General features: G+C 48.0%; 322 protein-coding genes and 3 non-coding genes across 325 annotated transcripts in view; 163 read left to right on the top strand and 162 right to left on the bottom strand.

The window, feature by feature from the left end:
• Positions 1 to 18,944: 18,944 nt before the first annotated feature.
• Positions 18,945 to 21,129, bottom strand: C8Q69DRAFT_473534 (thermophilic glucose-6-phosphate isomerase). The gene is made up of 6 exons (XM_028631049.1): positions 20,548 to 21,129; positions 20,243 to 20,478; positions 19,988 to 20,181; positions 19,584 to 19,926; positions 19,406 to 19,526; positions 18,945 to 19,351 (listed from the first exon to the last, which is right to left on the bottom strand). Exons 1-6 carry the CDS (start codon positions 20,669 to 20,671, stop codon positions 19,152 to 19,154), a joined length of 1,218 nt encoding a protein of 405 aa, XP_028483082.1. The 5' UTR covers positions 20,672 to 21,129; the 3' UTR covers positions 18,945 to 19,151.
• A 1,595-nt stretch (positions 21,130 to 22,724) lies between these two features.
• Positions 22,725 to 24,420, top strand: C8Q69DRAFT_405737 (hypothetical protein; the record flags this gene model as incomplete). Its single annotated transcript, XM_028628086.1, has 6 exons — positions 22,725 to 23,003; positions 23,054 to 23,292; positions 23,354 to 23,379; positions 23,440 to 23,720; positions 23,779 to 23,969; positions 24,030 to 24,420. 6 exons carry the CDS (start codon positions 22,725 to 22,727, stop codon positions 24,418 to 24,420), a joined length of 1,407 nt encoding a protein of 468 aa, XP_028483083.1.
• A 364-nt stretch (positions 24,421 to 24,784) lies between these two features.
• On the bottom strand, positions 24,785 to 26,620 carry C8Q69DRAFT_473543 (hypothetical protein). Its single transcript, XM_028631050.1, has 2 exons — positions 26,208 to 26,620; positions 24,785 to 26,104 (listed from the first exon to the last, which is right to left on the bottom strand). Exons 1-2 carry the CDS (start codon positions 26,325 to 26,327, stop codon positions 24,818 to 24,820), a joined length of 1,407 nt encoding a protein of 468 aa, XP_028483084.1. The 5' UTR covers positions 26,328 to 26,620; the 3' UTR covers positions 24,785 to 24,817.
• A 1,303-nt stretch (positions 26,621 to 27,923) lies between these two features.
• Positions 27,924 to 29,585, top strand: C8Q69DRAFT_473547 (hypothetical protein). The gene is made up of 4 exons (XM_028631051.1): positions 27,924 to 28,599; positions 28,701 to 28,760; positions 28,810 to 28,881; positions 28,956 to 29,585. The coding sequence occupies exons 1-4, from the start codon at positions 28,179 to 28,181 to the stop codon at positions 29,408 to 29,410; spliced, it is 1,008 nt and encodes a 335-aa protein (XP_028483085.1). The 5' UTR covers positions 27,924 to 28,178; the 3' UTR covers positions 29,411 to 29,585.
• Positions 29,586 to 29,884: 299 nt separating this feature from the next.
• C8Q69DRAFT_323969 (putative threonine synthase) lies at positions 29,885 to 32,241 on the top strand. The gene is made up of 7 exons (XM_028627398.1): positions 29,885 to 30,144; positions 30,197 to 30,283; positions 30,395 to 30,611; positions 30,659 to 30,837; positions 30,895 to 31,059; positions 31,112 to 31,306; positions 31,363 to 32,241. The coding sequence occupies exons 1-7, from the start codon at positions 30,070 to 30,072 to the stop codon at positions 32,134 to 32,136; spliced, it is 1,692 nt and encodes a 563-aa protein (XP_028483086.1). The 5' UTR covers positions 29,885 to 30,069; the 3' UTR covers positions 32,137 to 32,241.
• A 1,393-nt stretch (positions 32,242 to 33,634) lies between these two features.
• C8Q69DRAFT_522894 (nucleophile aminohydrolase) lies at positions 33,635 to 35,016 on the top strand (the record flags this gene model as incomplete). The annotated part of the gene is made up of 5 exons (XM_028633554.1): positions 33,635 to 33,964; positions 34,029 to 34,091; positions 34,202 to 34,296; positions 34,352 to 34,564; positions 34,630 to 35,016. Exons 1-5 carry the CDS (start codon positions 33,958 to 33,960, stop codon positions 35,014 to 35,016), a joined length of 765 nt encoding a protein of 254 aa, XP_028483087.1. The 5' UTR covers positions 33,635 to 33,957.
• Positions 35,017 to 36,313: 1,297 nt separating this feature from the next.
• C8Q69DRAFT_508680 (hypothetical protein) lies at positions 36,314 to 37,080 on the top strand (the record flags this gene model as incomplete). Its single annotated transcript, XM_028633004.1, has 4 exons — positions 36,314 to 36,326; positions 36,416 to 36,650; positions 36,715 to 36,880; positions 36,952 to 37,080. 4 exons carry the CDS (start codon positions 36,314 to 36,316, stop codon positions 37,078 to 37,080), a joined length of 543 nt encoding a protein of 180 aa, XP_028483088.1.
• Positions 37,081 to 39,588: 2,508 nt separating this feature from the next.
• Positions 39,589 to 39,899, bottom strand: C8Q69DRAFT_473572 (hypothetical protein). Its single transcript, XM_028631052.1, has one exon. The coding sequence runs from the start codon at positions 39,873 to 39,875 to the stop codon at positions 39,669 to 39,671; it is 207 nt and encodes a 68-aa protein (XP_028483089.1). The 5' UTR covers positions 39,876 to 39,899; the 3' UTR covers positions 39,589 to 39,668.
• Positions 39,900 to 40,146: 247 nt separating this feature from the next.
• Positions 40,147 to 42,307, top strand: C8Q69DRAFT_473575 (endochitinase). The gene is made up of 7 exons (XM_028631053.1): positions 40,147 to 40,568; positions 40,713 to 40,813; positions 40,913 to 41,166; positions 41,239 to 41,268; positions 41,324 to 41,373; positions 41,431 to 41,491; positions 41,560 to 42,307. Exons 1-7 carry the CDS (start codon positions 40,446 to 40,448, stop codon positions 42,222 to 42,224), a joined length of 1,284 nt encoding a protein of 427 aa, XP_028483090.1. The 5' UTR covers positions 40,147 to 40,445; the 3' UTR covers positions 42,225 to 42,307.
• Positions 42,308 to 43,398, bottom strand: C8Q69DRAFT_473576 (putative ubiquitin-40S ribosomal protein S31 fusion protein). The gene is made up of 4 exons (XM_028631054.1): positions 43,300 to 43,398; positions 43,019 to 43,124; positions 42,661 to 42,941; positions 42,308 to 42,597 (listed from the first exon to the last, which is right to left on the bottom strand). Exons 2-4 carry the CDS (start codon positions 43,110 to 43,112, stop codon positions 42,508 to 42,510), a joined length of 465 nt encoding a protein of 154 aa, XP_028483091.1. The 5' UTR covers positions 43,113 to 43,124; positions 43,300 to 43,398; the 3' UTR covers positions 42,308 to 42,507.
• An 846-nt stretch (positions 43,399 to 44,244) lies between these two features.
• C8Q69DRAFT_324221 (C2H2 transcription factor) lies at positions 44,245 to 46,859 on the top strand. Its single transcript, XM_028627400.1, has 3 exons — positions 44,245 to 44,286; positions 44,349 to 45,100; positions 45,153 to 46,859. The coding sequence occupies exons 2-3, from the start codon at positions 44,422 to 44,424 to the stop codon at positions 46,757 to 46,759; spliced, it is 2,286 nt and encodes a 761-aa protein (XP_028483092.1). The 5' UTR covers positions 44,245 to 44,286; positions 44,349 to 44,421; the 3' UTR covers positions 46,760 to 46,859.
• A 588-nt stretch (positions 46,860 to 47,447) lies between these two features.
• Positions 47,448 to 49,398, bottom strand: C8Q69DRAFT_473580 (putative ribonuclease T2 family). Its single transcript, XM_028631055.1, has 6 exons — positions 48,944 to 49,398; positions 48,552 to 48,846; positions 48,293 to 48,485; positions 48,002 to 48,229; positions 47,843 to 47,937; positions 47,448 to 47,773 (listed from the first exon to the last, which is right to left on the bottom strand). The coding sequence occupies exons 1-6, from the start codon at positions 49,372 to 49,374 to the stop codon at positions 47,633 to 47,635; spliced, it is 1,383 nt and encodes a 460-aa protein (XP_028483093.1). The 5' UTR covers positions 49,375 to 49,398; the 3' UTR covers positions 47,448 to 47,632.
• Positions 49,399 to 49,672: 274 nt separating this feature from the next.
• Positions 49,673 to 51,388, bottom strand: C8Q69DRAFT_473582 (hypothetical protein). The gene is made up of 2 exons (XM_028631056.1): positions 50,958 to 51,388; positions 49,673 to 50,901 (listed from the first exon to the last, which is right to left on the bottom strand). Exons 1-2 carry the CDS (start codon positions 51,294 to 51,296, stop codon positions 49,903 to 49,905), a joined length of 1,338 nt encoding a protein of 445 aa, XP_028483094.1. The 5' UTR covers positions 51,297 to 51,388; the 3' UTR covers positions 49,673 to 49,902.
• C8Q69DRAFT_473586 (hypothetical protein) lies at positions 51,389 to 56,136 on the top strand. The gene is made up of 6 exons (XM_028631057.1): positions 51,389 to 51,901; positions 51,958 to 51,984; positions 52,035 to 52,984; positions 53,030 to 55,257; positions 55,359 to 55,880; positions 55,935 to 56,136. Exons 1-5 carry the CDS (start codon positions 51,461 to 51,463, stop codon positions 55,658 to 55,660), a joined length of 3,948 nt encoding a protein of 1,315 aa, XP_028483095.1. The 5' UTR covers positions 51,389 to 51,460; the 3' UTR covers positions 55,661 to 55,880; positions 55,935 to 56,136.
• Positions 56,137 to 56,322: 186 nt separating this feature from the next.
• On the bottom strand, positions 56,323 to 57,758 carry C8Q69DRAFT_473588 (hypothetical protein). The gene is made up of 4 exons (XM_028631058.1): positions 57,625 to 57,758; positions 56,933 to 57,482; positions 56,808 to 56,885; positions 56,323 to 56,744 (listed from the first exon to the last, which is right to left on the bottom strand). Exons 2-4 carry the CDS (start codon positions 57,478 to 57,480, stop codon positions 56,582 to 56,584), a joined length of 789 nt encoding a protein of 262 aa, XP_028483096.1. The 5' UTR covers positions 57,481 to 57,482; positions 57,625 to 57,758; the 3' UTR covers positions 56,323 to 56,581.
• A 52-nt stretch (positions 57,759 to 57,810) lies between these two features.
• Positions 57,811 to 59,658, top strand: C8Q69DRAFT_473592 (hypothetical protein). Its single transcript, XM_028631059.1, has 3 exons — positions 57,811 to 58,603; positions 58,665 to 58,920; positions 59,019 to 59,658. The coding sequence occupies exons 1-3, from the start codon at positions 58,119 to 58,121 to the stop codon at positions 59,388 to 59,390; spliced, it is 1,113 nt and encodes a 370-aa protein (XP_028483097.1). The 5' UTR covers positions 57,811 to 58,118; the 3' UTR covers positions 59,391 to 59,658.
• Positions 59,659 to 60,315: 657 nt separating this feature from the next.
• On the top strand, positions 60,316 to 61,391 carry C8Q69DRAFT_529358 (hypothetical protein). Its single transcript, XM_028633691.1, has 2 exons — positions 60,316 to 61,312; positions 61,364 to 61,391. The coding sequence occupies exon 1, from the start codon at positions 60,384 to 60,386 to the stop codon at positions 60,969 to 60,971; it is 588 nt and encodes a 195-aa protein (XP_028483098.1). The 5' UTR covers positions 60,316 to 60,383; the 3' UTR covers positions 60,972 to 61,312; positions 61,364 to 61,391.
• On the top strand, positions 61,095 to 61,634 carry C8Q69DRAFT_324315 (hypothetical protein). Its single transcript, XM_028627401.1, has 2 exons — positions 61,095 to 61,312; positions 61,364 to 61,634. Exons 1-2 carry the CDS (start codon positions 61,218 to 61,220, stop codon positions 61,581 to 61,583), a joined length of 315 nt encoding a protein of 104 aa, XP_028483099.1. The 5' UTR covers positions 61,095 to 61,217; the 3' UTR covers positions 61,584 to 61,634.
• A 25-nt stretch (positions 61,635 to 61,659) lies between these two features.
• C8Q69DRAFT_473596 (hypothetical protein) lies at positions 61,660 to 62,972 on the top strand. Its single transcript, XM_028631060.1, has 2 exons — positions 61,660 to 62,285; positions 62,352 to 62,972. Exons 1-2 carry the CDS (start codon positions 61,981 to 61,983, stop codon positions 62,668 to 62,670), a joined length of 624 nt encoding a protein of 207 aa, XP_028483100.1. The 5' UTR covers positions 61,660 to 61,980; the 3' UTR covers positions 62,671 to 62,972.
• Positions 62,973 to 67,634: 4,662 nt separating this feature from the next.
• On the bottom strand, positions 67,635 to 70,570 carry C8Q69DRAFT_324354 (putative CP2 transcription factor). The gene is made up of 4 exons (XM_028627402.1): positions 70,297 to 70,570; positions 70,081 to 70,212; positions 69,466 to 69,975; positions 67,635 to 69,407 (listed from the first exon to the last, which is right to left on the bottom strand). Exons 1-4 carry the CDS (start codon positions 70,308 to 70,310, stop codon positions 67,802 to 67,804), a joined length of 2,262 nt encoding a protein of 753 aa, XP_028483101.1. The 5' UTR covers positions 70,311 to 70,570; the 3' UTR covers positions 67,635 to 67,801.
• Positions 70,571 to 80,475: 9,905 nt separating this feature from the next.
• Positions 80,476 to 83,488, bottom strand: C8Q69DRAFT_522920 (putative zinc metallo proteinase; the record flags this gene model as incomplete). Its single annotated transcript, XM_028633555.1, has 5 exons — positions 80,476 to 80,984; positions 81,052 to 81,181; positions 81,235 to 82,954; positions 83,032 to 83,130; positions 83,210 to 83,488. 5 exons carry the CDS (start codon positions 83,486 to 83,488, stop codon positions 80,888 to 80,890), a joined length of 2,325 nt encoding a protein of 774 aa, XP_028483102.1. The 3' UTR covers positions 80,476 to 80,887.
• A 2,234-nt stretch (positions 83,489 to 85,722) lies between these two features.
• On the top strand, positions 85,723 to 87,419 carry C8Q69DRAFT_324562 (hypothetical protein). The gene is made up of 2 exons (XM_028627403.1): positions 85,723 to 86,192; positions 86,289 to 87,419. The coding sequence occupies exons 1-2, from the start codon at positions 86,130 to 86,132 to the stop codon at positions 87,309 to 87,311; spliced, it is 1,086 nt and encodes a 361-aa protein (XP_028483103.1). The 5' UTR covers positions 85,723 to 86,129; the 3' UTR covers positions 87,312 to 87,419.
• An 872-nt stretch (positions 87,420 to 88,291) lies between these two features.
• On the bottom strand, positions 88,292 to 91,467 carry C8Q69DRAFT_324584 (ATP-dependent DNA ligase I). The gene has a single exon (XM_028627404.1). It carries the CDS (start codon positions 91,313 to 91,315, stop codon positions 88,754 to 88,756), a length of 2,562 nt encoding a protein of 853 aa, XP_028483104.1. The 5' UTR covers positions 91,316 to 91,467; the 3' UTR covers positions 88,292 to 88,753.
• A 48-nt stretch (positions 91,468 to 91,515) lies between these two features.
• C8Q69DRAFT_529364 (RINT-1 family protein) lies at positions 91,516 to 94,438 on the top strand. The gene is made up of 5 exons (XM_028633692.1): positions 91,516 to 91,709; positions 91,781 to 92,028; positions 92,081 to 92,386; positions 92,442 to 92,592; positions 92,651 to 94,438. Exons 1-5 carry the CDS (start codon positions 91,560 to 91,562, stop codon positions 94,292 to 94,294), a joined length of 2,499 nt encoding a protein of 832 aa, XP_028483105.1. The 5' UTR covers positions 91,516 to 91,559; the 3' UTR covers positions 94,295 to 94,438.
• A 250-nt stretch (positions 94,439 to 94,688) lies between these two features.
• On the bottom strand, positions 94,689 to 101,700 carry C8Q69DRAFT_487651 (hypothetical protein; the record flags this gene model as incomplete). Its single annotated transcript, XM_028632000.1, has 7 exons — positions 94,689 to 96,319; positions 96,514 to 96,563; positions 97,179 to 97,197; positions 97,489 to 99,567; positions 99,924 to 99,925; positions 99,971 to 101,268; positions 101,308 to 101,700. The coding sequence occupies 7 exons, from the start codon at positions 101,698 to 101,700 to the stop codon at positions 94,689 to 94,691; spliced, it is 5,472 nt and encodes a 1,823-aa protein (XP_028483106.1).
• A 137-nt stretch (positions 101,701 to 101,837) lies between these two features.
• Positions 101,838 to 104,838, top strand: C8Q69DRAFT_324773 (putative Golgi complex component Cog3). Its single transcript, XM_028627405.1, has 4 exons — positions 101,838 to 102,267; positions 102,323 to 102,662; positions 102,712 to 103,746; positions 103,799 to 104,838. Exons 1-4 carry the CDS (start codon positions 102,062 to 102,064, stop codon positions 104,588 to 104,590), a joined length of 2,373 nt encoding a protein of 790 aa, XP_028483107.1. The 5' UTR covers positions 101,838 to 102,061; the 3' UTR covers positions 104,591 to 104,838.
• A 230-nt stretch (positions 104,839 to 105,068) lies between these two features.
• C8Q69DRAFT_508700 (mitogen activated protein kinase) lies at positions 105,069 to 110,047 on the bottom strand (the record flags this gene model as incomplete). The annotated part of the gene is made up of 5 exons (XM_028633005.1): positions 105,069 to 105,189; positions 105,248 to 107,072; positions 107,128 to 107,182; positions 107,234 to 109,559; positions 109,644 to 110,047. 5 exons carry the CDS (start codon positions 110,045 to 110,047, stop codon positions 105,069 to 105,071), a joined length of 4,731 nt encoding a protein of 1,576 aa, XP_028483108.1.
• Positions 110,048 to 111,285: 1,238 nt separating this feature from the next.
• Positions 111,286 to 113,306, bottom strand: C8Q69DRAFT_487655 (pyruvate decarboxylase; the record flags this gene model as incomplete). Its single annotated transcript, XM_028632001.1, has 5 exons — positions 111,286 to 111,414; positions 111,465 to 111,669; positions 111,751 to 112,981; positions 113,048 to 113,128; positions 113,198 to 113,306. The coding sequence occupies 5 exons, from the start codon at positions 113,304 to 113,306 to the stop codon at positions 111,286 to 111,288; spliced, it is 1,755 nt and encodes a 584-aa protein (XP_028483109.1).
• A 593-nt stretch (positions 113,307 to 113,899) lies between these two features.
• Positions 113,900 to 115,526, top strand: C8Q69DRAFT_522936 (THUMP domain protein; the record flags this gene model as incomplete). The annotated part of the gene is made up of 6 exons (XM_028633556.1): positions 113,900 to 114,245; positions 114,372 to 114,510; positions 114,603 to 114,755; positions 114,818 to 115,032; positions 115,165 to 115,305; positions 115,383 to 115,526. Exons 1-6 carry the CDS (start codon positions 114,186 to 114,188, stop codon positions 115,524 to 115,526), a joined length of 852 nt encoding a protein of 283 aa, XP_028483110.1. The 5' UTR covers positions 113,900 to 114,185.
• Positions 115,527 to 116,340: 814 nt separating this feature from the next.
• On the top strand, positions 116,341 to 117,836 carry C8Q69DRAFT_324875 (hypothetical protein). Its single transcript, XM_028627406.1, has 2 exons — positions 116,341 to 117,501; positions 117,568 to 117,836. Exons 1-2 carry the CDS (start codon positions 116,582 to 116,584, stop codon positions 117,695 to 117,697), a joined length of 1,050 nt encoding a protein of 349 aa, XP_028483111.1. The 5' UTR covers positions 116,341 to 116,581; the 3' UTR covers positions 117,698 to 117,836.
• Positions 117,837 to 118,117: 281 nt separating this feature from the next.
• On the top strand, positions 118,118 to 121,943 carry C8Q69DRAFT_473686 (snare protein). The gene is made up of 7 exons (XM_028631061.1): positions 118,118 to 118,403; positions 118,484 to 118,823; positions 118,876 to 120,459; positions 120,512 to 121,067; positions 121,129 to 121,250; positions 121,301 to 121,585; positions 121,650 to 121,943. Exons 1-7 carry the CDS (start codon positions 118,317 to 118,319, stop codon positions 121,673 to 121,675), a joined length of 3,000 nt encoding a protein of 999 aa, XP_028483112.1. The 5' UTR covers positions 118,118 to 118,316; the 3' UTR covers positions 121,676 to 121,943.
• Positions 121,944 to 123,457, bottom strand: C8Q69DRAFT_473689 (histone chaperone asf1). Its single transcript, XM_028631062.1, has 4 exons — positions 123,168 to 123,457; positions 123,071 to 123,110; positions 122,707 to 123,015; positions 121,944 to 122,647 (listed from the first exon to the last, which is right to left on the bottom strand). The coding sequence occupies exons 1-4, from the start codon at positions 123,274 to 123,276 to the stop codon at positions 122,245 to 122,247; spliced, it is 861 nt and encodes a 286-aa protein (XP_028483113.1). The 5' UTR covers positions 123,277 to 123,457; the 3' UTR covers positions 121,944 to 122,244.
• Positions 123,458 to 123,574: 117 nt separating this feature from the next.
• Positions 123,575 to 127,451, top strand: C8Q69DRAFT_473693 (putative mRNA 3'-end-processing protein rna14). The gene is made up of 5 exons (XM_028631063.1): positions 123,575 to 124,722; positions 124,777 to 125,208; positions 125,275 to 126,280; positions 126,340 to 127,068; positions 127,203 to 127,451. The coding sequence occupies exons 1-5, from the start codon at positions 123,811 to 123,813 to the stop codon at positions 127,214 to 127,216; spliced, it is 3,093 nt and encodes a 1,030-aa protein (XP_028483114.1). The 5' UTR covers positions 123,575 to 123,810; the 3' UTR covers positions 127,217 to 127,451.
• Positions 127,452 to 130,514: 3,063 nt separating this feature from the next.
• C8Q69DRAFT_405734 (putative eukaryotic translation initiation factor eIF-2C4) lies at positions 130,515 to 133,481 on the top strand (the record flags this gene model as incomplete). The annotated part of the gene is made up of 5 exons (XM_028628085.1): positions 130,515 to 130,891; positions 130,940 to 131,130; positions 131,187 to 131,335; positions 131,396 to 133,229; positions 133,282 to 133,481. The coding sequence occupies 5 exons, from the start codon at positions 130,515 to 130,517 to the stop codon at positions 133,479 to 133,481; spliced, it is 2,751 nt and encodes a 916-aa protein (XP_028483115.1).
• Positions 133,482 to 135,148: 1,667 nt separating this feature from the next.
• Positions 135,149 to 139,276, bottom strand: C8Q69DRAFT_325009 (Bromodomain protein). Its single transcript, XM_028627407.1, has 4 exons — positions 137,965 to 139,276; positions 136,783 to 137,912; positions 136,037 to 136,728; positions 135,149 to 135,983 (listed from the first exon to the last, which is right to left on the bottom strand). The coding sequence occupies exons 1-4, from the start codon at positions 139,073 to 139,075 to the stop codon at positions 135,269 to 135,271; spliced, it is 3,648 nt and encodes a 1,215-aa protein (XP_028483116.1). The 5' UTR covers positions 139,076 to 139,276; the 3' UTR covers positions 135,149 to 135,268.
• A 375-nt stretch (positions 139,277 to 139,651) lies between these two features.
• Positions 139,652 to 140,504, top strand: C8Q69DRAFT_405602 (putative VanZ domain protein; the record flags this gene model as incomplete). The annotated part of the gene is made up of 2 exons (XM_028628080.1): positions 139,652 to 139,676; positions 139,852 to 140,504. 2 exons carry the CDS (start codon positions 139,652 to 139,654, stop codon positions 140,502 to 140,504), a joined length of 678 nt encoding a protein of 225 aa, XP_028483117.1.
• A 1,030-nt stretch (positions 140,505 to 141,534) lies between these two features.
• On the bottom strand, positions 141,535 to 144,064 carry C8Q69DRAFT_487663 (protein-tyrosine phosphatase 2; the record flags this gene model as incomplete). The annotated part of the gene is made up of 4 exons (XM_028632002.1): positions 141,535 to 142,338; positions 142,396 to 142,661; positions 142,735 to 143,166; positions 143,956 to 144,064. 4 exons carry the CDS (start codon positions 144,062 to 144,064, stop codon positions 141,535 to 141,537), a joined length of 1,611 nt encoding a protein of 536 aa, XP_028483118.1.
• Positions 144,065 to 147,057: 2,993 nt separating this feature from the next.
• Positions 147,058 to 148,113, top strand: C8Q69DRAFT_325108 (hypothetical protein). Its single transcript, XM_028627408.1, has one exon. It carries the CDS (start codon positions 147,163 to 147,165, stop codon positions 148,015 to 148,017), a length of 855 nt encoding a protein of 284 aa, XP_028483119.1. The 5' UTR covers positions 147,058 to 147,162; the 3' UTR covers positions 148,018 to 148,113.
• A 1,372-nt stretch (positions 148,114 to 149,485) lies between these two features.
• On the top strand, positions 149,486 to 150,997 carry C8Q69DRAFT_325141 (hypothetical protein). Its single transcript, XM_028627409.1, has 7 exons — positions 149,486 to 149,775; positions 149,858 to 149,893; positions 150,014 to 150,067; positions 150,134 to 150,162; positions 150,267 to 150,297; positions 150,359 to 150,416; positions 150,551 to 150,997. Exons 1-7 carry the CDS (start codon positions 149,590 to 149,592, stop codon positions 150,691 to 150,693), a joined length of 537 nt encoding a protein of 178 aa, XP_028483120.1. The 5' UTR covers positions 149,486 to 149,589; the 3' UTR covers positions 150,694 to 150,997.
• Position 150,998: 1 nt separating this feature from the next.
• On the top strand, positions 150,999 to 152,494 carry C8Q69DRAFT_325175 (hypothetical protein). The gene is made up of 2 exons (XM_028627410.1): positions 150,999 to 151,948; positions 152,023 to 152,494. Exons 1-2 carry the CDS (start codon positions 151,348 to 151,350, stop codon positions 152,244 to 152,246), a joined length of 825 nt encoding a protein of 274 aa, XP_028483121.1. The 5' UTR covers positions 150,999 to 151,347; the 3' UTR covers positions 152,247 to 152,494.
• On the bottom strand, positions 152,336 to 154,233 carry C8Q69DRAFT_325178 (peroxisomal membrane protein receptor Pex19). The gene is made up of 3 exons (XM_028627411.1): positions 153,781 to 154,233; positions 152,838 to 153,688; positions 152,336 to 152,767 (listed from the first exon to the last, which is right to left on the bottom strand). The coding sequence occupies exons 1-3, from the start codon at positions 153,965 to 153,967 to the stop codon at positions 152,657 to 152,659; spliced, it is 1,149 nt and encodes a 382-aa protein (XP_028483122.1). The 5' UTR covers positions 153,968 to 154,233; the 3' UTR covers positions 152,336 to 152,656.
• A 66-nt stretch (positions 154,234 to 154,299) lies between these two features.
• On the bottom strand, positions 154,300 to 155,564 carry C8Q69DRAFT_473720 (hypothetical protein). The gene has a single exon (XM_028631064.1). The coding sequence runs from the start codon at positions 155,412 to 155,414 to the stop codon at positions 155,181 to 155,183; it is 234 nt and encodes a 77-aa protein (XP_028483123.1). The 5' UTR covers positions 155,415 to 155,564; the 3' UTR covers positions 154,300 to 155,180.
• Positions 155,565 to 158,295: 2,731 nt separating this feature from the next.
• On the top strand, positions 158,296 to 160,273 carry C8Q69DRAFT_522958 (hypothetical protein; the record flags this gene model as incomplete). Its single annotated transcript, XM_028633557.1, has 4 exons — positions 158,296 to 158,484; positions 158,570 to 158,786; positions 158,861 to 159,403; positions 159,478 to 160,273. The coding sequence occupies 4 exons, from the start codon at positions 158,296 to 158,298 to the stop codon at positions 159,780 to 159,782; spliced, it is 1,254 nt and encodes a 417-aa protein (XP_028483124.1). The 3' UTR covers positions 159,783 to 160,273.
• A 41-nt stretch (positions 160,274 to 160,314) lies between these two features.
• C8Q69DRAFT_473731 (putative telomere and ribosome associated protein Stm1) lies at positions 160,315 to 162,435 on the top strand. The gene is made up of 5 exons (XM_028631065.1): positions 160,315 to 160,649; positions 160,754 to 160,772; positions 160,893 to 161,060; positions 161,177 to 161,321; positions 161,378 to 162,435. The coding sequence occupies exons 1-5, from the start codon at positions 160,629 to 160,631 to the stop codon at positions 161,937 to 161,939; spliced, it is 915 nt and encodes a 304-aa protein (XP_028483125.1). The 5' UTR covers positions 160,315 to 160,628; the 3' UTR covers positions 161,940 to 162,435.
• Positions 162,436 to 162,702: 267 nt separating this feature from the next.
• C8Q69DRAFT_473734 (kinase-like domain-containing protein) lies at positions 162,703 to 164,329 on the bottom strand. Its single transcript, XM_028631066.1, has 4 exons — positions 163,926 to 164,329; positions 163,547 to 163,869; positions 163,016 to 163,486; positions 162,703 to 162,965 (listed from the first exon to the last, which is right to left on the bottom strand). Exons 1-4 carry the CDS (start codon positions 164,186 to 164,188, stop codon positions 162,787 to 162,789), a joined length of 1,236 nt encoding a protein of 411 aa, XP_028483126.1. The 5' UTR covers positions 164,189 to 164,329; the 3' UTR covers positions 162,703 to 162,786.
• Positions 164,330 to 165,608: 1,279 nt separating this feature from the next.
• C8Q69DRAFT_473738 (putative glutaminase) lies at positions 165,609 to 168,938 on the bottom strand. The gene is made up of 5 exons (XM_028631067.1): positions 168,311 to 168,938; positions 167,853 to 168,261; positions 166,788 to 167,796; positions 166,601 to 166,731; positions 165,609 to 166,545 (listed from the first exon to the last, which is right to left on the bottom strand). Exons 1-5 carry the CDS (start codon positions 168,589 to 168,591, stop codon positions 165,850 to 165,852), a joined length of 2,526 nt encoding a protein of 841 aa, XP_028483127.1. The 5' UTR covers positions 168,592 to 168,938; the 3' UTR covers positions 165,609 to 165,849.
• Positions 168,939 to 170,604: 1,666 nt separating this feature from the next.
• C8Q69DRAFT_473740 (hypothetical protein) lies at positions 170,605 to 171,864 on the top strand. The gene has a single exon (XM_028631068.1). It carries the CDS (start codon positions 170,894 to 170,896, stop codon positions 171,494 to 171,496), a length of 603 nt encoding a protein of 200 aa, XP_028483128.1. The 5' UTR covers positions 170,605 to 170,893; the 3' UTR covers positions 171,497 to 171,864.
• Positions 171,865 to 172,542: 678 nt separating this feature from the next.
• Positions 172,543 to 173,025, bottom strand: C8Q69DRAFT_508720 (hypothetical protein; the record flags this gene model as incomplete). The annotated part of the gene is made up of 1 exon (XM_028633006.1): positions 172,543 to 173,025. The coding sequence occupies one exon, from the start codon at positions 173,023 to 173,025 to the stop codon at positions 172,543 to 172,545; it is 483 nt and encodes a 160-aa protein (XP_028483129.1).
• Positions 173,026 to 173,606: 581 nt separating this feature from the next.
• C8Q69DRAFT_405867 (ATP-dependent rRNA helicase spb4) lies at positions 173,607 to 175,627 on the bottom strand (the record flags this gene model as incomplete). The annotated part of the gene is made up of 3 exons (XM_028628095.1): positions 173,607 to 174,720; positions 174,776 to 175,288; positions 175,341 to 175,627. The coding sequence occupies 3 exons, from the start codon at positions 175,625 to 175,627 to the stop codon at positions 173,607 to 173,609; spliced, it is 1,914 nt and encodes a 637-aa protein (XP_028483130.1).
• An 868-nt stretch (positions 175,628 to 176,495) lies between these two features.
• Positions 176,496 to 177,638, top strand: C8Q69DRAFT_487668 (putative phosphatidate cytidylyltransferase; the record flags this gene model as incomplete). The annotated part of the gene is made up of 1 exon (XM_028632003.1): positions 176,496 to 177,638. One exon carries the CDS (start codon positions 176,496 to 176,498, stop codon positions 177,636 to 177,638), a length of 1,143 nt encoding a protein of 380 aa, XP_028483131.1.
• A 425-nt stretch (positions 177,639 to 178,063) lies between these two features.
• C8Q69DRAFT_325392 (hypothetical protein) lies at positions 178,064 to 179,333 on the bottom strand. Its single transcript, XM_028627413.1, has one exon. The coding sequence runs from the start codon at positions 179,222 to 179,224 to the stop codon at positions 178,490 to 178,492; it is 735 nt and encodes a 244-aa protein (XP_028483132.1). The 5' UTR covers positions 179,225 to 179,333; the 3' UTR covers positions 178,064 to 178,489.
• Positions 179,334 to 181,386, bottom strand: C8Q69DRAFT_325391 (exonuclease). The gene is made up of 2 exons (XM_028627412.1): positions 181,254 to 181,386; positions 179,334 to 181,136 (listed from the first exon to the last, which is right to left on the bottom strand). The coding sequence occupies exons 1-2, from the start codon at positions 181,265 to 181,267 to the stop codon at positions 179,444 to 179,446; spliced, it is 1,707 nt and encodes a 568-aa protein (XP_028483133.1). The 5' UTR covers positions 181,268 to 181,386; the 3' UTR covers positions 179,334 to 179,443.
• A 32-nt stretch (positions 181,387 to 181,418) lies between these two features.
• Positions 181,419 to 183,512, top strand: C8Q69DRAFT_473745 (putative actin-related protein RO7). Its single transcript, XM_028631069.1, has one exon. The coding sequence runs from the start codon at positions 181,727 to 181,729 to the stop codon at positions 183,422 to 183,424; it is 1,698 nt and encodes a 565-aa protein (XP_028483134.1). The 5' UTR covers positions 181,419 to 181,726; the 3' UTR covers positions 183,425 to 183,512.
• C8Q69DRAFT_473746 (galactose mutarotase-like domain-containing protein) lies at positions 183,513 to 185,606 on the bottom strand. The gene has a single exon (XM_028631070.1). The coding sequence runs from the start codon at positions 185,144 to 185,146 to the stop codon at positions 183,785 to 183,787; it is 1,362 nt and encodes a 453-aa protein (XP_028483135.1). The 5' UTR covers positions 185,147 to 185,606; the 3' UTR covers positions 183,513 to 183,784.
• A 697-nt stretch (positions 185,607 to 186,303) lies between these two features.
• Positions 186,304 to 189,891, top strand: C8Q69DRAFT_325438 (AT DNA binding protein). Its single transcript, XM_028627414.1, has one exon. It carries the CDS (start codon positions 186,430 to 186,432, stop codon positions 189,709 to 189,711), a length of 3,282 nt encoding a protein of 1,093 aa, XP_028483136.1. The 5' UTR covers positions 186,304 to 186,429; the 3' UTR covers positions 189,712 to 189,891.
• An 881-nt stretch (positions 189,892 to 190,772) lies between these two features.
• C8Q69DRAFT_473749 (putative deacetylase complex subunit Sds3) lies at positions 190,773 to 193,129 on the bottom strand. The gene is made up of 2 exons (XM_028631071.1): positions 192,428 to 193,129; positions 190,773 to 192,275 (listed from the first exon to the last, which is right to left on the bottom strand). The coding sequence occupies exons 1-2, from the start codon at positions 192,863 to 192,865 to the stop codon at positions 191,169 to 191,171; spliced, it is 1,545 nt and encodes a 514-aa protein (XP_028483137.1). The 5' UTR covers positions 192,866 to 193,129; the 3' UTR covers positions 190,773 to 191,168.
• Positions 193,130 to 193,693: 564 nt separating this feature from the next.
• C8Q69DRAFT_446279 (hypothetical protein) lies at positions 193,694 to 195,570 on the bottom strand (the record flags this gene model as incomplete). The annotated part of the gene is made up of 2 exons (XM_028629119.1): positions 193,694 to 194,733; positions 194,805 to 195,570. The coding sequence occupies 2 exons, from the start codon at positions 195,568 to 195,570 to the stop codon at positions 193,694 to 193,696; spliced, it is 1,806 nt and encodes a 601-aa protein (XP_028483138.1).
• Positions 195,571 to 202,474: 6,904 nt separating this feature from the next.
• C8Q69DRAFT_325593 (hypothetical protein) lies at positions 202,475 to 203,656 on the bottom strand. The gene is made up of 3 exons (XM_028627415.1): positions 203,435 to 203,656; positions 203,224 to 203,375; positions 202,475 to 203,042 (listed from the first exon to the last, which is right to left on the bottom strand). The coding sequence occupies exons 2-3, from the start codon at positions 203,361 to 203,363 to the stop codon at positions 202,757 to 202,759; spliced, it is 426 nt and encodes a 141-aa protein (XP_028483139.1). The 5' UTR covers positions 203,364 to 203,375; positions 203,435 to 203,656; the 3' UTR covers positions 202,475 to 202,756.
• An 84-nt stretch (positions 203,657 to 203,740) lies between these two features.
• C8Q69DRAFT_473798 (kinase-like domain-containing protein) lies at positions 203,741 to 205,707 on the top strand. The gene has a single exon (XM_028631072.1). It carries the CDS (start codon positions 203,892 to 203,894, stop codon positions 205,305 to 205,307), a length of 1,416 nt encoding a protein of 471 aa, XP_028483140.1. The 5' UTR covers positions 203,741 to 203,891; the 3' UTR covers positions 205,308 to 205,707.
• Positions 205,708 to 206,328: 621 nt separating this feature from the next.
• C8Q69DRAFT_405312 (hypothetical protein) lies at positions 206,329 to 207,329 on the bottom strand (the record flags this gene model as incomplete). The annotated part of the gene is made up of 2 exons (XM_028628069.1): positions 206,329 to 207,139; positions 207,199 to 207,329. 2 exons carry the CDS (start codon positions 207,327 to 207,329, stop codon positions 206,329 to 206,331), a joined length of 942 nt encoding a protein of 313 aa, XP_028483141.1.
• A 2,728-nt stretch (positions 207,330 to 210,057) lies between these two features.
• On the bottom strand, positions 210,058 to 212,159 carry C8Q69DRAFT_325948 (cytochrome P450). The gene is made up of 4 exons (XM_028627416.1): positions 211,419 to 212,159; positions 210,998 to 211,358; positions 210,597 to 210,937; positions 210,058 to 210,518 (listed from the first exon to the last, which is right to left on the bottom strand). Exons 1-4 carry the CDS (start codon positions 212,022 to 212,024, stop codon positions 210,183 to 210,185), a joined length of 1,644 nt encoding a protein of 547 aa, XP_028483142.1. The 5' UTR covers positions 212,025 to 212,159; the 3' UTR covers positions 210,058 to 210,182.
• A 1,485-nt stretch (positions 212,160 to 213,644) lies between these two features.
• On the top strand, positions 213,645 to 215,398 carry C8Q69DRAFT_325975 (putative alpha-1,2-mannosyltransferase). Its single transcript, XM_028627417.1, has one exon. It carries the CDS (start codon positions 213,882 to 213,884, stop codon positions 215,370 to 215,372), a length of 1,491 nt encoding a protein of 496 aa, XP_028483143.1. The 5' UTR covers positions 213,645 to 213,881; the 3' UTR covers positions 215,373 to 215,398.
• Positions 215,399 to 217,166: 1,768 nt separating this feature from the next.
• On the top strand, positions 217,167 to 218,643 carry C8Q69DRAFT_405298 (putative 1,3-beta-glucanosyltransferase; the record flags this gene model as incomplete). The annotated part of the gene is made up of 3 exons (XM_028628068.1): positions 217,167 to 217,314; positions 217,373 to 217,584; positions 217,639 to 218,643. The coding sequence occupies 3 exons, from the start codon at positions 217,167 to 217,169 to the stop codon at positions 218,641 to 218,643; spliced, it is 1,365 nt and encodes a 454-aa protein (XP_028483144.1).
• Positions 218,644 to 219,260: 617 nt separating this feature from the next.
• C8Q69DRAFT_492735 (kinase domain-containing protein) lies at positions 219,261 to 221,682 on the bottom strand (the record flags this gene model as incomplete). The annotated part of the gene is made up of 2 exons (XM_028632175.1): positions 219,261 to 219,509; positions 219,619 to 221,682. 2 exons carry the CDS (start codon positions 221,680 to 221,682, stop codon positions 219,453 to 219,455), a joined length of 2,121 nt encoding a protein of 706 aa, XP_028483145.1. The 3' UTR covers positions 219,261 to 219,452.
• Positions 221,683 to 224,218: 2,536 nt separating this feature from the next.
• On the bottom strand, positions 224,219 to 226,205 carry C8Q69DRAFT_405443 (major facilitator superfamily domain-containing protein; the record flags this gene model as incomplete). Its single annotated transcript, XM_028628076.1, has 8 exons — positions 224,219 to 224,471; positions 224,550 to 224,615; positions 224,693 to 224,842; positions 224,902 to 225,298; positions 225,365 to 225,535; positions 225,593 to 225,731; positions 225,796 to 225,994; positions 226,078 to 226,205. 8 exons carry the CDS (start codon positions 226,203 to 226,205, stop codon positions 224,219 to 224,221), a joined length of 1,503 nt encoding a protein of 500 aa, XP_028483146.1.
• A 1,415-nt stretch (positions 226,206 to 227,620) lies between these two features.
• Positions 227,621 to 229,249, top strand: C8Q69DRAFT_473835 (hypothetical protein). The gene is made up of 3 exons (XM_028631073.1): positions 227,621 to 228,204; positions 228,266 to 228,537; positions 228,602 to 229,249. The coding sequence occupies exons 1-3, from the start codon at positions 227,832 to 227,834 to the stop codon at positions 228,785 to 228,787; spliced, it is 831 nt and encodes a 276-aa protein (XP_028483147.1). The 5' UTR covers positions 227,621 to 227,831; the 3' UTR covers positions 228,788 to 229,249.
• Positions 229,250 to 230,159: 910 nt separating this feature from the next.
• C8Q69DRAFT_446290 (putative methyltransferase) lies at positions 230,160 to 231,041 on the top strand (the record flags this gene model as incomplete). Its single annotated transcript, XM_028629120.1, has 1 exon — positions 230,160 to 231,041. One exon carries the CDS (start codon positions 230,160 to 230,162, stop codon positions 231,039 to 231,041), a length of 882 nt encoding a protein of 293 aa, XP_028483148.1.
• Positions 231,042 to 232,004: 963 nt separating this feature from the next.
• Positions 232,005 to 233,272, top strand: C8Q69DRAFT_473838 (hypothetical protein). The gene is made up of 2 exons (XM_028631074.1): positions 232,005 to 232,437; positions 232,517 to 233,272. The coding sequence occupies exons 1-2, from the start codon at positions 232,087 to 232,089 to the stop codon at positions 232,859 to 232,861; spliced, it is 696 nt and encodes a 231-aa protein (XP_028483149.1). The 5' UTR covers positions 232,005 to 232,086; the 3' UTR covers positions 232,862 to 233,272.
• A 379-nt stretch (positions 233,273 to 233,651) lies between these two features.
• C8Q69DRAFT_326182 (hypothetical protein) lies at positions 233,652 to 236,917 on the top strand. The gene is made up of 2 exons (XM_028627418.1): positions 233,652 to 233,742; positions 233,826 to 236,917. The coding sequence occupies exon 2, from the start codon at positions 233,942 to 233,944 to the stop codon at positions 236,678 to 236,680; it is 2,739 nt and encodes a 912-aa protein (XP_028483150.1). The 5' UTR covers positions 233,652 to 233,742; positions 233,826 to 233,941; the 3' UTR covers positions 236,681 to 236,917.
• A 236-nt stretch (positions 236,918 to 237,153) lies between these two features.
• C8Q69DRAFT_508741 (extracellular serine-threonine rich protein) lies at positions 237,154 to 239,318 on the bottom strand (the record flags this gene model as incomplete). Its single annotated transcript, XM_028633008.1, has 3 exons — positions 237,154 to 238,926; positions 238,980 to 239,192; positions 239,256 to 239,318. 3 exons carry the CDS (start codon positions 239,316 to 239,318, stop codon positions 237,154 to 237,156), a joined length of 2,049 nt encoding a protein of 682 aa, XP_028483151.1.
• Positions 239,319 to 242,414: 3,096 nt separating this feature from the next.
• C8Q69DRAFT_326195 (hypothetical protein) lies at positions 242,415 to 244,844 on the bottom strand. Its single transcript, XM_028627419.1, has 2 exons — positions 243,531 to 244,844; positions 242,415 to 243,482 (listed from the first exon to the last, which is right to left on the bottom strand). The coding sequence occupies exons 1-2, from the start codon at positions 244,474 to 244,476 to the stop codon at positions 242,506 to 242,508; spliced, it is 1,923 nt and encodes a 640-aa protein (XP_028483152.1). The 5' UTR covers positions 244,477 to 244,844; the 3' UTR covers positions 242,415 to 242,505.
• Positions 244,845 to 244,919: 75 nt separating this feature from the next.
• Positions 244,920 to 246,227, top strand: C8Q69DRAFT_500074 (hypothetical protein; the record flags this gene model as incomplete). Its single annotated transcript, XM_028632336.1, has 4 exons — positions 244,920 to 244,990; positions 245,050 to 245,251; positions 245,305 to 245,598; positions 245,772 to 246,227. The coding sequence occupies 4 exons, from the start codon at positions 244,920 to 244,922 to the stop codon at positions 246,225 to 246,227; spliced, it is 1,023 nt and encodes a 340-aa protein (XP_028483153.1).
• Positions 246,228 to 246,861: 634 nt separating this feature from the next.
• C8Q69DRAFT_473846 (hypothetical protein) lies at positions 246,862 to 249,078 on the bottom strand. Its single transcript, XM_028631075.1, has 3 exons — positions 248,399 to 249,078; positions 247,716 to 248,331; positions 246,862 to 247,641 (listed from the first exon to the last, which is right to left on the bottom strand). Exons 1-3 carry the CDS (start codon positions 248,792 to 248,794, stop codon positions 247,232 to 247,234), a joined length of 1,422 nt encoding a protein of 473 aa, XP_028483154.1. The 5' UTR covers positions 248,795 to 249,078; the 3' UTR covers positions 246,862 to 247,231.
• Positions 249,079 to 250,885: 1,807 nt separating this feature from the next.
• C8Q69DRAFT_522992 (hypothetical protein) lies at positions 250,886 to 252,445 on the top strand (the record flags this gene model as incomplete). Its single annotated transcript, XM_028633558.1, has 4 exons — positions 250,886 to 251,024; positions 251,133 to 251,293; positions 251,358 to 251,708; positions 251,779 to 252,445. 4 exons carry the CDS (start codon positions 250,886 to 250,888, stop codon positions 252,067 to 252,069), a joined length of 942 nt encoding a protein of 313 aa, XP_028483155.1. The 3' UTR covers positions 252,070 to 252,445.
• Positions 252,446 to 252,851: 406 nt separating this feature from the next.
• On the top strand, positions 252,852 to 253,754 carry C8Q69DRAFT_405800 (hypothetical protein; the record flags this gene model as incomplete). Its single annotated transcript, XM_028628089.1, has 3 exons — positions 252,852 to 252,976; positions 253,047 to 253,202; positions 253,256 to 253,754. 3 exons carry the CDS (start codon positions 252,852 to 252,854, stop codon positions 253,752 to 253,754), a joined length of 780 nt encoding a protein of 259 aa, XP_028483156.1.
• Positions 253,755 to 254,684: 930 nt separating this feature from the next.
• On the top strand, positions 254,685 to 256,876 carry C8Q69DRAFT_473857 (hypothetical protein). Its single transcript, XM_028631076.1, has 3 exons — positions 254,685 to 254,984; positions 255,088 to 255,642; positions 255,702 to 256,876. The coding sequence occupies exons 1-3, from the start codon at positions 254,761 to 254,763 to the stop codon at positions 256,480 to 256,482; spliced, it is 1,560 nt and encodes a 519-aa protein (XP_028483157.1). The 5' UTR covers positions 254,685 to 254,760; the 3' UTR covers positions 256,483 to 256,876.
• Positions 256,877 to 256,882: 6 nt separating this feature from the next.
• On the top strand, positions 256,883 to 258,399 carry C8Q69DRAFT_473861 (hypothetical protein). The gene is made up of 3 exons (XM_028631077.1): positions 256,883 to 257,315; positions 257,383 to 257,602; positions 257,695 to 258,399. The coding sequence occupies exons 1-3, from the start codon at positions 257,198 to 257,200 to the stop codon at positions 257,942 to 257,944; spliced, it is 588 nt and encodes a 195-aa protein (XP_028483158.1). The 5' UTR covers positions 256,883 to 257,197; the 3' UTR covers positions 257,945 to 258,399.
• On the top strand, positions 258,384 to 259,516 carry C8Q69DRAFT_326376 (putative ubiquitin conjugating enzyme). Its single transcript, XM_028627420.1, has 3 exons — positions 258,384 to 258,724; positions 258,778 to 258,894; positions 258,973 to 259,516. Exons 1-3 carry the CDS (start codon positions 258,698 to 258,700, stop codon positions 259,285 to 259,287), a joined length of 459 nt encoding a protein of 152 aa, XP_028483159.1. The 5' UTR covers positions 258,384 to 258,697; the 3' UTR covers positions 259,288 to 259,516.
• Positions 259,517 to 260,256: 740 nt separating this feature from the next.
• On the top strand, positions 260,257 to 262,502 carry C8Q69DRAFT_326484 (cytochrome P450). Its single transcript, XM_028627422.1, has 5 exons — positions 260,257 to 260,761; positions 260,880 to 261,120; positions 261,192 to 261,310; positions 261,433 to 262,203; positions 262,292 to 262,502. The coding sequence occupies exons 1-5, from the start codon at positions 260,453 to 260,455 to the stop codon at positions 262,382 to 262,384; spliced, it is 1,533 nt and encodes a 510-aa protein (XP_028483160.1). The 5' UTR covers positions 260,257 to 260,452; the 3' UTR covers positions 262,385 to 262,502.
• On the bottom strand, positions 262,469 to 264,299 carry C8Q69DRAFT_326438 (acyltransferase 3). The gene is made up of 3 exons (XM_028627421.1): positions 264,113 to 264,299; positions 263,393 to 264,011; positions 262,469 to 263,321 (listed from the first exon to the last, which is right to left on the bottom strand). The coding sequence occupies exons 1-3, from the start codon at positions 264,185 to 264,187 to the stop codon at positions 262,621 to 262,623; spliced, it is 1,395 nt and encodes a 464-aa protein (XP_028483161.1). The 5' UTR covers positions 264,188 to 264,299; the 3' UTR covers positions 262,469 to 262,620.
• Positions 264,300 to 266,040: 1,741 nt separating this feature from the next.
• C8Q69DRAFT_473875 (putative GTPase activating protein) lies at positions 266,041 to 269,368 on the top strand. Its single transcript, XM_028631078.1, has one exon. It carries the CDS (start codon positions 266,527 to 266,529, stop codon positions 268,966 to 268,968), a length of 2,442 nt encoding a protein of 813 aa, XP_028483162.1. The 5' UTR covers positions 266,041 to 266,526; the 3' UTR covers positions 268,969 to 269,368.
• Positions 269,369 to 269,768: 400 nt separating this feature from the next.
• C8Q69DRAFT_508752 (hypothetical protein) lies at positions 269,769 to 270,646 on the bottom strand (the record flags this gene model as incomplete). Its single annotated transcript, XM_028633009.1, has 3 exons — positions 269,769 to 270,295; positions 270,361 to 270,493; positions 270,560 to 270,646. 3 exons carry the CDS (start codon positions 270,644 to 270,646, stop codon positions 269,769 to 269,771), a joined length of 747 nt encoding a protein of 248 aa, XP_028483163.1.
• A 1,198-nt stretch (positions 270,647 to 271,844) lies between these two features.
• C8Q69DRAFT_326573 (kinase-like domain-containing protein) lies at positions 271,845 to 273,325 on the bottom strand. Its single transcript, XM_028627423.1, has 3 exons — positions 272,302 to 273,325; positions 272,057 to 272,253; positions 271,845 to 272,008 (listed from the first exon to the last, which is right to left on the bottom strand). Exons 1-2 carry the CDS (start codon positions 273,054 to 273,056, stop codon positions 272,154 to 272,156), a joined length of 855 nt encoding a protein of 284 aa, XP_028483164.1. The 5' UTR covers positions 273,057 to 273,325; the 3' UTR covers positions 271,845 to 272,008; positions 272,057 to 272,153.
• On the bottom strand, positions 273,103 to 274,053 carry C8Q69DRAFT_473883 (hypothetical protein). Its single transcript, XM_028631079.1, has 2 exons — positions 273,600 to 274,053; positions 273,103 to 273,553 (listed from the first exon to the last, which is right to left on the bottom strand). Exons 1-2 carry the CDS (start codon positions 273,950 to 273,952, stop codon positions 273,412 to 273,414), a joined length of 495 nt encoding a protein of 164 aa, XP_028483165.1. The 5' UTR covers positions 273,953 to 274,053; the 3' UTR covers positions 273,103 to 273,411.
• A 1,637-nt stretch (positions 274,054 to 275,690) lies between these two features.
• C8Q69DRAFT_522996 (hypothetical protein) lies at positions 275,691 to 276,463 on the top strand (the record flags this gene model as incomplete). Its single annotated transcript, XM_028633559.1, has 3 exons — positions 275,691 to 275,778; positions 275,848 to 275,906; positions 275,966 to 276,463. 3 exons carry the CDS (start codon positions 275,691 to 275,693, stop codon positions 276,461 to 276,463), a joined length of 645 nt encoding a protein of 214 aa, XP_028483166.1.
• Positions 276,464 to 277,387: 924 nt separating this feature from the next.
• Positions 277,388 to 278,899, bottom strand: C8Q69DRAFT_446307 (hypothetical protein; the record flags this gene model as incomplete). The annotated part of the gene is made up of 3 exons (XM_028629121.1): positions 277,388 to 278,406; positions 278,474 to 278,799; positions 278,835 to 278,899. 3 exons carry the CDS (start codon positions 278,897 to 278,899, stop codon positions 277,388 to 277,390), a joined length of 1,410 nt encoding a protein of 469 aa, XP_028483167.1.
• Positions 278,900 to 280,193: 1,294 nt separating this feature from the next.
• C8Q69DRAFT_326592 (putative mercuric reductase) lies at positions 280,194 to 281,864 on the top strand. The gene is made up of 3 exons (XM_028627424.1): positions 280,194 to 281,156; positions 281,240 to 281,533; positions 281,621 to 281,864. Exons 1-3 carry the CDS (start codon positions 280,341 to 280,343, stop codon positions 281,771 to 281,773), a joined length of 1,263 nt encoding a protein of 420 aa, XP_028483168.1. The 5' UTR covers positions 280,194 to 280,340; the 3' UTR covers positions 281,774 to 281,864.
• C8Q69DRAFT_326598 (proline-rich protein) lies at positions 281,864 to 284,260 on the bottom strand. The gene is made up of 2 exons (XM_028627425.1): positions 283,229 to 284,260; positions 281,864 to 283,167 (listed from the first exon to the last, which is right to left on the bottom strand). Exons 1-2 carry the CDS (start codon positions 283,987 to 283,989, stop codon positions 281,955 to 281,957), a joined length of 1,974 nt encoding a protein of 657 aa, XP_028483169.1. The 5' UTR covers positions 283,990 to 284,260; the 3' UTR covers positions 281,864 to 281,954.
• Positions 284,261 to 284,797: 537 nt separating this feature from the next.
• On the bottom strand, positions 284,798 to 286,598 carry C8Q69DRAFT_435438 (putative mitochondrial chaperone BCS1). The gene is made up of 2 exons (XM_028628548.1): positions 286,316 to 286,598; positions 284,798 to 286,255 (listed from the first exon to the last, which is right to left on the bottom strand). The coding sequence occupies exons 1-2, from the start codon at positions 286,475 to 286,477 to the stop codon at positions 284,900 to 284,902; spliced, it is 1,518 nt and encodes a 505-aa protein (XP_028483170.1). The 5' UTR covers positions 286,478 to 286,598; the 3' UTR covers positions 284,798 to 284,899.
• Positions 286,599 to 311,837: 25,239 nt separating this feature from the next.
• C8Q69DRAFT_473892 (putative Zn-dependent hydrolase/oxidoreductase family protein) lies at positions 311,838 to 314,135 on the top strand. Its single transcript, XM_028631080.1, has 4 exons — positions 311,838 to 312,548; positions 312,605 to 312,652; positions 312,719 to 313,354; positions 313,406 to 314,135. Exons 1-4 carry the CDS (start codon positions 312,319 to 312,321, stop codon positions 313,782 to 313,784), a joined length of 1,293 nt encoding a protein of 430 aa, XP_028483171.1. The 5' UTR covers positions 311,838 to 312,318; the 3' UTR covers positions 313,785 to 314,135.
• Positions 314,136 to 314,887: 752 nt separating this feature from the next.
• On the top strand, positions 314,888 to 315,661 carry C8Q69DRAFT_446312 (hypothetical protein; the record flags this gene model as incomplete). Its single annotated transcript, XM_028629122.1, has 1 exon — positions 314,888 to 315,661. One exon carries the CDS (start codon positions 314,888 to 314,890, stop codon positions 315,659 to 315,661), a length of 774 nt encoding a protein of 257 aa, XP_028483172.1.
• Positions 315,662 to 316,325: 664 nt separating this feature from the next.
• Positions 316,326 to 318,534, top strand: C8Q69DRAFT_473897 (putative t-complex protein 1 gamma subunit). The gene is made up of 6 exons (XM_028631081.1): positions 316,326 to 316,584; positions 316,654 to 316,720; positions 316,773 to 316,981; positions 317,034 to 317,624; positions 317,678 to 318,315; positions 318,365 to 318,534. The coding sequence occupies exons 1-6, from the start codon at positions 316,560 to 316,562 to the stop codon at positions 318,452 to 318,454; spliced, it is 1,620 nt and encodes a 539-aa protein (XP_028483173.1). The 5' UTR covers positions 316,326 to 316,559; the 3' UTR covers positions 318,455 to 318,534.
• Positions 318,535 to 319,656, bottom strand: C8Q69DRAFT_473900 (hypothetical protein). The gene has a single exon (XM_028631082.1). The coding sequence runs from the start codon at positions 319,215 to 319,217 to the stop codon at positions 318,609 to 318,611; it is 609 nt and encodes a 202-aa protein (XP_028483174.1). The 5' UTR covers positions 319,218 to 319,656; the 3' UTR covers positions 318,535 to 318,608.
• Positions 319,657 to 323,817, top strand: C8Q69DRAFT_473902 (ubiquitin-conjugating enzyme). The gene is made up of 6 exons (XM_028631083.1): positions 319,657 to 320,016; positions 320,085 to 320,144; positions 320,195 to 320,209; positions 320,270 to 320,362; positions 320,413 to 323,083; positions 323,139 to 323,817. Exons 1-6 carry the CDS (start codon positions 319,960 to 319,962, stop codon positions 323,534 to 323,536), a joined length of 3,294 nt encoding a protein of 1,097 aa, XP_028483175.1. The 5' UTR covers positions 319,657 to 319,959; the 3' UTR covers positions 323,537 to 323,817.
• Positions 323,818 to 323,866: 49 nt separating this feature from the next.
• On the top strand, positions 323,867 to 325,892 carry C8Q69DRAFT_473904 (poly polymerase and DNA-ligase Zn-finger region-domain-containing protein). Its single transcript, XM_028631084.1, has 5 exons — positions 323,867 to 324,282; positions 324,500 to 324,635; positions 324,694 to 324,859; positions 324,918 to 324,992; positions 325,048 to 325,892. The coding sequence occupies exons 1-5, from the start codon at positions 324,264 to 324,266 to the stop codon at positions 325,495 to 325,497; spliced, it is 846 nt and encodes a 281-aa protein (XP_028483176.1). The 5' UTR covers positions 323,867 to 324,263; the 3' UTR covers positions 325,498 to 325,892.
• Positions 325,893 to 326,859: 967 nt separating this feature from the next.
• Positions 326,860 to 332,441, top strand: C8Q69DRAFT_405332 (hypothetical protein; the record flags this gene model as incomplete). Its single annotated transcript, XM_028628072.1, has 10 exons — positions 326,860 to 327,586; positions 327,649 to 328,386; positions 328,440 to 329,172; positions 329,236 to 329,638; positions 329,693 to 329,871; positions 329,923 to 330,111; positions 330,169 to 330,348; positions 330,398 to 330,779; positions 331,307 to 331,613; positions 331,663 to 332,441. The coding sequence occupies 10 exons, from the start codon at positions 326,860 to 326,862 to the stop codon at positions 332,439 to 332,441; spliced, it is 4,617 nt and encodes a 1,538-aa protein (XP_028483177.1).
• An 814-nt stretch (positions 332,442 to 333,255) lies between these two features.
• Positions 333,256 to 336,056, top strand: C8Q69DRAFT_473912 (kinesin family protein). Its single transcript, XM_028631085.1, has 6 exons — positions 333,256 to 333,742; positions 333,799 to 334,068; positions 334,177 to 334,672; positions 334,725 to 334,852; positions 334,906 to 335,488; positions 335,548 to 336,056. The coding sequence occupies exons 1-6, from the start codon at positions 333,362 to 333,364 to the stop codon at positions 335,895 to 335,897; spliced, it is 2,208 nt and encodes a 735-aa protein (XP_028483178.1). The 5' UTR covers positions 333,256 to 333,361; the 3' UTR covers positions 335,898 to 336,056.
• Positions 336,057 to 339,148, bottom strand: C8Q69DRAFT_473914 (putative clathrin-coated vesiclec protein). Its single transcript, XM_028631086.1, has 7 exons — positions 338,950 to 339,148; positions 338,692 to 338,821; positions 338,502 to 338,626; positions 338,167 to 338,447; positions 337,148 to 338,115; positions 336,710 to 337,084; positions 336,057 to 336,599 (listed from the first exon to the last, which is right to left on the bottom strand). Exons 1-7 carry the CDS (start codon positions 338,970 to 338,972, stop codon positions 336,432 to 336,434), a joined length of 2,070 nt encoding a protein of 689 aa, XP_028483179.1. The 5' UTR covers positions 338,973 to 339,148; the 3' UTR covers positions 336,057 to 336,431.
• A 224-nt stretch (positions 339,149 to 339,372) lies between these two features.
• On the top strand, positions 339,373 to 346,115 carry C8Q69DRAFT_473915 (putative transcriptional corepressor of histone genes). Its single transcript, XM_028631087.1, has 5 exons — positions 339,373 to 343,898; positions 343,949 to 344,171; positions 344,223 to 344,381; positions 344,431 to 344,730; positions 344,789 to 346,115. The coding sequence occupies exons 1-5, from the start codon at positions 339,589 to 339,591 to the stop codon at positions 345,884 to 345,886; spliced, it is 6,090 nt and encodes a 2,029-aa protein (XP_028483180.1). The 5' UTR covers positions 339,373 to 339,588; the 3' UTR covers positions 345,887 to 346,115.
• Positions 346,116 to 347,020: 905 nt separating this feature from the next.
• Positions 347,021 to 349,315, top strand: C8Q69DRAFT_473917 (putative hexose carrier protein). The gene is made up of 2 exons (XM_028631088.1): positions 347,021 to 347,618; positions 347,753 to 349,315. Exons 1-2 carry the CDS (start codon positions 347,198 to 347,200, stop codon positions 348,913 to 348,915), a joined length of 1,584 nt encoding a protein of 527 aa, XP_028483181.1. The 5' UTR covers positions 347,021 to 347,197; the 3' UTR covers positions 348,916 to 349,315.
• A 221-nt stretch (positions 349,316 to 349,536) lies between these two features.
• C8Q69DRAFT_446322 (hypothetical protein) lies at positions 349,537 to 350,327 on the bottom strand (the record flags this gene model as incomplete). The annotated part of the gene is made up of 3 exons (XM_028629123.1): positions 349,537 to 349,781; positions 349,868 to 349,980; positions 350,242 to 350,327. The coding sequence occupies 3 exons, from the start codon at positions 350,325 to 350,327 to the stop codon at positions 349,537 to 349,539; spliced, it is 444 nt and encodes a 147-aa protein (XP_028483182.1).
• Positions 350,328 to 351,209: 882 nt separating this feature from the next.
• Positions 351,210 to 353,902, bottom strand: C8Q69DRAFT_326934 (fungal-specific transcription factor). The gene is made up of 4 exons (XM_028627428.1): positions 353,292 to 353,902; positions 353,104 to 353,236; positions 351,946 to 353,021; positions 351,210 to 351,859 (listed from the first exon to the last, which is right to left on the bottom strand). The coding sequence occupies exons 1-4, from the start codon at positions 353,413 to 353,415 to the stop codon at positions 351,228 to 351,230; spliced, it is 1,965 nt and encodes a 654-aa protein (XP_028483183.1). The 5' UTR covers positions 353,416 to 353,902; the 3' UTR covers positions 351,210 to 351,227.
• Positions 353,903 to 355,472, top strand: C8Q69DRAFT_326933 (hypothetical protein). The gene has a single exon (XM_028627427.1). It carries the CDS (start codon positions 354,390 to 354,392, stop codon positions 355,338 to 355,340), a length of 951 nt encoding a protein of 316 aa, XP_028483184.1. The 5' UTR covers positions 353,903 to 354,389; the 3' UTR covers positions 355,341 to 355,472.
• Positions 355,473 to 355,969: 497 nt separating this feature from the next.
• C8Q69DRAFT_523040 (hypothetical protein) lies at positions 355,970 to 357,422 on the top strand. The gene has a single exon (XM_028633561.1). It carries the CDS (start codon positions 356,217 to 356,219, stop codon positions 357,267 to 357,269), a length of 1,053 nt encoding a protein of 350 aa, XP_028483185.1. The 5' UTR covers positions 355,970 to 356,216; the 3' UTR covers positions 357,270 to 357,422.
• Positions 357,423 to 357,494: 72 nt separating this feature from the next.
• On the bottom strand, positions 357,495 to 359,213 carry C8Q69DRAFT_326969 (2-polyprenyl-6-methoxyphenol hydroxylase). The gene is made up of 2 exons (XM_028627429.1): positions 359,015 to 359,213; positions 357,495 to 358,956 (listed from the first exon to the last, which is right to left on the bottom strand). The coding sequence occupies exons 1-2, from the start codon at positions 359,030 to 359,032 to the stop codon at positions 357,670 to 357,672; spliced, it is 1,305 nt and encodes a 434-aa protein (XP_028483186.1). The 5' UTR covers positions 359,033 to 359,213; the 3' UTR covers positions 357,495 to 357,669.
• Positions 359,214 to 360,062: 849 nt separating this feature from the next.
• Positions 360,063 to 360,887, top strand: C8Q69DRAFT_326976 (putative flavo protein). Its single transcript, XM_028627430.1, has one exon. The coding sequence runs from the start codon at positions 360,212 to 360,214 to the stop codon at positions 360,836 to 360,838; it is 627 nt and encodes a 208-aa protein (XP_028483187.1). The 5' UTR covers positions 360,063 to 360,211; the 3' UTR covers positions 360,839 to 360,887.
• On the bottom strand, positions 360,887 to 362,681 carry C8Q69DRAFT_326979 (hypothetical protein). The gene is made up of 4 exons (XM_028627431.1): positions 362,541 to 362,681; positions 361,868 to 362,461; positions 361,673 to 361,807; positions 360,887 to 361,613 (listed from the first exon to the last, which is right to left on the bottom strand). Exons 1-4 carry the CDS (start codon positions 362,595 to 362,597, stop codon positions 360,936 to 360,938), a joined length of 1,464 nt encoding a protein of 487 aa, XP_028483188.1. The 5' UTR covers positions 362,598 to 362,681; the 3' UTR covers positions 360,887 to 360,935.
• A 508-nt stretch (positions 362,682 to 363,189) lies between these two features.
• C8Q69DRAFT_500103 (hypothetical protein) lies at positions 363,190 to 364,470 on the bottom strand (the record flags this gene model as incomplete). The annotated part of the gene is made up of 2 exons (XM_028632337.1): positions 363,190 to 363,617; positions 363,705 to 364,470. 2 exons carry the CDS (start codon positions 364,468 to 364,470, stop codon positions 363,190 to 363,192), a joined length of 1,194 nt encoding a protein of 397 aa, XP_028483189.1.
• Positions 364,471 to 365,356: 886 nt separating this feature from the next.
• On the bottom strand, positions 365,357 to 367,547 carry C8Q69DRAFT_405836 (hypothetical protein; the record flags this gene model as incomplete). Its single annotated transcript, XM_028628092.1, has 5 exons — positions 365,357 to 366,167; positions 366,228 to 366,452; positions 366,505 to 367,016; positions 367,079 to 367,288; positions 367,350 to 367,547. The coding sequence occupies 5 exons, from the start codon at positions 367,545 to 367,547 to the stop codon at positions 365,357 to 365,359; spliced, it is 1,956 nt and encodes a 651-aa protein (XP_028483190.1).
• Positions 367,548 to 368,011: 464 nt separating this feature from the next.
• Positions 368,012 to 370,338, top strand: C8Q69DRAFT_473937 (putative DNA repair protein Mus81). Its single transcript, XM_028631089.1, has 3 exons — positions 368,012 to 368,370; positions 368,426 to 368,595; positions 368,641 to 370,338. Exons 1-3 carry the CDS (start codon positions 368,279 to 368,281, stop codon positions 370,188 to 370,190), a joined length of 1,812 nt encoding a protein of 603 aa, XP_028483191.1. The 5' UTR covers positions 368,012 to 368,278; the 3' UTR covers positions 370,191 to 370,338.
• On the bottom strand, positions 370,339 to 374,744 carry C8Q69DRAFT_435474 (E1-E2 ATPase-domain-containing protein; the record flags this gene model as incomplete). Its single annotated transcript, XM_028628549.1, has 3 exons — positions 370,339 to 373,542; positions 373,771 to 374,051; positions 374,160 to 374,744. The coding sequence occupies 3 exons, from the start codon at positions 374,742 to 374,744 to the stop codon at positions 370,620 to 370,622; spliced, it is 3,789 nt and encodes a 1,262-aa protein (XP_028483192.1). The 3' UTR covers positions 370,339 to 370,619.
• Positions 374,745 to 375,761: 1,017 nt separating this feature from the next.
• On the top strand, positions 375,762 to 378,892 carry C8Q69DRAFT_473940 (transcription factor TFIIIB complex subunit Brf1). The gene has a single exon (XM_028631090.1). The coding sequence runs from the start codon at positions 376,177 to 376,179 to the stop codon at positions 378,553 to 378,555; it is 2,379 nt and encodes a 792-aa protein (XP_028483193.1). The 5' UTR covers positions 375,762 to 376,176; the 3' UTR covers positions 378,556 to 378,892.
• Positions 378,893 to 379,627: 735 nt separating this feature from the next.
• Positions 379,628 to 380,983, bottom strand: C8Q69DRAFT_327051 (hypothetical protein). Its single transcript, XM_028627432.1, has one exon. The coding sequence runs from the start codon at positions 380,888 to 380,890 to the stop codon at positions 379,691 to 379,693; it is 1,200 nt and encodes a 399-aa protein (XP_028483194.1). The 5' UTR covers positions 380,891 to 380,983; the 3' UTR covers positions 379,628 to 379,690.
• Positions 380,984 to 382,008: 1,025 nt separating this feature from the next.
• On the top strand, positions 382,009 to 382,589 carry C8Q69DRAFT_327070 (hypothetical protein). Its single transcript, XM_028627433.1, has 2 exons — positions 382,009 to 382,501; positions 382,562 to 382,589. Exon 1 carries the CDS (start codon positions 382,138 to 382,140, stop codon positions 382,456 to 382,458), a length of 321 nt encoding a protein of 106 aa, XP_028483195.1. The 5' UTR covers positions 382,009 to 382,137; the 3' UTR covers positions 382,459 to 382,501; positions 382,562 to 382,589.
• Positions 382,590 to 383,870: 1,281 nt separating this feature from the next.
• On the bottom strand, positions 383,871 to 384,905 carry C8Q69DRAFT_523072 (hypothetical protein). The gene has a single exon (XM_028633562.1). It carries the CDS (start codon positions 384,884 to 384,886, stop codon positions 384,089 to 384,091), a length of 798 nt encoding a protein of 265 aa, XP_028483196.1. The 5' UTR covers positions 384,887 to 384,905; the 3' UTR covers positions 383,871 to 384,088.
• A 2,686-nt stretch (positions 384,906 to 387,591) lies between these two features.
• C8Q69DRAFT_529443 (hypothetical protein) lies at positions 387,592 to 388,043 on the top strand (the record flags this gene model as incomplete). The annotated part of the gene is made up of 2 exons (XM_028633693.1): positions 387,592 to 387,897; positions 387,957 to 388,043. Exons 1-2 carry the CDS (start codon positions 387,721 to 387,723, stop codon positions 388,041 to 388,043), a joined length of 264 nt encoding a protein of 87 aa, XP_028483197.1. The 5' UTR covers positions 387,592 to 387,720.
• A 350-nt stretch (positions 388,044 to 388,393) lies between these two features.
• On the bottom strand, positions 388,394 to 389,092 carry C8Q69DRAFT_446337 (hypothetical protein; the record flags this gene model as incomplete). Its single annotated transcript, XM_028629124.1, has 1 exon — positions 388,394 to 389,092. One exon carries the CDS (start codon positions 389,090 to 389,092, stop codon positions 388,394 to 388,396), a length of 699 nt encoding a protein of 232 aa, XP_028483198.1.
• A 426-nt stretch (positions 389,093 to 389,518) lies between these two features.
• On the bottom strand, positions 389,519 to 391,165 carry C8Q69DRAFT_500111 (integral membrane protein PTH11-like protein). The gene is made up of 5 exons (XM_028632338.1): positions 390,859 to 391,165; positions 390,770 to 390,806; positions 390,642 to 390,709; positions 390,196 to 390,575; positions 389,519 to 390,124 (listed from the first exon to the last, which is right to left on the bottom strand). The coding sequence occupies exons 1-5, from the start codon at positions 391,048 to 391,050 to the stop codon at positions 389,641 to 389,643; spliced, it is 1,161 nt and encodes a 386-aa protein (XP_028483199.1). The 5' UTR covers positions 391,051 to 391,165; the 3' UTR covers positions 389,519 to 389,640.
• An 826-nt stretch (positions 391,166 to 391,991) lies between these two features.
• Positions 391,992 to 394,728, top strand: C8Q69DRAFT_473954 (putative flavin-binding monooxygenase). The gene is made up of 8 exons (XM_028631091.1): positions 391,992 to 392,328; positions 392,449 to 392,686; positions 392,817 to 392,830; positions 392,923 to 393,172; positions 393,231 to 393,299; positions 393,363 to 393,620; positions 393,686 to 394,392; positions 394,484 to 394,728. The coding sequence occupies exons 1-8, from the start codon at positions 392,259 to 392,261 to the stop codon at positions 394,618 to 394,620; spliced, it is 1,743 nt and encodes a 580-aa protein (XP_028483200.1). The 5' UTR covers positions 391,992 to 392,258; the 3' UTR covers positions 394,621 to 394,728.
• A 1,068-nt stretch (positions 394,729 to 395,796) lies between these two features.
• Positions 395,797 to 398,019, top strand: C8Q69DRAFT_473960 (phenylacetate 2-hydroxylase). Its single transcript, XM_028631092.1, has 3 exons — positions 395,797 to 396,833; positions 396,899 to 397,221; positions 397,280 to 398,019. The coding sequence occupies exons 1-3, from the start codon at positions 395,984 to 395,986 to the stop codon at positions 397,652 to 397,654; spliced, it is 1,548 nt and encodes a 515-aa protein (XP_028483201.1). The 5' UTR covers positions 395,797 to 395,983; the 3' UTR covers positions 397,655 to 398,019.
• On the bottom strand, positions 398,000 to 399,679 carry C8Q69DRAFT_473962 (hypothetical protein). Its single transcript, XM_028631093.1, has 3 exons — positions 399,658 to 399,679; positions 399,212 to 399,554; positions 398,000 to 399,131 (listed from the first exon to the last, which is right to left on the bottom strand). The coding sequence occupies exons 2-3, from the start codon at positions 399,214 to 399,216 to the stop codon at positions 398,075 to 398,077; spliced, it is 1,062 nt and encodes a 353-aa protein (XP_028483202.1). The 5' UTR covers positions 399,217 to 399,554; positions 399,658 to 399,679; the 3' UTR covers positions 398,000 to 398,074.
• A 1,648-nt stretch (positions 399,680 to 401,327) lies between these two features.
• Positions 401,328 to 401,899, top strand: C8Q69DRAFT_446342 (hypothetical protein; the record flags this gene model as incomplete). The annotated part of the gene is made up of 3 exons (XM_028629125.1): positions 401,328 to 401,689; positions 401,738 to 401,865; positions 401,895 to 401,899. The coding sequence occupies 3 exons, from the start codon at positions 401,328 to 401,330 to the stop codon at positions 401,897 to 401,899; spliced, it is 495 nt and encodes a 164-aa protein (XP_028483203.1).
• Positions 401,900 to 402,150: 251 nt separating this feature from the next.
• Positions 402,151 to 403,317, bottom strand: C8Q69DRAFT_327291 (kinase-like domain-containing protein). Its single transcript, XM_028627434.1, has one exon. The coding sequence runs from the start codon at positions 403,183 to 403,185 to the stop codon at positions 402,418 to 402,420; it is 768 nt and encodes a 255-aa protein (XP_028483204.1). The 5' UTR covers positions 403,186 to 403,317; the 3' UTR covers positions 402,151 to 402,417.
• A 1,038-nt stretch (positions 403,318 to 404,355) lies between these two features.
• C8Q69DRAFT_405496 (serine palmitoyltransferase 2) lies at positions 404,356 to 406,389 on the bottom strand (the record flags this gene model as incomplete). The annotated part of the gene is made up of 1 exon (XM_028628079.1): positions 404,356 to 406,389. The coding sequence occupies one exon, from the start codon at positions 406,387 to 406,389 to the stop codon at positions 404,356 to 404,358; it is 2,034 nt and encodes a 677-aa protein (XP_028483205.1).
• A 1,709-nt stretch (positions 406,390 to 408,098) lies between these two features.
• Positions 408,099 to 408,826, top strand: C8Q69DRAFT_327363 (hypothetical protein). Its single transcript, XM_028627435.1, has one exon. The coding sequence runs from the start codon at positions 408,300 to 408,302 to the stop codon at positions 408,714 to 408,716; it is 417 nt and encodes a 138-aa protein (XP_028483206.1). The 5' UTR covers positions 408,099 to 408,299; the 3' UTR covers positions 408,717 to 408,826.
• On the top strand, positions 408,507 to 410,761 carry C8Q69DRAFT_473978 (acetoacetyl-CoA synthase). The gene has a single exon (XM_028631094.1). It carries the CDS (start codon positions 408,937 to 408,939, stop codon positions 410,512 to 410,514), a length of 1,578 nt encoding a protein of 525 aa, XP_028483207.1. The 5' UTR covers positions 408,507 to 408,936; the 3' UTR covers positions 410,515 to 410,761.
• A 223-nt stretch (positions 410,762 to 410,984) lies between these two features.
• On the top strand, positions 410,985 to 413,089 carry C8Q69DRAFT_492770 (alcohol dehydrogenase; the record flags this gene model as incomplete). The annotated part of the gene is made up of 6 exons (XM_028632176.1): positions 410,985 to 411,560; positions 411,669 to 411,783; positions 411,860 to 412,005; positions 412,066 to 412,171; positions 412,223 to 412,863; positions 413,067 to 413,089. The coding sequence occupies exons 1-6, from the start codon at positions 411,404 to 411,406 to the stop codon at positions 413,087 to 413,089; spliced, it is 1,188 nt and encodes a 395-aa protein (XP_028483208.1). The 5' UTR covers positions 410,985 to 411,403.
• A 206-nt stretch (positions 413,090 to 413,295) lies between these two features.
• On the top strand, positions 413,296 to 415,666 carry C8Q69DRAFT_473985 (peptidase M16 inactive domain-containing protein). Its single transcript, XM_028631095.1, has 2 exons — positions 413,296 to 413,496; positions 413,555 to 415,666. Exons 1-2 carry the CDS (start codon positions 413,386 to 413,388, stop codon positions 415,190 to 415,192), a joined length of 1,749 nt encoding a protein of 582 aa, XP_028483209.1. The 5' UTR covers positions 413,296 to 413,385; the 3' UTR covers positions 415,193 to 415,666.
• On the top strand, positions 415,646 to 417,306 carry C8Q69DRAFT_473987 (mitochondrial import receptor subunit tom22). Its single transcript, XM_028631096.1, has 3 exons — positions 415,646 to 416,035; positions 416,292 to 416,581; positions 416,759 to 417,306. Exons 1-3 carry the CDS (start codon positions 415,924 to 415,926, stop codon positions 416,813 to 416,815), a joined length of 459 nt encoding a protein of 152 aa, XP_028483210.1. The 5' UTR covers positions 415,646 to 415,923; the 3' UTR covers positions 416,816 to 417,306.
• C8Q69DRAFT_473990 (hypothetical protein) lies at positions 417,307 to 420,205 on the bottom strand. The gene is made up of 5 exons (XM_028631097.1): positions 419,747 to 420,205; positions 418,966 to 419,649; positions 418,114 to 418,909; positions 417,764 to 418,016; positions 417,307 to 417,674 (listed from the first exon to the last, which is right to left on the bottom strand). Exons 1-5 carry the CDS (start codon positions 420,057 to 420,059, stop codon positions 417,660 to 417,662), a joined length of 2,061 nt encoding a protein of 686 aa, XP_028483211.1. The 5' UTR covers positions 420,060 to 420,205; the 3' UTR covers positions 417,307 to 417,659.
• Positions 420,206 to 420,651: 446 nt separating this feature from the next.
• Positions 420,652 to 421,950, bottom strand: C8Q69DRAFT_508795 (PQ loop repeat protein; the record flags this gene model as incomplete). Its single annotated transcript, XM_028633010.1, has 1 exon — positions 420,652 to 421,950. One exon carries the CDS (start codon positions 421,948 to 421,950, stop codon positions 420,652 to 420,654), a length of 1,299 nt encoding a protein of 432 aa, XP_028483212.1.
• A 1,609-nt stretch (positions 421,951 to 423,559) lies between these two features.
• Positions 423,560 to 424,372, bottom strand: C8Q69DRAFT_508796 (hypothetical protein; the record flags this gene model as incomplete). Its single annotated transcript, XM_028633011.1, has 1 exon — positions 423,560 to 424,372. The coding sequence occupies one exon, from the start codon at positions 424,370 to 424,372 to the stop codon at positions 423,560 to 423,562; it is 813 nt and encodes a 270-aa protein (XP_028483213.1).
• A 1,719-nt stretch (positions 424,373 to 426,091) lies between these two features.
• C8Q69DRAFT_508797 (hypothetical protein) lies at positions 426,092 to 426,881 on the bottom strand (the record flags this gene model as incomplete). Its single annotated transcript, XM_028633012.1, has 2 exons — positions 426,092 to 426,449; positions 426,532 to 426,881. 2 exons carry the CDS (start codon positions 426,879 to 426,881, stop codon positions 426,092 to 426,094), a joined length of 708 nt encoding a protein of 235 aa, XP_028483214.1.
• A 2,341-nt stretch (positions 426,882 to 429,222) lies between these two features.
• Positions 429,223 to 432,181, bottom strand: C8Q69DRAFT_327503 (putative SH3 domain protein). The gene is made up of 7 exons (XM_028627436.1): positions 432,016 to 432,181; positions 431,580 to 431,939; positions 431,361 to 431,513; positions 431,235 to 431,308; positions 430,819 to 431,188; positions 430,613 to 430,764; positions 429,223 to 430,558 (listed from the first exon to the last, which is right to left on the bottom strand). Exons 1-7 carry the CDS (start codon positions 432,041 to 432,043, stop codon positions 429,449 to 429,451), a joined length of 2,247 nt encoding a protein of 748 aa, XP_028483215.1. The 5' UTR covers positions 432,044 to 432,181; the 3' UTR covers positions 429,223 to 429,448.
• Positions 432,182 to 432,990: 809 nt separating this feature from the next.
• On the top strand, positions 432,991 to 435,074 carry C8Q69DRAFT_327726 (kinase-like domain-containing protein). Its single transcript, XM_028627437.1, has one exon. The coding sequence runs from the start codon at positions 433,092 to 433,094 to the stop codon at positions 435,057 to 435,059; it is 1,968 nt and encodes a 655-aa protein (XP_028483216.1). The 5' UTR covers positions 432,991 to 433,091; the 3' UTR covers positions 435,060 to 435,074.
• Positions 435,075 to 435,777: 703 nt separating this feature from the next.
• Positions 435,778 to 437,065, bottom strand: C8Q69DRAFT_474028 (50S ribosomal subunit protein L15). Its single transcript, XM_028631098.1, has 2 exons — positions 436,725 to 437,065; positions 435,778 to 436,638 (listed from the first exon to the last, which is right to left on the bottom strand). The coding sequence occupies exons 1-2, from the start codon at positions 437,033 to 437,035 to the stop codon at positions 436,041 to 436,043; spliced, it is 909 nt and encodes a 302-aa protein (XP_028483217.1). The 5' UTR covers positions 437,036 to 437,065; the 3' UTR covers positions 435,778 to 436,040.
• An 856-nt stretch (positions 437,066 to 437,921) lies between these two features.
• Positions 437,922 to 439,994, bottom strand: C8Q69DRAFT_508801 (putative mucin; the record flags this gene model as incomplete). The annotated part of the gene is made up of 3 exons (XM_028633013.1): positions 437,922 to 439,120; positions 439,176 to 439,449; positions 439,512 to 439,994. 3 exons carry the CDS (start codon positions 439,992 to 439,994, stop codon positions 437,922 to 437,924), a joined length of 1,956 nt encoding a protein of 651 aa, XP_028483218.1.
• A 3,637-nt stretch (positions 439,995 to 443,631) lies between these two features.
• C8Q69DRAFT_508802 (hypothetical protein) lies at positions 443,632 to 443,930 on the top strand (the record flags this gene model as incomplete). Its single annotated transcript, XM_028633014.1, has 2 exons — positions 443,632 to 443,800; positions 443,854 to 443,930. 2 exons carry the CDS (start codon positions 443,632 to 443,634, stop codon positions 443,928 to 443,930), a joined length of 246 nt encoding a protein of 81 aa, XP_028483219.1.
• A 7,238-nt stretch (positions 443,931 to 451,168) lies between these two features.
• C8Q69DRAFT_487721 (alternative NADH-dehydrogenase) lies at positions 451,169 to 453,134 on the bottom strand (the record flags this gene model as incomplete). Its single annotated transcript, XM_028632004.1, has 5 exons — positions 451,169 to 451,242; positions 451,302 to 451,995; positions 452,055 to 452,332; positions 452,390 to 452,728; positions 452,804 to 453,134. 5 exons carry the CDS (start codon positions 453,132 to 453,134, stop codon positions 451,169 to 451,171), a joined length of 1,716 nt encoding a protein of 571 aa, XP_028483220.1.
• Positions 453,135 to 454,619: 1,485 nt separating this feature from the next.
• C8Q69DRAFT_474044 (putative mitochondrial dynamin GTPase) lies at positions 454,620 to 458,237 on the bottom strand. The gene is made up of 3 exons (XM_028631099.1): positions 457,651 to 458,237; positions 455,568 to 457,586; positions 454,620 to 455,512 (listed from the first exon to the last, which is right to left on the bottom strand). The coding sequence occupies exons 1-3, from the start codon at positions 457,949 to 457,951 to the stop codon at positions 455,076 to 455,078; spliced, it is 2,757 nt and encodes a 918-aa protein (XP_028483221.1). The 5' UTR covers positions 457,952 to 458,237; the 3' UTR covers positions 454,620 to 455,075.
• A 308-nt stretch (positions 458,238 to 458,545) lies between these two features.
• Positions 458,546 to 459,907, top strand: C8Q69DRAFT_487723 (putative glutamine amidotransferase; the record flags this gene model as incomplete). Its single annotated transcript, XM_028632005.1, has 4 exons — positions 458,546 to 458,560; positions 458,646 to 458,741; positions 458,819 to 459,551; positions 459,615 to 459,907. 4 exons carry the CDS (start codon positions 458,546 to 458,548, stop codon positions 459,905 to 459,907), a joined length of 1,137 nt encoding a protein of 378 aa, XP_028483222.1.
• A 153-nt stretch (positions 459,908 to 460,060) lies between these two features.
• On the bottom strand, positions 460,061 to 461,601 carry C8Q69DRAFT_327905 (hypothetical protein). Its single transcript, XM_028627438.1, has 2 exons — positions 460,162 to 461,601; positions 460,061 to 460,106 (listed from the first exon to the last, which is right to left on the bottom strand). Exon 1 carries the CDS (start codon positions 461,479 to 461,481, stop codon positions 460,333 to 460,335), a length of 1,149 nt encoding a protein of 382 aa, XP_028483223.1. The 5' UTR covers positions 461,482 to 461,601; the 3' UTR covers positions 460,061 to 460,106; positions 460,162 to 460,332.
• A 1,213-nt stretch (positions 461,602 to 462,814) lies between these two features.
• C8Q69DRAFT_508807 (nuclear and cytoplasmic polyadenylated RNA-binding protein pub1) lies at positions 462,815 to 464,644 on the bottom strand (the record flags this gene model as incomplete). The annotated part of the gene is made up of 5 exons (XM_028633015.1): positions 462,815 to 463,008; positions 463,067 to 463,208; positions 463,269 to 463,916; positions 463,979 to 464,080; positions 464,264 to 464,644. 5 exons carry the CDS (start codon positions 464,642 to 464,644, stop codon positions 462,815 to 462,817), a joined length of 1,467 nt encoding a protein of 488 aa, XP_028483224.1.
• Positions 464,645 to 465,812: 1,168 nt separating this feature from the next.
• Positions 465,813 to 467,033, top strand: C8Q69DRAFT_446362 (hypothetical protein; the record flags this gene model as incomplete). The annotated part of the gene is made up of 3 exons (XM_028629126.1): positions 465,813 to 465,953; positions 466,004 to 466,129; positions 466,221 to 467,033. 3 exons carry the CDS (start codon positions 465,813 to 465,815, stop codon positions 467,031 to 467,033), a joined length of 1,080 nt encoding a protein of 359 aa, XP_028483225.1.
• Positions 467,034 to 467,151: 118 nt separating this feature from the next.
• Positions 467,152 to 468,608, bottom strand: C8Q69DRAFT_327984 (zinc finger protein-domain-containing protein). The gene is made up of 2 exons (XM_028627439.1): positions 468,550 to 468,608; positions 467,152 to 468,414 (listed from the first exon to the last, which is right to left on the bottom strand). The coding sequence occupies exon 2, from the start codon at positions 468,369 to 468,371 to the stop codon at positions 467,271 to 467,273; it is 1,101 nt and encodes a 366-aa protein (XP_028483226.1). The 5' UTR covers positions 468,372 to 468,414; positions 468,550 to 468,608; the 3' UTR covers positions 467,152 to 467,270.
• A 3,719-nt stretch (positions 468,609 to 472,327) lies between these two features.
• Positions 472,328 to 475,428, top strand: C8Q69DRAFT_523112 (arrestin domain protein; the record flags this gene model as incomplete). The annotated part of the gene is made up of 3 exons (XM_028633563.1): positions 472,328 to 473,087; positions 473,152 to 474,212; positions 474,271 to 475,428. 3 exons carry the CDS (start codon positions 472,328 to 472,330, stop codon positions 474,943 to 474,945), a joined length of 2,496 nt encoding a protein of 831 aa, XP_028483227.1. The 3' UTR covers positions 474,946 to 475,428.
• A 733-nt stretch (positions 475,429 to 476,161) lies between these two features.
• On the top strand, positions 476,162 to 477,132 carry C8Q69DRAFT_446365 (acetyltransferase, GNAT family; the record flags this gene model as incomplete). Its single annotated transcript, XM_028629127.1, has 2 exons — positions 476,162 to 476,275; positions 476,512 to 477,132. 2 exons carry the CDS (start codon positions 476,162 to 476,164, stop codon positions 477,130 to 477,132), a joined length of 735 nt encoding a protein of 244 aa, XP_028483228.1.
• A 1,298-nt stretch (positions 477,133 to 478,430) lies between these two features.
• Positions 478,431 to 480,640, top strand: C8Q69DRAFT_328289 (hypothetical protein). Its single transcript, XM_028627441.1, has 2 exons — positions 478,431 to 479,391; positions 479,444 to 480,640. Exons 1-2 carry the CDS (start codon positions 478,830 to 478,832, stop codon positions 480,490 to 480,492), a joined length of 1,611 nt encoding a protein of 536 aa, XP_028483229.1. The 5' UTR covers positions 478,431 to 478,829; the 3' UTR covers positions 480,493 to 480,640.
• Positions 480,641 to 481,653: 1,013 nt separating this feature from the next.
• C8Q69DRAFT_474087 (FAD binding domain protein) lies at positions 481,654 to 483,663 on the top strand. Its single transcript, XM_028631100.1, has 4 exons — positions 481,654 to 482,145; positions 482,264 to 482,538; positions 482,598 to 482,965; positions 483,040 to 483,663. Exons 1-4 carry the CDS (start codon positions 481,835 to 481,837, stop codon positions 483,538 to 483,540), a joined length of 1,455 nt encoding a protein of 484 aa, XP_028483230.1. The 5' UTR covers positions 481,654 to 481,834; the 3' UTR covers positions 483,541 to 483,663.
• A 7,871-nt stretch (positions 483,664 to 491,534) lies between these two features.
• On the top strand, positions 491,535 to 493,374 carry C8Q69DRAFT_474101 (chitin biosynthesis protein). The gene is made up of 3 exons (XM_028631101.1): positions 491,535 to 492,078; positions 492,156 to 492,727; positions 492,798 to 493,374. Exons 1-3 carry the CDS (start codon positions 491,841 to 491,843, stop codon positions 492,975 to 492,977), a joined length of 990 nt encoding a protein of 329 aa, XP_028483231.1. The 5' UTR covers positions 491,535 to 491,840; the 3' UTR covers positions 492,978 to 493,374.
• A 981-nt stretch (positions 493,375 to 494,355) lies between these two features.
• C8Q69DRAFT_474104 (putative 60S ribosomal protein L28) lies at positions 494,356 to 495,463 on the bottom strand. Its single transcript, XM_028631102.1, has 3 exons — positions 495,228 to 495,463; positions 495,079 to 495,144; positions 494,356 to 495,010 (listed from the first exon to the last, which is right to left on the bottom strand). Exons 1-3 carry the CDS (start codon positions 495,390 to 495,392, stop codon positions 494,789 to 494,791), a joined length of 453 nt encoding a protein of 150 aa, XP_028483232.1. The 5' UTR covers positions 495,393 to 495,463; the 3' UTR covers positions 494,356 to 494,788.
• Positions 495,464 to 495,640: 177 nt separating this feature from the next.
• On the bottom strand, positions 495,641 to 498,199 carry C8Q69DRAFT_529476 (complex proteins associated with Set1p component shg1-domain-containing protein). Its single transcript, XM_028633694.1, has 2 exons — positions 497,775 to 498,199; positions 495,641 to 497,673 (listed from the first exon to the last, which is right to left on the bottom strand). Exons 1-2 carry the CDS (start codon positions 497,988 to 497,990, stop codon positions 495,931 to 495,933), a joined length of 1,959 nt encoding a protein of 652 aa, XP_028483233.1. The 5' UTR covers positions 497,991 to 498,199; the 3' UTR covers positions 495,641 to 495,930.
• Position 498,200: 1 nt separating this feature from the next.
• On the top strand, positions 498,201 to 499,215 carry C8Q69DRAFT_474108 (putative NADH-ubiquinone oxidoreductase 14 kDa subunit). The gene is made up of 2 exons (XM_028631103.1): positions 498,201 to 498,448; positions 498,553 to 499,215. Exons 1-2 carry the CDS (start codon positions 498,415 to 498,417, stop codon positions 498,783 to 498,785), a joined length of 267 nt encoding a protein of 88 aa, XP_028483234.1. The 5' UTR covers positions 498,201 to 498,414; the 3' UTR covers positions 498,786 to 499,215.
• Positions 499,216 to 500,906, bottom strand: C8Q69DRAFT_474110 (cation efflux family protein family). The gene is made up of 3 exons (XM_028631104.1): positions 500,835 to 500,906; positions 500,421 to 500,773; positions 499,216 to 500,361 (listed from the first exon to the last, which is right to left on the bottom strand). Exons 2-3 carry the CDS (start codon positions 500,733 to 500,735, stop codon positions 499,291 to 499,293), a joined length of 1,386 nt encoding a protein of 461 aa, XP_028483235.1. The 5' UTR covers positions 500,736 to 500,773; positions 500,835 to 500,906; the 3' UTR covers positions 499,216 to 499,290.
• Positions 500,907 to 501,001: 95 nt separating this feature from the next.
• On the top strand, positions 501,002 to 503,758 carry C8Q69DRAFT_474112 (putative RING finger ubiquitin ligase). The gene has a single exon (XM_028631105.1). The coding sequence runs from the start codon at positions 501,174 to 501,176 to the stop codon at positions 503,607 to 503,609; it is 2,436 nt and encodes an 811-aa protein (XP_028483236.1). The 5' UTR covers positions 501,002 to 501,173; the 3' UTR covers positions 503,610 to 503,758.
• A 564-nt stretch (positions 503,759 to 504,322) lies between these two features.
• C8Q69DRAFT_508820 (glycine cleavage system H protein) lies at positions 504,323 to 505,034 on the bottom strand (the record flags this gene model as incomplete). The annotated part of the gene is made up of 3 exons (XM_028633016.1): positions 504,323 to 504,648; positions 504,734 to 504,793; positions 504,893 to 505,034. The coding sequence occupies 3 exons, from the start codon at positions 505,032 to 505,034 to the stop codon at positions 504,323 to 504,325; spliced, it is 528 nt and encodes a 175-aa protein (XP_028483237.1).
• A 279-nt stretch (positions 505,035 to 505,313) lies between these two features.
• C8Q69DRAFT_508821 (37S ribosomal protein Mrp17) lies at positions 505,314 to 505,858 on the top strand (the record flags this gene model as incomplete). Its single annotated transcript, XM_028633017.1, has 3 exons — positions 505,314 to 505,337; positions 505,398 to 505,429; positions 505,537 to 505,858. 3 exons carry the CDS (start codon positions 505,314 to 505,316, stop codon positions 505,856 to 505,858), a joined length of 378 nt encoding a protein of 125 aa, XP_028483238.1.
• A 320-nt stretch (positions 505,859 to 506,178) lies between these two features.
• On the bottom strand, positions 506,179 to 507,862 carry C8Q69DRAFT_474121 (acyl-CoA thioesterase). The gene is made up of 2 exons (XM_028631106.1): positions 507,245 to 507,862; positions 506,179 to 507,149 (listed from the first exon to the last, which is right to left on the bottom strand). Exons 1-2 carry the CDS (start codon positions 507,503 to 507,505, stop codon positions 506,310 to 506,312), a joined length of 1,101 nt encoding a protein of 366 aa, XP_028483239.1. The 5' UTR covers positions 507,506 to 507,862; the 3' UTR covers positions 506,179 to 506,309.
• Positions 507,863 to 507,965: 103 nt separating this feature from the next.
• C8Q69DRAFT_529482 (hypothetical protein) lies at positions 507,966 to 508,325 on the bottom strand (the record flags this gene model as incomplete). The annotated part of the gene is made up of 1 exon (XM_028633695.1): positions 507,966 to 508,325. The coding sequence occupies exon 1, from the start codon at positions 508,284 to 508,286 to the stop codon at positions 507,966 to 507,968; it is 321 nt and encodes a 106-aa protein (XP_028483240.1). The 5' UTR covers positions 508,287 to 508,325.
• Positions 508,326 to 511,762: 3,437 nt separating this feature from the next.
• Positions 511,763 to 513,450, top strand: C8Q69DRAFT_328663 (quinone reductase). The gene is made up of 2 exons (XM_028627443.1): positions 511,763 to 513,271; positions 513,325 to 513,450. The coding sequence occupies exon 1, from the start codon at positions 512,091 to 512,093 to the stop codon at positions 513,174 to 513,176; it is 1,086 nt and encodes a 361-aa protein (XP_028483241.1). The 5' UTR covers positions 511,763 to 512,090; the 3' UTR covers positions 513,177 to 513,271; positions 513,325 to 513,450.
• Positions 513,316 to 516,515, bottom strand: C8Q69DRAFT_328626 (putative glutamine dependent NAD+ synthetase). Its single transcript, XM_028627442.1, has 13 exons — positions 516,017 to 516,515; positions 515,889 to 515,960; positions 515,633 to 515,788; positions 515,570 to 515,586; positions 515,485 to 515,518; positions 515,238 to 515,433; positions 514,710 to 515,185; positions 514,373 to 514,663; positions 514,280 to 514,321; positions 513,850 to 514,228; positions 513,740 to 513,768; positions 513,571 to 513,654; positions 513,316 to 513,518 (listed from the first exon to the last, which is right to left on the bottom strand). Exons 1-13 carry the CDS (start codon positions 516,317 to 516,319, stop codon positions 513,456 to 513,458), a joined length of 2,142 nt encoding a protein of 713 aa, XP_028483242.1. The 5' UTR covers positions 516,320 to 516,515; the 3' UTR covers positions 513,316 to 513,455.
• A 124-nt stretch (positions 516,516 to 516,639) lies between these two features.
• On the top strand, positions 516,640 to 518,462 carry C8Q69DRAFT_474134 (hypothetical protein). The gene is made up of 4 exons (XM_028631107.1): positions 516,640 to 516,788; positions 516,901 to 517,049; positions 517,116 to 518,356; positions 518,427 to 518,462. The coding sequence occupies exons 1-3, from the start codon at positions 516,747 to 516,749 to the stop codon at positions 518,242 to 518,244; spliced, it is 1,320 nt and encodes a 439-aa protein (XP_028483243.1). The 5' UTR covers positions 516,640 to 516,746; the 3' UTR covers positions 518,245 to 518,356; positions 518,427 to 518,462.
• A 375-nt stretch (positions 518,463 to 518,837) lies between these two features.
• C8Q69DRAFT_508827 (translation initiation factor eIF 4e-like domain-containing protein) lies at positions 518,838 to 520,004 on the bottom strand (the record flags this gene model as incomplete). Its single annotated transcript, XM_028633018.1, has 2 exons — positions 518,838 to 519,127; positions 519,206 to 520,004. The coding sequence occupies 2 exons, from the start codon at positions 520,002 to 520,004 to the stop codon at positions 518,838 to 518,840; spliced, it is 1,089 nt and encodes a 362-aa protein (XP_028483244.1).
• Positions 520,005 to 520,415: 411 nt separating this feature from the next.
• On the top strand, positions 520,416 to 521,808 carry C8Q69DRAFT_328726 (hypothetical protein). The gene is made up of 2 exons (XM_028627444.1): positions 520,416 to 521,410; positions 521,474 to 521,808. Exons 1-2 carry the CDS (start codon positions 520,826 to 520,828, stop codon positions 521,678 to 521,680), a joined length of 792 nt encoding a protein of 263 aa, XP_028483245.1. The 5' UTR covers positions 520,416 to 520,825; the 3' UTR covers positions 521,681 to 521,808.
• Positions 521,777 to 523,901, bottom strand: C8Q69DRAFT_328913 (nucleoside diphosphatase Gda1). The gene is made up of 4 exons (XM_028627445.1): positions 523,878 to 523,901; positions 523,590 to 523,810; positions 522,203 to 523,541; positions 521,777 to 522,146 (listed from the first exon to the last, which is right to left on the bottom strand). Exons 2-4 carry the CDS (start codon positions 523,708 to 523,710, stop codon positions 522,089 to 522,091), a joined length of 1,518 nt encoding a protein of 505 aa, XP_028483246.1. The 5' UTR covers positions 523,711 to 523,810; positions 523,878 to 523,901; the 3' UTR covers positions 521,777 to 522,088.
• A 315-nt stretch (positions 523,902 to 524,216) lies between these two features.
• On the top strand, positions 524,217 to 525,217 carry C8Q69DRAFT_474156 (putative translation initiation factor IF3). Its single transcript, XM_028631108.1, has one exon. The coding sequence runs from the start codon at positions 524,399 to 524,401 to the stop codon at positions 525,101 to 525,103; it is 705 nt and encodes a 234-aa protein (XP_028483247.1). The 5' UTR covers positions 524,217 to 524,398; the 3' UTR covers positions 525,104 to 525,217.
• A 338-nt stretch (positions 525,218 to 525,555) lies between these two features.
• On the top strand, positions 525,556 to 527,484 carry C8Q69DRAFT_474160 (putative translation elongation factor EF-Tu). The gene is made up of 5 exons (XM_028631109.1): positions 525,556 to 525,810; positions 525,864 to 525,892; positions 525,950 to 526,212; positions 526,274 to 526,953; positions 527,012 to 527,484. The coding sequence occupies exons 1-5, from the start codon at positions 525,645 to 525,647 to the stop codon at positions 527,194 to 527,196; spliced, it is 1,323 nt and encodes a 440-aa protein (XP_028483248.1). The 5' UTR covers positions 525,556 to 525,644; the 3' UTR covers positions 527,197 to 527,484.
• C8Q69DRAFT_474162 (hypothetical protein) lies at positions 527,485 to 528,838 on the bottom strand. The gene has a single exon (XM_028631110.1). It carries the CDS (start codon positions 528,466 to 528,468, stop codon positions 527,617 to 527,619), a length of 852 nt encoding a protein of 283 aa, XP_028483249.1. The 5' UTR covers positions 528,469 to 528,838; the 3' UTR covers positions 527,485 to 527,616.
• Positions 528,839 to 529,680: 842 nt separating this feature from the next.
• On the bottom strand, positions 529,681 to 537,124 carry C8Q69DRAFT_487736 (hypothetical protein; the record flags this gene model as incomplete). The annotated part of the gene is made up of 8 exons (XM_028632006.1): positions 529,681 to 530,511; positions 530,563 to 530,880; positions 530,946 to 532,507; positions 532,664 to 533,663; positions 533,723 to 535,420; positions 535,474 to 536,002; positions 536,055 to 536,707; positions 537,071 to 537,124. 8 exons carry the CDS (start codon positions 537,122 to 537,124, stop codon positions 529,681 to 529,683), a joined length of 6,645 nt encoding a protein of 2,214 aa, XP_028483250.1.
• Positions 537,125 to 537,976: 852 nt separating this feature from the next.
• Positions 537,977 to 539,362, top strand: C8Q69DRAFT_474175 (putative DUF341 family oxidoreductase). The gene is made up of 5 exons (XM_028631111.1): positions 537,977 to 538,280; positions 538,363 to 538,381; positions 538,441 to 538,524; positions 538,597 to 539,034; positions 539,095 to 539,362. The coding sequence occupies exons 1-5, from the start codon at positions 538,239 to 538,241 to the stop codon at positions 539,259 to 539,261; spliced, it is 750 nt and encodes a 249-aa protein (XP_028483251.1). The 5' UTR covers positions 537,977 to 538,238; the 3' UTR covers positions 539,262 to 539,362.
• A 7,303-nt stretch (positions 539,363 to 546,665) lies between these two features.
• On the top strand, positions 546,666 to 547,425 carry C8Q69DRAFT_446388 (hypothetical protein; the record flags this gene model as incomplete). Its single annotated transcript, XM_028629128.1, has 2 exons — positions 546,666 to 547,060; positions 547,113 to 547,425. The coding sequence occupies 2 exons, from the start codon at positions 546,666 to 546,668 to the stop codon at positions 547,423 to 547,425; spliced, it is 708 nt and encodes a 235-aa protein (XP_028483252.1).
• Positions 547,426 to 551,301: 3,876 nt separating this feature from the next.
• On the bottom strand, positions 551,302 to 553,201 carry C8Q69DRAFT_474187 (putative MFS multidrug transporter). The gene is made up of 2 exons (XM_028631112.1): positions 552,456 to 553,201; positions 551,302 to 552,403 (listed from the first exon to the last, which is right to left on the bottom strand). The coding sequence occupies exons 1-2, from the start codon at positions 553,124 to 553,126 to the stop codon at positions 551,368 to 551,370; spliced, it is 1,707 nt and encodes a 568-aa protein (XP_028483253.1). The 5' UTR covers positions 553,127 to 553,201; the 3' UTR covers positions 551,302 to 551,367.
• A 1,176-nt stretch (positions 553,202 to 554,377) lies between these two features.
• C8Q69DRAFT_329141 (putative C6 finger domain protein) lies at positions 554,378 to 557,058 on the top strand. The gene is made up of 3 exons (XM_028627447.1): positions 554,378 to 554,582; positions 554,785 to 555,048; positions 555,161 to 557,058. The coding sequence occupies exons 1-3, from the start codon at positions 554,504 to 554,506 to the stop codon at positions 557,035 to 557,037; spliced, it is 2,220 nt and encodes a 739-aa protein (XP_028483254.1). The 5' UTR covers positions 554,378 to 554,503; the 3' UTR covers positions 557,038 to 557,058.
• Positions 557,059 to 557,924: 866 nt separating this feature from the next.
• On the top strand, positions 557,925 to 561,441 carry C8Q69DRAFT_329137 (putative GTP-binding protein Sey1). Its single transcript, XM_028627446.1, has 4 exons — positions 557,925 to 558,393; positions 558,561 to 559,013; positions 559,079 to 560,817; positions 560,889 to 561,441. The coding sequence occupies exons 1-4, from the start codon at positions 558,245 to 558,247 to the stop codon at positions 561,191 to 561,193; spliced, it is 2,646 nt and encodes an 881-aa protein (XP_028483255.1). The 5' UTR covers positions 557,925 to 558,244; the 3' UTR covers positions 561,194 to 561,441.
• Positions 561,442 to 561,446: 5 nt separating this feature from the next.
• C8Q69DRAFT_474195 (fungal-specific transcription factor domain-containing protein) lies at positions 561,447 to 563,746 on the bottom strand. The gene is made up of 6 exons (XM_028631113.1): positions 563,541 to 563,746; positions 563,125 to 563,475; positions 562,779 to 563,059; positions 562,505 to 562,717; positions 562,371 to 562,445; positions 561,447 to 562,286 (listed from the first exon to the last, which is right to left on the bottom strand). The coding sequence occupies exons 1-6, from the start codon at positions 563,650 to 563,652 to the stop codon at positions 561,708 to 561,710; spliced, it is 1,611 nt and encodes a 536-aa protein (XP_028483256.1). The 5' UTR covers positions 563,653 to 563,746; the 3' UTR covers positions 561,447 to 561,707.
• Positions 563,747 to 569,147: 5,401 nt separating this feature from the next.
• C8Q69DRAFT_329197 (putative integral membrane protein) lies at positions 569,148 to 570,874 on the top strand. Its single transcript, XM_028627448.1, has 6 exons — positions 569,148 to 569,429; positions 569,491 to 569,527; positions 569,605 to 569,672; positions 569,731 to 570,104; positions 570,169 to 570,236; positions 570,308 to 570,874. The coding sequence occupies exons 1-6, from the start codon at positions 569,283 to 569,285 to the stop codon at positions 570,700 to 570,702; spliced, it is 1,089 nt and encodes a 362-aa protein (XP_028483257.1). The 5' UTR covers positions 569,148 to 569,282; the 3' UTR covers positions 570,703 to 570,874.
• A 131-nt stretch (positions 570,875 to 571,005) lies between these two features.
• Positions 571,006 to 572,548, top strand: C8Q69DRAFT_420765 (hypothetical protein). Its single transcript, XM_028628390.1, has 2 exons — positions 571,006 to 571,519; positions 571,673 to 572,548. Exons 1-2 carry the CDS (start codon positions 571,321 to 571,323, stop codon positions 572,443 to 572,445), a joined length of 972 nt encoding a protein of 323 aa, XP_028483258.1. The 5' UTR covers positions 571,006 to 571,320; the 3' UTR covers positions 572,446 to 572,548.
• C8Q69DRAFT_500163 (hypothetical protein) lies at positions 572,549 to 573,931 on the bottom strand (the record flags this gene model as incomplete). The annotated part of the gene is made up of 4 exons (XM_028632339.1): positions 572,549 to 572,908; positions 573,107 to 573,397; positions 573,469 to 573,616; positions 573,669 to 573,931. 4 exons carry the CDS (start codon positions 573,929 to 573,931, stop codon positions 572,765 to 572,767), a joined length of 846 nt encoding a protein of 281 aa, XP_028483259.1. The 3' UTR covers positions 572,549 to 572,764.
• Positions 573,932 to 576,127: 2,196 nt separating this feature from the next.
• Positions 576,128 to 577,295, top strand: C8Q69DRAFT_508843 (hypothetical protein; the record flags this gene model as incomplete). Its single annotated transcript, XM_028633019.1, has 2 exons — positions 576,128 to 576,259; positions 576,393 to 577,295. 2 exons carry the CDS (start codon positions 576,128 to 576,130, stop codon positions 577,293 to 577,295), a joined length of 1,035 nt encoding a protein of 344 aa, XP_028483260.1.
• Positions 577,296 to 579,139: 1,844 nt separating this feature from the next.
• Positions 579,140 to 581,567, top strand: C8Q69DRAFT_329247 (putative MFS peptide transporter). The gene is made up of 7 exons (XM_028627449.1): positions 579,140 to 579,589; positions 579,647 to 579,760; positions 579,827 to 580,049; positions 580,108 to 580,479; positions 580,561 to 580,715; positions 580,774 to 581,199; positions 581,285 to 581,567. The coding sequence occupies exons 1-7, from the start codon at positions 579,298 to 579,300 to the stop codon at positions 581,524 to 581,526; spliced, it is 1,824 nt and encodes a 607-aa protein (XP_028483261.1). The 5' UTR covers positions 579,140 to 579,297; the 3' UTR covers positions 581,527 to 581,567.
• Positions 581,568 to 584,616: 3,049 nt separating this feature from the next.
• On the bottom strand, positions 584,617 to 585,619 carry C8Q69DRAFT_529501 (hypothetical protein; the record flags this gene model as incomplete). Its single annotated transcript, XM_028633696.1, has 1 exon — positions 584,617 to 585,619. The coding sequence occupies one exon, from the start codon at positions 585,617 to 585,619 to the stop codon at positions 584,768 to 584,770; it is 852 nt and encodes a 283-aa protein (XP_028483262.1). The 3' UTR covers positions 584,617 to 584,767.
• A 1,298-nt stretch (positions 585,620 to 586,917) lies between these two features.
• C8Q69DRAFT_474214 (WD40-repeat-containing domain protein) lies at positions 586,918 to 588,712 on the top strand. Its single transcript, XM_028631114.1, has one exon. It carries the CDS (start codon positions 587,174 to 587,176, stop codon positions 588,464 to 588,466), a length of 1,293 nt encoding a protein of 430 aa, XP_028483263.1. The 5' UTR covers positions 586,918 to 587,173; the 3' UTR covers positions 588,467 to 588,712.
• A 1,255-nt stretch (positions 588,713 to 589,967) lies between these two features.
• On the top strand, positions 589,968 to 590,690 carry C8Q69DRAFT_508848 (hypothetical protein; the record flags this gene model as incomplete). Its single annotated transcript, XM_028633020.1, has 1 exon — positions 589,968 to 590,690. The coding sequence occupies one exon, from the start codon at positions 589,968 to 589,970 to the stop codon at positions 590,688 to 590,690; it is 723 nt and encodes a 240-aa protein (XP_028483264.1).
• Positions 590,691 to 591,683: 993 nt separating this feature from the next.
• On the bottom strand, positions 591,684 to 592,874 carry C8Q69DRAFT_329388 (hypothetical protein). Its single transcript, XM_028627452.1, has 3 exons — positions 592,672 to 592,874; positions 591,867 to 592,542; positions 591,684 to 591,836 (listed from the first exon to the last, which is right to left on the bottom strand). The coding sequence occupies exons 1-3, from the start codon at positions 592,710 to 592,712 to the stop codon at positions 591,765 to 591,767; spliced, it is 789 nt and encodes a 262-aa protein (XP_028483265.1). The 5' UTR covers positions 592,713 to 592,874; the 3' UTR covers positions 591,684 to 591,764.
• A 1,066-nt stretch (positions 592,875 to 593,940) lies between these two features.
• On the bottom strand, positions 593,941 to 595,739 carry C8Q69DRAFT_329354 (transcription factor iws-1). The gene is made up of 4 exons (XM_028627451.1): positions 595,138 to 595,739; positions 594,996 to 595,078; positions 594,461 to 594,939; positions 593,941 to 594,394 (listed from the first exon to the last, which is right to left on the bottom strand). The coding sequence occupies exons 1-4, from the start codon at positions 595,646 to 595,648 to the stop codon at positions 594,142 to 594,144; spliced, it is 1,326 nt and encodes a 441-aa protein (XP_028483266.1). The 5' UTR covers positions 595,649 to 595,739; the 3' UTR covers positions 593,941 to 594,141.
• A 442-nt stretch (positions 595,740 to 596,181) lies between these two features.
• Positions 596,182 to 596,708, top strand: C8Q69DRAFT_508851 (mitochondrial outer membrane translocase complex, subunit Tom5; the record flags this gene model as incomplete). The annotated part of the gene is made up of 4 exons (XM_028633021.1): positions 596,182 to 596,194; positions 596,334 to 596,368; positions 596,494 to 596,560; positions 596,671 to 596,708. 4 exons carry the CDS (start codon positions 596,182 to 596,184, stop codon positions 596,706 to 596,708), a joined length of 153 nt encoding a protein of 50 aa, XP_028483267.1.
• A 517-nt stretch (positions 596,709 to 597,225) lies between these two features.
• C8Q69DRAFT_329397 (nucleoporin complex subunit 54-domain-containing protein) lies at positions 597,226 to 599,013 on the bottom strand. Its single transcript, XM_028627453.1, has 3 exons — positions 598,272 to 599,013; positions 597,563 to 598,218; positions 597,226 to 597,502 (listed from the first exon to the last, which is right to left on the bottom strand). Exons 1-3 carry the CDS (start codon positions 598,918 to 598,920, stop codon positions 597,404 to 597,406), a joined length of 1,404 nt encoding a protein of 467 aa, XP_028483268.1. The 5' UTR covers positions 598,921 to 599,013; the 3' UTR covers positions 597,226 to 597,403.
• Positions 599,014 to 599,477: 464 nt separating this feature from the next.
• C8Q69DRAFT_329331 (hypothetical protein) lies at positions 599,478 to 600,578 on the top strand. The gene is made up of 4 exons (XM_028627450.1): positions 599,478 to 599,603; positions 599,673 to 599,900; positions 599,987 to 600,119; positions 600,215 to 600,578. The coding sequence occupies exons 1-4, from the start codon at positions 599,584 to 599,586 to the stop codon at positions 600,311 to 600,313; spliced, it is 480 nt and encodes a 159-aa protein (XP_028483269.1). The 5' UTR covers positions 599,478 to 599,583; the 3' UTR covers positions 600,314 to 600,578.
• A 724-nt stretch (positions 600,579 to 601,302) lies between these two features.
• On the bottom strand, positions 601,303 to 605,107 carry C8Q69DRAFT_487742 (amino acid permease-domain-containing protein; the record flags this gene model as incomplete). The annotated part of the gene is made up of 6 exons (XM_028632007.1): positions 601,303 to 602,176; positions 602,246 to 602,318; positions 602,389 to 602,589; positions 603,475 to 604,319; positions 604,378 to 604,938; positions 605,007 to 605,107. The coding sequence occupies 6 exons, from the start codon at positions 605,105 to 605,107 to the stop codon at positions 601,303 to 601,305; spliced, it is 2,655 nt and encodes an 884-aa protein (XP_028483270.1).
• Positions 605,108 to 606,196: 1,089 nt separating this feature from the next.
• Positions 606,197 to 607,801, top strand: C8Q69DRAFT_405379 (hypothetical protein; the record flags this gene model as incomplete). The annotated part of the gene is made up of 2 exons (XM_028628073.1): positions 606,197 to 606,634; positions 606,698 to 607,801. 2 exons carry the CDS (start codon positions 606,197 to 606,199, stop codon positions 607,799 to 607,801), a joined length of 1,542 nt encoding a protein of 513 aa, XP_028483271.1.
• A 1,264-nt stretch (positions 607,802 to 609,065) lies between these two features.
• On the top strand, positions 609,066 to 610,836 carry C8Q69DRAFT_487744 (protein kinase; the record flags this gene model as incomplete). The annotated part of the gene is made up of 5 exons (XM_028632008.1): positions 609,066 to 609,340; positions 609,459 to 609,793; positions 609,897 to 610,192; positions 610,349 to 610,508; positions 610,622 to 610,836. The coding sequence occupies 5 exons, from the start codon at positions 609,066 to 609,068 to the stop codon at positions 610,834 to 610,836; spliced, it is 1,281 nt and encodes a 426-aa protein (XP_028483272.1).
• Positions 610,837 to 612,745: 1,909 nt separating this feature from the next.
• Positions 612,746 to 617,469, bottom strand: C8Q69DRAFT_329784 (DNA damage-responsive repressor GIS1/RPH1, jumonji superfamily). Its single transcript, XM_028627455.1, has 5 exons — positions 617,072 to 617,469; positions 616,843 to 616,940; positions 615,818 to 616,737; positions 614,715 to 615,750; positions 612,746 to 614,595 (listed from the first exon to the last, which is right to left on the bottom strand). Exons 1-5 carry the CDS (start codon positions 617,330 to 617,332, stop codon positions 612,903 to 612,905), a joined length of 4,008 nt encoding a protein of 1,335 aa, XP_028483273.1. The 5' UTR covers positions 617,333 to 617,469; the 3' UTR covers positions 612,746 to 612,902.
• Positions 617,470 to 619,687: 2,218 nt separating this feature from the next.
• C8Q69DRAFT_405844 (carnitine acetyl transferase) lies at positions 619,688 to 622,259 on the bottom strand (the record flags this gene model as incomplete). The annotated part of the gene is made up of 3 exons (XM_028628093.1): positions 619,688 to 619,815; positions 619,880 to 622,103; positions 622,131 to 622,259. 3 exons carry the CDS (start codon positions 622,257 to 622,259, stop codon positions 619,688 to 619,690), a joined length of 2,481 nt encoding a protein of 826 aa, XP_028483274.1.
• A 1,832-nt stretch (positions 622,260 to 624,091) lies between these two features.
• C8Q69DRAFT_329866 (CAP domain-containing protein) lies at positions 624,092 to 625,465 on the bottom strand. The gene is made up of 3 exons (XM_028627457.1): positions 624,835 to 625,465; positions 624,489 to 624,778; positions 624,092 to 624,424 (listed from the first exon to the last, which is right to left on the bottom strand). Exons 1-3 carry the CDS (start codon positions 625,437 to 625,439, stop codon positions 624,354 to 624,356), a joined length of 966 nt encoding a protein of 321 aa, XP_028483275.1. The 5' UTR covers positions 625,440 to 625,465; the 3' UTR covers positions 624,092 to 624,353.
• Positions 625,466 to 628,624: 3,159 nt separating this feature from the next.
• C8Q69DRAFT_474263 (DUF255 domain protein) lies at positions 628,625 to 631,980 on the bottom strand. Its single transcript, XM_028631115.1, has 4 exons — positions 631,385 to 631,980; positions 631,214 to 631,331; positions 629,639 to 631,156; positions 628,625 to 629,586 (listed from the first exon to the last, which is right to left on the bottom strand). Exons 1-4 carry the CDS (start codon positions 631,481 to 631,483, stop codon positions 628,943 to 628,945), a joined length of 2,379 nt encoding a protein of 792 aa, XP_028483276.1. The 5' UTR covers positions 631,484 to 631,980; the 3' UTR covers positions 628,625 to 628,942.
• C8Q69DRAFT_474265 (WD repeat protein) lies at positions 631,981 to 633,608 on the bottom strand. Its single transcript, XM_028631116.1, has 4 exons — positions 633,434 to 633,608; positions 633,210 to 633,375; positions 632,492 to 633,151; positions 631,981 to 632,437 (listed from the first exon to the last, which is right to left on the bottom strand). Exons 1-4 carry the CDS (start codon positions 633,472 to 633,474, stop codon positions 632,183 to 632,185), a joined length of 1,122 nt encoding a protein of 373 aa, XP_028483277.1. The 5' UTR covers positions 633,475 to 633,608; the 3' UTR covers positions 631,981 to 632,182.
• Positions 633,609 to 633,636: 28 nt separating this feature from the next.
• Positions 633,637 to 636,019, top strand: C8Q69DRAFT_329916 (putative G2/M phase checkpoint control protein Sum2). The gene is made up of 4 exons (XM_028627458.1): positions 633,637 to 633,852; positions 633,922 to 633,957; positions 634,017 to 634,260; positions 634,477 to 636,019. Exons 1-4 carry the CDS (start codon positions 633,830 to 633,832, stop codon positions 635,857 to 635,859), a joined length of 1,686 nt encoding a protein of 561 aa, XP_028483278.1. The 5' UTR covers positions 633,637 to 633,829; the 3' UTR covers positions 635,860 to 636,019.
• Positions 636,020 to 637,590: 1,571 nt separating this feature from the next.
• C8Q69DRAFT_523178 (hypothetical protein) lies at positions 637,591 to 639,540 on the top strand (the record flags this gene model as incomplete). The annotated part of the gene is made up of 6 exons (XM_028633564.1): positions 637,591 to 637,770; positions 637,858 to 637,940; positions 638,067 to 638,211; positions 638,293 to 638,328; positions 638,451 to 639,045; positions 639,151 to 639,540. 6 exons carry the CDS (start codon positions 637,591 to 637,593, stop codon positions 639,189 to 639,191), a joined length of 1,080 nt encoding a protein of 359 aa, XP_028483279.1. The 3' UTR covers positions 639,192 to 639,540.
• Positions 639,541 to 639,752: 212 nt separating this feature from the next.
• C8Q69DRAFT_474275 (hypothetical protein) lies at positions 639,753 to 640,649 on the top strand. The gene has a single exon (XM_028631117.1). It carries the CDS (start codon positions 640,013 to 640,015, stop codon positions 640,574 to 640,576), a length of 564 nt encoding a protein of 187 aa, XP_028483280.1. The 5' UTR covers positions 639,753 to 640,012; the 3' UTR covers positions 640,577 to 640,649.
• A 120-nt stretch (positions 640,650 to 640,769) lies between these two features.
• Positions 640,770 to 641,434, top strand: C8Q69DRAFT_508865 (hypothetical protein; the record flags this gene model as incomplete). Its single annotated transcript, XM_028633022.1, has 3 exons — positions 640,770 to 640,928; positions 640,979 to 641,308; positions 641,384 to 641,434. The coding sequence occupies 3 exons, from the start codon at positions 640,770 to 640,772 to the stop codon at positions 641,432 to 641,434; spliced, it is 540 nt and encodes a 179-aa protein (XP_028483281.1).
• Positions 641,435 to 641,993: 559 nt separating this feature from the next.
• Positions 641,994 to 643,892, bottom strand: C8Q69DRAFT_487753 (phosphotransferase family protein; the record flags this gene model as incomplete). Its single annotated transcript, XM_028632009.1, has 5 exons — positions 641,994 to 642,228; positions 642,284 to 642,881; positions 642,935 to 643,116; positions 643,172 to 643,389; positions 643,467 to 643,892. The coding sequence occupies 5 exons, from the start codon at positions 643,890 to 643,892 to the stop codon at positions 641,994 to 641,996; spliced, it is 1,659 nt and encodes a 552-aa protein (XP_028483282.1).
• A 54-nt stretch (positions 643,893 to 643,946) lies between these two features.
• On the bottom strand, positions 643,947 to 646,145 carry C8Q69DRAFT_474281 (putative rad57 protein). The gene is made up of 2 exons (XM_028631118.1): positions 645,664 to 646,145; positions 643,947 to 645,592 (listed from the first exon to the last, which is right to left on the bottom strand). The coding sequence occupies exons 1-2, from the start codon at positions 646,080 to 646,082 to the stop codon at positions 644,404 to 644,406; spliced, it is 1,608 nt and encodes a 535-aa protein (XP_028483283.1). The 5' UTR covers positions 646,083 to 646,145; the 3' UTR covers positions 643,947 to 644,403.
• Positions 646,146 to 653,057: 6,912 nt separating this feature from the next.
• On the top strand, positions 653,058 to 655,243 carry C8Q69DRAFT_330139 (sexual development activator VeA). Its single transcript, XM_028627461.1, has 2 exons — positions 653,058 to 653,439; positions 653,503 to 655,243. The coding sequence occupies exons 1-2, from the start codon at positions 653,289 to 653,291 to the stop codon at positions 655,065 to 655,067; spliced, it is 1,716 nt and encodes a 571-aa protein (XP_028483284.1). The 5' UTR covers positions 653,058 to 653,288; the 3' UTR covers positions 655,068 to 655,243.
• A 636-nt stretch (positions 655,244 to 655,879) lies between these two features.
• C8Q69DRAFT_330135 (hypothetical protein) lies at positions 655,880 to 656,602 on the top strand. Its single transcript, XM_028627460.1, has one exon. The coding sequence runs from the start codon at positions 656,075 to 656,077 to the stop codon at positions 656,417 to 656,419; it is 345 nt and encodes a 114-aa protein (XP_028483285.1). The 5' UTR covers positions 655,880 to 656,074; the 3' UTR covers positions 656,420 to 656,602.
• Positions 656,603 to 658,318: 1,716 nt separating this feature from the next.
• Positions 658,319 to 661,321, top strand: C8Q69DRAFT_330191 (hypothetical protein). The gene has a single exon (XM_028627462.1). The coding sequence runs from the start codon at positions 658,640 to 658,642 to the stop codon at positions 660,827 to 660,829; it is 2,190 nt and encodes a 729-aa protein (XP_028483286.1). The 5' UTR covers positions 658,319 to 658,639; the 3' UTR covers positions 660,830 to 661,321.
• Positions 661,322 to 662,842: 1,521 nt separating this feature from the next.
• Positions 662,843 to 664,249, bottom strand: C8Q69DRAFT_446425 (oleate delta-12 desaturase; the record flags this gene model as incomplete). Its single annotated transcript, XM_028629129.1, has 1 exon — positions 662,843 to 664,249. One exon carries the CDS (start codon positions 664,247 to 664,249, stop codon positions 662,843 to 662,845), a length of 1,407 nt encoding a protein of 468 aa, XP_028483287.1.
• A 2,163-nt stretch (positions 664,250 to 666,412) lies between these two features.
• On the bottom strand, positions 666,413 to 667,281 carry C8Q69DRAFT_330282 (hypothetical protein). The gene is made up of 2 exons (XM_028627463.1): positions 667,129 to 667,281; positions 666,413 to 666,933 (listed from the first exon to the last, which is right to left on the bottom strand). Exons 1-2 carry the CDS (start codon positions 667,212 to 667,214, stop codon positions 666,450 to 666,452), a joined length of 570 nt encoding a protein of 189 aa, XP_028483288.1. The 5' UTR covers positions 667,215 to 667,281; the 3' UTR covers positions 666,413 to 666,449.
• A 41-nt stretch (positions 667,282 to 667,322) lies between these two features.
• On the bottom strand, positions 667,323 to 672,179 carry C8Q69DRAFT_474312 (trafficking protein particle complex subunit 10). The gene is made up of 4 exons (XM_028631119.1): positions 671,993 to 672,179; positions 669,322 to 671,927; positions 668,182 to 669,264; positions 667,323 to 668,061 (listed from the first exon to the last, which is right to left on the bottom strand). The coding sequence occupies exons 1-4, from the start codon at positions 672,030 to 672,032 to the stop codon at positions 667,417 to 667,419; spliced, it is 4,374 nt and encodes a 1,457-aa protein (XP_028483289.1). The 5' UTR covers positions 672,033 to 672,179; the 3' UTR covers positions 667,323 to 667,416.
• Positions 672,180 to 672,250: 71 nt separating this feature from the next.
• Positions 672,251 to 677,540, bottom strand: C8Q69DRAFT_474316 (hypothetical protein). The gene is made up of 4 exons (XM_028631120.1): positions 676,331 to 677,540; positions 675,324 to 676,264; positions 672,722 to 675,266; positions 672,251 to 672,664 (listed from the first exon to the last, which is right to left on the bottom strand). The coding sequence occupies exons 1-4, from the start codon at positions 677,051 to 677,053 to the stop codon at positions 672,536 to 672,538; spliced, it is 4,338 nt and encodes a 1,445-aa protein (XP_028483290.1). The 5' UTR covers positions 677,054 to 677,540; the 3' UTR covers positions 672,251 to 672,535.
• A 1,217-nt stretch (positions 677,541 to 678,757) lies between these two features.
• Positions 678,758 to 680,553, bottom strand: C8Q69DRAFT_330516 (trypsin-like cysteine/serine peptidase domain-containing protein). The gene has a single exon (XM_028627465.1). The coding sequence runs from the start codon at positions 680,109 to 680,111 to the stop codon at positions 678,999 to 679,001; it is 1,113 nt and encodes a 370-aa protein (XP_028483291.1). The 5' UTR covers positions 680,112 to 680,553; the 3' UTR covers positions 678,758 to 678,998.
• C8Q69DRAFT_330517 (putative RNA binding protein Ligatin/Tma64) lies at positions 680,554 to 683,577 on the top strand. The gene is made up of 3 exons (XM_028627466.1): positions 680,554 to 681,015; positions 681,090 to 681,948; positions 682,010 to 683,577. The coding sequence occupies exons 1-3, from the start codon at positions 680,995 to 680,997 to the stop codon at positions 683,089 to 683,091; spliced, it is 1,962 nt and encodes a 653-aa protein (XP_028483292.1). The 5' UTR covers positions 680,554 to 680,994; the 3' UTR covers positions 683,092 to 683,577.
• A 1-nt stretch (position 683,578) lies between these two features.
• C8Q69DRAFT_330388 (putative ABC transporter) lies at positions 683,579 to 686,453 on the top strand. Its single transcript, XM_028627464.1, has 7 exons — positions 683,579 to 683,760; positions 683,819 to 684,011; positions 684,078 to 684,266; positions 684,341 to 684,533; positions 684,582 to 684,681; positions 684,732 to 685,826; positions 685,885 to 686,453. Exons 1-7 carry the CDS (start codon positions 683,689 to 683,691, stop codon positions 686,269 to 686,271), a joined length of 2,229 nt encoding a protein of 742 aa, XP_028483293.1. The 5' UTR covers positions 683,579 to 683,688; the 3' UTR covers positions 686,272 to 686,453.
• A 181-nt stretch (positions 686,454 to 686,634) lies between these two features.
• On the top strand, positions 686,635 to 689,185 carry C8Q69DRAFT_508877 (putative peptidase family-domain-containing protein; the record flags this gene model as incomplete). Its single annotated transcript, XM_028633023.1, has 6 exons — positions 686,635 to 686,700; positions 686,776 to 688,423; positions 688,486 to 688,614; positions 688,694 to 688,858; positions 688,931 to 689,094; positions 689,162 to 689,185. 6 exons carry the CDS (start codon positions 686,635 to 686,637, stop codon positions 689,183 to 689,185), a joined length of 2,196 nt encoding a protein of 731 aa, XP_028483294.1.
• A 439-nt stretch (positions 689,186 to 689,624) lies between these two features.
• C8Q69DRAFT_330600 (stress responsive A/B barrel domain protein) lies at positions 689,625 to 690,618 on the top strand. The gene is made up of 4 exons (XM_028627469.1): positions 689,625 to 689,692; positions 689,751 to 689,909; positions 690,092 to 690,326; positions 690,440 to 690,618. Exons 2-3 carry the CDS (start codon positions 689,891 to 689,893, stop codon positions 690,316 to 690,318), a joined length of 246 nt encoding a protein of 81 aa, XP_028483295.1. The 5' UTR covers positions 689,625 to 689,692; positions 689,751 to 689,890; the 3' UTR covers positions 690,319 to 690,326; positions 690,440 to 690,618.
• On the bottom strand, positions 690,523 to 693,682 carry C8Q69DRAFT_487759 (C6 zinc finger domain protein; the record flags this gene model as incomplete). Its single annotated transcript, XM_028632010.1, has 3 exons — positions 690,523 to 690,612; positions 690,878 to 692,396; positions 692,493 to 693,682. 3 exons carry the CDS (start codon positions 693,680 to 693,682, stop codon positions 690,523 to 690,525), a joined length of 2,799 nt encoding a protein of 932 aa, XP_028483296.1.
• A 2,920-nt stretch (positions 693,683 to 696,602) lies between these two features.
• On the top strand, positions 696,603 to 698,593 carry C8Q69DRAFT_330553 (putative flavo protein). The gene has a single exon (XM_028627467.1). The coding sequence runs from the start codon at positions 696,716 to 696,718 to the stop codon at positions 698,393 to 698,395; it is 1,680 nt and encodes a 559-aa protein (XP_028483297.1). The 5' UTR covers positions 696,603 to 696,715; the 3' UTR covers positions 698,396 to 698,593.
• A 541-nt stretch (positions 698,594 to 699,134) lies between these two features.
• C8Q69DRAFT_330561 (RNA-binding La domain protein) lies at positions 699,135 to 700,784 on the bottom strand. Its single transcript, XM_028627468.1, has 3 exons — positions 700,265 to 700,784; positions 699,407 to 700,191; positions 699,135 to 699,343 (listed from the first exon to the last, which is right to left on the bottom strand). The coding sequence occupies exons 1-3, from the start codon at positions 700,619 to 700,621 to the stop codon at positions 699,208 to 699,210; spliced, it is 1,278 nt and encodes a 425-aa protein (XP_028483298.1). The 5' UTR covers positions 700,622 to 700,784; the 3' UTR covers positions 699,135 to 699,207.
• Positions 700,785 to 701,215: 431 nt separating this feature from the next.
• On the bottom strand, positions 701,216 to 703,359 carry C8Q69DRAFT_474362 (hypothetical protein). Its single transcript, XM_028631121.1, has 2 exons — positions 702,426 to 703,359; positions 701,216 to 702,310 (listed from the first exon to the last, which is right to left on the bottom strand). The coding sequence occupies exons 1-2, from the start codon at positions 702,921 to 702,923 to the stop codon at positions 701,606 to 701,608; spliced, it is 1,203 nt and encodes a 400-aa protein (XP_028483299.1). The 5' UTR covers positions 702,924 to 703,359; the 3' UTR covers positions 701,216 to 701,605.
• Positions 703,360 to 703,408: 49 nt separating this feature from the next.
• On the top strand, positions 703,409 to 706,150 carry C8Q69DRAFT_474366 (fungal-specific transcription factor domain-containing protein). The gene is made up of 7 exons (XM_028631122.1): positions 703,409 to 703,570; positions 703,623 to 703,651; positions 703,700 to 703,804; positions 703,854 to 704,296; positions 704,356 to 705,080; positions 705,143 to 705,372; positions 705,452 to 706,150. Exons 1-7 carry the CDS (start codon positions 703,520 to 703,522, stop codon positions 706,056 to 706,058), a joined length of 2,190 nt encoding a protein of 729 aa, XP_028483300.1. The 5' UTR covers positions 703,409 to 703,519; the 3' UTR covers positions 706,059 to 706,150.
• Positions 706,151 to 706,905: 755 nt separating this feature from the next.
• C8Q69DRAFT_330778 (chitin synthase D) lies at positions 706,906 to 709,746 on the top strand. Its single transcript, XM_028627473.1, has 3 exons — positions 706,906 to 707,200; positions 707,260 to 707,426; positions 707,486 to 709,746. Exons 1-3 carry the CDS (start codon positions 707,144 to 707,146, stop codon positions 709,689 to 709,691), a joined length of 2,430 nt encoding a protein of 809 aa, XP_028483301.1. The 5' UTR covers positions 706,906 to 707,143; the 3' UTR covers positions 709,692 to 709,746.
• A 618-nt stretch (positions 709,747 to 710,364) lies between these two features.
• C8Q69DRAFT_474382 (heat shock protein Hsp88) lies at positions 710,365 to 713,661 on the top strand. The gene is made up of 5 exons (XM_028631123.1): positions 710,365 to 710,762; positions 710,876 to 710,907; positions 710,988 to 712,434; positions 712,497 to 712,799; positions 712,859 to 713,661. Exons 1-5 carry the CDS (start codon positions 710,688 to 710,690, stop codon positions 713,174 to 713,176), a joined length of 2,175 nt encoding a protein of 724 aa, XP_028483302.1. The 5' UTR covers positions 710,365 to 710,687; the 3' UTR covers positions 713,177 to 713,661.
• A 1,778-nt stretch (positions 713,662 to 715,439) lies between these two features.
• On the bottom strand, positions 715,440 to 716,284 carry C8Q69DRAFT_474384 (hypothetical protein). Its single transcript, XM_028631124.1, has one exon. The coding sequence runs from the start codon at positions 716,269 to 716,271 to the stop codon at positions 716,008 to 716,010; it is 264 nt and encodes an 87-aa protein (XP_028483303.1). The 5' UTR covers positions 716,272 to 716,284; the 3' UTR covers positions 715,440 to 716,007.
• Positions 716,285 to 718,143: 1,859 nt separating this feature from the next.
• On the bottom strand, positions 718,144 to 720,339 carry C8Q69DRAFT_330971 (50S ribosomal protein L36e). Its single transcript, XM_028627477.1, has 8 exons — positions 720,332 to 720,339; positions 719,899 to 720,274; positions 719,698 to 719,833; positions 719,472 to 719,644; positions 719,231 to 719,404; positions 718,779 to 719,161; positions 718,657 to 718,724; positions 718,144 to 718,600 (listed from the first exon to the last, which is right to left on the bottom strand). The coding sequence occupies exons 2-8, from the start codon at positions 719,980 to 719,982 to the stop codon at positions 718,287 to 718,289; spliced, it is 1,332 nt and encodes a 443-aa protein (XP_028483304.1). The 5' UTR covers positions 719,983 to 720,274; positions 720,332 to 720,339; the 3' UTR covers positions 718,144 to 718,286.
• An 864-nt stretch (positions 720,340 to 721,203) lies between these two features.
• C8Q69DRAFT_330855 (cytochrome P450 oxidoreductase) lies at positions 721,204 to 723,497 on the top strand. The gene is made up of 4 exons (XM_028627475.1): positions 721,204 to 721,303; positions 721,364 to 722,054; positions 722,113 to 722,493; positions 722,558 to 723,497. Exons 2-4 carry the CDS (start codon positions 721,498 to 721,500, stop codon positions 723,165 to 723,167), a joined length of 1,548 nt encoding a protein of 515 aa, XP_028483305.1. The 5' UTR covers positions 721,204 to 721,303; positions 721,364 to 721,497; the 3' UTR covers positions 723,168 to 723,497.
• Positions 723,498 to 723,796: 299 nt separating this feature from the next.
• On the top strand, positions 723,797 to 725,733 carry C8Q69DRAFT_330850 (Thiolase, N-terminal domain-containing protein). Its single transcript, XM_028627474.1, has 4 exons — positions 723,797 to 724,157; positions 724,224 to 724,404; positions 724,463 to 725,039; positions 725,101 to 725,733. Exons 1-4 carry the CDS (start codon positions 724,090 to 724,092, stop codon positions 725,526 to 725,528), a joined length of 1,254 nt encoding a protein of 417 aa, XP_028483306.1. The 5' UTR covers positions 723,797 to 724,089; the 3' UTR covers positions 725,529 to 725,733.
• C8Q69DRAFT_330931 (putative zinc metallo proteinase) lies at positions 725,734 to 727,144 on the bottom strand. The gene is made up of 2 exons (XM_028627476.1): positions 727,116 to 727,144; positions 725,734 to 727,045 (listed from the first exon to the last, which is right to left on the bottom strand). The coding sequence occupies exon 2, from the start codon at positions 727,001 to 727,003 to the stop codon at positions 725,939 to 725,941; it is 1,065 nt and encodes a 354-aa protein (XP_028483307.1). The 5' UTR covers positions 727,004 to 727,045; positions 727,116 to 727,144; the 3' UTR covers positions 725,734 to 725,938.
• Positions 727,145 to 727,482: 338 nt separating this feature from the next.
• Positions 727,483 to 727,554, top strand: C8Q69DRAFT_t105. The gene has a single exon. It is a non-coding gene; the product is annotated as a tRNA-Glu (tRNA).
• On the top strand, positions 727,497 to 728,837 carry C8Q69DRAFT_474414 (hypothetical protein). The gene is made up of 3 exons (XM_028631125.1): positions 727,497 to 728,001; positions 728,057 to 728,542; positions 728,590 to 728,837. Exons 1-3 carry the CDS (start codon positions 727,894 to 727,896, stop codon positions 728,650 to 728,652), a joined length of 657 nt encoding a protein of 218 aa, XP_028483308.1. The 5' UTR covers positions 727,497 to 727,893; the 3' UTR covers positions 728,653 to 728,837.
• Positions 728,838 to 729,784: 947 nt separating this feature from the next.
• C8Q69DRAFT_t106 lies at positions 729,785 to 729,856 on the top strand. The gene has a single exon. It is a non-coding gene; the product is annotated as a tRNA-Glu (tRNA).
• Positions 729,857 to 730,549: 693 nt separating this feature from the next.
• C8Q69DRAFT_331036 (LicD family-domain-containing protein) lies at positions 730,550 to 731,950 on the bottom strand. The gene is made up of 2 exons (XM_028627478.1): positions 731,231 to 731,950; positions 730,550 to 731,170 (listed from the first exon to the last, which is right to left on the bottom strand). The coding sequence occupies exons 1-2, from the start codon at positions 731,576 to 731,578 to the stop codon at positions 730,709 to 730,711; spliced, it is 810 nt and encodes a 269-aa protein (XP_028483309.1). The 5' UTR covers positions 731,579 to 731,950; the 3' UTR covers positions 730,550 to 730,708.
• A 2,811-nt stretch (positions 731,951 to 734,761) lies between these two features.
• Positions 734,762 to 739,617, top strand: C8Q69DRAFT_487767 (lipid A export ATP-binding/permease protein msbA; the record flags this gene model as incomplete). Its single annotated transcript, XM_028632011.1, has 11 exons — positions 734,762 to 734,950; positions 735,187 to 735,248; positions 735,308 to 735,362; positions 735,416 to 736,017; positions 736,068 to 736,442; positions 736,524 to 736,755; positions 736,804 to 737,362; positions 737,427 to 737,599; positions 737,647 to 738,176; positions 738,233 to 739,202; positions 739,591 to 739,617. 11 exons carry the CDS (start codon positions 734,762 to 734,764, stop codon positions 739,615 to 739,617), a joined length of 3,774 nt encoding a protein of 1,257 aa, XP_028483310.1.
• Positions 739,264 to 739,337, bottom strand: C8Q69DRAFT_t109. The gene has a single exon. It is a non-coding gene; the product is annotated as a tRNA-Val (tRNA).
• Positions 739,618 to 747,043: 7,426 nt separating the features above from the next.
• C8Q69DRAFT_446445 (putative nuclear localization protein) lies at positions 747,044 to 749,510 on the top strand (the record flags this gene model as incomplete). The annotated part of the gene is made up of 3 exons (XM_028629130.1): positions 747,044 to 747,149; positions 747,340 to 747,456; positions 747,592 to 749,510. The coding sequence occupies 3 exons, from the start codon at positions 747,044 to 747,046 to the stop codon at positions 749,508 to 749,510; spliced, it is 2,142 nt and encodes a 713-aa protein (XP_028483311.1).
• A 4,232-nt stretch (positions 749,511 to 753,742) lies between these two features.
• C8Q69DRAFT_331476 (hypothetical protein) lies at positions 753,743 to 756,265 on the bottom strand. The gene is made up of 2 exons (XM_028627479.1): positions 755,842 to 756,265; positions 753,743 to 755,785 (listed from the first exon to the last, which is right to left on the bottom strand). The coding sequence occupies exons 1-2, from the start codon at positions 756,175 to 756,177 to the stop codon at positions 753,866 to 753,868; spliced, it is 2,256 nt and encodes a 751-aa protein (XP_028483312.1). The 5' UTR covers positions 756,178 to 756,265; the 3' UTR covers positions 753,743 to 753,865.
• A 4,096-nt stretch (positions 756,266 to 760,361) lies between these two features.
• Positions 760,362 to 761,357, bottom strand: C8Q69DRAFT_446447 (glycerol-3-phosphate phosphatase; the record flags this gene model as incomplete). The annotated part of the gene is made up of 4 exons (XM_028629131.1): positions 760,362 to 760,840; positions 760,938 to 761,047; positions 761,168 to 761,189; positions 761,258 to 761,357. 4 exons carry the CDS (start codon positions 761,355 to 761,357, stop codon positions 760,362 to 760,364), a joined length of 711 nt encoding a protein of 236 aa, XP_028483313.1.
• A 362-nt stretch (positions 761,358 to 761,719) lies between these two features.
• On the top strand, positions 761,720 to 763,922 carry C8Q69DRAFT_474468 (P-loop containing nucleoside triphosphate hydrolase protein). Its single transcript, XM_028631126.1, has 3 exons — positions 761,720 to 761,811; positions 761,892 to 761,986; positions 762,050 to 763,922. The coding sequence occupies exons 1-3, from the start codon at positions 761,799 to 761,801 to the stop codon at positions 763,577 to 763,579; spliced, it is 1,638 nt and encodes a 545-aa protein (XP_028483314.1). The 5' UTR covers positions 761,720 to 761,798; the 3' UTR covers positions 763,580 to 763,922.
• Positions 763,923 to 765,329: 1,407 nt separating this feature from the next.
• C8Q69DRAFT_331740 (histone-fold-containing protein) lies at positions 765,330 to 767,126 on the top strand. The gene is made up of 3 exons (XM_028627481.1): positions 765,330 to 765,691; positions 765,888 to 766,021; positions 766,111 to 767,126. The coding sequence occupies exons 1-3, from the start codon at positions 765,584 to 765,586 to the stop codon at positions 766,751 to 766,753; spliced, it is 885 nt and encodes a 294-aa protein (XP_028483315.1). The 5' UTR covers positions 765,330 to 765,583; the 3' UTR covers positions 766,754 to 767,126.
• Positions 767,127 to 767,499: 373 nt separating this feature from the next.
• On the bottom strand, positions 767,500 to 769,302 carry C8Q69DRAFT_405426 (putative SIR2 family histone deacetylase; the record flags this gene model as incomplete). Its single annotated transcript, XM_028628075.1, has 2 exons — positions 767,500 to 768,911; positions 768,972 to 769,302. 2 exons carry the CDS (start codon positions 769,300 to 769,302, stop codon positions 767,500 to 767,502), a joined length of 1,743 nt encoding a protein of 580 aa, XP_028483316.1.
• A 1,153-nt stretch (positions 769,303 to 770,455) lies between these two features.
• On the top strand, positions 770,456 to 774,027 carry C8Q69DRAFT_331809 (mediator of RNA polymerase II transcription subunit 16). The gene is made up of 10 exons (XM_028627483.1): positions 770,456 to 770,687; positions 770,744 to 771,089; positions 771,157 to 771,400; positions 771,463 to 771,959; positions 772,012 to 772,231; positions 772,286 to 772,405; positions 772,454 to 772,564; positions 772,619 to 772,888; positions 772,941 to 773,072; positions 773,141 to 774,027. Exons 1-10 carry the CDS (start codon positions 770,545 to 770,547, stop codon positions 773,926 to 773,928), a joined length of 2,871 nt encoding a protein of 956 aa, XP_028483317.1. The 5' UTR covers positions 770,456 to 770,544; the 3' UTR covers positions 773,929 to 774,027.
• Positions 774,028 to 774,500: 473 nt separating this feature from the next.
• C8Q69DRAFT_331684 (hypothetical protein) lies at positions 774,501 to 776,175 on the bottom strand. The gene is made up of 2 exons (XM_028627480.1): positions 774,780 to 776,175; positions 774,501 to 774,693 (listed from the first exon to the last, which is right to left on the bottom strand). The coding sequence occupies exons 1-2, from the start codon at positions 775,801 to 775,803 to the stop codon at positions 774,599 to 774,601; spliced, it is 1,119 nt and encodes a 372-aa protein (XP_028483318.1). The 5' UTR covers positions 775,804 to 776,175; the 3' UTR covers positions 774,501 to 774,598.
• Positions 776,176 to 776,624: 449 nt separating this feature from the next.
• C8Q69DRAFT_474483 (60S ribosomal protein L35) lies at positions 776,625 to 777,667 on the bottom strand. Its single transcript, XM_028631127.1, has 4 exons — positions 777,560 to 777,667; positions 777,332 to 777,474; positions 776,976 to 777,201; positions 776,625 to 776,867 (listed from the first exon to the last, which is right to left on the bottom strand). Exons 1-4 carry the CDS (start codon positions 777,560 to 777,562, stop codon positions 776,862 to 776,864), a joined length of 378 nt encoding a protein of 125 aa, XP_028483319.1. The 5' UTR covers positions 777,563 to 777,667; the 3' UTR covers positions 776,625 to 776,861.
• Positions 777,668 to 777,915: 248 nt separating this feature from the next.
• C8Q69DRAFT_508903 (vesicle transport v-SNARE protein superfamily) lies at positions 777,916 to 778,730 on the top strand (the record flags this gene model as incomplete). Its single annotated transcript, XM_028633025.1, has 3 exons — positions 777,916 to 777,981; positions 778,047 to 778,160; positions 778,230 to 778,730. The coding sequence occupies 3 exons, from the start codon at positions 777,916 to 777,918 to the stop codon at positions 778,728 to 778,730; spliced, it is 681 nt and encodes a 226-aa protein (XP_028483320.1).
• A 174-nt stretch (positions 778,731 to 778,904) lies between these two features.
• C8Q69DRAFT_508904 (putative F1F0 ATP synthase assembly protein Atp10) lies at positions 778,905 to 780,082 on the bottom strand (the record flags this gene model as incomplete). The annotated part of the gene is made up of 2 exons (XM_028633026.1): positions 778,905 to 779,598; positions 779,691 to 780,082. The coding sequence occupies 2 exons, from the start codon at positions 780,080 to 780,082 to the stop codon at positions 778,905 to 778,907; spliced, it is 1,086 nt and encodes a 361-aa protein (XP_028483321.1).
• A 217-nt stretch (positions 780,083 to 780,299) lies between these two features.
• On the top strand, positions 780,300 to 782,915 carry C8Q69DRAFT_474487 (putative DNA polymerase POL4). Its single transcript, XM_028631128.1, has 4 exons — positions 780,300 to 780,890; positions 780,946 to 781,118; positions 781,166 to 781,498; positions 781,557 to 782,915. Exons 1-4 carry the CDS (start codon positions 780,467 to 780,469, stop codon positions 782,727 to 782,729), a joined length of 2,103 nt encoding a protein of 700 aa, XP_028483322.1. The 5' UTR covers positions 780,300 to 780,466; the 3' UTR covers positions 782,730 to 782,915.
• Positions 782,916 to 783,281: 366 nt separating this feature from the next.
• On the top strand, positions 783,282 to 786,105 carry C8Q69DRAFT_331878 (hypothetical protein). Its single transcript, XM_028627484.1, has 7 exons — positions 783,282 to 783,952; positions 784,017 to 784,549; positions 784,618 to 784,729; positions 784,796 to 785,163; positions 785,228 to 785,617; positions 785,670 to 785,859; positions 785,917 to 786,105. The coding sequence occupies exons 1-7, from the start codon at positions 783,445 to 783,447 to the stop codon at positions 786,024 to 786,026; spliced, it is 2,211 nt and encodes a 736-aa protein (XP_028483323.1). The 5' UTR covers positions 783,282 to 783,444; the 3' UTR covers positions 786,027 to 786,105.
• A 1,130-nt stretch (positions 786,106 to 787,235) lies between these two features.
• On the bottom strand, positions 787,236 to 787,630 carry C8Q69DRAFT_508907 (hypothetical protein; the record flags this gene model as incomplete). The annotated part of the gene is made up of 2 exons (XM_028633027.1): positions 787,236 to 787,338; positions 787,416 to 787,630. The coding sequence occupies 2 exons, from the start codon at positions 787,628 to 787,630 to the stop codon at positions 787,236 to 787,238; spliced, it is 318 nt and encodes a 105-aa protein (XP_028483324.1).
• A 637-nt stretch (positions 787,631 to 788,267) lies between these two features.
• Positions 788,268 to 791,648, bottom strand: C8Q69DRAFT_331922 (hypothetical protein). Its single transcript, XM_028627486.1, has 3 exons — positions 790,611 to 791,648; positions 789,160 to 790,555; positions 788,268 to 789,103 (listed from the first exon to the last, which is right to left on the bottom strand). The coding sequence occupies exons 1-3, from the start codon at positions 791,382 to 791,384 to the stop codon at positions 788,625 to 788,627; spliced, it is 2,649 nt and encodes an 882-aa protein (XP_028483325.1). The 5' UTR covers positions 791,385 to 791,648; the 3' UTR covers positions 788,268 to 788,624.
• Positions 791,649 to 792,503: 855 nt separating this feature from the next.
• C8Q69DRAFT_435639 (armadillo-type protein) lies at positions 792,504 to 795,113 on the bottom strand. Its single transcript, XM_028628550.1, has 2 exons — positions 794,467 to 795,113; positions 792,504 to 794,398 (listed from the first exon to the last, which is right to left on the bottom strand). Exons 1-2 carry the CDS (start codon positions 794,822 to 794,824, stop codon positions 792,675 to 792,677), a joined length of 2,082 nt encoding a protein of 693 aa, XP_028483326.1. The 5' UTR covers positions 794,825 to 795,113; the 3' UTR covers positions 792,504 to 792,674.
• A 533-nt stretch (positions 795,114 to 795,646) lies between these two features.
• On the bottom strand, positions 795,647 to 796,875 carry C8Q69DRAFT_331910 (hypothetical protein). The gene is made up of 4 exons (XM_028627485.1): positions 796,473 to 796,875; positions 796,362 to 796,390; positions 796,149 to 796,286; positions 795,647 to 796,087 (listed from the first exon to the last, which is right to left on the bottom strand). The coding sequence occupies exons 1-4, from the start codon at positions 796,615 to 796,617 to the stop codon at positions 795,716 to 795,718; spliced, it is 684 nt and encodes a 227-aa protein (XP_028483327.1). The 5' UTR covers positions 796,618 to 796,875; the 3' UTR covers positions 795,647 to 795,715.
• A 1,739-nt stretch (positions 796,876 to 798,614) lies between these two features.
• On the top strand, positions 798,615 to 800,342 carry C8Q69DRAFT_331996 (hypothetical protein). The gene is made up of 6 exons (XM_028627487.1): positions 798,615 to 798,620; positions 798,699 to 798,799; positions 798,976 to 799,051; positions 799,111 to 799,128; positions 799,180 to 799,795; positions 799,856 to 800,342. Exons 3-6 carry the CDS (start codon positions 799,007 to 799,009, stop codon positions 800,143 to 800,145), a joined length of 969 nt encoding a protein of 322 aa, XP_028483328.1. The 5' UTR covers positions 798,615 to 798,620; positions 798,699 to 798,799; positions 798,976 to 799,006; the 3' UTR covers positions 800,146 to 800,342.
• Positions 800,343 to 800,441: 99 nt separating this feature from the next.
• Positions 800,442 to 802,187, top strand: C8Q69DRAFT_474507 (DNA repair protein RAD51). Its single transcript, XM_028631129.1, has 4 exons — positions 800,442 to 800,759; positions 800,847 to 800,926; positions 801,017 to 801,084; positions 801,152 to 802,187. Exons 1-4 carry the CDS (start codon positions 800,673 to 800,675, stop codon positions 801,961 to 801,963), a joined length of 1,047 nt encoding a protein of 348 aa, XP_028483329.1. The 5' UTR covers positions 800,442 to 800,672; the 3' UTR covers positions 801,964 to 802,187.
• A 102-nt stretch (positions 802,188 to 802,289) lies between these two features.
• Positions 802,290 to 806,769, top strand: C8Q69DRAFT_529560 (nucleoporin Nup120/160-domain-containing protein). The gene is made up of 3 exons (XM_028633697.1): positions 802,290 to 803,097; positions 803,162 to 805,300; positions 805,360 to 806,769. Exons 1-3 carry the CDS (start codon positions 802,458 to 802,460, stop codon positions 806,514 to 806,516), a joined length of 3,936 nt encoding a protein of 1,311 aa, XP_028483330.1. The 5' UTR covers positions 802,290 to 802,457; the 3' UTR covers positions 806,517 to 806,769.
• C8Q69DRAFT_474513 (putative ABC multidrug transporter) lies at positions 806,770 to 812,429 on the bottom strand. Its single transcript, XM_028631130.1, has 15 exons — positions 812,046 to 812,429; positions 811,442 to 811,982; positions 811,161 to 811,387; positions 810,827 to 811,106; positions 810,531 to 810,764; positions 809,680 to 810,470; positions 809,465 to 809,627; positions 809,049 to 809,399; positions 808,864 to 808,987; positions 808,742 to 808,813; positions 808,578 to 808,693; positions 807,876 to 808,494; positions 807,739 to 807,819; positions 807,313 to 807,687; positions 806,770 to 807,254 (listed from the first exon to the last, which is right to left on the bottom strand). The coding sequence occupies exons 1-15, from the start codon at positions 812,262 to 812,264 to the stop codon at positions 807,026 to 807,028; spliced, it is 4,422 nt and encodes a 1,473-aa protein (XP_028483331.1). The 5' UTR covers positions 812,265 to 812,429; the 3' UTR covers positions 806,770 to 807,025.
• Positions 812,430 to 814,143: 1,714 nt separating this feature from the next.
• C8Q69DRAFT_523287 (putative nonribosomal peptide synthase) lies at positions 814,144 to 839,119 on the top strand. Its single transcript, XM_028633565.1, has 11 exons — positions 814,144 to 815,155; positions 815,205 to 815,621; positions 815,677 to 815,979; positions 816,042 to 823,962; positions 824,020 to 825,245; positions 825,297 to 826,350; positions 826,441 to 833,322; positions 833,380 to 833,756; positions 833,817 to 834,468; positions 834,519 to 836,143; positions 836,202 to 839,119. The coding sequence occupies exons 1-11, from the start codon at positions 814,607 to 814,609 to the stop codon at positions 838,911 to 838,913; spliced, it is 23,718 nt and encodes a 7,905-aa protein (XP_028483332.1). The 5' UTR covers positions 814,144 to 814,606; the 3' UTR covers positions 838,914 to 839,119.
• Positions 839,120 to 839,522: 403 nt separating this feature from the next.
• Positions 839,523 to 841,382, bottom strand: C8Q69DRAFT_508916 (MFS multidrug transporter; the record flags this gene model as incomplete). The annotated part of the gene is made up of 4 exons (XM_028633028.1): positions 839,523 to 840,377; positions 840,431 to 840,854; positions 840,926 to 840,947; positions 841,022 to 841,382. 4 exons carry the CDS (start codon positions 841,380 to 841,382, stop codon positions 839,523 to 839,525), a joined length of 1,662 nt encoding a protein of 553 aa, XP_028483333.1.
• Positions 841,383 to 842,399: 1,017 nt separating this feature from the next.
• C8Q69DRAFT_508917 (mitochondrial outer membrane protein iml2) lies at positions 842,400 to 845,003 on the bottom strand (the record flags this gene model as incomplete). The annotated part of the gene is made up of 6 exons (XM_028633029.1): positions 842,400 to 843,254; positions 843,316 to 844,463; positions 844,523 to 844,589; positions 844,659 to 844,735; positions 844,824 to 844,841; positions 844,916 to 845,003. 6 exons carry the CDS (start codon positions 845,001 to 845,003, stop codon positions 842,400 to 842,402), a joined length of 2,253 nt encoding a protein of 750 aa, XP_028483334.1.
• A 521-nt stretch (positions 845,004 to 845,524) lies between these two features.
• Positions 845,525 to 846,726, top strand: C8Q69DRAFT_474537 (putative 26 proteasome complex subunit Sem1). The gene is made up of 3 exons (XM_028631131.1): positions 845,525 to 845,926; positions 846,119 to 846,236; positions 846,325 to 846,726. Exons 1-3 carry the CDS (start codon positions 845,812 to 845,814, stop codon positions 846,356 to 846,358), a joined length of 267 nt encoding a protein of 88 aa, XP_028483335.1. The 5' UTR covers positions 845,525 to 845,811; the 3' UTR covers positions 846,359 to 846,726.
• Positions 846,727 to 847,676: 950 nt separating this feature from the next.
• On the bottom strand, positions 847,677 to 849,122 carry C8Q69DRAFT_405884 (putative phosphoglycerate kinase PgkA; the record flags this gene model as incomplete). Its single annotated transcript, XM_028628096.1, has 3 exons — positions 847,677 to 848,443; positions 848,524 to 848,944; positions 849,057 to 849,122. The coding sequence occupies 3 exons, from the start codon at positions 849,120 to 849,122 to the stop codon at positions 847,677 to 847,679; spliced, it is 1,254 nt and encodes a 417-aa protein (XP_028483336.1).
• A 793-nt stretch (positions 849,123 to 849,915) lies between these two features.
• On the bottom strand, positions 849,916 to 851,359 carry C8Q69DRAFT_332436 (hypothetical protein). Its single transcript, XM_028627489.1, has 6 exons — positions 851,016 to 851,359; positions 850,797 to 850,887; positions 850,699 to 850,724; positions 850,282 to 850,618; positions 850,059 to 850,225; positions 849,916 to 849,997 (listed from the first exon to the last, which is right to left on the bottom strand). The coding sequence occupies exons 1-6, from the start codon at positions 851,079 to 851,081 to the stop codon at positions 849,923 to 849,925; spliced, it is 762 nt and encodes a 253-aa protein (XP_028483337.1). The 5' UTR covers positions 851,082 to 851,359; the 3' UTR covers positions 849,916 to 849,922.
• Position 851,360: 1 nt separating this feature from the next.
• Positions 851,361 to 853,762, bottom strand: C8Q69DRAFT_332435 (TRAPP trafficking subunit Trs65-domain-containing protein). Its single transcript, XM_028627488.1, has 4 exons — positions 853,459 to 853,762; positions 853,127 to 853,399; positions 851,947 to 853,072; positions 851,361 to 851,876 (listed from the first exon to the last, which is right to left on the bottom strand). The coding sequence occupies exons 1-4, from the start codon at positions 853,631 to 853,633 to the stop codon at positions 851,711 to 851,713; spliced, it is 1,740 nt and encodes a 579-aa protein (XP_028483338.1). The 5' UTR covers positions 853,634 to 853,762; the 3' UTR covers positions 851,361 to 851,710.
• Positions 853,763 to 853,879: 117 nt separating this feature from the next.
• C8Q69DRAFT_474545 (hypothetical protein) lies at positions 853,880 to 856,653 on the top strand. Its single transcript, XM_028631132.1, has 4 exons — positions 853,880 to 854,104; positions 854,170 to 854,324; positions 854,376 to 855,432; positions 855,492 to 856,653. The coding sequence occupies exons 1-4, from the start codon at positions 853,973 to 853,975 to the stop codon at positions 856,506 to 856,508; spliced, it is 2,361 nt and encodes a 786-aa protein (XP_028483339.1). The 5' UTR covers positions 853,880 to 853,972; the 3' UTR covers positions 856,509 to 856,653.
• Positions 856,654 to 857,960: 1,307 nt separating this feature from the next.
• C8Q69DRAFT_332772 (ABC transporter family protein) lies at positions 857,961 to 860,219 on the bottom strand. Its single transcript, XM_028627490.1, has 5 exons — positions 859,730 to 860,219; positions 859,514 to 859,675; positions 859,362 to 859,458; positions 858,232 to 859,303; positions 857,961 to 858,158 (listed from the first exon to the last, which is right to left on the bottom strand). The coding sequence occupies exons 1-5, from the start codon at positions 859,893 to 859,895 to the stop codon at positions 858,135 to 858,137; spliced, it is 1,521 nt and encodes a 506-aa protein (XP_028483340.1). The 5' UTR covers positions 859,896 to 860,219; the 3' UTR covers positions 857,961 to 858,134.
• A 1,325-nt stretch (positions 860,220 to 861,544) lies between these two features.
• On the top strand, positions 861,545 to 866,132 carry C8Q69DRAFT_405608 (SNF2 family N-terminal domain-containing protein; the record flags this gene model as incomplete). The annotated part of the gene is made up of 2 exons (XM_028628081.1): positions 861,545 to 865,956; positions 866,021 to 866,132. 2 exons carry the CDS (start codon positions 861,545 to 861,547, stop codon positions 866,130 to 866,132), a joined length of 4,524 nt encoding a protein of 1,507 aa, XP_028483341.1.
• A 1,181-nt stretch (positions 866,133 to 867,313) lies between these two features.
• Positions 867,314 to 868,974, bottom strand: C8Q69DRAFT_435671 (hypothetical protein). Its single transcript, XM_028628551.1, has 2 exons — positions 868,286 to 868,974; positions 867,314 to 868,201 (listed from the first exon to the last, which is right to left on the bottom strand). The coding sequence occupies exons 1-2, from the start codon at positions 868,815 to 868,817 to the stop codon at positions 867,582 to 867,584; spliced, it is 1,152 nt and encodes a 383-aa protein (XP_028483342.1). The 5' UTR covers positions 868,818 to 868,974; the 3' UTR covers positions 867,314 to 867,581.
• Positions 868,975 to 869,327: 353 nt separating this feature from the next.
• On the bottom strand, positions 869,328 to 871,172 carry C8Q69DRAFT_332866 (putative pyridoxal reductase). The gene is made up of 3 exons (XM_028627491.1): positions 870,640 to 871,172; positions 870,082 to 870,514; positions 869,328 to 870,018 (listed from the first exon to the last, which is right to left on the bottom strand). Exons 1-3 carry the CDS (start codon positions 870,689 to 870,691, stop codon positions 869,529 to 869,531), a joined length of 975 nt encoding a protein of 324 aa, XP_028483343.1. The 5' UTR covers positions 870,692 to 871,172; the 3' UTR covers positions 869,328 to 869,528.
• Positions 871,173 to 871,430: 258 nt separating this feature from the next.
• C8Q69DRAFT_508927 (hypothetical protein) lies at positions 871,431 to 871,951 on the bottom strand (the record flags this gene model as incomplete). Its single annotated transcript, XM_028633030.1, has 2 exons — positions 871,431 to 871,745; positions 871,811 to 871,951. 2 exons carry the CDS (start codon positions 871,949 to 871,951, stop codon positions 871,431 to 871,433), a joined length of 456 nt encoding a protein of 151 aa, XP_028483344.1.
• A 1,219-nt stretch (positions 871,952 to 873,170) lies between these two features.
• C8Q69DRAFT_333009 (hypothetical protein) lies at positions 873,171 to 875,883 on the top strand. Its single transcript, XM_028627493.1, has 7 exons — positions 873,171 to 873,753; positions 873,810 to 873,881; positions 873,943 to 874,491; positions 874,553 to 874,783; positions 874,840 to 875,117; positions 875,184 to 875,777; positions 875,851 to 875,883. Coding segments are annotated over exons 1-7 (1,869 nt in total). The 5' UTR covers positions 873,171 to 873,610; the 3' UTR covers positions 875,853 to 875,883.
• On the bottom strand, positions 875,783 to 877,153 carry C8Q69DRAFT_474569 (TIM-barrel enzyme family protein). The gene is made up of 3 exons (XM_028631133.1): positions 876,845 to 877,153; positions 876,618 to 876,763; positions 875,783 to 876,519 (listed from the first exon to the last, which is right to left on the bottom strand). The coding sequence occupies exons 1-3, from the start codon at positions 876,930 to 876,932 to the stop codon at positions 875,914 to 875,916; spliced, it is 840 nt and encodes a 279-aa protein (XP_028483346.1). The 5' UTR covers positions 876,933 to 877,153; the 3' UTR covers positions 875,783 to 875,913.
• C8Q69DRAFT_492831 (adenosylhomocysteinase) lies at positions 877,154 to 881,479 on the top strand. Its single transcript, XM_028632177.1, has 6 exons — positions 877,154 to 878,583; positions 878,891 to 878,958; positions 879,433 to 879,502; positions 879,565 to 879,697; positions 879,753 to 880,481; positions 880,538 to 881,479. The coding sequence occupies exons 1-6, from the start codon at positions 877,351 to 877,353 to the stop codon at positions 881,101 to 881,103; spliced, it is 2,799 nt and encodes a 932-aa protein (XP_028483347.1). The 5' UTR covers positions 877,154 to 877,350; the 3' UTR covers positions 881,104 to 881,479.
• C8Q69DRAFT_474576 (hypothetical protein) lies at positions 881,480 to 883,083 on the bottom strand. Its single transcript, XM_028631134.1, has 4 exons — positions 882,264 to 883,083; positions 881,966 to 882,180; positions 881,798 to 881,890; positions 881,480 to 881,741 (listed from the first exon to the last, which is right to left on the bottom strand). The coding sequence occupies exons 1-4, from the start codon at positions 882,895 to 882,897 to the stop codon at positions 881,703 to 881,705; spliced, it is 981 nt and encodes a 326-aa protein (XP_028483348.1). The 5' UTR covers positions 882,898 to 883,083; the 3' UTR covers positions 881,480 to 881,702.
• An 838-nt stretch (positions 883,084 to 883,921) lies between these two features.
• On the bottom strand, positions 883,922 to 885,009 carry C8Q69DRAFT_333071 (hypothetical protein). The gene is made up of 2 exons (XM_028627494.1): positions 884,222 to 885,009; positions 883,922 to 884,154 (listed from the first exon to the last, which is right to left on the bottom strand). The coding sequence occupies exons 1-2, from the start codon at positions 884,796 to 884,798 to the stop codon at positions 883,985 to 883,987; spliced, it is 747 nt and encodes a 248-aa protein (XP_028483349.1). The 5' UTR covers positions 884,799 to 885,009; the 3' UTR covers positions 883,922 to 883,984.
• An 809-nt stretch (positions 885,010 to 885,818) lies between these two features.
• Positions 885,819 to 887,652, bottom strand: C8Q69DRAFT_474578 (pre-mRNA splicing factor). Its single transcript, XM_028631135.1, has one exon. It carries the CDS (start codon positions 887,568 to 887,570, stop codon positions 886,008 to 886,010), a length of 1,563 nt encoding a protein of 520 aa, XP_028483350.1. The 5' UTR covers positions 887,571 to 887,652; the 3' UTR covers positions 885,819 to 886,007.
• Positions 887,653 to 887,761: 109 nt separating this feature from the next.
• On the top strand, positions 887,762 to 890,587 carry C8Q69DRAFT_529581 (putative cell cycle control protein). Its single transcript, XM_028633698.1, has 2 exons — positions 887,762 to 889,810; positions 889,877 to 890,587. Exons 1-2 carry the CDS (start codon positions 888,026 to 888,028, stop codon positions 890,123 to 890,125), a joined length of 2,034 nt encoding a protein of 677 aa, XP_028483351.1. The 5' UTR covers positions 887,762 to 888,025; the 3' UTR covers positions 890,126 to 890,587.
• A 3,555-nt stretch (positions 890,588 to 894,142) lies between these two features.
• C8Q69DRAFT_508936 (hypothetical protein) lies at positions 894,143 to 896,320 on the top strand (the record flags this gene model as incomplete). Its single annotated transcript, XM_028633031.1, has 1 exon — positions 894,143 to 896,320. One exon carries the CDS (start codon positions 894,143 to 894,145, stop codon positions 896,318 to 896,320), a length of 2,178 nt encoding a protein of 725 aa, XP_028483352.1.
• Positions 896,321 to 897,455: 1,135 nt separating this feature from the next.
• C8Q69DRAFT_446486 (NADP-dependent oxidoreductase domain-containing protein) lies at positions 897,456 to 898,612 on the bottom strand (the record flags this gene model as incomplete). The annotated part of the gene is made up of 3 exons (XM_028629132.1): positions 897,456 to 897,495; positions 897,583 to 898,056; positions 898,116 to 898,612. The coding sequence occupies 3 exons, from the start codon at positions 898,610 to 898,612 to the stop codon at positions 897,456 to 897,458; spliced, it is 1,011 nt and encodes a 336-aa protein (XP_028483353.1).
• A 7,546-nt stretch (positions 898,613 to 906,158) lies between these two features.
• C8Q69DRAFT_446487 (hypothetical protein) lies at positions 906,159 to 907,601 on the bottom strand (the record flags this gene model as incomplete). Its single annotated transcript, XM_028629133.1, has 5 exons — positions 906,159 to 906,269; positions 906,302 to 906,389; positions 906,583 to 906,796; positions 907,084 to 907,308; positions 907,523 to 907,601. 5 exons carry the CDS (start codon positions 907,599 to 907,601, stop codon positions 906,159 to 906,161), a joined length of 717 nt encoding a protein of 238 aa, XP_028483354.1.
• A 263-nt stretch (positions 907,602 to 907,864) lies between these two features.
• On the top strand, positions 907,865 to 909,564 carry C8Q69DRAFT_333166 (hypothetical protein). Its single transcript, XM_028627495.1, has 2 exons — positions 907,865 to 908,090; positions 908,154 to 909,564. Exon 2 carries the CDS (start codon positions 908,190 to 908,192, stop codon positions 909,180 to 909,182), a length of 993 nt encoding a protein of 330 aa, XP_028483355.1. The 5' UTR covers positions 907,865 to 908,090; positions 908,154 to 908,189; the 3' UTR covers positions 909,183 to 909,564.
• Positions 909,565 to 910,301: 737 nt separating this feature from the next.
• C8Q69DRAFT_333184 (hypothetical protein) lies at positions 910,302 to 911,077 on the top strand. The gene has a single exon (XM_028627496.1). The coding sequence runs from the start codon at positions 910,454 to 910,456 to the stop codon at positions 910,853 to 910,855; it is 402 nt and encodes a 133-aa protein (XP_028483356.1). The 5' UTR covers positions 910,302 to 910,453; the 3' UTR covers positions 910,856 to 911,077.
• Positions 911,078 to 911,608: 531 nt separating this feature from the next.
• On the top strand, positions 911,609 to 913,661 carry C8Q69DRAFT_333186 (hypothetical protein). Its single transcript, XM_028627497.1, has 2 exons — positions 911,609 to 912,092; positions 912,169 to 913,661. Exons 1-2 carry the CDS (start codon positions 911,753 to 911,755, stop codon positions 913,644 to 913,646), a joined length of 1,818 nt encoding a protein of 605 aa, XP_028483357.1. The 5' UTR covers positions 911,609 to 911,752; the 3' UTR covers positions 913,647 to 913,661.
• A 1,219-nt stretch (positions 913,662 to 914,880) lies between these two features.
• On the top strand, positions 914,881 to 916,620 carry C8Q69DRAFT_474615 (alcohol dehydrogenase-like protein). The gene has a single exon (XM_028631136.1). It carries the CDS (start codon positions 915,154 to 915,156, stop codon positions 916,273 to 916,275), a length of 1,122 nt encoding a protein of 373 aa, XP_028483358.1. The 5' UTR covers positions 914,881 to 915,153; the 3' UTR covers positions 916,276 to 916,620.
• C8Q69DRAFT_474616 (4-carboxymuconolactone decarboxylase family protein) lies at positions 916,567 to 917,698 on the bottom strand. The gene has a single exon (XM_028631137.1). It carries the CDS (start codon positions 917,347 to 917,349, stop codon positions 916,903 to 916,905), a length of 447 nt encoding a protein of 148 aa, XP_028483359.1. The 5' UTR covers positions 917,350 to 917,698; the 3' UTR covers positions 916,567 to 916,902.
• Positions 917,699 to 917,716: 18 nt separating this feature from the next.
• Positions 917,717 to 918,820, bottom strand: C8Q69DRAFT_435697 (NAD binding domain of 6-phosphogluconate dehydrogenase-domain-containing protein; the record flags this gene model as incomplete). The annotated part of the gene is made up of 2 exons (XM_028628552.1): positions 917,717 to 918,530; positions 918,614 to 918,820. 2 exons carry the CDS (start codon positions 918,818 to 918,820, stop codon positions 917,772 to 917,774), a joined length of 966 nt encoding a protein of 321 aa, XP_028483360.1. The 3' UTR covers positions 917,717 to 917,771.
• Positions 918,821 to 919,309: 489 nt separating this feature from the next.
• C8Q69DRAFT_405397 (beta-lactamase-like protein) lies at positions 919,310 to 920,352 on the top strand (the record flags this gene model as incomplete). Its single annotated transcript, XM_028628074.1, has 2 exons — positions 919,310 to 919,678; positions 919,744 to 920,352. The coding sequence occupies 2 exons, from the start codon at positions 919,310 to 919,312 to the stop codon at positions 920,350 to 920,352; spliced, it is 978 nt and encodes a 325-aa protein (XP_028483361.1).
• A 339-nt stretch (positions 920,353 to 920,691) lies between these two features.
• Positions 920,692 to 921,361, bottom strand: C8Q69DRAFT_508944 (hypothetical protein; the record flags this gene model as incomplete). Its single annotated transcript, XM_028633032.1, has 2 exons — positions 920,692 to 920,863; positions 920,931 to 921,361. The coding sequence occupies 2 exons, from the start codon at positions 921,359 to 921,361 to the stop codon at positions 920,692 to 920,694; spliced, it is 603 nt and encodes a 200-aa protein (XP_028483362.1).
• A 1,358-nt stretch (positions 921,362 to 922,719) lies between these two features.
• Positions 922,720 to 923,718, top strand: C8Q69DRAFT_446495 (3-oxoacyl-reductase; the record flags this gene model as incomplete). Its single annotated transcript, XM_028629134.1, has 2 exons — positions 922,720 to 922,789; positions 922,883 to 923,718. 2 exons carry the CDS (start codon positions 922,720 to 922,722, stop codon positions 923,716 to 923,718), a joined length of 906 nt encoding a protein of 301 aa, XP_028483363.1.
• Positions 923,719 to 924,095: 377 nt separating this feature from the next.
• Positions 924,096 to 925,135, top strand: C8Q69DRAFT_446496 (cellulose-binding GDSL lipase/acylhydrolase; the record flags this gene model as incomplete). Its single annotated transcript, XM_028629135.1, has 5 exons — positions 924,096 to 924,124; positions 924,180 to 924,262; positions 924,316 to 924,562; positions 924,633 to 924,882; positions 924,941 to 925,135. 5 exons carry the CDS (start codon positions 924,096 to 924,098, stop codon positions 925,133 to 925,135), a joined length of 804 nt encoding a protein of 267 aa, XP_028483364.1.
• A 221-nt stretch (positions 925,136 to 925,356) lies between these two features.
• C8Q69DRAFT_474626 (hypothetical protein) lies at positions 925,357 to 926,524 on the top strand. Its single transcript, XM_028631138.1, has 2 exons — positions 925,357 to 925,888; positions 926,006 to 926,524. Exons 1-2 carry the CDS (start codon positions 925,581 to 925,583, stop codon positions 926,352 to 926,354), a joined length of 657 nt encoding a protein of 218 aa, XP_028483365.1. The 5' UTR covers positions 925,357 to 925,580; the 3' UTR covers positions 926,355 to 926,524.
• Positions 926,525 to 926,694: 170 nt separating this feature from the next.
• On the bottom strand, positions 926,695 to 929,282 carry C8Q69DRAFT_333437 (putative C2H2 transcription factor). The gene is made up of 6 exons (XM_028627500.1): positions 927,731 to 929,282; positions 927,531 to 927,671; positions 927,404 to 927,480; positions 927,312 to 927,339; positions 927,200 to 927,262; positions 926,695 to 927,145 (listed from the first exon to the last, which is right to left on the bottom strand). The coding sequence occupies exons 1-6, from the start codon at positions 928,992 to 928,994 to the stop codon at positions 927,036 to 927,038; spliced, it is 1,683 nt and encodes a 560-aa protein (XP_028483366.1). The 5' UTR covers positions 928,995 to 929,282; the 3' UTR covers positions 926,695 to 927,035.
• A 978-nt stretch (positions 929,283 to 930,260) lies between these two features.
• On the top strand, positions 930,261 to 931,276 carry C8Q69DRAFT_474645 (hypothetical protein). Its single transcript, XM_028631139.1, has 2 exons — positions 930,261 to 930,795; positions 930,926 to 931,276. The coding sequence occupies exons 1-2, from the start codon at positions 930,580 to 930,582 to the stop codon at positions 931,088 to 931,090; spliced, it is 381 nt and encodes a 126-aa protein (XP_028483367.1). The 5' UTR covers positions 930,261 to 930,579; the 3' UTR covers positions 931,091 to 931,276.
• C8Q69DRAFT_333434 (hypothetical protein) lies at positions 930,922 to 931,566 on the top strand. Its single transcript, XM_028627499.1, has one exon. The coding sequence runs from the start codon at positions 931,125 to 931,127 to the stop codon at positions 931,467 to 931,469; it is 345 nt and encodes a 114-aa protein (XP_028483368.1). The 5' UTR covers positions 930,922 to 931,124; the 3' UTR covers positions 931,470 to 931,566.
• Positions 931,567 to 931,922: 356 nt separating this feature from the next.
• On the bottom strand, positions 931,923 to 935,727 carry C8Q69DRAFT_405316 (Pre-mRNA-processing ATP-dependent RNA helicase prp5; the record flags this gene model as incomplete). The annotated part of the gene is made up of 5 exons (XM_028628070.1): positions 931,923 to 932,197; positions 932,298 to 934,673; positions 934,728 to 935,148; positions 935,206 to 935,520; positions 935,584 to 935,727. 5 exons carry the CDS (start codon positions 935,725 to 935,727, stop codon positions 931,923 to 931,925), a joined length of 3,531 nt encoding a protein of 1,176 aa, XP_028483369.1.
• Positions 935,728 to 936,167: 440 nt separating this feature from the next.
• C8Q69DRAFT_508951 (hypothetical protein) lies at positions 936,168 to 937,299 on the top strand (the record flags this gene model as incomplete). Its single annotated transcript, XM_028633033.1, has 3 exons — positions 936,168 to 936,719; positions 936,793 to 937,107; positions 937,180 to 937,299. The coding sequence occupies 3 exons, from the start codon at positions 936,168 to 936,170 to the stop codon at positions 937,297 to 937,299; spliced, it is 987 nt and encodes a 328-aa protein (XP_028483370.1).
• A 3,708-nt stretch (positions 937,300 to 941,007) lies between these two features.
• Positions 941,008 to 948,375, top strand: C8Q69DRAFT_333623 (hypothetical protein). The gene is made up of 5 exons (XM_028627503.1): positions 941,008 to 941,480; positions 941,596 to 942,321; positions 942,376 to 946,750; positions 946,805 to 946,920; positions 947,005 to 948,375. Exons 1-5 carry the CDS (start codon positions 941,235 to 941,237, stop codon positions 948,253 to 948,255), a joined length of 6,714 nt encoding a protein of 2,237 aa, XP_028483371.1. The 5' UTR covers positions 941,008 to 941,234; the 3' UTR covers positions 948,256 to 948,375.
• A 424-nt stretch (positions 948,376 to 948,799) lies between these two features.
• On the bottom strand, positions 948,800 to 950,808 carry C8Q69DRAFT_420914 (putative mitochondrial carrier protein). Its single transcript, XM_028628391.1, has 3 exons — positions 950,599 to 950,808; positions 950,272 to 950,461; positions 948,800 to 950,041 (listed from the first exon to the last, which is right to left on the bottom strand). Exons 1-3 carry the CDS (start codon positions 950,626 to 950,628, stop codon positions 949,224 to 949,226), a joined length of 1,038 nt encoding a protein of 345 aa, XP_028483372.1. The 5' UTR covers positions 950,629 to 950,808; the 3' UTR covers positions 948,800 to 949,223.
• A 103-nt stretch (positions 950,809 to 950,911) lies between these two features.
• Positions 950,912 to 952,719, bottom strand: C8Q69DRAFT_333643 (eukaryotic translation initiation factor 3 subunit H). The gene is made up of 2 exons (XM_028627505.1): positions 951,896 to 952,719; positions 950,912 to 951,820 (listed from the first exon to the last, which is right to left on the bottom strand). The coding sequence occupies exons 1-2, from the start codon at positions 952,357 to 952,359 to the stop codon at positions 951,241 to 951,243; spliced, it is 1,044 nt and encodes a 347-aa protein (XP_028483373.1). The 5' UTR covers positions 952,360 to 952,719; the 3' UTR covers positions 950,912 to 951,240.
• A 390-nt stretch (positions 952,720 to 953,109) lies between these two features.
• On the top strand, positions 953,110 to 954,578 carry C8Q69DRAFT_333647 (Alpha/Beta hydrolase protein). Its single transcript, XM_028627506.1, has 3 exons — positions 953,110 to 953,178; positions 953,251 to 953,489; positions 953,586 to 954,578. The coding sequence occupies exons 2-3, from the start codon at positions 953,353 to 953,355 to the stop codon at positions 954,391 to 954,393; spliced, it is 945 nt and encodes a 314-aa protein (XP_028483374.1). The 5' UTR covers positions 953,110 to 953,178; positions 953,251 to 953,352; the 3' UTR covers positions 954,394 to 954,578.
• On the bottom strand, positions 954,579 to 956,664 carry C8Q69DRAFT_333640 (glycoside hydrolase superfamily). The gene has a single exon (XM_028627504.1). The coding sequence runs from the start codon at positions 956,183 to 956,185 to the stop codon at positions 954,764 to 954,766; it is 1,422 nt and encodes a 473-aa protein (XP_028483375.1). The 5' UTR covers positions 956,186 to 956,664; the 3' UTR covers positions 954,579 to 954,763.
• Positions 956,665 to 959,956: 3,292 nt separating this feature from the next.
• On the bottom strand, positions 959,957 to 960,861 carry C8Q69DRAFT_508957 (casein kinase II beta 2 subunit; the record flags this gene model as incomplete). The annotated part of the gene is made up of 2 exons (XM_028633034.1): positions 959,957 to 960,448; positions 960,523 to 960,861. 2 exons carry the CDS (start codon positions 960,859 to 960,861, stop codon positions 959,957 to 959,959), a joined length of 831 nt encoding a protein of 276 aa, XP_028483376.1.
• Positions 960,862 to 961,810: 949 nt separating this feature from the next.
• C8Q69DRAFT_474680 (integral membrane protein) lies at positions 961,811 to 963,626 on the bottom strand. Its single transcript, XM_028631140.1, has one exon. It carries the CDS (start codon positions 963,208 to 963,210, stop codon positions 961,921 to 961,923), a length of 1,290 nt encoding a protein of 429 aa, XP_028483377.1. The 5' UTR covers positions 963,211 to 963,626; the 3' UTR covers positions 961,811 to 961,920.
• Positions 963,627 to 964,910: 1,284 nt separating this feature from the next.
• C8Q69DRAFT_333746 (hypothetical protein) lies at positions 964,911 to 966,831 on the bottom strand. Its single transcript, XM_028627507.1, has 3 exons — positions 966,762 to 966,831; positions 966,529 to 966,681; positions 964,911 to 966,466 (listed from the first exon to the last, which is right to left on the bottom strand). The coding sequence occupies exons 2-3, from the start codon at positions 966,579 to 966,581 to the stop codon at positions 965,152 to 965,154; spliced, it is 1,368 nt and encodes a 455-aa protein (XP_028483378.1). The 5' UTR covers positions 966,582 to 966,681; positions 966,762 to 966,831; the 3' UTR covers positions 964,911 to 965,151.
• Positions 966,832 to 967,025: 194 nt separating this feature from the next.
• Positions 967,026 to 968,103, bottom strand: C8Q69DRAFT_487795 (putative glycerol dehydrogenase Gcy1; the record flags this gene model as incomplete). The annotated part of the gene is made up of 4 exons (XM_028632012.1): positions 967,026 to 967,521; positions 967,578 to 967,826; positions 967,894 to 968,022; positions 968,081 to 968,103. The coding sequence occupies 4 exons, from the start codon at positions 968,101 to 968,103 to the stop codon at positions 967,026 to 967,028; spliced, it is 897 nt and encodes a 298-aa protein (XP_028483379.1).
• A 932-nt stretch (positions 968,104 to 969,035) lies between these two features.
• Positions 969,036 to 970,012, top strand: C8Q69DRAFT_508961 (N-terminal domain of NEFA-interacting nuclear protein NIP30-domain-containing protein; the record flags this gene model as incomplete). Its single annotated transcript, XM_028633035.1, has 2 exons — positions 969,036 to 969,201; positions 969,414 to 970,012. The coding sequence occupies 2 exons, from the start codon at positions 969,036 to 969,038 to the stop codon at positions 970,010 to 970,012; spliced, it is 765 nt and encodes a 254-aa protein (XP_028483380.1).
• Positions 970,013 to 970,315: 303 nt separating this feature from the next.
• C8Q69DRAFT_474687 (hypothetical protein) lies at positions 970,316 to 971,116 on the bottom strand. Its single transcript, XM_028631141.1, has 3 exons — positions 970,844 to 971,116; positions 970,688 to 970,770; positions 970,316 to 970,593 (listed from the first exon to the last, which is right to left on the bottom strand). Exons 1-3 carry the CDS (start codon positions 970,946 to 970,948, stop codon positions 970,539 to 970,541), a joined length of 243 nt encoding a protein of 80 aa, XP_028483381.1. The 5' UTR covers positions 970,949 to 971,116; the 3' UTR covers positions 970,316 to 970,538.
• Positions 971,117 to 972,334: 1,218 nt separating this feature from the next.
• On the top strand, positions 972,335 to 973,723 carry C8Q69DRAFT_446512 (hypothetical protein; the record flags this gene model as incomplete). The annotated part of the gene is made up of 1 exon (XM_028629136.1): positions 972,335 to 973,723. One exon carries the CDS (start codon positions 972,335 to 972,337, stop codon positions 973,721 to 973,723), a length of 1,389 nt encoding a protein of 462 aa, XP_028483382.1.
• Positions 973,724 to 974,301: 578 nt separating this feature from the next.
• C8Q69DRAFT_435717 (putative VPS9 domain protein) lies at positions 974,302 to 978,981 on the bottom strand. The gene is made up of 3 exons (XM_028628553.1): positions 978,589 to 978,981; positions 978,271 to 978,520; positions 974,302 to 978,218 (listed from the first exon to the last, which is right to left on the bottom strand). Exons 1-3 carry the CDS (start codon positions 978,664 to 978,666, stop codon positions 974,650 to 974,652), a joined length of 3,897 nt encoding a protein of 1,298 aa, XP_028483383.1. The 5' UTR covers positions 978,667 to 978,981; the 3' UTR covers positions 974,302 to 974,649.
• Positions 978,982 to 979,121: 140 nt separating this feature from the next.
• On the bottom strand, positions 979,122 to 980,483 carry C8Q69DRAFT_474695 (hypothetical protein). Its single transcript, XM_028631142.1, has one exon. The coding sequence runs from the start codon at positions 980,172 to 980,174 to the stop codon at positions 979,458 to 979,460; it is 717 nt and encodes a 238-aa protein (XP_028483384.1). The 5' UTR covers positions 980,175 to 980,483; the 3' UTR covers positions 979,122 to 979,457.
• Positions 980,484 to 981,165: 682 nt separating this feature from the next.
• C8Q69DRAFT_405866 (TIM23 translocase complex subunit Tim44) lies at positions 981,166 to 982,811 on the top strand (the record flags this gene model as incomplete). The annotated part of the gene is made up of 2 exons (XM_028628094.1): positions 981,166 to 982,073; positions 982,136 to 982,811. 2 exons carry the CDS (start codon positions 981,166 to 981,168, stop codon positions 982,809 to 982,811), a joined length of 1,584 nt encoding a protein of 527 aa, XP_028483385.1.
• Positions 982,812 to 984,078: 1,267 nt separating this feature from the next.
• C8Q69DRAFT_508966 (putative Hsc70 cochaperone) lies at positions 984,079 to 985,297 on the bottom strand (the record flags this gene model as incomplete). The annotated part of the gene is made up of 3 exons (XM_028633036.1): positions 984,079 to 984,127; positions 984,185 to 985,194; positions 985,277 to 985,297. The coding sequence occupies 3 exons, from the start codon at positions 985,295 to 985,297 to the stop codon at positions 984,079 to 984,081; spliced, it is 1,080 nt and encodes a 359-aa protein (XP_028483386.1).
• Positions 985,298 to 985,422: 125 nt separating this feature from the next.
• Positions 985,423 to 989,438, top strand: C8Q69DRAFT_333897 (DUF1339 domain protein). Its single transcript, XM_028627508.1, has 5 exons — positions 985,423 to 985,932; positions 985,980 to 987,374; positions 987,430 to 987,697; positions 987,749 to 988,224; positions 988,289 to 989,438. The coding sequence occupies exons 1-5, from the start codon at positions 985,669 to 985,671 to the stop codon at positions 989,126 to 989,128; spliced, it is 3,243 nt and encodes a 1,080-aa protein (XP_028483387.1). The 5' UTR covers positions 985,423 to 985,668; the 3' UTR covers positions 989,129 to 989,438.
• A 388-nt stretch (positions 989,439 to 989,826) lies between these two features.
• On the bottom strand, positions 989,827 to 990,424 carry C8Q69DRAFT_405704 (putative PUA RNA binding domain protein; the record flags this gene model as incomplete). Its single annotated transcript, XM_028628084.1, has 2 exons — positions 989,827 to 990,217; positions 990,300 to 990,424. Coding segments are annotated over 2 exons (516 nt in total), but the record flags the coding sequence as incomplete, so codon positions are not given.
• Positions 990,425 to 991,126: 702 nt separating this feature from the next.
• Positions 991,127 to 992,814, bottom strand: C8Q69DRAFT_487801 (GTP-binding family protein; the record flags this gene model as incomplete). Its single annotated transcript, XM_028632013.1, has 4 exons — positions 991,127 to 991,296; positions 991,355 to 991,736; positions 991,968 to 992,525; positions 992,740 to 992,814. The coding sequence occupies 4 exons, from the start codon at positions 992,812 to 992,814 to the stop codon at positions 991,127 to 991,129; spliced, it is 1,185 nt and encodes a 394-aa protein (XP_028483389.1).
• Positions 992,815 to 993,697: 883 nt separating this feature from the next.
• Positions 993,698 to 994,206, bottom strand: C8Q69DRAFT_446520 (hypothetical protein; the record flags this gene model as incomplete). Its single annotated transcript, XM_028629137.1, has 2 exons — positions 993,698 to 993,701; positions 993,767 to 994,206. 2 exons carry the CDS (start codon positions 994,204 to 994,206, stop codon positions 993,698 to 993,700), a joined length of 444 nt encoding a protein of 147 aa, XP_028483390.1.
• A 276-nt stretch (positions 994,207 to 994,482) lies between these two features.
• Positions 994,483 to 998,315, bottom strand: C8Q69DRAFT_334002 (putative histone transcription regulator Hir1). The gene is made up of 3 exons (XM_028627509.1): positions 997,747 to 998,315; positions 994,921 to 997,677; positions 994,483 to 994,856 (listed from the first exon to the last, which is right to left on the bottom strand). The coding sequence occupies exons 1-3, from the start codon at positions 997,880 to 997,882 to the stop codon at positions 994,759 to 994,761; spliced, it is 2,991 nt and encodes a 996-aa protein (XP_028483391.1). The 5' UTR covers positions 997,883 to 998,315; the 3' UTR covers positions 994,483 to 994,758.
• A 529-nt stretch (positions 998,316 to 998,844) lies between these two features.
• On the bottom strand, positions 998,845 to 1,000,860 carry C8Q69DRAFT_474713 (stomatin family protein). Its single transcript, XM_028631143.1, has 2 exons — positions 1,000,177 to 1,000,860; positions 998,845 to 1,000,038 (listed from the first exon to the last, which is right to left on the bottom strand). Exons 1-2 carry the CDS (start codon positions 1,000,698 to 1,000,700, stop codon positions 999,210 to 999,212), a joined length of 1,353 nt encoding a protein of 450 aa, XP_028483392.1. The 5' UTR covers positions 1,000,701 to 1,000,860; the 3' UTR covers positions 998,845 to 999,209.
• Positions 1,000,861 to 1,002,265: 1,405 nt separating this feature from the next.
• C8Q69DRAFT_334046 (La domain family) lies at positions 1,002,266 to 1,005,490 on the bottom strand. The gene is made up of 4 exons (XM_028627510.1): positions 1,004,440 to 1,005,490; positions 1,002,715 to 1,004,381; positions 1,002,506 to 1,002,569; positions 1,002,266 to 1,002,454 (listed from the first exon to the last, which is right to left on the bottom strand). Exons 1-3 carry the CDS (start codon positions 1,005,173 to 1,005,175, stop codon positions 1,002,555 to 1,002,557), a joined length of 2,418 nt encoding a protein of 805 aa, XP_028483393.1. The 5' UTR covers positions 1,005,176 to 1,005,490; the 3' UTR covers positions 1,002,266 to 1,002,454; positions 1,002,506 to 1,002,554.
• Positions 1,005,491 to 1,008,696: 3,206 nt separating this feature from the next.
• On the bottom strand, positions 1,008,697 to 1,011,456 carry C8Q69DRAFT_334052 (nitrogen permease regulator 3). Its single transcript, XM_028627511.1, has 2 exons — positions 1,010,334 to 1,011,456; positions 1,008,697 to 1,010,277 (listed from the first exon to the last, which is right to left on the bottom strand). Exons 1-2 carry the CDS (start codon positions 1,011,361 to 1,011,363, stop codon positions 1,008,896 to 1,008,898), a joined length of 2,412 nt encoding a protein of 803 aa, XP_028483394.1. The 5' UTR covers positions 1,011,364 to 1,011,456; the 3' UTR covers positions 1,008,697 to 1,008,895.
• A 94-nt stretch (positions 1,011,457 to 1,011,550) lies between these two features.
• On the bottom strand, positions 1,011,551 to 1,012,651 carry C8Q69DRAFT_474725 (hypothetical protein). Its single transcript, XM_028631144.1, has 4 exons — positions 1,012,470 to 1,012,651; positions 1,012,329 to 1,012,363; positions 1,012,068 to 1,012,182; positions 1,011,551 to 1,011,889 (listed from the first exon to the last, which is right to left on the bottom strand). Exons 1-4 carry the CDS (start codon positions 1,012,517 to 1,012,519, stop codon positions 1,011,772 to 1,011,774), a joined length of 318 nt encoding a protein of 105 aa, XP_028483395.1. The 5' UTR covers positions 1,012,520 to 1,012,651; the 3' UTR covers positions 1,011,551 to 1,011,771.
• Positions 1,012,652 to 1,013,090: 439 nt separating this feature from the next.
• Positions 1,013,091 to 1,014,009, top strand: C8Q69DRAFT_474730 (DUF636 domain protein). Its single transcript, XM_028631145.1, has 3 exons — positions 1,013,091 to 1,013,267; positions 1,013,358 to 1,013,537; positions 1,013,628 to 1,014,009. The coding sequence occupies exons 1-3, from the start codon at positions 1,013,260 to 1,013,262 to the stop codon at positions 1,013,929 to 1,013,931; spliced, it is 492 nt and encodes a 163-aa protein (XP_028483396.1). The 5' UTR covers positions 1,013,091 to 1,013,259; the 3' UTR covers positions 1,013,932 to 1,014,009.
• A 2,329-nt stretch (positions 1,014,010 to 1,016,338) lies between these two features.
• Positions 1,016,339 to 1,017,800, top strand: C8Q69DRAFT_334300 (aldo/keto reductase family protein). Its single transcript, XM_028627513.1, has 4 exons — positions 1,016,339 to 1,016,643; positions 1,016,701 to 1,016,962; positions 1,017,019 to 1,017,346; positions 1,017,422 to 1,017,800. The coding sequence occupies exons 1-4, from the start codon at positions 1,016,480 to 1,016,482 to the stop codon at positions 1,017,652 to 1,017,654; spliced, it is 987 nt and encodes a 328-aa protein (XP_028483397.1). The 5' UTR covers positions 1,016,339 to 1,016,479; the 3' UTR covers positions 1,017,655 to 1,017,800.
• Positions 1,017,801 to 1,018,451: 651 nt separating this feature from the next.
• Positions 1,018,452 to 1,020,169, top strand: C8Q69DRAFT_334344 (PAP2 superfamily-domain-containing protein). The gene is made up of 3 exons (XM_028627514.1): positions 1,018,452 to 1,018,689; positions 1,018,805 to 1,019,319; positions 1,019,373 to 1,020,169. The coding sequence occupies exons 1-3, from the start codon at positions 1,018,556 to 1,018,558 to the stop codon at positions 1,020,020 to 1,020,022; spliced, it is 1,299 nt and encodes a 432-aa protein (XP_028483398.1). The 5' UTR covers positions 1,018,452 to 1,018,555; the 3' UTR covers positions 1,020,023 to 1,020,169.
• Positions 1,020,170 to 1,020,315: 146 nt separating this feature from the next.
• C8Q69DRAFT_508976 (hypothetical protein) lies at positions 1,020,316 to 1,021,289 on the bottom strand (the record flags this gene model as incomplete). The annotated part of the gene is made up of 2 exons (XM_028633037.1): positions 1,020,316 to 1,020,802; positions 1,020,871 to 1,021,289. The coding sequence occupies 2 exons, from the start codon at positions 1,021,287 to 1,021,289 to the stop codon at positions 1,020,316 to 1,020,318; spliced, it is 906 nt and encodes a 301-aa protein (XP_028483399.1).
• A 302-nt stretch (positions 1,021,290 to 1,021,591) lies between these two features.
• C8Q69DRAFT_334370 (4-coumarate-CoA ligase) lies at positions 1,021,592 to 1,023,842 on the bottom strand. Its single transcript, XM_028627515.1, has one exon. It carries the CDS (start codon positions 1,023,603 to 1,023,605, stop codon positions 1,021,932 to 1,021,934), a length of 1,674 nt encoding a protein of 557 aa, XP_028483400.1. The 5' UTR covers positions 1,023,606 to 1,023,842; the 3' UTR covers positions 1,021,592 to 1,021,931.
• Positions 1,023,843 to 1,023,850: 8 nt separating this feature from the next.
• Positions 1,023,851 to 1,024,877, top strand: C8Q69DRAFT_474754 (enoyl-CoA hydratase/isomerase family protein). The gene has a single exon (XM_028631146.1). The coding sequence runs from the start codon at positions 1,023,972 to 1,023,974 to the stop codon at positions 1,024,794 to 1,024,796; it is 825 nt and encodes a 274-aa protein (XP_028483401.1). The 5' UTR covers positions 1,023,851 to 1,023,971; the 3' UTR covers positions 1,024,797 to 1,024,877.
• Positions 1,024,878 to 1,026,088: 1,211 nt separating this feature from the next.
• Positions 1,026,089 to 1,026,900, bottom strand: C8Q69DRAFT_334389 (ankyrin repeat protein). Its single transcript, XM_028627516.1, has one exon. The coding sequence runs from the start codon at positions 1,026,759 to 1,026,761 to the stop codon at positions 1,026,111 to 1,026,113; it is 651 nt and encodes a 216-aa protein (XP_028483402.1). The 5' UTR covers positions 1,026,762 to 1,026,900; the 3' UTR covers positions 1,026,089 to 1,026,110.
• Position 1,026,901: 1 nt separating this feature from the next.
• Positions 1,026,902 to 1,027,779, top strand: part of C8Q69DRAFT_334498 (tRNA ligase) — a 3,135-nt gene continuing 2,257 nt past the window's right edge. The window contains exon 1 of the mRNA XM_028627517.1: positions 1,026,902 to 1,027,779. This exon is cut by the window's right edge and continues 2,257 nt beyond it. Coding sequence (XP_028483403.1) covers positions 1,027,165 to 1,027,779 — 615 coding nt within the window. The 5' untranslated portion in view covers positions 1,026,902 to 1,027,164.

The following is a 1,027,779-nucleotide window of genomic DNA, read 5'->3' on the forward strand; positions in this document are numbered from 1 at the left end:
ATAATAGCAAATTCTTATTAAAGCTTTTAAAAGTATATTTTAGCTTAATAATTTATCTTATTTATAGTAGTCTTAGTTTTATTAATATATTTATATACTAGGCAATAGTAATTATATTATTTTGGCCTATAGCTAATAATAATATGCTTAATAAACTCTTCTAAAATTATTAGCAGAAATAAGGGAATTAGAGTAAATATTATTAATAATATTAACTCCTAAGTAAGAGCTATATAATATTAAGATATAGGCTTAGGAAGCGGGTTAGAATAAATAAAATAAGGTAATTAATACTAGGACTAGTTATAAGATCTTTATTTAGCTAATTTAAACTAGAATAGGCTGTTATAAGTAAGTTTAGTAAATAAGATATAGCTTAAAGAGCTTAAATTTAGATTAAGTTATATATTAAAGATATCTTTATAAGGTTATATAATATCTTATATAAGTATTAACTAGTAGATCTCTGTCTCCTATATTAGCACTATAATAATATTTTCTAAATTTTATAAAGATTTTAGCCTCCTTTTCTAAATAGCTAATAAGATCTTTAACTATTTTTAAGCTATTTTTTATAACTTAAACTATTATTAGAATATAAAGTATTATAATAATTAGACTAGATTAAATTTCAGATTAATAAATAATTAAATAATATAAATTTTTAATTACTAAATTTTTAATTAGATAAAAGTTTTAAACTAATATATAGCTTAAAGATTCTAGCCTTATATTATTTATTACTAGGATAACTAGTCTAAATATCTTATAATAATTAACTTTGCAGTAGTTATATTAACTTAAGAATCTATAAATATATCTCTAGTAATAATTAAATACTAATATAAATTATAAATCTCTTTTAATTATAGCTTAATATTATAATCTAGCAGTTTACTATTATAAGATTTATTAGTTAAAAATAATTTAATAGTTAAAAATTTATATTATTTAGTAATTTATTAATCTAAAATTTAATATCCTATTAAATAAGGCTTAGCAAACCTTACTAAAATTCTTGCCTAAATATTAACCCCTTATATCTCTACTAAATTAAGTTAGATTTAGATAGAAATTAATTTATTTTATATATCTAATTTAACTCTATAATATATTAAAAATTTAGCTTAATCTAACTTTATTTTACTAAGATATAAGGGGATAAAGTTTTATTATTAAAAAATCCGAAATAAGAAGCGGCGCTAGCCTATTTTAATTTTTCTATTATAGCTTACTAATTAAGGTAAAATCTTTAAACCTTAATAACTTATACTACAGTAGACTAATCTAAAAAAGGAATATATATTTATAATTCTTAGAATAAGCTCTATTAATTAGTATATAGAATAATATTAAATTCTTAAAGGGGAAGTTTACTTATATATATAATTTTGCCTTATAGAATCTCTCTATAGTTTATAAACCTTTTAAAGCTATATCTAACTAATTAAAAGTTTAGCTAATTATATTTCTCTTAAGGCAGCTTAATATAGCTAAAAAGAGATATTAGCTAATAAAAATAGAGGTAGCATATTTAATATAAGTACTATATAAAATACACTATATTATTAAAACCTATTAAAAGCTACTAATTATTTTTATAGACTATAATACTATAATTATAATTGCTAAATAAATATCTCTTTAATTAATATCTATAAATTAGACTAACTTATACCTTATCTTAGTATTATAATATATATAGAGATTTAACCTTATACTTATATATAAGCTAGGATATAATAATATTATTATAAATATACTATTATATCTTAAATTACTCTCTATTAAGCTAAATACCCCTATATTAAAAGATATTAAATATTATTTAGCTATTATATTTCTTAAGACTATATATATTAATAATGTTAAAGATAAGCTATAATATAATATAACTCTTATTAAGTTATTAGAGAAATTTAAGACTTAATTAAAGAATAGCTATAAGATTAATCTTTATTAATTTAAGGTTCTTATTATATTATAGAATAATATAAACTCTATATATTTTTCTTTTATAATTTATAATAAACTTCTTTATATAGTTAATACTAATAATATATAATATCTCTGCGTATTATAGTTAGTTCTTAAGGATATTCTTAAAATAGCTTATAATAATATAGAATACTCTAGGTATTACTAGATAATTACTAATATTTATAATTTTATAATCTATAGACTTATAAAATAAGTTAAAGTATATATTAAATATTACTATTTATACTAGATAAACTAAATATATTATTATATATCTTATAGTAGCTATTAGCTTATTTTTATATTAAATATTTCTTTTTATATAATTATTATAGACTTTATTATAAGATTACTAAATATAGGGCTATATAATTAAATCTTAATTATTACTTATAAATTTATAAAGCAAATTATATTTATATTAGGGCAAGATATATAGATAGCTAAAGACTAAGTATTAATATTATTTAAATAACTCTAGATTAATAATTAAGGTATTTTATTAATAATTCTATTAAATTATAATTTAAAGTTTCTATTAAAACTATAAAAAGGCCTATTTAAGTATTTTAATATTAAGTTACTCTATTTAATAATATATTACCTATAAACTAATAGCTAGTTAGAGTAAACTAATTAGATAGCTAAGATTACTCTATAATATTATTTAGCTGCTTTAAAAGATATTATAGCTTAGCTTAAAATACTGCTATTAATATAACTAGTATTAAATTTTAGCCTATTATTTATTATAATAAGATCTCTATATAATTTAATATATAGTACTTAATTAGGCAATGCTATAAACCTCTATAATAGGGAAATTTAAGACTTTACCTTATAATTTAATATATATAAAGTACTTTACTTAGCTATTATAAATACTAAACGCGCCTATAATAAAAATTACTAGCTAATTTATTTTACCCCCGGTAATAAGGTTTTGCTAAAATTATATTATAAATATAATATCTCTAGTATAGCTATTCTTAGAAGAAAGTTATTAGTATAATATATAGAACTGCTTATAGTTAAGCAGAGGATTAAATATTTTATATACTAGCTAGATATCTTAGCTTATTAAAAATACTATAATATCTTCTCTATTATTTATCTAGAGCTATATTATATAAATAATCCTTTTAAATATTCTATATTATCTAATAATATTCTGCTATTATATATTAATATAAAGGATACTAGTATTAGTTATTATAAGATTAAGATACTACTTAACTATTATATCTAGCGAGTTTAAGATAAGACTATTATTAAGTATCTAGTTTACTAGAAGAGATATAGTGCTTATTATAATATATAGTATTATCTTAAGGACTTAGCTAATGCTTAAGAATTTATTTAAGAATATAACTAGTATTTTAGACTATTAGCTAAACTATAGAAGCGCGGGCGACCCTATAAATAATATTAATTACTATAAACTAGGCGTAAAAGGAGATAAACTATAAAAATATTTAACTATATCTTATACTATATCTGTATATATATTTCTATACTCTGTTATTAAGAATAATAATATTTTTCTTAAAGAGGGTATACTGATATAGATACAGGTATATAATACTATCTTAGCGTCGCCTGCCTGCTACCTTAGTAAAGTATAAAGATATAAGCTTTATATAAAAGCCTCAGGCAATAATTAGCTATATAGTTACTTTCTTACGTAGCTAATAGAAGAATAACTTCTTTATTCCTTATACTGTATTACTAGTAGAAGTTATATAAATTTAGAGATATTTTAGATCCTTTAATTAGGTTAAATCTTAAAGGCGCCTTAGCTTATATATTTATACTAATATTAAGTATACTATTATTAGGCCTCCCTATATACTATATATTATATAGTTTTAATTTTTTAAACTCTTTTATTAATTAATTAATCTATAATTACTTTATTAACTTTACTTTAATACTTTATTATTTAATCCTATTCTTATTCTTATTTAAACAGGTTTTATTAGATTTAATAAGAAGTTATATATTATTTTTTTTAGTTATTTTCTCCTTTATTAAAGTTATTATATCTTAATCTTTCTCTAGTTTATTATTATTAAGGTAATAAAGGGTTTTAATTATTTTTACTCTATCTATTACCTCTTTATAAAAATTAATATATTTAATAATAGATAGAATATAATAGTCTATATTTAATTCTTAAACTATCTATTACTTAAGCTTCTTTAAAAGTCCTTAAAAATATTAAACTCCCTATAAATATTAGCTTAATTTATCTAAAGTTATTAGCGCTTTTAATATAGCTTAATATTTTTAATTATACTCCTTTAAGTCTTTAAAGCTATTATATTTTATATTTTTAAACCTTTTTAGTTATTAAATATTATATTTCCTTTAATATTTATTATAGTAAATATACTCTTATTTAATTATTTCTGCTAATTTTAAGTAGTTCTTCTCTTTATATTTAGGTTAAATATTTATTTAAAATAATATTAATAGGCTATAATAATCTATAAACTATTTAATTTTTCTTTTTCTAAAAGTTAATTTACCTTATATAATCTCTTAAAAAGCCTTAAATAATAAGTAATATTATTCCCTTTAAAATATAGTGCCTTAAGATTTCTAGGTATTAGCATTTATAAAGCTAATATAACCTAGATTAGCTATATTATTAATAATCTTATATTTTTAAATATTTAAGCTATTTATATCTCTAGACTTAGTAATATTAAGAAGCTAAGAGTCTTTCTATCTTAATTAATATTAAAAAAATTAGTACTTTTCTTTATATTTTTTTAAAGGAATAGTAATAAAAATAATAATAAGAAATTCTTATTAAGGTATAGGCTTAGGAAGTAAGTTAGAATAAATAGAATAAGGTAGTTAATACTAAGACTAGCTACAGGATCTCTATTTAGCTAATTTAAACTAGAATAGGCTATTGCAGGCAGGCTTAATAAATAAGATATAGCTTAAGGAATTTAAATTCAGATTAAGCTATATACTAAAGATATCTTTATAAGATTATATAACTTCTTATATAATCCCCTATACTAGTATTATAATAGTATTCCCCTCTTTAAGATTAAGCTCTATTAAGACTATTTTTAAGCTTTAGCTTATTTAAGTAGTAATAATAGAAGTTTATAATAATTTTTTAGGTATATTATAGGTAATATATAGGCTCTTTAGTTAGATTATTATAACCTAACTATTTAATAGTATATTATAGTTAGGGGCTTTTATACTTATAATATTCTTATTAAGAGTCTAAAATATTTTTAATAACTTATTTCTTAAGGCTATTAACTTTAACGGGCAGTAGTAAAGATTATCTTTATCTAAGTATAAGGTCTTTAGCAATAGAATAAAGCAGGCTAATATTAAATATAAGATAGATATATATTAAGGTAAATAAGTTAAGCTAATAGGTATATAGGCTAATAACCTTAATAATATAAAATAAGCTAAAATTCTTCTAATTAAATTTCTTCTAGGGGTATTAAATATAAATATTCTAAGTATCTAATTAAATAGACTATTCTATATAATAATAGCGGGCTAAAGTTTAGTAATAATTAGTTTACTCTTTATAATAAGCTTAGGCAGCGCAGATCTAGGTATAGATATAATTTATAATATCTTATATCTTTTTAATAAAGGCTTTAGCATCTTTAATAATAGGCTAATTTATAGGCTAAATAGATTTAAATCCTATATATAGATAGAACCTATAATTAGTAAAAAAAGATAATACTTTAATAGTTTTAAAATAATAGGAGTTTAATATAAATTTAGCTAAAGATAGTTAGTTAACCTAGTTATCTTATAGATAGCTAATATAGATGCGTAAATATTATTTTAAAATAGTATTTATTCTCTTAATCTAATTATTAGTCTTAGGATAATAGGTAATAAATAGCAGGTTTATAATATTTAAATATTAGGTTAAGTATTTCTAAAAAGTAGTAATAAACTAAAGGCCTTAATTAAATACTATAGTCTTTAGTAGCCTATAAAGCTTCTATATATAATAAATATATAATTATACTACTCCTTTAATATTATAAATAGCTTAATAGAGAATAAAATATTTTATTTTTATAAGTTAGTTTATAGTAACTAATATAATATTATAATCTTAATAAGGTATAAGTCTAATAATAAAATCTATTAAGATATCTTATTAAAAGTATTTAGGGATAAAAAACTAGTATAAGACTTTTTAATAGCCTTTATTTAAGAGTATAATATAATAGCAGATATAGCAATTCTGGGTTTAATAATCTATATATTAGTATATATTTAGCTAATAATACTTTTATAAGATTAGGTTATAAAGCTTATATTTTCTAAAGTATTTAAATATATACTTATTATAATATTCTTATAATAGGTAGGCTCTTAGCTTATTATAATTAGGAATATATAGGCAGTCTTTATAATATAGATATTTTCCTTTTTATTAATAATTAGCTAGTATAATCTTAGGGTATTAATTAGTTTTATAATCTAAGGCTTATAGAATAGACTATATTAAGTTATTAAATAAATAAGCTATATTTAGTAAGTCTTTAATACTAAGCAGGTATTTTAGTTTATTAGGTATAGTAAAGGGACTTAATTAGTCTTATTTAATAGACTAGGCTATTTTTTTAATAGGCTAAATAATTTCTTTAGTAGACTAAATTATCTTCTTAATAGATTAAATAATCTTAATAGACTAATTAAGCAGTAAGGTAAACTAAACAGATTCTCTAAGCTAAATAAGTTAATTTTTTAAAATAGGTTAAATAAGTATTTCTATAAGTTTAGCAGGATTTCTAACCTTTTAAGCTATTAGATTAGCAAAGTAAATATATCTTATTATTTAACTCCTAATAATAGCTTTTAATTTTAGGGATCTCTAAATCTATAGGTTAAGATTCTTTTTTTTTAAGACTATTTAGCTCTAATACTATAGCTATTTATCCCCCTTTTTAAGGAGATTCTCTAACCTCCTAGTTAAAGTATTAGGCTTTATTCCTTACTTTCTAAGTTAGTATATAATTTAGAAGTTAAACTAGGATAAGAATTTAGATTAATAGGCCTATTACTAGTTTAATAGCTTAATTAATATAAAGTATTTTAAATTATAATAGTCTATAATAACTTTAATTAGTAATAATATATCTTTAAGCTTAAGGCGCTATTTCTTAAAGCAGCGGATAATTACTAATAGCTCTTTATTATAAATCTTATAATTATATTTTATAATAAAGAGCTTTTTTAAGAAAAATATAATAAGATATAAGATTCTTTTATTATTATATTAGGATATAACTTTAGCTAATATATAGTTAAATAAGTTAGTTTTAACTATAATCTTATAGGTCTAGTTAAATAGTTTTAAGATTAAGGCTTAAATAAATATTTCTTTTAGGGCTTTAAAACTAGATTAATAGGTAAATATTTAATTAAAGAGAACTCTTTTTTAGGTTAAGTTTATAAGCGGTATAATTATCTTAGAAAAGTTATAAATAAACTAATAATAAAAGTTGCTAAACCTAATAAAGGCTTATATATTAATTATATAGGTTAGAGTCTTCTATTTAGCAATTGTTTTTATCTTATTTAAGTCTATCTTAATATAGTCCTAGCTAATAATAATGCCTAAAAACTTAATCTTAGAGATAATAAACTTATACTTCTAGATCTTTATATATAGGCCTGCTTTATATAGCTTTTATAAGATAATATAAATATATTAAATATATTTAGAATAGATTATACTATATATTAAGATATTGTTAAGGTATATAGTATAAAAGATATTAAGATAATCTTATAAGATATTATTAATAAATTATTAAAATATTACTAGTGCTTTTATTAAGCTAAATAGTATTATTAATAATTTAAATAGGCTAAGTTAGATATAGAAAGTAGTTAGGTATTTTTATCCTTTCTTAATATAGAGATTATTAAATATAGAAATAATATTAATCTTTATAAAGTATTTTATTCCTTTTAAGTTATTTAAAGTCTTCTTAATTAAAAGTAGAGAATATTAGTCTTTAATAATTATTATATTTAGGGCTTAGTAATCTATATAAATCTATATCCCTTTATTAGGCTTCTTAATAAATAGAATTAAGAATATAATAGGCAATAAGCTTAAGCAGATAAATTCTTTTCTTAAGTTTTTTTTAATTTATTCCTTTAAAACCTTTAATTTATCCTAAGATATAGTATATAAAGGTTTAAAGAGAAGTAACTTCTCCTCTAGCAGCTTAATATTATAGTTATAAAAATAATATAATAATAGGTATTTAGCCTTCTTAGGAAAAAAGATATTAATATAATTCTTAAACTCTTTAAGTAATAAGTAAGCAGGGTTTTTTTCTTAGACTTATTTAATCCTTAAAATAGTATTTAGGTTTTTTAAGATAATTATAAATATTTAAATATTTTTTTAGGTATAGGCAGAATAGGCGGCTAAAGAAATAAAGGCTATATTTCTCTTTTCTAGTTCTTTAAATCTTAGGGGCAAATATTAGGGCGAAGCCTTTAGGGGAATATTATATAGAGTAAGTATTTTAGTTAGCTTTAGGGGTATATTATAATTCTTTTAATAATAATTATTATTAAAAGTAATATTATAGGCGGTAAATTATAAGTATAAATTATAGCACTTTAATTAAGAAAGTCCTAAAATAATAGAATAATATACTAGTTAAATAATATAAAACTTAGTATCTTTCTTAAAATAATCTTTAATTCTTATATTTATCTAGATATAGTATATAATCTTCTTATTCTCTAATTCTCTTCTATTAAATATATATAGGGTAATTAGGCTTTTTAGGGGGATAGGCTTTAATTTTTAATTTTTAGCCTATTCTTAATCTATAAATCTTTATCTTTTAGCTTTAATATTAAGTAGGGTATAAATTAATAGGCAAATCTTCTTCTTCTTCTTTTCTAATATTATAAATAGTATTATTAATTTTAATTATTATAGGTATTTCTTAAGATTAATTTTATAAATAGTAATAGTAGAGATTTAAATAATATATAGTTCTTAAGCCTAGCTATAACTTACTTTAAGCTTATTCTTTTTATTAAAGACTAGCTGGGGAATAAATTATATAAGTTTAAAAATTAAATTGCCTAGAGAGTTTAAGGATAGGATTTATATATAACTATAGTCTAAATCTTTTAGCGGTTATTTAGGTATAGATAATCTTTAATATAATATTCTAGGGAGCTATAATAAAAACAGGCGCTAATTTTATAATATAATAGGCTGTATTCTTTTCTGCCCGGGCGTTTAAAAATATTTAGGTTTATTAAGTTATATAGTTATATTAGGGCTAATTTACTCTTTTATATAGGGCTTCTCTAAGGCTAATTATTATATTTTATAGCTAGGGCAAGACTTAAAGTAAATAAAAAGGACTAGGTATATTAAATAGGTTTTAAAATAGTAGTATAAGTCTTTATAATAGAGGGCTAGTTTATAATATATTAATAATAATAATTCTTAAGATCTTGCAGGAATTTAGTAAATTAATAATATTTATAACTTAAGGGCTAATTATATAATAATATTCTTTAAAGTTCTTAACTAATAGCTTACTTAAGTAGGGTAAATAATATTCTTTTAAGTATTTCTCCTTCTAGTATTAAATACTAAAACTTAATAAAAAAGATTTTAAATTCTTTATTAATTTAATAGAGGTTAAACAATTTATTATATATATTGTTTATATAATTAAGATTACTAAATATATACTTTAAAATATTTAGAATCTCTTAGTAATTGCTAAGAATATAAGTCCTATCTCTAATATATAGTAATATTTAGGTATAGGGCGTATTTTTTAAGCAGTTAATTATATAAGCTATATAGCTCTAGGGAATTAGGAATTAATCTTAATTAATTATTATCTTCTCTTAAATCTAGGCTATAAAATACTAAAGATTCTTTTAATTACTTTTAAACTTATTTAAATTAGGGAGTTTTTTTAAAAATCTAGAGATAAAGAAAAATATAGTAATAGGTACTTTAGATACTTCTACTAAAATAGCTATAGGTCTCTTAATATTAGGCTTAAGTTTAAATATAAATAAAGGTATATTTATAATAGGTGTAATTATATAGTAAGCTTAATCTCTTTTAAAGATAGCCTAGATATATTACTATTCTTTTTTTTAGAGCTAAGTCTTTTAATATTATTAGATAGCCTTAAGTTTAGTAACTTCTTATTTAAGTCTTTATTAAATAGCAGCAAATTCTTATTAAAGCTTTTAAAAGTATACCTTAGTCTAATAATTTGTCTTATTTATAGTAGTCTTAGCTTTATTAATATATTTATATACTAGGCAATAATAATTATACTATTCCGGCCTATAGCTAGTAATAATATGCTTAATAAACTCTCCTAGAATTATTAGCAGGAATAGGGGAATTAAGGCAAATATTATTAATAATATTAACTCCTAGATAGGAGCTATATAATATTAAAATATAGACTCAGGAAGCAGGTTAGAATAAATAGAATAAGGTAGTTAATACTAAGACTAGCTATAGGATCTTTATCTAGCTAATTTAGATTAGAATAAGCTATTACAGGCAGGCTTAGTAAATAAGATATAGCTTAAGGAACTTAAATTTAGATTAAGCTATACGCTAAAGATATCTTTATAAGATTATATAACTCCTTATATAATCCCCTATGCTGGCACTATAATAATTCTTCTATTTTTTAATAAATAGCTCTTACTTAATAATTTCTTATTCCTTCTAAATTTCTGCTTTTCTTTTATATTTATTAAGCTCTTCTTTATATTTAATAATCCTTTCTTTCTCTTATTATTAATATATATTTTTATTCTATATTATATTTATTATCTCTACTAATTTAAGAGATATATTTATCTCTTTTTATTTATAATAATAATCTTCCTTAGCTATTTTATTTATTTTTTTATTACTTCTTATCTTTTTCTTTAATTTTAATCTTAACCTTAGCTTTTAGTTCTTCTTTCTCCCTTATTTTTATTTAATATTTTAATATCCCCTATATTTAGCTCTAATTTATTATAGGAAAATATATTAAGACTTAGTATAAAGTCCTTGAGCAAATAAGTATTAAGAAGAAAGAGAAGAATATTTAGCTTTAAAGCTTAGAGTAGAGCTAAAAAAAAAGCTCTAGCTATAAACTAATATAATAAACTAATAATAATCTAATATTAAACTAATACTAAATAATAATAGAAAAAAAAAGCTAATTATTTTATTTTAAATAACTAAAAGAGTATTATCTCCTTACTATTCTTCTTCCTCTCCTGCTTTACTTATAGACTTTTTAAAGACTTTAAATAAAAGCATATAATCTCTTAACTAATTACATTCTTTATACTAATCCTCCTTATTATACTAATACTTTTATTAAGCTAAATAATATTACTAATAATTTAAATAAGCTAAGTTAGATATAGAAGGTAGTTAAATATTCTTATTCTTTCTTAATATAAAGGTTATTAAATACAGAAATAATATTAATCTTTATAAAATATTTTATTTCTTTTAAGTTATTTAGAGTCTTCTTAATTAAAGGTAGAAGGTATTAATTTTTAATAATTATTATATTTAAGGCTTAGTAATCTATATAAATCTATATCCCTCTACTAAGCTTCTTAATAAATAGAATTAAAGATATAATAGGTAATAAGCTTAAGCAGATAAATCTCTTCTTTAAGTTTTTTTTAATCTATTCCTTTAAAATCTTTAATTTATCTTAAGATATAATATATAAGAATTTAAAAAGAAGTAACTTCTTCTCTAATAGCTTAATATTATAATTATAAAAATAATATAATAATAAGCGCTTAGCCTCTTTAAGAAAAAAGATATTAATATAATTTTTAAACTTTTTAAGTAGTAAATAGGCAGAGTTTTCTTCTTAGACTTATTTAATTCTTAAAGCAATATCTAGGTCCTTTAAAATAATTATAAATATTTAAATATTTTTTTAGGTATAGGTAAAATAGGCGGCTAAAAAAATAAAGGCTATATTTCTCTTTTTTAGTCCTCTAAGTCTTAAGAGCAGGTATTAAAGTAAAGCCTTTAAGGGAATATTATATAGAGTAAATATCTTAATTAATTTTAAGAGTATATTATAATTCTTTTAATAATAATTATTATTAAAAATAATATTATAGACAGTAAATTATAAATATAGATTATAGCACTTTAATTAAAAGAGTTTTAAAATAATAGAATAGTATATTAGTTAAATAATATAGAACTTAGTATCTTTCTTAAAATAATCCTTAATTCTTATATTTATCTAGATATAGTATATAATCTTCCTATTCTCTAATTCTCTTCTATTAAATATATATAAAATAATTAAGCTCTTTAGAGAAATAGGCTCTAATTTCTAATCTTTAGCTTATTCTTAATTTATAAATCTTTATCCTTTAGCTTTAATATTAAGCAGGGTATAAATTAATAAATAAATCTTCTTCTTCTTCCTTTTTAATATTATAGGCAGTATTATTAATTTTAATTATTATAAATATTTTTTAAGGTTAATTCTATAAACAGTAATAGTAAAAATTTAAATAATATATAATTCTTAAACCTAGCTATAATTTACTCTAAGCTTATTTCTTTTATTAAAGACTAGCTAGGGGATAGATTATATAAGTTTAAAAACTAAATTACCTAAGAAGTTTAAGAATAAGATTTATATATAGCTATAATCTAGATCTTCTAGTAATTATTTAAATATAAGTAGTCTCTAATATAATATTTTAGAGAGCTATAGTAGAAGCAGGCGCTAGTTTTATAATATAATAAGCTATATTCTCTCCCGCCCGGGTATTTAAAAATATTTAAATTTATTAAATTATATAGCTATATTAGGGCTAGTTTACTCTTTTATATAGGGCTTCTTTAAGACTAATTATTATACTTTATAGTCGGGGCAGGTTTTAAAATAAGTAAGAGAGATTAAATATACTAAATAGGTTTTAAAATAGTAATATAAATCTTTATAATAAAAGGTTAGTTTATAATATACTAATAATAATAGTTCTTAAGATCTTATAAGAATTTAATAAATTAATAATATTTATAACTTAGGGGTTAATTATATAATAATATTCTTTAAAGTTCTTAATTAATAGCTTACTTAAATAAAATAAATAATATTTTTTTAGGTATTTCTTCTTTTAATACTAGGTACTAGAACTTAATAAAAAAGATTTTAAATTTTTTATTAATCTAATAGAGATTAAATAATTTATTATATATATTATTTATATAATTAAGATTATTAAACATATATTTTAAGATATTTAAAATCTTTTAGTAGTTATTAAAAATATAAGTCTTATCTCTAATATATAGTAATACTTAGGTATAAAGCATATCTTTTAAATAATTAATTATATAAGCTATATAGCTCTAGGAAGTTAAGAATTAATCTTAATTAATTATTATCTTTTCTTAAATTTAGGTTATAAAGTATTAAAGATCTTTTTAATTACCTTTAAATTTATCTAGATTAAAAAATCTCTTTAAAAATCTAAGAGTAGAGAAAAATATAATAATAAATATTTTAAATATTTTTATTAAAGTAGCTATAAGTCTCTTAATATTAAGCTTAGATTTAAATATAAATATAAATATATTTATAGTAGAGATAGCTATATAATAAGCTTAATCTCTTTTAAAAATAGCCTAAATATATTATTATTTCTTTTTACTAAGCTATATCTCTTAATATTATTAAATAGCCTTAAGATTAGTATTTTCTTATTTAAGCCTTTATTATATAGCTGCAAACTCTTACTAAAGTTTTTAAAACTTTACCTTAATTTATTTAATATATTAGCTAGCTTTATTTATAGATAACTTAGCCCTAGTAATATATTTATATATTAGGTAATAATAATTATATTATTTTAGCCTATAGCTAATAATAATATATTTAATAAACTTCTTTAAAATAGTTAGCAGGAATAAAGAAATTAAGATAAATATTATTAATAATATTAACTCTTAAGTAAGAAGCTATATAATATTAAGATATAGGCTTAAGGAGTAGGTTAGAATAAATAAAATAAGATAGTTAATACTAAGACTAGCTATAAGATCTCTATTTAGCTAATTTAGACTAAAATAAGCTATTATAAGCAGGCTTAATAAATAAGATATAACTTAAGAAGCTTAAATTTAAATTAAGCTATGCGCTAAAAATATCTTTATAAAGTTATATAACTCCTTATATAATCTAGAAGAGTATAGTTCTTACTCTTTTAAATTAAGTAAGTATTAGCTAGCGGGTTAATTATTTTATCCCCTATACTAGTACTATAATAGAACTAAATATTAAGCTTAACCTTAAGAAGTTCTTTATAGGATTTCTCTCTATATAGTTATTAGATTACTATATTAACTTATTAAGAATAAGTATTATTAATAAGAAGATAAAGGCAGTAATTAATATTTTATTTCTTTATATAGCTTAAGTCTTAAAGTTATATTTTAGCTTAATAGAATAGTTTAAGTAATATATTTCTTAATATATTAAAATTATATAGCTGCTTTAAGATTAGAAGATAATATTCTTTAATAAAGCCTTTATAAAAGGCAAAGTATAATAGAGTTTTATAAAGAATATAATCTTAGCTATATTCTTATAAGCTAAGATAAATACTTATAATATTATTTAAAAGTATTTTAATAATTTATTCTTTCTTATATATTATAATTTAAAGTATTAGCTTTACTTTAATATTAATATTAATATCTCTAGCTTTAATATTATACTATACTATCTTTATAATAATATTAAGATTTAATTAAATAATTATTATTTTTCTATAGTTTATAAATCTCCTAAAGCTATATTTAATTAATTAAAAGTTTAGCTAATTATATTCCTTTTAAGGTAGCTTAATATAGTTAAAAAGAAATATTAGCTAATAGAAATAAAAATAGTATATTTAGTATAAGTATTATATAAGATATATTATATTATTAAAATCTATTAAATGCTATTAATTATTTTTATAAACTATAGTATTATAATTATAATTATTAAGTAAATATCTCTTTAATTAATATTTATAGATTAGACTAACTTATATCTTATCTTAGTATTATAATATATATAGAGATTTAACCTTATACTTATATATAAGCTAAGATATAATAATATTATTATAAATATACTATTATATCTTAAATTATTCTTTATTAAGCTAAATACTTCTATACTAGAAGATATTAAATATTATTTAGCTATTATATTTCTTAAGACTATATATATTAATAATATTAAGGATAAGCTATAATATAATATAACTCTTATTAAGTTATTAGAAATATTTAAGGCCTAATTAAAGAAAGGCTATAAAACTAATTTTTACTAATTTAAGGTCTTTATTATATTATAAAATAATATAAACTTTATATATCTTTTTTTTATAATTTATAATAAACTCCTTTATATAATTAATACTAATAATATATAATATCTCTATATACTATAGTTAGTCCTTAAAGATATTCTTAAAATAGTTTATAATAATATAAGATATCTTAAGTATTATTAGATAATTATTAATATTTATAACTTTATAATCTATAAACTTATAAAATAAGTTAAAATATATATTAAGTATTATTATTTATACTAGATAAACTAAATATATTATTATATACCTTATAGTAGCTATTAGCTTATTCTTATATTAAATATTCCTTTTTATATAATTATTATAGACTTTATTATAAGATTATTAAATATAAAGCTATATAATTAAATCTTAACTATTACTTATAAATTTATAAAATAAATTATATTTATACTAAGATAAAATATATAAATAGCTAAAGACTAAGTATTAGTATTATTTAAATAACTCTAGATTAATAATTAAAGTATTTTATTAATAATTTTATTAGATTATAATTTAAAGTTTTTATTAAATTTATAAAAAGGCTTATTTAAGCATTTTAATATTAAGTTACTCTATTTAATAATATATTACCTATAGACTAATAAATAGTTAGAATAAACTAATTAAATAGCTAAGATTATCTTATAATACTACTTAATTATTCTAAAAGATATTATAGCTTAGCTTAAGATTTTATTATTAATATAATTAATATTAAACTTTAGTCTATTATTTATTATAATAAGATCTCTATATAAATTAATATATAGTATTAAACTAGGTAATATTATAAACCTTTATAATAAGGAAATTTAAGACTTTATCTTATAATTTAATATATATAAAATATTTTACTTAGCTATTATAGATACTAAGCATATATATAATAAGAATTATTAATTAATCTATTTTACCTTTAATAATAAGGTCTTACTAAGATTATACTATAAATATAATATCCTTAGTATAATTATTTTTAGAAAGAAGTTATTAATATAATATATAGAACTACTTATAATTAAATAAAGAATTAAATATCTTATATATTAGCTAAATATTCTAGCTTATTAAAAATACTATAATATCTTCTCTATTACTTATCTAGAGCTATATTATATAAATAATCCTTTTAAATATTTTATATCCTTTAATAATATTTTACTACTATATATTAATATAAAAAATATTAATATTAGTTATTATAAGATTAAGATATTATTTAACTATTATATCTAGCAAATTTAAGGTAAGATTATTATTAAGTATTTAATTTATTAAAAGAGATATAATGCTTATTATAATATATAGTATTATCTTAAGAATTTAGCTAATACTTAAGAATTTATCTAGGAGTATAACTAGTATCTTAAATTATTAGTTAAATTATAGAAATACAGGCGATTCTATAAATAATATTAGATTATAAATTAGGCGCAGAAAGAGATAAACTATAGAAATATCTAATTATATCTTATACTATATCTATATATATATTTCTATACTCTATTATTAAGAACGATAATAGTTTTCTTAAAAGGGGTATACTAATATAGATATAGGCATATAATATTACCTTAGTATCGCCTCTACTATTTTAATAGGGTATAAAGATATAAGATGCGAGAGCCTTAGGCTAATAACTTAATTATATAGTTACTTCCTTATGTAACTAATAGAAGAATAACTTTATCCCCTAACTGTATTATATTACCTTAAGATTAATAATTAAATTAAAAGAATAAATACTATTTTAAAATAATACTTATATATTTATATTAGCTACTTATAAAATAATTAGATTAATTAATTATTTTTAGCTAAGTTTATATTAAATTCTTATTATTTTAAGACTATTAAAGTATTATTCTTTTTTATTAATTATAGATTCTATTTATATATAAGATTTAAGCTTATTTAGCCTATAAATTAGCCTATTATTAAAAATATTAAAGCCTTTATTAAAAAGATATAAGATATTATAGATTATATTTATACTTAAATTTATATTATTTAAGTTTATTATAAAGAGTAAATTAATTATTATTAAACCTTAGCTTATTATTATTATATAAGATAATTTATTTAATTAAATATTTAAAATATTTATATTTAATACTTTTAGAAGAAATTTAATTAAAAGAATTTTAGCTTATTTTATATTATTAAAGTTATTAATCTATATATTTATTAGCTTAACTTATTTATCTTAATATATATTTATTCTATATTTAATATTAGCTTACTTTACTTTATTATTAAAGACTTTATACTTAAATAAAAATAACTATTATTATTACTTATTAAAGTTAATAGCTTTAAAAAATAAATTATTAAAGATATTTTAAACTCTTAATAGAAATATTAAAGTTATAAAAGCCTTTAACTATAATATATTATTAAATAGTTAAATTATAATAATTTAATTAAAAAGCCTATATACTATTTATAATATATTTAAGAGATTATTACTAACTTTTACTACTACTATTTAAATAAGCTAAAGTTAAAAAATAGTTTTAATAAAGCTTAATTTTAAGAAAAGAAGTATTATTATAATACTAGTATAAAAAATAAATTATTTAAAGAGATTTATTAGCTAATATTTATATAAAGTATAAGGTATAAGGCTTTAGCAGTATTTTATAAACCTCTAAGAATCTCGATTATTAGGCTATATAGTTTAATACTAGCTTAATTACACTTAAGTATAATTATTATAGTCTTTTTAGCTAAGTAATTAAAGAATTTAGTTTATATAACCTAGAGCTAGCTAAGTTCTTAATATAAGAAATTATATAATTTTATAAAAATATCTTTAATATATAACTTAATTTAAATTTAAACTCCTTAAGCTATATTTTATTTATTAAGCTTACTTATAATAGCTTATTTTAATTTAAATTAATTAAATAAAGATCTTATAACTAGTCTTAGTATTAACTACTTTATTTTATTTATTTAAATTTATTTTCTAAGCCTATACTTTAATAATAACTAGATTATTACTAGAGTTTATTTAAGTTAAATAAATAAATATAAAATATAGTATATAACTAAGGGTTTTAATATTAGCTGCAAATACTATATAAGTCTTTTTTCTAGCTCTAGGTAAAAAGATAAAATATATATATTGCCTTAATATTAATTTATAGGAAAGCTTTATAGGCGTATTATATATTTTATATTTATAGACTTTTAAGCGCTTTAAAACTTAATATAGTTAATAAAGACTTAGATTTCTTATTTATTTAAGTTAAATATAGTTTTTAAACCTTTTTAAATCTTAGCTTTATATAAGTAATAACTCTTATTATATATAACTATTTATATTTAAAAATTTTCTATATTACGCAGGTAATATATTTCTCTTTATTACAGTTATCTTTTAAGAAGTATATATAGTATATTAATAATAACTCTTAATAAAGTTATACCTATTATATAATAATAAGGCAGTAGATCTTTATATAGGAAGATCCTCTAAGCTTCCTTAGTGCTAATTTACTAGCTATATCGAAGCCTTAAAAATATATAATTCTAATACTCTGATTAGAAGCGGAAATTACCAGGATATTGTCTTATAATATGAAACAATATTTATATTAAATATTAAATGAAGGGGCCAATTGAAGAATAGAATGTACATGCTATATGTCCTTAGACCAGGATCCTCGTTCTTGTTATCTAGATGAGGACGTGTCCGCTGTGCAGCATCGATTACAGACTTACGTTCCCTTGATGAGAATCTGCTTCTGCTTCTTGATATGGCGGATAACCTCCTCGTCGACCTTCAGGGTCTGCGCAGCGATGTGTGAAGGAGTCAGGGCCAGCCATTGAGCGAGAGAGATGTCTGCAACACGGTCGCTCTTGTAGATTTCAATCCACACGAGTTTCTCGGTATCAGACGTGTTCTCAATGTAGTGTCCTATATCTATGGTCAGTTATGTCGATAATGAAAACCAATAGGGTGGATACTGACCGGAATTGTCGGGGAAGACCGCAGTATCACCGGCAGAGAAGTCGAAGGTGCGTGACTTCTCGCTACCAATGAAGACACTAGCACGGCCGTGTCCCTGGTGGAAGTAAAGCCATTCCTCAGCCTACCAGAAAATATAATTAGCTCAAATAGTTTGCTGGAAGCGGTCGAGTGCTCTTACATTAGGGTGCCAGTGGAGTTCTCTCAAGCCCTTAGGCTCAAGTTCGACGACTGCTGCAGCGATAGTTTTGGCAATTGGGAATGTAGTAGAATCCACCTTGCGGAAGGTACCGCCGTTTCCAGGCACGGGTTCGGTCTCATGCTGATCCGAGTGGTACACGAAAGAGCTGTTACCGACGAGCGCACCGTTTCCGCCAGTGACATTCTGTTCCTCGACAGTACCGTTCAGGATGTAGGGGAACTTTTCAGGTACTTTGCCGAAGACGGAGGGATCAACACCAAAGTTCTTCGCAAGAATGTCCTTTGGAGTGTGCTTTATCCAGTCGTCGATCATGAAAGTCGTGCTGTGCAGATTGACAATAAGTATACGGCGGTACTCAATTAATAGCAGAGTAAAGCACCAACCCTTGCGCTTCAAAGTCTCCATCATCGAAGATGAGAAGGTATTCGTTCTGGTCTTCCAATCCCTGGACAGTATGGGCCTGTCCCTTGGGGAAATACCAGATATCGCCTTCCTTGGCTGTGTCTAGTTCGTACTGGCCGTCCTCATTAACGGCGGAGACTGTGACAGCTCCTTTGTAGACGTAGCCCCACTCAGCCTACAGAAGAACAGTGAGCCAACATATTACTCTCCCGGAGGAATTGAACGGTGTCACTTACTACTCGATGCCAGTGCAGCTCACGGATAGCTCCCTTTATCAGGTGCTGCTGGGCACCGGCAATGTCGTGACTCTGTGGAAGATCGGACGTGATCTGCTCCCGAGACCAGCCTCCAGGATAGAGGTTGGTCTTAGAGTCAGAGAAACTCCATTTCAGATTCGGAACATATCCATTGTCTGTCGACTCGCGGCCCAAGTTATCCGGGTTCTGTATATCGATAGCATGGTTTGTTCCTCCTGATAGTTGTAAATTCTCAGTACATACGTCCCTTAGAAGTTCTGACACTAAAGGGAGGAAGTATTTACCAGAAAATGGAGCTCCCTTGCCCGAATCGTTGATAGGCTCACCGTCACCGAACCCTGAACGCTTGACTGCAGGGGATGCCACAGCGAGGGAGGCGAAGCAGAGGACTTGCGGAAGGAACTTCATTGTTTTGGCCTGTAATTTGTGAACCCAATTAAACAAAGAACACCTGGTCGAGACGGGATGAGACAGAGACAATAGGGGCTTTGATCGGGTATTTAAAAGGTATCGTACCCAAAGCCAATTGAGTTTGCCTTGTATACAAAACCATCACGACATCGTATACTCATCCAAAAACGCCAGTGCTTAGCCTCAAAACAAACGGAAACTGTTCAACTTCTCGTGATTCCATTCCAAATACGATCATCACGTCATTTAGAAGCAAAAAAGCTAGATAGAGCTTTGGTCCCTGAAGGATGCGCTGGCGGAGATTGTGGCTATTGTTATCGTCTAGTGAAGAGCATCTTTCTGATCCACAATATATCGGTGCACACTTGAGGCGTTTGTAGATCAGTGGGAACTTGCAGAGTGCGATCTTGGCGAGGTCTTGTGTTGGAGAAGCACAGCCTGTTTGTGATATAGGAATGGAGTGAGGATGAAGCAGTATGTCGCCATGCTTGGCACGGGATACTTAGCCAGCATGCCAAGCCCTCCGCTGGCGGCCCGTGCATACTTCCAAGTTCCGTGCAAAATATCTAGTAGGAAGCTTCATTTCACCTCAGTTGGGATGTCTGGACCGGAGAGGCAGCTGATCCAGCTGGATCACATTCATCATGTTGCCTAGCTCAAGGCATGAAACACATATCGTCGAGCGTCTGTCAATTGAAGTCTGAAGGACTGGTAACGACTGGTCGGAGCTTTTCACTTTCCTTCTCCCCCAATATCGGCAAGCTTGCAGTGCGGAGATTGAGGATTAGATGCTGGGACTAAGTGGAATCGCGTAATAGGAGACCATCACTTCGTAGGTTCTCTTTTTGGTCAGTTGGAGACCCGTTAAACTTTGTCCTTCAAGTTCACACGGCTGGTATAGCCCAGAGCTGCACGTTAAAACAAGCGACTAACATTTGTTGCAGTTTACCAATGCTGACATTTGAGTCCGTATCATTTCGGCGTCTCTCGGGGTTCGTATTTGGGAGCTCCTGTAGATCCCGAGGACCATGTATTATGTTTTGGGAAAGCCGAGAACGATGTCGTGCTTGTCCATCGCACAGACTCAGCTCATGAATTATCTCGATTCAGCGCTAGACGCTTATTCCTCTTGGATTACCCCTTCAACCCGCGCTCATGGCGGAAAGGAACTGCTTTAGGTTTCCCTTGGGGTCCGCGACTTCAAGCTATGCCTGTCATAAAAGTTGAGCGATCATATTTTCCTAGATCGCCGAATCATGGAGTTAACAGAAAATGTTGTGTGACTCCATGAGATGATCCGTTCCCTCTGGGTTGTATCATACACAAGTTCTGGGAGTATAACTAGCTTTACTGGTCTAAGAGAAGCACTGTTCTTCCAAGAAAGGTCAAGTGGCAACCGAGCTCGGTGTTGATGATTCTTCCGGTAGTTTTTGACGCTCTGAGATAGAATGGGTATCCTGAGAGGAAATGGCCTCTATTCGAATAAGGCGTGCTTTTTTCTAGCTCATATCACCCGCGTTTGCGCCGCATGCCCCGTATATGTATATTTTCCCGAGCATCAGGTCCACAAGAGGCAGCATTCCTATTCTGCTTGCATTAGCTTAACCCTTAACAGGTAACATAGCCTTGTCGGTAACCAAGATACGACATATTATCGACATCTCGGAAATGGAATGCCTGGAAGCGGTTGGCTGTCCTCGCCGAGAGAGGATAATTTGAACTCTCGCCAACTTATCCAGCCTTTTTTGTGGCGGTATATCATATCACAGTTTAGCCGATGATGATCACAATAGTCATTGTTTAGGGTTTTCGCAGACTGAACTTTCGTTATTCCTCTTTCAATGACACGATCGAGGCCATGGATTGCGCATTGAAGAGATCTCTGCAGAGAAGAAGGCTCAGGAGTAGATACAATATGAGATCAGAAAAGCATATATACTAAGAGGAAATACCTCAAATGTGCTCATGCTAATCCATTCCTTACTTCAATCACTGTCCGGTTCGAACTAGAGCACATTTTCTGTTTTGATATCTGGCTGAAGGTGTAACAATGGCTGGCTTTTGGTTTAGCGTCCTGGGGCTTCTTCCCCTTTCTCAAGCTCTTTCACTCCCTCCCCTCATACCTAAGATCCAAGGTGTGACGACGCCTCTGATCCAACCTCTCTATGAGCTTCTACCGGCATTGCCCATCTTCCAGGCGCCCCTGCCACCACTTGACAGCCCTCCTTTCACCCCCAGTAACATTAGACCGAAGAAGATCGGATACTATTGGGTCGGAGCGGGGGATAAGGAGCATGCCGATTTCCTGGCTACTTACAGTCTAGATGATGTGTGTACGATAAACTCCTGCTCGATTTCATAGCAGCTAAGACATTCTAGGACACCTTTGGAGAACTCATCTATGTGACCGACGTTCCCACTAGTGGCAACGACCCTCACCATCTGGGAGTTTCTCATGATGGGAAGACCCTTGTCGGTGGAGGTCTTCTATCACTGCTGAAGCTTCAAGACACTGCATACTACTTCGACGTCAGCAACCCCTATCGTCCTGCCTTCACGAAGAGCAACCGTGGTGTTCTTGCGTCCATCGCCGACGAAATTCGTGCAAAGCCTGATGGGTAAGACGATCCCCCGTCTACAGTTTAGTAGTCTAGGATGTAGAATTGACAAGCAAAATAGGGGTTTTTTCATTACATACATGGGATGTAAGTACAATTGAGAAAACCCTGTGCTAGAGATCTCGATATTCACATTTTTCTTCTTAGCTGCTCTTGGTACATCCCCCGGCAGGCTCATCGAAACCGATGCCGACTTCAACATCATTCATGAATGGCCCGAAGATGTCGAAGGGACTCTTAATATCTTGGGCGAGCAGTTCTCTCCCCATGGTATCTCAATTGACTGGGAGAGGAACTTCATCCTGACCTCTGACTTCGTTGTTCCTTTGTCAATTCTGAAGCCCAGCACGGGAGTCGTGCGTGCCAACACTCTTCGACTCTGGGACCTAAAGACTCGGACCATCCTCAACACCATCACTATCCCTAACGTGAGTTTCATTACCGGATCGAGCTTGAGCATACTGTCTGACCACTGTATGGATTCAGGGTTCAGGTATCCAGGACGTGAAGTTCATCCCTGGCAACCCTGAAGGTGCTGCTATTGCGGCTACTGTGGGTAGCGGTCAGATCTGGATCGTCTATCCTTCCCGCAAGGATGCCAACGGCAAGCAGGGTGTCGCAGAGCTCCTCTTCGACTTGGGCGATCAGGCTCGTGCATCGAACCCTATCGCCAGCTAGTATGGTTGACCTATGTTCTTGAAAATCCGTGCATCAGATACTAACCAGTTCTTACTTAGCACTGATCTTACTCAGGATGGCAAGTTCCTGTACGTGACGCTCACCTCGGCTAACCACGTCGCTGCTCTGGACATTAGCGACCTCAACAACGTCAAGCGTCTCGATGATCCCGATGAGGTACATCCCATCGTTAGCCCTCACTACATTAAGGTCACGCCTGATCAAAAGCACATTGTCGTCACCGATTACTTCGTGCAGACGGGTGAAATCGGTATTGTCAACGTTCCAGCCGATTTCAAAGCACAGTACATCGACATCAACGATGATGGCAGTATTTCCTTCAACCGTTCCATCAATTTCAGCCAGGAATTTGAGAACCGTGGCGGCGGTAAGCCACATTCTGCTGTGGTTTTCGATCTCACAGACCCGGAGAACCCGCTGTACTACTAGAGTACTTCGGGGGAACGCTTTACTGGCAGAGGTGTTCCGAGGGGTCCTACATTTCAGTTCACTGGCGTTTGCAGTGTATTGACTGATACTGAACATCTATTTAAGTACGCCTTCCTCCTCCCAACACCAAATTTGAGCCATGTCGCCTTGTCCCCACGGAGGGGCACCAATAAAATTTAACGTCTAAATGCTCGTTATACGTCAATATATACGGAGGCTTCCCTGCTTGCTACTTTCTACGTATAGCATCCATCTAGGAATATTGAAGGAACCCCATAATATCGCCTTTATTATTACGCATGAGTATACTACTACCACGGACTCAAACATAATACGCTCCTTACGAGGCTAGATTACATGAATACTGCTTCTACATAAGATTGTGTATAGTTTTTATTTACATAGTCGTCGTCTTCATTTGCTCCCAGGGTATTTGTACTCCAAGACTTGACGCCACTCTCATCGCAGAGACAATGCAACCTTCCAATAATACCATTCCATCCCAGCACCACCCGCCAACAAAGTAGACTCCTCCGCCTCCATTCGTCCACCCTGATGCGAGGCCAACTCTCGAAGGATGACCCAGGAAAATGCCGTTGATGATTTCGCGACTCTCAGGAGTACGAAGGACACGAGTGAACGTAGCCGACCGGATAATTTTGGCTGGATCAACCGATTTCAGGGGGTTCGTGGTCACGATTACCCCGCAGGGCTGTTCATGAGCGGCCTCTGAGTTTCCATCTCGAGTCCACAAATGGATGCCCTGAGCTATCTTTTCAGATTGAATCAGAGCGGCAAGAGAGTCGGCTGAAGAAACGACATGTTTCTCTATTGGATGATACAGAGGAGGTAGAGTAGAGTAGTCTGTATGTGCGACTGTGTCCACCTTGCATGTCGGAATCTGTCCCAGGGTCGATCTTACGGGTTCGAACACAGATGCGGCAATATCCGGCGATACTCCTAGCACGACCAGGTCGAAGGCTTCTGTTTTAGCGACGCCAGTTGAGTCGGTCCATGTGAGTTCCACGCTGTCACCCCGGGATTCCACTCTCGTCAGACAAACTCCAAAACGCACATCAACACCCTTTGACAATTTATCCTGGACGGACCGAATCCCATCCTCGACCACAAAATGTGGTTGTAGATGAGTGCGCTTTTTGTAACCCAGAACATCCGTTGCTGGAAAATTCAACATCTCCTGGTGAGAACAGGTACAGACACTCGACATTAAGGGTAAGAGATAATATTTTGTGTGATACTCGGGCATATGGATCCTGTGCAGGTACTCTCCGAGACTCTCCCCACGCTTTGATGGGGACCCCTCCAAGGGGAAAACCAGATAACAGCAGATGGTGAACCACAGATAGCAAAGCAGTGCGTATGCTGCCTCTACCAGCCAAAACAGGAAATCAAGACCTTTCCCTGGGATCCATGGTATTTGATGGAAATTTGATGCATACGTCATATATAACCGCGAGCTTGTCTGCGACGATCTAGAAAAGCTGAAGAGAAATGGCTGTGCATGATATCGTACGTCAAGATGATCGTACATCTGGATCAGTTGTTGATAGAATCCGCCAGCGAACGCGCGCATTGGGACATCAGCCCAGCTGGCTGTCTTCCCCTTTTCATCGCTGAAGGATGAGAGTTGGATAGACTCGGAACTCAGAGACAGGTGGTTCTCCTGCGCCAGGGTGGTTTTGTCAGTCCGTCAGTCACGAATTGGCGGGAAATATTCTTTTGTGCTTCTAACTATTGAACCCGAATGACTAATTCCGCTTACCTACTTTCTCTAACAGTTTAACTTGGTACCTCTGTTCAGGATCATGGTGGAGAAGATATGCGGTCGTCAGCCCTGCCATACCCGTGCCGACGACGGCGACTGTCTTCCTCCCATCTCCTTTCATATCGTTATGCCTCTCGCTGCTCCAGGCAAGGCGACTCAGGAAGGGAACAGCAACTCAAAACGGGAGACTTCCAGAGCATCCGCTCCCTTTAAGAAGGTCGCCGAGATGCGTACCCCGATCAATGTCGCAGGAAAAGAAGACTAAACCCCAGATGCGACAATCCGTGTTTAGCGAAAGACCACTCCAGACATGGTAAATTCTTCCCTACTTGCTTGCCAGCAAAGGAAGCATATCTATAATATGCGCACTGGAGCTGATAATTGCCTTCTACGCTCAGAATAAGACTGTGCCCGTCCGCTGGCCGCCATTAATATATTAGCTCTTTCCACTTAACTAGCCTCTCTTTGGCATTGAGCAACGTCTTGGCCATCTCAACAATTTTCGCTTAGAGCATGTTCTCCTGGCTTCCTTCTCCACTCAGCTAGACTAGCCTTAGATAGACTAATCAGGATCGATCCACCAAGCCTCGGAACAAGAAGAACCTCTTTTTTACACTATCATTACTCCGTACTCCGTACTCCGTACTCCGTAGGCCCTAGGGCATCATGTGAAGAAGAAGTCCGTGCAGAAGAGAGTCGCGTATTTAGCGCATGAAGGTGAGCCTATAGTATCCTCGATATAGTTATAACAAATCATCACTCTGTTCGCACATCATTCCTAATCAAGAAAATGTGCTTCACGCCGAGGTAAAATGCCGGCGTTTGAGCGGTGCATTTCTAATCTAACTACGTACTCAAGACTTGGGTAGAGATCCCCGCGCCATTGAAAATATCTACTTTATAGGGAAGTGTGAACCCGACTTATAATTTGTTTAGAATCTCGGATTTCGCGTGTAAGTGGTATTATGCTAATGCCAGAGGTCTCATCAGAATAACAGATGTAGTACTACATGCAAATGATTCTTTTATTCATGAAACATAAGAGCCTAATTCACCTGGCCAGTATTTGTCTATATAATGCCTCCCCAAGAATAGTAGACTATACTATGAGGTTCAAGGATTTTACCATGTATGTAGAAATGTGAGGCTGAGAATTGTATACTTATCATTGGACAATTAGCGCTGGAGAAGTTCCGTCTTAGCTCTCAATATTTTATGATTCTTAAAGAAAATGAGTAGGAAGAGAATTCGAAGCAAATGGGGTAAGAACCTGAGAATAGTTTTGTAGGTGTAGTAGTTAGGCTGTACGTAAAGAGTGCTAAATAAACTACTTCAATAAGATGCCAGTATTAGTAAAAAGGAGTTACTCCCTGCGATGACCGTGTACATTTAGCTGTAGGCCAGCGAAAAACACTACTTTTGCGACTATATGAAATCAAGACGTCATAACCGTACGACATGAATACGTTTTCGAGACGACAGGTCCGAGCAAAGAGAGCAATACTCAAGTCTAATAATGCTTTTCGTTGTCATTGGTTCCCATCGAAGGCTTATCCATGGCACTATCTAAAGTCAGGAGCCAGCGGCAGTATGGCAGCGTTGGTTAGGAGCTCGCGGTTGGTATCCAAAACAATATGCTCACAAGGAGGTGAGAGGATTATAGAATCAGAAGCAATACCGGACTGTGCATAAGAGCATCCCTGCCTTCTTCTCTCGCTCTCAAGATAAATAGCTGGAGCATCTGGATTGTTGCTGGTGCTGTATACGTAATACTCTCAGTCTAAATGAACATATAGGCTTCGATGCTTCATGAATAGACCGACTGGAAAGTAGTAGAAGGGCAACCGGGATATATGAAGCAAATTAAAATGAATGTTGACAAGGAAGGCATCTGCAGCTTATACGTGCAGAACTCATCTCTCGGCATTTTCGGGGCTATGAGCTCGTCTGCAAGCCTACGTGGTCTTCCAGAATGTCTCCCATCTCTGGAGACAGCCTTCGGGTAAAAGAGGAGAGGCTGAAAGATATAGGATTAAGTGAAAATCTCAAGGAACGAAGTGAGATTTCTGAGCCGGCCATTTCGTGGGAGGCCTCCGGATACAACGCGCCTTCCTTTTTGGCGCGTCCCCCAGCTCGCTCACAACAAAAAGCCCCTCCCCTTCTCTCACTTTCTCTCCTTCTTCTTCCCTTCCTCATCCTCTTCAACCTTCTTCACCACCATCCATCCTTGGAGACTTTCATCAAATCCGCTCGTTCAAAGCTTTATCTTGACTGCCCACTGCTCGTTAAGTTTATCTTCTCCCACAACAGCATCAAGATGATGTCCAAGATGAGCTCCAAGATAATTGTGTTGTTTGTCCTCTGGGCCCTTGTGGTCCTTGGACACGGTGACAGTAAGTCTGCCTACGAGACATAAGAAGTCTTAATGGTCTCGAGTTCTGTATTGAGAGGATCTCGAGAACGAATATCGTTGGTATCTAATCACAACTCACAGAGCTTCCTCGCGAGGTTGATGCCCTGAAGGGCTATGTCACGAGCCTTGAGGCTCTTGATGGTATGTCCGCCACCAACATATCTTGTCTGCATGAGCTGATATCCAGTAGACAACTTGAACCTCCATGATGCGGATGACGCGCCTTACGTTGCCAAGTTCAACCAGCTTTTCGCTCGCGCCGGTAAGTAACTGTGTAGACTTAAGCTTATTTTTAAATCATTCCTCGACGAAACTTACTGACGCCAGCCTTGACAGAAACTGTCACTACCACTGTGACCGTGGAAGTTTGCTCGTCCGCTCCTGGAACCACTGCGCAGACTAGCACCACCACTGCGACTATTTCTGAAGTTACGACTTCTTCTGCGCCAGTGATTCCGGTTCCGATTCCTATTCAGACGTCTTCCATCTCTTCTGGTGGATATAGTTCCAGTGGATATGCACCGATCCCTCCTTATAGTTCTGTGGAGTCTACCTCGACAAGCACTACTTCGGAGCAGACAGCTTCTTCCAGTCCTGCAGCATCCTCGGTCCCTGCTGCCACGACTTCTGTTGTGGCTTCTAGCGTGTCGGCCACCAAGACTTCGGCGTCCTCGACTTACACTCACGCGCCTTATCCATCTGGAACTGCAGTGAGCAACGGTGTTCCCAATGGAGTGCCTAGTGCTATTCTCGGAATGGCCGTGGCAATGATTGCCCTCGTCACCCTGTAAGCATCATCTAAACAGGTGGACTGAGCTGTCTCGCTACTGTTTCTCCTAGCACTTCATGTAGGGAGAAGGATCTGTGAGTAGCTCGTTGGTCCATTCTTATCTAACGGTGCATGAGGTATGACTGGCTATGTCTTATGCTTTTATTGAGACGAGGATGTCGCCGGTCGATTTGTATCTTGATAAGAACATGTTATCAGCTTACTCCGATAATCTTAAAAGAAAGAGAGAAAAAAAAGGTGGAGGAACGTACTTAGTTCTTATGCAGACTGCTGGCCTTTGCCGCAACTAATAATGAAAATGTTGCCTTGTGGTAATCTTGCAACTATTCTTTCCTGTCCAATTCGACCACGGAAGTGGCTTGTGAGTCATCCGAGATCGGCGCTCGGCGACTCAGCATCGTTTGAAGACAGCATTGGCTCTCTTCAGAGCGGCCACAACTTGCCTAAACTTTTAAAATTATTCGAGATCCTTTCAATTCTAAATTCAAAGCCTATACATTCAGCTACTCAGGACACCAAGACATCATCTCCGTTGACGTGGCCTGTTCTTCCCGTTTGCAACAGCGGCGAGACCGGACGATCTATCTTCCGGAGGGGCTGATACCAAAAACTTACCTTCATACGAGGGGCAAAGCCTTTGCAAAGCAACAATTGCGCACCATGGCGAACGAATCTACGGGTAGGGCTCATACTGAGTCCCAAATCTATCACTCTACCAGAGGTGGTGACTATGGCGTGAGCTTCCTCCACCTGTGATACGCCCCGACAACATGCTAATGTCTCCAAGCTCTCGTTCGAGACGGTGGTCCTGAAGGGCCTCGCCGCGGATGGTGGTCTCTTCCTGCCTCACGAAATCCCCACTGCAGTGGACTGGGTACGTGCGAAATGCCATATATCCCGCTATCATATGAGCGCTCGTCGCCGGAGACAACGTTTTAGCCTCCAGAACAGTCTCAATGGATCTAAAGACTGACGACGACCGCAGCGGAGTTGGAGCGACCTTTCCTACACGGACCTGGCCTTCCAGATTTTCAGCCTTTACATTTCACGCAGCGAGATCCCAGCGGATGACCTGAAAGGCATCATTGATCGGAGCTACTCGACATTCCGTGCAAAGGATGTTGCGCCGTTGGTTCATCTAAAGGACAACAGCTTGTATCTCCTGGAGCTATTCCACGGTCCCAGCTACTCCTTCAAAGACTGTACGTTGCGCATGGCTGTGACAATTTCTCAAGCTAACATACTCTAGGCGCCTTGCAATTCCTAGGAAATCTCTTCGAGTATTTTCTCACGCGGAAAAACCACGGGAAAGAAGGCAAAGGTGCGTTTAACAAGCAATGTATATGGCTGGATTATGGCAAGGCTATGGGACCTAACCAGCTAGCAGATAGACATCATCTGACTGTGGTTGGTGCGACGAGCGGTGATGTGAGCCATCCTCTTTTACTGCCTTGGATCCAACAAAGATATTAACTTGTTTCGCAGACTGGATCTGCAGCGATTTACGGTCTCAGAGGCAAGAAAGATGTATCCATATTCATACTGCACCCGAAGGGCCGTGTCAGTCCCATACAAGAGGCGCAAATGACAACCTGCTTAGACGCAAACGTCTATAATCTTGCCGTGACAGGGACCTTTGATGATTGTCAGGTATGGATTTAGAATGTCAGAAACGCAGGACTTTGGACTCACAATGCAATAGGACATCGTCAAGGCCTTGTTCGGCGACTCTGATACGAACAACGTGTTGAAACTCGGTGCGGTCAACTCGATTAACTTTGCGAGAATCCTCGCCCAAATCGTCTATTATTTCTATTCGTACTTCTCTCTTGTGAGAACTTCCAATACTTTCAAGCTCGGCGACAAAGTGCGCTTTGTGGTTCCGACTGGAAACTTTGTCAGCATCCCCTCTTTCCATTCATTCAGACGCTTAATCTAACAGGCTTGACACAGGGAGATATACTGGCAGGTTATTTTGCGTACCGTATGGGTCTTCCTGTTGACAAGCTCGTTATTGCAACCAACGAGAATGATATTCTCGATCGATTCTGGAAGACGGGTCGGTATGAGAAGAAGCCGGCTAAAGGCCAGGAGGCAGAGGGTGGACTCGATGTAGACGGAGCGAAGGCTCACGAAGGTGGCGTGCGGGAAACACTCAGTCCAGCGATGGACATACTGGTCTCCAGCAACTTTGAGCGACTTCTCTGGTTCTTGGCACACGAATTCGCCAGCACCAGAAGCACAGATGACGAGGCCAGCAATAAACAGGCAGATCAGCAAGTCAGTACTTGGCTTAGCGACCTGAAAGTAAAGGGCGGTTTTGGCCCCGTCCACAAGGACATTCTCGACAGCGCACACAGGTCATTTGACAGTGAAAGAGTCAGTGACCCGCAGACTCTCGAGACAATCAAGAACATCTATGACCAGATTGGGTATATCCTGGACCCGCATTCTGCCGTCGGCGTCACGGCTGCCCTTCGATCCCTGCAGCGCGCTGGCCCAAATATTCCGCATATTTCTCTTTCAACAGCCCATCCGGCTAAGTTCGCCGGTGCCGTCGAGCTGGCTCTCAAGGATAAGGAGGGATTTAACTTCGAAAAGGAGGTGTTGCCGGAAGAATTCATCGGCCTTGACAAGAAGGAAAAGCGCGTTATTGCCGTCGAAAACGATTGGCAGGCAGTGAGAGAGCTGGTCAAAGAGCAAGTTGAGAAGGAAATACAGCTCTAAAACAAACAAACACCATATTCGGGCGAATACGTGTTCTGCTTGCCAGTTTCTGTTGATATTGTGACTTGAGTCTTCGGGCCTAGTGAACTTAAAAAAGGTCGGTGGGATAGACTCAGGACTAAAAGCATTCAGTCACACTTCTCTTTCCTCACATCATTTTCTTACGATCCATGCATACACCTTGCGCCTGCTGTTGGCAGCAGAAGTCATATGTGCCACCTTCTGGCAGAAGTTTTGTATTTAGTATTCTTGGTGGATGATGCAGAGTGTAATAAACCCATACCCCGGCGTCAGCGTCGTGGCGGCATTATGAATGGATATTCTCACAGCAACCTCGCCAAATTTTGGAGAAGGAAGCCCCGCAAATCATGGCCATAGGTAAGTTATTGTGAATTGATTATATCCAATTCACACTCTTTCCGAATTGACGTCATTGTTTTGGGCCCACTATCCCGAGCCCTTGTTTAAACCAGCTCAGCTCAGCTTACGAAAAGGGAGAACGATGGGCAGACAAATTGTCAAAATGAAGAGATAGCAAAGGCAAAGTATACAACAGGCATTGTATAATGGCCATTCTCGCGTAGGTGGTTGCTGCAGGGAAAGCTTACATGGATGTATTATTATTAGTCTTGTTCTCAACTATTTAACTAAGTTATGGATCTATTAGTTACACTTCAAAAATAGCATAACCTAATCATTGTTGCCAACAATAGCTAATAATAAGAATTGGGAGAGGCAAAATAAACTTAAGATGAAAAAAAAAGACGAATATATACAAACAGCAGGGATTCGCTGGTGGTCACCCACCCATACTAACCTGCCGGCGTGCGGCTTAAGTACGGCTGAGCGGACGGGAAGCCCTGTTTTCCACACCCTATGGTCGTATGTGGTTGATATTTATGTGAAAGGATACATATGGACCTTGGTGTTGGGATGGCGCACTTTTGACGGGTTGTGTTGACGTATTATTATCATGGGTCTGCATCGGCAAACACTGCTGAAGATACTATACATACAACAGGCCAGTCCATCTTCTCGATTCCAGATGACTCCGCCACATATACGGGACCTTACTATGAACGAGCCGGACTTTTGCTATAAGTAAGAGTCAGAATACACCTAGGTAGTGTACTCATGGTACAGTTTTCACTGCACCTTAGTTTGCCGAAGAATAGAGGGATACCGGTTGCTTATGTCCTGGAGATCCCGGGTATAATTTCTAAGCTCGCTTTGGCCCTGAAAGGGAGCTGCAGTATACAAACCCTAGAAAGTAAAGTATTAGTCAGTGCCCTAGATTGCCTTGCACTTGTAGAGATTAATTACTTAACACAATCGTGTCCCAGATAGTTTTCGACTGCCTCGATCAGCTCTAAGTATGTCGAGAGCGATGGAGGTTGACGTGTCCATTTTCTTGCGGGAGAGGTCTTCGAACAAGCAACACCGTGGGGTGCTTAAGTTGGACAATGCTTCAGTATCAAATTCTATGCTTTTCTTTTTCTTCCTAGATAAGGCGAATGGCTATAATATCAAAAGTGTTTGTATATAGTCAAAGTATCCTGCTGTTCTCTTTCTAGCCGCCTCAAGGCGGTGGGCGGAGAATCGAGCTTACTCCATTGGGCACACGAAGCTCTCTCCCGCCGTCGGGAGCTTCAGGCCAGGCAGCTTCTCGCACGCGTCCAACACCTCAGCTCATCACTGCGGCACCGAACCTCTTGGGCCACCTCTCTCTTCCACGATCTAACATCATACTTGAAGAATACCCCATTCTGATATATCTTTTCCGTCTTTCTTCCTTTAGTGGTCCAATTTGCCGTCGCCACCATGTCCGGTAAGCGCAGCATGGCCCTGTCGACCATGACTTCATCGATCACTGACGAATATCATCCGAGCAGGAAGCGCAGGTTACGACAGGCATATTACAATCTTCTCCGACCAAGGCCGTCTGTACCAAGTTGGTCAGTAATACCCCGGCCAACGTCTTGTCCAGCGGTAGTCCCGTTAGCGACAGACCCTTCAGCCGTCTATCACTCCCGCGGAGCCCGCTAACACGACGATCTCCATATAGAATATGCCTTCAAGGCTATCACCGCTGCAAATATCACATCTGTCGGGGTGAGAGGGAAGAACTGTGCCGTGGTCCTGTCTCAGAAGAAGGTCCCTGTAAGTTGGCAACCTTAGCCGTATATCGTTGCGCCCTTTCTGACAAAGACCGCAGGACAAGTTGATCGATCCTGCTTCTGTGTCGCATATCTTCAAGATTTCTCCATCAGTTGGATGTGTCATGACCGGATCCATAGCAGATGCCAGAGCACAGGTCAACCGAGCCCGTGGTGAGGCCGCGGAGTTTCGATACAAGTACGGATATGAGATGCCCTGCGATGTCCTCTCCAAGCGACTTGCCAATATCAACCAAGTCTACACACAAAGAGTCTGCAGCCCCCTTATATCGTCACGAAGCTCAACATGGATGGCTAACGCATAGACGGTTTTCAGGCTTACATGCGCCCACTGGGAGTTGCCATGACCCTTATTTCGGTGGATTCGGAATTCGGTCCACAGCTGTACAAGTGCGATCCAGCTGGATACTACGTAGGCTACAAAGCAACTGCCTCGGGGCCTAAGCAGCAAGAGGCTCTCAACTTCCTGGAAAAGAAGCTGAAGAACAAGGACTACGCGGAAGGTAGCTGGCAGGATGTGGTGGAGCTGGGTATCACGACCTTGAGTAACGTCCTCAGCGTCGATTTCAAGAAAGGCGAGCTGGAGATCGGGATTGTTGGAGGCCCTCGCACCGATGGCCAGGAAGGGACGAGTACGGAGTTCCGGGCACTAACAGAGGATGAGATTGACGAGCGGTTGCAAGCTATCAGTGAAAAGGACTAGTTAGAACGGGCGTTGATGAGACCGAAGGAGATACGATTTAGCACTCGTGGCCTGGTATGGATTTCGGGTCCCTTGCAGATGTAATAAATGACAAGTGATTCTGTGACGTGACTAGCTGGGCTCTCGTTTCGGTCTTCTCTTGGCCTCCGGCTTTCTCATGCCTATTAGTTGGTTGTCGATGCCCCCGTGCAACAGTCCAGGTGATGTTGAACGTCAGGTGCGCCCGTGTATCAGTGGCAATTTTCGTGTGGTCCAGTAGGCTGGGCAGTGCACTTGCGATTGTTGGCGCTTCGATTATTAAGGTAGGACAGTATGGATCTCTTTCGTCCCTTGGTCCAGGTAAGCCTCGATCCTAACAACGTCACGGATCTTTTTCACATCTCGGTTGTGGGGTTTTTCACGCGGGCAACTTGGGACCCTAAATGCAGGGAGAGCTCCAATATCATTGCCGTCTGAGAAGCCCCTAGATCGTTTTTCAACGACCGGGCCATTGCTCTTTAATCGCGGTGGAGCGACGTTCAGCTTGGTCACTGTCAAGTTGTCAAGGATGCGGCTACCCGCAAGGCTGTAAGTATCTAGCTCCACTGCATTCCATGACGCCTTTTTTTTTGCTTGTCGGGTATTCAGAGGCAGCTGGGCCATTATTATTGCTAGAATTGGCGGGCGGCGGAGCAGTTGGCGCACGGCTGGGGCCGCCCTAAACGGAAGATCGCAAAAATCGAGAGAATCGAGAGAAGGCCCAGGGCATCCACCGTCCGCCCGTGCCCGAAGAAGCCCGTAAAGCTCTGCGGCGTCTCTTATTCGCAGTCGAATTTCGCAGGGACCTGACGAGCTTCGCCCTGCATGCCACGGATAATCGATCCGTGACGAACCTCACCAGTCTCTACTCTCGATTGCCTAGCTTGCCGTTGACGATCCCGTGGCGTTCAGACACTACTATGTCTCCATTAATGTTGCGGATACGCGGGTCTCTTCGAGGAAGTCTCTTTTATCTAGATCCACCGAGATGGGTAGGAACCTGCTGGGATCTCTTCGTCCGGAAGTTTCAACAGTTATTGGGTGCAGCCAGCCACCTTCTTCAAGATGCTCCAATTGACCCTTTCAACAATGTTTTGGTCTTCAGGAGTACCATCCAGAGTCGATATGTGCATGCCCTTATAAGGAATATCTCGTCCTCGGGAATATAGATGACAATGATCAGAGGAGGCAGTTTCTGTTGGCTCATACTGTACTTTCCTATTGATTTTCTTTGCATTCGTCCTATCATACATAGAGAGCATCGAGCTTATCCGGACACATGGCTGACGGACGTAAGTGTTACTTCTCCATCTAGAAGATCGTAAAACCTTCGCGCCGTACAATATCACTTGACATCGCCTAACATTGTGGAATATTGTAGTCAACGATGCGCGGGCTGTCAGGGTTGCGGAATTGATCAACGATTACCGCACCCTTCAACTCCATATTTCGCAACAGAGGATGGAAGTACCGGCGGAAGAACAGCATGAGGAAGGGTTTGCCGTTATGAGGGAGTGTCTCGATGCTGCCCAACGACTGTTATCGTCTCAATATAATTTGGCATCCATCCAGAATCAGGGTGCCGATGACGAGGCACAGAAAGTACAACTGCAGAGGTATCCCCCCAGATTTATTGTCGCAAGGTATCCAGAGATCCTGCTGCTAACTAATTTCGGACAGGGTTATCCTTGACGGAAGTGTCCGGCGGTTCCAGGCACACAAGATATACCTTCGAATTGCAGCAGCCAGGCGTTGGGCCATCAATCGAGCCAACGTGCTTCGTGGTGAAAGACCTAGCGAGCGCCATGCCGCTCAATTGCGCAGAATTAATGATATCCTACGAGAAGTTGGTGTTTCCTACCGATTAACCACCAAGGCAGGTATTCAGAGGCTGACTAGATGTACACCTGCCTACAGGAGCTTGCCAACATTACCGACCAGCATGTCGTTTCGGATCTCCATACCGCCGATGTTCGAGCAGGACACTGGCTGGACGACGACCCCTCCCTAGCGACCATTCTGAACTATGTACGATCGCAATCCTGAATCCGCATTCGATCTAGGGGACACTGATCCTTGTAGATCTCATCATTCCCTCGATGATTCATCGATATGACGAAGCATAGACCGACCTGTCGTCCAAGTTGCACTGTTTTTACTGCTATCAGAAAACGCGCACGACAATTTCGTTTCGGGCGCAGGACGCCCTTTTGTTTGCTGGTAGAATTTCTACGTATATTTCGCTCTCAAGCGAACGGAAAATTTGTGACATATATATTTCCAATGTATACTTATACCCTCTTGTTTCTAAATATCATGTCGGCGCTGCTGTTGGCTTCGATAGATTCCGTTTCAGGAAAAAGTTGTTTAAATTAAAATCTCAGCTACATATCATTGATGCCTTTACATTACCTCCCCTCCCTCTGTTCGAAGAGCGTCATTCCGGCGGCTCCAAATATCTCGGATCTTGATTATCCTACCTTAGCTAGGATTGCGCTCAGGGAGATCTAGCCAGTAATCTTCTGTTAGACAGGGCCAGGCGATCGATCAGAGAAGACTCAAAAGGGGCACCTGTCGTCATCCCCATGACCGTCTTGTCTCTGTGCTTCCCTAAGTTGCTACGGGGAAATACGAAAGTCATCTAGCTTCGCTTACGATCACCAATGAAACCAGAACCTTCATATTGTAGTCTAACAGTCTAGTCTAGTCTAGTCTAGCCTAGCCTAGAATATGGATATATCCTTCTGATCTCTGTGATTGTACTATGTTATATCCGACCCTGTCCGCAGCCTCGAAAGGGGGGAAGGTATCCCCAGAATCCGGATCGGCGACAGTTAACAGCTGAAAAGGAAGCAAAAGTTCCTACTCCACCATAAACTCAATCGGAGGGCTCTCTTTTTTAACTGCAGGAAACGGGGAATCTTTCGCACGTCGTCTTTTTGTGGGTTGTTAGTTATCTAGTACCTAGGTAGGTAGTTGATTGTATGGGATTGGGGAACTAAGGCTTGTTTTAGTCAGACTATCGGCGACCGGCGTCCTGTTGCAGGGCTAATCAGATCGCAGAGATGGCTAGTCTTTGGAAAGCGTTCAGCTGATGAAGGTCGCCCAGATCCGCCAGCACGGTTGAACTAGCGCAGGGATCGGAGATCTCGTGGGACGAAGAAGGGAAAAAAAAAAAAAAAAAAAAAAAAAAAAACCACAGGAAAGAAAAGGAGAAATAATAATAATAAAAGGGACACTTTTAGCTCTCTTCTTTTTCAGCGGCCCACTCTGTGATGCAGTTGACGACATGCATGGCATTAACTAGTCTATTGGTATTATATTTACTGTGGCGAAATGGTATTTATAATTGCATGGTCGAGGAAGCTTCGACTTTTCGCCTTTCAGCCTCAGAGGCCTGGGATCTTCTATCTACCCAATACAAATCGTAAGGTGCCCTGATAATCGCTTTAGGGAATATCGTTTCGACGCACGCCATATAAGTATATACTACTGCAAACACCAGTGATATTCTGAATGCACGCATCGCTCAGAGAACTAACTATAAACAAGGCTAACAGGTTTGTTGATGCAAGGGTTCTACACTGCTTAAGCTGGAAATGTAATGCTGACAATTAGAATAATAATAATAATAGTGCATCCGGGACTAATTAACTATATCCGAGATACCAAAATCGTAGTAGTAGTAACTAGTAGTAGTAGTTAAGATGTACAGTAGCACTTAGTTACGCATTGACTTCAAATCGTCCAACTAAGCTCCAAGAGAGCAAGGAGCTATCACCGATTCCTGCGCATAAAAAGGGGCATTTACGCCTGATCTCGCGTAGACCGTAAATATGTTCAAGAAAGACCTGCTTTCTCTGCATACCAAGCGAAGTAGGCGCGAACTGATGAACAATCTTATGCCGGCAGGCTCTCTGAAACTTGAGTGTCGGGACGGCGTCGGTTTTTTTTTTTTTTATTTTTTTTTTTTCCAACATGGTGGCCAGATTTTAGTAATAAGGCAAAAGATAACATATTTCCCTGCCGACTGGACCACCCGACCGACCGGACCACTGCCGTATTACATACAAAATGCCCATTCTCTAGACCTGAATATCTCAACAACCACGAATCTAATATATGTAATATTTAATATATAGCTTTTTAGGACAGTATATTTATATATACTCAAACTTTAGATTTTAAAAATTATTTCTTCTCTAGGTAATATGATCAAGTACTGTAATTTTTAGTAATTATATTATTTGGAAAATACCCAGAGAATTATAGAATTTAAACAGATATAATTAAGCATATATATTTGAAATAATATATATTTTATATATATCTTCTCTCATAATCTTTAGAAACGTAATTGTTGAGATATTCAGGTCTAGAGAATGGGCATTTTGTATATAATACGGCAGTGGTCCGGTCGGTCGGGTGGTCCAGTCAGCAGGGAAATACGTTATAACTGAAGGCGCCAGTAACAATGGTCAGATAACGTGTCAAGCAGTCTATAACCGCCACCAAGATAAATTACTTAGGCAATAATCTACTGTTGGCTGCCATAGAATATAGATTTTCAGTTTTAGTCGAACTATCTAGTGCAGGATAAATAAACCGCTAAGTAGGTATCTATATATATATATTTAAAGATATCTTGTTTCACAGTATATAATGACCATTAAAAACATGCTGCAGACTGATCCTTTGCTCAGAAAGCACCCCGTAGAGAGCTCATATTCCCACTTGAAAGCAAGTAAAAAGCTAAGCGCAAAGGCAACCACCATTCCGTGGTACCACATACGCAACCGACGGGGATCGACAACGGCAACGTTGCTAATAATACGCTTCATCGAGGCTTTAAAAAAAAGACATCGTTCACACCTATATAGGAAGCCGCACTGAATGCTAGTACTTACCTACCTAGGTAGGTACTTATTCTCCGAGACCTAGGGCGAAAGACGACCCCATCATGCGTAGGTCTACGGCGTGTCCAAGCCACACTGGAGGCCCTCAGCCACACATCCCCATCACATTGAGCGCTCTAAAGGTACTTAGGGCACCTGTAGCTAGTAGTAGTGATTCGAGAGTCACATTATTATTAGCCAGTATTAATCGAAGGGCCAATGAAATATCCACTTGAATCATTATTATTGACATCCGCAGCGAGGCGTAATGTGAGGCGTGCCAAGACGAAACCCCGTCTCAGAGTTCCGGAAGGCGCTTGATGTAGAAATAGACATTAATATTCCCGACTCACCTTTGTGCTGGATCGAAATTCAACGTTCCGCATATAAACTCTTATTGAAAGTACGGTATCAGCCACAGGTCCGTCAACAACGGAGTTCTTGCTTTGATTGCATCGCAGCGTTCTTTGCTCCTCTCACTTTCCAGGAGGAGATCATCATAAGTACCTACTCAACATGCACACTCATCTATCTGATATATTTGGGCTGGGCCACAGTCATAAACATTCGCATCACCACGGAGCTCCCCAGCAGCAAAACGTGGAGGGAATCAAATCAGTCGTTTATTTTGTGAATTGGGTATGTGTCCTACTCAGCTTATCCATCTGTGAAATGCCGAAGAAGCGCGTCTCGGGCTCTGAGTGTTACGCTTGTCGAAACGACAGAATGTTATACTGAGATCTTGCAAAAACGGACATAAACTAAATGGGATCCATCAATTAGGCAATTTATGGCCGCAACCATAATCCGCAAGACCTGCCAGCCGAAAAGCTGACACATGTGTTATATGCCTTTGCCAATGTCCGTCCCGACAGTGGAGAGGTGTAAGTTCTCTATCAATAATGGCCAATGCCTTCGCTATTCCAAGATTCAAAGCGAAGACAGAGGAGGGAAAGCCCGTTGCTCTGACTATATTTCCTTAGATACCTGACCGACACTTGGTCTGACACCGACAAGCACTACCCCACCGATTCATGGAACGACGTCGGAACCAACGTCTACGGCTGCATCAAGCAGCTCTTCCTTCTCAAAAAACGCAACAGGAAACTCAAAGTGCTGCTTTCCATTGGCGGCTGGACTTATTCTTCCAATTTCGCCCAGCCGGCTAGCACGGATCCTGGACGGACTAAATTCGCCGAAACGGCAACTCGATTAGTACTTGACCTGGGTCTAGATGGTGAGTTGCTAGATGACATTTTGAGACTCATGAAAAGATCAGTTTACTGATGGGTTGGTTCTCTCTATATAGGACTAGATATCGATTGGGAGTATCCCAAGGGTGAGTGGCATGATACGATAACGTGACTTAAAAGCAGCGCTAAAACGATGTGCAGATGAGAGTGAAGCGCAGAATTTCGTCCTCCTTCTGCAGAAATGTCGGGAGGTGAGTGTCTATTTCTATCGCGAGGAAGATTGGATGCTGACAATCTGCCCCCTGTAGACTCTCGACAGGGCTGCTGGACATAATCGCCGATTCCTTTTGACCATTGCCTGCCCGGCAGGTAAGATCTACACGATAATCAATGTACGTACATTACTCAATGAACCCCTTACTAACGTTTCTATATAGGCCCTCAGAATTACACGAAACTCAAACTTCGCGAAATGACTCCCTATCTGGACTTCTACAACCTTATGGCCTACGATTACGCCGGGAGCTGGGACAGCAAGGCTGGCCATCAAGCGAACCTTTTCCCATCCCCTGACAATCCTACCACAACGCCTTTCTCGACTGCCGGCGCGCTAAGCCACTACATCCAAGTAGGCGGCGTCCCACCCTCTAAGATGATTCTGGGTATGCCGCTGTACGGTCGAGCTTTCGCAAACACAGACGGCCCCGGTACACCATTCTCTGGTACCGGAGAGGGGAGCTGGGAGCAGGGCGTCTGGGACTATAAGGCGCTTCCTAGGCCTGGGGCAAAAGAGTATCTGGATCCAAAGGCTGGCTGCTCTTGGTGCTATGATCCAGCCAGTCGGACCATGGTCACGTATGATACAGTGCCGATGGCAGAGAAGAAGATTGACTTCATCAAACAGTGGGGTCTGGGCGGAGGCATGTGGTGGGAAAGCAGTGGTGACCGGGGCGGAAAAGATGCCAACAAACATGAGGGAAGTCTGATAGGGACCTTCGTGGAAGGGGTTGGAGGACCGGCGGCGCTGGATCAATCGCCTAATGCGCTGGAGTTCCCCGAGAGCAAGTTCGATAACTTGAGGGCTGGTTTTCCCAACGAATAAGGGTTATCTAGGTTAAGGGAGCAAAAGTATACAGCGCGATGCATCTAGGAAGCCATTACAGTGAACAGGAACAGAATTTTAAGGAAGGCTCGGAAGTGTCTGTAATTTTATTGACGAAGCAGCTACTACCGTGGCGAATTCTAGTCTGTTTTATTCAAGAACTAGTTTCTGCCAAAGCACCTCTGTACCACGATTCCGCCCAAAGTATGCTCCCTGTAAGAGCCACTCCTGACAAGACTATCAAGATCCGTCACCGGGCGAAACGATCCATCGATTATTCCATTTATTTGGACTCGTCGAAGACGTAGGTCAGATGGCACTTGCCACAGTACTGGCGGTTGTGCATAGCAGCCATGAAGATACCGGCACCGCACTGGAAGTAGATGTCAGTCAATCTGAAAGCCAGAAGAGTTATGATTGAAAGGGTAAGACTCACCTCAGCAGAGGGGCACTCTCTGCGGAGACGCTCGATCTTGCCGTCACCGTCAACCTTGTAGTACTTGAGGACGGCGAGCTTGGTCTTCTTGCGCTTGTGCTTGATCTTCTTGGGGGTGGTGTAGACCTTCTTCTTGCGCTTCTTACCACCACCACGCAGGCGGAGCACGAGGTGAAGGGTCGACTCCTTCTGGATGTTGTAGTCCGAGAGAGTGCGACCGTCCTCGAGCTGCTTACCAGCGAAGATCAGACGCTGCTGGTCAGGGGGGATACCCTCCTTGTCTGGAAGAACACACAAGAGTCAGTATTTTCGCTCCGCGATAATGATTATTGTTGAAAGGCAAGGGGGGACTACGAACCCTGAATCTTGGACTTGACATTGTCAATGGTGTCCGAAGACTCCACCTCAAGGGTGATAGTCTTACCCGTGAGGGTCTTGACGAAGATCTGCATCTTGACGAAGGCCTGTAAAGCGACAGTTAGTATCTCTGTTCACACTTGACGTTTCATTTTGCGGCATAGTCAGAAAGTCAGATTTCACAGCAGCGTCCATATTGTAGAGAAAGAACCGGACAATATAGAATAGACAGCTGCAGAGAAATGCGACATAAACAGCCAGGAATCGTTCATCAGTACTCACCTCGACAAGTTGTCTTCCTCAACCTTCTTCGAGATCGTGGTAAAACATCTTTAAAATGTGCCGAGCCCGACGGGTTAAAACCATTGTGTGATCACGTGAGATAACTTCGCGAGTCCCGCCGGGACACGGAGTGTGAGATATTCCGGTCGTGTCACGTGATGAAACACCGATCGGGGAGTTTGTTTACTCTCCAATAATTTGTAGATATAGACTGTAGACTAGACGAGATCTATCGACACACGTCTCAACTCCAATTCAATAGAAGACTCCTTGATTTCAAAAATAGCGGGAACACCAGGCAAAAATCACTAGTAACATAGGTAACGGGCCAGACATCTTGACGTGGGCTTGCGTCAGAGGTCACTAAGTAGCGAACTAAGATGATCTCCTTACAGCCCAGTCTGGCTGATCCAGGCATCAGATCGGGGACTAGGAGGAACAGACCATCGGTTTCCTGGAAAATGCCCCGTGCAACAGACTACGGAGTATTACTACTAGCTGATTTAGTATCTATCAGGCGACATCGCTCCACCAACTGGGGCCATGCCTGTGCGGCTTGTTTCCCGGACGCTTCAGCCCAGTTGCGTTGCTGGGCCAACGGATATCATTGTTGACGGAACCATGGAAGTAGATCTCATTAGAGTATTGCATGTTTCTACATCTTCAACTTCTCTCCACCTCTATCGGCACTCTGGCCTTTCTTCATCTTCTCTGAAGACTCCAGATCAAGGATTATCCTGTGTCTGAAGGCGATTTCTGTTAGAAGTCTCGAGACACACCCCCAAGCGAGCTCGTGTGAAGATTCCAAGAGGAGAGAGATTGAGATCTGACCATCTGAGACTGCGGAGGACTCCCTGAGACTTTAACAAACTACCACCCTCCCCAACCACCCCCGTTTCCTGAAGATTTTTGACAAAGAACCCACGACTGACCTGTCGTAAAGGCATTTACAATTCGAGCCCGGCCGAACGGCTAGTGCTGCGTGAGGTGAGCTTCCCAACCTGTCAAATAGCTTCGATAGCCCGTCTAACTGTCCATTCAAACACCAGTTTCGGACCGGAAAGGTCTGCGTACCTGTCGATCGACCGTGTTTAATCGCGCTTCCGAACCGTATCCTTCAACATGCTGTCTGATCCCAGCGGCAACCTTCACACACGGTATCGGCAACATCGGCGGCAGAACTCGACCCCCACGGCGATGGAAGCCATGAAGACCTCCAGCCTCTCTGCTACCGCTATGCACCAATACGCTTCGCATCGACGAGGTCTTAGCCTCGATCAGCGGAGCCAGGAGCATCAGAGATACCAGTGTCCAGAAGATGCGCTGTCGAACCCCAACATGTACCAGCATCCACAACATGTGCTTCGAGAAGCGCAGCAGCAGCGACTCACTCGACCGAGCCCGTCTTACCAAGCCATGCCGATGTCCTCTTCTGGCGAATACCAGTCTTTCAGCCAGGAGGATCTTCAGGCTCTTACTAACCATCGCAGCAACGAAAACCAGTTCTCAGAGAACGCTTGCATGAGCCCGGATGTCTTCACTCTCGATTTCCAGAAGATGGGAACTATGCCCCTCAAGGGAGACTTCGGACACATCCAGCAGCAGCAATCATTCGCGAAATCGGGCATGCCATATGGCCAGTTCCTCGACAATTCCAGCTGGCGCTACTTCTCGAACGAAAACATGGCAGCCATGCCCGAACGCAGTGGGATCTCTGACCATGAGAGGCGCATGTCTGTGCAGTCAGACATTGGTCCCCATGCTCACAGACCGAGTACCCCTAAAAAGCAGATCAGTTCCAGTGAGTCAAGTGTCCGTTGCATGGCTGGAAAAGCCTTTCTGACATCAAATAGATTACCTGCCGATCACACCAGCCACGACCCCATTTAGGAAGTCCGTGGACCTTGGCAGATATGGCCAGAATATGCAGTCATCACCTGCAAAGAGAAACAGCATTAGCGCTGTCAACACACCAGAGTCGTATTTCATGCAGCGTGCAAAATCGCTCCAGGGAGTTCCGTCGACCTCTCTCACGCAACCCAGAATTAATGTCCCATCTCCCCCAAATACCGCTTCGTTTGATATCAACACGTTTGATGTCTTCGGTAGCCAGCCCTCGAGCTTCACCAGCTCAACGTCCCGAGAAACACTACAGAGCAAGTATCACTCGCCCAGTTCCTCCCAGTCCTCGTTCCACTCGTTGCCTGAAGTTGCCGATATGCCCGGTCCCGAAGAGCACATTGGAAAGGCACCAAAGGTCCCAATTTCAGCCACGCCATTACGCCCAAGCCCCAAGAGAATGTCGAGCCCGGCGCCAATCGCATCGCCAGTGAAGGCCAAACTTTCTCCTCGGCCTGCCTCGATTGACAACCTCAACCTCGACGCCCGGGTCCATGCATCAATCACCGAAACAGGTATTAGCATTGATGAAATCGCCTCCTACATATCTGGTCCTGATCCCGAGGATGGCAAGTGGGTTTGCTTGCATCCCGGCTGTGACAGACGATTTGGCCGAAAGGAAAATATCAAGTCCCATATTCAGACCCACCTTGGAGATCGTCAATACAAGTGTGACCACTGCGACAAGTGCTTCGTTCGCGGACACGATTTGAAGAGACATGCGAAGATCCACACCGGAGACAAGCCGTACGAATGCCTCTGCGGAAATGTCTTTGCACGCCACGATGCATTGACTCGTCACCGCCAAAGGGGCATGTGTATTGGCGGCTATCAGGGCGTTGTGCGAAAGACGACCAAGCGTGGCCGCCCCAAGAAGAATAGACCCGACATAGGGGAGAGACACGATAAGGCAGTTCGTACCCGTCAAAGAGCAGCCGAGAAGTCATCGTCAGTGTCTGTCTCTGGCTCAGATGGCTCCATGAACTCACCTCCAACTGATGTCTTTGAGAACATGAGTATCCGCGGCTCCAGCCCCTTGGACAGCGACCCAATGTTCCACTCTGAGATGTCCAGCCAGGGTCTATCGTCGGATGTCTTTACCTTCACTCCTCCGGCGTCTCCTGGATGCAGCACAGGCAATAAGCCATCTCCGGCCCGCAGTCACCGCTCTATCACTCCGGGAATGGAAGATGACATGTTGCCTCATTCTCCCTCCAAGCGTCCTCTTGAGAACATCCCCGAAGAAATTGCGGACCTCCCTCTGCTCTCCGAGATGGGTGCCAACACCATGTCATCCCCTCACACCATTCCCACCCTCGGTGGTTCAACCACTGGATCCGACCTTGACATCTTTATCAACCAGGATGCAGTCTCCACCTTTGGTAAGACTCAAATCTCGAGTATGAATGGTCCTGATATGGCCGACTTTCCTGAATTCGACGGCCTGTACCACGTGAAAGGTATGCCGAATGGCCCCAATCTGGCAGACGACTTTTTCTTTGCCCAGTTTCCGGAAGACCAGCCATCAGATGTATTCTCCAAGGAGTTCTTCGTGGACTAGACGGGGAAGACGGATGATGGAAACACGACTTGAACTCAGCAACACCTTTTATGCTTCTCTGTGAAATTTCTCAATGACCCAACGACGTGGCGGCTTTAAGGCCCAATGACATCAAACGACATGAACACAAGACGAGATGATGACTCTTTCTTTGTTGCAAAAATTTTTTTTTTCATTCTTTTGATTTGGCTCACCCCTAATGTGGTATGTTCTGGAACTTTACTCTCATGACGCCGAACACCTAATGTACAACACTTGTATGAAATTGATACGACGGCGATATGAGGGCTCAAGGTTTCATGGTTCCACAGTGAATGGAGTTTCTCTTTGGTCTTTCCTTTTTTTGTCAACTCCCACATTACTTCATGTTTTCCCTTTGTCACGCTCTAATGAAAAAAATGGCCCTTTGTTTTGTGAAAATGATTCTGGTGCAGATACTTCTTTTTCTCTCTGCAGTCCCTGGTGACTTGTATTCTAGCTAGACAATCAAATAAAACTGATTCCTGCAAATTCTGAGTTCTGACCAATTCTGTAGTTCTGCCCATTTTTTGGAAACTTGATTGTTTATTTTGTAATGTTCCAGTCTGGCTTGCAACGCATTATCTATCTATACTGTTTAGAGTCCCAGTATCTATCTTAACTTCGTCGGTACGCCAAACAAGATTTATGCTAACTAGCAGTAGAAACGCAAAATCAAGATGCATCCTCTGAGCAAGCAGATCATATTATATTCCTGGAGCAGTCTAAAGCAGGCTATTCGTATACAAGTAACTACTGCTAGTAATGATAAAGATGGACTATGTTGAACCACGACCCTAACTCCGATTATTATGTTCTAGGTTGAAACCAGATCGCTCCGCTACTAAGCGGTTGTCAGACCTCCTGCCACTTGATCGAGAGCTCGATAGGGTGCTCATCATTCGAGGCAAATATTTTACTTTGGGTGGGGCCCTTGGGGGCTTTATCTGCGAAGAAGGTGGTGTTTCCGTTATAGGCGATTTTTCCGTCTATGGTCTGTAGAGAATTAAGGGCTTTTTGTTAGTGGGTCTGAGATAGGTGGGTGGACCGAGGGGATTTGCTTACCGTGAACACAGTGGGGTTTCGGACGCGATTGTTGCAGCTGAAGATGTCTCTGTAAAAAGCACAGTGTCCCTTTCTTGATTGGAGGGTGAAACCGTCTGGGTTTCAGGCTTCGGGTCAGTATAGTTTTCTCTCGCAAGTTGGCTTTTAGAGATCCCTTACCAGAAGCTCTGTTGATTCTGAAAGTGGCGCATGTTCCTGATGAGAACCAGGTGCCTTTGCTAATGATGCATCCTCGCTTTTGGTTCAGTGTGTACACTTGCAGATGCCCTCTACCGTTGGACGGGGACCTGGTTGGATCGGACGGAGCCGATGTTGTGGTAGAAGGCGGCTTGGATCTCTTGGGCTTATAGTGAATTCCCGTCTTGGGACAGTTTGACTTCGGCCCATCTTGTTTACGGAAGTTTTCGTCAGATTTAGGCAACAATGTTTGTGAGCGTAGATTAGACATACCTGGGCTCGTAGGGACGAATTCTCCAGTTTGCAATCGACCAGCGACGTTGAAATGATACCAGATCTCGTTCAGAGACTGATAGTGGCATCGGACCGTGACGTCGGCTCCGTGGCCTTCTTTGAGCGCATCTTCTATGTCGGCCAGCGAATAGGTGCGGTCATAAGACGGGACAATATTGGCCTTTTCAAGGAACTGTTCATTATTAGTTTGATCCCTTATCGATATTCGATGTATTTGATTAGGATGTAGCTCAGATACCTCGTACGAGGGAAGCCTCTGGAAAATCTCGACGGTCTTGTTGAAGTAGTCTACCACCTCTTCCTGAGGGTAGTAGTCGGTATAACAGTTCGGGTTAAGGGTACTGATACAGGTTCCATGTTTCGAGAACTCATGCGAATACAGCGAATCATCGTCTCCTTTGTAGTCCTTGAAGTATTCTTTCATGTAATCCAGCAGATCGCCCCGGCCGGCATCGACAAGAATCAACGAGATGTTATTATAATTTCTTTTGTGATCGCAGAACTGATCGAAGCCACCGTCGCAGTGATCAGGCCTAAAAAGCAGATCAGTTCTATCATTCAAAGGTGGAGTTTTCGTCATGATGCTTCACATGGCGGTGAAGCGCCATGCCCATTATCTTATCAACTTACCATAGTCCATGAATGGTCCATGAATCATCAGGACCAATAGCCGGATCAGCATCCCAGAACTGTGTCTGGAGCATCTGTCCGCCAGGATAGTTGAAGCAACAGGTATCCTGGCCCTGATAACTTGTCTGGCAGCTTAGCTGCGGCTTTGGACAAGAGGAGTAGCCATCTTCCAGAGGTAGAACTTCTGAGCCACGCAGGCCAGATAGACCCAGAGATCCAGTAAGGACCTTCAGAATCTGCTGAGGTCCTGGGATACGTTGTGACATCCCGGACATAACGGCGGGAAGGTCGTTCATTGGGCCGGCGGTAACCATAGATGTTGTTGACTTCGAAACAGACCTACCCTGCGATAGAGATAAGGATGGATAATGGAATTTGGATCTATAATGGAATATATACTCGCGTACTATATCCCAAAATAGACTATTCATACGCGAAAAGATGAGAGTTCAGGTTGTGGCCATGGGACATCCAAGGTTCCCCCGGGACTGGGGAACGTGACTACCTAGATGACTAATAACCTTAACCGTAACTAAGTTAGCTCGTGGTGTGGTAGATCGTATGCTGGAGCCTTGGGCGGAAATGCTCTGCGTAGGTATCTGGTTACGATAACGACCTAGGTACTTAGGTAGGTATTTAACTTTGCTTACACCTTACAGCAATGCAGTCGGGTTCAAAAGGACATCCAATATAGAACCCTCCAGCTTGCACATCGCAAAACTCGTTGAAGCGGAGATGTTGCGCTTGATAGGCTTATTTGTTAAACTAGCGGAGAGGCTATTGATACAGCCTTGAGATTTCCACAGCTGCGGCATGCTCTTGTCCGCAACAAAGCATGAAGATGTTTCAATAAACAGTTTCGAGTTCCCAGGCAAATAAAAAGCCTGGGCCTCAGGGTATCGTAAATAGTGATATAGGCATCCTCTTCATCCTTGGAATGGGAGCAAAGCGGTGCCCGTCTATAGTCTAGTAATAGCGGACTCGGACTCCGACTGTTCTCGCTCCTTTTGCGCCCGTGCTTCTATCTCATGTTTTCTCTCTTTCCATAGCCTCAATACCTCGAACCCTACCTCTACTGCAATGAGAAGGATAATAATCCATTCCAGTCTGAGACCGTGCTTTTCGCTGAGTCTCTCTCGGAGCACACTTGCGATCTCCTGCGCGTAGTCCATCTTTTCGTTCAAGACCTTAATCCGGATACCCACGTCCAGAGCACGTCCCACTTGCTCGTAATATCCCTCAAGACCGAGCTCATGGCGACTATCCCAGAATATGTCAGGGAGAGAGTCCGTGAGTTCTGAGTAAAGATTGAGCTGCGCTCGCACACTGAGAAGCTGGCCCGTCTTGCGCAGGATGAAATCGCGAGTGAATGGTAGTCGCGATCCATTGGATAGAAGTGTTGGGATAGTCCGTGTTGATTCGAAGTAATTAGAAAGCAGGCTTTCCAGAACGGCAAGCTTCGTACTCCGAGCAAGGCCCGATGAGAATGCAATCTTTGTCAATACCGTATCCACCGACTGGCGTACCGGAGCATCCGAATTTCGATCTTGCGCCACAGACTTTGTCCCGAGAATGATGGTGTCACCCTTGATCGTGCTGTTCTCTCGTTGCGGATCCTCCACGTATTCAAGATCCTCGGTTTCGAGATCATCGATATGCGGCCCTTCCGCTGCAGGAAGCAACGTTCGCGTTGCAAAATATGAAGTGAACCCTTCTGGTAGTGACCACGAAACGACAGTTCCAGAGGGAAATATGAACACATCGCCGGCTTCGTCAGGGGAGAGATCTGTACCCGAGGGATTGCTGATGCGACGGAGAGAATCTAGAGGCACCTGGATATGGACAACTTGAGGATACAAGCCAGTGTCAAAGGGGTCCGGTTCATATCCCTTTTCTTGTAGAATATCAACGACCTTGGAGATATTAAACTGTTCTGCTACCGCATACGCAGTTACGATCTTTTCAGGGAATCAGCACCGTATACCAAAACCTCACAGGAAATCAATTTAGCAACCTTGGTCTTATACAGGCCCTTTTCAGAGAGCTGAGCTTTCGATAGTATCCCATCTCTCGATCGTTGTGCCTCTACCGCAACCCGGCGCAAAGAAGTCTTCGTTGCGGGCGTCCGGGAAGCTTTGCGTCTCTGCTTCTGCGTTTCGAGCTCCGATTGGGCAGCTTCACTGTCTCCTTGCGATCGTTCTTGCTTCAAGTAAGCATTCGAGCTGAAGAAGTCCTTCCGACGAGGGAGACCAAGCGGCGGCGATGCGTGTAGGTGCTGATTTCGGGGCTGCCGGAGGACGCCAAATACTGTTGACTTCCTGCAAGCCGAGCACACATACGGCCTGGCAAACATCACGACAAGAGTGTCTCGAATAATGGGACGATGCGATACATAAGTGACTCTCTGCCTGGTATATAGGGTACGGAGTGAGCGAGTTAACAGGATAAGCAAAGATAAAGTCCGGCACGCCCGAGAAACGCGGATTTCCGACCCAATCACGAGGTGCTTAGTCATCAATGTCGGGCTGCCCCAGCTGGCATAGCATAACAAGCATAGCTATCAAGCTCGTCGAGTCGATTTCGGAGTACTGGTGGGAGTTACGGACGAACGCTCTCGCCATGGGTACGCCTAGTACCACAGAAGCACCGGAAAACCCTTCTGACATGCACTTAGCACAGAAAGAGCCGACTGCAGAAGAGGACTTGAGAGCCAACATCCAACCAGGAGACAACAGTGACGATGACGCCAATGTCGCAGCGCAGCGCGCCGCAGATGAGGACGATGGAGGTTCACATGACGAAGGCGACGATAACAGCCAAGATGATGAAGAGGAAGACGACGAGGAGGAAGACGACGAAGAACCCCGCCTGAAATATGCATACCTGACGAAGCACCTAAACCCTGTGTATCGTAACAGAGATGCGACAAGCTCGTTCGTCACGGCGGGAGATAAGATGGTATGCTATTGTCGGGCTTCGACCTGTGTATCATCTGCTAAATCAGGTATTCACAGATAATTGGCACACACAATGGAAGACTTGTAAGTGGTAATCCCGTCTGAAGAGCATGACTTGATGTTGACCCGTGCAGCATGTCTTAGCGCTGCCTTCATTCCAGTCCCTCCGCGTAATACCAGCGCATTCAGCGAGCGTAACGTCTATCTCCGTGTCGCCATTGTCTCATGCTTCATCTGCATTCAAGCCAGACTACCTAAATAGGCAGTCCGAGGAGCAGGGATCCTTAAGGTCACCCTCTGTTACTTCACTTTCGCTACCGAAAAGTTCCCGACAACCTGCTCTTCCAGCGACACCTTCTAATTCAATTTACATCGCATCCGCCTCCATAGATGGCAATGTCTGTGTTGCCTCTTTGACTGATCCTAAAGATATCCTTCTCCGGAACTTTGGCAGACCAGTTCAAGCAGTCGCGCTATCTCCAGATTACAAACATGACAAGACTTATCTCTCCGGAGGGAGGGCAGGCCAATTAGTTCTCACTGTTGGCGGTCGTGTTGGTGCGCGTGAGAATTCGACGGCGATGGGAGGTACTGCCGCGGCAGCTTCTGGTTGGCTTGGGTCTCTGGGCTTAGGGTCGAACACGGGCAAGGATACGGTTTTGCACAGTGGAGAAGGAGCGATAAGTATAATCAAGTGGTCCACCTCGGGGAAATATGTTGCCTGGGTCAATGAAGAAGGAATCAAGATAATGAGATCCAATCTGCATCTTGAGTCATCGGATTCTGAGTTTGCTTGGAAGCGAATCAGTCATGTTGATCGCCCAAATCTTCCGGGTTGGGAAGAGATGGCAGAAGTATGGAAGGCCCGCGCTGAGTGGGTCGATGAAGGAGCGCTGGAGAGTGACGACGAATTTATGCGATCTGGACGTAATTCAGGAGATGTAACCGCTTCTGAACCATCGGTCGCCGATAGCAAGATTGAGAAGCTTGTAGTTGGTTGGGGTGGTACTATCTGGGTGATCAACGTCAATCCAGATGGCGTGAGCGCCGGCAAGCTGATAGGCTCTGCAGAAGTTGCTACCATGTACGTCTTGCTTGTTGCATACCCGACCGATGCTAACTGAGAAAGTCTACGAACCGATTGCATTATATCCGGAATCTCGCTCTATAGCCCTCGATTACTCCTTGTGTTGGCTTACATCCAAGCTGAGGACAATGGCTCGGGCCGTCGCAGGCCTAAGGGATTAAAGCCCGAGTTGCGGCTTATCGACATCGAAAGCAAGGAAGAAATCAGTGCGGACACTCTTTCGATTAGCAACTACCAGAATCTTTCCTCGTCAGACTATCACATGAGCGTTCTTTCACCTTCAAGGGTTCCGATACCTACTAGTCAGAAAGGGGCCTTAGGGGCGTTGGGTAATGGTCTGTGGGATGCAACTCTATATCCTGCTCGGCTGTTTAGTTCTGGTGCAAGCATTAGGAGCAGCACTAGCGCTGGCGACAGAGGTTCCATCAAGGCTCCAAGCTCTTTTGCTTCGAGGAGAATAGGGGGCGGTGAAATACAATCTAAGGAGGTGCAAGCGGTTGCTGCAGCTACTGGCGTGAAGGTTTTCATCCACAGTCCGTATGACTGTGTAGCTGCCGTGAAGCGAGGACTCGCTGATCATTTGGCGTGGCTTGAAGAACGTTCTCAATACGAACAAGCCTGGGACTTGATAGACGAACACCCAGAGGTCGCGATCTCGACCGGCGACCATGAAGATAGCCCCCCCGGCACACCTGCAGGATCTCAGACAAGTCTCGTGAAGTTTTTTGCTGATGAAAACGCGTCAGCAACAACTGTTGGTCAGGCAACTTATTCTGTCGCAGCGAAGGAGAAGCGCAGAATAGGGGAGCTTTGGGTGGAGCAACGTATTGCTGCAAATGACTGGAAGAAGGCCGGTGAAGTGTGTGGGAAAGTCCTCGACACTACCTCGAGGTGGGAAACTTGGATATGGACATTCGCCAAGGAACAGAAATTTGATGAGATTACTCCTCATATTCCTGTCAATATTCGTCCTCCGCTTCCATCACTTGTGTATGAAGTGATACTTGGGCATTATGTGGCACGAGATCGACAACGATTCAAGGAGTTGATAGACCAGTGGCCCACTGAGATATTCGACACCAGCAGCGTTGCTGTAGCCATCGAAGAGCAGTTGAAATCTGAAGATGTGACGTCTGACACGGAAGATTGGCAGATTCTCATGGAGTGCCTCGCCAAGATTTCCCTAGCAGGTGGCCACTACCGCGAGGCCTTGCGTTGTTATGTCCGTCTGCAAGATGCAGATGCCGCGATGGGGCTAATAAGGGATTATCGTCTAGTTGATGCTATTTCGGACGACATTTCAGGACTCATTTTAATCCGCGTTTCAAAGGAGCAGATGAGATCCGCTTCAATAGCGGAGCTCGAGGAAGCAACTTCTGAACCGATAAAACTCCTCGTGAGCGAGGCTTACACCGGCATAGTTCCTCCAGAGACTGTCTTCACACAGTTAAAGGCTGCTAGGCAGTATCTCTATCTGTACTTTTACCTGCGAGCTCTTTGGAGAGGAGAATCTCTCCACTCGGAAAACGAAAAGCCCCGACGCGGCCGCCACGCCAGAGATGCTGCTGACAAGCTCGCCGCTGACGAAGGAAAGGCCCTGATTGATCCTTTTGCGGACACCGCTGTGGAGCTGTTTGCAGACTACGACCGGCCTTTGCTCATGGAATTTTTGCAATCTAGCACCGCTTATTCCTACGACGCGGCTTGTGAAATATGCGAGGCCAGATCTTTCACGCCAGAGCTTATCTATCTTCTGTCCAAGATGGGACAAACAAAGAAGGCATTAAACCTTATTCTCTCAGATCTGAAAGACGTTTCTAAGGCAATAGCTTTTGCTAAGTCTCAGGATGATCCTGACCTGTGGGAAGACCTTCTTAACTACTCGATGGACAAACCCCGCTTCATTCATGGTCTTCTTACAGAAGCGGGAACGTCTATTGATCCCATAAAGTTGGTACGGCGCATACCCAGCGGCTTAGAGATCGAGGGTTTGAGGGAAGGTCTTATCCGGATGATCCGCGAGCACGACATTCAAGCTAGCATCAGCCAAGGCGCAGCAAAGGTCTTACAGGGCGAGGTAGCCATAGCAATGGATACCTTACGACAAGGACAGAGGCGAGGAATTAAGTTCGACGTTATCGATGAGAAATCCACCCCGAATGGAGAGGAATCGCAATTCGAAGCAGGTGTCGATGGGGAGAAGCAGGCGAAGAAGCCCAAGCCGAAGCCAGGAAGATGCGCCGGCTGTCATGAAGCCTTCAGTGTGAACGGTATGGAATTTCTCTTTCCAATTTCGCTTGTGCTGCATTAGGTCTTCCGTTCACCTTTCAACATGGAAGCGCTTCGCGATTCTAAGCTGACACACTCGCAGAGAGGGAAATACTTGTTGGCTTTGCATGTGGCCATGTCTTCCATGTTTCGCATCTCCACCCGGAGACGCCCACCGGGAACCCAGAAGCTCAAACCCCAGATGCAACGAGTCGTCCTCTATCGCCTTCACGGCCCCCAACAGCAGATGAGCTGTCATCTTTTACGACGTCTCGCACAGTCGGTCCCAAGGTTATCACCGCCCGGTTACTCAGAGACAAGGTCAAAGATGGGTGCCGAATATGCGCATTGGGAAAGCAAGTTGAGAAGGCCGGTGATGGCCAGAGCGATACGTCGAGTCAATGAACATGGGATGTTCTCTGCTCGCATTACCGGACTGTACACCTTCCTGCAGTCCACGAAACTGCGAGTGGACGGCTGGAGCGTGTTGTCTTAGGCTTGTCACCGAGTTTCAAACGGTGCATTAGCCAGATGGCATGACTATATATGAAGATTACCGCATGCATGTGGAACGTTATATACCTGGGGAGGATATGCGGCGTTGCTTTTGTTTTCTATCTTCAGTGTAAGCCCTCTTCCAAACATGAGCTCCAGTGGTAAAGTACTAACTCCTCAACAGAAGATCAGCGCATAATATCAGTGAGCATATTATGGGAGTAGCGATGCGTTATAGGGGAATTACAATTGTGGACTATGTTTTTAAGCGCGTCCACTGTTTCAACTGCTAATGTCCTTTTACATTTACCTCTTGTAAGATACCCTTGTTAATAAGTACTACATAAAAAGGTTAAAAAGAGTATATGAGAGAAAGTTAAAAGATACACTTCTATACTTCCCCTTCTTTTCCTCTAATATTTAATAAGTCTATCCCCGCTATTAGCTTATATAAACTGCTCGATGACCTGCATCAAAACAGAGAGAAGTTTTGTACTACTGAGTTTCTCTGAACTCTAGTCTTTACAGTTTCTTTTCGTCATTCAGTTGTTCTTCTGCGGCGTCAGTACTTTCCCACGTTCTTCATCCGAATCTGTTATTTCCTGAGGCATGTCTATGTTGAACTATCCTGCTTCAAAGAAGAAGCAAATCCGCAGCCCTAAGTATTATCGATAGCGTTGCCAGCAGTTGGAGAAAGGTATTGTGCTCTATGCAATAGTCGCTACCGGTACTGGCCAACCATATTCACATGAGATTCAAGAAGTGCCTTTATTAAGAGCAATGATGACGCTAGAAAGGGATGTGCTAGATGGAAGCCCTCTTTATATTGAGCTACATTTCCCATCCTGTGGTATCCCCGTTCCAATTCTCATTACGCCATTCATCCGAAGAGGGTTTCGCGAGGCCATAGCGCGGTAAGACCTCAGGACCGATCTTGATGTTGCTCCGATCTTTAGGTTCGTCGCTAATGCCGTAATAGTAACCGATAAAGTAACTGAAGAGAACGGAAAACGTTAGTCCACTTATCTGACATAAAATCCAACATGTAATAACGTACAGGGTGCCTGTTTTACTGTCCCAGACTAGGCTAGAGAGACCCGGCGCATAAGGATCATACCCTTTCTCGATCGCCTGACTACAGTTTATCGTTAGCATGATCCGGAAACGGGAGGATCGACATACGGAAGAGCTTTCATAAAGGCTATACGGACATGTTCCCTCTCAGCAGCGGGTAGAGTCCAGTATAGATCATTCCCAAGGTTGTCACCGAGGCGTAGACCTGGGACTATTTCCCACGCCAGCAAAATCACAAACCCATTTGGGACCAACCCTGACTTATCCTGAGTGCTAATCTTATATCCTAGAAGCTTTGGTACATTGCTGAAATCATTCTCAGTAAAAGTCTTGTAGGCAATTAACTCTCGAGGCGTGTATGTTGTGGCCTGGCGGGATCTCGTCTTCGGATCTTGCATCTCAGTGTTTTCCGAAGGAATCTGAAGATAAACTCGCATGAAGGCTTTTCTGGAGGGTTTCTTGGGATCGCAACAGAGGAATTTAGCCGTAGCTAAAGAGTGGTGGCCATGGCGACGACGCATTTCTTCACTCGCCTGGAAGCTACGCTCACTGAGCTTCTCGAGGATTTTCCACCGCGAAGGGACAGGTTGATCGAGAGAGATGATTGTGCCAGGCTCTGTTCCTTGATGGAACCAGCGCGAGGATGGGGACGACATTGCTGTAAGGAGGTTGACAAATCAGGAAGATGAAGAAAGAAAATATTGCAGTAGGAGAGTTAGAGATGGCGAGTGAATAAAGAGGAAGTATTATTGCCTAGACTTTAAGGTTGCCATAGGTAGGGAAATGTCTAATTTGCTCACATTATTCATTGTTATGTTCTATGCTGAAGCTAGGTAGATTTTCTGTTATAGATGCACCCGTGGAACAAAGAAAATAAAAGAGGCGACTATTGCCTAGTAAAACATTAACTCGATGCCACAGAAAGCAGCCACAGGTCCATTTAAAAACAGCTTATTTCTCTTAGTCCTGTTTCTGTGGTGCCGACACCTGGAGTACTTACGTCAGTGCACTGTAACACGGCAAGACTCTTAAGGCGCTAACATGACTATCAGCCGCCGGGTAACTCCTACATTTTATTTTCCTTTATACAATAAATGGAATACCAACCGTCTGGATTGATGGCAACAACTCAACTCTACTCGGGAGGTGGCTGTTTACAGTGCGGCTCTGTCGCTGCCGACTAAGCCTCTTGAATATTGGTTGCTTAGCAAGTCAGCAAAATCTTCTCAGTCCGTGATATTGCTCCGACACCTTCGTTCCAGTACTGCCAGAAACTAAAACTGTTGAATTCACTATGTCTGTCCGCTTTAAGAGGTTTTTTACCAATCTGCGCAAGAATAAAATCAAAACCCATCAAGATGATCGCGAAAAGACCTGCGATACTCTGTTTCAAATGCTCCAATCCGTCTACGATCTTGAGGAACACCCCATATATATCACCAACAAACAAGCCGAATCCCTTGGGATTAGAATCGAGGATATGACGCTAGTTGATGATAATGGTGAATATACTCTACATCCTAGCGATGAGTTTTTTAGACCTCTTTCAGTCGAGGCCTTGAACGCATATCCACTCGATGAGAACGACGAAGGAGCAAAACGGCTCTCTGAATCTGTCCGTTGTTGGTCAAAGATAGCGAAGCACTTGGAAGAGAATAGCGATATAGCTGGCCAGTCATTAGGGGGCTGGCTCGTCCAACTAGCTCATGCCCGTCGTCGAGTTGGCACCGGAGAAAATGCGACAACAACACTCTACAACTTGAAAACATGGAGGTTAAGGTTAGTACTTAGAATCTACTTCTCTTGCTATTTTCGCAATTCTAACCTTTGTTGTTAACAGGGGGCTGTGTCCTGATATAATAAATGAATATTATATGGGAATGCTCCCCTTAGGCAATGCCATTACCAAAATCTACTTCATAAACAACAGTTATGCTTCTGCATACAGACGTGAAAATGAACCGCATGTTCTGCATGTCCTCCACCATTTCTATGAAGGCAATGATGATATTTCTCGTGGAGAATTATTGACAATCCTTGCAACAATGGTAACACAGATGGAGCATGATTACCTGGAAAGCCACTATATTACTCCTGTAAGTTGAACTGAACATTTTCCATTCCAGCTGCATTATTAATATGCTATATTGGCTTTGTACTAATTGGTAATGGGATATGTTATGGGATTGTACAGGTCCTAGTAATCTCGTTTATGAATTCTTTTCAGGGAAGAATCCTGCAGGCTCATGTCACGAACAATGCACTTCTTCTCCAGAAATCCAAACTGTTTACTTTCAGGACAAAAGCGGAATTTCACAAGTCAATGTCCCTATTTCTACGATGGATTGCAAGTGACAGGGTCGGTAATACGCACCAGCAAGTACGACTTGATCGTCCCCAGGAAAAACCGGCAGATGTAAAGCCTGCTCTCAAGGCCTTAGAAAATATGTTCGACCCACCGCCCACGGATAAGGAACCAGAAAACGTGTCAACGAATATTGAAGAGGGTCAGATTGGTAAAGGTAATACTGTTCAGTCAGTTGAGGCCCAGGGGAAAAAGCTCTAGATGTTAAGCAAGACCACAAGGGTATAGAAAAGTCCTCCGACGCACTACCTATGGATAAAGAACTAGAAAATGTATTAACGAAGATCGGAGAGAATCAGACTGACAAAGACAATACAACTCACTCGATTGAGGCTTAGGGTAAATAACTCCAATGGCACAAGTTAGACAAGTACTCAACTTTCTGGGTTTAAATGAACCCCACGTGTGTAACGTCTTAGCTTATCACTTCCCTAGTTTACGCATATAAGAATACTGGATGTCCAAATGCCTCACATGTGTGGCTCATATTGCAGGTTGATACTAGCTACAGAGAGCTCTGGTACTAGTTATCTAGAGCTGACTGTTTTCGCGTATTAGGGGGTAAGAGCTTCTAATTAGGTCCGATATATGACTATTATAAATACAGTACATTTTAGCCTTTATCTCTTAGAGTCTTACAGAAATATCTTCGATATGCTAACCTTGGCCTATTTTCCAATTAGCTAAATACTTAAGTCTGCATTCTCAGTAATAGTATACAATTTGATAATCCTACAAGTTATATTATTATTTCATTACCTCTATTCCTTGCTTTTACCTTGCCCAGTTCAACTAATTCTCCCTATTATCTGGTATTTCCTTTCTTTCACATCTTGTCCGTTTATTTAATCTTTTCTATAGGTCCCTCTATCTGTATCTACCAGCCTAGCTGTTTGACCTTTAATAGTGCACATTGAAAGATATGTAGTTATATATCTAGGAGCCACTTGAAAGTCTAAATCAAATATAGCTGAAAATTTCTGGGTTTGAGAAAATGATAGTAAGATTCTTTGAGCATCACGAAAAAGTGTTACACTGATATCTTCATGCAGGATTATGCAGGATACTTCTAGCCAACTCCAGAAATTTGACTAGTCACGTTACGCTGCTGTCTGCACATATTAGTGTGCTCTCCAGAATTCTTCAATTTTACACTCTTACCTCAGAGATCGAATTTAAATATTAACTGCCACAATGTCCCGCCCTTCAGATGACGCGAAAGTCGAAGGGTTCTTCGTACCATCTTCTCCCAACGAACTAGCAGAGATCCTCAAGAAGGGAAAGATGGAGAACGTGTCTCTCTACCATCTTCACGGCCAAGTGATAGGCTCGGGATCCAAGGTCTCAGAGACACAATTTGTTGCTTTTAGAGCAGTCTGGCCGATAATAAAGACCGCTGACCAGTTTGTTGATGATACCTACCTATACGGCATCGACAAGTTCTGGGAGCACGCGAAATCAATTGTGAACAACCTGGACAGTTTCAAAAGATTTACTGATATGCTTGACCATCAGATATATCTGAAAGACCTTGCCATCACCGATCAGAGATACCCGTCGATATTTGCTACGCTCAAAGACTTCCATGAAATTATCGGATACGATACTTATCAGCTCCGCAGGTCGAACCGGGTGAAGAGAGCTCCTCCAGCTACACAGTCAGGCCAATCATCCGGAACAGGAGCCTTCAAGAAGGCCAGAAATGTGGCTCTCGCAAGCACACGGGATATTCTGCATACCAGAACTAGTGAAGTCAGGGCAGAGAGACCAGCCATAGAATAGCAGGCATCACCAGCGGATTCAAATAAACAGCTCAAAGCGCCTGATGAGGCAACTGTCAACGCGGCCATAATAGCATTCCTAAGGCTATTTTCTGGCTTAGTGAGGACCTCAAAGTTCGAGTTCCTCTTTGAACGCGTGTCTTTGACGCCAATCTTCGGCAAGTGCTCGTTCACTGCTTACACAGACGGAGCTTTTCGAAGCTCCTAGAAAGTCCTCGCAATAATAGAAGTTAAAAAGGCACCAAGGATGAAAGACCTGCAATCTATTCAGATGCAAGAGACGGCCGAAATGGTCGGCTGGTTGAGGCAATTTGAGATAGACCAAAAGTTCATGAACAACCAGTATGGTGATATCCTTTAAACTTATAAGATACACAGATGCTAACTTTTTAGTCCTGTAATTATATCCCAGGATCACAATAAACTCTACATCACATTTTCCTCATACCACGATGATTACCTTTGCTATCTAAAGGACGAAAATGCAGATATTACTAAAGACACGTACTTGTGTCTACAGACATATGGGCCATTTTTAACCTTTAGCAAGAAACATATGACGGATTTTGCAGTTCTTGTTGTTGGGATGACTCTAGCCGCAAATGCGGCTTAATACAGTAAGTAGTTATTGTTTATACAGTAGCTACTAATGTAGAGAAGGCATAGAGCAATATTATTTTTAATATGGTGAATGAGATTCAGATGTTGTGGTAAGGCCACAGCTACCCCTAACCCATCACGCGTCCCTTTCTTACTTACCGAGCCCGCCGGACGGTAAGTACTATGTTTGCGTCGCCAGATTTAAAGCCGAATCAGACGATTGCACGCACCCTGAACCCTGAGTGGGACCCAGCAAACCCGTCGAGGTCGTCGAAGTACTTGCTGAGAGAGTTTATCCATGATGGGATCCCATTCCGGGGTCTATTTGATATACTCGGCCTTTTTCTCTCCTCGATCGGATTGCCCCTAGCAGTGCCACAACACGCAGCTTCTACCTACCACTCACTGCCATGTATTCTAAGTGGTGTACGACTCTTGGCAATCTCAAACCAACAATGTTTAATTGCACGTGGATCGCAACAGGGCAAGACCAAGGCCGCTTCTTCTTGGGCGCGTCCCTCAAAGGATACAGTGCGCTGTTAACAATTGGAACATGGGCGTCAGTGGTGAAGGCAGCGCGGTTCTCCTTGATTGATGATGAGGCGATGGCAATGAGCGGGTACACGATGAACGATTGCCCCGAGATGAGGCTCACCGGGAACCGTATTGCGTTCGGAAATTGTGCAAAAACATACCCTTTTCTTCATATACTGAAGTAAGTTCATCTCTCAAAGTTTTGGCGCAGAGTGACCTTTTTTGAAAGGTAAAGCTAACCAGATAGGCGCACTGACCCTGCAACCGTCCATGGAATCGCCTTACACGTACGAGGCGTGATTCCACCAGCATATGAGGATAACTCGTCTGGAGAAGTCTGGACCAATGTGAGGAGATTGTGTGCCAACTGTCAAGAGCTAGTTCGTATGTGGGGAGGAAATATCGCGAACTTCGAGCAAAGTAGAGTGCATAATCTGGTACAAAAAGAAACCATTCAAGACTGGTCAGCCAACTCAGTTGGATCGAAAAGACAAGGGATAACCTCCCTACGCAGATCTCGAAGTCCTCGCTCAGCAATAACAGTAGTAATGTCATACAGATCTTGAGAAATTATTTCAGCAAGGACATCAGATACGCGCTCCCAGAGATAGAATTTGTCGCCCGATTGGAAAATCACCATCAGGGAATCCATATGTTCCATTATCGGCCTCGCTGGTGCAAGGCCATGACATCGAGCAAAAACCTGGCCCTCAGAGTTATAATCCGCCCAGTCGGCTTTATACCCGGGACTTCGAGGATTCGTGGTCCACCCCGGAGGGACGATAAACTAGTAAAGAGATCTTAGTGACTTCACTCAACCGGGCAGGGAGCTAGGATGTCCTTACTGGTGGCAGGGTAGCGTTCTTGACGGGCGGCTCTGTAGTAGACGCGGACTTAGAAGGGGCGAGAACCTAACAAGGAGATATAAGCGACATTCTCAAGCGAGTAGGGAAGTGAGATGTCCTCACAGGTGCCAGGGTGGTAGTTTCAGCGGGCAGCATAGTGATATTGCTAGCAGACTGGATATCACAAAGGGTAGATAATACGGACCCCTGCAGGAATGTATAGTATCGCGGTAATAAGTATTTCAAGGAGAAGAGTTTCTGGTCTCGCTCTAAAAACCAAGATAATGGAGTTAATCTGTAGTGTATGCAGATAGTAGATCACAGATGATGTAAGTAATATAGATCTTAGCGCCGGAGTTAATACTAAAAATCCTCACTACAATATAACTCCCGGCTAATCTAGCTACTCTGCGGCCTCTTTCTATCCAGAAAAAAAAGGACTAGATAATAGATTCCCAAGTGGTACACGGGATATATCGCCACAGTCTAGAACTTTTTCTACACTATATTGTTTAATTTGTTCACCTTAGGCGAAAGGATTCCCAGGAGGCAAGAAGAAAAAGGGGAGAAATAAAAATGGAAAGAAAAGGAGATATTACAACCGATTGGCAAAAAGAAATCACGCTAATCTCCCATACAGGTCACATTGAGTCGGAGGTAGTAAATCTCTCTAGGTACTCGATTTATTCTTCATAACAATTGATTCTTCAGCCTCTATGGATTTCCCTTGGTGGATCGATCGAAAAGGGGCGTTGACTTCATAATGCGTCATCACAGATATGTGAACCATTCAGATCATCACCTATAGAGTATAATAGAACAAGTAGCTCATTTGTGGTGAAATCCAATTTCGAGTCCCCGACAGAAGCATCGGCCATCATTGGTTGATTCCGTATATGATTATGCTCAAGTTTGTATACATTACGACAGAGCAAGCACATTAACTTCACTCTATAACTGCTAGACTAGTAATATCCTCTATAGCATGTTCTTTGGGTTAAATTAACTAGTGACGAGAATGGAAGCGTTGAGGCTTGAGAGCCCAGAGGCGCCACCCGTCAGCGGATGCGCGGGCTCCGCTCTCCGCGATGTACGCTATGACTTGACGCTGTCGATCGATGGGTTAGAGTTGAAGCAAAGCACAGACTTCGTTTGAAGGTGGGTATTCCAACGGTCAGACCTCTTGGGATAGTGCCAGGGGCGTGAGGGGGAGGAGAAGGTTGGGGGTCAAAGGGAAGCAGAGGAGAGGGACTCGTAAGCGGATGAGTTTACTTGGAAGGTTAGAAGGTACTAGTGTAGAATGGAGGCGTTTTTGGGGAATTAGCTACAGACGAATTGAATTCATTGAACAAGGGATCTCCGGGATCGAGAAAGATTTAGGCTCAAGATCGGTGAGTTACTGGTCCTGACAAATCAAGATAACGAAACGATGGAGCAACAATACCTAGGGAGTACGACCAAGGTATTATTATCTAGAGTGGTTACTATTATTACAGAACACTGGATTAAGTTAGCTGTGGAATACTAGTTTATCTAAGATGTGTCCCAAATCACCGGGTGCCTCAATGATAGGAACAAGCTGCTTTGCCGAGACGGCTCGGCTCTGTTGACCTTTAAATGAAAACAAGCAGAATAATGACTGGGGATGATTGGGGGTTTAGCCACGCCAATGCTAGATGGTGTCATGGGGGCGTCTTTTGTTAGACACCCCAAAACCAAATAGCAGATCCCATTCTGGACTGACTCGCGCATTGCGTCAATGACTGCGGGCATTAAGTTGATATCCCTGCATGTGGGATGTAAACACAGGCATTGTCCACCCTGGTTTAAGCCGGATGCATGTAATAATTTAAGTAAGTGTTTCGCAACATCGCATACGGCGCGCGCGAATATTCACCAATGATGATTGATCATCGCGTGTGACAGAGTGAAGCGCTTATGGTAAACTCGGTGTGAGAAAGATGATCGACAGCTACTAGCTGTACACGCATCATCCCTCGAAAAAAGAAAGGAATGATAACGGTCATTGAGTGGATTGGAAGGAACAATCTACCGAAGATACATCATCATGCAGACCGGGCGTTCTGTCAGTCATTGCTAGCACTGTCGGTGCGATGGTTACACTATAGACGGGGAAGCACGGACGGGCGAGCAACAACATGATGTGAGTTTAATCGGTGTTTGAACTTTGATGTGATGATCATCATTATTATTATTGTGAACTCGATGGTCCGTGGGGGGTGGCTGGAGAGAGAGTTTTTGCCTAACTATCGAGGCATCAATACCAAGGCGGACGTCCGAGCGGATGGTTTGCCCGAATAATAATAGTCTCAGATACAGGAGACTACTACCACCATAGAGAGTAACTTACAAGAGAATTAATTAATTACTTTTACACCACAAAATATCATTACTACATCATACAGCTGAATGTACAGTAGTACCTACGTGGCTCTCCATGTGATCGGTGTCTCTCTGCCTTTTTGAGGGTTAACTTATTGCTACGGCCATCAGCATGTTATGACCTCCCTAAAAAGCACATCCGTAGAGATACTCGCCTAAAACTGATTCTCTCCCCTAGCAGGAACGCCTCCTATCCCGTAGTAAAACCTAGTTCTCCCCGCCCGTAATATTAATAACTGCCACATCCATGATCCCAAACCCAACGGGAAGATCGGAGAGCCCCGGCTGAGGCCAAGCCACGCCTATCGTAACTTGTAAGTAACTCGAACGAGAGAGAGAGAAAAAAAGGGGGGCCAGTGCGTCGAAATTGAATTGAACTATTTTGGCATCAGAACCCTGTCAGGTACGAGGGCTTTCTTTTCGCGCCTGGTGTTTGGGTTGCGGGCCTTTCAGACAGCCACGGAGTCTGAGGAGACTCTAGAGAGAGATCGGCCGAGTGTGAGAATTCGGAGAAGAAGAAGGTCCAGACCTGAAATGTCGAAAAACGGCGCCGACGTCATCGGACACTTCCCCGGGTCAGTTGTGATCCACGAGGCTTTTTTCCAGGAACGCTAGTAGAGTATGACTAGTCCTAGATATAGTTACTACTTAACTCTATGGTACACAACGGCGCGCTCAAGGGAGATCGACCTGGACCGGCGCCGGGAAAGTGGTTTACGTCTATGACCTTTCCGGGTGGGCAGGCGCCATTATGATGATGTCTTTGAGAAGAGAAGAATATGGTGAGAGAAGAGCAGTAACTCACTCTACCTAGACAGTGTACTCTTCTTCTATGCTTCATCTCATAGCAAGGAGCTATATACAAATACGGTACCTCAACGGTAATTACGGTATTTATCGGATAATACCCGTAGCCAATTGTGATTGTTTCCATAGCCTTCCCCACCGAAGCACAAAAGCGACCTCGGCCATTCGACGTCGATAATAGAGTAATGCGATGCTCATCCCCACTGCGGGGCCCGACACATGCCGTGGGCCCGCAATACCGTACGGTAAGGGACGGGGACCCGTTGAGTATACCGTACACTTAGAATACCAGATACATACATACTGTACATCACTCTGGCAAGCGGACCCCCACGGAGAACACGCCCCAGTCGATCGGGACGCCGTTGTGGATTGCTACATGCCGTTGATCTTCTTGGCCATGTTTTTATGGCGTTCTCTAGTCTCGCAGGCATCCCAGAGTCGGCACAAACGGGCCCAAGCTTCTTGCTGGACGTTCACTCGGCGGAGACCGTTCAGACGAGACAATAATAGGAGAGAAGAGGAAGGACTGACTGCGTTATCAAGAGTATTCATTGTTTTTCGTATCTATGCTGCTTGATATTGCCCCTTATCTGCTCAGCAGACAATCGAATCCGTCATAACACTCTCCAAGGCCGCACTCCCCAGGAGACCGCCTTGCTGGGACACTTGACAGCCAGGTACCATGGACCAGACCAGGCTTGCGATGTGCGGCGACAAAAGCCCTATGGATCAACATGTGGGTATATAGAAGAGCAAAGGCAAAAGTCGCACAGACCCCCAAGAGAAGACATCGGCAACACAGGAAAGGTTCTAATATGTATAGCATTCCGGAAAATGGGGTATCAAACTTCGTGTGCATGTTCCCAGGGAAAAAAAAAAGGAAAAGAAAAAGAAAAAAAGCGCATGAAAGAGCATTACATGTAATATAGGTATGTATGCTGTGTTGCCGCACCCCGAGGTCTCGTATATCGCCTCCAGATGTTCAACGCCATTTTTAGACCCGTGAAATGGGCGAAAACAGAATTCGTCAGTCACTTGGATCGAGAAAAGAAGAAATATCGCAAATCATGTAGAAACGACATGGGTATCATTGCTCGAAGACTCGTGTATTATCTTCGTATTCAACGCCGCCCATGAATAAAAGTAGACCAACCAAGCGGAGAAACCACCCAGACCTTTCCCTAACCGCATAAAAGCAAGAGAAATTGTGGGCCAGACCTTCTGGCCCAAAGTAGAAATGTACGTCCCGTCCAGCAAAAGTCCACACAGGATATGACACTGGAGAAAAGATGCGCAACAACCCATAATGGTGACGATGACCGCATAACAGGCACCTGACTGTAAAGTTCAACAGCCTCAAAACTAGAACCGGGAAAGAAACAAATATTGAAAAGTCATAATTATCATCCTATACTGCCCCACCAATACTGCGCAAGATGGGCAGAGCAGATGTTGTAGAAGACTGGGGAAAGCAGCCCTCATCACAGGAAAGCAAATGTGGCCAGCGAATGCCCGCTGGAGGTCCAAGATTGCCGGGTCCGTCAAGTCGAGAATGACACAGAGGCAGAGAAGCGAAAGATGTAGAGACAATCTTAACGACGCATGTGCAGCCTCGACCGGAAGTGATGCCGTTCGCTCGTTAATATGTCAACTTGATCTCTACCGCAGAGGGATCGGTGACGGGCTCCTCAAACGCTGAGGCTTCCGAGATCTCAGCGACCATATCTTGACCGTCAGGCAGTTCTCGCACTACATCGTCATCGACCATAATCTTGAGACCCTTGGAGTTTATCCGTAGGACACGGACGACTCGCTCAGGGTCCATTTTTTGTTTCTCTGTAATCTTACTCAGGAAGTCCCGAGCAGTTCGTTCAGTGAGGTAGATTGCCCGGTAGTAATCATCGCCGTCGCCCAGATTCGGGAAACGGACATAGAAACATGCAATCGGTCTAGCTGGACGTTCGGAAGGGGGGCGATAGGTCGGATCTATATCAACGGCCTCAATATATCCGCTTGATACGTTCGAGCCTTCAGAAGGAACCTTCTGGACTTTGATGGGATGGCTGAGCAGTACCTTCTGCGCACCAATGCTAGCACGCTCACGAGAGTTATCTCGCGATACCTGGTAAGAATGGACGTTTGACAGCTGACGATAAGAGGGGCGATGTGGGGAATTCAGCGAGACACTACTGCTCGTAGGCGACATGACTGAAGTTCCCGATGTCGCGTCAAAACTAGGTCTAGATTCCCGAGTGCTTTGACGGGAGAGTGCTTCGAACTTCGTGATATCGTATGGTTCGCCGGGTAACGCGACCGGGAACAGGTCCGGATCATCCTGTTCATCGCCTCGTAGGCTAAGCACACTCACGGGCCTAGTCGACGAGAACATATCTTGCAACATTGCTAACTTCAGGTGAAGATCTTCCTCTGCGGGGAGCTTTCCCGGGCTTTCAGTTTGCGAGTCTATAGACCAAGTCCTCTTATGCTTCGGGATCTTGACCGGCCTGTTATCGGAGGCTTTCATGGCAATCGAGCCACTGCTGCGCTTCCGCTTCCCGAAACTACCCGCTCCCATCTCAGCCTGTGCAATCTGCTGCTTGAGCTTGTCAATTGTCTTCTTGACATGTGCCACGTCGTTGGATAACTTGCGCTCAGCACCATGATCACGGAACAGCTTCACTTTACAGTAACAGACCTCCGCCTCAGTAGCAGCGTTGGACGTCGGACTGCCAGTCGAGAGCATCTCAGTTTTAGCACATAGTCTAACGGGGATGCCTTTGACGCCCTTGGAGTGGCTGAAATCGGTCGAGAGGAAGTTGAAGCGGACTGAGATGGCACAATCAGAGGCCCCGGTCGCCGGATTGGGTGTCCAGGTTACACAGAATCCATCAAAAGAAGCGCTTTCCAATTGGATCTGCGGGTGACGGTGTTGATCATCTCCCCCCTGGATCGGATCCACGTACTCAACTGCCAACAGCTTTCCGCCTCTCTGGTGAGCTTCATTCGATCCACGGCCTTCCTTCCATAGTTGCCAGCAGGCAGCGGGCTTTGTCCGTTGCTGCTCATCCTCGAAGGACACGCGCACGTATGTCCGGTACTTGATCGGGGTCCCATCCATTGGCACCGGCGCTGAGTCAACCACGGATATCGAGTACGCCTGGCCTTTGTTCAGATATGTTACCGGAATTTCGTCTGCATGCTTGATCATGGCTGTGGGTGCACGAAGAGTCACATTATAGCGGAATCTGTTGAGAAGGGTCAATCTCTAGTTCATTGAATCAAAAAATTTAGGTTGGTGCCTACTTTTCTCCTTCGATCGGAGAATGCATGCCAGAGTAATCTGAGGCGGTCACCACATGTAACGGGTTCGCCGGCATATTCATGTCGTCCATTGCCGCGTCATCTTCCATGGGATCGTAGCCAGAGTCGCCGTGATGTATGAATGTGTTCGGGGCAAAGGAAGCTGCCTGAGCGAAAGGATTGAGGTTCTGAAACTGCTGCGGAAGAAAATGGTGCTGCAAGTGAAGATTCATCTCCACTGTTGGATCCACAGGAAGAGGTCCGGATACGGGATTTTGCAGCGACATAGGCGTGGTCAAGTTTAGGCCGAGAGTAGGAGTGTGTAGGTCGCCTGCTGAGCTATGATAGAGAGTTGTCATGCCACCAGGGGTCGGCGTGTAGTAACCGGGCGGCTGGTTGGCGAATGACATGAAGGCGACGGAATTCGGGTCCATGAGAGACGGGGTAAATCGGAAGTCTTGCAGTGCTCGCGGCGTAGGGTCATTGACCTTAATATCCTCTGGTTCCGTAACCCTGTACAAAAAATTGGAAGTCAGCGCTGGGAGACTGGGTGCTGTCTGCGGTCGAGACGACGATGACAGCTATGTGAAACGGTCAACATGCCAGATGTAGGCGCACCTTGCTGGCATCCCCGGTTCCATGATTCCTTGCTCTGGAGGGCCGGCACCGGTGAAAGTAACACCTGCGACAACGTTGGGAAACGATTTCTTGAAGTTGCAGATGAGCTCCTCATCTGGCTTCTGCGACGTCCTGAAGGATCCATCAGTTATCTGAACAGGGCTGACGCAGTCGACGCTGCGCATTCGCTCATGGCTCTCCGCAAAGAGATCATACCTGTTGCGAAACATGGGGGGCGATGGAAACGACAGTGATGATTTAAGAAACGGTTTGAACGAGAGTTGCCAAGAGAGATATCATAGAATAGAGATGGATAAGCAGCGAAACTGAGACGACATTCGGATCGCGTAAAAGCGTGGAACCCCTGTAGTATTCCAAGTAGAGAGGTTCTGTTCCTTCGAACAGTCTCCTTTTTGACTCCGTGCGCGACAAGAAGAGTGAGCGTGGAGGAAAGTCACGGCAGGCGTGCACCTCGGGGTCGCCGCAGATCCCACCAAATATAAGCAGATTGCCACAACAGCAGCAAGGATTTGCTTGCGACGGCGCCCCGAGAATGATGGGAATTGGATTCACAGGTTTTTCACTGGTAGTTGAAGACAACCAGAGGTAATTGTAATGGTGGCAGATCTAGAGAGGTTGGTGGTCATAGGAAATCAATCCAGGAGGATAGATGATGCGCCGGGGGAGGGGTTTTTCAGGCGTTTACAATTGTTCGGTGACCAGACAGCTACTAGCCGCTGTTTCTAAGGTTTAAAATAAAACACGACGATCTGTGCCCATGAAGTTCCAGAAGGTCTTTATTTGTTTTGCGCAACGACGGGGCCGGAACGTCTGATGCACTAAACGACAGAGATCCAGGATGATAGGACACGCGGTAGGGTCAATGACGACGATGGACCCGTGCCGTCTAGATGGACTCTGGGTACCAAAGCTCCCTATTTCGGGTTCGAATCCCAAGAGCAAATCCACCAGAGCGGAGAAGGGTGTTTTGCGCTGTGGAAGACGGGGGAAGATGGGGGACCGTGACTTGGGGCGCCTCCACAAGTCAGGACCAAAACAGTAATGAGATTTTATTCCCACGACCACAATAAATAATAATACTAGCGGTGACGTGGGAAGGATTGGCGAGAAGCAACGAGAGGGCGAGATTGAGGACAAGGGGAGATGCGATGGAGATCCGAGCCGGGGGCTGTTCCTCTCTGGACTTGTGGGCGAACGGCGACGGTGGGGATAATAATAATGGTAATATAATAATAATAATACTCTCTATCGACTACTACTCTTACTCTAGAGTCTAAGAGAGGAGGGTCTGTATCGCCAATACACCAATACGCCCAGTGGGTATTATTGTCACAAACCACCCATCGGTATGACCGTGGTACTGGTACTACTGGCGCCCTGCCGTCTCTCCGCTCGGCTATCGGATATCATTACTGGGTTAGTTCTATCATACTATGACTCTCTCAGGAATGATCCAAACTCCCTTGAAACACCCTCCCATGGACTATGACCCGTCACATCGGCCACCTCTTCCGATTCCTCTGTTGGTGAAGATGCCTATTGGGCAATCGTGATATGCTGTCCGCACGTTCCTCGACCCGCCGGACATGCGCCAGCAGTCCCCACGTCTAGCTATCAATACAGATTGGATTCTCAGATTGCCACTGATGTGTGTGCCATACATAGTTTTCTGGCGGGACCAATCAACAGCTTCTTTGGGGACGACGTTGGATGGCTGTATAGATACCCGCATTGGGAAAGGTTGAGGTTCTGTTCTTGCTGACTGCGGAAGCCGACAGAGCCATTCGTCGCCGGGGTCAAAAAAGATATTCATGACGTGCAGCTGGTCTCCGCCGTGGCGTACGCCTCGTCGCCTCCATAGAGTCGTACCCCGTTGGAACGATAATTTCTCTTGCAGACAGCTCTGAAAGCTCTGATGCTTGGGACGGCGGAGGAGATCGTCTCCCCCATGTCCGGTTGAGATATCCGGTAGAGAGCACATATCCGATAGCAGAAGGCACGGAATGTCCAATTTTTCACTACCATTGCTGGAAACTGCGCCCGCTAGGTCAAATTGTCGTGTGTGCGCGGATAATGGTCGTGAGCATAGTGACGGAAAGTCTACTGGAGTATATGGAATACTGTTGGCTAGATGCCACCATAATCAATGGATGTATGGTATGATATCTATAACTCGAGCTCCAGGAGCCAATGAAAATGCAAAGGAAAACATATGCGCCGGTGCCAGATGACGCCTGGGTGGTGCATCATGCCAGCCAGCGCAACCACCGCTGTCACCTGTTGCAGATCGAAACGCTTTCGTTTATACATGGCGTCTACTCTACGGTACCGTCTCTTTAGCAATCGTCAGGCATGCCAAGTACTGTACCTTTGTCTTATTTGCGTCCCACTGTACTGTCCAGAGGTCAACTGTAGTTGGCCTTCCGCTCCTCTTGATAGAACCTATCCATGGGTCAACCGTGACTAACGCCCTCACGCTCACGGCTATTTTTCCGACTTCTTCATCGAGTCTCAGGTCTCTCCTCACAGGGCCAAGTACGTATTGCCACCCCAGACTGAAATTGCTCCTTTTACAATTATTATCCCCCGCACAACCAGTATACTATTCTGGAAGGTGAGGAAAACACATCCGTGGTCGCATACGTCATACTCCGCACAACTGAAGTACCATATAGGATCTTCAGGTGCACAACAAAAGAGGATCATGTTCACCATCCACGTGGAAGCTGAAATTGCAATCGTGCAACACCAGCATATTATGCTATCGTGGCGATAAATACCATACAGCCGGTCATTGCTGGTTGGATGGATGATAGAAGCGTCGGAACATCGGGGAGACACTAGTACACTAGTAGTGGAGGAGAATCCCCCTTTCGGAAGGCTGCCGCAAGCATCAACGTCTAGACGTTGCTTTCTCCAATCCTCCATTTTGAAGATACATAACGACGCGCAATATGGGCTTTTTCTTTGCCATGAATCTCAGGTCACCCCTGACTGATTCGACCATTCCCCGCTATAAACCGTCTCACAATGATAACTAGCGCATTAAGACGGAGCACTATTAATAACCGATTATCAATGGCGATAAGCAATCATGTACGCTTCAAACCGTTTCCTCACTATCGTATGGCATCAACAGGGGTGCAGGCTTTAATTTCCGTCCGATCTTTCTGATATAGTGCCCTAATCCTATCGGAAATGAGCGTGTCTCGCATCAGAATCAACAGCTGTCCGTCCAATACGCCCCGTCGCTATTTCGCGACATGTACGGAGTAAGTGTACATATGAATACGTGTGCCGACGGCTCAGATACCCATTCGAGAGTCCCTGATCGCCGATCTTTCACTCCTAGATACTGCCCCAAGATTTTATACAGAGAAGCACGACGGAGCTAGCCACGGAACTGCAAATCGAAGCGATCTTCAAAGGATCTTTTCCGTCATGCTTGTCGTACACCATTACCCTTATAGTCTGATAAGAACATCTTATGCATCTCACATACCCCATGCCAGAGAATGATACGAATGGACGACATCCCACGATCTAGATTATTAGAGTGCGTTCGTGCATTGAAATAAACGACATCGACTCCGGGCCGAGATTCCGCCAATCAGCGTGCACAACGGAGATATTCTCAGCCGCAACCGCGTTCAACCAACTTCAACGCCTGCCCACTAGCGTACATCTACCGACTCAACTACCGGAGAAACCGCGGGCCAAAGCACGGGTCTAGTCGCGAATCGGAGTGATCTCTCTCTCTCCAGACGTTGACTTAATAATAATTGTCGGTACCCAGGTCTCGACCTTTTCGATCTCACCGCCGGCCGGCCCCAGTGGACAACGCTCGTCTGCTCACATCGCTTACCGAAATGAACATGTCCCTTCGTTCGATATCGTCTACGAACCATTCTCTTCTACCTTCTTCTACCTTGAGATTGCGTGTCGAGTGCGGAGGCGATAGCACCAGTTCAGGCTAATAAGCATGATCTAGTCTAGACTACTCTGAGAAAATCTTCTCTAGGTCCTACCAGCAGCATATCCCACGGCAACGGGCATGAAACGTGCGACGCACCCCCAAGCGAGTCAGAAACCGAGTGCGTAGGAGTTACTCAAGTCCTGTGACAATAAGAATGCCGGCTGTCTGAACCGGCTAGCGCTGCTTGTTGGTTTCGCACCGGTTCTAGATACTACTTGGCCTTTGAGTGCAGAGGCTTCATTTGCCAAGAACTGTCTACCAGCAAGGCATTCAACCCGTATCGAGAGCAACGGGATGATAGGCTCTCAGTTGTGACAGATTCCTATCCCTACCTAGGTGCATATTCAGTGCTTATCACCATTACCGTAGCCAGATCACTCTCCTCCTATGGCGCTCGAAGCCTAGTTGCATGTCACTCGACAAATCCCCAAGTTCCGTTGAAGGCGGAGTTCCGGATGAGGGTTCTGTTATATCCGGCCGCTACACCTCTTGGCGACCGCTAGAGGATCGGGCAGCTAGGTAGTTATAGCGGAGAAGTATATCTTTGGTTGCGCGCACAAACCACCCACATACGACAAACCATGGTGAAGAGAACAGCGAACAGAAGATATGAAGATATGCTTCCATTTACGAATGACGCTGAACTACGATAGAAGCAATGTCCAAGCTTTCTCGTATTGAAAACAATTCGCGTTCGCGTCTTGAAACCATCGGCCGGCTCTCCGCGTGGTTATCCACCAGGTCAAGCGCGGCCGCGCGAGGGCCATGAGCGGCCCGTCGTGCATCGATATCCGATCCCCGTCTACTCCGTAGAGCGCCATGTTGATGCAAGAGGACCATATATGATTCGTGGACTGAACAAATGCGTGTCCTCTGGCGGAGACCATCAGCGTCAATCCGTATGCGACAGGAGGCAGCCGACCTGCAAGCGCCGGATTCGGTTGAATATGGGGTCAATGAACGGCTTTACCCGCCAAATAATCTTGAGCCAGAATACATCCCCTGCTGGACACTATGTATGATTCCCTGCCTGAGCAGCCTGGTTTTTCCCGGAGAATAGTGGCGCCAGGAGTCGCCAGTTCGACTACTATAGTACCGGATGCCTATAACTAACAGGTGACGGTTGTGGATGACCTATAGTGTGTATCTTCTGACCATCAGGTCGTGTACCTTATTGTGAGAGGTCTGAAAAATCATGCGGCCTCAGACCCCTGGAACGCAGATCAGAGAGTTACGGGGCAATGGGCTCTTCAGCTCTCCTTTTGCACTGTCAAACAGATAGATTCCCACTTATGGTATGGGAGAGTTGTTGCCCTCCCGCTCTCGGCTGCTCATTTTATTTCAGCTCCTTATGAAATCAAATACGACCACGGAAATATGTGGTTGACATGCATCCTGCGTCATATGTCTGTGATAGGAGATACGGTGCCAAGCAGATGGTGGAATTCGCCATGAATGTGTGAACAACTCGCATCCTGAGGAGGCACTCTTCGATGCCTTTCAGAATGGACAGCGCTCTCGGAACAAAGTTCGATCGCTGCTGACAGATCAACGGATATCCTATAACTATGGTATGTACAAGGTCTGACATCCCTACGAATACTACCATACGTATGACAGTACTACTGTGGATTTTCGAACCATTCTGTACCGTTACATGCACTGACCGCCGACGAAAATGAGATTCGACTCGCCAGCAAAGAAACACAATGACGAAACCATACCAAGATTCCGGCTTGTCTTCCCGAGAGTCCACCATGAGTACGGTACGATCGCGATTTACCATATACGGATGATCTACCCTCACGCACGATATACTTCGACATCATCCGCAGCTTCGGAAATGAACGTTGATAGGCTCATCAGCGTATGAAGCCTAGCATAAGTAAGCATGAGATAGACCACTACGACGGTTGGGTTAAATGACAATGCGATCGTCATGTTGCAGCGCAGAGAAGGTGAAAAGAGCCGACGCAACTCACCAATCATCAACCGGTAATTTTCCCTTGTCAGTCTTTCAAGACTACCTGCCGTATTGGTCTTCTTAATTTCAACTAAGGTATCACTGACTCGCATGTAGTAGTACGGATACAGACGTGGAAACAGTCTCCATCCAGAGATAATTATAGGAACGATAATAATTGATTACCCAGTCTCCTGAATGCAGAACTGCTGGCTCCTCCTTCTCCGCCTGCCGTTTATTCAGAACTACTGGTCAATGATCGCTAATGATTCTTCACCGCAGTCGGTGAGCTATGACGTAGTGTATATCGTCTCACTTCCGGCTTTCTCCCGAGATAGCTGCAGTATGCACCATCGAGTCCAGAACGCTGGTCTATGGTACATGTTTCTCCATACCTGTAGCACGCACAGATGCTTGTACCAATACCATAACTCCTCATCAGCATCATTTAGCCCACCTTTTTGAACGGTCCAGAAGAGAATGCACAAGAAAAGAGACGAAAGCAAGCAAAACAAGATACTGCCTCAGGCTTAAGACGCTTGGCAGATGAAGGTCTGCAAAGCTATGGCTCACTCGATGAGTTGGGGTCGAGGCATGATTGGATATCCGACTATCGTCTTCTGGCTGAAGATTTGATATCAACCAACAGGCCAACATAGCGTTGTCTGCGCGGGTATCGGGGATAGGCGGCTCATCTCTCGTAGCCTCAGGTTGCTTAGGAAGTGCACCAGAGATATTATTCGTCTGACCCCTGTCGAAAACTCCTTCTCCTGTCCGGGGAAAGAATCTATCCGAATCATGTAAGCTCATCTTTGCACAGATTGGCATGGTTATTGGGCGCCAACAAAACGCCAACAAGACGCCAACAAGCCTTCCCTCGTAACGATACGGCCACGATAGCGCACTTGCGACCGTTTAACGCCATCGGTCCCCATCGTATCGACCTTGTCTAGACCATTATGGATCGATAATGGTTACAGATGGGGAAGATGATGCAAGATTCTGCATCTGCCCTCTTATGGTGTTCCCCCATTCCGTTCTATAACTCTTCTGGTTCGAACGCTGATCATGTTTGTTTTTATTTGGACGAAAGGGGCTTTTCCCAGAACTTGGGCAACCAATGCCGATGCAAATCTCCGACATGCAAGTGAAGATCTCCCTTCCGCGGAGATAATCGTACCCTTTCTTTTCTAATCAGGTGGATCCTTTTGCTTTAATTCTCCAAAAGAAGTTTGCGCCGGATGAAACTGCCGGTAGTTGTTCCTGATTGGGTAACCGGGCGATACTTAGAAGCGGAATATGGGGAAACCGAGCTAGCTCATTCTTTAATCTGTCGCCCGGTCCGAGCTTGATCCGGATTGCAACCTCTCTTGACATACCCATGGAGAACAGAACTCTATCATTAATTGTTGATGAGGGGTAACTTAGTAAGTAGTGGCAATGAAATGTCACTGTTGAGATCTGAGAGGTCGATCTCCCCGATGTATGTACATACATACGATAACGATTGGGGGCGGAAACCCCCTCGATTTTTCAATCTCGACTCCACGCTCACTGTACGTATACAGGACCAGTTGGGCTATTATGCAGTTACGTATCTCGATTTTGTAGATCAAAGAGGCACAGCTAAGCATTTGTACATGCGTCATTCCCACGTACCCATATACCCCCATATCATGAAGACGTTTCTTCACAGGTGACTGTTTATAAGGAGCACTAAGTAGTCTGGCCTGTAAATGTTATCTTTCTTATATTAACACCGCCTTATACAATCTTGCTACATACAAAGAATCCAGCTCAGTAGTATTTTCTTCAAGTTGCGCCGTCTAAGTAATAGTGATCCCCAAAAGAAGTATATATTAGATGCAATAGTCGGTCGATTTACGCAAGAAATCCAAACCATCCTACCGGGCGTATGAGTAATAGATTATATAACATTCAACTCAAGTATCATAAATACTCCTATCCTGCAATATATCAAATATAACATCTAAGATTTACCATCTATATCTCCCTCGTACCTTCACGGTACTATACGGTATGCACGAGGCCTTATTGATCAACAACCGTAGCAACTAATCACAGGCATTCTAATAGCATGTATAGATATCTACTGTACAATACATATCCTGGATTCTTTCTACTCCAGACGTAGAAATATACCTTGAAAATCCTTTTCTTCACTCGTACCACCGCCGATCTACGTAGTACATAGTTGCCTTTCAGATCTTCCCCTTCCCCTTGTCCTTGCCCTGTCTCCTTTCTCCCCTTGCATATTACGGTATACAGCATACGCAAACGGTAACAATCCATACAACCCCCCAAATAACCTCCCACTAGCTTACCCGGCCGACAGTCCCCTTCCCTTCCTTCGGCCACCAAACCCGATGCGGAGTACCGTTCTCATACTCTCCCTTGTCTAAATAGAAACTTATCAACGTACAAGTTAATAACTAACTAATTAATTTTGCCAGCTTAATAATAAGCAGAGAGCAACGAACATCGCATAGCCAACCCACATACCATATCTACGCTACGGCATATGTTACCGTGCCGCGTCTCGTATCATTTCTTGTTTGTTCTTCTTCTTCGTTTCTTTTTTTTCTTTTTTCTTTTTATGGGGTAATAGCAGTAGTTTCCCAAGTTTCCACCTTCTTGGTAGTTGGTACCTGATCGATCTTCAACCCCCCTCCCCCCTCACCTCTTGCTAACCCGTTAGACACCCCGGGCGGAGGACTCCCGACCGGGATCTTTTTCCACAAGCCCTGCATGCCGGTTAATGGGTCGGGGAGGAAGCCACGCAGTTCAGGGTTTGAATTTTAATTCCCAGGAGTTGGGAATAGGACCCGCCGGTTCGGATAGTCTCTTTTTTACGTGGATAATAAGGTAGGACGGGTAGTGATGTGTAAAATAAGTGCCGGGATTGGATTTTCTTTTTCTTTTTCTTTTTCTTTTCCTTTCGGACATGATGATTGTATTCCTGAGGCAGAGAGTTGTGTTGCATAGGCTAGAGTAAAGAAGACACGAAGAATTAGTCCGTAAGCATGGAAATAATCTCCTGCATGATTGACTGGTTGCACGGTATATAAATCACCAGTGAAATAGTGCACTATTCATAGAAAGTATAGAAGGTAGTCGAAAGCACTAACTAGACGCCCAAGGATAAAATAAGCTTAAACGCTTTTTTTAAGCTTATCAAAGAAGTCCGATATTGGAAAACAACGACCCCCAAAAATCAATCATGTTGCTAGAAAGCTAGACTAGATCCCTTATCGAAGTTGGATTCTACTAAGCAAAAGCTCTAACTAAGTAGGTATGCAGGTCTTCTATAATTAAAGAAAGCTATAGTTGCTTTTAACATCCGCCACTATCAACTACTAATAATACATCGCGTACCTGGAAGGGATACCACTGGAAGGTGTAAGAAGTATGAATGTCTGCTATTAAGATGTGTAAAATAGGCTATTGTAATTATTAGATATTAATCTCTATTGAAATGAGTATTTGCTCATTCTTGTGACATCCATATAGTGACAAATTTTATATATTTTCTATACTAGTGATGTTGGCGTACAAAGTAAACGCCAGGTGATCTGCAATCACCCGTCTACAGCAGGTTCCTGGATGGAACTGGATCGAACGTACTAGATTACAAGGATCTAGATTCTTTGTATGCTAAAGATAAATATGGGATCAAATCCCCCCAGATCTAGATTCAAGCACGCAATTCAGATTCTGCTTCCGTGCTAAAGGATTCAACAAGTTACCAGGTAAGCAACCACGACTCACTAAAGACATGTACAACGAAAGAAATTCCAACATAATGTCCTTCGCTCAGCTATCTCTAACGATCTATTTGGAAGCCACTTTAAATCATATAAAAAGACCCCGCAGAGGTGTAGAAAGAGCATATGCGGAGTATTACCTAATGAACATGAACCTGGAACAAGGCATCGAGAGTATTTAATACTATGTAAAGGCCAGCATCGTATACACAATCTGTAATCTGCAACGAAAGTGCCTTCAGAAAGTTTGAGATCAGTGCATCAATAACAGATACCATTTCCGATGGTTAGCAGGCCGTTACTTACGCTCTGGCACTCAAGGTTTTTGATAATTTTTTCCAATGTTGGCACCAAGGCTCTTACAACGAACTACCCAGTTTGAAATGAGCACCACGAAGTGACATCTCTCTCCGGGCTAAACAACCTCTCAGTAATACTGACCGATATGTCGTAACTACAAACTTCTAAGACGGTATTACTTCATGGTGGTTCAGTGTATATATTATCCATCGCCTGTTATCTGTACTTAGCGCCATGTAATGTCATACAGTAATGTCAACTGCATCTCCACGAAAACCACCCGAGACTCCTGGACGCCACCGATGAGATACCCAGAGGATATTAGAGGTATCGACCGACAATAAGAAAACCCCGTATACATAGAAGTTGAGCACAACCCGAAGACCCTTTAGAATCATGAATCGTATCCCTTGTCTTTGAAGTTTGACTTCGCTGTCCAAAGGAGAAAACAAAAAGGAGTGGACAACGCCCGGTATAGATGTATGGTATCATGGCGGGACACATGGAAAAACAACCAAAGAACGAGTCTCTTCGAAGTAAGCCCGAGGGCAACCGCAATACCTGAGACAAGACCGCAGTAGTAGTAGGACGAAAGCCCCTGCAGTGGTGACGCCATGCTGTGTCCCATCGAAGACGCAATAGTGAAAATGCTAGGGTTCGAAGGGCAAGTCAAGAAGTGCTTGCTCCGCTGGCATGACATGGCATGTCAGATAAATGCGTCGATCCCGTACCGAGACATATAGTTGCTATCCAAGCACAATATTAACGGGAAATTATTAAGGAGAAGCCGTCAACCCAAGCTCCGCATGACCCCGAAACTCCGACTATCCGAAAGCCACGGGGTGGTATCAAAGTATGCCTTCACGGTGTTAGTCTGCCAATTATCCGGGTTAAGAACCTGAGGGATAAGAAGTCCTTGTACATACCCTGATCCGCCCCTGGCATTACCAAACACGCCTGACTTTCTTCCCAGGCTGGTGAGTATTTCGATGCCATCAATCCAGAGACCAGCTCTAACGTAGAAACCGAGTATACTCTCTCCACGACGTGTGTCTGCTAACCGCTTAGTCGCAAATAAGAAAAAGAAAATTTCCATCAACTAGACATACCGAGCACGAATTCATCACCACCTGGCTTTCCCCCTCTCTTTCCAAACAGCTGGCTGGTGCGATCTTCATAGCAGAATTCGATACCATCCAACGCATACCCGTGGTAGATCTTTACGGACGTTAACAACTTCGTCTGTTTAGCGCATTCCAGAATGATTTCTTGTGGTTGAGTGCCATCCATCTGGGAGAAGCCCAGTTTGCTGCCCTTATATCCGGGCTGCCCATTAGGTAGCTTCACCAAGGAATGTTTCGACTTTAGTGCCCCCAGATCATGCACAGTATGTCTGCCAAGTCCACCAGAGAAAATCTCCAACCTTATCGCCTTCTTTTTCTTCTCTTCAGGAACACGCTGTCGTAGCTCACCTTCCGTGATCGTGACCTGCTTGGATATGGGGCAGTTGCCCGTTTCACCATTCACAAATTCGATAAAAGAGTGACAGGTGTCATCACCCTCTGCATAAATCTCCAAAAACGCAACACCGGAAGCTGCAGTAATCAGGATCTTCCCGTTATCGACCGGCCAAACTTGGACACTGTCGTCATAGCTGCAGGGAGCGTCACTCGGTAACCGGAAGGAGGGATGGAATCGGAAACGCAAGGCGTCGAGTCGATGCCACGCACACTCATCAGCAGGCAGACAGACCTTCAATCCCTGGGACTTTGTGCGAGTGGAAAACGACTCGCGAATGCTAAATGTTCTGTTGAGTCGAACGTAATCACGAAGCATTACACCGGACTCTTGGTGAGGGCATCCGAAGAGATGACCGACCTCGTGGAGGTGGGCTCCTATACCGATATTGGCAGCTTCCCAGTTACTGCCGGATTCACCGCAGTCATTGGCCACATAGTTTGTATCTGTTCGAGTACAATCCGTGAATGCACTGACAACCTCTTCCATGCAGGAAGGATAGCTCTGTAGATTGTGAGAGCCGAAAATAGCCATCTTAATCTCACCTCCAGCTGAACCAAGAGCCGCGTGTCCTGTGATTGTCTGAGCATTCTTATCCCAATGGGCGTCTAGGAGCAAGACAGAAACATAACGCTTCTGTCCTGGCTGGACCCTGAAATAATCGCGCACCGCGTCTTTGGCGATATTGAAGAGCTCGTCCTTTCTAGTCGCAGGACCGTACTGCTGCGCAATGTTTAGGTCCCTCAATTCCGCCACCGTCTTCTGGGTTCGCACTATATGAATTCTCGCTTCATTCCTCATCTGGCCAGACTCCGCGTCGCGGCAACTAATAGTTCCGGGCTGAAACTCCTCTTCGAATCGGAAACATCGTCTTCCGAAATTGTTTCGAAACATCTGTTCCCCAGTGAATGCTTGCCACAGATAAGCAGCCATACGGTACTTTCGGATAGCCGTCTCGAGCCCATTGCCCTCCCTCTGTATCCTCTCTGGGACAGCGTCAAAAGTACCGTTTGAATCCTTTCCCATAAGAATCACCAAGTCCAGTGGGGGCGTATTCACCAATGGAAGGTAATTGATACTCATCCAGGAGGAATGAGCAGCTCCAGCGGATAGCTTAGGTGTCGTAAAATCAAATCGCAGCCTGTTGGGCCCAGGCACCAGATGAACAAGGGCCTTGAAATGCGATTCCGAAACCGGCCAGCTTGTTGCAGGGAACGTATCCTGGTTATGATAGACCGTCAAGGTCCCGTCCAGCACGTGCTGCCTGGGGTCTGCGATTTGGCCATAGATCAGTAGGACCTTTTGGTGCACCTGGTGCAATCATTTCAGTCAGCATCGCCCCTTAAGTTGATTATCCGTCCATCATGGACGTGAAGCGCAGTTCGTACCCATGAGTTTTCTGAAATGGAAAGAATTCTCGGAGCGTAAGGAGAGCTCGGAGGAGGCGATCTCCAGGTTCCATTGCTGCTGAATGAGCCGCCGGTCTGCTACCACCTCGTTAGCACTACCCCTTGCAGACCGCTTCCGGTCGCACGTTTAGGTGCAGGGTTCGCTGGATATGCTTACGGCATTGTTCCTGGTCGATTGAGATGTGAGCGGTACTGGACGTTGCGGAAGAGGCGAGGCAGCAATCGAAGCATTGGTATTACTGCTGGTCTGGCTCAATGCGGGAAGATTTTGAGAGGACAGATCGGGCTTGATGGATGATGGAGGCGTCGAGCTGGACGACGTCTCGATAGTCGAAGAGGATTTTCCCGAGGCCATGTCTCCATTGGACTGTTCGCTGGAGGCGTTAGTCCGAAAGCTGGCCTTTGATCGCCGTCGCAGTTCCTTGAAGATGGACATGTCGACTATTTAGACGCCGGACTACCGCCCTGCACTTGGATCATTTGACGAGGACGATGGAATCGTGACTCTCTGCTTTCCCAGCGTGCGCCACAGGTAAGGAACGGCAGGTACCTTTCAAGGCACACGGCGGAACGAAGGGGCAGGCCTGACAATCTTGTGGTGGAAAGCGATCGCAAACCGGTCGCAGTTGACGAAGGAAAGCAGCCAAATTCCCACCGAAGGTTGGACAAGGAAAGACGGCACCCAGCAATAAAGAACGACAAGGGAAATAAAAGAAAAGAAGATGTGAAAGCAAAAGGGAAAATACGAGACAGAAATCAGGGAAAAGGATCAGGAGCAATGAGCTGGAGATTCGAGTGAACACTGGTGGGTCATGAGCCGGGGAGCGCGATCAGTTAATTGTACAGAACTGCTAACTAACGACATACTACTACGTCGTCTCTGCTTGGATAGCTAATAAGAATAATTCTGACACGGGAGTGTCTACGTAGACCCAGATTCCACAGGCCAACGAGAGTCTTAGCATCCGGTTATCATCTCGTGGATTGCAACCACCGAGATATGTGGCCGTCAGCGCAGGCCGCTCCAGAGTCCAGGGAGGCCACCTTGTTTCACGGCACCATTCCTGCGGGGGAGTCCATCAACCTGGAGATCCTGACGATCGACTCCAGACGTTTCTATTTCTGCTTCTCGAGTCCGGAGGTCTGCTCATCCAGCAAGATATATCTGTTGTGATCTTTCCAACTACGGGAAGCCGGGGGCTTGAGCTTCTCGACGGCATGACTGCAGTGACGTGCAGCTTCACAATTCACACCCTCCGGCACGACGGTGGCCGGGATGGCGGCTATAACTCTGTGATAGGACCGTGCGAAATGGATTCTTAACCCCATCTTGTTCAGAGATGCTAATAATAATACGTCTGGTCCAGCTCAAACAAGCCGTCTGTCGGGCATGGCATCTCAGTGCTACTGCGCCAAGGTGAGATCGATCGTCGCTTGATGCCAATAATAATAATGGCCAGGTTTGGTTCTTAACTAAGTAGCCACTAAGTACCGCGCCCCGCTCGAGCTCCTCTAGAGTTGATGCTAAAGCTATCTAATGCGAAATCGAATCCTCCTGCCAAGGGTCCTGTCATCGAGAATCTGCCAGAAGCGCATTGGACATCGTGCTTGGAAGACGTTGTCCGCGCGTACTGTACGGAGAGGACGGCTGTCTCAGTTCGCATTCGAAGGACAGAAAGATCCGGCATCGATATTATTTATTATCATTCTCCATCAAGTTAACTAACTACTGTAACACGGATGAGAAAGCACGGACTTCCCAGATAGTTAAGTGAGTACTTATAGCCATTGAGCTTCCGTCCCGAACTGACAATCCCTCGGATACCTTAGGACGCGTAACCGGGAATGTGAGGACTCTCCTCTTGCACCTTGATCCCGGACTCACCAAGTTGAACAGGGTATCTACTAGACTTATCTTCAAGTTGACCATCACGGACGACAACCCTACAGTGCAGATGCAAGGATCGAGTGATTGTCAAGATAGTCGCGAGTCCCCAATTTTTATTATTTATCGAGAGGAGCCCTTCTTGTTTCGAATCCCCTTCTGATATAATCACTCTACCCTACTTCCACATAGCAAACAAAAGGGAACCAGCATACACAAAGGGATCGTATCTATCCAGCGATGAGTGGACTACCATACAGATCGCATCGTCCTACCTGAGATGAACTGCAGGGATCGCTGACAAAGGGGGATTGTGGGTCCTGATTAACTATTATTATGTCCTGATTTTCTGAACAGCTTGAGGGCGCTGGCTTTTTTAAGGTTGGTTGCAAGGGCAGCAGTGCTGGCATGGAGTCGCTGTGGAGATATAGATGGATAGTTAGAAGAATAGGATAGGATAGGATAACCAGAACAGCGAGAGTATGCTTAAGTACTGTACTGCGCTCTCCAACTTAACTATGCCCGTAGAATGATCCATTCTCTCTCATCGTCAACACAGTGTCGACTCTGAAAGCATGCTATCTAGTGTCTGTTGTATGCTTCTGGACGGGATAATCAATGACGTGGAAATCGCATGGTCGACCTAGGCTGGCTGTAGACTTGATAAATCCGGCACGAATGAGGCCCTAAGATCCTAAGTAGCGATAGCCCTGAGAAAAGGGCTGAAACGGAGCGTCGAGCAGCGAGTCAGGGCCCATTCCGGCCGCGATGGCTGAGGAGACGGCGCCCGGATTCTGGCCCGGCGTGTTGCTCGCTTTGGCTCCAGGTCCCACCACTGCTGGATTCTGCCTCAGCCTTTCTCTCTCGTCTCTCCAGTCAATCTCAAAGAGCTTTCATACATTTTCTTTGCAGACTTCTGATACCACCGTGCAGGTCGGGTCTGGTGTTTTTTTTTCTCGTGCAGCTACGGGCCTTGTCCGGTCCTTCTCATTGCATTCATTTGGGGTCCTCCCCGTCTGCTATTCTTCGCACGGATCCAATCCGGTCTTCCTCCCTTGAATCACGACGGATCCTTCCACTCGCGTGCATCTTGCAGTTGACGACTCTGGGAGCTGCCGTCTGAAGTGACAGGATACAAAGCAATTCTGGTTCCGGATGTTCTTGAATTGATTTACGTTTAATCGAGTCCACCATGCCTCTGTCCAGCCCACGCAGTTCAGCTGAGAGAACACTCCGCAAAATTGACATTGCTCAGGTAGGATCTGTTTGATGGAATATTATACCAGCTACGCCCAGCAGGTCCCTCCAGAACCCCTCCTTTCTGGTGCTGACGAATTCTTCTCTTGAATAGGTATCCCTTAGTCTTCAGGATCGCCTAGGCCTTGCCAAAGTCAAATATCAAAATGGCCGTCTGCGTGCCCTGGGCACCCATGGTCAGAACGAAGATGTCCGGACTGGCTTTCCCACGAGCGACAGACCGTCCGATTCCTCATCCGAAATTATACAAAACGGTTATGAGACGCCGCTAACCTCGCCTCCCCTGGGATCCTCGCTTTTCACAAAGGAATTGCCTAGGTCAGCGAGAAACAGACACGCAGCGACCTTCAATCCTGGAGCGATGCACCCCATGCTGACTGCCAGTCGAAAGCGGGTGCGGTCGAACTCGATAACGGACCGTCCTGTGAAAATGGCTCGGGTCTCGTGGAAAAGTTCTCATCGGCTACCGGAGTCATCTCCAGGGTTCAACCGTCCCCGGTCCATGTATACCAGTCACGCTTCCTTTGTCTCGGACGCTCCGACGATCCCCGAGCTTTCGTCGCCAGGTTGCCATAACCACTCCGACGATGACAACGATCCAGATCTCCCTGCACACAGTTTTCAGAACGTCAGTTCGTCGATGATCAGCTCTTCGCCTCCGCGCACCCCACCTCCTAACCATTCTCGCCTGACGCGGGCCGACAAGGCTTTGCAACGAGAGGACGGGGCAGATCTGCTCCTCTATCTGGCAAATTCTCCAACGCCCGCCGCGATCAGCAATAAGATGCAAAACCGCGACGTTTTACCGTCGACTCCGCCCAGCCAACACGCAATGCTGCCGTCGTTGACCCCTACACCGGGCGGCGGTCTCTTCGCCAACTTCGGCACGCCCAATCAGCAGTTCAATTTTGCGGATTTCGTCAATGTCACGCCCAGCCCAGCCCAGGTCCCCTGGGGTGGGAGAACACCAGGCGGTCCATCAAGGACACCACTCGCGGCCAAGGACGCTAGAAAGAGACTGAACTTCGACAATCTGCCTCCTCCTAATGTGGACAGCCCGGGAAAGGGCAAAGATTCCGGCCTCGCTTTGCAGCTAGGTGGAGAGCTGCGGCCATGAAATCGTTTATTTTATCAGGATGACATCCGCATCCTCTTTTCCTTATGTGTCTCCCCTTTTCCTTTGTCTAGCAATCACATTTCTGCCACGACCCCTTGATGATGTACGATGTGCGTACGATATGGGATTCTATAGCAATCCTCATTGTCAGCTCTTCCCTTAACCTTCCTCCCCCAATGCATCTGCACCACGGCGCTCTCGTCATTTTCCAAAGCATTATTTCGTGTGTTTGATTCCTCTCTCATCGATATTACATCCGACCCCTGTCCATACACTCCAATTTTTTTTTTTATTCCTTTCCTCTGTTTGGCTACGGTCCATACGTCGACGTCTCCTTGTTATCCAGCACCGCAACACCACGATTCTCCCTTGGTTTTTCCTTTTTTTTCCCTTTTCATTACGTTTCCTTTCCAGCAAATATGGGACTTTTCCGAAGAGAATGGTCCAGATCATGGTTATGCATATGGGATGGATATGGTTGCTACGGCGATGGGTGGAATGCAAGTGGGTTGGGTACATACCCCACGCAGGAGAGAAAAAAAATGACTTTTTTTTTCCTTTTTTTTATTCTTTATCTAATCCCGCTTTCCTTTTTTTCATTTCCCGTTGCTCCTCAGTGAAGCAGTTTTCGGGCACATTGCATGTAAGGGTTTCGGTGGATGGATACCACAGACCAAATTACCTTGGTTCAGATCACACAAACCTTCAAATTCACGGCTCCTGAAATCAGGACGTCTTTTATAGCTACCATCTTCACTTTATAATTCCAATAACGCCAAAATATACACAGTATACTACAATTGACCCCCCTCTCGCCCCCCATTGCCCGAAGCCGCGAGGACTTACCTTCTGTGCGCGGCCAAAACTGCAATATTTTTCTTTTGAAGCGGGGTTCTTTGGGCCCGACGCGTCTGAGTTCGTGTCGTGTCGTTTTCGCGTTAGCACTATCGTCGCAAACGGACTAGGGCCATGCGAAGCTGTGTTGGCGGTGGGCCCTGGCTGCCTTGGGCTGAACTCTATCCTGCCAATGGGGATTTTTCTTTTTGGTTTTTGTCTAATTTTAGGGCGGGAGAGGGGATGACGTAGGGCATTTGAGGGTGGTCTTGGCGCTAGAGGTGGGATGATCGATTCTGGCGAGACGGGTTATTATCATGGGAAGTGGTCTTTGTAGAGTGGTTATTTTGGTTAATTAGGGGGTAATAGTCGATTGTGTAGGTATATGCATATACATATATCCTTTTGGCTGGTATTATGTAGATGAGGTCGTAGATACATATATATGTGTGTATATATATGTACAATGTTCGTTAGGCCCAAGGACATAATGCAGCACCCAACGTTTCTTGCAAAAGAGGCATAAGATAATGAAAATTACCGCTCTACTCTAGAGTACGTTTCCAAGGAGGAATTCCACTAGAATATCCAAGCGAAGCTCCCCACGGCTAGTCCTCCTGCCAGCCCAGCGTGTCCTCTTCATTTGCTGGCTTATCCTGCTCCTCAGTCTTCGACCGTTCTACCTGTTTTCTGTATAGACTCGCAAGGTAGTCCGAGGTGCTCGCCTCGTCGATCGTCTTGTCTTCACGGACTCTGAGAAAGCGTGGGAAGCGGAGACTAAGACCTCTCTCATCGCTCACGAGTCCAATGGCGGCAGTATAAGTCGGACTAAGTGTGATGTCGGCAAAGGCCATCTCCCACACTTCCTGTGGCTCAAACCATACCTCTGGTTCGCCAAAATATTCAACGTAACTGGGTCGCGCGATAACGTTGTCGCTGCCTTCGGCATACTTCTCTTTCATACTCTGGTAGAACTTGTCCGTAAAGCCGGACATGCACTTTGTGACTGCTTGGAGGCTCCCTGATTCTGGATCACGCACTGCCATGAGGACGGGAGACCACCACTTGGCCTTTCGGCCTTGTCCGTGCCATCCTGCGATGGGGATCAAGTCAAGCGTGTCAGACGCTGTACTGTAATCCTTCTTGACCTTCAACCACGAATCTAGACGTTTATCTGGTTCATAGGTCGACAAGAGTGCTTTCCGTCGTGATCGGGTCTCTTTGATCTCGGTCGAACCGCCATTCTTAGATTCTCGACTGTTGCTTGATTCGGCTTTGAGAGCCTTGGCCTCGTCCGTATCTTGCATTGGGTCCGCCGAGTCTAGGGCCGGACCCGATGGAGATGCATTGTCGAGGACCTTGACCATGATACCTTCGCATTTTGCATCTGTAGCACTCTTGAAGAACTCCAACACAGCATCCGAGTCTGCGGATGTCGCATCCAGACTCTTGACCCAGGTAAACCTATTTGGGATTTCCACGAATAGGCTCCGAAGCAGCTCCCTCCGTTCTCGGAACGGCCGGTCAAGCAAAGGTTGGCCATTCAAGTACATCAGATCAAATGCAAAAAGACACACCTTGACCTTGATGGCACCTATCTCGACGTTCTTCTTCGCACGGTTTGTCAGTACCTGGAAGGTCTTCAACTCGCCCGTCTCCTGGTCGACGGCGACCACTTCTCCTTCGAGGATGAAGCTGGAGACGCCCTCGCCGCGGATCTCAGGTACCAGAGATACAAGATCAGGGTATTTGTCCGTCATGAGTTCTAGATGTCTGGAGAATATCGAAACCTTTCCCTGAGCGTCGCAATGAACCTGTGCACGTTGACCATCATACTTGTACTCGCAACTAAAGTCTCTACCCTGAAGCTTTGTAAGCATATCAGCAAGATCACGCGTGATGCTACCCAGCATTGGCCGCAGAGGAATATGAAGACACAGTCCGCAGCGGATCAATAGTTCCTCTGTTACTCCGATCTCGAGGAGGCAAGGAACGAGATCGTCATAATTAGGATGTCTTGCGTAGGATGCTTTCACAATCTCTTCGGCACCGCTATATAGTGCCGCAAGCTCTTCTTTCTTCAGACGCGAAAGCTCCGTCGTCGAACGAATAGAGAATTCCGCGCCTACTGGCCTCGAAATCAAGAACGCTCGAGCAAGCGCAATTAGCATCGTCGTTTTGACTGCTCCGATACGCAGATGCTGCACCAGAGTCCTCACGATGTATCTGCTTTCTTCAGCCCCTCGGGTGTCTTGAAGCAATTTCTCGACGATCCGCTGCTTTGTCTCTTGGCTCCCGGTACCTTTGCTCTTTGCGATCTTCACCAACGATTGATATACACCTTTGATTGTCAAAGGCTTGGGTTTTCTCAATGTAAACGTTTGTCTCTTTTTGGCTTCAAAAGCGACGTCTCCAGCGTCGCCGTGCTTGTCGTAAAGTGTCTTGAGACCCTGGCTATTGAGACCAAAGACCTTCTTCAACGCTTTCGATATCGCAGAACCTCCCAAGCCAAGCTCCAGAGGAACATATGGAGGCGCAAAGGAGTTCGTTGCCAACCAGACAGCAGGGAGTAGACTCGATGGGTCTCCTTCAATAAGGACCCTCAACAGATTCACCAAGGTGTCCACGATCTTGATTCTGCTCTGTGTACTGTTCACAAGAACGAAGGCTCTTGTTAATAGTGCGTACGATGCATCTCCACCCTCGGATGCCCAGTATGCCCTGAGCTCGTCCACGTATTTGGATGGCTCAAAGGTCAAAGGGCTCTGATCAAAAGGAACAGTTAATGAGATCGCATCTTCCGTGCCTGTCGAAGACTGTAAAGATAGTGTCTCTTTCTTTGGAGACGAGATGACCTGTTTCAAAGTGGTATCCTTTGAACTTCCGTCATTGGAAGTACTGTTCAACTCATCCAATTGCGCTGTATTTCCTGAGGGTTTGGTAGCTGATGAAGACGAGCCGTCCTCTTTATCCCATTCCGCCTGTAGTTTGCGAGCAAGTGCTTCATCTGAGAGTGCGTCCTGATTATCTGATGTGATATTTTCCTGCGACTCCTCGGTTTTCTTTGCGCGCTTGGTAGCTTGTCCTTGGAAGAAGGATTCGATACTCCTCATACGCTGCTGCGGAGCTTCCGACTCGTTGACCTTGCGTTTCTTGGCCGGACTGGGCATATTTGATCACCCATGGTAGAATATGAGAGGATATATTGTACGCTAGAAAGCGATAGCGTATTCTTGACCCTCGAAAGTGTCCTGATGCGCTGGCGCGATGTGATGGGGAGTTGCGAGTTGCAGCTTGTTGGCCCGCGGACTTGCAGCTGTAATACTTAGTCTAGCTCCACGACCGTTGACGTCGCTGTTCCCGCGAACCTCGTCAAGACACCTTTCACATTGATCTCCGCGATTATACAAAACAATGGCGGCTTCATTCTCCCACCTCCCACCGCACGAAAGTGCGAGGGTGGAAGACTATCTCAATGATAAAATACAGACCTCGACCGATTTGGAGAGTCTTGACTCTCTTCTTTCCAACTTGCGCGCCCAGCAAGAGCTCCAACAAAAACAGGTACGGCCAGCGCTTAATTCCGTCGGACGTCAGTCTAGGGTATCGCAAAAGCTAACATACAACGTTATCAGCTAGCTGAAGCCCAAGAAGCACTAGAGAAGGCAACAAAGGCCTCGAATGACCATGCGAATGCGGTTCGACAACAGGCCGAAGCCTTCAATAGGCAACAAGCGGACATTGACAGGCGATTGATGATTATAACCCAGTCGGACACGAGCGATGAAGCGGTAGCACAGTTTGAAGCTAGCATGGAGAAGCTCAGAAGACTTGATATCTCGAAAGGATACATGGAACTTTTGAATGAAGTCGATCGGCTGAGGTACCCACTACCACCTCTGAACGGCAATCTACGGTCATCTAACACATTGTAGTAAGGAAGCTCTCGAGAATGTGCTGTCAGCGCCGCAACTTTCATTGCAACCGTATACTCGTCTGCGAAACCTTTCATTGTCGTTGAAAAACGCACAGTCAGCCGCAGAAGGCGCTGCCCCTCACTTGGTCGATTATGCAGAGAAACTAGCGTCTACACTATGGCACCAGATGAAGAAGGATTTCACCAGCAGGTTGCAAAAGAGTCTTGAGAAGATGAAGTGGCCTCAAAAGGACCTGGTTCTCACCAACGATGTGGTGGCGGAGTGGGCAGACTCAGTGCGCCTGCTACTCAGTTTGCAAGAGCCGTAAGCTACATTCTTGTCATTTCATAGTGTCCATGAGCTGACTAATGAGAAACAGGGAACTAGAACAGAGGAGCATATCTACTGGGAAGTCTGAGCAGGGTGCTGAACAGCCTATTCTCCTGCCGTTAGAGGCGATGGTACATCCACTCGATCTTCGGTTCAAATACCACTTTAGCGGAGAGAAACCTACAAATAGACTTGACAAGGTATGGTCGAATCCCTCCAAAAATACATCTACGCGGGAGGCTAATACTTGGTAATTAGCCGGAATACTTTCTTTCCCACGTCATGGACTTGATCAGTACCTATAGTGGCTTCTTCGCAACATATCTTCAGCCGATTCTCGATGAAAGGGCGCAGGAAGCGGGATCCGGATTGCAGCCATACTATTTGAATGCTACGCATGCATTTATTACAGCTTTGCTTCCAGTACTGCGTCAGAAAATCACGACTTTGCTCCCTCAGATTTCGGCCTACCCTCAGCTCCTTAGCCACTTCATACACGAGCTAATGGGCTTTGATAACGAAATTCGGGATACATGGGGATACTCGCCCAATCCACTTCTGGAGGATCACTGGAAGGGCTTGACATGGGAAGTTTTGACCAAGCAAGGCTGGTTTGACCGATGGCTTCAAGTGGAAAAGGAGTTTGCTTTGTCTCGGTACAAGGATATCATCGATACACCAGACAGTGGCCACATTGACTATGATGGGGTAGAGCCTTCAGCGTCCAAGCCTACAAAAGGTGCCATTCGGGTCAATGACCTCCTTGAGACTATAACAGAGCGGTACCGTCCACTTTCATCTTTCAGTCAGAGACTACGATTCCTCATCGACATCCAAATTGCGATATTCGACCAATTCCATGAGCGTCTACACTCTGGTCTCGAAGCATATCTTGCCATGACGTCCACAATTGGACGCACCGTGCAAGGATCTGACGGACAGGCCGACCTTGAAGGTGTGGCTGGGCTCGAGCGGCTTTGCAGAGTTTTCGGAAGCGCGGAGTATTTGGAAAAGAAAATGCAGGACTGGAGTGATGATGTATTCTTCCTTGAACTTTGGTATGAGCTCCAAGACCGTGTCAGAGCCAACAAGGACGGCGGCAAGAATGTCGCTGGGCCGATGTCTGTTGCGGACGTCGCTTCGCGCACCTCACAAGCCGTTGCAGACAACCATAACAGCCATGGTCATGGCCCAGCCGCAGATGGTGCTCTGTTTGACGAGACTGCATCGGCCTACCGCCGCCTTAGGCTCCGTTCTGAATCCATCATTATCTCCACCTTGACGTACGATGTACAGTCAGCTCTCCGACCATACTCGCGCGTTTCGACATGGGCAACTTTATCACCCCATTCGGAATCAGCAGGCTATCCATTGCCTCCAAGCTCCGAGTTGACTGCCGCTATACGTACCCTCTCACCCACAATTTCCTTCCTTGCTCGTGCCCTTGGTATAGCCCCGCTTAAACGGATAACGCGCCAGCTCCTCCTTGCCACCCAGACTTATATTTGGGATAACGTGTTACTACGGAATACATTTTCTACAGCAGGATCGATGCAACTTGCCAGCGATGTGGACCATCTCTGCAATGTAGTTGACCAGGCTCTCGGACCAGCTGGGAAACCGGGCGAGTCGGCGCTGGTGATCCGGAAGCTCAAAGAGGGCTTGACCCTGCTGTCTTTGCAGATCAGATCCCAGCAGTCGAATGTGAGTCAGGACCAGCAGATAAAAGAAGCAGAAGCAGAGTCGACATCTGCACGCGGTCTGGATCTTTGGGAAGTGGAGAGAAGGCTGTTTGCGAACAACGAGAGCGCGAGAGAAGTGCTTTCTGAGCTGGAAATTGAAACCTTGACGGAATCAGAGGCCAGATCGGTATTGGAGAAACGAGTTGAAGTCCGGAGCTGAAATATTGTTGTCTGGAAGTGCGGCATAAAGTAATGAGAAACAGTTCGATTAGTTCAGGGACCAACATCGGACCGAATATACCCCACGCAAAATTGAATGTTTACTTAGGATCAGACACAAAGCGGAGATATTTAAAGTCATGACATTTCTATATTCGCCATATATATTTATATTCAAATGGTTTGGGAGCGTGACTTTCTATGTACGTATGTACTTGCTCCGTATGAGTGGAATGTTCGTAGATCTATATCCAAAAGATGGAGCGTAAATGGGGACAGCCGCCCTCCTTATGCACTTGGGTGTCCCAAAGGACACGATATATACCCATAAGTCCATTGGTCTTTTTTTGAGTGGTTTCTGATCAGAAGAGATTCAACGAGGGTGCAGAACCCCCTCACTGCCGAACAACAGGCCCACGACCACGCTCAAAGGGCCCCTGTTTTCTCAACACGGGTCCATGGGGCTCTGTTGCGCGCAGCTCTTCAACCACACTGGGTCCAACCTCTTCAATTGCACGGACGAGTGTTTCCACGGTCTCCTTCGTAGTGAGAACGTTCACCACGCAGCGGAAAAACTTGCCCTTTCCGACGGCTTCCTCGTCGCCGCTCGGAGGGGCAAAGTCGATCATGAAGCCTTTGCTCACGATGCCGCGCGTGATCTTCTCAGTGATCTTGCTGTTGCGCCTGCCACGCTCGAGTTCATTGGGCGCGGATCCTGGCGGGTAGACGAACTGTCGGTTGGGAGCGTAGTAGAAGCATACCTGTAGACACGGAGGCGGGTTCTCGCTGACTAGGATGAAATTCGGATTCGAGGATACCAAAGTCGCGAGGTAAGCAGCGATGTCACAAGCGGAATCGATCTGGCGCTCGTAGCCATCTGAGCCGTAATATGTCCAGCCGAGAAAGAGTTTGAGGGAGTCCGCGCGGCGGCCGCATTGTAGTGTCAGATCTGCAAGGTCCCAGACTTCAGGAGAGTCGACCTGTAGGTCTGCTTGATCGGCGGGCTTTCCATTTGTCACTGGCTCTGGGTCATCGTTGTGGAAGAGATAGCCAGCTGGAAGAGTATTTGCGCGATGGAACTGGCGGATATCAGCTGCCAAGAGGAAGGAACATGTCACTGGCGCGCCGAGCATCTTGTGAGGGTTAATGGCGATACTGTTTGCTTTCTCTGCCCCGGCAAGCTTGTGCTTCTGACGCCCAGAGAAGACGAATGAGCCACCCCAGGATCCATCGATGTGCAGCCAGAGGTTGTGTCGTTGACAGATGGCCGCGATTTCCTCGAATGGATCAAAGGATCCAAAGACCGTTGTTCCAGCGGTGGCATTCACATAGAAGGGTGTCCTTCCTTCGTCCTTGGCCTTCTGAACGAGCTTCTCAAGTTCGGACGGAATCATACGCCCTGTTTTGTCCACGGGGACAGCCCATACAGCCTTACTTCCAAGACCGATCATCTGTGCAGCCTTTTCGATACTGTAATGGCCATGGCCACTTGTGAAGAGAACAAACTTATATCCGTCATTGCCATCCGTCTTCGTACGTGGGAACAGTGTGTTTCGCGCGATCACGATCGACGTCGTATTGGACGCTGAGCCGCCCTGGACAGAGATTCCTCCTGCATGTTGACCGGTGAGTCCGAACAGGTTCGCCAACTTCTTTCCGGTGTATTTCTCAATGACAGTCAGGGCTGGAGAGACTTGGTAGACGTGGAGGTTGGTATTCAACGTAGCCAGAATCAACTCCGCTGCAACCCCTGGAGCGTTCGTTGAAGCGTACAGCTTATCCAAGAATCCCTGGTGCCATGTGTTGACAGAGTACCGCAGAACCTTTTGAAGGATCTGCAGCAAGCCTTCCTGTCCCTTCCCCGAGGATGGGAATTCTAATTGTAGTGTATCCCGCAAGTCCTCCGGTCTCCGGTAGTCGACTAGAGATGTCACCGCGTCGCGAACGTCTCCATCGGAACCGTACCGGTCGCTTCCAGTTTTAAAAGGGTCTTTATCTGCGGAGTCGATGAATGGGATCAGAAGGTCTTGCACCGCATTGAGAAGCTAGACGAAGGCGAAACCGCCGTTAGTAAAGAATGTTGCTTTGGATCAGATCTGAAAACGAGCATTGAAATGTCAGAGCAAGGACCATAAAAACGAAGAAGAGGGAGAAATTACAGAGCGATGCGCAACAGTAAAAAGCGTTCAATTGCATTTGACTCGACGTTGATGGACTCACATTTCGCACTTCCTCCGCGCGACTCTGACTCTTCCCATTTGGCATGGGTGCTGAGGAACCATTAACAGACATGGATTCTGGCAGTCGCAGTCGCAGAGCTTGTTCCTGTGCTACCGGGTATCGTTGGGACTGCTTGTTCTATTTTATTTTATTTTTTTTCTTGGGACAATAATAATTGCGGCACTACCGGACCAACAACAGAAAGAAAAAAAAAGAATCCAAAGGCCGTTCTGTCTCATCCCACCACCAAAAGCAGACGGCAATTGCGACACCGGCTTCTCCGCGATGGCGACAAACCCCGGCGGCGTGACATCATCAGAGATATCTTAATCATACGTCGCAAGAAAGTGACTATATGAATATACTTATATACTTACTTACTCTCACTATCTAGACGACGATTTAACCGAATCACCTCAGCGCGGGGTTCGAAGATATTGGTCTACTCTTGCCCCGCGCTGCTGCGAGACAAGCGGCAAAGATTCCAGCCACGGCGTTGCTAAGTCACCATTTTATCAAAAAAGAAGACTAGGGAATTTCTGCCGCTTCACATATGTATATATAAGAGACCTGGCGGGATATAGATTAGAATACCATCAAGAATGGCGCTGATGAGAAAAGCCCATCTGTGACCTGCCCAGCTGGATCAGTCCCGGCTGTTAGACAGAGACGGATTGATCGACACTGCGACACTGTAGGAGGGAAGAATAAACCTGGTGATTGGGCTGTGTTCCTGAACAACATGCGGGGGACAAGGCAGTGGAAATCTACATTCATCTTTTGATTGTGAGAAGATTTGGATCGCGCAAACAACCGGAGAACAATATAAAGTCCTCCCCCATCTTTGTATTCATTATTTACAATAAACCCTATCATGAGAATCACAAGTCTTCTATGACTTCGCAGCAACGGATTTCTGTTCACTCTCCATTTTCTTCGCTGGTTCTGTCTTCTCTGCTGTCCTCTCTGCAAAACGGGCTCGCGCGAGCTCAATCCTCGACTTGGGACGCTCTGCGGGGCCAGAACCGTTCTCTGTTTGAGGTCCCAATCCCTTGGCTTTCGCCTTCCATTCTCCTGGTCGTCGCTTATACAGATCCATGGACCAGTTCCGCCATACGGCTCGTCCCACGAAGGAATCGCGGAGGGTGAGCTCATTTTGTGACAGCTCCTGTGCGAACCGCTCCTTAACGAAGAAGATGTCCTTGGTCGCGGGCCAGAGGGCATCCGCAACGTGTGAGCCGCTCGAGTGAAGGGCTAACTCGTTCATGTGGCCGAGGAAGCGCGACGTGAACTGGCGGCGGAACTGAGCGGTTGAAGTAGGAAGGGTGAGCGCTTGCTGAAGCACTCTCGAGGAAATAGGATCCATCGCCATCTGAAGCAGATCCTCTGATGACTTAGCCAAAAGACTGGAGTAGATCATTCCACTCAGCGGACCGGAGACGCCCAGCATGGTTTGCGCGAGCAAAGAGCCGTGCGTCTTTTCCGCGTTTCTGGCCGTTGGGTTCTCCGGCTCTCTCTGCGGCTCTCCCTTGGGCTGGGATTCTTCTTGACTTTCTTGTTGGGATGCTGGCTGGAGTTTCAGCATCTGATCTAGTCTGGTGGCAGGGTCCTTGTCATATGCAGCTTCGAGAGCCTTCGCGATAGGCGCGGTGTTGACTCCGCGAACCACACATCGCTCGATTAGCACCCTGGGAACAACCAATCTGGACCGTTCAACGAGACCTTGCGCTTCAGGCAAGATCAGTTCCACAGCAGCTTGCAAGTCATCTTTACCCAGTCTCTCCAGCACGCGTAGGACAACATACGAGGCGGTCTCATTTCGCGCGAGGGAACCAATGCGTTCCTTGATACCATTTTTGTAGAGATTTTTGAAGAGCTTTCCGGGGGCACATCGCACAATCGTCTCGAGCAATCGTGAGCCGACTGGATCGTAGAGTAAACCTCTGACAAACAGAGCACTTTCAGACCCTTCCTCCAATGTCTCATCCGGGATGAGCCTGCGGATAATGGAGTTCTCGTCCTTTGCGCTTGACTTGCCGAAATGGGAGAGTTCCAGAGATAGCAGGACCTGCAGCACCGGGTTTCCGACGGGGTGCGTAGCCAAGGCCCGGAGATATGTGTTGTCCAATACAGCCGTCATATCCTTCATGATCTTTTTCAAGGTATCCTCGAACGACTGCGGCACCGGCCTCCTCTGGGTGACGGCATTCTCAGCCGGAGGCTCTGCAGTTGGAGTACCGCCTAGACGTTCCTTCTTCTTGCTGGCCACGACGGACTTATTCGAAACGACGTCGACTTGCTCACCGGCGAGCACTAAGAGAAGAACTCGGATGGTATGTGACGCAAATCGCTCCGTTAGCAGGTAACCCCAGTTTTCCTGCAACTCCTCCACGACGGCCAAGAACATATCAGCCATGGACATGTCCGGAACCTCATCTTCCTCCTCCCCTTCCTCAACATCCACCACTTTCTCTTCCTTCTTCTTTTTCGATGGTTTGTGCGTCACAGCCGGCGCGGCATGAATGAACAGTGTCTCACAACAATGACTGGCGAACCGATGTTGCACCAAGTGCAAGAAGTGGCCCAAAAATTTACCAAACAGCCTCCGAATCTGATGAACATCCGACATGGAGATCAACTTCTCCATGAGTCTCGAGCAGGACTGACTGCACGCAATCTTCAATTCTTTCCCTTTCGCTTCCCTGTAGACACTCTCGACGAATAATTGCCTCTCCTCCGCATCCTGGAACTGGTTCAACTCGAGCAGCTCGCTCGCGCGCGAGAAGTATTCTTGCTCTTCGGTATCGAGCAGACCATAGAATGGCATATCGCCCGATGGATGGCCACCTTCATATTCATTTTGGCCTTCTCCATTCCCATCTTCGAGGGCAATGTAGTCTTCGTTGTTTTCGAAGTCGACCTGCTGCTCGTTGTCGGTAGAGGGCTTTGGCCGTTTCGTCGCAGCCTCTTCGGGGACCTCTTCACGCTTGCGCTTCTTCTCTTCGGCGCGCCGGCCTCTCTTCTGCTTTTCGCGAGGCATGGCTGCGATACACGCTGTGCAGTGGGTGGGAAATGGGGTATCTTAGATTGTGGTCGAAACCATTTGCGATGCGGTTTCGCCGTAGGAAATTTTTGGATAAGGTGTGGTCAAAGCTTCCGCGCTAGTGATATCGGGTTCCCCGTTTCGCTGTGTTTGACGAGTTTGCATTTTCAAGACACAGCTTTTAATGAGAATATGGGAAGAATAATCGGATTATTATCTATATATTACCTTGTACTGCTCGGTTAATAGTACAGAGGAGCACTGTTTAGTGCTATAGTAAGATGTGCAGTTTAGTTGTAATTAGTCTCGCGACCCAGATCGACTATTATACTTCATTAGGTACGAAACTTTTTAATGGTACGCTTACTCCTATGTCACATATCATACATAAATTAGATAGAGATCGAACTTTACACTGCTGAGTATATAGCGGATACATGCTTTCCACACTCGACGCGCTGTTCCATGGACACTGTCCGGTTGCCCAGTTTTCCCTTGTGGCGTGGGATGATCTGAAGGCGTCGATCATTATCAGTCTTCTTGCCCACGGCGTCTGGAGGAGCATTGATGTTGGTAGGAGTGGGAATATTATTCCTCTTTCCCGTTCCCAGTTGCCAGTACTCATTGCCTCCCCACCAAAGAACATCGGAGCCAAAATTCGTGTCGCTGGTTGAGCGTTGAGACGAGTCCAGATGAGTGTTGTTGTCCAAGACCGCGGACGCATGGGTAGCACCGACAGACAGTTGTCGCAGACGAATAGGGACAGTGTTCTTCCTTTTTTCATCATACTCAGCCAGGCCGCTGAGAGCTTTCACTTTGGTGGGAGCATCTTGCAAGTGCGTCCACCTTCCATTGCCAAGTACTCCGGTAATTCCCTTTCCTGAAGCCCATGTGTCAGCAGTGATGTGCCCTAGGTCCCTAACCAGCGACTTGTCTTCCTCAGGTCCGAGAATACGAGTGGCATCCACAGTAAAGAAGGTGTTTGCGCCACCTGCTGCGATGCTCGTAGCTTTCGGGTTCCAGATCTTTCCCGGATAGAGCTTTTGCAAGGGCAGCAAAGTTGGCGCGTCGGTATAAGGGAATGCCGGATCAAATTCAATTCCCAGCTGGCCGAATCCGTTATCGCCAAATACAAACACGCGACCATCCTTGTCGAGAAGCAAAGAATGATAATCGCCGCTGGCCACTTGCACAATCTTGGTTCCCCGGAGTGCTGTTATCTCATGGCAGGCGTCCACAGGACCTTCAGGTCTCGTGGCCCAGGTCAGGCCGGGAATACCAAGCTGACCACGGGATGGATAATGATCCGTCGCAGAAGCTGCAGAGAAGACACGCCCGGAGTTTGTGAGCAACAAAACATGCTCTTCTCCTCCGCTGATCGCAGTGACTTTCTCGCCCAGGGATAAGCGCGGTTGAAGGAGACGGTAGCTGACTCTGGCTCTGCTACCCACATAAGGCACCCAGGAACTTTCGCGCGGCTTCGGCCCCGATTGCTGATCGTTCTTAGAGATCGGGAGCGAGTATACGTTTCCATTGGACGACAGAGCAATAACGCGATCGCGAGACATGCAAAGCGAAACGAGATTTTTGCCGGTCAGAGTCTTCGTGGGCTTGAAATCGGTCTCCGAGTATCCTTTGCCCCATTGGATCAAGTCGCCATCTTCAGATATTGCAGCACCTGATCGTTCATCAAGCTTGAGGTCCCTGAGTATCTTGCCATCGAAATAAGAGATCTTCCGTGGTATTTTCACAATGGCTTCATTAGAATCCGGATCCACCACGCGATACTCATTTGAACCCCATGCATACACCCCCGGACTTTCCAGGCTCTTTTTCACCTGGACATGTTGCGCACTGAGATCTTCCTTCGACGGCTTGTCAGTCCTCCTTGACTTCTCGAAAACCAGCTCTGCGGGTGTTCTCGGTGCCGGTTGAGGTTCATTTGTTAGAAAGGTGTAGCCGACAAATGCTGCTGAGCCCACACCGATCGCGCCAAGGGTAGGCCACAGCAGTGAAGACGATGGCTTCTGCTGGTTATTGCTCGCATAGCATCGACATTGTAGTCTAGTTGGTCGCGTCCTTTTCGCGGCAGCAGCAAAAGTAGCGACTTTTGTCGCTGGTTGTCGAGTCCTGCTAGCGAGCATAGTGCAGACAGACATTTATTCGCAGATTATCTCATAACACCTGCCGGCCAAGTAAATAACCACACAGCAGCAATTGAAGGTGTAGATATCGCAGACCTTCACTGAGAGATCTAAAAAAGAGCTTCTGTCGTCACTTCAACGCTAAACAGATCAACAGAGGCGGCATTGGGCGGCAGAATCAGCACGAAGCTTAAGCGGCCACGAATGACATTGTCGCTAACGGTCAACGGACGATTATTTGGCGTCAGGTCTCAATATTGATCTATGGCTTGATTGATACGGTGCCGTTCTTGTTCATGTACCCAGGCATACGTCCCAAGACGATTCCTTAGCAAGTCCTGCCTGGGGACTGAGCCTCATAATGCACAACACCGTCCGACAGCGGCCTCGGCGCCCGACAGACCCCTGGGGTCTCCCAGTGCGCACCAAAGTTCGAGATGCTGATCAAACGGTCACCAGGCCAAAAGCTCGTAAGCTGGTGAATGAAATTGGCACGGAGGCGGACTTTGCGAGATGGTACAATGAAGTGGAGGGCGACCTGCTTGAGTCGAGCTATGAGGAATACCAGTACGCAGAACAGCTCTATACCGATATAATAGATCCTGACGAAGAGTGGCACTAGGACCTGTCTGGATCAACTCCAGATGTCGAAATCTCATCTTGATACCCTTCTTTCCGACACATCCTCCACACTCGATCTCCTCTCTAAGCTCTCGCAGTCGTTCAGTGCGGTGGAATCTCAGACGTCCACTTTCCAAAAGCAGTGCGAGGGCCTCCTCTCCGCCCAGAAGCGCAATTCCGACCTCGCGGATGATATCCATAAAAATCTTGAATACTATGATTTTCTGGAGCCTGCCTCCAGGAGACTCAATGCACCGGGCGCTGGAAGCACGGTCCGCTCGCAGGAGTTCTCGGATATGCTCAGGCGCCTGGACGAATGTCTGGACTATATGGAGAGTCATGTCGGTATTTCATTCATCAGTGATGGGATCCCTGGCTAACAGTGTCCAGTCCGAACAAAAAGAGGCCGAAGTATACCGTTCTCGATATAGGCTGCTTCTTACACGAGCCCTCACTCTCATCCGTGGACATTTCGTATCTGCCCTTCGCGAAATCTCATCTGGTGTTTCGAAAAGAGTAGCTGAGAAGCAACTTAATGAGACGACCATATCGGCCCTTCTCTATGCAAAGTTCCGCGTTGGTGCGCCTGAGTTGAAACAGATCGGTCTCGAAATCCAGAAAAGAGCTGTCCCTTCGTTGGACCCCGATCAGGGCGCTGAGGCTGAGTATCAAGGTCTTCTTACGGAGCTTCACAGTAATTTTTCAGCGACGCGCAGCAAATTTATCATACCATTGGTACGAAAAAAGCTGAACGACATCGCACAGGCTCCAAGCACTTCCACAGACTTGGTGGGATTCGCGCGTGCTAGCATAAGTTATATTCGTGGTATCTGCTTGGACGAATTTGAGCTGTGGGGAGAATGGTTCCATGGACAAACAGGCTTATATGAGTTTTTGGAGTCAATCTGCGAACCCCTTTACGATCATCTCAGACCGAGAATCCTGCGCGAGGACAAACTTGTCAAGCTCTGTCAGCTTTGCAGTCTCCTCCAGACGCGATACTTATCTGACCCGGAGGACGAGAACGAATATCTGGATCCGAATCAGCTTGACTTTTCAGTCCTAATCCAGCCTGCTCTAGAAGACGTCCAGACCCGTCTCGTGTTTCGGACCCAGGCAATTTTGCGAGATGAGATTGAGAGATACAAACCGCGTCCTGAAGATATCGATTATCCTGCTCTAAACAAGCGAATCACCGTATCCGCGACAGGGAATCAGATATCAGGTCGGAAAGTGTCGACTGCGGAGCCTACAACTCCTCTGCCAAAGACACCGATGATCGTCGAAGAGGACACTGATCCCGTAGCAGAAGGAGAACTTGGAGAAGTCAGATGGGATTTCGACTCGCAAGCTGACGCGCAAGGATGGTACCCAACGCTTCGAAAAGCCATCTGGCTGCTCAGCAGAATATATAGACTTGTGAATGTAAGGGCGCCCCCTTTTCTAAGATTAATCATGTTGCTGACTATCCAAACAGTCTACCGTCTTTGATGACCTAGCTCATCAGATCGTCCATCAGACGAATATATCCCTTCAGCAAGCGAGTGCACTCATATCAAGCAAAGCATCACCAGCAGACGGACAGCTTTTCTTGATCAAACATCTACTCATCCTCAAGCAACAAATTGTTGCTTTTGACATCGAGTATGTCTCTCCAGACATTTCGCTGGACTTCTCCGGCGTAACGAATACATTCTGGGAGCTTCGAGAACGCGGTGGTCTCTTCAACCCCGCAAACCTAATGCGTCTCGTCGGCCAGGGCCTGCTCCCACGAGTCGTGGAAAACATGCTAGATGCCAAGGTCGAGCTCGACGGAATGCTCAGAACCGTCATTAATGATTTCACCAACAATTTCGCGACGAGAATGACCGCATCTCTACCCACGAAATTCGTCGATAACCGCAACATGGAACGTGGCGGCGTTATCAACCCTACATGTCGAAACATCGAGAAGGAAGTCCCCATCCTCCGACAGACCCTGGACGATTATCTCGACGATGTCCGCACAAAGGAGACTCTGGTAGGCGCCGTGCAGGATCGCGTATTACAGATGTACGAAGATTTCTTCGAAGCATACCGCACCGCGGAGAAGAACAAGGGCAAACCAGTCAGCAAAAAGGGCAAGGGCCGCGAAGATGCAGTGTGGGACCTTGACACCTTCGCCGAATGGAGCGAGGAGGTCTTCCGGGTTGGGATTGCAGGAATACGATCTTCGGATGAAGAAGACGATGAGATGAGTCAGGACGTCAGTCGAAGGGGGAGCATATAGAAGCTATCCCTGCTTCGACTCGTCTACGTTGTCACGAACAGAGGCCATATCCATATCTTGGCTCTTGACACTGTGCATGCTAATCGGGGATAGTAATGACAATGATGAGACGAGACGAGTCCATGATCACGTCCATGTACATACATACAAACATACTCTCGTGCGGAATCTTAAGACGCATAACTCGTAATTATGTCGAGACATATGATATAAGAAGTGAATTACTGGTACCAAGCACTGCTGTAGTCTCTCCAAATATCCAGCCATCTAGAGGCACAGAACAACGGATAATCACATATAATTTTTGATCTATTAACTAAAAGTTCATACATGAGATTTGTAAAATCCGAATAAGTGATCTTTTCAGACTCGCAACAGACCTTGCGGGGTATTATGCAGATAGAAAAGACATACAGCAAGCAGGAAAAGGTGTATAATAGGATCGCTAATACAGTACTGCGGGTTATAAGAGTTCGGTTCACAGAACGTGACGAATCTTAGCATAGAGCTCGGTATTGACAAAATTATAATATGGATCGGGTTCGCAGAAGGGGTGCTGGCTGAGAAGAGTTTGGGCTGTTGGACGCTCAGCTGAATCACTGTACATGGGAGGTTAGACTTGAAATGCCATAAATGATGGGAGGGGCATCTACTTACACCGTGAAGCAGTCATACATGAAAGCGAGAGCTGCAGGGCTGATATTCATGGATACATCCTCGGGAATAGGAGGTGCTTGGTTCAAGCTACCCAACTTGAAGATCGCACCGATAGCCTCTTCTTTGCTCCAAGGTCGGCGACCCGCAAACATCTCCAGGACCACACAGCCCAGTGACCAGATATCAACTTTGGCACTGTAGCCCTGGCCTTTCGATTGTACGACTTCAGGAGCCATCCAGAAGACTGAGCCCTGCATTGAGTTTGACGCATCATTGCCGTAGATATTGTCGGTTTTCTTTGAAATTCCGAAATCAGAGATCTTGCATGTGCCATCGAGATCAAGAAGGATATTATCCGCTTTGAGGTCACGATGGAGGATTCCTTGATCATGGAGGTACGCCAATCCATCAAGAGTCTGACGAGTCAGTGATTTGACGACGCTCTCTTCAAATTTGCCATGTTTTCGCAGACAACTACCGATAGAGCCACCAGAAATATACTCTAGGTAGATGGAAATGGAGAATTCGCCTCGCTCGCAACCAAGATACTGCACGATATTAGGATGCTCGAGATGCTGCATAGTGTCAATCTCTTGGTCCATCGCTGCTACCATCTCCTTGATTCGGTCTTTATCTTGACCTGCGAGTTTGGGATTGATCTCGACTTGTTTCACAGCCAGAAGCTCACCAGTGTCTGCGTTGATACCGAGATACACTCTTCCATAAGTCCCCTTTCCAATCAGCTGACCCCGGACAATTCGGAAAGTAGGCTGTCTCTGCGGGACATTTCCATGTGGAACAGAGTTCTGCGGGATAGGATCCAGTTGACTTATGCGGATGCCAGGTCTTGGACTGATTTGCATGATCTTCGCTCCAAACATTTTGGTGCTCTTACGGCGAAGGATCGTGCCGGGCTGCGCGTTATTGGACGAGGCCACACTGCGATTTCGGTGAACTTGATGTGCTCCCTTAGCCACCTCTCTGATGGATTTCATACGGCCAAGCCCGCTAGCAGAACGACCGGCGTTGCTTCGAGACTTGCCACTTATACTTTTGTTGGCGTTCATCGTAGGCTCCCCAAAACTGAAGGAATCGGATGCTTCGCGACTAGGCTGTGGTGCTTGAGATGGACCAGCGCCATGAGACTGGTCCTCCGCTACTCCCCGGACTGGGGTTGCAACGGGCGATGCAGGGGGACTTGCTGCGCCCAAGTAGGGTTCATCGAGATCGATATCAGGGAAGTAATCGTCTAGATTCTCTATGACTCCTTCGACCGGAGGTCTGCTCGCCCAGACATCGTCCCTGGCGAATGAACTCCTCCGTAATGATTTTTGCTCGGCGGGAGAATGACTCGAGGAGCTTGCGGCAGTGGCCGGCTGATGCGCTCTCGAGTCACTGCTTTCTCCGCTCGGGCTGTGAGCTGGAGGCCCAGCAGAGAAGTCTCCAGGAACTGTGGGTGATTTGAAGCTCACACTGAGCCCCTTTCCTGGTCTTGCCTCAGTGTTCAGTGTAAGAGATGGTTTTGCGGACTTCTTTTCGGTCTCGGGGAACGGAGACCCTGGTTGCTTCACATCTGATTCTGGTTTCCTCGCAGTCAACGGTTTGGCAAACAAACCGTCATCGGAATCCGAATCCTCGTTGTCCTGTGAAGACGACGGTTGCTGGAATGACACCTTGGTCTCTTCAAAATCAAATTCTGGGCCGTAGGACTTGCGAGCCTTCGGTGTCGGTCGCGTTGGCTGTTCGGACGGTGCTGGTGGCGTTTCCATGCGACGCTGTTCTCGAGCCCCATTATTCGATCCCGCTGATTTTGGTGTTGTCATTACTGTTTTATAGCGCGGTCAGATATAGAATAAACCTGCCTGATAATAGATACATACCTGGACTAGTCCTGCTTGGCCCTGTGAAGCTATGTTCGGGAGATTGCACTAGTTTCTGGCAAAAGTCAATCTCGGAAGACACTGCAGGAATAACAAAAGACCTTACGGATGGCGATGGTATAGATGGTGATGGTGTGCCGATGGCGCTTGTCATTTTCCCGACACTGGCAACGGCTGCTGCGAGACCGTGACCCAAACCATGCGCAGGACCTATCGGCTTCCGACCATCAGCCAGCTCCTCAGGAGTTAGAATTCCAGGAGGCCTGTTCTTGTTTTGATCTCCCTGGATTACAGGGGATCGCTGACCCGGTTTCTTGCTCATCGAATTGACTTTCGCTAGCGTGTGAGATTCAGACGGTGCAGATGGAGCTTTCCGTTGCGGGATAAGGTTGTCGACTCGTTTGTCTTCAAATGGAGAAGGCCTAGGCCTGTCGAAATCTATTACGCCTTCTCTTCGATAGCCTGTTTCTCCATAATGATTTGGCCTAGGCCTGCTATCAGAGGAGCGAGGAGGGAATTCGTGGTTATCTGACTCGGGTGTTTGTTTGGATTCCCGCGGACCGTCAATAGGGGATACACCAGCCGCCGACACACGAAGCATAGCATCTTCATCTAAAGGCTTCCTTTGCAGGTGATGTTGCCCAGATATGGGAGACATAGTGTTCTTTTCGGGCATCGAAACGCCGAGACCAGCAAAGCGCGGTGAATGGGTGGAGGTTGAATGTGGATTCGCAGCGCGCACGTATACTTTCATCGTACCCAGAGCATCCGATTTAGTACGCCTAGAAACCAGTGCATGATCGTTCAGTGGTTCCTCGTGATCAGTCTGTCCTGGTTCGGTAGCGAAGATCTGAGCATTTACCCAATCTGACATCCCTAGGTTTTGGCAGATGGCACGGCGCAAAGCGTCAGCGGAATCAAGGTCAGTCACGTCGACCAATCGGTAGTTCCAGCCATCTGCCGTGACGAAGAGATACTTCTTTCCCCTAGAGGCAGGCTTTATCCGGACTGCCACCTTTTCATGGTCTGAAAAAGACGCAGAAGAAGGCCGCTCACCCAGTGACACATCGCTAGTATTTAGTCCAGGCTTTGTGAAAGGAAGATAACTACCGTTTTGACGTATGTTTACCGGACTCGTCGGTGATTCAAGACTCTGTTCTTCTGGAGATGGGTTGCTAGAATCGGTAAGCTTAGGTCTCTTCTTGAAAATGTTCAGAAAGCCCTTGCTGCTCTCTTTGGAATAGGATGCGCTTTCTCCGTTCCATTGACGATAGTTTGTATCTTGCGGCGACGGACGGACAGTATCCAAGCCTTGCCTTCGCGCCTCATAATACCTAGTAGGAATATCCTTATTAGGACCATGGCCAGAGCCCCCAAACGCAGAATCAGTACTGTTCCCCCGCGAGTGTTCCGACCTATACGTCAGATCGCCTGTAGACGACGATGTCAATCCCGATGGGACAAGGGTGGCATTCTGTGCGGCTGGACTGCCACTTTTAGGGCTCTCCTCATATGGTCGAAGGGGCGGGGCAGGGAAAGGTCCACTATCGCTAGCCGTCGAAGAGCTGTGTCTTCGATGCTCGCTTAATCCCTTGAGAGCAGATCGAGAAAGCTCTGAGCGAGGATACAATGTCGCAGCTTCCAAAGGGTGGGATTCATTTGCATGAGAATCGTGGCTCATAGACCCGGGGACCGGCAACGTTACCGACCGCAGCTGCGCGCTATTCCTGCGAGAATACTCGCCGAACTTGCCCTTCGCAGTATAGTTTACCGGGCTTTCAGGATTGCCTGAACTGATCGCCGAGCCCGCATCTCGCCCGAGGTTCGGTGAGCCATCCAGGCCAGCATCGAACATAGGTGAAGCAGTCAATGGTTGGGATGACCGTCGCTTCTGAAGACTGACATGTGTTGTCTCACGGCTACCATCATCGTGAATATTGCGAATCAGTTTCCGCATGCGCTTTCCTTCTTCTCGTTCACGCCTTTCACGGACCTGATCCCACCCTGTGCCGGTCCTCTGGCATTCTTTCGCCAGTTGGGGATAGACGACATTGTGCATTTTCCCCAGATTGCCTCTACCGTTGGCGCCATGGCCCAGCTCGAGAAAATCCGCTCCTTGTAATTCTAGGGACTTGAAGGTCTCTTGCCAGTCATTGGAAAACCCATTTTGTGCAAGCCATGACAACACGCGGTCCAAGGGCCATTGAACAGCAGCTTCACTTGGTGATAGACCCCCCAATGAGGCACTACTGTTATTATGACGGTGACTGGATGACTTGGCAAGCCCAGATGCTTGCCCCGTGCTCTGCGCTGGTGGGTTCTGCGCCGAATTCGCTGGCACGTTTGGAGATACCAACTCATGAACGGTATCATGTAACACAAATGAGGACGGCATATTGCGAGTGGAGGGTGTGAGTGTGCTTTCATCTTTCCTATACAATGCGTTAGCTCTATCAGTGCCATATGATCAGATCGCGAGTCATATCCTCGAGTCCATCGCTACATGGTGGCCATACCCTTCATAAACAGAACGAGTATATGAATCAAATAGAGGAGGTATCCCGACTCCCGGCCCAAAAGACTCGCCGGCCGGGATGTAAGTCGCTGAGGTGAGGGGTTGATTCTCGCTCTGTGGCGGCAGAGGGGGCGGACGACCAAAGGCTAGGTGTTGGTTCTGTTGGTTTAACATAGGTGGATGAGGAGGAGGGGGAGGAAGTCCCCTTCCCCAGCTTTGCTGCCATCCCGGCGCGACCCCAAAGCCAGACCCCGGCGGTGGTCCTGGAGGAGGCGGAGGAATGCCATGGGGCTGTGTCTGAGGACGAGGAGGAGGCGGCGGTAATGGTATAACATGGGACTGGGGCGGTTGCGATATTGCGGGTGGAGGAGGAACCGGTATGTACGGCTGTCTCTGTCCATCCATGATGTCTGTTTTCCACGCAGGGTCTCACCAACTTGAAGTGGACAACTTCTCCACCAGTTAAAAGAAAACTTATTTTTTTTTTTGGAGATGGACCCTGTTGTCTCTTGAATGCCCTTCTCCTGTACCACACAAGCAGGTAGACCTTGTTCGGATTTTCGCAAATATTCAACCCTTCACCGTACAATCCAGGACTATTTCATGACCAGTTTCATACTAATGACCTGTGTCGAATCTCAGAGGTAAAGGGCGTGAGAGTCTGAATTACGGCTTCACGAGCTCAAATTCACCCAGTCGATGAAAAGAAGTGGCAGATAGTTGAAGCCGAACATCGTAGAGGAATCGGGCTGCGTGGTAGCTGAAGCCAGCAGGATAATTGACTGCAGATCGCTGAAGCGCACAGTGTTCGATAGATTTCGACGCAATGTTCGAAAAATCCGAGCTTCAACTGTACAGGCGTAATCTTAAGGCCGATTGAACCATATAACCAAACGTCATACGTCTCCCCGCAATGGAGCCGCAGAGCGAAAGTCAACTTGATGGATGCTGCTGCGTCTTAATATTGGGGGGCAGATCGCAAGGGACTATCTGTAGAGTCCGTAGAAGTAAGCATGTAACTCAGGCGCAAGTCCTAAGAGGCGCATCAAAGAGAAGATTACACCTTTGAATGAAAAGGGACAGTGTCAGCCCGCAAGACACGGTAACTCACCACGACCACGTCAAACCCACTACGGGAGCCAGACCTCAAGCAATGGATTTAATGCCCCGCGTTAAGCCCCTCGACAAGACGAAGAGGTTCTTGTCCAGATTGGAGGCAATCGTTTCGATGATCAGTCCCCTAGAAAGAGTTTCGACACCCCGGGGGAGCTTTGTTGCTGCTTAGCGCTTATCAGTCACGTGGAATCCCGACAGCGATTTAGCGCATGCCAAGTCAAACGCGCCCGAAGTGGCCAAACGGGCCGGAAGCCGGAGGGAATTAGACTCAACCATGCCATTATTGAGCAAATTATTGAAGCAAGCTAAGTGGGCACATTATTCTTAGGCAGTTAAGTTTTACTACTAACTAGTGAATTAATTTACTTGGATTATGACATGCCATCATGATCTAAGGGATCTCTCTGTGAAACAACAATCTTCTTCGTGGTCCTTCGTATCCCTGCCGTCTATTTTAATTAGACTATGTAGTTGACACACTTTTGGTAGTTACTCATGATCGTCAATCAAATAATGACAGCAATTCGTCACTTAAGGTAAGTAGGCAATGCCTGCGTTCCCTCCTCGGCCATCTTAGCATTAGTCCGTGCGGCAGCTTCCGCAGTCATCTTGAGGGCTGCCGGTGCATCTTCTTGCGGCATATAGAGTTCCACGAGCTTGAGAACAGTCAGCAACAGTTGTCAGCGTCATGGTCATATTCACTTACCTGCAGGCACGGGGCGGAGGAGAAGGTCTCGTCAGCAAAGAGCTTAGTCAACTCATCGCGAGTCTTGATTTGATAACCCTTGTATTCCTTCGCCCCGAACGCAGTGGGGATATCCTTGAACTTCCACGTTTGGATGTCGTTGTATTCGTCCTTCCAGCCATGAATGTACCGCTCAATAGTATATCCGTTGTTGCATATCACGAATCTGAGGTAGTGCGTCAGCAGCTTTACCACGGACTATTACTGAGGACTTTCTTTCTCCTTTCCAAACATGTTCAGAACTCACATTATTGGTTTCAATCCGTTCCTCAGCATTGTGCTCACTTCTTGGACAGTAAGCTGGAAGCTACCATCGCCGACAAAAAGGATGGTTCGACGGTTAGAACCGTCATCCTTAGCAGCCAGTGCGGCACCTTGGCAAGCTCCAACAGAGTACCCGATACTGCCCCAAAGCACTTGACTCACAGCAGTAACTCCTTTGGGAAACCTTGTTTCCCATATTCCGAAGTTTGCTGTTCCCGTCTCTGTGATGATGATGTCGTTCTCCTTCATCCACTGCCCGACAATTGGCCACAGCCAATTATGAGTGATTGTCTTATCGCTCGACGTCTTCTCCTCCTGAGGAAGCGCGTTCGAGATCTTGGGGGGAGACGAGACATTCAATTTACCCATCTTCTGGATGACCTTTCTCAAAACACCTTTCATGTTGATGTCTGGGTACTCGGAGTATCGCACGCGTACATAATTACTGTGGAAATCAATCGTATTAAGCTGCCCGATGCGGTAGGTGAAACCTGCGGTATTGAAGTCGGATTTGATTGCCCCGATGCTAAGAATGAGGTCGGAGGATTCCACACGCTCGCGAACACCTTGGTTTGATCCGTCGCCTGCGTAGACACCTCCATAGTTGGGATGTGTCTCATTAATAGCTCCTTTACCCATGGGGGCGACGAAAGCCGGCAAGCCAGAAGCCTGGATGAGGTCATGAACTTCTTCGAGAACACGGTGACGAATGGCGCAAGCGTCAACTAGAATAACAGGGCTCTTGGCTGCATGAAGGGATTTTAGGACCACATCGACCACGTAGTCTTCTTTCTCCGGATCGTTATTGGGTAGCGAGAGGTCGATTGGTGTCTTCAGGCGCTCTCCTTCAACCTTTTTCTGAACAATGTCAGTTGGCAGAGTGATGTAAACTGGCCTACTCCGGACCCAGCATTCTCTAATAGCGTTGTCTATTAACGTCGCCGCCTCCTGAGCGTCGTTAAGCCTCGCAACGTTGCAAGATATACAAGCACTCATGTTCGTAAAGACATTGAAGTCCCCATTTCCAAGCGTGTGGTGGAGTAGCATTCCACTCCTCTGTGACAATGTACTTGGCTGCCCGACAATGTGGACAACGGGGACGTATTCTGAGTAGGAACCTGCAATAGCATTCAGAGCCGAAAGCTCACCCACACCAAATGTGGTAACCAGGGCACTGATTCCCTTCAGTCGAGCATAACCGTCAGCAGCATATCCTGCAAGCAGAAACCATGTCAGCAACCGGTCATATCTTGTGTTATGCATAGTATTCGGGACTGTACCGGCATTCAATTCGTTGGTGTTTCCAACCCAATCGAGACCGACTTTAGGAATATAATCCAATGCTACCAGGTTATAGTCCCCTATAAACGAAGAAGTTAGTCTTCTGTCATAGGGCATCTCTCTAACCAGCATTTGAACAGGGTAATTACCGGGTACGCCATGCACCGATCGAACTCCCACCTCGTGGAGCCTTCTGAAGAGATATTCTGCGACGTCAATAGGAGACTTGAGCTCCCTTGTCGCGATATCAGTGGCCATCTTCTGCTGGCTGCAATTAAACTATGACTCTGTATGTTGCGATTGTAATGGGCAGCGCAATACCTTCCCAGGCTCCTTGAGTAAAGGCAGGGAGATCGACTAGTCAAAAACCCTGTAATCACCAGGGGAAATATTCAAATGGAAAAAAGGTACTGAATATTAAGATGGTCGACCCAGAGTTATGGGAGAGAATGATGGCTATTTTGCGGATGACAACGGAGAGCCATGACTAGCAGATGATGTCATGACAGAATAGTGTCCTTCCTTGATAGAGTGGTTATCTCTCTGCCCCGCGTATACGCGTTCATCGAGTTTCCAGGCCACATCAGGTTAGTTTGTGAACCAGATGGATTTAATTTGACTAAGTGCTTATATGCCCATTTGTAGTATGTAGTATGCTTCGTCTCCAGTTCTATTCTTGGAGCAATGGGAAATGGATGATCTGCGCGGAATTGACCACTAGATAGCTGAAGATAGAACCCCGCGCCGCTTTGGAGTGTAATAATCACGTGACCCATGACTGACCAGCTTACTGAACATTTCGTAGTTAGTAGTAGTAGTTACAACAAACTGCATCCCATCGGGTCAGTAGTCTGGAATAGAAAAGGAGATCCACTTCATAAATTATTCGGGGTCACTATTTCGGTGCGTCGCCGTCTCCGCGCTTATCGTTGTTCCCGCGCGGGAGGGCGATAAGTACATACATCGCGATTAAACCCACTAAAACAAAATGATCGTGGCTAACCCCACCAATTAGGGAACCCGAGAAATCTCAGTATCACCTAACTATCCAGATCGAGGCCAAACTCTCAGGAACAGCCCGACTTTTACAAGAGAAAGACAGCAGAATATCCATCTCTCTTATTTTAGAGTGTGTGCATGGCTGAGCAAAAGAAAAGAGCTATGGCGGGTCCTGATCGGTCATCGAAAAGAAGAAAAGTAGGTTTCGAAATTGCGCTCCTTGTACGCTTGAGATATATGTACACGTCCTATTCATGTTCTACGTTGGAATTCATGGGTTTTTGTTTCACTCAGCTCAACAAATACGTTGCTAACCTGCTATAGGGGGGCGATAAACGGTACAAGCAGCAGACCCAAAAGAAAGTCGCCATCGAATCCGGTGATTCTGGCGTCTTTGTGACATGCGACATAGGCAGAGAGCACAAAGCGTCCATGGAAGCACTTGATCTTTTCTCTGAGGCAAGTACTACTCCAATCCTTCTATTTGAGTGCGCCCAGCCTCTGTTCCTGATTCAGCTTTCGGCTAGCTGACGCAGGGCCTTCTCCCATAGAAAGTGGGGAATAACGAGGATGATGTACCCGAAACTGAAGACTCAGGTGCTGATGAGGATGATATCGAAACCCAAATCAGAAAGGAAATGGAGGGTCTGAAGCCCAAGTCGGGTGGTAACCGTCGATTCCAAGTGATTAAGATGGAAATGCCGTGCAGTGCGTCAATTCGTATAGAATGGAATATTTGACAGGAATCAGATATAACTGACTCTCTACAGTGTCATTTATTAGACTCGACAAGTCGATAGATCCTGTGGATCTGGTCCACAGCATATGTGTTGACGCTCAAAAAAATCCCGACAAGAAGAGAAGCCGCTGGATTATGAGGATGACCCCCGTCACTGCCATTCGAAAGACCCTCAGCGTAAACCTGGAAGACTTTGCGAAGGAAATCCTTAAGCCTCACTTCCATTCTGGTGGACCTCCGAAGAAGGTGTGTCCCTCTCCCCGCGAACGGACGAAGAAGAAAAAGAGAATGCATTCCTAAACCGGATATCCTATCTTGCATGCAACTGATTATTCAGTCGCTCACATGCTTTTGGGTCTCTTTGCTAATTCAGTGCAGTACGCCATCCGTCCTAATGTGAGAAGTAACAAACAATGGGGACGGGATATCATCATCAAGACAGTAGCAGATGCAGTCGGTCCGGGCCACAGCGTTGATCTCAAAAACTATGACCTTATCATTTTGGTCGACGTCGTCCAGGTAAGCAAGCCATTTCACGGTCCAAGCCATCTTGTATGTCCGTGCAGTGGTCACGCTGACAGTCGACCTCTCTACAGAATGTTATTGGAATGAGCGTTGTCGGCAGTGACTATGACTCGCTCAAGCGCTTCAACCTGGCAGAACTCTACAATCCAGCCGACAAGCCACAAGAATCTCGTGTAGGCTTAGCTGAGGCCGCTGAGCCAGGATCCAAGGAATAGAGTTTTGGGTAGCTAAGTGGATTCTTTCCTCCTGCCACAGTATACAAAATGATATACAAGCCGCGCGGGTATCTACCGGACATGGCATGATACCAAAAAAGATGATTACATAACGGATTACTTTGGATTCTGGAATGACCTGCTGTAACCTCGGCCCAAGGCTGGTCGACAGATGTATTTTTTATCAGATCAAGTTCGTGCGTCTTCTAGAACGGGCATTTCAACAGCGTATCGCAAACTCTTGCCCCGAGCGTGGAGATGAGCGCTTCTACACGACCAAACCCGTTAAAGGATTTCGGCGACATTACTTGTCCTGGAAGCAGCGGCAGCGAACGACCTTGCAGACGCCTAAGATCCCCGATCTTGGTCGTTCCGACTCGTTCGTCCTCGGCGAGGTGGTTTCAGATCGTCTAAGCCAGCCAGGACCTCGCCAAAATCCCGATGTGATTGGGCAATGCCAAGCGAGTTCCCATCGACCTCAAGGAAGCCTTTCTCAGAGCGGGAGACTTAGGCGAGTCCGCAAGATCGGCGGGGCGGAGACCCTTTGTCTCGCATCGTCTCGGGAACCACATGGCGGCATGGCCCGCACTGGCGCTTGAATAATTCCTTTCCTACGCTCGTTTGCATCCAACATGGCTCTTCTACGGTTCTACCACTGTTTAGTGCTTCCTTATGGTTAACGCACCGCTCCAGTGTGCCGAAGCCCTCGTTTCAGTTGGATCCAAGATCTCGGTATATGGTCCTATACAGATGGCTTCCTTCAGTGTGACGGGCCACCCTGCGGCCATTACCCCCCTCCTGCCCGGAGGAATCGTGCCTGTTGCTTCCAGATACCTAATGGGTGCTCGTGCCCGTGCCTGTTCAGTCGCCCAGCGGATCTTTTGTCGCTTCTCTGACTTTTCTGTGCCGGGGTGGAGTATCATCTCTTTTAATCATCGCTTGTGCACTTGCGCGTCTGGTCTCAGGCCGAGATGTAGTGTGGGGTATTATAACAGTCTCAGTATCCATCTCTGACAGTCGTGTCCTATTTCCCTTCTTTCCTTTACCTAGCCAATATGTCTGTTTCTCTAAAACCGCCTGCAGGGTCGCTGTCCCTGGAATCACAGAGACCCTTTATAATGTCTATGGCTGCTCTCTCCCCTGTACCGACCCGCCCTGTCGAGCTCCGTAGGCTTCAGGATATAGTGCAGTCACTTTTCCCAACTACTACCGTCCGGGTCCAAGATGTGCAGGTTCTGGACGGTCACATGCATCCACTGCGTCTTCTGAAGTTGTCCAACGGTCTGCAGTTAATGCTCAAAACTTCGCCTCGGCCAACAACAGCCCTCTTGCGCAGGGAGCGTTATCTACTGGAGACAGAAGCCAGAGTGCTTGCCCTTCTTGCCTCGTGTGCCCACCCATGTATTCCACAGCTATTTCTTTTTGATCCAAGTCGTGCGTCTCTGGGCTCGCCGTTTCTCTTTCGCCAATACATAGGAGGCTGTCCTCTGCATGACATGGAGACACAAATCACGACAAAACAGCGGAGGAATATCGATCGACACTTGGGCTCCCTTGTCAATTTGATTGGTCAGCAAGTGGCACCGTCTTTTGGATCCTTGGTGAAAGTAGCAGGCGGATTAGGAAGTCCTTCGTGGAAACATGCATATATTTGCATCTTTGAAGAAGTCCTCCGCGATGCAGAAGACATGTTTATCAATCTTCCATATGCAGAGATCCGGCGCGAGATTGACCGCCTATCACCCGCCCTCGAGGAGGTCACCGTGCCCCGACTGGTTATCGTCGACTTTGGCAGACCATCCCAAATAATTTTGGACCCTGAATTGAAGCAATTACGCGGTGTTGTTGACCTGGGGAACGCAGTATGGGGGGATGTTTTGATGGCAGAGATCTTCGAGAACCCGTCATCTGCTGTTCTCGAGGGTTTCGGATCGAGGCTGAATCTCGAAGGCTCAGAAAGGATCCGAATACTGTTGTGAGTATATTTCTTTCTTACCAAGTCTTTAGTCATTGCAAACTAAGCCTTGCTCACGATGTACAGGTATGCATGCTATCGCTATGTCCAGAAGATTACCGAGCAATACTATCGGAATCGCAACGAGGCACTCGAAATTCAGGCACGGAGAGGCTTGACTGCGACGCTCCAAAATATCAACGCGATCGAACTTTGAGCACTATCTCGGCGTTTGTTTTATAGCCACTTCGGTCGGCTCCTAACGACATGATGACTTTCTTCTGGCGGTCGATGCATAGTTACCTGGTTTGGCGCAAATCATGAGACAGGCTGTGTGGGGCTGCCCTCCTTTCTTTCTTCATTTCCTCTGCATTGTTTTTCTCCAGGAGAGCTAGAAATTAGACAACTTAATACAGATAATGATCATGATCATGATCATGATGACGGCCTCAATAGAAGATCTTGAGCTTCATAAAGACCAACATGTTCGAATTTCAGGAGCCCTGCATTAAGTATGCCGGATAGACTGGACTTAGTAGTAGAGCATCGTCCGATAATCTTACCAGTACTAACAAACCTGTGGGAATGTCAGACATGATTTTGAAAAGCTCTATCTTCTCGGAACTCCCCGCGTCTTTATATACTGTAGCGGGGCGAGCTGCCAAGCCACAATGCCGTCAGCTCTCGGCGCCCGCTTCCGCCTGCAGTTCAACAGCCACAGCCCCTCCACCTAAGGATAAGTACGGTAGTTTACTTCCCCAGCTGCCTCCTCATCCCGTCCATCGTCAATGCCATCGATCTAGGTAGCTTGTCGCTGCCTTTCCACTGTCGCAGAGATGGCTCATTTCTTGCGAGGCAAGCAGGCCGGTATCCAGAACGACCTGTCTGCTGGTTTAAATCCAGAGCTCTTCGCTGTGGACGATGTACGTCTCCGCGGTTCTGCCAATCCGGGGCAGCAAGTTTACTACCCCATAGCTTGAAACATGAACCTAACCATCTATAGTTTGCTCGATATGGAATAAATTCACAGATTAGCGCAATAGCATACGATCCAGTGCAGTCCTTGCTCGCTGTAGGGACGAGTGATACACAATTTGGCAGCGGTCAGATATACGTTTTCGGCCAGCGGAGAGTCTCTGTCGTTTTCAACTTCCCGCGAAAGGCGTCTGCAAGATTCGTTCAATTTTGCGCGGACAAGCTCGTAAGCGTCGATTCTAAGAGTGAGATATGCGTATTCTCTCTCGCGACGAAGAAATTGCTAGTGTCCTATGCTCCTCCGGGCCTCGTCTCTTCACTGCTGACAGACCCGAGTCTGGATTACGCGTTCATCGGTCTACAGAACGGTTTGGATCCCATACAGCCTATCATCTTGATTGGAGACTTACAGCATGGCAGGGGATATCATTGCGTACGATCTCGACCGCGAATCCTTGACGCCCTTCCGCATACCTAATCTCTGGAAGGAGCATAATCCCCGATCGCGGTTGTTCCCTGTCGTGTCGCTAGCTTTCGCACCTCGTGACATAGGAAAGCTCCTAGTTGGGTACCCAGAAGGTGCGGTGACATTCTCGTTCAAGCAGAATATCGCCCAAAAGTACTTCGAATATGAGATTCCGCCAGGTGCCCCGGGCGGTTACTCGGATGTAGCAATGGCCCAGGAGCTGCGCCGGCCGAAATTGACGAAGGCACTATGGCATCCCACTAACACTTTTGTCTTGACTGTGCATGAGGATTCAAGTCTAGTATTTTGGGATCCCAAGGATGGCCGCCTGGTGATGGCAACGACGATCCACGACGCCAACATAAACGTGCCAGGAGCGATGTCTGAAAGACGAGATTCACAGCAGATGCTTCCATCTGCAAAAGAACCTATTCGCCAGATTGCCTGGTGTGCGAAGAACAACCCTGACGACACCGGTCTCCTCATAGCCGGTGGTCATCCAACAACGGAGACCAACAAAGGACTGACGTTTCTTGACTTTGGGCCGACCCCGAACTATCAGACTTCGTCATGGCAGGTTCTCTCCAAACATTTCGAGTCTCCCAAAAGGCGTATTACACTACCAGTCCCGCCAGGCGCAGACGTCGTCGATTTCTGTCTCATTCCGCGTTCGTCGCCATATTTTGCTGGTGCTCATGATCCGATCGCAATTATCGCATTATTATCCTCTGGTGAACTACTGACGATGAGCTTCCCTAGCGGACATCCTATCAGCCCCACCAACATGCTCCACGTCTCTTTGGCTTTTGTTCACCCATTTGTCAATAAAATCTCACTCACGCCTGTGGACCGCTCACCTTGGCTAGGGTTGAAAGAGCGACGATCTCAGGGACCCAAGTTCCTGATTGGCGGTGCTGAGGCGAAGAAAAACTTGAAGCGCTTTGAGGACCGTACAATCGTCTCAACTGCTCATGCGGATGGAACAGTCCGTATTTGGGATGCTGGCCATGATGATGAAATTGAAAATGGAGACGTAATTCAGGTCGATTTGGCTCGTGCTGTGGGCCGCGTCCAAGATGTGGAGGTGACCCAAATGTCTATGTCTGGAGCGGCAGGGGAATTATCAGTCGGCTTGAAAACTGGAGAAGTTGTAGTATTCAGATGGGGCCGTAACCGGAATTTTGGACGTGATATCCCAACCGGGCCCAATGCAGGGCCGGGGGAATTAACAGATATCACCCTAAGGACAGATCCCATTTTGAAGGATGGCCTCTTGCCATTAACTCTATTGGATATGCAGCAAGGGCCCGTGACTGCACTGAAACATAGCGACGTCGGATTCATATGCGCCGGGTTCGAGGGAGGGAGCTTGGCACTCATCGATCTGCGTGGACCGGCAGTGATATACTCTGCTCAGATCTCTGACTTCGTAAAGGTCAATAAGCGGAGTAGCATCAGAAAGAGCCGCACACAAGAAGGTGCTCCATCTGAGTGGCCCACGTGCATCGAGTTCGGCGTCTTAACGCTGGATGGAGAAGGTAAGCAGACTCGTAAACCCTGGCAGAAAACCATACTGATATGGTGCATCAGATTACTCGAGTATCTGCTGTTTTGTTGGTACGAACCGAGGGAATCTGGCGACATTCAAAATTTTACCATCCAATACTGGGGCTTATACCGCCGTGTTAGCCGGTATCACCTCCCTCGATGATAAAGTCATAAGCATCAGTCCCATCGATGCGGAAAAGGGGAATCCTGCGCTGGCAACCGCAAAGGCTGTTGCGGGTCTCAGGACCGGTTTCAAACTCAATGGGGTGATTGTCGTTGTGACTCCATCGGGTTGTAGGATATTCAAACCGGCAACCTCCAAAGGAGCCTATAAAAGCTGGGACGATTTCCTGTGTGACTCGGCTGCGGTGGTCAAGACTGAAGGCAGAGGTTATAGTCTTGTCGGCCTCTTTGGCGACGGAAACGTTCGTGCCTACTCCATCCCGTCTTTGAAGGAGATCGGAAGCTCCAGAATCGATCACTTAGTGGATATGAGGCGACTTTCAGAAGCTTTGATCTCCCCTACTGGCAATATCCTTGCTTGGATAGGTCCATCTGAAGTGGGCTTGTTGCGGGCCTGGGGAGCTGGCATCGGAATGTATGTGACAGTGCCAGCGATTAAGTACGTTATAGGAAGGGTGAGACTGACAATTCTACAGACAACCCTCTGCAGACCAACTATTTAATGAGCAGGCGCTCACTCCACCTCGTCCGACAATCTCAAATCTACAGTGGATCGCCGGCACTCAATATGTGTCTCCTGCGGATATGGATATCCTAAGTAAGTGATCCAGTCCTGCCTCTGTCGCAATTATGCTGACATGTTTGCAGTCGGTGGTCCTGATCGGCCCCCTTCCAAGCGCATGTTGGAGCAGATGCGCGTTGAAGAACAAGAACGTCGCAGAGCCGCCCGTGAGGGTCAACGGCCAGGCCAGTCCCCAGTTGAAAGAAACGATGAAGGTTATATGGCCTACATGTCACGACAGGTCCAAGAGAGAACTGAGAGGCTCAATCTCATGGGAGACACCATGGATAGGCTGGAAGAAAACAGCAGCAGCTTTGCAAACGACGTCAGTAAATATGTTCAATCACAGAAACGAAAGATGTTCCTTGGTGGTAAGTCTCTCCAGTCCCTGATGAACCCGCTGTATGTGCAGTCGAATACTGATGCTCTGAAAAGCCCTAGGCTCTAAGTTCGGCCTCTGAGCATCGCGTGTTTCCATGTACGTATTAACGGTCGTGAACTTATCTGGTAAAGGGCTGGGACACTTTCTGCAAAGCTTATGATAGATGATACCACTGGAGTTATCCGTTCATTACGACGTTCCATTAGTGTTTTTTTTTTCCCCTCTCATTCCGAATGCTATACTGTGGCCATGATGGATTCATCCGCTAGCGGATTTGCCATGGCCGTACGCTGTTTACATTGGAGAATATCTCATTAAAATTGCAGAAATACAAGGAAACTAGAATTGTCTGTCCGTGCTTTTGAAGGGAAATAAAAGACTATTCCGTGATATATACTCGCATAAGAGATTCTGGAAAGTCACTATAAAAGTTGTGAACAAAGAAAGAAACTGCGCCTGGCCCCCCTAAGTAGCATTATGGCCGGACTCTATCAGATAAAGCAGATAATGCGATATATGTTAAATATGGAGGGTGTGCTGGAAATCATCCTGACTCGTGAAGCATTCCTTATAGATCGTAAATCCTGTATTGGCAGTCCCGTTGTTTTCCCATCCAGAAAAGGAAAGTGCATATCAAAAATCAAAAGCTCAGTGGACCATGACTTCGGGCTGCGAGTGTTGCGCAGCGTCGGGCTTAGATACCTCGTCCTTGTCATCACCCATTTCGACATCGTCATCGCCGTCTCCGCCTTCATCTTCGTCAAGATCTTCCTCGTCGCTGCCACTGCTCTCGGCTTCCAGGTCCTCACTTTCGGCATCGGAGACGTCCTCCTCCTTAGATGGGCCAGCAGTTTCTTCGGCACCCTCCATCTCCTGGTCTTCACCACCTTCTCTTTCTTCTCCTTCTCCTCGCTCGGCCTCCTCAAGCTCTCTCATAAGGGCGGCCTCAAGTTCAGCTTCCTCGGCACCATAGTTCGCGCCGTCGTCCTCGAGATTATCCGCATCCGGTTGTTCAGGAGGATATTCAGCTGGTGCAGATTCCTCGGAGTCCCTAGCAATGCCACGTCAGTTACCCGTCAAAGCCCCACGTGTGCGGTTCAGCATGCTCACCATTTGATCGCGAAGCGAGTGACCCTAGGCTTCTCCGCAAGCACATTGCGGCGCACGCGCTCAATGATAGGCTTCGCAGGGGGTTCCGCATTGAGCTCTTCACTATCGTATTCGTTGTTTACATAGTATCCAACGCGAACAAACTCTCTGCCATCGTAGCTGCATGTGAGCAGAATCACGGTGACGCCCAGAATCTCGGAGGGCGGGATGCGCTTCAGGTCTGGTGGGTCGGCCTCGAAGATGAACTTGTTGACCCCGACAGGGATAGGTCCAACAAGTAAAGAGTCGAGCTCCTGGTCATGTTCAGATCTTGAATAGTCAGTATGATGAAGCAAATGAGAGGGGTTCCAAGGGACCAACTCACGAAGTAGCGGAACCGACATAAGTAAGCTTCCATTCGAGATCTAATCTCCGTTAGTGAGCCGGGATCAGGAATATGCAGAAACCTGTCTTTTAGTCACCTTTTTGAAGCTGTTCAAGGCACTCAAAGGTGATTTCGAATTCGTAGGGCGCGAGGAAAGGGGCCGGGTTCTTGAGAACCTTCACTCCGAGAAGGGAGACGACAGACATGGCGGCGAAAGGCGGGGTGGGGTATATGGAACAACAGCTTTTGTGCTTTGATGTGGGAGGAGGCCTGCAGACAACAACAACAAAGGAATCCAAATATGTGAGAAGGGAGAGGAGGCGACGGTGACTTTATGTCCCGGGAGGATGAAGGAGGTCTCTTAGCAGCCCCAGAGCGGGATCGACGCGCTGCCCGATTATTGACCGCGTCCTCGCATTCTCGCGCTGCCAATTAACGTCACGTGATCATCCCTCGCGTGAGAGCTTTGAAGCTTCTGCGGCGAATTTGACAACTACAGCAAGCAACACCCAGCAACCTCTGGGATACCTCGTCCCCATTACCCACCCGCTCTGGAACGCACCTAGCTCTTTTGCCCTTTGATAACTAATTTAGCTCTCTTTTGATATTATCTCACGTTCATTCCACCTGTGAGCTAGTCCCTTTGCTGCCGCCAGCTTAGCTCTTTGCTAATCCTCCTTGGCAGCTAGCTTTCTTATTCGCTTCGTTTGTTTTGCTTCAGGACAACACAGCTTATTATCATGGCTGAAGATGACGCTGAAAAGGCCTTTTTCCAGGCCCAGGCAATGAATGCAGATACTGTGAGCTACAATACTGTTGAGGAACAAGGTGCAGATAGTTCAGATTCAGATGATTATGACCCTTCAAAAACGCTGCAAGATCAATTTTCTGCTCCTTTAACAGACTCCAAGCAAGATGAAATACAAGAGTCTCCCCCAGTTACTGCACAATCGGCTTCAGGCACTCCTCAGCACGGTTCAGTACCGCCGGAGAATGGTTCGAATCAGCCTCTTAGTGGTAACTACCCGTCCGAGACGCCGTCCAGGACTGAGTCGAGAGCTTCAGCATCTATGCCTCCATCCAATACCCATGTGCAACCGAAGACCCGAACAATAGGGGGCTTTGTCGTTGAGGATGATGAGGAGGATGACAAGGGCGATACTGAGTATGAGCCACCGGCCGTACTGGGCGGTGGTGAAGATGTGGGAACTGTTTCTGCAGGCGTACCTGAGCAGGCTGTCTCTGAAAATGCAAATCAAAATACTTCTACCTCTGATGTATCAGTACAGCAGGCCGCACCAGACCTGTCCACCTCGAAAGATGTTTTCAATAACTCCTATTCTCCTCCTGTTCCTGCTCCACAAAATGATCCTTCTCTTGTTCCTGGTCAAGATCTGTACAATCCCTTGGCTATGCAGGGCGGACTTGCAAGTAACAGCCCTGTGCCAACCCCTCCGGCTGCTACTGCCGAGTCTTCCTCTACAGGTCGGCTGCCCCACGATCGTGTTGGCATACTGGAGGATAGGATCCAAGAAGACCCTCGCGGAGATATTCCTGCATGGCTTGAGCTCATCAACGAGCATCGCAGTCGCAATAAGATCGACAACGCCCGTGAGGTCTATGAGCGTTTCTTCAAAGTCTTTCCTCAAGCGGTAAGTATCTCATGACATTATTCCTTCGATTTCACCGGAACTCACGAATATTAGGCGGATCAATGGGTCTCATATGCCAATATGGAGTCTGAAAACAACGAACTTTACCGTCTAGAGCAGATCTTCAACAGGACGCTTCTCGCAACCCCCAGTGTTCAGCTGTGGTCTGTCTATCTTGACTATGTTCGTCGCCGTAACCCCTTAACAACAGACACCACAGGTCAGGCCAGACGAATTATATCGTCTGCTTATGATTTTGCGCTTCAGAATATTGGTATCGATAAGGATTCAGCTCCTATCTGGGTGGATTACGTCCAGTTCATACGTTCAGGCCCGGGTAATATTGGGGGTTCTGGCTGGCAGGACCAGCAGAAGATGGACCTATTGCGGAAGGCTTACCAGAAAGCGATCTGTGTACCTACTCATGCTGTAAACACTTTCTGGAAGGAGTATGATCAGTTTGAGATGGGTCTGAATAAACTTACTGTAGGTCTCTTCGTCTTTTTGACGAAAGTTTTGATAAAGTTTGATGAGCTAATACGGTTCTGTCAGGGTCGCAAATTTCTCCAGGAGCGCTCTCCTGCATATATGACCGCGCGGAGCTCATACACTGAGCTCCAGAATATCACGCGTGATCTTATCCGTACTTCGTTACCTAGGCTACCTCCTATTCCGGGCTCAGAAGGAGACGTGGAGTTTAATCAGCAGGTCGAGATATGGAAGCGTTGGATTGACTGGGAGAAGAGCGACCCATTGGTTCTCAAAGAAGAAGATATTGCAGGTTTCAGGGCGCGTGTATTGTATGTCTACAAGCAAGCGCTGATGGCCCTGAGATTCCTGCCCGAAATATGGTTTGAGGCGGCGGAGTTCTGCTTCCAGAATGATATGGAAACAGAAGGGAATGAGTTCTTGAAGCAAGGAATAGACGCCAACCCAGAGAGTTGTCTGCTTGCATTCAAGCGGGCTGATCGCCTTGAGATTACGTCGGAATCAGAACAAGACCCGAAGAAGAGAGGTGCCAAAGTAAGGGAACCTTACGACAAAGTTCTCGATGCGCTCTATGACTTGATCAATAAGGCTCGCACCCGCGAAGCGCAAGACGTCGCTCGTATTGAAGAAACCTATGCCAACGCTCAACCAGAGAACCTGCCTGTTCAGGAAGAGGACGAGGATGAGGACCGTGGGAGTGAATCAAAGGCGAAGGAGTCTGCGAAAAAGGCCCAGATTGACGCGGTGCGGAAAGCGCATGCTGTGCAAATCGGGATTCTTTCTAAGACAATATCCTTCGCGTGGATTGCTCTGATGCGCGCGATGCGTCGTATTCAAGGAAAGGGCAAGCCTGGTGAAATGGCTGGCTCAAGACAGATATTTGCGGATGCTCGCAAACGTGGCCGGATCACCAGTGACGTCTATATCGCCAGTGCTCTCATTGAATATCACTGTTATAAGGATCCGGCAGCGACGAAGATCTTTGAGCGTGGTGCAAAGCTGTTCCCAGAAGATGAGAATTTTGCTCTCGAATATTTGAAACATTTGATTGATATCAACGACGTCACGAGTAGGTGTTTCTGTGTTCCATCTGAGCAGCAGAACTGTGAGCTAATGTGGTAATTGCAGATGCGAGAGCGGTATTTGAGATGACTGTCAGGAAGCTGGCATCCAATCCAGAGAACGTCCACAAGGCAAAACCCATTTTCGCCTTCCTTCACGAGTATGAGTCCCGATACGGCGACTTAGTCCAAGTGGTCAATTTGGAGACGCGGATGCGCGAGCTATTCCCTGAGGATCCGGCCTTAGCACACTTTTCGCACCGCTATTTGACGTCCACTTTCGATCCTACAGCAGTCCGACCGATCATATCACCCTCTCAAGCGAGACCAAAGACGCTGGTAACAACCGAGCAGGTCACTGACGCACCTGTTCCACGGTATGCCGACGCGCCGTCGACGAGTTCTCCCAAGCGGGCATTCCCGCTTGACGAATTGGACGATGAGATGGGAAGACCCCGTAAATTTATCCGCGCAGAGTCACCGCTCAAAGCCGCGGCCGCTCGACGCGTCGATCAACAGAAACAGACCCAAGTGGTCAACGGCGGAATTCAGAGCAGAGCGCAGTACAGACCCCAGTCCTCTGCAGCCCCTTTACCTCGCGATGTCGTCTATCTTCTTAGTATAATCCCCCCTGCTTCTGCGTACAATGCTGGCAGGTTTTCCCCTGAAAAGATGGTGGATCTCCTCCGAAGGATCGATATTCCTTCGTCCATATCACAGTTACCCAATGTCTCGCAGGCTATGTATGGAATGCCAGCTGGACAGACGCAAGTCCTTGGGATGCACCCTTCAACTGGTAAGATGCTTGTGTCCTCCCATTTGTTGAATGCATAAGGCTCCCGCAAAGTGGGAAAAGTACCTGCGGTTCTGCCTGGGATACTATTAGATGAACTTGGAAGACTCCTCGCTAACAGTTCTTGTTTCCTCCAGGTCAATACCGTTAGTTCGCACTGTAACGGAAGAACCAAGCATAGGGGCGCCCTTAAGGATACTATGGCCCTCGTACTAGCTCAATCTCGACTACAACTCCTCGATCAGATTTTCTTGTTTGTCATGCTTTGATGTTATTGAATGTAAATGGACATCACCATATGCACCTAAAACAGGCACACCTGCATGCGAAGTGAACGGCGTTGTTTGGTTTGGTGTTCTTTCTCTTTTTCTTTTCTTTTCTTTTTTCTAAAAGCCGGATGGCGACATGCTCATAGCGAGGATTGTGATCGGCTTCTTGGGTCGGACATTCAAGGAAGGATGGGGGCATTTGTACAGTTCGATGACGGGCGGAAGATTCTACGAATGGAGAGCAATCGACGAGACTCCGTATTTCTAAGCAAATGGGAGATGCTCATTTAATACTTGAAAAGCATCATCATAACATGTATTGTTCTGAAGCGTACCTTTTCTTATTCCAGTTTACGCAGTGTAGTTCGGTCCTATTTACACGATGCTTGTCTGAATCAATGTCCAGAAACAAATGCTAGATAGTATTTTCCGCGTAGTTCATTCCATTCTCAAGCAGAGGGTGCAACATTACATACGGTAGTCTCTTGCCTACACACGCAGAAAGTAGTTATATACATCATCAGCGACTGCCAGCTTTCGGTCTGATATTCTCAGACATCGAACATCTTGATACTGTGACTTTTCGCTGATCTCAAATAGCAAGCTCAAAAGGACTGATCTGCAATCCATAATATCGAGCTTTATTTTCCGACAACAGTTAGCTATGTCACCTACAGATAGCAGCCACTGGCAAATTAACAAGGTTTGTCCATTCTGTTATGTAACGGTCGGGAATCTCGACCGGTCCAGCTCATTTCACTTTTTCGTATACCCTGACGATATCCAGAGATGGTGAATATGGAACTTTGTCTATACAGGCTCACGCTCAGTACATTTCCTTATTAATCAAGTCCACCGTTCACTCCGTTGTCTTCTGTTCTGTTTCCGAGTGTATGAACGCTGTCAATAATCTGCCCTCCAGTTTGTATCGAAGATTGTTGTACTGCACAGAATTTCGGTTATGTCGAGCCTATTGAATATCCGAGGAGACAGTACTCTGCAATTTAAAATCGGTAGCTAGCCCTTTTACCTTTTTAGAATGGATGCTTAGATATGTGATCATACGTACCTGCTTGAATAAACATGATCGCAGATTCTAAGAGACGATCGATTCCATTGTGTTTATGGTTCTCAAGTAGCTACGACTTAGCATGTAAAATTGGGAGGTAATATACCATAGTCTACTGTATTGGGTCGGGAAGAACATAAATTTATCTCACAATGCTTCCAATGCCACAGGACTCGCTATAGTGTAGGAAGTTCCCACACGACACGCCGTAACAAACAGAACGTCCCTTCAAACCTGGGATTCCACAAGTATGGACATTCAACCCATGCATCGAAGCACAGTAGTATTTTCTAGAACCAGTCTGGAACCATAGCCATTATAAACATGAGATGGGGTATATTATGTCCGTCATTTGGTAGATCTTCTAAGTAGACGCTGATTGCACATCCAGGATCGAGTCAGTCAGAAAGTCCAAACCTTCAAAGATGTGACAGGGAAATCTCACTTAGCTCACTATCTCAGAGACAATCCAAATACTATTTTGTGGCGCGTAGTTCTGCGAGGCATCAATATTTAAGAGGACTCGAACGCATATAGACTGCGTGATCTCGACAACTCCACAACTATCATCCTAAGGATCCATCAGCTCAGGCTTCTCATTCTCCTTTTTCGATTCGTTCCTCACTTCTCCTAAATTAAGCAAACATACCTACTTGACATCCTAATCATATACTCCTCAATTCCGGAAATTACCTTCTGTTCAGAACCACGTCAGTGGGACAACCAGCCCCATTGAGGCTGGCTCTGTTGTTCCTTCCTAAAACGTCTTGTGGTCGCTGTGGACGTCAACTTCCTAGGAGACAGTCTGTGTTCTCTTTCTCCAGACGCGTCCTCGCCTCAAGGTCTCCTCTTCTCCTCTCCTCTCCTGCTTTCTCCCTCCCACATCTCACCTCTATCCTCTCCTCCTTCATCCTCACCTACAACTCGAAGTTGCTTTTCTTTCCTGTTCTGCACTGTCTCATCTCATACACCCTTCCACACATCTATCTCTTCTCTTCTTCGTATTTCTTCGTTGCAAGTTATCGCCATATCGCTTTTCCTACCCTTCAAGTAAGTGTTCTCTTTCTTCTCTCTCAGCAGTTAGGCTGTCTCTGGTACCCCATCACTTGGAAGAGAATCCAGCTTTTCAGGTAGGTAACACGCCATCAACGTTTCTTCTCTTCGTTCCTCCAACGCTCCTCAGTTCATCGATTTTGCCCTTGTCCTTATTGCAATACACTCTGTAGTGACTAACGAGCATAGGTTCTGACTTCGTCGGGTTTTCAGCAGTCTTGTTTCCTTGAGAGCTCCACTCGCGACGATCGATACTTAAATCAGGGTTTATACCAGTCGCCATGTCTGGTAGACCATCCTTGCCTGGGTCTCCGACCACTCACCCAATGAGCCCGACCCAGCGTGAACCCGCTCGCGGTGATCCTGCTTTGGATCGTCCGCGGCTGGCAACAGATAGCTGTAAGAACATCGATCTTCCGCCGACGGCGTTTGCTCTGAACTATCCGGTAAGTCAGTGATGTTTGTATTGCTTTCGAGAATATGTCTTTCGGTTTCCCACGCTGCTCGGCCAGTCACCTCCCAAATATATTGAGAAACGCAATGACTTCTCTAAGGAGAACGAGTGGATGCCCCTCCCCAAGACTACCTCCTGGTTGCTTTCACGCAAGCAGTAACTAGTAGTCTGCTGCTTCTTCCCGAGCTTTTTTTGATAGTGAATGCGGGATCCCGCATCATCCCCTATTGTCTTCGGCCGCCCAACTCCTTGAGTGGTTGCAACCATTCACAGACAACCATCTTCCTATTGCTATGTCGCAGCAATTCATCGCTACCTATGCGGCACTTTCACCCATGATCGTTCAAGCTGCGTATCCCATGAATTCACACGATTACTCCGCTTCTTGGTGTATATATAGACCTATTCGCCTCGTTCATTACTCTTCTTCTTCTCCCCCAAACCACCAAAGCTCCTCTCTCTTCAACTGCCTCCCAACTCGATCATACCTCTTGCTGCTTCAACCCACATCTCTTGTACCTTGAGACCTTGAGTGTGCTAGGCCTACACGATGCAGAATCTTATTGAAGATCCGGACATCCCTCAGCCCGTTCTGACGGCGGAGATGATCCGTGCTCCTCAGTTTGATGGGATCATCAAAGGGTTGCCCCGTAACCTGAACTTCTATGGCGCTGACGATCAAAAGAATGCCGTTCCGTTGGACATCTGCCAACGTCCTGGAACCAACACGACTGGAAAAGAAATCGAGGTCTCGCTGAATGCGTATCCGATTTCTAAGTTTCCTAGCAAGACCGTATACCAATACGATGTAAGTATAATTCCGTTCCACAACCCCGGTGACGTCCTGACATATCTGACGCATTTACAGGTCCATATCGGCAACGGCGCGGAGAAGCGTGCTGTCATCCAGAAAGTATGGAACTCGAACGCCAGGAAGTCAGTTCTTCGCCAGACCATCTTCGATGGTAACAAGCTCGCTTGGTAAGTATCATCCGCTCCCCTAGTTGATTCTTGAACTAACTTCATTAGGTCATTGAACAATTTTGAAAATGGTTTGAATGTGGTCGTCGATCTTGACGCTGAGCAAGGTCGTCGCAATATCACTGGAAAGAACCAATTCCGCTTGGTCGTCCGCCGCACCAAGACGGTCAACCTTTCCGTGTTGAGCGCCTGGCTCCGTGGCCAGACTTCCTATAGTGAGGATGTGAACGAGGCTTTGAGTAAGTACTGCATCGGTCTATATCCACTGGAAATAGGGCATTTACTGACGGCCTAGCTTTCTTCGATCATGTGCTCCGCGAATATCCATCTACCAAGTTCGTGACCCATAAGAGGTCCTTCATTGATCCCAAGGGCCAGAAGGAAGACCTTGGAAATGGAGTTCTCGCCTTCAAGGGCGTCTACCAGGCGATCCGCATTACTCATGTAAGTCATCAATCCGTCTGTACCAGTTTATTTTCACATTAGTCTAACGCACTATTGTAGCCCGGGCGGCTGTGTGTCAACATCGACGTCTCCAACACGTGCTACTGGGCACGTATCTCTATCATGGGTGCTTGCATTGGCATGACCGATTCCCGTGACATTCAGCAGGTTATGTGGAACCTGAAGCCCGTCCCGGATGGCTACGGTGGCTTCACGGAATCGGCAATGTTCTATGAAGTCCACAAGCGGCTGAACAAATTGGTTGTCCGTCCCAACTATAACGGCTGCCCTGTGTCTGATCAGGACTTCGTTATCAAGGGCCTGGTCAATTCCAGTCCTCGAATGTTCACAATTGATATCAAGGACAAGGCTACTGGGACGACTAGACGGCTCACTGTACAGGCTTACTTCAAGGAGAAGTATAACATAGACCTGAGGTACCCAGACCTTCCGATGGTCGAAATGACCAAGAAGGAGGTCTATTACCCAATGGAATTCTTGACCATCCAGGGCCTCAACAAGTACCCGTACAAACTGAGCGAACATCAAACAGCAAAGATGATCAAGTTTGCTGTTTCTCGTCCTGCCGAACGTTTGAAGTCCATTGAGAAGTGCAAGGAAACCCTCGATCATTCTCACGACCCAGTCTTGCAGTCGTTTGGCCTCAAGGTCGAAGAAAACATGATACGCACGAAAGCCCGTCTTCTCCCCAACCCGGAGATCCAGTTCGGTAACCAGAAACTCAATCCTGGGACCAATGGACGCTGGGATCTGCGAGGAAAGAAGTTTCTCGAGCCGAATAAGTGGCCTCTGACCGCGTGGGGCGTGGGATACGTATCCAACAACCGTCACCCGATCAACCAGAGCCAAGTCGAAAGCTTCTGTGACAGTTTTATGAAGATATACTCTGGTCACGGTGGCAAGGTGGCTAATCGTCCTTGCATTGTGGAACTCAAGGAAGATGTGGCTGAAGCCGTTAAGAAGGTCTACACGGCCACTGGAAACAAGTTCCAGAAGGACCCTCAGCTGATCATTTTCATTGTTCCTGACAAGAACTCCTTCACCTACCTTCGAATCAAGAAGTCAATGGACTGCCGCTGGGGGGCTCCTTCGCAGGTCCTCCAATCGGAACAGGTTGTGAAGGGTAACCCTCAGTATGTCTCCAACGTTTTGATGAAAGTCAATGCGAAGCTTGGAGGTACCACTGCTCGCGCGATCTCCAAAATGCCAGATTGCGGCGTCCGCTCCGGCTCGATGATAATCGGGGCTGACGTTTCACACTCAAGCCCTGGAAGCTGGGCACCTTCAATGGCTGCTGTATCTGTTTGTGCGGATTCATATGGGGCTCGTTACTGGGGAGCGTGCGATACGAACATGGAGCGTGTCGAGATGATCGCTCATTCCAACTTGCACACCATGTTGAAACCTCTTATTAGAGAATGGATTATGACGGTCAACAAGGGCCGACTTCCAGAGCACGTCTATTACTTCCGAGACGGCGTCTCAGATGGTCAGTACCAGCAGGTGCTCATGGATGAGGTGCCGCATATCAAGGCGCTCCTTGGGGTGATAGCTGAAGGTGCTTGGAATGGGAAATTCACAGTGGTTATCTGCTCTAAGCGGCACCACATTCGAGCATTCCCTAGACCTAATGACCGTAACGCTGCAGACAGGTTCGGCAATCCTCTGCCAGGAACCTTGATTGAACGGGATATAACCAGCCCAGACCACTGGGACTTTATCCTGTACTCGCACATCGCCCTGCAGGGTACTTCTCGCCCTGTTCACTATCACGTCATCCTGGATGAGCTCAAACACAAGCCTCACCAGCTCCAGAATATGATCTATGATCATTGCTACCAGTACATGAGGTCGACTACTTCTGTCTCACTTTGTAAGTTGGTGCTCGGTTACATTATTCTTCATCCTGCTAACCATCATTACAGTCCCCGCAGTGTACTATGCGCATCTAATCTCAAACAGAGCGCGCCATCACGAAAACGTTCCTGCCAGCTCGGGTCCTCAGAGCGGACCGCACATCAAGCTGGACAACCCAAAGCCGAAGAAACCACAGCCGCTGGAGAAGCGCCTGCTTCCCATGCACGCCAGTTCCAACAGGCTGGCTTTCGGGATGTGGTACATCTAGATGATACACATTCAATGGTGGCAAAATCAGGATGGATGGTCTCCGGGCAACTGCTTCTCTGTCTCGCCGGCAACAACGAGCTGGAGCAAGTTCGTCATTTGCCCATCGTGTTTTTGTCTGACATTGACCACTGGGGGAGCGGTAAAAGGGTTAGGTCGTTTCCATGTCCTGACTGTGGAGCATCTCATTCTGCATTGTTAATCTCAAGCCGTGAGATAGATTGGAACTGATCGGCTCTGTACTGGGCTTGAACGGATCTGAACTAACTGAACCGGTGCATATTAGCATGGCGGCCCGTGTCTCTTTTATGCTGATAGCGGATAGGTGGAGGTGATCTCTTAACAGTATCGGAGGAAATGACCAATACATCACTTATGACCCAGTCTTAATGCTCTCCTAGCCTCCTACAGTAGACTTGTAGACTTGTAGACCAAGTGTCTTTCTGATAGACGGTACACTAGAACCTTCCTCACTTTGTTATCATGGTAGATGATGGCACAGGAGTCGAAAGAATCATGCTTAGATTGTAATTTGTATTGGCTATAAGAGAAGAATTGGTAACTAATGTGCAGTATCTGCACGGTTTACTCCTTACATGCAAGAAAAACCTACGGACATTGGATGGAGAAGCAACGACGCCAGACTGTTGAGGATTCAAGCCAGTCCTAGAATCAAATACCTCGACGACAGAATACCTCCTGTATGCAAGATATCATCGCCTTCCACCTTGGCATGAGAGCCAGGCTTAGGAGGGGATTAGAACTGTCTTAGCTTAATAGGCACTCCAGCAGAGAGTAAAAGGAGGGGACAGTCAATCTGTCGAGGGCTACTGTCTACAGAGATCCAGACATCGCAAGATTGGATCAAACCATCCTTGGAGATACAACTTGTCCATTTTATTTCTCTCTTTCATATACGTACACCCGGCTGGATGTGTATAACTCCTTGGTCAGAGAAATAAGCTGCGCCGTGATTTCGAGTATAAGACCAATGCTATTAACTCATGGCCTTCATTTTCAACGTATAGAAAACGGGCTGATGAATGAGAAGGGGGAATAGAACGATGCAATGGAGCCCAAGACAGGTCGCGATGTGTTGATGATAGATATTACAGAGACAGAGGGACATTGAAGCAATAGGAGGGCAAAGCCTTCGTCGATGCCTTTGAACATTAGACTGGCATGCGCGTTTAGGCAGCGCAGTCCAAGCAGGAGGGGAAGGGGAAGAGAGCCATCCAGATGATATTGAAACACACAAAAAGAAGAAACAGAATGACAGAAGACTTCTGCTTGTGTCACTTTGCACAGCTGCCATCATCATTATTGGAAGAGAGAATGAAAACAGAAAAAACGGAGAAAAACGAGGATTCCCAGAAGGGTCGGGTGAAGAACAGTCTGAGAACCCACTCCTCATAAGTACTGCGCCATCCGACCCTCCCACTGTCCCAACACACAAGTCTATGGATATGCGCACATAAATTCCCATATTATCATAGCGCAGTATACCATCACCAAATGCAGAATTTTTTCCGATCCTGAATGCCATCATTTTTGCGACTCGACTTCCTCGCTTTTGAACCAAAGAACGACGTAGGTACGACCTCAATGTGGCGGCAACAAGCCTTATCCATGCATCCAGCCTCCGTGAAGCGAGGTCGACCCTAACTACGTCCACTGGAAAATAAACCCAACATGTATACAGCACCCTGCCAGTGGCCAAAAAGAAAAGGAGAGATAAAACACAAATGTCGAAGATAGGGAAAACGGAAATGAGGTAGATGTAAAAGATCACGACGGGCCATCGATACTTTCGGGACTGATCATACCAGCGCCATGGTTGCCAGAACCATCGACGTTAGATCCAGCAGTCGCCGTGGATGAATCGGCGACTGTCCCGTTAGTCATCTGGCCAGATGTGCCGTTCACTTTACCGGAATGCGAGTTGGTGCTGCCTTCTCCACCAAAGGAATCAGATAGACCACTTTTCGCGCTGCTGTTGTCTAAGGAAGTGGCGGCAGAGGCCACATTCACACCGGGAACATTTAGCTTCAGCTTAGAGACTGACTTGGTTGCTGTCGGGCTCGTCATATCATCCGCGACCGGCATTTCCTCGCCTGGTGCATCCGCGTTGGATCCGCCTATGCCCGCCGCGCCGCTGTTCTTCTTCACTTTCTTCTTGCTCGGCTCTGATATGCTACCTCTCGCAGAAGCTGCCTGGTTGGGAGCTGAAGCTGGAAGTGGTCGCTTCTGGGGGCTGTTTGTAGGTCTAGCAAGATTCAAAGGCGCAGTGATCTTTCCTGAGGCTGGAAGACGAGGCCTAGCGACCGTGGGTCTCTGTTTGGGCGGTAGTTCCAGATCTTCAACGAGTGGCTCATCATTGTTCGCTTGTAATTTGCTGCGAAAGAAGTTTTGAACCAAGCCAATCTGATCCGACAAGGTCTGAAGCGATATGCGCGGATATGGCGGAGGAGGGGGAAAGAGCGTCGATGTTGCTTGCGATGCGCTAGGAAATCTGTCAGTGGGAATCTTCTTTGGTCAAGCAAGGGAGCCACGTACTTCGTATTCTGGGCCTGTGCCGCATTATACATCCTGTTCTGGAGCAGATGAAGTGGTACACTGAGACTGGAGAGTCCGAATTCCTTGTCCAGTCCCAGTTCTTTGAAACCAAAGAAGTCTTCGTCGATGTCTTCAGCGAAATCACCGCCAATGAACTGTTCGCTACCGTCATGGAAGGCATTGGAGCCATCAGCACCGCCATCTGCGAGAGCGGGACGGAGCAACTCTGTCAGATGGGCCCTCAAACGATCATGGACAACACCGAGCTTCGTGCCCAAGCGCTCCACATCATCTTTGATGTATGACTCCAATGATTCGACATCTATTCCGACAGATGAGAGGGTATGGAGAATAATTTCTTGCTCCGTGTATGCAGGCTTAAACTGAGTAGCCGATGGCGCAGAAGTATCCAGAGGATCCGAAACTGGAACTTTCGGGGCTTCCATGTAAGTTTTGAATGTCTCGCCGATCTTCTTGAAGAAGTCAGAGGCGATGTCGGTAACTGCGTCCAGGGCCGACGGTTGGTACTCCTCGAAACCGGCGTGATAGAATAACTTTCCAACAGACCGTTGCAGTGCAGCTTTGCATACCCAAGGAGCTATTACTGGTCCTTCGTCGTTCATAACATGAGTTGGAACATCCTGCTCCACAAATGGTTCTGGGTTGTATTTCTGGAACTGATTTTGGTACATCTAATATTCGTTAGTCTGCATCAGAAAAGAAACATCTTGGAGAGATGTTCATACTTGAGATTGGAGCTGCATCTGCTTTACGATACCAATTTTGGAGCAGATCTTCCGTGTCTCCTGCATCTGTCGCATGTTGGCGTCCATCTTCCGCGACAACTTGCTATCGGGAGCGGTAAAGGAGCCCTTGGGGAGAATCCGGAGGAACTCTTCCGAGGCATCAACGACGTTGCCTTCAGCATCTTCTCGCCATAGAAGATGGTCAGGAAGGTCAGGAATACCCGACATAACATCGTAATAGTCCGGAATAACCTTGTCTTCAACTTCTATCCCTTCCGCGAGGGTCTCGCCGGCTGCAACTGGTTCCAGGGCCTGAGAATTCGACTCCTGAGTCTTTTCTCCTTCAGCCGCACGCTTTTGGTTCCTGAGCCATCTTCTCATCCCGGCCTTTGTCCGAAGCAGAGCTGGCTCATCGGAATTAAGCTTGTCACCCTTGAATAAGCGATGTCTCTCCGCTGCAATAAGAGCGCGGTCTTTCTTGGTGACTTGCTTCCAGACCTTATATTCTGGGTCTTCAGCATCGATACCAGGAGCGGACAAGGCGCTGAGAACGGTACTGGAAGGGCCAAAACCATCAATATCCATTGCATCAGTCTGACTCCCTGGTGCACCACCTCCAGCGGCATCAAGGGGTGTTAGAGTGCCAGGGGGTGGTGTCGCAAATCCGTTCTGGCTCCCATCCATAGCAGCATCGGAATCCGAACGCACAAAAGCGTTTGACTGGGCTTGAGGAGGTCCCTGTGGACCTTCAGAAGGCTGCGGAGTCTCGCGAGAGGGTCCAGCGCCTTTTTTGGATGTCTTCCCAGGTGCCTTTCTACCTCTAGATGACATGATGGGTTCGTCGTCACTTTCCTCGGCTCCGTCCATCTCTGCGAGTTGCTGTCGACGCTCTTCTGCTTCGACTTCCGCCCGATCTCTGATTACGATATCAGGGATCAGGGGCACAAGCTTCTCTGTCTCCTTACGCATATACAGAGCATGTTTGCGAAGGAAATGATCAGGATTAGCGTTATACTTCAGACAGTTTGCCCAAATAAGGTTTAGATCGTCGACAAACTCCTGCTTCGACTTATACTGCAGTGCTTTGAGTTTTTTGGTCATCGTCCCCAGATCCATGGGATGTTTAATGACTGTTGTGTATTAGCACCCGCCTGATGATAAGCAAATTAGCGCAAGACTCACTGTTGTAATAGTCAGGTGCTTCTCGTTTGTTCACCCTGGTTAGGAAAGCAGTTGAGTGTTCCGTCTGGGCTTTCAGCTCGCTGAGCACCTTTTCCGCCGCTTCGTACAGCTCCTCCTGACCAATCTTATCCTCGCTAGCCCATTTACTTCGATTTTTGCGAACCTCGCTCATCAGACTCCGAAGTTCCGCATCAGAGGCCTGCACCATATTCCGCTTCATGTCAATGCGAGCAATCAAATTCTTCAGGGTCAGACTCGAAGCACCAAGATTCGCGCTACTCAAAGAACCATAGCCATTCGTTCCGGTGTTGGTGGTGTTCGCACCAGCGGTGACACCTTGGCCAGACATCTCGGCCTCGACTTGTCTTTCAGACTCCTCTAGCCGTTGCTGATCTAGCATAGCGTCCCTATCATTTTCCAAGGTGTAAAACATTGTATGGAAGCTCCTCTTTGCAGCCTCTTCCGTAGCTTTCTTGTCCTCCTCGAGCTTCTTGCGAATCTCCTCCACCGTCTCCTTTTTGATATCCTTCAAGCTATCTGCGGTTGCGATGCTAGGCCGATGGCCAGGGGATGGGTCCGCACTCGACTCCAGAACGGCAGCTGCCGACGCGACCTTGACTGGAGATGCGACTGGTCCTATATCCTCATCATCCTCCTCCTCCTGCTCCTGCTCCTCCTCCTCCTCATCATATTCATCGTAGTCATCTTCATCTATCTTTCTCGCCGACTTTTTAGGAGCAGTCGTTGCAGGCGCGTCCTCCTCCTTGGCGCGTGCGGCGGCGGTTTCCGGTTCATCGTTGGTGGCCGGTCCGACATCCCTAGATTCAGCATCGGCTTTTTCCTTGCTAAACAGTGTTCCAATCTTCGCCTCGCTCTTTTTGTACAGCTCACGGAACATGGCGATGCGTGGATCTTCGTCCGGCGCGGTGTCACTTTCCGATATCAAATTGTCCGTTTGGGACCCATCCGCGCCGACGGAGACCCGCGTCTGAGGCGTCCGGGGGCGCTGGGGAGGTTTTGGAAGGCCATTGACGGAGCGCACGTCGTTATGATCATCGGGAGGCCGGAGATGTCCTGGTGGCAGCCAGGCGTGGTGTTGAGCGAGCGACATGGTCGCTCGAAATCCCCGGTTCTGGGGCGGGCGAGGGGGTCCGTTTCTCCACGTTTATGACGAGGTGTCGCAGGGCACAACGGGGTAATTTCGGACGGGAAAAAAGGGACGCGGGACAAGAAGAGTGCGCGAGCAAGCGCGACACGATGTCTCCAGCGTCAGAAGTGATGGTGAGGGGGCGGCGTCGATGGCAGACGAAGGCGCTCCTGGAGGTGGTTCTTGCGCGGAGGAACGAGGTGAGGTTGGCCATCAGCCCAGCGCCGTCACGGCAGTCGGACCAACCGCGCAGTTCTCGACGTTCCCGTCAAGTGAGGACGATACCAGACAACCACAGCGGACGATTCTCTCTCCATCGCCCTGTTGAGCCTTCTCTGGGGCCTTCTGGGGAGCTTCTCCCTATCTATCTTATTGTTCAAACAACACATTGTCCGGATCCTCCCAGACTGCTGCCCCGTGCTGATCTGCCTCCACTGCGCATGACGCAAGCGCCGCCAGCGTAACTTGTCCAACCCGCAGCTCCGCCTCCAGATAGATAGACAGACAGACTCCCAGCAGACCACATCAGCCTTCTTCACGATGCGAATCCGTTGGCCTTTTGCAGGTACGTGTCACCCTCAATTCCTGGCAGCTTTCTATTTCATGGAATTGTGACCTCTCTGGCACAAAAAGCGTCAATGGCCATGGTACCTCTGTTAGCTGCTGGCTAGCGCGTTCTTTCATGCTGGTATATATATACATTACAAAAAACAGCAGTATTAACAATGCTATTATCCCAGGGGCATTCGCGGTTCTCGTCCTTCTCTCCGCCTATATCGGCCTCCTGCCTCACAGCACCGCCTCTGATGATGGCTCCGGTCCCGCGATTCCCGCTCATCTCCAACCGAACGACAAATTCCTGCACCTCGTGACCTTCTTTTTCCTCTCTCTGATCTTCTACTGGATCTCAGATACCACCAGAAGACGCAATCTGCATCTCACCCTGCTCGTCTGCACATTAGTCCTGGGAGTCGGGTCGGAGATCGTCCAAGGCCTGCTCCCGAATGACCGGGCATTCGATCCGTTCGATGTCATCGCAAACGTCGTCGGCAGCCTGGGTGCTATCGGCCTATGTAGCTGGTATCATAAGCGGATGATCGAGCGTCGACGAAAGGCACGATATGGTGCCTTTGCCGATGGCGCCGGTGACGATGTCGAGCTAGGCGTCAACCCCGGCTCCGGCGGTGAGGAAAGCCACCTAGGCCCTCAAGAAACCGGTGTCACGACATTGGAGCAGGAGGTAGATAACTGGGACGAGAACGCAGTGGATGACTGGGATGCGGAGGATGGACCTAGGGAGACAGAAGGCCTAGCCGGCAAGAATGCTCCGAGCGAAGGACAGCCCGGTCCCACGACGAGTACAGCCGGTGGAGAAGGCAAGAGAAGCGACTGAGTAGTCCATTGTTATGGATTATTCGTGGACATAGTTGGTTTCTTTTTCCTATACTCCTCTTCTGGACTGTTCGGCACCGAAGGCTTTATTTATCTCCCATCCCCCATCTCCCATCTCACAACACCACCAGTCACGTTCTCTGTGCATTGTTTTGTTGCAAGATACCGTGTTGTTATCACAGTACTCCCCTCAGATTTTTTTTATTTTTTTATTTTTATTTTTTTCTTTGTTTTTTTCGAAGCCGTGTCTCTGCAAGCATCATTTCCGCAAAAAGAAACGAAAGGAAAGGAAGGAAGAGAAGAGAAGGAAAAGAGCCCAGGCTCTATTACGAGTGCATGTACGTTATGACGAGAACCAGATGTGTGTTTCCAGCTAGTCTATTTGTCATTTTGATATATCCTCTTATCGTGCTGCAAATTTTCAAGTGCAATGCTTTGCTCAGGTAGAGGGGCACTTTGGCAAAGTTTAAGTGAATGATACTGCAAGGATGACTTTTGTTGATATTCAGTGCGTTGCATGTATCAATAGGATCAGCAAATACTCGATACTCGCATTTTGATGATAGTACTCTCCATTCTCAATTTGGTCGGACTGGATCGAAATAATGTACATGAATTCTAATGTTGACATGACGCACTGGGCAATAATGGGGTCGTGGGAAGAAGGATAAACAAACCAGGGTATTATTCTGACAAACCATTGAAAGAAAACATATGCGAGAAAGGGCGAGGCCGGTGTAAGCATAATTCCCTCTGTTTGCGGAGGGAGATATGCCCCATCAACCAAGACCAAAGGGTGGAAAGGGAGCTGCAAAAATCCTGAAAGACACACTGTGTCCCAGGGAAATGCAAAAGGGATGCAACAGGTGAACATGTATGGGAAAGGCTCTCTGGGCCAATGCAGAATCAACGCGCGCACCTAAGACATGTATCTCTATGACAGGCACAAAAGAAAAGTTGGTGGGTAGAAGAAGGAAGACATAAACATTTTCGTATGCAGTCTCCATGCGTGGCAACGAGGTTGCAACGCCTCAGACAGGCTGTAGCTCTGGCTTCTCGGCTGCCCTGTAATCCGAATCGGAGGATAGCCTCGCCATCTTAGGAGATCTAATATCTGGATCGCCATCCTTGGAACCCGTCCGACCGTCGTTCTCCTTGCCGTGACCCAACCTCAGTTCGGCTTGTTCCCTGATAACTTCGTAGATGAACAGCAGTTGCATCTCATTGTACACCATCATCATCCGCTGTTCACGCATGTGATCGACCGTGTCGAAGACGGGGTCTACCTGGGGATCACTGATCTCCAGAAGCGCTCCGGAGTCGAGTTCCTTCAGAAGATAGTCCAGAGCAATGAACGTGCCGGTGCGCCCAACGCCAGCACTGCAGTGCACCACACGAGGGTTATCTGGGGTGGTAGATTTGGATTCAGAGGCCTTGAGGAGCTCGAGAAGAGCCTGGCGATCCTCGCCTTCAGGCTTGGAGTAATCCGCCCAACCCCCAAATAAGAAATGCCAGACAATCTTTGACTCCGAGCCTATCGTGAGTTCAAGCTTGCGGACCTGCGAGCGACAGGATTCGTCCCAGTGAGATTCCAGCAGAGTGACTCTGCCACTCATGCTTTCCTTGACCTTGTCACGCGCCTCGTCGTTGATAAAGGGATCCTCTTCCTCTATTTGTAAATCGATGGTGGGTTTTTCCTGGTCCAAGGGAAAGTACTGAGCACATTTCTCCCTGCCAGCTTCGACGGTCTGGGTCAGCATCACTACTACTGCCTCTTCCTTGCTCTCGTGGAAGACCATGTGCCAGAAATACGCGATTTGTCCTGTGACGGGACCCTAGTCAAGAGTCAGTGAGAAAAGTCCAACAGATCCCGACAAAGGCTCAGAACTGACCTGCGTTGCGATATATCTCCTCTCCTCACCCTGAGTGGAAGCCTTCAACACGATCGGAGACGCATTGATGAAATCACTCTCGCCCTCGGGCACCTTGAGACGGATCCGAGAGTTCGCCCACACCAACACGTTCATGTAGCGGTTCCGCGCCTTTGCTTCGGGGCCTGTTTCGAGCGCCCAGCGGTGCGATCCATCGTTGGCAGTGGTTCCCTCGTGGACGCGACGTCTCTGACGCCATTCGAGTTCATCAAACTTCTCGTGGATTTCTAAGGGCCCAGCATGCACGGATTAGTTTGTTTTTTCTTGAAGCATCTTGCGAGATTCGAGCTTTGAACCGACCTGAATATGACTGGCAGAGGAACGGAGGTAGAGGCACATTGCTGTGAGGCCGCTGTGCACTTGCTCCCTGGTCGACGATCAACGAGTCCGCGGGGATCTCATCGCTGTCCTGCGAACGCCCACGCTTTGTTGCAACATTGGTATCGATCTTGATCGGCGAGGGCGCCATCTTAGCCGCAGCAGACCTCTGCAAGGCGCGAACCCGACCCAGGACGCTGCGCGCCTTTTTCGACGCCCGCTTCCCAGTCGATGCGAGTTTCCGAGATCTGCTGCGAAGGGCGAGCGACTCTGGAGAGGGGCAGCGGGGTAGCCCCGTCGCTGTTTCCCGCTCGCCGCTGTCGGATGCGCCAACACTTGCTCTGCTTGCTGAGTCTGGTCGCGATATCTGCAGCGAGGACAGGTCGGGACAGGTATGGAAGCTCGACGGCGACGCTGACGGTGGTGGTGGTGCAGCCAGTTTTCCAACTCCCGCGCGCACGAATCGCGGTCGCTGGAGATGTTGTCGCAAAGCCACTTTGGGCGTGTTGGGCACGTTGCGTGACGCCGAGAAATCCGTAGATAGCAAATGAGTCTCCCTCCGCGAATCGGGCGGGCAAGACAGAATGCGTTGGAATGAATGGACAGACTTAGAGTTACTAACTCGTCGCTAACAGGGTCTCTGCCAGTGCCACCAGGGCTGGTTCTGAACAATAATATGTAATGTGGAAGTGTCTTTTGCGTGTACAATGGGACAAGACCCTTGTCGGACCTGCCCAGCAGTCCAGTTAATAATTAAAGAATAAGGAAAGACTTAACTGATTATGATTAAGGGGGGTAGATCCGGATGATGATGCGCAAAAAGAGGAGTCATAAATAATAACTATAGACCCGTCAAGTTGACGACCGGATCACTAGCTGCCCAGTGGCAAAGATTGAAAGATCTAGAATAAAGAGGGATAGATATAGGAAAGAGAATCAAAATCATCATATGAATCAACGATAATAATCATATTATTAAGTGATTAGAGTAGTTACTGTACTCTGTAACTAATTAGATGCCGGGGAATGGATCTTGAATTCATCATTATTCATGTCCACTACTGCCGGTCATCCGTTGGACCAAACCAAACCCGCTCTAGGAATGTCTTGGTTGTGCCTCGGGTCTCTCACTCTAAAGCTTGCCTTCTTCCGTTCTGCGATCTTCTTCTTCTTATTCCAGCTCGTGACCTAACTATTATTTACTCAGCGGCACGCTTGAATGCCCTCGTTGCCAATGGCGCAATCTTGATTTCCATTCCGTGAAACTCGTAGCCTGTTCAGCTAGTGAAGCTGCTGCTGCCACTCCAGTCATGTTCAAAGGGTGGTGGCTGCGAGCCTTCGAGGTGGGTTTCGCCGACCAAAAAATTCTTTTCACCTCGGCCACCGCAGCGCAGCAAGCTAACAGCTCTCTTTCCATCTACAGATCTGGCTCACTGGCCGCGTATGTCTGATGGTTGCCGCCGTCTTGAATTGATCTTCGCTTGCTGACCCTTTTTTTTTTCTGCTCGTCCCGCACAGCTCCTCGCCAGTCCAACATTCCATCGAATGGTCGGGAGAGTCCATCGAAGGATCCAAATTTTCAGATATGGAACCCCTCCAGAGGAGATGGGCGGCACGAAGATCGATAATAATAATGGTATTGGCTTCTATTTCCGTTTTTTTATCGGAATCCACCGGCTCTCATGGGAATATGTCCCTCCGTATTGAAATCCTCTAACAATGGAACGACCCTACAGGATCAGGAGCAAAGCATTTTCTGCAGCTCTTCAAAGACGAACTGAGCGAGCAGTTCAAGGGCAAACCGCGTAATCGATAGCGGTGGATTTTGAGTCTTGTTTACCAGCATGGGTGATGGATTTTGGATTTTATGATACCCCTTCCTAATCGCAATACGTTTTGATCTCGTCGTTTATTGCTCGATGATCGAATTTCACAGTATCGACTACTTCGTACGACTTCCATCTTTTCTTCTTTTGACATCTGTCTGTCTCTTCTATCTGTTGGGGCATATCGACAGAACACACCGGATATAGATTGGGCTACAGAACTCTTGCACCGTGGACTGTGTCCCTCATTCTATCCGAAGAGCGAACCTCTGATTGCTTCATTCCGCTTTGTCCAGCCGCTTGACTTCACCGGTTTGGCTGGGACTTGAAATATCGAAGCATACACTGCTTGTATTGTTGTTATCAAGGGATCTTGACCCCGTCGGGGTATATATATATATATATATATAATAAAATCAAATCGTCAGCGCGACGATCCCCATATATCGATAGTCATCCATCCAGTGGCTGTAGATAAAATGCTCGAGTGAGAATATATAATACATGTACAAACGCCAAGGGGCAGACGCATTGCCGATCAGACACCCTCCAACCCTATCAGATCTCATCTACACGCGACCAGAAGCCATCTGGCGAAACATGACGATCCATACGTAGCACTGTACCTGTTATTCGATAGTCTCAACACTCTCAATCCTTGCATATTTCATGCAAGACGTATTAAAAATCCAGTAAAAATGCATGATAAACTCCTACTCTTCTTAACCTGCAGCGCACCAACCCACGTTCGGTCGATACGCGCAAGACCTAAAGGGCTGAAACGAAACGGACAGTGTCCGAAGCGAAGGTCGGGTCCATAGCCAGCTGAGGATGAAGAACGAAGGAGCGAGGGTAGTAGTGATCGTCAGATCCAGGTTACATCATGATCATTCGTAGTGGTAGTCTAGCAGCAGTACTCCGTAGTACTACAGCAGTAGTACCATAAGTATGTATGGTAATTCTGCAGCGGCGTAGGGCGCTTCCTCTTTCTCTGGGCAGCAGCCCTAGATCTGCGGAGAACCCGGTCTCGGGTTGATCATGGGAGGCGAATACAATAATAGTTAATAGGGCAGTCGATATTTTCATGGCCCGTATAGTTATTGGTCAAGTAACTTAACTACTCTAGTGAGTTAGGTTATTGTTTCGTCACTGGGAGGGCCGGTGTTGTGTGGCTAATCAATTAATAATAAACAGTAATATTCTGGTTAGTTGATGATGCTGGTAATTAACTAATTAATGATAATAATAATAATGATGATGATAATAATAATCCTACGCAGTCGGTAGCCCTCGTATTTCCCGATTTTCTTCACGGAAACAGAGGGATAGCAACGATACTACCACACAGCCACACACCAGCAGCATGGGAACGAGAGACAGCGAATAGTGAAAGCGAAATAATGAATTAGTGCATTAATGCCTGCTCATAAGCCGCCTTCGAGTCGATTACGGATACTACTTCTGACAAGTTGACCACCGTTCTACCGCGGATGACCCTTGGATGAATGGCAGCCGGAGCGGATGAACCGGCGATGCCAACGAGCGGCTATCCGGCCAGCGCTGCGACCGGGTGATTGGAAGAGATTCCAGCGGCGCGATGAAAAGGGAAATGAGGGTTTTTGCTGGTCGCTCTCCAGGGGTGGGAAGGACGATGATCAGACGACGTGGTGAAACGGCCAGAGAGGCACCGGGTTGGCACCTGAATCGTGTATTACTCCGTAACCTCGCCAGAGGGCAGCAGGCTCAGGCTCATATAATTATACTTAATGAAGCAGAGACCAGGCGCGAGCTGGCTTCATTCCTCTCGAGTAGAATATCTAACTCTTTTTCCTGCGCAGGGCGAGCATTCCTGAACCGTGTCACCGTTGAAATCGCGCCCCCCCTCCCCCCCACGTCTTGAAGACTTCTTCTTATGAACCATAATTACTGCACAGCACGTGCAGCCCTGAGCCTAACGTCCCTCGAGTTCAGTTCTTGCATAGAGTATTCTCCGTCCATCCCTGGTGGATAGACAAGACACCATTCTGCTTTTGCATCGCAAATCCCTAATTAATTAATAGTCGGCCTGGGGTTTATTTTTGGGCACGCGAGAGAGTCCGAGACAGAGATTGAGTCTAAGCCTAGGACTGTCTAGCGGGCCAAACGGTTTAACCGACGGCTGGAAGCCAAATTTCCCGCCGGGGTCAGCTGACTGGTTCCTGGTCTTGCCCTGGGCTGGATCCATCGCTCGCTCCACGTCTCGCCTCGTCCGTTGACTTTGACTCCCTTCACATCCCTTCTCCAATAATACCAAACTCCCCCTCGTTTTTCTCTGACTTCTCTCGTTTGGTCATTCATTCCTCCTGCCCTAGGGCCTCTTCTGTCTTTGTCCATCTCTGTTATCGTCCGCAGAGATCCATCCAGTCGTTCTCTTCATCATATCTCTCACATCCTCTGGCCCTCTCCTCCCTCGATCTATCTGGGTCGTCAGTCACTAGTGCCAGATCGCTGAGCGTTCAGACCCTCCTTCTCGACGGCTGAACAGCCCTTCTGTACAGCCATAATATCTATACAGAGTCGAGAGTCGCCAAATATCACAGCAAAAATGCGTTCGTTCTTCTGGCTCTGTCTGGCCCTCTTCGCCGTGCTCTCCGGCTCCGTCCAGGTCGACGAGAGGGACAACAAGATCAGCGCCTTGGACCCGTTGTCTCTGTCCAGCGCATCCTCAACCAGCGATACTGCTGCTGCCTCCTCCGCGACTTCCAGCAGCTCGTCCGCAGACTCGTCCTCAGAGACCTCCGCCCCTTCGACCTCTGCATCATCAACAGAGTCTGCAGCCCCTACCACCACCGCTAATACCGCTACCACCACCAGCGACACTTCCAAGTCCTCGAGCACAAACGAGCCCAGTCCCTCTCAGACGAGTCAGACGGCTGCGAAGACGTCCGACACTACCGCACCCACCTCGACCTCCGAGACCTCATCGGTCAGCAAGAGTAGCGACTCTTCGGCTACCACCACTGCTGCGAAGACCACTGGCCCCGCGCCCACTCCTGTGGTGATCGTTACCACCAAGACCATTAGTGGAACCCCGGTGGCCTCTTCCTATACCTCCACTCCCACCGCGGCCTCTGAGACGGGTTCCCCCAGCTTAAACAACCAGAGCTCCGGCGGCTCAGGCAGCTCTGGCCTGAGTGAGTCCTCGAAGAAGGTCGTCATTGGTGTCGTCGTTGGTGTTGGTGGTGCCATTGTCATCGGTGTCATCGCTCTGGTCTTCTGGAGAGTCTGGGGCCGCAGGAGGAACAGGGACGCTACCGACGAGGATGATCTGATGAGCGCCGGTACGGCTGTCGGTGCTGGCAGTCGAGAGAAAGCGGCCAGCCCTGCCGGTACGCCATTCAAGTCAACGCTGGACCAGTACCATAACCCCGGTCCCGTCAATGCTGCATCCAACTTCTAAGCGTTGTATAAAAAAAATACAAAAAAATGAAACTTGTTTGGTCTGCATCCGGTCGGTTTGGGTTTCTGTTGCGCTGCTGTTACGACTTAGTTCGAACACCATGGTTTGAGGCTACACGGATGGACGTCTCTTGCGTGGTCGACTAACCGTCGGGTTATTTCCGACTTACGATTCAAGCACCTCCGCCGTGGATGTCGCCCATCTGGGGCTGCCTCTCCACATTCGCTCTCTACGATCATTCACGGGATTTATTTTTCACTGGCGCGACTAGGTGGGAAAGGATCGAGTCACGACTGCTTCTGTTTTCCAGGATTGCCCGCAGCGGCACTATCCTCACTATTCCGTTCATTTCACATAGACTCACTCACTGTTCCATTCTCGACAATCTTGCACGTCCCGTTCTCAGATACCTCTACTCTCGATCATCCGGCTGTTTCCGGTTTTTGTTTTTACCGTCCCTCAGCCTTCAAACTCGCGATGATTCCCACCTGGCTACCAGGAGTCACGAGTTTCGCGCAATGGGTTGTGTCATTGTTGTGCATATATGGACTATTCCCCCTTTGATTATCCGCGAACAATAGCCGGAAAGGCATGTCGTGGGAATCCGGTTGTTCCTGTCTTCTAGATTTTTCTCTTCCAGTTCGACGGGGTTGATTTGGATGCACATCTGCATCACAACTTTCCTCTGTGTATCTATGTAATATCTTTCTGACAAGAGTCAGCAATCAAATCAAAAAAGCGTTGATTTAGGCACTGCTCTAACCGTGACCAATTGACACTAGTGATGCAGTATCTATCAACAGGCATAAGAAATGATGTCAATTCTGATTCTCGGTGACACTACTGAAGGAACCGTGCACAAAATTGGCACCGTGAAGATCCCGCACTTGGAAGGCTCTAAAACCGCTGATCAGCAGCATCAGATAAAAATAACTCTTCTCTTGAACTTCTTCTCTACCAGGAGGCATCAACATGATGTAAGACTACCTCTCGGAACCAGCTCGTCCCGTTAAGAAATCCAACACGGTGAAGCCCTGGCTCAAACATATCTGAAACTCGAACTACTTACCCGACATGGCTACAAATTCCCAGGAGTTTTTACTTGACAAGGTATCGTGGATTAGTATCTCTTACTTGTTCCGGTAGGTTCTGAGTCTGAAAATAGTATCCAGTTCGATCTTTTGTTAGAGAACTGGGTATTCTGCGTTGGAAGGGGAGGGGAGAGGAGTATGAGTTTGAGAATCATAGCGGTGGTCTAGGGAGAGAGGGATGAGAAATCCTGGTTTAGCTTCGTTTGTAGTCTGCTGAATTCCTTGTCTTGTTCTTTTGTTGCATTTCCAAGGGAAAGTAGTGTGTATTAGAAGTTTTATTATTATTATTATTATTATTATTATTATTCTTCTTCTTTTTTTTCAGGATATATTTGCGATTCCTACGGATCATCATCATAATCATTGGCGGGGATCACCATCACCATCAACATCGTTACCGTCACTTTTGCCATCATAAATCGGAAAGGAACCTAAATCTCTCTTATCTATAGAGCAATCAATCCCAACCCTTGAAAGCGAAATGCCACGACAACGCCACCCCCAACTCACAACCCTCCTCATCCTTCTTCTCCTTTTCGAATTCCTTTCCTGCTCTCTTGTCGTCGTCGTCGACGCCTCATCCATGGCTATAACGCATAAACTGGACCCGATGATGATGCGCATGTTATACGGCCAGATGGTTAAGAGGAAAGATGATAATTTACAGGTGTGCTCTGCTCTGGACTTGTTGTATTGGGCGGTTTTTATATTCCGTGGATAATACTGATCGGTTTTGCGGGTGAGAAAAGGTGTTTAAAGGAGTTATGGGAGCAGCTGCACCGGCGGTAAGAGAGTATTTCTTTTTTGTTTCTCTTTTGAGCTCTATTCTGTCGAAAATGGCGTGTGGGGGTTTCTTGAAGTTCTCGAGCGTTCGCTGATGGCATGTTGGTACATACATATATTAGATCACGGATACAGGAAATCCGGAGAGACCATTTGGCGTCGATGGGGATACGTTTGTGAGTTTCTATTCCCTTCTAGGATTATGGTTATTTTTATTTTCTAATTTGCTCTTTTCTTGCTAGACGGATTTCCAATCTGCAGGAGAGAGAAGGTTAGTCGTGGCAGTAGCAGTACCATGCTTATACACATGCTAGCAGGCTGCCGTATATGATTGATTTTTTCATATCAGACCTTACTAACATGTTTCCTCTACAGCTGCGATAACCAATTCAACAGCTGTCAACTTGTTAGAGAAACCCTATCTATGATTTTCATACCACTCGCATAAGCTGACAATACATACGCAGAAAGCGAATACGAACAAAACCTCGAATTTCACAGTGAAAGATTGCGAGAGTCAGCAGAGTCAGTCGAATGAATTCTTTATTACACCATCCATCCATCCTTTCTTTTCAATTAACGCTACTCCGTATACTTCCCCGCGAATTGATTCATGAAGGGTAGGTAATCAGGCTGACAAGTTTGCGATCTGTCTACAGAACAATGCCGTCTCGCTCAGTCGGCCGCTTCCGTGACTCGATTCGCTGCCATCGCGGACGTGACGAATGCAGCGCCTGAGCCGCAGCAGACGTTTCCATTTGATGAAGAATTCGATATTGTTTGTGATGTCCCTGATGTCTGATGGATGGATTAAAGAAGGGAGTATTGGGTTTGATGTTTAGGATGCCCTTTTTCGGAGCTATACGCATGAGATCAAGAGTATGATTAATTGATGGAGACGGGATGAGATGACCAAGTACTGTCTGTGTACTAACTACTACTGTACAATACATTAGAAAGGGGGAGGACGTAAGGAGGCCGAGTTGAGTACAGCTAGCTACCTAATCTGCAGAATCCACTCCAACCACACGATACGATCCACAAACACCATATTCTCCCTCAATAGTGAATTGACACATACCTCTCCAAAGTTAAAACCCAATCTCCACCCACAATCTACTCGTAGACACGCGAGAAAACAACCTCCCTCGATAGATCTGCGCGGCTGGCTGCCTCAGGAATGCTATATGCGCGAATCGGGACTAGCGCAGGGGTCTATCCGCGTGACGTCGTGACAAAAGACTAGTCTATCTAACGCGAATCTCGACCTTTTGACGCGGAGTGGCTGGTACAAAACTTGTTGATTTTAGATCTGGATAGACGTTATTACTCTCACTCTATCCATCTATCTACCCGAAGGACCCTTTGACCAAGAAGAAGAAGAAGACGCAACGAAGCTCTTACATCGCTTACAAACGCAACAAAGTCATCATCCGAGAAGAAAACAAAAAGTATAATGTCCGTCTCCGCGCTCCCTCATCCAACACACATCCCACTCCAGAACTCGTTCCATTACGTACCTGCGCGTTCCTCGCCGCTGGCTCCGCGCGATGCGAGTCGCACATCTCGACTGATGATGCCGATGTCCGAATCATCTTCTTCATCCCCAGCTCCGAAATCAGGGATTTTTTCGAATTTCAACTTCAACACTTCATCCTCAACCACTACTACTACCAGTGGCAAGGATGATCAAAACCCCCAGACCCGATTCGAATTCGGAAGCTTCTCGAACAACACTCCCAAATCATCCGCATACGCCCAGCGGTACGCGTCTCAAGTCTCCAATCCAGCGAGCAAAGTCGCCTCTCGCGGCACCACGTCCGCATCAGAAGCAGCGCGCGCTAAGCGTCGAGATATGTTCCTGAGCCGCGTGAAGCGAGATCGGGAAGCTGGTCGACTCGATGCGCGCGGCGAGCAGCTCATGATGATGGAGTATATGGCGGAGCAGAAGCAGTGGGGAGAGATTATGAGTCGTCGTGCGGATGGGATTTTGAGAGAGTACGGTCACGGTCTCGATGAAGAGGGGGAGGAAGTTGAGGAACGTGGTGATGTGATAGGTATGTAACCAACTAACTACATGATTGCCATTTACTCTTGGGATCAATGGGATGTGGAGCTGACGGAAGAGCAGATGAGGCGGATATGTACGCTTTGGATGAGTACATCTCGCAGGAACATGAGATGGAGGAGGCCCTTGAGGAATTGGCTCCGCAGAATGCGCCCTCGTCACCGCGCAGCGAGCGGGATTCGTTTTACAGCGACGATGACTATGATGATATCTTCATGGATCTGGCGGACCATGTTCAAGGCGCTGGACACCTGCAACATAGTCAGGACATGGATATGAGTGGCTGATCGTCCTAACGAGACTTCTCAACTTTTTTGTTTTCTTTCTTGCATTGGGTGGCGTTGGAGTGACTTTCATTGTGCGGCGTTATGGGGTCGGTCTAATCTTCTGGACTCGTGGTTCGAGACCTATGTTCATTCTTGAATGTCTCTGTGTGGGCCTAAGATCGGCCACATGTGGTGTCTGCCATGGTACATATTTTGTGCAGATAAAAGGGGGTATCAGAAGTATGGGCTATGTATATACAAATCGTGCCTGCGCAAGTGACATAGATCATAATCTATTATAACGACCTGTGGTCATCGAGTAAATGTGCCCAACCAATCAATCGCAGAGAGGGTCCTGTCTCCCGCTAAGTGTCCGAAAAAAGGAAAAAAAGACACGTAAAGAGTTATGGGATATACAAAATCCTAGCAGCTCACTGCGTCGGGCAATCCGGGGGAAGTTGTCCATCGCCTCCGGTGCCCTTAAGTTCCTCAGCTAAAGGATTTGCGATGAGATCCTCAGGCGGGCTGCCAGCTGCTTGCATCTGTTTGGAGAAAATCGTTAGCATTTCGTCTACAAGTCAAATCAATCTCCGGAAAATGGGGTTGCAGTACCTCCTGCATCCTGTCCCAGATATACGTCCTGCATTCGGGCTTATCATCGGAGTACCCCTCCTCGTCGAACTTGGCTACAATCTCTCTCACAACGCGCGCTTGTGTCCGGTACCGCGCCATATCCTCCGCCGGCACCTTATCCTTGTTCTCTTCAAGCCAAGGGCCGAACTTGCCGTCCAGTTCCTTGATCGGCTCGTACAGAAGATCTTTGTTGGACAACTGCTGCATCATTCCAAGGAACATCTTGTTCAGATCCATGTCGTCACCACCACTACCTGCACCTGCTTCCAGCGCCTTCAGCAACTGAGAGACCATATCATCGTTAAGACCCTCCTCTGTAGCTTCAGCAGTGGCGCGGTCTCCGGACTCCTGCATCCGCTGCATCGTTCGTCGGATCGTATCCTGGAACGATTCTGGCTGGGCTGAAGAAGCTCCAGCAGCTCCTGCACTTGGCTCTGCCTCCGTCTTTGTAGCACCAGCAGGGCCATCTTTTTGCTTCTGGGCGGCTGGAGAGACAGTCTCAGACAGGAGCTGCTTGAGAAAGTCTTCTGCCCCAATCCCACTCTCCTGTAGTTGCTTGGAAAGCTCATCAATCTCTTTATCAATCATACTTTCTTGCGCCTTCAAGTCTGGCGCGCCCTCTCCTACTGCAGCTGCTAGCCCTGCGTCGCCTGCGCCCTTACCGCCACCCATGAGACTGGCCATCATATCGGCCTCGAGCTGTTTTAGAAAAGCTTCCTCATCGAAACCGCCGGCTGCTGAAGCCGCACTGGCTTCTGGCTTACTAGGTTCCGAAGCAGGAGCTTTCTCTGCAGTTGTCGACTTGGGCTTGTTGAAATCATCCAGGACCTCTGCAAGATAGATCAGTCAGTCAGTCAGTGGCGCCAAACAAACATTTGAGGTAACGCTCGCAAGCGGAATAAGCTGCAGAATTCGCCCATACCATCTAATTCTCCCCAATCAGAATCATCTTCGTCGCCAGCATCAGCAGCTGCACTGGGCGCCGGATTCGATGCGGTCTTCCCGGCAGTATCGGGAGCAGATGTCGAGGCAGACCGAGGCTCGGTATTCGCCTGTGTGGTGGCAGGGTCGGGCGCGCTGGCCGTCTCGACAGGCGTCTCTTTCTCCATTTCCCCAATAAGAAAGCTGAAATAGAAAAAAGACTGAAAGGGAGGGGAGGGGAGGGGGGGAAGGAAGTTCTTGCGTGCGCTTTTCTGCAGAATAATGCAACCGGTGTTTTGTCGAGTTGGGAAACGCCTTCACTCCGCATGAGGGGATTTACTTGGGTGGCCGCGGGGAAGAAGTGCTGTCACCGATCGCCGCGGTTGGTCGATCTAAACTCGGAGTAGCTTTGCCGCTGTGTGAGGTCGCCTTTTACTCATACCGAATCTGGGAACTGGTAAAGAGCTTTATTTTTTTCTTATATCTGCGAGGGTTTTACGATATATCTTAGCACTTTCAATGGAGCATCTATGCGATCAGGCCAGCACCGTTTTTAAATATATCAAGTTGACTCCTTACTTCTCAAGATTTTTTTCTATTTATCTAGATGCACACACAGTCTCAGTCATTCTATCGAAATATGGGGTCCACCTCCCTTCTAAATCTAGAGTTAAGCAAGGAACTAGCATGGTCTGCTAGAGGTCCAATATAACTCTTCGCTTTTTAAATACACTCAATCTCCGTGGATTCGCCCACGTTGCTACCCATCTCACAACGCCTATGCATTCGTCTTTATCTAATTTATCAGCCTCTCATAAATCAGAAGGAAATCAGCTATCGCGGGGAGACGTAGTCATATCAATCAAAAAAAAAAGAAAGAAAGAAAAGAAAAAAAAAGAACCCCTGTAGTTGCGTGGAGCAGCCATATTTATAACCAATTCAACTGAACAGCTGGATAGAGCAAAATATTTGCGGAACATAGGTTTTCTTGATATAGATGAAGTAAATTGTGAGCAATATGACGTTTCTAGCTCTCCCGAGGCCATTTTCGAAATCCAGGACCTAAAAACTAGGCAGACGGCATTGGGCGGCTTACACGTAGACGACTGGATGAAGGAAAGTAGTATAACTGGACCGAAAAATTAAAAGGACAAGTTACTTTCAGCCAAGACGAACGAGCAGTCCAGTATCTCATGAAAGAAGGAGATAAAGGAGATCCAATCCTTAAATAATACAGAAGCGACCGATGTACTTTGTCGAGTTCACCGGGTTACCGTTACCCTCCCATGGCTCACCTAGAGGCATAGGAGAAAATATCGACAATTGAAATGGGCTACCGGAAGCCCTAAGAGCGAGGATATATCAACGCAGATTGTCTGTATTCTCGGTGGTGTCTGGGGATTATGCCCAATTTTTCCGTTGGGACATAACTAAGGGTTTCCCCGATGCAAGTATATTCCCATAGCATGCGTTGCAGAGTAGGTTATCCCAGTTTCCATCAATGATAGTTACTAGCTTGGCTTTCTTATCTTGCTTGCAACGGGTACACTGAAAATTCGTGCTCTGGGAGAGTCGGTACTGTTGTAGTGAGCCACGTGGAGGATATGCTTTAACAATGTCGTCTGAAATAGGCATGGTTGAGGAATTCAAATCAGTAAGCTCTCGATGCTTTTGGAAAATGTATCCGTTAACTGATTAAGGCCACCGATAGATGGTAGTAAAAAGGCTAAGTTTCTATCCTCAGTGGGAGGAGTAGCTAAATATTAATACCTACACAAAGCTGACTACCTACTTACGCAATTACCCCGCTCTACCGACTATGCCGCGGTGATACCTAGAATCTATATATATGATATGATATATATGATATAATTTACTTGATGAATATACCTATTGGTCACTTGCACTATTACTGTTCATTATAGTAGACAGGCTCGTTCGTTAACCAGCGAAGTAAATTGGCCTGTATCAATGAGTGATAAAAAAACGATCGATAAGTTTTCAAATACACCCAATAAATAACAGGACGGCGGTAGCCCAGCTCTTGATGGATTATATCTATCTCCAGAAAGCGCAGATAAGACCCAAGTAAGAAAGCATTTACGTGGATATACGTATACGTCCCGAAGCCCAAGTCTTTACTTAAAAAAAAGCGATCTTTGATTTCGACATAGTTCGTGTCATTGCGGGTACGAAAGCAGCATATAATTAGGTGACCTCACGATGGTATATCCACTGAAGATATCGGCTAGATAGATTCTGAGAATGATATGCAACGTAGGTAAATTAAACCCTTACCAGGCTGAAGTTGCTTGCATAACGCTTGCATTTTCTTGCAATCTCGGATTATTTATCATCACGGGTGGCACGTGCCTGCAGGGTTTAGTTACCTGTATGATGATGATAATAATAGAATTTTGGTCTCAGAAGGGGTTTGTAGTTCGATCTCCTTTCATTGTGGGTGTGAATCGTTCTGATCTGTAGAGAAGAAGTCCATTAGGGTAGGGAGCATCACAACTCTATTCAAGACGGTCAATCTATAAGAGCCGGCAACGGCGTCCTCGAATTTCCAGCAATAGATTGAATCGAAGCGCTAGTGCTCAGATCTGGTAATAACGATCATCGATGCGTCCATCTGATATCCATGGCCCAGGGACATACTCTACGAAGGTGGGCCCGATTGCACGTGGATGGCCAACGCGTCCGTGAGATCTATAAGTAGATCTCCACACGGACCTTTACTGATACTGTACGGAGTAGCAAGGATCAGGATTACCTATCGAATCGACGAATAATCTCCGCGGCTTGAACGAGTCAGTCAACCCTGATGCCTGGTTTGCGCGATACCTTTTCGCGGGCCACTCTTTCTCGCCAAGTGTTCGGGATTGAGCGGTACGAGCATGACAATTGATTCGACAATGTCTTCTGGATATCGAATCTCTCCACCACTTGAAGTCATACGGGAGAAAAGGGCTCAGCTCAGCATCTTGTAGAGGCCGAGAGGTTGAGCTCATCCTTGACGGAGGTCTCCGGCCCTCGACCACGGCCTAGGACTTGAAGGGAAAGTGCACACGACCGGCTTGGCGCCGATCTCGTTTTCGCCTGGCTTCACCTTCACGGTTTCACCCCTCTTCGGCTGAGGAGGAATTAAGAGGAGAGCCGTGAGGTGCATCAACGAAAGGCTGGCCAGTGTGACTTTTGTTGTTGTGCCACTGTCGTATTCAAATATTCTTGCCTGCACGGGATTCGGGGTCTCGTGACTGTGAGTGACCTGCTGATGTTGCGCTTCTCCAATCCCAACGCGCCGCATTTTTTCGCCATCTTGGGCGGTGGCTGCGAAAAGCTTGTCCATTGAGGCCTCAAGTTGAGGACTGCGCATGGGAGCAGGGCGGTATGCTCTGAGCGAGGATGAAGACCATCGCAGAGATCGATTTCAAGATCCATTGACTGCCCGGTCGAGGATTTGTCGACCTGCGACTTTCCAGACCGACAAGTCATGGAATCATGGATTCATGGAATTTCTGTCTGGCCCGACCGCTATTTAAAGACATGGACTTTCAGACAAAACTGCAATGCATACGAGCGTCGACCTGCGATCTGACCGTCCGTATGATCCTGAATCAGACCAGGATGATGAACTCTGTGCAGCCCGCGTCAGAGTGATGGCAGCGGTCGACGCTTGTGCTCCCGGTATCGGCCCTACCATCGACATGGATTGAAAGAAAGGATATCCGGCGCTTGTCCCTCGCAGAGAAGAGCAAAAGACGGTTCCTAACGGCTGCTCCCATGTGTGTTGGTTGTCCGCGTGTACTATAAGAGCACAGGTACCTGGCTAGGCACTGTCCTCGAGTTGATAGTCAGCGATCAGATACAGAGTAGTTATGTAGATAGATAGATAGACAGATGGCCAGGACCCCGTTTCTCTTCAGATCCAGATCTACCCGTACTAACTACTAGTTATACCGGCGCTTCTCCGCGGAGGACAGGGGACACTAACCAGTTCATAGTTAGTTAGTTAGTCGAGGATGACGAACAAAACGGCATCCCCTCGTGGCCACCCCACCACCAGTTGCTCGTCGTCGTCGCAGCCAAGCGAGAAGAAAGAGATCTGCTCAGCGGTGGTTCGTTCAGTGGATCGTTCTCGAGCCGGACGCCCCCCTCCTAGAAGCGCAGAAGAAGAAAAAAGGCCAGCTCACGGGCCGAGGCGAGCGTCTTAAGGCGCTGCCTGACCCGGAAAGACTTTTTTTCTCCCATCGCGTCGCTTTTTTCTTAGTAAATAATTTTACCTCACGTCTTCCCCTGTTTTCCTCCAGCTTTTTCTTATCGTCGGCTGTCACGCAATTTCTTTTATGTCACAGCTTGCCCTTCCTCGCTCTGTTACTCGCTCTCTCCAGCTGCTCTCGTTCCTGGTGTCCGCACAGCCGCGCGCTTTCTGCGTCTGAATCCTGAGACCCCGCGGTTATTGTTGATTCCAATTTCCCGCTCGTTCTCACTGGTTTGTCCTCGCGACGCTGCAATGGTCTCCATGCTCGAGGCCAACGATTCCAGCATCAATAATGACTCGCCCATGGAGACGGTCGTGCCCAAGAGCGAGCCTCCGCGCGACGCTTCCGTCAGCTCGGCCGTCTCGACGCCCGAGGCAGAAGTAGAGACGCTGACCCAGGATGTTGTCCAGACGCAGAAGAGGAAAGGAGGCAGAAAACCTGTACGTAAGACGAATTGGTCTCCATCGATCGCCCCAGATGCAGCCCTACGGATGGGGCCCCAATAACTGACAGGAAGCTCTGTAGATCTATGCTACCTCGGAGGAGCGCAAGCAGCGCAATAGACAGGCCCAGGCTGCCTTCCGCGAGCGGCGCACAGAGTACATCAAGCAGTTGGAGACGACCATTAAGCATAATGAGGAGACGCTCCAGTCTCTACAGCAGAGTCACCGTAGTGCAGCAGACGAATGTCTGATGTTGCGATATAAGAATTCGCTGCTGGAGAGAATTCTGCTGGAGAAAGGTAATCGACCGCTACCCTACCGCCTCATGGCGACATTTTCTACGCCGGAGAGAGGGAGCTAACCAGTCATCTAGGTATTGATGTACAGGCAGAATTGCGTCTGAAGAGTGCTGCGCCGGGCATGGCGCCGGTCAAGCCCAACACGATGGTACCAAAACAGCCGGCGCCCCTGGACCGTACGGCAATTCACAGGAATTCCCTTACCAGGCAAAAGGCTGGAATTGTTCCTAAGCCGGACCTGCCAGGATTGTCCCAGCAGCACCGTGAAGGTGCTTACGGTGTGCAGTCACCTCAACTCCAGCCGACTCCCTCCTCTCACGTCTCCTCGCCATCGACAGCCAGATCCCCCGGGTTTGGCTTGTCGGGCGCAATGTCTCCAACGAGCACCGAATTCCAGACACAGCAGCAGCAGCAGCAGCAGCAACATGGCCGTCCGCCGTTACTCCCTCAGCAGCGAAGCTTTAATCAAGGCCCGTCATCGATGGGAATGGCCAGTTCGGATTCCATGGAGCCCGCCACGTCGCAATCGATGATGTCCGGTGGTACAGCGCCAATCGCTTCCCGCATGTCATCGGCGTACTATCCGTCACCATTCCAAAAGCATTATGACCAACTAGGCAAGCTGTCCCGTCCCTTCCCTTGTTCTACCCCCATAGTGCTCTGTTCGTCCTAGGTTGATTCCTTTATACAGAGCAGGAGTACGACGCCCAAGCTGACCTGCTCGACGACCACGACCAAGACGACACAGTGAACGCCGGTTCCTTCGTACCCGATTTCAACCAGCCTCCCGCCCCGAACGGCTCACGGCGATTAGGGATGCCGCCTCATTTCAACTCGCAGACCGGAGAAGTCGACCAGAACGCTTACGGTGGGAGCAATAATCCTCTCTTCGGACAATACGAACCGATGCTCGACACGGATCCGTTTGGTCTCAACGCAAGCATGCACTTTCAGACCCCGTACAGTTACGAGCAGAACCAACATCTCCGGCAATGAAAGTGGCCAAACAGGACGCTGCCACGAGATGATCTTCACTTTCGCCTGTATACCATTTTTTTTACACTATTGTTTATTTTTCAATTCCCTCTTGTTCCGGTGGCCACGTCATATTCCTGGGAGACGGAAAGACAAAAGAAAAGTTCTATACCAACGCATTGCTGGGCGTTTAGGGTTGATACCATTTTGATGTTGTTTCTCAGCTGGAGAATCTCCAGGTAACGCTGTTTTTCCTCTTCTCTTCTCTTCTGGGGTTGTTCTTTTTTTTCCGTAAGTTGGGACGATGGCTTCTCTCTCTCTCGTATGACATACATGATGATGGACGTGTACATACATACTCTAGCAGTACCATAGCCATTGCGGGGATCAGAGTAAAGAAAACAGGAATAACAATACAATGAGATATTATTTTAAATGATTCTATATTATTATTTTCCATACTGTATGATGCTGGAGTTCAGCAATGTAATAATAATATAATAATGATCATGATCATGATCATGATAATAAGAACTAATGACAACCCCGCAGAAAGAATAATACCCTAAGCCCTAACCTGGCAGCGGCAAACCAACCGAAGGAATTATTCGCTTAGCACCGATTCCACCTTACTCCTTTGGCTTCCAGCTCCTCTGGCGGCCACAACCACAGAAGGTCTAACCTATCCAGCCCGCATCTCACCTTCACCAACCCCCCTTCCTACCACCTCCCATCCAACCACTCCCCACGAGGCTGAATTCCTATCTCTCCAGGGTTCTGCCTTGCTGACCTCCCCCGTTCAGCTCTTTCTCGAATTGTTGCGATAACAGACAGCCTTCCCAGGAAGGCATCATAAAGCCAGACGTCATGACGGACGTCCGGTCCAAGGTACGACAGCTCCTCGTCGACCCCCTTGTCACTGCTGCAAATTGAGTCGCATCCTGCTCGTCAATCGTCTCGTACTCAATGCTAACGACCTCTTCTTTGCGCAGAACCTCTACGAGCTTCTTGGTAATTCACCCAATTCCTCCCCGTTGCGTTGCCTTTCGTACTTCTACTCTGCGATATCCTCGTTATCACGATTACATCATCATCATATCTGACCTTTGTCGCTCTTGCGATGCTTTACAGGCAATGACCCTGAGCTCGACCCCGACAGACCCGCCGACCCTCCCACGCGGGCTATAGATAAGGCTGCTCCTCGTCATGGCAAGCGTGATGCCCCCAAGGAGGCTCCCAGCGCCCCTCGCGGCGGGGCTCCTCGCAACAACCGTGGTGCTCAGTCCGGCAACGAAGGAGGTACGTGCTCGTCCCGTCCCCACGAGACTCCAATATCTCTATATGAAAAGATGCTTCTTGCGCCGTTCCGCCAATGGTCCTCTATTGTGATGTCGCTGACATCTGAATTTCTCCAGCTTTCCGTGACCGTGAGGCCGGTAGCTACAACAACCGCAGCAGGCCCGTAGACGAGCACAAGGAGGCTCAGCGCCGTGCATTCCGTGCTCGCGACGACCGCGGTGAGCGTGTGCGCAACGACCGTCACCCCCGCAGCGGTCACGGGTAAGGGATTCCTCGTCGTCCAGTCGCATTTTGCAGGAATACTAATGAAGGTACAGTGACACCCACAAGAAGATCGACCAGGGCTGGGGTGCCACCAGTGGCGAGAAGGAATGGACCGATGAGAAGGCCGGTGAGGCCGTCGCCCAGGCTGACGAGAACGAGCCTCAGACCCCCGCTGAGGAGGAGCCCAGCGACAAGAACAAGTCCTATGCTGCTTACCTCGCCGAACTGGCTGAGAAGAAGAACCAGGAGCTTGGTGTCAAGGAGGCCCGTGCCCCTAACGAGGGTACCAAGGTCGACCCCAAGTGGGCTCAGGCCAAGCCGCTGAAGCGCGATGAGGAGGAGGATGCTTACATCAAGGGCACCAAGGAGGAAAAGAGCAAGCGTGAGAAGCAGCGCAAGGAGAAGAACCTCCTTGAGGTTGACATGCGCTTCGTCGAGGCTCCCCGCGGCCGTGGTGATGGACCCCGTGGCCGTGGCCGTGGCGGTCGTGGACGTGGTGGCCGTGGTGACGGTCCCCGTACTGGCGGTCGTGGTGACGGCCCTCGTACTGGTGGTCGTGGTGGTAACAACGGCCCTACCGTCGACGAGAAGAACTTCCCCAGTCTCGGCGCATAAGCTACTGGCTAGATGCGGTATCCGTTTTCTAGTCAAACAAGCGACGATGAACAACTGACCGCTCTTTCCAAGTCGTGGCTAGCCAGACTCAAACTGAAGTCCGACCTAATAAATAATGGCGGACCCTCTTTTATTGTCTGCTCTTTACTCGATGAGGTTGAAAGGCATCGACAGGAGTTTGACACCTAAAATCCAGCTTTGTTATGTGAAATCAAGTGAACCTGACGCTTTTTTTTTGTCTCTATTTCCATTTCCCCGTTATCTCTTCTTACGTCATCTTGAAAAGTATCTTGAAGGATGCAAGCTCCCGGCAGGCGTCCAGCTACGGTAATGTTTGCTCTTTCAGGGTCTGTAGAATAGGCGGGCTGCGGCAGCAGACAAATGGAAATTTGATTACAAAACTCCATCTAGTAACTACTACTACTAATAGTAGTAGTAGTAGGCTTAAGTGTTGTGTTTCCCTATTGGCAGTGGTACAAAATAACCGTTAGCCAGCGTATATCTTGTGTTCTCCAAGTAAGTATATACTGTAATATTCGGGAGGACCTGTGAATCCGGTTAGCCTTGCCGCTTGCGGTACTGTATGGTCGCCCGATACGCCGTCGCAACCTCCAAGTATATAAGACCTGATAATGTTTTTGTTCCTTTGCACTACATATTTAGGAGAACTGTGGCTTCCGTCCCCTCTTCCTATGGCTCGAAAAGTCTCCCTTCAAGGTGCAATGGAGGAAAGCTCAATTATCTTAAAAGTTTTCGAATTGAATCAAGGGATGATGACTCTTGTTTGTAGCCTCGTAAATGTTCCTCTTCCGTATCATCTCACCAGACAGAAATTACGGACTACTTATTACTGGGCAGTTAACCAGGGATCTGACAGAAGTTCACGGGCGCTCTGCCTTTCCTCCGGATCCCATCGTAACATTTTTCTGATAAACTGCATAAACATCTTCTTGTTTTCACCCTCAAGATACTCTTCCGATTCCTCTAATGAATAGTGCGGCACTTCAATGGCAGCTTTCCATTGCCCTATTCCTGATGTTAGATGAAGTTCTATTTCTCAATTGTGAAGATCTTACCCAGGGAATCCCAGTACTTTTGACTTTGAGGAGACTTGCGAAGGAAGTTGAGAGGTGGAGGGCCCAGCATAGCTTCCATTTCAGCGAGAAGGTATACGTCTGACTGGTTCCCGTTGGGTGTTCTACCATCAAACAAATGGTGGTCTTCAAATAGGTCCCAGACTAGCACTCCGACGTTCCATATATCGACTTTTGATGTCCAACTCATCCCCAGGATGACCTCAGGCGCACGATAAATGTCTGGCTGGATCAATCCATCATGCACGTCCCCTAGACGCGCTTCGCCAAAGTCCGAGAGAAGTGGCATTCCGAAACCGCTCCATCCCTTCTTACGATGGAACGGCCGAGACTTGTAGACAATATTGGAGCCATCAGACTTCCGCGGGCTGGGCTGATTTTCCTCGTCATTTTCCCATTCGCGAAAAATTGAATCATCTTTAGAACCGATCATAATATTCTTAGCTTGTATGTCTACGAAGATATTAGCTTAGCAATCGGCAAAATCTTAGGCGTCTTCAGAGAGCTACAAACCAGTATGTATTACATGGGCTTCCGAGTGTAGGTAATCCAGGGCAAGTAACAGTTGTTGGAGTGCTCCCTTCAGTAAGTCCTCAGGAAGGCTCTTTGGATTCAGGGTTGCCTGAAAATGTAGAAGGCTCGTCAAAAGCGGCTCATAAACAATGCACTGATGGTTACCACTCGGCGGTCCCGCAATTTCAAACTCCTCTATCATTTTACGGACGAGAGCGCTGCCAGGATGACTTGTTTTCACGGTTGAAAGATGCCTAAGTACTTGCACTTCTCGATCCTTAGACCCGCGGATGCAAATCTTTAGTGCAATATACCGATGCTGGCTGTCCAAAAGTTAGCTCTGTTTAGGTATATGAGGCAGTACGGGATGGGTACCTACTGGAGGTCACGGCAAAACCAGACCGTTGAACTTGCGCCAAATCCCAACTTGCTAAGAACCTGGTATCGAGACACAAAAATATCCCCAAGTTTGACTGGATAAAAAAGGCCTCGATCGTATGCGGGCATTCGCTCCTCTTCAATTTTCGTGGTGGGGTCCAATATGGGAAACTGGGAAGACTTGAGTCTTCGTGGAGGCGATGGTGGTTGCCCAGGGAATCGACGAAGTCGAGGGAACCGATTCATGGTCAAGAGACAGTACATACAATAGTATATTATAATATTTTAATTTGAATGGAGCATGTGTACTCAAGGCGATTATTTTTGGATGCTTGTAGGATGGGCAAAAGTTGAAGTCTCCCTAGGTAGGTACTTTGGAATTACATAGGGTAAGTTAGGTACCTAGAGAAAGGATTCAGTGCTCTCCCCAGATGATACGCCCTGCGGGCGTCCGAGTAATTAACGATTCCAAAACGAGAAACCCGTCCCCCTATTACTTTTCAGCTCCGTAAATAATAGTACAAGTAGATGCATCGCAGGATTCTAATCGGGACGAAGATCAGATGCTAGCCTATCAAACTGTTACTGATTTCCCCACCAGCCAACAACAATCCTACTAGGTATCCGTGACTGTTAGCTCACCCACGACGGCAGAAGTGGGTGAGCCCTGGCGTAGTTTGGATTTTTACTCTTCTACCAACGATTAATGAGGTAAATATATTCAAATTCAACGTTAATGCCACTGACACCGATAAGTTTCTCAGTCTTATTAATCAACGCTTCTGGTCAATTAATATTTTTATCGTCTTTCCTATATCTAAAACCTTACTATTGTTAACATAATAACTAACATATTGATTTCGCTATTCACTGCCATTGAATATGATATTATATTCAACTACCCTATTCATATCTCCATCTAATACCCCCTGAATAGATGAACTACCTCTATTCAATATTTTCAAATATAAAAACCCAATATTCCCAATATATCCTCCTTTAACGAACAAAAATAAAAAAACAAGAACATCATCCGAACAAACTGAACATATTTAATCCTAAGCTCGCTCGCGCTGAAAGCTATATCTATCTATCCATCTATCCACCTACCTCATCATAGAACCATACTACCATACACATCCCGGAGTGAGTTCTCAAAGACTATAAAAACCAACCGACCGACCAACCCGAGCATGTCTTCCGGTCCTGTCTTCATGAATCAAGGTATATATATATATTATCTTTCATGGCGCCCAACCCCAACACCTCTAAATCCCCAGGAAACATACATATATATAAATATGTGACCATGAAGATAAGATAAAACTAACCAACTACAGAAAACACCCGCACCGATATCGTGTTCCTCCCCGAGACGGTTTCAGCCTATAATACTCGCTACTGCGAGGGATTACTCCGGGGAGGGGTCATTTTCCCGTGTGTGATATATGTTCGGCGGCCTCCGAGCGCGGAGGAGGTGAGGGTCCGAAGGGCCCTTAAGAAAAAGGGAATTGGGGAGGGGAAAGGACAGGGAGACATTGCGGTGGAGGTACTTGTGTGGATGTTTAAGAAGATGGTATTGGAAGAAGGCGATGAATAAATTTATAGGTGGAGAAATGGGGAGAAGAGGTTGGGGGGGGGGGATTTTGTTTCTACGTTGAAGAGATTTGAATCTCGAAACTTAATCGTTAAGCAATAACGGCTTTTGTATTCGATTGTGTCAGCAGCTATGCTATAGGTGTTGTTTTTGGGTTTGCTTTATCGGATAGCATAAGGATAAATAAACATCTCCGTCCAACAGAGGGCACCGTAGCCAAAGCGAAGGTCCTGAGACAAAGGCGACACCACCTCTGCTGCTGAGGATATTGAATATACAAAAAAATAAGCAAGATGCAGCGAGTCTATGTCGTGGCCCTCTGTTCTGTTTATAGCTCGTCATCTTCATAGGGATCATTTATATACTCGGAGGAACCGGAGGTGAACTCAGCAGCTGCGCGTGCAGCAGCAGCCCAGTCGGCGCGGCTCTCACGCAACGAGTTGCTCACTCCACCATCGTCATCCAGGAATGACAGTCCGTCCATGGCGCGTCCGCCACAAGCTCGCTGGAGGGCCAAGAAGGCGAAGTGACCACCCACGACAGGGCGAGCAAAGAAGTTCGGTCCTGGGAACCCACCATCTCCCTCTGTATTATGGAGATCAGTGAATGGGCGATCCGTCACCGTTTCGTTGATCCATGTTGCAACAGATTCCAGGATCTCACTGCGGACATTCTCGCTGGACACTGCCATGGAAAAGAATTCCCAGTCGGTCTTGGTGTAGAGGTGACGGCTGTCCAGAGACAAGCCATACTTCTGACGCACGTAGTGGTACCAGGTAGACTGCTTCTCGTAGATATGTCTCGGGACGAATCCGATCTTCTTGGAAGACAGAGGCACCTGCGTAGTGCCTGAGGCAGCAAGGCTCTGTTCTGTGCCATCCAGATGGAAGCACAAGAGAGCATCGGCGTAAAGATTGTACAGAGTGGTCCACGAGCCATACCAGTTGTAAGCCAGCTTAGCATGGGTCTTGTCTCTCGACATAGCGAATTCTTCCCACTTGGCGATGTACGTATCGGATATATTCTGGATCAAGTTAGGACGTAATCAACAGAAAAGTGATCAATAGAAATATACGTACCTTATAGTACTGGACATCCTCCGGAATTCCAGCTACTTCAGAGATCTGGCTCATGGCGTTGATACCGATGATACCCTTCAGGGCCAAGTTTGTCTGCAGGGCAAGCCAGCCGGCGAAGTCATCCGTCGAAACTAGATTCCAGGGGGTCAGTAAGCTAGACTCATGCGAAGTACAGAAAGATACATACGTTGGTTGGCAGGTTCCAGCGAATAGTCAACTAGATAGCCGGTCCACTGCTTCCATAGGCGGTAGGTCCTATCGACCCATTTCTTTGCCAGATGCACACCCTCCTTCGGACCGCCCCATTTGCCATCCTGATGGTTTATTCCAGAAACAGCCTGGAGGTCAGTCAGTGGGAACAGGCTCGACTCGCTCTCAGCCATGACTCGAGTCGGTGCGCCGTGAGCAGCCCATCTCGATGACGCCTGGTCATCGGCTGAGTAACGGAGAGAGTTGACGAGAGCCAAGCCCATGATAAGAATATTTCCACACTCCTCCACGGGCATATATTCGTCCCGGCCGTCTGGATGTCCAGTCGCATTCGGGAAATGTGTTCCAAGGTCATGCATGGCATATGTGTTGGGGTATTGTCCACTGAGCATATGCTCAATCAACGGCTCCAGAAGGTATGCCAGCCAACGAGGGCTAGTGTACAAAAAGAACGGGAATGCCGGGAAGATGACATCGATAGTCTGAAAGTTGCCGTTTGAAGAGATCTCCTTCAAAAACAGAATCGGATCCTCGTCCGTTCCAGAGAAACTGGTCGCACCCATAATCTGTCGTGCGGACAGGGCAACAATGTCTACGTAGTCCTCTGCTCCAGACTCGTAAGCATCAATGGCCAATTGGTCGGAGTAGTTCGATGCCAGCGCACTGGCATGAGCAAAGTCCGCATAGTGGAACGACAGAAGGCTGTCCTCGGTTCCGAACCAGGACTTCCAGAGAGGTCGCATTAATGTCAGTCCACGTGCTGAGGCATATTGGACGACCGGGTCCTGGATGTGAGAGATCGTGAAGGTGACACTGCCGGTTGTGACGCCGCCAGTTGAGTTCAGCTGGAACTCCTTCGCAAAGGAAAAGACGGGCTCCTGGTCCATGACGCCACGGAACTTCTGGTCGTTGACGTTCCGCAGGGTGCCTGTCTTTGCGAAGCGCTGTCTGAGAAGGGCAGAGGTTCCGGACTCATGTTGAGCATCCTGTCTCACTTTTAGCAATTGGAAATACCAGTAAGACATTTCCGGACGATACTTACAGCAGGCCCGACGAAGTGCAGAGTTCCCCATTCCGCGCGATCGTTGATCTCCGACAACAGCAACTCTCCCTGTCTCTTAACCTGCCATTTCTTGAGGCTGCTGCTCTCACCTCCCTGTGCAACGAGATGGTCGAATCCCCAGACGATCTGGCTGCCGCGATCTCCGCTCACCCATTGTCCATTGACATCAATGTAGACATTCACGTCAAAGTCGCCTTGGACATATACGGTCACATAGGATGCCGGAATGGACTGGCGCAGGGTCGATGTGGGTGTGATGGGAGACAGGAACGAGACAGTGAGCTCGAGCGGGTAGCCATTCGGGGAAGGGGAAGGGATCTGGTATGTCAGGTTCGTGGTAGAGGCATCATACTTGGTCCCTACAAAGACTGGGTACGAGACATTATATCTGCTCTGGTCAGTTTCTGCCTGATATTGTCCAAGATCATCTGCCATACCCATCTTTGTGTCCAACGGGCAGCAAGGAATCATGAGGCCTGCCCAGCAATGGATAGACGAGACCGGTACTGGGGACCTGGGCCATCAACGAGAGACCGACATCCTCTCCGGTATAGAACATGGGCCATTTCTCCCATGGCTCATCACGGGCATTTCCCAGCCAAGTGCTGAGATAGGGATTGCGGACAATCAAGGGAAGGACGGGGGGAGTCAGTCTCGAGGCCTCTCCCAGGGCCGTGTGCAGCAGGGTTGCTGCCAGAGCAACGAGAGACCACCGCATCGTGCCAGCTTCACCAGGAACGACGGGCAATGATGATACAGTGGCAGATAAGATAAAGCCTCAATAGGGATGCATTAGAGAAAATGACCCAAAGAACGATGAAACCAGCAGGTTTGGGGGAAGGGGAGAGCTGGCTGGCTTAAGGAGAGGCGAGCAAGTATGAGTGGAGAGGCTGGGCCTGGTGAGGTCATGCGGAGTCTCAGACTTGCCGTGGCTGCGCAGATCGGCGGTTCTTGGGGCTCTCTGCTGCGCGGAGATGTAAATAGTTAATAGTTAATATCTATTTTGTATATCTTTATGTATTCTCGACTGTAGAGTAGACTGCTTTGGGTCTGTTTTGAAGAGGATAGATACACTGGAACTCTGATTGAAGCGAGTCTCTGGAGTACTGCAGGGTTGTGGATACCAGTTACCGCCAGACCGATCACTTCCAATATCCAATATCTATAACTCGACAATGCCAAACTGCTGAGAAGATAAGAATCATCCGAATAACCATGGACAAAGCTCGTGCTCCGTAACTCAGTCAAACTACTAGAGTAATTGTTGCCATGAAGTTCCCTCTATCCCCTATCCTGTATCGTGGAGTCAGGATGCGATACCTGTCTCCCAAGAATGATCGACCGCAGTATTTATGTCCTGCAGTAGTAGTTAGTCGCGCCAGAAGCCTGATCTAACCGGTTATTGTGCAATGTGTAATGTGTATTATGGACGCGATGAAGTACAGCGTGCCCAATCTCCAGGTCGTTTCAAAGCTTCCCCGGAATGGGACCATGGGAAAGCTTCGCATGGCGCTCCTTCAGACACGTGTGTAGCAGCTTGGAATCCTCATTCCAATCGACGTCAACGCGCCTTGCCCGGAGAAATGGCAGATGAACCCCATATCAACGCTAATGACACGATGTAGGATAGAGAAAGTGCAGTCCGTAGCATCCATTGTCCAAGCCGTCGAAGCAGCCTGGACAAAGAAACCTTGTTGGACCGTCAACCCATTATCATTACCGACTACTCTCAGCGGTAACTAATGCTTCAATATCTCGCAATGGATAAATCTGTGGAAATAATGATAAGTCATCTGGCAGTCCAGGTAACTAATCTCGAACCTGCTATTGACAAGCTGTGCGCTCGTCGAACAGAAACCAGGACCCTGCAGATGGGCATCCTGCTAGCTCGCTGAGCTCACACATCCCGTCCAACACGCAACCGCGCCAAACGACTGCACGAAATCGACTACAAAAGGACGCCATCGAAGCGTTTCGAGTCGCCCGTAGACGCGTAGAGACGAGCAGACGTGGTGCAGCAACACGGACACGCTCAACGTGGATGGATTGTGATGGCCCAAGCTCGACTCCACCCCGCGGTTTTTCCGGGCGGGCATCGCGGGCCTTAGCAGCTCCATACAAAATAGACCGTCCACGCGAGCACTACGCGCCGCGATTGTTCATTGCTGCTCCTATTCAGCCGTCAATTGTCCCAATTGACTGATCAGAATTCATCCGATGGTTTTTTATTGCCCCTTGCCTTGAATTCTCGTTATAGACTCCCCGCAATCTCTGTATATAGAAAACCGGCCGCGTGCTCGAACTACAGTGCTCCGCAGCACTTCAAAGCAGCTCTTTCTTTACCTTCTATTATACCCCCGATTGACGAAGGGACCCTATTCCATACCCAATTCACTCCTATACACCTCGATAACATGGAGCACTCACCGGTCCGGTTGAGTCCTGTGAAGGATGGCAGACGCGTTTTGGGAGAGAAGACTCCCAACGCGTCGATACTCTCCCCATCGAGGAACCACAAGGCAGACACCGCAGCAACGACGGCTGTTCCAATGAAGCCTCTACGTGAAGCCCTGTCGCCACGGGTTACTGGATTGTCCCATTATGCTGGCCAGAAGCGGACAATAGACCATGTGGAAGAACAAACAGAAAACCCCAGCTCACAACAGAGCCTATCTGCTGCTCTACCACCTTATGAAGAACAGTTCCATATCTTTGACGAAAGCTCTCAATCCACAGTGAAGTCTGCTACTATGGTATGTGTTTAGTCTGCACAAGTGAATGTTGGATGCGGATTGCTGATATCAGACCTCTTCAAAGGCCGCTTCACAATCCGAACACGAACAGTCCGTTGAGCAACCTGCCGAGCAACCTGCCCATCCACAAGGTCAACAAAGAGAACCGTCACAACTAAGGATGAGCATTTCCCCTAAGCAAAACAAATCTGAGGCAGACCTGTCTGCCACTTCCGTGCCGTCTGATCCTGACGCGCGCAAAGCATTCATTCAGCAGGTAAGACGGAGATGTCTGATTGCTCTCCGGATTCAGCTGACCCTCAGCAGAAAGCAACTCTTCTTCGGGGCAGAATCCAGACCGCGATGAAGCGTGTCAAGGATCCGCAGCTCGACCGCAGGGTGTCCGAGCTTGAAGCTCACAGCCGTAAGCGTCTGAGATTCTCCATGCCTGCGAGCCCAACAAAGGAAGCTGCAGCTTCGCAGCAGACCGCGAGTTCGCCAGCCAAGGTCCTCAAGCTTCTTCCGGCTCCCGAACTGAAACCGACTGCGTATTCTGCCCGCTACGTTTCAGACATCCCTTCCTCTCCTCCCGCATCCGCTGGCGAAGAGCCTCACGACGACATGCCCACGCCCACTCAGAACAATCCGCGCCCAGAACCACGCACTCCCGCAGCGCCCGTGCAGCTGAGCAGTCCGCCTGGCACTGCGAACCGTGAAGAGAAGACGGAAAAGACAGACAATGCAAAAGAGGAACTCGACGAATCACAGTTTTCGAATTATGTCGATTATATGATAGCCAAGCGGAGCAGGGACGGTGTTGCGCTCGACGGCTTGATTCAACTCATGAAGACAACCGACAAGTACGATGGTTTGGACATGTGGACTGGATGAGCGGTTTTTTTCTCTTCGCGGGCTTTAACAAGCAATGAGGCATTTTCGATTCTTGTACAATATGATTAGGGATACCCTGTGTCGGGGATAGGTTTGGGGAACTGCTCTGTTGCATGCATGCTAGTTAATCACTCATGACATTCCTGCTTTTTAGATGCGGCAGGATCATAACGTCTGTCAGTTAACGGCCAGCTATCTGGAACTTTTGACAAATGCATATTGAAAAGGCCACGGTCAGTCGACCAGTTGCATCATTAATGAGCGGTCCAGGTCGTAATGCTCCTGATAACGGTAGATTTCTCACGTGAAGTCACGTGAACCGTGTAGACCTAGAAGGGTTTCAATCCGGATGCCTGCATTCAAGCCGTATTGACTGCAATTGCTGATTTTTTATAGACAATCCTTTGATATAATTGAATTTGCCCTCTCTGGCATTCTCGAATCGAGGACTGCTGGACAATAGATAGATTGCATTTGATGAATGGACATGGATTTGGTACCAGGGACATTCCCCCTCTGAGGACTTAGTAGATACTATTCCACTTCAGTCTCTGCCTTCTATATGTCTAAGGGGGATGATAATCCCATATCTATCTTCAAGCATACAAAGAATCTAGACCTTAGTGATCTAGTAGGTTCAATCCTATAATAAGGATAATCAAAGCAATCAAAGAACCTGCACATCAGCTGTACGCTGCCTTTGTGCGCCGACAGAATACGTATGGGCAAATGTGCTTGGCATTATAGCTTTATACCTAAATATGGCAAGACATTTCCCATAGGTAAGGATTAAGTGTTCCTGAACATACCCGAGAGTTACCATGAAAATTCCACAAGCTCGGTATTAGAGAGAAATAGATATCTACTCTGGACTGTTGGGCTATCGTAAGCTCATGCTATTCATGTATATAGTACTGCAGCAATATACTAACGGTATTATGTCAAAAGGTATAAAACATTTCTTTCTTTCGAAAGACAACTCATGTTATTATCGCTCCGCCTCCGCCATCCGCGATAGCTCAAGACTCCGTAGATGCCGCACCCGATTAGAGAAGAGACTGCACCTCCCCATAATCCGGTAGCAGTGATCCGAAATCACTGAAAAGACTCTCGTTCAATGCATTTGGGTCTGCTCCTGAAGCCATAGGTTCAGTCTCTGATTCCTGTCCGAGCGACGAGAACAAATCCAAGTTATCCATCATAGCAGACATCTTAATGTCCGATTCCCCATAGTTATCATGACTTCCAATACTCTGATTCTGAGTAGACAGGGAATTCTCATTCTCTCCATTATCCACGAGGTAAGAACCAGCCGTCAAATCTCCCGTGAACGCAACAGCAGATTCACAGACCAGACAGTGTCGTGGAGTTGCAGACAAGGCGATATTCATCGTCCCACAGACCCGGATAATAGGATTGGGGTTCTGCAGCGGTTTTGGCGCTGGATAGAATGTTGCATGCCAGCAAGGCTGGAATAACTCGTAGACTGTGCAGGTGCAGGGAGGAGCGTTGGGTTTGTAGAAGCACATGGTTTCGCGTTGTTGATACTGGATGGAAATGTATATGGGAAGGAGAAGGACGTCTGGTTTTGAGGTTTTGGTTGCTTGATTCTGTGGTGGATTTGATGATTTGGGTGATTTTATTTCCTTTTGTGGAGCACTGGTGGAAGAATTGTGAATGTGTGGATGGAAATGATACTGCTAAGGATGAAAATGTCGAGACTAAATACTCCGGTGGATGTCCATATACACACAACCGGTTATCTTCAGCGTCCGTCCTTCGGTGGCTATGGCTCTGCAGACATTTGGTTTGTGTCCGATCCAGGACAATGGTCTTTGTAATGCATCTGCTTCCATAAAGGACACTTTCTGCAGAGATGATTGGAGACATCTTCTTACAGGCCAGCTTAGTTTAGCACAAAGGATAGGTTGCAGAGTCATTGATCTTTTTTTCCTGAATTGGCATCGCATATCCGTTGTTAGGAATATGCTCATTATCTTTTCTCGTACTCGTACTCGTACTTTGGCACACAGTGCCGGATATATATGGTACAGGAATTTGAAAATAGCATGAAAAGAGAACCGGTGGATGGCATGGAATCCTGGTATCCTCAGTCGAAACCCTCAAACTCGTCTTCCTCGCCGTTTGCGGCACCTGCGGCCTCTTTGGAGGAGGCTCGTTCTTGTTCTTTTTGCTTTCTAATTTCCTCCAGCATCCTCTCTGTCTCACGCACCTTCTGTTTCTCCTCCTCGGTCATCTTCTCCCACCTGTCTCTGTCCTTTCTCGCCCTCTTCTTCTCTCTGCGCTTCTCACGCTCGCCCTTCTGTTCTAGTTTCTGACTCCAGGGTATATTTTCGGCTGGTCTCTTCTTCTGATGTTTCTGAGAAACATCATCGCCAGCTTCAGCTTTTTCTTTGAGAGCTTCCTGGCGGTGCTTTTCTCTCTGCTTTTCCTTGTATGCATAATTGTCCCAATCAAGGCTGACACCTAAAGTTGTATCCCCCTTGAAGTTCCTTAGTTCCGGCATTCGAGGAAGCTTTAGGAGGCCCCAAGCATGACCTAGTGCTTCCCAATCCAGATCGGCAACTCTGAATATGCTGCTGGCTTGGTGTTTGCTGTAACTGCGGACGAAGCTCACAAATCCTTTTTGACCTTTGTCATGAAGAGCGCGGTCTTTCAAGACGGCTTTACGGAATTTTTCCGTAGCAGCGGATGCATCTGCATCGGATAGCGAGAGCCTAGGGTTCTCATAGAGTGTCACCGGGGTCTTGCGAACTTCCAGGAACGGCACGTAATCCTCTTCTCTTCCTGGGTGTAGAAGAACTATACTCAATCCTCGACGGCCAGCCCGACCAGCACGACCGCACCGATGCATGAATGCCTTTGGATCTGATGGAGGATCTACTTGAATGACAAGATCCACCGCGGGAATATCCAACCCGCGCGCAGCGACGTCTGTTGTTAATAGAACGGCAGGAGTCGTCGAATTGGTGAAACGTGTAAAGTTCTTTTGTCGAACATTAGCAGGGTGCTTGCCGTGAAGAGGAATCACAAGGAAATCGTCCCCAAGGAGTAAAGGAACCAGATGCTGGAAATAATCGACACCGGCACAGGTTGAGAAATAGAGGATGGTTTTCTGTGGCGTCGGTTCAACGGCGGAGAGAATTCGTTGAACTGCCGGTAATTTGTGTGTTGGAGGAGTCAGAAGGTAGGTCATTTGCAAACTACGAGTTTGTCAGTGACCAGTGTTCAGGGAAGAGGAAACTAAACTGATTGTACCTTGCTGGAGTGCGTTTGTCTTCGACACCAGATGCGCCCTTCACCTTGACCGCGATCTTGACTGGATTCCGGAGGCCTACCCTCACTAGCTGGTCGACAGCTTCACTCACACTAGCACTGAAGAGTCCAGTTCGTCGCTGCTTCGGTAACCGAGCCAAGATCTTTGAAAGATCATCCTTGAAACCAAGATCCAACAGTCTATCCGCCTCGTCCATTACCAGTACCTCAAATGATGACTGCGGACAATGGACGTGGGGTGACGAGAGCAGCTCCAGCAGTCTTCCAGGGGTGGAGACAAGGACATTCGGAGATCGCTTCAAGAATGTACTCAGGTCCTCCGCTGGTGTGGTTAGCCCTCCCAAAAGAAGCTGTGGGACAACTTTGAGGGTGGACGATGGGTATTTTGGACGTTCGCTTGCATCTTCTTCGTCCGGCGGATTAATGACCGATGCAGAAGGTTCGTGGAAAGCCAGTAATGAGACAAGAACATTATATATCTGCGATGCAAGTTCCCTTCAGGACAGGTCAGACTTGTACTGTAAACTCCATTGAGTAGACTTCTTACCTGGTTGGAGATATGATGATGGCGCCAATATTATGCTTTTTGATCGGCTCCTCTAGTCGCAGCAACTTCTCAACCACAGGGATTAAGAAGGATAGGGTCTTTCCACTTCCGGTAACGGCTTCGACCACCACATCTTTGTGGCCCATGAAAAGAGGGATGGTGGAGGCCTGCACGGGCGTCATGCGAGAGAACCCCATGGTGGAAACAGCATCCAGGATCCATGGTGAGAGCGGCGGATTGAGAGCCTCCCACGCCCTCGAGGACGTGGCAGCCGGCTTCGGGGCCATGACAGGGAAGAACTGCGCTGGAGGAGGACGACGTTGTCGGTCCTTGCCTGGTGGTAAAGTGCCGTCTTGTCTCCGCGCTCGAAAATTATTTTGAGATTGATAACCGTTATCGATGGAGAGCACTTTTCTGCCGTCACGTGATAAACTGATAGTAAAAGGCGGTGAGACGTCCATCGACGTGCACCTTGCTGTTGTGCACTGCTGTATGAGTCGTAGTGACTTAGCCAAGTCTTCCATTCAAGCCTTGGTAGGATGTCCAAAATATGTACGTTTACTCGGAGCATGTGTTGGAATAGGTATATATATTATTATACCTACCATATCGGGATATCGCCTTGACTTGTCCGTGCACGATCAGATCGACCAGATCGTATGGTAGGGCGGTTCTGCCGTGCCAGACCGCCGATCTATTGGCCTGAGCTTCAAGGCTTTCCGACGAACGCCGGCCTTGCTGAAAGTTTGATCGCGATACTTATCCAACTAACTGTTAATTGTTCCTTGCTCAAGTGACCTCTTCTCTGTTCTCAGACTTGCTCCACACGTCCCACTCTCCACGTTGAAAAGAGAAGAAGGCTTTGGTCATTATTAATGTTACGCATGTGCTAGACAGAGCCTCCCACCTCGCTATGCGCCAGCAGCGACTCAGCTTCCACCTCCAGCAAGTTTTGAACCAAAGTTACGCTCCGACAGTTGCCCGATCTGGTTGTGTGCTATCGCACCAATATCTACCGTCAATATTCCGCTCGCCGCAGAAATCGGGACTCTATCCTCAGGCATTTTTGCCCAGGACGTGACTCTCTTGTGTCAGCTTCAGCTAGGAGTCATCCGGCGGCCAGCATTGCCGCCTTTTGACTTCCCTGCGATCGAGATGTCCTCACAGTATGGGGTACCAGCCACTCCTCGCGTGATATCACCTTCTCCAACACCATCAGAACGGTCAGATTCGCGAGATGGCTATTTTACACGTTCCGCTGCGCGGCGCCAGCGGATGACATCGCCCCAGACAATATCGGAAGGATCTAAAGATGAGGAAGAAGTCGATGATTCCAGGACACAGTCTCGGACAAGCTCTCGCAGTCCTGCTGTATCATCCAGTCCCAGGAAGCGTCCTCCTCGACTTAGCTCTGCTAAAAAGACGCCTGTCGTGAAGTCGGAGCCCTTGACAAACGGGTTTCTGTCACCACCCCATAAGGAGAGCGGCTGGCATGATATCTCTCGGTCTCCCTCACCCCTGGGGCTTATCCCGCTTCACCAGCGGTACCGCGCTTTCATCCACCGGCACGAAATCCCCCGCAAGCTTCTGCACGTGTCGATCGGCTTCCTGACGCTGTATCTTTACAGTCGCGGAATTCAAACGTACCAGATCACCCCATGGCTATTTTCTGCTCTAGTCCCTATTGCTGCGACCGATTTCCTCCGCCATCGATTCGAGGCCGTAAACAAGCTCTATATCACAGTGCTGGGTGCGCTCATGCGTGAGACGGAGGTGCAGGGCTACAATGGCGTTATCTGGTATCTGCTTGGAGCTTATGTTGTGCTCAAGTTCTTTTCCAAGGATGTCGGAGTCATGGGCGTCCTCCTCCTGAGCTGGTGTGACACCGCCGCGTCCACTGTGGGTCGCCTCTATGGAAAATACACACCAAAGATCCGCGACGGCAAGAGTGTGGCAGGCACCCTTGCGGCCTGGACAGTGGGCGTTGTTACAGCAGCCGCCTTCTGGGGATGGTTTGTTCCGACTATGGGAGCCTTCCCCAATGATCCTGAGGGATCGTTCATGTTCACCGGCCGTCTCAATCTCCTGCCTACCTCGATCAGAGGCCTCCTGGGATGGTCCCAGGACAGCTCGAATGGAGTCATCACCGGACCTCTGGCTCTCGGTGTGATGAGCGTCGTTTCTGGAATCGTCGCGGCGGGAAGTGAAATGATCGATCTCTTCGGATGGGACGATAACCTGACCATCCCCGTCCTGAGCGGTATTGGTTTATGGGGTTTCCTCAAGATTTTTGGTTAATTACTTACACAGTACCCACGTTGTCTTACACTTGTAATGCCCTTTCACGTCATGCATAAGCTTTCAAATCCAGTTGATACCTTTGCTTTTCCCTTTCTATTCTCTATGGATCCTCCTCCAATCACACATAACAATCCGTTCTGCAGTGACAGGATCAGAATCCCTTTTGGCCCATTTGACGATTTCACCAGCGTCAACTTTCAAGCATCGATACCTTCACGTCATGTTCTTATCCCGGACATCCCACCCCTAGTTTTTGGGTACCGAATTTTGCAACGTCCTCTCGGTTCGCATAGCGTCCAGTTCACCTTTGAAATAGACAGGAACTAATATAACTGTTCCGTCTTCTCTCTTCTGAGACTCAAGAAAATATATACAATGCGCTTTGTGCAGCTTCCTTTTTTATTTCTTCTTTTTTTTTATTTTTCTTGTAATGTAAATAGATATTGCTAGTTCTCGAAGTGGAGTAAGTCTCTGGTATTTCGATTCGCTTCCCCGTCTAGATGGTATCTGTGATGTAAGACGTTCACTTGGTAACTATATTATTAGTCTAGTTTAGAATAGGTAGAATGCATACAGGCAATTTAGACATGGAAACGTGCACGTGCGGCATTGCTTTTCTGGTGCTACCAGTAGTATTATCCGACTATGACCAATCAATTATCCAGCACTGTATCTGTCATCTATGCAAGAGGATTCAAAAAATAGATACTCGTGAAACGCGGAATGTCCAATTGAAGAGCAGATGGACTCCCACCGCCCAAAGGGAACGTAATCGTCCTAGGGACAAGGACTCCACCAACGCCTTCCAAGAAAAACAAAAAGATGGAAATATAGAGAAGTCCAAAATCCTACGTCAAATCAATAATGTCTACTCGTGAAGGCTTCTTCTTGTTGCTCTTTTCGGAAGCTGTCGACGGGTTGGAAGACTTTGTATTTCCTTTCTGGTCGGTATTCGGCTCGTCATCTGGAGTTCCCTCCGCTCTCCAGGATCCTTTCTGAGTTGTTACCGAGTACGTGTGTCTCGGTGACGTTCGCGGTTGACGACGTTTCGCTGGTTTGCCTGGAGAGGTCTCTGTCGGTTGGGGGGCAGTAGTTGTTTCATTCTTTGGAGGCGCTTTCCTGTTAACTTCGGATTTTGATTGTTCAGCATGCGAACCACGCGTTGAAGGTTTGGGTTCCAAATTCAGGCCTAACAAGTCTTCCAGCGAAGGCAAGTCTGCGTCTACATCTGGAGACGGCGATAGATCTGTGGTTTTTGTTGTCACCGCATCGCGTTGATGAGGACGGGGCCGAGCCTTTGATTTTGAGTTCTCCGTCCCTGGACCTGTCGGCGATCTCGTAGATGATCCCAAGGGACTGGTTTCTCCAGTTGCTTCCGCTTTGGCCACTACCTGACGCGGCTTTTGTCGACCACTGCGGCGCTTCTTCTCCTCGATGGGGGACGACGAGGAGGCCGCATTACGCGGAGAGCATCTACGTGTCTTTGTCGTGGCCGATTTTGGGGAGCCTACTGTCTCACGAGTGGCAGTGAGATCTTGCGGCCGAGATGGAGGCGACAATACTATCGACTCCTTATCATCCATGCTTCCGTCAAGCTTATCCCCGGCGTTAGAACGTAAGGTACGGCCCTTTGCCTTCGACTTTGGGGCTTTATCAGCAGGGCGGCATTTGGGTGTTTGCGTTTGCGTGTCTGATGCTGTATGTGCCGAGCAGAACTCATCAACAAGCTCATCGATACTCTTTGAATAGGTCCTCTCGAGGGTCGCTCTCAGCCATCAGTACGGCGTCCGCGTTGAGTCAAATTAGGCGGTAGTACCTAGCTTTCCTTCATTCTCCCAGGTGCTTGTAGGACTCGATTCGGGCGTTGTGCTTGAGCGAGCCGCATCCAAAAGCTGTGCTTGTCTGGCGGGAGATATGTCCGACCTGGATTTGGCGGTACTGTAATATTTAAAAAGACTTCCGGGTTTCATGCCTGGGTCTATAGTCTTCTTTCCCCTCGTGGCGCTGGTACCCTTCGTAGACGCTGACTTTGCCTTCCTTTTCGGTGCTGTCGCCTTTTTGAGCTGTTCTCGTCTCCACGTGTCCACCGCACTCGGAGCCCCTATTTCCGCCACAGTCTCTAGAACCCATATCTTCATCGGTTCATATGGGTTGTAGAACTTGGCTGGCTGCTGTGAGTCCTGAGCTTGAGCCTCTGCTTCAGAGTCACTGTCTTCCTCATCAATGACGTCTTCGGACCCCTGGACCTCTTGTTGTTGTTGGGGGAGTGGAGGATTAGGTTCCTCGGCCTCCAAGTCAAGACCGACAACGTCAATTGGGACCATTTCCATCTGTAACTGAGGCAGGCCATCTGTGCTCCAGTGAGTACGGCTCTTATACACTCGCTGCGCCGTTGGAATGGTAGTGTTTGGGACGAAAGAGCCATAACCCTGAAGTACAGTTGCAGGCTTTTGTAACCGAAGCCTGTAAGAGACCAAAGGTTCAGCCAGACATCTGACAATCTTCCTAGCCCCAGAGCGATACTTCCAATCAAGGAATTCTGCGGCAAACATCCTTAGTTCCAGCGCGTCAATTTCACGGTCCCAGGCGTTGACCAGCCGTCGTCGTAGCACTTCCACTTCTTCATCGGAGGAAACCACTGGATTGGCATAATACGAGAGTATTTCCTTGTCTGGGAAGGTCTCCGGAATTTTGACGGCCTTGTGCTTCGTCTGGAAGTAGCCGCTTTCATTTTCATCTAACTCGTATTGCAGCCTGGTCCTCCATTCGTCCAATTTCACCTCAGCATCGGTGGCACCCGATCTGAGTATATCCAGGAGGTCAGAACCAAACCCTGCTCTGGCGATCTCCGCTGCGAGCTTGCTGCCGCATTTAGGAACGCCGGATGGTAGATAATCGCCTCCACTAAGAAGGGCAAAGAGGACCATCGCATCTGAATCTAGGGGAACGTTTGCAGGCATTCCTTCCTCCTCCCGCGTCCGATAGCAGGTGATATGCGTAGCCGCGGCTGTTCCGCTCGACTTCTCTTTAGAGAAATTCATCACGGTAAGCGTGGAGCCAAACATCAGCGCGTCGACATCGTTACTCATCACGGCGTCCACGACGCCTGCCTTCTGCAGTCTTGCACATTCAGCCTCAGCTTCTCCTGGGGCATCATGTCTGGGGAATTTGAAAAGGTCTATCAGAGTCTTTGAAAGACCAATAATCGGGGCTGAGCCATAGCTGCGACCACCCACTGCTTTTCCACGTTTAAATGGCGGCTTATGCCGTCCATCATACACAAAAAGAGGGTGCACAGGGAGAGCCAAGAACTTTAACAGTCTGTATACTAGAGTCCGCAGTTCTGGATTTGTCCCTCCCCGTCCCGATTGGACTTGGAACAGCCATATCGAAATATCAACAGCGATGCGGATGGGCCGTGAAGTCCGCTCCAGGTGAGTGATCGCCAACCTAGAGAGAGCGATGCGATCCCCAGGCCCGATCGCATTTATAAGTCTATCTCCAGTTAGTAAGATCAACAGGAACGAAGGATCCTGTCCGCGAGATCACGGCTCGGAATGGGCTTCGGCACGCGACGGTAGTTGTGTTTCGACGATGGGGAATATCGCTTACCCAGGAATCCCCATTTGCAATTTTATCTTACGGAAATATCCATCATCTAGAAGAGATGATAATAGAGGCTGTCGTAACAGGGTCTAGAACAGGCGATCTATGACCAGTCGTGCGTGTTCCTCACTGTTTGTTGTGGTTGTTGTTGGATGAAGGAAGATCCAATCAGGGATGTTTCTGAAACAGTGGAAAGTTGTCACGTGAAAAACACCGCGGAGGTAGAGCGTTGTCTGCGAACGACTTAACTATGCGCTCAGAGTCGGGGGAGTTTCAATTTCGCGATCAGTTCGCGTCTCTGGCAATTGGTATTGTTTCGAGTGATTATGTCCTCAATTGGAACTGATATGACGCGCATCTGGTAAGACGAGACCGGAAAACGTAGGTATCTTTCACTTGCGACCTCACTTGCGCTTCCCGCGCGGATACCGAGTGAGAGTAAACAAAAAGGAGCGCATCAGCGTTAGTGAAAGGCTACGATGTCAACGATGGCCACGGCCACTTCCGGGATCGATAGGAAGCCTTCTATTTCAGGATCTGGTGCAGTGCGCTCCAGCACGCGATACAGCCAGCAGACCGAACCGTCCTCACCACATACCCCTCGACACTCGCATCATCGGTCAATAGTGTCCTTCTCTCAGACGTCGACGTCGTCGCCCGGTTCTTCGTTTCGGAATGAAGAAGACGCAGTCATATTCGAATTCGGGACACGATGGCTAAGAGCGGGATTTGAGGGTGATAGTGCGCCTATCTGCAAGGTTGGTTTTGGTCCGGAGGAATCAAGAAAGGCCGGTGATTACAGAGGATGGATAAAGACTCCAGGTGGTGGGAATGCGGGAGACAGAAAGCGATCAATGAAGGCAGAGGAGTGGACGCGACGATATGAACTTTGGCGAATGGATCTACGAGATGTTGATCTGGCCCTGGTCGACGATAAGATCGAGCGCGCCGTTCGAGAGATATACAACAACTATTTGCTCACAGATGCTGGCAACTCGCGACTGGTCTTGGTCATACCTTCGATCGTACCTCATCCGTTACTGTCCTCCGTACTCTCCACCCTCTTCAACCGTTGGAGATATCCGAGCATCACACTTCTCCCGTCACCTACGATGGCCGCGGTAGCAGCAGGGCTGCGCTCAGCTTTGGTGGTGGATCTAGGCTGGGCAGAGACCACCGTCACTGGTCTCTACGAATACCGCGAGATCGAGACGAAACGAAGTACTCGAGGCATGAAGCTGTTGATGCAGGAGATGGGAAGATTTCTCACTGCATTGGCTGAGAAGCGTGACCAGGAGACAGACGAGAATGATAGGATATCCGTCGGGTTCGATTATTGCGAAGAGGTCGTCAGCCGATTCGCATGGTGCAAGCTTCGTGATGAACCCGAACCAAGTCCAGACACTCCTCGTACGCCTAGCTTCAGAATGGCCTCGATTCCGTCGCCTTCTAACCCCTCCGTGTACATCGAGGTGCCGTTCTCGAGGTTCGCTGACCAGGTGGATATCGCGCTCTTTGCCGAAGGCGTATCTGACTGGAACTTGGACGACCAAGAGAAGCCCATTGACGAACTTGTATATCGCACTCTCCTTGCGCTTCCACCCGACGTTCGCGGATCATGCATGTCGCGAATCATCTTCACCGGTGGCGGTGCCAACATCCCTGGAATCCGGCGCCGGATCCTGCAAGACGTCTCTTCCCTCGTCCGTCGCTACGGTTGGAGTTCCATCCGCGGTAGGGTGATTGACGAGCAGCGCAAAAAGCTCCAAGGCCTCAGCATCAATCAACAATCCCATCAGTCATCATCGTCCTCTGCACATCGACCGCCCTCTTCTTCCTCCTCCGTCACGATTCCGGATACGTTCAACACTGATGCCGACCATATCCAGCAGGAAGAGCTCGATTTCGTCGAACAGAAGCTTCGTCGCACACGCAAGGATCTGCATGGACCTCCTGTCCACGGTATCTTCCGCCAGGTCGATACCTTAGGTCCCTGGGCCGGGGCCAGTCTCGTGGCCAGTATGAAGCTTCGCGGTCTCGTAGAGATCGAGCGGGAGAAGTTCCTACAGCATGGTCTGGCAGGCGCGAGTCGAGATTCCGATGCGCACGTTCCTGATCGACGGTCTGGACTGCGGGCTGGAGATCGCTCGAGTTGGACGTTGGCGGGGTGGGGATGAGACAGATTTGCCCTTATCTCGCTTGTATGTTGTATGCCTGTATGTAGACATTTGATCCATTACACAAATAGATACCCGGACTTGTCGTTCTCGTGAACTACTACTGCCTTGTTAAACTCAACTCCATACGGACATTCACGGATATCGATTCTACATGCGTAACAGGATAGAATGGAAGCACAGCTCCATCGCTAGTGATGAGTTGTTTATTTGGACATCTAAAGTAGAAAAAAGTATGTCCATTTATATACAGCCTTTTTTCAAGGGCGGGTATTAGTTAAGGAGTATATAAGAACTATAGGAGCTTCACAAAGCTGCCAGACATAGATGACCAGCAAACTAGTTAATCTCCAGATAGTTCTATGGGATTGTGCTGAAAGTGTAGGTGGCCCAGTTGACTGCCGGCCCCGACTCAGGAGAAAATTCCTGGTATGGCAACTGGCCCCATTGAGGGTTATTGATACCGTCGATCCAGCCCTCGGTCTCAATGACGAGACAACCGTGCTTGTTGACGAATTTGGCACCTCCATTGTTGCGCTTGATTTGCGATTCTTTGACGGGGATGGTACCGTTCTGGCCGTTACAAGCGTAGATCTGCAGAGCTTGCTGGTTCGTCGCAACTTCCAGGGCGATGCCTGTAGTGGAGGAGTTCATCTTGAGGACGGAAGCGATTGAGTCCGGAGCAGCGGTGGCTGGAGGACGGTCCACGATGAAGCAGTTGTCGTAGCCGTAGCAGCCTGTGCCACAGACGCCGTCGGAGTACTGGAGATCCTGGCCGACGAGCTTGCCTGAAGTGAAGTCCATCACGCCGTGATTGGATTGCGCAACATCTGCGATGGTTCCGTTCGGGATCAAGATGCCGTCAGTAGCGACGTAGCGCTGCGACAATGGCAGCTGCAGGAACGTGTCGTTGAGAATGGTCTCCTCCTTGAAAGCATTGAGGTTCCAGTAGATGTGGTTGGCCAGCATGATCGGTGTCTTCTCCGTGAGGGCGAGAGAAACCAGCTTGGTCGTCAGTCGCGGCAGGCCATCCGGGTTCTCTGGGGTACGGTCTGCATCCACGCTGAAGGTGGCATGAGTGATCACATCTCCAGGGAAATCTTCAAACCCAGAATCCAGCAAGGAAAAGGTAACCGTCGACTGAGAGGACGCTGTCACTGTCCAATTGCGCTGGTCATAACCAACCGGACCGCCGTGCAGAGTGTCGATTCCACCATTCTCGTTCTCCGGGATGTGGTACTCTTTGGTGCCAATCTCGAAGGTCCCGTTCTTGATTCGGTTCGCATAACGACCTACGACCGCTCCAAAGAACGTATGGTTGGTCTCGGTGTCGTGGAGATACTCTTTCGGGTCATCGTAGCCGACCACGACGTCCTGCAGGTTACCAGAACGGTCTGGCACCAGCAAGGACGTCAGACGCGCACCATAAGGGATGAACTTCGCCGTGATATTGTCTGCAGAAATGGTGTAGACCTTGAAATCATCATCCGTGGTCGTTGTTGTTGTCGTCCTCTGTGACCCTGGAGCTGGGGTAGCCAGTGCTGGTAGCACTGACAATGCCACTGGCAGGTACTGTTTCATGTGCATCTTGAATCCAAAGGAGAAGGAGATGGTGATGAGAATCAGGCCATAGACTACGAGAAGACGAATCGACACCCGCGACGGACAGAGCAGAGAGCGACTTCCGGCCATCAGCCGGGACGCAGTTCCTTTATGAAGCATTTGCGCGAGCTATTCAGCCGGCATCACGCCCGACCTGCGGGCGGGGAAAGCTGGGGTAAGATGGCTGCTAGCAGCTCGCCTGTTCCTTCTTGCGGGATAATCGAGAGCTCGTGGCGCAAAGGCTGGCTCTGTGTCTCCCTTGCGCAGAGCTAAACAGCTCCAGCTGCCGTCGTCCAGGCAGTTCCGGAATGCGATCTCAGGTATGGTGATGTAACGCTGCGCTTGGTTCGAGAGTCAAGCTTCGCCGGCGCACATGGCCAGCGTGTCTTCGTTGGATACGAGATCGTGTTGTGGCGCGCTGGATGCGGGGATGCTGGATGAATTCTCCAGTCGAGAGATCCGTGCTAGTTCTGTCTATCTATCCCCGATCGAACTTGACCGTGTGACAGAGGATTTGAGGCGCGAACAACCGCGACTCTTCGCAATAATTTCTCCGGACGTTCTGTCCCTGAGAGTGAACCAGGGACAGGATAGCGTCGACGCCGTCGCGCCACAGAGCGATATCAAGTCGCTTATAGGCCAAGTCTTGCGGGGAGAAACATCCACAGCGTCGATCAACCGGAAGTGGGCAGGATGGGCGTGGACTCGTGGAGAGAAAGTACCAACCATACTCATGTCTCTGAAGTACCATAGTTATCGGCTTCTGAGGATGACTTGTCAGGTGAAATACAGTGTGCCACTTCCTACTTCTCCCTAGTATGAATCCCAGAATCCTAGAAACATCGCTTACTGAGGTCAGAGTGTTGTAGGGAGGGCACTACGACTACGCGATCCGTGATATGCCTACAGACCCCACCACGATGGCTTGAGAACGGCTTTCCAAGGCATTACCGCTGCTAGAATCCACCATCATGCTTTACTATGGACAATGAACTTTTTACCATCGTCTGCCCTTCTCTGAGAACATCCAAATACCATAATCCACCACTTCCGGATGCGGTTAAAGTGGCGGCTGTCACGGGAACGGCAGCGGACCGGATAAACGTATCCCCCATCAGCTTATATAAGCGCAACACGCCGCCGGTCGGCATCGCGGACTGCCTGATCGGGATAGTTGTTTATGTTGTTCACCCTCGTGCGATTCGAATGCCCCGCGAAGAATGGCTGTCTTGTCCGTCAACAGCGCTCTCTAACGCCATTGGGATGGAACTCAGCGTCTGCGCGGCAAGGGCAATCTCCCAGAATCGCGCGTTGCTCCACCGCTTTCCAAGCGCGGCAACTTCGACCCATTATTCTGACCTTTTGCGACTTGATCTCGCAGCTCTGCCTGGCGCTCATTCGCAATGACATCGCGCGACCCCAGCTCCTCCCCGGACATTTTGGGGCCTCCAGGAGATGCCGCCTATCTGATCTCCTCTCCGATGAAACCGTTTGCTGGGCGACAGAGCTGGCTGTCACCCGCTGTATTCAAAACACCGCGCAAGAGGCCGCGCACTAGCCTCAGTCCCAGCAAAGCTTCACATTCCATCCAGTTCGACGACATCATCTTGCCAGGATCGCCTACAATGAACATTGATGGCCGTCAGCGGTCCATTTCGCCCAGCAAGTTACAGTCCGAAGGCAACCTAAGTCCGTGGAGGATCCGGGTCACCGTTCAGGCAGAACAAGAAGACCAGATGAACAACGGGGGTTCTCCGCGCAGGAGGTTGTTGACTCCGGGGGCGAAGACGATGAAGGTGCCGCTGAAGGACGATTCTGGGATCTGGGAGCCTTCCCCCAAGAGAAGAAGAGGCCGGCCGCGCAAGTCTGATATCCAGGATGGGTTGGTGACTCCCAGAAAAGGCACTCCTGCGCCGGTCAAGGGGAGTCCTGGCTACACACCAGGACCGGCCACGACGGGAAATACGGAAAAGAGAAAAAGGGGTCGACCAAGGAAGAGTCTCCCGGACCAGAGTGTGGTGGAAAGTGTCGAGACAGATCGCTTTCAGACGGTAACAGAAAATAGTCAGACACCACCGCCGGAGAATCCTCTCGATCTTGCTGCCGACGGTATTTCTGACGATGACGATGGTTATGATGATATATGGAACCCAAGCGGACTGGGCCATTCCGAAGAACCTGACCCTTCGAATTTCGGCCACTCCCCAACATCCCCAGAAAGGCAACCATACAGTTCACCAGATCGTGATCCCACAGAAACGACGCAAACTACAAATATTCCGACAGCGTCAAGCCCCGCCAAAGAACACACGTCTCCCTGGCGAGATCATCCCGATGCAGCCTCCCCGAACCATACGCAACATGCAGGACATACCCCAAGACCGCATCGCATATATCCCACACCTACCTCTTCATCCGTAGTTGAAGAGGAGAGTTCGACGACACAAAAAAGAAGTCCACCAAAAGAAATTCGCCACGAGGAACCAGCCGAGAATTTACCGGACCCGACGGACGAGCATAGAGAATTCGATACCATCATAGAAAGTGAGGGGTTCAGCATGGTCTCACTAGACACTTTGCCTTCAGCAAAGCAACTCGCGTTGAATTCCAGTACGAATGTACCGAAAGGGGCGCTAAAACCCTTCTTCAACCGACAAAGCGGGAATGGTTCAGAAAAGAAACCAAGAGTCTCATTTGACTCTCACGCTGCCGTCCTCGAGGTCGATTCCTCCAGCTCTCACCGAAACCAGTCAACACCAGAACGAGTTCCAGTCAAGGATATGTCGCCGCCCACGTCCTCGAATGGCAGCAATCATCAGACTACCGCCGTCGAACAAACGCCCGCGGTTCAAGATTCAACTTCAAAGCTTCCTACTCCTGCTCCAGCTGGCCGCTCAGCTGAGGAGGAACTTGCCAAGACGAGGAGAGAAGCAGAAGTGAGACGGGAGAACGAGGATGAGCTCCGTAGGTTGGAATTGGAAGAAGAAGACGACGAAGGAGTAGATATGGTGATGACCGAAACCAGGCCGGAGAGCTCACCGGCACGGACGCCATACTCGATGCGCGAGGACGCTTCCAATGCTGAACAGACAGCCTCAGTGGCCTTGTCACAACGCCAGGCGGAGTGGCAGCGCGAAAGAGAGGCGGTCAGCCGAGAGATTCAGTCGGCAAATGCAAATCGAATAATCGTAATCGAGGATGATACGGACGCTCAGCAACTGTCCGAAAATGACGACGAACAGCAGTCAGAGGAGGATGCCTCGGAAGGAGATTACGACATATGGCAAGAGGAAGCCAACCTCTCTCATTCCCACCTTTCTTCTCGCTCTAACTCACGGGAAAACGGATCATCCCACCCACGTCAGAGAGATTCTAGTCCTTGGAAGGGAGATGAAGTCGTTGACCAAGGCGATAGCGTCGACATTCCCCCGGCTCCTTGGGAAAGACAGCAAGGCGACATGCCCTATTTGGGTAAATCACGGTTGGGTCGACTGAGAGAAGAGGAGGTTGATCTGTCCGTCCTTCTCCAGAAAAGAAACAGCCCGAACACGCGGAAATACTACGGCTATAGCAGTCCTCAAACCAACGCGAGTCAGCACGTACCGTCTTCTGCCGCTCGCACTTCCGCTACATCAAAGTCGCGCTTAGCGACAAGCAGTCCGCGTGCCGATCCGAGTTCTCCTGTACGGTCAAGGGTCAGCAAAAGTTCCCCGCAAGTCTTTGATGGTCCGCGGTCTGGACAAGAAATCCAGCCAGAGAATAGTCCAGCCCGAAGTCTTAGCCAGTCCAATCATGACTCTATTCCGCAGTGGAATGAAGATCATGATACTGATGGAGACCATATTATGGACCATGATCTGGAAAGTGAGCAAGGACAACAGGAGATGGTAATCCCTGGTGGACATACAGACGCAATGCACCAGTCTCCCTCGATTCATGAACGTTCGGCCCTAACCCCGCCTCCCGAGCAACAAGAAAATACTGCGGCTGCATCAAGGTCATGGTTCCGAAGACTGTCGACTTTCACTCCAGGCTGGTGGGGATCGGCAAGCCCTGGAAAGGAGCAGGTATCCCGAGCAGGAATAGAAGAGAGGGAAAGGGAGCAGGAAGAGGCAGAAGAAGAGGAAGGGCGAGGAGATGAGGAGAACTGGGACGATGTCCCTAATCAATTGCCCCAGTCTCAAGACGCTCCGGTTCGCGGAGAAGTCGAATATCCCAGCCTGCCTCAATCTCCTGGCGTGCAGTCAGCAAGAACGGAACGCACATACAGGCAGTCACTACAGCGGAAACCGTTGTCTGTATCTGGATATTTCACCAACGACCACTATAGGGCCCTGTACCGCCTTTACCGTCTGGCTAAGCGGTCGCCTGAGCTGTTCCCATATTATCCTAACGAGGAGAGAACTGAAATCATTGGCGACTGGCTCTGGACCGCGGATGGTGATTACGGGCTTCCAGTGACGGAGCTGCAGTTTGCTATCATCGATAAGTTTGTCGATGAGCTTGCTGAAGCAGACATCCGGAACGGTGGCTCAGGTGAGATCGGCTGGTCCGAGGAGGAGCTCCACAAGAGGCTGTTCAGCATTATCGTTGGCGAACAGATCAGAAAGGATCGCAAGGCCGTGGCACAAGAGGCGGCTGCAGCTTATACTCAAGCGTCATCGCGGCCAAGGTACCGGTCATGAGCTTCATTTCTCGTATATCGTAGCACTTCTTTTCTGGATTACGGTCGACAGTGTTGTGAAAATGCAGTCGTGATACACATTTTGGACCTTATTGACACCACTTCGATACGGTTTTTGTTTCTACCTTTTCTCCGTTTCTGTGGTGGATGCTTGTCTTACGGATATTCGGTGTTTTGGTAATCGTGCAGGGGTCATTGATGGGTTGGCATCTGTGAGATTCCCTCTGACCTGTCGGGTTCGCATTTGGGCGAATTTTGTCTTTTCTTGAGCGAAGTTATGTTCTGGTTTCTCCGGCGGCAGCGGGCGACTTGGTTATATACGGTCACTGTACGAGGAAGCCCCAGCAGCCGCGGCTTGTGTTACGTTTGCACACATACCATATACCCTTTGAAACTTATGAAATGGTTTTGTACATCATTATTTACGGATTCGGATTTTCTATCTTGGATATGGCCCGCATATGATTCTCTTGCGTAAATAGGCGTGGCCATAATAGCCTCTGTAAAAAGGACCACACTACTACAGCCGTGTCCAATGTCTGAGAACAACGCAATATATTCTGTAAGAGGTATCCAACCACTGCTGCCGCCATTGCTGTCAAATTAGCTTGGTTATCTCGACCCGTTAGATCTGCGCCTGTCGTTATAATATAACATGTGATAGTCAATCCATACTTATACTTAGCAAAAGTTTTGCGAAAAAGAAAAGAAAAGTAACTTACCATCTTCATATTAATATCAATATCAATATCAAAAATGGCAAATGGCAATTGGCTCCCCATCCCCCACTACTACTTACTCATGTACTTACCCGCTCGCATACCCCCATAGTTAATTAAGTAGTTAGAACCTTTCGAACCCGATCCGATCTCCCCACGCTATGGTGATAAGTAGATTCAGGATACGAGGTAGGTAGCTAGCTAGCTAGTTGTTTACATAAATACACATAAATAGTTACCATACGATTAATTAAGTAAGTAATAGTAGAGATTAACTAAGTAATTCATACTTAGCAAGAGAACGGGGAGCCAGGTATCATCTCAGAATTTACATATGAAAACTACGCTATCGAGACTGACATGTACTGTAGAACAAGGGTCTTGGATGGAAAGAATAACAATAGAATGAAACCTAATAAGTGCAAGGTCTGTAATATGTCGCAATACATGGCTAACTGCTTTGACTAGATAGATGGAGTTGAACGAAAAAATGAGATTCTAAGATACAGCAATGCTGTCAGTCCGCTCAATGAGCACGCGCGTAGGTTATCAACATGAATATGCAAATGTTGTACAGAGTATATCTCTGCATAATGAAGGAACGCCAGAACGCCATCTGGTTGTTCCCACCCTTCCTGACCTGACCTGTCCTGTCCTGTCCTATGTATAAGAGATCCACATAATGAGCTTATATCTGATGTATCCACGAAGCTGTGGATAAGTACCGAGGCGACTTCAGCTATCCCCGATTTCTCTTCGTGCGTTCATTACCGGTGGTGAGCATCTCATTGGCACCGTTTTTCGTGCTATTTTTCAATGGGTACAGATGGATGCCCATCTCGGTAGGGAAGTCGGGATGTAGTAGGCTGAACCGATCAGGGTTCTGCGGGATGCCGCCAATCTCCTCAGGAGGAGGCTCGACAAGCTGTTCGATAAGCCCCTTATCGATCCAGCTGGGAGGCTTCGCCTGAAGGCGTTCCATGCGAGCACAATCGTCGTCAATCTCTTCGTTCATCAGAGGCGGCAGTGGCGGTGCAGTGCCATTGGGTCGCGCGTGGTAGTTGGCGAGGATGTGGTACGGCAGGTTTGGCCGAGTAGCCGGCTTATCGGACAGTTCACTCAGCACACTGAGGCCCGTATTGCCGTGTGTCCGGGTTGACCGGGTGGCGTGGAAATTCTGGCTCGCCGTTCGGACCATGTCGGTTGCAGGGGTGCCATTGTCCTCTTGTCCAGTACCTTCAACACCCGACATATCTTCAGCCTCGGTGTTGTTACCATTGGTGGCACTACCTGAGCCCTGATCGGTGCGCTTGGAGGTGGAGAAGAAATGGACGGTCGCGATATGGGCTATGTTGGCATGAGCCGTCAGCTCCTTATCTGTAAAGAGCGTGTGGATGTTGTATGTCGGCGCATGCTGATGCTTCTCCAAAGAAGCCTTCGCCCTCTCCGCCGGATTTGAATGGTTTCCATCTCTGACTGGAGACCCAATGTCATCTTCGAGCGGAGCTTTCCTCTTTCTCTTGCTGAGGGACTCTGAAAGAATGCCATTGCCCAGCTCATCAAGGTCGACACGGTGTCTCGTGTGCCTTGTCTTACGATTGCTATGGATACCACCGGGACTGGCTGGGTTGGTGATGCTGAATTGGTTCGGGTGAAGGAGAAGGGCGTTGGTGTCTGCGATGTCTAGCTGCTCCTTTTCCCGCATCAAGCGAGCCTTTTTCCCGGAAATGGCTTGTACCAGACGCTCACGGAGAGTGGACGAGAGATGGTTGTATTCTTCTCCGGCGAAATGAACTCTGAATGCATATTCGCGTTTATAGCGCTCGAGTGTGTTTTGGTGACGACTCTATATCACCAGATCAGAACACAAATTAGCGCACTGTCCAGACCAAGCCAGCAGGTGCCAGGAAACCGAACACGAGAGTAAGAGCGTAGAGAAAAAAAAAAAAAAAAGCCAAAAGCCGGCTTGAATGAGCGAGACCATGGGAGTTGACTTACCACTAGCAGTGCCAATTCTGCATCTGTCTCCTCCTTAACCTGATTGATCTCCTGGACGAATCGCGCGTACCAGGTTCCTGCAACACTGGCCATCTCCTTCCCAAATTTGCCTCCACCAACAGTATTTTCAATCAACCGGGCAATTTCCTCTGGGGAATCGGGCAGCGGTCCAGGAGTGTATGGATCGGCATTATTGATCAGGGTCATATCACACTGCAGCGCATGGAGTTGCTGGCGAAACTGGGCGTCTCGGTTCTGGCTGAACGAGGCCGTCAGATCCTGCAGACGCTCCTGGAGCGCAGTGCGTCGCTTGTCCCGTTTGGACAAAGGAGGATTCGTCGGTGGACTCATCGATCGGCCTCTTGCATTCATGCTGCCTGCCACAGGTTGACCTATTGCGCCTGCAGTGGGTGACACTGGCGCAGGAGAGTATGCCATGGTCGGCAGAGTGCGCGGGCCAGTCGCAATGGGCAGGTAGACTTTCTCTTCACAGGAACGAAGTAGGTTGGGAGCAAAAGACGGGGGACGTGCCAGGAGCACGGCAAGACAACTATAGAGATTCAGGCATAGGCGAAATAGAGCAGAAATGAACAGTAGTCTTTCATCCAGAGGAGCAGAAAGTGGGAGGAGATAAATGCGTCCGATGACGCCGGGGAAGGAGGAGAGCAGCAGCGCGGAGGGAGAAGTCGGCCACCGTACAGTGTAGATGCTGTTTGTGTTGTTTGTCTTTCTATCTCGGATCGGCTTAGTCTCGGAGATAACTTAGATATTCTTATTTCTATTTAATATTATTTCTATATCATTCAGACCACTCTGAGTCAACCATACAGTCGAATAACACCAGATAACACCAGATATCACCAGACACGCGATTGATGGACTTCTTTCGTTACTTTAGCTTCGATGATCAATGTCTTCTTACACACAAGTTCAGTGTGGAATCCAAATGCAAGTGTAAGTGCAAGTGTAACTAGTCATGTCTTTCTTTTCACTAGTAATGAGTTCATAGTTTCGCTATAGCAGAACACGTTGGGTATTAAGATCCAAACTTGCAAGCAAGGTGCAACAGGACACCCGTCCCCAGAGAGAATACATCCGTACGCCAAACATCCCGAAGCGCCTCCCAGCCAGAACCCATCGTGCTCTCTCTTTGTTTTTTGCTAGAACCAAATAAAATAAAAGACAAGAAAAAAGAAAATTGGGCAGTAAGCAACCCATGCATTTCCATTTCCCACCAGAGATATTGTCATCTCCCACCGGGGTTGGTTAGCGCGACCGTCGAATGACAAAGACGCCCAATTCGACACCATCGCGGGGTCCGCCATCTCCGTATGGCCGTCTCTTGATGCCATCGAAGATCTCGCCGAGCAGCATGGCCGACGTAACCTCCTTATCGGCCAGGGTGCGGTTCGACGCGGATAATGCCTTGTTGACGGGGAGTCGCTGTCCATTCCGCCAATAGATATTCAGCACTTCCTTCATCCGCGCCCGTTCTTGCTGGATGTACCACTCCGCCCACAAATTGCGATCGAGGTGCGCCGTCCCCCGCTCCGCATCGACCAGCGTGTATTTGGACGAGGGGTTGCTTATCGACTGACACAGCAAGTTGATGTTGCTCTTCATCGACTCGAAATCATCCATCTGGGCAGGAGACCCGAATTTACCCAGGTATCGCCCCACGTCCGCAGACAGCTCGTTGACGACCACCATCTGGCGCAGCAGCGGATCCAGGATCGGCCCGAGATACTGCGTCTTGAACGACTGGGCACCTTTCTTCGTTGGGTATATGAGCAGGAGACTGCCTCCGCAGGGCGACAGTTCCTTCAATCGATCGACCAGAACAGAAGGGCGATCGGGACAGAAGAAGTCCTTGTACTCTTGGATCGATGAGGGCGGTAGATATCGCTCTACGATCGCAAGATGGACACTATGTGGGGGAACGATGGGGTAGGAGGTCCGTGATGATTGAAGAGGGCCTCTGAAGTCGTGGTAGGCGGGGACGGGCGTGGCACTGGAGAAAACGGTAGACTGGAAGTAATCATCGCCGCCAAAGGCCATGCTGGGAGTACTTGGTGGCGAACTGGGCAGATTCGATAAACTGAACTGCTCTGGTACGGCATGGGTGATGTTGATATAGGGTGACTGTCCCGGTCGTAACCGGTTTTGGATGGCCTGGACCACGGAACAGAATACGGAATCCCGCGTTGGTAGGGCGACAGACTTGTCTGCTGCTCGCGGGTATGGAAGAGTTTGAGATACGATCTTCACGGCCTCCCCTAGGATATTCGAGACGGGCAAGGACGAGACTGCACGCATGTCAGACACATTGTTCAAGTGATTGATCGTGATTGATCGACGCGAGGGCTACCAAACTTACTTGCAGCATCGATACCATTCTGCAGCCAGCTATCACTGTTCTCATGGTCCTGCATTTTATCGTCTGTTGGGCTCAGATTCATCTCATTTGGGTTCCCGATCGAGTGACGGTCCGATGAGCCACAGGAACTGTCCATGCCATCCGAACTCGAACTACTCTTGCGGTCCCGACTGTCGTGCATGTGAGCCATAGGCTTTGGCTCTCGGTTCAGGTGTACATCAAGCATGGGGATATCAGCACGTGGATTCCAGCCCACGTTATCGTCATCATCCGCCGGCGGAGTCAACGGTAAGCTCGAGGAGTAATCGTCCTCTGAGGCAATGGGTCTGTGACCAGAAGAGGAACCGTGGAACGAGGCGCACAATGGAGCCGACGCATTCACCCTGAGCGACGGTCGACTGGTGATCCCCAAACTATCAAAGGGGGGCAGCTGCAGCGGAAGGCTTCCTTTAGCAAGAAAGCGAGAGACGGCGGACGGGCCGGACCGGAGGGAGCCCTGCGATGCCCGCCGCCTGAGTCGGGGCGACGTGGAGGTAGCGGAGAGGGAGGAGGATTCCCCGAATTGGTATATCTTGGTCTTCTGGAACAGGGCCGGGTGTCTCCCGGCAGCGTGGTGGTTGTCCGATGTTGTAACCGCCTGCCGCGAGGAATGAGCTTCAGCTCGCGCGTCTGGTCCCAAGGTGGTGGATGATGGCGGGCGCATGATCACATCATTATCTGGGGCCGGTGTGGGCTGCTGCAGACCAGTATAGGCCTGATGATTCATCCAGTTTGCTGTCTGGATTTTGCGTCCTCCGCCGTCGATGTCCTCTGCTGGTCACAGACTGTGACGATAACAAGACGGACGAGGGTTGACGGAGGTTTGAGAGGTGTTGTGAAGGGTGGGATTGATCGTGCGATGAACTTTCAACTAAATTGAGGTAGAAGGGCTGGAAGATGGAGGATGGACCGGCTGTCTGTTCCAGATATTCCTCCGAGGGCTCCCCGAGTCGAGAGAAGGAAGCAGAAAGAGCGAGATGCGGGCCGTCTGCTGGGGCTGGACCTGCTGGAGATCCTCCACACACTATAGACGGACTAGGCACAACGAAGCGCCCTTAGCCTCATGGGACGATATGCGCGCGCAGAACCCGTGTGGTGCAGGATGAGAACGGAGAGTGAGGATAACGGGGATGAGGGAGTGCCGTTGGACGGGGAACAACGGTCAGGAGATGAGTCGAGCAGGAGCTGACTATCTATCTAGGGATCTGCAAAAGGAGAGAATTAAGGAGAGGAGAAGAGGAAGAGAAGTAATAGACAGACAGACAGACAGAGAGACAGACAGCAGTTCAGATCGACTAATAACTCATAAGAAATGAGTTCGGGGATGGGCAAGGCAATTCCAGCGTTCTAGACCAACTCGACCTGACAGGGACGCAGTGGGGGGCGGCTTGGTTTAGTTTAGTTGGTTCACTTTAGTTAGCTGAGTTGGCGGGTCGACAAAAGTGAGAGAGAGAGAGAGAGAGAGAGGGAAAAACGATGCCTGGTCCGGCCTTTCCTTGGGCGGTGCTGTCCATGATTCATCCATCATCATGAAGTTGAGTTAGTTAACCAGTTAGTTAAACTGATTATGATTGATTGATTGATTGCTTGTGCTTGCTTAATTATTGCTGGATTGCTGGTACTGTATTGACCCTTTCGTGACTGCAGTCCGGTTCCGTCCATTTCTTGATCCTCTACTCTACGCTGCTCTACTCGACTCGACTCGATTCGACTTGACTCTACTCTACTAAACTATCCATCCGTTCCTGGCTTGCTTTCTCTGCGTGTCGCGACGGAGCCATCAAATTATGACCTAGGTACCGAGGTACTGCCCCCAGTCCTGTGCGATTCCCATCCTATCAAACTCAAACCGATCTTACGAAAAGGTAAAGAAAAAACAAGAGGAAAGAAACGAAAAGAGAGAGAATCACACAGAAGAAAGGGCCAAAAAAAACGATGATAACACCAGAATATGCTATGCTATGCTGTGCGTGAACCTCGATCATAGTCCCCGATCGGATCGTCTCCTCGATAGCCACGATTTGAGAAATAATGTGTGCACCAGCCTGGACCGGTCGTTTGCAGCCATGACCCGCGTACACGGGCCATCGCCCCCCAAGACTATCGGAGGGCCTAAACTTCGACCGGAAGCTTTTCAAGCGAAAGCCTCCACGGTCCCTCCCCGGAGCGAAAGCTCGGATGATCGTCCAGGCCCTTGGCGGCCGCACATGGACAGGAACTGGGCAAACTCGAAACATCCATCAGATTAACGGGGCTCAGCGCTCCCATGGAACCCTCTCGTCTCAGCCTTGGAGAAGACGCCAGGTCGAAGGCTGGCTCCTTCTGGGGTCGCAGCCACAGGTCAATGATGATTCAATAATAATAATCAGCACGTCTAGCTAGCTACCTGCCTTTATTGACAGCAGCCGCCGTTCCGTGGATGCCGCCACAGTCTCGAGGGCTTCCGGCACACATTCCGCGAAACGGTCATGGTGACCATATCATCGGACCAGATAGGCAAAGACGACGTTATTAAAAATCCGTCAGAAAGGCAAGGTAAGGAGGTTATCTACCGATCTTGACGAGACGGATCAGGATTCGATTCCGGCCGGGCGCGCGATGGCATCGGTCCCCCCCGACTCCCCGAGCAATGTGAGGATGTCCCGGAAGGGGAGTATGCGTACGTCTACCGGTCATCGTGGGCTGGTGCTACCGCTGAACTCTTGTTCGCTCTACTGTAGGATATTAGGGAATGGAATGGTGACATCTTCATTGACTGCTCACTGCACTGACGAGACATTTTCTATATTGTCAGATTTTGTTGTCATCTGTGATGACCTCCGCGCTTAAGCGTCCAAAGTTACATTTATTAAGTTCCTCACCAGGGGCAATATAGAAGCTCGTCTTGGTCCGAGTCCGACTGACAAGGGCAATTCTCAGCCGCTAGGGGACTGCTGTCAAGCTTTTGAACCTCCGTCCCGACGCACGTCGCCGGAGAAGCTTCTGTTCATGCTCTCCACTCCAGATCCGGAATGTCCTGTTAACCGATCCTTGCTCGTCCCGTCCGTGGCACACTGCTCTTCCCTTTACACGGTCTGATCATCGTGACGCTCATGACAGGCACCACCGATTTGCTCGGGAGACTTGGCCAGCTTAAGACTTCCACCACGGCCATAATCGACAAAAGGTCCCTACCAGTGGAAGTGGCAATCTGACCAAACAAGGTTTTGGATACTTGATATGCGTGCCGCCATTTTGGGTCTTCACAGGTCCGTAGGGCACCACCGCGGCCACAACCGCCGATTGCCTGGTTGGCTGTGGCTGATGGTTTTGCAATTGAACCTTTCTTCCTGGTCAACCACTGGCAAGGATATACTACACTGGTCTTCCGGTGCCAGCATACGCTTATCATGTGGCTGTGCCGTGATCTTTTCCATCGCCCGAGGTATACGAGTCAAGATGGAAAAAGAGACGTGCCGTCGTGTTTCCCGGACAGGGATACTTACAGGATGCTTGCCAGCCTGAGACACTGTCCTTTTGCCGGCCCTGTCCGTATCTTACTCGCATCCTTCCACTTAGGCTTCTTTGCTGGTGGGGCATACGTTTTGGCAGAGTGTTGTCGTTAGGCCTGGGCGGGAGAAAAGTGTGCACAATAATGATACCCATGTACCCGAGTGGCTGGGCCTGGTTCTCAGACTTGCTGCTTTCGAGGCAGGTACCTAATTTCCCAAGAGCTCGTCCCTTTGTTCTGTCGCATGGAGATCATGGAGATCGTGTCTGCGCGTGCCACACCGGATCAATTCCGACCTCGTCTATTGGGATTCTCCCCAAGATCTGTCATACATGATATCGGGTCTGCGTAGGAACCCGGTCGCACAGGCAGGAGGAGAAGGTAATGCTGTACGCAGATGCGGAGAAGAATCTGGATCTCCTATCAATCTTATCCAAGCTCCTGAACGAGCTGCGGAAACTTGTTCTCGCAACGTTGTTTGGCACATGCTCTCGAAGAGTCACCCGATCTGGCTGCACGATCCCTGACTCTGTCAGCAGCCACATGCCAAGACTACATGTCTCGCCTCAGCTGAGATACAAGTTGGTTCTCGTGGAGCAATGCGGCAACGAGAGGGGTTGTGCGAGTCGTCAGTGTCACAGTGGTGGTACGTAAGTTCCCGCTCGATTATCCGATCGGCCTGACCACTGGGGGGGACCAATTCTCTAGACGCGCGATTAATTCCTCGTGGGAATCAATCCCCCTCATCCTGTATGAAGATCGCATAATTACTCGTTACCAAGGTTGTGCAGAGGGAGATGGAGCAACTATTTAACTGTCTGAAACAGATACCTGAGAACCGGGCTTGGAAACACAACAGATCGCAGCGTTGGGCTGAGCAGAGATTATCTCCACCTTCTATGGCCCGCTATATGGAACAGGAGAGCAAGTTGGCTGGTGGTGGTGGATATCCGGTCAAAGTGGTAATAATGCCAGGAGATGAGGTTTGAAAGAAAAAAAGCGAACTACATTTGGTCCTCGAGCTAGCGCAGCTAACTAGCTACCTATGAGATGCATTATCCTACACGACTCGCTGCGTTGCTACCTAGTAGGTAATAACTAGTTAGTAGTAGGTTCTCCGAGCACGAGTGCATGTATGACAGCCATTAACAGACTGCATTAGAAACGTGGAGACTTTGCGTGTGTACTCTTCTTTTCTTCTTTGCTACCCAAGGGAACATGTCAATATACAGCGAGTGATCTGGTACACGACACATGCTACAGCAGCCAGCCCTGCCGGATGGATATTCAAAACATTCACACCCAGTGGTTCAAGTTCTCGTGTGATCTCTTCTCGAGCGTTGTTGAATTGCCGGCAATCCGACTGGAGCGGCATTTCCTTCCCATCCACGGAACACTTGATGATCCTCTATCTAGCGTTATCTCCTGCAACGTAACTGTTGAAGACACATACACCCATCCACGGATGCCTTTACAGATCGAGAGTCTATTGCGTCTTCTTTGTTCTTCCGTGGATTTACTGCCCTGACTTACAGCTCGACCGGCCGTCTGCGGACTGTGGCGAAAAAGTCTTCCCTGTTCCTTGCTCCGACGGAAAGCGATCGAGAGCGTTTTGAAGACGTCTCCAGATCCAGATCCACTGCCTCCGTTCTTCAACGCCTTCCCATGGATCACAGCCGGAGCTCGGACTTGGCAGCGGTTATTATTGCAGAAGACTCAGGTAGTCATCTCAACGGTCGTGGAACCCGGGGCGCATCTTTTCAGATATTACTTGAAGCGAGAAAAACCTTGGAAATTGGGAATGGATGATACGCCAGTGCCCCTCTCTAGAAAACAGTCGCCTGCAATTGCAGCCCCGCACTGCATCCCTTCAAGTTCGATATCATTTACGGAGTAACCGTGCTCAAGTCTCGCCGTTTCTTCCCCACTGGAGATCGGACATCCGGCCAGGTCGACCCAAGGAAATGTAAGCCTTTCCGCCAGGTCTAGGCAAGAAGTGGACGGTTAGTCTTTGGGTTGTGACGCCTCGGAGGGAAGACGCCCCTCGCTGTGGCTTGCACTCGGAAGCAGGAACAATTGCCCTACTCTACCAGGAATTCTCCGCGGCCGACCGGGAATGGAAGAAACATCCACAACAATCTGCTGCATCACTCGCATCAGGTTTCTTCCGGGGATATTCCCAGTCGAGATACCTACCCACTGGGGTTAAGGGCACAATGCGTCGTTTGGTCGAGCTTACACCGCACCTCCCAATTAGGTCCATTGAAACATCTGAAACTGTTCTCATGACCTTTAGATCCAGACATCAAGACGACCAGCTAGGTTTTGATCGATGCTATGATGTTTCAACCCGACAAGTCGTCTGACCGTTTCATCTCAAGGGACCCATGCATGAAATTATACTAGGCTACCTACTCCACGTATCAACGACAGCCCTACGATCCGATAAACACATTATTATTACATATCGATGAATCTGGAGATCTAGAACCTCCTTCCTTGATTGAGTAACGATGTACAACATCATGAAACACAACTCTGATCGCCACCTTAAGAAGCGAAGCTGTTATTATTGGCAGGAAGAGTGGAAAAAGGATTCAACCTATCAAGTCCACTGGAATTGTATCGGTTCATAACTATCCTCTTTCGAACAAACACAGTACGCAACTATACTCCCATCCCTATCAGCCGTATCACTACCAGTAGGACCGTGAACTATTCCATTTCACTCCCAGCGAGAGGCGCTCGAACGGCTCCTCAGGCTGCCACGTTTGACTCGGGTTTGAAGTCTAAGACAGGAATTTTACCTTGAATCAAATGTCCCTTGCAATAAGTCACGTAGTGACCGACCACTTCTGATTCGATTAGGCATCCATGAGACAAAAGAACTTGAAACAATCTTTCTCTTTCCCTCCTTTATTTCAAACCATAGAAAAAGCGGCACGAGTATAAGCGTGTACATATTTCCGAATCAACTAACGCTTGCTTAAGAAATAATGAGTATAATTCACGAACATCAGAGTCAAACGCCCACAATCACATAAACTTGTCGCTGCTCTACCTTTCCTGTGCGGGATTTGATATCTTGTCGTATGAGTGTTAGTTAACTAGTTACTACCGCTATGTAATAATAAGTGCCGATCTAATGCTGATGCTGACGATTTAAGTGAATTGTACTCAAAAAATATCCCCATCATCCCAATCAAACGGTTTCTTCAGAAGGAGCCATCGTGGGAGTGAGTAAAGCATCTGAAATGGTGCTGCATAGGCCCATTCCCAGTCGAGGACCGCAACTATCTTCAAATCCCATGCGTTGTTGACAAGTATTATATTTCTGCAAACCGGAAATCGTCGCAAATTTAATTCGAACGGACCATCGTCATACTTTTTTTATCAACGAAATGGGGTATAATGGCCGTAAGAATCTTATTATGGAGATATTTGCGACGAGCATCTTCCATATCATCAATTGAAGAACCTGTACTTCACACATATAATCCAGAATCTGATAAACTGAACAGAAACAAAGCTAAAGCTGGAGAGGCTGATGATCATGAATGATAGGGGAAAATATAGTCTGATGCTCCTAGAGTAAAGTGTTAGCGATGGCTGATATTAATAGTAGGCAATTAGGAGACCGCACTGGTGAGTATGTCGACAGGAACAGAATAACCAGTAGGACAGCCAAGATATGAATTAATCGGGACTGCAAAGCAGAAATATATAAGTTCTGAAGAATATTAATATTACCCTCTCGATCGGTCTGACTCATCTTACCTCGTTCAATATAAGTAATATCAGTAAACAGCCTATGTCTAGCTGTAGTGTCGCCCAGAGCAGACCTGCGAAACGGATGCATGCACGTCCATACTGTAATGCAAACGAGCCAAATTCCTAGTTCTTCTCATTCCTCCAGGAATCTATACACTCATGACCGCTTCCCTCCATCACGAGTTGGCCTTCATCAACGTGGCAACCTCTATATCCAGATCGACGACCATCCACCTGGGTACATCCATGGGTAGTCTAGGATTACGCATAGCCAGCTCTTTCTATCCAGCTCATGTCGCGCCTATCCGCGAAACCTTCTTAAAGCATTTGTGCCCTCCGTTCTTTCTTGGTGTTATCAACATTTAACGACTGTGTGCAATTTCTTTCCTGGCTATTCGAAGGTGCCCTAAGCATGTAAAGATAAAGGTGCGCGGGCAATTAGTTTATCAAGCTCCCAGAATGAATTTAAACTAAATTTAGTTATGCTTAGGGAGGCTCGAGGAAGGGGGGGAATCAACCTCCCGCTATCTAGCTCGCCTAAACGCTATCGAAACCCCAGCGAAAGGGATGGTGGTCGCGTTGCTTGTGATGGTAGTACTCGACAATAACCTCTGACTGTGTCCGTGACTCAATACATCACACATTAACTTTGCTATTCCTCGAGGAAGTGTCCGTATCCGATCTCCGGCGCAATTGCAAGACTATCCTCCGATGGCCACACGTCTTCACGATTTCTCTTCTTTGTCGAATCTGGCTTTTCAGCGTGGTGTGTGGCCTGGACAAATTCCAGAGTAGATCCATCCTTCACGTAGCCGTGACTAGCAACATGGGTGCCACGACGAAGTTGGTCTTCATCTTTGTAACACAGGGTGATATGAGCTCCTAGAGGATCTTTCTGCCGTTTGCCATTGATGCTCGTGGTGTCATGAACTTCAGACCTACACATAATCAGCGCTGATCAAGTAATCGTCTGTTGTAAAGGTTGAAAAACGCTCCAAAGTCTGAAACGGAGGAGTTGCCCTTCACTAGACTGATATGGGCTGGTTTCTATTCGTGTGGACGTGAGCCATGGAGAACTGTGGCACCATGACTACTGACATAGATGGAACATAAGCATACCTTATAAACACTGCCTTTGGGTAAATCTTCCTGTCCCTAGCCGTTTGGTAGGCCAGAGCAATCATTTTGCGCAGTCGTTCCTCACTCTGAGGGTACATAGACTTGTGGAAATAGTATTTGACAAGATTAACTGTCGACATAGCGATATTCAGCTAGGTATTGTAATGCCCAGTTCCGAGACAGAAATGATCCGGAAATGGATAAAACTTACCTTTGATTGAGCAGCGACTCGGTCTTTATGCTTCAGTCAGCGGCAAGACATTGTCCTATACTCATTACATCCAACGAGATAGCAGGATAGCAAGCAGTCTTTGGGTGCTATTAATATAGAATAGCTTAGTACAGGGCGATCCATTGGCCATGATCTCAAGTTCCTGCCGCGTAGGATGAGTTGGGCGTTAAGATTTGAGCCAGTGTCCACCTTCATAAGCAGCCACGTCCCTTGGGGCTATAAAAAGATATGGTTAGATACTGACAACTTTTAAACAAATCAACGGAGTGGTCTGGTCAACACGCCTAGACTAGATAGTTAGGCTGTTACACTTGCCGCCCCCGGAGATCAGGTGGACCGTGACCAACATCGGAGCAAAAGTTCACCCGGATCAGCCTCGTAGTCCATCTACCGTTCAAAACTCACAACAAAGGCCTCCCTTCTTGTACCAGCAACGATGAGGAGGCCATGCTTCTTCCGCATACGCACCTTGCCCTTGCGCCCGTATTTCCCTCATCATTTTTTGGCTAAGGATAATGCAGGTCTGCCATATATCCACTGTCAACCCTCCCGTGCCTTCTCCTTCACTGCATCTAAATCAACGGCCCCGACAATGAGCACAAGTCGGGTCTTGTACGAGCCCATTGAGAGCGTGGAACGAATGGAGTATTATCAGCAGGGTGGCTATCATCCTGTGGAAATTGGCGATCACATTCGCGATCGCTACCGTGTCGTCCACAAACTCGGTCACGGCACTTACTCAACGATCTGGCTAGCTCGGGACGAGATATCTAACCGATATGTTGCCGTTAAGATTTGCACGGCAGATTCAGACCCTCTTGAGACAGATATACTGTCCCAGCTATCAGAGTCTCTAAAGTCGTCAGATATAGGCACATCGATGATACCTTCGATTTTGGATAAATTCAACATCCAAGGCCCCAACGGTAACCACGCCTGCCTGGTGACAAGCCCGGCAAGGATGAGCTTATCTGAGGCAAAGAAGGAATCATGGATAGGCCTTTTTCAGATTGATGTGGCTCGTGCGCTGGCAGCACAGCTCGCGATGGTGATTCGGTATATGCATTCAGAAGACTTTGTTCATGGAGACCTTCATTGTGGAAACGTCCTCCTCAAACCCCAATCCAATTTCGATAACTTATCTACGAAGGAGCTATATGAGCTGTATGGAGAGCCGGAACTTGAGCCAGTGAATCGATTAGATGGCCAAACGCCTCCGCCAGGAGTCCCAAAATATGGCGTCGTACCTATCTGGCTTGGTGCATCAAGTGAAAAAATTACACTTCCAGAAGCCAGGATCGTTCTCACAGATTTTGGCCAGACATTCTCTCCGACACGAGAGAAGAGATTTGAGTCATATACACCCCTTTTAATAAGAGCCCCCGAAGCTCGATTTGAGCCAACAATGCCACTCACTTTCTCATCTGATATCTGGACGCTAGCATGTACCATCTGGGAAATCGTAGCCCAACGATCCCTATTCGAAGGCTTCCTCACAAACGAAGACGACATGACATGCCAGCAAATCGCAGCACTGGGCCCGCTCCCGACTGAATGGTGGGAAAAGTGGGAGGGCCGTGGAAACCACTTCACCGATAACGGCGAGCCAAATAACAGAGCTACATCCCAATATAAATCCTTAGAGGATCTGTTCGAATTAAATATCCAGCAACCGCGGAATCAGGCGGGGATGCCGACACTTGAATCGAGTGAGCGAGATGCTCTTTTCGCGATGTTGCGTCCAATGCTTTCTTTCAAGCCTGAGAATCGTTCGTCTGCTCAGCAGGTTCTTGAATCGGAATGGATGGTGAAATGGGCTATTCCCGAGTATCAGAAGATTCGAAGCTCGTAGGAAAGCTAGTAGTGGTCTGTCGCAATTTGATATAGAATTCTTCCTTCCCCCCACCCCCGATGAATCGTGGTCAAGACCCGTCTAAGGTTCCAGCATCGGAAGAAACCAGACCACGAAAAAGAAAACGGGACAGTACCTAAAGGGGTTTACGAAGTCTCGCAGACATCTTGGGCCTCCCAAGCTAAGATTTTCTGGGTTAAGTATCTAATATAGTTAACTGCTCTTAACTATCAGATCGGCGATTCTTATTACTTTAGTGGTCGAGATCCGTTCGATTTGTGATTACGAGTCTTGTGGATTCCACCAGGTAATATTATAACTATTGGTCTAGGAAAGGGATGTTATGGTGTTGATGATTGGTTTGAGTATTATTTATTGAAATGAACATGTACATGAGAATGTGATCCTATGTACTGTACTGTACTTTGTGCTCAGTAGTATGATGAGTATACTGTGAAGTACTGGAGATATGCATACACATATACATATATATGTATGAATAGAATAGGCGCGAGAGCATGACCTTTTCCATATTTCGGAAGTTGGAAGTTTGCATGCAGACTATTACGCCTTGCGCAGTCTGTCGATACCCCCTTTTACTCGGCCATGAAATGAATGAATGGGACAGATGTTCTTCCTTGCATGCACCACTGGGATGTGCCAAGCGGAAGAAATGAATGTCATCTGGTCATGTCGTCATGGTGAGAACTGCGATACAGCGTCGCTGTTCAATCATCCGAGGGCAGTCGTGATGCCACTACGGGAATGAAATATCCTTCGTGAGGAATGGAGTGGTCTGGCATGGCCGGCGTCCTGAAATGTCTCCGGCTGTAACCGAATTGGTTGCATGATCCCAGTATAGGGTCTAAGCGGATGAGTCGCGGGAGAGCGGCGGTTAAATTCACCGCTGTGCAATGAGGAGAGGTCCGGATTGCGCATGCATTATCCTTGGGTTGGTTTTGTGACGTATTCGAACGCGAAAAGAGAAATTTGTCTCACGGATTCGTTTAAGCACTTTTGATCAAGACGTCAATGATCGAGTTCTGGGGAAAGTTGGTCGGGGTGAATGCATAGTGAGCTCCAGCGGCTTGAGTCTCTGGCCGTTTCGACACAGCAACCGCCAGTACGAGACAACCGCCCTCGATATCCACTCTTGTTCTTCTCTGGTCATCCTCAATTGCCGTCGAGCCATACTGGAAGGCTGCAGTGCAATGGTCCGCACGTGGTAACGACAGGGCCCGCGCGCAGCGACGCAGCTGGTGGTGCAGCCGGGGTGCAGTCTGTCCATGTGCACTTCTTTGTGGTCTCTCAATTCGAGACATTGAGATATTAGCTGCTTAATGCCATTCTCCAGTGCCCATGCTCGGTACTCAATCTCTGGCCAAAAGGCATCCCCCCAGAATTGGTCTTCACGGACGGCAGTCTCTACTGCGCCTAACCAGAAATCAAAGGACAGCAGTCGACGCTTGGCGTCAGGAACTACCGTCTCTTGAATATAATCTGAGAGCAGACAGGCGACAGCGGTAATACGGATGGTCGGTTCCGAATCCAGCACATACAACACCACACACGCAGGACATCCCTGGGTGGAGCACCAGTCGTGCTCTTCTGCGAGGAAACAATTCAGCCAGGAATAGGCACTGCGCGCATCGCCGCGAAAAGCAAGTTCTGCATCCGCAGATTTCCGATCCTGCAGACGGTGCGAGGCAACTTGTGTGGCATATTTATGGATCTTGAATAGAGGCGCGAAAATAGCATGGAGGATGTCACGGTGCAGTCGAAAGGCGGACAATTCCTCCGGGGAACATGACTGCTGGTGGAAGGGGCAGAAGCTTCAGAGCGTTAGTATATTCCAACGACGGAGAGGCAGCGTGGCATTCTTCAAGCATACCTCAGTGTACCCGTCTCCTGCTCAATTCGTTCGAGACGTTGGCGCAAGACCGTGAACTCCTCGTTGCGCTCCAACTCTCTCAGGTCCGCCTCGCGGATTCTGAATGGCGAATTTGTACTAGAAGTAGACATTGTTTTGGTGATCGGCCAGTGTTATCGCCAATGCTGTTCCTTCCCCTTCTCCGCTTACTCTGCTGGAGTAAGCAAGGCGAGGCGTTTTATCTTTAACCAGTGTACACTCGGGCAGAAAGACCGATTCTATACACTCAGCTGACGATAGTAATAACCCCAATTGCCCGGATTGTATTCCAATGGTTGAGAAAAGGATGACGTCGGCGTCCGTATTTCGCGAGGTTCGACGCTCTAGAAGAGTCCGTGAGAGTGTCGTCGGAAGCGAGCGACAAATCAGATCAGGAGACGCGGTTCTCAAGTCGAGTAAGAGATCGTGTGTCATTCACATCTGCGATATCGTCACGATTCGTGTTCTGTCGCAGGATCATGAATGGCATTGGGCGGTTGACGTCTTCGACTGGAATGGCGTTATCCGGTCACCGCTAAATCTAATTGAACCGATGTTGCGGCCAGCGAACGATCAATGGTTATTATTATTGTTGTTGTTGTCTGTCGAGTGAAGCTTGTGGAGCTGTGAAGAGATAAAAAGTCACAGTTTAATTAATTAAAGAACTCGAGACAGAAGACAGTGTCAGTTGCGATCATGTGAGGTCACGCTGTGCACTTTGAGGACCGCCGGAAACGTTGATCAAACGAAGATCGCCTGTCTACTACAAATCCAAAAGCGCGAGGAGGGACAATCGCCGCCCTTATCACATCATTCCTTTTTTTCTAGCTCATCTATCCAAGACCCTGGTTACGTGGATATCGGGCGTCAGGAGAGCGATTCCTGTTTCTCCCGCCTAGTCTAATTAGCATGGTGAACCCTTTTCCCCGCCATCCTTCGTTCTACAGAGCACCGTGTGCGACAACTCGTGGTTCCCATCGAATCGCTGTGCTCCGAGGCCCATGCATTCCTACCTGGTGCCGCTCTCGCTCGGTTTTGGGCGCTACGGAGGACAAAACCGAACAACTGAGCGTCCACATGGTGGGTGGCATGTCAGAAACCTGCGCCGATAAACGCTGATTGACGATGCATAGACCACGGTCCAGGTCTTGCCAAGACAGAGACCTGGACGGGAATAGCAATAGCCTCAGCATATCAGCACGCCCTAAGCTGCCCCAGGTCGGGGACTCGAACGCCTCCCAGTTCTGCACGGCGCTCTCATCTCCGCACGCAGCCTCCCAGCTTATTGGAAGGCATTCGTCCACATGGTCAAGGCGTGCTAAGGGAGGCAGCCATCTGATGGCGAAAAGAGAACAACTGAGACAGGCACGATAAGAGAGTGTGTCTTCGGCCGACGCGAAGCAAGAAAGAAAAATTCTGAAAAATCTGAAGCTGATTTCAGATCCGTGGATTGTCCCGTCACAGATTCAGGGACAATGTAACGGGAGTCGTAATAAGCCCAACTTGGATGTCGATCTTTCGATATTATTACTTTGACCGGGTGCCTGAGTCGGTGATTGGAACCGATTTCGCGAGTGAGTGGGTTCTTCCTCATCTCCGAGCGACTAGCAAGTGTATGCAGTGGGCCGCTGTATGAGGTCCGTCAAAGGAGAGATACGCTAAAGATCTTTTCAAGTCTTAAATTAAATCCTGGTTATCGGGAGCCATGAGGTCACCGACAGCGATAACTATCTGGTGTAACTAGATTATCTTGTCTTTTTCTTCGAAGCTTGATCTCCTGCCGTCCTGATGCCGAGACTGAACCACGGGAGACATCGTCTAGGTCAGTAGTATCCTTTCAGTCGGGAGCACTCCCGTTGCATGAAACCCGCCAGACTATCAACTCTGTTATATCAGAAACGAGGATGTGTACTGTATCCACAGCTCATAGCTGGGAAAAGAGCAGACCCGAAGCTGAAGTCAAAAATATTTTCTCTGGATCTCATTCCTCTTTTGCCAGGAAGGTAACCGTGAAGTACAACTTGCATCTGGGGCCCTGATCTGTGTAACTACGTTATTGAACATGGGTAGCCATTTCTCCAATGAGCCAGTTTTATGCCAACCTGGTGGCCATTGGAGTGACACTCAATAGACAATAACTAATGCATCACCTGTTGATAATAACATCATCCAGGCCATCCAAGCAAGCTAATCCCGTCGTTCATGGCCCTTGTCAATTGCGCTCGCAGAATTCCCCCTTCATGAGGCCCTTAGTTACAGACGCAACGGATAGAAGAGCAAACAAGTCTTCGACTACTATCTACCTCAATAATATTTAGTTCTCACCATATCTAGACCAGCAACTCCATTCTACCGACCCCGATCTCCTCTTCTTCCAGTCACTGTCTTTCTGCCGACCATCGGGCCGATTCGGAGGATATTCGGCAAAGATACCATAGATAGATACACTGGACCAGCGGAAAGGGTAAGGCGTGATTCCCTTCTACCTTTTTCGTCGTCGATCATGATGAACATGCCCCGTGCTTTGGTGACAGGTTCCAGATTGAATGATCGCTGTGACGATCACGGAGTAAGTGAACACCAGACGCGTAATGTCCGATAGATAGATCGATGTAAGGTCGGATGTGGACGGATTTGGACATTATTAATGTTGTGAAAGGGGACATAACATGGTGGATGGATTCGATGGTTTAGTGGATGATCACTGGATGATTTTGGGGGATCTGGACTAGATACAGTTAACTGGTTAAGTTAGTTACTGTAACTTATGGTCCTCTGGGTTTCTTAACTAAGCATTGTGAATATTCTAGCGCTGATGCCAATTTTCAAAAAAAAAAAGAGGTCAAATTGTTAAACATATTCATTCATACTGTAGCTTTTTGTTTCAATATGTACACCTTCCACATGCAATGCATAGAATTCACTCGAAACACTCATACAACCCACCATGTGCAAAAAAGAGAAATTTAAAACACCTCATTCTTCGTAAACTCCGCCCAATCCTTCTGGTACTGAATACTCTTGATACCCTCTGGATACCGGTTCAAAAGTTCCTTGGCATTATCCCAAGCTTTCAATACCATCTTCGATTTCGCTGGATCCCGTTCTACCATCTTATACTGGAAGGGGACAGGACGGCAGACAATTCCTTGTGTGACTGCCTCGGTGGACACCGGGATGGGCTTGCCGTTCTCGTCCAACGCGTGCTCGAAGCTGAAGGCCCAGAGCATGTAGGCGATTCCGAGGAACAGGGAGCGTTCAGCGATGTTCAGACCAGGGCAGACACGACGACCGGCTCCGAACTGGATTATGGTCAGTATTTCATATTCGCGATAGGTCGGTCAACTTTCCGAGTCTCTGCTATTTATCTGATTACTCACCGTGAAATGGTCGCGCTTATAAGGATCGGAGAGCGTAGCGCTTTCTTGAGCACGGAGGAAGTCATTCTTGTAGCGGTCCGGGTCAAAGTTACGAGGGTTCGGATATCTCACTGGGTCATTGTTCAAAGCCCAAACATTGACCATGACGCCAGTCTTAGCGGGGAGTTTGTATCCGTTGTATTCGTCGTCGTTAGTCGTAGCATGCGGGACGATTCCGAGGATACTCGAAGGCAGGAAACGGAGAGATTCCTTAACGACACCGCGAATGTACTGGAGGTCTGATTCGTCTGCCATCGTAGGGAGACGGTTAGGGCCAATCACTCGGTCAATCTCCGCTTGGGCTATGTGGATTGTAAGCGATTTGAACAGCTGCAAGCAAGAAGAGGGGGGTTGGATCATACCTTTCTTCTGCACTTCGGGGAAATTGATCATTGCGACAGCGAACGAGAGGAAGATAGACGCCGTGGTATCTGAGCCGGCTTCAAGCAGAGTTCCACTGACATAGCTTGCCCAGTCGTCCGTAAAGCCATCCTTCTCCTGTCTCTTAAACATGTCCTCACAGAAAGCTCCAGTGATAATGCCCTTTTCCATTCTCTCTTTAACTTTCAGCATGTATGATTTATACAAAGCGATTTCCTCCTTGTGTAGCTCCTTTCCCCGTTTCTTGCTCGGGTTGATAAAATCGGGGAGGAGACGAAGAATGGGGAAGTAGTCCAGCATCGACGCAGACACCTGAGAAGCGACGGCGAATTGTTCGAAACCCTGAAAACAATTCAGTTAGAAACGAGTCTAAATTCAATGCCATGTTTCGCAAATATCTACCTCGTATATCTGCTTGACCTCGGGGTCGTTGAAGGCCAAACTCCGCCATCCGAAAGCGATGCTGGTGACTAGACTTGTGCTATATCTCCGGACGTGGTCGTGGTACTTGTTGGGTCTCTTTACCATATCCGCTAACATCTGTCTCAATTCCAGCTCCTGGAACGGGATGTAGTTGACGGCAGTTTTGATATTGAGCAGATTATGGATCATCTTGCGCGCTTTCCGCCAGCCCTCATCATACTGCATCAGGACCAGACGATAGCCGCCGGAAATTAGCGTCTGGCCAACATACATCTCGGGACGGGACGAGTAGTTGTTGGAGCGCAAGTCAATCAGATCTTTCACGATTTTAGGGGAGTTAATGACCACCATGCGTTGGTTTCCCAGCATGACTGAATACATGTCGCCATATTCTTCCGCCCATTTCTTGAATTGGACGTGCACATCTTTATCGGGCATTTGGTGCAGGTTTCCAAGGATCGGTACCGTGGGAGGACCAGGAGGCATGCCCTTCGGCCTGCTGCCGACTTGCAACAGCTTGTAAAGACAAAACAGCAGTGCCGCCGCGGCGACCGCGACTGACGGCGAGATTGGAAGCTCACTCATCTTGAAGTGGTCAAGCTTCGAGTAAGTGTAGCCGGGAAAATCGAGAGACAGTTAGTATGAGAACATCCTCGAGGTAGAGACGGGGACGCAGATATATTAAGCATCTCAGCCTTATGCGATAACGCTTCGACCCCAAGCTACAAATCGTCTTGACAACTGTGAATACTGACATTATTAATTAGGAAGGTAGTTATCTTGCGTTTTGGGCCTTCTCAAGGGTGGGGGAGTACCGTATGATCTCCATGGTTAAAATAGGATTTAAGCTGCTTACTTAGGGTGGGGTGTCAATTTTGCTAGAGTTAAGTATGTATATTGACTGAACATTAAAATAGTCGAGTCTTGTAAATAGCCATTGTCTCAATAAACTGGCTCGAATACCTTCATGATGAATATCTCCTTGATGAGTAGCTATTGGGGATAGTCCACTGCTTCCGTGCATTGAGTATCGAAAAGTGTGGTACCTACGAAAGCAGATTCAATCACACAACAACTCATCGTCCATGAAGTCGACAGAGTCGGGATCTGCAAGAGTGGGATAGAGCGGCTCTCTGGACATAAGCGTCCGGCTAAGAATGTAACTAACGCGCTAAGCTGGGGAGAGCTGGGGAATTCCCGACGCCTTCAGCCGATAAGAAGAAGGATGATAACTTATCAATTCTCTCGATACTCAACCATAAGTACGTAGCACCGCCATTGCTGGAGTTGATTGGCTGCGCTTCGCTTCTTTGACAATCGATACAGTGCGTTGAATTGAATATGTTAATATGTAATGACAGGAATTGTGTGGATCCAGCAATTCTTTAGATACATAGCCCGGTCGTCCCGGCTCAGCTCACTTTCTCGAGTCTCTGGCCTGTTGATGCGCCGAGTCTATCTTTTGTGTGTTATCTAAGGGAGGCTTCCAGCTCTCTAATCTGCTCAAAGAAAAGTGCTGCTCGTCATCTCAGCCTCTTCATATATCTCCTCCGGAAGCACAGCGACAAGACCTTCGCGTTTCGCCTCAGTAGGGACGCTTGTCCGAGCGTTCTTGAGCGGGATAGAAACTGCTCTATCTAAGGCCTGCAAAGATCCATAGCATTTTTTGTTGGTCTCGAATATATCAGTGATGAAAATCGAATCAATGGGATTTACAGATAATACCGATCATTCACATTGTCCGGGAGAGAGATACGACGAGGTCTTCTACACCATCGCCGTTGATATCACAAGGAAGGACGGTGATTCCCGGGGTCTCGTCGATTTCGAACACGCCAAGCGACGTATCTCGACTGATTTAGATGGCCTGTAGCGCTCAGTGACTACCATAGCATGTAACTGCAGCACCTTGCCGGTTGTGGCGTTTGCGCTCAGCCGGTTGAGTCTCTTCCTCTGAGGCGTCATCATTCAGCCAAGACGCGTTCTCAATGAATCAAGATCCATTTCCGCCATAGCTGCACCAGGAGACTCGTTAGTTAGACAAGAGACTTTAAAAGAGAGAAAGGGGAGTAGTAAGAGAAGGGGAGACAGCCTGCTGGAAATCCTCAAGGACCAGAACTCTACCGGTAATGTCTCCAGACCGACAGGAGCTTTATTTTCTTTTTGTTTTCATTTTATTTTTTGTTTTCACTATTAACAGATGGACTATTTGCAAATATCCATTTGTTAAACACTGCAAGGTTTCTGTTCTTATACCAATCTCGTCTTGCAGCTGTGCCACAAGGGACACGCGGCGGTCGTCATTAGCGGCAGTGTCCACGCAGCGCCTCAGGCCCCAGTGATTGTACAGTACTCTTCGTCTACCCGCTGGCTCACCACTCTGTTTCTCTTCCTACAAAGGGTATCCTACTGTGCTACATATATGTATGTGACATCGCCATCATGCTTGTTGGTCGCTGGACCAAGCTGACGGCAATTTTACTTGCCGGGTGTGTGTTTTTGATCTTGTCGTCACTGTATCTTTACGCGCGCCCGGATAATAGAGTGCGGACCAGCGACAACCTTGGCGCTTCTCCTGAAATACCTCACAGTGGTTTCTGGCAGGATTTCCTGCATCTGCTAGAAATCCATGCGCCAAAGTGTCCCTCTATTCAGCGATATGGGTCTGCAGGGGCCATCGGATTCAGTGCGGTCGAACCGCCACAGAGACCTGACCTCATAGCCGATCCTGACGGCTGCCGGCTGCCGATGCAACAAGCGCATGATAGCTTTGTCGAGTCTATACAAGAGCCAAGGCAGTTGGTACCGATGCACGTTCCTGGAACTAGCGGTATCGTTTCTTCAGCGGGAGGAAGCCTACTCCCGGTGTTCGTTACCTCGTTGAGGATGCTCCGCCGGACTGGATCGACTCTTCCAGTCGAGCTCTTTGTCAAGGACTGGAGCGAATACGAAGCTGAGATCTGTGAAGATGTTCTTCCTTCCCTCAACGCTCGATGTATTGTTCTTTCTGACGTCCTAGACGACGGAAGAGGCGCCAAGGTCCCGATTGCCCATTACCAAATCAAGATATTTGCCGTTCTCTCATCGTCCTTTGAGACAGTCATCTGGATGGACGCTGATTGTTTCCCCCTTCATGATCCGAAAGACCTACTGTACTCAGAGCCTTTTATGTCGAACGGTCTGGTCACATGGCCGGACTTTTGGGCGTCGACAGCGTCACCTCTGTATTTTGATATCTCTCGACAACAAGCACCTCCCATAGATCTTCGCGCGTCGTCGGAGACAGGCGTGTTCTTAGTTTCCAAGCAGAGCCATCTCTCGAGTCTGCTTCTGGCTGCTTACTACAATTTCTACGGACCATCTCACTATTTCACGCTGCTCTCTCAAGGTGCTCCGGGAGAAGGCGACAAGGAGACATTTATCCACGCGGCGTCCGCTTTGGGACAAAGCTTCTATACTGTCAGCGAACCAGTTAGGCCAATAGGCCATCCAAAAGCTGATGGAAAGGTGTCTGGATCAGCCATGGTCCAGGCGGATCCTGTTGAAGATTTTAAGCTGACTAGCCAAGATAAATGGCGAGTGAAGGATCCTTCTGTCGCCAAGGCCCCACGTGTATTTTTCATCCATGCGCATTATCCCAAATTTAATCCGGGCGAGAACTTGTTCGGCGATAAGTGGGAGACAGCCCCGACGCTCGGTTCGAACGGGGAAGACAGCAGAGCTTGGACGGTCCCGAAAGAGACACTGACACGATTCGGACATGACGCTGAAAAGGCTTACTGGGAGGAGATCAAATGGACTAGCTGCCAGCTGGAGAGAAAGTTTGGATCTTGGAAGAGGAAGTCGGGCATCTGCAATAGAGTCCGGGAATACTGGGAACATGTCTTTGAAACGCACAACGCAAATGATCCTATTTTTGTCGACAACTCATGAACGTGGATACATCGTTGGTATCAACAAGGAAATCCCACAAGGCTCTGGCATTGTCAGAAGTTGCAAGCAGCCTCTTTTGTCATGCTTTCCTCACTTGACTGTGATGCGATACGCAACTGCCTTGAGCTATCGTTATGAGGTTTTTGCTCATTGCAGGAAGCCAGGAAGCCAAGCAACAGAAGGTCATTGGCATTTCGAGATTCTACACCATGGCAGTCTGCACATCTACATGGGTCGTTATGTAGGGTCATACATCGTGGTACGCATCGGTTTCGAGATCATAAACTCGTGTCCGAAGCAGCAAGAAGGTGTTTTCGCGACAGGAGTTGCCCAATGGCCAGAAATCACTTGGGAAAAGGTATCGAAGATCGGATACAGAAGCCATTGTTTCGGCGCCGAGGAAAGCTACAAAGCTACACTCCGAGGAAACCTACGCAGATGGTCTTATCCCAGCATGGGAAGGGCTGTGTGCGATATCGATTGTGAGCACCGTCTCACAGTTGCGAGAAAGAAAGCGACTGATATCCTGTTAAGCGTGGAGAATGAAGGCTATGCCGTATGAGACGCGTTATAACAGCCACTGCCGCTAGCTTAGGATGTTGGCTTCGTGCAGGGGTTGCTGACGGAGACAATAACAAGCAAAACAAGGACGGCCAGCAGCATTAGCTAACGCGAGTTGATTTTGTATATCATTACACCTCCCTTCGAGGTGGGTGGTGCTGGAGAACCACCGAAGGTGTTTATTTGACAATTGTCGTTCGTCCCCTGATTAAGCGGCGATCAGAAGGGACAGACCCTAGATGAAATACTCCTGTCCTTACTCCCAGTCTTGTCTTAGAGCCCCTGTGAAGTCATTTGGTTTGACATGGCGCTTAGATGAAATGAAAGCTTGTGAAGGTTGCATTTTATTTTCAATTGCGACGTTGACGGGATTTAAGCCTGCATTGGGCGCCACTCAAGCGCACTGAGTTATTTCTGCTCAACTCGATCGTGGTGATAAGATATCAGATGGTGGCGTACATCGAGGCTGAAATTCCACACCGGCAAGGGGCCGGTCCGTAAATACCATGCCTTCTCTTTGCCCCTTCTGTATTTATCGACTGTCAGAAATACTGGCCCAGAAGCTTGTCTTTGATGAAACCTTCTGGTTGGTCGATCGCGCACGAGCTGCCAAGATCAATCATTTTCGCGATTGAACAAGTATGCAACGGCGCTAACTAGCTAGCTACTAATAATACCAGCTCCCATGGATTATTTCCCAGCCAGCAGAAGCCCCAGGTCTGTCGCACTAAGTAGGCAGGGCATTTGATCTGGAGAAGCACGCTAAAATAGCATGATGGCTCCGTGCCTTGATTTTTGGGCCCTTTTGCGCCTTCAGTAACCCTTCAAAGGAGGCCTGTTTCTCCTTTTCTTATCGAATTCTTTTCTTTTCTTTTCTTTGTTTCTCTCACGCCAGACAGTCCACGACTTCTGGGAGCAATTTATTTTCTGCTGGTGGCCGTGCTGCCATTGCCTTTCGTTCTATTCTCATAGACCTTCGTTTTCTATTTCCCCCGCCCTAAGTACCCAACAAGGAAACTCTTCGTTTCCTCTCTGGGGTCCCTGGTTGGCACCCTGTCTTAAGCGCGAGCTCGAAAAAGCGCGACGCAACAACACATCTGTCTACTCGAGCAGCATATTACGCTCTCTGAATTCTCAGTCCGCCTCTCAGAGCTGCAGCATTACTGTTCTATCGCAACTGAGCGGAGATAACCGAGTGCGATAACAGTGCAGCTGCTCTCTTAGCTATCCATCATGTTGGCCTCCCCGTATTCGTTGGCCATGGCCGGCTATTCTTTGCTGTTTATCTGCCTCCAGTCGCTGCATGTTATGGCTATTCCAACTCTTTCTGCGGTGGGCTCTAAGTTCTTTACTTCTGACGGAGACCAATTCTTTATCAAGGGTTCGTATGCGATCAAAGTAGCCGTCATTGTTTCTATATATGCTAACGAATGGCCCAGGTGTCGCCTATCAATTGGTCCCCGAAGATCCTCTGATCGACACCGAACAATGCAAGCTCGATGCTTCCTTGATGAAGGAGCTGGGCGCCAATACAATCCGTGTGTACCATGTGGACGCCGATGGAGACCACAAGGGTTGTATGTCGGCCTTTGCAGATGCGGGAATCTATCTGTTCGTTGATCTCGACACCTTCGATACGCAGATAGAGCAGGTACGTTGTTTGTGCCCTACCCAATGAAAGACGTTGTTCTGATAACCGGAGTAGACATCGCCCCATTGGAACAATAACCAGTTCGAGTCCTTCAAGAAGGTCCTTGACGAGTTCCAGCAATACGACAACACTGCGGGTGTTTTCGTCGGTAACGAGGTTCTCACTACGGATCAGGGCTCCCCAGCAGCTCCTTACGTCCTGGCCGCAGCCCGTGACATCAAGGCCTACCGCGACTCCAAGGGCTACCGAAAGATTCCAGTCGGGTACTCTGCCGCAGATATCGCTCAGCTGCGTCCCATGCTCCAGAATTACATGGCATGCTCGAGCAATGCCTCTGAAAGACTGGACTTCTTCTCTCTCAATGCCTATGAATGGTGCGGCGATTCGTCATACTCTACGTCCGGCTACAGCGAGCTCCAGAAGAACGCAACAGACTACCCTATTCCGATCTTCTTTTCCGAGACAGGCTGTAACACGCCTGCTCCTCGTACTTTCCAGGATCAAGCCGCTATCTTCGGCCCTGAGATGTCGGGTACTTGGTCTGGCGCGATTATCTACGAGTGGATCGAGGAAGCGAACAACTACGGCCTCGTCAACTATGGTCCTTACAATCCAAATGCCGGAACGAATTCTATCGTTCAGGACGGATACACGCGACAGGGTACTCCCACGCCCATATCGCCTGACTTCACCAACCTGAAGTCTCAATGGGCTACCCTCTCCCCGACGGGCGTTGCCCTATCGGAATACTCGGCCTCCGCAAATAAAGTGACATTCCCTCCTTGCCCAGCTTCGACATCCGGAGGATGGCAAGTCAATCCTTCATCCCCCCTGCCCACTCTCGGCCAGACGCTGGGCAAGGAAGCTAGTCAGCCAACGAATACGGCTTCAGCCTCGGGCACTGGAGCCTCCGCCACAAAGACTGATGCTAGTTCCACGTCGTCGGCCAAGAGCGGTGCTGCCATCCGTGCCACCGTTGCTGGACCGAATCCTGGCGATGGCCTGGGCAGCATTGCTGCGCTCTGTGGTCTTGTTGGTATTGTCAGCTTCTTATTGTAAATTGAGATTTTTCACATACTTCTCATCTATTTAAGCATGCGGGATATCAAAATTGACGTTATTCATACGGTGATAATGGTTCATGTTAATGTATGTACCAGGATAGAAGGTGTATAGAGAGAGAGGGGGGATATGAATATGAATATGAATATGAAATATCACTGTATCTTCTTAACGGCAACCGCTTCAAGCGTAGTAAATCTACCCTTCTAGATACAGTATCACAAGGAGAAAGACACCTGTCTAAGACAGAAGATAAACATTTTCGGGGAGAGGAAAAGAGTACAGACAAGACTAGGATATACACACATCACCGATAAAAAAAAAACAAACGCTCAAAAACCATCCCCCACACAGACAAAAAAAGGGATCCAAGGAGCTTAACCGCCGACAAAAAAAAAAGAAAGAAAGAAAAAGAAAAGGGTACTCGTGAAACAAAAGTGGGGTTTAATATCATCAACAAATCGAGTGAGTGCTGAATAAGAGAGGAAAAAGGAAAGTCTTTTTTTCGTTAACGTGCCATTGCGGTCAGAATACACCGTTGGTTATACATACTTCGGAGGCGGGAGTAGAGTCTTTTTTTTTCTTTTAAAAAAAAAAAAAAAAAAAAAAAAAAAGGGAAGGGAAGGAGAAGAAAAGTAACAAAGGAAATAAAAGTAGCGTCTCCAGTATGAAGGTTAGAATGTGTGAGATTATATGAAAAAAAAAAAAAAAAAGGTCAATTGGTCATGTGAATTCTGCCCATCAGGGCTGCTCTTTCGACAGAGGTGACTTTTTCCGTATCTGCGAAATCAGCCTTGTGGGACTAGTCACCATCTTCGAAAAGTCACCTGAAAGCGACTTGCCATACTGAGCCAGGGACTCTTCTGAGGGAGACATCAATGCAGGAGTGGGCAATGCCGTCAAGTCTTTACCACCGTCGCCCTCGTCATCAGAGAAGGCGATATCTTCATCGTATTCATCATACAGTTCCACGTCTGTGTCACTGGTATCGATGTATCCTGTTCCTGTCTCGTCTAGGCCAAAGTCGAACTCCGCTACAGATGCAGGCGAAGGAGGACCGCTGGCGGGTCCTTCCATCCTCTTCACACTATCCACGGGCCCTTTGTCGCCAGATAAGATAGGTGATTCTGGATATTCCGGTATTGGAGATCCAATGGGAGGAGGAGGCTCTTCGCTGACTTCTGGCTTCGGTTCTCGTGCTTCCTGCTGGACTAAGGGGGGAGGTTCCTTGCATACGCAGTGGAGCTGCACGATTCCTGTCAAGTGGTTGATGGCTCTGGCGAATCTGCGTTCAACTTGTGCTCCGGTAGGGCGCTTCTCTGGTTCTCTTGCCAGCATGTCGCGGACGACAGCTAACATTGGCTTCAGGGCCCTGAAAATAGGATCCCGACGCTTTTTGGCGTCGTGGTCGAGAAGAGTAATCCATGAGCCCACTTGGCCTAGATTTTTATCCAGGTGGAATGAGGCATCTGCCACGCCTCCTCCGCGGCCTGGAGTTCTGTTCTTCGCCCCCCGGTGATGCACAAAAGCGGATATCTTCCGTTTGCAAAGATGGGTAAAGATGTCCAGTATCACTGCAGCTAGGGAAAAGATATCTGAGCGCTGAGGATCAAGCTGGTGAGATTGCCAGGTTTGGACAACGGCTACTTTTGAATTGGGCGCCGCCAGACCAACTGGGTTCGACACAGTCGTGACAGGGCGGCCTGACGAGTCGGATGAATTCGAGGAAGCGATGGACGGAGCATAAAAGATGGGCCTCTTGAGAGACGAAATAGCGTGTTTGCGAGAGTAGCCATTGTTACTGGAGCCAGAGGAAGACGAAGAAAGGGCGTATGACGTTCTCCTCGGCGAGCCAGGGAAGCCCACTCGTATAACAGTGGCTTGCGAGGCAGCTGATGAACTGGCCGAGACCATTGACACGGGCCGGGTGAGATCTGAAGCCATGCTCGAGCGCGTAGCCTGTGTTAGCTTGGCGACACTGTCTTTTACAATGTTGGAATTCGATTGTCGCCTGGCTGTCCTCCCTCCAGAAGGAAGAGCAGTACGCGAAACTCCGGTTTCCTGCACAGCCGCGGTGCGAATCCAGCGCTCGGGAGCAGCATATTGATATGCTTCGACGTCATTTACTTTGCCTGGCGGTAATAGCGTATCCAGGGCCTCAAAATGTCCCAAGAATACGTTATGAGTTGAGTCAATGAAAATATTAGACGGTCGAATAGCGCCGTGGGAATGGCCTTGTGCGTGAAGCCATGCCAGGCCGTTCGCCAAGCAGTGCGGCCAATTGATCAGTATCTGTCTCCGTTGCGGTTTGGGAAGGCGTTTGAAGCTCTGAGGCACATCGGTCAGGAAGGCCCCGAGTGTGCGCTCATGGGGTCTCGAGAAGAGAACGGAGATGCTGTCGTCCACGAAATAGGAGCCATACACGGAGAAGACATGCTCATGGGCGAGCCTTCGCAGGGAGTGGATTTCGTCCAGCACCTCGCTTTCGTCAAGGAAATGAGGAGCTTCCCCGACTTTGACTTGAGTCCGCAAGAACACTCGACATACCGCTCCCGACAGGACGACCTTCTCGACTCCGTCCTTGTTCGTACTCGTCAGCCCGGTCCGTAGCAATTCCACCGGAACGCCTTCGTTTTCCGTATACTTGACGTGCTCGCCTTCGTGAATTCCGCGCACCAAGAACCTCCACTGCGCATGGAAGAATTTGGTATCTAGTGCAGGCGATTCTCCTTCCGGCGAGAGCTTGAGGAGGTCGACGCTATGCGCCGCAATGGGGAGATCGGAGTCGTCGTAGGACTGGTCGACGAGCGCAAAGATGCGATCTGGGATTCCGATGTCGAGAAGGATGAGGAAGAGCTTGCCGGCCTTTGTCAGAATCCAATCGAGATAGGTCTCACTCGTCAGGCCCTCTCCCCACGGTGGCAGGGAGAAGAGCCGGTCCTGACTTTCGGGTCTGAGACTGGAGGCAACATATTCCGCCGTCAGCGTTGCCTTCACCCTCTCATCCGGCCACCACAATGATGTTGGCTCTGCCATCTCGGACGGTTCATCTCGACGGGCAGACGACACGCTGGAACCGGGGAGGCTCGCGGTTTCATTATATGGACGTGGCGTCATCTGCACAGCGGCAATTTTGGATTGTGGCTGTTAGCAGTCGCAGATATCTCGTCCATGGTCGACCATTGCGCGAAGAGGCAGCAGACAGGGCTAGCAGGGCTCCTTATCAGGAGAGTCGCACAAGGGTCCAATTCCCCGGGACGCAGGTCAATAGTGGCCGATTGAAGCTGATGGGCCCTTTCTTGGGGAGAAGGTTTCCTTAGGTTCGCTGGCGGTAATAATAATAATAATAACTAGGTACCTAACCTAACTTGATTATTATTATTAGGGTACTGAGGCAGTTTTCCCAGACCCATTCTAGTCTTCATAGGTAAGTATGGTAAGTATTTCATCCCACGAGTTGCCCCACCACGCCGATCTCCAGAACGGCATCAAACCATACGATAAACCTGGGTAGCCGATTGGCAGACGATCTAGTCGAGTTGTTAGTCGAAGGCTACGTACGATCTAGTGACTCTGTCGGAAAGTCAAGTCGCTTGCCGGAAAGGCAATAATCAATCAATCAATCAATCGCTGGGTCTAACTGAAAGCTGAAAGCAGCCCTGCCGTCAATGCTGAAATCAATAATAACTGCTCTTTGACGTTCCCCCCCAGGCCAAGCCGGCAGTTTCTATCGATCTAAAGACGTGATCGTCTCGCCGATCAAGTTCCTTTCTGTTGACAGCGGGGTGGTCACGTCTGGTGACCCTGTCAGATCCAACGCGGTTGTTGATATCTGACTACCTAAGGTAGATGAAGGACTACTCCGTACATAGCCCCTGATAGCCGATACTTTGGGAATGACGGTAATAATAATAATAACTGCTATCTACTACTAACTAAGTAGAATAGTCCATCGTATCAGAAAAGACCCAGGGGGATCTGGCAAAGTCCGGGCCTTCAGCTGCCATGGGTGCATGATTATGCGGCTCTTTATCCACCAACCTGGGATGTTTCCTACCGGAGAGTCAGGTATCCCAGCCGAGAATCGCCTCGTGCCTCTCAGCCATGTGAAGTAAAGTATCTACCAGAAGGAAGTAATAATAATAATCCATCAAATAACTGACTCTAATATGAGAGATTACCATATCGGGGGTGGGCCCGGGTGGATCCGCCCGACGACCAGGGGGCGTCTGGATAGCCAATCAGCAGTCGTTCTTCTATCAGACGCATGTCGCACCGTTTAGTCAAGCTGATAAGAACTTCCCAAGATACGCGAAGCAGCACAGAAAAGAGAAGAAGAACAGCTCGAGAACCCACGGATGCTGCTACGCCCGACTCCATGGATCATAATGATAATAATGGAACTATAACGCCGCAAGTCTCATGGAACAATCTATCTTGGGTCCGCCCAACGGAGATCCCCATGGCGGTTGAAAGCGGCCATCTCCCAGCAAGTGCCAGCCAGGCGAAGAAGGTTCTGCTAACGAGTAGTCAACGTCACAACGATCGTTGGCCAACGACGGCAGAAACAGAGCCGATAAGACCACTCTCCTGTACTTACAAGAGACTGCAGGTCAATAATCGTCAATCGATAATACGAGCTTCCATGAAGATCAGGGGACGCAATGGCCAGCAAATGCGCGAGCCTGCCGATCGCCAGTCATCCCCGATTTGGCGAACCATCAGAGACGAGCCCTGTTCCGATGCTAGATAGATAGAGATTATTCTCTTCTGAATCTGGAATGGACCCTGCCTTATGGCGCAAAAGGGCTAAGTTAGTCGTGAAATCGGAACAGAGGCTGAAAGACCGCTGAAAAGCTAGGATGCGTCGACCCACCCCGTGTGAAGACAATGAATTCGATCTCAGGAACGACACCAGCTGTCAATCTGATTTCCTGAGGACATCCAAGCTGCACTGGTACCTGGATGAAGGGTCTGTGCTCGATCCTCTTCAACGAAATAGAGCACCTCCATAACTCTAGATATGGTAGGTCGCGTCTGAGCGTTGGAATAATATTGAATATATTCCCAATCATCCGAACAGTATCAGCGCGAGCTGGCCACGGGACACGGCCAACTGCAACTATCTCCCTACTACTTGCATGAATTATGCGAGCTCGTGGAGCCCGGTACCTGAAAAGAACAGCCTGTGCTCATCACAACCACGTTGTCCAGGGGTCCGCGGCAATAGAATACACATCTGCCGCTAACTTCGCTTCCCTGGCCTATCTATCTATCTCCCGTCTTATCACTTGACCCATGACTCGCGTCGCTTGACTGCAAGGCTAACAGACGTAAACTGAAATAGGAATCTCGGTCCTGCTATGTCGAGGCACTCGCTACTGAGGAGTCTAGAACGCGGTAGATCTGGATCTTTAACTCGCCCACGCGGGAGCGTTGAAAGAGGCGACCGCCGGTATTATTATGATTGATTCACAGATCTTATGTTGTAAGAGTCGCCAATATTGCAGCAATGGAGCCTAAGCGAGGACTGCGGGCGAGCAATGATGAAACTATGGTATACTGCTAAACATCACCAAGTCCACCACCAAGTCTGGACAATCTCTATCCCCTCCGTCTTGGCCTGGACAGTGGGCACAGTTCCAGACTTTGCCATTTGGCGATTGCTCCACATATACCAGAACATCTGCCCGATCACTGTTGCGAGACACACCGCTGCAAGACAGAGCATGGCTGTAAATGCGTGCAAATAAAGAGGAGCATCCTGCGTGCGGAAGACCTGGTTTCCAGCAATACCGGCAGCATTTGCAGCCATAATGATGAGGCTACAAAGAAGTATAAAGTTAGTCCTGAACCAGCACTTGCATATAAATAATTGGGAAAATCTCAGCGTGACAACTTACGCCATAGCAACACTGCGCTGCTGAGGACTTCTGCAATTGACAGAGAGCCAGCCGACATTGATGATACTGGTGATGCATGGTAAGTAATTGTACATAATTCGCTCTACGCACTATCACGCGAGTATCAAGCCGGGTAAACTCACTGAACCATTGAGTTGGTCGCAGTCGCGAAAACAATCGCGGCATATCGATTCCATTTAGGGTAATGGACAGACTCCCTGAGGCAGGCATACGAGATCAGACACCAGACGGATCCGATGAGAGCGGATGGTCCACGTCGTCGTATGCGATCGCTGCATCCAGATGTCAGTTTATCAAACATATGGGTTGGTGCTGGAAGCTTGGTACTCACGCCAGGAAGCCTAATATCACAGCCATAGCAGCTGCTATAAAGTTTCCCACGGAGAATAGGGCATTGGCTTTGACGGAACTGAAACCAAGACTCTTGATAATGGAAGGCGCATACGTCTGCTCTGCTTGAACCGAGATCGTGGACGACAAAGTGATGAGAACGTGAACCAAGATCCGCGGGTTGCGCACAGTGTGCCAGACATCCCGTCCCGATATGGAGAGTTCAGAGGTTGTCTTGCTCGGGTCATCAAGCAACACGCGTCGGACGAGGATGTACTGTTCGCGGGGAGTGAAATAGCTCCATCGCCCCAATCCGATCAGGGGTTTCGGATATCCCACGCGGGGAGGGAGCAGAAGAATGAAGATGATTCCAATACCAATGGTTATTATTCCCTCGACTGTGAAGGCAAGTTAGCAGGAATTCATTTCTGGTTGGCAGGAAGAGATCCGGGTGGCAGCAGTACTGATGAAAAGCCATCTCCAGCCAGCTACTCCGTCACGGCCAGCCATGGTGAGGATACCAGCACCGATAAGCGATACAGTAGCTGAAGCCAGGAGATTTCCAAGAAAGAACAGTGATATGCGCAAGCTTGTCTCGGACTTCTTGTACCACGTCGACATGGTATACAGAGCACCTTCAATTCTCATTCTTAGTGCTGACATGGACCTGGATCGCGGAGATGACTACCCACCAGGAATAAAGCCCGCTTCAAACAGCCCCAGAAGGATCCGAGTGACCAAGAAACCAGCATAATTGGTAGCGAAAGCCTGGAACGTAGCGACCAACCCCCAGCTGATGATCTGGAAAGATAACCATCGTTGCGGTCCGACCTAAATCTCGAGCCATCATCAGTCGATCTCCCCTTATCCAAGGGCTCAACGAATGACGGGGGACCTTTTGCAAGAGAATATTCGACGGGATTTCAAGAACGACAATCCCCGCAGACAACAAACTATTGCCGACGTTAATTTGATTTGTTGTCACCTTGAGGTCTTCCGTAATCGTATCAGTCAAGGCGTTGGCGATATTACCGCGATCGCATTGAAGGGCGAAAAATGCCAGCCCCAGGATAGGGAGCAGAATGAAGTCAATCCTATATATATGTACACAAGAACTCGCTGTTAGCTAGACATGCACGTATGCGAAACGAATCTGGGATCAATCCAGGACACCGACTTCTGCTTTACTCGACGCTCTTCTTTCTCGTCCCAATCTGGTTGTGTAGATTCGGCGATGTTTACAGCGACTACGTCGTCATTTCCACCGCCAGCTTCCTTACTGGCATATGTCCCCTCTGCAACCATAACGGACGTAAAGTATATCTCAGGAGCGAAAGGTCACCTGTATCCGGGTATTTATACCATAAACACAAGACGACAACAACATCGGTAGTTGTTAGAAGATACTAACTAATAACAAAGGAGCAACAGCCCCAGATTTCAATCCACTAGTTATATCATATTATTCTACATACTAGGTAGCACAGACCCACGGGGTTCTGGGTCTGATCTGTTCTATTTATTAATGATAGAGAGACTGTTTCCCCCGTATCCAACTTCTCGAACCGGCTGCCACGCGGCCAGTGGATCAGAGACGTCTCAGCTTTTCCTGTTAACTAGTTGGCGGTAAGTATATCGCGATGTACCATGTCGATGGCGTGATGGGTAAGTATGTATAGGTTACTTAGGTTAGGTTCCCCACATATCAACTTGTGCGGCGGGTGCTTCTTTCTCTCCGTCGTATGCATTCGCTCCGCTCCTTGCGTTGAGTTAAGTATGTGCGGCCAATGAAATCCTAGTTTTAGCAATGACGTTTGAATAAGTAGGTAGGTATTTTGGATAAGATCTACGTTAGAGATAGTTGAGCCCGGGGATGGTTATAGATAGGATGTTAGAGCCGATCCGGAGTGGAGTATATCAATCAATCACGCAGAAGTTGAATATACGAAGTTCCAAGGCTTCGAGAGGAGAGTACATTTAAATCTGTACTACGAATCAATTAAATAATGATGATAATAATAATAATGTTGGTATACGACGGATACTTCACTTCAGCAAGGATTTTATTCGTCGTGTCTTGTCTAAGCTAGCTCATTACAGTAAAACCTCCATATAACGAACCCGCGTATAACGAATACCTCCACATAACGAATCTGACACCGTGTCAAAATTGAAATCCTATACAAAATTTGTTATCCCTCCCTACTATAAAATTCGTTAATTTTTTTCGGGCCTTTCCCATACAATTCGTTATACAAAGGTACAGATTTACCTTATTTGTCAGTGATTACCTTAGCTAAAATTCCCTGTTAGGGCAATTTCTTCGAAAATTTCACTACCCATACCTATATTACTAATACGGACCCACTTTTCATACAACGAATCCTCTATATAACGAACTTGACTAGGCGGATAAATTGATTCGTTATATCCAGGTTTTACTGTAGTTACCCCCACAATCTCTATCTGCAAATCAGCATAAGTAGTTTAGTACTTTGTCTATCACTGCCTTCGCTTTTATTAGCCATTATGCTATAGATAAAAAATAAGGGTTATTTACAAAGAATCAGGGAATTAATAATATTGTACCATGCCTCCTGGGCAAAAATAATGGTATTTTAAATTTATACGGTCACATGATATTCCTATTATTATAGGTTAGTCTATATTTCTAAGTTAATGCTATCCAGATACTACCTGGTACATCCCACTGTAGCTCCCAGTAGTTAGCTTAAGTACTTAAAGCTTCTTCTCCTTTCATGGTCCTTAGTTCTAACACTCTTCTACCCCTCACTATAAATCTGTGATCTTCCTGTGTTCCTTTTATTTTACTTTTATATCTGCCCCACTTTACTCTCTGTGTTATCTATCGTTTCTACTGCCCCCTCTTAACTTTCCTTTTCTCTTTCACTCACGACCCACTAGATCACCATGACAGTGAAACAAGAACACGAGCTTCGCAGTCAGAACGAGCCTCCTAGGAGTGCTCCCACAGCCCAACAGCTGTTTTATCGCGTTAAGGAAGAGATTCTAGCTACGGCCGGTTCTGGATATCTCGAATATCACATTTCTAATCCTGGTATCGGCTGGCAAGTAGCCAGAAGTCTTGATTGCGACGGACAAGTTGAACGACGTTCAGTGCGACTCTCCTACGACTCAGTTGCGTATATCCTTTCCGTCAGGATGCCTACTGAATTCCATAATGCTCATCTAGCTTGGGCTCATCGCGAGTTCGCACTAAGTGTCTCTGGTGGCTTCTTTACCTTACAGGAGTATGATACATTTATTTGCACTTCTGATACTAGTAAGTTTTCTAGGTAGAATCTCATATATATATATATATGACGTATTAATCATATTAATAGGCTTCGATAGTTTCTTGCCACCTTATCAGAACTCGTTTAAACAGCCAGATGGCTACTTTAAACCAGCGGGCGCGCCTTGTCCGACTGTCGTTTTCGAAACGGGGTACTCTGAGTCCTATCCACAGCTGGTCGCAGATCGAAATCTCTGGATAAACGGCACCACCGGGGTTAACGTTGTTATCCTATTGAAATGGTCCCTAGTTAGGAATAGGACCGCCGTTAAAGGGTATATTGAAGGTTGGCATAGGAATATGCCAACCTGCCAGAGATTTGTAAGTACTAATCACTCTAGAAATCTACCTATTTACAGACTTATAGATCTAATATAATTATTAGGATATTTTCCCAGCCCCTCCGCCAGGAACCCCGGCACAGACAATTACCCTTTATAGAAGGGACTTCTATCTTCCGGGTGCGGTGCCTTTCGGGAGAAATCCTAATGATGTGTGGCGATGGCCTATAGATTCCCTCCGCCTCAAGGCGGCTCAGACAATCAGGGACTCCGGATACGTTCCTGCATAGACGTTCCCATGTTGGCCTCTGGGAATGTTAGCTGGGAAATGGATCCAAGATTCGAGGCGTCTTATATCACGTTCTTCTGAACTGCTGCGAAACTCATAATCCCCACGACTTCATTGAAGAAATGAACTACAATTACCGTTGAAGAAACGGGTCATAGTCCCCCTGAATAATGGGCCAGAGCCCATTGAAGAAATGGTCATAATTCCATTGAAAAGTGGATCTCAATTGCCGCTGAACAAGTGCTATTGTGCACTGAACAAGTGCTACCTGGTACTGAAGAAGTGCCCCCCCCTCCAGCGATAAGCTCGCACCTCAACGTGGTGCTGGAGTCTAGTAGCCATGCCGGCGAAGCTAAGACGAGCTTACTTAATTTATCTCTAGCCTCAAAAGTTGAAGGTTCAGCTAAAGTATTAGCACTAGAAGAAGAAGAAGAAGAAGAAGAAAAACTAACTAATATAACAGTTCGGCAGCATATCTAGTAGATTAACTGTCGAATGCTAATAGCATAGAAGTGATAGTATAATTTAAATTCCCGGCTAATAGTTAGCTAGGTTACTTGCTTACTTAAATTAGATCTAGGGGGATATTAACTTAATCCTTTACTGACTTTTGTAATACAAAGAACTTATATCTAAAGCACCTAGGCAGTTATATCGTATAACTATTTGTAAGTTAACTGGAAGCTTAGGTGATACTTCAAATTCGCTAGTTTCTCGACCAGTAAGAAGGAGCCTGCGGGAGATGACGTCTACGATAAAAAGTTGCCCTCCCACTCGGATTTAAGATACAGAACACTCAACAGTCAACCAGTTATTATGGGATTCAGATAGATAGAATAATAGTCAGATATTTGCCTAGTGACATAGCCAGTGAATCCAAAAGAAAGATCAAAGCACCAGCTAAATCTGTCGGAATATTTTGGGCGGCACTCTCGGCGAGAATAGCGAACGATTAGTTGACTAGGTCGGGAATGATTACAAATTTCCGGAGATATTATTGTAAGCCAAAGAAACACATCGATCTTCTTTCTTCTCTTTCCACTCGGAGGCAAATTCGAGGTTAACTTATATATATTACCGGACCTTCTGTTATAAAAGGCTGGTAACTAGCATCCTTGGCTTTGAATTTCGTCATACATACTGAATCTGTCTATATTCTGGTTTCATCTTCAATATTAGGATTCTCTACTACAACTGTGGCTACCTTTCGGACGCTGTTTAGATCGACGCTACGCTCTGGAATAGAGCTCGCCGGTACTCCTCGCATCTCCCCGCATCCGAAGTTATCTCTTTATTCCCGCCGATATACGGACAGTGCTCTTGGCTCCGTGAGAGCTACACCTGGTCTTCTTCACCACACAAACACACGCAACATGGCTACGGCAACGTCAACGACCAATTCCACGACGCTGGCCGGCTCCGCGTCTGATCCGAACTACGTCCCCCGCGGCCCCGTCGAGACGGAACTGACCTTCTTCGTCCCTCCCGCTGATGGCTCGGTGCCATTTAACTATGTCGAACAGCCGCCTGAGGGCGAGCCCGAGCGCAACTACGGCGAAGGGTTACAGAAGGTCCATTTGACCGACGTCCGCGGCCACGAGAGCGAATATAACCTCGACAAGGACGCCTTCCAAGTCCTCCAGAACGTCCCGACGGCGACTACATACGAGACCTTCAACTCCGATGAAGAGGTCCAAAAGGTCTATTATCCCGAGGTGGAGAAGTTGCTCCTGGACAACGTCCCTGGCGCACACAGCGTCATTCTCTTCGATCACACCATCCGGCGACAAGATCCCAATGCACCGCGACAGCCGGTGAATCGCGCGCACGTTGACCAGACCGTCAAAGCAGCAGAGGATCGTGTGCGGTTGCATGTCCAGGACCCCAAGAAGGCAGAGGAGTTGCTCAAGGGCCGCTATCGGATCATCAACGTCTGGCGGCCGTTGAACGGTGTCGTGCAGGGCTCTCCGCTAGCATTCGCATCTGCAGATTCGGTGGATCCGAACGATCTGGTCCCGATCCAGCATCGATACCCTCATCGCACGGGAGAGATCATGGGCGTCAAGTACAACCCGAACCAGAAATGGATGTATCTGTCCGGGATGGATAACCACGAGCGGTTGTTCTTGAAGTGTTCCGATACCCAGGAAGGAGTCGCGCAAAGAGTGCCGCATACTGCTTTCACGGACCAGCGAACGCCGGTTGGCGCGAAGCCTAGGGAGAGTATCGAAGTGAGAGCTTTGGTGTTTGGTTGATTTTGGGTTGTTGAAATGGAGCTGTTCATGCGGAAACCTGTTGCTGTTGAGATGTGTGTTAATTTAAATTGATACATGGATGATGAATTCACGACACTCCCTTTTCGAATCAGCTCCTTCGTAGAGCTTCGTTATGAATATAATTGAATGCAATCATCCCCAACGCAAGATTGATGACCAAACTTATGGTCTTCAGCATTCCGGTCGATCCTCTCCAAGTTGTCTCAATGCATAGAGCCCGAGATGATCCAACTGAATCTATATGGCAGCAGGCTTTGCACTGATCTGTGCATTATTATTCGTATCCCGGGAGAGAATCCCGAACGATGAGCTAAATCACGTAAATGCCTGGCGGGGTCTAGTCTAGAACTTGGATCCGGAGGAGCAGTGAATTCCAAGGAGCAACAACCATTGAAGTACCAATGAAGTCCAGCTGGTTTCAAATGGCCAACAACACCGTTTCTTGCTAGTTACAATCGTTAAGCCAAAGATCAAATCTGCAAAAGATGATTGGAAGGAAGTAACAGCCGTTTGGATGGAGAATGTATAATATCACGTGATACTAACCGCTGCTTCAAGTTCTTGGTTCCATTCATACTGACGTACCGATCACGACCAAGAAAGCCTCGCCAAGGACAACGCTTCCCCAAGCATGGTCACAGACAGTCAATTGACTTCGCCGTGTTTGTAAACAGGCCCGGGAGAACAGCCCAAGTGGCGTACTGATGAAGGAATGCTGACGTGAGGAATATGGTATCTGGCAATTGACATCCATAGCATGTGTCGAGTTTATCGAGATCTTCAAGCCCAGCAGTCAGTGGGCGATGGGGTAACCAATGGGATGGACCCTGTTTCCAACATCCTCATCATGATGTAGCTGGACATGGTTTTACTTACGCGGTGACAGTCAATTTGGGTATAAAGGAGGGGTTAAGAGGAGAGATACGGGACCGGACATTGCTGAGAAAAAGAAAACCGAATTCATTTAAGTTGTCAAAGACTCCCTACCGGTTTACCTTCATAATAATCCATCTATAATATCCTCATGTTCTCGTCCAGTCTGTTGAGAACTTATATCTCCAAGCAGGCAACCAAGCCCGTCGCTTCCTGCATAGCAAATCCGACTCGTTCAGTGCGTTTCTTCGCCGCTGCATCAGAAAACATGACGCCTCGCATTATGGACACCATTAAGCAGGATCACCGCGATCTGGAGGCTTACTATGACAAGATTATCAACTCCACAGACCCGGAAGAGCAGACGCGTTTCCAGAATCAGTTCACCTGGGAGCTAGCTCGTCACTCCCACGGAGAGGAATTGGTCGTCTATCCTGCATTCGAGAAGCACCTGAAAGATGGCCATGCCATGGCAGAGAAGGATCGTGGAGAACATCAAACGGTAAGTCCTCTCCAAGAGACGGTTATCTTGTATTCTTGGCTGGTGCAGTTGACAAGAACCAATACTGACGCGCGGACAGGTCAAGGAAGAATTGAAGAAATTCCAGAACCTCCATGTATCGGATCCCGCATTTATCCCCACCATCAAGGCCCTGATGCAGGATCTCGCTCAGCATATCAAAGAGGAGGAGACGCACGACCTCATCAAGCTCGAGGAGGCTCTGACCGCAGAGGAGAGCGAAGGGCTCTCGAAGCAATTTGGCCGGATGAAGGCCCTCGTACCGTCTCGATCGCACCCCAGTGCTCCGAACAAGCCACCATTTGAGACCGCTGTCGGTCTCTTGATGGCGCCGATTGATCATATTGCGGATTTCTTCCGCAAGTTCCCTGACAACACCGTTAGCCCGAACCCGTCTACGAAATAAAATGTGTATATATAATACCAGCTAGGCCTATGATAATAAGACATATATCACGTACTTACTCGCATTAACAATGAGCTTCTGTTGATAGAAACGGTGACGGTAGCAAGTCCCGCCAGAAAATATACTCTATTTACCGAATCGGGGATAGTGGTGAAGCAGAACTCAAAGAATACCTGGCCCACTATGATGATAATCACGATGGATGGAATGAAAAAGTGATTTTCATTGTCCCCATAGAATTCACGTGCTTAATAGAGATCAAGGGACAGGATAAGACCGTTGCTACGGCTGTCGTTGTGATCTATCTTCGCGGGGCGCGTAGAGCGCCCATTTTCGGCCCCAGGTTGGCAATTATAGATTTAGTGACTTGTAGCCAGTCAATCTTGGAGTCGCCTCGTCAATCAATTGGTGCAGATAGCGCCCACAAACTCTTACTCTATTAATGCGACTGATTTCACTGGTATTCCGCCTGAAATCATTGGTGTGGTACTTTTGTGAGACACACCTGCGTCAGATCAGGGCGTTTAGGTTAGAGGGTACTATCACCATACGGAGGCGACGATTAGAGACTCTGTCTGCTTGATTCAAGCGAAACAAAATGACTCGACCAAGCAGTCTGCAGCGGTGGCATCTGGGTTCGTTGTTTGAATCTGCATGGGTTGATTACGCCCTGATTATTTGGAATCTCTAGCCCAACTACATACATACGATCGCTACATACGTAGGTACCTAACGGTCGCGTCCTTCCCTTCCTGGTTCGAATGTGGTCCTGGTATCAGACCAGACTCACAAGATAAACCAGATTGGACCTATAATCACATAAATCCTATCGAATAGCTCCTTTGTATATATCTTCTGTCTTTGTTCGGACACTCTTTCAAGTACGTCCTTGCCTCGTTTCCGTCGCTTCAGCTGCTGATATTCAAGTTCAGCGATCTAATTTCACGCAATTCCTAGCGCGAAGACCAACTGTTCATTCGTTTCCCGCGAACTCGATAGTTTAACGCTGCACGCTCAGTCGACCGGGTATTTTGCTGCACGGCTACCATACACTGGATAGCATGTCGACCACCAGCTACAATGGCCTCTAAGCAACTCACCAGCATAGAACTACCTACAATACGTATCAGAGATTCTTCACCGGAATCAGAACGGCAATCGAAGAATCCCGTGGACACCAGGTCTAGGTATACTCCCGCCAGTGATAGAACCAGATCTGCATCCCAGCGTCGAACAATATCCGGCCATCTAGGACTCGACAGGATCCCCGAAATTGAAGTTTCGAGGACCATTTCGCAAGACAGTTCGGAAGGAAGAAGCGTGCAAAGTCTTAGGTTCTCTCGAAACTATGCAGCAGCCATCAATAACAGACGGGTGTCATTTCCTCTACAGATAGATACTCGTCCTGATGGAACAGACTGCGAAACTGGAGGCCTCTTGCATGCCGAACATTCAGAAAAGAACGACCATGACCACCAATATGCCGGCAACCTACTTCCTGCCCCTGCATCTAAACCACTGCTTAGAGAAACTAGAGTGCCACTATCTCCCTTGGAGGATCAAACTGAACATTACCCGCTGGAGAGCCCCAGTGGTCCAAGAGCCCAACGGTCGACGAGTTTGACACATGTATCAAGGTCAAAGTCTATCTTGGGACGACTTGGTCCGCTGAGATCGCCAGATCTACGGTCTAACTTGAGCTTTCAATCGAGTAAATCTAGAAGAAGCGCTTATGAGGCCCTGGATTATCTGGCCGACGACAAACCAGGAGATGCAGAGCTTGTCGACATCTCCTTCTTTGAAGGTCCTCTAAACATCAAATGGAATCGTGCGTCGGAGGATCAAGCCTCCGACAACCAGGAAGCACCAACAATTGATAGTCGCATCAAGCTCGGAGATAGAGTGCGAGTAGGGGCGGAACTCAGTGTTGGTCCTGTGTTGGGGGGGCCCGAGAGGCCTCATAGTCTGCGACCTCAGCGTGAATCCAAACGTGCAAGTCTCGACAGGACCGCCACGGTCCGACGATACGGGCAACAACTGGCAGAGAAGAACAACATAATTGTTTCCGTCAAGGAATCCCCGCCAACGATAGACTTGAGCTCTCTGGAAGGCACAGGATACCCAGAATCTAGCAGCAGCGGCTCTCTGCTGAGCAAAACTTCGACGAACAACCTTGTACAGAAAAGTTACTTCTATCCATCGGACCCAGAGCAACCGGATTGGAAACCATTTCCAATGAGTAGTATCTATATCATTATGCTTGTTCTGGTCTCTCTTACTCTAGCCATTGTGCAGGAGTACCTATGTCAAAGATCAATGGCGCTCGAAAACGAAGGAACCGGCCTGATAAGCTACGACAGCGTCTCTGATATTCCTACTGCAGAGTTCTTCTGCTGGAAATACCTCCCGACTATAGTGATGGTCAGCTATGGCGTGTTATGGCAGATCACGGACTACGAAGTTAAACGTCTGGAGCCGTACTATCAGCTTTCACAGCCCATGGGCAACACCGCCGCAAAGACCATTAATCTCGACTATATCTCCCTTTGGTCTTACCTTGTTCCATACAAAGCTTTACAATATCGACATTGGGCTGTCTTCGTCTCTTCGTTTGGCACAGTACTAGCTACCACTGTGGCACCCTCGCTGCAAAACCCTTCAGTGGCTCCAATACCGAATCCCATGTGCGATACTAAGCGCCAGTGCCACGGACAGCATAAATTCTTCGTCCAGATACATCCAGTATGGTCTCGAATCCTCACAGCTTGTCTCATCCTCGTGGCCATCTTTGCTCTGGTTCTCCTGTTCCAACTTCGAAGGAAATCCGGTCTTCTGACCGACCCGAAAGGCATCGCCGGCATCGCATCCATGGCTACAAGATCTCACATCCTCACAGACTTCACCGGGATGGAAGAGGCACGAGAGGACGAAATCCATAAAAAGCTCAAGAACCGACACTACCTTCTTTACAAATCCACCATTTGGCAGGGCGAGTATATGAGACGCGCGGAATCAGATCTGTCATACACGGAGCTGCATAAAGTCGAGAATCCACATCCCATGATCCTCCGACGAAACCCCAGCATAGCATTCATCACTTTATTGATCATCTTTCTCGCATTAATCCCAATCATCACTTACACAGACGTGAATGTCGTCGTGGCCAAAGTGCCCTGGCTACCCACGCTCATCACAACAATCATCAAACAGTTCTGGAGCACGCTGGAATTCTCAGTCCGGATGCTCGAACCCTTCTACATCCTCTCCAGAGGTAACGCGCGACCTGAACTGACCCTAACCCTCGACTACAAGGGCACACCCTACGGTCTCCTCCCATTCCAAGCCTTCTTCAACAGACACTATCTCGTCGCGCTCCTCGGTCTGGGTTCTATCATGGGCGACATCCTCACAGTTACCGCATCATCACTCTACCTAAAGGATGAAACACCTCGATCATTCATCGTATCTTCCACTCTCTCCATACTCATTACTGCATTTCTCATCCTTTCTGCATCTCTCGTCTTAGCCCAAAGGAGACACGCCTTCCTCCCTCGTCAACCATCTACCATCGCATCCATATTGGCTTTCATCTACCAGTCACGAATGCTCGATGATTTCGTCGGGACGGAACGGTTTAATAACAGTGAAATGGAAGCTCTGCTCGCTGCGAAAAAGAAGCGGTATGGTCTAGGATGGTTCAAGGGTCGTGATAAAAAGCCGCATTGTGCAGTGGACGAGGAGCCGATGTTGAGTAGGTACGTTCATGGAGTAAGCTATATTCGGGCGCAGGCGCCATGGGAGGAAGGTATTGGAGTTTGAGCTGGAACTCGTTTCAATTGATTTTTTATATGCTGATACCTATACCCATACCCATACCCATACCACTATACATTTATGTATGTATATACCTATCAAGGTTTACCCCTATAGTTGACGCAAAACAAAGATGTTATCCGAGCCAGACAATAAGAAGAACTGCGCTCGTTTTTGTTCATTCTCAGGTTGAAACTATTATATAGACATAGGGCATTAAGAATACATTATATTATACTGACGAAAGACCCGGCATGACATAAAGGAAAATATCGTCCTGTCATACAGCGGATCCTCATAAGGAGCGTAAGAAATGAAACTCAGTAGGATTTTGCATTGTGTGCGTGTTATTAGACGAGTCACGTTGAAAAAAGAGATATTCGCATTAGAGCAGATAAGTAAACGAAAAAAAAGGGGGCGGGGGATACAAGAAAAAACAGAACTGGCAATATGATACACGGGGTTTAGTGCAGGTGCGTCTAGAAGTGTAACATGCCCGCAAGGACTGCAGCAGCAGTGGAAAGCCAGAAGAAACACTTGCTTGCGCCCAAAGAAGAGGCAGCACCAGTGAAAGGAATGGCGGACGAGGTAGGGGATGCAAAGGCACCGGCGCCAGTGCCGAAGGCAGCGCGAGAGGAACTTCCCATGATCGGGTACTTGCCCGTAGGCGTAGGGATGACTGCAACTTGGGAAGTAACTGCAACTTGGGAAGTGACGGGAATCAAGCCGACAGTAGCGGTTGACGCTCCTTCGGTCGAAGTGGTGAAGCCGACCATGGGAACGGTGACCGTGATGGAGGAGTAAGTGATGGTGGTCTTGGGAGCTGCAGTCACTGCAGCAGTTTCGGGGCTGACACCGCTAGCCCCGGGGGCAGGGATCAAGGTGACCGTGGTCGGAAGAGCAGTGACGATGCCAGGGTTCTGGGGAACGTAAGGCGCGCAGATTCCGGTGAAGTAGGAGAGAGCCGCCTGGAGCTCAGAGTCCGAAGAGGCCCATGACTGGATACACTGGATAACATTGCTGGTGAAGCTGGAAGATGGGCAGAAGCAGCTAGTGTCGCTGTTGGAGGTGCACTTGGGTAGGGAGCCAAGCCAGGTGTTGATACACTTGGGGACAACATTCGGGCAAGCAGAGCTGGGCACAGCGGACGACGAAGTTTGCGCAGGAGCAACGGCACTGGTCCCAGAACCAGCGGACGCAGTAACAGCAGAGTTGCCAGTGGGAGAAGCAGCAGGAACAAAGGTGGTAGATGCTCCAACGATCGAGGTGGTCGTCAGAGTCACCGTCGAGACAGTGCTGAAGACGGAAGTACTGGTAGCGCCAGCAGAGGTGATAACGGAAGTCACAGGGCAAGTAGTGATGGTGACTACAGTGATTTCTGTAGTAGTAACACCTTCGACAGGAGAGGACGCGGCCGGTGTTGTGGCAGCAATGCTAGAGGCGACTGCGGAGCTAACAGATGGCGATATTCCAACAGCAGTGGTTCCAGCAGAAGTTGTCTCAGCCACGGGGCTAACACCAGAAGCAGTAGGCGAGGCAAGATTGCCACTAGGGGCTGCTGATGGAGACACAGCAACTGAAGAAGCAACTTCAGTCTCAGTCACAGGGCAGATAGTCGTGGAAACAGGAATAGTAGATGTAACAACGACAGTAGATCGAGCCGGGCAATCAGTTATGGTAGGAGCACAGCTCGTGATAGTAATTTCGCTAGTAGTGAACACAGTCGAGGTTGTAAGCTTCAGGGCTGAAGAGGTTGCAGCAGGAGAAGTAATAGCAGAAGAGCTTTCCGCAGACGAAGCTGGCACTGCTGGGACCGAAGCAGCAGATGAAGATGAGGCAAAAGTAGATGAAACAACCACGGAGCTTGCGGAGGTTGTTCCAACAGCAGCTGTAGTCGTCTTAGGGGCCGAGGAGTGGGAGGACGGTGTGGAAGTTTGCTTCGAAGGCGAGCAGTCGAAACCCATGCTGTGGATACCAAAGTCGCACTCGTCAGAGTCGCCATTGTCTGGGATGTGGAAGCTGACGCTAGTGGCACCACCACACTGGCTGTTTGTGACTTCAGTGCCTTCGGAGGAGCAAGAGGCAGTTTGTTTGCAAGTCGAACCGTCCGGCATTCCATAGAGGAAGTTCACGTCAGTTTTCTTCGAAACAGATACCTGCATTTTGCTGATGGAGAATTTCTGATCGGCACCGCAGCTGACCTTCGGTCCGCTGGTGGCATCCTTCGAAATTTTCCCTTGGATGCATTTGTCCTACACAAGGATAGTCAGAATTATGCTTCGTCCTGGAGAAGCATCGATCCTACCTGGAATCCGCTGGATGACCCTCTAGGGCGGAATCTCCCGAATGAGCCGCCGGAGAATTTGTCACTGCAGGTGAACCCGGAGAAGCTGAAGCCACCATAGGAGGAGAAGGAGCCGGTAGCAAGTTCAGCCCAATCGAAGCCACTTTCCTGGTCGGCTGTACATTTGTTGTCACAGTTCTCCGGACTGGGGAAGAAGGTATCCGTGCCCCAGAACTAATCATGTCAGCATATTCATCCTGGGTGCAGGGGAGTGACCGGCGTCATGGGACAACGCACAGTAGCAGTAGCTTGCTGGAAGGCCAAAAAGTAAGCAAGAGAGGCAGAAGTAGAGACCTTCATGGTGAAGGAATATTTTCTCAGCGAAAGACTGTTCAACAGATGCTGACAATAAAAGAAAGGAAAGTGATATTGTCTTGCTGCTGTATACCAGCAACGGCAAAAGAAAAGAAATCTGATCTCTGTCAAAGAATTGTTGTTAAAAAAGAACGAATGTAGCAGCCCTGAAGGAAACTGCAAGTGTAAAGACGGAGATGTCTGCGGAGGTGCTGGCCAGATTGAAAAGAGTCGTCGAGGCATATATAGCCTTAATATGTTCGAGGCATCTATAACATCGTTCTGGTGTATAGGAGTCACAGACCAAGCCCGGAAGCAATGCTATGCAGTGAATCCACTAAATCCGCCACTTCTGGCATTAGCGAACCGTATTGTAAGACATTCTGAAGTCGGCTCCTTCAGAGTCAGGCATGTAGAATCGATGACTAGACCAAAGTCGATGTTCGAAACAATCACATAAACTTGGCCACCCAATGAAGGCCCGCGAACTGCCACTAATGCAGGAACCAGGTGAAAATCCTGGAAGCAAAGTTTAGTAAAGTTGGCCCAGACTAGTGTGCTCAAGCCAGCCAGCTAGTGACCGACCCAGAACGTGGTCACAGAGGAGAGATCCATATCTACCATCCATACTGGATGAGGTAGAGTCTACAACCGTGCGAACAACATAATGCATCGAAGGAACCACACGATAGAACATTTTTGGTGGTTTTGAGCATGGCTGCTATATCTGTCTGCTGTCATGACAGGAATAAACAAACATCAGGGGCTTCGATGATTCTACACGACCAAGCAGTATCGGGAACCATGGTCCCAAATGGATAACGTGAAACTCTCCATGAAACAGGGGGCACGCAGAGAACTCTTTTCAGAGGGCTTCACCATATCCCATGACAGTAATGGGAGGGATACTAAGTTTGGCGACAGCTGCAGTCTAGTCGGAAGAAACTGGATCCTTGAGAGCTCTGTCTAAGCGAGGTCAACTTGAGGTCGCTTATGTATGTATGCGCAGACTTTCCACCGGCGACAGGTTATCAAACACCATAAACCCGAGCGAGATGGTCTTGAACTCGTATTTTCAGTGTTGTAATAGTCTCCAATGATTGGATTTGATCGAAGAGATCAATGTAAGATGTGCGATGTACGATGGACGGACGACGATCCGATCCGAACGTTTTGTGCCCCTGGGGCCGTGCACCCACGACCTTCCCTTCCCTTTGCAGATCTCTGTAACTCCCCAAGATCCCAACTCTCTTCCTACTTTCAGAATGCTACTATACCAACTCACCATACCTTGACCGGATTAGACAGCATCAAATATCGATCAAGAACATAGTCTACCCCCAGCTTCGTCTGATGCTTGTCAGGGGCCATTGCAGCCAGCGAAAAACTGCCGGACAATGCCGGGCGCTTCGACGTGAAACTGTTTGTGCCTCGCGAACACGGGGGAAACTTGATGCCGTCCAATGGACCCCCGTGATACTGTTCAATTAGGTTTCTGTTTACTATTTTTACCGGTGGTGGCTTGCAGCATCGAATCTTCAGTATCTGGAGTTGTAGCCGAGAACTGATCATGACCAGGGTCATTGAGAAGACGCTCCTGTTGCGGAATGATCATAGTTCAGGCGTTCACATGACGGTGTATGGCACATTTGTTGGTCCAATCAAGAACCTGAAGCCTTGATTGTATAGGATTATACGAAGATGCAGCCTAAGCTCCAGCCCAGGAACTACGGCGCTCGGCGGTTCAGTTCCCCCCAACATTTCCGTTTCTTTTCTATAAAGAGGCTCAAAATGGATTAGTATCTGGTTTTAGTTGCTGAACTCACATCTCTTCCATGTCCCCTACCTAAATAAGGCAAGGTACAGACTAGTTAGTGTATCCATTTAATAGTTATAGTCCGCTGCAATATTAATATCTACCGACATATTATTAACAAGGATTCAGTGTCGTGCCGTACTTCTATCCGAGTATCGCTTAGGAGTATCTTGTCAATGTCTAGCTTTGAGCAGCTATTTAGAAAGAAGTTCCTAGAACTTCATCGCTGAGTAGATTACACTGTCCAAAGCACTAGCCATTGCAACTATACAAAAGATTGATAATGCAGATTCTGATTTGTCGTGGTTATACTCAACGAACAACCACTTTAATCCCCGAGAAGAGAAAAAAAAAAAAAAAAAAAAAAAAAAAAAAAAAAAAAAAAAAAACTCCGAAACGCAATTTTCCATCCTACCCTTCTAGGTTCTTATGGTTCCTGATCCAAAAATAGAAGAGTAGTATTTCCGTTTCTTGGCATGTTCCATCATGTGCTTCATACCTAGGTACTTAAAACTCGCGGACTAAGTAACTACTCCGCTAAACTATTCATTCTTCGAACGAGGTGGTTATCCGGTTACCTCGGAAGTGGCAGGTTCCTATTCTGTCCGTTTTTCTCTGAGACGTACGATAATTCTAGCGCTAGTCCTTGCCGTAAACCTTTTAGGGGTGCATCCGTCGTGGTAGGTAGAAATGTACGTACATATGAATCAAGCTATGGTTATGTTGACAGTTAGGAAATCTACAAAGTTTTATTGTTAAACTTTTTTGTATTCAAATTTCTCATAATCAAACGTGCACGAAAAACAGGGAAAACAAAGATTCCGAAACCGCCATGTACTTTAAACCCCGAGGTATCGCGCTGTATACAAACAGAGAGGAAATTACCCAAACCCCTCGACTTCGGACATTTTCCTTAGGAAAGAATCCTAGAAATCGTTGCTCAGATCAGACTTTTAAGTCGCGAAACTACCACAGCCTGACTCTAGACTGACTTCCTCAATACAGATCAGATGTGTGGCGCCGTAGGAAAGAAAACAGAAAAAGGAAACTCGTCACACAAAGAATTGCATCAATCACACTCCTTTTTTCGCCCCTTTTTATTCGTCAGTTACTTCGTAAGCGTCCGTGAGAACCATGCTCTATCCGTGGCAGGCCAAGGAAGCATCTTTCCCATAGTAACACAATCAACATCATGAAGGTTAAATATTTTTTTTCTTTTCGTTTAAGCTCTGTGCTTGTAGAAAGAAAGAGTTATTTAGCAATTAGGAAACCGTCAAGAACCCGCCAAGAGGCTAGGCCTGACGAGTAGAGTGACGGCTTCGTCAATCGCAAGATCGAGTTTCATACCCGATAGAACAAAGAAGAGTATGACTGCAGCTAGAAGGGCAGCTGAGTTCTTCTATGAGCATCCATGAGCTTGCGCCGGACAGCTTCTCCGCCAGCGTAGCTGCTCGACTTGCGCTTGCGGGAAGGTGTCTTCGGGTCCATATGCCTGGAATGTCTGAAGACACTCGCCGGGCGAGAAGGGGAGTTGGCTGGCATGAACTCGCGGTGCTGGGGCAGCCTGATCAAAGTCTGGTATCGGTTGTGGTTCCGGCGGAATGCCGTGACGATACCTCTGTCCAAGTGGTTCAAGAACCGCTCTGCACTGCTACCCTGGTGTGCATCACCATTCCGGTTGGGTGTCGGAGTGCCAGCTCCCTGAACAGATGACGCGACCATTGGCGAGGGGAGGCCATCGTCAAAGGGCCGGTCTGTCTCTTCGTCAGACGAACCATTGCCAAAGTCGATGAAGTCATCGACGTTCAGCGCAGCTTCATCATCATCGTCATCCTCCTCATCAAATGAACTATCCATCCCGAAATCACGGGAAGGATAGAAAGCTTCGGGAGGACCCATGACTTGACCGCCCGGTGTAGCGTCGTTTCCGAGCGCGGTCATCATCAGGTTGGCACTCGAGGTCAGCATTGGGCTGAGATCCGGACGACTAGGGGACACCAGGGCATCCGTGTCACTCTCGTCAACCAGCTGCATCGTGGTCGCACGCGGGCTGTTGTTGGCAGTGCCGCACATGCTGTTGGTGGCAGACTCAAGCCAATCATGCCGCGATGAAGCGTAGGCGGGAATAATGACCAAGTGCTTCCCGGTGCAGTCAACAAGGGCCACTGGTTTGTGGGGATCCGGAATGAAGGATCCCATAATGGGGCCACGGCGACGGGGAGGCTGGGATCGCCGAGCAGCGGTATCGTCAGGGGCCGTAAGGGAGACGGTCGAGTCCCGACGCAAGATAGAGCGAGGATGGGTGATGGTCGCGGGAGGAGGGAGATCTTCGTCTGTGGTTTCACCGTCATCGGCTAAAGAGGGTTAGCAAGGACGAGACTCTATCGCATTCGTGTACATACTCTCATAACCGCTGGACTCTTCGGATATGGCATCCGACTCGGCGTGGTAGATGTTGCCCTGACCGAATTCGTACTCTCCGAAGATGTCATCGGAACGCTGACCATGGTTGTCAAAATTATCATTTTCAATCATCCGTCGAAGATCGGGATCGAGGCTATCCTGTTGCAAGAAGTCGCCCGGGATCTCGTCGTCGGACGCTTCGCTGTCCGAGGAGGAGTCGGAGTCCTCTTGGAAATGCACCCTTCGCTGCACTGGTGTCTCGACGGTCTCACTAGCCATGTCAGTCTCACCGAATGTCTCCAAAGCCGCGTAGAGCTGCTCCTCATCCAAGAGGGAGGTCGTGGAAAAGAGCATGTGGTTGTCCAACGATCCCAGGCCAGCCCATTCGTCAGGGACGGTGTTGTCGGAAATAGTCAGGATGCCATCGAAATTGTGCTCATCCTCAGACTCTACAATCAGTTGTTCTTCTAATTTTTCCAGCTCCTGGTCTTCATCATCCGCATCCATGATCTCATCGACGGCTGCATAGTCGTCGTCGGAGCTGTCAGAGTCACTGTCCACATTGCTCTGCTGGCCTTCATAGCCGTCATCGTCTGAGAGTTTCGCCTTCTTCCTCGCAGAGAAAGACTTAGACCCCGTCTTAGATCCTTTGTGTTTGTGTACATCATGAGACGGGGCCGTATCGTCTTCGTCGTCGGCGTCTTCTGATCCGTCTTCTTCATCGCTGAGCTCATCCACACTAGACAGGGACGAGACGCTTGAAACAGAGGAAGAGGACTTTCTCTTCCTGTTCATGTGACCAAGGGTAGCTCCCTTGGACTTCTCTCCGGAGCGGTTTGCGCTTTTGCCGGAGGTTGCATCGAGGTATGCCATCAGATTGGCGCGGTTATTCTTGGCCGCGCTCTTTGGCGACTTCCGCGACGAATGTGAGTGAGTTTGCGGCATTGTGAATGTTGCGAGCGTGTCCTGCTCGAGTGTAAATTTTTCTGTGATGCGGGGCGCTGTCAAGGTTTGTTGTCCTGTGATATTGGATGTACAGGATGCTGCTTTAATTGTGCAAGTGAATCACTGGTCTATTATTTCGAGTCGTCAATTGATATCGATATGAGGTGAGGCGGTATATAGATAAGAAGGGGTCGATGGATCGTAGGAGAATTGAGGAGCGGACCGGATAAGAGGGGTGGAGGGGGGTTATCGAAAGGATGATAAAGAGTTTTATCTGCGCTGGGAATACACCCCGGGGTCCTCTGGCGGACGTCGAAGTGTCTCTTCCGTGATCGTACCTAGGGGCAATTTCGACGTGCCGAACAAGCGTCGAAAGAGGAGCAGATATCGTCGAGTCGAATTGAAATACTTGATGAGCTGTCTGGACTGGGGGGCATGCGGACATGCTCCCCAGTGAGGACTTTACAGCTCAGCGAAAGCCATTTGGCGGATTTCTCGACGATATCTGGGACAGGTAAAACTCGAATTTGATAAGGGGGAGGTTTGGAAATCGAAGATGCGATAATCTCACAGAGGGGAGGACGAAGCTGGAAGAGGGGAGAGAGGAAGAGGAAAGGAAGGGGAAAAGTCGAAGATCTCGCGCGGGAAAAGCATACTGGAGGCTGCAGGCGGAACCCTTTTTTGGCGCCATGTGGAGTCTGCCCCTCATTGGCCCGTTCGCCTCACCGCATCTTTTTCACCCTCCCGCGGGCCAATCACACCGCGGCAGCCTCAGGTACTTGTCACGCCCCGGCAGAAGAAAGAGACGGCGATGTGAGATACAATCAGACAATCGACCAGATGCCTTTGACCGCCCCGTTTGGACCGCTCTACTGGATGAGAATCGCATTGATCCTCGATGATCGGGCTGGAGTCTGCGATCTGGATGATTCGCAGCAGATGGTATTCTTGTTCTGGTGGGGGAGCCTAGGCGAAGTCTGTCCCCGACAAGCTGGACACCCCATCCGGACATGGTTTGGTGAGCCAGTGATGAATACACGACACACAAGAGTCACAGACAGACAGACAGACAGACAGGCCCGCTCGCTGGCGTCGACTCATCCGTCAAGCCTCAAGGACACGGTAGCTGCTCTAGATCCGATACTACGCAGATCGTCCAGCATCTGACCACTAACGACCAACTATGCTAGAATCACTAACTAGACGAGACAAGACAATTGCGATGATGGTCTGGCACTGTTGATGGACTAGAAATCTCCGGTCAATGACTTGCATCGACCGTCATGGCCCTGCAGGGCCAAATGGAGCAGAGCAAAACAGGCAGAACGACAAGCACAAGACCTGATACTCCAACCGTTGACCCGCCTCGTGCGGCCAGTCCACCAGAGCACCGGGAAAAGCACGAGCTCTGTCCCAGACGTCAGGAGCGCCTATCGCCCCGTGCTGCCTGCTCAGATCGCAGACGAGTATGGTACAGTACCATATCCTGTTATGGCATAGGATCGATACATGAGCCAACTTGGTACAACTACGGATACGCTGCGAAGAATGGTGATTCAGAGGATTCAGACTTCTCCATTGCATGCTTTTGCTGTGGCATCATTGGCCCACGCCGCTCGTCATCAAACCGGCCCATGAATCATCTTACTGGATCGGGCTGTCTGCCTGCGCCAATGGCTAACCTGCATGTCCCGATTCCGAACCAGTTCAGATTCACATACTGCAAAGGTTGGCAGGAAACGCCGGGATGAGCTGTCAGTTTTGCCTTTTGCGATGGACGAACAAAAAACAGGCTGAGATCGAACGCCTCGGGGAATAATACAGTCATCGAGTGCTTTTTCCACATGGCCTGGCCGCGGTCCGTGCGAATAGACTTTCTATTCTTTACTTCTCCTTCTTATCTTGACGCAAAATATAGAAATTGACCTCACGGGGCGAGCGGTAATATCCTGCCACCGGATATCCTATGTGTAAAAACAATTATACTAGTACTGCCCTTTTTCGCCCTCGGGGACTTTCTTTCTCAGGAGGCGACAGCAAAACCAACCGGCGGCTCCGCTCTGGATCGTTCTTACTTCGTTGTCCTCTTTTTTTTTCCTCCTTCCCGCCCCGCTGTAATAATACAAACTACTCGACAACTACTCCGCAGTGATGGCTATGCAGCAGTACAACTCTTCTTTTTTTTTTTTTTTCTCTCTCTTTCCTTTTCTTAGGTCCATCAGTGGGGATTTGTCTTTTTTGCTTACTTCACGATCTGCGGCGGCGCGTTTTGGCGGCAAAAGTCCGGTCAGGTGGCAATGCAGGCCCAGGCCTGGTCCCATTGGTCAATGCCCCCCGCGCGGACGTCTGATCTTCTAAGTTGTAAGGGTTCACATTGATCGTTAACTAGTAGAGTAGTATTTATGGTAGGTGATTTATTCTTTACGCGCAACATCGGGTCTACTTGACTATGGTATGTTGTCAACGTCGATCAACTCGTTTACAGAAAAGCTGCCCAAGGTTCGCTATGATTCATCGACTCCTTCCAGAACGCCAATCCAGTCCGGTTAATTAGCTTTCGGTCCTCTATCCGCCCCGGTTTCCCCTTTGGGACCCGCCCGACATCCAACCATGGTAACTCCCCGTTTCAAACGCAACATGATTATTGAACAAGTGGCCTCTCTCGAAGGGTATCGATAACGACGCATGTAATAATAGTAATAATAATATCCACGAGCTGCTGGCGCCATCGAGCCGACGGGCCAGAGAGGCGACATTAGGTCCCCGCGTATGGCTGGACGCTTGATCTGGTGCTCTGCTTGCGGGAAAATAATCTGAACTGAGACGAAATGCTTGCTGCTGCCGGTGGAGATGATGATGATGATGATGCTGATTGCAGGCTCGTCTCGTTGTCGTGATTGTTGCTGTTGTTGTTCTCTTTCTCCTTTTCCTCTGCCACCGCGAGGGCCGCCGCACGCGCTTCCCGAGCCTGCTGGACACCTCTGCGGACTTCCTCGAGGTCTGCTCCCTGAGGGGCCATCGTGGTGAGCGTTTCAGTGCTCCGGATTCTATCGTCGGAGCTCTGCTCGTTCATTCTCTGGATTTCCTCCTCGGTCACTATGCGCTCGTTCTCTAGCCGCACTTCTCGTCCCCGCTTGTGGCAGTACCAGAGCACGAACAAAAGAACTGTCAAAAGAGTTAGCACCAGTAGACGGAGGTTTCATAGTGGAATAGATGGCATGGAGGGGTTATGGACTTACTGAATAGTGCGAGGGACCACAGCACGTTCATGCCTAGGACGGCAGGGAATCTAGCCCTGAGAAAGGCCATAATGGACCGCAACATGCCAACGATAGCCGCCGGCTTGCCCACCAGCTCCTTTAGGCTGGGGACCTTCACTCCCATCTTTCTCGCAGCTGCAGCAGCCTTGCCTGCATTCTCCACATTGATCCCACTCTTTCCAGCCCTCTCTGCAGCTGCAGCCAGGATCTCGGGGGCTAGGGTCTCCGTCCACTTGTCTGGGAGTCGTTCGATCAATTTCTGGAGAAAACTGGGGAGCTGCGAGTAGGTTTGCTGCAGCTGTTTATTTCCGTTCGTAAGGAGCGATTCAAGGTCATGGTAGGCAGTGGGCACGCCGTTAATCAGATCCTTGAAGATGAGCTTGAATTTACGAAGCAGCTCCTGTGTCTCGTCACTGATCGAGAAGACACGGTTGTTCACTGCTGCCAGATTCAGTCGTTCGAGAACGTCAGTCATATCTTCCGTTTCCCGCTGCGCCTCTCCGTCGCTGACTGTTCCCGTCGCATTCACATCCAGACCGGGTCTATCTAGCCCTGCGGCGACTTCGGACACATCTGCTGCAGCTGTCTGTTTTTCCTATCAAGGGTGATAACAGTCAATATATGTTTATCCCACGGCAGACCAAAGAGTATGGCTAACGCACCTGTTTGCTGTCCTTCGCCAGTTTACGCATCCAGCTCCATCGTGTATTCTTTTTGGCCTTCTCTGCAGATTCAGAAGGCTCTTCCCCCATACTTTTTACTCCCTCCTCGCTCTTGATATTTTCATCTGCTGCTAGTTCCCTGCCTACCTCTTCTGCTGGTGACAATGGCAGCGGGATATTCTGAGCGCCATCCATCAGAGCGATCTGCGCGTCCTTTCCCACCGGCTGATTATTAGATTCCTGTGTCGCAACGTCATCAGGTAGGGGTGCTGCATCTGTTTGGGATGTCACGCGTTGCAGGAACGCTTCATCCTCTTCCGTCAGGACAGGATCAGGCTGCTTTGCCCGGGAAGATCGCGTCTTCGCTCGTAGCTGGTTGAAGTATTGCATTGCCATGGTGGTTCTGTTTCTTAGGCCTGGAGGTATAAACTAAATGTCTCTGGATAATCGCAGGCAATAAAGAGCGTCCACGTTGTGGCGTAGTTCCACTCCCAGACGAGTCTGGAATGTTGGCTGCCTGCTACCATAGATCTCGAGTAAGCCAGCGCAATAACGATAACGCAACGGTCGTGAACGAAATCCGCGAATAGATTGCAGCAAAACAATGAAGAGTATACCAGAAAAAGTCAAGAAGAAAATCGCTCAATATATCAGATATCTGGCACCCGCCCTGATTCTTGATCGATCATTTATCCCGCCTCCCCCGCGTGATGATATCACTGATAACCACGGCCCAGCCACACCCTCACGATCTCTGGGCAGCCTGGGCTTGGCTTCCTCGCGAATCAAATGTCACATAGATCGAGCACAGCCACTTAGATCCACCATCACATGGGATATCAGTATTACGAGTATTAAGATGGAGTGGCTATTATCTGTTAACACTATTAGAACACGTTTCTGCTCTGTGACTTTACTGACCATATTCACGCAAGAAATCCTATGCATACAGCAAACACAATAAACCGCTTCTCCTGTAGTACTTAGCTACGTAGATCGCAAAATATATTTCAAGTACTGGCGCACCTCCGATCGACATATTTAAGTATGCATTTACGTTCTATTCGCCCGCTGCAAAGTAGAAGAAATAATGTTCTGATCATAACAGCGAACCATCAGGTTAAATAGTCCATGGACGCCTGGAACCGACTGCGCTTGGCGAGTAGGCTACCTATTCAGTTGACTCAAACAGGCGCTATCATTCAAGCGTTAATCAGTCTCTTCATGTTAGCTAGGTACAGAGCATATAATCTTGGCTCGTCATTTGCGATGCAGCTAGCACTATCTGCCCTTCAGGGTCAATATGGTAAAATTAAATCTAGTTAGAATACTTCCTGTTGGCATCCTTTAAGAGTAACAGTGACTACATAGTATTGTAAGGCTCAGCTGAAGGTTGAGCTTGCTGGAAAGCGAATTTTCATTCTCGACATGGATTTGAGCTATGGTACAAGGCTTATCCACTAGTACTCGAGTATAGCCGGACCCGAGAAGGCTCTTTTCTTGACCCTGTCCTCACTATCGCCGCTTCACACGGCCATCCAGCTATGTAAACGAGGCATATAGCAATGCTCCTATCCAATAATGAAAATAGGGGCGGCCTTCCTAGTCTACTGGATTCTGTCCTGCAGTATATGTGATCGAGAGTATAGTAAAGGATACGGCTTGAGTGTACCTGACTAGGACATGAGGACGGCATCACGGTAGCTGTTTGTGGATAATCTTCGTTAAATACTTTTACAGTTTGTACGGATATCCTGGAGGTCGCGAAAAGGTTGTTTGGCGATAGGTGCCAGATTCCTCTCATCCTTGCGTGTCTCCCCCACTATAAATGACAGTACCGTGAGAAGACTCAGACACAGTCGTTGGATATGGTATGAATGCTCTTATCGATCAAGGCAGCCGAAGGCTAATGTGATATTAGATACACAGAGACATATACATCAAAACGATATCTCTCCTCTAGGTATGCCCTATCGGGGGCAGGCGGACTCCTAGAGGCGACTGGGACGATATACATGGTTTGAGGGAAATGCATCTAGCTACGCCAAGGCACTCTATACAACGCCAGATCAGGAAATAGTTCGAAGTCCCAGGATATAAGTGCTAGGGGACACCAAATCAACCACTTTAACCCCACGCTTACCTATCTATCAGATTAGCCATATGACGTAAGTAGCAACAGATTCTCTCTGTCCTCACTTACAGTCTCACTTACAGTGCACTGTGACCTCCAGGGCTCTTTGTTGTGGTTTCCTGAACGCGTTAGCGCGTCTGTCTCCTTGGATATCTAACCTTACCACCGTTCAGCTAGGAACACTTCCTCCCTCTCTCTGACACCTCACAGTCAGATAGCTGCTGTTTGATCACCTCCAATCACCGCGTCGTTCATATCAAAACCTGTGAACCAAGACATACTCTGAACATGTATGGTAACCATCTAGCCCACAAGTGTTCTTTCCACTGATGTTTTGAAATGATAGTGCCAACATGGAGAAACACAGGATCAAAAGGACCGCAGACAATCCAGCCATCACCAAGGAGATGATGGCACGCATGCTCGACAGTCCTAGATGGGATGCCCCATACTTTGCTCACGAGCGTCTGAACAGCTTGACCTATCCTGCCGGTAAGTCCATTTTCACTCATTTGAGATAGTTGCACCCTTTGCAAGGGAATAGAAAGCATCCAAAGGATGTCGAATAAGTGCCCTGTATCAGTGCTGACTTCCTCTCAGATATCGGAAAGCCCATTGGCCCGGCTCCTGAGAACCCTCTTCCAGCAGCGCCAGCGGAGACTAAAGCGAAGGACGCGAAGACCGATCCCGACTGCGCTGACGAGCTCGACGACAACTGGGACTTTCTCAAGGAATTCGACGCTGATTTCGCCTTGAACGCCGTAAGCTTCTGGCAGCCATCCTCTCTATGGCAACTTTCATTTCTGACATCGGGATCATGTATAGGACCTTGAGACTTTGCTTGATAGTGATTTCCTCGAGCCTGGCTGCTGTGACTTCTCCGAGTCTGACGAGGATACCAAGCCGGCCGATAAACCAGTCCCGCAGGTCAAAAAAGAGCGTCCGGTCCACTGCAAGAAGGTCATCGCCGAGATGGATTCGGACGACGAACTGCTTTGGAACCTTAAGCTGGCCAAGTGGACTGAAAAGCAGATCCATGCACGTTTTCTTGCCGAAGGCCGGACCGAGTACAGCCAAAAGACCATCGGAACGCGCTTCTGTCGTATGAAGAAGACCATGCGCGATCATGTTGACAATCTTCTGAAGGCGGGAGAGATTGATTGGTTCTCCAAGGACGTAAGCGCCCCCATGAGTGCAGCATGCTTTAACGTAACAGTACTCATAATTGATGGCTGACATTGCTTAGGACGAGGCCCTCAAGCTCGCAATCTCCCGGGCTGATGAAAAGGTTCGCAGGATCCAGAGGAATCTGGAAAAGTACAAATGGGACATCGTCTCGCGCGAGATCAAAGAACTGAACCCTCTTGCCGACTACTCTGGCGAGGCCTGCCGCGACCGTCACTATGCCCATATGCGTGGTTCTGCGACTGTCCCCTTGGACCTGCGCACCGATGCTGACACCAAGACCCAGGCTCTTGTCAAAATGCGTAGGTGCAGAGAGCTCAAGTTGCGTATGCTCGAGCAGATTGCGAGATAAGTGTCACAGTGAGTGGCTGGAAGAGACTTGGAAGTCTTCTTAACGGAATGCTTTTCGCATAAGACATCAGTCCTACATGATGGAATGGCATCGCCTCGTTGTGGGTCCTGTTGGGCCTAAATACTGTCTTTAACGGTGGAAACCGCGTGGTGTACGATAGGTGGACATGCAAGTGCCCTTTGTTCCTAGCTGTATCTTCTCGATGACGGGTCCTCGCTGTTCCAGGCAGGGATGGTCATATCGATGAAATGGATTAGCTTGATTGACGAAGATAATTTGCTGGAGAGCGTAGTTATCAAGCCTTGTAGTCGAGATAGTCAGCCCCGCATCGGCCCGTCCGGTCCCAGAGAATGCCAGAAGCGCCCTGAAGTTCAAGTTCAACGCCCGGAGATCGTCGCTCTAGACTATCTAAGTATTGGTATTGGCGCCTCGAGAACCGAGTCACATGACCGCCCCTCTGCTACTAGATATCACGCTGCATCCCATCCTCTGCTCCTTTCCTTTCTTCCTCACGCTTCTCAGAGTCGACCGATTGCATCGTTCGTGAGTCTATCGATTCGCGTGCGTCAAGTCTGGACTGGATTTGTTTCTTGTAGCTCTCAAGGCAGCAAGAGGCATCTCTTGGAAAGGCTTCCAGGGCTCCCGCATGCCAAGTGTGTTGAGCAGCGTCAGGCTTCCTAGGGAACTCCTTTACACTCTTTAGATTTATGGTTCTTCTGCCTTTCTCCTCCCCTTCGTCGTTCGTTACTTCAGACAGCCACTTCACTTCCACTCGTGACGCGATGTTCAAACGCTCGTTTACTTCAAAGGACCGGGTAGGCAAGGTTGTTAAGCCGGTCAAGAAGACTTATCGCGAACACGCGAAGGCGAAGATGCAGGAAAAACTGGACAGTCCGCCGCTGCAGAGGTGAGGGATATTCAGCATTGCAATGTCCTATCCGAGTTTGAAATGTATACTAACGGGACCCTTCCGGCAGCCCTCTCACCAGCCCCATTGTCACTATAGTGGTGGGTCATGAGCAGCGTTTGTTCGCTGCGCATGAGGATGTACTGTCTCGTTCGCCATTCTTCTGTGAAATGCTAAAGGGACAATTCCTGGAGGCAAGCACGAAGCAGGTGGACCTGCCGGACGAGTGCGTTGTCTGTACCTGGAAAGACTTCTACAGTTCGGCTGACAGTACAATAGAGAACCTGAGACACTGTCCTGTGTCCTCGAATTCCTCTACAAGGGTGACTACTTCCCCCGCTTGTTGCATAACAGGCGCCGAAACTCTTGGGAACTCGAAGACGCCCAGGACATCCATAAAACCGGTGGTCGCGGCTCCAGCGAGCCCACAATGTTTCATTCTGGCGTCGGTGATGATGTCCTTCGGGACACCGTCATCTATTGCGCAGCTGAGAAGTACGGCTTGGAGGATCTCAAATCTCTTGCTCTTCGAAAGCAAGGGTTGCAGAGTGGAATCCCGGTCGACGTGATCTTGCGATCCGCTCGGTATGCCTACGATAACACGCCAGACACGGAATCGCGGCTCCGCGCTCATTACCTAGCTCTGATCATCAGAAGTCGTAAGACTTTCAAGAGGAGTGGAACCATGCAGATGGAGATGGAGGCCGGTGGCAAATTGTTTTTCGATCTGTTCGTTGCGATGTCCAACCATATCGATGATGTTGTGGAGATCAGGTAAGCCTCTAGTACTCCCCTAGCATTCCCACTATCTTGCCATGCTTTGTTTTCTAGTTGCTCATCGTATATGTTGTGAGCAGCAATAAGCGGTCGCCCAAAGTTATCTAAGGGGTTGAAACGAGGCACGACAGATTGAACGGCATGGTACTTGGATCAGAAACAGGGTTTCGAAACCAGAATGGCAGGATGACAACGAGATGCGCATCTAGCGCGTTTGCTGATACACGAAGAATGACTACTTCACTTCTCGAGGTTGGCCGCCAACTTTGGTTTAGGAGAGAGATCTCCAGTGCTCTTTTTTTTAATCATGACCCTTGGCGTTGGCAATTTGCTTGTACCTGTTTACCACAGTCCTCTGGAAGGAACGACATCCCAGCCTGCGACATCCTTCGCAACGAGTTTCCTTTTTGAATGTTTTGTATTATGGACATCTGTTTATGGATATCTGCCTTCCGCGCGCCTTGACGTGGAGGTGTCTACTTGTACGATACTTCCCGGCTGCGAGAGCCTCGTGATGATCTTGAGACACATAGGAATTGAGAGATTCGGCCACCTCACTTTTTTCCCACCTTATTCTAAAAGACGAAATCTAACCAGTACCACAGCGTGTAGTCACATTAACTCTAACCTACTCCTTTCTCTCAATTGTGTCCCTGCGTGACCTGCTCGTATCGTAAGACCTGAAAACTTGACGGTCACAGCACCGTTCTCATATATCACTATTCTCTCATATGCCTCAGATAATGCCGAGTTGCTGATGTCCAAGGAATGACATCTACGTTCTAATCTTGTAGACCTTTTCCGCGCCATCTATCCTCTATCCTGTCTCAAAGTCTTTAACTCTCAACTTCACGTTCGACCAGGCAAAGGAGCAAATCCAGAATCCCCTAAGTTTGTAAACCAAAGTTCAAAAAATACCACAACCAGCTACCTGACTAGTCTCTCGTCCGTTTAATAATATCAAAAACTTCTATTTAGCCTCATTCACACCTAACACCTCGGGAAAAATGGCCCGTCGTATGCTGAAAGAGCTAAAACCAATCGACCCCTCTCGCGATCTCCAACCTGGGGAAAGTTTCATCGTTTACTACAAGAACACTGGAATAGGTCGCAAGGACCTCTGGCTGGGGATCATCTGTCTCGAATCTATGGTCCCCGCCATGTTACGCCGGTTTGCCAACGCACGACCAAAGGTCGGCGAGTGGGTGTATCTTCCGGGGAAGAATAATTAGTGAGTATCAGGGCATTCCTGGTGAAAAAAAGGAAGAATCATGCCCAAATCTTTTCTTTATTTGTTTTTCGTCGATTAATTAAATAATACCTGACTGGCTTAGTCAATGGCTAGAAAAGACGAATCTATACCACGTTGAAGCGAGACCTCCGAGCTCTCTTTCGAGTCCTCTGCGCCCTGATTCGAAGCTCTTCCTCACGTTGCATAAGATTGCTAAGAGCGGTAAAGATGCGGAATTCTGGTTCGAAATGGCAGCTGAAGAGCGCAAGGCCAAAGGGATACTTGACAGAAAGCCCAGTTTGGTTCTTCCTACGAAAAAGCCCGCAGAGAAGGACCCAATGACGCCTAAGTCGGATAGTCATGGATCCTCAAAGACAACAGATCAGCACCCGCAAACCAAAGAGGCAGGAGGCTTTCTAGCGCAGAAGAGATCGGGAGTTGATCAAGGATACGTGGACACCGGTACAAAGTCTCCTAGTACCGGAACTACCCCCAAAACATCGGACAGGGCCACACCGGATGATATCGAACCAGAGAGGCCTCCCGTCTCAGTTGATGCTTCTCCAAACTCGGAATCTGGGTCTAGGAATCCAACACCCAAGGGAAAATACGTGTATAGGTCTGTGGGTACACAGACTGATCCGGAATCGCTACCAAGGTCGGTATAGTATGCTCTCCAATCCTGACATGTGAATCCATGCTAAATAGATCATTCAGACATTCCCCCGATGACGTCTTCGATATCTACGTCGGTTCTGGTGCTGATCATGGCATATTTCAACTGTCTTTCAAGTCCATAGAAAAGTGTCCGCTGCTCATAGCATATTTGAAGGACAAAGACGTTCCGTACATATTCCATCCAGGCCTCTATGGACTTCCCGCTTCCGAATTTGAGCCAATATATTCATTCCTAGTGACTGGAGAGTTCGACCCCAAGCTTGTTGACAGAAGCAAAAGCGTTAACTCTGAAGAAAGGCCTCGCATTCTAGGTGATCAGTTCAGATTTGGACACAAATATTCGTTGGCGGATATCGATAGCTCTGAAGAACTGGATAAGCAGATTCTTCGCTTTGGAAGGATTTATATGAATGCGGGAGTTTTCGGACTCGACATTCTTCAGGGACTTGCTCTATGGAAGATCCAAATCGCGTGGAACTCGTTTGCCGGACTTCATCACCTGGTCCCGATCCTCGAAGTGGCACAGATGACGACCGGCAAAGCCAACGGTGATCCAGAAGTAGGTGCTAATTCCAGTCGGGATCCGTTATACAACTGGATGATTGGGTTTTTCGCAGATACGATGGATCTCTTCTTTCATAGTTGCCCGCATCAGTTTTGGGAGGTTATGGGATCTAATCATGAATTGCAGGAGTCTGTGATGAGACGGAGAGCGGAAAAGCTGGCAAAGGATCCCAGTCGATATCTGAACTTGGAGGAAATCATTGCGAGCCGTGATAGCAGTAGATTTCCACACCAAAGTGGTCAGATGGAAGGTTAAGCGAATAGATCTCCTAAGACACTGAGGGCCACCCGGGTAATTTCTGTTGTCCCAATTCTTTCGGATGTTTTGGTTGGCTTGTACACGCAAGTACCTGTTTCCTTTTATTTGGCATGTTACGATTCGATTTCAAAATCAAGTTCAGATTTCGAAATTGAGAGCTCATCTGTATTTCAACTCCATAATATCTGCGTGCCAAACTGTCTTGTTCTTGCCCCGATGCTATTAGCAAGACATGTATCTAACGGGCTTATTACAATCACCAATTAAATGAATCTCGGCTGTGTCATCATCGATATCTTATTTCACAAGTCGAAACCTCTCGAGGAACGAAAAGTCTACCCTTTCAGCAGTAAAAGCACCGCATGTGCAACTAAGCTTATCTTATTGATCGTAGGACCGTGGTGAGAGACGGTCTGCCACAGCGCAGCGCCAACCCGCGGGAGATCGACGCTACTACGCGGAAGTAATAAGCGAACCAAACCACATGGCCTTAATCGGAGATTGGAGCAAGTCAAGGCCACCTCTCCGCATCTGACTGTCTTCATTCAAGTCGAGCTTTCGGCTTAACACCTACGGCCAGGAGCCCTTTCGAAGCGCGTTGAAGCTCCTAGGTTCTTCAATTCTTGGTCTGTCTAGCCCCGCGGCCTCCCATACATAGCCGCGACAACCTGAAAGACGCGCCATCGCATCTTCAGAATAACCTCCGCCCATCATGTTGTCCTTCCTTTCCTCGCACCTGTCCAACACGAGACAGTCGCTAGCGCAGGTCTTGAACTTTGCGCTGGTCCTCTCGACTGCTTTCATGATGTGGAAGGGGCTCTCTGTGTTTAGTAAGACACCCTGATCTCATGATTCAAATGGAGACCAACGTCGCTAACTTGTAATGCCCGAACGAAGCTGCCAGCTCAAGTCCGATCGTCGTAGTTCTCTCCGGAAGTATGGAACCTGCGTTCCAGAGGGGCGACCTGCTATTCCTGTGGAACCGGAGTCCGAGGGCGGAAATTGGAGAGATCGTGGTGTATAATGTCAAGGGGAAGGATGTGCCAATCGTACACCGCGTCGTGAGGACATTCCCGGACGTCGAGGTTAAAGGAAAGAAGGGAAAGAAGGGGGTCAAGTGAGTACAAAGCTATTTCTGTTTTGTTCTCTGGGGTTGAAATCCCCTTGAAGACATTTCAATTGCACTCTTCTGACAGTTTGCTATTACAGGGCCCCTTCCCCCTCTGGTCCTGGCGAATCGCACATGCTCCTTACAAAGGGAGACAACAACCTAGCTTCGGATGAGGAACTATACGCAAAAGGTCAGGATTTCCTGAACCGAAAGGAAGATCTCGTGGGCAGCGTGAGAGGATACATTCCCGCCGTGGGATACGTTACAATTATGCTCAGTGAGCACCCATGGCTAAAGAGCGTCCTACTAGGAATAATGGGTTTATTGGTCATCTTGCAGCGGGAATAAAGAAAAAAGGAGACGGTGACATTTGCATTATGAAATTGGTATAGTTTAAGAAATGGGATCCCCTATGCGAAGAAAAGAAAGGACACGGCCCTGGAAGTCCAACCATCCCTGTGCCACAGGGAACTATGCTGTAACGCTTTACAAGACGTTCTTGGAAGTTTTGACTGCACCTTTAATTTTCCTCGGGTCGCGAATGCCGCCCAGACAAGGTTTCTGCGCAACTACGGCTTTCTTCAATCGACAATGTAGGTCTGAGTATATTGGTGGATAGAGGTGTCCAGGAGCTGTTCACTTGTCAACAACATCTCCGGTCTGTCCCAACCAAGTATGCGTGAGAATAGGGCGTAGGAATAAGTACATAGGGATAGTGGCTTCGTTAAAAGTTGCATGTCAGTTAGGAAAGCTCAAACAAGTAAAATTCCCGACACGCTGTTGCACTGTACATGAATGAATGGATAATTTACTTTCTTGTTGGATATACCAATTCGGCTAGCTCCGAGTTGGCGGACTGACGTCGACGCGACCGCGGGCTTGAAAATGACAGATTCATACACAATAATTACAGTCTGTCTCTCAGTAACTGCATCGGTATGTTACTGCTATATGTGACTGGATCATGAGTCGATATCTATTTTAGGGACGCGACGCACTGTGACTTGGCTCTCTTTCGAGCTCTTCTGGTTTCCCTCCTGACCATCCTCTTTACCCCGCTATCGCACACTTGATCACTTCTCGAGCCCAAAAACACGCAATATGGGCAGTCAAAAGAGGATAGCAAAGGTATGAGTTGCTCCAAGATTAAAGATTCCAAATGCATCTCTAACTGGGTACAGGAGCTCAGCGAGCTCGTCGAGTCTCCTCCGCCAGGCATCAAGGTTGAGCTTGCCGATGAGTCGGACATCTATAAGTGGAAAGTGTACATGGAGGGTCCCGAAGGTTCACCATACCAGGTAAGACATGAGACACGTAGTGCTCCATGAAGAGAAACAAAAGGACACGAGAGATGCTAACCAAGGGGACTTCCATAGGGCGGTACTTTCTTAATAAACCTCACGTTGCCGAGCGCCTATCCTTTCAAACCACCTACAATTTCCTTCGGCACCAAGATATACCACCCGAACGTCACGAACGATGACAAAGGGAGCATGTGCCTTGGCATGCTGAAGTCGGATGAGTGGAAACCTAGCTCGCGTATCTCTTCCGTGCTTGAGTTCGCCCGACAGCTCTTGTCAGAGCCGATGCCTGATGATGCGGTCGAGGGCCGCATTGCGGAACAATACAAGAATGACCGGAGCAAGTTCAATGAGATTGCAGCCGAATGGACAAAGCAATATGCACACTGAAAGTAGTGAGCCATAGAAGGAAACCAATGTACAGTTGACAGGGCTCTGCTCCAGGCACGAATAGAGAGTTGTTCCTTCTGAAGACATCTACTTTCCGGGAGGATGAATCCCCTTCCCTGATCCTCAGGAATGTGTGCTCACTTACGGCCGACTCATGCATGGTTCAAGCTGCACATGGTATAGACGGCTGCACTAGCATACTGATCCCTTCCCTGATTCCAAGGGCTATTTAGCGTAGAGATCTGAACAGAGACTACATTTCCATCTGCATTCCTATTTCCTTGTAGGTAGATCCGTGTGAGAAATCGATCCCAGGATGGTTACAAGGGAAAGAAAGACTATTTTCCGGAGATGGTAACTCTGACTCCAGCAGCTCAGCACTGGTTGACGACTATTCATCGATACACCTGCGTATACGTGGTCTCTCTACTGTTCCATTCAGGTTGATGTGCTTCAGATTATTTGTTCCAATTGTGCAGACTTAAGACTTCAGAGAAGGCCCAGAAGCTCTTATATTGAGTGTGTTGTACCACGCAAAGGGTTTGCAATAGGTCTGGTCTTAGATTGTGGTGCAGGAATTTGCAATAGTATATACCCCATACTATGAGCGGTGGCATAATAGTGTTCTTGTCACGAGCCTCATTCGAAATATCTTTCTGATTCTACTATATAGTAAGAATACACGTCAATTCATATCCTGCAAGGAGATAATGCCGAGCGAAGTTGCCGCGATACACTTTCGGCGAGACAAAATGCGGGGAAGTAGTACTTAGTGGTCAATATGTACTGGCAACTAAGCATTAACCACGAAGGATAGCATAATGAGGGGGATTTTCCGGGGATAATGCTAGGTCTTACTGTTAGTAGCTGAACCTAACTCCTAAGTCTAGAGTCCCATGGTCGGTTACATGTGGCTTTTCGGTGCTCTTAGAGTAAGACGGAACACGAGGATACGCTTGATTTGAGGCGTGCAACGAGTACTTGATATGCGGGGTCGTCTTACAGAGACACCGCTTTAATAGATCGAGGAATATCTTCCCTTAGAAATCATCGGATATGTAATAAGAGCAAATTCCTGAGATCAGCACCTGTTTCGACGTTGCATCTTCCTGTCTCTACTCTTCCCGCGAATGCGCATAAACCGTACTCAAGCATATCCATACTAATGGCGGTCCTAGAAAGCATCATATCTCTTCTCTACTCTCATGCCTTAATCCTCCTGCTTATAGTTCCGATAATCCGTCTCGGACGCAACTACTTTACACCAGGAGCAAGATCTGTTCCAGGCCCTTTCTTCGCGAAATTGACTAATCTGTGGCGCTTCATCGATGTTGCCAAAGGCCGTCCAGAAGTCACTCTGTATCGACTGCACAAGAAGCATGGAGACTATGTCCGACTCGGTCCGAACGTTGTCAGCGTGAGGAACCTCGAGGTACTAAAAGAGATATACGGGATCAATAAGGGATATCAGAAGGTCTTTGTCTCTATCTCCCTTTTCCCTGCAGTTAATTTGTCCTCTATGTATAAGTATCGAAAACAGTATGAATATTTCAGAGATTACGAAACTAACAATGCCAGATTGAGTTCAATAGACGACTTTCTATCGTGTCCAACAACAACTAGTTAATGGGAGACCGTCGCAAACGCTCTTCACCACTCTAAATGACGATTTCCACGCCGCGATTAAGCGGCCGATATCAGCTGCCTACTCGATGAGCACATTGACGGAATTCGAGCCATTTGTTGACAATACCATTCATACATTCTTCAGAAGACTCGATGAGTTCGCTGAGAAGAATGAGCCGTGTGATATTGCGAAGTGGTTGCAGTACTGTGAGTTTCTCCCATGTATACTATACTATATTACTACAGGATATGCACCAGGTGCTAACTTCCTGCTGCAGACGCGTTCGATGTCATCGGCGAGCTAACATTTAGCAAGGCGTTAGGCTTTCTAGAATCCGGACACGATGTAGATGGGATTGTTGAGAGTATAGAAAAGAACCTCGATTACGCTGGAAAGGTATGCCCATTAGTTCTTTGCTCCATATACCTAAGCCTGCAGTATCTGCCACGCTGAATACAAGACACTGGCTTTATCCCACTGCGAAGCGTTACTGAGTCCAAACTTCTCACAACAAACAGACTGGCCAAATGCCTTGGCTCGATTACCTGTTCGTCAAGAACCCTCTCCGACAACTCCTCCGAGGCGGCTCCACCACTGCTATAGCCCAATTCGCAAGGAACAGAGTCCAAGAACGTCTCTCGCAATCAGACACGAAATCACCTACGCGACGAGACTTCCTGAGTCGATTCTTCGAAGCTAAAGAAATCCATCCGAACATCGTCGACGACAAACAAGTTATATCATATACCATCAGCAACGTGAATGCCGGCTCCGACACCACTGCTATTTCACTACGAGCGATCCTCTACTACACCCTGAAGCACCCAAATGTATATTCCAAACTGCGTCATGAACTTGACGAAGCCAAGAGTTCCGGCAGGATTTCATCCCCCGTTACATGGAAAGAGAGTCAAGAGCTGCCGTACCTCGACGCCGTCATCAAGGAAGCCCTCCGTTTGCATCCGGCTGTGGGCTTACTTCTCGAACGTATCGTGCCTGATGGAGGTCTAAAACTACCAGACGGACCGTATCTCCCACCCGGGACGATCGTTGGTGTTAATCCATGGATCATCCATCGTAAAGACGTCTTCGGTGAAGATGTAGATGCTTTTATCCCGGAGCGTTGGCTACAAGGGGGGAAAGAGTTGAATGCTGAATTTGCCGTTAGGAAACAGAAGATGATTCGCGCAACGTACACTTTTGGAGCTGGGACCAGAACGTGTATTGGGAAGAATATCAGTCTGTTGGAGATATATAAGTTGATTCCGTCCCTTTTTCAGAGTTATAACGTATGTAGCATGTCTCGTCCCTCTTGTTTGCTCCTTTTCTCTTTCTATGCGTGAGAAGCAAAATGCTAATGCTAACGACCGAATTCAGATCGAGCTGGAGAATCTAGATAGGGAATGGGAAATTGTCAATGCATGGTTCGTCCGTCAGAAGAATATGGATATTAAGCTTTCTAGGAGATAATAATTAGGAGTCTTTTTTTTTATTATTTCCGGCCTTGAAAAATCTCACATATCAGGTTGGAGCTTGTGTGGAGCCATGTTGTCCCATATACTCCGGAGTATATCAGTATCACTAAAGGAATGAATCCAGTAAATAACCTCTGGGAGATCATGACAACTCCATCCCCAACAACCAAAACTTCCCACGTGGAACGGAACGCCTGTGTCCAAAACGAAGAACGAGGGAATTCTGGCAGGTCACGAGACACAGTTTCTGATCACCACCGTGGGCAACAGACCACCATTTCCGTCCAGTTTCTCTTTCTCACGATTAGCACTTGGTGTTCTTCCCCATGTGCGAGCAAATTTCTCGAAGGCGTTTGTCGCGGTTCCGAAGTATGGCTCTACTTTCCGCAACCACAGCCTGGCAACCACGAGCAAGAAGGCGAAGAAGATAGGACACACTATCATTAGCTTCAGGAAGCTCGGGATGGGAATCGCCGAGTTGGGATCCGGTGTGCCATCCTCCAAGACAGCAGGTTTGAAAAAGAGAGCTGATGGTAGGAACAACATGTAAGTCATGACCGACCGCATCAAAGGACCGTGCAGCAGGTAGATCGGAAAGCTTATTTCGCCCAGCCAGAGTAGCCAGCGATTCGAAAGGGCATGTCGCATAGAAGGTGAGAACAAAATGGCGAAGCACAACATCTGGGCACCTATGCCAGCAAAGAAACGCCCCATGTTCGCGCCGGCTGGAAAGATTGCCAGGCCGATTTGCCATAGTTGTCTTGTCCATGCGGTCTGTTCATAGAATTCATCCGGGAATGAACATAGGTATAAACCCAAAATAGCGAAGGGATATGGTATAATTTCGACAAGGAGGGATTTTGGACTCGGTGGAGGAAGGAGAGATAATTCGGCCAGTATCATACCGGCAAACGCGTTAATACCGACAATACCTGTTCACAATACCTGTCAGTTCAATTGAAGTCTTTTTTGAATAGTTGGACACCGCTTCCTTAGATCTTACAGTCATTAGTCGCCCAGCTCCACATGTACAAGATGATCTCCGCAGTAAGACGGAATCTAGGCGACGTGTTGACCGTTGCCAGTAAGGTCATGAAGACATATAATGAAGCCTTGAAGAGGCTCAGGAGTGCCCATTGCGGCTGGTCATACTGGTTGTCTCCATAGACCCATGTCGAGATCAGTTGGCGTACCAGATCCCCGACTGCAGCAGGCCATGACGGACTAGGCTGTGGACTCGTCGCACTCAACCAGTACGCGTCCGTTTTCTTAGCAATTTTGAAGGCACCGAATTGACAGAAGAACCACGCAATGACAGTGACAGCCGCTGCTGGAAATACTAGTCTCCCAGTCCTCCTAAACGCGCTTGTCGCTAACGTGTTGAGGGCATCACTCACTGCGCCGGAACGCGCTAGAGTTGCTGGCTTCAAAGAATTGACAAATCCGAGAAGTACGAAGAAGATCGCGACGAATGCTTGACCCTGGCCTACCAGACGAAAGAACGGGCGTTGGAAAAGAGCGACTGAGCCGTCTTCACCGAAGGACGGAGGTACGATATATCTGGCGAAACAGAGGGTCGTGTGACTGGCGACCACACCAACTGCGGCTATTCCTCGAAGGCCCTGGTGAGTCGCAAAAGCAGTCAGTCAGTCAGTCAGTCAGTCTTCAGATAACTAACTGCATTGAATTGAATTGAGTGAACTAGCTCGTCAATCGAACATACATCTGCCCAGCTGGTGTTCCGGACACGGCTGGGAGTCAGCTTCTTCGGGTGGTCAGCAAGGGCGGCGACGGTCATCGCGACCAAATAACCATAGCTTTTCAAAAGAGAGGCACTAAAGAGAAGGTTGCGGATTTCAACCTTCGCAGCACTCGATGAACGAATGTGAGAGCAAACGCAAAGAGAGGAGGAGCGAGCGGAATCGAGCTATGAGTGAAGCATCGCAGTTGAAACAGCTAGATGTGAATAATCATATTCCTCGGGCGGAATCCTCTGCGCAGTTACAGATTCTCCGCGCGCGACATGGGCTTGTTGCAGGTCGATCGACAGGGAATCCGGCTCACTGGGAGACAGACATACGAGTTGATCCAGCATTGTTCTGGAAGCATTCTGGTATGCGGTTTACGGACCAGAGCGAACGACCCCATAGTAGTCCAGAAACATGGCTGCAGCCACCAGGGCAAAAACCGATGTCTGTGGATCAGGGACTGCCATAGATATTCTTGCTAGTTACAGGTTTCAACGCCCTGGGACTTGTTCAGCGGGGATGTTTAGCTTCCAGCCTCTCCGTACGTTCCTGATTGCATAACCAGGGTAGACTAGACCACGTCTCCTGTAAAGTTGTTTACGGGTCCCACGATAAGTTAATTAATTAATTACCCGGCTGAGTTTGATGGTCAGTGCTTCGCGCAGTTAACTAATAATAATAATAATATTGGTTAACTAAATATTACGGCTGACTGACTGATTTATCGTGCGCTGTTCCTTTCGGGAATTTAGAGAACTTGGGTAAATGGGTAACTATCATTCCGAATCCCCATGAGCATTGGAAACCCACGACTCCGGGCTATGGATCATTTATGGTATTTGCTTTTGCCATGAATATAGACTAGCAAAAGGGGCGTATTGTTATATTGCCCGTCAACACGGAATCCCCGCCGAACCCGGTATTTTTACCATTTTTACCATCAGATATCATTTTCGCTACATAACCCACGAAACGCCACGTTCCGCATTTTCCTTGTTGGAGATCCTGATCTCGTTCCCGTGTTTCCTGAGGGGTTTAGATAGAGCAAGCGGGGAGAGTGATATACGTCTTTTCTGACATGACAGATGATACTGAGAAAGCTGTCCACCACCACACAATCTGGCCATGCGATATGCAAGGACTATCAGCAGACTGCATCATTGATTGCGTCCGCAAGAGTGGCCTGTAAACTACTCCGTCCTGTACAACTGATCGTCGGCTTACGCAGCCTAGCAATCAGTCAATCGTTCAATCATCAAGCACACCGGGTCTTCTCCGTAGCGACCCCGCTTCCTTAGGCGACGGGGGACGTGTGCAATGCTTTGCTTTTTCTCTCTCTTTTTTTTCCCCCTTCGAACGGTCTTCGCATGGAAAAGTACCGGGACTCCAATTGTCAGAGATGGCGCAGATCATTGAAGCCCAGCTACTCAACGTTCAGATATGTGGTTAGCAGCCGATTAGCTTTGGACCTACGGGACACCGGCCATGGCAGTCTGCGAACGGGGGCCAACCCCTGTTTTTCCGAAGCGCGACGGTTCGTCCACTGGGGATAAAATTAGTTAATTAAATATTTAGCTAGAAGAAAGAACAGCAACGAATGGGTTTCTAGGGTCCACTAATTACTCCTTAGCAGGATTCGTGCGTGATCACAGCGAGACGAGGTGCCGCAGTCGACAGGCGAACAGATGTTCCCTCCTGACAGAATGGACCATCTAATCATCATAACAAGAATAAGAGAATAATTATAATTATAATAATACTGGAGCCAGTATTAGTGACATCGCCAGCTATAAAGACGATGGCAAAAAAAAAAAAAAGAAGAAGAAGAAGAAGAAAAGAAAAGAAAAAGAAACAGAAAATCAACGAACGGCGGTTGCTTGGCATTTATTGCGTTCTGATACGTCACTGATACAATAATATAATACCGAACAGAGACTATATTGGCTGCATCCTAGCGTGATCTTCTTCCCTACTGCTCTCGTCCATCAACCGCTGGGAAAACACATCTTTTCTGAGTCTTCTCTCGACATGGCCCAGGTTGGCTGCTACACTGTCCTCGCCCAAGAGGACTCAACCTCCAATTGATCTTGAACAGCCTCCTGAGCATCATCTTGGAGTGTGGCGGCCGTTTGATCTCTCTCTCGCCTCTTCCGCTCGTTTCCCCCCCACGCTCTCTTGTGTACCATAGCCCAACGGATTCTCCCGTTTGCCTCTCTCCACACGCTGAACTCCAGGCTCCTTCTGGTCCCTCGTTGCATAACGGCCGATTTTCCAGCTCTTATTATACTCAAAAAGCTAGCCCTACCACCCCGTTGTATCTTTACTTGGTGAGCCAGTGTTACCAGTCTGAAACAAATGTCCAGCGAGAACTGGATTTCACCTCGTGGCCATGGTCACACCAAATGGAGACTCGCGATATTACCCTCCCGGGGGCCATGACGGTACAAATGGACTCCCGGAACGCCGTCGCATGCCACCGCCATGGCCGCTCGAGAACACAGGTTATGCTGTTCCTACTCCAACAACAGCTCCGGAGGGCCGGATACCGCACTCTCCTCGAACCCCTGTCACTGCCCGATATCAACCGGCGCATGGCAGTCCACAACCACAGCCTTCGACTCCTCAGAACGAAACCTTCCACCCTCCACGGTCTCCGCCTCTTCAATATGGCCTTGGGTCTCCATATGGCGGCAGGATAGCATACCGATCGCCGACTTATCCGACGTTCACACCGGACCAGATTGGACAATGGCCGTTGGGGCCGAGGGAACCGCATGATCGATGGACACCTCCAAGACGCCCACCTGGTCGTCCAGGGCTGCGCATTTCCATGTCAATGTCAAAGCTCAACAGCAGACGTCCCAATTACTTCGTGGATGACTATCATCAAGTAGATACCAGTCCGCAAGCCCTCAGTCCTCCCTCCTTGGGTCCGCCCAGGTTCCCTTCCCATGTATCCGACAAATATGGGGATGACCCCGGCAGATGCAGTATGAATTCCGCTATGACAAGTTCGAGTGTTGAGCAAACTAGCGGGACAGAGCGGAGCAGTGTTATGACAAAGAGTAGCTCGGTCACGGACTTGTCGCCAGACACGCCAGATGGGCCGTACGCACCTTACGAGAAAGACGGAGGCATGAGCGTTGAAGATGCTATCTCCATGTATCTGGACGGGTTTAGTGATGTGCCAGAGGAGGATACCGATGAGGTAGAGCGGCAGGACGTCATTGCCACAGGCGACTCTGATCAGGCATCCGGCCCTACAGAGACTGATGAGGAATTCGAAGTATCGTCACCGAGATATGAGATCGCGGCGGAAGATGAGCATAACTGGTCTTCTAATCCTACGGAACTCGACGAGCAAGCGGAAAGGCGCACAGAGAGCCTGTTGGAGGCTATGGGCACCTCGATGGGGGATACGGCAGAGATCCCTGAATATGAGACAGATAATCCGAGTCCGGGAGATCAAGCTTGTGAAGAGTCGGTCAGACCTCCGGTGCAAGAAACCAAGATTATTGTCCCGGGTGTCGTCCCACCGCCCTTGCTCTCGGGGTCAGGGGACAGAGACCGCTACGGATTCCGCAAGGCAACCCATCACGTCACCATCGATCAATATGAATCCTGGAATCGACAATACACTAAATTTCAGGAACATCGGAAATTGAAATGGCGCGAACTACTCAAGGAGAGTAACCTGGACGCCACGGATCCCTCCGCCTTCCCTCCCAAGTCAAACAAGATCAAACGTTATATTCGAAAGGGGATACCTTCAGAATATCGGGGTGCTGCTTGGTTTTGGTACGCCGGCGGATTCGACCACCTACATCGAAACCCAGGTCTCTATGATCAGCTCGTCGAACGCGCCATGGGGTCACCGACCAACGATGACAAGGAACATATCGAACGAGATCTCCATCGTACATTTCCCGATAATATCCATTTTAAACCTGAGATGCCGGTCAACTCGGAGGGCATGGATAGTAGCTCTGGTAGCAGCAACCCAATATACAGCTCAGCCATCGTCGAAACAGAGCTGATCCGATCCCTACGTCATGTGCTGTATGCTTTCTCCCTTCATAACCCCAGGGTTGGCTATACTCAGTCTCTCAATTTCATTACTGGCATGCTCCTTCTCTTCCTTCCGGAGGAGAAAGCGTTTTGGATGCTACATATTATTACATCCGTGTTACTTCCAGGCACCCACGAAATCAGTCTTGAAGGTGCCAACGTCGATCTCTGGATCCTCATGGTCCTGTTGAGGGAATCCCTTCCTTCAATCTACAACAAGGTTGCCAGCGCTGGTCCAACGACATCCAAGACCAAGGTCCCAGCGATGACCGTGCAGACCCGGTTGCCTGATGTTACGCTTGGTCTAACTAACTGGCTGATGTCGCTATTCATTGGCAGTCTTCCTCTGGAGACTACTCTTCGCGTGTGGGACGTTTTCTTTTATGAAGGCTCAAAGACTTTCTTCCGAGTGGCGCTCGCGATATTCAAAGCAAGTGAAAAGGAAATTCTCGCCGTGTCTGACCCTATGGAAGTTTTCCAGATAATACAAACCGTGCCTAAGAAGTTGCTGGATGCAAATTCGTTACTCGAGGAGAGTTTTGCACGACGATATCGTGTTGGTCAGGGTAGGGTCGACTCCCTGAGAGCAGCGAGACGGGTGGCCGTCAGAGAGGAAAAGTTGCGGCGATCAATGATGGGCAATGCAGGACCGCTGAATGAAGCGGCCCGACCATCGACGAGTCGAGCCAAGAGCCCCATGCCAGCCTTAGAGCATGGCATCGCAGATACATGGCGCAATATGAAGCATCACGCCTTTCGATGAGGCCTGCAAGCGTTGGGTTAATAAAAGAGCAAAAGAAACGCAAAGCCCACAACAGCATTAGAATTCGTTGAGCGATCCTTGTCTTGCCTTTCTTACCAGTCTTTCTGCCGGCGATGGATGTGACCGTTTTGATACCCCGAGGACTCCTAGGCTTTTCTATTATTATTCTTTTTTGGGACCTCTCGTCGACGACGTACATTTTTCTCTCTAACTTTGCATTCTCTGTCTATAGACCTAGCGATAGAATTCTTCTGAACGTACATACATATTTCTATGAAGACCTCGAGTCAGTGTTCCACACGCATTCTATGAATACATATCTTCCTATATTATTATATTTATCTGGCATCAGAGGTAAACAAAGATAGCTAAACAAATGTGAAGCCTCTGCGATCCATGCATAACTAGTCTCTCCGTCAGTAACTACTGTAACTAATAGTTATTTCCATTGGTTAGAGCCGACATAAATAACACCATTTGGCACTCTTTGAATAAGTACACTTTATTTACCAAAGATACTTAGAAACTCCGTTAAGATGTGATCATGTCATTTCATTCTAATTCCTTCATCACTAAACCAGTGAAAAAGCTCCCATGCTAATAATCTATATAACTATTCCACAGATAAAAAAGGTATTCCCTCCATGCTAACCAACTAACTATCGTTCATCCATCCCGGAAATGAGAAAACAATTGTACGCGCGCCGCACGACAAGGCATTGAGTCATTACTGTTTTTCTTCAACAATTTCGAACTCCACCACTTTGTGTTTTTTTTTTTTTTTTTTGTCCGATGTTTTCTCATAGGGTGGCCAATGCAGCGAAGAATGAAATGGCCAGGGGAGCGACGAGGCTAGGTAGGGACTGAGCACCGCTACCATGGAAAACAGTGTCGCTAGGAGAAGCAGCGCCGCTGGTCCCGGCCGGGCTGGCGCCACTAGCGCTGGGGGAAGAACCAGAACCAGAACCAGAGCTGGAGCTGGAGGGAGCGTTGGTCGGAGAGACACCACTAGATCCAGAGGGAACAGCCGCAGAGCTGGAGCCGGCAGCAGCGGGAGAAGAAGCGGCGGGAGAAGCACCAGAGGGAGGAGCGGCAACAGGGACAGCGCCGCCGGGAGTAGAGCCGGAGGAGGGAGTAGATTCAGGGCTAGTGCCAGACGCAGAGGAAGAGGGAGAGGGAGAACCAGAGCCGGATTCACAGGGGCACGAGCATTCAGTAGATTCGCGGCGCAGAGGTTGAGAACCGGAGAGGGCTCCTAGAAGAGATGGCGCAGAGGATGCAGAAGAGGATGGAGTCTTGCACAAATTCTCAGCGAATGTGAGGGCCTCTGTACCATGTTGGGTCAGCTATTAATCTAGGTATAGTTATTATTGTTGAAGCTGCTTCACTTACCTGTCTGGGCAGACGGCATGCACTTCTGGGTAATGGTGTCCTTGACCTTGCCGAGGAAGGACGAGTCACCGCACAAGCAGCTGATGTCACTGGGCGAGCAGTTAGGCAGCTTGATGTTGCTCAGAACAGCTGTCTGTGTATATTGTCAGTATTATGCTTCAACTTCATATCCAACTCCGTTTCTCTGGTTATTACTCACAGCACATCCGATCAAGTCGGGCGACTGGGCGGCCGCAAGCTGAGTGGCGGCACCAGCGAGGGCAATGACAGAGATGAAGTTGCGCATGTTGATAGTAATAGACGTGATATGTGTTCGTTGTCTGTGAGATTCAAAGGGTTGCCGGCGGTATATCCCTTGAGGTCGGATCGAACGATATCGTCGTTGTTGCTGCGATGCGAATGGAGACACAAACAGCGGCTATCAGGCCGTAGATATAGCTTTTGACTCCATACTCAGCGTTCATCCATGGTAGATGAATCTCGGTAACATGCCTCCTGACAGAGGAATGTGCTGCAGTGGCGGCCGCCACGAAAAATGATCCTCGTGTCTCGGTTCTGGAATGTTAGCAGTGGGACATCACTGGCATAAGCCCGGTTTACCACGCGCTCGAAAAAGGCTTAAGTTCTCCGGAAAATTTGTGACCGCTCGCGATTCAGGAAAGATCTGACGCGGTGGAATCACACTGCGTGCCTCGTTCGATGAAGATCCGTCGCTCTCGGTATGGCATCCTGGAATCTGTCAGCCTCCCGAGCCCGCACAGGAAGGAAAAGAAAGTCTGTCTCGTCTAGTATTTCTGGTATTAGAACCCGCTAATATCTTTGTCAATGGCTCACACTCGTCAGCAGAGGTGTTTCGCGCCGCGTCTTCCCGCAGCTTGTTGTGGTGATGCTGGAAGTCTTGCCCCAGGTTTCCAGCCACAAGTATACATTATTATCATGCCCAAACATGACCCGCACGGATCAATGGCTAAGTGAAAAACGAAAAGTCATGTCTATGCGCGCTTCGCATGTCCCATGTTTCCTTCCTGGGAATTTCTGAGTGCTTGTTCTTTACATCACATTTCCAGTCTCAAACGGGGCGCTTATGTGAAATTTCCTCGAAGTGGACAACATCGCTGACTCTGCTCTGGCTCTATCTAATTCCTTTCCCGACCTGGAGCTACTCGCTGTTTGTAGTAGTCATTAATTCAAGTATTCCGGTTGTCAGGCTTTTGGAACATTAATATTGTGCATAGCCTTTTGCGAAAAACAATTCTGCGGCTTCTTCCCGGCCAACCATCATTGTCGCTATTCGCCTTCATTCTCCTCCTTTTCTTAGCATGGTGATGAAATCCAGACGATCGAGATCCATTCAAACGCTCCGTAGAATCTCCAAGTATCACCTGCGAGAAATCAAACCACCCTGCAATTGAGAATCGCGACACCAAACTCGCCGTCCGAAGAAAATCCCGTGCTGCTCCTCCAGTAGCAGGTCGCGCTCCTCATCCCGATAAGCTCCTCTTATTATCCATAGTTCATAAAGTAGTTCTTGCTATAGACTATTCGCTCAAGAAGGGAAGGTGCTGGGGGCACTTTCTACATGCTTCTCTTCCGATTGAAGACCACAGGCTGGAATAGATAAAATAAAGAACACGTATAATTCAAACCCCTTGAACTCTTAGCAATTGATCGCTTAAATCATCCCAGATAGCACAACCTTGTCGAGATAGATAACTTGGTGGTCATGCTCAGCCAAGGGTTCTTCATATTCTAACTGACTCGGAAGATACTGTAGCTAATCAACTGGATCGGCCTTATATTTGAAGCAATCCGATAGTCGGAGGTGGAGGTAGAGGAAAGATACGGTCACTCGGTCCCTTGTACAGGGCTTCTTCATCAGGATCGATTCGACGACTGCTTCACTTTTAGCACTATTTTTCACGATAACTGCACGAGACTTACAACAGGAATTTCTGATTATTATAGATCGCTTGGCAGATTCTCTCTTTTTGCTCCATCTCAAGCTTAGAAATTGGATCCATGGCATGCAGAACCCTGGTATTAAAGGCCTCCTCTTTAATGCACTGACTAATGTGTTCAAGTATTCGCGGGTAAAATCCTGCAGACGCCCAGTCTAATAGGCAAATACTATTGTCGTCTTTCCAAATAATATTCCTTGGCGCAATGTCTAAATGACAAAGCACTAGGTCGCAAGGTTGAAAAGTAACCTGGCCTTGGCCTTCAAAGAGTCGGCTATTAAACCACTCTTCGATTTGCGAGACATTTGTGATGGTTAAATCATTCGTATCGGGCCAAAGGATGCCAGTAGAGGGACCGCCGCTTAAGCTACCAGGGAGATTTCTGGTAATAGAACGGAAATGCCGTAGAATGTTTGCGATTATCTCGACATGGTGTTCACTAACGGAATCGATCATTCTTCCTTCTATGTAGTCCATTAAGATGTATCCCCAGCCCGAGTTGTCAGTGAAAAAACGGTGCACCCTGGGAACTTGAACAATACTAGAATCCACTAATTCTAGAGCTTTCATTTGGTTCATCGCCTCGTGGGAGGAGACACCAGGGCCGAACTTCACGACTAAATCATCGGATATTTTGATAACACGATTGCCATACTTTGAACCTCCTATAAACTGAGATTCAGGACAAGAACGGCAAAGATGTATCAATGTGGGATTTGAAAATTCATGGGAAGACATTGCTAGATTATACACAGAGAGAAAACAACAAAACGATCAATGATACCATAGGGAAACTTGCAAGGTCGACCGACCAGTTAGGCGAGTGAGGTGGCATACTTAGTCATGTGACATGGATAAAATATAATCCGACTGATTTTCTTATTACCAACAAGGGACTCTTTAGGATACGGTAACTTACTAGAGTCTAGGAGGCAGATAGCAAGAGATGTAAAGCAAATTTCTTAAAACTTTGCATGTTGAAATGAAAAAGCAAAGCTCAGAGTCCCTAAATGCTGATCTCCGCTTGTGTTTGCAATATAAAAAGCCCGACGGGCGCAAACCTAGACTGCATCTCTCCCTAATAGGTACCTAGCTAATAGAATTCACCTTCAACCCAATTTATCTGCAGAGGATCTTTCCCAGGGCGATAAAGATACTGAAGAAATCCCCAGAGGTTATTGGAAGTTCCTGAACCAATATATCCTTGGTCTTCAAGATCATATATAACAACACGACTATAGCGCCATCAGCAAAATCGCAAAATTAAAGGAGAATACTCACACCCAGAATCGGCAGCCAGATCCTCCGCCGGAGAAGCAATATCGATGGCGATTACGATCGTAAATAGATCTAGCCACATGTAGAACTTGGATGGGTTGGACAGCTGGATAATCCCAGTAATGCAAGGCTGAATTTGTGAGCAGATATTGTAAATTGGACCATTCAAGTCGTCCCTCTATCTCCTCGTACTCTGTCGCCATATTGACTCGCACAGAGCCCTCATCCTGAAGAAGGAGGTATATTGACCAGTGATTATCCGACTGGTCCAGAGCGTGTCCAGTATGTACGACGACCCTAATTTTCTCCACCACTCGGGTATCCTCTCGAGCTTGAGTTGCAGTTAGAGGTGCCATTTTTTAGATATTTGACCAAGAGAAAAGGGAATGAAGAATGGAACGTCCTCATTTATTCCGTGAAGCCTTATGTCTGTGAAGTCCAGGATTGCTATATAGATAGTGCCTGAGACAATATAGATTACCCCTCATTCTAGTGTCAAACATATCTATCACATGACACAATAGCAAGAAATTAGTAAATTAGTGTCCTAATTATTTCTCCATGTGAAGTAATGATCTTAAGAAACTCCTGTCTATAACAGTTTTGATAATAATGTAAATGCAATAAATTTTAATAGCGATAACATTATTAACCTATGTGAGAATAGAGACTGGTTTTCACCCCTACCGGCATGCATATTGATCAGGGATATGTGTTCTATATAAATATGGAAAGCTTAGAAATAAATAAAACGATAAAAGAAGCGAGAGGGCGGGAAAGATCAGAAATAACAATGAAATCTTTCTATTTTTCATAAAAGCATCTGGCGTCGGGTTGAGTCGAGACTCAAAAGTGTCTAAGACATTATCTGCAAGGGTGCGGAAACTATGGAGGCTATACAAAGGGTAAAGGGATCCGACAACGTATGCAACTCGACAAAATATATCATAATTCCTCGGGGTACGCAAAAGAATCAACAGAAATCCAAAGAATTTAGTTTCCTTTTCTTTGTTTTTTACTGAATAGGAGCATAAATCGTTAGATAGACCCTGTGACAATAATGCTCCCATTTCAACCTACCCAACGTCTTCATTTAACTTTACATTGTGGTGGCATCGCTATCGCTGTTTTATGGCTCTATGTCTCCTACCTACAGCTTTATACTAAGCATGGTCTAAAGTTTATAATAACGTACGTGTATTTAAGCTCTTTATCAGTTTTCTGTTAAGGCTAGAATGAATCGACTTTCTTATCAACAATATAATATCTGTCTACATTCAGGACAGAGGTAAAAATCTCCTATTCTTCTGAGGTAATTGAAAGAAACGAACTTCTAATCTGATAAGTAACGTTAGCCGCATCTTTATACCCGTTCTTAGACAAAACGTCTCATCCCCGTCCCTGATTCTTCTAGCTTCCAAACGAAGAGCTATCTAAAACAGTTTCAGGTGGCTAATAAGTGGCTACACGCTAACAATATCATCTTTTAAGACCTGCTAGATTACCAGAAGTCTCTAGATAGCCTATAATATGCTTTATAATCCTTCAAATAGGAATCAATCGGAGGAAACAGTGAGAAACAGTTGTTAAAATTGAAATATCTTTGTTATTACGTTGGTCGTGGTTCTTGAAAGAAAAAATAGCTTGCGTCTCAGCGCACATTCGCTTGTTAAGATCTCCTTTACTGGCAGTATTCAACCAAATCTAGAGTAAAGCTCGCTGAGCTTGAATTTTCTAGCAACTAGCCCAGCTTCTTTATCTCTGTGGGTGAAGCTAGAAAGGCGTGGGAGAAACCCGACAGAAAGGCCTGCCTGTAGGCAGGCTCCGACTACAAATGACCCAAATAGTTATTCACAAAGAGAAGGACAAAGATCTTCTGAAGAGACAATAAGTGAATAGAGCCTTTGTTTGGCTTTCATAGAGATGAATATCGAGAAAGGCGTGGGAGAAACCCGACAGAAAGGCCTGCCTGTAGGCAGGCTCCGACAACAAATGACCCCAAGTAGTTATTCACAAAGAGAAGGACAAAGACTTTCTGAAGAGACAATAAGTGAATAGGTCCTTTGTCTGGCTTTCATAGAGGTGAATATCAAGATGTATTTATTACCTGCTGTAGTTGTATCGCCAGATATTCAGCTCAAGACTCTTCTGGCTTTAGCTACAATCGTTGATATCTTCTTGAGTAAGTAGAAAGAGCTTAATGCGCATTCTACGTCCATTTGGTGCTTGACAGAGGCTGACAGAGGTATAGCATTGTGCTACCATTCTAATTCGACGAGACCGCCCTGCTGGGAATCAGCCAAGATGACCGTAAGTATGCTCGGATATCACAATCTCAGACTAATACATATTGATCCAATCTGTTACAGTATTTCAACAGGCAAGTCATTCGCCAATATCTGGATAATGTCAACCTGATGACCCGGGAGGATGCTGTGGATCAGCTGTGGATCAACATTTTGCGCTACTATTTCAACGATCTCGATTGCTTTGGGATCGAAGCCCAATCCAGGCCACACCAAGACTGGGACTATAGATCCAACGTAGTCGTTGCAAACGTGAGGAACTATATAATGGCAAAATTCCTTTTCGTCGAGAACAAGCGCAGCTCTCTCGAAGATGATCCGAGAATTTGGGATAGTACCCGCGACCAATTGGAAGACTATATGCTGGGGGCTCGAAACGATCAGGGCAACATACAAATCATGTTCGGAATTGTGGGCATTGGGAATTTGGCTCGCTTTTACCAGCTCCCAATAAATGGCACAGCCCTCGTCCCTTATGGACCGGCTCGAGGTCTAAACATTGAACACGACGCTAACACGATCGAACGCATACTTCAGCTTCTGGTGAGGGATTATCGTTAAGTTATGATGGGGAAAACAAATGAATGATCGAGATATGGCTCCTAGCCTTCTATTGCGACTGATATGACTCCGAGACTAAGAATTTCATTCTCGTAATTCTGATATTCGTGCTTAGCTTTGAAACACTTAGCTTGTAGAAGAAGGGATTATCTTATTAATGCTTACCTGAACTGCATAAAATCCAACAACAGTTGTACCCGGCGCGGGGTCTAAACGCTCATATGATAGCGTCTGTAGTGTCTGTTCATATTGTTCTCCGTACTTCCTTGGGTCCTTCAAGGAAAGGGACCGCCCGCGATTCGTAGAAATCTATTATACAGGGCTCAGTTAGTATTCAAGGAGAGGCAAATCTTGTCCATGCGTATGGATAGAATTTCATATACCTTGTAACGAAGTGGTACACCCTGCTTAAAGCGATGATGAGGGTTTTGATCACTAGTAGGGACTTGGACAGCAACCTGAAGCGAATCAATCCTTTCTCCACCTGGTCCATCAATAAAAAACATAGACTCTTTTTCGATAAGATACTCATCGATAAAACCAGATGGATTATAACCAAGACGAAACGTGACACATGGAAGTTGTCCGTCCTGGTAAAAGAATTTCATCCGGTAGGAAAGCATATCAACGGATATTGCGGTCAAATACGCGAGTTCATGACCGTCAGAACCACCAAACAGAGTCCAGTATGCCGGCTGATATCCAGAAATTAATGGATCTTCTCCCATAAAGGACCCCTCATTCAAGCATAGATTTGGTGGAGGGATATGGGGATACCACAGGGCGTTCTGCCTGAAATCATCCTGTAGACTTTTTTTCTCGGCAATCGATACCCTTTTTCCTATCGCTATGCTGATCATTTTATATTGCTATTGGAAGTCGTCAGCTACATATGAGAGCGCAAGACATGATGGCAAGTCAGATTCAGGGGTAGGAGAAGATGAAGACAGGGTTAAACAGACTGACATCAAACGTAAACTCAAGCGCATCTATCTCCACATCTGATACCAGTCGACTGGTTATACAAGCCCTATCGCACTGCAGGTGCCATCTTGGATCGAAATCTGTGGGGCTTCCCAGCCATTGCGAGGAGTTGGGAGTCGTTATAGGTTTCAGTGCGCGGATGCCTCCACTGCCTACAGCAACTTCAAAGCCTCTTAAAGACCGAATAGCTAGCATAACATGCTCGCCTGGAAGTTTATATCCAACGCTTATCATTGAGTTATCCTCACGGATGAGATCCATACCTGTTATATACGTTCTGTCTCTCTCGTGCAGAATAGACGCCCTGATCCCTGTAAGGCATTGTGGGATAGAGATGGTTTGCTTATACGATGCCTCCAGGTAACGGTAGGTTTTGGAAACGATAGTTTCATCGTCAGGAAATATAGCTCCTTGTACCACCTTCCACTCCCAACGACGGGTTCGCTCTTCCTCAAAAGTCATAACTCTATGGTCTTCTGCGGTGGATTTCATAGTCGCGGTGGTTTTTAGCCACTGGTTCACATCCCAAATTTCCTTTCTAATTCTGAGTTGATCGACGTGAACCGGGATCTTATCAGCGGCGCGGTAGAGAAGCCGCCAATCCACAGTCGGACAAGATTTTCTCTTTGTGGGATCAGTGAGTAAATAACCTAGAAAACCACAATCTTGGTTTACATAGAACCGAGTCTTCCAAAAAGTCTGACTTGCAAATATATCGAGCATTGCTCGCGAAGCAAGACGGAGGTTAAACATCTCCGCTGTTGATAAGTACGTTGCTATCTCCTCTCGGATCTCAAATGGAAGTATTCCCAGAGGGTCTGCCATGGTACTTTGGGTTCCATACAGACTATTAGCTACTCTTTGCTTTGGTTTCTGGATGACAGTTGTAGACTGCACGACGTCCTCGATGGTCGGAACGTCGCATGGATCAGGCTTTCTGCAATGAAAACGAGATACATCTATCGAGATTCCTCAGCATTCATAGAGAATCTTAATATAGGCCAATCAAGGGAAGTCATCACGTACTACGCATCTTTAGGAGCACGGGACAAACCTCAAAAAGCCGGTCCAGACGAAGTTCCCCTGGCCCAAAATGCTCCATCAGAAGGTTCCAACAAGCCTCATGGAATAGGAATGCGTTTTGTTCGATGTCATCCGGTGTCGGCCATAGGTGGATGAATCCACCGTGACAGATGGTATCCCACCGCGCAGTTTCTTCGACAGGAAGTACGAAGCGTTTGCGATAGTTCTCGTTGAAAGCGATGCCGGAGAGTCGAATCCCGTCCGAGGCCACGTATACTATATATGTGCGGGTTAAAGACCGGTCTCGCCATATTTCAGAGGCAGCGGTACTGATTGAAGTATAGATGCCTTTTGGGTCACTTACTTGCTCGAAACGTCTGGACCCAAGCTGGTCTCCACCCAACACTGAGTCCACAGGATACACAGCATCTAATGGCTACTCCTGGCTGGATATCCATCTCTGAGCAGAATGAAAAGAAGTATGAAGGAATACTAATATTTTATTGTGGCGATAACGACGATAACTAAATGTTATGCTGGACTATCCGCAGCTTGCTCCTGATAGTTAATACCTAGCTTTTCATTTTTCGTCGAGCGGCTATGCCAACAGATTATATCTGTTTGAAATTTCACCCACCATCTTAGCTCTATCATAGTCATGATTGCGTCAAGTCCGGTTGATGATACATTAACCTGTCATCGCGAGATGACAGAACAGTATCACTCTATACTCGCTTAATTTACAAAAGCATCAAGACACCCACCAAAGTAACCGAGTTGGAGGTTAAACTCCGTTGAGGGCATCGATCCCGAGGGAGGAGAGTCCGATAGTCACCTTGGGTCATATAAACCCGGTCCGGCGGATTATTCGCTCACTATCGTTTATTATCAACTGCTGCCTTTCTCCCATTTGCTGCTAAGCAAGATGTATAACCGAGTGTTGTGTTGAGGTCTATGAGACGGGAATAAGGGGTTTCTTTAACTGCCCTTGTTGTTGACTGCGAAAACTCAGCTCTCAGAAGTTCGGTGCCTAGCGAGATATTATGTCGTCGTTCCAGATAAAGCGGACACCCCTGCCATCTCCATGATCCATTTTCCATTGGACTGTATCCGCAACGCAGAAGCTAACTTAATTTCCTTGTGGAAAGATTGCAAAAGCTAAGCCTCCGAGCCCAACACTCTCGGATCTTCAGTCGCACTCCGAAGAGCCTCTTCAATCTGAGTGTGAGGCGTTAGCACTTTAACACTGCAAGCTGTTAGGTAATTGTAAGGAATAATAGTTAAAATAATTATCTAGTGAATAGAGAAAGAAGCTTAGGCATAAGCTAATTGCTGTCTCTGACAGTCTGCATCACAGGAACGCGTCCACGGGGTCACACGCGCGGAGATTCCGCGGAGATTCCGATGATCAGATAAGATAACCCACCAGAAGCGTGGGTCTCGGCGATCAGATAAGGAAATGATACATGTAAATCCGAGGGATCGAAGACCGCACGATCTTTTGACAACATTCATCTGTCCTTAAAAGGGTCGCATCTGACCTAGCTTCTGCTGAACGAGTCACTAAACGAATCATCTGAACATAAAAACCTATATTCGGCCGATTTGCACTGAAATCCGACAGATGACCGAGAGAGCTTGCGGTTGCATGGGTGTGATTCGGCCGCTTTCGGAGCTAGCAACGAGGATTAAATGCGAGATTGGATTCAGAATCACTGGGGCCTAAATAATAACCGATATTCATTCATGTCAACTCTGTCTTCCACAACCAGGACACTTTCCCATAAATGAACCGCATCCATATCCGTTGGATCCAGTCTTGACTCCGCGAAGATTTTATTGATTCACTCATGCGAAGCAGCTACCAGCCATGATTTCGCAAATCTTCCTCATAGCTAAGACTATCTGCGTGGCGTTCAGCACTTCCTTCAGCCGTCTGAACCTGTTTCTTTCCGCGCTCCGTCACCGCCTGACCTACCGTGCTGATCCTGATGCACAAAATATCGTGATTATCGGCGCCTCTTTTGCCGGTTACCAAGCTGCCAGGGATCTTGCAAATGCTGTCCCAACCGGCTATCGTGTTGTTATTATTGAAAAGAATTCCCATTTCCAATTCACATGGGTGTTCCCCCGGTTCTGCGTTGTGAGTGGTCACGAGCATAAGGCGTTGATACCTTACGGCCCGTACCTCACGGGAGCACCTAAGGGGTCATATGAATGGGTACGAGGTCGGGTTTGTAAAATCGAGGCACAAGAAAAAGGTGGTTCTATCGAACTTGCCTCGGGAGAGAAGATCAAATACGCATATTTGATTTTCGCAACAGGCGCGGAAGCTGGGGCTCCATCGCGACTGGGGAAAGAGAGTAAAGAAGATGCGATTCAGGTATTTAGGAATCAACAGGAACGGTTGAAGGCAGCGAAAGACGTTGTTGTCATTGGAGGTGGTGCCGCAGGAGTCGAGATCGCTGGAGACGCAAAGGCTACGTTCCCTGAGACGAACGTTACATTGGTCCATTCAAGACCCGTTCTATTGAATACATTTGGTCCCAAGCTGCAGAAGCTTGCTGCTACTGAGCTAGGAAAACTTGGAGTTAATATTTTGCTCGAGGAGAGACTGCAGGAAATTGACGATGCTACTGGTGATGTGGTCCTTAAGTCAGGCAAGAAGATCACCTGCGATTGCTTGGTATGTCATTCTTATCTTGCCATCTTTGCAGTTAAGATATACCGCAAAAGAGTACGAAGTAGGCGACTAATTTAGATATACAGATTAAATGTGTCGGCCAGAAGCCTTCTTCCAATCTTCTCACAGAGATCTCTCCTTCCTCGATCTCACCATCAGGGCATATAAAAGTGCTCCCTACGCTCCAAATCGCAGACCCGACTTACAGAAATATCTTCGCTATTGGCGACGTAACAGATGCACCGATCAAGAATGGCCGATCCGCAGTGGAGCAAGGCCAGTTTGTGTCGAAGAACATCGTCCGTGCGATTAAGGGGCAAAAGCTCCAAGATTACCACGCCCAGTGGTGGGAAGGATTGACGGAGGTGACTCTAGGTTTGGTCAGTAACATACCTTCTTCTCGTATTTGCTTTTTCTCACTACACTTTATAAGATGTCTCCAGCTGACCATGGCCGAAATATAAAAGAAGAAGAAAGTTGCTTATCTTAATGATGGCTCAACTGAAATGACCTTTTCAACTAGCACCAAGGATCCTGCACTTAGAAGTGCACAGTGCTGGCGTCTCTTTGGCGTGAAGCCATATGATGACCCCTCGGACACAGGAGCTAATGAGAACTGAGATCGAAATCATAGATTTGGCTTTTTCTAGTGTACCTTATTTGATATTACATTGACTATATTCAACTCCCTGAGAACAACTGAACTATTGATCCGCTTGTCAAAACTGCTGGGTGTTAGCCACCAAGAAGACCACTATCGTTGTACAGCTTCAACACCAACACCTTGCGAAGGATACATGCTCAGAATTTCTCACTCGTGACGCATCTCGTAATATTTACCAGGAGCCAGGCGAGCATCTTTGCTGTCACAGTTAAGCCTTTGATAACGAGGCCCAGGCTCCAGAATAGGAACCGCAAAACTGCACGTGTTGGACCGGGCAACTTCTCTCCCTCTCTCGAGGAACCCTTGCCATATCGTCCATACTTCTCCAAGTCGATCTCATCAACGACGATCTGTTTCTTCTTTGATTTTGAACGACCCCAGAATCTGGAAGAGCGGCGATCGTTGTCTTTCCCTTTTGTCTTAGTCGACTTGATTGGTGATACCGGATCTGTCTTGTCCCTGGCATCATCCCTCTCAGCAAGCGTGGTAAAAAATTTACCCGTATATCTAGTATCGCTGCTAGCTGATGACATTATGGAGCGTCTCTGAGGACGTTGATCCGATCCGTAGAGCTCCATATCAGCTAGCATGTGATTAGTAGCTTCGTCGGAGACAGCTACAGCAAGGATCGCTGCGACCAAGGAATCCACAGCATATAGGGACGGAATGGTGGCTGCTATCAATCCAGCAGAAATGGACAGGGTCATTGTGCCAAAGTCAAGAGACGCCAAAGGGTCATCAACGTCTGTGAGAGGAAGAGTGGATGTTCGAGGCGAAGCAGCAAGATGGGCTGCTTCAACAGCACTGTCGGAGACTGGATTTGTAACCACGATTATTGGAGGCTGTCGCGTACCGCTACCATCTTCTGATGGTCTATAAACAGTAATATGAAGCGTTCCCGGATCCCTAGTTTGGACGGGAGACAGTGGGATCCCATCATGGCCGACAAGGGCTGCAATCTTTCGTTTTGCGAGAGCCGGATGACGCAGTTCATACCGCTTCTGGTTATTATTCCATACCAATCGGCATGATTCATGAGCAACTGCTCGTCTAATGGCATCCGTTTCTACCTCAACAGCCTCCGTAGGTGCTAAACGGTTTTGTCTGCTGAGCTCTGCCGCCTGATCAACAGCAAGCATTGCTGCTAACCTTGAGAATATCAGCGTCAGGAGGCCATCGTTAGGTGGCTGGCGACGGTTTCGATCTTCCAAATTAAGCATCATGACGGGCACGCTCTTATTAGGCTTGCGAGGATACGTCCTCGTAATTGCTAATTCGTTTGTAGAGAACGTCTGCATTGCATAAAATGGCACGTGCGGGTCACCGAATGTAAATGTGGCTGGGTCAATCCTATGAAGCACGTCAGGTCCTGTTCTTCTGTAGTTCGGTGGTGTACTGAATCTTAACTCACCGTGTCACCCGAAGATTGAAGGTCCCAGCCCTATTTTGAGGCTTTTGCCCATTGGCAATTTCCCAGAGAACCTCAAGGTCTTCTGCGGAAGAGTAATGAATAGTCGCATTGTCAAGGGCATCATCGGGAAAGTTCATCACGCTTGCTGGCACAGTTTTTGGACCGAGGACAAAGTCAATCTCTGCGGGTTGCGATACCGCGAGTCTGTCTTGTCCCCGAGATGCATTAACCGGTTCGATATCCACCGGATAGTAATTTTGCTCGGATAGAGGCAAATCGGGATTGTAGCGTGGAAATATGGATCTTATCGGAACAAAAGGAGATTCTGGAGACCTCGAATCCGATTGAGGTGAGGTTGTCCTGTGCTGAGAAACCCCAACACTGCCCGCGACCAATGTGGTGGAGCTTGACTTTGCAGTATACGACTCCGGCGATGTCTTCTTTTCAGAATGGCTCTTCGGACCTCCAAAGCCACGATCGGGTTCAGCGGGCTTAGATGGTAGCGATGGCTCAGGTGCTTTAGCAGGAGACGTCGACGACTTCAGATGAACCCTCTGCGGTGGCTGTATAGAATTCGTTTCCTCTATTATTCGAAGAAGTACAGCTTCTGTATCCTTTGATGCTTTGATTTCCTCTGAAGAAACAGGACTGTGAGGCTTTTCTTCTTCCTTTCGTCTTCGACTGGCCCTGAGGAAGGGATCGGTACCGCTCCTCTTTGGTGAAGAAGGAGGAAACAGTTGAAACTGTGCCGCTGGAGACATCTCGAATATAATTAGATTAAGATAATTCGTCAGTGGTATTGTATCTGATATAAAAGTAATAGAGCCCAGCTCGTTGTTGAATGTCGAAGACGCCCAGCGCTCAACCAGTGCCTAAGTATAGAATACTAAAATAAATCAAAGAAAGTCAAGAGTTGAGAATAGAGGGATTTGCGAACGGTAAGCTCATCGATCAAATCGACCAGGAGACATCAGAGGAGAAACGAGTAATTAAAGGCCCTTTCCACGGCGTGCAACCCCTCATAACCAAACCCAGTTTCTCAACTGAAATCACGGTTGTCGATAGTCAACATCGCAACTAATGGGAACCATCACGCCAGCCCTGCACCTTGGCGAAGTAGCGTGTTCTATAACAGGCCAGAACCTGTGAAGGAAGTTAGGAAATAACAGGCCCATATTCGCGACTTGGTGTGTCTTGATGGCGATTCGAGGATCTCACCCCGTTGATCAAGGCGGGCGGTTAAGCAATCTGCTCTTCGTGGGGATGATTGGGCGAATCCGTTGACAGTCACCCGGCTAGAGCTTTAGGGGCGGTAAGGTACAGCACTCACAGCAATAGCCATTCCCAAATATAGATCAGATGGGGGAATAATTGGCCTATGCTGGGTGCTTTGCTTATCCAAGTTATACTTAGGAACGGCGCGGATTAGCCCACAAAACAGACGAGGCTTTATGCTTACTAGATACACCAAGGATGTTCGCGATCTATCGCCACATATATGCCATTGGACCCCGGGGAGTGAGTTACCTTGGCGCCATACATATAGTTACTTGTACTTCCACGGTGATGCTCTGGTGCCGAGATATGCAAGGTCGTGGTATCATTCTGTTATACACTCATCCAAGTCTATACTAAAGCGAAGCCTATAATACATTTGTTTTGATTTGTTCACTAGTCACGTCCAGCTGCCTGAGCTTCCTCGTACACATTATGTGCTAGAGCTTCAGCCATTTCAACCGCACCTTCCATGTTTCCCTTATTGTACAAGAATAATCCTTGCAGCGCAGCTGTGCTGGTAGATCTGGAACGGTCTGGCTTACGGCCATTGGCATCTTCAATGAGGCCAAGCTCCTCCAGCCGTTTAAGGAAAGCTTCTTTGTACCTACCATCCGTGTCAAATTCACTGTAGAAGCGATCCCACAGACAGCCAACTTGATAACGAGTGGCTTCACCAAAGCGAACTGTCATGTCGACACGGCCGGGGCGGACGAGTGCCTCATCGAGTCTCTCGACATGGTTTGTTGTTAAGAAGATTATACGCTCTTCAGCACTTGCAACCCCATCGAGAGCGTTCAGCAGGCCGGAAAACGTAACGTTTGCCCCACGATAACCATCGGCATCTGTCTGGACCCGTCGGTTTGAGAAGGCGGCATCTACGTCCTCCAGCAGGACGAGAGTTCGATTCGGAATAATGGTCAGAAGGTGGTTGAGTCGGTCATCGGTCAATCCACGCTCGCTGAGATTGAGAATGGCGATATCATAATCAAGCTCACCAGCCAGAGCCTGAATGAAAGAGCTTTTACCGCTCCCTGGAGGACCGTAGAGAAGATAGCCTCTCCTATACGGGATTCCACGGTCATAATACCATTGGTGGCTACTCATGAAATCCTTCACGTCTGCAACAATCCGCTCTTTCACTCCCTTATCAAGAATCACGGACTCAATAGGACGCTTGCGTCGCGGCTGTCCAAACTGTCGCCACTCTGTTCCCCAGCTATTATATATCGATGTCTTTCCCTCGTGCGATTTCGCCGCGTATTCATGGGCTTCGGTGAAGAGGTCCTCGAAAATATGACGTTGAGAATACAGGGTGGTCAAGGTAACTGTTTCCCACGGACGGCCGGTTTGATGGTCTCTCGACTTGGATTCTCGGACCCGGTTCACGAAGATAAATGCATTCTTATAGCGAAGTACATGTTTTCCGGGACCGGGAATCAAGGTGAAATGGGTGTGAATAGCTCCGTTTGAGTGTTCGACCTTCTGTGTCTGGATAGACAGATGGCGCATACCCGGCGTCAATTTCTGAAGCAGAGACTCCATAAACCCAGATTTGCCAGCGGCTGTACGAGCTCCCTGTAGCTGCGACTGCTGGTAGAGTGTCATCCAGTGCAAGAACCATGCGTATGAATCATCCTTGATACTGATCTCAACGTCGACCAGCATCCGTCGGCGGAGAAGCGCAGCGCCATGTCGAACCCCTCTCTGCGCAAGAGTGAGACCCGCTGTCAGACCTGCGAGACCAAAACCCTGGATTAAGAAGGAAGATTAGAATGTACTCCATATATTTATTCACTGAACATGACCTACCGCTGTGAAGAACGGGTTGTTGGCCAACTGTGAAAAGAGTCCACCATCTCCGTTGGGCTGCGATACAGCCGGGGTCGTCGCATCACGTCTTTGCTGCAGGATCAAATCAGCAGGCGACAGCGTGCCTTGGTCCTTGGCCAGCCCATTTGTTTCCATGCCCATGAAGTGGTTGTGATCGCGCCGCGTCGCAGCTTTCACATGGCGAAGCTCTTCCTATGTGACGGAGAGATGTCGGACTTACTACGGGCCGAAAGTCCTCACCTTAATGTTTGAAGGAAGCGGGAGAAAGCTTGCTTAATTGGATCTAGGAGCTAGGCGAAGCCTATATGGGCTTGCTAGGTCACGTGATCGCTAGGGAGCAGGGCGCCGAAAGGGGCAGCCAGAGGGGGCCTTTAATACCTACCCTCGCACTAAGTATTAGGGAACATATAGCAATTATTTAAATAATTAAATATAAATAAATAGGACTAACTAGAAAGCAGATAATATATAAAAATAAAGAAATAAGCAGTTTAGTTATATAATTAAGCAGTTATAGTTAAGCTAAGCTGCTTAAGCTATATCTAGAATTTTAAGATTATTAGCCCTTTAATAAAACTATTAGCAATATTATCTATAGAATTAATATATTTTAAATTAATTATATCTTAGGCAAGCATATTATAAATATAATAGAACTATATATTAATATATTTAGAGTATTTAATACTAGCAGAAATATAGATTAGATCTTAGGCTTTATTATTATTAATATTTAAAGTAATTAGACTAATATTCTTTATAATACCTATATTAATTATTAAATAATATATTTATTAGGCTTTTCTAGCAGCTTTAGAAGCAGCTATATATTCTGCCTTATTAGAGCTAATTAAAATACAGGTTTACTTATAAGTCTTTTATAAAATAAATCTGCTAGTAAGTATAAAAATATATTTTAATATAGAATAATATTTATTATAATCTCTAATATAATTAGAGTTATAATAGGCTTATAGAAGTCTAATATCTTTATTATCTTTATAGTATATAATACTATAATTAGGGTATTTAGCTAAATAATATATAATATACTTTAAAGCTATATAGCTCTTTAAAATTAAATAAGAGTTTCTCTTAGCTAGTAAGCTTATAATCTTAGATAAATTAAGATAAGTCTTAGTAGCTAATTATTAATAATAGCTAATACCCTATTAATATTTTTTAATATTAACTATAGAATTAGGCTTATTATTAATTTAAAGCTTAAAATCTATAAGAGATTTAATATAGCTAAAATCTTTCTATTTAAAAGATTAGATAAATTTATATATATACTCTGTTTAAATAAGCTATATGCCCTTCTTATTATAAGAGACTTCTATTCTTAAATAATGCTTAATAGGCCCTAAATTCTTTATTTTAAATTGCTTAGAAATACTATTATAGACTGCCTAAATAATAAATTACTTAGAAGTATATATAGAGAAATTATTAATATAAATAGTAATATAAATATTTTCTATAATAATTAAAATCTAGAGGTAGAGATTATATAGAGTATTATAAACTAGGGCTATAATACTTAATTTAAACCTACTAAGACCTAAGATAGATAATAAAAGATAATAAGATAACTAGATCTATATATAATAGTTAGATTAGCTAGTTATAGATAAAGCTGTTAAGACTAAGTTATCTAGATAACCTAGTAGAATAGATAAATAGATAAATAACCCTTAAAAGAATAAAAGTTAGATAGATTAATAATTTATTCTAATTATTACTAAATCTAACCTTTAACTCTATTATATATAGATAGCTACTCGCTTATATCTCTACTTCTTATCTTATATTCTATTTAATTAGTCTAACTAGTTACCTCTAATAAAAAGCTTTCTTACCCTAGCTCTTTATAGTTTAAATTGCTTAACTAATAATATATTAAGAAAAGAAGAGATATTAAAAAGTAATACTAGAGATTAGTATAGAGAATCTAAATATAGCCTAAAGCCTAATACTTAACTTAAACTAATAAATATTACTAATTTTAAGCAATTAAGATTAGTAAGTAATACTAGTTCTAATTAGCCTAAACTAATAACTATTATAGGCTTAAGAAATCTAATAAATTTAAGAAGTATTATAGACTCTAAGATTTAATAAAAATTAAATATTATTAGTACTAGACCTATTATCTTATTAGGTTCTTAATATTAATTTAATAGTATAGCAATAAAAGCTCTATAAAATACAATTCAGAGATTATTAAAAAAGATAAATATAGCTGCAGTTATAGAGCTAATAAAATAAATAAATATAGCTCCTAAATCTGGGTTTATTATTAAACTGCTTAAACCTTATTAATATTAAGCTAAAGATCTAAATATTTACTATTATTAGTGCCGCTATATAGACTAATACTTTACCTATAATATATTAATATTTTAAACTAAAGCTAATAAGATAAATTATGCTGCTATATTACTTTTAGATAACTATAGAATAGCTTAAAGTTACAGACTTCTTACTTCGGCTATAACTTTATAATAAAGATTTTAATAATAGCTATTAAATTATCTTAAGAATCTATAATATTAACCTTAAACAGCTGCTATATAATTCTAAAGATTAAAGTAATAGCTAAGACAGACTGCTTAAGAATTTTATAATAAATTTAAGCTTTATAGAGCTAAATTAGCCCTAGAAAATAATATTTAAAGCTAAACCTTCTTCTCTATATTATAGGAAAATATATAGAATTAATTATTTAAGTGTATATATATTCTAATTAATCTAAACTAACTAGCTTCTAAGGCTATAATTATTAAATAAAGTCTTAAAAACTCTATTAAATCTTAATTAAAAAACTTTAAAAAAAAGGAATAATCTTAACCTTATATAAGGAAAAAAGACTAATTCTATCTATATGCACAGGATAAGTAAAAGGATAAATTATTTTAATTAACCTCTATAAAGACCTATTTAAAACGCAAAATAAAAAATTTTAGATTCTTAAAGGAGTAAAAATAGTTAATAAAAGAAGGGCAATGCTTTAATTATAAAAAAAACAGATATATTAGTAAATAATATCCTAATAAGATAGGGAAGAACTCTAAACCCCCTAAAGATAAAGGCGTTAGGCTTAATATATTTTAGCGCCTTAAAGGTATAGAGCTAGAGTTTATAACTTTAATAAGTATATTAATTAAGGATTATATTATAAAAATAAATATACTTCTTAATTCTTAAGCATACGCTAACTTTATTAATTATAATTTTTTACTATATTATAGATATAAGAGGTTTTTATAAAAGCTAATAGGTTATACCTTATAAATAAAAGACTAAATAATACTAATTTATAGCTACTTCTCTATTACTATTAATATAAAGAACTTAAAGGAGAAGATAAAATATTATAAGATTAACTTTTAGATTATTTTTATATAAGAACTTAATATAGTTAAGAAAAATTAAAATATAATCTTAAGATTATTATAATTATACTATAATAATCTTATTATAGATTAAAAACGCCTAACTTAAAAATACTAATAAAAGGCTTTACCCTAGATTAAGATTTAAACCTTATAAGTATTTATAGAGATAGTATAAAATTAACTAATCTATTATATATAAGGGGAATATATTAAAATAGATATAGAAGAAATTTAACTTCCTCTATATTATATATAATTCTAAGATATCTTTTTAAAAAAGGAAGCTAAAATATTACCTCTATTAGAAGATATTAAGATTTATATAATTAATCTAATTAATAATAAGTTGCTATTATAGGGGTCTTTATACCTATACTTTATTAAAGAACTAAATGCATTATAAAAATATTTAAAAGATATATAATAATAAGATTAAATCTAGGCTTTAACTAGCCCAGCTAAATTACTAATTATTTTTATCCTTAAAAAAGATAATAAATTACACTTATATATTAATTATTAAAGACTAAATACCTAAATAATTAAGAATTGCTATTTATTACTATAAATAGATAAAATACTAGATTAATTAATAAATATAAGATTCTTTATAAAACTTAATCTTTAAAAAGCTTATTATAAAATCTATATATAAAAGGGAGATAAATAGAAGATAATATTTAGAACTAGATATAGCTATTTTAAATATCTTATTATATTATTTAGACTATATAATGCTTTAGCTATATTTTAAGCCTATATTAATATAGCGCTAAGGGGCCTATTAAATATCTACTGCATTATATACTTAAATAATATCTTAATCTTCTTAATAAATAAGAAAAAATATAAATAGTATATCTTTAAAGTACTAGAAAGACTCTATAAATATAATTTATATATAAAGCTAAGTAAATATAAATTCTATAAGGAGAAAGTTTTCTTTCTTAGATTTATTATAAGATATAATAAGATTAAAATAAATCTCTTTAAGATTAAAACAATTTATAATTAGCCTATATTAAAGACCTTTTATAATATTTAAGTCTTTTTAAAATTTATAAGTTTTTTTAGAAGATTTATTTATAATTACTTTTTTATTATAATACTATTAATAGACTTACTTAAAGATAGTAAGAATAGTAAAAAAATAGGCTTATTAGAATAAATACTTAAAATATAAAAAGCATTTAAAAATTTAAAAACTATATTTATTAAACTACTAATATTATAGTATTATAATTTAGAAAAGCCGATTATAATAGCTATAAATACCTTAAAATTTACTTTAACTGCTATTTTACTATAGCTTATAAGTAAAATAATAGAGTAATAGTACCTAGTCGCATATTTCTTAAAGAAATTTACTGAAATTAAATATTAATATAAAGTATATAACTAGGAACTATTAGCAATAATTAAAGCTTTTAAATATTAAAGATACTATTTAAATAGTAATAAATACCCTGCTTAAGTATAGACTAATTATGCAAACCTATATTACTTCTTTATAATAAAGATTTTAAATAATAAGTAAGTAAAATAGGTAAAGTTATTAGCGGGCTATAACTTTTATATTAAATATAAGCTAGATTATTTAAATATAGCTAATATATTATCTTAAAAACTAGACTATAAACTCTTAGAAAAGAAGTAGGAGATTAAATTATTACCTACCCTATAAAAAAAACTAAAATTATATACTTTAAATAAAAAAAATAATATAGATAGTTATAAACACTTACTGCTAAAACTATTAATATTAAAGATTATTAATAAGGAGATAATCTAAGATCCTCTAAAGCTTAATTTTCTAGAGTTACTTAGGTAGCTCTAATAGAGAGATATCTTTATATTAAAGAAGATTAATAATTTAGAGACTAATTAATCTAAAAGCTCTAAATAGATTATAAATAATAAGAATCTGCTATAAAGATAAGATTAAATTTATATTCTAGATAAATATTTATTAAAGTAAGAATTACTGCGAATTTATTATAATAATCTATATACTAGCTATTAAGGAGTTAAAACTATAGAAAAACTACTTAAATAAAAATTCTATTAGCTAGATATATAGAATAATATATAAAAATATATAAAGACCTATAATATCTATAAAAGAAATAAAATTCTTAGATATAAATTATATAAATAATTAAGCTTACTACTTATAGTAAAAAGACCCTAGTAAAATATATTAATAGACTTTATTATTAGCCTATTATTATTAATTTAATAAGGAGTTAAATATAATATAATCCTAGTAGTTATAGACTAATACTCTAAAATAGCTCTATATATCTTAACCTAAGAAATAATTATAGCAGAAGATTTAGCTAACCTAATAATAGAAAGAATATATTACTAGTTTAGTCCCTTAAAATTAATTATTTCTAATTAGGGATTAGTATTTACTAATAAATATTAGATTAAGCTTTATTAATATATATAAATTACCTAATTAATAAGCACTACTTTTTATCTATAGATAAATAAATAGATAGAGTACTAGAATTAGACTTTAAAATATTATTTAAAGGTATATATAAATTATTATTAAAATAACTAGGTATTATTATTAAATACAGTAGAATATACTTATAATAATATAAAGTATTCTATTACTAAATACTCGCTATTTAAAGCCCTTTATAGCTTTAATCTTAATAGCTAGGATAAATATAATATAAAAATAAGGTTAAATATTTTTACTGTTAAAGAATAACTTAAAAAATTATTAGATATTAGGGTAAAGTTAAAGAAGTACTTATAATATACTATTAAAGTATAAGCAAAATACTATAATAAGAAACATATACCTAAGTTATATAAGATAGGGGATTAAGTTCTTCTATTAATAAAGAATTTATAAACTAATTAATTAAATAAGAAGTTAAACTACTAATTTTCTAAACCCTATAAAATAATAGAGATAATTAGAAAGTAAATATACTAATTATAACTACTAAAGAGCCTAGGCAAGATATATCTAATATTCTATATATTCCTGCTAGAACCCTATAATTAATAAGAAGAGATAAAATTTAAACAGCTAGATCTAGTTTTTATTAATAAAAAATAAAAATAAAAAAGAAATCCTTAGCGAATAAACCTTTTATAAGAAAAAATAATTCCTAATAAAATAAAAAGAATATCCTTTATATAAAAACTTATAGCAAATATTAGAAGATCTTATATATATAATTAAAGCTTTAAAGAAATATTATAGCAAGAATCTTAATAAGACTCTTAATATAAATAAGCTACCTAAATAAAGATAAGATAAAAAAAAGCTAAGAATTAAAAAGCAAAGTAAAATAAATAGATAATAATACTTTTTCTCCTATTAGGTTTTTTAACTATTATTAAATATATTACTATATATATTACTCTTTCTCTGATTTTTTTATAAGATTTAAGAGTTTTAAAAAGAATATAAAAAAAAGGAATTTTAATAAAAACAATTTAATTTAACTAGGCTAGCCCTAGCTAATAATCTAAATATAGGCCTATAAAATTATCTTATTTAACTACTTTACTACTATAAAACCCCTTAATAATATCTTTCTCCTCTTTATTAGAGAATAGAGGCAGTCCCTATAATTAGGCAAGTATATTTGCTATATATAAGATATTGCAGTTTAATAAATAGATTATTTTATATAACTCTTAAAGGAGATATAATAATTTTAATTTAAAATATAATAGAATTAGTAGAATAGTAATAATACTAAATTAATATTTAATAGTCTTAAATATAGATTTCCGCATATATGCCTTTATAAAAAAAATATATATATTTATAGCCTTATTAAAAGACTCTAAATTATTTAAAAGATAAGCTTTTTAGCTAAGACTCTAAATATAAATTAACTTAGCCTTATATATTAATAGTATAGAGATATATAACTTATAAAAGCTCTTATAATAGAGATATTTTATATTAATATAAAGATAAATATACTATTACTTTAAATCTTATACTAAGGCCTTTAAATAATAAAGATATATCTCCTATAGGATAAAAGAAAAGTCTTTAATTAAACTCTCTAGGCTAAAAGGATTTATAATAAAATCTATCTTAAAGATAATAAAATAATTTATTATTATATTAGTATTAGTAATAATAATTAATATTACTATCTTAATAAGAGCTAAATTAATTTAAGGAGGAGGTATTTTTAATAGCAGTCTTAACTCTAGGAATAGAAGTTATAATAATATCTTAGATTCTTTAAGTCTTTATACTAGGGACTTCCTTTATTTTTAACTTTTTTTATAGTTTTTTAATTAGCTAAATAGGAATTTCTTCTATTATAGGTATAATAAGAGTAGTATTATTATAACTATATTTTAATCTTTAAAGAGAATATAATAAACTAGCCTATACTTTCTTATATATAGGAGGAATTATATTGCTAGATATAAATTAATCCTTATATATCTTAGGTAAGAGATACTTCTCTATTAAAAGGTCCTCTACAGATAATTTTAATAAAGATATTTTATTATTATTATTAACAGCAGTAAATAAAATAATCTATAAAAAAAATTATTAATTCTAATATTATATTAGTAATTAAAGATATAAGAGAAGGAGATAGCTTATTAAACTGCTTATTATCTATATTAAGCTAATAATTAAATAAATAATCTTTAGTTAGTAGCTATAATAGCTTAAGGCCAGTTATAAGGGCTTTATTAAGAGAGCCTAAAATAAATAAAATATATTTAAAGTACTTAGGAGGTATTACTATATTAATTAGTATTATTATATAAACTTAAAGGATTATAACTTATATTAAGTATATATATAGGACTTATAAAAAAAAATAACTTAAAAATCTTATTTTTAATATACTTATATAACTATTAGCTATTTTTATATTTAAACTATTAAAAATAGCATTAAATAAGCTATAGAAATAAAAAAAGAATAGCTTAATATATAAATAGAAAGATAGGAGTTAGTTAATAAAGAATAAAAATACTCCTAATCTCCTAAATAAAAATATTAAAATAAAGCTAATATTAGATAAATTTATATAATAAATATATTTTAATAATAACTTATTATTATTACTATAGCTACGCCTAAATATTTAGACCTATATAATAAACTTTATATAGCTTAAGATAAGCCTTTTAATAAGAGAGGATATTATTATAAACTAGGGCTATAATACCTAATTTAAACCTACTAAGACCTAGGATAAACAATAAAAAATAATAAGATAACTAGATTTATATATAATAGTTAAATTAGCTAATTATAGATAGAGCTGTTAAGACTAGGTTATCTAGATAATTTAGTAAAACAGATAGATAGATAAATAACCCCTAAAGAAATAGAAGTTAAATAGATTAGTAATTTATTCTAATTATTACTAAACCTAACCTTTAACTTTATTATATATAGATAGCTACTCGCCTGCGTCTTTATCTCTTATCTTATATTCTATTTAACTAGTCTAACTAGTTACCTCTGATAAAGAGCTTTTTTACCCCAGCTCTTTACAGTTAGTTCACGTGATCTAGAGCCAGCTAGGTCCTTGACAGAATAACTACGCCTAACAGTTAAGCCCTGAGTTCGATTTCGCCCGAGGCCGTGAGCTTTTTAAGCTAGGTTCACGGTGCTTAGTTAAGCACAGGCCGGGCTGATGGATGCTTAGTTAAGCACGAACCGACGGGGTGCTTAGTTAAGCACGGGCGGGGTAGGCGCGGGGCAGTAGTTAACCGGCAAAATCTTAGTAACTTTCGATTTTGGGGCCTAACGAGCTTATAGCGAGGGTAAAGCCCGTAGCTTAACTATTAGTCGGGGCGAAGAAGTCCTAGCTAGGGGGAGCTAGGCAGATCTAGGCGTGCGCTGCGGCGGCGTGCTAGCTGAACGGCTCGAGGGCGAGCCTGATTTAGGGGAGAGATGCTGTAAGGCGCTGGCCTTAGCAGTGCCCCGCGAACCCCCGGGAACCCCGACTATTAGGCTATATAGTTCGGTGCTGGCTTAACTACGCTTAGGCGTAGTTATTGTGGTCTTTTTAGCTGAGTGGTTAAAGGATCCAGTTCATGTGACCTAGAGCCAGCTAAGTCCTTGACATAGAGATAGTTTAAACCCGGCACTAAGTAAATACTCTGCTAAGGTATTATATTATATCTTTATAGAAGAGGTTAATCTATAAAAAGCTTAGTCTAGTTTATAAATTAAGATATTATCTTTACTTTTATAAAAGCTAGTAGGCTAAAGTATATAAATATTATATTTTAATTTCTTATTTAAGAAGGCTTATATAATATTAGCTTAAAGAATAGCCTAGCTATAATAAGTAATAAATACTATTAATATATTAATAGTTATAGTAAAGACTACTAGAGTATAGGTTATTATATTAAATATAATCTTATTAAGTATATTATTATAAATAATTTAATAAGCTTTATAAATAATTAAACTATTAAAACCTTTTTTCTTCTTATATACTTATCTGCTAAGTATAAGATAAATCTTAAAGAGAAGCTTATCTTAATAAATTAAATATTAGTACTTTTATTATATTAGCAGGTTAATTTCTTTTTTTATAGCTTTCTGCTATTAAAGAGCTTTAGTATATATTATAATAGTTTTATAAGATTTAAAAGTATTTAATTCCTTCTAAAATAAGATTATATAAATCTTTATTAAATTAGTAAATTAGTACTAGATAATATTAAAATCTTTAATAAGGTTAATTTCTTTATTATATGCCGCAGAATTCTTAAATTCTATTAAATTTAATATAATAGCTGAGATAGTAAGCACTAGCTTATAAAGCTTAGGGTTAAGCTTTACTAGCGCAGCAATATTATTTATATAAAAATATAGAGTTTATATTACTATTTTAATAATAATATCTAATAATAATATATTATTTTTATTAGATATACTAAGAAATAGGGCTAATTTACCCTTTAGGAGAAGCTTACTTAATAGAGCTTTAGGGCTAGTTAGCAAATAGTATATTAAAGCTTTAAATTAGTATAGATATAAAGCTATAATAAGAGTATTTCTCTAAGCTTAAGCTAGGATATACTATTTAATAGGCTTAATATTACTGCTATAAAATATAGCTCTTAAGATATAATTATAAAATAATAAAATTAAAGTAGAGATTTAATTTATAATATATATATTATATTAAATAACATATAGCTAAAGAAAATACTTTAAGCTAAAGTTAATTATTATAGCTTAAGTATATTTTATAATAATTCTTATAGAGCATTTACTTATATTATTTTATTAAAGTATATAAGTAGCTATAGGTTTATAGGTAATACTTAGTATTTTAAAGAAAATATCTAGAGCTTTAATATAGAGCTTATTATTTAACTAGATATAGGCAATTTAAAAATCCTCTATATTTAATTAATATATTAAGTTATTAATAAAAGATAAGATATAGGCTCTATTTACTATAAGATATACCTATTTATAGTAGATAATATTATCTGTAATTAATAGTATATATCTTATCTTAATATAGTTAAAAAGGTCTTTATCTATTTTATAATCTAGCATATACCTGCTATTAATAATATTAATATAGAGATATTTAGCAGGTACTATAGCTTTAAGTATAGGCCTTTATAAGATCTATCTTATAATTTTAGCCTATTAGTAAATAGTATAGAATAAAAGATCTTTAGCTCTTATAATAATAATGCTAAAAAGAGAGTTATATATTAAATAAAGTAAGTTACCTTAGTTAGCATAATTAAAAATTTAGTATTATTCTATTAAGGATCTAGTAATATAATAGAAAAATAGAGCTTTAAATAGCTTAAGATTAATTAATTAAGCAATAATATTTTATTTAAGAGTACTTATAGCAATAATAGGTAAAATAATATAGACTTATTTATTAAAAGGGGGTATTATAAAGTATATAAGATATTTTTACTCTCTAAGAATAATAATACTATAAAAGTAATTACCTTCTAGAGTCTTTATAATAAAATATTTATTATCTTTACCTATAAAGATCTTAAATCTCTAGCTCTTTAATAAAGCAAATAATAAGATATTATTATTAGCTCCTAGAGCATAGTAAATATCTAAGATAAATAGTAGAATATTATTAAATTATACTAGAATAGTACTAGTTTTTTAAGATAATAATTATTCTCTATAAATACCCTTAAAGTAAGCTATAGAGATCTTTATAGATTTAAATATTAAGAATACTTCTTTTTAGATAGTAAAATAGATATCTAAGCTAATATCTAGTATTTAATTCCTCTTTATATAATATATAGGTATTGCTCCTAATATAATAGAAATACTATTAACTCTATAAATTATAGATTAAACTAAGAGATTAAGATTTAATAATATTATAGATTTAGAGATTATATTATCTTAATTCTATAGTAGATATAGATTAAGGTATATTATCTAGTACTTCTCTATAGTATAGCTTATTTTATTATAGATACTATATAGTTTTTATAGAACTTTATATTTTAAATCTATAGACTTTATAGCGGGCTTTAATATTATTAAAGTATTTTAAGCTATTAGTCTCTATATAGATCTAATATTAGTAATAGCCTTTTTATATTAGATAAGGTCCTTTAATACCTCTTTAATATTTAGATTTTTAATATTTAAGTGCTTAATAATACTAATAGTATAAAACTGCTTAAAATAATTATTTATTTAGTTAGGCTCTTATTTAATAATAAAATTTAAGAATTAATTATAAAAGAAATCCTTTAATATAATATTAAGACCTTAAAGCTTTATAAGAATATATTCTACCTTTATATAAATAGAGATAAATAAGATTAATATAAGAAGATTAATAAGCTTATTAAGGTATAGGCTTAAGGAGTAGGTTAGAATAAATAGAATAAGGTAATTAATACTAGGACTAGCTATAAGATCTCTATTTAGCTAATTTAAACTAGAATAGGCTATTATAAGTAGGCTTAGTAAATAAGATATAATTTAAGGAACTTAAATTTAGATTAAGCTATATACTAAAGATATCTTTATAAGGTTATATAATTCTTTATATAATCTAGAAGAATATAGACCTTACTCTTTTAAATTAAGTAAGTATTAGCTAATAAATTAATTATTCTATCCCTTATACTAGTACTATAATAGTATTTCTCTTCTTAGGGTTAAGCTCTATTAAGATTATCTCTAGGCTTTAGCTTATTTAAATAGCGGCAATAAAAGTTTATAATAATCTTCTAAATATATTATAAATAATATATAGACTCTTTAATTAAATTATTATAACCTAATTATTTAATAATATATTATAATTAGAGGCCTCTATATTTATAATATTCTTATTAAGAGTTTAAGATATTTTTAATAATTTATTTTTTAAGGCTATTAACTTTAATAAGTAGTAATAAAGATTATCTTTATTTAAGTATAAGGTCTTTAGTAATAGGGCAGAATAGGCTAATATTAAATATAAGATAAATATATATTAAGGCAGGCAGATTAAGCTAATAAATATATAAGCTAATAACTTTAATAATATAGAATAGGCTAAGATTCTTTTAATTAAATTTCTTCTAGAGATACTAAGTATAAATATTTTAAATATTTAATTAAATAGACTATTTTATATAATAATAGTAGGCTAAGGTTTAGTAATAATTAGTTTACTTTTTATAATAAGCTTAGGCAGTATAAATTTAAGTATAGATATAATCTATAATATCTTATATTTTCTTAATAAAGGCTTTAGTATCTTTAGCGGCAGACTAGTTTATAGGCTAAATAGATTTAAATCTTATATATAGATAAAACCTATAATTAGTAAAGAAAAGTAATATTTTAATAATCTTAAAATAGTAGGAATTTAATATAAACTTAGCTAGAGATAGCTAGTTAACCTAGTTATCTTATAGATAATTAATATAGATATATAAGTATTATTTTAGGATAGTATTTATCCTCTTAATTTAATTATTAGTTTTAAGATAATAAGTAGTAGATAGCAGGTTTATAATATTTAAATATTAAGTTAAGTATTTCTAGAAAGCAGTAATAAATTAAAGGCTTTAATTAAATATTATAGTCTTTAATAGCCTATAAAGCTTCTATATATAATAAATATATAATTATACTATTCTTTTAATATTATAAATAGCCTAGCAGAGAATAAAATATCTTATCTTTATAAATTAGTCTATAATAACTAATATAGTATTATAATCTTAGTAAGGTATAAGTCTAATAATAAAATTTATTAAAATATCTTACTAAGAGTATTTAGGGATAAGAAGCTAGTATAAGACTTTTTAATAGCCTTTATTTAAGGATATAATATAGTAGTAAATATAGTAATTCTAGGTCTAGCAATTTATATATTAATATATATTTAATTAATAATACTCTTATAAGATTAAGTTATAAAGCTTATATTTTTTAAAATATTTAAATATATACTTATTATAGTATTCTTATAATAGGCGAGCTTTTAGCTTATTATAGTTAAGAATATATAAGCAGTCTCTATTAAGGTATAGGCTCGGGGAGTAGATTAGAATAAATAGAATAAAGTAGTTAATACTAAGACTAGCTACAAGATCTTTATCTAGCTAATTTAGACTGAAACGGGCTATTATAAGCAGGCTTAATAAATAAGATATAGCTTAAGGAGCTTAAATTCAGATTAAACTATACGCTAAAGATATCTTTATAAGATTATATAACTCCTTATATAATTTCTTATACTAGTACTATAATAGTATTCCCCTCCTTAAAATTAAGCTCTATTAAGACTATCTCTAGGCTTTAGCTTATTTAAATAATAGCAATAAAGTTTATAATAATCTCCTAGATATATTATAAGTAATATATAGGCTCTTTAATTAAGTTATTATAACTTAACTATTTAATAATATATTATAATTAAAGGCCTTTATACTTATAGTATTCTTATTAGGAGTCTAAGATATTTTTAATAATTTATTTTTTAAAACTATTAACTTTAACAGGCAGTAGTAAAGGTTATTTTTATTTAAATATAAGATCTTTAATAATAAGGTAAAGCAGGCTAATATTAAATATAAGATAGATATATATTAAGGCAGGCAGGTTAAGCTAATAAATATATAGGCTAATAACCTTAGTAATATAAAATAGGCTAAGATTCTTCTAATTAAATTTTTTCTAAAAGCGCTAAATATAAATATTCTAAGTATTTAACTAAATAGACTATCTTATATAATAGTAATAGGCTAAGGTTTAATAGTAATTAATCTATTCTTTATAATAGGCTTAAGTAATATAGATTTAGGTATAGATATAATTTATAATATCTTATATCTTTTTAGTAAAGGCTTCGGCGTCTTTAATAATAAGCTAGTTTATAGGCTAGATAGGCTTAAATCCTATATATAGATAAAACCTATAATTAGTAAAAAAGGGCAATACTCTAATAGTCTTAGAATAATAGGAGTTTAATATAAACTTAGCTAAAGATAGCTAATTAACCTAATTATCTTATAGGTAGCTAATATAGGCGCGTAAATATTATTCTAGAATAGTATTTATCCTTTTAATCTAATTATTAGTCTTAAGATAATAGGTAGTAAATAGTAGATTTATAATATCTAAATATTAAATTAAGTATTTCTAAAAAGTAGTAATAAATTAAAGATTTTAATTAAATATTATAGTCTTTAATAGCCTATAAAGCTTCTATATATAGCAGATATATAATCGCGCTATTCCTTTAGTATTATAAGTAGCCTAGCAAAGAATAAAGTACCTTATCTTTATAAATCGGTCTATAATAACTAGTATAGTATTATAACCTTAGCAAGGTATAAGTCTAATAATAAAATCTATTAAGATATCTTATTAAAAGTATTTAGGGATAAAAAGCTAGTATAAAACTTCTTAATAGCCTTTATTTAAGAGTATAATACAGCAGTAAATATAATAATTCTAAGTCTAATAATCTATATATTAGTATATATTTAGCTAGTAATACTCTTATAAAATTAAATTATAAAGCTTATATTTTCTAAGATATTTAGGTATATACTTATTATAATATTCTTATAATAAATAGACTCTTAGCTTATTATAATTAAAAATATATAAATAGTCTTTATAGTATAAATATCTTTCTCTTTACTAGTAATTAGCTAGTGTAATCTTAAGGTAATAATTAGCTTTATAATCTAAGGCTTATAGGATAGACTATATTAAGTTATTAAATAAGTAAGCTATATCTAATAAGTCTTTAATACCTAATAAGTACTCTAGTTTATTAGGCATAATAGAAAAACTTAACTAATCTTACTTAATAAGCGAGGCTACTTCTTTAATAGGCTAAATAGTCTCTTTAATAGACTAAATTATCTCCTTAGCAGGTTAAATAATCTTAATAGACTAATTAGGCAGTAGAATAGACTAAATAGCTTTTTTAGGCTAAATAAATTAACTTTTTAAAGTAAATTAAATAAATATTCCTATAAGTTTAGCAGGATTTTTAACCTCTTAAGCTATTAAATCGGCAAAGCAGATATACCTTATTATTTAACTCCTAATAATAGCTTCTAGTTTTAAAGATCTTTAAATCTATAAATTAAAATTCTCCTTTTTTAGGACTATTTAGCTTTAATACTATAATTATTTATCCCCCTTCTTAGGGAGATCTTCTAACCTCCTAGTTAGGGTATTAAGCTTTATTTCTTACTTTTTAGGATAATATATAATTTAAAAATTAAACTAGGATAAAAACTTAAACTAATAAGCCTATTACTAGTTTAGCAGCTTAATTAATATAAAATATTCTAGATTACAATAGTTTATAATAACTTTAATTAGTAATAGTATATCTTTAAGCTTAAAATACTACTTCTTAAAGTAGCAGATAATTACTAGCAATTCTTTATTATAAATCTTATAATTATACTCTATAGTAAAGAGCTTCTTTAAGAAAAATATAATAAGATATAAGATTCCTTTATTATTATATTAAAATATAACTCTAGCTAATATATAGTTAAATAAATTAATTTTAATTATAACCTTATAGGTCTAGTTAAATAATTTTAAAATTAGGGCTTAAATAAATATTTTTTTTAAGGCTTTAAAACTAGACTAATAGGCGGGTATTTAATTAAAGAGAATTCCCTTCTAGATTAAATTTATAAGCAATATAATTATCTTAAAAAAGTTATAAATAAACTAATAATAAAAATTACTAAACTTAATAAAGGCTTATATATTAATTATATAAGTTAGGGTCTTCTATTTAGCAATTATTTTTACCTTATCTAAATCTATCTTAATATAGTCTCGGCTAATAATAATACTTAAGAACTTAGTCTTAAAGATAATAAACTTATACTTCTAGATCTTTATATATAGGCCTATTTTATATAGCTTTTATAAAATAATATAGATATATTAAATATATTTAAAACAGATTATACTATATATTAAAATATTATTAAGGTATATAATATAAAAGATATTAAAATAATCTTATAGGGTATTATTAATAAACTATTAGAATATTACTAATACTTCTATTAAGCTAAATAATATTACTAATAATTTAAACAGGCTAAATTAAATATAAAAGATAATTAAATATTCTTATCTCTTTTTAATATAAAAATTATTAAATATAAAAATAATATTAATCTTTATAAAATACTTTATTTCTTTTAAATTATTTAGGGTCTCCTTAATTAGGGGTAAAAAATATTAATCTTTAATAATTATTATATTTAGGGCTTAGTAATCTATATAGATCTATATCCCTTTATTAGGCTTCTTAATAAATAAAATTAGAGATATAGCAGGCAATAAACTTAAGTAAATAAATCCCTTTCTTAAATTTTCTTTAATCTATTTTTTTAAAACCTTTAATTTATCTTAAGATATAGTATATAAAAATCTAAAAAAGAGTAACTTCCTCTTTAATAACTTAATATTATAGTTATAAAAATAATATAATAGCAGGTATTCAGCCTTCTTAGGAGAAAAAATATTAATATAATCTTTAAATTCCTTAAGCAACAGGCAGGCAGGGTCTTTTTTTTAGACTTATTTAATTCTTAGAATAGTATTTAAGTCCTCTAAAATAATTATAAACATTTAAATATTTCTTTAAGTATAGGCAGAATAAATAGCTAAAAAAATAAAGGCTATATTTCTCTTTTCTAATCCTCTAAGTCTTAAGGGTAAGTATTAAGGTAAAGCCTTTAAGAGAATATTATATAAGGCAGGTATTTTAATTAACTTTAGAGATATATTATAATTTTTTTAATAATAATTGCTATTAAAGGCAATATTATAAGCAGTAAATTATAGATATAGGTTATAATACTTTAACTAGAGGAATTCTAAAATAATAAGATAGTGCGCTAGTTAGACAATATAAAACTTAATATCTTTCTTAAAATAATCCTTAATTCTTATATCTATCTAGATATAGTATATAATCTTCTTATCCTCTAATTCTCTTCTATTAAATATATATAGGGTAATTAGGCTTTTTAGGGGGATAAGCTTTAACTTCTAATCTTTAGCCTATTCTTAATCTATAAATTTTTATCCTTTAGCTCTAGTATTAAGCAGGATATAAATTAATAAGTAGATCTTTTTCTTCTTCTTTTCTAATATTATAGGCAATATTATTAATTTTAATTATTATAGGTATTCCTTAAGGTTAATTCTATAAATAACAGTAGCGGAGATTTAAATAATATATAATTCTTAAGCTTAGCTATAACTTACTTTAGGCTTATTCTTTTTATTAAAAACTAGCTAAAAAATAAATTATATAAGTCTAAGAATTAAATTGCCTAGGGAGTTTAGGGATAAGATTTATATATAGCTATAATCTAGATCTTCTAACAGTTATTTAAATATAAATAATCTCTAATATAATATTTTAGGGAGCTATAATAGAAGCAAGCGCTAATTTTATAATATAATAAATTATACTCTCTCCTACCCGGGCGTCTAGAAGTACTTAAATTTATTAGGTTATATAATTATATTAGGGCTAATTTACTTTTCTATATAAGGCTTCTCTAAGGCTAATTATTATATCTTATAGCCGAGGTAAAATTTAAAATAAATAAGAGAGACTAGATATATTAAATAGATTTTAAAATAGCGATATAAATCTTTATAATAAGGGGCTAGTTTATAATATACTAGCAGTAATAATTCTTAAGATCTTATAAAAATTTAGCAAATTAATAATACTTATAACTTAAGGGCTAACTATATAATAATATTTCTTAGAGTTCTTAATTAATAGCTTACTTAAACAGAGTAAATAATATTCCTTTAAGCATTTCTTCTTCTAGTATTAGGCGCTAGAACTTAATAAAAAAGATTTTAAATTCCTTATTAATTTAATAGAGGTTAAATAATTTATTATATATATTGTTTATATAATTAGGGTTACTAAACATATACTTTAAGATATTTAAAATCTCTTAATAGTTGCTAAAAATATAAATTCTATCTCTAATATATAGTAATACTTAGGTATAAAATATATCTTTTAAATAATTAGTTATATAAGCTATATAGCTCTAGGGAGTTAAAAATTAGTCTTAATTAATTATTATCTTTCTTTAAATCTAGGCTATAAAGTATTAAAAATCCTTTTAGTTACCTTTAAACTTATCTAAGTTAAAGAGTCTCTTTAAAAGTCTAGGGGTAAAAAAAGATATAATAATAGGCGCCTTAAATGCTCTTATTAAAGCAGCTGCAAGTCTTTTAATATTAAGCTTAAGTTTAAATATAAACAAAGATATATTTATAGTAGGTATAACTATATAGCAGGCTTAATCTCTCTTAAAAATAGCTTAGATATACTGCTATTCTTTTTCCTAAAGCTAAATCTTTTAATATTATTAAATAGCCTTAAGTTTAATAACTTCTTATTTAAATCTTTATTAAATAGTAGTAAATTCTTGCTAAAGCTCTTAAAAATATATCTTAGCCTAATAATTTATTTTATTTATAATAGTCTTAGCTTTATTAATATATTTATATACTAGGCGATAATAATTATACTATTCTAGCCTATAACTAATAGTAATATACTTAATAAATTCTCCTAAAATTATTAGCAGGAATAGAGGAATTAGGATAAATATTATTAATAATATTAACTCTTAAATAGAAGCTATATAGTATTAAGATATAGGCTTAAAGAGCAGATTAAAACAAATAAAATAAGATAGTTAATACTAGGACTAGCTACAGAATCTCTATCTAGCTAATTTAGACTAAAACGGGCTATTATAGGCAGGCTCAGTAAATAAGATATAACTTAAGGAGCTTAAATTCAGATTAAACTATGCGCTGAAGATATCTTCGCGAGATCATATAACTCCTTATATAATCCCTTATACTAGTACTGTAACAGTCTCTATAATATAGGTATCTTTCTTTTTACTAGTAGTTAGCTAATATAATCTTAAGATAGCAGTTAGCTTTATAATTTAAGGCTTATAAGATAGACTATATTAAGTTATTAAATAAGTAAGCTATATTTAATAGATCTTTAATATTTAATAAATACTCTAGTTTATCAGATATAATAGAAGAACTTAACTAATTTTATTTAATAAGTAGGGCTATTTTTTTAATAAGCTAAATAATCTCTTTAGTAAATAGAATTATTTCCTTAATAAATTAAATAATTTTAATAGACTAATTGGGCGATAGGGTAAACTAAATAGCTTTTTTAAGCTAAATAAATTAACTTCTTAAAGTAAATTAGGTAAGTATTCCTATAGGTTTAATAAGATTTTTAACTTCTTAAGCTATTAAGTTAGTAAAGTAAATATACTTTATTATTTAATTCCTAATAATAGCTTCTAGATTTAAAGATCTCTAAATCTATAAGTTAAGATTCTCCTTTTTTAAGATTATCTAGCTTTAATATTATAACTATTTATCTCTCTCTTTAAAGAAATCCTCTAATCTCCTAGTTAGAGTATTAGGCTTTATTTTTTATTTTTTAAGATAATATATAATTTAGAAGTTAAACTAGAATAGAAATTTAAATTAATAGGCCTATTACCAGTTTAATAGCTTAATTAATATAAAATATTCTAGGTTATAATAGTCTATAATAATTTTAATTAGTAATAATATATTTTTAAGCTTAGGGCGCTATTTCTTAAAGCAGTAAATAATTACTAGCAATTTTTTATTATAAATCTTATAATTACACTCTATAATAAAGAGCTTCTTTAAGAAAAATATAATAAAATATAGGATTCCTTTATTATTATATTAGGATATAACTCTAGCTAATATATAATTAGATAAGTTAGTTTTAATTATAACCTTATAGGTCTAGTTAAATAGCTTTAAGATTAGGGCTTAAATAAATGCTTCTTTTAAGGCTTTAAAATTAGACTAATAGGCGGATATTTAATTAAAGAGAATTTCTTTTTAGATTAAGTTTATAAGCAGTATAATTATCTTAGAAAAATTATAAATAAACTAATAATAAAAGTTACTAAATCTAATAAAGGTTTATATATTAGTTATATAGGTTAAGGTCTTCTATTTGGCAATTATTTTTACCTTATTTAAGTTTATCTTAATATAGTCTTAGCTAATAATAATACTTAAGAACTTAGTCTTAGAGATAATAAACTTATACTTCTAGATTTTTATATATAGGCTTATTTTATATAGCTTCTATAAAATAGTATAGATATATTAGATATATTTAAAATAGGTTATATTATATACTAAGATATTATTAAAATATATAGTATAAAAGATATTAAGGTAATCTTATAGGATATTATTAATAAACTATTAAAATATTATTAATACTTTTATTAAGCTAAATAATATTATTAATAATTTAAATAGGCTAAGTTAAGTGCGAAAGGTAATTAAGTATTCTTATCCTTTTTTAATATAAAGGTTATTAAATATAGAAATAATATTAATCTTTATAAAATACTTTATTCCCTTTAAATTATTTAGAGTCTTCTTAATTAAAGATAGAGAGTATTAGTTTTTAATAGTTATTATATTTAAGGCTTAGTAATCTATATAGATTTATATCCCTCTACTAGGCTTCTTAATAAATAGAATTAGGGATATAGTAGGTAATAAGCTTAAATAGATAAATCCCTTTTTTAGGTTTTTTTTAATCTATTCTTTTAAGACCTTTAATTTATCTTAAGATATAATATATAAAGATTTAAAAGGAAGTAATTTCTTCTCTAATAGCTTAATATTATAATTATAAAAATAATATAATAGTAGGCGCTTAGCCTCTTTAGGAGAAAAAATATTAATATAATTCTTAAACTCTTTAGGCAATAGGTAAGCAAAGTTATTTTTTTAGATTTATTTAATTTTTAGAGCAGTATTTAAATCCTTTAGAATAATTATAAATATTTAAATATTTCTTTAAGTATAAATAAAATAGGCGGCTAAGAAAATAAAGGCTATATTTCTCTTTTCTAGTCTTCTAGGTCTTAAGAATAAGTATTAGAATAAAGCTTTTAGGAGAATATTATATAAGATAAATATTTTAATTAGCTTTAAGAGTATATTATAATTTTTTTAATAATAATTATTATTAAAAGTAATACTATAGATAGTAAATTATAGATATAAGTTATAGTACTTTAATTAAAAAAGTCTTAAGATAATAAGATAATACGCTAGTTAAATAATATAGAACTTAGTATTTTTTTTAAAATAGTCTTTAATTATTATATCTATCTAGATATAATATATAATCTTCCTATCCTCTAGTTCTCTTCTATTAAATATATATAAAGTAATTAGACTCTTTAAGGGGATAGGCTCTAATTCTTAGTCTTTAGCCTATCTTTAGTCTATAAATTCTTATCTTTTAGCTCTAGTATTAAGTAAGGTATAAGTTAATAAGTAGATCTTTTCTTTCTTCTTTTTTAATATTATAAGTAATATTATTAATTTTAATTATTATAAGTATTTTTTAAGATTAATTCTATAAATAATAATAGCAGAGATTTAAATAATATATAATTCTTAAGCCTAGCTATAACTTATTTTAGGCTTACTTCTTTTATTAAAAACTAGCTAGGGGATAGATTATATAAGTTTAAAAACTAAATTGCCTAGGGAGTCTAAAAATAGGGTTTATATATAGCTATAATTTAAATCTTCTAATAATTATTTAAATGCAGGTAATCTCTAATATAATATTTTAGGGAGCTATAGTAAAAGCAAGCACTAATTTTATAATATAATAGGCTATATCCTTTCTTGCCTAAGTATCTAGAAGTATTTAAATCTATTAGATTATATAATTATACTAGGGCTAATTTATTCTTTTATATAGGGCTTCTCTAAGGCTAATTATTATATTTTATAGCTAGTATAGAACTTAAAGCAGGTAAAGGAAACTAAATATATTAAATAGGTTTTAAAACAGCAATATAAGTCTTTATAATAAGGGGTTAGTTTATAATATACTAGCAGTAATAATTCTTAAGATCTTATAAAAATTTAATAAATTAATAATATTTATAATTTAGGGGCTAATTATATAATAATATTTCTTAAAGTTCTTAATTAATAGCTTATTTAAGCAGGGTAAATAATATTTCTTTAAATATTTCTCCTTTTAGCACTAGGTATTAGAACTTAGTAAAAAAAATTTTAAATTCTTTATTAATTTAATAGAGGTTAAATAGTTTACTATATATATTATTTATATAATTAGAATTATTAAATATATGCTTTAAAATATTTAGAATCTCTTAGTAATTATTAAGAGTATAAGTTTTATTTCTAATATATAGTAATACTTAGGTATAAGGTATATCCTTTAAGCAGTTAATTATATAGGCTATATAGCTCTAGGGAATTAAGAATTAGTCTTAGTTAATTATTATCTTCCCTTAGATCTAGGCTATAAAATACTAAAAATCTTTTTAATTACTTTTAAACTTATTTAAGTTAAAAAATCTTTTTAAAAATCTAAGGGCGGAGAAAGATATAATAATAAATATCTTAAATACTCCTATTAAAGTAACTGTAAATCTCTTAATATTAGGCTTAGATTTAAATATAAATATAGGTATATTTATAGTAAGAATAGCTATATAATAAGCTTAATCTCTCTTAAGAATAGCCTAAATATATTATTATTCCTTTTTATTAAGCTATATTTCTTAATATTATTAAATAGCCTTAAGATTAGTATTTTTTTATTTAAGCCTTTATTATATAGCTATAAACTCTTATTAAAATTTTTAAAATCTTATTTTAATCTATTTAATATATTAGCTAGCTTTATTTATAAATAACTTAGCTTTAGCAATATATTTATATATTAGGCAATAATAGTTATATTATTCTAGCCTATAGCTAGTAGTAATATACTTAATAAACTCCCCTAAAATAGTTAATAAGAATAGGGGAATTAGGGCAAGTATTATTAATAGTATTAACTCCTAGATAAGAGCTATATAATATTAAGATATAAGCTTAGGGAGCAGGTCAGAATAAATAGAATAAAATAGTTAATATTAAGATTAGCTATAAAATCTCTATTTAGCTAATTTAGATTAAAATAGGCTATTATAGGTAGGCTTAGTAAATAAGATATAGCTTAAAGAACTTAAATTTAAATTAAGCTATATACTAAAGATATCTTTATAAGGTTATATAATTCCTTATATAATCTAGAAGAATATAGACCTTACTCTTTTAAATTAAGTAAGTATTAGCTAGCGGGTTAGTTATTCTATCCCCTATACTAGTACTATAATAAAGCTCTATTAATTCTTAGTAGAGCTTTACTTAATATATAGATCTAGTAATACTAAATTATTTATTTAGCTCTAGCTAAATATTAGTAATAATAGGCTAGTCTAAAAATTAAATAATTTTAAGAATTTTAGAGTCTAGCAATATTATAATCTAATTCTTTATAATAGATTAAGTAGTCTTTTATTATTAGCTATTTCCTTTAAGTAAAGTGCTTTAGTTAAAGATATTAAAATTCTTAATATTAAGATTATTAATAGTAAGCTTAAATTATTAGTTTTAATTCTAAAAATTACTGCTATTTAATTACAGCTAAAGTATCTTTAGCTATTTAAATATATTATTAATTTGCTTATATAGTAGATTAACTTTAGTACTATAATATTTCTCCTGCTACTATAATAGGGGCTAATTTAATAGAGTAATAAGGTTTATTACTAGCATTAACTGTAGTATTAATTACTAATAGCCTTAGGTATTTAAATATAAGAATAAACCCTAATATATTTCTAATATAATAGGATAAATATTATTTAGTTCTTATTTTATAGATTAGTATAATATCTCCTATAGAGGAATATATAGTAAAAAAGTAGTTTTATAAACTAACTTTATTAAAGTATTACAGGAGATCTCTATATAAATCTCCTCTAGCTATATAAATACTATCTTAGTCTCCTCTTATAATTATTTATTAGGAGTAAGGTCTATAAGCTCTATAGAAAGGATTAGTTTATTTAATAAAAGGTTAGCTACTTATTGCAATACTAGAATAGCTAGAAATCTTTTAAGTATAACTGCCTATATATATATAATAAGTATTAGACTATAATTTAGATTTAATTAAATAATTAATAGAGCTTCTTTAAATATAATATAGCATCTAAAATAATAGTATTATTATATTATATTAAACTATAATAGGTAACTAAATAGATCTATTTTTAAGCTAGTATTTTTAATAATTAGGGCTTTTTAAGAATTTATTAGAGAAAAATTTTCACAGGTTAATAAAATACTAAAACTAAGCATATTTTAAAGCTATAAAAGCTTAAAATAAATAATTAGAACCTAAGGAATTTAATAGGATAATTAAAATATCAATTTAACAGGTAACTAGCTTATAGCTCAAGGGGTAAAGATAAGGGCGATATAACCTGAAGGAAGCGGGAGAAAGCTTGCTTAATTAGATCTAGGAGCTAGGCGAAGCCTATATGGGCTCGCTAGGTCACATGATCGCTAGGGAGCAGGGCGCCGAAAGGGGCAGCCGGAGGGGGCCTTCAACAATGTTAAGTTACTTAATGCTGTGCACTGACATAGGTACACTTGTTTTACATCTACTGGAAACCTAAATATTCAAAAAGGTCACTTGATATAAATAGACCGCGTCTCACAATGCCACCTAGCAGAGGTAGTCTGTATTTATAGACAACTGCCTATGGAAATCCCTGAAAATGGCTGCTGTCAACTTGTCAAGCAGCTTCGGGCGATGCTCCCCCAATCGTCTCCACATTCTCGGCCTCGTCCTTATTTTCGACCGAGCCTCCGCGTGGAGTTAGATCCGGAGATAAATGATGGTCGAAAATGCGCCCCCAAAGAGAATTCTAGACGCAATAATAATAGCTCAGCTGTACGCTGTGAACTGGCGCTTAGGCAGCAGAATTTCTCGACTCCGGTCTGTCGACTTGCTCAGAAAAGAAAGAGCTTTAATACGCAGTGGTTGCCCATCTTAGGAGTACGGAAGCCGTGAGATACAATATTGTCGCGTTGGGAAAGGACACCAGATGTGTGGAAGAAACTGGCAGACACACGCATTTTTTCGACGCTTTTTTCGACATCACTCTAGACGCGCTGAAGGCCCAAGGAAGCCAATTCTTGGAGCGCGCGGGATGAGTTCCTCGACGAGTGCCGTCCTCTATGCGGTCACGATATCCTCTTCGCCAGCAGGCGCGGTCCCTGACGATGCTAGCAAGAAGGCGCATCATTTGAAAGGTGGATTTAGAAATCCATGGGAGTAAGCCAAGCCAGAGATAGAGCTTGAACAGGAAAACATGCTGACCTAGTCGCAAGCTCCTGGAAGGACCTGGAGCCGTTGAAGATTGCCTCGTCCTTGATTCGGTGCGTATAAATTTGGTTTCAGTATGCGCAATTAATTTCACCGGTCCTGACTTTTCTCTTCCTCAGTCGTCGATTGGCTGGAGAGGCAAACGTCCCGGATACGACTCCTCCCACAGTTCCTGTACATACCCCGAAGTTCCTTCCGACCAGACAGACACCAAAGCTAAGAGCAACTTGGCTTGGTCACGCTTGCTACTATGTCGAATTCCCGAGCGGTCTTCGAGTGCTGTTTGACCCTGTATTCGAGGATCGGTGCTCTCCATTGTCGTGGTTGGGCCCGAAGCGTTACACAGAGGCGCCTTGCAAGATCGGTGATATACCTATGATTGACGCCGTGGTGATCTCTCACAACCACTATGATCATCTCTCCTATGACACTGTTACGGAAATTGCGCAGAAGCACCCGAATTGCCATTTCTTTGCGCCCTTGGGAAACAAGAAGTGGTTCACTGAGTCGGGAATTAATAACATGACGGAATTGGATTGGTGGGAGGAGCGCGACATGACTCTATCGCCTTCCCAGTCTCCATCTACGGATGTTGTTGAAACGGAAGACGGATCTTCTAAAGCCGTCGAGATTCTGGGACGTGTGACCTGCTTGCCTTGCCAGCATACAAGCAACCGAGGCATCCTCGACAGATCGAAGACCCTGTGGGCATCCTGGAGTATTGAATCTGGAGGTGCTAAAGTCTACTTTGCCGGGTATGTAGCTCTCGTGTGATGTCGGGAACTCTACTGACTGATTATCTTTAGTGATACGGGATACAGAGCCGTTCCAGAACTGCCAAAGGGTGCCGATGACCACAGTCCAGAATACAAACTTCCCACCTGCCCTGCATTCAAACAGATCGGCGAATTCAAGGGGCCTTTTGACCTCGGTTTGATCCCCATTGGTGCTTATGATCCTCGATGGATTATGAGTCCTATGCATGCGGATCCTCATGATGCTGTAAACATCTTCCAGGACACTAAATGCAAAAGAGCTCTTGGAATGCACTGGGGCACATGGGTTCTGACGGAGGAAGATGTTCTAGAGCCTCCTAAGAAGCTGAAGGAGGCTCTGGAACGTAACGGCCTTCCTCCAACAGGGACGTTTGACGTCTGTGATATCGGTGAGTCTACAGAGTTTTGAATGGCCTAATTCCACTGCTCTAGTGGTGGAATGGCTTAATGCGGTCGTTCCTTTCGGTTGGCCTGTGTATACAGCGAAGAGCGGTGGGCTATAAGCCTCGAGTGATTATGTACCTGTACAAACACGACTGTACGTTGACGATGGGTTTGCACTTTGATACCTTTGCTGGTGGTGGCTCGCCTGCCCTTCCAGTTTGTTATTCTTCAGTATTATTATCTTTTAATGGCCATCCCCTATCCTTAGTTTGAATTAATTTCACATTTCCCGCCTTTATGCTCCTGCGCAAGGGTAGGGGTCTAATTCGTTGACAAAACATCTGTGTAATCTGTGTAATAATATTCTTGATAGCCCTGATTCAACTTCAGTAAACTCTGTTGACTGATACTACCCTGTTATTCTGGAACTCGACAATGACGCCAAAGCAGGATAGAACCTACATAGTATTCCATAGAGACCATATCTCGTCAATTATGATTCAGATAATTGACTTGCAGGACAACCCCTTCAGATTAATAGCCCTTTTGAATGGCTCATATCATCCAACTTGCTGTTCCAATAACCCCGGCTCTATATTCCATTCATTCCCGTGAAAGTACAACCCAAATGGGCCAATATGGACAGTGGGCTATCTCCTACAGAATAAGAAATGCTGTTGATATAAGTAGAATCATACAAGAACTGCGGATTAACAGACGTATTTTAAAGGAACTACCCGCTATACCATGTTTGGGTGTTGTTCACAGAGATCAGACGGTTTCGCACACGCAAACACCTTAGATGAAAGGGCTTTCACGCTGTAAATATTCTAAGCTTGTTTCCTGGTCGCGTTCATGACCTCCTACACGTGAAAGATTTCAGTCACCGCGAAGACCTGTCCTTACCGCGAAGACCCTACCACCATAATCGACAACATAATTGCGTATGCTGAAGCCCTGGAGTGTTCCTGAATACTGCATTGTTAGATGGCCTTTGTGCGTTGACCGGCAGTTGACTTGGTTTTGATCGTGTAGGTTAGTCCCTGACGTTTCTCATTGGTCATGAGCATTCTATATACTGATATCTCCTGACAACCCAGTTCTGAATAGACTCAGACTTTTATCGACATGACCTTTACGCAACATTTTCCGCGTGACTCCCATCTCGATAGAAGCAGCCAGGAGTCATGGTTGAGTTGGATGGAGAGGATGCAGAGGAGGGGATCAAAAGAAAATATGGAAGACGAAGACGAGGTTCTTTATGAGCTGGATGATTTCGCCATGGCTCAGCTGCCCCGTCATCTCCAAGAAAACATGCGAGAAATACAAATGGAGCGTTTCAGCAGACTGTCGGCGCAGGACCCAAATCTTGAGATACTTGCCAATCCGCACCGGATGCACGCAAATCGTCAACATACTACCAATGAATACTCGACGCATCCGCCGTGTGTGGGCCATCAAAACGTCCACATTGGGGCCGAGACAGGAGAGCGTTTGTTGAACTCAGTGATGAGATCAGCCTCCCTTCGTACGAGGCCCCCGAGGCCAAGAAGAGAGAGACCGGTTACTATCATGGAAGATACGTGGATGCGCGTTGAGGAAAGTTATCAGTATGATGACTATACCATGGCTGACATGGGCCCGAGTCTCGCGCCTCATGAGTATCGCGCACCTCTAGCGCCGTCATCAGGAAGAAGAGCGAGGCGTTCAGTAAGTGATGGGTTCCTCCAACCGAGCCACTTTCACGCACGAGGAAGGACTGCTGGAGGTCATCGCCGCGGTCATGGAAACACGTTCAGCCCGGGCTTGGGGAAGAAAGCATCACGACTTATGTCAAGGATTCGTGTTCCTGTCAAAAAGAGCTTTTGCGCACTGAGGAGATTCTTGAAGAAAGAGACATAATTGGCATGTTATACCTTTCTCCGTCGTTACAAGGAGATCGATTCTCTATAGTTGGATAACACGAAGATAATCCAGGATAGATCTGTCGACTTCTGGTACAATATGGAAGACAATACTTGCATTCCGCTCTTGGAGAAGAGAAGTTAATTTGGCTATTTTCGATTTGATGTCATTCTAAGGTTTTTGAGAAGTGAATTCGGAGAAGAAATGATGGAAGCTTCAATGGTGTTATGCTTACTGAATGCCTCACTGAACCGTGAGATTTTTTATGTCTAAGTAGTCTGCTTGTCTCTGTTTATTACTTTTGTGTCCCGATGTGCGTGCGATTCCAATGTGAGTGAAATGATGGTCATTCCAAAGCTCAGGACTGGACCATGTTCCCAGTGGCCATTCTCTAAACACATATCTCGAGACTAATGCCCTCGCCTCTGGTGTTGAGAGTACAAAGCACAATTGAGGGGTTTTACTGTGTAGGATAGGGAATTTATTGATAACGAAAAGCAGTAGTCATGGCATGTTATACATGGATAGTTTCCAATGACAGTAACTGGTGATGATACCGGAGAAGAACTGACACAATAATTCTCTGCAATTATAGCTCCGTCTCGTATACTGGAGGACGATTCGAGGTCGAGATTCGAGAAGCTCCCCTGAGTGGGTGGGATATGCGCTAGTACATAAATGGTTTAGTGGTCGGGGACCTCATCGCTCCCACTTCAAGAGGTTCACTGGAAATTTGATAGCAAGTGACGCGCGCGAGAGCACCACACACCGAGCTGTAGTGGTCGTTATCTCACCTCCGACGTCTTTGGTACCTTGAAAGATTTCGGATTTACCTTCTCATTTGTTTAGTATACTTTTCATCTTTCTAATTTAGCCCCGCACCGACACCGCCAACATGCAGGCACCGGTGGTGGTTATGAGTACGTTCACCCCGCGCTGTCCATATGAGCTTGAGCAACAGTGGACAAGAAAGCTAACAAGACCCCAAGACACCCAAAATGGGGACAGACAGGTCGGCCGGAAAGCTCAGCTATCCAACATCACAGCTGCTAAGACGTGCGTGTACCCGAATTTTTTTTGCCGTTCGACCCTGACCTGACCATTGTAGCGTCGCGGATATTATTCGATCGTGTCTGGGCCCGAAGGCAATGCTGAAGATGCTTCTGGACCCTATGGGTGGTATTGTCTTGACGAACGATGGCCACGCCATTCTCCGAGAGATCGAGGTTGCGCACCCCGCCGCAAAGAGCATGATCGAACTCAGCCGAACGCAGGACGAGGAGGTTGGTGACGGAACAACTACGGTCATTATATTGGGTATGGTGGCCTGTCTAGCATCTCCATAGAACCTTTATTGACAACCCGACAGCCGGAGAAATGCTCGCCCAGGCGCTCCCTCAGCTTGAACGCAACATCCACCCGGTCGTCATCATATCCGCATTCAAGCGTGCTCTCGCAGATGCCCTTGCTGTCGTGGAGGAGATTTCACTTCCTGTTGATATCGACGATGACAAGGCCATGTACAGCCTTATCCAATCGTCCATTGGAACGAAGTTCGTATCGAGATGGTCGGAGCTCATGTGCAGTCTGGCACTCAAGGCGGTGAGAACTGTGTCATTCGACGCCGGTGGCGGAAAGAAGGAAGTTGATATCAAGAGATACGCACGTGTCGAAAAGATTCCTGGTGGCGAGATTGAGAGCAGCGAGGTTATTGATGGTGTGATGGTCAACAAAGACATCACGCACCCCAAGATGAGGAGGAGAATAGAGAACCCGAGGATCATCTTGCTCGACTGTCCGTTGGAGTACAAGAAGGGAGAGTCTCAGACCAACATTGAGATCACCAAGGAAGACGACTGGAACCGCATTCTGGAAATCGAGGAAGAGCAGGTGAAGCGCATGTGTGAGGCTATTTTGGCACTAAAGCCCGATCTGGTTATCACTGAGAAGGGAGTATCAGGTATGCCTATCTCCTAGTTTTGTCTTGGAATTTTCTAACGGTCAACTCCACAGATCTCGCCCAGCACTTCCTCGTCAAGAACAACGTCACAGCATTGCGCCGCGTTAGAAAGACGGACAACAACCGTATTGCCCGTGCTACTGGTGCAACTATTGTGAACAGGGTGGACGACCTCCAGGAGTCTGACGTCGGAACGCAGTGCGGTCTATTTGAAATTGAGAAGATCGGCGACGAGTACTTCACCTTCCTCAGGAAATGCAAGTCTCCCAAGGCCTGCACGATCCTTCTGAGAGGACCATCGAAAGATATCCTGAACGAAATCGAGCGTAACCTTCAGGATGCTATGTCTGTCGCGCGGAATGTTATTTTCCACCCCCGACTATCTCCCGGAGGAGGTGCTACCGAAATGGCCGTTTCTGTGAAGCTGAGCCAACTGGCCAGATCCGTTGAAGGAGTCCAGCAATGGCCCTACAAGGCCGTTGCAGACGCTCTGGAGGTCATTCCTAGAACGCTTGTGCAGAATGCCGGTGGCAGCCCTATTCGAGTTCTCACCCGTCTGAGAGCCAAACATGTTGAGGGCAACACTACGTGGGGTGTGGACGGCGACACTGGAAATCTCGTGGATATGAAGGAATATGGTGTCTGGGAACCCGAAGCTGTCAAGCTGCAGAGTATTAAGACAGCTGTAGAGGTTAGTCCACTAACTTTGATTACTCGAACTCGACTAACACTCTTTACAGTCTGCCTGCCTCCTTCTTCGTGTCGACGATATTTGCAGTGCTAAATCGGCACAGCAGGCCGGTGGAAACGTCGGCGGTGGTGACGATTAATCCAAAAATGTGTCGGTAATAAAATGCCTTATAACGCTGCATTATGCATATCCATTTTGTATGAATATCCTAGATGAACAATAAATGGGTATCTCGGTATTGGTACAGTTTTGGTCCACCTTAATTATTAAATCCTTCCCGTTCGATTCGACCTTCAGTCGTCTTCATGAATTATTACACCTGGTTCATCGTAGTCTCTTGCCTCTGCTCCATCGGCAGCAGGCTGGGGCCTTTCCTCGTCCTCTCCTCTGTCTTCCCCAGTATGTCCTCTAGGCCCGCCATCTGGCTTATCCACCTTCATTTCGACATCTCCGTTGCTCGCACCGCCCCTTTTATTCTTTCCGGCCTTCCTTTTTTCTCTCTTCTTTCTGTTCTTCTCCGTCTTTTCTTCGTCCTTGCGCTTCTGTTCCTCCCTCTTCCTTTCGAATTCCTCGTCCGCCTTTTCCTTTTTCACCTCCTCCTCCATCAACCGCATCCGCTCATATTCCCTCCTGCGACTGGCTTTGTAGACGTGGAATTCGCCGGACCCCGCACCAGCCGAAGATCCCTGTACGTTGGCGACGATTTCCGGTGGTGGAGGGAGCGCAGCACTTGTCTTCTCCTTTTTTGGAGGAGGAATCTGGATATCTTTGGTAGGATCCTTGAATAGAGATTCGATCTGTGTCGCCTGTTCGGAGACTGGCGTGAGCGCGCGACGCTTCAGCGGTCGCTTGCTGCGCCGGTCCGCGCTCGTGGGTACAGACTCGGGGACGGACTCTGACATGTTGGAAGAGTACGAATTCAGCTTTTCTAGAAGCCTAGAAGACGGTGGGGGAGGCGGTTCAGAATTTAGGTGTCAGCTGTCGCGAAACGCGAGACGAAAAGCTGACGTAGCTCCGTGACTAGCTTTCCGGAATAGTGAACCTTGTCTCCGGGTCTTTTTGTGAGGATCGGATAAGCTTGGTGGTGAAGAAAGACCCGAGTACGTGGAGCAATAGTCGAGGAGTTGAAGTTGGCAATGAAGAAGCGATCGCGCAGAGAGAGAGAGATAAGTAGAAGAAACCCGCGTTCGGCGGATCACTTGAGTAGGAAGCGGGCCAGACTTCCCCGATGGAAGAGATCATCTATTAGTTTACTCTAGCTATGGCAGTGGCTCGCAGCTGCCGGGAAGCTTCTATTGCATTATAGCTTCGGACAATTACTCCTTGACCATGTAACTGGTATCCATTGGTGTTTGATTGCATGTTCTTAGTGTCGTTGTAGTCAATCTGCATCGTGGTTTAGGTAAGACAACTCCCGACTTGTCACGCCTAGACCGCGGTGGGCAGTTACTGCTTGTGATCCATTGATATCTCTAGCGGAGCTCACCGCAATTGCCCTTCCGTTCGTTTGATATATATACCTTTTCGGCTGTTGTAAACTACAACGGATCCTATATGCTTTTATTCAACCGGAATTCAGGACTCCGAGAGTCTATCCCCATTGTTTGAGTACTCCTTTTGGGTCCCTTCTGCCCCGCGTGAGCCATGTCGATGGAATCCCCGGAAGTTGCCTCTGCCCATGCAACCCAGGCAGACAGAAAGGTCAGTGGAAGCCCGGCCTTATTGACACAATTGATATGACGGTGCAGCTAACTCTCAATTCTATACAGCTCCATCCCGATGATATCTGCTTTTTGAAGTCGGATCCCTCGCTGATTGGAATGGTCGATGTAAGCTGATACGGGAACTCATATGAGCGCGGTATCTGACATATCACCAGAGAACATACTACGACGTATGCCTTGTGCTATCCTCCATCCTCCGATCGTCCATCCTGTATTGATACGTGTTCAAGGTCGAGACTCACGAACCGCTGGAAGAAAACCTGATAGTGTCTCATGCTCCGGTGCCTGAGAACCAGTTGCTGGAATTTCTGAACTCGGGAATAGTGAGGGTAACTCAACACACGCAGAGACGGTGGCTGACAGGTTGTTCCAGCCTCCAAAGGGATATGTTTACGTCGTGTTCAGTGAACCCACACAAGGAAGTTCCCTGATACACGAAGATGACCTCGAACTTGTCGATCGATCGCTGGAAATCGGCCATGTAGTCAAGAGACATCCTAGAGATACGGTCAGTGGCACCGTTATCAGTGCTTCCACAAAATGTACCCTGCAACCTATAGCTTTCAGGCCGTTAGACCCAGAAACGGGGGAGCGGGGTGCAGTCCGCTTCACAGAGAACGCCATCAAACGCCCAGACGAGCCGTCGGACACTCAAGCACAAGACACACCACCGCTACTCTTCGATATTCCTTCAGAGGAGCTTCGGGACTATGACGAGTTCCATGAAGGCGACTATATCATATACAGGCAAAAATTTGGGGTCATACAACAGGTCGATCGGGATGTAGTATTAATGCTCCCAAACAGGACCCTAGTTTCGCCTCTCAACCCTTCTGTCATTGAGTTGCCAATTTCTCTTGGGACAAAACCCATAGTCTCTATGCCTTCAAATCCGGATGGAGTGAGCTCATTCGCTCTTGGAGAAGGACGTTGGTGTACGTCGATGCCCTCAGAGACACTGTATCCTGGCCAATTTGCCTTAACGTCAAATAAGAACTTGAGGCGCGGTCATTGGATTTCTGGTGGTTACGACGAGAATGAAAATGTGCGGCCAGAAGGACATGTCATAGCCACTCCACCGATGGATATACACGTGGATTGGCTATGCTCCAATATTTTTGCTGCGGGCTGTTCGCCCTTTGGACCGTCGAGTGAAGTTATCAGAGCTTCCACACTACATGGACAGGCCGTGACGTACGACGAAGGAAAGCTTCCGCGGAACAGTTCCCGCAGTACGGTAAGATCTGATTCTTATCTCTCCGTTGGAGACAGGGTCCGCTTTAGAGATCCCGCTGGTGCTGCTGTCAAGTACAGCCAGTTCGATCGTATTCCAAAAGACCAGTCCTTTGGATATGATCTTAATATATTCAAGATCGTATCTTGTAAGACCGAAGTTACGGTTCAATGGCAGGACCTCAGCGTCACAACGGAACCTTCAACTGAATTGCATAAGTTCTCTGTGCCTGAAACCGAGCTATGGCCCGGGGAAATGGTTTCGCTGAAAGATGCCATCGAGATTCACGCGACTAATAACCGTGGTACACGTGGACCCCTCGATTTCCATACGTCCGAGTCAAACGCTACAGTGCTGCGCCCAAAGAAGATCGGAATCGTACAAACTGTCAACAGCAAGGAGCGCATTGCTTCGGTTCGTTGGTACAGGGATCCGAAAGTCGAACTCCTTCATCAGGGCAATGTCTTGCGGCCAACCTCAGTACTAGGCGAAATAGGCGACGAGATTACAGAGGTTTCCATGTACGAGCTAGTTACTCACCCTGTTCTGGTGAAGTCAAGAGGCGATATAGTTTTGATGACCCCGCAACGAGTTCACGAAACTCTCATTCCGCTAACGCCTTCGAATCCTTCGTCCGCAGGGGCTGGTTCTTGCCTCTTCAGTTATTTGTTTCCGGCAAATTTCAGCCAAGCAAATATGTACCTTGACCACCTGAAGGACGTGCTTTTGACGCAGGAATGGTTCAGAGATTCTGCGGAGATTGATACCACCCCTCTGCCTGCACGGCACAGTGTACGCAGGGACGACTTCCCTCTCAGCACTCCTAACGATTGGATCGGACATATCATATCGCTTGATCTCGATGGCACTATCACGGTACGCTTGGGAGCTCTCCAGGATTGCCGTGATGTACGTGTCCCCTTGGAAAAAATCCTGTTGGTACTAGATGGGGACGCGGAGCCTAGCAACGGCCCGTCAGTCGAAGCACTAGATGGACTGGATCTCAGAGCCCTTGACTTTTACGGCCTTGACGGCAGGACTATCATTCAGATGATCGAGTACGAAGGCGGTCAGCGGCTCGATGGGGACAGCGATGATGGACTGTGGGAGACAGAAGAGGAAGAAAATGACGAGGAAAATGATGAGGACAATGACGCTGAAATTGATGATGACATTACCGATGACGCTTTCACTGTCCCTGAAGTTGCGGAGATCACAGTTGCAGAGCAGCCAGATAACGAGGAAACAGAAGACATTCGTGGTCCCGCTGTTGAGGAACGGACTTCCAACGACAGTCAGCCTGCTATTGTCGGTTCTGCTCAGCCTACGTCTTGCCCGCCTAGTTTCGCTATTTTGGAAGTTTCGCCCCCGTCTGATCATCATTTTCTTGGCAAACCTGGCCCTGATGCTAGAGCTCAGAGACTTCGCCGTATTCGCAAGGAATATGAGATTCTTGGGACTTCTTTACCAGAGGGTATCTTTGCGCGCACCTGGGAATCGAGGATTGATCTCCTCCGAGTTCTCATTATTGGTCCTCAAGGCACACCTTATGAGCATGCTCCTTTTGTTATCGACTTCCATTTTGATGAACACTTCCCCATCTCGCCTCCAGCGACGTTTTTCCACTCGTGGACGAATAATATGGGCCGGATAAATCCTAATCTCTATGAGGATGGAAAAATTTGTCTCAGCATTCTCGGGACTTGGCCACCAAAGAATCCAGATGAGAATTGGTCCCCTACCAGGTCTACCGTCCTTCAAATACTGGTTTCCATCATGGGTCTGGTATTAGTCAGAGATCCTTTCTACAGTACGTTTGAATGAAACAGACACCGTTCTTGGATCTATACTGATGACTAGTTTAGATGAAGCAGGATTCGAGGCCTTCGCATCTGAAGGAGACAGTCGGGTGGAAGCGACCCAATACACAGAGAGGGCATTCGTCATGACTCGAACTTTCATCAAATATGCCCTAGAAAATCCGGTTCCTAGCTTTGAAGATGTTCTAGTTTGGCATTATCTTCCAGGCCCAGCTGAAGGTGACGGATCCCGGCGCCCCGAATTGCTGAAACAGGTTATCTCGGAAGGCAATTCCATGATCGACCATTACAATTATAACTCAGATAAGGCTGTAACGAAGGATAATGCGGCCTCGCCCTTTGTATCCCGTCTGAGTCTCGGGGCTGTAGTCATGCTTCGGAAACATGTCACGACGCTGCAAAGGATTCTAGCTGCTGCGGTGGAAATATCAAATCAACCATGATAGCTTCAGTTATGTTTCAACCAATTGGAGCCATATTTTTAATGAGGCCGAGTCTTCTCTTATTGGCATGGGCTATTTTTTGACGATACCGCACCATTAGTATAACTTTCTGCGACGACCCTGAATGAACGTTCTGCCCTCTGTTGACTTGAGCCTTACTTCATTTTGGTACAATTAGAATCTCTGCCATCACTCGATGGATTTTCTAACTACAAGGACTGCGATAATATGGATAACGGTAATCAGTAGTTAGGTGCAATTGGTTTTGTCATTCGTATGCGCCCGCAACATCCATGGAGAAATGTAGGAAGCCCACCATCCCTTAACAATGTATTATTTTCGCAAAGTACAAGTATCGATGTAATATGTTCAAGAGGACTCTCTTTTATTATTTCTCCTCTTTAAATGTTCTCGTGGCAGGGTTGTTTAGGAAAAACGTGTCAGCGCCTGCGGGACTGGTCTTTTAGGCTTTCCGTGGCCAGCGCAGCACTTAAGAAGCGATGCCCGCCTTTCGTCAACCGCAAACAACCTCCCTAGGCGTAACCACGGGACACTTTTTATCCATCGTCCACGGTTCTTGTTCCAGTTTTCTGGGAGATCTAATAGCAATTATCAGGCTTAATTGGTTATTGTAATAGGATTTTTCTCTGTTCGAGAGCAGAGCCATCAATTCGAAAGTACACGCGAGAATCAACGCGTCGTTGTGTCTCGTCCGCCCAAAGCAAAGATGGGTACCTATCGTCTAGGTATGCAATTCAGACTAGCCGTTCCTTTCCTTTATACATACATTTGTACTATATTGAGTTACCTTATGTCTTGCTCTCTGTCTCTTTTGGAAAATTCACTTGAACAGCGTTTCGTCTGGAACAATCAACTCTTTTGCCCATTGGTCCAATGCAGAGAGCGTGGAAATGAAATTGCAACAATTGTATGACCTGCTTTCATGAGCTAACGCTACTCTAGAGGAGGCATCGACTGGTCGTGCCGGATGCCAAAACAAGGAATGCAAGGACCAAAAGATCAAAATTGCCAAGGGTGAATTTCGCCTCGGCACCTGGGTCGATACTGAGAAGTTCCAGAGTTTCTTCTGGAGACACTGGTAAGTCTTGAAGTCAGTGAGAACCCTTGCTGTTTTTGTGTAATAACAGATTCTCTAGGGGCTGCGTGACTCCAAAGATCGTTGCGGGCCTCAAAGAAATCTTGGACGAGGCAGACGGAGATTATAGCGCCATCGATGGCTTTGAAGAGATTTCTGAGGAGAACCAAGCCAAGGTTCGCGAGGCCATTGAGCAAGGCCATATATCTGATTCTGACTGGAAAGGGGTAAGGGGATTAAACTCGTCCCGTTTGCTGTATTTGTCCACTGACAATAATATCACAGGATGTGGAGATGAACCGTCCTGGAAAGCATGGTTACCGTGCTAAAGCTACCAAGAAAAAGGCTTCTGCCAAGGAAGTAAGTGATTGATTCCTTCGCTCAATATGGTCCTATCATTCTGACGGAGACGAAGAATGGCTCGAAGAGCGATGCGGAAGAGGAGGCACCGGCAGCCAAAAAAGGCCGTGCTGGCGCGAAGGCCAAGAAGGAGACTGCAGCCGCAAAGGCTAACATCGAATCTGCTGGTTCCGAGGAAGAAGCGCCAGTTAAGAAGAGAGGTCGCCCAGCAAAGTCAGCTGCCTCCGCAGAGAAGAAGACTGAAAAGGAGGCAAAACCCGCTGCGAAAGGCGGGAAGAGAAAGCTGGCTGATGCTGATGCTGATGCTGAAACTGCAGCTGCCGAGAATCCTGATCCAAGGCCATCCAAGAAAGGCCGCAAATCAGCTGCCGCTGAAGAGTCGGTGGCAGTTGAGGAAAAGCCCAAGCGCGGCCGTAAGAAAGCTGCTCCTACTCAAGACCAGGAGGCCGACAAAGAACCATCCGAGAAAAAGTCTACACGCGGAAGAAAGAAGGCATCCGCCTAAGTGTGTCCCCATGGTATTCGATACGAGCAGTTGGCTCCTCGAACATGATGGATACATCGAGCAATTTCACTTCCGCTCTTGCAGCCACGGCCGTCTGGTCACGGTCTATCTCTATCGGCATGCCTCTGATACCTCAGTAGATGTGGGCGCCTAATAATTTTTCGATTCGTGGAATTCGAAAGAGATTCCTTGTTTTATTTACCTAGTTAGGTTGCTTATTTGTTCATGTGGCGCAAGCATGTTTTTAGCGCTCATCTCCGAAGACGTTTGTCTCATTACAGTATCATGTACGGTAGATGGGTCAATTAAAGAATGGAACAAATAGTTAAACATGTCTTGTCTTTGATTAGTCGATAGAGCGAGACCTACAGTAGGAACTGCCAATACAATTCTGGGTCTGGTGGTATTTGATACTCTCGCTTGCTGCTTGCAGGAATATATCCTTGCCACCTCAGAATACATAGAAAACGTCCAATAGTAGTCCCTTCCTACTTATAGATTCTCGAGGTTACAATTTTATTGCCTTCTTCTGTGTTTGCCGCATGCTGCTTTTGTTGCATACCATTCTCCTTGCGATAGAAGCCCCTGAATGAGAATTGCAATGGTAACTGTGAGCTGTCCCATTAATTATCCCATTCTAAGTTCTTGGATGATAACTGAGGGATCAAATACTTATCGGACTTAATGTCCCAGAACTTCTATTTCTTCCGCAGGAAGCACCTCTGAGTATATGGCTGACTGGAGGCGACCTTGTCGTTGTTTTAGAGCAAATTCACTACAATTCTCACATGACCTACAACAACAGCATGTCCACCTACAACGCTCTTTGTTTGCTCAACACCAGCCCCCTCCTTTTATTGTTTCCCAGCCAGAGAATATTGGTTGTGTTCCTCATGTGGTGCTGCTAGTACAGTGTCTGCTCCCTCTTCTCCTGTTCTCGCTCTTCTGATCTCCTCCTCACCACCTCCCCCCTTCTTCAATCGTACCTCAACCTTCACACAGAACGCTATATCTTCGTCATTTCATTCCATCTTCAAAACTGCTGACATTTTGACCAATTGAACTCCACGACGCTCTGCCTCGGTTAAGGCTGTCTAGCTAGTAGTTCCTGGATTCCTCCGGGAAGCTACGGCCGACCCCTGAGAGCAGAAGCCCACGGCTTCAGGGCTTACTCGATTGCTTCATTCCTGATCTAATCTCCGATCTGTCGGCTTTATCTTCCTGTATTCGTCTTGCCAGTGAGCGTACGTCGATCTGTATTGTCGCTGATCACTGTTTGAGACAACTTCTTCATCCCCGTCATCATTCTCTTCAGACTTCTGCCTCTTTTCTTCAATCTTATCAAAAACGTTTGGGCTCATCATGGAGACTAAAATCCATGCGCACGAGCCCTCCACGCTTGATATTGGCTGCTCAAACGGCCTATCGAGAACTCGAGCTGTGGCTAGTTCACCGAACTATCTATCTTTCGCGCCAAGGCCAGTTCCAAAGAACGGCCAGTGTTTTGATAGTGACGGCCCTGGAACTCTTTCCTCTGCTGGAGCTAGGCACGACAATGACTTTGCCAGCATCAAAGACATACGGATTTTGCCAACCACCGACGAGGTCCTTTGTATGAGACCTCCTTACATGCCTCACAAAAACTTCAACAAGCCACATTTCCTTGAACGTGGTCCCGAGAGGCTTATCGACACGCTCTTCCGTCAACTTCGCCATGACAATATTGAGAGATTGAAGGATTGCGTCTACGCTGCTGCGCAAAAGCTTTGTGCGATGGAAGTTCCGCCTCAGGAGTACGACCCTTGCCAAGAGACGCAAGCAGGAAACCGTTACTACATGTACTGGGGAGCAGAACTTGAAGATCTCCGCTTTGACGACCGTAAGGGTCTCTTCTTACAGTTCAGCTATAACTGTCCGAAGCCTATGAGGGGACGCAAGATGTTCAGGAGTGGTCGATTCGAAAAGGGCATGTTGATGGCAGTTGTGGGCCTCGACGACGACGACGTGAGTCTGTCGACTACATTTTTCGAGGTTCTTCTCCCGCAGTGCACGGAGTCAATGGAATCAAGAGGAGGGAATGGAGTGAGAGGTGAGTCTTTCAATACCACATTTCCTACGAAGACGAGATTGCTAATCTGCTTCGCCTAACAGCTGCGGTCCAGCTTCTCTTCGCTCAAAAGGACTGCGAAGAGGATATAACAAGAATGCTTCTCTATTCTCAAAAGCTTCGATCAGGGCGCTTTGTCTTGGTTGAATTTCCTAAGCACCTCCTCAACGGTTTCTATCCCATATTGAAAAGAATGCAAGAACTTTCGGGCGATGATCTCGGGTTAACACGCTATTTCGCCCCTCGCAATGCAGATGAAGAGAACCTTGGCCCACTCCCACCCTGTTACGCATGCAGATCTACCTCCGTGCTTGACTGCAATTCTCTCAAAGCGAAGAGCGAAGCAGCGACAGCATTTCCCAAATATTCTCTTCGAAACCTTGTCAGGGATAAAAAGCGGTTCCTGGATATTGTGAAGTCCGAAACGACACTTGACGAGGGACAGGCCTCTGCTTTTGTAGAGAGCTTTAGTAATGAACTCGCTTTTGTACAAGGGCCCCCTGGAACTGGAAAGAGCTTCCTGGGTGTCGCCCTCACCAAGGCAATCCTGGCAGCCGGAGAATCTGGGGAGAAGCCGATACTGGTGGTGTGTATGACAAATCATGCGCTGGACAGCTTTCTGAAGGATCTCATCGACCATGGTGTCACCGACGTTGCACGCATAGGAACCGGCAGTAAAGAAGACTGGACCGCAAAATACAATCTCAAGTCACTCGCAAGATCAACAGCGAGGACAGAGAAAGAACAAAAAGACGTGTCGAAGATTCTACACGATGTTAGGCGTGAGTTGAGCTACACATTGAGTAATTGTGCAAAGTGACTGACACAAATATAGGTCTCTCAGCTGATGGTATGGACATCTGTGACTCCGTCAGCAATCCTGACAGGATTGGGTGGTTCACAGTTGCGGAGCACCTCAAAGCCAATAAACGATATCATCACATACTCAAGCAGTTGGTTATTACTCCCACACCTGGAGACAGACTTCACAAATCTGGACTTGCTAAAAGAGCTTCGGGGTTCCCATATGTCTTCTGGAGTGCTGGCGGAGACCTGAAGGTCTTCGATGAGAGCTTGGCGCAAGAATTTTCGGCATTCTTAGGTCAGAACGACCCCGACGGCATGAAGTCCATCGATAACGCTAAGATTATCGGATCTGTCCTACGTGAGATCGTTTCCAGGGCGTACGATAATAGCCAAACTGCAGGGGAAGAAAATATTTGGAAACTCTCTCTTGCTGAGCGCAAGGCCTTGATTTCGAAATGGGCAAAGGAGATAGACCAGAAGGCTATATCAAGGGAAATCCTCAGAATACATTTTGAGCATCAGGACGCTGTTCGCCAGCTTGAGCTCAATCGACAATCGACAGACGTACGCTGTCTTCTAAAACAGAAGGTCATCGGTATGACGACTACTGCGTGTGCATCGAAATGGGATCTCCTCAAGCAACTAGATTTGAAAGTTGTCATCTGTGAGGAGGCAGGTGAAGTCATGGAGGCTCACACACTCTGTACGCTGTTTCAATCATTGGAACATGCGGTTTTTATTGGTGATCCTTTACAGCTAAGGTAAAGTCCAGAGCGGAATCAACCGGAAAATCAAGCAGCTTGAGCTAATGATTGACAATACAGACCTCAAATTGACGAGCGTAGCCTGTCTCTTGAGACCAAGGCGGGAAGTCAGTATCGGCTGGATGAGTCACTTTTCGAAAGGCTCATGTCTGATGATTCCGGGATCAGGAAGCTTCCATATGCTCAGCTTAATGTTCAACGCAGAATGCACCCTGATATCTCGGCTCTGGTTCGGAGGACTTTGTATCCTGCCCTCACAGACCACCCCAGTACGCATTCGCATGCAAATATCGGAGGCTTATCACACCGAGCTTACTGGTTCGACCACCGCTATCCAGAGAGCAAAGCCCCTGCAGCTTCGGGGGCTACAAAGTCTTTCTGCAACAATTTTGAAGTCCAGATGGTGTACGGTCTCGTTCGATATTTGATAAACACCAACTCCTATGCACGTGGCGACATAGCAGTTCTAGTGAGTTATCTTACAATTCATCGGACGTTTTATTTCTAACAACTGCAGACCCCTTACAACGGACAACTTGCCGAGTTGGTCAAATGCTTGCATGGGATGACCAACCTTTATTTGAGCGACAAAGACAAAGAGTCTTTGGTCGACGGTGGCTTACTTGATGAAGAAGACCTCGAAAAGAATGACCGCGTCGATGTTGATATGCTCGACATGCTTCGTGTCTCAACCATGTGAGCATACCTCCTCAGTTAATTATATTTTACGTCGCTAATTCCTATCAGAGATAACTTCCAAGGAGAGGAAGCAAAGATAATTATTCTTACGACTGTGCGCAGCAATGCTGAAAACTCTCCAGGTTTTATGAGAACCGATAATCGGATCAATGTCGCCTGCAGCAGGGCTCGTGATGGATTCTTTATCTTTGGGAACTCCCAGTGCTTGGAGGTCGTGCCGATGTGGAATAGTATCATGTAAGTATTCCTTATCAATCATTCAGCTCTGAGGGTCTTGGCTAATGTATCATCAAGAAAAATATTTAAAGAATCAGCACGATTTGGTCCTTCCCTAGCAGTCACTCCGTGCTCTCGTGAGATGAAACATTGCGACACTGTCTTTGAAATCAAGGAACCTTCTGACTTCGACAAAATTCCACTATGCGAAGCGATTTGCGGGGGGAGATTGCCTTGCGGACATTCATGCAGCGAAAAGTTAGTAAACCCACTGCTGAGTATTTAAAAATGCTAAATTGTGCAACAGATGCCACCCTTCCGAGTTTCATGGAACCGGGCAAGTCAAGTGCACAGAGGTTTGCAACAAGACCCATCCCGAGTGCGGACACCCTTGTCAAAAGCGCTGTGGTGAAGACTGTGGCAGCTGTACCCATAAACAAGCAACTACTGAACTTGACTGCGGCCATATCGGTGTTGTGACATGCGACAAGGACTACTGGGGCGCGACCTTGCAGTGTGACGTGATAGTCAGCCAGACCAGCCTAAAGTGTGGACATACACTGTCTGTCAAGTGCGACGACAAGGATAAAGAACTTTTCTGCAGCGAAGATTGCAAATCCTTGCTTGCCTGTGGTCACGTCTGTAGAGGCAAATGTGCGAGGTGCCAGGAGTCAGGTCATCCCCCGTGCGTAAGTAAATGCGGAAAAGAGCTGTCTTGCACCCACAGGTGCAGCGTCGAGTAAGTCCTCGGGTCCTTATATTATTCCCCCCTTGGTTATAGAATCTGACAAGTCTTAGGTGCCATGGTACCAATCCTTGTCCGCCCTGTCAAGAACCATGCGGGAAACGCTGCCTCCACGGCAGATGTGAGAAGAAATGCAGTGATCCCTGTGATCCGTGTACACAAATCTTAACCCCGACTTGCATTCATCAAGAAGACACTGCAGTACTATGCTGCCTGTCTAGCTGCTTCCCATCCTGCCGAAAGTATGAGTTCCAACTGCAGGAATGCGGCCATAGTATTCCTGTGTCCTGCTCCGACAAGTCGAGACCAGTCTGCACTGAATGCAAGACTGGTCATCGTCCTAGCAGCCCCGTTATTACTCTGCCATGTGGTCATTGCTTTGAGTCCGAGACACTCGATCGCCACGTTGGAATAACTGGCGCATACGAAATTGACAGATACGGATTTGTTTCTTTTATCGACAGTCGCAAGCTGAAGAATTGCAATATGACATGTCCCGACTGTGGCGCAGAGATCCATGACATTCCAGCTTACGCCATGATTTCTGGGGTCCCAAAGCTCCTGGAGGAAACGAAGAAGCTTATTGCAAGGATCGGAGGACACATAGGTATCATTGGAAAGCGCTTATCCTATCACGAGATTACGCTTCGAAACAACTTTCCCCTTCTGAAAATGGGGCTCCGACCAAGTCCTTTATCAGATGGGGCGAATAGGCAATTGATTTCTCAAAGATACCAAGCTCTTAGGGAAGTTCAGGAACAGATCATTGCGATACGAGGTATTTACCATTTCGAAAACAGATCGGATATTTTCTAACTCTAGTACAGAACAACTGGTTATCCCTATTGAAGAGAACATCGAACGTCTGAGCGAAATGCTCAAAAATTCGCCAGAATTCGTTCCATTCAATATGCAATTTAAAACACGCTTCGAGTTACTCTTTGGCAGGGTCCGCCACATATTCTTGAAAGATGTTTTGGAAGTATCAAAATTCCTCGATACTCTTGAGGATCCATCTTATCAAACAGAAATCCTCGCTCGTACTCTTGCTCGCACAGTGTTCATACACGGCCGAGAGAATATAGAGAACATTGAACATTCGATTTCCAAGTGCAGCTCCAAAAAGCTACCCTGTCTTGAGGTTGAGCTTCGACTCCTTCAGCTCAGCTTCCAATGTCTCGTCCAGCGCGCTGGAAGTGTCGACGACATTACTTGCAATTCTCTTGATATGGAGAAATCTGTGAGCAGGATCCTGGACTTGTGTGAAAAGTATCCTCGCTCCGCCGGCTTGTACAAGCAGCAGGCAGAATCACTCAGAACTTCTTTCCTGGCCAAGTCAAACCCGGGTCACATCTTCATGGAACAAACGCGAACCATGGAGAAAGGATGGAGAGAATGCGAGTCCGGTGATATCACCAGGTGCTCTGCCAGTTCTCATCCTTACCCAGCAACCGCATTCGAGTTTTGTCCAGAGTGCGAATCGATAGAAGCTGTTCCAGAAGTGATCAATGTGGAGGAAGTCGCGAGTACGTCATCCTACGAGAAAAACCTGGCTCCTGAAGAAGACTTTCTTCGCTGGATGCGAAGTCGTCGCGTGCGTGCCTAACTGTGCCACTCTTCGCTCATCTCACTAGTACCGCTGTGTCCGGGTTTTATTTCTCTACTCTATCCCGTTTTGATCTTTCCTCCCTGTTGTTGCAATCGGCCAAAAAAAAAAGGTTGCAGGCTGCGACCAAATATTGTAACGAAATATTCGGTCCAATTTGTACTTCATGTTGTCTCTTTTTGTTCAACTATGCACGCGGAGTCTTCAATTTCCCGGCAAGGATCCTTCCCACAGGGTCTGGCCGTATTTCTTTTCTCATGCTGTATTCGGGGGGCCTGCTAGGACACCATCTCAGCATTTTTCTTTTACTATTGTTTTCTTCATGTTTCTGCCTAGTGACCTCGTACTAGTGAGAGAGATACGGGTAGGGGATTTTTTTACCTTACCAGCCTCGCCCTTGAAATTGGAAGAATTGGCACTAAAGTTTTACATAGTAGCAGCCGAATCCCTGTAGTGTAGTGCCGTAGTAAGTTACTAATGTGAGATGTATAGTCAACTATTAGTTGAGTAGAATCGACTATATAAATAATGCGTAGCATGCTCACATTTGCATACAGCATATTCCGAAAGTTCTCCGCACTGTACGGGGAACTCCCAGCGAGCCTGGAAATTGGCTTCATTTCTGCGATTGAATAAATTTAAAAAATATAACTGCACCCCCCGACTGTCACACTCACATAACTACAAGTTACAACGGACAACGGCTGTAGTCGATTATCGACGGCGTTGCCCGGACGACGGCGCTTTACCCGATCGAGAAAAGCCATATCGTCTCCGCCAGAACTGACATTTGAAGCTCCGACATCATCGATGCCTTAATTTCACATCTAGCACGAGAGACGTATAATTTCCCTTCCTATTACTGACGAATTTTATTCCTTTCGGATCAAATGCACACCGGGACTTGAAATCTCATCGCCATGAATCCCCCATCGAAGCAACCGCAGGGACAAACATCGCTATTTCAAGTCTATCTTCGCCTGCGTCCGCCAGTTTCTCAGCAGCATGGTGCCTCAGGAGAGCGTTACTTGAATGTTGAGCCTCCTGAGATTCATCCTGCAGCTAGTGGAAGCGAGAACGCATCTGCTGAAGCAGCCGCTCCTACGCATATCACGTTGCAACCTCCAAGCGATTCGAGAAAGCGTGCGGTGGAAAAGTTCGCCTTTACGAAAGTCTTCGAGGAAAATGCATCGCAACTGGACCTTTTCAAAGGCGCCGGAATGGTGTCTCTTATTAAGGGAGTGCTGCGTGAGGGTAGAGACGGCCTAGTGGCTACTCTGGGATGCTCAGGAAGTGGGAAGGTCAGACTATGAAATCATGACTCTCTCAAACAAAGCTCACATAAGTTATATAACAGAGTCATACTATCCTTGGATCGAAGACTCAGAGAGGCATGACCCAGATGATGCTCGATGTCCTTTTTCGATCTCTAGGTCCCACCATCCGCAATGCAGATGCTCAAGTAGACCCTGTCCTCCTTTCGTCGCTAGCTGCGACCGACGCCTCTGAAGCACAACTCTTTTCCGCAGCGGCCTTCCTTGAAAGCATATACGGAGACCCAAACGGTGAACGTGGAAGAAATTCGAGAGCCCAAACACCCATGTCCAGAGCTCAGACGCCTATGACGGTATGGAGCCCCTCACATTCTCATTGGAACCCAAGCGCTGCGTCCGTAGACTCGCAGTTGCGCAATGTTCCCGGAAAATAGGCTAATTCACAATTTGGATCTTTAAAGGATACGATATCTCTATGCAGCATTTCTCGTCGTCATATGCCACAGCGGCCCAGCGCACTCCCGCAACTGCCTGATGTCAGCGACCTGGGCATCGATATGGATCCGAAATCAGAACATGTCGTGATTGTGTCAATGTACGAAGTCTACAATGACCGCATATTTGACCTGTTATCTCCCATGCCCGGTGGACCAATCACGCGGCTGGGTGCAAACCAGAAAGACAAGAGACGTCCTCTGCTTTTCAAGCCTACCGGAGCGTCTCCCGACCGTAAGGTAGTGGCCGGATTGCGAAAGATTGTTTGTAGCACCTACGAAGAGGCCCTCATGGTCCTTGAAACAGGCCTCACCGAGCGAAGAGTGGCCGGAACTGGGAGTAACAGCGTGAGCTCTCGAAGTCATGGCTTCTTTTGCTTGGAGGTCAAGAGAAAAATACGAGGAAAGAGATACGGTGAAGAAACATGGGCAGGGAATACATTGACCGTCGTGGACTTAGCTGGTGAGAATCTCAAGACCGAAGCGCCTGGCACTACAGCTAATGATGATCATAGGGTCTGAAAGAGCGAGAGCAGCAAAGACTGCCGGAGCTACTTTGGCAGAGGGTGGCAAGATCAACGAAAGTCTGATGTACCTTGGACAATGTCTGCAGATGCAGAGTGATATCCAGGAGGGTAACAAGGTAAGTCTACAAGCCATATTGCAGGATCAGCGGCATGAACTAATTATGACTAGACTGCTCTTGTACCTTTCAGACAATGCAAGCTTACAGAACTCCTGTTTTCTAACTCGTTTCCATCGAATAATGCCACATCAACTCAGCGGTATCCCCAGAAGGGTGTCATGATCGTGACAGCTGATCCCATGGGAGACTTCAATGCCATGTCACAAATTCTCCGGTACTCGGCCTTAGCTAGGGAAGTTGCTGTGCCCCGCGTTCCCTCTGTCGCAAGCACTATCCTCTCTGGTTCAACAGGCGGTAAAGGGTCCAGTGGAAGGACAAGTCCGCAGTCCATTTCTATCGAGGAATTGGAAAATGCCGCTCAGGAGATAGTACGCATAACGAATGAATGCGAGACTCTGGCAGTGAAGCTCGCAGAGGAAGAAATCGCACGACAAGAAGTTGAAATGAAGCTGAGGGCCGCTGAAGAGAGATGCCTCGTGATCGAGCAGGATGTGCGTGAAGAATGCTGGGTAGAGATGGACGAACGCATGGAAGAGGAAAGAAGACGGTGGCAGCTCGCATGGGATGAACAGGTTGGTCGTCATGACCAGCATATCGATAAGAAGATCGAATTGATCTCGAGAGAAGTTAAGAGTAAGCACTATCTTCCCCCACGAGAGTCAATCTCCGTTTCTTACAAGTCTTTCCCCTAGTCTACGAAGATCCAGAACCATCGAAGGATGAGAAGATCGATGAACTGGAGCGCGAGAACGACAGTCTCCGCGCAAAAATCGCCGCTTTGGAACGAGAGCTGATGAACCGCTCTCCAACTCAATCTCCGAAGAAGTCGAAATCCAAGAAAAACACCATACCTAGCACAGAAAGTGCATCCAGCCACAGCTTGCGAAGCAGCGATGCTGACATTGAGAATGCTCTCCGTGGGCTGGACCATTTGAAATTGTCCGAAAATAGCGCCCCTGTATCGGCAAAAAAGCCACCGGCCAGGAAGCAAAGAAAGATGACCACTCGGAAGTGGGATTTTGCGCCTGAAGACGAGATATGATGTATCCACCCTGTACCTTTACACACATTTCCATGTTTTCGTGTTTCTCGCGTTTGATGTTTGGTGCTCCTTGATTACCTCCTCTTTCACTATTCCCCTGGACATGCTTGGATGGATAAGGCGTTTATTATTTCAGTGACAACATAATTTGGTAGGAGATCACTATTGTAATAGCATGACGTTATTGTGCTCCTGTTTGAAATGAAACCCTAGTACAAGCAAAAAGAGAAATTAAATACATGCTGTAGTGGTATTTGTATCAGGTATGGTATAATACGAGTATAAAGAAAGCCACCCGCTACAGCGTAGTGCTGCTACTACTTATCGATGTCCTCTGACACACTTTCCTCAAACCCTCTGAGAATCGGATCTCAGTAGCGTTTCCTTTTTTGATTCTTTTCGTTTCCCTTGCACTGCACTCCCACTTCAACGCAACATGATCTGTTTATAAAATGATTTCAGATCACCTTCTATGTGAAGGACGTATACGTATCAGCGGGTGGATGAAGGGGTTGATGCTACTGCGCTCCATGTCTAACCGTCACTTCCGCTGCTTCGGAACATCGCACACAGCTGACAGTAGTGGTGGGTGAGGTCGAGAACAGGCTGTGGGAGATTGGTTGCCTGGACGATACTGCGAACTTTGACGGCGCCTTCTTCCTCGATAAGTTTGCGGATCAAATACAGGAGCTCGGGAGAGAACTGAATGTCTGTCAGTACTAGCTTCCTATAAATCTAGGACATCTCCAGTCTTTGGTCTCATGATCCACTAAAGACCATGGCATGTAATTTAATACAGCGTGGATGCTTACCTCTGAGTACCAGCGATATTGCCAAGCAATCAACCTGATAAGCGCACCCAACATGCCTCTCGTGTCGTTCTTCTGCTCGTATAGCTTCAGGAGACCGTGCATCGCCTTGGGTGAGAATCGAATGGATAGACAGTGGCGATACGCTTCAACCGCCTCATCAAAGTGGTGCAGACGTTCGGCGAGCTCACCCAGGATCTCCCACTCTGTGGCTGTTTTCTTGTAATCAATGGCCTGCTGGCGTGATTGCGCCATCTCTGTTCGCCAAATAGTGTAAATGCGCAGGTCCTCGTAGAGGACCATGAAGAGATTGTCGAGCCAGCGTTCGCAGAGACGCTTGTTCTTGAACTGTGTATACGATGAATGCGATGGGTCATGCTAGTATCTTCACATTAGTATCGAAATGGTTAAGACTCCAGGAACATCTAATCCTGCACTCACGTCTTCATTTCCGGACTTTACAACCTCCGAAGCCATGGTCTGCTCTGGTCTCTCGATAGAGGTTTGCTCAGTTTGGTTAACCTCGCCGTTTCCGTTTGTCTTCTCATCTGCCAGCTCGTCTTTGGATTCTGATCCATCACCGTTCTCGGCACCGTTGCCATTCACGGGCCGGTCTTCACTCTCAGAGTTGCGCAAACCGATAGTGCTAGCATTCCGAGAGTGGCCAGGCTTCGGCACATGCTGACGTTCAACACGATATTCTTCTTCCATGACAAACACGTCGCTCCGGATCTTCAACAGTTGGTCCCAACCGATTGCGGCCGCAATCTTGGTCAACAGATTGTAGGCCTTAAGGAAGGTTCCCTGATAAGTGGCGGCATGAAGTTTCCTCAACGAGGGGTGAACGAAATCGTGTGGCTCTCCCTGCTTCGGCTGACCCTCATCAATCTCATCCAGAACGCTTTCAGCGAGTATAGGCAACATGACTCGAGACGGCGGAGGCATCCGTGGAGCATCCTTGTCCTGATAAGTGAACATGGGGCACGAGTTCAATGTCAAAAGAGCCAAGTCCCACTGTTCGAGGCTCACATAAACCTCGGCCAACCGCGCCCAGGTGCTGAACTCGCTGGGAGCAGCGGTGACGCTGCGCTTTGCACATTCTAACGCCATCTCTCCCTCTCCTTTGCTCAGACAGAAAGCAGCCTGACAGTCGAGCAAAGCATAGTCCATGGGTACATCCTGGAGCGCGTCATGCATCAGTCGGACCGCCTGCACTTCCTCGTCCGACGAGATCAACACCCGTGCCAGCAGGGATGAGACCTCGACGTCACGCGTGCGAAGCTTCTCAAACAAGTTGATTCCTGACGTGTAACGGCCAGTGGTATGGATATATTTAAGGAGGCCCGACGTGAGGTGGTTGCTCACGGTGTTAGGCACCTGCGTTTCAGGATCGGAGCTCAATTGTCTCCCTGGACTATCGTCAGTCTCGAGCTACCAGAGTCAAAGGCAGAACTACAAACCCATAAAAAATAGTCTTTCAGCAGCGTCCAGAAACTTGTGTTCCATTTCCGTGTTGGTGACAGGATTGAACCGGCGGACGCCAACGATCTTCTTGATAGTATCACCGCTTCCATCATCGGCATACAGGTATGCTCGCAGAACTCCGCACAGGAATGTCTCGAGCCAGAGAGCATCCGTGGCCACACGTTTGTCTCCTCGCTCATCGATGCAGTAACTCTCCAGACTACCGGGGATTTTGACCTCCACCCGCATGTCGAGGTGTGAGAATGCATTGTAGCAACTGTATGACTGTCAACTAATTGACCCTTTTCTTTCCTTTGGACGGCAGTCTGACCAGTAAATTCCTGAAACAACCTTGTGTGTCTTATCCAATGGCGAGAAGGTCAAGGTGTTGACGTAGGCAGCTAGACTTGCGGACGATGAGGCATCAACGCCAGTAACATGGTGATAGACTCCTGTCTGATAATGCACCATACGGTCAGTTATCAATTATCCTGCGCATCCCATATACAACGGAGGCCCACCTGACGAGTTGAATTGGTCTTCGGTTGCTTCACCAAGTACACAAGATCGGGCGGGCCCAATTCCCTCAGGTTCTGAAGCGACTCCGTGCGAGCATCGACGGCGGCGAAAATATCGTCATCCTCGATTATCCTAGTGAATGCAATCCCATTAGCGTACATGCGCCACGTGGGAATGTAGATGCGACAACTAGTTCGCTCGATAGGGCCTTGGGATCGATGGGGGAGTAGGGGAACTCTGCCTGAGGAAGAAACACGTACTCAGGGACAGCGGGCGCGACCATGGCGCTGGCAGGAGCGCAGATGGACTGCGCAGTTAGTTGGAGATCAGATGGGAGGGATGGTGGAGGTTGAACGAGACAGACTCCGATAGATAGATTGGAAGTGCTGCAGCGCCGGGGAGATTATTGTTTAGCTGGCAGTTATACTAGATCAGTAGTTAGTGAGCTTGAAGCTGGTGGAGCGGCGGAGTACTGCAGTAGAGTAAACTACCGAAATGACAGTACGGGAACAGTTGATATACCAGTTTAACAGCAGAAAAAGCAATATCTATGTCAGGTAATTTCAGTATTACCAATACCTGACGCACACGGGACGGCGTGGCCCTTGGTCCAAGCGCTGCTGGCTCCATCTCCCGATCAGGACGCGCCGGACATTAAGAAGTTATTAATTTAATGTTAATGAAGCTGGCAAAGGAGCTGGCTAATTCCCCCGCAATATCCAGCCTGTCGATCTTGATGCCCTGGTGGCGCCCTCTGGTACTACGGCCGGACCTCAGGGCTCTTAATACCCCCCTAGATTGATTGACATATCCCTTGTCGCGTTTTCTTTTGATGCTCACAGCTGGTCCGTTCGAGCAAGCACTTCCGAAGCTCTGCGCGTCCGTCGCGATACTGCACGATGTCGTCCTGGGTAGCTCTGAACATCGAGCCCGATGAAGACAGTGAGGAGGAGATCGATGACACGAAGGAGATCCAGATTGAGGAGGCGCTGAAGCTGTACCAAAATGCGCTGAAACTGCATTCTCAAGGCCCCCAGTTCTACCCGCAAGCTGCGGAGGCGTACAAGGCCCTCTTCAAATCTGAGATCTTCAACTATCCTGAGTCGATATCGGACTATAAACGCACTACGCTTGAACACGATGGATTGCCCGATCAGGTGGATATACTGGATGAGGTGGTCGCGGAGACCGGCGCATACGATATCAACGAGACGTCGAGCACGCTGCTTCAAACCATCTATTTGTCCTACAAGAACTACGGGCAGTTCCTTCTGGACTCGCTCAAAGATTCACTGCAGAAAACCCGAGAAGACATCAGGGAGGCTAGCCCAAGCTCCGTGGGCGATATTGCGACCAAGTCCAAGACGGCCTTGGAGATGTTCGCGGAGGCGTTGGAGAGAGACGACACGGACCTGGACCTATGGAGGAAAACAGCCAGGATTGGAGGCGCGTTGCAGAGCTATCGAATGACGAGGTTCGGACTCGAAAGTGTCTTGGAAGACGAGGACGAAGAGCTGAAGGCGCGAACAGCACAGCTGGGATTGGAGGAGGCTTTCGCCATGGAGGACCTCCGCGGGACACTTTTAAAACTTGATGACAGACCATCGCTATCGCAGATTCCATCGAAGACCCCGAAAAAGGCCCTTCTTAGACTGTTAAGGAGCCAGACCGACCTTTATCCCTATCTTCCTGCTCTCTCACACCAGATCTCGAGCACCGATCCAAAACACAAACCACTCGCTCCGCCTCCTGTTCGACAAGCAATATCGCCTGTTGATAAGACATGGGCAGCTGTAGGAAAGGCTATTCTACAGATAATCGTGGACGAGGAGCAGGGGAACACCCACCTTGGACCGGGGGCCGCAATCGAGATCCAACTACCAGTTGGAGAGGAACCTTCAGTAGCAGCCTCGATCGAGGATCCTGTCGAAACTACGGCACCTGAGATTCAGACCAAGGTTGAAACAGAGCCTAAAGACGTAGACATGTTGGCAAACAATGAGACGCAGCAACCAGAATCCCAAGTTGCGACGAAAGCCCAGGATGCTAACGAAGTGGAGACTACTGAGGATCATTCGTCCATTGATCAACGAGCAGAAACGCAACTTAGAGAATCTTTGGAGGGTCAATCAGGACAGCCAAACGAAGACGCCGGTCCGCAAGAGGAGCCGGCTGATGAAACAGAGTTGAAATCAGCATCTGCACCGTCGCGAAAAAGGTCTTCTGGGTCCTTTGGTAATGACGACGCTGGTGAAAGTGGACGGGCAAAGAGCAGAAGAACTCGTGCCCGTGAATCTAACGTCGAAGCTGCGCAGCAAGCCGATGAAGTTACCTTCGACCAGGAAAAGTATTATGAAGATCGACTAGAAGTCTTTTCACATGCTGACCAGTGGATGTTCGGTACTGTTGGCTCCCTCCTCTCCAAGGTAGGCGTAGAGGATTTGGGTTCGATTGATGAACTCAAGAGCAAAGTCTGTCTCTTAGACGATCGCAAGGAATCCACAAACCTAGCCGCGACTCAATCGAACACACTTGAGACTATGCTTTATCGAGATCTCCGCAAGTCGTTGATGAATTGGGACGATGAGAGGTCAAAAGCGGTCCTTCAAGGGGACAGCTCCACCGGACTTCAAGACCTTCGCGGAATGAACAGGTCAGGCTTAGCAATATTCCTTGAGCACTCAAGAAAGCCGATAAAGAAACCTGGACCCGATAAGGTCCTCTCCGGTGGTGACGGACTCTCCGCCTTTGTACAGTGCGTAAATGGGGAGTGGTTGCATTTGCATGAAGTCGCCTTGAGTTGGCTGCAAAAGCTTCTTATGCCGGGCAACGGCAGATTCTCAACAGATACCAGTGTTCCCAACGGATCTGGATGGCCTAATATGCAATCAACTTACACTTCTTCCCTATGGCCCGACGCCCTCAAAGAGACTGTGGTCCAGATATCGATCCGGGAGGATGAGTTCATTTACGGCAGAATGGTCGAGAGCATCTCGGAGCTGGAGCAGGAGATTCTTCGCCAATCCTCCAAAGGTCCTTTTGAATACACTCTGAAACACTACTCAGAGATGGAGATGATCCAAACTCTGTATGAGCTACATCTGGACGTATATGCTCTCATCAACAACCCCAACAGCGAGGTTGATGGTGGGACGCGAATAATTCAAAAAGATCGTTTAGCTAGGTGGGGTCTATTGGCGCGCACTGCTGTCAATCATTTCATGGATCATGGAGATGACAGAGCATCTCGGACAACTATTGGTCTTCGTCATCTGTGGTCATCTACGTTTCACTCTAACATGGCTGAGGATGCAGGGCGAGAGCACATCCTCCTATGCCTTCAGGACTTGAGGAACATCCTGTCAGCTCTGGGGGATCCTGAGATCACCCTGCTTAACAATGCAGTAATGCCCGAAATATCAGCGGCGGCTCTGGATCAAGAGATTTCAAGACTCAATTCAATGGACTTTTTCATGATGATCTTCGGTTCCGATTCGAAGGATCCTGTTGATCTCATTGAGAGCATTGAGCCCATTCTTGAGCCCTCTTCCGTGCAATTTATCGACGGTGAGGACGAAGCTCCAGAGATTCCCGGCTCTCATTTACAAGAGATGGCCTCCTTCCTCGACCGCGGGGATGCCACGCTCAGACTCTTTCTGTGGCGCAGACTTCAGGATGCATATCGCGCAATAAATTATCCCCCGAAGGTCGTCTCTTGCAACCTTCGCAGCATCGAAACGATAATGAGGGAGCTTCGAAGTCCGTCGCGTACGGAGATTCCCGAAGAGCAGCGTCAAATCAACCTGCTTAGATGGCTGAAATCAGTCGACGATGTGCTAGCGAAGACACTGGCGCAGGTCTTGGCTGAACCGGAGAAATCGTTTGAGTGCATTGATGCCGATCATTTGCAGTCATCAATGTCTGCAATTGCCCAGCTCTCGAAACTGCTCCATAGTTTTGCCCTCTACGAAGACTCTGTTCGCGTCGGTCAACTGGCCGGCCCAGAGCTCCGTGGTCAGCTGTCGAAGTCACTCGAGAGCTTTAAAGATAAACTACGTGACATGCAAGTAAGAGCATGGCTCCTACAATATGCTCTTCTCAAAGAAGCCATCATTCAAAACAAGGAACAATTTGACACACCTGCTGACGACCGTGTACATTACTTGCGGTCTGTCCACAATGCTTTAGGGGTTCGTTCAGCTTGCAAATATTCGAGCAAGCAGCTTTTGAGAGTTATGAAGTCAGAACTACTGACGCTACAAACCGAAGATAATTACGACTCCGACATATCGCAAGTGTTATTTGATCTACATGGCGTGAAGTTGTCGGCTTACGATGGAACGGTGGACCACGGATGTCATCCAGAGAAGCTGGATCGGGCGACAGCAGTCATGATGATCGACTTTGTTATGGCGCAGGCGAACAGGATGAGTATTAAGGATCTCTCGAAATCGGAACTGAAGTCTACTATCGACAAGATGCAGCAGTCTATCGGCATGACCAGAGCCTCGCCGCCTCTGTCTTTCAATAGGAGGGTTGTGTCGGCTTATCTCAAGTCTCCAATCAATCCTTCACATCTCTTCCGTGCCGTTCAAGGCATAGGCGAACTTTCCATGATACCTGTTCCGACAGAGAGTGCCAAGATCGCTCAGAAAGGATGGTATTTCCTCCTTGGTCATGCAGCTTTGACGAAATTCCGCTCTCAGAAGCGCCTGAATCCGGTCCCAACCAATGATCTGGATGACGCGATCACTTATTTCAGACAGGACCTGGAGCACGGGTCAGGGAGATGGGAGTCGTGGTATCGACTGGCACAAACCTACGACACGAAACTGGAGGAAGATATCACATGGTCTGCAGATAAGATCAACAACAACCGAGCGGAACTTGTCGCTTTACAGCGGAACGCAATTCATTGTTACTCCATGGCAGTCGCCACAGCGATCCAAAGTGCGGAATCAACCCCTGAAAATCGTGCAATCCTCTCAGATCTGTATACTGATTTCGGAATTCGCATGTACTCGTCCTCAAGAGAACCGTTGTCGATGGGTGCCTTTAGCCTTGCTGACTACACTCGCCATTTCAGCAAGGAAGAGACCCAGCAGATGTACAAGGGGCAGCCTTTCAAAGAGATGCGACTATATTCCGTATGGAACTTTGCCAGCTATCTTTTAAGGCGAGCGATGATCGATAAGCCTAAGCAATGGATGTGAGTTGTCCCAGGTCTACTCCTGTTTATTGGAGCTAACGATGCTTCAGGAATTACTACATCCTCAGCAAATGTCTCTGGAAAATGTTCAGCTGCGACGATACCGTGAGAGGACCGTCAAAGCGCGTAGAAATTGACGATCTAATTGATTGTCTGCTTGACGCTATTGAAGCTCTCCCTCAGAGAAAGGATAGTCGCTCGGAACCTATCTTTGAACCTCACTATAAACTGGTGTCTATCGTGCATAAGCTCGTTCGTAGAGGTGTTCTGAAGGTAAACTATCATTCTGTCTTCTTCTGTCTGTTGCTTACTGACGGTTTGTAGCCTACTGAAGGTAGCAGCACTCTAACGACAACTCCCTGGGCCCGTAAAGTATCGCCACCAGCAGAAGATCTTGAGGTTTGGCAGCCATATATCCTAGAGGTCCTGAAGAATCTGAGGAATGCCGATAAATCGAACTGGCATCACCGTATCGTGGCAAGGGTACGTTTGCATCCATCTCAATCGCATTGTCGTCAACTGACCGTTCTAGACTGCGCATATTCTCTACGATGACCGCAAGGATGAATCTGCTGCCGCAAGTGCGAAGCATGAACTGACGCAGCAAATATTCACGAAGACTATGACTTTGCAAGTCTGGAAGCCAGAATATGAGCGACCAGGGAGACATTTCGTTTACACTACTCGTTATGTCTATTTCTTTGTCAGTCTTCTTGATCAGCTTAACGACAGGGCAAATCTTGAGCAATTGCTTCGCCGGGTCAGGAAGAAGCAAGGCGACTTCATCAACCATACCAAGCTCTGGGAAGACATATGTCTCGTCTACGCGAAGGTGAGCAATGCGAGCATCATGTTGATTTCCAGGTTCAGATCCTAATTAGTTTTCTTAGCTTATTCGACGAGCGGCCGGCATATCGGAGGGACATGAAGAGGGCATTTTCAAGCCCCTCAGCTGGGATGAGTTTGTTACGAACACTGCACGCTTGGATGCCTTGCCCCAACTTCCTACCACATGCATGACGCTCCTGGAGTTGATTCGTGATGCGGTGGAGTTGAAGAAGCTGAACAACAACCTCATGAAGGTGACGGTATTGGAGGATCTTGTGGCCGACCTATATGCTCGACTTTACGAGGTGAACATCCATCATTTCGTTGAGCAAGCGAAGGAGGAGAGTAAAGAAAAGATGAAGGTCGACCATGTTCTCATGACCAATGACGGTGCTGCTGACACTCCGACTCCTCCCACGTCTGCTCCGCCCTCCGAAGCACCGGTTCCCAGGGGTCGAACCAAGGGTATCGCTCGAAGAGACATCCAGAAGAGAGCGGAAGCGATTGTCAACCGCATGGTTCCTCGTGCTGCACTACCAAAGCCTGCTGTCCCAACAGAAGGTGAAGGCCCTCGCCAGTCGGTGCCCACAATTCAAACCACTGCACCGATTCCTATCCGCAACAGCGCCCGCGAAGATGAGCAGCGAGGGCCCAGGGGCAGTCTCCCAGGCAGTGTACATGACAGCGCCGATGACGAAAGCGAGCTAAGCGAAATCGACGAGGAGAGGCTGTCCAAACTCAATGCTGAACATAAGGATCTCTTGTTCCCCAACCTGAACGGACGGTCTCCTGATCCCACGTCCGAATTGTCAGCTGTGGACGGCGATGAAGGGGACGATGGCGAAGGCGAGGGCGAAGGCGACGGTGAAGAAGAAGATGAAGATGAAGAAGGGGACGAGGAAATAGAGGACGCCGAAGGAGACGGTGAGCAGGCGGAAGAGGGTGCGGAAGGTGAAGGGGTCACAGAACTTGAAGAAGAAGAAGGTCAAGGAGAAGGCGACGGGGACGAGGTAGAGCCTGAAGCCGAGGACGAAGATGCCGACGAAACGGAACTTGATCCTAATGTCGATGATGAGGAGACGGAACAACAGGATTCGACGCAGGAGCAAGGAAAGCCTGATGAACCCGAGCCCATGGACACGCAAGCATCGGACGCTTGATATACGCTTTCTTTTTCTTTCGTTATTGTATTTTAGCGCTTCTTCGTTTTATCCTTTGATATTGCATTATAGGAGAGGGACCCCGGCGTATGTACCATACGGCGGCGCGTTGGAAATTCTGATCCAGGAACCGGGAAACGGAGGAAGGAAGGTTGCTATAAATCATTCTTTACGGGCAAAAATATAGATTTTTCAATCACCTAGTAATAATCAACCCTGGAATGCCAGGGCTCTTTTCTTTACGGGCTACCCTACGGAGTAAAGTATTAGTTATCTAGGTATTGACTGACGGAACTGCCTAAATGAGTTAAACGGAGGTACTCCGAGTGTGCAAGCCACGCCAGGGCACAGCATCCATTCATTCGAGGTCGTATTCGCTCTGGTGTGACACGAATTATTATGCCATTGGAACGGAACTAAATACTTCATCTCTAGCACCGTTCCGCTAAATGCGAAGTAGCAACAGTAAATTCTCTTTCCTTAACTTTCATAAACATATCCATTTTGCTCTCTAACTACCTAATGTAACTAATAATTATCTAGAGCAAAAGCAAATACTACAATCTATTCTTCCTCTGACCTCCCTTTCAAGACAAGAATCAATTTGAACAGCAATGGCAGACTCTTCTCCCTTTTTTTTTAAATTCCAAGGTTTAGATCCTAACTATCCCCCCCAACTCTCCTGATACTTATACGCACGTACCATAAACACCACAACCTCCCTACCCACCTATAGTTAGTTATGTGTAGTAATACCTATCGCTAAAATACCCCCACCCGGGGAGAAAAAGAAAACCTCCGATCCTCCCCGCAAATTCCTTCCCCGGATCCCGCAATTCCCCACGCTCGGAGTTGGCTCCGATGCAATGATATAACGGTAAATATGGGGTCAACTAACTAACTACCTAGTCCTGACTTAACTAACTAACTAGTGAACTAACTAACTAACCAAGCATCTAACTGACTAGGTAGGACGAATAGTAAACTGATCTTGGAAAATACCCCGGTTTATCCCCGCCCAAGAATGGTCTGATCGTCGAGCGTCGGTAATGCATGATGATGATGATGGTGATGGAATCTGGGAAATAGCGTAGATAGGTAGGTAGGTAGGTAGGGTAGGTACAGTTGTCCGTACATATGTAATGGAATAGGGGATTGACGCTTGGAAAGCCGGGAGTAAGCTTATTACATAGCCGGTCTCCTCTTTTGGTATTTACCAGTATATATATATATACAGAGCGAAAGAGATGCGTTAAGCCTCTAAACAATACTATACCAAGACCCAAGAAAAACAAAACAAAACAAAACACCATGTCCTCCTCTCCATCTCCTTCTCCATCATTCATAGGCCTTCGAGGCCAAAACCTCGTATACGCAGTAACATTCTGCTGTTCAATCGGCTTCCTCCTCTTCGGGTACGACCTCGGCTTCATGGGCGGATTAACCACATCGCCCGAATTTCTCTCTGTATTCAACAACCCCAGCTCATCCCTCTTAGCGTTCCTGGTCGCTTCGTATGATGTGGGATGTCTTCTTGGTGCGCTGTTCCAGTTCACGCTGGGGGATCGGTTTGGAAGGAAACAGAGCAATATCGCTGGTGCGGTGGTGGTTTGTGTTGGGGCGATATTGCAGACGACGACGTTTGGGTTGGCGCAGTTTCTTGTGGGGAGGATTGTTGCGGGCTTTGGATTGGGGACTATGACTACGGTGATTCCGATTTATCTTAGTGAATGTGAGTTTTTTTTTTTTTTTTCTTCTTTTTCTTCTTCTTTTATTGGTGTTATTGTTGTTATTATTATGTTGGTTTTCTCCTTGTGGAAGGTTCAATGAACATGACCTGATTTATTTATCTATATGATTACTTAGGCGCCACTCCTCAATCCCGCGGCCGAATGATGGCAATGCAACTATCAAATCTAATCATGGGTCTGATTATCGCCAACTGGCTCGACTACGGCATGACATCCTACCCCGGCTCCGTCCAATGGAGACTCCCATGTGCATTCCAGATCGTCTTCTGCATCATCACCGTTATCATGATGCCCTTCCTACCTGAATCACCTCGATATCTCTGCGCCAAAGGTGAGATCGAACGAGCCAAGATAGCCCTAGCGGCCCTCCGGGCAGGATACCCCGATACGCCAGAAGTCAGCGAGGAGCTGAAGGAAATCCAATACGCTATTGCAGTGGAGGCCGAAGAGGCCGGTTCGTGGAGTGATGTGTTTAAAGATAACGGTATCAGCGGATTCACGCGCGTTGCGCTTGCTTTCTCAGCCAATTTCTTCCAGCAGCTATCGGGCGTCAATGTCATGTCGTCGCTGGGTCCGTATATCTTTCAAGATTCCATCGGGATGAGTCGCTATGATGCCCTGCTCGTAGCGGGCGGTTTGCAAGTGTGGTATTTCCTCAGCAGTTTGATTCCCTGGTACGTGGTCGATCGGGTTGGACGTCGGAAGCTATTCATGCTCGGCTCCGTTGGGATGGGCATCTGTATGACTCTGTCTGCGATCTTCGTTGGGATTGGAACCAAGGGACTCGGCTACGCCGCGGCTGTGGTGCTCTATCTCTTTCAGACCTTCTTCACTCTAGGCTGGCAATCCAACATGTGGATCTATCCTAGTGAGCTTCTGCCGCTGAAGCTCCGGCTGCGTGGAGGCGCCCTGGCCGTCGTGTCGCAGTGGTTATTCACTTTCCTCGTGGTGGAGATCACTCCTCCCATGATCACGAATATTGGATATCGCTCATATGTCGTTTTCGCCGTGATCAACTTCGCTACCGTGCCGCTGGTGTATTTCTGCTTTCCGGAGACGAGTAAAATGCCATTGGAAGCAGTCGATCTGCTGTTCGCAGACCGCGAGGACGGCACGAGACCGTCGATTTTCCAGGTGGCTCGGGATTCAGTCAATAGGGAGAAGGTGGCGGAGATCGAGAGGCAGTTGCAGGAGCGGGCGAGATTGAGAGCTGATAATGAGGGTATTATTGACGCGTCGAAGGAGAAAGCAGAGCACTTGGAGGTATCTGCAGTTTAGCGATATGTCGTTGAAGATGAGAACTTTCCTTTTAGTGACTGTTTCCACCTGTTTCTTGTAACTATCCTCCATGCTTGTGATGCTGCTGGAGTCTCTGAAACCATGCGTAGGTGACGTCCTAGTATATACATAGGCAGAGATGCGCCTGGTGTAAGTAAACCTTGGGCAAACTTCTGAGGGAGAGATAGACACGGTCTTCTCGCGCATACTCTGGTCGTCTGCAGCATAGTGTCGTGCTCTTTAGGTTCGACTTGTTTAGTGCAGGCAGTTATTTAAATAGTTAGTTAGTGTAGGTGTTCCACTTCAGCGACCCGTTCTGATCCCAATTTCCCCGCATCTGTTCCTAGTGCGACCTGGTATTTATGCAGACTTGGAACATAGCAATTCTACGCAATCTAGGGCAATGGGCCTCAGTACATAGATTGATCGCTGCATGCCCAGTAGTAATGATGTGGCAGCAAGTAGCACAAGATCACGCCGTCTAGTACAGTAGAGTAGATAAGGACATCATTTCATATTGGGACGTATCTATATCTGAACGCGGGACTCAAACCAATGAGATGCGGACAGCGTGCGTTAGACGCCTCCGATCTGCTACTGCAGTAGATCGGTGATCGCACTCTACTCTTCTTCTTCCGCCTCAGCAGTTTCGGGTTCCTTGGGCACCTGGCCGCCCTTGGCCTCTTTCGCGGCCGCAGCAGGGCCACTGTCCTTCGCGGTCTCCTCAGGTTCCTCTTCCTCCCCTTCTGCCTCTTCTTCCTCTTCCTCGCCGGCGCCGTTCTCACCTTCTCCGTTCTGCTCCTCCTCTTCCTTGTCGCCGTTCTCTTCCGCAGCCTCAGTCTTTCGCTTCTTAGCAGCGGGAGGTCCTGCAGTGACATCTAGGTCAGCGATATCTGTCCCATGACCGAAAAGAGCGATATCAACGCAAGTTGAGAAGGAAAAGAAGACCTACCTGCAGCTTCTCCAGCGTCTTCTTCCTCCCCTTCCCCTTCGGATTCTTCTTCTTCTTCCTCTTCCTCCTCCGAGCCCTCCTCTTCTTCACTTCCTACATCAGAATCTTCATATCTAGTAGTATGCGTCAGTCTGATCGAATCGTCTTCAAAAAGTTGATATATCGATCCAAAGGCGCTATTTTGCGCGCGCGCAATGGCATCGCGGAGGCCAATCGAATCATGTGATGTAGCGATTTTCAAAGGCCACCCAGTCACAATCGGCGACCGCAGTGCCATTGACGTGACGTGCAAGGGAGCGCCAGATGATGATGATAATGATTATGATGATGCGGTCGCGTATGGCGGGTATTGAGCGGGGGACGAGATGACTTACTCTTCTTCTTCTTCACTCTCGTCGCTGGGCAGCGCCACGAGTTCTTCTTCCTCTTCGGCTTCCTGCTTTCTCTTGCGCGTGGACATGGTGTTTTTGGATGATTGGGAGGTGCTTTAGGATGATTTGAGCGGTAGGATGGGGCTCAATGGAATGGAGGGTTGTCAGAAAGACGCCCACGAATCCCGGGATAGGGAGGACTGGCTAGCTAGAGGAGGGTATCTGGGAGAAGGGAGGAGGGAGGGAGAGGGAGAGGGAGAGAGGGAAAGAGAGAAAGAGAGAGGAAAAGGGAGGGAAAGGCAGGGAAGGGCAGGGGAGGTCGAAGGGGGATGGAATGGGACAGCCTTCTCAACCGGGCGCCGGTGGGGGAGAAGGAAGGTTGACGGGAGGCTGAGGGAAGATCGAGTTAACCTAGAGTCTATGGTAGTTACTCGTACTCTTACTCTATCTACATGGGGGATAAGCAGACCGGGAAGTTAACGAGGGGGGAAGAGACGACGCTTGCTTGGTTCCTGGACGAGAAAAGCCACCAGGTTCCAGAGTCGGCATGCTGAGTTAGATAAGTCAGTCTAGTAACTATTACCGAGTTAGAGTATGTATGTAAACAAGTAACTACAGTACAGTACAGTACTTACACTACAGCTCTCAGGGAGAAGCCCTGTATCCACGCGTATTCGATACTACTGACACTGCTGCTGCGTTGGCTGTTCCGCCTTGTCGGCGCTCACCCCAGACGGTGCCCGTACGGTACTTGGTCGGTATTACCAATACCGTACCCATCAATACCCCAGACCCGCCATGACGAGCGCGGCAGCTCCCAATGACATCAGGCCAAAGCGGAGTAGAAAAGGCAACATTGAACACCGTGTTATTATTATAATATTTCGAGTATATTATTGTTGCAAGTACTTTATTGGTATCATAATCACTAATAAACAAAAAAGGTATAGATGATATTCAAAAAAAAAAAGAAAGGTATACAGATCCCCTCACGTCGCGAGATACTCAAAAGTCGCCATGGTGGGATCCAGCAGGTTCTCATCCAGCCCGAATCCATACGTCCCTACCATATCGTAGATCAGATCGGGCGGTGGAAACCCTTGCGCCATAGCATTCGCGCCGCCCGGCATGTCGCGTTTCTTCAGCTCTCGCCCGTGCGGATGCCATCCGCCCTCCCACGCATTGAAGCGCTCCAGCATCTTCCCCAGACCGCGCGCGATATGCCGGGTCAGGTGACGCTCCCCGGCCGACACGCTATTCAGCAGCGCGATCACCCGCTCCACCAGCTGGCGCACCTGGCGCCCGTCGATGTTCAAGTACGCGCTGTTCCAGTTCACCGCGACCTTCAGCAGGAACACCGCTGAGAACGTGACCATCGTGTGCGTGAAGATGGGCACTCCCACAATCGCGTCTCGCACATCAGGCTCCTCGAGGACCATGTTCAAACAGGCCATCGCCGACGAGATGGCAATGTTGGCCGATTCTTTCCGGTCCATCGAGAAGACCGGCGTGTTGGTCGGGGAGAGAGCGCGCAGCGAGAGCGAGTTGAGCTGGAATTTGGCAAAGTGATAATGTAGCACAACCCCTTTGGACGGGTACGTGCGCACATAGGGGCTGTCAGCTACACCAGGTGTTTGGCATCAGTGTCATGCGCATACGATAAGTAGAGAGAGGGATAAGTAGAGCAAGGACCAACCAACGTCATACCTGAACGGGGCTGCCAGAGCAAACGCCATTGATCCACAGCAACATTGTAAACTCGCAGCTGGCCAAAGTCGTCTTCACTCAATGCCTGTTCGGTATCCGACCCGAATGTCCGATAGGCTTCGGTGAGGATCACAAATAAGGCGACTTGCGCCACCAGTCGAATGTCTCCAGGGACCACGAGCGGTGACTGCAAGAACGTCTCGTAGTTCTTGATAGCAAGATCCTCGTGTATCACGGGGGGTCGTCCGTAGGCGATGCTGAAGTGGTGATCGCACACATACAGCAGATACCACAGCTGTGCACGCTCATACTGATCATTGTGGCCTCGCGTCATTTTCTGGAAGCTCTGATGGAGGCCCAGCTCGGTCGCAATGCGGACCGCATGCCCAGAGAGTTTCCAGCTCAGATCAGACAACCAGAAGGCACCGACACAGAGCCCACGGATGTCGTCGAGCGTGTGGGACCGGGTCAAAGACATGCTGGACACCAGTGACACGTACTCATGGTAACATACGTTAAGAGTCTCGGTCCGGTTGGGGATATGGAGAGCGGCCACGGTCAGAACGGCTACAGAGAGCAAAGACGATGCGCGCCGCGCCGATGTTAGCGTTTCGTGGACAAGCAGGATTCCTCCCCAGAGTAATTGGTTCATAGTCCGGCTGAAATAGGCGAATAGTTCCTCGGCTTCGTGCAACGAAATAAAGCCCCGCGAGACAAAGTCTTCCTCCAGCAGAGTCGACTTGGGCTTCTCGAAGGGGTTGCTGCGCAAATTGCGCAGCTTGGTCACCTCGTACAGGCTACGCATCGGTGCCGGCACGAGTTCGCGGTCCTCGAGGTCTGGCTCTGCAGAGTTCTCTCGTGCCGTTTCCATGACCGGGGTTTGTGCAGCGGCAGTCACAGACGGATGTCCCTCATCCTGAGAATGGCGGTAGGTGTGATTGGATGACGCTGGACTGGGAACGTGATTGTTACCTTCAGCAGGATATGTCGACAGCTCCGGGAGGTTACTCTGACGGAGAAGATGGGACACGGCTGCCTGAAGTTGCTGGATTGTAGCCGATGCTTGGGATTTCCATCTAGATCAGATATTTGTAGATTAGCCGCCAAGTCTCACCAGCCAACCGCATGGCTCGTCTTGACCCAAACATTAGCACTCACATGTTGTCGTCGTCGACAAATTTCTGAGAGAAGTCATTGACAACACACTTGATCCCGCTTCGTCTGCACTTTGCGCAACTGGACTCCCCGGGTTTCAATTCGCATTTGATCTTATGCCTCTTGCATTCCGCACCTGGCTCATAGATCAGTTATACAGTATCCGTGCTCACCAGAGACGGTCTACGTACAGGCTTTTGCTTTTGAAATCTTGGGCGGAGGCGTGCGCATCTCGACGGACTGTCTATCCCCGTCTCTTCGCGGTGCGTCCAACTCGGCTTCGTACGCCGATCGTTTCAGCGAGGGCGTCGCCATGGCCGTCTGTGACGCTGCAGCTCTGGAAAAGAGGCATTGGACAGGAGGATCAGACCGGCCTGGTATTGTCTAGCCTCGCGATCTCATGAGGGAAAATGACAACGAAGCAGCCACCATGGCCGGTGAGAGGAAGGAAGAATTCGATTTCCTGCTTCAGTCCAGTAAGTAACCTGACTCGGGCCAGTAGGCCTGAAGACCGAAGGCATCCCATTACCCCACGCCAAGCCGCGTGGGGAGCGGGGTGATGACTCAGCAGCATATTCGGCCGAATTGAGCAGGGTAGAGTACACAGGTCAGTAGGTTCACCATTGAGATTGGAAACAGATTCAAGCATCAGCTGAGTTTCCCAATAATCATATATTCCTTGATCACTATGAGGCTGCAGTATGTAGCCCGGTTCTTATCTCGTTGAAAGCCCTGTTATCAACCGTAAGGAAGTGCGCCTGTTGTGCTCCGTGTTTCGATTGGACCACTGGTGCTCATCATCTCAGCATACACGAGAACTCTTCATCCAACACTTAGTGCTCTCGTTCAGTTTTGATTCTATACCGTTATATATAAGACTCTTCGGTCCTACAGCGAAGACAGGCTCTTGTGAAGCGCAGTTCGCCCGATAGTGGGGATTTGGGATTCGGGAGCAGCTGCGACATCACCCATTAAGATCTTGTCTCTACAACGGGGCCTGGGAGGATACTTGGCTTTGCAGATCTTGGGACACTGATATAAAATCCTCGTCCATTGCATGATTGACCCAATGTGATGCCAAGATAGCCCAGATCGGACTCCATGCGAGTGCCGGAGCAAGTCCGATGATGTTGATATCTCAGCTCCATATCGGCGAAAGCTTAGGAGAGGAGCAACAATCAAAAGGAGGGGCATTTGGGATCACTACATAATGTCAATGCAGGTACGACTGTGAAATTGGCAACAGAGGAAGTCTTAACTGTGGTCAATTTCAATTCAAACAACCCAATATGCATATTCTAATCACCGGCGCGGCTGGCTTTATCGGCCAGCTCTTGGCCAGAGAGCTCCTGAATGAGGAATCCTACAAGGTCACTCTGACCGACATCAACGAACCACCGATTCCTAAGGGCGTCAAATACCCTCAGAATGCCCGAATTATCAAGGCTGACCTCTTGAGTGGCGCGGACACGGTAGTTGACAAGTCGCTGGATGCGGTATACGCTTTCCACGGAATCATGTCCTCTGGATCAGAAGCCAACTTCGATCTGGGGTTACGCGTTAATATCGACGCGACTCGCAGCTTGCTGGATGAGCTGCGCAAGACGGCCCCTGGAGTGCGGGTTATCTACTCATCAAGTCAGGCCGTCTACGGCCAGCCACTACCCGAAGTGGTCGATGACAGCGTTACTCCTACCCCCCAGTCCTCATACGGCGCAGAGAAGCTCATCTGCGAGGCTCTCATCAACGAATACACGAGGCGAGGCTTCATTACTGGCTTCACACTCCGATTTCCAACCATCTCAGTTCGCCCAGGTGCCCCTACAGCAGCAGCTTCATCATTCCTCTCCGGTATGATCCGCGAGCCTCTAAATGGACAAGAGTCGGTTATCCCACTCAAAGACCGCTCCTTCAAATCATGGCTCTGCTCCCCGAAGACCCTCGTTCACAATCTCCTCTTCACCCTCACGCTGCCGGCAGACTCGCTTCCCCCGCACATCCGACAGCTCAACGTCCCCGGCATCTGCGTCACGATCCAGGAAATGATGGACGCGTTGGAGAAGGTTGGCGGGAAGGATAAATTGGCCCTGCTGAAGGAGGAAGAAGATGCTAGTCTCAAAGCGATCCTGCACTCATGGCCCACCAAGTTCGATAACAGCCAGACTATCAAACTTGGGTTCAAGCGGGATTCTTCGTTCGAACAGGCGGTTATTGATTATAAAGATAGTTTGGAGCAATAGGTATTCTATAGAACACGAATATAGACTGTGGATTTCATAGAACATCTCATGCTGTAGGATATATGCTTAAAGACTTCTGTCATCTTTCAGGGACACAGAATGGAAAAGATCAACCAGTAGAAAGAATGTGCTATATTGTTCCATAACTATCGGACGAACAAGAGTGCATGTGGTCATGTAATCAGACGAAAAACCACGCGTTCCCCCTTTAGGATAAGTAAATCTGGTTTCTGTGGGTCACACGTGGCGTACCACGTGTCCTGGCCAATCAGACGAATATATAGATCGTTGAGGGTTATGCCTGCTAAGTATGAGTATAAGTGATGCTGATTATTACAGGAAGTACCCTCACTCTTGGGTGTTGAGGCTGAGAACGTTAGGGTACCAGTAGGATAGGTATATTGTACAGTGGTATTCTCTCCTCACAGTATAAGGCTGTATTTTGCATTGGTCATTACTTCTATTGTACAGTTGGTTTAAGTATCATGTTTGTCAATAGGCGGCCTCTGTTAATAGGTACTGGCTCTTTCATGTTCAGTGCCTTTCTTCTTTCCATGTTATAATGGGCGGTTCCGTGAGATAACGGGGTGGGAGCCAGAGGTAAATAGGACAACTTGTTATGTGAATCTCTCGCTGACAAAAACTTCATTGTCCTCCTTTCTTCAGCAGGTCCTTTCCCGCTCCGCTCCTTGACTCCTCCCACAAGCTACACTCTTTCAGTACGAGAAACGAGTCTTTCTTTTTCGTCTACCACTCCTACTACATCCTTGACGGACTCGAAAAGTCTTCCGTCCTTCATCACTGCTTCCCCCACTCCAAGTCCTTGTTGCCATCACGAACTCAGCGCGCGCTACGAGACGTCAGACAGATCCAACCATGTCTGATTCTGCTGAGAAAGGCAACGAACTGGCGCCTGTCCTCGCTGGAATGCAGCAAGAGGAAAACGCATGTGTCCTTAGCCCGTCTGGAGATACCATTCTCCACGTCGGACTGAAACCATGTAATCATATCTTGGTTTCATCCAGGGTTATGGAGACTGCTTCTCCTATCTTCGCGATTATGGTGGCCAGGGCTCGCATGCGACAGCGCCCCCGCCATGCCCGTCTGCATATCCGCTTCAAGTACGACAATCCGTTTATTATCAAAGTCCTGTTCTCAATCCTCCACGAGATCGAGATGTTCCTGGTCCACGACTGGGATGTCAATGTCCTGTGGGATCTGATCCGTGTGGCTCAGAACTATCACTGTGCCCCTCTTCTTCTCGAATTCATCGACGGGTTGTATCCAATCTTCGCGCCCCTCGTCTCAATCGGCTTCCCTGGCATCGAAGACGTTAATCCAGTTGATCGTTTCGAAGAACAGCTCAAATTGGTCGCCATCAGTATGACCGTCGACAGCGACATGATATTCACTGAGCTCACTAAAACCATGATCTCGGAATACGTTCCGGGACTCGCAGAAGAAGTGGGCCTTGACTGGTCGATCCTCAGTCCCGAAGTTTACGGCTACGTCTTCGATGCCATTAAGGTCCTCTCTCAGGACTTCAAGGACGACCTGCAGGAAGGTCTGGACCGTATTGAGGAGACCGTCACGTCCATTGCTGAGAACGTCGATGGATCAACCAGTCGCTGCCCTCTGTCCTTCATTAACTGCTTCAAGTATACTCTGCAGTCGAACGGACCGATTCCAAGCTCAGCCGCAGTGTATGAGGTCCGTGATGTCCTCAAAAGATACGTCTGGTCCTTGGATGGAAGATGTCCGTCCCGCTGCGCCAGCTGTGATGCACTCAAAGAAGTCAAGAAGCAGCTGAACGATCTCTTGCACTTGACCGATGTCACCGGTCTTTGCCTGAGCGACTGGCTTCAATGTGCTCCCTCGGCCACCAGGGCTGGCACCCCGTTCACCTGCTCTTCCGACGATGGGTGGTAAACATGAAAGCGACTAAGCTCACTCAGAAGGGTCCAGTAGAGATCTGATGACAGCAATTCTCTCTTTATGTCCACTAAAGATCTTTTCTATAAGATCATTTCGACGACTATCATGTGAACATTATGCAACAGCTCATGGAGCTGTCAGTTGGGAACGATATCTATGTGAAGATGAAAAGAATAATAAAAAAAAAAAAAAAAAAAAAAAAAAAAAAAAAAAACAAGGAAAGCCTACAGATATGGGTTGACATATGATATGTGAAATAGGCGCCAAAAAAGGAACAAATAATGAAAAGAGAAAAGCCTAGAAAAAAAAATGAGTCGAGATGCATGTATCTTTAGGTGAACATTCACCACTCCAGCTGTGATAGCTGAGATAGTTGAGCGCAGCTCACTTCAAATCAAATCTCCACTTCATCAATATCATAAACCAGATCCTCCGGATTAGAAATAAACGTCACCTGCTTGCCTATCGCCTTCGACGCTAGAATTCCCGCCCACATCACCCACTCCTTCGCCCATAAACCCCACGGACCAGTCTGCTTTCTTCTCTCCCCATTCCGCGCTGCAGTCTCGTAGATCCGATCAATCCTCGGTCTCCTCACGCGCTCAAACTTCTCAAAGACCTCACTCAAAGAAGTATCACCACCCTCACCATCCTTCAATAACCTCGAGAGCAAAAACACATCTTCCACCGCCATCGACACCCCCTGTCCAGCATGCGGCTGCATCGCATGTGCCGCATCACCCATCAACAAGCATCGACCACGAAACCACCTCCCCCCCAACGGGAGTCGATAGACAGGATAAAAAGACACAGAACTAGTCCCATTCACAGCCTGCGTTAGCACCTCGCCCCATTTCCCATGCACATCCTTCAAAACACCATCAAGCAACATGTTCTTAAAACTCTCAACCTCCTTCTTGCGATGTTCCTCCCATCCATCTCGCGTATCTCCCGATTCAGGAAGTGGCACTTTCCGCGAAAAGACGAAAAACAACTCATCTCCAGCTGCAGTGCAGGGTACGAGAGCAAATGCTCCTTCAGTCGTAAGTGACACGTTGATGGCTTGTAATGATTCATGGCTCTCAGCTGAAAGAGCACTTGTCGGTAAGATTACGCACGTGCCGGAAACTCCTGAATATTCAGGCTGACATGATGGGTCGACGTATTGCGTTCGTACAGCGGAGTGAATCCCATCGCAGCCTAGAAGCAGGTCTGCGGAGTCGGTTGTCCCGTCGGAAAAAGTCACTGTGATGCTGCTGTTGCTCTTCGTATCTTCTTCGTCGTCCTCGGTGATAGTGACTATTTTCTTCCCGAAATGGATCGGGATATTCATCTCCGATGCAGTATGGAGGAGTACATCCATGAGTTCAACCCGTTTGATGCGCATGAGGCTGAATCCAGTCTTCTGTCGAACTTCTTCTGGTATAACGTCGGCTTCGACGACGCCGCCGCCTTGTGCGAAATGGAGACGGAATCTAGACGCCACTGAACCTTTGGTCGAGAGAGCGTTGTAGAGACCGAGACGGTCGAAAAGACGCAGTCCATTTGATGGGATGCCTATCGCACCGCCTAGTGTGGTTGGGACTGGTCTGAGTTCATACACGGTGCATGAGATGTTGTTGTGTTTGGTTAGGCGGATTGCTGCTGCGATACCAGCAGGGCCGGCGCCGATGATGATGGCCTTTTGGATATTGTTAGATTTTGACGTGGGATTATGCTCGTGAGCAGGGAGGACATACTTTCTTGATCTCTGGCATTTTGGGGGGTTGTTTTGTAGTCAGTGTATGGCGTATGTGAGTAGGATGTTCAAGTATGATGTACTGTAGCTATATTAAATATGGTAATGTCGCACATGTACTGTATAAAGTAAAAGTATCATTCAGCCTACTCTTCTAAGCAGAGCAGATCTTCCTATTTAAATTCCAAAAGCAAGTAATTTAATCTGATGGAACTAGGCATAAATAGTTGTTCTAGCTCAGCTCCATGGCGGTCCGCGGCCCGCGGGAAGCTTGACTCGGATCAAGGGGCCAACTAGTAACTACCTGAGATACTGTACAACATGGCCCATTGGTTACTGCGCACAATGACACCACTGTCGATCTTTTTCTGTACGGCGATGGTTCCTTTATTCATTATTATCACTATCTTTTATGCTAAGAATCGACATGCGGATACGCGTCCCTCATAGACGCTCGTCAGGGACACATCCACATGATTGGAGCGCATCATGAACCCATATCCACTGATGGCGCTAGGCTAACAGTGATGATGATACAGCAACCTGAGCTATCTTCCCATCGCTCACATCCAATTGGATCGTCTATTCCTAGGCACAAAATGTCCCCGTCTTTCAAGGCTGTGGCGATATTGGAATACAAGTCATCTATGGTTCTCTTTGGTTCATCTTTCTCACCTTGACTCAATATGGATATCTCGGGTCCGAGGGCGTTTCTAATTATGGTTAGACCGCAGTATATCGGGCCCGAAACTGCCCGAAAAGAACGGGTTCGAGCTCTTCCGAATAACCTCAATCTCGTCCCGACGGCGGGAATGGCGGATCTGCACGACGAAACTAATAACGGTGGGCGTCACTAGTGCACGCTGCCACTGGCTATGTCCTCTAGATCTTTTGGACTAGCATATCTTGGAGTAGGTTCTCGCAGCAAGCTCTGCATGGTCTGATTCGTTGGAGCGCATCATCAACCCCAAGTCCATAGGCAGCAAGTTGTGCGTTGTTTGCAAGATCAGTATATTGTTGATGACATATAAAGAACACTGTCTGATTTCTTTTGGTGTGCCCTTCACTCTACAATATTCAGACAGCATCATTTGCGACTGCGCGACGTGAGCTGTGCTTGCAGATATCGTGCAAACAGTCTATTTTGTATTTTATTGTTCTTCAGAGGAGCGGCTGTCTTGTTGAAAGCCTACCTAATATGTCTGTACCAAAGGTCCCAAGGATCGGCCTCATAGTGGGCAGCCAGCGCGTCCCTCGCGCATGTCTTCAGATCAGTGAGATGGTCCTCAAGACCATACAAGATACCAACCCCTCAGCAGCCCTTTCTCTCATCGACCTCCTTGAATGGGACCTGCCCATGTTCAATGAGCCCGGGGTGCCTTCGCAGATCACCTCCCCAGACCAGTATACTCATCCTCACACTCAGCGCTGGTCGAAAGAGATCGCATCCTACGACGCATTCATCTTCGTCACACCACAATATAACTGGGGCTACCCGGCGGCTCTCAAGAATGCCATCGACTATCTCTACAACGAGTGGAAAGGCAAACCCGCCATGATCGTGAGCTATGGCGGACACGGAGGCGGCAAGGCAGCCGCCCAGTTAAAGCAGGTCCTGCACGGATTGCACATGCGACCGACAGAGCGGGCCGTTGAATTGACATTTCCTGACAGAGAGTATCTGGTAAAAGCGGCCACCGGACAGAGTTTGGGATTATTATCGGATGTTGAAGGCCAGGACAAACTGTGGGATGAGGAGCGCAAGCACATTGTTGAGAGTTTCGAGGAACTGCTTTCATTGTTGAGGCACCCACGAGATAACTAGTTGATCATAGATACCTAGGAATAGATTATTATTCTCCCGGGCGAGCAACCAATTTCCAGTAGAATTCAATATCCACGAAGCAAAGCACTAGACCTTCTCATATGTCAAACGTCTGGCCTTGATTAAAGACGCGGCCGATTGACCAGATCTGGCGCATTCCAAATTCAAGAGGCTTTGCGGCTACTCTTGAACTCTGCCGCACAGAATCGAATGATGTGCGCACAGTTTCTTGTCGCTGCGCGGTAATGTCGGGGTCAACGGCAGCAGCAGACCCATTATGTCCTCCCAGCGATCCTGCTGTGAGTGACAACAGCAGCTCGTCAAGTCTAATCAAGACAGAGTTGGAGATGCAGTCCAAGACACCGAAGAGAACCTCAGGGTATCTGGGGATGCCAAGATTGGATTGCAAATCGGATGGTGGCACGGCCTTCGTAGACGCGTTGGCTAGAGGCCTATGTGCTAAAAGCGATGGTTCAAATTCCTCAATGTACCATCTCTCAATGCTCTGCTTCATCGAGACGGCACGGTATATGACATGATCACGTTGCCTTTCTAGTTCGGATTTGCGGCACAAACCACTGGCTTCCAGCATTGACAGCTTCGACGCCTCCGAAAGCAAGTCCGGACCGTCCACAAGTAGATCACAGAGCTTCGAACGTAGGGACAGACTTGGAGGCCCTTTACTGATAGGAAATACTGCCGGACTCTGGAGCAACTGGCGCCATTGCAATTGCGAGAGAAAACACTCTTGGCCTTCACTCATATCTAACATTATCTAGATATAAATTAGCATGATAATCCCATTTTCAATAGAAAGAACATTGCACCACTCACAAACCAAGCTCGCTGCGACTCAAGCAGGGCGCGTTCAAAAGGAGCAGCACACCTCTCGGGTCCGCAATCTCGTATAAGGACTTTTGTACCTCTGGACAGATGACTCCATCTCCCATTATCTGCATTCATTACCAGCTGCGATGACGCCAGTTAGGAACCAGCGTTCAGTACACATCAAACCAAAGGGGACCATACCTCACACAATTGCAGAATGACAGATGCGCAAATAGTTTCGGACTCCAAACGCTTCCGCTCATCATCAAGGCACTCTCTAAGACATCTTAGACTGCTCATATACCGGCGGATGGCGGTTTCCGAGATCGTCGAATTGCCAGTGAAAACATCGATAAAAAGACCGCATAAGCACGACACGGAAGCGTCAAGAGCAACATTGTGGCCGATACGACTGGGTATGAAGCTGAAATAGTCACCATGGGAATTAATGGGGAATAGTCCTTGGCTCTTCGGATCTTCTATGATGTAGACAAGCAGAGAGCCACTTCGGTCGTGCTCGGAGGTTAGAGGCCAAGGTATGTTGAGCCTGAATGTACCGAAACCTGCCGATGTCGAGAGCTTTCCGTATGGCCACAAATATAGATCATTATAATCTGGGTTCCAATCTTCAACAGTACTTGGCACTGTATCAACTTCCTCGAAGATGTAACTCTTCTTCTGATAATAAGAAGCCAGTTGCTGGTTCTCGTTGATAAACTTCCAACGTCTCGCATAGCCAGGACATGGCCATCCTGCGGCCAAACAAGCCTGGCATTGAGGACGTTCCTCTCCGCACTTAACTCATACCTTTCAGTACGTGATATGCTTATAGGGTCGTGCTTATCTTTGCAAAGCATCGATGAACGTCACTCACCTTTTTCTTCCGTACCCGACAATTATCGCACCCTGTACTCCTCGGGGTTCCTACCATGTTATGAACGGGCTCGTCATCTCCGACAGCAATCTCGGACTATCTGAATTTACTGAAAATTCACAAGGAAAGTGCCTAATAGGCAGTTTGGGAGTTTGCACGAGAGTCTTCAAGTCGGTGACACCCGTCAGAATCGCTAAGCCAAATTCGGATCTCAGTGTGGGGACAGAGCAGGTTCTACCAATGAGATCAAGTATGTACAGTTCTACCTACACTGTTGTTCTACCAAGATCAATAGTTTTGAAGAAAAACTGCCTGGGGCTTTGCTTTAGGATGTCTGTCAGAAAAGTTAGATCTGCGTTCTGTTGTACGCATAATGTACGCGGGTGGCCTTCATGTTCGTAAATATGCTTGGTTTTTCATTAACTACCTAACCTAAGGTAGGCATTATGCTATTAAGCCAGCGTGAGAACAAGATCCAAGGAGAGAGTCAAGGAAACTCTTGGCGTGCATATCAATCTAAAATATAGCACCTGAAAATAGATGAATCAAATGGGCAAGGAAATCGTCATTATCATCCGTCCAAACCAGAAAACAGATCGAAAACAACCATAGGTGAAGAAGAAGACAGGGAAAATAAAAAAGTTCGCTCTCAATCCATCCTTATCCTCAAAACTGAACTGGCAGGTTCCTTGTCTATCTGTTCAGTTTTGAAGTCTGATAGTTCCAGGCCCTTGATATGGATGGAGTTAACCATTCTGACCATTCTGGAACCCAAATCGGGAGCCTTGCACTTGCATTTGCGTCCAATGCAACCCCCAATCTTCATACTTCCGCATTTCTTGATCTTCCGTAGAATGTCCTTTATGTTTCCATTTCTCTCATACGGAGACATTCCGACGGCATCCATGGTCTCCCCGAGAGCTAGCCATCTTGCTGCTCGACATTCCGTGGTGCTCAGTCTGGTAGATTCTTCTTGAGAGGCGGGAATATGACCTTGTTTCAAAATGTATGTTCCAATATCTTGTATTCCTTGATAGATTTTCGATAGGTGCTCCTCGCGGATCTTTTCGATTTCATCTGCCGGAGTGATAAGTTCTCTATCAGTCCCAGGGATGAAGTACACGCTTCCTCGATCCTGCCACTATTATATAGGTATGCACTTACCACAAAGCCGATCAATATTCAACGGCGCCCCCACCCTCTGAGCAAACCTTCTGATCCAAGTCAGTGACCAAGTCGAATTCTCGATAATGACCTCGCTCGCTCCACGGAATGCGATGTTATTTCCGAGAAGAGAGCTCATCACCAGAATCTTTACTGTCGCTTCCATATCAGTGGAATTAATCCACTTCTGCGTTCGATAAAGGTAACAATCGAATCTATCGACGACCAGGCGAAGACAGTCGTACTTCTGGGCGAGTATGATCGTCTCCCAAACTGAGTCGAGACTGCGCGACACGACGGAATCGGACTTGGTTTCTCGGTGGTGTATGATCTCGCAGAGCTCCTTCATGGCTTCTGCGTTGTCTTCTGGAAGATAGATCTCCGTTTTGATTCCAGAGGTTACATTCTCTCGCAGGCGGTGCGCCTCCTCAAAGCCCCCTGTGAACATGGTTTGAAAGACAAGAGATCCCGATGCGAGGAACGATGATGAGACTTGAAGCTTCATTTTCGTCGGTTCATTCGTATCTGGGCAGATCATGTTAAGGACCAGTATTATATCGCCGTTGGGATCGGTCTTGTGATAGTTGGAGTCGGTTGGCTCGGGAAATGGCATCCCACTCTCGTCCATGCTGGTATGTTCAACAGCATTGTCCTCTGGGACCTGGTCCATCGCGTCTCCCGCGAAATAACTTTCAAGCGTCTTTTGGAAGGGACACGATATGTAGTCTTCGTCTGGGATGGAAACAGGATATTCGCTCTTTTCCATCTTTGGTGATATGTTTAGGGAGTAGTGGTTCTGGAATAAAGGGTGTGGGAGTACGACAGATAGGAGAAGTTAACGGTTTTGGCTTCTGTCTGAAATGGATTTGGTGGTAAAGAAGTAAGTAACGAGTCTCTGGTGAATCTATAGAGATAGTTCAGGAAGGGCCAGTGGGATCATGTGTGCATCTGACGTTCAAATGATAAGAGCATTCGTGCTGTTAAAGTATTAGTGAAGAGTTATCCGAGAAGCAGAGACACTCGAGAATGATATGATCCAGTACTAGAGAAGTAGTAGATGGTCTGGAACTATATGGTATAGCTGAATCGTGGAGAGAAGGCTAAAAAGTGATGGAAGGTCGAATAATTTGCTTAAGATAGCAAATTGGAATGTGCAAGGCGACATGCAGAGCCAGGTATGAGTAGGGTTGCGAGTATTGGCCACCAGGAGCCTTCATAATAACGACACAGATTGTCACTTCCTGATCTGCAACGGGTAAGGTATTGGTTTCAAGTTTGAGTGATTAATGAGTCCCGGGTCGATTCATTTTCGGTGGTATCAATATTTCAAGCGCGACCCAGAGGCTTGTAACGGCTTATAAGCTACATTTGACAACATCTTCAGGTGGACAGATCAGTTTGGAGATAGGTTTCAATGGCGTATCAGCACAAAGTCAAGGAAATGCTTGCATAGCAATCGAGAAGCTACATCAAATAAAAAAAATAACAACTACTATCATTACCTCGACTACTGTGCGCATAAATCTTCATGGGAAAACTCTTTAAAATCACAGTCGGTGGGTTTTCATTATGGAAGTACAGATGCTAAATCTGAGGTCATCATATCTCATATTCATAAAAGTACATGTATAGCTCCGAAGAGTGTAGCCAGATCAATATGTCTGCCACACCTGACCGTTAATTGCAATCAGGCGATTGAAGAGGTAGTCTCTTGACTTCATAGCGGTGACATGATAGGATCGTTGCGGGTCTGGGCCACTAAGGATCAAGCCATCGATGACTTCTTTGTGCCTTTCTGCCCATCCGACGAGGAGTTTTCCTTTCCATCCAATACCTCCGACTTTCTTCAGTTCCTGAATATCATCGATAGGCATCGAAAAGAGAACTTCTTTCTCGCTCTTCTTGTTCTGGTCAAACTGTTCAGATTCTGATACTGGCTTGGTGGTGAAATAAACAACGGCTGGCTTTTTGGATGTATCGACGACGATCGCCCCACGTTTGCCCTTATATCTAGCCTCGAATTCGACAGGCCCGCCAGGCGCCGGCTGTTGACCCTTTAGGGAGAGGACACCAATATGATTCTTTGCGTTCTTGGAACCAACAGCAGCCCTTGCACGGTCCACAGCAAGCTTAGTCTCCATGCTCTTGGCAGTAGTTCCTCTGATGAATGCTACAACTGACGACATGAATCCCTTCTTCTGCTTGCCTCCCTGTTGCGATTTCTGGTCGTTTCCAGATCCAGTGATTTGTTTGGCCTCGGCTGTTTGTCCAGTTGCGGCTTGTTCAATCTCGTGGTGCGAAGCGTCCAAAGGAATTTCCTCCTTGTTCAGTGAAGCAGGCCGCGATGGGGCCCTTTCCAGCTCGGAGCCAGGAGGAGGTGGGAGTGGAGCACCATTCGCTTCGCCGATTCGAAGAAGAGTAATCGCAAGCTGAGCATTGGTGGGAATCCCCTTGAGAAGTGTGCTGTATTTATGTTAGATTTACGATCTAGATCAAGTCCAGTAGCATGGTATATTGACTTACTTTCGCAACTCCAGGAGTTTTTCCCAGTGCGGGAACCTGTGGTTCAACATCGTCATACCGCGTCTGATGATCGGGTCTCCAAAGAAACCAAAGCCAACGAAGAATGTGCTCATCTTGACAAACACATAGCATGGTGTCACGAGAGAACCCAAGAAAGCAGGGAGCAGGACTCCTGCTAACTGTAGGGGAGCATATTTAGAGAATGGCGGCTTTGGAGAAAGTGCGCTATGATAACAGTCAGTAACTGTCCATTCAAGTGTGTTCGATTGTAACATACTTTTCAAACTTTTCCCAGGTATCACAGACATCGTTCAGAATACGCATGACTGGCTGCACCTTTTCCCAGACTTCTTTCTTCATTGGCTCCCTAGTCTTGTCGTGGGCATCAGATGGGACTGCGCCTTGACCAGCACTCGCTGCATCTGCCGACGAGGCAACAACATCCGTGGGGTCCGGTGCTGATCCTTCAATAGGATCATCTTCTGGTGTCCCTTGATCATGTTTTCCAACAGCACTTCCCACGGCCACACTAGCTACACTGGAAACGAGGTTGCTGGCCTCTTGCTCGACAGCCTCCCCGCGATGCTTCTCTGGGGCACCCGTCACACTATCATGTGAGCCTAGTACTCCTGCCTTGGGAGTCTTAACCGATCCTGTCTTGGAGTCGACGAGAGCCAATGGAGCCGGAGGGAACAACAGTTTCCGGGAAGGCGGATACATGATCAAAACTAGGACTGTACCGAGGAGAGTAGGAGTCAGGAGGTCCAAGAGCCAGGCAAGAAAGTAGACCTAGAAAAGAGCAATTAGTCAGACGCAAAATATTAGAGTATCGCAGATAGTGTTCTACGTACCGCGCAAAATGCCGCCGTTCGGCGTGGCTCCCTCCAGGAGCGCAACCGCACTATATGCTTTCCCGCGGCAATGAGTGACACGATCACTGTGACATAAAGTCGCTCCAGCTTGCTTCTGAGCTTGTCCGGTGAAAACTCTTCATCGTCGGCTACGTTGAGATCAAGAGCAGCCATCGGGGGCTCTGGAACTGCTTTGACACGGTATATTTGCTGCCAATGGATCAGCCCTGCTTGTTGTGTGCTACACCGTGACTGACAAGTATATGCATACCTTATTGAAGCGTCTGATCAACATCCAGAGATCTTCGTTGGACCAGCCCGCAACAAGGGGGCTGTCAACATCATCCGGTCGTCGATTCCATCCAACATCCGTCAAACCAGTCGTTGCTCCAGCTTTCTGTACGATGCCCTTTTCGTCCTGGTCAGGGTGGATTTGCTCCACCGCCAGCGCATGGCTGTCTGTCGGCATCGTATCCTGTACTGTCCCTCCTGGGGAAGCAGCAGCCATGGACGCTGCATTGTTGCTCTTGCTCTCATTGAGTGTGTCGCGTGGTATGGCCGCAGCCATCTCAGGCGGAGGAGTTGACATATTGTGTCCTGCAGATCACTCGTTGTACACCGGCAAATAGGACATTAAGGGTCCTACTAAGACGAGGATTGTATTTATAGAGACGTTCCCGGTCATAATATACCCATGCCCTGAGGAGTACCAAGGAGGCCTCCGTCTTGGCCATGATATGGTGGGTAATCGACGTCATCCCTCCCGTTGACATCCAAGATTCCAGTATGCCATTCGAATGGCCTGGTCGGCTGTCTTTTCTCTTTTTGCCAGATGCCATCGATCAAGACGTAAGATGCAATGGATCCACATGCGGTCATCTTGCAAATGCTGATCTGATATCAAGATCCCCTCATACCATAGTCGGACTTTATGGTAGACTCGATCTATTTTTGAAACTCGCGCTAACCCCAGTGGGCGGTGAGTGCGCTCTCACCCACGTGACCACGTGCCGCCAACGCGTGTATCGCCTCTTTATCCGCGAAGGCCCGTCGGTCTCTGTTCGATTAGAGCGCTCAGCTAGTAGATACGGTGCTCCATCTGCGTGGCTCGGCCGATGTCACGGAGAGATCCGTCGCATGGAGACTGTGCTAGCATGAGACCCCAATATAGATCCACATAGACTTGCTCACGATATCAGGATGGCAGATACCTGCGCAAACCCTCTGTTGCTAGGGTGGATCAAGGAATGGCTGGAACAAGCCAGAGAGCGCAATAGCAAAGGATTCACTGTGTATGGTTGATACTCAGGCATATTCTCTATTTATCATGCACTGACTCGATTCCAGATACAAGAAAGCATATGATTCGATGAAAGCATGTCCTCTAGTTTTCAGCCATCCGTCTGAAGCACAGCAGCTCAATGGCCTGGGTCCCAAATTATGTGAGCGTCTGACGGAGAAGTTAAAGGCATACTGTGAGCAGAATGGGCTCCCAATGCCAGAACCGCCGCACAAGGGTATATCTGCTGTTTCCAGTTGTGAGTCCTGCTAACAGATAATAGCGAACAAGCGGCCCTCAGGAGAGAACTTACCAGATTCTGAACCGGTCAAGAGGCCTAAGAAAGCAAAGCCGTATGTTCCGGCCTTACGCTCTGGGCCATATGCTTTACTCATAGGCCTGGCAACTCTGAACGAGAATTCGTCCCAGAGCATGACCAAGGCGCAGCTCATCGAAGCAGCTCAGCCTTATTGTGACGCTTCTTTCACAGCTCCCAGTGATCCTACTAAGTTCTATACGGCCTGGAACTCGATGAAGACCCTCATCCAGAAGGATCTAGTCTACGAGCACGGGCGACCGCTGAGGAAGTATGCTCTGACAGAAGAAGGGTGGGAGGTCGCCAAGAGGATTAAAAAGACTCTAGAAACGCGTCCCAATGAACCTGTCGCACCCAGCACAACCTTAAGAGCTGAGCAACCTATTAGGAATACAGCAACACCATCCGTCGCGCTGGACGAAGGCCCGGATATTGTACGGTTAGGGTCTGAATCGCGTCCGCCGTCACTGCCTACGGAATATCAAGCGACTGGTCCTCAGTTGGTACAGAATCCACCCACAAGAGCACCTGGAGATCCTCGCGTCAGAACGATCGTTCTCCCTCCCGGAAGCTTCACCGTCCAGCTGGTTCTGGACACCCGTGAAGTCCGGACATCTACAGACAGAGATTATATCTCCACCGAATTACGCAAAAAGGGCATCGTACCCCAAGTCCGTGCTCTGGAACTTGGCGACGCTATCTGGGTAGCAAAATGTCACGATCCTCACTATTTATCCCGGTTTGGTGAGGAAGGCGACGAGATAATGCTGGATTGGATCGTGGAGCGGAAGCGGCTCGACGACCTCATCGGTTCCATCAAAGACGGACGATTTCACGAGCAGAAATTCCGTCTCCGCCGTTCAGGGATGAAAAATGTCGTCTACCTAATCGAAGAATTCGCTATCACGCACGACTCAAGCCATCCTTCCGCGGCAAAGTACCAAGAGCTAGTATCATCAGCCATCGCGTCGACGCAGGTAGTCAATGGCTACTTCGTCAAAAAGACCCGAAATCTCGACGACTCAATCCGTTATTTGGCCCGTATGACCGCTCTTCTACGACGCATGTACGAACCACCTTCCGAAACAGCAACGAACGCATCTACCGCCGTGAACCCGCCCACTTCTCTCGCTTTCATGTCCAGTCACGACCTCTCCTCCGAGTCATACCTACCTACTCTCAACCGCCTTCGAACAGAAAACCCACACACCACTATTGCCATCACCTTCGTCACTTTCTCCGCCCTCACCTCAAAGTCCGACGTCCTATCATTGCGTGATGTCTTCCTGAAAATGCTCATGTGCACCCGTGGCGTGACGGGCGAGAAAGCTCTCGAGATCCAGCGACGGTGGAAAACACCGCGGGACTTCATCGAGGCATTCGAGGCGCTAGCTGATCCGAAGGAGAAGGAAGAAATGATCTCCGAGCGGATGAAGACAATTGTGGGGAGAAAGAAGATCGCGAAAGTGCTGAGTAAAAAGCTTGCGGAGATATGGGGAGAACCCGGTTCCGGTTGAATGATCATAGAGTGCTTTTACATTAACGAACGGTTACACTTAATAGACAACTACTTTGTCCCTCATCTACTCGATACGCAATGAGTGTAGCGATCACACTGGTTCCGGAACCTCTCTTATTATGAACAAGTATAGTATCATTAATCAGACGATTCATACATATCCCCATTTGGGCTATTGTAGATAAATACATTAATACACCATATGGTAACGATTCGTAGTAGTAAAAAGATGCCCAACGAAGACATTGATAATATGAACGCATAATCGCCCCCTACCACATAGCACGCCACTTTCCGTATGGGTATGACGCATCGAAATTTGGATTTTATGCCACATCGTTATCATTATAGGCGTAAGACATTGAATATGCACAAAACAGCATTCAGGCCACGGGTGAAAGTTTCATGTGGAATTATGCCATTTCTTTCAATCCGTCATCCCGAAGAACTTCCGGATATTCTTCCCTTCAATTCTAAGAGCCAAGCTGCTACAGACAACCGAGACACTGCTCAGCGCCATAGCCAAGGCTGCCCATGCAGGGCTGAACCGCCAGTGTTCGTTGACTAGCGTCATCTTGCCATTGAGCATTTCGTATTTCGTTCCGCTGACGATGGGGTAGAGAACGCCGGCCGCGATAGGCACCAGGCTAACGTTGTAGATGGCTGCCCAGCCGAAGTTCATCTTGACGCGACGGAAAACGCGGCGACTGAGGGTAACCAGTTTCAGGATTGTTGTCAGTTCGGAATTCAGAAGGATGAAACTGGCGGAGTTGATCGCGACGTCGGAGCCAGAAGCCATGGCGATGCTGACGTCCGCGGCCGCGAGAGCTGGTGAGTCGTTTGTTCCGTCGCCTACGAAAGCTACGATCGTCCTCTTAGACTGTTTCGTGTTCTGGAATGTGCCTTCTGCATCATCCTGGGAGCCTCCTTGCTGGATTCCGCGGATGAAATCGGCCTTCTGGTTAGGCATGACATTTGCCATCACATTTTCACGTGGAATTCCAAGGGTAGCGGCAACGGCGTGTGCGGTCGTTTGATTGTCTCCCGTGCACATGAATACGTTGATATGGCGTTCCTGAAGTTGAGAAATAACTTCCACAGCGTCAGCGCGTATAGGGTCGGACGTCGCGAACACAATAGCTGGAGTAAAGGTAGTATCCGGTTCTGCATCCGATATTTTGCGAAGAGAAAGTATAGCAGTTGACTTTCCAGCGGATTGATATCGGGAGAGTAGGTTTTCAAGGTAGTAGGTATCCGTATGAGAAGAAGGAAGAGACTTAAGAAGCCGTTCGTTCCCAATAGCTGCTTCGTACTTGTTTTGCTTTGTAGCACCAGCAACGGAGACAGTGAAGATACCCTTCATTCCTTGACCGGATATCTCGTGGATGTCAGATGATATTATCGAAATTCGGGCCTTTGTACTGCAGAGTTCGGAGATGGCTCTTGCAATAGGGTGGTTGCTGCTGTCTTCCAACTCCCGTGTAAGCGCCCAGGCGACTTGTTCATCCTCGGTGTCAGTCACAAGAACCTCGTGGTCGGATACCTTCAGACTTCCCCCCTCGGTCAAGGTACCAGTCTTGTCGAAGACGATAGCGTCAAGGCGGCTTGCTTCCTGGAACGCCTCACCACCTCCCCTAACAAGGATACCATGTCTCGCGGCCAAACCTCCACCGACAAAGAGGGCTGTTGGGGCGGCGAGTGCCAATCCACAAGGACATGCTACGACGAAGACTGAGATAGCAAACTCCAGACTCCAAAACGCCCATCCACCTTGAGCGACGTCAAGGTAGTCGGCTGGTAAAACACCAGATTCCCCAAGAGAAAGCCAGATGATGAATGTGAGTATGGCTATGAGGGTGATGACGGGGACAAAGTATCCAGTTAGTATATCAGCCACTCTCTCCAATGGAGCTCGCTTGCTCTGGCCCTCCCTGACGACTGCAACAATTTGGTCAAGCATCGAGGTACCTCCTAGTTCGGTCACTACCACTGACACCGGCTGGCCAAGGTTGACGGAACCTGCGTAGACTTTATCACCTTCTGCCTTGTGAACTGGCCTTGATTCTCCAGTCAAGGAGCTTTCGTCAAACCGGTACGAGCCACTGCCCACAACAGTGCCATCCGCTGGAGGAGAGGCTCCGTGGGGGACATTAACCCTATCACCAACTTCCAGCAAGTCGACACTAACTCGTTGCATTTTCCGCCCTTGGGGATTTTCCGCTTGGTTGTCCGATCGATCCGTATTGTCGGTAATAAGCAAAGCTTCTGAAGGTCTGAGCTTCCCAAGGGAGGCAACAGCATCACCCGTCTTTACTTTACTGTACGCTTCCAAAAAACGTCCGGCAAGAATGAAGAGAGTCAAGAAGACAACGGAGTCGAAGTATGTCGAGCTCTGTCTGCTTGAAGGAGTGTTGACCACGGCGTCAATGATCAAAACCGCGAGAGACGATATATAAGCGACCATAGTGCCTGCGCAAATAAGGAGATTCATGCTTCCGAATCGATAGAACCTCCGCAGAATTGGAACCCTGCTGCCAGGCCGCCAAAGAGCGCGGATTTCCTTCATGGCTCGGACGTGGAACACATCGGTGCCGTAGAACATCACTGGAGTCGTCATAATGAAAAGTGCCCACTCGTTCCTAGATACTCGACCTGCCCACATTGGCTCTTCAAGATATCTACGAATCGGGTTCGTGGGTGCCACCAATGACATGAACACAATCCCGATTAAAAAGGTAGGTATAGTCACAAGGAATACAAAGAATACACGAGACAGCAACCGGCGCCTCTCATGTAGTTGCATCGCACGTGAACGATCCTCGATGCTAGGAGGATGATAGATGCTTGGTGTGAAGGCCTGGTTGGCCTCCTGGATTGCCGAAAGAATGCTTCGAATGGTGAGTGTCGGGGGTGCCGGTGTATAGGTAATCTTCAGGATAGGGTCATTGAGGGACAGCATTTGCTCTATCTCAAAGTCGAAAGTGTCACCTCTGAACACCTCCAATGATTCGGCTACTTTCTCAGGACAGTGATGGCAGAATAATCCGTCGACACGGATCATGACCGTCCTAGTTGTCGACACTTCGGTTGTTTCGTCTCCATTGGGATCCACGGGATGGCAATTGACCACTGAGCAGTCATATCCCAGATCGTCAACTTTCTCTGAGATCTTATCCAGGTTATCTCTTCCCTCAAACTCAACCTTGCCACTGTTGGACAAAAGGTCTACCGCAACGCTTTTAACAAAGGGCAGTTCTTCGAGGCCACGGGTGACTGCACCGACACAGGATCCACAGGTCATGCCACCGATACTGATCTCTGCCATGTAGGTAGTCGGCTCTTTCCCGGATCTTGACTTCGGTTTTACTTCGTCAACCGAAGCTTCGTAGCCAATACCTTCGATGTGGCGTGTGATCTCGTCAATATTCGACTTTGGGCCAGTATAGGTCAGTGTCGCATTATGAGCCAACAGGTTAACAGAGATCGTTTTCACGAAATCCAACTGTTCCACTTCTCTGGTAACTGCACTGGAACACGATCCACAAGTCATTCCAGTGATGCTGATCCGCGCTTCGTACTCTTCCGGCGAAGGTCGGCGCTTGGCATGAAGCTCGTAAAGCGATGCTTCATAACCGATGTCTTCTATTTGCTCTATGATTTTGTCTATGTTTTCCTTCGGGCCGGTAAATGCCAAGGTAGCGCTGTTTGTGAGTAGGTTAACAGTAACGCTCTTAACGCAGTCCAGCTGCTGAACCTCACTCGTAACGGCGTTGGAACATGAAGCACATGTCATTCCGCCTATGCTGAGGCGGGCTTCGTACTCTTCAGCGGCCTCAGTTAAGTGGGAAGTACTCGTTTCCTTTGTTGCATCTTCTGATATCTTGGAATCGGCGTGGACTTCTTCTGTAGGGTGGGTATTGTCTGTCTGCGGCAAGTGCTCTTTGTGGTCATCTGAGTGTGTAGATACGACTGGAGAAAGCAGATCTTCTGTCTCCTTTTCACAACTCGACAGAGACTGGTGACAAAACAATGGAATGGTGCCATCATCCAATGCCCTCTTCTTGGTGTCAAGTGCGCCCAATGACTGTGAAGGATGAATAGATTTTCCAAGTTCTTCTTTTCGGCACGCTTCGCAGTTCTCGATATGTATTGTTTGTCTGCTTTTCGCCCGTGGCTGTTCAGGTCTGGTAGAAGGATTGGAAGGTATCCACGAAGATGGCCTCCGTGGAGTCCTGGGACGCGTGGTATCCCAGTCAGATGTATCAATGTCAGAAATTGGACGACCTTCCTGATCGTAAGTCGTTGCGTGGTGGACTTCGAAGGCCGCATGGATCAGGGCCATAGGCAGGTCTGAAGCTCCGGTGGTCGAGCCATGACGGACTCGTACTTCATGGGTGAGGATCGAGACATCTACGTTCTTGATTGATGACATTCCGGACAGGACTTCTTCAACATAGGCCACACATGATGCGCAGTGAACGTTGTTCACCAGGAGGACGGTGGTCAGGGTTCCTTTATCCGAAATATCGCGTCTGTGGGATCCGATCAACATCTGAGATGGCTTGGTTGCCGATATAGCCGACCTCAATTCAGGTCGCTTGATATCCATTGTCGCTGACATTCCGGGATGCGGAGAGGCGAGGAATGTAAGGCCAGCAAGGCCAGGAAATACCACAACTGGAGCTCCTCAATCCAGTATTGGTGGGAAATGAGGAGTTATAGTGCGAGCGTTCAGTTTCCTGTAAGAAAAGAACAGCACCTCAAGGGACTGAAGCCCTTCAAAGCGAGATAGAGAGAGGGTTCTCAGCTTAGAGCGTGACGTAAGTATCGTCTCGTAAAAGAACAGCCGTGTTTGTGCCGCGAGATTATACAAGGATAGGAACAGTGATGAGCACGAGAAGAAGAAAAGTGTTGGATGATAGTGCTATGAAATCTAAATAACGTAGAAAGAAGCTGGGAGAAAGGGCCGCAAATGCGCTCTTTCTGCGTAAATTGCAGTCATAGTCGCTCCGCCGGGTTCAGGAAAATACGCACAAATCGCGCACTCGAACAATCGGTTCAGCAAATAGCGGTAAGAGCGCATCTTGAAGGATGAAGACGCTACCAGATAGCGCCTACATACTGTTGGATCTATGAATGCAGTCGAGAATTAAAGGACCACAGGGGGCAAATGGATGACTATGTATTATCCTGTGATAGCAGACCTACGTGATGATGGTGCTGCCAGCGCATTCCAGGATCGGAGTCAGGGCATCCAGGCGATCACCTCCAAGTTCCAACAGAGGGCTGAACTGAAGACGTGGTCCATGCTGAAGATTCGGGGAATTAATCTCCTGCTGCCCTCCTGCACAGAAGCTTGGTATGATCACGGTCGCACAAAACGGTCAAGAATGAAGCGTGATGGCCAGTTGTAACACAACTAACTTTCTGCAGCGGCGACCACGGATCATATGTTGGTCATACTGGCTGGTTACTTAACTTGAGCTTAGGGGAGACATAGTTATCGGCCCTTTCTGGAAGAGATATTAAGTAGCAATAGTAACTAGTCTAATAATCGACATCTCTCTCGTTCGAATCAACCGATTAATTCGACTGTCTGTGCCGGGAATCGAACGAGAGCCGTTGGAGTGGCGCGCTCGACGAGGAACACGCACGTGACCTCCCCCGCGACAGCCGCTGGACCACCGAATCTCCACCGGCAGAGATTTCGCCCGCACTTGGGAGTCGCCGCCCAGCTCCGCGTCCAACGCATCTATCGATCTATAAACCGCCTATGGTTATCTTCGTTTGATTCAAGACTGATCGTGCTTCTTGGTCGCCTGTAACAGTGGATGCTCCTGCACTGTCTTTCCATGTGATCCGATAAGACACTGTTCTAAAATGTGTTGCGCTTGCGGACAGTCATAATTTGATATCCTTGTTTCCATCCATACCAACCTTGTATTTCACTATACTGTTTTTCTTCGACCAACTCTATATCCATCATGTCGGCTCCCAAGCCGATCGTGCGGCCAGGAGGTCCTCCCAGGGTCGGGCCTAGAGCACCAGTCGGCCGCCTGGCAAGTCTGAAGGGCCCCAATCCAACTCCTATCAGACGTCCACAGGCCGTCGCACGACCTCAGCCGGGCAAGCCAACGACACACCCGAAGACAACGACCTGTCCCAATCCAGGGTGTCCCGCTCCTCATATCGTTGAGGACGACGGGCAGAAGGTCTGTTCGGGATGTGGTACTGTCATCAGTGAATCGAACATCGTGTCTGAAGTCACCTTTGGAGAGACGTCGTCAGGAGCGGCGATGGTCCAGGGTACCTTTGTTGGCGCTGATCAATCTCATGTCAGGAGCTACGGGCCCGGCTTTCAGCGGGGAGGTGGAATGGAGAGCCGCGAAATCACGGAACAAAACGGTAACCGATATATCAATCAACTCTCGCGGGCTCTGACCATCCCAGAAAGCGCCACCAAAGCTGCAGGGCAGGTCTTCAAGCTGGCCGTGGGACTAAACTTCATCCAAGGTCGTCGCACGAAAACCGTTGCAGCAGTCTGTCTATACATCGCCTGTCGACGGCAGGATGGCAATACAGTCATGCTTATTGACTTTGCGGATGTCCTCATGATCAACGTCTTCAAACTGGGACGTGCATACAAGGCCCTCTTGGAAGAGCTACGGCTGGGGGGAAATGTCTTCCTGATGAACCCTATCGATCCGGAGAGCTTGATCTATCGATTTGCGAAGCAGCTCGAGTTTGGATCGTCTATGATGCAGGTGGCTAGTGAGGCCGTCCGGATCGTTCAACGAATGAATCGAGATTGGATGACTACTGGCAGACGCCCTGCGGGTATCTGTGGCGCTGCCTTGATTCTAGCCGCGAGAATGAACAACTTCCGCCGGACAGTACGAGAGGTCGTCTACGTTGTCAAGGTCACCGAAATTACTATAAACCAACGTCTGAATGAATTCAGTTCAACGGAGAGTGGAGAATTGACCGTCGACCAGTTCCGCTCCGTTCAGCTTGAGAATGCGCACGATCCCCCCTCTTTCACTCAGGCGAGAGAAGGGAAAAAACCGAGCAAGAGTCTAAAGAGGAAGTCCGCGGAGACAGCTGCGGAGATAGAAGGAGATGAGTCTGATGAGGAGCTTTCTCCACCGCCAGCTCAGAAGAGACGCGTGGACGCTGATGGTTTTGCTATACCTGACCCGCCGATTGACCCCGCGCTTATTGCTATGGACACAACTCGAAAGTCCTCAGTGACCGCAGCGGTCAACGAAGTTGTTTCCGAAGTCGCAGGCCAACGGGAGACTGACGCCGCTGAGTCGTCCAGGCCGAAATTAGGTAGACCGAAGGGATCGAAGAATGCGCCGCCTGTGCCTCCCAGCGCTGAGCAGATAGCAGCAGAAGATGCCCTGGAAAATGAAATGACAGCGCTGCTGTCGAAAGGATCGAATATGGTTGAAACCGCTATGGATTCTTCCAAGGAGCCTGTCCCGAGTGCCCTCCCGCCAAGGGGCCCTGTATCAGAAAGCGCAGAAATTGATTCCGCCGAATTTGAAGATGATCCAGAAGTCGCCAACTGTCTCCTTTCATCGGCAGAGGTAGAAATCAAGGAGCGCATCTGGGTGCACGAAAACAAGGACTACCTGCGGACGCAGCAGGCAAAGGCGCTCAAGCAAGCCTTGGCAGAAGCAAACGGCACTTCAGGCGGTGGGAAGCCTCGTAAGCGGCGCAGAGGGCGGCTGGGCGATGTTACATATCTCGAAGGGGAAGGAGAAGATGAGGAGGGAAGAAGCACACGCGCTTCCACTCCTGCGGAGGCGACACGCCGCATGCTGGAGAAGAGAGGGTTCAGTAAGAAGATCAATTACCGACTCTTGGAATCTCTATACGGAGAAGAAGGGGCGGAAGAGGCCGCTAAATCGAAGGCTGAGAGCGAGAGCCGCAGTCGCTCCAGTCGAAGCCAGAGTATCCTCTCCCGTCGCAGCGAAAGCGTGGAACCAGAGACGGCCGGAAGACGCTCACGCTCAAGACTCGCCACACCTGCTGCCACGAAGCCAACTACGACGACCCCGGCACCAGCACCAGCACCAGCAAAAGTCCCAGCCAAACCTCAGGGAATGGCCACTGCTGCGGCTGCACCAGCAGAGAAGCCATCAGACGCCAACGAGGAAGTCCTCGGTTCGCTCCCCGAACCGGAGCAACCGACCGAACGCCTCGTACACGATCCTAACGACTACTCAGACGACGAGGAGGAGGAGGATATGGATGAAGCCGACGTGGATGACGACGGTCTCGAAGCCGCCTTTGCAGGAAACTATCAAGAAGATTACTACGACGGAGGTAGTGATTATGATTACGGGAGTGACTGAAACGACCCTCGTGATTGTCTGATGCAGCTGGTCTGCATCCTTGCTGTATTCTTAATCGGGTTCATGACTCTCATCCGCTGGCCGGGGGGGAGCACTTTGCTTGGCCCTGCCTATCTATGTATACTCAGCGTCCCGCCTACCCTTGGCTACTGCTTACCTTTGGAGGTGGAACATACTTGCTCTAACTATCGTTAAGAGGCAATTCTTGAACCCAATGAAATATTAATATACATCTTGGGGAACTCTTACTCCCATTGGACCGAGCTGCTCTAGATATTTAAGTATGTATGCATGTATGTAGGACACAGATGCGAATGTCCACGTAGTTAGTTCACCAAGTTAAGGTAATCGAAACATATAACTATCCTATATTGTAATAGTTACCAAAAGACGATAAATTCGCAATTGCATAACTGATCACTGATATCTATAATCAATCACACTCTGCTTTTACTTCTGGACGAGGATAAACCAGTAAACAAGCAGATGAATAATAATACGGTAGGATGATGGATGGATAAAGGATCCATGCCTTAGTTAACTACTCTAAGTCCTGATTACTGCCTTGGGCATACGGTATCAACTGGAACCCACGCGAGTTAGCAGCTCGGACCACCGCGTCTCGACCTTAAGAAACCGGACAAGTCGCGCTAAGGAATTAAGAGGGAAAAACACAATGACGCGCAGTAGTTAAATGATGTTCTTACTGGACCGGACTAAGAGTGGATTGTAACTACAGTGGAGTGGAAAAGAGATACTCTTAATTCATATTTTCATTTCTTCGATTTCTCCTGTGTCGTCGAATAAGAGGGAAAACAATAATGACAATTGAGTCATTGACGAAATGGCATATTACGCGCCTGACACCGATCCTGGAACAATTCGAATAGAAAAGATTGTTCTGCAGCGCAGAACATATAGCAAGAAAAAAAAAAAAAGAAAAAAAAAGAAAAAGAAAAAGAAAAAGAAAAAGAAAAAAGGAAGAGCAAATAAAAGATACGACTCCTGAGGTTTACGTAGGTGTCGTGATCGAGTTTCAGCGAATTTGGCGAGCCGAGAACGCCGTCGAAGAAAGAGAAGACGAAAAGTAGCCGCCCGAAAATGTCGAAAAAAATGTCGAAATCGAGAATTTTTTTTACATGTCCATGTCCATACCCGTTCCCATTCCCGCTCCTCCGTTCAATCCGCCGTTCTCGTTACCAAAGCCGACGCCGCCGGCCGGAGACGCCTGGGGAATGCCGTGCCACGCGGAGCCGTTGATAGGAGTTGCTTGGCTCTCGACTAGTCGGTCAGGAGTCTTCTCCATGGCTCTCAGGACCTCGGTTCCTTCGAAAGTGATGGGCGTGGATCGAAGATTCTGCAAGCAGGTCTCCCAATTTGACCCAACGAGCTGACCCTGGGCAAGATCATCACTGAAGAGATAGAAAGAGGATGCACCAGCGCCGCTGGTCGACGAAGTAGCCTGCGTGAGCGATCGCGCTGCGACCAAATACACATTCATGCTACGGTTCTTCAACAGAATCTGAGCCCCCTGAAGGTGACGGGCGTAGTGGTTGTCGATGTACTTCTCCCAACCGCGTACAGCAGGCGCCATGTCACCGTCGTGGTCGACTTTCTGCCAGCTAATTCCGAGAAGATATGTGAAGTTGTCGATCTGGGGTTCGTTGGGTGATCCATTCTTGGAAGCGTTGAGGGTGCGGCGATGCTCTTCTTCGCTGGTCGAAGAATGAAGTCGTTTCTGGATCGTGGAGAGAGTAATATCGTCGAAGCCAGGCGCCGACAGATCGAGGCGCTGGGATTTGCGGCTGGGGATATCTGACGCGTCTGCGCGTAGCGTGGTGGATCTGGAAGAAACAGGAGGGGCCGATGCGACGGCCTTTTCGACTGTCTCTTCGTACCAGGTGCCAGTCTGGCTCTCTGCAGAGAGCGCCAGGCCAGTACGGGGGTTGAGCAGCACCATGCCTTCACCGTAAATGGGCTCTTCTGCCGGCACAGGCTCTGGCGCAGGAGCAGGGGCCACCGCGCCAGCGTTCCCATACGAGTCATCGTTGGCTTCGTCGGCGAAATCAGAGCGTGTGCGCTTCCGGGAAGGGTTGACGTATCCCGACGGAGAAGATGAAGCAGGCTTCCACGTGTGGTTGACACCCAGCTTGGGAGAGTTCTGCTGGTGGCTATTTAGGGAGAACGCACTGGGGCCAGCGGCAAAGCCTCCAGGGCTTCCAAAGGCAGCGTCAGGCGTGGCATGAGAAGGGAATTGAGCGAAGGGGTGGTCTTGGGAAGGAGGAAGGACCATGGCAGGGCCATCGGAGCCGGAGTTGAAGAGCATTGGACCCATGACGGTGGTGGTGAAAGGTCCGCAAACGATGCTGGAAGATATCCGTCTCTGTGAGGTAAGCTGGACACAATGAGCTATAGTAACCTATAGATCACAAGATGAGCCTTATAGACTGCAGTCAATGGTCGTCTGGAGCGTAGGCCGTGCGGTAGGGGGAGTACGTGATGCCGGCGACAGGCCTAGGTGGTCAATTGAGCGTATCAGGTAACAAAGGGAGTGTATAAGGAAAGGTAAAGGAATCGCAAGGACGAGGTGAAGTATATGGTTGACTGAGCGTGGGAGAAAATGGGGAGGAAAGGAGAGAAGGAGAGGGAAGGCCGGTAGTAAAGGAAGAAGAGAAAGAGGAGAAAAGAGGGAAAAAAGAGGGCAACCGAGAAACCACGGGATTTCTGGGCGGGTTGGAAGTGGAAAGTGGATGGACAGAGGCTGACGGGGGACGGATGCGGATGGAGGTAATACTACTATCGGGATGCGCGCTGGGATGCGGAGAGCTGCGCAACAGCTTTTGTGACAGGACGAGACGCGGGCTGACGGGCGCTGGACGTAGGGCTGGTGAAATATTACAGGAAATGTTGCCATTGCACTTTTCACCTTTTTCTCCCAGGCGCGCTAACATAAAAGTAGGCAAAGTGAGCGAGGGTCTCGGCCAATAGTAATGAGGATCTTTCGCCTCTTAGGTTTTTGCGTTCCCAGGTAGGATATTGGGTGGATACTGGTTTATTAGTACATTTCCAATTTTCAATGTGGTTTTTTTTCGTGCGAAATTTAAACCCTAATAACCCATGTAATATATGAAATTTTGGAATTCAAAAATACCACCCCTAGCTGGACGCCTGGCCCGGCCGCCTCGAGAAGGCTGCGTAACCATTCCTGACCATACCTGACCATACCTGACCAACCGGGATGAGACTCCAGCTCCAGCCAGTCAGCAAGCCCGAGCAAAACCTTTCCACGACCATACCAGACAAGGATAACGAGCGATGAGTCGCTGCTGGGCAACAGAGCCCCCCACTGTGACCATACCATACCACGGTCCAATAATACGCATACCCATAGTTCGCCAGGCGGCGCACTAGGCCCAGAGAGGACTTCCAGTTCGGGCAAGACGATGATCTCACTCCCTCCAGTTCTCCATCTACTCGCGCTTCCCTCCCCTTTTGCTCAACTCCCCAAACAAGTGATCACCTCGTGCATGTAACGACAAGGAGTTTAACAAGAATATCTTCTCTCTCCACTCATGAATCGCCATGGCTGGCTTCCATGCAGGTCGCAAGGAGCCGTCATCATCCTTAAATGACAGATGGAGGGAGGAGTCATCGTTCCGCCCTCCCCGGATCCCCTCCACAGCCGCCGGCGGTATCCGTCGACTTCGCGACACGTTGTCATCCAAGATCTCTCGCTCAGCCTTTGCGGAGAGGGAGTATCTCAAGAAGGAGGCGCGTTATAAGACTCCGCTGACACAGCGGAATATGGATGCCTTTACCACGCAACAGGAGGTCCGGCAGGCTTATCGTCTCGACAGCAGTCCGGAGGAACACGTCTCGGAATGGCTGAGGCAGCTGTCTTGAGTTCGTTCTTGTGCCTCTCTGTTGCTCGTGTGTAGTTTCGTACGTATGTTCGACTAACTGTCTCTTAAGTCTACCGGGATCGAAGCTGTTACGGGACACATAGTCTTGCCGCTGAAGGCTTATCACGATCTATACGTTGCAAAGTTGTCCTGGGACGATACGGAGTGTCTCACTTGGGGAGTGTGTTTTGGTCGCCTTATCATTGCGAAATTCAAAGCGTGTGATCTCGGACGTTCCTATATGAAAAGTACTACTTGGTGAGGGGTTGTTCCGAAGTCTTTATTGACGCCACCTCGAGAGTGGAACGTCCACGAAAATACGTTTTGTTGCTTCGGAAAGACAGTAGATTCGATCATCCATGGAGCATCATCAGATCTGCAGGGATGCTGCTGTACCGCTCAGAGTCGAAAGATACATGCACCGCCGTCCTTCGTTTTCACTCTCCTTGTGCTGCCTTTGGATGTCTACTATGTGTTAATTGCCTTTGCCCGTTTCGAATTCTTGTCATTGCAGAATACGGATCCTGTATGACCAACTGGTGTGGCAGAAAGGATCCAAATCTGTATAGCACCGCGGCTGACAGAGCGGGGGCTGTGCGGGTTGAAAGACGGATAGCACTGTTTGTCTCGATGTTTCCAATATCCAGGGAACGGCCCTCTTCTTGGAGAATGTCTCAGATGAGTATTCGGGAGTTTACTTGCTGAGACATGGATTGGGTGCTATTCTCGATTGTAAGATATGTGTAATTAATTAGATGCAGTAGTGTATTCATATAATCAATTTTATTTTGTAGATACTACTTCCAATGGGATACTTGATGATATTTCTAAATGTAGATCCATCTTTGTTGACAGAAGTCTTGGTCTTCGGGGTCCTACTAGACGCAGTGCTATTATCGATACGTACAAACGCACAGCTGTCCATGAGCTGTCCCATGACACGACTCGCTGTTCTCGTCCATTTGATGCCCACCACTACTGTACCTTTAGCATATCAATTGATGATTCAACACTCCGTTCTGTTGATAGCATATTTTCACATAATCTGCCTCCATCTCAGCCGCTGGTCCCTCTAGCCTCGTTACCGCCAGTGCTCTCCTGCATAACTATTCCCAGGGCACATTAATCCCGGCTATTCTCAAGAAGGATTCAGTTTTGTACGGTTTGTAGTCCATTACGGCAGATGGCAGCAAAAGCAAGGATGGCTCTCAGCCTGTTAACAGCGATGGCGATGACATTATATATTGTCAGCTTCCGTTTGCTTGCTTCTATTCTCTAGGATACAACATATGCTAAGCTAAGTGTAGAGATCTAGGATCACGGAAGCAAAGACTCAGAAAAAGCATATGACCCAGGAAATGAATATTGGATTGCTTAGAGAACTAAAGGATACCGGAATCTATCAGCTATTTATGCCTATAGACTTTATCTTGATTACTCGTTGGTTGAAGCACTGCCTCCGCCACTAATTATAAGCATTTACTTGTTCCAGCGTGTCTTTTTTGATCCTATATTGGTGGCTTTAGGTGGCTTCACGTTGCTTATCCTACCTCTCTTTCAGCAGAGTCGTACAAGCTGTTTGCAGCTCGTCTCCCAGTAAGCTGTGAGCGCCAACACTAAGTCTGCATATCTCAAGCTCCCAGTCTAGGGCACTTGCTCACTTTATCCTTTTCAAGCATAGCAAGGAAGATCTCCTTAAGACCTTGAAGGAATTTGACAATCCGAGCGCGATTCTGCAATGGCAAAAGGCCCTTTAGCGATCTCTGTGACCGAAGAGCAAGAAATTGCCAATCAATGGGCGTCCGATTATCGATTAGATCTTGGAATTCAAAGACCACCTCTTTCTGGCAACGGCTCTGCCAATATATATCGGGCAACTGCCACCCAAACGCAGTAAGCATGTTTTCCGCATCTTTGCTATCAAGTGTTTCAACAATCTCAATTGATATATCAAGAGGAATCTGAGATATAATCGATTGCTGCCGCCGTTCGTGCCGTTTCTGTCGCTTTTGCCGGTGCGTCTGGGGGTGATCTTTTCCAGAGGAACAGGCCTTTTGTGCAGCAGCTTGTTGGATAAGATTTTCAATCTTCGGTATAACTGTGGGATTTCGTCCTGTTGGTGCCCTCTTTCTCCCCGAATCAGGGATATGGACACATTTCTCTCCTTCGTACTCACAGCGTTCGCAGCGTTCCTTAAGAAATGGCAATAAATCCCACCATTCACTGTTTTCCCTCCAGAATTGCAAAATCGCTTTCACAAAAGTCTTAAGATTGGCCTCTACCAATTGGTCCCCAATAACGCGTTTAACCAGTGGCCAGCAGTGTACATGAACTGGATATCCAACTTCTAGGCCATTTTCCTTATTGATATCCCGGCCTAATATATTTGCTGTATAAAAATGAGCAAAATCTCTTCTAGAGCGTGACATAGGGATAGTAAGACAAGCAAGGTCCGGATCTCGTGGGACAGGAGTAGCAGTAGGCGAGTCTACGCTCAAATAATCCAAGGTGATCCCTGAGATAGCGAAGGAGTCGTCCTTCGGTTGATACAGAACTGTCTCACCCAAATTAGTAAAATGATATGCATTACCCTCTCACGTATTTCCTAATGTACACAGTGAGGGAGAAGATCATAAGATAATAATACTTGCTCTATAAAAGTAAGCCCACATCCAAGGTTCGCTGTGGAAATACATGCTCTCTAGCTGTTTTCCCTGTACTGTCACAGTTGATTTCGTGGTTGTACAATGCTTCCACTCTTCATGGTCCTGAAAAATTGGATCCTCCGGAGAAGCCCCGTATGTCGTTACTCCACATACTATGCAGCATATACAGAGTCTCTTTTTCCACGGGCGATTCACGGGATATTGATCCTCCATAGTTGGAGAATAAAACTGCTAGACTTTAATCAGGGGGGAAAAAAAGAAGAAGGATAGTACGAGAGAATAGAGAGATTAGAAAACCCTTCAAGTAGGAAGTCCTCCTGCTTGTACCTTTTGTGTAAAATGCAACTATTTATTTCCCTAGCTGATGTCATCTTTAGTCTTCAATTCCAGACAACATCGGTAATATTATTAGCCTGTCAAAGAGTATGATGTAAGAAAAGCCGAAGACGACCAAAATTTGAAAACTAGTTAGCCGTAGTGGCTATATTTACGTCTGCTGTGCTACTATAGGAGGAGCTCATATAGAAATGCAATATGACAAACCGATAGGCATTACCGGTGCACTATCAACTGAAATATTCGATAATGATATAGCTTCGGTATCATCTGACTATCATCGCGCTATTATATATATGTTGCTTGCTAGGACGAGAAATAGGATAGGATGCTACCTCTATCTTAATAGTAAAAGCCTCCTGATATCTCAAACATTCCGAGTCTAGCTTGTCACAATCTAACAGAGGAAGTATAATATATTGTGATAACATTCTGCTTGTCGTCTTAAGACGGTTGTATAAGATCGACCTATTCGTTTGTCTACCCGCATAAAAATAAGATATTACTCTAGTAACTTGCATTCGCTACAATAGATTATCTAAGTTCGTAAATGTTAGATAATGACTATTAAAATACTGACGTTCATTATGTTGTAAGTACAATATTCAACTGCTCAAAGACTCTTATATTCCTGTACCTAGCCTCAGGACTCTTCATTCTTATGCATTTTGCTCTTATTCGGCTGTAGGGTACCTGTAGAGAAGCCCCACAGCCCAGGGAATCTAGAACAAGTTAATGTCGGAGCCTGCCTACAGGCAGACCTCCTGTCGGGTTTCTCCTACGCCTTTCTAGCTCCACCCACAGAGATAAATAAGCTGAGTTGGTTGCTAGAGAATTCAGGCTCAGCAAGCTTCGTTCCAAGAGTTAATATATACTCCGTGAATGAACACCGCTATTCAATAACAGAGCGATTCCCGTTTACCTTGTGCTATTGTAATATTCACCAATGCAATATTCTCCATGAAAGATATTACTGAATCTCCAGCAATTGATTTTCTCTGCTTCACGGCATAGAAGAATAATCTTCTATCCCCGATTTCATAGTTCCAACTTCCCCGCCGCCCCTGGTCCCTCAGTATATTGGGAGGGGCCCCAGATAACTGGCCAACGCCATTATTATCTGCTTGAGTTCTACGGTTGCGCTTTATACATATATATAATATATTCTTAACATGTCCCTATACCCCATGGGAGGTCACCAGGGGCACAAGCCCCCATACGCCTTGCTGGAAGTTAATAAATACAATAACAACCATAGTTTCAACTTCTTGAGACTTCCGAAAATGGCAGCACCGGCTCCTACGGTATGGCTTCATTTGTCGCACTCATATATGACCATGCTGATTATTTGTAGTACGTGAATGTCGCCGCGCGCGGGAAATAACAATGTTAGGAAAGACACTACTGAATCCGACCTATACGGGAATTGAAATTCAATCCTGAACCTGGCATTTCCTGCCATAGCAGGTTATAGATCACGAGGCCGCAAAGTGCCCATACCACCTACAGCGGAGGAAGGGGCTTCTCAGACTTCCACACCTTTGTTTGAGTGGCAGTCACGAAGAAGAAAGTATTTTCTCATAACTCAGTGCAAAAAGTACGATGACCAATCCAGTGGGACAACTTGGGATGACGGAGAGGCGCAATTGGCGGGATACCTCAGCTCTCAACACCGTACGAGGTCCCCCGCTTTAAGGTCTCCTGTATATGGCATCCTCGCCATTGGAAAACGGGTTAGATTCTATAGATACGATGACAACACTAGAGGCATTATACAGTTTCAGCCGAGTGCGCAGTGGACGGCGAATAATTCACGGATTAGTTTTTACTAGATAGTTGCTTTTACTTGGAACATCCTTATGTATGCCGGGCCTGGAGCGACATCTGATACCCAGATGGCCTCGTAGCTCATCGGTGTTATCTAGCTAGCTAGCTGGAGGAGCTTGGGATAGTCCACAATGAGAATTCCTTTCCTCGCTTGCTCCTCGCATTTTTTACAATCCTTTATTTTCTAGCCTCAAGTTATCAAATACCACTGCCGATGTAAGTGATCCAAACATACTGCGGTTCTAGCTTGAATGTAAATCTCACAGAAGAGTCACTTCAATGGATACGAAGAAACTGCAAGTATCGGCAAGATTTTAGAAATTGTCTACGTAAGTATGGGCGCTGCTCAACACCATCTCTGACAGTATTTCAATTTGGATGCCCACGAGAACGAACTAAGGGATAAAAACAAAGAAAAAAAAAGTAAAACAAACATGAGTTCCATACCCGCGCAGTCATCCTTCTCAGCGCTCGATGCAGTGCCCCTCGACGCCATCTATAACCTCAAGGAGCTTTTCGAAGTGGACAAACATGAGAAAAAAGTCATCCTGGGTTTCGGCTTCTATCGCGACAATAATTCCAAGCCCTGGGTTTTGCCGACTGTGGAAAAAGTAACTCTTCAAAGCCATACACCATGTATCTCTGGGCACATCCTAATGGACACTTGTAGACAGAAGAAGTAGTAAATGTCGGGGCCTCCCTACAGGCAGACCTCCTGTCGGGTTTCTCCCACGCCTTTCCAGCTCCACCCACATAGATAAATAGGCTGAGCTAGTTGCTAGAGAATTCAAGCTCAGCGAGCTTCGCTCCAGAGTAAACAAAGCTCAGGACTCCGGTCGGTATGAGTATCTGCCAATTACTGGATATGCCCCATTCCACGGAGCAGCACGAGATCTTCTTTTTGGTCCTCTGAGTGAGAAAATAAGCCGCGTCGCGTCAGTGCACACTCTTGCGGGCACCGGTGCCAACAGCCTCCGGTTTCTCGGTATCAGAAGTTCTGTACAGTCCATATCTGATTCGCGATCTCCTCTAGATCTTGATTGTCGAATACAATATCCACCTCTCTTGGTTCTGTTGGGGGACGCAAAAGGATCTGCTCGAAGGGGATCACAAGCGGCCCGTTGTCGATTCTTGCTGGGGGTGCCCTTGTTCACCTCTAGTCCACTTCTCGAGAGTAATCTTTGGCGTGTTACGATCGACTCTTAGAGTCAACACGATTCCTGTAGCCCCGTTATGCTGGCGGATCCACCACCTCACATCAGATATCAGCTTTGAAGGTCCTTCCGAGACTGCTATTTCCAGGACAACAGTCGGCCAGTCTCTAGATGGAGTCCGGGATTGTGGTAGTCTTGCTGGAAAGTATTGGCCGTCGGGTTGTTTTGAACTGCCATCGTCTCCATAGCGGGTTGTGTTTAGACCGCTAAGCAATGCTATAGAAAGTCCCATTGCTCTGCGCTTCATGCCCATAATATAGTCGAATGCAGATCTGGCGATTTCATGCTCATTGGAGGCAGGCATTTTAACGAGTAGAAGACGTGTATTTCTATCGTATGAGCTCCAGTTCTTGAGCATGATGTCGTCGGACGAGTTAAGGAAGTCACGGTCAAACGCGTCTTTATTCACACCAGAAAATAAGACCCACTCGCTATCCTGTATTCCATTTCGTAAGTTGCGCGATTCATCGTCCCAAATTTTCCAAAACTGTTCTGTTCCCTGATAAGGGTATATTTTGCTGGCACATTCCAGATCTAGGAATCTGCTGCTACACGGGACTATATTGGCTTCAGGGTGTGCAAAGGAAGACATTTCTGTACTGCCTGAACTGATATGATCGTCAGTAATATATGGATATCTATTCCTCCCTTGAGAAATAAAGCCTCTAGACACTTGCAGATTTAAATATTCACAGCAGTAATTCAATTTCCGCAGTTTCCGCCTGACGTCAGGATGAGAACAACAAAACAGATAATTTGAATATGTAGAATTTCTCTTGAGATACCATTTAATAAGATATATACTTTACATACTTCTAAGTAATTGAAATTGGGAAAATAATTGAGCAGAGTACTTGTGCGTCCGGTTATTGATTGTAGTCGTTGTGTCAACCCTCGTACTTATAGGGTTAACATGCGTATGCAAGCTGCTGTCGATGCAGCCATTGATATCTAATATCCAGTAGCTTGCAACAAGAACAATGGTAGATGGTCTCTCTTTGACAATATGAAATTTATAGGTTAGATCATATATATAGGCAATGATTCGAAACAGTTAAAAGACAAAAAACACCGAAAGTCACTTTTCTCGGCATAGAGCGATAAGTGGAGGATCGGACAGAATAATGCCAAAACAATCTACTATGTGATCTTTGGGCTTTGTTTCTGATAGAAGCTTTGCTTCACAGTGATATTCATACCAATGGACTCTTGCGCAAAACCACCCGATTTATTTGACTGAGAAGTTTCCTCGTTGACCACGCTCTCAGCTCGTGCGATATCGGTCGTCAGGTATACCTCATCATCGTCCGGCCGGAATGTTGTCTTAGTGATGTTTTTATAGCTATGGCGGTTTGTAGATGGCACCATACGGCGTCCACCCTGGTTGGCAGAGCCACTTGCCTTTGCATCGTTTGTGTTATTGCTTGAGTGAAAGCGACTAATACCCCAAGAATCTAATACCTGGCGCAGAGCAGGCCTCATTGTAGGCAAACATGCGCTCACTATCCCGATGCAGGGTTCAACATTGGACCAGATCATAGCATCTCCAATAGCCCAAGTGATATCGACAGTATTTTTCAACTGGGTGATGGAGTAAATTCGGACGATAGTTGCGACACAGACACTGTTGATAAAAAGCCCGGGTTAGACTGAAGTCTCCGAAAGGGTGGCACCGGGAATTGAGATGAGACTTACAAACCACCCAACATGAAGATGCCTATGACGGCAAGTCTCTTGGTCACACTCATCTGGAGTCCCCAGACAATAGGTATTGGTAGACAGAGGATAAGAACGTCTGTTAGAAGGTTTCCCACCGCGTTCCAAAGATAGAACTGATACAAATTAACTGTACATTTTCCTCCGCTCAGTGGATTAACCCACTGAGTCCAGAAAAAGGAACTGGGTTTGCAGGCGACTGATATTGTCACTGACACCGAGAGCGCGTATCCGAAAGCGAGAAAGGCACAGATGTACAGCGACCAGGTGAGATCGAAGATCCGACGGTATAGGAGGAGAACGGCATATTTGACCACGGGCACAGTGTTTGCGTACAGGATCACATAGGCAAAGATGATCTGGACTTTGTGTGAGTATTCCTATCGTATCTGCTAGTGGAGACCCCCTGGTCAGGATCAGCTTACCTTCATACTTTCAAGCACATCATCTTCCGGAACAGACCATATGTGCTTTCCGATCCCATACTCGCCGCCTATGATAATGCATTAGTGCCTTTTTTTCGTCTATTCGAATGAAGAACGACATTACATACCCAATATACAACATATACCAGTGCCATATGCGAATACCTGGGCACATAAATCAGTTATCTGATGTTTTGTTAAGGCGAAAGATCCATACCAGAGAGACCAAGGTCATCCAATCGTCAGCTCCCAACCCTGTACCTGAGTTTGTGGTACGGGAATAGAAGCGCACCGCTACGAAGAATGTCGCAATGCCCATGACGACTCCTACTGTTGCATTGTTCGAAGGGGTACGATTTTCCTTCAAATCGATCCCAGCAGGAGGAGGGCCAATGATGAGACTCGACATCCTGAAGTTTGACCTTTTTGGGTGAATGCGTGGGTTGACTTCCAACCTTTAGAATAGAACTTGCTTAAAGAAGACTAAAAGAATAAAAGGAACAAAAGAACAAAAGAAAATTCACAGATATCCTGCCTTGTCTTGTATAATTATCATGAAACGAGAGTATTTGCAGAACCAACAACAACAAGAGCCAGCATGCGGTCTCGCAGACAGCAATGACCTTCTGCCGCTCTATAGAAGAGGCGCAAAATGGATATACAAAGCCACTTTTTATTTTACGAGACAGATCATAAAGAAGCTATTTGCAGCTACAAAGTATTAGGGCCCGGACTGACGGCGGGCTACGGGTATGTCCACCACAGCTCCGGGTTCGCTGGTCTCGAAGAAAGACTAGCTGATAGTTAATTAGATGCCCAGGTAGTCTTAACGTCTGACGATACAAGCTGCTGACACATAACATGGACCCCCCATGCAGGAGCAACCCACATTGTGCACTTGTAGAGCCGCAATCTGAGCAGATGGTGTCGGCACGGGCTGGACACGGGAAGCAAAGGAAGGGTTTTCGAAACAAGATCGGAATCTTTATCTATCGTGCTTCTGGAAACTGGGGGTCAGTCCTTAACGCAGGTATCTTATTGCCTCTAAAGTCCCACGTCGCTTGAGTAGTTCCTCGGTGAGAAAAGCCTTCATATGCCCAGTAAGACTGACATTCTATTAGATCCCTTGAATTTGAGCAACTTTATGAGAAACCGCCATTGACCTATGCAAGCTTTTTATTTTTTTTTTATTTTTTTGCTGTGCCGCAAGCATTTCTTTTCTGCGGCACAGCAAAAAGGCTGAAATAGGTCATGACAGGCGGTATCCATGGATTCATCCACCTCTCGGAATGCGGATCCGCTTGCCCTAGAATACTTTGACATCAATGTTTAAGTAGTGCCGCCAACTAACGTCTCTCTAAAACATCCCCGGCTGCCCGTCGAGCGCACTATCATCGGTCAAGTGCTTCTTAGAACGGCAAATCTCCGACCGGACCTGCGGACCTGTCAGAAGTTTTAGTTGCCGTCCGAACTAATTCGATTCTAAACACCTTAAGCTTGTTTCAGGCCCACTTGTCTGCTATGAAACTCGACGACTGGTCTTGCTAAGTAGTTGCCTGTACTGGGGCAACATGTATCTGCCTCTAGTCTGCATTCCACGAGGTCTACTGCATCTAGATGAGAAATCTGCCGTTTAGTCTCACTGGCGTGAATTGTTACGGCCGTTACGTTGCGCCTAGACCCCTTAGTAAGTTGTCGATGATAACTAGTTATTCCAATGGCCTACGTTTCAGTTTGATTCCTTTCTTTTTGGATTCAAGACGTCTTCCGAGACCATTCGTTATCATGGCTGACGAGAACGGCACAGCAACTCTTCCCCAAGGACGGCCCAAGAATTGGGTCCCAATCGACGCAAATCAGTTCGCATTTACGCCAAGGAAGCTTCGTCTCATCTGCATTGGAGCCGGTTTCTCTGGCCTGACTTTGGCTCACCGGATCAAATACAGCAAGAAGAAGCTGGGTGACTACGTGGACTTTGTCATCTATGATAAAAACTCGACTGTTGGCGGAACTTGGGCTGAGAATCGCTTCCCTGGACTTTGTTGGTAAGCTTGCAGTTTTCACTCTTGAGATTAAGGTCCTCGTTCAGGAACTGCCCGGAATATGATATGACCAGGGGCCTTCCTGGCATGAATATGAACACTAGATAGACTAATTTGATTATCTCATAAAAAGCGATGCTCCCTCGCGTACGTGTCCCATCCCGCTCCTTACACCGCTCTTCCCGCGTATGGCCATTCATTTCGAGATGTTGTGTACACTGACTATTGTAATTGAACAGACGTATACACCTTTGACTTTGAACCGAACCCGAACTGGTCCACGTTTTACGCTTCAGGGGACGAAATCCTCGACTATATTGAGACAACGACGAAGAAGTACAAGCTTGACGAGCTTGTTCAGCTCAACTCGAAGATAACCGAGAGTATCTGGGACGAGCCTTCAGGAAGATGGAAGATCAAGGTCCAACAGGGGGATAAGATTATCGAGGACGTGGCTGACATTTTGATCAGCGGCGCGGGAATCCTAAAGTAAGCTTAACTGTAAAGATTCTTCACGCGAAATCAGCACTAACCCTTGCCCATGTAGCAAATGGTCTTGGCCGCAGATCCCTGGCCTCAATGACTTCAAGGGGAAACTCATGCATAGCACTCAGTGGTAGGTTATTCTTTCTGGTTCCACCAAGTCCATATAGCGCTTTCCGTTGACATGATCTCAAAGGGATCCATCGTACGATTACGCGGGCAAAAGGATAGCCGTCATTGGAAATGGCTCGTCTGGTATCCAGATTGTACCGGCGCTGCAGAAGACTGCCAAGAAGGTGGTGAACTATATTCGCCATCCAACATGGATTTCCATCAACTTTGGAGGACAGTTCACACCTCAGGGCGCGAACTTTGAGTACTCAGATGAGCAGAAGCGGACTTTTGAGTCCTCACCAGAGGAGTTCCTCGCTTATCGCAAGCAGCTTGAGCATTCGTTAGTTCTCCCTACGGATCATTCTTATAGGCCTTGCCAGGACAACTAACGCTATGAGGAAATAGTCTGAACTTCGTCTACGGTGCTATGCTTAAAGGATCTCCTATCAATGCCATGTTCAAGGACATGTGCACTAACCTGATGAAAGCACGACTTGGCAATGACGATGATCTCGCGGCCAAGTTCATCCCGAACTATACTATCGGTTGTCGTCGCCTGACTCCAGGAGATGGCTATCTCGAAGCCCTGCAAGCGGACAACGCCTCTGCTAACTTCACCCCAATCGCGCGCTTCACCAGCGGAGGAATCGAGACGACAGACGGCAAAGAAGAAGAGTTCGATCTGATCGTCTGTGCGACTGGATTCGATGTTGACTTTATCCCGCCTTTCAAGCTTGTCGGGCGTGACGGCTTCGAGGTAAACGCCGCATGGAAAAAGTCGAACCAGAATGCGTACTTCTCAACATGTGTGCCGCATACTCCCAACTTCTTCATGTTCCACGGACCTAACTGCCCTATCGGTCATGGCTCTGTGACGCGCGCTGTCGGCTGGCTAGCCGACTACATTGTCGAGTGGACGGAGAAGATTGCAACTGAGGGCATCAAGTCCGTCTGTGTCAAACCAGACGTCGTCAACGACTTTAACATCTATATACAAGAGCAGCTCCAGCGTACTGTCTGGGCTGATGAATGCGATAGTTGGTATACGAAGGGTGCCAGGGACCCTCATCGTGTCGTGGCTATGTATGCAGGAAGTGTGTTGCATTTTAAAGGTAAGAACTTACTTACCCACACCGATATTACCCCCTACCTGGCTTCTAATACATATGAGCGATGGACCACTGGGCTGACACAAGTTCACAGCGTGCGTGGAGAAAATCCGCGGCGAAGACTTTGACTTCCAATATATCTCACCAAATCGCTTCGCATTCCTTGGGAATGGTGAACTCGCACGGGAAAAGGAAGAGGGCGCTGATCTCGCATATTATATGACTGAATAAGTAAGTACGAAAAAAAAAATATGAAGAATGTACGCAGAATAAGCAGGATGACGCTGGCAAGATGTGGGATACGTGGATAAATACCTCTGCTCAATCAAGAAACACGGGACCAGTAGTTCTCTCATGACCAATATAATACATTCTTATTCTTGGCCTCTTTTAATCCTAGGATGTTATCCAAAGTTCACGGTTATGTTCACCGGGCATGGAAATATCAAAACTCCCAGATGAATTATGTTAATGTTCTTGCTGCAATGCCGAAAATATCATTAGACTCAAAGCTCCTTGATTTTCAATACAGGTTATAATTGACTAGCATCTTCCACGACACGTGTCGAAAGCTGTGTCTGTGTTGACTCCAGAACTCCTGATCGAAGAATTGTGTATCCATCAAAGCCTTTCCTTAAGTAGATAGTATGTTTTGCTTTATGACCGATAGCTTCGAGATATCGACGAGATAAGGATACCGAATGGATACAGTATCTTCAATCCGGTCTGAGGCCGCACCAAGATTGATGGCAATGCAAGCTAAATAGATCTAAATATGCTGTAAAATCTTGACAATAATATGATACTGAAAGAAGGAGAAGAAAAAAAAAAGAACAAGAACAAGAAACAATGAGGTTGATAGTACTTAGTAACCTGGCAGCGCGGAACGTTCCGAGGCTAGGACCATTCGTTTCGGTTTGCTTTCCGCGGGTATATACTGTAGTTACAACCGAGCAAGCAGCTCTGACCGCAAGCTTTCTGACAGCGCTGAGTGGCACATTTCTATTATTTCGTAATGGGGAATGTTCTTAGTATCTCGGCGCTTCTCCCCACATAGGCATTCATTCAATCATGCCCACAAACGGTTGCCCCCTCCCCGCGGGGAAGAAACCGCATGGTGCTAATGCAAACGCAGTAGTAATACTAAGTTACGTATTCGGTCCTGGACGGTTTCCCTCGGCTATCTTCTTGGAGGTCCATTACTCCTCTTCTTCCCAAGGAGCATGAGACGGGTTCCGCCAATCAAGGACATGTTTTTCATACCGGCCGCTGTCCAAAGCGTTTTAGTGATCGACATAGTATGATCACAGGGATCACTGGCCAGACATCAGAGACAGCAATGGATTCTCCATAGTAGTCACAATTATAATGGCGGGGAGTCTGTTTGGATTTCATTTCCGCGGTTTTGCGCTTGCAGCTGCTGCGGGCATTCCGCGTGCACGACTATGCAGTAATACGTTACTCAGTAGTTAGGTATATATAGGCTGAACATCGCCGGACTTATATCGGGTCCTAAATCAAGCCAGGTCAGAGGAGGGGTGTCTGTCGAATCTTTTCTCTCTACTACCTACCTTTGGATGGTTTTCAGGTCGACATGACGATCCAAGCAGTCGTTGCGGTTATCGCCGTGGTATACTCCCTCATCAGATACTTCAACCGAACTGATATCCCCAAGATCAAAAACCTTCCCGAGATCCCGGGGGTGCCTCTTTTCGGAAACCTGATTCAATTAGGCGAGGAGCATGCGAAGAAGACAGCAGAATGGGTGAAGCAATACGGCCCTGTCTTCCAGGTTCGGATGGGGAATAAGAGAATCATTTTTGCGAATACTTTCGACTCCGTCAAGTACTTCTGGGTCACTCATCAGTCTGCATTGATCTCTCGCCCGACCCTGCATACTTTTCACACTGTCGTTTCGAGCTCTCAGGGCTTCACGATCGGGACGTCACCGTGGGATGAATCTTGCAAGCGGAGACGGAAGGCTGCTGCGACGGCGCTGAATAGACCGGCCGTGCAGTCCTATATGCCGATTATCGATCTCGAATCGAATGCAAGTATTAAGGAACTCCTCCAGGATAGCAAGGATGGGACGGTTGATATTGATCCGAATCCATATTTCCAGCGGTTCGCGCTGAACACTAGCTTGACGCTGAACTATGGCATTCGCATCGACGGAAACATTGAGGATGAGCTGCTGAAGGAAATCTGTCTGGTTGAGCGCGAAGTAAGCAACTTCCGCAGTACGAGCAACAACTGGCAGGATTACATCCCATTGCTGCGTCTTTGGCCAAGCATGAGCACAAAAGCGAAAGAGTTCCGTGAGCGAAGAGATGCGTATCTCTCGTTGCTTTTGGATATGTTGAGAGATCGCATTTCCAAGGGTACTGATAAACCATGCATCACGGGAAATATCCTCAAAGACCCAGAAGCCAAGCTAAATGAAGGTGGGAATCTAGACGCCAGCGGCTATCCCGAATAATAAAAAAACAACATGCTAACGATATCCCAGCGGAGGTGAAATCAATCTGTCTAACCATGGTATCCGCCGGACTCGACACTGTCCCCGGCAACCTCATCATGGGCATCGCCTACCTCTCCAGCGCACACGGCCAAGAGATCCAGCAACGAGCCTATAACGAGATCATAAAAGTCTACCCTGACGGAGACGCATGGGAGAGATGTCTTCTCGAAGAGAAAGTGCCATACATCACAGCTCTAGTCAAAGAGGTTCTGCGCTTCTGGACGGTTATTCCAATCTGCCTTCCACGTGTCAGTATCAAAGATATTCTTTGGAAGAATGCTGTTATTCCTGCAGGATCTACCTTTTTCATGGTCAGCACCTATATCTATATCTCGTTACCTTCTAAGAATACTAACAATCCCACTACAGAATGCCTACGCAGCCGATAACGACGAAACACACTTCAAATCTCCCTTCTCATTTAACCCAGACCGCTACCTCGACGTCCCTGACGGCTCTGGAACGCCTCATTACGCCTACGGTGCCGGAAGCCGTATGTGCGCTGGCTCGCACCTCGCTAATCGAGAACTGTACACTGCGTTCCTGCGACTTATCAGCGCATTTGAGATCGTGCCCGCAAAGAACCGCGCGGATGATCCGATCCTTGATCCGTTGGAGTGTAATATGACAAAGACTTCTTTGACGTTGGACCCGAAGCCATTCAAGGTCGGGTTCAGGGTGCGCGATCGCGCGAAGTTGGAGGAGTGGATTAGAAGCAGTGACGAAAGGACGAAGGAGTTGTGAGTTGATTTGAGGGGATGAGGTAAAGCGATCAGCTGGATGAGATCTGTCCTTGGTATATTAGATACCGTGTTGTACGAAATTAGCCTCTGGCATTTTGCACGTTCTGACCATTAGCATGTTTGATTTATGTTCCATTCTGCATTTCAATGAAATCTCAAATATCGAAGCATAGTCCTGAATCTCCACAATAGGCTTAGGAGCAGAAATGGAGATATCCAGGAAATTAATATCCAGGCGGTATTTGGTGCTATTTATTAACTCCATATTCCTACAAATAGTATGCAATAGAAGAGGACAGGAAGTCTAACTAGTCGGTGATTGTTAAGTATTCAGTCTGGCCGTGGCTGAGAAAATTCCGATTATTCTATATATTCCAAGAGGATAATTCCTATTCCTTGATTGACATGAGCATAAACAATTTCAAACATCCTCCGTGCCAGCTAGCCCCTTCTCGCTCGGACGTGTCGTGTGAATGGTCGCAAAAGGGTCGTTAGGAGGAAGAAGATTCTCTCCATAAAAGTCTGTCAGAGACGGTCCTGAATCGATCTCTGTCAAGGGGAAGCGCGAGCTCATTCTGCGAGCTCTTGGAAGCACCGGGACCTTTTCAGTCACGTCAGTCACTGTACTTTGCGTGTTTTTTGTTGACAGAGCCTCGAGGTCGAATACGTCCTGTACTCGTTTCCGAGTACCTCTGGAGAAAATCCCTAGTCGGTCCCATTTCTGCTGCAAAGTCGAGTTCTTTGTCGAACTGCTTATATCGCTATCAGTTGCGTCTGGTTTCTTTTCCATATTGTGTCTTTTCTTGAGAAATGGCACTCTCGATAACCACTGATTTCCACTAATTCCACCAATCCGCTTGGAAGGTCGAGACACACTGCGTTGTCTGGTTGGACTCTTGTTTATCCTCCGTTCTGTGTCCGGTCGACCATCTTTGGATTTTCTTCGAACGTCACGTATGCATACCAAAGCCACGGCAGCCGTCATTGCTGCTATCATAACCGCACAGAGGACATAAAAAGCTCGAGCCTCCTGGTACCGTCTTCTCCTGCAATGTGCGCGGATGAGGGCGTAGTCCTTGTATGGATAACACATACTGCAAACCGCCTTGGCTCCTTTCTTGAGTCGCAAGCGATTCGAGGCACAAGTCCCGTAGAGGTCTGGTGCTGAGCAGATTGTATCTTCACATAATCGAGTCGCTTTCTGGAATTTCGTTCGGGCTGTATCTTTCCGCGAATCAAAGGGTGTCTCAGGAGGGAACGCCTCTCTGTCAGCCGCTAATGACATTCTCCTTCGTGAAGACTGAAAATTGCCGTTGGCTTCTTGCTCTGCGTATTTTTCAAGGGTACTCTTGCAGAAGAGTAGATCACCCTTGACATGGGTATGTAGAAAAGTCCCGTTTGCACTCTTCAAGACACCATCCAAGATATCTCTGCATATCCGCAAGTCATGTATCAAATACTGATATCCATCTATCGAGGTACGTCCGTCTTCCTCTGGTCGCTCGATATTGGCATCGCTCGCAGCCACTGAACTGACTTCTTCGATATCCTCTGGCAGGACATACCAACCGAAAGCTGTACGCTGCCGATCTGTCACGCTGGATACACTGTATGTCACAGATACTGGCTCATCCTTCCCGTTGCTGTCAATGGGGTCCGTAAGATACTGCCGGGCTGAATTCGTACTGACATGGAATCGCTCTAGAGCAGCAACTCCACCTTTCCACACTCCGTAGAGGAGCACAAAAAAGAGTAAGAATTTCAGCAATCCACCACACATAGGGAGCTGTTGAATGGTATGTATACAGCAGAAGATCTGAAGCGTATGGTTGAGCTCTTGACAGGAACAGGTTTGGAGCGTTCTCAGGAAGATATGAAAGCGGGTATGCGATTCTAAAAACTGTGAATGTGAAAAAGGAGGTAAATCTCTGTATGATACGCTCTTGAGCATGAAGTAAAGGATTGTAGGATATCAAAAACGTATAGCGACATAGGAACTGTACCCTGTACTATCGAGGCAGGAGCGTTCGCCCTTCCTTTGCCTCAGAACTGACAGCGATAGAGTCGCAGCTTCCGTTAGACATATACACCGATGCAGGCATTCAAGATCAATTCCCAACAGTAGTAGTAGTAGTAGTCATTAACGTCCGGCGAAACACAGGCGAAGCCTGTGGCCCTGGTGACCTCCCATAAGGTATTGGGACGTGCTAAGCTATGGAATTGTTATTATACAAAGTATGACCATCGAAAGCAATTCAAGCAAATAGCAAAGGCATTGGCCAGTTATCTAATGCCTCTCCCGACATAGAGGGGCCAGTGTATCTAATGATGGGATTCGTAGGCTTCCCCGCCGAAGTAACCATGAGCGAAATTCTGTCGGGCACCAACACTTTATCAACTTCAAAATATATGTAACTGATATCAGAGCCCTCGGTTTTCGCTATCTCTGACAGTTCAAGAATGAATGAAGATTGCTGTTATTGTCCTCACCTTCGGCAGGTATATTTCTAAAGATACCTAATTACATGCCGTCTATCCTGGCCAGTCCTATCTTATAGACTAATTGGAAGAACATGACAACGCTTATACTATTATTGATGCGCTTCATAAGCTTTTTTATCATGGTCAGGCAGCGAAAGTATGGTCATAGCAATATCTGGTCAGGCCTACGCTATCGCCAGTGAATTGGGCTGATTTGCTGTTACAGTATAAGTCCCATGTTAATAATATCCTAATGGAGGTGCTATTACACTTCTAATTGGCGACTAAAAGTAGTAATAGGATAGGACGGGACGGGACGGAAGTGTCCCTCATTTGGCTGGATAGCTTTAGTCGATGGTATATTGATGCCTGCGGATTTTATATAATGATATTGATTTTGATAATAGTTAGTAGTTATATAATGTCACTGACTAAGGCCAGAAACCATTAACTAATGTTGGCGGAGGGAAGTCTCGGGTCAAAAAGTTCAGAAGCAAGAATATAATATGTTTTTGAATGTTTAATCAGGTGTCCTAAGGGGGACTCATAAAGAATAGAAATCTCCAGTAGAACAAAAGGGTAAAAGTCCACTTGATTTTAATTTCAGTGTGAATACAAACTATGAAAGTGTGGCCTATCGATCCTTTAGTCCCTCGAAATTTGAGGTTAGAGTTCTACCCGCCTTTGGGCTACAGGCTAAGTACCTAGCAAGGCGCAAAGCAAGATTGAAGCGTCGCATTGTTCACTGTTGGAAGCGCAAAGGTACCTTTATGACGATCGACGCAGAGAAAGGTTAACGCTATCTACATCCTAGTTCAACAGCGTGATTTACTCATGAACTGGCGCTAATTCTTGGTCTTTCATTTGTCTGCTATATGCGCTATTAGTGTGACAATATCTTTCAGCAGGTGTGCAGCAAGACTATAAGACTAGCATGCTGCTTAGAACCCTGCAACATCAGCCCTTGTTGACATGGGTCTTGCGCTACTGTGTGCTCTGTTTTTATCTCAGTGCATTTAATCCAGAAGCCCTGTAAGACGCCATTGGAGATAATATTATAAGGTACTCTTTATGGTATATTAAGCCTTTCATGACCATTGACTCAGCCACCATTTGGGATGTATATGTAAAGGCTATCTTGTCTGCGGAACTGAATAATTCCTTGCCACTCAGATATTTCGTCCCTCAACACCATGCCGCCAATTGATCCAATAACAGTTCAACATGACGTCCGACCAGTTGATCAAGTCAGAGTTGTTGTCCATACTATGGGCGTTTCTGGGCCCACAACAAGCGACAACCATTGGTCTATCTATTTGGTCCTTCCAAACAACACTGGCTCTATCCGCATCAATATGAGGGCGGAATATGAAGATCCCACTGGATTGCTTGAGTGGACATCTCACATATACGCTGTCACCACTTCTGCTATCAAGTACTGGGATTTCCCGGCCGCTTCTGGAGTCCAAGTGGCACATATTGCAAGGCTTATTTACGGCCTTGGTCGCCACAAATATGAGATGTCTGGCGGAGGGTCCGGCTGTCGCTACTGGGTGTGAGTATATCCAGTCAAGTCAATGTCACCTGCTTACTGTCTATTTAGATATAGTATTATGTACGACCTTGGCCAAAATAATTACGTTTCTGGGCAAGCCTCTCAGCAGTTGTGGCCACATCTTCAGTTTCAGTATCATACTTCTGGGAGTTTCAAGCCATTAAACTGGGTCCAAGGTACATTCCTTGCGTAACATAGATAACAGGTTAAAGAACCGCGCCGGGGACTTTTGAGTCTTTGACAGGTACAGTTTGGGCTGAGAAGCTGGTAGATGAGGGAGAACACGGTTTGTGCGGGGGTAGTCTTTTGTACGTATTGAGATTGTTCTGCGCCTTGAGGAATGAAATCTGTTACTCGAAGGACAGGAAGCGAAAGGTGTTGGACGCCCCCCTCAGGGGCTCCTGCTCGCCGCCCTGTGCAATATAGGATTTGGCCGGCTCCTAGCCTTGGACTCGACTCCGACCAAGGGATAAAATTCTGCCTCTCTAGCTCTATTGGTAAAAGTGTGCATATTATTAAAGCGGAATGTTAAGGTATTGAGATGTTGGAAACATGAATCTCCAACATCAAAGGGTGGATGTCCCTCCATAATTAACAAGTTTGAGGTAGGGGGGGGCCAGGGACTGGGATCCTTTTCTTCTCCTCTCTCCTGGTTCGATCTCGGCCACGTAAAGTTTCTCTGGAACTATTTGAACGTTAGGTGAATCAACAACAGTGTGTGGTGGTGCTCACAAGGCGTATTTTTGGATGTTATACCACACGCGACAGATGGACCACTTCTGCGCCATCTCGTGGTCTTGAAGAGGCTTCATAGAATCAAGAAGCAGCCTGTTGAACGAACCATCCTTGCCTTCGATGTTCCACTGCGCCCAGAACTCGAACAATCTCGGATAGAAACCCGCAGAGGCCCAGTCAACCAGGCAGATACCGCCATCTGACTGCCAAATGACGTTTCTCGGGGCAATGTCAAGGTGGCAGAGGACCAGATTGCAGTTTCGGAAAGAGACTTTGCCTTCGCCTGGGAAAAGTCTACTATTGAACCATGCTTCCATCTTTTCCATGCTCCAGAAAGTCAAGTCTTGGGTTTCTGGCCAGAGCAGTCCACGGCAAGGACCGCCGCTAAGACTCCCAGGGGTGTCTCCCTCTATCATGCTGAAATAGTCAAGCACACGCGCGAGTCTCTTAATGCGATCAGGTTCCAGCGGGTCTATCACTCTACCTTCCATGTAATCCATCATGATATAGCCACGCCCCATATTGTCGGTGAAGAACCGATGGACGCGTGGCACTCGTACAATATCATGATCGAGAAGGTCGTAAGCTCTTTGCTGATTGATTGCTTCGTCCTTAGAAAGTCCCGGTCCAAATTTGATCACGGTCTGCTCAGAAATTCTGACGACGAGGTTACCTTCGGGTATTCCACCGATGATTCGGTCACGTGGCCCAGACAAACAGTATCTAATCAACTCAGCATCTGAAGATTCGTGAGAAATCATGGTGACATGCTCATAGATGGGTATACTTCCAGAGAAACGACGTTTTATCAGAAAACCCCACTTTTAGGTATTATGAGGACAAGCGGATAGTTGGATAACCACAGGAGAAACCGATGGTCCGGAAGGCTGTTATATAATTAGTTGACGACTGTTGGACGCCTTCCTCAGGGGCTACTGTTCACTAGTGTCACGTGATCGATGTCAGCTACCTACCTAGATACCTCTGCCCCGACAGATCAATATCACGGAGGGGAGGGGAATTCCTCCTCTACACGCGTCAAAGGATAGTATGTATGTACATCGGCTAGCTATACCTTTTCGAAGTCATGTCTTACAGGAAGGCGATGTTGCACATCAAACAAATACGTCTGACGTCCCGCGCTGAATCGAGGAGGAACGAACAATTTGCAGACCGTAGAAGATTCCCAGTACATCATTACTCTTGTTTTGTCTGTGACTTTTCTCGCTGGATAAGTACTGCGGCGTCACCAGATCAGCACCAATGCGGTCTTGCATAGAGAATGACGTGAGTCCAATCGATCTTGGAAAATCTATCTTGGAAGATGAAAAGATTTGCTCAGTATCGCCATGACGGCAAGGCTATTTTAACAATATTCATTATTCACAGCGATCTAATTAATTATAAACTCGTAATTACGTTACAGCCTGCCACTGGTGCGATCCCTCTCAATCCATTTCGCCCTTAGTAAGAACTCCAACTCAAAAGCATCGTGCGGATCGTCTTCATCCTGCCAGCACTTGGAAGGAGAAGCAGTGCAGGGACTGTAATCGACATCTAATAAGTACAGTGAATGGAAAGAAAATGGAAAAAAGAAAACCGGCTGCGCTCTGGAAGCGACCACGGCGACGAATCAAAACGGTGTGGAACACCTTGTTGCTGTATGACAACCCATGCTGAAGTGCGATCATCGTTCTGTTCATTCTTTGGGGATTCATAACATTGGCAATGCGAGGAGTGCCGGTACGAGTCGTTCAAGTAAGGGGAAAGAGCATGGCCCGGCCAGGAGGAATGATCTCCAGATGTAGTAGTAGTAGTCGTATCGTATCGATCAACCTTTTGGCGCGGCATGACCAGCAACCACCGAGCCGATTGAATGACCAAGTTCCGACTTTTCATCAGGACATCAGGAGCGAATATCAATTACAATCCTATTGTAGAGAGACCTTCGCGTCCTGAACTCCTCTTCTGATGACGTCCTCGACCTTCCATCTCGGAGGGGCAATCGTCTTTGCTGGTCGGTGCTTGCGGTTCCACACCTTCTCCATCTCCGGTGCAGGCGTCAGTTCTTCAGTAGGCAGAGAACCGCCCGCGATACCGGTCGAGAACTTCAGCTGCAACACGTTTCCAATCTCATCGCACGCAGTGAGCAGGCGATCGAGGTCCTCCTTGGTATGGGCTGCAGACACACAGAAGCGGGCTCTCGAGGATACCAAGGGTGTGGCTGGGTAACCGACGACCACCACGGAGATCTTTCGCTTCAACATCTCGTGGGAGAAGGCAGGCATCTTGGCGGGATTGAAGAGAAGCACAGGAATAATAGGAGAGTCATCGTGACCATAGACGATGAAGCCCAGACGCTTGAGACCAAGACGCAGGTAGCGAGAGTTGAAAGCCAAGCGTTGCAATCGTTCCTCACCCTGGCCGGGAACAAGCTCACCACTGATGATCCGAAGGGAAGTGGAGATCTGAGTCAGGATAGGAGGGGTAGGCGATTCACCGTACAGGACACCAGCGTTGGTCGCCCGCAGCTTGTCGATCATAGCCTTGTCTCCAGCGACATAGCCACCGTTGGCTCCGAAGGACTTGGTGAGCGTTCCCATGAGAATATCGACTTCCTTAGTGTCAATGCCAAAATAATCGCACACTCCACGGCCCCTGGGTCCAATGGCACCAATGGAATGAGCTTCATCGATAAAGAGGTTGAACTTGTACTTCTTCTTCAGAGCAATGATGCCTGGCAGGTTACACATAGATCCTTCCATAGAGTATAGTCCCTCCACGACGACCAAGATCTTCTTCCATGGACGGTGAGTCCGAGGCTGGCCCTGAGAGATGGCCTCGCGGAGCTTCTCCTCCAACTGCTTCATGTCGTTGTGCTTGAACATGCCAATCGATGCGCCCGAGAGACGAGCACCGAAACGGATCGATGCATGATTCAATTCGTCCGAAATGATCAGGCAGCCCTTTGAGACCAAAGCCGGGAAGACGGTAGCATTGGTTCCGAAACCCATAGAGAACACCATCGCGGACTCCTTGCCCACAAACTTGGCAATGAGGTCCTCGACCTCCAAGTGAAGATCCTGGGTTCCGGCCTCCGCGCGGGTGCTGACGGCGCTGATACCGTACTTTCTAATCGTCTCCTCAGCGGCGTCCGCGCACGGGCCTTCCGACTGAGCAAAACCCAGGTAGTTGTAGGAGCTCATGTTGAGAGTATCCGTCGTGGTACCAGTAAAATAGAAATGCTTGTTGTGATCCTTGGTGGCGCGGTCAATCAGGGTGATGTACCTTCCGGGAACTCCGGTGACGGGGCGCTCGAAACAGTCATTGATACGGAGCTTCAAACGACGGATGTAAAAGCTGTCAAAGTCGCTATTCAAGGCGCCATAGCCGTTGCGAGGCTTCAAATGCCGATAGTTTTCTTCCCGGAAACGCTTTCCAAAAAAGTCACGCACATGTCCAAAGGCGATTAGGATTAGGTAACTGATATAGGTGGTTAGGAGATAATAATACGGCGGCTCATCCATCACCGGGTCCGGAAAGGCCCCGCCATGGTGTCGACTGGTGTAGCGGTGGCTGGGGTGGCCCAGAGGTCCGAATTGAGCATGCTGCTTCGCAAGCCGGCGCGTCTCCTCCGCGGACGGAGGCTGAAAGAGTGTCGTTGGCGGCTCGTCCATATTGGTGCTATCGGCCGTCGCCGTGGACAGGGAGATGGTCGGTAGAGACAGTGACGCCGAACTGATCGGCGGGGTCGCAGTGGTCGACTGCTGGAGGCCACTGGCAGCGAGCAGGGAGGCCTGGGCCGTCTGGGGTTCCGACTTGGCCTTGGGAGACGTCGAGAAGAGCTGGCTCAGGCGGCTCGACTTGGCTGGAGCTTTGGTGGAGGTTCCGCCCTTTTCAGAGGAGTTTGCGGATGAGAAAGAAGAAGAGGTGTTGGCGAAAGGATTCGTAGGTCGACGAGGCATCGCAAGACGGACAGGACCAGTTTAAGAGCAGTTTTGTCGAAGGATGGAAGCAATCGGGACGGATGGATAGTCGATCAACCCCGGCGGCAGGCGCGTCCCAATTGAGTGCCGCGTGACGAGGCGATCGGGACTTGAGTTCTGGCGTCTGGCGATGTCAGTTGGTCTCCAGAACCAGAACCAGCAAGCAATGGAAGATGCAGCCACGAAGAGAACGGAGCTGAAGAGGCGTGTGCGGGCGGGGGGGATGGGGATGATGCTGGAGGAAGAATCGAAGCAGAGCAGCGAACATACCCGAGAGTTGAACGGACGATCCGAGGGAGCCGGTCGTAGCGCTCAATGGCCTGACAAAGGATCAGGAGGACACGCTGCTCGTCTTCCAGGTCGATAGAGCTGGCTGTCGACCGGATCGGACGCAGAACCTGAGCAGGACAGACGACAATGACAGAGGAAGAAGATGGGAGAGCAGTGGAAAGGGGGAAAAGAAGAGGCGAGAGTTCGATCTCAGTAATGATTATTATTATTATTATTATTATTATTACTGACTGACGGCGAGCAGGCTGGGGATGTTACGATACGGTCCCGATACACCGTCAACACCGCCAGAGGGTCTTTTGTGGCCGGCGCGAATCTTACGCCGCCGTCAGGCCACTGAAATCCCCCCTGGGAGATGAAGAAAGGGGCAAAGCGTTGGCCAGAGAGGGAAAAGGAAGAAAAAAATTAAAAAGAGCGCCCGGTCGGATCAGCAACCGCCTGCTCCACTGCGCCGTCTCAAGTTCTTTGGTTTTTGTGTCGGTGAATCGATCGTGGATCGGTCGTCTGCAGATCGTTACACTGCTGCTTGTTTCTCCTCGATAGACAGGAGGATGTATTGGTATTATTAACTTATGATATTATTCTGGCGGCTGCTCGAGGTGTGATGGTGACTTCATCGATCGTGTACCTGAGAGAAAGAGAGGCACGCCGCAATGAGCATAGCTGACTATGAAGATCCCGTTTCCATCCATCCATGAGAACTGCTGTCCGATGCCCAAAGCCGTTAGATAGATGGTAGCTATATCGAGAAAAGCACGAGCGGGTCTAGGTATCCCAAAAGGACACGGTTCCCAGTGTCCGGGTCATAGCGAGCGGATACTCATGGTGGAGAGTTCTCGATACATGGTACGGAGTAAATTGCTCATTATTATCCTGCCGCCAACACGGTGCCATGGATGCAAAGGCAAGTTCCATTCGAACCTCTCTGATATTTGGTAATGCTCTTTACGGTCTTCCAGATGACGAAAGTACCCTGTTGAAGTGGAGTGCAATTTCTTTCCGATAATTATGGACAGACTGGGCATCTGCTGGAAGAAGTTAGTTATATATGCCTGGGGCCTTCAAAATGGTACTTGTGCCATCTCCTTGGGATGCGACGTGTCATCTTGATTCACACCATTATTGATTTGACATAGTTAGTATTATACGTCGTACAGGACACAATCGACTGCTGTCTGCAAACAATCCCATAGTTAGAATATGCTCTACGCGTCCTTAAACCCGGATGGTCAGTCCATGTGTTCTCACGTACGACACCACGAAAAAGAAAAGAAAAAAGAACAAAATAAGGAGACATCAGTATTATTATTATCCTAAAGCGATAATTAATATTAATACATATCGTTGGCATGGACTATCCGATTCTACCCGCTTTGTGGAACAGTTTGTTGGGAACAACGGCTCTTTTGCCTCGGGATTATTGTGTCGCAAATCGATTATCGATAACGAGATAACTTCAGTGTCCCACTTCGCTCCAAGACTCCAAAATCCGGGGTTATTGTCCAGTCCGGGAGGAACTCAATTGAGTCGTTGCACGGAATAATTATTCAATCTACATCAGGGAAAACCGCACTGATTGGATTCAATTGCTCTCCAGAATGGCTTCTACAAATGGGGAAGATAGCTCGCCCGCAAAGGAGCTGTGGCGCCCCTCGTCTCCAGAGAAAACGAAGATATACGAATTCAAGGAACTCGTCAGTAAGAAGCACAACATCCCCCTCAGGGACTACAATGATCTCTGGCAGTGGAGTGTGACGGAACCTGCCAAATTCTGGGAAGAGATCTGGCATTACACTGCGATCAAGGCTCATCAACCGTATACCAAAGTAAGCAGCTCAGCCGCTCAGCACTTGTTATTCTTGCTATTGATGATTGGGGTTATCTTTTGCTCCCACATTTTCTACCTGATTCTCATATTCGCGGTCACCAATGACGGAGATAGAATACATCTGACTCTGACAGGTCCTAGAATCCGATGTGCCTCTCTTCCCCCGACCGCGTTTCTTCGAGGGTAGCCGTCTCAACTTTGCGGAGAACTTGCTCTACCCCGCGACCAACCCCCGCGAAGAGGATATTGCCATTATTGGCGCCACGGAGACCATCCGTGAATACGTCTCATGGAAGGAATTGCGCGAACGAGTGCGACAATGTGCAAATGGCCTGAGGGAAGCAGGTGTGCAGATCGGAGACCGGGTGGCAGGCATTCTGGGCAACAATATCAACACGGTCGTTGCGATGCTGGCCACCACCGCTATCGGTGCATACTGGACGGCGGTATCTCCAGACACGGGCGTCCACGCCGTGCTGGAACGTCTGAGGCAGATCGAGCCGAAGATCCTGTTCGCGGATAATGCGTCCACGTATAACGAGAAAGTGCACGACACTCACGGCAAGGTCAAAGAGGTGGTCGAGCAGTTGCCCTCCCTCGAGCTGGTGATCATCTTTGAAGCTGTCAAGGGACACACCTTTGACTTGACCTCGATAAAGCCGCAGGCGGGCCGCGTGAGCGCTTATAATGATCTCTTGTCCACGATACGGGAGCCGACAGCTCCTCTCCGCTTCGAGTCTCTGGATCCCGAGCATCCTGTTTACATACTGTACTCGTCCGGTACAACAGGCGCCCCCAAGCCGATTGTGCATGGCGCGCTGGGGACACTCCTGCAACATAAAAAGGAACATGTCCTACACAGCGATATCCGTCCAGGGGACCGCCTGTTCTACTACACCACCACAACGTGGATGATGTGGCACTGGCTTGTCTCGGCCCTGGCAAGTGGTGCTACAATCATCGTCTATGACGGCTCCCCCTTCCGGCCCTTGGACCCCGAAGGTGGTAAGGGCGAAATGGCCATGCCCCGAATCATCGATGAACTTGAGATCACGCATTTCGGCACGTCTGCCAAGTACCTATCCATGCTGGAACAGGCATCGTTGAACCCAAGACAGCATCCCCATCGTCCAGCATCTCTGAGAACACTACGGGCGATTTTCAGCACTGCCTCTCCATTGGCACCTTCAACCTTTGAGTACGTCTATTCCTCTTTCCACCCCGACATCATGCTGGGTTCCATCACCGGCGGCACGGATATTCTTTCATTATTCGGAGCCAGCTGTCCCATCCTGCCCGTCCACAAGGGCGAGATCCAATGTCGAGGCCTAGGAATGGCCGTCTCCATAGTCGACTATGCCGGCAATGACATCAGCTCCACCAACGAACCTGGCGATCTGGTTTGCACGAAACCATTCCCCGTCCAGCCTGTCATGTTCTGGCCGCCTGGCCCCATTGGCAGCGACAAATACCGAAAAAGCTACTTTGACGCCTTCGGTCCATCCATATGGCACCACGGTGACTTTGCCCGATTAAACCCCCACACCGGCGGATTGGTGATGCTCGGCCGAAGCGACGGCGTTCTCAAACCAGCCGGAGTCCGATTCGGAAGCGCAGAAATCTACAACGTCATTCTAAAGCATTTCGCAGACGAAGTCGAAGACTCCCTCTGCATCGGACGCAGAAGAGAAGGCATCGATACAGACGAGACAGTCGTCCTCTTCGTGAAGTTGACTTCACCATCCACTCCAATCTCTCAAGACCTAGTAGCGCGCATCCAAGGAGCCATCCGCAAGGAACTCAGTCCACGCCACGTCCCCGGCATCGTGGATGCCTGTCCAGAGATCCCCGTTACGTCGAATGGAAAGAAAGTTGAAAATGCAGTAAAGCAGATTCTTTGTGGGTTGAATATCAAGACTGGTGCAAGTGTCGCTAATGCTTCTTGTCTTGACTGGTACCGAGACTGGGCTGCAAAACATCCTTAGATAGAGTATCGGTCGGTCCTTTGGTATCGTTCTAGCTCTTTCGTTTTAAAAACAGAACTCTAGATAAATAGAGAGTACATATAGATGGAGGGAACTCGCTTCTTTCCTTTTAAACAAAAACAAAGAAACAAAGAAAAAAAAAGACAGGCAAATCAACTATTATATATATCCAACTCTACCATACAAAAAGCAAAGTCCCCTCAGATAGACCCCAACTTTCGATCCACTATACTCTAGAAGTATCAGCAATCTATAGTTATATATACAATACCCACTCCACTACGTAGTGAGTCGTACGTAACATTCCAATCTCCAAAAAAATACAGCTTAAAATTACCTCATATCCATTAAACAAACCAAAACCTTATCGAACTACTCTGGACTCACTTGAAAGCCTCAACCCAACAAGAAAAAAAAAAAAAAAAAGCCCCCAATAACATCGGAACCTTCCATACCATTCCTCATTTACTCATATTCATTCTGATACTCAGAAGACAACCGGTATGGCATGAAATCTATGGAATTGACGTCCGGTTGATATGATATGATATAATATGCGCGGAAAGACATTGGTGGATTTGAGATACCGAATAGCCACTACAACCAACAAGTGGCTGAGGGGCGATTTTTTTTTTTGATAATGAAGATATGATGAGATGGGGATCCTGAGTATATTCCTTAATATTTCTTTTTTTCCTTTTTTTGTTATCTTCCAGCTTTGAACTAACTGACGAGGTAATAGGATTCTATATCTCCGCTTGCCACCAGGATAATAGTTATAGGAGCTAGATTTATGGTTTATGGTCTTTTTCTGGCAATACTAGCTGCTAGAATTTCTCTTTATTCGCCCTCTTACAAACAAAATTGAAGAGCTACAATCAATAGAACCATGTCCAACAAGTACATGCGCGCTACCGTCTGGGAAGGGAAACCCTACCATATGACAGTGAAAGATTGGCCGATGCCGATAATTCGAGATGCTCGAGACGTCATCGTTCGACTTACCACTGCTGCGATCTGCGGGTCGGATTTGCATGATTATCACGGTATGTATATTACTCTATATAATCTAGTCAAGTCTGATCTGGATTGGAAGACGCTGGTCGGAGCACGGTAGGCAGGGCGCGGAGCTGATGCGAGATTTAATTAATTAGGTCGTCTTGGTAGTAAGAATCCCCCGTGGGTGATGGGTCATGAGGGAGTGGGGATCGTCACGGAACTTGGTGATGCGGTCTCTTCGCTGAAGAAGGGGGATCGTGTTATCGTCTCGTATGTATCATGGAGTCGTGAGTTGAAAGGGGTTGATGAGTTGAAATTGTGGTATAGTGCTGATGTATGTTACAAGGGCGGCTCCGGCTTGCGGCTTCTGTAACAATTGCGTGATGAACAACTTTTCTTACTGTCTGAATGTCAATCCTCCGTCTGAGGGAGGTCTGTTTGGGGAGGGCGCTGATTTCGGTAACGTCCATGGCCATTTTGGAGGCACTCAAGGTCCGTGGAACATATCTCATCAGATCAGGAGAGCGACAATCGCTAACAGTGTCTCGCCAGCGGAATATATACGAGTACCATTTGCAGATGAAAGCTGCATCCTCCTTCCGCATGGGAAGGATAAGGAGGCTGACTTTGTGATGGTCAGTGACATCTTCTGTACAGCGTGAGTAAGCTAGTCTCCTTCCTCTGGAAACTCAAACTGAGTATCTCTCAGCTGGTGGGGTCTCGGCTCCTCTGGTTTCCGGGCTGGTGAATCGGTTGCCATCTTTGGTGCTGGTCCAGTTGGTTTGCTGGCGGCACACAGCGCTGTTCTACAGGGTGCTCGCGTGGTTTATAGTATCGACCATGTGGATGCTCGTCTTGCGAAAGCTGGATCCATCGGCGCTGTTCCCATCAACTTCACCAAGACCGACCCAATCGCGGAGATCATGAAACGTGAGCCCCGAGGCACGGACCGTAGCTTAGACTGCGTTGGATTCGAATGCTTGAACGCTGAACTCAAGGCTGCCCCCGGCTATGTCATCTCACAGTGTATCTCCGCGACTGCTCCCGGCGGTGGCATCGGCATCGTAGGTATCTATTGGCCCTCAACCGGTCCAACTGCTGGGGCACCGTACTCGGATCCAGCCCTGAACACATTCACTGTTCCTGTTGGAGAACTCTGGATGAAAGGTCTCACCGTTGGCACTGGAATTGCCGAGATTAGAAGATTCCAAACTCTTCTCAGAGACCTGATTGCAAGCGGCACTGCAAATCCGGCGTTCATTGTCACCAAGGAGATAGACATTGAAGGAGTCCCTGATGCATACCGGGAGTTTTCTGCACACAGGCAGACAAAGATCCTGATTCGATTCCGTTGGAATGATTCTGAGAAGGAGGCGCCAAAAAGTACGACTGAAGAGCGTGCTCACCGACCAAATATTCCCGATGGAGACGTCCCCGAAGATTCTTCGGAGACGTATCGGGGTAACATCCATTGAGAAGTATGGGGGAACGTTTTCTCTCCATAGGCTGCATCGTGCATTGTATCCCAGGCATGAGCTGCTGACGTTATCCAGTGTCAATAGTTATCTTGTTTTGAGAAAATCAGGGCTTGCAGTCCGGTCTAGGCCCCTTTGCAAGTCGAGCAAGCGCAATTGCGTAGTATACTAGACAATCCGAATATCTTCTATTTCCAATCGTCCTCGTTTTTGTAATGTAGATCGTCTGGACCTTGACTGGCGATCTGATTAGATAAGCCGCGTATGTCGGGCCCAAAATTCGCCGCTCCGGCCAGCAAGAAAGCCTTCCTGGTTTTTACAAACATCACGGAGATCACGATAAGAGGAGAAACGGAGAGGTCTGCGGAACTCCGTTTCTATATTCACAATCACTACAATGCGTCGCTCAGCGCTGCGAGCCGTCGAGTCGGCCAAGCCCCTCGCTCGAACTGCTCCTCGTACAGCTTCAAGGACCTTCGCTACTACTGTCGGAGAGCCGAAGGTCAAGGTACGTAATGATCTGGATCGCCCGTCTCCTACATCTTCTAACTTGATTTACTGTGTAGGACCCTGCAGAGCTTGACCAGATTACAACACTGCCAAATGGAGTCCGTGTGGCCACCGAATCTCTACCGGGCCCCTTCTCCGGCGTCGGTGTATATGTCGATGCTGGATCTCGGTATGAGGATGACAGTCTTCGGGGCGTGAGCCATATCATGGACCGCCTGGCCTTCAAATCGACCAAGTCACGGTCAGGGGATGAGATGCTTGAGGCATTGGAGGCACTTGGAGGAAACATCCAATGTGCATCGTCCCGCGAGTCCTTGATGTACCAGTCCGCGAGTTTCAATTCCGCCGTCCCAACAACACTTGGTCTCCTAGCGGAAACGATCCGTGAACCACTGATCACGGATGAAGAAGTCGATCAGCAGCTTGCGACTGCGGAGTATGAGATCGGAGAGATCTGGTCGAAGCCGGAGCTCATCCTCCCTGAGCTTGTTCACATGGCTGCGTACAAGAATAACACTCTCGGAAACCCACTGCTATGTCCGGAGGAGAGGTTAGGAGAGATCAACAAGGCTGTTGTTGAGAAGTATCGCAAGACTTTCTTCAACCCAGATAGGATGGTTGTTGCCTTTGCCGGTGTTCCCCACGAGGAGGCCGTAAAGCTCACCGAGAAGTTCTTCGGAGATATGAAGAAGAGTGAAGGCCCTGTTCTCTCTGGGGTCGGAATTGAGACCTCCCTTTCAGATTCCGAATCAGTCAAGCAGGAGCGTCAGGTGCCTACTGTCCCTCAGTTCAGTCCGACCTCGACAACCTCCAACACCGCGCATCTTTCGTCGCAGTCGAATATCCTTTCGAAGATTCCTTTCCTCAAAAAGTTCTCTACACCTCACAATGAAACAACGGTCTCGCCGATTGACTCCAGTCTCATTCAGTCATCGACGTTGGACCTCAACCGCCCTGCCCATTATACCGGCGGCTTCCTCTCGCTCCCTCCTATTCCGCCTCCCGCAAATCCTATGCTGCCCCGTCTGAGTCACATCCACCTCGCCTTTGAGGCCCTTCCCATCTCCTCTCCTGACATTTATGCACTCGCGACCCTGCAGACCCTTCTGGGAGGTGGCGGATCTTTCTCTGCCGGCGGTCCCGGAAAGGGCATGTACTCCCGTCTCTACACCAACGTGCTGAACCAGCACGGATGGGTTGAAAGCTGCATTGCCTTCAACCACAGCTACACTGACAGCGGTCTCTTTGGTATCTCTGCGTCGTGCAGTCCCACGCGAACTGCTCAGATGCTCGAGGTTATGTGCCGGGAGCTGCAGGCCCTGACCTCTGACACCGGCTACTCCGCTCTGCAGCCGCAGGAGGTCAACCGTGCTAAGAACCAGCTCCGTTCTTCTCTCCTGATGAATCTGGAGTCGCGCATGGTTGAGCTCGAGGACCTCGGCCGACAGGTCCAGGTCCACGGCCGCAAAGTTCCGGTCAAGGAGATGTGCGAGAAGATCGAGTCACTGACCGTCGAGGACCTGCGACGGGTGGCCAAGCAGGTCTTTGGCGGCCACGTCAACAACCGGGGACAGGGCACAGGCAAGCCAACGGTCGTGCTTCAGGAAGGAGAGTTGGAAGGCTACAAGCTGCGACCGTTCCCTTGGGAAGAGATCCAGGAGCGGATTTCCCGATGGAAGCTGGGGAGGCTGTAGATAGTTATAGTTCCCCGGCGGCCATGTAGCACTATTACATCACTGTTGATTAATGTACAATATAGATCTTTTCTTTTTTATGTGCATTTTCCCTTCAGCGGTCCACGGTGATCTGGATAAGACACGGCATGTGAAGTGATGATACTCATGGTGACGATTACCACCAGTACTAGAGTATATAGATAATAATGAATTCTCACCTCATTTGAGACTGAATGTTATGCGTTCTCGTCTTATTTTCGCGCCAGTCCATAGAGAACGACGGGTGTGATCGATCTGCTTTCTAGGGAGGCTACGGATATACGGATTTCACGGTCGCGTATGAAAGTGGCCATTGTAAGTATGTAGATTGTCCTCACGGAAAGACCATGCCACGAGATTCGAAACCACACTTGGGATTGCAGGAAGACAACAAGTAATAATATGTAAAACATAAGTTGCAGTCAATGATCACCCATAAGAAGTGCTGTAAAGAGAACGTCGTCATCGGGCCGGTGTCCAAGCTCCTTGCCGCTTCTGGGACGGAAAAAGTTGGACTGAACCTTCGACCGCCCAAAAGTTAAGTCGTCCATCGCTCATCCGGCAATCCAACACTCGACAACTTCAACACCTCCCCCAGAACATTCACAGTTCACGGTGTAGATTGTTGACGGTTTCTTTTCTTATAAACGCTTTATTTCTTCTTTCTGGAATACCCTTTTTATTCAATTTTTTAATACACCACCGCCACAATGGTCAAGCTCACCGAGGTCGAGGACGAACACTTCAAGGAGAAGCCCGCCCCTTCCAAGAACGACGTGCTCCTTGCGTCTGACGATGAGGAGGATGACTTTACCGACACTGGTGAGTATTGAATGAATCCTTCCATCATCGCGACGGTTTGAGGTTCGGGGTTCTTTTCGCGGAAGCGCCAGCTGCCACGGGCGCTCGCACGCGGTCAGATTCTGCATCAGTTGAATGCCCTACTTTCAATCATGCCAACGGCCTTCTCAATTGTGTCCAAGTGCCATGAGCCGGTCGCAGGGGCATTCCGGATCAGATCGCTCTGCAAATTGGCCCGATAACAAAAGTTGACACTTTCTTCTTTCCCAACCACCAGAGTCCGAAATCTCGACCGACTCCGCCCTTGAAATCGAGAACGAGACCCTATACGAGCGTATCTACGCTCTGAAGGACATCATTCCTCCGGCTCATCGCCGCCGTTTCTTCAACACTGTCGACTCGGTCACATCCTTCACAAAGTCCAGTCTGTTGTTCAGCGGTCGGGCATTGTGGATCATAAGCACCAGTGCCTTCCTGCTTGGTGTTCCGTGGGCGCTGGCCTACGCCGAGGAGGAGCAGTATGTCCAGATGGAGCGCGAGCAGGGTATGATCCGGGGTGCTAATGAGGTTCGTTGACACTTTCATCCCGTTTATCGTTATTTGTCATCCCAGTAATTATGGCCTTCACGTCCGCATCAAGAGATAAGGTCCCTACCTGCAGAGACCGAGTAAAGACAAAGGAGATGCCACTTTTACAAAAAAAAAAATGGAAATAGGGAAGCTAACATCATTACTCTTACGCAGATGCTCGCCCCCGGCGTCCCCGGTACTGAGGAGCAGAAGAGCCAGCCCACTCTGTAAATCAACCCATTTAACGCAAGGAAGCACAGGACTGTGGAGGGATCTGAATAAATCTATTTTTGCTGATAGATTGGACGACTGCGTCTCTGACACCGGTCATGATGTAAATCTGTCTGACGACCTTCAAGAAGACCCGAGGCAAGGGAGGTGTACAAATCGTGCTTCTAGCGATGCCTGCGGAAATTGTTTTCATGAGGTCAAAGACGGTGCATTGCTTGATTCGACGAGGTCATGGATGTCAAGTCTCCCGAGGTGGAGAATACAGAATCACCATGGATGAGACTGATTCCGGCTAGTGATTCTTCTCACAATCTCTGACTCCCTCTGCGTCTGTTCTTCCGTCATTTTTATCCTCTCTCTCCCACTCACTCATCCTGCGGATCTCACGCACACGTGTGATCCGTCATGTACTTGTACTACGATTCTTTATAAACTCTGTGATTTATACACGTCATGGGATGTCCAAATGGATTTGGTTTAAGAACTTTCAATGCTCCTTCATTATGTCATGAACGTTCAACTTAGGAAAATAGACAACCGATATATCATATCCAGTACCATCTGTAAGAACTACCAGGCGTGTCAATATGATGATGACCCTCTCGTGATCACATTTGATGTATGTGCTAGTTAGAAAAAGGGGGATACAAGAAATGTTAATTAGGGGTATCTCTGAAGGAAAGCTTCTCCAATGAAACAACAGATGGAGAACAAGTCACCAGCGGGCCAGAGGAAATAAAAATATGTCAACGCTTTTGGAAGCAATATGTCCACTGAAAAGAAAAAGAATATTCAAAGGTCATACATGATCATGTATGGAATCTTTCTTCAGGACGAGGTTCGATTACCACCGACTCTCCTAGTGATATATCTTGTCAGTGATACACATCAAAAGAAAGAAAGAAAGAAAGAAGAAGAAGAAGAAAAAAAAAAGAGCTAGGTCCATACCGTAGTCTCCCTGGCAGCTGTCAAGTTGATATGGAAGTCACGCCAGAGTCTCTTAACTTCGCCAGTCTCGACCATGTTGTCGACGACCTCGTTGGCGTACTTGGTCTGTCGTTTCACGCTCCAGTGGCTGCGTTCGATGATCTTTTCGTCGCTGAAAACGCCCTGGTGCTCAAGATAGCCGATGACCCATTCGCTGAGGTGGAAGCGCCAGTGGACGAGGGTGTGTGCCATTGTGGCGCGGGATTTGCAGTGTCTGGGAAGATGTCAGCTTGGATAAATCTGGGGATCTCTTTTTTTCTCTTCAAGAGCAGAGACATGGGTTTACGGGGGGCATTGTCGAGATTACCAACCTTCCCAAGTAGAATCGTCTGTCTTCGTCTGGGAGAGGATTGCCATCCTTATCCTTGTCTCTGGTGTCGTGAGACTCTTCGGATTGTTCATCACTGTCTTCGTCGTCTGAGAGCGGTTCGAGAGTCTCGAGAGAATAAGGCTTCCCGTACAGTTTGACATCAAAGGACGCAGGGTGACCAGATCTATTGCAAGCATCGCAAGGATGACCTTCCGTTATAGGGAAGAGAGTCACCTCTATTTGCGGCCGTGCCATTAAGGCTCTACGGAAGTCGGAGTTCCATACCGTAGAGACGAGTTGAGATCCAGCGCGACCTTTGACCTCATCCTCCAACTTCATGAAAGCAACCTGGTAGACGGGATCATTGCGAGGGAAGGCGGGATTGAGCTTATTGTGCACCATCCATTCCACGACGTCTCTGAAGAACTCCTTGGGCTTTTTGTAGCTGTGTCGTGTGAATTCAAACGGCATATCGGCAAGATCGGTGGGAGCGCCCAGTTCACCCTCGTCGTCCTGGAGCACAAAATCGTCCTCATACCGGTCCAGATCTTCGTTTTCAGATACTGGTGGTTCAACATCGGTGTCCTGGCTATCTTCTGACCCGGACTCGTCCTCAAGCTCCTCGACCGATTCGCTCTGTTCACCTTCACCATCAGACTCGTTGTCTGAATGCTGAGATTCCGAAACGCTTATTGCTTTCTCGCCGGCACGCCTTCGACGGAGCAGCTCTAGCTGCTTCTGTCTTGTAAGGCGCGCAGAATCAGCTGGCCGACCACGAGTGCGCGTCTTCTTGACAGCTGCATCAGAATGTCAGCATCATATGCCACTTTAGAGACCGGGGAAATAGTATTACCTGAGTCCTTCAGATCCTCGAGATCCTCTTCCAGATCGAGCCGATCCTGGTCCGAAGTTTGGCGAGGTGTCCGAAGAGCTTCTGGTCCATTGTCCAATCTCCTTCTCTTCGCAGGGGAAGACAATATTACATCGTCCGAATCATCCGAATCATCAACAGGAAACGCAGTACTCGGTGCTGCTCCGCGTTTCAAACGTCGAGTGGTCGAATGAGCGACCACCTCTTCCTCATCGCTTGCCCCTGAGGAGTTCTGTTCCAAAGGCTGCCGAGTCGATGGTCGTGTACGGGACAAACGCCCAGTCAGCACCGGGGACTCAGAATCATCTTCAGACTCCGTAGCGGTATATTTCCTTTTCAGCGGCGTCCTCATTTCTGCATTTGACCCCTCATTGCGTGAAGTTTTGCCCGAACGAAGCTTCCTACTGCTGCTCGAAGAAGCCTTCTCACTAGATTCTTTCCCTTCGTGAGACTTCCTCGTTGTTGGAACAGGCGTAGCAGATCCGTCAGAATCACTTTCACTATCCTCCTCAAGAACGACCACTCCAGACTGTCCCCGTCGTCTGCGAGCAGAAGCTTGTACAATTTCATCATCTTCATCCGACGATGCTGATAACCGTGACTGTGACTGTCGAACCGAAGACTCCTTCCTCTCATCATCGCTCGATTCTTCTTCCTTCATTTGCCCTCAACCCCACAATGTTAGTTACGATCATTCAGTTCTCTTCTTCCTTTCTCTTCCAACCAACCAATCAACCGAACCCAGAATAGATGTATCTCTCACCTTCATCTCCCTTTCCCTTCACTTTATATTTAGACCCCTTCTTCTTGTTCTTCCTATCCTTCTTCTTCTTCTTAACCGGAGTACTCATACTCGAAACCTCAACACTACCCGCTGCTCCATCATTGCGACTAAAAGCCGGATAGTCATCGATTCGTAACCGACCACGCGAAAGTGTGACCTTGGACGGATGCTCATATCGAACTTTAGCCACGCGGTCAGAGCCAGGACTGCGCTCAGCCCCCGGGGAGGCTGAGCTTGCCACGGGCGTGAAGGATAGACGCGTCTGCTTGACTTTGCCGTATGTGCGGGGCATGGTGGTGTTCAGAGGAAGATGGGGGAATGGAGAGGTATGTGGTATTCGTTATTTCCATGCGGAGGGAAGAAGGAATCTGTGAGAATCTCCAGGATATGATTAAGAGATCTTGTACGTTGTTCGATTTTTTCCAGCGCGAGCTGGTCCCCTCATCTGAAGAGTTTCGCGGCGGGTTGCGCGTAGATTGGTACACGAAATCACGTGTATGTTACTACTGCTTTAGAGAGGAAGGATGTCTTGAATCAACGATTGTGTTACTCAACACTTATTTTACCATAAAAACGGGAGCTTTCAGTTATATTGCATATTGTAGATTGTATATTTCATATCGTAATAATGATAATAATATATTGAGTCCGAAAATGGTCTAATCGGCCCCAATTCTGGACCCGCGCGCCTGTCCAGGAATGGGTTCGCTGTGCCAAAGCCATATGTATCCAAACGCCGTGAGATAATGCATTGTAAAACGCCGTTGCAGGGCAGATCTGACTGCCATAATGTTCTCCAAAATAGAAAACCCATCGGAAGAATCAATACAGCCATGCACCTTCGTCATCGTCATCATAGACGTGTAAGTCTATTGGAAATACCATCAGACAGAACCATATCGTTCGTGGCCATTACCCAGCAGAGATTGTTCCTCCTGTGCGAGTCTCCGATCCGGGCCCTCCGGGGAAATAGAAGGGATCCAGCCCCTCATCCATCCGCTGACTCTCCTCCATCGGTTGCGGCCTCGCTGCGGATCAGCGACTCTGATCACAGGAGCCTCGCCTGCCTCGCCATACATAGCGAATTGGACACCCATGAATCCATCCATAGCAAGGACACCTGCGGCACCAAGAAAGAATGGTATGGCTCTTCCGACCCATTCCACGCGGTCGTTTCCCTCTGGCCCAACCCAACCGCCACCGCCATATGCCGGGAAGTCGTACCAGGCATTGGGGTTCGTGACGAGAGACGAAGAGTAGAAGAAGTTTCCACAGAAAGCTGCCATGAACAGTAGCGGTGAGAGCCCTGCAGTACTTTGCCGGCAGTAGTTCTTGTATAGTTGCGGCAGTCTCGAGCCAAGATAGAGGAGCGTAGACATCCATGATAGTATACGTCCTGCGATCTCGATCGCGGTCTCTGTAGGCTCTTCCTGAGGCTGCAGTCGCGGAGGAGAGCCTGTGGGAGATGCATTTGCCAGGACAGCACAAAGCATCGACGCCAGGAGAACAGTCTTCGGAGACGCGGTAGGTATCACGAGCCCGTTTCCAGCACGGGAGAATGAGCGACTGGACGAGCCCAGTTTTTCGTTACTGTAGGACATAGACCGACTCTCTGTCGTATCAATGAAGGAACCCTTTCTCTCTGCTGCGTCTTTTGCTTTCGTTTTCGGTGACATTTCGGCCGGGTAAATATCAACGCTGGAGGCATCCTCAAATGGAGAGACGCCTTCGAAGAATTGTCGACCCTCATCTCCACCGTCAGCAGAATACGTCCCGTTCTTCCCTTTCTTCCATCCACCAAAGTGAGTGTACCAGTAATACTGAAACACGAGCACGACATCAACAAATACGTAGTACCCGGCAATGGTCACCTGCCAACCAGCCTGCCGTGTAAATAGCGCGCCTAGGAGATTCGCTGTATCACCCAAGCACCACTCGACGAGGAAGAACGGGGACAATCCAGCCGTCGATTTGTAAACGTAGTTCTTATAGATCTGAGGGAGTTGTGCGAACAGCCACGATACGATACTTATTGTTCCCAGGAGCGAGGAGACGAGGGCGAGAGGCGTAGGAAGGCAGACATGGAAGAATGAAGAAACGGTAGCAAGAAACGGGGTCGTAGGTTCACAATGCTGAGGAAGAGAAGAAACAAGGCTGGCGTCCTGCAGCCATGGTAAAGACATTATCTGGCGGCCAAGCTCAGTCTCTGATGTCCCTGGTCTCTTCTAGGACGGCGACGATGTTGTCGAGATAGTGAGTCCACACAACCGTCTCAAATATGAGAACTGCGTCCGACAATACCAGGAAGATAAGTTGCCTCGGCGGATGTAAATGATCTGGTTATCCGACCCGATATGAAGAGTCACCTCCCGCAATTGCTAATGTGGGGAAACCGGTCGTTATCCAGATAACGGCACAGAGAGTCCGAAAGCGGATGATAAGGCTATATCTTATTAGGAAACGACGCACGAAGGATCTCTCCTCGTGCAGACTGTGGAAGAGACAGTGGTATGAGTATGAGGAAGATGAAGAAGAGTGGAAAGGGAGGAGGACAGCGGACAGGAGGAAAGGAAACGAGACACAATCTAGGGTGAGGCGTGCGAGTCACGCAGACGACGACCGGATGGGGAAGGCTGGCATAGATAGTTACTCCAACTAACTAACTAATAATATTGATTCCTCCTGGATTATTACTTAGCGGGCTGTGTAAGAACCGTTCACTAGTCAAGTCATATCATGCTAACTGACAATTATCAAGCGCTATCTCAGCGATAGAGCCATCTTCCCTTCCGTGGATCCTTCCCCACACGCGTCGGGACGGGCAGGAAGAGAAAGGGTCTTGCTTTGCAGTCTAGAGTATGGAGTAATGACTTCAGACGACGATCGGATGGGATACAATCCTGATAAGCGAAGTCATCGCCACTCGTCGCGTGTGCTGGTCACGCTGCATACCTTTGACCGTCTGTGCGAGGCGAAGAGGATGTTCAAGCGGAGAAGCGGTGGAGTCTGACTCCGAGGACGGCGCTGATAACAACAGGCTCGTCGGTGGGATCGTCGATCATCCTCGAGTGAGGCTCCCATTTGACCTGCGGTTTCATCATGCATCAGCTCAACTGCTGGACCTCAGAGGACAGCTGAGAGAACAGAGTTGGTGAGGACCTGAGAGGAGAGGAGAGAGATCCGGGAGATCTCGCGCTTGACGTTCCTGCTTCCGCCCGGATCTCCATCACATCATTCGCGTATTATCCTTGATTCCAGCGATCTACGTGGCTGGCTGAAAATGTGGAATCATGCCTCTCTCAGCTTGGGCTAATAATAAGAGTTACCAGACTACGGGGATGCGTATATCGACCGCGTTCGGCCCAACTGTCGTCCTGTACGTTATGATAACACCGGTTGCAAGAGTCCAGCAACAAGTCATTACTACATTTATTATTGCCACGCAGTGCTGCGACACCCACTGATCAAATTATTGAATCTATCTAGTTAAAAACGGGCCATGGCCCATGAAATCCAGGGACGCTGTCCACAAGATCTCTCGAATCGAAGAGAAACATGTCCACCTATTTGAACTTTTTCATGGACATAGATACGAAGCGACGGCAATGCCGTACCACATGAGAACCGAAGCGGTCACCGAATAAAAGAACTGCAGGTGTAACCCCCCAGTCACGAAATGAAAGGTATGGTCCATCCATGACCAAACTGCATCTCTCAAATGTTACAAATTTCTATACAAAGAACCGGAAGTTCCAATCTCCAGTCAAGCAGGTACCTGCCAGAGGCGAGCAATTACTGCCATGCATTTCCTGCCACCCAAGCTGCAGCGAAAACGATCCCTGCCATTTTCCGGGATCGTCTTTCAGTACGGGAACCTTCGCCTGCAAGAATATCGAATGCATTCCCGGATCCTCCGAATCCTCTGGTAGCTTCAGGGGGTATCGAATTCGTCGAAGATGAAGACGAGGACGAGGAGGAGACAGAAGATGCCGGGCTTGGAGGTTTCACGGCAGCCGTAGTGATTGCTGTCTCTGCGGCACTGGTGACACTAGAGCTGAGTGTCGAAGGTGCTGTTGATATTGCAGAGGTTGCCTCTGCCGTTGTGCTCGAGGTTGTGGTTGCCGCTGCAGTAGTCTGCGGGAGCTGCGAAGTAGATGTCCGCGTAGTGCTCGCTTGGTCGGACGTAGTAGGGGCTTCACTTTGGCTAGTTGTCGTTTCTTCCATCGAAGTAGTCTCAGCTGTCTCGGGTTCACTGGTACTTTGGCTCGAGGAATCTGAGTTGGAGTCCGGACAGAGCGTCGACACTCCGAGTCCCTGAAAGAAGAGGCCTATCAAGGTATCTTTCCCCGCCTGCGATCCTTCGCATGCCTTGTTCACCACCACGTTAATCGTCTGCAATCCTGCTATACACTGCGACGAGCATGAGTGCCCTTTCTTGAAATCTTCTGTAGAGCAGCCAGGGATCGAGGCGATCCAGACAGCCGTGCAAGTCGCCGAAAATGACGAGATAGATTGGAAGTCTGACAACGAAACAGCCCTCGCGTATGAGATGTAGGGGAATAAAAGAAATGTCAGGAATAGAGGCGTCTTCCGCGGCAGGATCATTGCGGTAATTGCCATCCAGGAAGCTGACACGAGTGGACGAATTGTCTACCCAGCCAAGACCAGAAAATATGGTTGGTCTCAAACGTCGTTCCACGAGAGCTGATAGATCTCGCTGCCAGGGGGGATAAATTATATGCAACCGTTCTCAAGGTCGTCAGTGTCGTAGCACATCTGCCGTATTATCGCGGAGATATATGCTACCTGGCAGAAGTGTAGCAGAAAGGTAGACGGAAGCACAAAGCCCAAGTAGATGAGACGAAAAAAGAGTCTGATCGAAATTCGACGAACTAGAAAAAAGGAAAGCGCACGAATGCTCTTCTATCTAACCAGAAGCCACAGAGATTATCCAGCTAGTAGCTTTCTAGGTCAGGGACAGCAGCAAGGCCGGGCAATAATGCGCTGCAAAGTACTACCCAGCAGTAAATGATCATGCATTAGTGTCCAGCACTATTCTAGCAGTGCGTGATTGCACTGGTCGACTGCATGTCGCTGTGTATCAAGAAGAAAATAGCACTTCGAGGCTTGAACCACGATATGCCAGTAGAATTGAGACCGAAACACGGCGGCGACACCGGAAAGGATAGAAGAAATCGTCCCAATATTATAACAGGCACAGCATAACCAAGTGTGTCAGAATCGACTTTTCTCTCCCCAGCAGACATCTCCAGCTGGAAGATCGTTTTAGAGTTTCCCATCATAGCCGATCAATGACGGTCTCTATATCAAATAATCAACGGCTATTACCCCTTGCAGTTTGTAGGAGTGGGTAGAGATGGACGGGCGATTTACACCCGTGACGAATGGTAAACGACATCCGAGCTTCCCAGATCGTAGGTGAGACATACCTTTGGAGATGGTTCGTATCAGGCGCCTGCTCTGGCTGAAACTGCAGCACCATGAAAGTCCCCATTGACAGTTGCTTTACTGCTTTGGGTAGGTATCCTGAAACAGGAGAGACGGAGACCATAGAAAATCATTGGTGGTTGAGAGTGCAGCCCGGCGCTTAGCTAATGTGACCATACTCAATGTCGCTCACCATTCGGTGAAAACTCGCTACTAGCAGGATATGCTTTACATTTTGTAAATATCAAAAATCGTCATAGTTGTTTTAGAGAGCTGCGATCTCCATCGGTGGCTGTTTGTTATACGACTAGTAGTGGGGAGCCGGACCGACACGGAGCGGCACGCAATCCCCTCTTAAGGTAACTTATCTCCAGCGTCTTCTTGAGGCCCTTTCTTCAGTTGTTTCAATGACCAGGGCGTGCTGTAGATCTGAAGATCCTATAGCGACCGAGCTCATTGTTTGGCTGAGAAGTCTTTCATATATGTTATCACTACTCCGTACTACTATCTAGAGATAGTGCGATTGGCCATGTCAAGCAAAGCAGTGAGATGTTTTTGGTTCTTAAAATTCTTCGGATGAAGTGGCTTCTTCCAAGGTTTCAAATTCCACTAGATTGTTACATTCAGATCACTCATATCTGTCTATAGATAGAACTGGATACAACATTAAGTCATAGCACTCATCAACAAGGTCATTATTCCAGTCATAAGGAGTCCAACCGTCGAGTCTCAGCACGAGAGATGAAGAGCTTCGAGAACACCAGAAAGAAATAAAAAAACAAGCCCCTCGCAAGAAAGGTCATAATGCAGAGATATAAGAGACGTTAGGATAGAATTAGAAGACCCGTCAACTGCCAGAGTTGCCAGGATCATTGATCACCACTTGCCACCCCACGAGCTCCCGCCGAAAATGCTGCCATGGCTACTTCCTGGATGTCCTGAGCCTTCATGGTGTCTATGTTCTTTGATCTTATCCCCGATGATGTTCCCGAGGATTGCACCACCAACGGCACCCAAGAATCCATGGTTCTTCTTGTGACCCAGGTAGTAGCCCGCTGCGCCACCGATCAGGGAACTGCCCAGGCCACGCTCGCCGTCGGCGGCGTTGGGATCTGCGCCGGGAGCACCTTCGCCGTATTGAGCGTGAGGGTTGCTGGGGTCATATGGTGGCTGTTGTTGCTGCTGTTGAGGGTTAGGCGAGGGTGAGTAGCCGCGTGTATTGTCAGGTGGTCCACTGGAGGAAAATGAGTCAGCTCCTGCTTTCTCAATCTATGGTATGCGGCAAATAATGCTCGAGCAGTATGGGATAGACGTACTAATATCCATAATGGCCCTGCGGGTTGCTATTGTCATAAGCACCGAACTGATGATCGGCCTGGCCGTGCTGGAAACCACCGGCCATCGGAGGACCAAAGCTGTCTTGTCTCCGTGGCGGTCCGAAGTTCTCAGGCGGAGCGCCTTGGTATGGCACTGGGGGCTGATATGCGTTATGCGGCTGCTGGTATGGGTAGGCGGGGTCTTGCTGTGGTGGTTGTTGGTAGCCTCCGTATGCTGGTGGATGTGGCTGGTAGGAAGGGTCTTGATAATATTGACCTCCTGGAGGCGGGGGAGGGGCGTATCCTCCAGGCGCTGGAGGGGAATAATGCTGGTTGTACGGGTCAGACATGGTGTTGATGTGATAGGAGATGTGGTTGTATAGAGAAGAGGGGAGCTCTTCGAGATATTTGCTGGGTTGTTATTGAAGAAATTTTCAAGCAATAGACCAGGGAGGATGCGGAGATAATATATACGTTGGCAGATTCGTACACTGTACACTACATGTACTGGTAAGCGCTCCACCATTCCCCAGTGGAGGGGCCGAACAGCCGTTCAGTTGATTAGACTAGTTAACTAGAGCTCTAGGGCTGAGCAGCAGTGCCACTTGGTGCCCATGACGTTCCGGCCCGCCGTTAGCAAGGCGCAGCAGGAGATTCGAATCCTTCTGTATTCTAGCGGGTTTCTAAGCGTCTAAGCCTCGCTTGTAACTATGGCGAAGTGAAGGCGATTGCACTCAGTTAACGGTCATTTTCTCGAAGATTTGTGCCCGTTTGTCGTATCACCTGATCACTTACCACGTGGTTAGGTGGTAGTTAAGAGAAGGTGATCATTAACTAGCAAGTCCTTCTCTTCCACTAAGTAATCAATCGACTTATCCATCACCTACCCCTAGACCTGCATCCTCTGGATTCTCTGGATCCTACCCTTCATTAGAGGACATATGTAGCATCCACGTTTCTACTGACATTGCGTTAGGTTACCTACTTTGCACCTTGAAGAAGCAGAACTGGCATAACGTTGGAGGACCAGTCATCTCCGTCTAATGATGATGGGCGAAATGTCCATTTTTTCAATAGTTCGATGAATGACATGTTGGGCGGGCTATTACCGAATCTTCACTCCTATTATTTTTGGACTCCACGGGTTCTACCAACAAGCTGCTCTCTTTACAACAAACCAAGAGTTCCAGCAATATCTACAGAAAATAATCCCAAGCCAAACGCAGTCCCAATGGAACCAAAATACCTTATTTAAAGTGCCATTGGCACAGCAGGAGCAGGTCTCGAGAGGGAAAGCTACCTATTGGGCCGAGAATAATTTCGATCTATGGACCAAAACCATTCTGCACCTATCAGTTCTATTCAGAATGGCTTTCTTCTTCAGTCATCTATACATCAATTATTTAACGATTATTCAATTTCAGTGAACCCAGATGTGAGTGGTTTTACCTATTGTATAGGGATATAACGGATATTCCGCTAATTCATCTGAAGGATAATTATAAGATTACTTGTTTTATCCCTGATAACTTTGGATTAGATGGAAGAATCCTTGACCCTGTATGTCTGTTGATGAATCCTGCTGATTCGGATGAAATTGGGAGATTCATCAACAAATGGTAGCATGTCCCATCAATCCAGGCATCTCCAACCATAAACCATCGTTTTCCTGTGTTCCAGGGCTCTCGCAGGGTTTTCCTGCTGTCTTGTCAAAAGCTAGGTTGATCGTCGTGATCGACACCGCTAGCACCCCTCCCCGCTGACTGCACTGTATCTACCCCATCAAGATCTCATCGAACGCCATCGATATTATCATCAGTTGAGCTCTAGAAACCTTGTGTAACCAGTCTACTGTTGTGTCTATTGTTTTGTCTGAGTTCTGTTGTCCTATTGACTGAGGCCCTCGCTGGCTACTCCGTGGTCAAGTCGTACCTCAACGCCGTGGTGGCATCATTTTTTCATCATTTTTTTCATCTCCTGCATCATCTTCATCTCCCAATTTCATCCGAATCAGCAGGATTCATCAACAATGTCGAAATCCTGCCGACCCAAATCGTGTCTCAGATAATGTCTTGCGCTGGCACTTTCGACAGAGCATTCTTAGAAACATGAGGGGAGCTGGGGAGCCTTCATGGGAACATGACTTCCCACCAGGATCTGATATGTTAAGAGAGATTCTAGAGGGACCGTTTCCAATTGAACGGTTCGAAATGGAACTTTCAGCTAGACTACAGGGGTGGCCAACGAGACCAGGACTTGACTCAGTGATACGGAGGGACAAAAGACCAAAAGAAGGGATATGGATGGCACAGGTAATACGAGACATCAGTTATGTATTGTTCTTTAGGAAGCTGCCCGCATACATTATCTAGACAGAAGTAGTCCTATTATGGAGCATACTTAGGGAAGGCAAACAGAACAGATGGTTCAATTGATCTGCATGATATCCTCTAGTTCAGCTTGTGTCTGAATCCAATGAAATATTTGAAAGAAGCATGACAATAATTGTGACGGCGATGTTATGTTAACTGTTTAGATACTGCCCCAAAGCACAGCAGGGCCGGAACTAGCTTACGTAATGCAATCATGTGCAACGAGAGTATGCGAGAAACCCAGGTCAAGGAAATAAAGCGCCACAATTAGTTGTGGCGGATATAAGAATCGTTGATATGTATCGAGACAAGCATAGGGGTATTTAGAGGAATGAACAAAGAAGCCGGACGTCCAAACCGTCAGAGAACTGAAATGAAAAGGGGTAAAAGTAGGAACGAAGCATGCCCAGGTGAAATAGTAGGTTAAGAAAGAAAGGAGGAAAAGAAAGTTGGGCGGTTCGCATCGGATAAAATCATCATGAACAGCTCCAAATAGCTGTCGTTTCGTTGCAAGAAGAGCTTTCTCAAGCACCTTCCTGAATACTTTATTTGACCGCGACCTTCTCAGTCTTGCGGGATATCCATTTCCCTAGCAGGTCATCAAGTTGACCAGACATCTCTTTGAGCCGCCTGCTTTCTTCCTTGAAGAGACTACCGGTGATAGGATGATCGGGTCCGGCCGGTGGTACATTGGACTTGTCATGAACAATGATGAGCAAGTCCCGGATGTCATTCTCATTTTCCAAGTAGGATAGCAGGCTAGCATCGCTCCACGTAGGAGTCGGGGCAGATGAAGAGGGGGCGGTGTCGGGAGCTCCATCTTCGTGCTTAGACTCGGGCGCCTCGACAAGTTCAGGAGAAGGCGATGACAGAGGGGATACAGGCTGCTCTTCCGGCGACGAAGTATCGGCCATTAGGCCAGGAGGTTGTGTGGATGACTGGGTGTCTATAGGCGATACATCCACCGGTGACACCCGCGCGGCACTCTGTCCCTTTTGGGGATGTTGCGGCGGAGACACCCGGAGTCCGGCCTGTTTCGGCGCCATCTGGGCCATAGGGCCCTGTCGCGGTTCAGTGTCTCTTGGTTTCGACCGATCCACGGCCGGTTGCACAGAAGCACTGAAATTAGACTTGTTCGGAGAGTATATATCCACATCGACCTTCGTTTGTTCCTTCGAAGCAGCCTCAGAAGTGCGCAAACGAAGGGGTTGCGGTTCTGGAACATCTTCCATTTGCGAAGACGTAACCTGGCGGATTGATGGGCCAAAGTTCTCTTTCGTCGGAGAGATCTTGTCGCTAGAAGCTTCCTGACCGGCAGATACTTGCTGCACTTCATTCGTAGACGATGCCTCGACAGGTGGCTGTTTCTGTAACTTGCTGGTCTGTCGTTGTGGACCTTGAGCTTTCGGAGAGCGGGATTCGAGAGACTCGGACGATGTCTTCGGCGGTGGTGACGAACGAGAGAGCTCCTCAGAGGATTTCCCGTGCTCTTCGCCCTCATCTTCGGCCGTTTTGCTCTTCTTATCCTTCCTCTTGAAAAGGCCACTGAGCATACCGGACTTCTTGTCCTTGCGCTTCTTATCGTCTTTGTCCTTCTCTTTGTCCTTGTCTCCCGCAGCCAGCTCCTTTTCAATTCTCTCCATGCTTTCACGACTCTTTAAAGCATATCAGCGGAAGTGATCCAGAAGTAGTACTATTGCTGAGCTTACCTCTTTTGCCTCAGTGGAAAGACCGTTTGCAGCCGAGTCATCCCGCAGAAGGTTTGGTGTAAGAGATATCTTCTTCGTTTCTACACTGTCGTCTTTGAAGAAAGAATCCGTGTTTCGCACGGTTCCATTTCTGGATCTGCTCACCGTAGGCTCTTTAAACGAAGTAGGTTAGCTAGGAACGGCATATTTTGCGACACTGCTCTTACCCTGTGCATCAAGCATCTCCTCGCTTGTCCGGGGATTCTCCGAAGTTGTAGGATCTGACTCCTGAGCATCTTGCGAGGCATCAATCTCCTCAGCTGTCTTTTCCTTGGATTGCTTTGGCCTCAAAGGTTGGACGACAATGTCGGGATCCTGCTCTTCATGCACATCTTGGGCATCTCGGCTGGATACTTCCACGTTGTCGTCGAAATAATCATGTTCATCCTGTTCCTCGTCTGTTGAGTATTCGACATCAGATGCCTCAACATACGTGGGAGCTGTAAAGGTGACTGTCTTGGCATTCCTCCGGCGCATTGCCTTCTTGAGAGGGTTTTTGGACTTTTCATGGTTGTCCCCAAGCATTGTTGCCGAGAGCTGAATCTATTAGAAAGTGATTGAAACCATGGAGTCATAGACTTACGTCAATGTTCCGGTGTTTGTTCAACCGGGCAAGTCTTTCAGTTGGTGTTTCGATATGTTCGGCCGGAAGATAACCTACTATTGTTAGCTGTGTTGGTGCTACGGGGAAACACAACACAACACATACCAATGCTTCCGTCTTTAACAACACGTACGAGCCACCAATAACTGTTGCTGTCGTCAAGCAGGACCATGGTATCTCCCTTTGTCGCGTTTGCTTGTCCCTCGACCGTCGCAACAAACGTGTGAAGCGCATAGACAAACTCGAAATCGATATCCTCTGTTTTCCATCAGCACTTGGCTTCCAGGATTGAATCACTAGACTGGATATGCTGAAAGCACCCACCATCGTCAATAGAAGGAGAACTCGAAATCTTATCCATCATATCGTCGTCCAGGAGGTCGTCTCCTTCTCCGTCAACAAGCTCTTCCTCCTCCGCAGATCCTCCACCTGCGCCATTGCCGTAATTTCCATTTCCTCCGTCCTCTGAGGCCATCTCATCTGGTTCGTCATAGATATCCACTCCATTTTGATGTTCGTCGCCTGGTCCCGCGCTATGGATCTCTCCTCTCGTATCACGTTCTGCATGGCGCATTGACTGTTCTTGGTGGGGCGCTGGTCGGCCGGGCCCAGCTGGACGCGTCTGTTGCCGTGTATGGTCCTGAGCTGAGGCTTCTTGCTGTTGACTTTGAAGGTCAATGGTATCTATATCCACATCTTAGCTCGGTCGATCGGTCTCTCAGTGGACCACAGCCATAATGAAGCCAACTGGTTGACATACCAGCACGAATGATCTGTGGTCTCGTCATGGCTGCAACGTCTCAGGCAGATATATAATTAGCGGTAGGGAACAACGCAAGATCAATCCGTAACGGCGATTTGGGCGATCAGAAGCATGAGACACAATCTCAGCGCAGAAGCGATTGGTATATCCTGCATCTACCAGGACAGCACGGATAAAGAATGAAAGTCGATTGCGAGGAAACGAATGAAAGATAGTGCAATTGTGTAAGATACCGTCGATGAACGAAGGTGAGCAATTGCGGAGTGCAGCGTATAGGGTACGGACTAGCCAACCATCCCTCTTATGGGAGCAGAAGATAAGGACTCTTAGGAGACACAAGACGGACAGAGAACAGGCAAATGAAAGCTAAAAGATTGGCGTACGGACGAGAGTCCGACGTGAGCGACAAGATACCGCGTCCTGCCTTGAGTCGGTCTGGAGCCGTGCGACGGTTCCCCGTAGACCGTCTCAAAAGGAGGTCTCCAGAGACCCTCAAACAAGCGCCCCTTGCGCGCGGCTGTCGGAGACTTGCTGGCCCCCACGCCAAGGAACGCCAAGTCGATGCCAAGCACTTGCCAAGATCAAGGGCTCAGGGCAAGGGCAGATCTTAGGGCAGATCGGCGTCAGCTGACTGTGGAGATGGGGCGTGCCGTCATCGGCAACCTCCGATTCGGACGGATCAGTTTCCTCCGCGCTTCTCCTCCGCCTGCTTTTTTTCGTCTCCCCCGATCCGGCTATTCCCCGGGCTTCGATTTCTCATCATACAACTGACAACATCATCACCTGTGTGTCCCCCATCAGGACTGCCAACGCTGTGCTGTTCGTCTGGGCGTTCGTGTCTCACGATCTGCGATCTATAAAGCGGGGTTGACGTATACGACATTATTACTTCTCCGATTTCCCCTCCCGGCGCCGTCAAACTTTCGGCGCTGGGGGCAGGCAGCACTTCTTTTACACTACACCACCACGTTCTCTCTCCTCGCCACCTGCTCCGGTAGCTGTCACCATCTACATGCTACCGATCGTTTCTCAAACATCTACATCCAGAAGCTGTTCGTGCTCTCTGCGAGGGCATGGCTCGTGCTGAGAGGGAAGCGCTTGCAAGATTGAGGATTGATACGGCATTCCCTCGCCGTCAAAAATCAGGGTATGCTCACAAGTCTGGGACAACAGTGAATGAGGATGGAGTCGAAGACTTTAGCGAAATCGGCTTGGACCGTTCGGGGCGCAACGGTCATGGTGCTGATGATGAGAGTGAAGTACTGAATGAGCTGCATACCGAGACGTCTCCAATCTCTGTCCCGCGGGCCGGTGATCATCCTTCAAGCGTCCATGGAGACATAAGTTACTCCCATAAGCCGGGGGATGTCCGTCCCTCGCCAATCGAAACCTTCCTGCAAACCCGACGACCTTCCATCAGCTTTGATCCGCATGTGAGACTCGAATCGGGTGATCATCATGTGTTGCAGGAACCAATGGTTAAGCGCAATGAGGAAGGCAGGTCAACATCCAAGGCCCAGATGCGACCGTCTGGCCTGCGGACAGCGCAATATCAGCAAGATACACCTTCCATGAACGACAAGGAAGCGAGTCCGCATTTCAGCCCCAGAAGGCGGGAAAGACAGCGTCTTTTCCCTACCGGCAGTTCTCGTGTGAGTTCTCTGCAAAGTCCTGTCGAAGACAACTTGGTCGGCTGCGAGCTGGATCGCCCTACGTCCCTCACTTCGATTTCCACCGCTTCCCCGCTCACGGAGGAGCTGCGGACTCCACCAGAAGGGCCTCGTGATATGCTTCTGTCGCCCTTTGCTGTCGCATCACCTGTGCAGCGGTCCACTTCGCTAGATGATCCTAGCCTATGGGCAGATAGCCTTCCGACGCCATTTAGCAACAAGCCAAGAAGTTACACATACGACCGCAATGGCAGCCTACGACAGTCGATGCGTCACTCTCGTCGCTCCACTGCCTCCAGCGGCAAGTCTCCGGCCAGCACATTTCTTTCGATGTGGAGCAGTCGTGAAGAACCAGCTCCTCAGCCAGATGATGAAGGCCAAATGGTCGGCACCGAGTACGTGCTTGGCAAGCAGATAGGATTCGGAGGTTTCAGTGTTGTTAAGGAGGCTTACAAGGTAGAGGAAAGTGGCGAGACTAGGCGGCTCGCTGTCAAAATTGTCCGAAAACAAGTGACTGGCAAGAGTGAGCGTGAGAATGACCAGGTCCAAGCAGAATTTGACCATGAGGTCCGCATCTGGCGTTACCTCAACCATCCCAATGTCTTGACACTTGATGCCGTGTACGAGACCGACTATGCCACCTTTTGTTTCACCAAGTTAGCTATCGGCGGGACTCTATTTGATGCGGTTCGTTCGAATCGCCAAGGTCTTGACATGAAGCTCGCACAGAAGTATTGCTATCAACTGGCGTCTGCTATTCGATATCTGCACGAGGATGCCCGCATTGTGCACAGAGATATAAAGCTGGAAAACTGTCTTTTAGATCCAGTTGTGTTGCCAGATGGAACTAAAACTTCCAATCTGGTGCTGTGCGATTTCGGGATGGCGGAGTGGATGAGCACTGATAACGGTGGCAGCTCCCCCGACCCATATGACAACGCTGCTGACCGTCCGCCCCCCAAGACCATTGGTCCGTCTGACACGAGTACGAGCATAGCAGGAAGCCTGGAATATGCTTCTCCTGAACTTCTTTCGTCGACTGGAGGTCTCATCGACCCTGCCGTCGACGTATGGGCGTTTGGTGTTGTTGCCTACTCTGTTGTTGTGGGATCCAGGCCGTTCCAAGACCCTTTCTCGCCACGGGTCACCTCGAACATCCTCAACGGGAACTGGAACCGAGATGCTGTGCTGGCACGCGAAGCTCGCGGGCAGGGTTCTCGGGATTGTCGAGATGCCCTGGAGGTAATCAACGGATGCCTTGAAATGGACCTTCGGAAGCGATGGAACATCAGAGATGTTCTCGATTCTATGTGGTTGCGAGGTTGTTCCGACAGCGCCGGTAGCGTGGACGAAACGGTATGGAAGCTTTAAGAGTAAACTGCCACCAGGAGTGATAGCTATGTCAAACTCTTTCTTGCTGTGTGGTATGTACTGGTATAAATGACGTTTCTCCTGAATTTTTTGTTATGAACGAATCGGACGGTGCACATTTTGGACTCAATATGATGATGACTCTGGGTTTGGCAACGATCGTTTGGGGGCGCTCTGATAGCAAGGGAGCGCTACTTATTTGGCGTTTACGATCGATGATACCCATGTCTGTTGTCTCAAGATTATGTTTTCTTTTACTCTGCTGAAGGGTTATATGCGATGACATCACGTGGATGAAGTGAGTTTTTTTTGTCTTTTTTTAAGCACTGGCGTTGGTCTGGTCCTGGATCACGATTCTCATTTCCGTCATTTGTGGTGGCATCATGTATTTATATCTATCTTTGCTTTTTCTTTTTCACTATCTCCCGCAACTATCTTCAGTATTTATTCCGACTTCTCTCAATTTGTCAGCGATATGTGGATTATGATTATACTCATCTCTGACTTGATGAATCTCGAATCTTTCAACTCATTTTTATTCGATTCAAAATATGGTGCCGATCCAAAGCTTCAATGAGGTTCTTATAGAAGCTACCTTGGGGAATAACCATCTTCTCATTCATAAAATCCTAGATAGTACGTTGTTTATTTGTTTTGTATGTTCATAAAGAAGATCTTTCAAGAAATGTTCATATTGCATGTTGTACACAGAGGTCTAATCCATTTGAATGTTTTCGCTCGACATATTTCTTCTATACATACATACATACATATAACAGCATCCTCTCGGGTGAAGATAAAAAAGGTAGCCCGACGGGATGAAGATGAGGTGAAGTTAGAGGAGGGAAGGAGGGAGAGGTATGATATGGGCATTATCAAGCGAGGACCAATACAGGATTCGAATATATCAAACTCCAGCGACGTTGAGATGAAAAAAAAAATCTGAAAAGAGAGAGAGAAAGAAATGGAGAATCAGAAAAACTACCAGAGTCTGTTCTCGGGTAATTTCTTCTCTTTCTTAACACCCGCAGCAGATCTCCGATCGGCAGGAGAGCGGAAGAACAACGACGGACCTTCCATCGGCTTGAGCAGATGGCTGAGGTATCCCCTATGGGCGGGATCACGATAATATTCGATATCCTTTCTGTTAGTCGGGTCTGGAAGACGGTACTTGAAGCCCATCTCCTTCATGATTTTCGACTCGCTGATCTCCTCGACGGTCTGGTTGAGCGCCTCGCTGCCGCTCTGGGCCGTCCACGCCAGAGAGACGAACGGGTGCGTCTCGCCTTTGATGATGCGCTGGATAGCGGCGCGGGTGTAGAAGCGAGTGGTGAGGGTGCCTCCTGCGGCCTCGACGGCGGCGATGGCGGACGCGGACGCGCGAGACACGACGATGTTGATGGGTTGTTTGAGCGAGCTGGCGCCGCTGGCGAGGAGCTTCACGCCGTCTTTGGTCTGGTGGATGCAGCGCGATTGGGCCAGTTCGCGCACAGTGATGGGACGAGTCGGGTCGATACGGCCTTGGTCAATCCATTCTTGAATACGTTCGAGGTTCACGGGGGCGAGTTCGATAGAGAATCTGTTAATTAGAATCCATCCCCATCAGTACATGATCATTCATCATTATCATAACGCCCTCAAAGAAACACAACAAGAAACACATACATATTCTGAAACCCCCGTTCTCCATGGACGATAATCTCCGGCGTCTGACCACCATTGAATCCCGCAGGAACTTTTCCATGCTGACCCTGACCTTTGTGACCGCGTCCGGACGTCTTTCCCTTACCCGAAGCAGGACCTCGACCTCGTCGAATCCGCTTATTATATGCCCCGGGGTTGTCGGAGAGCGATGCGAGAATGTGAGCGTTCCGACTCTGCTGCTGGAGCAGGAACGACAATGGCGATGCAGTTGTCGAAATCTGGATGCTGGAACTCTGCAGAGGCAGAGCCAGCGCGGGGAGTCGTGGAGGCATGATGGGGGTTTGGGGGGCCGGTTATGATGATCGCGGTCATGTCCTGTATTTCGGGATGAGGATCTTTTGATGTTCGGAACGGAACAACTGGTTCGGAGTGCACTCCGCAGTCCCGGGTCTTGGCGGCACAATTCGTCTATGTTTTCGATAGTTAATAAGCAACATTATTGTGAGAATAGTTAACTACAATCTTTAGACGAATCTGTGATGCACATTAGTAACTTGTTCTAAAGTCCCCAGCTGGAAATTTCATTCCTCGGATTTCTCAGAATAATGGATCCTTTCGAAGCAGATGGACTACAACCTACTGGCAAACTACGGCGAAGATAGGAGTTGAGATCGAATCACTTGTTAATGCTGCATCTGTCTCACATGAGATCCACTAGATTTCCCGCATCACGGCTCACAATCAGAAAAGATGCAATGTATCATCATCCAGAGATGACGAATCTGAATACACACATAATCCAGGGAGTAAGTGAACTCCTGGAAGTGGCATGATAGTAGAAAATAATAAACATGTTGCCATAACCACGGCCGTAGACTTCCTTAGGTCAGCTGACCACTAACGCCCGAAAATGCAGACATCAACAGATGCAAGTGCCGCCGGGGAGCCCGAAGCTCTACCCGGATGAACATAGAAGCTCTGTGATCAAGAAATACAGGACGCCGTAACAATGCAAAAGTTAAAAGGCATATGGTGGTGAAGAGGGAAGAAATCCGATAAGTATCGGAATAAGAAACCGTAATATCCGTCTATCTGGCATAACTCCAGGGTGCAATGCTCATGATCTAGAATTCTGTACAGGGTGAAGTTAAAAAATCGAGGGTCGTAGAAGCTTCGTAATTAAATAAGAGGGATCAAGAACCACCTTGGGGTCTTGATTCACGAATGGTAGTTGTGGCCAGCCAGGAAATTTGGCTGTGCGATCGGGCCCTGAGGCCATGCTTCGTGCTGAAGGTATGGCAGCACTCCCGTCTTCCGTTCAGATGGAGTCTTCCCAATCGGTTGATAACGCATCTGATCAAAAGACAGCGTGCGGGGGTGGTGCAGAGAGGCAGACGGCGGTGGAATAAGAAGAGTGTTGACAGCCCTCACCGGGCGGTACGGTGAGTTCCGGTTGGTCAGGAAGAAGGAGGGGGAAAGATGTGCCTGCGGAGTATGGACGGAGTAGGCGGACAGAGCAGGGGAGACGGTCCCTGATGGCAACGTAAACGGACTCTGGCGCCTTCCAGGGTCGGGGAGAGAAATGGGTCCATTGTAGATACTGCTTGGAGGTGCAACACTTGTTGGCGCAGGCAGCTGCTGGGCCCACGTTGTAGGGGGGTTGTAGACCGACGACATAGGGCGTCCACCTGGAAGGGGAAGCTGCGGGACCTGGGAAATCGGTAACTGAGCATTCGCGCCCATCGAAGCAGAAGTGAGAGGGATATCAGGCCGTGGCAGACGTGGGACAGAAGCTGACATAGACGGCACGGTCGTAGGCGGCATAGACGTCGGCATCAAGACGGGAGGAAGGGTCGTGGCTCCAGTGGGCATGGAGACTGGTGCCATGGAGACCGGTGCCAAGTTCGACATATGCGTCGGATAATTGTTCGACACAGCAATCTTCTTTGCTGGATGGCCTTCGAGTTGATCGTCCCAGTTTCGCTTCCGGCTTGCTGGCCGCGATTCTGTCTCGGGCACCTGCCTTGGAGGGGAGCGGCTGGGGTAGGGCAAACCGTTGAAGGATGGATTCCAGCTGGGCTGCACAGGGAAATGGCCTGTCACTGGAGGTGACGGCAATTTCGACGCGGGAGATGACGGAACGTTGCGTCCATTGGAGGTTGGCACGAGACTGGGAGAGAGTTGTAGTACAGGTGTCGTGGCAGTGAGTTCGTTCTCTGCGGGCATACGAGATGCCTTGTTGAAGTAGTCTGAGAACAGATCGAGTTTCACGTGCCACTGCGTCCATTCCTCTTTCGACACGAAAAGGTTGTAACGAACGTTACTCAGAAACTCCACCTCCATAATATGGATTTCATCCACGGAGATTCCCGACACTTCTGCCCATGTTTTATTCGTGTATGTGTTGTCATCGAGAACTGCTAATAGTCAGGATATGATGTCCTTTGCCCCAAAAGTTCAAGGTTCACCCACATTTATTTCCCATCATTAAAGCAATGGTCATCAGTCTGAATTCACTGCCTTTCTTCCCTCTCACTCCCGGATTGAATTTCTTCAGTCGATATATGAACAACAAAGCCAGAAGGATGACATTCTGGCTGACTTGCGTGGTCGAGAGAATCGTCGTGACCCATTTCTGGAATCCGATCGTGGGAATAGCTTCCGGTACGAGAGAGTAGCTCACGGCCATACGGTCTTCGATAGCCTTTAGCTTCGTAGTTTTCTCGAACCAGAATAGACAGGTGATCTATAATAGTACAGTCAGGACATTGCAACCGCATCACCCATCATCCACTGTTTCATCCCTACCTGAGCGGCAAACTCCGCAAGGCTTCCCTTGCTATCATTGATCGACGAGGGGATTTGGAGATAAGAGGCTATCGACCCGTTCGAACCCTTCTTCTGCTCGGTGGTTTCTGACGCAGAGCCATTCTGGGAAGACGGAGCTTGGCTACGGACTTTGCTGGCAGGCACTCGGGTGGCGCCAGAGCGTGAATCCAAGTTCGACTGTGACATGGAGGATAGACTGGGGTATTTCGAGATCGGGAGTCCACACGATTTCCCTACATGATCCGACGAAGTGGCCGTTGTGTTATAGGCGACACCGGTCATATCGCCTGGAGGCGTAGGCAAACCGTCCCGCAAGGGAACAGGCCAGCTCATAGACCCTCCCGATGTGGTATCCAGCGGTTTGTTCGGCCACAGCGGTAGCCCTTGACGGTGGATGTTGTGTGTCAGTGGAGGAGTCGGATCGCGGATCGAGAAGTGAGGTTGCGGGAGAGTGGAAGGCATAGGGACGGTGATAAAGTAGAATCAGTCCCTGGATAGAATCGATGTGAAGGAGGAGGTATTTCCAGAAGCCGGGTCATGGAAATTCTCATCAGCAGTCTCCGCAATCAATTGATGGATTAAAAGGCCAGGCCTTGCTGCTTTCACAGGCGTCCCAAAAGGCGGGGAATCCGATGAGATGTAAGTCACAATGAGAATCTACAGATTCTGGACGTCCGGCGGTCCACTTTTTTGGAAAAGAACTCTGTGAATTGAGGAATAGTCTAGCCGCTTGAAAGGGAATCGGTAGCAACGCGCAGATCCGGTGAATGCTTTTAAACCAGGCCTGGTTCCCATGGAATGAAGGCAATGAAGGGGGGAGGGTTTCTCGCGGGGAGAGAGAGACAGAGAGAGAGAGATGTGAGCTCAGGCCAAGGACAAGCTCACATATTAGGGAAGAGCAACACAAGTGAGAAAGAGAGAGAGAGAGAGAAAGGATACACTTCCAATCAGGAGTATATGATGATGATGACGATGTTGATAAAGGGAATCAAAAAGAGAAAAGAAAGGAAAAAGACAGCGAGAAAGGGCAATAATGAAGGATGAGGTCAAGACATCATGCCTCATCCAGAAGATGCTCTGTATGGACAGGGTCGGTTAGTACTCGTCCGGAGTGGTGGTGCCTAGGCGCTGCCAAAGTTTGACCCGGAAGCAGGTCCATCGGTTGATCCTCCTTTCTGGACTTTGCTTTTTGGCCTGGTCCGTTTTGGACGTTTCCATTTCGATTGTCTCTGCTTTGTCTTGAAAAGAGTCAAAGACCGGTTGATGTCAGAGCCACCGGTGGATGCAGGCTATTACAAGGGCAGGTCAGCAGCCCTAGGGCGCGTCTGGGGGGGCGTCCGCCCTCCTGAGAGGCTAGCGGAGGACCCGTATTGAAAAACCAATAATAACACTCATAAGACGGGTTTAGCGTCGCGTTGCAACCATCGCCGCTCGAATCTACTACTAGATACTACTACTAAGTTAACTGTTTGGTTTTTTTTTTTTTTTTTCCTTTTTGTCCCATGCTAAAAGGGCGCCGGGAAGGCGGGGAGGCGAAGGGAGGGGGTTTGTGCGTGTGGTGGATGATCACCAGGGCGGAAGGGAAAGGAATGGAATTATGGGTACGGAGCAAGCATGGAATGATCGGGGATTGAGGATTATGGATTATGGATTATGGATCTTTGGGTGTCGTATCGTATTATTAGTTTAGTTATGGGGGAGGAGGGATGGATGGATGGATGGGTATGGGTATGAGATGGGTATGGGATGGGTAAACTAGACTTGTTTCTGTTACTTCTGTACTGTTCTTGCTTCCTCTGCCAGGGGACGGAACGCACCCGGATAGGTCAAGCGGCCAGCAGGAGACGGGATGAGCATCTCTGGGATACGAGACGGAGTCGACGACTTGCGTATGTAAGGACGAACCTTCAACACGCCGCACCCGGGAAAAGGAGGAGACGAGAGAAGCAAGCAAAAGCCAGCAAGCCAGCAAGAGCCAGAGCAAAGCAACAAGGGCCTGGAAGCAGCAGGAATCCACCCATCTCGACCAGAAGAAGAAGACCTAAAGCCTGTCCAACTTCCTTTTGCCGCGCAACTGCCACCCGAGGCACACCGAGCACACCGAAAGGAAGAGCCTGAGTGGAGTTTGATTGGCTGTTGGCAGTTCCTGTGGGGACGCAACGAGGACATCATTGGTGCTGATGGGCGCAACCGCCTGCTTCGTCCACTCACATGCCGGTGACCGCGCTCGCCCCCCAGTCCAAGTCCCAAGAGCCCGAGAGCGCCCCGTCGCCAGTCCTGCTTCAACAGAGTACGGAGTACGGAGGAGAGTAGTAATTTAGTATGTAGTAGCAGCCATACCATGCCATCCTGTCCCATCATATTCCATGTCAATCGCCATGGCTGAGCTCTGCCAGACCAGGATGCGCGCGGCGATACCTCAGATCCATGGCATGGCGGGCATCCATGGTCCCCTCGCTACGCTGATGGGGCAGGGCGCTGGGCAGCTGATTTGTCGTGCGACCAAGAAACGAACAAAAATAAGAATAAAAAAAGAATAAAAATACCACAAGTAATGAAATAATAGTCTAGATACTACGACACTATTGCGAGAATGGGCCATCTCGCAGGATAGAGGACCGACTGGGTGCAGTAGTAGTCGGCGCTGGATCCTGGGATCCCACGCGAAAAGGGTTATATTGAATTTTGCCAAAGCGTGATGGACAAGAGACTCTTACACCATCGAGCAGCGGCGCTTCCCACTTACTGACTTACTTACTCATTCGTCCATCCATCCATTCATTCATTGATTCATCCATGCCAGGGTCGTTCGACCGTGTTTTGACTTTGTGCCAGTCGGTCTTACGGTAGGCGGTCGGACGGGGGCAACTGACTGGCTTTAGCAGGTCGTAGTCCTCTGGATCGTCCACCTCCAGCGCGTCTTGTTGCTGGCTAGCTGAGTGTCGGCCGTCCTTTGCTTCTCAGCCCCCATCTCTCTTCGCCTCGCTTTGCATCATGATCCTTCCCCCTCGATCCTCTCTTGTGTCGGAATCGAATCAGGGGGTGCCAGCGCCCTTGTCTGGTTTGTCCGTCAGAGTCGAGCCTTTTTGCCGCTGCCTCCGCCGCCCTTCGTAATCATTTCTGTTTTTTCCGCCCAGTTCCCCAGTAATGTTGGCAAGACCTATCATCGCGCGACGAATGCTACAGCCTAGAAACCGCGCGGATAGTAGCAGCATGGTACTTGGATAAACTCCGGTTGAGTGGACAACCACCACTGGACCTGACTCGCACATCGCATCACAAAACACTCTCACCGGCACGGAATACGGCGGGTCTCCCTGGAGTCTGGACAAGCAGAAAAATGCAGAAAAGAAAAAAAAAATTAGATGCTTGTGTCTGTGATCTCCCGATCACCCCGTTCGGTCATCTCCCCCGGGGGAGACGGGGGACGGGGCTTGTCGGACTCCGCGGAAGAAGACTGGCAAGTTGCCCAAAAAGTACACTCCAGCGGCCCAGATGGAAGATGCAGCATGTCGGGGATACTCGAGAACTCTATCTAGAGAGGAAAGGCAACAACGTGAAGCGGTTGAGCCAACCAGCGCGTGCGGGTCCCGGCAGGATGTGAGGGTGCAACAGGCCGTTTCTACTACTATCATCGATCCGGCCTGTTTAGCAGGTATCTAGTTGATGGTATGAACATCTTCAACGCATCATCCGTCTGCATCGAAACCGCTGTATTATTATGTATTATTCTGATAGTCCAGGAAGCGCATTCCTACTGCGCAGATCCGAACGGGAGCCGACAGGATTACCATAGGACAGGATAGGACAGTCTATGGTCACACTGGCCTTCTGATTGGGGGCCAGGGTTCCAGAATCCAGTCAGTCCCTAGACCATAGATGCCTCACGAGGTTTGCCAGCATCCAGCATCACACATCCAACAGCCAGCATGCCGTAATTAATTATGGCACTCTAGTAAACTTCGCCAGACGCCGATAGCGCTGGGCTTCGCCTGGAGCATGGCCGTTGTTACGCGGCGATCCAGGGGAAATTCTCCCGATAGAGAGATCCATCTCTTTCTGCTCTGGCTGGGCTGGCCAATGGTCAGCCACACTGGGCATGTCGCTGCTGGCGGCTGCTGGCCTCGCCACCAATCAGCCCCCAGCGTCGCTGGATCCGGTTGCGGCGCTGGGCCTCCAGCCAATCACCGTCGGTCTACCCTCACCGCGTCTCCCGTCACAAGCGTTGCTTCTCGCTGGTATTCTCGGTATTATTCTTGGTATTCTTGGTACGGCTCTTGCCCTCGCTGGATGCGTTCGTCGGGCGGCCACACTGCCACAGAGACCGGAATCACGCCTAAGAGAGCCCAGATGCCCAGAAAGGGCCGCCCGCCCCAGTACCGTACTGTAACCGCCTGACGCCCGCTTTTCTCCCCCCAAACTCCATCCATCCATCCATCCCCTCGATGGTCTTGCGGTCTTCTAGCGTCCAAGCCACCAACTACTGGATGGACGCTGCTGCCAAGGTCTAGTAGACTCTACGGAACATCCTTCAAATAATAACTTTTTGCCTTCGTCGCTGATGGAGACCGAGAATCCTCCCTCTCCAACCGTGGTCTGAGTGGCCGATCGGCTCTGGCGTGACGCGTTGGTGCTGAGAAAAAAAAGACACGAACGAGCAAAGCTTGCGATGAGGACGATCAAACTCAAGCCCAATGGATCACCAGCCATAGTCAGTTGCACCTCTCTTGGTCTTGGTCATGCATTTCCCGGGCAGCCACCACGGCTGAGACGAGAGGATACCTAATCAATGATTCCTACTCCCTACAGAGAACATGAATAATAGATCGCCCATCTGCAGGACTCGACTATCCCACTGTTCCGGGCGGCGATTCATCTCCGGATCTCTGGTGTCCGTTCCGTCGCCTTGTCTGGCTTGTCCAGAATGTCATCACACACTAATGATCCGGCTGACCAGCTCCAGTGCATACCGGTCATGGATCGACTTGGGCTGGCGCGCCTGGTCTTGCTGAACAGGGCTCCTTGCTTACCACCGAAAATTCATCAACAATAATAATAATATCAATCCTGCAGTGCAATAATACCAGTAAGACGTTGAGACACTGGCCATGATGCATCACACCACTACCTACTACTAACGGGGACTGGTGGCACAGAAGGCCCCCGTATCAACCGGGAACAGGTCCCTCACGGGCCTACTAAGTGCAGTATAGATCACTATCGAGTAATATTAAATCTCTGCACTGATAGGCATGAAAGTTATCTGCGGGCGAACAAAAAGCCATCCGGAACCGCAGCCGGATCACTTCATTTTTCCTTTCCAAGTCAGCATACTGTCATCCTTGCTCACCGAGCCTGAAATTGCACGCGGGACGCAGATTCTCGAAACCGTCGTCGGTACTCAGACAGGATCATCACGGAAACTACCACGTACGCATCTACTCCGTACACATTATTGTCAAACAAGGGTCCGAGGCGAACCATGCGTCACAGATGGGGGCACACGGACTTCAAGGATGACTTTGCGATAATAATCCCTGGATGACCGTGGGAATGTGAATTGCATGGTCTGGAGTATGATCAAGGACCACAGGCGCTATAATTAATTATTCTTTGACACCTAAGCCAGCAACGCCTAGCTTCTAAGATCGCTAGCTTCTTTTTCTGCTAACGGACTTGCATTAAGGATTGAAAGCGCCTAACTTGAATTCGAAACTACCTGCAGACGAGCTCCGTCCAAGCACGCGGCGTCATTAAGATCGGTTGGCCGGTACGATGGCTATGTAACTACCACCAGAGCCGGCACGCACTCTAGTTGAACAAGAGGCCCCCAGTAATAATAATCCCGCGAGCAGGTCGGGTGTCAAGTTAACGGCACAGATCAGGGATAATAATACACTGTGATATGCGTCTTCGTCGACAGTTGCAGTGCCACTTCACAGGAATCCAGCTGCGACGCTTTGATAAGCCCTCCAAAAATTCCATGGCGGATGGTCTCGCCCACTCTCGCGATATGGTATGGAGAATAATAATGCAGTTCCCTTTTTAGCGGCACCAGGTTAGGTTCTCTAGTGTGGTCGACTCCAGCTGGGCAAGCTTCTGGAACCCACGGCAAAGGAAGTCTCCAGGAGTTTTGGTCTTCGTTGAACTTCCAAGCGACGGGGAAATAACGAATCCGGCAAAGGACGGACCCTTCACGGAGTCTCTTAAAAACTTCGCTGGGTCTGAAACGCCCCGCTTGGCGTTGCACCAATTCTCCAGCCCTCCTTCATCATCTCTGGCGTGTCTGCTAAAGTTGAATACATACATACTAAATAATAATATTAATGATATTTTTCTTACTACCTAGGCATCAACTGCCGATATCAGAAGCCATTTCGAGCGAGTGCCATGGTTGTCATCATCTTGTCGAGATCTTCATCTCCCCTGCTTTGCTTTACTTTGCCAGTCGCCGCGGACAGGACTCGGAGTCTATCTAGATATGGTAATGAGACAACGAATCATCTGGCAATGAACTACTAGTTACTCATTACGGAACTCCGCAATCAGAGTACGTAGTAGTACAGATCTCTCATCCATCGTTGATTGATTCCTGATACCTTTTATCCGTTGTCCTCCGTGGAGAAACCCACGCGTCAGCTGCGGTCATGAAACTATGCACACCATGAATTAGTTAATTAGCCCGTACAATTCCCGCTAGCTGTCGCGGTCATATTATTGCCTCGAGCGAATAGATAATAATCATGATGACCCGTTACTTTGGTTCCATCAAAGTCCTCTCTGTATCGAATCTAACGAACGGCTAAGTTAGTTGTTATGTAAGCCGCACAGTTCCCCAGCATCTGTGCACCAAATGCGTCGATTGTTCTCGTTCCTTATCAGCCGAAGATTATCCTAAACAACTTTTAGTTTTGTGGAGAACTAGCCCGTTAAGTTAACTGCAGTGGGATGAATCATGAACACAGCCTTTTTTCCTTTTCCTTTTCTTTTCTACATCGCCACGTCCCATCTTACCTATCCGTCTGGATCCTCCCGACGATCCGAGTGACGAGGCATGAGACATGTATGGTAGTTTAGGTAGTTTAGTTAGAGAGTATGGCGTCAATGTTGGTATGGTATGGTATGGTATGGTAGATTCACGAGAAAACCCAGCACAAGTTCACCCGCTCCAGAAGTCCCTTGGGTCTATCTAGTTAGTTAGGTGGTGAGGTGATCTGACTAAATGGCGGACGCGTTGATGCCAGGCGACCAATACAGTCAGTGTTACACTCGATCGTGACCGTTTCGAATACTGCAAGGTATAGCGGCCAAAATAATAATAATTATCGGAGACCATTGAATATCGGGTGTTAATATTATTATTAGCCTACGATATCCGTGATATAACTACGACATAAGCCAATATCCGAGATATTTTATTCTTATTACAACCTAAGCCCAAATACTAGTTAGTAGCAATACCTAGTCTCGGCCAAAGACTTCAACTCGACTTCACTACTGGTCTCCACTGAAGAAAGAGGGAGGAATCAGTGGCTTGCCAAAGACCGGGCCCGTTATTATTACTTTCCCATCACACTAAATATCAACGCATTGCGTCGCCTGTCTCAAAACCTCCCGCCAGATCTTTCGATATCATTCCGCCGATTCAACTAACTAACTAATGAACATCGACGAGCGTGAACGCCAGCTAACTACGGTAACTACGTGGCGTCGAATCGGCTGAGGGATGTCCCCGGGACTAGGTAGGTAGGTCATTTGGAAACGAATCTGAGTAGACTAGGTCGCGTTACCCGATAATCTCACAAGTAGGTATGGAGCGCTCTTACGAGCTCAACCCGAACAGCAAGAGACGGTCAAAAATGCCAACATCAGCCGCGGCAGTAAAGTGGAACTAATTTATCAAGGGATGGATGGTCGCAAACAAAACACTGCCAGCCAGCTTCCTTTTTTACCGGTCTCAGCTTCTCCTTTCCTTGCAACTAGTCTGCCATGGCCCATGGGGCAATCGTAAAGCTCAACCTTCCAGTCCACTTAACCACCCTTGTTCCAGCCGTGTATGGGAATTCCCCCACTAGATGATAGATACGATACTCCGGTACAGTAGATGATTGATAAACGAGAGCAGGCGGTCAAACTGTAATAATAGTAGAGTACCTATGTATTAATATTACTGTAACTATCTACTTGCTTCTCTTTCCGTCCGCGGTCGATTGTTTGACTTTGGGCCATTTTTGCAACCTTGTACGGAGTATTCGAACGCACGCGGTCAACTCTGATCTCAAACCCCATGTATCGAACTTTTTTTTTTTTAGCTCAGAATACAACTTACCTACTGGAAGAGCAAGTCGATATGCACTGGTAAGGTAATTTCCATTTTTCAATATATCCATTTTTGGCTTAGCGCCAGATTCACCATAGTTAACACGATAATTGATATGAATATCATTTTTGCCCTTCACGTTGGGGAGAATATCTCGTCCTTTTTTTTCCTCCTAATTACTTTTCCTCAGCGGCAAAGCCAAAGCGTTTGACCAGACTAGACCAGACAAAGTCTCAATCTCATACTTCATACTCTACGTAAACCCCGCTAACTTAGTCGAGCCTCTATTGCGAGAAAGGAAAGCGAATGCGTGGCCTAAGTTCTACGATGTTGTATCCAGAGCGTTACTTTAGGATTTGCATATATTTCTTCTTGTATTCGGTCACTATCTTTTATTTTTGAGGGTAGTACTCGTTATGCTGCAGAAATAAGACATTGCGAGGGAGAGAGACGGAGAGGGAACTAATATATCAAGTTCAGAGGACAAGACAGAATACTATAGACAGATCTTGTTACCGTTGAATATTCAGTCTTGTTTTATCCTTTACTTGCTTATCGTTTTTGTTTCTATTTACGTTAAGATGATTTTCGTTTATTTATGATGCTAGTTAACAGACGGGGGTTAGATTATGTATCCTTTCTTATTACTCGGATATATATCTATCTTCAAGACCGTTGAGATATAATAAATCCCTAATCTGAAAGCACGGTAGTAGCTAGTTAGCCCTCTTAGATCTAGAGAGAGAGAGAGAGAGAGGGAGGGAGAGAGATATACATACCCTGCTGCAGTGTTGCGGTTTTTTAACCCCGCGATATACTATATCCTCGAGCAATGTATACCGTATACATACATACATCGAATATAACATAGTCCTGTTTACACCGGATAGATAGTTCTGACTAAGGAACTAACTACTTCTCGCAGTTCACCGCTCACTCTATAGATAGACCTGTTTAGCATAGCGTACGAATACGATTATCGTTCTAGGGAGCAAAGCACTTACTTACTGCCTGTGGCAATTGTTATAGTCTAGTCTCTTTTATTTTTATTCGTCTCTCTGTGAGATACTGAGATTATTCAATGATTACTATTAAGACAATAACTCACTTTACTCCGTATATAGTATCGTGTATCTCAACTAAGTTATATGGAATACTAAATAGCATAAAACTATAGTCTAGTTTTAACTACTCGAAATATAGTTCTAGAGGAGATCTTTAATCCCCATTTATCTCCTGTAGTTATACGCAGAAATTTAATCTCGCGGAAGCGTACTACCGGACTAAGAGCTTGATTGCTTAACGAACTCAAGGATACCGAAATCTATCAACTATCTATATAAGCCGACGGACTCTATCTCGAATTACTACCGCCCAGAGCACTGCCTCTAGTACTATTCCTTCGCATTTCTTAATTCCAGCGTATCTAGTTTAATCCTAGTATAGCTTCTGTCGGTGCACAAAGCAAACGCCAGGTAATCTGTTAATTATCCGTTTGTAGCAGGCCCTAAATATAGGGATAGAACCTACTATATTAACTAGGATCTAGATTCTTTCATATGCTATATATAAATATAGGATTAAATCCCCCTCTTAAATCTAGAAGCAAGCAAATAATTCAAGTTATTCAGGTTAAAACCTTTCTTTAGTGCTATACAATGTTTGACAGGCTTTATGTTATTTATTCTATAGTTACTACTCTTAATATATATAGGGTAGTAATAGCATTTTGCAGCTCGCATCTATCAAAGCCGTAAGCGCTAACGCAATAAAGAATCTAGATTTTAGTAGTCTAATAGGTTCTATTCTAGATTTAGAACCTGCTGCAAAGGATGTATTTTGTGCTAAGAGAATCTCACATTAATCCACTACTGCAACAGCTTAACATAAGCCCCTGCTAATTAATACACATAAGAAAGAAGTATTAGCGCTCACGGCTTCTATAAAGGCGAGCTAACTATAAACTGGGCAATGGCTACAACAGGAAGCCACATAGCTATATCAATTAATATAACATCAAAGTAAACACGCTGGGACGATGGAATGTGTAAAACTATATTCTAGCTTAGCTTCAGACGGCAGGAATGTCAGGATAAAGTAAGTCCGTAGGTATAAATAGCTAATGGGTTTTGGTATTTTCTATTTCTCTAGGTAAGTATGATTTTATTGCTGTGTTGAATGCTTATCTAGGGTCTTTATTTCTGTGGTTTTAGATTTCCACGGGAAGATATATATATAGTTAGAGATAGTCTACAAAGAATACCAGACAGAAAGAAATCGCTTTAGACAACCCATTCATCAGTATTCGAATACTTTCGCGTTTCGAGTCTCGAACCAACTCGTCCGTCTCTATTAAAAACATGTTCATATTTATCTCGAGCGCAAAGAGTTATATCACATTAACAATATCATCCATTTGCAGCAGGTTCTTAACATCTTAATCCCAGGATAAGATAAAACCTACTACGTAAATCCCTCAGATGTGAATTCTTCATTTTAGTTATATGCTATAGAGATAAATATCGGATTTACCTCCCCTAGTTAACTACTAGATCTGAGTTAAGCAAGCACGTAGCTAGTACCTTCAGGATCTGACACTGCTATCTATATATCTATGTAGATGCTGCGATCCCAGGAGTCCCAAGTCCAAATTGGACTATAAGGTCCGTACTACTACTGCATCTGTCAAAGTTCTGACTGACGTCTTGATAGTTCTCGCCATGACCAGGACAAGGTCCGTATTACATTCTGGTTCGACCCATACTCAGGCATTATACTATACTTGTCATTTAGTCAGATTAGCTCTCATACACGAGAATAAATCTACATAAAGAGACAGAAGAACGTGGAATCGTCAGCTTACAGAACTCGAAACAAAGAAAAATTATAATCGGTACAGAATGCTCAGCGGTAGGTACACCCCAAAATAACAGAGACCATGCAGAAAGGGAAAAAAAAGGAGAAATGCAGGATGAAAGGCAAAGGATAGTGGTAGAACAGCATCCCGAGTCTATCTATTTCGTACAGTGTAGATCAATTCTTTGTTCGTTTTCTTTTCTTTCTTTCTTTTTGATTGATTCCGGCATCTGCAGAAGATGGGTAGTCTGAGTGCCAGGGTCTACTTTTTTCTCTTCTGTATATCCAAGCAAACAGCCCATCTTCCCAAAGATTCATGCCAAGGATTCGGTTATGAAGACAAGGCCACTATGAGTAGCCGCAGCGGGAATGTAAAGATGGAGAGACATGGCGTGACGGAGATGTAGGTAATAGGAGGTTTCGGGAGAGAGGTTCAGGGGAGGACATGAAAATCAACAAATCACTCTCTGGAGACATCACGGCCGAAGAGCTTGGCCTTGGTCCAGTCGAGAGCGACGAGCACACGGTTCCGAGCTGGAGAGAAACAAATTAGCTTCGTTCTTTTTCTTCAAGAGTACTAAAATTGAACTTACTGCTAAAGCACATGCTCAGATAAGCACTGCGCCAGAAGAGGTAGGTCATGGTTCCGCCACTAGCGATGTTGCCGCTCAGCCAGCTGATATCCGCAACGGCACGCTCCTTTCCAATGTACGCCAGGGATCCCTGGTGGGAGTACTGGAACGGACCGATCTGTTTGGTCCTCCGCAGCTGTCTCTGGCGCTCCTTGATCAAGTCGAAGATACGGTTGCGGTCCTCCTCGGTCTTGGCTTGGGCCTGCTCCGCGGAGAGGACCTTGAGCTCGTTCTCAACGGCCTCCGTCTTGGCCATGGTGTTGAACAGACGGGCCAGGAAAGCACCCTCCTGACTGGCCACCTGGGCGGTGGGGGCGTAGTTGGTCACGGCGCAGTCACCAACCGCCCAGATGTTCTCGGTTCCGTTGACGACCAGGTACTCGTTGACAGCCAGACCGCGACGGGAGTTCTTCTGGGCGGGGATCTGGTTCATCAGGTCGCGCACGACACTGCGGACGGCGTTACCGGTGGCCCAGACGAGCAGACCGTAAGGGATCTTCTCGAGCACCTTGCTGCCATCGGGGTTGGTGACCTCAGCCTCAATGAACTTGTCCGTGACGTTCTTGACCATGGTCTTGGTGCGGATGGTGATCGATTCTTCCTTGAAGGTCGACTCAGTGTAGTCGATCAGCTGCTTGGAGAACATGGGAAGAACCTGTAACAACCCGTCAGCAGCCGATTGAAGGGATGTGCGAATCCAATTGGATAACCTACGTTCGGGAGAGCCTCGACCAGGGTGACGTGGAAGTTGTCCTTGATCTCGGGAACCCACTTCTTCAGGTCCTCCTCGAAGAAGTCCTGGATCTCACCGGCGAACTCGACACCGGTGGGACCACCGCCAACCACGACCATGTGCAGCAGACGCTTGACCTCTTCATCGGTCTGGTCCTTGAAGATAGCCGTCTCGACGCAGTCCATAACGCGCTTGCGGATCTTCTGGGCGTCACCGACCTCCTTCAGGAAGCACGAGTGCTCCTTCACACCGGGGATGCCTGGAAGATGCGGTTAACCAACAACAGCTTCTCTCACTTGAACAGCGCAGTACGTACCGAAAGTAGCATTCTCCGCACCGACTCCGACGACGAGCATGTCAAAGGGCACTTCGGTGTGGGACACATCGCCCTTGACTTCTGAGTCGTCGCTGATGTAGACGACGCGCTTCTCAGCGTCAATCTTGGTAGCCTCTGCTTCATAGTACTTGACTCGGCCGTTCTTCTGACGGAGGATGTTCCGGATAGGCTCCATGATCGAGCGGTGCTCGATCAGACCCGTCGTACAAGAGGGCAGCAGGGGAGTGAACAGGAAGAAGTTACGGGGCGAGATGACGATGACATTGTAGTTTTCCGTGTCGAGTTTCTTCAACAGCGAGACGGCACCCCATCCCGTTCCTGCGCGACCGTGGTGTTAGCTCTCTGTGCGCGCGCCTCCGCGAGAAGAAGCAGAAAGGGATACGAGTAGCATACCGAGAATAACCAGAGTCTTCTTGCTGGGATCGGGTTCGATCTGCTCAGCCGGGTGACGGAGCTCGTAGATGCTGTAAGCGACCGTGCCCGTCAGACCCAGACCCGTAAGCAGGGTCAACCGCCAGGCCCATCGCAGGAATCTGAAGCGTCTGCGAGGCTTGGGGGCTTCTGGGATGGCAGCATCCGCGTAAGTCCTGCGGAAGGACGACTGGAGAGGAGATCGCGAGAGCACGCTGGTCCTCAATGGCTGGGTGGTTCTGGTCAGCAGCTGCGACCGCATTGTGAGCGACCTGCGCGACAATGACGCCAGCTGCATTGACGGAGACACCATCTTGAGACGAGCACCGAACAAGACAGCTTCTCTGACCACTGGTCGCACGAAGGCGAAGGGAAGAGGGGAGAGTTTGGCAAACAACGGGGGTGTTGGTTGGATTGGGGGGGAATGAAACGATAATAATGAAGCTGTACAGAAAAGCGTTAAAAAAGAAGACGTCCAGCCCTCTGGGATCCAACTGCTTTGGGCAAGCCGGTGTGCTCCATTTTCGGGGTCGAACTTTTCTCGGTCGGAAGCGAAGCCGATGCGGAATTGATTATTTGATTGTTTGATTATCTCGACTAACTACTTAGACTGAACTAACTAACTAATTCTTTTCATGCCGTCCGTTGCCCGGGAGCTCCCGTGAGGGGGAAGTCTTGATTCATTAATTAACTAAATTATTTGTACCGCGTGAGGGGAACCTTCTTGTGTCGTGAGGAGTTAACTAACTCTTTATCATCTATCATCTATCTAATCCATCTATAATAATATTCTCAGGTTCTCCCTTTCCTCCTCCTTCTTCCACTCCAACTAAATACCATATAATTATTCCTTCCTTACTACTTATTATTCCTCATACCGTATCTCCCCGAGGACAACTCACGACACAACTAACCAACTAACACCCCGAACACTTTTCGTCCCGATCTGTATCCTCCCGGTCCCTCCCGCCCGATGAAGCCGTGGCTATAGTACAGATGAGGAGAACCCAGGAGAAGGAGAGAAAGAAAAAAGGGGGGGCCCTCATCGCTGAGGAGAAAAGCTAGCTTGCCTTTTTCCAGCTGAACGGTGGAAATCTGGGGTATTATCCAGACAGGCCCACTTGATGTTCCCAATTCTTTTTTTTTTCTTTTCTTTCCTCGAGACAGCTTGGTTTTAAGGTTGGATCTCGGCTTTTTTTGTTTTGATGTGTTAGTAAGTATCAGAGATGGGAAGCCGTTGTCTTCCGGTTGATATATTATATAGATATCTATATTCAAGACAAGATGATACTTAAGTACAGATCAACAAGAGAAAACAAAAAAAGCCCAATGATTCCACAAGGCCCTGTCAATGGGACGTAGTTCCAAACATCCATCCGTGGCGGTTTAATAAATTAATTAATAAAACAAACCCCCATTTCGTCAATGATTAACAAGCGACCTGATTCAAACTGCGTATATCATAATAATTACTCCAAGTACTCCATACGGATACACATCTCTACCAATTCGCCACGTTTTGTATCTATCTAGTATCTACTCCTGGAATCTCCACCCCTTCGCCGCGGGACCTCCCGGAGATCAGTCCTGTAGCTTTTGGAGATCTACCATAGCTACTACTAACTGGTTGCTCGATGTGTCGGAGTGTCCTGTTGTCTGGTCCTGGAATCGGTAAATCTCCAAGAACCCTCTCCACTGTTTTCGGCCCGGTTTGTCTTCGGCCACGCTGTCCATGGTTATAAATAACTAGCAGTTAACTACATGACGCATTATTCCTCGCCTCTGAGGATTTATTTCTATTTTGGGACGTAGTCGATCGGCTCCATTCGGATCATGTTGTTTATTATCACATAATCATAGTCTTGGATGGATGTGGTTCACTTGGGTCTTACTTTTATTTCCTATGACCAATGTACATACTTAAATCGACGCTCTTAACTAAAAAAAGGTCGCCTCGCTTCTATATGGTTTTCTCATGTTGGAGTTAATACTCTCTAGGAAGGAGGTGCTAATTGCACAGTATGGGAATGTCTTGTCCCTGAGTCGATTGAATGATTACACCCTGGCCATTGCGCGCTCGTACATATTTGCTTAAGAAATAATACATCGAGGAGAAAAGGAAAGCAGTCTCATTCCGGACGCCTCCCGGACACAATTATGTGAACGACTTTCTACAAACGGTCAAGACTGTGATGGTATATCGTGGAATGCAGAAAGAAGCAAAGATAAAGTCAAAGTCAGGTCGTGGAGAGGATTAAAAGAGGCTCCAGCCGCGCGTCGTCTCCTTCGAAGGCACCGGACGCTGCGAGGACTTGGTGAAGTTGCGACCTTCCAGCTGGCGCAGGCTCTCAATCTTCTGCAGAGCCAGTTCCAACAGCTCCTTCTTCCTGATCACATCCAGATGTCGGCGGATGCGAGGATCCTCACGCGCAAACCGTTCGACCTCAGCGTCGGACAGATGTCGACCCAGTCGCATGTCCAACTCACGCGGGAAATTGTAGTAAAACTCGGAGAGCAACTCAACATTCAGGAAAAGTACAGCGGTCGACGTGAGCTTGTCGGCAACGACGTCGAGGAATACCTCAGGGCAGTAATATTTGTTCTTCTTGTTGTTGCACTGTTTCGAGCGGACCGCAAGGAGTCTCATTTTGAGAAGATCGGCCCGATCGCGAAGGAAGATGCCCTCACGAGCTAATAGATGGTTAGCATCAGCATCAGACCGTAAAAGAGGAGACGGACTACAAACCTTTCTGCAGGAGGGATGAACTGAACCCGCCCGCACCGCCTGCGCCATCGCCTTCCAGAACAACGTCTCCCTTTCTCACTTTGTCGACAAAGGCCATCACATCCTTCAGCTTTCTTCTTCCGACGTCCTGCTCGACCTGCTTTAGAGCGGATTCACAGGATCGCAGCTCATCCTTCAGTACCCGGCTAACGTTTTCTCGTCCCTTGGTCCATTCCATATCCTCCACTTCGATCTCGAACTTGTAAGGCTTGATGCAATTCTCTACCTGGTCACTTGTGCTGAAGAAGCGGTCGTTGAGGATGGTCGTGCAAGCCTCCTTGATCTGTTTCTGCGCGTACGGATGCGACGCAAACGTAGAGTTGGCCACAAGATGGTCGACATGGCTCTGGAGAGCGTTTGCAACCACCGTGGTCGCGAGTCGGCCAATACCAGACTTAGTCAAGGAAGACGTTGAAGCATCGAGCTTTCTGTGCCAATACAGGGACTCCGGATCCGCTTTTGGCAGGTCCGTAAGAGGGTCCAGCTCAGGCATCGGGGGCGACAAGTCATCGAACGGCTTGTTCCAATATCTTTGCGCAAGAATGTCCATCACGCGCTGATCCAATTCATTCTTGAGCATCTCCCGGACTTGCGGCCGGCCAAAGTGCTCCGTGAACTCCTTGAAGGAGTGCTTGAAGCTGTCAAGGCTCTCTGCAAGATAAGACTCCGCGCTGAGCGGACGGTCGTTGTATTGAACCTTGAATTCATAAGTCGCTTCTTCTAGCTCTTGACTGATCGCATCCCTAGTTCCTGCTAGGCTCGACGCCATTGTTTGTTCGAGAACATGCATCAGTTTCTTACGGAGAGTCGAAACCCCGACCTCAACGCCGGAATCCGGACCAAAGTCCGCAGGGTGCGTAGAGAAGTAAGCATTCTCATTTTTCAAAATGGCGCTGGAGATATTACCACTCGCCCGAGAGAAGAGCGCTGTGGTTTGAGGAACCCGACAGACCACGCCCACATAGCCTAGCCGTAGAGGATATTTCTTGTCCTGCAAGATGCTTGCACCTCTTTCTGGATCCACCAGATCCATCTTCGTGACCACACCAATTGTTCTCTCTCCTCGGGGATCAACTCTGCGGCTGGCCTTTAGGGCGGTCGAGTTGGCCAGATCAACATCCGCGGCCGATATGGCGAGAATGATGTTGGGAGGCTGAATATACTTGTCACACAGATCGGATATCTTCTGCTTAAGCTCCGGGGGCTGATCCCGGCCCGAAACTTGTATATATCCAGGAAGATCAATGAGAGAGAGATCAGGAACGTGAGGTGAAAAGATCGTCAGGCGAATGGGATCGTCGCTGACGCAGTCTCTCTCGGGTACAGCCAAGTTCAAGTCGGTAAGAGTCCGTTGAATCTGGGTGAAATCGGTGATCTTCCCGAGACCAAGAGTTGGGAACTCGCCGTACTCTGTTTGGCTATCGGGCGTGTTGACCAAGGTAAGCTCGATCGGCCGGCGCGTCACCATGTTGAGACCCTTTGGGAGGAACTCATGTCCAACGATAGCTTCCAGGACAGAGCTTTTACCCGAAGACTGAGATCCAATGACCACTATTGATGGAAGCGTCAATGTGCTCGACTGCCCCACCGTCTGCAGGATATTTCTGATCTCGATCATCTTCCGCGTGAGAACCATCATCTGATCGTCTATCGCAATCTGCGTCGCACCTCGGACATCTCGTTCATCAGATTTGTCATAACCGAAAGCAGAAGCCGTTGCAGCTCCAGCAGCCGCAGCATTACGATTATCTCTGGGGGATCCTCCCTGGCCGCCAGAACCGCCGCCTTCAGACTCAGACTCCTCCCCTAGACGGAAGATCTTCTGCATCCATTCCGGAAGTTCCATCTCTTCCTTTTTCTTTTCCCAGCCACGACTCGTCTGCTCAGCCATACCCTGAAGCCCGTTGAATAGTCCAGTTGCCGTATCAGTAGCAGTCTCACCTGCCCGCTTGAGGATGTCGATGGCGTAGTTTCCCGCCTCTGTACTCAAAGAATGTCGGTCAGCAAATGTACCTCCCCTCAGAAAAGCTCTCTGGAAACGTACGATTCGCTTGATATTGTATATAAGCCAATCCGGCAATCATCGCTCCCCCGAACATAGCTGGAAGCCTGACTAGCTTGAGCGCAATCCGGGGTAGCATCCTCGCAAAGGATATCGTCCGCACCGCCGGAACATTGTTGTGTATAGCGTTGGCACCGACCGGCCACGCTCGACCCCGTAACACTGCATTTCCATCTGCACGGAGGAGACCACCAGTTCTCGAACTCACGCTGTGCATATGGCGGGCCAGCAGGCCCCTCCTCAACAGCGGAGTCAAACGGTGGGAGAGAATCCTCCCGCTCATGGTTATCGAATTTTCATGCGTGTCTCGGAATTGGCGAAATCAGCATGACCATTTTCCAGCCGCAGGCCAGATGGTCGAATGTCCGGTTAGATGGAATTCCTGCGCAAGACCGACGTCTGCGCAGTGGCGATATCTAGCAGAGCAAAACAACAGTCGATTACGGAGTCGGTCTCGCGATGCCCGTGACCTGCGCTAGTGGCCGCTTCGGCAGCCGGAGAAGCGGTGAGTCACGTGCGCCGTGTCATGGCTGCGGTGTGAGATGGATGGCGTGACGACGAAGGTATGGAAGGTAATCGGATTAACAAACAGACGGTGTGGGAATTCCTGGTTTCTTTTTCTTTTCCAGATACCCTTGATTTATTATTCTTTCCCTTTCCCCGTACAGGTTGCGTTTCTTTTCTGTCCGCTTATCACTCTCTTGGCATTTGACAATCGGTGTATTCCTATGACTCTTACGTCCGGCAGAACTTGAGGAGTCGCTTTCTTCCCTTCTTCCCACGGCGATTTCCCCTGGGTTGCCCGGAGTTTTCTTTTTGAATTGGTTTATTCTACCTGAAAGTGTGTTAATCTCAACTGTGCAATTTGTGACCCAACATGTGCCGTCTCCTGGTAAGTTACGCCGTTCATTTCGTCCTGGTACTTTACTGTAGTAAGTACGCGCCACTCGCAGCTGAACTGACCGCTCCAAACCCAGGTCTACAAAGGAAGAAACGATATCCTGCTCAGCAAACTGATCACAGAACCAAGCCACTCGATTCTTACCCAGTCCTATGATTCGAGATTGAGACTTGTATGTTAAACTACATTTCTGACACCTATAACTGGCAACGAAGCAATCAATCTAACCGGAATCCCGCCATCGAACAGGACCGACGCCGCCCCGTCAACGGCGATGGTTTCGGAGTAGGATTCTACACGGACCCTAAGCTCGGCCCTGAACCATGCATCTTCACATCGACACTACCGGCGTGGAACTGTGAAAACCTCGAGCGTCTGGCAGCGAAGACATGCTCGAACCTGATCTTCGCACACGTGCGGGCAACGACCGAGGGCACCCTCGCGGAGAACAACTGCCATCCTTTCCAGCACAATACCCTGATGTGGATGCACAATGGCAATGTTGGCGGATGGAAGTACATCAAGCGCGCGCTGGCTGACTCCCTCGCGGACAAGTGGTATCTGGGCGTGAAGGGAGGGACGGATAGCGAATGGGCCTTTGCTCTGTTCCTCGATTTGATGGAGAAAGAGGGGGCTGATCCTAGCTCTGATCCTGGCCCAGAGGGTTTTGGACAGGCGTTCCTGCGCCGCGTTATGATGAAGACGATTGCTAAGATTAACGAGTTCGTGCGAGAGATTCCGGAGAAGCATAATGTGACAGGAGTGGAGACGCGCAGCCTGCTCAACTTTGCCGTCACAGATGGACATACGGTCATCTGCACTCGGTATATAAGCAGCAAAACTGACGAACCGGCGAGTTTGTACTTTTCTTCCGGCACCAAGTGGAAGGAGGGCAAGACAAAGGGCCATTTCAAGATGGAGCGTCACGACAAAGGTGCTGATATTGTCTTGGTGGCTAGTGAGCCTATCACTTTCGAGAGACGTGAGTGGATTCGTTTTTCTATATCATATAATACACTCCATTGCTAACTTTCGTTTCTGCTAGATAACTGGGTGTCTGTTCCTACAAACTCGATTCTCACCATACACAAGCAGACTGTGTTATTGCATCCTATCCTGGATGAATTCTATGATGATGACCCCAACATGGACCGCTCCTCCTGCTATGCGGTATCTCAAGGTCAGAGTGCTGCACAGGGCACCGCAGTCCCATCCCAGAGTGCAGCCGCTGCCTGCACGCCTCCCGAGCCCGACTCGGCGGACACCAATGAGCATATCAATGGCCCGAGACTGCACGAACTGAGCCACAAGATGACACAGATCCAGCTACAAACTTGAACGGGACCAAGCTTGTGCTATTGATTCTTTCCAATCTAGGGACAACTGGAAGGATGTTGTATGAATTTGATTCACGAATGCTGGAGTTAGGAGACGCAGATGTCGGGAAAGGTTGAATTGGCGTTCGGAATGGACTTCGGAGTTTCCAGATGCTTTCACGTCGTTATTCTAATACATTTTTGTAGTTAACTATTCGAACCTTCAACATTTCAAGTTAGCGAGAATTTCTGTATATCATCGCAGAGAATACATACCATTTGTAATGTCAGTCGCTTTCACAAGGAATAGCATATCTGATTCTCCAGCTTCACTCCCCACAAGGATGTCGAGCCAGTATAGGAAGGCCAGAAGAGAAAAACTTCTTCCCTTCTCTTTCAATAGTATACGTTGCAAGTCATGTCGACATGCTCACTGGCCCTAAAATCCTAGATATCTTCTCCAGAGATATTCGCATGTTTGAAATATTTCATCCCCACCCACGCGACCACCACCCAAACCCACGCCATGACAGCCGTGCAGACCATCAGGGCAGGATAGTACCCAACGATCGGTAAGGTAGGATCATCCTCCAGTTCCGGAGGTGCATATGGCGTTTCACCAACATCCCATGCCCAGCTCCAGACTCCGAAGCAGCTGCCCATACCGATCACAAACACAATCCACGTCACTATGAGAATGATCCAGCCCCACCATTCTGTCTCTGAGTAATCCCATATATCCTGGACGCTCTTCAGGTCAGAGGAGTGAGTTGCAAGGGGCGATTTCGGACGATGTCCCGCTCTGTGCTGCCGGCTCATAGACTCGGATCGGAGAGGGAAGTAGGAATCTGAACTGGATGATGGGGTCGGGATGTGGACTCCAGCAGCAGCGGCGCCGGTGCCGCTGGTGGTGGATGCACCTCGAATGGTGGAATTGGCAAGACGGGGGAAGGGGATGATGTCTTCGTCGTCGGTCGTTGTCTCATCGCCGAGTATCGAACTGGACACGTTGGGCTGTAGACGCGAAGGAGTGGTGGACGCACTCAGTAGGTTACTGTTGCGTCGTGTGTTCACGCGCGACCATCCGGAGGCAGACATACCATCGTCGCCATCGAAACTGCCTCGTGGAGTGGCTTCGTCGTCGAGAGAGGTTGGACTGACTGGTGAGCGTCGCGAGGTGTTGTCGGTACTGTATCCGTTGGAGTCGCCGCGCGAAACGTCTAAACTCCTGGGCGAGCCATTATTCAGTCTCTTCTCCCTGGATTCGAATCGTGTGCCTAGCAGGGCCGTCTTGCGCAAGGAACCCTTCCTCCTGCGGGTCCGCCTCTGTTGCTGGATCGCTGTCGCCAATGCCCTGCCCTTCGGCCGCGGTGTTGGGAGAGAGCCATCTCCATCGTCCCCCTCGACATCAGCATCCTTCCCAGAACTTGTATCTGTTGTCTGGCTCATCCGGAGGAACGACAGCTTCGCCAAGAGACTGCCAGACAAGCTGCGGCGATGACCAGTGCTGTTGGCGCTCCCCGATCGTGGTCTCCCAAGAAGCTCTCCACTGTCGACGGACCGTCCCACAGGCGTCTGCTCGGATCCATCTTCCATTGGCGCGTCGGGGGCCAGCCCTTCCTCCAATCGTCCGGGATAATTGACAGTCTGGCAGGACAACTTGAGTCCGGCGAATTCGACCAGAGAGTTCTGACGATTCTAAGGAGCTGGTTTCACAGTACAAGAATGGAAGTGGAGCCGGGGTAATGGCATGCGCAGGTAGCTTAAAGCTTGGCTCTAGCGCTAGTTAAACTAGCAAGGCGTGCGGAGATTTCTCCTGGTTTACTTTACTCTTATCATGCTACATCGACTATGCGATCTCGTGAAAAAAATACTTGGACAACGTGGACACGGCTCCAGATGATCATGGAAGCTTGGGCTTCTCCATGCATCCATAGATACTCCAATTTCCGCGTGGCATACGAGCTCTGCTCTCTAAAGTGGTAGGAAATGCAGAGCCGCTTACTTAACATATGCATCTGCTGGGCGCCCTAATGCATAATCCAAGACAATTGTAGAAGGCTCTTCCAAGTAGAGGGGAAATTGGGAGACCGACAGGGCCAGAGATGTACACGAAACGTACGGGAAAGAACGAGACAAAAATAGGGGGAATGTCAACATGGATGACGTATCGGGATGAGCCATTTCAAGATTTTCCACGAACAGAAAGTATGAACTCAGCGTTGGCATCAAGAAAGGTTCAGAGACCACAGAAAGGAAGCTATAGAAAATATTCGCATCGAGGGGGTGCAGAAAAGTAACTAGATTCGTTCACGTGAAGTTCGTCGTAGCATTGGCGAGAAGGAAATATTCGAAAGGCAAATTATGGGATAAGAAAAAAAGAAATAAATTTGTGCGCACATGAAGACATCAGATTCGCTCAGTAAGCCGCGCACATACGAAAAAGATACGAAGATACAAACTTAGAAAGGTAGGCTTATTGAGCAACAGCCAAGTGGCAGAGGGGAGAGAAGCGACAGGAAAGTACTTTTAGTTTACTCAAGGGGGAGCGCCGGAATAGGGGATCCAAGAAGCTATCAACCAAACACACGAACGTTCACGCAAAGACCGGGGAAAGGAATGATCCAATAGACGAGTGGATTCGATTCAGGGGTATTGACGGACAGACGCACAAATTTCATTTGAGGGGGGCCACTGAAGGAAATACTCGTAGAAACGAAAACATTCGCTTGGAAAACCTATTTGGGAATGACAATCTCAGAAGGTAGGTGCTGGAATCGAATAGAAATGGGCGACGAATATAGAACGAAGATGGAAAAAAGTGAGATGCTCTCCTCGCTGCACGAGACAGCTACACTCACGTTCAGAAAGGCATCAAAAACCAATTCAGGAAGGACTATCATCCAACGGAAGCGGCCATGATGATGGACTACGCCTGGTAGCCTCCAAAGCCATTTCCAAAGCCGGCGTTACCAGGCTGAGCCCATGCTGCTCCAGGAGGCGTCTGACCACGGCCATAGCCTGCAGCATTGCCTGGAAGCTGGCCGTAGCCTTGGACTGGGATTCCAGGACCACCGAAATTGGTAGCCTGCTGGTCCCAACCGCGACCAGCCGGACTAGGACCTGAAGCCGTCACAGTCAGCAGGAGAAACGTTTGACCACGGTACATAATTCAACTTACCCGTAGGGGTCATAGGTCCAGTAGGACCTCCGTACTGAGGAAAGTAGGGAGACGCGGCACCGCCAAAGCCAGCAGCAGCAGCACCAGCCTGCTGCGGTGAGAAACCATCGAACTGGCCGGTGGGAGGACGATCCTTGCCCCACTGTGACGCTGTTAGTAAGGGCAATGCCAGATAAGAGGAATATATGATGGAATGACATACGCTGCACTTCAATGGACGTCCGTTGACGTTGTATCCGTTAAGCTGGCAGATCGCCATGGCAGCATTCTCGTGGGTGTCCATCTTCACAAAGGCGAATCCACGGTCGGCCTGGACGCGAGTCTCAACGACGTAGCCGAAATTCTGGAACAATGGGACGAGATCATTCTGTGTTGTGTACGGGGTGAGGTTTCCGACATAACAAGTTGTCTGCCACTGAGGAGTCTGTGCAACCACCATGTCGTAGCTCTGAATGCCATGAGTAGGGAAGTGGTGATGACCAAATGCAGTGGTAGGAGTCATGCCCATGGCGGCCATCGCCTGCTGTTGAGAGATGGAAGGTTGTCCCTTTTGGTTGGCCCAGTTGCAGCGAATAGCACGAGAACCAAGCCATTCCCCGTCCATGGAACTCAAAGCTTTCTCGGCATCTCCGCGCTCGCGGAAAGCGACGAAACCGTAGCCACGGGACCGACCAGTCTTCATGTCCCACATCACGCGAGCTTCAGAAACAGAGCCAAAAGCAGAGAAGGCCTGAAGGAGGACCTCGTCGTTGACCTCGTTGCTCAGATCACCGACGAAGATGTGGAAGTGGTTAGAAGTGTCTTCCTTGTTCGTGTTGTTGGACTGGTAGGCCCAGTTCACACGGATTTCCTAGAGAGAAGACCTGTCAGAGAATGGTTGACATCGAACTGTAACGGAAGAGAAGCGCCTACCGACTGATGGACACGGCGTCCGTTAAGGGTCTGCATCGCTCTCTCTGCCGCACCAGGGTCGTCGTACTCGATAAAACCGTAGTTCAGGCCCTTACTCTGGAACTTCGTCGCAGTTAGCTATCGGCTTCTTACCTCGAGACAGTGTCCGCAAGCTGTCTTGAGCAGATGTAGTCACAGGAATGTGGAGTGGAGAGTTGATTGAGGTGAGGTGCGGAGAATAGATGGAGGTTATGCGGGTGAAGTGAATAAAGGCGGGTCTCAGGCAACAGCTGGTGAACGACTCACGTTCTTGTCCGGAATAATCTTCACACTCTGCACATGACCTGTCGTCTCAAAGATCTGCTTGAGAATGTCCTCTGTGACTCTGGGATCCAGCCCTCCGACATACAGAGCTCGCTTGTTTGGCTCTGGCGCCGCCCGACGCACGTAGCCGCCGGCGCTAGTCGGAGACATCATGTTCCCTGATATCGGGGAGGTAATTGCCGTCGGAATCGGGTTTGTGTTCTGTGGAATGACCACAGGGGGCAGAGGTGGTGGAGGCATATGGGAAGGGTTCCCTTGACTATTCCCCTGAGATCCATCATATTGCTGACCCGGAGCGCCTGCAGCTGCCTGAGGAGGCGGTGGAAGAGTGGAAGAAGAGGATGGTGGCGCGTTGTCCGCCATTGTTGGGCCGAAAGTCGTTTATACGTATCGAATACAAAGAAAACCGACAATTATATATAACTTCGATGAAGGTCGAAGCACTCGATCAATGTAAGCGTTAGCGGGATATCACGATATCGACAACGGAACGGTGCAGATCGCAATGGGAACGGCCGCAAAGCTAGACGAGACGGAAAATGGGCGACTATCAAGGCACCGGTATCAAGTGAACTTGGGGCTAGATCATACAATAGCTTGAGAAGGATGGATCGTTGCGCGCAGGAGGAGCTGATTTTCGTGGCGGATTAATGGTTGCGGGAACGGAGACTCAAACAAACGGCTGTCTAACTAATCCAAAGCCACGAGAAACTGCGAGGGAAAAGCGGCGCAGCTAGAGGCCAAAGAAACGGGATAAAAGGACCAAAAAGGATGAAGATGAGAGGAAAGAGAGAACCAAAACACTCGAGTCCGGACGCCAGGAGACCGCGAAACGGATCACGAGAGATGGAAAAGATGCGATGATCTTATGGGGGGTTTGGATGGGGAGGCGGAAAAGTGAACGAGGAGTTTGGATGGGCAACCTAAGAGCCGCTTGGGGGAGGGGACACGCTAAGTCTGATAGCGTTAGGCGGCACAGCTTGCTCTAGTTACACCATCCGGTACGGAGAGCGTGGTGGCCCATGGCGCATCTCTACATCTTTGTTCGATCAGAAGGGGAGTATCCTGTCGTGAGAGCAAGACGTCCAGAAGCCTCGTTTTAGCCTGCACGGCGTGTTTCTTTGTCGCGTGGCTGTCTGGCTGTTAACGTGCAGGTCTGGTATGCAACAACACCGATCAAACCAGGCCATCACGTCCTCTCATCCACCTTTCTCCAGCTGGAGCACGGTTCATCGTGGACCCATACGCCCTGGGAAGAAGGTTAAATAGACCCCATCGAGATTCGCTTGATATCAATCAGCCCCTCCGCTGCTGCTTTCGATCCAATCTTTTCTTTCCTGTCATTCTTGCTCTGTGATACCCACTCCTGCGCCTCTTTTGTCCCTTTCCCGGCGCGTGGCGTTCTGCGCTTTGGCCAAAGCTCTGTTGGAATAAAGGACGATCTCCAGTCGCAAAGAGGTTGCTGATCAACTACCCTATACTTCTCATTCTGACCCAGCATTTCGAGACGGGCTCTGCGCACCTCCACCTCATGGCGAAGGACTCTTTGAAGGCTGAGCTGCCCTTTCTTCCAAGCAAGCCAGCAGTGCAGCAAGCCTCCACCATGGTTGCCGTGAACTCGACTGCCAACCCAGAGTCCCTTGCGGTTCTCACCGCGATGGTGAATCAGACAGTACGCCCTCTATCCCAGACACGATTGGCCCATGTACTCACATCTGGAAGCTCATTGAGACGGGTCGGTTCTTTCGCTCGTCAGGGTCCATGCTGTCGAGGACCCAGTTAAAGCGGGCGATCCCACCGGCGCACGAGCAATTTCAGAATGCGTTAGATAACCTATCAGAGCAGATCGTATGTCTTCTTCCCGTCTAGTATCTGTTGACAGCAACACATGCAAAGCCTGCTCCCACTCTAAGATCGTATTATCATTGACGCCTTTCAGTTTATCGCCAAGGCATTCCTGGAAAAGGACTATGAAGCTGTCCAGGCGAAGAAAACGACGCCGCCAGCTCCTGTACCAGCAGCGCCTACCGTTGAGCCTCAACCAGCAGAGGACGTTGTGATGAAAGAAGAGCCAGTTGACTCGGGAGAATTGGCCCAGGGATCTGCCAATCAGACAGGAGCGCTATCGTCGGAGCAGAAAAAGGCTGACGAGAAGGGTGAAGGAAAGGTGACTCAAGCAGTGACTCATCAGCAGACGGGACAAGAGAAGGATGTAAAGACCGAAAAGCAAGAAGAAACGGGCACTCAGACAGGCCAGCAATTGGGGGCAGGTGACGAGCTCTTCGGTTCCATGCTTCCTGACACAGGCGGTGCTGGGCCCAACGAGTTCGACTTACATCTCGATTTTGGCAACGATGAGATTGGTAACCAGAACTTTCTGGCGGGAGCCAACTTCCTCGATTCTGCGGCTGGAAATAATGGCGGCCATGGCCAAGCAAAGGATCAAGCCGGCTCTATCAGCTCGTTGTTGCCGGGTCTCGAGAGCTATGCTGCGAATGCAACTGACGAAGAGTTCAATATGGATCTGCAGAACACAGGAAACAACACTTCCCAACAGCAGGGTCAGCAGCAATCAGATGCGCAGAAGGACAATAACAGCAACAATCAAGATGAAGTGATGGCCCCAGGAGGATCCAGCTTCGATGATCTCTTCATGGAGAATGATAATTTCGGCGGGGATGGTGACGATAACCTGCTTGGTGGGGATGGGCTAATGGACATCGGGGAACTGGATGATTCCTGGTTTAACTGAGAACATGGGAACTCCCGAACTAGGACTTCTGCGTCTGTCCTTCACAATAGATATGTACCATTAATATTATTTCTGAAGATATTACTCGTCATTTATTAGTACAATTTGTGACGCATTGATTTTGGTCCCATCACCGACAACACTAGATCCCAGACACTCAAGGAAAGTCCCGAATCTATGTTCGTTTTAAAGCTGACCCGTAAAAGCCATGTTCTATCCTATCCCATTCTACCTCCTCTAAGAAGAAACCCTCCGCTGCATCTTCTCCATTTCCTTCTCTTCCACCCCCTTAACGAACCTCTCCGCAAACGTAACCAACCTCTCCTTATCCGCATCTGTCCTATCCCGCACAATTTCCTGTACCGTCCATATATAACGCACTCGAAAAACCCTCCATAAATCCTCACTAGAACTCGGTCGTGGATAGAACGGATCGTTACGCAGAAAAGCCGTAATGACCTGCTCGAGCCCCTTCTCCTCATCCACAGCGATATCTCGACAGCAGTCAAAATCCAGAATCCACATCATATGTGTCCCGAGAACGTTTGAAATAACCGGATACTCGTCGCGTTCTGATAACGATGACAATGCTGTATTATGAGGCGGAGGCGGAGGCGCCAGAACGAACTCGACATCATTCGCATCGATTCCCGCATTGAAATGCATCGTGGCAAGCGCATCGGCCATTCCTCTGGTATATACTTCCATATCAGAATAGGAAATCCCCAATTGTTCCATCTGGTCTATGTGAAGGGGGAAGTTCCTTAGGGAGAAAAAAGCCCTTTGTCGAGGTGGTCGTCTTGAAGATGGTCCCCCATTATCACCATTCTGGGACGACTCGGTGGGAAGTACGCGTCTTCTTCCTAGGTATGGTCTAATAAGACAGTCTCGGTTCGTATCACTGGCTTTTATCTCTGCGATGATTGATGGTGGACAGTATGTATCGATGAGAAATTCCCGCACCGGCTGAGAGATAGGTGGGATGCGCTGGGCGTGGATAACGTTGCAGGGTGTATATCCCTCTGGGAATCTTATCAGGTTCGTATCCCACCAGTCGGTGTCTGCGGGTGTGATGAATCTATAGCAGGTAGGAATGGTTATTATCGTTGGGCTCGTTTCAGGTGGAGCATTCGCAGTTACTGTCTCGTGGATGGTAGCGTTGTTCTTTTTGAGAGCATGAAGTTGTTCTAGACTCTGTATGACACGCTTGTGCATTTCGAAGTCGTTGGTGAGGGATCGTCCGGGACCGCCGTCTTCTCGTTTGAATGCTGAGCTGTCGTCTGGTTCAGCCCATACTGTGCCGCAGAAGCCAGCGCCGATTCGACGGAATTTTGACATTATTTTTGAGTGCTTGAGATCAGTCCTATTTTGGTATTGGTATCTTGTTAAGAATTAGGTAATGTCATTGTCTTTTAGAATAAGGAATGAATTGGCGGGGGGGGGGGGGGGTATAGCCTGGAGGGGGGGGTTTTTTTTGAGTGGGATCCAGGTAGATGGCGGAGGAGGACTTCCGGACTTTCGAACCCATGGTACAAGCAAGGCAGCACGTAACTGTCTTCTTTGGGATTAGTACTTCATTGAATTAGTATATAGGAAATAAAAGCAGTTCAGAAGAACGATCAGCCTGTCAATGTTGTTTAGTCGTATGGATAATCTACTATGCTGGAAGCCGCCGGCATTAGACCTCGACGCAAATTAACATTGACTCCCGGCCAGGCTTTCTGTACCATATTAAGTGTGGACTATCTAATAGATAATCAACCCACAAGATAGAAATGAATATCCGAGATACAATAATAGAAAGTTGACCAGGGTATCTTCTGAGTATATATGTATATATTATGACTCGAGCTTTCATAGAACCGACTAAGTAATATAGCATCACTAATATCAGGTTGGTAGCCAATCAACAGCTCAGACCAGCCCATTTGAAGCAGCTGCTTATTCCCAATCAATCTGGATACTCCCAGAGGATGCTATCAGTTTTTATCTTGCTCCCCCAAGTAAATCTACTCACGTACACAGCGGACCCTTGATCTGTTTGATCTCAAGTAGAGCTTCGTGCATAGCAATGAGGTATCCATGAAAGTTAGAATAGAGCACACTGCCTCGAAAACTTAACTCGTGGGTGTTAAGCCATATTTCGAGGTATCTAAATATGGTCTCTCTGATCTTTCACTATACGGAGGCAAGTTCAATTGTTGTTAGGCAGCAACCTCATTTCGTTCGTGGCCGAGGCAAAACCTATGATAGAGAACATCTGGAGAGTGCTAGACCCTTCCGTTTCCTGGGGACGACCCGGACGGCCCGGAGATTCTGACTATGTACTTCGTTACCAGTGAAAATTCCACGAAACACCGAGTAGACTGGATAGATGCACATGCATGTGACGACTGCTTACCATAGCGCTGGGTGGTATGATTATGACTCTACCCTCACATATGGTATTATGATGGCTCTGAAAACTTACGGTCTAACAGACTCTTTTTTTTTTCGTTTCCTGTCCCAGTCTTGGGTCGATGGATGGCTTAGGCGCGTGTATAATCGAATAAAGTCCGGGGTAGATAGAGATCATACCATATGCAGGAGAATCCGAGTTTTCGGATTTCATGACCCCGGAAGGTTCCGAAGAGGCAAGGTAACTAACATAGGTAGATGGCTATGAGTAGGTTTTGCTGTCTTTACATGAAACTAAATCATGACGGCACATCGCGGAGCATACAAGGATATTTCCTTGCTGGGATCTTACGGCCGCTCTTGTCGCTTAGAGGATGGCATTCATAGTACGGCTGATGGTGCACATACTGTGATTCATGTAGGGCACGCACGGGCACGGATAATTCTGGTAACATCTCCTCATTATTGCTCAGCGGATGTGATTTAAAGCTATTTTGACCTTGAAGGATATTAACTGCCTAAACTCTGCTGGTGGATTGGCCCGTCTGGACGGGACCAATATGCTGCGGGGTCATGGACAGGGAATCAGGAACCGGTTTCTCTGGTACCGTCACTCCGCGGGAGGTTAACGTCAGATGCTATTACCAGGACGCGTGTCTCAACTGTCAAACAGTGGTCACAGAATGACCTTGTCTCGCAGAGAAAAGATCTATGGTAGAGAGATTCCGGCAGATGAATACTGGTAAGGGGGCCTCTGTTCTGGTTCCGAATGGCCCGGTAGTTCGGGAAGCTTGAGTTGTTGACAGGTGCTAGATACACTCAAGCATGATGCAAAGTACCTTGCCACAGAGCTGATGTTCCGGTGCAATAATGAGTAATAAGACTATATTATTTGATCTTGGAGAACTTTTCCGTCGTTGGTCAAGAACATCTTGCCGCCGCGTAATGTTGACAGTGGCCTCGTGGAGTATGTGGCGGAGAAGGCAGCTCTGGGCTCATACACTCGATCGATGATGACGTGCAGAGAGGCCTGCGTCGAAAATAAGAGATCATTCGGTGTTATTTGGGGGATTATGCTCGGATCGCGCGATACGGGTGGGAGATAAACGCTACTTGGGCACCATCAGAGGTATTATTATTATGGGATTATCAGTCAGTCAGTTAGTTCAGTTAGGATCGGATGATGAAGTCATCGACCGTTTGCCATGTTCCACTTTCCGGGCGACTCCAAATCCGCACAGACTCTCCCCAAGACTAGACAGATCCCTTCGTGAGCTTGTGTGAACTGCGAGGCGTCGTGTGGCTTGACTATCCGGTCACTCTGGTAGGTTGGATTCTTTGTGCAGGAGTAATTAGTAGGAGACATCACCGAGGCATGCAGGAAGAGGAGGAGCATGCGATCCAACGTAGTTCGAGTCTAGATGATCCCGTCCATGGAATAATAACAGTGTAGTTACAAAAACGAAACTGGTGACTGTGTGACAGACCATTCAGGTGCTGCTCGAGGCAGTCCGTCGTCTGACTAGTGTATGTATCTATGCGGTGGCCGTGCTGTCCAAGGATTAATTACCGGTGAGATTGACACAAGCTTATCGTGTAGGTACTTGGGGTTAGTAGTTACCGCTGCTTCTCGACGTGAAGAATCTGCTTGCACCGTGGAGAAATATTTGTCTCCTACTCCAGTGCTCTTAGGCCAAGGGGACAGCCAAGTAATAATGGTCGTTAGCTGCTAGGACGAGCCTCTTCTTTCTCCCGGAAAGAAAGAAACACTCCGATCTCCCCGAGCCTAAAAGTCCCTTGAGGATCATCATCCCCGCAACCCAAAGAGAAAGAAAAGCTTCCAGTTCCAGCAGCCTCCGCGACCGGCACGTCACGGCGCCAACAGTGAAGTGAACAGGTCGATTGTTGCGAGCAGTCGGGTAATCAAGCCTTCTTTTGCCCTTGGATCGACAGAAGTTCAGCAGCAGCCAGAGCGTAGCCGGCCAAGGCAGGAGGAAATATCTCTAAAAAATCGATTGCCCCGTCAGTTCAAGTCCGATCCGATTTCACTAGACCAGATAGTCCTAGAGTGCACTCACTATAGTACTCAGGGACTGCGCCAAAGACTTTCTAACGAACTCAGATTGATCGTTTCGAGGATCAGCACCAGGGCCAGACTGTCCGATCTATCTCCGCAAACGGCAAGACAAGCAAGAAAAAGTCTGATTGATCGTGCTGGCCCGGATCGCCGGAGAAAGACCCAACTTTACTCAGAAGAAAAGCGACCCGCGTCATCATACAGTATTTCTTAAGGGAATCCAACGCCGCCATCCGATTCCCGGGCGAAGCGAACTAGTGAAACACCTCCTCATTTCTGCTCTCTGGTGGATTGTATAGTTAACTAGTGATTCTTATTATTATTATCTCTCTTCTTATTTATCCATCTGGTGATTTTTTACATCCTCTCACCTCATCTGCCTTGGCCCCCCTTTCGTTTTGGCCCCGATATAATACGCATTTAAGCTACAATAGTGTAGGATCCTACCCTCCCGGCGCTTATCCGTGGAATGAAGGATCCGGCCTGATCTATCGCGCATCGGATACGGCAGCACATCTCACCTCACCTCCTTGCATTGCCTCCTCGATAGACAGCGGAAGGCGTTCATCCCCGACTACACACCCCCCTCGCTGGGCAAAAAGCGTAAGTTCTTTTTATTTGATTCCTCTTGCTGTTTGTTCGCGGTCCTCGATTCCCGGCGACATCAGACAAGTCATCCGGGCCTTCCATAGTTGCGCGTTCCCTGGGTATCCGTCGTCGTGCCCGTACAGTCGGAAGCACTCGTTCTTCGACGTCAACGGTGCTCTGGATCGTACCCTTGGTTCCTCGCTTCCGCGCCAGGCCTTTTTTTCCCCCTAATATGTTTTCATTTGCCTCTTGTTTCAGAGATGGAGACTCACCATCGCCTCTACCGCAGGATTCGCTTCGATCCGGCAGCACCCTTGAACATATCGTTCAATTTCTGACCCCCTCAACCGACTCCCTCCAGCAAAACCCGTCCTTCTTTCGCTCTGGACGAACACGCCGTCGTCCGGTGTGTGTCACCCGTATACGCGCAAAGCTGGCTTCCGATCAGTTGCCCAAGGCAACTCGTCGAGATCTCCGAGTATTCAGAAAACTGGCGGGCCCACGGGAGAACGCGAAGAGATTCCTCCGCCTGGGGACCTCTTCGAACCCTTCTGCAACAAGTATCCCGATTGCCAGGACGACCCGCCGCCGCCCGGTTTCGGAGATCATCCTTCCTCCGAGAGATGAGCCAATGATACCCTCTACGGAATCTGCGGCCGGTAGGCTACGGTCCAATTCTACGTCGACTGCATCTGGAGTCGCGGCGCAGAGCGCGACACTGCTCGAACGTTCAGGTAGCTCTGCATCTGATGTTGGCGCTTCCTTCCCCGTCCTGCGGAGAGAGAAGATCGTCGCAACAGGCAATGGGATCTCCGTGGGGGTCGCTTTAGCGGAACCTGTTCTCTTCTTGCCAGGATATGACCATAACGACCCGAGCACGAAGAAATCGGCTATTCTGAGGGGACATCTTCACATCAAAACCACCAAGTCTGTGAAGGTGAAGAAGATCTCTGTCTGTTTCCGGGGTCATGCCCAGACGGACTGGCCAGATGGTATGTCAATCTATTCTATAGACTCTTTTATGCAGTAGATAATGCGCTAACGCACGACTAACAGGGATTCCGCCGAAAAAGGTGCATTTCCATGATAAGAAGGATTTGGTGACTCATGGTCTTGTATATTTCAACCATGGAGATACCGCGATTATGCATAATGACTATGGAGCTCACTATTACAAACTGGCCAAAGTCGCCCCCTCCGTCACGTCAAAAGAGGTCACCACTACGACTCGAGAACTCTTTCTCAAAAGCGTGTCATCGACGTCAGTCAACAGCCATACCACTCCCAAGGAAGCCAAGCGTTTATCGCTGCAGTCGAACCAATCTCGCAGTTTTGGAAAGAATGATCATCCACATAGTGTAGCAGCTCAGCCCCAACGCAACTACAGGCTTTTCCCGCCTGGTGATTATATCTACAACTTTGAGTTCCCGATTGATGGCTCTCTTCCGGAGACCATCAAGAGTGAACTGGGATTTGTCCGATATGACTTGGAAGCCATTGTCGAACGATCAGGTGCATTCCGGCCCAATCTTCTGGGCACCATTGAGATTCCCGTCATCCGCACCCCCGCGGAAGGATCCCTCGAACAGGTCGAGCCCATTGCTATCTCCCGGAATTGGGAAGATCAGCTCCACTATGATATCGTGATTTCGGGCAAATCTTTCCCTCTCGGATCACAAGTGCCCATCGCATTCAAGTTGACACCATTGGCTAAGGTCGAATGCCACCGGATTAAGGTCTACGTCACTGAGAATATTCAACATTGGACTTCAGACAAGAGTGTGCATCGCTTCCAGCCCGCCAAGAAAGTGCTTCTGTTTGAGAAGAGAGCGGATTCCGCCAGTGTTAGCACGTACCCGGGCAGTAATATGCGTGTCACTGCTGGTGGTGGCATCGACTGGGACCATCGGGAAGCCGCTGCGCGTGGTGAAGAATTCATTGATCGGAATCGCACGAGCCTGTTGGGGGATCTAGCAAACGATACAGGTGTTGGACCAACGGAGATGGAGTTTAACGTGCAGCTCCCCAGCTGTCACCAAATGAAGAGTCGGGATGAATCTCAGCGGTTGCATTTCGACACCACGTACGAGAATATCCAGATCAATCACTGGATCAAGGTACGTCGATGATTCTCAGCTATTGTCCTTTCTGTCTGCTTACTGATAACCTTTGCAGATCGTGATGCGCCTCTCCAAAGTCGATGAGAAGGATCCCACCAAACGGCGGCATTTCGAGATCTCCATAGACTCCCCTTTCCACATCCTCTCCTGTAAAGCCACGCAGGCCAACATATACCTTCCCGCGTATTCATCGCCTTCTTCAGATCCATCCATTCCGATTGAAGAATTTGAATGTGGATGTCCTGGAGCCCCCCTCATCAAGAAGGGCAACTCATCTGTTGCACTGTCAGGTTTTGATCGCAATGATAGTGGTTCGGGTTCCGACTCCGTCAATGGACGAGGGAACGGCCTCCCGCGAAGCTTCACCTCCAGCTCGGGCGGCCTGGCTCGTCCTCAGCAAGCACACCTGGCCCATGAACCCAGCGAGCGCGATGCGCGCCCCATGCATCTCCTGCGAGCGCCATCGTTTGCGCCTCCAGCCTTCGAGGATCTGCCTCCGCCGCCGCCTCTTGTGACACCACCTCCGGAATATACCTCGATCGTTGGGGACAATGACCGCGAAGCCGTCCTCGAAGATTATTTCCACCGGCTGTCCTTTTACGAGGAGCATGAAGATGACGACCGCGGAAGAGGGAGAGTCGATGTGCCACTTACCCCAGGAGGACGCGTGAACCGCAGCATGGACGTTCCGCGCGAGTGGATTCGGCTGGGCGACACGATTGTGCAGTGAGCAGAGCACGATATAATACGAACGTTACGGCTATATGTTTTTTGGATTTACGAGATTATGATATACTTTAATATCGGGTTTCTGAGAAGACCATTATAGACTGGCGCCAGTGGTTTTATTCTCGGGTTGATCATGGGCTCCGAAAATTGGTTCCAGGCGTGTTAAGGCTCATGTCGGGTATTGTGCTGTGCTTTTGCATGTCCAAAAGGGACCAGTTTCGGTCCCTATCAGGGTCTTGGGTGGCGTTGGCGCCGGAGAAACAAGCGGAGATGAAAGGAAAAGGAAAAGAGGAAACAAGGCTGCATGATTCCCCATTTGTTGTGGCTCTGTAGAGCGCACTTCCCATGTTGCATGATGTATGTACATACATAGAGCATGTCCATTATGGTACATCCGCACTAGATAGATACCTGTCTAGGTAGATAGACCGCCTATTCTATTTATTCATTTTCTATTGTCAGTGCAGCATCGATCCTCTCTGTCTATAGAGTCTGTGCCACACAAACATCTGATCCATAATACGACCCTGACCCGTCCATGGATGCCGCTGACTCGCAGAGATAAGACTCCCGCCTGGAACTGCCCAGGACGGCTAGCAGCGGCGCTGACTCTCCACCACTCGGCGGGGTCTCTCTCCCATCTTCATCATCGTGGGAGATCCCCGGCAGCAGCGACAGAGGGGATATAAACGAGACATGGCTCGCTGTCTCTCAATAATAATGTCTGCATCTGCATCATCCCACGGCCTCAAACCCCGCCTTCTGCGTCGAGTTGTCCCACCCGACGACGTATCGCCTCACTTATCTCTTGGCTGACAGTCACGCAGATCCCGGTGCTGTAATCTGCAGATGTTGGTGATCTCAGAAGGATTGTCGTCCAATACTATATAACGAGTGGGAGATTGTCTCTCTTCCTTGAGCAAACACTCGCTGTTCGCGCGCTACAAAAAGACGCCTTACGGCCTGCCGCTGAAATAGATGCTATACTGTTGGAATAGAATCAGACAAGAGAAAACGCGTGCTTCATTGAACCTCTCTCTCCACTCGAATCTTCCGATCGATAGGTGTCATCTATTACAGGCTTCTAGATCCCTTATTATTTCCGATTTCGTCGCCGTTTCTGAGCCTCTTTGCTCGGAGACTAGACATCGCCTTCCGGCCATCCCATCTCGTTCCATCCCATCGTCGAGTGGCTCTCCGAGGCCAACAGATTCATAATGGCCATTGAGATCGTTCCTCTCACCGAGGAAGATATTCCTGGCACCATAGAATGTATTCAGCAGGCATTTGCTGACGACCCATACTTCAATTGGGTATTCGATTCTTCCAAGGTATGTATAGGCAGTCCATCAGGGACGCCAGTGGTACTGATGCGAACTGACCTCTCTCTCTGGGGTGTTACCAACTATCGTTCCGAGTTTAACCATTCATTGAAAGGGGGTTAAATGGGTTAAATCCAAGGCCAGGCCCTTTTCAAGACAAGCAAGCTAACATCTACGCTCCTATCGTGGCGCGGTCGTTCATGTCGACCTGCGATCTCTATGATTTGAGTATGTGCTGAATATAGTTCAATAAGAAAAGAAATATCGGCTCCCTGAAGGCCCGCTGTCTTTGGGGAATCAACAATGCTCTGTTCTATGTCGCAAAAGAGACGCCAGATCAGAAAGACAAGGCTGTCGCTCCCTCCTCGCGTGTTCTGGGAGTTTCTTGCTGGATGCCTCCACAGGCTACGGATGTTCCTGAAAGCTGGTACTCTTGGATCCAGTCGTGGATCCTGTCATTCCGCCAGTTAGTCAACAACGTGCGCTTCCTAGGCCGTGGCGGCCTAAACACCCGCCGCTATTGGATCTGGAAGGCGGTTCAGGAAGAGGCTCAAAAGGAGATATGGACGGATCCCAAAGGTTACTATTTCTGTAACATCGTGGCCGTCAGCCCTGAGGCACAGGGGAAGGGAATCGGAAGGAAACTGTTCGAAGTGGTCACCACACAAGCAGATGAGAAAGGTATGAAGTGCTATCTCGAAAGCTCAAAGGGTCACCCGAATGTGGAGATCTACAAGAAGATGGGATTTGAGATGGTTAGAGAAATGGATTGCAGGGATGGAGAAGACGTGTGTAAGGCAAGTACCGCTCTTCGCCAAGCTGTCTCACCCGTAGCTTCAAGATGCTTCTCGATACTGGTTGTCTAACTCTGATGGCAGTTATATTGCATGATACGGGAACCCAAACACAAACCTTGAGTTATCCCTTTTTTTTTTGGCCGCGGTTGTTCTATATTCAAATTTGGAAGCACAGACAACCAAGCATTGGGAAGTATGCTGGAGCCAGTTAAGTTGGATAACTATTTGGCATAATGTTAATGATGTCAAATTTATTTCCGTCTGACGACCTATTTTAGATGACAATGTTTTCAATGGATTTCTTTACGATTTTGATCTCTCTAACTACTTCAATCTGCTGTTCCTCGAGCGGTTCGGGAGACTACAACGCGGGCAGTAACAACAATTGGAAGTGAGAAATACCACGGTAGCGATAGTTATTATTGGGTCGTTTTTGTGGCATATTCCGGATATTAAAGCCGAAAGTAGCAAATTGCTGTGGCCTCCGTGTCGTAAACAATATCTTATTGTTGACTATGCTTCTCTGTTTGGGCCATTGATGGTCGTCCCCGCCGCGATCTAAAACAATGGTCCGACCAGAACGCCTCCTTGGCCCCGTAAAGTGTCCAACATAACTAACTCAAGTCGATTGAGTTATCCGTCTGCAACGGCCCCCGAGAAGGATATGTGACCTGATGCTCGCTGCAACATCGATGAACCATCGAATTCGGCCGAGCATGCTGAATAGCGAAGACGCGCCTAGCCCCCGAAGTCTCGAACGCAGCCCATGAATCTCGTGGCTGAAGATTCATAGAAGGAGAAACTAATAGCTGCGCCGCTTTTGCACTATTCGATTCTGGTACACCAGATGCAAGAGATGAACAGGCGCGGAGGAGGACCAAGCACTCTATCAGAGGAAAGGTGATGAAAACCCGTCCATCTCGGCAGATCATGCTCCGTGCTCTCTGGGCTGAATATTGCTAGCCCATTTTCCTGTCCAAAAGGGATGAAGTGGGCGGTTCCGCAGTCGATTCAATACTCTATATGGATATAGTGTCGGCTCTGTTATCCAGAAGATCTCCCGCAATCTGATGCTCTCCGCCATCACGATCACTGCATGTCCATGTATGGATGCAGATCTTCTATACGATAGTACCTCTCTGCAGATAAGGTTCTTCATCTTTGCGAGACTCTGTCTACTTTCTGTGTAGGACAGTCTCTTCAATGTCTGAACTGGTCTGTACCTGACCTTTGGCCAATTCTCCTGTCGCGTTCACTTTCCTCGCTCCGATTCCAGAAATTGCTCAAAATGGCAGGCAAGCTAAAATAACCCGCTAGCAGGGTCAATCACAACTTGCGCATATGCCAGCAATTTTGGTTTATGCTCTTGGGGATGCGGAGCCTCTAGGGAGGTACCTGAGACCCAGTCCTTTTCACTCATTGTTTGAGCACGAGACCTGGTCTTGGCAGCGTAACGTGTCTTTGGATAATTGACCTGCCTCTAATTCGTCTTTTTCTTTTTTGTCTTTCTTCTTGCGCGGCCTTCGGGTTGGGTTGTTCTCTTTTGATTTTATTTCTTTTTTAACTTGACAGCTGGTCTGTTCTATTTCATGGGTGTCTAAATTGTCTTTTTCTTTTTTTTTTTGTATTTCTCGTTTTGACTGTTATACCTGGGCTAGGAAAGCTGGACTGCTGATGCCCTGGGTACTTCTAATATTCATTTCTTGACTTTCGTTCAGCTTGGGCTCTATCGATTGGGCGTTTACCTGGGGGCATAGTTTTACATAATGAATGAGAGGCGTGTAACGAGGCGCGCTAGAGGAGATGTGTATACTCGCGACAATAAGGGACTTGAGCGACGACGGGTACCACAAGCAGGCTTGAATCGCCCAGCTTCAGGAATAGAGGATGAACTCGACGGACGCAGCGACGAGGAAAATGAGAGCTTCTTCGCATACTTGAAGTCAAGGAAGAGTATGCGCACGAAGTCTTCACCTCGAGACATCGCACGAGACAACCGTCGAGCCTTGGTCCAGAGACATACGCCTTCCTCTATTGCGCTGCCCACGGGGAGTCCTGGAACAGCAGGCGAGGATGAGGCGGTAGAAGACATGGAAGATGTCACAGCATCAGATAGCCAGAGCGCATCGTCAAGTGATGAGGAAGCGGACGAAGAGCAGCAGAACTCGCCTGGTTCCCCAGGCTCGGCTGGGGTTCCTCAGATCACAGCATCGCCTCCTGGGGCTCCTACCGTTCCAACAGCGGGCAGTATCCGTCCAATGCCCCATGGCTTTCCCAGAGGGCTGCAGAGCACACCTGAGAAGGTAGGACTGGTGGTAGGCCTGACAGGTTAGTCCTCCTCGCGCATGGGATTTGTGTCAACTTCTAACCAGTTTCTTAGTTGGATGCGCCGTAATCGTCTTTATAGTCGTGTTCTTTGTTATTCGACGCAAACGCAGTTCCAACTATCTGCGGTCACGTTTGAATGGACAACGCTCGCAGCACCGTCCCACGCCCTCAGGACCGATAATGAGTGAAAAGTCATGGCCTGAGAGCAATCAAGCGGGCTGGGATGTTCCCAACGAGCTGAAGATGGCCCGAGACCAAGCTATGAATAAGTCCTCCGTCGGATCCGACTTGGAATCGAATCGCTCTAATAATCGACCGCCATCCCTCAGAAGCCGGCTTCTGCGTGGACCGCTCACTTCGAATCCGTTGAGCCCGATGAGTCCTAAGTTCTTCCTCAGACGAAGTTCAGCAGCAAGGTCGAGTAACGGATCCGATAATCTGACTGCGAGAACTCCGCGCAGTCCAGCTACCGCTGCCCTTGCAAATCGGAGCCACTTGTCACTCGGTACCGAGTCAGACACCAATTCGCGTGACTCCAAAGTGGACTATGAAATAAGTCCTTTCGAAAAGGAACTTTCCATCGAACCTCTTTCCCCGCCTCCCAAGGTTCGCAAGCCGGGCGTCTCATACTTCTCCTGGAGCACGGCACCAACAACTCCAGGAACAGGCGTCCGGGACACATTGACGACACAGGACGGCGAACCGCCGCGTTTCCGTACTATAAACAGCTGGGTTAACCATCAATCCCGACGACAAACCGAGATCGGAGACAAGCATCCCTCAACCTCATACGCGCCACCACCTATCCCAGAAAGCAACTCAGTTAACCGCTACCCACCATATCCCCCTACTCCTCCGATCGCCCACAGAGAGCCAGACACTCCCACGACCCCAAGAACACCGCGCACGCCCGGCACTCCGGCCAGGATCCAGCGTTCTACCCTCCAGTCGTTCATGAGTAGGCACAACCGCACAATGTCCTCGACTACCACTTCCACACTCCCCATCTTCAGACAACATCCCGGAGAGGAAGTTCCAATTCCCCGTCCCCAGAGAATTCGCAGCTCGAGCTTGAGAAACGTCACTCCGTGGCTTTCTTGATTTGATAGAATCTTTTTACGAAGCGCGTTATTCCGATAATAGCCAGGAGCTATTTACCATTGCCTCTGTGGATACGGGAAGAAAAGAGGATAAGGATCAAGGTGGTGGAGGTAGTTTTATGTGTAAAATTATACTTATAATAATGTCAACTTTTCCATTTTGGCGTTTATTTCCACTGTAGTGATAGCGATACGAAGCATAACCGTCCGCATATGGTATGACAATGGCCCAGTCAGTAGTTAAGGGCCATACATGTTCACAAGCTAGATTAATATCGAACAACCAACTTACCCACAAGTAATTAACGAGTTGATAATTATTTAATTATTGTACGAGCCACTCGTCTTCTATCTACATCATCCCCAACTATGGTACGAGCGTACCATACCAATCACTCTGTGGACCAATACGAGCTTATTTATTATTCCCCGCAAAACAAGACTAGAGTATAGATAGTAGAAACTGTAACTGGAATAATCATTATTATTATTATTATGCTGCGGGTCCTTTTCGTGGCGCATTGTTCAACTTCCTATTTCGATTCGGTGGGGAGACGCTCTAGATCCGGAGAATCAGATACATGGTTACATACTTAACCCCCGGATCAAAAAAAAAAAAAAAAAAAAAAAAAAAAAAAAACTCGAGATATGTTTTTAGTTTTCTAGAGAGAAAAAGTTGGGATCGTACAACAATTCAATATTTAGATCAGACAAGACCTGTAGATAATACCAAGTAGTAGTACCAGTAATTCCTCCACGTTGGGGCTCGTGGGGCGGTTCTCCCGGGCCGAACCGCACGGCTCCCCCGTTTCGGTCAGAAAAAGCCGGGACGAACGAGCCCACCGGCTCAGGATACTACGATTACTTGCCGAGCTTGCAAGCTAGATATATAATAATAACTTAAAAGCAGTTGTCTGTCTTCAAAATTCACAGGAAGCGGTGAGAAGCTTGCTTGATTGACGGGATGAACTTACTGGACTTGGTACTGGTCGGGACATCCAAGCGCAGAGGAACTCTAGTTCGGAGCATCCGTGCGTGCTCTGGAGTTAACATTGTGACAGCTAGATAGGCCGACTCGTCGAGTGACGATAAGGGCCCATAAGACTTAAGTACTCCGTACCAAATGCGGAGTAGATTAGCTCTGTTGGCTGTTGTTAGTTTCCCCAGGGCGGCCCACAGAGAGGACATGGGCAAATGTCAAGGTGTAACGGGAGCTCCACGAAAGAAAAACGGGCGTACCGGTGATATTATTGAGCTCTCTTGTCTTAGGTTCAGGATATACCTAGCAGAATCCATCAGATTGTTGACATCATTCATTGTCTGCCATCATTGAATCGACGATCATGGCCAGTACCACAGCAACGGAGACTCCTTTCCGAGTGGTTATCGTTGGTGCCGGTCTCGCCGGCCTCGTGGCTTCGCACTGTCTGCAACGGGCAGGCATTGACCATGTGGTGTTGGAGAAACAAACAGATATCGCGCCACAGCTCGGAGCCAGTATAGCTATCTATCCCAATGGCGCACGGATCCTGCATCAGATTGGATGTCTCAGAGCCTTAGAAGAGTCGTGTGTGCCCTTGAATCGGTGGTGGTCGCGCGGTCCCGATGGCAAGGCCATCATGAACAGTTCGTTTTTTGCCTTTGTGAAGGAAAAGTGAGTTCATATGTTTCTGGGTCCTCTCTTTATGTTTATAATGAATGGTCAAAGATATTTCAATGGAAGGAAAGTGACAAAAAGTATAAGCTGATTGTCGACGTGATCTCGTTTCCAGCCATGGACAGGATGTTTTGTTGCTGGAAAGACGCCAGCTTCTGCAGACTCTCTATGACTATCTGCCGGATAAGAACAGACTTCGAGTAGGCTGTGAAGTGAAGACCATCAAACAAGACAAGGATGGCGTCGAAGTTATTCTGGCTGATGGCACAGTGGAGAAGGGAGACATAGTGCTGGGCGCCGATGGAGTACGGAGCCCGGTGCGCAGTATGATGTGGGAGCACGCCAACAAGACAACCCCAGGGTTGATCACAGCGGAGGAGAAAAGAAAAAGTGCGCTTCTTGGCTAACCAACATTTTGTTGCTTTCTTGGGCTGATGATAGCAAACCAGGTATGAAAACTAGCTTCAGAGTGCTGCTAGGCATGGGACCTCCAGCGTCCGAAGTAGGCGAGAGGGATTTGACTATATGCAGTGACTCGGGATTTGTCTTGACAACAGTATCCCAACCTACCCATTTGTTTTTTTGCGTGTACCAGAAGCTAGAGAAAGACCTACTCTGGCCGCGACAACTGCGGTACACGATGAGAGAGATGGACATTTTTGCGGAAAGTGTCGCAGACCACCCTGTCTCAGATACTATTGTCTTCGGAGAGCTTTGGAAGAAGCGTGACCGCGCGATACTAGTCGGTCTTGAGGAAGGTGTTCTGCAGCATTGGTACCACGATCGGATTGTCCTGGTCGGAGACTCAGTGCACAAGGTATCCAATTCATTCAAATCAATCTCCATTCATACCTTGAGACAGTAATACTGATGGACATCCAATCCGCGCAGATGTTGCCTAACATCGGTCTTGGAGGAAACATGGCACTCGAGTCTGTCGCCGTGCTCTGTAATCATCTTCACGCAATGCTGGCGTCCCAGCAAGGCAAGAAGCCTGATTTGGTGGCGCTCAACAAGGCCTTTGCAGCATACCAGGAGGAACGTATGCCGCGCGCCCTCCATATCACAGACTTCTCAACTAAAGTGGCGGAAGGACAAGCCTGGGTGACGCCATTCCATAAGTTCTATACCAAATGGCTAATTCCTCTGCTGAAAGAGCGCGCACTTGCTGATATGATCGCGGAGCTTATGCGCGGCGCCCCAAAGCTTGCGTATGTCGACAGCAGCGGATTTGGCAAGGGAACTGTGCAGTGGGATGATGAGAAGGAAGACAAGGAAGAAACTGCGAAGCGGTCTTTGCAGTGGACCATGAGCGTTGCTGCACTGGTAGGTATAGTTGCTATTGGCACCACCCAGTATGGCCGTCTCCGCTCTCTGCTTGGGCTCAGATAGAGTCCTGGAACTGTCGAATCTTTGTTTATTTTCTGAAATCTTTTACGTCGCTGAATAGAAGACAGGTCTTCGCTTTCAGTTTTGCATGTTGTCGCCTATAATATGAAGCTCTCCTAAAAGACGTAAGCGTATATTCTGCATTTAGCTCTTGTGGCTACCTAACTCATCACGAAGCTATACCACCAAAAGTTCTCTGATGTGAGCCACAGTGCTGCCGTAAAATATGTGTACTCAAGCAATCATTGTCCAGACTCCCAGTCCAGGAATCCCGATATATGGCCGTCCCAGATCAAAATGTCAGGAAGCTTTATTTCACCGTGAGTGAATACAATTTCGTGCCTGTTAGTCAGTCTGTAATCCTTTCACACGCCTCATAGCGCCATTATATTCCTCGATTCAAGTCCACCACGCCACTCAACTGAGCAGGTAATCATGCCAGTTCTCCTCACTCACGCGGACCGCTACGATCCGTCCATATAAAGTTCGGAGAAGAAGTATTTAATTCGATCCATATTTATTCCGCCGGACTGGAGTTTTGCTCTTCTAAAATGGACCATTTAATTTCCAAAGGAACAAATACCCATATACCTATGAGGTCCAAGGTCTGGTTAATAATATTGCAAAAGAGCCCTGGTCCTGATACTTACTGCAGGATTTGTGCACGGGCCATGAGACGAGACCGGGGTAAAGATCAGAAAGCAAGTCCAACTTGAAATAATCACCTAAGATAAAAAGTGCATGTTAAAGGCATAATTTATTACTGGTTTCATAAGTGCTAGGGTCTTTTTTTTTCCTTCTCTTTGTCTAGGACAGATTGTTCTGTCAATAATAATAAGAACAGATAATCTCGGAGACTCCCTATTCTAGCTAGGGAGTTCCTGGAGGAGTTCCAGCGAGATCCACCCATGGTAGGAATAGGTAATAGGTAATAGCCTAAGCTAGCTAGCTAGATCATTCAAGCAACGAAGAATTAGGCAGCTTTAACCTGCTAAGAGACGTAATATCCAATATTCAATCAAGGTCATATAATTGGAATTCAAATATCCTACGACTTCTTTATCTTTCTCCGTGTAAACCATCTTGCCATCTACCTTTCAATTGAGCCCTTAAACAATTGATCTTCTTTTCTGATGCTCAGTAACTATCGATCTCAATAATTCGAGGTTGTTGCGGAACCGAGGCGGTTTCAGAATACGAGAGACAACGCGGGGGCCACTAGCCGTTACTTAAGGAGTCAAAGCGGAACGTTGGGGGAATTTGCAATGGGACCTCTATTATTATTAACTATTATTCAACGAGCTAGCTGCCCTGCTCAAGTGACCACCAAGCATCTTGTGGTATGAAACCGGTAGTGTTCTGAATAGGTTGAATTCCGGCCATTGGCTGCCCTGCGCATAGTTACAATGTGCGACGTATAGGTGAATTCCAAATTCTCTTCAGGATGCAGTTACAATTACAAAGTATTCATGCAAGCGTAGTGAGGAAATGGAGCGGCCAGAACCAGCTCCAGATGCGAGCTAAACCGGGGCTCTCCTTATGCTACACCAGATCAACAGCAGGACCCGTTGAAATAACGAATTTATGGGTCTCTCCCCAGTCGACTAGACACGTCATATGCAGTATAACCCTAAATGGAAACGTGAAATGCCGCTAGGAGTGGAAATAACATCCTTCTACTAGAATGTATGATCATTGGAGGCCTTATTTCAGGTACAAGACCAGGATTAGAAAGGTCGTCACCATGGTTCGTTTGCGAGAAAGCTAACAGTTGTTGGGTTCAGGATGGTCATCTCGGGATAGAATCAATACCAAATCATGTAACACGGAATTAGACAAGGTGCAACTTGAAGCATGGTCTTCATGTCCTTGGCGTAGTATCCATAATTACTGCCATCGGCCTTCTCAATATTATTAGAGTAGACCGTACGGGAAACGAATATCTCGTTTATAAACGTTTTTCTGGGTCCGTTGGACAGGAAATTAATGACGAGAAGCCAATAAGTGCAAAAGGCGTGACGTTTAGTAACTAACAGTGAGCTTAAGAGAGGAGCTACTATAACCACGGATAAATAAAAGTTAACGCATACATCATGGAAAAGTGTATGCAGATCCCACCGAAGCGGCTGAAATGGCCGAGATCTAGCAATTCTCTCCGGGTATCCCAGAGTAGATAGTTAAAATGGGATGGTCTGGACTCTGTAGTAAGATGCCAACGAAAAGGCGTTTGAGTTGTCCACTATTGAACTCAACTTGCGAGCCGAAAGTTAGCAAGGCTGGGCCTGGAAAACTTACGACGAAATGGTGAGGCTAAGTGATCCGAGAGCGAGGTCTCGGTCCAACCGTCCATATTAGTTTCCAAAAAAGTTCCGACAGAAGCGGCTGGCCTCTGCTCTGAGATGAGAGCGGGTTAACCCCTGCTGCCGTTCCTGATAATGTGGCCGTAGGTCGAACTCATGTATCTGAAGATCGACGGAAAACTGTGCTGGGTCTTTCCGCAATTCAGGAGTCAATGTATGCCGTTAACTGCTCGAGCGATCCATTCCCCTCATATCTGCAGGCATCACAATGGAGGGACTTTTGACTTCTTGATGCAACCGACGTGTGGGTTCACCGTGCAACACGCAGGAGAGCGAAAGCATTTGGCGAGGTGAAAAGAAATAATAATAATAATGATAATTAATACTCCGTACACGGGATGCCCTAACAGATCCTTCCAGAAAACATGTGGAATCTCTCGCGACGCAATGAAAGATATTAGCGTCGTCTTCTGACCCCTAGGCTGCCGAGTCGCAGACGCGATGGTCGTACAGGGTGCTAGCATCAAACTTGAACGTGCGTCTTGCGAGGAATATCATCCACAATCGGCGCAAATGCCGTTTAGAGCGTATAGCGGGCCCGCTTGAGGTTGCCCGATCGAAAAAGTCGGAAGATATGAAAGAACCAAAAAGTCAAAATAGCGGGCCAAGCTGAATAGGAAAAGAGTCGTCAATTGGGCATCCTTCGTACATACAAGCAATAGATGACGACCAACTGGCAGGATCTCATGCCCAACTCTATGAACAGAGTAGAACAAATACACTCCCCATACGTGGGACGTCGAGATCGTATCACAGTAGTACGTCAACTTTGTGCAGACGCAGCCAGATTCCGTCTAGTTTAAACTTAGTAAATCCCATGTCGCATAGATCCTTTCTTCGACCAATCTAGCATATACCTACAGGTCGGACGATTAGCTCGAAGTGTCCATATATTGTCCCAGAAGCTATGCAGAGTATTAGCCACTCGGTCAATAAAGTGAAAGGATTAAGATATTGAACAAGCCTCAGAGTTTGGAGCAGATTCGAGCAGAATGTTAGCAGATTTCACGTAATGGATGGCATAAACAAAACAGACACTTCCGTTTGTATTATTAGCACGCGACTACACACACGGAGCGCAAACAGCCAACTAACTAGTATAACCGATGATAGTAATCAGTGCACAAAGCCTCGAGTTAGTGCCAAACTTGCCAGCAACCCATTTCAAGGGGCTGAAGCAGACACGGTGCAACCCAGGGCAAGAGGTCATTATTAGGCTTTCTTGGCAGTCACGCCAAGGTGCTTGCCACATGAAGAGGGGTCTTGAATGGATATATTGGATATACGGGTATGGAGCGGAAGCAGGGGTAGGAATATTGGGGAAACGCATTGGATAAAGAGCGCAAGGCGCCGTCCGGTCGAGTTGCATTTGTTCGGACTAGGGTCTGCAGAAAGCGCATCGTGCAGCTGCCTCGGACATCCCGCGGATATGTTGGTTTGCGGTTCCTGGGGCTCTGGGACAATGAAGTATCCGTGACTGGCATGAATTAACTGGTCTGGCGGTGACGGCAGAAGCCGGTTCGGTTCGGGCATGCCCAACTGAAGGCCAACAACAGACAGACATACTAACCAAGCGTCCGAACAGTAGCGGTAAATGATCAGCCAACCGGGCATCCCAAAGCCGAGACCCCTATAGACTATCCGTAGTATGAGCAAACTGCCAGAAGCCCCTCATTTTAGACTCCTCTCGTGTATTTCCCAGTTATATTCCGTACTGTAGGGGCTTCTTTCCATGGCGGGGGTTCGATGTCATGTCTATCGCGATGATGCAACTTGTTCAACCGATCGGCGCACTAGTAACCGGAGTGTACCCGTATGGTATGTATAACTTTCATGTCCAGTATGTGCACGAGAATATTCGTTGTTATGACTGAATGTGCCACCAATATTAGCAGAAACTGAGAGTTTCCAGAGCTGCTGCTAGTTTCGGGACTTCGGCAGATAATATGTGCAAACAGCCGGTCATCCAGTTTCGCAGCGGCTGGATCAAGAGAAGTATAGATGATAAAGGCTAGACAGATCTTCTTTGCAGCCGCCACTTTTGACATCGACAGTATGCTGCGGCTATTTATACACGCCGTTATCCGAAACTCAGATCTAGAAGGGAATCCATCCGCAGTTACAGAAGAGTCGCAATGCATGCTGTGCACGGCGCCGCGTGATGGTGAAGCACTATTCGTGATAGCGGTTGCAGCGTCATGACAGCTTCGTTTCCCTATGCATCCAACTTTGGAAATCGCGGGGCTGACTATTGAAATCTAACAAGGAAACAGCCAAAGATCTGCAACACGCTGCTACTTCGGTTGGCCGCGTGTCTGCACGTTGGTTCATTTCAAGTACTCCGCGCGGCAGCTGAGGGCGTCTTAATAACGTTAAATTTTCGTGCGGGGATGGGGGAAGTGATATGCCCCTGAGAATAAATTCTGTTGAGGGGGTCTTATAGTGCACATCGTACTCTCATGGCTAAGGAGGCCGATCCACAATATCAAATAGCCTAGTAGAGAGCCGGTTCTTCGGCTGCTAGGGCGCACATTCTTGCGTCGGGTAGAAATCATTCGAGACCAATAAAGGATTCGGGCGCTTAGTTCATTCCCGTGGGGAAAAGTAATTGCCATGATCCCAGCATCGTGCGACTGTTTTACTTCCTTCTGACTGATTATTATGTGTCATGCTGTGTCAAAACAGCGAGGCGTTTCGAGGGGAAAGAGGTGAGATACATAGGCGCGACGACTGCCGCGAGAGCAAGTCGGGCGGAATGCATGATCTCAGCTTCAAGGGATTTGACACAAATCGGCCATCAGCCAGGACTCGGGAGAAAAAGAAGAAGTGCACCTGCAATCTATGGGTTCGAGAATGAAACAGTCAAGCGACGGCCAACACCAAAACACCCCAAGAGGGAAGGAGACAAGCTGACTAGCATAAACCGCGGAGCGAGATCGCCCCAGTAGGAGCAAGCAGCTTCCGAGATCATTATCGAAAAGCGACTCAACGCTGTCAGCTTCGGGTATCAGATTTAAAAAGCGATGTCGGAGTCAGCAGAGCGCCGTATTCAAAGGCGTAGTCGTTATTCGGATCCTGTCGTCAAGAAGGGCGCGTGGGCAGGAGGGATCAGCGAGAGCATATGCGACACTTCCCCACGACAACAATGAATCTATCATGAGGACTGTCCGAGCATCGAGCCTCTTTGGACCCATCAAGAGAAGTGCGGAAGAAGTGAGAAGACGGATCACGGCATGAACTGTATATATAAAAGTTTTTGAAGTAGTTGCACATTTTGGCAAGCGTCATGCCACAGTTGATGGTCGATATAGATTTTCACTGCAGGAAGGTAGATCGGGGCCTTGAGAAGTTGAGACTAGGCGGTGACACCGATTTGACTGTACCCCAGGAAGGGAAACCAAGAATAAGATGTCGTTCGAAAGTGTTTTGTCGATCTCGATGGCAGGATGGGAGCAGCAGGCAAAACCAATGTCAAAAAATAGGCTCTTCAAGACATGTCACTTTATAGGTGTAGGGTTCTGCCTTATGCGTTCTCAGAGTAGTACGCGTGGTGGCTACACTGAGATCTAGGACTAAAGATGTTTCACAAAGTTCCCACCTGCAAATCCGGGTCAATGGGAGATCGACACCGGTGCTAGTAGCCGTTGATGCTTCATCATTCGCACGTGGCGCTAACCTGGACCTTCATGCATATATGAATGCCAGGATATTATGATCCCTGCAGAAAGCAGCAGTCATAGCCAGAGGCGAAAAGGTAGGAAGAGCAACCGTTTGGATAATGCGGCCTGGTCCCAGAGGAGAATATCGCTTTCGAAATGAAGATCTGTCTGGTAGCGGCGGGATTGACCATGAAGATGCAACAGGGGTGTTGATATCGGCCGAAAATTACGGCAACTGAGCAAAGGATGTTCACGAGCAGCTAAGCTGAAAGGTATCATGCAGTCACGATTATGACCTCGCATCGAAGGTTCCAGCAGTCGAAACGCGTTCTGGAGAACGAGGGCAGAAGCATGATATTGAGTGCCTGCCAGAGGCATCCGGCACGTGTCGAAACTTGACCTGTTGAGCCCGTATCGAGGGGGTCTGTATTACCCAAGAGATGACGACGGAAACTACCAAACACCATCGAAAATCGGATAAGTTAACGGAGGGTTCAATAGCATTTGGAGCCCAATAGTTCAATAGCTGGAACCAGATCAACTGATGTCAGTGATTGGGGTATTATCCAGCCTGTGGATCCCGGAGTATGGCTATTGCTGTTAAGGGGGCCGGAGAAACTTGTTCGCACAGGCATTTCACGGGGTCGTCTGAATATTCAGAACCCTGAAGCACTTCAAGGTTGAAGGGAATCATGATTTGACTTTGTAATACGGAGGAAAGGATGGTAGGGCCACGATCTAGGGGACATTCGACTCCGCTATGGCCTAGAAATCACATACGGCTTGGAACCTTGCGCGCGGAATGGTTGCTCGGAATGGCCGATATTCTCTAGAGGTAATGATCCACCTTATCTGGAAAAAAGCCAGTGGACAAAGATGTCGCTTCGAGGGCACTCCTCCGACTGATTACTCGACCAGCTGAGCATGCACGGGTAACGGAACCTCCACAGGAGACCGAACAGAGAGCCGAAGCCGGAGGGCATGAGTCGTGTCTTTCACGATTAGCGACGCCGTGTTAGCTAGTGTGCGGTAAGCGACGCTGGGTCTGATTCCGTCAGGACATGCATCATAGATTATTATTGTCCAGATGATTCCGTGTCGGTTGCCCATTACTAACGATCGGGCCAGGCATGGAAAGATAGTTTATGCCATCAACGGAGAGATGATTGATCAGCATTGTCTACTTCTGCAAAGCCTCAGACCATGCGGGAGGAACAGAAGCGAAAAAAACAAAGACTAAAGTATAAAAGGCCAGCTGAATGACCAACGGGAGCCTTACCAGAGACTATCGACCATGGATGCATTTCGAATGGCCGCAGAGTGCTCTGGTGAACGTGAGATGAATGGCAAGCCGGGAAGATCCTAGAAAGCTTGAGGTCAAGGTCGGTTACCCTTCACTGTTCAGCAAGCTGCGCGTCGGGGAGGAACGGATGCCAAGCAGTTGAGCAATTATAATCTCTTTCCATTATTACTTCTCCTGTGAAAGGTGGGGTATTATTAGTCTCGCTGTGATCGAACACGAAGTCGCGGTCGGAGGCTTTGGTCGAGCAAGCATTAGTGGAGGGAAGGTGTGACGCAATCTAGGAAAGCTAGATGAAGCACCAGACTGAAGAAGGATAGTTAAAGCAATAATACTCCAGGGCTTTTGAAAGCAGGAGAGAACCTGATAGGGGTTCCATAAAGAAGCTTCCTGATAATAATAATACGAGGGACGACTAACTCAGGAGAGAATAGTTATTCATGTTGGTGTGGTTAGTTCGGTAGTCTAGTTATGTAAGCTAAGAGCCTTAGGCAAGTTCCGAGCAACTTTAAAATCACGTGGGAGAACAAGCCCTCGTTCTAGTCTATAAATAGAAAGGATAAGTGGGGTCCCCCATTGAAGCCAGCAGCCAATGAACGTATCTTGATCCACGTGACTGATACCCCAGGCAACAAACACTGAGCCGCAGCAGGATCTGGACGTTTCCTGGAGAACGGGATCGGATCCACCGCGACAACCACAGTCGTTGGATCAGATCGACACTGATTACCATACACTCGTTTATCCGATTGTTCCCTCCGTACTGGAGTGCCACTCGCTAGATCGTGCTTTCTATGGGAGCGCAGCTGTGTGTTGACGTTGCGGTCCCTGTTGATCGATCCAAGGCGCCTATCCAGGCAATCATTGATACCAATTCTTCCCCCCTCATTCCACAAGTCCTGGACCCCGCAGTCTCTTTCTGATCGGGACAGGCAAGCCGTGTATCCTAGAATAAGGTATCAGAGGCCATCTGGGATACTCATCATGGGGTTCGGGAGCTTCGATGACATTTGTCGCAAGACACCTTTACCCCTCTGCTCTCTGGTAGGGGGGCCGTCGCTGGTGTCCGGGGAGACTGGAATACTGCCAACCTGCTATGCACGCAATATCGAGGTTGCCAATACCATCATCTTCGAGGGCGCATCAGATTTTATGCATATCCTCGCCTTGATCATGACAGCTATTATGATTCTCCACGTGAGGTCTAAATTCACTGCAGTCGGTAGGTTTCTCTGTCGATTATTCAGGAGGGCTGTGTTGAGTCTCTAAGTTCTAACATAAGACTCTGGTTGTTTATAGGTCGCAAGGAGATCATGACTTTCTTCTACATTTACATGGCGCTGACTATCTTCTCTCTCATCATTGATGCTGGGGTTGTCCCACCTGGCAGTGGACCATTCCCGTACTTCGCCGCCATCCAGATTGGTCTCGCATCCGCTCTATGTACAAGCCTGCTCGTTAACGGTTTCGTCGGGTTTCAACTGTATGAGGACGGTACAAAGCTTTCGGTGTGGCTGCTCAGGCTCAGCTCACTCGGCATGTTTGCGATCTCCTTCATAGTATCGCTCTTCACATTCCGGGGGATCGCTGGCCTTTCACCAAACAACACCGTAGGTCTGTTTGTCGTGATGTATATTCTCAATGCAATCTCCCTGGTCATCTACCTAGTGATGCAGATTCTACTGGTTGTCAATACACTGGAGGACCGCTGGCCACTAGGGCATATTGCGGCGGGCATCTTCTTCTTCGTTGCCGGCCAGATTATCCTCTACGCGGTGGGCGAGACCATTTGTAACAAGGTACAACACTATTTGGATGGACTCTTTTTTGCCACCTTCTGCAATCTTCTAGCAGTGATGATGGTCTACAAGGTATGTTTTGCCTGCAACCGTTTATCAGACCCGCCTCTTAAGTGAACCTGGAACTAATCTATGGCTGCAGTTCTGGGACTCTATCACCAAGGAGGATCTCGAGTTTTCTGTCGGAGTCAAGCCGAATAGCTGGGAAGTTAAGGAACTCCTGCCTGAAGAAGACCGCCGTACGACCATTTATCAGGACGCTGCTTCCGACTACGCCGGGAGCATGTTCCACCATCGCCAATCCACCTCCTACAACTACTGAGACGCCTCTTATGATTTGTTATTATAACTATTTATTGTACTTAATATAGGTGTGCGACAACGTGCGCATGATACTTCAGTTGATGTATATTTTTTCCTGGGTATCTAATGCTGTGTCTTGGCTGTCTTGTGTCCTCCACGTCCACATATATCGTTATCTATTTGTAGCCCGTTGGGCTTTCCTAAGTTTCATGTCCTATCTTGAGGAACAGCAGCACTGATGGTGAGGAGTTTGGGACGCTGTAACTAGGATTTATGTTCTCCATCCAATTACAGCAAAAGACACACCCGCATAATTGTATAGTGAGTGATAGCTTTACTCGGTCCATTATGACCGATAGCAGATTCAATCATATGTCTCTTAATGTACATGGCATACACACCGCTAGCGCAACAATCATGCAGAATCATCAAGAGTCCAGACTTCACCATCCCTGAACCAACAGAAGCATACCGCACCTCTCTATTGCATAAACCATCCCCAGCCCGACGCTGTGACACGAGTTCCCAACTATGCATAGATAGTATGCACAAAGCGACTCGGCGCCGATCCGGTGGTGTGATCCCTCCTCTCTAGCTGCAGCAAGCAGCGCGCGTACTCGGCTAAATACGTCGTAGCGTCGGAAGTTCGAACTTGAAGATCAAAAGCCGACGCAATCGTTCCCAACATGTGATTAGGGTTATTCTTTCCTCTTTGGAATTATCCAGCAGATGAATGTATCGGCCTATTATATTAGAGACTAGCAGTTGGGATAGGGTGGTTCATGTGAGTTGTGAAATGGAGGGGCGGGAGAGATAAGATAGCGATGTTGGATATGTAAGTATTATTCACTATCTATGCTAACTATCGATGTTTCTATGATATGTATCCTGGCTTGCAAGATAGCCAAATGGGCATTCTGCATGTGTATAAATTGGGATCAGTAGTGTTTTATCTTTCTTTATCGGAATCGCTGGAGTTATGGCTGTACTGTTTTAAACATGGAGAGTGCTCGCTCTATGATGAGATCAGGGTTGGTTTGTTTTGTATTCATTGGAGATAAATGTATGTATATCTACTTGAATACCTTCTTTGTCGCTATTGTGTTTATAATTGTACTGTTGGATTATGGATTTACTTTGCATACCAATCTGGCTCGAGGCCTATTACGGTTATTTATATTTATCTAGCGTAGTGATAAAGTGCGCGCAAAACGGAGAAGGGTCATATTTCTGAATGGTGACGTTTGCGCGTCGTACATAGATTGACTTATCAGTTTATATTGAATGCAGAGTTCATTACGGTGGTTTCTGGACTCTCAATTGAATGTTTGCCCTGCAACAGCAGAGAGGAGTTATTAATGATATATGATCGCCTCTGCTGGAGACGTATACGGACTGTATTTGTAGATGTGAAAGAGCGGTTCTACGCCTATCTGTATTACAGGAGATGTCCTGCGAAACATACGCGCCTTCAGCTACTGAGAGAATACAGGCATCCGGTGCGAAGAATAGTCCATTATGAATACGGCTTACGGGGAGTATTCCTCGTGTAGAGACCAAGTATGGGCGTAACGTTTTCTTTTCTTGCCATTCATAGAGATCAGGATTTAGCGTACAGAAGTCGGAGTAGTCTATCGAACAGGGCCTGCTTTTTGGTTCCCTATCCAGCCTGACTCCTTCCTTGAACCTTGCCAGCAGCAGCAGGAGGATCCGTTCCGCCCATGGGACTCGAAAATTCCCTTTTATGTCTCGGGTATCCTCCTTTGGTATCTCATAAGCCGTATCCGTCTCCTATGCCTTCCATCTTTTTTTTCGTTGTGAAAGAGCTGTTTACGCAACGAGCTCAATGACACCACCGGCCTCCTTGATCTTGCGCTCAGCCTCACGGGAGACGTAGCGGGCCTTGACGACGAGAGGGATCTCGGGAAGACGACCCTTTCCGAGAAGCTTGGAGTATCCGAGAGCGAGGAGGTCGAGGACGAGAGCGCTGTCGGCCTTGGCGTTCTCACCGAGGTACTGGTCGCGAGTCTCCTGGGGGACGAGAGACCAGAGCTATTTGAAGTGTTAACCATCTGATTCTGGAAGATTTTTTTTTATTGTTATTCGTCGGGTCCGTTTACCTTCTCGATGTTGATGGTAGGCTTCCACTGGTGGTTGCGGAGAAGGTGGAAGCGTCTCATACCGACCTGTAAGCCGTCAGTTTCTGTTGCTCCTCTTCGTCTTCCATTCCAATTTATCATCATCATCTCTCTCTTTCTCAATCGCTCACCTTTCCGAAGTAACCGGGGTGGTACTTGTCGAGGTTAGTACGGTGGTGGTGCTGACCACCGGCCATACCACGACCTCCGGGGTGCTTGCGGTGCTTTCCAATACGACCGTGACCGGCCGAGACATGGCCACGGTGCTTCCGCGTCTTGGTAAGGCGAGTAGGCATGTTGACGGATGCCTTTGGCTGTTGGTTGTCGACGTTAAGGTGCTGGACAAGAAAATCACCGAGTAAGTGAGAGTTTTGGGTGTTGTGGTGTGGTTTCCTCGCTTAGATATCCGCATCCGGCCTAGTGGAACTTACTGTCGAACCCCCGGAATTTAAGGTTTCGTCTGGGGAGATGTGGGTCCGAGGTGGGTCTGGCAGCATGAAAAGCTTCAAGTCTGGACACTGCGTTTGTATATGGTATGGTATAGATTGAGATTAAATCGTATCCGTAACTTCAAAAGAGTACCTGGCTGCCTGCCTTGAATGTTTGCAAATATCAGGGGAAACAGGTAATTACGATATGTCATTATACATACACAGTACGAGGAAAAAGTCTCCTGAGAAATACTATCGAGCGTTCCAGGATGTTCTTGCCATCGATCTACTCATTAATTTTGGTATCATTACTCTAACTACCACTAATTATACAGAGACCGCTAGGTCGATAATGACATATGTCTGCTGCCATAGCAGACATTCCCATTCAATCGGATGGATTTTACCGGCTCCGGCTCCTCCGCCGGTCTCTTCTATCGTCCGCGTCCCTGTCTCGAGACCGGGAGCGTTTTCGGTCTCTATCGCGATCCCGGTCCCGGTCGCGGTCGCGGTTGCGATCTCTTTCTCTTTCTCTATCCCTCGAGCCGTCTCTGTCTCGATCGCCTAGAGAAGCACCGCCAGGAATATAACGGTCAATTTCCACGAACCGCGGCCGATCATCCCTGTCCGGTGACCGCAGTCGTCTGCGAGGCGATCGACTCCTGTTGCTCGTCGCCGGTACATAGCGGTCGATATCGAGCTGACTAGGCGAACGCCGGCGAGAGCGAGATCGACGACGGGAACGAGATCGTCGACGAGCTGGACGGGACCGAGACCGGGAACGTGAGCGCTTTCGGGATCGGGACCGGGAGCGTGAATAGTGGCTCCGCCGCCGACGCGATCTGTCTCGTCGGTCACGAGAGCGATCGCGGTCTCGAGGGCGATATCGATCATGGTCTCTATCTCGGTCGCGGCTGCGATCTCTATTCCTATCTCTGTCTCTGTCTCTGTCTCGATCCCGATCTCTAACCGTGGACCGGCTTCTGGTGCGGTGTCTGTTCCTGTAGGTTCTATCATCCCTATAGTCGCGAATGGAGAGTTTGTCATCGCCATCGCGTTCACGGTCCCGATCCCGGTCCCGATCCCGATCGTGACGAATAGACGGAGCTCTTGAGCGATCTCTAGTCTCGCGCCTACGGTCGTCATCATAGCCAGATGGGCGCCGTATATGTGACCGACTCCGGCTGCCTTCTCGTTTTCGCTCCCGTGTACGTTCCGGGTGGTGTGAAGAACTTCGCTCTCGGGGTCCAGTGGGAGTATTGGAGTACCTCGATTCTGCAACACTCTTTTGCCGTGGTGCTGGCTTGAGACCATTTTCAATAGCCTCCGCTTCTTCAAAGTCAAACTCAGGCTTTTGCCGTGACTTCGCTGCCAGTTCTTCTCCCTCCTTCAGGAGCATCTGTAAGGCGGCCTCTTCCAGTGATTTTTCATCAACAGGGGGCGGAGTCCTCTTTTTCGGCGCGGGAGAAGGCGTCTTCTTGGAGTCGCGCTGACGGGGAGACCTATCCACGCCTCTGTCATAGACTCTAGATCGGTCACGGTCACGGTCACGGTCCCGGTCCCGGTATCTGTCCTGTTCTTCCCGCCGCCGTCGTTCATATCTCTCTTCGCGCTCCTTCTCTCTCTCATCTTCCAGCCGACGACGCTCTTCCCGTATGCGTTCTCGCTCCGCCCGTCTCTGTTCCTCACGTTCTTTCTCCTTCGCTGCTTCCTCTTCTTCCTTGCGACGCTGGATCTCCCGTTGCTTGCGCTGTTCTTCAGCCTTTGCTTTGGCTTTCTCCTCCTCTATCTCTTTCTGCTTGCGTAGCTCCTCCTGGCGAATCTTCTCTCGCTCATCGCGCTTCTCCTTAACCTGGCGCGCGAAGTCTTCATCGGTCTTGTTGCCCGATCTCTCCTCTTGCGTCGCTATCTCTTCCCCGACCTCCTGGCGACGAATCTCCCTGATAGAGGAAAGAATAGAATCCAAATGGTTCTGCATCAGCGCGTAGATAGTACTTTCCACATTCTTGTAGATATCGCTGCGGTCCACAGCACCTTCGATCAAGGTCGCTGCTTTACCCCGCTCCCGCGACAAAAGCGCAGGCTCACGTTCAATCTCAGACTCAGCGAGCTCGATCAGCGAATCTGTAAATTTCTTTTTGGCCTCCTACATGTCATGTAATTAGTCACAATGTCCCAATGTAAGAACGTAGAAAAGTATGTCGCAAGGGCTAAAGAAGGTGGTGCAACGAGGAAGAATGCACTTACCCCATCGTTGAATTCCGCCCAGATTGTTTTGCGGATATTATCGAAGCCTCCTTTCTTCTTGAAGGAAAACAACAAGTTATCGATTGCGGCGCGTTGCGCTGCTGATATCGGCAGCTCCTCGGTCTTAAACTTCTTGTTCTGGAGTGATTCGACATCCAACGCGGGTCTTTTAACAGCCGTGGAGTCTCCGTCTGCCATGTTCTCTGGACCAGCCATGATGATGGCAGACTAGTAAAGACAATGAAAGACACCAGAAACTGTCCACATTTTTCAGTTTCACACTGTTGGACTGCTCGGATGTTCTGTCGCGCTGCCATGAGCGCGTCGTGAAAGACCGCAGGGTGTCCGGCGGAATGTTTTTCCATCTCGGAACACCCGCTTGCGAACGGCCGGACGATGATTCGCCGGGGAATTGACCAGGCGGGATCGAAGCAACTTGAGAGAGCCTCAAGACCAACCTCACTTGCTCGACGCTGCCTGCCGCAACATCACCTCCGTCCATTGCGTCGCCGGCACGACCTCAGCGCTGTTTAAATCCGGTGTCGTGTGAGCCGAGGTGTCCAACGGACCTGTTCAGCCACCCACACAACCTTCCTATCATCCGAACCTGTCAAATCAAACCTCACAACCTTCGCCAAACATGGTGCACAAAGTTCTCTTCTGGGGCGGCTTCGGTACGTGATCGCTAGCTCGATTGTTTTTATCATGCTTTTATAGTATTGGCACTTGGCCAATGGGATAGAAATTGGTTCGTCTGGCTAAACCCCTCTGTCCGCAGGCATTGCCGTCCGACTCTGGCAGCTGGGCATCGAAATGCGCCCCCTCTTGAACAAGGAATCCCTCTGGGTGTATCCCCTCTTCGCGGGCGTTGGTGGAAGCTTCGGCTACTGGCTCCAGGGTGTCGAGCAGAGACAATTGAGGATCCTCGCTGAGCGACGAGAGGCTATTCTGGAGAAGCGACGGAGAAGGGATGAGCGCGAGGGAACCGCTACTCTGGCCGCTAGCTCGTGAATTTGAATGAAGGAGGGTGATGAAGGGGAAATCTGAGATTGGTGCATCATGCGTCAATTCCTTTTCCGAATGGGGGAAACCGAAAAGCGTGGACCATTCCCCGTGTGTTTGAAGACAAGCAACTGTCCTTTCGGAGGATTACTTTGATGATTTGGTCCGCTGCGAACTGTAACTATTCAATTCAAATTCAACTTGTTCCATTACCTTTCTCTCTGTCTTTCGTTCCAGTCCGAAGCCTGTTCTCGGGCGTCAGAAGTCGGCTCTGATTTGACTCATATAAATGGGGATCTACTCCGGCAATAGATTCATTACATGCCTACTCTCTAAAAAAATTTGAAACCCCAGGTTCTGTCTGTTAGAGTCCTTCCTTCCATTAGGGCGCCGCATATATAATAATAATACGAATACTGAAAGAATTTATTCATATTCTTTTCTGTAACCAGCAGGGGTAGATTACCCTGATAATAAAATGAATACAGTGAAGTTGCTTTAATAAACAACTCCGTCATGTCCGCTCACTCGTGAACTGTAAAGATACCTCCCACTTCTGACCCCCTGACCCATAGCCTCCCCCTAGCCTGTTCCTTACCAGGCTGGAAATCCGGTCTCGAAGTCGCGCAAGGTTTTCTTCAGAATCAGAAACAGTAAGTTTCAAGTTAGCCATACATAGCCCATAGTGCACCTGCCAAAATCTGGCTTCGTCGATGGCAGATACGGCTGGATCTGATTCGATGTCCTTTATCACTTCTGGCACACCACGGCCCGAGTACGACATGAGGAGCATCGAGCCCAATGTCTTCACGAGTCGCGTCCCGAGAATGCACATGCAGACAGCAATGGTACCAGACATGATTCTATCGAGCCAGAGGTAAAGTTGGGCAGACAGTAAAGGAAGGATGAAAAGGAGCGCGCAGCAGGAGATGGTCAGAAAGTGAGAGGGGTTACTAAGCACAGAGGGCAATGACTCAATGTAAGCAAAACGCATTGCTTTGCCAATTCGTGCGTGATTCTTGAGGCCGACCGCTGAGATCAAGGTCGAACCGATAGCGAGTATTGCAGTCAGATCCACGCTGCCCACTGAGGCACGGTCATGCTCATGAGTATGGTGCGGTTCATGACCAGATGCTTCCAATACGTGTTGGAGATTATGGGATACCAGGTCCAAACCCATGAATAATAACAGAACGGAGAGCGCGAATCCAGCCAACACTTCGGCGCGTTCCAGCCCAAAAGGATGCCGGATGCTGGAACGTTTCCAGACTTCGAAATTGCCCAGGATATCAACAGCGACACACAGCAGAGCCCCAAGTGAATCAAAGAGGATAAGATGCGACAGAGCAGTCATAGCAAGAGAGCCGTGGGCACTCCAGAGGGTGTAGCCGGCGACGAACATATGACATACACTCCACCAGAATCGGGTCTGTTGCTCTTTCGACATGCTACTCCGGCATTCCTTGAACGTGGGTATCGGCAGAGAATTGGGTAATGCCAAAGGCGCCCTGGGCGGCGGTTCCAAAAATATCTGATGGGAGATACTGCTGTGTTTGTACTTGTGACCGCGTCTTTGCCCGATGTTCTGACCGGGTATGTGCCATTAGCAAAAATCTACTACAGACATGTAGAGGTCGACCATACAGATTTTATGACGGGGCTTTTCGCCATCGTCATTGGCTTGAAATTGAAGGGCCCCGATGCGCCATCGCCAGGGCTGCTTTGCACCCTTGCGGGCGTGTCAACAGACATGGTGCTGTGCATGGATCGAGCTGGACTCAAAGTATCCATTGAAGCTGACTCGGTGACTCCTCCCGGTCGATACATATCAACCATGGGCGATAGCGAATTCCTATCGTAGGTGGCCACTGGCGATGGGTCAGGGTCCGTAGGCGGATCATCAGATGGAGGCGTAGGGGTCCGCGGAGGACGAGGGATCGGGAGAGTGGACGCCGCCATAGCGCCTGCGCAAAACCCAGGACGAGCTGGCTCGATGGCTGTTTCAAAGAAGTTAGAGACAGATAACTAGCATGCCCCACAGTTGGTGTCAAAGCTCACCGATCTCCGTACTCCAACAGCTGGATGGAAGTGTAGATATCTATCTATCTATGGTAAGGAGCTTCAGGAGAGAGCGGAGCGGGATAGATAGAGTTAACTAGACTAACTGCTCCGCGGCAGCCTCAGGCTCCCAGTTTTGCCTATCGCGTCACTCCGCTCCACATGTTGTTCCGCCCCCTCTGGTCTGGCCATCGATCCTATAACATCCCCCAGACTCCTGTTAGCCACATTTGCTACTGATCGTTCCCTCATACCTGGCTTTGCACCAGCAATGCGACGATCGTAAACCTCTCCTTTTCACACTAGGGGCGATTCTAATGGTCCCTGCTCTCGGCGTTTATGGATAGCCGCGGGACCTTTCTATTCATTCTCATAGCATTTTATTTCCTGATCAACTCTCAGGGTCGTGCTCCCATCGTTGATCATGATAAGGAGCATCAGGAAGAGCTTGCTCGAGAACGAGATGCCCTCAGTCTTCTGAACCAGTCACGATATGGAGATTTCGACGCTCAAGCTGATAAGTGGCTTCCTATCGCCGGCTTGAGGAAGAATGACAGTTACGAGTGGGACCTGCTACCAAACGTCCAGGATAGGGCCCGTCGACAGTTACAGTCAGCTCTTCTGAGCTCTGGAATTCAAGCGCCTGAAGGCCTTGATTCTCGGGATAGCGCCCCTCAGTTGAACCTCACGCGACTCTTCCTCCCCGTCTATCGCAACGTCACAAGCAAGCTCCGTGGCGATTGGGTCCGGCAGACGATCGACGAACCGCTTGCTGCTAATCGTTCGCATATAAATGTCACGGCGCTGGTTATCGAGAATGAATATGTGACCCGTGAGTTTGGTTTGAATGTCACAGGGGACACTGGAACACTATATTTGGAACTGCATGAGGGGGAAGGGCAAGAGTTGTGGCGAGATGATCGCAACGTCAGAGAGGTAAAGGCAAATCTGGCAATCGAAAGTGCTTCTTCTCTCAGAAATATCTGGTATCTTTCGCTTTTCGGGGTTCATTTCCCTGAATCTGGAGGCATCATTCTCAGTACAACGAGCGAGAAATTCGGAGGGATATTCTCTTTGCCCCATCTTGCTCTTTCGCAAGATGCTTTTGATCTCTCTCATGATCTTCTGGTAAAGTCATTGTCGGATACCATATCGGAGAAGCAGAATAGCCCACCCACGTTCTTTCCATGGAGCTCCTTGCCTCATGGCTCTCACGGTGCGGGCTTTCCCACTCCCAAATGTGAATATGTCATCTACCTCCAACAACATCCACTGTTCATCGGTGATAAGTTAGCAGAAGCGTCAGTGATTTCGAGGATCGAGGATGAACTGAGGTTCCCGGAAGGAGCACCCATCCCACCACCTCCTGCAATAAAGATGTCTGCAGTCGTGTTCTCTCCTGATTGTGGTTTCATTTTGGAAACCAAAGGCGCTCCTGAATATCCCCCGACTGATGCTCTCTACCTCACTGGGCCGAAGCAGGAGGAATATGGTAAATACGCGGCACGTCTCATCTTCATCATGGCCTGTGTCTTCGTGGGCCAAATATCATTGCTGTTGCGACAGATCAAGGAGGCGTCGACGCCGTCTACCAGGAGCCGCATTAGCTTCTACACGATTGCAATGATGTCGATAGGAGATGCATTCGCTATTTCTTTCCTTGTTCTGGAGTTGTACGACGAGGTCTCTTTCTTGATCCTGACGGCGACATCCTTCCTAGCGTTCCTTTCCGTCAGCTATATAGGAATGCGGTTCATGATGGAGATTTGGGCTGTTCAGGCTCCTGAGCGAAGAGAGCAGGATAGACAGAATTCGCAGAATACAAACGCACGCCAGACCTTGCCTCCGCCTGCTACGGCACCGAGGCCGACAGATACGGGGGCAACGCCAATTATCTTACCGCCTGACCAGGATGCTCCTGACGATGCAGAAGCAACAAATAACGGCGGTACTGGACAGGGGCAGTCGGATACAGGGAGCGATGTCGGGGCGATGTACGCTCGATTTTACTTCGTTCTATTTTGCTTGCTCATTCTGTCCTTGTGGTCTGTCGTGTGGCCAAATCTGGTAGGGGCCATATATGCGCGGTTCGTGAGCTTTCTGTACCTCTCTTTCTGGGTGCCCCAAATCTATCGCAACGTCATGCGGAACTGCCCGAAAGCTCTGAGCTGGGAATTCGTCATCGGCCAGAGCCTCCTGCGATTGTTCCCTTTTGTGTACTTCCTTACTGTGCCCGGGAACGTCCTGTTCATCCGTCCGGACACGACTACCGCCTTGGCTATGGTTGGATGGGTGTGGATTCAGATCTGGGCCCTCGCAAGTCAAGACATTCTTGGCCCACGCTTCTTCGTTCCCCGCGGTTGGGCGCCGCCAGCATACGACTATCATCCTATTCTCCGCGACACTTCAGCCTCCGGATCAGGGGAAGACATTGAGTCAGGCGGAGTGTTGCCGATCGGATTCCTTCGCGCACAGGAGCGGGACTCACTGACGATCACCAGGACGGACAGCAATAGTCACACGAGACAACACAAGGATAAGAGGAAAAAAATCTTCGACTGCGCTATCTGCATGCAGGACATCGAAGTGCCAGTCCTTTCAGCCCCTGGAGGCGCTGGCCCAAGTAGTGTGGCAGACGGCGCGACGAGCATTCTCGCACGTCGCGCTTACATGGTAACTCCTTGTCGGCATATCTTCCACAGCACTTGTCTGGAGAGCTGGATGAGACTGAGACTGCAATGTCCGATATGCCGGGAGTCTATACCACCTGTATAGGTTTTTGGTTCATAATATGATTGGGATCGAATATACATGGCGGAGTCTTTGTGTGTCTATGGCGTATACAGCACTTGTGGGGGTTATGCTTTTTTTTTTTTTTTTTTTTTTTTTTTTTTTTTTTTTTTTTTTTTTTTTTTTTTTTTTTTCAGAATTATGGCTTTATAATCTTAGCTACCATAAAAATGTCCTCTTCTGCTTTTAACGTCAACGCCTTCACCGGATCTTCTTAAGGAAAATCTCAAAAAAGTCGCAGCTGGGACTAGCTCGAGATAAAGTGAACCGTCAGAGAGTAGTTCTTCATAAACGTCAGTCTACGAGAGGATCGCGATCTTCAAAAGAAAAGTGTGGCTGATGTGGGTGTTGAGTGGAAGTGAGCTTAGACTTGTATAACGCCGGCAAGGAGAGGTATGTCGTCATAAGAGATGCAACCGGTTCGGGTACTTAAAAAGCACCGGGAAATGCCATGAACACAAAACAACAAAAGGTCATCCCTGTTGAATAACTGACCATAAGACATAATCCAAATCTCGAAATACTTTCGTTGAAAAAAATAAAAAAAAAAAAATCGGATGGCAGAGACACCATACCTCCCTTTTGCTGGCGGAAGGATCTATAACATGAAAACCAATCGTTCTTCCTTGCACACAAACATATTCCCACGAACAAAATAACAGTCCCCTTTTCATTTCTCCTACATTGGATATCTTCCCTTAGTGATCCTCAGCCTCTCCAACGAGGTCCTTGTAAGCCTTCGCATCCAGCAGGGAGTCGATCTCTGAAGGGTCAGAGACCTCAACCTTGGCGATCCAGCCATCGCCCTCTGGACTGGCATTGATGATCTTGGCCGAATCATCCAGGACGGAGTTGGCTTCTACGACTCGTCCAGAGACGGGCGAGAGGACGTCCGACGCGGACTTGACCGACTCGACAGCTCCGACGGGCTCGTTGGCAGCGACTTCGAGATCGGGAGTGGGGAGCTCGACGTACACAACGTCACCGAGAGACTTGGCAGCGTACTCGCTGATACCAATGGTAGCTGTAAAGCAATTGGGGTATCAGTATCTTTGGGCGATTATGAATTTCAAAGAAATTTCGGAGAAGAGAAAAAGAAGTATACTGACCAATGCCCTTGTCGTCAAGCTCGACCCATTCGTGAGACTCGGTGTACTTCTTCACTTGCCCTGCGTCAATTGATTCGTGTTAGTCTCTACTTGAAGCCATACACGAGTCTGCAGACCAGCTGAGACTGTCTATAATTGAAAATAATGGGAATTCCGTACAGAAAGGGCTCTGCGAAAAGCTCCTGACACTTCCCCGCGGGAAACGGACAGGCGTGAATCGGGGAACGCAAGTGGAACGGGGGAGGGTCTGGGAGAGCACCCTGGAGGCGAAGGGGCGCGCGGCTCTGGCGATGGTAGACATCTTGAATATAGAGGCTTTGGACAAACAAGGACGGACAAAAAATAACAAGAACCGTGAGTGTGGTGGGAAAAGAATTGGAAGATGGGAAGTTGTAGGAGCTTGCGGACGCTTTCGCTGATACGGGAAGAGCCAAGAACGGGGCCGATAAGCTGGGGAAGTTCGGCGAGTCGGGACACGCGCAAAAAATCTCCCGCTCCGGATCAGCCATTTGTTGCTAAACCGCTTGGGTCTCTGCGTTACGGAAGACACAATAAGATAATAATACAGATCGCCGCAGAGATGTTGTACGAACTGATCGCTGTTGTATGTTTATTCCTATCGCTCTTCTGTGAACTGCTGGATTGTACTGACTGTTTTTCGCAGGTCCGTCCGGGCAGTCTCAACGAGGTCCGCGAGTACGTTCTTCCTATCCATCCTATCCTATCCAACAGGCTTGAATCATGCTTCAATAGAGTGAAGCTATAATTGAAACATAACAAGAACCTACTGACACCGTCCGCAGAATCGCCCGTAACGCTGGCATCCAAGTCCTCCGCTCTGGCGGCGTCGTCCGCGGCTACACAAACTGGGGAACCTTCCGTCTGCCAAAGCCTACTACGAAGCATCAGGCCCGGTACACTGAGGGTCATCACTTCATCATGCGCTTCGACTCATCTGGCGCCGTGCAGAAGGCTGTCCGAAGAACACTCGGTCTCGACCCCCGGATGGTCCGCTTCTCCGTCGTCAAGCTGGGCGAGAAGCTCGAGGAGATCAAGGATGTCGATGGCAGGGTCGAGTGGAACAACACGCAGAGCATCTCCGATTCGATCAGCAGGGGACCATGAGATACCCAGGGTTTGATTTCGCTTCTTTGTTTCGGGAAGGGGGGAGCTGCGGGTGGACGAATCTGATAAATCTCGATGGGAAGAACGAGATTCTGCCCTGTTACGGGCCATTAGAGACGCTGGATTTTTCGCTTTTGGATGATTGTACAATTTCATGGGAACGGACAATTTCTGTATTTCTAGCATATCAGGCGCATGTATAAATTACGTTTCCTCTGTTTCGCTCTCACATCTGGGTACGCTCATCTTGCTGTGGCAAGCTCCGCAGGGTCTCTCATCTCACCAAGTCTAATGAAATTGGGGACAAACAAGACTAGAGATCCGCAGATTTTACACGGATGACAAATTAAATAATTCCTCAAGAGGTCTATATACTTTCAGGTCACACGCTATGCTATATGTCTACTGGTAACAACTGACAGTACCCAAAACTGCCAACCGTCCCTGAACTCTATAGCTTCTGTGGTGCCTTGTATCTAAGCATGCTATCTTGCATGGTCGTCGCTAGCAGCGTTCCGTCTAGACTCCACAGTCGACTCTCGTAGAGTCCTCGACTTCCTCCTGACGCAGGCGACCAGGCCTCCTGGCAGAACCACTTCTCCCGCGATCTCTTCTCCCCCTGCTCCGTCACATCCCAATCGAGCATCCGCAGCGCGTCGCCATGTTGGTGGAATATGACCGTGCAGCTCAGACTTGCCATCGCGGTCCAGCTCTCGCTCTGGCCCAAGGATCGCGGGATGACCATCAACGAGTTCTTATCGCTGGCATATAGATGAGCGCACGCATAGAGATTATCATATTCACCTTCCCGATCGTTCTTCTCGAGCTGATTTAGATCCTGGATTGTCGAATCGGGGGAGCCTTTGATTCGATAGAACTGCAATTGGCGGTACTTATGCGGGTTCTTTCTGATCTCTTCTGTTCGGTTATACTTTCGCATGTCCACCCTTCTCAAATCGACTCCAGCAAACTCTCCCTCCTCAATTTCTCCCATCTCGACTGCTCGCATCCACCAATCGGCATCGACTCCCGGAGCGAGGGGATGGTCTTCAGGCTTCTTGTCCTCCAGTACTGACTGATACTTCTCGTGCAGATCCACAGCAGGCTGATAGCCGTAGGAGAAGCGCGTCTCAAGTCGCTTGAAGGAGCAGATGCAGGAAAAGCAGACGTTTCCATTTTGTCGAACATCGACCGCACGCATGCAGTATACTCCGCCATCACGGACGTGACGGACAGTATATACGAAGGGAACATCCAGACGACCAGCCAAGATAAAAGAGCCCATGATATTCTGTATAGGATTGTCAGTTATCGAGATTCGGTTCCAGATAAGATAGAACAGAGGAGGTTTCTTAATATGAATAAGCCGCCAGATCAAGAACTCACATGTATCACGAATCCCCTCTTTACTGTCTTCGAGGCTGCATATGCAGACTGTGCGAAGACATGACCGCCAAAGGCGCGCTGGCCTGCGCCAGGACTGAATGGTAGGGATACCGATTGGAATGTCTCGACAACCTCTGGCTTATCTGTAGGTGCGCCAAGAATCCTCGTGCTCTTTTCGAGGTGCTCGAGAGCCATCAAATCGGCAAATGGCGTTATTTGTTGTTCCTGGCCATTGTTGGCAGGACTCTGTTTCGGCGACATCGTGGATTAAGACAGGCCACTACTGGCGATTTAATGTCTTGACGGAGAATGCAGAAGAAAAAAAAAAGAGCGACTTCGAAGAAAGATTCTAAGGCAATATGTATAAACCTCCGCGTGCTAACTACGAAGTAAGCGGCGATCACGAGGAGGGATGAACGTTGCTGGGTGTAAATATTCCCGCGCAGCAGAAGGGAAAAAGAATAGGAGAGATAGAGAGAGACTGCTCTGGATCTTTGTCGTAGGAACGCTATAACATCCTAGTCGACCTGCAGGGTTCCTATATACAATCTCGTCGAGCGATAGATCACTTGAAATTGATGCTTGTAGGGTAGTATCAAGTACGCGTCTAAACTGTTGGGAGACAAGCGTGGCTATCTAACCTAGGTACCTCGGCTGTCCTATCACCAAGCATGATTTTCCGCTGATTGGTCCACAACAGCTTAATTGTGATGGACAATATTTAGAGTACATAGTTCAATCCCCCATGGCCCGCGTAATGGATCATGATGACACTCTTTCCGATATCTGAGACTGCACGTTTCAATATGTCTATGATTCGAGCATGGACTTCAAACGCGGGTGTGAGTGAATTCGAGTAGGTTTCCGGTGCGGAAAAGCCTAGTAAATGTGCAAGATCGGCAAAGCTACTTGCGTCACGGTCGGCGTTGGTATTGTCGTCTTCCCATCTCCAATGGGAAGCGTAGAAGTTGTCATAGACGTGTTCTCTAACCGAAACTGCGGCTTCCATGACTTTTTTAAACGCGTCTCTCGAGATTGCCATGGTGGCGCAGGCTGCTCACAAGTAGCGCGGTAGTTACTGAATGCACTTTGGCTTGCTGGAGACGGAGGTGGTGAGATTTGATAGTTCAATCCCATGGGTATAAAAGCTTCGCTAAACAAGAATCACTCGCTATTTCTGTTCTTAGTTTTTGACTGTAGTAAATTGCACGCGGCCCTGGTTAAATATTCAAGCATGTGGACACCGCCACGCCAATTGGCTAAGGAAAAGGAAATGTATACTGAACTGTTACGTTGCAGACACAAAATATAGAAAATAACAATTAGATGTAACACTTTTATTTCAGCTTCGATATTCGGATTGCGGTCCAGAGTAAATCGTCCGAGAAACTCATTGACATCGTTGACTTCAGGTGCTTACACCGTTTGATGTCACCTGGGGATACTGATTCATTCATCCTCCCAGGGGTTCTTTCAACTTGTTTTCCAGCGACGAGGCAAACTGGGGCATGCCCGAGTTGACTCCAATCGCACGCGGCGTTAAGTTGTGGAGACCTCTGACTAGGTAGCCAGGATATATACAATGAAGAAGATCACGATACAAGATAGACAGTTCTGCGGCGTACCACTGCAAAGCTAATCCTCGTAGTGACGCTGTGACACAACTCCCTACTGCTGGTTCCATTCTGTAGCCGCGATATCCCATATACGGCCAGACAAGATACGGACATCACCATAGTGTGTATGACTTCTGATCATGACTGAGAGATAGCGATTGCTCTGAACATTTAACACAGAAACGCGGTACGCTTCCGGTAGTAGTTCATAAATGCCAGGCCTGCCTCCAATGGTTGAGGTGTTGTCCTATCATCAGGATGCCGGGAACTGCGTGGTTAAGATTGCCATCCAGAGGCGAGCCGTATCCGCTTCCAAACCACCTGGTTGTACCTCGTTATAGAGGCGGAGAAGACCCCTGTTGGTGATAAGTCCTTTAGTGTTTTGAGGCGTTTAGTTTAAAATTATATTCCATTGATTGGTCGACGACAACTCAAGTAGGTATGTGTTCCGAGTCGAAGAGCTTTGTCCTGGCGGACGACATTTCGTATTTCCAGTGCGTTTTCTTCCATTTTTGACGCGTATCTTCGCGGAGCAACTCTTAGAAGTGGTTTCTGAGCGAAAAAGATATGCTTGAAAGGTAAAACGAGGCCGAGTTTGGTTTGATTCGGTCTTCAGTCACTTCCGCTGTATACCAATGAGGAGTTATCATTAATAGACTCGGTGTTGAGATAGAGGTTACTGTTGTAACATCTCCTGTTGTCTCAACATGTCGCGTTCCCTCAAGCATATCAGTAAATCTTTTGAAACTGCCCAGGTTGTTCACAATTGATTTCGCGTGCTCTCAGAACTTGTCGATGCCGTATAGGTAGGTATCACCAACAAACTGGTCAGCGGTCCTCATTATCGGCCAGACTGCTCTAAAAGCAACAAATTGTGTCTCTGAGACCTTGGAAAGGTTCGGGGATCCTGGAGACATCAGCATCAGAGTTTATCCATCGACTGATCATAGAATCCCCGGTTAGGCCTACCACAAAGTCAAAATACGGAGTCAGAACCGGAGAGCCGGTTACCCAGAAGGGCAAGGTTGCTAATCGCCAGCGAGAGCTACGCGGGAGTAAGGCCCATCGTTAATATCTTCTCTCTCGCTAATGCTCGCAACCTGTTCAAAGATAAATGAAAAGTTGTGTTTGCATTTCTGCCTGCTGTGATGTACGGCCCGATCGTCATGATATATGCCTCTATCTCCGCATGGCGCCAGACACGCTCAGAACAAGAGGTGCAACAGGGTCGTATACATGGCCGGCTTATTATGCGGATTTCATACTGGTATTGCCCAAAACTGAAAGATTGTTCGCTTCCTGGGAAGCAGTAGCCCCGGCAGTATCCACGATCTGATAGCATTATGCATTTGTGGCTAGTGGCTGTCGTCAATATGTGAAGGTATAAAGACAATCCTTGAGACTTGAAGACCAGAATTGTAACAGAGTCTGGTATATATTGACATCCTGCCTCCTCCGCCACATTGGCTGGCGGAACAATTTGACCCTGTCTGTGGATTAACTGATGGGTGTATAACTTGGGAGCGCCTCTTGTGACGCGGAGCAAAACGTCACTTCCTGTCTTGCGGTGTGCCGGTGTTCTCGGTTTTGGAGGGACGAGATTACCCCTCTGGATGGCCTCGTCCCTTCGCTTCCGCCAAGCCTTGAGTCGAAGGATCTGAAGCAGAGTCAAAAAGCTCCATCGAGTACCGACTGTTGCCGCTTCGAAACGTAATTTCTATGTTAACTCCGGTGTGTGCATTCTCAAGATGAGATTGGTGACTATAACTATCTTTTAGAACTAAGAGCGACTCGGTAGATAACCGAGCTATTTGATTGAAGCCATGAGCCAAGTTATACTATAGTCTGAGACTTAACAAAGATGACTTCTGTTTGGACTCCCTAGAAGATCGGCCTATTTATCCCCACGGGTGGAGCTCGCTGAGCGAAGGAGTGGGAGAATTCCGCCAGGAACTCCTTAGCTAGGTAGGGAATCCCCGAGATCCTTTTCACAAGACATATTAACTAAAGAAGATTCACAAATAACCTGATCAGCGGGAATACTGCAGTGACTAGAGTAAGTTCAAGAAGAAAACGATCCGAAAGTGAAGAGCCAGCCCTGTAATGCTGTTCAATATCGAATCCATTCACACCATGTAGTGATTCCTTTACGCAGCCCGTCAATTTCCTACATGGTTTATAGTCCCCTTTCTTCTTTCGAACTTCTTCTGATTAGAGGGCATAGACTACTCTGTATTCTTAACTCACCATCTTGTTCAGCTATTCAACATGACTGAATCTGTGTGGGTAAGTAGAACCAGGATCTACATGTAGTCTAATCTACAGAACGCTTTGGTCGACCCCAATACTCCAATAGCTGGAGCCGACAACTGACAGGAGATCGATTGAGTTTGTATCTGATCTATTGCAGCAAGAGTCTTGCTTTCTCCCAATGTCCGGCCGTAGTTCGAGTCAAGAGTCCCCACCGCATTTGTGCGGACCAACTTCAACCCTTGGGGATAAAGTTTTGCATAGAATCGTACACAAGATAGATAGGATAAAGTCCTGCTAGGTCCAAATTTACTAACAGACATTGGCCAAAATATCAAGCACAATCTTGCGATGTACAAGTCCGTAAGATAACGATGCTGACACCAACAGTCCTGTAGATAATGGTAGCATTTTGATCCTAAATCTTAGGGCTTAATCAGAAGATCTCTCTATGTTTGTCCAAATATAGACTACGAAACTGATCTTCATGGCAAGGATGCGCCAATAGCTTGATTTTGTAATGCTATATTTCGTTCAATTGTCCTCTCCAATTTCGATGTCGGCGGGGTAAGGATCGTGAGTCGACTGGAACTCATGCAGATAGATCGTAACAAACTTGGCTCACCAATAATCCGGCCGCTAGATTATAAAACAGAGGATAAATAAAGACCAATTAGTTCTGTTAACTATAAACCCGCCAAAGAATCTTTTAGAAATCTGCGTGGTTTCTATCTGAACTGGTCGGAGTCGGACAAACATCACATAAGCAGCTAAGTATCCGGATTTGGCTCCACCAGCTCGCTCTTCGCTCCGATGCACTGAATTCGCTGCATACATGTTTGTATATCATATTTAACCGTAGTGGAACTATTACTCGGGAGCCGGTCGTGACTCCTAACAATACAAGATTTCACAATAGCGACAACTCTTGCGACGGCTGTGTCATATCATCATACTGACGACGACATCACACACACACCATGCCAGTTCCGCAGTCATTCAAGGCGGCTATAGTCCTTGAGCCAGGGGCTCAGAACGTCATTCAGGAGCGCTCCTTGCCACCATTGGAGGCTGGTGAGGTTGCCATCAAAATCACAGCCACGGCTGTTAACCCAGTCGATTGGAAGATGCGCGACTGGCAGGCCTTTATCGACAAGTACCCTGCCATACTCGGATCTGATGCAGCGGGCGAAATTGCAGAGGTTGGGCCTAATGTCTCTGGTTTTGCGGTGGGTGATCGCGTCTTCTTCCAGGGTATCATAGGCAAATATGATTATTGCACTTTCCAGCAATATTGCAAGATGCCAGCTGCCTTGGTCTCGAAAACACCAAAAAACATCAGCGACGAGCAGGCTGCGGGTATATCCCTCGCTACGGTAGCCGTCGTCACTGCATTCTATGACAAGACTGGCCATGGTATTACACCTCCGTGGGAGAAGGGAGGTGAGCAAGTCGGAAAAGGCAAAGCCGTAGTGATCATCGGGGGTGCTTCGTCGGTTGGCCAGTATGCGATACAGCTGGCGAGACTATCGGGCTTCGAGCGAATTATCACAAACGCAAGCCCTGCGAATCACGAATTTCTCAAGAAGCTCGGCGCACATGTCGTGCTGGACCGGTCTCAGGCAACTGTGGAAGATTTCAAGGCCGCGATTGGTGAACTGCCTTTAGACTTCTTGTTCGATGCCATCTCATCGAAGGAGACGCAGAAATTGAGCGTCCAGATCGTCCAAGCTGCGAAGACCATTGCTAGCAACCATGTCGTGACGGTACATACCGTCCGCCCGGATGTCGTCGATCCAGAAGCCACGGCGCTCAGTCAGTCGAAGGAACCCAAGGTAGATATCAAACGGGTCCTGGGTGTCGGCAGCTTTCCAGATCTTCGTTATCTGAGCGAACCTATGGCCAAGAGTCTGGGAGGAGAGGATGGATATATCGCTAAGGGTCTCTACATTCCGAACCGGTCGCGTGTGGTTTCGGGTGGCCTGGGCGCAGTGGAGGAAGCTCTGGGTTTGAACAGGAAGGGAGTCTCGGGAGAGAAAGTTATCTTTCGTCCGTCCGAGGTATAAGCAGGAGTCAACAATTTCATTGCCAAGTTGACATTCATGTGCTCGTTTTCATTTATTAAGGTACTCGCTGAAATACGGCGTTACCAAAACAGGCCGTAAGTGAATCGCATATCAAGACTCTTTCTTGCCTGAAGATCACATTGTGCAGAAAACAATATTCTAAGCTATGGGAAGAGCGACATTTCTGCTGGATTCCGACATATTTCAGTCCAGGAATAAATGAACCCGAGGTCTATATAATCTGTCTATATGCATCACATGCATTCCAGGGCGACTTGTCTACTTTTTCAGCGCCTCGAGCTTTTCCAGTTGCTCGTTGATTCTCTTGAATGCCCAGCTGCTCTGTTATGAGTTAGAAAAGAATACGTAATCACCAAGGTGTGGGAAATCGTACCCAGTAACTTGGATAAAGGAAGGGTCTCAGGTCGTAGCGGTTATCATCCGGTGAGTAGTCGTTGCAATGCAGGGAAGGCGTCAACTATATTCCAACAATATCAGATCAGGTCCATGAAATCTTGAAGCCGGGGATACGCGGCCTTCCTTTCAACAGGTTGGCAACATACCGTCGTCATCTTATGTCTATTAATTGCATCTGAAGACAAGCGTGTTAGCTCAGTTCCAACCAGGATATGCATCCAAGGACAAGGCAGGAATACGAAAGATGTATACGTACAGTAGTGGAAGAAGCGCTTGACCTTCTCTGCGACCTGAGCTGGGGTATACACGGGTAGATTGTCACCAGAAACTCGCGGGCGCTCGGCACCCCAGTCATGAACGAGGCGCTGGAACATTCCAAATGGACCTAGCTTATGAACCTTTCTGAGTCGGCCAAATACGGTCAATTCATCGTACGTCATGCCCATGTCCACTTCGTCGCTTTGCACGTATGTTTCGGTAACAGGCTCGAGTTCCGCTGTGGGAACAGCATCCAGGAACTCCTCAAGGCAGGGCAGGTCGAAGTTCTTTTGTGCCCAGGCGATGAAGCGTCTGAGATCTTGCTTGTCAATGCTACCAATGGGGTTGATATCCGCACTGGAGCAATCGTATTTCGTCTAGTTGCTAGTTAGCTCGCACGGCTTGTATATTAATACGCGATAACGTACCAAGTATCCACGGAGGGATTCTCCTACGTTGGCGCTTCCAAGCTATATCGATGTTAGCTACGTGGTGTCATCGATCGCCAACAGGTAACTTACTACAAGGAGGGATCCACCTCCAGGTCGATTACGGGAAAGAGGCAGAATTTGAGCGAACTCGTAGGCAGTGACCATGCGGGAGCGGGCCTGAATATTCTGCAAGGTGAGATTCTCGGTCACAGAGCCACCCTCTACCTTGAATTTGGGTTCGAAGTTTAAAGCGTTGACTATGAGGTTGCGCTGAGCATTGTAGACCTCATCGATGTCAAGGTCGACATGGTAAGAGCCAATTGCAGCCGAGAGATCTTTAGCCCGTTGTCGTGTCTCTTTCGAGGATTGTTTCGACATTCCCTAAATCGATCAGCGGCTGAGATACGTTATCTTGTTGCTAACTAACCATGTAGATAGTGTGGAACAGTTGGTTGCAAAGTTCCTGGGGTGTTTTTGGAATACTATCAGTGTATCTCGCTAGACGTCGTACGTCTGCGATCACCTGCTCATTGCCTGCTTCGCAGGCTTCAATGACAAGACGACACATTGAGAAGACCATAGTCGCTGTGGCACATGAATCGATACCTCCCGATAACGGAACAAGGTACCCAGAGACCCCTGACCGTCTTAAGTAATCCCATAGGTAACAACCGGTGCATAGAGCGATCTCCTCTTCAGGTGTATGGTATCTGATTTCAAGCTCAGGACTGGGGATCTTGCCAAGGTCTTCATCATCTGATGTGAGATAAAACGCGGTCTCCACTCTCTTATACGCCGGGGTGACGGCGGCTTGAAGTCCACGAGAAGGTGCAAAGCGATAAGCTCTGACTTCATCCAGATCGACAGTAGCCGTAACGACCTCGACATCGGAAAGAGAGAATTCTGCATGGTTTTTAGAAAACAGGCAGGAAGATGCTGTACTTGAGAGACTCACGAGATGCTTGCGCTAAGACCTTGCCGTTCACGACGATCATTGCGCAGCCATCATAGTACAACCGCTCGCCGTCCACTCCTTGTTGGTTCGCATACAGGTAGACTCCACCGTTCTTCTTGGTAGCTTCCATTATGAGCCCCAGCCGAGTATCCAACTTCCGAAGCGTGAAGTGGGAGCCACTGCTATTCGTGATGATCTAACGGACGTCAGTGTCTCCATAGGACTACAGGAGTTGGTATATATTTACCTCAACTCCATCCAATGACATATGGTTGTGCGGCCTAAAAAGAATCCTTAGAATATATAAACTAGGGGTCAATGACACCACTTACGGGTCCGGAGTCCATAGCTGTTTCCGTTAGTGATGTAACTCTAAGTAGAACCGTGTGTCTTACCTCTTCACAAGTCTCTGCTCCAATGCAGGTATCGAGAGTGCTGATTACAGCGTCTCCAAAAGTGACGTGAGTTGCACCCTGTAGTAACTGAATCTTACGGGGCAAGAGGTATTGCTCATACTGCCTAGGACGCATCCAGGGTGTGAAGTGCCTCATCTTGAAATATCATCAGTATTGTTAATAGGGTGTCAATGTTCTCGAGTGATGCAACCGCAAGCAAGAAGGCGATGATGTATCAGGATACATATTATCTTACCTCGCGGTAATTTCCATCATTAGCCAGAGACATCTTGGGCCGTATCAAGAGGATCTTCGAATCCAGACATATCTATCACAGGGTATTAGTCATATCTGCGCGAGGACTCAGTGGGACGAAACACATACCACTCGACAGTTGTAGCGAAGATTCTTATGCTGCACCGGCATACCTATGTCTAGTATCATTCCAGAACAATCTTTGTCACTGAGAATCCTCTCGAGCATCTCCCAACAGTGCAGGTAGAGATCCTGCTCCAAAAGGTGGTCAAGACATCCATATCCACAAATCTCCAGCTCGGGGCCAACTCTCAACTTTGCGCCGGCTGCTTTTGCCTTCTTGATACTCTCGATGATACGAGATGTATTTCCTTCAAAGTCCAGAGCCCACTGGTTCAAGTTGCACGTCGCAACCGTCACAAGATTTGGCATATTGATAGCAGATGCTCAGCGATTGGTCGATTGAAGATTTCTGATAGTGAGCTAGACAGAGAGGAAACTGTAGACCATTCCTTCTCTCAGCAAAGAAAGAAGAGTATCTTGGCTACAGAGATCTATGCAATTGCCTGGTCCGCCCGTCGAGAGCAAAGGAACGTCCGCGGTTTATCCAAGCAGCAGAGGGCTTCGGCCAATCACGGCGATTTGTCGCCGAGGAACCCCTCTGGCGGGATCGACGGCAGGTGGGCGGTCTGTCACGTGGTACCCATGACGCAAATGGCCCGATGCCTCGTGACAAGTGCACGATCTGGACGATCCATCTCGAGAATCAGCAAACCGGATCTCCGTCGCATGTTATCCGGAGAATAGCATAACCACTGAGAACGAAGATGAATCATTTGTTTGTCCTCCCACCAGGAGAATGAAGAAGACGCTTCTCCTTGTGTTCATCCACGGCTTCAAGGTACATGCTTCTCTCCCCGCATACCTTCCCAGACGATGTGCGCATATGCGGCATCAGCTAAGATTTGCCATGGTTGAAGATTGCATAGCTAACGATTCAGTCGCTTATATAGGGAGGTGACGATACTTTCGTAAATTTCCCGGAGCACTTGAGGGCTCTGGTCAGCCATGCGCTCCCAAACATCGAGGTCGTTACCGCAGTCTACCCGAAGTACGAGACAAGAGGAGACCTAAAAGAATGCGTGGGGAGATTCCGAGAATGGTGTGTGGTGCCAAGAGTGTTATGTGCAGATGCAGTTTGGCTAACTAGACTGTTCCTTATCAAAAGGTTACAGAATAAAGTCATTGATCTCGAAGTAGAAAACCATGCGCCATCTCCTACGGTTGATCCATCTGTTCATGTGATCTTGGTGGGACATTCGATGGGCGGTATAGTCGGAGGAGAGACTCTCATATTACTGGCGTCAGAGGAGCCACTTCCGCCGCCTTCGTCTCTGAGCGAGAGCTCAACGGCGGACGGGAAACGCGCAGGAAGACCGACTTCTGTTGAGCCTACCACGTTCATGTTCCCTCATATTCAAGGTCTAATGGCCTTCGATACACCTTTTCTAGGAATTGCTCCAGGAGTCGTTTCCTACGGTGCCGAGGGTCATCTTAAGACAGTGGCCACGGCTTACAATACGATATCTGAAATTGCAAGCGTATTTGGATTCGGGGGTAACAATACATCCACGACCAAAACGACGAGCACGACTGTCCAGGAGCAGAAGTCACTGCCTGCCTCGACTGCCACTGCGGCTTCTGCAGATGCCGCAGCCACCCCCTCGTGGCAGCGCTGGGGTCGCTATGCCATGTTTGCCGGGGCGGCGGGCGCTGCTGCCGCAGGCGGAGCAGCCGCCCTTTATTCTCAGCGAGATAACCTCACAGCAGGCTGGAGCTGGGTAACTTCACATCTAGCATTCGTGGGGTGTTTGGCGCGCTCCGAAGAGCTTCGGAAACGTGTTTCTACACTATCTAATCTCTATATCGAGCGCAAAATCGGCAGTGCCAACTTCTATACGTGTCTTGGAAGAGGCGCCCAGTCTATTCCTGATCCAACGCACCAAGGTAAATCTTCCATCAGCCAGAAGATCATACGCTCCAAGGACCGCACATTCTGCAGCTTGCCTCCAGATGTGGACGAGCAACCAAACCGAACCGACCCAGGCCTTATATGGATCAAGGCCACAAACGATAAATCCTCCAATGAAACGACTGCGCATATCAGCATGTTCTCCCCGAAAGATAACCCGGCTTTCTACTCCCTAGCCCACCAAGCTGCCCACCTCGTGACAGAGTGGGTTGACAAACCCTGGTACGCCACAGCAACCAGAGAGAGAAAAAAAGAAAACATCTCGACTGCGAACGCAGCCGAAGATGAGCTGATAGACAGTGATGATGTCGTGATAATCGAGTAGATATATTACCGGCTCATGTAGTTATGCTTGATGAGGAATTGATGAATGAACGCGTTATACCATTAAATAAAATCCACTTGTTATACATGTCGTAAGATCGCAACTGAATAGTCTATCCCATGTAGTCTTAGATTCAAATGTAGTCTTAGATTCAAAACGGGGGATAGAACAGAAAGCCCCACCGATTTTCTGATCCTTTTGCTGACTTTTACAGAGCCATCGGATTCTGTATGGATGCAGGCTTCGGTTACAAGGCATCTGATAATCGAGCTGGGCTAGTTACATCATAACTACTAGACAGGAGCGAATTTGCTTCAATAGTCCCCAGAGGCTGCTGAGAAAAGCCAGGAAACATATCCGGAATGTCAGTTGACCGTTCCAGCCTCTCAAGTCGGAAAAAATGCATACAATTTGTGAATAGAATGGTGGACTCAAAGCATCCATTCCAGTGCCGAAGTAGAAGGAACGGTTAAGGGCAAAAAAAAAGAACCGCTAGCTCACGCATGCTACAAGCAATACAGGGAAGATCAGCAACATGCCCATTTGTAAATGCAATGCAAATCACTTTGTGATAATGGAAACATCCAGCCACACTACGCAGCAATGCTTGCATGAGCATCCTTCTTTTCGTCTTGAGTCTCGACCTTCTTCCCGGGCTGGTTCTTGGAAGCTTCAACTGCCTGCTGGTAACCGTCGTGCTCATCGTGTCGTTTGTAGAAATATGAATTGCCTCCTGCGGGTCGCAACTCTGGTGACAACCGGTCGATAATGGTTTCTTCCAATGCTTTGATTGCGCGCTGGTTGGACCCAAGCTTGTTCCATACAGAGATCAGGTGGGAATTGAAACGAATTGAAGTCGAGACACCCAGAACGTGATCATGCTCTGCAAGGTTATCTGTCAGCATCGCCATATGCTTATAAAATTGGAAAAGTAACAGGGGCAATAATATAAGGTCTGTACCTTTCTCAAGTGCAGCCTGAAACTCATTCGCCATGCACAGAATAGCGATCTCATGGAAAAACTCTTGTGCCTTAGCTTTGGGTACACGGAACGTCCAGCATCCACCCTTGAGGTTCTCTGGATCCTCCCACACAGGCTTCACGCCTTTTCGGAAAATGTGAACGGTATCCCGCAGTCTGATTTTATCCCAGGGGTAATTATTATAGACGCGATAGAATGTTGCGATGTCTGCAACGTCTTCATACAGAACATAGAGCCTGTTATCGTAATTGCTGGAGTCCGTATGTTTATCATACCAGATTGTCCAATGGTACTGGAACGGCAAAGGGCGGAGCTTGCCAATGATGTTCTGGTGCAGCGACTTGCGCGTCGAAGCTATTGATCCCGAGTCATTGTTGCCAGTATCACCTGGGGCAGGCTCTTCTCCGTTGATCTGCAATGTTGGTTGACTCATACTGGACTTGCCGTTATCAAGCTTTTGCATGTATCTTGCCGTGATGACCGAGAAGTCACGGAGGTAGTTGAAAGTCTTCAGGCTCAACGGGTCAAGAAGAGGCCCGTTAGAACCAGCTTCACGGAGGATGTCTCGGGAGTGGTCCGGGGGCAGGTAGCTTCGCAAGAGGCGAATATACTGATCTGGGCCGAGATCAACCAGATCCTTCGATAGGTACGCCTTGAAGCCGTAGTAGATGTCAAGTTCCGAAAGGAGACCTCCGTTGAGCAGAAGAACGTAGTCGCTCGCCCACAAGGCTTTGTGAGGTTCTTTACTCCCTGCTTTGGTACTGTAAGCGATAGGCATCTCGAAAGTCGTGTAATGCTAAGTAGAATGATTAAATGCAGTGGGATCCCATAAGATGACCGTACTCATAGATCAACTTGAACTTGTGATAAATGAAAGTTGGAAGGAGAGAAGCTGTGAAGTGTTGCAAGATAATATAGAATCTAGAAATAGGAGACATTCACTGATGTCAAAGAGAAAAGAAAAAAGCAACAATTCAAGTCACATTGTCAGTCACCAGTGAATACGCCATCAGAATAGTTCAGCATCATGGAACCAGCTTCCTTATGATTCCGTCCATTCACCATATCAGCAGTAGAACCTGAGCAGCATGACCTGATGCTGTCTCCCCAGCCTCATGATAAACGGTGAAAGAACTCATGAACTACAGTCTGTGGATATATGATAGCATGCTGAAGCTAAGCTATTTTGCAGAGGTAAAGAAAGTAACGGAGGGCGTTAAGGCGAACCATGGATCACCGGCCCATAGTAAGCATGAGGGGTAGTACTCACCTCTGGATCAACGCTCTGTATCTCGAAGCTGGTTTTCGCAAGATTTCTCCTGTCATCCAGTTGCTGTGAGAGCAGTCAGGATACGCAAAAGAAAAAGAGAAAAGAGAAAAAACAGACATGCGCTGGGGAAGACGAGCATCAGGGTCTCGTTCGTAGTCGAAACAACCGCCGTGGGACGGGCATACCACGCCTTAGCCCAAGACAAGCCAGGAGACGATCGACCCGGTTGAAACTCAAGAGAACAAGAACCCCCAATAGCCGCAAACTCCACCGCCGCAGACGAAACCCCGAACTCACGCCCCCAACAGAGCCGCGACGAGTCAATTCATATGGATGAAACTAGCAGAAAGCGCCCGCTGGAGGATGATGACCCTTCTTCCACCGTCTCGCCCTCAAAACGCTCCAGGGCACCCGCCCCCAGCGGCCGAGCGCGAAGACAAAGTCTCAGCTCCGACTCCAGCTCGTCTACTGACACAACCTCCACAGTAAGCTCCCGTGACGACTCTTCCGAGAAGGAGAGCTCGAGCGCGGAAGAGGACAGCGATGATGAAAGCACTTCTTCCGAAGGCACAACTTCCTCATCCACGTCCTCGTCATCCTCTTCTTCATCGTCTTCCTCTTCCTCCGAAAGTGGGAATGGTGGCGAAAGGCGGATAGAAGACGCTGAAGATGACATCGATGAGTCGGACGACAGCTCCGATGATGAGGTTTCTATAACAAATGTGCCAGGCAGGCCAAAACCACGAATACAGCGAATGAATGGGGATTCGAGCATACTCTCTCGCATCTCAAGCTTCCTACCCAAGCTGAAAGCTGCGAACGACGATCTGCAGCGAAATCTCGAGGCTGGGAAATCCAAGGATATAGTCATGGACGACGTGGATGAGGAGAATGAGGGACAGTATATAGAAATGGTAGGTCTATTCCACGCTACAGAGATGGTTACTTGGGAAGGTACTGAGCAGTGACTCTCGCAGAATCTTGGTTTGGGGGTCCTGGAGGGACAAGATACTGAAGGAAACGGCGAATCGGGTACCGAAGAGGATAGCGATGGCACCTCCGATAATGAAACAGGTCCATCTACGAGCAGACATCGGACACAACTGAATAGCAATGTCCTGGATAAGCTGATGGGCAAGAAGACAAAGCTGAAAGGACCGGCTATTGAGGAAATGGAAGACTAACAGCTTCTTTGCCAAAAGAGACTGTTCATCTGCAGTAAAACCAGCTCCCTCCTGAGAACCCTTCCATCTAGAGCATCATGAGCGATGTTTTCTCAAGTGCATTTGGATCAGAACCTCGTCAGAAGATCCATTCTGTTGCAGACTTAGCTAGTTGTGGACCAACTAACAAGAGACCATAAAACCAGCCACATGAGAGAAAATTAAGCGTCCCAGTAAATCCATAGATACAATCACAACCGTGACTTGACGTGAAAAATGTTTAATACATCCCAGAGATCTGATGGCCCGGATACGAAGATCTATATAGGAAGAAGCGCGCTTCATCCCGCAGAAAACTCATCCTCAAAAAAGAAAAAAAAAAGCAGTATTCTCTATACCAGAGCGTCTAGCACCGATCATTGTCAGTCATTACGCAACTTGCTTAATACGGCAAGTCCATCCAGATTCCTTGCTAAGGAGCGGCAGGCTGTAGTAAAGGACGTCAGTATTCGTTTCTGACCCTTTTTTTATGGAAGAACTTACCTTGCACCAAGACACCAACCGAGTTCGTTACCCTTGATCTTCTTTGCAATCTTGACTTCGCGGGAAAGGGGCATCTCGTAGCCAGTGTGCAACAGACCAAGCATGAAGTTGAGGTCAAGGCACGTCTCTGGGCGATCCCGAAGCTCCTCCAAGGCTCCCTGGACACCCTCGAAAACACCCCAGCTATCTTCGCCGGCACACACGGTGCTAGTGAGACGGTGGAGCTCCTCCAGGGTGAAAGCGTCTGGCATACCCAGGGGCTTTGTCCGATCGTAGAAGTACGAGAAGATGTAGACATCCTCTCTGGCGAAAGTCTTCTCCAGGGAAGGCTGGTGAACGCCGTTGAATGAGCACGGGGCAAGCTTGCAGTCAGCATCCTTCTTGAGGATCTTCTCCGCTAGGCCCCTGCACTGCGCCGAAGCGGACAGTTCCTTTGGACCCGCCATCGTGACAGTCACACGGGGCCCGAGTGGGTGGTCATCTGGGAAGGTAAGATTGACCTGAACGTCCATGCCAGGGCTAACGCACGGGTTGGGGATGGGCTGGTTAAGCCAGGAGAGATCCTTGGGACTCAGAGCCAGCTTAGACTCAACCACAGTCTTGTGGATGGCGTCACGGGCTGCCATGAGACCATAGCCCAGATGAGAGTGCTGATAGAGTTCAAAGTCCCTGCCACCAAACTGGAGCTCATACTTGTGGTCGCCGTCGGCGAGCTTCTGAGGCATGCCGCCGTCTTCGCTTTTCTCGAAAGTGGGCTGGAAGACGATTTGAGTCGAACCACCACCAAGGTCAAAGATAGCAGCGGTAGGCGTCTCGTCAGGGCCACCGATCTTGCCCAGCAGGTAGTTCGTAGTGATCCAAGCGTAAACGCCCTCGTCGGAACCATCCATGATCTCAACGCCACCCTTCTCCTTAGAAACCACAGGGAAAGGATAGACGGTCTCCAAACGATGCCTGACAGCCTCCAGAATCTTCTCACTCATTTCGCTACCGAGCATTCGCAGACCAGCAGTCGCCTTAACAGCAACGGGTGTGCACGACTTGTATTCGTCGGGAACCGTCTTCACGGCCACATCCATCAGAGGATCCAGACTCTTTGCTGCACCTTCAGCATCCTCTCTGTAAGAGCTGAGACCTGAACCGCCCTTTCTCTTTTCGGTCATCTCGAATCTCTCATCCTCAAGTTCAGGAGTAGGACCACAGTTGTTGAACCGGTAGACGTGAATCCGGGAGCCCGTACTGCCTGCATCGATCATCAACGCATACTGGATAAGAGGCTTCGATGGATCATATGGCTTCGTGCACTTCGTCGTGAGTGATGACCCGGACTCCGACTGTCCTGTTGGCCGTCAGTAGTTTCCTTTCAACCTTCCGCTCCTGAACGTACCTCCGCCGACTCTGGCTACTGTGTTCCTTGAGGGAGAGAGAATGAAAATCAAGAATAGCAAAACACCAACGATAGCCCCAGTCTTGAGGTACCGCGATCTCTGGCTCTGCGTCATTATCATGGGTGATGGGTTTCCGGACAGTTTGTCCGAGTTCGTATGTGTCTTTTCAGATGGACCAATGGCGGCCTTCGCAGGATGCAATGCTAATCGCTTCCTGTTGCTAGGTCTCAGCGTGAGATAAGACCAGAAACCTGGGTGTTGTCCAGTGTCAACACCTGTCGACATACGAGCAAAAAGAAACAAACAGGTCTGCGCAGGGCGTACACTGGGGATGAAGCGACCGTACCACGACCAGTTAAGGGGGCGAATCAATGACAGGGAACAGCTGCGGCAATCATTGATTCCGCCAGGAACCTCAGGGCCTTCTCTGGACGAGTCAGTGGCCGAGAAGGATCGGAAACCTCGATGTCGTCAAAGAAGCTGGCGAACAGAAAGTATCCGGTGCGAGTCCGCAGGGGAGAAGTTGGGAGAGGAATCGCCCGTGGCAAATTGCAGTACGGGGCAATAATAGTAGTAGTAGAAATGCGTGGCGCATGGCGGCTGTGGCTGTTCGATCCCGTTTCTGGAACACGCCCGCAAGCGGTGCTCTCACGCGAGTTATGACTATGGTTATTATTGTTCTCTCAGCAGTCAACCTCTTTGTTTAGCTAGAGACCTTGGTGATCGAACTTTATTATTTCACGCAATCCATCTTCTCTGTTCTACGATAACTCCGCCGGCTGCGCTGGCCACCGGCGCCTGCAGCAAGATGAAACATATCCGCGGCCTGGTGTCGACAGCACAAGCACTCCGCCATACGTTCCTCCGTCCGCTAGAAATCTCACGAATTCCATTGACTACGCGATATGGATTTTCACAGCCTCAAAGACAAGTGAGGTCTATCCAATATTCTGGAGGAGCAAAGTCCGCAGCAGCCAATGCGGCTGGCCCGAAGACGCAGGGAATCATCAAGGATGAAGATATTCGTGCTCAGCAAATACAACTGGTCAATGAGAGCGGAGGTCTGGATCCGCCTGAGAGGACGATTAATGTCTTACGATCCATCAATCGATCTGAATACTTCCTCGTCCAAGTGTCCCCTGGTTCCGCAGACCGACTACCGGTTTGCAAGCTTATGAGTAAGAAAGCTTTGCGTGAGCAAGAGAAGGCAAAATCAAAGGCAGCCCATGCGGCAAAGACTGCCGTCAAGCAACTTGAACTCAACTGGGCCATTGATGCACATGACCTCTCGCATCGGATGAAACAACTCGTGTCGTTCCTCGAGAAGGGCCGGAAAGTCGAGATCATTTTGACGCGGAAGAAAGGGAAGAGGCCGCCTGTTGCGGAGGAAGTGAAGAAAGTGATGGATACGGTGCTGGACACAGTAAGGGATGCGGACGCTGCCCAGATGAAACCCATGGAAGGAGAGCCAGGAAAGCATGTTCTGATGGTGGTTAAAAAGAAGGACGCGTGAAGCGAAGATGGCGGACTCATATATCATGTACAATACGGAGCCAGGTTTTTAAGGGCACATATAAGATTACGAAAAAAGGAAAATCCAAAAATGACACCAATGTCTAACTACTCCTTTGATTCCGTTACAGATGTAGGAGTTTTAAGGTCAAGGAAGCTATGGTCTCTGCGCTGAAGCTAGGTAGTCATCTCAGAAAGAGATCTATGCTAGCGTGCTAGTTGATTCAGGTCTCTCTCACTAGGTAATTGACTCCATATCATCCATGGAATATCCGACAATGCCCTCGCAATCGCCTTGCAACGATCCAATATGGTATGCTCTAGTCGGTCTCGTCCAGCCAGTCTTATCCAGGCGTATCTGGCTCTCCGGGAGTCCGCAAAACGTGCGTTCCAATTGGCCAGTTCGGGTGCCTTGATGACTAAGCCCGGGATCCTAAAATTTTGGATGGAAGAACTTCGACTCGCCCAGACAGCTTGTAAACATCTCATCCATCCCCTTTCTTTCCTTTCGTCCCCCCTCTGTCAGTCGAAGGGCAGTCAGGATGTCGTCTATCTCCAGATCCATCAACCTCCTCTTGCGGAGCAGCAGGTCTTCTCTGCTGCGGCCTCGTGCCGTCAACCCCATTCACCATGTCTTCGCAAACGAGAGACTGGCTGCCCGGGGTTTCGCGACCGCCTTCGAGCGGACGAAGCCTCACGTTAACATTGGTATGCATCCCACTGCTTATGGTGCTCGAATACCTGCTTACAATGGTCAATAGGTACCATTGGTCACGTCGACCACGGAAAGGTTAGCCCTCTTGACCCTTACACTCCCGGCCGTCGCCATCCTAACAGCGCCAAATAGACCACTTTGACTGCCGCTATCACCAAGCGTCAGGCCGAGAAGGGCTTTGCCAACTTCCTAGAATATGGTGCTATTGACAAGGCTCCCGAGGAGCGAAAGCGTGGTATCACCATCTCCACCGCCCACATCGAGTATGAGACCGCCGACCGACACTACGCTCACGTCGACTGTCCTGGTCACGCCGATTACATTAAGAACATGATCACTGGTGCTGCCAACATGGACGGTGCTATTGTCGTCGTTGCTGCCTCTGATGGTCAGATGTATGTCACCCCATAGTCTTCCCAGCTTGTCTACGTGTGAGTTGCGACTGACACTTAGTAGGCCCCAGACCCGTGAGCACCTGCTGCTCGCTCGTCAGGTCGGTGTCCAGAAGATCGTCGTCTTCGTCAACAAGGTCGATGCTGTCGAGGACAAGGAGATGCTGGAGCTCGTTGAGCTGGAAATGCGCGAGCTCCTGAGCAGCTACGGATTCGAGGGCGAGGAGACTCCCATCGTCTTCGGTTCCGCTCTCTGCGCCCTCGAGGGCCGTCAGCCCGAGCTTGGTGAGACCAAGATTGACGAGCTCCTCCAGGCCGTCGACACCTGGATTCCCACCCCCCAGCGCGATCTCGACAAGCCCTTCCTCATGTCCGTTGAGGAGGTCTTCTCCATCTCTGGACGCGGTACCGTCGCTTCCGGCCGTGTCGAGCGTGGTATCCTGAAGAAGGATTCCGAGGTTGAGATCATTGGTGGCTCCCTTACCCCCATCAAGACCAAGGTCACCGACATTGAGACTTTCAAGAAGTCCTGCGACGAGTCTCGCGCTGGTGACAACTCCGGTCTTCTGCTGCGTGGTGTCAAGCGTGAGGATGTCCGCCGTGGAATGGTTATCGCTGTCCCTGGAAGCACCAAGGCCCACGACAAGTTCTTGGTCTCCATGTACGTTCTGACTGAGGCTGAGGGTGGTCGCCGTACTGGTTTCGGTGCCAACTACCGTCCCCAGGTCTTTATTCGCACTGCTGGTGAGTAGATCATATCCTCCGCTATTGGATCCGAGTAGCTTATTGACTTGTTTTGTAGATGAGGCTGCCGATCTCAGCTGGCCTGGCGATGACCAGTCCAAGCAGGTCATGCCTGGTGACAACGTCGAGATGGTTCTGAAGACTCACCACCCCGTCGCCGCCGAAGCTGGTCAGCGCTTCAACATCCGTGAGGGTGGTCGTACCGTGGCCACTGGTCTTATCACCCGTGTCATGACCGACTAAGCGACTGTTATTATAGGCGAGTCGAATGACTGGCTGCTCTGTATGATCGATCTCTTTTTGTTCGCACGTTCTTGCAAAGCACGGGAATCGCACGGGACTGCAGGAGAAACGGGAAATGTCGGGACGGTGCTAATGAGCCGGAGTTTTTCGTTTCAGCCTTGTACATTGTACCACCACCTTTGTTCCAGATGTAGTAGATCACTGGCATCTCTTCCGCCCACTCTCCACTTCAGAATGTGTGTTTGAAATACGACCAATATAAAAACTATTTACTTCATAACTTAAAATGATCTTCTACGTCCTTGGCTGAAGTATACAGTAACCCTCGGTTGACCTGCGACAATATTGTTCACAATGGATTCTCTGAGGACTTGTCCACTTCCCCAAAAGGTCTCTTATGTTTACAGGACAGCATAAAACTCAGGAGCGATCAACCTTACTATACATGATTTCTGTCCTCATCGTATACTTCACCCCGCGGTAGACATCGTCTCCCGCATGCCATAAATCTCTCTGCTGAAAGAGCAGCACCGACCCAGTCTTCGGGAAAATTCTCAGACCACCATCATCACTGCCCATGAAATCGGGATGAAAAGAGGTAGCGCCTCCCAACAGCTTGCCGGAAGGGTCCATATTCGTATACGTTCCATCCTCATTCACTCTCTTCTCTGCCTCTGCCAACTCACTCAGATCCTGCTCTCCGTCTCCGTTCAGATACAGATGGATCGTGAAAAGTGATCTTTCCTTCCCATCGGGCGTCACATACGCCCCATCATAGTGCGTACGAAAATACTCACCCCCCTCATACTTGAGAAAGCGCAAGCGTTCATTCAGCCGCGACATTTGCAATGTTTCCTTACGCTTCACGGGCCCAAGACCTGTGATATGGCCTTGATCGTAAATAGTATCAACGCCACACTCAATCAAGAACGGCCTGAGACGGTCCATAATCCTCTTCGCAATAACTGGGGCGTCATAGAGAATCCGTCCGCAATTTCGCGTATCTGTCACCATGGTCTCTTTACCGTTACCGGCATTGACCATGGCGCGTGCCCACTTTGGAGTTGGCACATCTGGGGTGATGGTGCTCGCTTCCGCAGCCTTGATGAGCTGTTGACATTCGGATTCGGTGAATGCGTTATCGATAATAAAGGCGATGTAGTTTTTATATCCTATCAACTTTTCCCCGGCGCTTTCCCAGTCGACCTTGCGCATGTGCGCTTCTTTGGGAGCAGCGGCAGGGAGAAAGTCTGGAGGTGGTTCCCAAGCCATTGTGTAGCTGTGCTCTTCGCACGACCTATGCTCTTTCCGACTGTAGCGATAGCTAGTATAGAGTCGAGGTCAGAATAGTAACTTGAAAGGCAGATTGGTATTCTGGATTAAGAACTTGGACATACAATGGGAACGCAAGAGCTTAAAAGCTGAATGTAAAAGTGAACATGAGTCGAATAGCTTTGACTCATTTCTCCGTGGCTGTGTTTTGATCTGTGAAGCCTCGTATTAAACTGTTCAATGTCGCTAGTGTTCGTTGCCTAGTACTTAAAATGTGGGGGCGGACCAAGTCAATAGGCCATGCCCGTCGCAATAATAATAATAATAATAATAATAATAATAATAATAATAATAATAATAATAATAATAACAATAGAGAAATAGCTACTAAACGTGCTGGACGACTCAATGTGTGGGATGAATTTATATGGACATGTTGCTCTCCGATGAGTTGGCGCTGCTTGGAAGATGGATGGCGCCTTAAGGACATGCTAACTTTAGGTAACGACTTATTCTTTGGAGGAGGGACCCATGTAGATCTGAAGCCTCACAACTGATACATTGACAGTATTCGCCTAGTATGAAATCTGATATCCTTGGCAATTCCGAAACCCATTAGCATTCTAAACATGCTCACACCATAGCCACAGCAAACACGGAGCATGCTTTCCTTTTTGCTGTAAACTCTATATGGTCATCTTAAAAGGCTCATGAAATATTTCTCGCTATCCGAGGGAGATCAGAGAACATTGAGATAATTACTGCCATTGCAGACCTGTGGCAGAAGTACATTTATTGATGACCACGTTTGTGATAGATAATACCCAAGGATGACGCTAAGCGGGAGGAACCCTGCAATTCGTGCAGAGAATACGCTGTACAGACACTTCACTTCTTGGGTATTAAGGCATAATCTTCCTTCGAAAGCTGTGGCCTCGACCAATTGAATCACCTTTCTTACATCCAGAAGACATGACTATTCAGTAAATCGCAAAGTCTTAAGATATCACAACAGTAACACTAACCACAACATAAGACAGAAGAAAAGGAGGAGGCCAAAGTGAATATGTGAGTTAATTGGCATACTATAGTAATGAAATAGACATGTCTAACGTAAGTCATACTAATCTTCTTGAAACCACGCAAGGACACACTAAGGATGGTGCCATGTACGTACATAATCCTCCATTTGCCAAATTCCTTGGCTAAAATCTATTTACCCCAGTTACCGTTAATCTTGGACTTGCGAAGAACAATATCGACCAAGGAGCCGAGAGAGCCGGAAGAGAGAAGCTCGAGCACCTGCACGTTCGCCTCTGTCTCTCGAGCGATCCAGTTCCTGATCTCGATGGCTACCAGAGAGTCGAGTCCCAAAGAAGAGACTGTGACGGTGGGATCCATGTCGTCCACAGAGATACCCAACACTTCGGAAAGTTTAACGACGAGCGATTCATAGACCAACTGGTGCGCAGTATCTTTGGAGTCTGCCTTTTTGAGAGATTGGTGTAGAGGCACGACGGCGCCGTCACGGGCGGTGGTACCTGCTGATGCCTCAGCAGCCTCTCGTATGGCCTTGAACTTAGCATCATGTGCCCAGAAGCTGTCAATAGAGTTGGTCAAGTCCAGGCCTGTGATACATTGTCCAGAACAAGACCGGTCAAGGTCACCCTTAATAGCAGCTGCTAAAAGGGCTAGGACCTCTGATTCATCGATGGTCTGACCCCCAATGTTTTTGAGGACTTCCTTCTGACGGGAAGGGTCAGTATCGGCCAGGTATCCAACATCGCTAACGGCTGCCAGGTCAATAGAAGTTCCTGGCAGGCCTCGAGACTTGCGGTATTCCATGAAGCCGTCGAGGAATACATTCGCTGCCGAGTAGGCTGCCTGGCCACGGTTGCCGACAACACCAGCGACAGATGAAAGGGCAATAAAGAAATCAAGTGGCGATCTAGCAAGAGCATAGTGCAAGTTCCAGGCACCATCCACTTTGCTGGAAACAACAGCGTTGAAGTCATCGAGGGTCATATTCTCATAGAGCATATCCTATGCTAATTAGCGCCGTCTTCACAAGATGGCAATGGTCAGGTAACTCACTTTCAGGACCATGGCACCATGCACGACTCCGCGGATTGGAGGCAGGTGGCTCAAAGAATCGATGAGGGTTTCAACCGACTGCTGTTGGCTCACGTCACAGGGTTTGACGATAATATTGGTGCCATTTTTGGCCAATTCGTCGATTAGAACTTGTACCTTGCTGTCAATCTTGCCGGAACGTGAAACTAGAACAACATTTCGCGCCCCCTTGGTGGATAGCCATTTTGCCATACTGCGGCCCAAACCACCTGTTCCACCAATGAGGATGTAGGTTGCATCCGGGTTCAATAGAGCAGAATCAGTTCTGGGCGTCAAGGCCTTGTAAACGATTAAACAAGTTAGTAACGATGGTTAACGATCAAAAGATTGCGAAGATCACCCACTTTAACCTGGTCACCTTCTCGAGGCACCACCACCAATTTTCCAATGTTCCTCCCTGTCTGTAGTGTACGGAATGCCGTTTCTAGCTCGGAAATGCCGTATGTAGTAAGAGGGGTGATGGGCCGCACGATTTTCTGCTTAAAGAGTGTGGAAATGTCTTCAAGAAGACGCTTCATCAACTGCGGACGGTATTTCGCAACCTTCGTGAGGTCAACAGACGCGAATGAGACGTTGTACTCGAAGGGGAACATGTCTAGGCGGCTGTTCTTCGTAATGTCTGCCTTTCCAATCTCAATGAAACGCCCAAATGGAGCGAGGCATTGCCAGGTTTCTCGTAGAAGGTCACCTGCGAGAGAGTTGATAACGACATCCACGCCCTTATTGTTGGTTGCTCGTCGAAGCGCGGGTCCAAATGACGCATTACGACTGTAGAAAATTCGATCCTCGGGGATGGAATGGTGAGTTTTCAAGAATTCCTTCTTGTCCACACTGCCCACAGTGACATAAATATCGGCTCCAGCCATCTGTGCCAGCATGATTGCTGCTTGACCAACACCACCAGCACCGGCATGGATCAAGACACGGTCACCGGGCTGTAGTTTTCCCAGGTCGAAGAGGCCATAATACGCTGTGCAGAAGACCACTGGGAGAGTTCCAGCTGTCTCGAACGGCAGTTCATCTGGAATCTCAACGACGCTGGTGCTCGGGGTTCGCGCATAAGTAGAATATCCGCCTTCTACCAGTGCCATCACTCGTTTGCCAACCTGGATTTCCTTGACGTTTTTACCGATTGCGGATACAACGCCACTGCATTCAATCCCGATGTATGGTTGTGATAACTGTCCCATAGATACCACAACGTCCTTAAAGTTGACACCGGTCGCTTTTACTTCGATCTCGACTTGGTCGTCACCCAGGGGAGTGACGATATCGTCTTCAAAGTATAGACTATCAAGCGAGCCAGGGTTCTGTACTTGAACTTTGAATCGTCGGCCATGTTGAGTGAAAGGTTGAAGGGTCAGTGTCTGTCCATTAGTTTCGTTGTGGACAAATGCATTCGTATTATCGTCAGGAACCGCGCGCAAGACCAACAACTGCGAGTTTTCTGTCTTGAACTCCAAGTCTTTTGTTGGCTCGGAACCATCAATGGGCCAGAGAGCATCCATGGCGGCTATTATCGGGACGTATGCCAGATCAACATCTTGCGGACTAAGTCCCAGTGTCGCGATTTTTGCCAGAGTTTCTGACCGGACTGAGCGAGTAAGCCCAACCGTCATCTGCGCATCTGGCTTGTCGCTGCGGTAAACCCAGAGTATATTGGCGCCACTAAGCAGAATATTCTTGATAGCGTCAAAAAGATAGCCGGTAAGATGGCGTAGTGAGCTGTCCCGTGTTTGAACAATGATAACGTTTTTCCCAGTGAAGTCAACAACATCACCCAACCCAAAGACAGACGGGCGGCTCTCTGCCAGATGGCCAATGACATCAGCAAGTTCGTCAGCGACCTGAGCAGAGTCGCCAAACTTGACAATAACGACATCATGTTGTGTAGCTTCAGCAGTGCCTTTTCCATTGGGAGTTGCATGCCCATTTGTTGTGGTTTGGCCATTGAGATCAGCGTGATGTGTAAGTACGACGTTTCCATTGCCATTGGTATGCCCGTTGCTATAGGTATGGTTATGGGACGAGCCGTTCGTGATTGACACTCCATTTGTATTACCATTGCCATTTGATAGCAAGGTATGGCCGTTGGTATCCTCACCACGGCTGTGGCTATCAGAGGAGCCATTCGTAATCGATGCACCATTTATGTCGCCGTTTCCGTTTGCTGGCAAGGCTTCTTCCAGAGGTTGCCACTGGAACTTGTAACATAGCTGCCGTATGTCTTCATTTCTACCAGCACCGGAGTCCCGGATTGGTGTCATAACAAGGCCGTGCAACACGATCAGTGGCTTCGTTGACTTCTCTGGAAGTGCCAGAAGATCGAAATTAGTCGGCTCCGGGATAGGGAGGTTGGGATTGCCAGTTCCGTAGACTTTGACATAGTCACCAGGTGAGTGTGGAACATCTTTACTGATCGTTGCATGCTTGATCATAGTTGGCATGTATAGGGTATCCAGGTCCATGTTACCATGGCCCAATATCGGCCACACAAGATGAAGCAAGCCATCCAGGAAAGCTGGATGAATCGTCAACTTTGGTTCGAAGCCTTTTGGCATGATACTCTTGGTGTCCCTGATGTACAGATCAGCGAGGGAATGATGAGAATCCGCAAAGCAGTTCTCTAGTCCTTGGAAAGTGGGACCATATCCTGCACCTAAGTCAGTTAACACTTGATAAAGATGTTCCGACTCGACCCTTTGAGTAGAAGCCTGCTCTACTTTGGATATTTGCGCTTGGATGTACTTTTCCTCGCTCCCCACGGCACTGGAAATGGCATCAACATTGCTGTCCGCGTCTGGTCGTACCGCAATAAGGCCAGAACAATGTTCGGTAAAGCCACGTTCTGTGTCCCACGAGTAGATGCGAAATTCGTCCCAGATATCCGATGAACCTCTAGTTCCTTCGGCGTATCGCCGGAGAGAGATGATAGTCTCGACATCTGACTCATCACTGAGGACAAGTGCAGATCCGACGATGACTTCACGCAATTGGAACTGGGAGAATGTTACCCCGCGCTGCGCTGCAAGTCTTTGAGCAGCTTCAAGGGCCATGGTCAACTATATCATTTGGTTAGCAGTTGCTTTCAAAATAGTATACCATCATTCTATCAACTTACATAGCCAGCAAGGGGGTACACTGGCACGCCCTGCATCTTATGCTCTCGGAGCCATGGTATATCGTCTAGACGGACAATATTTCGCCATGTTGGCTCTAGGTCGTTCGAATAATTTGCTACGACGCCCAAAACGTCGCTTCTCGGGCCATCTCGAGTCTTGTGCTTCCGAGCAATGCGAGGTTCGTGCCAGTACCGATTTGTATGTTGCCAGGGATAGCGAGGAAGATCAGTCAGGAAAGAACAATCCTTGGCTCCCGAGCAGGGGAAGTTGATTTCTGTCATGTTCAGAGTCGCTCCTCTTACGTAGGCAGCGGCAGCGGTATTCAAAATCGATTCCGCTGCGTCCGCATTACGCACAATGGTGGGACTGTAGGAAATCTTCGAGGCGCTCGAGCCCAAGTTTTTCAGTGTTTCTAAGATAGGACCCTTCAGAGCGGAATGCGGTCCAATCTCAATCAGCAAATTTGGCTTTGCGTCATCAGCAACCAGTGCAGATAGAGCATCCGGAAACAATACTGGAGATGTGAGATTTTGCACCCAATATGAAGCGTCCAGTTCAGAAGGCTCTGCGACCCGGGCAAGGACTGATGAACAAAATGTAGCCTTTGACGAAATAGAAGGCTCGATGGACGCGATCGCTGCCAGATATTCGGTGGAGACGTTCTTCATATGATCAGAGTGGTACGCAACATCGATCTTCAAGCGCCTGTTGAAGATTTGTCTCTCTTGCAGTGTCTTCTCCAGCTCGTCAATAGCTGGCACGTCTCCAGACACAGTCACACTACCGGGGCTGTTCACACACGCCACAGTTGCGTAACCTTCACGGAGCATCTTAAGCAGAGGCCGAATTGTCTCAGGACTCGCGCCAACAGCTATCATAGTGCCTTTCAGAGTAGGAAACGATTGTTTCAACAATTGAGTCATCTGGCCGCGCCGGTAGGCAAGAGCCATCGCTGCCTCCATGTTATACACTCCAGCAGCATAAGCGGCACTGATTTCGCCGGAGCTATGGCCCACGACAGACGTAGGGCGAATAGACCATGACTCCAAAAGATTAACGAGAGCAATCTGGAGAGCAGTACAGGCGGGTTGACTCAAGTGAGGAGAATTGATATTTGACTCGGCACGATCTTTCCGCAGCTCCTCAATGAGCGAGAACTCTGCGCCCAGATCCCGGAGGACTCGATCGGCCTGCTTGAGGGATTCTGCAAATACGGGATATTCGTCGATGAGGCCAACACCCATCTCAGCCCACTGGGCACCCTGTCCGGTAAAGACAAAACCAATTGTTGGGCGCCCTTGAACACGGGCCGCGTTAATCTTCGCCTGGGCTAGTTGTATACCCAAGTTATCGAGCGAAGTGGCTGAAAGGGCAATCCTGTATGAAAGATGGGACATCTTGTTGCCCACTGTGTAAGCAAAGTTACCGAAGAGGGCTTTTTCGAACACTTCCGGCCGCTGTTCAAAATAAACACCAAAGTCTTTGACTTTGGTCTGCAACGATTCTTTGTCGCTAGCCGATATCAAGATCAACTTGCGCTTGGGGTCAGTATGGGTTTCAGAATCTGCCGTTTTTTCTGGTGTTTCTTCAGCGGGTGCTTTCTCGAGGACTACATGCGCATTGGTGCCTCCAAATCCGTAGTTAGAAATGCTGATATATTTCTTGCCCCGGGGCCATGGTCTTGTTGATGTGAGAACCTGATCAAGGTTAGACATCGATATTGTCAATAAAAAGAATGCGACCAACTCACCTTCATATTCCATTCATCAAGGGGGATATTTGGGTTGGCTTTGCGGAAATCTGCATTGGGAAGTACTAGCTGGCGGTCCAGCATCATGGCTGATTTGATAATCGAGATGATTCCACTTGCGCCCTCCAGATGTCCTACATTGGATTTCACAGATCCAATGTAGAGCGGATTCCTGGGAGTGCGGCCATGTCCAAGCGCAGCATGGGCAGCTGCTGCCTCAATTGGATCACCCACTTTAGTTCCTGTGCCGTGCATCTCTACAAAACCGCATTCAGCTGGATCGAGATGGGCCTCTTGGTACACACGGCGGATCAACTCTTCCTGCGCACTTCCATTGGGCAAAGTGATTCCCTGCGTCCGACCGTCTTGGTTAACGCCAGAATTTGCAATGACAGCCCGAATCGGATCTTTGTCCCGCAAAGCAGCGTCGAGTGGTTTCAGCAAGACAACGCCTGCACCCTCTCCTCGCGCAAAACCCGATACTGCTCGTTCATCGAACGCATATGTTTTGCCGTCATCGTTGAACAACCTAATCAGAATTTAGCTTTGACCCAGACGAGGTTAACGACAGGAACACTCACTGTGATAGAGACATGGAGACAAAAAGGTCTGGCAGGATATTCAGCCGGCACCCTGCCACCAGTGCCTCTTTTGACTCTCCATTACGCAAGCTCTGGACAGCATAGTGAAGAGCAACAAGAGATGAGGAGCAGGCAGTGTCGACAGTGAGACTTGGACCTCGAAGATTGAAGAAATAGGAGATGCGGTTGGACTGGAGCGATGTTGCACAGCCGGTTGCTTGGTACATGGGAATTGTCTCGACATCTCGCACATTGTGCTGCTCGTAGTCTGCGACGTTTCCGCCGACGAACACGCCGACTTGTCGTCCGGAGAGTGATTCCTTGGGGATCCCAGCAGACTCGAGTGCCTCGTAGGAGCACTCTAAGAGCAGCCGTTGCTGCGGGTCCATAGAAATGGCTTCCTGAGCTGACACGTTGAAGAAAGGAGCATCGAAGCGGGCAGGATCCTGGTCAAGGAAATAACCTCCTGCCTGATTGAAGGTGCCGGTCTTAGAGGGATTTGCATGGTGGTATGCTTCAAAAGAGAAGCGGTCTTTAGGAATTGGTGACCAGCCAGATCGTCCACGGGTGCAGAGCTCCCAGAGATCAGTGGGAGAGCTGACCTGGCCAGGCAACCGACACGCATAGCCGATGATGGCGATGGGCTGGAGCGCCTTTGGAGGAGCTCCAGCATCAGCAAAAGGGGGAAGTTCTTCCGCGCCCATGCTGTCAGATTCGTGCTAGTACGTGGGAAGATAGAAAGAAGAAGTTGATGGAGAAACAGGAGTCCGGCAATACATGGTTGTGACTCGCTTCTTATAAACACATTTCAGCATATACTCTCGGGATATACACCTAAACCAATATACCGCCGTGGAACTCGTCCCCGGGTCCTACTCCAAACTCTGGACCAGTTGAGAGCCTAGAACCCCCCTGCCCCCCTGTTTTAAACTTTTCCCTCCTTGAAATTCTCTCTATCTACCGCATTGGCTTCGGCCTATGATATCTTCGACTAGGGTCACGGGCTTCACATGCACCTCGCCGGACGTTAATGAATCCAAAAGCAACAAGGTCCTGTCCCTGAGTGCCATCTTACCAAGGCGATAATAATAAGATCCACCTGATGAATACTAAGAAAGCATAATTCATCGACTATCATCCGTACTGGGCCATTGATATCCATCCCCGTGCCCTTTAATGTGATGCCGCCTCGAAACAACGAGCGATTTAGTGATAGTATGAACGTTTATATTATAACATAAGCGCTGACACATAACACAGGCGCATACTTTTAGCATAGGCGCTTAGATTTAGCACAAGCACTTACAGGTAGCACAAGCGCTTACGGATAGCACAAGCGCTTACATGTAACTAGCATAGGCTGTTACATCTGACTAGCATAAGCGGTTACATTTGACTAGCATAAGCACTTACATGCATTCTTATCAGACAAGACAGAGAGCTAACTATGAGTCCAGGACCGTTTATTGGGCGTTGCACGGAGCAGCGGAAGTGAGACGAATAGGGGACTGAGCGTACTATTCTATCACATCAAATGCATCAAGTGCATGCATCTACGCACCCGCATTAGTGGTTTAAAGAGTGGATTCTTGACATATTGATCAAAATCATGATTTAAATGGCGCGTGTATCTAAAATATCATCTTTAACTTTCCTAGAAGGTCCGTACCAAGTTCTGCGACCTCTATACAGTTTGGGGACCTGCACAACAGATAATTAGCACTTCTCTTTGCAGGGGTACAGATGAGGCTTAATTTCCAGCCAGTAAAAATCCCCGTGTAGATGTCAAGGATAACGGTTCTGCCAAGTCCTGCAGGCCATCGTGAAGATCATCGCAATCAGGATTCAGGATAGTCGCATGCACGTGTACCAGGCGGGAACTCGGGGATTAACGGCGTTCTTGCAGCTGAATTGGTACCACGTTTCAATCCAACTATAATCCAACAACATTATAGTGTACTACGCGGTAGCGGAACTATATTTCACACGCTTATCAAGCGTAGCTCGACCTTAGAATTGGGAACTTCGCCATGGATAGCCTATATAGCCGAATCTTGTTCTCGCAGTTTTCCTTGTAGCTTCATTCCTGCTATCCCATTGCAAAGCCTCATCGAGTTCCACTCAGACTAGCTTCCAATCCTTGCGGTGTCCTGGTATCGAGCTCCCAGCAACTTACTGAGCAAGATGCGTTTCTTGTGTCTGCATGGTGCCATTGGCAGCATTACGGTAGGTACATCGGCAAAACATACTTCCTCCTGGGGCAATTGCGTGCTCACTTTCCTATGTATGCATACTGACGAATGTTCAGAACATCAGCATCCAACTAGGTGACTACCAAATTGTATCTCCTGAAATCGCAAGTTCTCTAACCTGAGCTTCTCTCCAGCGCCACTGGAGAAGGAACTCGAACCGGACCAGACAGCATCATTTCATTATATCAATGGTGCAGTAGTTGTCTCTCCACCTCCAGGTTCGTCACATTATCAGGAATGTAACGTTACTGTCATTGGCATGCTAAACAGACTTCATTTATAAAAAACAGGATTTGATGAGTACTTTGGCATTGGTCCACACTATCGATGGATAGACGATGGTGGTACTGCGGAAGATTCCATGATCGCGCGTATTCGACAGCTGCCAGCCGGTGACAGCCCCGAGGATGTCATGCGAAACCTGACAGGAGGTCGTGAGGATGGCGCTTGGAGGAATCGGCAGCAAGTGATGGATATCCTCTACGGGGAACTGGAAAAAGACCCCTCGATCGAAGGAATTATAGGCTACAGCGAAGGCTCGACGGTAGCTGCATCCTTCATTCTCGATGAGGAGCGGAGACTAGAAGAAGAAGGTCGACCGCGACGAATCAAATGCGCCATGTTTTTCACCGGATGGCCCCCAATCAGCAAGGAAGGCAAGATTCTTCTAGCGGATGACAGTGACTGTTTTCTCAATATCCCTACACTACATGTGATAGGAGCTAACGGTACTGTTCCTTTCCCACCCTCCTTTCTAGTCCAAGGTCTGGCAGCTAACCTAATGATAGACCCATACCGCGACGGCGCTCTTGCCCTGTACAATGTGTGTGATCCTGATGCTGCTGTTATCTTTGACACTGGCAAAGGTCACACAATTCCTCGCGCAGGGATGGTTATTACGGAACTAGCGAACGCAGTGCGGAACCTTATTGGGGTAGCTCGCCAGCAAGAATAGTATAGTAGCTAGCTTCATTTCCAGTGATTTATTCACTGTCACAATCAATCGGAACGAAGTGCGTGATATATGATTACTGCCCAGATTTAGGATAGAACGCCAAAAACCTTAAAATTAATGTTGCGAAGAGCATCCAATGGCTTCACGTACCATGACGGGTAAGTATATGCTTGTCCAAAGTCAGGACTAGTTTAAACGGTTAGCACTGCAGATCAACCTTAAAGCCTGTGCGAGTGTGCCTCATCAGGCTGACAATAACTAGCAAGTTAACTACCTAAGGTAACTAACATGGTCCCCTAACTAACCCTCTTCTTGTCCAGGGACAGAGGAGTAACCCGAACACTATACAGAACCTTATCTTTCCACCAGGGTCATTTGATCAAATCTTCCGCATTATGCCTCAGCTAGATGCGCCTTTCAGTTTTTGTCTCCTGAAGTGCCAAACTTACTGGCAACTCTAATTTCGCAAAGACAGCAAGGTTGATTGGACCTGCATACTGCCAAGCAGGCTTGGAGAACAGACCCTTGGTTAGAACACTTCCCAAGCCAAGCTGTCGATAACGTCTCTCGGTATTTCTTCCGTTGAAGCTAATTTGGTTCTGCCATTTCCATGACCCCGATTCTGCCCGACCGAACTCCAGCCGGCGGTTTCCTCGATGCAATGAGCTACTCTCAGTGGCTCGTACCTATACTGAACGTCGTTTCGATTTCGCCTCCAGCGCCACCACGTGCTTACCTAACTGCTGGCGCGCAAAGGGCGTCTGCAGCTCAATAATGTGGATCGGGCGTTCAGACCATTCTGGCTCGGAGTCAAGGTGCCGACAATGATCTCGGCGTGGTTACGACCATCCAATCTCTCCTATTGAAAAGTATCAATGGATCCACTAGTACAACATTGCCTTATGACCATGGCAGTTTGGATAAGGCAACTGCCGTCCATAACAGCGCGCTATTGTTGCAAGAGTACGTCTAAGAAAATGTCAGGAGCAATCCGGCCTCCCATGATTTCATCCTTGCTAGAATGATGAAATTCTCCTTCATATTCACATGTCTATAGAAACTCCCATTATTACTACCAGTATATAATAGCTGCTAGGGCGCGGTTCTCAGGATGGACGCTCTTCGTGGAACCAGTGCTGCTGGACTATGGCCCATTGATTCTCTGGGTCCTACGTATAGTAACGACAGTGAGTGATTTATTCCTGTGGAAATGTAGACATAAACGAAGGCAGACTAAAACTATAAAACAAGTTATCATTGCTGTTGCTTACGGAGACGAGACCTATGTTCCTAGTCAACCCTAAAATGATGGGACCTGTAAACTTGGAAGAGTAAGTGGCCAATCTATACTAAACGCCTTGCACAGTCAGGATTTACTTCGATCCACGGTGTAAAATCCCTCATGTTCATCCCATATCTGATCGAGGAACGACTATGACCACGAGAAACATCATGGTACATAATGCCTAACGCGAATTTGTCTATGATCTACGGCGCCGGGAATTTGAATCTATTCCACCACGTGCGTTTGTATCACTGTGAGGAAAGCATTGCGTATAATCCGAGGCTATCACATTGCCGTATAATCCGAGGTTATCACATTGCCAGTCTTCGCGTTCCCATCATCATTGCGGTGCTCAGAGGACGAAAGGACAAGCTATCAAGTAAGGGGAAGTAGAAGGACACGGATACCAAGACGTGTTGACACCGAGGGTGTGCAATAGAAACCCGATCAGCGAAGATTCAATTGACAAATCCTTGAATCCATCTTTCATCAACTGAGACTCGAATGGAGGCTTTATGATCGTTCTTATTCAATTGAGAATAGTCTTCGGCGTTTAGCTATGACTAGAAAGGAGAATAGGAGCTGTTGATCCATAAAGTATAGTCATCGCGCGGTGTTGATACACACTGACCGGGTGTAACGACAACCATGTATGTTCCACTACGATTGACCAGTATGATTTCATAGTCTGCGGCAATGATGTAATATATAATGATAGAGATCTAGGCAGACCAACAAGGAATTCTCCTTTTTGGTCGACTGGCAGAAAGCCATCATATAACGAGTTCATTGCACCGCATTAGGCACTTAACCTACTAGTCCTGCAGCTTACCTAAAATGAAGCTGTCAATGTTCCACGGTGCGTTACACTGCTCGAGTCATGATTGATCATTGTATGATAATGCTGGGGTAGGAAAATAGCTTCTCCGCGCGGAGTAGATAGATGCTACTATCCAGGGCAGCTTTGTGCTTAAAAGTATTCAGCGCTATGGATCTTGCGACGGAGTTTTGGACCTCCACATGTTGATATTAAGTAGCATCCGACATGTCCTTTTCCCGAGAGTATAAAATAACCCATCTTCCCCGAAGACGCGTTAACCACTGCAGATTTTCATAACATTTACCATTTCTATTGACAATATGGCATTATTTCGATAATCTCATCCTGGTCCGGAACAATTCGCTAGGATCTGCTTGGGACGATACTAATATGAGAAGTGAGGTGGACCTGCAGCCAAGTCCGAAATTACTAGTCGCAAGGACCACGAGTTCATCAAAGCCAACTCTTATCACCGTGCACGGCGCGTTTAATGACTCAAAAACCTCGAGCCATTGATGCAGCGAGTTAGCGATGTCGGATATAGCTCCCTATACTCGCTTTACATGCGCGGCCTGGAAGTACTGCCAGTCTAGCAGAGAATGAAAAGGTCGTTCGCTCCACAAGTCTAGAAGTGCCAGAAGGTGAAAAGACTGCGTTATGGTGGGGTACTCATACAGAGCTGTGCCGGCGTAGCAAGCACTGGAGGGACTTGGGAAGAAGCACAAAGGTGACAAACCTGGGGCGGTGAAAATGGTCTATATCGATGGGAACCTTTCAAAAGTGGGAGGATCACTTGCAGCGGTTACAGGCCTGGCAGGAAGCAGATATAATTACACCTGGTGTGATAACCGATATGAAGGTTGTTTTCTGCAGCTATCATTTTCGGTGTGACCCCCTTTTTAGCGCATCGTATGCCTCTAGGATGGACTGTTCCACTTCGTTGGAGGGAAAGATCACTTCTATAACCATCAACCCGAGAACGCGAGAAAGGAGCTGTACGTGACAACCGAAGTCACAATATCTACAGTAAGTACCAACCTACGCTGTTAGGTTATCATAATCTAACTTGATGTAAACAATTTCCTCGCCACCTTCCTGACTCATGTCTTCTATAGCGATATTATCAGCGCTCACAGCCTCTGTGGAGACAAGCTTCAAACCCGCTGCAAACCGCTGCTCTTACCCTGTACAAACCGGGTAGCAGCTGCGACAGGAAGCTATCTAGATCCACATGTATATGATCAAAGCAGACGGAGCTGGAACTGTGGATAATCAGAAACAATGTTCCAGATCAGCTCCAGGCAGCAGTCATGTCAGGATAGAGTCAGGGAGCATAAATAGCTGATAGATTTCGGTCACCTTTAATTCTCTAAACAATCAAGATTTTATTCCCGTATCGAATTTTCCTTCAGAACCTTTGCTTCCGTGGTCCTAGATTCCCACGTGTTATAAGCCCGCAGACTCATGCCCGAGTATTCTGGTATTCAAACCAAGACCTCTGTTGAAACACCGCAAATACTTTATTCGTTGCCGTACCTCTATTACCTTGTGAGAAATATTCTAACCCAACGGCCAAGAGAGCCATGCTACGAGAAGCCAATATTGACGCTGACCTTTGTACGAATCAGTTGCGGAAAGACACGAAACGACTTATGAGGTCAACGATCGACGATGATTACAGTATACTCAATAATGAGCATTAGAGATCAATTGACAGAGGCCAGTGACGCAAGTTAACTATATCGAGTTTTGGTTGTCCACGAAGGATCTAGGCAGCACATATATACTGCAGAAACTAGGGCGAGAGCTATAGATTAGCAAGAATCGGATAGATGTCGTTGAATGGACTCATACATGAATAGGTAAGAAAAGGCTTCAACTTGAGTAGAACGAATAAGCTAGATATGCTCATTGAAGATATGTTTTTAGACGAAGCGAACCGAGCTAAGCCACGCCCCGAATATCTTCAGATTTTCCTATCTTGGAAAGACCACTGAGCCAGCTCAAGGGGGTTTGTCGCCGCACAAAGCAAACGCCAGGTAATTTTTCAATCATCCGTTTTCAGCGGATTCCCGAATCCTCAATATAGGATGGAATTTCATAGAACCCACTGTATCACTCGGGTCTAGATTCTTTGTACGCTAAAGATAAATATGGGATCAAATACCCCCCCCTAGAGCTAGAAGCAAGCAAGCAATTCAAGTTGTGACCAGGTCAGACCTTGCTTCCGTGCTATTTGATATTCGATAGATATCCCGAGTTGGTAGGTATCTAGTGGAATGAAATATGTTATAATGCCACCCGCATTTCAGAGGTATATCGTAGATGATATCATAGTCCGATTAAAGTGGTCAAGGAAATCGAAGCAGAACACTGTTTATTCATCTGCCAACTAGCGCAGGCCGTGCACTTTACAATTAGAGCTGCTCAAAGCGTTTCTTAGAGCTTAAATGTGTGCTTGCAACGGTAGGACTTCGTTTATATTCCTTTTCTGTGAACTTGTATGATGGAAGTTGAGCTATTTCGAACTATGGTTGTTTAGATACAGAAATGTTGTTTGGTTGCGTTGATATGATAACCAAGAATGAAATGGATTACTGACAATATAAGGAACTAATAGTTGAATCATGGGGACTTCTAATAGCAATCAATTATATATATAAATGAAAATGCACCAACACCAACTGTTATCCTACCCCCTGGTGTGCTCACATGTATACAAAACCATTTGACTCTTAGCAGTCGAGATTCTTTCTTGCTTGCAGTGAAAATTTTCAAAGCTCTAGAATACTGTTTAGTAAGCTTATTTTCGTCCCCGGCTTACTTAACTAGTTGAATAACCAAGTTAGGTAATTAGCTTCTGATAGCTAAACGATCGAATATGGTGATACTACGGTCTATATGCTCCGCTGCGCTTGCTGCTCGCCTATAGCATCTCCAGCAGTAAAGTTAACCCGCGCACGAACCACTTGTACGGCAGAATCATATGGCAAATACGTAATTTGATTTTCGAATATGCCATGTGGGCCTGTCAACTCGCGGTTAATGTGCGGTTAACGTGAAATATGGAGACGTGCAATATCTCCTGTCCCCGATTCCCACCGGTCCGGCAACGACTGGTCTCAACGCCACGAAAGGAACCTAGTGCTGCAATCTCGGGACATGTACTTTGGATCCCACATCCTCGTATTGATCGTACCAGGCAAGATGGAGATATGAGGGGCCCGAGGACGAAAGGGATCTGCGGTCTGCCAATTTTGGTAAATGGTGCGGACACGAACAATGCAAGCCATCAGGCACGTGCAAATCAGTGCTAGAAGTCCAGTGGAACCAGCTCCAGTATCGCCCTAGTCCAACAGTTCAACAAATCTGGGATGGCAGGCGAAGTTCGTCTTAGCTTCGAGATGAGAATCTCTTTAGACGAGCTTTGATCGACTCCTTACTGCCATTGAAAGCCTGTAAACGCTAACAACTGGGGTTCAGAAGCCGGGAGGGCTCTGGACGATAACTATACGAACTCCTTTGATAGCTGTTCTCTCGTTATCTGGCTGGTAAACAGTGCACGACCGGTTCTGGGTCTCTCCTCTCGGATTGAAACCCGTTGACCCGAGAATTTGGAAATTCAGGGATTCCAAAAAGAGACTTGGCCCTGATAGCGTGGAGCGTGCCGTCCAGGGAGAATTTCGAAGGCGAGAGAAGACATTTGTAAGCCCACAGAGGATCAACCGGAAGTTGATGGATATGCAAGAGCGACTCAAACTGGAAGTGTCGTTCTCGCTTCCCTCACGTGGAAACGAGACAATAACAAAGCAAGTCGTAGCGAAGCATATTATTACTTAGCGCTGCTCGGTAGGAATTGCTGCCACTGTTGCTGACAAGAACAGTCCAACGGTGCCAGGCTCTAATTTAGGAGCTTTGACAGCAGGGTTCGTAGGAGATGCGGAGGTGTTTCGGGATGCATATTGTCATGCCTGGACCGGGTCTCTGGCATTGTTAGTCAGTCGTTCTCCAACTTCAAAGCCTCCAGTGGAGCAGGGGACCGCCAACCGTGAAGAATACGTTTCCAGAACGCATCAGATATCCCACTAGATACGCAGATGGCTTGCTTGACAGCTCGAGTCCGCGCCCCGCGGGGACCAGGAAGTGGCCGGTGCTGCGACAATCGACACAGGCTCCAATCACCAGCCGCGAATATTCCAAATTGCCATCGCGCCGTCTGCGCCCCAAAAGGCCCGAAAGCGACCGCCGAAGGGCAGGCTAAGCGCGCTGCGATCTCCAGGAATGCGGTCCTGGCACAAAAGTATTTGGAATACTTCCCCACAACCCGTCAAAAGCCTCTCCTGGACGTATCAGAGAGCCAGCAGCAGGTGTTGGGCTGGGATCGACGGCTCTTCTCATCCATCATGTCGGATCTTGCGAAGTCGACGAGCAACGAAACGCTTCACCGCCAGATTTCTGAGCTTGATCTTCACAGTGCCCGTTTGCGAAGATAGTGCTTCGGGGAGAATCCGCTACCGGCTGGTTCTTTGTTCGTTCAAGAGACGTTGGCCGTCCAGGGTGGCAGGGGCCTTTTGCCATTTGGAACAGTAGCCGGAATGAAGCTAAGGTGTGCGAAACAGCTTGTAATGTTTGTCGCCTCTTGCTCGCTTTGACAAATCGCTTAGCTTGATCTGTCTGGGGCCACTGGACGAAGGCCGTCTGGTATACAGGGAGCTCTCCGACGCTCCTTGCGCGCCAACCCTCCGTCGCCTATGTTGTTTCAAGAAGCGGCCTATCCGTGAGGCATGTCTGGATGCAGCAAGGTTGTGAAGTAGTCTGATATGTTTATTCCATACATTCCAGCTGGTCAGATAAGGTTCTGCTGTGCTGCTGCGCGGTTGTCCCCGCAGTTGTGGTAAAGCTGTGATTTGGAATCGTCCGCGCCGCGATACCTTTCGCTCGCTCCACACATGTTTCCATTCCCCACGCTTAAACTACTTCGCATATTTGTCAATTGAAACCCATCGCGTGATCCCTGCGAAATACATAATCACTGCAATCGCCATCAGAGAGCTCGATCATGATTCTTCAACACCAGCCTGTCTCTCGAGATCGACATCACTACCACCGGATCAGATCAGATCTACTTAGGGTATGTTCTTCTTTGTTCAACAGTGAACCTCTCATCTTGGCCCTTTCAGACTAACGGCCGCCGCTAGCAATCGTTGGCAACCCAGAGAAAAGATATAAGACCTCTCGAGGAAGCGCGCACCTGGTCTCATTCAAAGACAACACACCAATTCCATTCGATTCATTCAAAATGCGTGAACTCATTGAAGCTCGCGTCGAAGACGGCATTCTTAAGGAAATCATGATTACCAACGGACATCCGCTCCCGGCTAAGCAATTCCCCAGGAGCTGTCTTGCTACAGTCTCGGTGGTGGGGGCTGGCCGTGACCAGCGCTTGCAGGTCGATATGTCGGACTTTCCTGACCCACGATATCATCCCTATTACGGCTTTGCACGATACCCAACCCCAAGTGTCTCGGAGTCGACCCTAGACATTGATCAACTCTCGATCTCTTCGCACAAGACCTCCCGAAAGGGTTGCTCTCATGACCGCAAATCTGCGCGCCCATCCTGCCGGCCGCAGCCACACGAGCCCCATCCCTATGGACTGGATAGCACGCAAGCGGGGATTGAGTTCGTCCTTCGGTACGCTTTCCTGATGCCATATCTTTTACTCAAAACACTGACCTCGTCGCAGTCTCGAGAAACCATGCCTGCGCCATATCCGCCGTAACCACTCCCACGGCCCGTCAGGCCACACGTTGACCGTACAAGCTTCTCTCCTTGCCTACGCGCCACGCAACCTAGAAAACAACTCGTCATGGCAAATCCCTGCTGGCGAACTTGAGCGACTACTTGAACCCTCAGCGGCTCCCCAATTGGACGGGGAGCTGACTCCCGTGCAGGCATGGCACCGTGTCAAGAGGCATCCTGGGTTCTCCAACATTACCCCCGATCGGTTTAACCTCCTCTGCGATGCCTTGTTGGAACAAGGACGATGCTTCGGGTAAGGAGCCCTTCGATGGATCCCACTGTAGTGTTCATAGCTAACATCACTAAAGCTTCGGTACAGTTATTGATGAAGTGGCGTTTACAGAAACCCTGTATGGCCTGCTTTCTGCATAGACTTCCGGCATCTGCAGCACAACTTCCTTTTCGACGGCTGGTCCATCTCCACTACTCCATATTTAATCCGCAACATGTCTTTTCAGGCGTTTGGTGGTACTTCCTCTGCCTGTTTGCAATTGAGCGATCATGCAAGACTTTCATCCAAAAGATTGATGACGACGAAACCGGAACGAACACATTCTACGAAGGGCGGCATTTTCATCCAGCAAATTTTAGATCAGGATTTCGCGTTCGGCGCTCTCGCACTCGTTAACATTAGCGGTTTCCTTTTTGTTTTCTTTTTTGTTTTTTTGGCTTCTCTTTTCTGTTTTCTTTCCAGACCATTTACCTGTTTGTTGGCAAGCGTCACGACGATCACTCTCTCTTGTCTTATCTCTTATCGGTTATCACTGTGGCGGCGTTCAGGATTTTAAGATTGGGTCCATGACAAATTTATCCGCACTGGGGCGCATCTCCGACGACTCAAAATCGTGGCGTCGTTGTTTTGAATAATGTGATTGTGCTCTAGATTAGAATTTGGAATACTCTGCAGCAAATGACAAGCTTCATTGGGTCTTTCATCCTTCCACTAACAACACTAACCCGCGACCATCCCGATCCATTCTCCACCCTGCTAGAACACCTGTTCCTCGCGGTGAGGCGGTAATAATAGTCGCCAGACGCGCTCTCAACAACGAGCTGATCTCCCTTTCAGCTCCTTCGTTGATCAGATAGCGACCGGAGGAGTCGCGGGTGGAGATCTCGCGCTCGGGAGACCCCACCGATGTCTTATTGTTCTCTCGCTTTTTCAGCCTGCGCTATCCCTAGATTGACGCCCAACAATCCAAACTCCATCTCCTCCTCCTCCACATGGAACATCCGCGATATTTCGATCTCATCCTGGAGACTCTGGAGCCGACAGCAATTCCTGCTTGTTCCGCGATGGGGTCCACGTCTCAACATGCTCCACCACTGGGTCCCATGCGCCGACAGGGTAGATAGATGTACGAGGGATTTTCATCCTACGTATAGAGACGCACCATAAGTACCGGGTAGTAAGAGAAAGCCGCCTATACCCTTTCAGCCGCGCACATAGTGTCGGTCCGGCGGGCCGAGCGAGCAGAGAGAAAGAAACTCTCGAGTATCCAGTGCCAATGTGGAGGAGTGCGAGTTGAGTTCTCATACGGGGCATTGTTGTTGGTGGATGCCAGATCCGATCTGAGATCTCCTTGTTGATCTTCCTCTTCCGAAGACTGTCAGTTTACTGCCACCTGTCTTTTTTTTCCTTTTTTCTTTTTTCTTTTCTTTTTTTTTTTTTTTTTTGACAGCTCTCTATTCTTCGCACGATCCTACAGAAAGGGAAGAAAATATCCCTTGGCGACGTTCGACTATTGATTCCTGTGCCACGGAGTCGGGGCAGTCCCGGACAGTAAGTACCATATTCTAAGTACACGATCGAACTAGTCTTCAAAACCATTGAGATCCGCCCCCAAAGAGAAACAAAAGAACAACAATGGCAATTACAATTTATTTCTACGAATCAGCACCTGCATACAACCCCCAGACAACTTTTTCCCACCAACGCACGAATCTGTCCCGAACCAAAATACCAGAACGTTTTAGTCTCCCCGTATTGGTCTTCCAGAATCTCAAATACTCAAGCCACCGCGTCCCCACTTGGGGCCAGCATTAGCTGATCAGCGTTGCGTCACGCTGCCTTGGATATCATCTCCTCGGATCGAACTAAATAATAGGTTAGGTTAGGTACCTTTGTGCTAACTAGAGAGAAAGGATAGACGACTAGAAAAGAGGGACCGCAGGGGGGATATGCAACTAGCTTAGATCGCGGCGCATCTCCCATCTCGGAGCCCATCCCCGTCTCCACTTGAGTAAGATGTAAAAGACATAAAATCTAGAAGGATACGTACTTACTTACTATAGCTCTTTAATAATTACCTCAGAGTAGAGTTGGTTTAGCGCATCCTGTAAGCGCCATGGTGTTTTCATTGTTTGGGTTCCAAATACAAATACTGGAATCAACAACAAAAAAAAATAACTCTTTGTTGGGGGCCATTTTTTTGGAGGCTGACGTCGGCGTAAATCACCCTTCTTGTAAGCTGTGTGTTAACTAGGTACCTAGGTAATTATGTGATGTTCTTTGTGATCTATCTCACGCAAACCCACGTGCTTCGGATCCGACTTTCAGGTTCTCGGGTCTTTAGTCAACTCGGGGCTTTTTGTCATTCTGGATCCCCTCTTATTTCTCCTGGAACATTGTTCGGGAAGGGGAGTGGAGAGATTCCGACGGAAGAAGGGAGGGAGGAGAAACCCCAACGCCCCCCCCCTCTCCTCTCTGGGAGAACTTTCCTTCTTGGTTCTTTCTGACTTTTGTGGTTTGGTACCTAGGTAAGTACTTACCGAGAACACGGACTTGGGTTTAGTCGGCGAGGAACTGGAGGGGTTACGACAAATTTTCTTACTCTCCTCCTTCCTCAGCCTCCCCCTTTCTTTGTCTTTGTCTTTTTCCTTTGTTCTCTTTCGTATCGTAGTGATCTAACTGATCCCTAGACCGGTACTTACCGCTCACTTAGTCTTTCTCCGCAGCTGTATTCCATGACTCAGGATACGTAACTACATACACTACCAAGCCTTAGCAAGGGATAACTAACTAATGAGGCTATGTATGTACTAGAACCGGAGCTTGGAAAAGCTCCATACTTACTCTAGGTAATTCCGAAACCCATCACGGAGATTAATAAATCCTACGGAGAGTTATACGGAATAAATAAACCCAACCGGCTTAGTCGCCCTAACCCACCTTCCTTATTATCCTCGAGAATATGTATTTAGTTAGTTCCAGAAAACATGACAAGCCCCCCTCCCCCCCCAAATGATTAATCCGCAAAGGTACTTCAACATTGTTATGTGGTTCACCTCAGCTGCTGGGGCTCCGAGATATCTCCTGTTATGCTCCTACATGCATGCAGGATGCATGCAGCCTGACAAATTCCCCCCGTGAATGAGGAGCTGGAGTCTCATGATATCCTTCCATCATCACTGATTGTGCTGGTAGGAAGTGAGTGAGTGAGTGGGGAAAGGAGGGGTCGTTTGATAAATCATGTTGTGTCAAAAGTTCATTCCTATCAAGATTCAAGACAGTACTGGTATTGGTTATGTCCGGTCGGTCGTGCATTATGCATCACATAAGCTTGGCTTGGTTTGGTTTGGTTTGATGCATGTAACTATGTAGTATGTGTTGTTTCTGTGGTGTTTTTAGGCGAAGCGTGTGTTATATGATTAGTGATGGGGAATAGTTAGAAAGAGATGACAGAAAGGACTGAGATTGGTGTATTGCAGTATATAAATATTCAACTAGTTAGTCGGGATTTCAGCTTTTGGTGGTGGTGCATTAAGTCTTGAGTTCTAGTAACCGCAAGATAGTGATTGATCAGGCAGCAAAAACATGAAAATGAAAATGAAAATGAAGAAAAGCAGAAGTGGGAGCAATACGTAATGTTGTCCGCCTTTTTTTTTGTTGGCGCTCTGGGCGAGATGGTAATAATAGTATTTCGAGTGATCTCTATTAACTGTCGCCTCCTACTTCACGCGAAATGTTCTACTAGCCACATGTGCCCTCATCTAAAGATTGTACATAGCTTTTTTTTTATTTTTTATTAAGTAACATCTAAGATAGATCTTTATTTTCACAGTAAAAGAATTGTGAAGGAGAAGGGTATCATCATTATTATTATAATCTATATTTAATAAGATGTTATACATGCTGACGTGAAATTCTCTATACCGGATATAGTTATTATGCGCCTTCATTACCAATTAAACGCCCTTTATGCAGCTCCGCCTGCAACGGCCTTGCCCTTCAAACTGACCCATCGAGGAAACAAGGAGACGATGACGCTGACTCCTCCCAGAGCAATAGCCAGAATGAATGCAGTCTTCAGGCCGTCCATGTATGCCAGTAGGATACCGGGGATATCCTCAGGGCTAAACACCTTGCGAAGATCGGTGGCACCAACAGCAGCAACGAGTTGCGGGTTCACATGGGGTGCAGTGTCGGGTAGCTTCTGAACCAGCCGATTGATGAAGGCTGACTCGCCGGCTGATACCCAGAATGCACCGCCGATGGTCTGGAGGAAAAGCGTCACTGCGGACACAGTGGCAAGATCGGACGGTTCGACAGAGGCTTGGTTCACGATGATTGAGATCTGACCTGCCAGTCCGGTTCCTACACCGGCAACAATCTGATATCCGATCCATTTACCTGGTCCGGTGTTGATGTCAAACATATAGATGAGCCCAGAACCAATGGTTGCTATCACAGAGCCGATGATCATCAAATAGCCAAATTGGCCGAAGGCAGTGATCAGACCGCCGGAGATAATTGTGAAGATGCTGACGGTCAGGATGAAGGGAACATTGTGAACTCCCGACTCGGATGCTGAAACGTTCTTGATCGACTGGAAGTAGATGGGTAAGTAGTAAATCAGGATGAACATCGGTCCGACCACGAAGAGGACGTATAAGCAGCAGACGAGGATGTTGCGCTGTTTCAAGATTCGTGCGGGCATCAACGCTCGCTCACCCATCCTCCATTCGATAATAACGAAGACTATCACGAGGACTCCGAAGCCGACAAGAACCCCGATGACGTCTCTGCTATTCCAGGCCTTTGAGACACCGCCCCACTGGAGAGCAAGCAGATAGCACACGACAGCTGCCATGATAGTGAATGTGCCTGGGAGATCCATTTGTAGGAGCTTCTCTTTCCAGCTTGCTTGGGCAGGGCGGGCAGCTGGGGGGTTTTTGAAGAGAAACACAATGATTGCCGCACTCACTCCACCGATGGGAAGGTTTATATAGAAACTATGGCGATGAGTTAGTCTTGCCCAATCACGAGTAAATGGAAGCGACTTACCACCACCGCCAAGTAACATTACTTGTGAAAACCCCACCAAGAAGAGGACCAACGACACTTGCAACCGCATATGTTGCCCCAAGGATACCGGTATACGCAGGCCGCTGGCGTGGAGGTGCCGAGAAAGCGATGATAGTATACACGCCACTGGAGATGCCTGCGGCTCCAGCACCAGCAACGGCTCTGCCGACGATCAGGGCAGTGCTATTCGGAGCAACACCACATATCAAGGAGCCAATCTCGAATATGAAAATCGACAGCAAGAATGTATTCTTCAGCGTGAAGTATTTGTATCCTTTACCCCAAGTCGATTGAAATGACGCCAGCGTCAGAAAGAAAGCCGAACCGTACCAACCAACCTGATCAAGGGAGTGAAATTGGTCTGTGATTTCTGGTATCGCCGTGGCGACAATGGTCATATCAAGTGCGACCAAGAACATGGCCAGGATGAGGGCTATGACAATAAACGTGAGGGAAAAGGCTCCGGGGTATTGTTCTTCTTCGGTTGTCGTTTCTTTCGTTTCCACTGCCGCATCTTCTCGTTTCTCAATCGGGTCATCTTCAGGCTGGTTCTTTCCGATATCGATCTTGTATGTTGGCAGAGTGCTGTTGACATCCACATCATTCACTGTATGTCCCGAAAGGGACGATCTGCGATCTGGCTCAGCCATCTTGCTTCATGGAAGGGACTGTCCACGATATTCTTCGGCGCCGAATCAATGGTGATGGTATCCAGTTCAGATGTACCTTTACTCTTGTCCATTGAATGAGTCCCCTTGCGACTCTTATACCTCCGCTACATGGAACGCCTTATGGCTGAAAAAAACAGTAGGATCGTACTCAGGATCGGTATCCCTGCTAGAATCTTTCTGATTTGTTGACGACTGGCACGGAAACAAGTCATCAACAGACAACCTCCGAGACAGATGGACGAACTTCCATCTGTAAGAATGATAGTGGAGTCATCTATGCTTCGTACCCAAGCTTATGGGATGCCGGGGCGGAGCCTCGTTTACGGTATCCAAGGTACTAAACGAGGAAATACGACATAAACATTGGGGCTAGCTCATATCTGACACGATTCAGATGTAATCTAAGTTTGTAGCGCTTACCCAGAATAATCTAGACCTATCGCAAATCATTTAAAGGCTGAGAACCAGGCTGTTTAGTGCATGAGTGATGGTGAATCATAGTGAATCAAACTTGCCAATATTGCTTTGCAATGCTCTCTCATCTCTCCCAAGTGTCTCTGTTGACGATCTGGCGAATGATCTTCGAACAGGAGTATCTGAGATGATGATGTTTGAGACGCATGCCATTTAGGCGGCCAGGGGGCCATGCCATGTTAACGAGGAACAGTATGCCGGCGATCACCAGTTACGATACACGCGATAATCTCTAATCTCCGACGGAGCAATTCGACCGAAATGCTTTGTCAGCTAAAGATATGTTAAGCTAAGCCGTTTGCGGATGGCAGAAAACGAAAATCCAGCTAGATATGCTATTATTGGCCAACCAAAGACCGGGACGACTCTCCGCCGGACATAAAGCGGCGGACGAAACGGACGCACGAACGAAGAAGCATCTGATCTGTAACTATGATTCTTGGCAGCTTACAGATCGTATTGCCGTAGTCATTATTCGAAGGAACTCTACCAGTTGCTTGCTGTCGAATTCGCTGGGACGTAATGTCTTCTGCAAATCTGCTGTGTTGTCAGTGTTCCCTTCCAGGTCATGACCTGAATGGTTGCTCATAGAACGACTACTTAGACATTCGAAGCACGCGGGCTACTGAACTTATCGATGTTCTCTGCCGCTATCTTAGTGAAGACCGTTGCGCAATCACTGGTGCCTAGACAGACGCGTTAAGATCTTTGTCGCGTATATCTCTTAGTCAGAGCATCAACACCTGTCGAGCAGCTGTCACAGCCAGTCTGTTCTCTGGTAACCAGCTTCTTCAGATAAACGCCGTTGGAGTCCGTCCGCGACAGCCGACATCACGGACGAAACCAAGTCCGACTGTTCGGTTCTCCGTTTCACTGCACATCATGGATCCGGCGAACCAGTTGGACCTTGAAGGTCCACCACGCAAGAAGATGAGAAAAGGCACTAGAAGCTGCATTGAATGTATGTCTGTGTTATGAGGTTTTGTGCATCCTGCGCGGCACATCAGAATGTATCATCCGCTGTGCCCCCGCATTTCTACTGTGACAGCTCTTGTTGCCCAGCCAGTTACGCTTTCGGGGAATTCCATGCAGCTACACACTTCCTGCTATGGCCGTTTAATATCGATATGATGGACTGCTTCTTGTTGACAGAATTTGTCTAGGTCGACGCCGGAAGATCCGTTGCACCTTTGATCCAGAACGTCACAACGTCTGTAATGAGTGTTATGCCAGAGGATCCGTATGCATTGATCAGGAACATGGCTCCTTGCCGCCACGCAGCACTGGGGGAGAGCAGCGATACAGTCTGCGAGAGAGAGTCGCCCAGCTGGAAACTGTTGTGGCTGGTATTTTGACGCAATTGGAAGGTCGCCAATCGAGTGTCCCTCTCGCTCATTCTGCACAAAGCTTTTCAGAGAATGAACGAGGTGAGCAAGCTTGCAGATTACCTACATCATGCTTCAAGTGACTTTTGGCATATATTCCCTTTCACTCATCAACCGTCTATCCAAACGAAGCAATATACTGATGACCCTACAGCTGCCAGGGCTCAGAGAAGCACCAGCCATGACATATGTCCAACACCGACAGTTTCCTCGGTGTCTTCTTCGTACGATCAGCTGGAAACTGCGAACGCTCCTGTTTTGCAACTGTTCAATAACTACGTAGTCTCTCGAGAAGATCCCCCATCGGGCGACGACAGCAAAGCTGTGCCACAGGATATGTCACCCAAGGCTCTCTCTGCACGAAATGCATTGATCTCTCTTCTGCCTCCAAATCCAGATATAGATAGAATTCTCAACGGAACCATTAAGTGGTGGGCATACTGGCAAACACGATTTCCAGAAATATGCGATAACTGCCGCAGGTCTTTAACAACAGGTGTCAGACATTGCGACATACCCGCTTCTCCTGCTGAGGTAGCTAAGATGCTTATTTGTGTCGTGTTGAGCATTGATCAGCTCCCATTGGATTTTGATTATTCTGCATTACAACGACCTTTCGACCCAAAGAAGTACACCGACCGCTGCATTTCCGAGATATACAGGCTCATCGTCCATGATGATGACTTTGCAGCCACCTTTCCGGGGATCGAGTGTCAGATGCTAATCTCGAAATATCATACTAATGTCGGGCGGCCACGAAAAGCCTGGTTGGCCTGTCGTCGGGCTATCGAATTTGCCCAACTCACTGGCCTGCATTTATTAACCGCAAAACCGCCTCGCCCCGGTGATGAGCTATATGATCGTCGTCTACGACTATGGATCAATTTGGTTTCAACAGACCGGTTCCTCAGTCTCATTTTGGGCCTTCCATACTCTGTTTCGGACGATGCTTATTCCCCACAAGTTAAATTGTGTTTAAACGGCCAACTGACCGGGTTTGAGAGATATGTGGCTCGCATAGGAGTCTTCATGGGGCAGGTCATCGACCGGAATCAACGTCCTGGAGAAATGTCCCTGCCGGAGACATTGAGGATGGATCAGGAACTGGAGGAGCTGGCAAAAGAGATGCCAAGCAGCTGGTGGGACCCGAATGCCGGTGACCAGTATACAGTACAAGAGAATTGTGATCGCCTGATGAGCCTCTTCTACCATAGTTTCCTACGCTCTCTGCTTCACCTACCATTCATGCTTAAATCGAACACGGACAGAAGGTGCAAATATTGTCACGATGCCGCTCTCGAATCCTCCAGGAATGGCTTGGTCGCCTACACGGATCTGAGAGCTCTTGCAGGCATCAATCCCTACATATGCAAAGTGCTTGACTTCTTCGCGTTCACTTTGGGTATGCTTTTGGTCGTCCATTTACTTGGCTACTCGGAGGAATTGGAGAACTACAGCAGAATGCAAGATGAAAAGGACTGGCAGCTGGTGAATAAAACTACCGAGAGTCTACGTCGTGCTGCTGCAGAGAGCGGCGGCACTGTGGCTGCGCAGTCTGCCAATATCTTGGGCACGATATGTGACAACTGTTCGTCTGGAGATTCTTGCCCTGGCTCGACGAGTGGCAGCAGAAGCTGCAAGATCACGGTCCCATTCTTTGGCACCATCACTGTCGCGCCGGGGAAGAAATTCTCCGCTCAACGTATCACTCAATGCTCGCCTCAGACATCAAGCTATTCCCAGGTATCAAGCCAGAAAGGGAACCAGCTGTACACTCCTCCGCAGTCCAATCCGACGGCCGTCAGTTCGACGCAGCCGACACCGATACCAGAGGGTGGCTACCCGGATGAGTCGTGGATCCAGCTGCAAAACGTGGTTGCGCTACCATATACGGGACTGGACCCAAACGGCTTTCACAATTCCTTCGAAGACCCAGGGCTAGGCATGTGGTCGAATCCCCTCGTTGGTCTCGATCTGGACCAGGGCTGGAACCTGAACTGGACTGAAGATGGCAACGCAGTGATCGAATAATCCTCTGCGAATAAGGTCCATGTAACATAATTAGATCCCTACTCATCTTACGAGATGCATTGTTGTCATCATGTACAATAACACTCCACTTATACGCCTTTCATGAACCAGCTTGCCATAATTCAACCGATGTCCCATGATTCGATCAGATTCTTTGCGGTTCAAGTTTTTATTTGTGCACCAACAGACGTGATACACTGGATTTTGTCCGGGTGTTAACATTGGCATAGAGAAAGGAGAGACTGCATCTTTATATTTCTCTGGAGCAGAGCATGCTTCTAGAACAAGGCTATAAATAAGTTGCGCGGCCTGCTCAGGGGAGTCTCGGGGGTTCCACTCTGTTGTCCCTGTTCCAGATTCCAATAAATCTCGGCCATGATAGTTGCACATTTAAAATAATTAGCCCGGGCCATCCTTACAGCCTAGTAAGACGTCAAGATTAAGTATCTTAACCCATCCATGAGAGAATGTACGCTAGGCAGAAGGTCATCCTATAGAAGGTTATAGGTACCGACAGTCCCTTAGGTTCCGATATTATTATTTCCAGAGTGACGGAAAGATAAAGAGTATATATACTTAGCTGCTTGGATCGTCTACAAGTGTGCGTCATAGCTCAGTGACGGACACTGTTTGAGAGTCTACTTGTAACTACTGCTGGCGCTAAACGACTCGTTGCAGAGACGAGGAAATCGCCGACTGGGAATTGACGCTGATCCGCAGGGAGACAGGAGGAGCCACGAGAGCAAATAGACCAGTTTGTGTCTCTATCTAACTATGTCGTGGAGTTCTTTTATTTATACGACCATCCGTCACGCGGTCAACCGGTGGCTCGATCCTGGCCCACCAGAACAGCCCCAGAAACGCGCCCGCGGAGCTAGTTACTTGTGATCTCTATCCGTGATCCCAACACCGTCCGACCGCAACAGCATCGCCGAGGCCAGCTCGGCAACTTGCGACTTTCATCTTCCACTATCGGAACATTACTCCTCCTGCGACTTGGAGGCATCATCTCCTGCGTCCTGGACTGCATGCATTGCTGAATCTTGCTCAGCTCGCCTTTCTGTTGACTGGCTACCCCTGTTGCCCCCTCGTACTGCATGCGCCGCAGCGGTCTCGCCACAGTTGACGCTCCTTGATCCTGTCCGTCAGCAATACTCCGGTTGTCCTCAGCGATCGTTCTCTCTCGCCATCAATACAATCGCTGGAGATGTCGGACCGACCTCTCGTCGCCAACAGGAGCTCAACTGCTCCCACCGTCATAGGGACGAACGGCCATATGGCTTCCGTCGGTGATAGCAACGACACAACAACCTACGAACATGGCGTACAGGTGGTGGACGAACAAAAGGAGTTCAAGTAGGTCATATTACTCGCACAAAAACAAGCATGCTTTGTACAGATGTGTCTCTATTGCTGCCCTTGGGAATCTCTCGCGCCCTACCTTGTCGCAATCGAGCACACACGTCATCAGGGGACGTCTAGCATTGTGCAGCCGGTCAACGTCAACTAACAGCTTACCATAGTCCTAATCTGTCAAAATATCTCTCCCTTGAAAATGTAACGCCGGCTGGGTTTAACTACCACCTTATTTCGGTATTTGGTTCCCAGTCAACCGGAAAGTCCACGCTCCTCAATCACCTCTTTGGCACACAATTCAGCGTCATGTCCGAACTGGAAAGAAGACAGACCACCAAGGGTATTTGGCTATCCAAGAACAAATTGCAGAATCAGGGGACAGATGAAAGCACCCGAATGGCAGACAACATTCTAGTGATGGACGTCGAGGGTACGGATGGACGCGAAAGAGGCGAAGACCAGGACTTCGAGCGCAAGAGTGCGCTGTTCGCGCTGGCGACCAGTGAGGTGCTGATCGTCAACATTTGGGAACACCAAGTGGGATTGTATCAGGGTGCCAATATGGGATTGCTCAAGACCGTCTTCGAGGTCAATCTGCAGCTTTTCTTGAAAGACAGAAAGTAGGTTGAACTTCAGTCTGGCTGTCCGGTACACTTCTGGATATGACTAACAAGATCCCATATAGCACGACCCACCGATCGTTACTGTTCTTTGTTATCCGTGATTTCCTGGGCGCTACCCCCCTTAAGAACCTACAGAAGACGTTGCTCGAGGACTTGTCACGGATATGGGCATCGTTGTCTAAGCCCCAGGGCTTGGAGAAGTCCACGATCCATGACTACTTCGATTTTGCCTTCTACGGTCTGCCGCATAAGGGCTACCAGCCCGATCAGTTTGCTGCGGAGGTAAAGAAGCTAGGCACTCGATTCCGTGAGGGGCGCAAGGATCCCAAGAGAGACGTGCTGGAACTCAATGATGGCGGCATATTCCTTCCTGAGTATCATAGACGGATCCCTGCCGACGGTTTCGCGAGATATGCGGAGGGTATTTGGGACCAGATTGTGAACAACAAGGACCTGGACCTCCCCACACAACAAGAACTGCTTGCACAGTTCCGCTGTGACGAGATTCTGCGAGAAGTCACACTCGCCTTCGATGAGGCTATTATCCCCTTTGAGGAGAAGCAGGCAGAAGGCGTTCGCTCTGGACAGCCGCAAGTGCTCGGAGGCTTGGGCCCGGCGATGAGGGCGGCTCGCACGAAGGCCTTCCAGAAGTTTGAGACGGAAGCTAGTCGATACCATAAGGGTGTTTACCAGCGAAAGCGAGCAGAACTGGAAGACAAGACCGATACCCGTTTGAAAGCCCTTGTCCACGGCCAGCTCAGTGCAGCTCACAAATCGGGCGTTAATGAATTCAGTGAAGCTGTCTCTGCAGCTGTCAAATCTGGCCAGAAGAAAGGTGCAAGCTACGATTTCGCCGAAATTGTCTCAAAGGAGACGCAAACCGCGCTTACGAGATTTGAAGAAGCAGCTCGTGCCTTGGTGGTGGAAGGTGCTGCCTGGAGTGACTATAAGAGTGCCCTATCTCTATATCAGAAGGACCTTGGAGAGGTCAGTGGGCGACTTAGAAGAGAGGAGATGCGCCGGCTGGCAACGCGTGTTGAAAAATGGGTTCAATCGCGGCTTGCAGAATCTGTCGGTTTGGAGTTCAACGCTCTGGGCTCGGGGCGTGGCGGCTCTGGTGCTCCCGAAACCGGCGAGAAGCCAGCAGAGAAGGACATTTGGGACAGAATTTGGAACCTGTTCGTGGATACAGTTCTCGATGCGGAGCGCAGGTTCACAGATCGTGCCCGGAGCTTTGACGCCAGCCTAGAAGAGGTCGATGTCGGTCTTTGGCGCCTCAGAAGGAAGTCCTGGGGCGTCCTACGTACGAAGATCGATGAGGAAATGATGGAGGGCAACCTCTTGTTGAAGCTTCGCGAGAACTTCGAGGACAAATTCCGGTATGATGAGGCAGGAGTACCGAGAATATGGCGTCCTACCGATGACATCGAGGGTGTCTATACCCGTGCCAGAGAGTCAACTCTGACTCTGATCCCTCTGCTATCTCGATTCCGTCTCTCAGAGACCAATGCTCCTCCACCTCTTGACAAATGGATTGGCCAGACTCCCAGCTCAGCAACCCCTGCTGATGAGGAGGATCTGACTCCCATTGGCGGCGTGGACGAAGAAGATGGCAAGAGCTTGGAAGAGGAGACGACCATCCTCAGCGACGCTAAGCGACAAGACCTGACGGTGCGTTTCAAGAAGGCGGCCGACGGAGTGTATGTCGAAGCCAAACGAAGCGCCATCGGAGGCATGACCCAGGTCCCGTTGTATTTTTACGGTTTGCTTCTTGCTCTTGGTTGGAACGAAATTTTTGCTGGTGAGTATCACATCCAGACTCTTCCGAAACCATCTTTTCAAATGAACATTGAAGCTGACTTTCTACTATAGTACTCCGCAACCCCGCTTACTTTCTCCTCTTGTTCGTTTGTGCTGTTGGAGCATTTGTCACGTACAAACTTAACCTCTGGGGTCCAATCATGAAGATGACTGAGGCAGCCTCTCGCCAGGCAGTAGAGGAAGGAAAGCGTCGACTTCGCGAATTCCTCGAGTCCTCCGACACCGGAAGGCAGGCAATTGCCATGTCTGCCTCTGCCGCCAACGGAGGTCGCAAAGAGGAATACGAAATGTCCGATCTGCGCGGCAAGGGAGTCTCAGGAAAGTCGTCGTCCTACGAAGAAGAGGACGACCTGTGAGATACATATCTTGAGTCTTTCTGTGTTATAAGTACCTTGTGTTGAGTCGAAAAAACGGGATGAAGAACCCGTTTGGCGCATATGAAGGGGCGATTGAACACCATTGATTGAGTTTTCCCGTTTATTTGCATTGTCGTAAATAGGAAGTATCAGGAAGGCCCGAAGGGACTGTATCCGATGTAGATCCAGGAAAAAATGTAAAGTCTTAGTGGGATCGAATGGTTACTGTGTATAAATATCAAAGAACACGAGTATCCTTTTGTTTGAAGCATCTGTGAAAGGAGAAGCGTTCTCAGTATCTTTGGCCACAATAAGGGCAAGCTTCCGTAAGTAGTATTACACGAGATAAACAGAATACAAGAGAGAAGCAAAGAGCGAATAGAGAGAATAGAAACCAGCCACATTCTATCCGCTATCCCATGCCCTTCTGCCAAAGTTGCTCGCAACATCTCATCATCAGACTCGTTTATAACCAAAACTGAACATATCATCATCATTATACGAGCGTACAGCATCAACCCAGACTCAACTGATCACTCATAGGCTGCACATATCTCGCCCAATCGCTACGTATCCTAGTCTCATCCACATGGGAGCTAGGCTCCGCCAAATCTCTTCTCTTCCACACCGTCTCAACAATATCTCGCACACGGGCAATAGACCCCGCCGCAACGATGGAAAACTCATGTCTTCCAAGCACGCTGAACTGATCCAGGAAGAATACTCTGTCCTCGTCCTCGGTGGCATGCACGGCAGCGACGAAAAGCGGCCATAGATGCGCTGAGCGGAGATAAGTAGGTGAAAGGGGTCTGATGCATTCTATAGCGCTGGTGAGTAGGTGTTGTGTTTGAGCTGTGGAGCACTCCTGTGGTCGAAGGGTAGCGATGAAGTATAGTCTGGCTGCGGTGTGGATGAATGCTGATGTTCGTAGGAGGATGTCAGATGGTGAGAGCGCTTCGCTGGGAGAAGCAGTTGTGGGATTCTGTGAAAAGGAAGGTGGGAGTCGTTGGGCGAGGGATCTGAGCTGGTGGTCTATGTTATTGGTTTTCTTCAACCAGTCGCTTGATTCCATGAGGCTGGTGTTGGATATGGTCTGTTCGGGTTAAAGGTTAGAATAAGGATGAGTGGGATACAAGCGTGGATTTGTATGTGTTTATGTATTTATGTATGTACTTACTATTTCTCTTGAAGCGTCTGTTATTGACGAGATGATATGGATTAATTCATATGAACAGCCAATAGAAGGGTCGATCTAATAATATTTGAATAAGCATAGAATCCAGAGAAAGGAGGTAGGCTCGCGCATTTTACCTCATCAGATTGTGACGAAGGGAGCTCCTTAATCTTCGCCCTCTTCCCACAGGCTGAGCGACCAAGGGCGTCCCTGACGAGGAAGTATCTTGAAACAAATTCAGAAACAGCCGGTGATATCGCTGGTATTTTACTTTTATCGGTCTGCAGGCGCATCAAATCGATAGCAGCCGATAAATGTGTTGACCAGGATGTTTGGCAGTTATCAGATATCTAAACCGGGAAGGAATTCAGCATCGGAGAGTAGTACTTGAATGAATATAAGATCACATACGTCGAAAACACAAAGCATTAGAATTGCTATCAGGTTATAGTCATTCACAGCTGTTTCGATATTGCTGATTTTCTGTCGAAGTAGTCGAATCGAACGATGTTTGTGTCGTAATGCAACGGTATAAATGTTCTCCTGTCCTGTAGCGCTCAGTGCTAAGGCTCCAAGGGCCAGAACGGTCTCCATAACAAGATCATCATTCAATGATAATGGCAGGATGATCTGGCGAAAAGCGTTGTATTGATAGTCAACGAGCGTCATGTTCTCGCAAACGCGCTGCAAGTCTGCATAACATCACTCAGCTAAGACCTTCAGAGTGACACCAGAGAAGAGCTGTATAGTTACTTACAAAAATCGAAAAATTGACCGTCTTGACTCGCGCGCAAAGTCGGAAACAATGCAGGCTCGATGATGATGCTCGGACTAGACGCTCTGCGCAGGATTGTGTAGGAATGCCTGAAAGGGAACAACGAAATGGCTACTTCATCCTCCAAGTCATGCACAGTAGTATTGATAAAATGTTCCACCTTTCCTTTCATCGGGGCCTCTACCCATGACTGGGTGCTCAAAGGAGCCAAAGTCCGAGTAGCCCGACCATGCTTGACGCCTCGCTGACGGCTTTCATCCTCCCACTGCAGCTGGACTTCGTATCTACATGTTTTGTTATCGTCCCAGCAGCGGCTGCAAATTGGTTTGTTCTCTATTACCAAGTCGATCAGTTCCCGATCGGGAATAAAATGGTGCTAATATATTATTATCGCTCACCTGGGCATCGCAATTTGCGTTTTTTGCAGGTCAGACATCCCCGCCGCGAATGAGTTACATTTCGACCAGAAGAGCGCGGGGCTCTCGCGACTATTGAATTCTCAACGCGCATCTCTCATCGCTAGATCTTGACTAGAAATGAGTGGCGTCGATAAAGAAAAAGAGTCATCTCCAGATGAAGCGCTATCGACACAGTAGTGCTGATGGCCAGTCCAAGCGCGATGCTTAGCTATCGTCCTTTTTGCCATCCAATAAATTATTCCGCTCCACACGGGCCGCGCTTATGGTCAACTTCACCCGGCGCCATCAATGAGAATATCCGTTTTTAGCCGGGTTTTCATTATTATTACAGAGACTTTGAGCGCGTATAATAATAATGTATCCGTGGACTATGTGCTTATCATTGTGCGCTATCTGAAGAAACCCGTAAGTACCTAGTTAACTACTGCTATGGTCCTCAGAACGCCAAGATATATCCAGAATGAAGAACGAGACTATACAGTCAGAAGACATAATACACTGGCTATTGGTTACTGAGATAATATTGTTTAATATATATACATGCATTCTTATTAGTCGCATCGGGCATGTAATCTCTAAGAATCACCCTCCTATGACAGTGCTGGACTATCTTGCAGGGCTATCATTGTATTTGACAAGCATAGTATCGCCTGCGACAGACAATTTCTCAGTTTGCTTCCTATGCATCTCTGGAAAGAATGCAACACAGAATTCCTGGGAGGGAGCAGGTTTACTACTAACTAGCTATAGCTAGGACATGTATGCCAGAACAAGATGCTTGGGGCCATGCCAGCTTCTACGTGTACCTGCATATATATATATATAAGCGGTGAAATATCACCTTCCATCAAGATGCTCTCGTTTCCAATCATTCAATAGAGAAATATTTGGCTTTTTTTTGCGACCCAGGTTCCTAAAAAAGGATATACGTCCGAGATACAACAATCGAGCAGATATTTTAGATAGTCAAATGGCTGTCGCTACGCTTTCATGCTCTACAAGTCAATGGAACTTCACCTTGCTCTTCAATGACAGTACAATCCTTCGTCCAAACTATTCAATGAACGGCATAATGACTAGCGATGCTAGCGATGCTAGCAATGTTCCTTAGAATCTTAGGACTGGCATTTTCTCCAAGTCGATGCCCTATGTCTCGTTGCACTTTCCTCCTAAAGCTAGCATCTATGCAGCTCCTCTTCGATCCTGCTACCTAGTAACTAGTGCAGATCCCCTGGGCTCTAGCTTCGTAGAGGACCAAACAGGGGGAAAGCCTCTCCTGTATCCTAGCTCTGAGACATCTGTTAGGCGAATCGTTCCATCGGGTCCATTCTCACAGTATCAAAATAATGCTCGGCGATCTGTAACAACTAGCTTGCCACTGGGTTTACTGAACTCGTCCATCCCTGTCATTCCGCGGCAACAGCAAAGTCAGAGGGCTGGCACTTCCTCCATCGCGGGGAGCAGCTTCCGATGGTGCGGTTTGTGGAGGAATAGTCTCGCGCCGCCGGTCATAATTCGGGGTAAGAATGGTTCGTGGTTACGTGGAATAGTTATCGTTGATACGGGGTAGACTCTATGAGGTACTGGCATGGCGAGAGATAACAATAATGAGGCGTTTATAGCCCGTGCGGTTGGAAAAGGCGACAGGGATGTTAACAGGTTTGGCTGCCCCAAGGACCATTCGGACGGGACAATAATAGTTGCGGGACTCCCCCCGATCTAGAGCTGTTTCTTCCTTTAGAGATAATTCCAGAACACAGATGTCTTATCTAGATTCCAGACGGGGTTGATCATGATTTTATACTGACTATTGATCCTCCAGTCACAGCGTTATAATAATATCACTTCTTTACCGTCTTTCTGCAGAGCTTCCAAGATCGCCAACCTCGATGGGGCACCATCTCCCGCCAATGGTAGATAGCGTGAGCTTCAATGGAACGAACATCATTTGGTACACGATATCATCAAGGCGGCCCGTCTCATTGTCGTCCCCTCACTGGGTCTGTCAACGTTGATAACTTGATAAACTTTGATTTGATAGTATGACCTCTGCTGGATCAATAATTCCGCATAACATATCACTTGGTACTATTATTATTATCGCATCCACCTAACATCAAATACCGTCAAGCATTGACCCACAGGAAGCCGGTACTGAGCCACAATAATACCTTTGGACTAGGACACGGCGTGGAAGGTACCGTTCCCCCCGGCCCGCGCTGTCGCGGGAAGCATATAACTATTCTAACATAACGATAGCCCGTCGTGGACTCAGTGGTGGTGATGGATATTGGACAAGAAGATCTACGCATTCGTAACAGACCTATCCGGAGCATTCCCGCCTAGCTCGTGCTATGAACGATCTCGGGGCGATTTTAGTATGGCCGTGAAGCCCGTCCCAGCGGTCCCTGGCGGGAGACGGCCTTCGTGCTAGAACATATCCAGACACATAGCAGCACACCCGTTTCGTGGCCCGACCTCAATGAGCACGTTGCCCTATTGTGTGATTATATGATTGAGACTCGACATCCTAAATTCCTAGCCAGATTGCTTGTGGCTAACGTAGCCAGCAATAATAATAATACCCATCCCGATTCATCAATGGGCCGCTATACTCTTTTTGCTGTAACACTGCAGCAACGAAACCAATGAACCTCGGCTTGAGGGCAATTCTGATGGGCCTGAGATGCTCAAGTCTGTGGCTGCTATGTCATGTCTGATTGACCATGTCCTGTAGAGCCAATAATGACCGCTATGTCTTGTCGCGCATATCAAAGTTATCTACTGGACAACTGTGATTTGTGGAATCACTGCAGGTATCAAGCATCTTCAGGGGCAACAACAGCTACGGTTCGGAGCCATATAGAATAACATCATGGCTATGCCCCGCCTGAACGTGGTCGATCACCCACGATATGGGACAAGCGCTGGACAGGAAACGGTCTGTCGCGGCTCGTAGTCTCGTGAGGGATATGAGACCCCGACTCGCCGATTGCCGATTTTAGCCCTGGTTCTCTCGATTCGAGACGACGATCAGGGCGAAACGGCGCCTTTTCTCTCACGAACGCCCGGCGTGTGTTCCCTGCCCCTGAGTCCTCGGCGCCCGCAGTATCATGCACAGAATAAGCCCTAAATGAGAAGCTTTGCTACTTTGGTCCACGTTGTCGCACCATCTATCCGAGTTTCCGGCTCTTGCCAGCCACACAAGGCTTTGTGCGCATGAATATTTTTTCCGTAAGTAAAACAACGTCGACTCGACTAGAAGAGATTTTGTGGGAGCTAATAACATATCTAATGCAGGTCCAAGCTTGGTGGCGCGCTGAATTATTGAGGGTTTATCGAAGCCATCCAAGCCTCAAAGCATAAACCACCATTATCGTGGACGCCATGCGAACGATCGAGGAGGGGCATTCCAGTAGTTCGCGCTAACGAGTCTTATTCGCCTTAACGATGTCGCAACAGGTGCTCTGTGCGGCAACTGCGAGTCATGGTCGCTCTTCGGCCATTTTAGAGCTGATTAGACCAGACCGTACACGCTACAAATCCTACTCTACGTAAGAGGCACGCTGGACAATTTTCCTGAGATCAGATCGCACCAAATTAGCCGGTTGCTAGGCTTTTTCTTGAAGACCTGAATTATAAGGCTGACTTGGCACAGGCTGCCCTGGCGCAACTGCTGCATAAAACGATGATTTAGTTACCATATCATCTGATGGTGTGGCAAGGTCAAAGTGATAGATTTGATGTCACTGCATCTTAGTAATCTGCGTTGGGAAACTAACTAACTACGAAGTGACACCTGGACTCCTCGTGTCTGGACTCCTCGTGCTCACTATCCGCGTGGTCGGCCAATATTTGGCCGCATCCATACAACGTCTCTTACGTTTTCCCCTTGTGGATACAACGTGGACGTAGAGTTTCGTGCTGCTTTTCGGTACATATTCCTTTAGCTTTTGACAGGCAAATGCCAGACAGTTAATTGGGACCGTTATGAATTGCTTTTGCTGGCAGCTGGAGAGCACACTGGGGTATTCCGTCTACCCTCCCGTCCCGCACCAACTGAGTGGCTCATAAACTTCGACCAAGAAGCAGGACGCAACTTTCTGAACGCAGGCACGTTTTCTTATTGCCTGGGCCGGTCTCTTACGACTCGAGTTGCAACCTGCCAACGGGATGCTCCAGCAGTGCGGGTTTTCCTGACAGGAGACGAACCATGGTATCCATCTCAGTTTGACCGGCCCGATTCATAACTTCCATGTCTAACCGTGTTGATTTCTTGCACCTCAGGGGGGAAGTTCCTGAGCTATGTTTTTTCAGGGATCAATGAGAACCAAACAAAAACAACAATAGATGCAATAATGTGGGCATCGGATGTGGCGCTGGCTGTACGCACATGGATGACCATGTACCGGCCAGGTGGATGAGCAAGCGGCAAAGGACTCACGATCGATCGCACATCGCAAATTCCTGCGCCTTTCGGCGAGGGCAAGACTGGGCTAACTTGAACTACAGAGTTACATGATAGCCCAAGCACCCCACTGTGGTAGATTCTTCTAGCCTGTGCGTTCTTCAACTTCCTGTCTTGGCGGTCGTAGTGGGACGCTACTGTGACGGAGAAAAGCCCGTGCTACGTCGCGAGTCTGAACGCTACTCTAGAGGACCTTTTGCTGCTCTCGCTGTTGAACTTTGTTGCTGAGCATTCTTCTTATCGGGACATAGCAGAAAATTGGCGTCAAGGATCCCTGTCGGATGAACTCAGTATACTTCACTAAGATTTAACCTCAAGAATCGGCAGTTATGCGTCTATATAATATCCAGACGACGGAACCGAATTTGGATGACCTCTTGAGAAAATCCGGATATATCAATTTGAAGGTCACCGGAGACATCGACGCATTGACGCTGTAAATAAAATGTCACCAGCCATCATAATCGCATAGCGTGGTCAATATCAATGCACGTGGCCAGGGATCTTCCAGGTCGGCATAGGGGGCAACCGGTCGTTCTAGCAGCTGATTCCCGGCCTTTTCTATTAATCGAGACTGGATTGTATACCCACTTTCAGAATCATTTCCCTTACGACTGATCGGAATAAACGAGATGTAGATCTCCTGAGATATCGTATTTACTACTCTATTGAGATGCTCCCCGGGTCTCGCTATTGCTAGCGGACCATGCGCCTACTTTACGTATGAAAGCTCGTGCAGCGCTTGCAGTTAGAGGGCGTGCTCTACCATGGACCGCCATTTTGGGCACTCTTACCGATCTCCGCGAGGAACCAAAAAGGACCCGGTCCCTGGAGATCGTCAGTGCTAGGACTCTAGGGTTTGGAGCGTTATGGACAAGGTTCTGTGGCTCGTCTACGATGAGAAGATCCGAAGAGTATCCACCCGGTACCGTTCTAGCCTTAAATCTCTCTGGAGAAGGTTGACTCGTCGTTCCTGGAGCCATTTCGTCCCTCCTTTTCCGCTCTGGAATAATAATAACATTTCAACATTGCTCCTCCGCCTGTCTGTCAGATGGTTTTACCTTGGATGGCGGAACTAGACCGGTGCATATAGCTCACCTCCAGGGCACCAGTTGTTCTCCCCAACGTCAAGACCGCGGAGGGCTCGATCTCCAGACGTTTGCCTCCGGCTGTCCACTCTTTTTCCTACGCCTTTCAGTCACTATTATAATAATTACTAGAGCTCGGAAGCTTTTGCTTCGTTAAAGGACAAAATGGAGGGATCTCGTGGTCGTCATGCCCTCGATATCAGTATCGTCTTCACCACTTTGGCAACAGTCACAGTCCTCTGTCGATTCTACACCAGGTTATTCCTGGTAAGACAGATGGGTTCAGATGACTGGATTATCCTCATCTCTCTTGTAAGTCACACTGCACTATGGAAGCCAGCTTTGCTTGAAGTCTATTTTAACAGTATTCCAGATATTTTCTTTGGCTTTCTTGGGACTCTTCGCAGGCGGTTAGTCTCATATATCATAGTCTATCGGGATTCTATCGGAAGATGAACGTAGTTTTACTAACAAAATGGTTTACCAGAGGTCGAATATGGCATGGGCATACATATCGCGGATATCCCTCCGGATATTCTCGTCAAGCAAATGAAGGTAAGGATATTCCATTGTAGATATCCGTTCTCTACCGGTTTTAACCACCCTTTCACAGTGCTTTTGGGCTTCCGTGCCTATCTACCAAACCAGCTTAATTTCCACCAAAGCATCCATTCTCTTTCAGTATCGCCGGGTGTTCCCAACCCAGAAGATTCGCATCGTTTGCAACATCATGATTGCCGTTTTAGCTCTCTATGGCACGTGGACAGTCCTCACGGCGTGGCTGAACTGCATCCCAGTGGCCAAGTTCTGGGATGACAGTATCCCTGGCCACTGCCTCAATAAGGAAGGACTGTGGTTCTCTAATTCGGGCATGCACATCTTGACCGATATTATCATCATGATTTTGCCTATGCCTGTTCTGAAATCCCTGCAACTTCCACAAAGACAAAAGCTAGCCCTTATGGGTGTTTTTGCCCTGGGTTCATTGTGAGTATCCCGACATTACACCCATCATCGTCTACGTACTAATTTCTTTTCCGTCCTCCCCCAGCGTTACTGTGACAAGTTGCCTCCGTCTGAAAAGTCTTTTCGTTATCTCGAGGGCTAAGGACCAAACTTGTATGTGGATTGGGTCTTATCTGGCTCTGAACTTCCAAGAAGAAAGTACTGTTGCTAACGCAGTCGACTAGATGACAATGTTGGTGCCGCGACGTGGTCCGCAGTCGAATGTAATGTTGCTATCATCTGCGCATGCCTTCCGAGTCTGAGACCTTTCATCTCTCGAATCTTCCCCCGTCTGTTTAACGGGATTTCAAGCTCCAAAACCAAAGACGTCCGAAGCCGAACTACTCATGGAGCTTTCTCAAACATAAATGCCTCCGTTATAGGAGGCGGTGACCCTGACCCTGAATTTCACATGTACTCGTTGAAGTCCAAGAGGAGGGGCGATGACGACAGCAGCAAGGATAGCGACAGCCTGAAGAACATGGGCGGCATCAAAGTTACGACAATGCTATCACAAGAATCTATTCAGAGAGCTGATGATGCTGGGAGCGAGAGGAAGTTGGTTATGAATGCACTTTAACTGGATATACCCCGGGGGCCGGCTGGCCATTTTTGTTTCCTATGTATTAACAAAGGGTCATTTTTTTGTTGTTTTTTTTCTAACGTTTGTACGTACACATATGACCGGAGAGCGATACTGTATTCTACATTCTCCCTGCAAAATGAAGCTATACTCAGCGCACAATACAGTACATGAATGTATGCCAGGTAGAACACGTGGTGGAGACACTGCGAAAGTTATTAATCTTGCTAGCGTCCGGTCAATAATTTCCCAGTGTTGACACGGCCATGATATAACTAACAGCCGCGATGATAATCGAGGGGTAATTGCGGGGTTCGGAAGCCCAAACGTGGAGCTTCGTAGCTTTCTTTCCTGAAAACAAGCAATCCCACCATCGGTCGAAATCCCGGTTACCACTATCCGCCATCGGTGATGTTCCGATTCTGTAAACATTTAAACAGCGGCATTATTCTGAGATAAACGTGTTGGGTTTTCCTGATTAAAGATCGGATTAAAAACAATTCTATCGTCGACGGGTACCTAATTCAATACCACTGCAGAGCGATCTACGCACTACTTACTTGAACCCGCAGTGGTTTCATACCTACTGCTACCAACTCACAAACATCACCAATAATGGCCGACATACCAGAGAAGTATGAAGATCTCCCTGACAAGAAGAGATACTGGCCTTGTCCTCCCGGTTCGCATGAAGAGGGTCTGGGAATGCTCCGTCTTTTGACGGCAGAGGTCGTTGCAGAGGCGGCGCGCAGCCAGATTCAGATTGGTGAACGCGTCTGCTTGAATTGGGATTTGGAAAAGTTGGATTACCCAGGTATGTAATTTCATTTTTTTCTTCTTTGGGTTACTCTTTTGTAGCTGTCTTAGTATTCGTTTCTTTCTCAACTTGTTGAGAGTGTGGAGCGCTCTTCTATCGACGATCTATACAATCCATTACATAAATAAGGCATGCTAATGACAACACCAGGATACGGCCGTAAACCATTCTCTCATCAAATCAAATGGTGCGCTGAAGGAATCGCCTTAGACGACGAATATCACTTCAATCCACAACAATCCTCTCAATGGGACGGACTCCGCCACCACAGCGCTCCGGGACTGACCCCCGACGGACCTAGACTCTGGTACGGAGGCACAAAGATCGAGGAGATCATGAGTGAAGACCCGCACCCCACACGCATCGGAATCGGGCATTGGGCCAAGAAAGGAATCGCCGGCCGCGGCGTTTTGATCGATTACCTCTCCTATGTTGAAAAGAAAGGAATCAGCGTCAATGCCCTTTCACAACACACCGTCACGTTAGATGATGTCCTTACTATCGCGCGTGAATGTAACATTGAGTTCAAGCGTGGAGATATCTTCTTCCTACGTGTCGGACTGACGAAGACGTGGGAGAAGCTGACGAAAGAAGAGAAGATCGCGTATAGGGCCCAGAAGGTTCCCAAGCATGCGGGAATCGAGCAGACAGAGCAAGTCATCAAGTTCATGTGGGATAACCATTTCGCTGCCGTTGCATCAGATGCAGTGAGCTTTGAAGTGTTTCCAGCACTCAACCCGGAGTGGGATCTGCATCATCACCTGCTGGCTGGTTATGGTATTCCGATTGGGGAGATGTTTTATTTGGAGGATTTGGCGGAGCTGTGTAAGAAGCTGGGGAGATGGACGTTCTTTGTCTCGAGTAGTCCGTTGAACTGTGCTCAGGGAGTGTCGAGTCCTCCAAACTGTATGGCGATCTTCTAGAGAGAGTGGTGATCTGTTGTTGTTGGTTGGAATGGTTTGTAGGAGTTTTGAGCGGGTTAAATAGACACGAGATGTAGTAGACAATGAGAATTCGTATATTACTGTTGCAAAGTAAGTACAGGGGGGTGAGAAAAAGAAACAGCGACCTCGCTCACATTAAAGGGTATAGGGGGGCCTCCAGAGTCCCTTTCTGCTTGAGGGCTGTTCTTCCATTTCTCTTATATTCGACTGTCTGAATTATTATCCTCCCGAGGGTCTCCCGAATCTACTCTCGGCCTGGTCACTGATTCGATCCATGCATCACCCCAACAAAAGGCCCTTAGGCCGGAAGAAATCCTTCGCGTCTGATACATCGATACGCAATATCCCGCAGGTCATTCAAAGAAAGGGTGAAAACCGTTTCCGGGTTTTGCCCAGCCGGAAGCGCTGAGCCGAACAGCTGACCCCTGGTAATATTGACGACCTGCATAGAAGCAATCATGGGAGGCGGACAGGGGGAGGTATATCAACCAGACCCCAGAATGGGATCCCATCATGGATAAACTCTCTCAGTAAGTACTTCGACGACCTCGACGGGTTTGCTGGGTCCCACTCAGGGTTAGTCCATAACGATGATATATATTAGTTCTTGGGTATATTAACTTACTCGTTAATAAATTACCTCCTGTTGTAAGGTTCTGATATTCCCAAAAGCATCGAGGTCGAACACTTCGATGTCTCCTTTAATGGATCTCTGTGGCGTCTTCGACCACTTCAGGATTATCACAATCTGGACTGATCCTAATCCGCCAATGAGCCAAAGATCTCTGTCCCTGTGCAATTGTGCGCGAGACTCAGACCACCCGCTCTCAACTACGACAGTGGGGATAGTCATAGTTTCCGGTATAACACATTGGTCAGGTTCTTTGCGTGATGAGATATATGGGCCTCCGAACGACTCAAATCCTAATACCTTGTAGCCTCATATTATGAATATTCACTGTGTGAAGGATGGTAAAATCTCTAACTCATCCCGGTTAATACCTCAAGGCCATCGGCTTCTTGAGGAAGCAATAGCCCCTCAAGCGTCCAAGCTCGGATGGCGTTGTGTAGCCAGGGCTGGTGGCCATCGTGGATTTGTGAAGGTAAAAAGACAAGCTTTAAAACTTGAAGACGAGAATTGTAAGAGAGCCTGGTATAATTTGACAAAATCTCAGAGAGGACTTTTAAATCACACTGCATACCTCAGAGACCTGTTTTCTATAATGCGATCGAGCTCTTTGATAACCTCCTCGGCCGTGTCTACATCGATGTCGTAGACGACCGTCGCTTCTTCCTTTGCATCGGACAGGTTGCGCAAGATGAGGTTGGTGACCGTGTGATTTGACGGTGCTGTCTCGTTGTCAGAATGCAGAGATATTTGCTCTGTTACTTCCCTTTCTGGTCGAATCTCTACCGTTCTATCAGGGCTTGGGAGCCTACTGTCAAGATCCTTTCTAGAAGACATATTGAAGGAAAGTTTTAAATCGCTAAAAAAGCGAATATTTTGTGGCAACGAGAACCTGAAAGACAAATATATCAAAGTGAGAACAGTCCAGACGTATAAATAGCCTCAAAGTGAGCAAGTCCGAGTGTTGTATGCGAATATCGCAGTCTTGACCATGTCCGAGTCGAGTTCCAGACCACGAGAACGAAGGATTTCGATGGAAGCCTTGAAGTAGGAAAAGCTTCGAAATGAAAAAGGTACTAAATAAAGAAGAGCATTAGAGAACTGTAGTCGTTATGCAGTCCTGCCAGCCACTCAAAAGCAAATGTCATATATGGTAATGGACTAGCCTGTCGTTCCTGTACGTACTCTATATCAACTGACCAGGGTATTCTAGTGAATAACCAATACTAAGCCTATTTGGGAACTCAGGGTGAATACCCGCTATCCGTTGACCGCGGCCATCTGAAGGACGTGATTATCAAAGCCCGAAAAGGCCTGCAGCAATTGCTCGAAGCAGCTGCTATTGCAGCAGATGAACTACAACCCGCACGATCGCGATCGCGGTCGAAATCGCAATCGCATGCGTCCCGATTCGCATATACATCTGCGATATGAAGGTATTAGCTGGGTAGTTACTCATCTGAGGTCTTGAAAAACTCTTACTCTGAAGATACCATTTCCCAAACTCGGAGCTTTTCTCAAAGTCTAATATACCTTTCATCCAGTAAAAGACCTCGAAGAGCTTTTCGGGTGTAGACTCCTTAAAGAAGTAGGCATATAGTTTCCTCAGATCGTCGGATGCAGCTATAGAAAAGTTTGGGTCTTCTGCAGCTGCTTTTTCCTTCTCCCTCTTAACATGATTCTAATAAACGCATTAATCACTAGAGATTCTAACAGGATATTGTAATTTCTTACCAGCATCTTTGAAGTATCAAGAATCTTCAGGCGTGCTGAAGTGAACGTATACGAAACTTCATCACTTGTGTCGTTAGGTACTTAGAATTGGTCCATGCACGCTCACCAGACCATCTGAAATACCCATAATGAAATTTGAATACTAGACAAATTGAAAATCGGCACTGAACCAGTATTGAATAAGTTCAGCCCTTACATTTGTGATAAAGTGTATCATCTGTATTGCTTGCTCAGAAAACGATTTGGAAATACTTCCTGACTTCTCGACAGGTAAAGTTTCTAGTAGTAGTAGTAGTAGTAGTAGTAGTAGTAGTAGTAGTAGTAGTAGTAGTAGTAGTAGTAGTAGTAGTAGTAGTATTTATCAACGTCCGGCTCGGACACAGGTGAATCTTAAGAAGGAGACAACGTGGCTGTCCTTGCTGGCAGTGATCAAGATGTCACTGAATGCCTATGTCCCTGGTTGAGAGACCTGATGAGCTACAAAGGTCAAGGAGCCCAATTTCAACCTTCCAGTCTTTGAACAAGCTGCGAACGGCGGTAGGCTGCTCCCACTCATTCTTCTCCGGGTTAAAGAGTCCATGAATAGGGGCGAGGGCTTCTCTGGTTTTCTTGTTTTTCTTTGGTTGCTCCTGGGTTGATCCAGCTATGTTGGGTAGTTATGGGATGACGTATGTACATAAAGTGCAACCTCGGAAAGAAATTCTTGCCTGAAGAGGCTTGTGGCATATTAGCCGATCAGTTAAGCTCTGCCCCGACATAGGAGGAGGGTTATATTAGTTCAAGGATGAGAAACTTTCAAAAGATTTCACTGTACATAGTATTTCAGATGGTCGGGTTAAGTCCCAGATAGGCTTAGTCTTGGTCGTGCACTAAAATCACCTGGTCGGGTCTAGATCACGTGGATAAGTAGTCTAAGCGTAAGTCGGGAACCTCGGTACTTTCCATGAAACCTCGATAGGAAACGACGATAGGGAGATAGTTTTTTGGAATTTTATTAGTTTCATCCGCGTGTTCTTTTCTTTTCTTTTTCCTGAACACAGGTTATATTTTATTTATTTGTTATTATAACAATCACACTCCACTCTCTCTATTTATTTCAATTGTGTGATCTGTGGTGTGTCATCTTGCTTCATATCTGAATCTAATCTGCGTCTAAGGGGTTGACTAGGGAGCTCTTCGATACGGATCAATCGGCTCTTGCGCATACACGTTCCCTTTTTATCATCGCTTTCAAGCCGCATTAGCCAATTGATATAAATTTGCCTCTGTCACTCTAAGGCCAGATCAGAAATGGCAGCCATGTCGTTCCCCACTGTCGGGATCGACAGCGTCCGCGACATTGTCGATTCATTGCTCCCTCTGGTGTCATGGAAGACCTTGGCTTTAGTTTTGGCTTTGGTTAATATCAAGAATCTCCCCTTCACATGGCATGTAGGTCGACCTATCTTGTTCGGTTCAGCAGCACTTCAGAACGGTTATCCATCCCTTTTATCCACTGTCGCCCATTTTACTTAATACTTGTTCTACACGTTATTCATGGAATTGTGTTTAATAACTAGCCCAGGTTCGCTTGCTCTACTATCTCATTGGAAACTTGCGTTTCCGCCCAGGAGTCACGCTTCCTGGCAATGCAGAACGTGCTCTTGATTCCAAGGGCAAGCCCACGCATCCGGTCTTCGTCCCCACAAGTATCTACTCGAGGACGCCTTTCCTAGAAACGGACTACAATATCCACAAGTCCAATAGCACCTATTTCTCTGACCTTGACATCTCGCGTACCGCTCTCGTCACGCGGCTCTACAGCCCTGGCATGAGCATTGTCAGCAAGCAGCTGGATAACGAGCTCCTCGATGCCAGCAAAGGTGGAAGGCCGTCCAAAAAGAAGGCATCCATGTACATCGCCCTTGGTTCCGTGTACTGTACATTCAAACGAGAGATCAAGCCTTTTGAACTCTACGAGATCCAGTCCAAGGTTGCTGCCTGGGACAGGAAGTGGTTATACATCATAAGCTTCTTCTTGCGCCCTGAGAAGCGCAAGGGTCAACCCAAGACTCTGTTTGCTGTTGCCATCAGCAAATATGTGGTCAAAAAAGGCCGACTGACTGTGCCTCCGGAAAGGGTTCTCCGAGCCAGTGGGTTCCTACCTTCGTTGCCCGAGGGTACCTCTGAGCAGCCAGTAGTTGCGGACTCTGGCGAGACTTCAGCGACTGGCACTCCGGCCAGCACAGAAGGGATCACGGCAGCGCAAGGTGTGGACGGATCATTGCTCCGTGAGGTATTGACTGTCAATGAAGACAACAGTCCCGACTCCGCAGAGCTGGACAAACAAAAGAAGGAGAATGGCGAAGCTTGGGATTCCCAAGAGTGGACTTGGGAGATGATCGAGCAGGAACGAAAGCGGGGTCTGCAGCTTATAGAAGGCTACACTGAACTGGATACGAAGCTTCACGCGGAATGGGAGGCTTGATCGCTTTCAACTTGAAACTGCGTTGAGTTGCATCTGTACTGCTATTGTTCTGCAGTACCTGGGCCTGATTGTCATTCAGCAAATATCACGGAAGTGGTTGGATACACGGGTACCTGGTGCTACTTATTGAGGGGAAGCCCACGATAAGACAAACAAGTGTAATCCGAATTGTATATTTACCAGTGTGTATAGTATTATAGTTATAGTATCGCCGATTTTGGAACACGACTGGCCAATTCGATAGCACGTGACCCTTATCCAGATTCGCGATATGTGTCCTCGTATCCAGCCAGAGAGCCAAACACAAGCCACGGTGAGCTAAAATTCAGCCAGCAGGAGAGCTAAGGAGTCAACGGTTGCTGTTTATTCTGACCGCAAGCACCGGCAGGCATCTTTCTCGGCTTTCTCGTTTTCTATGTACCACCAGCCTGGATCGACGATCCCTACCTACTTAGGATGTGATGCCAGCATGTGTCGCAAGCTCTGAGTAGTCAAAGGGCCTGAGCAGAAGAACGAGCGACCCCCCAGCAGGTAATAATAACTAATAGACGATGAATATGGCGCTACTGTTCGCCTAATCTTTTGCCAATATGACATTATGTATCCGCAGAGCTCGCTGGGCTTTCTTGACCCTTCTTTCCTGGGACCAATGACCGCTGACCTTCTGGGATGGATAGTTACTTAGTATGCACGGCCATCTCAATACTTGAGCCTGACGCATTTGGACGCCAATATCAACGGTTCCTGAGATGAGAGTTACAGTATCCGTTATATCAACTTGCTGAGCGACGCTGGCTGTGATCTATCAGACGGATGGTTACATCGACTGATCTCGGTATCCATCATCTGATTGGGCGATGGCACTTTGCGTTATCAGTGTCCATGCTGATGCCATATCACTCTATTGGTGTAGTGTAGCTACGCCGCACCGTTTGTCCCTCCTTGCCTCTTTTAAGTTGTTAGTGAGGGAGCACGAGCAGTGCACTCGCCGTACAGCTCTAACTTATCACTCACAAGTCCAACTGCTCATGCCGCTTCTCTACGGGTTGAGGAGAAATGGCCAAACCAAGACTAAATTTTAGAGTCCAAAGAAACATGTCCACGCGTGCATCAAGAGAGACCTCGGCCACCCCGAGTCTCGGTTGATAGGTACCTTGTACTCCGTACTGGCTTGTGTATCTAACCCCCGCCCAAATATTGCGAGATCTTCGCCCGGATAGCGCCGCAGCGGAGGAATTGATGACTCTCATAACCAAATTAAGATCTTATACTATTTGGAAATGATCGAGTTTTCGCATGCGGTTTCTTGTTTCCGTCTCTTTATGATAAGAGAAGGTCGTTCATTCACGTCCAACAAGCAAAGTTGTTATAATCGTCCCCTGTCAATGCAGTATCACACACCAATCCTAATCATTCTCAGTCGCGATGACAGTTAATCTCTCAACCTCGACCAAGGGGTGGATATTATCAGACAGGTTGTAGGACAACAAGCTGATGCTGTGCTAGACGCCAGAAAATCTTGAACACTGAGATCCACCTGGACAATGGCGGAGAAAACCCCGTGCCTGTAGGTCAAAAGATGTTGTTAATTCACTTTCGAGTATACTGGTCGCGGAAGACATGGGCACCGCATAGTCCCAACGGCGTCGTGCATACTTATGAACCCCAGCCGTTACACCTATCATGTCCCAGGAGACGCCGTTAGCGTTGATTATTGGCGTTTGGGTCCTAATATGGCAAGTTATGTTTGTCGACAGAGAACATCCCTGTTGAAGGAGGTCCACTCACTGGCCCGATAAACTAAGCAATTGGAGGCGTTGCGATGTTACGTGCTGGCTGTCGCAACATCGTCTGCAGGGCGCTTCAGGACACACGCCCCTCTAGATATCTCCGCCGTATATCTACAACGCCAGCCCGCAGGCAGTGTCATGTTCCTGCCGCATTTTACCCTCGTGTGGCTGGCATCAGAGACCGGACAGTGTCTTTCTGATCAATCGTCACGATGAGCGCACGCGTAAAAGATTCTGATATCGTGGAGGTGGCCAAGGCCTACCCTTCTCAACAGGGCATGGAAACTCCCGCCTCGGAGAAGACCGCTACGATTACTGAGAAAGGATTTAGCCTTAACTTCCAAGAACTGGAACAGGAGGCCTTCACTGACGGTCGGGTGGCTCCCACTGAGGAGGAGAAACGAGCCTTGCGTCGAGTCGCTGACAGGGTCCCGTGGACTGCCTATACTGTCGCCTTTGTCGAGCTCTGCGAACGTTTCTCGTACTATGGAACGACTGCAGTTTGTATGATGTACCTCGTGTATAAAATCAGTCATTTCACTTACTGACTATGCCGTACAGTCGTCAACTTCATCCAGCAGCCTCTGCCTGCGGGTTCACGAACTGGTGCTGGTTTCGAGGGCCAGTCTGGCGCTTTAGACATGGGGCAGCGAGCTTCCACTGGATTAACAATGTGTGAGTCCTCAATGATGTCTGACGAAGCATTTTCGAGTATGGGCTGACAGGTTTGTGCCTCCCCAGTTAACACTTTCTGGTGTTACCTTACGCCCATTCTCGGTGCATGGGTTGCGGACGAGTTCTGGGGGCGTCTAAAGACCATCCAGGCATCGATAGGCTTCGCCATGGTGGGCCACATCCTTTTGATCATCTCTGCGGTACCTGATATTATTGTCCATCCTAATGGGGCCATCGCCTGCTTCACTATTGGTCTTGTTATCTTCGGTATCGGTGCAGGAGGCTTCAAGTAAGAAATCGGCCCCCCATACAATATCATGCCGAACTGTGACCAACTCTGCTTATAGATCAAACATCGCTCCCTTGATAGCAGAGCAGTACAAAGAGACGAGACTATGGGTCAAAGTAATTCCCAAGACTGGCGAGCGTGTCATTGTGGATCCAGCGCAGACAATTACTCGGATATTTCTCTATTTCTATTTCATGATCAACGTCGGTGCTTTGCTCGGCTCTATTGCGATGGTCTATGCTGAAAAATACGTTGGATTTTGGCTCTCGTTCCTTCTTCCCACAGTTATGTTTTGCTTCTGCCCACTAGTCCTATTTTTGTGTCGTAACAAGTACGACGTGACTCCTCCCACCGGATCTGTAGTTGTGAAAGCTCTGAAGCTCTGGTCACTGGCCTTGAAGGGAAAATGGTCGTGGAATCCGTTCACACTGTGAGTATGATTGCCTCTTGAATTATTAGCTACGTGATAGTTAGTTAACCATGGCGAAGTATGGCTAAACTTCTGAAACAGGATCAAGAATGTCCGTGGTGACGATTTCTGGGAACGCGTCAAGCCTAGCAAGATTGAGGACAGGCCACAGTGGATGACATTCGACGACCAATGGGTTGACGAGGTGCGGCGTGCACTTAAGGCTTGTGCCGTTTTTCTCTGGTACCCAATATACTGTAAGTCCGGCTCAGACACTTGTCGGACAGCTCAAGAAACAGACTAACGCAACGTTAGGGTTGACATACGGCCAAATGACGGGTAATCTGACGTCTCAAGCTGCTACGATGCAGCTGGACGGCGCTCCCAACGACATTATCAGCAATCTGGACCCCCTTGCTCTGATCATCTTCATCCCGATCATGGACCACTTTGGCTATCCGGGTATCCGCAAACTGGGATTCACCTTTACTCCACTGAAGAAGATTTTCGTTGGATACATGATGGCTACTAGTGCCATGATATCCGCCGCGGTCATCCAGTACTACATCTACAAGACGAGCCCGTGTGGGAGCCAGGCTAGTAGCTGTAAAGAGACTGCCCCGATCAACGTTTGGGTGCAGGCCATACCGTATGTGCTGATTGCATTCTCCGAAATCTTCGCCGCAATCACCGGATACGAATATGCCTACACCAAGGCTCCCAAAAACATGAAGAGTTTGGGTTCGTGGTCATCCGTTTCCTCCCTCTATTTTATTTCCTTCTTTTTTTTCTTGTCTCCCACTGACGACATTTCTTCCCATAACAGTCCAATCATTGTTTCTATTCATGAACGCCATCTCCTCTGCCATTGCTCAAGCTCTCGTCTCTCTATCCGCCGATCCTCTTCTGATCTGGAACTACGGCTTCGTGGCTGTGCTTGCCTTTGTTGGCGGCACCCTATTCTATATCACCAACTACAGTCTCGATAAGCAAGAAGACCAGCTCAACAACCTTGAGGAGTCCAAGTTCCTTGGTCGTGGTAACCAATCACAAGACGAGAAGGTTTGAACTAAGAAATTAAAAACAAACAAAAGGCAAAGAAAAGGATGCTGTACCGAGGGAAGAAGTATTTTGATAATATGAGGCGCATTAACGAATGATTTGGAAAGGCAAGAAGACGATGTGGATGTTGTTTAGTTCCCCTTTCTTTCCCTTTTGTTTCTCTCGGGGCATTGTAGCTGCTTCTTCCTCTTCTTCTTCTCTGCCGTCTGTATATCCTTGATTTACGAGTACATGTTGAATCGAATGAAATAAATACCCATCATGCAAATAATGGCACACAATTCCATATAGAATGTGAGGACCCTTCGAACTGACGTCGAAAATGACGACGATGGAGGCCGTATACGACATCATTTCCACTCGTAAATTTCGGTTAGACTCTGCTCCCCAGGCATTACTATGTATAAATTGCGGTTGAACCCGAATAGAAACACATATTGAGACGCTCGTCAGTAATTAAAAAACTGATAAATTTTATACCTTATCTTATTTTTTATGCTAGGCCTTTCTTCTCTATTATATTGCATTAATAGTTACTAATAATATATAGTGCCAAACACAAGACCATGAGACCTATATAAGTACGGAAGCTGGTAAACATATTAAGGTCTTCTTCCATTACGCTATTGGAAATACAGATTACTAAGACTATGTCACCTTCTGGGCATCTTTGAAGTCATTTTGGACAGAAGACCGTTTCAATGACCGGCAGGAACATATCATCAAAGATGAAACCGCAGTTGTCCTCGATGTTTGCGACATTGTACCCTATTATATCCTGTTGTATTCACACGATATTTTCGATATATGCCCTGATTTGAGTACCTGAAACCATAATTGGAATACTATTTGGCAGAAAGCTCTTGCGCGGTGATTACTATCTGTACCAGACATAAGCAAATGAATGCCCAGTGCTCAGTTAACCTTCAGTGTCGAAAACTGCAGCGTCAGAATGGGAATCGAGGTCCCGAATGATGAATGTTATGGGGCTATCCAAGATCTTTTGCAAGAACAGTCCACGCGTATTGTCTGGGCGATTGAGATGAATGGTTATCCATTTTGTATTGGGAAAAGCTAAGAACTCAAAGAAGAGGAAAAAATACACTGGGACGAATTGTGCCAGCAAATCGGCAAAATGATACATCAATGGCTGTTTACAGGAAACGGGCTTCCTTATATAGGTCAACCCGAGAGAACTGTTCCTAATCTGCGATTTTACGATTAATGATAGGACAACATATGAGACTATAGAAACCTTTTAGGTTTGTAACAACGCAGAGCTATTGAAACTTTCGGACAACTCAAAGAGATAATATCCCGAACTTACTTAGCTCTGGGACAAAAATTGGAAATAATCTTTTCCATTCATGAGGAGAGGAGGCGAAGGTTAATTGAGAAGATGCTAATTGAGAAGAAGAAGAAAATACTTAATACCGGGCAATCACGAGTGTCTTCTCCACAGAGCGACGCCATCAATTCCAGATCAAATGCGAGCATGAAGCCAGCGACTACTTCGTTCGCATCCAAAGTAGGGACCAACATTGACGACCAAGAAGTCCTCCCTGGGCCATTAAATTTCTTGGCTTGTTCTTCTAGAAACAACTGCCCTTTGGGGTTGGCCATTACCAGGGCTACGTAGACTATATTTAGCGGGATATAGGGATAGATTGATGGGATGGACTTATAGGCTTGGGCTTTCAGCAATTTAGGATATTTCTGTGCTGGTAGATACCATATCTTCTGCTCCAGATCCGAACCATTGATTCGTCATGGAGTGCAGAGGGGAAGCCGTTAGTACTAGATGTTTGGTTGTCGACTGCGAACGTCATGTTACTATCAGGTCAACCACCCTCTGTCCTCTCGATATATTCCTGTGCTCTTCGTAGTCTTCCATGTTAACATTGTTATTACGTTTTACATGCAGGATGCAGCTTCCTACCCAGCTCGAAACTGGAAGCAGCTGCACTGCTCCTGGCCACGGATAATCTTTGAGAGAGAACTCCCCACCATGATTGGAAGGAGCAGATGATGTATATACAGAAATGTAGAAGGAGTAACAGGATAATATACTATCAACAATTCGTCCGCCTCGTTTTCCGTTCTCTTTCTCTTCTTCAAGACCCTTCTTCGTGAAATCCACTGCTTGAGAACATACTACATTTCCTCTGAAAAAAAAAATTCCCACTTTTCGAAATGTCTCAAAACACTAAAGGACTTGTCACCAACAGGGGTCTTCTCCGCCTCTATAACGAGGTACAACCAGGTGGTTTGGAAGCCGATACGGCTCGCCTCTGGATGGCAATATTAACGACGCAGTTCCCGGCATCAAAGCAAATCTACTGTGCTCCGGAGCAACCACCCGCGGATCGAGACCGGAAGAGAGTGGACGTGGTCGTCCACTGCTATGAACGGCGAACTAACGAAAAAAAGAAACTCATCTATGGCGAGTTCAAGAAGGTGCAAAGAAGCGACGCCCCGAACTGGAGACACGTTGAGCAAGTAAATGACTATTGCAAAGCTATGCTGGCAGAAACCCAAGCTCAGTCTATCGAAGCTTTATTGTGTGCTGGCAGGGGTGTCTTCACTTGGACTGTCACCGCAAACTCCCCTCTCCCACCCTATCCAAGATACAAAGACTGTCTTAACGGGGATATAGCTGAGATCAAGAGAATGTTTAGCCGTTTCGTCCGGCAGTACCAAAGAAGGTAGATCTGCTGGTCTAGATTTCCTGTCGAAGAAGTGCAATATCATCTCGAGAAGTTGTTCAACTTCTTGCCTTCTATTTACTTTCGCAGATAAGTCTCATAGAGAAACCTTATGGTTCGTCATGGCCAATTATCATTCCTAGACGAGAGTTATCCGCTTCGGAGTTAGTACTGTCACTATGCCGAGTCAATCCTGGAAAGTCTGGCTTTTCTGGGGATAAGTTCCTATGGCTGTGAGTATGGATCTACGAGAAGGAAAACCCAAACTGGCGCAGTCCTACTGATATTTGAATGATAGCTTCGCCACTACATATGAAGACGGTTCCCATTTTAAAGCACAATCCTCGCAGCGAGATGAGATTGGTTTTTGGTGAAGATGAGGATCTAGACAGCAACGAGATATCAGGTCTATTACCTGTACAGGGTGGATATGCCATAGTAAGTACCAAAAGCCCCCTAGAGACTGATCCGTATGCGTCTACTCGTCACATACGTGCATAAGACTATTGCAATACCCGGATACTCCAGTTATAAGAGGAAGATTATACGACCTTTTCTTTGACAGAGAGAATAGTGCGGATAATGCGCCGCCTATTTAGTAACCCGTGAGACTCTGTCATGAGCGCTTCGATTCTTCGAGCCAGATATCCCCAATCCACGTCTCTATCGAGTTTCATCTTGGGAATCTCGGGAAGGAAGAAAGACCAGCGCTTCACACGGCGATACCAGTATGATTGAGGTGGAATAAAGCCGATAATTGGGAAGAGACTCTGGCAGTCACTCACCGGGAGATAATCCAGAACCATGTATACGATGTCATCTGGGAGATTGCGGAAGATGGAATGAGAGGCATCGTATGAAGGCTTGTAATTAATATGATCACTCACGTCGTTTGTGGGTTTCCTTCTCTGTTGATCTTTGCACTGAAGGGCTTCTGAGATGAGCTCCAATGCCTCGGGGACGGCTTCAGGATCGGTCAGCGATATTCGATACTCCACATTATCTCCGAAATGCGACTTTCGTTGGTCATCATTGCATAAAGTGTACGCATAGCCGTTAGTCCACTTGTTGCGAGCTTTCAAGTTTGCTAGTGTCTCCCTACTCCATTTGTTCTCCAGGCATCGGATAATGGAGCCAAGTTTATCCTCAGCGTCCTCTCCAACTGCCATTTTGAGGAGCCTCCAGCAGTAATCGTGCATGGGGTATGCCTGTGGGCTGAGATGCGCGAACTTTCGGTTGTTGAAAAAAGATGCTGGCCAAGCTCTTTTTCGATTCGCACAAGGACTTGTGCCATCAATTTCGAGAATAGCTAACTGCTCTTCTCTTGCGGTCTGATCGTCGATGACTTCCTCATATTCGAAACACACATCATCCCAATCCTCATCTGGTTTCATTTTGCAAAGATTGGATAGGCGGTATGATTCTGATTCGCTTGTATCTTTTAGAACTGGTGTAGGTGTTGTTAGGATTATTCCTCGCATTGGTCCAAAAGAGGATACGAAAAGAGGATATCGCAAGGGAACATATACCTAGTCGCATAGGACTTGACCAGCCCGCGTATAAATCATAGCAATTTTCAAGTCCGAGAGATCCATGTTTCCGAAAACCGTCGCTAGTAGAATTATCATTGTTCTCCGGAATAATATTTATGCTACAAATGAAGCACAATAGAGGACAATAAGGTATCTTATCCATGATTCAATTGAGGAACCGTCGGAGTTAAGCATAGGTAGTCTTCGTTTTTTAAAAGTCCTAATAATATGGGGAGATATAAGAAAGGGAAAGAAAGAATGATGAATATGATACTGCTGATAGTACTACGATCGTGATGTCAAGATGAATATTTGATCTGTAATGAGCAGTCATTGGGCTGGGACTCCCATGGATTAGTGAACTGGGTCTCTAGGCAGCCTCGGTCAATATACTGGAAGATATAGTTCACGAAACTTTTGACTTTAACGACTTAGCCCGTTTCAAGCAATCTCTGTAACCTGGTAACTATTATCCTTTATCACGGCCCTCATAAGAAGCACTGGTACGAAATATTAGGTGGATCTTGTGTATATACTAAATTCCTTGACCAGAATAAATATTTAGGGATGCTGACACCATTTTCGCCATAGTAGTGACTTTGTACAATATGTCATATAGAGTAGTTGGGATCTGAGTGCCTACAGGGAGCGGTCACCTTCACACAAACTTGTTTTGAGTCATAATGACTCATAGTAGCTGTTCTAACCTCTTTTCATTTGTCTGCCCTGGCTCAAGGTCTAGATAGTCTGCTAGAAAACCACTGGCGCGCAGAACAGCAAGCTAATGAGGGACGATGTCTTTGCGAGAAGATATGCCGGTTGAAGATCTTATAGTCTTACCAGTCATAGGGCCTACTTACCTAGTTACTCGTGAGCTAACTGTTGCTGGCCAGTCCCTAGATCAGTGATATTTCTTATTTTTATAGAGCGTCCGTATTTTAGGGAATATAGTCACCCGTATAATTATAGTTACGTTCTGAAAACCACATCCTCTAGGATAGAGTAAGATGGGGGTGTATTGTCATAGATGCGGGGTCAATATCCCTTCTTACCTGCGATAAGGTGGGCAGAATGCTTCATTAGCTCTCCTGTCTAGCACGGGTAATCTCCTGCTAAATACGTTTCGAGTCTGTTAACAACCTCAAGAAGAAAGTACGAGAGTATTGAGGGGTGGAAGGCCGGACCTGTTAATTGGGCGTGAGGGAAACGAACGCTTCGGATCAATGTTGAGGCGTGTCGGTGGTCGGAGGCATGACTACGCGTATAAATTGCGGCTGAAGCTGATCAGGAACGCAGTTCAGTTCAAGAGCAAAGTCTTGTTTACTTTTGACAACAGCGAGAATATCTCTCACGGGCTCTCTCATCCAGGAATACGCTATCCCAAGGATACCTATACAGCACAGGCAGGAGGCAAAGATGATGAACCAAAAGAAGTTCCTCGAACGGTATACCTACGCACTCGAGCACGATTTCACTTCACCAGCCGGAGTTCCTGCATCCTGGGCTCCTGGTCATCCCAAGCAATGGGGCCAAGAGAAGGCTACGATTCAGCTCCGGCAGAAAATTGAGTGTACTCCCGCCCTTAGTCCTGATGATCTGCTACTTGCGATCGGAGTCGGAGAAGACATTCATGTCTATCAAGTGGCTACACAAGAGCGCCTGCAAGTTTTGAAAGGACACAGTGAGATGGTCAAGACAGTCCAATTCAGCAGCGTGATGTATGACTCTGCAAACTACGTTGACGGTTGTTATCTCTTGGTATCAGATAGCCACGATTTATCTGGAGAAGAAAGCCCCGAGGTCATCCTATGGGAACTAGACAAGCACGGGAAACTCTTGTCCTCGAGGATGGAGGCGAGCGAGAACACCGCCGGCAATCTTCGTTTCAAGGGTGAACTAGGCGATTACGGCAGCCCCGCGTTCAGTCCAGATGGAAAAACCATGATCTTTCTTAGCCAGAACCAGACGACCCAGAATGATGAAGATGAAGGTGGAGAGCCTCGTGAAGCGAGCTTGCTCCCTTGTGTTAACATTTGGAGTATAGAGAGCAGGTCCATGCAACACCGTCTGCTTGGTCACACGGACTCTATACAATGGACTGGCATCTCCCCTGACAACCTGCGAGCTGCATCGATTGCGTGGGACGGCACCGCTCGGATCTGGGACATCATCTCAGGAGCCTGTCTTCACATGCTGGGCCCGTTTGGGGGCCAACTTTGGTGCGGTGCCTTTTCCCCCGACGGAGAATACCTTGCCATCAGCCAGGGAAATCCAAAGTGCCAAGTGCACATCTACGAGATAAGCACTGAGCGGGCAGTCTCTAGCTTTGACTTTCATCGTATGGCAAGGTCCATAGCATGGAGTATCGATGGTGCTGCGATTGCGTGCGGAGCCGACAAAGGCACCCTTGCCATCTGGGATCCATACACGGGACAGGAGCAGATGCGATGGAGCCTAGCGTTTGAAGATCCTATGATGGGATTCCTCGCAGTTGTTCGCGGAGTCAGATTTCTGAACAGGCGGAAGCTCATTTTTCAGATCAGTGAAGGGACAGTCAATGTGTACGATTTCGAAACCAACTTAAAGCAGCAGTTCACAAGGCGTGCGCAAGACAAGATAGAAAAATTTCCGCGTGCTGAGATGGTTGCTTCAGAACGACTTGCTATTGTGCCGGATTCAGATGGGACTATAAGATTCTGGGATCTGTAGATGTTGTCATTTGTCATATACCTTTAACTTCGTGTAAGTCCTTAATGGCAAACGAAGGCAATTCAAAGATTCCTAGAATTCCAGAACAGACTATAGGTCAAAAGCCATTTCCTCCTCATCATCATCATCATCATCATCTCTCGATTTGTTGTTCTGATCTACATGTTGTTCCCTAAATCTTTATCCTGCAGTCAAAGCTGCCCCGCTAAGTTCTCTATCAAGCTCACTTGTTACGGCTGAAGCAACTGCGATGTTTTAGCAAACATCAGATATAAGCACTAAGTAAGTACCCGAAGGCGGTATATGTTGGAAGTAATTAGGAAACTTCCTACGTAACGCTAAGCTGCGGCATATGAATAACCCTTGCACTGTCTTAGTTATTACGGAGTCTTCCGACTGAAGAATGGTTCAAGTCTCATTTATTGTCTTCCGGATTTTGAGCCGGATCGCCCGAACTGAAAGGATCCTGGTGAGTCTCATTTAGGACCTTCTTCCTGTGGGGCGTCAGAAGAGAACAAGTCATAGCTACTTAGCGGATATCGCCCCCAACACTGGACCGGCGACTGTTGTTCGACACATCTATACCGAGGCCTCATGGAATCTTTCGCCCTCCAGCTGCCCCTATCGATCGGTTGTAATCCGTTGTGGATCTTTTTTGTCGATGCCTCACATTGGCAATGAGGTTTCTATTATTCCACCAGCTTACGGCGGAAAGCTGAGTGAGGAATATGGAGACTCCTTCGCCAACATCATACCTCGCCGTCGATGTTGTTATATCTTTCGGTTGAAAAGATTCAATCAGCCACAGTTTGGCGCTGGCCCTGCATGCACGGTGGCCGATCCTCAAGCTAGTAGTTGTCGATTCTGGTCATCAGCCTTGATAACTAACTGATGGCTTTCTGCCAGTCGACCAAAAAGGAGAGAACTCCTAGTTGGTCTGCCTGGATCTCTAACAACAACCAACACGCGCCTTTGATCCTCATTCGATCAGTGCATCGGGAAGGCGCCGTGAATGCAACTTCTAGCTGCAGTCCAGGTTTTCGGTTGCAGGCAGGTACCGCATGTATTCTTGCAGGCGCTCCGTTGAGATCTGCCACCCAACTGGTTATCAACTCAGCCTGATGGTGCCGCTTGCAAGGGAGAGATAAAACCGCCCCCGAATTTCCCCTTTTAGCTACCCGCTAGAGGAAAATACCATGAAGTTAGGAAGTAGAAGGATTTGGTCCACCTCCTCTACTATGTGATGCTCCTCCAGGTCACCTAAAAAAAGAATACGACTGGATCGTGGTACTTAAGGGGACCAGAAGCAGCACACTTCATGTCTCTCTACAGACAATTTCTTTCTTTATTGTATACAACATCAAGTCTCTCAGGTCCATTATACATATTATCCATTGTTCTCACTTGTCAAGCATATACAATATGAAGTTTCTGCCTGCAATCATTACGCTAGCACTGTCGTGTATACCTCTGTTGGTGACGGCATCACAGACCGTGGGCAATGTCACAGTATATCAAAACCAGTCAGCTAGACAGTCAGGTGTCACAGACATTCTTGGATTGTGTGAAAAGGACAGGCGTTGAGTATAATCTCTACGTCGACGAGGGTGGCACCACAGTGGTTGTGCCGGCTGAGCGGCGAGAGATCGATTTTCATGGTCAAGACCAAGAGCTCTTTGATTGTATCATTGCCGTGATTGATCGCATGGACGTGGCTGCGGAGTCGACAATTGAACCCGATGAGAATCATGACAGTGCGATTTCCAGCAACTCCACGACGCACGAGTGGCTGGAAGAGCAAGGTGCAAGTGGCCTAGCCGCTGTTGGCACGCGACCTGCTAGCACAGGTCTTTCGAATCACACCAGTGGAATGGATTCATCCCCAAGTGCCAGGTCAAAGATCGCCAGAAGAGGAAACAATGAGCCTAGGTCGGGTTCGCTGCATTACTGGGCTTACTTAGACGACTATCCAGGCTGCGGAAATGTTAACTCCGAGGCATCCTTTGACGGAACCTGCCACACTTATGCTTCAGCCTTTGCGAGTGTGCAGTTTGAGAATACCGACGATACAGACTACTTGGAAATGGGCATATGGCCACACCATGGATGCTCCAAAGGAAATGAACGAAAGTTCACCATCAAACCCGGCACGCTCGGTGATTGTAAGACCAGAACAACTTACTCGTTCAAAGGCTGGCATGTCCGTTGCGCAAGATGCTTGTGACCGGAAGACATAAGCAGTGCATAAATATTCGTTTAGTGGCGATCGACCAGAAAACATTTGCCTTATGTCGTCGATTCTTCCAATTCATTATTGACATGAGGTTATCAATATACTAGCGGAAGGATATATAAGGACGCTCATTTTCGCTCTACAGATGTATTTAGTTCTTCGCACTCAATTCTCACATTCGTTACTATCTACTATGGTCAATAAGAGTCTTACCCGACAAACTGTAATAAGCAGGTAGTTAGTATTGGCTGCCTAAGTACCTAGTATACAACTTTGGTAATGTACAACTAGACTGGCCCCTGGGCGGTTTCACAATAATTGGAGTTATTAGTTAGCTGGACGTAGAAGCGCTAAGTGCAATTGCTTTAAAGAGACGAAAAGCAATATACATTCTCAAATAAAAGATGTATAGAAAGAAAGTGACTATATCACGTGCTGTAGTACCATCATCAAAGGTAATAATAAGCTTTTATGAGGCGGACTGGAATCTAGGCCCGGAACCCCGGGTGAAAAGTCATGACATCATCAGCTCTTGGGACAAATCTAGTATTGTGAGACGAGATAGATATTCAAAACAGTCTATCGATGAATTTATTTGTCTATCGTATTGATGCATTACCAGATGACAAAATATTGGACAAAGAGCCAACCCAGTAGAGTCGTAGTATCCAGGGAAATGGATAAATATAGGTAGAAAATCAAACCAGCCCGCTCGTCGCTTTTCAAGTTAGAATAATGTACAACGTAACCAGCAGAAAGACAAGAGAGTTGAGGTGAGGTGATGAGTCGAATCGGATGACACCGATCGTTAGGATCATGCAAGACGGAGGATGATGTGTGTGGCAGAGATGGATACTTCGATAGCGATGCTTCTATCGCGGTATCCGTGTTGGCGAAGTCCATGTCGCTGCTATAGAGCGTCCCATGAGTCGGATCTCAAAACTCGCTGGGTTGCCACTAACAGAGCGCAGAGTGGAAGCATAGTCACTGTAGATGACTGAGCTACCATCACTGTTGAACAACTAGTCGCCGGAAGACAGTTTCAGGATCAGCAGAAGTCCCCCTTTACTCCTTCTTCTCCTCCTTGTCCTCCTTCTCCTCCTTCTCCTCCTTCTCTTCCTTCTTTTCCTCCTTGTCCTCCTTCTCTTCCTTCTTCTCGTTCTTGGCCTGCGACTTCTGCTCCGACTGAGAGCGACGCTCCTTCTCTTCGCCCTCGCGAATCTTCTGGTTGCGCTGCCTCATACGCTGCTCCTCAGCGGCGACCATGTCCTTCCACAGATCTTCACCTTCGTAGCGCTCGTGGTGCTCAGTGGGTGGCACAGTGCCCTTCTTGCGGGCGGCATCCAGGAGACCCTCTCCCTTGCGCTGGTCATGAATCTCGAAAGCAGCAGTGGCACACATGACGGCAAGCGTCAGACCCTGGGCGTACACACGAGCCTGAACGATCTTCTGCTGGCCGGTGAGGTAGGGGTTCCGGTTGACCAGAGCGAAGGAGCCGACAATACTCAGAATCCAAGAGGCACCGATAATCTTGTACTTCTCCTCGTGGGCCCAGGCAAGGGCGCGTTCAGAGAAGCTCATTTTGGCCAGTTCCTCGCGACGGAGACGCTCTTCTCGGTTCTCAAGGTAGGTCTGGTTCACATTACGCTCGGCCTCGAAGCGGCGCGAGGAATGGTCGGCGGCGATGATACCGCAGAAGGTACCGGATGAGGTCACCAAGAAAGCCCTCAGGGGAATGGTGAGCTGACGGAAGGAGGGGTATCGTCGTGAAGCAGCCAGAACACCAGCCCAACCGCCGACCAGACCGGCGATAGTTCCGATGGTACCACCTTTCAGGACGGCCCTGCAATGCCCATCATGTTAGCTACTCCCGCTTTCCACTGTCAATCGAATCTGCAGCCAATTTGTTCTACGACTGGCCAAAATGAAGAATGTCTCGCCAAGACAAAGGGCTGCGCGGTGCACTGCTTACCTGTAGTGGGCATCTTCTTCTTCCTTGGTCAAGATCTTCATGGTGGCGGTTGTGTTGCTTCTCTGATAGTTGTTTGTTGTTGCAAATGTCCGCTAGTTCTATTGCGAATGGGAAGTTGAATTCGCACAAGCGATCGTAGTTTTCTCTGGCGGTGCGGGTCGGGTCGATAGATATATAATATATCAATCACGTCGTCACCGGGTGTGGATCCACTGGCGTTTGGTCGTTTCCTCCCCGTAAGTAATAATCAACACACGGTGTCTGCTTTTAACTATCTGCTGTTGTCTTTTCAGCGCAACCACACAGCAAACGAACAGCTTGTCGATTTCTTGTGATAGCGACACTCGAGATGAGAGCAGGAATAATATGCAATCTGGATCAATTGGACATAAGGAAATACTCAGCACTGACGGTGACGAGGGGGTGAGGTCAGGATTATATTTATTATCTATTATTGTACGGGGAAGCCGGAAGCGGGAAGCTGCTTGCGGTCAAACGCCGCCCCGTGACGTTGACTGGCGGAAGTGGTCTTTTCTCGGGATTTGGAGAAGCAGACAGGGCAGTCTGGTACGCCTGCGTTACCGTCATTTTTACTCCCGGCCCACGCCACGTCGAGCATTGCGGTTTCCTCCGCGTATTCAGCCGTACCGACCGCCCGAGAAAGCAGCAGCATTATTATTATTATCATTATTACTTCTCCTTGTCTTGCCGAAGCGGTCAATAATGAGATTATTAGATAAGCCAGCAAATAAATAAGTAACTAGTTTAAGAAGAACTAATTAAATAATAGAAATTGCAAAAGGCGACGTCCGATAGCCTGCAGAGCCTGGAGAAAACTCGGGCCAGTCCCATGACGTCGGCTGACTCAGCCGTCCTCCTTCCATTCCGTCTGCTTTTCGTGCGATCCTGACTGGCCCGATTCCCGTCGTGAGGGGAAAGTAATCATGAGGGGAAATGCCTTCTCCTCTGAGGGGCTGGAGTAGAGATTACCATAATACCATAATAATATGGTATGTTCAGAGTAATAAACATCCAAGATATCTCCGAGACCTTGCAGGGGCAGAAACATGCAGGAAAAGTCGCTAGAGAAGAACTAACTACGTCATAGATGCTTTTTTTTCTATGGGATTTCCCTGATTTCGTGATGCTTCTCGAAGTAAATGAAACAGAACAGCTCATCTGCAAACACCGCCAGAATGAAGCTCCCTCGTTACTGCAGCGGGATGAACATACTCATACACAAATGCAAGCATGGACGAGAATAGAAACAACCAGACTCCATGACCCGTAGACGCCACCGGAAATGCCCCAGAACGAGACCCATGCGGGTCCACATCGCAGAAAGATTAAAGTAACCCCAGTTCATCGCAGACAGGTGCCAGGTGGATTCTATCCCATAGGCCCCAGTGTTTGTGAATGATATAGAGTCGATAGAGGGCGAAGAGACGGACAGAGCAAGACAGCCATGCTCTATCTCCGGGATCCCTTCTGAGCCGCAATCTGCCGCGCCTTCATACGGCGGAAACGATCCTCTCCGCTCGCACCCAGCGGACGGGCAAACTTGCTCTCCTGCACAACGGTCGAGCGCGGCACGACCGTGTACGACGTATGAGTCTGGTCCACCCGCGCGCGGTTCGCCAAGCGCGGCGGAAGGAGCTCGCGTGCACGTGCTTCCGCCGCCGTGGCCTGCGCATTTAGTACCTGCGGGCGCATTGCCAGCTTCCTGTAGTAGTCATTAGTGTATGCTCGACGAATGACGGAGAGAAAGAAGAGTAAGTGAAGAACATACGTAGGATCAAAGTCCGCCTCCTGGTACACACGCTTCGAGTAGTCATCGCTCCGCTGCAGGATCGGGCGAGTCCACTCCGCCAGCAGACGTTCCGCCTGGCGCTTGATGCCCGGTTCCGGTCTCTTGCTCTTGGTGTAGAAGACAATGACCTTGCCGATACCACTGGCGATCAGAGCTTCCTTGTTGATAGGCAGCTTCGCCAGCGCGTTCATGAGGTCGCGCTGAATGTTGTATGCTGGCAGCGATCCGTCGTCCAGAGGCTCCAGGAAGAACTTTACCGCCTCGAGAAGGTTGATCTCGGGGTCAACCAGACTGTTGACATATTGATTGCGGTTCAGGAGCGACACCACTTCCGGGAGCATCCTGAGCTTGTGCATCGCAGGCTTACCTTCCCGGCGGTTAACGGCGTCCAGCTGGGCTGCCTGTGTCATGCGCTTGCGGACATCCTCGATCTCAGCATCGGCCATCTGTTCCAGGTCCTGCAGAGACTTATTAGCACCCTCCGACTACACAAGTCAATTTCGGAAGCACTTACAATGCCATCCGCTTTGCGAGCTCTTCTCTTAGTTGGCTTCTTCAGTGCCTCGTCCATAGCACGGTCGAGGGCTCGGCGGCGTCCTGTTCAGCGTCCATCAGTAACCGTTGACCCCAATCCCAGTAATACTAGAGAAACTCACTCGTAGCGGGATCCAAGTGCTCCTCGTCTTCTGGAGTGGCCTCCTTTCTCCTCCTGCGGTCACCATCCCTTCTCCTGCGACCCTTTCCCTCCGCTTCCTCTCCGCCGACCTCCTCGTCGTCTCGTCGCTTCTTTCTCCGACCCTCCTTTCTCTTGGGTCTCTCTCCGTCCTCGCCATCTCGCTTGCGCTTGTGACGACCGATGAGCTTCAGGTTCTCCTCATCAATCGCCAGAGCAGGACGCTCTTCGATAGCGACATTGTCGGGATCGAAGTCTTCGAACTGCGCTTCATCGACTTCCGACAACACCGACTCGTCATCGGACAACAGATCGGCAGCAGCGTTATCATTCTCCTGCTCTTCATTCTCAATATTTGTCGCTTCCGCATCTTCATGGCCGTTCTCTTCATGACCGTTCTCTTCATGACCGTTCTCTTCATGACCGTTCTCTTCGTGGTGGTTATTCTCCTCAGCGACCGGCGAGCCGGGACGATCTTCCGGTGTAGCAGACATTATCACAGCTTTATATCTCTGACCACTTCTCTAAATGGGGGAGATACAAAATCGAAATAGACAAGACGCGACTCGAGATTGTTGCTGATGTGAATAAAAAGACGTTATTCCTTGGCTCTCCGAGGCGCGCTTCCCGAGACTTTCGCGCAATGCTAAAGTGACCAGAAATCACCAAGCCTTGACTAGTATATGCGAACACCGTAAAACCGTTGATGCTGACTGCTGATCAGCCCACAAAATATGAGAAGATGATGAATAGAGAAGTCAAGCTCCGTTGCACGACTTCTCGCGGGGTGGCTGGTTTGAAAGGGGACGACGTTGCGGCTCAAATAAATTCGGGCCCCAAAGACGCAGTTGGCCTGTGCGTCCGGCTGGTGAAAGCTTTCGAGAAAGTCCGGGCAGCGATAACTTAGCTCTCGAGAATATATTAATACATATCCCATTCAACAACGCTACATAGTACTGGACTCGCACGACTCTTGTTATAACCATACCTTACTTCTTCATTACAAGAATCACATAAAGCCGTCAAAATGTTTATGCCAGGTACGCTCAACCTTCTTACACATTCCCAATCACCATCCTTCCAGTAATACTACATAAAGCTTTAAATCATGACCCTTGCTCTTTTACCGAAACATCACTCTTTCAAACCAATATCACTGACTCAAATAAATCATAACAGGCCAGGAACCACAGCTCTCTAAGGAGGAGATCCGCGTATGTAACCCTCTCAGCACCCCAACTCCATCCTTCCATCCGCTGCTGCATCAACCACAAAACTCAAACAATAACGCAAAGATAATTACAAAAATCCCCAATTCTAATACATCTACACTTCACAGGCCGGAGAGTTCGAAGCCCAACAGACCGTCAACTCTGCCATCGTCGCCGGTATCCTCCTTTACCTCTGTAAGTCCCATTGCTCTTTCCATGCCATTGCATTTCGATCACGCCCTTCTTTCTTTTTTTCATTCCCGGGAAAGCGAGAACTAACGAATTCGTTTCAAAAAAAACTATAGCTCCCTTCGCCGTCGACTTCGTCAAGAAGTTCTTGTAAATTTAGTCTATGCCGAATTTGTCCTTCTCCTTTCGTTACGCATAATGCTGGTTTTCGGAATCTGATCGGTTATGTATGCGATATGGGATATGGACATGGACATGGCATAACTCTCACCTCACCTCACTTCACCTTCCCTACGTCATTCATCATGGGACGAATGCATTGATGGAGTCTGGAAAGATGATGGCAAATTAAGTTTCCTCTTTTCGTTATCATGAGGTGGCTTTGGATATTGTCTCGTCTGTCTGTCTGTCTTGTCTGTTTTATTTTTGTTCTTTCTTAGATATGTCGTGTCGACAAAGAACTCGACATACATAGATGTATTGGTATTGTACATTCTTGATCCTTGATATTAGGGAAAAGGTAGAAAACGGAGATAAGAAGAAAAACTTTGAAAAAGAAAAGAAACAAGACCAAGACGAGACCAGTGACGACCAGGCTGCTTTTTATGCTACCACAAAAACAGATTCCAAACAAAAACAGCTTGTCATGTAAAAAAGGACCCGTCTTCCCGTATAACGCCGTCTCCCGAAAGAACATCAGACGTAGCTATCTTGGACCAAGGCCAGATGTTGCTCGAATCTCGAATCATGCATGAGAAAATAATTTAAAGAGCTGAAAACGAAAAGAAATGCGTTCCGCCATTATCACCAAAGGTAGCTTAAACCGAAGAACTTTACTCCTGCATGGGTTCAGTTACCATTCGAGTTTTGGACCTCTTCAAAGTCTTTCTTCACCGCCTCTAACTCCTTGTGCAGGTGCTGGATTTGAGATGCGTAGTCCTCGAGAATCTGGAACATAATATTAGTTTACGCTGTAAAAATGTTCAATGGAATTATAAGGGAGCGCACCTTCTTGGCAGTCTTCACTACAGACTCATCCAGTCCGTCATCTGCTTCCTCGGCTGCAGCTGGTCCAGCCTTTTCAATTTCCAACTGTAGCAGCTTTGAACGCTCGCGGATGGCGAGCATTCTCGCCCAGATCTCCTCGGCGCGTCCGTTGAGCGAGGGGTCAAAGACAGCACGTTCCAGTTGCGTCAGCTTCTTCTTCAGCTCCTCCTCTGCGTCATCCATGGCATAACCACGGTTTCGCAGCACCTGCGTCTTGGCCGCCAGGGAGAGGCATCGCTGGCTCAACACGATGTGTTTTCGACGGCAGTCCGCAATCTTGACTGAGATCTTCAAGTCATGCCTCGAAAGCAAGTCGGTGAGGCAGTTGTTGATTTCGTGCAGTCGAGTCTGCATGATAGTCAGGAAGTCTTTCTGCCTCTGCGCCCGCTTGCCAATCTCCCAGAATCCTTTCACCAGAACTGGAACATAGCCCGCGTTGGGACGCTGGCGTAGCGCTTCTTCCCATTTCGACTCATCATCATCGGGTCCTGGCTGGAAGAACGGTGCGGAATCTTCACCGACGTTGTTGTAGAGATATGTCCGGAAAGGAGACGTCCGGTTGACGGGTTCCCATTTGTCTTTGACGATCATCATCTGCATAGGCACCGTTCGATGAACTATTTGCTATATTAACAACTTGATGCCTCAACGCTGATAACTCCAAACTCACCTCCGGTAGTCGCACGACCCGGAGACCACAAGCTAGATCCCAAGTTCTGCTGTTGAGTGCTCTGGCCGAGCTGGGGCTGCTGCTGTGGTTGTTGTTGTTGCTGCTGCCCAGCGATCAAAGAGCCACCAAACAATGACGACTGCTGCTGAGGCTGTTGTTGCTGCTGCGTGTTTGATCCCAACCCACCGAACAATCCACCGGTCTGCTGCTGAGGCTGCTGTTGCTGCTGCTGTCCAAAGCCACCAAACAGACTGCCTTGGGGTTTCTGCTGGGTCGTGGAACCGAAGAGACCACCGGTCTGCGGTTGACTCTGGTTCTGAGTCGTCGATCCGAACAGTCCTCCACTCTGTTGCGGTTGCGATGTCGCAGCCGAGCCAAACAGGCCACCACCACCAGAGGTCTGGTTCTGCGTGTTCCCAAAGAGCCCTCCGCTGGGCTTGTTCTGTGTAGAGCCAAACAATCCTCCACCACTCTGCTGATTTTGCGCCGAGCCAAATAGACCACCTCCAGTTTGTGGAGTATTCTGCGTAGAGCCGAAAAGACCTCCTCCACTCTGCTGCTGCTGGTTTCCAGCCGTATTTGAGCCAAACCCACCGAACAGGCCGCCGCTCTGTTGCGGCTGTTGGGTCTGTCCTCCGAACAAAGACATTGCGAAAATAGACCCTGATAATTAACTGTATGGAATGATGGGACGTGGTAGACGTATTAAGAGGGAGGGGTGGGATAGCTCCCCAACGGAATTGTTTCTTGTTGAAGGATTGCAAGCTGCTAGGGCAGATAAAAGGTCAAAAGAGTGACGATTCGAGATCGCATGCCCAGGCCCGATAAGATAGAGTCAGTAAAGCGACAGGGAGCTCTTTTGACTCGCGAGAAATCGTAGCAGCAGCGCGGCAGCTCCGAGCTCGATTTGGCGATTTGTTTTTCGAGTGGACGTCCCGTCACGTGATTTTACTCTAGTTGCACCAACACCAGCAATGAATCTGCATTGAGGGACATCATCAATAAGAGAAATACAGTGAATAATCGACTTAAATCCCTTCCCATTAAGAAATCTCCAACCTGAGCATCTCATACTCCCATCCTGTCCAAAAGAGCGCATATCGCATTGCAAGGACGGCCTTACTTACATAAGCCATCCAATCCCGGCCTCTGAGCGAGGCCCCGTCAGCCAATCAGAGCAATCTCGAAAGAACTGACCTTCAACCTCGCAAGCTGCCCTCTCGCTCCAAACGGCCCTCGAAACGACTGTCCACCTCGCCCTCCGATTGCAAGCAGACCAGGCAGTTTCTCCAGCGCCTCAAATACCGCCAAGATGTCTCGAAGACAGCCCCAGTATGGAATTGCCCTTCTCCGTCGTGGCTTTTCTGCGCGCTCAATTGCTGATGAATCGTAACATGACAGGTTCAATCAAACCCTCCTCATCGACCCGACGCCGATGCCCGATGACATCCCCAAGGTCCAGGAGATCGGTGCTACGTCTGCTCCGCTGATGAGCGCGTCGTTCTTTATCGGCGATAAGTGCAAGGCCTACAATGATGACTACATGAAGTGCAAGGCGGAGGCGAACGGACGGGGCGAGCTGGAGTGCCTGAAGGAGGGTCGGAAGGTCACACGTTGCGCCGCGAGCGTGTATGTATCACCAATGGGAAGAATGGGTTATATAGAAGGGAATCACGGATGCATGGATGACTGACCCGGTTTCGGTTTGTCTGCAGGATCAAGGACATCAACACACACTGCCTGAAGCAGTTCACCGCGCACTGGGAGTGTCTGGAAAACAACAACCACCACATGTGGGAATGCCGCAAGCCCGAGATGGAATTGAACCAATGCGTGTTCGAGAAGCTCGTACGTTTCCCAATTCCCCTACTCTCTCCTACCACAGTCCGCGCGGCTCTCTCTGCAATATCAAAAACCCATCTAACATGCAAAACACTATACAGGGCCTTAAGAAAACCATCCCCGGAACCCCAGAAGGTCAGACTCCCGTCCATCTGCGACCGAAGCAGCTATACGCGCAATTCCCTGGACCTCAGTACTAGAAAACAAGGACCCCCCTCTGTACTTGTGTCACTTTTTTTATGGTCTCCCGTTATTTTTGAAAGAGAAGTGTTTCAGCACGAAACTCTGTGTTTGTACATATTAGCATCAGGAATGATCATGTGGTTTTCTGTACGCAAAAATCTGTGCTGTTATCGAGGTCGAGGGCTGTGGGCCTTATTTGCTTTCTGCAGCCAGTGGTCTGTCTGATCTGATCTGATCTAGTCTGATCTGGTCTATGCGGGCGGAGTAATGTCTCCGATGGGATTTTTAAATCCATCTTATGATCCGCTCAAGCATGTATCGTTGGGTAAGGACTTCCAATGATATGCTTCAGATATATGAAATCAAGCATATACGACGGTTATTCGTACTCGGTTCTTTTCTCCAGTATAATACCGTGATGTGCTATAGCTGACTCGATCGATTGGGTTTATTTTAACCGGGTTGTATAAATATCCGTGAAGTGTCAAGATATATGCGATGGAAGTAGAAGACCTAGTGTCTGCCCTTTCGATTGATCCTGTCTTGTCACGAAAGCCAATAGGGACCGAGGCTGGAATTTACACGCAGGTATAGGGCCAATGGATCACTTATACGGCTATTCCGAACTGATAGCTGATTTTTGATACTGGGTTTATTTTTTTTTTTCATTCTTGTATAAATCTCACCTATAGTCAGGAATATGTTTATTCCATACAAGTCTTCTAGAGACCCTAATCCCAACAGGAACTGTCCAATCATAACAGTTGAATTGAACCAGTTCTCCAAAAAAAAAAAAAAAAAAACCTCTTTTTCCTTTTCTATAGATCCCTCTCCCTAGACGCTTGCGAAATCTGATAATAACTTGGTTAGATAGACAAAGGAACAGGTGGCTGTCAAGAAGGTATACCTGAAATTTGTACACTATGTATATATATGCAAAGAAATCAAAACCAAATGTCGGCTTAGATCAGGGGGAAAAGAAAGATGGCAAGAGGGCGTGAACCGCTCATGGAAGAGACGGTGTCCGTCGCAGACGTGTGAGGAAGCGCAGCCTGAGTAGCCGCTTCTTCACCTCGGCCCATCCAACTTTTAGTTTGTGTTCTACTCTCCGGTCACCTTTGAGTCTCATCCAGATAAGGATGCTCGCCAAGATGGCCATGTCCCAGAGGATCTGCCGTGCGACGACCCAGATGAGCCAGGTGAACCACCGCCATAGATTCGATCGCCGTCGGTGGTGGATAGACTGCGTCTCTATCTGTTCACGCAGCGCGGCAACTTCAGCGGTCATCTTGGTCAAGGCCTGCTCGACGCGTCGCCGCCATTTACGGTGGTATATCTCTCTGCTGTCTGCTACGCCCCCGATTTCTCGAGGTTGCCGCAGGGCGTCGTCTGAGATGTCTTCCTCCTGCTCCTGCTCCTCTTCCTCCTCGTCCTCGTCGTAAGGCCCATCCCGGGCCTCTTGATACTCTTCATCTTCTTCATCCTCGTCGTCCTCTTGATCATAATTCCTCCGCGCGTATATCTCATCGGGCTGACTGACCGGACTGAGGACCCGTAATCTTGAGTCCCTACCCGGACCTATCCGCATGTCCTCTTCATCATCGTCGCGACTTGAACCTACTAATCGTCCGCTAATACTACCGTAATTGGGCTGTTGCATCTGTGGCACCATCGGCACACTTGCTGTCCGAAACGGACTTGAAGACGAGGAGGATGAAGGGTTCGACTTGATTTGATCCCAGACAAATTCCAGCTCTGATATAAGTTCCCGTGCCTCGGCCGTCTGAGAGGCATAACGGTGCATCGTTTCAATGAGGGTTGTGATATAGCGTCGCTTTGCTTCGGTGCGTGTCAGACCGCGCTGTGAATACCATGCATCCCTAATGAGAAAGACATCGGGTCAGAACTAAAGATTCACAATTCGACATGTAAGCGATCGGGTGAAGTACCATTTCTGACGCTCTGCCTGAACTTCCGCACTGTCCCCTTCGGGGCGGTCCATCACTCCTTCAACGTCCCCCTCTGCAATTGTGTCAACAACCGTCAGCATAATTCCCCCCGATGCTGACACATCACGAAGGGACCGACGCACCCATGCTCTGCTTGTACAATCCATATAGCTTCAGCCGATCCGCCGGCGGCGGCCTTGCGGAGCCTGTCCGCGGGATCTTCTTAACCGTATTAAGGGCATGGACAAAGACTCGATCTAGATAGATAGAGAGAGCGGTTAGATTCTCGTTGTCAGACTCTCGGCGGAGAAGGACCGGGGACGGGGTTGTCGATAAGGATGTAACTCGTTCCCCGCACATTCAGCAGGGGCCGGATGGTACGTACCAACAGAGTCCGACATGGTCAGATATGTATTCCGTTCCTCATGAGACTCCGGTCAATCCCAACCCCTCCGAAGCGATACTCATATAGAAGCGAGCGGATAACGACGGAGCGGAGTTGCAGGAGTTGCGATTTTAGGGAAAAGTGCACGGTTCGACCGAGCTGGGCGAGTAAAAAAGGCTGTAAACGACCGGATGCGAAGAGATGTCCTGAACGCGAGGATAGGGCAGAAATGGGGTAATCGATTGCGGTTGATTGCGAAAGAGCAGCTTTCCCCGGATAGCTCCCTTGGCCGTTGATTCGCGAACACGCGAGCGAGAACAATGGGCGAGTTCGATGGATGAGTATAAGGTCTGTGACTCCGAAGTTATTCTCTCCGCACGGAGTTTGTCGGGAAGCTGTAGGGTTCAGGATAAAGTGACAAGCATTGTTGTGCTGCGAGAGATGCTCGTGGAGGTCGATGTCGGGACCGCGGTTGTTGTTCGGAGCTTGAACGCAGGGGGGTAGCCGTGCGGAGAAACCGCCTGTGATTCATCGTTTCAACTCTGGGACTTTGTCGACTCCACAGAGATTAACTGCTAATGTCATAGCTATGGTTGTTATTATTGGGCCTGAGCAGCTGCTATTTCTGGTGTGGTTTCTACATTCAAGTTGCTATATAATATCATACATGAACATCATCAAACGTTTACATGGTCTCTATATGAAAACTATAACAAGAATATCAAACAATACTCCTGGGAAGAGACCTACTCATATACAGCGACACCATCCTGCTTTTTCGGCCCGTCAGATTCCAAATAGGGCATCTTCTCCGCATCCACGACTGCCTGCCCGGTCATGACACCAGCCTCTTCCCTCGCTTGGTCGTTGGTGGCGACCTGCGGACCCGTGAACTTCTTCCTCGCATAGACCAAGTACCACAATGCGCTGACGAATGCAAAACCAGCAAAAACAACACTGGCATAGTTCATACTAGAGGCAGTGACGGGCAGTGATACAGGCATGCAGAAAAGGACGATGGCGAGGACGATCCAGCAGATGGTCGCGATGTTAATCGCATATCCAAATCGGCCAAGCGAGAACGATGATCCCTTCACTGCCTGTCGGCCGCGAATGACATTGATCAGAATGGGGACGCCATACGAGGCAGACAAGCAGATGGTCGCGACGCCTGTGAAGGAGTTGAACGCAGCGGAAGAACCGAAATAGATCAGACCCAGCAAGCAGTCTACGAGGGTGGAGAGGATGATGCCCCAGAGCGGAACGTCGAGACGCTTGTCGACCTTTCGCCAGAGCCGGAATCCCGGGATGGCGCCATCTCGAGCAAAGGCATAGGTGCAGCGACTGGCGGCCGTCAACGCTCCAACACCCGCGAACATGAGGATTCCCAGGATGAGGAAGAGAAGACCGAAACCGCCGCCAGCGGATCCAGTGACGGTCTTGAATAAGAGACCGATCGGTTGGCCGTTGGCCACATTCAGAAGCAGGTCGACGGGAGGAAGAACAAACATGATCGGGATGAGGTAGAAGAGACCGGTGATGCCAGCAGCCACCACGGACAGCACGATGGCCTTGGGCACCTCCCGATGCGGGTTCTGCACCTCCTCGCACATTGCAGCAACCATACCGTATCCCGTCAGCGTGTATGCAGCTTGCAGCAGTCCGACGAAGAAGGCCCAGCCGCTCGGCCTGGAAGAGAGGTCAGATCAGAAAAGAAACATACGAGACAGGTGAGATTAGCACTGACCAGCCGCTCTTGGAAGCATCATAATGCCCAAAGACAAAGGCTCCGCTTCTTCGGTGGTCGGCCATCGTCAACAGGGTCACCAAGATGACGATGACACTGGCCGCAGTCCAATAGATGCACACTTTGTTGATCAGATCGAGATATTTGGAGCCGAATATGTTAATCAGCGCGCAGACCAGCATCACCGCCCAAAACATGAGAATCGTCTGCCATTCGTTGGGCACGAAGTCCTCGTTCCAGAGCGAGATGGCGCTGAGGATGAGCTGGCCGCCAGAGAAGTTGATACTCAAGGTGACAGTCCAGTTTCCGACGAGAGTCAACCAGCCATCGATAAAGGACATCAGCGGCGCCCATTCCTTCGTAGAGAGCATCGCACTCCAATAGTAGACCCCTCCGGCTGTGGGGTAGACGGCGCAGATCTCCGCCAGAGACGCTGCAATGGCAATGGAGATCAGCGTTACTAGAACCCAACCCCAGATGACAGTCACGGCTTGTCCATCGGTGAGGGTGATGTATAATGTGGTGCTGAGACCGAACGGGGCCGCCATAATCGCGAACGAGCTGTAGAGAGCCAACCGGGTCAGTCATGTCGGCCGGAATCAACGTGATATCGAGCAATCATCACGTACAGTCCCAGGATACTGAGCATACTCAAATTGCGAGGCAACTCGCTCTTGTATCCCATTCTCGCCAACGCCGCATCGGCGCTGGCATCGGCGGATCCTTGCATGGTAGGCCGTCACTGATGTGGTATAGAATGCTTCGCCACGCGACAGCTCCTATTGCCTTGGTCCGGAGTCTCTGAAGACCTTTTTGAGGCTGGCTACACCAGGGCAAAAAAGAAGAATATATATACATGAGCAATGGGGGAGGACATAGTGAGGAAACCCGAGGTTCGTATTATACAGGCTGAGGGGTCAGCGCGCGCCGGATGAGTGACACACCGAAATCACAGTTCAGAGCAGAGATAAGCTCCTGACGGGCTTTTTAGATCGCGCTGTCCCAGAAAGCGGAGGCGGGCCAAGTCAAGTCCACGCGGCGCCGATCTATCTTTGGTCGTGTGCGGTTCCTGAAGCCGTTCATATCTGGCCGGAAAAGATAAGTATAGCAGCAGCCCGTCAAGTAGGCGGTTTAAATATGAAATTACACCTTGAATATTGTGGCTGAGGTCTGTAGTCACCAGGAGAGATTATACGTTCACTCTGGGAAGGAGAAGCTAATTAGGTAGGTATTTTATTTGCCCTTGTCAATGCCATCACCTTAACTAGCTTTGGACAATCCACTAATTAGCACCAACTATAATCCTATCCTATCTCGGCCAGTGTCCGCGTTTGAAGTCCTGCGCATAGCGGCGGCAGAAGCATTTTGGAAGTAGCCCAGAAGAAAATCTTTATCAACTAGTTATTCTGCATGTCAGCAGTTAGTTACAGTAATACTGATAACGCTGCTGCTAAGGTTGAGTGCTCAGCATATCTGACATGTTATTCTGCCAACCTATGACGCACGTGACCAATTGGCTCTCGCGGATAAGTATCTTGGAGATTTGGATTCATCTAATAATATGTGTAAATGTATCTTTTCCGCTGTATTCCAGAATAAACGTGGTCGGTACAGCCCTACAACTCTTGGATTTTGAGATTCTGTTTATTTTTTCGCATCATGGGGCTCTGGAAACCAGTAGGCCCCGAAGCGGACGCTGGAATTGCTACCCCAGGGGCCAAAATCCAGCATGAAAGCAATCTTCCATCCAAACAAATCCTTTTCTCAATAGCCAACGCCGTCTCCCGATAGCCATTGCAGATCGACCCAGTACCTAGGTATGTCGAACACACTACCACTTTTGAATGGGAGAATCACGCTAGACCAGGCCTTGAATGACGACGACAACATACTTGCTCAAATCGGATATCCACGACAGAGACAAGAATTCTTTAGTTACTTGTCCGCCCGTAAGGCTGAGATCGAAGCTATTGTCTCATTCCACCTCGGTGCGAAGAAGTGCCGAGTTAGTGATGTCCAGACCTGGTTATCTGGCAGCTACAACGTTTGCATACCTGTCTACATCAGCCCACCCTCCAAGGTGCGTTCGGTGCTCGTTAGGATTCCACTGCCGTACAAAGTTGGAGAAGCAAAGTTTCCAGGCAACGTGGACGAGAAGCTTCGTTGCGAGGTTGCTTCGTACCTATGGATTCAAGAAAATTGTCCAGACGTTTCGATACCATATCTATTTGGATTTGGGTTTCCTAATGGCCAGACTGTATGTTCAATAGAGCCTGTATCCATTTCTATTCCGATGTCTGCTAACCATCTCTCCTGTTAGTTCACGGCTCCAGAACAAACACCTCTCTTCGCTCGATTAATGTGGCATGCAAGAAGGACCCTACTTTCGTGGCTTCGATTTCCAACTCCATGCCGGTACATCAGCAGAAGACCTCAAGACACCCTGAATACTGGCTATATCATCATAAGTAGGGTTTCACAGGGGAAAATGCTCTCCGAAACCTGGGAGACCTTCCGCCACGACAAGACTCGCCGTTCGAACCTTTTCCATGGCTTGGCTCGGATCATTCTGTCGCTGAACAAGTCTCCTTTGGCAGCTATCGGGTCTCTGACTTTAAACGACCAAGGCTTCATAACCTTGACTAACCGTCCTCTGACTCTACAACTTCAGTCCTTGGAGAATGAAGGCGTTCCGACGGCCATCAGCAGAAGCTCTACCTATTCAGCTGTGGAACCTTACCTTCTTGATCTTTTGAGTTGTCACGATAATCGTATTTCCTTTCAGCCGAATTCTATCCACGACCAAGATGACGGTGAGCAGCAAATGGCCGCTTTAACTGTAATGCGTGCAGTCCTTCATCACTTTTCTCCGCGCAATTCTCGTTACGGGCCTTTTGTTTTCACTCTTACAGATCTTCATCAGAGCAATATCTTTGTTGATGAGGACTGGCATATTACCTCTCTAATCGACCTGGAATGGGCATGTTCCCTGCCGATTCAACTACAATGCCCTCCATACTGGCTTTCCGGGCGGGCTATAGATCAGATGGAACCGGGTGAACATCTTGAGACATTTCATCAACTCGTTTTGGAATACCTCGAAGCTTTCGAACAAGAAGAGAGGGGCATGGTTGGAGAGACGTTATATCAAGCACCAATAATAAGGAAGTGTTGGGAGACTGGAAGCTTTTGGTACTTTCATGCGATCAATAGTCCAAAAGGATTGTGTCGAGTCTTTACCGATCATATCCAACGACTGTTTTGTCCACAACACTGTGAAATGCGGATCTTTGATCAAGTTGTGGCCCCGTATTGGTGTGTTGGCGCAGCACGGGTGATCGAGGGGAAGATCGAGGAAGAGGAAAGGTACAAGGACCGATTAAGAGAAGCGTTCGATACTGAGGTGATTCTAACCAAGGCATAACCTGAGCTCTCATCACTCGACATGACAGATACAATCATGGTCGGGGAATCTAGGGGCGCAAGCTTCCGAATGATTTGGAAGAATCTTAGGAAATACTGGCTGCACCAATGAAGGCTAGGTCAAACAACGACCCCCATCAACCGAGGGCGTTATTGCAGCTATGATTCGCTGACCACAGCTGCACCTCGTCCAACTGAAAAGTAGTACGGAGCTCTCAGTGTTGGTGAGAGTACACTCAACGGGGGCATCTTCGTGGCTAACCAGAGCCGTGTGCTGCGTGGACTGTTTGTAGACCCTCAGTCCTTGCAGGTAGTTCCTTGAGAGTACGTCTGACTAAAGTCTTATTGTGATGGTGATCTGGTAGAGGTGATATGGGTAAAGCAATGCGGCATAGCTTGAAATGTTGTTCGTAGAACTGTAACCTTTTTTTTTAGTTTCTTCCAATTCTCATTCTAATAGATGGCTGTGTTCTACAGTTCAGTCTCTATTTTTGAATAGAAGCAAGCAAGCAAGCAATTCAAGTTGTTCAGGTCTCAGTCAAGATTCGACAAAATCATGCTAATAACATACTTAGGAATCGGATAAATACGATTTTAAGCTATACGGCATACTGTTCCAGAATAATCATGCGAAATTAACTTATCTCGATGTCCGTCCGGTCGATGGTTATGCGAACGAACACCAGACTAGCCTCGATAATGTAAGTAGACTAGCATGAGAGTAACTTAGACTCTCTTTCTTGCATGTATATCACATCTCATATAATGCATTCTGCAGGGTGCATTAGGACGTGGATAATGTCCCTCTGCTAACTAGATGTTTCTGTTAGGAATAGGACCGATTCGAATGACATCATAAATCGATATTCTGTTCTTCTCCCCCAACAAATACCTTCTTCTGGGCAGTGAGATCACATAACTTACTTAGACAGACTTACTTCATAAGAATAGACGCAGTTCAACTATAGAATCCCATCCTCTCATCGGATTTTTTATACGTCACGGATCTCATCTCCTGCGTTCCTGGCATCATCTTACTCCCAACCTCCTCCTACCCAGAACTAAACGGACATCGAAATGACTTATAGCTATCGCTACTACGATAATCACGACGCCGATGTGGAATTGAAATCCAAAATCTGAAAATTCGATCCAATCGATAACTAAACACGTGCAATCCCGCCATGTCTGTCTTTCGGACTCGTCTACGAAACCACCAATTGACGTTTCGCATCTCTTCTTCCTCTCCGATCTGTCGTCGGGCGATGCCCATTTTTAACAACCATACTCATATTCATAATCCCCCATCAGCAAGAACTGTCTCGTCAATCTCCATCCCTTCGACACGGCGCGAATTTCCCCAGTCTGGATTCAAAACGATACCACCCACGAAACGCATCGAAGAAGAACGGCTACCGTCGTACAGACCCGAGGACTATTATCCTGTCTATATCGGTGAGGTGTTTAGATCGCGATATCAAGTCGTGTGTAAATTGGGATACGGCACGTCGTCCACTGTGTGGCTATGTCGGGATTTATGGTTCGTTTCTTTTTGGCCCTGTTCTAGCTTTTCTTCCTAAACACATAACTATTTATTTACCGGATATGATGTATATACATAGTATAGAACTCTCACACTGACAAGCAATTACTTCCAGGAACAACCAATACCTAACTCTCAAAGTCTGCGTGCGAGCCGGACGCAAAAACCACGAAATCACCATCTCGAACTACCTCAAGAACCAGAACCGCGCCCTCAACCATCCAGGCAGGAAGCGCGTACGGATCGTTATCGATTGCTTCGACATTCACGGGCCCCACGGGACGCATAATTGTCTGCTCTATGAGACGCTCGGACAGAGTTATACGGATCTGATCAGCTCTCTGCCGGATGGGGACAGGAATAGCTTACCGAAGGATCTGCTTCAGAGGGGCATAACTTTGCTGCTTATGGCGTTGGATTATCTTCATGAAGCGGGGGTGGTTCATACAGGTTCGTCGTCGCTTTCTTCATATTATTCTATCAAAGATCAGTTATTGGATCTGGGTTCGCTCGGGATGGGAATGAGAAAAGCTAACGCATCACGATGCTGAAGACGTTTCCTCAAACAACCTCCTCCAAGGAATCGAAGACCCTTCAATCCTCTCACGGATGGAAGAAGACGAAATGAAACATCCCACAGCGCGAAAAATCCTCCCAGATCGTCATATCTACTGTTCTCGCCAAATGCCTCCGAGCGCGGGATTCCCTGTCCTATGCGATTTAGACCAGGCCCGAATCGGCTGCGAGAAACAACACGGGGATATCATGCCGGGAATATACCGAGCGCCAGAAGTGATATTGGACATGGAATGGAATGAAAAGGTTGATATTTGGGCTGTTGGGATGACTGTGAGTTACTCTCTCTTCTTGGATCAACTATATCTGTACTATTACATTTCTTTTTTTGCTACTTCTCCTCCAAGTCCGTTCTACAAGTTACGAAATCGGTCAACCAAAAGTTACAATCAGTGCTAATACTTCGGGGCGACCCGACTACTTACGTAGGCATGGGACCTCTTCGAAGGCAGCCAGATGTTCTTTGCGCGTCGAAACGGCCTCCTCAGCAACGAAGAACACCTCGCAGAAATGGTCTCCTTACTCGGTCCTCCCCCTGCTGACTTTCTTCGAAGAAGCGAGAGAAGTTGGCGCTATTTTGACGATCGAGGTGTGTCCACACCCACCACACCAGATACATACAAATTAAACCCAGAAACAAGAAAGAAAGAAAAAAAAAAAACGAGAGATAGAAAGAAAAACACACCTACTGATTTCCCACAGGAACATGGAAAGGAACCATCCCCATTCCGAACGAAACGCTTCAAAGTCGCGAACATAAACTCTACCCGAACGACCAGCACCATTTCATCTCTTTTCTCCGAAAAATCCTCCGATGGAAGCCTGAAGAGAGGCCGTCGGCGGCAGAGCTCGTGACGGATGATTTCCTCCTCGCTGGGATCGGAGAGACGAGGGAGTCGATTATGAGAAGAAAGTGAAGGAGGGCCTGCCAGATGAAGAAGGCTGGGGTTGTAATTTAGATAAAGATGTGGGTTGTAGATGTATATACGAGTATAGTTGAAAGTATATACTGTAGGTAGCTATCTGCCTAGTGTAATCAATAAATGATTATTCGGACGGACTCGAGACGGGTGTGTATATACACAACTAGACATATCTTACCAAAAAAAAAAAAAAAAAAGAAGAAACGAATCAAATTCGCTAAAGGATAATGAAGCCACCGGCTATGGAGTAAATAAATAAACCCAAATTCCCTCTTCTTAGAACTTCACCTAATTACCTACTTACTTATTTATATTACTTACTAGTCAGTCCATAGCTATTATGCTGTGATTGATTACTGAGCACATGCCAGCCTACCACAAAAAAAAGAAACCTCTTTCCCCCACTATAGTATGCATTCTCCCTTTTCTTTATATTATTACATACATGCAATGTGTCGAATCCTAAAACAGCACGGAAGCAGAATCTGAATTGCTTGCTTAACTCTAGGTCTAGGAGGGATTTCATCCCATATTTTTATCTCTAGCATATAAAGAATCTAGATCCTAGTAATCTAGTAATCATCGAGCATAATCAGGATTCAAAGAATCTGCCACAAATAGATAATTGAGAGATCACCTGGCGTTTGCTTTGTACGCCGATACAATGCATATATATATGCATGAGTTCATGCATGTAACTCAAGGAGAGGACCCCCTCTTTCCCCGGCCTGCTTTGCGGTATGCATCCTGCAGGTCAGAAATAGTACGAGGTAAACTACGTACTATGTACATACATATACCGACCAACTATGAAGGATCCCAGTCCAACCCCTCAAACTACGTACGTACCTCACAGCTTGGATACTTTACTCCCTCTGCGTCATTCAAGACTCCTCTCGGGGGGGGTTTCACTACCCTTCCTTTAGCTCGCCACACTTCACTCCCCTGACGGGAACCATGGCACCCGCGAAAGTCAATCGAGGATTGTCTGCCGGGACTCGAAAAGTTTAAGCAAGTGGAAAAAGATTATTTTGACTTCTTGTCTCTTCTGTTTCTACTTCTGTCATGGTAAGATGGAAAAGTAATGCAGTGTTGGTCTATTTTCTTATTTTTATATCACTATTTTTTCTTATAAACAGGTATACAACATCACAAGTACATTGTTAAACGATCGTCTAGTATTTCGGAATTGTCTTTCCAACAAATGCATCCAAACGATAATATGGAGATCGCCGATCGTCAATCGAAATCAAGATCGATCATCATCTCCATGTACATGGTTCTGCTCTCTCCGATCTGGAGAAGTGCTCAGCACATCATCAGTGCTAAGAAGGCGCTTTCCGCCTGTGCTTTCGAGTCTGGCTGCAGACTCCATAAGGACTGTTTCCTATGTAGTTTTGTCTTTGGATAATGTCAAGGGGAATAGCAAGTAAAAACACACGGGCAACGGGGGAATCGGGGGGTATCAAGGGCAGTGAAAATCATGTCAAGTTCCTTTTTGTTTTTATATCTAGTGTACGTGACGTGGTGGTGGTAAATCAATGGAGCGGTGGGGGAGAAGACATTTGTTGCGTGGAGGTGGAGAGGAGGAGGGAGCGAAAAGGTGATGATGGCGGGATAAAGCGTTGAACGAGGAAGTAAATTGTAAATTGCAAGAGACCAATAAACAGCCCAATTGCAGGATCCTCGTGGCAGGAAGAAGAGGCGAAAGTAGTTCAAACCTGCCCATGCGAAACACCCGTACCATATCTTGGCCCCTGATGGTTATTGCTTTTTCTCTGTGCCACTTGCCACTTTTTCATCGACGTCTAGCCGTCGGTCATGGTACAAATCGTGAGATCCAACAAGAATTTAGAGGGGAAAAGAAAAGTCCAAAGCTGTGTCGTAATAGAAACCAGCTATCATCAACTCCGTCATAATCGGGTGGTAATAAAGAAGCCCAGAAGAACGCCCAGTCATGCAGTCATCATCAGTCCGAACATGTCATCACATATAATGCAGTGGAGAACAGCGAAGGTAAGGGGGGGGGAGCGCTTGAAACAGAAAAGAGACTGCCCAAATCATGGGCTCAGCTCAGCGTACAGGTCGTCAGTGCCGTCAAGACCGAACCCGGCCATGTCTACTGAGTGCAGCGAGCCAGGCCCGCGTCCGAAGGACATATCGGAGGAGGCGTAGTCATGTTTGAGGCGCTCATGTGGTCCAAAGAACGGACGGTTCTCTTCATTTGGCGTGTTACCGTCACCGGGCGCCCACGGACCTTGCTGCCAGAACCGCGTGTTGGCTTGCTGGTCGCCAAAGAGGTCATGGTGGTCGTTCAGATGTCGCGGTATGATGGATGAGTCATGGTCTCCGTGACCGAAGTCGGCTGGGGACTGGAATCGCAGATGACTCCTGCTGAAACTGGACCCTGGAGAGTCCGCATGCAATGGCAGATCGAGCCCCGACATGGGCATATCGTCGACCGTGGTGATATCAATGGTGGGATTGTCCACCTGGCGTGCGAGGACCGAGGCCAATCGGAAATTGGACGTCGAGCTCTGCCGACTGTGGGGGTGGGACCGGTCGATAGCCCGTTGGACGAAGCTGCCACATGTCCTCATGATCTTCTCCTGATCTTCCTGGGACAGACTGGCAAAGAAGTCGTTGGCGAGAGACTCCTTCGGCAGGCGGTACTCCTCCGGCGGTAGTTCCAACTCCTTCTTAGCGGAGTCCGAGAAGCCGGACGGCATGTTGTACGGTGATTGGTAGACCGTTGGTGCCTGAGCCCGCTGCTGGTCGAGATAGGCGTATTTGCCCACCAACCTCCCCCCGATGCCATTGCCGTTGCTGTCGACGGGTTCCTGCTTGATCTGCTCGTTTTCTCTCTTCTGGATAACGTCCAGTCGCTCGCGGTGGCTGACAATGGAGAAGCGGAGCATCTGCAGCAGGCGATTGACCTCCTCGGAGCGCATGTTGAGCGGCTGCAGCGGCAGCAAGGTCCCGTCCGACGCGCGCGGCTGCACCCTCTGCTGAGCCATGGCCAATTCGAGCTTCTCCAGGCCATTCTGCGGCGGCACTGAGCCCATGGGGCCCAGCAGGGTTTCCACGACCAGCTCGGGGCTGACGATGGTATAGCCGGCGAACACGTTGGCATGGTCGGCGATCTGGGCGAGACGCCGACGGGCGATCAACTCGCGGACATTGGCAAAGGTATTGGTGGGCAGGTCGGGCTGCGTCTTGGGGAATTGAGGTAAGGGACGTGTAGCAGCAGTCGGCAGCGGTCGATAGGCAGAAGTCATGGCAGCACTCGGGGTCGCTCGCTGCAGAGGAAGGGAAGGGCGTTGCAGCATCGGGGTTGGAGGGGCATAAAGGTGGTGGGGGTATGAGGGGAAGCGGGCGCTAAGAGCCTTGACGCTGTCCAGGAAATTCGACCTTGGGTTGTGCACCGCGATGCTAGGGTTGTGTGTATACTGTGCCCTACACTCGGTCGACGACTGTCCTAAATAATACCAGATCTGCTCCGGTTTCTCAACGTCGACCTTGACCGGTGGGGCTTCGGCCGGCAGTGAAACGGAGTCGAACTCGGCCCACTGGTATGGGTACTTGGCGTCGCTGAACGGCGCGCCCGCCACGGGGAGCGTTGACGAGATGTCCTTGCGGCTCTCAGGCTTTCGCGCCAGATGCGCTGGCAGTGGCTTTGTGCCGGGGGGAAGCGGCGCGAAGCTGGTCTTGCGGACGACGAGCATCCACCGGTACGGCAGTTCGATCACATCGCTAGGGGCAGATCCGTTAGTGTCTTGTCTGCACCAGTAGAACAGAATCTAATTGGGGAGGGTGGCCGGCCGCCGGAAAAAAACAAAAAATAACAAAATTAAACGCTTTTTCTGACTCACCCTCGAGGAAGAACCTTCAACATCAACGTCCGCTCTGCCGGCCGGTTCTGGAGCACGACCGCCCCATTGATCTCCTTGTCGACCTGGAATTGCACCAGGTCTCCCATGACTAGTCGCTGCGCGATTTCATTCAGACGTCGGTCCTTGTCTAGAGGCTCGCTTCGCTTGGGTCGGTGGAATTTGCACTTGAGATCAACGCTGGGTATCGAGTACTGGCAGCCATCGTCCGCAATGACAGCGACAGAGCCAAACTCAACCTGCACGCCGGCCAGCAGAGCGCAAGTCGCATGATACGCCCTCGTGCACTTGCCAAAGTTGCACTGGAAGCAGGCTCCGCGCACTTCACGGCAGAAAAGGCACTTGAGTCCCATGCGGGCCTTGGGGATCTTGTCAATGTCACAGACGACCTCGCGGCCGCTCTCATCCCGAAGGATGCTGGTCTCTTCGATGTACAGAGCGCATCGTCGGTGGGCATGCGACTTGCCGTTTTCAGTCGGGAGCAGGTCTTCGTAGTCCAGATTATTCGGGCACAGTACGCAGGGAATCTTCCTCGTGATCTCCACCGAGACTCTAGAGCGCTTGCTTCTAGGCTCGTCACCGTCAAGCTTGCGCTTGCGACCACGACCGACCGACTTCTCGGGCACACTGCGGGGTGGCGTCAAGAGATCGGACGCGCCCTCGAGGTCCATGTCGCTGTCATACTCATCGTAGTATTCCGGCGTGGACTCGCCCCGCAGCTTGCGCTCGATTTCGCCCACGTCGATCCAGACGCTATCCGCCTCGCAATTGCATTTTTTGGCGACACGACCGTAGTCCAGCCACTTCTCCGTCGCAAAGTTGACCGATTCGGCGCAATTGTAGCCCAGATTGTATCCTGAATGATAACCGTAAGGGTATGTGATGACAAATTCGCCTTCATAGTGCACCAACTTGTTGACTGTGATGCCAAACTGAGATTTCAACACGCTGGGAGAGATCAAGTATGTTTTATGGCGGAGGAATTGATCACAGTTCTTGGCATCACTGGGCCAAATACCTAATGAAGCCCACATTTGTCAGTCATGCTACTACTGTCATCTCTTTCTCGCTAAGTCGACACGTACTCTTCATGGCCTGTTCAAATCGAGGCGCATCCTCCTGCGAGATGCTGTACCACTGTTTGGGGGCACCAAAGTGGATGTAGTTGATGCTGTAGAGGTCGACATCTTCGAGATGCCATGCAAAGGTGGCTTTCCACATTCCCAGGTACAGATAGGCCGTGTTGACACCGGGCACCTTCTGGCCCAGTACGTCGAGCAAATTGGGCAGCTTGGCGACGTTCCACGAGTTGGTCGACTCGTCAAACAGGGAGCCAGGCATGTCAGCACCGTACATGGGGTTATTAAACATCAGAGACTTCCAGTATGCAGTCTCCAGTTCCTCGCATCTCTCGGGGGTATACTCGTCATTATCGTGAATCCGGTAGTCGAAATCTTTGAACGTCTCCTCGTCCACGTGGTCCGTCGCCTCGCCGCGGTTGTGCTTCCTCCTCGCAGACACGGACTTGGGCTGTCGACCCTTGGGCTTGGGAGCCGGCAAAGACTCGCCCTCGCTCAGATCTTCGGTCTTGGCCTCCATAGGGTTCGATTGCGGCGAAACGGGCGTCGGCGGCCCTTCCAATTTCGACTTCTCGAGGCCATCGTCCGCCGGGGGCTCCTCCTTGATCTTGACCTGATTCGATCTTTTGGGAGGACGTCCGGGCCCTGGTCTTCGTTTCTGAGTATCGGGACGAGGCGTCGACGATTTCGGGGCGGGAGGGGCGCGAGTGGCCCGCTCTTGGTTTCGTCGTCTTTCTCCTCGTCGAGCTGGAGGCTGGTGGCTGCTTTCTTCGCAGAGTGCCTTCCACTGAGGCAGATTGTAAGACCGCTGCTTCTCGATATTGGCCTGGGTGTAGGTCCCATGCGAACCGTGGAACTCTTGCATGATTGGATTCTTGACGCGGATCGATTTGACGGCATCGTCCAGAGGGGGCAGGGAGTCAGACCTAAAGCGCCAGTCAGCCATGTTCGTCCGGTTATATACTCAATAATGCAATTCGATTGTAACAAAGGACCCAATTCTGCAAAAGAGCGTTCATAAGAACCCTTACCATTCCTTCGGAGGGATGACCTTCACGATCCCGGATTGCATGCCGTATTTGTCAACCTTTTGGATGTACCATTGGAAATCACGGAATTGTTCCATTGTCTAGAATCCAGTCCCCCCTCCGTCAGCCTTGATTCACCTTCTATCACAACTACCATTCCCGATAAGCGCCTGGTTCCCGCTGGCGCTTATCGTCCCACAGGTCGGATAGAAAAAAAGGACCAAACACTCACCGGCTTGAACACCGGGATCTTTCCATCTCCCCAATAGTGATCCGGTTCAATCTCAACGTCATCTGGTTCCGCAGTTTCCAGCGCCGGCGCAGCGGATGCATTTTGATCGAGTTCGAGATCGGACAGCTCGGACGGGACGCCTTCGGGGGCATCCTTCTTGCCGTTGGCACTGTTGGGCGGCGTGAACGAGGAAGAAGTGGTCGCATCTGCAGGACCGTGAGGCAGAGACTCCACGATGGGTTGATCGACCGCCGCCATCATGGGAGGGAGAACGGGTGGTGAAGACGAAAGCTGGCGAAGGTGGTTGCCGTCGTCGAGATTGCGACCGCTGATCGACGGCAGATGATAAAATTCCCAGCGGTCCGGGAAGGGTAGCGGGAGTGGTGGACGATGTGCTCCGGGGTGACCGCCGGTAGTGGTTTCGGAGAGTTGTTGTTGTTGTAGTGGTGGTAGGATTTCTAGATAGATAGCAATGAGATCAGTGACTGAGGACAGGGGAATTCTGTTATCGGCGATGAGCGCCAGCCCCTCTTCGCCGGTGTCGAGGGAAATCGAGGTGCTTTCCAAGAGGGGTGGTTGCAGGAGCAGCAAGCAGTAGCAGAGCAACGGCGGGCGCGGCAAAGACCAATGCAGTTGCGGTGTTCCAAGTGGACCACCGACGAGCCGGCTGCTGATGAGATAGATGCGAGTGGAGAAAGAAGTTCAGCAGCAGCTTCTGCTCAGGTCGGGTTGCGAGCCTGACAGCCTGATCTGGGCTCTGGCAACCAGAAGGCTGGCGAACAGAGGGCGAGAAGAGGCTGACTAGCAGCCGCTTAGTGGAATAATTGGAATGAGCTGGGGCGGTGGGTGCATCGAGCGACGCGCGAGAAACAGAAGAAACAGAAACAGACTCAGACTGAGATCGTCTGAGACGGCCAGCGTCGGCACGCTAAACTGCTTCAGGCAAGGCAATGGCGTGTGCCGATCACAGCTCGACCTTGCACCATCCGATGTCGGGAAAGGGGGCCAGCTCCAGCTCCAATGGCCGACGGATCAGGGCGGGAGGCAACGCAAAGAGACTTACCGTGTGGACGGAGAGGGATCGGGTTGCGATAGAGGAACAATAACACGAGATAGACAGAGGGGAATTGACTCCCTCTGGATGAAGGATGAAAGAGAGAGAGAGAAAGGGAGAGGGAGAGGGAGAGAGATAGAGATAGAGAGATCGCAGACACAGAGAAAGGAGGACAGAATCAATGGAGAAGCCGTGACTGTGACGGATCGTAAATCACGGGATCTGCCGCTGAGGTCTGGTCACGTGAGAGCGGATGAGCGCTGGCCCGGTCGACTGATGGTTTAGTTTGCTTATATTATGATGAATTATTATCTATGTTAACTAACTTACTTGCAAAGAGTTACTCATCATATCACCTGAAATAAAACTTCCTCTTTCTTTCTCATCTTACTATAAATCCACACTTCAGTTATTCAAGTTTACTGTTTAATTAAACTACTTATTAATCTCAAGTCTAAAGCTCCCTCAGGCAAAAAAACAAAAGGCAAAACAATACCATAGAACGAAAAAGAATCTCCCAACTTATTCTCATCATTGCTTACTGATCGTCGCCCAGGCTAGACTGCCAACCAACCAACCAACCACCACAAGTAACCAACTGGAGCACTCCTAGAGTATTCCGTAGACTATGCAGCCAAAGCTGCCAAACAGACTGACAGACTGACATGCATAAAAACCACAGCGATCAACATGCAGCTCCAGCCTTCTGATTTGTCTTACTTTACATGTCCCACCGATCTATCTCTCAGAATGGGGGGGAAGGCAAGGAAAAATACAAAAAAAAGAAAAGAAAAGAAAATCTGCAAGCCCCTCCCTTCCCTTTACCCCTGCCCGCATCTTTTAGGCTGAAATCTGCTAGTTATCATTACTTACTTACTTACTTGACCATAGACTATATATGTTGTCCTGGTCTGCGACGGAGTTTGAGGAATGAGACCTCAGAGAGGGATGCCAAGGTAGAGAGGAACTATCTATAGCAATAAGTAATTATCGTATACCGCCTCCTAGTCACCTAGGTATCATCATGTTACGACAGGTGTCACCGTACAGCGATAATATCGAACTCGAACTCGACATGGCGGCTAAATGATTCTTGACCTCTCCACCGGGCGATCCACCCCATGGATAAGGCATGAAGCCAAGATTGCCCTTGATGTCCAAGCGGGGGAGCCAGCATGTCTCCGATACGGAACCATCCGAAGATCTACCAGACTACGGGATCGCTTGGCCTAGGCGCCCGCCCATCCATGTCCGGAATACAAGAGAGAATAGTAGAAAGAAATCAATTGTTACCAGACGCTGCATAGATTCGCAGATACATATGACCGTCGCATATACATAGAGACCAAAAGACGTCATCAAAAGAGCTCCAGGTATCCTAACCGAGCAGTATGAAAAAAGATGAGGAAGTATAACTCGCTAGAAACCAAAACAACAAACACAGCATGTAATCATCATACACGGGATCCATGCAAGCGCCATGCGAGAGATGCACGTGGTATCCATCACCGATAATGATCAGAGAAAAAGGCGTATATATACGTATGTATATATCAAGTAAATCAATAATCCGTTAGCGACAGCTTCTTGCCGACTGGCCGTCGTCGCTGGGGCTTCTCGCCGCCCCGCTCCCGCTCGGCATGGAGCCCCTTGAGGGCGTGCAGCAGCATTCCCGCATCGAAGAAGCCATCTGTGGGTCCAGTCAGTAAACTATTCTTATCTTTTATCATCGTCATGATCGTGAATAAACTTACATCCACCCATGCCATCCTCATCCATCTCCCCGCTGTCAGTCGTCGGCGTATCCGTACCCCGGACGTACACCTCGCCGCCCCGGATGATCCGGCCGCGTCGGTAATCGCCGTGGTAGCGCTCCGTCATCGATTCCATCTCGCGCGCACGGCTGGTCCGCGGGCTCATCGTCTTCCGGTTCGTCATGCGCAGCAGCTTCCGGATCTCCAGCAGGTACGACTCAAGCGTGTGCATCAGTCGGGCCGTCTGGCGGTGCTTAGACGAGGCGCAGATGGAGATCGAGTCGTCCTTGATGATGTATCCGATTCCGAACCCATCGCCCGAGGTCGGGCCGAAGCCGAAGTGGCGCAGACACGGGTTGCCGCAGTTGGAGGTCGAAATAATGGTGTTGTTGATCTTATCCCAGCCAGCATCGTTGAAAATCGCGGGGGTCATCGGCACGCTCCTCATGCCACGGACGCTGCCATAGCCGTTGGACGACGCACCGTCCTCCGACGGAGTCGACGACCGTTTCGGAGAATCGCCAATCGAGCCGTTCTCTAGAGGGCTGAAGGAGCCGTTCGAGCTGAGTTCCGCACTGTTGCTGACAGAGTGGGCCTCGTCGAACGAACGCTGCCAGACGCTGTAGAGCGCGTACAGGTGTCGGTCCTGACCCTGCCCCTTCGAGCATTCCTTCGTCAGAGCAGTGTGCTTCTCCGTGGCCTTCTTCAGCGCATCCACCTTCTGTTCGGGCGGGTTTTCGCCCCAGAAAGTCTTGACGAACTGCAGCGCCTCCGGCGTAACCGTACGGATAGCCTCCGTTCGGCCATGGAGGAAGACCTTGGTCATTGCCGGCTCATATGTGTTCTCCACGCGACCGTACAGACCGTAGTAGGCGGCCTGGAACGCCATCTGGACGAAAGCGTCAGGGGAGAATCCCATCGACGTGATGAAGTTCTTTCCATATCCCTCGAAATCGAGGACCTGGAACTCGTGCTGCTGGAGGAGATCAGCCAGATGCGACTCGGCGAATCGCAAAGCAATGCTCAATTCCGGACCCATGTCCCACTCCAGCTTGCGAGGAGTGGTGCTGACATTGCCAAAGCTGCGCGGGTCACGCTTGGCTGGGTCGGGACTGGTGGTCGCCCACAGACTCGGTGCGTTTCCGTTGATAGTCTTTGCGAAGCGGAGGATGGTGTCGGTGTAGACATCACTTGCAAAACGCAGGACCGTATGGCCATCCACGCCGGTGTGTTCAAAGTTGATGCCGGCGCTTCCATTCTTGCAGACAATGATCTGAAGCTTGTCGTACCATCGGTTGGTGCAGGTACCGATCTGAACGCCCTTGACAACCTCACTGGTTCCACATAGCATGTTCGCGCAAAGGTCTGCCATGTTCGATGGTTCCGTGTAATCAAGGCAGAGAACAAAGAGGGCACTGTCGACAATGTTGAGGCATTCTGCGTTGTTGGATCCAGCATCCTTGGTAAGGATCTCTCGCAATCCCGACCACACCTTCCGGTTCTCCGTACTCAAAACACCAAGAGCACCCTTTGCGGCGTCTTGAATGGGCGTCTGCTGGGCATCGTTGATGATCACCTGCAGGTTCACAGCAACATCCTTCTCGCTCATGATCAAGTCGTTGTTGTCATCGAGCACATCGAACCAGTAGAACTGGCCGCGGCAGAGGACGACAATGTGTTTGGCAGCGGAATCTTGTCCAATGACACACCCATCCTGAGTAGGTACTCGCGCCGTTCCGAACAGACGAGAGTACTGGTACATGCAGAGAGGGGTGCCTCGGACCGTGTCAGGGGCGAGTTCCTCCCTTCGGACGGCTCGAACGAAAGACAACGCCGAGACGACGAGGGATGCAGCTCGGGTGACCTGGTTGTTCCTTGCCGGAGTCGGGTCATCCTCGAGAAGGAAGAAGGGGTTGAGGTTCAGGACGACGGGGTTGTCGTAATTCAGGTAAGAATCATACCAGAACTGCTCGATATAACTCGTCTTGGAGGAAGCGTATTTCTTGAGCTTCTCCTGCAGCTCGGGGCCGTCTGTCTTGAGGAAGTCTTGCACAGCAGCCTTTGTTTCTTCATGTTCCTTTGGGCTCTGCAGGGGCTCTAGAACAGAAAGATACTTCTTGCAGGTGCTCTCAAGGTCCGGGATGGGAAGCTTGGGAAGCGAATCCTGATTGGCGAAGGTGATGCCTTTTTTCTGCGGCGTCTCGGTGCCGTTTGGTGTCTGATTCTTCTCATTCTCGGTGAAAGTATCGACCTTGATGGCCGCTGACGTGTTGGAGACGGCCATCCTGTACTCGAGTGTTGATTGAGTGTTCCGGCCTAACGTCTCACCCAGAGGTTTCGGAGAAGTAAAACAGCGGACTGCCATTGAAGAGTAAGCCATGTCTTAGCACGTGCTTCGGTCTAACGGATATCAAGCGTAGAGACAAGCGAGAAAAGTAGGAATTGATAGAAGACGCAGGGCGCTGCGGTAGAAGTAATGGCAATCCTGCAGGCAGTATGACGGCATGGAGATTGCAAAGGGGGGAAATAAGTCGATGCTCAAAGAGACATTGTAATGGGCAAGGGAGGAGAATCAGGGGATTCTTGAGTAAAAGTCCAGCAACGGTAAGAGCGAAAGCCCAGAGATATATATCTCCAGCGGGAAACGGATGATCATCTCCGAGTCTTCCTACCCCGCCGTCTGGGGGGGGTGGTGATCCTCACGGAAGCCCCATCTGGACCATAAGGATGGAAAGACGTGCGCGTCGGTTTGAAGGGGAAAATAGTGCGCTGGAGGGGAAAAGGAAAACTTACAATTCGACCAAACTTCAAGAATGTTGCTTCAAGTGGAGTGGATCTCGGTTCTTGACTGGATATACTCTAGGCGTCCGAGGCTACGGAGCCAAAGGATGGTATCGGAGCAACGGAGGGCTTTTCCCTATACTTCCTTCGTCAGCACCCAAAGGGCCGTTTGTGGACGGGCATATTTTAGGTCGTGCAAACCAGGACGAACGGTCCAACGGATGACAGGAGAAAGTGTCATGCACAAGACACACTAGCTGGGTATTATTGACTGCAATGCACTGTGCCGTTCCTGTACACCTGGGCGCCAGGGAGGAGTCGCAAAGGGCAGGGCAGACAAAATGGAATAATGGAGATATGTGGGAATGATGCTGGGAGATAACGTACCCTCTTTTTTTTTCCCCTTTACAACAGACCCGCTGGCGTTTGTGACGCAAAGGAGGACTATTATTATACAGGGCAAGGGAGCGAAAAAAATGGAAAAGCAGCAGGACGGTCGAATATTGTACTGTCCCAGGAAATTTTGAATGCAGTCTTCGTATGATTGATTCTTATAATGACTGCCTCAACGCCTCTCGCGTCTTAACCCCGGATCAGAGGAGGGAAATGTAAGATCAAATCAGCTGTCGAAGCGTTCGTTGGAGGGCTTCGTGGACGGCTTCGTTTGAATGTTCGCTTTCAGAAAGGCCTGTTCTTCAACCCGGGGGCAAGCGGATGCGGAGAAGGGTCAGTGGCAATTCCGGGTACGCGGGTTTCGATGATGACAACCTTGAACCCAGAGCGAACTTGGCGATAGCACTGGTCGCTGATGGTCCCTGACGCCGAACCGTTCGTTATGATTATGGACGAACTAGCTGCCACGATGACGTCTCGGGCGAAGGGAGATCCTGGGGCCCCGGTGGGGAGTCACGTGGGGGACAAACTTCTTTCTAGAATCGCCGAAGCGCCGACTGGGGAACGAGTCTTTGCCGAATCTCGACCGCTCGGCCGATCTGACTGCGTTTGCCTGCAGCGGACATGACGATGAGCTGTACGAACGCAGTTAGATGCTACACCGGAGGACCCATTATTATTATTATTCGATTCGACCACACGCTACGTGACGAGAATGGCTCATGTTACGTATTATTCAGTCGCGAGGGAAAGCACTGCATATTCGTGACAAAGAACGAGCAACGAGCTCGGACATTTTAGCTAGACAATATAGACAGACGAAGCGAAGATGAACAGAACCATACGTCACACATCAACCCGGACAATCCCCCGGCCGTCCCTGGATAGGCTTGGGCTGGTCACTGGTGGATGAATCCCCATGGGGGAGCCTCCGCCAAGTCTTGGCTAGGCACCTAGAACGGCGGCCGGGCGACCCTGTCGCGAAAGACGTTTCAAGACGCATGCCACACACAAAAAAGCTATGAGATGTGAAGACAAAAGATGTATATCCACTGGAGATCTGGCGGCCAGCTTGCGCATACGCCGGAGACGAGATATGTTATTGGCAGTTGACGAGGCTCGCCTGCGGTCCAAATACTGATTCATGCAGGGTGTCCAGACACAGACCGGAACATCCTGGTACCCCCGAGAATAAATACGTGCCAAGAATGTGAACAACTGAAGGCTATGTATACCGAACTCGAGCGCAAGAACGAGAGGAGCGGGCCATCATGCAATGACGGCCTCAGGCCTGAGCAGTCTATGCGACAGCGTAGAAAGCGTGACCCAGAGGCCTGGCAATGTTGTCGGAGTACTCGCCCGCATAGTTTCCTAGGATCCAAGGTTAGTATCCGTGGTGCTCAGCTATCTCAACAGAAAAGGTGTCAAGACTCACCTGCAGGGCTGTAGTTGCAAACAGTGAAAGGAATGGGGCCATCCGAATCGACGTTCTGCAGAGTGTTGCAGACCTTGGTGTAGCAGCCAACCTCCTTGGTGCCCTTCCACACGATCTGAGAGAAGTGGCCCCACTTCTCAAAGTTGGTCATGTCCGGGTTCGCCTCGCCGTACAGGTTGTTGAAGTAGTCGAACTCATCGTTGTACATCAGGTTGGTGATCATCATGCCGATATTCTGCGCGGAAATACCGTAACCGATGTTCTGACCGTAGCCACCACCACCGATCTGACTATAGCCAAGTTAGTCCAATTCTCCTTGCTGACATCTTCATCCCAGGCAACTCACGTGTTGTGCTCGTACACACAGCCGTCAGCCAGCTGCTGAGCAGTCGACTCAAGGTCCGTCGACCAAGCAAGGGCGGAAGCGGAGTGGTTGGAACGGTGGATGTTGTGGTTCTCCAGGATCATCGCCTGGTAGTCGTCGTTGGTGCTGGACTGGCTGGGGGCAGCAGACGAGGTGGTAGCAGAAGAGGTGGTAACAGGAGCCGCGCTGGTGGTGGACGAAGTAGTAGGGGCCGGAGCGGTGGTGACCTCGGAGGAAGAAGAAGTCGTCGCAGGCTGGGGGGCTGCAGTTGTCGTGGTAGGCTCCGGAGCAGGAGCAGGAGCAGAGGTCGCAACGGGGTCAACCTCAGTTGCGGATGTCTGAGAAGACGTAGCAGTCACGGTGTACTCGTAGGCGGAGGTCACAGTCGTAGCTTGCTCCTGAGGCGCAGGCTCAGCGGCTTGCTTCTGCTCCACTGGAACGGGAGCTGCAGTGGCAGCCTGCTCTCCTCCAGTGACAGTGCTGGTGACCGTGACGATGCTGAGATCAGTCTCGTAAACACGCTTCTGGAGCGGCGAGCCCATGGCGCCCACGGCGCAGAGAGCGCCGATAAGAACTGCGGCGCGCATTTTGTGATGGTGGTTTAGAAATGTTTTGACTATATCAGGGAATGACGGAGTTGTTCAGGGATCGACTGGCAGGGCTTCCACAGGAAGTAGTTCGAATGCGACAGATACAGCTGTATAAGGAAAGACCAGAGTCCTGGATTGATTTTCCGAATCTTTTGCGATATTGCTCAGAAACCGATGGACTGGGAGACCGTGACTGACGCAGATCGACTGCTTGTTTGTTGGAGAGGCTGATGGACGAAAGCAAAAAGGAGTGACTGCTTCTGAAGCACTTTTGAAAGAGTGAAAAAGCGTACAAGAAGCGAGGCCGCGAGGAAGAAGAGCCGACAACGAAAGAAAGTCTTCTCGCAGAGACGAAGAGAGGTTGTAGATGAAGTCGCGCCAGGCAAGTGGGAAAGGGGAAAGGAACGGGAGCCGGGGCCCAAATGGCGGGACCGCTACGATATAGGGATGCGATATAACGCGCTGTAATTTGCCGTGAAACCAGACGAGGAGCAATGGCCAATATGACACCGGCTTTGGTGCCGAACAAGCTCACGTTTAGTATAATTGCTGTTGAACCTGACGTCCGTTGGTGATATTCTCTCCAGAGTCCAGACATCCTCCTCCGTCCGGGGTGCTTCGTTTTGTATATGCGCCGGGATGCGCCCTTCCACGAAGCAATATCACTCACTTCTCCTCCCGATGGGAACTGCCAGCATTCACATTCTGCTTGTCTACTCGTAGTCTCGTACATACTCGTGTACGGCGGGGTTATCACCATCCTGCTCCCCGGCGCGACCACAGGTTGAGCGTGTAGCGAGAGCTACATGCCACCCGCGTAGATAGTGGACACACGCGCGATGCCTGGGAGACAGCCACCCGAATGCATTTTCAACCTGCTGGATCTCTCGTCCCAGGGCACTGTGGAGCCGCTGGATCTCAGATTCACCATTGCCCCTTGCCCTGCAGCGACAGCCAGTCGCCAGCAGCCACGGAGGGAGAATCAATTTCGCTGGTGGACACTATGATGGGGTGGCGGACGTTTTGGCGCGGGCGATCTGTGCTGGTGAGAGCGTTCAACGACTCCAACCCCTGGCCTAGCGCGATGTCGATGCAGCCGTGCCAGGCACGATGGCGCTGTCATTTGGCGAGAAGGTCAAGCTAGCTGGCGCTGGACCCCTCATCTCCGTGATTTGAAGGGATATCCCGAGCGGTGCATCCACCAGGGCTGGCTCTCGAAGATCTTGGTCGAAAGATTGTGATGGACGCAGTACAGATGTACTACTACTGAGATATGTTTGTCGTTTGTTATTGCGGTTCCTGGCGTTGGAACAAACAGCTTCATGAAATCATGTTTCTCAGCCAAACAATTCTACCATCCTAGCTTTGCCTCTGTTTAATTATGTGACTCTAACTAACTAGCTACTGTAATACTTACTTAAGCGCCAGGTCCATGCCCAATTTCCCAAGGCACGCACCACCATGTCGGAGTTGTTGTTCCGCGGCTTCTCGGATGGCCAGACAGACTGTTCCAGACCGTTCTGATCGAGCAATTTCTCTCATCTACCTTCTCTCATCGTAAAACGATACTAATAAACAGTATTACTATTACCATTAACTACCATTACTCAACCAAGTTAGGTAGAAGGATCAAGATGCGATCCTCATCCCAGATCCTGCAGAAACAATTGGCTATCTCCCTCTCCAAATTCTCCGCAGGACAAGGACATTAGGTACCATACTTGCGTATATCGAATGCCACATTTACGCCATCTCATAGCACTCAATATATCTTAGTCGTTTCAGATCGTATGACTGTCCAGATTCGATTCGCAAACAACCAATCGACCTCCACGGCACCAAAAAGCCGCATCTGATCCAGTTCGAAGTTCGATGAAAAAAACAAACAACGTGAAACACGGTCCACTTGGCTGTCCCAAAGTTGGAGAAAGTATCAGAAATCCAATTGTGCGGTTTACAAGTCTTTTTTCTTTCGCCGCCTCCCGCTCTGCTCCTTCGGCAGCCAACGGGTCCAGCCGTTCCGGGCTATGGGACCAGTTCGACAATTCCTCTCAGGAATGGAAACACGAACCAGAGAACGTTTGGAAGCGGTTCAACAACGAGCAGAAACAAACCACCATCAAGCAAGGTGTATGATATATTATTGTTTACCTACTCTAGATACTCGCTCTGACCAGCGTTCTCTGAAATAGTAATACGTAGTAAGAATAAATAACTAACTAACTAGCTACGAACACACAGTCCGTGTCCAACCCGCACATCCAGCAATAGATAGTATAGTGTGCAGATCAATCGATCTCGATCATCCAAGATCTACAGTACATCGTTCGATCAAGGCGGCCTGATTTTCAGAGCTTGACTAGGACCTCCTCGATTCTTCGACTCATATCCATAACTTATCTACTGTAGAAAACCACCCATCATCCATCCATCCATCAATTCTTCCTCTAGAATTCCAACAATCTTAGCTTTCTCAGAGACATACATATGTATCTTATTTCCCCCTCATTCCAATCCGTGGCACACTCCACGTGCTCTCAGTCACATTTAGAGTACGTAGATTATGTACATACTACATACTACATACTACATACATACTACGTACTATATAAAAAAACAAGACCCATCAATGACGTCGAAAGGAATGTATGAAAAAGTTCGCCTTTATCGCGTCTCGTTACCTTCTCTCTCCCCCGCCGCCGGGAAGATTATGTATGGGATCTACCGTAAGTAATGCTAACGCTAACTATGTATCTCCACTCCTTGCAAATTGATCGTCTGTCGCGTAGTGCACGGAGTAGAAGCAAAAGCAAGCAAGCGATTCTGTAACATACCAGATATCCTACCATAGATAGATAGGTACATCGGTTTTTCCCCGCTTCCCAACCTCCTTTCTTTCGTCTGCTAGCCCTTCCTTATCAGTGGCGTATCTAGGATGACGGATTGGAGGGAGGGGTCCGTTATCGATCTCATATCGCTTCTTATGCTGTGGCATTCCAGGCATTTGGTTCTCAATGGGCTGGAGATGCTGCTGCTCTCTACTCTGGGTTGTGTTTCGTGTCGTCTGGTTACATGTACTGTATGTGGTATGAAGATGGGAGTTGAAGTTGATTCTATTCCTGTCCTTGATCGGTTGAGGGGAGCGACGAGGACTGAGAGAGACAGCAGCATGTAGGTAAGTCATAAAGATAAATGTCAAGATAAATGTCATTGGTGGAGCATGCATAAATATTCCGCAAGACAGACCTTCTAAAGTAGTCAAAGAAACCTCCATCTATGATGCTGAGATAGTAAATACAAAAATGTTACTCAAACAGATATAGCGACAAAATAAATCGCAATCCAATGCAATGCACACCAAACACCACTCAAAAATGCTCCAATCGCGCCACCATCGCAGCGCCTCGCCATAATGAACTGAACTAGATCCTTTTTTTCGACCTTCCCTTCTTTTTTTTTTCCTTTTCTTTTTTCCTCGCGCCCGGTTTCGCCCTTCAGCATCATACATCGATCGTCCGACAGCTGCCGGTTTCGCAAACCAGCAAGAAGTTCTTCGGCGGCTGGCCCGGCTTTAGGTCCTTGAAGAGCGGATTCATCCCCTTCAGCCATATAGATGTGTTCGAAGCCATATCTTCCACGAAGGCGGGCCGGATGTCTAAGAGGGACACTGCAGCGGTCGATGTGGACGTCGCTGGTCCTGCTTCGTCTCGGGCTTTCTTGATCAACAAGTCTCGGGCGGAGACCGGCTCGTCGGATTTGCTGACCACTCCATCTCCACGTGGGATGGCGGACGAGGTGATATCTGCCGTGGATAAGATACCGGCAACGGTTCGGACACCGAGGTCTAGTCCGACCACGACATCGAGGAGTCCCACAAAGAGGAACGGATGCTGCATTATCTCAACCGAAAATGCATTACACGTCTCGCGTGCAAGCTTGCGGTAGCTCTCTTCCTCGAGCAGCGCTGACAGGCGAAGAAGGTTCCGTGCGATGACCCCATTCACGGATGGCGTCGCAGCTTCCGTGCCTCCTTTAAGACGGAGGATAGGCCCAGGAACTCCCGGCGTCATATTTGCCGGCGTCGTGTAATAACCAGCAGACGAAGAATCAGGGCCCTCAGCGATGAAGTGTGTGTTGAGGTATTCTAGAAACTTGTCAGCAACCCATCAGGAAGGACGATATGAAAGTAGACTCACGTTGCAACTGCTGCGCAAACTGTAGGTAGCTGTCATCGAAGGTAGCTTCATACAAATGAAGAAGGCCTTCTGTTAGGTATGCATAATCATCTGCGAATCCTGGAGTATCTCCCCTGCTACCGTCGCGGTAAATGCGCCACAGTTGACCTGTCCTCTTCTCGAAGAGATTACCCTTGATGAAATTAACAGCTTTTACTGCTGCATCTCTACATTGGACCGCCCTTGCGTTGTCAAACTCGTCCAGTAGTATACTACACTTGGCGAGTGCGCCAATCGCAAGTCCGTTCCACGCGACAATGATTTTGTCGTCTAGATCAGGACGGACACGGGTCTTATCCCGGTATTCGCGGAGCTTTTGCCGCCCGGACTTGATGATCTTGACAACCTCCTCTTCGCTCAACCCGAAGTCTTTGGCTAGTTTGCTCGGGGTCACCTTGACAGAAAGGACGTTTTGATTCATGAACTCATCGTGCGGGTCATTCTCAGGAGCGACGTTGCCATCCGGAAGGACGCCCCAGTGACGGGCACACACGCCAGCGTCTCGCTGCCCAAGAACTTGCTTGAACTCCTTCAACGTCCACACGTAAAAGGCACCCTCCCGTTTCTCTGTGTCGTTGGGGGTTGGGAAACTGTCAGCGTCCTCGGATGAGTAGAAACCGCCGGCTGCAGATTGGAGAGGAGGGCTCGTCAGATAAGTGACGAGATCATAGATGGCACCCAGTAACTCCGGTTCAGCCGTCACCCGAAATGCATCCACGTACACATCCAAGAGCTGTGCTTGATCATAGAGCATCTTCTCGAAATGGGGAAGGCCCCAGTCAGCCGTGACACTGTACCGCGCAAAGCCATGTCCGATATGATCGCGGATTCCTCCCCGAGCCATCTTAATGAGCGTATTAACCGCCATCGCCGTCGCCTGGGCGCATTCCGTCTCACCCACAATATCAGAGACCGCACTAGGATATAAACCAAGTCGTAGAAGGAAGCTTAGATTTGCTGGAGTGGGAAATTTTGGTGCTCTCGAGAATCCACCATTGGCAGAGTCGTATCTGGAGGCAAAGTGCTGGTAGGCTTCTTCCAAGAGCTCTATCTCCAGATCCTCGTCAGCCTCGCGAGGCTCATGCTGAGAATGTGTCCCTTCCTCCGCGAATTCCTTCAGCTGCCTCGTGATTTCCTTGGCACTCTCCAGACACCTTTGTTGTTGTGTCTGCCAAACGTCTCGAAGCTTTTCGAGGATATCTACGAAGCCGATGGGGCCATCTACACTCCCACGAGGAGGAAGCGAGCTTGAGTTGGGTCCAGGCCAGTACGTGCCTCCAAACACGGGTTCGAGGTCCGGTGTCAGGAAGACGTTCAGTGGCCAGCCTCCAGAACCTGTGGTGGCCTGCACGTAGTTCATGTACACGTCGTCGACATCTGGTCTCTCCTCTCGGTCCACCTTAATAGGAATGAACGACTCGTTCAAGATCGCGGCTACCTCCGGAGACATGAACGATTCCTTTTCCATAACGTGACACCCTGGCAGTCTGTTAGTTTTCTGCTTGAGCATCTCATTCGGGGAATTTGACAACGGACAGTGACATGCCGAATAGCCGATGCTCAGAAAGATCAGCCTGTTGTATCTCCTCGCCAAATCAATTGACTGCGAGTCCCAAAGCTGCCAGGCAACTGGATTGTGCATATGGCCTCTGACCTGTACGAGAGTGAGTGTGGCGGTTACACACAGCGGCCAACCGGGCTACTCACGTATGGTGACCTGCTTTCATGGAGCCGATTGACCAGGTTGGGCCCTTGTCCCGTTCCACCGCCTGGGTTGTCGATCTGCATGCTGGATAGAGTTGCCATATTCTTCTCTCCTTGTCAGTCGCCGGTTCCACGCGATCGTCTACAGTGTCTGGGACAGATAACAAGCAGCTATCACACAATGGTCGCGATGCGACGAGCACCGCAATTCTGGGAAGGGGCGTGGGGCAGATGAAGCACCCGTTAGTTAGTAATGCGACGGATCTGGAAGGCAGCCGCGGATGATGAGGCAGCTTCTCAGTCAATCACGGATGAAATTCGCAGCGCGCTCAGATTGTCTCTTTGAAGCTGCACAAACGACGTCTGAGAAACCAAGAGATCAGCCTCGAGACCGGCTCGTTATCGGACTGGCAAGGGAGTATGTTAGTAGTTACTAGTATGTGTATGGAATATCGGATGTGGAGCCCGAGTCGGCCGGTCGATCGACGGCATGCGGGCGTCATTGTTAGTAACTGACATCAGGCACTCGTCACGTGGGTCAGCGTCGGCAGTATCGTAGTATCGTAGTATTCTAGTGTTAATATTCTAGTGTTCTAGTATTCTAGTATATTATAGTATGGATTACTATTTATTTACTGCGATCTGGATGCAGGTTGCAGACTTATCAAAGACACTCCCGTCCGCGGGTATACGATCTTGCTATGTACTCGGTAGGTACGCGGGATACTTACTTATTTACCGGGGAGTTCCCGTACGCTCATCACATCATCTATCATCAAGAACAATATCCACTGAACCAACTCAATCGTCATCCGCCATCAGTTCTGCAAGCTCGCGTTCCTCCTCCTCTGTGAGCATGGATTCCTGCTGAGGCGCTTCCTCACCCTCCGGCTTCTTTTTCTGGGACTCTTCCTTTGCCCGTTGGAGATCATCCGGTTTCAGGGACCATTGTCGGATCGTAGCATCAATGCTGACACTGACTACAGTAGTTCCGACAAGAAGCAGCCCAGTCACCTCCTCAAAGTGACCGGAGAATGTATGATAGAGCTCGCCCGTCTAAGCGTGTTAGGGGTAGTGATCATTCAAGAAGAGGGATAGAATAGAACATACCGCTTTATTCCACACTCGAACTTCTTCGTCTCTGCATGCTGTGATGACCCATGGGTCGTGAACCACAACATCCCTGACAAAGTCTGGATGCTGAAGAACCAGATCCGGTTTCCAGTCACTATCCCGGATGAGACATTTCGCAGTCTTGTCGGCAGACGCTGTCCATAGATCGCCGTCAGCGTCAAAAAACAGCTTGTAAACGCTGGTTTCATGCGCAAGTAGAGCGTCCGCGTCGCTCAAATCACCTGTATGAGGAGGGATATTGAAACGGCGAATCTCCCGATTACTTCCAGCGCTAAAGAGGACCAGCTTGGAGCCATCAGACTCGAGAGAAACTGGGTCAATGGCTAGATCCTGGATTCCCCGAGCATGTCCCTTGAGGACGTGAAGCCGAGAGCCGCTGGCGATGTCGAAAACGATAATCTCTGCGTCAGATCCGCCGGATATGAGGACATCCTGGCCTCCGACTCTGGCAGCAGTAACAGACTTCACAAAGTCAGCGTGGCCCTGATATCGGGTCCTTGGCTGTCTGGTAGCAATATCCCAGCTCCAGACTGTTTTGTCCCAGGACCCCGCAAAGAGTAGTTTCCCGTCAGGGCTGAAACAAAGACTGGTAACAGGCGCAGTTGGCCCTCTGAACACAGCGTCACTTTCACCAGTCTATGCATGTGGTCAGATCAGCTGTATCCTCTTCTCTTCAGGGACACCGCGCTCCTACTTCTAATGCAACCCTCCTCACTGCACCGGCGCTTTCTGCCACATACACGAAGCCATTCCTCGTAGGATCCGCGGCCACAGCAAGAATCTTACTCTGCAGTCTTATGGGATTCCCTGCGGTGTTGCGAGATTTCGCGGCCTTCCTATCACTTTCCTCGAGAGAGGCGCTGGACGATGAATTAGTACTAGCTCTATAAAATAAGCGAGAGGCGGTCGCTAACGGACGTAGTCTGGAAAAAATCGTCTCGATGCGCGGAGCGAGACATCCTGAAGCAGCACAAAGGTCGATGTTGGTTGACACAGAGATGAAAGCCCACTTGGTATACGCAAGGAAACGTTTCCCTTGGTAAATAATTATTAATGACCAGTGTATACGCGCTTAGGCCGCACTAGTCCGTGTAGCTAAAGGTCCAACTATCTATCAATCAACCATTCCGGAACCGTGTCTCCAGACTGCTTGGCTGGTCTCTGCCGCCTGCCGTAGCACCGGTTCATTTTGACCACAAACAGCTCAGCCCGAATTTGAACTCTCCATCCTTACTACACCTTCACGATTCCCACTTTCTTTCTTTTCCTTTCTCTCACCCCCTTCACCCGCGCGACTTCGCGCAATCCGCCACCATGGACATGAACCATCTAATAGGGTCAGTCTCTCGGATTCGCTGCGTGTGAATCTGGCATTGTGCGGCTGGGCTCGAGCTGACAGCAGGCAGTCAACGGTTCAACCTCATCTCCAAGAGTGACATCCGGTATGCTTACCTATTGGACTTCCATTCGCAATAGCACCTTTTACTGACGATTCCTCCAGTTATGTGGGCACATTACATGAGATTAACCCCGAAGCTTCCACGATTGCCCTCGAGAATGTCATCTCTCATGGCACGGAAGGGCGACGTGGAAACCCCGCAGAGGAGATCCCTGCGTCCACAAGTGTTTATGAATACATTGTCTTCCGAGGCAGCGATGTAAAAGACATCAGTGTAGCAGAGGACAACAAGGAGAACAACCAGCCTGAGCCTCCTCAGGTGCCAAATGACCCTGCCATTCTAGGGGTAAGTCTCTGTCTCGTCCCTCCCAGCCTCACAATTTCCTTTTAATGGGATATCCCCTGGTCATATGATGAATCATTTCGGATGTAAACACAGACCTGTTCTGAATGCGCAAATCCTTGTTGATATTTCCGTTGCCTTCCTTCTGATGACCTCCATCCACATAACCTATGACTATCTGTTTCCATATGTTGCGACCTATGCTGACCTTTATTGAAGAGCATGTCCCGTCCAGGGCCTCCTCAGGCTCTGCCCCGGCCTCAGCAGCCCCAACAGTCTCCAGGCCCTCGCCAGCCTCCTCCTGGCTATCCTCAGCAACCGCAATTTCAAGGTTTCTATCCTCCTTATGGTCAGCGCTTTGGCCCCCCTGGTTACCCTCCTGGTCCGGGTTTCCCGGGTATGCCTTACGGTGCACCACCAGGATGGTATCCCCCTCCCGGGCAGGGTTTCCCTCAGCCACCAGGCCAGTTCCCACCCCAAATGCCGCTTGGAGCTCCGGGTCAGCGACCTGTTGGCCCCCGTGCTCCTGGAACACCCGGTTCTGCCCCTTCCATTCCTCAACCCACTTCTGAACTCCCAGGTGGTGACAAGGCCTCAAGCAAGCCTGTGACACCTGCTCCTGGCCAGGGCGCTGCCCCTCCACCGCCAGTAGAGTCGAAGCCCTCTGTGGCTGAGGCCGTCCAGGCTTCTGCGAAGCCCACCTCTGGACCTGCCCCTTCTGCTGCAGCTGGCCCCGCCACTCCATCTAAAGTGCCACCTAATGGTCCTAAGAGTGGTCGGGTTGTCCCGGCTATTCCTCTTGCGAATCCTTCCGTGAAGCCAGTCATCCCGGCAGTGCCTAACATCCCTGCTGGTAATGCTGCATCTCAGAGCTCGGCACAGGCTGCCATCACTGAAGCCACTCGCGCTGCGACTGCTGCTGTGGCTGCTGCCATGGCTAAACTGCCTCAGCCAAACGCGCAGAATAAGCCCCAGCAGACCAACGCTGCTGTTGACAACCTCACTAAGAAGATGAGTGAGGTCAAGGTTGACGGTAGCAACCGTGGCCAGCGCGGTGGATACCAGAATGCCAGAGGCGGACGTGGTGCTCACCGCGGACAGTTCCAGGGGCAGACCAAGAAGGTTGAGGTCCCAACTACCGACTATGATTTCGAGTCTGCGAATGCCAAGTTCAACAAACAGGATCTCCTCAAGGAGGCTATTGCTTCCGGCTCTCCGGTGGCTGAGCCTGAAGACCATGTCAACGGTACTGCTGAGGCGCAGACGGGGGCAGATGGCGCTGCTACTCTCGCCCAGGCTGCTTATAACAAGAAGTCGTCTTTCTTCGACAATATCTCTAGCGAAAGCCGTGACCGCGAGGAAGGCACCGGCAGAGGCCGGGAATGGCGTGGCGAGGAAGAGAAGAGGAACATCGAGACTTTCGGCCAGGGAAGTGTCGATGGCTACCGTGGTGGATACAGAAACCGCGGTCGAGGAAGAGGCTACGGAGGCCAAAGAGGCCGAGGTGGCTACAACCGGGGCTATAACAACGCTCGTGGACGCGGCGGTATCAGGGGCGGTCGTGGTGCTTCTCAAGCCACCGGCGTTCCTACACAAAGCTAGATACACCTCTAGTACCGTTTAAGTTCGATGATGTGTTGCTGAGCCGCGTTGTTTGTTATGTGATAATGTGAAGTTCCATCGAAACGTGCTGGCCTGCGGGCAGCTGGACTTCAGATATGATTCGCGATCTTTGGGAGCGGCAAGGAAGGTTCGTCTCCTACTTTATGTTTTGGGGCAGATATGGTCACGGATAATTAGCATGCTGTATTACACGAAATATCCACATACTATGTGGTACAATGGCGTTTTGCTTGACTGGTGGTCTGGGTTTGTTGTGATTGCTGGTTGCGTCATCTCTGTCTTTTGAGCGTCTTCTTCTCATGTCTTTGCCGGCGTCGTTGGACAAGGAATGGACACGGTGGCATATATGGATGCTTGCAAGCCTGGGACTGCATTGCTCTGTTTGTACTGTCTCTGCTTTACATGGCCCTGACTTTGGGTCGAATGATTGTGCTTATGTGCAACTTTTCTCTTCAGCCACTATTCCCCAACGGCCTGGAGTTGTCACCTTTGTTTTCAAGTGCCTATATGGCACAACTGCAACGGTTGCTCGCGATGGGCAACCGGGCAGGAGCATGACCTGTAACATAATCAGTCAAAACATAAAAGCGATAAGAAAAGAAAATAGCCCTTTTGCGGGGTCTATTTGCCCTTTTTCTTTCCAACTTCTGCTGAGTTACTATAACGATCATTAACCTACCCGCGTAATCATTCTAAACCACCAGTGCGGATCCGCAACTTATCATCCTAGTGTAGATCATGTCTATTCAAAATACTCTGCTATGCCTGACGCATCGCTACTCGATCTGGACTATTCCCATTCATTCCAATCAGAGTGCAAATTTCCGATCTGGCCCAGGCTTCCAGCACAGAGAACACAGCAAAGCTTGTTGCAACTTCGACCCGCCTGGAGACGACAAGAGAAGCTAAAACACGGAAACTGCCTGAATCTCGCTCACTGCGGCCCTGAGACGATTCGGTACTTTACAGATCGGGATCGCCACAGCTGTCACCTCGGTAAGTGATCCATGCTAAGTGCTGCTCTAGTTATCACTTGCGGGGTTGTTACTCCCCATCAAGCAGATCGTGGACCGAAATGGAAGACCTATCATCTTGAGTAGGTGACGTGGAGCATCACGACGTCAAAGAAGTCTCTCTTGCCCATCAATTGCTCTGCATAGGTCGGTTATCTGAATGACTCTTGTTATGAAGAATTGCGAGCTCGCGATCATCGATATCAGTTAGCAGTTGCAGTTCTTATCTGAACGGGATGGGTTAGAAAGCTACTAAGTACCTAGCTACTGAGATATGCTCTATCCAGGAAGGTCAGCACCTCGAATCTTCGAAGATCAGAACAATCCAATTCTTTGGGTTCGTTTGTAATTCTGCTACTGGTCACTCCTGATTACCTCGGCTTCGATATGCTACGTTTGTTCCCAGCGACTCCCGGATATCCCCCGCGGGCCTGGATTCCGGCATCCTGGTATACGTACTTAGAGACAATGGTCTGATCGACCACCCCACACTCGGGTCTCGAGCCTGCAGCGTGCAGAATGCGGGGAGAGGTCAGCCGCCTGGATCTATTTAAAATGTGCGGGGGAGCTCCTTCGTCCTTCGACACAATTCAGATGTCATCTATGCGCTTGTTCTCTATCTGCTCAAGTTAACTTGGAACACCTTCCCTTTATATCACAATCCCTCCCTTCATATACCAGCATTATACCAGGCCTAATGGCTGCTACCATCAGTCGAAGACTGGGACAAGCCACCGGCTTCCTGAGAGGCGGTAATCAGTCTTCAGAACAATTGCCATGGAATCCAGATGCCACGAGATTTCCCACGCGCAAAGAGCTGCCCAAGATCCCAGGTGCTCCTGAGGGAGCTGCCTGGGTTTGGGGCAAAGACGACCAGGTACGTATCCGACTTTGCTTTCCGGCGGCGCAGTCAACAGATCGATGAGATCGTTGCTGATGAGTTGGAATTGTACTTTTGCTATAGATTGGAAGATTGAACCTCCTGACTCCTAAACGGGTAAAAGCCGCTTCTGCTGAGATCAAAACTGGAGAAGTCGTGCCGTTGAAGTGAGTTTTTTTTTTTTTTTTTTTTTTTCTCTCCTTTTCATTCACCGCAGAATCTCGCAGATATCACTGCGCTCAGACCAGACTTCTTGCGAAATATGGATGTTTACGGGTGTGATATCTCAACAGTCTTCCACTGAACACCCCCGAAACGCCCGCATTCGGCCGCGAGAAGTTCGTGCATAAGATCAAGGTCCTAGTAGACAACGTCTGCTACGACGACCAGTACGAGCTCAACACACAGAGCGGCACCCAATGGGACGGGTTTAGACATGTAAGTTTATATTAATTACCGAGGTAGACTATCTCGAAGACCGCAAGCCACTGACATGGGTCAATGCTTACTCGTATATAGTTCGCACACATGCCGACGCAAACTTTCTACAACGGGGTAAATATCCCACACAATATTTAAAATAAAAAGGAAAAAGAAATGAAAATCCTAACTCGGGACAAAACTATCTAGGCCAAAGGAACCGACATTGTCGGCCCTACCGCCAACCACAAATGCAGCATCCACCACTGGGCCGAGCACGGCATTGCCGGCCGCGGCATCCTCCTCGATTACTGGGGCTACTCCAAAGCCACAACTACGACCCGTACAAATCTCACGGCATCTCGTTCGCGGATCTCCAGAAATGCGGCCAGGCCCAGGGGATCGACATCCGGCCCGAGGCCCAAGGCGGCGACATCAAAGTCGGCGATATCCTATTCATCCGCTCGGGATTCGTGGAACAATACCACAAACTAACTCCCGAGGAACGGACCGCGGGTGCTTTGCGCCCAATGCATCTCGAAAGCGACGATACGGATGCCAGCAAAGCCGCGGAGCAGGACCCCCATAGCCCGGAACTCGAATGGGCCGGTCTCAAGCAGGAAGAAGCCATAATCGACTGGCTCCATGATTGCTACTTCGCAGGCGTGGTGGGCGATGCACCTTCCTTCGAGGTCTGGCCCACCGCGCAACCATACTACCTACATGAATACATCCTCTCGCTATGGGGAATGCCGCTGGGTGAGATGTGGGATCTGGAACGGTTGACGAAGAAGGCTCGAGAGTTGAAACGCTGGTCGTTCTTCGTTACGAGTGCTCCGGCGAATACTCCTGGTGTGTATAAAACATCCTATTTACCGAGGCATAGCATAGCATAGCATATCTTTGCTTTGCTTTGCTTCTCTACTATGATGTATACGCTAACTAACAAATAAACAGGCGGCGTCAGCTCCCACGCCAACGCAACTGCAATTTTCTAAAGCAGGACCAAATACAAATACGAATATCGATACGAACAGTTCCATATATACTATACCATACCTCTTCTTCCGAGCAACAAATGGCATGGTCGTCACTGTATTATCCTTCTTTTCTAAGGGTGGGGTGCCTTGATATATCATAAGTACTCATGGCAACATGGACAATACAATATCATGATTTAGTCTTGTTAGAGAGTAAATCACCGAGACATTCGTAGAGGGATTTCATCATAGTGGGAACTAGTAGTAGAGCTTAGGCACGTGTGAAAACGAGGACTCCGTATTTAGACTTGAACAAAGAATTCGAGTGCGTTGCTGATTTACTTCTAAAGATTAACTGCAAGCAGAACTTCAAGGACATGATCTATTATTGTTTTCTTGACAATAAGAGTGTGATCGGGGTGTGACAAAATGTGAGTGCCCACCTAAGTTAAAGCACTCAATACCATAATTATGCGTCTCCTGGGACGTCTGATCAGCCTTGTGCTCTGTCAGTACATAGAGCTCGAGATGGGGGCGGTTCTAAATTTCCCCTTATGATAGACCTGCAACCTAACTTATCCTATTTCAAGCCTATTTCAGAACTGTACCTCCCTGCGGGTCCAGCCGACACCCATAAGCAATATTATGTCAGACTGCGAGACTTCCAAGTCGTACTACTTTAATACCCTATCCTTTATTGCTTGTTTTGACTTCCGTTTTCTCTGTTGAAACCAACCATTGGTAGGTAACACTTCTCACGATTATCTTGAGAGTCTACTAGAATCATTCTGTCTTGTTACCTGACTATTCTTATCCCTATCGCACCGATACGCTGAAAGATGGGACGTATCCACAGTGCCTTTTTTCCTGTATCTAGTCTGCGCTGCTCCTCTGAGCAAAGAGGTCAGTCGTGTCTTTCCTCCCTCTTTCCCCTCCCTAGGCTTAGCTTAGCTCAAAGTCTGCAGGTCATGGATCGTTTTATTGAGAAAAATGACATGGATGAGGATGAATGGAACCTTGTATTTGTGGACAGCATTGACGACTATTATGATGAGGCATCAGAAGCACCAGTCGAGGATGGAAGCAGCCCAGATTCCCCATTTATCGGGAAAACGCCTCAAGAATGCCACCAACTGCTCTTGAAGCTTGTCGAGGATACAGAGTCTGAAATCATAACTGAATACTTTGCCATTATGGATGAGAGGTCAACGAAAGACGACACTGTCCTGCTTGTGTGCGCAGAGAGGAATGATGAGGAAGAAGTTGTGGCCTGGCCGACTGTTCGTGCTACTTTTGAGGTTACAGCCGTCGCACTGAAGTGTTATCTTTCAGGACACAGTAGTATAGAGGAGGATTTGGAGCGTGCTCAACGTGAACATGACAATGTTTATCGTGCACGGTAATCTACAGATACAGATACTGTAAGAGCGAGAAGCCGAGTTAAGGGGAGCAAAGTTGCGTCGAAACAGGAAATGTATGTAGTAGATATCACAATACGAGGTACATACTTGGTCGCTATATCTGCTATAGATGGGGTTCCTGTCCTTTACAGGTTGTATGCTTTCGTTTGTTCCGGCCTAATATCTAAGGCATATGATGGCCGCAGGTATATTGAGGCATTATGCCGAAGCCACGGAAGGATGGCAGCAGGCAGGAGCAGCACCAGCAGGCGCTGAGGAAGGCGAAGACCAGCGAGGGCAGCTGAAAGGTCATATTTCCGGACAGTGCAAACTTCGATACGGGGCACTAATACCGGTATACTTGAAGAACGATTGCAGAGAATCTTCGCAACCACGAAACACTAGAATGCTCTCCTCTTACTTGACGAAGCAGAAGTGTTTCTCAAAACTCGGACCGAGAAGAACCATTTCATGAATGGTATCGTCGCCGTCTTCCTTCGAATGTTGGAATGGTTTGAAGGGGTGATGTTCCTCACCACCAATCGAGCTTCAAACTTCGACCCTGCGATTCTGAGTGGTATTCACATCACCATCGAGTATCCAGGTTTGAAGCAGGATCAGCGGATGGGGATCTGGAGAAGCTCACTTGATCCGGCTCGTACGGTCCGGGGTCCGTCAGACCTGAGCGATGAAGAGGTAGTCAAGCTAGCAAAATTAGATCTCAATGGTCGAAAGGTATGCTTGAACTAATGCTTTCTTCGACCGCAAATGCACTCATCAAGATGCTAACCGGGAAATGTGGTCATCTAGGCTGCCAGATGTTCAGAGCCCCTGATCAGTCACGCTATCTTGGCGGATTGACCGGGTCGAATAGTTCGGCCGATCGGCTTCTGGTCCATGCATCTTTAGATATGTGTCGTACAGACCTGTCCGTTGGTGCACTTGCTGTCTCCTAGCTTTATGGGTGATCGACAACATTTCCGAAGTCCCTAGCAGGTGGAATGCGACCAAGGTCGTAAGGCGAGGTGTGTATGCTCAAGGCAGGTGATATGGTAGTACTCAATGTATCCTGCGATGTACATGAGAGGTCAGCATCATAGGTCCTTTTCTCTCATGGGGAATCAGTCGATACCACCGCCATATAGATTAACCCCGCCTTTTAAAGCGAAGCGATAGTAGGAGGGAATAATCGGCTTGCGAGTCGTTACAAAAGCATATGACCTCATGAAACCGTTCTTGAGTTGTTTGGGGAGATATGCAGGTTTTCTCAGAAGCAATGTGGTTGGTCATGTTGCCCGTCAAAGAATATGCTTGCTGACTCAGATAAGCATTTGTCACAAGACAACTTACACAAGACAGATGCAGATCTATGCCCGCCGCCATAGGTCTCTTCACACCAGTTGCCAGTCTGGTGTCCCTGCTACACATTGTCGTTTGAGTGAGAGGCTGCTTTAGCCTGGATCTGAGAATAGATGGAAATAGCTTGATCGTATGTTGCATGTGAGGTCCAGCCATCCCTTCCCATGATTCCCGATACGGCGTCCCAGAAGTCCTGTACTTCATTCCAGCCTTCGCCATCCTCATGATGTTTGCGAATCTCTTCAGGAGAGAAGTTGACGGGGCACCTAGCTGTATGGCCTAATAAATCCCACTTCCTTCAAATATTTTTTAGTAAGCATAATCAGTCAGATATGTAGAAACATCACTTACTTCTGTACTCTTATTAGAGACTCTCGTAGCGGTAAGATATCTCCTTCCCATGTATTCCCGACAAAGCGGATGGGGTCTGTCAATGTCTTGCCATCTGGATATCGGAACACTCTGCTTAAGAGTGGGTTCCTTTCCGCCGTATATTTCTCGTAGAGATATAATAAGATCGACTTGGTGACTTTGTCCTTAACAGCAGTTTGCATATTTTCATCCAGCTGCTTGAAATTTTCAGGTAGTTCGAGTATCAAGTCACCGTTATAGTCGAGTAAGTGCGGATGGCGGCCTTCTAGAAACAAAGGACCAGCCCATGTGCTCTGCCAATCTATGATGCTAGTGATATGGCCAGTATCATCGACAAAAACATTAGGAGTGCGAAGGTCCGAGTGCCATAAGAACGACCCCAAAATATTTTCCCCCCGTGGAACTAGATGAGGAGCAACAGATAGATATCTCTGGAGAAGTGAAACGTGTTCAGCAGGGTTGTTCTGGCTGTGGGAAACGAATAACGGATCGTTGGGAGAACGCGGAGTTGCATGTTTCTGAATCCAAGCTACCTCTCGAAGGGCCAAAGCCTGTACGTAGTCTACCGCGGAAGTCCCTGTATAATTATCAGTTTAAACCAGCGAAAAGGAAATGATGAAACAAGCGTACATGGTCCACGATCAATATCCATGTCGCCTCGCCCCTTACTCCAGAACGCCGTGTCCACCACTGGCCCAATAGAGAATTTCTCAGCAATGCTGTTCTTGTGTTCATGCAACAATTTATCTCCTTCGACTATTGCAGGGCAAGACCCAGGAGGTGCGTCTTTCCTATAGAAAAGGCACCCATATCTGCTCAAGTTAGACGTTATATTAAATTTCGTTCCTTAGTCATAAATATACATACTTGGGTAATTTCAACGACAACAATTTGTGCTGGATGGCCACTATATCCTCCATTGTCTGAACCTTATGTTCAAGGTCCATGTCTGTCCAAACGTCGGCGAGGTTTTTACCCGGAGCATGCTCCATGATAATGTACTCAGCGCCTACACGATTCGTAGAGTCAACTGCAGAATTCCATGCAAGAATTTCGGGGACTGGAAGGTGGAGCATGTTTCTTAACTAAAGGTTATGTCAGATCACTAATATGCAAATCGAAAAAAGGTCAATTAGAATGATTGATGGCAGAAGCTACTCACAAAGTCCATTGTGGCCACCTCTGACGCTGTCGTCAAGAAAGCTGGTCCAGCATTCGGATTTGGAATCCGAGCAACAACTGCCTTCCCGTTTGCCATCGTGAGCTTGAAAGACTTGTTGTATGACCCTTCCCCTAACTTTTCCATTCTAACACAGGGTCCAGAAGATGCTGATTCCACAGCGATTTTCTGCAGTTCAAGTATATCAAATTCACGATACCTCTCTTGAAGTTGCTGCCTTTCATCCCATATCCATCGTCCGCTTGTGTAGCTGAAGAAATCATGTGGATCTCCGACAATATTAGCCATATGAGACCGAGGGTGTTGATAGGAATAATGTCGACTCGTGAAGGGCAACAGCCTGGCCTCTCTAGACAATATTGGCAAAGTACTCTGAATTCTGTTTATAATGCGCGGGAATATAGACATGATTGTTGCATACCTATACGAGAGAATCGGAGAAAGAATCTCGCAGGAGGCATAGCTTTCTGAGGATCTTTTTTGAGGGGGTGCCAGCTCGTCGTGGTTCCAAACTCTTGGCGCGGTTTTTACACCACTTCCATAACTGATCATATACCACAAAATAATTAGGGATTAGGGAATTAGGGTATTTAGGGTAATCAGGGGATTTTGGTATATATTATTGTAGTTAAGTAGGTAAGTGAGAGTTGGTTTGGAACCACGCTGAGCGTTTTGGAACCACGCTGAGCTGTAAGCCCTTTTTGTTATGACATTCGAATAGTAGGTATGTGGGTGATTTGTATTATACTGCTGTTTGCTTCTTTGGATGAGATATTGGTTTGGATATATATGTGAAGAAATTCTTACCACAGCCAAGTTAAACAGATGTACAGTACAGTACATTCTCTGAATATTCAAGTAACGTGAGTGGTATCCTATTCATTATAGTCACAATCGCTGCAAGGACCAATCGATCCTTTCACCGTCCCTCGATGCTCCTGATGCCGCCCTTCCATATCTCAAATGAGACTTCATCCGTCATGATCGCTTTCTTCGTCTCTTCAGCGCCTGTTTCGCTTCTTTGCACCGCACCGGCTGCCCACGGGGCAAATGCCAGCTTCATTCGTCGTCTAGTGATTCTATCAGCCCTCTGAGAGAGTGAAAGCTGGCTTTCTTCCGTCTGTGCCTTCTTGGGTGTCTCCGTATCTGCTTCATGGGACCCTGTAGCTGTTTTTTCTTTCTGCGTGACAGGTATCCGATCGCCCGAGCTGGACGTGGTGGTTACTTCCTGGCTCAACGCCGCTATATCAGCAAGAGAAACCTCTTCGTCCTTCTTCAGTACAATACGACAAGCGATCTGCGCCGACCAGACAAATCCCAAAGCTGGGATTTTATTTGACGGTGTATGGTATGGGAACTCCGGATCCCAGACCGGCTGGGTATCCCCCCAACCAGTGAAGAATTGCTGCTGACGCGCGAGGCTCAAAATCTCATTCCGCACCGGATTCCCTATGGGATAGGAACCGTCCGCATTCTCTTCGTCCACGTATGGCGAGGATGGGATTGCAGGTGAAGATGACGGAATGCCAGGGTTTATCTCCCCGTTTGCAATATCGAGCCTGCTCTTCTGCGACGCGAGCGCGCCGCCCGACTCGCGGAACGGGCTCGATATCTGGCCTACCCTTGTCCGGGAGTGTGCGTCTAGAGAATCGAACCTGTCAGAAACTTGATTCGCTACCACGATAGCAATGTCCTCCTTCGCGGCTAGGTTGCGCAGCATCTGGCCCAGTCTCGCGAGCTCTCCCGATCGCGCAGACAGGCCGAGCATGCTGTGCGACGTGTGTTCTGCGCGGTAGTTCGCTGCGATGGAGTCGATGACCACAATCCCGACATTGTAGCGTGATATCGCCACGGGTAGCTGGTAGTTGAGGATGTGGTCCTGTGTCTCGAGGTCGATGGCGTTAATGGAGAGGATATTCTGGAGAGAAGGGCGGCTCTTCTCTGGGAGAGCGGAAAGGTGAGGATGGGACTCGATTATTTGCGACAGTCGAGTCGTCGCCAACGGCGCTTCTGTGGATATGTATATCGCTCGTTTCCCCAGACCGGTTGATGGAGGGAGCTGCACGGCGAGAAGCAGGTTCAGCAGGAATTGGGTTTTACCACTCGCACTAACGATGGAGATAAGCAATGGGTCCCTTAAATGAATATAAATAGAGGAATTGAATCCAGTAGTACGCACCTCTCCCCCGTCACCTCCGTTAGATATCCCGTGGGTATCCCACCGCCCAAAAGCGCGTCTATGTCGGGATCAAGAGTGCTAATCGTCCTCCATCGCGACGGATCTAGCTTCGTCGAAGGTCCAGGCTTAACTCCCGTATCTCGACCATTCACGTCCTCATTCCCGGTTGTTTCCCGCTGGTCGACTTCATCCTGGAACCCCAGATCCTGATGCAATGCCTGAAGTACTTGCGCGGAGAGACGACGGACGTCTCCGGGCGGGACATGCGCTCGCTTCGCGAGTTCGAGCGGCTCGACTGTGATGAGGTCGACGGTGGTGATGTGTTTCTTTTCCAGCGACGGTAGGATATGATTGTAGGATTTTGTCGAGAATCCTGGTATGACTGATAGGAGATCCATGTGAATGGGCGAGAGTGGCATTCGCGGGGAGTCGCGAGATGTCCTATTACGGGAAACCGAACGCGTTTAGTGGCTCGCGTCCCGATCGGGTGTGTGACTGACAGTAGTATAGCAATGTTGTGTCCATGATGAAGACAACACATCTTATGGCAGTAATTGAATGATGATGAAGGTTTTTTATCTTGTTTTGAGGGATGTTATGGTGCAATGTTGAGAATTATACTCTTTGTATCCCTCCATGTTGCGGATAAATAGATACAGTATATATATAATTAGACTGGCTAATTACCAGATCTTTCTATGTAGAATGTACATAAAGTCCAGGAAAGCTATTGAACTAAGACAAACCAGAATGAACATTATCCAAACAGAAAATCACTAGCAATATACAAAAATAGACCATCTGAGGATATGATACGGTTGAACCCACCGAGTCCTGGATTATACATGCATCTACTAGCTAACGACACCATATTATTTGCTCTTAAAAACCCTCACCAAACGACATGGGCATCAGAAACATTAAAACCGAGAGACACCAGATATATCGACAACTATCTACTCTCACCAAAACCTTGCCGGTAAGAGGAACAATGTGCCGTGCATACATACAAGAGACTCTACACATGCAGTCACATCCCACAACCAATCCCCAATGGCAGGCGTATCCTTCCACGAGCGGCGTCTGACATTATAAATATACAGAGCCAAAAAGGGTCGTGATTGATAATATGCCTCCGTGGCAAGAACAGAGTACAGAAATTGATCCCTGTCGAAGAGGGGGATCATCTACAGCCTGTTGAATCTCTCGAGGAGCACAATTAAGCACCAACGTTAACTATTGTATTGTCTGCTGCGGGAGATAACATGACTGGAAGGTGGACCAACGATTCATTGTGATGGGACGATTTGACAGTTCTACTAAAAAACTACCGGAAAGGTACTCATGGTGTCTATTTCAGTTGGATGTATTTCCCGGAAGGAATGATACTTGGTTCAGGCAGGCAACCAACTATCCGCATGGCGATGAAAAGGAGTAACCGATCTGTCCGAATGTCGGTGTTTGATCGAAGAGCAAAAAAAGCAAGGCCATTGTACCCGACAGCAATAATCAGTACTCAGCATCAATAATAGCACTGTGTAACCGTCCTTACGCCCCCTGCCGTCCCAACTGCCGGCTCCTTGCTACGTTAGTTTGGACCCGACGCTCAGGATCCGAGCGCGACCGTTGCGAGACAGATTAGTAACATGAGCGGGGGGGAGAAGCTGAGACGGAATGAATCGCAAAAGATATGTTATCTAGCCGGAAATGTCAGGGCTGCGGAAGATCGGTAATAATAACTAAAATAGCCATGAAACGGCCCAAGCGACACGAGGCCCGTGTGTTCGTATCCTAGTCTATCCCAGACAAGACGTCGAGCCTAGTTAGTTGACCGCAGCAGAAAATCAATTTCCAAGAATGATCGACAAACATTCATTTTGGACGGAGAGGAGAAGAAGAAAAGAGAAGAGAAGAAACACATCATTCTTGACAGCGGTTGCGGATAAGCATGGCCAATGGCACATTCCACATGCCACATGCACGGATGGACCTTTCTTTTCACATGGCAGGGCCAGTGATACGTAGTGCCCAAGAACATAAGCGTGGAATGCCAACCTAGTCCGTTGTTGCAGGAGCTGCCAGACATGAGACGAAGCTGGAATGCAAGAGCCACGAGGGCAGTGGAGACGATAACGTCCCTGCGTTGGGATAGAATAATAAAAAAAAAGGGTCAATAATGATGTAGACTCTAGAGTATGCAAGAGGGACACCCGCCAATCAGTCATAGCACATCGACTATCAAAAGTCTCGATGCAAGGAGCTGTAAATAGATAGTAGTGCCTGCATACGATAGGAAGGGAAAAAAACGGTCGAAACTTGGCAATAGTTAGTGCTCTATCGTATATGGCGCTCACTTGCACAGAGCCTGATTAGCGGTATCACATTGCACGAGAGGAGATCACGGAGGTATACCAGAAACGGAAATATATCCTTCTGCTATGCACGATTAATAACTATATCCGTCTGACGGGGTAAAGTATGGGGTTTTCTGCAATTGCGCGACTGAGATAGCGGCATGTACGACATTTCGGACGCAGAGACCTAGAATGGCGAATGCTATGAAGGTGGGGGATTCGAGCTAGATCGCTGAGAAGCGACTTGAAGATGGAGAAAATGCAGGCTATGAAATGCAAGATCTTGTCATCTGCAACTTCAGCTTCTGTGGAAGCTTGTCAACCCATCAAACAAGGCTGTAGATACCTGGCAAGGGCGCACAACTGAGTAATCTCTCACAACATCAATGCATCCATCCAGTCAATGTAGTAATATGCTGAGCAGACATTGCAAGTTTCCGGCGGTGTAGACGTCGTGTTGATGATTGGGTTTTTCATCAAACCCTGACGGAAAGTTGAATTTTGGATCAATCACATTTATGTGCCCTTTGATCTGGGTTTAGTCGTTCGATGGAGGACACGGTCCCCACGTGGACAGTGGAAATCAATAGATCATGCTCAATCCAGCATCGTCCTTGAGACATGTGCATGCATACGTTGTTCAGATCGAGTACGAAGGAGGTAGAAGATGGATAAGTGAACGAAAACAGGCAAGAGAAGAGAGTGTATTCCTCCATCTAGTCTGCCGTCAACGGGATATTATCGGCTCATAAATTCGCCCTAGAGTAGAGCTGTCATCCGCGCCATGCCCCTGTCCATCTCATGGCCGTCGGTGGCGCCAACACGGTTATTCCGTTAAGCCGTACATTGCAGTATTATTAGTCCACGGATGCTCGGAGATTTTGTAGCCATACATTTCGCCGGGTTCACAGGACGCTCGTCAATCCGGGAGATTCGCCTAGATAGATTATCGAATGCAGGCTTTTTATTGCATGTGGAACGCCCCTCAAGGCAGGGATCGCGCGAACTTGGTGGTGGGCCATTGCAACCCTCGATGAATACGACGTGATCACATACGTCGATTGAAGTCGTGGCCGAGAGAAGGGCGCAAGAGAAGCGTCCCAAAAGCGGGGTTGGATATCTGGGATAGATAGATACCTACAGAGGAGTCTTACGTACCGTTGGAGCTTCAGAGAGCAAAGCCAGCAGCCGGCCCAAGCGTGGGACATATCAATTATCTGGGTTAGTTACAACTTACAAGTTACAATGTTGAACATCCAGCAATTATGATTATTATTATTATCTGAGTCCCTGCAGACACCGTAGCGTTTCTAGATCGACGATCTTTTTCAGTTTCCAAAGTTAAAGCTACTACGAAAGAAGAAAGATTAAGTGAAAACCAAGACCCAGAATAATACTGTAATAAGGATCATCTCTCCTAGGGAGAGGTATTATTTGCTCCGTGGTAGATGGTTTCATGTCCACCTGATCCTCTCGAAGGCGAGCATTGCCGCCTGCTGACAGCCACGGTAGACGAGGAACGATTACGTCGAAGGAGCGGGAAAGAATCGGACAGTTTTCTCGATAGCCTTTTGCGTCCCTTTTCGAGAGAAAAAAGAAAAAGAAAAAAACGTTTCTAGCGTGACTCTCTTATGGCATGACCTGTGGATGTCCGGTTACCAGGATTCCCTGGTGACAGTCTCGCATCTCACAGATACTTAACGCTGGAGCAAGCGAAGGCAAGAATTGTATAGAACCGGGTTGGCCAATTACACGTATTATTATTAGCCACGGGAGAGAATACATAGTTAGTTACTCTACTCTACGGTAGATACTCAGTGTTAATATAAATTGACTAATAATACATAATGCCACGAACTGGCCGTTGCGGCGCAGCAAGGCTAACATCAACACCAAAAAAGAGCATCCGGACGACGCGCACGGCAAACCATGGGACTTGGTGGAGGCACTGGAGCTCCATCGAGGGGCCTGAGCGGGGGAAGATCCACAACGGCCGGTCAGAAAAGGGTTCTGTGCTTGGTGTGCGGGTAGATCCGCCCTGGTGGATATACGGAAGTAATAATAGTGAAGGATGAAGATGGCCAAGCTCTCGAGCTTTACTTCAGACACATTATCATTGGATGAGTCTTTATCAGCCCGGAGAAAGTCATCTAAGTGACTATGACTCTAGAGTCCTAGACGATCGATGCTTCTGCTGATGCTCAAGCCTCATAGTCATCCTGTCCGTTGCGCAGCGGCACTTCATGCCAGGAACTGGGCACGGAACCGTTACTCTTCTGAGCAATAGCTGTCTCCTTAGCTGCTTGCTGACCTTCACAAAGCCATCGTGCCAACCTCCCGGCACCTGCTCTCGAATCAGACAATAGTTCGTTTGTACTACTCGCGGTACCCCTGAAGCGAGCTCCTACGCCGCTGACACGCTGCATTCAGGAGAATCATCCGGGGTCGTGGAAGTGACAGGACCTATGGTATGCACCGAATATGGGAAGAAGGCATGCCAGGAAAGTTTCACGACGGCGGTTAGTGCTTCAGCCCGTGGATCGAGGCGATTGGGATCTGGTCCAGCTAGGAATTTTCATAGTACGTACTCCAGTAACCGCAGCACGATTCCCAGAGCCAGACACCAGGTCATGCTGCCTGTGTTCCTAAGATAATTAAAATCATAACTAAACACATTTTGTGTGTGACAAATACTGACCTCGACTTAACTATCGCTGAAGTCAAAGGCAAAGTCTGAAAAGCGGGTAGGAAGATCCCATCCCCAGGATGAGTTTCTTGATGGCAGATGCCGTACCTATGGTAGCTTAATCCCCCCTGGAGATCCTTGGGACAACTTCTTCCGGGCCAGACAAAGAAACACGGCCTTACCTTCAGATTCCGCAGTGCGGAATTGGCCTACGCTATCATTCGGGAACGGATCGACATCTCCGACCGTGGCGCGCGTAGAAGAGTCGCACGAGATGCGCACAAGCCAGGTAGGGAAATAATTTATCCCTAACATCAAGCCAGGAGTAAGATCTGGTAGAGGAAATGGAGTAATTGTAAACTAGATAGATAGATAGATAGTTACATTTCACAACTTCTGCATTGTGGACATTTCATTATGAACGTAGCAGGGTTGGGAGACTGCCTAGGCGAATCACCAATGATAGTAACAATAACAATAATACCATACTGCCCCAAATGCTTGCCGGCAACGGTTGGTCGGGCCGTGTGGCGGACGACGCGCACGAGGTACATCTCACCGCCAGCGTAAAGCTCGTTTGGGAACTTTGGAGTGTGCCATGATTCATGAAGATAAAGGGCAGCTCCAGCATAGACTGACTGATTTTAGTTTGTTAGTTAGTTAGAACTTTAGGTACTTGCTGGTACGGACACCACTTCCCCTCCTGCCGTGGTAAGCGCCGCGGCCCTTTTGGGAACCCGGACCGCAGAGAGCGAGACAGAGGACCGGTTCTTTCCGGGCACGACAGCCAACCAGCAGCGAGCCTGGAGGCTTGGCTGCAGCGCGCCGGCAGGTTCTGGGAAGGAACCGGCCCTGCTAGCAGGAGCCCAAGGTTGACCAGGTTGACAGCTTTATTCGTCCAGGCGAGGACAGATGGCTCGCCGTCGCATGCTGCGGATCCCATTTTCAGAGAATGCAAAGGCCGACTGGGACCAGTTTTCTTTTTGGTCCCGGACCCGGTGGTTAGATTGGCTTTTCCTACTACTCTTCTCGCCCGAATAATAATGGAGCTCAGCAGTGGGCACATCCGGCAGCAGCTTTTTCTTAGGATCAAAGTCTCTTCTGCTATCTAAATCTGCTAAACTGCTTTGGCACCTCACCCCGGACCAGAGACTAAGAAGGACTCCGTTAATGAGGCAGCGAAAGTGGCCGCGAGAATAATTAATCGCTGCTTGTCACCCGTGGCACGACGGAACAGGCAGGCAGGACGACCGGCAGGAACGGCTGATGGTTTCCTGCAACCGCTGGTGCCGACCCCCTGGGTCCGGAGTCAGACCACGACCCGGCAGAGCAGTTACTGGGAGAAGGTGCGGAGTCGCCTTTTTCCTGGGATCCTGGGATTCTGGGATCTTGGTCGTTGGGCGGTTGGCCCCGGAGAGGCAGGGGTGGGTGGTTTAGTGTGCTGCAGAGCAACCACCCGAAGCAGCCAGACCGGTGGGGCCTGTCTGCCCAGGGCCCCAGTCGTCCCAGGTCGCGGCCTCGAGGATCGCCTGTGGTTTGTCCACGCACGGCCTCCCGTGTAGCTGGTGGGCACCTCCCCGAGCTTAGCTGCTGGGCAGGCGAGCCTATCAGGGGCGACGGCCAGTACAGGATCGGGACATGGCCCCAGGGCTGGGACCGCCGAGAGACGGGCGGCTAGCCGTTGATAGCCTAGGCTGCTCGCTTAGGCGCCCGCAGGCCGGAGGAGGGCGCACCGTCGCCCGCAGAAGCCCAGCAGACCCCCCTGTTCCTTCTAGTGCAGGATCCATCCCATATTTGCGCCCATCAGCCGGACTCGACCATGGGCCCAAAACCACCCTCCCCGCAGGCCACGGTCCGCGATCCACCGTCGCCGGCCATCCACGACGCAGGATTCTCGCGAGCTATACCAGGGTTGCCAACGACGGCGCCCGCTCTAAATGCGACTCTGTTGCGTTAGTAGGATCACTCTAGTACTCTACTGCCTCCGACGGCTGACTCGCCCGCCGTCACTAGGACATCCGTTCTCCTCTCCTATCCCCATACCTCAGTCCTACACTCGTTCTCTTCTCCATTGTCGACTTCACCTGCGTCCTTCCTCGTTCGGCCAGCGTATCGCCGTTGAGGTCGTTGCCGATTCACGCAGTCGACAGATACTGGACGCTCCAGCATTGAATTGGACTCGTCCCTTTTCACCGGCTTCCTTATTCGGCTTGAACCCTACAGCTTTCCCAACCGCTTGGGTCGGTTGGTTGCAGATACACTCGATACATCATTCTCGTGCTGGGAGGAAAGAAGGAAAGAAGGACGGAAAGAAGTACAGACAGCGGTCTTGGGACAGCAAGGAATCTGAGATTGATTGATCTGCCGGTTTGAGAGTACGTTGCACTTCGGGAGAATCAATGGCACCGGCCGTCCTGCGTCTGTTCACCACCGCGGAGACCAATGTTTCTGATCACCACAGAACGAGGCTTCTGGATCGTGTGCGGTATTCAACTCGGGGAGGTAGTCGCTGACAATTGAGCGCAGAGGTTCACCGTTCGGAATATTTTTTTCCTAATTGTATAAATAATATTGTCACATTCGCCATGGCGACGACGAGACCACCCCTTATGCCTCCGTCCAATGAGACGGAGCATTCGATCAGCAGAATCACTCGCGAGGGAAAGAAGATCACATACAAGTTGTCGGTCATCCAGCAGCCAGAGCGTGCGAGAGCTTGCGGTGCCGGTGTTAAGTGTAGGTTTCTTGCGATTCGACAACACATGTAAACCGTCGCTGACTCTAGTCTTTGTCTGATAGCTTCTGCTGACCGTCGGCCTGTTGATCCTCCACCTGTGGTGGAACTACGTATCTACGAATCCGACCCGAATAATGACATGCACAAGACCGACATCACTTTTGCTTATAATGCCAATTTCTTCCTGTTCGCGACGTTGGATACCGCTCGTCCAATTGCTCAGGGGAGAGTATCAGGACATCCGCCAACATGCCCTGTGTTGACGGGTGTGCCTGTTGCGGGTATTGCATACCTCGATCGCCCTGCCCAAGCCGGTTATTTCATCTTCCCCGACCTGTCCGTTCGCCACGAGGGCCGATACCGTTTGAACTTCAACCTATACGAGGAGGTGAAGGAGCCCAAGGATGCGGATAAGGATGCTCCGCTACCCCCTCAGGAGCCCATTCAGCCGTCGATGAAGGCGATCGCACCGCAGACATACCTTCATTTCCGTCTCGAAGTCAAGTCGATACCTTTCACCGTCTATAGCGCCAAGAAATTCCCGGGTCTCGCCACGAGTACTTCGCTGAGCAGAGTTGTGGCGGAGCAAGGATGCAGGGTTCGAATCAGACGCGATGTCCGAATGAGACGCCGCGGCGACAAGCAGACCAAAGAGTACAATGAATACGACGAGGAGAGGGTATATGCTCGCTCAGACAGATACTCGACCCCCGATGCCTATGTAGCCACTCCCATTGAACGTCCACGATCCACCAGCAACAGCACTATCGACGCACCTTTTGCTTATGTCCCTGATGGTCAACGGCGACCGTCAGTGCCTGAATATGGTTACCCGCAGCCATACCAACAACCTCCCCCTCCTACGCCTGCTCCCACTACCTACCAGTCACACCTGACGTTTGGCTCGACACAAACACAATACCAGACTCCTCAGCTACCACCCACGCCACAGCCTCCTGCGGCACCAGCAGCCGCATACTCCCCACACCCGGCCTACGCTCATGTCCGCAGACTGTCGAACGCAGCCGAGTCCGAGCCTCCTGTCCAAGGCTACCCTTACCAGCAGCCCCGGCCGCAGGTAGAACGCTTTGATTATCCCAAGACTTCTCTGCCTCCTCTGCGACTGGTTGACCCTCCCAGACCAGTCAACCCTCAACCGTATGGCGAGCCCCGTTCATCCGACCCGAATGCCTATCAGTCTTCGACACAACCCTCCGTTCCTCGAGCCCGCACGCCAGCAGCCACCGAAATCCCACCATCTCTGCCGCCTTTGAAGACTCTTTCAGGGGAGTACACGAGCATGCCGCAGTCGATAAGTGCTCCGCAGGCGCGGAACTATGATCCAGTGACCGGCAAGAGGCTGCTCTATGATACAGAGGCAAAACTGACGAAACGCACACACGAGGATTCCTTTGGTCACCAGGAGCGGTCTCTGCAGAACGGCATGCGTCCTGATGCTGCGGATCTGAACGCATACCCTGGGCGTGGTCGCAATGGGAGAAAAACAGAACTGGAAACTGCCAAATTCTTCGAGGAACTAGGGATTGAGCGTGCGGCTATGGAATACAGACGTGCAGATGGAACAATGTCCACCAAAGTGACGCCTGTTCGTGGTAGCAAAGTCTGAGAAAAAGATGTCAGGTTACTCTATTATTTAGATTCTCATTCCCATTTTCTTGCACATCATTGATTTTTTCTTTCCAGTCCTCTTTTGCGTGCTTTCCCGCAAGGAGTTCTTGTTCGGAGTTTCTGGCTGGGGGTTTTTTTTCCTGTGAGAGGGAATTGTATGGAGCTTTTTTTCTTGCGGAAGTCAAACACCAGAATATCTTTTTTTTGCTATATATGGTCTTTTTCTTTTCTTTTTTCTTCTTTTTCGCCTCGCATACGGTCCTGGTGTAGAGCACAGCCAACGTTCCTTTTTTTTACCCTTCGAAATTTTCCTTGTGTGTTGAAATTGGCCTACCCTTATGCACATTTCTTCATTCACGGTGTGTGTGGATTTCTATTATATTCCCCGTTTGCTTCTGCGTCTTCCTGTTCTCAAGACTCGCTGCAGTGGCTGCGGCTACCTTCTCTCTTCTTTCTACGTCGACCACCCCTTTCTTAGACGGTACAATATACTCTCTGCCCACCATGCATTTCTGGATGGTGGCGGCAATTTTTTGAGTTCTATGTGAGGCGGTTTTTCTTCGCTTTTTTTTTTTTTTTTTTCTTCCCTTGGTAACCCGATTCTCTATTTCCATCTACGCATCGTGCGGCCATTGTGATGTCAATTGCAAGAAGAAGCATTAAATGTGATTAGAGAGGCCGCCAATGGCTCTAAATTAGCTAGTTATTAACAAGCTAGCTAGCTAAATGGGCGATTTCCCCTTCAAAGGCATTGTTTATGTAGCGTAAAATTGTTTTTATTTTTTTTATTTTTTCATTTCGCTAGGTTAAGTACAGGCGACATTTCCACTGGCAATCTGATTGTCAACGAGGGGAAAGAAACCCAATCCTGGCCAGCGTTTCTAATCGACTTGGACCTTGCTATCAAGGAGCAACGAGAACGACCTTCTGGGGCGAGAGGTAAGACTGGGACCAGGGCTTTTATGGCTATTGGTCTCCTTTTGGGGGAAAGACACACTTTCAACCATGATTTGGAGTCTTTTTTTCTGGGTTCTCTTCTGGATTTGTATCCATTATAATGGACCAGGAAACAGGAGCAGGACGATGCCCGAATTCGAGAAATGGAATTATGTCGACATGGAAGAATTAGCTAAGCTTAAGCTGGGAACAATATCAGAGGAGGATGTCTTCAGGAGCACCGTAGAGGCGAATTTCACGGAATATCACGAGTCGTTAGTTCCGTGGGTTCTCGAGTTACGAAAAGTGGTATTCCCTAACGGAAGAATACGAAAGAAAGAAGACAGGGGGGTTTATTTGCGGATGCGCCAGATTCTTAGGAGTGCTCAACAGGATGAAAAAGTCTTAGCCTGACGTCTTATAAATCTAAGAAAGTCACGGTGTGGGCAAATTACTCTGCTGCAACAGAAAGTACATTCCAGTCATCATGTTATCTGTACTCGGGGATCAAACATGTCTACAGTCAATATTGTCAAGTATTACTTCTACAAGGGCATGGTCCCTAAAGGCCAAACCAGATTGCAAAAACCACTCACCTGAGCGTATCAAACGGCAAGAGACAGTAAACTCTATCCAAAAGCAGTCCTTATTCGGTACGCAGACTTTCTTTCATGATCGGTTATAGGCCATCTTGACGATGCGGACACACTGCTTTCGGTTTACTGCATTGGCCGCGACGCGCTGCAATTCTGCAACGTTAAATTAGACGTATCTTTCCTTCAGTTGTCTATCTCCATTGAAGCTGATGCTCTGTAAGACTTCACAGCTTGTAGAGTGGGATTGAGGGGACGACTGGCATCCATCGCCTCGACGTATGCTTGAAAAAACGACTCGTGTGAAGGCGACACGTTGAAAGAGTGGCAACGAGCTGATGCACAAATTGGGGAACAGCGCAGTAACCTATTTAACCTGTAGATAGGGGGGATTCTTGAAGATGTCATCGTGTTGACGTGATAATTCGCCAGGCTCAGCAAGGGACACGAAAGAAGGCGCGATTAAAATTACTAGATATAAATTTTAGGCGGCGAAACTATTTCCTTAAAGAAATTTAAGCAAAACTTGACCTAGAGGTTAGAAGAAGATTGGTCAAGGCAAGGAAAAGATGCGAAGATGCGTCTGCTATACACCGGCTATACTTAGCACGTGCCCGCCACTACACCAAAAGACCGCAATAACTATCTGGGGGGTATTACACCTGTGCTATACATGTAGCCTGGTAACTCCCGAGGTTACTGAGATCATGACAGCGAGGACACAGGTAGGGGGAAAGTGCCATTTTATAGGCGCCTGACTAGGCCAGAATAGAGGGGAGCTGGATTGTTGCAGAGGGAGTCATTTTCAGTATTACTGCTCAGGTTCTAAATTCAAATAGATAGGATTATAGCAAGATTTATTGCAATAATATCACCTTGGGATAAGAATTGACCACCGCAGCCCCTCTGTCCGCTCTTTCTCTCCTTTCCTTCTCATCTTGCCTCCATCAGTCGCGTTATACACGCGAAAAAGAAATCGTGTTCGAGAGTACCTGAGTACCTAGGTAGGTATTCTAGTCCTCCAATTCAGGCCAAGGATCCATCTCACATTCCATAAATGACTGCCCGTCGCAAGGATGGATTAATTGATATGTCTCAGAAAGTTGACGTACGCCAAAGGGCGAAACAGCATCCGAAACAGCATCCCTTCGAGACTGATGATTTGGCGCACAAAAAGCTTGACAAAAATGTGGGAATGGGCATGTCCATTGTCATTTCGCTAGCTCTTGAATATTCTGATGAAAGGGCATCGTGCCCGAGACAAAAAGGTCCGGTCCGAGCGTGTGGCTCTTTTAGTCTAGTTTTATTGAATTATTGATTATTATTATTACCGTTCCATTCCATCGAGGAGATGATAATAAATGCTTAACCAAGGAGATCCCCAATCTCTCCTCAACAACAGGATCGTCGCGTGCCAGCTCAAAACCCTGTGGAAATCCAGCTGGCAGATGATGAGACCGAGGAGGATGAGTTTAGTGTATCTAAGTTATCTAGTGAAGCTACTCTAGTTAGTTACTTTTACTTGTTTGTTGCTCCGACCAAGCCAGCTCAACTCCCGGCAACGAGAGGGGAAACCAAACCAGCGCATGTAAACAAACGAAAACCGGCACAACCCGATCATCCAAGCCAATCCAGTCCACGCTTGCTACGTCAACGTCGTGCTATCCCTCTTATTATTATTCTCTCTTCATCTCTCTATCCTCTCTTCTCTTGTCTTCGATTTCCATCGAGGGTCCGGTCTCAGCTGGCCATTGCGGCACCGGTCAAGAAGCAGTTGAGAGCTAAGATCACACAGCATCCTGGGCTCAGCGACGGCCGTTGCTGGGTCGGAAGATGGACACGAGGGAAGGCGATGCAGAGGTCCGTCTTGCTATCTATCACCCACAGATATCCCTGACCCCAAACAAACCATAAAAAGCCTGGAGATTTGAAACATCCGTCCAATGATGCAACCAGAGCGTTCTAGCTGATAACTTTGTTTGGAGATGTTTAGACACCGTATCTGGAAGTGGAACTGCATCTGGATCCCCTCCGTGCAGACATGCAGCTTCAGCAAGCACTCATGATGGACAGCGCGAGCGACTGTGCCAGCGAGCCCAGCTCGTCGCACAAGCGGAAGCATTCGCACGTTAGCTCGAGCATGTCCTACGCGACCCCAAGTTCGGATGTGTCTGGCCGCTTTGACGATGCAGAGGAGGAGCTAGAGACGGAGCAGCTTGCCTACGATGAAGACGATTGCGATGATGACGATGCTGCTGCCTACTACGGTACCCAGTCTGCTCACTCGTCCAAGCGCAGACGCTCCAACGACTGGCCCCTCCGGAACGAGGTCGTGTACAACGAACATGGTCTCCGCGTACCCAGCGGTGATCATGCAGCAGTGACCAACAGAAGCTCCCCTCGTTCCCGCACTCTGGGGTCGAAGGACAAAGCCAATGGCTCTCCTTGCCTCCGGTACCGTCGTTCCAGGTTCATTGAGGGTAGCATGAATGATCGCGTCAGCGAGAAACCTCCGAGTATCTTCGTGCGCGATGATGAGATCATGCAGGGAAAACAACTGGTGCACGACAGCCCTGCGCAGAGACACTCGGGCATCTTCAAGTTTGGCAAGGCCATTGCCGCTGCGTTCAATCCGTTCGGGATGTGGGAGAACGTTTCCGATATCTGGAAGCCCCCCCAGGACAGACCCAAAACGCAGAAGGAGATCATGAAGGAAAGGCAGACCCAGGCACAGAAGGCTTATGCTGAACTCAAGAAGTCTGGGTACCGAGGCACGAAGGGCAACTTCGGACAGACCAGCAATGGGGTGAATCCGGAGATCGCGGACCAGACGTGGAAAGCTATACAGGAAAAGATGGAGTACCGCAGTTCAGGTAACCATAGCAGAAATACCTCGGCAAGCTTATCCACCAGAGATGGGTACCAACCCTCATTCAACGACAACAAAGAAATGCTGCCCACTCCCGGCCGTCCCGATCAAGTGTCTTCGTTCAAATCATCTCTCCAAGATCTCCGCAAAGCGAGGTCTGCGTTGAGCATTCCTTCCATCAAACGCCGCGATGGATCTCCTCAGAGGCGGTCGCTTGACACGCCCTCGGAGGACTCCCAGCGTCCTTCGGTCCATAAGCAACGGTCAAGAAAGGAGCTTGCCAGACAAGCCAAACTGATGAAGAAAGTCAGCAACCTGGAAGACAAACTTGAAAGGGTCAGGAGAGAGTTGCGTGAGATGACAGCCGAATTGGAAGCACCCCCGGTGCCTCCGCTTCCTGTTGTAGCCTATGACGCACTTCCTCCTAGGCGATTTGTGCCAGGAGCTCTCCCATCTCTGCCGTCTGAGCGGCTTCTCAATAACCAGGCTGAATCAGGCCCGGAACCGGTGTCTGCTCCTGCGCCAGCCCACAGCATCCGTTGCGTCGAGTCGGGTAACGAGAGTGAGCATGAGCAAGCACGCACGAGGAAGCTCTTTTCCACCCCGAAGGCGCGGAGGCTTCCCAAAGAGCAGAGGCATCCTGTATCTCAAGATGCCTCTCCACTGAAGAGGAAGTCACCTGATGTTAACCGGAAGCAAAGCAACGACATCCCGCCCGAGGAACAGTACCAGGACGAGGGTGCGGAAACTGACAGATCTTCCCGAAAGAAGCAATCTGCAAGGAAGTCGAAGGCGCAGAAGTACTCACAAGGCGATAGTCCGGGGGCTGTCGAGCGGAAACAGCTAGAAGAATCAGACTCGACGGCTCTTAACAAGCCCAAGTCTCCCAAACATTTGGCAATGCCACGGACCCCGACCCCTCTGAGGCGTGTCCCGAACCTGAAGAAGAGATCCTCGCCCTGTTCGAAGATGAAGAAATCGAGAGCGGAATCGCCCTGCGAGAAAATGACAGACGAAATTGCGGAACCGCCTAGACTTGCGGAGTCTAATAGATCATCACCTCAGCCTTTCTACCTCCAGTCTCAGCCTCAGCTGAACCCTACAGCTGATCCGGACGCGGTCATCATCAGTCCCGGAAAGGGATGGGGATTCAACGGAGAAGAGAACATCCCTCCTGTCCCGCCGGTGCCCCAGGAGCTCATTGCAAACACCAAGAGAGATAGCAGCTGCTCTGGAGCTTTGACGAGCATCAAGGGATCGGAACTGGGCCCGGGAAATATTACTTTGCGCTCACTCTGTCAGGAGCATCGTGTGCAACACAAACCATCTGACAACTTTCAATGGCCTGATGACATCTTCTAAGTTTTGCACCAACTTGGAGTTCTGGGTCTTTTTTTTTTCTCTCCTTTTTTTGAGTGCAGAATAATACCCTCTTTTGCCTTCTTTTACGACCAACCTTACGAATGTGACGATTTGTTTTCGATATTTGCATTTCAATGATGATACGCAGTCGGGAACGGAGCAATGTGTTATGCTATGCTTTCTTTCTTGTGAGCGGACACGTCTTGCAATGCTGTATGAGTTGTCTTTCTTTTCTTCTCCATTCGAGGAATCGGAGTCTGTTATTTCCTCCTTTTTGCTTCATGTTTGGACGATTCAATGTGCCCTCTTGGCGTTGGGATAGTTGACGCTGACGTTCATGTTTGAATGAAAGAGTATTGAGTCATGAAATTGATTTATTTCCCGAAAGACTGGATCGTATCATTCGGGATATCGTAGATATGTAAACTTACAGGGGTAGGGATGATAGAATCTGCTAGATATCTAGATCCTTCGGATGTAGGTCAATAGGAGGAGATAAATAGAGACCCCCGCGCCGAAGAACTATAACTAACTAGATCTACCCCCGGACATTTCTAGATCTTCCTTATTATCTCAGTAGATCACTCAACTGAGCAAAGGGGATTAGGTACTACGCGATTATTCTCGATTAAATAGAAAGATCCATAATAATAATAATAATAGTAGTAGTAGTAATTAACACTCTATGTAACTAACCAGTGAGTTATATAACCACAGGCTAGGTTATTCGATCGAGTATAATATAAACAGTCCATATCATATTATTACAGTTATGCCACTACTACTGGAATATCGATATGGAGTAATTAATAATACTCCAAGTTAGTTAGTTATACTACTAACTACCCCTGTAGAGATATACCGTCGAATCGAACATTGAATAATAACAATACAGAAGCACAGTTATTACCCGAACAACTTAATTTCCTCACTTAAATCTACTTTCTACAGGGCAAGGGGAAGGGGAAGCTAAACCCACATTCATCTCCTATATATATCGCATCCAGAGAATCCATAGTAAATCTCAGTGATCTAGTATGTTCTAAGTAAGTTATCCTATCCTATCCTATATTTAGGCCCTGCTACAAACGGATACTCAACAAATTACCTAGCGTTTTCTTCATGCGCTGATATAGATACTATTTAGTGAATACTTAATTAATTAATCCTTCTCTGTTAAACCCCCTTTATCAATGGATAAGTTTTAAGTATAACTATGTACAGTAGTTATATGTATTAGTCGAAGGGTGGATCTCTCGGCTTTCGGCGGAAGAAGAAAGGAGGATCCTAACTGACCCAGACACAAGTTAATTATTAATGCGATATAAGTATGGGGGTCATACCCCGCACTTTTTGACAGCTTGCTTTCTCTCCGCGTTTAGATTTCGGGTTTAATTAACTAAACTTATCATCATTATCATCGTATGATCTTGGGCTGGTGCTGTCTTTATTTCTTTCCCTTTGCCCTTTAAGGTCCATTCTCTTGTGCAACTTTGACGAAGCTTATTTCGCTCACTGGGCTATTTCGCTGACTGGCTACAACGCTCATGTATGGATTGAACAAGATGTGAATGCTTCCGACGAGAATCTTCAGTTTTGACTGACTCTATCTGGTCTATTCTCCTTCTCTATCCCAACCAACCCCTTCGAGTCTGGCTGTGACCGTCACACGGCTGCCATGGATATCATCGTCTATGAACACTATTCTAACAGATCGAAACGCGATATGATGGAAAAAGCAGAGATGCATGATGGAGTGCTGTTCGCAACGCAACGACCGCGCTAAGCGGGGACGCACTCGGAAGTCCAGAGCACAGGACTTAGATTGTTGATCGCACATTAATGGGGACATAACCAACATCAGAAAACCGCACCCGACTCCTTCCCTTTAAACAGTTGAAACGATATATACGAAACAAAAAATGTCACTTCGCGGCTCTCGGTCCGGCGAGCGTACCACGCAGAGAACTCGAGGATCGACCCTTAAAAAGCCGAAAAGGCCACAATAGTGACTCATTTGGCAATCTTGGCAGGAGGGACACCAAGACCGTTCCTGTTACGGAAGAAGAGAACACCCTTGCTCTCACCCTCGGCACCCTCGGTGGGCTCAACCCACTGGCACATACGGAAGCTGGTCCACATGGCCTTGAGGAAGCCAAGAGGGCCAGTGTGGGCTTCCGTGCGGTAGTGCTTGCCCATCACCTTCTTGATAGCTTCGCTGGCCTCGTCGGCGTGGTAGAAGGGGATCGTGCTGACGTAGTGGTGGAGGACGTGGGTCTCGATGATACCGTGCAGGAGCTCACGACCGATAAAACCGAACTCGCGGTCGATGGTGGCAGCGGCACCGCGAGCGAAGTTCCAGACCTCGGGCTCGTAGTGAGGGAGAGTGGGGTCGGTGTGCTGCAGGTAGGTGATGGCAACGAGCCAGTGGTTCACCCAGAGGTAGGGAAGACCGTACCAGACGAGGAGGTTTTGCCAGCCGAAGTTCGTGCCAATGTAGTACAGAACTGCGAGGGTGATGAAGAGCCCGAGGTCACTCAAGAGGATCAGCTTGGCGTCCTTGGCCTCATACAGCGGGCTGGATGGGTTGAAGTGGTTGACACCGGTAAAGTAACCGTTCTTCTTGCCCTTTCCGCGTCCCTCAGGCTGGCGCTCGTGGTTGTTGTGGCCGGTGACGTTGGTGAAGAGGTACATGGGCCATCCAAAGAGCTGCTGCAGAACCAGGTTGCAAGCGGTCGCGATAGGGGTCTCCTCCATGAGCTCACTCAGCTCGTGGGCGGCCTTTCCAATGCGCGAGGCATATTCCTCTCTGGTCTTGGGAACGAACACCATGTCACGGGCCAGGTTACCGGTGGCCTTGTGGTGCTTGCCGTGGGAGATCTTCCAGGAGAAGTAGGGGACCAGCAGGGCAGAGTGGCAGATCCATCCGACAGTGTCGTTGAGCTTCTTCGAGGGGGAAAAGGCCTGGTGACCACACTCGTGCGCCAGAACCCACACTCCGGTACCGAACAGACCCTGCAGAACGCTGTACAAGCCCCACAACACGACTCTGGCGGGCAGATAGGGGACAGTCTCCGGAGTCACATAGTTGTGGAAGAGATAGAAGGTGGCTCCCAAGAGAGCAAAGTCGCGCGCGACATAGTACAGACTGGTGGCTGCGGAACGCTCAAAGCAGTGGGGAGGAATGGCATCACGGATGTCCTTGATGGTGTAGTTGGGGATCTCGAACTCGTTGCCGTAGGTGTCGAGCATCTTGGTGCGACGGGGCTCGACCTCAGACGCCATCGAGGACAACGAGGTGGACGAAGGAGACTGACGAGGACTTTCCATGGGAGACACTGAGGCCGAGCTGGCCACAGAGGAGTCCGTCGTCTGCATACGGTTCAGCGCAACGCGCTTGGGGATCGCGGTGGACGACATGTTGGACGGATGGTGTTTTTTATTCAGGAGATTCACAGAATCTATCTGTGAGGGAAGTTTGTTAGCATCATTGACCCTTGACCCTTGATGCCAGACCATCTGTTGCTAGCAAACGAATTGAGACCAGAGAGAGCTGTCTAAGGACTTACTCGATAATAAAGACAAACAACCGCCTGTTTGTGTGACACAGATCAGCAGCCCCCAGGGTTGAAGATGTTCAGCTGGCTGAAGAGCTGTGGTGATACGCAAGCACTCTGTGGACCTCCTGGATCAAAGGGGGGAGGGGGAGGGTATAAGGGAGAGACACAGAAGAAAGGAGCAGGAAGGAAAAGGGAATGCGGCGGGTTTTGAAGTCGGAGGAGACAGAGGAGCAAGACGAGGGAGGGATCTGAGAGATCGATCGGCCTTGTAAGGTAAAGGCAAGTAAGTATCTAAATTTTTGCCTTTTTTTTTTTTTTCCTTCTTGTTTTTGCCGGTCCAACTATCTAACTGGGGAAACTGAGCTGCCACATGCTTGTCGCCCCAACAGTCACGGTTCAGGTAATTTTCACGTTCTTCCCTTTCCCCGCTGATACGCCGGCGGGCTTTGATGCCAAGACCCGGTAATCCTCGTGACGCTCCACCGTATTATTACCCCGTACGCTAACCGGCCTTCGATCGGCGTCTTCTAGATTTTCTCTTTTTTACCATATCAGCCCAGTCTTGCCGTTTCCAAACTAATACTACTACTATACTGTTGAGGATGGAAAGTTTGCGTTTATATTTTACTTGATATATTTGATATTATTACTATATCTATGATTTATTCAATCCCGTCAATGCCAGGAATCCGCACATGGAATGCTGACCAGCACGTCCTCTTCTCGCCATGTACGGAGTAGATCTACCAACGTATCAATTATGGTAGTTTCATTCTCTCCAATGGTGAAATTTCTCCGGTACCAGTAGACTAGATAGGCTCGTTGTGATCCAGACCAGACCCTCATCCTAGTTTCAGGAGAAAAGCTCGCTCTCGCCACAAGATGTGGCGAGGTTTTCCTTATTTTATTCCAGACGCCGTAATATGGTACTTGTCCGTGACTGACCACTTTGATCTATCTGCCCACAGGTATCGCGCTGGAACGGCATTTGCCAGAGCGTTATTTTTTTTTTTTTTTCCTTCTTTCCCAAACCATATTATTTCGCGCAACATCCGGCGGGACGGTCCGGGGAGACAGCAGGAATCGTGGTATGATCGATCCCATTATTTTCCCCTCAGCTCTTTTCTTCGTCGCAGGAAACTCGGCCCTTTCGTAACTTAACTTCTGGTAAGTAATAATCGCGTAAGATTGCACACTACTACTGTAACTCCCCGGTGACGGGAACGTTACCGTGACCTAGGTACAGTATCTATGGTAGTTATCTACCAAAACTTACCAGGGACCGATCGGGGCGGTGAGTGTGATTGACCAATGATAGTCTGAGGGAATACCGCTGTCGCGATGAGGAGAAAGAAACTTAAAATAATAATAATATAATCCGATTCCTGTAACTCTCCCCGCAAGACATGGGGAGAAAATATCATGATACTCTGTGAGTGGTACTCCGTACTAGTCTAGTGATGGCTGGTGTCTGCGCATGGACATGTCTATATTGGAGGAGGTCAGGTCAGGTCAAGTCTATTGGTAATGAAGATTGACGGTGTGGTAGTTTACATTCATTGAGAAACGCTACTTTGCCTTATACGGTAGATATGTAGCGAGTACCTAGGTAGTCTACGGTAGACTACTTTGGAGAGGAAAAAGTCGGGGTAGTGGTAGTACCATATAACGATACATGGTACTGTGTATACACCCAGGACGAAGGCTTGATAATAATCTGCAAGCCCAGACGCGAATACTTCATGGTGCTTTACCAAGAGTCAGAAGACTGCCTGATCTGCATTATTATTGCGCATCAGGCTGTAATATATCATACCTAATATACTTTCAAGACGCTGTTCGTTTGAACGAACCCCTCGTTGACATTATTCACATGCGAACAGAACGCAGCTCGGTACCGAGTCGAGTCTACTCATTCCTCTATGTATGTATGTATGTACAGTACATACTACCGTACGCTAATCACCACGACTCCTTGCTTCGATGAAGTACGTAGTAATAATACGATGCTGAAACCGCGGTAAATGATCGATCGACAGGAAAAAGAGGTCATCAATCAATCAATCATCTATTGCAGTGCCCGCCTGCAAAACACAGCAGTTGTTGCATTGCATGTGACTGATCCCCCTTCCGTAATGAACCGTTGGGGTACAGTAGAAGAGTATGGTAATAATAATAACAAATAATAATATGAGGGACAGCAAGTTCACTGAGATCCTTCCAATCAATCGATAAGAATATACCATCAAAAATAAAGTACAGAATATACAGTATATCATACACCTCCCACGTTGGACGAACGATGGCGTTATATTATTATTATTATTTCCCTCGGCACGTGAAAGTCCTTTCTGTCTTTTCTTTTCCTTTCCTTTCCCCCCCTTTCTCTGACTTGAACTAGTACGGAGTAAAGGAAAGTAACAATAAAATAACTTACACCCCCTTTCCTCTTTTTCTCCCCCCCAAAACAGCGGCCATTCTTGTTGGGACAGATCGTCGATTTTGTTGAGAAATTGGAGCCGGTGGAGAACTGCCTGACGGGCGCTAATGCAGAAGGGGTTAGTCTTTGGGGGCTTTCTGGAGCGATCTGATGGGTCGGATAGCTAGTATACGCTAGTCCTGTTGGGGAAAGATATGGGATTTGCTAAACTGGCCTGTTTGGAGTAAGTCACGTCTTAGCCCTGTGCCCTGTGCCCTGTGCCCTAAGGTTTGATTCCTTATTTGGGTAACTAACTATACCTCAAGGACAGCGGGCTTCTATCATGGATGGTCCGGTGTGTTTTTTTTTTTTTCTTTTGTTGAGCCGCTGCTGTTTTATTTAACATTACTTTTATAGATGCAATACGTTCAACAAATCGTAATTAACTCGCTATCAAGATATATCATTTAGAGGTCTTTGGAAGTCGGGGAATTGATTACGTAGAGAAAGTATCTGTGCTAATAATGGTATTATATGTATGCATGTACATTTTGTAGAAAACTTACGTATATACATCGTGAGAAGGCATAGACTATGAAGACAGGGCACTACGAACCAACCTCGACTCTCCTCTCCGAATCAACCAGCCATGACCCCCCGCCCGCGGACTGGGACAGACTGACCGTCGTCTTCTTCAGGTCCGGCAGCACTAACAGCGTCTCGCCATGATTCCGATAGTCGACTTCGCACGGGACGAGCTTTCGCTGCGCCGTCGCTGAAGGCACGCCGCCGCCAGAGACGGCCGGGGAAGAGACTGCGAAGGTCTTGATGTCCAGTCCTGGGAGGAGGAGATGGCCCGGACGTTGGGGCAGAAGGAGGATGGGAAATGAGCGCGTCTCGCCTTCGGGCGCCGTGAAGTTACCGCGACGACGACCGCCAAGGAGCCAGATTTCCGGATTGGCGAGCACTTCGTAGGAGAACTCGACGGGCTGAGTTGCTGTTTCTGCGGCATCACTACTGGTTTCGGGAGATCTCGAGGAGGATGAGGAGGCCCAGCGACGGGTATGTCGAAGGATGAGCTCCGCTGCGATCGTCTGGCCCACGGCGGCGTGCGCAGGCTGTTCGTGGCCAATGTTCGTCAGGCGAAGTTCCGCCGTGTGCACGATGGGCACTTCGGGCACATCGACGGGGATGACGATCTGCTTGCTGAGAAGTGACGGATCGGGATCGGGGATGGGGATGGTTGGGTTTTTCTGGAGGAAGGATCATTAGGTTAGTTCACGAGCTGAATCAACTTCGTTTTCTGTTTTCCTGTTGGTTGGATACAGGAAAAGTTGAGATCCGTCTTGAGTTTATGCGGAGTCGATCCTTACCTTGTGCCACTCCATCAGCCAGCCCTTAACCTCAGGCTGCTGCGGCCCGGGCAGAGCGCCGAGGATCGTGTCCCACTGCACACTCTCATAGGGCAGCGTTTCCACCTCCCTCACCACACCGATTGTTTCCATGTCCGTCGTCGAGAGCTGCGTGCGGAAGGCTTCCACGATATGCGGAGTCAGCAGCCGCGTCAGGTGGCGTAGCTGAGTCTTCTCGATGTCCTCCGCGAAGCGCTGTTTGATGGCCGTCAGGCACTCATCGTCGAGACAGGTGAATTCGACCGTCAGCCGGAGGGACCGCTTCGAGTTGGCATCCTTGATTTGGTTTTCTGTCCGCTGTTTTATCTTGTAGAGAATCGATGCCGGCTGTTTTGGGAAGACATCAAACGCAACAGGCCCTTGGATGCTGGATTGAACCTCGTAGCTGTCAGAGCTTGGGATATCACACCCCAGGATACGTAGAGGGATCATCATTGCCGGGCTGACGGTGAACTTGGAGAAAAGAATGTCATTTTTGAATACATCTTGCACGTTGACGCTGACCGGCAGAGTCGAGACCACCGTGCTCGATGAAGAGTAAGTGAACTTTCCTTTTTCTGTTTCGTATCCGACCTCCAGCTTTGCAGAAAGCATCGTGTGATTATCATCCACCGTGTACGGTATCCGGAACCGCACCGACGATCCTGGAGGGAAATCGGTGAATTCAATATTACCGCTATCAGAACTGTTGATAACGTTGATCTCTCCTTCTACCACTGCTGCTTCAGCTATCCGGAGCCGGAGACCAGCAGTGGCAGGCCTAACACGGATGACCCCTTTCTTGATATCGTTCCAGCCACTTTCCAGCTCGACATCAACAGTCCGCAAATGCTCGAGGTTGATGTAGCGCGGTGAGATGATCCTAGCTTCGAGGCCATCGGCTGAGGGATGACAGTAGATGTAGGGTCTCTTCTCTTCTGCACCATCATTTGCATCCCTGAGTCCTGGCAGAAATGCAGACTGGCTGACTTCCCCAAAAGAGAATACAATGTTACCAGACCGCAACTCCACACGATCTACAAAGTATTTCCCTTGCAAGGTTATCTGGCTGAGCGTCAGAAAACTGTAAAAAGCCTAGTGCTACCCTTGGGGTCGACTTACCGATGATGGAATGAGTAGCTTTGTCAGGGATGGTTTAACCACCACTTCCTCTGAGCTTTCCAGCCAAACCTCATTGCTCTGCTGAGTGTTCGCACTTACGAGCCGCATCTTGATGGAGCTGACTTTGACCACCTCTTCGAGCAAAAACCGCGTGCTCATCTGTAACTCGAACCCGTCCTTATCCTTGTAATGACGGATGGCTGGACTGACCTCGAGATCGGCAAAGAAATCACTGAAGGAGGCAGAGATTTCCTTTGGCAGGGCACTGGAGGCGTTGAAGAGCTCCTTGACATACTTGGAGACCCGACCGGACTGTGTGAACTCTGAGAAAGCGGCTGTCGCCTTCTGTCTGTCACTCATTTGGGACTGAAGATCAGCTGCGTAGTTCGCCAACAGCTTGAGAAGAATACGGACGTATTCCTCATTCCTTTTGAGCTCCTTAAGACATCGGCCATACAGCTCCAGTACAGAACCCTCCAGTATCGTCCAACGGCTATTCCCGTAGAAAGGGGCCAGCTGATGGAGATGAGAAGCGGCGGTTTCATAGTCTCCCTGGAGGAACAGAAGCAGCGACATCTCAGTCATTGCCATCTCTGCAGAGTTTGTCCGATTCGCCGCGACGTAGAGGCGGAACATCAGATCTGTAAGCTCTTCGTATAGGAGATAGAAGTTCTTTTTGGATCGAATTGCTTTGCTCAAGACGAGCAAGTCAATCCCTCCAGCACGAGAGACGATAGTTTGATCTGGCTCGGACGGTTTGGGCTTTTTGCCCTCTGCAGCATCATCAAGCGAAACTTCTTGCATGTCGCCGTTGGAACCAACCGAGTCGTCGAAAAGCAGGTCAAGCTCCTTCCACTTACTGGCCCATCCGAGCCGGCGGCCTATGTCTTCTAGGACACGTCTCGCAAGAAAACATAGTTCGCCTCTTGCTGACGCTAGTTCTTCTGAGCCCGTCTTCTGGATAACGGCGCCGGCAGCACCCATCTCCCACGGTGACCGCGATGGCGGAGGGTTATGAAGCTCTGCCGAGAAAATCTCCTGGCTCTTCGGCCTCGGAGGCCGTGGTGATACGGGGGAAAGCAGTGAACTCGATCTTTTGGGGACTGCCGGCTTGCTCTCCGTTGTCGTGGACGCCTCCGTGGATCCTTTCTTTTTCCGAAGGGATGAATCTGGAACTGGAAGGGCTGGAGTATCCGTCTGAGTTAGTACCTGCGAGGCGGCGGCATATGTCCAAGTCGAAACAAGATTGTTGATGACCTCGGCTTTTTTCTCATCCGTGATCTCCTCGAGGCCACATTCTAGATCATATCGGAGTGTGCGCGCAGCGATAGAGATGAACTCAGTAGCTCGCTCACAGACTTCCGCCAGGAGAGTGAGGTCTTCTGGTTTCTTGTTCTTCTGCGCTGGGGTAGCATCCTTGTCCAAGACCGATGGCGCTCTTGCGGCCCGCAAAAGCAAGGTCATCTGTCTCGAGAACAAGTAGACACGGAAATCGAAAATTGAGATATCGCTAGACAGTATCATTTCCCTATAGGGTTTCTTTGCTGAATCGAGAGGGTAGTCATCCGGATCAATTACTGGACTTGTAGTAGGCGTCGGCTCGTCCCCATCTTCATTATTGTCATCAGAGTCGTCAGAGTCATGACTATCATCCTCCTGAACGGCAGAGCCCTTGGAGAGAGCCTCCAATGAACTCTCTGCCTTTTCTTTCCAGTTTTTCGTATATGTCAGAAAGCCGCCACCGTGCTGTTCCCCCTCCCCAAGAAGCTGGTCGCGGACAGCGGTATCCAGACCAACGGAGAGCTCATCGTAGCCAGCAAGAGCATCCTCGAAAAGGCCTACATTCTCAAAGCCTCTAGCAAGACCCTCTTTCAGGATAAAGAACGTACAGAAGTTCCACCCAGGCAGACTCCGCTGTGAATCCTTCTCGCGGATGTCTTCCTCGTACTGGCTGACTCGCAAGTCGAAAGAGGTCAGAATGGCATTCTTCATCTTCTCGACTAGATCTTCGAGCAGATCGGTGAAGTCAGGAGGCTTTTGCGTCGCTCCAGGTTTAGGAAGTCGCAGCTGGGCTACGCGATCCACCGCTGTCTTGGAAGACCCGTTGAAGTCTGCCTTGACCTTCTCCAACACCGTTGTCGAGCCACGACCCCATTTGGCGATCGATGCTGTCTTCTCTGCCGCCTCTCCATCCTGTACCACATGTACGATAAGCCACTCAAATGCGTCGTGCTTCTCCTGGCTGGTGGGTGCTGCACCACTGGCCTGCGCCGTCGAGGTGTGCGTCTTGATCCATTCCCGGATTTGCTTTCTGCACGTCGCCTTGTACGACTCGTTGTCGTCGCAGCGCAGAAAGAATATCTTCAAATACGGTGTCTGGCGCAAGCCTGGGATCTGGTGTCGCCGGTGTGGTATAGTGGCTGTTGTAGGATCGTTGGATGGGTTCTGCTCATCGGTCTGTTTTTCGGGGACGAGGTCAATGTAAAGCGATTCAATCGACCGGAGAGGACGACTGGGTGATTTCCAGTGAAGATTTCTCAGAGGCAGTCTCTTCTCGAGAATCGGTTGAACATCGGGGAGCACGTTGAAGGGATCGGTGCATTCAACTGCGCGCGACGGTCAGCCTGGGGAAGCAGCCAGGAGGGAATCATCGGGGGAAGCAGTCTCCTACCCGTCACCTTGTTGGAGCCGTCCTGAGGTGCAAGATCCATATTTCCCCAAGGTCAGTCGGGTATGAGCATGCGACTTTGATACCGGCATCCAGGCAGCAGCTTGAATTGACTGGAAATGCCGGCATGAATCGCAGTCGCGGTGTAGATCGATCTGACTTCGTGGAGCTCCGCGGCGGACAATAATCACGCACGGGCCAGATCTTGGCATTATCCAGTGTGAACTATGTACCACTACTACATACCTAGTTATACAGATGTTTGGAAGATCAAAATCACTATTAATAATAATGGCCATCTAAATCGACTACTATACCCGAACAAGTAATCTCTGTACAAACATGACAACAAGTGGGAATCACGGAGACCGCAGGTGGCTTGGGAAGCCAGGATATCCTCGGAGACAGAGTCACGCCCCTGCCATTAAACAAAAGGAATCACAAGAAAATAAAGAAAAAATATACAAGCATTGGACAGACGAGGGCAAGAACATGCTTAGAGGAGATCGAAAAAAGAAAAGAAAAAGAAAAAAGAATTGGATAATTTCACAAGCCAACCTCCGTGGACCATCCGTAACGAGTCTTAACTAATTCATAACCCTGGGAGAACCCTTGCCAAACACCGGGAAGCAAATTCCGAAGCCATGCACAGATGACGAGAAGCAATACAGGAATCTGTAGATCGTTTGTTAGTCTCACGTTCAGCCAGTTCAAGATGAGCAGGATACTCACCCAAAAGAAGTATAAGTTCCGGTCGCTTCCAAGTCCTTTCATCCTCCGTGCTTGTTGCTGTCGCAGCTGCTCTTGCTGCTCGCGCGATATGGTCTTCCGGCCAATCCTGATATCCTTGATCTCCTCCTTGACTGGCTTCGACTTGGATGAACTTGCTCGAGTCTCAAGCGCTTCAAAGTGCTGATCTACTGCAGCGTCAGCAGCAGCCCGGACCAGTGAAGACTTCTTCGTGTCAAGATCTTCCTCGTTTCCTTCTTGATGAGGATAGAGTTCTTCATAAGCAGGAGGCTGCGTGCTGTTGGGAGAAGAATTGCCAGTCAACAGATCCCACCAGCCCTCCTTCGCAGACCAAGACGTCGTGGGCCGATGAGGCACTAGGTTGGTGATGCGTCGCATCATGGGATGCGCTTGGTAATCGGGCAGAGCTGGCATCGGCGGGAGTGCCGGTAGGTTAGGGAAGGCTCTCCCTACGCTTTGCTGGAACTGGTTGATCTGCGTTGCGAGATGGTTCCGCCAGGCAATAAGAGCCGCAGGAGGAGAAAAGCTCCTGGTATCTTCAACGCCTGCTGTCTCTGCGGGAGTCTGAATGCCGTCGGTTGGTATGGTCCCTTCCCTAGATCGAGTGTAGTACAGGGTTGCATCCTGCTGGATGCTTGACCGTCGGGATGATGGGCGATAATGGCCAGTATCGTCGTCGGAGTCCGCTTCGCTATCTTCGGAATCACTAGAGTCATCCACCCCGTAACCAAGAGAGCCGGACGCAGAGGAAGTCTCCCATAAGGAGTTGAGAGAAACTGTACTGTGTGAGCGGCGTCTCTGTGAGGGCGATGACCCAACACTCTGAGAACGATAGTGCCGTGCCGGGATCAACGCCGCCTGATGGGCAGTCAGCGTTGTGGCAAGATCGGCTGGCGAGAAGTCTCGGATACTGCGCGCATCAGCATTGGCGCCAGCCAGTCGTAGTCTGTGGACAATGTGGGCATGGCCGCTCAGAGCAGCGAGATGCATCGGTGTATTTCCGTTGTTGTCTTGTACATCCGGATTAGCGCCTCTGGCCAAAAGTCCCGCGACAAATCGAGTCAAGCCCAATGAAGACGCAAAGTGAAGCAGGGAGTGACCAGTTGCAGACCGCATATTGTACTTGGGCGAGCGTGGATTGTCATCGAGATCAAGGAACTCAAGGTAAGTGAGCATCTTGGAGTCCATGTCACTTGTCTTGCCTTGAGCACCCAGTCCAGGTACCTGTCGCTGATGACCTCCAGAACTGCCGCCCTGGAAGTCATTTTGCAGGTTCCAAATGGTCGGATCGCCTCCCATGATCTGCTGGGCAGTCTGGAACGCATCTGCCGGACTACGCAGTTTCTGCCCAAGTATTCCCAGTGCCAAACGGTACATCTGGAGTTCTCGATCATCTACGTAACGGAAGAACAGCTGTTGCTTTGGAATGAGAGGCTGGTTTTGTTGGTGTGGCTGACCGAAAGTTGGATGTTCGTGTTTGAACACCACAGGCACGAGACCGGGCTGGAGGGCAGGTGGTGTCAGACAATTCAGACATTTATCTCCCCAAAACGTAGTCGTAGTCGCGAGAGTGTCTCCAAAGACAACCTCCATACCAGGATAGAAACCACTGCCCAGAAGTGTGACTTCTGTTCCTCCGGTGGTAGAACCCTCAGCGGGCACCAATTTGTGGATTATCGACGGTAACCGGTTAGTAGTGCTTGTCAAAGAGGGCCAGATGGAATTCGCGGGACCGGATGAGATGTTCATATTGAGAGTAGGATCTGGGAAACTGTTCCGTCCGGAACCTCCTGGAGTTGCCGGTCGACTGGGGTGCGCGGAATTAGGTGCTGACACCAACTGTTGCTGGGTCAGACTGTCCAGACCTCCGTGCTGTCCGGTAGAGTTGAAAAACGGGTTGGTTTCGTTGTTGTTAGGCGTTGGTGGACCGTTGGTAAACTGACCAGGCAGCGACGCCGGGGTAGCAAAAGGTCCCTCTATTGGAGACGCAAACGCCCGCGTACCGGAGGCATGAGGTCCATTGCTAGTTGAGGCCGAGGCACTGGATGAATGAGATTGTTCGAGTTTCGTCATCGTGAGACCGGACGGCAGCTTGATGGAACCACTGTGTTTTCGACGTTTGCTGGAAGGTGCCTGGAACTCGGAAGGCGATGCTTGTCTGGATAGGCTTCGCCCAGAGAAGGAACTCGAAGTGCCAGAAACCCCATTTTGAGGTATGACGAAAGCTCCGGATGTCAATGGATACTGCTGAGGACTGTATCTCTGCTGCAAGCCTTGCAAGTCGGTCGTCGAGTGAGACAATCGGAACGACGATTGTCCTCCAGAAGACGAATTTCCAACATCCATGTTAGAATTAGGAACAAACACTCCTGCACCTGGAAGCTGTGTACCATCAGGCAGAGCAGAGCTCGGCGGCGGCGCTGGCGCAGGAGGCGCATGCGTCTTGTGATCATCAGTGATCATTATCGAATTTGTGATTGCTTGAGCAATAACATTATCTTGGTAATCCTTGATGGTAAATATAACCCTAAATGTGTTGTCAGCTGCTAAATCCAACGCCGAGAAGATAAATGGGGATACTGACTGAAACCCAAGCTTCTCATTTTGATGCCTGCAGTAACAAGCTATTCGCATGGGTAGTTCAGCCTGCATTGCTCCTGCAGGCACCATCGAAGCTGCCATATCTGAATAACCAGAAACGGCACTCTTAGAGGGTTCCGTCCAGTCTTTGATCTCGTTTGTATTGAACACAATTACCCGCTTCTCCTCATCTTTTTGGAATAGTTCATCTTCGTCAGGCTTCCGTTGCTTCTTTCGCGAGGCTCGTTTCCGTTCGCGCTGTATACAACCAGCACAAATCTTCACTTCGCCGCCATCTAGAGGCTTTTCCTCTTCTGGAGTGCTCTCTGAATTGTCCTGGCCTACACTGGATGATCGCCCACCCTGTGCTGCTCTTGCGAACGCCCTTTTCAGTTTCTCTTGGTCCTGCATCGCACTCGTGCATACGAGACTTGTGTGTAATTCGAGGATTTCCGGAGAGCGTTCCGTATCTGGTTTCGCGAGAAACTTCGGCTTGGAGATCGTATGAGATGGCAAGCGTAACTTCTTAACCCCCGCAGGGACAGGGTAAAGAGTCATCTTGATAGGGATCTGCGTCTCAACACGGGATTTCAACGATGTAGGATGTACGGTGAGAATAGGACGCATCGGAGCTTCTGGTCTGAGGTTCGGAGGGGCCGATTGCGTAGGGAAATCTTGGGCGGCCATCGTCTGCTCTGAGGGCCACTCTGACAGTCCGAAAGGCAGCCCGTTTGACCCAAAATTAAGACTGGGAGATAATGTCGTGCTAAGAGGAGATCCGCCATTCATATTGATACCTCCAAACGTCTCCTCCAAAGCCGAAGATGGAGACCGGCCATCCCATTGCTTGAACGATGACCGTCCTTGGCTCGGCAGCATCGAGGATGTCATAGGTGATGCCTCTCTGGAACTATGAGAGTAGAATGGGGATGCAGACGTAGTACCCTGGATGAGTGATGCAATGAGTGAGGGGGTTTTCGCGATAGGGAGAATCCATGGAAAAGGACTTACTGGGGAAGCTATCTTCGAGTGGGTAAATTGGATGGGAGGGTTGGAAGGGCTGCGCAGCTGATTCTTGAATATCTTTTGCGACTTCGGGAGTGAAGATGTCTCCATTTTGAGAGGGCTGGGGCTGCTAGCAGCGCTCTCGAAGTCGAAAGCAGAATCCATCGCCTTGTTGCTCGATTCAATATCGGTGTCCATGTGAAATCCACCATCGAGAGGAGGCATGTCAGCCTCCAGTCCAAATAGCGGCTCCTCCTTTAACGATCCGAAATCTGAATTCAACCACGAATCGGTGTGATATCGACCGTCTGTTGTCGAGTTGTCACGCATCGCGGAATTTGTGGAAGCAACTGAAGTAGTCCGTACATGATCCCTCGGCGATTCAGATGAAGAACTCCGACTCGAGTTATCAGGCGTATCTGCTGGAGAATCTGCTTGAACAGTGTGTGGTTGCGTCAATCCATCCCGATCTTGATCTCGATAACGTCTCTTGGTGGAGAGCTCTGACGGAGCCAGGTGGGATTCGGCGTCTCTAGCCACTCTAGAGGCAGTAGTTCGCGAGAATAGATCGTCGAATTCGCGACCGGCTCCTCCAGAAGACGTTTGCAACCTGGTCGGATCGAGGAATCCCATATTCAGGTCTTGATACGGGCTCTCCATGTCGTCGTCGAGTATGATCGGATCCAATGCAGGGAACAGCGGGGAAGACGGAGTGTCGGTCGGTCTCATTCTTTTCTCGAAACGTTGGCAATGTGTGAGACAGCACTATCAGGATTGATTCATCGCCCGTGTCCTCCCTCCTCGGCCTCCTTATAATTCTCTTCACTCTGAACGGAGGAATCGGTCCCGGCTACCGCTGCGAGGGTCGTAAACGGGCTCCAGGCGATCAGAGAGACCTGTCAAACAGTCCCAAGCGCAGTATATCAGAGACGTACTCTTCCTTCCACGTTATTGACCTTCCTGCGCAGCGTCTGGGCGACACACACGGATTGAAGCGACCAGCGACGGGTTGGAGACGGGAAGGCGGCTCGCAGACAGGACGGTCGCCGAGACTGGGGATATGTGCGCACTGCGCACTGGTCGTGATCGGATAAGAATTCAGCGACGATGTGAACGATGAGGAGGAATAGAGTCGCAGCAGCCGCGTTCTGAGATGGGAGAGACAACAGAACGATAGAGCCCCTGGACCGGGTCGTCCAGCGTGTTGAGGCGAAAGGCGGTCTCTGACTGTCTTTCCCCGATCTCTCGCGGTGAGGGTTCGCGTCCGCTAAACTCGACTAGGCTACCACGATTCGCTCCCGAGTCCGCAGCCGCGCACCCCGGATTGATTGTGTGTGGGAAAGGAGGACCAAGGTAAGCCACAGTCTGTCTACAATAACAATAATAATGATAACCATCTAACTATCTACCGTCAACCAGAGAGAACGGGGAATGGGGTTCGTTACTCTACCATACGCTTGCTGCATCGTGGCAACAAACGTGCACCAACCACCGCATAATAATAACTAGTTACTGTATCAGGGATTTTCGATCATCGTCTGATCGCCGCTACAACTTCCCCCAAACCATTGGCGCTTAACAGGATCGAGTGGCGGGTTTGGACAGGAACCATGCGAAAACACTATACGAAGATGACACGGAAGGGGCCCCGATAGTGATTTCAGTCCGCGATGGATGACATCGTTGCGAAACAGAAACTCAATTCGCATACAAGGTCGTGGGGAGCCAGTTCTCATGATACCGAGGGGGAAGCTTCATTATGCTTCATCATTATCAGCCAAGTATCCCGTTAGCTCCCGTCTGTGCTTCGGATGTCAGAAAGAAAGGACTATCAGGAGAGAATCTTATTATTTTCAAGCAGATTGTGGTCATCTTGACTTCCCCCTCTTGGTTATCCACCAATCATGCTGACTGGTTCTCCGAATGCCCTCGTGTTTCTTCGGGCTAAGACTGACTGAACCTAAGGAATTCAAACCCGTGGCGTCCCAACGTATCCGGGGGTGTGTCCCATTCCAACGTACTGACCAGGGGATCTAGATTCGCTGTATACAATATTCGCAATGTCCTTGTCTCCAGATTCTCCTAGTGATGATACGCCCAATAGTCTGCGTGCCCTGCAGTACGTAGATGGTGGACCGATAGATTCTAAACGAATAGCAAACTGCCATCAACCTAGGGCTCCCAACTAGCATACCTTATGAAGTGACCGTGTAACCATTATTGACTTGCCTATTTATATGTGGCCATTCATTATGCTAAAATCCGCCGGCACAGCAAAACTCAGAGGGAAGAAGAAGGAACGTCGAGCCCGATCAATGGGTCCATACTTACCCATTCTTTGAGCCTCTTCCCATCGAACGAACCTGATCAAAACCATCAGACACTAGAAATAATATCCATGAAGCTGTCGCTTACCAGAAATTGTCGATATGATACAATCCTCTGCTTTGACGACCGGGGTTCAAGCAGGAAGCAGCACAGACCCTTCTGTTGCAGCAATGGACTCAACTTCTCATTGCCCTTAGTACTTGGCAAGTGACTAGCGCAAAATTGCCTACAGCATGGCCTTGTATCGCACCATCTAGACCAGCTCTCATGCTTGTACTGGAACGAGAAGATGAGGAGAACGTACCGAAGCTATCAATAACATATTTGGTGGCTATTGTAATAAGTGCTAAAGGATATTGTCTCGTACAGTTGTCTTAGGAAGCAGTCTGCTTACGATCTCAGAATCATCCAGAGATTCCTCACCATCACTGTCCTGGTCATCGTCTTGCCAGTGAGTGAGTGCGTACGTGGCAAGATCTGTCATCAGTCGACCGCCAGCGGAGACATCGTGGAAAGTATCAACGTCCAAGACCCCTTCGGCGCCATAGCATCCTTGCACGCTCTCGCTGCAGTCCTTTTCACTCCCGCTACAGACACCGACTATCTTGGGGAAGCCGCCAATAAATTCCCACATGGGACCACCGGACCATCCCGGAGAGGCGAAGATCCTAGACTCAAGCTCTTTGCCCTTATCCGCATGAAGATCCACGTCTGTGAGGTTGATGCTCGACACGAGCATCTGTGCACGGCCACGAAAAGAATCAGAGGGATAACCAGAACTCCGCCATGATCTCTTCATGTATTCGCCTGAGTCGTCCCACCATTGCGTGCCCATCCAGCCAGCCTTGTCTCCTAGAGGATCACAGAGTTGGCACACGATATAGTCGATTCCTGTGACGTTGAAAGTGTTCTTCACTCCACGACACTTGGTGACATACGATCCGCCATATGGTTCACTGCCGTTGGTATAGGCAGGTATGAATCGCATCCATCTACCTGAGCGGTAGCCCCAAGGATAGCAGTGACTTGCTGTGAGGATCATATTCCTGCCGATTAGAGAGGCTGTGCACCAACCACCTAAGTCGCCTTCATATTTCTTGAACACCAAACGTCCAATTGTGCTCCACGGATATGAATTGGTGTTCAGGACTCGATCACGATAATATAGACCGGTTCGATTGGGATTCTGGAATGCGAGTCTCTCCGCATCTCTCGCCTTCCACGGTACTGCTCTCGCATATCTTTCAACACGGACGTCATCTGGGACGAAATTATCAGTCCCACCTGAATAACGATCTGACGCCACCAGGTTACGGTAAGGAGACAAGACAGCGGCCAGCGTGACGGGATCAAGCATCTCTGCTTCTAGGATCGGCATTTCTAAACTGCCGCGGCAAGACTCAGTACCAGAAGAACTCAGTGCTAGAACGAGCACAGAAAATAAGAATGTGATCTTCATAACCAAAAGAGTGGAATATACTCATTGAGAAAGAGCGTGGCATCTGAACGATGAACAGCTGCAAGACTCGCTGCAACTGGGCACAGTATCGCGCAAGGTCATGATAGACTGTTGACCCTCAGCAATGCTCCCTACGGGGCAAGTCAAGAGGCATGCGCCAGTCTGCCTTGTAGGTCGTCGTTTCGTTCCAGAGCCTTCGCTCCTTCCATTGTGGTTTTTCGCAAGGACTCCCTGGTGCTGGCAGGAGAAGAAGTCTTCCAACATTCATACCGCTTTTAGCAACTTCCATGTTCTTGTATTTTACCCCATTTCCTCACTGTCAATAGTGGGAGATTTTCACTGAGGTCCAGATATACTGATTTAAGGACTATCCTGCTAAGCCCCGAGGCCGCATTTTCACATAGGGCTGGGTCCTAGCGAGATGTCCAACGCGTGGGCTTTCTGGAACATAAATGAAATCGAGATAAGAGATTGGACAGGAGAAGTAGCTCTTATTGAAACTGTCGTTGTCAGAGAGGTCAAGACCTAATATCGGAAACCCACGTAGTCCAGATCCAGACGACGATGGAGATATAATCCACCATTCTTGGCAAAGAACCAGTGTCCCAGACCCGAAAGTACGTAGGGCTTCAAATTCCCCATGGATCAAGCCCTGATTCCTGTGCTAGTAGTGAAGTAAGTTATCGCCGGTCGGGGACTGTGGGGAAGCATGTTGTGTCGGCGCGGGATAACATCATCGTCCCGCTTGCTCAACAGCTAGTTTGGATATTTTTCTCAATAGACCACAGCACGCTTTGGTGCGGCTTCAGCTGCCTTTCTTGGGGATCGTTGATATTTGTTTGTTTTACTTCCTTGGATACCAACTTTATCCTCGTCATCGAAGATGTTCAAGAAGAAGCCCACGGTAACATTTACCCCTCCCCCGCACTCACGCCTTTATCGTTTTCTGCCGCATGGAAATGCTGATTGAAGCTCCAGATCAAAAACCTTGCGTCTCTGCGTTCTTCGGACAGGCGTAAGATAGCAGATCAGATCATTCAAGACTACAAGATTCCCGTTCCGGCCGCTGCTCCATCTGAGACAAATCCTGACGAGGCTGCTGCCGCTGCCAGCTCGACCCAGACATCTGCAAACCTCACCGCGATACGCAATGCTCTCCTCCCAGACAACTCACAATCAGCGCGTTTTACAACGACGGCCGGGCCACAGCTTCGCGAAGTCCAAGGTACCGTCTATGTCGGCACACATCCAGAGGGCGAAGAACGGATACTGTGGTTCAAAATAGACCATGGACCTGGTGCCGATGGCCGTTTTTACCCGTCTGTTTACACCTTATGGCATTTTCCACGACTGGTTCCCCTGCTACAGACTCCGGGGTTCGTGATGGGCAAGCTGTGTAGCGGTGCTGATCTGATGACGCCTGGTCTTGCGAATGGGCCCCCGTTCCCGGAGCGTGCCGTCAAGGGTGCCGTAGTTGCGGTTTCGAGCCTGGACAAGCCTACGGTTCCACAGTTTGTTGGATTGTGCGAGATTGATGTATCGTCTCTCGGAGAGGTGCAGGGGGCAAAAGGTCATGCCGTTCGCGGTCTCCACTGGGAAGGGGATGAGTTGTGGTCTTGGAGTTCGTCGTCCAGACCGGGTAAACCAGGCCCAGAGTTCCTGGAAGGATGGGACGAGGAAGTAAATGATATCGAAGAGGGTGTCGCTGAGTTGACTCTGGAGGAAGAGAAAGGTGATAAGCAGGTGGAAGAGGACGGTGGTGTGTCACTGAGCGAGGCTCCTGAGCAACAACCGGAGGACGTCCCAATCGAGAAAGAAAAGGAGCCCACAACTAAAGGTACGGAAGAACACCTAACACATCAGGCGGAAAAGTGGTATTGACAAAGCTTGCAATCCAGAAATCGACGAAGCTTTCGTCAAGGCCTTCGTCTATGCTCTCTACCAACACAAAAAAGACAATGCGTCCGCGCCGAATCATGGACTATCGTTCCCTATTCAGCCATCTGCTCTGATCTCCAGCCTTGTTACCCCCTATCTCCCAATATACTCTCCCCAGCAAGCTCAATTTTACCAGATCAAAAAGACCAGCTGGAAGAATGTGAAGAAATTCATCAAGCACCTCGACAAGGCGGGTCTCGTTAAGTCGAAGGACCGAAACGGACAGGAGACTGTCATTTTAGACGTCGATTTCAATGATCCCCTTGTTAACCAGTTTGTCCCGTACAAACTTCCGTCGAAGAACGCCATTGAGAACGCTGGAAAGCCCATTTCTGGTGGCCAAAAATCCGCAACGAGCGAGGGAGATCCGTCCGTCGGTCAAACTCTTACTGTGCAGACTCTCTACAGGCCAACGCAGAAGTTGACTCCCACTCTCTTCCCATCCCTTTCGAGCAGTGACCCGAGTAACTACTACAAGTATTCGGACGTTTCGAAGCGTCTTGATGAATACCTTCAGTCGCAGGATCTCGTCTCTAAGGAGAATCGGCGTATTATATCCTTGAATCCGTTCCTCGCAAACACGATATTTACTTCGTCCTCCTCGGAGGACAGAGCTACCCAAGCACGCGGAGCTGTCACGCGTGATGAACTTCTGAAACGCATTGTCGAGGACAGTACACTTATGGCGCCTTATCACGTTATACTGAGAAACAACCAAACCACTGCGGACGTCAAGCCCAAACCAGGTCCCGCACCCTCTGTCACGGTGACTCTCGAGCGTCGTACCGGCTCTAAGACAGTTAGCAAGGTTTCGGGACTTGAGGTTTTTGGTATTCTACCCAGTCTCCTGGCCGAGGAATTACAAAAGAAATGCGCCAGCAGCACGAGTGTGTCTCAGGCCAATGGTGCGCCAAGGGGTGTTATGGAAGTTCTTGTACAAGGAGACCAGAGAAAAGCCATCGAGACAGCCCTGGCCCGGCGTGGAGTCAGAAACCAATGGATTGGAGTTGTGGATAAGACGAAGAAGAAAAAGGGGAACTGAATATGTGTATGAAGAATGGGAAGATTTAGTAAGATATCGTCGACGTTGACCGATAGCAGGTCTATCTGACCCTTACTGCTTTTTGGGTGGCATTTTGACGAATAGGTCTGGAAACAATGTATGAGACCTGTTAAGATTAGGTTAATACGCGCAGAGAAATAATCATGACAACTATTGATTCCTACCCAAGGTGACTCCCTGGTTAAACTCGACTGTACACCACGTCCTTCGCCTGCTTTTCGGACCCCGGTAGGGGGGCGAAGCGGGAAAATTTCCGTTCACAGAATTAAGTCTGACCCGTCTCTGTACGGTGGATAGCCTCAAAAAGTTGACGAATAATAATAAATTACAATATGGAAGCATGCCATCGATTCCCAGCATGTTTCTCGGTTGCAGCGGCTATACCCTTTTCAGACCCCGACTGCCGTTAGAAGCCGTATCTATAAACTTTGAAAACGACTGTCCCCTTTCTTGCAATGGATTCTATTCTCCCAAAGCCATTTGGGAACTAGTACCCTCATTCTTTGTATCTCTTCTGTCTCTCTCCGCTGATAATTGCAACCTAGCTCGGCTACCTGAACGAAGTCTTAGGCCATTATGCCTTCTCCATCCATCATTGCAACATGCAGAGAGACTCGGTTTCATCTGAATGATAAGCCTTCACAAGAGGCAAGTAAACAATGTCATTCTCAAGTGGATGTTCTCCGTTAACAACAATATTAAAAAGGTAGACGTGAGCGGTCTTACCATCAGCATAGCCTCTCCCACCTCAGAAGCCACGGAAGTTGCATCCAGCACCAAGGCTAAAGGGAAATCTAAGGCAAAGGCTGGCAGTCGAGAACTCATATCAGACAGTCACTTGCGACTGAAACCAGGGGTCCATTACGGGTTTCTGGGACGAAATGGAAGCGGAAAATCTAGTGAGAAATAAATTTATTTATTTACGTCGTGTGTGATGCACTGCTGATTGAAGTACGATTGTTTAGCTCTTCTGCGCGCAATGGCTGAGAAAATTATACCTGGGATTTCGTTCAGTACCTGCATTGCCATATTGCAACAAACCAATCCTCAAAACGAGAGGGGAAATGATACGGAATCAAACCAAGAGGGTACGGTCCTGGAATTCGTTCTCAGCAGTGACCGTGTTCGGAATAGAGCTGTTCAAACTGCAAACCGTAAGTTGGCTTTTGGGCTCCTCGTTCAAAGCCTATGTTTTGTTGATGAGATCGATCCTTCCCTCTCTCTATAGTTATCTCCAGCAGTTTCGAATCAGATGATCCCTTGCAACCTGTGTTCGCTATTCGAAAATTACGTCTCCAGCAAGCGGAAGAGGAACTTTCACTTGCTAGGAAAAATGCTAGTTTCAAGAGCGGAGCAAGAGGTTTACAAGCCAGGAGGGATTTGAAGGCAGCAGAAGCAAAACTTGAAATCTCGATGAATTTGTGAGTCGACCGAACCGTTTCTTCTGACTATGATTTTAACCCATTCAGATTCACCCAAAGACCGGAAGCTATCGATCCCCAGACGATTCAAACGGAAACAGAGGCTGCGTTGGAGACACTGCAGGATTTACAGTCCCAGCTTGAAGAGGTATAAGCCATAGACCGGCCCAGCTTGTTCGTCAGCTAATGTGAGATAAGACCAGCTTGTCTGATAAAGAGCGGCAAGCCCGCCAAATTCTGCGAGGCTTAGGCTTCAAGGAAGATGCATTGGATAAGCAAGTTTCGACCCTTTCTGGTGGCTGGCGCATGCGGTGCATGCTAGCGAGCGTCTTGATTCAACAATCAGATATACTGATATTGGATGAGCCGACTAATTTCCTAGATCTACTGGGCATAATGTGGCTGGAAAACTTCCTTCGACATCTTCGAGAAACTACTAACACGACCGTTCTACTTGTCTCGCATGATCGAAATTTCTTGAATTCCGTTTGCGAAGAAATGCTGATTCTTCGAGATCAGAAGCTTGAATATTTCCGAGGAAACGTAGCGGCATACGAACGGAATTTCGAAGAAAAGAAGCTCTACTGGGCACGCATGAAAGAAGCCCAGGAAAGGCAGATAGCTCATATTGAAACCAACATCCGCGAGAATATAAAGATCGGAAAAAGGACAAACGACGAAAATAAGCTTCGACAAGCTAAATCCCGCCAAAAGAGGATCGATGATCGCATGGGTGTCCAAGTAAATCCAAATGGAGGAAGGTTCAAGCGGAGCAGAGATCTGGCTGGCTTTCATTTCAAAAGCCGGGCAGATATTGAAGTTCCAACAGACGAGAGAGGTGTGGTTCTGACACTACCTGACGCGACGGATTTGCGCTTTCCAGGGCCCCTGCTCTCTCTCGAGGGGGTTACATTCCGATATCCTAACTCCAGTGGCATTGTCCTGAACAGTGTGAACTTGGTTATTCATATGGGAGACCGCGTCGGTATCATGGGTCTCAACGGGTCTGGGAAAACAACCCTGTTGCGCATATTGACTGGCGGATTAACTCCCTCTGCGGGCAAAACTTCGTTTCATCCACGATTGAAGACTGTCTACTACAGCCAACATTCTGTCGAAGAATTGCAGGAATTCGGCCGAAGTGAGCCTGGTTCAACTGCCTTGAGTCTCATGATGTCCGAGACGCATGGAACTCTAAACGAGGGAGCCGTGAGAGGTCTTCTTTCATCATTAGGATTGTATGGACATATAGCATCTGACGTGCCCATTGCTCAACTATCAGGCGGACAACTAGTAAGTAAGATCTTTGGAACAATTGTTCAATACCAACTGACTGTGTCATGGCAAAAAGGCTCGTTTAGCTCTAGCACGGATTGTCTGGAGCTTTCCACAATTGTTGATACTTGATGAAATTAGCACTCATCTGGACTATCATACGGTCACTGCATTGGCCTCTGCTCTTTCGTCTTTCAACGGTGCTATCCTCCTTGCTTCTCATGATCGTTTCCTACTCCGATCCGTGATTGAGGGTAAATGGGATGATGAAACACAAGTGGATGAGACCTTTGAAAGACTCGCCGACGAGGAAGAAGGCACAACAAGCCGACGTCGTTCGGTATATGTGCTTAAAAGAGGCGAATTGGAAGAGCAAGAAGACGGGGTGGGTCAATTTGAGCAAAGTCTGGCCAAGAGAGTGGATAGAATGCTGTCCGACCAGGAAATTTCCAGCCGATCTTGAAGACCAGAACGAGATAAAACGAAGCAAGTGCTATAATTATGCGTGCCACTCGCTTATCTTAGGGGTGGCCGACGCTATTTTTGACCAACGATGCGCCACCGGCTTTAGCTTCCAGGCATCCTTAGGCTCCAGCGCGGAAACTCAAGTAAACACGGCAAGATTTCCAACTGCTCAATGCCGTCTGGGGAGGTATATATATAAGGAGTTTCATCATGGTTGGGGCAGAATCATTATTGAGAGCACAATCGGTGCTTTATATTCCATATATTGCCTCTTTTTTAATCCTATATCAGCGGAACTTCCGTTTGAAAATCTAATTGCTCCTGGAGTTATCGGTGCTAAGTATCGTCATATTTCAGCAAAATGGGATCCTCATCAGCATCACCCTTTCATTTGGAAAATATTGTCGATGGAGAAACGGTGCACCAGGTGAGTTGACCAATTCCTGCGCGGTCGCAATTTCCAATCCACTTGAACAAGCAGTGTTACTAACATGGTCACAAGCGCTGTGTACTTCTCATCGGCCAATGCCCATCCAGAGATGGCGAGAGAGCCGGATATAGTGAGATAGAGAGCATCTCAATTTCCACAGCAGACGGCCTGGGATCACGATCTTTCCCCGTGCAATCCTGGCCGATTGCCCAAGGCCGTTTCAAGGCTTTGGTGATATTATCACCAGGACCGAACCAGCTGACGGTGGAACATTATCGAGAAGGGCAAGTTCAAGGTACAATTCAATTGAATATCACCTATGTGCCTCTCTTACAGCTACCGCCTCTCCATCTCGCCATTATGATTGCTAAGGACTCGCCACTTCTGATCGACTGCCCGCATTCGAAGAACCGTGGCATCTCCACCGCCCATGGTGATCTGAACGCCGCAATTGCCAAATTCCGCATGACGGCGTATATGTGGCAAGCATTGACGGCAGAAGACATGCGATCCAAGGGCCTGGGACGACGGTCGTTCCGCCTGGAGGAGGAATGGAGCACCGATACGCTCAGCAGAGACTTCCTGAATGCAGCGTACCATGAGCCATCGCTGTATGATGAAGATGGCTGCAACGGGGCTCGTTCGACGGCTAAAATCCACTTAGTTCGATCAGAAAAGACCGTGAAAGAGCTGCGAGATGCTCAAGTTGCCCAACAGAATCTTGCCGCTCGCCGTAAGGACGATTTGCATGTATACTTCAAGGAAGCCTTGATCGCACATGGGAGCCCATTCCTCCCTTCGCAGCATCCAGTTGTGGCGGGGCTTATTCTAGACTCGACTTTTTCATCTCAAATGGATCTTATTCTAGGACATGCTGCCCTCGGTTCGTGTGATCCAAACGGGATCTCCCTCGGAATATTTGGCTCCCATCTCACATACTCATGGCCACGCTTCCTAGAAGAAGTTCCTGCTTGCCTCCTTGACACAACGCCTGCCGATGGCACTGTTGGCAACGACAATGGAGAATGTGAAACTGCGTGGGAAGCGTGCGCTGTTGGCCAAGGTGCCTTCTTGCATGAAGTAGGCCATGCGTTCGGTGCGCCGCACACGACGGGGATCATGGCGAGAGGATATGCGCATGACTGGCCGAAGAACTTTCTTCCTCACACAGCATTTTGCACGCATACCAATTCTGATGGTGAGTTGGTAGTGGACAGTGAGAACGACGCCAGGTGGGATATTGCTGATGCTCTGTCATTCCGCTTGAAACCACAATTTCGTCTTCCGGGCGATACTCCTCTGAGTTCCAATGACAAGACAAGTAAACCGGCGTTCGAAGTGCTTGACCATGAAGGCCTCCCTAGCAAAATCAGCATCAAACACAGAGTCGGTCTTGCCTGTGTGCAGTTCAACGGTGTTTCGGAACCTGTGCCATCTGTCACTCAACCTTTGCAAAATGTCGAGCACAGTATTGCTGAACTCGAGAAGCGCTTTGGCAAAGAAACTCCTCTCCAGGTGAAGATTTTGGGAATGAACGGCCAGTATACAACTATCGGAAACGTTTGGCGATTGATATCTGGCAATACCATCCACATCCCCGGGTCCTCTATTCTCCTTTGGAAACATTCTATCATGAGCGAAGTGCTAGAAAAACAAGCCGACGACGCATTAGGATGGTGGGAATGGGCAGTGCTCCTTCATCAAATCAAGGACGGAAAACGTACGTTTACAGCGATTGTTCGACATAAGACCGCGAAATGCTAACAAGTATTCCTAAAACAGTGTCTCGAGCAGTGGCTGTTGATATGCGTGTGGGCGCGATCATTGATGGAGCTGTTGTGTACTATGACAACGGAGAGAAGGTCCCTTGTGGACCTCGTGTGACGAGGGACCAAGTGCCTATCCAGTTCGGTAAGGAATAAGCATCCTTTATCCGTACAAGCTATAACATTGCTTGCAATTTGCTGATAGAGACGCTATATTGAAATAGGTGGCCATCTATCCAGGAAGATAGACATTCCCGAAGGTGTTGAGATCACGAAAGTCGAAATCACTCGTTCAAGCTGGGCTTTGAGCGGAATGAGGATTCACCTCTCCGATGGAACCGTCGACGGAGCAATAGAGGACTATGATGACCAGGAAGTCCTCACGCTAGGTATGTTCAAGACACTTTCCGTAAAAGCATGCAAAGTGCAACAGGAAACCAGCTGACTAGATTTATTGATAGAACCATGGTCTGGCCATAAGATCATTGGGTTTTTCGGTCGCAGTCAATGGATGGCAGGCAACTGCTGCCCGGTTCATGAATTTGGCATCATCACAGCTCCTAGGGACGCTGAGCTTCCGATGGCTATATACACGATGCCTGAGCTGCAGAACACCGATGGAGGTGTAAGTTGTGTAAGTACACTCTATCCGACCCAGACTCCATAATTGTTCTTATATTCGTTTTTGTTAGGATACACACGACCCCAAAGGCTAGAATCAGCATCGCTAACGTCCGGTTGACGGCTACAGGTTTCGATGGTAAAGAAATCAGACACTTGCGGAAACAGGTCTGTGAAACGGAAATTCCGTGGAGACGATGATTTTTGACTCCTCCGACTATGAGGGGGAAGACGGCGATGGCGAGTAGATTGGTTTTCTGCTCTGATCAGCATCTAAGATCTTCATACTTAGATGTCATTTGTTAAATAAGGAATACTCCATAGATAGAATTCCCCATACCCTTTTCTACGTGTTTAAGGATTTAACTAACCCCGGGGGTTTGATATAAACATATAAGGAGTGCCACTATTTCAGTGTTTAACTCTTTTTTAGGCAAGTAGTACTAGATTCATCCAGAGCCTTTACTTGCAACATGCCTCGTCCCTCAATTTTAAAGGATCAATACACACAATTAAATAATCATCACCGAGAGAGTTCAAGCCGTCGCTGAATATATATCGGTGCGTCTCCGATCCTAGGTAGATCGTGTCTCCACCTTTAAGTACTTAACCCCCCTCATTATTGGATTTATTTTTTATCTCCTACTTATGACCGAAAAGCCGATCCGTTATTCGGACTTTCCAACTTTCCTCTTCTTTAATTAAAAGCATTATCCTTTCTTCTGGATAGATCACTGGTTATTACTTTCTTAAAACATATACAACAGAGAAATCAACCAAGTACACATCAAGAACAAGCCATGCCCGTCTACCACATCGGTAAGTATGGTATCTAGTTAACCTCGTCCCCCGCATTTCATTTCATTCCATTTCATCATCGCATTTCCTCCCTCCTTCTTGTCTTATCTTACCATTATACTTAAAACCCAAAACAAGCACACAAAATAATCATCCCTATTAGAAGTAATAATAACCAGTTCCTAACTAACTAACAATATCAGTTCTTTTCCGCCTCAAACCCGGCGTGACGTCCGAACAACTCGCCAACTGGTCTGCCATCAGCCGCGCGATGGTTGGCAAGATCCCCGGCCTGATTTCCCTCCACGCGGGATCTCCGCTGCCTATTTCCGTGCCCCGCGCAAAGGGCTTCGATATGGGACTCGTGGCTGTTCTGGAGTCGCCGGAACATGTTGCTGGTTATGCTTCGCATCCGGCGCATTTGGAGTGAGCTTTTGGGTCTTTTCTTTTTCGTCCTTTTTTTTTGGTTTTATTTTTTTATTGCTTGTGGTTGGATAGGATGGTGTGAAAGCTGTTGCTTGGAACTGAGCTAATTGAATTGCTGCGGATAGGGTGCATAAGATTCGGGAGGAGCTATGTGAGGATACGTTGGCGTATGATTTGGAGTTTCCTGCTTGAGTGGCGGATAAACCTGTCAAAGATCTCGTAACAGGTGACAATCAAAAAATGGCTCGTCTTTTACACGCATTAGTGTCCCTTTCGAGGTAGTAGAAGCTATAAAAGGCTCGACTGGAAGTCATCATTCGCATTCATCGATTCGTCGACTCATTCATTCATTCATACAATACACCAAACTTAGACGCTCAAGGAAATGTCCAAGTATAATAGAAGAGAAAAAAAAAATTGATATAATAGACAAGTCAATGTAAGGTAAGTGGTTCAGAGGAAGATGAATAGGGTGATTAAAATATCGCTCCAAGCGATGGGATTGGGATGTCGTAATCAAACCCTTGTAAGTCCTGCATCAGGTAATCGTCTCTAAGGAATACCGGAATGGTTATATTATTGTTTTGATCCTGTCGCTCCTTGAGCCTTTTCTCTAGGCTATTTGATAACACCCGGGCGGCCAGGAGAGCCATATCTGACTTGTTCCCTAGGCACCAAAGAGCGTCCAGACAGAACCTGCATTGACGCCAGGCTTGTTCGGAAGGGTCATTTCCTAGATGAACAACGTGAGGCGACATATCCACCTCATCTAAAAGGATATATCCCGCCTTGGTGAATGAACGGATAAGAACAGCCGTCCATGGCTCGGTCAAGAAGGCACCCTCGTTCACAGAGTCATGGAATTGACGGCATCTGGCGAAAGATGAGCTCTTCCCCTGGAGGGAGCACTGCGCAAGTTTAGAAACAGCTAGAGCGTTCTCTTTCCGGAGTGTGACGAAGAGGTCCATGGCACGTCGAGATTCGCGCTGCGAATCCAACCCAAGCCGTGCTTCGTCTATACTCTCTAGTGTGTCCGCGAGGATCATTCCCGCAAGATGCCAGTGCCCGGCAAGGACTACATACCATGATTGTATGCGCGGCGGAAGGTCATCGTGGTTTCTCATACAATCCAGAATGAAGGGTCTATACGTGGAATTCCAGTGCTGGTAAACCCAAAATGTGCTCTGGATTGCTTCTTCGATAGATTCGGCGCTCGCATCGCGGTACACCAGTGTTTGGAGACGTGAAACTCGACGGAAAAGTAGCACCTTCACTGGCGCAGCATCGGAAAGCGTCTCTGCCGCTTCTTTATAAGAACAGGGCCAACGGGGTATGTTGGCTCCTTGCCCCACGGCACTCTTGCGAAGGAAGAGATCTCCCCATAGCTCTTGCTTATTTTGTTCGGCTCTGTCCATACCAGGAGACCAGTCTTCTTTATTAGAACCGGAATTTCTACCCCTGGTCTGTGGGCTAGAAAGTGGCGTCACGCATCTGATATCGCTATCCTCGTCGGTGACCACCGGGGGCCGCTTATGCATGGCAGCTGTGAGGGTATCAAACATCATGCCAAGCCAGAAGAGAAGATTGAACGTCTCGTTGTCTTCTGGACTGAGACAATTCTGACTCGTCTGATCCGTCCCCGGATTGTCTCCCCATCGTTGGCTGCTGCTTGATGATGGGGAAATACTGTGTGCGCTCCACCTCGTTGAAGTGTTCTCTCCGTCTCCTGGCAACTTGCTTTTCTGTCTTTGTTTAATTGTAAGCTTATAGCGGAAAGAAAATAGCTGCCTCATTGCCGTCTCCAGAAATAGAGGTGCAGAATCGTTGTCAAATACTTCGTGTAGTTCCGCAACCGCTGGACTCCTGATACCGTTGAGGCCCCTCGCTGCATGACCACCATTTCGGATGGCGACAGATGGGTCAGCCATCATCTTGAGGTGGTCATTGATGTTCAGCGGGCGTTGTGTTAAGGAAAATATGATATTGGCGAATACGAGTCGGAAAGACGGGATACCAGCTGCGCTCTCAAGAGCTTGACGGGCCTGGTTCCATAGATTCTCTTGGGCAGATCTCTCTGATGTACTGGGAATTGGTTGAGACCAGGCAAAGTCGGAATCGCTGGAATCGTCCAACAAGCTACCATTAGTGCATGGCATGCTGCCTGTATCTGATGCTGACGGAGACACCTTAAAGACAGTGGCTCTCTCCTGGAAGTTACGCGTCCACTGAGAGGCAAATGCCATTATCGCAGTGAGAAGAGCTCGAGATGCAGCCTTCTCTTCCGTAGCTGTGAGAGTCCGGCCCCAGACTGATGAAAAAGCGCGATCCAATCGGCATACTCGAGTACATATCCTGTTGGACCAGTTCGGTCCCCATTCTTTCTCCGCCATATTGAGCAATGGATTGCCCCGGGGACTTCGAGGGGATGTGGCGACACTGTACGGACAGTTCTGCTCTGTGAGCCAGCACGATAAAGCATTCTCCATGCTGTCATGATACACGCGAAGCATGTCTTGCGTCAGTGTTGCACGGGAGAAATTCTCTGCAAGGTCACTGGACGTTAAGAACAAGCTGTGCATGCTATCTGTGGCAGAAGGTTTCCCTGGTCTGGTGAAGCCATAGTTCCGATCAATGAGATGATTTATGACACCGTCGTTGCTCTCTGGGGACTCTTCGTCATTTCTGGCGATACCGTACCCATTCCTGATGGCATTAGGATTGTATGGCTGCGAAGCTACAACAGCGCTGTCGAGGGAGTAACCCGAGGGGAGGCCTTGTGGGGACTCTCCATAACCAAGACCCTGAGGTATTCGCCCAGGTCCCGTGTCATTACTCGCTTGGTACTGACTCCTGAAATGGATGTTAGACATGAGATGTGTATTCCAGGAATTCTTTTCCAACATATTTATATCAGAGCTGATGCCTGAGAACATTTCAGGAGGCTGGTTCAAAGGCAGCAACGGATACTGATCAAACGTGGGAAATTGGGGCGTTCCATTTGAACCATCCATGAGCGGATACGTAGACGGGTGAAGCGATTGTTGGTAAGGATTCAGGAAAGGCTCCCCCATGCCTGTTTCTTTCGCCTTCGCGACATTTTTGGACCTTCTCTTTCGACGATCTTTTGGTGTTCTTAGAGCGACGTAAAGCCAGTTGAATGTGCAGGTCTTTTCCCACTTCTTGCAATTGGAACAGGGGGCCGGTGCCCGTATATCAAGTTCCTCGTGGCTAGTAGCGTTCAATCCCTGTGAAGGCTGCAAGCTCGGTTTATGGGACAATATGTCTTCTGGCGCCTTCCCATCGCAAGCCCTCTTTCCCTTCCGGCACTGATCGCAACTACGATGCTGACGGCGGAGGGGCGCCTCCATTCAGAAGTTGCGATGTGCCTGTTTGGCGCAAGGTTGTGTTTGGTGCTCTCTAAAAAAAACTCGTCCTCGATTCCAAGCACCAGCCGGGTCATTCGCAGGTCCAGCGTGTGATCACAAAGTCGATACAGCTCAAGCCAATTCAGATTGAGATAGATGATGACAATCAAGCATCGATACAATGCTTAGTGACAGAAACGACAATGAGTGGAGAATGCTAGCTGGTGTCTGATGGTTGAAGTATCGAAGATGATGCGGAGTCGACAACGGAAGGAAAGCGGGTGGAGGTTTCGCTCCGACGGTGATGCACTTTTGGCGACTCTGGGGTAACCTGGGGTAATCGAGGCGACGATCTAGTCGGTTGTTCACGGGCACTAGAGGCTGTTACTTACTCGTCGGGATCGTATTCTTCAACTACCTACACAATGCCCATACGAGTCTGCTGCATCAGCAGCCTGCGACCCCGCATATTGGTCTCTCGGCTTCCTTCTGCTGTGCGCAAGACGATGAGTTATGTCAATCATTTGGATGTCGTATCCTACGCGTCTGGGATCTTGGAGCAGGGTGAAATAAGTACGGGTGGCGCAGTAAGTAGGGCGCTTATGTATTGCTAGCAGCAAGGAATTTTCACGGGCCATGTTGATGCTCCGTAAGACGCCATGGTGCAAGGCTCTAGTAAGCCAGAGACTCGACGTCCATTTATAGGCTCTCCTACACTTGAGGGTGTGCAAATGGCAGTATCTGGGAACACACTATTCCAGCGATCCCTTTCTCCCTACCACACCATCAATACAATTGATACAATCCCGTCCACCAGGCAGTCCCGGATGATCTGTCAGTTGCTCTTCCAGTGAGCATAAATGTCCGTCCCTATCCCTGCGGCGTGGAAAATGGATATAGGTCTTAGATTGGGTAAGCGAAGTCAGCTTTTGAGGACGGAATGCCTTGAGTCCCAAAACTGGGGAATTCTGGAATCTGGTTTCGGAACATTTCTCCAACTGTCTCTTTACATTCTGTCCGGTCTTTGGCGAGGCGCCGTCAACAGTACCTAGGAAGGTCAAGATTTCTGCGTCGACTTTTCAGTCCCATCACCAAAAGAGAAAACGGTGAAGAGTTACCAGCAACATATGGCAATACTCCTGTGGCTTGGCGAAGCATCTAGCTCCACCGCTATCAAGGGATCCTTGAATCTCTGCCGCACTATTGAGGATTAACGGGCGTCGGAGGAGATGATCCCGTGGTGAGAGCTGTCCGTTGGGGACTCTCTGGTTCAGATAGGCAGGGTTCGCTTCCATGGACGGTGTTGGGAACGAACATGGAGATATTCTGCAGCTTCAGGGGTCCAAAGATATTTCTATGAACATATTCATTCAGCGACACACCAGTGGCTCGCTCGAAGAGAATCCCCGCCCAGTCGATATTGACCTAATCGTGTCAGATACTCTTCAGGTCGATTAGGATAGGTCTAGTCCTTACATCGTCGTCCCAGCCTTTCGCCTGGCTGTCTCACTAGCTCATCGACATTGGCTCGAGAACGTGAGAAACAGTAGAATTCGCAACGTGATCGCCCTCTTATTAACCAACTTCCCATCATCCTGCAGAACTTTCGCCTGCTTTAGCCCCGGAGACAGTTTCTCAACTTAGTTTGAACCATCCAGGGCGGGAACTCCTTTCCATCAGCTGCATGCAAGCGATTCCCACAATCATCTTGGTGCATGATGGTATCCAGAAGATGTTATCAAGTGTCATCTTTTCAGTTGTTCCACAACAGCAGGTGTCGCTTGCAGAGGTGAATTTCTCTTCGCCATGTTTGTCGACCACGACCACGACAGTTCCTGGAACATCTTTCTTCCTATCGAGGCAGGGCTGCGTCGAGTCTTTGTTGTAGAGACCTGATGGTTTCGGCTGAGAATTGGGCCATTTTAAAAGGATATGGAGCATTGATCCAAGATGTAAGTAAATTCCCGGATTGTCTCTTACAAAATAGGGATGATGGGGTATGGACTTCATTATATCATTGCGAGACATTCTGAGTATTCTATCTACCAAGATAGCTATCTGCGATATTATGGGCAACAGAACCTACGAAGGACGGTCAGGAGAACACTAAGATGCGAAAGGCACAGCGGTGATTGACGGAACGGACGCAATATCTTGTCTGCAGATGTCGCTATTTGACCGATGTTTCCGCATCCGCAAACAAAACTCCAAGCCCTCCGAGCCTGTTGCGGGGTCCCATCAAAGTCCAACACGCAGTGACTATACAAAGTATTCCCAATCATACTGTTCATTCCTATACACCTTCCATCATATTGCGGAAATCCGCGTAATCCAAGACTCTCCTAACGACTCCCCACCTACAAACGCTGGATCGACAATTAGCGGAACACATACGGCTCCGCAAGTGAACTATCTATCCATAAAACCTCCGACTGCCCACCCAACCATCTAGTTCCGACAGCAGTTAAAGTTATCGTGCGGACTCATATCTTCGTATGGGTCGAGTGTGGGGTAAAAGTTAAGATCACCTCCGCTGCTCCGCATGGCTTTTGAAGCTGTGCGGAGGGCCCAGATCTACCTACTTAGCGCCGCGGGGAGACGTACGCGTTCCGAAGCTGCAACTATGGCTGCTACGCATAATATCAGTATAGTATTATAGTCTACTATAGTATAGTTCATGTAGGTCCCCCATGCTCGAGAAGCTGACAATGTTCGATTTCGCCGGAGGATCTACTTCTGCTGAGGGTTAGTCTAGAGATGCGGGCCCGAAGCTGGTATTCTAGTGAAGTCAGACGACGTGCTTTCGACTCTGTCTTTGTCGCTATTCGGTGTAATGTTTCGTGCGGATGTCCGCACGGAGGGTTGAACTGTATAAGAGATTGTAGAGGGGGGTTGATGCTAGAGATGTCCAGCATGGAGTTACAATATTTAAACGGCGTCGAGAATCCCCTTTCTCTAGGACAAATCCTTCCAGATTCTCCTGATATAACGAAAGGAAAATAAGACTCTTTTTTAGTCGAATAACATACATCCACCATGCCGATCAAGACTGAGCTCCACGAGTACGCCCACCGCCGCAGCACCACTGGCCCATATGCCGACGATCTCGACGTCGATGTCTTGATCGTCGGCGGCGGGTTCGGCGGTGTCTACTGCCTCCACGAGGTCCGTAAACAAGGTCTAAAGGCAGTTATCTTCGAAGCTGGAAACGATCTCGGCGGAACCTGGAGATGGAACTGCTACCCCGGAGCGGGAGTCGATTCAGAAGTCCCCGAATACCAGCTCTCGATCCCAGAAACCTGGAAAGACTGGACTTGGTCAACCAACTACCCGACTTACGAAGAGTTGCGAGCGTACTTCGATCATGTTGATAAGGTGCTGAATATCAAGAAAGATACCGCCTTTGATAGCGTTGTAGTCGGGGCCCAGTTCGATACCAATGAAGGGAAATGGCACATCAAGACGGCCGATGGGAGGGTCGCGAAGGCAAGATACTTCATCATTGCTGCGGGCTTTGCGGCAAAACGCTATATCCCAGAATGGCCTGGAACGAATACCTTCAAGGGAATCATCCATCACTCGTCCTTCTGGCCGGACGAACATATCGACGTTCGAGGCAAGCGCTGTGCGATTATAGGCACTGGAGCATCCGGAGTGCAAATCACTCAGGCCTGGGGTCCCCAAGCGGGCGAACTAAAGGTCTTCCAGCGCACGCCGAATCTCGCTGTTCCCATGAGAAAGCGCGCTCTTACCGTCAAGGAACAGCAGGATTCAAAGCGCTTCTATCCCGAGCTTTTCGACTACCGTGAAAAATGCTTCGGGGGGTTCCTCTATACATTCTGCGAAAGGGGCGTGTTTGAAGATAGCAAAGAGGAGCAGGAAGCATTCCTCGAGCAACTCTGGAAGGATGGAGGTTTCCGGTACTGGCTTGCCAATTACAAGGACTACCTTTACGACCCGAAGGCGAATCGTGTCGTTTACGATTTCTGGCTTAAGAAAGTCCGCGAACGTATCGGTGACCCACAGCAACGTGAGATTCTGGCTCCTGTCGAACCGCCACATCCCTGGGGTGTGAAGAGGCCATGTCTGGAATACAACTACTATGAGCAGTTCAACCGACCTAGTGTTGAAGCCGTCAATATCAAGAATAACCCGATCGTTGGGTTCACCGAAACCGGAATCAAGCTGCAGGATGGATCTCATTATGAGTTCGATGTGATTTGCATTGCTACCGGTTTCGATATCACTACCGGTGGCATGACGAGTATGGGCTTGCAAAGTATCCATGGGAAATCACTGAAAGATGAGTGGAAGGAAGGTGCTTACACCTATCTCGGCACCACGGTTAGTGGATATCCGAATATGTTCCATCTCTATGGTCCACATGGACCTACTTTGCTCAGCAATGGACCTACTAGCGTGGAGATTCAGGGCCGTTGGATCTCCGATGCTATCAAGCAGATGGAGCGCCAGGGAGTTAAATATATTGACCCTCTTCCAGAAGCAGCTCTGAACTGGAAAAAGCGCATCAATGAGCTCTCTGATATCTCATTGTTCCCGACGACAAAGTCCACCTATATGGGTGGTAGTATGCCGGATAAGGTGTTTGAACAGGTCAACTATGCTGGTGGTGAGTATGCTTATTCGCAGGAAATCCGTCAGGCTCTGCCTCAGTTCAAGGGGTTCAACGTTGTGAAGAAGCAGTATCTGAATTGAGGATTGTTCCTGTCCAATGGATAATTGTTGGATTCCTATGGCCTAAACTGATATGTATCTGTCTGTCTGATCAATTGATTTCCCTTCGGACACATAACACTAGTGTGCTCTATGCGCATTGATCCTATATGTTTACGGAGTATGAATACCAAGATTGTCTCATGACTGATTCTCTGTATTGGGCTTGCATATGCTCTCGGAAACTCATCGCGGCGTCGTAAGCAGGTTATTGTACAGCTGATAGGACACCGGATCCACGAGATGATACCGGGACTTAGTTCCTAGGAATAGCTCGTGTGTCTGCCTGGAAATTGGCAGAATCTATGTCATCTTCGAATATAGGTCGAGTCGAAAAACTGAGACCAGCTGCAGCTGCGCTTTCCGGGGATACCAGAAATGCCGGCTGGCATGCAGCAACTGCAAAGCAACTCCGATATGAATTGCTTCGATGAGACTAACATCTCGTGTACTCCGATTGTGACCTCCGAAATGGCCGTTGTAGCAATGCCCTTCACGTCTCCTCCTTTTCTCATGTACACACAGACAAAACCCGTTATGGCAAAAGAAGAGTCCAATCGACAAAGATATGAGAAGTACAACCGACCGAATAGGGAAAAAAGAAAAGAAAAAGACCGTGACACTGAGAAGAGTGTCTGCAAGTGGTGAGAACAAGTCACGAATCGACCGAGTAATGCACAACGCCATCAGCTGGTAAACAGCGGGACATAACCACGAGGGAAAGCAGAGTACACCCCTTGACCCGCATCGCCTGTACTTTTGTGGATATATGGAATGGACGATCAGGCATCTCTTCATGCCTCCTTGGCGTCAACCTTCTTCGCAGGATGGTCGCCGTTCTGCGCGCCGTTCGCATTTCCATCTTCCTCGCGAGCTCGCTTCTTAGAAGCCTCGTCGCCACCGGTAGTGCTCTGAATGACGGGGACGCCACTGCCACAAAAATATTAGCGATCGACAAACGTCTCACACAATGAAAGATAAATGGAAACATACCGCGCATCTTTCTGGATCTCTTGGGGACGGCCATTTTCACGGCCATTCTCGCGAGCATTGTCACGACCATTTCCGCGACCATTTCCGCGACCACGTCCTCCCCGGCCGCCACGGCCACCCTTGAAACCTCTCTTCTGATCTTCAGCTCTGCGCTCCTTCCAGTCGCGATTGTCACCGCGGCCGTGGTTTCTAGAACCGCCTCGGCCTCGGTTAGGCTTGATGCGACCAGCCTCGATATCCTTGACTTTCTCATCACAATATTGTCTCTTGCTCTTGATCAGCAAGTCCTGTCCCTTCCACTTGGGCTTGGGGTCCAAGGCAAGGAACTTCTTCTGGGTTTCCTCGGAGTCAAATTCGACAAAGACGCTACCCTTGAAGGTCTTGTCGTAATGACGACGCAGACGGATAGCATTGGTGGGGCCATACGGAGCGAAGAATGCCTCGATGTCGAACTGGGTGCTGGGTTCCTCGTCACCAAAACCCTTAGCGTAGATGCTGCGGTCCATTGCCTTGTCCTCGAAGACCTTGACGATATCCGCGTCAGGGTTCTCGTTCACCGACTCAGGAAGAGGCACCTTGCGGACCACCTTGGTGTCATTGTCGACCAGCTCCAGAGTCTCGGAGGACTTGAGTGCCTCGACGACAGCACTGAAAGGCTGGAAGCGGCGCATGCGCTTGAACGAGTGCAGCAACGAGAGCTCAACGGGACGGTTGGCGCTGCCTCCTACTTTGGAGAGAAGAAACTTGTCCATGGGGAGGTTAGAGTCGGAGAAATAGAATTCCACCTAAGTAGAGCCCAATTAGTACTGGCGACTAGGAACCAACGGACAGGGACACCCATTCTGAGTGCTGACTTACCTGCTTTCTGATCTCAACAGGATCACTGGTTGTCTCCCGGCTTGTGGGGTCAAACTTGATGTTGTCACGATAGTTGGGGCGCTCTCCGCGTCCGGTTCTGGATTTCTGAGACTTTTCTTCAGTCTTCGATTCGGCCTCCTCCGACTTTTCTCCCAGTTTAGCAGCCTCTGCGACTATCCGCGCTTCCTCTGCAGCCTCATCACTGGCCGCTGCGCCATTAGACTCGGACTCCTTCTTCTCCTCTGTCGGAGCGGCGCCCTCCTCGGCCTTCAGTTCCGCCAGCACGTTCTGGACATCCTTTTCAGCTTCCACGTTGGCCGCAGGAGCAGTGCCAGTGGGATTCTGTTCGTCGGACATGACTGCAGGTGAGAATTAGCAAACCAGACAGTCGTAGAATTCGCAGTTGCAGCGGGCGCCGCTGTACGCCACCCTTTCTTCGAGGTCGGTAAGACTTTCGAAGATGAAGAGTTGACAAACAAAGACGTTCACGTCTGATTTGGAAAACACGCACTCGAGCTGCTGTGAACGCGAAGACGTGAAATATGGCAGAATGGCGAGGGAAGAAATTATTGTTTCGACAAACGCGAGCGATCGATAGCGGCGGGGGAAATTTTCTGGCAGAGCAATCGGGAGCTTCAGCCACCGGGACTGCACCAGCTGCCGCCCGCAGCGGAGACTAGGGAAATGTCCGTCACGCGTGTAGCCCGGCCGATTTATGGTCGCATTTACGCGGGATCAAGTATTTACGATACTACAGTGCATTGAATAGGATAGTTCTCCATATTCTACCAGCAAGATATCCCGTCGAATTGCAGCGCGTCAGAACTGCTCATCTTCTTCGATCCGGTCTCGTACACGTGACCGCGCTGCGAAATATGAACTAATCTATATCTGGTTAGCCGATAAAATAGCAAGGAACCCCTTATCGCTGATTAGGGTCTAGCCCTATAAGCCCTAACTGGTCTAGATCTGACCTGTCATCCTGTCTGAGTCCTGGAGGCGCAGAAGCAGTCACTCATTCCACTTGTCCCTACATAAACTATCAACCCTGTCATGTTACTGTTCGAATAGCACCTGTCATACTAAGGTTTATTGAGGGAGTATCGCATCATGGATCAATTGCAACCGCCTACTGAGCAGAATCGAAATCATGACATCGGGCTCCAGCTAGCTAGTCTTCACCTATACATGGAGGCGAGCTAGAGAAGAGAATAGAAATGGAGATTGTATTCATCTATCCAGCGCTTCACTAACGCATATAACGTATATTAAACAGGATACCCCCATATGCAGCACAGTAAGTTACCAGTCAAACCCCCGTCTCTTGTCCAATTTCTGTTCTCAGGCCTTGCCCAAGATGGTCTGGCTGGGATCATGGAGGATATCTGCAAGTCGTTGCGCAGCATCTTCGCTGAAGCATAACTCCTCACTAGCCATGCAACGCTCGATAAAGTCCTTGGCACGCGGGAACATTTCCTCTTCATACTGTGCCACTGCACGCTCCAATTGATCGTCTTCATCTGCGACTCCGTCACCAGTGCGCTTATATTGCTCGACGATACGGTCTGCCAACACAAGTGCGTCGTACATGGCCCAGTTGACGCCCTCGCCAACAAAAGGCGTCGAGACGTGCGCTGCATCACCTATGAGAGCAAGGCCACGGACACGCGTCCACCCCATCGATTCGACAAGCATTCTATGCATCGCCCAGGAGCGGAGGGGCCCTTCTGTATTAGCGATAATCTCTTTGAGATCTGGCGCCCAATCGGCGAAGAATTCAGAGGAAGATAAGAATGTATTCTTAGCAGACTCTGTGGAAGAAATGTCAATAATGTTGCGGGGAAAGTCTTCGGGCACTTGCAGTCCAAGATACACCCGATAGGATCCGTCGGCCACCTGTTGTACAGCAAGCTGCTTACCAGCCCCCATCGCCATCATTGTTCCAGCGCCCGTAACTGCGTTGACAGCGGCGTAGCGTGGATTGCCTTGCGGGATGCGGCCTTCGATATACATTTTCCTGGAATATACCGGTTTTGCAGGCGTGATCTAGGGAAGAACAGATAATATGTGTCAGCGATTTTGGTCCGAACTCACTCTGAAAGATGTCTTTCGCAGGCTTTATTCGAGAAGAGTCCCTCCATAGCTTAGAGGAGCCACTTACCAGCGGCCTGATCTTGCTCCATGCTCCATCAGCTCCAACAATGAGCTTGAACCCAGCCGCCGTGCTGCCGTCCGCAAATCTAATCACCCAACCGGCACCAGATTCAACCTTCTCCACAGCCTTGACAGCATGATCCCAACGGATTTTCTCCTCGGGCACAGAATCAAGGAGAAGACGACGCAATTGCACACGATCGATCTCGGGTCCCTCCGCTCCTTTGTCAAAATTGACGTACGTTTTACCGGCTGGGTCCATAACGACTCCTGTACCGGCGTTCCAGCGAGCGATCTTGCTATACTCTTCAAAAAGACCTGCGCGCTTCAGAGCGAGCTGGCCTGTTTTTGGGTGTAAGTCCAAGGTGCCACCCTGATGTTGCGGCGTGGGTGTGGATGATGCGTCACGCTCGAAGATGATATAGTTGATATTGTTGAGCTCGAGCAAACGAGCGAATGTTAGTCCGCATGGCCCAGCACCGATGATTGCAATGTCAGGAGCCATTATGGACTAATGGGGAGAATAACAACAGTGGGATGAGATATTGAGTTCAAGAACGGAATAGATCTGTTTCTGTTACTTGACTGCTTTGTCTTTCTGGAAGAAAGAGCTCACTCGAAGCAATGCAGTTGTCATTAAATTCTAGTAACTGGGTTCTAAGAAGTCTCTGGGGGTTCTTATATTCGGTGCACTTGAACTTCCTTCTCGTTCAGTATAGTAGACTAGGTAGCATCTAGAAAAGGGTCTAAGGAGTAGTGATTGGATGCACTCGGACAACCCCGCAGCATGACTATGGATGAATCATACTGTGTCCTGTGTTTCTGAGCTATCTTTACAGTTTCTTATAGCTATAATTTTGATACCATATGTCTCGCGGCCTCCGGAAGAAACACGTATGATTGGAGAATGACGGAAACAGCGGGGGCACCCCAGCCACTCATAACAAGACCTTCCGGAAGTTGTGGGGCCCTGTTCACTCATCGTCCGGAAGGGTATTGAGGTGGCCTCCGGCTTCATTCTATCAGATTTGTTCTCGATCATTGCCTGGTGTCTGGAATCTCTTTGAGTAGGGGGGTCTCTCGATCAATTCAGTCGTTAGGATGCAAAATAACGAAGCAACAAAGACAGGCGATGGTCTAGCCCGCTTCGCAGTAAGGAAGAGTTGAACAATTCTTTGCTCTGCAACTGCTGACCGCAGTCTAGTGTGACTACTGTCGACAGAAAAAGCTCAAGTAATACACACCATAATGTTGAGTTTGATAAAGCTAATTAGATCCCAGGTGTTCAAAGGAGCTACCCAAATGTAGCACCTGTAAGCCATGGCCCGGCAGTTGTGACTATTCGCGAGATAATTCATCTCCTTCTCATGTCCCAACAAATCAGAAGTAGGCTGTCCAAAATGCCTGTCTCGTAGACTATTTCATGACTGATTAGTTTGGGACCAAGTGATGTGGACACGAGCACACAGAATGCACAGCATTCTCTTCAGATGGACGGCAATATTGGCCAACGGCTGCAACGTGTTGAGAATGCTATCCAGCAATTAAACATTTCAATCAACCAGATTTTGAGAGTCGTGGCCCCAGATATTCAGGAAATGCAGAGGCAGGGACCAACTTCGACAATTCCTGGCCCGAAGAGCGACCCCAGTCCGGGGCTTTTCGTCGGTCCATCACACGCATTCTCATTCCTAAGGGAGACATCAGCTACTATCGAGGCTATATCCAAGTCGCAGAGCTCTGTTCATCAGGAAGCTCATTCGGAACTACAGTATCTATCTAATACGTTAACTAGGGCCGAAATCGATCAGGGGATGAGAGAGGAGGCCTCTGGGTTCTACGTGCCCACGGAAAGGGTTGGATACAGTCTGATAGGCCGTAAGCTTTTTGTTATCCATAACACGTCGATCATTCTGGCTGAAGTCTGCTCATTTTAGGTTTCCTTGAATGCATAGAGATGGCTGAGGTATATTTCGAGATTCCATCGCATGATATCCTAAGACAGGTTGTCTTTGATCCAGGAAATGTCGCCCAGAAGGCGTGGGTGGTTTTATTCAATTATATGATGCTTGCCCTCGTTTCCGCGGAACATGATGATAATAATCAAGTCGAAAGGTTTCGACGGAACATGCAACTTGCACTCAACAACAGCAGTATCTTTCTTGAACCACGTGAAGAGAATATACAGGCTTTGGTGCTACTTGCTGTCCACGGAGAGGACTTTGCCTCCCCTAACTTGTCCTGGATGTTGGTAGGACATGCTTGCCGCCAAGCTGAAGCTCTGGGGCTTCATGCTGCCTCCGACAATGACTCCGATGTCAGACAACGGAAACTCTGTCTCTTCTGGCTCCTTTTTGCGATCGACAAATCTTGTGCCCTTGCTTTTGGCCGACCTACGTTTCTCCCTACAGCCCTGTACGGGAATATACCATTGCCTGGCCGTCATTACTTGCTTAAATTCCATCCACATGAGAACCCAGTTATCAGTGACTCTTGCAGCAGCACGCAGGGTTCTACATTTGGAGCTGAGCTATTTAGCAGTATGATCGAAGTGGCAAAGTTGACCGGCCACATAGTGGATCTCTTGACCTTTGGGGAGTCACCTCTGACAAGAGATGAACTCAGGATAAAACTCGATGCATGGTATACGCACACAAATAAGGTCCGTTCACTCTGTATCCTTGTAGAATTTCGATGATAGATTCTTACTTGTGTCCTCATAAGGCTCTGTCGGAAACCATAACCAGAGAAAGCGCTTGGGCGAATGCGACTCAACTTCGAGAGATGCATCTAGGCGTTCATGGCATCAGATTTGGATATCTGCATACCCTTATTGTACTTCTCAAAGGAGATGCTTCTTGCTCAAGCCTTCGGTTGGCATCTGCCCGAGAGGCCATCTCACTTCTGCCCTCAATGGTCTCCAACTGGAAATCCGTTTACAATGGAGCAGTATGGTATGAATCCCTATACCTTTCCCACGCAAGCTAAAACTCCTATCCTACAAATTCTTACCCCGTCATGAAATCATCGTAGGCAACTCCTTTATTATCCCTTTACTCCATTCTTCGTGATATTCGAGAACATTGTTCACAGCCGCGGATCGTTGAGGTCAATGATCGATCATGACCTTGGCCTGCTGGCCACAACAGTATCCTATTTTGCTAGCATGAGAAGCCAACTACATCTCCTGGCCAAGATCTGCTCCAGGTTGGAACGTGTCGCCTCTGTATTCCTGCAGCTTGCACAACATCATGTGAGGACCACTATGTCAAGACAGGCTGCTAGTCAAACTACGACATCTAGCAACTTTTCCCAGATGACGCTACCGTACGAAGAGAGTCAGAGATATGATTCACTTGATAGAGAGCGCACTAATGCTGCATCACTTCCGGGTAACGCACTTCACGAGGAAAGCGCTCCGCATTTTGCCATCGAAGGGTTAGATCTCGATAGTTACCTACAGTGGCTACCAGCAGATATAACAGCTCCATGGCCTGCATCTGGACCTGAAAGGCAAAATATCCCATCAGTACCTGGAGTTGCTCCTACATCAAGTTATTCACACAGTCGCAAACGGGCGTTGGATAGCACCTTCGACTGGTTTTCTTGGGATGCATACTATGCTGGAACGTCTCAGTAGCTAAATTTACATGTTCTTCGACTTCATGTTCCATGTATATATTTACGAAAGTAATATTATGGATACTTGCATTGTGCACGTTTGATGCCATATCCAACCGATCATTAGCTTTTCGACTGCAACCCCCACGACGGCAGCAGTTGGAAACTTGTCGCTGATATAATTATATACCTAGCTGCCGTAGTCTGGTTTCATAATAGCATAATCGAACTTAGAAGTACCATATTAGCGTGGACCTATGATTAATCTCATACTGGACCCGGAATTCGAAACAAAGAAACCACTAGAACAAAGGAAGGAAATTCAGCTACTAACAATTCACCATCAAACTAACAAATTCAGCACATTGAGAATAATGATGCTGCTCAATGTGCGGATAATATGACTCCTCAAATGAGTTTTGTGAGTGGTGTTCGCATGTAATGTGCTTAAAATAGCATCTGCGTGTCTTGTGAGACGTGAATTGCAGTCACGCACCTGCCTTGTTCTCGGCGATGTTTGCTGGCAGGTCTGCGCCTCTTTTATGCAAAACATGATTCCTGCCTTTATAGTATTTTCTCATTCCACAATCGCCAGCCCGTTAAGGATAGCTTCTTGCTTTATTCTCAGACATCGCACAAGGCGCAAATATGTGCCTCACTCTCTAAGAGGACGATGCAGTTGACCCGCAAGATTCGTTTGCATGGCAAGCCTCTGTAGCTGAGGTAAGAAGAGGAAACAGAGATCTATCGGCACGACTCGACTTCTGAATCACTTCTTAATAACTCTTTGATACTAGGTATTCGTCTACGGTATCGTCGCAGGTACATCGAAAATAATCTTCTATTACTCGGATCCATCAGTCTCCTCATTCCGTCGCTATCGTCAATCATAAGGCTTCCTGGTAGCAGGTCACTATTACAACTTCAGGGCTGCCACTTCTGCCAATATCTTCTGACCGACGGTTTTCGCTTCTATATTGCTTCGTATCCTTAGCGAGGTTCGTCCGCAACTGGCTCACGGGTCTCTGCGACAGATCAATAACCAGAAGCCTCTTTCTTTGGACACAGATAGTCCATTGTCTCGTTCATATAACGTTGAATCTCATGTCGGAATACGACAACGGCGAGTCGCCAAGTACGGCACCATGGCCGGTGAAAGATGTATGCCGGACAAGCCCTTGAAATGCTGGGAGAATATGATTTAACCAGATTTGTCATAGATTGTCTACGTATCTATAATCGGTCCCGTCATGCTCGCCGCCTTTCTCGAGTGGTTTCTTTGGTTGGCGGCATTTCTCTATTGCCTGGTCAAGGTATATCAGAAGGCGGAACACTGGAGCATCAAGGTCCTAGCCATCATGATGATGTTCTTGTTCACGATTTTCAGGTAGAGTGAAATAGCTACTCTGTTCGGAAGCACAGACTTACCAGATGGTTTCTGTACAGGGGTATCTTCCTCCCGGTCATGGTTGTCACTCTTCCGTTGCCAGCCGCAATCACACAATATTTTCCAGAAAAGATGGTCTCGTTTCTACAGTGGTTTGCCTTCTGGACATTCGCAGTTCTCTTGATCGTGCCATGGTTATTTTGCGTTTACAGGCTAGTCACTAGTTCTCTGGGAAGAACAAAACGCATCAAGCAGGTCCTCGATGATAAGACCGCTCCGAAGACGGTTATCGTGATGCCAGTATACAAAGAGGACCCCGCCGTTCTGATAAAGGCTATCGACTCTGTCGTTGACTGCGACTACCCAGCATATTGTATTCACGTATTTCTATCGTACGATGGAGGTGTCGTCGATGAGGATTACCTGAAAGTCGTCTCGCACCTCGGTATTCCGATCTCTCTCAAAAGCTATCCTCAGAGCATCGATGTGACCTACAAGGGTGCAAGAATAACGGTATCGCGGTTCAAGCACGGCGGCAAACGCCATTGCCAGAAGCAGACCTTCAAACTAATAGATAAGGTGTATGCAGACTATCTCAAACGGCATGATAACTTGTTCGTACTTTTCATCGATTCCGATTGCATACTTGACAGAGTCTGTCTGCAAAACTTTATGTACGACATGGAGTTGAAGCCAGGTAGCAAGCATAATATGCTTGCTATGACCGGGGTCATCACGTCGACAACAGAAAAGAACTCTCTGATTACGATCTTGCAGGACATGGAATATATTCATGGACAGCTCTTCGAGCGTTCTGTTGAGTCGAGCTGTGGTGCAGTGACTTGCCTACCAGGGGCACTGACAATACTACGGTTTTCAGCGTTCCGCAAGATGGCCAAGTACTACTTCGCTGACAAGGCTGAGCAGTGCGAAGATTTGTTCGATTATGGGAAATGTCACCTGGGAGAAGATCGGTGGCTTACGCATTTGTTTATGATTGGGGCCAAGGAGAGGTATCAGATACAGATGTGCACGAGCGCGTTCTGCAAGACCGAGGCAGTCCAGACCTTTCGAAGTCTGCTGAAGCAACGTCGTCGATGGTTTCTCGGATTCATTACCAATGAAGTCTGCATGTTGACGGATATTCGGCTATGGAAACGATACCCTGTGTTATGTCTGGTGCGTTTTATGCAGAATACGATTCGCACCACCGCCCTCCTGTTCTTCATCATGGTCATCTCCATTATTACGACGTCCAACAAGATCAAGAATCTCCCAGTGGGTTTCATTGCTGTCTCCTTGGGCCTCAACTATCTCCTCATGCTCTATTTTGGGGCAAAGTTGAAGCGGTTCAAGGCGTGGCTTTATCCGCTGATGTTCATCTTGAACCCGTTCTTCAATTGGCTCTATATGGTTTACGGCATCTTCACTGCAGGACAGCGAACCTGGGGTGGTCCAAGAGCGGATGCTGCAGCCGCTGGTGATCACATCTCACCTGAGGAAGCTGTGGAACAGGCAAAGGCTCAGGGTGACGAACTCAACGTGAACCTCGACACATTCCGGACAGCAGAGGAAGAGAAGAAAGTGGTTCCAATACATCCTTCCGAGAAGGTGGAGGGTCGCTTCGCAGCACCAGAACAGCTGTCCAATGGCTACTATCTCAATAGGGAGGATTCAGCCTTGACACTCTCTCAGGTCATGACGCAGTTCCCTGATATCCCACGAATCCCGCTACAGTCGCGCAACTCATTCGATTCGGTCTTTACTGGTGAATCAGGAGAGACTTCGATTTGCATGCCGCGTCGCATTGAGAGTATCATGGGTGAGGAGGATCTGGCTAAACTATACATTGCCCGTCAGGCACAACGGTCATCCAGTTCGATTGTTGACCCCGGCGAGTCTGACTATGCGAACATCACAAACGGGACTGGGTTATCACAGGAGAATAGCCATGGGAGTCTTGATTCCGTCACTCAATCGCTACTGACAATACCGACCAACTCGACAGTCAGCGTGTCAAGCACTCCGCTGGCTCTTCCAGACACGACCCTGGATCTTTCACGCTCGTCACACTTGATGCGCAGCCCCCTTGGGAGGAACAGTCCGCAGCAACCTTACTGGGATGAGAGTGCCGAGGGCCTGGAGAGCGAGTCCCACCCGTCCCTCGTGCCCCTGCAGAGGCCTAACCGGGCGCGCCCTAAGAAGCTGCAGAAGAAACGGCTGTGGCCATTCAAGAGATCGCGCGATGCCGATGACCTGGTATGAATAACCCAACACATTTCTGGAGCCCAAAATCAAGACCAAAAGACAATGCAATGTCAGGCAGTTAGTCCTCAATTCTCAAGACAGTCTTTGGCGACGAATTCAGGCTACTATCATAGCAAGCTAATACCGAAAAAGTCTTCAATGAATTCGACTCGCAAAGAACCCCGTACCCTAGTAGACAGATTTACCGAAAAGAGGCCTATCAGGGACATACTCGTGTCTGGCCAGCGGGCTACGTCAGTTGGTCCGAAAGAGAACCAACATTCATCAAAGGAATCATTCATTATTCCTCCTCGATTGAATAACCAGAAGTGGGGCACTCCCAGGCGTTCTGGCCCATAGCGTAGAGTATCTACCATGATGACTAGAGTATGCTGGGCAGAAGCTACTCGTAATTGCTTCCAGCCATTCTAGAGTAGGAGATAACAGCCACTAATTGCCCTCAACGATAAATAATCCCGTCGACAGTTGACGCCCAAAAGAACAGAATCAACATGACATGGAGAGCCCCGCCAAGAGCGGTCAGCCCGCCACCTCAGTTCTGCCGGATGAAAAACTACAGGGCGGTGAGTTGGGCGAAGAATCGAGTGGGCACCAGAAGCTTCGATGCGAGAAATATTGAGTAAAGGCAGAGCAGAACAGGAAGGGAGTAGAGGATATTCTCAGATAATCGAGTATTTTTAGGTCAATGTCCAGAATTCACCCTTTTTGTTGATCTTCCAGTTGTCCTGTGAATAATAATTGTTGTTGAGCACGCTGTTCAGTGACGAAGGTAATAATAATACTTGCGCAAGGACGCTGCCTCGCCCGCCTGACGACCAGTGCCCGCCCAAAAAAAAACCCAGCCCACCTCACCGTCTATCACCGCCGCTGTGATAAGTTAGCTCGCAGCTGCAAATTCCTCCCCTCCGCAACCCATCATCCGCTCCATTCTCTCTCCTCCACCCACCTTTCAACCCGCCATACCATCTTCCATCACCTAAATCTTCTCCCACAATGAGTGTTGTCGGCATAGATTTCGGTGCGCAGAGCACCAAGATTGGTGTCGCAAGGAACAAGGGTATTGACATTGTGCGTAACCTCCCCCTCCTCCCCCCGCCATAAGAGTCAACCGACCAGATCTATGTGCAATAGGTGGCTACGCCAGATGTGAAACAAGACTAACATGCAGTGCTGGTGCACAGATCACAAATGAGGTCTCCAACCGATCAACTCCGTAAGTTGATATCCTGTTTTATTTATTATTATAACTGCTGTGAAATATCTGTACTGACGGTGGCTCTTTGTCGTATACAGATCTCTAGTTGGATTCGGTCCCAAGAGCAGATATCTGGGTGAGACGGCCAAGACACAGGAGGTCTCCAACCTCAAGAACACCGTCGGTTCGTTGAAGCGTCTCCTCGGTCGTACGTTCTCAGACCCAGATGTCCAGATCGAGCAGGAGTACAACACGGCTACCCTGTGTGAAGTCAATGGACAGGTTGGTGCTGAGGTGACCTACCTCGGGAAGAAGGAGAAGTTCACTGGAACGCAACTGGTGGCCGCCTACCTGAGCAAGATCAAGGACACCGCCTCCAGGGAGCTCAAGCTTCCCGTTTCCGATGTCGTCCTCAGCTGCCCGCCCTGGTTCACTGATGCGCAGCGGAGAGCTATGGTGGATGCCGCCGAAATCGCCGGTCTGAAGCTGCTGAGACTTATGAACGACACGACTGCCGCCGCCCTGGGCTACGGTATCACCAAGCTGGATCTCCCCTCCGCGGAGGAGAAGCCCCGGAGAGTGGTCTTCGTCGATATCGGACACAGCAACTACACCGCTTCCGTTGTTGAGTTCCGAAAGGGCGAGCTCAATGTGAAGGCGACCGCTTACGACCGTCACTTCGGTGGTCGCAACTTCGACAAGGCCCTCGTCGACCACTTCGCCGATGAGTTCAAGGAGAAGTACAAGGTCGACATCCGCGCCAACACCAAGGCCTGGGCCCGTACCCTCACTGCGGCCGAGAAGCTGAAGAAGGTTCTGTCCGCCAATGCCCAGGCACCCCTCAGCATTGAGTCTCTGACGGAGGATATCGATGTGCGTGCTATGGTCAAGCGTGAGGAGATGGAGGAGATGGTTCGCCCCCTGTTGGAGCGCATCACCGTGCCCCTGGAGCAGGCTCTCGCGGAGGCCAAGTTGAAGGTTGAGGACATCGACTACATTGAGATGGTTGGTGGCTGCACCCGTGTTCCCATCATCAAGGAGACCATCAGCAAGTTCTTCGGAAAGCCTCTGTCCTTCACTCTCAACCAGGACGAGGCCATTGCCCGTGGATGTGCTTTCAGCTGCGCCATCCTTTCCCCCGTCTTCCGTGTCCGTGACTTCGCCGTGCACGACATTGTCAACTACCCCATCGAGTTCACCTGGGAGCAGTCCCCCGAAATTCCCGACGAGGACACCAGCCTTACGGTCTTCAACAAGGGCAATGTCATGCCTTCCACCAAGATCCTCACCTTCTACCGCAAGCAGCCTTTCGACCTCGAGGCTCGCTATGCCAAGCCTGAGCTGCTCCCTGGCAAGATCAACCCCTGGATCGGACGTTTCTCCGTCAAGGGTGTCAAGGCTGACGCCAACGATGACTTCATGATCTGCAAGCTGAAGGCTAGACTGAACCTTCACGGTATCCTGAACGTGGAGAGCGGCTACTACGTTGAGGACGTTGAGGTTGAGGAGCCTATCCCCGAGGAGGGTGAGAAGAAGGAGGGCGATGTAAGTATCCGCAGTTCCAAATGGGGGAAGTATCCGTTCTAACTTTTTCTTCTTTCCAACAGGCTATGGAGACCGATGCTGCTACTGAAGGCAAGAAGACCCGCAAGGTCAAGAAGCAGGTTCGCAAGGGAGACCTGCCCATCTCGACCGGCACCTCCTCCATCGACCAGCAGACCAAGGAGGCCTGGACCGAGCGTGAAAACGCCATGACTATGGAGGACAAGTTGGTCGCCGATACCGACGAGAAGAAGAACGAGCTTGAGGCGTTCATCTACGAGCTTCGTGACAAGATCGACACTACCTACTCTGAGTTCGCCAGCGAGGAGGAGAAGGAGAAGATCCGAGCCAAGCTGTCCTCTACGGAGGTGAGTAGCATATCCCCGTCTGAGACAGTTGCTCTCAAGATACTGATGATAATGTGTAGGACTGGCTCTACGAAGAGGGTGAGGACACCACCAAGGCTATCTACGTTGCGAAGATGGACGAGATCCGTTTCCTGGCTGGTCCTGTTATCCAACGCTACCTGGACAAGGTCGAGGCTGAACGACAGGCCATCCTCAAGGCTCAGGAGGAAGAGGCAGCCAAGAAGCGCGCCGAGGAGGAGGCCAAGCGCAAGGCGGAGGAGGAGGCCAAGAAGGCTGCTGAGGCTAAGCCCGAGGCCGCTGACGCGGAGATGAAGGATGCTCCTGCCGGCGAGACTACCGTTCCCGCGGAGAACGCTGAGGTTGAGGAGAAGCAGTAAATGCTGCCTTGAATGATGATCTTTCTTGGGCTGCATATGTTTTACATAGGTCCTGATGGATGGCGCGGATTTGGAGTGTCTGCTTCCCCGATCACGATGTAGAATGCGTGTGCTTGTTTTTGTATTTTCCCATTGTGCTTCTTCCCCCATCGTTATTCTGATCTATGATGCCGGTGACGATGCACGGACAAAAAAGATGAGGAGGAGCAATAAAGAACAATAATTGAGTTTTCAGACTGTGGAAAGGATGGAGCTCCATTCAGACATGGAGCTTTTTCCTTTCCTCTTTCATGGCCTGATAGATGTCAGGTCCTAGAGTTGAAAGAAGCTGCGACATAGAGAGCTTATGATTAGCGAGAGAGGGAAATTGGCAATGGTATTGATTTCCTTCGACGGGAAAGGATTTGATGATAACAACTAGGAGAGTAGCAGTAGTAGTAATACGTTATAGACAGAATGGATCATTCACTGTCGACATTCTATGGGATTTATTGATGATATCTATCACCTTCTGTAGCAAGGCAGTGATTAAAACAGCCACAGACAACCAAGGGACTTCACTGCCTTTCTCTTTTCATCAGTTGCGAGCGCCTATTTGACCTGCCTGGTTTTACACTTCCTCCTTACTTCCCTCATACTTCCTTTTCACTTTTTCACCTATTGTGGACCTTCCTTCAATCCACCTCGAACGCATCTAAGTCTTTATCTTCTGAACTCTCATCTTCTGAATTCTCAGTTGAATCCGAATATGAGGATCCTCTTGCGCAACTGGCGAAAGAAGTGAAGCAGCAGCTATTTACCACCAACGGGAGTTTACAAGAATAGAGTCGTTGGAACGCCGTCGACAAGTGCTTCAGCAAGACCAAACTCGCGACCAGTACCTCGTCTTTACACTTCTGTCTCTACGGTACAATCTTCTAGACTGAGTGATGATCAATCGCGAACAAGCAAGTATAGTCAATTCTTTTTTTTTATACAGAAACGGGAATCTTAATTATGAAGTTATTATAAATCTTGCACATGAACTTGCGATAAGATCATTCAATTTCTTGATTAAGCGAAGGGCTATCTGCCATAAACAATGTCAATTCTATTCATCGCCAACGGGAGCTTATGAGAAGAATCTTTAGAACGCCGTCGATGAGCGCTTCAGCAAGACCAAACTTGAGTTTAGTTCTTTATCTCTATATCTATCTCCGCGGTATAATCTTCTAGACTGAGTGATGATCAGTCGCGAATAAGCAAGTATAATCAATTCTTTTATTTATACAGAAATGGGATTCAGAGCTCGATCACTATAAGAGAGAGATGTTGGTGAAGTCCTTCGGCACAAAATGTAAATCACATCATATGTTGATCTGCTCTTATTATTATGTGAACTCAGCTGGTTCCAACCTTCAGAGTCCATGCCGGAATGTTCACTTATTTGACATCCCGACCTCGGATAGGTATATTCAGCAGGCTGTTAATTCTGCTCGAGCTATGTGCCATAAATGTCGATTGTGATATTTAGTCTTTCGGTTCGACGATAATTATTGTGGGAAATTGGAGAAAGGAGGCTGAATGCTCCTGACTCCATCCGGCTTTGACAAATGCAAAGCTGAGTTTTGTGGTAGAAGTAGGATTGTCGGAGTCTGAATTCTTAACTTATCTCAAACAAATAACTCAACTTCTGTTACCGGAGAGTCCCACGTGAATGGCATAACTACGACTACTACACAGCTGGGTATGCCCTTCGACAAGGTTGTTGGCCGTTCTCCTCGCCATCCCCTAGAGAGAGACTTGGTGATACCTGTGCAAGCGCTCAGAACTTTTGCTGAGAAGATCTGGAGGGTCCAGAATTTAAAAGTTTTGCTGAGAAAATCAGGAGAGTGCAGAATCTCCTATCAGTTGACTCGGTTCTGATATGTTCATTGACCACATCATGGAATACGAGGTTATACTCACGAAGGACGTGTTGATTTGAAAGGTAATGGCTTTTTGCCAGTCGACCAAAAAGGAGAATTCCGTGTCGGTCTGCCTGGATCTCTAACAGAAGGTTTCTAGGGAGGTGCGTGGATACTCGAGACTCAATCAAGCCAGGGTCTTGTCTCATATATGATATAGGTTTCGGGCTGGATTGCCGATGTCTCACGTCTTTATGCTGTTCACTGTTCTATTTGTAGTTAACATTATTACGCGGTCAAGCGGCTCATCATCCGAAGTTATTACGGGTGGAAACGCGGCCGTTTCTAGTGCCAAAGGCTGTCGTTATTATTTTCAGCGTCGATTTCACATGTCCCCATTCTTATGTGTAATAATCTCCTGGCTACTCGCGGGTTAACTTAGATAGTTATTAACTATTGCTGTTTACATAACTGCCTCGAGCGATTTGTCCCCAGTCTATACGCAACATCTGGCACTGGTGACCGTGTCCATATCCCCACAGTGGCACAAAGCACAGATGTCCAGTTCCTTGATTTTTCCCTCCTAACCTCTGTAATTATTATTTACCACACTGCCACCAGACCTATTAAACGCATCAGAAAACGAACCAACGACCAAGAATCGAAGCCATAAAAAGTATATTATCATTTCCTATCCATTTCTCCTCGGAATTGAGACTCTAAGAGAAAAAAAGGAACGTGCCCATTATTCGCGGGAACGCCGTTAGGTATTGTATCTAATCTACTTTCTCTCTCATGCTAACGCTCAGGCCGCTTCGTTTAAATCGTTTAAAAAAATATTTTAGCTCTGTGCGTCCAATCGTGTAGAAGTATCTGGATTTTTAGAGCCGGGGAAGAAGCGGGTGGCTGATTATAGAGGAAGGATTATTGGGTCTTGGGTCAGATCTAGATTTTGTTTAATGTTAAGTTGTTAACTAATAACTGTCTCTTGCAGAGATGCCCAGTGCCAAGTATTGGATAGCTCATCTTTGTTGTGGGAGTGGCGTTGAAGGTTTCTTGTAGCTTGAGGGTCGGGAACGAGGTGATAGAATAGGGGGATGAAATAAAAAAAAGGGGGAAGGGAGAAAAAGAGTTGGCAGTATACGAAATGTAGGAGGATAATGATAATAATAAGTTAATTAGTCTACTGACAATTGAAGAAAAAAGCATATCGACTTCTAAGTATTTATTCATCACGATGATCTCCCGCTCATCACGATCGGCGTGACCCACGGGACGAAGGAAGAACCTAGCAAAGACGTACAGTAGTTACCAGTAGATACTTAAGGAGTAGTTAAGTACAGTACTTTACTTTACTGTACTTCGGTCTCGAGTTATCTCCGATTCCTCGATCGTTTCGTGTAACAACTCACAGCATCATGCACGTCAAGGTAGATAACGACAAAGTTCTGACAGCCGTCCCGTCTAAAACACCTTATTTTCTTCACCAACAACCTCCCCCTCCCCTCGAAATCCCGCGATGGAAACGAACTAACCCGGAGAATATCCGCCATAAAACGCCTCCCAACGTGCGAAAGATGAGCTAGAGAGCCCGTGACGAATTTCCCATGTTTCATCTAGCTACTACGGCGCAGCCACAACTAAAAATCCTTCGAGTTGATTTTTCATCCTCCAAGGCCCTAACTAATCATACTCCATATTGAGTATTATTAGTCGGCGACGCCGCGACGGATTCTTGTCCCGCCACCGGTAATTACTAACTCGTAGCTACTGAGTTAATAATTTAACCTCGTTAGGGGCCAATCCCCTCCAAAAAAAGAAGCTGAATAAGTTAAGTAATATTCTTTTCATTCGACGAGAATTATTAGATTTAAGTTAGGCTCAAGTTAGATAGGGCGGAGAGCCGTTTTCTTTTTTTTCTTGGCCTCTCGGTAATCTTCGCCGTTTTATGTTTTCTTAATTCAACTCAATCCAATCCACGGGTCTGGAACTTATTTGAGCCTTTGAGGCTCGTCTAGATAGAAAAGAAAAATGAACTACATAGGAGAATGAGAATCTACCTCGGGCCTCCCCGAGAACTCCGTGCGCAAACCGCCCTGGCCAGAAGCCGATCCAGCTTCACTTAAGTTAACGAGCTCACGAACCACTAATAATATGCCTGAATCTGATTCAGTAAAATTAGTCTAGTCAGTGAGTCAGTTAGGCTAGATACTCCGTACCCTATCTAACTAAGCTAACTACTAACTAACTAACTATATTTAATTACCATATTTTCTTCACAACAAAGTTCAGACTTTCCCCCTTGGCGTTATGCGGCGCAGCAGTGAACATTCCCGAACCATTATTGGCTGAGGTAAGTTAGTGTGGCATGCATGGTGTTCCTTTTCGGACCGATAAAACTAATTTCCTGCGGATGTGCTGATCCGACGACTCTAGAGGACCCAAGGGCTTACACTAGATAGACGCTGATATGAGTTGGGTAAATGGACTGGGGGTTAGAGTAGTCTAGGCGGCTACCGCGGTGAATTCTGACGAGGAGGGGGGGTATCAGGATTAGATGAGGCGGAGGATCTAAGTTATTATTATTGATGTTACCAGGTTTAGTGATATGATTATGCAGTTCTGTATGACTGTTCAGATGGGTAGTATCTTTCTTCATGGGTCTTCTCAGCTGATTGACCTCGAAATCTGTGTTCCAGGAAAGTTGGCGGATATAATACATAATACTCATCAACCACAGGTTAGATAGACTAGACTAGACTCCATACCAACGCGTCCTGCAGACAGTTGAGACACGGGAAGACAGATCCTTGGGTCAACTAAAGCAACTAACTTGGGCTTCGGCTGTCAAACTTCGCCTCGGCCCGCTTCGCTCGGGCCGCTCATAGCTCGTGTGACTGTGACTGTGACAAAAAGTGACAGGGGAGCGCAAGTCGTTGTTAATTACCGTTACTGTGAGTAAGCTGCAGTCATGGTGCCAGTTTTGTCGTTATGGAACGGAGGGTGTGGATCGCAGGGCGAAGTTGTCTAAGTGGTGGTTACGTGGTTACTAGTTACTACTAATTGGGACGTATGTATATGTATAGGAAATGTCTGGTTACGGTACATTAGGTATAGATAGATAGATACAAATGAAATGAAAAAGGGATATAATCTAGTAAAAACATAGAATAGAAGAATGGTCAGGCTTTTTTTTTTTTTCCGAATGGTAACTACCACCGAATTCACCAGCCATTCTCCCTTCCGTTATTATGCCGTTCGTTCTCCTCGTTATCCATCAGTTCGATCACATCAGAATCACCGCTCTTCGGCAAGATGCTGACAGTATGTTGGACCGTCTTCGTAATTCCTGTTCCGGTCAAATTCCGCGACGATGAGATCCGGTAGTTCCGGTCTTCGTAGGAGTTCGGGTCGTTAGAGCTGCCAAAGCACGTTGGGAAGACTCGTCGGAGGATGGATCGGACGGCTGGCATGCATGTGCAGATGATGCTGACGAAGGCTTCCAATACACTCCAGTATGCGGTCGGCACGTTGTCATCTGTTTTGTTTGGTGATCAGTATATACTCTTCTCTGCTGAATGAACAATAACTTACATGTCGCATTGTTGGACCGGGCGAACTGAACGAGGGAACTGAGACGAATGACACTGACAATCGTGATGCTATACCATCTTAGTTAGCCCTTTCCCTGCAGTTATGTAATTGACGGTACTCACAAGAATCCGACGCTGAACATGAGTATCACATGAACTTTCCTCCTAGTTCCCAGAGCCAGTCGAAGTAGTTGCGGGATCGGTAAAAAGATGACGAACAAGTCGAGGATGATGTTGACAATGGCATGAGCCCAAGCAAAAGCGTTGAAATTGATGCAATATCCTTGCGTCTCTCCACTCCACTCAGTCCACCCATACGAGACGGGCCAGCAGTGGAAAACTGTGCCCAGTGAGAAGACGAGCGCGAATATAATACAGACGCCGATAGTGACGAAGCAAGTGGTTCGGAACGGCTTCGATGGGAACACTTTCAGATACAGACACAGGATCGTGATTTTGGTGAATCCCATCGCGGCCATGTAGAAGATTTCGGTCAGCCAGGTATACTGCAGTAAAAGCCCTTTAGTTAGTCGAATGCGTCCAATCGTCCCGGGTGGAATAATAGAGTGACTTACCTGGATGATCTTGGTGATATTGTTGAATGGTAAGGTCCAGATATCTTTTCCGAATCCTAGATGTGACACTATTTTGCCGATTAGCATTGGATCGATGGTGTTGTACACCTGCGCATAACTTTCGGACAATAACGTACTGGCAAACTCCAATCCTCCCATCGGGAGCGCGAGAACCTGCGGGAAAGAAAGGCGACAATTAGTTTCGATCGCTGACGAACTCAGACACCTGCAAGTAACTTACCAGTGATGCGACCGCAGTCATGTCACCAATCTGCAGATTGTTATACTGATCCCAGAGTCGGAGGAAAACCGCAATAATAGCAAGGCCTCCTGATACTCCTGTAATGACGGGAGTGACTGTTGTCCTGTCTCGAATTGGGTCGCCGCAAAGAGTCGATGTTTCATTTTTGGCCGCTTTAGGGATGTCAGCGCGCGCAGAATAGGGAGTATTATCTGGATCTGCTCACTTAAACTCTGTTTGATTGTGCAGCTACCGAGGACACAGTCTTGCACACCATTCATCAAGGTCACGTCCGCGCATATACATGCGAAGTCAGTTGCGCTGCAGGTGGAGTTTGCGAGATATGACCCCAGGCATTTTGTCTGGAAGAGGAAATGCATCAGTTCTGGCCTTTTGGGATAGTAGGGGATCGTTCGCTGCAACATACCGCACATGCTGGCATCTGACCCTGGGCTTGAACAATAGCCAAAAGGCCAGCCACGGCTATGGAAAACACCCACTTCACCTTCATTGTGCCAAAAAAAAAAGATCCCCAAAAAAAGAAACAGAAACAAAAGTACCCAGCGCTTTCGTTAACGAGATCCTTACAACAAAGTCCTCGTCTTCGAGATTACTTAACGCAACGGGACCGAGGAACTCCTTTGAGATATAAGCACTGTAAATCCACACGATCGGACCCCGGACTCTTAGAAACGCCTTACGGAGTCAGATCAGTGACATATCCAAGAAAAATAAGAAATAAAGAAATAAAAAGCAATAACTACTCGCTGCTTCCAAGCTTTCGGGTTCGTGTTCCAATACACCTGAGACGATCTGTCAGACTAGTACTACGCCTCTTCGCCTGCCGCCTTGGTACCAACCTCTCGGCGCTCCTCGCGCGGCCACATCGCAGTCGGTAATAATACTCAACGTGCGTACCCTAACTAGTCAGTAAACTCTATACAACATCTTGACAGCTGCGCCGTCCACGAGTCTATCTCTCCGGAGGCGCTGTCCGGCCCCACAATCCGGTGGACCAGCTCGTAAATTTGGGACATATCAGAAGAGACGCCAAACCAGGAACAACCAGACTACCGGGCGGCGCAGCTTGTTTCAAGACCTGGTCTTCTTCACGCTCTTTTCGCTTTTCTTCAGTCCTCTTTTCCCAGGATAATGGCACGGCGTCGCCTCAGGGTCGAAGATGGGTAAGCTCGGACTTGGCCATTGTTTTCCGGGGCCAAGGAGTCAGGACTGCAGTGGCGCCCTGTCTGATTTAGTGTGCATTAGTCTTCTTGGTTGAAGAAAGTTTTTCGGGAGTCGAGAAGTACCTAATTGTACAGAGACGGGTTCTCAAAGCTCTGAACCTGGGGTTCCGTGGACTTCTGTTCCCCCTGTATGAAAAGACGGGGAGTTGGCATCTTGTTGAACGAATAAGTGAGGGGTATATGCAATCATATGTGAAACCCCCGCCTCTTAGAAATAATATTATGCCGCACCTGATGGGCTTCCTAGAGCTCATGATCTCAATTAGGCCTTCTGGAAAGGATCCGACCACGATCTATTCCATATCAAGTTTTCACCCTAGGTATCGTAGCTTATGTAGAGTGCATTAGCCGAACTCTAGGGTAGATATCCCGATTCCCGACAGCTTTCTGGTGGCGTCTTTCAAACGTCCACAATTTGCGGTTCCGAAGGATGTCCGCTAGAGAGAAGCAGGTTATCCTGGGTGAACGTCCCGAAGAGGTGGATGTCATTGTCTCGTTCTAGGCAGGTCGCAGCCCGTGGGCTTGAGACGAACGGGCTCGCCACGGGGAACCTAGCTCGTGGACGTTTTGACAGATGGGGTATTAGTGGTAAGACCGAGTGCTTGGCTAGCATTGTGGATGCCACGCTGCTGACTGTGCTGAGTATAGTATGTAGTTAAAAGAGAGGCTGCGCGAGCAGCTGTATCCAAAGCCAAATCTGTCCCTTTCTCTTCTTTACTCTCTTTTCTCTTCCATTCCTTGCTGAAGAAGCCTTCGCTTCAGGTAATCTCCAAGTCCTGAAGATGGCGTTCACAGCGGCTTTGCAGACCGTATCCCCTCTTTATTCTTTAGGCCTGTTTTCTGGTGCCTTTGTTCTGTATTGGATTGTATGGATCATCTATGCCAGAACCCTTCACCCTCTGAGCAAAGTGCCGGGGCCATGGCTGGCTACCGTCAGCCGAACATGGTACATGCTCCAGATCATCCGGGGTGACATGGAAAAGACACAGAGGCGTCTCCATGAGAAGTATGGACCGCTCATCCGGATTGGACCCAATGAAGTCGCCTGTGCTTCGCCAGATGCCATCAAGAAGATCTACCGGATCAAGGATGCCTTGAACAAGACGGATTTCTATCCTGTCTGGAGTAACAATACCTTCAGCAAGTACCCCGATAACTTCACCGGAATCCTTGACAAGCTTCACGGCGAGAGAAGGCGCATCGTCAACCATGTCTATTCTCTCTCGAATGTGTTGCAGTCGGAGCGGTACATCGACCGTTGCTCTGAGGTGCTTATGCAGAAGATGAAGGAGCATACAAACAAGAATGAGCCTTTTGATCTCGGAACATGGGTTCAATGGTGTGTTGTTCAGTCTTTTCTGCGTATCCGTTGCATGAGGATATTAACCAGTGCGTAGGTATGCATTCGACGTGATTGGCGAGCTGTACTTCGGCCGGATGTTCGGCTTCATGGAGAAAAGCCATGATCATGAGGGATGGATCAATGCTCTGGAGCTTCTGACTCCGTTCCTCTGCGTGACAGGAGTCGGTCCAACGTACCTTCGTCCCCTCATCCTGGGCTCGGCCATCGCGGTTCCAGGCTCCCTCAAAGCTCTGAAAGCCATCGATACAGTCGCGCATGCGGCCAGAGAATGCGTCTCGAAGCGTTTCGGTGAGGGGGCTGTTCAAACTGAAAAGCGTACCGATCTCCTGCAGCAGCTCTATGACATCTACCAGGAGAAAGGCGAGAAGGTCGACTTCAAGATGGGCGAAATCACGCAAGAGGCATGGGTTGGCTTGTAAGTGCAAACAAGTCTCGCTCATCAAGAAGGACCAAACCCCCTCTAACATGAGTTTATCTAGGTTCGCCGGATCGGACACGACTGCCATTGCCTTCCGTGCCGTTTTCTACTACCTGATGAAGACTCCGTCTGCCTATAACAAGGTCGTTGCAGAGATCGACGAAGCCACTGAGAAAGGAGAGCTCACCTTCCCCTGCAAGTACTCCGACGCCATCAAGCTCCCCTACCTCTGCGCCTGTATTAAGGAAGCATTCCGTATTCACCCCAGTGTTGGCTTGACCATGGCCCGCCTCGCCCCGGCCGAGGGCATGGAACTCTGTGGCACATACATCCCGTCTGGCTACCGCGTCGGTATGAACGGTGCTGTCGTCCAGTTTGACAAGTCGATCTTTGGCGAAGACGCAGACCAATACCGCCCTGACCGCTGGCTCGAAGGCGACGCGACCAACATGGAAAAGCATATGCTGCACTTCGGTTACGGAACGAGAACCTGCATTGGCAAGAATATCTCCCTGGCAGAGCTCCACAAGCTGGTGCCCCAGGTCCTCAGACACTTCAAGATCGAGATGTGGGATCAGAATAAGGAGTGGGAAACTTGCAACACCTGGTTCGTGAAGCAAACAGGTGTTGAGGTGCGGCTTACGCCAAGGAAAGAAGCCGTGTTGGCTTGAAGTTCATTCATTCCCCATTGGTGCGGTGTTTACTTTTCTTTCTTTTTTTTCCTTCTGTTGGATACTATTTCTTTTGGGCTCTGTTTATATATACCTTCCTTTTTCTAGTTCCATATATCAAATTCTGTTTAGATTTTCTTATGACGCCAGTCATTATCCCCTAATTGTTCTGTTTGGTTTTTTTTTTTTTGGGATACTATTACTTACCCAGGGGGTGAAGAGGGATCAGACATGACAGCATGCAACCCGCATCAACTCACTCCCGAGGTAATTAACGGTGGGCTCAGAATAGTGAAGTATTGAACGGCACGATCTCTTGAATATGAATAATAGCAGCATTCTTACTCAGTCCAATAGCCAGATGTCAGTAAGCCGGACGAACTGAAGTTCAACTGGAAGTATCAGGTACATCATCCGCAGTACTAAAACAGCGGTATATCCAAGTACCAGTTACCGTGCGTGCCGTGAGCCTCGGCTCTTTTCCAGTGCGGGCCCCGGACCATCTCAAGACTCCATCCGCTTGCTCTCTCTTGTTTCACCCTTGACTTCGCCCCTTATCGTACAATTGATTGTACTAAGTAGAAGTGGATTGTACTAAGTAGAAGTGTTTATTTTGTCGCAGGTAAGTGGCAAGATCTCAAACTCCGTTATTACTGGTTTAAGGGGCTACATATACTGCTCTTTTTCTTCTTTTTTGCCGCTTGTATCTTTCCCCGCATCCGGCTCCGGCGGAGTTTCGCGGAGCTCGAGCTGCTTCGTCCCACGTTTTAAGACCTCGGTTTCCGGGATTCTACATCGTTTCTTGCTTTCCATATATCTTTGTTTCTCATCCGGCCGGTCATCAGCGCGGTTGGCTTTGGATTTGCGCTGACCGGGCTATCAAGGAGCAACATAATCTGGAGCATTTGCTACAGCGTCGACCATGGCTACGGAACGACTGTCCTCTATCCTCAACCACCTGAAGGGAGGCTCCAGTGGTGTTTCTGCAATGTAAGCTCGCAGTCCAGCTTTACAGATCCCCGCATTTCAATCCATATACTTACGATCTCGGGATAGCACTCAGAAAAACCCAGATGATATCGTCATCACCCTCGCACTGCGAACGCCGCTGACCAAGGCCAAGAAGGGCGGTTTCAAGGACACCGATCTAGACTACATCATCTATGCTCTCCTAAAGGAAGTCCTGGCCAAGTCGAAGATCGACCCAGCTCTCATTGAAGACGTTTGCCTCGGAAACGTGAGTTCTAGTCTTCCACGCGTTCAGGAAACTCCGCATATTGACACTGCCTTTCCAGGTCAATGATGGCAAGGCCGCTTACCTCGTTCGAGCTGCTTCCCTTGCGGCTGGCATTCCTCACACTTCCGGCGCTTCGTCTGTGAACCGGTTCTGCTCATCTGGTCTAAAGGCCGTGCAGGACATCGCCAACCAGATCCAGCTGGGTGCCATTGATATCGGAATCGCCATGGGTGCTGAGTCTATGTCTGCGGGTGGGGATCGTCTGGAGAGGCCTTTCAACGAAGAGGTCCTGAAGACCCAGGAGGCTGCCGACTGTATGCAGCCTATGGGACAGACCTCCGAGAACGTCGGCGACGACTTTAATATTACCCGTGAGCAGCAGGACCGCTATGCAGCAGAGTCATACCGCCGGGCAGAGGAGGCACAGAAGGCCGGTTGGTTCGATGATGAGATTGTCCCGATCACAACCAAGATCAAGGACCCCAAGACCGGCGAGGAGAAGGAGGTCACCTTGACCAAGGACGAAGGCATCCGATATGGCACCACGTATGAATCTTTGAGCAAGATTCGTCCTGCATTCCCCGCATTTGGAAACAAGTCCACCGGTGGAAATTCCAGTCAGGTCACCGATGGTGGTATGTACCAGCAGTATCATCCTTTCTGAAAACCATCAGCGAGCTAACCATGAATCTCCAGCTGCTGCTATCCTCCTCATGCGCCGCTCCAAGGCCATTGAACTGAACCAGCCTATCTTGGCCAAGTTCTGCGGCGCCACCGTTGCCGGTGTGCCCCCGCGCATCATGGGTATCGGCCCTACAGCCGCCATCCCCAAGCTTCTCAGCAAATTCAACCTGGCCAAGTCCGACATCGACATTTACGAGATCAACGAGGCTTTCGCTTCCATGGCCGTCTACTGCCTAAATAACCTCGGCCTCGAACATGAGAAGGTCAACCCTCGCGGAGGCGCCATTGCGCTGGGTCACCCACTGGGCGCTACTGGTGCACGACAGATCTGTACGATCCTGAGCGAGGCCAGAAGGACGAAGAAGAAGGTCCTCGTCACGAGTATGTGCATTGGTACCGGACAGGGTATGGCTGGGTTGTTTGTGAATGAGCAGATCTAAGGAAAATCGAGTTGAAACTTGACTGGGTCGAGGCCTAGTTAGGTAGTGCCGTGTATATACAGTACATTTTGATATGCCATATGACGCTGTCATTTGTTTTGAGATAGCAACTACTAAAAATACGATATCTACTTTAATGCAAAAGGAACGGTTGATTCCGCACTTGTTTCAAGTATAGTACAGTAATACAATGAGTATCTATCGATTCCCAAGAAAACAAAAGACAGCACGATCTGCTCTAATGCAAACTCCTGGATATCATCAAAAAATAATGCAACATGGCATGCTCTCCAAAGACAGGTCGTAATAATCGTAAATCAATAGGATTGCCGCTATGCAATCGAGGCACGAGAGTAATCGGGGAGAGAGAAACACGGTAGTATGGCAACAGAAGACACTGCCCATTCCTCCTAGTTATGCTCCGGATTTCTGCCTCTTGCCTTCTCCTTCTTCAACCGTTCCTCCGCCGCTCTGGCTAATATCTCCCTTCGACTCTCCGTGCCAGTCGCACTGGGACGATCCTCCTTTAATCCACCTAGAACGAACTCGCCACCCGTCCAGCCTCTGTCGTCAACTTCCTCCCTACCCGCCTGCTCTTCCCAATCTTGTGGATTATAGAACTCTTGTTCCGTCAACCGGTGGCCAGCACGAGTCCAATCTCCTCTTTCCACCTCCCCCTCGATTTGCTTGGTCAAGTTCCAAAAGTCACGATCATGTTCGCTAAACACGCAGTGCGCAAGCTCGTGGCAGAGCGTTTTCCGAATCGTTCGATAGTCGCGATACCCGTCGTATGCATCTGTTCGAAGACGTAACTCGATCACCTCTCCCTTATTCCGATTCAGTCCCAGTGTACGCGATGACTCTGTCGTGTGTTCGGCCGGGTTCATCTCCGTAAGCAACGGGACGGAGAAGCGGTGTTTTTGCATCGCAAACTTGATCCCTGGATCATCTCGCAGGCGCGCTAGGAACTGGAGGCTGCGATCTGGATTTGGGAGGTAGGAGAGCGGGAGAAGTCGGTGGAAAGTGTATGTATCTGGTGATGGCGATGATAGAGTGCGTACTCCTCCAGGAGGACGGCGGGAGATGCGCGGGTGCGAGGAAGAGGTAGCTCGGGCTTCAAGACGTCTGCGATTTGATGAAACAGCCTCGTTTAAATCTGATATCTCCTGGGCAGGGCTGCCCAGCAAGGTGATTTTGAACTTTGGCGAAGAGCGAATCGAGTCTGGGAGGAACTCCGCCAACGGAGTATTAGGGAACGGAGCCTTTAGCATGCCGGGCTTTGGGGAGATGAGGAATTTCTGGTTCTCCGTGGGTATATGTAGTTCTGAGGCGACTGTCGAAGAGAGATCCTGCATCGTAGCAGACGCAGGAAGAGTGTATGCATGAGGAGAACCTCGATAGTGGATAGTGAGCGTTATCGCATTCTCCGAATCCATTGCGGAGAGAGATGCAGGGTGTTCCCCGGACGTGCTCATATAACAATTGTAGGGCGGAAACTGAAGCTGTATTCTGTGATTCTTAAATAGATACGTGAGTAAGAGTGAGAGAAACGCGAGGAATGAACAGAGGCAAAGAGGCGTGGCTGACAATTACATATCGACTCTTCTCCGTCTTCTCTCCGCATCGGTTGCCTTCTAGAGTCACGTGACATTTACGATGTCAGCTGTTGATAGTTAGTTAGTTAGTTAGTTAGTTAGTCATTGACTAAGGCATTCGATGAGGCATGCATTTTAAACTGTGTACCTGGATTCTAGTTGATATCTGTTTTAGCTAATGAAACTGGATTGTCTTAATCTAGTTTTACTTGGTGGCTATATTTCCAACGGAATTCCAACATAGAATGACGTTCTCAGATGGCGATCTAAAGGCGCAATTAATAAGCTCGGGCGAGCCCACGGCACAGAATATTCGAAAAGGCACATTAACCAAAATCTTCTCAACAATTCCAACAAAGTCCGATGTGGTGTAATGGCTAACATCGCTGTCTCTCACACAGCAGCTCGGGGTTCGATTCCCCGCATCGGAGAGATTAAGATTTCCTTTTTGTTTCCGAAATTTTTTGGCCTGGTTACGGGTGATAGTATCGGGTATTGATTTTATCACGACTGGTTTATGCGGTTTTATTCTTTTTTTTTTTCTTTTCCTCTCTTCTGTGCCGCTATTCGCGAGCTCTATAGTGGTTTTGACTAGTTTTCTGTAGGATTATTTCCCAGTATCATGACGTTCTCAGATGCGTAGCTAAGTGCTCCGCACCGATACTGCAGTCTAGTCTCAGGAGCTATAATAGTTCCTTCACTCTTGAACGGCGGCCGATCGTGGTATAGCGACCGAGAGCACTGCAGTGATTCTTCTCAGGCAGCTAGCCATGGAACTGACAATTGCCGATATTACTTTCATCCAGGTCCTCAAAGAATCTGACTCCTCTACTATTTTTCAAGTGACCGTTCAAGGGAAACTATGTGTTCTTAAGGTGGTATGTTGTTTATGATGAACCCAATTTCCTGAGCATTTCCTTAAGATAACTGCAGTACCACAGCGCAAAGAGATCTTACGCCGACCCTCCTAACCGTGAAATCGATCCCTTCATCTGTGAGAGTACTGCATATCATCGTCTAAAAGAGTACGGATTATGTCGACAAGGAGTGGTACCAGACTTCTACGGTGTGATAAAAGGGATCGATCCAACATCGTGCCAACCCTTTTTGAAGCGGTTTTTGAAGGATGAGCTCTTCCCCAATGCCATCCTCATTGAATATATTCCGGACTTGCATGAAATAGATCTTTCAACATTTTCAGACTACCGCATAGCCACACTTCGTACAATTCTGGAGAGCATCCATGGAGTGGGAATTTATCACGGCGACCCCTACCCTCGAAACATGATGGTCCAGAAATACACAAAAAGGGTTCTCTGGATCGACTTTGATCATGCACAGACATTCTCAGAGCGTAAATGGAACTCTCAGTGGATAGAGGACGAAAAGGAAATGGTTAATGAGTTTTTTGACGCCCTAGTAAGTACTCCCCGATTGTTTTCCCGATCCAACTGACCTCTGCCTAGATAGAAGACTATAATGATGGCAAGATATCGCGCACCTGGCCTTATTACTACACATATTTGTGAATTCGCTTCAAATTATAGAATAGCTACAAAATGAGTTCTCTATGAGTGGAAATTGCATCTTAGTGACTGTATGGAGAAGCAGAAATGACGATAGTCCTGGAGATTAGTCTAGTAGTCATTATATTTGCTGTGGTGACTTTTGGCCGTTAGGGTCATTTATGACTTCTAGATGCTCGACCTCGCAGCGATTATATCTAACTCTTCTCCGTCAGACTTCATATTGCAGGGCAGTTTTTTCGTCCTTCCTATACTCGGACTAGAGGAGACCCAACTCATTCAATAAACATTTATCATAGCCTTTTTCAGAGCAGCATCGCCCTTATAATCAGTGCCCAACATTTACTCGCCACTGTTTGCTATCGCCTGCTGTGTTTTTCAAGTAGTATAGAAGATTGCTTACAAAGTGTTCTAAGTGTATCTTGTAGGAAATGCTTTACCCAGACGGAACGAACTAGCATACTTGATAACTGCTGTTCAATCTAGTTAGTTTCCGAAAATAGAGGACTACTAGATTTGCCACAGAATTCGCTGCTTAAAAAGTTGCAATGTCTTTTTTCCAGTAGATAAAATTCGACTAACTACCTGGTAAGCCTATTAGGGCTAATAACTTACACACACCGTGTTAGTACTTCTAGTATTGCTTAAACGTCGATTCGGGAAAATATCTTATAACTTTAAGGGCTTACTCATTATATTAAGGACTGGTAGGTTATGTGGTAAGGTATCCAAACGATTTAAATAACCTCCCTTATCCTTTCCTCGTTATCGTATAGTTAGGTGCTTTTATCATTAAGTGGGCATCGGGTATATTAACTCGGCGAGGGGGTAGCTTTTTCCCGTGAATTTATCCTAGTTTCTAGCCTCGAGCTAAGTACTAAAACTATCGATTATTCTCCTATTACACTACTATATTATTATGCGGAAATATATATATTTACTTAACTACTTACCTACTTATTATTATTAAAAGGTAAAAAAGCTATTTAACTATAATAACCTCTCAGAACGGATACTAGTTAGTAGTTACCCACCGGTATCCGCGAACTACGGCACATACAAAGCCAAAACCAGACCCATAATTTTTCGGTTTAGGTCATGAATCAAAAATTTTCACACCACTCCAACAACTACATCCGATGTGGTGTAATGGCTAACATCGCTGTCTCTCACACAGCAGCTCGGGGTTCGATTCCCCGCATCGGAGTCTACAAATATTTCTTTTTTTGTTTTTGATTTCTGTTTCATGGTTGGTTGTGGAGGAGGGAGGGGGGTTGGGTGTACTATTTTTTTGGGGGGGGGGGTGGGATGCAGCAGTGCGCTCTGTGTGGTGGGGTTGTACCGCTGGTATTGCTGACTACACGGACATGTAAATACTGTGATATGATGCGAAGGGGTGGTATCTTCAGAAAAGCTGGTAGTCAGGATGCAAGCGGTTGAGGATGATGGAGGAGGATAGACTGTCAGTCCAGACGTGCAGCTTGAGCACGGACGAGTAGAAATTGTAATGGAATTTATTTATATCCAGGATCACAAGCCAAGAACTCTGTGCCCAAGAGGATCTCGCGAGGATATTATATACAGTAGATATAGGTGGACGATGCCGGAAGATAAACACAGACTATCCAGAGGTTATATATCGCAGATCGCCATTTCCGCATGCCAAGAATAGATCCAACGCCCAGCTGATGCTGTGTATGTATACGAAGGGCAGACTGATGCATCGTAAAGAACAAACGTAACGCCGAACCATGCACAGGCAAGAAGCCAGAGGACCAGAGGAACCGCTAACGCCAAAACTGAGCAGTAATGAGAAAAGTCACAAGAGAAGCACGGTGATCAGAAGAGTCGAGTCGAGTCGAGTCGTACCAGGTAGATGGGATATGGTTTCATCAGGCGTACTGATTCTGTCGATCCTCTTGTCGTTTCTCCTCGTCGAGCTGCTTCTTCCGTTCCTTTTCCTCCTGTTTCTGTCTCTCCGCAATGTGTGGCTCATCGGCGACCCAAATCTTCTGCTCAGGGCTCCAAGTGTGGCTGCGCAAAACGTTAGCTAATGGCTCTATAATGAAAATGTATAATCGATAACGTACTTCTGGAAGTGAGTCGAGGACAATGCCTTGCCGGAATATTCTGCGATCAAAATCGAGTCGTACTTGAACGGCACTTTGGCGGGCACGCCTTCATAGGTCGTCTGACGCATCGGGTAGAGATCCTCCGTGTTGTACTTGTGGAAATTTTTGCACTGCCAAACTCCGGGCTCGACGTCGGGATGGAGCTCGCTCAGGCCGGTGATGTCGATGTATAGACCGTTGCGGATGTCGATCCAACGGGCGTCGATGATATTCAGGCCTTCCCCTCGATCACGCTGGCGTGACCACGGGTTGACATCGAGCAGATACCTCCGTTTGACCTTTCGATCTTCTGAGATGTACTGCGCTATCGTCTGGTTGAAATGGTCTCCCATGTATAGTAGAGTTTCCTCGGAAACCTGGGTATCGACGTCCCAGTCCCACGGTAGCATCTACAAGAAAAAAAGAATGTCAGCATTGAGTTCCAGGACCTTCCGGGTCACTCAGCCTACCTTGCCGTTCCACCACCAACCCAACAGCGTTCCATGTGCAATCCATGTCTCCAGACCATTCTCCCGGAAGAACTCCAAATATGCGCGGATCATGTGAGTGAGTGTATCTGTCCGCTCGTCGTACGAGACAACACCATGGAAGAACCGAGTATCATAGTGCCCCATAATATCATCACCGCCAGGCTCGTGGAAATATTTGGTCTCCGCAGGCTTTGGGGGCTTTTCCTGCTCCTGCTCCTGCTGCTGTTCCTCATTCTCGGCTGCATCGGCGCGGACTGACAATGGAGACGCCAGAATCAAGATCGGGTATAAGGCGATCAGCAGCGCCAGCAAACTCAGGTACCTCATGTCGTCGTGTTCCTTTCTCCCAGTGTCACCGTCTCTTTCGCATTCTGTGACCTGTGTCCCAGCCCTTTACGCGATACTCCTAGTTCATTCGAAATAGAACCTAGAGAGCCGTCTCGTCCTGTCTGCAAAATGTCCTCCGGTTTGTTCTCCCAGACCTTCTTAGTCGCCGCGCAACAGTCGTCCTGATCGTTCACCAGGCGCAAAGAGCGGACCTCCTGTACAGCGCGAGCAGCGTCAGGAGACCAGTCTCTCACCTCGTATACACCAGATACCGGTGATGTCCCAAGTCCCCCAGGAATATCTTATTTCTGTAGGGACAGGCGATCACAAATAGAAGGGAAAAAAAAGGGAAGAAAATAGCTGTAAATCGGGGATATCGGTTGATTTCGAATCGCCTCGGAGACGGGATACCCACGGACCGGCACGGATCTCGGCCAAGTTTTTCACTTTTCTTACTCTTATTGGGAGGACAGTGGCGCACACCAGCGCACTCAACTGTAGACAGCAACTGAGATGGATGGAGAATACTCAGAGTTATCGCAAAAGGCGGGGTAGGTAGCGGCTCAGGACGGAGGACATGAAGCCTCTCCCCCTGGTTTCAAACGAGGCCCCCGGGGGGTTTTCATAACTGATCTCGTTGACATCAAGGGCGCGTGCCCCCCTTCCCGCTTGGGTTGACCTCGATCTAGCATTGTTCCATTCTCCACTGCCGGCGTCGCCACTAGCCTCCGCGATTACTTGGCGTCAAGTTGGCGACGACTCAAGGAGATGGAAATGCTGACAACGTATGCTCGACTGTAACATCTCTGCCCGGGCTAGGCCGTGAAGGGAAAGACAGGTGCAGGACCAGTAGTCATTGACTACGGTCATATTGATGCCATCCGGGTTTGCGCCAACAGATACGAGAGTTGTTCTAGTAAAAGAATCGCCGGAAGAGGATATCGCGTCCCGGGAATAAAATGAGTGATACATGGAACGTCTCTCAGGAAGAGAGGAGCGAGTCATGCATTGTAAACCGGGCGCATAGTGATCACGATGGCAGTGTCATCATTCCAAGCGAGGGTAGGAAAACGGCCAAGACTTTTCTCGGAAAAACTTCTCTACCCACGCCCGGCTCTTTTCTACACGAGCTGATAGACTAGTCTGCCTGTTGAATTCTTTAACTCGCTTGCTCGGGGGCCGGGGCTGACCGATCTAGCGCTAAGAGGAACACTAAGAAGAACGCCGGGCCTTCATGCCCCCCAGAAATTATTATTGAACCCCCTGGGACGGGCCGACTTGGCATCCTCACGTGGTCGCCAATAGTATGGAGATCGCGTTGAGATAGTCATGGGCGATCTGGGAGATGAACGCCCAGATCAACCAAGTATTCTATACAGACAGGGTTCGCGCAAGATGATACTGTGCAATACCACCTTAACATGTCCAGTTCCACGGATAGAGAGTACCGAAATCCAGTGAATCGGCATTATTATTATTCATAGACACAATCAGATCGTCCTGCAACCGGTCGAGTCAAAGTGGAGTATTTCGACTTATGTCAGCTACCGGCGTTCTCTATGCCTCAGGCTCTCATTCTAACTTCCCCGTTCAGATTAGGTATGGCTACCGTATATTGTACTCCATAGTTGTGATCTCTTGTCATACTGCCTCTCATATGTCGGGTTTATATATCCTCTGCAGCTCGAATGATACTATTGCTGCAACAAGTTCTTATAAAAGAAGATCTGAAGAGTTTCCGGTTGCCTTTGTTTGCTCCCGTTCATTCAAGACAAGGGACGATTACGAGAAGGTAGCGGCTGTGTGACCTTATCAGATGGATCTAAAACGTGGCTGGCTGCCAGTGGCTGGTGACACCGACAAGAAGACAATCGTGGCTACCCGGGAGTATTAATTGTATTATTGTCTTCCAGCATCGACGTTTTCCACAGCAAATACCCATTCATTTGACCACCCCGAATATAGACCTCGTCACAACCTTCTGCGACAGATCTACAGTCTCTTCTTGAAATTATCAACAGGTTATCAAAGTCTGACTCACCATAGTAATATTGATGGCCCGTATGTACAGTGCTATACATGCATCCATGACTGATACTATGCAGATAAAGATCAAACACGAAGCAATTGACTGTCGGAACCACATTTGTCTCTATTTCAAAACACACGAAGTAACTAGTATTGCGCGTATGAGAGTACTACCCGTTCCAGGGTATCTCACTGCCTAATCTATCACTCATTGTATATGTCAACCTCTGAGGAGATGAACTACACGACTTTCTCTGAAAGCTTAGCTAGCTATCTAGAAATCATCAATTATTTAGGCACTCTCTGATGCGACTAAATCAACCTATAATAATACAAACCCCCCGATGTTTTTTGTGAGCTAAAAATACTCCGAAGCTGAAGCACTAGCGAGACGATCCAAGGTCAAACTGGCCGTTTGTTGGTCGATGGGAACCGACAGGCTACAGCAAATCGGGCGTGCTATTCTAATGGAACGCTATTGGCTGGTCACTACGTTGTTGCCTATTTCGAGAACAACTTTACTCCATCTCCTCGAGAAGACTCATTATTACTCTGTATTTGTTAAGTGCGCACTGAGTATCGCGACAATACAGCGAGATTAAGCGACGAACATTTTACCTTGGTAGTCCTTCTATGGCGAGGAACTCTATGTACTGTAAGACACTATCATGGATGGTTGCTGCGAATCCGAGTTCGAGTACAGATTGTAAAGTGGTTTAGAATTGAATCGTGTCTATTTTTCAGTATTTACTATGGCAATATACGTAAAGTTTTAGGCACACTGAGGTGTCACAAAATAGCTTGCATAACACGGAATTATTATTAAGTACAAAGGGGTATTGTAAATAAGAGAACTGACATGTCACAGTACATTTAACCGCATTGGGTTGTTGCAGCGCGAAGTTCGCTAGTCCCCACCCGCCCCTCGTGGCTTTAATTTCCTGTAGTAAGGATCTGTATAGTTCTTACACACAGTACGAACTGATAATAAATATTTCTGTCCACCACATGTGAGGAAATATCGTTGTGCTGTCAGGGAAGCGGGAACTCTCGCGGTACTGCTCTGACGGGTAGCTAACGGCAACTTTCTCGACGGTATACTCGTCGCTGCACTCCCTTGTTTCCCGTGTCTCTCAACTCCGATTCCAATTCTAGATGGGTGAATTGTCAGCTGCCTCTGTGCAGACGCAACCAGAGACTCCCCTAGATACGACATATGTTAGACACGATGTCGAATCGAACAAGCGTGGGGAGGACTCCAGATCGAAGTCCACCAAGTCTGATGCAACGCGCAAAGACAGCGATAAACAGCAGGACCAACCCGCTTCCTTGGGTAGCTATCTGGTGAGTGCAGCATATCAACTCGTTTGCAACTCTATACTGACAATCGTTGATAGCGGGCTCTCTCTTATGGATCGAAAATAGATGCCTTGCTATTCGCAGCAGCCACGTTATGCGCGGTGGCTTCTGGGGTCGTATGTATACTCTCATCGATTTTCTACATCAATAGCTGACTCGTGGACAGGTCCTCCCGCTCATGAAATATCGTTTTCGGCAATATCGTTGGCAATTTCAATGAGTACTTTATACCAGGGAACAGTACTCCCCAGAGCAAGTTCAAATCCTCAATCGACAGCAATGCGTATGTGTCTTCATCTCCCTATTCAGTACTCAGGTCGGCGCCCTAAACAATCATTCCAGTCTCAAGATCGTGTACCTGTTTATCGCGAAGTTCGCGACAACTTACGTATCTATGGTAAGACTCATTTGCTTATATTTTTGCTCGATCGACGCTGAAAAGAACACAAGTTTTGTTTTCGAATGGCCGGCCTTCGTGTCACGGCAGGCTTGCGGCTCATGTACATAGAATCTGTCTTTTCTCAACCTGTCAGCAAGCTCGACCAAACATCTACAGGAACGGTCGCGAATACGATCAGTGCCTCCTCCAACACGATACAGAGCAGTATCTCTGATAGACTATCTACCCTTTTCCAATCACTGGCTCTACTTGTAACGGCATATGTAGTAGCCTTTCGATACTCCTGGGCACTTACGCTGGCCGCCAGCGCAACATTACTGTGGTCACTTATCGTGTATGGTCTTACTGCCCCTACGACGATCAAGTTCCAACAGGAGACCGATAAGGCAGATGAAAATCACGCGTCGATTGCTGGCTCTGTTTTCGGTTCTATCCGTACGGTGTTGTCTCTGGGGGCGGAGGCGCAGTTATCAGAGAAATACTTCCACTGGGTTGAGGTGTCACGAAAACTCGGGATGAGACTACCATTGATCCTGGGGATACAGATCGGCCTTATATTTTTCGCAATGTATGCCAATTACGCGCTAAGTTTTTGGTTCGGTTTGGAGCTCTATCGAGAGGGGCACATCGCAAACATCAATACTGTTATCATGTAAGTTCGACACGCATTCTCACATATGGATAATATTGACCCTAGTGCAGCGTGTTCTTTTCTGTCCTTATCGTGGGCACCATCATGGGCGGTATTCTCATGCCAGTGATGCAAATTTCCAAAGCCATCAGTGCTTCCGGCGGCTTCTTTGAGATCATTGACTCTGATCGCGTGGAAAGGGATGGTCTTCAGGAACCGCAGGTCTCTGCACATGCAGACATTGAATTCCACAACGTTACATTCGCATACCCTGCCAGGAAGGAGGTTCAAGTACTCAAAGGCTTTAGTGCTCGTTTCGAGAAAGGAAAAAACACGGCATTGGTAGGGCCTTCAGGGTCCGGGAAGAGCACGATCGTTGGTTTGCTGGAGAGATGGTATCAGCTTGGCGAGGTGCAAGCACCCCAGCAGACGAGCGTGGATGCTCTGTCCGCTTCAGATGGCACAGAGAATACGATAAATGTCGACGAGCTCGAAGCCGGTGACCAGACTCAAGTTGACTGCGGTAGCATCACTATCGACGGTCATAACATCAACAGTCTGAGCTTGAAATGGTGGAGATCCCAGATTGGCCTGGTGCAACAAGAGCCTTTTCTCTTTAACGATACTATCCTCAACAATGTCGCGCATGGATTATTGGGTTCCAAATGGGAGAATGAGCCAGCAGAGGTCAAAGAGCAACTTGTGAAAAGCGCCTGCAGGGAGGCATATGCGGACGAGTTCATCAACCGACTTCCAGAGGTATCTCCTGTTTCTATGCATCCTGTCGAATGTCTCTGATGATTATAGGGCTACTCAACCATTGTCGGTGTGGACGGCATCAAACTGAGCGGAGGCCAGCGTCAACGACTCGCCATCGCCCGCAGTATTGTGAAACGACCCAGCATTCTTATATTGGACGAGGCCACGAGCTCTGTCGATGTCCATTCGGAGAGAATTGTCCAAGCGGCTCTTGATCGTGTATCCCAAGGCCTGACAACAATCACCATTGCTCACAGACTGTCGACTATTCGCAGAGCTCATCATATAATCGTCTTGCACAATGGAACTAAAATCGAGGAAGGTACCCACGAGGATCTCTTGTCAAGACCGGATGGCATGTATCACAACCTTGTCGAAGCGCAACATATCGAGGCGGGAGGGACATCGGAGATTGATGATGTGAGCGATACTGAACCTGTTGAGGAGGCTCAAGAGTCAGAGAAGACAGTATCCAAATCTGTCCATGTTAAGGAAGAGGCTCAAAACTCGCGTACTAAGTATGCTGCCGTTGGCCGTGTAGTTTCTGAACAGCGCACCCTATGGCCTTACTATGTTCTGATCTTATGCGCAACGATGTGTTGTGGTGGTAAGTAGACCTCTGCACCTATACTTTCTCTTGCCCTGTGGAATGTCACTCATATGTGGGACAGCTGCCTATGCACTGCAAAGTTGGCTCTTCGCGCAACTGATCCAAGTATTTCAGTTTACCGGCCAGAAGCTCAAGGATGCAGCTAACTTTTGGGCGTTGATGTTCTTTATTCTCTCGCTGGCTATGCTAGTCTCTTATTTCTTCGTGGGCTATGTTGGCATGTCTATTTCAACGGTGAGTTCTATCAATCCGTCAACCTTCACAAGCCTAACAGCGTATAGCACATAGGTTCAGTATATCGAAAGGATTACTTCCAAAGCATGCTCCGGAAGCCTGTTTCATTCTACGATACCGATGGCAATGCCTCTGGGAGCTTGATGTCGCGCCTTTCCACGGACACGAAGCAGGTTCAAGACGCGCTCAGTGCTAGTGGTGCATTCCCAATGATATCCATCTTCAACTTGATCGGATGTGTCGTCATATCATTCGCCTTCGGATGGAAGCTGAGTCTTGTCTCCTTGTTCGCAGCGTTACCAGTGTTGTTTGTTGCGGCCTTCATGCGCATCCGATATGAGATCAAATTCGAACAGATGAATTCGGACGTCTTTGCTCGTAGCTCTCAGTTTGCCGTCGAAGCAATTGGTGCTTTTCGCACAGTCACTGCATTGACCATGGAGGACTATATCGTGGATAGGTATTCTGCTCTGCTCAAGCAACAGGTCAGAAGAGCTTTCCGGAAAGCAACTTACGCCACGCTTATATTTGCTCTTTCTGATAGTGTGGAACTATGTGCCATGGCTCTCACTCTCTGGTAAGATTCCTCTCAGTATCTAAAATTCATGGTATTTGCTCACACCACCCCCTCAGGTACGGTGGACGGTTACTTGCGAGCCGAGAATATGATCCCCTCGCTTTCTTCGTCATCTATACTGCCGTTGTTCAAGGAGGACAGGCTGCTGGACAAGCCTTCAGTCTTGCTCCCATGTTCGCCCAAGCCACTTCTGCCGCCAACCGTATCTTTAATCTTCGACCAAAACCAGACCAGCACGGTACCACTGCTGGTGAGCCTTTATCAACCTCTGGTTTAGGTATGCAGATCGAGCTCAGACACGTCTCATTCAAATATCCCACGCGAGACACTTCCATCTTCGAGGATCTCAACATCAACATCGAAAGCGGACAGTTCGTTGCATTCGTTGGACCCTCTGGATGCGGAAAATCGACTACGATCTCCCTCCTTGAGCGCTTTTACGAACCTACCGCCGGTTCCATCTACCTTAATGGCAAGGACCTGCGATCCTTTGAAATATCATCCTACCGTCGAGCCCTCTCCCTAGTCTCGCAGGAACCGACCCTCTTCGAGGGCACCATTCGCGAAAACCTCCTTCTCGGACTTGACGATCAAACGGAAGACGAAAAGCTTGAAGAACGAATCATCCAGGCTTGTAAGTCCGCCGAAATTCACGACTTCATCGTCTCTCTTCCAGACGGCTACTCGACGCATCTAGGCATCCAGGCGCAAACCGCCCTCAGTGGCGGCCAGCGACAGCGTCTCTGCATCGCTCGTGCGCTGCTTCGTAACCCTTCGCTTCTTCTTCTCGATGAAGCGACGTCCAGTCTAGACTCACATTCTGAGAAACTCGTGCGGACCGCGATGGACCGTCTCGCGGCCCAGCGTCGCATGACCATCGTGGCCGTAGCACATCGGCTCGCTACGATCCAGAAGGCGGATGTGATCTTCGTCTTTAGCGCTAGCGAAGACGGGGGCGGATCCAGAATCGTGGAGAGAGGAAGTCATGGGGACCTGTTGAGGCGAAAAGGGGTATATTGGCAGATGGTAAGTTAGTCCCAGTCCCGGCATAAAAAAAATTTCGCGATCGAAAAAAAGAAATGTCAAGTGACCAGACTGGGGCTCGATCCCAGGACCTTATCGGTGTTAACGATACGTCATAACCAACTAGACTATCCGGCCATCTTGTTGGAAGACTGCTGGCTGGTGTGATTTATATACGGAACAAATATCCATTCTGCCTACAACAGCACTACAGATGGCCGGTCAATTAACCTACTGCTTCATTTGCTTGTGCAGGAACAGTGGCAGTAGCTGGTTATCTCGCATCGTTAACACGGATGAGGTCGCCGGATCGAGCCCGGCCCGTCCTCCTTTCATCTCCCGAGAAAAGAAGAATACAGAGAGCTAACGTGATTTCGGTTGTTATATATAGTGTCAGGCACAAGCCCTCGACCAGTGATCATAACAATTTCGATACAGCATTCATATCTTCGCCCATTTTCCTTTTCACCCTCATGTTCCTCTTCCCACGAGACGTGCCATGTGATATGCGATCGCCTATCTCCACACGCAACTATATATGCATGCATCTGCATCGATGCCTCTTTCAAAAGTGCCGCAATAGCGTACTTGGCCAATTGGATATCTAGATATCTATTTGTTGCTTGAAGCATCATGGCGCCATGCAAAAAAAAAAAAAATCAATCTCAACCTTCTCATTGCGAACTGAAATCCTCTGCGCTACATCACTCTACTTTCGGTACTACACCGGTTCCCATGTTGAAGGAGAAAGTAATTCTTGACCAGAGAGCAGACATAGCTGACAAGTACAACATGAACTTTTCGCCCTTCATCACTATCTATCCCGATCTCTCAGGAGTCGAGTTACAGACAACTCTTCAACGCAATATCAGCAGATTAACCTTTCCCAACACAGTAGGGAGTTTAAGAAGAGGAAACAGTATTTATTACTGCATAGACATAGGAGCCTGGTTTAGCTAACGAGTTTCAGCATTCTTTCGGATATAGTTATTATCCAAGTCCAACCTTTCCGATTGTACATATACCTGGTAGTACCAGTCACCCTCCCACAAGTATGGTATTGCCACAACCACAACCACATCCCCAGCCTCCTTCTATTTCAACACCACCGACGAAATGCTATCTCTTTCCCGCTCTCCTTCTCATGTGTCCGAATTGTATTGTTAGACAGTCTTTGCTCTGGAACAGAGTACGAACACGGAAACAATATCGGCTCAGGTAGGTACCAATGCATTCATTAAATGAAGTGAAAACGAAGGGGACAGGAAATTAATTGTTAACGTCAAAGTCAAAACACCCAAGAAAAGACCTCTATTCAGAGTCTGGCTTTAGCGGGGGAATTCTTGTTTAAAAGCAGCGACCTGTGAGTAGTTTTCGACTGATTTTTTTTGGAGGGGTGTGAGAGTTTTTATTACCGATGGGAGAGGATCGGGTTGGATATATATAAGTTGAAACATGTAGAAATATTTCGAAAGAGTTGGCAATTGTATTACCTTAGGATGGCATCAACCAAATAGTACTCAGAGAGTGTAGAGTGATCCTATAAGTAGTGGGGGTATTAGTAAAACGGCGGCTCGCTGTTGGGAGGGAGTTATGCGTTATCTGGAATCGAAAGCTGTCGGTTTCGACGTTAATTATTGCACAGATCCTCACACCCTATGTATGAAATGGGAAGGGAAATATCAATTTGAGCAATGTATGGAAGGTGATGCTTTACCAAGATTATATCAGATATGGAAATGCAAGGAGAGCCATGTACTGTTCGTTCTCACCATATTAAAGTTACTGTTTTATCTTGATTACAGACCGCATATATTATCATCGCCAATTGCATCACATAAGGTTAGTCTTACTGTACTTACTCTATATTAAGTTAGTCACGAGTTGCAGAAGAATTTTCCATTTCAACCCCTCTCCTCAACCCAGGAGATTTTCCTTCATTCTCGCAACCTTGGGTGTTTTGTTTCACACGCGTAAATTAGAGTATATCCATGGTCTCCACGTGCTAGGTACCTAGCTAAGGTGGCTAATGATCTGAAAATTCCGAAACGAACCCTGGAACGAACGGGGGCCCGCGGCAGCTGTCATGTTCTTCGCACTCTTCGAATCATTCCTATCCTTGGTTAATCAAGCTGTATACTCCATACTTAGCGTCTGCGGAGAGGGAAAAAAGTTTCGGACGGATGACTCAGAGTCGTAATGATGATGTGCCTGTCATTCGCCGGGGCTGTCTTCCCTTGTTCCCTTTCCTTTCCCCTCACGCGCATTGAACCCTGCATGGAGAGAGGACGTCTGCTTTCTTCGTGTCATATTCCGGTCGTACTAGTAGGGATGACGAATATGACATGACAACAGAAAGAGAAGAATAGGCAGATAGTGGAACCTAGTGGAAGCTGCAGCCCGGCAAAACTGCCATATTGCGCTGAGGTGGTTATTCCCTCTCTGGTCCAAGATCCGGCTCAGCAATGAGTGGTATTCCTCTCGATCGAAAGAGATGGATGAAAGACATGTGGAGTATCCAATAATAGCAGTTGCTGGATAACGAAAGTAACGATATGCATTCCTTAGGTAACATCCACGGCGCGAGTCGGAGAACTGCCGACTATCTGGTTCGTTGGGCGATCGTCTTTTGTAGCCGGCTGGCTGTACTTCGTCTGTAAGTATATGTAGCGTCATTTGCTTTTTTCTCTCAACGGGCGGGAACTACTGCAAGGCCGGGATTGTTGTTTCTCTGACCCCGAACATCGCTCCAATCCATCGTCGGAGAGGACCGTTCTCGGCGGAGTTCTCGGGTGATTGTCCTCGGAGGAGGACTTGAAAAGCAGTCCAATGGTGGGATCTGCTGTGCTATCTTTCGAGCAGAATAAAAGCTCGATGTGACTGCAGAAACGAGACACGCTTGTGGCAGAAGAGAGGAGGGAATTGCCGCATCTCTCCCCACCATGGATTCCAGAAGGAAAATAAAGACGAACTTCGTAAAGAAGCAAGTCATATGGCCCTGTGAAGAGATGAAGAAATGAGATATCCGGAGAATCGCACGGACGCCCTGACATCATCCTAGTCGTAAGTCTTCGGCTGCTTCGCCATGGACGGCGTCTGTTATGTCGCGAAATAAACCGTTCATTGGTTCGGGAAGTCTCTCAAGAAGATATTTTAGATTGTTCTCTTACTGTCCGTGTACAGTAGTAGTCGGGCTTTGACCGCCAGAACGGAAGAGGGCGGCAGAGATGATTGACGATTGGGATCACGCGTACAGCCCAGAGTCCAGACATTCTTGGATCCCTGTTTTGAATCCAGACTCTCCGGCTAAAACTTCATCGTTCTTCTCTCTGTGTCGTCGCGTCGCCACGCGTTTTGGCTGATAAGATAGCGGGGATGACGCTCGTTGTCTCAGATGTGGAAGAACCGGTGGCCCGAGAACTGAACCCTGGGATGACTATCGGGATAGATCTACGGAGTATTCTACTTCCAAAACATACAGTGGCAAATATCTGCGAGCGGCTTTCTTTTGACCGCAGCTGGACGCGGGAATAACAGAAAAAATATCGCGATCTTGCCCTGTTTTGACCATGGTCATCGTTTCTTCAATAATACCGGGACGTTCTCCCGCGCATCTTGTGCCCTATCTTGCCTGTAACTCAGATCGATTTGACTCCTCATGGTTCTCCAGGGCCGTTGCGGGGACGCTGCCTGGATTACGATTGCATAGCGGGGGTTTTGACTTTTGTTCTTTGTTACACAGCCACATATTGGTCGAGCATTTCGGGATATCGACTGCTCCCAAAGGAGGTTGAGCAGCTCGATTCTTGTACTAATGTGAAATATGCTTTTCCCAAGCCTAGAGGCACTTCAGTAGGTACCCGCAGATGGAAGGCTCTACGATAACCCAGATAGGCGCATGGATTATTCCGTATTTAGTGACTGGCAAAGGCAACACAGACCAGTTAGCGAGCCCTCAAACGAAGATCATGGGCGATCCGGGCGGCTTTACGGACTTTGGGGATGTCCACGGCCATGAACTTTCCCAGAGCAGTTTTCCTCTTCCATTGTTATCACCGGATCGCACTCTCGACGGAATGACCCAGGTTCACACTGCAGTTGACGACGCGGAACCGCGAAGCTTGGCGGCACCTAGACGGCGACTGTGATGTCTATCTGGTGAAGTAGTTTTCAAGGTTTCGAGGAGAAAATCAAAGGCGGGGGAGCAAGTTTCAATAATGTATTTACCCAGTACAAGACCATGGATCATCAACTGTCGGCCGCGCCCAGCCCATGGGCCATCACCGGAGACTAAGAGTTTAAGTGGCTGTGATGCGCCTCCCGATCGCCCTAGTAAACGGCGTACGACGACTGTACGATGCAGTGCAAGGGCATGGGACTTGCTTTAGCCTAGGGAGGCTGCATCTGCTTCCTTTTGGATGCCGGTTCATGCCCCTCTTCCGGACAATAATTATCACGAGGAAGATAGAACTAAGAATGAGAGGATAGCGCGACTGCAGTGACGATTGTGATTCGTCTTCAGCTGGTCTCTCGCATAAGCCGTCTCTCCCCTTCGAGGACCGACCATGTTGATCCTTAGCATTAGTGGCGCTTATGAGCGTAGACTTGCCGTAGAATCTCTGTCTCCTCCAAGACTTGGGCGACTGGCTGCCATGACAAAGAACAAGTATTATCACTCTCAGATTTGAGTATCAATATTTTTGCTCCGTTACGGTGGCCGGTGCATAGATGGGGCCGTTGATCGACTGTTAGTGCCCGCTTTCAAATGACCCTTGTCGACCTTGTAGGGGGCCGAGAAAGTGCGAAACTCTATTGTCGCATTATCTTTGTACATACTTTGGGGACTTCGTCTCGATATCAAAGTGAAGGAGTGAGGCAGCGGAGCCGGGGCCGTTTTAGAAACCACAAAGGTCTCACGAGGACATGAAGTCGAGAAAAGCTTCCAGGACGCTCCAGCGACAGGGATAGTATATTCCATCGAAACCAAGGGTATCGGCCACACAATGGGCCATCTGATTCCGATATCGAGGGGTGATCCATGATGCGAGTCCCTGCCGGCATATCCCCCTAGACCCGGCCTAACTTTCGAGACCGATCATATCATGGGCTCTGCAGACCTCGCGCTGTGTCCTGCTCTGCTCAGCCCTGGGTCCCACCTCTTTCATCTCGAGTGGCGGATTGTCGACAGTTAGCTCCGTACGACGATGCATGCTTGTTAATGGAATGAGAGCCAGTCCGTAGCGTGGTCCTTAGCGCGATTCCCGATATGCTCTACTCGACCGAGTCAGTCGTCGATTGACGGACGAGGGGCAGCTGAGAGGTTGCAAATTGCAAAAGAAAAAGTCCCATCGTGAAGGGACATTCCCCGTTGCGTTGAAGGTAACTTCTAATGGAGAGTCCCAGTATGGATGGAAGGTGGCGGTCTGAAATCTTTCGAAATCAGGAGGACACAGATCCTTGTTGGTCATTAAGGACTTACTCTTTTCGGGCTTGCTACCTTGTGTATGAACCACCAGCATCGCCCACCATGTTCGCTCCAGGAATTAGGGGCTTGGAATCTGTTTTTCGTATTATGGTATACATCCGTTACTACAGTGGCAGCACCAAGTAACTTATATAAAGCTTCTTGAAGCCTCCACCAGCGGTGGCTTTGGCAGGATATTGAACATGTAACGTATACAATATTGCCGAACGAATAGTTAGTTAGTAGTCAACGGAGCTGCATGCTGCCAGATCGGATGAGAACCACTGAACTTTGAAGCGCTTCCGCCCTTTGCCTGGCTGGTGTTACATGATTAAGTTTCTTCTGGATAAGACGTATGCACCTGGACGGTTTGATCGTAGACATGCTGCATCGCATCTATCCTGCCGGCTCCATCAAGACATCCCGGTGGAGATCATCCTGGTAGGGTTTATCCGGGCCCTACCTATGCTAGTAGAGTATTCTACTATAGTAAACATTGATCCGATATGTAGTAGTCTTGTCTTCAGTATTATATTATTCAGTACGGAGTAATAATGTTCATTCTCCTCCATCTTCTCCTGGCCACTTTCTGTTCCCGTGACCTTTGTCAGCGCGAGAGTCTCGTGATCTATCCCAAAACGGAAGGACCGGCGATCGAAAAGAGTCGAAAAGACGAAAAGGAAGATAGAAAAAATAGAAAAAAAAAGAAGAAGAAAGAGAGAAACAGGACAAGAGGCAGTGCTAAACTGAGATCTTGTGTTCATTAATCATTATTTCATTTGTGCTGATCCCGCTCTGGCCACCATTATTATTTTCTGCTTTCCTTCAGCCAACAAACGCTGAATGTCCAAACGCCTCCCGACGACGGCTTCTCTCTCTCTCTCTCTCTCTCTCTCTCCACCAACCGCGGTCTCTCAGATCTCTTCTCATCAGATTCCGTCCGTCTCTCTCTCTTTCCATCAACTAACTTGAGTTGATTGATTAATTAATTCCTTATTAACTTACTTCTTCAGTTAACTAACTAGTTGAGGCCGCGCCTGTCAGCAGTTCTACCTAAGTTAACTTAACTACTGTACTAGGATCGACGGCAGCTTCCGCTTGACGCTCCCTCGCGTCGCCTGCTGGATCCCTGGCTCGCACTCGCGCATCCGCCAACAGCCAGCCCAAGGCTTGCCAGAAACTTAGAGAACGCCGATTTCTCGTGTCCCACTTGGGAAAACCCCTCTTTGATCCCTCTCTTCTCTTAACTTACCCGGGGGAAGTCTATCATCCACCGACTAGATCGTCTGCATCGTCCGTGTACGACCAGCAGCCATCTGCCGCCATCCAACCAGCTCCCTCAGATACGCCCCCTCCAGGTCGCGTCTGCTGCTTCAGAGTCGCGATCACAGTTTGTGGTCTCTGTGCGCGAACCACTACTGCGTTGCGATTCTCCTCTCGTTGGCGTGTTGTGATTCCTGCCTGCGTGCAAGAACCAGGCTGTGCTAGGCAAGAAAGAATCGCTTGTTCCTCAGGCGCCAGCACTAACGAACCAATAATCCTCCCGATCGAGCATGTCTGTCGCGATCGGACATCGACTCTAATCATCGCTGGAAGCACCACTACCATACTACTACTATCTTCCCGACCACCCCTTCCTTCCAGGCATCGGCATCTGCTCTCTAGATATTATTCTCCTGCTGCTGCCTCTTTGCTGCCGTCGCTTCCTCGCGTCCGTTCCATCCCGGCTCGTTCCTTGGCCCAATCACGTCAGCGTGGCGCTTCCCAGACGGCCGCCGAAAAGCAACGCACAGGACGGAAAAGCCTTCAGTTCTCCTCGAGATCGCTTCCGCTGCACATCCTGTCTTGTTGTGTCCTCTGCTTCGCAATCCTATCCGGTTCCCCCTCCCCCAAAACACCCAACCCCCCACCATAACCCTCGACTGCCGACTGAACCACCCTTCAAACCACCCCAGTCGCCCGTATCCACCGACCTTTCTTTCGGTCGCCTTATTCCTCTGCTTTCCGTCCTTTCCATTTGTTCGCGGCCCGCGATCTTGCGCTGCGACGGCGACGGAGGATCTCAGAAAAAGCTGGTCGGGCTAGGTTCTCAGCCTCGTTGTGGCGGTACCCGCGCAGCCTTACCGAGAACCCCCTCAGTCAAAGCTTTTTGGTCCAGTTGCGATTGCTTCAGCTCCCGGTGATCCGCCCTGCTGCTTCGTGGACCAAGCTGCATGCGACCTCTGCGCAAACCATCCGCGGTCTGCTTGCATCGTTGCATCACCCTCTTCTGAGAACGATCCATCCCCGGCGGCAATCTCGTCGAGTTGTTCGATCCCACCGCGTCCGCTGACGCGCCAACGGCCTTCACGGCCTCAACCCCCTCCATCCTTGGCCCATCATGTATGGCACTTCCCACACCGTTTCCGCCTCGATGAATGGCATGGGAGGAGAGCTGGTAGATGGTTCCGGTACCATCAATCCGGCTGCATTGAACAACACTGCAGGTATGCTTCAATAATCTGTCCCCTGCCGCGTCGCGCCATTTGATATGCTCGCGCGACATCAAGAAAGTCCTGATATTGGTCAGCGTTTGATGGCCCGCGATTATTCTATCGATTTGGCGATAATCTGCTCTGTCGAACGCTTGTACTGGGTCGTCTCATCATGGTGAATCGATGCTGACGGTTTTGCAAGCAGCTTCCTTGCCAACTCCTCCCATCGCTGCGCCGAGCACCAGTCCGCGAGGCATCAAGCGTAGTCGTTCCCCGGAGCGGTACGAAGATGTGACTTTGGAGGCAGAGCATGACGATGGTACGAGTTTTCTTCTCCAGTGATTGATTTGTAATCTGCTTGTGGAGGGCAGACAGATTTTTTTTGCCTTTTCGTCTCACGCGTTTTGGGGGAGATACGGAAGAGCGAACTGACAGAAAACCCTTTGTTTTACAGATGATCACACTCGCCGTAAACGGGGGCGCCCTCCAAAGACGCCACGAACTTCCAGCGGTACCATTACGAGTCCTGTAGCCTTGTCTCAACAACCGCCATCTGTCCCAGCGCAAGCGCAAACACCTCAGATGCAGTCGCAATCACTGCCCCGGCAGACTCCTCCGTCGCAAACGTCTCCTGTCCCCAAGACTACTCCCACAAAACCTCTTGTGAAGGCTCTACCCACAGTGAGGGATCATACTACTGATCAGCTCGGTCCAGAGGGCGATGAATACATTCCAAAGGAATTTGACGAAGCAGGAGAGCAAAAGGTCGATGCCTTGGGTTATCCTCAGGATTCGCGGCAGTACAAGTGCAGGACTTTCCGTGTTCCCAACCGCGGAGACAAGCTCTTCATGCTGGCGACGGAGTGCGCGCGCGTTCTGGGATACCGTGACTCGTATCTTCTCTTCAACAAAAACCGATCCCTTTACAAGATCATTGCGACGCAGGCAGAAAAAGATGATCTCATCCAGCAAGACATCCTTCCGTACTCCTATCGGTCGCGACAGATCGCCATCGTCACCGCCAAGTCCATGTTCCGTCAATTTGGGAGTCGCGTTATTGTCGATGGGCGACGCGTTCGGGATGACTACTGGGAGAGTAAGGCGAGAAAGCAAGGATTTACTGAGGAAGATCTGGCTGGCGAGAAGAGACCAGGTGCGGCAAAAGCCAGAGACGCAGCAGCCGCTGAAGCAGCCAGTGCTGGCATGCTACCCAACCTTGGTCACGGCGATGTGATTTACAGTAACGCGATCGAGAGTATGCCACCGACTCATGGGCTGCCGCCTGGTTTGGGGCTTCCAGCCTCGTCGCTTGCACCGCTGCCGATGATCCACCTCACGCCGACCACGACAGATGACCCTCGACTGCGAGAGTACAGCAACATCCCCCGTCCACGACAGGAGATGACGGGGCAACCGTATCAAGACCGCACACAACCGAGCACTGCTGCAGAGATCCTCAACCAAGCTGGGCACACCGCAGATTTCAACAAGATCCTAAATTCTCAGCGCGCTTTCCGTCACAAGGGCCTGGACGAATTCTACGCCAAACAGCGGGATATCCCGGTGTCTGCATCCCAGTCACAGTCGGTGCCGGTGGAGGCCAATGTTGCAGTATCACAGGCGCTGCAGTCGCCCCGGCTGTCCTCGGGCATGATGAACGCTGGTCAGCAGCAAACAGTGATGCCTCACCAGACGCCGATGATGACGCCTCAGGTTTCCTATCCCCAACAGCAGACTCATCAGACGCCTATTGCCCAATCCCCTATCCGTGGAATGCCTCAGGGGATCCGACCGGATCTGCTACATCAGAGATCCAACCCTTCTCTATCCTCGGCCGGATCGGGACAGAGCACTCCCTATGGATATGCTTCACAACCGCAGCAGATGTGGGGTCAGCCGCCACCTCAGCCGCAGCCGTCACCGATGTCTGCCTCTCCGCATCACAACATGGGGATGCCCCAGTATGCCGCGCAGATGCATCCGCAACAGCAGACGCCGTCGCCTCTTCCTCAGAACGCCCAGCAGCATCATCCCTCTCAATCGCCGCGGAACCAGCCCCGCCCGCCACAGCAGATGCCCCAATCGATGCAGATGCACCCTCAAGCAACGGCACAGCAGACGATGGCATCTCTTGGCTACCCAGGCGTCACTGCGGCTGGATACCCTGCTCTATCCGCTGCGCGAGCAATGTATCCTTCGACACAGGGTCCCGGTCAGCAGTTCCTAGCTCACCAGCAACCGGGAGTCGCTATGGGGATGGGTGCAGGACCTGGCATGCCCAGTTGGCCGTCGGCAGTAGGCGGGCCTATGCAGCCTGGACAGCCTCAACCAGGTCAATCTGGAAGTCCATTGGGAGGATGGACAGGTTACTAGCGCATAACCGGCGCAAACTCTTTTCCTACAACGGCTGGCGTTTATGGGATTTGAGGCGTCAAAAGAACGAGGGGTGTGGCAGGTTTGGCTCATCTGGGTTGAACGCGAATTTCAATTGTTTTCGTTCCTCTGGCTTGTTTCATGTGCTTTCCCCCCCTGGTGCATCTTATACCCCCTGGTCTGAATTTATATGTTCTGAGGGTGATCACTAATGATACTTCGATCTACCCTTATTTGTTGTCTTCGCTTTCGTCCTTTTATACCCATTTGTCCTCTTCCTTCCTTCCTCTCGGTCCTTATTGGGGTTGCGTGCGTGTGTGGAGGAATATAGTTGCTCGGTCGAACGAATTTGGTCTACACATTTATCCGAACAATCTTGCATTTATGCCTATGTAGAAAGGGCTGATGAGGCCGTTATTGGATCATCTTCCTTTCGACTGTCCTCTTATGTTTGATATCCCCAAGTTCTCCCTTTGCATCGAGGTCTCTCTGTGTTGCATTTCTGTAACGTTTTTTCTGCCTCGGATCGGTACCTTTCACTCATTAACATGCTTTCACTTCTTACACTTGTCGTACAATGCTTCCGGAGTTACTACTTATGACTCGCACTTGGTTGCCCTTTACCCTTCTCTTGTCTATATTTCTGCAATTCTTATTCCCTTATGGGCCATGCATTCTATCGCCTCATCGTTAAGATCCTTTTCTCGAGCCCGTACTGACTCCCGTGTGGAGTCTGCGGGATGGTAGACGTATGTTACGTGTCATGTCTTTTTTTCGTTGTTTCTGCCTCTTTGAAGGTACCAAATTGAACTATCAACCGTGTTCTATGTTCATTGAGAATGGCAAAGTGGGAGGGAGTCATCCTTTCCTTTCTGGCGACAGTAGCCGGCCGCTCGTCGTCATTCGACCATTACTCTTCGGGGGGTAGTGCCAAGGACGACTCATCTTATGTCGCTAGGGGCCTCCAGTGTAACCCCGTATGATTGCACGAGTTCCCTTTTCTTTTCAATTTGGCCTCGAGTTTCGTATGTCATGCTACCATGAATCTTATATCTTTCCACTCTAGCCTATATTCCTTTATCTCTTTACCCTTACTAAGAATATGATACACGTTTCCACGTCTCTTATCTATTATCGTCATGGGTGGATCTTGTCCCATTATTCTCTTGTATATCTTTCTGTAAAAAGGTCCAAGTCTTTTGGAGGCCCCCTTATTCCTTCCCTTCCCTTCCCAGCGTAGAGGCCGTTACTTGTATTATGGTTTGATCAAGAAGAGTTCAATATTGCTTAACACTTTTAATATTCCCGTGGATGGAACTAGAGCCACTTGATTCCAGTTCAGTTCATACTCGTTCACCGTAGGCATACAACTTTCATCTCGAGAAATCAAAGAGCCCGTGATGATTTCGTAATTGCACGTGGACCTTTTTTCCTGCCGGAAACTCAGACATATAACCTATTCTGTTTCCAAAGATTGAATCTTAGCGGACATATAATACCTATAATATTCTATCCAGACCTGCTGGTGATTTTATCGAATCCTACACGGAAGCATAGTCAGAATTGAACGACCGAGCTATTTCCTATATTGCTTGAATTTCTTGCTTAACTCTAGTTCTTTCTGGGAGGGGAGGGGGGGGGGGTCCCATCTTGATCTCCTATAGCATATAATATAGAAGAAATCTAGACCTTACTGTTCTAGTGGGTTCTATCCTATCATTAGGATATTGAAGAACTTGCTGTAAACGGATAATACGACACGCCAACAATATATACAGTACATCCCTATATCTTTTGACTTTGTTCATAAGGAGTTACATAGATAGTGTAATACTTACTTATTCAGTAACTGGGTTATAGTTATAACCATTTCAACATTAAGTAACTAACTATTCTTGTTGTGTCTATATTTAGGCGGATATAAAATTGAGCTCACGTGTGTCTAGGTCGGGCTTAATTTACCTTGCGGATATAATAGACGCATATATATATATAGTCTCATAATGAGAATAATGGCAATAAGTGCGAGCATGATTAGTTAATGGGATTGAGAAGTGATTTGTCTGTTTTTGGTATTCATATATATATATATATATGCACTAACATGCCTATGTATAGTGTATGGCATTGTTTAATGCAATGTGGACGGAGATCTAAGAAAGTGGTATTAGCCATTTAGAGGGGGCGCATGAGCAGACTGACGAAACAATAGTTAGCTGTCCGGAAGGCATTTAGATATGCTGATTATCTAGTTCTGATTGTCAGAAATTGTGGACATTCTGGGCCTGTTAGATGCCGGTAAACGAAGAGGAAAAAAAAGAAAAGCACGAGTCCACCGTAGGCATTCCCGGAGATGTACATACATACTACTGCCCAAATAACATCATAGCACTTATCTACTAGAATGGAGCATCGCGATAATGAGAGTTAAGTCTATCTATTAGTTACTGACATTCTACGCCGGAGTTCCATAGTTGCTCTCCGCAGCATTATGCCAGCCTTTGCCATGACGACCAGAAAGAGCACCTTGTAACTACTGAGAGGTTTGTGAGAATCGGCGATTAAGATCGACCACTTTATGATATAGTTAACTAATTGGAATAATCTTTGCCATTGCGTCAGTTGTTGTTTGTGGGTGCGGTCGGAACTACAAGTCCGGTTGATCAGGCCGAAGTTGTTTACCGCGGTCTGTTTTATATATGTACATAGATAGTCTAGCGCCAGTATCAGCCCCTGAGTCTCCATCCGTTCTTGAGCACGGATGCGTTCTTTTTTTCTCTTTCTTTCTTTCTTTCTTCTTTTCCTCGGGCAGGTAGCCACGGGGTTGGGTATTCATAACTAACTAACCAAGGACTCGGCACTTACGTATTCGAACGACGATGGATCCGTCGAATACTCATCCTGAAGAATAGATCGATCCCGTAGCGAACAGCAACGCTGGAGATGAGTATGTACAGTACATACTATCCAGAGGCTATCCGCACTGATTGCAAAGAGAGCCATGCTGTATACTGTATTCCGGGCAGCAAGAAAACAGAAGAAGGCTCAATAATAATGCTTAATGCATGCTATAATAATAATGTCGATGCGCTCGTTCCCAGTGCCCAGACTGGGTAGACTTGGCTGTTCATCCATCGCATCCAATCCCGCCTGCCAGTCTGGCACGTGCATCCCAGCAAAACCAGATAACTAATACTTAACTAAGCCGTTAACTATTTAATTATCCCGCGCGGAGCCAAGTGACAAAAATTTTCTTTGTCCGATGGTCCGCCCGTAGTAAAGACGCCTATCTTTCGAATGTATGTACTGTAATTATTTATACAGGCTGGCTGTTAAGGTCTGCCGGGGACAGGAATGTCACTCAACGGCGATCAGCAGGTGTTGGCCCCGTAGACTGAAACATCGGGCAATGATGGACGGTGCCAATTTGTCGCACGACCGTTATCTTATAATTATGACGGCGATTGCGTATATTACCGGCGAGCTGTCGGGAAATATACTGTACAAGTGCACAATACTTTTGCTGTATGGAACTTTCGCCGATTCGATCGACGAGAGACTAGGCCCTTTTGATAAAAGTCATTGTGATAGTTATATACTACCAAAACATGCTTGTCAGGATTCTGACTTGCTGATCATGTAGGCATTCTCCAACTCATGTTCGGAGTGGGCCTAGAGATAGCAGTCAGTTTGACTTAACATGATGGAAAGCTTTGCCACCGCAGATGAGCCCAATCAGACTTTCTCGATCGTGTGATCGACTCTTGAGAGAGTAGCGAACAGGACGCGTCCTTTCATAGGATATTACCCTTAACAGTTAAGATAGATAGAGCCACAACTGTAGATGAAAATACTTGGTCTGTGGCATCCACAAGACCGCCGAATATATTAATATGTAATTACGCCGGGAGGGCTCGACACGCTAGATGCGTGACAAGAAAATAGACCCTCCGGGAATGCTGCTTAAGGAGGCGCTTGTAAAGACAGACAGATACCCACACCGCGAGACAAAGAACTGAGAGAGGAAAAGAGAGAGAGAAGAGAGAAAGAAAAGACTGTCCAGAGAAAAGTGACTCGAACCCCATAAAACCATGCCAGAGACTGTTCATCGCCCCAGAGGGAAAAGCAGGAATAGTGCCGAGGGTAAGTAATAATGACAAAACATGATAAGCAGATAAATACCGAATGCCCCAGTATGAGAGGAAGTAGATATGAGACAGTGAAATAGACCTCCAAAAAGGCGGGTATATCTTAGAAGTAGCCAAGGGAAGCGAAAGAAAGAAAACCTGTAAATCACATCGGAGGCAGAATACTGCCACAGCTCATATATAGGAACACATAAATCCTGAATATTGCTACATTGGCCTCGCATGGACGCCATCATGCAAAAGACCATTCCCAAGGGGAAGTTCGTGATTGAAGTCGCTGGGTGTTCGATTGGCGAACGTGTAACTTTTGTGTTTCTGCTGGGGCAACTGCTGCGCGACGAAGCGATGGGCTTCTTGCTGCTTTGGAAATTCCTGGATGAGGAATTCTGTTGCCTTACGGTCCGACATGGCTGAAGGTGGCGTGTTGGAGCTCTTAATCGGACTGAGCATCGGCGCAGATTCTGACAGCGGCCAGTTATCTGCATCGCTGCAAGGTTGCAGAGACTGCTCATAAGCCATCGGCGAAATATGAGTTGGTTGGGGCATGTGGATGCCCGATTGAAACGAGGAGTTGTCTGGCGATGGAATGGGAGCCCCATCAGCCCAGCTTCTCGCTGTTAAAGGCGCACCAGAACAGGGCGAGCACTCCGGGAAGGTAGTATAATGAGCAGGTGCCGACATTGGCGGCGCCATGTTCTGATACTGCATTTGGGAGAACACATCCACCGTCATGGGCGTAGAAGGAGGCGACGCAATATTGATCTGCATTGGCTGCGTGGTTGGGAATAGATGGTTCTGATCGTGCTGAGCGCTTGCGCAGAACTTGCTCTCGTTCGGGGTGGATGGAAGCAAGTGTTGCAAGTCTTCAGGAGTCAGAGGCGTAGGTGGTGCCAACGAGCTGGAAGACGTAGAAGGTGGCAGCATCGAACCCATTTCCACATTAGCAGAATTGAAGACCCCAGCTTCTGCAAAGTTCGAGATCCCAAGTGGAGAGCGCTGAGCAGCGGAGAATTTCCGGACACCGGCATACCCTCGAGAACCAAGATTCTGATGTGATTTGGCATGTCTCATAACATGATGACCGGTACCAAAGCTGGGGATTCTTCTCGTAGGCGACATGGAAGGGGGCCCAACCAAGGATCGGGATGAACCTGTGCCAATGGCAGCTGGCCTCGGGCGCTTCCTTCGCGCAGCGATATCCAGTTCCTTTTCTGGGTGTCTCCAGGTGGTGCCATCCGTTCGATGAGGGAGTTGCTGCATGCTTCGGGAGTGTCGAATAGTATTGATGCCAATATTACCGAAAGAATCAGCAAGCTCCTCTGAGGAGGAACCACGTCGACATGATGCCATGTCAGAGGCCTGAAGAGTTGAAAACTGCATCGAGTTGTATAGTTGGTCTGAACTGGCGTGATGACGAATCGCATCCGTAGGAGTCTGCATACGCCTTCCCCATTCAGCGGCCTGTTGACCAAACTGTACCTCACCAAACATGTCCTCAGTAACAGTGCTCTGATTCGGTGGACTTTCCAACTGAGGAACGTTCAGGGCGCCCTCCGTAGAGTGGAGGTTATGGGCCGCGTTCAAGCTGCCAAAACCAAAGGTCTCCTCGGGGCTCTGGGAAGCACCCCAAGACATCGACGAATCTCTGCTGCTCTCCCACTGTGGAAAAGACGGATTCGGTGTGTCCTGACTCTTATCAGCGGACGCAAATGCGCTCGAGTTGTGGATGGAGGCTTCGATATCGGACCCTCGTCGCTGGATGGTTCCATCTGCGTACTGGCCCCGAGCCGCCACAGCTGCATTGAGCGCTCTTTGCAATGAAGCAAACGTCGCTTCTCTTGTGACCTCACTCTTTGTCTTCTGGTGTCTTGCCCGTGCGGAACCGCTGCCGCTAAGTTTTGATTCATCGCCCGTGCGCGCTGGCGTCTGCATGGGTGTCAGCTGTTTCCCAGCATCGTGTTCTTCCTCCTCTTCCTGCTTTTCCTGAGTCTCTGTCGAGTCGCTGGAGTCATCTCTGGATTCTGTCTTATCCTGACTGGCTTTTTCACTGGCGTCTCTTTGCATCCTCTCAAACTCCTCCTGCCGTTTCTGTTGTTTGGCCTTTGCCCGGCGGTTCTGGAACCAATTCTGCGAGCACTGTCAGTTTACGAATCCCAGTTGGTCATGGATGATGATTCACTAACCGCAACTCTGGGCAGGGTCAAATTGGTTTGCAATGCTAGTTGCCGCTTGACGTTGCTGTTTGGCTTCGGGTGGGCCTGAAACTGAGCTTCCAGTGTATCCACCTGCTCTTTGGTTAAACGCGGCCGTGACAAGTTCTCTGCGTATTCTTCATAGTCCTCCATCACCGTGGGCTGCGGGTAGAACTCCGCCATCTCGAACGGGGGGTGTGCATAGATGTAACCATCCATTGTGTTTGCCATAGCCGGATGTGGCATTGGGGCCTCATAGGTGACGGTCTGCTCCAATGGCATCCCCGCAGGGACTGCGAACGAGTAGGGGTGATGTATATAGCTCATGGTTGCGAACGAAAGAAAAATAGTGGCGGAAATCAATTGAAGATGGGCGAGAAAACCGAAGAGTGCTGCACTGCAGGCAGCCGTTGGATATCGATCTATCGCATTAGTCTGATAGTTGCTGCTTGGATTTAACGAGAGATAGTCGAGAGACAGTTGAATTACTGGCGTCGGGTCGGATTAAACAAGTGAGTGAGTGATTAAGTGAGTGAATGAATGAATGTATGCACGTATGTACTGGCGGTAGACGAAACGAGAGACGGAATCGAGAGCGGGTAGTAGAAAGAACGTGGATTGTACACAGAGAGAGAGAGAGTAGTATGTGTGCAAGAGAACGACGGCGAGAAAAAGGACAAAAGAAAGATCGACGATGTGGATTATGATGAAGAGCAAAGCAGCAAAGAAGGGAGAAGGAGTTGAAACTGCCGTGATGATGGGGGAATCACTTTTCGGGGGTGAGGGCAAGCGAGACGATGCGCTGGATGGACGGGAGTAATCGGTGGAGTGTTGTTTTGGCGCCGTATCGATACCGTACCTGGGAGCAGTCCCTGGGCCCGGCGTGGGGATGGGGCTTGGCTTGGCCCAGGGGATTCTACGGTAACAATACGGGAGACGGACGGTACGGCTTGGAGTTACCACCGACCGTAGAACGAGAGAAAATCCCATCCATCCATCCACTTCGTCTTAACATGAATCCACCATCAACGCCCTCTTGGCGTCCGGCCTGTTCCGTTTCTAGGGGCTCTCAGGTCTCTTCTCTAGTGGCCCACGACCGCTCATCCCAGTGATCCCACACTCTTTGACTGCTCGCTGTCCCTGGGATCGCGAGCGTGCTGGCCGTCTGGGGAGCACTCCCCGGCATCGTCAGGGCTGGCTGACCATGGGAGAGTGGTGGATCCCGGTATCTGAGCCTAAGACGCCATAGACGGCTTGGTGTATCTGTTACCACTGTCAGAGTCCACAGGATAGGAACTTTAGAAACAATAATACTACTAAGGCGCCAGCGAAATCCTGACAGCTGGTGAGCCGCTGCTTAGCTGACGCCGCTCCGTCCGATCACCAGCGCCAGCGTGGAACGTCGACCCAGTCGCGACAATCTTGACTGTTATTGACTGGGAATAATGCCCTTCCTCAAGGCCGGGCACGCACTCGACGAGACTCTGTCGCTGTGGTGGGCGCAAAGATACACACATACACAAACGCACCCTGATCCCAGCGAAGACGGCTCTGCGGAATCGGTGCTTTCTGACCCGTCAAAGTTTGCAGACACGGTTCCCGATATCCGATGTACTGTGACCGCTCTCACTGGCTCGCCGTGTCCGTTCCTGGTCTGTTCCTGCGTTAGACCTGTGTCGCGCGTCCACGCCTCTCAAGGGGCTCTTCACTTCGCCAAGCTCCTCCTTTTCCGAATGGCCCTAGGCTAAGGGCCTATTCTAAAGGGCGAAAGTGCTTGTTGTCTCGGGCTTATTATTATTCCTATCCAACAGAGCTGTCTGAAAGTCGTGTGTCCCTCTGAGCTTGGGATAGATAACGGACACGTTGTTGTCGTTAGAATGTAAAACGACAACCCGCCTTGGCTCGGGACGGCCCCATCACACACATCCGCGCGATTTGTCCAGGCGTCATGACTAACAGGGGAAGTTTGATATCGCAACCACATTCGAGGCGCTTCGTGCGGTACAACACATTTCTTGGTTACCCGCACCACGTTGATAAGCCATCTAATTGTGCAGTATTTCGTCCATCCTTGGGTAAAGACTGACATGAGTTGGCCGGTCAGACGCTAAGTATTCTGCTCGCCCCAGATTTTCTGAACTCCAAATGACTCGAGAAGAGACTGGCGCCGTATGGCGTACTGTCCAATCTTCCAGTCAGCCCCACTAGGCCACAGACCATCGTATACCGTTGGTGCGTGGTACGCGGTGGGAATAGAAAAGCGTGATCAAATCGGGTTAATGCATCAATAGTTCAGAGATTCTGTCGATCACATCAAGGTTGGCAGATCTGCTCTTCACACATTTTATTCCCCGCGATATTCAGGGTCCGCGGATTGATCACACCGTCACACTCCCACAGGACTGGTGCGCCAATTGGGTTGAGACTCATGACAATTATCCAATGACAAATCACAGCCTGTGCTCCTGTCGCCTCGCGGAAAGTAGGAGTTCATAAACATATGGTAGGCAATGCCAAGTAGCACGTCCCAGAGCCATCAGTCTCGCCCTGCAGATGTCTAGCCAAGTTTCCACTGGGAGCATGGTACTCCGTATTCGAGTCGTTTTTCGGGGATTGAGTCTTGTCAAGGGCCCGCGGCCCTGCGCAACTGAGTTGGCAGTCATGACTGTATGCAGTCGTTGTGCTGAACTACTAACGAGAGATCACCAGTGAACCCCTGGGAAGCCATCCTTTCTGGCTGGGAGCAGATAGGCACCTGACTGGGCTTGCGGACCAACAAGGGATAGCTCGGCGTTGTTGTGCATCATCGGAGGGGTAAGCAACTGGGATCTGCGAAAGATCCTCTGTCGTCGACATGGTTCTCTAGGGTCTTGAGTTACACGGGCCGCTCTGCCGATTTCTCTATCTTGCCCTGCCCTATCCAGGAGACGGTACGATCTCAATCTTCAGCATTGAAAATCCCCGAAGATGCCGGAACACATATGGCATACGCGGTGCCCTGTAGCGGTATTGTATTGTTAGGTTCGCTTGGCGCTGAAGCTTGGATAAAGCGGCTTCTTTTGCCTGGGACACCGAGATCGCCTGTCCACAGATGCGGTATTTGCGGACTTGCTATCCGGTCATTAATCCGGCCAGGGACAAGCGCACCTAGGTAAGACACGTAATAATAATAATAGTACTCTGCTAACTATTTATGATTTCTCGACAGACAACAATAATTTCAGACCAGCTGTATTGATCGTATTTATCGACGCACCGCCACTGATCCCCGTCTACCTTTCCCTTTGGAGTCTACTAACTAGTGGCTGTGTAGTCTGAGTCGCTGTATTATTTTTATTACTATGAATATATTTGGATGATTCGAGACTTGGCCTGACTTGTGAGACAGTGGCGAGATCTGATAGACCGTCTCTAGGCAAGAGACCCATCTGTTACGTCTCCGTCGAGGCTTGGATCTCACGAAGACACGGTCTAGAGCACGATGTACTCAGCCGCTGCCGACTTTTGCAGTCTCGAGAACCGTGTCGCCAAAAGATGCGAAGGGGTCACGAAGTACTTTTCTATATTGGTGGTCGTCCGCGAGGGGCAAACCAGCTTGTAATTTGTGTTGTTTTAGTTACAGCACAGTCGAGCAAGTGCCGCCTCTTTGTGGACTGGTGGCCATAGATACCTTCTCCCCAAACACCACCCCCTTACATCCCACAAAAGCATCTACCGTTTAGACAGCGGTGGCACCGAATCATTGCCGTTCACGTTACCATGTCCTGAATCGCTTACTGGACCATCCCCCCTTTAGGGTGCAGTTACTTTTCCTGCATCTCGCAGTGAGACTACTGCGGTTGAGCTGCGTGTTCAAGCAGGCCTGATTGTCTGAATCGGCACGTTGCCCGAAGCCGCTCTGCTGCACGACGGTTTTTTTTTTCTTCTCTTGTTCTTAGAAGCGCCTCGGTTAACCTTTGGAACTGCAATGGAAGCTTGTCCAGGTACACGAGAACGTACTTTCGTATACCAATTCCGCAACCCTGCAGGGCTCGTCCAACCAACGGAGAAGAGGACAAATGATATGTTTTTAAGAGCCTGCTCACACAGCGTCCAGGGATTTTACTGGTCGAGTATACCTAGCAGCTTTTTTTTTTGCTCTACGTTTGGCCGCAACATCATGTTACACAATCATTGATGTGATAAAGCTCAATCGGATGTGAGGAGTCATATCCTTCCAACTTTTATCGAGATCTCGAAGAATTTTTTTGTTCTATGTTGTCTCAGAAGTTGCTGTTTCCGTAGGGCAGGTGGTATACAATGGACACAACGAAGCGGTCAGGCTACTTGCCTCGTGCTTGGATCTTCTTCACTTCTTGTCTCTCGGTAGTGTGACTTAGTATATGCAAGGTATCATGTGGTGAGACGTCTATGTCTTGGTTGCCCTGGTTTCATCTTTTTTTTGTTGTTTCAAGGATCGTCTCCTCTGCTTTCCATTTGCAGTTGAACTGCATCAGCCATAAGCACCTTACCTATCGCAAGGCGTTCTTGATCTCGATCTTCACTTGTCCATCGACCCCAACAAGTGCAACGCTGCTTAAATCCTGGACGATCCAATCCGCGCCCGCCGCCTTAAGTTGGTCAATCGTGTGAGTGGTCGCAAGTCCTAGAACCTTGAAACCTGCAGCTTTACCAGCCTTGATCCCAGACGGGGCATCCTCAACAACTAGGATCGACGTGCTGTGGTTCAGACCCAGACGGGAGCGTCCCAGAAGGTAACACTGCGGATCCGGCTTGCCAACTTCCACATCCTCTGCGACGACGAGGAACTTGGGATGAGCGAGCTTCAACACAGCAAGCCATCCCTCGACAAGCGCACGCGTTCCGGATGTAACTACTGCCCAGGGGGCACCTGCGTTCTCTAGACTTTCAAGGATGGCTCGTGCACCAGGGATTTCGACAGCGTCTTGTCCGTATTCTTTTGGGATGCGGCCCTCTATTTCGCTGACATCTGGTGATCCGATCATAAGATGAGCGAATTTGTACATGGAAAGAACATGCCAAGCAATCTTAAGGACCTAACAGTACCGGGAGAAATTAGGACTTACACTCCCAGTTGGCTTTCTTCTCGTCATAGAGTTTGAGAGTGTCGATACTCCGTCGTCCGTGCGATGTAGCAAGAATCACATTAGGATCCACGCCCATCTCCTCTCCTAGCCTGCGAGAGTGTGAGCGATCGGGGTTTTATTGACTCGTCAAAAAGGTCAAGGCTAGTAATAGCATTCTTATGGCTCTGTAGTCTCGACGCAGAGCCATGAAGGCATATTGGGCTGCTTACTTATGCCAGTGCTTGACAATTGCTATCCGGTGAGATCCAACTCAGTACTGGGTTCTGTAGGGACAGATAATGCATTGACCGTATACTAACCATCTGTGGAATCAATAATAGTTCCGTCGAAGTCAAACAGCAGACCATCGAAGGTAAGCACCTCAGGAGGAGCCGAGAAGTTCGCTTCTGCCGTAGACATGGTGGGGGAGGACAAGGTTGTAGACGAAAAGCACTGCAGTCTAAGATAGAGAAATGACTTGATGAAATGGAACACAGGTCTAAACGTCTCTGTAAAGCTGATAATATCACCGAACACCGAGCAAAGGATAAGCAACGAAAAGAAGAAAAATGTATCGTACAGACTTTCAAAGTTGCCTCGAACCGTGGGCTGATCTGAAATCCAACTCTCTCTTTCCCCCGCGGGTGATCGGAGATCGGCCAAACTCATCTTCCTTTTATCTTAGCGCTGCGAAATCTTGGCGCCGCTCAACTTTCTCGGGGCCCGCACAAAATTGTTCGAGGTCGAGAGTACTGAGTCGGACGAGTTTCGCCTTGTCTCTTGTTCCCTTTCTTTTTTTTTTTTTTTTTTGCTGAACCCTCCATCTTAGAAAACAGGGAAGGGGTTTGCAAATTTTTCAATATGACTAAGTTGGGTAAGAGAATTGCTGTCATTGCTGGATCTTATCGTGCAGATCGGAGAGAAGAAAAAAATACTGACGACCGCCTTCTACAGGCAAGAGCTCCAAGCGGGTGCCTGTCCGGTTGCGACACAAGATCGAGAAAGCCAGCGCGGCGAAGAAGAGAAAGGAAAGAAAGTTGGCGAAGAAGGTTAGATTTTTTTCATGACACTGGAGATAATGATTGCGGTTCCTAACATACTGTTGTCGTCAGAATCCCCAATGGCGTTCTAAGATCAAGAAGGACCCTGGCATCCCCAATCTCTTCCCATTCAAGGATAAGATTCTCCACGATATTGAAGAGAAGAAGCGCCTGAAGCAGGAAGAGCAGCAGCGTCTCCGGGAAGAGGCCCGCGCCCGCCGTAAGGGCGAAGCGCAAGAAAACGAGGCCGAAGATGAAGAAGTTGCTGACATGGTCGAGGACGACGAGGATTTGATTGATGATGACGATGAGATGCAAGATGATGGAGACGGTTCGAATCCCATGGCAGCTCTGCTCGCATCAGCGAGAGCAAGGGCCGCGGAATACGAAGAAGATCACGAAGACTCTGACGACGATGAGATGGACGATGACGAGGACGATGAAATGGATGAGGATGATGAAGATGGTGGCGCGCGTCTTGCTGTCGATGATATTCCTTCTCTGGCAGCGCAAAGTGCTTCAAAGGAGAGTTCGAGAAAGGCCTTCGACAAGGTATTCAAGCAGGTTGCTGAGGCTGCGGATGTCATTCTCTACGTCCTTGACGCCCGAGACCCAGAGGGCACAAGATCGAGAGAGGTGGAACGTCAGATTATGGCTGCGGAGGGTGGATCCAAACGACTGATCCTCATTCTCAACAAGATCGATCTCGTCCCTCCTCCCGTGCTCAAGGCATGGCTGATCCATTTGCGACGATACTTCCCTACGCTGCCTCTGAAGGCATCCAATGGTGCCCCTAATGCCCACAGCTTTGACCACAAGCAACTTACAGTGAAGGGTACTGCGGAAACGCTTTTCAAGGCGCTCAAGACCTACGCGCACAGCAAACAGCTCAAGCGAGCTATCTCGGTCGGCGTCATCGGCTACCCCAACGTTGGAAAGTCTTCCGTTATCAACGCTCTTACTGCCCGTCTCAACAAGGGATCGAGCAACGCCTGCCCTACCGGTGCGGAGGCTGGTGTTACCACTAGTCTGAGAGAAGTCAAACTGGACAGCAAGCTGAAGCTTATCGACTCCCCAGGTATCGTCTTCCCGAATGCGGGTAGGTCTGGCAAGAAGTCGAAGAAGCAGGACGAGCAGGCCCGTCTTGTCCTTCTGAACGCTCTTCCCCCTAAGCACATTGAGGATCCTATTCCTGCTGTCAATCTTTTGTTGAACCGCCTTTCCTCCTCTGAGGTTCTCTTCGAAAAGTTGCTCAAGGTTTACAACCTCCCACCGCTCTTCCCTACCGGCGGCGATAGAACCACCGACTTCCTGATCCAAGTTGCCCGGAAACGAGGCCGTCTGGGTAAGGGTGGCGTGCCCAACATCAACAGTGCCGCGATGACGGTGATTACGGACTGGCGTGATGGCCGAATCCAGGGCTGGGTCGAGGCACCTGTTCTCCCAGTTGTGGCTGCAACCACTGGCTCTGAGGGTAGCACTGCTGCCGCACCAGGTGCTGACACAAAGCAGATCGTGACAGAGTGGGCCAAGGAGTTTAAGATCGAGGGTCTGTGGGGTAATGGCGAGGGAGAGGGAGAGGATGAGGAGATGGTCGAGTAGTTCCCTTCGACTGATCTTTTTGTCTTTGTCTGCCAAGGAAGTTTATCTACCTGTGATATTCAATGTTTGTCCGATTTCCGCTCATGGATGGATACCATACCAAAAAGGGAGGCGTTTGGCCGGCTTTCATACATAGAATTCATTATTGAATGGGATTATCTGTTTTGCCAGTGTAGCCATGTTGACAAAGTCGATTCCTACTTATGCGTGTATGATCATAATACCTGATGAGTGTCACGACCCGATTTCTAGAGTGTACTCCAGGAGCTAGACCGCTACGCTACTGGCAAAAGACTAGGATATTCTGATAACTACTGCACTCCCTTATATAGTCATATGTAGCACAATGAGTAAGAAATCAACCTTTTCTGACCGACTCCGATAGCCTGTTATAATCAACCTCTCTTTCAGTATACACTAACAGACAGGGATGCAAAAAAAGCTCATACCCCCGAGCAATCGTCCACAGGAAGAGAGATGGAGGGAGGGTGTTACGAAAACCCTGCCTATGCTTTTGACGGGCAGGATTTTTCTTTGAAATTCCCATGGACACTCCAGGGTTCGAACAGGAAGCCTGCCGCTAGATGGAGGTGGAATAGCTTTGTACCACCGCACAATATGGGCTCCTTGACTGGTAAATGGACCTTTATTGTTGTTGTACATACATATGGGGTGTGGGTGAATGGTAGGACGCCGGAAGGGGGGATGGTTCTCTAATGTCAGGTCGACTTTGCTGATGAGGTTTATATGTATTAAGTAGAGAGATTGCTGGCTTTGGAAAGCGTATAGAGGAGACTGGAGTCACTGGTTAAGGGGCTATGCAGCATGGTTATCTCCTCGTCTTTCATACAACTTGGTATTGCCAACGTGTACTGTATCCATCACAAGAGTTCTTGGCTACCTGCCAATCTTCAATAGCCAAATTCTATCGAGTCAAAGAGGACATTGGCATTGGCGTTAATCAGACCGTTATTTGGCATTCGAAGAACAAAATGGCCAGTAGAGAAGCACTCATAGAGAAATTGGAATCTATTATTTTGACTGACTCGATCCCGAGACAATGGATCGAGGTTGTTGGAATGACGCCATATGAAAGCGCCAGTATCTGCATCTAATACTTAACTACCCATTAATGTTACCCCCGACCAGAAGGTTTTCCTGAGAGTTCAACACCAAGATATATGCATTATTAGCAGAATATTAGAAGAATAATAACAATTTAACCCGACCCTCTTCTGCTCCTACGTATTAATTATTATTCCATATCTACTGCAAAACCTGCAATGAAGGGACCTCCTTTAGTGCCAAACCTAAAAAACAAGCTCTCCCCCTTCCCAACTCGCGCTCCCCGCCATTTCTGCGTCGCGCCGGTTTCGCGTCACGTTCAATCGGAAGACCAGTCTAGCCCTGCACTTTTTTTTGCTCCAAAAGCTTTCTGGACAATTTTCGTACACCGCAACGTTATCCTCTTTTACAGCAGAGAAATTCGAGATTGACATTTTTCACTCTTCATCGTACTGGGTTTTTTATTTGTGTGAGCGTGACTTTTTTTTGGTTTTATGACACGGTCTCTCGATACGAGGATTTGTTCCGAAGAAAATCGTCGCTTATTACGTCTTTCGATAATCCCTGCAAATAGCGATATCGCGAGTCAGTGAGATAGTGAGATTCGGGACGGATATCGAGACGAGACGAGGTGTTCGTGTTCGGACGATACTTAGGTGTCGGGAAAGTTTGACAGAAGATTGCAAAGCGCAGTTTGTTGCGAGGGGATCATCCTTGGTTGGAAGTCGTTTTGAATACTTGGCGATTATCTACGAAGAAGGTTCGAGCTTCCAGGATTTATCCGGCCTGCGACGAGGAATCTCGTATCTCGTTTATCTCGAGGCACAGCCAACGAAAGGATATAGACCCCGGGAGTCCGTATGGACCATTGGGCTTTCTGAGTAGTGGCCGTTTCCACGTTTCCTCTTTTTCTCTCCAGCACAGCCATCACAGATTACGATGCCGCCGCGAAAATCTACGTCGTCCGTCACGCCCGCGGAGGCGGATGAGGTGACGGCGACGCAGCAGCAGCTCAAGGCGCAGGCGGAGGGAGGTGTGAACGTCGAGGTAAGCTTTGTTTATACATCTCATTGGACTTGTGTGGAATGGAATTTCCCTTTTCGTCCCATCACGTTGCATGGGAGTCTTCTCCTGATCAATGTCAATCCCACAAAATGGAACATAAGCTACAGTGATATCATGCTGGGGGGGGGGGGGGGCAAAGAAAGCATGAATTAACTAACCCTCTAAATAATAACTACAGGACTATCTCCTCCCTCGATCCGTCACGCTTCGACTCGCCAAATCCGTCCTTCCACCAAATACAACAATCCAAAAAGATGCCGTGCTCGCTATCCAGAAAGCAGCGACTGTCTTCGTCAACTACGTGGCTTCGCAGTACGTCTTCTTCCCTTCCCTCCGTCCCTCAGACTTCAAATCAAACTCTCATAAACTAACATACGCCCCCCTGGCAAAAAAACCAACAGTGCCAACGAACACACTCTAAAACGCACCCTAGCACCTACAGACGTGCTCTCTGCCCTCTCAGAACTCGAATTCGACTCTCTCCGTCCTCATGTAGAGCGCGAACTCGCCATGCACACCGATCTCGCCAACAACAAGCGCAAAGCCAAGAAAGCCAGCGCGGAACAGACCCTTTCCCAACAAACGCAAGAACAGACCGAAGGAGGAGCAGCAAAACCCACACCTGCAGGAACAGCAGAGGAAGCTTCAAAAGAAACCAAAGAGAAAGAGAAGGAGAAAGATACCGTTCCGACTCGTGGGACAAAGCGCGTAAAACGCGATGGTGAAACGGATGGAAAACAACCCGTCGAAGATGACGATGAGACGGAAGAAGAGGAAGAGGAGGAGGAGGAAGAAGAAGAAGAAGAAGAAGAAGAAGAAGAGCACGAAGAGGAAGATGATGATGAGACGCAAGAGGAAGAACAAGAAGATGAGGAGGAGGACGAGGAGGAAGAGAGACGGAATGATAACGAGCTCGTGGAGGATCTTGATGGAGATTCGTCGCGGCGACGACGGATGGCGAATCCGGATGCGGTGGATTCGGATGAGAGTGATTATGATGATGGTCCGGGGGCGCAATTGCGAGAGAATATGGGTTTGGGTTAATGAATTTACCGAGACAGAGGTCTCCGGTGCAGTTTCGCGATCGATCTATCTATCTATATCTACGTAGTTTTGAGTAGTGTTTGGTTGTCCTCTTTTCTGATTCTACGATGGAAAAAGCACCCTGACCAGTGAGAGTGAGAGCATGCGGTTGTATTAATATGACATTCATATCCGTATCCATAGCATAGCGACTTTCGCAGTTCGCTCTTCTAGATAACACACACACACAGTTCGTAAAACAGGTCGAGTAGCCTTTCTGTACGGGCGGCAGTGAGGCAAAAGAAAAAAACGGAACACGTTTCCTCGACACCGCGGATAGATGCGTCAAGAGGTAGCCGCAAGACTTGTATGAGGGATAATTAACACAAACACACATGTCGTCGACTGACCCGCTCCCCAAACCACATAACGCCTGGTATTACACAGCACGGCGAATTGCGCGCGCGAGAGAATCTGCCAACATAGTCGAGCAGGAGAAACGAACAAGATAACCCGATATAATCAGTAAAGGACGCGAATCGGTCCCTCCACCGGTCTCTCGTAAAGAAACAGCACCGCCCCCGTCCTTCCTCTAGACCCCATGGAAACGCCGCCAATGCAAACAGTAATATATCTTGGTATCTCTGCGACTTTTCATAAGCAGGATCTGGCCCTTCAGCGATGCGGGCGAGAAGATCGAAAACTAGAAGAAAAATATAAAAGGTAAAATGCGCTCGAATGACAGCGGAGGATCCTGAAATCGACCGCTACGCGCTGGGTTCGCTCAACAGGTCGGTCATACCCTTAGGCACGCGTGGTGGGGAGATAGTCCCCGGATTGCGCCAGAGCTCACCACACGGAGAGGCATCTCCCTTGGTAGCCAGGTTGGGGAACAGAGGCCCATTGTTGCGGGCAGCACCCGGTGGCAGGGGATGCATTGGTTTGGCGGATTCGCCCTTCTCCAACTTGACCGCTTTGGCTGTGCCGGCCGCAGCCTTGGTCCCTTTGGTAACCTTGCTGAAAGATGTGATCTTGGTGACCTTGGCGGCCTGTTCTTTCTTTGCACGGGGCTTGGTCGCCTTTGTGGTCTTGTTGGCCGTGCCCTTCTTCGGGCCTGGCTTTTTGGGATTTGCTGTCTTGGTTCCCCGGAGAACGTCGTTGATGCTGGGGCCTTTGCTGGCCGGGTTCGCACGCGGAGCCGGGGATTGTCTCTGCGAAACCCCTGACATCTCGTCGTGACTGGAGGAGGGCGTGAGGAAGCCTGTATTTGTCTTCTGCTGCTTGTGCGGCGTCGTGGGGACCACGACGGAAAAGCCACCATGCTGCTTCTTCACCCGCTCCACCTCGGAAGCATCGCATTCGTCGAAGACATTTTCGCTGTCGTCGTCCCACCGCTTCAGCCCGGCTAATCTAGCGACTTCCTCGCAGTCTCCCGTCACCATGAGGTCCCAGCAGTCCTCGAACTCCTTGCCCACTGGCGGGTCGTTGTTGATCCACATCGTGACTCCATTTCGCCGGCTGCGGACAACTGTACACATGTCTTTCACGAGACGACGTACGCCTGGGATCTTCAAGCTGGTTCCTACGACGATTAGAGCATCGGGCCGGGATCGAATGTCTGAATTCATGACGGAAGCAATGGCCTCCTCGTCCGGGTTATGTTCGTTGTAGAGGACAATGCGCGGTCGCATCTTGCCTACTCCGTGACTGCGTTGACCAGTCTCAGCGCGGAATGCATCTGTCTCCGAGCACGCAGGACAAAGAGGCGCATCAGGACCATCGAAGAGCTCGCGTTGGAAATCCGAGAGGTGGCGGCATTTCTGGCACACCATCTTGTCAAGGCTGCCATGGAGTTGGATGGTGCGTGGCCATGGTGCCTTGTTGTTCAGTGGAACCTGCGTCGCCAGCGGTGGCATCGAAGTCTCGATGCAATCAATGTTCTGGGTGTAGAGTCGCGCCAGGCGATTCTCCTTGGCCAGTCGAGCTAGAAGGTGGTGAAAGGCGGTCGGGGAGGATTTGGCGGCCTCCTCGGACAAGGAGCGTACCATCTCGTGGAAGGACGCGGTGAGGGAGTCATCGCGGTAGACCGCTGCGTCAAAGAGCAGCTTGCCGGACGACTTGAGGTTGTGCTTCTTCTGCACCGACTTGAAGAGCCCGTCTGTCGAGCGGAAGTCAGGAACTACAGGACTGCGTTAGCGCTGGCAGAAGGCCGTTGCAGCCAGGAACGGGGAACACCTACTGCCGGCCGACGTGGAGATGCCGGCACCGGCAATCACCACGATCTTGCGGTGTTTGCGCAAGGTCTTCTTCAGCAGATCCAGCTGTGCCTGCTGCTGGGCGTAGGACTGCTCGTCATTGCGGGATAGATCCAAGTGCTGCGTCGTGCGCGGTTTGGGTTCCACCCGCCTCCTCTTCTTCGCGGGCCTTTCGTCTTGGCTGCGCGCCGCGCTAAAGTCGTCCGCATCTTGATCCTGCGAGGGCGGCGGCGAGGGATAGAACCCCGGCGGTGGACGAGGAGATGCCGGGGGTGAACTGAGATCAGACGTATCGGTATCGTCGTCTATCTCCATCGCAGTCACGATGGGCTGCGTGGTCGCATTGTATGCGGCCGTGGATGTGGCCGCCATCAGGTGAGGTTGTAAGAGATTGACGGAGCACGCGCTCCTTCAGCTGGCTCGGGATAGATCGAAGAAGGACACAAACCAGGCGCATGGGGGAATCTTCCGGTAAAACTAGAGAATTAAAGGGAAAACCCCAAATCCAGGATGATTTTCGGGGAGGTAAATGGTCCAGCGGTCGAGAACCAGTCAGTTGCCCGATCTCTCTGAGCCTGGAGGTGGGAAGAGAGAAAAGAAAGAGAGAAAAAAGGGACCAGAGATCGGGCGACGTTAGATGAGGTCAGGACGGTGTCGCTGTGCCGGACTCAGAAAGTCTGGCTCAGGGCGAGAGAGCAAAGCGGCTCGCTTGGCTTGCAAGCGCTTGTGTTTATTTTGACCCGCCAGGGCAGAGGGGGAATCCGATCCGGCGGCAGTGGGAGGAATGCTCGAGCACGGGGGGTTCACTAACTAACTAATAAGATGTTGGGAGATAGAGAGACAGGATCAATTAATTCATCGCAGGAAGAATGGGACGGGACGTTCCCAAGTCATGGCGGTGTGTCTTGCAGAATATTGTGATCCAGGCTACTGTACGTCAGAGTCCCTTGGTGATAGTGAACTACCTAGTTACTCTACTCTAACAATAATCATAATCCCTCGTGGGAACAGAATAATACAACACAACACTTGCCGGTCTCAAATGTCAATTGCTGGTATAAGAATTACTCTGCTGCCGCTTGTCTGGCGCCGCTGATTGGCTGCGGCTGTGCTGTCTCCACTGTCGCTTGCGTTGGCGGGGAGACGGCGCTTGTGTCATGTGCCAGCTGACTCAGCATGGCTCGTGCTGCTGCCTCCGGGGAAGTTGGGAGGATCGAGAGAGACAGGATAATAATACAGGGAAAGTCGATGGATGGACCGAACTTAACGGCCAGTACTTTCCCTCTTTCGTCTCGAGTATTCCGCCGTCCATTGGAGCTGCTGTTGAGATACCCAGATCTGCTATTTTCTTGTATTTCGCTTGTATGATTGCATCCTGATTCGTTAAATGTGTCCGTTGATGCGCTATACCTACCCATTGGCATCTACATCTGCTCGGTTAGAACATGGCGTGTGGCTTCACCAGCATCTGTGAATTGTACTAGTGAACGACTTTGTGGAAAAAAGAAAAGGACACACTGTATCTCTTATCCCTTCTGTTTGCTGCAAATCTTCAGCATGCCCATGATCATGGAGGAAGGCATCGATGTGGATGATCTATTCGGGGATCCCTCTTCCCTCGAGTTGGGCCTTTCATCAACGACAGCGACGAAAGGTCTGGCTCAGCGCTTGGATGAGATGCGCCTCGTGGGATGCTGCCAGTATGTGTGTCCCCGTGCATCGTCCTTCTAGAGCCTTTCCAGCTGATGCATCGCAGAAAAGTCGCCTGGTCCAGGCTGGGCTGTATTGCATATATCTCGCAAGACGGTCTCAGGGTGAATGTGCGCCATTTATACTGCCGGCCCACAGATGGTAAATGGACTCTCAGCGAAGATACGCCTCTCACGGCTGTTACAGAGGCTCACGGGAGTCACCCACTCGCTCATCTGTCCTGGAACGAAACGGGCTCCGAACTGGCCGTCGTGGATTCTTCCGGAAGGGTCTCGATATACGCTATATCGATTGCCCTCAACAGCATTTCCGGTCAACGACAGGCAGTCCTTGACGCCGACGATGATGGAGGTCAGATCGTCGGGATGATGTGGCTCAATTTGCAACGAATCGTATGGACTTCCTGGACGCTTCATGCAGCATGTACCCCTGTAGTAGCATGACTGACTCGCAAACTAGATTCATGCTTTCCACCAGGCGGCAAAGCTAAATGGCCGCTGGGGATATTCGCCTTTCCGCCGCCGGCCCATCGGCCCCTTCCACCCAGTAAACAAGTCAGCACTGGTCTGCATCACCCGGTCTGCCCAGATCCGATTGCTCTATCAGAATCCCGACAGTAGATGGGCAGAAGTCTCAACGGAACTCAAGCACACTGCTCACTCAGACGGGCTCTTAACACACGCTGCCCTGGCGCCGATTCAAGGTTGGTTGGTCCCATAGCCAGATTATCAATGCTGTCCTATCACTGACCCTGTCCGAATATAGGCGGCATTATCCTGGCGACCCATTCTGCATGTCAAAAGATCTCGGTTTACCGTGTGAATATCACATGGAATCCTCCGCAATGGGACCCCAACCAACCCAAGCAAGCATCCGCTGCAGCCCCTTTTCCAACACCCACCCTTCGCTTCTTGCACAGCAAGATCGAAACATCAAGCGGTGTCTTTGACAAAGGTCGTTCAGGACTCGATCATTCCGATGATCTTTCTCACTCCGCCAACTCACTGTATTGTCTCACCCGTCTCGATATCGTCCCGGGACCGTCCGAGAGCACGGCGGGAAGCGCCTCTGGGCCGTGGATTATCGCGGTGTTCTCAAGTCCTGTGCATGTCAGCGAGGACCATCACCAGCAGCAACACCACCAGCAACAGCAGCAGGGTGCTTCAAGTATCATTGTCAGATGGCAGCTGGAGACAGCCGCACAGTCGCTCCATCCCAAGTTTGATGAGGTGGTATCTAAGAAGAGCAATGCCCAGACCAAGGTAAGCAAATGTTGATGTCTGTCGGAAAGCATGATATATTGACGTTATATAGCCTCGGATAGATCTAAGACGGCTCGAGGACGTCTATTCAGATAGATATATCGTATCTGTAGACCACACGGAATATGGTAACGTGCTTTCTGTGACGTACGACGATAGTTCTATCGCATTCTATGATCCCAAGACCATGACCAACTTCAACGGGGTCGATGACACCAATACGGTTACCAGCATGGCTCAGGCCGGATTCCATTTCCCTCTCGATGCGTCAGGTCGGTGGCCTTCTGTGGACTACTACATGGGAGCTTCTTACTAAATAGCGATAGGTATTCACATCAGCTTTTCCCCCAATGCATGCTTGGCTGTTGTCCTGGACGCGGACTGGCAGATGCGCTTTAGGACGATGGAGCATTCGTTTGGAGCGGAAGAGGGGCTATATGACGATAGTAGGTATGGGCTCATCTTTTTGACATAGCTGGTACTAATCGATACAGGTAAATTCTCAGCAGCAGTCGCAGCATTAGCGCTTGCATTTTGTCGCGGCTGCGGAAGTGATACAAATACAGATGATATAGTCATGATGCTTCTGCGCCAGTTGACTCCAGGTCAGGACTTCCAGCCACTAGATAATCGGACTTCCCTACTGACTATGGTCATAGACGCCCAAAGCGTATTCGTCAGTGAAGTCTACCGGGCTCTACCTATTAACTGCAACTTCACGGTCGAACACGACAAGCTTATGCAACACCCATTCATTCCGCGGTGCTTAAGCGTACAGGCCGCATTGGGTTTCAAAGAGTACAGTAAACCGCGCACGCTGCCAGCGGCAGTACCATGGTCAATCCTTCATCTGCGCCATGCCTCTGTACTCTTCGCATACTTTTTCCAGTATAATAAGGGTGCCAGGGAAGCCGAGCCCCATGATCCTGGTGAGCTCCATCCTTGACAAGAGGCTCTCTTCACACTAACTGGGGATTGTAGATGTGCTACGGATGATCCTGGGAAATACTAAATGGGCTTTGGGTTTTGCCAATTACATCCTCGACGAACTCTTTGACCTGCAGGATGAGTTTCAAAGCGTCTTCTCTGACCAGGAAGCTTTCGCACAGAAAGGTAAGCGCAGAGCCCACAACACAGAGAATTCACTTTCTGTTTTTCAATGTCAACTGACTTTGTGACAGTGAAATCAGCCTCGTCCCTGTCCCTGCTTATTCTCCTCTGCAGCATGTCTCGTGCATTCCTGCGGTTCATATGCCGCGGACTGCGTGGCGTCTACGCTGGCTTTGCAGCCGCGCATTCTCTCTCCGGCGAGGCCCGTGTAGTTTATGCCGAGATCTGCAAGGTCATCAGCGCCTCGCCCGTGCGGATTGATGTGTATGAGAAATTTCTGGCAGGTGTCGATTCTGCCGTACGACACGCTTACCAAGGCGCTGGGTTTGGGGACGCCGAGCGACCAGCTCCAGAGAAGGAGCTCCTCACCAATGCTCGAATTCCTGCGGTGCTCGTTCCGGCGGTTGCGACCCTTCTACGGCAGACCCTTCCCTCAATAAAGCCTGAGATCGATCGCATGGGGCTCTACCTAGCTGATTACAGCTGGCTCGGGATCGGATATGACCGCAGAACAGAGCTCTATCGACGCAGTAGAGAAGTCGACATCTTGAAAAAGGTCCCCCTGCGGACATCTCCCACTGACACCGCAGATCAGAATGGTGACAGCAACAGAGGGAAGTCTGCAATCCCCCGACGGCGTTGCACCCGCTGCGGCGAAGTATCTGGAGACGTCACACCGCCACGCTCGTTTCTGTGGTTTCGCCTGGTCGCTAAACTGGGCATTCTGCGGTCTTGCCTGTGTGGGGGAATGTGGACTTTGGAACCGGGGTCCGCGTCGGTGCCAATGTTGGCACATCAGCAGCACAACTCAGCTCGCACTCCCGCTGCGACTGCTGCAGTACTTCCCGGTTCTGCGTGATTTTGCGGTAACTGAGAAATCGACATATTTTGCAATCTAATTGACATCTCTCATTAACTATGTGTGATATAGCCACTAATAACTAGCGGGTGATCTGCTTATAGAGATTTGAGCCTGGCGTCTTCTTTTGCTATGATACTATGTTGGGATCTTATATGGTTTGGGAATACGTTCTATATTTTCTGCTTATCATGATTTCTATTTGCCGTCGGAGAGAGACAGCTGTGGACCTATTGTGTGACGAGTTATGAATGTAAGATCTAGCAGATTAGAAGCAGCATGAATATAGAGTGAATGTAGCAATTTCAATTCAATTACACAAGGCATGATGGCATATGGTGTATACATGTCCATAGAAGGCCCGTTCGAAGACGCCTGTAGCGATAGATAAGACAGAATAATGAAAGAGAGAGAGAGAGAGAGAGAGAGAGAGAGAAGGAGGGAGCATAACCTCCTTGTTAGGTAGGTAGGCATCGCATCTCATCGCGTAAAAACCCACAGTATGACATAGGAAATAGGGTGAAAACAAGTGATCGTCAGATGATACTACCAAAAAAAATCAACAATGGATGTAAATGAGCGTTCATTTCATATCAATAAGGAGGAATCTGGAAATGCAGAAAAAAACAGCAACAGTCTATAATGGACTGGGGAAAAAAGGGATTTATTTCTAGATGAGTTCCAGCGCCTCAACGCCACCGGTTCGTTTGGTGTTTCCGTTGGCAACTTCCATGAGGCTGGTGAATTCGCCGTCTCCGGTAACATCTGTATTGCATTACAATTCATATGTCAGCCATGTTCTATATGAGGGATAGTTAGACGGTTAGATGATAATTGATTATATAACATACCTATACTCGACTCGTGTCTACTTCTCGAAGTAGATCTCGAAGCTAACTCTCTCTTCGAGCGCATAGACCGGGACGATGGATTGTCATTGCGTGGTTTTCCCACGACGACAGGCTTCTTCCTCTCCGTAGCGCTCCTGGCTACGGTTTTCGGATGATTATACACGGGCTGTTTCGGGGCTGTTTCTTCATCGAGAGATATACGATCCCACTCGAAGGTGCTTTTGCAATGAGGTGACGGCCCATAGGCTGATAGTCGTGCAGAAGGCGCGAGAACGGAAAGGGAGAGAGAAAGAGATAGCCGGTCTGTTTTCTTCTTCCAGTCTTTGATGGTACTTCTTCTTCGAACTGCCTTGTTTGATGGTTCCGCGAACGTCTGAGTTGGAGTTGGGGGCGAGATCCGGGGTTCGAATGATGGGATTTCAGCGGCTGTTGAAGTTGCACTGGGTACTCTGGTGCTGTGGTGGTCCCGAAGGGATAGGAGTGTAGACAGGGAAGATTCTCGACGACTTTGAGGTCTATTACGTTTCTTCAACGTCGAGGACATCCCGATATTCGGGGTGAAAATCTTCGTGGATGATGTGGTCATTGATGATTTCTCGTAGGTCTTCTTCTCTTTTTCGTGATCTGCAATGCTGCTCTTGGTTCTTGATCGGGGGATTTTCAGAGATGACATTCGACTTAGACGCTGTGTGTGTTTTTCCTTGTTGTCGATCTTCTCGTTCCCTTGCATCTCCACGTCGTCGTATGCTTCTAGCTTGGTGTCGTTTCTCCTCTGATGTTTATCCTGAGGGGATGATCGGAAGAAACGCGAAAGAGACGCTTGCCATTTAGGCTTCGATTTGTAGTACCTCGATGATGATTGTGAGGTCGACTTCGTGGCCGCATGTTGGATATCAGTTGCTGTTCGTGGTGTCCAGTGTGTAGAAGAAGAACGAGCGTCCTTGGGTTGTTTTTCAGAACATGAAGAGCCGAGGGGCGAAGAGAAGAGATCTATGGCCTGGAGGCCACTGAATGGGACAAACATGCTGGATATGAGCACGAGGTCCCTGTTGGCATAGTCTGATCCTGTCTTTGTGAGGGACGGATAATGAAAGGTTTCAAGAGGGAGAGAGAGTGAAGAAGAAAGGCTAGGCTAAAGAAGTAAACACTTAGGTAGACGGCTTTGTAGGAAATGAAAAAAAAAGACAGAGATGGTTGAAAGAGCGGCATGTGAGAGTTAACAATAAAATAATGGTGATTTCTTTTTCTCTTTCAGTTATCCATGGTGAACGATACACAATCGACAACCTCCCCAGATTTTGTTAGGGAAGGAACAATGACAGGAACACAGAAGACAGCGGGCGAGAGTCAACTGCGAGAAAAGGAAAACTGTCCCTTGCAAGATACAAGTTGATAAGGTATGGGGGAGCTGATAATGCTCTCAGGCATGATGATGCCTTGCTAGTTTCCCGTCGCAAGGGGGTCGGCTCGCTATGCAGATACCTACCAGGATGGGACATATGGGTGAGCAGTATTTACCCCAGTTCTGAGGAAGGTCGACCTAGAGTTATGCTGGTAGTGGAGCACATGGAATGAAGAATGTCATATTTTGCAAGTCCATTGGGTGCGATGCATTGGTCATGACAGAATCGGGGGTGCTTGGCTGCGCCATTTGGGGACGTTGGATATCCCTTCGGACGGGAGAGCCGGCGCTTTTCAAAACCTGTGACTTCATAAGAGTATACCAACCATGCGAGCGCGCAATCTTCAGTGCCTGTTTGGACGAGTAAATCAATGGAAAGAAAAAGAAAAGGGACTGCTACGTCAATCGACATCATTGATAATCGGAGATGGGCGCAAGAAAAAATTTGGTCATGTCATGTCAACAAGTCCTTCATTGCTGGTGCGGATTTTTGGTGCATCCTTTTGTCTTCTCTAAGATACATGAAAAATCCACTCTTTCCCCGTTTTTGAAGAAGAATCGATCTCGAACATCCCGGGGAAGGGAGTCGAGTCAATTGCTGTTTCCACACTAGCAACGACGACCCGCGTAGGAAGTTTCGAAAAAACACCGCCTCAAAGCCCATGCATTTTCGTCCCAATTTAAGCCTGTAGCAGAAATTCACATCAGCGCATGTCCTTCATATCCAAACAGGATCCGATGTTGCTCCATCTTGCAATCCCCCAGGTATATGGGTCGGCTCGGTTTCTTCATACCTTAACGGCGTACTTCCGCTGGGGGAAGTGGATCTGGCGCTTCCTCTCCTTCTCAGTGACGAGGGAGGCCTCGTGCTTGGTGAGTCTTCGGCGGATGGCACGGGTCTTCTTGGCTCGGAGGTCGAGAGGGAGGTACTTCTTGTTCTTGTAGAACAGACGCAGCTGAGCGCGCTGGTTGGCGTTGATGACGGTCAGGATACGGGCGATCGACTTGCGGAGGTCGTGGCTGCAAAGAAAAAAAAATTCTCCATGTCAGTCTCGTATTATTCCCCGTCATTTCCTTCTTTTTCCATCGTAGCTATCGCCCATTTTCCGTCTCTTTATATTCTTATCTTTCGGGAGGAGATTGAACGCACATTCTGGTGAGCTTGGAAGCAGCACCGCCAGAGACCTTCTGGACGCGGATCTGGTTCAGCTCAGTCTTGAGCTCCTCGAGCTGCTTCGTGAGGTCATCCTTGCTCTTTCCCCAGAGCTGACCGGTCTTGACCTTGGCAGACGACTGGAAAACGAGAGAAAAATTTCAGTCAGCATTTCTCTTCCATGCTTTTTTCCGGTGACAGCGATTCTGAAGGTCAAAAACGTACCATGGTGGGCGGCTTCGAGTCGGGTCGTGAAGGTTGTCGACTTGATGATTGAAGATAGCACCGCTCAATTTGATGTTTCGTTGTGGGACTAGGGCTTTTTTCGTGGTGCGGCCTCGCCCTGCGCTAAGCGGGCACAGCGCACGTGACTGAGCTGTGGCTTGGCGTCCTGATGCGGGCCGAGGAGGCGTCGTCACTGCGCTGGGGACTCGCTGCGTCGGATTCAAGCAGCGATCGAAGAAGAAACCGGGTTGAACCCATCATGCACGTTTCTGATTCTATTGCAAAGGACTACTGGAAGTGGTAGTCTTGAATATCCTCCAGAGATTCTATTTCTATACTACCACTAATTGTCACTAATGGCTACGTCAACCGGAACCGGATGGGCCCAGCTTCGGCAGCAGGCCCGTTCGTTGGAAACGCAGGTACGGATTTACAGATTCATCTCGAGTCTCTGTTGGGATATGATGCTGACTGGATGCGATTTTAGACGGAAGGACTCTTCCACACCTACGCACAGTATGCCTCGATGACCAAACTGCCGCCGCAGCCTTCGGAAGAAGAGCAACGGATCGAAGGCCAGTTACGGGATCTCCTTGAGAAGGTATAGATGACTCTCATCTGTGAAGGGATCAGTTGTCATTGAGCAAGAGTGGCTGATAATTCAATGCAGCGCGAAAACCTCATTTCCCAACTATCTCGGCTCCTCGATTCTGAAGCCAGCCTCACCTCCTCTGCCCTCAAACAGAACAACCTCTCCCGTCATCGAGAGGTCCTCCACGACCATCGACGTGAGCTGCAGCGCCTGAAGGCAAGCATATCCGAATCCAGAGACCGAGCGAACCTCCTCTCCAACGTTCGTTCCGATATCGATGCGTACAGATCCAACAACCCCGAAGCGGAAGCCGAATACATGCTCCAGGAGAGGGGGCATCTTGACAGCAGTCATAATGTAATGGATGGCGTGCTGAGCCAGGCATATGCCATCAACGAGAATTTTGCTTTCCAGCGAGAGACGCTGGCTAGTATCAACCGACGAATTGTCGGGGCTGCTAGCTCGATTCCCGGTGTGAACTCGTTGATTGGGAAGATCGGCGCAAAGAGACGACGGGATGGCATTATTCTGGGTGCTTTTATTGGCTTTTGTTTCCTAATGCTGCTCTTTTTCCGATGAAGCGGATCTGATCCTTAACATACCCTCTTTCCCTGACATCAGCAACGGCGTTCCTTGGGTATCATCTTTCCGTTTTTCTTTCATGTCCTGCGGATCAATTATGGTACGGTCTGGCGTTGGTTGGTTCTATCGATCATCATAAATGTACATATAATATACAGATTTGTTTGCCCATCAGGCTCTCGACACTACCCGTGGTCTGAGGCTTGCCGGGCTTTTCTGTTTGGTGCTTTCCCACTCTGCAGCTGGCGTGGCCGACTCAATGGATTTCTTTTTCTCTGCAATCAACCTCAACAGACCATTGTTCAGAGAATCCAGCTCCTCCTCCTCAGCGGGTCCACTGCCAGCCCAGCGGATCCTGCAGTTCTCGTCTAGAAGGTAGACGTATCCGACCTTGCTGTTCATCATGCCGATAGCCTCCTTCAGACCGTCGTCGAGACCCTTCCGCACAAGGAAATACTTGTCATGCTGCTCCTTCGGCAGTTTCCTCCTCATGCTCCACATAAACATCCGAACTATCCAAGCCTTAAGCGCATTTTCTTCCAAATTAATATCGACCTTCTGCGCGAACCGGTTCTCACTCGCTAGAATCTCGTACAACCCCGGGTTCTGCTTCGGACCCGTAAATGTAGCGACCTGCGTCTCTGCCCAGACACTAGAGAAGAGGCTCACGATGGAGACCTTGCCGCGAAGCAGGGTGGTCGTATTCAGTGGCTTGCTGGGCGATGCCAATGTGATACCGTACATGTTGGGGAAGTAGAGGGCGGCATCGCGCTTGAATAACCGCGCAGGTGACAGGAATGACTTTCCCTCGTGATACTGCATATTTGTCCATTCGCGGAAATACGGCTTGGAGACTTGTCGAGTTCTATTCGGGGTGAAAATGACTAGGTTAGCAATGTCTTTGGGTGAAAAGCAGATATATGACTCCATTGCGAATGTGCAGAAGGCGGTTCATACAGCTCTTTCCGTCTCTGAATATGTTTCTCATAATCGACAAAATCATCACGACGCTGTCGCAACGTGCGCGCATCGATTCCGGTATTCTGCCATTCCTGCGGAGGATATGCGAGGCCCAGAGGACGGTCGAGCGGCTTGGGGATGAATTCGGGATTTGGGTTTTCTCCCTCGATTGGTTCTGGAGAGGGTTTCTCTTCTGCGTCTTGTGTCTTCTGTTCTGGAGTCGGAGAGGGTTGTTTTTCCTCGTTGCCCGTGCTGCTTTTGCTGGCGTAGTGTCGCCGGACAGATCTTGAGATTGGAGTCGCATTGCGGAATTGGCAGCCTAGGCACCGACCGCTTTGCAGAAAGGAGGAGCTCTCGAGTAGGAAGGAGAATGATGCCGGTTTCAACATGATGGGCATGCTTGGGACTGCAGCCTGGAGGTCAATGATAATGATTAACTGCGCGGTAGAGCATTACAGTTACCATCACTTGGGCCGCATTTAAGTGACCGACCGCCGACAATAAGTCCGTACCCCAAACGGGTTAAATGAAGTGGAGGACAAGTAACGTGACTTGGCGGCATTTTCGCGGAAGTTGTCCCTCGCGTCTACTGGTAGGACGTGTTACCCCGCCTGGATGACCCAAGGGTGAAGAGAGGCATATGCGCTTCTTTGCCTCGTTTACTCGTTAAAGTTACACAAGTTGGCTCTCACTTTAGGCATCTATTCTGCCGTCCACATGGCTTGCTGTTCTTGTTCAGATGGGATAGTGCGGCGGGACAGGAAGCGGCAGAAATGGCGGGGAGAGGCAGCAAAGAAAGCTTTTTCAAAGAGCTTGATGACTTGGATAATCTGAGCGGTGACTCTGATGTTGATGATTTTGAGAAGCTTATGAGAAAAGGTCTCGAGAAGAAGAGTCAGAGAACTATCAAGCCAGCGCGTGTCCCTCACACGAAGACTTTCCAGCTGGGGAGCTTACTTCGGGCAGAATCGGCTCCGGAATCTTCACTACAGCGCAAGAACTCAGACGAGATCATTATAGTCAAGGAAATGCCATGCGGAAAATCCGGCGGGGAGGCTGACACAGGAACAATGAAGAGGCTGAGGCCAGAAGGACCTTCTGGAGGTAGAAAAGAGACCGCCGCAACCAAAAAGAGACGGGTCAATTCCTTAACTATATTACCAGAATCGCAACAAATATTCAAGGGCCTCACTTTCTGTACGTGTTGATATATGCAGCCACATGAAGTTTGGTGCTAACTGTCCAAATGTAGATTTCTTCCCGAATAACGATGTTGCTCCGGCTAGACGGTTGCGCATCCGCAAGGCGCAGGAATATGGCGCTGTCTGGGCGACGAAATGGGGTGATAGCGTCAGTCATGTAATCGTGGACAAAGGTCTTGTCTTTGAAGACGTGTTGAAATTCCTTAAATTGGACGCTTTCCCGGTACGTCCCATTCTAATGCCGTCAGGACGTCTCTTACAGTAACGCAGGCAAATATAGCGCTAGTCACCGAAGACTATCCCTCAGAATGTATCAAGTTTAGGTCGCTCCTTAATACGACTCAGTCGCGCTTCCGGGTACACTCAGCAAAGACGACTGTAGACCAGGAGGATAAACCCGCTTCTGCTGGCCAAACTTCGGATGCCTCGCTACAGTTAAAGCCGCCCAGGAAAAGGGTAGGAGCATCACCAACTCCTTCTCACAGCGAACACGCTTCAGCTCCTGCTGAGCCTGGCACTGAGGAACGGTGCGAGTTGCCTCCGTCTCGAGAGAGGGATGTTTTAGATGATGTAGTAGACGAAGTTAAAGCTGTTGAGCATCTGGTATGTATACCTGATGTACTATGTGGTAATAATAGGGCTGATATCAACATGGCAATAGCCGTTAGATCCGCTGGAGGATGAGAATGGCTCTGTCGATCCTAGTTCCGAATCTCCCGTAACATCAGATTCCGAAACTGATGCACCGAGGAAAAAGGCGAAGCGAGCCCGGTCAGATCCTGTAGCTCCAGCCTGGCAGCAAAACTTCAGTTGTATGAAGAAGCACGATGGGAAGTCGGAGACAGCCAATCCGAACTCCCGGACCATCGAAGTCTTGCAGCAAATGCTGGATTACTACACGAGGACTGCGGACCTCTGGCGTACGATTGCTTATCGTAAAGCCATCAGTGCTCTTCGACAACAGACAACAAAGATTGTGACCAGATCGGAAGCACTGGCGATCCCCGGGATCGGAGAGCGTCTTGCAGCCAAGATCGAAGAGATCGTCTTCACAAACCGTCTACGGCGTCTCGAGAGTGCCAACTCCACTACCGAAGACCATGTACTCCAGCTGTTCCTTGGCGTCTACGGCGCCGGAATATCCCAAGCGTCGAGATGGATAGCGCAAGGTTACCGGTCACTGGATGATCTACGAACTAAAGCAGACTTGACTAGAAATCAGCGGGTGGGTGTCGAACGCTACGATGACTTCCGTCAACGCATTCCCCGCTCCGAAGTGGAAGCACACGGTGCTATTGTGAGGAAGACCATCCACGAGGTCGATCCCGATGTGCAGGTCATCATCGGTGGCTCTTACCGCCGGGGAGCTGCGGACTCGGGTGATATTGATCTGATTATCACCAAACCCGACGCTACGATTGAGCAAATCCGGGACCTGATGCTGGATGACATTGTCCCCAAACTGTTCGATCAGGGTTTCCTACAGACCGGGTTGGCAACGACGTCCCGCGGCAACGGATCGAAGTGGCATGGCGCCTCCGCGCTGCCGGGAAGCGCGATCTGGCGTCGCATCGACCTCCTGTTTGTTCCCGGAGCGGAGATAGGTGCTGCCCTGCTGTACTTTACCGGGAACGACATCTTCAACCGTAGCATGCGACTGTTGGCAAGTAAGAAGGGCATGCGTCTGAATCAGCGCGGTCTCTACCGGGACGTGCTCCGGGGAGCCAACCGGGTGAAGCTGACCGAGGGATCTCTGGTTGAAGGTCGCGACGAGCGGCGGATCTTCGAGATCCTGGGGGTGCCCTGGCGGCCTCCGGAGCACCGCGTCTGTTGACGACTCGAGCGTCCCGAGCGGTGTGGCTTCTTGGGCGGCGGAGAGGTCTGGAGCGGATCATGACAGGGATCAATCGCAGTGATCTTCCTGGTTAGTGGATGCCTTGGAGATAGTCTAGAGTAGATAGTCTAGTGTCAATAAATAAATAATATCGCAGATATAGAATAATAATAATAATACCAAGGAACCTGTTGTACCACTTCTCTGTGTAGTTATAACTAGTTAGTTATAGCGCCAGCTGAGTCAGCCGGGCATCCACCGCCTCTTAGCGGTGAGAAAGCGGCGGGAGGAAGCGGTGACCGCCCTCGCATAAGGCGCTGTTTTGCCGCTGGTTTTGCACTTCTTCCGCCCAAATCTGCCCTGCCCGCATCCTCTTCCTCTGAGTCCATCTGGTCGCGACGGCCACTGGATCTTCACTGGCCTTTCAACCGCCTCAATCGACCTCTCCTTGCTTGTGTTTGCTGTGAACTTATTCTCCCCTCGTGAATCCCGCCTTCTTGACGGTTACCGTCATTGACACACACCCCTTCACGTCACTCTTCCGCCTCTCTGTCCCTTCGATATCTGACCGTGCGACACCGGTGGCCTCCCAGGTCCTTTTTGTCCGGCATAAAATCACATCTCGCAGAACACTAGGGCCCACCCCAAGGGCGTTTCGACAGCTGCCACCGTCTTTCTGTGCCCTGTGTGCCCCCGTGAACAAGCAGCGGGAAAGATGGGTAGGAAACCTAATCAGCTGATCTTAGAGTTCTTCATCCGCGGGCAAAAGCTGGAGGATGCCAGTAACCGCTACCAACACACCTGCAAGGCCTGCGGAGAGAAGTTCCCCAAGGGCCGCATCGATAGCCTGACAAATCACCTTGTTAAACGGTGCCAGGCCATTCCGCTGAGGGATCGCCAACGCGTCCTGTTGCGACTGCACGAGCTGCCTGATCTCGCGGACGGGGATCTCAACAAAGACTCGAGCAACGGCGGAGGAGCCAAGGGCGGTAAGGTCGATCTGCCGTACTCGACCAGGCCGAGTTTCGACGGCCTCAATGTGTTGGCGGAAGCGTCGCGACAGGTCGGCGCGTCTGACCAGACCAAGCGTGGCCCTGGCTACACCCAGGCTGTGACCGTCGGAGGGAAGACGGTGATCGTCGACCCGGCCCTTGAGGCAGAAGGCTTCCAGGGCCATGCAGGCCACTCCGAGAATGGAGATGAGAACGGGGCGAATGCGACAGGTATGCGATTGGATTACAGCTGTCGCCTTTCCACGAAACACGTCTGCTAACATTGGACTGACAGCTACCCCTCCCACTTCGACCGCGCCCCCTCTTCCTGCGATCCAACCTCTACCATCCGTCGACCAGCCTTCGTCGACCTCTCCACAGTTGGGTGATGCGTCCCTCACGCCGGAGTCGGCCCCGAGCGCCCGTCAGTCGTCGCAGCTCTCGATGATCGCTGCGTCCGCGAATGAGATGGTGCCTCAGAACCTGACATTGGATCAGGAGAACGGTGGATTAGGCCAGGATGGGCTTCCGCGAGTTGGCTCGACTTGGCCGAATCAGCCGCTCTCTTCCTCCGAACAGCTGCTCTTTGAGAGTCTCCAGGAGCATGATCCGTCCCTGACATCCGCCGCTCAGCGCGCAGCCACGTTCCCACGGCCCATCGCAATGAACCCGAGCTCGCATGCTAAGGGCTTCGTGAATGAATTTGGAAATTCCACTAAACCGACCAAACCCAAAGTTCGCGGACGGTTCTCGGCCACCAGGCGGCGCGAAGTGCAGGAGGTTCGAAAGCGGGGAGCTTGTATTCGCTGTCGCATGTTGAAGAAACCCGTACGTGGAGATCTTCCCAGCCCGTGTTGTTGTGACCCTTTGTATTCCCTGACTGACCTCTGGTATAGTGCTCTGGCGATAGCCCCTGCAGTACGTGCAGTAGTGTCGAGAGTGCTCGGCTCTGGAAACAACCATGCATCCGCACCCGAATTGCCGACGAGTTCGAACTCTACAATGCTGGTGAGTCATTCTATATTCCCCTGGACCGTTTTTGCTACGTGGAACTGCAAGCTGATGTGGCCGTAGGCCTGCATGCCACTCTAGCTTACCACGATGTCAGTAGCGTGAAGAGTCACGTGAACTTTGAACATTATGCTGGCCGTATCGAGGTCACTCACTTCGCGGACAGCTCGGTGTTCGTCACTTTCAGTGGCCTCCAGGGCCACAAGCCGTCGGTCTCAACCTTGGATCCGCAGCTCCAGGGCCTGGGCGACGATGGACAGTTCCACGGACCGCTCCATGAGATCTATCTGCTCGACGGTGATGCGGATGACCTCCCGGGAAAGTTGGAGGCATATACCAAGAAGATGGCCCCGTTCTTCTACGAGCGTGAATCTTCAGAATTCATGCGTTCTACCTTGACCCTTGCAGCCGAATTGAGTGAGCAGAAGAAGGTAAGATCCAGGTCGTCCCGCATGTTAGATTTAGTTATGGTCAGTGGATCCTAACTAGCTGCAGGATACGCTTCTCGAACGTGTCCTCGAACTCTGGCTAGCAACTCACATCCTCATGGACACTGAATTGCAGTGGAAGACCTTTGTCAATCCGACTCTTCCCCCCACCTCCATGCATACTCTAGCCCCATCTTCCGATGAGGGTCGCATGCCAGTTGATGAAGTCAGCAACCCCGAGTCTTACGGTCTCCTCTGTAGCCAGCTACGATCTGCGACCGAGAAGCGGGCTGCGCAACTTAGCAAGACCGTGATGAACGATCTCGAGAGAAGACTGCTCCAGCGTCAGCAAAGTGGGTGGTTTGAAACGTTCCTGGTGGCTCTAATCCTCCTCAACTGTGTGGAGCGGACCTGCTGGCTATTCCGCTCTTGGGACAACGACAACTACGCGGCGCGTGTAAGTATTAAGTGTGACCAGGTTGTCTACATGTGACTAATTCTTGATGCAGTGGCCGCTGGACAAGCGTCCGCCCTACTATGCAAGCCAGGGCGATCGTTTCTCAGACATCCTTCATATGCTTCTGAAGATGCGCGGCTTGCCGCCAAAGACCACCCCGAGACCGGAGAACGGCATTTTGAAGGCTATTGATGGTAGTGACGAGAATGCGATCCGCTGGTTTGACACCATCAAAGTTACTCGTAAGTAGCATTGCCTCATCACACTATCTTGGAAACCCCATCTAACATCGGTAATAGCCCAATTCCTTGAGCAGCGCCAGTCTGCCGAATTCGACCCGAATGATTCTCGCTCGCTCGAACTAAAGTACGGCGCGAGGCTCCTCATGCCGGCGAACGCATACAATTAATGCCGTGAATCTCATCAGTGCAGTTGAGGCAGAAACAAATCTGCGAGTTCAACACCCAGTAACGATTAGTGACGCTTGATGACGATACTTAATACTATCTTCCTTTTTACGAAGTCATCGACCTTACCGATGATTTAGATGACTTGAACAGACCCTTTTAACCGGGAGCATACCTTGGCAATGCGCAAGGTTCAAGGGCAGCGAGGACTTCATTCTTCTCTCTCTCTTTATCTTTTTTTTCCTGCTTCTCCTGTCTTCTCTCCGAACTTCTTTCAGAATTGCAATTTCTCCGAGACGCACAGGAATAGAACAAAAAGCGAACTTCCTGGGGAGGCTGTCTGTTTTCTTTTTCACTCGAAATGAGGTTTTCTGTTGCAATCTTAAGTTTGCACTTCACTTCTCGACTGTACCTCCGACAGTTCATGTAATTTTCCCATAGCCTTTTTTCCTGTCTTTTGTTCTCTGGATTACGGGGTTTTCCCCACCAGATCGATTCCCACCAACTCTACGCTTTCTCTTGCGCCTCTCGTTCCGGACATTGTCACCTTCGTTCGGACAGTTCTCTATGTTCCCAGAACTCGATTCTCGACTTCTGTCCTCAGAATCCTACCTACTCTCTGGGTTCTCACAGCCTGGTAGTAGCAGATGGGCCATCATTTCCTAACTACCCTATTATGTATGTACAAGTGACTCAAAAAGGCGTGATACGGTAATTTCTTTCATTTTCAGGTTTTCTTTTGACCGCCTTTTTCTATCTTCTAAAGGATAAAAATAGGGATCCGACGAATGGATCGATTTCTAGTTTTCAAGCCTAGCTGCTTTGTGGTTTTTCTTCTGTCTCCTCTGGGGCTTTTCTTTCCCTTTTCCTATCATGTACGGTAACTAAAAATCCCTAGAGGAAAGGTAATTTTTTTTCTAACATTCAGACCTCCGTATTCGCCTGTATGCGAAGTTATCTATATTGACAATTATTACTGTAATTCCTCATCATCATATTTACTCCACATGCGACAGACAAAAGTCTCCATCACACGACATAGTAGTAATAGTCTAAGTCCCCTATTCATCAAAAAAAAGAAAGAAAGAAAGATATGACTATTTCCCAACATATTACACCTAATCTTCTCCATTAAGACACAGAACTAAAACAAGCGCTACCAAACCAAACTCAACTCTATTTCGATTTGTAAAGACGCAACGTTGCTTATTTTATTTTCTCTCAGGTACAGGTTCACGAATCTGCTCCACGATAGCAGCGAAGAATTTACCCTCTTCTGATATATCGTTGTATGGTGCTGCGCCGAGGAGGGCCCTGTAGTTAATTAAATATTGTTAGAGATGTAGTTTCTGATTTAGGAAAGAAATACATGGTAATATAAAACAACATACCACCCCTTAAACCTAACAAGACCCAAAAGGTCTGTAAGTGCTTTCAACAGACGTAAAGGCAATTCCAACATCGAAGACATCGGCGGTATAGGACCGGAAATTGGTAGGCCTGACACATTGACGAGCTTGAAGGTGGTACCATATGTGTTTGTTGGGTCTTTGGTTTTTTGGAAGATGAGGAGGCGTTTTGCGGTTGTGGGTGTGGGGGGTGTCATTTTTCTTTATTTCTTTATTTCTTTCTTTGTTTTTTGGGATTTTCTATGTGGGATTTTGGAAGAGGAGGAGGGCTCTAGAGTTGGATGTGGATTGGACTGGGATAAGTAGAAGATATTGTTGAATGAGCTTTTTGGACCTGCCAAACTGTTGCCTTTTTAAATCAAAAGTCATACTCAACTATAGGGTAAAAACTCCTGCCGGAAAGAAGCAAACAAATAACCAGATATCCCTCTTCTTCCTAAAGCCACATACGTATAGGCAATCAGGAAGTGCAAGCTAACTATTCAGCGAATAACATCTGCATAGAGATGCTAGAATAACTTTGAAGCCTCTCTAGGTATATTTACTCTGAGTTTGTGTGACGCAAAGAGGTGATTGGTACTGATACATTTCTCCGCGTTGGGATTGATTGTACACTGCGCGAATGCCGTTTGTAAAAAAACAGAAGAAATCAAAGATAATGGGTCTTTATGAATTAATAGAAGATCCAGACACCATTTGCGCCTGAGACCGCAGCGTAATCTTGAAAGTTATTACAACACAGCTCCCAGAGACTTCCCACAGAATGCGAAACCGGAAACACAGCTTTGGAACAAAAGAGAAGGAGCCAGTCGATGGCGATAAGTGTCTTGGAGAATGAAAGAGAATATAAAACTTACGTACAGCTTGATGGGTATTCGGTAAAAATGACATAAAGAAACAGAAGAAGTGAAGTCAGAAACACTCGGGTATCGAGAATGCACCACGCCGCCGGCCTTCGAAAGCCCAGTTGTTTCGCCATAGCCTCGCAAGGAAAAAGAAAACAAATGAAAATAAAAGAAGTGAAAAGAAAAGAAATAAAATAAAATGAACCGCTGGCTCAGCTATTAAACGGATATCGGAGAGAATCAAGGCCAAGGCCCCGCACATTATTTCGTCGCCCATAAATCCCAGTCATAGTATAAAAACAATTGTATAACCTGAAATGATCAAGTAGATGGGCTCCGAATAGGGTTAAGTATCTAGCTGGCCATCCAGCACACGTCTCGCCGCATCGAGACGCCTTCTCAGCAAGCGAGCAGTCTTGGGGTCCGGATCGGGCGAGTCTATGATTGTCTGCAAATCTGTGCAGACTCTTCCAAGGCTGTCAAAGAGCTGGTCTAGAAGCCGTAGGTCATCGTTGTTGAGAGATGAGGATCCGGGTGTGGTTGCATTCGGATTCGGACTCGATGCTGCAACAAGCGAAGAAACAAATGCCGAAGTCGGGGTAGTAGACCCAGCCACATCGCGAGCGGGGGAGAAAGGAGAGGTGATATTTCGAGAATTACGGTGGGAAGAGTAGTCTCTGTTCGGGCCATCCTGAAGGTCGGGTCGAAGACGATTCGCGCGTGGAGTACCCATATTATCATCAGGATACTCAGAACCATTCGTTATTTGTCTCGAATTATATTCGTATATATTGCTAGCCGGGGAGTAGTCAGGCGGTGGAAGACCTAGTGACGGCGGTTAGCGGACAACTCAAAACTGTGAATCACAGGCAGACACCTACCCTCGGTGGCCTTCCTGTCCCAGTAAAGGGCATTATCAATCTCGCCTTGAGAACTTTCTTCATACGCATTTGCCCCTTCAGTTGCAGTAGCAAATGTAGCCACCGTTGATATAGAATCAGCGCTATTTGTGCGCGAGTGTCTAACAGAGTGTCCAGACGGAGCCGGCCGTGTCGTTTCAATGGAAGCCTGTGAACCATTACTTCCTCGGCGCATCTTAGCTCGCGAATAGTTACCCAATGCGCTGTGGAGGAAGAAATTCTCATAATCGAAGGCATCCTCGCGCTCCTCGTGGGGCGTCGTTTCAGGAAAATCTTCATAGACTGAGGCTAGATCATCATCCAGCGGCTCGTTCAGGATCTCGTTGAGTGCGTCACGATCAATCTCGGAAGACTCATCATCGTACTCGCCCTCTTCAGCGTCTTCATAATGGCTCTCGATGATAGACTGCTGATCCTCATAATCGGTCTGCTCGTTATAGTCAGGCTGCGAATCTTGTCCATCAACAGTCGTGCCGGACTTGTCCGAGTCATTGCGATAGTCTTCCTGTAGCTCGTACTGAGAGATACCGGAATCCCTCCAGTTTTGAACATGGCCCCCATTGAGCTCGAAGTCGTTGTTAGCCTCACGCACCTCCATCGAATTGGTGATCCACTTGTCTGCTGACGTCAAGGGACTAGGAGTCCGCAAACTCTGGAGACTGCGCCTACGGAGGTTATCTTCCTGTGTCTTCACCTTCAAGGACGAGATCTTGATCTTAAGACCTGTCATTTGATCCTTGAGGTCTCGCACTTGTAATTGAGACTGAGCACGCGACGGTGGATCCTCTGGAGGATAGGCAGTATTAAAATCTTCCATAGAAGTAATTTTAGGGCCCTCCTCTTCGGTCTGTGAGATTCCGAGTCCTCTCGGAGATTCCCGGCCCACAGTCGATATCGGTGCACTCTTGGGTTCTTCTGTAAGAGCGTTTAAAGTTGTAGGGTAAAAAGCAGTAGTCGAGGCTCTATGATTAAGCTGGCCCTGTGATCCGCCATGAGAGAAGGAATCGTCCTCGTCCTGGTGACCAGACGTGCTGCTAGTCGCCATTGCGCTGAGAGAACGTGGGAGGGCTCTCTGCTCCTTATCCAGACGAGTAGCCTTCAGGTGTAGCGGCAGATTCGTCTCGCTCTGCACCCGCGAGTGCCAGTTACCAGTCCAATCCTGCGAAGCATCATATGTCGGTCGTGGTCTCAGGAGGGAGGCACGGGGCTCAGTTCGGGAGATCGATCTGTATAGGCCACCTGGTTCGAGCGATCCTATGTGGAGAGGAGCTGCCAGAGGCGAGGGAGAGGGCGAAGACGTTACGGGAGTGTTCATCCGCATTGAAGTGCGCGCTCTTGTGAGGTTTCCTTCCATCAGCTATATCAATGTTAGCACCCGCCTTGATATGGCCCCGCACGCAGTTCAAACATACCGACAATCGGCGCTTCGCGTTCTCCAAGATCCTCTCCGCCTCGTTCGTTAGAATTGCAGACGAGGCATCATCACCATTGCCTTCCTCATCTGCCTTCGACCCCGTATCAGCATGGCGTCCTCCTTCTCCATTCTCCTGCTGGATGTGGTGAATACCAGACCCATTGGTTTCGGTGCTTTGAATGTTTTGAAGGCCTGGAACCGTACGGCTCCCCTGTTGTGTCCCAGCGCTGACCGTCGAACTCGATCCACTGCTGCGCGATTCACTTCTTTCGTCTCGCGCAGTTGCGGAAGATGACCTCGAGGAACTGTTGCTCTGCGGTACCGTAAGATGATAGCCCTCCCGGCCTCTCGACGGTGGTGGTGAGTTGTCATCCTCCTCGCCAATCTCCGACAATGGCCGGCCAGGCTCATGCCCTTCATACAACCACATAGTCCGCGGAAACACTTTCTTCTCTGGTCGAGCGGGCACTGAGATGGCGACTCCGATCTGTGAATTGTCCGCCCCCGCATTCTGATTGGCGTCTCCCTGGAAGTATTGGCCACCGTAGGACGAGTGCATATTGGCGAGCGACTCAAGGGAGGGCAGGTTGAAGGGCGGAGACGGCGTCGACTGCTGACGCTCGGTGTCGTCCCAGGGCAAGATCATATCCGGGTTGGTCAGAGTCGGGGATGGCGGAACGGAAATCTGCATCACATCCTGGTCCTGATTCTGGTCATCTCCGCCAGAGACGCGTCCAAGCGCACTCTGGTTCTGATGTGCCGTCATTAACATGGCAGCAAACAATATTAACTATTAATCGTGAAACACGCGAGAAGCTATCCACCGTGCGGATGACAATGGACCCTATATTATGGAAGCAGCCGAATCTGATGCTGATATCACCTTTGTCGATTGAATTGACCCAACATCAGGACATCTGTTTGTAATTGTAGGCAATCGTAAAACTTCGGAGCCGACAGAAATGCGATGTATCAACCCGCAGAATGTGGGCCTAGACAGAATGACAGCAGAGCCTGGGGTAAGACAGAGGACAGCCACGTAGGCGCAGGGCTGGGAGAGGAATGCAAAGGGCAAAAAGAATGACTTCACTGCTGAGCCTCCAGAAAACAAAAAGGTTCAACAGTGTGCAACCTTCGCAAAGGTCGCGGGATGCGATCTGGAGGACGGTTTGTCCCTGAAGTTGCACCCTCTTTTTTCGCCGCAACCGGTAGTGATCGGTGCAAGCCAGATCTCCACCGCGCCCACCAAGCCAAACCGCAGTGGATATAACTGTGATCTGGACCGTTTCTGGGGACAAAAATGGCGAATCCACGAGCCTTCTACTCGGCTCTGGTGCGATGTCAGGTCCAAGAGACTGGGGTAATGATTCTTTCTGCTGAAAGGCTCACGGCACACGTCAAATACGCCCGAAAAAGTCCCTTGTTTTGCTGGCGTCCGACCTCTACCGCAGACGGCCTAGATACTAAATTACTCTAAAATGGCTTAAGCCAGGAACGGGGGCGCATGGGCGCTGCCACCCCTGAAAGCGCCATGGGTTTGTGTATCCGTGAACGGAATCAACGTCCACGGTTCCAACAGTGGCTTGTCCCAATAACCAGAAGGCTTGGGACTCGCTGCGGAACTTTGAGACTCTGCGGTCGTGTGCGCTATATCCAGAATCAACAACAATAATGGGGATCACTAACTGTATGCTACTCTAATATCGCGGTCGAAGGGAATGAGAATTCAACCAAGTAGGAAAAAGAAAATAAGCTAATCTTACCGGCTGCATGGGAGATCCCGGTATGATCTACTAAACCCACCGTTAAAGCAATGTGAATCGACTACGCGATCGCTCCTTTATGCGGACGCATAAAACATAAAAAGCGTTGGCAAGAGTGTGAGAATCGCCACATGAGGGAAACTTTTTGGATGATTACTATCTACAGAAATAGCTCTAAATGCCAACCCAATGGTACAATACATGGACCTCCGGTAAAATAGGATATAAATGCAGCCAAAGACGATTTTTGAAAAGGTGACTGTGCCCTGAAAGAATGTCGTGAGAAGCGTCCAAGATGTTTATCGGATCTTTTCGAGCAAGAGCTTGGCGCCACTGCTGGCAGGGCTCGCCTTCTTCTTCCCATCCTCTCCAGCGGTAGAGGCGGAGGCAGCTTTCTCCAAAGCCTTGCGGTTCTTCTTGAGTGTCTTGAGCAGCTCATCTTTCTTGTCGAAATCGTCGGATTCGGCCAGCGCCACAACCACGAAAGGATTCGAGCCTGCAGCCCAGGCCATAATCTCGTCTTGGATCTGTCCATACAGGATGGCATTGAACTTGAGCGGGGGTTCCACCTTCTCAATGGTCTTTTCTTTGTTGTTGAAGCGTCCACCCTGGACCAAGGATTTCAGCATACGTCCGACGTGGGCGGCCTCTTTGGCTTCTGGCTTCGACTTAGCGGCAGTGGCAACAGCGTTGAGCGCTGCAGACTTGTCGCCGTCAGCGTCAAAGAGAACCTCAACAATGAATTGGCATCCGAAGGTAGTCTCCATCAGAGACTCCGCTCTCGCAGCAATGAACTCGAGCAGTGTCTGGGATGCCGCCTTGACAAGCTCCAGACGACGGATGGCAGGTTCCTTCTTAGAGGTCTCCTGTCTGATATCGCGGATCTCCTTCAAGACTGGTTGGTCTGCCTCAGGGAGCAGCCACTTCACCTTATCTCCTGCAAAGGGGAAGAGGATAGGAATGCGGGCAGTTATGTCGTTAACCTGCCAGAGAAGCTCTTCGTAACGGGCTTCTTCCGCCGAACCTTGGTTCAGAAGCTCGGGGAAGATCGATTTGGAACTAAGCTTGGTGTCGTCCACGACTTCGTACGCGGCCAAGAGGACCATGTGGGCGTGTAGATCACCAGCCATCATCTTAATAGTGTCTCTGTAGAATCGGAGCAGGTGTTTGCGGTCCTTCGCATTCGAGTAAGCTAGGCATAGGCACATGAGCCTAGATCCTGACTTTGTGAAGGCCATGTTCTTGGCGAGATCTCCCTCCTCGTCACCCTTAATCAATTCGATGAATTCGTTCGCTTCAGTACTGCCGGGCTTCGTGTTCAAGAAGTACTGTAGCATGGCGTCGTGCAGCATCGTAAAGCCAGTTGCTTTCTTCTGGACGAGCAGGTTGATGAACTCAAGCAGGTATTGCATGATAGGGCCCCTCTTCTCGGGATTCTCCGCGAGAATCTGCGACAGGTCGGCAACGACATCTTCTCCCTTACCAACCTTGAAGATGACAAACTCTGCACCATACCATTCACGCAGAAGTCTCGACCTCTGGTCCTTCGTAGCAACGGTCCGGTAAATGTCATCCACAATCCAAGAGGCCTCCGGGTGTCTCATCAGGCGCTTTACGTGCCCGTAGAACTCGGGAATAACCATATCACGAATCTCGTTGTCTCCATGCACAAGCAATTTACCAATAAGGAACTTGGCGTAACGGCTCTCAGCGAGATCCCTATACCGGCCCTTGAGTTCCCCAGCGATCTGTTTCCGCTGTTCAGGAGTAGCGTATTTCAAAGCGGTCTGAATAACACGGACGGAGTCGTGCTTAAACACGAAATCGGAGACACGACCAGTGATGATCTCAAAGAGTTCCGCAACAAGCTTCTTCCGCTCGTCCTTGGGTACATGGGACTTGCGGCGCAATCGTTCCCAGAGCTTCTTGGACCGAGCGATCAAGTCTGCATTCGGCTTCGCGGCCTTGCGCTCCTGCTGCAATGCCTTCTGTTTGGCGTGTGATTCGCGTGAGGAATTTCCATCTGAAGTGCAAAGCAAAGTCAGCATAAAACATCACCGGCGTCAGACGAAATCATAGACGGGATCGTACTCTTCGCAACAGCATTCTTATCGCCGTTCTCCTTGGTCTCCTCACTATCGCTAGCATCGCCCATATCAACGTCGCCATCTTTATGATCGGCTTCGTCCTCAGAGATCTCAGATTCCCCCATGGAAGAATCGAATTCATCATCTTCACTCTCGTCCTCTTCTGACTCGCTCTCCACAACTTTCTTCTTGTTCTTCTTCTCCACCTTTGTCGACTTCACTTCCTTCTTTGATTTCGACTTAGGAGCAGAAGCGGGAGCGCCATTCTTCGTGGACTTTGAGCTTTTGAGCGCATCCTTCACTTTGGTTCTTTTACCACCGTGATCTTCGCCGGCTTCAACGCGGCGCTTGATTCCAGCCATGATGATTCTCTCAGTTGCAAGATTGGATGGATTCCCGGTTATAAATTAAATCGGTAGGGAAAATAATAAAAATTGGCAGCTGTGCCCACCGCCTTTGCTGCTCGATATTTTTTTTCTGGATAAATTATCGCCGGGGACGTTTTTCGCGGGTCCCGGTGGTGTTTGCTGTGTTTGCACTACATCTGGACCCACGCAGCATTTATCAATGGGAGATAAGGGAAAGATGATGGTATCATGGGAATGACTTTTAATCGGAAAGAGCTGTGCTTTATTATTTCTGATATTATGGTTTGGATGATGTTGGTATTAATGGAACATAGAAGAATTTTCGAGTTACGTTGAGCATCCCGAACACAAATTCATCTTCCCTGGATAAACGACTCACGAATTATATACAATGGATGCTGGCTGGACTCTCTGGTCTTAGTATGATCATATCTCCCTAGATTATAGACGAACGAGGAGGATATAAAGATCAGAAACGCAACATCTGTTGACCAGGTTTTCAAGAGGACCTCCCACGAAAGGAATATTCAAAAACGATCACTGTTCAAAACTCTCGGCTTTAATTATACCTGTTATGAACCTAATAAAGGCTCAGATACGAGTTATGTCCACGTCGGTGACAATCATTCACGAAATTATGGCTGCTCCCTCTGTAATCAGTGCCTGCACTAGAGATCCAAACGAAAGTAAAGTAGTAGTATGCAGACGAAACGAAAAGATCAGGCCAGCCACCGTCGGCGTCTCGTAGACCAATATTATGTCCCAACCCTCTGATCTCGACAGGCGAGCACTCCAAGATGAGGGATTGCCCCAATATAAATAGACCAACCCGGAACGCCGCCATTCCCGTGCAATGAGTCAATTCCGTATTCCTTCCATGGATCATCATACAGTACTCTCCACTTCCGTTCTCTGAGCTTGCGCATTCACGCTCCCTAGTTCGGACCCCTGACCGCTATGAGTCCGTTTCCTACCAGGTAGGAATCCAAGATAGGAGGAGGACGGTCTGCTGTTATTGGTGGTAGAGGGCGTCTCGCTCAAGGTTTCACCGATGCGAGAGAAGATACCCTTCTTTCTTGGTTTGACATCGTCACCCAGGACGACGTCTTCGAATCGTTCCTCCTCCATCGATTGAGGTCGATCGAACGTGCTTCCATTGATTGCCGACCGCGAAGTAATGCGCGAAAACCGGGAATCGAGAGATGTACGAGAAGGTAGTGTATCGACTTGGCTGACAGGCGAGCGCGCAGAAATGTCCTGTGCAGAGAATTAATCTTTCTCCCTGCAATTGAGCCGAAGGAAACTCTCAGGCACTAACAAACGATCGACGGTATGAGTCGAAGGACTCTCGTGAAATAGAGAAAGGCTCATTCTCATTCACCAGACTTCGGTGGTTCGACGACCCAGCCGAGCCGGGGTATTTGCTCCAGAAACTCTGCTTCTCTGGGGGCGACGGCTGTCAATTGCTCGTCAGCTGTAAATCCTACCAAGCGCGATCGACAAATGCTTAGAGGTCACTGGGAAGCCCTACAGGAAGATAGATGCCGCTGTCGTTGACCACTGCAATAGGTCGGTCATCAAGCCGCAATGCCCACGAGAGTGGTGACATTATACAGTCACCCCGTCGTAAATTGTGACCTACCACTCATCTTGTACTCATTAGGCCCCTCATCCTGACTCCGCCTCACATTCAAGGGACTTGAGCGTTGGTTCTCGTCGTTAACAGTAGGTTGGATATCAGCCACGGCTGTGGGCTTTTTGCCCAAGAAATTACGGAACGGAGCCATGGCGGCCAGATCTGGTCTCTATGGAATATAGTATGGTCGCGCTTTAAATGTATGAGACTTCTGGTAACAACGATAAGAGAAATGCAGAGATGACGGGGCGGTAATTGGAAAGATCGCTCCTTTTGGGTTTACGAGGGACGAGATTGGGTTGCTCCAGACTCACATGATCGGAGGGCCGGAGGGGACAACTTCCTTCTGCTGCTCTGCCGTATTCGTCCACACCGACATGGACTGATGCGCAGCATTAATATTATGATCGGAGCTGACGCTAAACGGACTGGAAAGCCACGGTTGTAATCTGACCGAGGCAGTGGTCGCATCATTCTCGTTACGCTGTGGCACAGACCCTACGTATAGATAACTTGGTTGGCCGATACATGTACGATCGTCGGCTGTTCCTTGCTCCTTTAGAGTTACTCTTAGAATACTCTCGCCACCAGGGACGGTCCACAAGCGGGGAGATGTTGGTGCATGCCAAGGTTGAAAGGTCCGAATGAAAGATTTTGCTTTTGTTCGCAAGCGGCCATAGAGGATAGTCCCTAGTTACCTGGTAGCTAATTCTCTGCCTAAGTGGTAGGTAATATGTATTGTTATACAATAATGTTGGCGATCTATAGTGTATGATCATTGCCGTTAGCAACCTTGGGGGAATTTCCTTCTTCATTCTCATTATTAGATACTTTAGACAATTCCGTTCCCATATGATTTTGGGGATGAGTGGGACTGGGTTATAAAACAAAGAAAGGTTCTAATTCCGATCTGTCATGGATAGTCTAGTGGAAGGGCGACTGTAAAGCTGGCAACCCTGCTTAGGTAATTACCAGCGGGCAAGGTGCCTGGTTCGAATCCTGGAGTCGCTGTTGTACTCGTGCGAGTAATCCACGATCGCTACAACGCGTTAAGCAATGAAGATGACCCTTGAGGGAAGCAATTCTGCAGAGACATCTTCACTCTGGGATGGCGGCACCAGATTACACCTGCCCGTTACAGGGAAGCTGGCTGTTAGGTCGCACAACTGCTTTTTTTGTTTCTTTTTTACTCTTTTAGAAACCTGTCTATCTTTTTCAGTTTCTTTTTTTTTTATTTTCTACACAACTTAGGTAGGTAGTCAGCCTTTTACTTTTAATGGCATAGTTACCTAGGTAGTTAACCAATTTATTGAGTGGTTCGCCCCATGTGCCAGCAAGGACCCGGAACGACAAGCCTTGGTCGCTATTTCGACCTATCGGTAGGAACAGAGTCCGTATTATTCCTGAAAAGTATAGGTCTTTCCCCCGCTTTTTTGTGGTCATCTCTCGTTTCTCTGAAATCTGCATGCTGGATGGGCGAGACAGCGATAAAATACGAAATATGGAACAAGGCAGTCACGCGGAGATGCCACTCAGACAGATGGACGTAAGAGAACACCAGCACTTAGATCATCCAGCTACCCAATCGTTTCTGGTCATAGGAGCCCAAGGGATATGTTAGATCCAGACAGACTACGAGTTCTCCTTTTTGGTCGACTGGCAGAAAGCCATGAGAATAGGTATATAAAACTTGGCCACTAGACGTAAAAGCAGGATCAGCCAAGGCAGCACGAAACGTGCCCATACTACGGAGAGAAGACAAATCTCAGAAAGACACCTCTAGTCTATCCACTGGGATCGCGCAGGGATTAAGGAGACCCCTCAACTCTCTTTGTGCCTAAGATGAGTTGGATGGTAGCACAAAGACTTAAGCCGCATACCCGCAGATGAGCAAACGCCGGCTACCGAGTATATGTCAATTTCCAGGGCCGTGAGCCTCACTTGTCTGGGAGTCATATTCCATTCTTTCTTACCCGGTGCATAGTATGAAACAGACGTATGTACATACATTGACAGACTCGCGAAGTGAAGAGCAGCTGTACGCAAATTCGCACTATGGAAGTGAACTTCAGTAGACGTCGGGAACCGTCAATGTAGAGTCGTTCTTTCCCACTCTATTTCGCACACAGTAAGGACGCAGAACATACAAATCAGGTAGGTAGCACTCTTTTGAAATCTAAGTAGCGACTCTTGAGTTGTGGTCTATGATTCCTAACGAGGTGTTCGAAGTAGATCACGACTTCTCAAGCCGCGTGACATCTTGCTTTCGCTTGCCAGTGTTAACCTCTCCTGCTCGAACAGGATCAAGGGACTCCCCGTGTGCTTCTTTTCTGGTATAAACGCCATACAATATCTCTTTTTGTCAACAATAAAAACATCCTATTGTCTGGATGACAACGTTTTAACTTCACGGCCGGACCCAAGAGAGCCGTCTCAACCCATTACAATTCTGTACCTGCATTGACTGTCTTGCTGGGTAGTTGGAGATCTGACGAAGACAACGAGTCAGAAGTGACTACAAACTAAGCCCCGGTTTGACAATGGCATTCTGGACAGGATGGCAGCTGTGGGAGAAAATGTGCCTAGTAAGATTGGGTCATGTTTCCATTCCGAGAGAAGAAATACTGATTGCGGTTGCCTACAGGTTCTTGGTGGCCTTATAGTAAGATTTTTGTGAGGAATAACCTGAGATACCCACTGACAGTGCGCCTAGTTCGTCGTACTTGTCTATGCGCTGTGCATCCTTTCCTACAATAAGCGGACGATCAGAAAACTGGGCGCAACAAACCTCTACCAGAAGACTGATCTAAACCAGAACCGAGATAGCAGTGATACGAGGAGAGACGATATACCTTTCGGTGCGAGGGCACTCGAAAGTGGAATTCAGATTGAAGGTATCTGGATATCGAACCACAACACGCCGGTACCCAGTCCATATCAGTCGGGTACTCCAGTAGGCAGCAGATCACCCAGCCCTTCTCGTCTGGCAGCTCAGCTATCTACTGTCGTGGCGAACTCGAAGGAGCGACAAAGACTCCCAACTGCGCCGCCAGGACTTCACCTGAATGATGCATTGACTCCAGGATATCGTGGAAGCTACTCAAGCGTCCCCAAGAGAAAAACAGGCCCTGAGGACGAGAATGAGCAAAACACTTTTGCCCTGGAAAGATTAGACTCGAGACGGAAAAGTTACTCCGAGACTTGTCAAAGTCACACTCCTCGCACGTCAGGTTCTATGATCAACTTAAACAGATACAGCGAATCAGATAGTGGCAATATGAATGCGACCATACCATTAGACATCTATGGTCGAAGACCAGAGACGGGCTGTGAGTTATTCAGAACATGATCGAAGTAATTGGTATATTGCTAAACTACTTTTTTACCAGTCAGTCGCCTTCACGACGATGCCTCTGAGGAATTTGGAGAAGCAGTGACCCGTCTGCTCAACGAGAGAATGAGCTCCCACTGGCAGACAGTGGATCCAGAAAATGACTGTCGCCAGGTTGATTTGGAGGCCATGAATAACCATAGACGATCGCACGTTGCAGAGACGGGACAGCTGGGAACACCGCGAAACAGCATCCTCAAGTTACAAAATGAGGACATAAACAGTGCTCTCAGCGGAGATGTATTCAGAAGCAATCCTGATCCAAGACGTCAGGATCCTCGGGGATGAAAGTCCGTCTGGCGAGAATGAAGGTACGGTAATTGAAATGACGAAGTATCCTAGTTTTGTTCTTTGGACTATCTGATGTGTATATCTCTAAAGTCTCCTATTATTGAATAAATAAGGAATCTTTAGACACTGTAAGGCGGATTGATACCCATTCAAACTATGTTTCTTCGGAACTGTAGTAGAGACCGTGACTTGAATGTTCTAGATTTCCCAACTTAGCAGCCTGATTCCGCGCACGTGACCTCGCGACAGGCAGCGACGCGTCGGGAAGCGCCTTCAGTCAATCGACACAACAACAAAGTCCAGTCCATCTTTGCCACAGCGAAAAGACCGAAAAATCCTGCTTCTTTGAATCGGCGTCCTCACGGTGAGGACTGCAGCAGCTGTTTCTTCGATATTTGGAGTTTCACATCGTACATTGAAACAATCCCGAGCGCGTGGTTTGGCGTCTGAGTGTTTCCCGGCAGTCGAGACAAGGAGAGGGTCTACTTGCTACTCAGACAAATTTATCCTTCTTACCTAGACAGATGGTTGCCGATATGGAATCGCAGAACGAAATTGAGGATAATGGCCTTCCTGACCCTGGAGCGCCTACGCCTCTGTCTGCTCTAGAGGTAAGAAGACCTACCGGGGGAAGAAATTGCAACGCGTTACGCAAACTATATTGCTCTGGTTCAATGGATATTCTGACAGCTTAACAGGGCATTGCGGGTCTGACGGCACGAGATATAAAGCTCTTCGTTGATGGAGGGTTCCATACTGTTGAGGACGTAGCATACACGTAAGGATACCTGCGATCTTATGCTAAAAGCGAAATATTTCAGCCAGTATGCAAGAAAGAGAATTTTCTGACCGAAATACTGTTCTACAGTCCCAAACGAGTATTGGAGCAGATCAAGGGCATCTCTGAACAAAAGGCGACCAAGGTCTTAGCCGAGGGTAAGTCGTCATAATCGGTTGTCAGACTCTTGAATAAGGATAGGAGACTAATATCTTCGTTACGAAGCTGCCAAACTCGTGCCCATGGGGTTTACGACGGCCACTGAGATGCATGCTCGGCGAAGTGAGCTGATATCAATCACAACGGGTTCGAAACAGCTGGATACTCTTCTGGCGGGAGGTATAGAAACGGGATCAATTACCGAGATTTTCGGAGAATTCAGGACTGGAAAAAGTCAGCTCTGCCATACCCTCGCTGTGACCTGTCAGCTTCCATTTGATATGGGTGGCGGAGAGGGAAAATGCCTGTATATCGATACAGAAGGTACCTTCCGTCCGGTCCGATTGCTAGCAGTTGCTCAGCGATACGGTCTTGTGGGAGAAGAAGTCCTGGATAATGTCGCATATGCCCGAGCCTATAACTCTGATCATCAACTGCAGTTGCTCAACCAGGCATCCCAGATGATGTGCGAGACGCGGTTTTCACTCCTCATCGTTGACTCCGCTACGTCCCTCTACCGTACGGACTTCAACGGACGTGGTGAGCTTTCGAGTCGTCAGACGCACCTTGCAAAGTTCTTGAGGACATTGCAGCGCCTAGCTGATGTATTTGGGATTGCTGTCGTTATCACGAATCAGGTCGTGGCTCAAGTGGACGGTGGACCTAGTGCCATGTTCAATCCCGATCCCAAGAAGCCAATTGGTGGTAATATAATAGCTCATGCAAGCACCACCAGGCTGAGTCTAAAGAAGGGAAGAGGCGAGACTCGAATTTGCAAGATCTATGATAGCCCGTGTCTACCAGAAAGTGACTGTTTGTTCGCAATTAATGAGGACGGTATCGGTGATCCGAGTCCCAAGGACCTGGAAAAGGAGTAGGGTGGGAGAGAAGCCCATTATGATTTTATCATGTGTCATGCATTACTCTGCTTCAGTTGTACGTTTGTTTTGTGGCATAGTACTAGGCGTCTGGATTATATGAGTGAAGAATAGTTATCTGCCTCAATGACTTCGTGACTCCTAATAAAAAAAGCTTTCCTGCGTAAGTTGTGTCCCAATCACAATTTATCAAGTAATGATAGACAATTATAAAACCACATTGGACTTCGCAATCTAGTACACAAGACTAGTTAATATCAAAGACACGAAAGAGACGGGGACAAGCATTGCGGGGAACAGCGCAGTTTATCCCGAAAGGCAAGGCGGTGCGCGTTGGAGAACGCCAAGAAAGTGTTTTTTGAGCAGCTCGAGAGCTCCAGCTTCCGCGCCCTTCATACGCAGCGAGATCCCACACGACGCCAACTAACCGCCATGGAGACTTGACGCGCATATATCTGAATACGTGGGAGATATTGCGCTGTCCTTGATCCGCAATGGCGAAAATTTACAAGGAGACCAAGGTCGATCTTCGACCAGTGTCCCCCAGCACCGTCGTCAACATCCAGATTCCGACCCAGGATGGCGCGCAGCGTCGAGCTAGGTTTTCGATAGCACCATTCGATGCGCAGGAAGAACCGATATCTAAGGATGAGGAGGAATTCGTGAAACGATATCTAGCGACCCAAGGATCCATATACTTCCGTCAGCGAAAGGCTTATCCACGAGCCTTTGTCTGGAGGGTGGTCGACGACAACAGAGTCCTGGAGATCCAGTCTGCCGACTTAACCAGGAGCGCACATGAGCATCATGAAGCCAACGTTAGACTTCGATTGGATTTCCAGGAGGCGATTATCCCGTCAGGAGTTGCACTTGCGGATCCGGAAGATCATGAGGTGGTGAATGTGTTCGTGCTCACTGTCTCAAAACAATTGCACACTTTGACCCTGCGGCCTGAATTCTTTCGGAGGACATCTTCAATTGATGAAAATGTATCAGATTGGTGCAAGACGTCCACACCAGCGCCCTTGGCTTTTTCATATCCGCATCGACTCCATGCCAGCAGCCCATACGAACTTTTTATCTCCTTGGACAGTGGAGCGCTACTGCGCTTGACAAGGAGAGCTGGAGACGATGGTATACCTTTTCTTACCCTTGAACTTACTTCCTGCTAGTAGACACTGACTCGGCTTCATTATAGGCTCCCACTGGTCGCCAATTACGTTTGATGAGAAGACTTGGGGTGCGTCGCTACGCGGCCTTGTGAAGTGGAATGCCCAGCCAACGATTCGATTCGATGGTCGTAACCTTGATCAGACAACCGCTACTGCTATTGCAACAACCTCTGACCAGACTTATGTCTTCGCCGTTTGCCTAAACCACACGTTGAAAGTATGGAACCTGGCGTCGAATAAGCTGGTTGGTTCGAAAGATCTGTTGAACCGCCCGGTACAGCCTCAGGACACACCCTCGTATACCCTCAACCCGGCAGATTCATCCTTCATTCGGGTGTTCAATGCTGAGAGGGCAATGGATGGCGGTCATCGATACTACATCGCTACCTACTCCCCGCATGAGGATGGAATTTTCAAGTTCTGGGCTGTCAAGGGAGGTTTAACGGCGCCGTTAACCATCGAAGACCTCTTCCCCGACGCCACTCTCAAAGTCCCTGATCCGGACCCATCAGGAAACATGTTCTGGAGTGTCGCTGATTTCCAGATTAGACCCATGGAGGAGGGCCGGCACATGGAGTTATGGGTTTTGTGGCGGAACAAAAGTCTGTACCAGTTGAACAGTCTACACTTCGACTTCCAAAGTTTGGTTCAGGACTGGTCGACTAACTGGGTTTCATCGGCCATGGAACTGCGTCGTCATGAACCACCCCCGGCTATGGTATCTTCAGATGCGGTTGATCCAACCGAGAAGTGGTTGGAATATATTTTCAGTCCTGGGAGATACTCGCCTGAGACTTTAGAGACAGCTCTAGCAGCCTACCAAGAAGCCCTAAGACCCATGTCTTCGGCTTCTGCACTCAAGAGAAGCGTACCGTTGCAGGAGAGACTCTGCTCTACTATCGCAGCGACAGTGTCCCTGCGGAAGTATTCCGAGGATGATATGGACTTCACCAGATACAGAACTGATACGGATACCAAGTGGCGGCAGTTTTGGCAGATAGCCGACGACATCAACCAAAGGCGAATGGAGCCGTTATCTCTTGCTTACGATACATATGCTGATATGCCGTGGGTATTGTTGTCGGATGCCTGCATCCTCGTACGCGAATGCAGCGCTACAGAGCTGGTTCTTCATAACTCAGGCTCAGTGTTGCGCGATGAGATCGCCAAAATCGGCGATCGTTGGCGGCACCGGAATGTTGAGTCGGAGTTAGGTGACTTATACGAGCAGACACCGTATCTAATCAATGTCGCTGCAGGCTTCAGGAAAGGACTATCCCCTGAAGTTGACAGAGCCTGCCAGGCCGCCTTGCATGCAGAGATATTCGTTGAACCATCCCTTTCCGTTCCAGATCGAATGGCAGCTTTCCAAGAACGGTGTGAACTCGGTGAACGCGTCACTGACGAGGCCTTTGACAATCTCTGCGCTGCCATGAATGAGCACTTGAACATATACAACCTCCCAAGCGAGCTCTTTTACTCCATTATAAGCACGGCACCGCTAGGTTTCCCAGGAAAGGACTCGGATCTTCTCTGTACTGTATTTGGACTCCGAGCTACGGTCAACGGTGCTCAAGAGATGATACTGCACACGAAACAGGTTCTTTATGATCTTCTAATCCTTGTAGTCTTCTTGGATGGAGAGATTAACCAGGAGGAAGGCTCGACCTTCGATGCGGTCGACCTGTTCTCTACGCTTGTTGATATGCTGAGAGAGTACGAGATGATGTCTTGGTTGGGTTCGCACACCCGCAAACGCACTGAACGGCATCTTGAAGAGTCTGAGACGGCAGGTTCAACTTTCTCACTAAAGAACCCAGAGACAAAAAACAGAAATGTCAGGGTTACTACAATTCTCGAGGATCTTTTTGCCGTCCACATAAAACCTCGCCCACCAATTGGTATACCGCAGACTTGCACGTTGACTTATGGCATTCGTGATGTGATATCATGGGTGACAAGACAGGGTGAAGTTGCTTATCCTAATGTCCTGGTCTTTATACAATGCGATCTAATCGCCAACGGGAATATCAACCTTGCGTCTGATTTCTGGCGGTTCCAACCGACTACTGCGTGGGCAACTTATGTGAAAGGCCGACTGTGCATCGCGAAGTCAGAATATGACATGGCAGCCGTTTACTTCAAGAAGGCCGCACATCTACTTTGTGAGTTATATGCATAGCATGAATTCGTGTGCTGCAATGCTGACTTCTTTTCCCTCTAGCTTCCGGAAGGGCTCTCGGGAATCTCCACGAGATGTCGTCTGGCCTTATCGATATTCTCTCCGTTGATAACTTCAATAATGGGCTTCCCAAATATTTCCAGCATATTCTTACTCTATTCGAACATGCTAGGGCATTTTCTTATGTCGCTGACTTTGCGATCCTTGCGTTGCAAGCTCTCGAGTGCGATAACAAGAATTCCATACGTGATTCGGACTACGCCTCTCTGCGCACCGACTTACTATCACGACTTTTCCATGCATCCCTGAAGACCTGTCAATTCGACCAGGCTTACTCGGCACTCTCCCGCTACACAGATTTGGCGTTGCAGAAATCCGCGCTCGGCTCCCTGATCACCAGCATACTCTCAGTGTCAGGCCCCGGTACCGCGGGTCTTAAGCAGCTTCTCCACTTACCTATTCCCCTCACTCCCCACCTCTCATCTTACGTTGATGATACACTTGTGTCACTATCCAAGAGGCAGACTTCCTTCATTTCTCCTCTTGAACCCAGCAATAGGAGTCCTGACTATCAGAGGATTCTCCACGCATATCGGATTTCACGCAACGATTTCCGTGGTGCGGCCGAGGTGGGCTACCAAATCGTGCAGCGACTACGGAAAGCAAGAGATGCCCCATCTCAGCAATTGATATTCAAGAAGAACAATGACAACGACGATACAAAACGCATGATCGAGGAAGATGACCTGGAGAGCAAAGAGATAAGACACGAACTTCTCGCTCTGATAAACCTGCTTGCCTGCGTTGAGAAGAGTGAGGCTTATATCTTCGTCGAAACCGAAGAATCTCTTTCCGGTGGGGAACCTAACAGACGCCGCAGCCTGCAAAAGGACGACGACGTGTTCATGGATGATGTTAGCATTGGTTCACCGTCTGCAAGTCACAGGGCAAGTTCTAGTGGAGGCTTCAACTTGAGTGGCCGCAGAGATAGCAGATCGTCTATAGGTGGTGGTGCTGGATTCAATGGCTTCCATGAGTCAAATAAGCCACGCCGGAGGGTCATAGTCACTCTTGACCACCTGCGTCGGGAATACCAGGCGGAGTTGGATCGTGTGAGCCGGATCGAGCGAGGCGACTGGGAGTTTGGCGCAGTTGAGGCAGATGAAGAGGACAATGAAGACACCATGGTGCTCTCGTAGCCTGTTGCTACGAACCCTGACTTCTTTGTAGCACTTCGAAATCTCATTGTTCTGTGTTCTGAGATCCCCTTATACTGTACTTTCATGATGGCGAGGGGACATGACGATGTTTGGCTAATTTCATCTTACTGAAGGGAGGAGTATTTAGGCGTGTCTTCTCATCGGATTTCGTATCAGGTCCTGGGGGAATAATCCTAAAATCAGCATCTCGATCAACCTTACAAAATCATATATGTAAGAATAGTCGCCAATTACCCGAACTTCAGAGTTTCAATTTGTTTTCAGTAGCTTAAATCATAATAGGACATAGAAACATAAATTCAACCAGAAAGCATATAAGAAAATGAGAGGCATTTGCGTTAAACTATTCATGTCCTTCGTCATGCAATTTACTGCTCTTTTTGTTTTTGTGCTTTGATGGGACTACACCGTCCGCGTAGCATTAACCCTGGAAGAACCAGGCCATTGATCGAGTCTCGTATGTAATTACGAGGTCAGTCCATCTCTTCCTAATCTGACTCCTCGGCAGCAGCGTTTGCATAGAATCTGCTGAAAGCAGAGTCTGTGGACAACAATGTATACGGATCGTCGAACGCAATAAGTCGGCCTGCCTCAAGCATAGCGATCTTGTCGTAGTCAAGGATAGTATCTAATTTATGCGCAACTGTTATGATGGTATGATTCGCAAAATTCTCACGGATGATACGCTGCATAATGTTCTCAGTCTTGCTGTCGATGCTATTGGTAAGCAAGTAGTTAGCACTGTGTTGCAGGTTTCGCTTTTAATTTTCCTTACTTGCTGGTTGCCTCATCAAGGATTAGAATTGTGCTCGGACGCAACATTGCTCGTGCTAGGCAGAATAGCTGTTTCTGGCCATGTGAGAGGAAAAGCTCATCTATATCTGTGTCCAAGTCGCCTTTCTCCTGAATTACAGACATCAACTGTACGCTTTCCAGGGCATTAATTATGGCATTTTCTGAACACAATCCTGTAGGGTCGGCGTTTAGTCGTACAGTTCCTTTAATTAGAAATGGATCTTGACAAACACCGATGATGCGAGAACGGATCTCCTGGCGGGGTATGGTGGAAATATCAATACCATCGATGGTTATTGTGCCGGAAGATAGCTCAATCATGCGGAATAGAGACAGGACCAGAGAGCTCTTACCGCTTGAAGGGATCGTCAGCTTGTAACCTTCTATGGAGCAGATTTTTGCTTACCTCCCGGTCCTTCCGCAAATCCCAATCTTCTCACCCGTCTGTATAGAAAAAGATATATTGCGGAGTACAAGCTCGTCTGGTCTGATAGCTGGTTAGTTTCAAGACGTATTTATACAGTAGAAGGGCATTGAACTAACGTATAAGCTGCTGAGACATCTTTGAATTCAATGCTACCATTTGAGGGCCAATATGTTGGAACTGGGCCATTCTCTGTTGGTAGGTCTTCTGACTTGACGCTTTCGCTGAAAACCTTCACACGAGCAACGGCTCCAATATGTGTCTCCAGGTTTGTCCAGTATGTTACCAGTAGCTTGATGCTTTGGCTGAACATTATGACGTTCAAAAGTGCAACACCAACGAAGCCAGCACTAAGATCAGGGCGTAGCTCTACAACGAGGATTATCAAGAGGGTTGCTATGCCAGCGACCATTAGATCCAAGACCAATGTCAGCCAGCGTTGAACAGCAAAGAGAAGATAAAACGGTCTTTGAGACCTATCGAGGAGTTGGTGGTTCTTTCGTTCCATAGCCTGTTGCCATCCGAACGCTCTTAGGGTGAGGAGTCCGCAAAGAGATTCAGCAAAGTGAGAATATAGTGGAGCCTTTGACTCAAGATCCATAAAACGTAGCTGGCGGGAGGTTCGCAAGTAGACTTTTTGACAGAAGTATAGAATAGCTAGTACTGCGGGAAATGAGATAGCCGTGTATGGTGATGATACTCCAATGAGAGTCATTTGCGCAATGCAAAGGACAAAGGCTACCCATATGTCATCAGCTTGCGTCCAAGAAGCGAGGTAAGATAATAAACTCATTAAAGCATATCTAAAGTTTGGAACTTACTTGCAAATGTGTTAAGAGCAACGACAGGCAGCTCCATATCTATAAGCTGCAAGTCCTGGCTAAACCTGTTAAGCGTGACGCCGATATCTGTAGTTGAGAAGAATGTTGTAGGAGCGCTACTCGAAATTAGCATATCGCAACACAAATGAAAGATAAGACATCACCTCAGAACAGTATTCAGCAAAGTCCAATGGAAATGCTCTCCTGATCTAGGAACCATTGTGATTATAATTTGCCTGGTTTGAGAAAATTAGCCAGAAGCATAGATGCGTCTTTCCTCACTCACCAGCACGCGATGACCAGAGAGCCAAGCGCCAACACACCAAGCATAGCATATATTCCAAGGTAGTAAGCGAGGTGTTTCCCTGGCTCTTCTATGTTCGAAATTGCCCACCATTTTACCCATATGCCTGATGAAGAAGTTAGAATATCGAGTACTGTACTTGTGGAATCAGGATAGAAGTTGCTCACTTGGAAACGAAATGCAGAAGACAAATGCGCTTATGAAGATAGCAAATATTAAAGCCCCGAGCTTTCCTATGCTCTTAATGTAGTAAAGATAAACTGCGATATCTCCTGTTTTCTTGTTGGCTTCTGCTTCGATGCTCTGTTCCGTTTTCGCTGCAATCGGCGAGGAACTGGCATTTGATAGCAATTTTGACTTTGAGCGCTTCTCAGGTTTATAGTCCCATTCAGCAGGAGGTAGCTCAAAGCTCGATACATAGCCACCTGACGCATTAAGGGCGTGAAATTGTCCTTGCTCTTTAATACGGCCTCCTGTATCTAAGACGATGATATGATCGGCGTACGGAATACGTTTCGCTGTGCAAAAATCAGCTTTGTGCATCTCTTTTTTAAATTCTGATGACGATGAAGGTCGTCTCTACCTGAGCTGGAGGCTAAGATAACGGTCGATCGAGATCGGCGTAGCAGCCCATCTTTACCTATTAGGCTATGAAATATTTGATTCTCTGTGGCCGCATCAAGCCCGCTAAACGAATCATCAAGGATGACGATCTCCCGTCTCGAATATACGGCCCTTGCTAGCGCCTAAGATCTGATATTAGCACTCGTTGGTAAATGCAGGGACCATTAGACTTACGATTCGCTGTCTTTGTCCCCCACTAAGTGCAACCCCCCTGCTTCCGATTATCGTTTGATCTCCAGCAGGTAGCAGGCGGATATCTTCCTCCAGTGCGCACGACCTAATGACAGTGGTATACCAGGCCGGGTCAAATGGAGACACTGCAGCTATACTTTTCTGGATAGTCTCATTTAGATGCCATGGACTTTGGTCACAGTATGCGATATTCTCCGAGGAAAGCTGTACAGTCCCTTCCAAACAGGCGACCTCGCCAAGGAAAGCTTTAAGCAAGGTAGATTTGCCGCATCCGACGGGGCCAACCAAAATGGCGAATTTTTCTCGAGGAATTACAATATTTATTGATTTCAGAATAGGTTCTCCGAGATCCCATCCGAAGTGACCGTCATGCACAGTGACTGCGTCATTATAGAGTTCTCTCAGATTACCTTTTATTGAGCGACTCATCTCGGACGTCTTTGTACCAATACTTATTTTTTCAGAGCCAAATGACGGTATAGAATGCTCCGAAATGTCGATTGAGGATTCCGAAGATTTCGATGGCAGTTGACGTTGATCGATATAGTCTTCTTTGCTCAAGAAAGTTTGTATCCTGGTAAAAGAACCAAGAGATCCCATGAATGATACCAATGACATTACCAGCGACGCCAGGGGATCCGTGAGTAGTGCAAAGAGTGACAATGAAGTGTATATCCGTGCTGTGTCGAGGATACTGTCGCCTCCACTCTTGGGGGATATAGCCACGTATACAGCGAATGTGATTATGGGGACGAATATTTGAGACACATATGCTAGAATGGTTATCAGAGTTGAATATCAGCGGTACTTAGGAAGATTAGAAAGGCCCTCACCTAGAGTCATGTTCCAAATCAGAAGTCTTCGAAACTTCTTGGAGATAGTCAATTCGCTAATGCGAAGCCTTTGTAGACTCGATAATAGGACCTGTTTCAAGCCACACATTTTGATACCTTTCATGGATCCAAGCATGGAGGTAGTGAAAGACACCCGCCTTTCTATTGCTTCAAGCCACATGGCCTGGCGAGAAACGACGAGAAACATTGTGATCATGGAACCCACTAGAGTAACTATCCAATATAGTCAGGGTCTCGATGTTATTGACTTACAGAATAAAGGTTCGTTTACTTACTGATTGATACTCCCACGGGAACAGCACAAGCAACCCCTAATTGGATATCCAGAAGGTATATAGCAACACAAACTTCAATAATATTAGCCCATATTTCATGCATTGTCTGCCAGCCTTGGACAATCCGTTCGATATCAGCACTCATGAGTGTGAGGGAAGCAGCGGGGTCGACGTCTTTCGCATTGAGTCGAATCGCCTTTCTGTATACCATTGATACGAGCGCTCCCCTCAGCATGGTAATGGCGCGATATGTTATATGTTGATATTGGCCCATAAAAATCTAACACGAGTCTCGTCAGCCTACTATTGGGCAGAGACGATATGATTTACGAACCGCTATCCCGCCATATACCAGTACGTATGCACCAATCAGGCCATATCCGAAATTATTTGTCTGACTGGTCACATCCTGTATTGACAGTATGAGAGTTCTGTTTATCAGCAGAGGCTGGCAGAAGTTCAACGCTATCAGGAATGCCCGAGGAGTGGCGGCAGCTAACAAAGGCCATTTTAACGTGTTCATTGCGACGAAGAATAGTGAATGCGGATTTCTTCTTGTTACTGGCCGAATAATCAATCCTCTGAGGACTCCGACGCATTTTCAGGGATGAGTACCTTTATTATTCCACATAGCTGTCATGGTGCTATCAATACGCTCAGATGCTAGATGCTTGTCGAGAACGAATAGATCATCGACGCCCAGAAGCTGTGAGAATCCTTTTCGGAACAATGGATTGAGCCACCAAAAGAGGCTTCTATTCCATATACTTGCTGTTGCTTCATGTGGATAGCTCCTGTATTCAGGCAATAGAATACCTCTCTTCTCGAGTGCTTCAAGTATGAGGGCTAACGTTTTAATTCCCACGGTGACCGTGAACATAGTCGCGATAAGTCCATTGTAATCATTTGTCCGACGCAGCCATAGAGTTCTCGCTCTGGGTATGTCGAATGCAAGACTGAGAAATAGGTAGATGCTTAGCATGATAGACGGCCGGACTGAGTTCTTGTGCTCTGTGTACGAGAGGATAAAAAAGACAGCTGTCCCTGCTACTGTGATTACAGCTGTTGGAATTGAGGCCGGAGTCCTTTCCGCCGGTGGAAGAGCCCATAATATGATGAGGATGGTTTGGATCACTCCCAGAGCTATAAATGCTGTCTAGGTATGACAGAATAGTAAGTGCATCTGGATGTATGGGCGAAGGCTTGATGTTGACTATACAATTTTCACTGGTAACAACCCACCATGTGTCACCTTTCTCCTCTTTCTCACCAGATAAAGGATTCGTAAAGGTGCAATTGTAATAAATAAACAAAGCGGCAACAGAGTGAGTATACTCTCTTCGAATAACAGAGTGAAGTCAAACCCTCCGCGACAATACGACGCATGAAGACGCAGTGTACTGTCGAGTGTCTGGCAAGATAACTCTTGTGATGCCATACTGTGTTGATGATATGAATTGGTCTTGGGGACCGAAGAGATCTGTAGAGATTGACGCGGATGAGGCGGTTTGTCCAGCGTAAGTCATAACAAACACGTTTTCTGGTCTGGTTCCCCAGTATTTGCGAACGAAAAGAGTACCCGCTGTAGTTTCGCGATACACAGCCCCTTATACTCAGACGATTACGATTGGCTTTGTGTTAAAAAAGATTTTCTATTCTGTTGCGTGTGCAACAAGGGTCTTCGTGGCAACCGGAAAATTTACTTCTAGGCTGTGTCTTTAGTCGCAAAAAAATCCAGTCTGGATTCGAAGCTCAGTGGTCAGGACTAATGTACTTGTGTACGACCATGCATGTTTTAAACCTGATTCCAGCCTGCTGTAAATTGAGGGATGACCAATACTCTTCACGCAATACTTGAACTCAGAAACTCTTCGCTAGTTCCGAAGCTTCAGTGACCGGATAAAAACATAATATCAGATTACGTGTGGTCGCAGGGAGCTAGGAGTTTTCGTCTGTGTAACCAACTGTGGGGCAAGAAAAAGTAAGTAATAGCATTTGCTATTTCTTTTTATTTATTTGGGGGTACCAACAGTTTGTGCAAGCTGAAACAAGATGTATGTATGGCATTGTATGCAAGATGTATGTATGTGGGTGACAGTGTTAGCTACTTACAGGCTTAGACTATTCCACGATAGTTCCAGGAATCTGAGATCAGGAGAAAGATGCCGGTCGGCCCGGAAGGAGTCTCGATTGTTCTAGATCGATGGTGTACTGGCTATAGTACGGATGTGTCTGCTCAATGAGGATTTGCGGAGCAGTGGTCTAGATCAAGGACGACCTCGACCTCGACCGAAAGTAAGACAGGTATCAAGTCAATTACAGCATACGTAACGCGACTATTGGTAATTGCTGCCAAGTATAAAAAGCAAAACCCCATAAAACGTGTGATCATCACATAAGTACAGAGAACGTGGCAAAGGCTAGCAGGGGAGAACTGGGTCATGCTTCCGGAACGAAGACCGACATATGGTAGCATTGCAGAATGAACGCGATACATGGATATACAAAAAATGAGATGTGACTACGGAGAACATCGGATATGCACAAGAGTTAAGTATAGTCGGAGATATTTTGACGAGACACTAAAGGATTGGACAGACTTTTTACTGTGGAACGCAACGTCCCTTCTGACCTCTCTCATAGAACTGTGTCATGGAAACAGCCTGGAAGGTAATAATTTGATGTTACTGGAATATCTCATTGAACAAAGTAGCTGTTTACTGTGGATGAAGAATCCTTTCCCTGCGCGAAGGCTTACAGACCCCGGAGTGAGATCTTATCCACCTAAGGCAAAGCAATGTAACTTCCGTGGAACACAGGGAGTAACTTGTAAGCAACTTTTCAGAAACGTCGCATTGGACATATAGAGTGGCATCTGTCTTTGACATCCTCATTTGGTAGGGTGACCACTATGATCAAGATGTAGGCGCATGGTTTACGCCGAGGCTAATAGCCATTGACGCTTCACTATCACAGGCATGACACATGTATTTCGTTTATTTATTCTATTTTCTATCAAGAATGCATGGAATATTAGCTGAAGACTTGGGTATGCCCTCTCATTGGACCAAGAACAAGCAGGGAAGACCTGAAGATGACTTACTAAGTTGATTCCAATGCAGAACTCCGTTCCAGCATAGGCCTTGTTGGGACGGCGAAGTAGTAGGTGCAGTCCAGAAAAAATGCTTTCGTAGCTCAATTCACATTGGGCTTTGTCTAATACTCCCGGCTAAATCCGTAGTCTAGTTGAGACAAATCCAGTGACATACACGAAGGGCTACGTGGACACAGGAAATGAATGGTAAGTCACAGACTAACAATTTTTGAATTTTGAGAGGCGAGCATACGGCCTGCATGGATTGAATATCAAGAGGAAGCATGAGTTGTATGTGGTATTTACCGGGATAATACGTTGGTATCTGGCGCTGGATCATATGGTCATATGGTTGCATATACGAGCTGTAGTGATACCACGAGGATGAGATGCCCGTTCTTGCAGCTAGGTATGGGCTCGGCGATTTCAAGGGCGAGGTGAATTTCCAAAAGGGGGTCTATCATGAAGGGACCCTTTCACAGGTGCCCCTTTGCTATCTATGCTCTTATCCACCTCACACCGCTGCATCCGTATCAAATATATAAAATGAGACATGTACCCATCTAAGGCCAACGTGTGAGCCAGACTTTCGCAAAGCCTCAACAGTATTCACTTACATATGCTAGAAGCTGAGAATTAGCCCTCAATCCCCACACTGTATAGAGCTGAATATACCGTCGAGCGAAATGGAAGCGTACCATCGAAAGCCCTGCTGTATCGGCAACGATGACGAAGTACAACCGAGCCAATGCTATTTTCCAAGCTTCGGTGGTTTGACTGGAGGCAACAAGCGCCAGATGTTGACGGCAGTAGATCTTCAACATGCACAGCGACTTCTGGTCTCAGGAAACTCGGATAGTATACCGCAGACTTTAAGAGTAGCTTGGGCCTTGGTTCTCAGATGCTATACGGGCTCTGACAACGTTTGTTTTGGCTATGAGGAAACCGCTCATTTGTTGGACAGAGAGGGTTCAAGCAGATCTCAGAAAGGAGGCACATGTACGACCTGGTTCAAACTTGAAGATGATATGACTCTATCTACGGTGGTAGAGTATACGAAAGGACTTGTTTCCACCGAACAGTCAAATCATCCTGCGGAAAGAGACGCCTGTCTTCCAGCAGAGAATACAGCATATAATACTGCATTCCTGTTGAACAATCACACTGAATCTCCCTGTTACAGTACAAAGTGTACTATACTTGACTCAGCGTCTGTTGCCAACGGCTCAGAAAAGGTAAGAGGAGAAACTTGTTCTAAAGGCCCCAGTTATTGATTCTCTCCAGACTAGGGTCCGAATCATTGTAGATCTCTTCTCAGAGGGACCTAAAATCTTTCTTGAATGGAGCTATCCCGATATACCTCCGGAGTTCGCAGCTAATATCGCCCACGTTTTCGACCAAGTAGTGGGTAATATTCTTCTGAATTCCCAGAGTACGATCGGCCAAATGGACCTTTGCACCGATCGTGACATGCGACAGATACTGAACTGGAATTCTGAATGCCCTCAAGAGGTCGATAGATGTGTGCATCATCTGATTTATGATAAAGTGCTTGTACACCCTGGAAAAGAAGCCGTGTGTTCTTGGGATGGCAGCTTTACATATGGCGAGCTCTACGAATTGGCTGTCAAAGTAGCACGTCAGCTTGTGAAACTGGGAGTCCAACAAGAAACTTCGGTAGCTCTTTGCTTTGAAAAATCCGTAAGTGTAGAGCTCATTTCTTGAAACCAAGTTCCAACTGACATAGAACGATCAGAGATGGAACATCGTGGCAATGATAGGCGTCTTGATAGCTGGAGGAACCTTTGTTTCCCTCGACGCTTCTCATCCACCATCGCGTCTGCAGCAAATGGTCGAAACCGCTGGAGCACAAGTTATCCTTTGTTCTCGCAAGAATGTTACAATTGCTCGCGCTCTTGCTGACTGTGTCCTTTCTTTGGACAACGATTGGGCTGAGAGACTGCCAAGCAGTTCAGATGAAGCGAACTTCTCGCCTTCTGTCACACCCAAAAATGCCGCTTACATCATATTTACTTCAGGGTCTACAGGAGCACCGAAGGTAAAGAATATTGGGAGTTCTATGATTGGAAGTATGGAATGCTGATGTGATGATAATCCTAGGCTACTGTCGTCGAGCATCGAGCCTATTGTTCTAGTGCCCATCTACATGGACCTAGAATGTTAATAGGAGAAGATTCGCGCGTCCTACAGTTCGCCTCTCATACCTTCGATTCCAGTTTGGTGGAGTCTTTGACTACGTTGATGCAAGGAGGATGTGTCTGCATACCGAATGAGGAAGCGCGTATAAACGATATCGCATCATCCATCAATAGAATGCGTGTCAACCATGCGCTCCTCACACCTTCCTACATTGACTTCGTGGATGCAGGAGCCGTTCCCGGACTCAAATCACTTGTCTTGATGGGAGAACCTATGTCTCCGGAACATGTGGCAACTTGGTCCAATATCAACCTCGTCAATGGATATGGACCTACGGAGAGCTCTGTTGTCGCAGTGGTAAACTCAAAAGTCACAGCCCAGACAGACTGCAAAGATATAGGACGTCCAGTTGGTGTCCGCTGCTGGATTGTAGATCCACATAATCATGATAAGTTGATGCCTGTCGGCTGCACTGGGGAACTATTATTGGAAGGGCCGACGTTGGCTCGCTGTTATAATGATCCACAGAAGACAGCGGAGTCATTCATTTTTGACCCTAAATGGTCAAGAGATCATGCCGAGGAACCTCGACACAGACGGTTTTATAAAACTGGTGACCTAGTAAGGTACAACTCGACAAACGGGTCACTTAGTTTTGTTGGACGCAAGGATACGCAAATCAAGGTGCACGGCCAGAGAGTTGAGCTCAGGGAAATTGAGCATCACATCTCCTCCAGTCGATACACCAAACATGGACTAGTTCTCTTCCCGGATGCTGGATACTGCAAAGGAAAGATTGTAGCCGTGCTGTCTTTGAGAGATAACCTTCTGGAGGCGTCGGAGCCAAAGCCAGCGCCGTTGAGTCCGGTAAAGGGAAAGAACTACAATGTTTATGCCACGCAAATTAACCAAGACTTGGCTAAGAGACTGCCACTTTACATGGTCCCCTCTATGTGGCTGTGCGTCGGATCTGTCCCTCTTCTGCCCTCTGGCAAGCTCGATAGAAAGAGAGTTAGAAATTGGTTGGAAAGTATGACAGAAGAGCTCTACTGCCAATACACACAGGCTGTTATAGAACCAAGCACAAGTGATATGGAAATCGCAAACACTATGGAACGGGAAATGCTTTCCATATGGAGCAGCGTGCTTGGTGTCTCTCCAAGTCGAATAGGTTTACATCGCAGCTTTTTGAGTTTGGGCGGGGATTCGATTAGTGCGATGAGTTGCATGAATCAGTGCAAGAGGAAAGACATCGGCATCACAGTTCATGACGTGTTGCAAAGCAAGTCTATCAAAGAGTTAGCAAGTCGCGCGAAAGTGGTCCAGCGTTTTACGTACGATGAAGCTGTCGACGAACCGTTTGACCTGTCGCCGATACAAAAGCTGCACTTCCAAGTTCGTGGTGAAAAGGAAGGACATTTTAACCAAAGCTTTTTCCTTCGCGCTACACGAAAGATAGACGCCAGTGACCTGCGTCGTTCAGTCGAGGTCATAATTCTGCGCCACTCCATGCTCCGCGCCCGCTTTGGTAGAACTGGAACCAATAAAGAGTGGCAACAGCGCATAACAAAAGACGTACATACGTCCTATCGATTCCGTGTGCACAACATATGCAATATTAGCGAAACTAAACGTGCGATAGCAGATAGCCAAGCATGCTTGGATATTGCCCTTGGACCCATGCTGGCATTCGACCTTTTCAACATAGAAGGTCAAAGTCAGCTAGTATCTATGATTGGCCATCATCTAGTAATAGATCTGGTTTCATGGCGCGTCATTCTGGAAGAGTTGGAAGAGTCATTGACAAACCCTGACAGTTTCTCACTTCCAGAGCTTTCGTTACCCTTTCAAACATGGTGTCGTTTACAACGCGATCGGTGCAGTATACAGGCTGCAGAACAGTACTTTCCGCCAGAGGATATCCCTTCCGTGGACTTCCAATATTGGGGAATGGAAAATCACCCAAATCTATACGGAGATGTTATATCGGAAGGATTCGAAATCGACTCAACCACAACGTCTCTGCTGCTGACAGAATGCCACAAAGCCTTACGAACAGAGTTTATAGACATATTGATCGCCACTCTTTTGCACACTTTCTGCGTGGTTTTCCCAGATCACCCGGTTCCGGCGATCTATAACGAAAGCCATGGCCGAGAACCATGGGACATATCTATTGACGTCTCGCGGACCATCGGATGGTTCACAACTCTCTATCCCATTGCTGTCAAAGTGAAGCCTTCTGATAGTATTATACGGACATTGATACAGGTTAAAGACCTGCGTCGACGGGTGCCGGATAGCGGCCGCACATACTTCGCAGCTCATATGCTCAATAGCCAAAAGTCCGAAAAGCACAGCCACATATATCCAATGGAGATGATTTTTAACTACCTTGGGCAGTATCAGCAACTTGAAAGAAAGGACTCCTTATTTCAGGCAGTCGATAATATGGCTGGGGAGGCTCGGGGGGCTGGAGGAGCAGCGGATGTGGGAGAGACAACGCCCCGTTTTGGACTTTTCGAAATATCTGCAGTTGTGTTGCGGAACAAATTACGGTTCTCCTTCACCTTCAATCGGAATTCGAAACACCAAGATAGGGTGCTTGATTGGATCTCTCAGACTCAGCTGGCGATCTGCCAAGTTTCAACAGAATTGGCTTCAATGAAGCCGCGCCTTACGCTCAGCGATTTCCCGCTCCTAAATTTAGATTACCCACAGCTCGAGACCATGGTCCTGGAAAAGTTGCCCGGCATTGGCGTCACGTCTATGGAGAACATTGAAGAGGCCTATCCTTGCTCATCGACGCAGAAAGGTATCATTTTCAGTCAAATGAGGAACACTTCGTTCTACAACGTCAGTTGCACATATGCAGTGAAAGCTAGAGAAGGCGAAGTGATCGATATCAGCAGACTCTGCAATGCATGGAGAAGAGTCATTGAACGGCACGGAATACTTCGAACTGTCTTTGTGGAGAACATGACGGATAAAGATGTTTATTCTCAGATTGTGCTTAGGCAATTTGTACCTGAGATTTGTCAATTTGAATGCAGTGAAGACAGCGAGGTGCTGCAGACATTGGACAGACAACATAATGTGGACTACAGTCGCCACAGGCCAGCACACCGATTCACGATATGTCGAACTACTGTAGGAGGGTTATATTTCAGGCTTGAAATGAGTCATGCGATCATGGATGGGGAGTCAATCTCGATTATTTTACGCGATCTGGCCCAGGCATATGAAGGGGCACTTGGCGTCGAGTCTGTACCACGATTCAGCAGCTTCATCCGTTATTTACGTGCAAGACCACTAAACCGTGGTATTGAATACTGGTCCTCGTACTTGATGGATATGGAACCTTGTCATTTCCCGACTTTGAATGATGGCGAAGATTCAGACCACAAGCTATGCACATTACGATTACCATTCAGTAATTTCTCAGCGCTGCAGTCAGTATGCGCAAAAAATGGCTTAACCATGTCCAACGTCTTCCACGCCGCATGGAGTTTGACACTCCGCTGCTATTGTGGTTCGGACGATGTTTGTTTTGGATACCTCTCATCGGGGAGAGATGCCCCTGTTGATGGTATAGAAGAGATGGTCGGGCCAATTATCAATATTTTACCCTGTCGAGTCAAAATCGCTGCTCATGTCTCTCTGAACGTGATCATGACTGATATTCAGAAAGACTACTCCGAATGTATCCCCTACAGACATACAGCACTCGCAGATATCCAGCATACCCTGAAACTCTCAGATACTTCGCTTTTCAATACTTGCGTATCCTATCGCAAGCTCACATCGAAAGTCACTGCCGAGGGACATTCTCTATTTACACAGCTTGGGGAAACACAAGATCCGACAGAATATCAATTGTCAGTAAATATTGAAGCCTCCGATGACGATCTCGCTATTACCATGGACTACTGGAACGACGCTATAGCGCATGAACAAGCCACGAACATAGCCGGAACCTTCTTGCGGTCGCTGCAAAACATCCTTGAACATCCAACAGAGGAGGTAGGGATGCTAGATACGATTAGTGACGACAATAAACGGCAAATAGCAATCTGGAATAACAGCTTGCCTGCCAGCGTCAGTTGTTGTATTCACGAGGTGATCGAGGAGCAAGTCAAAAAGCGACCAGACTCTGAAGCTATATGTGCCTGGGACGGATCTTTCACGTATGCAGAGCTTAGTGACTTATCATCGAAATTAGCAGATCATCTCATTCAGCTCGGACTCACTGCCGAGACCTTCGTACCTTTATGCTTCGACAAATCGGCATGGATGATAATTTCAATGCTGGCAGTGTTGAAGGCAGGGGCTTGTTGTGTCCCTCTAGATGCGACATACCCTAAGTCATCTCTACATGCTAGGATAGTCGATATCGGTGCCCGGGTCATTCTCGCAGCCCCAGAATGGACACACCTATTTGACCGTATTGTTCCCGACATCGTCACCGTGAGCAAACACTTCATGGAAAGCTTGCCAGCGAATAGTGCAAGGTCATATACAATAGCGAGACCTTCGAACGCTGCATTTGTCATCTTCACATCTGGTAGCACAGGAAAACCCAAGGGCGTCGTCCTTGAGCACAGAGCGTTCATCACTAGTGCTATTAGCCATGGGTCTGCACTCGGAGTCAGCGACTCTACAAGATTCTTGCAGTTCGCTGGTTATACTTTCGATCTCAGCCTCGAAGAAATATTCACGACCCTTGTGCACGGAGGTTGTGTCTGCGTGCCGTCAGATAGTGATCGACTGGGTAATCTTGCTACAGCTATCAATACGCTGAAAGCAAACTTTGTCGATCTTACACCTACAGTGGCGAGTTTACTCTGTCCTAGCGATGTCCCAGGCATAAAGGCAATTGCGGTTGGGGGCGAACCCTTGACAAATGATGTAAGGGAGTTATGGGGAAAGCACGTACCTCTATACAACGTGTACGGCCCGTCCGAATGTTCAGTAAATTGCACTGTGAACCCCAATGCCGGCGAATCGAAGGAAATCAACAATATTGGTCGCAGCATTGGAAGTATATCTTGGGTAGTGGATCCGAGAGACCATGACCTTCTAGTTCCTATAGGTTGCGTTGGTGAGTTACTGGTCGAAGGTCCAATTCTCGCCCGTGGTTATCTCAACGATGAAGAGAAGACGAAAGAATCGTTCATCGAAAACCCCAAATGGAGACCAATGTTCCAATGCAATGGCGGTACTTATAGGGAACGTGAGGATAGTGAAAACCCTAGATGGAGAATGTACAAAACTGGCGATCTGGTCCGATACAATTCCGATGGGTCGCTGGTCTACTTGGGACGAAAGGATTCCCAAGTAAAACTCAATGGGCGGCGTATAGAGCTTGGCGAGATCGAATATCACATCAAGAGTGGCCTTCCTACTAGAGGCCAAGCGGCGGTTGACTTGATCACAGTCAGAAATGAGAAGCTGGACGGAAATGTTCTGGTAGCTTTTGTGCTACTAGAAAATATCGACGCAAATCACATAGACGATGAGCAATGTTTATTGCCGATGTCTAATATGTTCAGATCTACTATGTCCTCTTTGGAGGCTGCTCTATCTGGCTCGTTACCACGTTCGATGATCCCACAGCTATGGATACCAGTTGCAAGTATGCCACTCACTTCATCTGGCAAACTAAATCGTCGAAAACTAAGAGGGTTGGTCCAAAGCCTTTCGGCGAAAGATATATCTTCTTACAGGATGGGAGAGAAAAGCGGCAGACGCCCGTCAACACCGGCTGAGAACCTGCTCCAGATGCTGTGGGCTTCGGTCCTAGGTGTGGAAGCTAGAAATATCGGCGCTGATGATACGTTCTTTATTCACGGAGGAGACTCAGTTGGAGCTATTCGACTTGCCTCTACTGCGAGGGAAGTTGGTTTGACACTCACCGTAGCGAATATCTTCCAGACACCAACACTCTCGGAAATGGCGAAAAATGTCACTTCGTCGTTGGGTAATTTGAGCAATGATCCAACATTTACCTACACGTCCTTTTCCCTCATACCCGAAGGAATTTCTGCCAGCAATCTGAAGAAAGAGATAGCTACACTCTGTAAAGTTGGCGTCGAATTTCTAGAGGATATATACCCGTGTACACCGATCCAGGAAGGACTCGTCGCGCTTACGGAAGGACAGCCAGAAGCATACATAACGAGGAATATTTATCGCTTGCCCAAGAGTATCGACATCGAAAGGTTTAAGCGTTCTTGGGAGGCCGCCTGGCAATCACAACCCATCCTTCGGACAAGAGTGGTGCACACGAGGACTAACGGATTTTTCCAAACAGTGATCAAACAGCCAATGAATTGGAGGTCATTAGGGCAGCTCGAGGATCTACCGGGGATTTGCGCCTCATTGCCGTTTACAAATGGGGGTGTTCTTAGTGAGTACACCATTATTGGCCGAGATAAGGAAACTCGATACTTCGTGTGGACCATTCACCATGCACTTTACGATGGCTGGAGCATACCCATACTTCTCGATACGGTTGAAAGACTGTACAATAGCACCCACGATTCAACGCAGACAGTAGCGGCCAATTACACTGCGTTCATAGGATTTCTATCTGCTATTGATGAACAGGAATCCGACAATTTCTGGCGCTCACGTCTGGAAAGCCCTGCGTCTGTACAATTTCCCCGTCTCATTGACCAGTCTTACCGAGTCGAAGCAAATGATACCCTACAACGTACTTCGAGGATATTGAGGCCTTCATTACCTGATATAACTGTGTCTTCATTAGTGAGGGCGGCTTGGGCCCTTACGCTTTCGGCCTTCTCAGGATCCGATGATGTAGTGTTCGGGGAAATCCTGACAGGCCGCGATGTTCCCGTCAAAGGCATCACTGAAATTATTGGTCCTACCATGGCGATTGTTCCTACCAGAGTGAAGATTGGCAAGGACACGAGTGTTAAGTGCTTTTTAGAACTTGTCCAGAAGCAACTGACAGAAACACTTCCGTATCAATTCGCAGGTTTGCACAATATCAAGCGACTTAGTGAGGATGCATTAATATCTTGTGATTTTCAGAATATACTCACAATCGAACATGAAAGAGAAGGGCCGTCTGAAGAGATGTGGAATCTCCTGCAGAAAGAATCTTTACAGTCTCGGTTTTTCACGTATCCTCTCAATGTTACGTGTAAAGTTGGTTATGAGAAGCTGGAGATCCTTGCGAATTACGACAAACATGTTATACCGGCAGTACAAACAGAGAGGCTATTCTCCCAACTCGAGACGTTTCTCGAGAAGCTGTGCTCGAGTGACAATCAAGAAAAGAAAATCGGCCAACTGGAACTTCTTGGACACGAAGACCTCATGACCATACAAAAATGGAACTCGAAACAGCTAAAGATTGTTGACAGGTGCATTCACGACATGGTACATGACAATGCAATATCTCAACCTGAAGCACCAGCAGTATGCTCATGGGACGTCACATTGACCTATGAAGAACTCGATAAAATGTCAACATTGCTTGCACGTTATATATCTGAATATAAGCCACGGCAAGGAAATGCCTGGTTTGTTCCAATGTGCTTAAATCCGTCAGGCGTCTCTATCGTTGCTATTTTGGGGATACTGAAGGCTGGTGCGGCTTTTGTACCTTTGGATCCGAAGCATCCGACTTCGCGGTTGAGAGCTATAGTCAAAGATCTCACATCTGAAATTATTATATGCTCAGAGGGGTATGAAAATTTGTGTAGGGGGTTTTCAAATAGAGTTCTTCCTATCAACATTGCACTGCTGAAGGACCAATCTCTTTCTGAGTTTGAAACTCCCCTCTGCACACCCAATGACCCGGCATATATAATGTTCACCTCAGGAACCACGGGAAATCCCAAAGGGATAATAAGTACAGCACACTATTTCATATATGTAATTGTGTACTGGCAACGCTGACACATCACAGTTGAACATGCCGGTTTTTGCTCTGGATCTCGTAAGCAGGCAGCAGCTTCGCTGATATCACACGACTCCAGAGTGTTGCAATTTGCCTCTTACACATTTGATGCAAGCCTCATTGAGATACTGACAACTCTCCTTGCTGGTGGATGTGTCTGTGTGCCGGATGAGAATACTCGGCTTAACGCCCTTGGAGACGCTATCAACAAAATGGAAGTGACTACAGCCATTCTCACCCCATCAGTCGCCCAATTACTTAGACCTTCGGAACTTCCAGGTCTGCGGACTCTAGTACTTGTCGGTGAGCCAATGACCCAGAATCACATCTCGACCTGGGCTCAGAGTGTTGTTCTCGTCAATGGGTATGGACCCAGCGAATGTTCCGTGGCGGCAGCTTTCAAGACAGGAATGACAACAAAGACAGACCCGAAAAACCTTGGACATCCCGTAGACACTTGCTGGATTGTGGACCCAAACAATCACCATAGGCTTATGCCGGTTGGTTGTACAGGCGAATTGGTTATCGAGGGGCCGACTGTTGGCAGAGGGTATCTCAATAACGAAGCCAAAACAGATGAATCATTCATCCGCAACCCAGGCTGGCCTGTAACAGGGATATACCCTTTTACAAATCATGAAAGGCGTGTGTATAAGACTGGTGATCTGGTCAAGTATGCTCCTGATTGTTCTGGTGAGATCTTATACGTTGGCCGCAAAGATAACCAAGCCAAACTCCACGGACAGCGCATTGAACTTGAGGAAGTGGAATATTACCTCAGAAAAGAAAATCTAGTTCACCAGGCCATTGTGGCACTACCGAAACTAGGTCCTTGTGCCGGAAAATTAGTAGCTGCTTTGGCTCTGAAAGACCTTACGAGCTCTTCCTCTTTAGAAGAGTTTACAGTGGTTGACGGAAGGTCTGTTTCAACCAACATCGCAAATATCAGGAGACGACTTGAGTCTGTTGTCCCTCTGTACATGATACCATCCCGCTGGATAGTGTTGCGAAGACTTCCATTGATGCCCTCTGGGAAGTTGGATAGGAACGCAATCACGCAGTTTCTCGGGAGGTTGAGCGAGGACACTTATGGACGAATGGCCTCTTACGAACTTGACGACACCGACGAATCCCGGAAGGCCAATGCTACAGAATACCGTCTTCAAGAAATATGGAGCGAGGTTCTGAATCTTCCGATAGGGAAAATAGGATTGAATCGATCGTTTATTCGTCTTGTGAGTGCAGGCAGCCCTTCCATCGCAAAATGGAGACTAATGCATTCTCAGGGTGGGGACAGTATGTCAGCAATGCAGGTAATGTCCAAATGCCGGTCAGAGAATCTAGCAGTCACTGTTAGAGATATCATGTCCAGCCGATCTATCACAGAACTCGCCCTCTTGGCCACTGTACCGGAAGAAGTTCGATATGATGATGAAGATGAACAGGAATTTGACTTGTCCCCGATACAAAAACTCTATTTCCTATACGTGAATGGAAAAGATACTCGTTTCAACCAGAGTATAATGCTGCAAGTCAAACAGTCTGCAAGCCCACATCCAGTTGAAGCGGCATTTGACATACTCGTGAGGCGGCATCCAATGCTACGTGCTCGGTTTTCCAGATCTGGTGACAATATCTGGAGACAGCATATTCACCATACAGTGGACGGATCATACCATCTATCTATTTTCAAAGACAAGAGGGATTCAGAGATCGAGCGAATCATGGAATCCATGCAGAAGAGTCTCAGCATCACCGAAGGCCCACTCATAGCTGCTGCTTTGTTCCAGACTAGGTCTGATGATGATATCCTCTTCATGACTGCTCATCATCTTGTGGTGGATATAGTATCATGGCGTATCATCATTGAAGATCTAGAGAACCTTTTACAATCTCTACCAATAACAGTCCCACCCTCTGTCTCATTTAGGACGTGGTGCCGACTTCAGACAGAAAAAGCAAGAACGCAAAAATCAGGATTTCCGCTCCCACTCGAGGGTGATATTCCAATTGCTGACTTTTCTTACTGGGGTATGCAAGAGCACGTCAATCTTTACAGGGATATTACAACTGAGGACATTAAACTCGATTATCACATCAGTCAAAAGCTATTGACGTTCTGCCGTGTAGACGGAGAGACAGAAATTGTCAATGTGATACTAGCGGCACTGCTACTGTCATTTGCTGCTACATTCACGGATCGCGAGAGACCCCCTGCGATCTATAACGAGGGACATGGGCGTGAAACTTGGGACTCAAGCATTGATCCTTGGCATACTGTTGGATGGTTTACGACGCTCACTCCTGTGCATCTGCCAAGGCAGAAGCATTCCCTTGAAGGTAAGCAAATTCCATCACAACCTATGCCCGAAACCCTTTTTAATGGAAGATTTCACGAGTCGCTAAGTGACTGACACAACTTGCATCCAGACGGCGACTTTGCCAAATGCGTTCGTTGGATCAAGGACTTGCGCAACCGAACACCTCATCAAGGCCGTCAATACTTTGCCCGTCGATTCCTGACAAGTGATGGCGATTACTATAAAAGTCATTGGCCAATGGAAATTATATTCAACTACCTAGGGCAGTTCAATGACTACGGAAGCTCAAATGCTTTACTTCGACCGCTTAATGGAACAGGCCAAGCGATAAACGCAACGACTGACATTGGAAACGACGTACCTCGCTTTGCGCTACTTGAGATATCTGCGATGATCAACCAAGGGTCTTTGGATATTTCGTTCTCATACAACAGATTTATGACACGCCAGAATGAGCTGCGGATGTGGTTCAACAATTTCACAAACATGCTCCGACTGGCCCCCGAACAGCTCAGGAAGTATAGAACTGGACCGACATTGAGTGACTTTCCTCTTCTTCCTCTAACATATGACGGAATAGAGCACCTGTCCCAGCAGTTGAATAGCCTAGGCATTTCATCACTGGAGGAAGTCGAAAACGTGTTTCCTTGTTCCCCGATGCAGCTGGGGATGCTCTTGTCTCAATTGAGAGACCCCCAGAAATATGCTTACACGGCAATCTTTGAAATTCGGTCGACTGAAGCCGACAAACCTGTCGATATTGAAAGGCTTGAGGCGGCATGGCAGCACGTAGTACAGCGCCATCAATCGTTACGGACGATCTTTATTGATAGCCTTCCCGGCGAATCTTTCATGGATCAGGTGGTCCTCAAAGCCACATGCCCTAGGACACTCTGCTATGAGTGCGACGATGAGAAGGCATATGAGTTTCTATCTAACATCGAACGTCTGGACTACACAGATAGGAAACCTCCACATCGATTAGCAATCTGCAAGACAGATTCGGGACGCATCCTGTGCCGTTTTGACTTTAGCCATGCCATATGCGACGGTTCTTCTATGCCGCTTCTTCTGCGAGATCTTTCCAATTCGTATATGAGAAGAGGACCAGAACGATCAGTAGGACGTGTGTGCAGCGATTTTATCCAATATCTACAGTCGGGTTCTAAAGCTCAATCTATTACATACTGGAAGAAGTACGTCGACGGTATAGAGCCTTGCATCTTTCCGTCACTCTGTGAAGATAAAGGAGAAAAACGGCTCAAATCACGAGTGCTAGAATTGCAAAACATGAACGGCCTACACAAGTTCTGCAGAGACGCAGGAGTGACTGTGTCTAATTTGCTCCAGCTGGTCTGGGGTTTAGTCCTTCGATGTTACACGGGTTCTGGCGATATCTGTTTCGGTTATTTAGCTTCGGGAAGGGATATACCAGTCAGCGGTATACAGGATGCCATCGGAGCTTTCATCAACATGCTAGTATGCCGGATTAGGCTCACAGACGAACTCAGCTTGATCGATGTCCTACTCAGAGCTAAGACGGATTTCGTCAGAAGTATGGAGCATCAGGCTGTCTCTCTCGCCGAAGTGCAACATATCCTTGGACTGTCGGAGACGCCCCTGTTCAATACTGTCTTCAACTATCAAAGACGTCAAATCGAAGGATCCGAGAATGGCTCATTGGTTTTTGACCTTCTTGAAGTGAATGACCCTAGCGAGTATATGATTGTTGTCAACGTGGAAGCGTCAGACCACTCTCTGGAGGTTCACTTTAGCTATTGGTCTAATAGCCTGTCTGATGAAAACGCAGAATACATCGTCGACACTTTCGGGCACATTCTGGATGACATTCTTCATCGAGATCGCGTCAGCACAATCGGAGATCTCAACTTTGCCAGCCCTCGCCATTACCAGCGCCTGTGCTATTGGAATGACAGGGTGCCTGAAAGAGTTGAAAGATGTGTTCATGAAATCATTGCAGAGCACGCCTTGACACGCCCACCCTCAACACCAGCAGTCTGTGCCTGGGATGCGAGCTTTACTTACGAAGAGCTTGAGAGACTATCGATGACTCTAGCAATACATTTACGGGCGCACGGCGTTCAAGCAGAAGTCTTCGTAACACTGTGTTTTGAAAAGTCCGCGTGGGCTATTGTTGCTCAACTTGCTGTTCTTAAGGCAGGCGGTGCCTTTGTCTCACTCGATCCAGCGCACCCAGAAAAACGCTTGCGGGACCTTGTAGAGACTACCAATGGTCCCCTTACTTTATGCTCCTCGAAGTATAAAAATAAGGCTCGCCGGATTTCGAAACTAGCTCTTGTTGTTAGTCGAGATGCTATGTGCAGGATGGACGATATCTCACCTTCGTTTACCCCAGCTTGCACCAAACCCACCAATGCGGCTTATATGATCTTTACTTCCGGTTCCACAGGAAAGCCAAAAGGCACAGTCATCGAACATGTTTCAATTTCCACCAACTCGTTTGCCTTCATGAAAGCATTTCACATGAACTCTATGAGTCGTGTGTTCCAGTTTGCATCTTACACGTTTGATGCTAGTATCATGGAAATTCTGAGTACGTTGGTCAGTGGCGGCTGCATCTGTATACCGAGCGATGATGATCGATTGAATGATATAGCTGGGGCTATAAGGCGCTTAAATGCTGATTGGGCTTTTATGACGCCGGCTGTTGGGAATACTATAAACCCTGAGGAAGTCCCTACGCTGAAGACCCTTCTCTCAGGTGGCGAGGCTATGCCAGCGGAGTTTATTGAGAAATGGGCAAAGAGCACATGTCTCATTAACGCATATGGCCCAACAGAATGCACTGTCTTGTGCATTGGAGATACAAAAGTCGACTCTGGAGGCGACATCGTCAATCGGGATCCCAGAACAATCGGACGTGCTGTTTCTGGACGTTCGTGGATAACGGATCCGCAAAACCACCATCGTCTTATGCCAGTTGGAGCAATCGGTGAGCTCATAATTGAAGGTTGCGCTGTTGCACGTGGATATCTCAACGACGAAGCTAGAACCAGGGAAGTTTTCGTTGAAGCCCCAGCGTGGGCAAGGGACCGCCACCTAACAGGCATTCCAGAGCCTAAAGGACGCATGTACCGGACAGGAGATCTCGTGCGATACAATCTCGACGGAAGCATCAGCTATCTGTCTCGAATAGACAACCAGGTCAAGCTTAATGGCCAGCGCGTGGAGTTAGGGGAGATCGAATATCAATGCAGAAAATGCCTTCCTGACGAAAGCCAAGTGGCTGTTGACTTAGTAGTCGGCGAAAAGAGAACATCAGCAAAGAAACTCGCTGTCTTTTTCACAGTCCCAAACGAACCCAAATATGCTTACTCTCCGCCTGGGCATGATAAATCAAATCACTCGGAGGAACTTCTGCTACTAATGACTGCGCCCATCCACTCACTAGCGCGGGAGTTAAAAGATTCATTGACGGCAATATTACCTGCATACATGGTTCCAAAGCTATTCTTTCCTATCCATAGTTTGCCGTGGGCCACTTCTGGAAAGCTCGACCGCCTCAGACTCCGAAAGGCTGCGGAGATGCTCTCGAGGGAAGAGATGAAGCCCTATACGCTAATCAAAGACGCCAAAGGACGCAGGACTGGAACAAAAGCGGAGGATTCACTGCTGGCCTTATGGGAGAAAGTATTGAGTCTTCCTCAAGGTTCAATTCATGCCGATAGCAATTTTTTTGAACTCGGTGGTGATTCATTAGCAGCAATTCGTCTCATTGGAGAGGCGCGGTCACAACGGATCTTACTTCGAGCAGTCGACATCTTCCGCTATCCTCTGTTGACCGATATGGCTACTCACTGTGAGCCTTTAAATGATGCGCTTACACCCAGGCCAAAACCTTTCAGCTTATTGCAGACAGCGACTTCCATAGAACATACGGTCCGCGAAGCAGCCACCGAGTGTCAAATTGACAAAGATTCAGTGTCTGATGTTTACCCATGCAGTCCGCTACAGGAAGGTTTAATTGCACTTTCTATTAAGAAAGTCGGTGTTTACGTTGCTCAACTCACGTTTCGACTTGACGAGGCCACAAATCTTGACCGCTTCAAAGCTGCTTGGCAACAGGCTGTCAATGAATATGATATGCTGCGAACTCGAATAATACATACGTCTTCTGAAGGAATCCTTCAAGTCGTGACCAAACATAATTCTATCTGCTGGTACGCTGCCGAGAGCTTGCAGAATGTTGAAAGGCAACCCATCGTCATGACACAACATAATGGAGCGCTGCCATTACAATTTACACTAATAACAGCGCCTCAATCCGCGAGACGTTATTTCGTGTTGTCTATACACCATGCTCTCTATGATGGTTGGAGTTTGAGTCTTATCTTCCGCAGAGTGGAGGACATATACTTTGACAGAGCGTCAAGGCCAGCAGAGTCTTCTTACGCCAAGTTCATCCGCTATCTCCTTCACAGAGATACATCAGACTCAGATCAATTCTGGACGTCCTACCTTGCGAATTCCTCCCCTACCCACTTCCCACTGGCTGGGAGCTTCCCATCAAGCGAAACGTCACCTATGCAGTCCATAAGGGGCGACAAAGAGTTTTCGTACGCTGCTCTTAGGAAGGATATCACTGTCCCAGAACTTGTCCGGGCAGCCTGGGCTATTTCAGTTTCATCACATACAGGCTCGAATGATGTCTGCTTTGGGGAAACTTTGACTGGTCGGAACAGTGAAATAGCTGGAGCATCTGAGATAATTGGTCCTGTGCTGACCACTGTTCCCACTCGGATTGTTCTAGATCGACAGTGGTCGATATCACAGTATCTGCAAGAGGTGCACAAAATAACGACAGATATGATACCACACCAGCACTCGGGGCTGCAATGTATCCGACGCCTCAGTGAAGACACGTCTGTTGCATGTGACTTCCAGAACCTGTTGATCACACAGACTTCCAGGGAGAATTTAGATGAACGCCTATGGGCATTTGAATCATCGGAGTCTAACCAAGGCTTTCTAACATATCCCTTAGTTGTCGAATGCAATATCACTGGTGCTGGGATAGCGATCAGTATTCATTACAACGAGACTATGTTATCCCGGTGGCAGGCAGAACGGCTGCTTCATCAACTTGGATTCCTTCTGACGCAGCTCAGCGAATTATCCACGGATAATTCATCGAAACTCAGTGATCTAAAATTGTTAAGCTCAGAGGACATCTACCAGATAGGCAATTGGAACCATCTGCACCCACAGCCGATCGATAAATGCATACACGAATTGTTCGAGGAAAGGCACATTATACAGCCAACAGCTCTGGCAATCTGTGCATGGGACGGAGAGCTCACGTATCAAGGATTAGCCAGGTATGCTTCTCGGTTTGCATCGTATCTCATTACGCTCGGCGTTGGGCCCGAAGTCTTCGTTCCAGTGTGCATAGGCAGGTCAGTATGGACGACTGTTATACTTATGGGTGTGTTGATGGCTGGTGGTGCTTTTGTGCCATTGGACCCAGGGCATCCAATAAGACGACATATAGAGATACTGGAAGAGTTGGAAGCGGAGATTATGATATGCTCGCCTCTTTACAGTTCTCGATACAGGAAACTCGTCAAACGCTGTATTGAAGTGGACGGTTCCACCATCACTTCTCACTCAAATCCAAACACGAGCGTAACTCACCAAGCGAGAGTGTGTGGATCGAACGTCGCATACGTTATCTTCACTTCGGGGACAACCGGCCGCGCAAAGGGCATCATAGTCGAACATAGAGCATTCGCTAGCAGCTCTGTAGCGTTCGCGCCTGTATTGTCCATAAATTATACTTCTCGTGTTCTTCAGTTTGCATCTCTCAGTTTTGATGCTGCGATTATGGAGATATTTACAACACTGATCTCCGGTGGATGCATATGCGTTCCCAATGAAGAGCAACGCCTTACGGACATTTCAGGAGCTATCCAGGATCTCCGCGTCTCGTGGGCTCTCCTTACGCCCTCAGTTGCAAAAATCATTGACCCAGCAACAGTGCCTTGTTTGAAGGTCCTGGTATGTGGCGGGGAAGCCATGACTTCTGATGTGATTACGAGATGGGGAGACTTTGTGAAGCTCATAAATGCTTATGGGCCCACCGAAGCGGCTGTTGTCTCAACAGTCAATGCGACTGTAACTCCTGAGTCTAGCTCGCACTGTATCGGCCGCGGTATTGCTTCGACTACAACGTGGATTCTAAGCATTAGCGACCAAGATCGCCTAGCGCCTCTAGGGGCCATTGGTGAACTTGCTCTCTCAGGCCCGGCATTGGCTAGGGGTTACCTTCGAGATCCAGCCACAACAGCTGTATCATTTATTGAGAACTCTTCATGGACACAGAGTCTAGCGGGCAATCTGAAATCACCGGGGCGGATATATAAAACAGGTGATCTCGTGAGATATAATGCGGATGGCTCACTTGAATACATTGGACGTAAGGACAATCAAGTCAAAGTCCATGGCCAACGAATAGATCTTGGAGAAATCGAGTGCCGTATCATCTCCGATCAACGAGTTCATCAGGCCATTGTCCTATTGCCAAAGAAGGGTCATTGCAGGGGTCGAATAGTTGTGGTACTGACGCTCGACGGGTTTGACTCAACTACACAAGCAATCGCAGGTAGTTCATGTGAACTGCTGAGGAAAACATGCCTGAAGAGAGCGCTGCCCCAAATAGAGGGACTAAGAAGCTTTCTCGGAGAGCGACTACCTCCATACATGCTTCCTCACGTATGGGTAGCCCTCGAAAATATGCCGATGCTTGTATCCGGAAAGCTTGATAGGAAAGGCGTCTCGAAGTTCATCGAAGACATGTCCGAAGAAACGTACAACTTGATAACAAACACGAACCTCAAAGAATCGAGCAAGGTGATAACGAGAAATGAGGAACTGCTTGGACATATCTGTGCTCAAGTGCTCAATCTACCCTCCGGGAACGTCGATTTGAATAAGTCTTTCTTGAACTTAGGTGAGTTCCAGACCATCGGAATTGATTCAGGCACTTATTGATCTCCTTACTATATAGGTGGTGATAGTATATCAGCAATGTCTGTTATGGCTCAGGCACGCAAGCAAAGCCTCCGTCTAACACTCTATTCAATCTTACAATGCGAATCCATCTCCAAACTTGCTTTGAGTGTGGGATCCAGCACTTTAGTTTCTCAACAAGAGAAGACAGGCGACGGCTTCGATTTATCTCCAATTCAGACCCTTTACACCCGATCAGCACGAAACTTCAATGGAGAAAGTCGATTTAACCAAAGTCTCACCCTTCGGCTGGCTCATCCCGTAGAGCCGCATACCCTTGAACATGCTATCAGAGCCGTGATCAAGCGCCATTCCATGTTACGAGCGCGCTTCAGCATCGGAGTCGACGGCATTTGGCAACAGACGGTTACGGATGTAGGACCTCATTAATACGTTGTCCCCTGTTGAGAATCTAAAGGTTGACATCTTTTACAGGAAGTTGATCCATCCTATCGTTACCGATCGCACCATATAGATGCCACACAGAAGATGCAACCACTGATCGCCAGTAGTCAAGAATGTCTGAACATATTTGACGGTCCGATATTTGCCGCTGATCTTTTCCTGGGTCCCGAAACTCAGGTCCTCTTCATGGTTGCCAGCCATCTTTGCGTTGACATGGTATCTTGGCGTATTATACTCCAAGACATTCAAGACTTTATGGAGACTGCATCCTTGCCAGCTGACGTACCGCTGCCTTTCCAGTCTTGGTCGAGGTTATGTTCAGAGCACAACAAGGACGTGCAATTGCCTCTTCCGTTCAACATCGGTCAGACTCCCATTGACTACTGGGGTATGGAAAGGACACCGAACATCTACGCCGATGCAGTGGTTGAATGCTTTTCTTTGAACGAGGAGATTACGAAACACGCCTTGGAAGAATGCCACAGAGCGTTTCGTACAGAGCCTATAGATTTGTTTCTGTCGACAATCATCTATTCCTTTCGCAGTGTCTTTTCTGATCGAGGACATCCGATTTTGTTCAATGAAGGTCACGGACGCGAGTCGTGGGACCCAGAAATAGATCCTTCTGGGACTGTAGGTTGGTTTACCACTATTTGCCCTTTAAAAGTCCTTTCTGAGTCAGGTAAGTATAAAAAAGGCCCTTCGTGTTTTCCTAGCTAATTTCAAAAATAGGCGACAAATTGGATATCTTGAAGAAAGTCAAGGATACTAGACGAAAGTTCTCCGCCAGTGTTAATGCATACCTCGCGCATTATCTGTCGTCTTCAGAAAAGGGCTCTAGCGTTGAAAGATCTTACGTCCCGATGGAGATATTGTTCAACTATCTCGGACGTTTCCAACAGCTGGAGCAAAAAGACTCGTTGTTCCAACATGCAGAATCACGACTCAGTGAGTCTGCTACTACTGACGACGTCGGTCCTTCGACAGTACGACTGGCTCTGTTCGAGATAACCGCGATCGTAATCGAAGGACGACTGCAATTCTCCTTCACGTATAACAGAAGGATGAAGCATACCCGGGAAATCTGCCGATGGATATCTGAGTTTCAGAAATCGTTGGAGCAAACCGTTATCCAGCTGAGAAAATGTCCTCCTGAGCCGACTTTAAGTGACTACCCCCTATTGCCACTTACCTATCCAAATCTTCAAACCCTCGTCAAGCACACCTTCCCCAAGATAGGCGTACAGAATCCAGAGGATATTGAAGACATTTATCCTTGCTCTCCCGTGCAGGAAGGTATCCTGCTAAGTCAGATCCGGGATAAAGAGACATACTTTTTCCATGTCATCTTCGAACTGAGAGACAAGCGACGCAATCCCAGCGTGGCATGTCAAAGGCTAAAAGAGGCATGGCAAAAAATAACCCGGCGACACCCAGCCTTGAGAACTATCTTGGTTGACAGCGTCCACAAAGGCGGGACTTTCGATCAGATAGTCATGAGATCAGTGAGAGAAAACATCAAAATCTTCGCTTGTGAGGATTTCGGAGCCGTCGACAAGCTGAGATCCACAAAGCTGCATATGGAAAATTCCGAAAAAGGGCATCGTCTTCCGCATCTATTGACAATATGCACGACGACAACGGGGAGGATCTTTGTCAAGATGGAAATAAACCATGCAGTTATAGATGGTGCATCTGTTCCAATCCTCCTTAGAGACTTCGCGCTTGCATATACTGGCAAGCTACCTGAGGGACGTGGACCGCTAATCAGTGATTATATCCGTTACATTCTGGATCAGCCACTAGATGTGAATATGTCGTTTTGGAAAGAGAAGCTGCGAGGATTGCAACCGTCAAACTTACCAATACTCACCCAGAATCCATCGCAGGGACACAGATTAGCTACCATGGAAATGCGATTCGAGGCATTCCGTGAACTACAGGGATTCTGCGACCGTACCGGCATCACACTTGCCAGCGTTATGCAAGCCGCCTGGGCTATTGTTTTACAAGCCTATACACATTCGGAAGAAGTGTGTTTCGGGTATCTATCTTCGGGGCGCGATGCGCCCTTAGACGGGATTCAAGACGCAGTCGGTCCATTTATCAATATGCTATGTTGCAGGGTGAAGCTTGAATCTTCTCAGTGCCTTAGCGACATCTCTCGAAATATCCAGAATGACTTCATCGATAGTATTTCGCATCAGCATTGTTCGCTAGCACAAGTCCAGCACGAACTTGGATTAGCAGGAAAAGCTCTATTCAACACTGCCGTCTCGATCCAGAATCACTCACTGCCGGATGACTCTCAGGGAGAGCTGATAACTGATGTGAAGTCCACACATGATCCTAACGAGGTATGCTGACACCATTTTAACAACGGTATTATCATGTCTGCTAATGAAACGCGAACAGTACGCTGTCACAGTGAATATAGAAACTTCCCGAGGACAGGAAGGGGTCTTATTCACCTATTGGGAAGATTTCGTATCCAACAAGGAAGCTTCACGACTAGTTTCGAGAATGACAGCCATTCTTACGGAGTTCATTAAAAACCCAGAAACGAGAATATCCGACTTGAGAATCGACGCCACAGAGAAAGCTGAACATGTGGATGAAAATCCTCCGCACGAAGAACCAGTGTCTCCGAACGAGAAAGACACTGGCAATCGGTTCGCCGACCTAAGTGACCTTGCCTTACAACAGCTCGTCGATAAGCGTGTTCGGGAGACCATCAAACAGCTACTCAAGGACGGCACAATTCCTGGTGCTGCCGGGCAAAAGACACCTAACGAGAACATACAGTATCCAGAAACCCAGTCTCTCCAAGATATTCCTCCAACAGAAGAGCCAAAATCCTCCCCGGAATTGGACAAGGTTGATCCCCATCCTCCATTTACTGAAGCCTCCCGGGAAACGCCTTATGAGCTAGAGAGCACACTTCTCAGTCTCTGGTGCTCGCTACTAGACTTGACGACAGACTCGATAAACAAAGACGACAGTTTCTTCGACCTAGGAGGAGACAGTATTCTTGCAATGAGACTAGTCGGTGCCGCGCGCGAGCAAGGCCTGACTCTGACAGTAGCCGATGTATTCCGCAACCCCATCTTTGAAGATATGCTCGGAATCATGCGTGTCACAGACATCATTAGTATCTCAGATCAGAATGAAAAGAAGACCTCCGAAATAATGGACGACCTCCTCACCTCTTCAGCCAGCAAGGAACTCGTCCAAAGATTCTCTCTTCTAGAAGCTGTGGATCTTAACGAGGCCTTTCTCCAAAGCACCATATGTCCTAAAATCGGCGTCTTCAGGGGCGGTATCGCTGATGTGTTTCCCGTAACGGATTTCCAGGCACTGGCGATTGCAGGGGCGCATTTGAAGTCTCGATGGATGCTGAACTATTTCTCTCTCGAGGGCCGAGGCGTTTTGGATCTTAAACGTCTCAAAGAAAGTTGTTTCCGCGTGGTCGATGCCTTTGACATCCTACGAACCGTCTTCGTCTGTACTGGAGGCCGATTCGTTCAGGTCATTCTTCGGAGATTGCGTCCTGAATTCTCAGTCTACGAGACAGACAGTACTCTCGAGGAGTTTACGACGACGCTACGCCGTCAAGACAGCGAGACCACACTCAAACAAGGGGAGCCATTTGTGCGGTTCATCGTCATCAGAGAGAAAGCGAGTGATCGACACCGTTTCTTGATTCGATTGTCCCACGCGCAGTATGATGGGATATCCCTTCCTAGGATACTTGCCGCCACTCGATCCGGATACGAAGGTGGTCCGATACCTTCGACGAGATCATTCGCAAACTATGTACGTGCATCGACAGAAACGATCACATCAACCCATTACGAACACTGGAAGTCTTTTCTGAAAGATAGCAAAATGACCGAGATCATCCCTCGTCAGACCCCGAACTATAACAGATCGTCAGTTACAGCTGTTAATCTGACGAAGAAAGTGCAAATCCAATCAATAGCCCATGGCAGCATTACAACAGCAACAGTCATCAAGTCCTCGTGGGCTCTGACTTTGGCGAAAATCTCAGCACAACCGGACGTTGTCTTCGGCCACACCATCAGCGGTCGCAATGTCTCTGTTCCCGGCGTAGAGACGATTGTAGGCCCATGTCTGAACATTGTTCCCGTTAGGGTTCCATTCCGGAATGGCTGGTCGGGTCTTGATTTACTCCGCTACGTCCAAGACCAGCAAGTGGCCCATATGCCTTACGAGGCACTTGGCTTCAGGGAAATCATCAGGCGCTGTACTGATTGGCCAGACTGGACGTACTTCACCAGCACAGTCCAACACCAGAATATAGATAACCGCAAAGAACTACAGATGGGAGACATCAACTACACCGTGACTGGTTATGGAGCCGATCAGGACTTTTCTGACTTTGCAATCGTCTCCACGCCCTTGGACACCGGGGTCGTGGAGATCACACTAAGCTTCTCAATCAACAAGGACAACAATAACAACATAACCACATCCTTCGCCGAACACGTCCTAGACATGCTCTGTACAACAGCCCATCTCATATCCAGCCATCCAACAACAATTCTCCCCACTCCAACCACTCTCTCAGACACTCCATCTCTAATCATCAACAATCAACCATCCCCATCTCCATCTCCATCAGAAAAAGAAAAAGAAGAAACCTTCCTATCCAACCACCTAAAGGGACTCAAAAGATCCGAAATCATCGCTCTATCAGATATCCTCACTCGCATATGGCGACAAGTTCTAACAGATCCTGAAACCAATCGCTGTCCATCCATTCAGCCAGATTGCTCTTTCTTCGATCTAGGTGGAGACATCGTATCTCTCGCGCAGGTTGTGTGGCTATTAGATGAAGAAGGGTTTCAGATTCAGATTGAAAGTTTGATTGAGCATCCTACGCTCGTGGGGCAGATGGTTGTGCTGAATATGTGTCGTGAAGAAGGTAAAAGGGATAAAGAAGGGAAAAGCATGCCTGTTGTAAGAAACAAGGAGGTTGTAGCGGCAGCTACGAGAGCAGAGAGGAGGGGAGAAAATAGGAAGAAGATGTCTTGGGTTAGGGTTGTGAGGCTTGCTAAGAAGGTCATACGTCGAGATGGAAGGGTTCAAATGGTTGAAGCATAAGTAGTGGGCTGGTAATGATGATGGTTTATTCCCTATTTCCTTTTTGTATTTTTTTTTCTTTTCTCCTCCGGTTGTCTTCATGAAGACACATGTCAGCTTGTAAGTTCATGATTGATAAATTTCCTTTCATACCAACACTCTTGCTCTAGTTTTCTTATAATGTCGTTCTTTATTTCCCAACATGATACGCACGTGCCACAGAAGGAAACAGAAAGATGATTTTTCTCATTAAATTAAATCAATCCAGTTTCTATTATTCTCGAAACAACAACGAGAACAAAGTGCCATCCATCTATAATACAGACCCATAACGAAGAAGATCTCACTCAACTTTTTTCTTTAGTTCGTATGTCCATCCTTGTCGTATGTTCCAGGGTAAACCATCGTAATATCAGTTCGACTCGAACCTAAATGCGTCGAGATGCCTATGTACAAAGTTGGGATCAAATGCAGATACTGAATGCGTATGGGATATTCGCAAATATTCGAAGGCGGGTTGTGTGCTCAATGCACAAAAGTCGAAGGAAGGAAATAGCAGTAAAAGCGCAAAATGATATCGTGCAGCGAAGATTCCGGAAATAGATATGCTTTCAGCCAGATATGAACCGTCTAGTCATTATACACCGACGCTCGGGACCACTTGCCCCTAGCCCTGATGCGTTTTCCGAAGATGTAGAATAAGTAAGGAATTGGAATCAGACCTACAGCGATAAACCCGAGCACGCTGGATGCCCAGTCGATGCCAAGGTTATGGAACATTGCGTTCGCGAATAGTGGGAAACAACCTGCGAAGACACTTCGAAGGAATGTGTTTGCTGCGACTGCACTGGCGGAGGTCTTTTGGAAGGTGTCAATGAGATAGTTGAGCGCTGCTTGGAAGATCGTGAAGAAGCCTAGACCCATGCATGCTGCGCCAATCACTGGGCCAATCCAGAAGATCTTCTTGGAGGATGTCCATCCAAAGATGAACAAACCAGCTGCGAAGAAAATGGAGCCGAACATCATTGGAGGCAGGCGGGCTTCAGGAACGGGTCGGTTGCGGTTCGCTTTGAAGCGCTTGATGTAGAATCTCTGGTTCAATACGTTCAATGCGGCGCCAATGAAGATACCGACGAGCAGGGCCAAGAAGGGCAACGCCCCCACAAGCAGATTCCAGCCTCGCTCTTCTTCGAACTCGATGGGGAAAGAGGCAAGATTGAGATATAGGATACCGTACACGAAGGACGCGTAGAGGGCGACGGTAAAGCAGATCGGTGTCGCAAGCAGCTGAAACGGACGGACGAGATATTTGTTGCCCATTTCCTTGAAGCTGGCGTCCCATTCCTCATGTCGGGCATGCAATGCCCAGTTTCCCGTCTCGTGGCGTAATTTTTGCGCCTTGTACACCAAGAGAACAGGCGGATAGCTTTCATCGAGGAAGATAACGTCGAGGGTGAAGAACAGCATCTGCATTATCCCGGTAATCTGAACTCGATTAGTATGTTGAAAGCAGCGAAGGGCACTCGAGAAGTACTCACATATTCCGTCCACCTCCATCTCAGATAGCTCTGAACAATGGCTCCACCAACAATAGGTCCCAGAACAGGACCACCCACCACTGCCATGGCATATCCAACCATCGCAGCACCTCGCTCCTCCGCAGACCAGATATCACTCAACACACCACCAGTATTTGTAATCGGAGCTGAGCTGAACAGGCCGGTAAAGAATCGAGTGAGCATAATAGTCTGGACGTCTTTGGCAGCGGCGGTTCCAAACGAGAATATTGCCGCGATGAAATACGGGGCAAGCACGGCAGGTTTGCGGCCATAAAGTTCAGATAATGGAGCCCAGATGAGAGGGCCCAGTCCGAAACCAAACATTAGCAGGGTCAATCCAAGCGTACTGACCTCCTCCCCAACATGGAATTGGCCTGCTATCTGACGAATGCCGGGAGAGTAGCTATCATACAGTTAGTATTTCTTAATTCCGTATAATCTCGAGTCCACGGCCGGATCAAAAGGTAGACATACACCGAACTAGACCAAGTAGCACCTAAGAAGGAAATCACCATTAGAAACCTGCGAGCTACTTCAGTTTCCAGTGCTAGCTGCATCAGAAAGACCTACCCATTGTTGTTAACCCGTACAGTAACGTGGTCATTGCCTTCTTTCTAAACCCCCAATTCAACGGTCTATACGGATCATCGGGCCCATCGAAATCAACAATGACATCAGGTCCTGTCTTCGTATGGGATAACGGGTGCGTAAAGCGCGCTGTCTGACCCGGTTCTCGACTCCGTATCCTCGAGACTACCGACTGCGCTCGCTGTTCCATCGACGACAGCGCAGACGCTGCTGTGCTTTGCTTTTCCAGGTTGGCTCCATTTGTATTTGCTGGGCCAGCAATGGATCCATATTCAACATCGGAGCTGTCATCGTCATGCTCATGAGGATCGGTGTTTCTGCACGTAATAAGATCTGATGCCATTCCTATTCAAAAGAGCGCATCGTTCTCCGACGCGAGCTAAGATATTTTTGAAAATATGTACACTTCTTCTTCCTGATCTTCAACAGAAAGACCAAATCAACAAGAGAAGGAGAGAAAAAAAAGTTTCAGGAACAGCAGACGAGGGGCAGCGGTAGACGTCACCAAAAAAAGCGCCGGAAACATTGGAGAGCGTTAACTAAGTATCAGTCGGAGGCCATCAAGTCCGAAGTCCAAGCCGGATAGCCGATAGCGGTCTGGATAAAGCCGATGCCTTAATCCGGCAAACTCGGCATTAACTAGCCTATGTTGGTATTGAATCGTTCTTTTAGAGCGAAGAAAATTGTCGGCATTATTATTATTGCGCTTCAGTTTGCTATCGGACGTCCATACAATTCGGTGGGTCGGCCTGTTCCGACAGCTTCAATCTCTGTCTGTCGGAAATGTTTCCGACCTGTCGAAGCCAAAGAGATTGTCCATGTCCATCCAGCTTATCCGAAGCACCTTGCGGGCTGCGATCGCCACCTTCCGGTAAAAAGTTCAGCCCTTGTCTTGTCGCGGGCAAGTCCGCTTAGGGTAGACAACAGAATCCTCTGCTAGATGCTTCATATCATCAATAATAATAATAATATGTTCAATAATAACATCTTGAGGCGTGAGAACAAGATTCGGATATGGTCACATGACCAGGAGGACCCTGCAAACATCCGATGACGTACTCTTAAGCATGGTAGAAACAGCATACTACGATAAACATCAGTGATCCATGATCTTCGTGTTAGTGTTCATCTGATAAGTCTAGTCTTTCGTAGCATTCCTGAATCACTTTCCTATCTAGAAGACGTCTATCGGCTTTTCTATATACAGAACACTGCAATACGTACGGCGTAACAAGAAACATACGTGCGCAGCAAAATGGGGGAGAATATATAGACATGGCGAAAAAAAAAGAAGAAGACGAAGAAGAAGAAAAAGAAAAGAGAAGAAGAGAAGAAAAAAAAAGAGAAGAGAATGGCCATCTTAGGCAGTGGTCGAAGCCGTGGAACGAGAAGCTTCCCACTTTTGCAGCGCCTCTTCACCAGCAGTCACCTTGAGTCCAATACGCGCATCGAGTTCGTAGCTCTCCCATTTGGCGGTTTTATCCAAGTACTCCTTGCACTCGCGAACCTTCTCGCGCTCAATGGCTTCCACGTCTTCCTGTGAGGTATTAGAGGCCGCGGCGGTACTGGGACTAGCAGGACCAACAGGTCCATGTGAAGAAATGTAGCTCGGTCGCTCCATCCACAGGTTAGCAGCCATCTCATAGTGAGCTGCTGGACAGGTCCAGTCATCTTTCAGATGGCCTTTGAAGAGAGACCGGTCATGGTCGAGGATCTGGTTCCTTAGAAGTTCCTTTGCCTCTTCATGGCGACGCTGTGAACGAAGAATAGCAGCCCGAAGGACAGCAAGAATGGCCTTCTCGTCGGGTCCTTCTCGGTGCCAGTGCTTATTGGCATCGCTTTCAGACCACTCCAAGTTACGCAGTGAGTCCTCGAGCTGCTCAGTGGTCATCCGTCCGAATCCGTTCCAGAAGAAGTTCATCTCCTCAATGGGGTCCACTCCCACGGCATCTACGAGGGGGACACCCCATTCTTTGGTTCGCGCCTCCCATTTGGCAATCTTTCGCGTTACGAAGACATCAAAAGGGAGCTGGCGGGCCAGAAATCGTTTCTTGCCAGCCTGCGTGGGGGCTTTGCGGAGGAGCTCGGTCGCTGTCTCCGCGTGTTTCGCCGCGAGAGAAGGGTCGCTTTTGAGATAGCGACGGTACAAGACAACATGTGCGGAACCAGCGATATAATAGTACAATGACCGTGACCACGAGTTGAGTTCGACACACTAGAACGGAACATTAATGCCTGTCCAAACCAAAGTCTAAGGGAAAGATAAGATGACGGACCTCCAGGAAGGACTGCGAACAGAGTTCGTACTTGTGGAGATACATAGCATTCAAGCTTCGTTCGAACACACGCAAGGCTTCGACCTGTTTGAGCGGGCTACGCTCCCCTTCAGAGAGCATCTTCACGGCCTCCTCCAGGTTCTTGTTAGCACCATGCATCCTCGACTCCTCGAGGAGCCACAGCTGGCTCTTCGGAAACCGTTCTCTCATCTCCGCAAGAAGTGCAGCGAGTCTCTCACGGGGGTATCCTTCGATGCCCTCACCATGATCCATCGTCTCATCCGGGATGATATCACAGTATCGAACAAAACCGTTGTAGTAACCCAGTAGAGCCAACGCTGCTATGGCACCCATGAGATTATGGAACTTGCTCGCCTGCCACAGCATCTGCAAGCCTCTATGTTTGTCTCCGCGGAAACCAATGATACTAAGAAGCTTACTGAACGCTGGAGGGACCATCGAAATGATCAGGAGAAGAACGCCAAAACACAGATTAGCCCCGGAGTGAATGAAAACGTCAATGGGGGTGGTGAAAATGTCCGAGTCGGGATCATCATGTATACCGCGGAGAGAGTCCATCGAAGCTGGAGACTCAGAAACCTTGTCGGAGATATCCAAATCAGATAGTCTCCCGGGTAAGTCTGAGGAACATTCGGGCTCCTCCGCATCATGAAATGCTTCAGTGGAACTTCTGGCGGATGCGTCTGTTCTCTTCGAGTTCAAAGGGAAGGTTCGAGCTCGTTTGGAAGAAAAGGACAACTGACTCGATTTTGCGGATAGTTCCTTTGTTCCCAAGGTGGATGTAGCCGATCTCTGTGCGGTTTTGGGGTTCTCAAGCGATGCTCTGACAGCACCCGTCAGGTCTTTGGATTTCCGTTCCTGAAGGTATTTCTCCTCCATCTGTAGAATACCATCAAGGGTTATATAGGCCTTTCTCAGCTTGTAAAACCCCTTTATGCTCTCAGTCAAGCTCTCATTGAGCACCGCAATGACAGCACCCATGAGTTGCGCCATCGCCTGGCAGAGCGCATACTCTGCTCCGGGCGAATAAATGGCAGACCGATAGGCATTCGGAGCATTCGCATCATGCGTTGCTCTGTGCTGATCGCTCCATGCGCTTGTCTCCGCCTCATTGAGTCGATCCGATGCTGAAATTCAATCCTTCAAATCAGAGGCAGGTTCAAATGAGAGCAATCCATAGACCCACCCTGACGCATAATCTCCTGCTCAAACCCCAATGTAGCCCGCACGAATGCCACGACGCCTTTTCCAAGCTACACGCAAGATCCATCAGTCTCCTATCCATAACTTCTGGGGGCTCCGCATTCATCCCAATAGCATACCTTGTGGTAGGACGAATTCCCCTTGTCTAGACCTGCCTCAGCTGCGTCGACATCATCGTTTAAAATCAACGTAGCCGCTAGATTCCATCATAGTGTATCAGCAATCATCCTCGGGCGCTTCTATCCACTGCTTTTCAAGATCATGTTCATGTGGCTGCTGCATACCTCGCATAGCATTCTCAACTGTAGCCCATCACAGATCACAATTAGCCTGCCATCCACAGATCGATCCCGACATATACGAGGACTCAACTTACGTTCCTGCGCCTCAGCCAGGGAATCGAGAGATTGCGTCGAAGCACTGCCTGGCTTCTTGCCGGACAGCCATGATCCCACCCTCAACATCGTGAAACCAGATCCCACAATAAATGAACGATAAGGAACGATAAAAACAGTCTAGATTTTTTTCAACGCTGCTGCGAAATATCGTTACGAATTGAACCCAGGCAGAACCGAATGGCAGTGAAAAGAGTTTCCTATGATGTCAGTCGCTAACCGCACCCGTCTGGGCCTGGGATAAGGAAAATAGAATCTGGGAATGGCCCATCAACAGAAGAGGCACCACAGTGTCTGTATCCTTCATGGAGAAACGAAGGAAACAGACAGGAGGGAACTATGGTAGCGACGGGGAAGAAAGAGAGCAAAATGGGTACGAATACGGTCGCGTGCCTCAGCGGAGGCGGGCGGGAGTCTTTGCACACACCCTGGGGCCGGCTCTTGCGCTCCTTACAATGTTTCCGCTTTTTGACGTCGTGGCGTGCGGGAGCTTTGGGACGAGCAAGACAGCGCTGAATATGGCCCCTTGCCATGCATGCTGAGGTGAGCCAGGAGCGCTGAGGCTGATAGGAATAAATTACAACAGGAGGCGCTGTAGCTTGTAGAAATGAGCCTTGCAAAACAATGTGGGATGGCCATGGGGTCTAGCCTTGACGTCTGGAGGCTCACCAATCCCGCTGCTAAGTAGAGGTAGAGCGTCTCCGCGATCATCACCGCCCAAGCTCCATTCTGCACCAGACATCTTCTCCAACGCCACGATACTCCCCCACAGCAACATCTGGCCCTCTTTTCACAGCTGGCTATCTTTTCGATCGCCTCTCTGCTTCTCCCTATCCTCCTCTGAAGAGGCCTGCGAACACATATCACACCAGCTACCATGTCGAATCAGACGTCCAACCAGAACCAGGCCGAGGCCTCGCAACAACCCAAGCAGCAGAAGGCACCCCAGGTACTCGAGGAAGATGATGAGTTCGAAGACTTCCCTGTCGAAGGTGCGCGCGATCGTCCCTGCAGAGCTCCAGGCTTTACCAACAGCACGATCCCCCTTTGACGCACATCTATCATCCCACCATGAGCTTCATGCTACAATGCCCCAGAACAGCCCATTACAGCTGCACGCATCATCACCATTCCCTTTTTCGTCGCAAACTTAACCTCTTGCTGACCACATACTCTATCTACAGACTGGCCCCAAGAAGAGACCGAGCAGGGCTCAACGACAGCCAACGGCACAAGCGTCCACCTGTGGGAGGAGAGCTGGGACGACGACGATGCGAGCGAGGACTTCTCAAAGCAGCTGAAGTACGTGACAACCTCACTCCGTACCTCCTGCGCGACAGCAAAGGAAAAAACAATACTGTGGAATGCAGCCAGGCTAACGAGTACGCAGGGAGGAACTCAAGAAGGTCGAGGCGGCTAAATAGATAGAGACGGAATGAAAAGACGGACGAATAATAATGTATCTTGTTCGAAATCAAAAGAACAGCGAGCTTTACATCTTCGGGAAAAGCAAGGCGCAAGCCACGCTAGGCTAGAGCATGATAAGCCGGTTAGAGGGGTCGTTGTGACTTATGCTGTAATTTCCAAGTTTGGAGTACTGGACAGACATCGTCGATTATCCATCCATCTCTTTCCACGAAAACGCTCCAGAAAAGGCGCCGAGAGTGGGCTTATTGAGGTTGAGGAATGAAAGACGATAGGAAGTATCGGATCAGAACTTGCCTATTATGCTCTTTGAGGTATAGCAACAGTAGATAGCTATGCAGAAACATACAAGCACATTATATGCCCATCAGACTCCTCTACCGTCAGTATATATCTGATAGAAACGCTTCAATCACCTCTTACAGGCTGGCTGTTGACCCCTCCTCCCTTCCAGTCAGCTCTCTCCCCAAACAAAGAAATCGCACCCCGTATAGTCCAGAATAACATGGCCCCCTGTTAACAGCGAAGTCCAAATAGCGCAGTGGTTACAAAAACGTAGTTCACAGCTTCTTCGTAGTACAGAGGTTGATGTGGGTGTTTTGGGGGGACGGAGGGGGGTTATCTTTTTTAAGATTGTTGAACTAGGTAAGTTTCCGTTTTGGGAAGCTGGGATAGTGCAGTGCAGAGGCGGGATAACTTTAACAGGTCAGGGTCACCGATTTAGTAGAATATTGATTCGAATAACTATTGGTATTATCATCTAATGTGAAATATGATTTGCTAGCCTTGTCTATATCTCACAACAAGTTCGCGTATACTGATACCATCATTAGATCCTAGTCATTTGAGTCGAAAGGATTAACTACGTGTATCCATAGTAGTATACGTAGGCGTAACTCATGCTCTCATGCTCTATATATCATCATGTTCCGTCCTTAGCGGAGTCGTGCTTATGCGGTGTGTATATACTTTGCCCCTTCCGAACGGGAAGACATCTAAAGGTTCGCGCCTTTTTCTATTATTGAAAGAACAATCAGAACTCCATTGTATTGACAAAATATTGTATTTCAAGTATATCTCTTTTATTCTGCCCGAGATACATTATGGGCATGGAACAGGTTCCATTGAAGAAAAGGACCGGACATCTTCGGGTAAGGACTTTTCCCTCCAGCTCAGGGTTCATCAGTCGAGAGGAGATTCAGGAGTCTTCCGCCTCTTCCCTTCTAACCTGCGGGGAAAGCTCTCCAATTCGAGCCTTGTCCCCCTCTCTCATTATGATATCATAATATTATTGGCGCGCTCTGAAAAGGACAAATTTTACTTACTTGACAGAGCAGCGACACCAGGCAGATCCTTGCCCTCGAGGAGCTCCAGAGAGGCACCACCACCGGTGGAGACGTGGCTCAACTTGTCCTCAACACCGTACTTGGCAGCGACAGTAGCGGTGTCACCACCACCGATGATGACGATGGTACCCTTCTGGGCAGCATCGACAACGGCGTCGAGAGTGTTCTTGGTACCCTTAGAGAAAGGCTCCAACTCGAAGACGCCAGGAGGACCGTTCCAGAGGATGGTCTTGGCCTCAGCGATGGTCTTCTTGTACAGCTCAACACTCTTCTCACCAACATCCAGACCCATGTAACCGTCGGGAATGCCTTCAGCATCGGTAGCATAGCCAGTCTTCGCGTCAGCGGCGAACTTGTCGGCGGTAACATAGTCGACGGGAAGGACAACCTCGACGTTGTTCTTCTTGGCCTTCTCAATGACCTCGCCGACGATCTTGCTACCAGCCTCGTCGAACAGACTGTTACCGATCTTGACGTTCTCGAGGGTCTTCTTGAAAGTGAAGGCCATAGCACCAGTGATGATGAGGCTGTTGACCTTGGGAAGGAGGTTGTCAATCAGCTGAATCTTGTCAGAGACCTTGGCACCACCCAGAATGGCAAGGAATGGTCGCTGGGGGCTCTCCAGAGCCTTAGCGAAGTAGTCAAGCTCCTTCTTGACCAGGAAACCGGAAGCCTTCTGGGGCAGCTCGACACCGACCATGGAGCTGTGGGCACGGTGAGCGGTACCGAAAGCATCGTCTAGGAGAGTGAGAGTCAGCAACTGGTTTCGTCAAGGCGGTCAATGAGCCAAGATGAGGCGAGGTAAGAGTAAGTCTTACTGATGTAGATGTCTCCAAGAGCAGTGAGTCCCTTGCGGAACTCAGCGACCTTCTCCTTGTCGGCCTTGACCTTCTTGCCCTCCTCGTCCTTGTAGCTACCCTCCTCCTCGGGGTGGAAACGCAGGTTCTCCAGAAGGATGACCTGGCCGCCAGAGGCCTTGTTGACAGTCTCCTCGACTTCCTTGCCAACGCAGTCTTCGGTGAAGATAACGTTGCGGCCGAGGAGCTTCTCCAGCTCAGGGACAACGGGCTTCAAGCTGTACTTAGGGTTCTTCTTGCCATCGGGGCGGCCCAGGTGGGACATGAGGATGACAGCCTTGGCGCCATGGTCGATGGCATACTTGATCGTGGGCAGAGCACCGACAATACGCTGGTTGTTGGTGATCTTCTTGTCGGCATCGAGAGGGACGTTGAAGTCGACCTGGATGATGTCATCCTATCAGCAAATGCCTTCTTCTCTCATTCCCATTGATTGGATTCCACAACAGGAGAGGGGACCCAATGCGTAATTGAAAGCAATTTTTCCCACGTACTCGGATCAGAACCCTCTTGTCCTTGAGGTCGACGTCGGTGATGGCAAGCTTGTTGGAGAGAGACATGGTTGCGATGTAATTCCGCCTTGATGAACAACACACGGTCAGCCAGGAAGCGGATTGGATTGATTGGCCTGGATAGGATTATCAGGGAGAGCAGGACTATATACCTCACGATGAAGCCGTGCTTAACTGAGAGGAAAAGCAAATAAACGGACCAAGGGAGAAAGTGATTCCTTCGGTGTACCTAGCGGGGTAGCATATAACCTATCGACGGTGGGGCTCCCGGTGAGAAGGTGGGATGTCGGGCTGATGCGGGACTGATGTCAATGCGATCAACGGGGAAAAGCAACGAGCTCGAAAATGCTACACGGAACAGATCGGGCTTACAGCCAGCTTTATATCTCCCCTTTCCTCCTTCTTTCCTCGGTTCCTGAGTCGGCGTTCTGATGTTGCCGGCTCGGACATGAGACATCATTGCCACGAGACCTTGGTGGAAGCTGGCAGTACCGAAATCATTGTATGCTTTCTTATTGGACGATTCCAATTATCTGACAAGCAACGATCGCATGATATGGTACATATGTAGGGTACGCAATACAGGAATATGACAGCCAGACCCCGCTCCGAAACGATCAGATGTTCACGATAAAAAAAGAAGAAAAGACAGGACCAATAGCGAACCAATTTTGTAGAATCCCACCTATGTTGCAATGTACCTTGGACGCCTTGAACAAGATCCTCTTTGAATCACAAATGACATATCTGGGAATAGAAGACGCCTGGATAACAGAAATTTTTAATCGGGGTGGAAGGTATAAATCTTGGGCCCCTCCCTATAAACAATGCTAATGCCAAAGATTCTTTTAGTGCTTCTCCTCCGATGAGTTGGTTAGAGACAGGTACGCCGTCCAGGCGATACCGACGCTTGAAACAAAGGGCTGCGAGAATGGTCAGCCAGAGCTACTTTTCTATTGGAGAAGGAAAAAAAAAGAAACTTACGATCTGAAACTGGATGGGGACGACTCTAAAGTTCAGGATCTGGACAGCTGGCCATAGAACAAAGTTGGCCTTAAGGGTTGGGATGTACACGTCCCGGAACTTGCGAACCAAATCCCGCCTTCCACCTCCTTCAGCGAAGGTCATGAAAGTGAAGAAAGCAACGAGACCTAAAGCTTCATTAACAAAGCTGCATGACCAGAGAGAACAGATGAAGATGACTTACCAAATGGCGCGAACATCAGCTGGTCGGCAGCCACTCTCTTCAAAGCCGGAGCCGTTGCCGACTCCTTCGTGAGAGGAAACGCTCTGGACAAGAACTTGAACCACTGGAACTGAAGTGGCGCCATGAAGAAACCGAACGCCATGAAGCGTGTGAGTCGCTCAAAGTCGAACGCCGGCGGTCGACCTTTCCCTGTACCCAGCTCCCCCAGGGCGGGAGGCCGCTGCTTGTCAAGCTCATGAAGCTCGATCGAAACCAAATCATCTCCTGGCCTGCGCTCGATACGTGACCTCAGGGCAGTGATTGTTTGAGCGACGGTATCAGCGATGCCATTAAGGACCTACAACGGAGTCCCTCGTCAGTCATAGTTCGATACAGGCAGCACAGGAGGGTCCCAATGAGGGTGGTTCTGCAACTTACAGCATTGGTGACCATGGTGGTCAGCACTGTTTTGATGACGTCGATGTCAGTCCGGTGACGATTCAAGGGCGGGCAGAGCTACAGAAAGGGCAACCTACCTGGCTTTTCCGCATAGTAGGAGTTGAATTTGGCAGCGAGTCGCGCTGTGACAGCCATCTCGATCAGGAATATAATAGTGTGTAGCAGAGGCTGTGATGGATGGAATGGAGATAGAGTCAGCGTCAACTCTACCGGCAATGGAGTGTAATCGTCATTGTCGCGATATAGATCTGGGAGGACGGCAAAAGAAGCGTGAAATTCCTGCGTTATTCACATACCAGACGACCGTAGATGTATCTTTTGTTCAGCCCGTCCAGCACTTTTCTTCGTGTCGTGTTAAACATGTTGTAAAAAAAAAAAAGCGCGAGACCTATATAAGATAGAACTGGATCGAAGACGCAGAATGGACCGGCGGATTGGAGCCCGGAGCGGGAGCGACAGTATGACGCAAAGCGCGCAAGACTTGGCACGGGGGGACCACAGTAGGGCTGCTAGCAGATGAGATCAGAGGGAGGACGGCAGTGGTCCAGCATGCAGTCAGGGGTCAGGATTGATGAAGTTTGAATCTGGGGGATTATATAGAAAGGTGTTTTCGATAGCAGAGTGATAGGTACTCTGGTTGATGAGGTATTAACAGCCGACGAAGGGGGCGGACGCGGCAGGCTTGGATGGAGCCTGTGAGCCTCGACCGTTGCGACCTTGGCGCCGCTTTTACGCCTCCCGCACTCTTTGAGAGATGGTATCATCACTATGAATCTTCCACAGGCGGATTTTTACCCTAGATTGGTGACAATAGACGGACTCTTTAACGGTTTACCACATGAATAAGGAACCTAGAGGAGTAATGTGACTCGTAATCTGAATTCTGCTGACGCCGCACAAATCGTCTATGCTGACAAGGATCTAGAGTAAGGATCAACTGGAACCCCACGGGGTCACAGTTGAAACGTTTATTATATACACATTAACTTCATCATACATGCTTCCGTTCAAACGCTAATATGTCCGGAAGATCCCTGATATCGGTCGTTTCGTTCGTGTTTACATCCACAAGACGGACCGCTTCCAGATGCAGTGAGCCTGCTGCTAAAGGAAGCAGTTTCACCTCAGTCGAATGGCAGGTCCCTGGGAGCAGTGGTCTTCTCGGGCCATTAGCGGGCGGTCTATGAGAGAAAATTCATGCTCAGGCAACAATGCTGGAAGACTCACCCCACTCTGATATCGGTACTCAAACAGATCAACTCCGCATCCTGACCAGCGGCTGTCTTTTGCATAGCGTGGATAATGTTGTCATCTGTGACCGCTTCTGCCACTTGGTCTTCCTTACGGCTAGTAGCAGATGCGGACGATGGTCGGGCGACATGTTTCCGTGGATCCGGCCGCTTCCTGCGCGGGATTGCGGTCATTGTAAACTTGCGAGGGATCCCCGACCGGTTCACAATGAAGACGTCCCAGTAGAACGGCTTGCTCACCTCGACACTGACGGGCCCGGAAAATGATATCGTAACTCCCAGATCAGTGGTGGAATAAGCACGCTCACGAAGAGAACTGCGGTTGGAAGGGGGAAGGGAGGGAGGGAGACCCGCCTGGCCTGGAAGCATCGGCAGACTTGCAGGACGTTTATTTCTCTGCAAAACCTGGCTTGGTGCTCCAAAGGTCGGGTTGAGAGGAAGTGAGAAGTCGACGTTCGTCCGCCACTGCATGGATATCTTTGGCCTACAATCATCCGACAGATTGATAACACCTGCAAGAGCAATGTCCAGGGTGCTGACCATCGCAGTGGTTGAAGGATTAGTTTCCGGTCCATACTCGGGTGTCAGCTTGTAGACCAAGGTAACGTCATCTCGCGGACGACAAGTAATGGGCAGGGCCAAGCCTGGGATATCTGATATTGTCTCAACATTACCATCGGACAAATCCAGCTTCGCCTGTTCCAGGACAACTTCACAAGTCAAGAACGGAGTGACTTCAAAGTCGAGACTTGCGATTGTCGTGGGTCTGCTTGAATAACTATTGAGCCGCGAGTAGCGGATCCTTGCGCTGGCAGCAGGGACAATCCGCGTCGGATGCTCTGTTTGTTGCTGGATATTGTAGATTGGTTCCTCAGTGTGTTGCGCCGGTACCACCCGTAGAAGCCTAGAAGCTGGGAGGAAAGGACTCTCTGTGCCCAAAGTAGGGTCCGCGGCTAATGGCTCAAAGACATTGCTGGACGCAGGAACAAGGCTTTGAAGATACCTATCGTCGCGGTTGTTGTGCTCTGAGACTTTTGGTGGATTCAAAGTTGCGGACGCCGTGAAGATGACCGATGGATACTGAATGCGGACGCGCGGTCGATCTTTGCAGAATTAACAACGCGAGATAACAAGCCATAGCAGCTAGCCAGACTTACTCAGAAAGGCCTCGATCTTCCATATAACGTAGACATGATTTCCCTTCTCTTCATCTCCCTCAAAAGCGTTGACAACTATCAGGGGATCCTCGTTTTCACTAACAACCCCTGAAAAAATCAGATCCCTCGTAGGCGTGGTCCCTTCGCTGTTTGGATCCACTGGGTTGACAACAAATGCATCTAGTCTGACGTCCAGTCGTGGCAGAAGTGTCTTCAAGGCATGTTCCGAGCAATTCGATAATCTAAGGACGATGCGGGCGTTGACAAACTCATCTGGACCACTGTTAATGAGTAAGAGGCTGAACACGAGGCGCATACAGACTGCAACGTACCAAAAAATAAAAGTGAGCGCTGATGTATGGAAGATAAAACCTCCGATAGGTCCTCAGCGCCTCCTTCTAACGCAGAACTCAACGCGCCCTCAATATCTATATCAGTGGCGTGAGGGACGACAGTTTCTAGAACAGCGTGCCTTAGAAACTCGCCATGAGACTCGATACCAGGCATTGCGAGGGCCGAAGTCGTAGGCTCATCAGACTCTCACCGGTAATATCAATCCAAACATCACCAAGACAGATGAGCCTTGAATCCGCATCAAGCAAGACACTGCCTGTATATGATCTGGGGATATACGCACTGCGGATGCTGGAGAAGCCGATGCAAACAATGGCAAACAGCTCCACTTACGGTAAGCTAACCGCGCGCTTAAGTAGAGCTCCCCGAGGCAGACCCTACCAGGGGAAGTAGCAACAACTTTTTTGCGGAGCATCGCGACCCTCGAACATCAGTGATACCCAACACGTACGTTCTGTTCAGTTGAATTCGTCCATAATACGAATTAGCGCGATGAATGGAATGCCCGGAGCCCCGTCGCTCTGGCAGGAGGCTCGTAACGCTGACGGAAGGGTTTATTACTACAATGTCCAAACGAAAGCGACACAATGGGCCAAGCCGCTCGAGTTGATGACGCCTGTCGAGGTTCGTCCGTCGCATTGCTTTTGTCAGTATCTATGATGGCTAACATCTAATTTTTTCTTTTACAGCGCGCGTTAGCGAACCAGCCATGGAAAGAATACACTGCGGAGGGTGGGCGCAAATACTGGTACAACACAGAGACCAGGCAGAGCACATGGGAGATGCCTGAAGTTTACAAGACTGCTCTTGCACAGGTTCAGACTCCTGCAGCGCCACCTGTAGCGTAAGTTCCTATCTATAATCTGTTGGCATTCGTCTTCTAACTTTTCTGCAGCGCCCCGACCTTCGTCGCCGGTGGTGCCAGCACCTATCCCTACCCTCAACAACGCGACCGCGATGACTACGACAGGGGTCCTGCTGACCGACGCGGTACTTATGGTATGGTAGACACAAACGGAATGGCTGCTGCTGCCACTGCGGTAGGAACTCAACAGACAGATCCGGAGTACGGTTCGTTTGAAGAAGCCGAAAGCGCCTTCATGAAGTTACTGCGACGTAACAACGTGCAGCCCGATTGGACCTGGGAGCAGGCGATGCGCGCAACGATCAAAGACCCACAGTACCGGGCGCTGAAAGATCCCAGGGACCGCAAGGCTGCATTCGAGAAATATGTGGTCGAGGTTCGCGCTCAGGAAAAGGATAGAGCGAAAGAGAGGTTTGCTAAGCTCCGAGCGGACTTCAATACGATGCTGAAGAGTCACCCGGAGATCAAGCACTATTCGCGATGGAAGACCATCCGGCCCATCATCGAAGGTGAGACCATCTTCCGGTCGACTAACGATGAAAACGAGAGACGCCAGCTCTTTGAAGAGTACATTGTCGAGCTCAGGAAAGCCCATATGGAGCAAGAGGCAGTGACTCGTAAGGCCGCAATGGACGAATTAGTCGCCATCCTGAAAGCTCTGAACCTGGAACCTTATACCAGGTGGGCTGAAGCGCAAGAGATGATTCAGTCAAATGAAAGGATCCAAAACGATGATAAGTTCAAGACCCTGAGCAAATCAGACATTCTGACAGCTTTCGAGAACCATATCAAGGCCCTTGAACGCGCATTCAATGACGCGCGTCAGCAGCAAAAAGCGGCCAAGGCACGAAGAGAGCGCCATAACCGTGAAAGATTCATCGAACTCCTGCAAGAGCTTAGATCTCAGGGCAAGATTAAGGCTGGTAGTAAGTGGATGAACATTCACCCTTTGATTCAGGACGACCCTCGGTATGTAGCAATGCTGGGCCAGTCCGGATCTAGTCCACTTGATCTTTTCTGGGATATGGTGGAGGAAGAGGAACGGTCTCTACGAGGACCGCGTAATGATGTGCTGGATGTTCTCGATGTGAGTTTTCTTCGTATCTGAAAAGTCAAAGCCAAGCCTATTACTGACACTTGCCGCAGGACAAACGCTATGAGGTCACTCCGAAGACTACATTCGAAGAGTTCAATTCCATGATGAGCACTGATCGGCGTACAGCAAACATCGATCGAGATATCCTTCAGCTTATTTTCCAGCGCATCCAAGAGAAGGTCATCCGACGTAGCGAGGATGAGAAGCATGCAGCAGACCGTCACCAGCGGCGTGCCGTCGATGCCTTGCGTTCTCGCATCAAACATCTCGAACCACCTGTTCGACTCACCGATACTTGGGAACAAGTTCGGCCAAGAGTTGAAAAGACAGAGGAATACAAGGCCATTGAATCAGACGAACTTCGTCAGACTGCATTCGACAAAGTCATTCGCCGTCTTAAGGAAAAGGAAGAAGACGTGGATAAGGAACGAGACCTGCGTGATCGAGACCGTGGCGGACGGCACGATCATTACGATCGTGACCACCGCAACGGTCAATCATATAGAAGGGAAAGAAGAGCGGCTTCTAGCCGTCTCAGCCGTACCCCTGAGCCTGACGCGTACGAAGCTGACCGTCGGAAAGCCCAGGCGGATCGGGAGAAATCCTACCGGAAGACCAGTGGGCTTTCTCCCATCCGTGACAGGCGCGAAGATCGTGATCGTGACCGCGAAAGGGACAGGGACCGCTACCGTGAGCGTGAGCGCGACCGAGACAGACGACCCCTTAGCCACTACGAACGAGAACGCCGCGACCGCGAAGAGGAGCGGGAGAGGCTATACCGCACGCGCGGAGATCCTCGTGGCAGCCGGGACGAGTTAGATTACGGTGACTCTCGCAGCACGGTAAGTAATAATGACCGCCGTCGCCGTCGTGACAGTGACGCCGAAAGCGCCACAAGTCGCGGTGCCAAACGGTACAGGCGTGACAGTCGGGAAAGAGATCGCAGCAGAGGCGCCAGGAAAGACCGCGATCGTGCTCGCGACCGGGCGTCTGCAGAGGCGGAGGCCAAGAAGGAAGAGAAAGCAGTGCATTCTGGAAGCGAGGAGGGAGAGATCGAGGAAGACTAAAAGTCGTGGGCAAAAGCTGTACGAATAGCGAAGAAGGAATGACCAGCCAGCAGGGCCCGGTCGGAGGATGGCTGATAAAGTCCCTCGTAAGTGTAAACTTCTTCTGATCTTACATATAATGATAAATGTAGATTTTCCCATACCATCATCCTTCACCATACTACTAAATGCCATGGCAAGTAATTCCGTATCGTATTAGTGATTCTACTCTAAGAGTGATTTATGACAATAGCAAACCTTATTATGCTATACTTTCTATGACTCTACCCTCTGTTCTTGAGTCTTCTTTGACTTCCCCGTCAGGAATATATATATATAAGCGCCACTCCCACCCTCTCTCCCTTCATATCCTCATCTATCCACATGTGCTGAATATAGACAACACGACAAATCTCAATACCATCACACTCTGCCCCTCCTCTGGTTACTAATAGCAGTGCATGGTCTACTCTGCCATTATTAAGTCAGAAATCAGTGATTCTTGCTACGAACCCAGCCCATTTCAGCGAAAGTATTACACATAAACTCAACTCGGAGCAGGTCATTGAACCATTATTTGATTATCGTGCACTCCCGTGTATCAGTTGAAGACAAATTCTACTTTATTCATTTGATGGTTTCAAGAACTCCAAGTAATTATCTCGTTGCCACTTGCGCGTTTCTGGGCGTCGAGATGCAGTAAGCTGAGTGATGGCGGTACTTAAGGGTACTGCCACTTGGCAGCACATCTGGCGGACTGGGAGTCGCGCAAGACGGTAAGTGCAGCACGTTCATGTGGGATCATGTAAGTAAGTGGGTACCAGATTTACTAATGGAGAGATATAACATGAAACTTTTGGGCTAGAGACTCTATTTTGACGATTTCTATATTTCGATAATGTGTATAATATTTTTGACACGATTTCTCACCGTGACTGGCACGCATATCCCAGGAAACTTCAAGCTCATGGAAGACCCGATCAAGAAACACACAAAATCAACAGAAAGAACGACTATGAGGCAAGGGCGCACAGAATCCATGTAGAAGATTGCAAGTCTCTGCCCGCCATTTCAATCGATTCCTGGGAATGCTGCACGGCAGTGGCCACCTAACTTGACCCGTCCCATCTCTATAGCTGCGGCGTCCTCATGGATGATTTGACGCTCAGCTTGTGTCGTACCTTCACTCGATAACGACAAGTCCACTGATTCCCGGTATGTCATATGCATGAAGGTGGGCCTCCACACTAGACACTGCCGTGGCATGAGACATGAGACTGATGCCGTAGTTGGAGACATGAGCGATAGTCGAATCAGAGAACGTGGAGGCGGCACAGCAAGGAATGCACATCATCGACGGCAAAGAACGGACAACTTAACGTCAGCTAAATCGAATGGTGACAGGAGGTCGACCACTGCCAACGCCAAAGGTCCTCCTCATCGTCGTCTTCACCGTCACAGCACTCATCTTCGGAGAGACCCATGCAACGGTGTCCCCTGCCTCGAGCAACAACGCCTTTACCAACGCCAGAAAATGCTACCAACCAAACGCCTTTTTTCGTGCCGCGGTATCGTCGTCGTCGCTTGTGAGAATCGCGATCGTCACGCCTGTAGCGGTCGCGATGGTGCCTGCCATGGACGCCCTTTTCAACTCTCCTCCTCCAGGAAGAACTATGGAACCGATGTTAGTATATAGTCTAGATTAATGGGGCCGAGCTATCCGTTTTTATGTTGATGAACTTACGTAGCTTCCACTCAACTTCTGCTCCTGGTCCAGCTGAGACTGGTACTTGTTGATACGAGGACGGTAACTGTTCGGATCACGACGGAAGGTGACATCCAGGTTCTTGAGGAAACGGTTGCAACCAGTCAAGAGAGATTCCGGGGGGTTCGCACAGGCATCCCTAGATGGTTGACCGTCGAAGACAATGACACGATCGGCAAGGTAAGTGGCCATGATGAAGTCGTGTTCGACAATGAATGCAGTCTTCTTGGTGTGCATGATGAAGCGCTTGATGACACGAGCAGCGATAATACGTTGCTCAGAGTCGAGATAGGCACTGGGCTCGTCAATAACGTAGATATCAGCAGGGATACCGAGAGCCAAGACAATAGCCACACGCTGCAATTCACCACCAGACAGGTTCTGAACCTCCTGGTCAATGAAGTCGTCAATCTTGAGAGGCTTGTAGACGTCAGTCTGGAATTGTGGGGAGAGGAAGGCAGCCTTGATACGCTTGAAGAACAGCTGGCGCACGGTTCCTTGGAACTTGGGAGTGATCTTCTGGGGCTTCATGCTGATGTTCATACGAGGCACAGACATGTTGCCGTCCGGCTTCTCAGCACCAGCCAGCATCTTACAGAAAGTGGTCTTTCCAGTTCCATTCTCACCCATCATGACAATGATCTCGGAGTCAGTGAACCTTCCAGGCTCGACCTTGAGATGGAAGTTGCCCAAAGTCTTCTCCATAGCAGGGTAGGCGAAAGCACGGGCCTTGTCAGCCATGAAGTCATCTCCCGCCTCGGCGATACGGAAGGTGAGAGATTCCTCTCGGAATCGCAAGTTCTCGGTAGGAATATGGCCGTCCAAGAAGATGTTGATACCTTCACGGACGGATGCAGGGAGGGTCACGACACCATACACTGCGGGTCTACCGTAGAGAACGCAGACAAAGTCGGACAGATAGTCCAGAACAGACAAGTCGTGTTCGACGACGATGACATAGTCGTCAGGTCGCAGCAGTTCACGGATAGTACGGGCCGCACTCAAACGCTGCTTAACATCCAGATAAGAAGATGGCTCGTCAAACATATACCTGGTAGACATTAGAAGACGAGCACACAACAGTGGTGGACCGGTTGTTATATACTTACACATCGGCCTTCTGGACGCAAACCAGACCAATAGCAAAGCGCTGGAGTTCTCCTCCGGAAAGCAAAGCAATCTCACGGTCCTCGACCTGCTCGAGCTCTGCGCAAATTATCAGTACCGAGCCATTTATGAGAAAGATGGGATCTATGCATACCAAGAACTTTCATGATGTGCTCCATGTTGTCCATCTGGGAACGGGCCTTGATGAGAGGGCCCACGGTGTTGACAGGTCCCTTCACAGCTCTGGGAATCTGGTCGACGTACTGAGGCTTGACCACAGCCTTCAGGTTATCCTCCAAGACCTTGGTGAAGTAGTCTACAGAATATTAGTGTCCGCATTAGAGCCGAAATCGATCCTAAGGAGACCTACTCTGCAGCTCAGAACCACGGAAATACTTGAGGATCTCCTCCCAATCCGGGGGGTTATCATATCGTCCAAGGTTTGGCTTGAGCTTTCCACTAAGAATCTTAAGAGCAGTACTCTTGCCAATACCGTTGGTTCCCACCAGACCCAGGACCTGACCCGGACGGGGCATGGGCAACCGATGAAGCTTGAAACTGTTGGCCGAGTAGCGGTGCGTCACCTGGGTTTCAAGGTTGGTGGGCAGGTTGATGATGTGAATAGCGCCAAAGGGACATTTCTTCGGGCAGATACCGCATCCGATACACAGCCGTTCCGAAATGAAAGCGATCTTGGACTCAGGGGTGACTTCGATACAGAGCTTGCCTGTACGGACCACAGGACAAGACTTCTTGCACTCTTGCCGACATTTCTATGACCGTCAGCGAACAAGGTTCCACTTGACTCAATATCCTAAGACGTACCTTCGGTTTGCACTGTATACGGCGAAAAAGGGTCGAGTTAGCACTGTATGGCGGAGAACCGTGCCTGCGGGGTTCGAGCGGGCAGTAAACACACCTTGTCACTGTTGACAATAGCAACTCTGGTAAAACACGTTAATTGAGGCACTATTTCTATAACTCTTATTAGGAGTGCATACCTTGTGAGCTTGTCCGACATGTTGAATTACAACAGTGTTGGAAAAGCGAGGCAAAAAACGGGTATGGTTATAGTTTTGCAGCCCAGTGCGCCTTAAAAAGTACGTCAAGGGACGTCTGAAAGCCTCTGACTCTGGGATCGCGGTAGTCGCTCAGCAGGCAATATGGCACAGTGGGTATCTGTGCAGAGCACCGTTGAGACCTGCTAACGAAGCTGTTTGCAGGAACGAACTGGACGTCTAGAGGGGGAGGGGCGCCAAAGAAAAGCCGGCGAGGGAATTGTGGGATGCGGCAGGCCCCAGGCCGCAATTGCGCGCTGTAGGGCTCTGAACGAACAAGGGCCTGAGGCAGGAATAGCAAGCAGGATTGGGTGTGTCCTGATTGGCGGATGGCTGATGTGCCGGAACTTCTGTCGGGCCGGACTGTCCTTGACTCCTCAGGCATCAAGGGTTCCTTCGGGTCAGGTGATGTTGCTGACCGCTAAACCCGATGGGTAACACCGTGTGGGCGCCTTAGATGCCTCATTGCTCAGGCAGTGACAGCCAGCGCCCCGGTTCTTCACTGCGACTCGCTCTCCGACCACCACCACCACTGACAACTCTCTTCTCGCTCTTACTCCCTCATCTTTCTCAGGTCGTCTATCCTCATACCTCCCAACTCCACCACCAACACCACCACCCTTATCCTCTTTGATTCAGCCACCATTGCGTCCCTTTAGTATTGGCCGTCTCGGGGCCACCAAGCTATGGACTGTAAGTGTCTTGTGTTCGCTCTGTAGCTATCCTAGACGCGTGCCTGTGTGTCCGGCCGGGGTACTTCTCCACGCTTCTCGACCCACCGGGACACAGGACCTTCCTGTTGCTTCTCGGTCTGCGAGCTCTCTCTAGGTCGTTAATGTGACCTTTGGATTGCGCTGTTTCTCTCGCATCTGCTCTGGCGGCAGAATTTTCTCTCGCGGTGGCCCTCATCCTTCCATCATCATTATCCATCTCGTCCATCAGAGCATCATCAAAAAACATCTCGATTCATCTCATGAACCTCTCCTGCTGCCTCCTATGTTCCATTCCGCCTCTATAGGGTATTTTCTGGGTCGCATATCTATCCTCTACCTCGTCCACTGCTTTACACCGCGTTCTCAGCCCTCCTTAGCCTTCAATGCTGACCGTTCCCGTCGATAGCCACTAGCATGGTGCTCCCCTCGGCCTCCAGACCCTCCTCGATGACTGCCGTTCCTAATGGTCACTCCCTGTCATCAACGATGAATGGTGCACAGGACAGGGATCCCACAATGGTCGCGAGTGACAGCGAATTGTCAGATACTTCCGACGACCGCGCCTCCTCGGAGTCTGCAGAGGAGGACGACGTCGCAGACGAGACTTACGATGCTCGAAGTCCTGATCCGGTTGACAGTGACGGCGATTCGCCAATCCAGGATGGAGACGAGCCCCAAGAGCATTCAAGCCCTGAAAACTCTGCGTCTTCAACATCCGGCCACGGTAGAAAGCGGAAGTCATCGGCAGTCGATGAAACGGAGTTCATGCGGCAGAATCCGGACCTCTATGGTCTGCGTCGGAGCGGACGAGCTCGTACAACGCGTCAGGTTGCTCATTCAGTGTCTGATTCAGACTCAGACGATGTGGCACCGCGTACCAAGCGGCGTCGTCGTGTCGTGTCGGAGCAGTCGTCGAAGATCCCTTCCCGTTCTGCTACCCAATCGTCCTTTTCCGAGTCAGATAGCGATGAGTATGGCGGACCTCGTGCTCGTGCAAACCGAACTAGACGGCGTCGTTTGACGCAGACTGCCTCCAGCCGTGAACCAACACATGCGGAAGTCCGTTTCTCTACAAGAAACGCTTCTCGCGTCTCCAATTATAATGAAGACGATGACGATGACGACTTATTGGAAGATGATCCGGAAGATATGACACAAAACTACTGGGTCAATGCGGAAGAGGACGATCGTCCTGCCGTTGATTTGGTACTCAACCATCGTTTTAAGGAAGGCGTCAACCCTAGAGAATCGAAAGTCAGCCGTCACGACTGTGAGTTTTACATAAAGTGGCAGGGGAAGTCCCATTACCACGCAACGTGGGAGACAATCGACAGTCTAGCCAACTGTCGAAGCACACGTCGTGTTGACAACTACATTCGCAAAGTCGTCGAGGAAGAATTGAGACTTATCAATTATGAGGATATCGCTCCCGAGGATAAAGAGAAATGGAACCTCGACCGCGAGCGGGATGCTGAAGCGATTGAGGACTACAAGAAGGTCGAAAGGGTCATCGGAATGCGGAAAGGTGAAGACGGCGGAACAGAGTATTTCGTCAAATGGAAGCGTCTCTTCTACGATTCATGTACTTGGGAGAGCGAAGAACTTGTGAGCAAGATTGCTCAGCGTGAAATCGATCGGTATCTGGACCGTTCATCCCACCCTCCCATATCCAGCAAGACAGAATCCAACCCCGCCACCCGGAAACCTTTCGAGACCATCAAGTCGACGCCAAGTTTCTTGCACAATGGTGAACTGAAGGAGTTCCAGATCAAGGGTCTCAATTTCATGGCTTTCAACTGGGTCCGGAATCGGAACGTCGTCCTCGCAGACGAGATGGGTCTTGGTAAAACTGTTCAGACAGTGGCCTTCATCAACTGGTTGCGTCATGTGCGGCACCAGCAGGGACCTTTCGTCGTCGTAGTGCCACTGTCCACAATGCCCTCCTGGGCCGAGACCTTCGACAACTGGTCTCCTGATCTTAACTATGTGGTATACAACGGCAACGAAGCGGCTCGCAACGTTATCAAAGAATATGAGCTCCTGATTGACGGAAACCCTAAGCGCCCTAAGTTCAATGTCCTCCTAACAACGTACGAGTACGTCCTGTTGGACTCTTCATTCCTGAGCCAGCTCAAGTGGCAGTTCCTCGCTGTCGATGAGGCACACCGCCTGAAGAACCGCGACTCGCAGCTTTATGCCAAGCTGTTGGAATTTAGGTCTCCCGCTAGATTGCTCATTACCGGTACACCCATCCAGAACAATCTCGCTGAGTTGTCGGCTTTGATGGATTTCCTGAATCCCGGCTTGGTGGAAATCGATGCCGATATGGACCTCAACTCTGAGGCTGCTTCTCACAAGATCGCGCAGCTCACGAAAGCTATCCAACCTTATATGCTACGCCGTACGAAATCCAAGGTTGAAACTGATCTTCCTCCCAAGACAGAGAAAATCATCCGTGTCGAGCTGTCCGACGTCCAGTTGGAATACTACAAGAACATCCTCACAAAGAATTATGCAGCGCTGAACGAAGGGTCCAAGGGCCAAAAGCAGTCGTTGCTGAACATTATGATGGAGCTTAAGAAGGCGAGCAATCATCCTTTCATGTTTCCTAATGCCGAAGCTAGGATTCTTGAAGGCAGCACTCGCCGTGAGGATGTGCTAAGGGCTATGATTACGAGCAGCGGAAAGATGATGCTTCTCGACCAACTCTTGGCCAAGTTGAAGCGCGACGGGCACCGAGTCTTGATTTTCAGTCAAATGGTCAAAATGCTTGATATCCTTGGGGATTACATGGAGTACAGGGGCTATTCCTACCAGCGTCTGGATGGAACCATCGCTGCGGGGCCTCGACGTCTCGCTATCGAGCATTTCAACGCTCCTGACAGCAACGACTTCGCCTTCATTCTTTCAACTAGAGCTGGTGGACTCGGAATCAACCTGATGACTGCGGATACTGTAGTTCTGTTCGACTCTGACTGGAATCCTCAAGCTGACTTGCAAGCAATGGCTCGAGCCCACCGTATCGGTCAGACCAAGCCTGTCAGCGTTTACCGACTTGTGTCGAAGGACACGGTGGAGGAAGAAGTCTTGGAACGAGCGCGGAATAAGCTCCTTCTTGAATTTATCACCATCCAGAGGGGTGTCACGGATAAGGAAGCGTCGGAGATTCAGAGCAAGATGGCTCGCGGCGGTATCTCTGTTGGAGAACCGGTTGCAACTGACGATATTTCCCGGATACTCAAGCGTCGTGGCCAGAAGATGTTCGAGCAGACGGATAACCAGAAGAAGTTGGAGCAGCTTGATATTGATTCCGTTCTGGCCAATGCTGAATTGCACCAGACGGAGCAAGCGGAAGGTATTCAGGCAGATGGTGGCGAAGAGTTCCTGAAGGCGTTCAATTTTGTAGATATCAAAGTTGACGACCTGAGCTGGGATGACATTATCCCGAAGGAACAACTCGAGGAAATCAAAGCAGAAGAGAAGCGCAAGGCTGATGAGCGCTATCTTGCTGAAGTCATCGAACAGAACCGGCCGCGCAAGCGTAATGCCCCTACCGAGGAGGCACCAGATAGTCGTGAAGAACGTACAGCGAAGCGCCGGGCGCGAGCACAGGTCAATGTCGATGCCGCTGATATGTCCGATACTAATAACTCTCTTGATCCTAAACGTCCTCTTGTCGAAAAGGAATACCGTCATCTCCTTCGCGCCTTCTTGAGATATGGTGCGATTGAGGACCGTGAGGAAGAAGTCATCCGCGAAGCCAGACTTATAGGCCGTGATAGGGATACTGTGAAGGCTGCTCTTCGTGAGATCACTGGCAAGGCTGCGGCATTGGTGAGGGAAGACACCGAAAAGCTGGAGGCCTTGGAGCAAGAAGGAAAGATTCCGACAAAGAAGGAGAAGAAAGCCGTCCTCTTTGATCTTCACGGTGTTAAGCGCCTGAATGCGTGGACCATTGTCGAGCGCCCTGGTGAGATGCGCATGCTACGACAACTTACGTCTGCTCTTCCTGATCCTAAGAATTTCCGTATACCCGAGGCAACAAAAGGCGCAGACTACACCTGCGAATGGGGCGCACGCGAAGACGGCATGCTGTGTGTTGGCATCGCCCGCCATGGCTATGGTGCTTGGGCACAAATCCGTGACGACCCAGATCTGGCGCTCTCCGACAAGTTCTTTTTAGAAGAGCACCGCGTGGACAAGAAGAGCGAACGCCAGAATGGCGAGAAGACTACCAAGTCTCCCGGTGCGGTCCATCTTGTACGTCGGGCTGACTATCTCCTCTCCGTGCTCAAGGACAAGTTGAGCAATGGCACTAGCCTAGCAGCTAAGCGGGCTGTCGAGAACCATCACCGCAACAACAAGAAGAATGGGATGCGTCACCAACATAGTGGTAGTATGTCGGCGTCGCCTGCACCTCCTAGTGGTCGAAAGGGCGCTAGAGAACATGAGAAATCGCGACACCGTTCTCAAACCCACGGAATTCGAGATAGTATGGAACGACCGAACACTCCCAGGAGCGATGCCCGCCCCAGATCTGGATCTGATGCAGAGCGGGTTCGTAAGAGAGCCACAAATGGGTCGGCTGAAGAAATGCGTCATCGCAAGAGTGACGACAATGGCTCTTCCAGCCAGGATGATATGTTTCGCATGCTCTTCAAGCCCATCCGAGACAAGTTGAAGCGGATGGCAGGTGTTACAAAGGAAAACTATCCCAGCAAGGCTGAACGTGCCTTGCAGCTCAAGAACCTGCTGCGCTCAGTTGGCGATTTCATCGCCAAAACGCTGGAAGGGGAATCCATGGCTTCTCTCGAGGACCGTCTCTGGTATGTGAATTACTTTCTTGTTTTGAATCCCACGAGGACATGTATATCTAACTGTCAGTGATAGGGGTTACGTCGCCGAGAAATACTGGCCCAACAAGGAAGTTGGGACCGACAAAATTCGGGATATGTACCGAAAGGTGGCCGCTGCTGAGAAGGCCCCCGCGAACGGGGCCTAGAGCCCCGTCTCGTGATGGCGGTCTTCCTGCAGTGGCCAAGAAATAATTTTGTGATATATGCTTTGTCCTTCCTTTCAATTGTAAGCATTTGTGGAGCCATGTCCCCTCTGGAGGGTATCGGCATATTTTCTCATTGATTTGAATTTTACTTGGAGTTTCGAGGCGGCACATATCCTTGTATGATTGCATGGCGGCGGCGCAAGGTTGTTGGGTACAGAACATCTGGCGGCTATCACCAGTGGGCATGATGTGTGTGGATGACCCATCTTGCATGGTTTTGTTTCTTTTCGTCTTGCCCTTGACCCCTTCGCCGAAGTCGGGTCTTCGGTTTATTTTGTGTACGGGTGGACCCGCCCTTTCATGGGCAAGGGTCCCCGTTGTTCTTTTTCCCGGTCTTCTCTACTTCTGTCGTTTAGACAGCTCTCTGGTGGTGTCTCCAACTCATGGAGCGTGAATGGCAACATCTTGGCAGGGCACACTCCTACGGCGTCTTATCCTAGTTTTGTTTAGCTTCTTTGTTCCCTTAGCATACCCATTGGGAGCAATTCGGGGACAAGGAGGGTTTAAAATGTGTCATGGAATTTGTTATTTTCTCGAAAAAAAAGGAGTTGCACACGCCGTGTCATATGCCTGGCTGGGATGCCTTGTTCTGAAGCATACGCAAAAGTGGACATTTAATGCCTATCTGGTCTTTGCTGCGAGAGATACCAAGTACGAAACAAAATTCTAAGATCCTTTCTCAGATCATCTACGTAGAAGTAAATTACTAGTAGGCTTTTGCCTGTCACTGTGGTCATTGTTATTACTGATTCCACCTTGTCTCCTAGGACGAACAGTGCCGTAAGACCTCGAGATAGATGTACGTTTTGTTCCGCAAGGCCCATTTTCCTCTGTATCTACTGAAAAGGTCTCTAGATCCTCGAAACGTCAAGCGCTCCTGTTGTCTTCCAAAGTGATCTGAAGCTGGACCTTAGCTTCATCTATTGGTTATTAGTTATTTTCCTGGTACTTGTAAAGGAAATAGAGTGAGCTGCCTAGGTATCAAGGACAGTCAATCTGGCGAGTTTCTAATTGAAATGCTATGTTTGTCATTTCAGATATCTCCGACTAAGGTATGCAGATAGGATGAAGATGAAGAAACTGCACCATTTTTTCAGACAAGATGGGTAAAAAAAAAGTATAAAAAAAAAAAAAAGATACATATATGGATTCCAACCCCGCACCGAGCATAAATAGCCATGTACCCGTACATTGAAGAGAGAAAGGGGCGAAAAAAGGAAAAGGGGAAGAAAAAGGGAAAAAAAGGAGAAAAGGCAGAGCCAATCCGGATAAATTAGCCATGTGATCACAGCACCGCTGCGAGGAAAGGAACACTGTACGCCTGATTGAAATACAAGGTTTCGGAGGAAGGAGTTGATGCATTAGGTTGTAGATTGTAGGCATATTGCCTCAACCTGCGACGGGCTCGGCAGTAGGGGCTGAAGCTGTTTCAGCTGGGTCTTCTGATTGCGGCACGTCGTTCTTCTGCTGCAATTGTCCGAGGCCATTAGCGAGAGTCAGAGCTTGTGGTAGTACTCCCTCTGTGCCCCAGATGGTTTTGATTAATTCCAGCTCGGCCTCGGCTACGTTGTCAAAGATGGATTCTTTCTCCCTGAAGGCTTGTTTTCTCCGTGGTTCGATTTTCTCCCAGTCCTGGCGAAGCTGGGCGCTTTCCTTTTCTGCCCAGTGGATCTGGCGACGGAGCAGGCGGTAGAGGTCGTATGGACGAAGGGAAAGCTCCTCTTCATCGAAGCCTAGTTCAGGGCCATAGTCGGGAATAGATATTGAGTCAAGTTCATCAATGTCTGCAGGCTCTTCGATGTTGGTGTCGCTTAATTGTTCCATGTCTTCTCTAGGGGGGTAGGACAGCTTTAGCTTGATACGCTGTAGCTTGCTGGTTGGCGTAGCTATTGACCCGAGAGCAGTATGATGCTTTGGGACGGGGTCTGAAGGTCTCAGGGCTTCTGTTTCGTGGACTGTCCTCATGTGCTTCGCGAGAGCGTCTGAACGGGTGAAGCTGCGATCGCATTCTGTACGTAGTGAAACAGGCCATGTCAGTCAGGAATGCTCACAAATCAGAGTCTCAGATGAGATTAAGACACCCGAACACATACCTGGAAGTGCGCAGTAGAAAGGTTTCTCTCTGGTATGGCTTCTCATATGCGCGCGCAGCGCGTATCCGCTTGCATGCGTCTGACCCTTCCGGCTACAATCGACCCATTCGCAGGAGTACTTCTTCTGCCGGATCCCAATATGTTCATTATGGATATGCTGGACGAGGTCATCCATATTTCCCAGATCTCCAGCTTCGCATCCCTCCCATCTGCAGACGGTCACTTGGTCACTGCCCTGGCCGCTATAGTCGTCATCCTGGCCGGCTCCGATGAGCGCGGCTGTGTTGGGTGAGTTCGGGATATCACCGGAGGTATCGGACGATATCGAGGTCGAAGGAGATGTCGGAGGAATATCTTCGTGAACTGAGGACATGGGCGTCTGGCGGTCCCAGGACGCGATGCCAGTGCGACGGCGCTTTGAGGGCGGCATGTTCGATGCGGAGGGTGATTGTCCCTGGTTATCGAGCTTCATGTCCTCAGTAAGGTCATCTGAAGCGATGGAGGAGAGAGGGGATCCTGGAGACTCGGCCATGGTGAAAAGCACACGGCTGTGATGCGAATGGTTTGCAAAAAGGGTCAATAGCAGGGTTGGATGCCTACAATCAAAGACATTGTTCCCGGCTGCATTGAATGTCTAAAGCAGCTATACCGCGATGGCCCCAGCACGTGACCGGACTATTTATCTCCGTCGGCGATGTGAGTTTTTTTCCCTCTGCTTTCCTCTCTACACATTTATCATTTCTGCATGTGTGCGCACAACACTGAGACCAAGACTACTCCTCTACAATGATAATTGGAATAGCATCAGATCATATTATCCGTTATTGATATTATGTTCATAATTCATGTGCATGTTGATGATTTCTACCACTAAACCATCATAAACCAGTGAAGGGTAAGTCAATTAACCACAGCCCCTGCTTATTCCAACCTCCCCTTTTCCATGATGAGTAAAAAGTGAATTCTGCAATACAGACAGTTTCCTGTTCTGCAGTGAAACCGTGTGTTGACACCAAATCTACACTTGATCTGATCGTCGAACCACTCGAAGCATTTGTTTTCAGAAGACGTCAAAAGGGTTTAGCTGACCTTCATTTCAGAACAGGAAATGCCAAGTAGAGTCCGCTATATGCAGAGTTTATCGCCTGATTTTTTTTCCCCCGTATAGCTTCGCTGCGTAGCAATAATCGTTGCTCTGACCGGGATGGAAGTAGTCTATCGACGGAGGCTGGTAAATACTGGTTTAGTGCGAAGGATATCTTTCTCCAACCACCTTGTGCTCCTGCAAGATCTTTTCGAGATCCTTCATATCCGCATCGTCAAGTTCAGGGATGTCCTTCGTATTCTGAGTAACCTTGTCGCTAGTCGTACCACCAGGGATGGGAATAATCGTAGGCATGCCAGGCTTTGCGCTCAAGGTCTTCAGCCAGGACAGAGCGATCTGACCAGGGGTCAGACTCTTTCGCTCGGCGATCTTCTTCACTTCGTTGACCAGCTGCAGATTGTTCTTCAGAGTCTCATCTTGGTACTTAGGCAGCAGTCTCCGGAAGTCGCCCTCGGGGATATCAGTGAGTTTGGTGATGGAGCCTGTCAGAACTCCCCGGCCAAGCGGAGAGTAGGCAATCAGAGGGATTCCAAGTTCCGCGCAGGCTGCCGCGGTGCCATCTTCAAGGACGTGCGTATCCCACAGGGACAGTTCAACCTCGACTCCCGCGATGGGGTGAATCTTGGCTCTGAAGTCATGTCAGTATCCTAGTTCGGTGTGGCCGGGATGCTTTGCGGTGCAGAATACGTACGCTCGTCTCACCGTCTCAGCGTCGACCTCACTGAGTCCGATGCCCTTAATCTTTCCCTCCTTCACGAGCTGAGCTAGGATGCTCACGGTCTGTTCGACCGTAGTGTTCGGGTCCTGTCTGGCGCATTCGAAGATATCGACGCTCTTCTTTCCGTCCAGGACTCGCAGACACTCGTCTACGCTTCGTCGGATGTTCTCCTCAGAGCCATCTGGTACCAGGGCACCGCGCTTCAGACCACCCTTGATGCTCAGAACCACTTTGTCTGCGTTTTCGGGGTACTTGGTGAAGTATCTGTTGAGAAGATGCAGCGAGTTGCTCTCGGGAGTACCGTACAGCTCTCCACCGTTCCAGAAGTTGGCACCGAGCTTCAACGCCGTGTTCAAGGTTTCAAAGGCTACTTCATCACTCGGGGGTGTAGGATTCCAGGTCAATCCTGCAATTGTGATGGTGATTCTGTCAGTACTGTTCGACCTGTCTTTTCTTTTGTGTTCTTTTTTTTTCTGCACGGATTCACAAGATTGCATTCGCATTAGAGTCTGGGAAACAGAGAAAACATACTCATCATTCCATAGCCCGTAGGACCAACCTCTCTTCCGACGAGGATAGGCATGTTGACAGAGGCGATTCGTATCTGTGATGTGTAACTGAAGGTGTCTGTAGATGTCTGGGAAATACAAGGCGTTGATGTCTATCTTCGGCGGGGCAGCTATGAGGGGTCTTTATATCCTCCCGAGCCCCAGAATTCCTATTATTGCATCATGGATCTAGGTTTATTATCCCCGCAGCGTTGTACTGTCTACTCTACAGATTCGTCCAGTAATACCGATGACTATGTCCGCATATACTACTAAGACCACGGTCTGAGTTAACCTCGTAAGCTCATCTCCGAACCCTGGATATTCTCGAACCATCCACTGCTCCTTTCCTGTCTTTGCGGGCGTGTTCTCGTCCGATTATTAACTTCCGGACCGGTCGTTGATAGAGAACACCGACAGGAGATAAGACACGCAAACCCGCCGCTAAACTCCGAGCACTTTAGAAGAGCTTCGGCATAATTACTTAGCGGACCTTAGAAGATCTGCCGGCTGGAAGCACTTTGATTTCTGTCTCCAAATTACATTATTAGTGGGCCTTGTCTTTTGTCTGTTCAGCTTCATGCTTGGAAGACTGACAATAATTTACTAAGCAGAAACAGGCAGCTGAAATCATATCATGATCAAGACATCTAGTCGTGGATAACATGGAACCATAACCATTATTGGCCCTCTATGCCAAACGCCTCTGTACTTATACACATCTTGAATATCATTGTTTCATTTTTGTTTTTATAACACTTCGTATACCGTTGCTCATGAGAGACCATGCTCGTCACTGTCATACAAAACGCTTGTCAACGCCGATGTCAGAGTGTTCATCAAATCCTGAACAAGATCCGGCGTGTTGGCTGCGGTAGGAGTTGCTGAAGCGGTGCTGTTGCTTGCAGTCGGTGTAGCGGTGCTCTGGCTGGCTCCCGTGCCATTGCTAGAGCCATACCTGTTCTTTGGCTCGCCGAGCTTGTCTGCGATATCGTTCTTCACGGCATTCTTGAGAGCGTTGACATTGACGTGGAGGCCAAGGTCGGAAAGGATATCTGATAGACTGGCATTGGGGTCTGGAATGATTCTCTGTTATTCAGACCGTCAGCTATCCCTGTTGGGACTAAGAGAGGCGGATCTGTATGAATACTTACCGGTTTAGGGGATCTGGTTCTCAAGACAGTCGCTCCATCGCCTGCAGGGGAAATCGGCAGTGCCTCTACTGTACAAACAAAGACGATGAGGCCGAAAACGAAGTATATGATGGCAAGTGACGAAGACAGTGTAGATGCCATTGTGTATTGTAGTGATATTCCTTTTGCGAGGGCCTCAGATGGACGTGGGATGAGGGGTTAGAGAGATAGATTGGAGGTTCTTGGACTGGGCGAGCTCAGAACAGAGATGAATTCTTGGATTGACACTTCTAAAGCTTGAGACATCTACTCAACTGTGGAGAGAACGCTTTCCGTGGATCCAAATGAAGTTCATATATTTGTAGTGAGGTCTATGCGAGACCGCTGTCATTTGCCTCCTTGTGGAATGTTAGGATAACGCGCCGGCGGGTGGCCGTCACCAACCCCATTTCTGATAGACTTGACAGCCCCCAGTAAGTTTTTGATTACCGCAATGCAGGCTATCCCTTGCTCTTTGTGGTTAACAAATTAGCAAACAGTGCAAAGATGAGACTGTTGTGGCGCTGTGCTCTATGATCACTGATTTGGAGATGTTTCAGCCGTCCTTCCTGAGTATGGACCATCTTTACATTCATATTGAGCCCCAGCCAGCTTTCGATCAGCTTTCGATCAGCTTCCAACTTGTAGTTAGACGGTAATAAGTATGCGCAGTATGTGTTGTGCAACAAGTTATTCTATCTCTCTGATAAGGCAGTGAGATCTTTATATTAGCGAAAGTTGCCCTACATGCGAGGTGCATTGTCGGGTTTTGCCGTACTTTCACCTCGATCCTTCGTTTTAAGATGTCTCGAATCCTTTAGTTGAGATAATCTGTGTCTCCGCTCTGGAGAAAATAATGGCATGAAGGGGAGGAAGGCCGATATTCTAATGGCTTCCAAAAACGGAAATGATCTCTCTTCCGACCTCCGCTATATAGACCTCAAGATGATAATGGTTATCAAATCCGGGAAGAGAGTATCATCCAATAACGCTTTGATATAATCTAGAATTGAAATGTAACTTCAATATCGCAACTAAAGGCATTGTATTCGGACCGTCTGTTGTAGGGTTAAATACTCAGGGTTTCATAGATCCTTCAGACTCCGATATGGCTCCTTCCAAGACTGCAGTGAGAACTTCTATGTCCACAGGCATCCTTGTATATGAATACTAGAAACATCTCTGGTATGTATAATAGAGTGAGATTCGTTTGCCTCGATATATTCGAGGAAAAGCCGTGCTGTAAGCATATCGATGAGTTCAAAAAGTGTATGCGAAAGATGTGCCAAAGGACGTAGTCTTGCAGAATTTCTGCAGCGTGGACTTAACTCCAGGTATTCACCTCGAAACTCATATTAGAGAATACTTTCTATTGGTCAGTTAAGATGTTTTGAATCCATGCTATGCTCTATGAGACCCAGAGAGGGTAGGTAGTTTGGGACTCAATGAAGGTCTCTACCAGCGCATGTTTCAATGCTCGCATGAAATATGGACACTCGTAAAGTAGATATACATGATGGGGATTCGTTTAGCTATGGTTAACTTTATAGCATCTAGGAGCATCAAGTGGAGTATCAAATTATGCTGCCTTGAAGGACAATACGAATGTAACCGGAGACGGAGACAACTTTAAACTCCGGTCCCGCCCCACTTGACGATATCTTAAATCAGAGAGCAGAACACTTTTCTTTTTTTCCATCATTGGAAACGGCAGTCTTTATGAGTTCCGTGCCCGCGTCTTGAAACGGAGTCCGTCTTTCAGTGAGGTTGCTCACTGTGTGGATGGTGATGGATGCGTTGAAATCTAAGCCTCTTAGCAGCAGCTCGCATGGTTCGGGACCTCGCGGACCACGGGCTTGCCGCATATGCGCCGTTGCTAAAGCTAGGTGTGTCCCGTCGGCAGTAGATGGGACAAAGTGTGAAAGGTAATTCAATTGATAGTATCAATAGACGGGCCAGAATTGGGTTGACTCGATTGCAGATGTCATCGTCTAAAAAAAGAATGCGTTATGCAGACTCCGTCCGCAACTCGCAGACGGAAGGCACCAAGAACGTGAGTTGATACATGTATCAGCTAGAGATCCATCGAGTCCAGATGATAACATGTTCAATAGGAGGGTTGCTCAATTGGAGCAAAAGTTAGATAACATAGTCACTCTTCTCACATCGAACAGGACTACCCCGGCAGATGAAGAACAAGTGCAGGACCGGGCCGATCCCTCATACACAGGTATACCTGCAGCCGCTTCATCAAACACTCAATCTGGCTCCACATCATCCATACCGGATGCTACCGCAGCATGCTTGCAGCCTGCTTCTCTTTCTAGGTCCCCAGATCCAGGACCACCCCACCAGTTCTATGGATCCGCGCCGTTACCACCCCCACCCGTTGAGTTGAATGAAGAGACGTGCCTCAACCTTTTCAGGATGCGTATGGCAGAACATTTTCCGTTCGTTATGATCGATAGTAAGGTGTCTGTACATGAACTACGTCGGGACAAGCCCTTTCTGCTCAAAGCAATCGTTGTCACAGCATCCTTCAGTCAAATGGAGAGGCAAATGAACTTGGGGAAAGAGTTCGTACAAGAGTTGAGCCAGCGCATGCTAGTCGAAGGTGAAAAGTCTCTAGACCTTCTACAAGGACTTCTTGTCTATATGGGGTGGTAAGTCTCTTTGTAACGTTCGTGTAACAATACACTGGATAGCCCTAACACCCCTGAACAGGTTCCAGTATCTGTTTTCTTCCATACGACAAATAACGAATCTGCTACAACTTGCAGTAGCCCTCGTGGTGGACCTTGGCTTGAACAAAGGGCAATCAAAACCTAATGTTCAGTGCCGGTTCCAGAAAGTTTCAGATGCCATGGGGGATGTCTCTGGGCTTGGATCTAGCGGAGGATCTGGCACTCTTGAAGAGAGAAGAGCTTTTTTGGGTTGCTTCTACCTAACCGCTGTGTAAGCCGCTTAAGAATAGTGTCACGAAAAAGAAAGCCATACTGACCTCGAAACAGAGTCTCATCAGTGTTCAGGCGGATGGATCCACTTCGATATACGCCTTATGTAGAAGAATGCTGCCAAATACTGCTTTCTAGCAAAAGATACCCTACGGATACCTACTTGGTCGAACTCGTGCGCCTCCAGAAGATTGCGAACACTATCAAACGAAGTATCCCCATAGACGATATCGAGCCGGGCAAAATGAGGGCTCCGGTCGGGATGCACATGAAAGCTATAGAAAAGGATCTGCATGTTCTGCGCGAGAGCTGGAACAAGCTTGTCAAAGGGAACTGTGAGCCACCACATTGCTGTACACACATTTCGCATTCTCGACGAGAGGGCTTTAGTAACGATTCAGGTATATTAAACATACACTACCACGATACAGAAATGTCTTTGTACGAGATAGTATTTTATGACATCCCTCCTCAGACTTCCTACGGATCCTACTCGTTTGAGCGATTGAATACACTTTACGCCTGTCTTGAATCGTCACTCGCGTTGATAGAACAGTTCCTCTCGATCCCACCCGCAATCTATGTCTACGTGCCAATTGTGATATGGCTCCATATAGCCCGCGCTATCATATTCACTCGACGACTGTGTTTCCTCGAAAACAGCGAGTGGGATCTAAATTACGTTCGAAGCAGAGTCAACCTGCCAACAATCCTGGACAGGATGATTCAGAAATCGGAGCTGGCCAGATCTTCTATGCTTCAGCCCGAACTTGGAGAGCATAGGGACTTGCTACTCGTCAGCATTTCGAAGCTGCGAATGGTCAAGGAGGGGTATCTGCGAGCGATAGCTTCCGAACAGGAAACAGTTGGATCGTTGGGACACAATATATCATCTAGTAGCGTTCCTGCTGGCTATTATGACTTTGATATGAGCGAGGGTTTCCTCGGCATTTATGACAGCTTCTGGCAAGGATTTCCAGAAGGGTGGAACATTTGTAAGTGATAAACAAGTAGCCTGGAATTTTTCCCATGTGATTGCTCTAGGACTATGGTATGCTAATCGGGAAGAAAGGAAACATATATCACAAGTCTTGCCTTGAGTTAGAGGAGACTCTGTCGATCACGGTCAACCTATTTCTTTATTTTGAGGCGCTTGAATGCCTGCGCATTCTCCTTAATAGCGATCTCCACTGGAAGCCTCTCCATGCTGCTCGCCCCGAAGAAGCCATGGACACCCTTCGTGCGGTTCAAGACGTATTCGGCGTCTTTAGGTTCCGCAATCGGACCTCCATGACATAACACGATAATCTCCGGATTGATCTTTACGGCCGCGTCCCGGATATCTTGGATGATAGTGACACAGTCGTCAAGGCTCAGTGCCGTTTCGGCCCCAATGGATCCAGATGTCGTAAGCCCAACGTGGCAGACCAGCACATCTGCACCAGCACGAGCCATCCGTTCGCCTTCGTCAACATTGAAGACATACGGACATGTAAGCAGATCGATCTCACGCGCTGCTCGGATCATCTCGACTTCCTTGTCGTATCCCATGCCTGTTTCTTCGAGGTTCTGCCGGAATTTTCCATCTATCAGTCCTACTGTCGGGAAGTTTTGCACTCCGCAAAAACCTAGCCCTTTGAGCTGCTGTAGGAAGTTCGGCATCGAGCGAAATGGGTCTGTACCACAAACACCCGCTAGGACACCAGTATTCTCCACGATAGGGAGGATCTCGCTTGCCTACTGAATGTTATTATACCCCGAACGATCGAAGTGCTGAACTTGAGGACTTTCTAACTCGGTGATTATCACCAATATTCGATGTATCTGAGACTTACCATTTCCACAACCACCTGGTTAGCATCTCCATACGGCATCAATCCAGCCAACGAACCGCGACCCGCCATTCGAAAACGACCCGAGTTGTAGATGATAATGAGATCACAACCGCCCTTTTCGACGCTTTTTGCTGATAGTCCGATGCCTAGAATGGAGCTGTTACTTGATTTTCCATGTACATACAAATAAAGCCAATACAATGATGCTGGACGATGCGCTTACTTACCCGCCCCTGCTCCTACGATGGTACCTCCATTTGCGACGACGTCTTTCAGTCGACCAAGCACTTCTTTCCGAGTGGTTGGGCGAGGCATCTAGGAAATCTATGGATTGCTCGATTGTACTGTACGTTCCTCAGCGTCTTTTCCAATGGCGAACTTTCGGAGCTCAAAGCTTTGGTTTCAGTCGAGAACCCCGCGTTGCGTGAGGAAATCATGTGGATGTGATATCATTCGACGTCGGGAAATCTCCGCATACCTCTATGTACGAAACAAATGCGGGGGTCCGGAGTAAATGTGCATACATGTACTTGACGCTCTTTTCCTCTGCAATATTGACAGATCCATGTAATAAACTGTGATTGATGATAGTTCATACTGATTACCTATTCTATCAAATCAATGCAATTTTTTGGTTAACTGCTGATCCTGTCTATCCTGACTCAACACATAACTCTTCCATGTGCTTATTCAATCTAGAGCTTCACAAGAACCAGACGGCCCTCAAATAAATATGTCAGCGAAGATCTCCAAGCCTACGGTGCTCCTTCTAGGGACGTGCGATACAAAACTAGAAGAACTCCTTTTCGTGAAAAAGGAAATTGAGCGCACCAAAGCTTGTTCTGTACTTCTTATGGATCTGGGTAGGGTTTCGAGTACTCATCCAGCAGTGGATATCGGCCACGCAAGTCTTCTAGAACATGCATCCCTTCCAACGTCTCAAGATCCAAATACCTACTTCGCAACACTCGCAAAGGGAGATTATATACAAACTCTAACTGCATTTGCGATCACCACTACCACGGATCTGGTCCAATCCACCAAGATCCAAGGAATTATCGGCATCGGCGGGTCTAGTGGGACTGCCATAGCTGCAGCAGTAATGCGCGAGGCAGTCCCAATAGGATTTCCCAAGTTGATGGTGTCAACCATGGCCAGCGGAAACGTGAAGCCTTTCATTGAAGAGACAGATATCACTCTAATGTACAGCGTCGTTGACATTGCGGGAACAAACACAATCTTGAACCGCATCTTATCAAATGCAGCCGCTGCAATCGTGGGTATGACCTGTTCCCATGCAGAGCATCTCAGATGGGAGTCAATTCAACCGGCCAAGAAACGCGTGGCCGTGACCATGTTTGGCGTCACTACGCCTTGTGTCGACAAGATCCGCGAGCACCTGGAACAGAATCACGGATACGAGGTTTACGTATTTCACGCAACCGGTTCTGGAGGCAAGGCTATGGAGCGATTGATCTATGAAGGACAACTCGACGCAGTCATTGACCTGACCACAACCGAGATAGCAGACGAGCTAGTTGGTGGCGTCCTAACTGCAGGTCCGAATCGCCTCGAAGCTGCAGCAAGGGCTGGAATCCCTCAAATTATCAGCGTTGGAGCCTGCGACATGGTCAATTTCGGTCCGAAGGATACCGTCCCAGAAAAGTTTACAGGCCGCCTACTATATGAGCATAACCCGGCGGTGACGCTCATGAGGACCAGTCCAGAGGAGTGCCAGATGATCGGGCAGGATATCGCGCAGAAATTGCGTACCCATAGCACGAATCCAGAGGTCGTACGCGTGGTATTACCAGAAAGAGGTATCAGTATGATATCGACGGAAGGTCAGTCTTTCCATGATAGCGAGGCTGATTCTAGTTTGTTTTCCACATTGAAGCAGGGACTCTCAGAGACTGAGATCAAGGTGGATGGAGTGTCTTTGGACATTAATGATCCGGAATTTGCGGTGCTCGTTGCAGAGTTATTGGTAGAGTTGGTCCAAAGAGGTTCGAAAAATTGAGACTGAGAATATAACAGCAGAGGATATTATCTAATGGAGCCGTATATATTCCATGTTTCTTTGTACAGTTATGATAAGGATTCCTATGTATGCAGTATCGTAGTTACTTACCTACTCCTGGGTTAGTCTATAGACCTTGACTCACCACCAGGAAGGGTATTTTCCCGCATTCAAAAAATAAGATAAAATAAAGTAAAAAAACCCCAATATAGTGCACAAACAAGATCCCTTCCTTCGTAAGTTGAGGTTGAAGGACCCTGGGGGCTTATGGAGGGGCAGTCTGACAGCGCCCAAGATCGACAACAATAATAACAATGTACTGTACGACGGGCTGTCTGCTAGGGAATAAGAATAATGACCGCCTCATCGAACAAAAAGTCTGCAGGAATAATTTATCTCATAATAACCCAAACAACAGCAATGCCCCGTACTAGGATGACACGTGGGTGTGATCCCATCTCGCCTTGGCTGATGAAGATGATTATATTTATCGCCCAAAAAGGAAATTAGGGCGCAACCCTAGCAGATCGGCAGGTGGACGACGTGGGGTTTGCCGATGCTGGCTGAACTAACGGGCAGCGGAGAGATTTGGACCCGGACGGTAATCGACGTCCATTTCTTCTAGGCTTCCTTCCCCTCCTCTTCTCCTGACCTCTTTTTCCCTCTTGACACCCTTCCTTCATCCTTCTGTAACACCTATCCTTTCTTTCTTTTTCTTGTGAGTCTTCCCGCATACTATCTGGAAACTGTCCATCTGGATGTGCTTATCTGGCGTGCCGTACTGACTTTCCCCAGTTCCCCTCATCAGTCAATTCAAGCAGTCAAAATGGCCGCTCCCGCCCACAAGTTCAAGGTCGCCGATATTGTATGTGATACTGACATTGCCTCAATTTGGAAACTGAACAACAGACTGATTATGATGCACAGTCGCTGGCTGCCTTTGGCCGCCGCGAGATCGAGCTCTCCGAGATTGAGATGCCCGGTCTCATGTCGATCCGTGAGCGATACGCCGCCGACCAGCCCCTGAAGGGTGCCCGTATCGCTGGTTGTCTGCACATGAGTATGTCCAATCCGCTGTCACAATGCTGAGCTGCGTTCTGACGAGATCCAAACAGCCATCCAGACTGCTGTCCTGATTGAGACCCTGGTTGCCCTTGGTGCTGAGGTCACCTGGTCCAGCTGCAACATCTTCTCCACCCAGGACCACGCCGCGGCTGCCATTGCTGCTGCTGGTGTCCCTGTCTTCGCCTGGAAGGGTGAGACCGAGGAGGAGTACAACTGGTGTCTGGAGCAGCAGCTCCACGCCTTCAAGGATGGAAAGAAGCTCAACCTCATCCTGGATGACGGTGGTGACCTGACCTCCCTCGTCCACAACAAGTACCCCGAGATGCTGAAGGACTGCTACGGTGTCTCCGAGGAGACCACCACTGGTGTCCACCACCTCTACCGTATGCTCAAGGAGGGCAAGCTCCTGGTCCCTGCCATCAACGTCAACGACTCTGTCACCAAGTCCAAGTTCGACAACTTGTACGGATGCCGTGAGTCTCTCATCGACGGTATCAAGCGTGCCACCGATGTCATGATCGCCGGTAAGGTCGCTGTCGTCGCTGGTTACGGTGATGTCGGCAAGGGCTGCGCCCAGGCTCTGCACAGCATGGGTGCTCGCGTCATTGTCACCGAGATCGACCCCATCAACGCTCTTCAGGCTGCCGTCTCCGGCTTCCAGGTCACCACCATGGAGGAGGCTGCTCCTCTTGGTCAGATCTTCGTCACCACCACTGGTTGCCGTGACATCCTCGTTGCCAAGCACTTCGAGGTCATGAAGAACGACGCTATCGTTTGCAGTAAGTTGACCAGCGTTCATCACCAGAAGGAGCTATTCTTTGCTGACCACCTATAGACATTGGTCACTTCGACATTGAGATCGACGTTGCTTGGTTGAAGGCCAACGCCAAGTCCGTCCAGAACATCAAGCCCCAGGTCGACCGTTTCCTCATGCCCAATGGCCGTCACATCATCCTCCTGGCTGAGGGTCGTCTGGTCAACCTTGGCTGTGCCACTGGCCACTCTTCCTTCGTCATGTCCTGCTCCTTCTCCAACCAGGTCCTGGCTCAGATCGCTCTCTTCAAGGCCGAGGATGCTGCCTTTGGTAAGAAGTACATCGAGTTCGGTGCCAGCGGCAAGAAGCCCGTCGGTGTCTACGTCCTGCCCAAGATCCTCGACGAGCAGGTTGCCTTCCTGCACTTGGCGCACGTCAACGCCAAGCTCTCCAAGCTTACCCCCGTCCAGGCCGAGTACCTCGGTATTCCTGCTGAGGGTCCTTTCAAGGCCGAGATGTATGTGATTGATTTATTCCCATTGTTTTACTTCACCCTCTTTACTGACTCTCTTCTAGCTACCGCTACTAAGCTATTTCGGAGGAAAAGAGATTTCTTTCGCGTCCTGTGGGCGTCGCATGACATATAGACTTTTCAACATGAGACTACGATGTTATGACTAACATTAATTGGGTTCTGTATCAACTACACAGAACCAAAAAGATTTGTCCTTCAACGGCAAAAGAAAAAAGTGATATCTAGGGGTTTTACATTTGGTTGTCCATCATCAGGAATTTGGGCGCAGGTGCATTACTATTTTACTCTTTCCGCATTCAACAATTGTCCACGCTGGATGTGCTCCGTGTACCTATACCCTCTGCGAGACACGGGGAAGGTGCATTCGATAGAGGCCTATGGCCGAAGATTCAACAAAGCGCTGCTTTCGTCAGTAGACAGACGAAAGATACTAAGATACCATAACTAAATATATTGCGTTAGAAGCGCGGAAGACTCTTTTTACGGATATGTCCATGTGGATCAAATCAGTATATTGTATAACGCCACTAGTAAACAGCATATTTCGTCAACCCTCCATAGCAAAGGGTGCTCCGAGTAGAAGCCTAGGAGATTGAATAAGGCGCTCTAGGCATTCTTGAAACCAGTTCCATCGTTTACAATTGTAAAGATCCTCAAGTCATTAGCCATAACGGCCATGCAATGCATCATATCAATAAAATGTCCCGACAGCTAGACACCGTCTCCAAACGCGTAGAAGTTCATCCACCGCTATACAGGTCAAAAGTTAGATAATCAAACGACAAGGGCAGGGAACTTTTACACACCTTATCGTATGGTCTTGAAGAATCACAGAATCGGAGATCGGTTGCCAGTCGAATCACATTGTCAGGGTCATGGTTAACGGTCGAAGCGTGGATCTATCCACCAAAGACCAATCATCAGCACACTGTATTGATGGGATAGAATGATTGAAAACGAAACATCTTTCTTACCGCATGAGCCTTATGAAGAACAACATCGCCTGCTTCGTACGCGGATACTAACCAGCGGCGATTATGTTCCCTCGCGAACTCCTTGGGATATTCAGACAGCATGCCTGTCGACATCATATTCTGGTTGAATCCCGAGCGGGCCTCCTCGTCGGTGAGTCCACTTTCTTTGGCTTTCCGGGTGAATTCATCTTCGATCTCGCGGCCGAGAGAGTCGCCTATATAATAATAATAACACAGTCGTCAACAATCCGTACTGTTTTGCATATGCATTGCGGAACATAAGAGACTGGAATCCCACCATCTTCAAGATAAATCAAACCACCACCATTAACCTTCACATCCCCAATAGGCACCCACGCCGTCACAGCCGTGGGCTCTCCATATCTCAAAAAGATCTGATCATAGTGCACACCAATCGGCTTCGAAGTCGGTATATTATTCCTCAACAACGTCCTCCTCACAGGCAGAGTATTCTTACCCCAACCAGTAAATTCAGCCACGAAGTTCTCCAGCGCCGGATGTCTACACAGTTCCTCCGCATACCAATCTTTATAGTGCGCTTCGAGAGCTAAATCGACGAATTGCTTCGCGCTATCTCCTCCCGGACGGCCATTCCCCCCTACAGCGCCCGCGCCGATTCCTGGAAAGTCATGGATGGAGCGCTTCGAGTTGAAGATGCCTTCGACGGGCTTCGTGCCTTCTTCAAGCACGCCAGTCGGAGCGACGAGATTGAAGTACCTCTCGCGGGCTTTGAGCACGTCTTCACGAGGGAGGAGTTGTTTTAGGAAGAGGTAGCCGTCTTCGTTGTATCGGTTGCGGAGCTCGTCGATGGGCGTGATGTTGGGGTCAGAAGGTCTGAGATATGCGATGTCCTCGGGTTGAAGAGGGCCATCGCTCACGGCGAGTTTGTCAACTGTGACTACTCCGACCATTGTTGTCTTAACTATGTTATTCTTTCGGGGAGCACAAGAGAATCGATTATTCAAGAACCTCGTAACAATCCAAACTAAAAAAAGATTAGATTAGATTCCTTCTTGCTGGTAAGTAAGAAAAAATCCAAGCTCCCTGTAAGCATGTATTCATCGACTGACTAGGTATATATAAACTCGGATCTCCATACAAGCGGGCAAAATTACTCTTTTCTAACCGCCACATGCAGAGCCACTCACTTCATAGGTAGGTAGTTCCATGTCGTACAAAGTTCAAAGACAACAAACCTGGCACATAAGTAGGCCCGATTAGCATTCATACTCTATTCTCTACATCGAGTAAAAACCACCGATGTGGGATTCAGAGTCATTACGAACTAACGTGTCTGCGATACGTTGGTTGGTAGGGGAGATATTCCTTCTTGGGTGATGTGGAGAGAGGGGATGGAGAATAGGGAAGTTTGATGTAAATTGGGAATTTGCTATTGGCGGGGTACGTAGTACTACTGGGATGATGGGGAGATGAGATGGGTTGGCGGGGTAGAATATTCTAAAAGATCAGCTGGCTAGTTATAGTGTTTGATTCGATCGTGTGAGATGGTATCGAGGATTGCGGTTTAGATTGGTGGTGATATTCTGGTTATGCTCAGATGATATCGGTGATTTTTTGAGGATTCAGACAACATTCTTAGTCTTTTTCACTCATGTTGTGAGCAGAATTGTCACCAAGAGATGCAGCGCGACATTGAAGTCCGATAATACTTTATGATATAACCAGGGCCTGAAACCCGTAAATTCTACTCAATGCATATGTATTTCTATTCTGTCCTATTCTACTACATGTCTTTTGGTTAAGTATATACTCAACATCTGGAACAAGCGCACCGCAACCCCAAGATATAGATCTAAAATCAAATTAAACACCGGAACTTGCACCGCTAAACGCAATGATAATCGATGCTAACAAGGTATCTCTATAGTAAGCTTGAAAACTCCCAGTAATGATAAATAGAAATCATAAAACCACAACAAAAAGAACAAAAGTACGGGTTAATTTCAATCTCATCAGCTGCCAACACAACAGAACAGCTTACTCCTCTGTCCAGTCGCTGAAATTCCACGACGAGACGTCATCGTCGATAGTTAATTTCAGCGTCGTGAAGACAATCTGCTCATACATGTCTCGGGCTGCAGCCCTGGCTTTTTTATGCCATGGACCTAGCCCTCCGAGTCGAGCGTCTTCTCTATTCCGCCATAGGCCTGTGATATGTTAGTCGAACGATGCCAAAAATGAATCAAACATGAAGGTACCAAAGAAGAAACGCACAAGTTGCCAAATTCCTCCGATTTTCATTCTTCGTACCGAACCAATACTTCAACAGACCACCACTAGTCGTCGCTTCAGCATGAGAATGAGCATCCAGCTGATGCAAATACTCCAGATCCGCATCTGCACGCAGAACGGACCGGAATACAACAACGTAAAATTCCCGCTTCTTCCACTCGTAGCCCTCTGCATCAGACAGGGCACGCAGGAGTTCAAAGACAGCGACCCAGTTGAATGACTGCGTATACTCTGCAGTTGCGTAGTCGTACTGAATGGGCTTGAGAATCGTCAAGGCTTTGGCAAATAGTCGATTCGGTGTGTCTAGTCTCTTGAGATCTAAGAGGTGTGCGGGTTCGTTATACGGAGATGAAATGAGTCTGTGGTCTGTCCATGCTGCGGATTCATGCTTCTGGCCAGATTGAAGCTGCAACGACGCTGCGGCGTGGAATTTGAGCGCGTCAAAGTCGGAAGTCACCAGACTATGGTGGAAGAGAGATGTCGATCTTGTATTGGAAGGCTTTTCTTCTAGGATAGAGACACTCTCCGTTGGTAAAGTGCTTCCTATACCGGGAGCCATGTTTGGATTTCGCCAGAGCACCCGATTCGCAGTATGGAATTCCAGGAATAGCAGAGATGATTTTGAGAAAGAGACGGGAAGAAAGTACTTCAGTCTATACCTCAGACTGCCGCCTTAGGAAACAAAGAAGAGAGGACGCAGAAAGTGATAGACCAGAGGCCGGTACCACTCTAGACACCGCTTCGAGAAAAAAACCGGAGCAATAATTCTAACAAGACAGAACGAGAATAAAAAAGAAAAGGAAAGGAAAGAAACTCATCCATTCTTTTAAAAAGAGGCGAACAATCACCCTTTACCGCCTAAATTGAGGGGCGTTTCAATCTACAAAATCGGTGAGCAATCCCAGCGGCAAAAGCACGCAATAAGATAAAATTGCAGCCCCCTTTCGGGATCGGGAGTCGATCCATGGGACAGTAGTTAACCTCAAGGTCCAGATCCAAAGAAAAAAAAATCATTCCCTATTATTGGGAGAAAATTTTGACTTCCCGTATCGTCGACGGTGTCAGTCTGTCGTTTGTCTCTGGCGGTCAGATTGCTGGTTGATGGATGATGAGATGTTAGTAGGAGATTTATCACACTCCAATCAGACTGCTCATATTGATTCATGTCAGGGACTAGAGAGCATAGCTTGCTAAATGAAAGGTCCATAAATCCTTAAATGGAACAAGGCCTAACTAGTACATAGATAGTACTTGGAGCCAAGATCGACCATACAGGTGCGGTAGAAGATCGTTGAAACGGCGCTTCGTGGGGTTGAAACTCGAGTTAAAGCTTCCGCGCCATCCGATGCTAGACATGCTAATCGTCCCATCTTGAATAGATAAAAATGCACTGCATGTGTTGGTACGGCTTTATATGGCTAGAGACTGTGCGGAATTCATTAGATACATAATAGCAGATATTTAATGTGCTGGCTAAGTCGTTAGGGAATCTCTATCAGAAGAGCGCATTGATGTCTCAGTTTTGAATACGAGGTAGGAACGGAGTGATAATATATTATCACAACTAACGAATCGCACACTTGCTGTTCAGTTACTGTTTCTAGAAAGTTTGAATTCTATTCATCCTATGGGCTTTTCCGCCAACCCCATGATCTTGAAACAATAGAGACATGGTATCATGCAAGCAATCGTATAAAATAACCCCGCCAGAACGCCCCAAATGCATACACGGCACAATCCTTTCCTTCGAAGGATAGGATGGACTAATCTATTTCTTCACCGGAAGAGGCGGAGGAGCCATCTTGCCATCACCTGTGTCGACCTTCTTCCTCGCAGGGATGTCCGGGACTTTGAATCCACCATTCTGCTGCTGCTGCTGCTGCGAGTTATTACTGTTCTGACTCCCGACCTGAGTGAACGTTCCACTCTTGAACCATCTGTCTTCCTCCGCTTTCCGCTTCCTGTTGAGCTCGGCTTGGACCTTGGGGTCGACAAGCTCAAGTCCCTGGACAGGTGTGAACGCGATAGAACTAGCTGTACCCGCAACTCCTCCCAAAGAGGGTCCGACTCCGGTTGTACGAAGGCCCTTCGCCTGCAGGACAGAGGCACTGCCAGAGCCCTGTCCAAAACCACGAAGGGAGGAAGCCGTTCCAGCAACAGGAGTCGCTGCGCCCCAGCCCTTGTTGTTCTTGCTGAGCTTGGCCCTCGTCCTCTGATCGATTTGAGTCGCGCGAATACGGCCAAGGTCCTGCTGGCCCAGCATTCCCAGTCCCTTTGTCCCTTCACCGGTTCCGTAACCGATTTCTGCTTCTTCCTTACCGAAAGCAACGCGGTTCTGCGCTTTACGGATCTCCGTCATAGCGATGGCCTCCTTGGCTTTACGAGCCCTGCGACCTCCTCGCTTCCTCGATGGTTTGTCGTCCGGTGCCGGAAGAGCACGAGGTCCCTTGTTAGGCGGAGGTTCAGTTAGTTTCTCGAGACGTTGGAAACACTGTTGCTTCAGCTCCTCTCCCATAGATCCATCGCGACTAGACCCCGCCACATCTGCTCTGGCGGCAAGAACCATTTTAGCAGACACAATGCGCATCGCCTGACGCTTGAGGTCGTTAGGAATGCCCTGGATGACGGGCGAATTGTAGAGAAATCCCTGCTGTCTGATTCCAACATTTGTAGCAAAGCCCAGTCCGGACTGCTTCTTCGAACCCTGAGCGGCCAAATTGCACGCGGGGACCTTGGCCAGCTCATGAAGACCTCCGACCTGGTTCAGGAATTGAGCTGCTGTCTGCGGTCCGATGAGCGCGGTCAAATTGGGCGCCATCTCGTTCATACGCGACACCACACTTTCCGCCAGGGCAGTCCTCTCGCGGTCCAACTTCAGAATTCTCTCGCAGGTATCCAGGACAATCTTCAGTTCCGACTCAGTCATCTCGCGCCCTCTTGTAGTTGTCCCTTCGACAGCAACAACCATCAACGTAGGTCCATCCAGCACCGATTCCAGCGATGCGCCAACCATATTGTCAGCTGAGGACGAAATCGCCTTGATGTCGTTAAGCGGGCCATTCTTCAAGATCGCAACGGTCTTTGCGTAGTCGATAGGGTTTGTAACGAGCGTCTCTAACTCCGGAAATCGAATGGAATAATGGTCACGAAGGACTTTATGAAGACGTGTAAGCTCGTCCGCCGTGGACATGGCAGTCTCGAAGTCATTCGCCGGTTTCTCTTGGGGCTCTTCTTCCTGCTCCATCTCCTCGGGCTCCTCCTGCTCCTCCAGGCCCTCGAAGCCCTCCTCATCCTCCTCGAAATCCCTCAATAGCTCTTCTGCGGTCGACATTGTGACAGCAGCTGTGAAAGAATCACCCCAGAGATGTTGATGAACAGGATAAATTCGAACTGGTTGAAGGTCTTCGCCACGGCCAGCCCGCTTAAGATGAAGTTAGCTACGGATTATGTAAGATGAGCTTCGCCGTCACTAGACCATATCATATGCGGGTGGCGGTAGAGACAACCTGTGCATTTAGTTATCATGTTTCTGCATCGCGACGGACGCTGTCTTGAAGATAATTATTGATCGGTCTGCAACAGACAACCACACGGTTTCGTCTGAGATTCGTGGCCGACTTTTGGGGGCGATTTCTCAATCGCGGTCAGCTCCTTCAGCTGTTCTATCCGCGCTGGCTAAGCAACTGGCGGGTTTGCTCAGGACAATCCACACCGTCAGTTCCGTCAACCTCGATACTGCGAACTCCTGTGGAATAGATATACACGCCATACACGCCAGCACTCACCATGGAGTCCTCACGCGGACCCCCTCGGGTCAAGAACAAGGCCCCCGCGCCGCAGCAAATCTCCGCTGAGCAGCTGCTGCGCGAGGCGGTTGACAGACAAGAACCCGGCCTCCAAGCCCCGACGCAACGGTTCGCCGATCTCGAAGAGCTCCATGAGTACCAGGGTCGAAAACGGAAGGAGTTCGAGGACTATGTGCGGCGCAATAGGATTAACATGAACAACTGGATGCGCTATGCGCAATGGGAGCTCGAGCAGAAGGAATTCCGCCGGGCGCGATCTATCTTCGAGCGTGCGCTGGATGTTGATTCGACTTCGGTGGTGCTGTGGATTCGGTATATCGAGTCGGAGATGAAGAATCGCAATATCAATCATGCTCGGAATCTGCTTGATCGCGCCGTGACGATTCTGCCGCGAGTGGACAAGCTTTGGTATAAGTATGTCTACATGGAGGAGATGTTGGGGAACATCCCCGGAACCCGGCAGGTGTTTGAGCGGTGGATGTCCTGGGAGCCAGATGAGGGCGCGTGGGGTGCATACATCAAGCTCGAGAAGAGATATAATGAATTTGAAAGAGCACGGGCTATCTTCGAGCGCTTTACGGTGGTACACCCGGAACCTAGGAATTGGATCAAGTGGGCTCGGTTTGAGGAGGAGTATGGGACGAGCGATATGGTCCGAGAAGTGTATGGCTTGGCTATCGAGACGCTGGGTGAAGATTTCATGGATGAGAAGCTCTTCATCGCCTATGCCAAGTTTGAGACTAAGCTCAAGGAGTACGAGCGTGCGAGGGCTATCTACAAATATGCTTTGGATCGTCTGCCTCGATCGAAGTCGATGGCATTGCACAAGGCATACACTACCTTCGAGAAACAATTCGGTGACCGGGATGGTGTCGAAGACGTCATCCTTGCTAAACGGAGAGTGCAGTATGAGGAGCAGCTCAAGGAGAACCCGAGGAACTACGATATCTGGTTCGACTTCGCCAGACTGGAAGAAAGCTCTGGTGATGTCGACCGGGTTCGTGATGTATATGAGCGAGCAATCGCACAGATCCCTCCGTCGCAGGAGAAGCGGCATTGGAGACGATACATCTTCTTGTGGATCTTCTACGCACTATGGGAGGAGATGGAGAATAACGACATCGAGCGTGCCAGGCAAATATACAACGAATGCCTGAAGCTCATTCCGCACCGAAAGTTCACCTTCGCCAAGATCTGGCTCCTGAAAGCCCAATTCGAGATCCGACAGATGGATCTGCAGGCAGCACGGAAGACTCTCGGCCAGGCAATTGGAATGTGTCCCAAGGACAAGCTCTTCCGCGGCTACATAGACCTAGAGCGTCAGCTGTTCGAGTTCGTTCGATGTCGAACTCTGTATGAAAAGCAAATTGAGTGGAACCACTCAAACAGCCAGGCATGGATCAAATATGCAGAATTGGAACGTGGACTGGAAGATCTCGATCGAGCGAGGGCTATCTTTGAGCTTGGCATTGAGCAGCAGACATTGGATATGCCCGAGCTCGTGTGGAAAGCGTATATCGACTTCGAGGAGTACGAGGGAGAGTACGATCGCGTGCGGGCTCTCTACGAACGTCTTCTGGAGAGGACAGATCACGTCAAGGTGTGGATCAACTACGCCCGGTTCGAGATCAACGTTCCGGAAGGCGAAGAGGAAGAGGAGGAGGAGGAAGAGGAACGGCCGGTCAGCGAAGAAGCGAAGCGCCGCGCTCGCAAGATCTTCGAACGTGCGTACCAGCGGATGAAGGAGAAGGATATGAAGGAAGAGGTAAGCCACGAATACATTTACCGACCCTCACCCCGCCTTCCCGGCACATGGCTGACAATCTCGCAGAGAGTGGACCTGTTGAATGCATGGAAGGCATTCGAAAACACGCACGGTTCTCCCGAAGACATCGCCAAGATCGAGAAGCAGATGCCGCGGAGGGTCAAGAAGAGACGCAAGCTGGACGACGACCGGTACGAAGAGTACATGGACTATGTCTTCCCCGCGGACGACGAATCCGCAGCGAACCTGTCGAAGCTGCTCCAGAGAGCCCACCAGTGGAAGCAGCAACAAGCCCAGCAAAGCGGACAGTCATAGAGATCGGCACAAAGACTCGAAGCCTAATGGTCCATTGGGCATCTCTAAGCGCCGTGATATCTCGGATGTCACATCAAGTCACCTATGTTTGGTACCACCCAACCTTGAAGGACAATTCGATCTATGGTCATATGAACATCACGATGAGAGGGCTCCTTGTTGCGGGAAATGCATGTCATTATTCAGCAATTCCGCGTGCTTGTCCTGTAAATTAATAATTCCTTTTTTCTTTCCTCCATCATAGCTACTCTGCATAGTCGGGGTCCACCCATGGACTGGAAACAGCCGAAAAGCACTAACTCGCATAAAATTAGCGATTTTCCCTTAGAGCGCCAATCATGTCCTATTTTGGCATATGAACTTCCCTTCAATATAACCAGAGATTATTATTATTGATAGTCTGCGTACTCCGTACTAGCTGTGCTGCTGTACAGAGTACGAAATAATAATAGTTAACTAGAGTAACTATCTACTACTGTACTCTACGCAGTCGATCTAAAATTGTTCAGATCTCAAATGATGCTATGTAATCAGTGTACGGAGTAGATAACTAACTATGGTCTTGCTTGTCGGGTCGCTAACAGTTTAACGGCTAAGCATTGAGGCGTGGGATTAGTCCTCGTTAGCTTGTCAAAAGCATCATTGAACATTATTGAACAATAATGGCCATGACGTCCCGATGGGCCCAACCGCTGGTGGATCGAACGGACTCCAAGGAAAAGCCTCATGATCGTGGGCCCACTTGGGGCAAGCCTTGGGTACTTTCTCTACAATAATAATATTAGATAGAATAATAATAGTGATATTTTACCATAATAAATCGAGCAATGATCGGTTGTCGACGTCGGGAGGTCGGATCCTGCGGGTAGAGACTTCCAGGCTATTTCTCCGTGTAACATGCTATGTCCTATAGGTATGGTCCTTGACCTCCTGGCGAGAATCAACAAACAATAATACCACCGAGGATACCGTAAATGCCTGAGGCTGCAAGTGCGACTGTCTCTGGTCGGAGGAGCAGACCGACTCGATACTAGGTGCGCTACGGCTAGGAGGGGCCGTAGCAAATAATCATTGAGCGTAGTGACCAAGCTGGCTGCTCTGACTAAGCTGGCTGCTGGCGCTGACGCGCTGGCGCGCTGGCAAAGCCTGGCAGATAGGTTGATTGCTTACCTAAATCAGGTAATTTGTCAGGCTCTTTTAGTGTAGTAACTGTAGATGATGATAAATATTGTAAAGAACTATCTAATGGATGAAGCTAGCTAGTAATTGCTAGATAATATAAGAAGCCGAAGTCTATATAAGATAGGTAGGCAGAAGGGGGATAGGTAGGAGGGATTTAGCTGATATAGTCGATATTTTAGACAGACCAATAAGAAGCTAGTATTTAGATAGAAGAAAATGCTTTAAAAGCGAGCTTTAATAGGCAAAAGAAAGCAGGGGGTAAGGACTGCGAAGGGTGTAAATTAATTAATATAAACGCGAACCTGTATAGGAGGTTAGGAAGAGTTGTTTTAATTTCTTAAATTAGAAGGCGGTAATACCTAGCAGTTTAAACCATATGATAAATCAATGGTCATGTGACTGTAACTCAGAATAGACCAATTAAATCAGTGGTCATGTGACTGTAACTCAGAACAGACTAATCAGAGAGAGGCGGAAAAAGTGGAGAAAAAACAAAAAACTTTTGTACCTAGTATATTGAAACATTTCGCTAGCGCTCAATGATGAGACCCGAAGGGCCGAAGGGAGCTCAAGGGACGTCAGCAGGCTCCATCCAGATTCCAAGGTAACCTTGTCCCTGGCCGCTAGATAGTTAGATAAAGCATCTAATAATTTAGTTGCTCCGCGAGCCCTAGTTGGACGGTCGCGTTCCTGGCCAAGCGTGACGCCCGACGAATAGCCACTTTCGACGTGCTCTCTGGCGCCGTTGCAGAACGCGTTCGGGGTCCCTTGCGACAATTAACTGGCTTGTCGTGACTCGTGGAGTGGTGATAGTCTGATCAAAAAGCCTCTGAAAATCTAAGAGCAGGCTGTCTCTCGCGATTCGTGAGCATGGGGGATCCAGAATGCCTGAGATGTAATACTCTGCGCTCTAATCATAACTAGCCAGCTGCCGCCTGGAGACAGTTCAGGGACAATTGGCTTGACCAGATTTCAATGCGGTCATCAACATAGCGGTTGTAATAATGAGTTATCTGCCCCTTGGGCGGAGATCGGCCCATTATTCGGTTGTCTATCACGCCACAAAGACCCACGAGCGGACCGTGGAATTAGGAGCAAAGCTGGAACTGATTGAACGAACTGTGGGATGCGATGGAAATCTCCTTGGGGCCGTGAACCAAACCTGGATCCTGGGAATAACAATGGCCGCGGTATACGGAGTATGTTACACTGATGATTGATCCAACCGACGATGGCGACAACATCCATTGCCAGATATACCATAGTCGTATCCATCGGGTGCTCCTCGCATTATAGCGGTCTAGGAGGCAGAGACCATCGATCGCGGCTGTCCTTGCATCGCATCGCAGATGCTCCATCGTTAAGCAAGTAGTAGCTTATGGCGCTTCGTCTCATCTCATAATAAGCGTCAACTGTCACAAAGCGTGGTAGTCGGTGTTCGAGCAAACAGTCGACGAGTTATTATTATTATTATTACTCCTTTGGGATCAATTGGACCAGCTGTGTAGAGTCTTAGACAGTTCAAAGTTTCATGTGGAGTCTCCAGGCTTTTCGTCTGTTTCACAAAACTTCGTGGAGAGAGAGACATCCATACCGAGGATGGCCAGACTCGAGCCTATCCTCCTCCTCCCTCCACCATCGATTATGACGCCTCTCATGCGGGCATCATCCTTCTTATCGAGGTTGTACACAGTACGGCAAGGGATAATGATGATATTAACCAGCACCAGCCCCCAAGAACATAGTGTGTGTTGCTGTAGCCGAATCACTGCGCATCGCGGTGACAAGCGAGAACGAGGGAACGCCGGCGGCTGTTAGTTCCTGGATCGCCATCAGGAGCCTTCTAACCTTCTCGCTTTCCCCGCTTCCCCTGTCACTCGCCCTTGAGAACTGTGACGGTTGGACGATCAAAGAGAATCTTTGCCTGTCTCTTTCTCATCCTCTTCTTCTGCTCGTCCACCGTCTGCTTGGGTCGTCCTGTCAAGTGCAGTGCACTGTTGCGCATCCAGTTCTCTCACGATTTGCTCCTTCTATCCTTCTATTCCCACGCGATACGACCTCTCGCTCTTTGCTTCTAGAAAGAAACCTGATAAAGTACTCGTGGTCAAAGCTGTGCCTCCGTTGTTTCACCCTCTTCGGTCTACCGACGTCTTCTCCCTGGGCCCGTTCACTCTTCTCTCTCCTGTCAGCGGGTTTTTACCTCTCGGGGGACGCCTGGCACTCATTTGATCTACACCATTCTCTCGTTATTATTTCTCTCTCGCTCTCCGTGTCGTGTCGGTATCTCTATGTGTTGAACCTCGAGCGCTTGGATACCGCTTCCCCTGACCATAGCTGGACCTCACCCGCCGACACGATCGAGAACTTCACTACATCTTCCGCTCTTTTCTTCGTCTTTAACCCGCCTCACAGCACATTGAAGGCTCCGATCTTCCCTCAATCCTTCGGGAAACTGTCTTGCGCGGGATCCACGCCGTATTCTTGGTGGTAATATCCGGGAATTCAGCTCTGGGCCCACGTTCAAGTGTTAAGCACGGAGATCTGGAATACCCCCGTACGGTAAACAGCCACAGATAGGTATCTGGCGGAGCTGGCAGCGTCGCATTGCTCCTCTATCTATCTGGGCTACCGTGTAGCCATTGCTATCGACGTTGGGAAAACTCGCCGCCGCCAATCGTTCCATTCAATCATGAGATAGTACTCTGGCAGTCTCACCCCGTTCACTCTTTTATATCTTGTACCTTGCCCATACTGTCTGCGCTCAGATAGCTGTTGACTGGTCATCAACCTAACTTTCGTCTTCGGCTGGCGTTCTCGAGGACACATTCGTTAAACATGTCGATCCCCATCCCGCCAGTGACGTTGGAGGGTCATTGCTCCGCCATTCACAACAATACGCTCTATGTTTATACGCCCGATGCATTCCTTTCGTTACCGCTGGAACTGGATGGGAAATGGCAAAAGCTGCAGATGGGTCAGGCGGTAACTGGTGCGATCTGTGTGAAAGGAGGAACTGAAGGCGATAACAATCGAGAGTCACTCTACGTTGTCGGTGGAACCGCAAACTCTCCCGATTATTCTGGCCTTCAGAGATATTCCTTTGAAGATAAACAATGGCAGACCATCGATACGCCGGGAACCTCTCTTCAGAACCGGACAAACCATGGCGCTGCCTATATCAATTCGACAGCTTCTTTACTGATCTACGCAGGCTCTCAGGATGGTAGCGAGGCTCCGACGACATCAACGTTTCTTGTTTCGACCGTGCCGCCGTTCGGCATGGATTCTTTCAATTCGCAAGGTGCCTATCCTGCGGTAGCACCCATGTTGTTACCCTGGGATGAAGGTTCAGCAGCTTTAGTGGGCGGTGATGCGAGTACGACATCGATCTTCGTCTTTAACTCGACCGGCGGATGGCAGAACTCCGGCGCCTCGCTGGCCCAGGCACTTCCTGAGCAGGTCCAGTGTGCTTTGGTCAGCGCCTCGGACGGTTCGAAGATATTGGAGACTTTCGACATGAGCACCTCGCCCAATACTGTCTCGAGAGTCGCTCTGCTCGACGCCGGCGGTGTTCCAGCACCAGCCGGCCAAGTCGTCGGTACCTCTAGCGCATCGTCAACCTCCGCAACGAAAACGAAAAGAGATCTCACCTTGGCCAACTATCCCGCCTACAACGGAACGTTTGCGCCAAACGTAACTCGAACCGGTTTCTCCCTGGCGCAGGACGGCAACGGGTTTGTGGTTATTTCCGGCGGTAGCACGACTGATCCCTTATGCATATTCGACTCATCAAGCAATCGGTGGTTGAACGCTACCAAACTCTTCCACGGCGACGAAGTGCAGAAACCTCTTGTGACTCAATCCGTTTCATCGACTACAAGTTCCAGTACGACGTCTGCAACCGCTGCAGCTACCACCAGTGCCATCTCTAGCCCGCCTGCGGCAGCTACGAGTACCGCTAGTGGTGCTGGTGGTAAATCTAGCAGTCGAACAGGGACAATCATTGGCGCCACTCTGGGTGGTGTACTGGGATTTGCCTTATTCTTGGTCATCGTCCTCCTTATTCTCAGGTGGCTGAGGCAGAAGAAGGAAAGGCCCGGAGCGAATGGCCAGGTGGAGGACAAGGACCGCCTCAGTTTCCAGGACCGGGGTCTCGAGCCTCTTGCTCTATCTGCAACCCCAATGGGAAGAGGTTCTGTCCCGTCAGTGTCAGCCGACTCACTCGCTATCATGTCGGGCAAATACAATGGTTCCAACTCTTTGGCTTCACCAATGAGTCAGCACGGAGTATTCGCAGAGAAAAACCGAAGCCCCTTGACCACTATCATGTCCAGTCGACAAGAGGCCACCCCGAGCCCGCTGACAGCCACAGACCGTTCGTCGCCAGATGAGCGTCCTCGCGGAGATAGGACCACGGATGAGGGATGGAGTAAATACTTCGAGGACAATAACGCGACCAGTTTTATCGACGCCAAGTCACCCCGATCAACAGTCTCATCCGATCAGACCAGATCTGACTACAGAGGCAGTGGATGGCCAACCATGACTTCCGGGCTCGCTCCATTGAATCTAGGGGTCCTCGATGATCGGAGACCATTAGGCCGTGTTCCTACCGGCAGTCCTAGTACCGAGCATCCTAGCAAGAGTCTATTCTTCCAGGAAGGCCAATCCGCGAGGATATCAAGTGCCGATTCAGTCAGCTTAGCCTCCGATGATGGTGACTATGGCCCAGATGCTTACTCGTCCGGTGTGCCAGCCAGCATCGTTGACGAACGAGGGTGGCCACGACCAGCAAGTAGCAACTACACCAACAGCGTCTACGCACCCACAAACGTAGGAGGAGATACCTTGATGATCCCTTCGCGATCTGCAAGCCATTCTCAGAGAATCGACACCAATCGCACCCATCACCGTGGTTCAAGTACAGTCATACCAGAGCACTACGACGACGACCTACAGACTCGCAGCAATGTCAACTCCGATATGAGTTGGTTGAATCTCAACCTCAAGTGAGCGATATTCTAAAGCGAGTCCTTGTCGGTTGATTGGCATGAAGCACTGCAAATATGACTCTACCCTCTATTGTCGGTATTACACTTTCACGTAACGTTGTAAATGACTGTCTGTCTTATCCTGTCTGTCAATGGCTTCCACGTCCCCATCGAGCGATCTTATGTATATTCCGTCTAATTCTGATCTGATCTTTCTCTTCGAGGGCGTCCGCTCTGAGATGGCTGTTCAACTCCTGAGCCTCTTGAACTTCCCATTTGGTGTTCTTTGCCGTTATGCAGTTGCAAGTGCCTCCGTTCGAAGTATGTTCAGCAGCCATGTATTGTTGTTGTGTGTCCTTTCTTTCCCTTCTGCTTGAAAGCGCCTCGATTCTGGAGCCGGTCCTGTATCCATCATTCCTTGCATTTACTCTTCGTGTCTAAACCTAATTTCATCGATCGAGCGCATGCTCGGAGCTTTGCGTCGCCCGCCCAAAAACCTTTTTTGATCTCCGACCTGGCTGTCGAATGTATAGTGTGTACCTCATCGTTATTACAACTGATGTCTGTCGTTTCTTTGTGTGCTATGCTGCCTTTTTTTTTTCGCATCCTGTCTGATATCCCATCTCGTTGGAACATAACCCTTCTCTTTTGACGGTGTATCATCTTTCTCTATTTTCGCGCCTGAAGCGCTGAATTATTTCTCTTGGTTCTGATCCGACCTATTCACAAGATATAAATAAAATATTGTCAATAAGCCAATACAGACATGTCCTCATCTCTTGTCAGAAATCGGAGAAATAACAAATAGCTTGGTCGACCTTCCCAGCTGGGATCTCGGGCGATGGGACTGTTACGAGTATAGTCCGATCTGTATAATCTAGGTATCTGTTGTAGCTTAGAATTTATGGCTACCAGTGTTATTCTACAGTAGGGAAATATTGTGAATGCTTGATTCTTGGGTATGATAATAGATATTCATCGAATAGAATAGAAGAAAATATCAAAGTCTGAGTATAGTGCAAGTGATGTCTTCTCAAAATCATAAAAATCATAGGGATCTTAGCAGCAAATAATTCATCGGCCAGAGTGAGAGAGAAGATGAAGGGGGCTTCAAGGTTCATAATATAATAAACAACCTGCTGCTCGCGCTCCCATTATTATATAACCGGCGTGTCCGCAAAGCTACTGGCCATACCCCTGTAGATGTTCCCATGAGAGTCAGTTTGTTTTTCAAGATTTCTTTCGGACGTAAAAGCGACGAGCATGATGGAAATCAAGACTTACCCATCCGGTAAGGGCCTTCCAACGGCTTCTGCATTTTCAATTTCATATCGAATCTTCTTGACCTCTTCAGGATCCAACTGGAGCATCACAGCCTGTTCGTTCAATTGGACGTTTCTCGTCTTGGTAGTTCCGGGAATAGGGATAATATCGCTGCCCTGGGCCATGAGCCAGGCGAGGACGAGGGTACTAGCGTGACATCCTTTCTGTTCTCCAAGGGCACTGAGGACCTCGTAGAGCTTGAGATTCCGGTGGAATTTCGTCGGTCCGAATCTTGTCAGCGTTCTGCGAAGGTCGTCGGTGGAGAGATCTTCGCGCGACTTGATTTGACCACCGAGAAGACCACGTCCGAGAGGGGAGTAGGCCACGATGGCGACTCCAAGTTCACGCGCTGTTTGTAGAAAGCCGTTTCGCTCAATGTCTAGTTTGTAAGGGCTGTATTCTACCTCGGCTGCTGCGATGTGGTGGACCTTGCATCTGTGGCAAACTTGCATTAGAACTTACGTATGGATTTGGTTATAGGTATATATACTTACGCTGCACGGAGCGTCTCGGCGCTACAGTCGGAGAGTCCAAGATATCGGATCTTCCCCTCCCGTTGCAAGTCGGCCAAAGCAGCTACTGCCTTTTCAATAGGCATGTACCGTTCAATGCGGTGGAGGTAATAGAGATCGATCGTTCTGACTCCCAGTCTCTGCAGGCTTCGGTTGCAGGCGTCCTTGATACACTGCCCGTCATCGTCTTGGGCGAATTCGTCCGTTCTCGCAAACTTGGTAGCCAGAAAGATCTCGTTCCTCACACCGGTTCGGGCGAACCACTTCCCTAGCAGCTCTTCACTGTCGCCGTATAGATCGGAGCTGTCCCAGAAGGTGCAGCCAGTCTGGTAGACATAGTCCAGCATCTCGAACCGTCGTTCGTCGGGGGGCGGAGGACCGTAGAAGACGGACAGACCCATTGTTCCATACCCCAGAGCGCTGACATCGGGTCCATACCGGCCCAGCTTTCTGGTTGGCAGTTGCAGTTGAGTCGGCATTGCGGTGGTATCTGTATATGTTGTGATGTGTTGGAATTTCGGGCGGTGGTAGGACCTCAAACGCGCTATGTCGACATTTAAGAAAGAAAAAGAGCGTGGGAACACAGCTTTATGTATGACTCCACGAACGCAAATCCGTTCCCCTTTTTTTTTCGAATCTCCACGCGGGGGAATACCCAATCGCTTCCGGATAAATCAAGGGCAAGAGAGTGCGAGATGCGGGCAAAACACAATGTCCATCATCCTACCGAATGCGTCAACCATGACGTCGTGCGGCACAGGGACAGCGCAGAATTTCCGCAGTGCAAATAATAATCGTCAATTAGTGCTTCGCTCCGGACCACGCGCTTGAGAGTCCCCAGTTGAGTTAATAGTTCCACACATTGGATGATCGAGCATGCGTTTGGTTGAAGCTCATGATCCCGTCTTGCTAGCCCCATGATGCTGGGGGTGGCGGCGCGCCATCTGAAGGCCACACTATCCCTGGACGGTAAGGTCTGGCAACGCAAAGAGCATCTTAGCAAGAGATGCCTTCCCAACAGCCATTAAACATGATAAGACACGCTCAAGCTTCCTCGAGTACGTGCTATGCGATGGCCGTGTCTTCTCCGACTTATCGCCGAGACGCGAGCCACATGATGCACGTGCGATCAATCGGGCGATCTTCGCGTCTGCTGGAGAAGAATGACTGGATCAGAGCGGCATGAGCGATATCAGAGGCGGGGCAGGATAAATAAGAAGGTCCAAGTATTCTGTGACATGGGCATGTCAACGATCACTCCCGCAGTTTGTTTTGCAGTGCTAGAGAACCTCTAGCGAGAGATCCTGCACAGTCATTGGAAGGGATGTCATGAATGCATACCATAGCTTGTACCGCAATCGAAACGGTCAATTGTTGAGAACTTAAGAAGTAGACTACCTTGAGATGATGGATCGCACGGTGGAGCAGATGGATGTCATAAGTTAGTTATAAGTTATAACTATCGAGTTAGTCAAAGATCTGTGGGGTAATGACACGCCCCACCGACTACGCTGAGTAGGTCGAATCGCCTTCCAAGCTTTCAGAAATATCATATCCGTACGAACAGGAACAGAATGGGAATCTCTCAAGACATATTTGCAGGATGGCCATGACTCAACCAGTCTGCGCATGCATCACGGCTAGCAATCAGCCATTGCACCCCTTCGCGTGTCCTGAACAAGATGGAATGATATCAACAGAGATATGTCTATTAGGCAGGAAGCAGGATCCTATCCGTATCAATTAGCGAAAATGCCCCTCGAAATAACGACAACATAGATGTGTGAATCAAAAACGAGTAATGGACGCTAAGAGATTCCGTCGTCATGCAATGGACTTCATCAAAGCGTGCGGTTTGACAACGATGAGATATCAACTCCGCCGTTTTTGACACGGAGGGATATCTTCTCGAATTTCGGAAGTCATGACTGCAAGTATCTTAGCCAGCTGAGCTTGCGAGTAGCAAGATGAAAAATATGCCGTCAAGATTGACGGGTCTCGTGCAACGAATTGAAGAAAGACAAGGTGGAATCGGACAACGACGTTTCATCCTAAAGGAAGACAAAACGAGAAGTCGCAAGTCTCCCACTGGTAGCAATAGCATAACATCCCGCGGACTGACTCAAGGTAGCTCAGTTAGCTGATAGTACTGCACAATTAGGTTAGTCTTCCTCTAGATGTACATACATAGGTCATCGTAATCGACACCATACACACCGTTATCATTATTTATAGTTATCGCATACTTTCAGCACCACACACTCGACCATCTATCAGCTCCAAAGCTTGAGGATGTAGTTGAATAGTTCTTGCGCTAGGGCTATCGACTCTCAAGGAATTGGAAAAGTCTATCTGTACTCCCACCTGATTGTGAATCATAACTCTTATTGAAACCCCGATAGCTGTAGTTAAGTAGCAAGCATAATATCATAACTTAACTCACTATGGACCGAATCATATTGTAAATGTAAAGGTTGTCCACGATTTAGATCGCATTAGTTGATTTTAAGAGGAGGAAATCCTACATCGATAACAGTAGTCTGATCCTCGGAATGATATTAAAGCCGGAAATCTCTGGTCTAAAAGTCATGCTTTCACTAGGACCAGATCTATAACCAAACTGTGTCGCTCTCTACCTACTGGAAACCTCGCCGCATATATAACAATAGTTCATGTCCATTAACATACAGCCCTGATTTTGATATCACGTCAACTATAACTATTGTCGTTCAACTTAAGTTATAAGAAAGAGATATTAAATCAATCTACCGAGTTTGAGAGAACTACAAACAGTACAAACAGAGTAATCTTCCCTCAGGAAGAGGATATAATTAAATTTTATAACTTGCACACACAGCAAATACCAGTCCATTTCCTGTCCTAGATACCCGACTTAAGATTATTACGAGCTTGAACTTCGACCTATATCTGAATTATTCCTTAGTCTTGACCTGAAGTTCATAAAACCGGCATAATATCATCTTCCCTCTATTCCTTAACAATCTAAATCTCCCAACTAACATTCTAGCACACCGTATTCGAGTAAACGCAGACCACTCATCTCCTGTCCGTATCTCCCCCTTCGCTGAGACAAATCACTACCTGCGTAAGCTGTCCACGTTATTCCCAGCTGAAGTCCAAACATAGCCTCATCTTAAAATCCCACCGGAACAAAAGGAAACAAGAAGCGAAGAAGAACAGACGAGGTTGTCTGTCTAAATTAGATTAGACCAAAAGGCTGTAACTAATATACGCAAGCCTTCTAAGCCTCAATCAAGCAGATAAGCGTAAGATTCAGCTTTAGCGCTATTTCCCTTTTCTTTTGTACTGGTTCTTGAGGTCTCTATCAGGTATCTAGCCTAAAAACAAGACAGATCTTGCTTTGTTAACGAGATATGTATAATAGTTTTTTGTTTAGTTTTTACGGTGCAAAGTATTTCTATTGCGCGGCATAAACCAAGACCGTTAAGCTAGTGCGAATACTAATTACGCGGACGAAGGTCGGATTTAACTGGCCACGCGTACCAATTGGTATTATGTTTGTTTCTTCATTGCGACTAGAGTAGGTTCGAGTGTTTCATAAGGAAAATTCAAAGTGTTACTTTTGTGATATTATTATTATTGTTATTTGTTATTGTTATAAGGTTATTATTATATTGCTTGCTAATAATGTATACTTACCCCCGTTTTAGGTTGGGTTATCGATATTACCTGCTGGGTTTGATTCTCTACTTAACCTGATCGGGTTGTGATTTTCTGTTGGCGAAAGTTCGAGTCAAAAAAGATAGTTGGAAAGAAAAGTGTTTAGTATATCAATAGCGTGTTTGAAGTTACGCACTGGGGAACTTTGTTTTGTAGATAGTTATTATTGATAGGACGAATGAATGGAGAATAGTTACACTTTTCGTTTCCTTGCTCAATGATGCAATGTTGGGTGACTGCTTTACATCACATCCTGGTGCATGGTTTCTGTAAGTATCTCTATGTTTTTTCACACTTCCTATAGTTAGTCGACTGCATAAAAAGACTCAAAAATGCATGTGCCACTTGTGTGGAGTATGGTATATCTGAGCAAAAAGATCCCAAGAAGAACCTGCCTTTTCTGGTATGATTTACAGGATTGGAATCAAGGAAGCAGGGATTCGTCTCATGAATAACCCTATAGGAAGATTCGACTACAGCATCCGGCTGCGCCTAGTGAGCGTTGAAAAACCCAATCATCACACTCTGAAAGCTTACGTTCGAATAATAGCCCGTTCTGGTAGATTGGTTCACCCTTCAAAAGTGACTGGTTTCGGCTTAGTTTGCAGCTGCATATGCATTGAGGACAATGTCGACACCCCCCCTCTTCATGGCAAGCGGTGCACGAGGCGGGAAGGGAGAGAGAGAGGCGTTGCGAGGTGACAACAACGTGCCAAAAGCTGAGGCAGCACACGTTTCAAATTTGCCTGCCAACCCCGTATCTCTCACGGAAAAGCAAGAAGGGTCCCTCGCAGATAAGGTGGTTGACCCGTCCACGCCACGGAAAGAGTCCCTTGCATGATGCATTCTTCATAGGCTTTTGAAACATCAAGTGTTCGAAACAGCCCACAGAACGCTGCAAGAGACTCTCTTTCCGCGCGCTGGTGTCTGACACGATGCTGTTCTAGAAGCGTCGTGATTACATATCATTTGCCTGTACAGTCCTCGGCGCATAACTGATCGATGGAGCGCGAAAGTGATCGACTCTTTCGGATTGTGGAGGAGGCCCAGGACTCATGACATAAGCAAGGGTCCTTGAAGGCGATCGACCTTGCACAAGGTTCGACAGTCGTCTCATATAGATACATACATATCTGGCTTTGGAGTCTTTGAGGCCGTGTTTCAGGTCGGACTGCTCGTTGTCGAGATGCTCACGTGACGGGATGCGGCTGCCGGGAACCGGGACCCCCCTTTTCCATCCCCGAGGCTATTTAACTTAATTAACGCCAGCGGTGGAGAAAAGCTCAACTCACAATGAACGAGTTAGTTCGGGATCCATACGGCACCCCTTAAGCGATCCAAAACAGATCTATCTAGCCGGCTAGAGACCCCGGTTTCAAATGGATTCGGAGACTAGATAGAATGACTGCCTGCTAGCTTCGCGAGCAGATCACTTTCTGTGGATCCTTATGGTATTGTCCCCCGGCAACCACTGCTCTCGCGCGAGAGAAAAAACGCTGTTCGAAATCTCTGGATGCAATAATAATAATAATAATAGTAGTAGTAGTAGATGGCTTATCCACAGATCGAAATTGAGTAGCTAGCGCAGAAGGGTCCGACTCCATTAATTTTGTTTTCCCTTCCGGACTAACACAATGCACAGCAGATCCCTTGAGAGTTCTGCTCATACGATTTCTCTGAGACAGACGCGCAATCTTAGATGGTTTGATGTGAGTTATGGGGCTGAGAAGGATAATAATGCCCTTCATAAGTTTTTCATCTGCGGTTGCTGCATCATGGTAGAATGGCGAATAAAAAGCTTTCTGCTTGACTATTATGTCTTGTGCCATGGGGCATAATAATAATCCCGTAGCGTGATTAACCCCAACCCCAACGGTAGTGGAGGGCTGTTGCTCCTTTATCCACAGTACGTACTCCGTAGACGAGACGGTTTTAGCAGCGCGTTGATAGTTCCCCAGGGATTGCTATTTTTGGCTTATTTAGATGATCGCACCGATCTCGCCTGAACGTAGCTGAATAGAACTACGGAGTAGAGCATTCTCATCAGTCTGCCAACCTGTGCGAAGATCGTTACCACAGAGATATATTATTCCGGGGATAACGACGCAAACAACATCATCCTTAGCGATGTGGCTGCAGGAAGGCTGTGTCAAGACAAGATTTCAGCATCTGTGCGTGCAGGCAGAAGGATAGTTTGGTTTAGTCGCGGCTGTACGGAACTTTCCAAGAGCTACCAAGTAATCCCCTGGAAACATATGCATCAAGGTGGAGTCCACGTAGACCGGTAGCGAAGGGAACAGGACGAAATACGCCACGGGGATGTACGTCGCTTCTAGGGATCCTGCGTTTTAATCCCCGGAATAAATGATGATAATAATGATGCGCTCTGCGATGGTCCACGACGCAGAAGTCAATAGTCACGGCGTTGCATTACTGAGAGAGGACATATGCTCCGTCCAACAAGGCGCAGCGACTATCTATCCAATTTTTTGGTCGTTGAATATCAACCAGGAGCAGCTAATAGTCGATGAACTGAAGGTATCCTTGCTCCGAAGAGCATCGCCAGTATCTAGTCGGCTCTCAGGTATATCACCGATGATGCTCGTTCACCCGGCTCCATAAATGACTCAGGGTCAGAAGGGTCCACGGCCAGCGGTCTCGACAGATCTGGATACTTACGCTAGGGCACAGGTCAAACAGTCTGCCGGATGTTCACCAGTTGACCCGGTTCATGGTGATCTGCAGGGCATCGGCATAGCGTGGCTTGCACACGGAGCCGCTGGCGCAGGTACGTTGAAAACCTGCCAGGTTGAGGTTAGTCTCGCGGATCTAAAACGACTTGTGCCACTCATGAGTGGTTCAGGCTATTTAGTTGCCCAGCATTCTAAAACGTGACGGGTGACGCCGTCGAATCTTAAAATCCATGCTGGGATGCAGGCTCTAGCCATGTCTAGGAAAGGCCGCCATAGGGCTTCGGATGTGGACAGGATGAAAATTCACCGTGGCTGAGGTCTCAGCTGTCTCGTAGTTGCCTGGATTGTTCGTCCAGTTGAGGGTATTTCTTCGGACGGAGAAACAGTCACTAGGTAGACGGAAGTGCCACATGAACGCCTGTGTCCTTTTGTATCGATAATGAAGGGCTGCGATATGCGACACATGCGATCTCAACAGCGTCGCTTCAATAGAAGTCAATAATGATGGTCAGATAGTGTCGGACTTTTACCTGATCACGTACTCGTAATTGGGGCCGATTGAATGCTCAGCCGATCCCGAATAGTAGTGGGACAACGAAGGATCAGGAGCCCCTTTGGAGTCGGACCCTTCCCCTGCTCGGATTCATTATTTAGTCTATCCGTGTATTTAATCTAAATATGTTAACCTGCATGCGACCCCTGTTCATCCGTAGAGTAAAATAGCTTGTGTGGGGAAAAAATTCCAGCCCAGTTTGAAGGCGCTCAGCTCGACCGTAAATAATAGAAATAATGATGATAATCTACCGTCGGAGGTCCGAACGATCGTCCCGCGATGAGCGAGATCCTCGAGGTGGGCGACGGAGTTATGAATAATAATATGTTTCTGAATCTCTCCGCGGACGGCAGGTGAGGATACATTCGCGGATCGAAATATGAACATGTCGGGGACCAGAACTGATCACCGTAGTCTTATACTGATGATGAAGAGACGTGGCTGATTAGCGTCGTCCTGATCTGGCCTTCCAATAAAAATGGGTCAATTGATCTCAGCAGAGCCTCCGCGGACGATATAGCTACTCCACCGCGTTTTGTGACAGTCTCGTCCAGCATCGCTCATCATAGATATGCCTAGCCATGTTTTCTCAGGCCCGATTGACCACCAGGCTGTTTCGAGGAAGACTCCCCGATCTATGCTGTCGCTATACAATTGCACAATGAAACTAATCTGCGATCATCGATCTCCTGCCGCCATCCAGGCTAACGCTATGGGGCAGGGTATAGCCGATATGATACTTTATTTGGGCGTTCGTTCTTTCGACGGTTCTGCGCAAGTATAGCGGTCTCCTGGAGTCGGCTATGCGACGCCACGTCTGCACAATGCGCGCATTTCCGCCAGGGAAGTTTCCCCATTGAGAGAGAAGTAAACACGTCTCTTATACAACATGCACTGATTGATATTGTGCTGAGCTGGGATCGTGTGATCAAGATCTCAAGGGTCATATAGTTGACTCTCCATGTGTCTTGTGTCTCACCACTGGGCGGTTAATACTGCGTTGCAGATCATATAGCACATGGATAGTAATAGAGACGCCCAATCGCTAGTTAGTTACTGCGTGCCATGCAGTTGACATCAGCGGAGCGAGATGATGGCAATGGCAGAAAGCTTCATCGGAATGCTCCACACTTCGAGCAAGCTATACACCACTAGGCCTTGTAAACCTGCACAGGGATCCCACCAGTCCTGGCCGTACGTAGTAGTAGTAGCAGACTTACGGCCGAGTTACCTCCAACAAGCAGGAGGGAACGGTGGCCAGCGAGATGCCCTGGGTTGACAGCCGCAGAGTGATCAACGCTCCAAGATCTAGGACATGGCTCGAAGCAGCAGGAACGGATCGAGGGAAAACCGTAATGCAAGGCGACTCTCGTCATCGCGAAGCGTTTCAGAAAAGTACTGAATGACAGAGGGGCTTCCTTTTCGTATCGAACTCGCAGATAATCATCATTGTTGTTCCCTTCGAGACCCGTCTGTAGCAGAATGTAACTGCGAGATTAACCTTAAACGACACATAACGGCGCATCTCCATTTCTCCGCAATGTCGGCTAGATACTCGGGGAGATAGGCTAGGACGCAGTCAACATCTCCGTTTTCTGCAGCATGCCGGACGTTGGAACACACGAGGCATGGGATGCCAGCAACCACGCAGCTGAACCAGCCAAGAGACCAAAATCGGACCTTGGCTCGCATATCCCGGGTGACGCCCACACGATCTGCCGCCGTTTGAGCGCATAGTTAGCTAGTTCAACCATGGAGACAGATGCCCTGTACTATGAGACTATGAGATTGAGAGTTCAACCGCCAGATGATCCCCTGGGCAGGGCTTGCCGAATGGTGGGTCGGACGGACCGGCTGCGCGTTCGCTCTTCTTTTTTTTTTTCTGATCCCCTAACTTAACTTAACTTAGCCTAACGACTAACCTGCTGGACGACAGAGACAGAGACAAGCCAGCATGAATTTAGTTACCTCCTTTTTTTCCTGTATCGCGAGAAACACGAACCAGGATGGACTCTCTCGACCAGGATGAATGCTGCGGGGCAAAAGCGCTCTCTGGCCCGCCTCGTCTCCCTAGGGTCAACTGCCAATCCACCGTGTGGAACGGCGCCCGCAAGCCTCACGGAAACCGTTCCAGGAGGCACTTGAGACCCCAGAGAAAAGCGTTGTGCTTCCAACAATCCAACCGGAGCTTGTGCTGGCTTGGGGCTGGTCCCAGTGCCGCAGCAGCCTTGTTAGAGAACGTCGTGCACGGGCTTGTGGTATCGACCATCTCCAAACCAACTCCAGCACGGTGGATATCATCGTTCGCCAGAACAGGAAAGGAAAAGAGCCAAAGAAAGGAACCCTAAGTGCAAGGTCATTTAGGTTCATCGCCCAATTGTCTTTCCCTCCAACGGCTAGCCTGATTGGAATCCAGACGAGTCGATGAATTGCCTGCTTACAGACGATCTGTTTGGCGGCGGACAGACCCAGAGCTCCTCTCAGGACCCTTAACTGGTTCTGTGTCCCTCGTCCATTCATCTTTCTTGACTCTGCAGAAGCTTCCTGGCAGTTATCCTTTTTCTGTTTCCTTCTTTTATCGCATCACTGTCGGTCAATCCCCTGGTTGCCAATCTCTCTTTTCATAAGTTGCGCGCCTTGCCGCTGCCCGTCATTCGACAATTACTACTTCCCTTCCAGCTCTACACTTCTCCGTGAGATTGTTGTTAGAGTCGTTGCTTGGCCAGTTTCCCTTTTATTCCCTTCCAGTAAGGTTCCGTAAACTATACTGGATCAGATTTACCATTGTTGTTGTTGTTGTCATTGAAAGACAAACGACCTGCTGTCAACACGGAACGCTTGGCAATATAGTTGTTGCTGGACCCAGTCAATCATACCAGCAGTCACATTGCCCCGTCTTCCTTCCACCTTTGCCACCGTCGACATTGAGCCACCGAGGAAGCTCCTGGAGATCAGTCCTCGAGTTATTCAATCGACTTTCCGCACCGAAACAGACTTTGCTGGCAAGTGGTAAGAACATTACTTGGACCACTGTGTCTCCCAAGCCGAGCTATAGTTTCTAATAGTCCCCAGGTTGACGATACAAAGCTAGCTTTTTGTCTATCAATTATGTCAAGGAGTCAGACCAGCATGGTGTCAATTTTGAACAACGACGATAACCCGTCGTTTGCAGTCCGGCCAACTCCTCGGTTGACCAAACAAAACTCTACACCATCGTGTACATATCCCTCTACTCACCACCACCGGATATCGGTGCCTGACTACCGCTTCGGCCCTTATTGCGACTCTCTGGTGTCGCCAAGATATACCCAACCGCCTTTGGACCCGTTCTCGTCGCACTCAGCTCCACATCCGGTGTCAGCTGGACCAGTGGAATATTCCTACAATTCCACGGCAGCCAGCCGGGATTTGTATTCTGGTTACGGAAGAGACTTGTCCCTATATACGCATGCAACCTCTCCCAACAGGATCCTGCCTACAGTGACTTCCCCAAGCGAGCCTCTTTCACCACGGACGCCCCTGGGCGGCCCTACAGAACTGGCCGCGTCGAGAGTGAACCGAAAGAACAAGTACCCATGTCCCTACGCGGCATCTCATGGATGTTCGGCAACTTTCACAACTTCGGGGCATGCTGCACGGCATGGAAAGAAGCATACGGGAGAGAAGAGTGTTCACTGTCCCATATGTAACAAAGCCTTTACACGAAAGGACAACATGAAGCAGCATCGGCGGACACATCGAACGTACTCGGAGGATATGACTTCGAGACTGGACAGAGACCGGGAGCGACGACTGTGGACCAAGAGCAGTGACCAACTGTACAGTCACAACCGATCAGCGAGCCAATCACTCTCGGATGCAGACGAGTATTCCGGACCCAGTGGACTCAATTCACCCACTGAAGAGAAGCCCTATAGCGCTTTGGAACTGCGTCCCGGAAAGCCGTTACCACCATCCGCATATGATGATCTGTCTATGAGGTATAGCAAACCTGACTTTGGTCGGAGCCAACCGGCATCACGATCGGGAAGCATCACTGGTAGCCTCGACGCTCTGGTGATAGCAGCCTCCAGAGGCAACTTGAATTCTTATCAGCAATGAGCTGGCCATGCTAAGAAGGGACACGGTCTGCCGTGCGAGGCACTTGCGGCGCTGAGCGCTTGCATAGTCAGATTTCTTAGTTTTCCCAGTCCCAGTGAGGGATGAGGTCGTGCAGCGGGTTCTAGCACCGTCTCTGCATCAAATTACTGGGCTGGATTGTTTCTATCCACGTTATTTCTCTTGACCGGGTTATACTGCCGGTCGCCTCGACCTACTGTGTAGGCGATGTACTGTACAATACTTCGAACTGTGGGAGTAGGAGTTCCAGGAGAGGCCCTTTCACCTCAGCTACTATTCGTTCCTTTGAAGATTTCTTTCTTTTTTTTGTTTGAGCAGGGTTTATCTGCGGAGGCGCAGGGTGTTTCTTGAAAAGCTGTGGTTGACTCCAAGTTTCCATTCATTGGTTGTATTCTTTTTTTTTTTTTTTTTCTTCTTTACTTTTCTGCGAAAGCCCGCTATTGCGTTCGTTAAGACTCTTTTCCTTATCTTTTTCTTGCAAAGTGTCGGTTATACAAGGGCCGGGGGTGCAGTTATCGTGACGGGGCTGCGTGCTCTACGGGATGCGCGGACCGTTGACGGGAACTGGGACCCCAAGGCTATGAACGTATGGCCGTCAGGATTCGGATGGAATGTGAGGGATGTACTACTAAGAGACATGGTTATGGCCGTGTATGTTTTGGCAAAGTTGGGAGGTTATTTGGGCAACTTTCAGGTCTCCGACTGCGGTGGGGTGCGAGCCAGTTGGAGATTAGAGTCTGTTGGGGACTTAATAGTCACTTGAATTTAAGTGTTCTGCACCCGAAGACTGTGCATTATAGACTTTTTTTCTTCTCTTTTCTTTTTTTTTTTTTTTTTTTTTTTTTGCTTATTTGTAGGATGGATGTATCAAAGACTGGCCGAGTTGCGACGCGTCTGTGGAGTCTTTCGCCATTGCTGCGTTGTCCGTGTGCTCTTCGAGGACTTCTAGGCCACTCTACTTCTCTTGTATCAGATCTACTCGATCATTCTTCTCCACCGACCCAGGGGTATGACGATGAGCAGACCATGGCTCGTCTCCAATGCTCGAACCACGGAACATTGACGGTTCCAGTCGGCCAGAGCCGGTGGAACCGTGGTGCAGAGCAGAGACCTAACGACATACCATACTCTATGGTACAACAAGATGCTTGTTTCGACTGGTGCGATCATTGTGCAGAGTCCAGACACATCCGATAGTCAGCGCGGGGATCTGGCGGTGTTCAACTGCCACGCTACAAGGTATTAGTTATGGTATGAAGCCGGAACGAGCAGCCGACCATTGGAAGAGACGGTTTCTCTGGCGAGTCGAGTCGCACGAGGAGCGTCAGTTCAGACTCTGGATGGCTTTGATTCGAACTAAGAGAGTAGAGCAGCAAGCAATACTGTTGGGTGTTCGCAGTATTGTCGCCTTGTTTCTGTTTGCGCGAGAACGCCTGTTGCGTCATCGCGGTAACCGCTTGGATAGTTGGATTTCTCATTCCTTTCGCTTCTTGAACTTATCAGCCATCAGTTTATTAGTGGTATTACTCGACACCTCACTGCTTCATTTAAGGACGGGCATCAACCGCGATTTTCCCATCTTCTCTTTTAGCTTTCCCATATGGCCTTTCTCGATCTTCCTCCATCTCCATCTTCCCGAGCCACTCCTCATCTGACCAGACAATCGATCTCGACGAATCGTGGCTCCTCGTCTCTAGTCTCTACTAGAGAGAGACTCTAGAGCAACGACTCAGCCACAACGTCAGCATCCCCGGCCCACGCCAAGCGACGAATTCTCCGGCCAGTCCTAATTCAGTGCGCCGTCGTACTCTCTAGGCCGTCACGGCCCCTCAGCGTTGCCTCTGCGGTCCACCAAGAGGATTCTGGACGCCCGATCGAGCCCTGGGATTGAGATCTTCAGCCGGGCGCAGGTGGTACTATAGCGTGTCCCTATAGGGCTCTCACAACAGGACTGAATTATCAGATTAATTCCAGTCGCCTCACCACTTCCACCAGGGCGCTGGGCTGGATAACGAGACGGGCGGACCGTTGAACGGGCGTCAACGTGCTGCTATCTACTACCAATTAAGCATCTATACCAGGAAAACCACGCCAGTACATGCCCGAAAGTTCCAGGGATACCGATTCGTTGTTATCTGGCTGCCCGAAGATCATTGATTTTAATCTCCCAACGGTCGAATTCAGATTGAGAATCTACTCCTCGTCTCTGGCACATCGTCGCCTTTCGAATATTAACTGTCGAGTTTATCTTCTGGAAGCCTGAATCTCTGGCTAGGGTCCACAAACGGTCCAGCTACCATCTACCACGCAAAGGCGCCGATCAGAGAGGCTGGTGAAGATCTGCCCACCTCTAGACGTCACACTACGCCATCCTCCTTCTCGCCCCGCGCATCGGGCTGACGGTTCGCACGGCTCCCGTCGAGGGTCTTTATCCATTCCACCCGGCGCGATTCTCCATCTTCCTTACCATTCCTTTTCCAAGATTCTAGCTTTGTGTTTTTGGAAGAGGAAATTATTATTGTCTTTGCTTTTGTGTGTCTCCTGCCCTGACGATGTCGTACTACTACGACGATCGCCGTTATCGCTCCAACCGCGATAGATATCGTCCCACCGGCTACGTCGAGGAAACCTATGTTGACTCCCGCGGCGGGGACAATGGCCGCATGGAGCTTGTCCGTCGTTACGACGACAGCGACGATGAAGTCATTGAAGAGGTCCAGCGAGACTTTCCTCCCGGGGAGTACAGCTATGGTATACCAAGACGTAGTAAGACCACGACCGTCCGGGAAGGTGTTCGTCGAGCACGTTCCGTGGGCGGCCAGGATCCTTATTATGGTGGGGGATACTATCGACGGGGTGGCCATCGGCGACCGAGGGGCTATGACGACAGACGTAAGTTCCCCTTTCCGACTACTATCAGGCGCGAGATATTTGAAAGTGTCTGTTCAGTAGTCTAATGCTGTCGCAGGAGACCGCCGCTCGAAGTATTCGTCTTCATCTCGCAGTCCATCACCACGCCCAAGACGTCGCAAGTCCTTTAGTGAACAGGCTCTCGGTGCGCTGGGTCTAGGGGGTGTTCTTGGAGCCGCTGCTGGCAAGAATCGTGATGATGATCGTGGCCGCCCGCGTCGAGAGCGTCGTCGTCATCGTCGCTCGTACTCATACTCTTCCTCTCCGTCCCGTAGTCGAAGCAGGCACCGCGACAAGAGTGAAGGGCGGATTGCTCAGGCGGTCAAGACAGCAATTACTGCTGGCGCGGCTGAAGCATTCCGTCTTCGCAAGGAGCCTGGCCCATGGAATGGAGAGAAGGGGAGACGAGTTCTGACGGCCGCTATCGCCGCGAGCGGTGTCGATGGTCTCATTGACCGTGACCCAAAAAAGCACACTAAACGTCACATCATTGAAGCTACTCTTGCTGGTTTGGCTGCCAACCACCTCCTGAATGGCCCGGCTTCCAGATCTCAGTCACGGAAGCGCGGTGGCTCCCGGGGACGGTCTCAAAGCCGTGGCGGCATTAAAGACATAGCATCTGCTGGTGTCTTGGCTGCAGCGGGTAAAGAGATCTATGACCGCGTACGTTCCAAGTCTCGGGGACGTCATCGGTCGAGCTCGCGCGACGGTTATGACAGCGGTGATGAAAGCCCTCCCCGAGATCGCCGTTCAAGGAAGCGCAGCCGGAGCGTGACCGACTATATTAGCAAAGGACTTGGGGCGCTTGGGCTGGATGACGGCGGACATACTTCGGACAGGAAGAGTCGTCGCGGGCGGTCATTGGAACGGTACTCGGATGAAGACTCCTACGACGACTATTCATCCGAGGACGATTACCGCTCGCGACGTGATGGAGATAGGAATCGAGAAGTAGGTCGACTCCGTGCCCCAACCGACAGCACCAGCCTCTCCACCAGGACTGGAGGCCCTGGCAGGGAAGGCCATGGCTCAAACGGTGGTGGTGGCGGCGGTAGTAATTCTAGCTCCGACTGTGATTCTGACCTCGGCTCCAGTTCCGACGAAAAGCGCATGCGTAAAAAGATGCGCCGCAATGAATTTCTAACTGCAGGTTTGGCGACAGTGGCCACGATCCATGCTGCACACAACGTGGTGAAGAGTATCGAAAAGCGGAAGAAGAGACAGGAGCAATTGAAGGAAGGGAAGATTACGCCTGAAGAGGCACGCAAGCGAAAGCAGAAGGCGTTGTTGGGAGACGCAGCGAGTATAGGGTTGGCAGCACTAGGTATTAAGGGTGCAATTTCCGAATGGAAGGAGGCCAAGGAGAAGCGTGAGGAAGCGCATAAATTCATGCATGAATGTGAAGAGCGCCGACGCAAGAGGGAGGCGCGCCGTACGAGGAGCCACAGTGCGAGTTATCCTTCGCGACGCCATGGGTCTGAGTACTCAGATGCCAATCCGTACTCGTCAAGAGCATGGTCAGACGACGGATACTGATGAGCTACGGCTAGTACTGGAGAGCCTATCTTATTGGATTTTATGTTTTGCCCACTCATCTCCGTTATCGTCATGTTTCCTTGATACAGAGATTCCCTTCTGTTTTATGTTGTAATGAGTTGTGACGACCATGTTTAATGACCTTGATATCTTCACGAGCAATGTTATGATACAGAATGAGATACGACATTGATGCAAAATTTCGAGATGGAATGACTGTTGCATATCTCAATGGTATTTGTTGTATAGATTATCGATGATCAATGTCTGAGTAAATAGTTTGCTGATTTCCACTTTTGGATACTGCCACAGTTTAAACTGCACGAGACCATTCTATTCCAAACGGATCTCGACCTAGCAGAAATCAGTTTCTTCGACATTATCCGGAAACATAAGTACCCTGGAACGGCCCGTCGCCCCCGCTGGATCCAGAAACAGTGGGCCAAATCCCAGCGCCACCAACAGTCCCATACCGGACGGACTAGTACACAGTTAGATACCGACACTTAAGCAACAAAACAACATGGATACCGCGGAAAGCCAAAACTAAAATATCATGCATCTGACATGTTCAATCAGGGTCAGGGCAGTTCAATCCAGCGAGACGTCCGAGCGCCACAAACTTCGTATTCATTTTAGGGGCGAGGTTCTGTGAGAGATCATATGTATGAGCAATTTTCGGGTGTCATCATTACAGTATCAAGGGGGCACAGATAAATTAGAACTTGTTTCATGTTTTTTTCAGGGCTTAGGGGTGGAAAGAGATGTAGACGTTTACTTGCAGAAGTAAAAAAAGGGTCTAGGGGTTGGAGTCGGATTTGGTCATGCAAATAGGAGGTATGTGTATAGTTACTTGTATACTTGGCGTGATGATTTATTTCTGTCGAATTATTTATAAATGAAGGGGGTTTTGCCTGATTGACTGGCTATGTAGCTGCTGTGCATTATATTGTTAATATTACGCCCCTGCTAGTTAATATACTTATGAGTTGAACTGTCTAATTTAATACCATAGCTTTGATTAAGATACTTACGGGCCGCAAAAGGACTAGGGACGGAAGCGTAAAGAGGATATTGCTGCACTGGGCTGGAAAACTATTGGAGGTCGATGAAAAAATTACATACAGTTAGAAAATAAAAAGTAAATGCAGAGCTCTTATTAAAATTTTACACAACCATCCTACGTAAATATAAGTTCATATAAATCTGAAGAAGACTGGTGATCGACGTCGTTCCCTTTTATCTCAGCGGATGTGGAGATGATGATTTCTCCGCATCCCGTCCGGTAATAGTAGATTTCGTCTCATTTAATCACTGCTTCTACGACGAAAAACGTGGTTATCAGACGTCAATTTTCCATCAAGGTTATTTCGTTATTCTAGGTATAATTTGCGGAGATTGAATCTTCACTACCAACTCGGCCTGCTTTTTGGTTCTTCTATCTTATCAATAGTCGTGCTTTTCTTTTGACTTAAGTCCCACGGGAAATATCTCCGGAATATTAACAATGACCACATCTAATCTACCCAAAACTATGAAAGCTCAAGTTCTCGAAGCATTCAAGTCACCTTATGTGCTTCGAGAAGTTCCTCTTCCCAAAATCTCTTCTCCACATGACATCCTGATCAAAGTCGATGCTGCTTCATACTGTCATACAGATGCGGTCCTTGCAGCGGGTGACATGCCACCAAATCCCCGCTCATTTCCACATGTTGGTTCTCATGAGTTCGCAGGGACAGTGGTCGCAATACCGCCGAATGGGACGGTAGATTTCAAACCAGGCGACCGTGTTGGTGTTCCTGGCCGCGCACTACATGCATGTGGTGTATGTGATGAATGTCAGGATGAGAAACGTCCCGAGAACGATTTGGCTAGATACTCTGTATTTTGCCCCGCGTCAGAGGGTAATGGGGTCTCTGTCGATGGGGGTTTCAGGGAGTACGCGGTAGTGGATGCAAGGCAGATAGTGCCGATACCATCTGAACTGAGCGCAGCAGAGACAGCTCCTATGATGTGCGCAGGCGTCACTATCTATGCTGCTTTGAAGAGATGCGGGCTCGCGCGCGGACAGCGAGTGGGGATAATCGGATGCGGTGGCGGTCTTGGACATCTAGGACTGCAGTTTGGAGTCAAGATGGGCTTGGAAGTCTTCGGTATCGACAATTCAGATACATCATTAAAACTGGCGCGTGGTTTGAATACCGGCGCGCGAATTGTGGATTCGAGAGTGGAAAACGCTGCAGAGATTGCTCGTCAGATCGGCCTCGCAGACAGCAAGAAATATCCAGGAGAGATGGGTCTCGACGCCGTGATCATCCTGGCGGAAAGTCAGAACGGTTTCGATTACGGGATGAAGTTGCTGAAGAATCATGGGAAATTGGTCCTGGTCTCGTTTCCTAAGGAAGGGTTCCATATTTCATCCCGAGATATTGTCTTCCGAGACATATCGATAGTAGGGAGTTTGGTAGGTGGTCGGAAGACGTTGAAGGAGATGTTGGAATTCTCAGCCAGACATAGCATCAGACCGATCATTAAGCGATATCCTCTGTCGAAATTGAATGAGCTCGTTGGTGATTATAGTCGTGGAATTGGCGGGAAATTGATTGTGGATATGTCTCTGGAGGAGTGAGCGAGTTAAGCTATGTGATAGTATTAGATTATCTTCTATGATACTTGCAGTCAGTTCACTTTTCCTTGTCTTGGTAACCTACTTTTGGATAATTATTAGGAAGATTAAATATATTCCCTGCCTATTCCGTTTGCTTCATCCCAGTACTTAAGATATCACCTGTGAAGTTGCAGCATGCTTCCTTCATTGACTTGAAATATCATATTAATTCCAGTCGCGCAATGTGCTAGAAAAGGGAAGTCTCATGTAGAGCCAATCTCGAGGTAATAATTTCAGCTAGTTTGATGAGCTTGGTGCGTAGTGGGATATCAATTTCATTTCCACCAAGGTACTCGTAGATATTCCAGATGTATCTTCAAAGCCAAATACAAGCTCGGAATTGATATAAACGATGGTCTAGATAGAGCGTATGAAGCACTTTTCTGAGGCCTTGCCGTTGAGACTAGTCTAGAGTCTACCAACGGCGAATCCCAGTGTCTTCCACTTCACCTATACATTGGATGAAACAGATATCAATGGTAATCATCGTGCATTTAGTCCAATCATAACTGCCTCATACATCTCTAATATGATTGTAAAATGTCCCGACCAGTCAGATACAGCCCTTCTCGACATCCAGTCACACAATCAAGCAACCTTATTTCCAAGCACCCTCTTATACTCTCCCTTCTCCTCCATCTCGTTTAGAACTTTCTCGGCCACCTTCATCGCATCCACACCAGCTGGCGCTCCGCAGTACACAGTCGCATGCAGAATCGCTTCTCGAATCTCGACTTCTGTCAGCCCGTTATTGATAGCTCCGCGAATGTGTATGCCAAGCTCCGGAGAACGGTTCAACGCCATCAGCATGCCGATATTTAACAGACTTCTCTGTTTGCGATCAAGGCCCGGCCGCGTCCAGATGTTTCCCCAGCACCACTCTGTGACCAGTTCTTGTCCGGGGCGAGAGAACTCTGTCGAGCCGTTGGCGAGGGCGCGGTCGACGTATTCGCTGCCGACGACGCTGCGGCGGACTTTGAGGCCCTCCTCGAAGAGTTGTTTATGTAGGTCGTCGTATTTAGGGTCTGTAGACATTTTGTTTTTGCTCCGATTTGTTGTCCGTTATTATAACGTTATAGAATGATGAGCCGGTGAAGTGGTGGGTGGAATTTTTGGGAGGATGATGGGTCGAGGAGTAGTATGCTTTAGAAGAACAGTTTTAGAGATCTCTTCTCAGACGACCATCTCACACTGATGTAAGTTGACAGACACTCTATGTTAATGTTCTGCTATTGATTTAGAGTGCAGACAAATGTTTTCAAACGATATTTCCCCCGGGTATAGAGGCCGGATGTAATGATAGTTGATGTTTGATCTGGACGAATAGCTTCCCCCGCATTCTCACCCCGGACATCTCCCCGAATGCGGGGCATTTAGTACGATGAATACCATACGCGATTAACTCACTCGAACCTGGGCATCGATTCGAATATGTACAGCTTTTACTGAGTTAGACTCTATGGTTTCTCTTTCTCCTGCCAATTCTCGTTTCCACCCAAGTATCGAAAGACAACTCGAGAATCCAAGTCCCTGCATCTAGGATCTTGACTTGCACCCTCGTAGGTTTCTAACCCAGCATCGCCCAAGACAAGTCGAGCACCAACTCTATGGGCCATGTCGACGGCCAAGGCGAAATCCTTGCGCATCAGTTGCACTTTAAATCCGTTTTTATAACCATTGCTTGACGGCGCATCCGGATACACCCCAGGCACCGGGTTAAATCTGTCGCAAATTGTATTCTGCGCAGTGCCTGCTGCATAAACCTTCGTCAGGACTTTTGGACTTAGGCCAGAACGCATCCCCATATCCATAGCTTCTGAGCATGCGATCGCGATAATGCCCGATAGATAGTTGTTAGAGAGTTTCGCTGCTAAACCAAGAGATGGTCCACCACAAGGTATCACTTCCTTTCCCATCATGCTGAGCAGGCGTGTGATGCGAAGAAGGTTTGGATCTTCATCAGAACAGCCTAAGAAGAATGCAATTGTGCCTTTCTGTGCGCCGATTACACCGCCGCTGACGGGAGCATCATAGAAGGAAGCGGATGGGAAGTTCTTATTGATGTAGTCTTTGACCAAGAGACTGGTCGCCGTGTCGATTGTAGAGCAGTCAATAAGCAATTTGTTGGATATGTCTGTGCTGCATATGCTGGTTTCTCCGTCTACGTAGACTGATTTGACGTGTGCGTCTTCCGGGACCATGGTCAAGATGATTTCCTATGAGCATGAGCAATCGAATGATTCTCTTTTCGGCGGCCATTGGAGTGCATGTAAATTCCATTGTGCATATATGTACATACCGACTTTTCTGCTACATCTTTAGCATTGACGCCTTTGAAGACTCGGTTCGGATACCGAGAGCAGATCTCATCCACGGCGCTTTCGACCACGTCAAAAACATGTATCCGCGCTTCCTTGGGAAGCTTTTCAGCGAGTTGACCTACCATGGGAGTTCCCATGGCACCGAGACCGATGAACCCCACATTGTTGTACTCGGGGGATGTCATTTTGCTGTGGTATCGGCCGCAGAGGCAGGACAAGAGGAAGACCAAATCTGAATATGAATGCCAAGAATATAGTCAATATGTTACAGACAGAAATAATCTACAAGCAAGCCACCAGGTCTTTGCATGGGAATATTGGAAGATCCTGAGAGTTATAGTTTGTTTCGAAGTTCGAATGCGTAGGAACGGTATAACCGAGGAGGAAGACATGTCGGGGATTATCCGCCACTTCTCCTCATTGCTGACAGCAGTAAGAGTTCATGAGAAGAGGGTTAAGCGCGATAGTTGAGCAAATCATTGTCATGGAATTCAACTATCCGTCTTTCGTGCGGAGGCAGCGCAGTCCTGGTCGTTGGTAAAAAGCAGTAGTAGCTACGATCCTCCATATCTATTTAACTTCCAGAAGGAACATACAACCACTTACTCTCAAGATAATTGAGATAGTATGTTATCAATACAATGACTCAAAGAAATGATAAGACCTTACATACGATGGCCCCTTTCGTACTGGAAAGGCAGACAAAATCCGATTCTTCCAGCGAAGCTACTGTCGACGTCCATGTCCTCTTAGCTGGCCATCTTACTTTACCAGAAAAGTATTTCGTCCATCCCGCATCAGATACAGCTAGACGAACTGTGCCCTCTTTATCGTTTCTCATCCAGCATCAACATCCAGTGTCGAAGAAGTTGACCCGTATTGTCTTTGACCTGGGACTGCGACGAAATACAGACCGTTATCCAGACCCGATTAGGCGACATATAGCAACGAGACAACCTCTTACTACAGACCCTGATGTTGTTAAAAGTCTTGCAGCAGCTGGTGTAACGCCGAATGATATAGATTATGTTATTTATTCTCACGTACGTGGATATACTGTCCCTTTCTATAGTGATTTATACACTAGAACGCTGATTCCATATGACAGGTTCACTGGGATCATATCGGAGAACCTCGTGACTTTCCAAGAAGTATCTTCATCGTTGGTAATAAAACAATGAGTCTCCTCCATGGGAAGCCCGATACACTCCATGGCAGCCATTCTTTCTTCGAACGAGATCTTCTTCCCCAAGACAGGACGATTGAACTAAGCGATCCCAACATTACTTCTACGCAAACTCCAAACCAGGATATCCCAATCGGCGAACCAGACTTTCGCCAACCATGGACAACTCACCCTGACCTAGGTTCTGTCATCGACTTATTCAAAGATGGAAGTCTCTATATCGTCGACGCCCCGGGCCATTTACCTGGGCATATCAACCTTCTGGCAAAAACAGCCCCTGGGAGATATGTATACCTAGCCGGCGATGCTTGCCATGATAGAAGGATCATGCGTAGGCAGAAGGATATTGGGGAATGGCACGACCTAGAAGGGCATCTGTGTTGTATGCATGCGGACAAGAAGGTAGCAGAGGAGACTATTGGTAGGATCCGGGAGTTAGAGCGGAAGGGTGTAGAGATCATTTTCGCTCATGATGTTGAGTGGGAGGAGGATAGGCGGAATAAGTCGCGCTTTCTGCGTCCGCGATTGTGAGGGGTTATAGCTGTGTTTATAGTCATGTTGATGCATTGAATAGTTTTGGTGGTCGACATATTGTATTCAATGTTATTCCGATCATAGCTGATGTTATTGTTGTTTCCAGGAATCCCCATGGGGCTAGCAGCACAACTTATCATCAGGACATCTTCATATATGGAGAGAGAATATATCTCACGTAATTAAATTTTCCATATTAGTTTATGGGTATCAATGGAAATGTTACATCGTAGATGACATATTCAGACTTTCAGTCATCCTTCTTCCCAAAACATCGATTTATGGATCACAACAAGTCATCCAACTCCTGGCGCCAAGGTGAAAAACAACTCGTATTTACGCTGCAACCTCAGCTCTTTCCATCTCTGGGGCTTCCAGCTCTGCAGGATCTGCGCTGTGAGCAGCATCCACATTTGCAATTTTGAAAGGCATATATCCGGGCAAGTCTGACTTCAAGACACCGCATATAGCGATGATAGTCAGGATGAATAGAGCCAGGAAGGAAAGCCTGGTGGAATTCTCATGGTCAATTATATTGTCTCACGCAACAGCTCAAGTATCAAAGGTAGACTCACCAAAGTAGTATTGCGAATGCAATCATAGCATCCAAATAGGACGACCCGCTCGAGTATCCTCCCAGAAGCCATTCAATATTTGCGAAAGACGCCAACCAGAAGACCCAAGTGACGAAGTACATCGCGACGAGGCCAATGGAAATCAACTTGTTTGTGGTAAGTGTATTCTCCTTTTGTCTGTAGAAAAAAGGCAGGAAGAAGGCGACTCCTGTGATTAACACGCTCCACGCGGAGGAGAAAATGATGAAATCGAGAATAGGAGGCGGCTTGATGTCCACCACTTCGAAGGAGTAACCATTGTAATAATCATACTCTGGCACCGGAATGTGATGATACAGAGAGACAACATGTGCGCTCAAGCCTAGCTCTATAATTGCAAACGCGAGAGATGCGCCTAGAAGCGCGTAGAGGGCGATATGGAGGGCGAGCATGAAGGGCAATAAAATATGGATAGCTACCTAAACTTTGCAACCACACGAAAAGAGAGATAGATATCTCTGGCACAAAAGTGGGACTCGACTCTGGTTATATTTTCAGGCGGAGACCTGCCTCCTTGGATTTATACGAGAGCCAGCTCACAAGGCTGGTGGTCATTATCATGCACACTATGCGAACATGGCGCACAAGCTTCTGGTAAGGCAGACTCGACCGTCGATCGACTTGACTCCGGTACTGCGTGCCCATGTGCTCGAGAAGCTATGTTATCTTCCAATCATGATGGGAAAAAACATCGACTGCTAGTCAAGACTATCTTCATCTTGCGAGACCGCTGCATCAGTATAACGGATCTAGCCATTGTAGGAATACTTCATTCTCGTATTCGCGAGGCTCCGCCACAGCCAAGAGTCTCCACAACACCAGATATCTCAAGAGTCGACAGACTCAAGCGATACAGAGGCTAGGCTGTCGCCGAGTTCTCGAGATATGGCAAGTCGAGGAGGTGTTGATATATCCACCCACATCCGCGCGAGGCGACTATTTATGCCAAGCTAGGCCAAATAATTGGGTGCGAATAGCCTCGAGACAAGTCATCTGGCTCTACCCCGCCATACAATGGACAAAAGCGTTTTTATTTTTTATGTCTCTACATTCATTCTCAATCCTATTACAGAGGTATCTGCATACTACCGCTAGCTGGAGTGGGAAGTCCAGTTATTCTAGGTGACAGAGTCTGCGGCTTTACAAATACAACGCGAGAAAGGACTTGGTGATGTTCTGTTCTTCTCTGATTGGGTATGGGTTAAGAAGGAAGTCAGGTACCCGTTCTCTTGCATTTCTTCTGTTATATAGTTCAATATGATTGTTTACTTCTCTACCGTGTAGTCATGGACAGTCTTTCGTCTAGTTATCAATTGCAGTCATGTGCTGGGCAACGACTAGTTAATCACCGAGCTCAAAGATAAAAATATCTCATACCATCAATATTTGCCCTTTCATGTCACGGGAGAACCACCTGAATACTCTTTTCAATTAACCCGCCGGCAAAATGTATCTATTTGCCCAGTCGGATAATTTCCCCGTGTGAGCACGAGACCCTTGCTAACCGTTATACTATATCCAAGTAGACAAAGCATCAGACACCTACTTATTTATGGAGTGAAATCTGATGATATTTGCTAAACAGCCTGAATGCAATCCATTCCTATCAATGGGTCTTCAGTATGCTGTATTAAAATGTTGCCATCACCGACTCGAAGCATGGTCGCTATGGTCCCTTTCTGTTTTCAATTGATTCGTATCCTGGCCATTTGAAAGTCTTCAGTATACTCTTTAACGTTTTACTTCTATAATGTCGCCCACACAGACAGCTGCCCTGCCTCTAGACGGGAAATTTGGTATCGTCACCGGTGGAGCTCAAGGTATGCATGTACTCCAAATCAGTATTCACCAGTTCAAGAAACATTGAGTACAAAATTGAAATCGGACGCTAAGTATACTGGCTCCTGATGCAGGAATCGGTGAGGCCATAGCGCGCAACCTCGCTGCGAAGGGTTGTTCCCTGCTCATCCCCTATGAATCTGAACCTTCACGGGAAAAGACGGAGAGACTGTGCAACTATCTCTCAAAAGAGCACTCGATTCGTTGTGTGAACGTCGAAGCAGATCTCCTGAAGACAGAAGATGCAGTGGAAAAGATTGTAGCGGCAGCCAAACGGAACTTTACCAGACCGGATGGGAAGTTCCAAATTGATATCTTGATAAATAATGCTGGAGTATCCAAAGATCGATTTCTAAATGACCCTGCAAAAGGTCCCATGGATCGCGACTACTTCAACTGGCACTATGTGATCAATGTGCTAGCCCCTCTACTCCTGACACAAGCATGCGCGCCATACTTGCCCACGGACAAGTCAGGTCGCGTCGTCAGTACATCCAGCGTCTCCTCGACCATTGGATTCAAGGGCCAAGCCGTCTACGGCGGTACGAAGGCAGCAGTGGAGGCGATGACGCGAACATGGGCGCGGGAACTGGCAGACCGAGCCACTGTTAATGCTATCAATCCAGGTCCCGTCTGCAGTGATATGTATTTCCAGGTGGGAGACGAGTTCTTCAAGCAAATGCAGGGATGGCAGGATCATACGCCTCTTTCCCGGGTGGTAGACTACGAGAAGGAACTGGCAGGTCTAACGGAGGAACAAGCCAAGATGGTCAAGGAGAAGATGGGCGGATGCAGACCGGGTTTCCCCAGTGAGGTTGCTGGGATCGTGGGAATGCTTTGTACACCCGATGCGGCCTGGTGTACTGGCAGTGTGGTGTGTGCGAACGGCGGAATGAGGATGAGTTTTTGAAAATATTTGGCTTCTTCGTCTCTTCACCATTAGCGGAATATCAAAACAGCTCACTTGCATTTCTTGCGACCTTGAATTCAATGGTCCTTTTCCGTCTCGCGTATCTTCCAGGATTGACAATAAACACTACTTCCCGCTATGGGAATGGAAAGCACTCATATCATGTTGTCACTTCTTTCCCTCCATGAATTTACACACAGACTAATCTCCACTACCTGTAACATGATTGTTGACTGGAAAGTGCTTGTCTATACAACGTACACCATGAAAATCTAGTTGTGAACTAGAATGTATTTTTTTTTTTAAAAAAATTCAAGGTACTCCAATACCTGATAACCGTCAGCTGTGCTATAATAGCCACTATTAGCTCTGCAGAAATGAATGAAACCACTTATTTCTTCACATTGTATGCATCTCACAATCTCTTCTTGTGGGATGAATGACCCCTAACCGATCAAAAGCGGAGACTCATATACATCCACTGGATTCAATCCGCATGGGACGTATCCTTCTGCTGAGAATCCTATGGGAAACCCATCCCTAGGTAAGTTCTCGTTTCTCCCTTCCGCGGCATCTCGAGAACTAATTCACCAATAGGCGAAGGCACATCAGCGGGAGGCATCAACTGGGTGGGATATCTAACAGCAGTGCTCAACACGAGTCTCATGTTAAACTATAATCTCGCTATCAGCGGCGCATGCATTAACAATTCAGTCATCCGCGGCGTACCTGGAGACCTGGTATCGCAGGTCAAGTCGTTCGCAATTCATTATGCATCGCAGCCCGCCTGGGCTCCTTGGAGATCAGAAAATTCTGCATTTGCTATCTGGATCGGTATCAATGAGTACGTCAATATTTGTTTTGTTGTTCCGTCTCGATGTAAAGAGGTCGTCTGACTATTCTATCCTCCAAAGCATCGGAGACTCGTATATGGATGCAGATGTCGATTCCACGCTTCCAGTTCTGCTTGAGTGTTACTTTAACCTTGTTAAAGATCTCTATGAGGCGAATGCGCGGCGATTTATATTTCTCAATATCCCACCGACGACTCGATCACCTCGGATCAAGGGAGAGAATCACACGGCCGTGCACGCAGAGTTTGTGCAACGATACAATCAGGCATTGAAGGATAAAATTCACGCGTTTAGCCAAAACCATCCAGATGTATGTCCGGAAGTATGTACAAGGACATGGGCCAAGCCAGTACTAAGTATATTTATAGACCTCGGTGCTAGAACATGATACTTGGACTTTCATGACAGAAATGCTTGACAACGCCCCTTTCTACGGGTTCGAAGATGCGGAATGTCAGGGAACAGGATGTTTATGGTTCAACGACTACCATCCGACATCGAATGTTCATGAATTATTGGCTGCGGATTTGTTGTCGCGCATGAGAGTTGTCAACGGTACTTGAACTTGGCATGGCTAGTGTTTTGAAACACTGGTTCCGTCTGTATTTTTCCTATTTGGGAAATAGAATACAATGGCAAATGCAACGTGCAGGAGCCATTCCAGGACTGGTCTGGCAAAATTAACAAGTTTCTGTTTACATTGCTGATATTGAAGAGTCCTAAAATAAATGTCCCGGTTAAATGCGACTTCCCCCCCGAATAAGAATATCACGCGAACCTCACGTGAAGATTAGATAAGAGGACCCCTACCAACGTCATCCCGACAGTTCCTTATCCGCAATCAACCTGACACTCCAAGGGGACAGCATACAAATGCTCAACCAGAAGTAATTCCTGTCATTCGAATCATCCGTTTCCGCCACGAGATCCAAATCAAACCTACCACTTCTCACCGATCTCTATTCCATCCTTTCCGACCAAACGATTCGCGGATTCTCTCAATCAACAATGGCACCATCGAACATTCCCACTCGAGCTCTTCCCATTATCAAGACAGTTCTTCGCAGAGCTTCTAAGACCAACACTGCGAATTCAGCCCGTACCTCAATTGCCGCAGCTCGGACATATCACAAGATCGAGCCACCCAGACCAAATGGACTTCGACTTCAACCTCAACAATCCACAACGTCTACTATCCCCGCATGGAAACCAGTATCCGTATCCGTATCCGTACCTAACGCTAGAGGATTCGCTGAACTAAACTCCTCGTCTGGACGAAGCGAGGCCGATCTCCTCGTGGGAGAATTGGAAGAACTGTACGATCTTACCCCCCTTCCCCCCAACCATTCAATTCAATTCAATCCAATCCGATTCGACTCTCCCACACTCCACATCTAATACAATAACACACTAACCCCCAAACCCCCTCCCAGCTACGAAGCCGCAAAAGACGAATTCGAAATCGCAACCGACAGCGTCGAATCCGGTACTATATACGCTCCATCCGACCGCGCCGCAGCGCGCGATGCACTTACTCACCTCACGCGGATCTATACGCTATATACCGAAATGGGAGTCTCGCATGACCCCGGAGTGCATACGGATCATAACACCCAGAGTGATGTGAAAGAGGAGACGTTGGGCGGGGATGTCGCGCCGAATTATGATCCGGAGGATATCCCCCAGGAGGTGAGGGAGGAGGTGAAGAGGAGGGTGGGGCAGAGGATTAGGGAGTTGCAAAGTGCGGTGGATGCGTTGGAGGAGAGGGCGCAGGCGCAGTGATTGTTATTTCTTTCTTCCTGTTTGGTTTTTGGTGTGGTTGGAGGGTGATATGTAGAGTTCGAGGTGATGGAGAGTAAGAGACAATGATCATGATGATGGGAGATTTATGTGGAGAGAGACTAGTTAAAGGATAATCAGTTTGATCTGTATGCATGAGTATGCGATGCAGTTACTGCTTGATTGCATTCTGGCAGAAGTAATAACAGGCTGGTTTGGATTCGTATGTACAATGGTATCTAGATACGTGGATAGATCATTCAAGTTCCCTTAAAGTGCCGTAAATCCGAACAGAGAAATACTAACAAGATGAAGAAGAGCAGGGGTAATTATGTATCGGGAGGAGCAAGACAAGGCGAGTTATCACCCCGAACCTCCCAAGAGCGGCGCCGAGGCAGAGAAGACAGCATGTAGATAAGAATAATAGGGACATAAGAAAGAAACTATCCGCCTGCAACCCTTTTTTGATTTGTGTTTTGATCCCAAATTGGATTCAGTCAAATTCCATGTAAAACGCCTAGTGAGTCGGCTCGTGGGCGACTCGTCGGTCATTATTATCCTTAAAACGCCGGTTAACCGGGATAAGCGGTCCTATCCAAAAACGGATCCGCCATCTGGTTTGATCATTAGTATGCATGCAAAAGGTCGTATGCAGCACCGGTCTGCCGTAGCAGAGCTGCAGAATCATGCAAGACTATCGAAAGCTGCGGTCATAAATTGTTCCGCCATTGGGGATGTGAGAGTCGAGCCACGTTCATCTTTATGGGTCGTTCTGAGGTGACGTTTCAGTTGATCTGAGGTGGATTAGCACATCGAAATATACCATGGCAACATGACTGAAATCATACCAGGACGAGTGAAGCTCTTCGTGCAACCCGGATATTGACATTTGTGTCGACGCTCTCCGTGAGCTAAAAACATGTTAGCACCATCCGCGCAACCAGTGAATAAGGAACATACTTAGTTTGTGGCTGGACATGTTTGAGGACTACAGGCGATTGTCAGCAATCACGTCTTCAAATCTCCTACAAGGCTAATGGCAAGACACATACATCGCCTGTCTGAAAATTACAGCCTGGGTAGTTGCATTTAAAAGGCTTCTCGCCAGAGTGAGTGCGTGAATGTGTTTCTGGCGTATTGTTAGTCCGGGGTCATCGCTGAACTTCATATTTGACATACTGAGCTCGCTGCTATCAGTAAATGCCTTCCCGCATTCTCGGCATTTATAAGGCTTCTCGCCCCGATGGCTCCGCTCATGGCGTTCTAGAGTTGCCTGCCTTGCAAACGGCTTGCTGCAGACCGAGCATTTGAAACTTTTAACTGTTAGACAAAGTAGGTTAGCCAGACGCACGAGTGGAATGGGTGATTCGCGGCCATACAGTTACTATGAGTGAGAAAGTGGCCCTGCAATTTCGACTTCTGCGAAAAGGGTTCATCGGGTCGATGACATCCCTCCCAGCAGCAATAGTAACCGTGACCTTTCCTGCCGTCCATCGTGCCCATATGCTTCGAGACCAAATGCTCTTGCAACGCACCAGCATCCGCGAAGCTGGCACCACACGCGATTTTCATCCCATCGTGATTGAAGGTCCATTTGCAAATATGGGGTTCGTGGTCATCAGTAGGAAAAGTAGGGCTTGTCAGCCCTGATGATATGCCTCCTTCCAATGGCGGTGGTGTGTCGGCGGGACTGGACATCAAGTGAGAACTCACACTTGATCTGTGATGGCGCGCGTACGGCATATATGGGTGTGAATGGCAGTGGGTATGGCCATGAGCATGTGATCGACATACTCCATGAAAGCCATGTACACCAGTAGCTGCGGGAGTCCTCAGGCGATTTCCCACATGCTGGTGAGCTGCGTTGGAACAGGGGGCAGCAACCGAAGGAGGAAGGCCAAAGAACCTCTCCATATTACTATCCGGGAGAAGAGGATGCACTCCATGGATATGGTGACCACAGCTGAGATAGCCGTGGCCGACTCCTAACACATCACATGTCCCCAAGCTTGCCAGATCGCTCTGACTCGAGTACGAGGGACTCGATAGACCTACACTGGACTCTTTGGATGGAGCCTGGCAAGACACACTATGACAGGAATCATGGTGCTGCGCATTGTGGGCAGGGGTCGACAGAGAAGCGAAGAGTTCGTCAGTGGCACGGAAATCGACAGTATGGTGATGAAATGGATCTTCTGGCTTCTGTGCCTGGGAGCTCTCATTCCCGGGCGCTGACGTCGAGGGCAAGAAGCCTGGGGTATCCCAATTGAGCTGGATGTCCTCTCCGAGCAGGGCTTCTAAACTCTGGCCCTCGTGGGAGTCCTCAAAACAGTGTTTGTCGAAGCACACAGGGCCGGTGCTCTCGCAATTCTGGTCCTCACAATGGGACTCGGAGCAAACGGTGGAATTATCGCAGTCGACGAAGCCATCGCATACGGAACCACAGGCGACGGAGCAATGGTCCACATCGCAGCAGGCCTCGTCAATTGTGCAAGCGTGAGAGTCATGCGTTTCGTCCGGTGGGCAGCACCACTGTGATTGAGAGTCATGGCCGCCTGACAGCATTGGATTTTTTCCAGCCATCTGAAATGCCTCCCAGTGACACTCCAGGCAGAAGTCGCTGTCGTTCAGCTCCAGCGACATTTGAAAATAATTGCTCCCCTCCTTGACGGGGGGTTGTATGCCCGTAGTTTCTCCTCCTGAACCAGGCCGCCGTTGTACTCGACCGTTGGTCCCCAGTGAAAAAGCAAAGGACTTCGGGGTCGTCTCTGCGTGTGCTCGTCGCCGTAACTCGTCTGAGGGACCGTAGGGATGCTCAGGCACAGATTTGGAGGTCGTCTGCAGCTTTGAGAACCTGCTCGAGAATTTCTCGTGTCAGCAGCTCTTCACCAACCATGTGCGCACAGTCCAATCTTCGACGACGCACCTGTTCAATTCCTCACTCGGTCTGACGGCGATTTTTCGGTGGACCAAAGATATAAAGGCGGAGAAAAGGCCAGGCGTGCCAGAGGATGTTGACCGCGGTGCTTGAGCATGCGATAATGGAGAGGACCCTTGGAGCTTGGAAGAGGGGGAGGGGAAGAAGAAGGCGATCGTAGAGACAAAAGCAGCACGCGAGACGAACTCGCAGCCAGAGGGAACCTCGTGAGGACCCTGGGGGCTGCAGTCGCAGCGCTGCGGGCGCGGAGAGCAAGTGAGGACCTTGGTGGTTAGAATAAGTAGTAGTCAGTTAAGTTAGTAGTAGTACAGTAGTCAGTAGAACACGCACTTTCGATATTACTTCCCGTCAATTTGTCCGCCCGTCTCCGCGAATGATATCGCCCTGATAGTAATAATGCCCACGCTGCAGCATCGTCCGGTCTCGACTCCAGCAGCAAGAGATCGAAGGAAGGAGGACTTCTAAAAGCATGCCTTATCCAGGTCTGTCCCTCGTCTGTCCCGCGGAAACGCACACGGCGATCAGGAACAAGAAAGAGGTTCGAGGTGGACCCATTAGCCAGTAAGAGTAACTTACCTTCGATACAATCCAGCAGTAAGTATAAGTTTCCATATACATCCAAATAATCTGCCAAATCTTCTATGATCTGCTCTTTTATCTCCAGATGGAAGACCGTTTGATCTCCTCGAGAGGAATTGGAGGCATTGGTACCCCACCAGCAGACCATTCTATGTCCGCAACACTTGCCTTGCGCATCTGCCAGTCAACACATCAGTCAGCTTGGCCATAACACAAAATGTCACATCTGACTCCAGCAAACCGAGGAAGTCTATGTATGTAGTATTAGACCATACAGCAAACATCCAGTCGTAAGGAATAATAAGTATGCGGGGTGCAGGAACACGCCACGTGCTGCACCGCCTTAATCTTCTACTCCAAAGCCACCGGATCGTCGTCATCTTATCCTATATCAATAATACTTCTCGTCTAATAACGATCCCTATTAATATACCTCAGTGGATAACAATCAGACCTACTTACTATACACTCAGCGCCAGTCTCAATTTTTGCCCTCAGGTTTTAAAAGAACCAGCAAACCCGCCAGTTCCAGTTGCGATCGCATCCGCCAGTCGGGCTTGGCGGATACCTCGAAGAGAAACAACCCTTTAAATCGCGCTCGACTGCGCTGCTCTCTTCTTGCAGCCAGCTACTTAGAAGATCCAGTCAATAATCCCCCCTCATCTTCACCACCTTCACCTTAACTCTTATCTCTCCCACTCTCCACACACAATGGGCAACATCTGCTCCCGCTCCGCCAACAAATCCGACCCTTTCTCCCAGCCCGGCCGTGTCCTAGGGACCGCGCCGCCCGCTGCCAGCACTCCCCGCGCCCCGCTCCCGCCAAAGGTGAGCTCAATGGGACCTGGCCGGACACTGGGAGGGACGAACGGCGGATCGTCAACTGAGGCGGAAGATCCCCGGAGCAAAGCTGCTCTGGCGGCGCAGGTGAGTACTAATAATAATAATACCCAATACCTAACCCTACCTTATTCTGCTTTTTTTACCCCCTCCTCTTTGCCTGCCATATCGCGAGAATGAGAGCATCAACGCTGACGTGACTGCTGTGTGTTACCAGAAACGAGCCGAAGCACAAGCTAATGCTGCAAACAAAGGGAAATTGGGATCTCAGCTAGCGGCGCAGAAGGCCCAGACGCATTCTCAGACTCTGGTCGAAGCTAGTCGGACAGAAAGAGCTGCGCGGGATGCAGATAATGTCGCCCAGGCTCAGAGGTGGGAGTAGTTAGTCTTCTCTCCCTTGATGATGATGATTATCCATGTATTGCTTTTTTTTTCATATCGTTCCGTTTTATTTTGTTTTCCAGGTAAAAAAGAATACCCCCCCATGTCCTGTCTCCAATCAATCAGACAGGTCCCATCTGATCATGTATGTATGTACAGTACTTTTGATTTTTTTTTTTTTTCTTTTAGAAATTCCTAGCTGGCGTTGTTTGGGAGGTGGGCGCTCAGCAGACTTCGAGCCAGATGACTTCTTTACATTACATAGACCATCAGATGGGCGTTTCGCGTCTTCTTTGTTATTCGTTCCTGGTGACGGTGTCATCCTTGCGGTTTGCGCGTTGGGATTCCGTGAGGCAGATCTGACTTACATGGTGCGATGATGAACATTGCATTGGGATATTGTTGACGTGTTTAGATTCGAGAGAGCATAGGATAATATAGCACTTCTGTCTTTTTTTTTTTAACTCAGCAGGAATATCAACTTACACATTTTCCTATCCCAACGTAGATCAAATGTTCGAGTCGTCTGATATCAGACGAGAGGCAGTCGGTCTCTTTAGTTCTACGACATGGATATACCAACAGTATAATCGAAGATTAAGAAGTACTCATCGGAATTTCGTCTATAAATACTTGCGACATTAATTACATGTCATTACCAAATGGAAACGCCGCACGCCATCATATCGGATGCATCTGACAAAGCGGACGGAAGGTAACAGACCAGGCTGACCATATAGATACGTCGGAAAGAAGGCACACAGACCCATGTAGGATATCTTTCAGTCGAAGAACAAACCACAATTCCCCATCCTTTGAACCTGGCTAGCAGACTAGACAACGTTGTACCGGCCACTGGCTGGCGCGCGAGCTTCACTATCTGCCGCTGCAAGAGTTCCTTCCTTCAGCAGACGCATAAGCTCCCGCATGGCGTTCGTGACGACCAATTCGGTGTCTCCTTCAACAAGGATGTACAACTTGGGGTTGTCGGTAGGGCCAGGCTCCTTGCCAGGTGGATAGAAACTTCCCTTGGTGGTGATGGAGGTACCAGTGGCTTCCAGGATCTTGGCGACATTGGTGCGATTGGTGACGGCCCAACGAGCTTTCTCTGTTCGAAGCATCAGTTGTTAGTAAATATTTCTCTAATGATCAGAAAATCGTAGAAACGGCAGAAAATGTCAGGGGTAGCATCTCTAGGGAATACTTACGAGGAAAGTCATTGATCTCAAGCGTGGCATGGAAGGCGCCAGCATCGGGGCCCTTGTTGTCGATAGGGACTCCAGACCTCATCACACCAGCGCGGTTTAGACGCGCGTGGATATCGGCCACGGCGGAACCGACCTTGTCCAGTGGGTTCGTTGACGTGCCAGGAGCTGGCTTTTCGGTCCTGTGCACCGTAATCTTGCCGTCCAAGTCGATGCCCTTGGGAACGCCTGCTAGCGGAGCGGCAGCGGACTGAATACCCGATGCGGCCTTGGCGAAGATATCCTCGCCCTTGTCGGCCTTCTCTTCCTTCTCGTCCTCTTCGCCTTCATCGCCGGTCTTGTACGTCTTCCTTTCGCGATTACGCGCGGCATCTCGTTCCTGGTCCAGTCGTTCAAGACCCTTACCTCCGAAACCAGATCCACTAGCCTTCTCCTTGCCCGCTTTGACCTTCTCCATGAAAGAATCCACCATCTTCTGTACCGGCTCCGGCACCGCCTGGCCACTTTGTTTCAGAGCTTTAGCAATATCAACCGAGTAACGCTCTTGTTCTTCGGTCAAAAACGTAACAGCAGTACCGGTGTTACCCGCACGTCCAGTGCGGCCTGCTCGGTGAACATAATCTTCGAGATGGTTGGGCGCATCGTAGTTGACAACGAGCTTAAGCTGTTTAACGTCTAACCCACGAGCAGCCACTGAAGTTGCGATCAGGACCGGGAAGATTCCAGCCTTGAAATCGGAAATGGTCGAGTCACGATCGATCTGGTCCTTTCCACCATGGATTGACATGCAGGGATATCCTTTGCGCATCAGATCCCTCAGCAGACTATCAGCGGCTTCCTGGCGGTCAACGAAGATCAAGGCTCTGGCATCCTCGTTGGCCGGGTCATCATAGAGATTACCCAAGAGCTCGAGCAAGCGCACAAACTTGGTCTCTTCACTCCGTACCTCTACAATCTGCGTAATCTCCGGCGCAACGACACTTCTGCCCCCGACAACGATCTCAACTGGCTTAGTGAGTGTTTTCCGAGCTAGAGCCTCCATGTTACGCGGGAAGGTAGCTGAAAAGAGAACCGTTTGTCGGTCTGGCCGGATGTTAGCCATGATTTTCATCACTTGAGGTTCAAAGCCCATATCGAACATCCGGTCGGCTTCATCAAGCACAACGTATGTGACACGGCGCAGATTTGTGACGCGTCCTGCATTTGCAGCAAGAAGATCGATTATCCGTCCGGGGGTACCAACAATGATCTCGGCACCACGCTTCAACTCCGCAATCTGATCTTTGATTGGAGCACCACCATAGGCGCAGACAGCCCGAAGGTTAAGAGCTTTCAAGAACGGCTTGCAGTCCTTGTGGATCTGCGTCGCCAGCTCGCGAGTCGGAGTCATGATCAGACTAATGGGGCCCTCCATATTCTCAAGAGGTCTCTGGTCTTTGATATGGCGGAACATTGGGATCAAAAAGGCAACCGTCTTTCCAGACCCAGTCTTCGCTACACCAATGACATCGCGTCCTGACATGATAGCCGGGATAGCCTGCGACTGGATGGATGTAGGGCTCTCGTAGCCAAGTTTACGAATCACATCAAGCGTCTGCACACCCAGTCCGCACTGCGACCATTTCTGGACAGGCTTCGGCACGTTGACGCCACGGACCTTGATGCCATCAAGTTCCAGTCTCAGACTCGCGACCTCCTCCTCCGTCATCTCTGCCAGATCAACCGGCTCATGGTAGAAGCTCTTTCGGAACGGCTCGTAGTTTGCCTTTGCGTGATCCACGGCAGGGATATCCTTCTTTTTTCGAGACTTGTTTGCAATGGCGAGGAAGTCTTCCGCATCACCATCGCCAACAGCACTGATGTCGATATCATCTTCGTCACCAAATATGGCCTCTGGTTCCTGCTTCTTTTTCGAGAATCTGACTGTCGGTTTCTTAGGGCCAGATTCAGTCAGACCCGACATGAAAGCATCCAGCGGATCAATCTCTTCCTCGTCAGCCTTGGCAGCTTGGTTCGAGGCATCGGTCATTTCCACGTCGCCATTCGTCTGAGCAGCCGTCTGAGACTGGTAAGCCAAGTTTTGGGCTTGTAGTCGCTCCTCTCGCTTCTCTGCAGCTGCGCGGGCAGCAGCCGCGTTCTCCTCTTCCGTGCCGCCGTCTTGCATATCAACGTCGTCGTCCTCATCCTCAGCGGCAACTTCTGCCACAGCATTAGTGGAGTCCTCGAGCGGCGGCGTCGGAAGCTTTTCCAATTTCTTTCGGGTAGACTCCTCTTCGCCAAAGCCTAGTGTTCGCGTCGTGGATGGCTTCTCAGCGTCCGCGACGGGCTTAGCCCCTAATCCGAAACCACTCACGTTGCCCTTTGCCTTCAATAGAACAGCTGGGGAGCAATAATTAGCTGCCATACGCACACAATGAGCGGGATGTGACTTACAAGATTTGCTTGCATCGCTTGAGGGCTGGTTAGCCTTGATCTTGCCATTCGCGGTGGTTATTGAGGCTTTGGCAGTCTCGGGGACAGCAACGTCGGTCCCAAGTGGTGATGGGCCAGTAGAAGTAATTGTAGCTTTCTTTACGATCGCTTTCGGATCAAATTTACCAGCATAAGAAGCCGGGGCAGTGTCACTACCTGGCGTAGCCGGCGACTGAGGAGAGCTAACAGAGGGTGATAACCCGGATTTCTTGTCAATTTCTTCCAAGATGCTCCGCGCACCACCAGATGCAGCTAGTTCTCGCTGCTTCCGCTCCTTTTCCGCTGCCTGTTTCTGTTTCCAGGCTTCGAGTCTGGCTAACCGTTCGGCCTTTTTCTCTTCGTCTGTCTGAGCGGCGGGAGCTGGCGTGGACGGCTTAGAGGCCTGTACTCCACCGTTAGTAGAAGCTCTGCCTGAAAGCCCCATCAGGGAATTACTGACCTCGCGAGACCTTGCGCCTGGATCTCTGGGCGAAGCACGTTCCCTGCTATCATCCCGTCTAGACTTGCGCTTCGAGTCAGTAGAATCGTCTCTCCGCCTCCGAGCCCGATCGCGGGAGTCATCTCGCCTGCTTCGATAATCCCTATCGCGACTCCTCCGACGGTAATCCCGATCATCGTCTCGGTCTCTCGAACGGCGTCGATCTCTCGAACGTTCTCTTCTGCTCGGTCTGTAGGAATCTTCATCACGATGATCATCGCGCCGATCTAAGGAGCGATCTCGCCTGCGGTATAAATCACGGTCCCGATATCGCCTCTGTAGCAAGTTACTGTCAGTGAACCGGACATTTCGAGTCAGATCCGATATGCGATGCCGTACCTCAGGGCTGCGTGAGCGGCGGTAGCTCCTGCCGTCATCTCGTCGACTTCTGTCGTATCGATCATCCTCTCTGCGGCTCCGCCTGGATGAAGAGTATGTGCTGCCTACAGGTGATGGTGAGCGAGTGTCCCCGTGGCGAGCCATTGTTGCAGGCCAACGATGAGTGAGTGTTACTGATAAAACTCAGGGACAGTAGTGACGCAGATCAAACAGCGAAGCGAGTCAGTCCACGTCCATTGATGTGCCAACAGGGGCAACCTCGTCTCTTGTTTCTCTCACGACGATGCTTGATTAGTCTTTTGACTGGCGGGCGTTGAAGGCGTTACCGACGGCGGCGATAGACGAGCAACTTGCAAAGACCCGCTCGGGGACGCACGTGACTATATCCCCAGCTTATTGTCACGTGATAGTTAATTTCCCTTTTCGGCACAAGCCAAACGAGACGGGTTCAACCTCCTTGTTTCGTTATGGAGCTGGGCCGGATACGTAGATAACCTCGACCAGCCTCCGCCGCGCATTGTCCTCCGTCCTTCCCCCGCTTCCTTCGTCAACCCATCTAGTAAGAACGGCAACGACTCTCCGCGATGCCTTTCATGCTCGCCCGCCGCGGGCGGTGCATTGTCCGTCAATTCGGTCTGAGGGAAACACTGCCGTTGTCTACTCGCGTGTCCCTCGTCCCTCGTCACGTCAGGCGCGTCAGCCTGGCTGTCAATGGCCTTTCCTTGAAGCGAGAAACTCCCACGGGTCCCGTTCGAAGCATTCTATCCCAAATTCAAGCCAACTCGTATGCGACTGCCGGCCGGCCTAAAGCGCATACAGGGCGGGCCAAGGCGTCTACAGGATCCAGCGGAAGCAAGAAAACCGGGAAGAAGAGCACCAGCTCGAAAAAGAAGGAGTTGACCCCCGAAGAGAAGGAGGCAAAGAAGGAGGCGCAGAAAGCAAAAGCCCTGAAGGAGGAGATCAAGCAGCTCAAGATCACCGCACTGGAGCCACCGAAGAAACTGCCCCAGTCAGCATACACTGTAGCTTTCCAGGAGAAGATGGTCTCTGGCCCGAAAGAAGAGGGCAAACCCCCAGCTCAACATTTCAAGGAAGTGGCTAATGCGGTCAAAGAGCTGCCGTCCTACGAGCTCGAGGTGAGTAAATTGTTCTTGGCATCTATCTATGGTTTGTAAAAGTCATTGCTAATAGTTGACATTATTCTTCTAGCGCTACGCCCAAATTGCAGAGTCCAACAAGGCAGAGAATTCAGCTGCCTATGATGCGTGGATCAAGTCGCACACACCTCTTCAGATCAAGGACGCCAATGCTGCTCGGAGAAGGCTCAGGCAGCTGCTAGGAGATGCGAAGTCAGGCAAGTACCATCAGCTCAGCGACGACCGATTGGTCAAGAAAGCTGCCAGTTCCTATGCTCTCTTCCTCAAGGAACGTTATGAGAGTGGCGATTTCAAGCACATGTCCGTGCAGGAGGCTGCTGCCCGCGCTGGAGAGGAGTGGAAAGGTCTCACCGAGTCTGAGAAGCAGGTATGTGAAAGAAAATTCTCCCGAAGGTATTGCACGGTTCTAAATCACCCATACTGACAATTGTAACTCTAGAAATTTAATGAACTCTATAAGGAGGACTATGAGAGATACTCGCGCGAACACAGAGAGATCTATGGTGAAGACCCGCCTTCCCATAACAAGAAGAGCCGTGGATCGGAGGAATCTTCTTAAGTGAGAGATGAACCCCTTCTCAATCCTCAATGATACGAAGTGTTTGGATGTCGGTGTTGGGGCAAGGTGATTACTGGAACAGGCGAAAAACAAAAGTGCCTGCTGGAGGACCTGTTTCCTATGTACGATTATTGTATCTTATGTCTGGTCTCTTTACCGTCTCATTATTTACTTCGAATCTGTAGGTGGCATGTTGCTGGACGGATTTTCGATCTCCACCCTTCTTTATTTTTCTTTTCGTCAAACGACCTGAGATGATTCTCTCTCTGCGGCGATACCATAATGTATGCGTGAGTCTCAATGATAGCAATTATGACTGCAACCCGTGATTACTCCTTTTTTCGACCACCATACATAATTCATATCAAGCGTATTCTATCGGTCGTGTTATGCTTGAATTTCGTGCGCTCCGGTCCTTTCTCAGAATCAATAACTATGTTAAAGCAATCATATTGTCTTACTGTGGCCGCGAGTTGGCGAAGGGGACGTCTGTAGGGAAGTCCCTTGTTGGCCGATTAACTAACGCAAGCATGGCAGTATTCACTCTGTAGATGGGTGCGATTATTGAAGTCGTGATCTCATTGATAGCAAGCTTGGCTCGACGATTTCCATCGAACATAGATCGGTGGTCAGGCCAGGTCTCTCTGTGACCTAACTGTCGTCCGATCTTGTAACAAGAGGGTCTTGACCTGTCCGAACTGAGATACCGGATCTTAGTTAATTAGATAGCAGTCAGGGAAACCTGGTGACCTTAACAGAAGATCGACGCGCAATGAATTCAAAGTCAAAAACTTTCCTCTCCTCCTAGGCTCCTCATATTCTTCCGCATAAGCGAACGGATAAACCCGCGATCCTACTTAGGATCTCGACATCCCCGATGTAGCGGTGAAGAAAAACCGGACCCGCTTGCGGCAACATACAGATGTCATTTGCGTCCCGCCGCACGAGGGGTGTATATGCATCGGTGTCTGCACATAATGATTATCGAAGAGATGAAATTCTCTTTCTTCCTTCTTGTGGAGGCAGCGGGGTCATTTCTCCTTGACTCATCTTTTTTTTCCTTTTTGCTTTTTCTTTTTTCTTTTTCTTTTCTCTTTTTTTTTTTCTCTTTTTTTTTCTCTTTTTTTTTCTCTTTTTTTTTTCTCTTTTTTTTCTCTTTTTTTTCTCTTTTTTTTCTCTTTTTTTTCTCTTTTTTTTCTTGGAGAGGGGCAGTTGATATAATTCCATTCCTTCTTGGCAAGAGCTGCCACGAATCCACACACGGAGGCGACGATTCTCCCTTGGGAAAAGTAATTGCGATCTCTCCAGTCCATAGTCCCATCTAGACCGTACTATATCTGAATAATATGTATGTATCTTTTCCTTTTCTGCTTCTTGATGAGTTGTTCGTCGTCGTAGTTTCTCGAAGAGGGGCAGAAATCAGAAACAGGAATAAGCTAGGCGTTTTAGATGTTTTACGCAGTAGTCAACTCCACTTCTGCGACGGAAATAGTATGATTGAGGCACGCCAGCTGGCAAGCAGGAAGCCTCGTGGCCGGTGATTCAAATAATGTGCCCAAAGGCAGGCGTTAAGTGAGCCATTTAGTACGGGCGGCATATGTACCTACTTAGGTAGGTAGGTTAAAATGGGGTCCTTGTCTGAGTAAGAGTAGGAGCCATGTACTCACTGCATAGCCATTTTGAAATCACTTGCTGGTCGAAAAGAAGGATATGTAGTAGTGTAGAAGAAGTGTGTATCCATGTGTAGCTCATTGCGGGGTGAGTACTTTCCGCCGGGAGCAGAACGTAGTCCGTCCAATTGAGCGAACATAGACATCAGAGTCTTTCCTAATATCCTAATATTCATCATCACATAACGAAGAGATTACCAGTTCCAACTTGACAGAGATGACTCGAAGGAATTGCAGATGCTGCAAATGTGTAGCGTCAAAGCGTGAAAGAGGAAGGCGCCACATTATTGAATCGGCAATCGACTCATCCTCATCGCACCTCAGGAATTGTCATCTCCATGTTCCGGGGCATGCATTCAGCACGCATGTTAATATTGTATATACCTTCCACAGATATCAGGAGCTGGAGCTTCTGAGTTTTCCCTCTTAATGGTGTTGTTCCCGACACGTCCTCCAGACAGCCCCGTCTAGACTCTAAAAAGTCCATTAAGACTCAGACATGGTCAGATCGATCTGTTGATCCACTCTGTTTGGAAAGTTGCTAACTGCCTAAGTACAATCTCAACAATAATTGCGCCCGGAATTGTAATAATACGTCTCGTGATGGCGCAGCGAACAGCGGGTCAAAAGGATAAGAACTACAACAGCATTGTCTTTTCGATCCGCAGCCAGCCAAGATGGAGTCCAGACGGAACGAAGTGTGTGCTCCACGACTGGCGCCCGACTGACCTGCTGGACCCTCCCTCAGTGCCACACGATTGCTCGCATATCCAGTGAGAACGCCCTGCTGGTCAACTTGGGAATGCAGGGTTATGGTAAGGCAGGCCAACCAGTGGGATGCTGGCAGGGCTGTTTTCTCCAACAGGATGGCCGAGTCGCCGTTAGACTCGACGAACGGTCATTCTATAGACGCGTCGGGATCTTCGCCGTCGTCGATGCGGTGAGGACAGGGAAGGGACATCCAGCTAATCTACAGAATCGCCCGAAAGTATAGACGGAAAACGGATTGAGTATCTTTCACTCGTGACTCTTACCCCAGGAGACAAGATCTGAGCAAAGCCATCAAGAAAAACCTCATATACCCGCCTGTCGACAGTCGCGCTTCACGCGTATCCTACCCTGTGACTCCTTTGCTTCTTACGGGCTGTTCGAGCCGTCACTTCTGCCTCTTTGAGCCATCTCCTCTCCAGCTGCTGCTAATTTGATATCACCCCTCTTTTGAACAGACACGGCGGAAAGGAAAAGCCCAGGTTAGCTCTCTCCTGCCCTTCCCGAAGGCCGGCTAGCTTCTCGAAGAGCACCACCCCCACCTGGTGCGCGGAACGGAATGCTTACCAGCAATTAATCTGACCTGGGGGGCTCACAAGGTCACAACCGTCTAGGTAAACAAGACGACGATTCTGACACCCCGGCTTGGTGGAGGTTTGCGGGTGCGGGAACCCAGTTGATCCCTATCGATACGCCTCCCGACCCCCCTTCTGATAAACGTGATACACGAGGAAGAACACCAAAAAAGTTACGCCCAGAGACGGACTTGATCCCCAAACAGCATAAGAGCTTGAAGTGTGAGTGGCTTGTCCCTGCGTGATTCCCAATCGCAGTTTGCGTCCCACCCACACTATCGGCGTTCACGCCTTTTGGCCCCGAATCTCCCAGCCACCCCTTACTGGCGCTGGTTTGGATACCGCTAGCTCGCGGACCTGTCAGGTAAGAGGGTGTTGGAGATCAGAACAAAGAGCTTCAAAGCCCTTGTCATTCTTGGAATCGTGCGACTGAGCACACATTCCAGTGCAGGTGGTCAAGCAGAGATTGCCATTATTATTATTGTTTTATTGGCATTATATTGGAGACGATCGATCTCACTAACGTTCTGGTAAATCCTCCTTGCAAATTTCGTCCGCCATTGGATTCTTCATACTCACTGGCCTCGTATACCCTTGCCCTGTCCCTGTCCTGCCTTCGTGGTTGTCCCATCGATCGCATTTGTATGCGCACATTGTGCATCCCTTGAATCAATAGTTTTTCTTCAGCAATACTCGCTGTGCTTCAAACCATTTGAGCTAGCTGACTCACGACGCCATCAGGCGCGAGACTTGCAGAGGATTACTTTTTTTTTGCTGTCGTCCGGATTTATACGGAGTATAACGGCACTTTTGTTTCCAGAACCGCTCTTCTTAGACGTATCATTTGCATTGAACCACCGCCATCGATGAGTGTCATTGTCAACTGGACGCCAGCGCTCGAGTCCCGATATCTCCCAGCAGTATGGAACCCGAGTCCGCAGCGCGACTGCAGAGCTTAAACCATTGTACTGCGTCAAGACTGTATGCGCCATCGCAACCCTGTACTGTCGCCATCCGAGCGAATAAAGAGCGCAGCGTTTCGTCGAAATCATGGGGAGCGACGGAGGAAAAGAAGAAATTTGGAAATACGCTGCGTCATGTCTGGTCGCGTTGCGAAGTACGTGATATGGAAGGATCGTGGTCCACCAATATACCCACCGCCGGCATGGTACGTGCTAATGCTTCTCTACTTCTTAGCGGCCATGGCTGGTCTTGCTTGGTTACGCAGGCCTGGCCGTCGACGCTCTACTTCTCCCCGAACCATACGATACTGACTGAATTAGGGGTTCATCGCAAATCCCTACTCAGGTCTTGACTCGCTCAAGACCGCTGCTTTGCTATCAGAGATCATATTAACAGGACCCGAACCTACGCATGATGGCCAGTCACCTCCGTCTTATGAAGAAGCTATCAGCGATCTACCTCCAGAATATTCTACTATCCCGGTTCTAGCCCGCGCAAAAGTGTCCACACCTGAGCCAGCACCCCCGCATAGAATTCGAGATCATAAGCGGCAGGCTCCTGGGCAGTGCGCTCCCAGTGCATCAATAGATTTCGGAGAGCCGTATGGTGCCCGGGAACACAAAAAGAAGAAGGGTTCTACCGCCAAGAAGACACAGACGAATAAATCCGCAGGATCGGATAACGAAGGTGAAACTAATGCAAATAATGAAGGCCAGGATGGCGGAGATGCTGGTTCTGGCGGCGGGTCAGCCGGAGATGGCAATAATGGCGGTGGTGGTGATGATGGTGGCGACGGCGGCGATGACCCCGGTGATGACTGGACCGATTGGGCTACGGGGGGTAGTAAGAAGAAAAACAAGAAGAAGAAGGCCGAAGAGGAGGAACAAAGAGCGAAGGAAGAAGAAGAGAAGAAAGCAGCCGAGGCCGCAGCCGCTACCTCTGCAGCCAATAATCTTAGCTGGGCCGACGAGACCGAGGCAAATGCCGATGATATATGGGCCGGTTTCACTACCGCCGGCAAGAAAAAGAAGGATAAGAAAGGAACTGTAAGACACCGTCAGACATGGCTGATACGGAGCTATACTGAATCTCTACCATAGGCTGGACTGGCGCCTGCTCCGGCAGCAGACCCGCCTACGAATTCATTTCAGGATGTCAGTCTCGATGACACTACGCCTCAGCTGGATCTGAGTTTTGACGCACCAGGTGGGAAGACCTCAGGGGCTGGGTTCGGTTTTGGCGGCTGGGGTACAGACTGGAACACTGGAAACAAATGGGGCTTCGATAACGCCAACAATGGATCCAAGGGAAATGGGGGCGGCGAAAAAAAGAGTGATAATCCCTGGTCATTGGGTTCAGGCGGAAAAGACAAGAAGGGGTTCGACTTCGGCAATCTCGGAAAGGACAATACTGCTTCTGTGACAAAGAACGAGGAGCAGGATGATTGGGGATTTGCTACTGTCAGCAAGAAAGACAAGAAGAAGAAAAATGGCGCTACGCAGGAGCCTGAACCCGCATCCGTCCAGGAACCAGAGCCTGCTGACGACTGGAATATCTGGGGCACGAAAAAGGACAAGAAGAAAGGCAAAGATGCTACCGAGGAGCCTGCAAAAAAGCCAGATCCCCCGCCGGCAGAGCCTGAACCTGCAGCCGACGACATTTGGGCAGTATGGGGAAAGAAAGATAAAAAGAAGGGAAAGGCTGCCGAAGAACCGCCAAAGGAGCCAGACCCTCCTGCTCCGCCAGAACCTGAGCCGATCCCGGATGCCTGGGGAACCTCAATCAGTAAGAAGGACAAGAAAAAGAAAGGCCTCTTGAAGGAAGACCCAGTGCCGGAGTCCAAGCTTAAGGAAGCATCAAATGACAATATCTGGTCGGCTTTGGGGACGTCCAAGAACAAGACAGAGACTGCTGATGATAATGCATGGAGCAGGGCCACGTTAGCCAAGAAGAAAGACGACAAGAATTCTTTTGAAGACCCGGTCCCAGCGCCTGAGCCTCCGCCAGCAGTGGCTGAAAATAAGGATGCAGAAGATGGCTGGGGAGGTTGGGGAATTTCAACAAAGAAGGACAAGAAGAAGAAGGGAGCGGTAGCAGAGCCACCACCCGCACCGCCGGCTCCGGAGCCTGCAGCAGCAGATGACTGGAGTATCTGGGGTACTGCAAAGAGCAGTAAAAAGGGTAAGAAAGACAAAGTTGTGGAACCAGAGCCAGCACCCGAACCTGAACCTCAACCTGAACCCGAGCCTGAGCCAAGTCCTACAGTAACTTGGGATCCGCTCTATGAGAATTGGGCCACTTTATCAGGAAAGGAGCAGAAGAAGAGAGAAAAGCAACTCAAAGCAAAGGGTCTTCCTATACCGGAGAAGGATATTCCTATTCCGACAAAACCTGAACCTGAGCCTGAGCCAGCGCCCGAATCAGAACTTAAACCTGAACCTGAGCCGGAGCCTGAGCCTGAGCTGGAACCTGCAGTAACTTGGGATCCACTCTATGAGAATTGGGCTACTTTATCCGGCAAAGAGCAAAAGAGAAGAGAAAAACAGCTCAAGGAAAAGGGTCTTCCTATACCAGGGAAGGATATTCTTTCTATTCCAACTAAGCCTGAGCCAGAGCCAGAGCCAGAGCCAGCACCTGAATTAGAACCTGAACCAGAGCCGGAGCCGAAGCCGGAACCTGCAGCGCCTTGGGATCCACTCTATGAGAATTGGGCCACTCTATCAGGCAAAGAGCAAAAGAGAAGAGAAAAACAGCTTAAAGAAAAGGGTCTTCCTATACCAGGGAAGGATATTCTTTCTATTCCAACTAAGCCAGAGCCAGAGCCAGAGCTAGAGCCAGAGCCAGAGCCAGCACCTGAATTGGAACCTGAACCAGAGCCGGAGTCGAAGCCGGAACCTGCAGCGCCTTGGGATCCGCTCTATGAGAATTGGGCTACTTTATCAGGTAAAGAGCAAAAGAGAAGAGAAAAGCAGCTCAAAGCAAAGGGCCTTCTTGTACCAGGGAAGGGTATTCCTGTTCCAACTAAGCCAGAGCCGGAGCCTGAGCCTGAGCCTGAACCTGAACCTAGGTCTGAGCCTGAGCCAGAGCCAGCACGCGAACCAGAACCAGAACCTGAGCCTGAGCCTGAGCCAGAACCACAACTAGAGGCTAAACCTGCGGCGCCTTGGGATCCGCTTTACGAGAATTGGGCCACTCTATCTAGTAAAGAGCAAAAGAGAAGAGAAAAGCAGCTCAAAGCAAAGGGCCTTCTTGTACCAGGGAAGGGTATTCCTGTTCCAACTAAGCCAGAGCCGGAGCCGGAGCCAGAGCCAGAGCCAGAGCCAGCACGCGAACCGGAACCAGAACCTGAGCCTGAGCCGGAACCTGAGCCCAAGCTAGAGGCTCACCCGCAGGATCCGCTTTACGAGAATTGGGCTACTTTATCAGGTAAAGAGCAGAAGAAAAGAGAGAAGCAGCTCAAAGCAAAAGGCCTTCCTATACCAGGGAAGGACATTCCTATTCTAACTGAGCCTGACCCTGAGCCAGAACCTCAGCTAGAACTAGAGCCAGAACCTGAGCGCGAACCTGAGCCTAAGCCAGAGGCTCAACTGCAGGATCCGCTCTACGAGAATTGGGCTACTTTATCAGGCAAAGAGCAGAAGAAAAGAGAGAAGCAGCTCAAAGCAAAAGGCCTTCCTATACCAGGGAAGGACATTCCCGTTCTAACTGAGTCTGTAGCGGAACCTGAACCTGTCGTTGAACCCGCCCCTGAACCTATTGTGGAACAACCTCCCGAAGAGGATTGGGGAATCTGGGGAACCGCAAAGGAAAAGAAGAAGAGCAAAAAGAGCAAAGCTATAGAAGAGCCTCCACCTCCGGCACCTACTCCTCCTGCTCAAGGCCTCACCCCCGAGCCAGACCCAGCTTCTGCTCTAGATGCTATCGCTGATGATGACCCGTGGGCAGGGTTCAGTACAAAAACGAAGGGCACTAAGAAGGGTACACTAACTAAGACGAAGGTCGATGATAGCAAGCTGCTAAAGACTAAGAGCAAAGAGAAGGAGCCAGTCGAAGAGTCTAAACCAGAGCCGGCTGTGGCAGATACTCCAGCTAAAGCGGTCAGGAGTTTCTGGGGAAGTCTAGGCACAAGCACAACGACTAAGTCAAAATTGAGCAAGTCGAAAGAAGAGAAACCCAAGGACCCTGAACCCGAACCTAAAGCCGATCTACTGGACCTTACGGAAGAGTCACCCAAGAAAAGTAGCAAGTCCGAGATCAAAGCTGGTGATGCCGGCAAGAAGTCTCACGGTATCGATGATCTCCTGATTGATGTAGGGGGTGGAGAGGCGCCTACCGCGGCTGCGGATGATGCAGCCGCGACAGCCGCGCCGCCAGCGAAGACTGCGTCCGCATCGAAGACCAAGACAACTGGCAAGCTCTCAGTCGCCGAACGCATCAAGGCCCTTGAGCCGGCCAAGAAGGATAAGGAGAAGGAGAGGGAAGAAGAGAAGGAAAAAGAGAAGCAAGAAGAGAAGGCGAAAGAGGCTGTTGAGCCTACGGTGGAGCCTCCACCTAAAAAGGCAACTACTTTATCCAAGTCAAAGTCGACCAAGACTTCTTCATCCAAAAAAGAAACAGCAATACCTCCTCCTGCTCCCGAGCCTGTTGAGAGGAAGGAAAAATCGCACGACTCTATTCCAGGCAGTTTCCCGGACGGCCCGGACGACGAAGCCCCGGAGCCGCCAGCTGCTCCAGAACCTGCTCCAGAACCTGCTCCAGAACCTGCTCCAGAACCTGCTCCAGAGCAAGTATCCAAGAAAACCAAGAAGAGCTCTGAGCCCAAGAAAGAGCCATCACCTGTGATAGACGAGCCTACACCCGTTGAGGCACCACCAGCACCAGCCCCGGAAGAGGAACCTGGTGCACCCCCAACTCCGCCTCCTGAATCTGCTCATGCGAAGCATCCTAGAAGGGAACGCACGAAAGTAGAACGTACGGCAGGTGCTTCCTCGTGGGGCTTCTGGGCTGCTGCTCCACCAAAGAAGCCATCTAAGAGAGACAGTAGACCGAAAGAAGAAATCGACATCCCACGGACAAAGGAGCGATCTCCACCTGCTCTGGCTAGGTCTAAGTCCGATGCGACCAGGCGTCATCGACACCGTGTATCGGAAAACGAAGGCGAGAGATCGTCCACTTCTGACAGAGAGAGGAAAGCAGAGGCGAAGTCTTCCCGCCAGAATCGCGGTATGGGACTCTCCAATTTTCTCCTTGGCAACGCGCCTCCTCCTCCTTCCAGAACCAAGTCTGGTCGACGGGCTGGCGGTTCTGCCTCGAGACCGACTTCAAGGCGTCCATCTGTCGACGTTGAGGACTCTGGACTCCTATCACCGCCTCCTGATGAAAGACGAGAAATGCCTGATAAAGCAGCGAAAATGATGGGGATTAGTTCATCTAAGCGCAACAGAGAAGGTAGACGGTCAGAAAAAAGAAAATCAGGTAAGGATTCTGCAATGATATCTCCCGAATGCCCTTCTCACGCTTTCCTTCTAGCGCCCGATCCTTATACCTTAGACGAGGATGATATTGTAATGGTCAACGGAGATGAATATGATATATCCTCGAAGGAGGCCTCAAGAGCCAAAAGGAGAAGTAGGTCCAAAAGAGAGGTAAGTGAGCCAGTTCTACTGAAATCAACTATCTGTTACGAGAGCTTTCTTTCTAGGAGCTGGTCTAACTTCGGAACTTTGCAGGCGAAAACAAGGGATGCGGATGTTCAAGATGATATCGTCATGGTTGACGCGCCTCAGGGGCCAGAAGTATTCTCTGGGCCTGATGATCTTGCCTTTGTCGAAGCTCCGCCAAAGGAGCGACACCATAGACGGTCTAGCAATGCACCTAAGAAGCCAGAAGGCGGTGGATTCATGGCGCTTCTTGGATCGCTGCGGAAGCCTTCGAGACCGGATCCTCCAGAACGTCGCAGGTCCCGGTCGTATCGTGACGATGATGCCAAACACATGACGGATGTTGAGAGGGAAGAAGCCCGACGTATTAGACGAGAGGATAGGAAAAGGAGACGATCAACGAGACCAGAGACTGATGTGGAAGGCTTTATGACCGATGCAGCTCCGCCCGGTGGTGCAGATACCGAACCTGAAGATACAGAGGCGCGGAGAGCCGAACGCAGAGCAAAACGCTCTTCACGGCACGCTGCTGAACTCAGAGAAGCTGAAGAGCGCCGGATTAGGAGGCGAGAGGAAAAAGAGGCCCGTGAGAAGCGTGCCCGCGAGGAAGAGGAAAGGGAAGAAGAAAGGAGACGTGAAGAAAAAAGAGCCCGTAGAGCTGCTCGGGAGGAACGCCGGGCCCGGGAGGAGCAGGAAGCTAGAGAAACAGAAGCCCGCGCTGAAGCCAGAGCGACAGAACGACGCGAACGACGACGCACAAGAGAGGTAGAAGAAATGAACGGGGGCTCCAGACACCGGTCCAAATCTGGTCGACGACGCTCTCACGCGCCGGAGGAGGACTATGCTGGTGAACGACACCATCAACCTGGCCGATCGAGACGTCGAAGACCAACTGCACCAGACCCGGCAGAGTTCCACCCTGTTATGTCTGGCGGTAAAGATAAAACGTCGTCTTGGGTCCATTCGCAAGCCACAGATCCTCCCGAGCCACCTCCACTTGTAGCCACTGTGATTGATGTACCGACAGGCCCTGATGCTCAAAACGGCCACTCTCTGTCTTCGGATGAGGAGGCTCGTCGGGAAATGCGTCGTTTGGCTCGTCGACGCGCCAAATATCCGGGACTCACCGATGATGAGATTGCAGAACGACGTGCTCGACGTCGAGAAGCACGCAGGGGCGACCGCGACGGTATCAAGAGCAGCTCAGGAAGCGGCGACTACGAACGCGAGCGTTGGAGCAGAGCATACGACAGCCGGCATGCACCTCCCGCCAGTGGAACGAAAAGAACAAGCTGGCTGAAGCGACTCACTACGCTGTGAAGTTGCATAGTGAGATACCGAAAGTATCTTGAAGCGGGTTTCTGTTCAGTCCTTTCTTCCAACCAACCCCCCATGGTAGCTGCGCTATGGACCGCTCATGTTACGATTGATATGATGAAATGAAAACATTCGAATGCCTAACGTCTAAATGATTGTCACGATGTTTATGCCCCTATTTATGTGGTTTTTGCGTCTGCGTCATGTCCTGCTGCTGGCAACTATATGCATCCTGGCGTTACGTCACACGCCAAAAAAAAAAAGGAATAAGCGATAAATTCGGCTTCCAAGCCGTATTGACTCGCACGGTATTGTTATAGCTTCTTGTTTTGTTTTAGCTAAATTCGGTTTGTTCCATTCAGCAATTATCCCAAGGCACCGCTCAGAAAGATCTTGTATCCCATACGGGGCAGCGGGAGAGTTTAAGATTGTGGGAGTATAAATCCCTGGAACATTGTACATTTTGGAATTCAGAAACAGTTTCAGGGCTTTGTACGTTTAGTCTCAAGTTCACCACCAGATGAAAAAATAATCAATCTATATTCCTATCGGAAGATATACATTCGAACAAGCATAACCCTGTCCAGACACTATGCAGTGCAGACCGTAACTTTTTCTTCTTTAACCCGGTCTCCCGTACCTAGTGAACATCGTCAGGAATTCTCAGAAACAGAAGAACTTAGCTATCCAACATATTCGCCTGTCGCGCAGATTTCACAGAAAGTTAAAAATAGATGTATCAGAAATATTGCTCTAGCAGATGGCCACCCAGAAAAGACCGAAAAAAGGGAAAATACCCAGCTCCCATGAGAAATCATACAATCTTCGACAAGTCCTCATAGTTATAGAAAAGATATCATGAGACTTGGAAACATGACGGAAAGCAAAATCAAGTCACAACTCCGTCATTAAAAGGAATCTTCTTTTCTGCCAGCGGCAGTCTGTCAAAAAAAAGGTAGTATAAAAAAGGATCAGATCACAGCTTCTCCTTCCTCACTCTTCAAGCCCAGCTTGCCTCTCGCGGTATCCTTTTCCTTTCGGCGGTTTTCGAGATAGAATCGACCGCCCTCATAGGCGCCCAGGTAAAGACCAAGGCCGACGGCCGTCCAGCATGCGCGAATAGCACCACCCTTAAAAAGACCCTTGATGCCTTCCTCGAGCCAGATTTCTCGTCCAACAGCCCAGGCGCCACGGCTTCGATTCTGTCGAACGGCTGCACGTCGCTGTTCCTCACTATCACCGGCTGAGAGCATGATTCGAGTCTTGATCACATCAATTGGCGTCGTGACCACCGCCGCTACACTTCCTGCCAACCCAGCCGCAACGGACGTGATGCCCGCGCGTTCAATCAGCAGATCATTCGCGCTGGACGTGGCACTTTGACCTTTCCGCTCCCGTCTCCATTCAATCATGTGCGTGCGCAAGTACTCGAACATAGGGAACTGCAGACCCGTAAAAGGCAGATTACGCGCAATCAGCGCCGTGTATCCACTCCACAACCGGAAGGGATTTCGTCGGAACTTGGACAGGACTTGGAGCGTGGTGCTCTGGCTCCAACTTGACGGACCACGGGCCCCGACCATCTGCGCATTCTGCTTCAGCACCTCGGCGGGTGTGAGGATGAAGCAGGAGACGAGCTCCGCAGAGGAAGATGCGATAGCGTGGACGACGGGTGTAGGAAGGGAGTGGGTGAAGGGTAGGATGTTAGTTTTGGAGGAGTCGGGGTTGGATTTGGAGGATGCGTTTAATGCGTATTTGATTCCTTCGTAGGTGGTGAAGAATGCGCCGGCTGTTTTTTGAAGGTAGAAATCGTTAGCGTATATGTCCCATTTGGTCGAAAACGTAGCTGCAGTTTTCTGCTTTTCTTTTCTTCTAGTGACAACACAACATAATCATTGCTCAATGGACCCGGAGACGAAACGAAACAGCCCTAGAACAGGCCTCAATTGCGCAAGTGGCAATTCTCAAACAACGCTCTCACAACAAATTTCCTCTCTATTCAGAAAACACGCAACTTACAAGACGGTATTGTCGCGAGCACAACGCTCCATATCCCCTGATACAACCCACGGAAGAGCACGGCTCGGTTTATCGCCCCCGTAGCGGTGTTCTTGTAAAGGCGCTCATAATGAGGCGACTGAATTCGAGTCTTGAGGGTATCAAGCGGATAAACGAGGAGATCGACCGTAAATGCTGCAAAGGCTCCAGCCTATATTTCAAAAAAAAACAAAAGTCATCAGCATGTCTGTTCTGTTCTGTTCTTCAACTAGCTAGCTATCATGTTCGGCACGCGAGAAAAAACTTGCGTGTTACGATGGATAAAAGCGGTGGAGGGGAGCGACGTACAACCCAGATATCGGTATTGGTGTTATACATCTGAGCTAGCGAGGAAGTAATTGGAGCTCGAGAAGAGATAAAATCGCCCTTTGTGTTCGAGGTAAATCCGTCTAGCAGAGAAGTTGGGAGGAAATGACGATGACGCTGTGAGAGAAGAGCGGGAATCTATCTTATCTGATGATCTGATAAAAACCGCCGAACTGTGGACGTCACTGACTTGTTTCGCGCCGATTTTCGGAACCTACGTATGGTCACGTGGTTTAGGGCTTAGGGTTTTCGTCGTATCAGATCGTTGGAAACGGCCGAGTTTATGCCGCGCGATGTTCGAGGCAGTTCGATGTACAGTAACTACATAATACCATACTTTATGCTGACTGTTGCTTGCCACCTTTGGGTGAGTGGAATACAGGAATTGAGGAAGAGCTACGGTGTATGACGAAACTAGAAAATTTTTGAAAAAGAAGATGTATGATGCTCTTGAATCGTATCCCGTGAGGTGGTTCGTCACTGGAATAAGCAAACAGGAGAAATGGCCATCTCTATATTAAATAGCCAGATACACATTTTCCCTCCCTACGCCGATATGGTCATGCAAGGCCCACAAAATCACCAGGTCGAGATAAAACAAAAAAAGACCGCGAGAAACGCCAATCAGTTGGCCGTCTCGCCAGGAAGCAGGTTGCCCTTGACGGCAAACATCTTACCGGTCGTCGACGACACGAAGCCATCGATCTGGCGCGAGTACTGCTCCACCTGTCGGGTGTTCAGCATGCTCTCCAGCCGGCTAGGCTCCTGAGGCAGCTTGAACAGTCGCTGCCACTCGTCCTCGGGAAGCAGGGGCTGCTTGAGCGCCGCACGGCTGGCGTTCTCCTGCTTGCGCTTCGCCTGCCACTGAGCGATCTTCTGCTGCTCACGGGCCAGCGAGCGCTGGTAGTACTGGAAGTTGTTGTTCTCGGTGTGGTGGGTCTCGATGCTGTCCAGGAGCAGGTCGCAGTTCTTCTCCAAGAACGGGTCGATGCTCAGAGTCAGGTTGTCGAAGTTGGGGCTCAGAGGAGTGGAAGACGCCAGCGGTCCAGTCTTCAGAGCAGCGAGCGATGGCGGGAAGTCCAGAGGCTGCGAGGGCGGAGGCGAAGGCAGCTGGTGGAGGAAGGAGGTGAGGAGGTGAGAGTTGTGGATGGTCACGGGGAGTTCAACGAAGATTTGCTGGTAGGTCAAGTTCGACTTCTGGAGCCTATAAAGCCATAGATTGTAAGCATTTTGTCCCGCAGATATAGAAAGAAAGAAAAGAGAAAATAGGAAGCCATACTGCTCAGCGGTGAACTTGTTCTCCTTGAACGCAGTCATAAACTGCGGCGACAGACGGAACGCCCGCAGGCTCAGGGCGCCCTGAGAGCTACGGCTGACATCATGGACGAGCGCAACTGTCCTCTCGTTCAGTTCCTTCTGGTAGAAGTACTGGTTCTCGATAACGTTCATGTTGACGAAGTTGCCCATGTTGGCGCTCGTGTACCATCCGACGTTGTTCGCATCGATGTTCACCTCCCGCAACATCCGGATCATCTCATTCTGGTAGGCGACATTGGCCTTTGCTCGCGGAGCGGCCGCTGCAGGGTTGGGCGTGGTGTTGTCAAAGTGCGATTCCGGTGGCACCTCGACGACGGGGAAAGGGAAAGAGTTGGTGACCTCCAGGATGCCGTCAACATCCATACCAACGATCGAACCGGTCGCCGCTGTCGGGAAAGTCTGAGAGGAGTGCTTGATGATTTTCATGACCACCTATACGTGGGGTATCAGTATCTCTTTGCGGATCGGAGGGGATATATTTCGAGGGCCATACCAGCGCGTCCACCTGGACGGCGGTGAGGGGGACTTCTTTCCTGGAAACTGTTAGCATGATTCCAGATCTTGAACAAGGGACATCACTTACTCAGCCATGATGGATATAATAGTCCCGATACGGCTTGAGGACGAGGTGGACGAGGTGCTCTGTCTTTGTCGCTCTTGTCGCTGTCACTACTGGTTTGTGTGGGCATTCTGCACAATTTCACTGGCGCTAGTTCTGTGTTGGGTTTAGCGCGCCAAGGAGAATAAAAATCCCAGCGGCTGACAGTTGACGGACAAGAAGATTGTATATGTATTTCAGTTAATGATTTGAAACTGTTTATAATGCCTGTAAATGTATTAGCTATAACTGTCATTAGATGCTTGGTGTCCGCTGCGTCTTAGAGTTAAGCATTTCGCAAGTGGATGTTCTCCAACACCCATAACTAGCAAATATGGGCTCTGCAATATTCGGATGTGAATTTTGGGTGTGAGTACACCAGAATCCCATATAATTATTACCACCATGTGGTCACAGGAGTCCTCATGATTGTCCTTCCATAATTACTTCCCTCATGGACATCATCTGTTACAAGATTATCCTCCAAGTTGCACCATGCCCCTTCACCCCACGGAGGCAACTACCCCGCAAAATTCGAGTATCCCCTCCAAAGAACGATAAACCCCATCTATCAACAAGAATAGAGAGCCCTGTAGAAATCAACCAGTAACTCTCGATGGACGGGTGTTTCCAAATATGATCACTTGGTAGAAAACCAGACTCACAGTGTAGAATCATATCCGCTTCAGCACCCGTCTCGGATACCTAACAACTGACAGAAAAATATATCTAGACGGGAAAGAGCTCATAGACCGACCCCATCAATTACCTCACACTCCGAATTTCCATCTCTCACAGGAGAGAAAGGATGAAGATACAAGATGTCTTCTTCTTCAACATCATCCCCCACTGAAGAGTTCACTCATTACTATGCGCAAGATCATGCTCTCCAGAAAGTTTCCGTATCCGTCATCCAACGAAATAACCCCGCGGAGGAAGATACAGGTTACTGGGTAATGTAACGACCTCCTCTCATCCCAGATCACACTTAACCCTCATATATACTGTTCCCAAGAAACGAGATACTGACAATCCTCCTTATTACTACTCACAGCTACATCCACGGCGGCGCCTGGCGCGACCCCACCGTAACCCTCTCCTCCTTCGACCTCACACAATCCATCCTCCTCAAATCCACCACCGTCCAAGAGAAGAAGAAGATCTCAGCCTTCGCATCGATCGAATACCGTCTAAGCCCTCACCCGAACTTCCCTCAGGACCCTCACACCACTCCGACCAGAGAACTGCGTCGCGCCCAACACCCAGATCATATCCATGATGTTCGCGCCGCGATCACATTCCTCCAGACGGAGTATGGGTTCGGAGATCGATATATCCTGATCGGACACAGCTGTGGAGCGACATTGGCGTTCCAGACCGTCATGGACAATCTACCTGGTGTGAATCCGGACAGCGATGCAATGCGACTCATCAAGCCAAAAGCCATAGTTGGAGTCGAGGGTATTTATGATTTGAGATTACTCCGTGATAATTACAAGCGGTATGATGCATATCAGGAATTCCTGACCGGTGCGTTTGGTCCTGATGAGGATCTCTGGGATGTCGTATCGCCTGCTAGAGCGTCGTCTTCTTCTTCTTCTTCTGGGATCCAGCGTAGTTGGGCGGAGGGGAAACTTGTTGTTTTAGCGCATTCGGTGGATGATGAACTTGTGGATTTTGCGCAGGTTGATGCGATGTATGATGGGTTGAAGGCGTGGGGAGGGGAAGGGAATGAGAGACGTGTTGTTACTCTGCGAGATTTGCATGGGCTGCATAATGAGGTTTGGAGTGCAGGTGAGGAGTTGGCGAGGGTTATTTCTGTTGCGGTGGAGGAGCTGGTCAGGTTAGATGAACGTTCTTGAGTGTGTATATTCTTTTTGCTACTTCCCCCCTCATGATACCAGATGGAATGACTTCCCCTAAGTAGTCGATACGCATATTCAGTCTTGTAGGGCTGTGAGGAGATTGACCATACCCTTAAGTATCATGGAATAGGATACCGTGTATATATATCTCACGACGAAACATACACATAAGAGCAATGACTAGAGAAGATTTATAGATTTACTTTTCGGAATACAATTGGTGTTATAGTTAATATATATTCAGAAGATAAAATTCCAATTTGTCACGGAAGAAACCTCTCGAAATAAAGACGTAGAGCGTCATATATCACCCACATGATCTCAAAGGGCGTACAATCAAGTTCACAAGAAGAGAAAAGGAAACGGTTTACAGAGCCTGGACAACGGCGAAGATAGCACCGATGGCGGCGATCATAGAGCCGGAGTTGGCGGCAGCACCGTTGGTGAATTGAGCAGCGGCGGCGCCGGCGGTGGAGGAGGAGGACAGGGTGGGCTTAGCAACGATGGTGTAGGTACCGTTGCTACCCTGGCCAGCACCAGCAGCAGGGCGGACACCGCTGGGGGAAGCGATGTAGGCACCAGTGCTGTTGGATCCAGCAGCAGCACCAGCGGCAGCACCAGCAGCGCCGGCAGCAGGGGAAGCGCCGGAACCAGCACCCTCAGTTTCGCAGGGCTCAGCGGCGGGAGCAGCAGCGGAAGAGGCACCAGCAGCAGCGGCGGGGATAGCAGCGGCAGCAGACGAAGCAGCAGCACCAGCAGCAGCACCAGTGGCAGAGGCATTGTGAGAAACACCGGTAGCAGTGGCAACAGCGGAAGACGAGGCAGCGGAGGCGTTCTTGGTGGAGGTGGAAGTGGTGTTACCGCAAGACAGGTCGAACAGAGGAGTGGTGCTCAGCTGCTGGCCAACGATACCGAAGCTGGGAGAGGTAGGGGCATCCTGAAGAGTGTACCACCAGATGTTGGTCTTGCCGAAACGAGGGCATCCAACCTGGTCCCAGTAGGTCTTCGCGTTGGCGGTGTTAGCAACAGCCTCGTTCTCGGTAGGACCGCTGACGGGCCAGCCGGTCTCAGTGATCCAGATCTCCTTGCCAGAGGCACCGTTCTCGACCTGGGCAATGGCATCGTTGAACAGACCGTTGGCGTCGTTGATGGAGTTGGCCTCGGTGTTCTGGAAGTAGGGGTAGGCGTCAACACCAATCCAGTCGGCAGCCTCAGAGACAGCGACGTTGGAGGTGTTGGCCCAGGCGGTCCAGGTGTCGACGTGGCCGATCTTAGCGCTGCTCAGAGCAGTGCCAGCAATGGCCTCGCGGACCTGCTTGATGTAGGACACAATGGTGTCGGGGTTGGCACCAATGCCAGCCTTGGCCTGAATGCCAGTGGGGGAGTTACGGTAGAGATCCTCACTGCCCACGGAGATACCGACAACCAGCTTGGTGAAGGAGTCTCCGTAGGTGTTGATGGCGTTCTTGAGCGCAGTGACCTCGTTGTTAAAGATATCTTGGCCAGCGGAGGCCCAGAGACCGAGCAGCAGGCTGGTGTTCTCCTGGATGGCAGCGGGGATGGCGGAGGTCACATCGCTGGTGGTACCGCCCTGGATAGTGGTGTACAGTCTGGCACTGGTGAAGCCAGACGTACCGACGAGGTTCTTCGCAGTTTCAAACTGCTGCTGGAAATCGGACTGCTGCCTGTAGGAGCCATCGGGGTTGGTGGCACCGTAGTTGAAGCCCTGGTAGGCAGCGTTGGTGGTAGCGAGAGACAGCGCGAACGCGAGAAGCTGTGAGTAGTGCATGTTGGATATACTTCGAAGCGAGTGTCGACGATCAAAAATAGTCTAAAAAAAGGACAAGAGGAAAAAAAAAAGGTTTCTTATAAAAAAGTTGGTGTAAGGACAGTATAGAAAAAAGAAATAAAAAAAAGTATCGAGGTGATTGATCGAGGAGCGAAAACGAGAGGAACCACTCGAACGAGAGGCAAGACAGTCAGTTAATAATGGAGAGAAAGGAAGAAGGAGAGAAACACTGGTCCATCTGGAGTAGAAGGGAAGTCTAGATGGTATTGCATCGTCATGCCCGGGCCCGCTGTCCGGAGGGTCTATTCCAGGTACCGGGACAAAAAATCTGAATTTCCATGTAAACCGTTTGGTCAGCCTTAGCTAAAGTTGGGTTTAGCGGATTGCCGGTGTCTGTTTAGTTCCATGTTTATATATGGAACTGTGGACTGAATCCCGGGCCACGAATGGCTCTGAGCACTCGCAATCCACGCGAATTGGCCCGTCGAGCTTTTGCCATCCGTGCGACTTATTCCCAAACCATCCTTAGGATGACGCGTCAGGCACGCTGGCGCCATTAAACAGGCCGGGAACTTCGGACAGGTAAGATGATAGAAATGGAGAGCGGATTCTAGACTTCGTTTGTCCCCAGCGGGCGTTGTGGTGGCGTTCCGTGCTGAGACAGGGGCATTAATATTGGCTAATTCGGGTTTGTCGAATCAGTCTCATTCAATGGTTCGCAGTAATGCTATGTATGGTAGCTGGAATGGAATGGTTGGGTTGCTGTGCTGCGGATCTGTTGTCAATCTTGTTATTATTATTGATGTGTGTTGTTCTTGATGGATATCCTAGGTAGGTTGTCGAAGTCATGAACGGTCAAAAGAGGAAACAGAAATAATGACCCAGCAGGACGGCACGGTAATAATCCTCTACTCTCCTCACCCGGCACAGCCATTATTGGAGAAAGGGACCACATGAAATGACAGTGGAACCGACACGGCAATCCAAGGCAGTGGCAACAGTCCCTCGCCCTTCTTTGGCACCCGCGCTCTCAATGAGAGCTTGTCAGTCAGCGATGAGTTATATCCAGAATATAATCAACGGTTGTACCATACGGAATGCTGATCCCCCTACTCTATTTCCAAGTCCGGAGAGGCCGCGCGCCAGCGGCTCCCCGTCTCCCCAAGGGGAAGGGTCTTCTTTTCAATCCACCAATATAGAGGACGTACCATATGTACCGGATGTTTGGTTTGGGATCATGAAACCCACGGACTGGTCGGACTGAGGCCCGACAGTTCATGAAACCCATGGGAGTATTATTAATAATAGAACACTAGTCAGTCAATAAGTGTGTAGCAACTATGGTTCATGGTCACAATTGTTATTCTCGGTTTGCTACAGCAATACTTCTCCCTGTCCTCTGACGTTTTCATAACTATCATAGTTGTCATTTCCTTGAAGTTAACCATAACCCCGGGAGATGCATGATGGTTTGAATTCGTGGATCTCCTTACACAATCACGGCATCATCCATTATGCATATCCAGCTCTGATAGATGTGTTTGGGATATTCCGCAGGTTAATTATGATATATGGCGGCGTCTCTGATGAGTATATCCAGCCAACTAACTGGAACCATTCCGACTCCAAGGAACAAAAGGTTAAAAACTCCGAAGACTTTTTGTATCATTTGGTTACGGTGATAGACGGTGATGTAGAAGGAGACCTTTGGACCTTTTGGATTGAGTATCGGTTGAGAAGATCCACGTGGTCTGTCTAATTCTGATGCTCGACTCGAGCGTCGAACTATCATACTCGAAATCTTGAGATTGAACAAGACCAAGCGTTATCCGCTTACAGTCACTATCATTTAGTTCCATCTGTCTAGTCTCTGCTAGAACTTTGCGACTTGCGCGCTCAAGTTGTAGATTTCTTCTGCCAGACAGTGTAGCTAGTTCCCTGTCTATATCTGTCCTAAACTCAAGACCAATACACATAGTTGCAGACCCAGTGCCATGGGTACTGTACTTTTCCACAGGGCGTCTGATGATGATCTAATTACATACTATTTATTGGAGCAATGTCAAATTATTGGGGGATGCAACTATGGTAATCTGGTTGTTCAAATCTCCGATAACCTTGCGATTAAATTTACTATGGCTGTCTTACGAGACAAGACTGTTGACCTGACCAGGCAGGAATCTTATAAGCTTGTTAATCACAATATTGTCCGGATAACCAAAAGTCCATCGGTATCTTATGAATGCAATAGGACGCGGCTATATTCTATTCTGATAGATTGCGTTGTAATAAATCCACCAGATAAATTAAAAGGTAATATCCATAATCACTTCAGTCCACTAAAGGGGCAACAGACTTAGTCTTCGAACAACATTCACAAAACCTAGCTTAACAGTACGGTATGCTTCTTCCAAACCAAGGGAAGTTGTCACGCCAAAGATATAATCTTATCGTCTACCATCTTGAAATCGCTTCGCGGAATATTATTACCCAGCACCAAATATGGAACGCATATGTTTATTTATCGGTATCCTACCCTAGACACTTGAAGTTATGGGCGCTATGGAACCTAGAGGAGAAAGATGGGTCGAATACTCGACAAACTGCTGCTTGAATGCATAAAACCACTTTATAAATTAGAGTTGGAGCAAAAACCATATCTAACAAAACGACATATTGTCGGCGCACAAAGTATATCATACATCCAGGTAATCTGTCAACCGTCCGTTTGATTTTACAGCAGGATCCTTGATATCCTAATTATAGAATGGAACCTACCAGGATCTATAGATTCTATGTATGCTATAGTATCTAGTCCAGGAGATATGTAAATATAGATCCAAATCCCCCACCTAGAACTATGGTACAAAATTCAAGCAAGTAATTTAAAGTGTTTTAAATCAGACTACTTAGTCCATGGTATCCTCCCGTGCTATCTATCTATTCAATATTACATATTCGACACAAATCCACGCATTTGTATACTAACTGTACATAGTCTAGTAGATCCGTAGCAATATATGTATAGTACATACATGCATTAGAAAAAGACAGAGGGCCACATCAATCCCATCAGAACCTGATATCTTTCTCTTCATTCTTCTCTTCTCACCAATCTGACAACCAGCACCCCTTTCTACGACGCCAGAACAAGCATTATTAGTCCCATTCTCGAATGTCCCTAGTAAAGAGCCCGTCATCATTAGATCTGTGGATCTCGAATCTCTTGTCGCACGAAGTTTCGATCGGGGTTGTGGGGCGGAGCTATCGACTCTAGTGCAGGGGGTTCAGGGGCTTCCTATGAAGTTCTGGACCGGCCATCGGATTTACCACTCCAGTTCTGGAGGGGAGTTCTAGATGCTTAGAAGATCGTTGCTTTTGATGATGTGGGGGGGCTCTGTTTATTCTATGGAGAAGTATATCGTTGCTTACGGTACCGAGGAAGGAGGAAGAGCAATGCAGTTCGAATTCCGACATCATATTCCTCCTGGTCCCTTCACTTAATTGTGAAGGAACGCTGAAATGATACGTGCTAAACCGCAATATTCGAATAATTACATTTCTCAATGTGAAAAGAAAGGATCCCACGAATTATCAGCCATTTGTTACCGCTCGTTAACGCCCCATTGAGCCATCATGATGATTAATGCACATTTCTGAACTCTAAGAAAAGACCATGCGCCGAGTTGCTGTGACGAGTGAAATGAAGCGGGTATTTGTGATTCCGCACAGCGGGCAATGGACACAGTAAGAGGAGTCCTCCCAGCGAGCTCAATTACCGAGATCCATGCGGCCAGAAGCGGTGTCGCCCAGAACCTTGCTGTCCTTGCTGCTGGGCTTGTCCTCGTCGTCTTCCAGCTCCTCATCTTCCTCGTCGCTTTCCTCAGCGAATCCGGGTTCAACGCCAGCTGCGCGGAGACGAGCTTTCATCTCACTGCGTTGACGGTCCTGCCAGCGAGCGAGAGCTGCAGCGGCATGGACGCGGAAGCCAAAGACACGCGGCTCGTAACGACGAATGCTCTTCTCAGGGATCAGAGACGGATAGACCTGGAACAGGATGTTGTGGAAAGAAGTGCCGAAATACGCGCCGTCGATCGAGGCATGACGAGATGACTTGGGGTTATAGATATCCTCGCACTTGGCGCAATAGAGCTTGACGGTCTTGACGTTGGGAAGGTCGGAAAGTCCCATGGGGAGGAGAGGGTGTTGTTCGCACGCGACACGCGGGCACTTTCCAAAGTCGCCTTTCTTATACTTGTCAAGCTGTACAGCAGGAAAACATACGTTAGATTCTATGCGTGAGGCCCTGAAGAACACACAGTGTCGATATATCTTACCATCTTAGCCAGACCTCTCGTAGTCACAATGTATCTCGCGTGCACCAAACCGTAGAGGTGACGCGCAGACTTCTCGATCTGCTCACGGAGCTCATCGTCCGCATCAAGGTCGAAGACGTCTGTGATCAGATCGAGGGCATACTGGTAGTACTGCACCTCCGTGTTGAGTCCAGTCAAGTTGAAGCGATCGGTCAGGTATTCCTCGTCGATTTCGCAGAAGTATTCGTTGCCGCGGGACGAGATAAACTGGAATTTGAACGAAGTCAGTCTCAGGTACTCGACAGCACTAGTAACGAGAGCACTTGAGTTCCCGGGAGGAACAACAGGCGGGCCGCTCATGATGCTTGAGAAGTTGAAAGGTAGCGCAGCAAGTGTTCTTGATATAACCCTGAAAAAAGCCGAGATGCTAAGATATCAAAGGACAAGAGATCACTTGTGAGGAATATCACCAGCTGTCCAGCTGCATTCATCCCAATTCCCCAGCGTCCTCGGCGCTCACACAATCACACAAGTCACAACAATCAAAGCCGCACTGCCTCAAACCACAATGACCAAATGCAAAACAAGACAGAAACTCACCCAGTCTCGCCAGTAACTAGTGTAGTCACTATCAGTCTCACTGTTAAAGTCCTCCATTGCGACGCAAAGTGCCTCTTAGCGGTTTCTCGTCTCTGGATGAGGTTTTGATTTCGTAAATGCCCAGGCCACTCCCAAAAAGGAGTCCCGGCGGGGGAGAGATAGGTGCGACAAAGATACAAAGTCAAACAGTCAATTATCGTAAAATATCCCACACTTCTTGAGCTGCACTGGTCACACCAAGGCCTCTGGGCAACTGCTCCGATGAGGTACGTGCAGCACAGTGAAAAGAAACAGCACGAGTCTGGCCAAGCGCGGCATTCTGATATCACGAAGATCCATGTCTGTTTTCTGGTTAGCGCGGGGTAGGCGGTGAAGAAACTCCCCATAGTATGCCTGGAATGGTAGGCGGTGGATAATGGCAATAGACAGTCACGCCGAAAAGGGCGATCCATGTTTCCCCAGTTTATGTACCTGGATTCTAAGATAATTCAATGGGTTATTCCTTGGGGCAAAAGCTTCTTTGCTATGTATGAAATATGGGGATTCCCTGGTTGCAATTGTGTATTTCGACCCACGGTTTAAAGGCTACATTGTTTTCAACTTAAGGAAGCTCTTCCACTAAATTCAGGTTATGAGGAGGGAGAGCCTGCTTTACATGACTGATGCTGGTAATGACTAGCTGTCAAGGGCCTGTGGTTGAGTAGTAAAAGGGGAATTCTCCATTAGAAAATATTACTCATTTCATTATGTATCATTATCGAATAGTTCTAGCAAGTCATAACGGTTCTACCCGGTTACTATTAAGTCGAAGTCATTATCCTACCAATGCCCACGCCGATTACCGTGCAATTCGAATCCGAAACTCCACAGACCCCTTGCGCCTGAAACCTCAAATTTATCCCGAGGTTGGCTGTCTTCATTCTTTTTGTGTGTCTTCTTTCCTATATGCTGCATTGCGCTTGGCACCAACGCCCAGCGGTCCAGGCCTTTCTCATCAGCCCACTCCTCGATCACACTGTCGACAGGGCCCGGCGATGTATGCTTTTCGTCCAGATGGTCAATCAACGCGGGGACATTTTCACGAGGGAAAACTAAGGCCTGAGAACAGCAGCCAAATTCGTTCATTCGGCAGAGGCCTGGGCGCAGCGGTTGCATACTGACACGTCCGGAGAGAAAGAACAGTGCGATCGCCATCGGTACACACAAGAAGCTGAGGATGCAGATGAACTCGAGAGACACGCTATTGCGAGCGGAAGGGAAGCGGCGTCGTATGTGAAAACCACATACAGCTGGCAGAGACACCAGGATAAGACTCCAACATAGATATCGAGGCCAATTCTCTGAGTTCCACCCCATGAACTTCTCCGTATAGAACAAACGGAGGTAGAGCCACTTCTTGCCTCCCATTTCCTTCTGCTTATGCTGCAGCGAGTGGAGGTTGCGCATGGTCCTTGGATACCATCCTTCCTGCGCTAAAACATCATCCTCTAGTATAGTGATCCACGGGGCATCAGTCTGATTGAGGCAAGAACGCAGCAAAAGAGCGTAGTCTTGGAGCGTCTTTTTCGCGATTCGATGTTCTTTGTTCACTCCAGCCAGAGACGGTGGTTTGTGGTGTAGTTCTTCGTATGTCATAACCTTATCCGTTACGGCGTGAACCCATGGTACGTTGAAGAACGGATGGTTTGTCACTGGCTCGTGAGCAAAGAGCAATGTCAAGTATATCTCCTCTCTCTCCGCGAGTGTCAGATCCGCTAGAAGAGAACCCAATGTCATGTCGATAGGCTGATCACCGGGCCGCTTCACCGTCGCGATGCCAATGCACATGCTCTTCTCATGTTGAGTATTTGTTCTGAGCGGGGATGTCTGCTCAGTAGATATCTGCTTGATGAAAGCCTTCGCCCGTTGGACCCTCTCTAGGCTGTATATCGGTCGATACCCCTCCACCGGGTCGAAAAAGATAGATCCAGGATCTCGATAGAAGTTGCGCCGGCAATACAAGACCGCGAAGAGGAAGACGATGAAATATGAGACCAGGAAGTTGATTTGAGATCGTGTCAGTGAGCCGCATGAGAAAGACGAGCGCCACATCGTTGGGTGCAGGTGCATCTTGATGAAGGCAACATGAGCTATCCAGGGGCAAGACGCGAACTAGCCAAGAGAAGAACTATGGGAGCTCCACAGATATAAGCATGCCGGGAGAGAGAAAGGATATCGGATGCAAATTTTCTCAGAATGCGCTCGCAACAGATCCAACGTCGGCACTATCTATAATTCTGCGGCTACCCCGGTGGGCTGAGGGCAACCATGGTCTATCGGCACTGGGCAGCGACGTCTGTGAAGGGAAAGGGTCGCTGGGCTGGTGGCTTGCTCTAACTGACTCGAATACCCGAGCGCGAAAACCTTTCGCAAGGCACATCGATCGACCCTTATCGGGGATCAACACGACTTACATGATTTCGCGTTGGTCCCCCGGTGCCTCTGTGGGAACTGCGCCCGTGCTTTTCGCATTTGATTGCTTAAGCTACGCCGTTGGGCCTATCAGTATCGCGCTTAACAATAACTAGACGAGCCAAGAGTACCAAGAATACCAAGAATACCAAGCAACGATGCTTAGCTTCAACGTGGCGCACACAGACAGTTCCGGCCTCCCTAATCCGCCTATTAGGGCGCATGTTTGTCCCGACCCTGGCTAAAACGCGATATGGGCAAATTATGAGTAGTTAGTTATACAGATACGCATTTCCCATGAAGCATTGGATTTTATCCTTGAGCATTATCATTCCTAAGTATTAGTATCCAATGCCCACAATCAACTATATTGATGAGTTCTACAGACGTCCCCGTTTAAACCACCCTCATCCCGAGGCGACGCGATAAACCATTACCCACTGCCTCTTATCATCCACGAGAAAATGTCTCCAACTGTCCAACAGACAGTATGCTTCCCAATAACGGCCCCAACACGATTCTCAACGATTATCAATGCCCATTTCCTCTTATTGGAAAAGAGAACAACGCAAGCAACACAACGTGTCGCAAAAATACATACTCGTATAACGTAGATAGATAATACCTCTCATTGGCCATGTTCAGTTTCCCAATGTAACGCTAACTACCATGCTTATCAACCCACACCCAGCCTCCAATCCAACAATGGAACTACCCGTAGTCGTACACATACATGTCACAGGAGGGAAGACCTCACTAGTTTCAGATCCTGCAGAGAATGGAGAGGAGACTTGTTCTCGTCGCTAGTACCCGTCCGGAGTTCTAAAGCTGAGATGAAAGACCGGACCATAGAGGGAAGAACTAGTTATCTGGGACAATAAGTAATACATTGCAGCTGTCTTATAGATTCTGACCATTAACTAGACATCATAATGGGCCATTATGTCACAAGAATAAAGACAAGAAAACAAAACAATAGAAAACAAAAAGAAAAGGCCTTCCTTGTTTCTCTATTATTAACATCGATCTACCAGCCCAACCAGATAAAACATACCCAGGAGAAGACCGATGTCATCCAGAACGAGAAACGAAACATGCGGTTGAGTCCGAATCTATGACCACGAGTATCTTGAGACTCTCGGTACCCTCCACCCTCATCATGGAAAAGTACAATTAGTGATCGACAAAGAATACGATAAAGGCCCCGCGCATCTAAGTATTATGAGAGCCGTTAACTTGGGTATTCTGTTTCAAGTATTTTCTCATTATCGAAGATATTCTTGGCCCGTCGACTACATTGTACGTGCAAGCCATAGTATGTAACTTCAATCTGTTCTGTTATGGACCGTAAAACCCTGATACAGCTTCGGCAATACATCAAGTAGACAGTAGTATTAGTGGAGAGTGTCAACGACAGTCTATCGGATCAACATCCTTATCGGACGGATCCAGCGGAGCCATGATGGTCTCTTCTCAACGCTATCACGGCTCACACCTAATCTGATAGTAAAACAAATAAGGTATTCCAGAAAACGCCATATCAAAAATGAAATCAACAAAAGGAGATGGCTGTCGAAGCCTGTGTCAAGAGAACAAAAGTTAACGACCCGCTGCAGCTTGGTCGCATTCAGAAATGAATCTATATATCCCCCCGAGACCTTCATGATCTGCGGATCGAGAACCTCCTGTGACGGACAACTCAGGAAAGAATCCCCTATCACCCAGTTCACTGATGTCGACGCTAGAATAGCCAGACGGCGAGGTTGTCCAAGGGTTTGGCCCGAACATCTCAACGTCCTCGTAGTCCAGACCCGTTCCAGTGTGCGGTGAGTAGATCCACGAAGGATGTGTCTTGCGTTCTGAAGACATCATGTCGCGCCAGTCGACTTCATGTGGAGTCTGCTGTCCGGGCGGGTCTCTCAGATTGAAGTAACCAGCCGCGGATGAAGGTGCAACGCTGGGGGCAAATGGGAAGAGAAGAGCGAGATCAGCTGCGTTGCGGACCTCGAAGTCCTCATCTTGGATGATTCGGCCCCTCTCAACTCCCACTTCATCACATAGTCGCTCCACTGTGTCCGCATCGCAACCCGGGAATCCCACTCGGATTGTGGATTTCCCTTGAAGAGAGATAGGCAAGTCTCCTAGTGCCGAGAGACGCTTCAGATCGTTCAGCACAGCAGCAAAATCCTTTAAAGCACGTGCGAAGTCGACGGACAGCAGCTCTAGAAGGCCCTCGGAGCTAAGAGTGTTTTGCTCAAAATCCTCAGCCGACACCTGCTTCTTTTGCAGTTCCCCCATGACACCGAAAGCGGTGATGGTAGGAGAAACTTCAAAGTCAATGTATGAGCCGGGACTCGCGCGTGGGATATCTGCCATGCGGCGTTCAGTCTGATCCTGGAGAGCAGTCACAGCCTTGTAACGCTTCTCGCCCGTACGAGGATCAATTCCATCGAATCTGACCCTCTGACCGGACAAGAAGAAAGCACGTACTCCTTGCGAGACATTGTTGATGACCTGCGCGGGGTTCGCCGGCCCATGCGAGAAGTACCGGGCTCCTCCAACACGCCCGGCACCGATAGCATAGCCTCCCGCTGTCCGACCCAGAGTACCACCCGTCAGGTTAGGACGAAGAGTCGTCGCGAAGGGCGCTTGCGCAGTAAGGCGACTGACGGCAGAACCGACACGAGTGCTCTGGTAAGAAGGGGCGCTTCCACGGGCGGCAGCGGCATTGACAAGCTTGCCAGCTGCGTGTGTAGAGAAGTATCGGCCACGGGCCTGGCGGATAGCAGCGGCACGGCTGATGGGTTGCTTGGGGGTAATTCGAGCATAGGCTGGCTGCAATCGCAGCTGAGCCTGCTGGATCTGCTCAGGGAATTTCGATTTGAGGGCTCTATACGCCTTCTCGTAGGCAAACCTGCGGGAACTATGAGTCAGTAACTATGGTCAATGGCCGAAAGACGCAAGAGGGATACTGACCTGGCTGCCCGCCAAACCTTGGGGAGCAACAGGTGCCCACTTGATGGCGCCATGCTGTTGATATCGAGATGGGTTTCTCGACAGAAGCGTTAGATGGAAGATGGAAAGACAAGATGGACGATGCCTGGTTCTTGAGGGGTGGTCTCCGCGCAGCTGATGTGGCGGTGCACCCCCGACTCCGAGTCAGCCGTTGCCACCCGCCGGTTGGTTTAAGTACTCAGTATGGTACTTACTGAAACTGAAACGGGAGGCTTATTCCCTCTAGTCTCTGATATCTCCCTAAAAAACCACGATCATAATTATTTTTATCCAATATGCTAATGTACTGCAAGAAAGAGCTATTGTCATGCGGAGGTGATGAAAGAAGTCTATTCATTGTCATCAAGTCTATGATGGAACATAACATAAGCCGCTCGTATGACCACTCTGGGTCTGTAGGTACCTAATTTAAGACAATTCGGGTATATGTTTCTATGCGCGTGCCAGGTACTAGGCCTTTACTCGTCATCACCAAAGAAGACCTTGACAGGAAGCCAGTCGTCACCGCAGACCTTGAAACGGTCGGGCAGGTTGTCCAGCGCCTTGATCTCGTCCTCAGAGAGCTCCCAGCCGTCCAGCTCGAAGTTCTTCTCAATGCGCTCCTTGTTGACGGACTTGGGGATGACACTCCAGCCCTTCTGCAGACCCCACAGAAGCAGAACCTGCTGGGGAGTCTTGCCCTTCTTCTCCGCCAACGTCAGGAGGGTCTGGTCCTTGTACAAAGGCGAGTTGGTCGATCCCAAGCAAGAGTAACCTGTGCAGTGGATGCCCTTCTCCTTGTTATAGGCGACCAGCTTGGGCGATGGGTTATTGGGGTGCAGCTCAATCTGGTTGACCGCAGGAACGATCTTGGTGCTCGGGTCGTTCAGGAGCTTCTCCAGGTTCTTGATTCCGAAGTTGGAGACACCGATGTTCTTGACCTTGCCGGTAGCAGGGAGCTTCTGCATCTCTTGCCTGTTCTAGTGTTAATGCCATGAAAATCTCCACGGGAAATAACAATTGGGACGTACCAGGTCTTGATGAAGTCCCAGTCAGGCAGGTGCTTCTTCTTGTCATTCGGGTCCGTGGAGCTGGGCCAGTGCACCAGGTAGAGATCGACATAATCAAGACCAAGGCTCTTGAGGGAGGAGTCAATACCCTCCTGGACACGGTGGTGCCAGGTGTTGTCCAGCTTGGTGGTCACCCAGATCTCTTCGCGGGGAACACCCGACTCCTTGATACCCTCGCCAACCTCTGCTTCGTTGCCATAGGCAAGAGCGCTGCACACCCGCTTGTCAGCTTCTTTCACGGGACGCTCGAGTGTCCGGATCAGAGAATATTACTTACGTGTCAATGTGACGGTATCCCTTGGCCAGCGCAGTCTTCACGGCCTCCTTGACCTCGTTGGGCTTGGACTGCCAGGTACCCAGACCAACGGCGGGGATCTTGGCGCCGGTGTTGAGGGTGAAAGTCAACCTGTACAAGATCTCGATAAGTTTCTGGCGCTTTGTTGATTATGTGCAGAGGTGCTTACTTGGTGTGATCGAGGGTCGACATCTTGCGTGTTTGGAGAGAGAAAAATCTATGTTCGAAGAACCTATGTTTGTAACACGAAGAGAATCGAGTGATACGGAGAGATGCTGGAAAGAAAGTCGAGCAAGACTGCGCCAGAAGGGAGCTTCCCCCCTCTATAAGGGAGGGGAAGCCAACACGAGCGAGAGTCCGCATTGGCGGGGAACGAGCAGCACAGCAACAACGCGAGCGCCCGTATCGCAATCGTCAATGAGGGGCAATCCAGAGAGGGCAACGCGCCAGTCACTGCAGGTAATCGCTTTCCAACGCCCCTCCTGGTGGCTCCAGAAGGTGGGGGAAGGCCGTCCCATTTCTAGTCGGAGGATCAACCGTTTGCTGGTTAATATTCAAGCCGAATGGGCCCAATATCGGGTAAAAAGGGCATAGCTGTTCACCCAAGCTTTCGACAGGGGAATTGGCCGATCAGACCCAGTAGAAAATGCTATGCTATCTGATTGCTCAATCAGGCACCGCATGTCTACCAGGGGCCATTGGGGATACCGGTTTCATTAGTGTCTCACCGGTTAAAAGGGAATACACAGACACCAGCGTGTATTATTCTATCTATCTATCTATCTACTCTAGTGGCAGAAAGAACCTTACCGGCGGGTTGAGCTGCCTTCGGTGATTTTGCAGATACGTCCAGTTTGACGTCACGTCACCGCCTGGCTAATTCTGCCGCGGCAAGCCACACACGAATCCGCTAAGACCGTCTACTTTCTCCGTGAAGTTCAGGCGCAATTCGTCTCTGTCTTAGTTAGATACGCCGCTGCCAGGGACGAGGCACTGCTTAGAAATTATCCTGGCCCGAGTTATATGCACTTGGTGACGGCGCACCCACCTGTCGCAACCGCACTAGAACCCATCCCACCAGGTCAGAACCGATCTGCCCCTACGGGTAAAATCAGCCTGCGAAGATGTCTTCCGGCTTTGTATCCGCAGGGACCAACGAAGAGCCTGTGACTCGCGATGACGAATGGCTCCGGGCACAGCAGGAATTGGAGGAAGAGCGGAGACGGAAGGCGGAGATAGGAAAACAGAACGATGGGAAGAGTCTCTATGAAGTGCTGCAGCAGAACAAGAGTGAGTTGTGCTCAATAGCATTGTTTCTTCGCCTCCACTACTATGAATCATTGTAGTCAACAATAACAATTCGACGTGATGTTATCCATCCTTTCTTTCCTTTTCTTTTTCTTCGATGATGATGAATAAATGACACGGCCATGGAAGGAAAAACCGCACTTCTCCATGACCTCCGGCTAACATATCAGGGTGAAACCCTTGCCGTCATACAGTGGCCAAGCAAGAGGCCTTTGAAGAGTCGATTCGACTGAAGAACCAATTTCGATCTCTGGATGAGGATGAGGTCGAGTTTCTAGATTCGCTCCTCGAGTCGACGCGAGCCAAAGAGGCTGCGGTCAAGCAAGAGACCGCTGAGCAGCTGGAAGCATTCCACCGTCAGCGCCAAGAAGCCGATAAAGCCCTACTCGAAACAGCATCTGGAGAGACAGCCAATCCTGGGGCAGGATCCCCGGGCGAAGAGGAGCAATGGGCGATCTCCGGACGGAAAAGGAGGCGTGATAAGAAGAAGGAATCATTGATCCCAGGGAAAAGACGCAAGTCATCAGCGGCAGAAGAGGCGGAGGCTTCTGGCTCTACGGAGCGGAAAGCCAGCTCTGCGTCCGCCAAGGAAGATACCGAGAAGAATAAAGAGGGGTCAAAGTCATCGATATCACCATCGACGAACCAGTCACGGCCGGCAGCAGCCACTGTAACGGCACAAGGGCTCCCAGAAAAAGCTCAAACACCTTCGCAGCCCAGTCCTCCTGTGGCCAAAGCTGCTGCACCATTATCAGGGTTAATAGCCTATAGTTCCGACGAAGATTCGTCATAATCCGCGAAGGGACATGTCCGTCCGCAGCAATATGTATTTGTAGCATCCTCTGACTGACACTTCTTACATAATGCGTCTTGAGAGGATCATTGCCAGATATTTATTTATACTGGTTGCATCTGAACAGACTCAAACGATGTTACTGGTAACATACATCGGTAGCCCGGTGCCATGAAGATTGACGTGACTGTCTTGATAAGACGGACCATATAATTTCAGTCCCACTCGAAGAGCTGTTCAGTCACCAGCCTGCTACATGGTTGAAACTACGAGTTGCTTTTGCCTTTAATATCGGTATCAATTACAAGCTTAAAAAACAAGTCGCTTTATATTGTGTCATTCTGCGCCATCTTCAGTCGTTACACATAGGTAAAGAACTCCCATAAATCATCATAGCTCAATATTAGTCACAATACAGCGTCTTGGGATAATCTCCCAGAAATCGTCATTATACGTAGAGATAGAGGCACTGGGCCAAAATCTCCAAGGTGGCTGAAATAAAAGAGATCACCCTCCTCCTCAAGCTTTAGCCGTACCTAACATCACGAACGGTTCCATCGTCATCCACATGGATGTTCAATCTGGTAGAAGTTGTCTAAGTATTAGCAAATCTCCCAATGAGACGACAATTGCAGATGCAGGTATATGTCATCGCTGCCAACTAGTGAGACTAACCTATCCGGGTTATGGTCCATGGTTGTCATATCTCCCTGTTTAACCACCCTGTGAGTCTGGGGGAGATCCTTCTTTGCAAAGGACTATATACAAGACAAATGGAGTTAGTAAATCCAGAACAAAACCAAGCTGACGACTCGAAATCGAGACACATACAGTAGCATCAGTCGTAGAGTCGGTGAGTTTCTTGCCCATCAATTTGTTCACCCATTCCGACTTATCTCCGAAAGAGGAGTTGATCCCTGGAACGACGAGAGGCATTATGAATGAGTGGTAGCTTTAATTATGTATACTTATGTATTGCTGTGAAATGACGAGAGGCACGGGTTTCTTGTCTAGATTTCAAAAAGTGATGGAACCTAAACTTCCTTGGATCTGAGATCTCGTTTATATAACTTTCAGCGATAAGCAGGCAGCATCATTCAATCTACAGCCAAGATCATGACGTAGCCTGGCATTTCAGGATGGGACCCTGTGACTATATAGACTGAAACGGGAAACTAGGGTTTAGGGCTATCTACTGTATGCGGTGATGCTGCGGAGCAACATCAAAGATACAGCACTGCTGCAATATCTGGTAGGAATCTGACCCATGAGATATGCTTAAATTGCATCTCATCCATCGGTCCCTGTGCCGCAAGCTAAGATATTTCTGATCTATTGTTAGGACTCACAGCCTTTCGCTATGTCGCGCCAGCGGAAAGGTCGCCTATCCGCAAGACGCCAACGCAACCACAGCCACATTGCTCCGAGCGATGGCTTGAAGGTTACCGCGTTCATTATCTAGCAGGGGACTTGTGAGGACATCGTATTGATGAATAAATCCGTTAAGCAGCAATCAAAACCTGGTATCGTTCCTCAAGGTACCCGGAGAGGTAGTATTAGCAAAACACTGAGGATGTTGGAGCCTTGTTCATGATACTAATCCTATAAGCAGTTCAGTGGTTCGATCCTTTGGCATTATGGAGGGAAATTCAGAGCGCATACTGTCGTTTCTTGAGTCGTTGGTGGATGCTTTGGCCCCCAATATTCCTCCGACGGCTGTGAGGTAGCTTCCAAGTCCTAACGGGGATATCGACCGTTCTGCCCATGAGTCCTGGCAGAGCCTCCTCCATCGCAGATTTGTGGAGGTCGCGAATGCATATTCTTGATCCCTGGTTCCAACGTCGCTTGGTACTTCATCAGTTATTGGCTTGAGGCTGCTTGCGGGCTGCACACCTGGGTCCTTAGCAGGAAAGCAGACTATGTTATCATGGATTTCCAAAAGAGGCTGTGCCTTTTCATACTAACCTATGGGTGCTTACTTATAGATTTTGATCCTGTAACATAAATGGCCCCCTCTGATGTCGGATGTTCTTTCTATGTGGTGACGCGCTGTTGTTCTACTTCACTTATATGGCGGGAAGCTGCGGTGCAGGCCGGCTTTGCTGCAGATCTACTTGGGACTTCTGATCACCGTTTACACATATCGTCGCCGCAGCGATATCACCGTGATTGTTCAGCGTTGCCTAGATGTGTTCTCGGCGGGTCACACGTTGCACGCTTTTTGGTTTATTTTTTCAAATTGCTCCTGATATCAAATCCTTTCTTCAACCCGCATCTCCATGTGTCCCAGCTTCATCACCATCCCGCACCTACTGCTGCATGATGAAAGCCCTCTACCTCTTTGCCCTTTTATGGGCCATCTCTGCTTGGGCTATACCACTGCTGTCTACTTCGGCGGAACTGGCTTATCCTACTCTCACGCATGTGCTTGTTGTCAACCTTTGCTGGCGCGTGCATGAAGGGACTGAAGCTGAACACGCAGTCTGTCATTACCTTGGTCCTCAGCCTCTTGGTACAGGCGATGATGAGTGCTCTGCAATGATTGAAAAGGGAAAGGATCTCTGGAGGACTGGGAAGATCGGCGCTTCCAAGGAGTACCAGAACTCATCTAAACATCCTGCGCATGCCAAAGTGGTCTACAGACGCTCTGATGACCACTTAGAAAGCGATGCCGAGGAAAATAGTGAAGGCAACGGACACGATGGCTATCAGACAGAAGCTGCTAAGACGACCGCAAAAGCTAGTCAGCCAACTGAGACGACGTCCGAAGAGAATCATACGAGTACAAAGGGCGAATCTACAGCGACAGTGGCATCCTTGGTGTCTTCTCATGAGACGACACAATCTTCGACCGAGAATATGTCTAAAACAGAGGCATCTAAAACTTCTGACACAAAGACAATCTCTACGACTGAAAGTCGCACTTCGGTGGTCACCAGCACATCTAAAGCATTTGCTACTACCTCGCATCCATCAAGAGCCCGCACTACCATTGCTCAGGCTCAACAGACGAGCTATCGGAAGTTCGATATGGCCAGTTACCATCGGAGTTCCATTGCTGCCGGTGTGATCTTCGGCTTTCTCGCCTCCCTAGCAGTTGTATGTGTCTTTGTGATGTATGTCAGGAAGTGGATCAGGGCCTGGAAGCGTCGACAGCAGGGCCGGTTGGGTGATTCTGTTCTCCCTCTGGTTGAAGATGGTAGGACCTCCAGATCCGGTACGGCGCAGGGCTATCCCTCACGAATGCGAGATCACCAGTCTCCGATGTGGGCTCCCATTCAACCTTCAGAGTCTTCTGTTACCGTCGCCGTTGGACAGCAACATTCGACCCATGAAATGACTCCCATCTCGACGAATAGCGGAAGCAACACTCCTGTTGGTAGAACACCCACCGACTCTCAGGGGTCTTCTTCCAACAGCACAGACTCACAAATCCGAGTCGTTACCGGGCTCATCCCTTCAGTTATCGTGGTCCCTCCCACGCCTAGTCCGGTTCTCGAGATGCCAAGTAACAATACTCCCCTCCCGTCTGCTGAAATGGGCTCCGGTGACAATCGTGACCGCACCCCAATGACTCCTCGACACCAGAGCCGCCACTCGGAACCGACCCTTCGCACTCACGATGGTTCGACTCATCCGTCATGGCTCCCCTTTATTCCGAGGTGGTCAGCCTCTCCGATTATCAATGTCTCTGATCACATGGGACATTAGATTCACTGGCACAGCGCTGTGTTCGCGCCTGAGATTATCTCTCGGCCCTAGGCACGTGTTCATACGGAATCCAAAAGGATCCTATCTTCGCGCCATACTTTCCTCAAATTTCTGCTATGTCGTTCTCGTCATCATTTGTGTCAGTTGTAATACCCCCTACTGTTTGGTTGGAGTAATGGTTTTCTTCCTTGGCGCCCGGCGAAAGGCTACGGTCTGCTCCTTTTGAAATTTGTAACTACAAAAAAAAAAGTCGATACGTTTCCTGGCTAGCAGAATAAAGAAAATTCAGCGAATAAATAGTGGATCTTCCTTGACTGTAGACAAGTAGGGTACGATACTGGTGGCCTCCTTAATGGTATTATATATACTACCCCGTTATCAGCATATGTATCTAGTGCATGTGATGCACCCCTCGAATATATCAATGAATCTGTAGAATCCTAAATGGATGGGAGCATAGTCTGAACAGAACCACCTAGTTGATTTGCTAGATTGCTTGAATATAATTCTAAGGGACGGGGATCTCAACCCATATTTATCTGTTATAGCATACAAAGGATCTAGATCCTAGTTCTATCCTATAATTACAATATCAAAGAATGCCATGTCAGCAATAAGAGTTGCGGTCTGTTGTTTATTCTACGTACCGTTGAAGAGGGCTTATTGCGTCTGTAAGGGCCAATCAAGGCTTCAGAGTAGATAGACAGATATTCATTACCATTGAATGAGAAAGTATCAGAAGAAACACAATGAAGAAGTGAAATAGGGGGTTGTTTGATTTGATTTAATTTGATATGACATGAGAGAGATGACGTGAGACGTAAAACATACAATTGTGTAACGTGGGGGGAAATCTTTATCGTGAATCGCCATAAAGGAACAGATGAAATAATCCAGGTCTCATGATCAAAAGTCGTATCTAGATTCTATGATGAGTTCATTTCCTTCACACTTCGGAGACAACGTTCTAATCGTTTCCCACGCTCCTTTTCCCTCACTAAAGTTGACCTGACGAAAGAGCGGATAGCTTCCCTTCCAACTTTCTCCCGCCAGGTTGTCCATCCGGCCAGTTCGCCGACTACCACATCCTTATTCCATGTAATCTCTCGTGAAAGCCGTGCGGTCTGCGCTTCAGAATCCCGGATCTTCTGCTCCAGGTCACGGACTGATTTCTGCCTCGATTCTTCAAGCCCAGGAAGGTTGATGTTGAATTTCCGGGGAAGAGAGGACGAGACCAGTGAGGAACGTGATCGCGCAAGGCTGCGGTTGGTGGATGCCAGCTCGGAAATCAGCGATAGAGGACGAGACAAGGAAGCTAGAATGGCAGATGTGGTACTATGTGTCGAGGTGATGGCAGTGAGGTACTGAATAAGAGGTGATGAATCCGAAGAGGAGGTGGAGACATAACTCGCATATCGGGAAAACGCCTCGATGTGAGAGCTTGGAAGAGCATTCGTGGGTTCCCCGAGAGTCGACAATGCAGTAGATAATAGCATGGCAGCATCTGCGAAATCTGATACTGCATGTTGCAAAGCATGGCCACGTCGAATCAAGCTCCGCGTGTTAGCATGAACGGCACGGACCATATCCTGAGCATGAGAGACGAATTGTTCCGTATCCCTGATCCCTTCAACCGTGACAGGAGCATAGTCTTCCTGTATAGATTCGGAAAGAACTGCAGCTTTGCGGCGGGACCTGTCCGCCATCATTTCAGGCTGCATTTCAGGCACAAGGAAAAATTCCCAAAGCATTTCATGCGTAGCAAATGTAGGATGCGCGAGCAGGATCTTCAAAAATCTATCAAGCTTTTCCTGCATGTCATGGAGCACGGCTCTAGAGGGTTTGGAATGGATCTGAAAGGGGGTGCGAAAGTCGTTGATTTTAGGTATGTAGGAGGCCGGGTGCTCAACAGAGAGCCACTTGGCCAAATTCTCAAAGTCAGCCAAAGTTCGCCGACAGGTAGTGACCGTGTAAGTCGTCGAGCCTGGACGAGATAGTTCATCGGGAGTATCTGATGGCGGAGTTGGCGCACCGGATTTGAGTATGAAGCGAACCGTGGCATCCTCAACAAAGAATGAACGAACAACTGTCGTGATGCGCCCGGAGGGGTCCGAGGGAGACGATGGAGGATTAGAGAAAAGGATAAGGTCGTCAATCCTATTTCGCACTTCATCATCCTTTGCAAGCTCAACTGCGGTCAAACCACGTGCCTCCTTGATAGAGACATCGACTCTCGAATCAGAGAAGAACGTCCTAACAAGATCGATACGCCCATATTTGCTGGCCATCATTAGAGGCGTGAACTTCTTGTCATTCGTAGCATTCGGATCTGAGTCACATTCGTGCAGGATTCGTAGTGTGATTTCGGGATCACTGACGATATGTAACAGGGTGTTGCCCTTTGCATCGACGTGTTCATCCAACCGAAGAGGTCTTCCACCCCCCTGAGCTTCCCGAACGGTCGTCAGAGCTTCGTTCACCATGCTTTTATAGTCAGGGTGGTCGTATGATCTGCAGAGCGCAAATAGCGGCGTCTGTCCATGTTTATCCTGTTGACGCCATGGGAGAAGTCGCCCGAGCCTGGACATCAGACTTGGCGCACTGAAGAGATAGTGAGCAACCGTCCGCCCACGGATATCAGATTTAGATAGATAGGAAACCACCGTGTCCTCATTTGAATTTCGGAAGAGGAGGTCAAGAATGATATCAACAAGTTCGGTATGACCTAATTGGACAGCAGCACTCAACAGTGTCGTACCATCACTATTAGTGTCCTCGAGAACATACTCCAGTGGATAGTACTCTTCGAGACTCAGAAGGTATCTCAAAGCCTCGGGCTGGCGCGACTCTACTGCCATCATGAGAACAGAATCGCCAGATGGATCCTGCGTTTTCGTGAGAGTCTCAATGGAGCTATCTCCTTCAATACAGCTCATTGTCGACCCGATGGTCGTACGCGAGACGTGTGATATCACGGATGACCCAGACAGACTGTGGACGTCCATTGACACCTTTTTGACAGGGCGTGGTCGTTCTTTCGGCACCGTATCCGACCATGTTTGGAAAGGGAATACGTGAGCCAAAGAAGGTCTGTCTTCCGCCTCTTCGACATCCGTCACGCTATTGCCTACGTCAGATGATACACCAAACCCGGAGAGTCGCGATGATAGCCCGTCAACATCGTCCTTATCTTCATCGGTTAGGAACATCACTGATTTCCCTTCTGGCTCATTTGGCGCATCATCTATCGAGTCATGGTCACCGTCCGGTTCCAGTATCGCCTTCATCTCTGAGATCTTCCCCGTCTTCGTAGCATTCCAAAGACGCTTATTCCGCGAACTGGCCCGCCTAAGACCCCCAGAGTCCGTGACCAGATAAGTCAAAACAGCCTCAAGAGTACTCAGAGCATAGCCCATCTCCCCGCTTTCAACATCGTCGATATAGATAAAATGCTGCATATACAGTAGCCTGGCTTGTAAATGACGTATTTGAGCTCTGATGACAACGATGAGCAGCATTGACACCAAAAGATCTGCATTAACGGTCACTGGTGCCTGCTTTTCAGATGTCGACGAGTTCTCTGCGTCGTAGCTCTCGGGGACACTTATAACTTTGATAGTGGCGAGAAGCACTTCAAGCATATCTTGCGGACACTTGGCTTCCGTCATTTTTCGAAACTCTTCCACGCCTCTACCAAGTCTGCGGATCAGTTCCTGCTTTCGTTCTCGACCTCCTTCGATGGAGATCCCAACCTGAGAGACATCAATGTTCTCGATCTGTCGTATCCGTACATCGAGCTCTGTGTCTTCCGGCTGCCGGAAACTGCATAGTCGAGGGAAGAGTAGTGACTCGTGAACTTGTTCTGCGACGTAGCGTTCAATAAGTCGTTCGACAAGTGGGCCCGTCAGATCCGTTGTGGCACCGAGTAATGAAAGCTGCTGCTTATCCACCAAGCGAAAGAGATCTATTGCAGCAGTGACAGCTGTCTCCAAGCTGCGCCTCATGAGGTCTTCATCATCTTCGAAGTATTCTTCTGAATTGAATGGGAGACGCCCCCGATCCGGGGATGGGACACGAAGGGAAGGGCCTTCATTATCACGTCTTTTGCTTTCCCCATTCGATAATGGGGACGGTGACGGAGAGGGGGGAGGCGGCAACGGTTTTCCAAGCTCCTTTCCGAATTCGCGAAACAGTCTCTCCAAGCCAGGTTGCATCTGTCTCGCTATCATGGGAAAGTTCGCTAATAGTTCACCAAAGGTCTTTATTTCTTTCTTCGGGAGCGTAGCTATATTTGTGACGCTGCCTTGATTTTGAGAGTTGCTCCCATTTCTCTTTGGGATCTTTCCAGGCGGGGCTGCCGCGATGATCTTGCCAGGTTCGAAAGATCCGACGAGCGGCCGGGAAATATAGTATATGAGCCATGGCTGGGATTCATTGCTGGGAGTATAGTACAGGACATCCGTCAGAAGTTGAGCCTGTCCCAAGGTTTTGAAACCTAAAGCCCGTGTCAGCGCATGTAAGACAGGGTATTGCTACTCCAACCTCACCTTTGTTGCTGTAAACGGAGTTTTCCTTGATAATGACTGTGCGTCCATTAACCGTAGTTACCTGCTTTGCCTTCCCCCGACTATCCCGCACGTTGGGGCCATCTTTCCCATTGGAAGAGCCGGTGGGAACCGGGATTCGAAGTACATGACTCCCTAAGAACTCCTCCGACGTGACAAGGTCGGAATATAAGTTATTCGTTTCTCGATCGCGCGATCCGATCAGAGACTCCGTCGTAGGGACCAGTAAGACCTATTCGCAAAGTGATGTGAGCACTAAGTCGTGAGTTGAAAGAGACCGGGATTGCTCTTCGCACGTACGTGATTCTGGGTCGGTATACACTGCCCCGGCACAGTGCTTCGGAAGAAGGCACGCAGGAATGGGTTTAGTGGGTGCATCCAAACGACGTTGGACGGCCCGGAGAAGAAATTCCAGCGCTCATCAATCCGTTTATAGCCAGCGTCGAGTGTTGTCTCCGCTGTTCAAGATGTCGCAAATTTAGAGGAGCGCATTCGCCCTTGGCAGGTAACGGCTGATATTGGTTGGAGCGGTTCAGGCGGCAACGAAACCACGGGATTATTCGAGGGGCAAAAGAGACAGAGTGTCTCAAGACATGAAATGTCAGCTAGTATATCTGTAATATCGCACGGCCGCGATGATGGACGATCGTAAGGTGAAAGGCGCGACTTGAAGCACATCGACCTGGACCTTTCGATGGCAACTCCAGAGCTCCCCGGAGCCGCTAGTCCGCTTTGGGACGGGGGATTCTTGTCTGATGTCGACGATGATGAAGACCTATTGCTATAGCCCACGAAGAGTGCTACAGGAGTTGATTCAAATAAAATATTACATTCTTCAGCATTTGGATCTAGTAAAAATGAAATGGGGATTTTGTAGTTGGGATAGAGCTGGCATTCCACCGTCCGCAAGCCGGTCTTTTATACTACATGCATACTGTACAGATCAAGAAAAGAAAAGGAACATGCTAAATCAAATCCCGTTCTCTCGCGGTTCCCTGCCCAGAGAGGCGGACAATTACTCCAGAAGAACGTTGCACATAACTCCACCGTTTTCTTCCGTGTTGGTAAGGCATCTATAACCCGCATGACAAAGTGATGATAGAACCGAGTCGCCCACCGCCATCGATATGGCTCGTCTTGTCCATGACGACAATGAATAGACATCTAGATTAACCCAGTCTGCGAACTTTCCTGCTCCTGGTACCACCAAACTTGATTCTGGTGGAATCCGTAACGCGGCTAACCAAGCCTCGAATGTATCTGCCCTCATTACCGAGCAGGACCTTGGTAAAGGCTTCACGTCCAGGGCCGAACCCACGATAGACGAGTTCTAGGCGCTTGATGTCGAGAAGCAGACCTCGCTCCTGGATTTGTCCGAAGACGTGTGATGCCAGCTGGTATGCCGGGTCGTAACCCGATCGACCGGCTTTGCGGAACCCGAGGTTACCGCAACCAAGCGACAGCAGCGGGTTTCCATTCGGTCTCGTGAGAGTCAGAATCGTGTTGTGCTTGTGGGCGTAGATATGGAGGTGGTGCGGCGGAGCTCTGTCGGCATAAGGATGCTTGATCATCTCTGCCTCCAAACTCTCTGCCATGCGGAAGTAATCACGGCTCACGGGCTGACTCGTGCCGCTCTTCTCTCCTTGCATCAATTGTGTAATCTTCGACAGTGGCGAGTTGGCTTCCGACGGCTGACTGTTTCCGGTATCTAGAATCTGCTTCTCCAACGCCTGTCCCTTGTCTCTCGATGTTGTGTTAGGCTGAGCATTGATATGTCGCGAGGAGGAAAATGGACGCAGTAGCTGCGAAGGTGTCAGGCGGATCTGACATCTCTGGCAGACTGAAGGCAGCGCTGCCGACAGCCTGTTCATGATTTGGAAGTTCATCGTGAAAGATGTCGGACGTATCGAATGTCCGAAAGGCGACGGAGGTCAACAAGATATCTGAGATGGATGGCAAAAGAAGGATATGTAGTCCACAGGCTCGCGGCCTTGCCTGACAAAGAAAGGATTTGAACCTAGAATGTGTGAGGCTTGACAGTAAAGCACATTCGGGGCTGATTGTAGCAACACTCGCTCTGGACTTGTAGAAATCGCGCCTAAAGTTTTTGGGTCTTGGCGTCGGTGTGAATGCCTGAGGCACTATATCTAACATCACCACAGGATTCTCCCATCCAGATCGTGAACACAAGAAGAGGAAGACTGATTGAATCGTACATTATCCTGTGTCAGTCTAATCTATATGGTCGATACTATCTGGGCCAATGCTATTGATAGGTTCCTCACGTGTTCTAAGGCACAATATTAGACACCACACACCCGAAGAGATCGCCTTGCTCAAAACTAAGATGAATTATGTATTTTGAATTTCTTGTAAACCTCTGTATACACTGCTAGGGATGCCTTTTTATGACATAATTGAAGGCATAAGTCGTTTTCGTCTGAGGTTGGTCGTCTATATATTTATCGAAAGACCTCTAGGAAGTAATAAGTACTACATGAGCTTCAATGATAGTTCTAAGCCAGCGTGACAGGAAAATATTCCACCAGATCCGAAGTGAAGATCGAACTAGATGCGAAAATGACTCGATCACCGTGTTCAGCTTCAGCAGAGCTATTAGGATATATCATATTAGGATACATAGTACTCGGTAGACTCGTAAAGAAAGGATTACCGGTTTGGGGTCTTGGCGCGCTTGCGATCTCGCAGTTGAACATTTTCTCTTCCGCCATCAAAAGCTGCTTTCCGGCCGACAGCAATACAGCACGCGCCCAGACTTGCTATTTCCTTGTCAACCTCCAGTGGGCTGGGCTATCTCTTTCATCTTCTTTTAATAGTCCTTTTTTCCTTTTTTTTTTCTATTCCCATCCGCAGAGCATGATATCCGCAACCAAGGCCGGTCCCTCTGCGGCAGCGAGGACCGCTCTCATGCGAAACCAGCTCCTTTCGCCCAGAAGTGCAAATGGCGGCGCTATTGCATACCGGGGCCTGTTGACCAAGGCTCAACTATACTCTACAGCCGCTCCTCGGCTCTTTGCTGATTCCCGACAAAAGAGTGCCAGCTCTGCCACCTTCCTCCAACCTCCCGCCTCTCAGCTAACGTCGTTATGGGCTACTCTGCCTGCAAGACGCCCATTCCACGCAGCTGCAACTCGCTGGGAGCAGAAGAAAGAAGCGGAATCGGGATCGCAAAGTAAGGAGAGCAAGGAAGGCAAGGAGGGCAAGTCTGAGGACGGCAAGTCTGAGGACAGCAAGCAGGACGAAGCTCCGCCTCCTCCGCCTCACGGAGACAAGACGCCGTGGCAAGTATTCACGGATACTCTGCGTTCTGAATTCAAGAAGTCCAAGGAATGGAACGAGTCTACCAAGGCTCTGGCCTCTTCTGCTCATCAGTTTACTGAGAGCGAGTCGGTTAAGAGGGCTCGTGCAGCTTATGAGGCAGCATCCGGAGCCGCTACCTCCAAGACAGCTTCCGCATTGAAGACCACCGGAAAGGCTCTGGGACAAGGTGCCGCGTGGACTTGGGATACCACTCTCGTCAAGGGAATCCGGAAGGGAGTCGCTGTTACCGGAAAGGGACTTGACAAGGCCACGCGGCCTGTGAGAGAAACAAAGGCTTACAAGACGGCTGTCGGTGGAGTGAAAGAAGCCATCGACGACGGTAGCAGTTCTCGCTATGGTGGATGGATTGAGAAGGAGGAGCGCCGCAGACAAAGACAGCTCCGCGAAGAGGCAGAGGCCAAGTCGGGACGCCGGAAAGTCGAAAAGATGGAGGAAGATCCAAAGTAAGATAAGCCCCTCGTCCCTAAGGTCCATCGATTCTTATGTTGCTGACACGTTTCTCAAGCGCTGGTACGAGTCTCACGGTTCACAAAGATGCCGCCTGGAAGGAGTCATGGCGGCAGTTCCGGGACACTAGCCCTGTGATGCAGAGGCTTTTCTCCTTGAAGGAGACCTACAACGAATCTGAGAATCCCTTGATCAGCACGGCTCGCAGCATCTCCGACCGTGTCACCGGATTCTTTGCAGAGAACGAGACAGCTCGCGTGATCAAGAAGTTCCGTGAAATGGACCCCAGTTTCCAACTCGAGCCTTTCCTGAGGGACCTGCGAGAGTACATCCTTCCGGAGGTCCTGGATGCTTATGTCAAGGGAGACGTCGAGACACTCAAACTCTGGCTCTCTGATGCCCAGTTTCACGTTTATGCTGCTTTGGCTCAGCAGTATACCACTGCAGGTCTCAAGTCCGATGGTCGTATCCTCGATATCCGAAACGTCGACGTCACTCACGCCCGTATGTTGGAGCCTGGTGATATCCCCGTTTTCGTCGTCACATGCCGTTCTCAAGAAGTCCATGTTTACCGCAACGCCAAAACCAACGAGCTTGCTGCTGGCATGGAGGACAAGGTGCAACTTGTTACCTATGCCATCGGTATGACGAGGATACCTGAAGATGTGAACAACCCAGAGACGAGAGGATGGAGATTGATCGAGCTGCAGAAGGCTGGAAGAGACTACATCTAAGCGTACGCAGCTCGTCTCATCTCCGAACTCGCACAACATTCTAAACGACATTGCATAGAGCTTTTCATCTCAGCGATTCTAGGCTTCTGGCGTCGTTTGTTTCGTGATTGTTTTATCTACGACTGTACAATATCCGGTGTCCATATTCTAGACCTACGGGAGGGAAAACAGGGCAAATATCCTTCATATCTGTTATAGTTTACCGACATTTTCCTCACTGGCTAATCGGATTCTACTCTTCTCATAATCATGTATCTTTAACGCCCAACCTTACCTCGTTCAATGGCGAAGAGAAAGGACCGGATGATCTGTCGAGACTCGTGGAGGTACGGTGCACAGCATGCCAGCAGAGCTCTAACATGACCTCTCTTTCTGGGCGTATCGTGGCGTATTTGGATGTTATATTTTCTCCTGCCTCAGAGCACATGATCACCAACTCTCCTCTCCCCCTCCCCGTCCCGAATATCTCGGGACGTTTCTTAATCTTTGTTATCTAGTGCGTTCTTACCACCCTTGTCGTCTCTGGAAGCTGTGTTGGATTGCCATCGATGCTCATCATGTATCAATGAAAACAAAATGCAAAGAAACATTACAATGCAATACGTACTCTACGTTAGACATAGTATTGGAGGAATGTGGGAACGTATGCTCGTACATCCTGATAATTCGGTTTTTATAACTGTTAAGATCCAAGACCACGGAAGCAAGGAGATTGGAATAGCATTAGACACGGGGATAAGAGCGTAATTGCTTGAAGAGTTAGAGGGTATCGAAATCTATCGATTATTTATGCCCACGGACTTCATCTGAATTAATTGCTGCCCGCCACTATTCCTGAGCATTTCCTACTTCCGGTGTCTCTGCTTGTGATTCTATATTGGTGGAAGTGAGTGGCTTCATGTTGTTTGTTCTGTATCCTTTATATAGGGTAGTAGCCTCCACTAAAGCCGTTGAGCGCTGATAATATCCAAGTCAGGCTGCATGCAGTGTTGGCTTCATTGAAACTACGCCATAGTTGGATCAGCGGCAGTTATGGGCAGATAACTGAAGAGACAGATAGATTTGATCGTTACTATATCTTTGCTTTTAATATCATTTTGTTTTTGCGACACTGCCAGACATCCTGAACTGGGATGACATCCGGATCGTAAGGCGTCTAGAAGTTGATGATATATTATAAACATCCGAAGGAAAGAGAACAAGAAAATGTCGTGAGGTCTTCCAAGCAAAAGCCGACCACTGCCAACCCTTAAAATATGCGATTATATTATTGGCCCTGGCCTCCGCGTCCCTGGCCTCCCATCAAGTTTCGGGCCCTGTGTTGGTGCTGTTAGTTGACAAATCTGTATTCGTTAGGACAAGTAGAAGCTTACATCTCTGCAATACTAGGATCGTTCATCAAGCCTGACATATCGGGCATGCCACCACCACCGCCGCGGCCGCCAAAGCTTTCTGCCATCTGCCTCAAGCGGGGGTTGCTCATGAGGTTGTTTAGCATGTCGGGGTTGCTCATAAGGTTCTGGGCCATGCTGGCGAACATGGGGTTGTTCATGATTGAGCTCAGGTCGGGCATGCCACCACCAGCACCACCTCCGCCGCCAAGCATGCTGGCGAGAGAAGAGAGATCTGGCATACCGCCAGCTCCTCGAGAGGCTCCAGGGGCGTTATCAACAGCGTCCGCTGGAGGCTCGTTGCTAGCCCTGCCCATCTCCGCGATCCTCTTCCTGGACGTCTCCAGACCCCTCTTCATAGCCTCACTGCCACCATTTCCTTCAGCCTCGATTCCCTTCTCGTAAGCCTCAGCAGCCCCCTTGGCGTCGCCCAGGTCATATCGAGCGAGACCAAGTCGGCTCCAGGCCTTGGAGTACTTGGGGTCCACAGCGACGGCAAGCTCCGCATCCTCGACAGCCTTTGCATGTTGTCCGGAAGCAGAGTAGGCAGCTGCTCGGTTAGACAGATAGATCGGGTTTGCAGGAGCAATTTCCAAGGCCTTCGTGTAGAAGTCGATAGCGACGCTGTATTCCTTGCGGGCCATAGCGGCGTTACCTTCGGACTTCAGCTTATCGGATTCCGGAGTGGGAGCGCCAGCCTTTGGCTTCGACTCTTCACCTGCCTTTGGAGCCTCAGTTGCAGTAGCGGAGGCAGCAGGAGTCTTTCCCTTCAGCTTCTCGTAGACACTGTAGATGCTGGCGAGAGATTGGCCGCCAAGGGCGTCCTTCACGGCAGCCTCGTCATTGGGGTCAACCTTGAAGGTGTCCGCGATACAGGACTGCGCAATTTCAATAGACTCAGCGTCATCAGCAGTCAGAGTGCCATCTTTCAGACTCGCGCCGAGGAAGTCGATAATGGCAAGCGCCAGGCGCTTCTTGGATTCTGTCGGGGCCTAAACAAAGAAACACTATCAGCGCTGACCAGCGTCTGCGGGGTGAAGCCGAAGGTGGAGTCTTGATTTTTTGACGATTGACTGAACCAGACTTTTGAGGCATCTTACCATGGCGACCCTTGGATTTCTCGTGGCTTCACTCGCGACTGTATATGCTGGAGAGGGAAGAAAAGCTCGTTGGGGGGGATTGGAATTAATAAATATTATTGCTCCCAAAGTGACAAAGTCCCAAAGCCGTCTAGACGCTTCGACATGACCGTATCAACACGTGACAGCTGCCCCCTGCGCGGCAATTGCTGAGCTTGCAACGACTCTTGCTTCTGCTTCCGGCTTTTCGATACCAGTTGGGTATGGCGGGCAGTATCTTGATCTCTGCTGTCCTGTACCTGGCAGAATAAGGGTCTCGTCGTACGAAGATGACCCGATGTGAGCGTCGTTGCCAGCTCCTTGTGACTAACTCAGCTGTGTTGAGCCATGTACTGGCCCAATGGAGTACCCCGGGTCTATGCGGTCAATGGCCCCGGGATTGTGCCCAGTCCATCCGGCGAGGACGAAGAGCTTCGGGGCGATAATGCGCAAGAGAATGCAGATTTGATAGCCCAGCATGAGAGGAGACGACCGTCCAAGATCAATGCTTCCGCGTGGGCAGACGAACCGATCGGTGGTCTCTGCGTCTCGCGGAGTGGCCATCTGTTCGCGACAATGACTGAGACGTCCATTGCAGTTTGGCAGACGAGAGTAGGTCATCTCCCATTAGGTGGTTTCCAGTATTGACTCATTGTCAGCCGACAGCTGTTGTTGCTGCCGTTGCACGCTCCCCGCTGTCCCTGAAGACATACGGTCCGAACGTGGCGCTTATGCTCCATCCAGACTCGACAATCCTGGTCGTTCAGACATTGCTCGGGTATCTCCTGACATACACAATTGCTTCAGACCCCAATACGGAGGTCTATCAGCAGCACTTCAATCACTCCACTCAACCTCGGCGACAGCAGCTGCCCCGTCACTTTGGGCGCGAAGACGCCAACGGCATCTGCGATGTTAGTATCCGTTTTAGAATGGCTATAAAGGTTGACGCCGGTATCTCGAAAGCGTTGGCTCTTGACAAGGAATTAGTTGTTGCTACTGTTAAACCGGCCGCCATTCAATGCATCCGCTGGACTCCTGATAGGAGTGGGACTCAGACGACATCAGAGGTGCTGAGCCGTATATTGAAAGTTCCAAAGTCGACTACAATTATGGAGATGATCTATGATCGGGCTATGAGTCTTCTGCTGTGGGTTACGAGCGACGGGCAGGCTTATGCGGTGCAACGAGTTACGGAGAGCTCGCAGGACCCAGAAGAACCAAAGAAGATGTTCAGAGGCCATTGCTTTCACAATCCGGAAACGGAGGATCAGAGGGCGGTCAAGGTTGCAGTAAATGCGCGGTTTTCTCTACTCGCCGTGAGCTGTGCCAATGGTGAGATCTTGGTGTATACAGCCAAGGATTACCTAGGAAATGTTCCTCTTTCCTTCAAACTCCAACTGCCTGCTTCGCCTTCTACGACGGGAGAACTAATGTTCTTGAGCTACTCGCCTGACGGATATTCCCTTTTCGCTGGGTACGAGCACGGATGGACAAGCTGGAGTGTTTTCGGCAAACCTGGTGGCAATAGCTTTTCAATAGATCGGTCTCTGGCGGCCGCAAACACCGAAGACTGGCTAACTGGGGTCTCTATGGGTTGCTGGATTGGTGGAGGCTCTGATCTGATTCTTTCGCGGCGGAATGATCGTCGCATCTGGGTCCTTGAAACAGCACGCAGTGCTTTGTCGGGCTGCTTTTCATCTGCTAATCTTGCCAGGGCTCTCCTGCAGACTGGATCAGAGGTCATTCTCTACCGTGGACATGACTTGCCCGATTTGATGACTATATCTGGCAAGGACTCGTTATGGCATCATGCACAGTATCCGCCGGGATATCTACATTCACAGTGGCCGATACGGTCCTCTGTTGTCTCCCAGGATGGAAGATACATAGCTATCGCAGGCAGACGCGGATTAGCACATTATAGTGTCAGCAGTGGACGCTGGAAGACTTTTGATGATCCGAAGCAGGAGAACGCTTTTTCTGTACGAGGCGGGATGTGCTGGTACGGACATATTTTGATCGCCGCTGTCGACAATGAGGGTTCATATGAAGTATGCCAGTCTTGCCCAACTTTTTGCAGAGTGTCCATGAAACTGACTTCTATAGCTGCGCTTGTACTCACGAGAGCGAACGCTGAATAATAACTCGATCCTTCACATTGAATACCTTCCTTCCCCTGCGGTCTTCGTTGGGCCGTCTGGCGAGGATTCACTTCTTGTTTACACTTACGACAATATCTTGTATCACTATGTCATTAGCTCTATGCAAGGGAGGGTTACGCTCGTTCCTGTGGGTCAGATCGCTTTCAACGGTATCGTGCGAGCACCTACTAGAGTCCGATCGATCAGCTGGGTTCTGCCAGAGGATCAACTGCGTGAGTGAAATTGCCTTCTAATAGTAGCATGACTGGACTGACAACGTGAAGGGAATGGCGACCCGTCTCAGGATGTCAAGGTGGCATCAGTTCTACTGTTGGTAGACGGGAATCTAGTTTTGCTGCAGCCCTCAGTATCTGACACTGGTGAATTGAAATACGAAATGCGCATTATAGCCCAGGATGTGGAATACTATATCCTGATGCGTGACCAGTTGTCCTTCAATTTCGCCCCGCCATCAGATGAATCTCTTCCACCTAGCCCGTCGGTTGGGGTAGCATTGGGCGGGTACCACGGCAATCAATCGTTAAGAGATTCGCTGTGGATGTTCTGTGGAAAGGATCTCCTCGCATGGGGTGACGTGCAAGATGTTCTTCGGGGAGGAGATATACCGAAGCCTCTCCCTGTTCCGGTTGACTTCTATCCGCTTTCGGTCCTTCTTAACAAAGGCATCGTTCTTGGTGTTGAGCCAGAACTGATCCAAAGACGCGATGTGACATTTACGATGCTCAAGTTCGCCATTCGGGTATGTTGGTTCATTATTCGCCTTGTCCCGAAGTTGTTCGCTGACAGATGTAAACCCACACCAGACACATCTATTTCTCCCATACTTTTTGCAGCAGTATCTGGCCAGTGGTGATATGCCTTCGGCACTCTCACTTTCCTACCATTTCAATCATCTCTCCTATTTCCCTCACGCCCTTGAAGTCCTTCTCCATCATGTCTTGGACGAGGATGTGGACAAGCAGAGCGGAGATGCGGCTTTGTCCGACAAATCTCAGCCACTTCTACCTATGGTCATTGGTTTCCTGCAGGCCTCGTTACCAGCGAGGGTCTATCTTGATATTATTGTCCAGTGCACGCGAAAGACGGAACTGCGATCGTGGCGCACCTTATTCGCCCATCTTCCGCCTCCCAGAGATCTCTTTGAGCAGGCGCTGAGACTGAACTCCTTGAAGACGGCAGTTGGATATCTTTTGGTTCTTCAGGCGTTCGAGGACGAAGAAGAGGGAAGCGATGGTCGAATCGAAGACTATGTTGTCCGCCTGCTCAGCTTAGCTTCTGCAAAGGGCATATGGGATCTCTGTGCAGAACTGGCTAGATTCCTGATTGCTCTGGATGCATCCGGAGACATGCTACGGCGCGCGATTGCCCGCGTGGGCTTTAAAAACGGCGATACGAATGGCTTGGGAAACAGCCCGAAGGGGCTAGGTCTTTCTCTGGGAATCCCACTGTCGGCCACATCGTCGGTGTCCACGGCATCGCTATCCCCAAGCGCGGCATACGACCGGCGAAGGAGAGGAAGCGACGCTACTAGTGCTGGCACCATGGCCACACCTTCGCGGGGAAGAAGTGACGAAGATCTGCGAAGCCAGGGAAGCAGTGCAGTTGATGACCTAATTTCAGGTAGCTTCTCGCCTGGCACTTGATTCGCATGTTCAGCTGCAGACTGGCAGAAACAAAGGTCCCACAAGGGATAGTTTACTTGGGATTTTGATGTTTCACTTCCTTTTGTCACTGACCCCAAATATATAGATATGTTCGTGGCCTGTATAGGAGGCGTTCCTGACGATGTTGAGAGTCACTGTTAGATAATTCAGTCTGGTAACTAAAGCAAGTTGGCGTTTTTGTATTTTCATTTTGGTCTGGCATATTTCTCTCTCTCTCTCTCTCTAAATATTAACAGATGCAAAGAACTGCGCTCATGAATTCATCACGTTTCTGAGTAGATATCGTCCTGTCTTCCAAATACGCAGGACAAGTTTCTAGGCTCCCATTGCTGGGATATCTCCTGACATGGTCCCACAATCTCATCGGACCATGGCTAGTTGGACTGGATCACTTCTGTCTCCTGGTGAGTAGAATCGTTTCCCCGTAGAACTCTTCCTCGAGGGGTAGATAATTTTCTGGTCGAGCGAAACCCCCATGAATCGATCACCAGCAGCCGAAAATCTCCCATCATTCCAAGTTCCTCTCTGAAAGAGAAGAAAAAAAAAAAAAGAAAAGAAGTAGGTCATTTCCAACAAAACCCACCCCAACGCCTCCACGATGCATCTCTTTTTTTTTCCCCCTTTTTCTTTCTCGAGCCACATTTACCAACTCCATCCCTTTCAAACCCGCATCCTCCTCACGACAAATGCATATTCCACAACCCATCACCCAAATAATGACCCTGCTCCATCGCAACCCCCTTCCCCTTCTCCTTCATCTCCTCCGTCCCCATCGTCAACGGACCCACAAGACAAATCTCCTCCTTCCCCTCCGCCTTCACAGCCACGACGTCCCCCTTTTGCAACGCGTGCTCTTTCTCAGGAAGACGTCCCCCCGCGGACGTTAGACCGGGCGCCATGAGCGCCGCGCCAGAGAGGACGAAGCGGATTGCGCCGCGGTCGATTTGGACCGTGGGGATGGTATCTGGGTATGCGTGGAGGAGACGGAGGTGGGGGATGGGAGGGTCGTCGAAACGTTGGAAGAAGAGAGGGGTGTTGTCGATTGCGTAGAGGGTTGCGCGATCGGGACTGGTTGGTGTTAGTTTGTTTTTGTTTCCAGTCTCCCAACATGTATATGTATATAAATCTTAGGAGGGAGGGGGAAACGCACAGCTTAATAGCATCCAACTGCGCCTTCTTGGGAATGACTTCATCGATATAAGGCTCGAAACCAGGATACGTCTCGAGGAACTTTTGGCGTAGACCGCGCTGAACGGATGATTTCACCTTGGATTTGGCGCCGGGGGATATACTTCATTAATCAAAAATTGATATTAGCCTTTTGTTCTTTTCTCTCTTCATCTTCGTACAACTGTGGTTTGTTCAGGGGGTATAGTATATGAAAAGTAGAAGGGTTAAAAGAAGGGAAATGAATCCCAATCCCAATTCTCATCGGGGAAGGAGTTGTAGATCGGAAGAGGGGTAAAATCAAGAAGAAAAAAGACAACAGCGCTTCGATGAACTGTGGGTTTTCTTGCGGATGGAACTCACTCTTTTTTGAACATTTTCGATATTCAATTTAATATGCAAACGACAAGAAGAATGGTAATGAGGGGGGTATCTTAATGGTAATGTTACTATCAGCAAGAGCTGCGGCGGCGGAGAACTGCCTGCCTTTGCCGGTCTTGCGCGTCTGGCATGACACGGCCAACGCGGGGAAAAGGGCTAGGGTTCTCACGTGGACTTGCAGAGAGCAAAACTGGGTAAGGTACAGTATGTACGAAATCTAGAAATAAAATAATATTCCGCTCCATGATGCTATTTCCAGTTTGGAATGGATAAAGAGACAGAGATTGAATAACGACTCCTGTGCTGATGTACTCTATAAGTTGTAATTTACAGGCTGTTATGGTCATATTGCTTCTTTTCCGATGACATTAGTTACGTCAATATTGATTTCTTCAGCCGAGCTGAGATGGTATCTGATGTGATGTCTATTTAACCCTTGGCAGCACCCGCCTTGATGAGCAGGATATCGCCATCCTCCACTACGTAGTCCTTGCCCTTGGTCATGACCTTACCAGCGGCCTTGACCGCGGCTTCGTCACCGTACTCCTTCAGAGTCTCAAAGTTGAAGACAATAGCCTGGATGAAAGTCTTCTCGAAATCTGCAGAACAGAGCATCAGTATCTACGATTAATCACAACTTATGATGGATGTGCTTACCAGTGTGGATAACACCAGCGGCCTGAGGAGCCTTGGTGCCCTTGCGGATAGTCCACTGTCGGACTTCGTCCGCACCGCAGGTGAAGAAGCTGCCCAGGTTCAGAACCTGGCGCATGGTCACAATGACCTTGGGCAGGGCCGATTTGGTGCCCAGCTTCTTGCACTCCTCCTCGGCCTCAGCATCGTTCTCAAAGCGGGTCAATCGCTCCTCGAAAGAGACGGACAGCGGAATGACTGGGTCACCGGCAGAGTGCTCCTTGATCCACTCCGCGACCTTGGGAAGATACTTGTTCTTCTGGCGGATGTAGTCCCTCTCGCTGAGGTTGACCAGGTAGACGACGGGCTTAGCCGTGAGGAGGAACAGAGGGTTGATCACCTCGACCTAATCGCGTCATGGTCAGCACATGCTGCGCGAAATGCAAATTGGCAACAAAATATAATGATCCATTTGTGCTTGCACATATCAGGTAGGGTTTCTTCTCAATGTGACCTCAACGTGAGATGAAACGAGGCCACTCGACGAGCTGGGTTATATTATCGAGCTAAAGCTCTTATTCATCATAATAAAGCGCAGCAAAAAAAATAGACCAAAAAAAAGGTATTAACCACATACCTCCTTGGGCGTCCAGTCACCCTTGCGGACATCCTTGCCGTCCTTGAGCCACTGGAGGACCTTAGCCACGGTGGCCTCCTCTTCCTTCAGCTTCTTCATTTCCAAACTCTGACCACCACGCTTCGTCTGCTTCTGCAGGGACTCGAGGGCCTTCTCGACGAACTCGATATCCTTGATGCGCAGCTCCTCGCTGATGATGGTCAGATCACGGATGGGATCGACGTCACCCTCGACGTGGATGATCTCTGCATCATCGAAACATCGCACCACCTGGAAGATGGCATCGACGGCACGGATGTGCGACAGGAAAGCGTTTCCCAGACCAGCACCGGTCGAAGCACCACGCGTCAGACCGGCGATATCGTAGACTGTCAGGTTGGCAGGCACCTGCGACTTGGGCTTATAGTGCTCGCACAGCCAGTCGAAGCGGGAATCAGGGACAATGACACGCGCTTCTTCTGGGTCGATGGTGGCATACGGGAAGTTAGCCGGGTTACCCAGCGAACACTTGGTGATCGCCTGGAAGAGCGTCGACTTGCCAACGTTGGCGAGACCGACCTGGAGTCGAGAACATTATTATTAGTTTCAGTGCTGCGCGACGAATTCACATTGTGGAAGTGTCGTGAAGGAAGAAAGAAAAGACAAGAAAAGATAAAGAAGAAAAAAAAAAAAAGAGAAGAAATTGTGTGTGCGTGGGAGCGGTGGGAATAAATAAGTAAAGGGGAGAGAGAGGCTAGAGAGAAAAAAATTTAGTTCGGCAAGTCTCACATACGATACCGCTCTTCAGGTTGTTCCCCGGACGACCGAGAAGCACCTTTTCTTCCTTCACGGCCTTCTTGGGACCCATCTTCTTTCCCTTTTTCTTACTGGAATAGGGACGGCGACAGATAAAAAGGTGGGAGGCTAAAGAGGTGGTGGAGGTGGAGGAGGAGGAGGAGAGGAAAGGCGGGAAGGCGGAGGGAGGGGTCGGCCGGGCACAATGCTTGAGATGGGATGCAAGAGCAGGACCAGCTGCAGACCGTGCCAACCGGAGGGGGAGAGAAAGGAAGAAGAGGGAAGACTGGAGGGAAGACGTGGTGAACCAGAGGAGGGGCAACCCGCAGAGACAGGCTGCACCAAAGCTAAGTAGAAGAGTGGCGGGGTAAAGAGTAAGGTGTGATGGGCAATAATTCGTTAAAGTTGCCTTGATTATTAGTTCTAGTTAGAGTCTGCAAGTGAGGGGAAATCAGAAGAAAAGGCGCGTTCTCTTTTGCTGGCAACGAAAAAGTTCCGTGGGAAGAAGATCGTTGGTTGGCGGTTGATAGGTAGTCATGTGATTCCAGTCTGCCCTAGGCATCTTTACTAGTTACTATCAGAGTAGAGGAGATAACTAGATCCTATGTTTGAAAAGACCATGATATGCATTTTGCAAGCACACTAGTTGCATGTTAATTTAAGCCACAAAGATGCTGGAAGACCTTCCTGTTCAATCTTGTTTCAAGATAGAAATATGCTGAGAGCCCCCCTCAATAGCGTATCGTAAAGAACAAATAGAAGAATTCACAGTTATAAGCACCAAACGCCTTTTCCCAACCGTCCATTTCATCCCATCCAGGTCCTTTCCATTTGACCATATCTGATGTATTATCAGAGAGAAGAACTCCATAGTGGTCCTCCATGGCCTCCACAATGTCCACTGAAACAGTAGACTGGACTTATTCTCGTCCCATATTTCCACGTCGAAGTTGCGTTCAGCTAACATTATATTATATTAGCTTCATTCCTTCTCATCTACAATAATTACCTATAGATAAACTCACCCAGCTTTGCTATGTTCAAGCATCTTATTCTCAGCATCAACGACCGAACCGCGTTGAGTGAAGGTAAACCAGGCACAGAAACCCAGCATAAGAATCGCCATCATAAGGAGCTTTCTCTTCGTAGCACGGAGACGACAGAATGAGATCACAGCGCGTATCTTCTTCGCAATGTATTCAATGAGGTCCAGCAACAGCAGCATCTTCAGAAGGATCCAGTGACTCAGAGAAGTGGCACGTATACCAGCTTCTGCCGCAGGATCAATACGAGGTTCGTACATTCCCAGGTAAGTGTCAGGAGAGAAGGCAAGCCATTCGCGAGGGAACATAGTGCCGTCACTCAGCGTGGGCCAGGGGAAGTCCAGATAGGAGGTCGAGACACCAAGCATAGCCAGCCGGTCGCTGAGCCAGCGCTGGACTATATGCTTCACAGACATAAGCATATTGGGCTATGATAGTGGGTATGTTCAAGATGGAGAAGATGAAAGGAGTTCTCGCAGTTCACAGTTCGACTGCTTGCAGTAAAGTGACGTGAACATGAGCGGAAGATGTCGATACAGACAGTGAAGCAGGATAACATGTTGGATAGGCATGGCTGGATCACACCGCCTTGCAAGCATCAGGAAGCTGGAAAGAGGCAATTCCGTTATTCTCACCAGGCACTATACTGGGGTACATTGCCTGTGAAAAGGGAAGAAAGACAAAGCGTCAATAAAACTAGAATAGCTTGGATAAACAGCAGAACTAAAAGGCTCAAGGAACAGATGAAGAAAAGTAGCCACCAGTCATAAACACATGCGCACGCGATATAAGAAAGTAGAGGAGCAATTGGTATGTTACAAACTACAAGAAGAACAGAAAAAACCATCCAAAACCTACTGTAGCAGAATAATAGGACTTGGCCCTGTCCCGTACTGAAAGAGACCCCATTTCCTCGCTCTCCCGTAAATGCCTTTATGAACGCCAGAGAAAAATGAACCACACAATACCGCCTGTTAGGTCTCCATAGCATCTCCTTGACCGGACTCCTCGTGCAGAACCCCCAGTAGTTTTGCATAGGGCACCGTAACCCGTTGAAGATCCCGATGCTTACCTATAGAGTTGTCAGTAATCGGACACGGTAGTAAATGGTCTTTGATAATAAAGAGAATACTCACCTATGGCTAGAAGCACCTCCTTCAATAAGACGTCTCGTGGCCAGCCACAGAGAGTGTCAGAGCCATCCTGCCAGTTCCTGCCCTCTTTTTCGTTTGCCTGCAGTTTCCGCACAGTATCCGTCTCGTCTTCCTCTTCGAAGATACCGCCGACCAGAGCCTTCAGTAACTCCTCGACCTTCAGCTTAAGCCCTTCAGCCCCAATGCGCTTGGCATACATCGAGAGGTAGAGGCGGAATTCCTCCTTGGCTCCCAGAGACAACGCTGCTGCCACACGATTCTCGAGGTGAGCAATGGAGACACTCGACTCGAAACTCTCGTAACCCTCCCGGGAGAGAAGAACTTTGATGAGACGCTGTAGGAAGTATGCCCGACCACGGAGCAGTGTTTCACTCGTCGTATTCCGCTCCAAGAACGGAATAATGCCTGCAGAGACGGTTCTCTTCGTTTCGCTGTCCTGCTCAGCACCGGAGGTCCGGATGTTGCCGACTGAGACGTCTGTTGTGTTCCAGTATTGACTTCCGACGGCCCACCAGGCTTCCGAGATTCGCTGCCATGTATACATTGCCTGAGAGTATGTATAGCCTTCGCCATTCGAGAGTGCAACAACGATACGTCCTTCAGAATTGATCCGCGCGTTGGTGATCGCGGGTGCCGGCGTCGGATGTGCAGTCATGGTATGTATAGCGGCGTCCAGAACAGGCTGGAGAGATACTGGGGGATGCGGTGACGAAAGCGTCTTTACGTTCCAGACATAGCACATGCCAACCGCAGATATAGCGAGAATCCAAGGACCGTGGGACTCGAGGATGACCGGCTGAGCCTCAAGCACCAAGGCACTGACAAGTCGACGACCTGCAGGGGTCCAGATATATATCGAACCGTCTTCGCACGCAGCAGCCCACATGCCCTCATTTCCAGTCACCAGAAGCACGGTTCTTGGCAGGAAATCCTGCCATAAGGGCTGGTCACCTTTAGTCAAGGTGATGCGGACTGGTTCTCGATCCGCCGCTCTGCCAGTCAACGTTGCTGGCGGAGGGTTCCGGGCCTCGAAAACGAGGTCCGCTCGAGACTTGCTCGAATCATTTGAAGCGCTTGGCGGCTCCGTAGGATCGCCATTGGCATCCAAGGCACGCACGATTTGATTGCGCACCTTTGGAACAGCTAGTCGAAGCTGACTGATAGTCATGCAAGGGTTGGTCACTGCAGGGCGTATAAATTCCGGTGTAGCCTGTTGCCCTGTCACGGGGGGTTGCGATTGCGCCGGAAGAAGGCCATCTACCGTGTTCGAAAGGATGGCCGTCGCACCGTTCTGACTTGCCAATGCTATGCGCTTTTCTACCTGGCCCTCTTCATCGCCTTCGATCTGTGCCAATTTGCGCTTGTTTCCAAACAGCAGCGCCGCCAGACCGCCTTTTGGCAGTGCATCGAACGGCTTAGAGAGATCGACGATGGACTGCGGTGCATCGGCTTTGGCTTGGTTGCTCACAGTAGCAGCCATAAGTCGGGCTTGGGGAAGAGAAGACTGCGCCGCGCCGGCTCCTGAGACTAGCAGTGGTTGTATACGCTTTTTGCCTTCTTTCGTGTATGTAGGACGCTGCTTCAACCTCTCCAGCTTGGCCTGGTATGGATCAGGTTTCTCTGGTTCAGTAGCTGACGGTGCAGCTGTGCCATTGGTCTGGGCCTTTGCTGGCTCTGCGGACGGAGACGGACCGCCAGCAGGAGTTGTACCGTTGGTCGTAGGTAGCGCTGGAGTTCCATTGGTAGGTTCATTTGAAGGATGATGATCTCCCATCAAGGCACCCATCCTGCCCTCGACATCCTTGATCTCGCCGGCCTTGCTCTTTTCCTCGAGCAGCAAGCCATCAGTCGTCTCGGGAATGCCCGCTCCCCTTCTGTTTGTTCCAAACTTGGTAAGCGATTTCTCATTTTCCTCCATAGCCATTGGAAATCCTAGCTCCGCATCCTCAAATCTGACGGCGACAATTGTTCCGTCAAGAGCACAAGCAAAAAGACATTTGCCGTCAGGAGACCAGGCAAGGTCACAGATCGACTTTGATGCAATATCTTGTGTGATGACAATGGGTCGAGGGTTGCTGGTGATCCAAACACTCAATGACTTATCTCCTCCAGCGCATGCGATAACAGTGACCAGATTGTGCATGGCATGACCTTGACTGTCGACCGTCGGCTTATCGATCGGTTGGCTGGAATACAGTCTCGGAGAAAAGGCGCAAACCTCCACCGGCGCTTCATGCCCGATCAGATGGATGTCCCCATCCCAAGAACCACGGTTGATAATGGCGACTGAGCTAACAGGTCCGTTGACCGCGTTGGCAGCAGCTATGTGCATGCCATCCGGCGACCACGAGCATCGACGGAAGTACGCAGTCAATGGCGAATTAGCAAATGGGGCGATTATTGTGTGTTCGAGAACGAAGTTGTTCATCTGATCATGGGCGGTAGAGTTGGGGGCGGGAGAAGTAAATCGAAAGATTCGCACGGTCCGATCATCACTTGCGGTAGCAAAATACTTGTTTGCCGGATCAAATGTGATTCCCTTAACATGACTCTGGTGATTCGACAGAGTCTTCAACTTCTCAAATGTATGCCCAGACCAGACAACGACTTTGGAATCTAGACCGACGGAGACGAGGATCGAGGAATCGTACGACCAGCCGAGATCTTGCACATCATTGTCGTGCCCTATTAACCTTCGTATCGTACGCCAATTCTCAACCGGAGGCGCTTCATTCGTCCCTAAACCCGCACAGAAACACAATGTCAGCCAGGGGGCCTCTTGCGACAGAGAAGGTCATAGGTCCCTACCAAACGTCGACGCATGCGAGGGCGGGTTTGAATCCAATGTATATACGCAAACAATCTTATCATCCGCTCCCGACGCAAGGTACCTCCCATTTGGCGAAAACCGAACCGTGTGGATTGTCCCCGAATGGTTGCTCATGGAAGCCAGCTGCTTTGGCTTGCTGGCGTAGGCAGGGTCGGCAGCGTTGTAAATGGCCTCCGTAGACCATATCCGAACGTATCCATCTATACCAGAAAGCAACTCGTCAGAACATTGATCTCATCCATGTACACGAAGGGCGCGCGGAGAACAAATTCCCATATCGCGAAACGGGATCCCCTCGCGCACGAGACAAAATCACGAAAAAAAAAGGGCGTCCGCATAGAATCATATCATCTCACCTCCAGCTGCCGTAACCAATCGACTACCATCCGGAGACACATCACAACTATAGACCTCGAAATCCTTCCGTTCGCCTATTATCCAAGAGCAAAAAAAGGCACACGTTAGCAAAAAATCGTTCGACGCAGTCTAACCAAACGACCCCCCCTCTCTCTCCCCAAAGCTTCCTCCCGCTATAGAAAAGTCCCAATAAATACCTCCATGTGTAAGCCACACGGGCTTAATGATATGCATCGTGACAACTGGCTGGTGGCGCTTTACTGATTATTATCTATTATCGTTTCTGCGCGCGCGCGGATCTCGGGGATTCCGGTAGGTATCGAGACGATCACTGAATAGTTGACGTGGAGGACGAGGAGCTTAGTTGGAGCATCGCAAAACCAAACCGATCGATCGCACGTTCCCGTTGGTTTCTTTCGTGCTGGGCGTGTAGTTATATTGGATTGAAGAGATGCGGCTTGAGGATGCTTGATGCCCGCTCCTGGACGCAAGGCCTGCGGTTGATAGATGGAAGGCAGGAATGATTCTGGTATTAAATGAAAGGCGGCTTTGCTTGCTCTCAAAAAGTCGCGATCCCCCCCAGCTTTCCTCGCGCGGGAGTGGTTGGCCCGAGCTCCACCGCGCCAGCGGCTGCAGGCAGGCAATCGGAATGGTTCAGAGATATCTGGTTACGCAAGGGCGCTTAATTAACGGTGACAGCAGAGGGCGATGATAGTTATCCTGGAGTGAATGTGGAATAAAATGGAACTAGATGTCCGTCTACTTCTGGACTGAGACACGACTTGAAAACATGTTATACGTACATATTCCGCTTATACTCCTTTTAGATCTCTGATCAGGGGGTGCTATATACAAAGGTACCAGAAGACCGTTTGACCAGTATGCACGCTCGACGTTCATGTCGTCGCTGAAGTACTGCTCATACACGGACTCCCAGAGAGGATGCTAAGAGATAAAGGATGGGGTGGCGGCCAAATGGAAATAAGGAAACTAACTCTGTTACAACACAGTGATGCAGAAGGGAAAAGGTCATACAAATGCGTGGCTTTCCTGAACGCTTGAGGAGATGGACCATCTGTGCCGTCTATCTCCTTTGTTGGTTGGCCTCGTCGAAGCCATCAAGAACGCTCTTCGCGACGTCGCTTTGTCCGACTCCAGATCCGACATCAGATGCCTCCTCCGTAGTTCCAAACTCACTTTCGGTGTGCTGGTCCTGCTTAGGCTGAGGAGCAGGCTCCTCAGCAGGCGTCTGGACACCAATTGCCTTAGCTGCCAAAGCCTTTGCCTGGCTCTCACTGACCTTGCCGTAGACAGCCATAGCACTTGCGATCATGCCGCCAATGTCACCAACGTTTCCTGGCACCACGACGGCAGTGCCCTCGCGCGCAAGGTTACCAAAGGCATCAACATACTTCTCAGCGACGCTGAGGCTAACTGCACTCTGTGCACTCTGCTCACCCTCGCGGATGGCCTTCGCAACAGCTTCAATTCCCCTTGCGGTAGCCTGGGACTTCAGAAGGATAGCTTCAGCTTCACCGGAAGCTCGGTTGATCTGCTCCGCGCGCATAGCTTCTGAAGCCAGAATAACCGACTGCTTGCGACCCTCTGCGATGTTGATCGCGCTCTGTCTCTGACCCTCGGACTCAAGAATCTCAGCCCGCTTGGAACGCTCAGCTGTCACCTGACGGTGCATCGCGGCCACGACTCCCTCAGGGGCATGGATATCTCTGATCTCATATCTCAAGCAAACAACACCCCAGTCCTGCGCCGCTTCATTGATAGCCTGGGTGATGTTGGTGTTCAATGTCGCACGTTCCTTCAGAACGTGGTCGAGCGTAAGCTGACCGATCTCGGAACGCATCGTCGTCTGCGCAAGTTGGGAGATGGCGTATTCAGCGTCCTCAACTCCGTAGCTATTGAATTTAAAATAAGTTAGCTATGGCTTTATATAGGACACTCGTGCTTTCACTATGCAACATGAAACCGCATCACAGCGAGTCGACAGTCCGAACGGACAGTTCCGCAATCGACATTCAAGAAAACAATCTTACCTAGCCTTATACGCATCAAAAACTCTCGTATAGAGCACTCCATCCAGCTCCAACGTCACATTATCCGCCGTAATGGCATTCTGACTCGGGATTTCAATCGCCGACTCCTTCAAGCTCTTCACATAGGCAATTCGGTCTATGAACGGGATCAAAATAGCCAAACCCGGTTCAAGGATCCGGTTGAACTTTCCCATCCGTTCGACAATCCATGCCGTCTGCTGGGGAACGAAGCGGATGATGGTGTTTGCAGGGAGGGATGAGCGATGCGAGAAGTATGTGGTCGGGACACCCCCGGAGGAAGAGGAAGAGCTGCCGGAGGCAAAGCTGAGGAGAGAAGAGTCGGGTGCTTGGGATTGAGAGGATGAGGTCAGGTTTCTTCGTCGGACATTGGTGAGCCCATATGTCGATGTCGGTCTTGTGCCTGCAAGCAAGAGACGGCTATTCCTGGCGGTTTGCTGCAGGGCTTTGGAGCAATTGTCGGGCGACCGAAGTAGCGTCAATGACCGAGCGGCCGCCTCCATCATGAATAGAGGTAGAACCTGCGGTCCAGAAACGAGGGTGAAGTCACGGTTGGTGAGGAGACACCGAGATGCGGAGGCTGGACAAGCTCGGCCGTTTGGAGGACTAAGCAGAGCTGCCTGGGGAGTTTCCAGTCGTTCGTCGTTCGCCGCGGCATTGCGCGGGCGCGGAATAACAATATGTCCGGCTAAGCTCAGTACTTTTGTGATGCTTCGTAGTATAATTAATTTAAAGAGTCGGAATAGCTCAATATATTCGCAAATTATTATTGTATCTTCGATTATCTTTGCTTTTTGTATTCAGATACGACCAAGGCGGTATAAACTCCCCCGCCCAAGGGACAACGCGGTCACCATATAATAGAGCCCAGCTGGGGAAAGACGGCAGCAGGCCTGCCGGTTTGCCTTTAGAAATTCCCAGACACTACACACAAGACAGAGACAAAGACCGAGCCAGAGACGATGAGGGACTGAGGAGAGAGATAGACCGTTCGTAAACTAAGAACGAGAGACAGCACCCGTGACTCGGGCCCAATACGCGATCAATTCGCCATCACATACAGATGTTCAAGGTCTCCATCAAGCTCGACGAAAGAGACGCTTGTAGATACATCGACTCCTGCTATGCAAAACATTCGACTTAACGCCTCACATAAGTCACCCTGACAGAAGAAGGCAGCAGGGTACCCCGTGGAAGTTCTCCGCATTGGACGAAGGGAGCCACGAAAGGGCTGGAAGAAATAGCAAACTAGCCTTTCTCGTTTCTTTGTTGAATTTCATATTGTGACAGAGTGGGTTTTCTTCTTTTTTCTGAAAGCAGATCGGATCCCCGCTTGAGCTTTTGTTCTTTTTTCTTTTCATGCTTATGCTCGCTAATTCCGGAACACAACAGCAGCGACATAATAAACAGATTAGCGAAGTGGATAGTAAGAAATGTCTCTATGGTCATGGGGAAAAAGCAGAAATTTTTGGCCCGGCGCAGAAGCGACCAGGAAGGTGGGAGATGCTATCTGCCCCAGTGAATCATACCAGGACGCCACGAATACTTGAACCACCCATGACTGAAAGAAGAAATAAAGACGAAGAACAGATCGAGGTTGCGGATATGCGCATGTTGCACTTCTTTGCGTTGTGCGATGCCATTCCGTCGCCTCGCACAAATAAAATGCAAAACTAGAAGGATGCAGGTCATAACAAACAAGTTAAAAAAAAGATATATCGAAATCATCCCTTCAGGTTGGCTTTCAAAGTTGCATCGAGAAAAGCTCAGACGGCCTGTGATGCCTCGAGTCGATCTCTTCTTTTGCACCAGACATGAACCGGCCAAACACATGGCTGAACTCAAGTAATCCAGGTCCTCTGCAATGTCACCGGCATTATCGACTGCTTGCAGTTAAAGTAAGGTGAAATCGAATAGAACTGCCGGGTCCGCGAAGCGCCTCCCCTGAGAAATATCATCGAAGGTTAAGACCCCTAGATTCATTGTACATTTTTGCATTCAAATTTTCAATCAAGAAATACGACCAGAATTCGTATAAAACGGGCGTATAATGGTCGCCGTCGCAGGTTGCCCTTGAATTTCATTTTCTCAAGGCCTCATCCGAAAAAAAAGTGTTGCAGAATAAGGGTTTGAAAGAAAGCGGTGCAATCACTGCATCTTTCTTTGTAGCCGTAGTCTTAAGTCTGATCACAGATCGTTGCAAACATAAACACATCGGAGCCGATCCGCTAACGTATCGGCATATCCACATTTCGCTGAACTGTTCGAAATTAGATTTTTACCTTGTCACAATTTTCGAAATGGGATGTACCTAAATCAATAGGCCATATCAGCCAAAGAAAGAATGCAATCTCTATGGATCACTGTTCCGACTTCTAATAATCATACGTTAGCTCGAACGTAAAACAGGCGACGACTGGAGATAGCGGTATAAGATACTCAGAGCAAGCCGACATCACAAGTACCATATCCCCGACCGGTTTCCAGAGGGGAATTTATGAGGATAGCGGGGGATCTTACAGTCGCATTCTCATCTTGAGCAGTCACAGGCGTCAAATTCCCAGACGGGGAGAATTCCGGCGCTGTTGAGGAGAGCAATTTGCTCTTCGTACCATTCGTCAAGGCGTGATGCGAACCATCTGAGGCAGAACCGTTGACATAGGGAGCGGCGGCATATTCAAAGTGGGATGCATTCTCGTCCACCGGCGGATAAGACTTGGCAGGTGGAGGGCCTTCATTCTGCGCGGAGGGGTCACGCTGATCAATGGTGAGAACCCACTGTTCCCATCTCTCTCTAGGACGAACTCTGTCAACGCCGTCCTCGCTGATCTGGTACTCCACATTGCGAAGTTGACGGGCGACATGGCGGAGAAGCTCGAAATCCTCCGTCAGAGTCTTGACCCTCTTGAAGCCAGCAATAAAGCTCAGGAGAACGAAACCCTGAGAGTCCATGTGTTTCCGGAGGAAGATATCCTTGCAAAGGTTGTCCACGGAGAAGTAGTACTCAAGCTGCATAGAGATCATGCCCATAAGAGAAAACGGTTCCATGTATGGCTGGTACGGGATCGCAGTCATAGGACCAGGATGCACCGGGGGATAAGCATACACAGTGTTAATGTCAGCAGGAACCGGATAGGCGCCGTACATAGCGGCCGTGTTGGGTAGCGAGGGGGAGCGAATGGACATCCGGTTGTGAGACTGTCCGTTCTGGAGCCCTTGCTGCGAACGTTGGCGGTCGAAGTTGAACGACTTGTTCGGGATGAATGAGTGGTGCGAAATGTGAGGGTTAGGGAACTGAGAGCTCTGGGAGCTTCCATAGGAGCCGTGGCCACCTCGTCCCCTGTATGCACCCCGGCCGCGCTCTGGGCGCGAGTCGCCTCGCTCCCTGGGGTGATCACGGTGACTGTGGAATTCGCGAGGGAATGATGCAACGTCCGCAGACTTCGGACCGTTATCAAAGCGACGCTCGTGGCTGGAGCTGAAACGACCATTATGGGAGTCTCCGGGAACGTGGATGCTCCGCGAGTGGTAATCAGCACCCTTGTGAGAAGGCTCATGAGTTTTGCCAAAGGACTTTCGTGGGAAACCCTCCGTGCCATTGGTCTGTGCACCCTCGTTGGCTCCATGCGTATCCTCAGAGCCCTTTGCCCGGGGTTCACCACGGGCTCGCTCTGGTGCCTGAGAAGATCTACGCTGCTCCGTTGCAGTCGCAGCATCCGTACTGTCCGACCTCCGGGTCTGAGCTGGCAGGGAGTTTGCCCTAGTACCATTAGGCTCGTTTCGGCCTCTGTCTCCAGCAGCGGCCACCTTAGAGGCGCTTCCCTGCACCGTTTGGCCTGGAGCGGCCTTGTCTGCTCCAGCAGCAGCGCCGGCACCGTGAGCTCCTCCACGGCCACCGTCTCTTCCACCTCGAGACGCTCTTCCACCTCTGCGTGATCCAGAGGGCAAGGGCGTATTGAAAACAGCGGTTGGGACATATGGCACAGGTGTCCACTTCTCCTTGCCATGAGTTCTGACTCCGGGACTCTTCTCAGTCTTTTCAGACTTCTCGCTCTTCTCCTGAGCTTTCCTCTTCTCCTCTCCCTGGGCAGTCTGCGGGGTCGGCCACAAGGCAGCATCACCAACCGGTGGAAGTGCTCCTTCAGCTGAGACGGCGCCGCCATAACGGAATCCGGATTTTCTCGCACCTTCAATTCTTGATTAGCTAGGGACCATATAGATTTTGGCTACAAGATGGCAACTTACCCTCATCACGTCCTCTTCCATCGGTCTTCTTGCGATCCCTTACTTGAGAGCCAGCTCCCTCAGGAGCGCCATCGGCCTTCTTCTTGGGGCCGGATCTCGACGGATCTTGGTCTGCACCAGATTTCACGGCGCCACCCTTGGCGGCGGCCGAAGCTGTAGGCTTCAAGGTACCAGTGGCCTTGGCCTTTGCTTCCTGTGCCTCTTTCCTCTGTTGCCAGACATTAACCGCAGGGATGGGTGCGGCCTTCAATTCCTTAGGTGGGGAGGGCGCCTTTTCAGAAGCGCCGTTGGATTTCTCCTGGGTTCCCTCAGCTGTCTGGTTGGCCTTCTCAACAGGCACAGAAGCCTGCGACTGCTTATCCCACGTTGAGTCGGAGGATCCGTTAGGAGTGACGGAAGCGTCATCGTCCTTTGTGAGCGTCGAAGTAGAGGCAGTACCGAGGCTAGGAGAAGAAGTTCCAGAAACGATATTCTTTGATGAACCTGCTGAAGCTTGCTGCTGGCCGGCAGATTCAGTCTCTCGTTCGACCTTGGACTCTGTATTCTCCGTGTCCGCCTTTACCTCTGACCTGGTCGCAGGAACTGAGCTATCGTTCGAGTCGTCATTAGAAGCTTGTTTGCTCTGATTAGCACTGGATTTGGCTGTCTGTTGCGTCGTAGGTGTTGACACAATGCCCTTAGCTGCCTGGGCGTATGAGAAAGTAGGCATTTCTGGTTTGCTCGCCATTGCTGCCATAGCGACGGAAAAACTGTAATGTCCAAGAATGGTCCGACGCTGCGCACCAAGACCGAAGGGATTTTTCGTATAGCAGCCACCGGAAGGATTTCTGCGCACCGACTATAGTCGAGATTGCTTCGCACCGGCGGAATCAGTGACACCTATTTCCGCCCTCAGGCAACCCCACCAATCTGCGAACCCCGTTTATTGTTGTCCAACTAGGAAACTCCCACTCGGTTATATGGTTGATAGACACGAATAGCCGTAGAGGTGTCGAGCAAAGGAATCGGTATACTTCGTCTGTGGCGAAGGCGTTGCGGAACGTTGGTCTTTCACAAAAAGCGAATTAATATCCGGGTTGCATGGATATGGTTGCTATCAAACCCTCCTAGATTCTGTCCGACTGGCACTGTAAGGGTATATGATCCTTCTCGGCCAGATGGTGATCCTTTGCACAGATGATGGGAGACACTGTCTGATTCAACACCTGAGAGAAAGAGAGAGTCGAGGACCTTCGTCGAAACCCGTTGAACTCTGTCCACAAAAATCCGACACGCGAATCTGCCCGTCGAGAAAAAAAAAGTGGCCGGTCACTGGGATGCGGAGTGAGACAACGCAACGTGTGATTGTTGAACAGACAAAGCAGTTTTAACGACACCAGAAAAGGCACGCAAGCTGCTGATGGAACGTTCGGAGCGCTGTCCCCCTGTAAAGCAAGAGTGAGAGCGCGAGTTGCACGTGGTGACGGTGACGGACGGCACAGTCGACACTACCACAAAGTATTGTTTAGTAGTGCAGAGACGACGGTCGAACGTGCAGTCGAAGCAAACTCGCGAGACACTTGAGTGCTGAGGAACGAAACCCTCGTAATCAGTCCAGTCCCACACCAGCAAAGATGTTGGTGTGAAGGAAGATCGAGAGACCGAGACGGATGAGGGCACACGGAAAAGGAATCTAACCTCAGCAGCACGGACGCCAACAGCAGCCGACGGGGACGTCGACAAAAGACGTACAAGGGCCGTGAACAAAAGGGCAAAGTACGACGAGGGGTTGTTGGAGAGAAGAAAGGGACGAGGAAGAGGTTCGGGGACGAGGTATTATTGTGGAATCCGCAAAGTAAAAAAAAAAAAGTCTTCTGCCTCCCGTTAAGCTAGGAAATTATGTTCTCTTGGGTTGCCGAACGCCCGCGGTGCACCAAAATGGACTAAGAGACGGCCTTCTCTTTCTCTGTGGGTAACGAGCTGGTCACTGGACAGTACGCAGTTACGCAGCCTCGCGCGGGCGCTGGCGGAACCATCGCTGCTGGTACCGAGCAATACTCAGGCAATACCGCACGACTTGGCCTGTCCTGGCCTGATCTCTGCGTATCTCCCAGGTACCCGGCGGTCTCGGTATGGCCAATACGCCCGGTCGTACCAAATCCCGTACCAGAACCCCTCGTTCCATACAGTATCCAATACGTCTTTATACACACTCATACCAATCTTACCTATTTACCGTTGTCGGGCCGCTGGCAGACAGAGAGGGGCTTATTTTTGCTCATTAACAGCTCTTTGTGACCTGATAATTCGGGATAATAATAATAATCATAATACCACTACTGATCAGGCACTTCTCTCGAAATAACGAGGCCAACTAATAGGCGTAGCAGATGCATCGACCAATTCAATGTAGATAAGAAAACGCCAGCGCGTGGCGGTGGTTGCTATGCTGGACTGCAGTGCATTATTTTGGAGAAAGAGAGAAAGAGAGAGAGAGAGAGAGAGAGAGAGAGTAAGCAACACTTTCTCGCGTGCACTATCGTCCCATCACAAGCGACCGTTTTATTTTCGCCAGGCCCGTCATCAATTGTCGAGACGCGAAAGGTATCTTCTGCAATACCTGCCCTGTTGCACCATACTCAATGTGCTGCTTACCCAGGCGTCCATCTCAGCCATTGATTGATATCATTAGCAAGTAACGAGGGCTGCGACAATGGATAGCCCGCTTAACAAGAGATTCATTGAAGGAAATTCCATACAGTAACTATGGAGTAATAATAATCGTTGTAAAAAGTATTAGTAGGTCGCTGCATTTGGCCCCTCACTCAACCCCCGCGCGGTGGAAATCAGGAGAGGGCGTTTTCCTGCAAGTCCTGCTACATCCCTGTAGGGTCGTATCATTATCTGTCTCAGGGAAAAAATTCAAGAAGGTCGTGCCCAAAGAAATAATTATTACGGAATGCGCCTTTTCTTCAGGGTCCTTAGGGAAAGCTCCGGCATTTCATCGCGCGGGGTCCCACCACAGGAGGAGCAGAACAGCTGAGCAAGCCATGATTAATATCTCCTCCCACCTTAGGCGCGGGACGCGGTTCTTATCCCTCATCTATATATTGCCGGGGGCATGGCTAGTCTTTTCTTCCAATTTCAGAGCCCTCGGTGTAAACCCGTGAGCATGGTCCTTGCACAGGTTTTGTCATATTGCTGGAATGGACGAGTATCGATACGTTCATCCCTGCCAGGGTCCTCGCAGTAGTAATAATAATAATAATAATCACAATAATAGTTAACGGCGTACATGTATGTAAATACTCACGTGTCGCTGGTTTTTCCGGCGCTAATTCCTCTAGACCCGGAAGATGAAAGATTGTTAGTATGGTAGGTAGGTAGTAGTTCTACCACATCATGCAGAGTACAGTACTCCGTAGATGGCAGATGCAGACCTTGACTTCTCCACGTTTTCTTTTTATGGCGTCTAAACGCCTTGGGTCATTATTATTGCCACACTGTTCCAGGCTTCCAGCCATCACCGTGACAGTCATGGGGTTTTTCCTGATCTGGTCGGGACAGACTCCGCAAGAAGGCTTGTCTGTCTTTTCTCCGAACAGTAAGAGTGATGCGCGATGATCAGGTACGTGCGAGCCTTTTGAAACTGTATCGGTCTCTCCCCGGGGAAGCGCCCCTATCCAGGGCATAGGTTCGCGGGCTGTCGCGGGCGTTGCCAGGTAAGACTTACTGTAGTAACTTAGACGTCAGCTCGCTTCCCGGGGAGCTCACTGCTCAGAGCACAAAGGTCGGATCTCCTTCAGGGCTCAAGCCCCAGTTGCGGGGCTACCGTGCGCGATGTGATGATGGCGTTCTGATTATCTGTTTGCGTGCAAGACAAACTCAAACTCGGCTGTCATACGATACTGTGCGTCACCAGGAGATTGAGTGAAGAGATCTATACCGAGTTTCTGCATTGAACGACGTACACTGCCCTCTGTCCGTTCGATATGTGGCAAGCCATCTCCCCCAACAATTTTTATGGCCGCGATGGTGCTTTCCCGGGAAATCCCATGTTTCCAGCTGTCCGGCCTCCATTTTCCCGGGAGTTATCTAATACCTGATAATAGTTTTGCCGAATTACCACCAGCATGGCCGCCAAACAATGTAAACTGTATTCCGTAGGTCTTGCAGTGAACAATTCCATATGCAACCGCTTTGTGCACCCGGATTCGACGTGAGAAGTTGGAAATTCAATTGAGAGCTGAGTGTCAAATCCCAAGAGTCACCGTGCAATTTCAGCGCCAAAAGATCAAGAAGTATACAGTAGTTATGGGTATAATATCACAATAGAGCTCCGGGACATGACCCCAGAGGATTAAAAAAAAGGAAAGGACCAAAACGTATGCCAATCCGGCAATTTCAAAAACACAGCAGAAATTTGAAGCAAAAACAGTCATTCTATAGAGAAGCCAGACAGAATATGCCCCTGCTTTTACCAATGTCTCACACTGACCAGCACTTTCTCTCGTGGGTCAGGGTCGAAGCCTGGTTGTCCGGTATTCAGCCCCATGCGCATAAGCATATGCCAAACGACCTTTCGCTTCAGTCCCTCTCGCACAGGGATCTTCTCTAGGGCGTCATGCCCATTGAAATACTTAGTAAATAAAGGCCAGTACTTCTTCAGGGACTCGTTAAACCCGTTGTCGTCCACATCAGCACCCACAGTACCGCCATTTACCAATCCTCGCGTGGTGTCGGACCCAGTTCGGTCTGGGAAGCGTGCCATGATCTCATCAAGCCATCGAGACTCCAGAGGAGATGCACGATGAGGGAAAGGGATAAGGGATGACGTGGTCATGTGCATATCCCGATTGATGAGCGACTGTGAAAGATGCATTGATCGTTCGGACCCGTAACGGCCAGGTATTGGGGTCTGCTGCCCACTTGCTTGGCTCTCCAGGGACGAGGAAGAGGAGGAGCCGTTGTCATCTTCATTGCCAGACCCGTCTCCATCCTCCAGCGGACTGGAAGATATCCTATGCTGGGAAAGGAGCTTGTCCATCTCCTCCCTTCGCATGGCCATCTCCACCGCCATTTTAATCTCAGGAGTGACCTTGACCCTCGCGAAAGCCCTGAGCTGAGTGACCCAACCTCCTCGCAACAACCATGCCAGAATAGCGAAGTAGGCTTCCTTGTGATCATTGCTAGGTATGAAGCTCCCGTATGGGCGTGGCGTACGGCTGAGCGCAGACAGCATCTTTGGCAGGCTAGGAAGAGTTGGGAAGGCCGCTGCATAAGCAGCGGTGGCAGCTTCAAGCTTGCTCAGATCGCAATTGGGAGATACAATGTATGTATCCCGTTGGTGGAGAGGAGGGATAGCCCTTGCGCGTCTCCAGTACACAAGGTGGCTGGCCAGCAGCTGGATATTGGAGAGTGGGATTCCCGAAGCAGCTGAAACCTGAGCAAATGACTTCGTTGGCTTAGAACAACGAATATAGTGTGCTAATGCTGGACCAAGCGCACCACCAGATGCTTCAACGTCTTTTAATATAGTTGCTTCATTATCCAGCAACAAAAGTGCAAAGTGTTTGGCCAGTATCTGGTGCGGTGGAGCAGTGTCAGCAGCGAAGGTATCATCAGCTGGGCTTAGACTATCCGCAGTAGTGAGCCATAGGCCTGGGTATGCAGTGTCCATTGGAGTGGGAAGATATGGTGTCGATGTTAAAGGTGGGATCTGTAGCGATATCGAAACATCTGGGCTTAGAGTGACGGAGGCAATCTTCGAAGCTGATATGCTTGAATAGAGTGTACAGATCGCTCTCGCCAGAGACGAGCGAGAAACAAGCTCGGAATAGAGACTATTTACTGATGTCTCTGCAGGTCATGATCAGTCAGGATGATCCAGATGCCAAACCACGGACATGACTTACTCTGCTCTTTCGCCTTTTCCTTGATATGTAGAATCGTCTGCGCCTCTGTCCATACGTAGTCCGCACGGGCTTGTTCCCATTTCAGAGCCTTTCCGAACTTCTTGATCACGTTTTCATAGTTTTCCTTGATACGGATCGAGTATTCCAGCTGTGGAGGGTCCAGTACGAAGACGACGTTGAACATTGTCATCGAGTCCTTATCGTTGTCTGGCGATTCATCGCTTTTTGATGTCTTGCTTTTAGTGTCCGTAGGAGCTTTCCCATCACTAGCTGTGCTTGACTTAGTTCCTGCCGGAGTGGCCGACTCAGGTGCTGTGCCTTCTTCCTCCAACCGACTTTTATCAAGTTGATCTTCGTGACCAAGATCACCTCCCTCCCATTCCGGTCTAGGTTTCTTCTTCTTTCGTTTCTGTTTGCGCCATGTGCCATCATCGCGGACAAATACAGGCCAGCCGACAAATGCTAGGTCATTGATCCCAACCTCAAACCGCCGTTTATGCCAGGTTTCCGACGGAGCCAGCAGTTTCTCCCACACATCTGTCGTGAGGCCCAAGAGCGTTTCCCATGGTGGTCGAGTGTTCTCTCCGCTGCCGTTGCGTCGCGCATCGGATGAGGTGCCCTGATCATCCTCTATGTCCGAATTTGCTCCTCTCTTTCTCACAGAGGCACGGCTAGAGACCAAAGATGGTGGCCGTTGAGACTCTGCTGCGACTGTCGAAGCGGATACAACATTCTCGTCAATACCATGGTTGCTCTGGGGCCTGCCGAAAGAACCACTGTTTCCTAGATAACTTGCTTCATCTTCTTCGTCTGAAGTGCTGCTAGTCTCGTCGCTGGAGGCTGATTCGTTATTTTTGGTTCCTTGCGTGTTCTTGCGAGAGATCGAACGTCTCTTGGTCGGATTTCTTAGGCCATTGTCACTGAGAGGGTTCGGAGGGTAATGGAAAACAAATCGCGGACCGGCGCGGGAGCGGACGATAAGGATGATCGCAACAAGGCAGGGGTCTGGAGGGCGCGCTATAGATGACATTGATGGTCACAAGTGTTCCTAGCAGCTTCCTAGGACGAACGTTGTGGGATTAAAGTTGGGGACCTTAAGAGCTGCTGAATTTCTGGAAGGCGGATAGATAGCTTCCCCGCATCGAGCTTGCAGAGGATCGACCGACTGGAGCAGCGACTGCACCAGGAAAGTGGAGCAAACAACGCGATTCCAATCATTCGAAGAGGTAGGGAGATTCTATTTCATTTTGTATATCGTCATGCTAATGTACATATAGTTGTCTGAACCATCTGCCTGTTCTGGCAAGAAAAGATGTCACATATTGACACACGTAGGAATACCCATCCAACGCCGTATCCATGCTATTTAAGAACCCTATTGATTCCTCTGCGGAATTCATTGATTTCTGAGAACGTCCCAGTTATGTGAATTGAGTTATTAACTTCCTCCTTCAGGTTTCGTTACTGATGCGCCGGTTGTTCCCTGGTCCTGGCCTTTGTTGTCCCCTTCGAAGACGAGCCCTAAGTTCTTGAAATCGTCTGGAGCCATAAGATTCCTATTCGCAGACAAATACAATTAGCATCCCTCAAAAGTTCATGTGCTTTCCTACGTATCAACAGCAAGGGGTGCGATAGCAGGATCGTCGCGAGAGCGCAATCCAGTCTCTCTCTAGAAACCCCAAGCAACCGGGTTATTGGAGAACGACATTGATGTCAACGACAGAATTCACTTACTTGTCCATGCGACAACCCAAGTATCCTTTCGCGAGTTTGCGACACCGCTCATCATTGACGCCTTTCTGCGACTTGAGACACTTGATGTATTCAGAGATCAGGTGCTTGCATTCTCCTGCAGGGAGGACAATACGTATTAGCAACGTCGTATTAATGTATTTTCAACGGGATATAGACAGTCCAGAGATATTATTCTCTAATCCAAAACCCGAAGATTGACCACTGAAAGAACGCGCTCGAACGGGAAAGGTGCTCCAGTACCGTCATGATCAAGAGGAAAGCTACCACGCTCAGGTCTGTTTAGAGAAGTATTAGTCTCATAAGTCCAATAGAAGATTCGAACTGCTCTTGAACGAGCTGGCTGATGCGATTGAAGACCACGAGGGGTATTCAATAACTCACGGCGTGGGCTTGAAGTTGACGGCACCGCCACCTGGGCTTCCAAAACTCATGTTTTCTAGCTATCCCTGCTTCAAGAAAAGTACTCAATGGCTTGAGACGAAAATAGTATAGATTTTCGCCGGACGACGTTCTGCAAAGCAAATCCTCTTCTTCCTTTCTCTCGCTGCGCCGCTTTGAATCGGGACCTCGGAAAGACTTCAAACAAGACAAAAGGTACAAACACCACTAGCTCCATCCAGACTCCGTCCGCTTATCCCGAATCATCTCTTACTTGCTGCCAACGAGATCCACATGAACGAGTCATGCTACTCCCATCGATTGAGATAGAATAAATTGACTCGTCTATTGGTAAGCTCATCCACGATGCGGGCATTTCGTATCTGTAGAGCCAGGCCTTCAATGCTGTGCCAATCTTATCGAGGCGTGTATATACAGACGTCTACTATTCGTACATAGCCTGTGAAAATTGTAGGAAATCAGAATAGGCTCTGATACCTTTTGTACCGTCTTCTTCAGAACAAGTACTGTCTTGATAAGGGAAACCTGCGGAGTAATTCCGCTCCTGAAATCTGGTATCAAGCCGTGAGACCTGCCGATTTGGACGGACCCCCTCAGTTGTATGTATGACGTCCCAGCCCCTCTTTATCAACTTATTTCTTAATACGTAGTCCCATCTACAGGATCTTTCATTTCAAATTTCTCTTTCGCGCAGGATCAGACCTATTATCTGGTATTGTTATTCGATCGACATACGGTTTCTTCCAACCATCTCTACTACCGCCGATTCACGATGCCGATGTTAGTCGTCTTCCTATTTTGACGGGTGACAGCCAGTCGCGTCCAATATCTTTATCCACGGGGTTACTAACATTGCTGGTAAATATGCAGGCTACTCCTGGGCAGCTGCCAATGCGGTGGCGTTGAATTTTCCCTTGAATCGCATACTCCGGTCCCATACCAGCTCTGCGCATGCAGTATCTGTCGGAAAGTTGGCGGCTACAACGGCTGCGTGAATCTCGGAGGCGTCGCAAAGACACTGGTAATCAAGAAAGGGAAAGATCTCCTTAAGTAAGTTATATATCTATTTCCTGTGCAGGCGCTCAGTTCATTGCGTATGATGGATTGGTAGCGTTCGGGACTGATTGTGCTCTTTGGCAGGAAATACACTGCTATCAAAGATCGCGGCAAGCCAAACCAGCAGATCTGCTCGTCGGAACGTAATTTCTGCTCTAATTGCAGCACGATGCTCTGGTTATGGGACCGTCATTGGCCAGAACTGATTCATCCGTTTTCGTCCGCCATAGACACTGAGTTGCCTGCTCCAGATGAGATGGTCTGCGTCATGGCAGGTTCCAAGCCGAACTACGTGAGGTGGCCGGAGGGCAAGAAGAGCGTCCACGAATTGTATGGCGAGGATAGCATTGAAGGATGGCATAAGAAACATGGCCTTTACATTCGGTAGGTTTACGACAAAGGGAAAACTGGCATGAGAATGGTATGACAATGTATTCATTGATCTAGCTAGCGAGAATTATGGACCACCTGATAGGTGCTGCAGTTTATCTCGTCGACGAGATGTGGGGTATCTTATGATCTTCCAATTGTTAGTCAAGGATTCAAACTCAAGATGAGTAGTACAGCAAAGTGGAAACAAATTCGAATCAGTTCTCCAAGATGAATAAGATTCTTCAACGTGTAACTCAGTAAGAACACAGCGAATAAAGAGTTCATCACGAAAGAATATGCAACGAGAATGGAACAAAACTTACAATCTAGGAGGAAAACGTCCGCTATTGCAAGGTAAGTTCCTAGCGAGACCGAAAATGTCAGCGACATGACTGAATAAGCGATCCTCTGCAGGATGATGAAAGATATAAAGGCATATCATCTATCTCAGGCTTTGCGCCCATCTGTTAGCATGCGCACTTCCTTCTGTTCAGTACTGGAATACGACATACCTCATTAAATCAGAATTTTCAGTGTATACGTTCATACCCGGAACACTGTTGGTGTATCCGGTTCAAACAGTGTGAATAGTGTTCATCATTTGAAAGATGATAGCCATATACTTCGGGGAATCAGGGCTCCTTGTGCATATGAGACAGTACCTAGTGACATTAAGGTCAGTTCGAGTTCGAATCATACAATGATATCAAAAATGCGAGTCATGTTGATAATCAATCAGGTGACGAGTTCTCAACAAGCATTTCGCCTCCCCAGCACCCGCAAAGTTTGTACGCTTTGCTTTTCATGGATGAGGGCAGATGAATCCGTTCTGTCCGCCCGTTCGTTCATGGCTTCTTCATGAAGGGGTCGCGTGGTGAGGTGTGGGAATGTTGATAGATAGAGAATAAAAGTACCTATTAGCGTCGACTGTTAGTTACTGCGAAATCAATGGCATGGGACAAATGATATCGTTGTAGAGATTGGATCAGACAAGGCTGAAACTTGATTTATTGACAGGTTCCACATGGATCTTAAGATTGAGGAATGCCTTTCGCATGTCATATGAGTCATCACAAAAGGGGGGCGGTGAGAATGAACAGCGAGGAAAAGTAAACGTACCTTTTACAAATTGTATGATGAGCAAGATGGAGTACGCGATAGGAATATTATTCTAAGCCTAGTTTCGAGGTATTAGCAGCTGTCATACCAGATAACGACGCAACCACAATTGTATGACGGAAGGCATCAGAGTAATTCTAGAGTTTTTTTTTGAAGTCCTTCATGGTCATAGGATTTTGTGGATAAAAAATTTTTCATCACTTGAGAAGAGTATATAAAATAGAACGTATGGACTTACCATTAATGAATAACAGGTAGTGTCACAGCTATGCAGCTAGTAGGTGAGAATATCAAATATAAAAGGTCATGACGCCTTCCAGGAAGGGCGACATCAGCCCTGCCGTGCCTGCGGCAGATATTTTGCTGAGAAGAATTAGTGTGGGATGGGAACAAAAATTTATAGACGCGTAGGCAGCGCTACGGAGCGCGCTTGTTACCTTAAGCGAAAGTTGAGCCCCACTTAGGTAGGTCCGATGCATTGACCAATGCGAACGAGGATCTCCAGGTTCATGAATTGAACAACTGCTGGTTCATCTGTGTTGATTTCCTCCACCTCCAAATACTACATATATCTACTCTAAGGAGAGGCTCCCTCAAACTTAAATGAAGAATTTCGTAGTATGAGTGTCCGGAAAGGATCCATTTATCACGCACCACTGGAAAGAATCAGCCAGCGGACGATGATCGCATGGATATTACTATCTCTAGGAAGTACTTCTATCAAATTGTATTCTTTCAGGATGGGTAGTCGGTCATACGCCTAATATACTTCTTGAATCCTGAAGTCGTTGGGGAAGTTATTATTAGAAGCAGACTCACAGGAGCGCTAGATGAGAGTGTCTCAAAACGTCCCCATCACGTTAGAGATATTTGCAAGAAATTCCGTATACAAAGTTCAATTTCAAGGGAATGATTAAGCCTAGCGCCATCCTGAAGATTCGCGCACTGAATGGGTTGGACATATGAGTACTCGGATTCACAAGTGCATAATGACCTGTAAGTCAAAAGTCCCGCCGGTAACTATGTATGTACCTTGAGGAATTGACACTCTGCTTCGCTCGAATACACTTCACTTGTACGGGGTGCTCGTTGCTTTCTCATCCTTTTACTGCAGCTAACTAATGACCATAGACGAGCTGCCTTCGTTACTTCCTGCTTTTATACTGGCGAAGCTCGCGTCCCTCATATAGACGTCATGGTTTCCCGGGCTGACTTTTACGACACACACTCTAAGGGCTTTTCTGCGTCAATTTGACGTCGCTTTACAGTGTCGCAGGTCCCCCTGATTGCATAATCCATACGCGGCCTGGGATGTTAAATATCTCAAGCTGTCTCCTTTATCGCTCAAATCAAAACTGACCGGTATTGTTGCAATAGCATAATTTAGCCCACCAATGAATCATATATTATCCAATATTACCCCATTTCGTCCGATATAATCCAATATGTCTGTTGGAACTACCAAAGCTGGATCTACAAAGTTCAAGCTCAACACCGGTGCTGAGATCCCAGCACTCGGATTCGGCACCTGGCAGGATCCAGAGTCTCAGGAGGCCGCCGTGCGTGAAGCGATCAAGACGGGATACCGTCATATTGATACTGCAAGAGTGTGCGTTACAATATATATCTTGCCTAACACAAATATGACACTAATCGGCTGCATTAGATATGGTACGGAGAAAGCTGTTGGGAAAGCTATCAGAGAGTGCGGCGTGCCTCGGGACCAGCTTTTCGTAACAACCAAGCTTTGGAACAACAAGCACCATCCGGATGATGTTGCTGATGCACTTGATGACTCGCTCAAAGATCTTGGTCTCGACTATGTTGACCTCTACCTAATGCACTACCCTATCGCCTGGAAGCGTGGAAGTGACCCGTTCCCGAAAGAGAATGGGAAACCGGCTGTGGTAGACATTGACTATGCCGATGTATGATCTTGTCCTTCTACCATGTGAGTAATGTGCCTAACAACATGTCGCTACAGACATACAAAGCCATGGAAAAACTGTTGAAGACCGGCAAGGTCAGGGCCATTGGAATTTCGAACTTCTCGCAAGCAGAGATGGAGCACTTACTTAAGAGCGTTTCCGTCGTCCCGGCTGTCCACCAAATGGAATTCCATCCATGGCTGCAACAAAAAACCTTTGCCAACTGGCACAAGCAAAGAGGAATTCATGTCACCCAATATTCGCCCTTCGGTAATCAGAACGAGACCTACTCCGGTCTTACGAAGATTGGCAAGATGATTGAGGACCCCATCTTGAACGAGATTGGCAAGAAGTACGGTAAAACTGGAGCACAAGTCGCACTCGGTAAGTCTGTCCATGCCTAATTTGTTGCCTGTCTAGCATAAACGAATCGCCATTTTGACATACTACTTCCTTCAGCGTGGGGTATCTCCCAGGGTCACTCTGTTCTTCCCAAGTCGAAGACCCCATCAAGGATCAGGCAAAACCTGGAGGGCGATTTCATTCTCAGTCAGGAGGATATCGACAGGATTCAGACAATCGATAAGAAACTACGGTTCAATGACAGTAGCAAGGACTTTGGCTACGAACTGTTCGCAGACCTGGAAGGCAAGAATGCAACAAATACTGAGAGGACTGGGACTTCAGATTAAGCTATGCATCTCGATGCTCCCACAGACTTGTCCGGGTGGGAAATGTAACACCTATAGTTCACGTGGTACGATATGGCTTAGCCATTATAGATAAAATGGTCACTTAATAATTGTTTGGATTCTACGACGGTTGGACTTTATGAAAGCGGATGGAAAAAACCAGAGAAACCATAGTATGGCTTTGAAAGATCGCCTTCATGTCTAGATACATAACCATTCTGTTGCTGTTACTGTTCCAGTTCCACCACAGCAGGATTTTCCTTTTTCAACTTCTATCATAAGCGTGACCGACATGATTGCCACCAAGGGAATAGCTACAACCCAAGAAACCCAGAAGTTCTTCGGTCGAGGTAGATACCTAGTCACCGCCCATCAAAAATCGTCTTTTGAGCTCTCATATCCTCTTATCAGCAGCAATCTACCAAACACTGACGCCAGTCCTGCCAGGGCATTAGGCGTGAATACATGATACGGAATAGCGGTCACTTAGTGGTCTTATTTCTTAGTGTACTCTTTACTTGTGTCCGTGCTTCTTCCGCCGATCATACCAGCGTACCTTCTCCCATTGGTGAAGTAGTTGAGTAGCTAGTATTATCAACATCTTGGCGCCCACCGCCCCGACTGAGCATTGGATTCGATTTCTGCTGGGATAGTCAATGTGATTATCGATTTTTTTCTCTCTTGCAATACTAGATTCTTGATACAAAAAGTCAGTTGGGCGTCAGGCTTATTGTTTGTTTCGATTCCGGCGGACAGCAATTGTCCCTCGTCCTTTCTCTGATCTCAATTTTCACATCTTCGGTGCTCTGGCCATGCGCGTCGATTGACAAGTTATCGGATTCAAAATCATCACAATTGAAGTCCTTTGTCTCAGTCGGCAGAGGTCTACCCTGTGGAAACAATGGTATTTCGAGGCATCGCCAACCGGCTGCGCGCGATGGCAATTGAAGCTGTATTTGACAGATTATGTGGCGGCACCATATTTACCAGCAAAAAGTTAATATTGGCCTATACTATCGACTGGGTTCTTATTATGTACGTAGGCCCGCGAATATGGTCCCATAATGAGTCAAGCACGGATACACAAGCTTTCAGCCCGCTCTCGTCATGTCTAACTTTGGAATTATATCGATTCTAATTGCTTCTATAGAGGCACCGGCTTAGTGGGATATGCTTTTACCAGAATCGAACCTAATCGCAGTCCGTTCTCTCTTACAGACCTGAGCATCTCATATCCATATAAGGTTCATGAGACTGTGTCGACCACGGTCATGGTCTTGGTCTCGCTTTTGGCACCAGCTATGATAATCCTACTCTTAACGCTCGTCTTTGTTCCGGGCCCGTTAGTGGACAAGAATGCACCCAGTTTTGTAATACTGAAACGCAAGCTGTGGGAGTTGAATGCTGGATGGATGGGTCTGGGAGTTTCTCTGGCTGGAGTCTACATGTGTACAGAGGCCTTGAAGGACTTGTACGGAAAACCCAGACCCGATCTACTCGGCAGATGCAGACCCGATTTGTCGAATATTGCAGCATATGCAGTCAGTGGGCTAGGACTTCAACTCGAACATGCCCCAGTTCTAGTGACATGGGAGATCTGCCAGAACAAGTCATATATGCTTAGAAAGGCTGGTTTTGCGAGCTTCCCAAGCGGGCATTCATCCTGTGAGTGCATCATGAGCTTAAGATAAAGCAATCTTAAACTAACAATGCAAAAGTTTCTTGGGCAGGCATGACTTATCTTACGCTCTGGCTATGTTCCAAGTTTTCCATCACTATTCCGTATCTCTCTCAACAGCCTTTAGACAATGGCATTCCGCCAACGGGTCCGCAAGACGATTCGAATGCCAATGACACCACGCATCATCATCGCCATCATCATCTTCTTCACATTTTCCATGAAACTGTCACAGGGAAGCCCTTACCCTCTCAATTTAGCCTCTCCATTCGGAACCGGGGGGCACCACCTCCGGTCTATCTACTCATTGTTGCCTTGATACCCTTGGGGGTTGCGGCTTTCATTTCTTCATCCCGTTGGTTTGACCACCGACACTACGGATTTGACATCATATTCGGATCTATCATGGGGATCCTTTTCGCATTTCTTGGATTTTACCTATATCATCTGCCGATCAGACGCGGAGCAGGCTGGTCATGGGGACCGAGAAGCCCCGAACATGCATTCTGGAAGGGCATCGGGTATCCAAACCAGATAGCAGCTGATGGATGGACTAGCTCAACGGCGATGGAGGCCAAAGATGAGGGCTTGCTGCAAAACGAACATTTCAGACACGAGAGGTGGAGTAGAGTCATCTCTTCGACCCCGGACGTGAACGGATCTTCAAGTAGTTCTTCCAACGAAGTATGAGTATAAAGCAAGGACCTAACGAACCTGCCTTCACACACAGGTTACCCAAATCATGAATAAACGATGTTCATGGAGTGCGTTAAGGCCGCAAAAAAAACAATCGTGATGCGGAAAATGTACTTCGACCATGGCTAGGATTTGATAATATAGCCCGAACGAGACTTCATGCATATATGTATAAACAGATACCCCGGACTCCGCGCTTCTAAACCCATGTTTACACGCCCACGTTAAGAACCTAATGCAGAACAGTCCGTAAAACAAAGCCCCACGTCATGCAATAATATGGGGTATCATCTCCAACCACCAACTCTTCCTTCATCCCATCTCGCCCTTGCTTCTCTCCTAGCTTCCAACTTTGCTGCCTCAGCCCTCACTCTCCGTACCCAATCCACGACTTCCTTCTCACTGGCTCGCCCATGGTGGTCTCCTTCTAGGAAACTTTCTTCCACAGCTTGACAGACAGCTTCCTGCTCAGCAACCGCTGCCGCAAGTCGTTGGTAGAGAGCCTTTGGTGACCATGGTGCCAATGCAGCATCCATCTCGGCCTGCTTCTTCCTCCATGAAACTTCGAGGGACTGGTGTGTAAGAAGAAGGGACTCTGTCGAGGCGCGGAGATTGGCAATGTGGGATTCTAACTCGAGTAGATGGTTCGCCAGAGCTTTATTGGACTCGAGGAGAGAATAGAGCGGCTTTTGAGAGGCAGCGTAAGATGGATGCTGGGTAGAGAGGGCGGATATGAGATTCGGGTTCGATAGGATAGTTTGCAGGTCAGCGTTTCTGAACTCGCGCCTATGTTAGTCTTCTACAAACGGAAATTTAGGCTGGGAAAGTGGATTTCGACTTACGATTTATCCTTTACGATATCTGGCAGCCAGCACTCTTCGATACTCGGGGGTTGCGGCTGTGACGCTTCCGTGTTCGGGTCGTAAACATCCTCAATGGTAGAAGGTACGTATGCCGCTGTAGGCTGTCCTTCTGAATTTGTCTGTCCTTGAGCTCCAGCATGGGATACAGACTGTGGAGGACGAGGCAAAGGGGGTCCTGTCTGCGGTGTACCCCGTCGACTTGCTTCGTGACTACTAGGCTTTGGTGGAGGCGGCGGCGGTGTGTCCGGATCAATGGCCGGACTCCGTACGGTCCCCGTGTTCGAGTACACAAAAGGTTGAGGAGAGTATGTATGCGGAGACTGAGACATTATTAGTGGAAGGAGGAATTTCTGAACGCTTTCATTGAAGACGTGGAGCAGCTGGTCATCGTGAGACATGGAGATTGCGGGGATGATAAGTACATATTCTGCCGATTTATACCGCCTCATGATGCTATGGAATTGGCTGAACAGTAGCTTAAGGAACTCTCAAGATGTGGTTTGAAAAGGTGAGATTTACTAATATTGAGAATATATTAGGAAAGCTAATTTTCCATTATTGAAGAATTGTAGATGATATGTGTTATCTTCAGTGGTTCATTCTCTACTCAGATGTCAATTGCAAATAACATTTACGAATATATTTTCGAGCAGAAAAGCGTCACTTGTGAGATAATTAAACTTTTTATATTAGTATTCACCTAAGATAACACCCGGTTCTGGAACACTGATTTTGTTCATATACTCATGATGACTCCCTGTGGAGGAGGCAGGAAGTATAGTTCCATTACAACAAAAGACTACAGCTTCTATTTTCACATACAATCTTACATTTCTTTTGAGCTTCTCCTTAATTCCAGCTCCATTGTCTCCTCTATGTATACTGACAGGAACCAAGATAACTGGTTTTGTTATTGCTGATTGCGAAATATACCACATTTCATCTCAGCACCAGGCAATTGAATATACCAAAATAATGCCTCGCTCAAGGTGTATAGGAATACTAGCCAGATGCCGCAGAACAATCTGTTTCCACAGAGGTTACAACTTGGCTTTGACATTCCCTTGGAGTCTTTCAGTATCCCTTTTCGCCCACTCTTTGACAACCTTTCTCAAAATCTTACCGCTCGCAAGCCTTGGTACTTCGTCGACAAAGGACACACCACCCGTCAATCGCTTATGTTTCGCAACCCGCTCTCCTACAAATTTCACGATATCATCCTCAGATATCTTTCCCTTAGCTCGAGGCTGCAAGGACACATATGCTCGAGGCCTTTCTTCGTCATTGAGGCTAATCCCCACAACAGCGGCGTCCGACACTCCGTCACATTGCAGCAAAAGAGCCTCTAACTCAGCAGGTGCCACTTGAAGCCCGTTCACTTTGATGAGTTCTTTGTTTCGATCCACAATGGTAAACACGCCTTTGGCGAAAGTAGCGATATCACCGGTTTTGAGCCATCCATCGGTCGTTTTGCAGGCCCTTGTAGCTTCCTCATTATCAAAATATCCCAGCATGACCTGCGGGCCTCGGAACCAAATCTCCCCTGGTTCGCCTTCGTCGAGAATCTCATTCCCGTTCTCGCCAACAAGAATAGCTTCAGAATTAGGAGCCAGAGTTCCAACGCTGCCAGTATTGTCGTGAAGAAACCCGGGTACCATAGTGCCCGCACAGGTAACTTCAGTCATTCCCCAGCCCTGTGCAATCGTCACATCAAAACGACTGCTTATCTCATTTTGAAGTTCGCGCGACAGTGGAGCTGCTCCGCACATGATATGTTTGAGACTTTGCAAGTTATACTTCGACGACTCTTCTCGCTTACTGAGCATGATAAGCACCGGGGGGACTAATTGAACACTGGTTATCCTGTATGCTTCGATCAAGCGCAGGAATTCCTCAAACTCAAAGCGCGGCATCACGTAAGTAGGAATGCCCAGTTTGCATGGAATAGTGACCGTCCACAGCTGAGAATAAGCATGGTACATAGGTAGGAAGCTAAGCCCTCTCTCCCGAGTTATTGGGTTGTTCGCGCTGTCAGCCTCTGGTGTGTAGAATCTGGTAAAGATGCTTTGGGCGGCGTTTGCCACGATGTTGCGGTGGGATATGCAAGTGCCTTTAGGAAGCCCTGTTGTGCCGCTGGAGAAATTGATCACTGCCACAGTTGTCGAAGATGCGTCACCAAGAAGAGGATCCCATGACCACTGACTAGACTCTCCTTGAGAGGCCAAGATATCCTTCCAATCGTGAACAGCACTGTTCGTTGTGAGTGCATTGTCCGAAAACTGGTAGATTCGATCATATGGAAAGTTAACACGGCGAGCTGCCTCCAATCCCTTCTCCAGAGAACTTGGATGAACCAGAAAGACCGCCGCTTTGGACGCCTTTAGTTGGTACGCGACTTCTTTAGGCGTAAAGACTGGATTGACGCCGGTAAACCGTCTTTTGGATCCCACAGTAGCAAGATAAACTACTGGCACGTATATGTGGTTCGGCGTCATCAACATAATTGTGCTTTCTTCTGGGATGCCCAAGTTGCTAAAGCCCACTGCAAGCCGCCGGATCCATATTAGGGCTTCAGCAGGAGATAAGCTTTTAGATGGATCCAGTGCGTCTAGCCACAGCGGAGTACTCGAGAGCTTTTCACCACCTGGAAACAAATAGGAAAGGAGATTGCAGTGAGGAATATCAATGTCTGGATAGGGGGACTTTCGAGGCATTATGACGACTAGAGGAGATGTGAATGTTTACAACTGTCTAGGAAACAGTTGATGTCTGGTTGATGTAACGAAGTACCGTTTGGATGGGGGACACCTCAGCTCTTTAACAATGATACTATGCTAAAGAGGCTGGGGTTACACAAGAGATACACCTATGTATGACCCCTGTGCTGACGTGTGTTTCCTAATCGGCTTTACCCCTCGAGGTACGACTTCTATAACCGAGGTAAATTACTATGGCCAGACAACGCTAAACTATAAGTATATTTCAAATATAATGCATTAACTAACGGTCTATTAAGGTGCGATTCTCAATATTCGAGCAATTACATGTCTGCTGGGCTATCGTGGCTATAATCCATAACTATGGATCCGGAATCGAACGCCGTTACCAGCACAACTACCACAAGTGGTATCACTACCATTTTCCTGAACCGACCTCATCGCCGCAACGCAGTCAATCCAGCGACTGCCAAAAGATTATATGAAAAGATCCTGGAATTCGAAAATAACCCCTCGCAGAAAGTATGCATTCTAGCTGGATTGAACGGTACTTTTTGTGCCGGAGCGGACCTGCATGAAGTAGCTAGAATGGAGCGATCGACGAACGTACCGGAAAACCTGCAACCTGTGTCGAATGGCAATCTGGGCCCAATGGGCCCCAGTCGACTTCAAGTGAAAAAGCCCGTCATCAGCGCCGTATCTGGGTATGCCGTAGCTGGTGGTCTGGAATTAAGTCTTATAGGAGACATTCGCGTGGCAGAAGATGATGCTGTGTTTGGCGTGTTCTGCAGAAGATGGGGCGTGCCATTGATTGATGGAGGTACTGTCCGCTTGCAAGCAATCATTGGTCTCGGTAGGGCCCTGGATATGATCTTGACAGGACGGCCTGTCAATGCCCAGGAAGCCTTGACAATGGGCCTGGTAAACAGAGTGGTTCCCAAAGGAAAGGCTCTCGAAGAAGCTATGGATATTGCAAATCAACTGCTTTCATTCCCACAGGAATGTATGAACGTTGACAGGCAGTCATGCTATTATAGCGCTTACAATGCCACCTCATTCGAGGATGCTTTGCGGGAAGAGTTTAGACGTGGTGTCGGGGTTATAACTTCAGAGAGCATTAAGGGTGCTACTAGATTCAAGGAGGGTCATGGAAGGCATGGAAGTTTTGGCGATACTACGAAGTTGTAATTTTGATGATATCCATTTCTCTTATTAGTTTCAAATCTGTTAAAGTCCCATTGATAGATGGACAAATTGAGTATATCCGAGGGACTCGGACTTCTGTCAGAATAAGCATAGTGGTTCTCTACATGAGATCGTAGGGAGTCAGAGAACCCCGCATCTATAGAACAGTAACAATGCGGGGACCTATAATATAGTCAGACTAACTAGCAGACTACTAACTATGGTACGTAACAAGGTATAACTAACACAGAGAAGCGTGTATTCTAGCTCCCAGGGCATCGATAATTCGTTCCCTTCTAATATACGGTACTAATTATTTGTCGGTATTTTATCTGCTCAGTACAGATCAATCAGTTCACTGGATCGTCCACAAGGGAACCGTATTGGTTTTTATGGCGGTGGTAATTTGTCAAAGATATACTCCGGGAAGGACAGATAAATATTGGAAACCGTGGAAAAGTACCGTAGTTCTGGGCACATTCCCATCAGCAGTTTAGCATGCAGATTTATAGGTATATAAAACCAACAACTAACGGGGAAAATAAACAGATATCCCCAAGAGAAAGCCAACGCTTAAGAAAACGAAAGCAACGATTCGAGAACGCAGTAGAGAGGGGATAATCGGATGAAATCGAACGAACACGGATAGCACTAATAAAGGAAGATGAGGAAATTATGGAAAATACACCAACGGAGAGATCAAAGCTAGATGCAGACAGCTTAACAGAGAGGCGAAGGAAGGAAGCAGAACGGAAAAGGAGACAACGATTAAGGATGGAACAGCAATTAAGCAAGGAAACAGATACAACTTAAGCAGACAATAGGAACGACAAATCAGAATCAGTAAGTCGAATTTATGTAATTGAGAATATATATAGCTAGTTAAATGAGATTTATTGGTCCTATCATCTTCTGGAGACCTCGCGTATCACGAATGCAGGTCAGTGACCTACACGATGCTTACACTCTGTGTGCAACCTATTGAAGTTTAGTGTATCTAAAGATACACATAATGTCTCCAGAAACAGAGAGTCAGACTCTAGGCTGCTCTCGGCTCATCTCTCTAAGCTATAGAGAAAGGCCATCATGGGCGTTAGCTCGCAGCGACTATTGTTACACTGCAGAACCACAAGTGCCCATACTAGCTCCAGGAGGCCGTCGTCTTGGAGACATCCACTGCCCATTACTTTATCACGTCTCCCGAAAATGCCTTCTTAACCGACCCTGGATGGAGCGGTCTAGGTGTGAGTCACCATTGACTCAAACATGCTGACATTATCCATAAAATCTCTTGTACTGAATTCAAACCGCCGTTTATCATTCCAATCGCCGCCGCTGATCTCTTTCCCGTGTCTCAATGTTGACTCCGCGAAGTGCATCTGCGACCAGCTCTCGCAGCTGGCTTTGTCCAGACTCACTGTGGAAATCTTCCCTGGCAGCTAGCTCATCGATCCGTCTCTTGAATTCAGGATCCATGATGTCTGCCTCTGCTTCCGCTTCTGACATTGTTCCAACATTCACTTTGACATTTGGAGGCAACGGCGGCGCAGGATGTAAGGCATCGGTGGGTTGGGCTGCAGCGCTGGAACCAGAGCCTGAGACTTCCCTAAGATAGGCTGCAACATCTGGGAAAGAACCGTCGTTCTCGATCGTCTCTTGCGCCGTTAACCCCTCGTCATTCTTGTGATTGTAGTCCACACCAAGCTCTTCAACTAGACACTTTGCGATGTCGACATTTTCGGCGACGAAAAGGCATGTCTCAGCATCTTCGTCGGTCAAGTTGATATTGACATTGAACTCGCGTACTAATGCGCGAAGCAGATCGATATGGCCGTACGAAGAAGCAGCATGGAGAAGAGAGTACCCATGTTCGTCCTGACCCGACGCCAGAGAGGGGTTGGAGCGGAGCAAATTCAATAGCGCTGTAGGATTATCAGCCGCGAGGATGTAGGGATTTGGTTGACTCATGGCTATCGTAGGCAGCAAAGGATGATCGATAGGTAGTCGCAAGTCGCAAAGGAAAAAAATAGTTTTAAGTAGGCGGTGCGCAAACTTCCCTTGACGCCGCGCGCGGGGGCGCGGGCGGTGAAGAGTCCGTAGATCAGCTTGCCCCGCGATTTTTTGACGTAGCGATTGATATTATTTGGCACTGTCACAAATCAGCTTGCTTGCTGTGACTCAGAAAGAGTCATTGATGGAAAGTTTCCTTCAGTCATCTCTACCAGAAACCGCAATTTCTTTGTAAGGGATAGAAGACTTAACTTAAGGGAGAAGACGCCAGAGCCAGCGGCTCCTGTGCTCTTCTTTCTCTCAAGACATTTTCACTGCCAGCTGAAGTAATAAGTCAGTTTTCGACTCAGTGATCATCACTATGGTGCAACAAGACGTTCAGGAGGTCGCACGGCTGGTTGACAGCCTCGAAGAGGCCAGCAAACGAGGGAAGACACAAGGCAAAAAGAGCTTTGTCTGCAAAAAGTCCACCTTTGCAGTAGCGGGGTCAGATAATATCTTCGTCGATTCCTGGAGGTTTAACGATTGGGACTACAAGCGTCGTGACCTTCCGACTTACGCCCGTGGACTATTCACTACACGAACCAAGTCTGGTCGTCCAGAGATTGCTGTCCGCGGTTACGACAAGTTTTTCAACGTGGATGAAGCGGGCAACACGAAATGGGACCAGATCGAGAAATACACGCGTGGTCCGTATGAGCTTAGTGTCAAAGAGAATGGATGCATCATCTTCATTTCTGGTCTCGAAGATGGCTCTCTGTTAGTATGCAGCAAGCACTCTACGGGAGTTCGAAATGATACCAACCTGAGCCATGCCCAAGCCGGCGAGAAATGGGTTGAACAACACGTTACTTCTGTCGGAAAGACAGTAAAAGAACTTGCGATGCAACTGCGGAAGATGAACGTTACCGCAGTTGGTGAGCTCTGCGATGACAGCTTCGAAGAGCATGTCCTGGCGTATGATGAAAATGCTGCT

Source organism: Paecilomyces variotii (assembly GCF_004022145.1).
Source record: "Paecilomyces variotii strain CBS 101075 chromosome Unknown C8Q69scaffold_9, whole genome shotgun sequence".
Lineage (NCBI taxonomy): Eukaryota > Fungi > Ascomycota > Eurotiomycetes > Eurotiales > Thermoascaceae > Paecilomyces > Paecilomyces variotii.

Bases quoted from the DNA above. Each gene is read 5' to 3' on its own strand.
- C8Q69DRAFT_473534 (XM_028631049.1), bottom strand. From the start codon at position 20,671: ATGAAGTTCCTTCCGCAAGTCCTCTGCTTCGCCTCCCTCGCTGTGGCA. The intron at 20,479-20,547 runs GTAAATACTTCC...TACAACTATCAG, and splicing joins CAAGGGAGCTCCATTTTCTG to GAGGAACAAACCATGCTATC. The intron at 20,182-20,242 runs GTAAGTGACACC...GTTCTTCTGTAG, and splicing joins AGCTGCACTGGCATCGAGTA to GCTGAGTGGGGCTACGTCTA.
- C8Q69DRAFT_473543 (XM_028631050.1), bottom strand. From the start codon at position 26,327: ATGAAAGGAGATGGGAGGAAGACAGTCGCCGTCGTCGGCACGGGTATG. The intron at 26,105-26,207 runs GTAGGTAAGCGG...ACCCTGGCGCAG, and splicing joins AAGTTAAACTGTTAGAGAAA to GAGAACCACCTGTCTCTGAG.
- C8Q69DRAFT_473547 (XM_028631051.1), top strand. From the start codon at position 28,179: ATGTCTCCCATCTCTGGAGACAGCCTTCGGGTAAAAGAGGAGAGGCTG. The intron at 28,761-28,809 runs GTATGTCCGCCA...GATATCCAGTAG, and splicing joins GAGCCTTGAGGCTCTTGATG to ACAACTTGAACCTCCATGAT. The intron at 28,882-28,955 runs GTAAGTAACTGT...CAGCCTTGACAG, and splicing joins CCAGCTTTTCGCTCGCGCCG to AAACTGTCACTACCACTGTG.
- C8Q69DRAFT_323969 (XM_028627398.1), top strand. From the start codon at position 30,070: ATGGCGAACGAATCTACGGGTAGGGCTCATACTGAGTCCCAAATCTAT. The intron at 30,284-30,394 runs GTACGTGCGAAA...CGACGACCGCAG, and splicing joins TCCCCACTGCAGTGGACTGG to CGGAGTTGGAGCGACCTTTC. The intron at 30,612-30,658 runs GTACGTTGCGCA...AACATACTCTAG, and splicing joins CAGCTACTCCTTCAAAGACT to GCGCCTTGCAATTCCTAGGA.
- C8Q69DRAFT_473572 (XM_028631052.1), bottom strand. From the start codon at position 39,875: ATGAAGCGTATTATTAGCAACGTTGCCGTTGTCGATCCCCGTCGGTTG.
- C8Q69DRAFT_473575 (XM_028631053.1), top strand. From the start codon at position 40,446: ATGCACACTCATCTATCTGATATATTTGGGCTGGGCCACAGTCATAAA. The intron at 40,569-40,712 runs GTATGTGTCCTA...TCCATCAATTAG, and splicing joins TCGTTTATTTTGTGAATTGG to GCAATTTATGGCCGCAACCA. The intron at 41,167-41,238 runs GTGAGTTGCTAG...CTCTCTATATAG, and splicing joins ACTTGACCTGGGTCTAGATG to GACTAGATATCGATTGGGAG.
- C8Q69DRAFT_473576 (XM_028631054.1), bottom strand. From the start codon at position 43,112: ATGCAGATCTTCGTCAAGACCCTCACGGGTAAGACTATCACCCTTGAG. The intron at 42,942-43,018 runs GTTCGTAGTCCC...GTGTTCTTCCAG, and splicing joins TGTCAAGTCCAAGATTCAGG to ACAAGGAGGGTATCCCCCCT. The intron at 42,598-42,660 runs GTGAGTCTTACC...ATCTACTTCCAG, and splicing joins GAGAGTGCCCCTCTGCTGAG to TGCGGTGCCGGTATCTTCAT.
- C8Q69DRAFT_324221 (XM_028627400.1), top strand. From the start codon at position 44,422: ATGCTGTCTGATCCCAGCGGCAACCTTCACACACGGTATCGGCAACAT. The intron at 45,101-45,152 runs GTGAGTCAAGTG...GACATCAAATAG, and splicing joins TAAAAAGCAGATCAGTTCCA to ATTACCTGCCGATCACACCA.
- C8Q69DRAFT_473580 (XM_028631055.1), bottom strand. From the start codon at position 49,374: ATGAATAGTCTATTTTGGGATATAGTACGCGAGTATATATTCCATTAT. The intron at 48,230-48,292 runs GTATGTCTAATC...TCCGTAAACAAG, and splicing joins ATTCGTCCCTACGAGCCCAG to ATGGGCCGAAGTCAAACTGT. The intron at 47,774-47,842 runs GTAAGCAAATCC...AATTCTCTACAG, and splicing joins GAAACCCCACTGTGTTCACG to ACCATAGACGGAAAAATCGC.
- C8Q69DRAFT_473582 (XM_028631056.1), bottom strand. From the start codon at position 51,296: ATGTTTGCCAGGCCGTATGTGTGCTCGGCTTGCAGGAAGTCAACAGTA. The intron at 50,902-50,957 runs GTTGCTAAATTG...TTCCCTGAAAAG, and splicing joins AGGGCCTGTATAAGACCAAG to ATCGTAACTGCGTATGCGGT.
- C8Q69DRAFT_473586 (XM_028631057.1), top strand. From the start codon at position 51,461: ATGTCGGGCTGCCCCAGCTGGCATAGCATAACAAGCATAGCTATCAAG. The intron at 51,902-51,957 runs GTATGCTATTGT...AGGTATTCACAG, and splicing joins TCACGGCGGGAGATAAGATG to ATAATTGGCACACACAATGG. The intron at 51,985-52,034 runs GTAAGTGGTAAT...TGACCCGTGCAG, and splicing joins GCACACACAATGGAAGACTT to CATGTCTTAGCGCTGCCTTC.
- C8Q69DRAFT_473588 (XM_028631058.1), bottom strand. From the start codon at position 57,480: ATGTCGTCCCCATCCTCGCGCTGGTTCCATCAAGGAACAGAGCCTGGC. The intron at 56,886-56,932 runs GTATGTCGATCC...GATAAACTGTAG, and splicing joins GCCTTTATGAAAGCTCTTCC to TCAGGCGATCGAGAAAGGGT. The intron at 56,745-56,807 runs GTACGTTATTAC...CGTTCTCTTCAG, and splicing joins GACAGTAAAACAGGCACCCT to TTACTTTATCGGTTACTATT.
- C8Q69DRAFT_473592 (XM_028631059.1), top strand. From the start codon at position 58,119: ATGTCTGTCCGCTTTAAGAGGTTTTTTACCAATCTGCGCAAGAATAAA. The intron at 58,604-58,664 runs GTTAGTACTTAG...TGTTGTTAACAG, and splicing joins TTGAAAACATGGAGGTTAAG to GGGGCTGTGTCCTGATATAA. The intron at 58,921-59,018 runs GTAAGTTGAACT...GGGATTGTACAG, and splicing joins AAAGCCACTATATTACTCCT to GTCCTAGTAATCTCGTTTAT.
- C8Q69DRAFT_529358 (XM_028633691.1), top strand. From the start codon at position 60,384: ATGTCCCGCCCTTCAGATGACGCGAAAGTCGAAGGGTTCTTCGTACCA.
- C8Q69DRAFT_324315 (XM_028627401.1), top strand. From the start codon at position 61,218: ATGAAAGACCTGCAATCTATTCAGATGCAAGAGACGGCCGAAATGGTC. The intron at 61,313-61,363 runs GTATGGTGATAT...CTAACTTTTTAG, and splicing joins CAAAAGTTCATGAACAACCA to TCCTGTAATTATATCCCAGG.
- C8Q69DRAFT_473596 (XM_028631060.1), top strand. From the start codon at position 61,981: ATGTATTCTAAGTGGTGTACGACTCTTGGCAATCTCAAACCAACAATG. The intron at 62,286-62,351 runs GTAAGTTCATCT...CTAACCAGATAG, and splicing joins CCTTTTCTTCATATACTGAA to GCGCACTGACCCTGCAACCG.
- C8Q69DRAFT_324354 (XM_028627402.1), bottom strand. The intron at 69,976-70,080 runs GTGCGCCTACAT...TTTTTTGTACAG, and splicing joins GAACCGGGGATGCCAGCAAG to GGTTACGGAACCAGAGGATA. The intron at 69,408-69,465 runs GTAGGCACCAAC...CCTTCTCAACAG, and splicing joins TCTCCGATCGAAGGAGAAAA to ATTCCGCTATAATGTGACTC.
- C8Q69DRAFT_324562 (XM_028627403.1), top strand. From the start codon at position 86,130: ATGCCTCTGTCCAGCCCACGCAGTTCAGCTGAGAGAACACTCCGCAAA. The intron at 86,193-86,288 runs GTAGGATCTGTT...TCTCTTGAATAG, and splicing joins GCAAAATTGACATTGCTCAG to GTATCCCTTAGTCTTCAGGA.
- C8Q69DRAFT_324584 (XM_028627404.1), bottom strand. From the start codon at position 91,315: ATGCCCAGTCCGGCCAAGAAACGCAAGGTCAACGAGTCGGAAGCTCCG.
- C8Q69DRAFT_529364 (XM_028633692.1), top strand. From the start codon at position 91,560: ATGGCGGCTTCATTCTCCCACCTCCCACCGCACGAAAGTGCGAGGGTG. The intron at 91,710-91,780 runs GTACGGCCAGCG...CAACGTTATCAG, and splicing joins AAGAGCTCCAACAAAAACAG to CTAGCTGAAGCCCAAGAAGC. The intron at 92,029-92,080 runs GTACCCACTACC...AACACATTGTAG, and splicing joins AATGAAGTCGATCGGCTGAG to TAAGGAAGCTCTCGAGAATG.
- C8Q69DRAFT_324773 (XM_028627405.1), top strand. From the start codon at position 102,062: ATGCACAACACCGTCCGACAGCGGCCTCGGCGCCCGACAGACCCCTGG. The intron at 102,663-102,711 runs GTCGGTATTTCA...AACAGTGTCCAG, and splicing joins TGGACTATATGGAGAGTCAT to TCCGAACAAAAAGAGGCCGA. The intron at 103,747-103,798 runs GTAAGGGCGCCC...CTATCCAAACAG, and splicing joins GAATATATAGACTTGTGAAT to TCTACCGTCTTTGATGACCT.
- C8Q69DRAFT_324875 (XM_028627406.1), top strand. From the start codon at position 116,582: ATGTCTGTTTCTCTAAAACCGCCTGCAGGGTCGCTGTCCCTGGAATCA. The intron at 117,502-117,567 runs GTGAGTATATTT...CACGATGTACAG, and splicing joins GAAAGGATCCGAATACTGTT to GTATGCATGCTATCGCTATG.
- C8Q69DRAFT_473686 (XM_028631061.1), top strand. From the start codon at position 118,317: ATGGCTCATTTCTTGCGAGGCAAGCAGGCCGGTATCCAGAACGACCTG. The intron at 120,460-120,511 runs GTAAGCAGACTC...ATGGTGCATCAG, and splicing joins CTTAACGCTGGATGGAGAAG to ATTACTCGAGTATCTGCTGT. The intron at 121,251-121,300 runs GTAAGTGATCCA...ACATGTTTGCAG, and splicing joins TGCGGATATGGATATCCTAA to TCGGTGGTCCTGATCGGCCC.
- C8Q69DRAFT_473689 (XM_028631062.1), bottom strand. From the start codon at position 123,276: ATGTCTGTCGTCTCCCTTCTCGGAGTGAAGGTTCTCAAGAACCCGGCC. The intron at 123,016-123,070 runs GTGAGTTGGTCC...TGACTATTCAAG, and splicing joins TATGTCGGTTCCGCTACTTC to ATCTGAACATGACCAGGAGC. The intron at 122,648-122,706 runs GTGAGCATGCTG...TGGCATTGCTAG, and splicing joins ACTCGCTTCGCGATCAAATG to GGACTCCGAGGAATCTGCAC.
- C8Q69DRAFT_473693 (XM_028631063.1), top strand. From the start codon at position 123,811: ATGGCTGAAGATGACGCTGAAAAGGCCTTTTTCCAGGCCCAGGCAATG. The intron at 125,209-125,274 runs GTAGGTCTCTTC...CGGTTCTGTCAG, and splicing joins TGGGTCTGAATAAACTTACT to GGTCGCAAATTTCTCCAGGA. The intron at 126,281-126,339 runs GTAGGTGTTTCT...TGGTAATTGCAG, and splicing joins TGATATCAACGACGTCACGA to ATGCGAGAGCGGTATTTGAG.
- C8Q69DRAFT_325009 (XM_028627407.1), bottom strand. From the start codon at position 139,075: ATGTCGCTCGCTCAACACCACGCCTGGCTGCCACCAGGACATCTCCGG. The intron at 136,729-136,782 runs GTATGAACATCT...AACGAATATTAG, and splicing joins AGATGCAGCTCCAATCTCAA to ATGTACCAAAATCAGTTCCA. The intron at 135,984-136,036 runs GTACGTGGCTCC...CAGATTTCCTAG, and splicing joins GCACAGGCCCAGAATACGAA to CGCATCGCAAGCAACATCGA.
- C8Q69DRAFT_325108 (XM_028627408.1), top strand. From the start codon at position 147,163: ATGCGTTCGTTCTTCTGGCTCTGTCTGGCCCTCTTCGCCGTGCTCTCC.
- C8Q69DRAFT_325141 (XM_028627409.1), top strand. From the start codon at position 149,590: ATGCCACGACAACGCCACCCCCAACTCACAACCCTCCTCATCCTTCTT. The intron at 150,068-150,133 runs GTGAGTTTCTAT...TTTTCTTGCTAG, and splicing joins GCGTCGATGGGGATACGTTT to ACGGATTTCCAATCTGCAGG. The intron at 150,298-150,358 runs GTTAGAGAAACC...ATACATACGCAG, and splicing joins AATTCAACAGCTGTCAACTT to AAAGCGAATACGAACAAAAC.
- C8Q69DRAFT_325175 (XM_028627410.1), top strand. From the start codon at position 151,348: ATGTCCGTCTCCGCGCTCCCTCATCCAACACACATCCCACTCCAGAAC. The intron at 151,949-152,022 runs GTATGTAACCAA...ACGGAAGAGCAG, and splicing joins GGAACGTGGTGATGTGATAG to ATGAGGCGGATATGTACGCT.
- C8Q69DRAFT_325178 (XM_028627411.1), bottom strand. From the start codon at position 153,967: ATGGAGAAAGAGACGCCTGTCGAGACGGCCAGCGCGCCCGACCCTGCC. The intron at 153,689-153,780 runs GTATGGGCGAAT...TCTATCTTGCAG, and splicing joins TGATTGGGGAGAATTAGATG to AGGTCCTGGATGATTTCAAC. The intron at 152,768-152,837 runs GTACTGCAACCC...TTCTCCAAACAG, and splicing joins TCTGGGACAGGATGCAGGAG to ATGCAAGCAGCTGGCAGCCC.
- C8Q69DRAFT_473720 (XM_028631064.1), bottom strand. From the start codon at position 155,414: ATGCCTATTTCAGACGACATTGTTAAAGCATATCCTCCACGTGGCTCA.
- C8Q69DRAFT_473731 (XM_028631065.1), top strand. From the start codon at position 160,629: ATGACGGACGTCCGGTCCAAG. The intron at 161,061-161,176 runs GTACGTGCTCGT...GAATTTCTCCAG, and splicing joins TCAGTCCGGCAACGAAGGAG to CTTTCCGTGACCGTGAGGCC. The intron at 161,322-161,377 runs GTAAGGGATTCC...ATGAAGGTACAG, and splicing joins CACCCCCGCAGCGGTCACGG to TGACACCCACAAGAAGATCG.
- C8Q69DRAFT_473734 (XM_028631066.1), bottom strand. From the start codon at position 164,188: ATGTACTGTCTCTTGACCATGAATCGGTTCCCTCGACTTCGTCGATTC. The intron at 163,487-163,546 runs GTTTGTAGCTCT...ATATCTTCGTAG, and splicing joins AGCCCATGTAATACATACTG to ACATACAAGCTAAGAATATT. The intron at 162,966-163,015 runs GTAAGATCTTCA...CATCAGGAATAG, and splicing joins AAAGTACTGGGATTCCCTGG to GGCAATGGAAAGCTGCCATT.
- C8Q69DRAFT_473738 (XM_028631067.1), bottom strand. From the start codon at position 168,591: ATGCGGTGGTCTCTCGTTGCTCTGGCAGCAACCCTGCTGCACACGGCC. The intron at 168,262-168,310 runs GTATGGCAGATG...TGACCAGAGCAG, and splicing joins CCCGTTGGACACAAAGATGG to ATATAATGTCTCGTACCCAG. The intron at 166,546-166,600 runs GTACGTATATTT...AACTTGATCCAG, and splicing joins AGGATGTCCAGTACTATAAG to AATATATCCGATACGTACAT.
- C8Q69DRAFT_473740 (XM_028631068.1), top strand. From the start codon at position 170,894: ATGTCTGATTGCTCTCCGGATTCAGCTGACCCTCAGCAGAAAGCAACT.
- C8Q69DRAFT_325392 (XM_028627413.1), bottom strand. From the start codon at position 179,224: ATGGATGATAAGGAGTCGATAGTATTGTCGCCTCCATCTCGGCCGCAA.
- C8Q69DRAFT_473745 (XM_028631069.1), top strand. From the start codon at position 181,727: ATGTCAACGATGGCCACGGCCACTTCCGGGATCGATAGGAAGCCTTCT.
- C8Q69DRAFT_473746 (XM_028631070.1), bottom strand. From the start codon at position 185,146: ATGCTTCATAAAGGAACTGCGTCCCGGCTGATGGCCGGAAGTCGCTCT.
- C8Q69DRAFT_325438 (XM_028627414.1), top strand. From the start codon at position 186,430: ATGACATCGCGCGACCCCAGCTCCTCCCCGGACATTTTGGGGCCTCCA.
- C8Q69DRAFT_473749 (XM_028631071.1), bottom strand. From the start codon at position 192,865: ATGGCATACTCTCCTGCGCCAGTGTCACCCACTGCAGGCGCAATAGGT. The intron at 192,276-192,427 runs GTAAGTCAACTC...CTGGTGATATAG, and splicing joins CAGAATTGGCACTGCTAGTG to AGTCGTCACCAAAACACACT.
- C8Q69DRAFT_325593 (XM_028627415.1), bottom strand. From the start codon at position 203,363: ATGTCGACAGTTAATCTTGTCAAATACTATTTCCACAAGTCTATGTAC. The intron at 203,043-203,223 runs GTATGCTTATGT...GATTATGTGTAG, and splicing joins CCAAAGGCAGTGTTTATAAG to GTCTGAAGTTCATGACACCA.
- C8Q69DRAFT_473798 (XM_028631072.1), top strand. From the start codon at position 203,892: ATGAGGAGGCCATGCTTCTTCCGCATACGCACCTTGCCCTTGCGCCCG.
- C8Q69DRAFT_325948 (XM_028627416.1), bottom strand. From the start codon at position 212,024: ATGAGTGAGCTTCCAATCTCGCCGTCAGTCGCGGTCGCCGCGGCGGCA. The intron at 210,938-210,997 runs GTATGATCCAAC...CAATCCACATAG, and splicing joins CCCCGAAGTGCAGAAGAAAG to CCCAAGCGGAGATTGACCGA. The intron at 210,519-210,596 runs GTGAGTAATCAG...ACCATAATCCAG, and splicing joins ATAAGCGCGACCATTTCACG to TTCGGAGCCGGTCGTCGTGT.
- C8Q69DRAFT_325975 (XM_028627417.1), top strand. From the start codon at position 213,882: ATGCTTGTTGGTCGCTGGACCAAGCTGACGGCAATTTTACTTGCCGGG.
- C8Q69DRAFT_473835 (XM_028631073.1), top strand. From the start codon at position 227,832: ATGACAGTGAAACAAGAACACGAGCTTCGCAGTCAGAACGAGCCTCCT. The intron at 228,205-228,265 runs GTAAGTTTTCTA...TCATATTAATAG, and splicing joins TATTTGCACTTCTGATACTA to GCTTCGATAGTTTCTTGCCA. The intron at 228,538-228,601 runs GTAAGTACTAAT...TATAATTATTAG, and splicing joins TGCCAACCTGCCAGAGATTT to GATATTTTCCCAGCCCCTCC.
- C8Q69DRAFT_473838 (XM_028631074.1), top strand. From the start codon at position 232,087: ATGTTCTCGTCCAGTCTGTTGAGAACTTATATCTCCAAGCAGGCAACC. The intron at 232,438-232,516 runs GTAAGTCCTCTC...ACGCGCGGACAG, and splicing joins ATCGTGGAGAACATCAAACG to GTCAAGGAAGAATTGAAGAA.
- C8Q69DRAFT_326182 (XM_028627418.1), top strand. From the start codon at position 233,942: ATGGCCTCTAAGCAACTCACCAGCATAGAACTACCTACAATACGTATC.
- C8Q69DRAFT_326195 (XM_028627419.1), bottom strand. From the start codon at position 244,476: ATGCCGCAAACTCACTCACATTCGTCGCGGAAGTCGCCAAAGAGCGCG. The intron at 243,483-243,530 runs GTATGTACACGA...AACCCTCTTTAG, and splicing joins AGAGTCCAGCGGTTATGAGA to CCGATGACGGTGAAACCACA.
- C8Q69DRAFT_473846 (XM_028631075.1), bottom strand. From the start codon at position 248,794: ATGGCAATGCAATACTTCAACCAGCTACGAGCGAAGACGCGATCTTCC. The intron at 248,332-248,398 runs GTGCGTTAGCCA...CACCCTTGATAG, and splicing joins TGGCGAAGGACAGCAAACAG to GAAAAACAGACAGCTGCAGC. The intron at 247,642-247,715 runs GTAAGTCCATAA...CTCTTTTGACAG, and splicing joins GTGGTCCCTCGCACTATTCA to TTCTTTTGTTCGTGCTCTGG.
- C8Q69DRAFT_473857 (XM_028631076.1), top strand. From the start codon at position 254,761: ATGGCCCGTCGTATGCTGAAAGAGCTAAAACCAATCGACCCCTCTCGC. The intron at 254,985-255,087 runs GTGAGTATCAGG...TGACTGGCTTAG, and splicing joins CTTCCGGGGAAGAATAATTA to TCAATGGCTAGAAAAGACGA. The intron at 255,643-255,701 runs GTCGGTATAGTA...TAGATCATTCAG, and splicing joins GATCCGGAATCGCTACCAAG to ACATTCCCCCGATGACGTCT.
- C8Q69DRAFT_473861 (XM_028631077.1), top strand. From the start codon at position 257,198: ATGTTGTCCTTCCTTTCCTCGCACCTGTCCAACACGAGACAGTCGCTA. The intron at 257,316-257,382 runs GTAAGACACCCT...GCCCGAACGAAG, and splicing joins GAAGGGGCTCTCTGTGTTTA to CTGCCAGCTCAAGTCCGATC. The intron at 257,603-257,694 runs GTGAGTACAAAG...TTGCTATTACAG, and splicing joins AAGGGAAAGAAGGGGGTCAA to GGCCCCTTCCCCCTCTGGTC.
- C8Q69DRAFT_326376 (XM_028627420.1), top strand. From the start codon at position 258,698: ATGGGCAGTCAAAAGAGGATAGCAAAG. The intron at 258,725-258,777 runs GTATGAGTTGCT...AACTGGGTACAG, and splicing joins GTCAAAAGAGGATAGCAAAG to GAGCTCAGCGAGCTCGTCGA. The intron at 258,895-258,972 runs GTAAGACATGAG...GGACTTCCATAG, and splicing joins CCGAAGGTTCACCATACCAG to GGCGGTACTTTCTTAATAAA.
- C8Q69DRAFT_326484 (XM_028627422.1), top strand. From the start codon at position 260,453: ATGGCGGTCCTAGAAAGCATCATATCTCTTCTCTACTCTCATGCCTTA. The intron at 260,762-260,879 runs GTCTTTGTCTCT...TGAGTTCAATAG, and splicing joins TCAATAAGGGATATCAGAAG to ACGACTTTCTATCGTGTCCA. The intron at 262,204-262,291 runs GTATGTAGCATG...GACCGAATTCAG, and splicing joins CCCTTTTTCAGAGTTATAAC to ATCGAGCTGGAGAATCTAGA.
- C8Q69DRAFT_326438 (XM_028627421.1), bottom strand. From the start codon at position 264,187: ATGACCGTCGCCGCCCTTGCTGACCACCCGAAGAAGCTGACTCCCAGC. The intron at 264,012-264,112 runs GTATGTTCGATT...GCGACTCACCAG, and splicing joins GGAACACCAGCTGGGCAGAT to GGCCTTCGAGGAATAGCCGC. The intron at 263,322-263,392 runs GTAAGATCTAAG...TATTGTGAACAG, and splicing joins GAGCTGGGCGACTAATGACT to GTATTGTCGGTATTAACGCG.
- C8Q69DRAFT_473875 (XM_028631078.1), top strand. From the start codon at position 266,527: ATGGTCACACCAAATGGAGACTCGCGATATTACCCTCCCGGGGGCCAT.
- C8Q69DRAFT_326573 (XM_028627423.1), bottom strand. From the start codon at position 273,056: ATGTCTTCCCATGAATTTTCAAATCCCACATTGATACATCTTTGCCGT. The intron at 272,254-272,301 runs GTAAGTCTCGTG...AAAGTGAAGCAG, and splicing joins AATAATCAGAAATTCCTGTT to TCGTCGAATCGATCCTGATG.
- C8Q69DRAFT_473883 (XM_028631079.1), bottom strand. From the start codon at position 273,952: ATGGCACCTCTAACTGCAACTCAAGCTCGAGAGGATACCCGAGTGGTG. The intron at 273,554-273,599 runs GTGAGTATTCTC...ATGGCGCTATAG, and splicing joins TCTGGCTGCCGATTCTGGGT to TCGTGTTGTTATATATGATC.
- C8Q69DRAFT_326592 (XM_028627424.1), top strand. From the start codon at position 280,341: ATGATTTCGCAAATCTTCCTCATAGCTAAGACTATCTGCGTGGCGTTC. The intron at 281,157-281,239 runs GTATGTCATTCT...TTAGATATACAG, and splicing joins AGATCACCTGCGATTGCTTG to ATTAAATGTGTCGGCCAGAA. The intron at 281,534-281,620 runs GTCAGTAACATA...GAAATATAAAAG, and splicing joins CGGAGGTGACTCTAGGTTTG to AAGAAGAAAGTTGCTTATCT.
- C8Q69DRAFT_326598 (XM_028627425.1), bottom strand. From the start codon at position 283,989: ATGTCTCCAGCGGCACAGTTTCAACTGTTTCCTCCTTCTTCACCAAAG. The intron at 283,168-283,228 runs GTGAGTTAAGAT...CGTGCTTCATAG, and splicing joins TTCAATCTTCGGGTGACACG to GATTGACCCAGCCACATTTA.
- C8Q69DRAFT_435438 (XM_028628548.1), bottom strand. From the start codon at position 286,477: ATGGGCATGGAAACAAATGGGCTGGCCAAGGACCAAGGCACGCTGTCG. The intron at 286,256-286,315 runs GTAGGTCATGTT...TTCTTAATCCAG, and splicing joins ACAACCCGTTCTTCACAGCG to GGTTTTGGTCTCGCAGGTCT.
- C8Q69DRAFT_473892 (XM_028631080.1), top strand. From the start codon at position 312,319: ATGTGTGGAAGAAACTGGCAGACACACGCATTTTTTCGACGCTTTTTT. The intron at 312,653-312,718 runs GTGCGTATAAAT...TCTCTTCCTCAG, and splicing joins ATTGCCTCGTCCTTGATTCG to TCGTCGATTGGCTGGAGAGG. The intron at 313,355-313,405 runs GTATGTAGCTCT...GATTATCTTTAG, and splicing joins GCTAAAGTCTACTTTGCCGG to TGATACGGGATACAGAGCCG.
- C8Q69DRAFT_473897 (XM_028631081.1), top strand. From the start codon at position 316,560: ATGCAGGCACCGGTGGTGGTTATGA. The intron at 316,721-316,772 runs GTGCGTGTACCC...TGACCATTGTAG, and splicing joins AACATCACAGCTGCTAAGAC to CGTCGCGGATATTATTCGAT. The intron at 316,982-317,033 runs GTATGGTGGCCT...ACAACCCGACAG, and splicing joins AACTACGGTCATTATATTGG to CCGGAGAAATGCTCGCCCAG.
- C8Q69DRAFT_473900 (XM_028631082.1), bottom strand. From the start codon at position 319,217: ATGTCAGAGTCCGTCCCCGAGTCTGTACCCACGAGCGCGGACCGGCGC.
- C8Q69DRAFT_473902 (XM_028631083.1), top strand. From the start codon at position 319,960: ATGTCGATGGAATCCCCGGAAGTTGCCTCTGCCCATGCAACCCAGGCA. The intron at 320,363-320,412 runs GTGAGGGTAACT...AGGTTGTTCCAG, and splicing joins AATTTCTGAACTCGGGAATA to CCTCCAAAGGGATATGTTTA. The intron at 323,084-323,138 runs GTACGTTTGAAT...TGACTAGTTTAG, and splicing joins AGTCAGAGATCCTTTCTACA to ATGAAGCAGGATTCGAGGCC.
- C8Q69DRAFT_473904 (XM_028631084.1), top strand. The intron at 324,636-324,693 runs GTAAGTCTTGAA...CAGATTCTCTAG, and splicing joins AGTTTCTTCTGGAGACACTG to GGGCTGCGTGACTCCAAAGA. The intron at 324,993-325,047 runs GTAAGTGATTGA...ACGGAGACGAAG, and splicing joins AAAAGGCTTCTGCCAAGGAA to AATGGCTCGAAGAGCGATGC.
- C8Q69DRAFT_473912 (XM_028631085.1), top strand. From the start codon at position 333,362: ATGAATCCCCCATCGAAGCAACCGCAGGGACAAACATCGCTATTTCAA. The intron at 334,673-334,724 runs GTGAGAATCTCA...TGATGATCATAG, and splicing joins GACCGTCGTGGACTTAGCTG to GGTCTGAAAGAGCGAGAGCA. The intron at 335,489-335,547 runs GTAAGCACTATC...TCTTTCCCCTAG, and splicing joins GATCTCGAGAGAAGTTAAGA to TCTACGAAGATCCAGAACCA.
- C8Q69DRAFT_473914 (XM_028631086.1), bottom strand. From the start codon at position 338,972: ATGGTCGCGCCCGCTGTCCCTGA. The intron at 338,822-338,949 runs GTACGTGTTTCT...TGCATTCACTAG, and splicing joins GTCGCGCCCGCTGTCCCTGA to GATAATCGAGGATGACGATA. The intron at 336,600-336,709 runs GTAAGCATCCAC...ACAGACATTCAG, and splicing joins AATATCGCTGGTACTCAGAG to TTCTCTCCCGAGCTCCTGTA.
- C8Q69DRAFT_473915 (XM_028631087.1), top strand. From the start codon at position 339,589: ATGTCGTCCTGGGTAGCTCTGAACATCGAGCCCGATGAAGACAGTGAG. The intron at 344,172-344,222 runs GTAAACTATCAT...GACGGTTTGTAG, and splicing joins TTCGTAGAGGTGTTCTGAAG to CCTACTGAAGGTAGCAGCAC. The intron at 344,382-344,430 runs GTACGTTTGCAT...TGACCGTTCTAG, and splicing joins ATCACCGTATCGTGGCAAGG to ACTGCGCATATTCTCTACGA.
- C8Q69DRAFT_473917 (XM_028631088.1), top strand. From the start codon at position 347,198: ATGTCCTCCTCTCCATCTCCTTCTCCATCATTCATAGGCCTTCGAGGC. The intron at 347,619-347,752 runs GTGAGTTTTTTT...ATGATTACTTAG, and splicing joins TCCGATTTATCTTAGTGAAT to GCGCCACTCCTCAATCCCGC.
- C8Q69DRAFT_326934 (XM_028627428.1), bottom strand. From the start codon at position 353,415: ATGGCGACGCCCTCGCTGAAACGATCGGCGTACGAAGCCGAGTTGGAC. The intron at 353,022-353,103 runs GTGAGTGCTAAT...TATCTGATCTAG, and splicing joins TTTGTCGACGACGACAACAT to ATGGAAATCCCAAGCATCGG. The intron at 351,860-351,945 runs GTATGACGTTGG...CACCTGGTGTAG, and splicing joins GCTCTGGCAGCCCCGTTCAG to CTGACAGCCCCTATGTGCGC.
- C8Q69DRAFT_326933 (XM_028627427.1), top strand. From the start codon at position 354,390: ATGCATATTCTAATCACCGGCGCGGCTGGCTTTATCGGCCAGCTCTTG.
- C8Q69DRAFT_523040 (XM_028633561.1), top strand. From the start codon at position 356,217: ATGTCTGATTCTGCTGAGAAAGGCAACGAACTGGCGCCTGTCCTCGCT.
- C8Q69DRAFT_326976 (XM_028627430.1), top strand. From the start codon at position 360,212: ATGTCTGTACCAAAGGTCCCAAGGATCGGCCTCATAGTGGGCAGCCAG.
- C8Q69DRAFT_326979 (XM_028627431.1), bottom strand. From the start codon at position 362,597: ATGGTAGGAACCCCGAGGAGTACAGGGTGCGATAATTGTCGGGTACGG. The intron at 361,808-361,867 runs GTATGGTCCCCT...GCGTCATCGCAG, and splicing joins TCATTCTGCAATTGTGTGAG to CTGGTAATGAATGCAGATAA. The intron at 361,614-361,672 runs GTGAGTGGTGCA...ATTTATATCTAG, and splicing joins AGTCGCAGCGAGCTTGGTTT to ATAATGTTAGATATGAGTGA.
- C8Q69DRAFT_473937 (XM_028631089.1), top strand. From the start codon at position 368,279: ATGGCAGATACCTGCGCAAACCCTCTGTTGCTAGGGTGGATCAAGGAA. The intron at 368,371-368,425 runs GTATGGTTGATA...ACTCGATTCCAG, and splicing joins AATAGCAAAGGATTCACTGT to ATACAAGAAAGCATATGATT. The intron at 368,596-368,640 runs GTATATCTGCTG...AACAGATAATAG, and splicing joins GCCAGAACCGCCGCACAAGG to CGAACAAGCGGCCCTCAGGA.
- C8Q69DRAFT_473940 (XM_028631090.1), top strand. From the start codon at position 376,177: ATGTCGGCTCCCAAGCCGATCGTGCGGCCAGGAGGTCCTCCCAGGGTC.
- C8Q69DRAFT_327051 (XM_028627432.1), bottom strand. From the start codon at position 380,890: ATGGGTCCAATGCTCTTCAACTCCGGCTCCGATGGCCCTGCCATGGTC.
- C8Q69DRAFT_327070 (XM_028627433.1), top strand. From the start codon at position 382,138: ATGGCTGGCTTCCATGCAGGTCGCAAGGAGCCGTCATCATCCTTAAAT.
- C8Q69DRAFT_523072 (XM_028633562.1), bottom strand. From the start codon at position 384,886: ATGTCACGCTCTAGAAGAGATTTTGCTCATTTTTATACAGCAAATATA.
- C8Q69DRAFT_500111 (XM_028632338.1), bottom strand. From the start codon at position 391,050: ATGTCGAGTCTCATCATTGGCCCTCCTCCTGCTGGGATCGATTTGAAG. The intron at 390,807-390,858 runs GTATGGATCTTT...TTATGTGCCCAG, and splicing joins GGATGACCTTGGTCTCTCTG to GTATTCGCATATGGCACTGG. The intron at 390,576-390,641 runs GTAAGCTGATCC...CACAAAGTCCAG, and splicing joins ATGTGCTTGAAAGTATGAAG to ATCATCTTTGCCTATGTGAT.
- C8Q69DRAFT_473954 (XM_028631091.1), top strand. From the start codon at position 392,259: ATGAGAAATCTGCCGTTTAGTCTCACTGGCGTGAATTGTTACGGCCGT. The intron at 392,329-392,448 runs GTAAGTTGTCGA...AGAACGGCACAG, and splicing joins CGTTGCGCCTAGACCCCTTA to CAACTCTTCCCCAAGGACGG. The intron at 394,393-394,483 runs GTAAGAACTTAC...ACAAGTTCACAG, and splicing joins AAGTGTGTTGCATTTTAAAG to CGTGCGTGGAGAAAATCCGC.
- C8Q69DRAFT_473960 (XM_028631092.1), top strand. From the start codon at position 395,984: ATGACGATCCAAGCAGTCGTTGCGGTTATCGCCGTGGTATACTCCCTC. The intron at 396,834-396,898 runs GTGGGAATCTAG...ACGATATCCCAG, and splicing joins AGAAGCCAAGCTAAATGAAG to CGGAGGTGAAATCAATCTGT. The intron at 397,222-397,279 runs GTCAGCACCTAT...ATCCCACTACAG, and splicing joins CAGGATCTACCTTTTTCATG to AATGCCTACGCAGCCGATAA.
- C8Q69DRAFT_327291 (XM_028627434.1), bottom strand. From the start codon at position 403,185: ATGATTTCTCACGAATCTTCAGATGCTGAGTTGATTAGATACTGTTTG.
- C8Q69DRAFT_327363 (XM_028627435.1), top strand. From the start codon at position 408,300: ATGGCTTCTACAAATGGGGAAGATAGCTCGCCCGCAAAGGAGCTGTGG.
- C8Q69DRAFT_473978 (XM_028631094.1), top strand. From the start codon at position 408,937: ATGCTGGCCACCACCGCTATCGGTGCATACTGGACGGCGGTATCTCCA.
- C8Q69DRAFT_473985 (XM_028631095.1), top strand. From the start codon at position 413,386: ATGCGTCGCTCAGCGCTGCGAGCCGTCGAGTCGGCCAAGCCCCTCGCT. The intron at 413,497-413,554 runs GTACGTAATGAT...TTTACTGTGTAG, and splicing joins TCGGAGAGCCGAAGGTCAAG to GACCCTGCAGAGCTTGACCA.
- C8Q69DRAFT_473987 (XM_028631096.1), top strand. From the start codon at position 415,924: ATGGTCAAGCTCACCGAGGTCGAGGACGAACACTTCAAGGAGAAGCCC. The intron at 416,036-416,291 runs GTGAGTATTGAA...CCCAACCACCAG, and splicing joins GGATGACTTTACCGACACTG to AGTCCGAAATCTCGACCGAC. The intron at 416,582-416,758 runs GTTCGTTGACAC...ACTCTTACGCAG, and splicing joins TGATCCGGGGTGCTAATGAG to ATGCTCGCCCCCGGCGTCCC.
- C8Q69DRAFT_473990 (XM_028631097.1), bottom strand. From the start codon at position 420,059: ATGCCCCGCACATACGGCAAAGTCAAGCAGACGCGTCTATCCTTCACG. The intron at 418,910-418,965 runs GTAATACTATTT...ATTCTGATGCAG, and splicing joins CGAGGATCTGAAGGACTCAG to CTGTCAAGAAGACGCGCACT. The intron at 418,017-418,113 runs GTTGGTAATCTC...ACATCTTCCCAG, and splicing joins AGACGATTCTACTTGGGAAG to ACACTGCAAATCCCGCGCCA.
- C8Q69DRAFT_327503 (XM_028627436.1), bottom strand. From the start codon at position 432,043: ATGACGAGACCACAGATCATTCGTGCTG. The intron at 431,514-431,579 runs GTGGGTGCTTTC...GATGGAAAACAG, and splicing joins TTCTCCTTCTATTGACGATG to AGGATATCGATTTCGAGTTT. The intron at 430,559-430,612 runs GTAAGCTCAGCA...TATGCTTTAAAG, and splicing joins TTTCCACTGAGGCAAAAGAG to AGTCGTGAAAGCATGGAGAG.
- C8Q69DRAFT_327726 (XM_028627437.1), top strand. From the start codon at position 433,092: ATGGCTCGTGCTGAGAGGGAAGCGCTTGCAAGATTGAGGATTGATACG.
- C8Q69DRAFT_474028 (XM_028631098.1), bottom strand. From the start codon at position 437,035: ATGCCTCCACGACTCCCCGCGCTGGCTCTGCCTCTGCAGAGTTCCAGC. The intron at 436,639-436,724 runs GTATGTGTTTCT...TCTAATTAACAG, and splicing joins GAACGGGGGTTTCAGAATAT to ATTCTCTATCGAACTCGCCC.
- C8Q69DRAFT_474044 (XM_028631099.1), bottom strand. From the start codon at position 457,951: ATGAGCGGGAGGATTCTCTCCCACCGTTTGACTCCGCTGTTGAGGAGG. The intron at 457,587-457,650 runs GTACGTTTCCAG...CTTTGAGTACAG, and splicing joins TATACAATATCAAGCGAATC to AGGCGGGAAACTACGCCATC. The intron at 455,513-455,567 runs GTTTGTAGTCCG...ACCATCTATTAG, and splicing joins TTCATCCCTCCTGCAGAAAG to CTCGTGAGGGCATCTTCCTT.
- C8Q69DRAFT_327905 (XM_028627438.1), bottom strand. From the start codon at position 461,481: ATGGAAGATGGATCCGAGCAGACGCCTGTGGGACGGTCCGTCGACAGT.
- C8Q69DRAFT_327984 (XM_028627439.1), bottom strand. From the start codon at position 468,371: ATGTCAAAATTCCGTCGAATCGGCGCTGGCTTCTGCGGCACAGTATGG.
- C8Q69DRAFT_328289 (XM_028627441.1), top strand. From the start codon at position 478,830: ATGAATGAGAGGCGTGTAACGAGGCGCGCTAGAGGAGATGTGTATACT. The intron at 479,392-479,443 runs GTTAGTCCTCCT...CCAGTTTCTTAG, and splicing joins ACTGGTGGTAGGCCTGACAG to TTGGATGCGCCGTAATCGTC.
- C8Q69DRAFT_474087 (XM_028631100.1), top strand. From the start codon at position 481,835: ATGGCCAGTACCACAGCAACGGAGACTCCTTTCCGAGTGGTTATCGTT. The intron at 482,539-482,597 runs GTGCGCTTCTTG...ATAGCAAACCAG, and splicing joins AGCGGAGGAGAAAAGAAAAA to GTATGAAAACTAGCTTCAGA. The intron at 482,966-483,039 runs GTATCCAATTCA...CAATCCGCGCAG, and splicing joins TCGGAGACTCAGTGCACAAG to ATGTTGCCTAACATCGGTCT.
- C8Q69DRAFT_474101 (XM_028631101.1), top strand. From the start codon at position 491,841: ATGGGGTTCGGGAGCTTCGATGACATTTGTCGCAAGACACCTTTACCC. The intron at 492,079-492,155 runs GTAGGTTTCTCT...GGTTGTTTATAG, and splicing joins GTCTAAATTCACTGCAGTCG to GTCGCAAGGAGATCATGACT. The intron at 492,728-492,797 runs GTATGTTTTGCC...CTATGGCTGCAG, and splicing joins CAGTGATGATGGTCTACAAG to TTCTGGGACTCTATCACCAA.
- C8Q69DRAFT_474104 (XM_028631102.1), bottom strand. From the start codon at position 495,392: ATGCCTACTCGCCTTACCAAGACGCGGAAGCACCGTGGCCATGTCTCG. The intron at 495,145-495,227 runs GTGAGCGATTGA...GACGGCTTACAG, and splicing joins ACCCCGGTTACTTCGGAAAG to GTCGGTATGAGACGCTTCCA. The intron at 495,011-495,078 runs GTAAACGGACCC...CACTTCAAATAG, and splicing joins CTACCATCAACATCGAGAAG to CTCTGGTCTCTCGTCCCCCA.
- C8Q69DRAFT_529476 (XM_028633694.1), bottom strand. From the start codon at position 497,990: ATGGCTGGTCCAGAGAACATGGCAGACGGAGACTCCACGGCTGTTAAA. The intron at 497,674-497,774 runs GTAAGTGCATTC...CATGACATGTAG, and splicing joins GGGCGGAATTCAACGATGGG to GAGGCCAAAAAGAAATTTAC.
- C8Q69DRAFT_474108 (XM_028631103.1), top strand. From the start codon at position 498,415: ATGGTGCACAAAGTTCTCTTCTGGGGCGGCTTCG. The intron at 498,449-498,552 runs GTACGTGATCGC...CTCTGTCCGCAG, and splicing joins TCTCTTCTGGGGCGGCTTCG to GCATTGCCGTCCGACTCTGG.
- C8Q69DRAFT_474110 (XM_028631104.1), bottom strand. From the start codon at position 500,735: ATGGCGGCGTCCACTCTCCCGATCCCTCGTCCTCCGCGGACCCCTACG. The intron at 500,362-500,420 runs GTATGGTCGACC...ATACCCGGTCAG, and splicing joins AAAGCCCCGTCATAAAATCT to AACATCGGGCAAAGACGCGG.
- C8Q69DRAFT_474112 (XM_028631105.1), top strand. From the start codon at position 501,174: ATGGATAGCCGCGGGACCTTTCTATTCATTCTCATAGCATTTTATTTC.
- C8Q69DRAFT_474121 (XM_028631106.1), bottom strand. From the start codon at position 507,505: ATGTCGCCGAAACAGAGTCCTGCCAACAATGGCCAGGAACAACAAATA. The intron at 507,150-507,244 runs GTGAGTTCTTGA...AATCCTATACAG, and splicing joins AGAGGGGATTCGTGATACAT to AATATCATGGGCTCTTTTAT.
- C8Q69DRAFT_328663 (XM_028627443.1), top strand. From the start codon at position 512,091: ATGCCAGTTCCGCAGTCATTCAAGGCGGCTATAGTCCTTGAGCCAGGG.
- C8Q69DRAFT_328626 (XM_028627442.1), bottom strand. From the start codon at position 516,319: ATGCCAAATCTTGTGACGGTTGCGACGTGCAACTTGAACCAGTGGGCT. The intron at 513,655-513,739 runs GTATGTTGCCAA...GTTGGAATATAG, and splicing joins ATAGACATAAGATGACGACG to TTGACGCCTTCCCTGCATTG. The intron at 513,519-513,570 runs GTACGATTTCCC...AACTCATAACAG, and splicing joins TCCTTTATCCAAGTTACTGG to AGCAGCTGGGCATTCAAGAG.
- C8Q69DRAFT_474134 (XM_028631107.1), top strand. From the start codon at position 516,747: ATGAAGAAGACGCTTCTCCTTGTGTTCATCCACGGCTTCAAG. The intron at 516,789-516,900 runs GTACATGCTTCT...TCGCTTATATAG, and splicing joins TGTTCATCCACGGCTTCAAG to GGAGGTGACGATACTTTCGT. The intron at 517,050-517,115 runs GTGTGTGGTGCC...CCTTATCAAAAG, and splicing joins GTGGGGAGATTCCGAGAATG to GTTACAGAATAAAGTCATTG.
- C8Q69DRAFT_328726 (XM_028627444.1), top strand. From the start codon at position 520,826: ATGGATGAAACTAGCAGAAAGCGCCCGCTGGAGGATGATGACCCTTCT. The intron at 521,411-521,473 runs GTAGGTCTATTC...TGACTCTCGCAG, and splicing joins AGGGACAGTATATAGAAATG to AATCTTGGTTTGGGGGTCCT.
- C8Q69DRAFT_328913 (XM_028627445.1), bottom strand. From the start codon at position 523,710: ATGATAATGACGCAGAGCCAGAGATCGCGGTACCTCAAGACTGGGGCT. The intron at 523,542-523,589 runs GTACGTTCAGGA...GACGGCCAACAG, and splicing joins AGTAGCCAGAGTCGGCGGAG to GACAGTCGGAGTCCGGGTCA. The intron at 522,147-522,202 runs GTAAGTTCTTCC...CCTTTACTACAG, and splicing joins GGTTGGTGTCTTGGTGCAAG to CCTGCCGCTCCTTAGCAAGG.
- C8Q69DRAFT_474156 (XM_028631108.1), top strand. From the start codon at position 524,399: ATGAAACATATCCGCGGCCTGGTGTCGACAGCACAAGCACTCCGCCAT.
- C8Q69DRAFT_474160 (XM_028631109.1), top strand. From the start codon at position 525,645: ATGTCGTCTATCTCCAGATCCATCAACCTCCTCTTGCGGAGCAGCAGG. The intron at 525,811-525,863 runs GTATGCATCCCA...AATGGTCAATAG, and splicing joins GAAGCCTCACGTTAACATTG to GTACCATTGGTCACGTCGAC. The intron at 525,893-525,949 runs GTTAGCCCTCTT...AGCGCCAAATAG, and splicing joins GTCACGTCGACCACGGAAAG to ACCACTTTGACTGCCGCTAT.
- C8Q69DRAFT_474162 (XM_028631110.1), bottom strand. From the start codon at position 528,468: ATGGCTTGGGAACCACCTCCAGACTTTCTCCCTGCCGCTGCTCCCAAA.
- C8Q69DRAFT_474175 (XM_028631111.1), top strand. From the start codon at position 538,239: ATGCGTTTCTTGTGTCTGCATGGTGCCATTGGCAGCATTACG. The intron at 538,525-538,596 runs GTTCGTCACATT...TATAAAAAACAG, and splicing joins AGTTGTCTCTCCACCTCCAG to GATTTGATGAGTACTTTGGC. The intron at 539,035-539,094 runs GTACTGTTCCTT...ACCTAATGATAG, and splicing joins ACATGTGATAGGAGCTAACG to ACCCATACCGCGACGGCGCT.
- C8Q69DRAFT_474187 (XM_028631112.1), bottom strand. From the start codon at position 553,126: ATGGCTGAGCCAGATCGCAGATCGTCCCTTTCGGGACATACAGTGAAT. The intron at 552,404-552,455 runs GTAAGTCGCTTC...TCATCGCCATAG, and splicing joins AATGTTACTTGGCGGTGGTG to TTTCTATATAAACCTTCCCA.
- C8Q69DRAFT_329141 (XM_028627447.1), top strand. From the start codon at position 554,504: ATGGATCCGGCGAACCAGTTGGACCTTGAAGGTCCACCACGCAAGAAG. The intron at 554,583-554,784 runs GTATGTCTGTGT...GAATTTGTCTAG, and splicing joins CACTAGAAGCTGCATTGAAT to GTCGACGCCGGAAGATCCGT. The intron at 555,049-555,160 runs GTGAGCAAGCTT...ATGACCCTACAG, and splicing joins CTTTTCAGAGAATGAACGAG to CTGCCAGGGCTCAGAGAAGC.
- C8Q69DRAFT_329137 (XM_028627446.1), top strand. From the start codon at position 558,245: ATGTCGGACCGACCTCTCGTCGCCAACAGGAGCTCAACTGCTCCCACC. The intron at 558,394-558,560 runs GTAGGTCATATT...AGCTTACCATAG, and splicing joins GACGAACAAAAGGAGTTCAA to TCCTAATCTGTCAAAATATC. The intron at 559,014-559,078 runs GTAGGTTGAACT...GATCCCATATAG, and splicing joins CTTTTCTTGAAAGACAGAAA to CACGACCCACCGATCGTTAC.
- C8Q69DRAFT_474195 (XM_028631113.1), bottom strand. From the start codon at position 563,652: ATGCGCGTTGAGAATTCAATAGTCGCGAGAGCCCCGCGCTCTTCTGGT. The intron at 563,476-563,540 runs GTGAGCGATAAT...ACTTGGTAATAG, and splicing joins ACGCAAATTGCGATGCCCAG to AGAACAAACCAATTTGCAGC. The intron at 562,718-562,778 runs GTATGTGATCTT...TTCCCGGTTTAG, and splicing joins TAATGCTTTGTGTTTTCGAC to ATATCTGATAACTGCCAAAC.
- C8Q69DRAFT_329197 (XM_028627448.1), top strand. From the start codon at position 569,283: ATGGAGGGATCTCGTGGTCGTCATGCCCTCGATATCAGTATCGTCTTC. The intron at 569,673-569,730 runs GTAAGGATATTC...ACCCTTTCACAG, and splicing joins TTCTCGTCAAGCAAATGAAG to TGCTTTTGGGCTTCCGTGCC. The intron at 570,237-570,307 runs GTATGTGGATTG...GCAGTCGACTAG, and splicing joins GAGGGCTAAGGACCAAACTT to ATGACAATGTTGGTGCCGCG.
- C8Q69DRAFT_420765 (XM_028628390.1), top strand. From the start codon at position 571,321: ATGGCCGACATACCAGAGAAGTATGAAGATCTCCCTGACAAGAAGAGA. The intron at 571,520-571,672 runs GTATGTAATTTC...TGACAACACCAG, and splicing joins GGAAAAGTTGGATTACCCAG to GATACGGCCGTAAACCATTC.
- C8Q69DRAFT_329247 (XM_028627449.1), top strand. From the start codon at position 579,298: ATGAGCGCACGCGTAAAAGATTCTGATATCGTGGAGGTGGCCAAGGCC. The intron at 580,480-580,560 runs GTGAGTATGATT...CTTCTGAAACAG, and splicing joins TCGTGGAATCCGTTCACACT to GATCAAGAATGTCCGTGGTG. The intron at 580,716-580,773 runs GTAAGTCCGGCT...ACGCAACGTTAG, and splicing joins TCTCTGGTACCCAATATACT to GGTTGACATACGGCCAAATG.
- C8Q69DRAFT_474214 (XM_028631114.1), top strand. From the start codon at position 587,174: ATGATGAACCAAAAGAAGTTCCTCGAACGGTATACCTACGCACTCGAG.
- C8Q69DRAFT_329388 (XM_028627452.1), bottom strand. From the start codon at position 592,712: ATGAAGATCTTGACCAAGGAAGAAGAAGATGCCCACTACAG. The intron at 592,543-592,671 runs GTAAGCAGTGCA...TGGGCATTGCAG, and splicing joins GAAGAAGATGCCCACTACAG to GGCCGTCCTGAAAGGTGGTA. The intron at 591,837-591,866 runs GCCAAGAACGAG...GAAGAGAAGGAG, and splicing joins AGTCGGAGCAGAAGTCGCAG to GACAAGGAGGAAAAGAAGGA.
- C8Q69DRAFT_329354 (XM_028627451.1), bottom strand. From the start codon at position 595,648: ATGTCTGCTACACCGGAAGATCGTCCCGGCTCGCCGGTCGCTGAGGAG. The intron at 594,940-594,995 runs GTAAGTGCTTCC...AAGTCTCTGCAG, and splicing joins CTCGCAAAGCGGATGGCATT to GACCTGGAACAGATGGCCGA. The intron at 594,395-594,460 runs GTATGTTCTTCA...TGACTACTACAG, and splicing joins GAGGCGGACTTTGATCCTAC to GAAGCTGGCAATGCGCCCGC.
- C8Q69DRAFT_329397 (XM_028627453.1), bottom strand. From the start codon at position 598,920: ATGTCTTTGTTCGGAGGACAGACCCAACAGCCGCAACAGAGCGGCGGC. The intron at 598,219-598,271 runs GTGAGTTTGGAG...TATAGCAAATAG, and splicing joins GGGTCGTGCGACTACCGGAG to TTCATCGAACGGTGCCTATG. The intron at 597,503-597,562 runs GTGCGCTCCCTT...ATTATGTTCCAG, and splicing joins TAGTGAAGACTGCCAAGAAG to ATTCTCGAGGACTACGCATC.
- C8Q69DRAFT_329331 (XM_028627450.1), top strand. From the start codon at position 599,584: ATGTCTCGAAGACAGCCCCA. The intron at 599,604-599,672 runs GTATGGAATTGC...GTAACATGACAG, and splicing joins ATGTCTCGAAGACAGCCCCA to GTTCAATCAAACCCTCCTCA. The intron at 600,120-600,214 runs GTACGTTTCCCA...AACACTATACAG, and splicing joins AATGCGTGTTCGAGAAGCTC to GGCCTTAAGAAAACCATCCC.
- C8Q69DRAFT_329784 (XM_028627455.1), bottom strand. From the start codon at position 617,332: ATGATGGCGGCGGTCGATCAACCCATCGTGGAGTCTCTGCCTCACGGT. The intron at 616,941-617,071 runs GTGAGTGTTTGG...ACTGGATTCTAG, and splicing joins AGATCCCGGTGTTCAAGCCG to ACAATGGAACAATTCCGTGA. The intron at 615,751-615,817 runs GTACGTGTCGAC...GGGCTTCATTAG, and splicing joins ATTTGAACAGGCCATGAAGA to GTATTTGGCCCAGTGATGCC.
- C8Q69DRAFT_329866 (XM_028627457.1), bottom strand. From the start codon at position 625,439: ATGCGCGCCGCAGTTCTTATCGGCGCTCTCTGCGCCGTGGGCGCCATG. The intron at 624,779-624,834 runs GTGAGTTGCCTG...ACTTGGCTATAG, and splicing joins TGTGTGTACGAGCACAACAC to TCAGATCGGTGGTGGTGGCT. The intron at 624,425-624,488 runs GTGAGTCTTGAC...CTTGGATCCTAG, and splicing joins TTGCAACTACAGCCCTGCAG to GAAACTATGCGGGCGAGTAC.
- C8Q69DRAFT_474263 (XM_028631115.1), bottom strand. From the start codon at position 631,483: ATGGCAACTCTATCCAGCATGCAGATCGACAACCCAGGCGGTGGAACG. The intron at 631,332-631,384 runs GTGAGTAGCCCG...ACTCTCGTACAG, and splicing joins ATGAAAGCAGGTCACCATAC to GTCAGAGGCCATATGCACAA. The intron at 631,157-631,213 runs GTCCGTTGTCAA...ACAGACTGCCAG, and splicing joins CGGCTATTCGGCATGTCACT to GGTGTCACGTTATGGAAAAG.
- C8Q69DRAFT_474265 (XM_028631116.1), bottom strand. From the start codon at position 633,474: ATGTCTCGCTCCGCGCATCGAGACGATTTTTTCCAGACTAC. The intron at 633,152-633,209 runs GTAGGAGCGCGG...CCACATGCATAG, and splicing joins TGAGGAGGGTTGCATTAGAA to ACTGGTGAAAGTGACGCTGT. The intron at 632,438-632,491 runs GTATGTTCTATT...TAACACGCTTAG, and splicing joins TTCGAGTGTGGAATAAAGCG to ACGGGCGAGCTCTATCATAC.
- C8Q69DRAFT_329916 (XM_028627458.1), top strand. From the start codon at position 633,830: ATGGACATGAACCATCTAATAGG. The intron at 633,958-634,016 runs GTATGCTTACCT...CGATTCCTCCAG, and splicing joins ATCTCCAAGAGTGACATCCG to TTATGTGGGCACATTACATG. The intron at 634,261-634,476 runs GTAAGTCTCTGT...CCTTTATTGAAG, and splicing joins ATGACCCTGCCATTCTAGGG to AGCATGTCCCGTCCAGGGCC.
- C8Q69DRAFT_474275 (XM_028631117.1), top strand. From the start codon at position 640,013: ATGGGACGTATCCACAGTGCCTTTTTTCCTGTATCTAGTCTGCGCTGC.
- C8Q69DRAFT_474281 (XM_028631118.1), bottom strand. From the start codon at position 646,082: ATGCCACTCTCGCCCATTCACATGGATCTCCTATCAGTCATACCAGGA. The intron at 645,593-645,663 runs GTGCGTACTACT...CTCCATCGTTAG, and splicing joins ACGGAGGTGACGGGGGAGAG to TGCGAGTGGTAAAACCCAAT.
- C8Q69DRAFT_330139 (XM_028627461.1), top strand. From the start codon at position 653,289: ATGGCGACGACGAGACCACCCCTTATGCCTCCGTCCAATGAGACGGAG. The intron at 653,440-653,502 runs GTAGGTTTCTTG...TTTGTCTGATAG, and splicing joins TTGCGGTGCCGGTGTTAAGT to CTTCTGCTGACCGTCGGCCT.
- C8Q69DRAFT_330135 (XM_028627460.1), top strand. From the start codon at position 656,075: ATGATTTGGAGTCTTTTTTTCTGGGTTCTCTTCTGGATTTGTATCCAT.
- C8Q69DRAFT_330191 (XM_028627462.1), top strand. From the start codon at position 658,640: ATGCAGCTTCAGCAAGCACTCATGATGGACAGCGCGAGCGACTGTGCC.
- C8Q69DRAFT_330282 (XM_028627463.1), bottom strand. From the start codon at position 667,214: ATGTTAAATAAAACAGCAGCGGCTCAACAAAAGAAAAAAAAAAAAACA. The intron at 666,934-667,128 runs GTATAGTTAGTT...CTTCTGCATTAG, and splicing joins AGAAGCCCGCTGTCCTTGAG to CGCCCGTCAGGCAGTTCTCC.
- C8Q69DRAFT_474312 (XM_028631119.1), bottom strand. From the start codon at position 672,032: ATGGATCTTGCACCTCAGGACGGCTCCAACAAGGTGACGG. The intron at 671,928-671,992 runs GTAGGAGACTGC...CGTCGCGCGCAG, and splicing joins CGGCTCCAACAAGGTGACGG to TTGAATGCACCGATCCCTTC. The intron at 668,062-668,181 runs GTAAGGATCGAC...TCCTTCCTCCAG, and splicing joins GGCTGATGGAGTGGCACAAG to AAAAACCCAACCATCCCCAT.
- C8Q69DRAFT_474316 (XM_028631120.1), bottom strand. From the start codon at position 677,053: ATGAGACCGACCGACACTCCGTCTTCCCCGCTGTTCCCTGCATTGGAT. The intron at 676,265-676,330 runs GTAAGTCCTTTT...TCACTCATCCAG, and splicing joins ACTCGAAGATAGCTTCCCCA to GGTACTACGTCTGCATCCCC. The intron at 672,665-672,721 runs GTGAGTATCCTG...AACGATCTACAG, and splicing joins GGAACTTATACTTCTTTTGG to ATTCCTGTATTGCTTCTCGT.
- C8Q69DRAFT_330516 (XM_028627465.1), bottom strand. From the start codon at position 680,111: ATGAAGATCACATTCTTATTTTCTGTGCTCGTTCTAGCACTGAGTTCT.
- C8Q69DRAFT_330517 (XM_028627466.1), top strand. From the start codon at position 680,995: ATGTTCAAGAAGAAGCCCACG. The intron at 681,016-681,089 runs GTAACATTTACC...TTGAAGCTCCAG, and splicing joins TGTTCAAGAAGAAGCCCACG to ATCAAAAACCTTGCGTCTCT. The intron at 681,949-682,009 runs GTACGGAAGAAC...CTTGCAATCCAG, and splicing joins AAAGGAGCCCACAACTAAAG to AAATCGACGAAGCTTTCGTC.
- C8Q69DRAFT_330388 (XM_028627464.1), top strand. From the start codon at position 683,689: ATGCCTTCTCCATCCATCATTGCAACATGCAGAGAGACTCGGTTTCAT. The intron at 683,761-683,818 runs GCAAGTAAACAA...AATATTAAAAAG, and splicing joins ATGATAAGCCTTCACAAGAG to GTAGACGTGAGCGGTCTTAC. The intron at 684,534-684,581 runs GTGAGTCGACCG...TAACCCATTCAG, and splicing joins CTTGAAATCTCGATGAATTT to ATTCACCCAAAGACCGGAAG.
- C8Q69DRAFT_330553 (XM_028627467.1), top strand. From the start codon at position 696,716: ATGCCGATCAAGACTGAGCTCCACGAGTACGCCCACCGCCGCAGCACC.
- C8Q69DRAFT_330561 (XM_028627468.1), bottom strand. From the start codon at position 700,621: ATGTCCGACGAACAGAATCCCACTGGCACTGCTCCTGCGGCCAACGTG. The intron at 700,192-700,264 runs GTAAGTCAGCAC...GGCTCTACTTAG, and splicing joins CTGTTGAGATCAGAAAGCAG to GTGGAATTCTATTTCTCCGA. The intron at 699,344-699,406 runs GTATGTTTCCAT...TTTTTGTGGCAG, and splicing joins GAGATCCAGAAAGATGCGCG to TGGCGTCCCCGTCATTCAGA.
- C8Q69DRAFT_474362 (XM_028631121.1), bottom strand. From the start codon at position 702,923: ATGGCTCCTGACATTGCAATCATCGGTGCTGGGCCATGCGGACTAACA. The intron at 702,311-702,425 runs GTAAGTGGCTCC...GTTCTTCCCTAG, and splicing joins GGAGCAAGATCAGGCCGCTG to ATCACGCCTGCAAAACCGGT.
- C8Q69DRAFT_474366 (XM_028631122.1), top strand. From the start codon at position 703,520: ATGCAAAATAACGAAGCAACAAAGACAGGCGATGGTCTAGCCCGCTTC. The intron at 703,805-703,853 runs GTAGGCTGTCCA...ATGACTGATTAG, and splicing joins CATGTCCCAACAAATCAGAA to TTTGGGACCAAGTGATGTGG. The intron at 705,373-705,451 runs GTATGAATCCCT...AAATCATCGTAG, and splicing joins GTTTACAATGGAGCAGTATG to GCAACTCCTTTATTATCCCT.
- C8Q69DRAFT_330778 (XM_028627473.1), top strand. From the start codon at position 707,144: ATGTCGGAATACGACAACGGCGAGTCGCCAAGTACGGCACCATGGCCG. The intron at 707,201-707,259 runs GTATGCCGGACA...GATTTGTCATAG, and splicing joins CACCATGGCCGGTGAAAGAT to ATTGTCTACGTATCTATAAT. The intron at 707,427-707,485 runs GTAGAGTGAAAT...GTTTCTGTACAG, and splicing joins TTCTTGTTCACGATTTTCAG to GGGTATCTTCCTCCCGGTCA.
- C8Q69DRAFT_474382 (XM_028631123.1), top strand. From the start codon at position 710,688: ATGAGTGTTGTCGGCATAGATTTCGGTGCGCAGAGCACCAAGATTGGT. The intron at 710,908-710,987 runs GTAAGTTGATAT...TGTCGTATACAG, and splicing joins GTCTCCAACCGATCAACTCC to ATCTCTAGTTGGATTCGGTC. The intron at 712,800-712,858 runs GTGAGTAGCATA...GATAATGTGTAG, and splicing joins CCAAGCTGTCCTCTACGGAG to GACTGGCTCTACGAAGAGGG.
- C8Q69DRAFT_474384 (XM_028631124.1), bottom strand. From the start codon at position 716,271: ATGCTTTTTTCTTCAATTGTCAGTAGACTAATTAACTTATTATTATCA.
- C8Q69DRAFT_330971 (XM_028627477.1), bottom strand. From the start codon at position 719,982: ATGAAGGTGAAGTGGGTGTTTTCCATAGCCGTGGCTGGCCTTTTGGCT. The intron at 719,645-719,697 runs GTGAGCAGATCC...ACATCCCTAAAG, and splicing joins CACAATCAAACAGAGTTTAA to CGGCCAAAAATGAAACATCG. The intron at 718,601-718,656 runs GTAAGTTATTGT...CAAACAAAACAG, and splicing joins CCGGTCCAACAATGCGACAT to ATGACAACGTGCCGACCGCA.
- C8Q69DRAFT_330855 (XM_028627475.1), top strand. From the start codon at position 721,498: ATGGCGTTCACAGCGGCTTTGCAGACCGTATCCCCTCTTTATTCTTTA. The intron at 722,055-722,112 runs GTGTGTTGTTCA...ACCAGTGCGTAG, and splicing joins CTCGGAACATGGGTTCAATG to GTATGCATTCGACGTGATTG. The intron at 722,494-722,557 runs GTAAGTGCAAAC...GAGTTTATCTAG, and splicing joins CAAGAGGCATGGGTTGGCTT to GTTCGCCGGATCGGACACGA.
- C8Q69DRAFT_330850 (XM_028627474.1), top strand. From the start codon at position 724,090: ATGGCTACGGAACGACTGTCCTCTATCCTCAACCACCTGAAGGGAGGC. The intron at 724,405-724,462 runs GTGAGTTCTAGT...CTGCCTTTCCAG, and splicing joins AAGACGTTTGCCTCGGAAAC to GTCAATGATGGCAAGGCCGC. The intron at 725,040-725,100 runs GTATGTACCAGC...ATGAATCTCCAG, and splicing joins CAGTCAGGTCACCGATGGTG to CTGCTGCTATCCTCCTCATG.
- C8Q69DRAFT_330931 (XM_028627476.1), bottom strand. From the start codon at position 727,003: ATGAGCACGTCCGGGGAACACCCTGCATCTCTCTCCGCAATGGATTCG.
- C8Q69DRAFT_474414 (XM_028631125.1), top strand. From the start codon at position 727,894: ATGGAACTGACAATTGCCGATATTACTTTCATCCAGGTCCTCAAAGAA. The intron at 728,002-728,056 runs GTATGTTGTTTA...AGATAACTGCAG, and splicing joins AACTATGTGTTCTTAAGGTG to TACCACAGCGCAAAGAGATC. The intron at 728,543-728,589 runs GTAAGTACTCCC...ACCTCTGCCTAG, and splicing joins ATGAGTTTTTTGACGCCCTA to ATAGAAGACTATAATGATGG.
- C8Q69DRAFT_331036 (XM_028627478.1), bottom strand. From the start codon at position 731,578: ATGAGGTACCTGAGTTTGCTGGCGCTGCTGATCGCCTTATACCCGATC. The intron at 731,171-731,230 runs GTAGGCTGAGTG...TTTTTCTTGTAG, and splicing joins GTTGGTGGTGGAACGGCAAG to ATGCTACCGTGGGACTGGGA.
- C8Q69DRAFT_331476 (XM_028627479.1), bottom strand. From the start codon at position 756,177: ATGAGCTATATACATCACCCCTACTCGTTCGCAGTCCCTGCGGGGATG. The intron at 755,786-755,841 runs GTTAGTGAATCA...CAGTGCTCGCAG, and splicing joins TGACCCTGCCCAGAGTTGCG to AATTGGTTCCAGAACCGCCG.
- C8Q69DRAFT_474468 (XM_028631126.1), top strand. The intron at 761,987-762,049 runs GTTAGATTTTTT...TGTTGTCGTCAG, and splicing joins AAAGAAAGTTGGCGAAGAAG to AATCCCCAATGGCGTTCTAA.
- C8Q69DRAFT_331740 (XM_028627481.1), top strand. From the start codon at position 765,584: ATGCCGCCGCGAAAATCTACGTCGTCCGTCACGCCCGCGGAGGCGGAT. The intron at 765,692-765,887 runs GTAAGCTTTGTT...TAATAACTACAG, and splicing joins AGGGAGGTGTGAACGTCGAG to GACTATCTCCTCCCTCGATC. The intron at 766,022-766,110 runs GTACGTCTTCTT...AAAAACCAACAG, and splicing joins GTCAACTACGTGGCTTCGCA to TGCCAACGAACACACTCTAA.
- C8Q69DRAFT_331809 (XM_028627483.1), top strand. From the start codon at position 770,545: ATGCCCATGATCATGGAGGAAGGCATCGATGTGGATGATCTATTCGGG. The intron at 771,960-772,011 runs GTAAGCAAATGT...GACGTTATATAG, and splicing joins AGAGCAATGCCCAGACCAAG to CCTCGGATAGATCTAAGACG. The intron at 773,073-773,140 runs GTAAGCGCAGAG...ACTTTGTGACAG, and splicing joins GGAAGCTTTCGCACAGAAAG to TGAAATCAGCCTCGTCCCTG.
- C8Q69DRAFT_331684 (XM_028627480.1), bottom strand. From the start codon at position 775,803: ATGTTTGTCCCATTCAGTGGCCTCCAGGCCATAGATCTCTTCTCTTCG. The intron at 774,694-774,779 runs GTATGTTATATA...AATGCAATACAG, and splicing joins TAGACACGAGTCGAGTATAG to ATGTTACCGGAGACGGCGAA.
- C8Q69DRAFT_474483 (XM_028631127.1), bottom strand. The intron at 777,202-777,331 runs GTGCGTTCAATC...TTTTCTTTGCAG, and splicing joins GCTTCCAAGCTCACCAGAAT to CCACGACCTCCGCAAGTCGA.
- C8Q69DRAFT_474487 (XM_028631128.1), top strand. From the start codon at position 780,467: ATGGCGGGGAGAGGCAGCAAAGAAAGCTTTTTCAAAGAGCTTGATGAC. The intron at 781,119-781,165 runs GTACGTCCCATT...ACAGTAACGCAG, and splicing joins TTAAATTGGACGCTTTCCCG to GCAAATATAGCGCTAGTCAC. The intron at 781,499-781,556 runs GTATGTATACCT...ACATGGCAATAG, and splicing joins TTAAAGCTGTTGAGCATCTG to CCGTTAGATCCGCTGGAGGA.
- C8Q69DRAFT_331878 (XM_028627484.1), top strand. From the start codon at position 783,445: ATGGGTAGGAAACCTAATCAGCTGATCTTAGAGTTCTTCATCCGCGGG. The intron at 783,953-784,016 runs GTATGCGATTGG...TTGGACTGACAG, and splicing joins GAACGGGGCGAATGCGACAG to CTACCCCTCCCACTTCGACC. The intron at 785,164-785,227 runs GTAAGATCCAGG...AACTAGCTGCAG, and splicing joins AATTGAGTGAGCAGAAGAAG to GATACGCTTCTCGAACGTGT.
- C8Q69DRAFT_331922 (XM_028627486.1), bottom strand. From the start codon at position 791,384: ATGTTAATGACGGCACATCAGAACCAGAGTGCGCTTGGACGCGTCTCT. The intron at 790,556-790,610 runs GTATGTTTGAAC...ACATTGATATAG, and splicing joins ACGCGAAGCGCCGATTGTCG to CTGATGGAAGGAAACCTCAC. The intron at 789,104-789,159 runs GTAGGTGTCTGC...CGCCGTCACTAG, and splicing joins GGACAGGAAGGCCACCGAGG to GTCTTCCACCGCCTGACTAC.
- C8Q69DRAFT_435639 (XM_028628550.1), bottom strand. From the start codon at position 794,824: ATGGCTGGAATCAAGCGCCGCGTTGAAGCCGGCGAAGATCACGGTGGT. The intron at 794,399-794,466 runs GTACGATCCCGT...TTTGCACTTCAG, and splicing joins TAAGAATGCTGTTGCGAAGA to ATGGAAATTCCTCACGCGAA.
- C8Q69DRAFT_331910 (XM_028627485.1), bottom strand. From the start codon at position 796,617: ATGGCTCCGTTCCGTAATTTCTTGGGCAAAAAGCCCACAGCCGTGGCT. The intron at 796,391-796,472 runs GTAGGTCACAAT...GACCTATTGCAG, and splicing joins TAATGAGTACAAGATGAGTG to TGGTCAACGACAGCGGCATC. The intron at 796,088-796,148 runs GTTAGTGCCTGA...TTCTCTGCACAG, and splicing joins ACTCATACCGTCGATCGTTT to GACATTTCTGCGCGCTCGCC.
- C8Q69DRAFT_331996 (XM_028627487.1), top strand. From the start codon at position 799,007: ATGGCATTCTGGACAGGATGGCAGCTGTGGGAGAAAATGTGCCTA. The intron at 799,796-799,855 runs GTGAGTTATTCA...CTTTTTTACCAG, and splicing joins TCGAAGACCAGAGACGGGCT to TCAGTCGCCTTCACGACGAT.
- C8Q69DRAFT_474507 (XM_028631129.1), top strand. From the start codon at position 800,673: ATGGTTGCCGATATGGAATCGCAGAACGAAATTGAGGATAATGGCCTT. The intron at 800,927-801,016 runs GTAAGGATACCT...ACTGTTCTACAG, and splicing joins GTTGAGGACGTAGCATACAC to TCCCAAACGAGTATTGGAGC. The intron at 801,085-801,151 runs GTAAGTCGTCAT...TTCGTTACGAAG, and splicing joins GACCAAGGTCTTAGCCGAGG to CTGCCAAACTCGTGCCCATG.
- C8Q69DRAFT_529560 (XM_028633697.1), top strand. From the start codon at position 802,458: ATGGCGAAAATTTACAAGGAGACCAAGGTCGATCTTCGACCAGTGTCC. The intron at 803,098-803,161 runs GTATACCTTTTC...GCTTCATTATAG, and splicing joins AAGGAGAGCTGGAGACGATG to GCTCCCACTGGTCGCCAATT. The intron at 805,301-805,359 runs GTGAGTTATATG...TTTTCCCTCTAG, and splicing joins GAAGGCCGCACATCTACTTT to CTTCCGGAAGGGCTCTCGGG.
- C8Q69DRAFT_474513 (XM_028631130.1), bottom strand. From the start codon at position 812,264: ATGGCATCACAAGAGTTATCTTGCCAGACACTCGACAGTACACTGCGT. The intron at 811,983-812,045 runs GTATAGTCAACA...TGTCATACCTAG, and splicing joins GGTTGTTACCAGTGAAAATT to ACAGCATTTATAGCTCTGGG. The intron at 811,107-811,160 runs GTTCGTAAATCA...GACTCGTGTTAG, and splicing joins TGGTATATGGCGGGATAGCG to ATTTTTATGGGCCAATATCA.
- C8Q69DRAFT_523287 (XM_028633565.1), top strand. From the start codon at position 814,607: ATGGAAGCGTACCATCGAAAGCCCTGCTGTATCGGCAACGATGACGAA. The intron at 815,980-816,041 runs GTAAAGAATATT...TGATAATCCTAG, and splicing joins GGTCTACAGGAGCACCGAAG to GCTACTGTCGTCGAGCATCG. The intron at 826,351-826,440 runs GTAAGCAAATTC...ACTTGCATCCAG, and splicing joins GCAGAAGCATTCCCTTGAAG to ACGGCGACTTTGCCAAATGC.
- C8Q69DRAFT_474537 (XM_028631131.1), top strand. From the start codon at position 845,812: ATGTCGAATCAGACGTCCAACCAGAACCAGGCCGAGGCCTCGCAACAA. The intron at 845,927-846,118 runs GTGCGCGCGATC...CTCTATCTACAG, and splicing joins CGAAGACTTCCCTGTCGAAG to ACTGGCCCCAAGAAGAGACC. The intron at 846,237-846,324 runs GTACGTGACAAC...ACGAGTACGCAG, and splicing joins GACTTCTCAAAGCAGCTGAA to GGAGGAACTCAAGAAGGTCG.
- C8Q69DRAFT_332436 (XM_028627489.1), bottom strand. From the start codon at position 851,081: ATGTTTAACACGACACGAAGAAAAGTGCTGGACGGGCTGAACAAAAGA. The intron at 850,226-850,281 runs GTAAGTCATCTT...ATGAAGCTTTAG, and splicing joins GCTGATGTTCGCGCCATTTG to GTCTCGTTGCTTTCTTCACT. The intron at 849,998-850,058 runs GTAAGTTTCTTT...CCATTCTCGCAG, and splicing joins TCCCCATCCAGTTTCAGATC to CCCTTTGTTTCAAGCGTCGG.
- C8Q69DRAFT_332435 (XM_028627488.1), bottom strand. From the start codon at position 853,633: ATGCCTGGTATCGAGTCTCATGGCGAGTTTCTAAGGCACGCTGTTCTA. The intron at 853,400-853,458 runs GTACGTTGCAGT...ACAGTGGTCCAG, and splicing joins GCGCTCACTTTTATTTTTTG to ATGAGTTTGTCAACGCCCGC. The intron at 851,877-851,946 runs GTGAGTCTTCCA...TGGCCCGAGAAG, and splicing joins AGTACCGATATCAGAGTGGG to ACCACTGCTCCCAGGGACCT.
- C8Q69DRAFT_474545 (XM_028631132.1), top strand. From the start codon at position 853,973: ATGAATGGAATGCCCGGAGCCCCGTCGCTCTGGCAGGAGGCTCGTAAC. The intron at 854,105-854,169 runs GTTCGTCCGTCG...TTTCTTTTACAG, and splicing joins AGTTGATGACGCCTGTCGAG to CGCGCGTTAGCGAACCAGCC. The intron at 855,433-855,491 runs GTGAGTTTTCTT...CACTTGCCGCAG, and splicing joins ATGTGCTGGATGTTCTCGAT to GACAAACGCTATGAGGTCAC.
- C8Q69DRAFT_332772 (XM_028627490.1), bottom strand. From the start codon at position 859,895: ATGCCCCGTCCGGGTCAGGTCCTGGGTCTGGTGGGAACCAACGGTATT. The intron at 859,304-859,361 runs GTAAGTATATAA...AATGTCTACCAG, and splicing joins TGCGTCCAGAAGGCCGATGT to GTATATGTTTGACGAGCCAT. The intron at 858,159-858,231 runs GTAAGTTCATCA...TCGGTTCCATAG, and splicing joins AGAAGTTGAGTGGAAGCTAC to TTCTTCCTGGAGGAGGAGAG.
- C8Q69DRAFT_435671 (XM_028628551.1), bottom strand. From the start codon at position 868,817: ATGGCCGAGTCTCCAGGATCCCCTCTCTCCTCCATCGCTTCAGATGAC. The intron at 868,202-868,285 runs GTATGTGTTCGG...CACTACGTACAG, and splicing joins TTTCTACTGCGCACTTCCAG to AATGCGATCGCAGCTTCACC.
- C8Q69DRAFT_332866 (XM_028627491.1), bottom strand. From the start codon at position 870,691: ATGCCTATCCTCGTCGGAAGAGAGGTTGGTCCTACGGGCTATGGAATG. The intron at 870,515-870,639 runs GTATGTTTTCTC...TCACAATTGCAG, and splicing joins TACGGGCTATGGAATGATGA to GATTGACCTGGAATCCTACA. The intron at 870,019-870,081 runs GTACGTATTCTG...ACATGACTTCAG, and splicing joins GCTGAGACGGTGAGACGAGC to AGCCAAGATTCACCCCATCG.
- C8Q69DRAFT_333009 (XM_028627493.1), top strand. From the start codon at position 873,611: ATGGTGATGGATGCGTTGAAATCTAAGCCTCTTAGCAGCAGCTCGCAT. The intron at 873,882-873,942 runs GTGAGTTGATAC...CATGTTCAATAG, and splicing joins AGACGGAAGGCACCAAGAAC to GAGGGTTGCTCAATTGGAGC. The intron at 874,784-874,839 runs GTAAGCCGCTTA...ACCTCGAAACAG, and splicing joins TGCTTCTACCTAACCGCTGT to AGTCTCATCAGTGTTCAGGC.
- C8Q69DRAFT_474569 (XM_028631133.1), bottom strand. From the start codon at position 876,932: ATGCCTCGCCCAACCACTCGGAAAGAAGTGCTTGGTCGACTGAAAGAC. The intron at 876,764-876,844 runs GTAAGTAAGCGC...GCTCCATTCTAG, and splicing joins CATCGTAGGAGCAGGGGCGG to GCATCGGACTATCAGCAAAA. The intron at 876,520-876,617 runs GTAAGTCTCAGA...AACATTCAGTAG, and splicing joins ACCAGGTGGTTGTGGAAATG to GCAAGCGAGATCCTCCCTAT.
- C8Q69DRAFT_492831 (XM_028632177.1), top strand. From the start codon at position 877,351: ATGTCAGCGAAGATCTCCAAGCCTACGGTGCTCCTTCTAGGGACGTGC. The intron at 878,584-878,890 runs GTGCTCGTTGCA...TTGAGGTTGAAG, and splicing joins TTAATGATCCGGAATTTGCG to GACCCTGGGGGCTTATGGAG. The intron at 879,698-879,752 runs GTATGTCCAATC...AGATCCAAACAG, and splicing joins CGCTGGTTGTCTGCACATGA to CCATCCAGACTGCTGTCCTG.
- C8Q69DRAFT_474576 (XM_028631134.1), bottom strand. From the start codon at position 882,897: ATGGTCGGAGTAGTCACAGTTGACAAACTCGCCGTGAGCGATGGCCCT. The intron at 882,181-882,263 runs GTGGGATTCCAG...ATTATTATATAG, and splicing joins TTTGATTTATCTTGAAGATG to GCGACTCTCTCGGCCGCGAG. The intron at 881,742-881,797 runs GTGTGTAAAAGT...TGACCTGTATAG, and splicing joins CTTCAAGACCATACGATAAG to CGGTGGATGAACTTCTACGC.
- C8Q69DRAFT_333071 (XM_028627494.1), bottom strand. From the start codon at position 884,798: ATGGCTCCCGGTATAGGAAGCACTTTACCAACGGAGAGTGTCTCTATC. The intron at 884,155-884,221 runs GTGCGTTTCTTC...AACATATCACAG, and splicing joins TCGGAGGAATTTGGCAACTT to GCCTATGGCGGAATAGAGAA.
- C8Q69DRAFT_474578 (XM_028631135.1), bottom strand. From the start codon at position 887,570: ATGTCGACCGCAGAAGAGCTATTGAGGGATTTCGAGGAGGATGAGGAG.
- C8Q69DRAFT_529581 (XM_028633698.1), top strand. From the start codon at position 888,026: ATGGAGTCCTCACGCGGACCCCCTCGGGTCAAGAACAAGGCCCCCGCG. The intron at 889,811-889,876 runs GTAAGCCACGAA...ACAATCTCGCAG, and splicing joins AGAAGGATATGAAGGAAGAG to AGAGTGGACCTGTTGAATGC.
- C8Q69DRAFT_333166 (XM_028627495.1), top strand. From the start codon at position 908,190: ATGTCAAGGAGTCAGACCAGCATGGTGTCAATTTTGAACAACGACGAT.
- C8Q69DRAFT_333184 (XM_028627496.1), top strand. From the start codon at position 910,454: ATGAAGCCGGAACGAGCAGCCGACCATTGGAAGAGACGGTTTCTCTGG.
- C8Q69DRAFT_333186 (XM_028627497.1), top strand. From the start codon at position 911,753: ATGTCGTACTACTACGACGATCGCCGTTATCGCTCCAACCGCGATAGA. The intron at 912,093-912,168 runs GTAAGTTCCCCT...ATGCTGTCGCAG, and splicing joins GAGGGGCTATGACGACAGAC to GAGACCGCCGCTCGAAGTAT.
- C8Q69DRAFT_474615 (XM_028631136.1), top strand. From the start codon at position 915,154: ATGACCACATCTAATCTACCCAAAACTATGAAAGCTCAAGTTCTCGAA.
- C8Q69DRAFT_474616 (XM_028631137.1), bottom strand. From the start codon at position 917,349: ATGTCTACAGACCCTAAATACGACGACCTACATAAACAACTCTTCGAG.
- C8Q69DRAFT_474626 (XM_028631138.1), top strand. From the start codon at position 925,581: ATGGCACCATCGAACATTCCCACTCGAGCTCTTCCCATTATCAAGACA. The intron at 925,889-926,005 runs GTACGATCTTAC...ACCCCCTCCCAG, and splicing joins GTGGGAGAATTGGAAGAACT to CTACGAAGCCGCAAAAGACG.
- C8Q69DRAFT_333437 (XM_028627500.1), bottom strand. From the start codon at position 928,994: ATGTCGCTGGAGCTGAACGACAGCGACTTCTGCCTGGAGTGTCACTGG. The intron at 927,481-927,530 runs GTATGTCAAATA...ACAATACGCCAG, and splicing joins TACTGATAGCAGCGAGCTCA to AAACACATTCACGCACTCAC. The intron at 927,146-927,199 runs GTATGATTTCAG...AATCCACCTCAG, and splicing joins GAAGAGCTTCACTCGTCCTG to ATCAACTGAAACGTCACCTC.
- C8Q69DRAFT_474645 (XM_028631139.1), top strand. From the start codon at position 930,580: ATGGGCAACATCTGCTCCCGCTCCGCCAACAAATCCGACCCTTTCTCC. The intron at 930,796-930,925 runs GTGAGTACTAAT...GTGTGTTACCAG, and splicing joins AAGCTGCTCTGGCGGCGCAG to AAACGAGCCGAAGCACAAGC.
- C8Q69DRAFT_333434 (XM_028627499.1), top strand. From the start codon at position 931,125: ATGTATTGCTTTTTTTTTCATATCGTTCCGTTTTATTTTGTTTTCCAG.
- C8Q69DRAFT_333623 (XM_028627503.1), top strand. From the start codon at position 941,235: ATGGAACCCGAGTCCGCAGCGCGACTGCAGAGCTTAAACCATTGTACT. The intron at 942,322-942,375 runs GTAAGACACCGT...TCTCTACCATAG, and splicing joins AGAAGGATAAGAAAGGAACT to GCTGGACTGGCGCCTGCTCC. The intron at 946,921-947,004 runs GTAAGTGAGCCA...GGAACTTTGCAG, and splicing joins GAAGTAGGTCCAAAAGAGAG to GCGAAAACAAGGGATGCGGA.
- C8Q69DRAFT_420914 (XM_028628391.1), bottom strand. From the start codon at position 950,628: ATGTATAACACCAATACCGATATCTGGGTT. The intron at 950,462-950,598 runs GTACGTCGCTCC...TTTGAAATATAG, and splicing joins CCAATACCGATATCTGGGTT to GCTGGAGCCTTTGCAGCATT. The intron at 950,042-950,271 runs GTAAGTTGCGTG...TTCAAAAAACAG, and splicing joins GCTCGCGACAATACCGTCTT to CCGGCGCATTCTTCACCACC.
- C8Q69DRAFT_333643 (XM_028627505.1), bottom strand. From the start codon at position 952,359: ATGAAAATCATCAAGCACTCCTCTCAGACTTTCCCGACAGCGGCGACC. The intron at 951,821-951,895 runs GTATGGCTTCCT...ATGGCTTTATAG, and splicing joins AACAAGTTCACCGCTGAGCA to GCTCCAGAAGTCGAACTTGA.
- C8Q69DRAFT_333647 (XM_028627506.1), top strand. From the start codon at position 953,353: ATGTCTTCTTCTTCAACATCATCCCCCACTGAAGAGTTCACTCATTAC. The intron at 953,490-953,585 runs GTAACGACCTCC...TACTACTCACAG, and splicing joins GATACAGGTTACTGGGTAAT to CTACATCCACGGCGGCGCCT.
- C8Q69DRAFT_333640 (XM_028627504.1), bottom strand. From the start codon at position 956,185: ATGCACTACTCACAGCTTCTCGCGTTCGCGCTGTCTCTCGCTACCACC.
- C8Q69DRAFT_474680 (XM_028631140.1), bottom strand. From the start codon at position 963,210: ATGCACCTGCACCCAACGATGTGGCGCTCGTCTTTCTCATGCGGCTCA.
- C8Q69DRAFT_333746 (XM_028627507.1), bottom strand. From the start codon at position 966,581: ATGGCGCCATCAAGTGGGCACCTGTTGCTCCCCAAGGTTTGGCGGGCA. The intron at 966,467-966,528 runs GTCAGTATCCCT...TAGTTCCCGCAG, and splicing joins AAGGTTTGGCGGGCAGCCAG to GTTTGCCTACGAGAAGGCGT.
- C8Q69DRAFT_474687 (XM_028631141.1), bottom strand. From the start codon at position 970,948: ATGCCTCTCGTCGTTCCAGGGATCAACTCCTCTTTCGGAGATAAGTCG. The intron at 970,771-970,843 runs GTATGTGTCTCG...TCTTGTATATAG, and splicing joins ACTCTACGACTGATGCTACT to TCCTTTGCAAAGAAGGATCT. The intron at 970,594-970,687 runs GTTAGTCTCACT...AACTTCTACCAG, and splicing joins ATGGACCATAACCCGGATAG to ATTGAACATCCATGTGGATG.
- C8Q69DRAFT_435717 (XM_028628553.1), bottom strand. From the start codon at position 978,666: ATGCACCCACTAAACCCATTCCTGCGTGCCTTCTTCCGAAGCACTGTG. The intron at 978,521-978,588 runs GTACGTGCGAAG...CTTTGCGAATAG, and splicing joins GTATACCGACCCAGAATCAC to GTCTTACTGGTCCCTACGAC. The intron at 978,219-978,270 runs GTGAGGTTGGAG...CACGGGCTTTAG, and splicing joins CTCCGTTTACAGCAACAAAG to GTTTCAAAACCTTGGGACAG.
- C8Q69DRAFT_474695 (XM_028631142.1), bottom strand. From the start codon at position 980,174: ATGAACTTCCAAATCATGAACAGGCTGTCGGCAGCGCTGCCTTCAGTC.
- C8Q69DRAFT_333897 (XM_028627508.1), top strand. From the start codon at position 985,669: ATGTACTGGCCCAATGGAGTACCCCGGGTCTATGCGGTCAATGGCCCC. The intron at 987,375-987,429 runs GTATGCCAGTCT...TGACTTCTATAG, and splicing joins ACAATGAGGGTTCATATGAA to CTGCGCTTGTACTCACGAGA. The intron at 988,225-988,288 runs GTATGTTGGTTC...AACCCACACCAG, and splicing joins TGCTCAAGTTCGCCATTCGG to ACACATCTATTTCTCCCATA.
- C8Q69DRAFT_334002 (XM_028627509.1), bottom strand. From the start codon at position 997,882: ATGAGCAACCATTCGGGGACAATCCACACGGTTCGGTTTTCGCCAAAT. The intron at 997,678-997,746 runs GTAGGGACCTAT...GTGCGGGTTTAG, and splicing joins CTCGCATGCGTCGACGTTTG to GGACGAATGAAGCGCCTCCG. The intron at 994,857-994,920 runs GTGAGTATTCTC...ACAACTCTATAG, and splicing joins GGAGGTGCTTCTAGCCATAG to GTAAGCATCGGGATCTTCAA.
- C8Q69DRAFT_474713 (XM_028631143.1), bottom strand. From the start codon at position 1,000,700: ATGATGGAGGCGGCCGCTCGGTCATTGACGCTACTTCGGTCGCCCGAC. The intron at 1,000,039-1,000,176 runs GTAAGATTGTTT...TAAATTCAATAG, and splicing joins TTTGATGCGTATAAGGCTAG to CTACGGAGTTGAGGACGCTG.
- C8Q69DRAFT_334046 (XM_028627510.1), bottom strand. From the start codon at position 1,005,175: ATGGCAGCAATGGCGAGCAAACCAGAAATGCCTACTTTCTCATACGCC. The intron at 1,004,382-1,004,439 runs GTAAGTTGCCAT...CAAGAATTGAAG, and splicing joins TGGAAGAGGACGTGATGAGG to GTGCGAGAAAATCCGGATTC.
- C8Q69DRAFT_334052 (XM_028627511.1), bottom strand. From the start codon at position 1,011,363: ATGTCATCTATAGCGCGCCCTCCAGACCCCTGCCTTGTTGCGATCATC. The intron at 1,010,278-1,010,333 runs GTAAGTCATGTC...CATGACCTGCAG, and splicing joins GGAAAAGGCGAAAGAGCAGA to AGACATCAGTAAATAGTCTC.
- C8Q69DRAFT_474725 (XM_028631144.1), bottom strand. From the start codon at position 1,012,519: ATGAGTTTTGGAAGCCCAGGTGGCGGTGCCGTCAACTTCAAGCCCACG. The intron at 1,012,364-1,012,469 runs GTGAGTTATTGA...TTCTCTAAACAG, and splicing joins GTCAACTTCAAGCCCACGCC to ACCTGAGCGTGGTAGCTTTC. The intron at 1,012,183-1,012,328 runs GTACTGGAGCAC...TCCTCCCTGCAG, and splicing joins CTTTCCTCTTGATCATGACG to GAGAATGCAAGCACCTGATC.
- C8Q69DRAFT_474730 (XM_028631145.1), top strand. The intron at 1,013,538-1,013,627 runs GTAAGTTATATA...GCTCTTTGGCAG, and splicing joins AAAGGGAAAGATCTCCTTAA to GAAATACACTGCTATCAAAG.
- C8Q69DRAFT_334300 (XM_028627513.1), top strand. From the start codon at position 1,016,480: ATGTCTGTTGGAACTACCAAAGCTGGATCTACAAAGTTCAAGCTCAAC. The intron at 1,016,644-1,016,700 runs GTGCGTTACAAT...CGGCTGCATTAG, and splicing joins CATATTGATACTGCAAGAGT to ATATGGTACGGAGAAAGCTG. The intron at 1,016,963-1,017,018 runs GTATGATCTTGT...ATGTCGCTACAG, and splicing joins TAGACATTGACTATGCCGAT to ACATACAAAGCCATGGAAAA.
- C8Q69DRAFT_334344 (XM_028627514.1), top strand. From the start codon at position 1,018,556: ATGGTATTTCGAGGCATCGCCAACCGGCTGCGCGCGATGGCAATTGAA. The intron at 1,018,690-1,018,804 runs GTACGTAGGCCC...TTGCTTCTATAG, and splicing joins ATCGACTGGGTTCTTATTAT to AGGCACCGGCTTAGTGGGAT. The intron at 1,019,320-1,019,372 runs GTGAGTGCATCA...ACAATGCAAAAG, and splicing joins CCCAAGCGGGCATTCATCCT to TTTCTTGGGCAGGCATGACT.
- C8Q69DRAFT_334370 (XM_028627515.1), bottom strand. From the start codon at position 1,023,605: ATGCCTCGAAAGTCCCCCTATCCAGACATTGATATTCCTCACTGCAAT.
- C8Q69DRAFT_474754 (XM_028631146.1), top strand. From the start codon at position 1,023,972: ATGGATCCGGAATCGAACGCCGTTACCAGCACAACTACCACAAGTGGT.
- C8Q69DRAFT_334389 (XM_028627516.1), bottom strand. From the start codon at position 1,026,761: ATGAGTCAACCAAATCCCTACATCCTCGCGGCTGATAATCCTACAGCG.